This window comes from Bufo gargarizans, chromosome 4 (assembly GCF_014858855.1).
Source record: "Bufo gargarizans isolate SCDJY-AF-19 chromosome 4, ASM1485885v1, whole genome shotgun sequence".
Lineage (NCBI taxonomy): Eukaryota > Metazoa > Chordata > Amphibia > Anura > Bufonidae > Bufo > Bufo gargarizans.
Window position 1 is genome coordinate 305,543,202 of NC_058083.1, and position 1,132,858 is coordinate 306,676,059.

A 1,132,858-nucleotide genomic window follows, 5' to 3' on the forward strand; every position below is an offset into this window, starting at 1 on the left:
GGGCCGGCTTGGATGGGCGCATGCACGAACGGCACATCCGGACGCCGTTCGCTTCCCACAACGGACCCACACCTGTATTATGGGAGACTTCCCCATTCGCCTCTCTTTCGCTCCACGATAGTGAGGTGGTCACCGCCCCCTTCTTCCATCTGGCATCTCTGCACAGGTATAAGGCATTATTTGATTACTTGATACATATATATTTGATGATTGCTATTGGGAACCAGGCACTCCTGAGGAAGCCAGCAAGTCTGGCGATACGCGTTGGGCTTTCTTTCTGACCGCCACAGATACCCCCCATCATGCCAATACCATGATAAGTATTTATTAACTCTTATTCATTGTTGATGGATCTCATGCACTTTATATTATGATATGCTGATGGATGTGGGGGTTCACACATGAAATTGTGGTGATTCAGATGGGCATGCGCCGATACACGGCTTACATGGCCCGGATTTGTTGTATACAACGATTTTAAACTTTTTTATGCTGTGTCTGTTACCTAAATAAATTTGTACATTTTGTAGATGTGCGGCTCCTGTTTCAGTTTTTATTTAGAGGTCGCTCAGTCAAAGTGATTGCCCTGGGCAATGATTGTGAATGATTAATCATATAAATGCCTTTTCAGGTGATTATTGCCCAATGTAAATGTGAATTGTATCCTCTAAGACTTTGTAGCTACAGACTGAGGCAGTTAAGGACATACAGGAGAATGGCAAAAAGCCCTACTAATTAGCCTTACAGCAGCCAGATAGTGTGAATAGCATTTAGAATATATTATCATACAGCATCCAAGTCTTGAGCAGATGTTTTTAAATCTTTGGTGGTTTTTGCTTATTATGCAATTAGAATAAACATTTCTGGTTGTCTAATGCAGTGAAAGGGTTTATTTCAGTATCCTTTGTAGACTAGAGTAGCGAATGGGTGAGTGTTAATATATCTAGTGACTGAGGGCAATAAAGGTGATAATGTCTTTATATGGTGGTTTAGGACAGTGGTGGTTTTAGGATTCTTGGTGATCTCGGGCAGTAAAGGGATACATTTTTAATACCTGGTAGTCAGGAATTGTCCCAGTTTTCTGTTTTCTTCCTGCACTGATCATAGAGATAAGTGCAGGGAGGGGATAGAGAAAACTGTATGGATGTAAATAAAATAAAAAGCTAAGTTCTCTATTTAACTAGGCAAAGCGCTTCAGGAGTGGTTATTGGAGTGTAATTGGAGCTGAATGAAGTTGGTTTCCAATCTAGGTGGGTGCATATCTTATGAGGATTAGAAGGAAAGAGAATACCATTGAGCGGCAATGCTCTACCTTTAAATGTCTTTCCAGGCAGTCTGGACCTGGGTCCAAGCATCTGATAATTTTGCAGATGTAGAGGTTCAATGAACACTTCTTCTAAACATAAAATAAATAATTGGACAGCTTTCATGTTGAACTATCTGGTACAGAGGATGTGGGGTTCACATCCTGAAAATATGTGCCTTCAAGAGCATTTGTCCCATCCCTGTGAATAGACCATAGTTTCGTAAAAAGAAGCTTCACTCTGTGGTTGTCTCATACAATGACTGATTTGGCAATTGTGATTCAGCAACCTACTAAATCTGTAATGATATTAGAGGAATATGTGATTAAACTGAGCTATGAGTTTTTATTTTTTCATAATGGTAGTAAATGACATTTTTATTCACCTATACACTGCTGACTATATGCCCAAACATACTGTGACCTTATCTTTAGAGTAAATTAGTATGCCCTGCATTGTTGACTAGTTAAACTCTGGTTTTATATACATGGCTTTGAATATACAGGCATTATCTTTCCAGAATGAGAAGGTTCTGATATTTAAACACTTACATATGAGTACACAAATTGAATACATTTATTGTGCCATTAAGTTAATTATATACATGAATCTTCTCAAGTCCTGAAATATTAAAAAGGTCGAAAGTCTTCCATTTAATGTATGGTAATAAAACAATGAATGCCCTTTACGGTGATTGGGACCACTACATAAAATGAATTTGTCACTCTAAAACCAGGCAATCTACAGATACAAAAACTTTTTTTTTTTTTTAGGCATTGCTCAGAAAATTGATTTTTAAAGAAGTGCACATAATTGGAGCTAACCCTATTCTTAATAGGCAGTAGCATTCATATATATTCTGTATTGACTAATGATGAGCACATTTATTAAAATTTGATTCAGCCGAATCAATTTGGCGATTCAACCTGTTCCCAACTAAATTCAAATTAAATCAAAAGTCTTTCAACACCAAACCAGCATTACTAATCTGAAAATGACAGTAACATACAGTATATGGCTATGGGTAATGTATGGTTGCTGGTAGTAACAGCCTCTTTAAAAATAAGCTGCACAAAAGTTTTTTTATAGTTTTTCTATTAATTTTCTTAAAGAAAAAAATGTTCCAAAATGTTTTAGCTTTTTGCCATAAAATACCTGACAGTGTGTGTATACGCATACACACACCACCTGGGATCATGTGATCATCCCTCATCTTTTCCAACTTCTTATCTGAAAAATGACTTATACCATTTTGAGACATTTGCCCAAATTGAATTGCCAAAAATTTGGATTAAGATTTTACTAGAATTTATAGAAAGTTTGGGTTACATTTGATTCATTTAGTAAGTACTAATGATTTAGAAACCACCAAGCCAATTGCCAGACGAATTTGATTATTCTGATTTATAGCAGTAAAATTCTAAGATAAGGAATAGATACAATTTTTGAATGTTTCAAGTTTAGCGTGTGAATTGTAAACTCAGCGCGTTTTTAAAATTGCACATGTACATTTTCTCATATTGACAAGTAATATATTTTTCCTGTTTTTCTCCCTCAGACTGTTGATGTATAGTATGCTCTATGCATAGAGCATACTCGGAAAAGAAATATACATTATCCAATATGTCCAGCATGCAATATTACAGTGTGATAGATAGGCAGCTGGAGTGGATATCTGGTGTAATTTGCATAAGTTTTCTGGTGCACATTAGTATCGGCCAAGCATGCTCGGCAGAACACCATATTGACTAGAGCATCGCGATTCTCGCCACATCGCGTTGTTTGGCCGAACACCATGCGTGCTCGATTGTGATGCTCGAGTCTCCTCCCCGCACATTTGTTGGCTGCTATGAAGCCAATAAACGTGCAGGAAAGTGCTGGCACTCACTGTAATGTCGTAGCCATGTCGCCTGGCCGTAACGCATCATCGGGTGCTATATATTACCCGATGACACGTGGTTCGGCTCAGTCTTAGTCAGGGAGAGCTGCAGCAGAAGGGACAGATAGTATAGGGACAGGAATAGTTTTTTTTTTTCTTTTCAGGCAGCGTTTACTGCTGAAAGGTGTTAGAGACCCAAAAGTCCTTTTGAGGACTATTGCTTTTTCTGGCTGCAATATATATTATTAGCACAACCTACGCTAAATTGCGTGCATTTGTTTGGCCGTTGCTGACAGTGACACAACCTCTGCTACGTCTGTTGTGTTACATTTGCGCATCCTAAATATCTGTGACATTCAGCACAACTGACATCGACATTACCTGCACTACATCTCCTGTATAACGTTTGCACATTCTAAATATCGGTGACATTCAGTGCAATTTTTTCTTAGCCACTAGTGACAGCGGCTTGCCTGCGCTACATCTCCTTTATAACGTTTGCGCATCCTAAATAATTGTGACATTCAGTGCAATTTTTTCTTAGCCGCTGGTGACAGCGACATTACCTGCGTTACATCTCCTGTATAATGTATGCACATCCTAAATATCTGTAACATTCAGCCTAATTTATTTACGCATACACTTACAAAACCTGTGCTGCTGTACGTGTAACATACTTTCAAGCATATATACCATTTAATATGCAGATGGCGAGCAGTAAGGGGTGGGGAAGTGGCCATGCTGCTGATGGTGCACGCAGAGGACGTGGCCTTGGGCACGCTGAAACTGTGCCTGCTGCCAGAGCACAAGAAACAATACCTAGCTTCATATCCAAGATTGCAGGGCGGCTCAGGACACCACTCTTGAAGTCATATCAGTGCAACCATGTGGTCGGTTGGATTGCAGCAGATAATTCTTCCAGTCGGTTAAGCACCACCCTGTCTTCCACAAAGTCCAGTCTCAGTAGCCAAGAGTCTGGTCAACAGAATCCTCACCCTGATCCCCCTTCGTCCCACCATGGAGAGTCTTGGCAAAGAAGTGATCCCACACTCGGATATTCCGAGGAGCTCTTTTCAGTGCCATTCCTTGATTCGGGCCTCTCGCCAAGTCCGCTTGAAGAGGGACGTGAGGAGATCTTGTGCACTGATTCCCAAACTCTTGAGCATTCACAGTCAGAAGAAGATGACGGCGGGAAACGGCAATTAGTGTTTCACAACGTGGATGATGATGATGAGACACAGTTGCCAATAAGTCAAGGGCAATTAGTGTCTCAAGAGGTTTATGATGAGGATGAGACGAAGGGAGATAGAGATTGATGTGGCTGTTCAACACCTACCCCTAGTGCCAAGCAGCGTCACTGCAGGCACATGATCGCTCAGCGGTGTATGTACATAGAGATGTGCCTACACTGACCTCTATGAAATAAATAGAGGCAACATTGTAGCCACTTCAAATCATTGAAATAGTGTGACATCATAAAAATGTCTAAACAGGGGAATGGCAACAATGTATGAGTCCCAGCACGACTATAACTGAGACCAAATAAAGGCCTTTTATATGTACTTTAAACAAAACTAAGTGTACATAAGAGTCCACAATAAAGGGTAGGTCCTACATATCAACGGCCCTCAAACTATACAACAAGAGATATTCATTGTATAGAGCCGGATACAAATACATTATTATAAAAGGTTGCAAAATCAGGCAACCAGACTTACTGATTATTCAACCAGACTTACTGATTATTGTCTCACAACTCCTTACCACTGAGAGTTTTAACCAATTTTTCTTTGTTTTTTCTCAAATAGATGTGTGTTAGTAAAAAATTATGAATAAAGTTATGATTTTAACTGCCAAATAGGGATCCCTAAAGGGATTTTTTGGTCCTGCAGACCAATAGAGCATTATATGATGAGGATGAGACACAGTTGTCAATAAGTGAGGTTGTTGTTAGGTCAACAAGTCAGGAGGATGACAAAAGTGAGGAAGTGGAAGAGGAAGTGGTGGACGATGAAATCACTGACCCAACTTGGGAAGGTGGCAAGCCGAGCGAGGATAGCAGTACAGAGGGGAAGGGATCTGCAGCAAGCAACAGGCTGGAAGGGGCAGTAGAGTGGCAAAAGGGAGAATGCGGCCCACACCAGACAGGCTCGGAGCACCCCTGTCCAAGACACAGGCCCAGATACCTCCCGCCCTGCACCTGGACCTTTGCAAGCACCATCAGCTAACACATCCACTTCTGTGTCCCAGCGCAGCATACAAATGTCCATACCCCAGGCCTTTGAATGAAAGCACAAATACCCAGCCACCCACTCACAGGCCATAGCACCCAAATGTGCACCTTTCCAAATTGCTGGCCCTGCAAATGTTGCTATTTAGGCTTGTGGCATTGAGGCTTTCCGCAGCCTGATCCCTCGTTATTCAGTCCCCAGCTGCCTCTATTTTTCCCTGTGTGCCGTCCACGCCTTACACCAACATGTGTCCCGTAACATCACCCGTTCCCTGACCAACACAGTTATTATGAAGGCCCACTTAACTACTGACACATGGACAAGTGCTTTTGGCCAGGGATGCTACATTTCCCTGTCGGTACACTGGGTGAACGTTGCGGAGGCCGGGAGCGAGTCACACCCTGGGATGGCATAGGTGCTACTGACGCCAAAGGTTGCGGGCCCTACTTCCATCAGGAATTCCACCACCACCTACATTAGTGGCTGCAACCCCCTCTTCTCCACCTCCACTTCCACCTCTGAATCTTTATCTTGCAGCACCAGTCAACCATCATTCAGTAGCTGGAGGCAATGTAGCACTGCAGTGGGAAAGTGTCAACATGCCGTGCTGAAACTAATTTGCTTAGGTGATAAACAGCACACCTCTGCAGAGCTGTTGCAGGGTATAAGGGACCAGATTAAGCTTTGGCTCTCGCCACTCAACTTGCAACCAGGCATGGTTGTGTCTGATAGTGGCCGGAACTTGGTGGCAGCTTTGGAGCTTGGCAAGCTCACACACATACCATGCCAAGCCCACGTGTTCAACTTAATGATTCAGCCGTTTCTCAAAACCTACCCCAATTTTTTCTGAGCTACTGGTGAAGGTGTTCCACGTGTGTGCCCATTTCCAAAAGTCATCTACAGCTGCCGCCGGTCTGGAAATGCTGCAGCAGCGCTTGCAATTGCCAGCTCACCAACTGTTGTGCGATGTTGTCCACATGTTGGCCAAGCTTTGAGAGCATCAGAGGGCAGTAGTGAAATGCCAGCTGCAACATGGTCGTCACCTTTCCAGTCAGATTCTGCTATTCACAAGAAAGGAGTGGGCATGGATTTCTGATCTTTGTAAGTTTTTACGCAACTTTGAGGAATCAACACAGATGGTGAGCGACGATGACGCTATTATCATTGTAACCATACCACTTTTGTGACTACTGAAATGCTCGCTGCTCACAATTAAGGAGGACGCATTGCATGTGGAAGAGGTGGAAATGGGGGAAGATAGTACACAGGGTGATAGCCAGACCACCCTCAGTTCATCTTCTCAGTGCCAATTGGATGATGAGTAGAGTTGAGCGAACACCTGGATGTTCGGGTTCGAGAAGTTCGGCCGAACATCCCGGAAATGTTCGGGTTCGGGATCCGAACCCGATCCGAACTTCGTCCCGAACCCGAACCCCATTGAAGTCAATGGGGACCCGAACTTTTCGGCACTAAAAAGGCTGTAAAACAGCCCAGGAAAGAGCTAGAGGGCTGCAAAAGGCAGCAACATGTAGGTAAATCCCCTGCAAACAAATGTGGATAGGGAAATGAATTAAAATAAAAATTAAATAAATAAAAATTAACCAAAATCAATTGGAGAGAGGTTCCATAGCAGAGAATCTGGCTTCCCGTCACCCACCACTGGAACAGTCCATTCTCAGATATTTAGGCCCCGGCACCCAGGCAGAGGAGAGAGGTCCCGTAACAGAGAATCTGTCTTCATGTCAGCAGAGAATTAGTCTGCATGTCATAGCAGAGAATGAGGCTTCACGTCAGCCACCACTGCAACAGTCCATTGGCATATATTTAGGCCCAGCACACACACAGGCAGAGGAGAGAGGTCCCGTAACAGAGAATCTGGCTTCATGTCAGCAGAGAATCAGTCTGCATGTCATAGCAGAGAATCAGGCTTCACGTCAGCCACCACTGCAACAGTCCATTGTCATAAATTTAGGCCCAGCACCCAGGCAGAGGAGAGAGGTCCCGTAACAGAGAATCTGGCTTCATGTCAGCAGAGAATCAGTCTTCATATCATAGCAGAGAATCAGGCTTCACGTCACCCACCACTGTAAGAGTCAATTTTCATAAATTTAGGCCCAGAACCCAGGCAGAGGAGAAAGGTCCCGTAACAGACAATCTGGCTTCATGTCAGCAGAGAATCAGTCTTCATATCATAGCAGAGAATCAGGCTTCACGTCACCCACCACTGTAAGAGTCAATTTTCATAAATTTAGGCCCAGAACCCAGGCAGAGGAGAAAGGTCCCGTAACAGACAATCTGGCTTCATGTCAGCAGAGAATCAGTCTTCATATCATAGCAGAGAATCAGGCTTCACGTCACCCACCACTGTAAGAGTCAATTTTCATAAATTTAGGCCCAGAACCCAGGCAGAGGAGAAAGGTCCCGTAACAGACAATCTGGCTTCATGTCAGCAGAGAATCAGTCTTCATATCATAGCAGAGAATCAGGCTTCACGTCACCCACCACTGTAAGAGTCAATTTTCATAAATTTAGGCCCAGAACCCAGGCAGAGGAGAAAGGTCCCGTAACAGACAATCTGGCTTCATGTCAGCAGAGAATCAGTCTTCATATCATAGCAGAGAATCAGGCTTCACGTCACCCACCACTGTAAGAGTCAATTTTCATAAATTTAGGCCCAGAACCCAGGTAGAGGAGAAAGGTCCCGTAACAGACAATCTGGCTTCATGACAGCAGAGAATCAGTCTGCATGTCATAGCAGAGAATCAGGCTTCACGTCAGCCACCACTGCAACAGTCCATTGTCATAAATTTAGGCCCAGCACCCAGGCAGAGGAGAGAGGTCCCGTAACAGACAATCTGGCTTCATGTCAGCAGAGAATTAGTCTGCATGTCATAGCAGAGAATCAGGCTTCATGTCAGCCACCACTGCAACAGTCCATTGGCATATATTTAGGCCTAGCACACAGGCAGAGGAGAGGTTCATTCAACTTTGGGTAGCATCGCAATATAATGGTAAAATGAAAATAAAAATAGGATTGAATGAGGAAGTGCCCTGGAGTCCAATAATATATGGTTATGGGGAGGTAGTTAATGTCTAATCTGGACAAGGGACGGACAGGTCCTGTGGGATCCATGCCTGGTTCATTTTTATGAACGTCAGCTTGTCCACATTGGCTGTAGACAGGCGGCTGCGTTTGTCTGTAATGACGCCCCCTGCCGTGCTGAATACACGTTCAGACAAAACGCTGGCTGCCGGGCAGGCCAGCACCTCCAAGGCATAAAAGGCTAGCTCTGGCCACGTGGACAATTTAGAGACCCAGAAGTTGAATGGGGCCGAACCATCAGTCAGTACGTGGAGGGGTGCACACGTACTGTTCCACCATGTTAGTGAAATGTTGCCTCCTGCTAACACGTTGCGTATCAGGTGGTGGTGCAGTTAGCTGTGGCGTGTTGACAAAAGTTTTCCACATCTCTGCCATGCTAACCCTGCCCTCAGAGGAGCTGGCCGTGACACAGCTGCCTTGGCGACCTCTTGCTCCTCCTCTGCCTTGGCCTTGGGCTTCCACTTGTTCCCCTGTGACATTTGGGAATGCTCTCAGTAGCGCGTCTACCAACGTGCGCTTGTACTCGCGCATCTTCCTATCACGCTCCAGTGCAGGAAGTAAGGTGGGCACATTGTCTTTGTAGCGTGGATCCAGCAGGGTGGCAACCCAGTAGTCCGCACAGGTTAAAATGTGGGCAACTCTGCTGTCGTTGCGCAGGCACTGCAGCATGTAGTCGCTCATGTGTGCCAGGCTGCCCAGGGGTAAGGACAAGCTGTCCTCTGTGGGAGGCGTATCGTCATCGTCCTGCCTTTCCCCCCAGCCACGCACCAGTGATGGACCCGAGCTGCGTTGGGTGCCACCCCGCTGTGACCATGCTTCATCCTCATCCTCCTCCACCTCCTCCTCATCCTCGTCCTCCTCGTCCTCCAGTAGTGGGCCCTGGCTGGCCACATTTGTACCTGGCCTCTGCTGTTGCAAAAAACCTCCCTCTGAGTCACTTCGAAGAGACTGGCCTGAAAGTGCTAAAAATGACCCCTCTTCCTCATCCTCCTCCTCCTCCTCCTGGGCCACCTCCTGTTCCATCATCGCCCTAAGTGTTTTCTCAAGGAGACATAGAAGTGGTATTGTAACGCTGATAACGGTGTCATCGCCACTGGCCATGTTGGTGGAGTACTCGAAACAGCGCAACAGGGCACACAGGTCTCGCATGGAGGCCCAGTCATTGGTGGTGAAGTGGTGCTGTTCTGTAGTGCGACTGACCCGTGCGTGCTGCAGCTGAAACTCCACTATGGCCTGCTGCTGCTCGCACAGTCTGTCCAGCATGTGCAAGGTGGAGTTCCACCTGGTGGGCACGTCGCATATGAGGCGGTGAGCGGGAAGGCCGAAGTTACGCTGTAGCGCAGACAGGCGAGCAGCGGCAGGATGTGAACGCCGGAAGCGCGAACAGACGGCCCGCACTTTATGCAGCAGCTCTGACATGTCGGGGTAGTTGTGAATGAACTTCTGCACCACCAAATTCAGCACATGCGCCAAGCAAGGGATGTGCGTCAAATTGGCTAGTCCCAGAGCTGCAACGAGATTTCGCCCATTATCACACACCACCAGGCCGGGCTTGAGGCTCACCGGCAGCAACCACTCGTCGGTCTGTTGTTCAATACCCCGCCACAACTCCTGTGCGGTGTGGGGCCTGTCCCCCAAACATATGAGTTTCAGAATGGCCTGCTGACGTTTACCCCGGGCTGTGCTGAAGTTGGTGGTGAAGGTGTGTGGCTGACTGGATGAGCAGGTGGAAGAAGAGGAGGAGGAAGCCGAGAAGGAGGAGGTGGCAACAGGAGGCAAAGAATGTTGCCCTGCGATCCTTGGCGGCGGCAGGACGTGCGCCAAACAGCTCTCCGCCTGGGGCCCAGCTGCCACTACATTTACCCAGTGTGCAGTTAGGGAGATATAGCGTCCCTGGCCGTGCTTACTGGTCCACGTATCTGTGGTTAGGTGGACCTTGCTACAGATGGCGTTGCGCAGTGCACACTTGATTTTATCGGATACTTGGTTGTGCAGGGAAGGCACGGCTCTCTTGGAGAAGTAGTGCCGGCTGGGAACAACATACTGTGGGACAGCAAGCGACATGAGCTGTTTGAAGCTGTCTGTGTCCACCAGCCTAAATGACAGCATTTCATAGGCCAGTAGTTTAGAAATGCTGGCATTCAGGGCCAGGGATCGAGGGTGGCTAGGTGGGAATTTACGCTTTCTATCAAATGTTTGTGAGATGGAGAGCTGAACGCTGGCGTGTGACATGGTTGAGACGCTTGGTGACGGAGGTGGTGGTGGTGGTGTTGGTGGTACATCCCCTGTTTGCTGGGCGGCAGGTGCCAACGTTCCTCCAGAGGCGGAGGAAGAGGCCGAGGCGGCAGCAGCAGAATAGGCCGAGGCGGCAGCAGCAGAAGAGGTAGCAGGGGGAGCCTGAGTGACTTCCTTGGTTTTAAGGTGTTTACTCCACTGCAGTTCATGCTTTGCATGCAGGTGCCTGGTCATGCAGGTTGTGCTCAGGTTCAGAACGTTAATGCCTCGCTTCAGGCTCTGATGGCACAGCGTGCAAACCACTCGGGTCTTGTCGTCAGCACATTGTTTGAAGAAGTGCCATGCCAGGGAACTCCTTGAAGCTGCCTTTGGGGTGCTCGGTCCCAGATGGCGGCGGTCAGTAGCAGGCGGAGTCTCTTGGCGGCGGGTGTTCTGCTTTTGCCCACTGCTCCCTCTTTTGCTACGCTGTTGGCTCGGTCTCACCACTGCCTCTTCCTCCGAACTGTGAAAGTCAGTGGCACGACCTTCATTCCATGTGGGGTCTAGGACCTCATCGTCCCCTGCATCGTCTTCCACCCAGTCTTGATCCCTGACCTCCTGTTCAGTCTGCACACTGCAGAAAGACGCAGCAGTTGGCACCTGTGTTTCGTCATCATCAGAGACATGCTGAGGTGGTATTCCCATGTCCTCATCATCAGGAAACATAAGTGGTTGTGCGTCAGTGCATTCTATGTCTTTCACCGCTGGGGAAGGGCTAGGTGGATGCCCTTGGGAAACCCTGCCAGCGGAGTCTTCAAACAGCATAAGAGACTGCTGCATAACTTGAGGCTGAGACAGTTTCCCTGGTATGCATGGGGGTGATGTGACAGACTGATGGGGTTGGTTTTCAGGCGCCATCTGTGCGCTTTCTGCAGAAGACTGGGTGGGAGATAATGTGAACGTGCTGGATCCACTGTCGGCCACCCAATTGACTAATGCCTGTACCTGCTCAGGCCTTACCATCCTTAGAACGGCATTGGGCCCCACCATATATCGCTGTAAATTCTGGCGGCTACTGGGACCTGAGGTAGTTGGTACACTAGGACGTGTGGATGTGGCAGAACGGCCACGTCCTCTCCCAGCACCAGAGGGTCCACTAACACCACCACGACCATGTCCACGTCCGCGTCCCTTACTAGATGTTTTTCTCATTGTTATGGTTCACCACAACAACAAATATATTATTTGGCCCAATGTATTGTATTCAAATTCAGCGGGATATAAATTTGAGGCCTAGTATTTAGGCGCTGGGTGACCGGTATGGATTTAGTGACAGAATTAGACTTGGAAATGCACAGAAGCGTGTGTGTGAAGTTATTCTGAATGACCCAATGTGCACCTTGAATATTATATACCCTTTTTGGGATAGATTTCAAATAGCTCTGATATAGCAGGAACCACTAAATTATGAAATTGCTAAATTGGGAATTGTACTTCAACCCAGAACAAAAAATGTGCTTTGACGGGCACTAAATAACTTTCCCAGCTACAACAGGACAGCGGTAACGAGAGATTTAGAGGGATTTAAATTTGAGGCCTAGTATTTAGGCGCTGGGTCACCGGTATGGATTTAGTGACAGAATTAGACTTGGAAATGCACAGAAGCGTGTGTGTGAAGTTATTCTGAATGACCCTATGTGCACCTTCAATATTATATACCCTTTTAGGGATAGATTTCAAATAGCTCTGATATAGCAGAAACCACTAAATTATGAAATTGCTAAATTGGGAATTGTACTTCAACCCAGAACAAAAAATGTGCTTTGACGGACACTAAATATCTTTCCCAGCTACAACAGTACAGCGGTAACGAGAGATTTAGAGGGATTTAAATTTGAGGCCTAGTATTTAGGCGCTGGGTCACCGGTATGGATTTAGTGACAGAATTAGACTTGGAAATGCACAGAAGCGTGTGTGTGAAGTTATTCTGAATGACCCTATGTGCACCTTCAATATTATATACCCTTTTAGGGATAGATTTCAAATAGCTCTGATATAGCAGAAACCACTAAATTATGAAATTGCTAAATTGGGAATTGTACTTCAACCCAGAACAAAAAATGTGCTTTGACGGACACTAAATATCTTGCCCAGCAACAACAGTACAGCGGTGGGTAACGAGAGATTTAGAGGGATTTAAATTTGAGGCCTAGTATTTAGGCGCTGGGTCACCGGTATGGATTTAGTGACAGAATTAGACTTGGAAATGCACAGAAGCGTGTGTGTGAAGTTATTCTGAATGACCCAATGTGCACCTTCAATATTATATACCCTTTTAGGGATAGATTTCAAATAGCTCTGATATAGCAGAAACCACTAAATTATGAAATTGCTAAATTGGGAATTGTACTTCAACCCAGAACAAAAAATGTGCTTTGACGGACACTAAATATCTTGCCCAGCAACAACAGTACAGCGGGGTAACGAGAGATTTAGAGGGATTTAAATTTGAGGCCTAGTATTTAGGCGCTGGGTGCACCGGTATGGATTTAGTGACAGAATTAGACTTGGAAATGCACAGAAGCGTGTGTGTGAAGTTATTCTGAATGACCCTAATGTGCACCTTCAATATTATATACCCTTTTAGGGATAGATTTCAAATAGCTCTGATATAGCAGAAACCACTAAATTATGAAATTGCTAAATTGGGAATTGTACTTCAACCCAGAACAAAAAATGTGCTTTGACGGACACTAAATATCTTGCCCAGCAACAACAGTACAGCGGTGGGTAACGAGAGATTTAGAGGGATTTAAATTTGAGGCCTAGTATTTAGGCGCTGGGTCACCGGTATGGATTTAGTGACAGAATTAGACTTGGAAATGCACAGAAGCGTGTGTGTGAAGTTATTCTGAATGACCCAATGTGCACCTTCAATATTATATACCCTTTTAGGGATAGATTTCAAATAGCTCTGATATAGCAGAAACCACTAAATTATGAAATTGCTAAATTGGGAATTGTACTTCAACCCAGAACAAAAAATGTGCTTTGACGGACACTAAATATCTTGCCCAGCAACAACAGTACAGCGGGGTAACGAGAGATTTAGAGGGATTTAAATTTGAGGCCTAGTATTTAGGCGCTGGGTGACAGGTATGGGTTTAGTGACAGAATTAGACTTGGAAATGCACAGAAGCGTGTGTGTGAAGTTATTCTGAATGACCCAATGTGCACCTTCAATATTATATACCCTTTTAGGGATAGATTTCAAATAGCTCTGATATAGCAGAAACCACTAAATTATGAAATTGCTAAATTGGGAATTGTACTTCAACCCAGAACAAAAAATGTGCTTTGACGGACACTAAATATCTTGCCCAGCAACAACAGTACAGCGGGGTAACGAGAGATTTAGAGGGATTTAAATTTGAGGCCTAGTATTTAGGCGCTGGGTGACAGGTATGGGTTTAGTGACAGAATTAGACTTGGAAATACACAGTAGCGGTGTGTGTGAAGTTATTCTGAATGACCCAATGTGCACCTTCAATATTATATACCCTTTTAGGGATAGATTTCAAATAGCTCTGATATAGCAGGAACCACTAAATTATGAAATTGCTAAATTGGGAATTGTACTTCAACCCAGAACAAAAAATGTGCTTTGACGGACACTAAATATCTTGCCCAGCAACAACAGTACAGCGGGTAACGAGAGATTTAGAGGGATTAAATTTGAGGCCTAGTATTTAGGCGCTGGGTCACCGGTATGGATTTAGTGACAGAATTAGACTTGGAAATGCACAGAAGCGTGTGTGTGAAGTTATTCTGAATGACCCTATGTGCACCTTCAATATTATATACCCTTTTAGGGATAGATTTCAAATAGCTCTGATATAGCAGAAACCACTAAATTATGAAATTGCTAAATTGGGAATTGTACTTCAACCCAGAACAAAAAATGTGCTTTGACGGACACTAAATATCTTGCCCAGCAACAACAGTACAGCGGTGGGTAACGAGAGATTTAGAGGGATTTAAATTTGAGGCCTAGTATTTAGGCGCTGGGTCACCGGTATGGATTTAGTGACAGAATTAGACTTGGAAATGCACAGAAGCGTGTGTGTGAAGTTATTCTGAATGACCCTATGTGCACCTTCAATATTATATACCCTTTTAGGGATAGATTTCAAATAGCTCTGATATAGCAGAAACCACTAAATTATGAAATTGCTAAATTGGGAATTGTACTTCAACCCAGAACAAAAAATGTGCTTTGACGGACACTAAATATCTTGCCCAGCAACAACAGTACAGCGGTGGGTAACGAGAGATTTAGAGGGATTTAAATTTGAGGCCTAGTATTTAGGCGCTGGGTCACCGGTATGGATTTAGTGACAGAATTAGACTTGGAAATGCACAGAAGCGTGTGTGTGAAGTTATTCTGAATGACCCAATGTGCACCTTCAATATTATATACCCTTTTAGGGATAGATTTCAAATAGCTCTGATATAGCAGAAACCACTAAATTATGAAATTGCTAAATTGGGAATTGTACTTCAACCCAGAACAAAAAATGTGCTTTGACGGACACTAAATATCTTGCCCAGCAACAACAGTACAGCGGTAACGAGAGATTTAGAGGGATTTAAATTTGAGGCCTAGTATTTAGGCGCTGGGTGACAGGTATGGGTTTAGTGACAGAATTAGACTTGGAAATACACAGTAGCGGGTGTGTGTGAAGTTATTCTGAATGACCCAATGTGCACCTTCAATATTATATACCCTTTTAGGGATAGATTCCAAATAGCTCTGATATAGCAGGAACCACTAAATTATGAAATTGCTAAATTGGGAATTGTACTTCAACCCAGAACAAAAAATGTGCTTTGACGGACACTAAATATCTTGCCCAGCAACAACAGTACAGCGGTAACGAGAGATTTAGAGGGATTTAAATTTGAGGCCTAGTATTTAGGCGCTGGGTGACAGGTATGGGTTTAGTGACAGAATTAGACTTGGAAATACACAGTAGCGGGTGTGTGTGAAGTTATTCTGAATGACCCAATGTGCACCTTCAATATTATATACCCTTTTTGGGATAGATTTCAAATAGCTCTGATATAGCAGGAACCACTAAATTATGAAATTGCTAAATTGGGAATTGTATTTCAACCCAGAACAAGAAATGTGCTTGAACGGACACTAAATAACTCGCCCAGCTACAGCACTAGGGACAGATTTAGCTGGATATAAATTTGAGGCCTAGTATTTAGGCGCTGGGTGACCGGTATGGATTTAGTGACAGAATTAGACTGGGATATGGCCAAAAAATAAACAGACTATTGCTGGTTAAATGCACTTGGTGTGACAGCTTCACCCTGATGTAGGCTTTAGCCAAAAAACAACCACACCATTGAGGGTTAAATGCACTTGGTGACAGGCGCAGCTTGCCCCTGATTTTGTATATGGCCAAAAAATGAACAGACTATTGCTGGTTAAATGCACTTGGTGTGACAGCTTCACCCTGATGTAGGCTTTAGCCAAAAAACAACCACACCATTGAGGGTTAAATGCACTTGGTGACAGGCGCAGCTTGCCCCTGATTTTGTATATGGCCAAAAAATGAACAGACTATTGCTGGTTAAATGCACTTGGTGTCACAGCTTCACCCTGATGTAGGCTTTAGCCAAAAAACAACCACACCATTGAGGGTTAAATGCACTTGGTGACAGGCGCAGCTTGCCCCTGATTTTGTATATGGCCAAAAAATGAACAGACTATTGCTGGTTAAATGCACTTGGTGTGACAGCTTCACCCTGATGTAGGCTTTAGCCAAAAAACAACCACACCATTGAGGGTTAAATGCACTTGGTCGCAGCTTGTGCTGGCGCACCACAAGACACAAAATGGCCGCCGATCACCCCAGAAAAATGAGACTGACAAACGGTCTGTGCAGCCTAAAAACAGTGAGCAATTGAGGATCAGCAGCTCAATGATCCACAGCTGCAGATCGATCAGTTAATCAAGTCCTTTGGAGGAGTTAATCTGCCTAATCTCGCCCTACTGTCGCAGCCGCAACCTCTCCCTACGCTAATCAGAGCAGAGTGACGGGCGGCGCTATGTGACTCCAGCTTAAATAGAGGCTGGGTCACATGGTGCTCTGGCCAATCACAGCCATGCCAATAGTAGGCATGGCTGTGATGGCCTCTTGGGGCAAGTAGTATGACGCTTGTTGATTGGCTGCTTTGCAGCCTTTCAAAAAGCGCCAAGAAAGCGTCACAAAAGCGCCAAGAAAGCGACGAACACCGAACCCGAACCCGGACTTTTACGAAAATGTCCGGGTTCGGGTCCGTGTCACGGACACCCCAAAATTCGGTACGAACCCGAACTATACAGTTCGAGTTCGCTCATCCCTAATGATGAGGAGGAGGAGCAGGAGACGGTTGCCTCCGCTACAGAGGGTAGTACCCATAGCAGGTTTATTACATCTGTTCAGCGTAGATGGGCTGAAGAGGAGGAAGATGATGAGGAATTTGAGAGTTATCCTCCTGATGAGAACAGCAAATTCTTGTCTGTTGGGAGTCTGGCACACATGGCTGACTTTATGTTAGGCTGCCTTTCCCGTGACCCTCGTGTTGTACGCATTTTCGTCAACACCGATTACTGGTTGTTCAGCCTTCTCGACCCCCACTACAAAGAGAACTTCTCATCTCTCATTCCTGTGGTTGAGAGGACTAGCAAAATGGTGCAATACTAGAAGGCCCTTGTGGAAAATGTTCTCCAAAAATTTCCAGCTGACAACACTGGCGGCAAAGTCTGTAGTTCCTTGGGCAACCGAGGACGGGAGATGAGGGGAACACACAGCAGTTCCAACAGAGGCAGGGCAACACTCTCCCAGGCCTGGGACAGTTTCATAACACCGTGGTCTAGTGTTACAAGGAGGGAAAAGTTTTGGAAGATGGTGAAGGAGTATGTAGCAGACAGTGTCCACAGTGATCTCTCTGTGCCTTACAACTATTGGCTGTCCAAGCTAGGCACATGGCACGAACTGGGGCTCTACACCTTGAAGACTGGACTGCCCTGCCGCCAGCGTTTTGTCAGAGCAGGTATTTAGTGCTGCTGGGGGCATAGTAACTGATAAGTGCATCCGCCTGTCAACTGAAAATGCTGACAGGTTGACTCAAAATGAACAAGGCTGGATTGCCCCTGACTTCTCTACTCCACCCGAGGAAAGCGGCTGAACATGTGGCTTTTATGGTGTATTGAATACACTGTATTCCCATACACTCCTTCCACCACAAAAAAAGGGTATATGGTTCAATCTTCCTCCTCCATCATATCAACCTACTTATTAGGCTGCCCTCGCTCCTAATGTTTTATAGGGTCACCAGCAGGCCCCACCCTTAATGTTTTAGATGGTCAGATCAGCAGCAGGCCCTCGCCCCTAATATTTTAGATGGTCAGATCAGTAGCAGGCACTCGACCCTAAAGTTTTAGAGGGTCAGCTCAGCAGCAGACCCTCAACCCTAATGTTTTAGATGATCAGATCAGCAGCAGGCTCTCGCTGCTAATGTTTTAGAGGGTCAGGTCAGCAGCAGACCCTCACTGCTAATGTTTTAGATGGTCAGATCAGCAGCAGACCCTTGCCCCTAATGTTTTCTAGGGTCACCATCAGGCCCTTGCTCCTAATGTTTTTGAGGGTCACCTGCAGGCAATTAATCATAATTTTTCAAGGGTGTGTATGATGCCCTTCTGTATGTGTAATAAAGTCTCATGTCATGCATCCTTACAGTGTCTGTTTTTTTCATATAAACAGTTTAAAATGTATTTTTTTTTCAAGCTACTACAATTTATTTATTTAGTTATTTTTGCAAATTTCACTAGTTCTGGTGAGTCCTACTCATTTGGAAATTTTTGTATTTATATAATTATTTTCTTATGTACAATTGTTGGCTAGCCTGGTTTATTTCTTATTTGTCTGTGCTAGTACTGTGAATGCCTAGCTTTTACCCTCGGATAAACTTGAATAATTGTGGCATTCAGGCGTATTGTCACTGAGATGTATCCTTTATTACCTTTCCTCTTGGTTCAACATATCCCAAGAGGTGTGGCTCAAGACTGCCATCTTAAAAAAATTATTTTGCGATACTGTGTAACAAGATATCTATATTGTATTAATTTGTGTGTAGCTTGCAAGTTGTGATATTGTATTGAATTTGAGAAATTTAAGTCCTTAAAGGGGTTATGCAGGCAGGTATATGGTGATGAACTATCCTCAGACACCCAACATCCCCCACAATCATCTGTTTGAATAGGAAGCAGCGCTCCATGCTAGCGCTGCCTCCTCTTCCTTACACGGCAGGTCATATGCTTTGGAGGGGTGGCACAGTGTAATTCCAAGTACATGCTCCTTTCAAGTGACTGGAGCGAGTACTTGTAATTACACTGCACCACTGAGACTTCTGAAATGATGGGCAGCGTAATGAAGAGGGAGCAATGCTCAAATGGAGCACCGACTCCTCTTCAAACAGCTGATAGGCCAGGGTGCTGGGTGTTGGACCCCCACAGATCAGATATTGATGACTTATCCTAAAAATAGGTCATCACTGTATACTGGCTGCACAACTCCTTTAATCAAATTCAAGAAAAGGTGAGGATGGACAAATTTGTATGCCAAAAGGAGACTTTATTATGATAAGTTTGGGCCGTGAAAGTCTATGGGCATGTTAGACATACTTCTGGAGGTTTTCCTCCTGTATACACTTAACATTCAACCCAAACATAATGTAAACCTAATCTAAGATTAACTAACTGTAACACATGGGGAAGCAAAGATAATAAGTGCTTTGTGGCATAGTGAAATAAAAAGAGAAACTAATGGACAGCAAGAATCCTTAGGTAGACCCCTGACATTAAAATACTGCTCAGTTGGTATGGCATTATGGGGCATAATGTATAATGTCAACAAAACGTTCCTCGCACCATAACACCATTATCACCACCAGCCTGAACCATTGACACAAGTAGGATGGTTCATCAGTTCCAAGAATAGTAGCAGTTCTTGAAAGATACACAAATCACTCAATGTACCCTCATCAATTATTCCATGGTCAAAGTGACAGAGGATGCATTTTTTCTGAGCATGAACCTTTCGTGTCTTGATTTATTTTATGCAGGAAGTGAGTGAGAAGAATACATGGAGAGTAATGTGCAATATATTAGCGGTATATAAACAAGATTGGTTGATTATCTATTAGCATTACCTTGCAGGTAAACTTGACCATGGAATTTATATACACTATAATTCTTGATAGAAGGTGAACTCAAATTCAAAAATTAAGGGTACAGGCGCGCAATCAGATTTCTTGATGCAGTTTCTGAAGCCAAAATCTGTCGTAGATCATAAAACAAAATGTTATCTACCAGTTAAAACCAGATTGCAATACATACAGTGTAAAAACTGCAGGATTTTATGTTTTTTGTATCTATCTATCTATCTATATATATATATATATATATATATATATATATAGATATATATATATATATATACATATATATGGACACGGAAAAAAATATCAAATTCTTTAAAAATAGGTTCAAAATAGGTTAAAATGTGATTTAAACAATAGATTATTTTCTGATTAGAAAAAAAGGGCAGCTCTCACCTGCTTCACTTGTCAGAAGCATGGATATGGCCTGGACACAACTATCAGCAGACTGAAGAAAAAAGTGTGGAATCCAGCTTCATAAAACAAGTAATTCTTTATTTCATGCGGTTAAAAAAATCCAACACTTAATGCAAGGTAAATAGTCTACGCGTTTCGGACTATGCTATACCAGTTCTTGCTCATGACAAACATTACACATATTTCCTGCTTCCTATATACTACTATCTCACCAATCGTCATTAGTTGGAATATCACATGATCTCCATGGCATGGCAGTAAATAAAAATTGAACAGAAAATTCCCAAATAAAAACTCCACAAAAATGATTGACTCCATAAAAACAAATCTATTGCAATAGACATTTGTCCTGTCAGTGATATTGAGGGATCAGGTCATGTTTTTTTTATTTAAACCAGTGGGGGAGCAAGTTCCTAATTGAAACACCCAGAAAGCTTCTCTATTGAGAAGCTTTCTTCTATGGTCCCCACCTCTTTCAGGTGGGTAAACCCTTTCCATCCCTTGGACAATTAACGCTGCCGTATCGCCCTCATGTGCTAGTGCAAAATGTAGGCTGTCCACAGAGACGTCACATGTCTTGTAGTGCGGCACATCCAAAATATGTTTGCGTATTCGAGTTTTTATTGTTGTGCAGCCTACAAATTGCAGTCATCAAATAGTGCACGTAATTACATAAACAGCAAACTTTGTGTTGCAATTTATGTAAGATTTCACCTCGTAACATCTTTAGTTTGCAGTAGATTGAACAATTTTATTTATACTTATATGGTCACAACAAATGCATCTCATATGGCCTCATTTGCACTAATTTATAGGACAATCCCGAAACATACTGGGTCTGATCTTCTGTCCTATAGTAGCAGCTTTTTACCTCCTGTTACTAATCCAGTCCATGCCTAATCGTTATTTAAAACTGGAAGGTGTTGCTTTGCAATCTTGCATATATCTCTATTCCCGTTGCTATATTTGGTAATAAAGGTCACTGTATTTTGTTTAGAGTAGTCTCCCCATTTTTTCTTTATACATGAATCCTGTTTTGTGGGAAAGACCAAATTACTCTGATCTGAGGAAAATGCCCAATTCCTTGCTCCTTGTGTTCTCCGTATAGCATATAGTCTCCTGTTTAGCCTTCTGTCAATACCTTTCGCCTCCTGCAGAAACGCCTCATCATTGGAACAATTGCACCTCGCTCGTATTATTTCCCCCTTTGGAATAGGACGAATCACATGCGGGGATGTCAGGAGGTAACTAGGAGAATAGTATTGCCTACTGTTTCCTTCCTGTAAGTCAATGTGCAGACTCTGGATCCTGCAATATCACCTCATAGGCATACAGTCAGGTCCATAAATATTGGGACGTCGACACAATTCTAACATTTTTGGCGCAATACACCACCACAATGGATTTGAAATTAAACAAACAAGATGTGCTTTACCTGCAGACTGTTGGCTTTAATTTGAGAGTATTTACATCCAAATCAGGTTAACGGTGTAGGAATTACAACAGTTTGCATATGTGCCTCCCACTTGTTAAGGGAGCAAAAGTAATGGGGCAGAATAATAATGATAAATAAAACTTTCACTTTTTAATACTTGGTTGCAAATCCTTTGCAGCCAATTACAGCCTGAAGTCTGGAACACAGACATCCCTAGACGCTGGGTTTCATCCCTGGTGATGCTCTGCCAGGCCTCTACTGCAACTGTCTTCAGTTCCTGCTTGTTCTTGGGGCATTTTCCCTTCAGTTTTGTCTTCAGCAAGTGAAATGCATACTTAATCGGATTCAGGTCCAGTGATTGACTTGGCCATTGCATTACATTTCACTTCTTTCCCTTAAAAAGCTCTTTGGTTGCTTTTGCAGTATGCTTTGGGTCATTGTCCATCTGCACTGTGAAACGCCGTCCAATGAGTTCTGAAGCATTTGGCTGAATAGGAGCAGATAATATTACCCAAAACACTTCAGAATTCATTCTGCTGCTTTTGTCAGCAGTCACATTATCAATAAATACAAGAGAACCAGTTCTATTGACAGCCATACATGCCCACGCCATGACACTACCACCACAATGCTTCACTGATGAGTTGGTATGCTTAGGATCATGAGCAGTTCCTTTCCTTCTCCATACTCTTCTCTTCCCATCACTCTGGTACAAGTTGATCTTGGTCTCATCTGTCCATAGGATGTTGTTCCAGAACTGTGAAGGCTTTTTTAGATGTCATGTGGCAAACTCTAATCTGGCCTTCCTGTTTTTGAGGCTCACCAATGGTTTACATCTTGTGGTGAACCCTCTGTATTCACTCTGGTGAAGTCTTCTCTTGATTGTTGACTTTGACACACATACACCTACCTCCTGGAGAGTGTTCTTGATCTGGCCAACAATTGTGAAGGGTGTTTTCTTCACCAGGGAAAGAATTCTTCAGTCATCCACCACAGTTGTTTTCCGTGGTCTTCCGGGTCTTTTGGTGTTGCTGAGCTCACCGATGCGTTCCTTCTTTTTAAGCATGTTCTTTGCTTAAACATGTTCCAAACAGTTGTTTTGGCCAGGCCTAAAGTTTTTGCTATCTCTCTGATGGGTGTGTTGTGTTTTTTCAGCCTAATGATGGCTTGCTTCACTGACAGTGACAGCTCTTTGGATCTCATCTTAAGAGGTGACAGCAACAGATTCCAAATGCAAATAGCACACTTAAAAAGAACTCTGGACCTTTTATCTGCTCATTGTAATTGGAATAATGAGGGAATAACACACAACTGGCCACAGAACAGCTGAGAAGCCAATTGTCCCATTACTTTTGGTCCCTTAACAAGTGGGAGGCACATATGCAAACTGTTGTAATTCCTACACCGTTCACCTGATTTGGATGTAAATACCTTCAAATTACAGCTGACAGTCTGCAGTTAAAGCACATCTTGTTAGTTTCATTTCAAATCCATTGTGATGGTGTATAGAGCCAAAAATGTTAGAGTTGTGTCAATGTCCCAATATTTATGGACCTGGCTGTAAATTCAGAAAATTTATAGATGACAATTCATAATTTACACTAAATGACAGAGACTATATGCATTGATTTAAATACAGGGAAAACTAAGGTATGTTCACCACATAGCCAGTGGAGCTGTAATTTTTGTCATGAGTATGGACTGGTATAGCATAGTCCGAAATGCATAGACTATTTACCTCGCATTAAGTGTTGGATTTTTTTACCGCATGAGATAAAGAATCACTTGTTTTACGGAGCTGGATTCCCCACCTTTTTCTTCATTATTTTCTGATGACACATTCCCTTTAAGTAATAACAGAAAATATATTGGAAAAGCTGCACAAATAGCTTAGTGCCCAAAGAACCATGTCTCCGTCTTTTATCTCAGTTACTTTGGGCAGTGGATGTTTTATGATGCTTAGGATGCATACCATTTCCATTTTTGCATAAATTAACTCAGGATACTTATTATGGTGACTACTATTTCTGCACTTACAAAATTTGACATGAATCTTTTTTGAAGCAATTTTTGTACTGATTGTCTCAAATAAAGCCTACTGTAAAACTGTATGGATCTTACATACGACAACACTTTGCTTTTCTGTTAGCACCTACAGGACCAAGGAAATTTTGGCAATAACATTTTTTTTTCCTTCCCGCATTCCAATAGCCATAACTTTTTACATTTCTGTCGACATAGCCATATGAGAGTTTGTTTTTGCAGGATGACTTGTATGATCTAATGGCATCATTTAATGTTTCATATAATCTACTAAGAAACTATAAAAATATTATTTGTAGGGAGGAACAGAGAAAAATGCAAGTCCACAATTCTTTTTATGGGTTTCATTTTATGGTGTTCATTATGCAGTAAAAATGACATGACAATTGTATTCTGCGGGCCAGTAAGATTACGGTGATACCATAGTTATGTAGTGTTTGTTATGTTTTAATTGATTTAAAAATGTAAAATAAACACCCATAACTTTATTTGTCCAGGGACAGAGCTGCATAAGGGCTTTTTTTGGGTGAGCTGTAGAGTTTATTAGTACTATTTTGTGGAACATACAGTGACTTTTTGATAATTTTTCACTACATGTTAGGAGACAAGGTGACCAAAATTGTCATTTCTAGCATTTGGATTTTTTATTTATTTTTGCATTCAATATAAATAACATGATATTTTAATGTGTTGCACATTTTTGGTGATCTTGTAATACTTATTATGTTTATTTTTTATATAGCGGGGAAAAGGACTTATTTAACTTTTTTTTTATACTTTTAAGCAAATTTTTTAAAGACACTTTAACCTGTTCCCTAGCTTGTACAATAGTGTGCAATATTTCTGTATTGTAGTGTATTTTGATTTTACTGGCAGGGTGTAATAGGAGTCCAAACATGGCAGGCCTGGCAATGAATAAGAAACAGACTCAAATGTTGTGGTCACTCTTGATCATGGTATCTGAGGGTTAAACATCTGGGATCAAAGTTACCTCTAATTCTAGCTGCAGGCGGGTGTCAGCCTGCGCCCATCCCAAACATCTGTGATGTAACTGTGATCACACAAGATGTGCAAAAAGGTTTACACAACACCCGGAAAAGCCTAAGGGCTCTTTCACACTTGCGTTATTGTCTTCCAGCATAGAGTTCCGTCGGGGCTCTATGCCGGAAGAATCCTGATCAGTTTTATCTTAATGCTTTCTGAATGGAGTGAAATCCGTTCAGGATGCATCAGGATGTCTTCAGTTCCGGAACGGTAAGTTTTTTGGCCGGAGAAAATACCGCAGCATGCTGCGCTTTTTGCTCCGGCCAAAAATCCTGAACACTTGCTGCAAGGCCGGATGAAAGGCATTGATCCGGATCCGGCCTTGAGCTAAACGTCATTTCGGCGCACTGCCGGATCCGACGTTTAGCTTTTTTAGAGTGGTTACCATGGTTGCCGGGACGCTAAAGTCCCGGCAGCCATGGTAAAGTGTAGCGGGGAGCAGCATACTTACCATCCGTGCGGCTCCCGGGGCGCTCCAGAGTGACGTCAGGGCGCCCCAGGCGCATGGATGACGTGATCGCATGGCACGTCATCCATGCGCATGGGGCGCTCTGACGTCATTCTGGAGCGCCCCGGGAGCCGCACGGACTGTAAGTATACCGCTCCCCCGCTCCCCGCTCCTACTATGGCAACCAGGACTTCAATAGCGTCCTGGCTGCCATAGTAACACTGAAAGCATTTTGAAGACGGATCCGTCTTCAAATGCTTTCAGTACACTTGCGTTTTTCCGGATCCGGCGTGTAATTCCGGCAATTGGAGTACACGCCGGATCCGGACAACGCGTGTGAGAGAGGCCTTAAGGGGTTTTCTGAGACTGAAAATCCATAGTTAGTGGGTGGGCATGATGCAGTGTAAAAAAACTATATATAAATACTAACCTGTAACAAGTGCTTTGTGTCTGTTGCCGACCTCCTACTTCCACTGGTTCTACACCAGGCCCAGGAGTGTGAGATGCTGTTAATATGCTCAGCACCCCTGCTATGAAATCATTGGCCTCAGTGATGACCTGTGCAGGAAAAGCAAGGGTTCTAGACCAGACCAAGAAGTGTGAGATGCTGTTGATATGCTCATCACCGCTGCTAGGAAATCAGCGGCCTCAATGATGACATGTGCAGGAAAAATACAGCCCATTGATAGGCCATCAGCAGTAATGTGCATGTAGACATCACACCACACTTCCAGTCCAGCAGAGACTGGAAGTGGTGGAGATTGGAGCTCAGCACTTCAAACAGAATGCTCTTGGCAGGTGAGTCTTTTTTCTTCCTGTTTTCTTTACATTGGCATCAATCCCAGTCCGCTGACCATGGGTTCTACATGTTAGAGAACCCCTTCAAAAGTTCACATAATGTTTAACATTTTGGAATTTTACACACCTCACTTGGACATTTAATTAAGTTTTTGGACATAACAAAACATAGCAGTTTTGGATCTTCTGGAAAAGTGCACCTATCTAAAGTAGTAAGGTCACACTCCAGGTAGTAAAACTAAATTTTTTTCCAGTGGTATTACTGTCTTTAGAGCAAAAATTTTGAAATCCCCTCCCCCCACGACACTGTCTTATGTAATTCACCATGCTTTTATAAAAAATGTTACTTGCTTTCCATGTTCTCATATGGTATGTGAGGATAACTATTGACAGAGGTTTAACTTGAAGCTCCTGAGCCCCTACTTATGTGCCATTTATGATACAGTTGTCTTCTTACAGTGAACCTCCTGTTCAAGAAAAAAGTTAACTGATGAAAGAACATAATACTTATCTGGTGCCCTCCTTTTCATCTTTTTAGCTGTAGATCTGCCAATTCCTGGTCTCCTATTTTGCCATCCAAGATGGCTATACTGTTTCTCATCCTACCTCATGCATTCTGTGAATTTGGTACACCAAATACACTTCCTGCTGCCCTCAGATTGGACATCACTACTCACATGATTATTGCTGGCCAATCCAAGAGCAGGGCTGGACAAGCAGGAATTGTTTGGACTACCGATGCACAGTGTGCATCAGGTAGTCTGAAAAATTGTACAGCCATCTTAGATGAAAGAAGAGGATCCCAGGAGTCAGCAGATCTGTAGCTAAAAAGATTAAAAGGTTGTCACCATATAAGTGGTCTGTTCATCATCCAGTTAATGTGATAATTTTTTTAACTGGAAGTTCACTTTAAAAAGAGTCTGTCAACAGCATTTTTTACCCTATAAAACAGCTTACAGTACCTAGTTGTTACAGCACGGTAGTTGTTAGGCAAAGCAGAATAAACATACATATTGCAGAGCTTTTATCAACAGGAGTAGCATGAATATGATGTTTCTGTGTATTGAGCTCTATTACAGACCCTCCCCTTTGCTCTGATTGAGAGCTGTAGCATCCAACCATGAGACCACTTCAGCTGTAAATCAGTGTAGAGATGAGGAAAGAGAGAACTACACAAGAAAGCACTACCTTCTGGGCACTTTTAAAAATGGTACCTGGCAGAATAAAAGTTCATATTCATACTACTGATAAAAACTGATAATAAAATCTCCACAGAAGGTTTTTCAGCTATCAGTTTATGGTTGCCAATGCTGCCTCTTCACCCCCTGCTTATTAAATTCAATGCCCATTTCAATGGACTGCATTCACAATTAAGTTTCCAGAACAAAGTATATTATCAATTTAATACTAATAAGTAATATATATGTAAAAACAATCATGTACTGAAAATATTTTAGAGATTTCACTTTAATCTGTTATCATCACCATTTTACTTTTTTTATATTCCTCTGAATAATCGTTGTAGCTGGCATTGTTACAGGCCTTTTATTTGCTTCACTTCTATTTAAAAGGAAGACAGCTTTTTAGTACCAATCAATAAATGTCACTTTATAGATAGACCAATGTCATTACTGCCTGTTCTATGATATAGATAATAAGATCATTTCAGGGCATTACCTCCGCAACAAAGCATCTTTGTCTTTCCTTGTCAGACAGTTGGCTACTAACTGCAGTGGAAATGTGGTAATGCCAATAAACGCTAAAACAGGTTATTACAATTTCGAGGGAAAATTGCAGCTGAAAAAGAACAATGAAAGGATTTCCATTCCTAAGCATCTTACGAAGCTACGGTACATCCACCTTGAAACATAATATGCATAATTGGAAGATATATTCAAAGACTCCTATATAATCTAAATGATTCCTGATTGCAGGCTTCATTGTAGAAAATTTTGAAAGCATAATGATATCCGGTTTGCTGTGCTACATAATGATTTGATAGGCTCCGTACCAAGAAACAGGGTGCCCTTTAAGGAGAGCAAATCAATATTTATTGTTGTAATTTTATACATAATTGGGGAGAGGATCTGCACATTTTTTGCCAATTGTGAAGTCTCTATAATGAAAGGCAGAAGACATGAGAGAGTTCTACTGTATTTACCTGGTGGTCACTCCATCTACAGTAATATTTGTATGTGGATCCAGTCGAATGCGTAAGAAAACATGATAGAAATCTTCCAACACCGATTACAGTACTGATGAAATCTGTTGAACCCAATGAGCTTCTATAACTGGTTATTTACGATCAAATTGAGGTTGTAACATATAATGCTGGGTCACAGCTTTCCCTAAAAACCAAATAAAACGTGCATCACCTTGTACAAAGGACTAAGGCTACTTTAACATATGCAATTTTCTTTCAGGTTTTAAGATCCGTCAGAGGATCTCAAAACCGTAGGAAAACGCTTCAGTTTTGTCCCCATTCATTATTAATTGGGACAAAACTGAACAAAATGGAACAGAATGCATCAGAATGCATTCAGTTCCAGTTTGCAACATTCAGTGACCGGACAAAAAACTGCTGCAAACTGTGGTTTTGTGTCCGGTTTGCGAAACTGAGCAATTCGGATCCAGCACTAAAAACTGTGTAAGTCAATCGTGCCGGATCTGAGGGTTTTTCGGACAGGAAAAAAATTTGATCCAACGCCCATTGACTTACAATAGTGTTAGTGCCAGATCCTTTTTGTATACCTTTGATTTAATACAACAGAATGGTTGCAGCCAGTTGTATAACCAAACTGAAGCGTTTTCCTCCGGTTTTGAGATCCTATGCCAGATCTCAAAACCAGAAAGAAAATTGCATATGTAGTCTCAGGCCGCAGATACCTTATGCCATCATGACTACTTCAGATATATACATTCATAAACTGGCCTAAACTGGTCTTACAGTTTTAGAGGCAGACTTTTCATAAATAAACACCAGTTTTCTGGCTTGAAAAAGTCACAAACTGTATATTTGCAACTTTTTAAACACCACTTGCTCAAAAATGTTTTGCACAACTGGTGTTTCTCCACCGCCTTCACAGCTTTCTCAAAAAGAGCATGTGGTGAAGGCAGGGAGGGGTTAGGGCTAGTGCCCCACCACATTTATCATCTTTTATACCAGTTTTCTGGCTTAAAGAACACTGAAATCTATGCCAGCCAGTGTGACTTGATGCTGTCCCTAATTTTTGACACGGCAGATGCCACCTGTCTGTGATAAATTTGCCCGATAGTTTTTAGGTTTATCAAAGCACAGGTATAGCAGAGTGAATTTGTGATTGACCTGTTCTTTTTAACATAGTTATAGCTCAATTGGGAACATTTATTAGGACACCATCTGCAGTATAAAAACACCATAAAAAAGTGCTGGTCTTCATCTGTGTTCTGCCAGTGTCATATGTGCCACGGTTATTAAGAGGTGCATGCCCCTTAATTGTGGACCATCACAGGTTGTATGTGTGACAGAACTGATATTATGCCAGCTTTTAGTTGGCATATATTGCAGTTATAATGAAATTATAATAAATGTGTTGGACTGCCTAGGCTCCACCCCACCCACTTTTTTCGTAAAACTGGTGAGCACTGCATAAATTGATAAAATAGTCAATTTTTTTCCGCAAAATGGGACGTGCTCAAGAATTTGGAACATTTTGGTGCATCTGACTCTGATCTAGCAGAGGGGGGCTTGATAAATCTTCACCACTGAGTCTACCTACAGATCGGTGGATTTGCAAAAGTATTCAACTCTCTGTAAAATGCTACAGATTTTCCTGGATTAGAAATTTACAGTTCACATATCTGTCAACAAACATTTTAAAAATTAAAAAAAAATGTTAGCACTCTGGCAGGGAACTTTGTATTATGTACCATGGAAACAGTTAAGAGCTAGAAGAGGATTTTATTTCTATGCGGTCACATCAGTACTAGGGAAAAGGCAGAAAAAGGTAGTTAAAATATTTCACAATGGTAAAAAGGTTAAGGCAACATCCACAGTTGATTGGTTTTCACGTTAATGTTTAAAATTTGCATTATCACAATGGATTAATTAGAATATTTTATTTCTGCTTTTTAGCTCTTATCCATTAGAGCAATACTATGATCAGTGATTCCAGCTTAAATGCAGGGCTCATGTGGTTTCCTTTCTTACTTTTGATATTGTCAGAGGTTCAAGCTGCAATTTACTGTCCCTTTCTATGCCTCTTCATTAATAGCCTACACTGTATGTATATAGCAATCATCATACATGAAGGCCATATGGCTCTTGGAACTGAGCTGCACAGCCTCTGTGTGCTGTGTAAAGGCTTGATTGGGTGGCACTTCTATGGAAATATTCTTTTCTCCCCTAGATGCCATGTTTCTAAGAACAAATTCCTCAATATTTAAGGAGTCTGATGAAGCATGCTAAGTTTTATCCTCTTATTGTCATATTAGTGTGAAATGCAAGAGGGGAAACCACTGTATAATTCCATGTGAAAGCTAGGGCATATGGAGGCACAGTAGATGTCTTGTGCAGCTCTATGGGAGACAATTATTCTACCATACAAAACAGAGCTATAATACTGCGCCCTTGTAGTTTTTGTAATAAACAGTAGGCATGTTAGCTCTGTCCAGAAAAAAGAAAGCTGCCTCTCTGGTGGCACCTGTAGATAGCTACCTTGTAAAGCCAATGAGTAGAGATGAGCTATTTTACAGCAAACATTGACTTTAAGACTCCCAACACCAACTATACTTACCAAAAATATAAACACAACAATTTCGGTTTTGCTCCCATTTTGCATGAGCTGAACTCAAAGATCTGAAACATTTTCTACATACACCAAAGACCCATTACTCTCAAATATTGTTCACAAATCTGTCTAAATCTGTGTTAGTGAGCACTTCTCCTTTGCCAAGATAATCCATACCACCTCACAGGTGTGGCATATCAAGGTGCTGATTAGACAGCATGAATATTGCACAGGTCTGCTTTAGACTGCCCACAATAAAAGACCACTCTGAAATGTTCAGTTTCACACAGCACAATGCCACAGATGTCGCAAAATTTGAGGAAGTGTGCAATCGGCATGCTGACTGCAGGAATGTCTACCAGAGCTGTTTCCCGTGTAATGAATGTTTATTTCTCTACCATAAGCCATATCCAAAGGCGTTTCAGAGAATTTGGCAGTACATCCAACCGGCCTCACAACCGCAGACCACATGTAACCACACCAGCACAGAACCTCCACATCCAGCATGTTCAACTCCATGATCGTCTGAGACCAGACACCGAAGAGCTGCAGCAACAATCGGTTTGCATAACCAAAGAATTTCTGCACAAACTGTCAGAAACCGTTTCAGGGAAGCTCATCTGCATGCTCATCGTCCTCATCAGGGTCTGGACCTGACTGCAGTTTTGGCATTGTAACTGACTTGATGGGGCAAATGCTCACATTTGATGGTGTCTGGCACATTGGAGAGGCATTCTGTTCACGGATGAGTCCCGGTTTTCACTGTTCAGGGCAGATGGCAGACAGCATGTGTGGCATCATGTGGGTGAGAGGTTTGCTGACGTCAACGTTCTGGATCTAGTGGCACATGGTGGCGGTGGGGTTATAGTATGGGCAGGCGTATGTTATGGACAACGAGCACGTGCATTTTATTGATGGCATTTTGAATGCACAGAGATACCGTGACGAGATTCTGAGGCCCATTGTTGTGCCATTCAGCCACGACCATCACCTCATGTTGCAGCATGATAGTGCACGGCCCCATATCGCAAGGATCTGTACACAATTCCTGGAAGCTGAAAACATACCAGTTCTTGCATGGCCAGTATACTCACCGGACATGTCCACCATTGAGCATGTTTGGGATGCTCTGGATCGGCGTATACAACAGCGTGTTCCAGTTCCTGCCAATATTCTGCAACTTCGCACAGCTATTGAAGAGGAGTGGACCAACATATCAAAGGCCCCAATCAACAACCTGTTCAACTCTATGCGACAAAGATGTGTTGCACTGTGTGAGGCAAATCGTGGCCACACCAGATACTGACTGGTTTTCTGAATCCCCCCAGTAAGGCAAAACTGTGCACATTTCAGAGTGGCCTTTTAATGTGGTAAGTCTAAGGCACACCTGTGCAATATTTATGCTGTGTAATAAGCACCTTGATATGCCACACCTGTGAGGTAGAAAGGATTATCTCAGCAAAGCAGAAGTGCTCACTAACACAAATTTAGACAGATTTGTGAACAATATTTGAGATTAATGGGTCTTTTGTGTGTGTAGAAAATGTTTCAGATCTTTAAGTTCAGCTCATGGAAAATGGAAGCAAAACCGAAAGTGTTGCGTTTATAATTTTGTTCAGTGTAGTTGTTTATAAAGACAGTAACAATAGGGGCACAACCCATCAGTTAAAATGTTGTGTTGATGGAAATGTTATACTAATAATAATGAGTATTGTCGGACCTGGAAAAAACATTAATGAATGATGATTTATGAAGCAAAAGAATATTCTGCCTCATATAGACTCTTCATAATTAATTGTTCACCTATGCAAAGTATGTTCTGCCTGAAATTACAATAACGGTAAACGTTTATAACAGGTGTCTTCTTGGTATCTGCTTTACCATAATATAAAACTTGTTAACAATAGGAAACCAGGTCTATTCCATGCCGGTTCACAAGATACACAATGCATGAGAAAGGTGGAATATGCCAAAATATCACAAGTGTAGTTCCGTCTTAATGTGCAGCATATCCATGTAGTTCTTGTAGTACTTCTCTGAACATTTTCCTGAATTTGGACTGATCTCCACTGCCCAGCGAATTCAGTTCAAGATACTAATATTAGGGATGAGCGGCCCCATGGATGTTCGGGTTGGCCGGGTTTGGCCAAACTTTGGGTTCGTGACCTGAACTTGACCCGAACTCGAACCCGAACCCCATTGAAGTCAAAGGGGACCTGAACTTTGGTGCACTAAAATGGCTGTAAAATCGTACAGGGCTAGAGGGCTGCAAAAGGAAGCAAAATGGGGGTAAGAGCAGGACAGTTGCCCTGCAAACAAACGTGGATAGGGAAATGACTTACAATAACATAGAATAGAAAAAAATTAAAAATAATAATCTTGAACTAGGAAGTGGAGGTCAAAGTGGAGTAGGATGTTGAGTAGGCGGTGGACGTGCCGGTGTAGGTGGAAGCGACGGTGGAGGAGGAGGTGGTAGCCAATACAGTTTTTTTTATTATTTTTTTTATAAATTTGGGAAGACCCCAAAACATTGCGAAATAGAAAAGAGAATGCAAAGAGAAAGTGCGCTGGAGTATAAGAATGGCTGGGTGCGGCCTGAATACTTGTCTACTCAGCACAAGGTACGGACAAGTCCTGTGGGATCCATGCTGCGCTTGCCTGTGATTACCCCCCCTGCCGTGCTAAACACTCATTCGGACAAAATATTTGCTGCAGGGCAGGCCAGCACCTTTAAGGCGTAAAGGGAAAGCTCAGGCCATGTGCCAATTTGGAGACCCAGAAGTTGAATGGGGCAGACCCATCAGTCAGTACGTGTAGGCATGTGCACATGTAGTGTTCCATCATGTTGCTGAAAAGCTAAGACGTTCCATATCAGCTGGTGGTGCTGGCAAAGCTTTTCCACATTTCGGCCATGCTAACCCTCCCTCCTGAGGTGCTGGCAGTGCCCCAGCTGTGTTGGCAACTTCTTCCTCTTCCTCCTCTCGCCTTGTTATTCCCCTGAGCCCCCACTGTCTACCAGCGTGCGCTTGTACTCACGCATCTTCCGATTATGCTTCAGTGACAGCACAATATCCTTGTAGTGGGGATCCAGCAGGGTGGCCACTCAGTAATCAGCAATGTTTAGAATGTGGGCAACTCGGTGGTTGTTTAGCAGGCACTGCAGCATGTAGTTGCTCATGTGCGCCAGGCTGCCCAGGGGCAACAATAAGCTGTCTTCTGTGGGAGGTGTATCACTTGTGTCCACTGTATCCCCCCAGCCATGCTCCATTAATGCCCATAAGCTGATTTGGGTGCCATCCTGCTGTGAACACGGTTCCTCCTCATCATCATCCTCCTCATCCTGCAGAACTGTGCCCTGGCTGGACAGTTGTGTTCCTGGCCTCTGTTGGTGCAGGAACACACCCTCCGAGCCACTTGTGAATGACTGGCCTGATAACCGTGGAAATGATCCCTCTTCCTCCTCCTCTTTCTCCTGTGCCACATCTTCTTCCATCATCACCCAAAGTGTTTTTTCAAGGAGACATAGAAGTGGGATTGTAACGCTAAGGACTGCGTCATCGGCAGTGGCCATGTTGGTGGAGTACTCGAAACAGCACTACATGGCACACACGTCCCCCATGGAGGCCCACTCATTGGTGGTGAATTGGTGCTGCTCCGCAGAACGACTCACCTATGCATGCTGCAGCTGAAACTCCACTATTGCCTGCTGCTGCTCGCACAGTCTCTCCAGCATGTGCAAGGTGGAGTTCCACCTGGTGGGTACATCGCATATGAGGCAGTGAGCGGGAAGGCCAAAGTTATGCTGCAGTGTAGACAAGAGAGCAGCAGCAGGGTGAGAACGCCGAAAGCGCACACAGAGGGCCCGCACTTTCTGCAGCAGCTCAAACACATCGGGGTAATTTTTCAGGAACCTCTGCCCCCTCAAATTCAGCACATGCACCAGGCAAGGGATGTGCATCAAACCGGCTGGGCCCAGAGCTGCTATGAGATTTCGCCTGTTATTGCACACTACCAGGCCAGGCTTGAGGCTCAGTGGCACCAACCACTCATCGGTCTGTTGTTCCATGCCTGTCCACAGCTCCTGCGCGGTGTGGGTTTTTTCCCCCAAACAGATGAGTTTCAAAACAGCCTGCTGTCGTTTCCCCCTGGCTGTGCTGAAGTTGGTGGTGAAGGTGTTATGCTGACCGGATGAGGAGGTGGTAGAGGAGGAAGCGGAGTAGGAGGAGGAGGCAACAGGAGGCAACGAGAAATGTCCTGCAATCCTCAGTGGCGGTAGGACATGCAGCAAACTGTTATGTGCCTCAGGCCCAGCTGTCCCTGCCAATGCTTACTGGTCCACGTATTGGTAGTTATGTAGACCACAGATGGTGTTGCGCAGTGCACACCTGATTTTATCTGTCACTTGGTTGTGCAGGGCAGGGATGGCTCGCTTGGAAAACTTGTGGCGGCTGGGAACCACGTACCGTGGGACAGCCACCGCCATAAGGTTTTCAAAAGTCTCTGTCTCCATCAGATGGAATGACAGAATTTCAAAGGCCAGGAATTTCAAAATGCTGGCATTCAGGCCAGGGATCGCGGGTGGGTAGGGTAGGGTACTTCCTCCTTTTCTCCAATGTTTGGGGGATGGACAATTGAACGCTTCCATGGGACGGTGTGGACATGATGGGTGACGGTGCTGGGGGAGGAAGAGGCTGAGACCGCAGAAGAAGAGGGAGCAACAGGAGCCTGAGATCTTTTGTGGTTTTTCAGGTATGTACTCCACTGCAGCTCATACTTTGCATTTAGATTCCTGGTCATGCAGATGGGGCTCAGGTTTAGAACATTTATGCCTTGCCTCAGACTCTGATTGCTCAGCGTGCAAACCTCTTGTGTCTTGTTGTCAGCACATTGTCTGAAGAACTGCTACGCCAGGGAACTCCTTGGAGCTGTCTTTGGTGGGGGTTTTTTCACAATAATGCCTCTTGTACATTGTCTTTTTATTTTTTGTGAGACACCTATGTCATTTCCCGTCAAAAAAGTTACTTGCTGGTTGAATAAAAGTAACTTTAAGTCAAAATTTGCCTGGGGTATGAATAATTATGGGCAGCACTGTATATTAATTTTCCTGTCACATACGCAGTGTAGGTGTACCTCACACCAAAAATGGGTATGTCACCCACGAACTAACAGACGGATTAACTATATTAATTTCCCTGTCACGCATGCAGTGTAGGTGTACCTCACACCAAAAATGGGTATATGTCACCCACTGAACTAACAGATGTATTAACGATAATAATTTCCCTGTCATATATGCAGTGCAGGTGTGTCTCACACCAAAAATGGGTATATGTCACCCACCGAACTAACAGAAGGATTAATTATATTAATTTCCCTGTCACGTATGCAGTGCACGTGTGTCTCACACCAAAAATGGGTATATGTCACCAGCCGAACTATCAGACAGATGAACTATTATATTTTTGTGTCAGGAGTACAGAAAATGGCCCATTGCACCCACAAAAAATTGCTATAGGTCACCCACAGAATTAACAGCCAGATTTATTATTATATTTCTGTGTCAGGGGTGCATAGCTGGTGTATTGCACCCACAAAAAATCATTATAGGTCACGCACAAAACAAATAGCTAGATTCCTAACACTCTCCCTTGCTTCCTGTCCCTACACTACTCAGAGCTGATGGGTGGTGCTACACGTGATCCAGCTTGTATAGAGGCTGGGTCACATGATACACCTGCCAATCACAGCCATGCCATTACTAGACATGGCTGTGATGGCTTCTAAGTGCCCACAACTTAAAAGCTTGTTGATTGGCTGCCATGCAGCCTTTCAAAAGCTTTATTAATTGCCCGAACACTGAACTCGAACCTGAACTTTTCCGGCAAAGTTCGGGTTCGGGTCTGGGTACCCGAACTCTACAGTTCGGGTTCACTCATCACTATCTAATAACTACATACAGATGTAGCCGAACTAAAATTAACTGTGATATGTCACAGTGTTATCTCGTATCATCTTGTGGCAAAATCTATTGAAATACATAGAAAGAGTTAGTTAACCTTTTTGAGCCCCCCCCCCCCCCCCCAAACTCTGGAACTCACTAACCCAGGACATCAGACTCTCCTCAAACATCTTAATCTTCAAAAGAAACCTGAAAACCCACCTCTTTAGGAAACCCTACCACCTGCAATAAGCATGCTGGCACCACACAGTCAGATACAGCTTTTACCCTAACCTACTGTCTCCTTCCTCTTTCCCTTGTAAATTGTAAGCCCTCACGTTCAGCGTCCTCACCTCCCCTGTGTCAGTCTGTTAATAAATTCATATTTATTGTACTTGAGTTTTCTTTTATATTATGTACAGTGTGTGTACCCCCTCTTAGATCTACAGCATCATGAAATCAATGGCACTTTCAACTAAAAAATAATCATGTACAGACTTTTATTCTATCTAAAGAGGGCCTGCCCCTGCTACTGCCCCATGTCTGTTCCAGTAAATACTTTTACTACCTATATAATAACAATTCTGGAGAATCATTTCTTATGATTTTATGATGTTTTACTCATCTATGATTTCTAGAAGTTATGAAAAAATTACTAGCAGTTTGCAATGATGGTCCAGCTGGGTATTACCATTTGGGGGGCTGTCCCTGCACAGTCTGACAGTGACAGCACTGACTTAATAGTGTCAGACTATGCAGGAACATAACCCTCACTTCTAACTACAAGCTGGACTTTCATTGCAAACTGCTAGTAATTCGAAATTAACAGGTAGCTTCTAAAAATTCAGAATTAGAGCAAATTTTAGGTGATTCAATTCTGGAGAATCAAGTAGAGAGACCATAGGACCTATCAATATTTTAAAAATAACTGTATCACTTTTGTATCAATCCTTTTCTCCATCTACTCTGTAAAAATAAATAAATTCACATTGAGTTCCAAATGAATCACAAGTATTTCACATACAACTGGTAAAAGTTTCCATTTCCTTAGACTGCATTACCGTCTGTGCTGATAATAAAAAGAGAAGAGCATTCTGAACATGTTAAAGGAAATTAACTCTGTTTGGAAATATTCAAGTAGACCTTTATATAGAGAACTATAATGTATTTTTGCAATTTATTTTTAGGTTTGAACTTTGAAATATTTCCTTTTATAAGTGTAGCTCATAAGACTTGCATTATGCATTTCTTTCACTTTCTCTACTTGTAACTATAACCCACATAAAATGATTCAATTCATAGCTGGGGCCTAATACAATTTTATTAAGCTACAGTCCTTGGCTAGAATACATATTACATACTTCTTCACTATGTACAAACCTATATTCTTTCACAGAAGTACATTGTCACTTAAAGGGGTTTTCCCATAAACTACAATTATCACTTATACATAGGATGTGTATAACACATTATACATGTATGATTGCTGGGAATTCAACCGTTGGAATAAGCTTGATAATGAGAACAAGGGTCCGCCAAATACACTATTCTATTTATCCAGGGGATCCTCTTCTCATGATTGGGGGAGTCCCATTGGCTGTATTCCCAGCGATCATACAGTCATCACCTATACAGGGCCACCATTGTTGTAATTTACTTTGTAATTTGAGACCACAACTTTATGGAAAACTGATTTAAATCTTTAGAAAGGTCTTCTGGAAGGCATTATTGAGAAGAAGTTCCTCTAGAGTACACACAGTATACTAGAAGAATCTAAAGGAGCCATCCTCACCTAATGTGCAAAAAAGCAGTTCATCCTGACACATAGGACAGTATAGCATGTACAGTAATATACTACTAGACAGCCAATCAGAGCATGCATAAGTAATATAGGTGCTTCAGTGGTGAACTCAATCAAAAAGCAGCCTAAAGCTGTTCTGCTTTACGGGCCTATGTGGTCCAAGCAGACTACCGCAATGTGCAGGGCAAATTGCATAAAACGGGCAGTAGTAAAATATAACTTTTAATCTAATATCTAAAATTGAAAGCCCAGAGTTCTGTTCATAGACACCACTACCATTGGGCAAGTGTCACCAGTGGTCCCTACCATCAAGGTATATTGCTTAAAGATGGAGGGAGAAAAAAGGGGGTAAACTAATATGGAAAGGCAAACTCTTCTTACCAGATAGTCTACACAGGTGGTGACTTGCTTCAAATATTGCACACCTTTAGGTTGTTCTCCTCCCCAAAGGCGGGGAAACTGCTGTATTCCACTGACCAAAACCACACTGCTGTATCACCGTCTGGTCCGTGTATGTGTATATAGCAGAGAGAGACAACCAACACCAGACACAGGCAAAGAAGGGACGCCAGACATCACTTCTGGGAGTCAACCCTTGCCGCAGCACCACCCATCTAAGGCTACTTTCACACTAGCGTTCGGGTGTCCGCTTGTGAGCTCCGTTTGAAGGGGCTCACAAGCGGACCCGAACGCTTCCGTCCAGCATTAATGCATTCTGAGTGGACACGGATCCGCTCAGAATGCATCAGTCTGGCAGCGTTCAGCCTCCGCTCCTCTCAGCAGGCGGACATCTGAACGCTGCTTGCAGCGTTCGGATGTCCGCCTGGCCGTGCGGAGGCGTGCGGATCCGTCCAGACTTACAATGTAAGTCAATGGGGACGGATCCGTTTGAAGATGACACACTATGGCTCAATCTTCAAACGGATCCGTCCCCCATTGACTTTACATTGAAAGTCTGGACGGATCCGTCTGAGGCTACTTTCACACTTAGAAATATTTTAACAATATAATGCAGACGGATCCGTACTGAACGGAGCCATCGTCTGCAATATATGAGCGGATCCGTCTGAGACGGATCCGCTCTGAACGCAAGTGTGAAAGTAGCCTTATAAGGGGTATTTGGATCCGGAGCTGGGACCATACACCGCCCTGGATGGCCACATTGAGGACAAATTCGTCCATATTGATGTGAGTAGTGTCAGCCCCGTGTCCCCTGATGATTCTGGGGCTATAAATTAGATGAAACGCGTAGGGACACATACATCTATTATTATCTATCTACTTGAGCACTTATATAGGTTTCCTTGCACCCTACATTATAAGTGGTAAATCTGCCCTGTGTCTGGTGTTGGTTGTCTCTCTCTGCTATATACACATACACGGACCAGACGGTGATACAGCAGCGTGGTTCTGGTCAGTGGAATACAGTAGTTTCCCCGCCTTTGGGGAGGAGAACAACCTAAAGGTGTGCAATATTTGAAGCAAGTCACCACCTGTGTAGACTATCTGGTAAGAAGCGTTTGCCTTTCCATATTAGTTTACCCCCTTTTTTCTCCCTCCACCAGGTGTTCCAGTGGAAAAACATCATTGCTGATTGGATGAATCTTCCAACCAATCTTACTTGCTGCATATTGGCACTGAGTGTCACATTGTATATTGGATGTGGTTTAAAGTTACGATAGACCAAACAAGACCACTGTATGTGTGTTGCAAATATTGCAACATGAGGGACTACTTTGATATAGACAAAAACTTAATAAATCATTGGCACTTGAGTTAATGTCTATAAGGCCTCATGTAAATGAACACAAACCATGGATTCACAAAACATGGATACTGACTGTGTGTATCCCTTTATTTTCTTTCCAGGTCCTGTAGAAATCTCCTATTCTTGTCTGCAAAACAGACAAGAATAGGACATGTTCTATTATTTTTTTGAAATGCACGGGTCCGCATTCAATCCGCAGAAAATGTGGATCAGATTTGCACCGAGAATACAGTTGTGTGCATAAGACCTTATTCTATGCATTAATAAAAATAAACTTCTGTAAAATTAGTGGGCAATTTACATACAGGGAATAAAACAAGACTGGTGTTTTATAATGTTGGAGTATATCGGGAGGCTTGGGCAAAAGAAACTCATTTCTAAGCCAGTTGGGAACATAAGGCTATGCCGCACTCTGGTGCATACATAGGATTCTATTCCATATTATATTGACAATAAAACTTGGCACTCAAATGTAATGTAGCTAACGTTTTTATTATAGCAATCCGTTCAGATAATCCATAAAATGTTAACGTTTTTGGTCCAGAGACCTTCTTCAGGCAAAGACTGCAGATACAGACTGCAGAAGCATGGCATAATGCCTGTAAGTGCTGGCTTGTAAAATTCCTCCCATGAGTTTTTTTTTTCTAAATGCCACATTTTAAATTAATCATTTTGGAAAAAAAATATGTATTGTGTTATAACTAGTGCATGGTGGTGTATGGAACAAAGATTCCAAGAACACCACTGGAGAGTCCCTGTTTAAAGGATTGAGTATTACTTTTATAAAGTTATCTCAGAGAACCAACTCAATGATATAATCCATAACTGCACCACTGAAGAGGACAGTATACTGCTACAGATGGATCTGGATAGATTGGAGGCTTGGGCAAGGAAATGGCAGATTAAGTTTAACATTGACAAATGTAAGATTACGCACATAGGAAGGAATAATGCAAGTCACCAGTACATACTAAATGGTAAAACACTGGGTAACACTTACATGGAAAAGAACTTAGGAATTTTAGTGGACAGCAAACTAAACTATAGGAACGAGTGTATGGCGGCTTCTGCAAAGGCCAATAAGATAATGGGTTGCATCAAAAGGGGCATAGATGCCCGTGATAAGAACATAGTCCTGCCACTTTACAAATCACTAGTCAGACCACACATGGAGTACTGTGCACAGTTCTGGGCTCCTGTGAACAAGGCAGACATAGCAGAGCTGGAGAGGGTCCAGAGGAGGGCAACTAAAGTAATAACTGGAATGGGGCAACTACAGTACCCTGAAAGATTATCAAAATTAGGGTTATTCAGTTTAGAAAAAAGCCGACTGAGGGGAGATCTAATAACTATCTATAAATATATCAGGGTTAGTACAGAGATCTCTGCCATCATCTATTTATACACAGGACTATGACCATGACGAGGGAACTAGTGTTGATCACGAATATTCGAATAGCAAATTTTTATCGCGAATATAGGTCCTTCGAAAATTCACAAATATTTCAAATATTAAGATTTTTTTGCAAATTTTCGTAATGCACATTTTTAACGCAAATTTTTCAATTGCCGAGCAAAAACATGATTCCTCCCTGCTTCTTGCTTGTGGGCCAATGACTCATTGGGTGCCCCCACAGTAACAGTGCTCCCCAAAATTCCAGCAATAGTAATCATTCTGTGCCAGAGTGCACTTAGTAGTAATAGTGCTCCTACAGTGCCCTCAATAGTAATTGTGTCCCAGAAGTAGCCCCCTTATAATGTTCGCCAGTACAAAAAAATGCCCTGTTGTTTGGCAATAAAAAAAAAACTCCTCTTAGTGCCCCCAGTAGAGCCAATGTCCCCAGAGTGCCCTCATGTGATCAAATGACCTGTACTGTGTGCCACTACAAAAATCACATAGTGCCTCCAGTTGATCTAAGGTGCCCATAGTGCCCCTATAATTTGTGCCAGTATAAAATACTCCTATATAGTGCCCCCAGAAGATGCCCCCATAGTGCTCCTCCCCATCCCATATAGTGCCCCCAGAAGATGCCCCCATAGTGCTCTTCATCCGTCCCCATAGTGCCCTTCATAATGTGCCAGTATAAAATGCCCCTATAGACTGCCCCACATAGATGCCCCCATAATGCTTCTCCCCCCTTCCCCATAGTGGCACCAAAATGGGTGCCAGTATTAAATGCCCCTATATAATGCCCCCATAGTGCTCTTCTCCCCCACTTCTCCATAGTGCATGCCAGTATATAGGGCCCCCCGTAGATGCCTCCAAAGTGCTCCTTTCCCCCACACTTCTCCATAGTGCCCCCCATAATGTGTGCCAGTATTTAGGACCCCCAGTAGAAGCCCCCATAGTGTCCCCCATAATATTTGCCAGTATATAGGGCCCCTAGTAGAGGCCCCCATTGTGATCCTCCCCCTTCTCCATAGTGCTCCCCATAGTGTGCCAGTAAATAGGGCCCTCATTAGATGCCCCCATAGTGCTCTTCCCCCCTTCTCCATAGTGCCCCCCATGATGTGCCAGTATATAGGGGCTCCAATAGATGCCCACATAGTGCTCCTCACCCCTTTCTCATAGTAATCCCCATAATGTACCATTATATAGGGGCCCCCAATAGATGCCTCCATAGTGCCCCCCATAATGTGCCAGCATATAGGGGCCCCAATACATTCCCCCATAGTGCTCTTCCCCCCTTCTCCATAGTGCCCCCCATGATGTGCCAGTATATAGGGGCTCCAATAGATGCCCACATAGTGCTCCTCACCCCTTTCTCATAGTAATCCCCATAATGTACCATTATATAGGGGCCCCCAATAGATGCCTCCATAGGGCCCCCTATAATGTGCCAGCACATAGGGGCCCCAATACATTCCCCCATAGTGCTCTTCCCCCCTTCTCCATAGTGCCCCCCATGATGTGCCAGTATATAGGGGCTCCAATAGATGCCCACATAGTGCTCCTCACCCCTTTCTCATAGTAATCCCCATAATGTACCATTATATAGGGGCCCCCAATAGATGCCTCCATAGTGCCCCCCATAATGTGCCAGCATATAGGGGCCCCAATACATTCCCCCATAGTGCTACCCCCCTTCCCCATAGTGCCCCATATTGTGCCAGTATATAGGGGCCTCAATAGATGCCCCCATAATGCCCCCCCATAATGTGCCAGTGTATAGGGGCCCCTAATAGATGCCTCCCTAGTGCTCCCCCCTTCTCCATAGACCCCCTCTTGCCATACTATACTAAAAATAATTAAAACAATAAACACTTAAACTTACTTCCATGACACTCTCAGTGATGCGATGCAGGCCTTTTCCAGCCTGTGTACTGCACTGTACGGCTCAGGCAGCGCAATGACGTCATTGCGCCGCCTGCACCGGCCTATCAGAGGAACGGGCACGGGAGACGCCTCTCCCCTGCCCCCCACCATTCATCTTTATACAGATGAATATAGACATGAGCGCTTCCACAATGGAAGTGCGAATCTCTCCCTGCCGCTGCCACTGCTGGGCCCCCTGGTGGCCGCGGGCCCTCGGTCCATGACCGAGTGCCTGAATGGTCAGTCCGCCCCTTCTAGGAATTAATTAAAAAAAGAAGAGAAATTGTATTGGTCCTTTATACTTTCTCTTCTTTTATGATCCACTCTTGATTATGGCTTCCAAAACTGCATCAGGAAACCAGACCATGTTGCCATACCCTTAGGCCCCTTTCACACGGGCGAGTATTCCGCGCGGGTGCAATGCGTGAAGTGAACGCATTGCACCTGCACTTAATCCTGACCTATTCATTTCTATGGGGCTGTGCACATGAGCAGTGATTTTCACTTATGCATTGCGTGAAAATTGCAGCATGCTCTATATTGTGTGTCTATAGTAGTGAATGGGGCTGCGTGAAAATCGCAAGCATCCGCAAGCAAGTGCGGATGCGGTGCGATTTTCACGCACGGTTGCTAGGAGACGATCGGGATGGAGACCCGATCATTATTATTTTCCCTTATAACATGGTTATAAGGGAAAATAATAGCATTCTTAATACAGAATGTATAGTACAATATAGGGGTTAAAATAAAAATAAAAAATTTAACTCACCTTAATCCACTTGCTCGCGCAGCCCGGCTTCTCTTCTTTTTTGCTGTGTGCAGGAAAAGGACCATGTGGTGACGTCGCTACAGTCATCACATGGTCCGTCACATGATCTTTTACCATGGTGATGGATAATGTGATGGACCATGTGACGACCGGAGTGACGTCACCACAGGTCCTTTTCCTGTACACAGCAAAAAAAGAAGACAGAAGAGAAGCCGGGCTGCGCGAGCAAGTGGATTAATGTGAGTTAGATAAGTTAGGTAATTTGGGTACCAAACATGACTCACACGAGTGCAAAACGCATTACAATGTTTTGCACTTGCGCGAAAAAATCACGCATTTTCCCGCAACGCAACCGCCTCTTATCCGGGTAAAAAACATGACGCCCGTGTGAAAGAGTCCTTAGTAAAGAAGGCACATCATTCTGTAGAGGAGAAAACAGGTGAATAAGGGGTTGGTGAAGGGTGGTGTTGCAACATAGAAAACTTTATATACAACTATAGTGCTACATCTAATAATGCAAACATGTGGATGCTCACACTGCAGTATATGGCCCATGGGATGCTTAGGTCTGTATCTAAAATACACGTATTAAAAAAATATATATATGATTTAATATGTTGGTCATCATAAATGAACATACTGGGGGAGATTTATCAAACTAGTGTAAAGTAGAACTGGCTTAATTGCCCATAGCAACCAATCAGATTCCACCTTTCATTTTTCACAGCTCCTTTGGAAAATTTAAGTTGGGATCTGATTGGTTGCTATGGGTATCTAAGCCAGTTCTACTTTACACCAGCTTCGTAAATCTCCCACAGTGTCTTTCCTTGTAACTTCTTATAAAATAGTTCCCAGAGTGCAGATTCTCGTCTCACACGTACACCCAGAAACCTTTCAAAACCATTGTGTATCTCTATGACACGTACTACAAAGACTGGCCATTTTAACAACTGCATATTGGAAGTAAATATGGCAAAATATAGAATTTCCTCTTATGTCTGAGGCAGTGGAGTGACACTAATGAAGATAAGTGTGATTCAAATATCTTCCATTCCTCTATATCTTAGCTCATCAGGGAATTAGGAAAGCGATGCATGCAGCTCAAGGTTGGAAGATTTCAGTAATTATTCTTAGTTCATTGCTTCTTTCCCATTGACGCCGGTATAGATTTTACTTATTACTGGACTGTTTATCACATACACAAAGACAGAATTTCAGGAAGCTTCAGAATGTGTCTAACAAGTTCAACTGATATGAAATTACTATAGTATGGATGTTGGCTTGCTGTAAAAAGGCTTTTCTTTAAAGACAATTTTCAAAATATGTATGCAATAATATAGTTATTTTAGTCAACTACACACAATCAAAAAAGCGTATAAAAATATACTCATTAATATAGATGAGCGAATTTATGAAAATTTGATTCTGCTAATTCAACGAATTTCACAAAAAAAATTAGCTTTGTGACGAATAACTTCGTCACAAAGTGCATTTTTTGTAAGTAGCAGGTTCAATGACAGGGAGCAGCAATAGCGCCGCCCCCCATCATTGTACACCTCAGATGCAGCGTTCATACATGATCGCGGCATCTGAGTGTAAAAACAGTGTGAAATAAACATTTTTATTTTATTTTTTAAATCAGACTTACTGCCTCCATTAGCTTGCAACTGCCCGGCCGTCGAAATCCCGTGTGTGGTGAGGTATGACGTCACCACACACAGGATTTCGACCGAGATCTTTAATCTAGATGAAGGCTGGCGGCCCGTCACAAGCAAATGGAGGAGATAAGTATGAATATTATTTTTTCTTTACACTATTTCAGGTTAAATCAGTTCGCTAACACGAAGCATGAGGAAATTCGGCTTCGAGGCAAATCAAATTTATCCTGACATTGGGATCGAATTCCACTTCGTGGAATTTGATTCGCTCATCTCTACTCATGAATGATGTTGAATATAACTTCACATGCTTACTGTACAGTACAGTCGTGGTCAAAAGTTTTGAGAATGACACAAATATTCGTTTTCACAAAGTCTGCTGCTAAACTGCTTTTAGATCTTTGTTTCAGTTGTTTCTGTGATGTAGTGAAATATAATTATACGCACTTCATACGTTTCAAAGGCTTTTATCGACAATAACATGATATTTATGCAAAGAGTCAGTATTTGCAGTGTTGGCCCTTCTTTTTCAGGACCTCTGCAATTCTACTGGGCATGCTCTCAATCAACTTCTGGGCCAATTCCTGACTGATAGCAACCCATTCTTTCATAATCACTTCTTGGAGTTTGTCAGAATTAGTGGGCTTTTGTTTGTCCACCCGCCTCTTGAGGATTGACCACAAGTTCTCAATGGGATTAAGATCTGGGGAGTTTCCAGGCCATGGACCCAAAATGTCAATGTTTTGGTCCCTGAGCCACTAAGTTATCACTTTTGCCTTATGGCACGGTGCTCCATCGTGCTGGAAAATGCATTGTTCTTCACCAAACTGTTGTTGGATTGTTGGAAGAAGTTGCTGTTGGAGGGTGTTTGCTGTTGGAGGGTGTTTTGGTACCATTCTTTATTCATGGCTGTGTTTTGGGGCAAAATTGTGAGTGAGCCCACTCCCTTGGATGAGAAGCAACCCCACACATGAATGGTCTCAGGATGCTTTACTGTTGGCATGACACAGGACTGATGGTAGCGCTCACCTTTTCTTCTCCGGACAAGCCTTTTTCCTGATGCCCCAAACAATCGGAAAGAGGCTTCATCGGAGAATATGACTTTGCCCCTTCCTCAGCAGTCCATTCCCCATATTTTCTGCAGAAGATCAATCTGTCCCTGATGCTTTTTTTGGAGAGAAGTGGCTTCTTTGCTGCCCTTCTTGACACCAGGCCATCTTCCAAAAGTCTTCGCCTCACACCTGCCTGCTGCCATTTCTGAACAGGCTCTGCACTGGTGGCACTCCGATCCCGCAGCTGAATACTCTTTAGGAGACGATCCTGGCTCTTGCTGGACTTTCTTGGACACCCTGAAGCCTTCTTAACAAGAATTGAACCTCTTTCCTTGAAGTTCTTGATGATCCTATAAATTGTTGATTGAGGTGCAATCTTACTAGCCACAATATCCTTGCCTGTGAAGCCATTTTTATGCAACGCAATAATGGCTGCACGCGTTTCTTTGCAGGTCACCATGGTTAACAATGGAAGAACAATGATTTCAAGCATCACCCTCCTTTTAACAGGTCAAGTCTGCCATTTTAACCCAATCAGCATGACATAATGATTTCAAGCCTTGTGCTCGTCAACATTCTCACCTTAATTAACAAGACGATTACTGAAATGATCTCAGCAGGTCCTTTAATGACAGCAATGAAATGCAGTGGAAAGTTTTTTTTGGGATTAAGTTAAATTTCATGGCAAAGAAGGACTATGCAATTCATCTGATCACTCTTCATAACATTCTGGAGTATATGCATATTGCTATTATAAAAACTTAAGCAGCAACTTTTCCAATTTCCAATATTTATGTAATTCTCAAAACTTTTGGCCACGACTGTATATAGTGGGAAAAATATTTCATATATTAGATTTTTACTGTACTCATAATGGTTACATGAGTCTCAGAATAACTTGAATGATAATACTAATACTATGAAATGATAGCTCAGGCATGTTAGCTTGATCATTCACAATGCCAAAATAGAAAAGATAACCTAACAGCTAATTATTACATATTGTGGTTCCACTCTGAATTCAGTCATGGAAAATATTTCCTTGATTTCACATCATGAAATTGCATTTCTTGCACCATAAGAAGTTACTGTGATAATACGAGTTTATATTTTATAATTCCTCATCAAATAGGGGAAATACGGCTCCACAAAAGAAAAATTGATAATCAGTAAATCTGCAGTTTCCTATTGATGTTTACCATTAGAGATGAGCGAATCAAAGTTGACGAAGTGGAATTCAATCCAAATTTCAGCAAAATTTTTATTTGCACCGAAGCAGAATTTCCTCGCGCTTCGTGGTATCTAATCACATTTTTTCCTGAAATGGCTGCTGCACGTGTGAGGACATGGAGTAAGGAACTATGGGAAGGCAGGATCACCCATTATGCCATGCATGTAGAAAATCAGCAGCCAGACAGCCCTGTGATGTCACACCCCTATAGTATCAGCCATCTTAGATTCTGCCATGACGTGCATTAGCGGGAAAAAGAAAACATATATTTGCCGCTCAGCGGTGCAGTTATTTGTTGTAAAGCCTTTTTATGACGTGTATTTACAGAAAAAGAAATAATATATTTGCCGCTCATTAATGCAGTTATTTGTTGTAAAGCCTTTTTGATGTGTATTAGTGGAAAAAGAAAACATATATTTGCCGCTGAGTGGTGCAGTTATCTGTTCTAAAGCTTTTTTTTACGTGTATTAGCTGAAAAAGAAAAAATATATTTGTTGCTCAGTGATGCAATAATCTGTTCTAAAGCCTTTTGTGACGTGTATTAGTGGAAAAAGAAAAAATATATTGGTCGCTCAGCAGTGCAGTTATCGGTTCTAAATCCTTTTGTGACTTGTATTAGCGGAAAAATAAAAATAAATTTGCAGCTTAGCGGTGCAGCTATCTGTTCTAAATCCTTTTGTGACGTGTATTAGAGGAAAAATAAAAAATAAATTTGCCACTCAGCAGTGCAGTTATTTGTTCAAAAGCCTTTTGTGATGTGTATTAGCAGAAAAAGAAAAAAAAATTACGCTCAGCGCTACAGTTATCTGTTCTAAAGTCTTTTGTGACGTGTATTAGCGGAAATATAAAAAAAAGATTTGCCGCTCAGCGGTGCAGGTTTTTGTTGTAAAGCCTTTATTGACGTGTATTAGCGAAAAATAAAAAATATATGTGCTGTCCAGCGGTGCTGTTAGTTGTTGTTAAGGCTTTTGTGATGTGTATTAGCAGAAAAGGAAAAAGATATTGGCCGCTCAGCGGTGCAATAATCTGTTCTAAAGCCTTTTGTGACGTGTATTAGAGGAAACAGAAAAAATATATTTGCCACTAAGCGGTGCAGTTATCTCTTACTAAAGCCTTTTGTGATGTGTATTAGCAGAAAAAGAAAAAATATATTTAGCACTCAGCTGTGCAGGTATCTGTTCTAAATCCTTTTGTGACATGTATTAGCGGAAAAATAAAAAATAAAAATGGAGATCAGCGGTGCAGTTATTTGTTCAAAAGGCTTTTGTGACGTGTCTTAGCAGAAAAAGACAAAAATATATTTGCCGCTCAGCGGTGCAGTTATATGTTGTAAAGCCTTTTGTGACGTGTATTAGCAGAAAAAGAAAAAATATCATTGCAGCTTAGAGGTGCAGTTATCTGTTCTAAATCCTTTTGTGAGGTGTATTAGCGGAATAAGAAAAAATACATTTTCCGCTCAGCGATGCAGTTATTTGTTGTAAAGCCTTTTTTGATGTGTATTATCGGAAAAAGAAATATATATATTTGCCGTTCATTGTTGTAGTTATTTGTTGTAAAGCCTTTTGTGACATGTATTAGTGGAAAAATATATTTGCTGTTCAGCATTGCACTTATTTGTTGAGTAAAAGTGGAAAAAAATAGGGCCTAAATGTTTTTCAGCGGTGCAGTTACAGTTGTGTTCAAAATAATAGCAGTGTGTTTAAAAAAGTTAATAAAGTTAATAAAGCTCAAAATCCTTCTAATAGCTTCTATTTCCATACACACAAATGCATTGGGAACACTACACATTCTATTCCAAATCAAAACATGAAGAAAAATATATCAAATTTGTGTTGTTCCTCTAAGAAAATTGAAGAAAAGTGAATATTAGACTGTTCAAAAAAATTGCTGTGTTTGTATTCTTCTTTACAAATTCAAACATTTACTATATAAACTGAAAAATGCTTGAAGATTTTGCTTTACTTTGAATAACTTAACTAATTTTTAGTTGTATAACCACTGTTTCTGAGAACTGCTGTACATCTGTGTTGCATGGAGTCAACAAACTCGGGCACCTGTGAACAGATATTCCAGCCCAGCATGATTGAACTACATTCCACAGTTCTTCTCTATTAGTTTTGCCTCAGAAACTGCATTTTTATGTCACCCCACATGTTTTCTATTGGATTAGGATCCGGGGATTGGGCTGACCACTCCATAATGTCAATCTTGTTGGTCTGGAATTTTTCACGTTTACTGGTGTGTTTGGGGTCGTTGTCTTGTTGGAACACATTTCATGGGCATTCCTCTTCAGCATAAGGCAGCATGACCTCTTCAAGTATTCTGATGTATTCAAACTGATCCATGATCCCTGGTATGCATTAAATAGGCCCAACACCGTAGTATGAGAAACATCCCCATATCATGATGCTTGCACCACCATGCTTCACTGTCTTCACTGTATACTTTGGCTTGAATTCAGTGTTTGGGGGTCGCCTGACAAACTGTCTCTGGCCACTAGACCCAAAACGAACAATTTTACTTTCATCAGTCCACAAAATTTCTCTTAAGGCCAGTCAGTGTGCTCTTTGGCAAATTGTAACCTCTTCAGCACATGTATTTTTTTCAACACTCTTTTCTTTCAGCTTTACATAGGTGTCTTCAAATTGTAACAGTATTTACAGGTAACTTTAGACCTTCTTTGATCTTCCTGGAGCCGATTGTTGGCTGAGTCCTTGCCATTTTTGTATTTCTTCTATCCATTTGAATGGTATTTTTTCGCTTTCTTCCACATCTTTCAAGTTTTGGTTGGCATTTTAAAGCATTTGCGATCATTTTAGCTCAGCAGCCTATCATTTTCTGCACTTATTTATATGTTTTCCCCTCTCCAATCAACTTTTTAATCAAGGTATGCTGTTCTTCTGAACAATGTCTGGAACAACCCATTTTACTCCGAATTTCAGAGAGAAATGCACTGTAACTAGCATGTACAACATTTGCTCCCTTCCTTCATTAAATAAGGGCAATAATTGCCACCTGTTTTTTTAAGAATGAATGACCTTACTTATTGAACTCCACAATGCTATTATTTTGAACATGCCCCCTTTATATTAGTGATTCAATTACACAGAATCAGCAGCATACATGTCATGACTGTTGAGTCTGTTGGATTTCTATTACTCTACTACACCTGCTAGTAAAATATTTGCCATGTAGAAATATCATTTCTACCAAAAACAGTGATTGATAAGGTTAGTGATGTCTGAATGCTATTATTCTGTATATATTCTAAAGCCCTGTCTGCCCTGTATTAGTGGCAAAAGAAAAATATATTCACCGTTTAGCATTGCAGTTATATGTTGAAAAGCCATGTGTGGTTTAAAAGTGGAAAAAAATAACGGCCTATTTGTCATTCAACGGTGTAGTTATATGTGGAAAAGCCCTTTTTGCGGTATGGACCAAATTACGTAGTGGTGAATTTTTTAATCTGAAACTGGCTTTTTTTTCTGGAACATTGATGGGTGATTGTATACCTCCTTTTGCTGTATGGCCCAAATTACGTCATCCTGGGTCCTGCAGAAAACATAATGAAGACGCTGATGACAACACACCAGCAGACTTTGCCTTTACCATTTATTCACAATTAAATCAAGCAGCTTCAGTTAGTTGAAAATATTCATGTATTTTTATCTGCTCCGTCTGGATTCGATCTCCACAACACACAAGACATGACAGGAAAGCCTCTGCTTTGGAGTCCAAGTCCAGTTTCTTAAGATCAGTAGTTCTATCAGAATTATACGTAACATTCTTGCTCCCTGTATAAAGCCATAACAAAAGGACTCTGTAGGCAAAATAAAAATATATTTGCCGTTCAGCGTTGCACTTATATGTTGAAAAAACTTGTGTAGTGGAAAATAAAAATTAAAAAATAAGGGCCTATTTGCAGTTCAGTGGTGCAGTTGTATGTGGTAAAGCCCTTTTTGCGGTATGGACCGAATTACGTAGTGGTGAAATTTTATATGTGAAACAGGCTTTTTGGGGAAAATTGATGGGTGATTGTACACCTTCTTTTTGCCGTATGGGCCGAATTATGTATTGGTAAAATATTTAATTTGAAACATGTTTTTTGGGAAAAATTGATGGGTGATTGCACACCTCCTTTTGCAGTATGGGCTGAATTGCGTAGCGGTGAAATTTTTTATTTCAAACATGTTTTTGGGGAAAAATGGATGGGTGATTGTACACCTCCTTTTGCTGTATGGGCCGAATTACGTAGTTGTGAATTTTTTTTTTTCAAACATGTTTTTTTGATAAAATTGATGGGTGATTGTACACCTCCTTTTGATATATGGGCCGAATTACGTAGTGGTGAAATATTTCATTTCAAACATTTTTTTGGGGGAAAGTTGATGGGTGACTGTACACCTCCTTTTGCTGTGTGATATACCAGTTGCCTTCTAAAAAAAAGTGGTTGAGGCTTGGGTGTGATATACCAATAATATACTTTCTATATAGTGCATTTGGGTAGTGCAGCATTTGTTTGCGGTTTTGCTGCGTTACCGCAGCTACACAGAGTGACAAAGGCTATTGGAGCAAATAATTTCAACTGGTGTGATATACCAGTTGCTCCCCAATAAAACTGATTGAATCAGGGGTGTGATATACCAATAGTATACTTTATATATAGTGCATTTGGGTAGTGCAGCATTTGTTTGCGGTTCTGCTGCGTTACCGCAGCTACACAGAGTAAAAAACGCTATTGGAACAAATCATTTCTATTGGTGTGACATACCAGTTGCCCCCCAGAAAAACTGATTTAGGCAGGGGTGTGATATACCTTCTTCCACAAATACTGCTCTTTTATAGGGACTTTTGTTACAAGGTAATTTTGAAAATGACAGGCAGAGGAAGAGGTTGACCATTCTGCGTGGGTGGTAGGGGTTGGGCAGGTGCACCAGGCTGGAGCCTAAGTGGGAAGTTGCAGAAGGTGCGTGCGATTATGTCAAAGGACGCACCAGAGTTGGTTAAGTGGCTCACTCAGCCTTCCGTTTCTGCTCCCTCCTCATCCTTTCTATCTGCACCCTCTTCACTCTCTGCTGTGTGCACCCCCAAAGACACCACCACTACTATATCCCCTCCACTCGAGGAATTATTTTCCCATCCATTCCAAGACCTTCTTGATGCGCAGCCATTATTCACAGTGAATCGTGAAGAGGAGGTATCAATGGTCGTCACCCAGCAGTCTGACGACAGTGCCTAGATCAGACCAAGGAGGGTGGTCCCCACTGTTGCTGCCTATTCCGAGATCTCTAATGTGAGTGGTGGTGAAGGTGACGATGATGACTTGTCGATGGACATCATGTGGGTGCCCACAAGAGAGGAAGAGGAGGGGAGTTCAGAGGGATAGACAGAGCAGCAGATAGGGAGGAGAAGGAGGAGAAGCAGGCAGAACTTACAGTGCACTTGAGGCTAAAAACAGATTGCTAATGTATCAAGAACGAGCCATTCACCATGTATGGTCACATCTGGTGCTCCCAGGATGCCGGCACATGGCTCCACAGTGTGGGCTGTTTTTAACGTGTCCGCTGCTGACAATAGTGTTGCCATCTGTAGCCTGTACTGTCAACGCATAAGTCGCATTAAGCACAACACTCACCTAGGGACGACCACCTTAAGAAGGCACCTGGCCTCCCATCACCAAGCCCAGTTGGAGAAAAACTGTCAGAACCCACAAAGCCACACTCCCAGGACTCCACGTCCAGCCTCTTCTCCTCCTCCTCCTCTCTCCTCCCATTTGTCCTCCACTCCCCCTTTCACCGTGCATTTATCTGGCAAAAGGCAGGCTTCTGTGGCCCAAATTTTCGAGCGTAAAAAGCTGATGACACCTGATAATCCTCTTGCCCAGCGACTGACTGCCGGCTTGTCGGAACTGCTAGTCCGCCAACTACTGCCATATAAACAGGTTGGCTCAAAGCCCTTTAGAAATTTGTGGCCATTGTCTCACCACAATGGAAGGTCCCCAGAAGGAAATATTTCTCCCAGAAGGGAATCCCGTAGCTATATGGCCATGTTCAGCGGCAAGTGAATGTATCTCTGGCACCAGTGGTGCACACACAATCCATGGAGCCCCGATGTGAAACTGATCCATGGGGGCCCCTCCCTGTTCCCTCCCCCCAACCCTCACAGGATCCGCTCGTGTTAAAAGCCCTAATCCCAATGCATGGCTACACTCACCCAGTCCTAATAAATTCTGGTCCTACCTGTTCCAGGGTGTCTCTGGAGACGGCGTGATGTACGCTGGATCCAGAACAAGGTCCCTGTGATGAGAAAAAAAGAATAATCACAAGGAAGGGATGGTGACTGCCCCTGTGAAATCACCAGCAGGGGGTGCTGTGCTGGCCTATAAGACTGAGCCATGGCAATGTATAGCAGGGTAATCTAGGACATTTCCCCTAATTGCAACCACATATTACTAATGCCCACCTTGTGGCCCCTCACAGTAGTTATGCCCACCTTTGTTCCTGTCACAGTAGTTATGCCCAGATATGTGCCCCCTCACAGTAGTTATGCCAAATATGTGTCCCCTTACAGTAGTTATGCCCAGATATGTGCATCACTCAGAGTAGTAATGCCAGATTATGTGTCCCCTCACAGTAGTAACGCCCAGTTATGTGCCCCCTCACAGTAGTAATGCCAAATATGTGCCCCCTGACAGTAGTAATGCCCAGATATATGTCCCCTCACAGTAGTAATGGCCAGATTATGTGCCCCTAACAGTAGTAATGCCAGATTATGTGTCCCCTCACAGTAGTATGCCAGATAATGTGTCCCCTTACAGTAGTAATCCCAGATTATGTGCCCCCTCACAGTAGTAATGCCAGATTATGTGCCCCTCACAGTAGTAATGCCAGATTATGTGCATCTCACAGTAGTTATGACAGAATTTGTGCCTCTTCACAGTATTTATGCCCAGTTATGTGCCCCCTTAAAATAGATATGCCCAGATATGTGCCCCCTCAGAGTGGTTATGCCAGATTATGTGCCCCTCACATTAGATATGCCCACATATGTGCCCCTCACAGTGGTTATGCCAGATTACATGCCCCCTCACAGTAGTTATGCCTTCATATGTGCCCCCTCATAGTTATGCCTTTATAATGGCCCCCCTCACAGTAGTTATGCCAAATTAGGTGCCCCTTCAAATTAGTTATGGCAGATTAGGTGCCCCTCAGTCGAGATGCCTACTTTTGTGCCCCCTCACTCTAGTTGTTGTCTATTAACCCCCCCCCCCCCCCAGTCTGCAGAATTAGAAAAAAAAAACACATACTTACCTTCTTCCCTGATGACAGGCTCCCACACTCATCACGCTGCTGGCTGTGCTGAAGGCAGATTACCGGGCTTTCAGCTCTCTTCCCACAGCCAGCAGCGTGATGTGGGGCCAGCAGGGGGAGCTCCTGAGCTCTGAAGATCAGTGAAGCAGGGAGCAGAGAGGTTTCCCTGCTTCACTATGGAAACAAACTGCCTGGCCGGGTGTTAGTGAGTCTGCGCTCCCTCTCTCTTTCCCCCCACAAATTATACATGTATTGGAGGCATGGAGTGCTCTGATGGAGCCCGAAATTGCCACTGTAATTCATGCCGGGACCCATCAGAGCGCTCCATAACATGTGAGTACAGCGGGGCCCCTGCCAATGGCCGTTTTTAACATGCTTTAGGGCGGCCTTGGGGGCGGTCCACAGGCAGCCGGGCCCCCTGGAGTGCCAGGCCCAGTTGCAACTGTGACCCCTGCAGCCCTTGTATGTACGCCAGTGTCTGGCACACAGTGTCGGTGCCAAGATACATCTGAGACAAACACGTGGTCTAGCAAACACGGGCAGGGAAGGTACATAACTTTTACTGCCCATCGACAGCCGCCCTATGGATCCAGCCTCAGGGAACACCTAGATCGACAGGTGTCTGACTACATCAGGTTAACATCCGATATGGACGCTCTAAGAAGCTGGGTGTGCAGCTGAACTACTGGGTGTGCAGGCTTGACCTGTGGCCACAGCTGGCACAATTTGCCATGGAACTCTTGGCTTGCCCCTCATCCAGTGTCCTGTCCGAAAGGACTTTCAGTGCAGCAGGGGGGATTGTGACCGTTAAGCAAACTTGCCTAGCTCACGACAGTGTGGACTACCTCACATTTGTAAAAATTAATGAGGCATGGATCTCTGAGGAAATTGACACCTGTGACAACTACATTTAATTGAATTTGCTCATGCCAGCCCACACTTATCCTGCAATCCTGCAACACAAAAAATGGATGCTGTCTTATGTAAATAATGAGGCATAAAAGGCCTTTTCTGTCTGTTGAATGCCTAATGGTTTTGGCCTCGGAGGAATTTAACACCTGTGACGACGACGTGTTTCAACTATTATCATTAGGGTTCTTTTTCAAGAGGGGGGGATTTTGTTAGCCATGTTTTTAATCCAATTTAATATTTTTAGTTTTGTTAAACATATGTATTTGACCTGTATTTGTACTGGCCTTCAGTAAAATTGATATCCATTGACCGTCTAATATACCTCCAGCCACATACTTACTTGTTCTTTTCTGTATGTTGAATGCATAATTTTTGGGGCCTGTAGTCCATTGACCTGCTATAAAATTGATATCCAATGACAGTGTAATTTACCTCCAGCCACATACATACTTGTTCTTTTCTGTCCACTGAATGCATAATTTTGGGGGCCTGTAGTCCACTGGCCTGCTATAAAATTGATATCCAATGACCATGTAATCTACCTCCAGCCACATACTAACTTGTTCTTTTTTGTACGGTGAATGAATAATTGTTGGAGCCTCAGAGGAATTCAACACCTTTGATGACCACATGTTATCGAATTTCAACTATTATCATTAGGGTTTTTTTTAAGAGGGGGGATTTTGTTAGCCATGTTTTTAATCCAATTTTATATTTTTTGTTCTTTTAAACATGTATTTGACCTGTATTTGTACTGTCCTGCACTAAAATGTATATCCATTGACCGTGTAATATACTTCCGGCCACATAATCACTTGATATTTTCTGTCCGGTGAATGCCTAATGTTTGGGGCCTGTAGTCCAGTGGCCTACAGTTAAATTTTTATCCATTGACCGCATAATGTACCTCGAGCCACAAAATCAGAATTTCTTTTATGTCAGGTGAATGCCCGTACTCCCGTGGCCTATTATCAATTTTTTCTAGGCTCCAATAGGGCACATTTCACAGAATTTCACTTTAAGATGCATAAAAATGTCCAACATATTTTTTGTTGGATTTTTTGTCAATGATCCACCTCTACTATGTCACTGTCCATGTTGTGTGACTATTTGTGCACTTCTAAGTATTGGGGGCTGCAAATATGAGCTGAAGATTTTTCAGGTTCGACTGCCATTAAAGTGAATGGGGCCTGCCACGAACTTATGGTTCGCAAATATTTGATCCCGCTCGTGTGATCGCATTCGCGAACCGCCCCGGACGATGTTCGTCCATCACTATTGTACACCTCCTTTTGCTATATGGGCTGAAATTTGTAGTGGTGACATTTTATATGTGAAACTGGCTTTTTGGGGGAAAAATTTATGAATGATTGTACACTTCCTTTTGCTGTATGGGCCGAATTACGTAGTGTTGAAATTTTTTATGTGAAACAGGCTTTTTTGGGGAAAATTTATGAATAATTGCACACTTCCTTTTGCTGTATGGGCCGAATTACGTAGTGGTTAAATTTTTAATGTCAAACATGTTTTTTTGGAAAAAATTCATGGGTAATCGTACATCTCCTTTTGCTTTATGGGCTGAATTTCGTAGTGATTATTTTTTTATTCCAAGCATGTTTTTTGGTGGAAAATTGATGGGTGATTGTACACCTCCTCTTGCTGTATTGGCCAAATTTCGTTGTGGTGATTTTGTGAAACTGGCTTTATTCAGAAAATTGATAGGTGATTGTACATCTCCTTTTTCTATATGTTCCGAATGACGTAGTGGTGAATTTTTTTTATGTGAAACAGGCTTTTTGGGGAAAGCTATATCCCCTTTTGCTTTATCTGCCAAATTACGAAGTTGGGAATTTTTTTATTTTAAACTTTTTTTTTGGGGGGGGGGGAATTGATGGGTGATTGTACACCGTATTTTACTATATGGGCCAAATTTCATAGTAGTGAAATTTTAATTTTCAAACAATTTTTTTTTTGGGGGGGGGGAATTCTGGGTGATTGTACACCTCCTTTTGCTGTATGGGCAAAATTGCGTAGTGGTGACATTTTTAATGTGAAACAGGCTTTTTTGGGGGAAAATTGCTGGATGATTGTACACCTCCTTTTGCTGTATGGGCCGAATTACATAGTGATGACATTTTTTGTGTGAAACAGGCTTTTTTGAGAAAATTGATAATTGATTGTACACCTACTTTTGTTGTATGAGCCAAATTACCTAGTGGTAAAATTTTTAATTTCAAACATGTTTTTTTTCGGGAAAATGGATGGGTAATTTGCACACCTCCTTTTTCAGTATGGGCCGAATTATGTGGTGGTGAAATTTTTTATTTCAAACTTGTTTTTTGGGGGAAAATTGATGGGTGATTGTACACCTCCTTTTGCTGTATGGGCCGAATTTCATAGTGGTGGCATTTTTTTTTTTAAACAGGCTTTTTTGGGGAAAATTGATATGTGATTGTACACCTCCTTTTGCTGTATGGGCAGAATTACATAGTGGTGAGATTTTTTTATGTCAAACAGTTTTTTTTTTTTGAAAAATTCATGGGTGATTGTACACCTCATTTTGCTGTATGGGCCAAAATATGCAATAGTGAAATTTTTTATATGAAATTGGCTTTTTGGGGGAAAATTGATGGGTGATTGTACACTGCCTTTTGCTGTATGGGTCGAATTACAAAGTGGTGACATTTTTCATTTCAAAGCAAACTCTGCTGCTCTGTATCTCTTGTCAAGTCAATGTCTCCAACTATGCCCCACTCGTGATTTATAGCAAATACATTATTTTCATGTAGAGATCCAAGAATTATGTTGGAGGCATGTAGAGTATGCAAGTCATGTCCTTTTCTGCCCCTGGTTTGCCTTGGCAAACAGAGTCACACAGGGGAGGAACTGCTCCGTGTCCTTCAGCAAGAAATCGAATCCTGGCTTTCTCCGTAACAACTAAATATCGGAAGCATGGTGACCAACAATGGGATGAATATTGTGTCGGCACTGCGTCAAGGAGGGCTAAGTCATGTTCCCTGCATGGCACACGTGTTCAATCTAGTTGTCAAGTGGTTCCTGAAATCTTCCGCCCATCTGCAAGACATCCTAAAAATAGCCAGGAAACTTTGCATGCACGTCAGTACACCACAAAGCACACACTCCATGAGCTGCAGCAGCAGAACGGCATCCCCCAACATAGGATAATATGTGACGTTTACACCAGTTGGAATTCCACCCTCCATATTTTGGACCGACTATACGAATAGAGAAAGACCATAAACGATTTCTTGATGATCCAAGCAGACAGGAGTCCTCCCCTGTACCAGGACTACGGGATGAACATTGTCATTCCACTGCTTCATGTCCTGGAACAGATGCTGGTAAATCTGGCTGCTCATGGGACTGGAGACATGGCGCCTACATCTCATGGCCACATGAGCCCTGTGGGGGCTGAACTGGAGGAGGAGGAGGACATTGGAGCACAAGCAATGTGCAGTGAAATGGGTGCTTTTTCTACATAGGTGACAAGAGAGGAGGAGAAGGAGAAGGCCGGAGGAGCTACAGGGCAATGAAAAAGATGAGGCAGAGGACCCAGACACACCGTGGCAGTACGCAGTGGAGATGGAGGCAGGGAGTCCCTCCGAGTCACTTGCGCAAATGGCCCGCTGCATGCTCACTTGCTTGCATAGTGACAGCCGAATTGTCACCATTCGGCAAAGGGATGACTTCTGGCTCTCCACCTTCTTGGACCCTCACTACCGGTCCAAAATGGGGGCCTTTTTTACACTCGCTAAGAGGGAGGACAAAATGAATTACTATTTAGACATCCTATGCAGACAGTTGGCCGCTGCCTATCTGCGACATCATCCATCCTCTTGCAGGACTGACCGGTGGAGCCCTCTGCGCTCATGTTCCACTGCCATGGCTGCTGGGGAGGGGTGGAGTGGCAGAAGCAGTATAGAGTCGCTGATGAGCAGCTTTCTTCACCTGCCTAGGGAAGAAACTACTCACCAGCAGCTAGACATGGAGCAGAACCTGAACCAGCAGGTGGTGGCATACTTGGAGTGCACCCTGCCAGCCGTAATTGATCCACTGGACTACTGGAGAGCCAAACTGGATCTGTGGCCACAACTGGCCGAGTTTGCCCTGGAAAAGCTGTCCTGCCCAGCCAGGAGTGTGGCATTAGAGCAGGTGTTTAGTTTGGCAGGGCCATTGTTACCCCAAGGAGAACTCACCTGTCCACCCAAAATGTAGAGACTGACCTTTGTCAAGATGAATCAGGAATAGATTTGCCAGGATTTCCACCCATCAATGCCTGATGCATCAGACTAGATCATCCATGGTGCCACACCAACACTTTGACAAAAGAGACCGGTTTCTTCTGGCTACCTGCCTCAGCTACTATTCTGATGCTGCCACCCACCTGATATCACACATCTGATGCCAAGTGCTCCTTCTTTCACCCACCTTCTTCAGCCGGTACTGTTATTGCTATCCACCTCCACACTATGTCACCTTGCCACTCTGGTCTCCTCATGCAGCTGCCACCTCCACACTATGTCACTTTACCACTCTGTGGTCTCATGCTGCTGCTGCCACCTCTACACTATGTCACCTTGCCACTTTGTGGTCTCCTCATGCTACTGCTACCTCCACAATATGTCACCTTGCCACTCTGTGGCCTCCTGATGCTGCCGCCACCTCCACACTATGTCACCTTGCCACTTTGTGCCTCCTCATGCTGCCGCCACCTCCATACTCTGTCATTGTGCCACTTTGTGGCCTTTTGATGCTGCTGTAACCTCCAGACTCATTGAGACACTCCGTGGTCTCCTGATGCTGCTTCCACCTCACCACTATATCATAGGGCCACTCTTTGGATTTCTCATGCTGTTTCCACCTTCCCAACTTCTTGACCACTATTTAGCCTTTTTGGCTTGGCTGACATCATTATTTATTTGACCCTTCTTCTGATCTGTCAGAAGGAAGGAACAATGAGACGCACAATGGATCCTCTCTGTGTAGCAGCTATAAGGTTTGTATGGTCCTATCAGAATTGGCTTATGATTCGGTAGCCAAAAGCAGGAGTGGGTACAAAACACAGAAGACATACAAATATTCAGTTCACGTGTAATCTCTGTTTTGGCATTAGCAATAGTGACGGATTACTGACCAAATGCTGACCGAGTTAAGGCGGATGCTCAACAGACAGGATCAGTTTTTTGGGGGTTATTGTTCTGATGGATCAGAGGAAGGGCAAAATAATCAATGACATCAATACAAACTTACTGCTGACACCCTCTCCACTCTGTCGGGGGCCTCTACTTTTATAAGTGTTTAATAGAACAGGTTCTCTAGAGATCTATGTGGAATCAGCTGACGATGGTGTTAAAGGTGTACGCTTCTTCTTGGCACTAATATCGACATGTAAGGCTGAGTTTACACAAGTTATTTGGTCAGTTTTGGTGCCGTGACTGCCCAAATAAGTGAATGTCAATGCATGTCATACTGACTCACTGTATTGTTTCACTACCAAAGCAGACTCCCTATGCATGTTACTGCAAGGCAGTAACATGCATAAAGGCTCTCTGCAGCCAGATAATAGCTCTATAAAGGCTCTCTGCAGCCAGATAATAGCTCTATAAAGGCTCTCTGCAGCCAGATAATAGCAGTTTTTTAACAAAATTTGATGCAAATATATTTGGATCGAACCACATTTTTCCCAAAAATTTGGCATACCGGTGATTCGAATTTTTGAAAAATTTGCTCATTTCTAATTACCAATGTTTAGTATGTAACGTTTTATATATATATATATATATATATATATATATATATAGATATAGAAAAAATAAATAACTAGCAGCACCACCAAGCAAAAAATGAAGTAAAAAACGGGTGCAATGTCCGGGTATGGTAACTGGTGCTTACCACTGATACGGAATAGAAAAAACAGTACTGCACTCCCAAGGATCTTCAATGAAAAAAAGTTTATTCACCCACAGGTGGCACAAGCGACGTTTCGGCTCTCACATGAGCCTTTCTCAAAAGAGAGGCTTTTGAGAAAGGCTCATGTGAGAGCCGAAACGTCGCTTGTGCCACCTGTGGGTGAATAAACTTTTTTTCATTGAAGATCCTTGGGAGTGCAGTCCATTTTTTCTATTCTATATATATATATATATATATATATATATATATATATATGGTTGTTCATGCTTTAAACTGAATGCATGTGTTTGAGCTCAATTAATTTTAACTTGTTTTTTTTGGCTTAAAAACTCTAGTGATGAGGACTAGTTTCTTTATACATCTACATTTTTGGTGTTTGGAACATAGTTTTTCTATTACAGAGCTGCAAATATTTGGGCAAAAATTTAGAAGGGGTTGTATGGAGCAGGATGCTGCACTGAGTCTGCTCTATACTTGGCGCACTCCAGCTGTTTAATACAGCAGGGACCTGGCTGCAATTATAGAGATCAGCGATAAAGTCAAACCTGGTCATTTTACCCCTCAGATGCGACGGTCAATAGCAATCACAGCATCTGTGGGATTAGGCAAAAGGAAGGGGCTTTCTCTGAATTCTGATCAGAGCTCCCACAGTAAAATTGTGGGTCTCAGATTGTTTAACATGATACCCCTGTAACTGACGATGGTTCTCTGGGGTGTCATGGTAAACTGCCTGTAAAGTCGTGCATGAGACATGGAAGAGCATCAGAATCCAATACACCATAATATTACTCTATTATGGTCTCTGGAACAAGCGATAAGAAGATTGCAGGTTCTAGCTCCCTGAAGGTGCTAAAAGTTATTATGTAAAAAATATTAAAAATTCATATCCCCCTCTTTCCCAATTTGACATATAAAAGTAAACAAAAATAAAAAAACATAACAGTTATTGCTGCATGTGAAAATGTCTGAACTATTAAAATATAAAAAAAAATTGTGTGGTGTATGCCGTAATTGAAATAAAAAACAAAAAACAAGTGACTCACTTTTTTTTGTAATCAGTGATTTTGTTACCATTAAGTTATGTGAATGGAAAAAGACAAATGCAAAAATGAAAATGGGCTTCATCATTAAGGAGTTAAAGACGTAGGAGGACAATTTGCAACTCTGCTATACCTATTTTGTGGTATATTATGTGACATTTTGCACTTGTGCACTTTTGCAACTTTTTGGGAAATTTTGCAACATTTGATGAGTGTCCTGCTGTGGAGACATCCAGCAAGACGTCAATGCGCATTAAGGGAGGTCAAGATTTTCTTCTGCTTACTTATAGTCTGAATTTATATTTTTAACTTAAAATTCCCAAATACGTTTTTTAAAAATTGGTTTCTAACCAGATAACCCAGTTAAGGGGGCTATGCAGTAATGATTACTGAAAAAAATAAAATAAAAAATCATACAGTACATGAGAATTTCTAACAGAGCTAGAACCGGCCCTGCACCTCACATGGATAAAGAAATCTCCCCATTTATTGTTTCAATTGCTCTGTTAGATTTATTTCAAGCTGGCAGCTCAGGGGGAGTGTCCTTTTTATGGAGGTGTGTCTTTTCTTAGGGATGTGTTCTTTCTGCTGAAGTTCTCTCCCTGTAACAGTCACAACTTCTAACAGTAGATAGGGCTGGTGAGAGCTAAAGAGTGGAACTTAGCATGTGTATCTACATCAATGATATTTAGGTGGACAGAGAAATATGCAAAAGAAAAAATAGCATGTGGCGCTATACAGTTACATTTGATTGAATAACTCAGTGGCTGTACTACATTTTATATGGAATTACTAAAGTATTAGGATCCAGTTTCTGGTTTGAAAAGTGTAGCACATTTTTCATAGGGCAACCTTTTTAAGTTAGAAAACTAGACTTATATAACAAAGAAAGGCGGCTCTCCACAGGTTTTTTGGAAAAATAGGTGCTCTTGCTCAATTTGACTCACCCTCGTCAGTTAAAATTTAAAATAGTAGATTGATGAGCAGGCACTCTAAATATGGTACATGGAAGACAATTTTATTAAATTTTAAAGAGATATAAAACCATAAAATACAAATATATTATCAATAGTAGCAAGATATATAATCAGAATAATTTTAGCAACAATGGCAATAAGACAGCAAACAGTCACTTATAGCAGTTGGAGGATATTGATAGTATGGACAGCAATCAATATGCATATATAGAAATATATTTAAAAAAAAAAAAAAAAAAAACAGAAACTTTTTCTAAAATTGGATTAGTGGTGATAGTTCCATATATTAATCCCCATGTAGTGTATTCCACTGTCTGTTTAAAGGTTGAATCGCTATATGATATAGCAACAACGTAGCAACACTGTTTCTATTTGTAACACTCTGACATCAATGTTGCCGTTTTGAAAGTGCCGCTATTTACTTGCCTCGGGGTCTTCTTTCTTTATATAATGTAGACACAGTCCCACTTTTTAATGTAGACACAGTGCCACTTTTTAATATAGACACAGTCCCGCTTTTTAATATAGAGATAATGAATCTTCAGTTGTGCAATTCGATTTACTCACAGTTGCGCTGCTCTCTGGTGCGGCGTCCCGCTCCTAATGTGAGAACAGGCTGACCTTTAGTGTATGGATCCTCCGGTCACAGCTTCTTTACAAAGTCGGCGTTCCACGTGTAATGGCGGCGTCTCTGTTTACCAGTTCCGCCTCTCCAATGTCCAGGATGCCACTTGATTTCTTTATCCAGCTGTCGGGGTTCCACTTTGTAGATGTTAAGGTCTAATCTTGTGAGGTTTTTTCAGTTTCTCTTAGAGCGCTCCAGCGGTGTAGTTGTAATCTTCATATGCTTGTTCACCCAAACATGTTTCGGAGCTGAGACTTGCTCCTTCCTCAGTGGTCAAGCATATTAACACTCTGTTTCCTTTTTATCCTGTGTCGGTCTGTCAAAAAGACCGGAATTTAATCCGGAATGGTATCTATATAAAGTCCTTTGGATAAAATTCAGTTTTTTCTTATAAGAATATCTCAGTCCTTTTCTATAGAGAATGTTGCTATTCATCAAGTTTCTTTTCTTTCCAATATTTGCAAATAATTTGTGAATAAAAAAAAAAAAATATATATATATATATATATATATATACATTCATTTAAAAATATACATAAAAAATATATAGAAAACATTAGAGGAATATGAACCTTATTGTTCTAATCACCATTTTATAATGCATTTTCAGTTGCAAATTTATAAAATAAAATAAAATAAAAATGCTTTTCAAAAAAAATTTTTAAAAATTTTTAAATTTTTTTTTCTACTTTTCAAGCAATGTATACATATATAGAGATATATAAAAATATATATAAAAATATATAGGAGACTTCACAGATTGTAGTTGTATGGAGGACCCCTAGTTAAGGGAAGACGGGGGTGCTGATAGGAACAGAGACCACCGTCTTCCGTCAACCAGGGGCACCCCATTTTACAGGAAGCCAAAAATCTCGAGTTCCGCATTCAAGCCATTTGGTTGGATGGAGTCGAACTCGAAGATTCTTCTTGACTCCTGTCGAGACATTCTGGCGATATGATCGCCCCCCCTCCAGTGTTTGTTTATTTTTTCAAAAGCTGCAAACACTAAACCTGAGGGGTTCTGGTCGTGATGCTGTTTAAAATGTCTCGACAGGACATGTTTTTCATATCCCTTTTTTATATTTCCGATATGTTCTGCTATCCTGGTTTTCAGGAGTCTTTTAGTACGCCCTATATACTGTTTGCCACACGGGCACAGGATCAAATATAGTACGTTCTCTGAATTACAGGTCAGTAGGTCATTAATTTCAATTTTAAAGTTGTTTTGTCTTGATTGTACTTCCATTGTTTTTCTGGGAAAAGTTGTCTGTTTGCAGTTTGAACATTTTCCACACCTAAAAAACCCTTTTAAATGGTCCCAAAATTGTCGAGTTTCTTTCTTTTTTATTTGGGTTTGTTTTATTGTTGGCGCTATTTTACATCCCAAATTCTGTACTTTTGTATAAACAAACTGTGGATTTTTTGATATTAATGTACCAATGGTCTTATCCTCTCGGATATGGTGCCAATAGCGTTTGATAATTCGTTCCACTTTTTTATATTCTGGGTTGAAGGGTAGGATAATTCTTGGTGTTTCATCTTTTGGGTTATCACTTGTGTTATATTTATCATCCATGTTTTCTAGTTTAAAAAAAGAATTTCTATCTTTTTCTCTAATTTTACATAGTGACTCTTCCACTATGTCTATTGGGTATTTTTTGTCTAGGAAGCAAGTTTTCATCTTTTCAGCTTCCATTTCAAACTGCTCCATTTTTGTACAATTCCTTTTGAGCCTACCAAATTGTCCTGTTGGGATGTTCAGCAGCCATCTCGGAAGATGGCAGCTGCTGAATAATATATAGCTGTTTCTCGAGATTGGTTTTTGGAAAGTACTGCATATATATCTTCCCACTTCGTTCTTAATTAGTAGATCCAGATACTCGGTCTCTATTGGGTTCACATTGCTAGTAAATTTTAAATTAAACGTATTTATATTAATATCCTGTAAAAATTTTAAAAGTTCCTCTCTCCCACTTTTCCAGATAAAAATGACATCGTCAATAAAACGTTGCCAGAGCACCAGATCTGTCCCCAGTCTTGGGCCGATGAAGGTGTCCTCCCAATCGGTCATAAATAAATTAGCATAACTGGGGGCAAATCTGGTGCCCATGGCAGTCCCCCTTGTTTGAAGGTAAAAGTCAGATTCAAAATAAAAATAGTTATGTGACAGAATAAAATTGACCCCATCTTCTAAAAAACCTATCTGTTCGGTATGCAATCCACTGTTTTTCTCCAGCTGATTTTTCATTGCTGCGACTCCCTGCTCATGACTTATTATTGTGTATAGGGAGTTCACATCTAGCGTCCCCATAATCCAATTTGGATCACACTCCAATTCCTCTAGGATTTTAATAATCTGGGTAGTGTCTTTTATATATGAGGCGCTCTTTTTTACCGATGGCTGTAACATTCTGTCTATATACTGTGATAGGTTATCTGTGAAGTCTCCTATATATTTTTATATATATTTTTATATATCTCTATATATGTATACATTGCTTGAAAAGTAGAAAATTTTTTTTAAAAATTTTAAAAAATTTTTTTTTTGAAAAGCATTTTTATTTTATTTTATTTTATAAATTTGCAACTGAAAATGCATTATAAAATGGTGATTAGAACAATAAGGTTCATATTCCTCTAATGTTTTCTATATATTTTTATGTATATTTTTAAATGAATGTATATATATATATATATATATATATATATATTTTTTTTTTATTCACAAATTATTTGCAAATATTGGAAAGAAAAGAAACTTGATGAATAGCAACATTCTCTATAGAAAAGGACTGAGATATTCTTATAAGAAAAAACTGAATTTTATCAAAAGGACTTTATATAGATACCATTCCGGATTAAATTCCGGTCTTTTTGACAGACCGACACAGGATAAAAAGGAAACAGAGTGTTAATATGCTTGACCACTGAGGAAGGAGCAAGTCTCAGCTCCGAAACATGTTTGGGTGAACAAGCATATGAAGATTACAACTACACCGCTGGAGTGCTCTAAGAGAAACTGAAAAAACCTCACAAGATTAGACCTTAACATCTACAAAGTGGAACCCCGACAGCTGGATAAAGAAATCAAGTGGCATCCTGGACATTGGAGAGGCGGAACTGGTAAACAGAGACGCCGCCATTACACGTGGAACGCCGACTTTGTAAAGAAGCTGTGACCGGAGGATCCATACACTAAAGGTCAGCCTGTTCTCACATTAGGAGCGGGACGCCGCACCAGAGAGCAGCGCAACTGTGAGTAAATCGAATTGCACAACTGAAGATTCATTATCTCTATATTAAAAAGCGGGACTGTGTCTATATTAAAAAGTGGCACTGTGTCTACATTAAAAAGTGGGACTGTGTCTACATTATATAAAGAAAGAAGACCCCGAGGCAAGTAAATAGCGGCACTTTCAAAACGGCAACATTGATGTCAGAGTGTTACAAATAGAAACAGTGTTGCTACGTTGTTGCTATATCATATAGCGATTCAACCTTTAAACAGACAGTGGAATACACTACATGGGGATTAATATATGGAACTATCACCACTAATCCAATTTTAGAAAAAGTTTCTGTTTTTTTTTTTTTTTATATATTTCTATATATGCATATTGATTGCTGTCCATACTATCAATATCCTCCAACTGCTATAAGTGACTGTTTGCTGTCTTATTGCCATTGTTGCTAAAATTATTCTGATTATATATCTTGCTACTATTGATAATATATTTGTATTTTATGGTTTTATATCTCTTTAAAATTTAATAAAATTGTCTTCCATGTACCATATTTAGAGTGCCTGCTCATCAATCTACTATAGAAAACTAGACTTATCTGTAGTTAATAAAATGTAAGTTACCCTAGATATTAATGAATCCTATGAAGTATACATACTATTATTTTAAACTTATATTAAATAGCTTATTTTCAAAGCAGAGAAGCATATTATTTCTAAATAAAATTTTAGTTTTAGATAATGTATGCAGCCGGATATGCCACATTTATTCATACGATAATAAATACCATGCAGTAATTTGTCATAGCAAAAACAGTTGTTTTTCTTTTACAGCTTGTGAAAAATGAGTTTCGTTAGACTGTTACCAGTTCTCATTTCAGTGGTCACAGGCTTTTTAAACATCCTCAATACTCTACATAGCAAATGACTTCCATCCCCAATATGCCTTCAGGCAAGGCGGGGAAATATATTAAAATGCTCTGACAAATTACCATTTATATCCAACATGACAGGAAATTATGTGGGTTTTCTGAGCTTGTTCTCAGGTTGTATTAATTGAAAGAATCATCATAACATCTAGTCAAATGAGGTAATACCATGTTAATAGACAATGTGCCTTAGGATAATTATGCAAATCACTTTAAGACGGACTGTTTCCATGGTGGGAAAAAGAAGTGTACGAAAGTAATTAATATGTCATAATACATCCAAGACTGTCTTGTTAAGCTAGGTTTTCAGTATCTACAGGTCAAACCGCATAAATTGGTACTTATTTCATATATGAAACAGTGTCTAATTGCTTTATTAATGCCAACCGGCTTATGCATATTTAGGTGGTATCTTGATCTTTTCCCTTATTTACCAGAATAAGGGAAAGACATACATGTGCATGTATAGATAGATATGCAGTGCCCGGCCTGCAGGCGTGTGCACAAGTGTGGATGTAGCCAAATTAATGCCGTAGTCGTAATCACAGTTCTGAAGCTGTCCTTAAAATAGTTAATGCAATATTTCTTACTATATACTTTGCTAACTGACTTGTACCCTAGCTTCCATATGTGGGATGTAATACTTCACTTTAAGAAATATCTTGCAACCAATAAGGGAATTCCCCTCTGTGGCAGGCATATACTTCGACTACATTGTTTAAAAAAAAATAGAAAAAAGAGGAGCGTAAATGAGGGAATTGGTTGGGTGATCGGACAAGGAGGGTGAAAGAATGGGAGGAAGAGATGGAGATGGGGAAAGAGAGGGAAGATTGAAGGAGGGGTGACTAGAATGGGTGGAAAAAGAGGAGGGGGGTTAGAAGAAAGGGATAAAGGGGGAAAGGGGGCGCCCAGGGATAATAAAAGCTTAAACTGTAGGAAGAAGCAAAGTTGTGAGGCTGCTCACACCATATAGAACCAAAGTTCAAACGGTCTGACTAGAAAGCCGCGGCGAGTAGTAGATACAAGAAAAGAAAAAAGACCAGTGGAGAGCCAAATAGTAAAAGGAAATGTGAGGAATATTTGATCTATATATCAAATAATGACTTATAGGGCCCCCCTAAACTTAATTGGAAGAGGGACCATATGTTGTGCAGCCCAGTGTAATTAAGGGGTAAAGAGCATTTAAACGTTTTACGGCTAAAAAAAAGAATAATGCGTACAGCCGTATGTTTTTACTCAGTTCACCGGGGAGGGGGGGTGGTGCAAGATAAACTTAAGACACTTGACGCCAGACCCCCCCTTGCCGAGATCGCCGGTAGAGTGTTAGATCCCCTCGTCGTCCTCTAAATAGATGACCCGGTGGACTCCAGATGTTGCACAAGGTATCCTTTATTTGATAAGCTCAACGCATTTCGGTGTATATAAAAAAAACCTTCCTCAGGAGCATATTGCCATAACAATAAAAAGGATAATACACCATACCACTCCCGATCATGTGACCCAGAACTGGAAGTGCAATCCACCCATGTAACACACATCCACCAGTCCGGGTCCATTTTTATTATTATTATATTATTATTATATTAAACATTAGGCTGAAGTATGTACATGAATCTTGATATATGGCTCAAAGATAGTAGTCCTATTCAGTTGTTCGGTGGGTCCTCACCTTCTCCGGTGGCTTCAGAGCCTGTAACTACGTATCGAAAGAGAATTTCCGGTCATGTGACCTCGGGGACCGGATGTGCGCTCCACCAGTGGAATGCATAATGTCCGAGGTGCAGCATTTAATTTCATTGGGGGAGGTTGTGGCATCGACGTAACTTGGACCCTTATTGGTGGGTGTGCAAAGTATTAGCACTATGCTTAAAAAGGGGGGAAAGGGGGATAAAACAAATATGAATATAAGTGTAAAAGGGCCTAGAACTTCCGCGTTCCACTGTGGAACGCAAGGAGGATCTACTTTAGAAACACAACTAGGTCACACATGAAATGACCCAATATAATTAATTGAATCGATTGAGAAAAAAATATAAAGAATATGGGTAAGTAAAAAAAAGGGGGGGGTATCAGGAACTACCATATTCTACAGAGAGGCTTAAGGAGAACAGGAATGTCACATAATAAGAATATATGTATACAAATATATATATATATATATATATATATATAAATATACACATACTTATACATTAGAAGTGTATTGCTAATAGAAGCAAGGGCATATTCTTGAGGATTACAATAGTACATGACAATAAGCATCAAATATAAAAAAAGATAAAAGTACAATCAAATATAAAATCATGTATACAAGGTGTCAATATATAGTTAGTATAGATCGTCCTGGGTCACTTCATCAGGAAAGAGATTTTCTTAGGGGAGTAATTCTCATGGATTAAACCAGTTCGTACTATTCACCCCGTTATCACTTATATTCCCTTCAGACAGGGTTCAGATTGTTTTGTGCTTGTTTAGTAGTGACTGTACTCTAAGGTTTCATTCAAACCAAATGGGGAAAGCATGTTAAGCCTGTAACTCCAATACATTTCTCGTCTGCACAACTGGGGATAGGTTTGAAGGACCATATCTATAGGGGTTAATTTCAGGCCTGAGAAGTTACCCGCGTGTGCTTCAGAGAAATGTTTGGAAACCCTGTGTTTCAAGTACTGCCGCAGAATGTTAGAATGGTGGTTATTGAGTCTTTCCCTCATTGTTTGTGTTGTTCTACCTATGTACTGTAGGCCACAGGGGCACGCCAACATATATATAACATACCTGGAGTTGCAGTCCATATGGTGTTTAAGGGGAATTCTGGAAAGAATTATACCTGGTGAAAAAATTGAACTGTATATTCCGTGGTTCAGTTCCAGGGGTAGCGGCACGGGGTCTCAAGCAGTCTACCTGACTCTCATTTAAAATTCGAGATCTTGAGTCTTTTATAAGATTTTTCGGGTACCCGAAAAATCCATAGTTCCATTCCGCAGAACTGCAAAAAAGATAGGACATGTCCTATTCTTGTCCGCAAGTAATAACATTTAAAGTGAACCAACTTTAAAGTTTTGAACATTTTTTTTTTTTTGCTATGTAAATATATCACTTCATAAGATATAGAAAAACTTTAATCCAGCCCTGGGGGGGGGGGGGTTGTCCCCGTTGCAGGCTGCAAATAACTTTGGAAAGGAAGGTCTCGGAGGCAATATAGATCCTCTAAAAGCTCTTCTTTATTTTTCATGAATAGACAGCGGACACAGCCACTTGGTACACAACATAAAACGTTGACGCGTTTCGGGTTAGTACCCTTAGTCGTAACAAATTGCACTGTGTGACCCCACTATTTAAAGGAGTTAGGTGCTCCTCCCTCCAAAATTCAGGGGGGGGGGGAGCTTCCAACACCATAGGTTATCACACAGTGTATCACACCCTTCCTTTTGACACACTAATCACATGTTTAATTAGTAGCACACTGTGCTACAGCTCTCAGGTCATGTTAACCCTTGGAGTACCATGATCCCCTCTCGCAAACAAATCCAAGAAGGAGAGAAGGAGAGAAGCCGCACAATGTGAACATTACAATCCTTACAACGATTAAAAACATACAATTCAAAACCAAAAAATGACCTTGTACCTTCCAGTGAGCTAGGGATTAAACATAATATATGTGATTTTATTTTACTTTGTTCCAATTTCGAAGCAAGAGCAACAACAGCTGTTATTTATGTGGCAGCTTGTATAACTATCAACTATTTGCTGGTATTGGATATGCAGGTATGTATAACACAGAGCGGGAGCTTCCAATCCACTCCTGATTCTCAAAGTCATATTATCATATTCATAGACAGATACAGGGGAAGGAAGAATACCGCACCGTGTGAACAGCAACCTTGACATAAGTGGATAAAGGTATGCATGAGACCCGAACTAATCTTGGCATCAATTAGCTTCAGATTTAAAGGATTCATGGACATATGTTTAACATTTATATTATATCCAAAAAGTAACATTTATTTGAAACCATTTCATATATATTATTGTTACTGGTAAATATACATCAATTCTTTTTTCAGGTTCAGACCAGTAGGAATTCTGGTGTCTGAAAATCCAGTAAGCCTCCCGGAGGAGGATTTTTTTGCGAAAATCGCCGCTTGGGTGCAAGGACTCTCTCTATAGCATAGGCTTTAAAGAACTTTACCTGACGGGCATGCTTTTGTATAAAATGCCTCGCCACATTCGAAATATTCAGAGCATTCGGGTTGTTGATATAGTTTAAATGCTCCAAAAGTCGGTTTTTAAATTTGCGGATGGTGCTACCTATGTACATCAGATCACAGTCGGTGCACCGGATGACATAGATAACACCCTCAGTATTGCAATTAATATAACTGCGGATGGGAAAGCTACAGGAATGGTCCGACTTATCAAATGACTGTATGGGGGTCACATAATTACAGGTTTTGCATGGGTTGCCTCCACATCTTGTGAAACCCTTGTAATTAAGCCAACTTGTTTTAAAATTGGTTCCCATTCTGCTGGAGGTGAAGAGAGACGGAGACAGTGAGCAGGACAATGTGGTAGCTCTTCTAGGAACAATTCTGCACCCTGATTTTAAAGCATTATATAAAATCTCATCGTCATATAAGATGGGTAAACATTGTTTAATTGTGGAGCTGATTATATTAAATTCTCTACTATATGTTAGAGATAAGATGGGGGTATTGTCCTGGTCCCTGTCTCCGTGTGCCCTCCCACTACCAACAGAGATTTTGGGCTGATTATCGCCTCTTGCCTTTCCAAAGAGCATTTATTTTCTGTCTTTGCGTGACGCAATGTCTCTGCCCCTTCGTATCATCCATTCTGGATATCTTCTGGCCTTCAACCTTTTCTCCACCTTATCAAATTCCTCTTCAAGATGCTCTGATTGGCTACAATTTCTGGCAGTACGTACAAATTCCCCCACGGGAATCGCCCTGATGGTATGCAAAGGATGGTGACTCCTGGAGTTCAGGATCGAGTTTCCAGCCACCTCCTTTCTAAACGTTCGGGTGTGAACCACCTCCCCTGGACTACCATGGAGTGTCAAATCTAGGAAATTAAACCACGGTTATCAAAATGGCGGACAAGGGGGGGGCGGTGGTCATCATGGACAGGGAGGTATATGGCAACCAATTGCGGGATATGTTGGCAGATGCATCCACGTACAGTACACTAGAGAGAGACCCATTAAGTGAGTATAAAGATGGCTATATGTCACTGTTAATGAAAGGAAGAGATATGGGCATATTCAATGATACTGAATATAGATACCTGTGCGTGGATGTGCCTGTCACCCCTATTATGCATGCCTTGCCCAAGATCCATAAGGGTGTCCACCCCCCCCCCCCCCCTTCGTCCTATAGTTTCAGGTTTGGGTTCCCTTACTGAGCGCCTGGTGGGTAGTTGGCTGGATAATATCCTCCAGCCTCTAGTCAGGCGCACACCGGGGTTCCTCAAGGATACGGCGGATGTATTGCGGGCCATGTTTAGTTTTGTGTGGGAAGCGAATTACTGGTGGATTGCGGCAGATGTTGTAGCTCTTTATCCGTCTATCCCCCACGGGGTCGCCCTGCTGGCCATGGAGCATCATCTCTACAGATACACGGGACTTAGTTCTGGTTACATTGATTATGTCTGTGAGGTCACGGCATTTTTATTGACCCATAACTACTTCATGTTTGACGGTGTGTACTACCTACAGACCCGTGGAGTGTCAATGGGGGCTAAGTTCTCGCCGTCATTGGCAAATTTGACCATGGCGTACTGGGAAGAGAAGTTCATTTACAGTTTGGATAATCCATTAGGTCCTGGTCTGGTCTGGTACGGCAGATACATAGATGACGTGCTCATGGTGTGGGCGGGCGATGTATCTGCCGTCCCGGACCTCCAGGTTTATCTAAACAGTAACAACTATAATTTACGATTTACATGCACAGTGAATGAATCCCACATTAATTTCCTAGATTTGACACTCCATGGTAGTCCAGGGGAGGTGGTTCACACCCGAACGTTTAGAAAGGAGGTGGCTGGAAACTCGATCCTGAACGCCAGGAGTCACCATCCTTTGCATACCATCAGGGCGATTCCCGTGGGGGAATTTGTACGTACTGCCAGAAATTGTAGCCAATCAGAGCATCTTGAAGAGGAATTTGATAAGGTGGAGAAAAGGTTGAAGGCCAGAAGATATCCAGAATGGATGATACGAAGGGGCAGAGACATTGCGTCACGCAAAGACAGAAAATAAATGCTCTTTGGAAAGGCAAGAGGCGATAATCAGCCCAAAATCTCTGTTGGTAGTGGGAGGGCACACGGAGACAGGGACCAGGACAATACCCCCATCTTATCTCTAACATATAGTAGAGAATTTAATATAATCAGCTCCACAATTAAACGATGTTTACCCATCTTATATGACGATGAGATTTTATATAATGCTTTAAAATTAGGGTGCAGAATTGTTCCTAGAAGAGCTACCACATTGTTCTGCTCACTGTCTCCGTCTCTCTTCACCTCCAGCAGAATGGGAACCAATTTTAAAACAAGTTGGCTTAATTACAAGGGTTTCACAATATGTGGAGGCAACCCGTGCAAAACCTGTAATTATGTGACCCCCATACAGTCATTTGATAAGTCGGACCATTCCTGTAGCTTTCCCATCCGCAGTTATATTAATTGCAATACGGAGGGTGTTATCTATGTCATCCGGTGCACCGACTGTGATCTGATGTACATAGGTAGCACCATCCGCAAATTTAAAAACCGACTTTTGGAGCATTTAAACTATATCAACAACCCGAATGCTCTGAATATTTCGAATGTGGCGAGGCATTTTATACAAAAGCATGCCCGTCAGGTAAAGTTCTTTAAAGCCTATGCTATAGAGCAGGGGTGGCCAACCTGTGGCTCTTGAGCCACATGCGGCTCTTTGCTCCTTCAAGTGAGGCTCTAGCTGTGAAGCCAGGAAGCACTCTCCACCCCATGCTCAGATCTCTTTTCCTGATCGGGCACTGTTACTACTTTGCAGCTCCAGCTCACTCTCCACTACGTCCTGATGCACACAGTGTGAGAACGTAGTATGTGGAGACACGCACTATGACCTGACATTGTGCTCATCAGGTCACAGTGGAGAGCATGTCAGACCTGCAGAGTAGCAGGAGCCCAGTGCCTGATCAGGAGAGGGAATTTTTATTTATTTATTTATAGAACTGAGCATGGGGGTCTGATCTTAGCATGGGAGGTTCTGATCTGAGCATGGGGGGGCGGGGGGTCCTGATCTGGACAATGGAGGTCTAATCTGAGCATAAGTGGGAAAATCGGAGCATGAGGGCTCAGATTTGAGCATGGGCAGATCTGATCATGGGGGGTCAGATCTGAGAAGGGGGAGATCTGAGCATGGGGGGTGGGGAGATCTGACACTGGGAGTCTGATTTCTGTTGCCTGATCCGAGCATTGAGGGTCTTATTTTGGAGGTCTGATTTGGAGGTCTGATGAGGTTTGGGGATCTTATTGTAGGTCAGATTAGGATTGGGGATCTGATTTAGGAGTCTCTGAGGTCTGATGAAAAATATATATATTTTTTTCTCTGCTAATGAAAAATAAGAAAAAAATATTTTTAGCAGACCTGAGATCGGTTGAAAAATATTTATTTTATCTTATTTTTTTTTGTTAAAAAACCTAGGTGCATCTTGAAGGGCGAAAAATACAGTGACTCGTGTGTAATTGTATAGCTTGTGGCTCCTGGTAGTCATATGTTTTTTTTTGGGGCTCTTTGTGTATGTAAGGTTGGCCACCCCTGCTATAGAGAGAGTCCTTGCACCCAAGAGAGGCGGCGATTATCGCAAAAAAATCCTCCTCCAGGAGGCTTACTGGATTTTCAGACTTAACACCAGAATTCCTACTGGTCTGAACCTGAAAAAAGAATTGATATATATTTACCAGTAACAATAATATATATGAAATGGTTTCAAATAAATGTTACTTTTTGGATATAATATAAATGTTAAACATATGTCCATGAATCCTTTAAATCTGAAGCTAATTGATGCCAAGATTAGTTCGGGTCTCATGCATACCTTTATCCACTTATGTCAAGGTTGCTGTTCACACGGTGCGGTATTCTTCCTTCCCCTGTATCTGTCTATGAATATGATAATATGACTTTGAGAATCAGGAGTGGATTGGAAGCTCCCGCTCCGTGTTATACATACCTGCATATCCAATACCAGCAAATAGTTGATAGTTATACAAGCTGCCACATAAATAACAGCTGTTGTTGCTCTTGCTTCGAAATTGGAACAAAGTAAAATAAAATCACATATATTATGTTTAATCCCTAGCTCACTGGAAGGTACAAGGTCATTTTTTGGTTTTGAATTGTATGTTTTTAATCGTTGTAAGGATTGTAATGTTCACATTGTGCAGCTTCTCTCCTTCTCTCCTTCTTGGATTTGTTTGCGAGAGGGGATCATGGTACTCCAAGGGTTAACATGACCTGAGAGCTGTAGAACAGTGTGCTACTAATTAAACATGTGATTAGTGTGTCAAAAGGAAGGGTGTGATACACTGTGTGATAACCTATGGTGTTGGAAGCTCCCCCCCCCCCCCTGAATTTTGAAGGGAGGAGCACCTAACTCCTTTAAATAGTGGGGTCACACAGTGCAATTTGTTACGACTAAGGGTACTAAACCGAAACGCGTCAACGTTTTATGCTGTGTACCAAGTGGCTGTGTCCGCTGTCTATTCATGAAAAATAAAGAAGAGCTTTTAGAGGATCTATATTGCCTCCGAGACCTTCCTTTCCAAAGTTATTTGCAGCATGTAAATATATCAATCATGAGTTGGAATAAGGAAAAGTGAAACTTGTTCAGCAAATTGCTATGAAGAATAGGCATCCATTGTTTTCTTCATACATGTTAGAATAGTTATTCTTGTTATCTCATCATATTCAAAAATGTAAACCCTATGGCTTCCATGTTTACTGTGAGTAATTGTCAGCGGGCTTTGAGAGTTATAATTACTGTTTCCTTTGAGTTATGATATCCTGGGGAGTACTCATCATATTTCTTCATATAGCATTTTAGTTAATTGTTGTCATCCAATTGTAATTAAAAGATCTATGTGATTTCACACTGTTTGAGATATGGACTCCCTCCAAGGTGTTGCTGTCCTGCTGCTTTCAGTAGTGCACAATGTTACTGCCATCTTCGCAGTCCTCTTCAGAATTTCAAGATTATACACATTACACTGAATAATGTATTATGTTTAATTATGTCACTTACCAGTTTAGTCTTGATCCAGCAAAATTATAATTCTGAATAAATGAAGAAAAATGGCCCACAGTCTGCCCTCTATTACAGCTTTCCCACTGTCATTCCCACTAAAAGTAATGCTAAAGTTCCTGAATGTTATCTGCCTTTGGGCCCTTTAATGCCATAGTATTACAAGTGTTAAAGGAGTTGGCCAAATTTTAATATAATTTGTCAAAATGCTGTATACAGTTATGTATGCTTCATACAGACATGTGACTGTATAATGTCTCCCAGCAGACCTATTGGAGGCCAACAGCTTCCCAAGCATCACTGAAATTAACCCTTCCTTGTCACCCACTGTGTCCCTGGCCTGCAAGATGGTGGTGACAGCTTTCTATGTCTTCTCCTGGGAGCCTTGTAACCTGTGCAGGTGCTGAACGGCAATTTTGTTTTGTGTACTGAGATTGTTCTTTACTTAATTTATGTAGTTCCACAGCTACAGTAGGTTAACGTAAAAATGCCTTGCATATAATAATATGTTATGGTCATAATATGTTTTATATGGCGTTCTTAATAACCCCTATATCTGGTGGTCACATCCAGGACCATTTATTCTTCTTTGCTGCCACAGATCCAACTAAAAAAGGTCTTTCTTTGACCGAAACATAGGGGAAACAATATGTGGCTTTTGTGTTTAATTCTGTTCTGGATATGATTACACTGTCTGGAAAACAATTCATTTGGAAATTATTTTTTTCTGATTAAAAGCAATTGAAAAATATTCCTGGAGTAAAGTGGAACCCTTTGTATTTACAAAGAAAACCATAACATGATGGACCTATATCATGGATCCTGTGACACAATGAGAGGTTTTGTCTGGGAAAACAGGTATTTTCCTCTCAGCATGTGCTGCTTGGCTGATTTACGGCCAGGTGAGGTCAAATACCGGACCAGATTTTAAGTGCTGTTCCGGGTTTTAGCAGCACCTGGCTGTCCTTAAATAGGCAGCTGGGCTCAGAATCGGGGTCTCTGTGTTGGGATCTGGGAGCCTTGTGTCTGAATGAATTCTTGCTACCTGTTTGGCGTGAAATCAGGTTGGTGCTGCTATGGTCAAGGACTCTTTGAGGCAGAATTGCTGCATGATGTGAATTAACACCAACACCGCAAGGTGACTTTTTGCTTGATTATGACTGCTTGCATTGTCACTTGCCTAAAGTGTGAATAAAACACTGAACTGTTTGATCCAAATAACTTGTTGTTGCTGCTATACTGCATCCGCTGATCCTGTCTACCAGAGCGAAACCCCACAATCCAAACAAATAAAAAAAAATAAAAAAAAACATTTTTAAAATAAACTTATTAATTTCTGCATATGTGTTTACAGTTGAGGATGCCAAATATTTGAGGGTTACCTCATTGTTTATAAATAGGGATGAGCGAACTCGAAATGTATAGTTCGGGTTCGTACCGAATTTTGGGGTGTCCGTGACACGGACCCGAACCCGGACATTTTCGTAAAAGTCCGGGTTCGGGTTCGGTGTTCGTCGCTTTCTTCGCGCTTTTGTGACGCTTTCTTGGCGCTTTTTGAAAGGCTGCTAAGCAGCCAATCAACAAGCGTCATACTACTTGCCCCAAGAGGCCATCACAGCCATGCCTACTATTGGCATGGCTGTGATTGGCCAGAGCACCATGTGACCCAGCCTCTATTTAAGCTGGAGTCACATAGCGCCGCCCGTCACTCTGCTCTGATTAGCGTAGGGAGAGGTTGCGGCTGCGACAGTAGGGCGAGATTAGGCAGATTAACTCCTCCAAAGGACTTGATTAACTGATCGATCTGCAGCTGTGGATCATTGAGCTGCTGATCCTCAATTGCTCACTGTTTTTAGGCTGCCCAGACCGTTTGTCAGTCACATTTTTCTGGGGTGATCGGCGGCCATTTTGTGTCTTGTGGTGCGCCAGCACAAGCTGCGACCAAGTGCATTTAACCCTCAATGGTGTGGTTGTTTTTTGGCTAAAGCCTACATCAGGGTGAAGCTGTCACACCAAGTGCATTTAACCCTCAGTAGTGTGGTTGGTCAAGCTATCACACCAAGTGCATTTAACCAGCAATAGTCTGTTCATTTTTTGGCCATATACTAAATCAGGGGCAAGCTGCGCCCGTCACCAAGTGCATTTAACCCTCAGTAGTGTGGTTGGTCAAGCTGTGACACCAAGTGCATTTAACCAGCAATAGTCTGTTCATTTTTTGGCCATATACTACATCAGGGGCAAGCTGCGCCCATCACCAAGTGCATTTAACCAGCAATAGTGTGGTTATTTTTTGGCCATATCCCAGTCTAATTCTGTCACTAAATCCATACCGGTCACCCAGCGCCTAAATACTAGGCCTCAAATTTATATCCCGCTAAATCTCTCGTTACCGCTGTCCTGTTGTGGCTGGGAAAGTTATTTAGTGTCCGTCAAAGCACATTTTTTGTTCTGGGTTGAAATACAATTCCCAATTTAGCAATTTAAAAATTTAGTGGTTTCTGCTGTATCAGAGCTATTTGAAATCTATCCCTAAAAGGGTATATAATATTCAAGGTGCACATAGGGTCATTCAGAATAACTTCACACACCCGCTACTGTGCATTTCCAAGTCTAATTCTGTCACTAAACCCATACCTGTCACCCAGCGCCTAAATACTAGGCCTCAAATTTATATCCAGCTAAATCTGTCCTTAGTGCTGTAGCTGGGCGAGTTATTTAGTGTCCGTTCAAGCACATTTCTTGTTCTGGGTTGAAATACAATTCCCAATTTAGCAATTTCATAATTTAGTGGTTTCTGCTATATCAGAGCTATTTGAAATCTATCCCTAAAAGGGTAGATCATATTGAAGGTGCACATAGGGACATTCAGAATAACTTCACACACCCGCTACTGTGCATTTCCAAGTCTAATTCTGTCACTAAACCCATACCTGTCACCCAGCGCCTAAATACTAGGCCTCAAATTTATATCCAGCTAAATCTGTCCTTAGTGCTGTAGCTGGGCGAGTTATTTAGTGTCCGTTCAAGCACATTTCTTGTTCTGGGTTGAAATACAATTCCCAATTTAGCAATTTCATAATTTAGTGGTTTCTGCTATATCAGAGCTATTTGAAATCTATCCCTAGAAGGGTATATAATATTCAAGGTGCACATTGGGTCATTCAGAATAACTTCACACACACCCGCTACTGTGTATTTCCAAGTCTAATTCTGTCACTAAACCCATACCTGTCACCCAGCGCCTAAATACTAGGCCTCAAATTTATATCCTGCTAAATCTCTCGTTAGTGCTGTAGCTGGGCGAGTTATTTAGTGTCCGTTCAAGCACATTTCTTGTTCTGGGTTGAAATACAATTCCCAATTTAGCAATTTCATAATTTAGTGGTTTCTGCTATATCAGAGCTATTTGAAATCTATCCCTAAAAGGGTATATAATATTCAAGGTGCACATTGGGTCATTCAGAATAACTTCACACACACCTGCTACTGTGTATTTCCAAGTCTAATTCTGTCACTAAACCCATACCTGTCACCCAGCGCCTAAATACTAGGCCTCAAATTTATATCCTGCTAAATCTCTCGATACGCTGTCCTGTGTGGCTGGGAAAGTTATTTAGTGTCCGTTCAAAGCACATTTTTGTTCTGGGTTGAAATACAATTCCCAATTTAGCAATTTCATAATTTAGTGGTTTCTGCTATATCAGAGCTATTTGAAATCTATCCCTAAAAGGGTATATAATATTCAAGGTGCACATTGGGTCATTCAGAATAACTTCACACACACCCGCTACTGTGTATTTCTAAGTCTAATTCTGTCACTAAACCCATACCTGTCACCCAGCGCCTAAATACTAGGCCTCAAATTTATATCCTGCTAAATCTCTCGTTAGTGCTGTAGCTGGGCGAGTTATTTAGTGTCCGTTCAAGCACATTTCTTGTTCTGGGTTGAAATACAATTCCCAATTTAGCAATTTCATAATTTAGTGGTTTCTGCTATATCAGAGCTATTTGAAATCTATCCCTAAAAGGGTATATAATATTCAAGGTGCACATTGGGTCATTCAGAATAACTTCACACACACCCGCTACTGTGTATTTCCAAGTCTAATTCTGTCACTAAACCCATACCTGTCACCCAGCGCCTAAATACTAGGCCTCAAATTTATATCCTGCTAAATCTCTCGTTAGTGCTGTAGCTGGGCGAGTTATTTAGTGTCCGTTCAAGCACATTTCTTGTTCTGGGTTGAAATACAATTCCCAATTTAGCAATTTCATAATTTAGTGGTTTCTGCTATATCAGAGCTATTTGAAATCTATCCCTAAAAGGGTATATAATATTCAAGGTGCACATTGGGTCATTCAGAATAACTTCACACACACCCGCTACTGTGTATTTCCAAGTCTAATTCTGTCACTAAACCCATACCTGTCACCCAGCGCCTAAATACTAGGCCTCAAATTTATATCCTGCTAAATCTCTCGTTAGTGCTGTAGCTGGGCGAGTTATTTAGTGTCCGTTCAAGCACATTTCTTGTTCTGGGTTGAAATACAATTCCCAATTTAGCAATTTCATAATTTAGTGGTTTCTGCTATATCAGAGCTATTTGAAATCTATCCCTAAAAGGGTATATAATATTCAAGGTGCACATTGGGTCATTCAGAATAACTTCACACACACCCGCTACTGTGTATTTCCAAGTCTAATTCTGTCACTAAACCCATACCTGTCACCCAGCGCCTAAATACTAGGCCTCAAATTTATATCCTGCTAAATCTCTCGTTAGTGCTGTAGCTGGGCGAGTTATTTAGTGTCCGTTCAAGCACATTTCTTGTTCTGGGTTGAAGTACAATTCCCAATTTAGCAATTTCATAATTTAGTGGTTTCTGCTATATCAGAGCTATTTGAAATCTATCCCTAAAAGGGTATATAATATTCAAGGTGCACATAGGGTCATTCAGAATAACTTCACACAGACCCGCTACTGTGTATTTCCAAGTCTAATTCTGTCACTAAACCCATACCTGTCACCCAGCGCCTAAATACTAGGCCTCAAATTTATATCCTGCTAAATCTGCTCGTTAGTGCTGTAGCTGGGCGAGTTATTTAGTGTCCGTTCAAGCACATTTCTTGTTCTGGGTTGAAATACAATTCCCAATTTAGCAATTTCATAATTTAGTGGTTTCTGCTATATCAGAGCTATTTGAAATCTATCCCTAAAAGGGTATATAATATTCAAGGTGCACATTGGGTCATTCAGAATAACTTCACACACACCCGCTACTGTGTATTTCCAAGTCTAATTCTGTCACTAAACCCATACCTGTCACCCAGCGCCTAAATACTAGGCCTCAAATTTATATCCTGCTAATTCTCTCGTTAGTGCTGTAGCTGGGCGAGTTATTTAGTGTCCGTTCAAGCACATTTCTTGTTCTGGGTTGAAATACAATTCCCAATTTAGCAATTTCATAATTTAGTGGTTTCTGCTATATCAGAGCTATTTGAAATCTATCCCTAAAAGGGTATATAATATTCAAGGTGCACATTGGGTCATTCAGAATAACTTCACACACACCCGCTACTGTGTATTTCCAAGTCTAATTCTGTCACTAAACCCATACCTGTCACCCAGCGCCTAAATACTAGGCCTCAAATTTATATCCTGCTAAATCTCTCGTTAACGCTGTCCTGTTGTGGCTGGGAAGTTATTTAGTGTCCGTTCAAAGCACATTTTTGTTCTGGGTTGAAATACAATTCCCAATTTAGCAATTTCATAATTTAGTGGTTTCTGCTATATCAGAGCTATTTGAAATCTATCCCTAAAAGGGTATATAATATTCAAGGTGCACATTGGGTCATTCAGAATAACTTCACACACACCCGCTACTGTGTATTTCTAAGTCTAATTCTGTCACTAAACCCATACCTGTCACCCAGCGCCTAAATACTAGGCCTCAAATTTATATCCTGCTAAATCTCTCGTTAGTGCTGTAGCTGGGCGAGTTATTTAGTGTCCGTTCAAGCACATTTCTTGTTCTGGGTTGAAATACAATTCCCAATTTAGCAATTTCATAATTTAGTGGTTTCTGCTATATCAGAGCTATTTGAAATCTATCCCTAAAAGGGTATATAATATTCAAGGTGCACATTGGGTCATTCAGAATAACTTCACACACACCCGCTACTGTGTATTTCCAAGTCTAATTCTGTCACTAAACCCATACCTGTCACCCAGCGCCTAAATACTAGGCCTCAAATTTATATCCTGCTAAATCTCTCGTTAGTGCTGTAGCTGGGCGAGTTATTTAGTGTCCGTTCAAGCACATTTCTTGTTCTGGGTTGAAATACAATTCCCAATTTAGCAATTTCATAATTTAGTGGTTTCTGCTATATCAGAGCTATTTGAAATCTATCCCTAAAAGGGTATATAATATTCAAGGTGCACATTGGGTCATTCAGAATAACTTCACACACACCCGCTACTGTGTATTTCTAAGTCTAATTCTGTCACTAAACCCATACCTGTCACCCAGCGCCTAAATACTAGGCCTCAAATTTATATCCTGCTAAATCTCTCGTTAGTGCTGTAGCTGGGCGAGTTATTTAGTGTCCGTTCAAGCACATTTCTTGTTCTGGGTTGAAATACAATTCCCAATTTAGCAATTTCATAATTTAGTGGTTTCTGCTATATCAGAGCTATTTGAAATCTATCCCTAAAAGGGTATATAATATTCAAGGTGCACATTGGGTCATTCAGAATAACTTCACACACACCCGCTACTGTGTATTTCCAAGTCTAATTCTGTCACTAAACCCATACCTGTCACCCAGCGCCTAAATACTAGGCCTCAAATTTATATCCTGCTAAATCTCTCGTTAGTGCTGTAGCTGGGCGAGTTATTTAGTGTCCGTTCAAGCACATTTCTTGTTCTGGGTTGAAATACAATTCCCAATTTAGCAATTTCATAATTTAGTGGTTTCTGCTATATCAGAGCTATTTGAAATCTATCCCTAAAAGGGTATATAATATTCAAGGTGCACATTGGGTCATTCAGAATAACTTCACACACACCCGCTACTGTGTATTTCCAAGTCTAATTCTGTCACTAAACCCATACCTGTCACCCAGCGCCTAAATACTAGGCCTCAAATTTATATCCTGCTAAATCTCTCGTTAGTGCTGTAGCTGGGCGAGTTATTTAGTGTCCGTTCAAGCACATTTCTTGTTCTGGGTTGAAATACAATTCCCAATTTAGCAATTTCATAATTTAGTGGTTTCTGCTATATCAGAGCTATTTGAAATCTATCCCTAAAAGGGTATATAATATTCAAGGTGCACATTGGGTCATTCAGAATAACTTCACACACACCCGCTACTGTGTATTTCCAAGTCTAATTCTGTCACTAAACCCATACCTGTCACCCAGCGCCTAAATACTAGGCCTCAAATTTATATCCTGCTAAATCTCTCGTTAGTGCTGTAGCTGGGCGAGTTATTTAGTGTCCGTTCAAGCACATTTCTTGTTCTGGGTTGAAATACAATTCCCAATTTAGCAATTTCATAATTTAGTGGTTTCTGCTATATCAGAGCTATTTGAAATCTATCCCTAAAAGGGTATATCATATTGCAAGGTGCACATTAGGGTACATTCAGAATAACTTCACACACACCCGCTACTGTGTATTTCCAAGTCTAATTCTGTCACTAAACCCATACCTGTCACCCAGCGCCTAAATACTAGGCCTCAAATTTATATCCATGCTAAATCTCTCGTTAGTGCTGTAGCTGGGCGAGTTATTTAGTGTCCGTTCAAGCACATTTCTTGTTCTGGGTTGAAATACAATTCCCAATTTAGCAATTTCATAATTTAGTGGTTTCTGCTATATCAGAGCTATTTGAAATCTATCCCTAAAAGGGTATATAATATTCAAGGTGCACATTGGGTCATTCAGAATAACTTCACACACACCCGCTACTGTGTATTTCCAAGTCTAATTCTGTCACTAAACCCATACCTGTCACCCAGCGCCTAAATACTAGGCCTCAAATTTATATCCTGCTAATTCTCTCGTTAGTGCTGTAGCTGGGCGAGTTATTTAGTGTCCGTTCAAGCACATTTCTTGTTCTGGGTTGAAATACAATTCCCAATTTAGCAATTTCATAATTTAGTGGTTTCTGCTATATCAGAGCTATTTGAAATCTATCCCTAAAAGGGTATATAATATTCAAGGTGCACATTGGGTCATTCAGAATAACTTCACACACACCCGCTACTGTGTATTTCCAAGTCTAATTCTGTCACTAAACCCATACCTGTCACCCAGCGCCTAAATACTAGGCCTCAAATTTATATCCTGCTAAATCTCTCGTTAACGCTGTCCTGTTGTGGCTGGGAAAGTTATTTAGTGTCCGTCAAGCACATTTTTTGTTCTGGGTTGAAATACAATTCCCAATTTAGCAATTTCATAATTTAGTGGTTTCTGCTATATCAGAGCTATTTGAAATCTATCCCTAAAAGGGTATATAATATTCAAGGTGCACATTGGGTCATTCAGAATAACTTCACACACACCCGCTACTGTGTATTTCTAAGTCTAATTCTGTCACTAAACCCATACCTGTCACCCAGCGCCTAAATACTAGGCCTCAAATTTATATCCTGCTAAATCTCTCGTTAGTGCTGTAGCTGGGCGAGTTATTTAGTGTCCGTTCAAGCACATTTCTTGTTCTGGGTTGAAATACAATTCCCAATTTAGCAATTTCATAATTTAGTGGTTTCTGCTATATCAGAGCTATTTGAAATCTATCCCTAAAAGGGTATATAATATTCAAGGTGCACATTGGGTCATTCAGAATAACTTCACACACACCCGCTACTGTGTATTTCCAAGTCTAATTCTGTCACTAAACCCATACCTGTCACCCAGCGCCTAAATACTAGGCCTCAAATTTATATCCTGCTAAATCTCTCGTTAGTGCTGTAGCTGGGCGAGTTATTTAGTGTCCGTTCAAGCACATTTCTTGTTCTGGGTTGAAATACAATTCCCAATTTAGCAATTTCATAATTTAGTGGTTTCTGCTATATCAGAGCTATTTGAAATCTATCCCTAAAAGGGTATATAATATTCAAGGTGCACATTGGGTCATTCAGAATAACTTCACACACACCCGCTACTGTGTATTTCCAAGTCTAATTCTGTCACTAAACCCATACCTGTCACCCAGCGCCTAAATACTAGGCCTCAAATTTATATCCTGCTAAATCTCTCGTTAGTGCTGTAGCTGGGCGAGTTATTTAGTGTCCGTTCAAGCACATTTCTTGTTCTGGGTTGAAATACAATTCCCAATTTAGCAATTTCATAATTTAGTGGTTTCTGCTATATCAGAGCTATTTGAAATCTATCCCTAAAAGGGTATATAATATTCAAGGTGCACATTGGGTCATTCAGAATAACTTCACACACACCCGCTACTGTGTATTTCCAAGTCTAATTCTGTCACTAAACCCATACCTGTCACCCAGCGCCTAAATACTAGGCCTCAAATTTATATCCTGCTAAATCTCTCGTTAGTGCTGTAGCTGGGCGAGTTATTTAGTGTCCGTTCAAGCACATTTCTTGTTCTGGGTTGAAATACAATTCCCAATTTAGCAATTTCATAATTTAGTGGTTTCTGTTATATCAGAGCTATTTGAAATCTATCCCTAAAAGGGTATATAATATTCAAGGTGCACATTGGGTCATTCAGAATAACTTCACACACACACGCTTCTGTGCATTTCCAAGTCTAATTCTCAAATTTATATCCCGCTGAATTTGAATACAATACATTGGGCCAAATAATATATTTGTTGTTGTGGTGAACCATAACAATGAGAAAAACATCTAGTAAGGGACGCGGACGTGGACATGGTCGTGGTGGTGTTAGTGGACCCTCTGGTGCTGGGAGAGGACGTGGCCGTTCTGCCACATCCACACGTCCTAGTGTACCAACTACCTCAGGTCCCAGTAGCCGCCAGAATTTACAGCGATATATGGTGGGGCCCAATGCCGTTCTAAGGATGGTAAGGCCTGAGCAGGTACAGGCATTAGTCAATTGGGTGGCCGACAGTGGATCCAGCACGTTCACATTATCTCCCACCCAGTCTTCTGCAGAAAGCGCACAGATGGCGCCTGAAAACCAACCCCATCAGTCTGTCACATCACCCCCATGCATACCAGGGAAACTGTCTCAGCCTCAAGTTATGCAGCAGTCTCTTATGCTGTTTGAAGACTCCGCTGGCAGGGTTTCCCAAGGGCATCCACCTAGCCCTTCCCCAGCGGTGAAAGACATAGAATGCACTGACGCACAACCACTTATGTTTCCTGATGATGAGGACATGGGAATACCACCTCAGCATGTCTCTGATGATGACGAAACACAGGTGCCAACTGCTGCGTCTTTCTGCAGTGTGCAGACTGAACAGGAGGTCAGGGATCAAGACTGGGTGGAAGACGATGCAGGGGACGATGAGGTCCTAGACCCCACATGGAATGAAGGTCGTGCCACTGACTTTCACAGTTCGGAGGAAGAGGCAGTGGTGAGACCGAGCCAACAGCGTAGCAAAAGAGGGAGCAGTGGGCAAAAGCAGAACACCCGCCGCCAAGAGACTCCGCCTGCTACTGACCGCCGCCATCTGGGACCGAGCACCCCAAAGGCAGCTTCAAGGAGTTCCCTGGCATGGCACTTCTTCAAACAATGTGCTGACGACAAGACCCGAGTGGTTTGCACGCTGTGCCATCAGAGCCTGAAGCGAGGCATTAACGTTCTGAACCTGAGCACAACCTGCATGACCAGGCACCTGCATGCAAAGCATGAACTGCAGTGGAGTAAACACCTTAAAACCAAGGAAGTCACTCAGGCTCCCCCTGCTACCTCTTCTGCTGCTGCCGCCTCGGCCTATTCTGCTGCTGCCGCCTCGGCCTCTTCCTCCGCCTCTGGAGGAACGTTGGCACCTGCCGCCCAGCAAACAGGGGATGTACCACCAACACCACCACCACCACCTCCGTCACCAAGCGTCTCAACCATGTCACACGCCAGCGTTCAGCTCTCCATCTCACAAACATTTGATAGAAAGCGTAAATTCCCACCTAGCCACCCTCGATCCCTGGCCCTGAATGCCAGCATTTCTAAACTACTGGCCTATGAAATGCTGTCATTTAGGCTGGTGGACACAGACAGCTTCAAACAGCTCATGTCGCTTGCTGTCCCACAGTATGTTGTTCCCAGCCGGCACTACTTCTCCAAGAGAGCCGTGCCTTCCCTGCACAACCAAGTATCCCATAAAATCAAGTGTGCACTGCGCAACGCCATCTGTAGCAAGGTCCACCTAACCACAGATACGTGGACCAGTAAGCACGGCCAGGGACGCTATATCTCCCTAACTGCACACTGGGTAAATGTAGTGGCAGCTGAGCCCCAGGCGGAGAGCTGTTTGGCGCACGTCCTTCCGCCGCCAAGGATCGCAGGGCAACATTCTTTGCCTCCTGTTGCCACCTCCTCCTTCTCGGCTTCCTCCTCCTCTTCTTCCACCTGCTCATCCAGTCAGCCACACACCTTCACCACCAACTTCAGCACAGCCCGGGGTAAACGTCAGCAGGCCATTCTGAAACTCATATGTTTGGGGGACAGGCCCCACACCGCACAGGAGTTGTGGCGGGGTATTGAACAACAGACCGACGAGTGGTTGCTGCCGGTGAGCCTCAAGCCCGGCCTGGTGGTGTGTGATAATGGGCGAAATCTCGTTGCAGCTCTGGGACTAGCCAATTTGACGCACATCCCTTGCTTGGCGCATGTGCTGAATTTGGTGGTGCAGAAGTTCATTCACAACTACCCTGACATGTCAGAACTGCTGCATAAAGTGCGGGCCGTCTGTTCGCGCTTCCGGCGTTCACATCCTGCTGCTGCTCGCCTGTCTGCGCTACAGCGTAACTTCGGCCTTCCCGCTCACCGCCTCATATGCGACGTGCCCACCAGGTGGAACTCCACCTTGCACATGCTGGACAGACTGTGCGAGCAGCAGCAGGCCATAGTGGAGTTTCAGCTGCAGCACGCACGGGTCAGTCGCACTACAGAACAGCACCACTTCACCACCAATGACTGGGCCTCCATGCGAGACCTGTGTGCCCTGTTGCGCTGTTTCGAGTACTCCACCAACAATCGCAATGAAAAATTCGCATTGAAAAATTCGCAATTGAAAATTCGCAACTGAAAATTCGCAATTGAAAATTGAAAATTCGCAATTGAAAATTCGCAACTAAAAATTCGCAACTGAAAATTCGCAATTGAAAATTCGCAAAAAACATATCCACTCTATACTGGCGAAGATTTTCAGTCACATAGTCCATTCTTGCAGTGATTAATCACGCTGAAGAAAAAAAGAAATATATTTATCAGATTGCATAAGGCCGAATGCCTTATAGGAAGCAGGACACATTGTACTCACGATTGAGGCCCCTGGGCTCCATTGTCTGAAGACGATGGATCCAGTAAGCCTCCCTTTTCAATAACAATTTATTTCTGTCACCCCCTCGACGGGGTAATGATACACCTTCAATAATCTGATACCTCAACTGCGAGATGTTGTGTTTTTTATCATAAAAATGAAGGGGTATTGGGAGTAATAAATTCTGTTTACGGATAGTAGATTTGTGTTTACTTAGTCTGTCCTTCATTCTCATTGAGGTTTCCCCCACATATAGTAATCCACATGGACATTTAAGAATGTAAACCACAAATCTACTATCACAAGTGAACGTGCCCCTTATTGGAATATTTTCACCTGAGTGAGGGTGGGAGAAACATGAACCCTTTATAACGCTGGAACAATTGACACAGTTTAAACAAGGAAAAGTGCCCCGTCTAGGTGTAGATAAAGTACTCTGTCCTCTTTCTATTTTATTACTTCCCACATCCGCCCGGACTATTTTATCCCTAATATTTTCTGCCCGTTTATAGCATATCATGGGTGGCCTCTGGAACTCTCCTATCCGTGGATAGGACTTAGATAATATGTGCCAATGTTGATTAACAATAGTCCTAAGGCGCTGGGACCAGGGATGGTATTTAATCACTAAGGGGATCCTTGTTTCTTTCTTAGTTCTATCTGGTGGTGTAATCTCAGCTTTATTACGCTGTATTTTCAATAGATCAGGGGGGTAGCCTCGCTCTCTAAATTTATTGGTCATATCGTCTAATCTTGTTTGACACATATCCCTATCACTAACGATCCGTCTAACCCTCTGGTATTGCCGCCCTGCTTCTTACTAGAATTGTTCCAGTGGTGGGTGACGGGAAGCCAGATTCTCTGCTATGGAACCTCTCTCCAATTGATTTTGGTTAATTTTTATTTATTTAATTTTTATTTTAATTCATTTCCCTATCCACATTTGTTTGCAGGGGATTTACCTACATGTTGCTGCCTTTTGCAGCCCTCTAGCTCTTTCCTGGGCTGTTTTACAGCCTTTTTAGTGCCGAAAAGTTCGGGTCCCCATTGACTTCAATGGGGTTCGGGTTCGGGACGAAGTTCGGATCGGGTTCGGATCCCGAACCCGAACATTTCCGGGATGTTCGGCCGAACTTCTCGAACCCGAACATCCAGGTGTTCGCTCAACTCTATTTATAAACTTTATTTTATTTTTATTTATTGTCCAATAAAGGGATGCTGTGCATACATATGCATGCTTTTTACCCTTCCTTTGACTTAATATTTCACAAGATCTGTTGCAAAAACATGATTCTGTGATACTGTGTCATGAGATGTCTGTCTTATATGCATTTGTGTAGTACCCAGTGGTTGTTTTGTGCATTATAGCCCATTTTAAGTTCTTAAGTAAATTTAAGTTAAGTTAAAGGGGGTTCTCCCACAAAAAAAAAATATTCTACAGTTTTCAATCCAGCACCTGAATCTGAATTCTTTTGTAATTACATGTATCTCTGGATTCTTGTGAGGTACAGAACTAGTTGTAGCTTTGTTAGAAAGAGATTGTTATTTACTATTTGATGGAAAAAATCTGTACCTTGGTTTTATTTTAAGTTACAAAAAAATTATATACATCTATATAATTTGCATGCCCTGAAGGATCTTTAAGCCCTTCTCGACCCATGTCGTAAATGTGTGGCATGGAAGCTAATAAGTTCTTGCACAATTCTGTACATAAATGCCATAATTTAGACTCAGGAGTTGAGCTGCCATTAGTATCAGTGGGTGTCAGCTATAACATACTGCATAGCTGACAACCTGATGCAGCACCCACAATAAGATAAGTCTAGTTGCAGGTATTTAGCCCATTAGATATCACAGCTAAAAGTGACCACAGCATCCAAATGGTTTGCTCCCCCTGTATCCTATCAGGGTCTATGTAACATGAACCCCAGTTCCCAGTTGTGACCATGGCAACAGAGACAGTGTTTATTTACTAGGCAAACGATCATTGTGATACTGACAGGTTAAATTTACTAAAGTACAGAAGAAATGTAATGCATTTTACCAGCAATTGGAAGATTGTTTGACTTTAAATAAGATTTTAAAAAATGGTTTCATAAAAAAAATCATTTTCTCTTTATCCAGTCCTTTATTATTAGGAAAAATTAAGAATTTAAATATACTACACATTGAGGGTCATTTAGCAAACCAGATACTGTACTACAGGTTTTTAGTCTAAAGATGTTGCAAGACATGCCACTTGCAACTATAATGTGACATTTTGGAGACATGCCACTTCAATATGGTCTATGTTTAAGCACATTTACTGTCTGCCATGCAGGAAAGTTGCATCCTACGCCAAGCAGCCTAAGTCATACAACACAGAGCATTGCACCAAATACATGAAAACTGTGCACCACCATGTCATCATTAAATTTGGTGTGACCACACAATGTTAACTATACTTAAAAGTGACATGAAAATTTTCTCAAATTATATAATTTTTATTGCCACATTTGTAACAATCTGCTATATTAAATAATCATGTCACTTACCCCACATGGAAAACACAATAAATAAATACAAATTGGATAGTATATATAGTGGGCACTCAATATCTGGTGCTACATATCAGGTATACTACATAGCATATACAACACATTTACTCAAAATCAATCAATATGGACAATGCAATGTAACAAATACTATACACGTTCAGATGATAACTTGATCACACTAATTTCTATTGTCTGTCTGTAATGACTAAAAATTCATGTAAATTATTGCATGCATTATTCAATATAATAAAGGAAGGTAATTAATCATAGATTAAACAGTTTAAAATTCATAGGGATATTCCATAAAACTCCCAAAGGATTTCATATATACTGGATATAGTGCATTCAAATAATGTCCCGTTATTGCACTTCAATTTCAAAGTCTCGAATATATGGCTCACTGATAGATATTTAAATCCACAATCGTGGTCATATGATACACTAGTGAGTTTTCGTGCTTATAATGTACTCACTGATTATTGGCGTGTGTGGAGAAAGCCACTTTGCCACAGTGTTTTGGAGGGGGCTATTTGCCAGCCTCCTGCCCCAGGATTATGGGCCCTCTCATCAGCCAGGCCTCCTTTGTTCACAAAGGACTTGGACTAACTTGAACCCCTGGTCTAATTTGTGCCATTTTGGGATGTTAAATGTCTATGTGTATTGAAAAGGGTGGAGGACGGTGAGACCCCAACCAAGCTGCGGCGGTTCGTGGGGTCTGCAGTGTGTACGGTGTCAAGTGGAGTGCTTGGAGTCCTCGGAAAGCACTAGGAGAATCTATCGACGGAGGTACCCGGTCAGGGTGCCAGGAGATCCGTTACAGCGTGTAACTGCCGGTGGTGTACCTCCAAGGTGCCGCTGCGGTGATCTAGAGACTCCTTCAGACTTTCCGCTTGGCGTCCCACGAGTTGTTAGCGTGTCACGTGTCACCAGTGTGCCCCGTGCTTAGGACGTCAGAGGAACCACGTGATCTACAGCTTCTTCCGTTGACTTGGTTACGGTTCTTATGTTTTATCGGGGGCGGTACCAATCTCTGTATGCGCAATTTTTTGTTACTTATTCGTAACAATCAGCTGATAGCTCCAGATCAGTTGGGTGTCTTTTCAATATAAGGATCTTGTCCACTCGCTATACGCGTTTTGAGGTCTCGGACCTCTTCCTCAGTAGCTGGTTTTGAGATCCTTCATTCCTCCCTTATATACCCTCATGGGTTACACCCTTTAGTTTGATTTGGATTGTTCACAAAATCTAGTTTGGATTATAAGTAGGTCATGGAATACTATATATCTGCAATACTCACAATGCTCCTTCCTCTTTATATAAATATCATAGCATATTCTCATATATAATAAAATAATAAAATAAAATGCATAACATATATATGGATAAAAATGTACAATAAAATCACATATAAAAAAAATTGAAATTAATTCGAAAATTTATACATTTTTGCATAATTCTAAAAAAATTTGCATGATTATAAAATTTTTGAACGATTCATTTTTTGGATTGCTTTTTTCTTTCTTTGTATGTATACACATTTTAAACATTCTTCTATCTGAAAAACCTTCTATCTGAATTGAGACCCGAAGGTCTCAATTCAGATTTTGAGATATTCGGCTTCCTGTGAATTGATGTGGAGGATACACTTTGTACGAGGTGGGTGCCCCCTGCTGATGAGACAACGGCGTCTGGCTGTATTATCAGCACCCCAATCTCTCCTCGGCTAGGGGCACCCACCTCTATATACTATCAGCATTATACTAACATCTTGGGAGAATTTTAGGTAAATTATAATTTTATCAAATGGATTTCAGCTAGAAGAATGTTTCAAATGTAATACATACGAAGAAAGAAAAAAGCAATTGAAAAAAGTAATACATTTTTTATAATTATACAATTTTTTTTATAATTATGCGAATTGTTTTATAATTATGCGAAAAATTTTACATTTTCGAATTAATTTCAAATTTTTTAATATGTGAATTTATTGTAAATCTTTATCCATATATATGGTATGCATTTTATTTTATTATTTTATTATGTATGAGAATATGCTATATTTTATATAAAGAGGAAGGAGAATTGTGAGTATTGCAGATATATAGTATTCCATGACCTACTTATAATCCAAACCAGATTTTGTGAAGAATCCCAATCAAACTAAAGGGTGTAACCCAAGAGGGTATATAAGGGAGGAATTAAGGATCTCAAAAGAAGCTACTGAGGAAGAGGTCCGAGACCTCAAAACGCGTATAGCGAGTGGACAAGATCCTTATATTGAAAGACACCCAACTGATCTGGAGCTATCAGCTGATTGTTACGAAGTAATGAAAAATTGCGCATACGGAGGTTGGTACCGCCCCCCGATAAAACATAAGAACCGTAACCAAGTCAACGGAAGAAGCTGTAGATCACGTGGTTCCTCTGACGTCCTAAGCACGGGACACGCTGGTGACACGTGACACGCTAACAACACGTGGGACGCCAAGCGGAAAGTCTGAAGGAGTCTCTAGATCACCGGAGCGGCACTTTGGAGGTACACCACCGGCAGTTGCACGCCATTGACCAAACGAAGTTGGGTGAGTGCACTGATTTGTGGTGGGACGCTGCCACAGTCAGTAATTGAAAACCGGACAACAATCAGTGAGTACATTATAAGCACGAAAACTCACTAGTGTATCATATGACCGCAATTGTGGATTTAAATATCAGTGAGCCATATATTCGAGACTTTGAAATTGAAGTGCAATAACGGGACATTATTTGAATGCACTATATCCAGTATATATAAAATCCTTTGGGAGTTTTATGGAATATCCCTATAAATTTTAAACTGTTTAATCTATGAATAATTACCTTCCTTTATTATATTGAATAATGCATGTAATAATTTCCATGAATTTTTAGTCATCACAGACAGACAATAGAAATAAGTGTGATCAAGTTATCATCTGAACGTGTATAGTATTTGTTACATTGCATTGTCCATATTGATTGATTTTGAATAAATGTGTTGTATCTGCTATGTAGTATACCTGATATGTAGCACCAGATATTGAGTGCCCACTATATATACTATCCAATTTGCAACCTATCATTGTGGTTAGGGTGAACACCTGATCAGGGTTTCTAGAGGGGTGAGCCATTATATAGATCCCTTCAAATAAATAAAAATAGCAAGACTGGAATTGCTGCTTTGGTTGCCTGTTCTCCCAAATACTTTAAACAGCGAATAATAATCAAATGTACCCTATAATGTCAACAGTAAAAACTACAGCTCAGTACACAAAAATCAAGCCCTTACACCAGGGGTGCTCAACCTGCGGCCCGGGGGCCACATGCGGCCCTTGATACCATTCTGTGCGGCCCCCAACCATCTGGTAACAGACATGTATGCCTATGTCTTGTGGCTGCTCACATGCATTTTTCATGTATTCTCCCATTAGATGGGAGTCCTGGAGGTATAACTAGACATTTATGATATATAACTGTGTTATGTTATGTACAATACGCAATAAATGCAGTATTTCACTTGTTAATACCCCTTTAACTTTTATTTTTGGCCCTTGTTATTCCTTCAGTCTGACAATGTGGCCCCCACCCATAAAACGTTGTGCACCCCTGCCTTACACAGTTGGATCTTATAATAGGGTGACAAAAAAGGGATTTTATAATGCAAACATAGTAAAAAAAAAATTGCTAAATAAATATGGTATAGCTGTAATCTTATTCTTGACAAAATGTTATCCTGTAATTTACGCTGCATGGTAAACCCCATAAAAATAGAAATAAAAACATTGACAGATTTAGCAATTATTTGGCCAATTTACCTTCCTAAAAATTGAATAAAATGTTATGAAAACATCATATGCATCTTAAAAAGGCACCAATAAAAACTACAGCTTGTCTTACTATAAAACTAGCCTCGCATAGCTTAAATGACAAAGGCATTTTATTGAGATCTGGGGGAATGCTACGTGGGGGTTTCCATCTAGCAGTGAGCCAGGTGATGTCACCGACACTAATGGGCGAGCTTTAGCACTGCCCTAGCCTGTAAAACGGAATATAGAAATTTCCTTAAAATTTTTAAAAATTGCAAAAAATTACAGTGCATTTGAAAAATAATGACAAGGTAAAGTAAACAATATTATTTTTTTATTTTTTATTAATAAATCTCAGAATCACTTGGATAAGTAAAATCATTCCAAAGATATTACCACATAAAATGACACGTCACATTTGGAAAATGAGATATGTCCTGAAGGCACCAAAAAGTGGTGTCCTTAATGAATGAAAAGATCCTTTGTCAGGTATGGGACTGTCTCCATAGTGATGTCAGGCCCTGTGATCATGTCATTGGAGCCAGAGTACATGAGTAATAGAGGCTCTTGGCGTACTGCTATGTCTTGGAGAAAGAAGGAGTTAATATATTTGACAACCTGAAAAATATGTTTTTCAATAATTTATAAAGAAAAAAGTCTTAGAATATGGAGAAGGAAGGTACTGGTAGTAAAGCCTGTGATTATGTTTGTTAATATTTTAGTACTATGCTGCTTATTTTCACAGTATGAGCACTTTTAATACCAGGATTATATTTTGTGATGTTAGCAAAATTGAGAAGAACAAATTACAAACTGTTATATTTGTAAGCTTGGCAAACAATGATAAAACACTACATCTAGAATCATAAATGACGCTGAATAAATAACTCATTTGTGACACTCCATCTTCTAAATATACCCAGAGCTGCTGCTATCACAGCAGGGCAACCAGGATAGAAGGATTTAGCAGATCAGGTGATTGCCACCTACACTATATTGTATTTTTAAGAAGTAAATATATGTTTAAGAAGTAAATACATTTTTGTGACGCTCGCTGGTTTTAGTACATTATTCAAAAGAGTAATACTATAAATATTACAGCACACTAAAGGGCATCCATCAGCAGATTTATACCTGTTACATGTGCACTTGGCAGCTGAAGGCATCTGTGTTGGTCCCATGTTCATATATGCCTGCGGTGCTGAGAAAAATGAAATTTAATATCAGCAAATTAGCCTCTAGGAGCAATGAGGGTGTTGCCATTACTTCTAGAGGCACTGCTATGTCTGCAACTGAAGTGCCCTCTGCACTTTGATTGCCAGGTCCAGGCAATGTAAGCATGATCATGTTTGCCTGGGTTGGGCTCCATCTAGACTAAAACCACCATTAATATACTAAGGCATGGCTTTTAGAGACTTGAACTGTCTGCCATAAATATATACCAAACAGTCCTTAACTAGTTAACTTGTTAACTGCAACCATTCCTCAAGATTGCATTTAAAATGCAAAATAAAAAGGCAGCAAAAATTCATTAAATTCTGCTGTTTTATGTGTAGAGCCAATAAGCAGACTTACAGTATGTGTCTTTGGACAGGAGCAACAAAACATATAAAAATATATTTTATTATTAAAGTTTGACAAAAGTTCCAAAGGAGTCACCAAATGTATTATCAAGTATGAACCACTGTGATATACTGTGTTTGGTGCATCTTCTAAATTTACACTGTCTACAAGATTAGCAAATCTACCCCGTTTTACATTTCCTGTCACAATGGAGGAACACTTGTGACTTCTTAGCAATTGATTATAATTGGATTTTAAAATACATTTAGCAAGAAAAAAAATTATTGTCATGAATAAATACATCCAGTTGTGGTCATAATTGATGAGCTTGTAATTTATTTGATGTTATATTCATTTTTTCATGTATAGTAAATTTCTGTGTTTTACCATCAATATTCTTTTTTGTTTTTCTTTAGGCCTGCATTCTGGAGAGGCAAATATTTGACTTCCTTGGATACCAGTGGGCACCTATCTTGGCAAATTTTGTACATATCATTATTGTTATACTTGGATTATTTGGAACTATTCAGTGTAGAACGCGTTATATAACAGGGGTAAGTGTGTGTACATTTCTAACATAGTAGCTTGAATTGGACAGGACTTTATGTTATTGATAAATTACAATGCCCAGGATAGCATGCCATGCCAACTATTTCCACAAAATAAATTCTCAACCGGACTTCCCAAATAACACTAAATGCAATATAACAATGTTACTTATTAATACTGCTGGTGTACTTCTAGGAAGAATATCTGGAATACTGGCTAGTAGGACTACAACTTCTCAAATGTTTTGCTTTTAATTTGACCTATATAGTGTGGCTTTTTTTTTTATTCAACACATAATATTGTTAGCATTGAGTGAACTTTTGATTTGCAAGTTCGGTGTTCGGGTTATCTAAGAATTCTGTATGCATTCCGTTACCACGGACCATAACAGAATTCTATGACAGCATGCACTACAAAAGCCTATAAGAGGCATTCCATATTGCATTCCGTCATAATAGAAGTCTATGCTTAGATAACCCGAACACCGAACTTGCAAATCGCAAGTTTGCTCAGCACTAGATATTATACCATATAATGTGAAAAAGTTATAATTCTAAAATAGAAAGAAATGTTATTTGAAATAAATGCAATAATTGGTTTTTAATACAGCTTGCACCCTATACTGTATAGCCACAGTCTTATGAAAATCAGATATTGCTTTTGAATTGTGATTTAACAGAATAAAAAAATATATATAAAAATATAATGAAACTGGTCTGTCACCAAATGATGGTGCCGCTAGAAAAGATTGAAAATAATTTGACCATAAAGACATTTTAAACTAAGGTGTGTCCAGAAATCGGTCTGCCTATTTAAAGGATGAAAAGTTGTCACTGTGCTGCTTGGTATCATGGATGAAAGAAATTTAAGTAGAGATGTATCTCAGGAGATTAGAAAGAAAATTATAGACAAACATGTTAAAGACTATCTCCAAACAGCTTTATGTTCCTGCTACGACAGTAGCACATATTATTCAGTAGTTTAAGATCTATGGGTCTATGGGACTGTAGCCATAGCTGCAAGAGAAAAATTGATGACAAATCGATGAGACAGATAATACAAATGGTAAGATAAGCACATTTTTCAAAAATTATATTCGGACGCTTCGCTAAATTTCTCCAAGAAATTTGCTTTGTTCGGAATTAATTTGTCACAAAGCACTTTAAATCAGCTATATCCTGGCCTGCAGGGAAAGTGTATCTTGGTGTAAATCACAGTGTAGTGCAGAAACATGCATAGCTAGTCCTTCTTGGTAGTGAAACAGTGACTGTGCGTCTGTATGACAGGGAGGTCTCATACAGTATATGGACGTGAGCATAGTTGTGCAGGCTACCAACAGTCCTAGCTAATCCCTAGCTAAACCAAAATAAAAGCATATAGCACATTTTAGTAAAGAAAAAAAAAACACTGTGCCCCTCTGTAAGACCTGTGTTCTAATGACTCTTTAGTGGAACAAAAGAAGGACATGAAGACAGTGCCAATAAAGTAGTGGAGACCCAATAACAGTAGAATTATACAGGTAATTTGCCCCACTTTGAGAATCAAGGTGTAATTGAATTGTTTATCTCTTAAACAAGGTGGACATCCCAATAACAGTGGAACAATACAGGTTATTTACCCCAATTTCAGAATAAAATAGCGTATCTATTAAACAAGGTGACACCATTCAATTAGATAGCTCTGTGCCCTACAGAGGGATTTATGCAGCTTCAGATTACAGTCCCTTTTCTGTCTCTTCAGTCTCCCTGTGCTCCCCCTATGCTCTCCCTACAGTGTCAGAAACTCTCCCAGTACACTGTCCCTGCACTTTCCCTATCCAATATTATACAAGTAAAGGCTTTCTTGAACACTGTCCCAAGTGCTTGCCATGTCTCTTCCTATGCTCAGCTGACAGTGAAATGGCAGAGACCGCATGGGATGAGGTTTTTAAAGGGCTATGACATCACATGGGCTGGGTAGCTACATATTGGCTGTCTGCACGGCATTATGGGAGATCTTGTGTTCCCGGGCTTCTTACTTTCACTTTGTAATGGTGTAGCTGCCATTTTACGAAAAACAATCATTCTATACCACAAAGAGCAAGGAAATTCTGATTTGTTGCAAATCAAATTTTCCCTAATCTTTGGATCAAATTCAACTTTGGATGCTTCACTTCACTTAACACTAATGGTAACTAGTGTTGATCGAGCACCATAGTGCTCGGGTGCTTGGGGCGAACACATTGGTATGTTCAGGTGCTCTACTGAGCACCCGAATATAATGGAAGTCAATGAAAGAATCCGATCATTAAACCAGACACCCCCTGCTCTGAAGAGGGGAGGGTGCCTGGTTCATAGTAAAATGCCAGAAATTAAAGGAAACACCACTGAAATGGTTCGGGAACAGCATGGGAGGATGTCTGGATATGTGGTGGACTCCCAGGTCGCTGCTGGGAACGATGTTGTCTGAATAGTATGCCACTTTTACAGACTGACAATAATACGCACAAACCAAAGATAAAATAGATTTTAGAGGAATAATTGTTAGGAAACATTATATCCTATATATTTACTTGTATATAAAGTGCAAGTGCTGCCAAAAATTACAAGGAAGAGGCACTCCGATACAACCTGTATATCACATAAAGGGGGGCCTTATTCACATTGTGGCACAATTGTTCAGGTAGTGGAACTCCTACACTCATAAAGCCTATGCACTAAGTGAAAGGGCTGCCAAAAATTACAAGGAACCAAAAATACAATACACCCTTTGTTACACATAAAGAAGGGGATCATACACAGCCTTGAAAAATTATGATTATTGGCCTTCTGGTGACCCTCAAAAACATTTGGAGCAGGGGCCTGCTGATCTGACCATCTAAAACATTATGGGCGAAGGCCTGCTGCAGCTTTGGTGACTCTAGATAACCTGGGCCCGATCTCACGTCCCCGTGATGGCGACGATCCATTCGGATGTACTCTCTTTCAATTTTCAATGTTATATTCAGAGTGAACCACGGTGACCATGGGTAACAGGGAATCAGGGTTTGATTCCGGATAGGGAGCCTGAGAAACAGCTGTGGCTACCACTTCCAAGCAAAGTATAAATAGGTGAGGGCCTGCAGGCGAGCTGACCCTGTAAAAAATTGTAGGTGCTGGCCTGCTAGTGCGCTGACCCTGTAAAACATTATAGCTGGTGAGCTGACCCTGTAAAACATTTTAGGTGAGGGCCTGCTGGTGAGCTGACCCTGTAAAACATTTTAGGTGCGGGCCTGCAGGTGAGCTGACCCTGTAAAACATTATATGCATGGGCCTGCAGGTAATCTGACACTGTGAAAGATTTTAGGTGCAGGCCTGCTGGTGAGCTGACCCTGTAAAAGATTTTAGGTGCGGACTTGTAGGTGAGCTGACCCTGTAAAACATTATATGCAAGGGTCTGCTGGTGAGCTGACCCTGTAAAGGATTTTAGGTGCGGGCCTGCTAGTGAGCTGACCCTGTAAAACATTATATGTGAGGGCCTGCAGCTGAGCTGACCCTGTAAAACATAGTAAGTGAGGGCCTGCTGGTGAGCTGACCCTCTAAAAATTATATGCAAGGGCCTGCTGGTGAGCTGACCATGTAAAACATTTTAGGTGAAGGCCTGCTGGTGAGCTGACCCTCTAGAAAATTATATGCGAGGGCCTGCAGCTGAGCTGACCCTGTAAAACATTATATGCAAAGGGAATATATGCAAGGGCATTATATGCGACAAATGAGCATGTTGATATGATGGAGGAGGAGGATGAGAAAAGGAAGATTCAACCATATAGCCTTGTTTGTGGTGGAAGGGGTGAATGGGAATACAGTGTATTCAATACACCAAAAAATCCACATTTAAAATGCCTTTATGTTCATCCGCTTTACTTTGGTGGAGTAGAGAAGTCATGGTCAATCCAGGCCTTGTTAATTTTTATAAGGGTCAACCTGTCAGCATTTTCATTTGACAGGGGGATACGCTTATCTGTTATAATGCCACCAGCAGCACTAAATGCCCACTCAGACAAAACACTGGTGTCAGGGCAGGCCAGAACCTCCAAGGCGTAGAGCACCAGTTCGTACCACGTGTCCAGCTTGGACACCCAGTAGTTGTAAGGCAATGAGGTATCATTGAGGACGCTGACACGGTCTGCTATATACTCCTTCACCATTTTCCAAAATGTTTCCCTCCTTGAGTCACTAGGCCGCACATCAGGGTGAGGGTGTTGGTGGGGTGTCATGAAACTGTCCCAGGCTTTGGAGAGTGTTTCCCTGACTCTGTTGGAACTGCTATGTGTTCTCGTTGTCTCCCCTACTCGGTTGGCCAAGGAACTATGGACTCTGCCATCAGTGTTGTCAGATGGAAATTTTTGGAGAAGCATAGAAACATAGAATGGTTCGACAGATAAGAATCATTTGGCCCATCTAGTCTGTCCAATATACTGAATACTATGATAGCCCCTGACCCTATCTCATATGAAGGATGGCTTTATGCCTATCCTATGCATGCTTAAACTCCTTCACTGTATTTGCAGCTAACACTTCTGCAGGAGGCTATTCCATGCATCCACTACTCTCTCAGTAAAGAAATACTTCCCTCTAATTTAAAACTATGTCCTCTTGTAGCAGATTGTCTTCTTTTAAATATTCTCTCCTCTTTTACTGTGTTGATTCCCTTCATGTATTTAAATGTTTCTATTATATTCCCTCTGTCTCGTCTTTCTTCCAAGCTATACATGTTAAGGTCATTTAACCTTTCCTGGTAAGTTTTATCCTGCAATCCATGTACTAGTTTAGTAGCTGTTCTCTGTACTGCGCACAATACTCCAAATGAGGTCTCACTAGTGCTCTGTAGAGCGCAGTGGCGTAGCTACAGGGGTCGCAATGGCCCCCCCCCCCCCCACCGCCTCCTATTCAAAATGTGATCTAATAGTGCCGGGGCCCGGGGGCAGTGCGCACGGCGCAGCGCAGTAGGCAGCTCACGTGTGTCAGAGGGGGCGGCCGCGGAAGCAGACATTGAGTGAGGTGAGTTCTGAGTGACTGAGTGAGGAGGAGTCGCCAGGAGGCGTGGTTTCCGCGCATCTCCGGCTCCCTCCCAGTCAGACACTCAGAAGCAGCAGGCAGCAGTGACTGTGGGGTGGCTGGCGGCGTGAGGTGAGTTTTGAATAGCCTCTGGCCGGCCGCCGGGCCCTCTAGCCTCTACAGTACTTTATAATACAGATGTGCAAGCCCCCTGGTGGCAGAGTCCATAGTTCCTTGGCCAACCGAGTAGGGGAGACAACGAGAACACATAGCAGTTCCAACAGAGTCAGGGAAACACTCTCCAAAGCCTGGGACAGTTTCATGACACCCCACCAACACCCTCACCCTGATGTGCGGCCTAGTGACTCAAGGAGGTAAAGCCCTCTCTCATATCCCCTCTTGCTGCAGACTCAGGAATGTGCTTGCCTGTCCTTCCATTCTTTGGACAGAGACCCTAGAAACCAGTTGCTCTCCCGCTGGTCGAAGTACTACTTGTTGCAGCATGCCCTGCAAGTTTTACCAGTGAAGCTCTGGTTTTCAAACCTGTTGCATCCCCTCAAACAGGCATTCGTCAGCCACTGGCAGCGCCGGGGGGGGGGGGGGGGGGAGACTGAGGGCAGCAGTGGAATATATGGGACGGGACTTGAGACACCGCTACTTACCTGCAATTTACATGGTATCAATGAAATCTGAAAGACTGCTTCTGTCTCAGTGCCACGTTACATATGCATCCAGTCACATATGTTGTGGGTCAAATGTATTCACCCAACTTTCCCAGATTCACAAAAGGCAAATGTTCCTGGCAGCAGTGCAGTCGTACAACCACCTCCCCTCCCCTTCTCTGCAGATTTGCCATTTGTGACATTGAGACTACGGTCAAGGAAACGTTTAGCAACTTTCTAATATACTTTTGTTTAAATTCCACCCCGCAGTCAAGGTCTCTGTTTGCTGTAAGTGAACAGGGACATGTTTCTTCACGTGTAGAAGCTGAATATCAGTTTTTTTAAAACCATAGCAACCAATCACAGCAGATACTTTTTTTTGTATTCTGCTCTTAAAAAAAGGAAAGCTGCTCTGTTATTGGTTGCCATGCGCAACACGGGCGGTTTCTTTTCCCTTCAACAAATGAGGCCCTGTCTTGGTTGCCCGGAGCAACCAATCACAGAGCAGGTTTCATTTTACATGAGCAGAACACAAAATGAAAGCTGCTCTGTGATTGGTTGCCATGCGCAACAAGGGCGGTTTCTTTTCCCTAACGTAGCTACAGGGGTCGCAGCGGTCGCAAATGCGGGCCCCTGAGCCAGGGGGGCTACACTTTATCTCACTCAGATTTTATATTTTCAATAAAAAATAAGAACTTTTACTACTTTTAAATGGCATCCTTATTATTATGCATTTATTGGATCAAAATGTATTTTCTCTGTGAGATTTTAGTTCTGCCATTAGGCGTACATGGGTCTGGTGGTGTTATGAAACGGTATTGAGGGTAGGGGGGGCCCAAACTGAACTCTTGCACCAGGGCCCATGAGCCTATAGCTACGCCCCTGGTAGAGCGGCATGAGCACCTCCCTCTTTCTACTGGTAATTCCTCTCCCTATACACCCAAGCATTCTGCTAGCATTTCCTCCTGCTCTATAACATTGTCTGCCTACCTTTAAGTCTTCTGAAATAATGACCCCTAAATCCCTTTCCTCAGATACTGAGGTTAGGACTGTTTCACTGATTTTATATTCTGTTCTTGGGTTTTTACGCCCCAGGTGCATTATCTGCACTTATCAACATTAAATTTTAGTTGCCAGATTTTTGACCATTCCTCTAGTTTCCCTAAATCCTTTTCAGTTTGGTGTATCCCTCCAGGAACATCAACTCTGTTACAAATCTTTGTGTCATCAGCAAAAAAACACACCTTAAAGGGACACTGACAGGCCTTCTGAGCATAATTAGCTCTTTATATGCCCCCCTAGGTCTTATAATAAGTTCCCAATTCATATAAGTATTATCCCTGTGCGCATTATAAAACGTTAAAAATAATCTTTATAATCACCTGCCCTTTCTGCCCAAGGGGCGTTCTTTGTGCCGCATTTGTGCCAGACGCGTCCCAACTGCCGGATCCTTAGACACGCCCATCTGATTAGTATTCACTTGGTGCAATGTGATCCCGTCGAGCGAGGGTGCCGGGCGCATGCGCAGGATCTCCAAATGTCGGGGACAGGAAAATACCGCCCAGCGAAGTGAATACTAATGAGATGGGCGTGTCTAAGGATCCGGCAGTTGGGACGCGGCTGGGCACAAATGCAGCACAAAGAACGCCCCTTGGGCAGAAAGGACAGGTGATTATAAAGATTATTTTTAACGTTTTATAATGCGCACAGGGATAATACTTATATGAATTGGGAACTTATTATAAGACCTAGGGGGCCATATAAAGAGTTAATTATGCTCAGAAGGCCTGTCAGTGTCCCTTTAACATCGAGACCTTCTGCAATTTCGCTGATAGAGATATTAAACAATATGGGTCCCAGAACAGATCCCTGAGGTACCCCACTGGTAACAAGACCTTGGTATGAATATACTCCATGACTTCAACCCTCTGTTTTCTGTCCCTCAGCCACTGCCTAATAAATTCAACAATATGGGAGTCCAAGCTCAAAGACTGCAGTTTATTGATAAGCCTTCTATGTGGCACAGTATCAAAATCCTTACTAAAGTCTAGATAAGCGATTTCTACTACACCACCGCCATCTATTATTTCAGTCACCCAATCAAAAAAATCATTAAGATTAGTTTGACATGATCTCCCTGAAGTAAACCCATGTCGTTTTTCATCTTTTAATCCATCGGATTTAAGATGTTCCACAATTCTCTCCTTAATTATGGTTTCCATAAATTTCCCCACTTTTGATGTAAGGCTTACTGGCCTATAGTTGCCCGATTACTCCCTACTACCTTTCTTGCGAATGAGCACAACATTTGCTAATTTCCAATCTTCTGGGACAACTCCTGTTACCAATGATTGGTTAAATAAATCTGTTAATGGTTTTGCTAGTACACCACTAAGCTCTTTTAGCATTTTTAACAAGGATCTTCTGGTATTACACCATTTTGTTCGTCCTCTCCACCAGAGGAATGAGAGATTAGAAGTTTTATCTTTGTAGCGGGGGTCGAGAATGGTGAACAACCAGTAACCAATGTTGCCTAAAATGTGTATAATGCGCGGGTCACTGGAAAGGCAGACTAACATGAAGTCAGCCATGTGTGCCAGAGTACCAACAGGCAAGACTTTGCTGTTGTCATCAGGAGGATCACTCTCAATCTCCTCATCCTCTTCCTCCTCTTCTGCCAAACCACGCAGAACAGATGGAATTAAAGGCAACCGTCTCCTGCTCCTTATCCTCATCCTCATCATTGTCCAATTCGCGCTGAGAAGATGAACTGAGGGTGGTCTGGCTATCATCTTGTGTAATGTTTTCCCCCATTTCCACCTTTTCCACATGCAAAGCGTCATCCTTAATTGTGAGCAGAGAGTGTTTGAGTAGACACAGAAGAGGGATAATTAAGCTGATAATAGCGTTATCGCCGCTCACCATCTGTTTTAATCCCTCAAAGTTTCTTAAAACCTCGCAGAGGTCAGACATCCATGCCCACATCCAAGCTGACTGGAAAGGCGATGACCATGTTACAGCTGTTATTCCACTACTGCCCTCTGTAGCTCCTAAAACCTGGCCAACATGTGGAACTTCGAGATCCAGAGCATGCTCACATCGCACAACAGCCAGTGAGCTGGCAACTTCAAGCGCTGCTGCAGCGTTGACAAACCAGCTGAAGCTGTTGATGACTTGTGGAAATGTGCACACAAGCGGCACACCTTCACCAGTAGCTCAGGCAAATTTGGGTAGGTTTTGAGAAACCACTGAACAACTAAAATTAAGACGTGGGCTAGGCATGGGATGTGTCTATGCTTGCAGAGCTCCAAAGACGCCAGCAAGTTACGGCCATTATCAGACACAACCATGCCTGGTTGTAGGTTGAGTGGCAAGAGCCACAGCTCAGTCTGGTCTCTTATACCCTGCCATAGCACTGCGGCAGTGTGCTGTTTGTTCCCTAAGCATATCAGCTTTAGCACGGCCTATTGCCGCTTCCCCACTGCATTGCTACACTGATTCCAGCCACCAACTGATGACTGAATGGTGCTGCACGCGGATAATTTGGAGGTGGAAGTGGAGGAGGAGGCAGAGGAGGAGCAGCGGGTGTTGGAGCCACTAACATAGGTGCTGGCGGAAGCCCTGATCAACATAGGGCCCGCAATCCTTGTCATCAGTAGAACCTGTGCCATCCCAGGGTACCACACGCTCCCAGCCTTAACAACATTCACCCAGTGTGCCGTCAGGGAAATGTAGCGTCGCTGGCCGAATGCAATTGTCCATTTTTCCGTGGTTAAGTGGACCTTCCCATTAACTGCTTTGGTCAGGGATCGTGTGATGTTACGCGACACATGTTGGTGTATGGCTGGCACGGCACACCTTGAAAAAATGTGGCGGCTGCCGGCATTAGGCTGCAAAAGGCCTCAATGTCCAGAAGCCTAAATGGCAACATTTCCAGGGCCAGTAATTTGGAAAGCTGCGGATTTAGTGCTATGGCCTGTGGGTGGGTGGCTGGGTATTTGCGTTTGCATTCAAATGCCTGGGGGGAAGGACATTTGTATAATGCACTGGGACATGGATGTGGATATGGTCGCTTGTGAAGGTCCGGAGGCATCCGAGCCTGCGTCTTGGACAGTGTATTGGCCAGCATGTAACACTGGGGAAGAGGAGGCAGTTGTGTGACCCACAGACACAGATTGTGGACCCAGGCGTTCAGCCCACCTATTACGGTGCTTTGATGCCATGTGGCGGATCACGGTGGTGAGGTTGCTAGTGTTCACTCCCCTGCTCATTTTTGTATGGCACAGGTTGCAAATTGCAATTCTATCGTCGTCTGCACTTTCCTCAAAATAGCGCCAGAAAGCGGAACACCTACTCCTTGGCAAGGGAAATTTAGCAAGGGGGTGCTCCGTGGAACAGTTGTAGGCCTGTTTGGTGTGACACTCCTTCTCCCTTTTGCCACCCGAATGCCTCTTCCAGCAGTGCTGCAGATCCCTTCCCCTCTATACTTCTGTCCTTGCTCGGCTTTCCACCTTCCCAGGTTGGGTCAGTGACTTCATCGTCCACCACCTCCTCTTCCACTTCCTCACTCTGCTCATCCTCCTGACTTGTTGACCCAACCACAACCTCAGTGATTGATAACTGTGTTTCATTCTCTTCCTCAACCTGAGACAGTAATTGCTGTTGAGTTATTGGCAACTGTGTCTCATCATCATCCACATCATTAAACAGTAATTGCCATTCCACACCTTCATCTTCTTGTGACTGTGGATGCTCAATAGTTTAGGAATCAGGGCACAAGACCTGTCCGTCTTCAAGCGTGCTTGGTGAGAGGGCCAAATCAAGGAATGGTGAGGAAAAGAGGTCCTCGGAATATCCGAGTGTGGGATCACTTGTTTGGCCAGACTCTCCATGGTGGGAGGAGGGAGTTTCAAGACTAGACTTGGTGGAAGACAGGGTGGTGCTTAACTGACTGGAAGCATTATCTGCTGCAATCTAATCGACCACCTGGTTGCACTGGTCTGACGTCAAGAGTGATGTCCTGCGCTGCCCTGAAAACTGGGACATGAAGCTAGGTATTGTGGATGACTGTTTTTCTTTGACAGTAGGCACAGTTTTAACACGCACAGGGCCAAGGCCTCTGCATGCACCATCAGCATCACGGCCACTTCACCATCCCTTACTGCTCACCTTCTTCAGTTTAAATGTGATATATGCTTGAAAGTATGTCACACGTACAGTAGCGTAGGATTTGGAAAAATTTAAAAAGGTATTTGGGATGTGGAAACATCACACAAGAGATATTCTGCACATAATGTCAATGCTGTCACCAGCGGCTAATAAAAAATTACAGGGAATGTCACAGGTATTTGGTATGAGAAAACGTTATACAGGAGAGGTGCCACCGGTAATTTCACTGTCCAAAGCGCCTACGTAAAAAGTACACTGTATGTCACAGATAAAAATTTTAGGCGCACTCTTTACACTGGAGATGTGGCGCAGCTAATCTTATTGTCCGCAGCGGGCACCGTCTATTGAAAAAGTACTCTGGTTGTCACAGATTTTTTTTGATGCGCTCACTTTACACTGGAGATGTGGCACAGATAATTTAACTGTCTACAGCAGACACCGACTACGGAAAAAGTACACTGGATGTCACAGATATTTTTTGGATTTGCAGACTCTGCACTGGAGATGTGGCACTGGTAATGTCACTGTCCACAGCGGACACCGTCTATTGAAAAAGTACACTGGGTGTCACAGATACTTTTTGGATGTGCACACTTTACACTGGAGATGTGGCACTGGTAATGTCACTGTCCGCAGAGGACACCGTCTGTTGAAAAAATACACTGAATGTCACAGATATTTTTGGGATGTGCACACTTCACACTGGAGATGTGGTCCAGCTAATCTCACTGTCTGCAGTGGGCACCGTCTATTGAAAAAGTACACTGGATGTCACAGATATTTTTGGGATGCGCACACTTTACACTGGAGATGTGGCACAGATAATTTAACTGTCTACAGCAGACACCGACTACGGAAAAAGTACACTGGATGTCACAGATACTTTTTGGATGCGCACACTTTACACTGGAGATGTGGCACTGGTAATGTCACTGTCCGCAGAGGACACCGTCTGTTGAAAAAATACACTGAATGTCACAGATATTTTTGGGATGTGCACACTTCACACTGGAGATGTGGTCCAGCTAATCTCACTGTCTGCAGTGGGCACCGTCTATTGAAAAAGTACACTGGATGTCACAGATATTTTTGGAATGTGCACACTTTACACTGGAGATGTGGCACAGTTAATTTAACTGTCCACAGCAGACACCATCTATGGAAAAAGTACATTGGGTGCCACTGATATTTTAGCGATGTGCACACTTTACACAGGAGATGTGGCACGGATAATTTAACTGTACGCAGTGGACACTGTCTACAGAAACAGTACACTGAATGTCACTGATATTTTAGGGATGCGCACATTTTACACAGGAGATGTGGCACAGATAATTTTTTTAATAGACTTTTTATTATCCGAACGAAAAATAAGAGTAACAGCATACATCAGACTCGCAGGTCTCAAGACTAGTGCCGTCGGAGTTTCATAGACAGTACATTATTAAAGTGTTACAGGAGTCTACTTCATGAGAGTGGAAAATATCAGAGTACATCACCCCACATTGTATTGTTTCGCATCCGAAGACCCAGGGTTAAGACCACATTCACACTCACAATCACCCCCACCACAGCGCTGCAGCTCACCCCCTAGGGAAGGAAAGATTTATCAGCCGTACCACCCATATGCATCACCATCTATGTAAGAGTACGGAGGAGACCCGTCCTTATAACATAAGACTGCACTCTTCTTTTCATATTAATAAGCCTACCGCTCACCACATTTCCCCTCTCCTGTAGGTAATATTTTTACTCATTCTATTTCAGGCACTGGTCTTGCTTGTAGCCAGAGTCCCAAAATTTTCAAAAATTTCCCCGCGTTGCCCCTCGCCATAAATGTTAGTTTATATATCGGCAAAGCCGCATCTATAATTTGGATCCACTTTTGTACCGATGGGACCGGCAGAGGTTTGCAGTTTAGTAAAATGACCTTCCTGGCGTAGAACATTAAGAGTCTATACAGCATCCTAGCATGCTTAGTTTGAATCAGATCATTTACTAGTCCCAATAAGCTATTCTCTGGGGAGCACACTGCTGGTAACCCTAATTTCCCATTAAGAAATTTGTGAATTCCTGACCAAAACTGTGCTATCACTGGACAACTCTATAATATGTTGATCAAGGTTCCCCTTTCCGCGTCACATCTAGAGAATTCAGGAGTATCCAATCTATGCATACGATTTAGCCTAACTGAAATCAAGTATGTGCAATTCCATTTAGCCTGTATTAATTGGTCCCTTGCACTGATTACCGAGTGCCTCCAAGTGTGCATTAGTTCTTTCTCATGCCTATCCTCCAATTGCAGAACATCCACCTAGCCAAGGATATAGATAAGGGGGATGATGCCTGCGACATTAGTTCCGCATAAAAGTAAGATACTGGTTTATACAACACTCTCAATCCAGCAACCTTTTCAATGGAACTATATTCTAGCTTAATGGGATCCTTACCAAATTGTTTAGTACATGCATATCTAAGTTGGAATTCTTCCCTGAAATCTCTAAATGTCTTGAAGTTTCCCTCTACGTATAATTGGGTAACGTACTTCACCCCATGTTGCGGCCAGAACTCAAACTCCTGCAGCTTATACAATTCCTGTAGCCCTTGGTTTCACCACAACGGTGTCACCGGGGACAACTCCCCTCTGTCTTTCCCATTCTCGTTCACCCATACAGTTTTCCTCCAAATAGTCAACACTGCCAACATATTGGAGGTAAGACATATAACTGGGTATTTACCCTCCCTATATATGAAGTTTGTTAAAGCTTCATATGACCCCAATAATGCAGCCTCCAGAACAGTCACTGGATTATTGGCGTCTGCTCTGATCCACCAACTGGCATATGTCAGCTGCACTGCTTGGTAGTACTTGTACATATTAGGGAGAGCCAAACCACCCCTGACATAAGACGCTTTCAGCTTATCTCTAGCAATTCTGGGCTGCGTATTGGGCCATAGGAAGGGAGTCAGTAATTTATCAATAGCCTCAGAATGGGATATATTTTTAAAGCTTCGGCGCCGCCCTATACATATATAGTAATTTTGGTAACAAGGCCATTTTGAAGATATTTATCCGCCCCACCAGGGAAAGAGGAAGGTCCACCCAAGCTTTTAATTTTTGTGTAATATATTCCATAGTTGGAAGCAGATTGAGAGAGATGAATTGTTTAGGCTCTTTATGTACTATGACTCCCAAATATTTGAACTTATCAGCCACTAACAGTTTTGACCTTGCCTATACTCTCGGATGCTTGGTTCCATACAACACCAATTTGGCCCAATTAATTTTAAGTCCTGAATACCTCCCGTATTCATCTACCACTTCTAGGAGTGTATCTAGTGATTTCTCCATATCTCCCAAATATACAACATATTATCGGCGTAAAATGATATTTTTTCTTTGATGCCTGCAATATTCCAACCCTCTATCCCTGGGCTGCTATTTATCAACATAGATATTGGTTCCATCACCAGCGCGAAGAGTAACGGTGACAGTGGGCACACTTGTCTGGTCCCTCTGCGCAAATGAAAGGGCCTGGATAACGTCCCATTCACACGCACTCTCGCCGAGGGGTCCGCATATAACAGATGCAGCCATTTCAAGAAGTTCTTTGGGAACCCAAACCTTGCTAGTATTTACCATAGAAATTGCCACTCAACAGAATCAAATGCATTATCATTGTCTAAAGACACTGCAGATTGGCATAAAGTCTCCTGAGATATATATCAGTTGACTTTCCTAGCATGAAGCCGAACTGATCTGGGCCCACCAAGGATAGAATAATCCCTGAGAGACGCAATGCCAGGACCTTCGCCAGTATCTTAGCGTCTAGATTTATGAGCGAAATAGGGTGATAGGCGCTACACTGTTATGCTGGTTTCCCAGGAATTTGCCAAAATGCATATTGTCAAAGTACAAAGCATGGGATAATGTCCATTGGACAGATGAGACAAAACGCACATCAGTTCTTTATTAACAGACAAAAAAATGAAGCATGCAAAGAAAATAACATTGTACTTACTGTGAAGCATGGAGGAGGCTCGAATATGTTTTGAGGCTGCTTTGCTGCACCTTGAAAAGGGTGTCTTGAATATGTGCAGTGTACAATGAAATCTCAAGACTTTTAAGGCATTCTGAAGCAAAATATGGTACCCAGTGCCAGAAAGCTTGGTCTCAGTCACAGGTCATGGATCCGCCAACAGGATAATGACTTAATGACCCAAAACACCCAACTAAAAACATCCAAGAATGGCTTAGAGAAAAGTATTAGGCTATTCTGAAGTAGGCTATTATAAGCCCTGATCTAAATCCTATTGAACATCTTTGGAAGGAGCTGTAACATGCAGTTTAGAGAAAGCACCCTTCAAACCTGAGACAGCTGGAGTAGTTTGCTCATGAGGAGTGGGCCAAAATATCTGTGGACAGGTGCAGAAGTCTCATTGGTAGTTACATAAATCGCTTGATTGCAGTGATTGTCTCAAATAATTGTGCAACTAAATATTAAGTTAAGGGTACCATCATTTTTGTCCAGGCCAGTTTCATTAGTATGTTTTATAAATTATTCTGTTGAACCAGAATTCAAAAGCAGTGTCTGTACAGCATACAATGTCAATCATCTACTTCTAAGGCCACCAGGATATTGTCATGGATTAAATGAGGCATGGATTCGGAGGGCAGGGATGTGATATTTTACAAAGGGTTGGTACGGCCTCATCTGGAATATGCAGTCCAGTTCTGGGCACCAGAATATAGAAATGATGCACTGCAGCTGGAAAAAGTACAGAGGAGAGCAACTAAAGGGGGGAAAGGAGGGTCTTAGTTATGAAGAAAGATTAAAATAATTAAATGTATTTAGTCTTGATAAGAGACGTCTAAGGAGGGACATGATTAGCCGATACAAGTGTATAAATGAGCCATACAAAAAATACTGCGAAAAACTGTTCTATGTAAAATGCTCTCAAAAGACAAGAGGGGCACTGCCTCCGACTGAACAAGAAAAATGTCAGTCTCCGGAACCATCACAGCTTCTTTACTGTAAGAACTGTGAAGCTGTGGAATAGACTTCCTCAGGACGTGGTCACAGCAGGAACAGTGGACAGTTTTAAAAAGTGTTTAGATGAATTCTTAAAAGTAAACATTGATGCTTATGAAAATGTGTAGAAATCTGATTCTCACTTCCTTCTGGGATTCGCGTCCCCACCTATCCCTTGGTTGAACTTGATGGACTTATGTCTTTTTTCAACTATATATTAACTATGTAACTATTTTCAGAAAATGTCACATTTATTCAGATTTTTACACATATCTAAGCAAGTTGTATTGTATTTCTGAAAGCCTAGTTATGGTAGGACAGCACCACATGTGCTATGGAAGCGAAGAAAGCTCTGTGTACTTGTCCTATGATCTCTGTAAAGGGGGCTGTCCTCTATCACTTCCTGGAGACTGTAATAATGAGATTTCCCTGTAAATTTTTCTGATTCATTATAGCTGCTCAGGAGCAAACCAACACTGCTATATTGACTCTATAGGAAATACCTGAAATATGTGTTTACTGTATATCCAATATTACCTCTCCCAAATCAGGTTTTATGAATAAATAAAAAATAAGTAGACCACCATTTAAAAAAGACAAAACATATTTATTGATTGTCTACTTAAATCTACCGTAATTACTAACATATACTGAAATACATAAAAAAAATTAAGCCATGTAAATGAGACAGCCATCTCTCGCTGTAGAATAGAGTTAAGTTGAATGGCAAACATTAATTCAAATGGGAAACATGTGCCCCCATTGCATCAATTACTTGTGAATTGTTAGAAAGACATAAGGCATATAATCAGATATGGAAAACCAAGGTGCTCATTTTTGTTTATTCAACCAGGACTTGCTGCCTTTGTCAACCACTGCACAGATGATAGAATGAGATTACATGTCAAATCATGAATTAAACTTTGACACCACACTAACCTGTACTACATATACAGGGTATACATTAGGGCTGCACAATATGGGAATTTTGTGCGATTGCGATTAGGGCCCTAAAAATTGCGATAACGATATGCAATGCAATATTTTAAAGGAATTGTGCTAGAGGTCTATTTGCTTGGATTTTCCCATATGAGCCGCTGACGCGGCTGGGTATGACATAGTTATGGGGGATCTGTGGAGGACGCTGTGTTGTGGGGGATCTGTGGAGGATGCTGTGTTGTGGGGGATCTGTGGAGGACGCTGTGTTGTGGGGGATCTGTGGAGGACGCTGTGTTGTGGGGGATCTGTGGAGGACGCTGTGTTGTGGGGGATCTGTGGAGGACGCCGTGTTGTGGGGGATCTGTGGAGGACGCCGTTATATGGGGGATCTGTGGAGGACGCCGTTATATGGGGGATCTGTGGAGGACGCCGTTATATGGGGGATCAGTGGAAGACGCCGTTATATGGGGGATCAGTGGAGGATGCCGTTATATGGGGAATCAGTGGAGGACGCCGTTATACGGGGGATCAGTGGAGGATGCCGTTATATGGGGGATCTGTGGAGGACGCCGTTATATGGGGGATCTGTGGAGGACGCCGTTATGTGGGGGATCTGTGGAGGACGCCGTTATATGGGGGATCTGTGGAGGACACTTATGGGGGACCTGTGGATGGCACTGTTATAGGGGATCTGTGGAGGACACATAAGGCAATGAGGGGGGCCAGCTTAAGACATATAGCATCTTATTCTGGTCCCCCTCATGTGTCCTAAACTGGGCACATAACTGCCTTTTGCGTGTAAAGTGTTTTACTTGTGTGTGTGTGTGGGTGAAACAATCTCTCTCCTAACAGGTCCGGCCTCTGTACTCACTGTGAATGCAATGCTCTGCAGCGAGCGGCAGCGAGGTGGCCGGCGCGTGACTGACGTCACTTAGTAACGCTCCTGCTTCATAAAGTGGGAGGAGCGTTACTAAGTGACGTCAGTCACGCGCCGGCCGGCCACCTCGCTGCCGCTCGCTGCAGTGCATTGCATTCATTGTGAGTACAGAGGCCGGACCTGTTAGGAGAGAGATTATTTCACCCACACACACACTAGTAAAACACTTTACATGCAAAGGCAGTTATGTGCGCGGGGCCACTTTTATATATAATCGCGGCATTTTCGGGTCGGCCAAATCGCCATATCGCATTTGGCGATTATCGCGATTCGATTATTTTTTGATTTATCGTGCAGCCCTAGTATACAGTAAGTAATGAAATGTACAACTGTGCCCAGTAGAGTCAATAATAGTATAGGACACGAATGGCCCACTAACTGCCTTTTGGGGACCCCAATTATAGAGTATCAGAAAAATACAATAAATGTATGTGTATTGTTATCCTGCTTACATCAGATATTTCAACCTCTATGACAAACAATCAGGAAATTATATATACATGTAGGGTAGGTTCTGGTTCTTGTTGTCATGGGAGATAATATAAAGTTTCTCTAATGCTGTACTGAAAGAAGCAACAAACTTTTGTAATGCACTCAAAAAATTCAGAAAAGCAGCTTGGAAATTTATGTTATGTGGAGAGTTAAGGAGCAGAGGAATCAGTGGCTAAAATTAAAGTATTCAATACCAAATATCCACTATGGTTAAGTTTAATAGGAAGCCAATTCACATATTGATTGTTTTTTAATTAAAATTTCAAAGGATCAATATTGATCTTGAGTTCATACAAACAAATAGTAGTCAGAAGTAGACCAGCAATTAGCCAGAACACCTAATTTGCAACTCCATGTTCTCTTCTGGGATGCTGTGATAATCTGAACTGTGTGAATGGAGCTAGTCATATGCAGCTTGTCCATATACCAAGTGCTATATTCAAGCCCTCAACAACTTAGCAATGTTGTTTCTTAAAGTTTTCCCTCATTATACTTTAACCCAAGTTCAAGATAACACTGACTCAAACCTAGGATTTTATTTTATTTTTTTAAGATTTTGAATTATAATAATTATTTCAAAATACTCATTTTATTTTGTATCTTGGCATAAATTCTACAAAAACGTAACAACTTCTATTGTGTAATGTGATCACAAGACTTCAAAGAAAGACATGTCCTTGCAATTTCTATATAAATATGCAATGTTTGCAATTGTTTCTCCAATATTTTATATACATATCAATCTGGACCCACTATGTCCTCTATCATTTTTATGATTCAATGCACAAAGACACAATCAAAGTAATAATACTACAATTGGGTTAAAAGAAGGGCAACAAAAAAAGATATACATTCTGTAGGAATATATTTCAATAGGCATAGCGCTGTCTTTTCCTATTTTCTAGCCCTATACTGGTTGGTAATATGTCAGTATTTTTGACCTCTTCATTGCAAATGTCATCAAGATAATTTAGATTTTGTTTTAATCCAAGGGAGCATGTGATACGTTTAGGTTAAAGCAATGTTAAAGATTGTACATCTGTTTGTTAGCTCGAGGCACTAGCTTTATGTTCTGGTTATATTTAGTAGGAAACATTTTTATTGGTCTCTGAGGAAATCTTTTTACATCTGGCATTTTCTGGAACACCTTGTACGAAAAGAGCACAAGACAGTTTTTCTTAAATTGTCCTTGGTGTGTCATATTAGGCTGCTTTTGCACTTAATTCCTGCTGTGAGAAGAACCAACTGATCACTTCTCTACTGCGGGGTCTGCTCTGTGTGCACTCCATGTTCACTACTACCTACGATGAAAAATGACTGTGAGCTTTCTGTAAGCAGCAGTTTCACTAAGAAAGGGATTACTTTCTTAAATAAATGTCATACTGCAGGTTTCTAGATATGTTGCCAATATAAGTATTTAAGGGTCTGTAGTGCCAGTTCACATCAAAAAGAAGCAAATATAAAAATAGCTCTATATTCTACTGCAATGTTCTTTTATTTCATTCCGAATGTGTTGATAAGTGTTTATGGAAAGAAACTAAAATTTTGCACACACACTGATTTGTCTAAGTAATCCATTTACCTTAACCACGTCTTATTTCTTTCTTCCCACTACTAAAACACCAACATACAGTATTCACATTTTGGTGGGAGGAGCACCAATAAGATTATTTGTTATTGGTATAAAAAATTCTAAGCTCTTTATCATTGCACTATACCCATTGTCAGACAGCCAATTAACATAATCATGTTTTAGAGCATACCAGAGTAACCAGAGGAAATGTTCAGTCTTGTTCAGGTTCCTCTTAGGTCTTTTTTTTTTTTTTTTTTTTGCTTGTAAGAAAAGGCAACCTTTTTAACCACTTATCGTGGTATTCTTAACTGTTTGTAGAGCTTTTCAAGTCTTATAGGGAAGTCTGTACACTAGAATAAAAATAACAGATGTAGAGCACCCAAAATGCTAAAGACTCTCAAAAAACAGAACACAAAAAGTGCCTCACCTAAAAAAAAAAAAATTGTGTGCATATAGACCTTAAAGTAACACTTATGTGCCTAACAAAAGATACGCACCATACACAAAAAAAACACAAAAAAGGCTATACACCAGAAAACTATAGGAAAACCAGCCTTATGAGGTTCATTCTCATGTTTTGTATGCCATCGCTCACTACAGTGTTGACATACTGTATATGCACCACAATAATGTCTCTGCATTGTCCTGCATATGTGCAGTGTAAGAGCATTATTAACCCTTTCACCCCCGGAATTTTTTTTGTTTGTTTTTTTGGTATTTTCGTTTTGCACTCCCTGCCTCTCCACAGCCATAACTTTTTTATTTGTCTGTTCACATAGTCATATGAGGGCTTGTTTTTTGTGGGACAAGTTGTACTTTAGAATGCCACCATTTAATATTGCATTTGATGTAGTAAAAAAATTCCAAATGGGGTGAAATTGCAAAAAAAACAAATTCCACCACAGCTTTACGTGTTTATTATTTATGATGTTCGATGTGCTATAAAACTGACAAGCTACTTTTATTCTACAGGTCAGTGCAAATCCGGCAATACCTTATATGTATAGTTTTTCTTGCGTTTTGATAGTGATAAAAAAATTAAAAGCGGGAAAAAATCTGTTACATTTTTTTGTCGCCATATTTTGACCCCTATAACTATTTTTTATTGTGTACAGAGCTGTATGAGGTACATTTTTTGCAGGGCGATCTGAACTTTTCATTCTGGGGTATGTATTCTGGGGTGTGTATGACTTTTTGATCACTTTTTATTTACTTTTTTTTGTAGAAAATGAAGTGACCAAAAACAGCAAATTGGCCATTTGGATGCTTTTTTCCGTTTTGCTGTTTTCCGTATGGGGAATATATTTTTATACAATGGGCTTTTTCGCACATCACGACACCTATGATGTGTATTTTTTAGATATTTTTAGTTCTTTTATTTTTATTTTGGAAAAGGGGGGTGATTTAAATATTTTTTTTTTTACTTTTATTTTTTACATTTTTTTATAGTTCCCATAGGGAACTATAACAATCAATCATCTGATTGTTATTATCATACACTCCAATGAACTTGCATTGGAATCTATGATGATTTTACTACCTTCCTATGGAGCCCTATTACAGGCAAAGGCTCTATAGGAAATATTGCATTTTTCTCCCTATATGACGCACCGGCCCATAAGATGCACCTAGGTTTTAGAGAAGGACAATAAGAAAAAAATATTTTTCATTTCAGGTCAGACCAGCAATCAGACCCCCAATGTTAATCAGACCTCAGATTACATCTCCAATCAGATCCCCAATGTAGATAAGACCCCAATAAGACCTCCGATCAGACTCACAATCAGACCTCAGCTCACAGCCAAATGTGAATGACCCCCAATCAGACCTCAGATATGAGCCCCAAGATAAATAAGACACCATTCAGACCTTAGATCAGACCCCCAGTTTCAAATCAGCCCCCCATGTCTTATTTGATCAGCCCCCATGCCTCATTTGATCAGTTCCCAGTCTCATATTAGCCCCATGCATCTTTTGATCAGCCCCCAGTCTCATATTAGCCCCATGCCTCTGTTGATCAGCCTCTTGCTGCGCTTGATGAGCCCACGTGCATCTTTTGACTAGCCCCAGTCTCATATTAACCCACAAGCCTCTTTTGATCAGCCCCTTGCCGCTTTTGCTGAGCCCACATACATCTTTTGAACAGCTCCCATTGCCGCAGATGTGCCCCATGCCTCAGATGACATAAAATAAACAAATTACTCACCTCTCCTTCTCCGGGCGCTGTGGCTCCTCACTGTCCGCGATCTTCTTCCTTCTCCTCCATCGGCTGTGCTGTGAACCGGTGCCAACAGCATGAGGTCATAGAGCGCCCTCATGCTGTGCACAGCCACTTTTGAGGGAAAAAATTGCGTCTTATGGGGCAAAAAATACGGTACTATGCAGCAGCCTCCTGTCATTCACAAAGACAGGGACTGTTGCACACAAGCTCCAGCATCTCCGATCGGCAAATGGGGGAGCTGGAGCATAATCGAAAGCGGTTCCGGTTTCCAGTTTTCAGCGCGCTCAGATGCCATGGTCAGGATTGACCACGGCATCTCAGGGGTTAAATGTTTGCAATCGGCATTACTGCTGGTTGCGGACATGAGCCGTGGATGTCTTCTATATGAAGCAGGTGACCACCTGCGGCTATGCGCCCGCAGCGCACGTGATCGGGTGCCATGTTTAAAGACCGGACCGATGACGTACTTGTACGTCACCTGGCGTAAAGGGGTTAAGTTTCACACAGGAAATCTATAGAGCATCTATAATATTAAACCAACTTCATTAGTGAGGTATATCTTATAACCAGCAGCTTTACTCCTCCTATGTCATCTTTTCCTTTTTGTTAGTTGTTTGGTACAGTTTGTCTCAAAGCTGATTCATTACTGTGGTTCAGATTATCACTGATTCAGGCCACTCTTGTTTGTTAAGGATTTCCTGATTGGATAGCCTTTCTTTAAATATTCTTGGTCTCTGCTGATATCTTCATACTCACAGCTGTGTTTTGCTAAGTTCACAACACAGGCGCACCATAGGGTGATAACGCAAAAATAACGGTAAGGAAATTACTCAAATTGAAGGCTCACTTTTTAGGGTTGTGCTAGCAATAGGCACAACGCTAGTGTAGTCTCATCGGAGGGTGCTCAAAGCCCCCAGAGGTGGATGGTATGCAGCCAAGGATGCAGGTACTTCTATAAGGGGATGCCTGGAATCCCCAAGAAGGCAAACAGATCCGGAGAAGAACATCTCACGGCACAAGGAACCAGGCGGTTGTGTTGGTAGAGTCTTTAGAATGTATTAGCAAATGATACAACACATTTCGGGGAAGAAGATCACCTTCTTCAGGTACAGATTGTTTATACCATCTGCTGATATCTTGTCCTTGATAACGTAATCTCTATGCATTTTTATCCATCAAATCCTTGTTTCTTATATCTAGCTGTTCCTAATCTGTGTTTGGTTCTTTTGCTTGTTCTAGTCTAGATCTAGATTTCTGTACTTTTTACGGTAATTTGTTTATGTCCTTCCTGTATGAGTCATTTGTGTTTGATTTTAGTTTGGCTCTTTTCATTTTTTTTTTTGCCTCTGGGTCCCGGCACCCTCTGGTTGTTGTGTTAGGGTTAGTGTTTCAAGGCAAGGTTTCAATGGAGAGATATTTAGGGACATTGAGGGTTAGTGGTGTTAGAGCCAGTGTTTCAGGGGAAGATATGGAGAATAATTCAGAGGAAGTTAAAAGCTAAGGTCAGCTGTTTTCTATTTGTTTATTTTTTTGTTATCTTTATCTGTCTGCTTCATTACCTGACTGATATATTTATACTTTTGCAGCATTATCTGTTTGCCATTAGTATTTGATTCATGTCATCTATAGGTGAGGTTTTACTTCAGTATATTTGTTACCTGTCATAATATTTATTTATTTATTGATATTTTAGTGATCTGATAAAATACCACCTCCAGATTTTAGCTGTAACGGAAATTGTGAAATACAGTGCAAACATCACAGCATACTCTGATTTTTCTATGGCCTTCCTTATAAGAAAAAAAGTGCATGCAAAATAATGTATTAATAAAAATTAGTGATGAGCGGCAGGGGTCATATTCAAATTCGCGATATTTCACGACTATTTTGTAGAATATCCGTCAAATATTCGCAAATTTGAATATTTGTTATATATTCTATGATTTTTTTACTCGAAAAATCGGCAAGGTAATGGTCGCGTAATATGCAAATTTTCGTAATGTCAATTTTTATCTCAAATTTTTCAATTGCCGAGTAAAAACATGAGTCATAGTACTATATCGAATATATTAGTTTTTTCAAATATTCGTAAAATATTCTAAAACAAGAATATATAGCAATATAGCGAATATTTGAAAAAAACAAATGTAGAGCAATTTAGCTAATATAGTGCTATAATATATTTTTTTAATAGTTGTAATTTTTTTCCAATCTGTACTTCAGATGAGAAAAAAAATTACAACTATTAGACAAAGATTATAGCACTATATTAGCTAAATTGCTCTGTATTAGTTTATTTTTCTTCAAATATTCACTTTATTGCTATATATTCTTGTTTTAGAATATTATGAATATTCAAAAAAACTAATATATTCGATATAGTGCTATATATTAATTTTTTAGAATATTCATAATTTTTACCATCTAAAGTCATGATTCGTCCCTGCAACTTGCTTGTGGGCCAATGAGTCATTGGCCCACAAGCAAGTAGAAGGGAGGAATCATGTTTTTACTCGGCAATTGAAAAATTTGCGAGAAAAATTTGCATTACGAATATTCACATTACGAAAATTCGCAATCAACACTACTCCTAAAGTCAAAGATGCTGCAGCCTTTTCATTGTTCCACATGCTAGAAGCAGGAGAGATCATGTGTACTGATTAAAAAACAATCTCGAATTTTCGAAATTACGAATATATAACATTATATTCTAAATATTTGCGAATTTTCGAAGTACCTATATTTGCGATAAAAAATCCCAATTCGAATATTCGTGATCAACACTACTAAAAATGGCCACCAAAAATGCTTGTAAAAAACACAAATGTCACACAAATGTCAAAAAAAACACATAAGAAAAAAAAAAATTGTGAAGGACTAAGGAAACCTCAGCATTGCTATGAGACATGGGTAGGCACAGAAAGCAGAAGTGCCCAGTGCAATACAAGCGCCTCGCTCTACAATAGCTCATCAAAGAGCACCCCATTTATGTCTACCCAGGTATGTCTACCCAGGTATAATATTTACTTACGCCATGAAATTCATTGGTTCAATACTTTATATGCAATCAAAAAGACAGTAGGAATCTGCTAGTACCCCACTGCCTACTGGTCCATGTTTAGACACACAGGTTACACACTTGTGGTATGTCTACCTGTGTTCTGGGATAAGAATTGAATTAGGTGAGCGTCATACAGCATAGTGGTAAGGTATACATGATTTTAATCACATTACAAAAAAAAAAATAATTCTATTGTTACAGGATATAAAAGCACATCATCAGTAGAGATGGCCTTGCAGTTCGCCCGGTGATTGTTTTGTGGCGAACTTTGTTCGTTCGCGATTCTCCGAACATGCGCAACACATAGCGACAGTCGCACGCGACATATTTTTTTGCATAGCGCCAAACTTTGACCCATGAGACATCCATCGGGTGGGACAGGACAGCCAATTGAGATATTTCAGCACATGGACACACCCCCTACCATATAAATATACCCGATCTGGCAGCCATTGTACATTCTGTTTGTTGCCAGTGTATGGAGAGGTTGCTGTGTGGAGCAGGGACAGACTGTTAGGGACACCAAACGCTAGCTAATATGGCCACAAGTGCTCGGCGGCACAAAATCAGGAACCATATTTCCTACCACAATCCGGGGGGGTTCCAGTGCACATCCATGAATCCCTGAGGGAAAGCAAAAAACATCTATCCCTGGGCTAGATGATGATGTAGTATTGAAGGACAGGGTGGGCAAAGAACTGTCCCTGATATTGCCCTACAGGGGGGTGAAATTATGGCCCTGATAGCCTAACCACAGACCACCCACCATGATAAGAGCGACCCCGTCCGGAACCTTACCCTATATAAAAATGGCCCTAGTAAGCCCCTAGCCCAGTGATGGCGAACCTTTTAGAGACCGAGTGCCTAAACTGCAACCTAAACCCACTTATTTATCACAAAGTTCCAACACGGCAATTTAATCTGAATACCAATTTAGTGTATCTTCAATGTACTTTATCATTTAGCTATAATAACTGCCTGTGCCGTTCATAGCATGCCCTTCGCTGATTAATGGCAGGAAAAGTCTAAGGCTTATTGGTACACCATAGACTTTTTCCAGGGTGCGGGTGCCCACAGAGAGGGCTCTGAGTGCCGCCTCTGGCACCCGTGCCATAGGTTCGCCATCACTGCCCTAGCCTCTAGACCCCTGACTTCCAGGTGATCACTATACAGATCTATGTGTTTTTGACTCATTATAAAAGAATAATATAAGTATATTGCACCCTTCTGTGTATCACACCTATCAATAGCACACCTATACCAGTCCATAAAAGAACTTTTGTGGCCCTATTAGCTAGAGTTTGGTGTCCCTAACAGTCTGTTCCTGCTCCACACAGCAACCTCTCCCTACACTGGCAAAACACTGAATGTAAAATGGCAGCCAGATCAGGTTTATTTATAAGGTAGGGGGTATGTCCATGTGCTAAAACAGCTCAATTGGCTGTCCTGTACCACCTGATGGATGTGTCATGGGTCAAAGTTCTTCACAATGTAAAAGAATATGGCGGGCGCTATTATCTCCATATGTTTGCATGTTCGGCGAATCGCGAACACGCAAAGTTTGCTGCGAAACGACCGCAGAGGCCATCTCTACTTTTAACATAGAAAGTATATTATATTGCATTTGTATTGTGCAGCAGTTGTGTGCGGTTCTGCTGAGATACCACAGCTAGATAGAGGGACAAATGCGATTGGAATAAGTAAGCATAAAAACATAGAATGTGTCAGCAGATAAGAACCATTTGGCCCATCTAGTCTGCCCAATATACTTAATACTATGAATAGCCCTTGGCCCTATCTTATATGAAGGATGGCCTTATGCCTATCCCATGCATGCTTAAACTCTTTCACTGTATTTGCAGCTACCACTTCTGCAGGAAGGCTATTCCATGCATCCACTACTCTCTCAGTAAAGTAATACTTCCTGATATCACTTTTAAATCTTTGCCCCTCTAATTTAAAACTATGTCCTCTTGTAGCAGTTTTTCTTCTTTTAAATATTTTCTCCTCTTTTACCTTGTTGATTCCCTTTATGTATTTAAAGGTTTCTATCATATTCCCTCTGTCTCGTCTTTCTTCCATTAATCTTCCTTTCTTGCTTAAGGTCCTTTAATCTTTCCTGGTAAATTTTATCCTGCAATCCATGTACTAGTTTAGTAGATCTTCTCTGAACTCTCCCCAAAGTATCAATATCCTTCTGGAGATATGGTCTCCAGTACTGCGCACAATACTCCAAATGAGGTCTCACTAGTGCTCTGTAGAGTGGCATGAGCACCTCCCTCTTTCTACTGGTAATGCCTCTCCCTATACATCCAAGCATTCTGCTAGCATTTTCTGCTGCTCTATGACATTGTCTGCCTACCTTTAAGTCTTCTGAAATAATGATCCCTAAATCCCTTTCCACAGATACTGAGGTTAGGACTGTATCACTGATTTTATATTCTGCTCTTGGGTTTTTATGCCCCAGGTGCATTATCTGCACTTATCAACATTAAAATTTAGTTGCCAGATTTTTGACCATTCCTCTAGTTTTCCTAAATCCTTTTCCATTTGGTGTATCCCTCCAGGAACATCAACCCTGTTACAAATCTTTGTATTCATCAGCAAAAAGACACACAGTTCCAATCTGATAGGGACTCGTATACCACTAATCGAATTTAAGAAAAGTCAGTTTTTCTAAAATCTAAAACTTTTATTTTTGTGTGGTGTGACTCAGTCACTGTATTTATAGTAAACCAAACTGATTGGTGATCACTAGATCCCAAGCTTTCCCCTACAGTAATATCAGATATCAAATTCCCATTTGTGAATACTAAATCTAAAATGGCCTCCTTCCGGGTTAGCTCCTACACTACTTACTGTAAAGATAGTCCCAGTAGGGAATTAAAAATATCTGTACTCCTGGCAGAACTAGCTATTTTGGTTTTCCAGTTTACATCAGGAAGATTAAAGTCTCCCATAATGATAACTTCCCCTTTCAATGTCATTTTAGTTATTTCCTCAACTAGTAGATAGATCATCTATTTCTTTGACTTGGCTAGGTGGTCTATATATCACACCTTCACGAGTTACCTTATGATTATCAAGCAGCAACGTAACCCAAACTGACTCTAAAATGGTCTCGCTAACTTGTATTAAATTAGATTTTATGTTTTATTTCACATACAGATGCTATTATAGACTCAAGTTCATTGATCTTATTCCCTAAACTGCAAGCATTTGTAGACAAGACTCTGATCTTGTCATTTCTTAACCTATGTGCTACTCTCATCTTCTGGCATTGTTCCGGGGGGCAGTCGGACTGCTGGATTATCACTCTTTTTCCCTCTTTTCCTAGTTTAAATGCCCCTTAGCAAATACTTGGAACTGTTCACTGAGGACATTTGTTCCCTTGAGAGAAAGATGCAAACCATGTTTCTTGTACAGTTCTTTTCCATTCCAACGAGATCTAACATGAGACACAAAGCCAAACCCTTGGTTCAGACACCATTCACCAAGACATTCATTGAATTCCTTAATGCGCATCTTCCTGTCATGCTAAAGGTTATTCACAGGCAAAACTGCAGAGAATGAAACAATCGATGCAACCTCCCATATATCATTACCAAGTGTGTGAAAATCTTCCTTCACCTTCCTTCACCAATTGCAACAGGTGTGATATACCTGTTGCCCCCCCCCCCAAAAAAAAAATCTGATTGAGGGGTGTGATATACCTACAATATACCTTCTAACATAGAAATTATATTATAGTGCATTTGTATTGTGCAGAACTTGTCTGCGGTTCTGCTGAAATACTGCAGCTACGGCATATAGAGGAACAAATGCTATTCGAAAAATTAATTGCAACAGGTGTGATATACCTGTTGCCCCCAAAAAACTGATTAAGGGGTGCAATATACCTGCTTCCACAAAATACTGGTTGTAGGGTGTGATACACCGGCTTCCACAAAATGTTGATTGAGGGGTGTGATACACCAGCTTCCACCAAATATTGATTGAGGCCTGCCATACACCGGCTTCCACCAAACATTGATTAAGGGGTTTAATATACCAACTAGCAGCAAATACTCATTATTGGGTTCTATATACCTGTTTAGAACAAAATATCGATACAAATTATTAATATACCGGCTTCCACCAAATATTGATTAAGGGGTTTGATTTACCAGCTTCCAGCAAATACTCATTATTGGGTTCTATATACCTGTCTCCACAAAATACTGATAGAGGGTATTGATATACCAGCTTCCACCAAATATTGGTTGAGGCCTGCGATACACCGGCTTCCACCAAATACTGCTCTTCTATAGGGACTTTGTCACAGGGTCATTTTGAAAATGACAGACAGGGAAAGAGGCAGACAATTCTGCAGGGGTGGTAGGGGTCGGGCAGGTGCACCAGGCCAACGCCTAAGTGGGAAGTTGGAGTAGGTGTGTGCGATTATGTCAAATGACGCGCCAGAGATGGTTGAGTGGCTCAATCAGCCTTCTGCTTCTGCACCCTCCTCATCCTCTGCACCCTCCTCACTCTCTGCTGTGTGCACCCCCAAAGACACCACCACCATAGCCCCTCCACTCGAGTCAAAGCAATTATTTTCCAATCCATTCCCAGACCTTACCGATGAGCAGCCATTTTTGGCATCAGATGAGGAGATAGCAGCCGTCTGACGACAGTACCCAGATCAGCCTAAAGAGGGTGGTCCCCGCTGTTGCTGCCTACTCCGAGATATCTAAAGTCAGTGGTGGTGAAGATGACGATGATGTCGTGTTGATGGACATCACGTGGGTGCACACAAAAGAGGAAGAGGAGGGGAGTACAGAGGGAGAGAGACAGAGTAGCAGAAAGGGAGGAGAAGGAGGAAAAGCAGGCAGAACTTGCAGTGCACAGAAGGCAATATATCTGGTGCGAGCCATCCACCATGCACGGTCACATTTTGCGATCCCAGGACGCCGGCACATGGCTCCGCAGTGTGGGCTTTTTTTAACGTGTCAGCTGCTGACAATAGTGTTGCCATCTGCAGCCTGTGCTGTCAATGCATAAGTCATGGTAAGCCCAACACTCACCTAGGGACGACCGCCTTAAGAAGGCACCTGGTCTCCCATCACCAAGTCCAGTGGGAGCAATGCTGTCAGAACCCACAAAGCCACACTCCCGGCGCTCCATGTCCTGCCTTTTCTCCTTCTTCTCTCTCCTCCCATTTGTCCTCCACTCCACCTTCCAAAGTGCTGCTGTCGCATTCATCTGGCAAAAGGCAGGCTTCAGTGGCCCAAATGTTCGAGCATAAAAAGTTGATGATGCCGGATAACCCTCTTGCCCAACAGCTGACCGCCAGCTTGTTGGAACTGCTAGCCCGCCAACTACTGCCATATAAACTGGTGGACTTGGAGGCCTTTAGAAAATTTGTGCCCATTGGCACACCACAATGGAAGGTCCCCATCAGGAAATATTTCTCCCAGAAGGGCATGCCAGAGCTATATGGCCATTTTCAGTGGCAAGTGATTGTATCTCTAGCACACAGAGTCAGTACCAAGATACATGTGACCACAGACACGTGGTCTAGCAAACATGGGCAGGGAAGGTACATAACTTTTACTGCCCACTGGGTGAACCTTCTGACAGCTGTCAAGCATGTAACCCGTGGCACCTGTGTGGATTTGGTGTTAACACCACGGATTGCATGCAGGCCTGCCTATTCTTCTTCTCCTCCTCCTACTTTATCCTCCGTCTCCTCCTCGGCTAACTCCTCCTTTTCCACTGCTACTGCATCTTCTGCTGCACCCCCTAGCTCTCCAGAACCTATTCAATGTGCAAGGTGAGATGTTGTCATGCTGTGCTGCGGTTGTTTTGCCTGGAAGCCAAGAGCCACACCATTCCTGCACTCCTTTCAGCTCCTCGGTCACAGGCCGATCAGTGGCTAACCCCGCTCAATTTGACTGTTGGTAAAGTGGTGTGCAACAATGGTGCCAATCTGCTGAGCATGCTGAAACAGGGCAAAATGACACGTGCCGTGCATAGCTCATGTCCTGAACTTAGTCGTGCAGCGATTTGTTGCTAAATACCCCGGGGTCCAGGACGTCTTGCGACAGGTGAGGAAAATCTCTGGCAATTTTAGTAGATCTTACAATGCCATGGATCATCAGAAATCTGATTTGTGACCACCAGACGCGCTGGAACTCCACCTTGTATATGCTTGATAGGCTGCTCTAGCAGAAACGTGCCGTTAATGATTACGTGTACAAACTCTGTGGCAGGACAGGTTTCGGACTGCTTGTTTTTTTTTCACCTCACCAGTGGTTGCTCATGCGCGATGTATGCAGACTTCTGCGGCCATTTGATGAGATCACCAAACTGGTCAGTCGCAGCCAGGGCGCCATCAGTGACATCTTACCTTACGTTTTCTTTCTGGAGCATTCATTGCGTTGTGTCATAGATCAAGCCGTCGAGGAGCAGGAAGACGAGGAAGTCGCAATGCTGACTGAATTCCCAGGGGGGGGATACTCCATCTGAGACAAATCAGCAGGAGTCTGCAGAGAAGTCAGGGGAGGATGGTGCCTGGGGGGAGAAGCAGGAACAAGAACAGCAGGCTTTAAACTTTCCGGGGATCCTTGATGTTGTCTGTGGATGGGGGAAGGAGACCGAGGACGACATTCTCCTGGGCAATGAGCAGGAGCCAGGCTGCTCCACCTCTTCAACTTTAGTGCAAATGGGGGTCTTTATGCTCCAGTGTTTGAAGAGGGACCCATGTATAAAATGGACCAGTACTGGGTGGCAATGTATTTAGACCACCGGTACAAACACAAAATGGTGGACATGTTACCAGCATCACAGAGGGCTGTCAAAATGCAGCTTTTTCAGGCCTTGCTTCGAGAGATGCTGCATTCTGCTGTTGCGGGTGCTGGCAGAGGAATTTCCACCTACAGAGAGACAGTTGCGGGTACCAATCCTAAAGCGCATGCAAGAAGATGTGTTCTGTCCAAAAGGATGTTCAGCACAGCAGGGGGGATCATGACCCATAAGCACAGTCACCTTTCTCACAACTAGCCAGAACAAATAATGGTCCCTGTCTTATGTAAATACAGCGTCATAATAGGTCATTTCTGTCCGGTGACTGCCTAGTTTTGGACCACGGAGGAATTCAACACCTGTGACGACGTGTTATGGAATTTCAACTATTATCATTTAACGTTTTTTTCAAGAGGGGGATTTCGTTAGACATGTTTTTAATCTAATTTAATATTTTTAGTTCTTTTAAATATATGTATTTGACATGTATTTTTACTGGCCTGCAGTAAAATTGATATGCAATTACCGTCTAATATACCTCCAGCCACATTATCACTTGTTCTTTTCTGTACGTTGAATGAATAATTTTAGGGGCCTGAAGTCCACTGGCCTGCGGTAAAATTGATATCCATTGACCATCTAATATACCTCCAGCCACATAATCACTTGATATTTTCTGTAAGGAAAATGCATAATTTTTAGGGCCTATAATCTAACTGGCCAACAGTAAAATTGTTATACGGTGACCGCCTAATTTACCTCCAGTCACATTATCAATTGTTCTTTTCTGTATGGCGAATTAATAATTTTTGAGGCCTGTAGTCCACTGGCCTGCAGTAAAATTTATATCCATCGACCGTCTAATGTTCCTTGAGCCACATAATTGCTTGATCTTTTCTGTATGATGAAAGCATAATTTTTTGCACCTGTAATCTAACTGGTCAACAGTAAAATTGTTGTACGGTGACCGCCTAATGTACCTCCAGCCACATTATCAATTGTTATCTTCTGTACGGTGATTGAATAATTTTTGGGGCCTGCAGTAAAATTGATATCCATTGACCGTCTAATATACCTCCAACCACATAATCACTTGATGTTTTCTGTCCGGTCAATGCCTAATGTTTGGGGCCTGTACTCCCGTAGTCTAAAATAATTATTTTCTATGCTCCAGCAGGGCACAGTTTTGAGAGTTTCCCTTTAAGATGCATAAAAATGGCCCCTGATTAAAATACATATTTTTGGGGGGAATTTTTCCCATTGTTCCCCCTCTGGTATGTCACTGTTCATGTTGTGGGGCAGTTTGTGCACTTCTAGTAAGTATATGGTGGCTGAAAATATGACCTGAAGGTTTTTCAGGTTCGCCTGCCATTAAAGTGAATTGGGCCTGTCGCGAACTTGAGGTTCACGAACATTTGATCGCATTTGCATGATCATGTTCGTCCATCACTAATCACCAGCCTTCTTTTCTCTGTGTTAATACTAACTCTAATTATAATGTCTAAAATGTGTACTAATCATCAGTCCATACATATACAAGCTCCACTTACCAATGAACACTCCTTGCAAATGGGTCTTGTTCCCTTACAGGGGTTATCTCGCTAAAACAATTTATTTCTATATTCTCTATTAGTGCATATGGACATCATTATGAGGAATCACTAATTATGTTTTCATAATGCTGAAGAATAAAGCCCCACAGAAACACAGAATGGCAGATTTACCATTCATGACTAATATTTAGACATTTTAAGCTTAGACAACACAACCTGAAAATGTTCCAGATGTATCACAGTACCTCACTGCGGATGATAAACTTGCTGCATTGTTTGACTATCTTTATACCATCTATTGATTGAGTTACTTAGTGGCAAAATTTTGCCCCAAATTCTGATGTCATTTTGTCACATTTTTAACCTTACTACTTTCTCAAAAATCATGCTTATTTCCTGCTAATGCACATTGTCAGGAGGGGCATAAATAATGTTTCTAACGCTTAAATGTCAATTTTCAACCAGAATTCCAGCACATTTTGATCAGTAAATCTACCCTAATGGACCCTACCATGCAGTAAATCTACTCTACTTTGGTTTGTGCAATAACATTAGTTTTGAATAATGTTTTATGCATTTGTATAGATTTTATTGTTGATTTTTTTTTCCAAATAATTGTTTTTAATCCAATCCAATTGTAATTCGGAGCCTCTGATTTATATGAGGTTGCCAAGGAAAACAGAGACAACAGTGAATCACAGAAGAATCATATGTAGCTAGAAGGATGGCATTTTCTGTTTTTATTGAGTTTTTCATTTCAAACGGTTAAAGAAAGTACATTACAGTTTGATTTGTTACAATGTCAAGCAGAATACTATTATAATCAGGTAATCAAAAGAGAATATAAATTCCAATATAATACAATTACATATAATACAATTATTCAGATAACATTATTTTATGTAAAGCATCATTCTGTTCTTTATTGTGCTTCAACGAAGTACTGTAAAATGTAGAAGAAAAAATAAACTGGTAGATGAGGGTAGATATGAAATAAACAAAAAGATAGGCAACTAAAAAGAACTTAAAAAGCCTTTTTAGGTCGCTTATGCAAAGTGTAAGAAGGTAAAAGGAATCATTGTGGATGATAGGTACATGTCACCGAGGTTCCTGGCCTCGGTGGAGTAAGAGCCAGTTTCATGTGTCAACAGCAGATTCTGTTTGACACCTTAATACTTAGTATGGCTGTATAGCTGATCTGGGACGGCTCTTACTGGGAGTATTCAAAGTGCTGGGTGGGTGACTACTCCCCATGTTCCAGGTCGGGTTTTGCCAGGCCTAAAAAGCAGCCAGGACTACCGGGTGAGGAGGATTACCTCAGTCTGACAGTGGAGCTCAGGAGGTGTGTATGCTGGGATCTGAGGCTTGTGCTGTGCTGGAGGGCTGAGACCCATCTGTAAAGAAAATGGGCCCCCTAAAAGCCTGCTATAGACTGCTGGAGGAAGAACTGCCAACAAGGTGATTTTTCCTATGTAGACTTTCCATTGTGTGTGAACTAACACCAAGACTGCAAAGTGACGTTTAGTTTTTTTGCTTTGTGTGTGAATAAAAACGAAAGTTTAATTTAAGAACTGGCAATTTGCGTCTGTACTGCATCCGTACACCCTGTCTACCAGAGTGCATCCCCACAATTGGTGGAGGATTCGGGAAAGAGCAGTGAGGCTGGAGTGAACGCCGATATTTTTGGGTTCTGCATTTTTCCAGGCACAGTTGTATGTCGTACATTAAACCAGCTTTTTTACAACCAGTGCCCCACGACAAAATGGAGGCTGTTGTGAAGGCCCTCATGGAGGATAATCTTCAGCAGCAAGAGACAAACCTGCACCAACGCCAGGCTAATAAGCAGCAGCAGGAGACCAACCAGTTGCTGCTACAACATGTGATGGCTTTGCAGACAGCAGGAGCAACCCCGAATGTCCACGATGCCCGGAAAGCAGTCTGTGCCGCGATTCCTAAGATGACCCCCGTAGACGACATCGAAACCTACCTGGTGATGTACGAGAAAGTGGTCATCAGGGAGAAGCTACCCCGAGACCAGTGGGCTGAGCTCTTCGCTCCATTCCTGGCATCAGATTCCCAGCGAGTGTATTTTGACGATCAAGCGGCCGACTACCAAAAAGTAAAGGGTGAGATTTTGCCAAGACTGGGGGTGAATGTGTTGATCCGTGCCCAGCGGGTACATCAGTGGGGGTTTACGCCGGCGAAGCCTGTGAGACCCCAGTATTATGACTTATTCCATGTCTTGCAAAAGTGGCTACAGCCTGATGTGCTGAGTACCACAGCTATGCTGGTGAGACTATTGGCTGACATGTTCTGGAGGGCTCTGCCACCCCCTTTTCAGCACTGGATGAACAAAGTGTCTCCGGGCAATGCCCTAGAAATGGTGGACCTGGTGGAGTGCTACGAGGCTACTAAGAATAAGTGGGTTCTTTTGGGAGGGGGGCAGTCAAACTCCGTAAATCTCAATCCCAGACCCGGCGACTTGAACCAACCAAACCCACCCGGGATGTACCTCCTACGAACCTGGCTCCAATAGTCTGCTGTCGGTGTCAGCAGACTGGCCATGTAAGAGCTGACTGTCCACACCAGGTGGAACCCATGAATACTAACTATGGCTACTGTCAGTCGTTATATTCCAGGAAACTGTGTACAGCAGGTACCCCAGAAACTCTAAACCACTTGTGCCAGGTGGAAGGGGGAGACACTCCAGTAGAGGCTCTGCTGGACTCAGGGAGTCTGGTGTCCCTAGTAAGGGCTCCCTTGGTACGGTCCACGGAGTATACTGGCCGGAAATTGCATGTGCATCCATGGAGACTTAAAGGACTATCCTACCGCCCTTGTGTCGCTAACCACAGTGGCCGGCAGGTGGACTTAAGAAGTGGCAGTTGCCACAAATTTACACTATGAACTTATAATAGGGAGAGACTTCCCGGGCTTCCCGGCACTGTGGCCTGCTATGACAGTGACTGATACCTATGAGACAGGGGTAACCCCAGCAAAGTGGCCTGGCTCCAGGGGGAGGCCAGAACCCTGGGAACCCGAGGCCGAAGGGCCAGCGGTAGGGGTGACCTCCACTTCGGTGAATGTAACGGTGGGAGACACAGATGACTTGCCGCCGTGGCCTGAGCTGGCCGACCTTAATGTCTTTGGGGATAATTTTGGTACTGCACAACACCGAGACCCAACCCTATCCCGAGCTTGGAGAAATGTATTAATAATAGTTGGTGAACCACAACAACCAGGGGCAGAGTCGGTGTTTCCCTATTTTGTGGTTTATCAGGATATGTTGTATCAGGTAATCCAACTGCAGGGTGAACATATTGAACAGTTAGTGGTGCCCCAGGCTTATCGCAAACTCGTGTTAGAGTTAGCCCACCAACATGTTCTCGGGAGACATCTGGGAATGAAGAAAACACAGGACCCGTTATTACAACAGTTTTACTGGCCCAGTGTGTTTAGAGAGGTGGACAAATTCTGTAGTCTTGCCCGACCTGCCAGGCAACTAGCCCCCAGCACATTTTCCACAGTCCCTTGGTACCTCTCCCAATCATCGAGGTACAATTTGAGCAAATCGCAATGGGCTCATAGGCCCAGTACCGAAGTCCGTTAAAGGATACCAACACATCCTGGTCGTCCTAGATGACGACACTCGGTACCCAGAGGCAGTGCCACTGTGACATACATCGGCTAAACTGATAGCTAAGGAGCTAATGGAAATGTTCTCCCGAGTGGGGCTACCTAAAGAGGTTCTGACTGACCAGTGGACCCTTTTATGTCTAAGGTCATGAGGGAGCTCTGTAAGTTGCTGCATATCAAACAGTTATGGATGTCCATTCAACATCCACAAATGGACAGTGAAAGGTTTAATAAAACATTAAAAACCATGTTAAAAAGGGTGTTGTCTAAATATGGGAAGGACTGGGACCTTCTTCTGCCCTCTACTGGGTTTTCGCCCTTCGAATTACTATATAGCAGACATCCTCACGGTTTGTTGAGTGTAACCAAAGATGTGTGAACAGCAACCCACTCAGCATAGAAGTGTCCTTGAGTATGTTACCAAGATGCAACAGCGGATAGAGACCATTTTGCCACTTGTTATGGAGCATATGGAGGCTGCTCAGTGAGCTCAGAGTCGGATCTATAATCGGCAGGCTCAGGTCCGGATCTTTAACGCAGGTGATCGGGTTTTGGTTCTGGTGGCGACCATGAACGGCTGGGGCCCTGCGAGGTACTTGAAAAAATTGAACACCAGCCAGGGAGGCGAAAGCTGGAGCAGGTGTACCATGTGAATCTACTCAAACCGTGGAAAGATAGGGAAACCTATACTGAAGACAGCCCGCGGCCAGGTTTTTTGGGGGAAACGGTTTCAGACCCTTTGTCTGAAGCAAGGGAAGCGGCTGTCACAGTAAGAATTACTGACATCCTCTCCTCTATGCAGGCTAAGGAGGCCAGTGAGTTTATTAGCCGGAATACGGATGTGTTTTTGGATCTCCCTGGATGCACTTCCACAATTCGGCATGAAATTGTCACTGAGCCTCAGGCGAAAGTCCGGCTTAAACCATAACGGGTACCGAGGCTCGTTGACAAGTCATCTCAGAGGAAGTGCAGATGATGCTGAAGAGGAGTTTAAAAGTGAGTGGACTAGTCCTATAGTGCTAATACCCAAGCCGGATGGGACACAGTTCTGTAACAATTTTCGTAAACTGAAGGAGATTTCCAAATCGATGTGTATCCCATGCCCCGGGTGGATGAGCTTATCGAGAGGTTAGGACAAGCCCAGTATTTTTCTGTTTTGGACCTGACAAAAGGGTACTGGCAGGTGCCCTTAACAGAGGCTGCCAAAGAGAAAACTGCCTTCATCACACCTAAAGGGCTGCATCAGTACAAGGTGCTACCCACTTTTCAACGGCTTATGGACATTGTGCTGCATCCACATCGTCGGTACGCTTCAGCTTACCTGGACAATATTGTCATCCACAGTACCGATTGGAAAAATCACCTAGCCAAAGTGCAGGCTGTAGTGGACTGCCTTTGGAAGGCGGGACTAACCGCAAACCCCCAAAAATGTGCAATAGGGTTAGAGGAGACTAAATACCTGGGGTATGTCATTGGACACGGAGTGATCAAACCCGAAGTAAACAAAATAGAGGCGATAAAAAATTGGCCCTGACCTGTCACCACTAAACAAGTAAAGTCATTCCTAGGTATGATAGGCTATTACATGAGATTTATTCTCCAATTTGCTACTGTAGCCGCGCCATTGACAGGGTTATTGAAGGGACGCCAGAGGCTTTCTCCGCTTTGAAGACGGCCCTTTGTGTGTCCCCGGTTTTGAAAACACCTCCAAAGTAGGACTTGGTGCTGTACTGTCTCAGGAAGTCAACGGGGATGAGCATCCCGTTGTCTTCCTAAGCCGCAAGCTCACCCCAACCAAGACCAGGTACAGTATAGTGGAGAGAGAGTGCCTGGCTATCAAGTGAGCACTCTAGTCTCTCTGCTATTATTTTTTGTGGAGAACATTCCGCCGAGTGACTGACCACTTCCCTCTCAAGTGGATGAGCCAGGCCAAAGAGATAAATGCCCAAGTCATTATGTGGTTCCTGTCCTTACAAAGCTTTAAGTTCTCCATAGAACACAGGGCAGGCCGTTTGCCGGAAGACACGGATGCCCTGTCCCGAGTATACTGTATGGCATGTGTTTACCCCCTCAGGGTTGAACAAATGGGGGAGGTATGTAAGAAGCTACAAGGAATCATCGTGTCACTGAGGTTCCTGGCCTCGATGGAGTAAGAGCCGGTTTTTATGTGTCAGCAGCAGATCCTGTTTGATACCTTAATACTTAGTATGGCTGTATAGCTGATCCGGGATGGCTCTTACTGGGAGTAGTCAAAGTGCTGGGTGGGTGACTACTCCCTATGTTCCAGGAAGGGTTTTGCCAGGCCTAAAAACCAGCCAGCACTGCCAGGTGAGGAGAATTATTTCAGTCTGACAGTGGAGCTCAAGAGGTGTGTGTGCTGGGATCTGAGACTTGTGCTGTGATGGAGGGCTGAGACCAGTCTGTATGGGTAACGGGTCCCCTAAAAGCCTGCTATGGACTGCCGGAGGCAGAACTGCCAACAAGGTGATTTTTCCTATGTGGACTTTCCATTGTGTGTGAACTAACTCCAAAACTGCAAAGTGACATTTTGTTTTTGCTTTATGTGTGAATAAACACGGAAGTTTGATTTAAGAACTGGTTTTTGCCTCTGTACTGCATCCACACACCCTGTCTACCAGAGCGAATCCCCACAAATGGAAAAAATGCACATCACAACATAATCTAACTGTCTAATAATAAGAAGTATATACCGACCAAAAGGAGTGAGACAGGAGACAGGAGTGGTGTCCAACTTTTTGTGTATTTCTTAAGTGTATTGTTGGTTCTGGCAATAATTTTTTCAAAGCTACAATTGACATTTGTAGGGGTTCAGCCAGCACAACCCTGTATGCAGGTGCACATTGCTATGGCGAAATACAGATACAAACGCAAAAACACAAATGCAATGGCACTCTGCAACCAGCACTTTGCCTTGCCTCTATCCTGGATGTTGAATGAGGCATTGGTGTACATTTTGGCCAAAGCGTAATAAGCCACTCACCATGTCAAGGCCGCCTCCATGAGTGGTCCCTAACACTAGTTCCTACCTGTTATGGGCCATGACAGCCACACAAAGTCCAGGGAGCACAGGTACAGCATGCACGCCAAGCACACTCTGCTTTTAACCCCGTACTGTGCCATTACAGTTTTCATTGGATCCAGGGATCCAAGTACCAACATGCATGCTGAGCCAACTATATACTTCTCCTGGAGCCAAATGGCTACTGGTAGGTGCTATATAAGCAGACTCAGTTTTATACTGACTTTAAAACCAGCCTCCAGGGCAGACTAACTGGTCAGGTGTGCATGACTACTTGGAGATCGCCAGGCCTCCAATATATACTACAAAGAAAAAAATGTGGGGGGTTCAGTCAGCACAACCCTATGCAGGTGCACATTGCTATGGCAAAATACAAATACAAACGTAAAAACACAAATGCAATGGCACTCTGCAACCAGCACTCTGCCCTGCCTCTATGCTGGATGTTGAATGAGGCATTGGTGTACATTTTGGACAAAGCATAATAAGCCACTCACCACATCAAGGTCGCCTCCATGAGTGGTCCCTAACACTAGTTCCTACCTGTTATGGGCCATGACAGCCACACAGTCCAGGGAGCGCAGGTACAGCATGCACGCCAAGCACACTCTGCTTTTAACCCCGTCCGGTGCCATTATAGCTTTCATCGGATCCAGGGATGGAAGTACCAACATGCATGCTGAGCCCACTTGGCTCCAGGAGAAGTATATAGTGGGCTTGGCATGCATGTTGGTACTTGCATCCCTGGATCCGATGAAAGCTGTAATGGCACCAGATGGGGTTAAAAGCAGAGTGTGCTTGGCATGCATGCTGTACCTGCGCTCCCTGGACTTTGTGTGGCTGTCATGGCCCATAACAGGTAGGAACTAGTGTTAGGGACCACTCATGGAGGCGACCTTGACGTGGTGAGTGGCTTATTACGCTTCGGCCAAAATGTACACCAATGCCTCATTCAACATCCAGCATAGAGGCAGGGCAGAGTGCTGGTTGCAGAGTGCCATTGCATTTGTGTTTTTGCGTTTGTATCTGTATTTCGCCATAGCAATGTGCACCTGCATGCAGGGTTGTGCTGGCTGAATCCCCCACATTTTTCTCTTTGTAGTATATATTGGAGGCGTGGCGATCTCCAAGCAGTCATGCACACCTGACCAGTTAGTCTGCCCTGGAGGCTGGTTTTAAAGTCAGTATAAAACTGAGTCTGCTTTCATAGCGCCTACCAGTAGCCATTTGGCTCCAGGAGAAGTATATAGTGGGCTCAGCATGCATGTTGGTACTTTCATCCCTGGATCCGATGAAAGCTGTAATGGCACCGGACAGGGTTAAAAGCAGAGTGTGCTTGGCGTGCATGCTGTACCTGCGCTCCCTGGACTTTGTGTGGCTGTCATGGCCCATAACAGGTAGGAACTAGTGTTAGGGACCACTCATGGAGGCGGCCTTGACGTGGTGAGTGGCTTATTACGCTTTGGCCAAAATTTACAATTTACATTTACCTTTCTTATTATTTGAGACATATGAGAAGATGCACTTTCTTCCCAGAAACCTGTAATAATTGGGCATTCCCAAAATATATGTAGTATAGTAATGTGCTGACTTGATTACAACCTCTCCAACATAGATCAGGGGAATCTTTATATATTTTAGAGAGCCTGTATGGACTATAATACCATCTAAAAATTATTTTGGAGTAAGCCTTATGGTGATATGCCCATGTTGTGCTGTGCATTGAATTTAAATAGGCTTTTTTCTATTTTGTCATAGGGATGCTTGTGTTCAATTCTCTCTCCCACTTTCAAATGTGAGAGATGTGTGAATCCAGATAGACCCTATCTGAAAGATGGCATTTTCAATTGTGTTGTCTATACAGCTATCAAAGTCTAAACAGAAAATTGGATGCACATGTCTTAAGTGACACTACTAAGAAGAAAGCTACTTTTTCTCAGACACTGGAGACAAGCATAACAATATGCATTCTCATGATAGAAAACATTAAAGTGGTGTTGAATGTTAGTCCGCATTCTTCCTGTCTGTTTAGCTGTTAAGTCATTGACTGTATTTTTTTGAACCCAGAATATATGAATTGTTGTCAGTGATGCTGCCTATCTGTATACACACATTTCTATCTTCTAAATATAATCAAGATTGTGTAACCAGGAGCTTCATCACCGACTGTCTCATACTGTATGCAGCTCAAGTACATTCAATTGGGTAGCATTAAGTTTTGCATCAGGATGATCTGACTGACCATTGATTTAATATGCACTGTACTGTTAATACTTTCAGGATCATTTAATATGCATTCCAGTGTTCCGGTCATTTCAAGGCTATTTTAATCTTATTACAGTGACCTTCATGCAGAAACCAGCTCTAATGCTTGGTTTCCCTGTTGATCAATCCAACTAGAAAGCTACTTACCAATGCTTTTGCTTTGAGGCCAATGGGAACTTAACATTTGTTTTCTCTCCATCTAAAGATCAAATAGGGATTAGCGTTCAGTCATAATGTGAGCCTAGCGTGATGAGCTGGTTAGTCATCCAGAAAATGTACTGTCTGGTGAAGCTGAATGCAACGATAGCTTAATTCTCGTATAGCAAAATTGTTAGAGACAACTGACATCTATTCTTTAGAATTTCAAAAGGAATTTGCAGCCACACGTACAGGGCTGGGAGAAGGTATTTTGGTGCCCTAGGCAGATGAGGCAAATGGCGACCCCCACCCCCAACAAAATGTACCTCTTTCTAATAATACACACCTCAGCTGCTGCAGAACCTTATAATACAGAGGTCAGCTTCTGCAGAACCTCATAATACACCCTGCAACTAGTGCAGAACCTGTATGTCCTTTGGCTACATTCCACACTGATGACCTCTTCATTGTGAACAATGCCCTGCGGAACCAGATGATGAATGCCACACAACTTTAGGCACATTTAAGGGAGGTGAGAGGCGCCAAAGTGACATGTCAGACCATTCTAAACTGTGGTCAGCATGGTCTGCATGCTAGATGACCTACAAGGGTAGCTGATCACATCACTAGGCACAGGTGTTGTATGGGCCAGGGAGCATCTACGTTGGACGAGGGACCAGTGGGCCTCAATGCTGTTCACTGATGAACGTCAATTCACGCTGATCAAAAATGATGGCCACCAACGATGTTAGAGATGTCAAGGGGAGCGCTATGCCTCTGCCTCTGTTTTCCTTTGGTGGTGTTGGTATTACAATGTGGGCAGGTGTGCCTAGTCAATACAGAACTGCGATACACTTTGTGAATGGTACAGTGAAAAGCCCATACTACTTGAATATAATTATAAATCCAATCATTGTGCTTCTGCATGAACAACACAGGCCTAATTTCATTTTCATGGACGACAATGCGCCAGCTCATGGAGGTCGCATCATTAGTGAACGGCTGCTGGAGACTGGGGTACCTCAAATGGAGTGGCCTGCACTTTTTCCAGACCTCAATCCCATTGAAAACCTATGGGATCAGTTGAGTTCATGTAGAGGTTCGTAACTCTGTACCCCAGAACCGCAATGACCTGAGGGCCGCCCTTTAAGAAGAGTGGGATGACATGCCTTAGCAGACAATAAGTCAACTTGTGAGCAGCATGAGATGCCATTGTCGAACTGTAATTGATGCTTATTGAGACATGGACATCTTTTGTGGGGGTATACCCATCACTGTTGGCTTTTGTTTCAATAAATTGTTTGAGATAAGGAAATCACCATTGCATGCTTCTACTTAAATGCCCTTCTTTTATAATATAATATCACTATAGCATGAACTTTTTACATTTTCAATAAATTTCTCCTGAAAGCCAAATATCCCTAACTTTCAGCTTTTTGTGAGTAGTATATAAGTATATAACAGTTAAGTAATCCACACCACATCTTCTGTTTAAAGTGTGCACATCCCTCACATGTCAGTAACATCCAGTGTACTTTTTCTGTAGACACTGCGAACAGTGACATTACCTGTGGTACCTGTCCTGTATAACATTTCCTCATATACTTTCAAGCATATATCACATTTTAGGGTCCATTCACACTTTCGCAGTGTATTGCGGATCTGCAATACACCTGGCTGGCACCCCCATAGAACTGCCTATTCTTGTCTGCAATTGCAAGAGCATTTTCTCCGTATCTCTTCCAGCCCCATAGAGAATGAATGGGTCCGGATTCGTTCAGCAACGTTGTAGAACAGTACTGGACCCATTCTACGGACGTGTGAATGGACCCTTAAAATGAAGAAGGCGAGCAGTAAGGGACCGGGAAGTGGCTGTGATGCTGAGGTGCCCGCAGTTTCCATGGACCTGGGCCCGGATAAACTGTGCCTGCTGCTGGAGCACAAGAAAAACAATCATCCACGATACCTAGCTTCCCGTCCCAGCTTGCAGGGCGGCGCAGGACTACACTCGCAAAGTCAGCCCAGTGCGAGCAGGTGGTCAGTTGGATTGCAGCAGATAATGCATCCAGTCGGTTAAGCACCACCCTGTCTTCCACCAAGTCCAGTCTCAGTAGCCTGGAATCTGGTTAACAGAATCCTCACCCTGATCTTCTTTCCTTCCACCATGTACAGTCTGGCCAAACAAGAGAAGTAGCCATTTTTTAACGCAATTTGGATCGAAACAAATTTATGCTCCTGAGGAAGGGGTTTCTGTACACCCCAAAATGCGCCGAGCTGACTTATTGATTTAAGGGTGCCTTGTACAACATTTGCAGTAATTTATTTATAGGACTACGAGGAGATCTAAAACTCTACAGGCTATCTCGGCGAGGGGGGGTTTATGGCGTCAAGTGTCTTGAGCTTTATCTTGCGCCATCCTCCCTGGTGAAGTGAGTAAAAACTTATGTGGATGTACACTTTTAATTGAAGTACAATATTGTATTAGTAATTGACATTTTTATGCATTGTTTGTTACTTTTTGTGTGCATCCATAGAATATCTGCAGTAATAGCACCTTATTTTACCTCATTTTTTGCCATTTTAATTATTGAAATTAGCATTTTGTGGATCTAACGCAAATTACAGCATCTTCTCTACATCACCATTTGCTATCTGGTGCTCCACTGGTCTTTTTATTCACCTTCTCAAGAAGCATCAAGGAGTGCACTGTACAGACTGTACAGCAAAAAAAGATACAATATATTCAATCTAAATGCTGGCTTAGGCTAGTTTCACACTAGCGGCAGGACGGATCCGACAGGCTGTTCACCATGTCGGATCCGTCCTGCGGCTATTTCGACGTGCCCGCGGACCACCGCTCCGTCCCCATTGACTACAATGGGGACGGGGGCTGAGCTCCGGCGCAGCACGGCGGTGCACGGAGAAAGCCGCCGGACTAAAAAGCCTGACATGCAGTAATTTTAGTCCGGCGGCCTTTCTCCGTGCAGCGCCGTGCTGCGCCGGAGCTCCGCCCCCGTCCCCATTGTAGTCAATGGGGACGGAGCGGCGGTCCGCGGGCACGGCGAAATACCCGCAGGACGGATCCGACATGGTGAACAGCCTGTCGGATCCGTCCTGCCGCTAGTGTGAAAGTACCCTTAGAACGTAATATTAGGTGTTATAGATTATAAAAGTTAATGCAAACAAAAAACATTTGCCCTCCAAAAATGTTATCAAGCCTTTACTTAGTCATTTATTTATTTTTATTGAAGAGGGCAAATTACCTTTTATGCTTTATGTAGCTCCACTGGAGAATCGATTTAGTGCTAGAAAAACTTTGCCATTTTATATAATCTACTATACAGTATTTTGCAGCTATGTCCTTCCTTACCTACTGTATTTGGAGTGCTAATGTTAACTGGCATACATTTTGGCGGTTTGTTTGCCAGGGAGAAAGAAAATCAAAGAATAAACAGAATGGGCAGACACCTAGTTATTCTCACCCAAGAATTTGGAAAACAAGCCGTAATTATTGGGTATGAAGACTCAGTAAGCACATTGTAATGTGTTTTCTTCTGTGGTACCTTCTACAAGCTTTTCATTCACTTCCATCCTTCCATCTTCCATGAACAGCCATCATTGCTCCTGTTTAAAGTGGTGCTTGAAAGTTTGTGAACCCCCTAGAATTTTCTATTTTTCTGCATATGTTGACCTAAAACTACATCATATTTTCCTAAAAATAGTTAGAAATAACCAAATTAACAAATGAATCAAATATTAGACATATTAGAATAATATATTGAGAAAAATAAAAATCACATATTTATGAGTGGCAATAGTATGTGAAACTTTTGAATTAGCAGATGTTTGAAGGGGAATTTACTGGTGTTTTAAATCAATTGGAAGGGCAACCAGGTGTGTGTGGGCAACCTGTTATATTTGCAGGTATCTATCAAAGTCTGATCTTCACAAGACCTGTTTGATGTTTGTGGAAGTGTATCGTGGCAGGACCTCAGATTTTTTTTTTTTATGTTTATGCTTATCAACTGGAAAAGGTTAGAAAACCATCTTTAAGGAGTTTAGACTTCACCAATCCAGTCAGACTGATAGTGTATAAATTGAGGAAACTGAAGACAATAGGAGTGGTCAACCAACAAAAATCATCAAGACATGTAATAATCTATGCAATCACAAATGAACCCAGCATAACCTCTAAGAAACTAAAGACCTGTTTCACATTAGAGTGCCTTGAAAAAGTTTTTGCGCCTCTTGAACTTTTCCACAATTTATCATGTTATACCCACAAGTTTAAAGTGAATCTGTTATCAACTTTATGCCGACCATGCTGAGGGCAGTATAAAGTAGTGACAGAAATGCTGATTTCAGCGGTGTGTCACACATCAGCTAAAAGTAGGTGGTTGTATCATAATTATTGCAGCCCAGGCCTTGAAAAGAGTCAAATCTACCTGAGAAGAGTCATGGTTATTGACAGTCTTCTACCTAGTTTTCTCCCTTTCTTTCTAGGAGAGAACTGACAATCATCAACAGATGGACAAGAGTGCAGGAGACTAATAATAGCCATGAATACCCATGACTCTTCTCAGGTAGATTTGGCTCTTTTCAAGGCCTGGGCTGCAATGATTATGATGCCGGTTCTTGGCAACCACCTACTTTTAGCTGATGTGTGACACACCGCTGAAATCAGCATTTCTGTCACTACTTTATACTTCCCTCCGTACTGTCAGCATAAAACTGATGACAGGTTCCCTTTAAGTATTTTATTTGGATTTTATGTGACAGACAACACAAAGAAGCAAACATAATGCATAGTATTCAAAATTTTTATAAAAAAAATCTCAAAAGTGTGGCATGCATTTGTATTTAGTCAATACAATACTTTGTAGAACCACATTTCGCTGCAATTATAGCTACAAGTTTTTTTTAGGTATGTCTACCAACTTTGCACATCTAGTGTCACAACCAGACAGCTGAGAAGCTCTGACAGAAGCCTTTCAGAACCTCCTCCTTGAGTTTTCTTTGTCTTGGTTTTCAGTTCCTCATCTTGTTAGCCTCTCTCAGCTGTCATGTAGTTGGACTGATTGCATCCCTTTAAATTCCTCCCCATAATGCATTAGTGTGTGGCTTATACAACTTCCTGGAGTGTGTGTGCATGCTGATCCCATATTCCAGTCTTCAACAAGATAAATGCTGTACATTTATTTGTGATTTTCTGTTTGCTGGATCCCAGGTGACCCTGACTCCCTCCGTGTCTAGTGTAGGGAGCCGGTGGTCGTGTCCCCTCACTATTGTAGGGTGTTCAGGTGGTATATAGTCGAGGTACGAGGATATGCGATCCTCCACCATTGGGATTTTTGCATAGGCTGAGCAGTCAGGGAGAGTGCCAGGTCTTATGCAGGGGTCTCCCTTTTGTTCCTTAGTTTTGGATCCAGTGAGTCATATATTCATTTTGCATTGTCTTGTTTCCTGTACACCTTCCGTGACATTATAAGCCGCCAAAACCGTCTCAAGCATGGATCCGGTTTCACTTTTGACTGAACGCTTCCAGGGTCTTTCATTGGAGGTAGCTGATCTCCGTAAGACTCTTTCTCAGTTTCTAGTGACTGGTTCAGCTTGCGTTCATGGAGTTTGTTCTGAGCCTAAGATCTTCAGAGAGGCTTGCAAACTTCATTTTCGCCTTCTTCCCCATTCCTCTGGTGATGAGGAACGGAGGGTGGGGATCATTATATCGCTGCTCAGGGGTAACGCTCAGTCGTGGGCCTTTTCGCTGCTGGTGGGGGCACGGCCCCTCCGTTCAGTGGATGAATTCTTTTTAGCCCTGTGTCAGATATATGATGATCCGGATTGCGTTGCTTTGGCTGAGTCTAGACTACGTCTGTTATGCCAGGGTAAACAATCCGCAGAGATATACTGCTCAGAATTTCGAGAGATGGACAGCTGAGACTGGTTGGAATGATGCTGCACTCATAAGTCAATTTTGCCATGGTCTTTCAGAGGGGTTGAAAGATGCATTTGCCTTTCATGAGAGGCCTATCTCCTTGGACTCTGCTATGTCTCAGGCCATTCGTATTGACAGGCGTCTTAGAGAGAGAGGAGAGATCTCTCCTTCCTGTCATACTCAGTCCCAGGACAGTGCAGCGGTCTCATTCTGTGCGCAGGGGTCTCAGTCGCTGTCAGACGCTTCTGAGCAGGAGCCTATGCAGCTGGGGTTGATTGCCTCTGACAATAGAAGATTCAGCCCGCATGGGAAGGTTTGTTTTTGTTGTGGAGGTATAAATCATTTGGCAAATGTTTGTCCCTCTAGGAGATTCAGGCAGTTTTCTGGGAGTAATAAAGAAACAAAAAGGAAAAAATCTTTTAAAAATGTTCCATCTGTTACTATTGGCAGGGTTGAGGCGGAAATTGAAGGTTTTCCGATTGCTTGTAGTTCCCGTTTTGTCCTGCCTGCCAGGGTGGCGCTAGAGAGCAAGAACATTTTTTGTGAGATTTTTGTAGATAGTGGAGCAGCTGTCAATCTCATTGATAATCATTTTGCGATAACTCATGGTTTCCAGGTGTGCACTTTGGGAAAGGATATTCCTGTTTTTGCTATTGATTCTGCTCCACTTTCTCAGAAATCATTAAAGGGCATAGTTCACAATATTCATTTAATTGTGAGTGATGCTCATGTTGAGGATGTGTCATGTTTCGTCCTTAGCGGATTACCTACTCCACTTGTGTTGGGGCTACCCTGGCTCACTAAACATAACCCCACCATTGATTGGCAAGCGAGGCAAATAAATGGTTGGAGTGACTTTTGCAGAGAGAATTGCCTCACGACATCTGTTTCTGAGGTTTCTACTAAGACTGTACCACCTTTTCTCTCTGAATTTTCAGATGTCTTCTCTGAGAGTAGAGTTCAGGATTTGCCCCCGCACAGGGAGTACGATTGCCCTATTAATCTCATCCCAGGCGCCAAGCTGCCTAAATCTTGTTTATACAATCTTTCCCAACCTGATAGGGTCGCTATGCGTGCTTATATCTTGGAGAGTCTGAGAAAAGGACACATACGACCCTCGAAGTCACCTGTTACCACTGTTTTTTTCTTTGTTAAGAAAAAAGATGGTTCTTTAAGACCTTGTCTGGATTTCAGGGAGCTGAACAGTATCACTATTCGTGACCCTTATCCGCTTCCTCTGATCCCGGACCTGTTTAACCAGATTGTTGGGGCTAAAGTCTTTTCCAAATTAGATCTAAGAGGGGCATAAAACCTGGTCAGGGTCAGAGAAGGAGACGAATGGAAGACGGCCTTCAATACCCCTGAGGGCCATTTTGAGAATTTGGTTATGCCTTTTGGTTTGATGAATGCCCCAGCCGTTTTTCAGCATTTCGTGAACAGCATTTTTTATAATTTAATGGGAAAATTTGTATTAGTGTATTTTGATGACATTTAGATTTTTTCTCCTGATTTCAAAACTCATAAGGAACACTTACGTCAGGTCTTGCTCATCCTGCGGGAGAATAAATTTTACGCTAAACTGGAAAAATGTGTGTTTGCGGTTCCAGAAATTCAATTTCTGGGGTTTCTTCTCTCTGCTTCCGGTTTTCGCATGGACCCCGAGAAGGTCCGCGCTGTGCTTGAGTGGGAGCTTCCTGAGAATCAGAAGGCGCTGATGCGTTTTTTGGGCTTTGCCAATTATTACAGGAAGTTTATTTTGAATTATTCCTCTATTGTTAAACCACTCACTGATATGACCAGAAAGGGGGTAGATTTTTCTTCCTGGTCGGTAGAGGCGCGTAAGGCCTTTTCTAATATCAAGGAGAGTTTTGCTTCCGCTCCCATCTTTGTACAACCTGATATTTCTCTACCCTTCATAGTTGAGGTTGATGCTTCTGAGGTGGGTGTGGGTGCGGTCTTGTCTCAGGGTTCCTCTCCTGCCAAATGGCGACCGTGTGCCTTTTTTTCGAAGAAACTCTCCTCCGCAGAGAGAAATTACGATGTGGGAGATAGGGAATTGTTGGCCATCAAGTTGGCTTTTGAGGAATGGCGCCATTGGCTAGAGGGAGCCAGACACCCTATTACTGTGTTTACTGACCATAAAAATCTGGCCTACTTGGAGTCAGCCAAGCGTCTGAACCCGAGACAGGCCAGATGGTCTTTGTTCTTTTCAAGGTTTAATTTTGTTGTCACGTTCCGCCCTGGGGTTAAGAATGTGAAGGCAGATGCCCTGTCACGTTGTTTTCCGGGAGGTGGGAATTTTGAAGACCCGGGTCCCATTTTGGCTGAAGGTGTGGTGGTCTCTGCTCTTTTTCCTGAATTGGAGGCAGAGGTGCAGGCAGCCCAGTCAGAGGCTCCTGATCTTTGTCCTGCTGGGAGGTTGTTTGTGCCTCTCGCTTTAAGACACAAGATTTTTAAGGAACACCACGATACGGTCCTTGCTGGGCACCCGGGGGCAAGAGCCACAGTGGATCTCATCGCTCGGAGATTCTGGTGGCCTGCGCTTTGTAAGTCGGTCGAGGGTTTTGTGGCAGCCTGCGAGACTTGCGCTCGTGCCAAAGTCCCTCATTCACGGCCATCAGGTCCTCTCCTTCCCTTACCCATTCCTTCCTGTCCTTGGACACATCTGTCCATGGACTTCATAACGGACCTGCCTCGTTCCTTGGGGAAGACTGTGATTCTGGTGGTGGTGGACCGTTTTAGCAAAATGGTGCATTTCATCCCTTTTCCTGGTTTGCCCAATGCTAAGATGCTGGCGCAGGCATTTATTGATCACATTGTCAAATTGCATGGTATTCCTTCAGACATAGTTTGTTTCCAGATTCTGGAAGGCTTTCTGTTCTCGCTTGGGGGTTCGGTTGTCATTCTCTTCTGCTTTCCACCCGCAGTCGAATGGCCAGACAGAGCGCGTCAATCAGAATCTGGAGACATATCTGCGCTGTTTTGTGGCGGATAATCAGGAGGATTGGTGTTCTTTTTTGTCCCTTGCTGAGTTTGCTTTAAATAACCGTTGTCAGGAGTCCTCTGATAAGTCACCATTTTTTGGTGCATATGGGTTTCATCCGCAGTTTGGGACTTTCTCGGGAGAGGGGTCTTCTGGTTTACCTGATGAGGACAGATTCTCCTCGACTTTGTCATCTATTTGGCAAAAGATTCAGGATAATCTAAAGAGCATGAGTGAGAGATATAAGTGTGTGGCGGATAAGAGACGTGTGCCTGGTCCGGACCTGAATGTTGGTGATCTGGTGTGGTTGTCTACCAAGAATATCAAATTGAAGGTTCCCTCCTGGAATTTGGGTCCTAGGTTTATTGGGCCTTACAAAATCCTGTCTGTCATCAAGCCTACCGTCTTGATCTTCCTCAGACTTGGAAGATCCATAATGTTTTTCATAAGTCCTTATTGAAACCTTATGTTCAACCCATTGTACCCTCGCCTTTGCCTCCTCCTCCGATTATGGTTGATGGGAATCTTGAATTTCAGGTCTCTAGGATTGTGGATTCTCGTCTTGTCCGCGGTTCTCTCCAGTACCTCGTTCATTGGGAGGGTTATGGTCCTGAGGAGAGGATGTGGGTCCCAGTGACGGACATTAAGGCCACTCGTCTCATCCGGGCTTTCCATAGGTCCCATCCTGAGAAGGTGGGCTCTGAGTGTCCGGAGTCCACTTGGAGAGGGAGGGGTACTGTCACAACCAGACAGCTGAGAAGCTCTGACAGAAGCCTTTCAGAACCTCCTCCTTGAGTTTTCTTTGTCTTGGTTTTCAGTTCCTCATCTCGTTAGCCTCTCTCAGCTGTCATGTAGTTGGACTGATTGCATCCCTTTAAATTCCTCCCCATAATGCATTAGTGTGCGGCTTATAAAACTTCCTGGTGTGTGTGTGCTTGCTGATCCCATTTTCCAGTCTTCTACAATATAAGTGCTGTTCATTTATTTGTGATTTTCTGTTTGCTGGATCCCAGGTGACCCTGATTCCCTCCGTGTCTAGTGTAGGGAGCCGGTGGTCATGTCCCCTCACTATTGTAGGGTGTTCAGGTGGTATATAGTCGAGGTACGAGGATTGGCGATCATCCACCATTGGGATTTTTGCATAGGCTGAGCAGTCAGGGAGAGTGCCAGGTCTTATGCAGGGGTCTCCCTTTTGTTCCTTAGTTTTGGATCCAGTGAGTCATATATTCATTTTGCATTGTCTTGTTTCCTATACACCTTCCGTGACATCTAGAGGCTGAAATTTTTGCCCCTTTCTCCTTTGCAAAACAGATCAAGCTCAGTCATGTGGAAAATTACTAGTGTTGATTGAGCACCAAAGTGCTCGGGTGCCCTGGCTGAACACATCGGGATGCTCGGGTGCTCTACTGAGCACCCGAGTGTAATGGAAGTCAATGGGAGAACCCAAGCATTAAACCAGGCACCCCCTGCTCTGAAGAGGAGAGGGTGCCTGGTTTATAGGAAAAGGTCAGAAATTGATAATATCACCAAAATTGTTTGGGAACAGCATGGGGAGGATGTCTGAATGCATCTTGGACTCCCAGGTCGATGCTTGAAACCATGTTGTCCGAGTAGTACGCCACTTTTACAGACTGATAGTAATATGCACAAAACTGAAGAAAAAAAAATATGTTAAGAAACATTCTTTCCTCTATATTTACTTGAATTTAAAGTGCTTCCAGAAATTACAAGGAAGAGGCACTCCGATACAACCTGTATATCACATAATGGAGGGCTTCATTCACATTGTGGTACAATAGTTCAGGTAGTGGGACTCCTACACTCATAAAGCCTACGCACTAAGTGAAAGGGCTGCCAAAAATTACAAGGAACCTACACTCCAAAACACCCTTTGTTACACAAAAAGGAGGGCATCCTAAACACCCTTGAAAAATTATGATTGATGGCCTGCTGGTGACTATCTAGAACATTAGGAGCAAGGGTCTGCTGATCTGACAATCTAAAACATTAGGGGCGAGGGCCTGCTGCTGCATTGGTGACTCTAGATAACCTCTGGGCGATTGCACGTCCCCGTTTTCCTAATTGTGAAACACCCAGAGAGGGTGGGACAAGTTATTAAAACACAAGCGTCCAAGGAAGGCAGCAGGCGCGCGACAATTACCTACTCCCGACTCGAGGAGGTAGTGACGATAAATAACAATACAGCACTCTTAAGAGGCCCTGTTATTGGAATAAGTACACTTTCCGATACCGAGGATCTATTGGAGGGCAAGTCTGGTGCCAGCAAACAACTTGCTCCCGGCCTCCACAACATTCACCCAGTGTTCCATCATGGTGAGGATTGTGTTGACCAGACTCTTGGCTACTGAGACTGGACTTGTAGGTGAGGGCCTGTTGCCACTTTGTTGACTCTAGATAACTTCTAGATGATCACACGTCCTTGTGACGGTGACGATCAATTTGGATGTCTGCCCTATATACTTTGGAGCAATTTCTCAACAAGGACCTTCTGGTATTGCACCATTTTGGTCATCCTTTCCACGTGAGGAATGAGAGATGAGAAGTTGTCTTTGTAACGGGGGTCGAGAAGGGTTAACACCCAGTAATCTATGTTGTCTAAAATGGGTATAACGCACGGGTCGCGGGAAAGGCAGCCTAACATTAAGTCAGGCATTTGTGCCAAAGTACCAACAGGCAAGACTTTGCTGTCGTCATTGGGAGGATCACTCTCAATCTCCTCATCCTCTTCCTTCTCTTATGGCCACCCATGCTAAACAGATGGAAATAAACTTCCATGGGTACTACCCTCTGTAACGGAGGCAACTGTCTCCTGCTGCTCCTCCTCCTCCTCTTCATCGTTCAATTCGCACTGAGAAGACGGATGGAGGGTGGTCTGGCTATTACCCTGTGTAATGTCTTCTTCCCCCATTTGCACCTGCAAAGCGTCGTCCTTAATTGTGAGCAGCGAAGGTTTGAGTAGACACAGAAGTGGGATGGTTAAGCTGATAAAAGCGTTATCGCTGCTAACCATCTGTGTTGATTCCTCAAAGATTTTTAAAACCTCAGAGGTCAGACATCCATGCCCACTCCTCGCTTCTGATTGGCGGAAGCTGGCTGGAAAGGCGAAAACCATGTTGCAGCTGGTATTTCACTACTGCCCTCTGCTGCTCACAAAGCCTGACCAACATGTGGAACGCAGAGTTCCAGCGCATGCTCACGTCGCACAACAGCCGGTGAGTTTGCCAGTTATAGCGCTGCTGCAGCGTTGACAGGCCGACAGAAGCTGTCGATGACTTGCGGAAATGGGCACACACGCGGCACACCTTCACCAGTAGCTCAGGCAAATTGGGGTAGGTTTTTAAAAACCACTGAACCACTAATTTTAAGACGTGGGCTAGGCATGGGATGTGTGTAAGCTTGCTGAGCTCCAAAGCCGCCACCAAGTTACGGCCATTATCACACACAATGCCTGGTTGTAGGTTGAGTGGCGAGAGCCACAACTCAGTCTGGTTTCTTATCCCCTGCAACAGCTCTGCGGCAGTGTGCTGTTTGTCCCCTAAGCATATTAGCTTCAGCACAGCCTGTTGACGCTTCCCCACTGAAGTGATACACTGCTTCCAGCTACCGCTGATGGCTGTCTGGTGCTGCATGCGGATAAGGCATCATGCACATGACAGCTGTTTTTCTAGGCCTCCCTTCCGTTTTTTATTTACGGACAAGGATAGGCATTTATTGCATGGGATATGTGGGAAAAAAACTGATCCTCCTCAAAAAACGGATGCCGCGTCAGTTTTCTTAGGGCGGATGCGCAATTTGCGGACGCAAAAAAACAACTGTAATGTGCATGAGGCCTAATTCGGAGGTGGAAGTGGAGGAGGAGGCGGTGGAGGAAAAGTGGGGGTTGGAGCCACTAACGTAGGTGCTGGTGGAAACCCTGATGGAATTAGGGCCCACAATCCTCGCCGTCGGTAGCACCTGTGCCATCCCAGGTTATGACTCGCTCCCGGCCTCCATAATGTTCACCCAGTGTGCCGTCAGGGAAATGTAGTGTCCCTGGCCAAATGCACTTGTCCATGTGTCCGTGGTTAAGTGGACCTTCCCAGTAACTGTGCTGGTCAGGGCACGTGTGACATTTTGGGACACATGTTGGTGTAAGGCGGGCACGGCACACCTTGAAAAAAAGTGGCGGCTGGTGACAGAGTACCGCGGGACGGCCGCCGACATCAGGCTGTGGAAGGCCTCAGTGTCCACAAGCCTAAATGGCAACATTTCCAGGGCCAGTAATTTTGAAAGGTGCGCATTTAGTGATATGGCCTGTGGGTCGGTGGATTGGTATTTGTGCTTGGGTTCAAATGCCTGGGGTAATTACATTTGGACACTGCGCTGGGACAGGGAAGTGGAGGTGGTCGCTGATGGTGCTTGCAAAGGTCTAGGTGCAGGGCAGGAGGCATCCTCACCTACACCTTCGACACGCGATTAGCCAGCACATACCATAGGGGAGGAGGAGGCAGTGGTGTGACTGGCAGACACAGATTGTGGACCCAGGCATTCGTCCCACTTACTACCGTGCTTGGATGCCATGTGGTGGATCATGCTGGTGGTGGGGAGTTTGCTAGTGTTCCGGCCCTGGCTCATTTTGGTGTGGCACAGGTTGCAAACTACTATTCTTTTGTTGTCCGCACTTTTACTCTTGGCTACTGAGACTGGACTTGGTGGAAGACAGTTTGGTGCTTAACCGACTGGAAGCATTATCTACTGCAAACCAACCGGCCACCTGGTCGCACTGGTTTTGTCCTGCGACGCCCTGCAAACTGGGATATGAAGCTAGGCATCATGGATGATTGTTTTTCACAGTTTCAATGCCATCAGCATCACGGCCACTTCCCCGTCCCTTACTGCTCGCCTTCTTCATCTTAAATGTTACATGCAAGCTTGACACAGAAGGTGTGGCACGGATGTCACAGTTCACAGCAAGCATAGTATATGGAAAAAGTACGTAAAAGTATGGAAAATAGATTTCACTTATATTTTTCCTATCTCTGGCCCTTTCACACAGAAGGCATTGGACAGATGCCACAAGTCACTGCAGACACTCGCTATAGAAAAAGTATTGAAAATGAAGGAAAAATATAGTAATTTCCATTTATCTTTTTCCTATCTCTGGCCCAGACACACAGAAGCTATTGGACAAATGTCACAAGTCATGGCAGACACCCTCTATAGAAAAAATATTGAAAATGAAGGAAAAAAAATATAGTAATTTTCACTTAGATTTTTCCTATCTCTGGCTCTGACACATAGAAGGTATTGGACAGATGTCACAAGTCACTGCAGAAACCCTCTATAGAAAAAGCATTGAAAGTGATGGAAGAAAAAAATGATACTGTAGCTATAAAATACTGCCAGCCTGCCACCACACACAATAGTCCTTAAAATAACCTTTGGGTCTTTGAAATGTTTTTCTACTAAATAGATTGTGATCACACTCCCTACACTTTCTGTCCCTTCCGAAGCGCAGCTCTCCCTGACTACAAATGAGCCAAACATGCGTCATCGGGTTCTATATAGCACCCGAGGACGTGTTCCGGCCAGCCAATCACTGTAATTCCTGTAGCCAACATGGCTACTGGCATTACAGTGAGGCAGTACTTACCTGCATGTTTATTGAATGCATAGTAGCCGCGAAACGTGCGGGGAGGAGACTTGAGCATTGCGCTTGAGCACATGCGGTACTCGGCCGAGTTCTGTCATGTGCCGAGCATAGTGATGCTCGAGCCGAACAGCAGTTCGGCCAAGCATGCTAGCTCAACACTAATGAATACTTTTTAAGACACTGTAGGTAGTGAAAATGAGTCTATCAATCATCAGGAGGACACTGAACAACAATAGTGTGCATCGCAGGAATGCAATGGCAAAGCTACTACTCTCCAAAAAGGAAATTTTTCTGCAGATGGGTAGCAAAGATCAGCTTGAAATGCCAGAAGGCTATTGGAACAATGTTTTGTAGATGGCTGAGACCAAAATAAAACTTTTTTTTATTTAAATGAGAAGTGTTATGTTTAGCGAAAGGAAAAGTCCTCTAGCATAAAAAACGTTATCACTACTGTGAAACATTAGCATCATGATTTGGGCTTGTTTTGCTGCATCTGAGCCATCATTGATGGCATGGAGCAATAAATTCGAAATTATGCCAACAAATTCTAAAGGAAAATGTCAGGACATCTATTCATGAGCTGAATGTCAAGAGAATGTGGATCATGCAGCACAACAACCCTAAAAGCAAATTCAACCAAACTATGGCTTAGGAAGAATTAAGTTAAAGTTTTTGGAATGACCAAACGGGAATGGTCTAAATTCCTCCACATCGATGTAATCAACTATTAGTGTGCAAGGGGGATATGCCAGACAGATACTGAAAGCAAAGTTTCACAATACTTTTTCCACCCATAGACATCATGGATCATTTTCGTCAACAAATAAATGGCCTATTCTAATATTTTTGGTTCATTAATTTGTGATTTGGTTATCTTCATCTTTATCTGGTTTTAGCACTTGGGAAAAGCTGGTGCAGTTTTAGGTCTAATTCAATCAGTAAGATAAAAAACTGAAGGGTTCACAAACTTTCAATCACCACTGTTCCACTACTACTATACCCCATAGAATTTGCTATGCATAGTAGCCTGATTGAAAGCAAAACTAGGGGTCCTCATTAGCCCACATTGAACAGCTCCGTAAGGATTTAATGTATTTTTGGATATACAAAGAGTTTTTGTAGTGTTCCAACAATTTCAAGTGTTATACAACAGGTGTTGTACATAAGAATGTTTTGCATCGCATGAGCAGATGGAATTCATGCAATGTTTATTCATCAGAATATCATGCTAACACAAGTTTTACATCAGTTAGTACTTTTGTGTTAAAAAGTAAGTAGAGGTTAAAATTAAACTGAGATTGGCATATACAGCCCAATGCTTAACAAAGTTCAATTCTCAAACACACTCAATGGGCCATGATTTGAGAATTCTTGATACAGGAAAACATGCAGGAAAACATAAGGCCTCATGTACATGGCCATTGCTCAGCAATTTGCAGTCCCCAATGCACGGTCAACATCTGTGTTGCTGCCACATATGGATCCAGACCCATTCAACTTGAATGGGTCCATGGTCCATCCACACTGCAAAAAAAAATAGGACACGTTCTATTTTTTTGCGATACGGAGGCACAAAGAGAAACCCCATGGGACCACACCCATGAAGCAGTCTGCACATGGCCGGGGACCGTATATGGTGGACCCGCAATGGCCATGTGCATGAGGCCTAAAGTTGTGATAATTACAAATCCACATCACTTATTAAGTCACTTGTGTAATGTTAGGCTTTACATGGCTTCAGACTAATGTCTAACTCCCTTATAGGGCAGCTGTAGCCTTAATGTCATGCTATAGTGTGGGAGGGAAGCCCCCACATCGAACATAGCAGGGAAAGGGAAAAGTAAATAAGGCCTGAAAACTAGTGAAGGAAGATGGACACCTCAGTGAAAACCCTAATCAATGCCCTGATTGACTACTAGTATGAACAGACGCCAGAGGTAGGTGAGTTCATTTTAAGCACTACCTAAAGTCCTATCTAACCCTAAAGGACCCTGTTACTAATGACAGGAATGAGACGTCCTGTTCCTCCAAAAGGAGGGATGAATGGGAGTCTCCTTAAGGCCTAATACAAAACAACAAAGAAATGCAACATACAGAAAAGTCAAAATACAAAGGGAAAGGAAATACTTAACTTCCAAGAAGCTACGGCAGCACTGGGAACTCAGCTGAGATCCAAACACCAGATATCCACAAGTCAAACTGAAGCTATAAACCGCACATCATTGTGGGAGAGACAACTATAAACAGGGAAAGTTAAATGACCACAATAGCAACACCTGGAGGTTAAGGGTGTGATCAGTACCAGAAACAACACAGATGCCTAATGATCGACAAGGTAAACATGTAAAGCATAATAGAGCTTAAATTGCCCTCTGACACATTATACGTGACCCTTAAATTGATGGGTCACTCCTTAAGGGTCATTTAAACGCTGAATAGGAGAAGTCAGAAATTTTGACATGTCCATCAGCAGCAGCAGCCAAAGCCTTTGCTGACAGTCCAGGCATATTTGAAGGAAAAAAAATCTCTGCATACAGTAGTGTTGAACACGAATATTTGAAAATTCGCAAATTTTAATCACGAATATGGCCACTTCGAGAATTTGCGAATAATTAGAATATTGTTCTATATTTTTGTATTCGCAAATAGTGTTGATTATTCTAATAGCGAATTCATCACAAATTTATCGCAAATATATTACATTGCCGATTCTCGCAATCAAATAAACGATGACTGGAGATAACAAATTCTTGAATTTGCAAATTTAAGGCGAGTATTAGGCCACACATTTGCTAAATATCTCAAATTTGAATATTGCCTATGGCGCTCATCACTAGCATACAGTACTATTCTTAATGTGAAAACATTGTAAACTGCAAAATACCCCGCCAAACTCAATTCTATATCAATGGGGTTTGTTGGACGAAGGTGATATCCTTCCTTTGATTGATCCAGCTATGTTGCCATGGTTTCCATTCTGGAAAAAAAAATCATCAAGAAAGTGTGCACAGAACCTAAACTTACAATTTTGGGATTGGTATGTACCAACAGTTTACCTTAATTTCCAAAAGAAAAAAAAGATCTTAAATGTTTTATATCAATATGGCCTATAACAGCCATAGATATTTATAGAGGTTGGCCCATTTGGGAAATTAATGACAAACTGTTAGGATATGTCATCAATGTCAGATAGAAGCGGGTCCTAGTGGTGGGACCCACTCCTATCTCCAAAGTGAACAGAGAGCAAGCAGCTAAGCATCCGCTCCCACCATGGGAATTCCAAAATAAGCGAGAACCAGTACAGCCAATTCTAGCAGCCCCATAGTGGTGAATCGAGAGGTGGCCACTATTGCGGGGTGAGCTCTCCATGGACCGCTATGGGACTTCAAATTACAGCCATAGCGTGCCAAGAGAGCTCTCCGTAACTTCTGCAGACCTGTTCTAGAGATAAAAGTGACATTGCCACCAGTGCCCCAAATGGGCCAACCCCTTTAGCCATTGCTCCACCAGACAGTGTAGTTTAAATGTAACTTTTCTTACAGAAAATATTATAAAACAAATCCAGCTCTTAGAGCAGAAATTGCACTTGACACAAGCCTATTATAAAATGTATAACTATATGATATGTTTTTAATACTGAATCATTGAATAAATAAATAGCAGTCATTCAATTAGTTATAACAATAAGCATTGCATCATGAAGGAAATATATATACAGTATTTTGTTAGATTTTTGATAATAAATGGAAGTGTAGACTGCTTCACCAGAAAAGCTGATAGGTGGAAGTTACTGACTTAATAGATCACAGGTCCCATCTGTCTTTGGGTTACCTTGTTATAGAGGAGGCCATATTCAATCCCCTAGATAATTTCCCCACCTGAGCCACATTATTATAGTCATCAAGTAGCACTTTCACTATTACTTCAGCCATCCATGCCTGAAAGTGATTCATGATTTGTTGTCAACACTTTAACCCCACTCATTTGTCTTCAAAGTTTTCATTTAAGTCCTGTTTTTTATGCGATTTAGAGATTAAATTTACAAAACACGATAGACTGTATGAAATAAGCATTTAATGGCAATGGATGTTTCTCGACAGATGAATGTTTCATGACTGATGAATAATAACACTGATGATATAAGAATCTGCACAATCTGATAATTTGAATAATGAGGTAGAGTGCAAATAAAATAGGTGATAATGTGATGATAAATTAGCTGACTGCCAACCAAATTATTTACATGTTGCTTTAGGATACTTTGCATTAGAATATTTTTTACATAAATGCAATTTATAATAGATTCTTTTTAATTATCCAAATGGAAATGTTAATTGCATTAAAACATGGGGATTTGTCATTTGGTTGAATGATAGTAGCTAGGTGTTGTCAATTTTGTCTATTTGAATAATGCAGAGAAATGTGAAAATATGAAAATATGTGAAAAAATACCTCTATTTCTTTTTTCTTTTTTTCTTTTTTTTTCACGATCTTCACAGACACACACACTCTCTGCTTACAGCCTATGCTATGCATGCTGCTTACAGTGACACTGGACATCCTACAGGCTTAAAATTTACTTGACTATAAATATATTTGCTTTATTTCATTTTTTTGCTTCAGTTTTAACTTTTAGCTCTGTTATCACAATACTTAACCTCTTGGATACTGTACGTTTTTTTTTCTGTTTTTTTTTTGTGTTTTTATTTATCTTCCCTGTCTTCACAGAGCCATAACTTTTTTATTTTTCTGTTCACATAGCCCTATGATTGTTTTTTTCCCAGGGCAAGTTTTACTTTCTAATGCATCTATTTAATACAATGTATACAATGTAATGGGAAGCAGGCAACAAATTCTAAATGGAGTGGAATTGTAAAAAAACAAACATAATTCCTCCACAGTTATACAGGTTTCTGTGCCTACAGTATTCCCTATGTGGCAAAACTGACCTAAGCCCTTTATTCTATGGGTGAGTATGATTACAATGATGTCACATACAGTATGTATAGGATTTTGCGTATTAATACTAAAAAAAAAAAACTTTACATCACTATATTCTGCAGTGCAGCCAATCAACAAGCGTTTAACTCTGTTCCCTTAGAAGCCATCACAGCCATGCCTACTAATGGCATGGCTGTGATTGGCCAGTGCAGCATGTGATCCAGCCTCTATATAAGCTGGAGTCACATAGCGCTGCATGTCACTCTGCTGTGCTTACTGTAGGGATAGGATGCTGCTGCTGTGAGGGAGAGAACTGGACAGAATCTTTAATCAGAAGTGCTTGTTAACTCAGCGATCTACCTAGAATTTGTTTTGTGGGTGCAGTGCACAATCTGCACTGCGCATGAGCTGTTGACGGGCCTTGAACAACAGACCGATGAGTGGTTGGTGCCAGTGAGCCTCAAACCCGGCCTGGTGGTGTGCGATAATGGGCGAAATATCGTAGCAGCTCCGGGACGCTCCTTTGACGCACATCCCTTGCCTGGCGCATGTGCTGAATTTGGTGGTGCAGAGGTGCAAAATTACCCTGATATGTCAGAAAGTGCAGGCCGTCTGTATGCGTTTTCGGCGTTCACACCCTGCTGCTGCTCGCCTGTCAGCGCTGCAGCGTAACTTCGGCCTTCCCGCTTGCCGCCTTATATGCGACATGCCCACAAGGTGGAACTCCACCTTGCACATGCTGGCCAGACTGTGCGAGCAACAGCAGCCGATAGTGGAGTTTCAGCTGCAACACGCTCTGAGTGAGTCGCTCTGCGGAACAGCACCCCTTCACCACCAATGACTGGCCTCCATGCGAGACCTGTGTTTCTTGTTGCGCTGTTTCGAGTACTCCACCAACATGGCCAGTGCCGATAACGCCGATCTCAGCGTTACAATCCTACTTCTATGCCTACTTGAAAAAACGCTGCTGGCGTTGATGGAAAAGGATGTGGCACAGGAGGAGGAGGAAGAGGGATCATTTCATAGGGTTTCGGGCCAGTCATTCACAAGTGGCTCCGAGGGTGGGTTCCTGCACTCACAAATGCCAGGGGCACAATTGTTTATCCAGGGCACAGTTCTGGAGGATGGCAAGGTAGCGGATGAGGATGAGGAGATGGAGGAGGAGGAACCGTGTTTCCAGCAGGGTGGCACCCAAACCAGCTCATGGCCATCATTGGTGCGTGGCTGAGGGGATACAGAGGACACAGACGATACACCTCCCACAGAGGACAGCTTTTTTCGTTGCCTCTAGGCAACCTGGCACACATGAGCAATTACATGCTGCAGTGTTTCTGCAACGACTGCCGAGTTGCCCACATTCTAACTTGTGCTGATTACTGGGTGTCCACACTGCTGGATCCCCATTATAAGGACAATTTATCATCCTTAATTCCCTCACTTTAGCATGATCGTAAGATGCGTGAGTACAAGTGCACGCTGGTAGACGAGCTGCTGGTGGCATTCCCCCCTGACAGTGGGGGCACAGTGGAAGCACAATACGAAGGCAGAGGAGGAGGAAGAGGTCGCCAACGCAGCTTAGGGCACCGCCAGCACCTGAGAAGGCAGGGTTAGCATGGCCAAAATGTGGGAAAGCTCTGTCAGCACGCCACAACAACCAGCACCACCAGCTGATATGGAACATCTTAGCAGGAGGCAGCATTTCGGCAAAATGGTGGAACAGTATGTGGGCACACGCCTACACGTTCTGAATGACGGGTCTGCCCCCTTCAACTTCTGTGTCTCCAAATTAGGCACATGGCCTGAGCTTGCCCTTTACGCCTTGGCGGTGCTGGTCTGCCCTACAGCCAGTGTATTGTTTGAACGTGTGTTTAGCACAGCAGGGGGCGCTATCACAGACAAGCGCAGCCGCCTGTCCACAGCCAATGTGGACAAGCTCACGTTCATTTAAATAAACCAGGGTTGGATCCCACAGGACTTGTCCGTACTTTGTGCAGAATAGACATGTATACTGGCCTTAACCAGCCATTGTTATACTACAGCGCAATTGCACAATTCTATTTTAGATATTTCACACTCTTTTGGATTGTACCCTAATAAAAAAATAAAATTAAAATTAAAACCAAAAACCAGTGTTAGCTACCTCGTCCTCCTCCACCGCCGCTTCCACCTACACCGCTACGTCCACCGCCTCCTCAAACTCATACTCCATATGAACTTCCACCTCATAAATCAAATCTTTTTTTTTGTACGTATTTTTATTAATTTTATTTTATTTCATTTCACTAATTTGTCTGTTACATTTCCGGGTGAAAATCACCAATTTCTGGGTGTGATATACCCCGGTTCTACTTAGTAGACAGGTAACATTTCACATATTTTTCTGTTACATTTTCTTGTGAAATTTACCGATTTTTGGCTGTGATATACCACTGCTATACCTTGTAGACAGGTAAAAAAAAATCATTAATTTGTCAGTTACATATTCGGGTGAAATTCACCAATTTTTGGATGTGATATACCCCTGCTCTACCTAGTAGACAGGTAACATTTCACTAATTTGTCTGTTACATTCTTGGGTGACATTTGACCATTTTTGCCATGATAAACCCCTGCTCTGCATAGGTGATAGGGACATACATTTCAAAAAATCATCTGTTACAAGGGGACATTTTACCTATTTTGCTGCATACAAACCCCTGCTCTGCATAGGTGACAGGGAATGAAATTTCAAAAATTCTTCTTTAATTGATGCTTAAACTTTAACAACTTGTCCTACATTTGCGCTTCAATAATTTGTCCCACTATTCCGCTTGATCATATATAATTTTAAATAATTAACCTCCCTTGGATGTGGTCTCTCTTTCACCGATAACCGTGATCAACATGAAAAGTTGATAGAGAAGATATCCAAATGGATGTCAAGGTGACGTGCGATCAGGCAAAAGTTATCTAGAGTCAACAAAGCGGCATCCAAATCCTAAATACCCCAGTGACATTCCCTATAATTTTTTATTAATCATTCCAATGACAGGGCATCTTAAGAGTCATGTCTTGTTATTTATCGTCACTACCTCCCCAAATCGGGAGTGGGTAATTGCCGTACGCCCCCTCCTTTCCTTCGATTCTTCCGTTTTAATACATTTTCACACATTTCCACTCGATCACAATTAAATTTCATCCATTGATCTCCCTTGGAGGTGGTCTCTCTTTCTCACACTCCCTCTCCGGCGTGGAACCCTGATTCGCCGCTAACCGCGATCAACATGGTAGTTGCAGAAAAGAACATCGAAAGTTGATAGAGCAGATATCCAATTGGATCATGGACATCACTGGAACGTGCAACATGGTGGGGCAGTATGTGTGCACATGCCTACACGAACTGACTGATGGGTCTCCAAATTGGGCACATGGCCTGAGCTTGCCCTTTAAGCCTTGGAGGTATTGGCCTGCCCTGCAGCCAGTGTATTGTCTGAACGTGTGTTTAGCTTGACTGGAGGGGGTTATCACAAATTATATTTCCCAATGTTTTGGGTTGTACCCCAATAAAAAAATAAAAAAATAAATTTAAAACCAAAAAGCAGTGTAGGCTACCTCCTCCTCCACCGCCACTTCCATCTACACAGCCACATCCACCGCCTTTTTTTAAACGTATTTTAGGTTATTTAAAGTCATTTCCCTATCCACATTTGTTTGCAGAGCACTTGCCATGCTCTTAACCACATTTTGATGCCATTTGCAGCCCTCTAGCCCATTCCATGCCATTTTTAGAGCCATTTTTGTGCTCAAAAGTTTGGCTCCCGAACTTGAACTTTTTTGTGAAGTTCGGCCGAACCTATTGAACCCGAACATCCAGGTGTCCACTCAACTCTAACCATATGGTATATTTTTATATTTTAATAGTACGGGTGTTTTTTTTTACATTGCAATGCCTATGATGTTTATTTTTTTATGTTTATGTATTAATTTTTTATTCAAGGGAAAATGGGGATGTTAAATGTTAATTGTTTTATGATTTTTTATTTTTTTTTACTTTTAAACTTTTTGCGCCCCTCCAGGAGGCTACAATATTCACTAGTTAGATATATTTTAGCTTATACTGTAGTCCCAGAGAACTATAGTTAAAGTTTAATTTGCAGTTATCTTATGTTGGCCAGCCACTTGCAGACTCAGCACATTAGAACGAAGGACAAGCTTCCCCCATCACTGCACGGGGGACTTGGTCCTCACCCGGAATCGCATATTTCTGGGTTTTTCGCGATAGATGTTGTGGTCACACTTGTCTATGGCATCTAAAGGGTTAAACGCTTGCAATGGCCATTATTGCCATTCACAGACATTAGCTGCGGTCCTCTTCTGTTTGAAACAGCAGAGACCCACCAACTATGGCGCCTGCGAGTGAGCACCATATTTAAAGACCCTCCCAGTGCCATACATGTCTACCGGTTAAAGGGAACCTGTCATAATGAAAATACAAATTAATTTGTAGACAGCATGATCAGCCTGCCTGCAGCATGAAGAGCTGAGTAGAATGATATGTAGTTTTGTGGGAAAATATTCAATAAAAACTTCATTCATTTATATTCCTGGTCATTCTGGGCTTTGAAGTCAAGGAGGCAGTCCTATCAGTGATCAGTGAAAGCCTTCCCTCTATGACTGGGAATACAGAGATAGCTGTCAATCGCTGATAGGACCACCTTCTTGACTTCAAAGCCCAAAATAAGAAGGAAATTAAAAGAATGAAATACAAGTTATACCAAATCTCTTCTCATAAAACTATATATCAATCTGCTCAGATTCTCCTGCTCTATAACCTGTTGCCTCCAGTTCAGACACCATGTTCAATGTGACAGGTTCCTTTCAATGTATACTGTATATAGTACATCATGCTCACTACTGTCTTGAACACAAGCACACCACTTGGATTTCCCTTTTCCTATCCATGATAACTAGTGTTGAGTGAATCGAAGTATGCGAATTGGACCTCAACTTGAATTTCAGGAAAAATTTGATTTTCCATGAAGCAGAATTTCATTGTGTTTCATAACAATGAATCAATTTTCCCTGAAATTGTGGTAAAAAAAAATATTATACTTATCTCATCCTCTTCATTCCACCGCGGCCATTTTGATTGAAATCCCGCACAAAATCTCATGTATGGGGCAAATCACATCACCACACTGGCAAGCTTGATGATGTCGTCATGCACCAAGCGAGATTTCTGCAATGTGGCTGGTGAATTTAGTTCACAAAATTTCTATATAAAAAAGAGCAAAAGACAGAGTCAGTAGAACCTACTGTATGTAGACACTTCTTCTATAAGTATAATACATTTCAGTGATAGTGATAATTTTTAATTTATGTTTTTTATATTTGGGGAACAAAGAAATGGTATATGTTAAAGGTGGTGTCACATGACAAACATTTATCACTTATTTGTCAAGGGATAAGCCCCTTACGAACTAAATAGGTTGTTGTCCATGTGCAAACCGTACATTTATCTCAGAATACATGTATACCGTACTATGCAAAACTAGATTTCATTTCAGATGTTTAAAGGGCTTTTTTAAAACTTTAAAGGGAACCTGTCACCAGTTTTATGGTGTCCTAACTAAGGGCAACATAAATAAGTCACTGATTCTCTTAGCAAAATGCTGGGTCTCTTTCTTTAATTGACCCAGTCAATCTGCCAACATCTTCAATTAAAAAGCTCCAGCTCATAATGATGAGTCCTGAATATTCATGAGCTCCTGACTCTCCCCGCCTACCTGCTGCTGATTGACAGTTATTTTCCATATGAATCAGGTGGGCAGGGGAGTGGCTATAGCTCTGAATTAAATAAACGCTGGACTCAGTAACATCACGCTGGACTCAAATCAGCTCATTAGCATGCGGCATATGGCATCTTTGCGTGTATATTGAGGTAACCATCTGTCACACCAGTAAGTGAATACATCTAAGGTACTTTTTAGTAGTTAATGATTGTATATAATTAGTTAGATTATAATCAAATATCCACATGACAGGTTCCCTTTAAATGATGCCCTATCTTTTGGATAGGTCATGAGTATCTGATCAAGGGGGTCCGACACCTGGAACCCCATTCATCAGTCTGAGAAAGCTGCAGTGCTCCAGTGAGCACCATGAATTCTTTCAGTTTTCCTTAGGCCATGTGACATCGCATTTATAGGTCACATGGACCTAGACGCAGCATGGCCCATTCAAGTGAATGGAGCTGAGCTGAGATACTAAGGACAGCCTCTGTACAATGTACGCTGCAAGAGCACAGGTGCCTTCTCAAACAGCTGATCAGGAGGGGGCCCGGGTGTCAGACCCCCTACTCATCAGATACTGATGACCTATCCAGAAGATAGGTCATGATGTTAAAAAGTCTTGGAAAACCCCTTTAAAATTGAGTGAGCCGATATTACAACCTCTATTTTTTCATGAGATTTTCTTTCAGTTTCAAGTAGAAATCTGAATGAATACTTGAATTTTTATTTTTCTTGCGTACATCAAAAAAGTGTGGTCCATTATTCTTATAATACCCGCAGCTTATTTGATAAATACATTTTTATCTTCACAGCCATGTGCTTGACTGTCATGATCTTGCTCTAGAATTTTTCCTGCCTCCCCCCAATCAGATTTTTCCTGTGTATTACATGGTGTATTCAAATTTTCTGCACTTTGTGACAATTCCAATACCTGAATTTATACACATCACTGGGTAGTCATGCACTGTTTTATGCTGATACATGACTATTTGTTAGCATGGTTTAAAAAGTATTTAATTGCATCAGCAACATACTGTATGGACTGCCATTTAATACTGCCAAGGATTATAAAATTTAAACTTTTAAAATTTTTGAAGTTTCCTTAAACTGGGTTCCTGGGAATTAAATCATCCTCAATATCTGATTGGTGGGGGGTTGACTTTCAACACCTGCCAATCAGCTGTTGGAAAGGGCCAAGGGGCCCCTTCCTCATATTTTGACATCACATCCATAAATTCAATCCAATTCAAGTTAGGTTAATATTAATAAATATTTAATTATTGGAAAACCCTTTTAACACATAACAGTTTTCTGACATCTACACACTAAGTATGACTCGAGAATAATTCTCTCTTTTCTGTTAGACATGAATACCTGAATGCTTTAAATACTTTGTATATCTGTCTGTATTTTAACTTTTCATTTTATGTAATGTATCTGTGAACAAGAAGTAAAAGAAAAAAGTCCATCAAGCTAAACCTACTATCCTAAAGTACTTCATATGGGAGACATAAAATAACATGTTCTTACTCCAAATATTGCAACCAGAATAAATCTCTGTATTACTGAAATCTAGTAGCCATAACTTTAAAATTGATGCTGTATCTTTCAAAACATGCTTCCAGACCCCTCAGATTCCACAAATTACAACATCTATTGGCAATTGTGTCTATGTGAAAGTCTTTATCCCATAAATAAACATTAATTGACAAGCAATAAAAATAAATAAATAAAAATGCACCAGAAAGGAATTGGATACAAATTAAAACTTTATATGTCTGCCTGTACTAGCTCTCATGTATCAGAACTGCATTATTCTTGGACAGATAAGCTAATAAGGGATCTCATCTCACTTGTGCAGGTGCTTCTATCCCTTTCCACTTGTACCCTAAAGCCTGTGTGCAGAGCCAGACAAAGAATGTTGATGCCCTAGGTAGCTAAGCTAAATTGAGCACTTCTACACATTGTATTGCGTGGCAGTTGTGTGCGGTTCTGCTGCGATACTGCAGGTATATAGAGGGACGAGCGTTATTGGAACAAATAATTTCTACAGGTGTGATATACCAATCATCCCCCCCAAAAAACTGATTGAAGCGGGGTGTTATATACCAATATACTTTCTTTATAGTGCATTTGGGTACTGTATAGTGCATTTGCGCATGTGCGTACGCGAAAATTACATTGCCGATATTTTGCATTGAAAAAAATAATGAATGGAGATCGCAAATTCGAATAATACATCTGGTATGTCACTGTCCATGTTGTGGGACTATTTGTGCACTTCTAGTAATTATTTCTTGGCTGCAAATATGAGCTGAAGGTTTTTCAGGTTCGCCTATTATTAAAATGAATGGGACCCGCTGTGAACTTGCGGTTCGCGAACATTTGATCGTGTTCACACGATCGTGTTCGCGAACCGTCCCGGTAGATGTTTGTACATCACTACCCCTGAGCACAAAATAAATAAAAATGCCAGACCACACCTCAAGAATACAGAACCTAGACCAAACCTTACAATAAATACAAACTCTATCTTGAAATAGATACCTACCATCTAAACTAGTACAGTCCTCGGAACAGATCCCCTGAACTATTGCAGCCCCATTCCCCCATTGCAGACTCACATAACCAAATGCAAACCCCTGACATGACCGCCTAAATACAGACCCCCTAAATGCACACCCAGACCAGACCACAAAATTAGTTCAGATCCTAGACCAAAACTATTAAGTATAGACTCCAAACCAGACCCCCTGCACATATACAAAGTAGATTAAACTCTCTCCACCCCTATGGAGCCTAACAGATCTGCCCTCTGCATACAAAAATGAATGTTTCTTTTTTTATGATACCTTATTATAACACAGCCATGCTATCCTTCTATGTTTTACATTGTTGTAATAGACATAAGAGTGCATGCACCGTGTTCCATATTCCTCTGCATAAACAGGTTTGTTTGTTTTTTGTCTCAAATTAGTCTGCAATATTACGCATTGAATGTTTGAATATGATGGAGCACTAAGGGATGTGGCACATCACATGAAGCCTTTGTTGGCTCCCTAGTGCAAAGATTCAGTAGACTCCATCTGCATTAGCCTACATTTACCAGTCAAATGCTAATTTTAATTGCATTTTCTCTAGACATTTGTAAATAAACGTACTGTGTATTGGCTTCTATATTCTAAAATCATATAAGAATAGTATATTTTAAACAGTAACATTGTAAGTAACGACTGCTGATTATGCAGAGCTTTTTCCCTTAGGATACGACCAATGGTCATGTTTCCATATGCATTTTTTTAATTATATGCACCCTTTATAATATGCACCCTTTAATAATTTTTCTCCTTTTATGATCCCCTTCTGATTCTGGCTTCCAAAACTGCATACAGAATATCATAGTTAGTTTTTTTTTCCAGCAAAACACTTTCTATAGAAGATACTAGGGATGACCTTCACAGACATACTGTCAGATGAGAAGTACAATATAATGTTTCCTTTGACTGAGCTAGGTTTCCTTCTCTTCCAGTCAGTGAACTGTAACTATAACACAAGTCAGATTCAAATGGTTGAATTTCCTTCTTCATTTCTACTTTCTTTTATTTTAATATTTTACATTTGTTTCAGTTTCATTCTGTATGCTTAGGCATTTATATTTTTTTTATTATTTTTTTCTAAGGTTGTACTACATGTGCCAGGATAAAGATATGATCAGCTGAGTCTCTTGATGACAATTTCTGGTTAGTTAGAAAACCCATTTTCAAATAGCTCATTAGAGATTCTAGAGCTAACAGAGGTTCTCATTCAGTACCCTCATCTATTGCACCAGCTACAAAGAGGACCTCTTGCTCCAGAGGACCCAACATGTTCATGCATTAGATCATTGGATCGATTTCATTGGACCCTGCGGGGGCACTACAGGGGAATTGAATATGTGCTCCCAGATTCCACCACAGATTACAATGGGTATTTAGCAGAGGTAAATATACAGTATAATCAGCTTATACTGTACCAAGGAGCACATAGATATAACCAAACCTCTTCTCCTGCTAAACCCTGTATTTTGTATACGGAATTAGGAATTGAAGTTGTTTAGTATTGTTTTTTATCCTCCCATAGGTATCAGCAGCATCTACACATTAATATATTTTTACCATAGAATATTTTACATTTTAAAATGTAAACGTTAGCAAATTACTTGCTTACAGTTTGTATGTTGTACAGTATTTTTCTCCCTGATAACTGCAGCCTCTAGGGCCTAGCAGTTTGGGATCATACATTACTCACTGGTCTGGTGCTCCAATCTCTATTGCCTTTTTTTTATGATTTTCCTGTGGTATTTAGTAGTCACTTACTTGTCTCATCTTGGCTGCACTACTTCCTAACCTAATAACATGAGGGATTATTCAATGATTAATGTAGGAAATAAAAATTAGACATCATGTAGTACATGATAATCTCTAAGTAAGCTAGAAGCAGCCCAGTACCTTACTTGGATACAAACCTTCTCTCATTCATTGCTCCTTTTGATCTGCTAGATTTATTTTATGCTGGCAGCTTTCTATAGTTGTCACAGCTTCTTACTGTAGCTACAGCTGGTAGCAGTTTAAGGACGGAACTGAGCATGAAGAACCACCTCAGAGAGGTGGACAGAGAAATAAGGAAAAGAACAAACAGCAGTTGACACTTTGCAGATACATTTTAGTGTATAATTTAGTGGCTATTCTCAATTTTTTATTATGAAAAGGAAAGTTCAACAGCTCTCACCTGCTTTGGCGCAGGTGAGAGCTGTTGAACTTTCCTTTTCATATTGATTACGTCGGGATTGCGAGCACTCCCTGCCTTTTGCTATTAGCGGTTGTTCATACGGGTGCGATATGGCACATGCCTCGCTGCGTCCCTTGGAGGATGATGAGGACAGAGTACAAAGGATGAATGCCATCTATGATACACCCGATAAATGCATCCAAGAAAATTTACAATTAACTATGTCAATGTCTTCGATTGAAAAACTAATGTCTAGAGAACTCCGTACATGGTGGGATCTTAGCTCACTGAAAAAGTACACAGATAAACAGATGATTCCTAGGGGGCTCAGACTAAAGAAAAAAACAACTACGATATATTCAAATGTTTTTTTAAGTAATGGGAAACTATCCTCTTGGAGTGCTCTCTGAAATTAATGGACTTGATTATACGGAATGAAAGTCAAGCACTAGTGGATTTCAGGGATAACATAAAAAAAAACACAAGAAACTCTATGTGTGCATATAAATAATCCAGAATTCAGCAAACTGAATAATAAACTAAAGGGAGATTTGTAAAAGATGGAAGATGATTTAATAAAATTCTAACAAATGAAATATAATCGTGACCTGCTTAATTATGAGTCGAACCAACTATATACATGGACAGACTCTAAACATAATACACCTCGATCAATTCTGAAAAAATTACGTAATAAAAAGAAAAGGAAAAATCTCCAGAATTTTTTTTAGTTCTACGGATTTGGACTCCGCCGATATCCCGTGAGATACAAAAAGGACAGGATGAACTCCAAGTGATTAACTTGTCTGCCTCAATATTGTCAGTAGATGATATTAATGTACTTACAAGAGGACTAACCTTCTCACCGACTTGTCATTTTGATTTATACAAGACGCTCCTGGATGTCAATAGACTGGCCCTCAGCCTCACCCTCCGACGACAGTTTGAGGTGGGTGCTGAAGATTGTGGTGCGGTGGTGGGGGAGGTGGGTCACTCTATGACATCCATGGGTTCTTTAGAATATTTTGCTGCAAATGGAGAAAGTTCTTATCTCCATGACATAGGGAGCATGAATTTCCAAGAAATGATGCATGTATGTGAATTACAGGAATTTAATACAGTCCTGGAGGATCTGGAATTAAACAATAGGTCATCACATTTTTATACTAAAAATCGGGACTTTTATCCCATTCAGTCCAGATCTCTAGGACTGGATCGATACCAAAAACTGGTGGAGCAAGATTTGGTTTGGTTACACGACCAAATTAAAGTTACAACAGCTCAGGGGATGACGTGATGACGTAGTGGACGTCGCGCTCCCGGCTTTCCCCGCTGCTCAGCTACCCCGCTGCCGCTTCGATTATGCTGGCGTCTTTCTGCCGAATCCTCCATCTACCCTCTCTGCGACCGGGACCGTGTGATCAGCGCTGTTGAACCGTGGCGCTGTTGCCTTTTGCCCAAGCCTGCCACGCTGCTGCTATCGGCTGTCGGGTTCGGATGTGGGGGCTGCCTCCGGCTCTTTGTCGATTCTGCCGTTCCTGATTTTGCCGCTCCTGCGGCTCCTGCCTCCTTTCTTGCCCTCCATGTCGCTGTGAACAGTTTGCTGTCTGGAGGTTTTTTTTTCCTTTACCCCCGTGGAGCGTGCCTCCGGTTCCTGCCTGATCTGCTACCTCCCTTTCTGGTGTCAGTGAGTAACCTCTGTGTTCCCCCTACCTGTGTTCCCCCTACCTGTGTTCCCCTTATCTGATGGTTTGTTGGAGAAGACGATAAGCTTCTCTCCTCTAGTGACTAACCTCCTCATGACTGCTGACTCCAACTAACCTTGAACGGAGTTTGACTAAGTTGCATATGATTACAAGAAAGTGAACTTTAAAGTTTAAAGTATAAGGTGGAGGGGAAAAAAATAAAAAATAAGAGGAGAAAGAGTATAAAGAAGAGTGGACACAAAAAAAAAAAAAAAAAGGGGGGGAGCGAAAAAAAAAAAAAAAAAAAAAAAGAGGAAAAAAAAGAAACAAAAAAAAAAGGAGAAGAAAAACAGAACTAAGAAGAAGGCACTAAAAAAAAAAAGGGAAGGGGGATAAGGAAAAAGGGAAAAAGAAAAAGAATAAAAAAAAAAAAAAAAAAAGAGAAAGAAGAAGAGCAAAGAAGAAAAGATATATATTTAAAGGAGAGAAGGAGGCGGAATAAGGGGAAAAAAAACCAAATAAATATTCCAAAAAATAAAAAAATATTAAAAAAAATAATAATAAAGAGGAATAAAGAGGAATAAGATATGGGCCCAAAAGCCTTTAGGCGTTCGACTGATCTATCAGGTCAGAAACACGGGTCCAGAACTGCTGAACCAACAAAACTGGACCAGTTTCTGAAATCCCCAAGGGTCAATACGAGGGGCGGACAAAAGGAATTTTTTGAAAAAAAAAATTATGAATCAGAGGTAACTGAGCGAGAAATACAAAAAGGCGCTAGATACCCTGAAGAGGAAGATGGAATAATGGGGGAAGCTATCCCTAATGACAACTCTTCCCCGCTGGAAGAAATACTCCTAGCGGTTAAACAGAACGGGGATTTAATACAGGTGGTTACAACCCAACTTGGATCTATTCAAGTTGATGTGGGACTAATAAAAGATGAATTGTCCAAAATGCGAGACAGAGTCAACATCCTTGAAAGTTCCGTCACCCTTATACAGAAGGAATCCAAAAAAATAAATACGGAAGTTTCTATACTTAAAGTGGAAAATAATCTCCTGAAGAAAAAGGTAGTGGACCTGGAGGATAGGTCACGAAGATACAACGTGAGAATAATAGGGATTCCAGAGGGTGAGGAAGGAAAAAATCCAACTGAATTTGTACAGAAATTAATTCTTGAGAACTTTGGTAAAGAGTCATTTTCTCCTCTTTTTATGATTGAAAGAGCTCATCGGGTCCCAGGAGGAAAACCAATTCCAGGGAGACAACCTCGGACAATTCTTGCTAAGTCATTGACTACAGGGGACAGAGATGTCCTCCTGAGAAGGGCGAGGGAATCCTCACCGGTTGTGTATAACGGGATTAGACTGGCCTTTTTTCCTGATTTTTCGAAAGAAATACAAGAAAAGAGACGCACATTCATGACTGTTAAAAAGAAACTAAGAGAAAGGGATATTAAATATTCTCTTATATTCCCGGCCAAATTGAGGATTATTTTTGAAGATAAAACCCTTTTTTTTGATACCTCAGAAGAAGCCGCGGATTGGATTGAGCGAAACAAGCGATGACCCAATTGGGTTACGATCTGGCGGGAATAATTAGTATTATAAGGGGCTCATACCCCTAAATGTAGTTTTCTTTGCTTCATAATGGCGGTGTGGGGGTGGTTGAGTGGGGGGAGGGTCGAGGGTTGGTCATAGGAAAGAAATCTACTACAATATGTGGTGGATTGCCTGTGGGAGGGGGGTGAGGGGGGGGGGGGTTGGGTTGTGGTGCGTCAAAGTGGGTGTGGTTCCCCTTTTTTCAGTTTATTATTTTCTTTTTTTTTCCTCTTGTTTTCTCCTTTTTCCCTCTCTCCTGATCTTCCATTTAACCATTGTTGATGACGATGATTAGAATTTTTTCTTGGAATGTACGTGGTTTGGGGGAGAGAGGTAAGAGACAAGCGGTTTTTGACTTGACTCAGGCCCATCTACCAGCAATAGTATGCCTGCTAGAGACCCATCTTACTGAGGAGACCACTAGAGTGGTCGACAGGGGATGGGCTGCGCACACGTATCATTCTACCCTCTCCAACTACTCGAGAGGTGTTACGGTGTTGATACATAGACTTATTGACTTCGTTTGTGAGGCATCCTCTGTCGACCAACAGGGGAGATTTATTTTTCTATATTGCAGGTTAGGGGGAGAGTTATGTATTTTGGCCTTTGTCTATATCCCTCCGCCATTTTCTCTTCTGGTTCTTAATTCTCTTCTATTATTCATGGATAAATGGCCAGAATGTCCAACATTGATTATTGGTGATTTTAACTGTGTCATCGATCCTCTATGTGACAGGGTCTCTATGAGTGCTAGGAGTGACAGCCCGGTCCAGGGGTCTCCCCTCGCATGGTTTTGTCTGGAGGCTGGATTTGAAGATGCTTGGGAGTCTCTGGGACAGGGGAAAAGGGTTTTTTCATGCTTTAGTAAAGCAGGCAAATCATTGTCCAGAATAGACCTAGTACTGATAAATAGCAAATATGTGAAACTGATAAAACAAATTAAATATGAAACAAGGTCAATATCTGATCACTCCCCGTTAGTACTTGAATTATGCTTCTCTCAGGAAAGATATACACCAAAACCTCCCTTTAGACTAAACCCTTACTGGTTATCAGTTATAAAGACACATGAAATAATTCGAAATGAAATAGGCCGATTCTGGGATATTAACTACGGCTCAGCAAAAATTCAAGTGGTATGGGATACCTTTAAGGCGTACATGAGGGGATTGATGGTTAGTAATATCACGAATCTTAGAAGGGAATATGGAAAAAAACAGAGAAATCTAGAAAAACATGTAATCTCAGCGACAGAATCCTTCCATATAAATAAGACGGAGAATAATAGGGAAAATATGCAAAAAGCCACACAAATATATGCTAATTTTTTACTGGATAAAGCTCAACAGAATCTCTTCTTTAAAGGGCAAAAATATTTTACAGAGTCTGGGCGACCCGGTAAGCTCCTCTCCAGAGTAATCTCCAATCAACAACCTAAAAAACATATAGACAAGGTTCGAGTGAGGGATGGTAGAATAGTTACTGGACAGGGTCCGGTGGAGAAGGCCTTTTTTGATTATTTTCTTGATCTGTACAAGGCTGATTCTAATATTACAGATGATAAGATAGATTTCTATCTAGATAGGATCAACTTTTCAACTATCACTGAGATTCAAAAGAAAGCATTAGAATTGGAGGTCTCAATTCAGGAACTTGAGGGAGCTATTAAATTAGGTTCAGCTAATTCTACTCCTGGTTCAGACGGGCTTCCATATGAATTTTATAGTAAATATGGGGACTGTATTTTTCCTAGATTATTGGAGGTCTTTGCTGAATCAATGGAGGATGGGAGGTTGCCAGATTCAATGATGGAGGCTACAGTGATACTAATTCCAAAAAAAGGCAAGGACCCTCTAGATCTAGAATCTTATAGACCAATTTCACTGCTTAATGCAGATGTAAAGCTTTTGGCGAGGGTCCTTGCTACAAGGCTCTCTGGGGTTATCTCCTCCATAGTCCATCCGGATCAGAGCGGTTTTATTAAAAATAAGGGTACACATCATAATTTACATCGGCTCTTTTCTAATATCCAGGCCCCTGGGGGGACCGCCCGCTCCATCCTGTCATTGGATGCCTCTAAGGCCTTTGACAGGGTGGAGTGGCGTTTCCTCTGGAAGGTTCTTGTTAGGATGGGCTTTGGAGAGAGGTTTATACGTACTCTTAGGTTATTGTATGGATCTCCAAGGGCTAAATTGAGTCTTAATGGAATTTTGAGTAGTAGTATCGAGTTAAACAGAGGCACCCGTCAGGGCTGCCCATTATCTCCCTTATTATTTGATATATATATCGAACCCCTTGCGATGGCCATCAGGCAGGACGATCAGGTCAAAGGATTTGGTACGCTAGGAATACAAGATCGCATCTCATTATATGCAGATGATGTTCTGTTTTTTATAGATCACACGGAAACCACTCTCCCTAGGATCATTCAAATGGTTAAATTATTTGGTGAGGTGTCTGGTCTTCTTATAAACTGGGCCAAGACCAGTCTGCTCCCAATAGACCCCCTGCCACAGAAAGAGGCTCCTGTTATACAGTTGGATATTGTTGATACTTTTCAATATTTGGGTTTGACTATATCGTCTCGGGTCGAAAACTTTGTAGAACTTAATTTGATCCCCATAATGGTAAAGATCAGAGCTAAAATAGGAATCTGGCTGAAACTTCCCCTATCTAGAGCTGATCGAGTTTCACTAGTTAAAATGGTGATACTACCACAATTTCTTTATGTGCTCAGGAATACACCTATTTGGATACAAGACAAACATTTTAAACTTATGGAGAGACTAATTAATGATTTAATATGGGGAAGAAAGCGAGTTCGAATTAAGTTGGAGTATTTGTATAAATCAGTGGAGTGCGGGGGTTTAAATCTCCCCTACTTTAAGGGGTACTTTATTGCAGCCCAGCTATTGAGATGCTATGAATCAGAGCATAGCGCACTACTGGGGAAGTTGGTAACTAGTCACGCCCACAATAATATTTTTTCCTTGTTGGAATCTGGCCTATTGAAGAGTTATGAGCAAGGCTATAGAGAGACTATAAAACTACTCCTTAAGGTGTGGGCTATAACTAGGACATGGTTGAAGGTTAAGGGTTCACTCACATTTACGCCTCTTTGGCATAATTTGCATTTACAAAGGCTGGATGAAATTGCAGCTGACACATTTTGGCAGAAGAATAAAATTTTATATATTTCACAGGTAGTTAAAGATAGAGAAATTAAACCCTATATAGAAATGACACAAAATATTAAAAATCTTTCATGGTTTAGGTATTTCCAATTGCGTTCTGTATTATCTAGTTTGGATGATAAGCGGATGTGGGATATAGATAATTTATCCTTTCTGAATGATTGGGTAGGGGGTACACTTTCTAGAATAAAAATTTCAAATATATATAAGTTATTACTTAAGGTACGGTTTAGTGACATACACTCACCAGGACAAAAAGCGTGGGAGGTGGATTGTCCGAATGTACAAATAGAAGGGTGGGAGAATATTTTTGGGAATCTATCGTCACTATCCCAGAACTTTAACCATGTCCTGATACAATTTTATATCTGCCACAGATTATATATTACTCCATTGTGGATGAATAAATGCGGGCTAAGAGACACGTCCAACTGTCCCAAATGTGACACTGTAGGAGCAGACTTTCTCCATATGATATGGACCTGTCCAGAACTTATAAACTACTGGAATGGTATCAATAACTGTATTATGTGTACACTAAAAATTCGAATTCCTTTTGAACCACAAGTATTTGTTCTCAATGATCTCTCCAAATTAAAAAATCATAAGCATCAAAAGATTCTCCTGAGTAGAGTACTGATGTTGGCTAGAGTTTTGATCAGCCGCACCTGGTTTGCCCGATCCACTCCAGACATAAACACATGGATAAATTTAATTGATAAGGTAAAGAACTACGAAAATTTTTTATATAGACGGAGGGAAAATGAATACCAATGGAGTAGGATATGGGGTGGTTGGAGGTCTGGTTAGTTGAGATCAAGTTGTTTCATATATAGGGGTCCTACTTTGACGCACCACAAACTGGGAGGGAGGGAGGGGAGGGTTTTCTAAATACTATGAAAAGATGAGTGGAATATATTTATATATAATTACTCGGGTCACTAAGAATTGAGAGATTGTAAAAACTTTTTTATTGCAAATGTTTTGTAGTTTTCCCAATAAATAAATTAAAAAAAAAAAAAAAAAAAAAGTTACAACAGCTCATACTAAAAAAACATAACCAAGAAAAAAATGAGGGCTTTACAACAAATGAAAACCAGGGACGACATTGTAATTAAGCAATCTGATAAAAGGGTGCGGGGTTGTTGTACTTGATAGTGGCCTATATAGGACCCAAATCGAGTTAATGTTGATTGATACTACAGTGTATGTCACTCTCAGTGACAATCCCCTCCCTTCCTTTCAGAAAGAAATGAAAAATATATTAGATATAGGAATTAAATCAGTGTTCTTGACTAAAAAGGAATCAGAATATATATTTGTTATGTCTCCTGTCATCCCGGTGTTTCATGCGCTCCCAAAGACACATAAAAACATCTTTCCACCACCTCTCAGGCCTATTGTAGCGGGTATTGGATCATTTTCTGATAGATTTTCTCAGTGGGTTGATTCCATACTCCAACCGCTAATACCACAAATACCTGGTTTTCTTAAAGACACTACGTCCGTTTTACAAATAATTAAGAATATGGAATGGATCACAGCAGACGTAGTGTCCTTATATACCAATATCCCACACGATCTGGCATTAAAATCTCTAGCCTGGTTACTAAAAACGTATGGGAGTAATACTAGGGGCTTACAAGAATATATACTTTTGGTGGTGGATTTCCTCCTCAGGCGCAACATTTTTATGTTTAATGACAAGTTACTCTTGCAGATATCGGGGGTGTCGATGGGGGCCAAGTTCTCTCCCTCCATAGCCAATATTTTCATGGCATGGTGGGAGAGGAGCTTTCTCCTCATCGACACCCATCCTTTCTGGCACTGCATTAGATGGTATGGTAGCTACATCGACGACCTGATTTTTGTCTGGACAGGCGATGTGGCGGCCATACCTGCATTTGGTTGTTATATAGATTCCTGTGTGGAGACAATTTCTTTCAGTCTCCATCATGACACACAGGAGATCTCTTTTTTGGATTTGCGCCTGAGGGGAGATCCGTTCACCACCAAAATTCATACGTCTACATGCAGAAAGCCGTTGGCTGGCAATACTACTCTCCACGCTACCTCTTGTCACCCTAAACATGTTGTAGCTAAAATACCAAGGGGTGAGATAATTTGTGCAAGACGGAATTGCACAGATGAGAAGAGCTTCAAGATTGAAGCTGAAACGTGCCTATGCTAAAGAACAAGTGGAAGATGCAATACAGCAAGTGATGGATATTGAGAGGAGTTCTCTCATTTATCCTAAACAGGAAAATCTGCCTGAAAGTGACAAGTTTAGCACATATAAAAATAAGGATAAGAATATAAAAAAACAAAATAATAGAGACAAGATCAGCAACGTATTCGTCACACAATATAGCATGGAGTTTGCACAAATCTGTCATATCATCAAAAAACTTTTTCCTATCCTAGCTTATGATAAGGAGTAGATTGATATAGTTGCTGATGGGTTTAAATGTGCATCTAGAAAGGCGCCCACTATTGCCAATTATGTTAGTCCTAGTTTATACCAGGAGAAGAAAAAAAATCACAGCCTCTATGGTTAACGACTAAGGGGAGCTACAGATATCATAGATGCATCTGCTGCACTCATATGTCAGTATCAACTACTTTTGTTTCAACATCAAATGGCAAACTCTTTCATATGAAATCATATCTTAATTGCAACACCACCTATGCGGTTTCTTTAATTACATGTGGAAAATGTAAATTGCAATATGTGGGATGTACAACTGCCATTAAAGTCAGAGTACGTAAACACATTTCCGATGTGTCACACCATGGCAGCCACGATATATCTGCTGCTAGTCTGCATTTTGCTGTCTGCCATGGTGGGGACACATTGGATCTGGTGGTACAGGGCATTGAAAGGGTTACAATGCCTAAAAGAGGAGGAGACCACAGAAGGAAATTACAAAATAGAGAATCCTTCTGGATTTTTTAAATTAAACACACGTCAACCAGAGGGCTTAAATAAACGTTTAGATTTAATCTTACAGCAATAGTACATATACATATAGTCTGTGTAGCCTCCTATATTTATGAGTGATTCCCTTAAATAACTTCTTTCAAGCCAATATACAGTATAACATGAATTTTTTATTGATTGTATGTTTTTTTTGTTTTTTTGTGAAGTGTTGTTTACAGTGTGGAGATTTTTGAGGGTGTTTGCAGTCATGTGATCACAATTAGTGAGGACAGGTGCAACGTTCCCCACAAATATCGCCATTTTAATGTCTTACGATGTCATGAGTAAGGGCTTGACATTTGGTAGCCGGAAATGCATAGACAAGACCTTTTTGTACAATTGGATGTGTTTTTACCACAAGCAAAAAAAAATGAATTCCCTTACTGAAGTGGAGCGGGACCCTTGAACTTTTTGCATTTCAATTTTTAATTACATCCAAATAGAAAGAGTTGATCTGGCAGTACCTCCATTTTGCAGATTGGACTTCTTTGGTGGATCTAGATGGAACCCTCAAGTTAGCACTGTGCAACCTTACTTGGTGTATACAATACCTTTTTGAAAAGGAAATAGAATTTCAAATGCTGTATGAACATGGTGTGACTTCTGTAATGACCACATAAACCAGATAGGGGTGCTGTTTGCCTATCCAGTAGTCCTTATCAATGGAGAACTGTAGAAAACTCTGCTCCTTATATGAAGCTATTAGAGATGTATTAAGATAGCTGTTGTAGTATGACAGTGGTCCCTTAAAGGGGTTGTGCATGTTTGGAGTTTGTGTGGGGGTGTTGAGCAACCCCCTCCTGGGCAAACCTGTGAAGGGAAGCATACTTACCCTCTTCCAGGCGCTGGCTCCAGGCACTTGCGTCTTTGCTTGAATCCCTGGATGTAAATTTCAATTTTGATTCCACTTCAGACAATTGTTGGCTGCAGCATTGATCTGCTCCCCTTGCATCATGATAAATGGTCACTGCTATGTCCAGCAAATGGCCGCACTAGCGTCAAACTGGAAGTTTACATCCAGGGACCCTAGTGGAGCAGCATAGATTGTGGAATTAAGGAGCAGGAAGTCAGTATCAGAAAGCAGGCAAGTATGCTTCCCATTGCAGGATTACCTAGGATGGGGCGGGCACAGCCCCTTTAAGTTTTGCCTCAATTTTTTCTTTGCTTTTTCGTCTGTAGTATGTGATTTATAACAATGCAAATTGTGTATACTTGGTATCAGTTAAAAAAAATATATATTCATCTTTATGATATTTATGCTGTGATTCAGAGATATGAATTTCATAGTTAATGGTGATCCTTTTTTAACATTTGCATTTCATTTTAATATATAACATCCATGGGCACCAGAAATAGTAAAGCCCCAAACATTAAAACTATTCCAATTATGTTCCATCATGGATTCACAGTACAGCTAGATACCTACTGAGGTTTTGTGAAACATATCACATCAAACATCAGACAAAGAAAGCAATCCTCAGTATTTCCAGACATGAAAGAAATGTCTCTGAAATGGTGTTTCCAGACATTCTTTAATAGGAAGGGAACTATGATTTCCACATACTATCTTTGTGAGCTTAGATCCAAAGCTTCTTTTATCTAAAATAACTAAAAATATATGTAGCTCTTCTCAGTCACTCATTTTCTCCCTCTAGATTTGGGAAATTTCTTGTCAATGATGGATTATTAAAAGTTGAATTCACTGGATATGTAAATTCTATATTTTCCAATTCTTCATACAATATCTCTATCTATTTTACACGCCAGCTCTTTTTTGCAGCCCTTGTTCTTCTCCAAAAACATAATATCTCAAGTCAGTGTTTCATCAGGTCCTTGAGACGGTTTGAAGTACATGTTTTTTAAAGTGCCTAGTTTGAGGGTAATTTCACACTTGTTTTAAACTTTTCCGTTATTGAGTTCCGTCCTAGGGGCTCAATACCGGAAAAAAACTGATCAGTTTTATCCTAATGGATTCTGAATGAAGAGCAATCCGTTCAGTATGCATCAGAATGTCTTCAGTTCAGTCACTGTACAGTTTTTGGATAGGGAAAATACCGCAGCATGCTGCAGTATTTTCTCCATCCAAAATTTAGGAACACTTGCCGGAATGCCGGATCCGGCATTATTTTTCATTGAAATGCATTAATGCTGGATCTGGCCCCAAGTGTTCCAGAAAAATCGGATACGGTTTTGCGGTCTGCACATGCACAGTTTTTTTTAAATGTGAAAAAGATACATACCAGATCCGTTTTTCCAGATGACAACCTAAGAGACGGATCTGGTATTGCATTGTATTTGTGAGATGGATCCAAATCTGATCCGTCTTCAAATGGTATCCGTTTGCATACAGATTCCCGGATTCCAACAACGCAAGTGTGAAAGTACCCTTAACAAATAGTGGACAAATAGCACAATTGCGAATAAACAAAATGAATGCGGTGTTTCACCACATACCACTGATGTAAGAGATAAACATCCCAGTGTGAAAACCACCTGATTCTTTTTGTGCATATTCCTAGCCGACATTCACCTCTCGTATCAGTGGCAGTTTCCACATTGGTTATTCACAAAGGCGTCAATTGTCCACTCACGAAACACGTTCACCACAGCTGCATGCGAAAAGTTCATAAACTGTGCACTTTCAGAAACGTTATGTACAGTAAACCTCCTTAAGGATCTGATGAAACACTGACTTGAGATATTATGTTTAAGGTGAACAACAAGGGCTGCAATAAGAATTGGAAAAGTTACATTTCCAGTGAATGCAACTTTTAATAACACATCACTGGTAAGAATTTTCCCAAATCTGTAATCTATTTGCGTGCTGCTGTGATGAAAGTGTATCGTGAGAGGATAAATGGCACCATTGCAAATAAGTGACATGGAAACTGGGGAGCACCACATGCCACTGATGTGAGAGGTGAAAATTGGCTGCAAATATGCACAAGGGCGGACTAAAATGCTACACTGGAGGAACTCATGGCCAAAGAAAACCAGGGGGCCATCAGACATGTGCCTAAAACAACAGTTCAGGGAACCCTACTGTGTATGGGGCTTCGAAGCAGACAGATGGTCACTGCACCTCTGCTAACAAAGTTGCATAGGAAGAAAAGGCTTAAATTTTCACGGCAATATCAGTATTGGACCTCTACTGATTGGGAAAGGATTGCCTTCTCCGATGAGTCACATTTTCTGCTTTATCAAACAGATAGATGTTGGCGTGTCAGGAGGGAAATATCAGAGAACGCAAGCTATTGGTGGCAGTGTTGTGGTCGGAGGAATGTTTTCATGGCATTTTCTAGGCCCACTCATCCATCTAGGAGGAACTCCAAGTGATTTGGCTGTAAATCCATCCTTGCAGAATACATATATTTGCTGATTATCTTCCTTGGGATAGATGGGATCTTTTAGTAAGACAACGCAAAATGTCACATAACTAAAATGTCTGAAAGTGGTTGAAAGAGCATAACCAAAACTTGCAAGTACTACCTTGGCTCCCTGAATTCCCCACACTTGAATCCAATTGAACATCTGTGGGACAAGGTCGATCATCATGTTCACTCTATGGATCCCCCCATGCACCCTCCAACAGCTGTGGGATGCAATGCAGTCAGTATGGCTCCAGATACCTGTGACAACCTACCAGGGTATAACTGAGTCACTGCCAGCCCATCTAGCTGCTGTACAGGCTGCACATGGCAGTTACTTAATTCAAACACAAGCCAGCCATATTAGGGTGTTGAAGGCATAATTTAGGGATGTATTTAGTTAGGTAGGTTAAATGAATAGGTAGAAACGTCAGGGTTTTATCAAAAAGGGAGAGCATAGGGTCATTGTCTATTTGTGTTATACAATATAGGAAGGACAGCTGCTGGCAAGTGGAAAGCTTCATGTACATACTGCATTCACCAAAATCATGCATTGCCTGCACAAATCTCATTTTTTATGTTCACGAACAGTCACTTTTTTTTTGTTTAAAAAAAAATGCAAACTTCTACCATTGATTAGTGTTTTATAGGCTTATTCCCAGCACCTTCATCAATTCAACATACATGTTGCTGGAAACTTTGCACAATTGCAACCATTTTGTTATAAAAGCAATTACAATGTTGATACAGTTAATAATTTAAAGGCTATTCCGGTATGTACATGTTTTCCTCTATTCACATAATAGGAGATAACTATCAGATCTGTGGGGTTCCCTGTACCCCCCGAAGGCCTCCTGCTGCTCCTCTGAAATGACCAAAGCAGCAAAGCAGCTGGTCGCACATGCACCCCTATCAGAGTCGCATCAAGAACTACATACAGTATTCTATTTCCCTACTTTATTTTTTTCTAAGCAATTTTTTTTTTCAATACAGAAAATATATATATATAAAAAAATGCAATTTCATCTTCTACAGTTACTGGACTGTTACGTCATTTACTAAAATTCAAATATGGTGTATCGCGGAAGGTTTACTGCAGAGGTGAAATGAATTTTATTGCATCATCTTCAAATGAATCTGATGAACCCCCAAGAAGGCGCCAAAGGATTGATGATCAGTCATTAACCCAATCAAGTGCACCTATTTGGGCACCTCCAGATAATTATGTGGCCCAGGTACCCGACTTTACTGCTGATACAGGCATACATGTCAATATGACTGGGTTTAGAGAAGTTGATTTTACTGATTAACTTTTCTTTACTGATAATTTAATTTTATTGATGGTTGTGCAAACCAATTTGTATCCAAACCAATTTATTGCCATGAATCCTACAACATTTCATGCCCAGAAATAGACCTCTACTGACACTGGGGAGATGCATACATTTTGCGGCATTGTGTTAAGTATGGGCCTGGTAAAAAAAAAAATATATAAGAGCATACTGGAGTACAGACGTACTTTACTACACCCCAATGTACCATGCAGCCATGTATAGAATTAAATTTGAAGCCATCATTAAATTTCTACACTACAATGATAATACCAGATGCCCATCCCAAGATGATCCCATTTGTCATAGATTGTATAAATTAAGGCCCATAATCACCCATTTCAATTCTATGTTTGCAAAAAATACCCCAGAAAAACAAATTGCTGTCGACGAATCCCTAATGAACTTCAAAGAAAGGCTTCATTTTTTACAGTACTTGCTTAACAAGAGGGCAAGATACGGCACCAAACTGTATAAGGGTACTTTCACACTAGTGTTATTCTTTTCCGGTATTGAGTTCCGTCACAAGGGCTAAATACCGCAAAAAAAAGCTTCAGTTTTTTCCAAATGCATTCTGAATGGAAAGCGTTCCGTTCAGTATGCATCAGGGTGTCTTTAGTTCAGTCGCTTTACGGTATTTGGCTGTAGAAAATACTGCAGCATGCTGTGGTATTTTCTCCGGTCAAAATCCCAGAACATGAATTAATGCCGGATCTGGTACCAAGTGTTCCAGAAAACCGGATCCGGTTTCCCGATCTGCGCATGCACAGACCTTTAAAAATGCAAAAAAAAATCAATACCGGATCCGTTTTTCCAGATGACACCAGAGAGACGGATCCTGAATTTAAATGCATTTGTTAGACGATGGAACTGCCTGCCGGATGCTCACAACGCAAGTGTGAAAGTACCCTAAATTGTGTGAAAGTGAAACTGGCTACACACATTGCTTTGAAATATACGAGGGGAAGGATTCTAAAATAGAACCCCCAGAATGTCCCCCGACCCTTGGAATAAGCGGAAAAATTGTATGCGATTTAGTTCACCCATTGCTGGATCAAGGATACCACCTGTACCTTGACAACTTTTATTCCAATATATCACTTGCTAACTTGGGATTCCAAGTGCCTTGCTAACAGAAGTACGGTGGCATGTGGCACAATAAGAAAGAACCAAAAAGGCCTCCCAAAAATGCTCCTGGGGCAAATGCTTAGGGTGGGAGAGACAGTAGCAAAAATGTATTGTCCGTTAAATTAAAGACAAAAGAGATGTACTTATGTTAACCACAACACATTGTGACATCAACACCCTTGTACCTGTTAGAGGTACTGTACTGGCACTAAAACCCCTAAACCAGTTTGCATTATAATTATAATGAATAATGAAACTAAAAATCCACTATACCTCTAGATGAATACCTTAGTGGGAGTAGTTTCCAAAATGTGGTCACTTATTGGGGGTTTCCACTGTGGGGGTACCTCAGGTTCTATTCAAGTGGAACATTGTGCCTGAAAATCAATCCAGCAACATCTGTCCTCCAAAAACCATATGATGCTCTTTCCCGTCTAAAACCTGCTTTGTGCCAATATATTACTTTATGAACAAGTATGGGGTGTTGCCATATTCAAGAGTAAACGTTTAATACATTGTGGGGTGCATTTTCTCCTTTTGCCCCTTAGGAAATTTAAAAATGTGGGCCTAAAGTGACATTTTCATGAAAATAATGCGATTTTCCATTTTCATGGCCAATTGTTTAAAAATTCTGTGAAACACCTGTTGAGCCAAAGTTTTTACTACTGCATAAATGAGGTCACTTTTTGGGGGTGTCCACTGTAGGGGTACATTAGGGTGTCTTAAAATGTGACATAGCACCTGAAAATTATTCCACTGAAATCTGCCATCTAAAACCCATTTGGTGCTCCTTCCCTTCTTAGCCCTGCTGTGTGTCGACACAGCAGTATGCAACCATATATGGGGTGTTGTTGTATTCAGAAGAAAATGGGTAACAAATTGTGGGGTGTATTTTTTCAATTATTCCTTGTGTAAATTAAATATTTGGACCTACAGTGACAGTCTCTTCCCAAAAAAATTCAATTTTTAATTTTTATGGCCAAGTGTTTCTAAATTCTAGGAAACGGCTGTTTGGCCAAAGTGCTAACTACTCCACTTAAAAAATTCCCTAGGGGGTTTAGTTTCCAAAATGGGGTCACTTTCTGGGGGTTTCCAATGTAGGGCTACCTCAGGGTGTCGTCATATACGACATAGCTCTCAAAAACCATTACAGCAAAATTTTTCCTCCAAAAGCCATATGTGCCATATGTCCTTCCCTTCTGAACCCTGCCAGGCGCCCATACATCACGTTTGAGCACATATTGGGTGTTGCCATATTCAGTGGAAAATGGGTAACAAAATTTGCAGTGCATTTTGTCCTGTTACCCATTGTGAAAGTGAAAAACATTGGGCTAAAGCAAATTTTTATTCTATGAAACACCTTTTACACAGTAAAATTTTAAAATTTCTCCCCCATTTTGCTTTAATTCTGATGGAACACCAAAAGGGTTGTGGGGTGTAGTTTCTAAAATGGTGTCATTTATGGATGGTTTCAACTATTTAGTGAAATACAAAAAATGCCCAATTTCAGGGCCCCCAGGATAATTTCACAAGTACTCAATTCGGTCAGTGGACCGACAAAAATCTCTGTAGGGGTCCTAAACTAAATAACTAGTTAAATAAATCTAAAGACCTACAGGGATAGGTTAAAACTATCAGGAATGAGAGGGGGTGACGGTTCATCACTTGCAATTGGTGCCACCTGACACTTTATGAACCATTTGGTTATTTTATGGGTGCAGAGCCTGTCACAGAACTGAGGATAGCTAGACTACATTAAGGATCAGGTGTAGTTTACATGTGTGGTACTGCTGTGCGAGACTGAGAGTACATTAATAAACAATTAGGTGCAATCTAGGTTGCTACCATTGAATGTTATCTTACAGTCTCCCATAAACTCGGAGCAATTATTGCCAATGGCAATGGAATTGTTTGATTCATGCAACTCACATTTGATCAATCAGCAATCAGAAGAAGGGTACTAATCAGTTCTGTTATATAGGTACTGTGGCTCAATACCAACACACAACTTAATTCCTGTCCCTAAAAGCCATATATCTGTATGAAAGACTCTCGGAAATATAGTTCTTCATGGCTTGTATTTCGGGGCCAGAAAGAATATATAACCTGGTCTTAGGTAATTTTGCTCCAGGGAGCAGGTTAACCGGGCAATCATACGGACGATGGGCTGGTAACTCGTGGTCCCCTTTTCAGAGAAAACATTCTCAAAGTTAGACACAGATGCTAGTAAGGTTGTAATGGAGGTGGCTGAGCAACTGCTACTTAGGCAATTGTCCTTACAATGCTCACTCCAATATCTCCCTGGCCTGACAATCAGCAACAGGATTATGCACTATTAATCTGGGAATACCTAATACCATATGAGTGGGAAAGACCTTCAAGGACATAGCAAGAAATAAACTCATTATAGAGGGCCCCCAGCTGAATATGTATGTTATGTACCATGTGTGTTAGTTTCCCCTGAGTAAGAGGAGCAGAGTCGATGGCGAATATGGGGATTGATCTAGATAAAGACTAAAAGACAAACTCAGAGTCCGAGCGAATTGGGCATCCACCAATTCTGTCTTGGAGAGCAACATTAGGTTTCGATTGACCTGGTTATCCATAACAACCACTGGGCTAGAGGTCTGCTGCAGCTGCTGCTGCTGAAGGGCCGACGCCCTCAATCCTGCCACTTCAAGAGACAGACCTTGCAACTGCTTTGCCAAAGCAGCAATAGAATCCATAGTGGATTTATTTTTTTCTTACAAAAGAAAAAAACAAAAAACAAAATAAGGGCCAGATATAATATCACATCTGAGATGGCAGGTAACAGACATGCGGCGCAGAGGGGATGGAAGAGGAGTACCTTTCCACTAGGGAGAGAAATGAGTGGTGAGCCCCTAGCTCAACTGGCACTAGTAGCTGGCTTCTCTGATGTCCCTAGTCTGGCTGATAACCCGTATGCCGAACACGTGCCTCGTTCCTGAAATAAGCCCTAGGTAGTGAATAGGGCGCTGGGAGCACTAGTCCTCACAACTGACACCTAGGGCAACAACAGGGAAAGGACAAACAACACAAACACAATAAACAATCCCCGAAGGGAGACAACAACAACGGGAGACAACAGGAGTGAACCGGAGATCCAAAAGCTCCAGTTCCAATGGCTCCAGTGCAACAGTTGTCCACCTGAAGTCAGAATAGAAGATCTGGAAGGAGGGTCTATATCTGGCAACAAGGGAAGCAGAAAGGGAGAATATATAGTAGCTGGGAGTGGCTGACAGAGAACACCTAAAAGGAAAAGGTACAGATTCACTAAATGTGACAAAAAGGATCACAAACCTAAGCAGGAAAACCTAGACCGGAATCCATTCTCACCATTAGGACATGGAGCGATCCCTTGATAAACTGAGCGCGTAGCCACCCGCTGCAACCTTCTGACCCCAGGCACAACAGGGTCAGCGATAGGTAGTGACACCCTTGTGACACTAATATGTTTGCCTTATTTGTTTGATTTAGTTATTTTTATCTACTTTTAGAATTTATGAAAATCTGATATCATTTTAGGTTACATTTATTCAGAAATGTAAAAAGTTTCAAGGGTTCACAAAGTTTTACACAACACTGTGTGTAAACCTAGGTTTTCAGGTTTTAGAAATAGTGAGATGTTAATGCTTCATAATTGAAAAAAAAAGTGTATGGTAGAAAACATTCTTCCATTGATTTTCTAATCTTGGGAGAAAGATCGGTGTTTTTGATCTAAATAATACATTGGAAATAATAATACACTTGATTTAACCTTATAAAAATAATCACATGTTATATTTCCTGCTGGCCGTAGCTTTCAATGCCTATTTTACTGCAAAAAGAATAAAGCTAATTGCATTTTTACTACAGTTCAACGGAAATTTTACAAGAAGCTCCAACGTTTACAAAAAACCTCTAAGGACGTAATTGTCTCTGTGATTATTAGTGTAGATGTAAGAATAGATCTAAATGAGAAATGTACTGTTCCTGACAAAGATCAGCATCAGTTCATTTACCTTCATTAGGAAAAAATAAATAACACTTCATGCACTGAGCTTTACTGTATCCCCATTATGCCTTTGATTCCATACCAAGGCATACAGTTTTTTTATGTTGAATTTGATAAGACAGACCTGGTGTGAGCAGGGAAAAGTCACAGATTGCAGTGCGAAGGATCTTTGCGCCACAATCTGCGCCAGGAACACGCCTAATTTAGGTGCATTTCTGTTTAATAAATGACCACCTTAGTTCCTAAAAGCTATTTCACAGAGCCTTAAAAACATATCACAGGTAGGCTTTATTAATCTCTGTGCTGAGCATACCATATTTACGTTCTGTAATAGGACTCAAGAAACAGAATGCAAGGCAGAATGTATTTGGCACCAATGGCACTTGATGGATCATAATGACTAATGGATTCCTTTGGGTTTACTTTATGGTGTCATTTTACTGGACAAAATACCCTCTAATGCAAATGTTAATGAAGCAATATAGTGGCACTTGTCTCTCTTCCTACATTGAAGAGAATCTCATCTTTAAAAAGAGACCTAGTATATGTTTTTCTGCATACCTCTTGCATACCTCTCCCCATTGCAAAGCAATCACAGACACATATTTCATTTTGGACTCCATAGACACTGGTCTGAAGTCTGTTGGTACAGAGTGTGTATGAATGTACACACATGATATGAGTTTCTCTATAGACATTCAGAAGGCAAAAGTGCTCCAAACAAATCGTAACAAAGTAATTTTGGGTTCTTCTGTAGACTGGTGGGTGACTAGAACTATTATTGACAGCTACTACCATCAGCACTTTACTAGACAATAGGAAAAAAAGGTTCTTCCTAGCAAAAAAAATTGTTCACACTATGAGGAACATATTTACTAGTAGTGTTGATTTGGCAGTGTCTGGATTTATGAATTACTATCTTAATATTAGACAAATTTACTATTTTGGCTCATGGACCTTTATAAATTTGGAGTATTGTAAATACTGTGCCAGATTTAAGAAAATATACGTGTTAGGCCTCACGCACACAACCGTGCCGTTTTTTGTGGTCCGCAAACCACAGATCCCCAAAAAACGGAAGCTGCCCGTGTTGCCTTCCGCAATTTGCGGAACAGAACGGGCGCCGGCAATATAAATGCCTATTCTTGTCCGCAAAGCACGGACAAGAATAGGACATGTTATATTTTTTCAGCAGGGCCGCAGAACAGAGCCACAGATAAGGACAACACACGGAGTGCTGTCCGCATCTTTTACGGCCCCATTGAAGTGAATGGGTCCGCATCCGAGTGATGTGGACCCCAAGAACGGTCATGTGCATGAAGCCTTAAAGTCTGGTTTTAACTGGCAGAAAAAAAAATTATCTGTTACAATCCCTCTAAGTGAATTCCATGTGGATTTATCCGTGGAATACCTGCCAAAATCGGTCTTGAAAATTCATGACGTGAAAACTTTTTTTTTTTTTCTTGTTTTTAAAGATATAATAAGAATACCTGCGCTGACCAAATCATACAGTGATCTAACAATAAAAAAATGTGATACTTGCCAGAGTTTGAAAGTTCAGCCTCTACCCTCAGATACGCACAGCCCCAGCCAGCACCTCTCGTGCACAAGGGGAAGCTCGGTTAGTAATACTTGGGAAAGGACCTTCAGTGTGATGTCACACGTTCCTGTGGATGCCTCCTAGGTCCACATTTCCTTCTGACGCATTTCGGTATACACAGACTCCTTCTAAGTGGGTTATTCATTATATCAGATGTTCTTGTGAGAATCTCGTGTTGACTCTCCGGAGGAGGAGAGTGGGCCCGAGACTCGTAGAAACCAGAGATATTACCACAGTTGTGTATTTATCTACCCCCTTGCCTGAGATATCCAAAAAGAAATAGTGCAAAACCTTCAGCCCTGAAAAAAATATACATTCTCTGTTGCAATGCCATGGTTTTTATTTTTTTAAAGCATGTCAACTAACTGTACTTCTCAGGATATCTTAAGTCACACATGTTAGGTGTCAAGCTATAGTTTGCTACATTTGTGCATAGCACAATATTTGGGTAAGGCCACGTTTACACTTCAGTTATTTGGCCAGTTATTTCCATCAGTTATTGTCAGCCAAAACCAGGTGTAGATCTTTCCATTACACCTGATCTCTATGTAGGCTTCACTACTGGTTTTGGCTCACAAAAACTGATGGAAATAACTGACCAAATAAATGAAGTGTGAACTTTGCCTTATGCGTTGTAGCCAAACAGATGTTTGCAGCTCATTTTACATCAATGTTTGTTCTACAAAAAATAAAAAATAAAAATATAACAAGTAACATGTTTTTATTAATCATGGTTGTTCTCGCTCAAACATCAAAAACAAGTCAGTGCAAAAAGAAATATTAGCAGCAGTGGCAGCATTTCATTCATGTTTTTCCATGTATTAAAGGGATTTTTCATTTTCTGGAGCCTTTCGGGCAGACCCCACCATGTGGCCAAACCTGCAGAGGTTCAGACTCCTCCACTCCTGCTGCTGCAGCGCTCCGATCTCCACCTTTAGTTTGACAGCTGCTACAGCCAAGTACTAGCCAGAGGTTAAAGCAGTGACATATCCCCATTTGCATGTCAGTGGGTCATGTGATGCAAGGTGGATATGTCACCTCTGAGGCCAGTGATTGGCTGGAACAGCCGTCAAACTGGATGCTGACATGAAGCAGTGCAGCGGAGGCAGGGAAGTGAAGGAGCTGGAACAAAGAGATAAATATATTTCCCTCTGCAGGTCCAGCTACATTGGGGAGGTCTGCCTGACAGCCCCCAAAGAGGGAAAAGCCCTTTAATGTCCATGCTAAAGTAGAATTCATGTCTGGGAGGTCAGAATGGTTACATTTTCTTAAACAGTGAAACCTCTTTGAAATAATATTAATATTATATAAATTCAATATCACATAAAAAAGTGGTCTTTTGGGGAATGGCCTTCTCAAAGCAGATTGCCAGTATGCATAATATACAGTATGGAGGAATTGAAAATCTGTCATGGTTGAATATAGGAGTGTTTTTTTTTGTTTTGTTTTTCTGAGGGGTTTTTAATCTTTTTATAAATGTCTCGTAATAAGTTACTTGAAGATTGCATTAAAGGGATTCTGCCAAGTTTATTATCCCCTATCCACAGAAAAGCTGGGACTCCAACCAATCCCAAGAACGGGGGTCCATTCCCGTTGTAATGGAACGGCAGATTCAATCATATGCAATTCCGCTCCATTCATTCTCTATGGGAAGGTTACACATAGCTAAGTGCTGCACTCTGCTATATATGGAACAGCAGTGTGCATGTACAGCCCACGGGGTACAGATGAATCCCCCCTGAGCAAGGTGGCCCCTAGTCTCCCACCCCCTGCACAAATGGCACATAACACAGTAGACTTACTGCACTACATACATATATTCAATGTACAGCACCTCAACCAGCCTAAATTCATATAAAATAAACTTTAGTTTATTATTATAGACTCAATCAGTGGAGATGACTTCTAGGTATGGAGGAAAGCTAGCCAGTGTCCTCTTCTCCCCAGGACCTACCTTCTCAAAGTCGCTGCAGGGACCCCCATATTCAATCATCTGGAAGCATTTTGCTGCTGTGTGAGCAGGTAATATTTGAATGTATCTGTATGGTGGGCTCCCAAAATAAATCTTACTGATGGACCCTAGGCACCCCAGTCCAACACTGTGTTCCTCCATCTGAACAGGAGAATGGGACCCCATTCTTGGGATCTGCTAGTTATCCCCATCCTGTGGATAGAGGATAACGTATACATTTTGCTGTGTTAATGTAGAAATAATCCTAATGTTCTGTCATGTTATCATGCTTTGTACTTTAAATATTACAGTAAGTCATTCTGAAGACTTTGTAAGGATCTGCTTGTTCTGTAAAATATTCAACAGTGTTTCTTATGCCTTGTTCTTTACCTCTGCAGTATGCTTCTTGGCTCGTGCTTTGGGTATCTTGGAATGTATTTATTATCTGTTTCTATTTGGAAGCTGGATACCTTTCCAAGGTTTGTTATCAGTTCTTTTTAAAGCTTATACATATACTGTACAGTGTAATGTATGATCCTGTAGCTAGTTTTATGTGTTTTCTATCTCTCCATCCATCTACCTTTATATGTTTATATATCTGTGATAGATAGATCAATCTTTCTATCCAGCTTTAAGTCTGCCTTGATCTAAACAATCTGCTGTGGGAATGAGCAAAGCAGATCTTCCACTTACTTAGTTTTTTTTTTCTCTGTGGTGATTCCCTTCTACAAGACCATGTACTTTAAAGTGTCTCTTGAGGTTTTGAGCCTATTGTACAAAGCCATGTACAAAAATGATCCATAAATTGTGGTTTCTCAGCTGTAGTATTATATACAAGAAAATGGTCAGTTTCAGTCTTGTTGATCAGAAAATGCTGAATGCTGTATAGCTTTGGAGCAATCTAGTGAACAGCAACTCGTATTGTGGGGAAATAATTCAGATTTATGGTAACTAAATAATATTTCTTTTATGATTGATATCTTTATTGCATAGTTTTATTCTGTAATGTTCTGCTTTATTTTTAATTCTCAAAAACAGCTTGATAAATTGCATGAATTGCTCCCTAAACACAAATTGTAAGAGTTAGTGGTTGTAAATGTATACAAAATTGAGAAAAATAGCTCACCACCCTGGAGTTCATATGGTTTGTCATTTGAAAATACAAAAATGGTGCTCAGAATTATGAGCTAGTATTCCATAACAAAATACAAAGTATACCTCTGAAAAAAGAGCCATTGAGTTATCTGACAATTAAAGCACACAATGGCTCTTAGTATACACAGCATATTCATTCTGGTAAATACAGAGCAATTGCTGTTTATAGAAGCAATACATCCTTTGATCTCCCATTTTTCTGGAATGGGCCTTGTTATAGAAAGTATTGTATTATATGGATGCAAAGTTATTGTCAGAGAATGACAAAGGATGCACTATCTGCCAGACTCAGTTAGGTCTCGTTCACATCTCCGTTTGTGCATCTGGCAGGCTGTTCCGGCACAGAGCAGCCTGCCGGAGATCATGGGTCAGGCATTGCCGGATCCTCTACTTCTCAGCTGGATCCCCATTGACTGCATGCAGCAGTTTATTTCTGTCCAAAACGCTACATTTTTGCCAGAAATTGTCCAGATCATCGCTGGATCCCAATTAAGTCAATTGGGATGCAACGATGAAGGATACAGCAATGCCAGATCTGTGACAGGCTGCTCTGTTCTGGAACAACCTGCCAAATCTACAGATGGGAACTAGGCATTACTATTGTGGATATGGAAAGAGCAAAAACACTCCAATAAGAAACTTGTATCTTATTTTGTGACTATTTATCATTTAAGTTATCAGTATTTCATTGATTCTTATAAGAAAAAAGCTGGTACAGTTTGTGAGAACCCAGACATATTAATTTACATTTGGCTGTAAAAAGGAATGTGCACAGATATCATAGGATTTGAGCAACAATTAAAATATATAACTTTAATATAAATCACAGCCAGCGTCATCTGGTACGTGGTAAAGCTCAACAGTAGGGAGAGTCAGAATCAGGTGGTTAGGATGGACCCTGTCTTATTAGATACAGATCCATTAGATGCATAAAACTTTAATTTGCTTATTTTTTATATTGACAATCAGCTGTCCCATTTATTACTTGTGTATATGGCTAATTTTCTTTTTTATTAGTCCCTTATTATGTCCTCCTAAGGGATACTTACCCCCTCTCAGTGGAGTGAGAATACGTCCGCTTTTTTTCCTCACTGTTTCATCTTCATTCCATCCCATGTCCCATTACCATTATCTAACAGCTATTAGTTGTACTGTCTTCCAGTACAATAGTTCAGCAGCCCCTTATATCTGTCTACCCATTATGGCGGCAAGGGATACTTCCCAGCTATCGCTCTGTCTCAGGATCCCCCTTAGTAGCCACTGACATTTATCCCTGACCCTACCCCCTAGCTGGGAGGCACCTTATTTCCACTGGGCTTGTTCCATTCTGACCCCACCAGGTGGGCAGGGTTCAGCTATAGTCAAAGGCTGCATTTATGCTGGGCCTTATGGCTAGTAGTGAGCCACTCTTGTCTACTGATTGGCGGAGGTGCCGGGAGTCAGACCCGCACTGATCTCATATTGATGACCTATTCTGAGGATAGGTAATCAATATACCAAACTGTCCAACCCTTTTAAGACAGGGTCATTCCTGACCATCTGCTTCTGACTGCCCACTACTCCATTAGCCTTTGCCATGATTTACTTACTTTTATGTGATCTATAATAAAGTTATATATTTAAAAAAAAAATTCTTAGAAGGCTATTTTGAAAAAATAACAACTCACATGTTGATTCTATTAATTTGCTATATAAGACTAGAGTTTAAACATGAAGTATGTGGAGCGGTAAATATAGACATTCAATTATACTTTCTCAATCAGAAGAATTGCTATATAAATGATTATACATGGTATGTATGCTTTTATATTGCACTAAATAAAGGATTGATAGTACTGTGTGTTTGGTACAATTAAGTAATTTATTATTGCCTAGTAGCAAATGAATCTACTACTGGTTTTGTCACGATCCCTCCCGTGAATCTTTTTATGAACTCATGGTACTCTATTAGACTATGGTGTGGAGTGAAAGGTTCATTATGGTGCACTCCTTTATTGTATAATCAGCATTTAGAAACTTTAGATGAATTAGCTAAGGAACAATATTGGCAAAAAAGTAATATTTTATATTTGACACAGGTAGTAAGTAATGGAGACATTATTTCATTTGTAGAATTATCACAGAGAGAAAAAGCACAGAAATTATTATGGTTTTGGTAATTACAGTTAAGACTGGCACTTTTGAGTATAAAGGAAAAAAATAGGTTTCAAATACACACTTCAACACAATTTAATGAGTGGATAGGGAATTTGGATCAGAAGATGAAGATTTCTCACCTTTATAAAAATTTACTTATAACTCGATTTGGAGGTGTTTCTTCTACTGGCCAGAGGACTTGGCAAAATGAGTGTCCAATGATTTATTTGGATGACCAGGAGAAGGTAACTTTGAATTTAAAATTGGTCTTACATAATTTCAATCACGTTGTGGTGCAGTTTAATATTTTACATATATGTTACACCTCTCTGGCTTAATAGATGTGGGATTAGGAATGACTCCAACTGCCCTAGGTGCGATGGTCCTGAAGCGGATTATTTGCATATGTTCTGGTCCTGTGCAGAGTTGAAACACTATTGGGGGGGCTATTCATAAATATATTGAGGGAAAATTGAAGGTGCGGATCCCTTTCTCCGTGGAATGTTGGGTATTGGGTAAGCTGGCCAAGGTGAGCTGTCAGCAACATAATAAAAATCTTTTATTTAAGATAATGTTCCTGGCATGACTTTTGATAGCACGTTCTTGGTTTTCACGAAACAGTCCCCCTATGAATACATGGTTAAATCTGGTGAATACTACTAAGAGATATGAATATATGCAGAGAAATACTGAGAAAAAATGGATTGGAATCTGTGGAGACTGGAATTCATAGAGCTTCTCCTCTCTTCACCGATCACCACTACTCCTCGGTCTTAGAACGGAGGAGTGGCGGTGAAGGAAGACGCATCACAGGGGGGGGGGGTTTGTTGGGTTAAAGGAAAATACATTGATATATGTTAATAATGACATGTTTTATATAATGGTTATTGCTGGACGATTAATAAAGTGTTTAAAAAAAAAAGTAATCTATTATTGCCTAGTAGCAATCTACTACTGGTTTTGTCAAGATCCCTCCTGTGACAGTGGTTAAAAGATCTGAGAGATTTGCTTCACGTTAGGTCATCTGACAGCCTATTGGTTTTCACTTTGCAGTGTTGTTGTTGGTATGACCACACCTCTTGTTTCAGGTGTAGCTTGTGGTCATTACTGCTCCTCTATTTAGTTTGGATTCACACTTCTTACCATGTGGTTTATATTATCTGCCTGGAGTGGGAAGCGCTGGTGTGTTGTCCTCTTCTGAGCTCCTACTCATCCATTTTCTATTGAAGAGAAGTGTACCCCCCTTTGTATTTTGTTGCCCCCTTTTTCTCATTGTTTCCTAGGCCTCAAGGAGACTGTTCCGTTCATCTTGGAAGGAACCAGAGGTCTCAGACCCGGTCACTACACCTAGGGCTTTTCTGCGTTTCTATGGCCTAGTTTTCTGGTGTTTGAATATTCCCACCATCAGGGTCTATTCATACTGACAGGAGTCAGGGCTAGGTTTAGGGTCTCCTAGGTGGTGACCTTTTCCTTTCCCTAGCCGTGAGGCCTAGTTTCCAGTAATTTTCCTTCCTGTGGTCATTCTGGTGTTCCTCGCCTACCCCTAATTTGTGACAGGTTTTATGTAATCTTTTCTAGCTGTTTAAACCCATTGAAATTGTCATTGCTTATATAAACAAGCAAATGAAATGCCTTAATATATTTATTTAATGTGACAAATTTGTCTCTAACACATCTGATGTTGTTTAGTCAGAATTACATTTCAGTTCTGTGAAATGCTCAATTTCAATTAGCATAGATAAAATAAGCCTTTGAGGCTATTGTGCTATATTTGCTGTCATTTTTGTCATATTTGTTATTAGCCAGCTAGTCACATTTCGCATTCATGTTTTCATTTAGTGAATTCACACTGTAACTCAGAATAAACATGACACAGCCCGTAATGACACTCATAAGTATTTCCTCTTGTTATAAAATGACATGTCGAGGCTGAAAAATATATTACATAAAATTGGTTTCAAATGGAGAATAAAACATGCCCTCCAGGCAAGTAATGATTTAAAGTATAGCTTTATTCAGATGCCACCATGGGAGATAGGTTTATAGTGTTCCTTTGTATTGGCAAAATTCAAACCTATTAGTATCACTTTAAAACAACATAAATTATGCCTAATATACTTTCAACGAATGTGATGTAACCAACCCAATAGTTTCTGGTTCTAAGCATTGCCAAAGAGACTATTAAGCTTTTTAATGGGACATTTTTTGTACAGTTTTACACTGCTGCAGAATGTGTCCTTTCAACCATTCTGACCTAAAACTAAAATTCATGTGCTGAATTAAATAAGATGTAAATTTTTCTATAAAATTGTAGAGCACTGACCCCAGGAGAAGTGAGACACATGCAACTGTGTCTGGCCATGTTACTCATGTTTAGCTGTACTTTTTTTTATCATTTTACCCCTTTGTTATGTAAAATAAAATAAATTATCTATAATTCTGTAATGTTCTTCAATTAGCCTAATCACTGCTAAGGCCGGAAGACTATGAGGAAACAAATCCCTTACTCTAGCTGCAGATAATGCCTGCTTGCAGCCCTGCTTTGGCTAATGAATGGTTGCTAGAGAATTTGCTGATAAATGTGCGACTCTGCATTATTCTATATAAGAGTTGTCCTTTAAGCAGGATTAGATACAAGACGAGGAGAGGTAGAAGACTTTTTTTTTTTTTTTTTTGCTGTTTAGCATCCACAGCTGGCTTTTTTCTTTGAATAAAGGCACCTCATACTACACTGCTGACAAAATAGATGATTATGATGTCATATGCCTAACAGGAGAGCTCATAAATATGTAGTATATGCAAGTGCCATGGTGTAGTGAGGCCCTGCCCTTCACTCCCACCTAGGCAGCTCTGCAAGTGGAAGCAACCAGTCTGCTCACATTCCCAGAGAACCCCTTTAAAGGGGACAACATATAGGTGATCTATGAACCAGAACAGACAGCCAATTTGTAAGAGTCATTGATGTAAAACATTTCATCCAAATGGTTGCCATGCAAAGCTGTATAGCCCATGTCTATTTTGTGGCAGTTTCCCTCAACAAAATCAGCTGTTTCCCCTGCCCTGGCAAAAAGGGCAGGGGAATAGCTATAGGGTGTACAGAGGTAGCAGTCACTACCGGCCCCAGGAGCCAGAGGGGGCCCAAAAACCATTCTGACACATAAGAAGACACCGGTGTTATAGAAAGTGCATGCTGGTCAAGTTACACCTCTGGCTGGAGAGAAGGGATAAGGTCAAGAATTTGGCCTGGTTAGGTCAAGAATTTAGCATGAAGGGGGTGTTGTTTAAATTTTTACCTCAGGCATCACGAAGGCTATGTGCTTCCCCACCCCTAGCCACAAAGCGCTGAGGGAAAGGGGCCTCTTGCACCAGTGTCCATGAGCCTTTAGCTACTCCCCTGTGTAAGGGGTTGAATATGATTAGACATTCCCTCATAACCCTAGAATTTATAAAAATATATTAGTCCAATTTATTCCAAAATGTACGTCTCTTCTCTGCTTATGATTGATAATTGTTAGAAAGCATCTTATAAAGAGAAAAAATAATTCAGACAGCTGCCCAAATGTGCAATGAAAAATTGTCTTCTACAGTGGTCAAACAAGTCTGCAGTTATTTTCTGTGTAGACATGCTCGCCTAAATGTATCAGATGAGCAAATTGCTTAAAATTTGTTTAATTTTGGCAAATTTTTCAAAAAATTCGATGAGATAGAGCAAGAGACCGACCAACGCCTTTCAGGCAGCCAAGCAAATTTTCTTTGTTCTGCTCTATTAACCCTTTAATGACTGGACAAATTCCCTTTTTTTTTCCATTTGATTTTCACCTTGACATTAGAAGCCGTCTTAGTTTTTAACGCCTTCAATGCTGAATTTGAAAATAGATTTTTCCCTGTCTCCATTTTTTCATCGGCTTTGTGGGACACATATGCCTTTTATAATTTAATATTGAAGCTCTAATAATTTAATCTTACATAGGGAAAATTCTGTGCTACTGTAATTACACTTGTTCAACATTTCCTCTGAGAGGCGAAGAAGATGCTGCTGCTTCAGAAACAGCTGGCTCACCACACCAGAGATCCCTCCACACACCTGAAAGGGCAGAGACTGCATCATCGTGTTGCATTTACTGAGGTGGACACATAAGGCTCCACAATATCAGCAGCAGGAGGTACTATACTTATATTATTTCTGGAATATTTATAGATACAAGCATGTTAAATAAATGTAATTAATGTAAATATACTAAATATTTAGAAGTACAGGTTAGATTTCACTACAAACAATATTCTTCAAGGGATATTCCCTTTAGTTTGATCAGTGATTAATATTTAAGAACTCAATCTTCTTATTCTCCAGTGCAAAGTCATGCAAACTATCCATTTTTTGCCATACCAGAAAAAAACCTAGTTGTAAGATCCTCACCTGCTTTGCACTCCAGGGGAACCAAGAGGGGTCCTCGTGGAGTTGCGGGACAGGTTATGCGTGTCTCTGATGCACCAGCGCTGACCCCTTTGCGAGCCAGTGCGGAGATGCGTGGACATCGGAGGGGAGGACCGTCGGAGTCCCGGGGATAGAGTGGCCAGGCGAGTGACAAGACGCCGCGGCCAGGGTTGTCTCCGGTGTCTCCTGCGACTTCCGTTTCCGCATGTGGGTCCACGCGCTCGCATACTCGCGCTGAGTCAATCATGCGTCCGTGCGTACGCACGAGGGCAGGTTCGCAAAGGGATACACGGTCGCGAGTACGCGCTTCTTATGCACTTCGTCGACCAGTGGCGCATATTATACTGACTCACAAGAGCAAAGTGGATTAGGGAGCCAGCCATGGGTTAATCAACTTGTGATTGCCTTAGGCCTTGTACTCAGGTGCAGGGCAATTTGTTCACCTATGGTAGTGGACACTTGGCACCCTGGGATTGGTCAGCAGGCATTTAAAAGGAGGTCTCTCAGGGTGATCAGTGCCCACTGTTATTTTCCCTCAACCAGGTATAGGTCACAACTCCTAGTGACTGAAGACTGCCAGGAACTTTGTCCTTTACAGCGGACCCAAGATCTGGAGTGACTCGACTGCCAAGTGCACAGCATCATTCAGCACTGGTTGGGACTATTCCTGGAATCTCCTTGCCTGTTTTTTTGTTATTATTCCTTGTTACCAGCTAGTGTCCTGGACGTTTATGTTTCTGGTGAATAAACACCTTTTTGCTTTCATCACTGGTCTGTTTGTTGGTGCCTTGCATTACAGAACAGTGGGCCCAACTAACAGTTGCCATGGACAAGATCCAGCAGCAGCTGAATGAATTAACGGGAGCCGTTAACCTGCTGTTCCAACGACGCCCAAATATACCAGCAGCCGCTGCAGTGCAAATCCAAGAGGAACTGACAACTGTGATGGAGGAGGTTCAGCAGCTTATCCAGGGAGCCTCAGCACTACCCGTCACTATCGCAAGGCATCAAACAGAACCTAAGATCCCTCTGCCTGACCCCTTCACAGGAGAGCGACAGGAGTTCTTAAACTTCAGGGACTCCTGTCTCCTTTATTTCCAGTTACGACCGATGGCTTCTGGCACTCTCAGGCAGAGAATTGGGATTGTAATGTCACTGCTACGTGGAGACCCCCAACGTTGGGCATTTAACTTGCCTCAAGACCATACAGCTTTTTCGTCAGTGGATGCCTTCTTCGAGGCTATGGCTGTGATTTACGATGACCCGGATCGTACTCGCATCGCAGAGACCAATCTTGAGCATATTCAACAAGGCCGCCGCCCAGCTGAAGAATACGCTGCAGAATTCAGGCGATGGGCAGCTTTCACCACCTGGGGCGACGCAGCCCTACGCCATCGCTTCCGTTTGGGACTTTCGGATGCGGTCCGGGATCTTCTTTTGGCCTTGCCTCCCCCCTTCTCGTTGGAAATGGCTATCTCTCAGGCAATCGATGCCGACAGGTGAATCCGTGAGAGGTGAGTGGAACGGTCGTCTCGGTTTTCTTCCTCTCGACCACATCCAGGGCCTCTAAAATCGGCCGAAGAGCCAATGGAGGTTGGATCCTCCCATCTCACACAGGCAGAACGAGCTCGTCGCCAACAGAAAGACCTGTGCCTATTTTGCGGAAAGTCTGGACACCTCGTTAAAACCTGTCCCCTCCTGCCGGCGGGAAACTAATGAACCTAGTGGGCATAGAGGAGAACCCCCTAGGTGCTATTATCCCTCCTCCAAGCCGGGTGATGGTATCCATATCCTTACGGTGGCAAGACAAAGTCCATGAGTTTTCAGCACTAATCGATTCTGGGGCCGCTGGGAATTTTGTGGACTCAACCTTGGTTCGTCGACTTGGCATCCCGTTGATCCAGCCGAAAACCACCATGTCAGTGACCGCGATTGATGGTTCCCCTCTTCAAGATGGTCGTGCAGTGTGGATGACTCCGGGAATACAGGTAACGGTGGGGGCTGATCATCGGGAGACCTTAAGCCTTTTTGTCCTTGACATGCCATCCACTCCCGTGATTTTGGGTCTCCCTTGGTTAAGGCTCCATAATCCAGTAGTGGACTGGCGCTCGGGTCTTATCTGTCAGTGGAGTACGGAATGCCTTACTAAGTGCATTCGTCCCGACCTGTCACTAGCCTCCATGGAAGTATTAAGTACTTTACCACAGCAGTATCATAATTTCCGAGATGTGTTCAGTCCTCAGGGGGCTGATGTATTACCTCCCCACAGGTCATATGATTGTCCTATAGACCTGTTGCCAGGCACCATGCCACCACGAGGGCATCTTTATAATCTCACTTGGCCTGAGGTTCAGGCTCAGTGGGAGTATATTAAAGAGAACCTTGAGAAGAATTTCATTCGTCCATCCACTTCCCCTGCTGGAGCTGGATTCTTCTTTGTGGAGAAGAAGGATGGAGGCTTGAGACCTTGCATCGATTATCGTGCCCTTAATCGGATTACGGTGAAGAATCGGTATCCACTGCCTCTGATTGATGATCTGTTTTCTCAGGTGGCAGGGGCCCGAGTCTTCACCAAACTCGATTTAAGGGGTGCTTATAATTTAGTTCGCATTAGAGAGGGTGACGAATGGAAGACCGCATTTAATACCAGAGACGGGCATTACGAGTATCTCGTGATGCCTTTCGGTCTCTGTAATGCTCCCGCGGTTTTCCAGGAGTTCATCAACGATGTTCTCAGAGATTTCTTGGATAGATGTGTTGTTGTCTATCTAGATGACATACTAATCTACTCCTCGGATCTGGTCTCTCATCGGAGACACGTGTGTCAGGTTTTCCAGAAGCTGAGGGAGAACCGCCTCTATGCCAAACTTGAGAAGTGTCTGTTTGAGGTGAAGGAGTTGCCTTTCCTGGGGTACATTATCTCAGAAAAGGGATTGGCTATGGACCCATCCAAACTTTCTGCTGTCTTGGATTGGCCTCAATCTAAGGATCTTAAGGGGTTGCAGCGTTTCTTAGGCTTTGCCAACTTCTACCGCAAGTTTATTAAGAATTTTTCTGCGATAGTAGTACCTCTCACCAACCTCACTAAGAAGGGAGCTAATCCTTTTAAGTGGACGAGAGAGGCAGTCAGAGCCTTTGAGACGCTGAAACAGGCCTTTTGCACGGCACCAATTCTTACTCATCCAGACACCTCCAGACCTTTTGTTCTCGAGGTCGATGCCTCAGAGGTCGGTGTAGGGGCAGTTCTCTCACAGTATTCTGGGGACCCCGAGAGGTTACATCCCTGTGCCTTCTTCTCTCGGAAGCTCTCTCCAGCCGAGTGTAATTATGATATCGGCAATAGAGAGCTTCTGGGAGTAAGATTGGCTTTTCAAGAGTGGAGACATTGGCTAGAGGGTGCAGAACATCCCATCACGGTTTACACTGACCACAAAAATTTGGAGTATCTAGAGAGTGCCAAAAGACTCAACTCCCGACAAGCCAGGTGGGCATTGTTTTTCACCCGCTTCAATTTCCGCCTCACTTATAAACCAGGTTCCAAAAACGTGAAGGCAGATGCCCTGTCTCGCTGCTTCCCTGAGGCTGCTTCCGTCCTGGACTCTGAGCCAGAAACCATTCTCCCAACTAAATGTTTTCTTGCTGCCCTGGGGGCCGCAGAAGTAATGGAGGACTTGTCCTCTCTTCTTGAGCCCTCACAGGCAGAGAGTCCACCTGACAAACCCGAGGGTCGATGGTTCGTACCCATTAACCTTCGATTGGAGGTCATCCGACAGCTTCATGACTCAAAGTCTGCCGGGCATTTGGGTGTTAAAAAAACACTTGTCCTTGTTAAACATCACGTGTGGTGGCCCAACATGTCCGTGGATGTTAAGGCCTATATCCAGGCATGTACTGTTTGCGCCAGATGTAAACCGTCCCGGTCTGCCCCTTCTGGGACTTTACTGCCACTGCCTATTCCCCAGGCTCCATGGACTCACATTTCCATGGATTTCATCACAGATTTGCCAAGGTCCTCTGGAAGTACGGTAATCTGGGTAGTGGTGGACCGTTTTAGTAAAATGGCCCATTTTATCCCACTCCCTGGATTGCCCTCGGCCAGAGAATTGGCAGATCTGTTCTTGAATCATGTCTTTCGATTACACGGAGCGCCGGATGACATTGTTTCAGACAGAGGAGTGCAATTCATCTCCCGCTTCTGGCGTTCTTTCTGCTCCCGATTGGGTATTAATTTGTCTTTTTCTTCTGGTTTTCACCCAGAGACCAACGGTCAGATGGAAAGGACTAACCAGACCCTGGAGCAATATCTCCGGTGCTTCGTGTCAGACTGCCAGGAGGAATGGGCAGCGTATCTACCCTTTGCGGAGGTGGCTTATAATAACTCTGAGCATGCTTCCACTAAGATGTCTCCGTTCAGGTGCGTGGGGGGCAGGGATCCAAGACTCTTCTTTGGCCGGACCCTCCACTGACTCACCGGTGGTGGATCAGTGGTTCAAGGATAGACATCCCATTTGGTCGTCGGCCCAGCGGAATCTCCGCAGTGCGGTGGCGCAACAGAAGAAATTTGCTGATCGTCATCGCACCGTAGAGCAAAAGTTTAAGGAGGGAGATCAGGTGTGGGTCTCCACCCGGAACATTCCGCTGCGTCAGCCATCTTCCAAGTTGGGTCCTCGATTCATTGGCCCATACCCAGTGACACAAAAGATCAACCGAGTTACGTACAAGGTTGCTCTTCCACCATCGATCCGAGGAGTGAACACCTTTCATGTTTCACTTCTCAAATCGGCAGCCGACTCCGCTCCCTTCATTCAGACCCCATCCCCGCTGGAGGTCCAAGGGGTACCGGAGTTCGAAGTGAACAGAATTTTGGACTCTCGTTTTGTCCAAAGGTCTCTTCAATACTTGGTGGACTGGAAGGGTTTTGGTCCAGAGGAGAGATGTTGGATACCTGCTCGCCAGGTGCATGCGGATGAGTTGGTGGCAGCCTTTCTGGGGAAAGCTTGCTTGGAGTCTTCAGAGCCGCCTCCTCGAGGGGGGGTAATGTAAGATCCTCACCTGCTTTGCACTCCAGGGGAACCAAGAGGGGTCCTCGTGGAGTTGCGGGACAGGTTATGCGTGTCTCTGATGCACCAGCGCTGACCCCTTTGCGAGCCAGTGCGGAGATGCGTGGACATCGGAGGGGAGGACCGTCGGAGTCCCGGGGATAGAGTGGCCAGGCGAGTGACAAGACGCCGCGGCCAGGGTTGTCTCCGGTGTCTCCTGCGACTTCCGTTTCCGCATGTGGGTCCACGCGCTCGAATACTCGCGCTGAGTCAATCATGCGTCCGTGCGTACGCACGAGGGCAGGTTCGCAAAGGGATACACGGTCGCGAGTACGCGCTTCTTATGCACTTCGTCGACCAGTGGCGCATATTATACTGACTCACAAGAGCAAAGTAGATTAGGGAGCCAGCCATGGGTTAATCAACTTGTGATTGCCTTAGGCCTTGTACTCAGGTGCAGGGCAATTTGTTCACCTATGGTAGTGGACACTTGGCACCCTGGGATTGGTCAGCAGGCATTTAAAAGGAGGTCTCTCAGGGTGATCAGTGCCCACTGTTATTTTCCCTCAACCAGGTATAGGTCACAACTCCTAGTGACTGAAGACTGCCAGGAACTTTGTCCTTTACAGCGGACCCAAGATCTGGAGTGACTCGACTGCCAAGTGCACAGCATCATTCAGCACTGGTTGGGACTATTCCTGGAATCTCCTTGCCTGGTTTTTTTGTTATTATTCCTTGTTACCAGCAAGTGTCCTGGACGTTTATGTTTCTGGTGAATAAACACCTTTTTGCTTTCATCACTGGTCTGTTTGTTGGTGCCTTGCATTACACTAGTTTAGTTTTTATATTTCCGCCCCTTATAATTATATGCCACCCATGAATCCATAGTAATCATCCAGTGCATAGTTACAGGTGAAACTCGAAAAATTTGAATATCATGCAAAAGTCCATTTATTTCAGTAATGCAAATGAAAATGAATTGAATTAATGCAGCTTAAAATTAGAATTTTGTGAAAAGGTTCAATATACTAGGCTCAAAGTGGCACACTATAGTCAGCTAATTAATCCATATCCCCTGAGCAAAGGGTACCTGAGATTGTGACTTTGGGGTTTTTCATAAGCTGTAAGCCATAATCATCTAAATAATAACAAATAAAGGCTTGAAATATCTCACTTTGCATGTAATGAGTCTCTCATATGTTAGTTTCACCTTTTAAGTTGCATTACTGAAATAAATGAACATTGCACAATATTCAAATTTCACCTGTATGTTGTTGATAAGCTTGAAAAAAGACACATGTTTACCTAGTCCTTAAGAATAAAAATCCTTCCTGACGCCAAGTACTTCCCCAGAAACTACTACCTATAATCTGCAATATATTTTTGTTCAAGAAAGGCATCTAGAATCTTCTTGAACTTGTTTAATGAATCAGCCATCACAACCATCGTTGGCAGAGAGTTTCATAGCTTCTTTGCCCTTATAATAAAGAATGCCCATCTATAATAATAGTGAAACCTTTCCTACAGATATACAGGATGCACTAACATCATCGTTATTAGCCTAGGTAAAAATAAAATAAAAAAGGTCATTAGAAAGATCTCTGTACTGTCCATTTTATACCTATACTAGAGAAGAGAACCTTTTAAGATTTAGTTTGTTTCAGGTAGCGCTGATTTTTTTGAACAATTCGGTTCAGGTACAATTTTTTTTTTTCCGAACTAATGAGAGAGAGAGAGATACTAACTGATCTCCATAATAGAGCTGTTTCTATGTGCTTTGTTCTGATAAAAGGCTATTGTCCTGAAAGCTAGTTGCAGATGTAAGACTGGCTAAGCTATTTTCTTAGTTTTCGTACATAAGCATATTTAAAAGGCTGCAAAGCACTGCTTATATAAGTGCTGTGTACTCCTCATTGTTTATCCACTCTCTGTGTAAAAGCAAGCAGGTGTTATTACAGCTTCGCTGTCCCAGTTCACTTTAATGGGATGGCTCCTTACTAGTGTTGGTCAAGCACAAAGTACTCGAGTAGAACACCTCAGGAAGTTCGGGTGCTCTACCGAGCACCTGAGCACAATGGAAGCAAATGGGAAAACCAGAGCATTAAACCAGGCACTCCCTGCTCTGAAGAGGGGATGATGTCTGTTTGACATATAAAGGTCAGAAATTGATAGAAACACCACTGAAATGGTTTGGGAACAGCATGAGGAGGATGTCTGGATGCATTTTGGACTCCCAGGTCGCTGGGAACGATGCGGTCTGAGCAGCACACCACTTTTACCCATCCACGCTGAACAGAGGCAACTGTCTCCTGCTCCTCCTTTTTCTCCTCCTCCTCATTATCCAATTCGTGCTAAAAAGACAAACTGATAGTGGTCTGGCTATCACCCTGTGTACTGTCTTCCCCCATTTACACCTCTTCCACATGCAAAGCATCCGCCTTAATTGTGAGCAGCGAGCATTTAAGTAGACACAGAAGTGGGATGGTTACGCTGACAGAGGTCAAACATCAATGTCCACTCGTCGCTTGTGAACAGCGGAAGCTGACTGGAAAGGAGACGACCATGTTGCAGCTGGTATTCCACTACTGCCCTCTGTTGCTCACAAAGCCTTGTCAACATGTGAAACATGGAGTTCCAATGAGTGCTCACGTCGCACAACAGTCGGTGAGCTGACAATTGCAAGCACTTCTACAGCGTTGCCAGACCGGCGAAAGATGTTGATGACTTGCGGAAATGGGCACACACACAGCGCACCTTCACCAGTAGCTCAGGCAAATTGGGGTAGGTTTTGATAATTCGCTGAACCACTATATTAAAAGGTGGGCTAGGCATGGTATGGATGTGAGCTTGCCAGGCTCCAAAGCCGCCACCAAGTTACGGCCATTATCAGACACAACCATGCCTGGTTGTAGGTTGAGTGGCGCGAGCCACAGCTCAGTCTGGACCCTTATCCCCTGCCACAGCTCTGTGGCGGTGTGCTGTTTGTCACCTAAGCAGATCAGTTTAAGCTCGGCCTGTTGCAGCTTCCCCACTGCAGTGCTACACTGTTTTCAGCTACTGACTGATGTATGACTGGTGCTGCAAGATGATAATTCAGAGGTGGAAGTGGAGAAGGAGGTGGAGGAGGAGAAGGGGGGGTTGCAGCCACTAATGTAGGTGGTGGCGGAAACCCTGATGGAAGTAGGGCCCACATTCCTTGGAGTCGGTAGTACCTTTGTCATCCCAGAGTATGACTCGCTCCCGGCCTCCACAACGTTCACCCAGTGTGCTGTCAGAGATATGTAGCGTCCCTGGCCAAAAACACTTGCCAATGTGTCAGTCGTTAAGTGGACTTTCCTAATAACTGCATTGGTCATGGCACAGGTGATGTTACGGGACACATGCCGGTGTAAGGCTGGGACTGCACACCGTGCAAAATATTGGCGGAGGGGGACAGAGTAACGCGGGAATGCCACCTCCATAAGGCTGCAGAGAGCCTCAGTGTACACAAGCCTAAATGGCAACAATTCCAGGGCCAGCAATTTGGAAAGGTGCGCATTTAGTGCTATGGCCGGTCGTTGGGTGGCTGGGAATTTGCGCTTTCGTTTAAAGGCCTTCTTATGACTGTGGATTCTCAAGAGTTTGGGAATCAGGGCACAATATCTCCTCATGTCCCACTTCAAGCGGGCTTGTCGAGAGGCCCAAATCAAGGAATGGCGATGAAAAGAGCTCCTCGGAATATCCGAGTGTGGAATCACTTGTTTGCCAAGACTCTCCATGGTGGGTGGAAGGAATATCAGGGTGAGGATTCTGTTGACCAGACTCTTGGCTACTGAGACTGAACTTTGTGGAAAACAGGGTGGTGCTTAACCGACTGGAAGCATTATCTTCTGCATTCCAACAGACCACCTGGTCGCATTGGTCTGACTTTGAGAGTGATGTCCTGCGCCGCCCTGCAAGCTGGGACATGAAGCTAGGTATTGTGAATGAGTGTTTTTCTTGTGCTCTGGCAGCAGGCACAGTTTTACCGTGCTCAGGGCCACAGTCTCTGCATGCACCATTAGCAGCATGGCCACTTTCCCGTCTCTTACTGCTCGCCTTGAGCATACTAAATGGAATATATGCTTGCAAGTATGTCACACGTACAGTATCGCAAGTTTTGCAAGTGTATGCGCAAATAAAGTACACAGAATGTCACAGATATTTTTAGGATGCGCACACATTAAACAGGAGGTATAGCGCAAGTAATGTCGCTGTCACCACCGGCTAATAAAAATTTACACTGAATTAATGTCACTCATATTTAAGATGCGCACACGTTAAACAGGAGTTATAGCACAAGTAATGCCGCTGTCACCACCGGCTAATAAAAAATTACACTGAATTAATGTCACTGTTATTTCGTATACGCAAACATTATACAGGAGATGTAGCGCAGGTAATGTAACTGTCCCCAGCGGACAACGTCTGCAGAAAAAGTACACTGGATGTCACAGATATTGTTAGGTTGATCACTCGTTACACAGGAGATTGTGTGCTCAGTCCCTGGGTGCGGTGGGCAGTAGCAGGCGTACTGGCTAGGGGATGGCCACTCTGCTTTTGCACCATGCTCCCTTTTTTGCTGTGCGGCTGCTGCTGTGTGGCCACCACCTCTTCCTCCGAACTACACACGTCACTCGCCTGACCTTAATTCCATGTGGGGACTAGGACCTCATCATCCTCCACATCATTTTCCACACACTCTTCACCCCAGCCCTCCTTGCCGGTCTGCACACTGTAGAAAGCCCCTCCCATGTCCACACCCTGAAACATAAGTGGTTTGGCATCAGTACACTCAATCTCTTCCACTTCTGGAGCAGGGCTATGTGGACGGCCTCAGAAACTCTGCCAGCAGAGTAATCAAAAAGCATAAGAGACTGCTGCATGACTTAGGGCTCAGACTTCTTGGCTGATTTGCAAGGGGGTGAGGTAAAGACAGATGCCCATGGACTGTGGGTGCCAATTCTACGCTTTCAGCAGGGGATGTGAAGGAACTGGAGGCACTGTCAGCCACCCAATCTACTACGGCCTCTACTTGTTCTGGCCTCACCATTCGTACACCGGTATTCGGGCCTACAAAATAATGCTGAATGTTCTGTCACCTACGTGCATCTGAGAAAGATGTTGCATCTGGGTGTGTAGCTGGCACAGATCCACCACGTCCTCTCCCTGCAACAGGAGCTCCACCAACCCCAGCAGCACCACGATCAGGGCCATGTCCCTTATTTGATGCTCTCCTCATTCTTTGAGGTCACCCACTGAACTAACAGACAGATTAACTATATTATTTTCCCTGTCACGTACGCAGTGCAATTGTACTTCACACAATAAATGGATATATGACATGCACCAAGTGTTCATAGCGTGGTTTGCCAGTACCTTGGGCAAGGCAAGTATTGTGCCCCCACCCCAACCTGTGACCACGCCCCCTTTTTTTTTTTACAGATAATGTAGTAGATGTCACCCGCAGTCCTATGTAACACCACAGATAACACTCTGAGTACAGATAATGTAGTAGATGGGTGTGAGGCCCCAGTAATCAGAACACACACAGTGTGACCTGAAGTCTGCGGCCAGGCTGCGGCAGTGTGGCCAAATTCTATATCCAAACCCTACCGTAAACAGATATGTGGATGTACATTACATACATTGCTACGATATATATAAAGTAGAATACAGCAGCACATACCTCATACATCCAGTGACATCACCTGTGATGTAGACTTTCCTCAGCGTCTTCATTCGGAGATAAGACCGCTATGATACTTTCTTTCAGCCGCGTCTCTGCAGTGTCACAGATTTGTTTTTTTGATTCCTCACTTTGCTATCATCCTCCCCCTCCTGGTGCCTCAACACTGTCCTTTTGCTGCTACCTCCAATACTGCGCTAGTACCAGACAGATAGTCCTCCATAATATTATTCTCCCTGTATTATTATTATTATTATTATAATGGCCTTCTCTGTATTATTATACTGGCCCCCTCTGTATTATTATTATGGCCCCCACTGTACTATTATTATTATGGACCCCTCTGTATTATTATTATTGCAATGGCCCCCTCTGTATTATTATTATGTCACCCGTTGAATTATTATTATAACGGCCCACTCTGTAGTATTATTATTATAATGGCCCACTCTGTATTATTATTATAATGGCAGCTCCAGCTGCAGTACGTCCTTTCTATGGACTGGTGCCTAGAACTGAACTGCATATTCCAGATGAGGCTGCACCAACGCTTTGTAAAGTGGTAATATTACATCCCTGCCCCGCGAGTCCATGCCTCGTTTAATGCAGTGACAATATCCTGGTGGCCTTAGTAGCAGCTGATTGACATTGCATGCTGTAATTTAAGGACACCCAAACCATTCTCTATGTTCCAGAATTGTTATTACAGGAGGAATGCATGTAACTATTAAAACAGACATGTCAGTAGCGGTGAAATGTCCTCTTTAATGTGTCATGGCGGCCTGTCTAATTTACTATTATTTTTCAGAAAACTGCCATAAGTTATAACTGAAATCTATGTAACTCCGACTTGGTGAAGATTTCAAAGTCAGGTAAACCTTAGGATTGGAGATGTGCCATAGGTTTAAATCCTAAACAAACAACCCTGTTTACTGTCTAGTCCTAGTAAATCAGGACAATTGGAGGTATAGCAACCTGCACTGCAAATTCTGACTATATTAGTAATTCTATAATAAGGATGCTTATGCGTTTTATGATCTTTCTTACATTTTTATTTTAGATTCAGAGCAGTTAAAGTATAATTCTGTGCAAGAGTCTTTTTTTTGTGTGACCTGTACATTATAAGCATACGAGAAATAATTTACATGTGCGAGAATGGGAATGTCAAAGTTGACTTTATGAATGTAATCTGTTCAAAGGTTTACAACAACATTCAGAGAACTTACTGGAATTTGATAGCTTAAGCCAAGAACGCTTATGTGAAAAGAGCAGACTTAATAGCTAAGCAAGTTAGAAATTTGAATTAATTAGCTTAGCTTTCAGTTTTTCTCCCTTTTAATTCGTCATCCGGTAAGAGCAAATATAAGTGCATAATTGAACCTAATTCTGTACTGCCACAGACACTTTTTTAGGTGAGATGATAATCCTACTAGATATGGAAAATGTCAAAAACAGTGTACTGTATAGATATGGGTGTTTTGTTAAATACCTTCAGCTAAAACTCAGTCTTAGGTAGCTTTGACACAGTCAGGGTTTAGTCATTGGTTTCCAATAGTGAATGTGAGCCAAAATCAAGTTGAGATTTAAAACACAGAACAGGAGTACATCTTTCCATTATACCTTATCTCTGTGTGGGGCTCCACTCAAAAAGCTGTTGGGGTACTGGGAAGTGGACACCCGCTGATCTCATATTGATGACCCATCATGATGATAGTTCATCAATATGAAAAGTACAACACAAAATAAATGAGTAGAATTATAATCCAGTCACAGAAAATATTGCACTAAAACAATAGTGCATGGACTAACCCCTTACTCTAATGATAACATTTGAGACTCTTAGCCAATATATTTTGATCAAAAGACATCTGTGCCCGCCAACCAAGTGCCACAGTGATCTCAGTCAGACAGGTCCTGCTCTAAACCTACCTATACCGTTATGCATCTATATTCAGGAGAGCAGACCCTGCACATATAGTGTGCTGCTCCTAGTTACCTCTGTGTGCACCAAGCAACCAATGAGAGGAGGAACACACACAGTTGAGCGTTAATTATCTCCTGTAGAGAATGAGTGGGTGGCCAACCTGCTGCTCTGTTCATTTTGGGGGACCCTGAAAGCTATGGATCTTTGTTCTTGTGATTGGTGGTGGTCACAGTGGTGGGACCCCACCAATCTAGTAAGTATCCCCTATTCTGTGGATAAGGGATAACGTCTTACAATTGGAATACCCCTTTAACGTATCATTCCCCATAGACTGCTAGGGAAAAAATTATTGACCCTTAAGACACCTGAGAATACCTAGTCAGTATTAACTTTTAAGCCAACACTGGTTGTCATCAACTATCTAGGTTTCCTAGTGGCCATGGAAAATGTGCTTTTGTTTTTTCCTCTTGAGCACCTTAACTGACTGTGCTAGATGTTTGGGGGGATCCAAAGAATTCTCAGGATATATACTACAGATGTAGCAGGGTTAACACTTAAACTCCTAACTCAAATTTCTTAACTCATCGTGTTATCTTGAAACAAAAGCCGTTTGCTTCATGCATTTAGTTTAGATAACACATCTCATAAGGCATGAGTGTTAACTCTACTACATCTGTACATTTAGTATTTTAAGGAGGAAATCACCAAAAAATGCAGTGTAATCTACAGGCAGCATGTTATAGAGCAGGAGCTGCAGAGCAGACTGAGTTTTGCGGGGGGAAAAAATGTAGAAGTTGCTGTTGGAGGGTGTTTTGGTAACATTCTTTATTCATGGCTGTGTTTTTGGGCAAAATTGTGAGTGAGCCCACTCCCTTGGATGAGAAGCAACCCCACACATGAATGGTCTCAGGATGCTTTACTGTTGGCATGACACAGGACTGATGGTAGCGCTCACCTTTTCTTCTCCGGACAAGCTTTTTTCCTGATGCCCCAAACAATCGGAAAGAGGCTTCATCGGAGAATATGACTTTGCCCCAGTCCTCAGCAGTCCATTCACCATATTTTCTGCAGAAGATCAATCTGTCCCTGATGTTTTTTTGGGAGAGAAGTGGCTTCTTTGCTGCCCTTCCTGACACCAGGCCATCTTCCAAAAGTCTTTGCCTCACTGTGCGTGCAGATGCACTCACACCTGCCGGCTGCCATTCCTGAGCAAGCTCTGCACTGGTGGCACTCCGATCCCGCAGCTAAATCCTCTTTAGGAGACTATGCTGGCGCTTGCTGGACTTTCTTGGGCGCCCTGAAGCCTTCTTAACAAGAATTGAACCTCTTTCCTTGAAGTTCTTGATGATCCTATAAATTGTTGATTGAGGTGCAATCTTAGTAGCCAATATCCTTGCCTGTGAAGACATTTTTATGCAACGAAATGATGGCTGCACGCATTTCTTTGCAGGTCACCATGGTTAATAATGGAAGAACAATGATTTCAAGCATCACCCTCCTTTTAACAGGTCAAGTCTGCCATTTTAACCCAATCAGCCTGACATAATGATCTCCAGCCTTGTGCTCGTCAACATTCTCACCTGAGTTAACAAGATGATTGCTGAAATGATCTCAGCAGGTCCTTTAATGACAGCAATGAAATGCAGTGTAAAGTTTTTTTGGGGATTAAGTAAATTTTCATGGCAAAGAAGGACTATGCAATTCATCTGATCACTCTTCATAACATTCTGCAGGATATGCAAATTGCTATTATAAAAACTTAAGCAACAACTTTTCCAATTTCCAATGTTTATGGAATTCTCAAAACTTTTGGCCACGACTGTAGGCAGCTGTTTCAACAACAGTGGGATGAGGTATGAGTTCTAGGGCAATATATTTGTTGTCTGAGGAGTACTCTCTCATTATGGAGAGCACTTAGTATGTGTGCTGAGTATTGTAAGCCAGGCAATGCTCCTTCGGGTTTATGGGGAAAATATTTAAATTAGCTTTGCTAATCTGATGCTGACAGATGTAAGATGTGCTAATTTTCATATATTTTTTTGAGAAAGCTAGAGGAGTGTTTATTGGCTTTCAATACTCCTCATGCATACACAGATAAGGAGAAATAGTACCCAAGCCAAGGCCTCTCAGGCAGCCAAGCAAATTTTCTTTTCTCAGTCCCTGTAAATGATAGTTAATCAAAAAGAGCTGAAGTCCTGGTATGAGGCACTCAGTTTTCCTTTCGTTTAGGAAAGGAGACTAGCTTCCATGTCTCTTTTCCAGAGAAGCATTATGTGGGGACATAAGCACAGCAATAAATAAAATAAAAAATCTTACTATGACAATGCACTGATTGAACAATTTGAGGCTACCACCAAAAACTTAGTGGATATAAAAAGTGAGGAAAATTGATCTATGAAAACTCAAGGGGAATACACATACAAGAAATTTCCATCTAACAGATTAGGTTCTTTCTCATATAAATCATAGGAGAACAGAAAGTGTAATATATGAACTTCTAAGGCAATTGGAGCATATTTGATCCATTCATACCTAAATTGATTTTTTTCAAAAATGTGGCGATTCAAAACTGAAACTAATTTAAAGAAAGTTGTATTTATTTATTTCATATCTGTATACTGCAGCATTATTACTGCATATGTGAGACTCTGAAGCAACACAATGTGTTAATTAACCTCACTCCAACTATTGTTGTACAAAAGCATATTATCAGACCACTCCAACATATAAGAGTTCAATGATATGTAACATACATATGATGGAGTTGCTGTTTATGCCATTCCCTTTTAGTAACATAGTATATAAGGCCGAAAAATGACATTTGTCCATCCAGTTCGGCCTGTTATCCTGCAAGTTGATCCAGAGGAAGGAAGAAAAAAAAAAGTGAGGTAGAAGCCAATTTTCCCCACTTAAGGGGGGAAAAATTCCTTCCCGACTCCAATCAGGCAATCAGAATAACTCCCTGGATAAACGACCCATCTCTAGTAGCTATAGCCTGTAATATTATTACACTCCAGAAATACATCCAGGCCCCCTTCAACTCTTTTAGTGAACTCACCATCACCACCTCCTCAGGCAGAGAGTTTCATAGTCTCACTGCTCTTACCGTAAAGAATCCGCTTCTATGTTTGTGTACAAACCTTCTTTCCTCCAGGCGCAGGCTTATGTGGATCAAAAATGATTATATACTTTATACACTGTACTTTAAAATTTCCTTTAACACTTGGCAAAGCCAGCTTCATTGAAAGTAAGGCAAGGCTAATATACTGAAATATTACTAATATTTTTTGAGCTTTTATTTATAGAGCCTAGTGAATTTAAGCTATTTTTACACAGTAGTATACAAAAGACGGAACATTTTAGAAACACCTTCTTAAAGAAATGAGTTTCAGTTGAAGAAGCAGCTCGATAAGACTATCATTTATCATAATCTCCCTCGGACAGTCACATAGTTACCGGATAGGAGAAAAGATTGACATTCAGTGCCAGGTAAGCCAACACTATCATTGCATCAGGCAGACTTTTACAGCTATGAAGGGCAATATGAATATTTGATGGCATACTTTTCCCAGAACTGCTACTGTTATTTTGCCACACTTGCTGCAAATTACACTTGCTTCTTTGTGAATGTCTTATTATATATCATAGTTCCTCTAAGAAAACCACAAATCTTTCCTGTGTAAGCTCACGTCCTCTCCCCTGTGTAAGCTGCAATTGTAATTCATAGTCGTGATAGAATGATATAATGTCAGGATCAGCCTTTTGAGATTTTACCTGCTAAACATTTGTCATGATGCATCTGGCTGTGTGACAGCTAAGGCAGCTGAGTCATGACTGTCAGCTGTAAACAGATTGCAAAACAGACACTACTACTCTCATTTTAGGTTTAGCATTTCCTACTTTCTAGTAATACATTTTGTGCTGTTTTTTATACTGTTATAGGTTGCAAATTAGCACCCTTAGGCCACCTGCACATGGGTGCGGGTAAACACACATAAGATCAGCATGAATCTTTGTACGTTTCTGCAGCATATCCGCACCAAAATACTTAATGTCTAATCGCCGATTGGATGCAGTTTTGAAGCAGATCTTAATCTCTCAATCTGTTCATCAAAAGCCACTGATGAAGAGGTGAGGTCATCTTGAAACGCGTTTGGCATGGATAAGAATCCAAACTACCTAGTTTTTGACCTGCAGGATTAAAAAGCGCACTCTAAAAGTCGAAAAAATAAAAGCTAAGAAAACATAAGAATTTTGCTCCCTCCGCCACATGATCGAAGCCGAGTCACGTGACTACACACCATACCATGTGGGACGCCGACTCTGAACGCGAAATACACCATACAGCAGAGGGAAATCTCTTGGCTCGGGTGAGTAGCTGTACTGTAGGTGGGACGCCCCTGCAGTAAGTGAAACCCAGTCTTTTGTGAGTAGAGACAATCGAATATCTCACAAATTGACAATACTAATTCGAGTGATACTAACTATCGATGAGTAGAGTTGAGCGAACACCTGGATGTTCGGGTTCGAGAAGTTCGGCCGAACATCCCGGAAATGTTCGGGTTCGGGATCCGAACCCGATCCGAACTTCGTCCCGAACCCGAACCCCATTGAAGTCAATGGGGACCCGAACTTTTCGGCACTAAAAAGGCTGTAAAACAGCCCAGGAAAGAGCTAGAGGGCTGCAAAAGGCAGCAACATGTAGGTAAATCCCCTGCAAACAAATGTGGATAGGGAAAATGAATTAAATTAAAAATTAAATAAATAAAAATTAACCAAAATCAATTGGAGAGAGGTTCCATAGCAGAGAATCTGGCTTCCCGTCACCCACCACTGGAACAGTCCATTCTCAGATATTTAGGCCCCGGCACCCAGGCAGAGGAGAGAGGTCCCGTAACAGAGAATCTGTCTTCATGTCAGCAGAGAATTAGTCTGCATGTCATAGCAGAGAATGAGGCTTCACGTCAGCCACCACTGCAACAGTCCATTGGCATATATTTAGGCCCAGCACCCAGGCAGAGGAGGGAGGTCCCGTAACAGAGAATCTGTCTTCATGTCAGCAGAGAATTAGTCTGCATGTCATAGCAGAGAATGAGGCTTCACGTCAGCCACCACTGCAACAGTCCATTGGCATATATTTAGGCCCAGCACACACACAGGCAGAGGAGAGAGGTCCCGTAACAGAGAATCTGTCTTCATGTCAGCAGAGAATTAGTCTGCATGTCATAGCAGAGAATGAGGCTTCACGTCAGCCACCACTGCAACAGTCCATTGGCATATATTTAGGCCCAGCACACACACAGGCAGAGGAGAGAGGTCCCGTAACAGACAATCTGGCTTCATGTCAGCAGAGAATTAGTCTGCATGTCATAGCAGAGAATGAGGCTTCACGTCACCCACCACTGCAACAGTCCATTGGCATATATTTAGGCCCAGCACCCAGGCAGAGGAGGGAGGTCCCGTAACAGAGAATCTGTCTTCATGTCAGCAGAGAATTAGTCTGCATGTCATAGCAGAGAATGAGGCTTCACGTCAGCCACCACTGCAACAGTCCATTGGCATATATTTAGGCCCAGCACACACACAGGCAGAGGAGAGAGGTCCCGTAACAGAGGATCTGGCTTCATGTCAGCAGAGAATCAGTCTGCATGTCATAGCAGAGAATCAGGCTTCACGTCAGCCACCACTGCAACAGTCCATTGGCATATATTTAGGCGTAGCACACAGGCAGAGGAGAGAGGTCCCGTAACAGACAATCTGGCTTCATGTCAGCAGAGAATCAGTCTGCATGTCATAGCAGAGAATGAGGCTTCACGTCAGCCACCACTGCAACAGTCCATTGTCATAAATTTAGGCCCAGCACCCAGGCAGAGGAGAGAGGTCCCGTAACAGACAATCTGGCTTCATGTCAGCAGAGAATTAGTCTGCATGTCATAGCAGAGAATCAGGCTTCATGTCAGCCACCACTGCAACAGTCCATTGGCATATATTTAGGCCTAGCACACAGGCAGAGGAGAGGTTCATTCAACTTTGGGTAGCATCGCAATATAATGGTAAAATGAAAATAAAAATAGGATTGAATGAGGAAGTGCCCTGGAGTCCAATAATATATGGTTATGGGGAGGTAGTTAATGTCTAATCTGGACAAGGGACGGACAGGTCCTGTGGGATCCATGCCTGGTTCATTTTTATGAACATCAGCTTGTCCACATTGGCTGTAGACAGGCGGCTGCGTTTGTCTGTAATGACGCCCCCTGCCGTGCTGAATACACGTTCAGACAAAACGCTGGCTGCCGGGCAGGCCAGCACCTCCAAGGCATAAAAGGCTAGCTCTGGCCACGTGGACAATTTAGAGACCCAGAAGTTGAATGGGGCCGAACCATCAGTCAGTACGTGGAGGGGTGTGCACACGTACTGTTCCACCATGTTAGTGAAATGTTGCCTCCTGCTAACACGTTGCGTATCAGGTGGTGGTGCAGTTAGCTGTGGCGTGTTGACAAAAGTTTTCCACATCTCTGCCATGCTAACCCTGCCCTCAGAGGAGCTGGCCGTGACACAGCTGCCTTGGCGACCTCTTGCTCCTCCTCTGCCTTGGCCTTGGGCTTCCACTTGTTCCCCTGTGACATTTGGGAATGCTCTCAGTAGCGCGTCTACCAACGTGCGCTTGTACTCGCGCATCTTCCTATCACGCTCCAGTGCAGGAAGTAAGGTGGGCACATTGTCTTTGTAGCGTGGATCCAGCAGGGTGGCAACCCAGTAGTCCGCACAGGTTAAAATGTGGGCAACTCTGCTGTCGTTGCGCAGGCACTGCAGCATGTAGTCGCTCATGTGTGCCAGGCTGCCCAGGGATAAGGACAAGCTGTCCTCTGTGGGAGGCGTATCGTCATCGTCCTGCCTTTCCCCCCAGCCACGCACCAGTGATGGACCCGAGCTGCGTTGGGTGCCACCCCGCTGTGACCATGCTTCATCCTCATCCTCCTCCACCTCCTCCTCATCCTCGTCCTCCTCGTCCTCCAGTAGTGGGCCCTGGCTGGCCACATTTGTACCTGGCCTCTGCTGTTGCCAAAAACCTCCCTCTGAGTCACTTCGAAGAGACTGGCCTGAAAGTGCTAAAAATGACCCCTCTTCCTCCTCCTCCTCCTCCTCCTCCTGGGCCACCTCCTCTTCCATCATCGCCCTAAGTGTTTTCTCAAGGAGACATAGAAGTGGTATTGTAACGCTGATAACGGTGTCATCGCCACTGGCCATGTTGGTGGAGTACTCGAAACAGCGCAACAGGGCACACAGGTCTCGCATGGAGGCCCAGTCATTGGTGGTGAAGTGGTGCTGTTCTGTAGTGCGACTGACCCGTGCGTGCTGCAGCTGAAACTCCACTATGGCCTGCTGCTGCTCGCACAGTCTGTCCAGCATGTGCAAGGTGGAGTTCCACCTGGTGGGCACGTCGCATATGAGGCGGTGAGCGGGAAGGCCGAAGTTACGCTGTAGCGCAGACAGGCGAGCAGCAGCAGGATGTGAACGCCGGAAGCGCGAACAGACGGCCCGCACTTTATGCAGCAGCTCTGACATGTCGGGGTAGTTGTGAATGAACTTCTGCACCACCAAATTCAGCACATGCGCCAAGCAAGGGATGTGCGTCAAATTGGCTAGTCCCAGAGCTGCAACGAGATTTCGCCCATTATCACACACCACCAGGCCGGGCTTGAGGCTCACCGGCAGCAACCACTCGTCGGTCTGTTGTTCTATACCCCGCCACAACTCCTGTGCGGTGTGGGGCCTGTCCCCCAAACATATGAGTTTCAGAATGGCCTGCTGACGTTTACCCCGGGCTGTGCTGAAGTTGGTGGTGAAGGTGTGTGGCTGACTGGATGAGCAGGTGGAAGAAGAGGAGGAGGAAGCCGAGAAGGAGGAGGTGGCAACAGGAGGCAAAGAATGTTGCCCTGCGATCCTTGGCGGCGGAAGGACGTGCGCCAAACAGCTCTCCGCCTGGGGCCCAGCTGCCACTACATTTACCCAGTGTGCAGTTAGGGAGATATAGCGTCCCTGGCCGTGCTTACTGGTCCACGTATCTGTGGTTAGGTGGACCTTGCCACAGATGGCGTTGCGCAGTGCACACTTGATTTTATCGGATACTTGGTTGTGCAGGGAAGGCACGGCTCTCTTGGAGAAGTAGTGCCGGCTGGGAACAACATACTGTGGGACAGCAAGCGACATGAGCTGTTTGAAGCTGTCTGTGTCCACCAGCCTAAATGACAGCATTTCATAGGCCAGTAGTTTAGAAATGCTGGCATTCAGGGCCAGGGATCGAGGGTGGCTAGGTGGGAATTTACGCTTTCTATCAAATGTTTGTGAGATGGAGAGCTGAACGCTGGCGTGTGACATGGTTGAGACGCTTGGTGACGGAGGTGGTGGTGGTGGTGTTGGTGGTACATCCCCTGTTTGCTGGGCGGCAGGTGCCAACGTTCCTCCAGAGGCGGAGGAAGAGGCCGAGGCGGCAGCAGCAGAATAGGCCGAGGCGGCAGCAGCAGAAGAGGTAGCAGGGGGAGCCTGAGTGACTTCCTTGGTTTTAAGGTGTTTACTCCACTGCAGTTCATGCTTTGCATGCAGGTGCCTGGTCATGCAGGTTGTGCTCAGGTTCAGAACGTTAATGCCTCGCTTCAGGCTCTGATGGCACAGCGTGCAAACCACTCGGGTCTTGTCGTCAGCACATTGTTTGAAGAAGTGCCATGCCAGGGAACTCCTTGAAGCTGCCTTTGGGGTGCTCGGTCCCAGATGGCGGCGGTCAGTAGCAGGCGGAGTCTCTTGGCGGCGGGTGTTCTGCTTTTGCCCACTGCTCCCTCTTTTGCTACGCTGTTGGCTCGGTCTCACCACTGCCTCTTCCTCCGAACTGTGAAAGTCAGTGGCACGACCTTCATTCCATGTGGGGTCTAGGACCTCATCGTCCCCTGCATCGTCTTCCACCCAGTCTTGATCCCTGACCTCCTGTTCAGTCTGCACACTGCAGAAAGACGCAGCAGTTGGCACCTGTGTTTCGTCATCATCAGAGACATGCTGAGGTGGTATTCCCATGTCCTCATCATCAGGAAACATAAGTGGTTGTGCGTCAGTGCATTCTATGTCTTTCACCGCTGGGGAAGGGCTAGGTGGATGCCCTTGGGAAACCCTGCCAGCGGAGTCTTCAAACAGCATAAGAGACTGCTGCATAACTTGAGGCTGAGACAGTTTCCCTGGTATGCATGGGGGTGATGTGACAGACTGATGGGGTTGGTTTTCAGGCGCCATCTGTGCGCTTTCTGCAGAAGACTGGGTGGGAGATAATGTGAACGTGCTGGATCCACTGTCGGCCACCCAATTGACTAATGCCTGTACCTGCTCAGGCCTTACCATCCTTAGAACGGCATTGGGCCCCACCATATATCGCTGTAAATTCTGGCGGCTACTGGGACCTGAGGTAGTTGGTACACTAGGACGTGTGGATGTGGCAGAACGGCCACGTCCTCTCCCAGCACCAGAGGGTCCACTAACACCACCACGACCATGTCCACGTCCGCGTCCCTTACTAGATGTTTTTCTCATTGTTATGGTTCACCACAACAACAAATATATTATTTGGCCCAATGTATTGTATTCAAATTCAGCGGGATATAAATTTGAGGCCTAGTATTTAGGCGCTGGGTGACCGGTATGGATTTAGTGACAGAATTAGACTTGGAAATGCACAGAAGCGTGTGTGTGAAGTTATTCTGAATGACCCTATGTGCACCTTCAATATGATCTACCCTTTTAGGGATAGATTTCAAATAGCTCTGATATAGCAGAAACGACTAAATTATGAAATTGCTAAATTGGGAATTGTATTTCAACCCAGAACAAAAAATGTGCTTTGACGGACACTAAATAACTTTCCCAGCCACAACAGGACAGCGGTAACGAGAGATTTAGCGGGATATAAATTTGAGGCCTAGTATTTAGGCGCTGGGTGACAGGTATGGGTTTAGTGACAGAATTAGACTTGGAAATACACAGTAGCGGGTGTGTGTGAAGTTATTCTGAATGACCCAATGTGCACCTTGAATATTATATACCCTTTTAGGGATAGATTTCAAATAGCTCTGATATAGCAGAAACCACTAAATTATGAAATTGCTAAATTGGGAATTGTATTTCAACCCAGAACAAGAAATGTGCTTGAACGGACACTAAATAACTCGCCCAGCTACAGCACTAAGGACAGATTTAGCGGGATATAAATTTGAGACCTAGTATTTAGGCGCTGGGTGACAGGTATGGGTTTAGTGCCAGAATTAGACTTGGAAATACACAGTAGCGGGTGTGTGTGAAGTTATTCTGAATGACCCAATGTGCACCTTGAATATTATATACCCTTTTAGGGATAGATTTCAAATAGCTCTGATATAGCAGAAACCACTAAATTATGAAATTGCTAAATTGGGAATTGTATTTCAACCCAGAACAAGAAATGTGCTTGAACGGACACTAAATAACTCGCCCAGCTACAGCACTAAGGACAGATTTAGCGGGATATAAATTTGAGGCCTAGTATTTAGGCGCTGGGTGACAGGTATGGGTTTAGTGCCAGAATTAGACTTGGAAATACACAGTAGCGGGTGTGTGTGAAGTTATTCTGAATGACCCAATGTGCACCTTGAATATTATATACCCTTTTAGGGATAGATTTCAAATAGCTCTGATATAGCAGAAACCACTAAATTATGAAATTGCTAAATTGGGAATTGTATTTCAACCCAGAACAAGAAATGTGCTTGAACGGACACTAAATAACTCGCCCAGCTACAGCACTAAGGACAGATTTAGCGGGATATAAATTTGAGGCCTAGTATTTAGGCGCTGGGTGACAGGTATGGGTTTAGTGCCAGAATTAGACTTGGAAATACACAGTAGCGGGTGTGTGTGAAGTTATTCTGAATGACCCAATGTGCACCTTGAATATTATATACCCTTTTAGGGATAGATTTCAAATAGCTCTGATATAGCAGAAACCACTAAATTATGAAATTGCTAAATTGGGAATTGTATTTCAACCCAGAACAAGAAATGTGCTTGAACGGACACTAAATAACTCGCCCAGCTACAGCACTAGGGACAGATTTAGCTGGATATAAATTTGAGGCCTAGTATTTAGGCGCTGGGTGACCGGTATGGATTTAGTGACAGAATTAGACTTGGAAATGCACAGAAGCGTGTGTGTGAAGTTATTCTGAATGACCCTATGTGCACCTTGAATATTATATACCCTTTTAGGGATAGATTTCAAATAGCTCTGATATAGCAGAAACCACTAAATTATGAAATTGCTAAATTGGGAATTGTATTTCAACCCAGAACAAGAAATGTGCTTGAACGGACACTAAATAACTCGCCCAGCTACAGCACTAAGGACAGATTTAGCGGGATATAAATTTGAGGCCTAGTATTTAGGCGCTGGGTGACAGGTATGGGTTTAGTGCCAGAATTAGACTTGGAAATACACAGTAGCGGGTGTGTGTGAAGTTATTCTGAATGACCCAATGTGCACCTTGAATATTATATACCCTTTTAGGGATAGATTTCAAATAGCTCTGATATAGCAGAAACCACTAAATTATGAAATTGCTAAATTGGGAATTGTATTTCAACCCAGAACAAGAAATGTGCTTGAACGGACACTAAATAACTCGCCCAGCTACAGCACTAAGGACAGATTTAGCGGGATATAAATTTGAGACCTAGTATTTAGGCGCTGGGTGACAGGTATGGGTTTAGTGCCAGAATTAGACTTGGAAATACACAGTAGCGGGTGTGTGTGAAGTTATTCTGAATGACCCAATGTGCACCTTGAATATTATATACCCTTTTAGGGATAGATTTCAAATAGCTCTGATATAGCAGAAACCACTAAATTATGAAATTGCTAAATTGGGAATTGTATTTCAACCCAGAACAAGAAATGTGCTTGAACGGACACTAAATAACTCGCCCAGCTACAGCACTAAGGACAGATTTAGCGGGATATAAATTTGAGGCCTAGTATTTAGGCGCTGGGTGACAGGTATGGGTTTAGTGCCAGAATTAGACTTGGAAATACACAGTAGCGGGTGTGTGTGAAGTTATTCTGAATGACCCAATGTGCACCTTGAATATTATATACCCTTTTAGGGATAGATTTCAAATAGCTCTGATATAGCAGAAACCACTAAATTATGAAATTGCTAAATTGGGAATTGTATTTCAACCCAGAACAAGAAATGTGCTTGAACGGACACTAAATAACTCGCCCAGCTACAGCACTAAGGACAGATTTAGCGGGATATAAATTTGAGGCCTAGTATTTAGGCGCTGGGTGACAGGTATGGGTTTAGTGCCAGAATTAGACTTGGAAATACACAGTAGCGGGTGTGTGTGAAGTTATTCTGAATGACCCAATGTGCACCTTGAATATTATATACCCTTTTAGGGATAGATTTCAAATAGCTCTGATATAGCAGAAACCACTAAATTATGAAATTGCTAAATTGGGAATTGTATTTCAACCCAGAACAAGAAATGTGCTTGAACGGACACTAAATAACTCGCCCAGCTACAGCACTAAGGACAGATTTAGCGGGATATAAATTTGAGGCCTAGTATTTAGGCGCTGGGTGACAGGTATGGGTTTAGTGCCAGAATTAGACTTGGAAATACACAGTAGCGGGTGTGTGTGAAGTTATTCTGAATGACCCAATGTGCACCTTGAATATTATATACCCTTTTAGGGATAGATTTCAAATAGCTCTGATATAGCAGAAACCACTAAATTATGAAATTGCTAAATTGGGAATTGTATTTCAACCCAGAACAAGAAATGTGCTTGAACGGACACTAGATAACTCGCCCAGCTACAGCACTAAGGACAGATTTAGCGGGATATAAATTTGAGGCCTAGTATTTAGGCGCTGGGTGACAGGTATGGGTTTAGTGCCAGAATTAGACTTGGAAATACACAGTAGCGGGTGTGTGTGAAGTTATTCTGAATGACCCAATGTGCACCTTGAATATTATATACCCTTTTAGGGATAGATTTCAAATAGCTCTGATATAGCAGAAACCACTAAATTATGAAATTGCTAAATTGGGAATTGTATTTCAACCCAGAACAAGAAATGTGCTTGAACGGACACTAAATAACTCGCCCAGCTACAGCACTAAGGACAGATTTAGCGGGATATAAATTTGAGGCCTAGTATTTAGGCGCTGGGTGACAGGTATGGGTTTAGTGCCAGAATTAGACTTGGAAATACACAGTAGCGGGTGTGTGTGAAGTTATTCTGAATGACCCAATGTGCACCTTGAATATTATATACCCTTTTAGGGATAGATTTCAAATAGCTCTGATATAGCAGAAACCACTAAATTATGAAATTGCTAAATTGGGAATTGTATTTCAACCCAGAACAAGAAATGTGCTTGAACGGACACTAAATAACTCGCCCAGCTACAGCACTAAGGACAGATTTAGCGGGATATAAATTTGAGGCCTAGTATTTAGGCGCTGGGTGACAGGTATGGGTTTAGTGCCAGAATTAGACTTGGAAATACACAGTAGCGGGTGTGTGTGAAGTTATTCTGAATGACCCAATGTGCACCTTGAATATTATATACCCTTTTAGGGATAGATTTCAAATAGCTCTGATATAGCAGAAACCACTAAATTATGAAATTGCTAAATTGGGAATTGTATTTCAACCCAGAACAAGAAATGTGCTTGAACGGACACTAAATAACTCGCCCAGCTACAGCACTAGGGACAGATTTAGCTGGATATAAATTTGAGGCCTAGTATTTAGGCGCTGCGTGACAGGTATGGGTTTAGTGACAGAATTAGACTTGGAAATACACAGTAGCGGGTGTGTGTGAAGTTATTCTGAATGACCCAATGTGCACCTTGAATATTATATACCCTTTTAGGGATAGATTTCAAATAGCTCTGATATAGCAGAAACCACTAAATTATGAAATTGCTAAATTGGGAATTGTATTTCAACCCAGAACAAGAAATGTGCTTGAACGGACACTAAATAACTCGCCCAGCTACAGCACTAGGGACAGATTTAGCTGGATATAAATTTGAGGCCTAGTATTTAGGCGCTGGGTGACCGGTATGGATTTAGTGACAGAATTAGACTGGGATATGGCCAAAAAATAAACAGACTATTGCTGGTTAAATGCACTTGGTGTGACAGCTTCACCCTGATGTAGGCTTTAGCCAAAAAACAACCACACCATTGAGGGTTAAATGCACTTGGTGACAGGCGCAGCTTGCCCCTGATTTAGTATATGGCCAAAAAATGAACAGACTATTGCTGGTTAAATGCACTTGGTGTGACAGCTTCACCCTGATGTAGGCTTTAGCCAAAAAACAACCACACCATTGAGGGTTAAATGCACTTGGTGACAGGCGCAGCTTGCCCCTGATTTTGTATATGGCCAAAAAATGAACAGACTATTGCTGGTTAAATGCACTTGGTGTGACAGCTTCACCCTGATGTAGGCTTTAGCCAAAAAACAACCACACCATTGAGGGTTAAATGCACTTGGTCGCAGCTTGTGCTGGCGCACCACAAGACACAAAATGGCCGCCGATCACCCCAGAAAAATGTGACTGACAAACGGTCTGTGCAGCCTAAAAACAGTGAGCAATTGAGGATCAGCAGCTCAATGATCCACAGCTGCAGATCGATCAGTTAATCAAGTCCTTTGGAGGAGTTAATCTGCCTAATCTCGCCCTACTGTCGCAGCCGCAACCTCTCCCTACGCTAATCAGAGCAGAGTGACGGGCGGCGCTATGTGACTCCAGCTTAAATAGAGGCTGGGTCACATGGTGCTCTGGCCAATCACAGCCATGCCAATAGTAGGCATGGCTGTGATGGCCTCTTGGGGCAAGTAGTATGACGCTTGTTGATTGGCTGCTTTGCAGCCGTTCAAAAAGCGCCAAGAAAGCGTCACAAAAGCGCGAAGAAAGCGACGAACACCGAACCCGAACCCGGACTTTTACGAAAATGTCCGGGTTCGGGTCCGTGTCACGGACACCCCAAAATTCGGTACGAACCCGAACTATACAGTTCGAGTTCGCTCATCCCTATCGATGAGTCATACCTTCTGTTTGCATGTAACGTCGATCCAAAATCAGTCAGTTACTTTGCTCAGTTACTCTGCTCAAGTGTTCCATCCGATAACATTGTATGTGGTCACTACAAGAACACACAAAAATACTATCATAACACTGGACTGACTGACAATATTGTTAACAAAATCACAACAAACCCGGATGGCTATATATACTACTTTTTGGGACAAGGTCTGAATATTCATACTAACAAACTTATGTGTGACTATTAATGCACTTTTTTGTCTAATACCATCAATGTGCACACTATTAATACTGGAATAAGCAGAACTACGACACTCACAATCAGTGTCGCTGCATGGACTTAATTGTCATTTATTTTAGCATAATTCCCAGATTTTATCCCATAAGGTCTGTGTTTTATGTTTTATATTCATTGAAGGTTTTTATTCGATATTGTATGTTTTTTTTTAACCATCATTACGACAGATTTTATTCTACAGTTCATATTAATTACCTTTTATAAATAAACTCAATATATGTATGAAATGCAGATGGTGAATGCCTGCTAATCAATTATACAAGTTTATTATACAAGTTTATTATTACAAAGTGATTATGTGGACCACTTTTTAGCAGAGCACCATTGCCATAGTGACAGGAGAGGTGAGCCACTATTAATTGTCACCATAGTAAAAAAAAAACGGTCTGTGTTTAGTAACCGATTAATTCAGTGTCAGATTGGGGTGCCTAGGGCCTACCAGTAAACTTTATTTTGGGGGTCCACCATACAGATGCATTCAAAAATGAACGTCTCACACAGCAGCAAGGTGCTACCAGATGATTGAATACGGAAGAAACTTTGAGAAGGTAGGTCCTGGATAGCATTCCTCTATATCTAGAAGTAATCTCAGCTCTGATTGTGTCTATAATAATAAACTGGGGAGTTTCTTTAATAATCTATCATGTTTATTTTTTTTTATGAACATAGGCTGGTTAAGGTGCTGGACATTAAAAATATGTATATAGTGCAGTAAGTCTACTGTGTTCTGTGCCACTTGTGCAGGGGGTGGGAGACTTGGGGCTCACCTTGCTCAGGGGCCCACAGAGGGATTCACCTGTCCCCCTGTGGGCCAGTCTGAGCCTGGATGAATTTAATTTGTTGTAGCGTGAGGTAGAGGCTTGCACAGGTATTAGTCTAAGTTCACTAACAGATAAGCACAACAGTTTATAGGGAGCTGAGAAATAGCAGCAGCTACACTTAGTGGCTGGAAGCATAATAATCTGGCAAGGAGGTAGTGGCAAGGAGTGTCTTAAATAGGAAGTCTTACGAAGAAATTGCGAATGCGCCCGGTTTTTGAATCACAAGAGCTCTCTCCTGCACACAAAGAGTTAAAATCTTTTTTCAACCCAGAAGTAATTCACCTTGCACAGCTCAGAGATCAGAGTAAATTTAGCACATCCATGCCAAAAGAATCTTCCTGCCCCCATGCCAGGATACATCCATTAATCAGATATCATCATGACAAAACCTCAGAAAAAAGTGCATCTTCCCAGTCTGTGTGGCTCTGTGGCTCCAGCATCGCAGAAGGTCCTACACCTTTAGCCTGGGCAGCGAACTTCAGAAGAAAAGGACAGATCCTTATCACACAGCTGGTTGGTACAGGAAGTACAGGAAGGAAGATGACCTGAAAGTCACCTCCAATCCATAGACTTCATATTTTTCCCATACGTTCCTAATATTTCATGGGTTAGGGAAATATGAAAGGAACCATCTCTTCAGAGATTGTTGCGGTTCTTCTAACACACCTTCCTGGAAATCCACAAACAAATCGGAAATTCCCTCTCTGGGATATAAAGGTTCTCAGGCATCCTGTATTGTCTTCCAGTCATATTTGGTATCAGATGATGCGTAAAATGGTACTGATTATAAATATATTTCTTAATTTGACCTATGGGTACAGAGAAACTGGTGATAAAGATGCCCTCAATCAGGGCTGATTACGTTTGCTCTACTGCTTCAAATTAGTGGCAAGCTAGGGCTTTTACGTGCATGGAGAAAATAACAGTGACACACACATTGGGGTCATAGCAAATTCTTGTTTATTACAGGAAGTACAGCAGTTTATATAGACATCAGAGGCATTCCCCCTGAGGCATGTGGCATTGTTACATTGGCTGAAATATGAAAATAATAAACGAGATAAGACTTGGCATCTGCGCAGTGTGCATTGTTTTACTAACTCTGGTATGTAAATATCTAGTTATAGTGGCCATCTTGTAATGGAGTCTGTACTAACAACAGAAAAGCATATATGACGTAGCAAGGAGGCGTGTTCTCTTCAGTAGGATGGAACCTTTGTGCTCTGGAGAAGATAAGGTGTTGTCTGAGAGCTAAAGTATGTGGGAGCTTTCTTAGCTGAATTCAAAGAATGTAGTCCACATCTCTATCAGTCCCCCCTTGTACCTCAGTCTTTCCCTAACGAAAGTCTAGCACATCTGTCCCCATGCTTCGAATCCTCTTTGCCAGCTTCCATGACAACCTAGCCTAGTGTATAGCCTCCCATGACACTGGACTTAGCATGGGAAAGTCGATGATCTCCAAGTAGCGTTGTAAGCAGGATGGGGGACCAACAGAGCTAAGTGGACTTTGTCTCCCAACCTTATGGAGGTCTCCCATGAGTATCTCCAGTGTAGCCTCAGCTACAACTTTGAACAAAACCTTCTAATGCAGGGGATGACACATCAAATGATTAACGCAAATAGCAGAATTAAAGATAAAATTCAGTAATAGGAAGTAAATCCTTTTAGGGTATTCATGACCTGGTAATTGATTAGTGTGAACATAAGAACTATCAATACTGGGAGTCTTTGGGCTATACTAATAATGGGTCACTGGGCTAGAACTATCAGACTGTAACAACTTTGTTCTTCCTTTTGCACACCTCTTCCCAGCCCAGAAACCTGTTTTTGCTATCTCAATAAGAATCCATATTCTTTTAGTCAGGATCAGCAGTCACACAAGGGGGAACAAGAAACATCCTTTTAAGTCTCCCAACTCAATACTTTCTTGAAATGACTCGAATTAGGCTTTGCTTCAAGCTTCACTGATGTGCTTGTGGTCAAGAACACTTGGAATGGACCATGGAACCAGGATTTAAGGACATGACTTTTCTAACGTGTCTTTTTACCACGACCCAATCTCCAGACACAAGTGGGTGAATTCCTTTATGCTTTATCAACATCTGGAAGTGAAGCAAAAACTCGAGAATGTATTGTGCAAAAATGCTTGTGCAAAATGATCACATAATCTGTCAGACAACCATGTTGCATCTGGAGCCACTGTGGGAAATACAATCCTGTCCTAGGGCCTGACCCACTAAGGACCTTATAGGGACTAAGGCCTGTCTCACGGGTGTATACCTTATTGAAAATACGGCTACCCGCAGGCACTCTGTTCATGGCTTACCAGTCTCTGCCATGGCTTTTTTAATCTTTACCTTTAGTGTCCTGTTCAGTTCCTTTTTTCCCTACTCTACCGCTGCTTTGTGGATGGTACAAAACATGTAAGGCCTGTTTTACACCCAAAACCTTCATTATCTTCTGCATCACTTCACTTGTCAAGCGAACACCTGTGTCACTTTCAATGGTCTCAGTTACCCCATACCTGCATACAACTTCGGCCATAATCTTCTTTTCTGTGGTCTTAGCTACCGGGTATGCTTCTGGCCAACCTGAAAACAAGTCATCACACACCAATACATACTCATACATGCCAACCTTGGGTAGTTGAAGGTAGTCTGCAAGCATTAAAACAGATACAAAGGGCAAGACGTGTGTTTCTGGGGTACCTTAACCACCATGTCTCACGTTGTTCTTGGCAAAAATCATGCATCCTATTAGCTTAAATTTGGATGATTATAGCTTACAGCTTATGAAACCCCAAAGTCACAATTTTGAATTACCCTTTGCTTAGGGGGTATGGATTAATTAGCTGACTTAATTAGCTGAGTGTGATACTTTGAGCCTAGAATATTGAACCATATTAAAACTGACAGATAAATATACCTGCCAGTCGAACAGATTGGTTGGATAGAAATAGGTAAGAGGTGGAAGGGAATAGAATATCTAAGTTCAGAATTACTGTGGTAAAGTCCAGTAAAAGATAAAGTCTTCGAAGAAATAATCCATGATGGCGGGGTGCCCATGTCCAGCGGGCAGTCGTGATGTTAGTCAATGTCAGATGGTAGCTGAGGGACCAGGAATTGAGTGTGTCCCTGTGTTTTACCCACTCTGTAGCTGGGAGTGGCTGTGACATGTACAAGTCCAGCCTTGTGTAATTGGATGAGCGTCTTGCTAGTGGAAAGTTGTGGGCTGCTTTGAGCACCTGTACCCGAAATTCCCTAGGGACTACCAGCTGTCTCGTGTTCTCATCTGCGTCACCTTTTGCAGGCTGTACAGCTCCCAATAGACCTTATATGTAGTGCCTCTGCCTGGAAGCTGGCCGTCTCGAGCCCTAAGTGTCTCCAGACTGGGTTCATACTTCAAGGCCTGCACAAATGCAGTGCCACAGGTCTCCTCCAGCTGACCAGTGAAGTATGAAGTCAACTGCGGAGAGTTACCTTCAATGCTGGGGTCAGAGGTGGGTAGAGGGACTGTTAGTTCTGTCTCCGCAGCCCCATCTGAGCCCAGGTTACTGGCAACATGGAAAGCATCTGACAACGCAGTTACACAATAATCATTATCACATGACAAGGCACGTGTAATGGCCAGAACAGGTACAGCATCATGTATATCACCATTGTTAACACTAATACATGCATTTGGAACAGCAATGACAGGTGCAGAATTAGGCAAATGACATTAAGTTGCTTGCACCTTTAAATCTGATACCTCCCGTCTAGATGTGTTAGGTACGATAGAAATAGCAGGTAAAGTGTCCCTGCCTCCCTGTTTCCCCAAAGGGTTGTACAGTACCTGGTTTTGGTCAGGGACTCCTGCTTGGGCCTCCTGCATGTTTGCAGGTTACTGTTAACGCCAAACAATGGTGCCCAAATCAGTGCCAAGCACTGTGGCGACAAGAATATCATCCAGGACCCCAACAACCCGCTTTTGACATCCCATGCCCAAGTCGATGGCAACATGAGTGCGAGTGCCCCCAACTCCAGTCAGAGTGAGGTACTTTCCTGGAAGGATATCCTTTTCCATAACAAGATGTGAACGGACCAAGGTGACATCTGCACCGGTGTCTCGGAATCCGATTACAGTTTGGCTGTTCACAGTGACAGACTGGTGATTCTGGGATCCGCCATGCACATCGGATCCTCCGACCAGTAATATAACAGATGAGGCAGGTGGAAAGGCATTGGACCCCTTAGGGCTTGGCGTTATCGCGGTGCTAGCTGCCTGGCTAGGTGGTTGGGCCGGCTTCCCTGCATAACAGGTTTGCTTGGTGTGACTGGGCCTGTGAAATAGCTCACACCGGGATCTGTCTGTCTCACGGTTCACAGGGCCAGAGGACCTGCCTTCTCTCCAGTTCTGGGACATGGCTCTGTCCTTGTCGGATACTGGAGTTCTGCGTCTGTCAGGTACCAGGGGCTTGCGGATGTCTGATACCATAGGCCTGCAAATGTCCGCCACCACAGGTTTGTAAAGCACCCAGGTTGCGACAACCATGTCTGCCAGGTCAGCGACTTCTTTGGCAGACTGGGGCTTGCGCTCCAGAACAAACTATCTCACGTCTGTAGGGAATACAGCGAGGAGCTGGTCATGGATCATCAAATTTTCAAGGTTAGCATACATCTATTCCTTAAGGGTTCGAGTCCATTGGCGGAATGTGGTGCATAAGTGGACCCTTTCTGGATGGCACAGAACTTTTTCCGGTAAACCTCAGGAGTAGGGTTGAGCGAACCTGAACTGTAAAGTTCGGGTTCGTACCGAACTTTAGGATTTTTGGACCCCGAACCCGAACTCAAACATTTCAGTAAAAGTTTGGGTTCGGTGTTCGGCGCTTTCTTGGCGCTTTTTGAAAGGCTGCAGAGCAGCCAATTTACAAGTGGTTAACTGTCTGACCTTAGAAGCCATCACAGCCATGCCTACTAATGGCATAGCTGTGATTGGCCAGAGCAGCATGTGACCTAGGCTCTATAGAAGCTTAAGTCACGTAGCGCTGCACGTAACTCTGCTGTTACAAGTGTAGGGAGAGGATGCTGCTGGACTGGTGATTTCAGGGAGAGAATTGGACAGAATCTAACTCAGCGATCTACAGATGAATAGTTGTGTGGGTGCAGGGCACAATCGTTTTACCCTGTCCTGAGCTCATTGACCAAAAAAAATGTACTTTTATCCGTCTGCTAGTTAGGTGGGTGGTGGCGGTGGCCATTTTATGCAAGCTCAGCGCACCAGCCCTGCATCTGAGCTTTGGGAAATTGTAAATCACAATTTTTTGCGGCAATATACAACATCTGGATTAGTCAGTGTGCAATTTAAACTAGAAATACAGCCATCATTTTCTGGGGTTTTAAAAACACACTTTTTTGCCAAAAAACACTATTTTCAGGCCTTGCAGCATCAGCACGTGTGAAATATATACTGCTGTCAAATTCAGTTGTTAAACAAACACTCGTTTGGGCAAAAAATATTTAGTTGGCAGCCTTTGATGCAGATGTCATTGTGAGATACACCCTTAATACATTTGGGTTAGATTCAGAGATTTGAAATTTGGTGCACCAATATTGAATTCAGGCCTACAGTGGGTCAGGCCTTGTGAGATACACCCTGTATATAAAGGGCTTATATTATTTAATTAATAAAACACACTTTTTGGGGGAAAAATACACAATATTTCAGGCCTTGCAGCATAAGCAAGTTTAAAATTCCTGTGTTATATACTGCTGCCATATTGAGTTATTAAACAAACACCCGTTTGGGCAAAAAAAGTTTATTTGGCAGCCTTTGCTGCATATGTCATTGTGAGATACACCCTTTATACATTTGGGTTATATTCAGATATTTGAAATACCGCCATTTGGTGCACCAAAATTAAATTCAGGCCTACACTGGTTCAGGCCGTGTGATATACACCCTCTACATACAGGCGTTTTATTCAGGCATTTGAAATACAGCCATTTGAAATACAGCCATTTTGGGCAAAGAAATATTTAATTCAGGCCTACACTGGTTCAGGCCATGTGAGATACACCCTCTACATACAGGGATTTGATTCAGGCATTTGAAATACCGCCATTTGAAATACAGCCATTTTGGGCTAAGAAATCTTTAATTCAGGCCTACACTGATTCAGGCCGTGTGAGATACACCCTCTACATACAGGGGTTTGATCCAGGCATTTGAAATACAGCCATTTTGGGCAAATAAATCTTTAATTCAGGCCTACACTGATTCAGGCCATGTGAGATACACCCTCTACATACAGGGGTTTGATTCAGGCATTTGAAATACAGCCATTTGAAATACAGCCATTTGGGGCAAAAAAATCTTTAATTGAGACCTTGTCTGGTTCAGGCTGTGTGAGATACACCCTTTACATACTGTCATTCTATTCTACTATTAATGAAACACACATTTAGGGCAAGATCCTAAATTCAAAAAATATGAGGAGAGCGTCAAATAAGGGACGTGGCGCTGCTGGTGGAGCTCCTGTTGCAGGGAGAGGACGTGGTCGATCTGTGCCAGCTACATGCACAAGTGAAACCCCTTCCTCAGGGCCTAATGCTGCTCTACGAATGGTGAGGCCTGAACAAGTACAGGTGATAGTAGATTGGGTTGCTGACAGTGGATCCAGTTCCTTCACATTGTCTCCCACCCAGTATCCTGCTGAAAGACCACAGTTGTCACCTGCAGCCGATGTCCATCAGTCTTTCACCTCACCCCCTTGCAAATCAGCCAAGCAGTCTGAGCCCCAAGTCATGCAGCAGTCTCTTCTGCTTTTTAAAGACTCTGTTAGCAGGTTCCCCAGGGCCATCTACCTTGCCCTGCCCCAGAAGTGGAAGAGATTGAGTGCATCGATGCCCAACCACTTATCTTTCAAGATGAGTACATGGGAGAAGCAGCACGTCTCGGATGATGATGAAACACAGGTGCCAACTGCTGGGGCTTTCAAAAGTGTGCAGACCGACAAGGAAGGCAGGGGTGAAGACTGGGTGGAAGATAAAGTGGAGGACGATGAGGTCCTCAACCCCACATGGAATCAAGGTAATGCGAGTGACCTATGTAGTTCGGAGGAAGAGTGGTGGTCGTCGCACAGAGCCACCAGCACAGCAGAAGAGGGAGCAGGGTGCAAAAGCGGGGCGGCTGTCCTCTAGACAGTACGCCTGCTACTGCCCACCGCAGCAAGGGACCGAGCACACCAAAGCCAGCTCCAAGGAGTTCCCTGGCGTGGCAGTTTTTCAGACAATGTGCTGACGACAAGACACGAGTGGTTTGCACGCTGTGCAATCAGAGCCTGAAGCAAGGCATAAACTTTCTCAACCTGAGCTCAACCTTCATGACCAGGCATTTAAGTACAAAGCACAAGCTGCAGTGGAGTAGACACCTCAAAAACCAATAAAGGTCTCTGGCTCCTCCTGCTTCCTCTTCTGCTGCAGTCTCGGCCTCTTCATCCACCCCTGGAGAGATAGTGCCACCTGCCACCCCGCAAACAGAGGATCTGCCAGCAACACCTGGGTCACCAAGCATCTCCACAATGTCCCAAGGAAGCGTTCAGCTCTCCATCTCCAAACGCTGGAGAGGAAGAGGAAGTACCCCCCTACCCACCTGAAATCCCTAGCCCTGAATGCCAGCATTTCTAAATTACTGGCCTTTGAAATGCTGTCATTCCGTCTGATGGAGACGGATAGTTTTAAAGGCCTTATGGCGGTGGCTGTCCCACAGTACGTTTTGTCCAGCCGCCACTACTTTTCAAGGCGAGCCATCCCTTCCCTGCACAAGCAAGTAGGGGATAAAATCAGGTGTGCACTGCGCACGGTCAGGGACGTTAGATCTCCATAACAGCACTGCGCACGGTCAGGGACGTTAGATCTCCATAACAGCACACTGGGTAAATGCAGTGGCCACTGGGCCTGAGGCGGATTGCAGTTTGGCGCATGTCATTCCACCACTGAGGATTACAGGGCGCTTCAGTTTGCCTCCTGTTGCTTTCTCCTCCTACTCTGCTTCCTCATCCTCTACCAGCTCCTCATCCAGTCAGTGTAACACCTTCACCACCAACTTCAGCACAGCCAGGGGTAAATGACAGCAGGCAGTTTTAAAACGTATCTGTTTGGGGGACAAACCCCACACCGTGCAGGAGCTGTGGATGGGCCTTGAACAACAGACCAATGAGTGGTTTGTGCCAGTCAGCCTCAGCTCTGGGACTAGCCGGTTTGACGCACATCCCTTGCCTGGCGCATGTGCTGAATTTGGTGGTGCAGAGATTCCTTAAAAATTACCCCGATACATCTGCTGCATAAAGTGCGGGCCGTCTCTGCACGCTTTCGGCGTTCTCACCCTGCTGCTGCTCGCCTGTCAGCGCTGCAGCGTAACTTCAGCCTTCTTGCTCACCACCTTATATGCGACGTGCCCACAAGGTGGAACTCCACCTTGCACATGGCCAGACTGCGAGCAGCAGCAGGAGATAGTGGAGTTTAAGCTGCAGCACGCACGGGTGAGTCGCTCGGCGAAACAGCACCACTTCACCACCAATGACTGGGCCTCCATGCGAGACCTGTGTTCCTTGTTGCGCTGTTTTGAGTATTCCATCAACATGGCCAGTGCCGATAATGGCGTTCTCAGCGTTACTATCCCACTTCTATGCCTCCTTGAAAAAAACGCTCCTGGCGATGATGGAGGAGGATGTGGCACAGGAGGAGGAGGAGGAAAAGGGATCATTTTGTAGGGTTTCCAGTCATTCCCAAGTGGCTCCAAGGGTGGGTTCCTGCACCCACAAACACAAGGTACACAATTGTCCAGCCAGGGAACAGTTCTGGAGAATGAGGAGGTGGAGGAGGAGGAACCATGTTCACAGCAGGGTGAAACTGAGACCAGCTCATGGCCATCACTAATGCGTGGATGGGGGAATACGGAGGACACAGACGATACACCTCCCACAGAGGACAGCTTTTTGTTGCCTCTGGGCAGCCTGGCACACATGAGCGATTACATGCTTCAGTGTCTCTGGAACGACCACTGAGTTGCCCACATTCTAACTTGTGCTGATTACTGGGTGGCCACGCTGCTGGATCCACGTTACAAGGACAATGTGCCGTCCTTAATTCCTTCACTGGAGCGTGATCATAAGATGCGCGAGTACAAGCGCACGCTAATAGACGCGCTACTGGTATTCCCACCTGACAGCGGGGGCACAGTGGAAGCAGAAAGCGAAGGCAGAGCATGAGGAAGAGGTCGCCAATGCAGCTGGGGCACCACTAGCACCTCAGAAGGCAGGGTTAGCATGGCCGAAATGTGAAAAATCTTTGTCAGCATGCCACAACAACCAGCACCACCAGCTGGTATGGAACGTCTTAGCAAGAGGCAGCATTTCACCAACATGGTGGAGCAGTATGTGTGCACACGCCTACACATACTGAATGATGGGTCTGCCCCCTTCAACTTCTGGGTCTCAAAATTGGGCATATGGCCTGAGCTTGCCCTTTACGCCTTGGAGGTGCTGGCCTGCCCTGCAGCCAGTGTGGACAAGCTCATGTTCATTAAAATAAATCAGGCATGGATCCCTCAGGACTTGTTCGTACCTTGTGCAGAATAGACATGTATACTGACACTAACCAGCCATTGTTATACTGCAGTGAAATTGCTCATTCTTGTATTTTGGATATTTCTTTTAGAGTGTACCCTAATTTAAAAAAATTAAATTAAAACCAAAAACTTGTGTTGGCTACCTCGTCCTCCTCCACCGCCGCTTCCACCTACACCGCTACGTCCACCACCTCCTCAAACTCCTACGCCATATGGAACTCCACCTCATAAATCTAATTTTTTTTTTTATTTGTACGTATTTTATTTTATATCTTTTCACTACTTTGTCATTTACATTTTTGGGTGAAATTCACCAATTTTTGGTGTATAGTACCACTGCTATACCTATTAGGCCGGTTAAAAAAAAAAATGATTGTCATTAACATTTTCGGGTTAAATTCACCAATTTTTGGGTGTATATTACCACTGCTATAAATAGTAGGCCGGTTAAAAAAATTAAATAATTGTCATTAACACTTTCGGGTGAAATTCACCAATTTTTGGGTTTATAGTACCACTGCTATACCTAGTAGACCTGTAAAAAAAAAAATTTAAAATTGTCAGTTACATTTTCTGGTAAAATTAACACATTTTTGGGTGTATAGTACCACTGCTACACCTAGTAGGCGGGTTAAAAAAAAAAATTGTCAGCTACATTTTTTGCTGAAATTCACCAATTCTTGGGTGTAATATACCCCTCCTCTACCTAGTTGACAGCTTAAAAAAATTCAATAATTTTTCAGTTACATTCTTGGGTTGATATTATACAATTTTAGACGTGAATAAACACCTGCTATGCATAGGTGACAGGGAAAATTTAATATATTATTCAGTAATTAATGTGCTACATCCTTTCATTCAATGCTTAAACTTTGAAAAGTTGTCACACTTTTACGCTTTAATAATTTCTCCCATATTTCAACTCTATAATTGATCTATAAAAATTAATCCTCCCTTGGATGTGGTCTCTCTTTCTAACGCTCACTCTCTGGCCTGGAACCCTGATTCCCCACCACCCATGATCACCATGGTAGGCGCATAAAAGAACATCGAAAGTTGATAGAGCAGATATCAAATTGGATCGTGAACATCACGGGGACGTGCAACATGGTGGGGCACTAAGTGTGCACACATCTACACAAATTGACTGACAGAGGTCAGCCCCTGAAACTTCTGGGTCTTCAAATTGGGCACATGGCCTGAGCTTGCCCTTTACCCCTTGGAGGTGCTGGCCTGCCCTGCAGCCAGTGTATTGTCTGAACGTGTGTTTAGCATGACTGGAGGGGGTTATCACAGGTTATATTTCCCAATGTTTTAGGGTGTACCCTAATTTTAAAAATACAATTTAAAACCAAAAAGCAGTGTAGGCTACCTCCTCCTCGACCGCCGCTTCCACCTACTTCATATGATCTACTCCTAGATCAAGATTATTATTTTTTATTTTTACCTATGTTATGTTATTTAAAGTCATTTCCATATCCACATTTGTTTGCAGAGCACTTGCCATGCTCTTAACCACATTTTGATGCCATTTTCAGCCCTCTAGCCCTTTCCATTACATTTTTGCAGCCATTTTAGTGCTCAAAAGTTCGGGTCCCCATTGACTTCAATGGGGTTCGGGGTCAAGTTCGGGTCAAGTTCGGGTGCCGAACTCGAACTTTTTTCTGAAGTTCGGCTGAACTCAAACATCCAGGTGTCCGCTCAACTCTACTCAGGGGTTAACTGAAACTTAGCGATTATGGCATCTTTGATATTCTGATAATTGCAGTCGTGGTCTGTGGGTAGCTCTGCAAAAGCATCCACCAGTCAGCTAAAGCATCCGATGTAGAGCCCAATGATCCTCAGGGATACAGAACTGGCGGCACGCTCTCTCAAACGAGCGTAAATACAAGTCAATGTACCCGATTTTCTCCATAACTGGAAACCTTGCTTTGGGGACCACGGGTATGCCTCCTGCAGCAGGAGTGTTAGGAGAGGAAGACCTTTTGGCCTGTCTGACTTGGGCCAGTTCTAGTGGACGCTTCTCTCTGAAGCTGGAACTGCTGCTGTTGTTTCATCTCCTCTCTTTGCTGTCGCTGCAGCTCTTCTCTTTCGAGCTGTATCTCCAGGTAAAAATGTAAATCCACGACAGTGAGGCCCGGTAATAACTGCTGGCTCATAGGGCCCAAGGCAGTGAAGTTCAGTCCAGAGCTGCTTGTTCCTTGCTGAGGGTTAGCAGGAGCTGTGGTCATAGTGTAATCCAGGGTATCCACATCACCCAGGGCTGAAGTGGCAACATCAGCACTCCCATAGATGGCGGTGCTGGGTGACGTTAAACGAAGGGGCAGCGAAGCCTCCCGCACCGGATTGGAATCCTCCATCACTTGGCCGTCTCTCTCTCCGTTAAAGCTTTGATCAGCTGTGATTGACTTTTGTTATGAATGGCAATGCCTTGCAACTCAAATAAGGCTCGTAAGTCAGACCAACTTAGGTAATTTGGAACTGAATCAGACATTCAGAAGAGAAGAGTAAAAGAATAGGATATAGCAAAGAAAAGGTGGGAAAATGTATACCAATCTATTCGCTATCAATGTGTACCGTTTTGCACCTGGAACTCAAGTTCCGCAGGACAGGATACTAAGTAACCGCTGTCCTATAGTTCTGATTGCACTTGTAGTTCTTTGTGCTCTGATCTCCCAAAAGCTAAATTCTGCCTGCTATCCACACAAGCTGCGAACTAATGTGACAACCACCCGCCAATCCCGTCGTACTATGCCACAGTTGCCATACAGGTCTCGTCCACTAGAGACTTCTGGAGGCGAATCCACTGTTAGCACAGGAGACGTTTAAGATTGCCTGGTGTACCCATATATGATACAATCGCGATTGCATGTACTATCGGCAAAATAAAATTATGTATATGTAATTTCCTGCCACCACTCTTTGTATTGAATTGGGGCGAAGAGACCCCGGCAGCTAATCCTAAAAGGAAGAAACCTAACTAACCAATTAACAATTTATAAAAAAAAAAAAGACAATGCGGTAGTATGTCTCTTCTGAGGACAGAATTCTTAGCATAGACCAGATAATCAATAACAAGAGCAAAACTGTAACGATTAAATTGTTAGTTTTATTCTAAAAGCTATACACAAAAATATAAATATTAAAACTGACAGATAAATATACCTAGGCAGTGACAGTAGGAGAAAAAGAAGAGGGGATTAGTCACAGGCCCTTTTTAGGAAAAAAGGTCTGGGATATCCTGGCAGGGTGCCAAAGGAAGGACCGTGTATTATGATACTAAGTGTGGTTTTGTAACTGGGGAGGTATAGGCTGCCGCAGGTATATAGTCCCAATAAGGAAGTTCTTATGTGGACATGGTACAATAGTGGATTAGGAGAAAAAAATAAACTGTAAATGGCGCCAAGTACCTATGGAAACGTAATATTATCCAACTGAATAATGATCGGTGGTAGGTTAAGGGAAATCATCAGTTCATTATCCTTATAATCAATCACAGTGTAAAAAACACATATACCTTTTAATGGACTGGTCCAATCATCAAATGATGATGGTATTATAAAAAGTGGTAAAACAATGCAATAAAATATGATACAGTACAACAAGGAAGTCATCATGACGCTTTATATGGAATATAATAGTGGTGATGTTATGTAATCATATTTTCTTTGTCTATCACCTAGTTAATAGCTCTATAGGGAGATATTCTTCTTAAATGGATCATTTATATAAAGCGTCATGACTTTCTTGTTGTACTGTATCATATTTTATTGTATTGTTTTACCACTTTTCCTGTCTGTGGACAAAAAATTTCCATATACTATCCATTCATTTATCGATTTATTTTTATACTAGTACATATTGCCATTTTATATTGACCTTTCTCTAAAAATGATCTTTGTTCAAAATACTGAGACTGTGATATATTTTTATATACATAGATACCACAGTTTCCAGGCCATTAGGTTTTATGTTTATTCACCGACTATTTATATGTTTTTTCCATGCACCTATTTATATGGTATTATATTTCCTGAGACTAAAGACCAGAAGTTATAGGTTATAGGTTCTACCAGATCCTCTCATTATTGAGGTGGATCTACTTACCAATGGCTCATACATAGATGTCCATTCATGTCTATGTGGGACCTTGATTTCGGTGGGTTCCGATGTGTTCCACGCTGGAACGCATATCGGAACTCATGTAGTGTTATGCCAGCTACAGTGCGTTCCACCCTGAGGCGCAAACCGGAAGTGACGTCGTTTCCGTCACGCTGCGTCACACGCTGGAGAGAGGACCAGAAAGGAAGGCAATTCTTTCACTTCCTCATTAGTCTTCTTGCGTTCCACGTTGGAGCGGGGACCGGAAGTGATGTAACATCCTCAATTTTTGGGCGCAATTATTTTTGCTTAAATGCCAGACAATGTTGTAATGCTCCTGATAAAGGCGATCTTTGTGGACCCTGAAACGCGTTGAGCTTGCTCTTTACCCACACCCTGTGCTAATTAAAGGATATTGACCAGATGTACCACTTGTGACTGCCGTTAATTCCAGACACTCTACGGGCGACCCATGCGCAGGAGGAAGCAGAGTAGGTGTCTTGAGCTTTATCCCACCCTGCCCTTCCTGGGTGAAGGGAGTGTTTTGCATGGTTTTCATTCTAATGTTTTTATGTAACATTTGCAGCACATCATTTTATCCTATTTTATCCCCTTAGTGACCAAGCCTGTTTGGGCCTTTACGACCAAGCGTTCTTCCTTTTTTCATGGTCTCGTTCCAAGAGCTATAACTTTTTAATTTTTTCATCTATATAGCTTTATATAGATTTTTCATTGGTATCATTTTGGAGTAAATGCTGCTTTTTGATCGCTTGTTATTAATTTTTTTTCTGTGGAAACTAAGAATAAATTAGAAATACTGTACCTGTCTATGGCAGGACGAATTTCTATGGTAAAGATGTGCCTATTACCGGCCCTGAATTATATTTTGTGGAATACACCAGTGATAATCCCTAAAAAATATTTTAAAAAAATAGCCAGCTTACTAACCGACTTAATATGGTGAGGGAAAAAGCCGAGGATAAAGGCACAGATACTATGTACCCATGAGAAGGATCTGGTCTGCACCAGATTTGTAACTTTATTTTATTTCAGGGACTATAAAAAATATGATAACGTGGAGTAACACGCAAAGCTATAAGAAAATAATAGCAGGGACAAATAAAAGACTTGAAAAATGTAACATCTTCCAAATCATGGAGACAGGTGTCTTGTCCCAACAGAGTGGTAAATATATACCTTTAATTGTGGCTAAAAACTGGAAAATGGCAAAAGAATTATGGTCCCAAACTGGATTTCATTCCGATACCATACTAGCCTCACAGAATTGAAGGCAATTGAACAGAGGGTCTGGTGGAAACACGGAATATATACACTAGGCCAGGTATGGGAAGAGGGGGATATTATCCCCTATGAAGAGTTAAAAAGGAAATACCAATGGGAAAATACAGAGTTGAGTTTCTTCTACTTCCAATTAAAACACGCATTGTATAAGATGATAGGGAAAGGTACACAGATTACTAATTTACCACCGCCTCTGGACAACATAACTAAGCTAATGTCTGGTAAGAAACTGGTTACAAGAATATACTAATGTTTGTCATACCGCAAAAATAATAGAAGAGCAGTTGAAAATTTGACGCATAAATGGCAGGGAGCCTTGAATCCTCTACAAGAAGACTTTTGGGAGTTGGCTATACAAGCGAAGAATAGGGTCTAGAGGAATTTTATAGAATAACCCAATTTAATATATTGTATCGTCTATACTACTCCCCTAAGAAGTTAATAAAGTGTTATAAAACCAAAGTGTTCAGTTGTCAGAAATGTGGAGAGATAGGAGTGGACGATATACATATATTATGGACATGTGTAAAAATTCAAGATTATTGGATAAAGATTATTGACAAAATAGAGGAATATCACCAGTTTATAGTACCTAGACATTTTGAGGAATGTGTTCTGGGGTAGATGGACGGAGTGCAGGCCCCACAACATAAAGAGGTAGCAACGCAACTATTGTTCCAAGCTAGGAAGCGTATAGTTGGACATTTGGGGGGGGGGGGGATACTGTTCCCACAGTTAAAGAATGGGAGAACTTTACTAGGTTGTCGCTTATCAGAGAACAATTCCATCTGGTTGTGTTTAAGAAAAAACTTAGATTTGGCAAGTTATGGCAGAATTGGTTAAACAAAAGTTGAGTCTAGAGGGGCGGGACAGGGTCCGTGGAGGAGTGGTGCGGGGGGGGAGTGAGAGTGAAAAAAATTATTTTTTTTTCTCCTCAGCAACTAATAGGCTGGGGGTGGGGGGAGGGGGAAGAAATGTAATGTATAAATAAGATGATTGTTGAATATTTATGTATAACTTGAAAAAATGTAATAAAGATTTATTAATAATAAAAAAATAGAAATACAAGCTTTTTATTTTTTTTATTTTAGGGCATTCACCATAGGGGATAATTTATGTAATATTTATGTAGTCCGGGTCGTTACGGACGCAGCAATACCAAACATATGGGGGATATTTTCTTTTTGCCATTTTTTTCATAAAAGCATATTTTCAAATTTTAATGGAATTTTTTTATTTAATAAATGTGTATTTTATTTCTATTTATTTAATACTTAATAGTCCCACAAGGGGACTATAATATACAGTATTTTGATTGCTTTTAAAATGTAATGAAGAAACTAGTGTAAACCAGTGACTCAACCTATAGACCGAATAGATAAGGGTGCTCACCTCTGGGTCCACCCAGACCGCACAAATGGATAAAAAAATAGTAGGTAAATGAGGGGCACTCCGTATAAGGGAATACAAACAGCAAGTGAAATAATGGCTAGATTTATTTAATCATATGAACACGCCAATGCATCAAACAATAACAATGTTAAAAACATCCATAAAATATGATAAAATGCATAAAATAAAATGAATACCCAATAGAAAAAGGGCCCTGAGAAAATTCGTCAGACAAGCATGAAAGTCCACAAATTCGTATACGCAAATATTCAGCAGTCCCCACAATAGAAATAATCGCATCGGGTCTTTATACACTTGGAAAATTCATAACTCAAGCCTGTGTCAGGCTCCAAATGAATCGCATCACAATCTGACTGTGTCAGAAAAATCGTATTCTGTACTGTCCGATTTTAAATCCTCCTGTAAATTTGAATAGTCAGATTTATCAATAATCGTGAAGGGAATCTCTTACCCTGTTCCGTCACTGGCTTGATATAATGGATCGCAAACACAGCCGATCTTACCCAAACGCGGCGTCCCACAGTGGTATGGAGTTTCGAATGTCACGTCTGACGTGACTCCTCGGCTGGAATGATAGTAAGACAATCGATCCTTCTTAAAGTTGCAGCCTCTAATTCGAGACAGGGTAGTGCTCCAGATGCGAAAAAAGTCACCCCGATAATGGTTATTTCCTCCTCGTAGGTCATGATTTCTTGGGGATCGGCTCACTGTCCCAACTGGCCCAGACGCGTTTCAGGGTATACACCCCTTCCTCAGTGGTAAAGACAGTGAGCCCTTTGCAACATTTTATACCTTCCCAAGAGACCAGCCATGGGTGGGACTGATCTAATTGGAACATCATGAAAGCCCGATATGGAATCCTATTGCCCTATATGTCTCTATAGGAGCCATATTCTTAAAGCAAAAGTCACCTTCAGCTCCTGTATTATATCATTAGTCCATGGGGTATTCCAATATGCAATATAACACCATGTAAACAAAAGTAATGATAAAAACATGTTAAAAACATATAAATAACAATCAGGATGTAATAATTATAAGAAACGCACAAAAAACACACATGCGGTTACATGCGTTTTTGATGCGTTTTTTTCAAAAATGTTAAAATCCTCAACCTAAGGGGTCCAGATAGCATATCGGGGAGTTTGCTTTCATATAAACAAGATTGCACCATAAATTCCTGCCAGAAATCTTCTACAGCCTAGCATAAGTTGAAAGACGAAAGGGAAGGAGAGCCGGGCAGGGAGGAAGGAACAGAGTGCTGATAGCCCGACTCTGGATCTGCATCACCACCCGGCTCGCCCGCCATCCCTCAGAGGAATCCAAATAGTTCCCATTCAGCATTCAGACCGGTAGGGATCAGGGATTCAAATTCAAAAATACGGCGGGACTCCTACCTGGACATAGCGGCCACATAATTGCCACCTCTCCAAGGTTTCTTTACTCTCTCCAGTGCAAAGAATGCCAAGGACGAGGGATCACAATTATGTATATCTTTAAAATGTTTAGAAACAGAGTGTAACACGTAGCCCTTTTTGATATTGGCCAAGTGTTCTGCCACCCTTTTCTTTAGTGTCCTTTTCGTCCTCCCTATATATTGTTTGCGGCATCCACATTGTAATAGGTAGATGACATCAGTCGAGTCACAGGTCAGACATTCGTTGATGTCAAACCTGAACGAATTCTGAGTCGAAGTGACACTGGTAGTTTTCCTCGCAAACTTCGTCACCTTACAATTACCACACCGACCACATCTGTGGAAGCCTCCAGTCGCTAGCCAATTATGACCTTCAGACGGGCCCTTCCTATTCACTTTTAATGTGGGTGCTACTTTTGCTGCCAACGTAGTGGCTCTCGTGTAAGTAATTCTGGGATCTTTAGTAAGAGACGACCCTATAGTCTTGTCATCTAAAAGGAGATACCAATGTTTCCTAATAATTTTTTCTACCTGTCGATATTGTGAGTGGTAGGGTAGGAGCATCCTTAACACCTCATCTGGTGAGGGTGTGCACTTCTGGACAAAAAAGTCCTGCCTATTCATATTTCTCACTTTGACAAAGGCTTTTTCCACTATCTGATCCGGGTACTCCCTCTGTTTGAACTGCTGGCTGAGAACCACAGCCTCTTCTTCAAATTGTCTGTGATCGGTGCAATTCTGCTTCAATCGTCTAAATTGGCTGACTGGTATGTTTAATAACCATTTGGGTAGATGGCAGCTGGAAAAGCGTATGAAACTGTTCCTAGCTACCTCCTTCACAAAGGTACTACACTTTATCGTGCATCCCTCTATCACTACCCTAATATCCAGAAACTCAACTTCTTTGTTACTAACCTTTGGGGTAAATATCAGATTTCTCTCATTGGTGTTGATTTCCACCAGAAAGTCATCCAGAGTCTCCTTGGTACCTTTCGATATGAACAGAACATCATCGATGTACCTACGCCACAGCACCAGATCCCCCCCCCTAACCTGGGTGCGATGGACTCGGACTCCCACTGGGCCAAAAAGAGGTTGGCATAGCTGGAGGCGAATCTGGTGCCCATGGCGGTACCGGTCAGCTGAAGATAAAAGTCCTGTTCATATGCAAAATAGTTGTGTGAGAGAATATAGTCAACTCCCTCCAAAATGAACATCAATTGTTCACTTTTTAGAGTATTATTTATTTGGAACTGTTTCATTAGGGCATCAATGCCCATTTTGTGTTCAATCACAGTATAGAGGGAGCTCACATCAAGTGTGCCTAACATCCACTCCTCTTGCCACTCTAGAGATTCTAATTGTTTCACAATGTCAGTGGTATCTTTGAAGCCGCCATTTCCTTAATCCTGAAGAAAGATAAAGATAAGACAGAGGTGGGGGCGTATCGCCCTATTTCGCTACTCAATACCGATTACAAGATACTAGCGAAAGTGCTTGCAAATAGACTAAGGGGGGTTGTTCACCATCTGATCCATTCGGATCAGACGGGTTTTATCCCAAAACGAGACATACAATCTAACATCCGTAGGGCCTTTCTAAATGTATATGTTGGGGAGGGGGAGGATCGCTCCATCCTGTCTTTGGATGCCGAGAAGGCCTTTGACAGGGTGGAGTGGCCCTTCCTGTGGGCAACTTTGGACAAAATGAACTTGGGCGAACATTTCATTAAATGGATACAGTTGCTTTATTCAGATTCTAGGGCCAGGGTTAAGATAAATGGGATTGACTCAGAACAGCTCCCCCTACAGCGAGGTACACGACAGGGTTGTCCCCTTTCACCTCTGATATTTGCCCTGGCTCTGGAACCCCTCGCCTGTAAAATTCGGCAGTCCAGTCAGATTGTAGGATTTGGAGGGAGGGGAGAGGAAGATAGGATTAGTCTATACGCGGATGACATTCTCGTGTTTCTGAGGCAGGGATGGAAGGCCGTTACACCTGTAATGAATATCTTGAAAGAATATGGGGCGATATCGGGGTATAAAGTAAACTGGGATAAATCTGAACTTCTCCCTCTGGTTCGAGTGCCCCCTGATAGGCCCTTAGGTATTAAGGTCCTTGGATTAAATGACTCTATCCGATACCTGGGTATCAGCATAAGCGCGGACCTGTCCCGATATAACTCCTTAAATATAACTCCTATGATTAATAAGATCAGAGAGAAGATCCGCTCCTGGCAGAAGCTGCCTTTGTCACAGGAGGAAAGGATTGCATTGATTAAGATGGTGGTCCTCCCTATTGCATTATATCCTTTGACAGCATGCCCGATATGGATTGATGACTCCACTTTTGGATTAGTGGACAAATTGTTGAACGACTTAATCTGGGGGAGGGGAAGGGTTAGGATTAAGCAAAAATATCTTTGTATATCAGAGAGAAGGGGTGGCCTTTCTCATCCATTCCTCCAGGGATATTATATTGCAGCACAGATAAAGTGGTGTTTGGGAGGGGGGCGGGAAGATAGTCAGGCCGCTTTGCTGTTGGGTATCCTCTCAAGGGACTTCCAGGGGCCATGTGGGGACATTTTTTCTGTCTTGGAGACTGGTCATTTGGACATGAGGAAAAAACAATGTTTGATTAGTGATACACTAAATAAGGTTTGGAATAAGATAAAAAAATTACTGGGTGAGACATTCCCTACTCATTTTACTCCCCTTTGGCACAATCATAATTTAAAGGAATTTAAGTCAATTATAGACTATAAATATTGGAATTCACGTGGAATTAACCGCTTAACTCATATAATATCACACGGTAATATTATTCCTTTAGATGCACTAATAAAAGGTACACCGTCTTTTCTAGATAGATATAAGTATGCACAAATTAGTCACGCATATATGAGCACTCAGGACAAAAATTTATTGGCCATTAGGACAAGCCCCTTTTTGGATTATTGTTTTAGATTTAAGGATACTCAACTTACAATCTCTCAAATATATCATAAACTCCGGGATTGTTTGGGGGAAATAACCACATTTAAAAGTGAGGGCGGCTGGGAGGCTGAATTGGGCGAGGGGAACAGCTTGGAATGGGATATCGTATATCAAAACATAAAAAAAGTATCGATCTCTCAGAAATACAGATTGATACAGTTTAAGATTGTTCACCGCCTATACTACTCCCCCTCCTTCCTCGCCAAGATATACAAGGAAAGGAAGTACCTGTGTTGGAAATGTTCCTCAGAAAATGCGGAGTTAAGTCACCTACTATGGGACTGTCCGGAAGTGTGGGGGTATTGGACTAGCATTTATGAGGAACTATATAAAAGATATAAGATCAAATTGAAGCGAAGTTTTACGCAGGCAATACTGGGTCTCTTCCCCCGCTCTGAACTGACCCCCTACCAATTACGAGTTAGCATGGAAAGTTTTATGGTCGCAAAGGCCTTGATAATTAAATATTGGGGTACGAAGAATAGTCCTAGTTTTAATGAATGGAGGGCTCGGTTAGATACTATTGAGGCCTATAGAAGAATGGCAAGGAAATTGGAGTGATGGCTCCCTGTGGGGGCAGGTTCCCTTACTTGTTTCAGGCCCCCAGGATCCCTTATATTGGGAACTTCTGGATACAGATGTTAAGGTAGATATTAAAATGCGGATGGACCCCGCAGCAGGGAAGCAAAAGGGATGGGGTGAGTTAAAAGGAATAAGTGTATTGATTTGTATAAATTATATTTGTAAACCTTAAGAGGTTGATATGAGAATTACTATATTTGTTCCAGAAAATAATAAAGGATTTATAAAAAAAAAAAAAAAAAGTGTGCCTAACATCCACTCCTCTTGCCACTCTAGAGATTCTAATTGTTTCACAATGTCAGTGGTATCTTTGATATAAGAGGCAGTACTCCTGACCAGAGGCTGAAGCCAGCGGTCAATATACCGCGAAAGGTTAAATGAAATAGAATCAATTCCCGATACTATTGGTCTTCCCGGGGGACATTTCAAATCTTTGTGAATCTTGGGAAGACAATAGAATACGGGAATTATTTTCTGTGTTTCTATAATATATCTGGCCTCATGGTCCCGCAGGAGTCCCGCCGTCACTCCCTTCTCACAAAACGTCCTCAATTCCCTATGGTATTCCTCTGTGGGATCCCCCTTGAGTTTTCGATAAGTAGTCTCATCTCTCAGCTGTTTAAAACATTCTCCCCTGTATGCTTCTGTGTCTAAAATCACCACCGCTCCTCCCTTATCAGCAGGTCTGATCGTAATCTCTTTCATGTCCTGTAGTTCTTGAATCGCATCTCGTTCCTTTCTTGTCAGATTCGGATTCCGAGTGCGACCCTTCAATAATCTCAGCTCTTTTTCTACATTCGTCTTAAAGGTGACCATTTCACCGCTCATTTCCTGTCTGGGGTACTTTTTGGATCTTAATTTTAAATCAGTATGCGAATATCTCCCAACATCTGGAACGTCCAGGGTCGTACCAATGGCTGGGTTCTTAAGGAAGTACTTCTTCAGACATAGCCTACGTACAAACTTCTCAATACCCACATATGTGGAGAATTTGTCCAAGGCTCTGGTTGGAGAGAACCTCAAACCCTTATTGAGTAGAAGTGTCTGTGCCTCTGTAAGTGTAGTAGTGCTGATATTAATTATATTTGATGTTTCCTTGGTGGATTGTGATATTCTCTTATTTTTGGCATGTCTGCCTCTCTTTATCTTTCTCTGTGTCTGCGTGCTTGTTGTCCCCTGCGATAAACCTCCTCTTGTTGATTGTGTGATTGTGGATAACGTGTCTGATTGTAATTGTGTCTCACTCCTGGTGTCCTTTTTTGATTGTCCCGATGTTCTGGGTACCGTTGTCTCAGGTTGTAATCGTGTTTGGCATCCCTGTGTGTCGTCCCATGTCTCCTTGGTGGGGAGGGTGTCCGTGTGTGTTTCATTTTGGTGCGATGATGGGGGGGGGTCCCATCTGAAAAAAGAGGCGATGATAATGCCTCATATCTATTTGTGACTGCAATAAGTGATTCTTGTTGTGTTATCTCATTAACCTCATTAGTGGATCTGTGTGTGTCTATATTTCCACTGATTCTTTGCTGGACATAACCATTATCACCAGTGGGGACATTCCCATACAGATTTTTTAATTTTCTAGTTTTTTTATATATAATTTCTTTTTCAAGGGTATCCAAATTCTTACAAATTCTATCATGCCAGCCCTTTGTCTCCTCTCCAGCAGGGAACTGTTCTAATTCTTTTTTAATTTTAGTAATCTGTTTGCCCAGTTCATTCGAAATCTCCTGCCGTCGAGTGTCCCACTCCTCTCTAAAAGTATAATTACTAGGTCACTAGCTGGGGTTTTATTAAGGGCTAAACCTTTCGGAATAATCCCTTTTTGTAGAAAATGGGAAAGTGAGGTCACCTCCCACTTATTGCGTAGCTGTAGTTGGAGAAGTTTCTCCAAATCTCTAAAGACATCACTGTTGGATCTCAAATAATTCGATCCAGCACCTCCTTCATCATTGAAGACAAATTCATCAATCTTCTTAAATTTACTGTTTATATGTTCTCAAATATCCATAACGGTCTATAGGGAGCACAACTGAAGGGTGGATAAGACGAATTGAAGAAACTAGTGTAAACCAGTGACTCAACCTATAGACCGAATAGATAAGGGTGCTCACCTCTCAGTCCACCCAGACCGCACAAATGGATCAAAAAATAGTAGGTAAATGAGGGGCACTCCATATAAGGGAATACAAACAGCAAGTGAAATAATGGCTAGATTTATTTAATCATATGAACACGCCAATGCATCAAACGTTAAAAAAATCCATAAAATATGATAAAATGCATAGAATAAAATGAATACCCAATGGAAAAAGGGCCCTGAGAAAATTCGTCAGACAAGCATGAAAGTCCACAAATTCGTATACGCGAATATTCAGCAGTCCCCACAATAGAAAAAATCGCATCGGGTCTTTCTACACTTGGAAAATTCGTAACTCAAGCCTGTGTCAGGCTCCAAATGAATCACATCAACAATGCCACATGGCTCAGGGGGAATGCCTCTCTGATGTCTATGTAAACTATATAAATTGCTGCAATAAACAAGAATTTGCTGTGACCCCAATGTGCGTGTCACTGTTATTTTCTCCATGCACGTAAAAGCCTTGGCTTGTCACTAATTTGGAGCAGTAGAGCAAACGTAATCAACCCTGATTGAGGGCATCTTTATCAGTTGGCGCCCGATACTTGGGGCTCAAAAGTAACGTTGCTAGCAGAAGTTTTGGGGTTCCCAGAACACGGTGGACCACGCTTGAGGAGGAGGACTGCAGCCTCAGAGACAAGATGAGAAAATTTTGGTTATCTCACCTGCCTCTTGCTGCTCCACTGTGCTGTGGTAATCTGTTCTGCTATTGAGGTTACGTGTGTAGTAGCAACTTCGGTTGATTTTAGATACTGAGTTTCTAGAATCCTTCTTTTGAGTTTGCTCATCTGTGTTTGTGTTTTGTCTATGTGGTTTGTGTCAGGCACCTTCACAGTTAACGGTTAAGCAGAGCAAGAGATTTCCCCTGGCAGGTGGTCGGAGCCGCAATAGGGGCTACTAAATTATCTGTTCTGTTTAGACAGAGGGTGTAGCCCTGGGGTGCTCCGGGACAGGGCTTGATTTAGGGGTTACTGATTTATCTGTCTTAGTGATGGAGGGTGTAACCCCGGGCAGCCCCGAGTGGGATTCAAAATAAGGGCCACTAAATTATTCTTGTGATGGAGGGAGTGGCCCTGGAGAGTCCCGGGAGGACTATAAATTATCTGTCTGGAGTGGTGGAGGGTTAGTCCTGGACTGGCGGACCAGACGTGGTAGCTAGGGAAGAAACAGTTCATTTTCTGCACAGGGGTGAGCTTTGCTTGGGAGCGTGAAGGAGAAGGTGCCAGCTTCTGTCTTAGTTGTATGTGTGAAGTGAGTAAGTGAGTAAGTCCATGGGAATCTTAACCCTAGGAGTACTAGTATGGTGGCACCCTGATTTAGGGAGGAAGCTCAGAGGAAGCTAGTCTGGGAAAGACACATTGTGTGTATGTTATAAAGGTTTATGGATGTGAATAAGTTGAAGATTACAGGATGTGATTTTAAATGGATAATTGAGTGTGTGGAAGTAAGCAATACTAAGCATTGTGGAAAGTTGAGTGATGATGCAGTGCAGTGCTGATGAAGTATTGTGTCTTGTGTGCCTGTGTGCCCCGCACTGTGTGAGTCTCTGTTGCCCGGTGAATATAGAGGGAGAGACAGGGGGCTGTAATTGCACGGGGGGGGGGGGGGGGGGGAGTGACATCATGACATTGGAATGTATGATAGTAAGGACACACTAAGATATATTGGATATAATCAAAAGAAAATGTGTGTGAGGTATTGAATGTGTGTGTTTGTATGGAGCACATTTGTATGTTATTTGTTAATAAGTTCATACACTTGTGTGGTTAAAAGTATGAGAAAGTTTTTGACATTGAATGTTATGTCTGTGTGGACCGGGATTCTGATCTTGTGTTGCCAACTAGAAAACTGACAAGTAAAGGATGGTCACGCAGCCAAGTTTACTGTGAGCGATATCAGCTCTACTGATGTGATGATGAGGCCAAATTAAGAGTTAAGTCGAGAATGAAACAGATCATCACACAGGGAGGGGTGTGTGTTCTGGCTTTAGGCCAAAAAAGAGCGAAATTATTACAAACTTTCTCACAGGAGTGAACACAGGACATTCGGCCTTGAATGTAGAACATTCTATTCTTGATATTATAAAAAAAACAATGCAAGCGTCAACATGAAAATAATTAAGTATAAGAAATTAGGCTGGACAGAAATGTATGACACCACTGACACTACCCTCCAAGATGGAACTGTGAGACCCTACCACACCCCCCAGCAGCCATCTTAACTGAGGTAACCTCCTCACCAGCGGACATCTTAACTAATACCATTTCCGGCCTGGCTGCCATCTTAACTCCTGTCACTCCCGGCCGGCACAGCGGCCATCTTAACTGAGGGAACTTCCTGCCTGGCAGCCATCTTAGTTACTGTTTTTTCTCCGGCTACGGCTACAATCGTGAAACAATACATATAGATCCAAGTAGCACCACAAGAGGTACTCACGCGAGTCAGTACATGAAGGATACACATATATCTATAATTAGTCATGACCGGTAGTATTGTTTAATTGTTTATTCAAATGAAATGTTTTAACTTCTATGTTTCTGTTTTTCAAGTAAAGTCAAGTGAAGTCCCCCCTCCTGCCCATTTGCGAGGGGGGACTTCAAAAGGAGGGGATTGTGATGGAGATAGTCTCAACTGTGGTAAACTGTAGCTTTAAGCCCGGACAGATTCTATTGTTTTTCCTGTATTTCATATGATGTTGCTGAAAAATGCTAACCTTGAGATAAGAAGTACAAAAAAAATTTAAACAGGCAGTGAAAAACATCAGCAAGCTAATGAAAGGTGTAAACCTGCCACCCTCCCCATCTGCAATAGTAAACTGAGAGTAGTAGTGAGAAAAAGCATGTAGGGAGATATAGGGTGGCTGAAAGATAACAAGCTCACAGAACAGACAGAAGTCTTCCTGCGAGAGGCAAGTGTATAGAAGTGGAGGTGTAGAGAGGCAGAGAAATTCGGGTTGTGAATATTATCAGGATAATGTTAAACCAACAGAGAAAGGAAAAAGTAAGTCTGCCACCCTATAATGGTCCTGGGGGATGGACCTGCAGAGTCTGCGGGACCCAGAACCCAGATGAGAGAGAGAGTTGTGCTGTGTGTCGCACTCTTCGTACACACCACTTCGTACACACACTTCGTACAAGAGGATCATATTCTGTGTTGCCTGGATCACTGTCCGTCCCCACAGACACCCATGATTTTGTCATTAGGATCACACAGGTGAGTGGGGGAAAGTTAGACCAAGATTAGGAAACAGGCAATCCAGTACCTCCAGTATCGGCTGTGCTTTTAAACACTTAGCAGATTCAAGTCCGGTCCCAATGATATCCCTCACTCTGGGTGATGAAGAAGTAGTCCCGTTTTTGATTGATCCTGGAGCAGCCAAGACAATTGTGCACAGCAAATATGGCCTCCTCTGACTTAATCTCCAAGAACACCAGTCAGTCCTTGGGCAGAAGTGGATGGGAAAGTAGTACACTCCCCTTTTTAACAGAACCCATCTGTGTTAGATTTGCCCTTTCCCAAGAAGTACTTGCCCGGTTGCTGGTCAGTGATAATGCCCCCTGTTGCCTCCTGTGTACAGACTTGCTTGCAAAATTACATGCCAGCATCTCAGGTGCCCTCAATGTCCAGGAGCTTTGTTTATTAGCCGTAAGTGATAAAACTCTCTGGTCCATCTATTTGTCAGTACTCCTGGAAGATGAGAAGGAAGCCCTGCTTCCCGGAATGTTGGGCCATCTGTGGGCTATTGAATCCACGGATGTTGGCAAGCTCCCAGTTCCTCCTGTGGAAGTGGTGATGAAACCTGGTGCCCCACTTCCCAGGAAGATGCAGTATCTCTTGACTATGGCACAGTCAGAGGCCATATCTCAGTCTGAGACTTTTTGAAAAAGGGGTTATCAAGCAGATTGTATCCCCTTCTAACACTCTTTTGTACCCTGTTAAAAAGAAAAGTGAGAAGGGCAAACTTTCTGCATCAGAGCTGTAGCAGTTGTGCAAGCCATACTTGATAAAGGTTCTGAGATAGTCCTGAACCACAAAGTGACAGTGATATTATGTCTATCCTCATGGAAGTACAACCCAAGAACCTTTTTGTTGCCCGCAGAGTTAGATGTAATAACTTACAAAGTGTGTGGTTTAACTCTGCTAAATCCTTATGTGCCGGAAGAAGGCCACAGTCCAGTTAGGACCATACCTCGGTATATCTCTGTTTGCTGATTTGAATGTTCATATTCATCCTGACTAAGGATAAGCGAATTGGTTCTCACAAAGTTTTATAGGGCTGAGAAAAGACATCTGCCCATCGAGCTCAGCTTAGGAATTTAGTCCAAATTAAAAAAAAAAGGCAAGAGAGAGACAACGACTAGTACACAATTGTGTGTTTCTCAACGGTTTACAGTTGAAACGCAAAAAATTTGAATATTGTGCAAAAGTCAATTTATTTCAGTAATGCAAATTAAAAGGAATTGCATTAATGCCGCATAAATTTGAATTTTGTGAAAAATATATTTTTTGTGTATAAGTTTTAGAAAAAAAAATAACGATTTAATCGTTCCAGTTTTGCCTTTGTTACTTTCTTATCTGGTTTATGCTAAGAACTCTGTCTTTAGAAGAGACATACTATCTCATTGTTTTATTTTTATAAATTAATTGGTTAGCTAGGTTGCAAATAACCGTTTCTTCCCTTTAGGATTAGCTAGCCGGGTTTCTTCACCCCGATTCAATATGAAGAGTGGTGGCAGCAAATTAATTTGATTTCCAGCGTGAAATACATCATTTTATTTTACCGATTGTACATACAATCGTGATTGTATCATGTATGGGCACATCAACCAATCTTAAACGTCTACTGTGCTCTCAGTGGATTCGCCTCCAGAAGTCTCTAGTGGACGAGACCTGTATGGAAACTGTGGCATAGTACGACGGGATTGGTTGTCACAAAGTCTAAGGACCCTTTCACACGAGCGAGTTTTCCACGCGGGTGCAAAGCGTGACGTGAACGCCTAGCACCCGCACTGAATCCTGACCCATTAATTTCAATGGGTCTGTGTACATGAGTGTTTTTTTCATGCATCAGTTTTGCGTTGCGTGAAAAACGCAGCATGTTCTATATTCTGCGCTTTTCACGCAGCCCTGGCCCCATAGAAATTAATGGCGCTTCAGTAAAAAACGCATTGCATCTGCAAGCAAGTGCGGATGCGATGCATTTTTTACTGATGGTTGCTAAGAGATATTGTGTGTAAACCTTCAGTTTTTCATCACACATGCCAAAAATGCATCAAAACGCATTGCACCCGCGCGGAAAAAACTGAACAACTGATTGCAATCGCAGACAAAACTGACTGAACTTGCTTGCAAAATGGTGCGAGTTTCACTGAACGCACCCTAAACGCATCCCGAACCAATCTGTCATGCTGGTGTGAAAGAGACCTAAGGCCCCTTTCACACAAGCGAGTTTTCAGCGCGGGTGCAATGGAATGCGATCCTACCTCTGAGTCAGCGGACGAATTCTCGCACCTGCGCCGTGCGCGTCTGTCTTCGGCGCAGGCGCAGTGAATGTCTGAACGCTGCCTGCACAGACATCTCGGTCATCGGCGCAGGCAATGTCTGACCGCTCCCTGCACAGACATCTCCACTGCGCCTGCGCCGATGACCGAGATGTCTGTACATGCAGTGGTCAGACATTCACTGCGCCTGCGCCGAAGACAAGACACGCACGAGAATTCGTCCGCTGACTCAGAGGTAGGATCGCATTCCAGAGGAGATGGGCGAGCTGGAGGGACGTGCTGGGTGTCATTTTGTGAAGGTAGACCGAGCCTCTAGGTGCTGAAAAGACGCCCCCATAGCACCTAGAGGCTCATTAGCATATCAATAAAAGTTCGTTTTTTATGGAAACGGCTGCACAAAAAGCTATTATATTAGCATTGTATGGTAGAGCAGACACTAGCGGATCGCTAGTGTCTGACAGCTAAATTTGTCAAAACGATGTGGTAGAAACCCTTTAAGATGCAGCCCACCCCTACTGTAGAGCCTGTAACGGACAGAGAAGTCGGCCTAGTTCTCCATGAACCCAAACTCTTCCTTCCTGCACTAACTTCTGAGCCACTTATTTAACTCCCTAAGCTCCTGTTGTCTCTCTGTTGGCGCTCATGGCACTGGTAGTATTTCTGATAACGCTACCTTGAAGTCCTGGACTTGGGCTTCTTATCTAGTTCCCTAAAATAATTTTTAAGGACCTTCGATCTCACCCTGATTTTGTCATTGGTGCCAATGTGTACCTGTCACGGCCATGGCCATGACCGTGACTCCTGAACCGCATGCGGTTGTCAGCGGTTTGGTTTGGTTGTCAATCACAGATGAGGGCAGTGGTATTTGCCTCACCTGTGGTTGCCGCTGGCAACAGTATGTATGTGGCAGGTTGCTATGCTGTGCATGCGGTTGCACCTAGCAACCTTTCTGTTAGGTGTGTGTGTATGTGTGCACTAGGTTTTATGTTATTGTGTGCACTTCCCCTTTAAGTTGGTGTTTCTCTTCCCTGGTGCTAGAAGGGTTAACTCCCTTCCCAGTCTGACTGTGGGGTGTGGTTACATGGGCTATAAAGTCTCAGTCAAGATCAGTTCTCTGGTGGGTACTCCAGGCATGTTGCTGGAGTCGTCCTCCTGTTATCCTGTAACCGTCCTTCTACTAAGGGCCACCCTTCCGGTCATAAATCCATAACCCTGATGTTTTGTTGATGTCCTATGTCTTTGGTTTTTAGTGCAGCTATGGATGTCCTGGTTCCTGAGTGTTCTTATGTGTGTGCTGTTTGTCTTATGATTCTGTGGAAAGCGTTTTCTGAGCACGGGTTCCAGTCAGCAAGGCTGTGGCTGTGTTCCCCATCTTCATACTGCTTGGCCAGTGAGACTCCTGTTCCTCCGTGCCGAGGAGGAACAGGTCGTCTTACCCTGCTCCTTAGTTCAGGGCCATCCTGAGGGCTTGTAGGGACTATTCGGTTCCAGGGTATGAGCCCTCCTACCACCAGGGACGGCTCATACGGACAGGAGACAGGGTCAGTGTTAGGGACGCAATAGGAGGTGACCTGCTCCCTAATTCTGTTGCCCTGGCCGAGTAGCGACCGGACATATTCTGGCATCGCACGGCTGAGGACTTTCCCTATCCTCAGCCGTGACAGTATGACCGGAAGGGTGGCCCTTAGTAGAAGGACGGTTACAGGATAACAGGAGGACGACTCCAGCAACATGCCTGGAGTACCCCACCAGAGAACTGATCTGGACTGAGACTTTATAGCCCATGTAACCACACCCCACAGTCAGACACACCCAGTGACTCACACACAGACTGGGAAGGGAGTTAACCCTTCCAGCACCAGGGAAGAGAAACACCAACTTAAAGGGGAAGTGCACACAATAACATAAAACCTAGTGCACACATACACACACACCTAACAGAAAGGTTGCTAGGTGCAACCGCATGCACAGCATAGCAAGCTGCCACATACATACTGTTGCCAGCGGCAACCACAGGTGAGGCAAATATCACTTCCCTCACCTGTGATTGACAACCAAACCAAACCGCTGACAACCGCATGCGGTTCAGGAGTCACGGTCATGGCCATGGCCGTGACAGTACCACCAAGCAATCTGTCAGCCCCACCAAGCAATCTGTGAATCCGATCCGCAATATGCTGAACCCGAGCACCCGGAAGACAATATGGTCTTGGCGACAGATAACCTTGTCTGTCCTCCTAATAATAGAATCCCCTACCACCCGCATCTATCTGACCTTTGCTGCACTCCGTTTCCCATCCTCCCTGCAGCGGTCATATTTCTGGTTGCTAGGATAAACGCCCCCCGGCTGCAGTGTTGCTGGCCCCTGGGCTTTCATCTCTAATATCACAAACAGGCATATTTACTAGGGCCTTCCAGCCCAGGACTAGCCTTCCTTTTCCCCTCTACCCCTTCTTCCTACATTAACCCAACTGCTGACCTGATAGTTCTGATCTTGCGCTCCTCCTCCCACCTACATTTCACTGACCCCAGCCAGTGCCTGCACAGTGAGGTCTAAGCCTCTCACGAGGTTTGCAATGCTGCTAAGTATTTCAAGCTGCCTATTTAGATGCTGAATATGTGGTGGACATTAGGAGTGCAGGACGTTAGAGTTTTCATCTCTGTGTATATATATATATCCCCCTTTAGAGTGCTTTCTATGTGGGTGTCTTGTTTACCTGTGCTAATGTACAGTATATGAATGTCTTTGTATATTGTTATGCAAGTGTACTTGTGTAGTTATGTTTCATTGTGAATAAGTACATACATTTGTATAATTATTTTCAGTTCTTTTGTCTATTCTTTTTACACTAGTGAGTTATGCTATTAACTTAGCAAGAATGGCATGCTACGTTAGTAGCTTAGTGCAACATCTGTCATGTTCAAGTGTTTAAATTGGGGGTGGGTCACTAAGCTAACTTTGTTTTCAGTGAACAACTGAACTAATTAAATTATCATGCACACCTGAATTTATTTCCCCCTCCCCTTGTATGTGTGGGAGGTAGGAACTGACCTTTTATATATGTTGGTTATTTGGGTGAGTTCATAGTCATGAGTGTTTGTTCGAAACGCGTAGTCTAAAGCGGGATGTGACAAGGACGTGCTGTATCATTACTGTTTTATTCACTGCTGGAAATAAAGAAACCTTCACTCAAGTATTTATGGTGCTGGATCCACTTTCTCCATTACAAGCTTTGATAATGGTATTGCCTAAGGTTAGGAGTTTAAACAAAAATCTTAATGGGAGATGGGCATGTGGGAGAGCCAGCTGGCAGATCAAGAAGTACTGTTGCCAAGGCAAGCGTACAATGCCAAAAACATCTCTTCCAAAGCTGGTCTGCAGGAGAGGCTTGGCTTTGAGCGATGTGTAGTTTACCCAGCACCAGTACCAATCAGATACTTCTGTCTGGAGACAAGAAGACTAGCAATACCAGAGGTATTATTTAAGGTACAATGTAGAGAAATGTTTAGGAGGTGAGAAAGACTGACGCAAAGGTATTGGAAGTACATGTTTTATACATATACATGTATAGTTAGCTGTGTGATACAAGATAAAGCTTCATTCAACAACTAGCAATTCTGAATGCATGTGTAGCTCTCAAGCTCCTTATATTTAGCTTCATAGTTGTGGAACTTGCAAATGCATTTGTGAATTTGTGAACAAATGATACCTGAGATGTAATTCCAACATCTGAACCATTATTTTTCAGGTTGATAATCGTATCATATGTCATGTCAACTGATGTCATATATATTGATTTCTTTAATATTTAAAGGGAATTTCCTTTTTTGTTACAAAGGTCACCCAATGATGGGGATTTGCAACTCCAATGCAAGAAAAACACAGCTTTGGAAACAGCATTTCTATCCATGCAATATAAAAATATGTTGGGTCTTCCAGAGAGACAGAAAAGCTATATGTATGTACAGTATGATGGATAAATTGCAAATATTCTGTAAAAGGTTTGTTGAGAAAATCATGACAAATAAGCAGCCATAAGTTATTGCATACTCGTGAATAGTGTTGCGCGAACCCAAACTGCAAAGTTCGGGTACCCAGACCACAACCCGAACTTTGGAGCAAAAGTTTGGGTTCGAGTTCAGTGTTCGGGCATTTAATAAAGCTTGTTGAAAGACGGCAGGGCAGCCAATCAACAAGCTTTAACGCTGTGGGCATTTAGAAGCCATCACAGCCATGCTTAGTAATGGCATGGCTGTGATTGTCCGGTGCATCATGTGACCCATCCTCTATACAAACTTTATCACGTGTAGCACCGCCCATCGTCTTTGTGTAGTGCAGGGACAGGAAGCAGGCAGCTGAAGTGAGGGAGAGTGTTAGGAATCTCATCTGGCCATTTATTCTGTGTGTTGTGACATATAGAGATTTTTTTTTGTGGGTGCAATGCACCATCTTTGTACCCCTGACACAAAAATATAATAATCTGTCTGTTAGCTTGGTGGGTGACATATACCCATTTTTGGTGTGAGGTACACCTGCATCGCATCCGTAACAGGGAAATTAATATAGTTAATTTGTCTGTTAGATCAGTGGGTGACACATACCCATTTTTGATGTCAGGTACACCTGCACTGCATCTATGACAGGGAAATTAGTATAGTTAATCCATCTGTTAGTTTGGTGGGTGACAAATACCCATTTTTTGTGTGAGGTACACCTGCACTGCATGCGTGACAGGGAATTTAATAAAGTTAATCCGTCTGTTAGTTCAGTGGGTGACATATTCCCATTTTTTTGTGTGAGGTACACCTGCAGTGCATCCGTGACAGGGAAATTAATATACAGTGCTGCCCATAATAATTCCTACCTCTGGCAAATTTAGACTTAAAGTTACTTTTATTCAACCAGCAAGTAATTTTTTGATGGGAAATGACATAGGTGTCTCACAAAAGATAAAAAGACGATGTACAAGAGGCATTATTGTGGAAAAAAAAAAACAAAACATTTTTCAGCTTCTATTTACATTTGAGCAAAATAATTCCGCACTGTGGAAAATCTCAGAGGACATGGTCGGAAGCCAAAATTGACACCTGTGCTGGCCAGGAGGATAGTTAGAGAGGTGAAAAAGAATTCAAGGATCACCACCAAGGCCATCCTGGTGAATCTGGGCTCTGCTGGTGGCAATGTCTCAAGGCAGACAATCCAACAGACATTGCACAATGCAGACCAAGGAGGACTCCACTTCTCCAGATAAGGCACACAAAAGCTCAGTTGGCCTTTGCAAAAGCTCATCTGGATAAAGAAGAAGACTTCTGGTCTTCTGTGTTATGGTCAGAAAAAAACAAAAATTGAATTGTTTGGTCACAATGATGTTTCCTTCGTTTGCCGTAAAAAAGGAGAAGCCTTCATCCCAAAGAACACCATCCCCACTGTCAAACATGGTGGTGGGAACCTAATGCTTTGGGTGGGGGTGGGGGGGTTCAGCCAATGAACCAGGGAACCTAATCACAGTAAAAGGCACCATGAAAAAAGAGCAATACATGACGATTCTCAATGACAACATCAGGCAGTCTGCAGAGAAACTTGGTCTTGGGCACAAGTGGACATTTCAGCATGACAATGACCCAAAACACACAGCAAAAGTAGTGAACAAAATGGTTAGAAGACAACAACATTAACATTTTGGAGTGGCCCAGCCAGAGTCCAGACTTGACTCCAATTGAGAATCTGTGGAGGGAGCTAAAGATCAGGGTGATGGCAAGAAGACCCTCCAACCTGAAAGATTTGGAGCTTATTGCTAAAGATGAATGATTATCATATGAATAATAATGGGCAGCACTGTAGTTAATCTGTCTGTTAGGCCAGTGGGTGACCTCAAAGAATGAGGAGAGCATCAAATAAGGGATCTGCCCTGATCGTGGTGCTTCTGGTGTTGGTGGAGCTTCTGTTGCAGGGGGAGGACGTGGTTGATCTGTGCTAGCTACAAGTCCAAATAAAACACCTTCCTCAGGTACATGTAGGCGACAGAATGTTCAGCAATATTTTGTAGGCCCAAATACCGATCATGAGGCCAGAACAAGTAGAGGCGGTAGTAGATTGGGTTGCTGACAGTGCCTCCAGTTCCTTCATATTGTCTCCCACCTGGTCCCCTGCTGAAAGTGCAGAGTTGGAATGGGCAGCCCATGGACATCTGTCATTCACCTCACCCCCTTAAAAATCAGCTAAGAAGTCTGAGCCCCAAGTCATGCAGCAGTCTCTTAATCTTTTTGATGACTCTGTTGGCAGGGTTTCTGTTGGCCATTCACCTAGCCCTGCCCCAGAAGTGGAAGAGAGGCACTGATGCCCAACCACTTATGGTTCAGGATGTGGACATGGGAGGACCACCGCAGCACGTCTCTGATGATGACGAAAAACAGGTGCCACTGCTGAGGCTTTCGGCAGTGTGCAGACTGGCAAGGAGGGCAGGGTGTCACAACCAGACAGCTGAGAAGCTCTGACAGAGGCCTTTCAGAACCTCCTCCTTGAGTTTTCTTTGTTGTGGTATTCAGTTCCTCATCTCGTTAGCCTCTCTCAGCTGTCATGTAGTTGGACTGATTGCTTCCCTTTAAATTCCTCCGCATAATGCTTTACTGGGCGGCTTATACTTCTTCCTGGAGTGTGTGTGCATGCTGATCCTGTTTCCCAGTCTGCTACAAAGTTAAGTGCTGTACATTTATCTGTTATTTTCTGTTTGCTGGATCCCAGGTGACCCTGACTCCCTCCGTGTCTGGTGTAGGGAGCCGGTGGTCGTGTCCCCGCACTATTGTAGGGTGTTCAGGGGTTATATAGTCGAGGTACGTGGATATGCAACCATCCACCTTTGGGATCTTTGCATAGGCTGAGCAGCCAGGGAAAGTGCTAGGTCTTGTGCAGGGGTCTCCCTTTTGGTTCCTTAGCTTTGGATCCAGTGAGTCATATATGCATGTTGCTTTGTCTTGTTTCCTGTTCACCGTCCGTGACATTATAAGCCGCCAAAACCGTCTCAAGCATGGATCTGGTTTCACTTTTGGCTGAACGCCTTCAGGGTCTTTCATTGGAGGTAGCTGATCTCCGCAGGACTTTTTCTCAGCTTCAAGTGACCGGTTCAGCTGGCGTTCATGGAGTTTGTTCTGAGCCTAAGATCTCGCTCCCAGATATGTTTTCCGGGGGTAGTGAGAATTTTGTGCGTTTTAGAGAGGCTTGCAAACTCCATTTTCACCTTCTTCCCCATTCCTCTGGTGATGAGGAACGGAGGGTGGGGATCATTATATTGCTGCTCAGGGGTAACGCTCAGTCCTGGGCCTTTTCGGGGGCACGGCCCCTCTGTTCAGTGGATGAATTCTTTTTAGCCCTGAGTCTAGACTACGTCTATTATGCCAGGGTAAACAATCCGCAGAGATATACTGCTCAGAATTTCGGAGATGGGCAGCTGATACCGGTTGGAATGATGCTGCACTCCGAAGTCAATTTTGCCATGGTCTTTCAGAGGGATTGAAAGATGCATTTGCCTTTCATGAAAGGCCTATTTCCTTGGACTCTGCTATGTCTCAGGCCGTTCGTATTGACAGGCGTCTTAGAGAGAGAGGAGAGATATCTCCTTCCTGTCATACTCAGTCCCAGGACAGTGCAGCGGTCCCATTCTGTGCGCAGGGGTATCAGTCGCTGTCAGCCCCTTCTGAGCAGGAGCCAATGCAGCTGGGGTTGATTGCTTCTGACAAAAGAAGATTCAGCCCGCATGGGAGGGTTTGTTTTTGTTGTGGAGGTATAAATCATTTGGCAAATGTTTGTCCCTCTAGGAGATTCAGGCAGTTCTCTGGGAGTAATAAAGAAAAAAAGAGGAAACAATCTTTTAAAAATGTTCCGTCTGTTACCATTGGCAGGGTTGAGGCGGAAATTGAAGGTTTTCCGTTTGCTTGTAGTTCACGTTTTGTCCTGCCTGCGCTAGAGAGCAAGAGCATTTTTTGTGAGATTTTTGTGGATAGTGGAGCAGCGGTCAATCTCATTGATAGTCAATTTGCAATAACTCATGGTTTCCAGGTGTGCACTTTGGGAAAGGATGTTCCTGTTTTTGCTATTGATTCCGCTCCACTTTCTCAGAAATCAATAAAGGGCATAGTTCACAATATCCGTTTAATTGTGAGTGATGCTCATGTTGAGGATGTGTCATGTTTTGTCCTTAGCGGTTTGCCTACTTCTCTAGTGTTGGGGCTACCCTGGCTCACTAAACATAATCCCACCATTGATTGGCAAGCGAGGCAAATAAATGGTTGGAGTGACTTTTGCAGAGAGAATTGCCTCACAACATCTGTTTCTGAGGTTGCTACTAAGACTGTACAATCTTTTCTCTCAGAATTTTTGGATGTCTTCTCTGAGAGTAGAGTTCAGGATTTGCCCCCGCACAGGGAGTACGATTGGCCTATTAATCTCATCCCAGGCGCCAAGCTGCCTAAATCTCGTTTATACAATCTTTCCCAACCTGAAAGGATCGCTATGCGTGCTTATATCTCTGAGAGTCTGAGAAAAGGATACATACGACCCTCGAAGTCACCTGTTGCCGCTGGTTTTTTCTTTGTTAAGAAAAAAGATGGTTCTTTAAGACCTTGTCTGGATTTCAGGGAGCTGAACAGTATCACTATTCGTGACCCTTATCTGCTTCCTCTGATCCCGGACCTGTTTAACCAGGTTGTTGGGGCTAAAATCTTTTCCAAATTAGATCTAAGAGGGGCATACAACCTGGTCAGGGTCAGAGAAGGAGACGAATGGAAGACGGCCTTCAATACCCCTGAGGGCCATTTTGAAAATTTGGTTATTCCTTTTGGTTTGATGAATGCCCCAGCCGTTTTTCAGCATTTCGTGAACAGCATTTTTTTATCATTTGATGGGAAAATTTGTATTAGTGTATTTGGATGACATTTAGATTTTTTCTCCTGATTTCAAAACTCATAAGGAACATTTACGTCAGGCCTTGCTCATTCTGCGGGAGAATAAATTATATGCGAAACTGGAAAAATGTGTGTTTGCGGTTCCAGAAATTCAATTTCTGGGGTTTCTTCTCTCCGCTTCTGGTTTTCGCATGGACCCTGAGAAGGTCCGCGCTGTGCTTGAGTGGGAGATTCCTGAGAATCAGAAGGCGCTGATGCGTTTTTTGGGCTTTGCCAATTATTACAGGAAGTTTATTTTGAATTATTCCTCTATTGTTAAACCACTCACTGATATGACCAAAAAGGGGGTAGATTTTTCTTCTTGGTCGGTAGAGGCGCGTAAGGCCTTTTCTAATATCAAGGAGAGTTTTGCTTCTGCTCCCATCTTGGTGCAACCTGATATTTCTTTACCCTTCATAGTTGAGGTTGATGCTTCTGAGGTGGGTGTGGGTGCGGTCTTGTCTCAGGGTTCCTCTCCTGCCAAATGGCGACCGTGTGCCTTTTTCTCGAAAAAACTCTCCTCCGAAGAGAGAAATTACGATGTGGGAGATAGGGAATTGTTGGCCATCAAGTTGGCTTTTGAGGAATGGCGCCATTGGCTGGAGGGAGCCAGACACCCTATTACCGTGTTTACTGACCATAAAAATCTGGCCTACTTGGAGTCAGCCAAGCGTCTTAACCCGAGACAGGCCAGATGGTCTTTGTTCTTTTCAAGATTTAATTTTGTTGTCACGTTCCGCCCTGGAGTTAAGAATGTGAAGGCAGATGCCCTGTCACGTTGTTTTCCGGGAGGCGGGAATTTTGAAGACCCGGGTCCCATTTTGGCTGAAGGTGTGGTGGTCTCTGCTCTTTTTTCTGAATTGGAGGCAGAGGTGCAGGCAGCCCAGTCAGAGGCTCCTGATCTTTGTCCTCCTGGGAGGTTGTTTGTGCCTCTCGCTTTAAGACACAAGATTTTTAAGGAACACCACGATACGGTCCTTGCTGGGCACCCGGGGGCAAGAGCCACACTGGATCTCATCGCTCGGAGATTCTGGTGGCCTGCGCTTCGTAAGTCGGTTGAGGGTTTTGTGGCAGCCTGCGAGACGTGCGCTCGTGCCAAAGTCCCTCATTCACGGCCATCAGGTCCTCTCCTTTCCTCACCCATCCCTTCCCGTCCTTGGACACGTCTGTCCATGGACTTCATAACGGACCTGCCTCGTTCCTCGGGGAAGACTGTGATTCTGGTGGTGGTGGTGGACCGTTTTGGCAAAATGGTGCATTTCATCCCTTTTCCTGGTTTGCCCAATCCTAAGACGCTGGCGCAGGCATTTATTGATCACATTGTCAAATTGCATGGTATTCCTTCAGACATAGTCTCTGATAGGGGCACGCAGTTTGTTTCCAGATTCTGGAAGGCTTTCTGTTCTCGCTTGGGGGTTCGGTTGTCATTCTCTTCTGCTTTCCACCCGCAGTCGAATGGCCAGACAGAGCGCGTCAATCAGAATCTGGAGACATATCTGCGCTGTTTTGTGGCGGAGAATCAAGAGGATTGGTGTTCTTTTTTGTCCCTTGCTGAATTTGCTTTAAATAACCGTCGTCAGGAGTCCTCTGATAAGTCACCATTTTTTGGTGTATATTGGTTTCATCCGCAGTTTGGGACTTTCTCTGGAGAGGGGTCTTCTGGTTTACCTGATGAGGACAGATTCTCCTCGTCTTTGTCATCTATTTGGCAAAAGATTCAGGATAATCTAAAGAGCATGAGTGAGAGATATAAGCGTGTGGCAGATAAGAGACGTGTGCTTGGTCCGGACCTGAATGTTGGTGATCTGGTGTGGTTGTCTACCAAGAATATCAAATTGAAGGTTCCCTCCTGGAAGTTGGGTCCTAGGTTTATTGGGACTTACAAAATCCTGTCTGTCATCAATCCTGTTGCCTACCGTCTTGATCTTCCTCAGACTTGGAAGATCCATAATGTTTTTCATAGGTCCTTATTGAAACCTTATGTTCAACCCATTGTACCCTCGCCTTTGCCTCCTCCTCCGATTATGGTTGATGGGAATCTTGAATTTCAGGTCTCTAGGATTGTGGATTCTCATCTTGTCCGCGGTTTTCTTCAGTACCTTGTTCATTGGGAGGGTTATGGTCCTGAGGAGAGGATGTGGGTCCCAGTAACGGACATTAAGGCCTCTCGTCTCATCAGGGCTTTCCATAGGTTCCATCCTGAGAAGGTGGGTTCTGAGTGTCTGGAGTCCACTCGTAGAGGGAGGGGTACTGTCACAACCAGACAGCTGAGAAGCTCTGACAGAGGCCTTTCAGAACCTCCTCCTTGAGTTTTCTTTGTTGTGGTATTCAGTTCCTCATCTCGTTAGCCTCTCTCAGCTGTCATGTAGTTGGACTGATTGCTTCCCTTTAAATTCCTCCCCATAATGCTTTACTGGGCGGCTTATACTTCTTCCTGGAGTGTGTGTGCATGCTGATCCTGTTTCCCAGTCTGCTACAAAGTTAAGTGCTGTACATTTATCTGTTATTTTCTGTTTGCTGGATCCCAGGTGACCCTGACTCCCTCCGTGTCTGGTGTAGGGAGCCGGTGGTCGTGTCCCCTCACTATTGTAGGGTGTTCAGGGGTTATATAGTCGAGGTACGTGGATATGCAACCATCCACCTTTGGGATCTTTGCATAGGCTGAGCAGCCAGGGAAAGTGCTAGGTCTTGTGCAGGGGTCTCCCTTTTGGTTCCTTAGCTTTGGATCCAGTGAGTCATATATGCATGTTGCTTTGTCTTGTTTCCTGTACACCGTCCGTGACACAGGGGTAAAGAGTGGGTGGAAGATGATGTGGAGGATGATGAGGTCCTAGACCCCAAATGGAATCAAAGTCATGCGAGTTATGTGTGCAGTTCAGAGGAAGAGGTGGTGGTCATACAGCACCAGCCGCACAACAAAATAGGGTGCCGGTTGCAAAAGCAAAAATAAAAAACAAAATTTTCTGATACGTTGCCTGGATAAATAGCCACAGCAGGTCGAAAAGTTATGTGGGTACAATTCACACTCAGTTCAATGCGTTTTAGTAGACCGTGTGTATTTCAGGTAACCACTCCAAATCAGAGTATCCACGTCTGCCCGTATGGGTAAAAAATTAGTCTCCACAGGAATCTCTCTTCCTCCACTGACTCCTATGGCATACCAAAATCACTCTGATAGTGAAGTACTGCTACTGTCGATTGCAAGCAAACCTGATAATATACTCACAGGCGCACAGTAGTATGCAGGCACTTCAGACAAGGGCTATAGAAGCAAGTACATCAAGGTCCTCCTTCCCGATGGTAATCCTAGGAGGAGTTCGCTACAATAGTGAAGCACCGTCTCCAATTTGTATAAAACAAGTTTTTATTATACTCAAAAAGTATAAGCAATTCACAGATAAAAAGCAGCAGCCTTTTGCACGCCCGACCCGGGTTTTGCCTCAAGCTTCGCCAGGGGCATTGAAGACGCTTGAGGCAAAACCCGTTTCAGGCGTGCAAAAGTCTGCTATCTATGAATTGTTTATACCTTTTATGGTATTTCTGAGTATAATAAATACTTGTTTTATACAAATTGGAGACTGTGCTTCACTATTGTAGCGAACTCCTCATAGGATTACCATCGGGAAGGAGGACCTTGATGTACTCGCTTCTATAGCTCTTGTTTGAAGTGCCTGCATACTACTGTGAGCCTATGAGTATATTATCAGGTGTGCTTGCAGTCGACAGTAGCAGTACTTCACTATCAGTGTGATTTTGGTATCCCATAAGTCAGTGGAGGAAGAGAGATTCCTGAGAAGACTAATGTTTGACCCATACGTGCAGAAGTGGATACTCTGATTTGAAGTGGTTACCTGAAATATGCGTGGTCTACTAAAACGCATTGAACTGAGGGTGCAAAAGCAGAGTGGCCGTCCCCTAGCCAGAATGTCTGGTACAGCCCACCGCACCCAGGGACTGAGCACACCAAAGCCAGCTCCACGGACTTACTCCCTCCTTTACTGCAGTCTCGGCCTCTTCCTCCCCCTCTGGAGTGACATTGGCACCTGCCACCCCACAAACAGAGGATGTGGCAGCAACACCACCACAGTCACCATCACCAAGCATCTACACACTGTCCCATGGAAGCGTTCAGTTGTCCATTCCCGAACACTGGAGAGAAAGAGGAAGTACCTCCTACCCACCAGCGATCCCTGGACCTGGATGCCAGCATTTCAATATTCCTGGCCTTTGAAACGCTGTCATTCCGTCTGATGGAGATGGAGATGGAGACTTTTAAAAACCTTATGGCGGTGCCTGTCCCACATTAAAGGGGTTGTCCGGGTTCAGAGCTGAACCCGGACATACCCTTCTTTTCACCCAGGCAACTGCCCTGAGGCTAGCATCAGAGTATCTCATGCTCCGATGCGCTCCCTTGCCCTGCGCTAAATCACGCAGGGCAAGGTCTCCTTTGTTTTCAATAACACACTACCGCTTTACTGGCTAGGGCAGCGCTAAATCCCGTCCATCAGTGCCGGTGACGTCACTGAACTTCCTGGCAGCCCCATGAAGAGCCCCAGTACGTCACCGGATCTCCAAAAAATGCATTTTCCCTGCGCGATTTAGCGCAGGGCAAAGGAGAGCATCGGAGCATGAACTGCTCCGATGCTCAAGTCAGGGAGGCTGCCGGGGTGAAGATAGAGGGATAACCCCTTTAAGTGGTTCCAAGCCGCCACAAATTTTTCAGACGAGCCATCCCTGCTCTGCACAACCAAGTGGCGGACAAAATCAAGGGTGCACTGCGCAAAGCCATCTGTGGCAAGGTCCACATAACCACAGATACGTGGACCAGTAAGCACAGGCAGGAACATTATATCTCCCTAACTGCACACTGGGTAAATGCAGTGGTGGCTGGGTCAGTGGCAGATAGAAGTTTGGCGCATGTTTTTCCACCGTTGAGGATTGCAGGACGTTTCATGTTGCCTCCTGCTCCTACTCCGCTTCCTCCTCTACCGCCTCCTCATCTGGTCAGCGTAACACCTGCACCACCTACTTCAGCACAGCCAGGGGGAAATGATAGCAAACGGTTTTGAAATTCATCTGTTTGGGAGAAAAAACCCACACTGCGCAGGAGCTGTGGACGGGCATGGAACAACAGACCGATGAGTAATTGGTGCCAATGAGCCTCAAGCCCGGCCTGGTGGTGTGCTATAATGGGCAAAATCTCGTAGCAGCTCTAGGCCTAGCCGGTTTGACGCACATCCCTTGCATGGCGCATGTGCTGAATTTGGTTGTGCAGAGGTTCCTGAAAAACTACCCCGTTATGTCAGAGCTTCTGCAGAATACGCAGGCCATTTCTGCGTGCTTTCGGCATTCTCACACTGCTGCTGCTCGCCTGTTTGCTCTGTAGCGTAACTTCAGCTTTCCAGCTCACCACCTCATATGCGACGTACCCACAAGGTGGAACTCCACCTTGCACATGCTGGAGAGACTGTGCGAGCCGCAGCAGGCGATAGTGGAGTTTCAGCTGCAACACGCACAGGTGAGTCACTCTGCGGAACAGCACCATTTCACCACCAACGAGTGGGCCTCCATGCGGGACGTGTATGCCGTGTTGCGCTGTTTCGAGTACTCCACCAACATGGCACGTGCCGATGACGCAGTCATCCCACTATCCCACTTCTATGTCTCCTTGAAAAAACGCTTTGGGCGATAATGGAAGAGGATATGGCACAGGAGGAAGAGGGATCATTTCCATGGTTAGCAGGCCAGTCATTCACAAGTGGCTCAGAGGGTGGGTTCCTGCACCAACAGAGGCCATGTACACAAAAGTCCAGCCACAGCGCAGTTCTGGATGATGAGGAGGATCATGAGGAGGAGGAACCATGTTCACAGCAGGGTTGCACCCAAAGCAGCTCATGGGCATCACTGGAGCGTGGTTGGGGGGATACAAAGGACACAGACAATACACCTCCCACAGAGAACAGCTTGTCATTGCCTCTGGGAAGCCTGGCACACATGAGTGACTACATGCTGCAGTGGCTGTGCAACGACCGGCGAGTTGCCCACATTCTAACCAGTGCTGATTACTGAGTAGCCACCCTGCTGGATCCCCGCTACAAGGACAAAGTACCGTCCTTAATTCCGTCACTGGAGCATGATCGGAAGATGTGCGAGTACAAGCAGACGCTGGTAGACGCGCTGCTGTTGGCATTCCCACCTGACAGCAGGGGCTCAGTGGAAGCACAAAGCAGAGGCAGAGGAGGAGGAAGAAGTCGCCAACACAGCTGGGGCACCGCCAGCACCTCAGAATGGAGGGTTAGAATGGCCGAAATGTGGAAAAGCTTTGTCAGCACACCACAACAACCAGCACCAACAGCTGATATGGAATGTCTTAGCAGGAGGCAGAGGAGGAGGAAGAAGTCGCCAACACAGCTGGGGCACCGTCAGCACCTCAGAATGGAGGGTTAGAATGACTGAAATGTGAAAAAGCTTTGTCAGCACACCACAACAACCAGCACCAACAGCTGATACGGAATGTCTTAGCAGGAGGCAGCATTTCAGCAACATGGTAAAACAGTACGTGTGCACACGCCTACATGTACTGACTGATGGGTCTGCCTCATTCAACTTCTGGGTCTCCAAATGGGGCACATGGCCTGAGCTTGCCCTTTACACCTTGGAGGTCCTGGCCTGCCCTGCGGCCAGTGTATTGCCTGAACGTGTGTTTAGCACGGCAGGGGGGGGTGATCACAGACAAGCACAGCCGCCTGTCCACTGCCAACGTGGACAAGCTCACGTTCATTGAACCAGGCATGGATCCCACAGGACTTGTCTGTACCTTGTGCTGATTTGACAAGGTCTCACCCACCCATTGTTATACTTCAGCGCACTTTACCTTTGCGTTCTCTTCCATTTGCCAATGTTTTGGGGCCTTCCCAAAATTATAAAAAAATAAATGAACAAAGGAAAAAAAAACTGTCTTGACTATACCCTCCACCGCCGCTTCCACCTACACCGCCACCTTAATATCCTATTCCACTTTGACCTCTGCCTCCTAGTTCAAGATTACTATATTTTTTTTCTATTCTATATTATTTTAAGTCATTTCCATATCCACATTTGTTTGCAGAGCAATTTTCCTATTCTTACCCCCATTTTGTTTACATTTGCTGCCCTATTGCCCTTACTATGACTATTTTACAACCATTTTAGTGCACCAAAGTTTGGGTCCCCATTTACTTCACTGGATTTTGGGTACGAGTTTGGGTCAAGTTCGGGTCCCGAACCCGAACTTTGACACAAAGTTTGGCCGAACCCTGCGAATTCTTCAGCTCATCCCTACTCGTGAACCCTTTACTTCTTAACAAACACCTGCATATGCTTAGCCAGAATGAGATTGAAATGGTAATAGATTAAATCTAAAAGCTTTTGTATTTGTTTGTTTCAATAACACCCAAGGGTCAGAACCAGAAACATGTTATGAGATGGAGGCATCTCAATAAATGATGAGCACAGCTGTCTGCGTAACACCTTCGCTTTGCTGAGAATTCCTTTAGTAGAAAATGTGTCTCTAGGTTTACATTACAGGTAAATTTACTACGGTGTAAGATTTTAAAGTATTTTTATCTGAGAATGAAACAAGCGTCTGCATAACTTTACCCAAAGTGTTGTTAGACTCTGTGATTCTATTGTCCGCTTACAGATATTTTTAATTCTTACCATATATCTGTATGGTCTATTACTGTGTATGTTCTCTTAGGATATATGCACAGGTCATATGCTATAGCTATTAGATATTATTATACTGATTCCAATGCTTTAATATAATTATATGCTGAAGCTAAAGATAATAATGTGACCCTTGTCTTTCTCTCAGCCCCTCCACTATACCTTAAAGAGGACCTTTCATCTGGCAAAAAAAAAATGTGAACTAAGTATCATGATATATACAGCGGCGCCCAGGGATCTCACTGCACTTACTATTATCCCTGGGCGCCGCTCCGATCTCCTGCTATGCCCTCTGGTATGTTCGGTCACTTGGTTATAGTAGGAGACTGCCCTTGTTCTCCTGGGCGTCTCCTTCTCCCAAGCTGTAGCGCTGGCCAATCGCAGCTCAGAGCTCACAGCCTGGGAGTTGCTATCAACTATAATTACAGTGGGAATTTTCCAGTGCAGATAAAATATACAAACATGATGATATAAAAAAAATGTAATCACATTCTGAAATTTCTGATCCTGGCTATCTGAATATAACAATAGTATGAGGTAGTAATAAGTGTGAAAATGTTAAACATAAAATTGCAGGCAAAGAATAGTCCTGAACGTGCTAACAAAGGTTACTACTTCTTTATAATTTTGAAAAATTATCTAAAACAGATCCACAGCCCAATACAACGTGATGCTTTCCTTACGATTTGATATTATTCTAACTCACCAATATTCTGCAATCAGGGGCGAACTGGGAAATTAAAGTGGCCCTGCAAAAAAACTAAAAGTGTCCCCATGCCGTAGGCGGGTCCAAATTGACAGAAGGCGGTACAACAGAAGTAGGCGAGGCCAGGCCCAGCAATACCTTAATCCAGCCCAAAATACTGCCTCAGCAGAACCAAATAACACAGTGCAGCATAAAATACTGCCCCAACAGAACCAAACACCACAGTGCAGCATAAAATATCGCCCCTACAAAACCAAATACTACAATGTAGAACAAAATACTGCCACCTGGGACACAGTGTTTAACCATGTCATTGTCCTGAGGATAGCAATACAGTTGAATTCAGGAGGATACTTACAGTTGCTTGGCCAGGTGCATAAGTGCCTGATGCTCCTACATTAAGGGTCCATTCACCCGCCTGCAAAATTTTGAAAAACACCCCCAAAGCATTAGGTTCCCACCACCATGTTTGACAGTGGGGATGGTGTTCTTTGGGTTAACGGCTTCTCCTTTTTTACGCCAAATGAAGGAAACATCATTGTGACCAAATAATAAAATAAAAAAATTCATCTGATTTATGACCAGAAGTCTTCTTCTTTGTCCAGATGTGCTTTTGCAAAGGCCAAGTGAGCTTTTGTGTGCCTTATTTGGAGAAGCGGCATCCTCCTTGGTCTGCATCTGTGGAACCCAGCAGTGTGCAATGCCCGTTGGATTGTCTGCCTTGAGACATTGCCACCAGCAGAGCACAGATTCACCAGGATGGCCTTGGTGGGGATCCTTGGATTCTTTTTCACCTCTCTAACTATCCTCCTGGCCAGAACAAGTGTCACTTTTGGCTTCCGACCATGTCCTCAAAGATTTTCCACAGTGCGGAGGTTCTTCAATTTTTAACAATACATTGCACTATAGCCACTGGAACTTAAATACATTTAGAAATGCCCTTGTAGCCCTTTCTTGACTTGTGAGCAGACACAATCCACAGCCGTAGGTCCTCACTGAGCTCCTTTGTCTTAGCCATGACTGTTTACAAACCAACTCCAGAGAGCTGCTGTTTTTCACCTGTTGAGTTGATTAAAATATCTGTTCCCAATTAATCAGGGTTATTAGGATGCTTTAGAACAGCTTGGACTATTTTGAATGGTATAGAACTTTTGATTTTGACAGTTTGTGAAAGGGTATGAATAATTTTGGACTAGACACTTTATGCTCAAATGTAAATAAAAACTGAGAAATGTTTTTTCCCACAATAACATTGTCCTATTATCTTTTGGGAGACACCTATGCCATTTCCCGTCAAAAAATTACTTGCTGGTTGAATAAAAGTAACTTTAAGTCAACATTTGCCAGGGGTATGAATAATTATGGGCAGCACTGCATATGGTAGATGTACTCTGTCCACGTGCCTACACCTACTTTGCCCCTAGTAATACCCTAACAGAAAAATAACAAAAATACCCTGAAAATAAAATCCCAACCAACACGTTTCCCCTTATATATACTGTATAAGCAAAGAAAATCCGCAGCACTCTCACAGAACCTTTCTCAAGTCAGCTCATCTGACTTGAGAAAGGTTCTGTGAGAGAACCGAAACGTTGTCAAATTTCGACATGTGTAAATAAACTACAAATTTTTTATACTTCACGGAGTGCTGCGAATTTTCTTTGCTTGTCTTCCGTCCTTAATCGAGGGACCACCGTGGGCACCTTACAGCTACAGCTGCATGTGAAAGGAGTGCTGCCTGACCTTTTCTATGGATATATATATATATATATATATATATAGAGAGAGAGAGAGAGAGAGAGAGAGATAATATTATTACAAGTTCATAAGGGGATAGATAAAATCATAAAGGGTAAGGCAGATAGATATTACCTAGAGATGAGCAAATTTCGTTATGCATTCCGTCACAGAATTGCGTTATGGTCCGTGGTAACGGAATCCATAACGCAATTCTGCTTTTACTACCAACCATAGCGTGAACGAATTTAAAAATATGAAATTCGCTCATCTCTAGTATTATCAATTGCAAATAAAGTGATATCCTGAATAGATTACCCGAGTCAGAAAAGGTCTCTATGCTGAAATTGCGGCATTTATCATATACAGTATACTGATTCCAGATAAATAAAGTGAGATCCAGAGGACCACTCACGTGCGACCAATACAGCAGGGCTATGGTGAGTCCAGCATGTAGGATAAGCAGCTCTCCCAAACGGTCACATGGGTTTTTAAATACCAATGGGGAGGCGGAGGATATACATGCTGGAATCACCATAACCCTGCTGTATTGGACGCACGTGAGTTGTCCTCTGGACCTCACTTTATTTATCTGGAATCAGTATATATGATGAATTTCAGCATAGAGCCCTTTTTTGACTCAGGTAATTTATTGGTGGTCAGGATATCACTTTATTTGCAATCGGTATTATCTATCTTTTTTACCCTTTATGGTTTTATCTATCCCCTGATAAACCTGTAATAAAATTATCAATATATATATATATATATATATATATGTATATATATATAGAAACGCATTGGTATGATATTTTATTTTCAGTGTATTTTTGTTATTTTTCTGTTAGGGTATTACTAAGAGCAAACGGTGTAGGCAGACCTGGCTCTATAATAAGGCAGACCAAGCGGCTGCCTTAGGGTACAGAGACGCCGAACCGAGGGGGGGTCGCGCTGTTTTCCTCTGTGTGGTCCTGGTATCTTCTCTCTGGGCTCCCCGCAAGTTTGAGGACCTTTGTCACTGCTGTGTCGCAGCTGTGTCACGTGTCAGGCCAGTGATTTACCGCTGAGCCAATCAGTGGCCTGACAGGTGACACAGCTATGGCCACTGATTGGCTGAGTGGAAAAGGTCCTCAAACTTGTCAGGAGCCCAGAGAGAAGATACCAGGACCAAACAGAGGAGAAGGGGAGCTGCTGCTGATGGGTCCAGGGCCAGGTTAGCATAATGTTTTTACACAACATTAATAGAGGGGGGTGACATGGGAAGGGGTAAATGTGCCATGGAGGGCTAGAAATGTGACATGGGGGAGGTGATGTGACATGGGTGGTGAAATGTGACGTTGAGGGGGTGAAATGTGACATGGAGGGGGAGAAATGTGACATTAAGTGGGGGAAATGTGACATGGAGGGGGAGAAATGTGACATGGAGAGGGAGAAATGTTACCTCCATTGATGAGCAGGCAGTTTTTTTCAGATTATTGTCTGCTTAGTCAGTGTGTGCAATTGTGCCTTTAGGTTTATGTCTACTGTGTCTAAACTTTATTGAGAGAGAAGCCCTTGTCATGTTTAATAATAGTTTGAACAAAATAACTAGTCATCTAAAGTACTGATTGGGGACGAGGAGACTACTATATTTTCCGTCCTATAAGATGCACCTGCCCATAACAGGCACCTAGGTTTTAAAGGGTTTTAAAGGAGGAAAATAAGAAAAAAAAATCCTCAGCTCAGAGCCCCTTTCAGAGCCCTAATGTTAATCAGACCTCAGATTAGACCCCCATGTTAATAAGACCCCTTTTCAGACACTAAGATCAGACCCCCAATGTTAAGACTCCCATTCAGACCTCAGATGAGACCGGCATGTTAATAAGACCCTTTTTCAGACACTAAGATCAGACCCCCAATGTTAAGACCTCCATTAAGACCTCAGATCAGACAAAAACAGTAAATCAACTTAACTCTCCTGCTTCTGACGCTGCGGCCAGTCCAGGAATCCAACTCCTGCTGTTGTGGCTCTTCCAGCCATGCGCTGTGCTATGACCCGATGCCGCACAGCGTGAGGTCACAGCACGCCACTGTCCTCACGCTGTGTGCAGTCACAGCACAGCGAGTGACCGAGGACCAGGAAGCGGTGAGTACAGGACCTCCTGTACTAATGAGTGCTAAAAAAATACAGTAGTTTGTTATAGATTTCCTTCTTCTCTGAGTCTTTTAGCCATTCAGAAGAGCTGACATATGAAATGGCAGTTTACAGAGCCACTTTTTTTTTTTTTAAGTTGGGGGCTGCAGTATGCATCTTTTGCCTCCAGATTGTAACTGTAGGTGGACATTTAGCTGGCACAATTGTATCCTCTAACTTTATTTTGTTTGGACATTTAACATATTTCATGTTCTAATATGAGCCTGTCCCTGTGACTGATTATCATTTATTATGCAATCATAATATGCAATAGAAGGTATGCTTCCCATTCTGTCACATGCATCTCAATATGTTACTGTGAGCGTTCATAAAATGTATGTCCAGGTTTTCTTCAGGGCAACTATAATTTTTCGAGCTTCTATTGCCTTTAAATATTCAGGTTTATTTTGTAGTATATTTTATTCCAAATACATCATCAGTTTACAGGACGAGTTTCGGCCCATCCAGCCTTCCTCAACTGCAGTTCCGAAAGGCGTCCTGTAAACTGATGATGTATTTGGAATAAAATATACGACAAACAACAAGCACATTTTCTGGGATTATCGTCTACAAGCTTCTTATGGGGGTTGCCCTTTTCCCATGCAACGTACATACGAGGATCGTGAGCTGTCTGATTTGGATTTTTGCAGGTTTATTTTATGTGATTTTTATTCTGCCATTCTGGTATATTTTCTTTTACCCAACTGTAACGGCATATTTTGTTATTTCTAACTAATATCTGGCATTGTGATTCTGCCTTAAATATTGTGACTGACATTTTGATTTTCTTTGAATTTCACTTATTTCTGTTGAATAACCAGCCAAGTTACATCTGTTATTGACTTGATTACTGCTGGCAGAAGAGTGTTCATATATTCAGTCCCAAGGCGAATTGGATGAAGCAAGGGTAACATTCAGTGGCAATCTTATATAACAAAAAGGTTTAGAGTCTGCTCTGTTCCTAAGGGCTCTTTCACACGAGCGGATCCCATGCATGGAATCCGCTGCGTGAAAGCCAGCCAAGGCCCATCCCCGACAGCAGAGAAACGGAGCATTAACATGATTAATAAGGCTCCGTGTCTCTCTGTGATCTTTTTTACTACAAAATCACAGTGAGATAAAGTTATCACTGTGATTTGGAAGTAAAAAGGTCACAGAGAGGCAAAGAGCATTATCAGTCATGTTACTGCTCCATGTCTCTGCTCTCTGTAATGGGGCTTGGCACTCTTTCACGCAGTGGATTCCACGCACGGGTTCCGCTATTGTGAAAGAGCCCTAACTCTTATCATGGTGTTAGATGGTTTCTATTTGTTAATATCACATCATACCAAATATAAAATATTTTATAGGCAAAGGCAGACAAAAGCTGATGTGATGCTGACCATTTACTAAGTACTGGGGTCCCATTACTAAGAGCATTGGTCCTAGTTTATGCACCTCAGCATTAAAATGTTGTGATATATTGTTATAAATATTGACTCTAAAATAATGAATATATTTTATGTGTATTATGCATTTTTTTAAGAAAAAAGAAAGCATTTATATATCCAGGATTCAGGGGCATACATAGAAATCACTCGGCCTCATAGCAAGAATCTGAATTGTGCCCCCCTGCCCTATTTTTAGCCCCTCCCACTACCAGCCATCGCCCTTCTGACTACCTGCCAGCGGTGTTCAGCATGTGCCGGATCTGATGGCCATTCTAGTAATTCTGCTCCTATGCTGGAACAGAATACCACAATCTTATCACAAGTGTGTAACTCATCTTACCTGATAAACTGTGCCCTCTACTGCTGCCTGTTATATAGTGCACCCCCACCATACCCCCCCCCCCCCCATGAACTGTGTCCGCCACTGCTGCCACTTATTATATTCTAATATTATTATATTATATAGTGCCATAGCCCCGCAAAATGTGCCTGCTCAGCCTATTATATAGAGCTCCACTGCCATAATCCCCCGTTCCCCCCCAGGATCTGTGCCTGCTACTGTTGCCTGCTACTGCTTATTATTATATACTGCACCACTGCCATAATTCCCCCCCCCCCCCCCGATTTGTGCCTGCTACTGCAGTCTGCTACTGCTTATTATATACTGCACCAATGCCATACTATCCCTTTCCCCTGTATTGTGCCTGCTACTGCCTATAATATAGCGCATTACTTCCATATCCCCCCCCTTGAACTGTGCCTGCCACTGCTGCCTGCTACTGCTTATAACATAGTGCATCCCTTCCATACCCCTTCCCCCAAATGATTACAGGTGAAACTCGAAAAATTAGAATATTGTGCAAAGTTAATTTATTTCAGTAATGCAACTTAAAAGGTGAAACTAATATATGAGAGACTCATTACATGCAAAGCAAGATATTTTAAGCCTTTATTTGTTATAATTTAGATAATTATCTCTCACAGCTTATAAAAACCCCAAAGTCGCTATCTCAGGTACCCTTTGCTCAGGGGGTATGGATTAATTAGCTGACTATAGTGTGACACTTTGAGCCTAGAATATTAAACCTTTTCACAATATTTAAGTTCGATTAATGCAACTCCTTTTAATTTGATTTACTGAAATAAATGAACTTTTGCATGATATTCTAATTTTATGAGTTTCACCTGTAGGGCTGTGATGGCTAACCCGGGGGGCAGCTCATAGGTTTTAGGTGTCTGAGATCCTTTGTCAGTTTGTGTAGATATATTCATACTTAAACAATCAAGACATAATTACAACTATGTACGTAGTGTATGTCAGTAACTGATGGATATTTAGGGCACCGTAGTGAAGTACGCTCCCAATTGCCCTTCCAGCAATTTCCTCACTAATATCTAGACTTAGAAACCAACGATTTTTAACCACTTTAGTAGCTCACTTTAATTTGAAGTTCAGCTTTTATGGCAAATATAGTAAAAGTTAAGTTTCATTTATTTTGGTTTTCTGGGGCAAGATAGGTTTAAGGCCCTCACAGGTTTTTTGTCTAATAAATATTATATAACCTTTCTCAGATAGGGTCCCCTATTTCTTTTGCTAAGTTGTATTTTCACAGCTGGAGTGCCAGAGGTTAGCCATCACTGTTATAGGGCATCTGTGGACATTTCATAGAGATGTATTAGGAAAGAACTACAGCTCCTAGTATTTCTAGGATGTTATTATAGGCTTTCACAGGGCATTACAACCTACCGAGGAAGAGAAACCACTAATTTGTCCTCCACAGCACAGGAGCTCTGCCCCTTCACATTGTGATATCAAACAGGTCCTTCTCCACTTCTCCTTTGCACTGCTGAGCTCTGTCTCTTCCTGCACTGGTCACATGATGATGACATCACACCTGCTATCTTTTCTGCGGAGCTCGCTTGTCTGGTGTAATTGGGAGCAGGCCTTTCATCCACAGATGGGCCACCTACTCCCACAGCCCAATAGCAGATACACGGTCTGCCACTGCCTCCATTGGAGGTATGTTACTGGACACATTTGTCCATCACATTGAAAATATGTAAAACTATCATTTGAAACTAATGGCAATAGTCAAACGTTTTCTGTATATTTATGCTATGGCCAGACTAGAATTTCCTGTTCATATCACATAACTATTCTGCTTTGCAAGCACCCTACCTATCCCAGCTTCCATCATTAATTATCTGAGTTTTAAAATCCCAGCAAGGAATAGAAGACAAAGTAAAATGCAGCAGATCAAATTAATAAAAAAGACACATTGGGCAATATGCCTGTCTTCAAGTTCTTAGTGCCAAGCTCCTCAACGTTTGGAATGTAGCCAACTTTTTATCATGGAAATATAAATAAGTAAATGTACCATTTTGACTTCTCAGGTTAAAATAAGCGTGCATAGCACATTGAGATTGTGATCCCCTAGGCTCACACAGTGGGTGATGCCGTAACTGCCAAGACCAAAGTCTTAATGTGGTTTTAAATGCAGCCTGAAGGGATGGAGGTTCTTTATGACTCATTGGATGATTGCTTTCCCGGTGTAACAGCTTGCCACATCTTTTACTATTTCACAGAATCACATTTTACTTTTTAATGGCAGTAGAAAACAATCTTTTGTCAACTGATGTGATCTGATTTCATTTAAATCCGTGTATACTCCATAGATTCACAGAAAAGCAATCTGGCCATAATGAAAACAAAGACCATAACCGAGGCAAGTCTTCTACAGCAGTTACCATAGGTTGAGCTGTTTAGTGTACATAATTTACAGTGCTGGAAAAATGTGTCCATAGCTACTAATAAAAACAACTTTAATGTGAAAGATATGGTCCTTGACATCTTAGAACTGTCTTTAATGTAATAGTTTAAAGCTAATAAAATTTTAAGAGTAGTCATGGTGATTTTTGTAGTATCTGGTTAAACAATTTACACTTTTGCATTGAAAAATGGATAATATATTCTTATCTGAGCAGCATTCTGATAATGTCACACTCAAATTGTAAATTAACTAAAATCTGAACAATATGTGAATGCATAGCATTTCCTCCCACTTCCTTATATGTTGCATATTACTCAAGTTTTTCTACATTTTTATTGTTTCTCCTGGTCAGCTTTGTTAAGAGAATATACACACTTAAGATTCACCCACAAATTGGGCAATCAGCCTCATGTATTGAGTCATTTGTACAATCAATCTAGCCATCAAAATGCCATACTAAACTGGCAGATTAATGATATAATTAACAATCCATAATGCTACAGCAAAGTGGCAACCGATGAGCTTTAATTGGCCCATCATGCCCTACAAACATATTGTTAAACTTGACAGATTACTGTTTTGGCAGACATTGGCCAGACACAGGCATCTTGAGCGGCTGCCCACATAAAATTTTTAAATGATGATCAGACGGTTGGCCCATCTAGGACAATGATGGCAAATCATTAGGACATGCCACCAATGCCCGATAGGTGCTGGTCCTACCTCTAGGACCCACTTCTATCTCTGGAATGGGACTCTGAAGTGAATAGATGGCAGCCGCACATGAATGGCCACCCTCAATTCACCATTATGGGAGTTCTGAAAATAGCCAAACTCCAATTCTTTTTACAGCAGTCTCATAATGGTGAATGGAGAGGTGGCTGCATTTTCATCATATGCTCTCCATTTGTAAATATGGGACTTCCAAAGATTGCCGAGGTCACTTGCTCTGCTGTTTCCAGCAGTCCCATGTGTGGTGTGCTTCCTTCACTTTAGGGGCCCTGTTCTGGAGATAGCAGCTGGATGCAGAGTTGAGACCTACAGCTATCTGAAAGTGATAGCATATCCTAGAGATAATCTATTCGTTTCCCAGATAGGCCAACCCCTTTAAGACGATTTGGAAGATTGTTTTGTTTATGAGACAAAAGATATTGCAAACTACAGCTCCCCCTCAAGTAACAACAATATATTCCAGGATGACTATTGTAACCAAAACTTGACGGCAAAACTCTTAATGGAATCTCCCAAAGTATCACCTCAGAATAAGAGAACATGCAAGTTAAAGAAAAATAAACTGATAACTAATGCTAATTGCATGCAAATGTAACCAGTCCTTACATGTAAAAGACCTGAAAGGAAGCAGGTGGTCGTTTACTTTCTATCACATGCATCATATGGCCATCAGAGTGGGCAGTAGTAACAATTAGTTTACACCAAATATATATATATATATATATATATATATATATATATTTTTATTATTTTTATGGCTGAATTGGACATCATACAGTGAGTATCTAAAACAACATAATTGATGGAAAATAAAGACACCAATCCAATGTAGCCAAGTAATTGTAAAAAACTGATTTGCCTTTTGCCTATTCATCATCATGTATTGGTTGTAGGCAGTTAAGGTGGCTTACTGCACAGCATGAACAGTAGGTTTGTACAATTCTCAGGACATTGCTGATGTTTAGATGCTCAAAGTGTCACTGTCATGAGATAGTGGCACTTTTGATACAGGTATTTTATAAAATGACTAACAGCAGTTAAAATTGCACAGTTAACTGTACCCGGGTTGATGCTGTTAAGATAGCTATACACATTAATGAATGATCATTTGACAGACACATCCATAAACATTTTTGTCCATACTGGCCATTAAAGTTGTTTCAACTGGCCATACAAGTTCGACACCAATCAAAAGAATGGGAATGTTCTTTCAGAAGAATATGTTTTTTCCGACTATTGGGTGAAAATTTCAAACATGTCTGACTTTTCTTCAGATGATAACGGTCTATCATCTTTCAGCTAAAACAATTGTTGGTTATTAAATTTCACCTGATGAATGATATTTTTGGTTGAAATTGTCAGAAAATGTGCAAAACCATAAATAAGTCAAAAGTCATCCTACAGTACTGTATGCTTCATGTTTCATCTAGTGAGCAAGCTAACGTTTTGAGATTTATGTCTATGCTGAGAATGCCGTGTCCTTGTGCTGATATTATAATGTTTATTTTGTTGATGGGCTATATAGCTCATTTGCTTCCTAGGAGCAAATACAAAATAATTAAGCGAAATCACAATTTTCCCCTAAGTGGCTCATTAATGTTCGCCGTACTGAGATCAAGTTTACAAAACCCCGAAAGGCAAATTTAAACAAAGACTTGCACAATGATGGCGAAAATGATAATGAACACTTAACTGTCCCCTCATTATGGTTAGTTCTCAGTTCTCGGTTTTCGACAGACTGTATTCCAAGTCCTCTCACTCCTGGTTTGTTCACAAATCACTTCAGTATATGGAACATATTCCTACATCTGATAAAACATGGCTGTTTGTTTGCCTGCAGTCATTTTACTGCCAAAATATGAGCTAGCCTAGTGTGTGAATGGGCAAAGGACTGCCAAAAAGCCATTAGTACACCAACTGCTTTCTGTAACATGAAAGGCGTTAATAGCCTTTTTAGTATGATTTTATGTAGGTCATGTTATAAATATTAACTTATTGTTTCTAAATGACACATTCATTTCAAAAGAATGTATTACAACATATTAGGTAGAAAAAATTATGCTTTTTGAGAAATGTAGGGTACTTTCATACTTTCTACAGAGGATTCCGGCAGGCAGTTCCGTCGCCGGAACTGCCTGCCGAATCCGGCAATCCGGACGCAAACTGATTGCCGGACGCAAACGGATGCGGATCTGTCTGACAAATGCATTGAAATGCCATATCCATCTCTCCGGTGTCATCTGAAAAACGGATCAGGTATAAAATATATTTTTTTTTTGCATTTTTAAAGGTCTGCCGGATCCATTTTGCCGGAACACTTAATGCCGGATCCAGCACTAATACACTTCAATGTAAATTAATGCCAGATCCGGCTTTCCGGCAAGTGTTCAGGATTTCTGACCGGAGAGAAAACTGCAGTATGCTGCAGTATTTTCTCAGTCCAAAAAACGTAAGAGGGACTGAACTGAATGTTCAGAAAAAATAGCAGCAATCAATCAAATAGCAACATATAAACACCAATATTAGAATAATTATCACTTGACCCCTAATGAGACTTCAAACAAAATCCAGTCCATACATCAATGTGTATGCTGGTATGGATGTAGCAATACTATAACTGTGTCTAAATGGTGCAATCCCAATATAATGCAAAATTTGTAGGATGATCGCACTTCACTTATTGCTGACTTGAAATATTGTAATAATATCTTATTGCAGTTTTGCAGATCTTTTGTTCCACAACGGTAATAACCACTTGAAGTGGTGTCCCGCTCAATTGGAGTAACAGCGGCGTCCCGCTGAACTCCTCTACTGTCAGTTTAGATGTTATAGATATATGCCGGCATAACTTGGAATAATCCTACCGATTACACAGTGCAGGTGGAAAAAGTATGTGAACCCTTGGATTTAATAACTGGTTGAACATCCTTTGGCAGCAATAACTTCAACCAAACGTTTCCTGTAGTTGCAGATCAGACGTGCACAACGGTCAGGAGTAATTCTTGACCATTCCTCTTTACAGAACTGTTTAAGTTCAGCAATATTCTTGGGATGTCTGGTGTGAATCGCTTTCTTGAGATCATGCCACAGTATCTCAATTGGGTTGAGGTCAGGACTCTGACTGGGCAACTCCAGAAGGCGTATTTTCTTCTGTTTTACCAATTCTGTTGTTGATTTACTTCTATGCTTTGGGTCATTGTCCTGTTGCAACACCCATCTTCTATTGAGCTTCAGCTGGTGGACAGATGGCCTTAAGTTCTCCTGCAAAATGTCTTGATAAACTTAGGAATTCATTTTTCCTTCGATGATAGCAATCCATCCAGGCCCTGACGCAGCAAAGCAGCCCCAAACCATGATGCCCCCACCACCATACTTCACAGTTGGGATGAGGTTTTGATGTTGGTGTGCTGTGCCTTATTTTCTCCACACATAGTGTTGTGTGTTTCTTCCAAACAACTCAACTTTGGTTTTGTCTGTCCACAGAATATTTTGCCAGTACTGCTGTGGAACAACCAGGTGCTCTTGTGTAAACTGTAAATGTGCAGCAATGTTTTTTTTTTGGACAGCAGTCTCTTTCTCTGTGGTATCCTCCCATGAAATCCATTCTTGTTTAGTGTTTTACGTATCGTAGATTCACTAACAGGGATGTTAGCATATGCCAGAGACTTTTAGCTGACACTCTAGGATTCTTCTTCACCTCATTGAGCAGTCTGTGCTGTGCTCTTGCAGTCATCTTTACAGGACGGCCACTCCTAGGCAGAGTAGAAGCAGTGCTGAACTTTCTCTATTTATAGACAATTTGTCTTACCGTGGACTGATGAACAACAAGGCTTTTGGAGATACTTTTATAACCCTTTCCAGCTTTATGCAAGTCAACAATTCTTAATCGTAGGTCTTCTGAGAGCTCTTTTGTGCGAGGCATCATTCTCATCAGGCAATGCTTCTCGTAGAAAGAAAACCTAGAACTGGTGTGTGTTTTGTAACCAACACCTCCAATCTTATCTCACTGATTGGACTCCAGTTGGCTGACACCTCACTCCAATTAGCTCTTGGAGATGTCATTAGTCTAGGGGTTCACATACTTCTTCCACCTGCCTGTGAATGTTTACATAGTGTGTTCAATAAAAACATGGTAACATTTAATTCTTTGTGTGTTATTAGCTTAAGAAGACTGTGATTGTCTTTTGTTGTGACTTAGATGAAGGTCAGATCACATTTTATGAACAATTTGTGCAGAAATCCATATCATTCCAAAGGGTTCATATACTTTTTCTTGCAACTGTATATCTTGGTGGGTCACTGGGTGTCGATTTGGGGCGTAAAGCCCGATGAGTAGTGTTGGGAGAGCATGCCAATAAACGTGCAGGTAAGTACTGTCATTCGCTGTAATGCCGTAGCCATGTTGGCTGCTGGCATTACAGTGATTGACTGGCCGGAACGCATCATCGGGTGCTATATAGCACCCGATGACACGTGTTCGGCTCAGTATTAGTCAGGGAGAGCTGGAGAGCCGAATGGAGAGATAGTGTAGGGATTGAAATAGCAATATTTCAGTTTTTATACTTGTTATAGACCCAAAAGTCCTTTTAAGGACTATTGTGTGTGGCAGCAATATATATTTTTAGAGCAGCCTGCGCCAAATTGCTAAAACTTGTTAGAGACCCAAAAGTCCTTTTAAGGACTATAGTTGTATCCTGCAGCAATGTATATTTTTAGCGCAACCTGCACTAAATAGCTTGCAATTGTTTGGCTGCTGCAGACAGCAACATTATCTGCACTACATCTCCTGTCTAACGTGTGTGCAGCCTAAAAATATCTGTGACATGCAGTGTACTTTTTCCATAGACGGTGTCCACTGCAGAAAGTTACATTATCTGCGCTACATCTCCTGTATAACGTCTGCATATTCGAAATATTAGTGACATTCAGTCAAATTTTTTTGCTGCTGGTAGCAGTGGCATTACCTGTACTCAGGGCCGGCGCTTCCATAGAGGCAAGGGCGGCAATTGCCCCCGGGATGCTGACTCCTTAGGGGCCCCCAGCGCCGGCCCGGAACTACTATTCTATAATTCTATTTCTATTCTGTGTGGAACAACTGTGCCAGCGCTGCAGACAGTGCTAATAATAACCCCCCGCAGGAGTTCCAGGTGTCCGGTCTGGAGGGAGTAATGTAATTAAACTCTCTGGTCTGGTCTGGAGGGGCCCCCTGCAGCTCTGCCTGCGCTGCACCGCCTGTCTCTTTAAGAGATTCAAGACTGGAGCAGCATGCACAGCACAGGCAGGCATGTCTTGCGTCTGGCTGACGTTGCCACAGGCTCCGCCCCCCAGAGCAGAGAACTTGAAGAAGGGGAGAAAGCGCAATTGGCAGCCAGCCACAGTCTGACTCTGTCTCTGTCTCTGCCAGCGCCAGGGAAGGCCCACGGCCCGCTGTCCACAGAAGACTGAAGACAGGCAGCCAGCCAAATTCCACTTCCACGACCACAAGTACAGTCTACATCTACAGACCAGTTCTGTCTGGTAGGTTGATTGGTTTGGTTAAACTTATTGTTAATTAAACTGGATTGGATCCATCTATTCCCAGTTTCCCAAATCCCACTCACTTAGTCCCAGTGTACTACTAGCCCGCCCAGGTTCTGTTTGGAGTCAGTTGGACTGGAGAAATGTGCATTGGGGGGGGGGGGGGGCAGTTACTGGTAGTATCAGTAACTGGCACCCTCCCCCCACCCCAAATGCACATTTCTCCAGTCCAACTGACTTCAAACAGAACCAGGGCAGGCTAGTAGTACACTGGCACTAGGATGAGTGAAATGGTGCCTGGGATGGATCCCAATCCAGTTTAATCAACCAACCTACCAGTCTGGTAGAATGGTTGATTAAACTGGATCGGATCCATCCCAGGCACCATCTCACCCGTGCCAGTGTACTAGCCCGCCCTGGTTCTGTTTGGAGTCAGTTGGACTGGAGAAATGTGCATTTGCGGGTGGGGGGGCCTTTTTGTTTTTCGCCTCAGGGCCCCATTTCACCTAGAACCAGCCCTGCCTGTACTACATCTCCAGTATGACATTAGCGCATCCGAAATATCAGTGACAGTGTAATTTTTTTCGCCGCTGGCGAAAGCGACATTGTCTGCGCTACAACTCCTGTGTAATGTGTGCACCGCCTAAAAATATGTGTAACATCTAGTGTACTTTTTCTGTAGACGGTCAGTTACATTACCTGAGCTACATCTGCTGTATAAAGTTAGCGTATCCGAAATATCAGTGACATTCAGTCAAATTTTTTTGATGATGGTGGTAGCGATATTACCTGCACTACATCTCCTATTAATTAATATGCACAAGGCGAGCAGTAAGGGACGAGGAAGTGGCCGTGGTGTTGATGGTGCACGCAGAGGCCGAAGCCATGCGCATGGGGAACCTGTGCCTACTGCCAGAGCACAAGAAACACACTTATCCACGATACCTAGCTTTATGTCCCAGTTTGCCGGGTGGCGATGAACACTACTCTCTAAGTCAGACCAGTGCGAACAGGTGGTCGGTTGGATTGCAGCAGATAATGCTTCCAGTTGGTTAAGCACCACCCTGTCTTTCACAAAGTCCAGTCTCAGTAGCCAAGAGTCTGGTCAACAGAATCCTCACACTTATACTCCTTCCACCCACCATGGAGAGTCTTGGCAAACAAGTGATCCCACACTTGATTATTCCGAGGAGCTGTTTTCATCGCCATTCCGTAATTTGGGCCTCTCGCCAAGCCCGCTTGAAGAGGGACATGAGGAGATCTTCTGTCCTGATTCCCAAACTCTGGAGCATCTACAGTCAGAAGAAGATGACTGTGGGAAATGGCAATTAGTGCTTCAAGAGGTGGATGATGAGGATGAGAAACAGTTGTCAATAAGTCAATGGCAATTTTAGTGTCTCAAGAGGTTGATGATGAGGATGAGACACAGTTGTCAATAAGTGAGGTTCTTGTTAGGTCAACAAGTCAGGAGGATGAGCAGAGTGAGGAAGTGGAAGAGGAGGTGGTGGACGATGAAATCACTGACCCAACCTGGGAAGGTGGCAAGTCGAGCGAGGGCAGCAGTACAGAGGGGGAGGGTTCTACAGCATCGCAACAGGCTGGAAGAGGCAGTGGGGTGGAAAAAGGGAGAAGGTGAGCCACACCAACCAGGCCCTCAACTGTTCCTCGGAGCAACCCCTTGTGGCAATCTCCCTGTCACAACCAGACAGCTGAGAAGCTCTGACAGAGGCCTTTCAGAACCTCCTCCTTGAGTTTCTGTGTTGTGGTATTCAGCTCCTCCTCTCGTCAGCCTCTCTCAGCTGTTATGTGTTGGACTTATTGCTTCCCTTTAAATTCTTCCCCAGAAGGCTTTTCTGAGCGGCTTATACTTCTTCCTGGAGTGTGTGTGCACGCTGATCTGTCCTCCTGTTTGCTTCAAAGCTAAGTGTACCTTTATCTGTTAATATCTGTTTGCTGGATCCCAGGTGACCCTGACTCCCTCCGTATCTTGTGTAGGGAGCCGGTGGTCGTGTCCCCTCACTATTGTAGGGTGCTCAGGGCTTTATAGTCAAGGTTCGTGGATATGCAAACCTCCACCATTCAGATCTTTGCATAGGCTGAGCAGCCAGGGAAAGTGCCAGGTCTTCTGCAGGGGTCTCCCTTGGTTCCTTAGTTTTCGGATCCAGCGAGTCGTTCATACATGTTGCTTTGCCTTATTTCCTGTACACCGTCCGTGACACTCCCTTGCCAAGGGTTAGGTGTTCCACAGTCTGGCGCTTTTTTGAGGAAAGTGTGGACGACAAAAGAATTGTCATTTGCAACCTGTGCAGTATCAAAATGAGCAGGTGCATGAACACTAGCAACCTCACCACCACCAGCATTATCCACTGCATGGCATCAAAGCACCCTAATAGGTGGGCCGAGTGCCTGGGTCCACAACCAGTGTCTGCGGGTCACACCACTGCCTACTCTTCCCCTGTGTTACATGCTGGCCAAACCCCTGTCCAAGACGCAGGCCTGAAGGCTCCCGCCACCTGGACCTGCGCAAGCACCATCAGCTAGCACATCCACTTCTGTGTCCTAGCGCAGCGTAAATATGTCTATACCCCAGGCCTTTGAACAAAATCGCAAATACCCAGCCACCCACCTACAGACCATAGCACTAAATGCACACCTTTCCAAATTGCTGGCCCTGGAAATTTTGCCATTTAGGCTTGTGGACACTGAGGCTTTCCGTAGCCTGATGGCGGTGGCTGTCCCGTAGTACTCTGTCCCCAGCCACCAATATTTTTTACAGTGTGCAGACCCAGCCTTACACCAGCATGTGTACCGTATTATCACCCGTGCCCTGACCAACGCAGTTATTGGAAAGCTCCACTTAACGACTGACACATGGACATGTGCTTTTGGCCAGGGATGCTACATTTCCTTGACGGCACACTGGGTGAACGCTGTGGAGGCCGGGAGCGAGTCGTACCCTGGGTTGGCACAGGTGCTACCGACACCAAGGATTGTGGGTCCTACTTCCATCAGGGTTTCCATCACCACCTACATTAGTGGCTGCAACCCCCCCTCCTCCTCCTCCACCTCCTCCTCCACTTCCACCTCTGAATTATCATCTTGCAGCACCAGTCAGACATCAGTCAGTAGCTGGAAGCAGTTTAGCACTGCAGTGGGGAAGCGGCAACAGGCCGTGCTTTAACTGATCTGCTTAGGTAACAAACAGCACACCGCCACAGAGCTGTGGCAGGAGATAAGGGACCAGACTGAGCTGTGGCTTTCACCACTCAATCTACAACCAGGCATGGTTGTGTCTGATAATGGCCATAACTTGTTGGCTGCTTTGGAGCTCGGAAAGCTCACACGCATACCATGCCTAGCCCACGTGTTCAACTTAGTGATTCAGAGGTTTCTCAAAACTTAGCTGAGCTACTGGTTAAGGTGCTCCGCGTGGGTGCACATTTCCGCAAGTCATCGACAGCTTCCGCCGGTCTGGCAACGCTGCGGAAGACAAGGCTGCAGCAGCGCTTGCAATTGCCTGCTCATTGACACTTGGAACTCCATGTTTCACATGTTGGCCAGGCTTTGTGAGCAGCAGAGGGCAGTAGTGGAATACCAGCTGCAATGTGGTCGTTGCCTTTCCAGTCAGCGTCTGCTATTTACAGGCGAGGAGTGGGATTGGAGGTCTGACCTCTGTGAGATTTTAAGAAACTTTGAGGAATCAACACAGATGGTGAGCGGCAATAACGCTATTATCAGTGTAACCATTCCACTTCTGTGTCTACTCAAATGCTCGCCGCTCTCAATTAAGGCAGATGCTTTGCATGTGGAAGAGGTGGAAATGGGGGAAGACTCAGTCTTCTCAGCACAAATTGGATGATTAGGAGGAGGAGCATGAGAGGTTGCCTCCGCTACAGAGGGTATTATCCATATAAGTTTTATTCCATCTGTTCATCTTGGATGGTTAGAAGAGGTGGAAGAGGATGAGGAGAATGAGAGTCATCCTCCTGATGAGGACAGAAAAGTCTTGTCTTTTTGGACTCTGACACACATGTCTGACTTTATTTTAGGCTGCTTTTCCTGTGACCCTCGCGTTGTATGAATTTTGGCCAACACCGATTACTGGTTGTTCACCCTTCTTGACCCTCACTCCAAAGAGAACTTCTCATCTCTCATTCCAGAAGGTCCTTGTGGAAAAATGCTGGCGGCAGATTAAGTAGTTCCTTGGCCAATCGAGGAAGGGGAGATGAGGGGAACACACAGCAGTTCCAACAGAGGCAGGGCAACACTCTCCAAGGCCTGGCACAGTTTTATGACACCCCGCCAGCACCCTCAACCTGATACACGGCCTAGTGTCACAAAGAGGGACATTTTTTGGAAGATGGTGAAGGAGTACGTAGCAGACCATGTCAGCATCCTTAGTGATCCCTGTGTGCCTTACAATTATTGGGTGTCCAAGCTGGACATGTGGCACGAACTGGCGCTCTATGCTTTGGAAGTGCTGGCCTGCCCCGCCATCATCGTTTTGTCAGAGCGTGTATTAAGTGCTGCTGGGGACATAATAACTGATAAGCGCACCTGCCTGTCAACTGACAATGCTGACCGGTTGACTCTTATAAAAATGAACAAGGCCTGGATTGCCCCTGACTTCTCTACTCCACCAGAGGAAAGCGGCTGAACATAAAGGCACTCTAAATGTGGCTTTTATGGTGTATTGAATACATTGTATTCCCATGCACCCCTTTCACCACTAAAAAGGGTATATGGTTCAATCTCCTCCTTCTCCTCCATCATATCAACATGCTTAATAGGCTGCCCTCGCTCCTAATGTTTTAGAGGGTCAGCTCAGCAGCAGGCCCTCACCCATAATGTTTTTGAGGGTCACCAGCAGGCCCTCAACCATAATGTTTTAGAGGGTCATCTCAGCAGCCGACCCACACCCCTAAATCTTTAGATGGTCAGCTCGGCAGCAGGCCCTTGCCCACAACTTTTTTAAGATGGTCAGCTCGGCAGCAGGCCCTTGCCCACAACATTTTTTAGATGATCAGCTCGGCAGCAGGCCCTCGCCCAAAATTTTATTTAGATGGTCAGCTCGGCAGCAGGCCCTCCCTCCTAATGTTTTAGATGGTCAGCTCAGCAGCAGACTCTCACCCCTAATGTTTTAGATGGTCATATCAGCACCAGGCCCTTCCCCCTAATGTTTTTGAGAGTCACCAGGAGGCCATCAATTATAATTTTTCAAGGGTGAGTATGATGCCCTCCTTTATGTGTAATAAAGGGTGTATTGGAGTGCCGTTTCCTTGTAATTTTTAAGTAAATATATAGGAAAGAATGGTTCCTAACAATTCTTCCTCTAAAATCAATTTTATCTTCGGTTTGGTGCGTACTTTTGTCGGTCTGCAAAAGTGGCGTACTACTCGGACAACATGGTTCCTAGCAGCGACCTGGGAGTTCGAGATGCATCCAGACATCCTCCCCATGCTGTTTCTGAACCAATTCAGTGGCGTTTCCATCAATTTCTGACCTTTTACTATGAACCAGACACACTCCCCTCTTCAGAGCAAGGGGGGGCCTGGTTTAATGCTCTGGTTCTCCCATTGACTTCCATTGTGCTCGCGTTCTCGGTAGAGCACCCAAGCATCCCGAGGTGTTCTACTTGAGCACCAGAGCACTTTGGTGCTCGACAAACACTACCAATGAGCCCTTTCAATAATAATAGGTTCTGGATAATCAACACCCAGTGTGAGGAATATGGAGTAGGATTTAATGGAACCAGCGATTCATAAGGAATTATGAATCGCCCGTCCATCATAGCCATAAACCAGATACATATTTGTGACCCTGTGGCCAAGATGCACAGGCTCCTTCTCGTAGTTGGCTGGTAGGATGCCAGGGAGGGGAGATAAAGAGATCTCCCCACAGAAATCTAATAACAGTACCATGTGTGGACTCTCAAGCAATGCAAATAAAATATATATAAAAAGCCTTAGGTCCAATAGTGAAGTGGGCAATGTTCACATCTATAGACACGTTTTCTTTGAATGGACCGCTCTGCACACGGACAGAGCTGAAAAATCCTCCCTTCCAGATCTCGCAGGAATTTCCTGGATATGGGTAAGCGACCAGTTCACTTGAGTTCACCTTTCCTCCAGGTAACCTTATGAGAAATCAAAGTGCCACCAATAGTGAAGTACAATCACACGAGAATCCAACTGCAAGGTTTTTATTATACTCACAAGATGGATAAAGTAACACGCGGTGTATACAAATCAATTCACCTGACCCGAGTTTCGCTTTGTGAAGCTTCGTCAGGGGTGTCTCTTGTCGGGAATGGCGGCCTTGCCACTGAGCAGGTAAACCGCAAGGTTGTTTCGGCAGGCTTACAATTGTTCTTTAAGAGTGACCCTGAGAGTGTGGCGGTTTGGTCCGATAGTTGATGCATCGGTCCGGTCTGTCTCCACAATGTTCACGTGTCACTTTAGGGAAAATGGCGTCTCCTCTGGGTTTCAGGGTTTTCTTCTTGCAATAGCCCAAAGGTGCAGTTTAACTCTAAGCTGGCGACTTTTCCTCTGTCCGTGGGGTGAGGTGGGTTCAGTGGCCGTACCGGTATTCCGAGCAGCTTTGGGCTGGGCGCACACCCTAACTTTAGTCCGCGACTTTATGCGGTCTGTAGGCCCTGATTGTATCTTCGGGCCTGGAAGTTCCGGACGTTCAATAGACGCCTCAGTCAGGGACCATCATTACCTCCAGTCGCAGACATTAGTGCCGGGTGTCTCCTCTTTAAAACAGCCAATGTGGTGCAATTTTTAAATGCCCGGCCGACGTAATAAATACTGTCGTCAGTTGGGAAAGGGTTAAAGGGGTTGTCCCACTTCAGAAAGAGACATTTATCATGTAGAAAAAGTTATTACAAACCACTTACTAATAAATTGTGATTGTCCATATTGCTTACTTTTCTGGCTACATTCATTTTTCCATCACATTATACACTGCTCATTTCCATGGTTAGAGACCACCCTGCAATCCATCAGTGGTGGTCGTGCTTGCACAATATAGGAAAAAACACCAGCCATCAGAGAGGCTAAAGCTATTTCCTATAGTGTGCAAGCACGACCACCACTGATGGATTGCAGGGTGGTCCGTAACCATGGGAATGAGCAGTGTATAATGTGATGGAAGAATGAATGCAGCCAGAAAAGGAAGCAATATGGACAATCACAATTTATTAGTAAGTGGTTTGTAATAACGTTCTCTACATGACAAATTACACTTACTGAAGTGAGACAACCCCTTTAACTTCACACTGAAAGGCTTGAGTATACCTGATTTATAGTGATTAGTGCCAAATTAATTTGTAACAAATTGGATTTCTTGTCGAAGTTCGGCAAATTCGCTGGAATTTTTTTTTAAGCTCAGCTAATCTCTAACACTTATTTTAATTGAGATACTCCAGAATAGCATCTCTTTCAATACCGTCACACAATTTACCCACAAAAGATGTTAGACTTACCAGCAAATAGTGTCTGAGCTCTGTTTTTTTTACCCCTTTTTGAATATTGGCACCACATTTGCTAAGCGCCAATCCTGTGGAACACTCCCTGTCATTATAGAGTTTGTAAATATCAGAAATAAGGGTCTATCTATTATATAACTTACTTCTCTTAGAATCTTATTGATTTCAGTGAATTTCATTCTATTAAATTTTAACTGTATTATTTTTTATGCAGCCTGCTTCAGTAACTGTTTAAATTATACAATTATTTACTTTGTTCTTCCGCTTAGGTACAGAAAAGAATATCATTCCCCTTTAGCACATTTGTTAGATTAGAAAAGATTGCTACTCAGGGAATGTTTCCCAATTGTATCAAGGTCTCTTGCTTAGAAAATGTATTGAAGATGAAGGCTGTGCTTTGAGTCTATTAATTTGGTAGAGTTCAGTCATGATTTGCTTTGTCTTTGCAAAACTAACTGTTTGATCCGTTTTTCTAACACTCTGCATTAAGACCCTTAACACAGTCTGTCTGACCTCTGTACAGTGAATGTGTTAACCTGTGTTCTCCTTTAGTCCCCAGAGCATACTAGTCTATATTTCAGAACTCATTACCTGTTTAATGCACTGTATTGAAGGCATCTGCAATATAGTAGGGGTCAGAAGTAGAGCAGTGCAAGGAAAGTAAGCCGATAAAAATACGGATATTGGAGAACCAGGCGTCAATTTATGAACGTATATCATGCTTGTATCATTTAGAAACCAATGCACACAATCATATACATATACCAATATTCCTAATAAACCTTTACAAATATTTAAAATACCGTATGTATGTAATAATTGTTTTGGCATAAAGGACAAGGCACATTTTTACTTCTTTTCCGTCATAGCATTCAGGATAGTATATTCTTTGGGAAATTTATTGAGACTGTCCTTTGTAATGCCAGCCTTGTTGTAGGTGTGATGGTGTGAGATGCATCAAAATTATTAAGAAATGCACCGGTTTTAAACAAAGTGTGGCCCTGGGCAAAATTTAAAGTGGTGCCCCAAAAGAAATATTGCACAAGCAACCCATTCACACATAGCCTGCCTGCACTGATGTCACGGCTGAGGATGGGGAAAACCCTCAGCCGTGCAATGCCAGAAGATGCTAATGGGTACTCAGCCAGAACAACAGAAATAGGGAGCAGGTCACCTCCTATTGCGTCCCTAATCTGACCCTAACTCCTAAACCGTATGAGCCAACCCTGATGGTAGGAGGGCTCATGCACCGGAACCTAATAGTCCCTGCTAGCCCTCAGGGTGGCCCTGGACGGGGAGCTGGGTAGACAACCTGTTCCTCCTGGACGCGGAGAAACAGGATTCTAAAGTGGCCAAGCTACAAAGAAAAGGAATACATGAACAACCTATGGCAATGGCAGGTAAATGTAACAAATACAACACCTACCTGCCACAGACAAAAAGCCTGGAACCCATGTGCAAGTGCTGCTGTCCACAACACCACAAACAGACACAGCACACACCACACAATCACACAGGAACCTAGGACCATAAGCTGCAAATAATAAAGACCATACAAACATCTTCATAACATCATGTGACATAAATCTATGACCACAAGGGTGGCCCTCACTGGCAGATGGTATATGGGACCAGAAGAGTGCCTCCAGCTTACTACAAGGCTGGAGTACCCCTCAGAACTAGAGTCTTAACTGAGGCTTTATAGTCCATGTAGCCACACCCACGCAGACACACCCAGTGCACACACACTGAGGGAGTTAACCCTTCCTTAACCAGGGAGTGTAGTGAAACCACATAAAGGGGAATACACACACAAACACTCACTGCAGCTGTTACCATCGACAATGGCATGCGTCGCAAACGTGTCCTGGGAGCCGGCCAGAAGGCCGAGACACTGCCACCACATGTACACAACACCACACGTTGCCACGGGCAGCCACAGGTGAAGGGAAGTGTCACAGTGCACACACCTAAACCTCGTGCACACCAAACACATAAAAGGCACACCTAACAAAGACAGGTTGCCAGGTGCAACCGCATACCTATTGCAGCAAGCTGCCTAGCACCGCTCAGGCTGCTCTGCTGCCACATACACAATGTTGCCAGCGGCAACCACAAGTGAGGCAACATACTTTAGCCCTCACCTGTGATTGACAACAAAACCAAGACCGCAGGCAACTGCATGCGGTTACAAGAGTCACGACCATGACCATGGTCGTGACAACTGATTGCGGATTACACATGGTAAGAGAAACTGCCATGTAATACAGTACCAGCAAGGTATATAAGATTATTTTTAGGATAGATCATCAATATCAGATAGGCTGGCGTCCTTCTCTCGGGACACCTGCCAATCAACTGTTGGGAGGCCACTGATGTCACTGTATATCAGTCACAATACCTAGTTTCAGTCCCATTCAAGTGAAAGGAGATGAGATGCAATACCAAGTACAGCTGCTGTCTACTGTACGGTGCTGTGCTTGGTAAACTATAAAGAGACCGCAGTGCTCACCAGAACTCTGGTTAGTGCCGTGACCTCTTTAAACACCTGATCAGCAGGTGTGTCAGGAGTCGGATCCCCACTGATCTGATAATGATGACCTATCCTGACGGTTGACTATCCATATCAAATTCCCAGGTAAACTTTTAACTGAAAAAAACAAGAATCAGGTTGGAAAGACAAACATATATAGTGTAACTCTCCTTTAAAAACACTTTCGACATGTCATAGTGACTTGCCAATTTTGATTGGTGGGAATCGGGGTATTGAGACCCTGCAAGGAGGCAGAAATACTCAGCCTTGTACAGTCGTGGCCAAAAGTTTTGAGAATGACACAAATATTAGTTTTCACAAAGTTTGCTGCTAAACTGCTTTTAGATCTTTGTTTCAGTTGTTTCTGTGATGTAGTGAAATATAATTACACACACTTCATACGTTTCAAAGGCATTTATTGACAATTACATGACATTTATGCAAAGAGTCAGTATTTGCAGTGTTGGCCCTTATTTTTCAGGACCTCTGCAATTCGACTGGGCATGCTCTCAATCAACTTCTGGGCCAATTCCTGACTGATAGCAACCCATTCTTTCATAATCACTTCTTAGGCTACTTTCACACTTGTGTTCGGGTTTCCGCTTGTGAGTTCCGTTTGAAGGATCTCACAAGTGGCCCTGAACGGATCCGTACAGCCCCAATACATTCTGAGTGGATGTGGAACCGCTCATAATGCCTAAGATTGCCACCGTTTGGCCTCCGTTCCGCTCAGCAGGCGGACACCCGAACGCAGCTTGCAGTGTTCGGGTGTCCGCATGGCCGTGCGGAGCCAAACGGATCCGTCCAGACTTACAATGCAAGTCAATGGGGACGGATCCATTTGACGTTGACACAATATGGTGCAATTGCAAACGGATCTGTCCCCCATTGACTTTCAATGTAAAGAGTTTTCTCCAATCCGATGGTATATTTTAACTTGAAGCATCCCCATCACCATGGGAACTCCTCTATGTTAGAATATACCATCGGATTTGAGTTAGATCGTGAAAAACTCAGATCCGACAGTATATTCTAACACAGAGGCGTTCAAGTTAGAATATACTGAGAACTGTGTAATAATTGCCCCCTTCTGCCTGGCAGCACCTGATCTCTTACAGGGGGCTGTGATCCGCACAATTAACCCCTCAGGGGCAGCACCTGAGGGGTTAACTGTGCATATTATAGCCCCCTGACCTTTCACTTACCAGTAGGAGGAGCGCCTGGCCAGTCACAGACATCGCAGGTAAGTATAATGCTTTAAATTGCTAAGTAACCATGGCAGCCAGAACAGCAGTAGCGTCTTGGCTGCCATGGTAACCGATCGGAGCCCCAGCGATTAAACTGGGACTCCAATCTGAGTTCTCCGCTGCCACCAATGATGGGGGGGTGAGGGGGAGGAGAGGGGAGGCCGTACTGGCCACCAATGAATATAATACTGGGGAGGGAGGGAGGGGGCCGCACTGGCCACCAATGAATATAATACTGGGGAGAGAGGGGGGCCGCACTGGCCACCAATTAATATAATACTGGGGAGGGAGAGGGGCTGCACTGGCCACCAATGAATTTAAAGCTGGGAAGGGAGGAGGGTTTGGCCCCTGCTGCCTTGCAGCACCTGATCTCTTACAGGGGGCTATGATATGCACAATTAACCCCTCAGGTGCCACACCTGAGGGGTTAATTGTGCGGATCACAGCCACCTGTAAGAGATCGGGTGCTGCCAGGCAGCAGGGGGCAGTCATGTACACAGTTCTTTTAGTATATTCTAACTTGAAGCGTCCCCATCACCATGGGAACGCCTCTGTGTTAGAATATACTGTCGGATCTGAGTTTTCACAAAGTGAAAAATCTGATCTGAAAAAAACAGTTATGCAGACGGATCCGTTCTGAACGGATACCATCATTTGCATTATAGGAGTGGATCCATCTGTGCAGACACCAAGTGTGAAAGTAGCCCAAGAGTTTGTCAGAATTAGTGGGTTTTTGTTTGTCCACCCGCCTCTTGAGGATTGGCCACAAGTTCTCAATGGGATTAAGATCTGGGGAGTTTCCAGGCCATGGACCCAAAATGTCAACGTTTTGGTCCCCGAGCCACTTAGTTATCACTTTTGCCTTATGGCATGGTGCTCCATCGTGCTGGAAAATGCATTGTTCTTCACCAAACTGTTGTTGGATTGTTGGAAGAAGTTGCTATTGGAGGGTGTTTTGGTACCATTCTTTATTCATGGCTATGTTTTGGGTCAAAATTGTGAGTGAGCCCACTCCCTTGGATGAGAAGCAACCCCACACATGAATGGTCTCAGGATGCTTAACTGTACGCATGACACAGGACTGATGGTAGCGCTCACCTTTTCTTCTCCGGACAAGAAGTCTTTTTCCTGATGCCCCAAACAATCGGAAAGAGGCTTCATAAGAGAATATGACTTTGCCCAAGTCCTCAGCAGTCCATTTACCATATTTTCTGCAGAAGATCAATCTGTCCCTGATGTTTTTTTTTGGAGAGAAGTGGCTTCTTTGCTGCCCTTCTTGACACCAGGCCATCTTCCAAAAGTCTCTCAGTGTGCGTGCAGATGCGCTCACACCTGCCTGCTGCCATTCCTGAGCAAACTCTGCACTGGTGGCACTCCGATCCCGCCGCTGAATCCTTTTTAGGGGACGATCCTGGCGCTTGCTGGACTTTCTTGGACGCCCTGAAGCCTTCTTAACAAGAATTGAACCTCTTTCCTTGAAGTTCTTGATGATCCTATAAATTGTTGATTGAGGTGCAATCTTAGTAGCCACAATATCCTTGCCTGTGAAGTCATTTTTATGCAACGCAATGATGGCTGCACGCGTTTCTTTGCAGGTCATCATGGTTAACAATGGAAGAACAATGATTTCAAGCATCACCCTCCTTTTAACAGGTCAAGTCTGCCATTTTAACCCAATCAGCCTGACATCATGATCTCCAGCCTTGTGCTCGTCAACATTCTCACCTGAGTTAACAAGACATTACTGAAATGATCTCAGAAGGTCCTTTAATGACAGCAATGAAATGCAGTGCAAAGGTTTTTTGTGATTAAGTTAATTTTCATGGCAAAGAAGGACTATGCAATTCATCTGATCACTCTTCATAACATTCTGGAGTATATGCAAATTGCTATTATAAAAACTTAAGCAGCAACTTTTCCAATTTCCAATATTTATGTAATTCTCAAAACTTTTGGCCATGACTGTACATAAAAACTCACATTATACACTTAACACACATTTGCAAATTTACATTGACATATGCACATAATTACATTCCCTTTACACACACATACACTTATTTTTTTATGCAGCATAGCTGGGTGAGCTGAAGGGAGAGTTATCTGTCAGGATCCAGAATGGATGAAAACATCCTCCCCCACCCTCTCTGACCCGACGCTCCTCCTCATGACTAATAACAGGCTGAGGTGTCTGTGTGTGTGTCGGGGGAGTATATGACGGGAGCACAGGCAGTAAATCAGCTACTATAAGAGGAACCTCTGCTAGAGGCAGTTAGCTGCTGCCCCCCTAATTGATGGGGCTGACTGATTCCGGTTCACCTCTGCTCCTGAGTCCAGCCTCCAGAGCTCCATAACATTGTATTCTCTAAAGATTGGAGGAAGATCACTGGAAGGGGGTCCCTTTGGTGACGGAGGCTCAGGGAAATTGCCCAGTTTCCCCATCCCCCTAACGCCGTCCCTGACAGCCCATGCGCTACAATCTTTTAGGCATAATTGGTACCAGAGAAATTACATAAGTAATGGTAAATATGTTGGGGCACTTAGGCTACTTCACCCACCATGGCCTGCCCAGACAGTAAGTAATGGTAACTGGTTTTGGCCACATAGACAATTCCCCCAGCCCATTCCTTGACATCTTGGCATACAGTGGCAAAAAGTTGCAAATCTTTGCACAAAACAAGAAATGTGCACAAGTTAGGACTTTATGGTGCACACATCAAATACAGGAGGCTTGATAAATCTCCTTCTGCATGTTATAATATTTGCTTCAATGCAGCATTTAATAATTTATTGATTTTATTCTCAAGATACAAGCCACACCCCCTTCCCCATAATTTTACATTGTGTTATTTTTTATTACCTTGTTTAAACTCCAGTGTAATAGGCTCAATTAAAGGGGTTGTCTGGGTTAAGATATGAACCCGGACATACCCATAATTTCCCCCAGGCAACCCCCCAGATGTTAGCATCGGAGCACACTCCCTTGTCCGGCGCTGGATCGGGCAAGGACTCTTTTATTTACCATAACACACTGCCGGGTGATGTCACCAGCTCTGATTGACTGGCTTTAGCGCTGCCCTAGCCGTTTTACAGGCTAGGGCAGCGCTAAAGCCCGCACATCAGTGCCGGTGATCTCCTGAAAATGCCTTTGCCCTGCTCAATTCAGGGGGCTCCCTAGGTGAAAATATGGGTATGTCCGGGTTTAGCTCTTAACCCGGACCACCCCTTTAAACTTTACTGTGCTGATATGCAGCATCTGTGTGCAGTCTATCTCCTGTAATCTCAGCTGTTTGTGCTTTAGGCTTCCACTTTCAGTGTCTGAGACACGAACTAGGGTATGTTCATATGTAGCGGTTGAGGTGTGGTTAAAATCGCATGCGTTTCTCCCATGGTTTTCGAAACAGTTACATTATTTTTAAGAGCAAAACTGATATTTAACATATTTCAACTGTAAAAATCACAACTGCATTGAAAGCACAGTAAAATATGCATCCATTTTTTTCCAGTGCAGTTTGGATATGGTTTTAGCTTATTTTCAACAGATACATGTAAACATACCTTTAGACCTCTCACATGCATATTTGGGATTCCATGCTGTACTTCCAGGTGATTTTGATCCTTATCTATAGGCACCCAATTGTTTTTTCTCATATTTCACTACATTCACCTCACAGACCATATTCTCAAATCTTTGATTCTACATAAGAATATTGCCAAACACTGTGTTAAACTAGGGTTCCTTAAACCCTAGGGCCCAAATTATACAGAACATGGCAGGTTCAGTTTTAAAGGGGGTTTCTAGTACTTAGGCTATCCTCAAGATAGGTCATCAATGTCAGGTCAATGGGGATCTGACACCCAGCAACGCCACCAAACAGATGTTTTGGGCACCTCCCTGTGCCAGAGACTATACAGTGAACAAAACCAGAAGTACAAGGTTCCATCCACTGTGTAGTTTTAATTCTGAGTTACTGAAGCTCTGCTTCTGTTCAAGTGAATGGGATCTGATGTTTTGGGCACCTCCCTGTGCCAGAGACTATACAGTGAACAAAACCAGAAGTACAAGGTTCCATCCACTGTGTAGTTTTAATTCTGAGTTACTGAAGCTCTGCTTCTGTTCAAGTGAATGGGATCTGAGCTGCAATATGCCAATGCTGCAAACTAAACAGTGGATGGAGCCTTTTATCCACTGTATTGTCACTGTACTGTATTGTGCGGGTGATGTGTGTCAGATTAGTGGAGATACACGTGCAGAAAACAATAATAATGTCAAGTAGGTTATTACTGTTAACCTTATAAGATCTTGGCAAAATAGGTTTCTACTTAAGATCTTCGTAAGTCACTACCTCCTTAGATATACTGCTGAACAGTACCTTTGAGGCCAATTACTGTGTCAGAGCCCACCAGAGGTTCCTTTGGTACTCTAATACTCTGATGCGCCAAACTACACACAGAAGTGCATGGAGGCACCTCTTGGACCCATGTGGAGGTAAATTCCAGTTTATCTGGCTCTATTGTCTATATACTGTACCTCATGTAGACAATGTCTTACAGTTACCATTCTCTCCATCTTACCTCTCATGTAGCTTATTTTTCCTATCACTCAGATCTCCCAGTCAATGAATCACAGAGAAACCACTGTCATCCTTCCTTTTTTATCAGATATATCCAATCCGTGTCCATAATGTGACTACCAGTACAGGTCTGAGAAAGCATTTAAAATTAAACTGACCATTTCTCGAACACTGTACAGAGGGGAATCTGAGGCTAGAACTGAAGGGAACATCAGAGGCGGCCGGTCAGAGCATTTGAGGCTGACATACTGTTTTAAATAGTAAGAGGGCAGGTCTGGGAATATTAATCTGTACTTTATGGGAAGACACAGAACAAACCTTTGGTATAAGAAAGAAAAAATATTTTGCAGATGTGCCTTGGTACCTGTTAAAGATAAATTAATGTTGAAATTTTTTCATGGACAAAATTTAGCATTTTTATGTCATCAAGCTGTCCTGTATCTATGGCTGCAGCTGAATCTTGTTTCTATTGTATGGTGTTGAAGGGAATAAGCAGCAGTAATGGTTTGTGATGTGCTTACAATAGTGTTATTTCTAATGTGCAACTACAGGTGAAACAAAAAATTTGAATATTGTGCAAAAGTTCATTTATTTTAATAATGCAACTTAAAGGGTGAAACTAAGATATGAGATAGACTCATTACATGCAAAGCGATATATTTCAAGCCTTTATTTGTTATAATTTGGATGATTATGGCTTAAAGCTTATGAAAACCCCAAATTCACAGTCTCAGAAAATTAGAATATTACATGAAATAAAAAAAAGGATGTTAAATAGAAAAATTTAGGACCTCTGAAAAGTATAATCATGCATATGTACTCAGTACTTGGTTTGGGCCCCTTTTGCATCAATTACTGCCTCAATGCGGCGTGGCATGGATGCTATCAGCCTATGGAACTGCTGAGGTGTTATGGAAGACCAGGATGCTTCAATAGCAGCCTTCAGCTCTTCTGCATTGTTCGGTCTCATGTCTCTCATCTTTCTCTTGGCAATGCCCCATAGAGTCTCTATGGGGTTCAAGTCAGGAGAGTTTGTTGGCCAATCAAGCACAGTAATCCCATGGTCATTGAACCAGGTTTTGGTACTTTTGGCAGTGTGGGCAGGTGCCAAGTCCTGCTGGAAAATAAAGTCACCATCTCCATAAAGCTCATCTGAAGAAGGAAGCATAAAGTGCTCCAAAATCTCCTGGTAGGTGGCTGTGTTGACTCTGGACTTAATGAAGCACAGTAGACCAACATCAGCAGATGACATGGCTCCCCAAATCAACACAGACTGAGGAAACTTCACATTGGACTTCAAGAGTTTTGCATTGTGTGCCTCTCCATTCTTCCTCTGGGTCCTTGGTATCCAAATGAAATGCAAAAGTTGCTCTCATCAGAAAAGAGGACTTTGGACCACTGAGAAACAGACCAGTTCTTTTTTCTTTAGCCCAGGTAAGATGCTTCTGACGTTTGTTGTTCAGGAGAGGCTTGACAAGAGGAATGCGACATTTGAAACCCATGTCCACTATCCGTCTGTGTTTGGTGGCTCTTGATGCACTAATTCAAGCCTCAGTCCACTCCTTGTGAAAGTCCCCAACACTTTTGAATGGCCTTTTCCTGACAATTGTCTCCAGGCTTCGGTCATCTCTGCTGCTTGTGCACCTTTTTCTTCCACACTTGTCCCTTCCACATAACTTTCTATTAATGTGCTTTGATACAGCACTTTGGGAACATCCAACTTCTTTTGCAATTACCGTTTGAGGCTTTCCCTCATTATGGAGGGTGTCAATGATGGTTTTCCGCACAACTGTCAGGTAAGCAGTTTTTTTCCACTGATTCCTACTGAACCAGACTGAGAATTTAAAGGCTCAGGGACCCTTTTGCAGGTGTTATGGATTAATTAGCTGACTAGAGTGTGACACTTTGAGCCTAGAATATTAAACCTTTTCACAATACTGTAATTTTCTGAGATTGTGAATTTGGGGTTTTCATAAGCTGTAAGCCATAATCATCCAAATTATAACAAATACTGGCTTGAAATATCTTGCTTTGCATGTAATAAGTCTATCTCATATATTAGTTTCACCTTTTAAGTTGCATTACTGAAATAAATTAACTTTTGCACAATATTCAAATTTTTCAAGTGTTACCTGTAAATACCATGGCATAATGTACTTCACTACCATGATGTCTCACATGTTTTTTCTTATACTGTTATGGAGGCATTTGTAGCTGATATACTATTTTGTGGCAGATTATTTAGTGATCATCTATAGCAAGTAAAGTCAAGTGTTTCTCTGACTGACACTGTAGAGGATACCTGAGAACATCACATTGGACCCTTCAGTTACTTTTCTTATAAGAAGTTTTATGCCAATGAAAAGACAATGCTAAAAACTTGATCCTGTGCTTGCTACAGCCTCTATTTCTGGCCTCTGATTTGTCTCCTTTTAGAACCTTGGCACCATATTTGCTAAGTGCAAATCCTGTGGAACTGACCCTGTCACTATAGTGTCCTTAAATATCAGAAATAAGGATTTGCTATTACATTACTTAATTCTCTTAGACTCTGAGGGTGTATGCCATTAGTTTTTCTTCCTTTTTTGAATGTTGAAGGGTAGGCATGCTCTCAAAGGATTAATTGTCATGGGTGCACAGGTAGAAGAAACACTGGTGCAGTGGTCCCTAGAAAGAAGGAGGGGGAGGGGAAGCCAATATAGTAAGTTGTACCTGAAAGGTGGGGGCCCTGTTCAAAACTTTCTTTGGGAATTCAAATGACTCTTCTGCATACCGACATGGCCACCCCTAATATACAGGGTGTGCACAAAAACAGTCCCTGATTTCCAACAGATATAGGCTACATTCACACAAACATATGTTCTTTCCGTGTCCGTTCCAGTTTTTTGGGGATTGGATGAGGACAGACAAAAAAAGCAGACAGCACACCTTGTGCTGTACTCATCCATATGTCTGTTCCGTTTTGCGGACAAGGATAGGCATTGTTACAATGGATCTGCAAAAAAAAAAAAAACTGATGCAACAAGGATGTCACACAGACATCATCAGTATTATTTGCGTATCCGCAAAATACATACAGTCGTGTGAATGTAGCCATAGAATGTAATTTTCTTGATATATTCTTCACTCAATGTGCGCCCCACCAGTTACATTGTGATTTTATAACTACTTGAAATCAAGGAGTGTTTTTGTGCTCACCCTGTAGAGCATATTATCAGAAAAAATAACAAGCTTTGTCTTGGCTGAGTCAGCTTTGAATTTTATTATTTTACATGATGAATGTATGACTAAGCTAGATTTACATTAATAATTAATATTGCTGTCAAATATACTTTTATGAATTATTTGTCTTAATAACCCTCCCCACTTATTGATCAAAAGCTTCCTAGAGTATCTTTTCCTGACTGTCAGCTTGTTTCTTTCTGAATAATGACACCACACCTGCTCTACTCCAGCTTTTGGCACTAAACCATAAGAGAAAAAAAGCATATTAGCATTATAAATCATATTCCTTCCAATAATGAGTTCATGTGGGTGAAGGCCATCTGGTTGAAAAAGCCATTTTTACTTTGTCATTAATGAACGTCATATTTAGATTATTTAGATAATTAACAATTGCTACCATTGCTTAAAGCAGTGTTTCCCAACCAGTGTGCCTCCAGCTGTTGCAAAACTACAACTCCCAGCATGCCTGGACAGCCTTTGGCTGTGCGGGCATGCTGGGAGTTGTAGTTTTGCAACAGCTGGAGGCACACTGGTTGGGAAACACTGGCTTAAAGGATTTATTTTTCGTTCTTTAAGGATTTATTTAAAATGTTTTTTATTGCTGGTTATTTAGATAATTAAGAATTGCTTTCATTCTTTAAAAGCTTTTTTTTTTAATGATTGTATTGCTATTTTTTGTATTCTTGAGACTGCTAGCATTTTTATAAATTTAAACAATTAAATAACTTACATTTTACAATATCTAATTAATCATGACTATCCCTTTATTTGGAGTCAGAGCACTCATTTTAGATTTCGAATAGTAGTGGGACAATAATGTGTGTGTTGTCATGCTATAGTACATATTGCAATGCACTACTTTCAATTTAAAATATTTTTCACTGACCATCATCTCTTAGTAACCATTAGTGAAAAATGGACTGCGCATGGATGTCTTCTGTGTGCTGTCAGTTTTGTTCGGACAGTCAATGGGTCAGTGAAAATAAAACGACAGCACACAGACGGCAGGAGATGCTGTGGGGGTTTTCTTTAGTTTTTGTTCATGTGTGTGAAAAACATATGAAGAACTGATGAAATCTGTGAAGAAAAATAAGGAGTTAACAGGTTTGCAGCAAATTCAAGTGGAAGCAAAACTGAAGGAAAATGTCACTTTTAACTCGCAGACTTGGACTAGGCTCATGTGAAAGAGGCCTAAAACAGATGAAGGTACCCAAGGGCAGAATATAGAATATTCGACACAGTCCTGACCTCAGTATCTGAGGAAAGGGATTTAGGAGTAATTATTTCAGAAGACTTAAAGGTGGGAAGACAATGTAATAAAGCAGCACGAAATGCAAGCAGAATGCTTGGATGTATAGGGAGAGGTATAAGCAGTAGAAAGAGTGAAGTGCTTATGCCGCTGTACAGATCACTAGTGAGACCTCACTTGGAGTATTGTGCGCAGTACTGGAGGCCATATCTCCAGAAGGATATAGATACTCTAGAGAGAGTTCAGAGAAGAGCTACTAAACTAGTACATGGATTGCAGGATAAAACTTACCAGGAAAGGTTAAAAGACCTTAATATGTATAGCTTGGAAGAAAGAAGAGACCGAGGGGATATGATAGAAACTTTTAAATACATAAAGGGAATCAACTCGGTAAAGGAGGAGAGCATATTTAAAAGAAGAAAAACTACCACAAGAGGACACAGTTTTAAATTAGAGGGGCAAAGGTTTAAAAGTAATATAAGGAAGTATTACTTTACTGAGAGGGTAGTGGATGCATGGAATAGCCTTCCTGCAGAAGTGGTAGCTGCAAATACAGTGAAGGAGTTTAAGCATGCATGGGATAGGCATAAGGCCATCCTTCATATAAGATAGGGCCGGGGCTATTCATAGGATTCAGATATATTGGGCAGACTAGATGGGCCAAATGGTTCTTATCTGCCGACACATTCTATGTTTCTATGTACCAAATTATACTACATTTTCCGAACCGTGTATTAAAAAAGTAAAAATTTGTTTTTGAATTTTTTTTATTATAGTGATGTTATCTTCAACTTTTTGCCTAATTGGTCAACACTCTTTACAATCAGCAGGTTTTTGCCTGTTGTGTTGTTTGCCCCTGTCTATTAGTTTGTTTGGATCATTTACTATGCAACTGTCTCATAGGTGATCCATTACAGTTGGTCATTCTGATTGGTTAGCCTTTCTTAAATATGTTTGCCTCTGCTGTGAATGTTCCAGTTATGACATAAGATCTGTGAACTTGTATCAATCAAATCTTTCTACTATATCTATTTCCTTGTCTAGTTACTCCATGGTTGTATAGTTTGGGTTGTATAGTTATTTCTAGTCCACAGATCTTGCTTTTAAGTCTTGTAGTTTATGCCCTTGCTATTTGAATCTATTATCTGGATTCCAGATTGCTCTGTTTGTTTGTTTTTTTGTCTTTGGGTCATAACTAGGGTTGACCATACTGTGTTCGGATTGCTGGAGAACAGTGGCATTGGTCTGAGGATTAATATGGGGGTCTGATCTAAGGTCTGATATGAGGATATGATTTGGCGGTCTGAGGATCTGATATGGGGATCTGATCTGAGGCCTGATATGGGGGTCTGATCTAAGGTCTGATATGAGGATCTAAGGTCTGATATGAGGGTCTGAGGATCTGATATCAGGGTCTGAAGATCTGATAAGGGGGTCTGAAGATCTAATAAGGGGGTCTGAGGATATGATATGGGGTTTTGATTTGAGGATCTGATATGGGGGTCTGATCAAAGATCTGATATGGAGGTCTGATCTGAGAATCTGATATCAGGGTCTGATCTGAGGTGTGATATGGGGGTCTGATCTGAGGTGTGCTAGGGGGGTTTGATCTAAGGATCTTATATGGAGGTCTTATCTGAAAGGTAAGGGGTTATTTTTTGTACTAGCACACATTGTAAGGGTGCATTTTTGTAATAGTTCATATTATAAGGGGATATTTTTTTATACTGGCACACGTTATAAGGTGGTATTTTTTTGAAGTGGTGTACATTGTAAGGGGGTATTTTTTGTACTGGCACACATTATGAGGCAGTATTTTTGTACTGGTATACATTGTAAGGAGTTATTTTTTGTATTGGCGCACATTGTAAGGTGGTATTATTGTAATGGTGCACATTATAAGGGGGTATTTTTATACTGGCACACATTAGGAGGCATTTTTTACTGCCACACATTATACGGATAATTATTACTACTGGGGGACTATGCTGAACATCATTAATAGTATGGGCACAATAGAGACTGATATTACTATTGGGTGCACTATACACTTTGGCAGATAACTCTTTCTATTGGTTGGACTTTGATGAGCACTATTACTGGAAGGGATGGGACCCTGGAAGAGTATCCGCTTAGCACAATTATTTTTTGGGGACATTATGTTTATACTATTAGTGTCAGGTACACTATTTGCTCGGTATAGTTATTTTTTTAGGGCACTATGGGCCAATAATTATTGAAGGGGACACTGTCTATGTGGTACTAGTATTTTAAGGGGGATTATCTGTTTCTGCGGTATAGTATTTGGGAGCACAGTGGCCACAGTATTGGGGGTGTCAGGATGGGGTGTTGGGGAACATGATGGAAAAGTAGGAAACTAAGGCTCCATTCACACATCTGCAATTTTGTTCTGCATTTTGTGGAACGGAATTGCGGACCCATTCATTCCTTTGGGGCAGCACGATGTGTCCGTACTTCCGTTCTCCCAAAAAATAGAACGTGTCCTATTCTTGTCCGCAATATGCGGAACGCACATTGACGCTTTCCGTGTTTTGCGGACCCTCGGCTCTGTGTATCCGCAAAACACGTTGCGGACGTGTGAATGGAGCCTAAGATGTCTGTTTGTCAGACTCTGCAGACACTAGAGATGGCTGAAAGAAATCCTCATGGCAGTCTGGTCTGAAAGGATAAGATGAGGAAAAAGAACATCTACATCAGAGGAGACATCACTGGGTATAAGAGATATGTGGTACTGTATTACCCGGTATATAGCGCTGTATGTAATGTTTTACAAGTATTTAATAGTAGAGCTGGAGGGAAGGGATTAGGTTGAGAATTTGGCATAGCAGCAGAAAGGCTAGGTACACCCCTACCCCTTGCCACAAAGCACTGAGGAAAGGGGGCCTACTGAACTGTTGCACCAGGGCCCATGAGCATTTAGCTATGCCCCTGGCATTGAGGGTTGGTGTTGTTTGCTTTGAGGGTCAACTGTGGATTTCTGCATACTGTGAGACTGCTTGTACCTGGGAAAGGTGCCTGCTGTAGGTAAAGTCTAGTCCTGCAGTCTTGTTAACAATCGGAATCATTATCCAAGTCTGTTATTGGACTTTTCTTTTTGGCAGTAGAATCTTTGACATGACCTTCTCTAATTCATATTTCCCTGAATTAGTGATATAAGATTGCCACTATGTTGCTATTGGCAAAACTGTGACCCATTGAGGCGTGGAGTCCAGACAAGACCCCTGAAGTTTTCCTGTGATTACAGATAGTGTTGAACGAACCCGAACTTTAAAGTTCGGGTCTGTAACGAACCTTACGATTTTTGGTACCCGAACTTTGCCGGAAAAGTTTAGGTTCGAGTTCGATGTTCGGGCATTTAATAAAGCTTGTTGAAAGGCTACAGGGAAGCCAATCAACAACCTTTAAGCTGTGTGCCCATAGAAGCCATCACAGCCATGCCTACTAATGGCAAGGCGGTGATTGGCCGGTGCATCATGTGACCCAGCCTCTATATAAGCTGGATCACGTGTAGCACTGCCCATCAGCTCTCAATAGTGAAGGGACAGAAAGCAGGCAGCTGAAGTGAGGGACAGTGTTAGTGCAATTTTTGTGGGTGCAATACACCATCTTTGCACCCCTGACACAGAAAGCTAATCGTAAATCTAGGTGTTAATTCTGTGGGTGACCTACAGCGATTTTATTTTTTGTGGGTGCAATACACCATCTTTGTACCACTGACACTGAAAGCTAATCATAAATCTGGCTTTAAATTCTGTGGGTGACCTACAGCAGTTTTTTTTTGTGGGTGCAATGCAACATTGTACTTTGTACCCCTGACACACAAATATAATAGTTAATCTGTCTGTTAGTTAGGTGCACGTCATATACCTATTTATTGCGTGAAGTACACATGCGCTGCATACGTCACAAGGAAATTGATATAGTTAATCTGTCTGTTAGTTAGGTGCACGTCATATACCCATATATTGTGTGAAGTACACCTGCGCTGCATACGTCACAGGGAAATTGATATAGTTAATCCGTCTGTTAGTTAGGTGTACATCATATACCCATTTATTGCGCGAAGTACGCCTGCACTGCATACGTGACAGGGAAATAATATAGTTAATCTGTCTGTTAGTAAGGTGCACATCATATACCCATTTATGGAAATAATTATGACGATCATGGCACAGATTTATCAGATATTATGGAGTACTGGTCTAAAACGACACTTTCCCCCTGAATAATAATGTTATGGTGAAGGAGAGAAATGTAAACATTTTGGGGATGCAGGATAGCTTTAGATATGAAGATATTGAGTTGAACTCAATAAAAACCAGTTGCTTAAAAGGATAACAATGAGGAATAACATATGGAATAAGCTACCACTAAATAAGGCAGATAGGGTCAGAATAATAAAAATGGTGCTTCTCCCACAGATACTATATGTCATCAGGAATTGTCCGTGTATTTAGCTAACTCGCACTTTAGAGATATGGAAAATTGTTCAATAAATTCATTTGGGGGGGGTTAAAAGATTTAGGAAAAAATTGTCTCTCTTGATGTGTCTATATAACCAAGGAGGACTAGAAGTTCCCAATATTCCCAACATGGTGATAAATGTGTGGAGAAAAATTAAAAAAGCAAAGGGGGTGATAAGTGTTACCCCACTATGGTTTAATAGGTGTCTAGGAGAAGTAACATTCACAGCGGAAGTGTGATACTGGATATCTAAGGTAAAGTGGTATATATCACAATTTATAAAACATGGAGAAATAAAAGATAGGGAGAAGTTCTTTAGGGATATATAGGGCAAGTGAAGGATTTGACCTTTAGGTATATCATGTTTAATTGTTAAAGGGGTTTTTCCATCACATACAATGGGGGCATATTGCTAGGATATGCCCCCATTGTCTGATAGGTACTCTGGTACCTGCACCTACAACAAAAACGGAGCAGGGAAATGAATGAAGGGTGTGGGCTCAGCTATTTCCCTCTGCCCCATAGAAATGAATGAGAGCAGGGGCCGCGCATGCACGGTGCACTCCCATTCACTTGTATGGGAGCAGCATGGTGCAGCGCTTTGTGGTGGATGGACACTGGGAAACCGGCAATCCTCCAGCCACAGCTCTCCCCGCTCCGTTCTCCTTGTAGCTGCGGGTCCCAGACAATGGGGGCATATCCTAGCAATATTCTCCCATTGCATTTGCTTGGAATACCCCTTTAAGGCTATTAGTAAAAGGAAATACTTGAAGTTAGTTTCTCATGAGGCGATGGATTTTATTTTGGGTAGGAACAATAAGCAAAAGCTTAATATTATACAGTAGGTTTAGAGAAATAATTAGTAGGGAATTATGATGTCGTAGTAAGGATAGTTGAGAAAAAAGGACATAGGCCGTATAACAGGAGAGAACTGGTATAAAATATCATATATAGGGTTGCTCCATTTATGATCTTACATTGACTGTATGTGACTCCTAGATGGCTTATTAAAATATCCACTGATAACCCTGGAATTTGTGCTAGATGTGAATCTAAGGAGGTGGGAATCACATGCATGTGGTGGTGTTGGGCAATTTTGGCTGAATTTAACCAAGATAATTGAGGACATTTATAAACATAATCTGGAACCTTCTCTATCCTTCTGTATATTGGGAGATCTATCGCAGGGATTGGAGAAGGTTAAGGAACAGGTGATATATAAATCTTTTTTATGGCACGATTGCTAGAAATGGATGAGGAACCCACAGGAGACTATGAAAGTGTTAGGAACAATATATTAAGACTCGCTATAAAAAATGTCTATCTTAGTAGGTAAGGAATAGAGATGAGGGAATATATTCGCAGATTTATTAAGCACCAGATCCAACCAGAATATTTTCCGGTTCGATTTGGACGAATCTTGTAAAACATCACCTAGCGCATAAGCAATCAATGGTGTTTTGTCACCACCAGGAGGTAATGGAAGTCAGTTGCAGCCAAGCAAATATCGCAGTTTTCGGCTGCAATGATACAAGTAGATACAGTTATACCTGACGAGAGGGGAGGGGCTAAGGAGAATGAAGAAATTTGTAAGAAATTAACAAAATGAGATAGGAGCTTTTCATTAAAAAGCACTAGAGGGGGTTATATACCAGTTTCCAGGGCAATTGGAGCGACTTTGGTTCAGAACGACCTATAAATTCGCTCATAAATAGTGAGGCGGTATAGGAGGAAGTGCGAGAGACACCTTTTTTTCTCTCTATTTTAGTATCCTGATTTTTTTAGGATTACATAGAGGATGGTTATATACTGTAGATGGGGTGGGGGATGGGAAAGGAGGTGGTAAGGACAGAGGATGGGGATGAGGGGTGAGTATTATGTATATTATATTTGAATATGTCTTACTTTTGCATGTATGGAAAAAATAATAAATACAGTATTTAAAATAATACATGTATAGTGTATGCATAACCCCATTGGTATGGCTCACTTAAGGGGTTAAGCATTAAGGAAGGGTAGAAAAATCTTGACCTCCATATGCTGTATTACACATAATCTACATTTAAACAGGTTGTCACACCATAATAAATTATCACCTATCTACAGGATAGGGGATAAGTGTCCGATTAGTGGGTATGACTGGTGGAACCCCCACTGATCTTGAGAACACGGGTCCCGAGACCTCTGTGTGCATGAAGCACTGCCACTCCATCCAGTTTATATTATGCATTAATAATAATCCATGCACACAAGGATCTTGGGAACATATACTTGTAATTGTGGGGGTCCCAGCAGTCAGACCCCCACCAGACAATTATCACCTATATTATGTTGTATACAGCTTTTCATATTCCCTTCCTTAATGGGTTTTCTTCAATCTGGCCCAAAATATGTGTTAAAATAAAAACACAATGCTCACCTGTTCAAACGTCCACCAGCCCAGCACCAGTTTCTGTTTACATAGCAGAACTGTCGCCTGTAAATATGGCATATCATTACTAAGCAGAGACATTAGGGAGGCATATAGAGCAGGGGCATTAGATAGCAATATGGAGTAGGGACACTAGAGAGGGGTGAATGGGGGGCTTCAGGCGGAACAACGAGGAAAGCAGAATTTATACACATATTGTCACGCTCTAGTGTGGGAGGGAAACCCCACAACAAACATAGGAGGGGAAGGGAAAAAAAATAACGGCTGAAAACTAGGGAAGGAAGATGGACATCTCTTAGTGGAAACCCTAATCAAAGCCCTGACTGACTACCAGTATGAACAGACCCCAGAGGTAGGTGAGTTCATACACAGGAATTCCTAAAGTCCTATCCAACCCTAAATGACCCTGGTACTAATAAAAAGAATGAGACATCCAGTTCCTCCAAAAGGAAGGATCAATGGGAGTCTCCCTAAGGCCTAATACAAAACAACAAGGAAATGCAACACACAGAAAAGTAAAAATGCAAAGGGAAAGGTAACACTTAACTTCCAAGAAGCTATGGCAGCACCAGGAACTCAGCCAAAATTCAAACACCAGCTATCCACAGGTCCAACTGAAGCTATAAACCGCACAGCATTGTGGGAAAAACAACTATACATAGGGAAAGTTAAATGGCCACAATAGCAAAACCTGGAGGTTAAGGGTGTGGCCTGTACCAGAAAAAACACAGACGCCTATTGAATAACAAGGTAAACATGTCAAAACAAACCACGTGTTGCCAGTCTCAAAGATCTCCTGCCACTCACTGTCGTTGAGACGTCTGTATGTCTTGGTACGTCCGTGGCACATATAGGTATATTATAAACAAATCCTCTATTTCTGTATTACATCTTCTTCTATAGCTCACTGCCCTGAACCACAGAGGAGTCCTTTAAAGCAATCACATCTCCTGGTATTAGAGAGGGGTGGAGGACTGCCAGACATGTTTATTTTTCCCTCCTCAGCCATCAGCCCTCGAAGTGTTTCAGATACTTCGGGGCCTCCTGTAGTATTTTACTCCACTAGGAGACTGCATCACTGTGATATGCTGCCACCTACTTGAAACAGATAATTATTCCTACACCTACTGAACGGGAAACTCCCTGTATTCTCAATGGAGAGAGGCAGCTGTTGAACATCATATTGAGGCAACAGTCTGTAAGTGAGTGCTAACAACACTGATACTTTATAGCTGGAGGAGGGGTGAAGGTCCACATGAGACTCAGGGCCCACCAAGGAATTTCCTGGTGGGCCAGTCCGAGCCTAGTTTAGTTGACTTTCATATGGCCATTTTTAATAGTCCACCGGGCATACACAACTGCTGTTGTTTTCCACCCTTTTAATTCCCATTTTAAACACTTCCCATTTCCTTAAATTTAGTCCTTCTAAAGTCTAGCACTTTCGTAGTAGTGTAACATTGTTTACATATCAACCATTAAATAATTTAACACACTGAACTTCAGCAATGAATCTGATGAATTAAGCTTAATAAACAGCATACTTGTTAAAGGATAAAGTACCTCAAGGAAGTCAGAGGATGATCAGAATCCCCAGGTGCAGGTGTGGTGCTCTGAGGCATTGTATGCCATATTTGTACTATCTTCTTCCCCTATAGAGTATAGTCACACAATGTATTGTGTAAAAAAATAAGAAAAGTAATCCCATCCGGTGGCTCAACACATGCACAAGTTAATCCACCAATACGGTCCACTTGTCATGACATAATTTAAAGTAGATGGAGGGAATATACTATTTCCAACATGTTTCGAAGGAAGAATGTCCTCTTCATCAGGGAAGACTTCATGTGGCTACAATAAGGCCAGTGTCACACACACACAGGTTTTAGGGGTTTTGGTTAGTGTTGATCGAGCACCATAGTGCTTGGAGGCTCGCGACGAACACATTGGGATGCTCGGCCCGAGCACAATGTAAGTTAGAGGGAGACCCGGAGCATTAAACCAGGCACCCCCTGCTCTGAAGAGGGGAGGGTGCCTGGTTCATAGGAAAAGGTCAGAAATTGATGAAAACACCACCAAACTGGTTAGAGAACAGCATGGGGAGGATCTCTGGATGCATCTTGGACTCCCAGGTCATTACTGGGAACGATGTTGTCCGAGTAGTACGCCACTTTTACAGACTGACAATAATACACACAAAACCGAAGATAAAATCAATTTTAGATGAAAAATTGTCAGGAAACATCCTTTCCTGTGTATTTACTTGTATATAAAGTGCAAGTGCTGCCAAAAATTACAAGGAAAAGGCACTCCGATACAACCTGTATATTACATAAAGGAGGGCCTCATTCACATTTAAAGCCTATGCACTAAGTGAAAGGGCTGCCAAAATTACAAGGAACTGGCACTCTAATACACCCTTTGTTACACATAAAGGAGGGCATCATATACAGCCTTGAAAAATGATGATTGATGGCTTGCTGGTGACCCTCAAAAACATTTACAGCAAGGGCCTGCTGATCTGACCCTCTAAATTATTAAGGATGAGGGTCTGCTGACGCTTTGGAGACGATCCATTCGGATGTCTGGCTTATCAACTTTCGATGTTATTGTCAACACAAAGCATGATGACTATGGGTAACGGGGAATCAGGGTTTGATTCCGGAGCAGGAGCCTGAGAAACAGCTACGGCTACCACATCCAAACAAGGCAGCATGCGCGCAAATTATATATTAGGTATATTAGGTGAGGGCCTTGTAAAGGATTTTAGGTGCGGGCCTGCAGGTGAGCTGACCCTGTAAAAGATTTTAGGTGCAGACCTGCTGGTGGGATGACCTTGTAAAAGATTGTAGGTGAAGGCCTGCTGGTGAGCTGACTCTGTAAAAAATTATATGCGAGGGCCTGCTGGCGAGCTGACCCTGTAAAAGATTTTAGGTGGGGGCCTGCTGGTGAGCTGACCCTCTAAAACTTTGTAGGTGAGGGCCTGTAGGTGAGCTGACCCTCTAAAACATAATATGCGATGGATTTAAGGTGAGCTGACCCTGTATAAGATTGTAGGTGAAGGCCTGCTTGTGAGCTGACCCTGTAAAACATTATATGCGAGGGTCTGCTGGTGAGCTGACCCTCTAAAAAATTATATGTGAGGGCCTGCAGATGAGCTGACCCATTAAAACATTATATGCAAAGGACATATATGCGAGGCCATTATATGTGACGAATAAGCATGTTGATATGATGGAAGAGGAGGAGGAGGAGAAAAGGAAGATTCAACCATATACCCTTGTTTGTGGTGGAAGGGGTGCATGGGAATGCAGTGTATTCAGTGTATTATAAACAACACATTTAAAGTGCCTTTGTTCATCCGCTTTCCTCTGGTAGAGTTGAGAAGTCAGGGGCAATCCAGGCCTTGTTCATTTTCATAAGAGTCAACCTGTCAGCATTTTCAGTTGACAGGCAGATACGCTTATCTGTTATTATGCCACCAGCAGCACTAAATACCTGCTCAGACCAAAAGCTGACGGCATGGCAGGCCAGCACCTCCAAGGCGTTGAGTGCCAGTTCGTGCCACGTGTCCAGCTTGGACACCCAGTAGTTGTAAGGCAATGAGGAATCATTGAGGACGCTGATACGATCTGCTATGTACTCCACCATCTTCCAAAATGTTTCCCTCCTTGTGACACTAGGCCGTGCATCAGGGTGAGGGTGCTGGCGGAGCGTCATGAAACTGACCCAGGCTTTGAAGAGTGTTGCCCTGCCTCTGTTGGAACTGCTGTGTGTTCCCCTTGTCTTCCCTCTTTGGTTGGCCAAGGAACTATGGACTCGGCTGCCAGCATTCTCAGATGGAAATTTTTGGAGCAATTTTTCAACAATGATCTTCTGGTATTGCACCGTTTTGCTCATCCTCTCCACCAGAGGAATGAGAGATGAAAAGTTCTCTTTGTAGCGGGGGTTGAGAAGGGTGAACAACCAGTAATCCGTGTTGTCTAAAATAGGTATAACACGTGGGTCGTGGAAAAGGCAGTAGAGTTGAGCGGACACCTGGATGTTCGGGTTCGAGAAGTTCGGCCGAACTTCCCGAAAATGTTCGGGTTCGGGATCCGAACCCGATCCGAACTTCGTCCCGAACCCGAACCCCATTGAAGTCAATGGGGACCCGAACTTTTCGGCACTAAAAAGGCTGTAAAACAGCCCAGGAAAGGGCTAGAGGGCTGCAAAAGGCAGCAACATGTAGATAAATCCCCTGCAAACAAATTTGGATAGGGAAATAAATTAAAATAAAAATTAAATAAATAAAAATTAACCAAAATCAATTGGACAGAGGTCCCATAGCAGAGAATCTGGCTTCACGTCACCCACCACTGGAACAGTCCATTCTCAGATATTTAGGCCCCGGCACCCAGGCAGAGGAGAGAGGTCCCGTAACAGAGAATGTATCTTCATGTCAGCAGAGAATCAGTCTGCATGTCATAGCAGAGAATCAGGCTTCACGTCAGCCACCACTGCAACAGTCCATTGTCATAAATTTAGGCCCAGCACCCAGGCAGAGGAGAGAGGTCCCGTAACAGAGAATCTGGCTTCATGTCAGCAGAGAATTAGTCTGCATGTCATAGCAGAGAATTAGGCTTCACGTCAGCCACCAATGCAACAGTCCATTGTCAGATATTTAGGCCCAGCACCCAGGCAGAGGAGAGAGGTCCCGTAACAGAGGATCTACCTTCATGTCAGCAGAGAATCAGTGTGCATGTCATAGCAGAAAATCAGGCTTCACGTCAGCCACCACTGCAACAGTCCATTTTCATAAATTTAGGCCCAGCACCCAGGCAGAGGAGAGAGGTCCCGTAACAGAGGATCTGGCTTCATGTCAGCAGAGAATCAGTCTGCATGTCATAGCAGAAAATCAGGCTTCACGTCAGCCACCACTGCAACAGTCCATTGTCAGATATTTAGGCCCAGCACCCAGGCAGAGGAGAGAGGTCCCGTAACAGAGGATCTGGCTTCATGTCAGCAGAGAATTAGTCTGCATGTCATAGCAGAGAATCAGGCTTCACGTCACCCAACATTGGAACAGTCCATAGGCATATATTTAGGCCCCGGCACCCAGACAGAGGAGAGGTTCATTCAACTTTGGGTAGCCTCGCAATAAAAATAAAAATAAAAATAGGATTGAATAAGGAAGTGCCCTGGAGTCCAATAATATATGGTTAAGGGGAGGTAGTTAATGTCTAATCTGGACAAGGGACGGACAGGTCCTGTGGGATCCATGCCTGGTTCATTTTTATGAACGTCAGCTTGTCCACATTGGCTGTAGACAGGCGGCTGCGTTTGTCTCTAATGACGCCCCCTGCCGTGCTGAATACACGTTCAGACAAAACGCTGGCCGCCGGGCAGGCCAGCACCTCCAAGGCATAAAAGGCTAGCTCTGGCCACGTGGACAATTTAGAGACCCAGAAGTTGAATGGGGCCGAACCATCAGTCAGTACGTGGAGGGGTGTGCACACGTACTGTTCCACCATGTTAGTGAAATGTTGCCTCCTGCTAACACGTTGCGTATCAGGTAGTGGTGCAGTTAGCTGTGGCATGTTGACAAAAGTTTTCCACATCTCTGCCATGCTAACCCTGCCCTCAGAGGAGCTGGCCGTGACACAGCTGCCTTGGCGACCTCTTGCTCCTCCTCTGCCTTGGCCTTGGGCTTCCACTTGTTCCCCTGTGACATTTGGGAATGCTCTCAGTAGCGCGTCTACCAACGTGCGCTTGTACTCGCGCATCTTTCTATCACGCTCCAGTGCAGGAAGTAAGGTGAGCACATTGTCTTTGTAGCGTGGATCCAGCAGGGTGGCAACCCAGTAGTCCGCACAGGTTAAAATGTGGGCAACTCTGCTGTCGTTGCGCAGGCACTGCAGCATGTAGTTGCTCATGTGTGCCAGGCTGCCCAGGGGTAAGGACAAGCTGTCCTCTGTGGGAGGCGTATCGTCATCGTCCTGCCTTTCCCCCCAGCCACGCACCAGTGATGGACCCGAGCTGCGTTGGGTGCCACCCCGCTGTGACCATGCTTCATCCTCATCCTCCTCCACCTCCTCCTCATCCTCGTCCTCCTCCAGTAGTGGGCCCTGGCTGGCCACATTTGTACCTGGCCTCTGCTGTTGCCAAAAACCTCCCTCTGAGTCACTTCGAAGAGACTGGCCTGAAAGTGCTAAAAATGACCCCTCTTCATCCTCCTCCTCCTCCTGGGCCACCTCCTCATCCATCATCGCCCTAAGTGTTTTCTAAAGGAGACATAGAAGTGGTATTGTAACGCTGATAACGGCGTCATCGCCACTGGCCATGTTGGTGGAGTACTCGAAACAGCGCAACAGGGCACACAGGTCTCGCATGGAGGCCCAGTCATTGGTGGTGAAGTGGTGCTGGTCTGTAGTGCGACTGACCCGTGCGTGCTGCAGCTGAAACTCCACTATGGCCTGCTGCTGCTCGCACAGTCTGTCCAGCATGTGCAAGGTGGAGTTCCACCTGGTGGGCACGTCGCATATGAGGCGATGAGCGGGAAGGCCGAAGATACGCTGTAGCGCAGACAGGCGAGCAGCAGCAGGATGTGAACGCCGGAAGCGCGAACAGACGGCCCGCACTTTATGCAGCAGCTCTGACATGTCGGGGTAGTTGTGAATGAACTTCTGCACCACCAAATTCAGCACATGCGCCAAGCAAGGGATGTGCGTCAAATTGGATAGTCCCAGAGCTGCAACGAGATTTCGCCCATTATCACACACCACCAGGCCGGGCTTGAGGCTCACCGGCAGCAACCACTCGCCGGTCTGTTGTTCTATACCCCGCCACAACTCCTGTGCGGTGTGGGGCCTGTCCCCCAAACATATGAGTTTCAGAATGGCCTGCTGACGTTTACCCCGGGCTGTGCTGAAGTTGGTGGTGAAGGTGTGTGGCTGACTGGATGAGCAGGTGGAAGAAGAGGAGGAGGAAGCCGATAAGGAGGAGGTGGCAACAGGAGGCAAAGAATGTTGCCCTGCGATCCTTGGCGGCGGAAGGACATGCGCCAAACAGCTCTCCGCCTGGGGCCCAGCTGCCACTACATTTACCCAGTGTGCAGTTAGGGAGATATAGCATCCCTGGCCGTGCTTACTGGTCCACGTATCTGTGGTTAGGTGGACCTTGCTACAAATGGCGTTGCGCAGTGCACACTTGATTTTATCGGATACTTGGTTGTGCAGGGAAGGCACGGCTCTCTTGGAGAATTAGTGGCGGCTGGGAACAACATACTGTGGGACAGCAAGCGACATGAGCTGTTTGAAGCTGTCTGTGTCCACCAGCCTAAATGACAGCATTTCATAGGCCAGTAGTTTAGAAATGCTGGCATTCAGGGCCAGGGATCGAGGGTGGCTAGGTGGGAATTTACGCTTTCTCTCAAATGTTTGTGAGATGGAGAGCTGAACGCTGCCGTGTGACATGGTTGAGACGCTTGGTGACGGAGGTGGTGGTGGTGTTGGTGGTACATCCCCTGTTTGCTGGGCGGCAGGTGCCAACGTTCCTCCAGAGGCGGAGGAAGAGGCCGAGGCGGCAGCAGCAGAAGAGGCCGAGGCGGCAGCAGCAGAAGAGGTAGCAGGGGGAGCCTGAGTGACTTCCTTGGTTTTAAGGTGTTTACTCCACTGCAGTTCATGCTTTGCATGCAGGTGCCTGGTCATGCAGGTTGTGCTCAGGTTCAGAACGTTAATGCCTCGCTTCAGGCTCTAATGGCACAGCGTGCAAACCACTCGGGTCTTGTCGTCAGCACATTGTTTGAAGAAGTGCCATGCCAGGGAACTCCTTGAAGCTGCCTTTGGGGTGCTCGGTCCCAGATGGTGGCAGTCAGTAGCAGGCGGAGTCTCTTGGCGGCGGGTGTTTTGCTTTTGCCCACTGCTCCCTCTTTTGCTACGCTGTTGGCTCGGTCTCACCACTGCCTCTTTCTCCGAACTGTGAAAGTCAGTGGCACGACCTTCATTCCATGTGGGGTCTAGGACCTCATCGTCCCCTGCATCGTCTTCCACCCAGTCTTGATCCCTGACCTCCTGTTCAGTCTGCACACTGCAGAAAGACGCAGCAGTTGGCACCTGTGTTTCGTCATCATCAGAGACATGCTGAGGTGGTATTCCCATGTCCTCATCATCAGGAAACATAAGTGGTTGTGCGTCAGTGCAGTCTATGTCTTCCACCGCTGGGGAAGGGCTAGGTGGATGCCCTTGGGAAACCCTGCCAGCAGAGTCTTCAAACAGCATAAGAGACTGCTGCATAACTTGAGGCTCAGACAGTTTCCCTGATATGCATGGGGGTGATGTGACAGACTGATGGGGTTGGTTTTCAGGCGCCATCTGTGCGCTTTCTGCAGAAGACTGGGTGGGAGATAATGTGAACGTGCTGGATCCACTGTCGGCCACCCAATTGACTAATGCCTGTACCTGCTCAGGCCTTACCATCCTTAGAACGGCATTGGGCCCCACCATATATCGCTGTAAATTCTGGCGGCTACTGGGACCTGAGGTAGTTGGTACACTAGGACGTGTGGATGTGGCAGAACGGCCACGTCCTCTCCCAGCACCAGAGGGTCCACTAACACCACCACGACCATGTACACGTCTGCGTCCCTTACTAGATGTTTTCCTCATTGTTATGGATCACCACAACAACAAAAATATTATTTGGCCCAATGTATTGTATTCAAATTCAGCTGAATAAAAATTTCAGGCCTAGTATTTAGGCGCTGGGTGACCGGTATGGATTTACTGACAGAATTAGACTTGGAAATGCACAGTAGCGTGTGTGTGAAGTTATTCTGAATGACCTTATGTGCACCTTGAATATTATATACCCTTTTAGGGATAGATTTCAAATAGCTCTGATATAGCAGAAACCACTAAATTATGAAATTGCTAAATTGGGAATTGTATTTCAACCCTGAACAAAAAATGTGCTTTGACGGACACTAAATAACTTGCCCAGCCACAACAGTACAGCGGTAACGACAGATTTAGCGGGATATAAATTTGAGGCCTAGTATTTAGGCGCTGGGTGACCGGTATGGATTTACTAACAGAATTAGACTTGGAAATGCACAGTAGCGTGTGTGTGAAGTTATTCTGAATGACCCTATGTGCACCTTGAATATTATATACCCTTTTAGGGATAGATTTCAAATAGCTCTGATATAGCAGAAACCACTAAATTATGAAATTGCTAAATTGGGAATTGTATTTCAACCCTGAACAAAAAATGTGCTTTGACGGACACTAAATAACTTGCCCAGCCACAACAGTACAGCGGTAACGACAGATTTAGCGGGATATAAATTTGAGGCCTAGTATTTAGGCGCTGGGTGACCGGACAGAATTAGACTGGGATATGGCCAAAAAATAACCACACTATTGCTGGTTAAATGCACTTGGTGTGACAGCTTGACCAACCACACTACTAAGGGTTAAATGCACTTGGTGACGGGCGCAGCTTGCCCCTGGTGTAGTATATGGCCAAAAAATGAACAGACTATTGCTGGTTAAATGCACTTGATGTGACAGCTTCACCCTGATGTAGGCTTTAGCCAAAAAACAACCACACCATTGAGGGTTAAATGCACTTGGTGACAGGCGCAGCTTGCCCCTGATGTAGTATATGGCCAAAAAATGAACAGACTATTGCTGGTTAAATGCACTTGGTGTGACAGCTTGACCAACCACACTACTGAGGGTTAAATGCACTTGGTGACGGGCGCAGCTTGCCCCTGATGTAGTATATGGCCAAAAAATGAACAGACTATTGCTGGTTAAATGCACTTGGTGTGACAGCTTCACCCTGATGTACGCTTTAGCCAAAAAACAACCACACCATTGAGGGTTAAATGCACTTGGTGACAGGCGCAGCTTGCCCCTGATGTAGTATATGGCCAAAAAATAAACAGACTATTGCTGGTTAAATGCACTTGGTGTGACAGCTTCACCCTGATGTAGGCTTTAGCCAAAAAACAACCACACCATTGAGGGTTAAATGCACTTGGTCGCAGCTTGTGCTGGCGCACCACAAGACACAAAATGGCCGCCGATCACACCAGAAAAAAGTGACTGACAAACGGTCTTTGCAGCCTAAAAACAGTGAGCAATTGAATTTCAGCAGCTCAATGATGCACAGCTGCAGATCGATCGATTAATCAAGTCCTTTGGAGGAGTTAATCTGCCTAATCTCGCCCTACTGTCGCAGCCGCAACCTCTCCCTACGCTAATCAGAGCAGAGTGACGGGCGGCGCTAAGTGACTCCAGCTTAAATAGAGGCTGGGTCACATGGTGCTCTGGCCAATCACAGCTATGCCAATAGTAGGCATGGCTGTGACGGCCTCTTGGGGCAAGTAGTATGACGCTTGTTGATTGGCTGCTTTGCAGCCTTTCAAAAAGCGCCAAGAAAGCGTCACAAAAGTGCCAAGAAAGCGACGAACACCGAACCCGAACCCGGACTTTTACGAAAATGTCCGGGTTCGGGTCCGTGTCACGGACACCCCAAAATTCGGTACGAACCCGAACTATACAGTTCGAGTTCGCTCATCCCTAAAAGGCAGCCAAACATGAAGTCAGCCATGTGTGACAGAGTACTAACAGGCAAGACTTTGCTGTCTTCATCAGGAGGATCACTCTCAATCTCCTCATTCTCTTCCTCCTCTTCTGCCCACCCACATTGAACAGATGGAATTAAACTTCCATGGGTACTACCCTCTGTAGCGGAGGCAACCGTCTCCTGCTCCTCCTCCTCTTCATAGTTCAATTCGCGCTGAGAAGACGAACTGAGGGTGGTCTGGCTATCGCCCTGTGTAATGTCTTCCCCCATTTCTACCTCTTCCGCATGAAAATCGCCGTCCTTAATTGTGAGCAGCGAGCGTTTGAGTAGACACAGAAGTGCGATGGTTACGCTGATAATAGCGTTATCGCCGCTCACCATCTGTGTTGATTCCTCAAAGTTTCTTAAAACATCTCATCAGACATCCATGCCCATTTCTCGCTTGTGAAGACTGGAAGCTGACTGGAAAGGTGACAACCATGTTGCAGCTGATATTCTACTACTGCCTTCTGCTGCTCACAAAGCCTGGACAACATGGGGAACGTCGAGTTCCAGCGCATGCTCACGTCGCACAACAGCTGGTGAGCCGGCAATTTCAAGCGTTACTGCAGAGTTGACAAACTGGCTGAAGCTGTCGATGACTTGCGGAAATGTGCACACACGCGGCACACCTTCACCAGTAGCTCAGGCAAATTGGGGTAGGTTTTGAGAAACTGCTGAACCACAAGGTTGAACACGTGGGCTAGGCATGGGATGTGTCTAAAATAATAGATGGTAGAGGTGCAGTAGACATTGCTTATCTAGACTTTAGTAAGGCTTTTTATACTGTCCCACATAGAAGTCTTATCAATAAATTGCAGTCTTTGAGCTTGGACTCCCATATTGTTTAATGGATTAGGCAGTGGCTAATGGACAGACAACAGACAACAGAGGGTTGTAGTCAATGGAGTATATTCAGACCATGGTCTTGTTACCAGTGGGGTACCTCAGGGATCTGTTCTGAGACCCATATTGTTTAATATCTTTATCAGCGAAATTGCAGAAGGCCTCGATGGTAAGGTGTGTCTTTTTGCTGATAACACAAAGATTTGTAACAGGGTTGATGTTCCTGGAGGGATGCACCAAATGGAAAAGGATTTAGGAAAACTAGAGGAATGGTAAAAAATCTGGCAACTAAAATTTAATGTTGATAAGTGCAAGATAATGCACCTGGGGTGTAGAAACCCAAGAGCAAAATATGAAATCAGTGATACAGTCCTAACCCCAGTATCTGAGGAAAGGAATTTAGGGGTCATTAATTCAGAAGACTTAAAGGTAGGCAGACAATGTCATAGAGCAGCAGGAAATGCTAGCAGAATACTTGGTTGTATAGGGAGAGGCATTAACAGTAGAAAGAGGGAGGTGCTAATGCTGCTCTACAAAGAAGAACTTCTAAACATGGATTGAAGGATAAAACTTACCAGGAAAGATTAAAGGACCTTAACATGTATAGCTTGGAAGAAAGACGAGACAGAGGGGATATAATAGAAACCTTTAAATACATAAAGGGAATCAACAAGGTAAAAGAGGAGAAAATATTTAAAAGAAGAAAAACTGCTACAAGAGGACATAGTTTTAAATTAGGGGGCAGATGTTTAAAAGTAATATCAGGAAGTATTACTTTACTAAGAGAGTAGTGGATGCATGGAATAGCCTTCCTGTGCAGAAGTGGTAGCTGCAAATACAGTGTTTAAGCATGCATACAGAGTTTAAGCATGCACGGGATAGGCATAAGGCCATCCTTCATATAAAATAGTTCCAGGGGCTATTCATAGTATTCAGTATATTGGGCAGACTAGATGGACCAAATGGTTCTTATCTGCCGACACATTCTATGTTTCTATATGTTTCTATGTCTGAGCTTGCTGAGCTCCAAAGCTGCCAGCAAGTTACGGCCATTATCAGACACAACCATGCCTGGTTCTAGGTTGATTGGCGAAAGCCACAGCTCAGTCTGGTCTCTTATTGTCATGGATGGTGTTGCAGAAAGCTGGAACTTATAAATAAACATCCGACTGGCTTGATCCCAAACTAAGGAGCATATGGCTGAGCCCTATAAAACCCCTAGAGCTCTCCCTGACTGCTATGGTCTTTATGGTAGACGATTGCATGTCCACGTACCTCATGCTATGTGACACCTGAAAACCATATAATAGTGAGGGGACACGACCACCGGCTCCCTGCACTTAATACGGACGGAGTTAGGGTCACCTAGAATCAAGCCAGCAAGGAAACACAAATAAAGGAAACAGACTTATCTGAGGAATCAGCATAAGAAGCATCCAGCAGTGAACACAATCCAAGAAGAAGTATAAACCACAAAGTGAGGCAGTATGGGAGGGAATATAAAGCGAGACAATTTGTGTAAATAGGTGACAGCTGGGAGAAGGAAAGGAGATGACAAAGTGAAACCAAAACAAAGAACTTCATGCAGGTAGAGAAGAACATCTAACAGACCTTCTCACAGAAGTGGCGGTGACACTTATCCCCTGCCACAGCTCTGCTGCAGCACGGCCTGTTGCCGCTTCCCCACTGCAGTGCTACACTGCTTCCAGCTACCGACCGATCACTGACTTGGACTGCACACTGATAAATAGGAGGTTGAAGTGGAGGAGGAGACGGAGTAGGAGAAGTGGGGTTTGGAGCCACTAACGTAGGTGCTAGCGTAAAACCCTGATCGACGTAGGCCCCGCAATCCTTGGTGTCGGTAGCACCTATGCCATCCCAGGGTATGTCTCACTACCGGCCTCCACAACATTCACCCAGTGTGCCATCACGATAATGTAGCGTCCCTGGCCGAATGTACTTGTCCATGTTTCCGTGGTTAAGTGGACCTTCCCAGTAACTGCGTTGGTCAGGGGACGTGTGATGTTACGGGACCCAAAAGGATTTTTGGGTCTCTGAAAAGTATTTTGTATAAAAATCTTCCTATTACACTCCCTACACTCTCTGTCCCTTCCTATGCTCAGCTCTCCCTGACTGCGAATGAACCGAACATGCATCATTGGGTGCTATATCGCATTCCGACCAGCCAATCACTGTAATGCCAGTAGCCAATATGGCTACCAGCATTACAGTGAGGGAAGTACTTACCTGCACATTTATTGGCTGCTACGCAGCCAATAAACGTGTGAGGAGGTGACTCGAGCATGGCGCTCGAGCACATGCGTTACTTGACAGGTGTTCGGCCAAGCATAATCGATCATCACTAGTTTTGGTGCATCTTTCATGTTTTTTTGTAGGCAAAAATGCCAGCTCTAGATGCTGCATGAAAGTCTATTTGAAATAGACTTCCATGCACTGGCATCTTTTCATCCTTGAGGTATGTTTTTTGGGTCTATTTTTTTTTAAAATCACAGCATCCTTAGGGTCTGCCATTTTCTTAATTGTTTTTTTTTTTAATCCCACAGACATCTATTGTTTTTATTTGCCCTGCTCGAAAAAACTCCTTTTAAAACTATTTTAAAGGACTCCAAAGCATAGAACAGTTAGAGAAACCACGTATAAAAGGCTTGTTCCATGTCTCTGGTCACCATAATGGACACTTATTCTGATCACATATATTAGCTGTACATTTCTGTACCCATTAAAACACTTTTAATCATGAAAAGGCTCTCATAAATGTAGGACCATCTTTAGGATGCAGGTGAGGTACAGAGCTGGTCCTAATTTTGGTGAAAAGAGACAGTCATATATTATATGATATCTTATTTTCATTTTTTACATCACTCACAGGATAATTCCTTTAACAAAACAAGTCTCAGTTCCAAAGCAAGTGGTAGGGGAACAAATCCACATATGTGCTTCTGTTTGAACAACTGTGTAAATTCTACCTATAGCGTTAGCAATAGTGGTCTCTTTAATTCAGTTAAGATCAATACTGGGCAACAATTCATACTGAGAGCTGGTTTCTTTCACTTCCCTGTGTAATCAGCATCTCTACTCAACAGGTGCTCTTTTCTGTGTTTATGGCCAACAGCAGTGATGCTGTTGCTGTTCTGATTCTGACTCTGCTTGTCACAGATGCCCTTTACCGGCATTGTCCTGTATTACAACGCTGTAATATCTCCTTAGGTGGCCCTGGTGTTACCCTTTGGCTGCTCCACTGCATCGGCTCTGACAGGGCCATACACTGCTCACAAGTGCACTTACGCATTGTTACAGCAATGACTGGAGGCTGTCTCTGCTCTGCTCACCTATCCCTGTGGCCCAGACCCACCTCCTGAAGTAATTCATCACTAAGCTAATTTTTTTTTCTAAAATTTGACGAAGCCAAATTTTCAAGAACTTTGTTTAACTTTGTTTACTCTATTGTTTACTCTATTGATCATACCCCATGCACCCTTCAGCAGCTGTGGGATGCACTGTAGTCAGCATGGTTCCAGATACCTGTGACAACCTACCAGGCATTTATTGAGTCACTCCCAGACCATCTAGCTGCTGTCTGTGCTGTACACGCTGATTACTCTAGATATTAGCGGGTGGTCATAATAATGGGACTCCACTGTGTATATGATGTGGACATGCACTATATTTCATTTAAAGCTTTGTTGATAGCAAATGAATAACCAACTTGACAGTGTCATTTGTAATTGGTGCAGTGAAAATAATAGCTTCTGTTTGGCAGCAGCGATCTGCCAGGAGTCACATCTACTTAAACAAAAAGGGGAATAAGTATGTGTTTTACTCTTGCTGTCATATCCAGTATGAGATCCCCACCTTAGACGAGCAATAGAACTGTTCTGTTTTCATGACTTTTCTGTAAAAAGGTTGTGTCATTAGTGTCAGCATAGAGCAATCCACCTTCTATTATTAAGGGATGAGTCAGTCTGTATCTTCCTCAGCTGTCATCTTATAGAATTCCTATCATGTAATAGAGAATAGCAGCAGCATTAGAATAGAGCTTCTGTCACTTAGAATGACCCCTTTCCGAGGAACTGTTCTGTCTGTTGAATTAGCACATTCTTACCAATAAATGTCTGCTGAGCACAGCATGAAGGTCAGGAAACAGACTGGTTTTGTACAGTTTCCTCTATTATTTCTCTCCCGAGGTGCTGACAGAGTATGTAACACTTTTATGTAACAAGCTGTATGAATAAATGTTAGGGTGCCTTTGTGGGTAAATGTAAAAATGTATAATAAATTAGTGAAAAATAGAAGTGACCAAGCCTCAGTTTAACTAAAATTGTATTTGAGTGGGATGTTTGTTGCTACAGAATTCTCCAGATATCATCCAACAAGCTTAAAAAGCATCTGTCAGCGTGATCAATCCAGCTCAGCACAGCATAAAGGTCTCAAAACAGCTGTTCTAACTCTGAGTTCCAGCGAAAGTACAAATAAACGCATGCGCAGTTTGAATCTCAGAATGGGGTCTCTGTTCTGACAAGCACCGACTATACTCTTGCAGGTACATGCACAAGATTTCTGGGACAGGTATCCACACAGTGAGGATGTTTGGCTCTGTCAGTGCAGGCGGTGGAGTGGTGACGAGGTAAGGAAGGGAATCAGTGTCCTGAAGGGCTAGTCCAGCCCCTTGGTGCTGCGACCACCTGACTAACCTAACAATAAAAATATACATTTCTCTAAAATAACACCTCTGATTGCTGAAACAGCAGTTGTGTTGCACTCAGCCCTACCATGCAGTGCACCTAGTTTACTATGGCTGATCATGCTGACAGATGCTCTTTAAAGATTCACACTATCCTTCAGTCCTAGAAAGCCTTGTATAGCCAAGTAGTCTCAGATATGTGCACTTTCTCTCCTCCTATATGCAGTCATAAATGCAGCCACTGTTTTCTATAACACCACAATTAATTCAGCTTCTCTCATGCAAAAAGACAACTCAACAAATAAATAGGTTGCCCTGGCACACCAACGTGATAAAAAACAAACAAACAGGTGCAAGAGTAATGCTGGAAGAAAATATACTCCACAGAAAGACAGTTCATTCATTCCCTTACACATCTCTCATCTCAGCTAAGAATATTACCACCTGAAAACTTGGCCAATTCCCTCCACACCTCATATGCAATGTATTTCTGTGTTTAATTTAGATCTGACTAATCTCTTCTTCAACCCATTACTGAACAATCCTAAACTAAATAGGAAACCATCAAACCCACCCTTTAAAAGCCATGCTTACACCATTTCTTCTTGGTTCAGGTTTCACTTTTTCTCACTAACCCTGTTTGCCTCAAAAGTCTTATTCAAATCTCTTTTCAACCATCTACAAGCTGGCTACCAACGTCATCGCTCAATTTAAAATCTCACAAAACTAATCTGTGCTCTACCTTCTAGACCTACCCTCATCTGTCTACACTAGCAACTAGAGATGGCCTTGCGGTTTGCCCAGCGGTCATTTCGCGGTGAACTTTGCTTGTTCGCGATTCGCCAAACATGCGAACATATGGAGATATTCGCGCCCGCCATATTCTTTTACATTGTGAAGAACTTTGACCCATGACACATCCATCAGGTGGTGCAGGACAGCCAATTGAGACATTTCAGCACATGGATATACCCCCTACCTTATAAATAAACCTGATCTGGCCGCCATTTACATTCAGTGTTTTACCAGTGTAGGGAGAGGTTGCTGTGTGGAGCAGGGACAGGCTGTTAGGGACCCCAAACGTTAGCTAATAGGGCCACAAAAGTCATTTTAAGCACTAGTATAGGTGTGCTATCGATATGTGTGATGCACAGAGGGGTGCAATATACTTATAATATACTTTTATAATGAGTCAAAAACACATAGATCTATATAGTGATCACCTGGAAGTCAGGGGCCTTGGGGCTAGGGGCTCACTAGGGCCATTTCAAATTATTCTCAGGGCCCAAACACATATCAGCAATAAAGTCTAATAGGTCTAGATCCTAGTTGCAAATTATTGGATCCAAAGGCAGCTCCAAGTGTATTTTTTTTTCATCTGGACCTTTAGGGCCCACCATGGTAACAGAGCCTGTGCCCACCGGACAATCCTTTGGTACCAGTCCGATGCTGTCTGAGCTATAGAGGTAGATTTCAGTGTCATCAGCATGAAAGTGATTCTGAAGCTATTTTATTCTATGCTTTCTTAGGATAAACGTATGGATGGAGGAGAGTAGGAGTTCCAGGACAACAGAAAAGAGTGTGAGACAAGAAAGAGGTGTATGAGTGGAAGACAACATACGTTTAGTTGGTGAGGTTCAAGGAGATCTAGTGGAGAACCAAGTCCGTGTTGACAAGAAATAATAGAATTTGTAATGTGAGTGAGTGGTTGTTAGTAGTGATGGACGAACATCTGCCAGGACAGTTAATGGCAGGCGAACCTGAAAAACCTTCAGCTCATATTTGCAGCCAAGAAATAATTACTAGAAGTGCACAAAGAGTCCCACAACATGGACAGTGACATACCAGATGTATTATTCGAATTTACGATCTCCATTCATTATTTTTTTCAATGCGAAATATCGGCAATATAATTTTTGCGTACGCGCATGCGCAAATGCACTATACAGTACCCAAATGCACTATAAAGAAAGTATATTGGTATATAACACCTCGCTTCAATCAGGTTTTTTTTGGGGGGTGACTGGTATATCACACCAGTAGAAATTATTTGTTCCAAAAACGCTTGTCCCTCTATATACCTGCACAGTACAAATGCACTATAATATACTTTCTAACATAGAAAGTATAATTATAACATTGTACAAGAAAGGCAATCCATTAGAATATACATAAAGATAAAACGTAACCTTTAATAATGTTACTATGAGGGTCCATTCGCACGTCCGTAAGTGTTTTGCGGATCCGCAAAAAACGGACACTGGCAATGTGCATTCCGCAATTTGCAGATCGCACATTGCCGGCATTATAATAGAAATGTCTAATCTTGTCTGCAATTGCGGACAAGAATAGAACATGTTCTATTTTTTTGCGGAAAAACAAAAGCGGACAGCCCATTCTAGCCCCATTGAAAATGAATGGGTCTGCACCCGTTCTGCAAAATTGCAGAATGGATGCAGACCCATTTTGCGGACGTGTGAATGGAAAAGATATCCCTCAAAATGAAAATAAATTTAATTATTAAAGTTAAGCAAAAAGCATAGATGTGGTAGGCAATAACAAGTGCTCAGTGGCACTAAATCAGGTGCTCGGCAGCACCAAATCAGAAACCATATGTCCTACCACAACCCGGGGGTTCCAGTGCACATCCATGAATCCCGTTGGGAAAGCAAAAAACATCTATCCCTGGGCTAGATGATGATGTTGTATTGAAGGACAGGGTGGGCAAAGAACTGTCCCTGATATTGCCCTACAGGGGGGTGCTATTCTGGCCCTGATAGCCTAACCACAGCCCATCCGCCCTGATAAGAGCAACCCTGTCCGGAACCTTACCCCAGTCCAACCCTAGGCTGTCACCTCTCTGCTATCCAGAGTTCCAGAGTGTATATCAATTATATGCTCATCCTTATCTTCCTGTTTTCTAAAACTCAAAATGAAGTAAATTGAATTAATTATATGTCCTCATCTCATTGAATCCCACTATCTGAACCTTCAGTCACAGTTAACACATATACAGTTTCCCTAGTCTCAAAAAAGTTTGCTGTCTTGGGATGTCTAGGACTTTCCATCTACTTCTGCATTCATCTAAAAAAAAGTTTAAATGCTCCTTACTCAAGCTCGAGTCAGCAAAAATGCTAGTGCATGACTTCCTCATCTCTTAAAAAAAATATACTGCAATACCCTTCTCTGTGGCATTCCATCTAATGCTCTTGCATCCACTCTCCATTCTTCTGACAAGTTATTTGGTTTTTCCCTTAGTTACACCTCTGCCGCTCCACTCAGTCAGTCCCTTCACTGGTTATCCATTGCTCAGTTGAAATATTAACAACGAAATACAAAGTCATCCACAGCCTGTCTTATCCATACATCTGTGACCTAATCTCACAAAGCTTTTCCACAAATAAACTCTAGTCCTCATTGAACGCCTTCTTTGTTCTCCTCATCATCCTTTCCAGGATTTTTCCCATGAATCCACCATACTCTGGAACTTGCTACTCCAACACATTAGACTCTCTCCCACCAGCAAACCTACAAAGCAACCAGAAAATCCACCTTTTTAGGAAAGCTTACAAACTCTAGTAATCCTGCTGCTACTATACTACCCTATGAGCAGCTTCCATTCTCACCCATAGTCTTGTTCCCCTTTCCTTTTATATTTACTGCCTAATGTTATGTTCTTAGACCCTTTTTTCATATCTACAGTACCATGGAATTAATGGCGCTTTAAAATAATAATTATAATAATATGCAACCATTATTACTTACCAAGCAAAGATCAAGTTATCATATTTCTCCTTGGAAATTCTTCTGGAAATGCCATAATTGAGAACACCACTTTTAGTTATACTATATAAGTGTTAAAAATTGTTCAGTTATTCAGACCTTTTGAAACCTTATGAAATGTTTGATTTGAAAGAAAATTTCACCTGTCCAGATCTCAGTTTTTAATTGCCTCTTTCATTTGAGCACTGGAAGTCAGGAGGTTTTCTGTCATATGTAATTAAAACTGGATAACCAGCTTGAAAGACAGATCCATTCAGAATGTACTTTATAACAGTAAAAGTTATATGTTTTAGCAATAAGCCTGTGCTGTTTGTATTGATTAGTTTATCTGTTTTCTACATTGATTGCACATGTCTCAATGACACAATGTGAGAGATTTATTAAAGGGATCTGTCATCAGTAAATTCACTGTTAAACCAGGCACATGGTAATGGTGGTGCAGCTTTTTTAAAAACTAGCTAAAAATTTTGATCCAATTACAGAAATTGTGGTTTATGCATCATATTTTCTGATATGTTGTTTAATATAACAACACTCTTATAAGACGAAATACTAAAGGTTATATATAATCCCATTTTGATATGATCAATAACTTTGAGATTCCTAGCAAATATATTTTGATCAAAACACATCTGTGCCCACCTACCACGGCAGGGTGACCTCAGTCTAGGCAGGAACCTGCTCAATTTAATACCTATTTCTTTCCCAGTGGGCATATACATTTAGGAGAGCAGAACCTGCAAGTATACTGTGTTGCTACTTTTAGATTATCTTATTTATTAATATGGATTTAGGGGGCAGATAGAATGAAGTATAACTGCAGGGCCAGACAACAGAGTCTGCTCGTAGTCTGCCACCATGGAAACAAGTATAAGAGATGTAAACGTTGTAAATACAAAAACATCCTAAAACTTAACTTTTTTTCAATATATTAAAATTGACTTATACTTTAGCCACATAAATACTCCATGTTATGGAATCACACCTATTTAAATCAAGGCCAATTATGCTGCCCTGTACACAACATCCTGCATCTGAATATGCAAATATTGGAATATATACATAACATATTTCTCAGACCAGATGTATATTAAATTATTCACCCATTCACCTATTCCTTTGATGGTTAGGTTTCACATACAGTAGTACAACTTGATAGCCACAGAGTCTCTCATTGATGGATTGTGAGCATAATGCTTAAAGGGAGTCTGTCACCAACCTGACCGGTTTTAAAACCGATCACATAGTTTAGTGGGACACAAAGACATGACACAGATGTTACCTTTGTTTCGCTTTTCAGATCATCCAAATCGGCCAAAAAGTAGTTTTTATGATATGCTAATGAGCCGTCCAGGGGCAGAGAGTTTGCTGAAAGTGCCCAAGTTCCCCTGCCTAATTCACTCCTAAATCCGCCCCTCAGTAAACTCCGGCTAGCCCTGTGGCTCTGTGACATCATATATCCCTATAGGCCGTTCGCGCATCGCTGCCGGGCCCGGGCATGCACAGTGTTCTGCCCACAGTGGGAAGAGGCACAGAGATATGCAGTGCGCATGCGCCAGTTACTGGCGTAAAATCAGCGCATTCGCACTGCATATCTCTGTGCCTCTGCGACGCACGGACGGCTTATAGGGAAATATGATGTCACAGAGCCACAGGGCTGACCGAAGCTTACTGAGGGGCGGAGTTAGGAGCGAATGAGGCAGGAGAACTTGAGCACTTTCAGCAAACTCTCCGCCCCTGGGCACTTGCAACGGCTCATTAGCATATCATAAAAACTACTTTTTGGGCGATTTGGATGATCTGAAAAACTAAACAACGGTACCATCTGTGTCATGTCTTTGTGTCCCACTGAACTATGGGATTGGTTTAAAACTGGTCAGGTTGGTGACAGACTCCCTTTAATACATGGGTTCCTCCATCTTCCTATGTATTTCCAGAGGGATCTTCTGGATGGCTATAGCTAGCTGCTGAGGATTTGGCAACATAAATAAGACTACTAGACTGTCCCTGTCAGGTGGGTGCCTACCTGGCCCTATTCTAAAACTTTAATGAGCCTGATATCTTCTTATTCACTCAGCAACAGACACATGTCTGTTGGTGACTTAGGTTACTTTCACACTCGCGTTTTGGCTTTCCGTTTGTGAGATTCGTCATCGGCTCTCACAAGCGGTCTAAAACGGATCAGTTTTGCCCTAATGCATTCTGAATGGAAAATGATTGCTCAGAATGCATCAGTTTGCCTCCGATCAGTCTCCATTCCGCTCTAGAGCCGGACACCAAAGCGTTTTGCTGTCCCCTTGACAAAACTGAGCCAAACGGATCTGTCCTGGCACACAATGTAAGTCAATGGGGACTGATCTCTCACACAATCTGGCACAATAGAAAACTGATTCGTCTCCCATTTACTTTCAATGGAGTTCATGACGGATCCGTCTCAGCTATGTTACAGATAATACAAACGGATCAGTTCATGAAGGATGCATGTGGTTGTATTATTGTAACTGTTCCGTTTTTGCAGATCCATGATAGATCCGCCCAAATAGCCAGTGTGAAAGTATCCTTAAAGGGTTTATCCAATTTCAGAAACATCCCCCCCATGTGCCGGGCCCCTCACAGGTAATTTACTTACCCTGCTCCCCGCTCCCTGTGCCACCTCCGGCTGCACGCGGGTGTAGTTAACCCTCCTCTTGTGTTAGGGTCAGAAACTACCCGTTTTCAGGTTTTGAATGTCTATAAGTATCACATAAATTTGTTTATTGCATCAAGATTTTTTTACTTTGTCAGGAACCTCTATTTAAACAATGTAATAGAAAAAGAATCCTTTTCACTAAATTATAAAATACTGTGGTGAAAATTAAGACGTTTATGGTGTTAGGGTCAATTCTGATCCAGTTATAATATAGGATTATAGGATACTAATAAGTGCCAAAACTGAAATCATAAACACTCTCTCTGCTTAGTAACACTGACAGCCGATCCCCTCTCAACCCTGTGAGCTGTAGTTAGGGAGGGGCCCATCTCTTTGCCTGCTTGTCTGCTTCTCTAAATAAAGTAAAGAAACATAGGACCAATACATTTCAGAGTTGCTGACTTGCAGAGTAATCATCTCCAATATGCAGCATGCAAGAGTGAGAAGATTTAGAAAGGTCTAAGGGGTCACACCAAAAATATTAAAACCAATCTTTTCAAGGATAAAGAAGCCTAACAAGGTAACCAAGAGGTAAGAAACAAATTGGATGAAAAATAATTGTTCAGAGGGTATTTTATGGCTGATTTAAGACACGGGTCAAAACTGACTCGTTAACATCATGGATAGTAACAGAAAGCTAACATAAGAGGAGGGCTAAAGAGGCTTGTCCCCATCCCCACCTACTATTGGCTGCTCCCCCTCACACCGGATGTTTTTATCGGTGTGCAGGGAGAAGCAGCAGCGGCGGCGTGGGGACCAGGAGCGGCACGGGGAGTGGGGTAAGTATATTACCTATGAGGGGCCTGGCACATGTGGGGCATGTTTCTGAAATCGGATAACCCCTTTACCAACATCTTTAGAAGGCAACAAGGCTCAAATCTACGGTGGTTACAGATTAGGCTCCAGATATGTAACCATTATCAGATGCATAGCGGTAGGCATTTCAAACTGAGGAGAATGTCCTAAGCCACTCTGTTGTAAGATCAAATTTATTGTATAGCAATGACATTATGACAAAGTTGCTTAAACCCAGCAAAAACTAAATCAATTGCTGCAGAAGCGAGAAAAAAAATCTCAATAAAATAAAAAAATTGGAAAAAAAGAACAGACTGAATAAAGACGAGCAGCAAGTAAACCTGGATGTAAATGTATTGCCTGTCTAACCTAATGGTGTGCCTGGGTTTCAAAATGCATGTGATTTATTGCAATCATGTTAGTGTCTTAATGTATTATATGTACTAGTCTGTACCATATTATAGTATTACAAAAGAAGTGAAATTGTCTGAGTTGCCTTCAAAAAGATGTTTGGAACAATAAATTATATATAGTTATTCTCCTGCATCTCAGCAGCCAAAAATCACAGCTTGCCATGAAAATTGTTTATAAACACAACCGAGAATTATTGAAAAATTGTAGTCTGCGTTACATGACTATTTCCTTGTATCTTTTGTTTTGTTTCAAAATTACAGGTTATGTCCTCAAATGCTTACGTTGTACCAATTGATCTTTTGTAGTGCTTGAAGTACTCTTTGTGTGAAAATTACAAATTAATGTTAGTTATTGTAATTGGCTCACTTTACTAGTTTCTGTGGTTTTCCTTTCTTAGTACACATACGGTTTACATGACAAATATGTAGCTATAAAATTTGTTAGCTTATGAAAATCTTACATGAATTTTGTGGATTTAAAAGTATCTTTTTAATGTCCATTACTGACAAAGGACATTAATTGGTAATTTGCAAATAGTAACAATATAAAACCTTTTCTTAATACTGCAACAATTTATTTTACTTCCTCTATACTAGTACTAATTGTTCTAGATAGAATATTTAACTGCTTAATATTAAATTGCACCTCAAGGTATAAACACGTTTTCAGAAATGAATAGTACATGTAAATATAGACATTTTTGTAAAATATCTAATTAAAGAATTATGCTTCCTCGTGAGCTTCTCAGACTGCTTTCCTCTTCTTTCCCTTTACTCAGCCTTTTATCTCCTGCCTCACACACAAATGTCTATGGAGAAAAGAGAATGTATGAGGAGGCTACTGCCATCTAGAACGTGATGCATTACCTTGCTCTGAACATTGGTAGTGCCTTATTTTACTATCTATAGTAGAGTCAAAAGTGTAGTGTAGCTGAGCTAAGAAACTGCAGTTTTTGTGACTTTCAACCAGAAGCCCCCTCCTCTCTCCATAGATGTCAATGTTAAAAGCAGAAAGATAAAAACAGCCTGATAATAGCTGATGTTAGCATTTTCTTTAACAAGATATATTACAACATTTCTTATATTTACCTCTAATTACTTATTTACTGGACAGGTAGGCTTTAAAACCTTAAGGACCTTGCCATTTGTCACTTTAAGGACCAGGCCGTTATTTGGAAACTTGACATGTGTCACTTTATGTGGTAATAACTTTGGAACGCTTTTACCTATCCAAGCCATTCGGGACACATGGTACTTCACGATAGTGAACATTTTTAGTCAATATAATTCACCTTTATTTATTAAAAAATCCCAAATTTACAGAAAATTGGGAAAAATTAGCAAACTTTACATTTCCCATATGTTTGCATCATTTTGTAAATGTCATTTTATTTTTAAGTTCTTATAAGGCTTAGAATTTTAAGAAAATTTCCGAAACCCACTTTTTAAAGGACCACTTTAATTCTAAACTCACTTTATGGGGCTTACATGGTTGAAACCACCCTTAAATGAAACTACACCCCTCAAGTTATTCAAAACTGATTTTTAAAAACTTTGTTAACCCTTTAATTGTTTCACAAGAATTAAAGGAAAAGGGAGATTACATTTAAAAATTTATCTTTTTTCCATTTTTTTTTCTGTAACACATCAAGGGTTAACAGCCAAATAAAACAAAATATTTACGGTATTACCTCTATTCTACAGTTTACAGAAACAACCCACATGTGGTCGTAAACTGTTGTACGGGCAAACGGCAGGGGGCAGAAGGAAAGGAGTGCTATATGGATGTCACAAATAAAGGGGAGGGGAGGTACACAGAACTAGGCCTCAAGGCTAGGGAGAGGGGAAAGGTCACCTCCTAGGAAACCCCTAAACCTGGCCCTGACTTCTGTCAGTATGTATAGACCCCAAAGGTGGGAAAATACCTAAGCTGTAACCTAGACCCTGGGAGCCCTAAAATGCCCTCCAGGTAGTGAAAGGGAGTGAGACTACTGGTTCCTTCCCAGGTGAACGAACCAGCGTCTCCCTTAGGCCTAGTAACAACAAGCACAGGGGAACAACCAAATACAAAGAGTAGTACAACTTAACTTAAAGAAAATGGATGAGCAGGAACACAGGAAAGGTCCACACACCAACTCTTCCAAATCCAAGCAGAGAATATCAACCGCATGGTATGAAGTGTGAGACCAAACTAAATAGTGAATGCAGTAATGACCACAGCTGCACCTGACAAGAGGTGTGGTCATTACCAAGCAACAAGACTGAAAATCAAGAGACTGTCAGTTAACCCCGTGTGCAGCCAGTCTCTCAGATTTTCTAGCCTCTGTCACAGGAGTTACTGTGACAATAGATTTTGGAGGGCAGATTTCACTGGGAAAATTTTAAGTTGCCATATGACATTTAAAGACGCCCTGATGCACCCCTAGAGTTGAAACTCCAAAAAAGTGACCCCATTTTGGAAATTATAGGATAAGGTGACACTTTTATTGGTACTATTTTGTGGCATATATGGCTTTTAATTGCTCTATATTTTGCAGGGCAATGTAACAAAAAAATAGCTGTTCTGGCACAGTTTTATTTTAGTTTTTTATTACAGTGTTCACCTGGCAGGTTAGATAATGTGCTATTTTTATAGAACAGGTTGTTATGGACACGACAATACCAAATATGTCTACTTTTATTTTGTTTCAGTTTTACATAATAAAGCATTTTTGAAATAAATCATGTTTTTGTGTCTCCTTTTTCTGAAAGCCATATAATTTTTATTTTTCAGGCGATTATCTTTTTTAGGGGCTCAGTTTTTTCGGCATGAGGTGATGGTTTGATTGGTACAATTTTGGAGTACATACTACATTTTGATCATTTGGTATTACACTTTTTGTAATGTATAGTGACAAAAATATTTTTGGGACACGTTTTTTATTTGATTTACTTTTTTACGGTATTCACCTGACAGGGTAAATCATGTGATCTGTTGAAAGGGGATTTAGCTTTGAGCAATCTCACTAGTCAGCGACCATTGGTCATGTTCAGAAAGTGTCCAACTCTTAAAGATAAGTTGGTCAATAGCGTACTCCACAAATCACAGGTGGAGACTTGGCTCACGAGCAAAAAATCAAGAGGAAAATAGAAGTGTGGGCATTGCTCTTTTTGTGCATTAAATGTGTGTAGCAAGTGGCTACAAATAGGAGGAGTTAAACACATTGTGCAGGATTTTATAACTTGCCGTACACCCTATGTTGTTTATGTAGTTTTTTGTCCATGTAAGGGATTTTATATTGGCAAAACAATTCATCCACTTTTTGAGCGAATACAAGAACATGTCAATTCTATCCATTGAGGTCAGGGATGTCCCCGCGTGATTGACCATATCAGAGCTGCGCATGGTGGTCGTCCGCCTTGTCTTTCCTTTGCACGAGTGAAACAGGTTCTACCCATCCTTAGGGGAGGAGATCGACACCGGCTGCTCCCGCAGAGGGAAGCAAGGTGGATTCTACTCACCAGAGCCACCGGACCAGCAGGGCTGAACGATAGAAATGACATGTCCGTATTCCTTTAAGATTCGAAGTAGGACAACAGGAAACCCATTTGTATTGAGCCTTGTCAGGTTAAGATTTTTGGACCCTTTGAGAGATGCTTCTATATGCTACATGAATTAGTAATACTATTGTACAGCGACACGCAATATATGAGTATGTTAATATGACTATGAGGATTGAATTAACCATTGGTATTGATTTGCATGTGTCTGTTTTCTCCACATGTATGGTTTTAACGTCAAAAACTTGCGGCGCACAGCTGTTGCTGATGGCTTCGGCTGCGGGGCGCTGCTTCTATAAAGCGCAACATTGCGCGATGACGTCTATAGCGGCCAGAAGAAGCGCGATAGTACGCGCGAAACGGCCGTAGTCGCTAATCATCTGCAATAGTTTGTCCGCCCCAGCACTCCATCCACTATTGTCGTGAAGAAGGAAGAATGAAGAGATACATATTCACTACTTCGGTGAGTGCCACATGATACTTTGTTACCTTCTCTATACGTCGCATTCGATTTTGCTTTCTCTCTATATGCTGAGCACCACGCATGAAGATTCAATTACTGCATTGTCGGCATTAGCCAGAGGACGTTGCTGGACTTGCTACCTGATATAGCAGCAGTGCCGCCGTATTCTGTTCTTATTTAACATTGTAAATCATGTGACATTTTTATAGAGCAGGTTGTTACGGATGCAGCAATATCTAATTTGTCTATTTCATTTTATATTTATTTTGCTTTTACACAATAAAAGCATTTTTTTAGAGAAAAACAATAATTTTTATGTCTCCATTTTCTGAAAGCCATATCTTTTTTATTTTTTGGGTGATTGTCTTAGGCAGGATCTCATTTTTTGCAAGATGAGATTTTTTTTTAGGGCGTTTGAGTTAGGATATAATTTTTTGTGGGATGAGATAAATGTTTGATTGCTATTATTTTTGGGTACATATGACTTTTTGATCACTTGGTATTACACTTTTTGTGGTGAAAGGTGGCAAAAAATTGCTTTTTTAAACACAGTTTTTATAATTTTTTTATAGTGTTCACCAGACGGGTTATGTCATGTGATATTTTTTATAGAGAAGGTTGTTATGGATGCAGCGATACCTGTCTGTTTTTTTAAAAATATATTTTGGTTTTAAACAATAAAAACATTTTTGAAACAAAAAATGATATGTTGATGTCTCCATTTTCTGAAAGCCATATCTTTTTTTGGGCCATTGTCTTAGGATCTCATTTTTTGCGGGATGAGATGATGGTTTGATTAGTATTATTTTTAGATACATATAACTTTTTGATCACTTGGTATTACACTTTTTGTGATGAAAGGTGACAAAAAAGGCTTTTTTAGCACTGTTTTTTTTTTACAATGTTGACCAGGCGGGGTGCATCATGTGATATTTTTATAGAGCAGGTTGTTACGCATGCTTTGATTCCTAATAATTCAGGTTTTTTTAATATTTTTTTTATATTTTTCTATGTCTCTTTTTTGGGGAAAGAGGCTTTTTTTTATTGAAACTTAAATTTTTTTATTGTTAAAAACACATTTTATTCACTTTTATTATTATTATTTTTTTGTCCCACTATGGGACTTTAACATTAAAGGGTATGATCCCTATTTCAATGTAGCACAATATATCTGTATTGTACTGCATTGACTATCACTGTAATACACAGTGTAATACACTGAGAGTTTGCCTATGAGACCCAGCCTGAGGGCTGGGCCTCATAGGCCTCCTTACATGTTGGGCCCCAAGGCCTTTGAATGGCTTGGGGCTGTCATGGCAACCATCGGGTCTCCGCTACCGCAGCGATCGATGAAGAGAGGGAGCGCTGACCGCGGCATATGATGGGTTAATCCACCGGCATCGCCGTTATCACCAATGCTGGTGGATGTAGCAGGTATCTAGCTGTCAGTAACAGCCAAATACGAGCTGCTGATCGTGGCACCGCACATGGGGGGAGGAAGTACTGCAGGACAAGAATGCTCATCCTGGGGCACAAAGTACCAGCCATTTAGGATGAGCATTTTTGTGCTGAGTGCTTAAAGGGTTAAGGGTAGGATGTCCAAAATGTAGCTTGTGAGTTTATTTTGTTTAACTTCTTATACCCAAAGCCACCCATGCATCATGGATTTCCATCAGTGTCAGGAATCAATCCAGATGGTCATAGGTTGCTTGTGTCTGAAAGATTTTCCAAAGCAATCTCAAGTTTCCATGATTAGTGGACCATCATTATACTGTCTTGTTGCATGCATATTCCTGTTAGTGGGATTGGCACATTTCTAGAGCATTTAGAATTTGTTAATATTATAAAATCCAGGCTATATTTTCTCTTAACAAAATTATACAGAAACATTTCATATATACTGAACAAAAACACTTTCGGTTTTGCTCCCATTTTGCATGATCTAAACTCAAAGATCTGAAACATTTTCTACATACACCCATTACTCTTAAATATTGTTCACAAATCTGTCTAAATCTGTGTTAGTGAGTACTTCTCCTTGGTTGAGATAATCCTTCTCACCTCACAGGTGTGGCATATCAAGTTGCTGATAAGACAGCATGAATATTGCACAGGTGTGCCTTAGACTGCCCACAATAAAAGACCACTCTGAAATGTGCAGCTTGATCACACAGCACAATGCCAAAGATGTTGCAACATTTGAGAGCGTGCAATTGGCATGCTGACTGCAGGAATGTCTACCAAAGCTGTTGCTCGTGCAATGAATGTTCATTTCTCTACCATAAGCTGTCTCCAAAGGCTGTTCAGAGAATTTGGCAGTACATCCAACCGGCCTCACAACCAGAGACCACGTGTAACCACACCAACCCAGGACCTCCACATCCAGCATGTTTAAATCCATGATCGTCTGAGACCAGCGACCCGGACAGCTACAGAAACAATCGGTTTGCTTAACCAAAGAATTGCTGCGCAAACTGTCAGAAATTGTCTCAGGGAAGCTCATCTACATGCTCGTCGTCCTCATCGGGGTCTGGACCTGATTACAGTTCATCGTCGTAAGCGACTTGAGCGGGCAAATGCTTACATTCGATGACGTCTGGCATGTTGGAGAGGCATTCTGTTCACGGATGAGTCCCAGTTTTCACTGTTCAGGGCAGATGCCAGACAGCGTGTGTGGCTTCGTGTGGGAGGTTTGCTGACGTCAACGATGTGGATCGAGTGGCCCATGGTGGTGGGGTTATGGTATGGGCAGGCGTATGTTATGGACAACGAACACATGTGCGTTTTATTGATGGCATTTTGAATGCACAGAGATACTGTGATGAGATCCTGAGGCCCATTGTTGTGCCATTCATCCACGACCATCACCTCATGTTAAAGCATGATAATGCATGGCCCCATATTGCAAGGATCTGTAGACAATTCCTGGAAGCTGAAAACATCCTAGTTCTTGCATGGCCAGCATACTCACTGGACACGTCATCCATTGATCATGTTTGGGATGCTCTGGATCGGTGTATACGACAGCGTGTTCCAGTTCCTGACAATATTCTGCAACTTCGCACAGCTATTGAAGAGGAGTGGACCAACAGTCCAAAGGCCACAATCAACAACCTGATCAACTCTATGCAACGAAGATGTGTTTCCCTGCATGAGGCAAATGGTGGCCACACCAGATACTGACTGGTTTTCTGACTCTGGGCTTTTATTGTGGGCAGTCTAAGGCACACCTGTGCAATATTCATGCTCTCTAATCAGCACCTTGATATGCCACACCTGTGAGGTAGGATGGATTATCTCGGCAAAGGAGAAGTTCTCACTAACACAAATGTAGACAGATTTGTGAACAATATTTGAGAGTAATGGGTCTTTTGTGTATGTAGAAAATGTTTCAGATCTTTGAGTTCAACTCATGCAAAATGGGAGCAAAACCGAAAGTGTTGCGTTTATATTTTTGCTCAGTGTAATTTGCATTGAAGGTGGTATTGCAATTCAAATGTTAAAACTGATAAGAAGGACTGCCGAGGAAAAGCAGGAATACTTCAGTACGTTAAAATATTAAAATTATACAATGTAAAAATAATATATTTATTATTGTATGTGTTTATTTATTTTATGACCCAAATAATAACATATTATTTTCTTGAGGTTATGACAGATGGAAGTTGCTAAAGACAATTATGTGCATTGCTTGGGTTCTACTTATGTTTGAAAAAATGTAAGGTTTTATATCCTTCCATGATTAAGGCTCTTAAATGACAGCTATTATTAATTGTGGCTCCAAAATAGTGGCATGCTTGCTGATATGAACACCTTAAAAAAGTCTGCCGAGTTGTTTTCAAAGAGATTTTCAGTGAACTGAGAGCAGAGAAAGAAAAAGAAGGCTTGCTTAAACACAAACCTTAGCTTTCCAGCATAATACTGTAGTATTTCTCAGAATTTTGTTGTTGTCCTTTGCGCCACAATCTGCGATTTCTCCCCACTCACGGTAGGTCTAAAAAAGTGGGGGTGGCATAGGCGAGAAAGGGAATAGCCCAGCAGGCTCATCTCATTTAGCATTTTATGCCTGTTTTAGGTGTAGAAAATGTTCTAAATGTAAGACAGCTAAGAAACTGGCTCACATTTAGACTGGTGCAGGATACACCAAATTTATGTAGAGGATCCACCACCAGGTATAGGGGTTATTAAGACCGCGGTCTAAAATTAGCATTTACATTATCTGAAAAGGACATTTTTATACCAGGGCTATCATTCTGCTTCAACTGAAGATCAGTTCACAAGAGCCACCAAGATCCCCAGAAGTCAACTTCTCCAATACAATGAAAAGAAACAGAAACAGCACGTACCTCTGGTTGTGACCTACAACCCACAACTAGAGGTACTGAGGAAAACTGCCAAAAAAATTACATCATGTCCTACGAAAGGATGATCGACTAAAAACAATCTTCCCAGATCCCCCCTTACTGGCTTGCTGACAAACCTCCAAATCTAAGGAATATTCTGATCAGATCAAGTTCAAGGCCATGTGCCACAGAAAAAGGAAACCATCCTTGTAATATAAGAAGATGCAAAACCTGTTCCCATGTAAAGAATCGAGGTAAGGGGAGAAAAAAAGAGGGTTAATCCTGTACTCCTGAGATAGGAGATATGGGATAAACACACAGGGCGCCAGAGGTAAAGACCAAAGTGGAGGAGAAATGGGATAGAGTTCAGATTGTACTGAACAGCGAGGTACTAGACCCAAAAGCAGGGCAGCCTAGGTGATGGACTATATGCAGGAATGCAATATAGTAATACTGGAGCGAATCAAAAGGGGAAAAAAAATCACCACGTGGCGCCTAACTGCTAATAAGATATTGTATATACTTACAAAAGATGTACACCAATAGTAGGGGTTATATATAAATAAATATATATAGATATATAAAACTGCAATCGATAAAACGGCTGGTCTAAAATATCAAATTAATCAAATAAAAGCATATAAAAGATGAAACAACACCAAAACTCACTTCACCAGGGAGGGGTATAAAGGGATAAAGCTCAAGACACCCAAAACAACCACCTCCCTCGCCTGGCTCGCTTGTAGAGTAGTTGGAAGATACGGCAGTCCACAACTGGGAACTTCATAGACTTCTATTAGGACGGAGAGCAAGCTGAATGCCTTTTAAAGGCATCCGTTTTGCATTCCGTCATTATGCAATTCTATGGGCAGCAAAATGGATCCGTCCTTCTGTCTTATGGATTCCGCTATGTTCCATCATAACCCTGTTATAATAGAAAGCCATAACGGACTCCATAACGCTAGTGTGAACCCACCCTTATCTGTAATATAATTAAGGACTCATTCTCAAGATCTTTGATATGATGTTCTGTTATTTTTCAAATGTCCATTCATTTCCCCATGTCTCTGTTTTTATTGTATATATGTATTGCTGTTTCCTCGTATATTCTTGTAGTATGCCTGATGAAGTTACTGGTGATGTCTTGAAAGCTCGCTATGTAACGTCATTACTTCTATTTTTGTTAGCCATTAAAAGGTATCAAACCTGCAATACTCTTATTTTGTTTCTCTTAATGAGAGCACTAAACTAGTTTTGTATTGGCTAACACGGTACCAGACTTTTTCCTTTTTTCTGTGGGAAAATGTAATATATAGAAAGCTGTTGTGGATGACTGACTGCCTTATCCAACACAGTAAGCTTAAATATTCCATAACTAGTAGATTTTAATATTACTTGCGAGTCTTCACATCTACAATAGGGATTTTTTTAATTTTTTTATAAAGGTTTTGTTTCTTAGATTATTTTGTCTGGTGGCATCTGCTGTTATTTAAACATTAGAACATTATTTTCTCTTTCATTACAAAATGATGCGTCATTGCATAAGAGGATTAATGTTTTGTAGTTTTAAAAGTAAATGCTTTATAGTTCCTGAAATGATGGCTTAGTTTAATAGTAAGTATCAAATATCACTGTACTATCTGCAAACAGTAAAATTACCACTTTTGTATGTTGGCCTTACATAATGGTGGATTCAGGACTTTAACCATGGGGAGCTGGAAAATTTGCAATGCATGATGTGACAATTCTTTCCTAATTTGATCATTTACTCCTTGCAACCATGGAAACACCCACTCACAGTCTGGCACAACTGCACAAGCAACAATATAACCACAAATACCACCAAATATTGACCTTATAATAGTCAGATACCTGGTCCATTCAGCTAGAGGTATAAAAAGAGCCAAGAGGATCTTCCTAGTGCAAGAAAATCTGGAGAACTACTGTATGTCATAAATCATACATGTAATACACTAACCTAAAGCAGTGCTAAATATTATGCACAAAACTAATGACAGCCAACTAAGGCTGTGCAGATATGTGGTTGACTGCTGGTTGATCTCCAGTAGTTCCTATGGATGGGGCCAGAATGAATACTTGATACAGAAGGAGGATCCTGTTCAGAAAGCCATATATTCAAGGACATAGGAGCACTGCTTGCACACCACTGAGAGTCCAGTACTCCAATGTTCTTGATCAAAGATTGCAGTAGACGATGTGTAAAATCTTTTATTATCAATAGGCTACATGTTTTGGCACTGGACTAATGCCTTCTTCAGGCCCAATGATATTGGCCAAATAAAAAATGAGTGCAGTGCTCTGAGGGAGGGTGGGGGTGTATTCAAAAAGCTAAACTAAATTATGGCTGGATGAGTCTAATCCTGGTTTTGATCAAAGAGGATATTTGTGAGACACTAAGTAAATGAAAGGATGCCAGATACTACAGTGGGATGCAAAAGTTTGGGCAACCTTGTTAATCGTCATGATTTTCCTGTATAAATCGTTGGTTGTTATGATAAAAAAATGTCAGTTAAATATATCATATAGGAGACACACACAGTGATATTTGAGAAGTGAAATTAAGTTTATTGGATTTGCAGAAAGTGTGCTATAATTGTTTAAACAAAATTAGGCATAAATTTGGGCACCATAAAAAAGAAATGAAATCCTCCTTTTGCAGAAATTACAGCCTCTAAATGCTTCCTGTAGGTTCCAATGAGAGTCTGGATTCTGGTTGAAGGTATTTTGGACCATTCCTCTTTTCAAAACATCTTTAGTTAATTCAGGTTTGATGGCTTCCGAGCATGGACAGCTCTCTTTAAGTCACACCACAGAATTTCAATTATATTCAGGTCTGGGGACTGACATAGCCATTCCAGAACGTTGTACTTGTTCCTCTGCATAAATGCCTTAGTGGATTTTGAGCAGTGTTTAGGGTCGATGTCTTGTTGAAAGATCCAGCACCAGCGCAGCTTCAGCTTTGTCACTGATTCCTGGACATTGGTCTCCAGAATCTGCTGATACTGAGTGGAATCCATGCGTCCCTCAACTTTGACAAGATTCCCAGTCCCTGCACTGGCCACACAGCCCCACAGCATGATGGAACCACCACCATATTTTACTGTAGGTAGCAGGTGTTTTTCTTGGAATGCTGTGTTCTTTTTCCTTCATGCATAACGCCCTTGTGTCATGGAACCATGAACCAGACGTACAACAAGAGATAAGTGGAAATAAGAAGGCTTTATTGAAAATCAAGCTGTAAGGCAAAAGTCCAAACGGATGGCTAAACCGAAGCAGGGTCTTGCGAAGCCAGAGGTCAGGAACCAGAAGGGTAGTCAGACGAAGCCTGGATCAGGAACCAGCAGGGTAGTCAGACGAAGCCTGGATCAGGAACCAGCACGGTAGTCAGACGAAGCCTGGATCAGGAACCAGCAGGGTAGTCAGACGAAGCCAGGATCAGGAACCAGAAGCAGCAGCAGTCTTAGAAGCATGTGAACACAGGAGGACCAAGCAAGGAACTGAAGCCACAGACCTCCTATATATATGAGCTAGGCATCCAGCTCCTCCCAGTGGGAAGGAGAAGCCGCAGGGTGGGAGGCTACAAGAAACCCAGAAACCAAGATGGCCGCCAGCACATGTCAAACGAAGGAGAACAGCAAGAAGGTAAGACCATGACACCTTGTTATGGCCAAATAACTAAATTTTAGTTTCATCAGTCCACAGCACCTTATTCCAAAATGAAGCTGGCTTGTCCAAATGTGCTTTAGCCCACTTCAAGCGTCACTTTTTGTGCTGTGGGCGGAGAAAAGACTTCTCCTGCATCACTCTCGCATACAGCATCTCGTTGTGTAAAGTGCGCCGAATGGTTGAACAGTGCACAGTGACTCCATCTGCAGCAATATGATGTTGTAGGTCTTTGGTGCTGGTCTGTGGGTTGACTCTGACTGTTCTCACTTTTCGTCGCTTCTGTCTATCCAAGATTTTTCTTGGTCTGCCACTTCGAGCCTTAACTTGAACTGAGCCTGTGGTCTTCCATTTCCTCAATATGTTCCTAACTGTGGAAACAGACAGCTGAAATCTCTGAGACAGTGGTCGGATCCTTCCCCTAAACCATGACGGTAAACAATCTTTGTCTTCAGGTCATTTGACAGTTGTTTTGGGACCCCCATGTTGCTACTCTTCAGAGAAAATTAAAAGAGGAGGGAAACTTACAATTGACCCCCCTTAAACACTCTTTCTCATAATTGGATTTACCTGTGTATGTAGGTCAGGGGTCCCTGAGCTTACCAAGCCAATTTGAGTTCCAATAATTAGTTCTAAAGGTTTTGGAATCAATAAAATGACAACAGTGCCCAAATTGATGCACCTGCCTAATTTTGTTTAAACAATTATAGCACACTTTCTGTAAATCCAATGAACTTCATTTCACTTCTCAAATATCACTGTGTGTCTCCTATATGATATATTTAACTGACATTTTTTATCGTAACAACCAACGATTTATACAGGAAAATCATAATGATTAACAAGGTTGCCCAAACTTTCGCATCCCACTGTATATGGTGATAGTACTGGTAAATGTCTAAAATTTACACAAATGAACAATAAAGGCTACTATTCTGTGTTGTAATGTCATATAATCTTCTGAATAGTGCTAGATTATGAAAATATTATCATGCAGCAGGACAATGATTTAAAGCATCATTTTGAGCTAGGCAAAATATGTGGTGATCACCTGGTACAATTGCAACCATAATGAGCTTTGCTAGAAAGAACATTCTCGATATCTTTAGATCATCTGTACTTACTGCATATAGGATAGGCTTTGATTAAAGTTTAGTTAATTATTTCATATAAATAAAATAGGATTTGATTTGAAGTTTATTTCATAGGCGTAACTACCAACTGCTATGGGGCCCAGGGCAAGAGGGGGCCCAGTTGGGATCATCTCCTCTTATACAGGTGGTGAAAACTTGGTCAGGACTCTACCCTCTAAAGATACAACTTTTAGCAAACAAGGCTGTGGAAAAAATGGCCCAAAAGGCCCTTGAAAGGGTTTTAGGCGGAAACCCTTCTGTCCTGTGTACAGGGCCTGGTTTAATCCTTGCTATAGGGCCCTTACTTCTCTATGCACGCCACTGATTTATTTGTTTGGTCTATTTTCATCTCAAGTTCTATATGCACAAGTAGATAAAATGATCTGTATGAGTTTTACAAAATTCAATTCTTAAGTCATTGTGTTATTTCAAAGGATAATTTTCTTAGCTTTAATTTAGTTTTGAAGCTGTTTTAAACAAAAAAAAATCAGCTTTATTATTTATTTGAATCTTTCTGGAGTTTGCTGGTTTTCTTTTAAGGTGTTATTTGCATTATTGAATATGTATTGGTGTTGAGATATATGATTTTTGCACCAGTAAGGGAGGCAGCAAAAATATTGTGCTCTCAGATAAGAATGACTAATACAATGCATATCAAAATGATCTCTATCTCCTAACTCTTCTGTATGAGTCACTAGAACCACAATTCTGGAGAATTATAATGAGGAGAAGGAAAAATGGACTCCCAAAATTTAATGAGACAAATTATTTAAAGAGTGTTCATGTCAACTTGTTAGCCAGCAACATTTTAACTTTTTTGCAATAATTATGTACATAGGCAGTATAAATTGCGATAATTAAGTTAGACTGTAACCAAACAGTGTGAACTGCTTACAGCTTTGCTTCTCTAATCACACTGTCTATGAATGACAATACAGTATTGTTACCGAGGCATGATGTAAAGTTTAATACTCCTACAGTACTTTTGACTGGATTTGAGTAAATCATAAAATACATTTAAATAGACAGTGGAGACAATTTTACCTATAAGATTGTGATACGCAAAAATTAAATTGCATAAAATCAATTACTGAACATTGTCAAAGAAACAGTTCAATGACAAATTCAGTATTGCTAAATCTGTAATTCTTTCTCATTCATTAAAAGGCTGTGAACATTGTCTGAATTGATTATACCATTTTAAGGTTGTTATGCCTTAGAACATTGCCAGGGTTAAAAAAAAAAAAAAAAACATACATCACAAATGAACAGGTTTCAAATAAGAAACAATAATAACCTTGTCAAAAAAGCAATTTGTAAAAGGAAATTAATTATGTTGCTATATAAACACTACCAGCAATCAATAGGAAGTCTTGACACATGTTTAATAGGCAGAACTATTTATTACTATAATTTATGTAACATCAAATATTTCCTAGAGTTTTGACTAAATAGGCAAAATACATTTGTACTGTGGATTTACTTGATAGAAAATGAAATAACCAGCAAATAGATTTTCTTGCAGCCACTTTCTGATTCCTCCATTTCTCACTTCCACGTGAAGAATAAGCTCCAGTAGTTCAGGTTTTAAGCCGGTGTGCATTATTTATCTGTAAAGTTAATTGCAGATTTATAGCAAGCTTTAAATTGCTCAGTTCTATTGTTTCAGTGATGTTAAGGCTCTGTTAACATATTAAGAGATAACAAAAATATTTACCTCCTATGTATTCTTTTGCATTGCCATTAAGAGTAGACATCCTTGAGTTTCTTATCCAGCCACTTTATCACTTTCAGGTCAATTTACCTTGATGTTAACTGAAATACATATGTTCCAATCATGTTTAAAAAAATGCAAATAATTTGGTTAGTGTCCTAACTGTAGAGTATAGGACTCTAGATCCAGATTTGTGTTCATCTTTTTATCTTGGGTCCAAACTAATTGTGACACAGTTGTACTCTGAGAGTCATTGTTGAGTCTGATGCATTTTGGAAGTAGTATTAAGCAGGTTATCTGGCTTAGGGATCAACAACTCCAAGGGTCCTAACCTGTGCCCCATAAACACACACACTTAATTATGCTTGATCTGCCGTGTTCATGCCGTGGCCCTATTTATTGCTGTTTTCAGTTCCCAGGAAGTGGATTGATCTCATGACCATTGTGGCTAATCACCGGCAACTTCTTAATTCAAATATTCAGTATGCCTCTCGGCTCAAAAGTTTTGGTTCATAATCGCCTCCTCTGATAGGGAAAGAAACTCTTTCCACTGCCTGAACAACAAACGCTGTTGTATCACCTTTGTGCACAGTGGCAAAATGCAAACTTGCAGCGGAAACATTTCTGGTTTTATAGTGGGGAATGTCTGACAAGTGTTTGCGTATTCTGGTTTTTATCTGTTTTGTGGTGCAGCCTACATATTGTACCAAACACTCCTTGCAGGTAAATTCTGTGTTACAGTTTATGTATTGTTGAATTTTGTCTGCTTCCTGTATGAATAAAAATCTATTGGAACAATTACGTCTTGCCCTTACCATGATATTTTTTGTCACATCAGGTGGGTGGCATGACGTTGCCAGCAAAGTATTGTTGCCTGAAGTGTCCTTTCTATAAGTTGATGTGTAGACTTTTGTATTGATAGCATCACCATACAGGCACAAGTCCAGAAATGCAGTCAATTCTAAATCATAATGTACACTTAAATTTAATGAATCAATGTTATGATTCAGAATATTCTCCAATCGCCGGTATGTTCGCTACATCGCCCATCCATACAATCAACAGGTCGTCGATGTAGCGTCCTTACCATTTGATATTTAGAAAAAATTGATTTATATCTGCAAATAAGAACTGCTTCTCCCACGAAGCTATAAATATATTATCTATGGAAGGTGAAAACTTCGCCCCCATAAAAACTCCAGAAACCTGGAGATAAAAATCTCCATTAAACATGAAAAAATTATGTTTCAACAAAAAATCTATTGTCACACAAATGAAATCCTGGAGCTGTAAAGTATAGTTGCTATAGGATGTTAAGAACCATTGCATGGCTTGAATTGAGATTAAAAGATACCACTACCTAATCAACGTGTAGTTTTTAGTTCACTTAAAGCTATCAAAAGATTGCAATACCATACGAGTATCTTTGAGATAACCTAAAAATATAGTAGTGTGTCCCCCAAAATAAATGTCCATAAATTGTAATGTGAAATACTTAATGTAATGTATAATAGTGCCTAGAGATGAATGAATCAAAGTTGACATTCGCACTGAATCCGAATTTCCTCATGCTTCCTGGTAACGAATTGCTAAAATGGCTGCTGCACGTGTTAGGACATGGAGCAAAGAACTCTGGGAACGAGAGAACATCCACAATGCCATGCATGCAGCCAATCAGCAGCCAGCGAGCCCCTGTGATGTCACAGCCTTATAAATAGCCTCAGCCATCTTGGATTCTGCCATTTTCCAGTGTGCTTAGTGCAGAGAGAGACATCAGCAGGCGCTAGGGACAGTTCTATGAAAGACAGTTCTAGGAAAGACTTCATTGTGCTGAAAGTTCAGGGAAAGATTATTCAAGGTGTAGGGAAATCATAGGGAGGCATTATCCATGCTATAAAAGTAGAACAGGGTGCAATAGGAGAGGGTACAGCCTGGGTAATAGGAGCAATTCTATTACACCTTGCTCAACTTATTGGGGATCCAAATTGGTGCTATACTGCTGCTTTAAGTTTGTACTAGATGATACCTCTGTAATTCCAGCAAACCTTGCTTGTTATTGGGGTGCAAGTGCTTTGTTGCAGGGTGTATCTGTAGGAAATATACGTTTGTCATATTAACTGTACTGTTATGCATTTAAATTGTTCTACAGTTTCTTTTGGGGAGTATTAGTGTAAAAAAAGGAAGTTTTATTTGCCGTTCTGCAGTACAGTGACATTGTTCTCCAGTTTTTTTTGGGGTGCATTAGTGTAAAAAAAAAGGACGTCTTATTTACCATTCAGTTACATTATTTATCGTTCAGTTACATTGTACTACACACTTTTTTGGGGGTGTTTTAATAGTATAAAAAGTATGTCTTATTTGCCGTTCTATGGTGCAGTTATATTGTACTACAGCCTTTTTTGGGGTGTATAAGTGTAAAAAAAGAACATCTTATTTTCCGTTCTGCGGTGCAGTTAAATTGTACTACACATTTTTTAGGGGGCTTTTAATAGTATAAAAAGTACATCTTATTTGCTATTCTGCATACTTTTTTGTACTACAGCCTTTTTTGGGGTGTATAAGTGTAAAAAAGTACATCTTATTTGCCGTTCTGCGGTGCAGTTACATGTTACTTTTTATACTATTAAAATGCCCCCCAAAAAATGTGTATATGTCTTATTTGCCGTTCTATGGTGCAGTTGTATTGTACTACAGCCTTTTATGGGGTGTATAAGTGAAAAAAAAGTACATCTTACTTTTCGTTCTGCGGTGCAGTTAAATTGTACTACTCGTTTTTTGGAGGTGTTTTAATAGTATAAAAACATCTTATTTGCCGTTCTGCATGTGCGGGTGTATAAGTATATGCGGGTGTATAAGTACAAAAAAAGTACATCTTATTTGCCATTCTGCAGTGCAGTTACATTGTACTAAAGCACTTTTTTGTGGTGTATTAGTGTAAAAAATGTATATCTTATTTGCCGTTCTGCAGTGCAGTTACATTGTACTAAAGCACTTTTTTGTGGAGTATTAGTGTAAAAAAAGTATATCTTATTTGCCGTTTTGCGGTGCAGTTACATTGTAGTTTTTTTTTTGGGTGGGTGTTTTAATAGTATCAAAAGTACATCTTATTTGCTGTTCTGTGGTGCAGTTACATTGTACTACAACCTTTTTTGGGGTGTATATAAAAAAGTACATCCTATTTGCCGTTCTGTGGTGCAGTTACATTGTACTGCAGCCTTTTTTGGGGTGTGTAAGTGTAACAGAAGTACGTCTTATTTGCTGTTCTGCGGTGCAGTTACATTGCACTACAGCTTTTTTTTTTTTTTGTGTTAGGGTACTTTCACACTAGCATTGTTAGAATCCAGCAGGCAGTTTCATTGCAAGAACTACCTGCTGGATCCAGAAATCCATATGCAAACGGATATCTTTTTTTTCCAGATCCGGATCCGGATTCGTTAGACTTATTGATTGAAATACTGGATCAGTCTTTCCAGTATCATCCGGAATAACGGATCCAGTATTACATTTTTTTCAAAGCCAGGAAGAACTGCGCATGCAATGCGGCAATTTCCGGAACAGTTGGTACCAGATCCGGCATTAATACATTTCGATAGAAATTAATGCCGGATCCGGCAAGTGTAGTGTTCCGGAATTTTGGCCGAGAAAATACAGCAGCAAGTTGCAGTATTTTGTCCGGTCAAATACCGTACAAGGGATGGAACAGAAGACATCCTGATGCATACTGAATGGATTGCTTTCCATTCAGAATGCATTGGGACAAAACAGAAGCGTTTTTTTTCTGGTATTAAGACCCTTTACTGGATTTCAATACCGGAAAAGAATAACGTGTGAAAGTACCCTTAGGGGAGAAAACAGGTACGTTTTATTTGCCTCTATCCGGTCAAGTTACATTGTTGTACAGATTTTTTGGGGAGTATTAATTTCCTTTTAATTTAATTATTTTATCTAACAGTATGTCAGACAGACAAGTGACAGGCCCTTCAAAGGGAACGAGCAGTGGCCAAAATGTTTCTGGTGCAGGCAAAAGTAGAAGCAGAATAAGAGGGAATGACAGCTGGAGTCGTAGTAAGAGGCCTGAACTTCCAGTGTCAGCTAGCTGTTGTGTCTTGACCAGCAACCCAGCAGTGCTTGAATGCAGGGGTCAAGTCCTGGGAAAAAAAAGTGTGGGAACTCACCCAAATGCCTCCGTGTGACGTCACGGCGCGCGGCGTATGCAAAGGGCAGGGGAGGTTGGGAGGAGGAGCAAGCAAGTATTGTATTTTTCGCCCTATAAGATGCACCTAGGTTTTAGAGGAGGATAATAGGAAACAATATTTTTCATTCCACCTCAGGTCAGACCCGCAATGTTAATTAGACCTCAGCTCACAGGCACAGCCCCAATGCGTCAGATCAGACCCCCATGTCAGCCATCAGCCCTCCATGTCATATTTCTCCCCGTCCATGGCACAGACAGACTACAGACATTGTCTCCGGCCCATCATGTAACCCCATCCTCACCCATGTCACATTCCCCCCCCCCCCTCCATTTCATTGCTCTAACACCTAAAGAAAAAATAATTTAAAAAACCTCCATGTTTCTCCAGATGATCTTATGCTAAAAGTAGTGGTAATAGAGTCTCAAAGGTCTATAGAAGCAGGTACACTATTTTCACAAACCTTTGAGACTCTATTAACACTACTATCAACGTCAGGTCATTCAGAGAAACAGCGTGTTTTTTTAATTATGTTTTTCCTTTATGTGTTAAAACATAACTTTCATTTGATTGCTGTAACACCTAAAGGAAAAATCATTTTAAAACCCTGCTGTGTCTCTAAATGACCTTATGTTGACAGTAGTGTTAATAGAGCCTCAAAGGTCTGTAAAAATAGGGTAACTGCTTCTATAGACCTTTCAGACTCTATCACCACTGCTATCGACATAAGGTCATCTTGAGAAACAGCAGGTTTTTAATTTGTTTTCCTTTAGGTGTTCAAGCAATCAAATAAGTTATGTTTTAACACCTAAAGGAAAAACATAATTTTAAAAACTTGCTCTCTTTCTCTAGGTGACCTTATGTTTATAGTAGTGTTAATAGAGTCTCAAGGGTCTATAAAAGCAGTTACCCTATTTTTACAGACTTTTGAGACTCTATTAACACTACTATCAACATAAGGTCATCTACAGAAACAGCAGGCTTTTAAAAAAAATCCCTTTAGGTGTTAGAGTAAATTGCAATCAAATAAACATTATGTGTGAAGATTACGGTCAGAAACAGACAAGCAGGGTTTTCTTTATCCTCTTGGGTATTAGTTTTTACATTCATAAAGCTCCACATTGAGCTTTCAGCAGCAGACAGATGCCAGGGCACTTCTGTGGTCACCTTACCTGGGCACATGGTATTTGCTCAGCAGAGTCCTGCTATACATGCTGGGTAGATGCTAGAATGGATTTGTAAGAAGGAGGTCTGTGACATCACTGGTCACATGATCCACTGTGAGAACGCAGGCTTCACAACCTCCTGCTGTGTTTAGCTCCAGAGAGAAGGGGGTGTGAAAGGATGGACCAATGGCAGGGCAGCTAGCTGATACTGGCCAATCAGCAGCCTCCTGCTCCTCTCTGTGGCTTAGAGTGAACACTGGCTGGGGAGGGCTCCCGGCAGCGCTGCGCTGCTGACAAGTAAGTGATTGATCTCTCTCTTCTGTGCAGAGTGCGTCCTAAAGGCAGCCGCTTGGTCTGCCTTATGGAAGCGCCGGCCCTGTGAATGGGAACGACGTTCCTGCTGTGAAAAAAGTGCAGGAACACCGTTCCCACCCATTCCCCCTCGACTCGAGCCCTGCTTGAATGGTTGACTCGGTTTTCTACTTTGTCACCAGTGACATCATTTTCTGCTTCCTCTGCTAGAGAAGTATTGTATGCCATAAGCTCCGCTCCACTTCTCAGCGAGTACGATCTACTTAGAGGACAGTCAGCAGCTACTGCTCAGCCAAGATCTGGAGGAGAGATCTGCCGTTTCCTCCGGTAGGCAAGCAAGTAATGATGATGAGAGTCGCATGGGAGCTGATGTTGTGAGCGGTCAGGCTCCTGGCCCTGAGACCATTAAGGGGGACATGAGTGACGTCCAGACAGTAGTGGATGATGATGAAGCCGATCGCACTTGGGAGCTGGGTAAATAAGGGGCTTCATCATCATCAGGAGAAGATAGGTGGCAGCTTGCGCTATATAGACAAAGGCTGAGCCAGTAAGGTTGTAGTGTGGCCGGGAAGTCAGCAGGGTGGCAGCAGTGGGAGGTCAGATGCCAAACGTGACCAGGGTAGACTGCCCGCTTTGCAGGAGCCTAGGAAGTAGTGGTGCAGGTGTTCACAGAAGCAGCGGTAGCAGGCAGTCAGTATGGAGTGTTGGGGGGAAAATACCATTCTCGGTGGTGTGGCAGTTTTTTGTTAAGCTGCTGGAGGAGGTGAACATGGCCATTTGCTAAATTTGTGGGCAGAAGGTGAAGTGTGGAAAAGGGTCCCAATGTTGGCACCACCGCCTTGCATCAACACATGCAGCATCACCATAAAGTGGCCTGGGAGAACCATGGCTCCGATTTGGTACTCCAGCCTGCCACAGCAACCGCTGCATCACCCAGTGGCATGCACCCAATTTCATGCAGTCAAGGCTCCACCACCTCAGCCAAAGGGAGCAGTCTGTCCCTCCTATCATCTGCTGGTCCTGATGCTCCTGGGCCTCCTCCTCCTACTCCTCGTCAGCAATTGATTGCCAAAAGACAATAGTATTTGTGGACTCATCCAACGGCGCAGAAGTTGCTGGTACTGCAGTCCCTCCCTTTTCAAGTGGTGGACTGTACCTTTCAGAGAACTGATGGCTTGTGCCGAGCCAAGGTGGAGAGTCCCAAGCCATCATTTCTTTGTGAAAAAGGTAGTACCAGCCCTGCACACATGTGTAGAAAGGAAGGTAGGCCAGTCCTTGAGCCTGTATGTGTCTGTCAAAGTGCAAGGCAGTGCCGACATGTGGAGCTTTAACATGCGGTCAAAGACAATATACTGTATGTCCTTTACGGCCCACTGAGTAAATCTAGTTCCCGCTCAGCCACACCAGCAACTTGGCCAGGTGATGCCGCTTCCGTATCCACGTTCTCATGCCGTTCTCAGCCTCCACTGCAGGGACAATTCACAGTGCCCCTCCAGCATACCACATGTGCAGGGCATGGCTGGGTAGTGATGTTCTGCATCTAGTTTTCCTGGGAGAATGGAGTCATACAGGGGAGGAACTGCTTTGCGTCCTTCATCAAGAAAGCAAATCCTGGCTTTCTCCTCGGCAACTCAAAATCAGAACCGTGGTGACAGACAACGTGAAGAACATGGTATCAAAGAGGACTGAGCCATGTGCCCTGCATGGATCACATGTTCAATCTAGTTCTAAATCGGTTCCTGAAGTCTTCCGCCTATCTACAAGACATCCTGAAAATGGACAGGAAACTTTGTATGCACTTCAGCCACTCATACACTGCAAAGCACACCCTCCTGGAGCTGCAGCGGCACAATGGCATTTCCCAACATAGGCTGGTATGCAACATTTTTACCCGTTGGAATTCCACCCTCCATATTATAAACCGATTATATGAACAGAGAAAGACCATAAATGATTTCATGATGATAAAGGCGGACAGAGGTACTCCCCAGTGTAACTTCGATGTTAGCCAGTAGCAGCTCATGCGTGACACCTGCCGTTTGATCAGGCCTTTTGAGTAGGCCACTTTATTTGTCAGTCACCAGGATGAGCAACGTCATTCCACTGATTTATGTCCTGGAACAGATGCTGCTAAATCTGAATGGCCAGGAAAAAGGAGACGGGGCGACGACATATCACGGCCACATAAGCCCTGTGGGGGATGAACTAGAGGAGTAAGAGGAAGAGGACATTCAAGCACAGGCAAAGCGTAGAGAAATGGGTGGTTTTTCTACACAGGTGACAGGAGAGGAGGAGCAGGACCAGCCAGAAGAGCTACAGGGCAATGAGGAAAATGAGGCAGAGAACCCAGACTCATCGTGGCAGTATGCAGTGGGGATGGAGGCAGGGAATCCCTCCAAGTCACTTGCTCAAATGGCCCAATGCATGCTCACTTGCTTGCGTAGTGACAGCCGAATTGTCACCATTCGCCAGAGGGATGACTACTGGCTCTCCACAATGTTAGAACCTCATTACCAGTCCAAAATGGGGGCCTTTTTTACATCCACTGAGAGGGAGGACAAACTGAACTACAATCTTGACATCCCATGTAGTCAGTTGGCCACTGCCTATGTGCGTCATTGCCCATCCTCACCCAGGTCTAACTGGTGGCTCCTTCTGCGCGCATGTTCCACTGAAATTGCTGCTGGGGGGTAGTGGGGGGACAGGAGGAGTACCAGCTCCATCAGCAGCAACTTAAGTCAAGAGTTGTTGATGAGCAGTTTTCTTCACCTGCCTACTGATGAAACTACTCACCAGTAGCAGCCAGTAGACATAGATCAGAACCTGAACCAACAGGTTGTGGCATATTTGGAATGCACCCTGCCAGCCAACCTTGAATATCCGCTGGACTACCAGACAGCCAAACTGGATTTGTGGCCACAACTTGCCGAGTTTGCCCTGGACAAGCTTTCCTGCCCGGCCAGAAGTGTGGCATCAGAGCGGTTGTTTAGTGTGGCGGGGGCCCATAGCTACCCCAAGGAAAACTTTCATGTCCACCTAAAATGTGGAGAAACTGACCTTTGTGAAGATAAATCAGGCATGTATCAGCCAGAATTTTCAAACACCAGTGCCTGGTGCATCAGACTAGATCATCCATAGTGCCACACCTTCACTTTGACAAAAGAGGCCTGTTTCTTCTGGCTACCTTCTTTAGCTACTATTCTGATGCTGCCACCCACCTGATGCCATACCTGATGCCAGGTGATCCTTCTGCCAGCCACCATCTTCAGCTGGTACTGGTATTGACCCCCATCTCCCCACTCTGTAACTGGGCAACTCTGTGGTCATCTCATGCTGCTGCCACCTCACCCCTCTGTGGTCTCATCATGCTGCTGCCACCTTCAACTCTATGTCACTGGGCCACTCTGTGGTCTCCTCATGCTGCCGCCACTTCTCCACTCTGTGGTCTCCTCATGCTGCTGCCACATCACTATGCTACGGTCTACTTATGCTGCTGTCACCTCAACACTCTGTGGTCTCCTCATGCTGCTGCCACCTCAACACTCTGTGGTCTCCTCATGCTGCTGCCACCTCCTCACTCTGTCACTGGGTCACTCTGTGGTCTCCTCATGCTGCAGCCACATCACTACTCTGTGGTCTCCTCATGCTGCTGCCACTTCTCCACTCCATGGTCTCATGCTGCTGCCACCTCAGCACTATGTCACTGGGCCACTCTGTTGTCTCCTCATGCTGCTGCCACATCACTACTCTGAGGTCTTCTGCTGCCATCTCAACACTCTTTGTTCTCCTCATGCTGCTGCCACCTCACCACTCTGTGATCTCCTCATGCTGCAGCCATCTCAACACTCTGTGGTCTCCTCATGCTGCTGCTACCTCAACACTATGTCACTGGGTCACTCTGTGGTCTTCTCATGCTGCTGCTACATCACTACTCTGTGGTCTTCTCATGCTGCTGCCAGTTCTCCACTCTGTGGTCTCCACATGTTGCTGCAACCTCAACACTATGTTACTGGGTCACTCTGTAGTTTTCTCATGCTGCTGCCACATCACTACTCTGTGGTATCCTCATGCTGCTGCTACCTCAACACTATGTCAATAAGCCAGTCTGTGGTCTCCTCATGCTGCTGCCATCTCAACAATCTGTGGTCTCATGCTGCTGCTACCTCAATACTATGTCACTGGGCCACTACGTGGTCTCCTCATGCTGCTGCCACCTCCCCACTCTGTCACTGGGCCACTCTGTGGTCTCCTCATGCTGCTGCTGCCACCTCCTCACTCTTCACTGGACCACTCTGTGGTCTCCTCATGCTGCTGCCACATCCCTACTTTGTGGTCTCCTCATGCCGCTGCCACTTCTCCACTCTGTGGTCTCCTAATGCTTTTGCAACCTCACCACTCTGTCATTGGGCCACTCTGTGGACTTCTCATGCTGTTCCCACACTCTCCACACTGTGACTGGACAATTCAATAATCCACAGCACTCGCCAGTAGATGGTGAAAAAAGTTGTGATTTATTCACTCAAGCAGCTAGAATACAGCGACATTTCGACTTCAGTTGGTCTTTATCAAGTGGCTTGATAAAGACCAACTGAGGTCGAAACGTTGCTGTATTCTAGCTGCTTGAGTGAATAACTCACCACTTTTTTCGCCATCTACCGGCGAGTGCTGCGGTTTATTGAATTGTCTGGATGATTTGGGACCCCCAGCCAGGATCCCTATCTGCCGCACCATCTGGCTTGTAAGCTGTTTCCTGGTCAGTACCCAAATGAGTGGGATAAGTAGTGCTGCCAACCCCTGATTTTTTCCACACTGTGACTGGGCCACTTTTTTGCCTGGTTGACATCATCATTTATTTGACCAGTCTTCTGATCTGTCAGAAGGAAGGAAAAATAAGATGCACAATGGATCCTGTCTGTGTAGCAGCTATAAGGCCTGTATGGTCATGGTTTATGATTTGGTATCCAAAAGCAGGAGTGGGTAAAAAGCACAGAACACATGCAAATATTCCATTCACATGTCATCAGTTTTTTGGATCCACTCCTGTTTTTCTTTTTGTTTGCTTTAGCAATACTGATGTATTACTGACCAGATGCCGACTGCTCTACTTGTATAAGGCTACTTTCACACTAGCGCTTGATCGGATCCGTTCTGAACGGATCCGATCATATTAATGCAGACGGAGGCTCCGTTCAGTACGGATCCGTCTGCATTAATAACTTAGAAAATTTTCTAAGTGCGCAAAATGCCTGAGCGGATCCGTTCAGACTTTCAATGTAAAGTCAATGGGGGACGGATCTGCTTGAAGATTGAGCCATATGGTGACCTCTTCAAGCGGATCCGTTCCCATTGACTTACATTGTAAGTCTGAACGGATCCGCTCGCCTCCGCACGGCCAGGCAGACAGCTGAACGCTGCAAGCAGCGTTCAGCTGTCCGCCTGTCTGTGCGGAGGTGAGCGGAGCGGAGGCTGAACGCCGCCAGACTGATGCAGTCTGAGCGGATCCGCTCCATTCAGACTGCATCACGGCTGGACGGAGGCGTTCGGGTCCGCTCGTGAGCTCCTTCAAACGGAGCTCACGTGCGGACCGACGAATGCTAGTGTGAAACTAGCCTAAGTGTTTAATAAAACAGGTTCTGTAGACATCTATGTGGAATCAGCTGACAATGGTGTAAAAGCAATAAATTCAGATTGAATAGAATCTTTTTGGAAACTTTGGCAAACCGACCGCTCTTTTGTGCGAGGCATCATTCATATAAGACAATGCCTCTTGTGAAAAGCAAACCCCGAACTGGTGTGTGTTTATTATAGGGCAGAGCAGCTGAAACCAACACCTCCAATCTCATCTCATTGATTAGACTTCAGTTGGATGACACCTCACTCCAATTAGCACTTAGAGATGTGTCATTAGTCTAGGGGTTCACATACTTTTTCCACCTGCACTGTGAATGTTTACATGGTGTGTTCAATAATAACATGGTAACATTTAATTTTTTGTGTGTTATTAGTTTAGGCAGTCTGTGATTGTCTATGGTTGTGAGACAGATCACATTTTATGACCAATTTGTGCAGAAATCCATATAATTCCAAAGGGTTCACATACTTTTTCTTGCAACTGTATACATACAGTAGTATCCACACATTGTGCTTTCAGTAGAAATTAAAGGGGTACTCCGATCTTAGACACTTATAGCGTGTCCAAACAATAGCAAGAAACACTTTCTGCCCCTTATACCTTTCTTCACTTATTGGATAAATATGTTCTGCAGTTTTTCTCCATTGTACTCTTTTCCATGCTGGAATTTAGGAATTTAGCAGTACCATCCTTATTGGCAGCTCACTGACACTCCTGAGGGTCAAGAGGTGGAAGAGACCATTTTTATTTATAATGCCATACTGCTGTGTAGTCAGTACTTACAGGAGCTGTCAGCAACTATTACCAACTGACTGACACTCCTGCATTTTATCACTTTGAAAGAAGATAGGAGTTGTCTCACATGTTATACAGCAGAGGAGTCATCATAGCCATTGGTATGAGCTGACAACTTCTGCAAGCATTACACAGCAAATGTAGAGCCCTTGACAGCTCTGACAGCTCTGAGGACATCTGTTTTGCAACATGCAGCACAGAAGCTGCCAAAACTGTCAGTAAATACTGCTGACAGCTCCTACAACAGTATGCAGCTAATTTGGGAAGGGACATTGTTTGTAGGTGCTTGACAGATTCTATATTATTAGCAAGGGCACCCCTATGCAAAGGATAGGCAATGCACCATGTATAGTCACACAGGTTGCACAACCCTAAGGCCTGCCATGACATGGATTTCTGACTGATTCTGCTGAGTATTTATCATAGATTTCACCTCATGCATTACGTTGAACTGATACTTCCTCTCTAAACTCATGGAATGTCTGGTCTACTTTTGTCTAATCTGCTTTCTCTCTGCTAACTCTCTCCTTGACCCACTACAATCTGGCTTCCTCACTCTACAAAAACTGCCCTCACTAAAGTCTTCAGTGATCTCCTCATGACAAGATCTAATGGTAACTACTCCCTACTGATTCTCCTTGATCTCTCTGCATTTGACATGGTAAACCACCACTCCAACCAACTTAATTTTATTCTCTCCTTCCCCTTGCCATTGGAATTCCTCAGGGTACAGTCCTTGGCCCTCTTCTGTTCTCTCTGTACACTACCCCAATTTTGACTTTCAATACTATCTCTATCCAAATGATACCCAGTTATAAACCTTATCCCCAGACATCATCCCTGCACTGCTACAAAATCCTAGCGCTTGTCTGTCCACTGTCTCTAAAATCAGATCCCCTCTATTTTTGAATTTCAGTTTTTTTTTTCATTCTAGTAACTTTCCTAAATGTAATATTTCTATCTCAATGGGTGGCACGAACATAATTCCTAGGCAGCTTGTCCACTATTCAGTCCTTTGCATGCTCCTGCCATCTGCACCTTCAAAAACTTCTCTACAATTCACCATTTTCTCACTATGAAGACAGCCAAAAGTCTAATTGTTGCCCTAATTCATTCTCATCTGGACTAGTGCAACACACTACTGATTAGTCTCCCCTCCCCTAAACTCTTCCCTCTCCAACCCATCCTAAATGCAGCAGCAGGATCATCTTTCTATCAAACTGCTTCACCGATGCCTCTGCCCTGTGCCAGTCACTGCAATAGTTGTCCATTCAATATAGAATACAATTTAAACTCATTAATCTCACACACAAAGCTCTCCACAATGCTGAACCACCTTATATATCCTTGCTCATCTCTCTCTACCATTCAACCCATGCTCTTCGCTCTGCTAATGATCTCAGATTGACATCCTCAATAATCTGGATTTCCCTATACCATTTACAATAATTTACTTGTGCTTCACAAGCTCTCTGGAATGTGCAACCATGGATAATCAGATTGATTTCCAGCATGCACAGATTAAAGCGTGCCCTAAAAGTTATCTCTTTAGGCAGCCCTACAATATTCCCATAATACTACATAACTCTTTTTCTGCCCCCTTCTATATTATCCCCTAGAACCTGTACTCCTCACTCCAGGGCAGTAACACACGAAACACACGTCTAGGTATGGGGGTTGGACCACATACGCGGGTAAGATGGTTTAGATTAGCCAGTATATATTCATATTTACTTCATATACTTTAGGGTACTTAGGAATCTAAAAATTGTTTGTTAGTTAGTGGTCACCATTTTCAGAGGAAATGCACATCTTGCCAGATTTTGTGTGGGGCCCAATCCCGTGTTTGTATACTGTTTCCATATTACATGGGGCAATATTTTTGTATTTTAATGTAATCACAAAATAAATATTCATTTTAAGGGTAAATGTTTCTTGTAAATTTGTATTTTATTGGGTTTTACATAAAATTATTTCACAACAATTGGAAATAGGATAATCATGTTCTGTTTAAATGCACAGCGACAACCATACAATTATATTCTTGTATGTTATAATAATAAAATCATAATTACAAAACATTTCAGATATGTACTGAACATAAATAATACAGCGTTTATACTATCTATAATTGAAAAGGGATGAGGGGCCCAAATGAATAGCTCAGAATATTCTCAATATCTATATTTAAACACTTTCACAGGGAGAGCATTAAGAATACATTTTAATGCTAAGGCATGGAATTCCCCTCTCAGCTAATAGAGGTGAAATGAATATATTGATACAGATGACATTGTAAAGTTTCTGGATTGAGTAAGTGTCATTAGAAGACGTCTGTACTGTTTTACAAAACTGTGACTTTAGTTTATTGTCCTTTTATTTATTTCCTCATTGTTCTGTTATTTTCTGTTTTCCTGCTGTTCTTTCCCTTCCGTTCCCTCCTTTTTTTCCCTTTTATTTAAAACACGATTTGAAATTGGGTTGTTGAAATGAAATTGATTATCAAATGTACTTTTGGGACCCACATGAGTGCACAAGTATTTTTCTTTCTAGGTTAGACAAACATCAATGGAATCAACTTTCGCTATATTCTATAATTCACTGGAAGGCATGTAGTTCTCCCTCTAAGAGGCTGTTAAATAAAGGGTAAATGTTTCTAGCTCTGCCAGTTTTTGTTTTTTTCTCTTTTTTTTTGTTTGGAGACTTACTATGTATTTGTAAGCTTCATAGCAGTATGTTAAAGCTTTTACAACAAAAGTTTCTAAATCCATTAATAATTCCTATTCTGTATTGTATTTTACTTGTGGAGTGAATTTAAAAAAAGCATATTTGGTGGGTCTAACAAACATTAAAGATGATATTTCTGAATAAAATGGTATCCATGTGGAATAATTTATATCTAACCATTATTTGACTTACATTCTGCATTTTCCACCACTTCTCCTCAATGCAGGCTCTACCTCTATTTCTAATTGTCATTTTCCCTGACTAGTCCCCCATACACAGCACACAAATAGAAGAAGAGGTGCTGCTCTGGTATCTCTCTGTTGCACAATCTCAGAAGCAGTAGCATGGAGGACATTATACAGAAGTACTGAACCGAGTAGCTCTGAATTAAGCACTGGGGTGAGATACACATACACACACATAGATGATGCTTCTGGTTCTTTCTGTGTCTTTCTCTCTGCAGCTGCCCTTAGATGTCATTGGCACTGGATCATCGCAGGGCAGTGGAGGGGACATGTTCAACTTGCTAAGAACAGTTCCATCAGCAAATCTAAGATTTCAGTGGCCATTTTAGAGTGGATAGTCACTTTACCATAAAACGCACCTATATAGTGAATAAAGAGTCCTCTAGTTATGTTTGAGTAAACATCTATGCCAGTGAGAGATATACTGTAAGAAGAATGGCTTAAAGGAAACCTGTCACCATGAAAATGCAATGCAAGCTACAAGTGCCACGTTAAAGAGCAGGAGAAGCTGAACATATATATATATATATATATATATATATATATATCTCTATATATATATCTATATCTATCAGTGATTGACATATATCTGTGTATACACAGTCATAGAGGAAAGGCTGTCAATTACTGATAGGACCACTTCCTTGACATCAAAGCCTGAGCACAGGTATGAATAAATAAAATACAGGTTTTACTGAATCTTTTAAATCACAGTATTTCAAGGGAAAATAAAATAAAATAGCAAACCAACTTTATTATGTTATTTGCTTAAAATGGAGAAAACTTACACAATGATAATTCTGATCCGATACTATACATCAGAGCTATCACAGTGCAATCTCACTGTTAAGCTGAATACATGTGTCTGTGCAAGGCAAACCTCTAACAACAGCTCAGACCACACTATGTATCAGCAATGTGTAGCTCCGGTATAGTATCACTAATGAGGATCAATGGTAGCGGGGTAGGGTATACCTAGTGGTATTTAGCACATAATCCAGTAGGTACCTAATATACCAGCTCCCCTGCTCTCTTACCCCACTGACCTCATTACTAGCTTGTATTAAAAAACTGACTGACGCTGTCTAGTGTAGCTCAGTGACATTGATACTGACACTGGCTGTAGCTCCACACTGGCTCGACGTGTTTCTAGTGTCCTGACCTCCTCAGGAGCCTCATTACTACTCATGCCAGTATTAGAACAGACAAGCAGACATATAGTGAGCGCGCCACCTCTCACATGTGGCCGCCAAACTTGGAATCCTATAACAAGGGAACTCCTCCCCCCAGAAGATGCCGACTCACCTAATCAACTGATCGCCGCTCAGGAGACAGAAGCGCTCGCAGAGACACTCCCCCGGGCACAGGTCAACTGCATGTCATGGACCAACTGGTCATAGACATTACATCCATTGAATAAGAAATAATCAACCATGGAAACTAAGTTAGGGAGAGGCACAACAAGAATTAACCTCACTGCCCTAAAACTTTAAAGGGCTGTCATACAGTTCTCACCAGAGCATGGTGACACTTCACAAAAAACAGCTATACGAGATATGATCATTCAGACCGTCTGGGCGTACTGTACCAAGATGGAAGGTCCAATGAGCCTCTTTCTGGAGCAGAAGTTTATCCATATCGCCCCCTCTGGATGATACTCTGACCACTTTAACACCCTGGAAGCTTATGGAGGCTGTGCCATCAGGATGGCATTCAGACATATGGCGCGCGATAGGAGTATCTGTTTTTTTATGAATATCTCCAAGATGCTCCCCTATACGTCACCTGAACTTTCTGAGCGTCTTGCCTACATATTGCATACCACATGTACAGGTCGCAAGGTACACTCTCTAGGTTAGTGTTGGGCTTATTGCGACTTATGCATTAACAGCACAGGCTGCAGATGGCAACACTATTGTCAACAGCTGACACGTTAAAAAAAGCCTACACTGTGGAGCCATCTGCCGACGACAGATGTGACCGTGCATGGTAGAAGGCTCGTTCCAGATACATTATTTAGTCTGCTTTTTGCCTCCTGTGCACTGCGAGTTCTGCCTACTTCTCCTTCTCCTCCCTATCTGTTGCTCTGTCTCTCCCTCTGAACTCCCCTCCTCTTCCTTTCTTGTGGGCACCCACGTGACGTCCATTGACACGTCATCATCGTCACCTTCATCAACACTGACATTAGAGATCTCGAAGTAGGCAGCAACAGCGAGGACTACCCTCCTTGGGCTGCTCTGGGTACTGCAAAAAAAAAATTGCCCTTACATAAGACAACCACCCACAAAATGAAAAGAAATATGGCTTTCAGAAAATGGAGACACAAAATATATATTTTTTTTCCTAAAGTGCTTTTATTGTGTAAAACCAAAATAAATAAATAAAAATTCAATATATAAATAAAAATATCACAGACTCTACCCCTAAAAGGTAAATGCTATAATTTTTTTAAATAAAAACTGCCAAAAAAGCCATTTTTGGCCACCTTACATTACAAAAAGTGTAATAACAAGTGATCAAATGATCATATTGTACCCCAAAATAATACCAATCAAACCATCATGCTAAAAATTAGCCCCTACATAAGACAATCAGACAAAAAAATTTAAAAAAAACTATGGCTCTCAGAATATGGAGACACTAAAACATGATTTTTTTTGTGTCAAAAATGCTTTTATTGTGTTAAAGTGATGTAGATATATTAGGTATCGCTGTGTCTGTAACAACCAGCTCTATAAAAATATCACATGATCTAACCTCTCAGGTGAGCACCGTAAAAAAAATAATTAAAATGTGCCAAAAGAGCAATTTTTTTGGTCACCTTACATCACAAAAAGTGTAATAACAAGCGTGTGTAATAAACCATAAAAAACACATTTAAAGTGCCTTTATGTTCTGGCACTTTCCTCAGGTGGAGTAGAGAAGTCAGGGGCAATCCAGGCCTTGTTCATTTTTATAAGAGTCAACCTGTCAGCATTTTCAGTTGACAGGCGGATGCGGTTATCATTTATTATTCTCCCAGTAGCACTAAATACCCGCTCTGACAAAACACTAGCGGCAGGAAAGGCCAGCACGTCAAAGGTGTAGACCGCCAGTTTGTGCCACGTGTCCAGCTTGGACACCCAATAGTTGTAAGGCACAGGGGGATCACCGAGGACGTTGACACGTACTCCTTCACCATCTTCCAAAACTTTTCTCTCCTTGTGACACTAGGCCGCGCATCATGGTGAGGGTACTGACGGGGTGTCATGAGACTATCCTAGGCCTTGGAGAGTGTTCCCCTGCCTCTGTTGGAACTGCTGTGTGTTCCCCTCGTCTCCTCTCCTCGGTTGCCCAAGGAACTACATACTTTGCCGCCAGCGTAGTCAGCTGGAAATTTTTGGAGCAATTTTTCCATAAGGACATTCTGGTATTGCACCATTTTGCTAGTCCTCTCCACCACAGGAATAAGAGATAAGAAGTTCCCTTTGTAGCAGGGGTTCAGAAGGGTGAACAACCAGTAATAGGTGTTGGCCAAAATGCGTATAACGCGAGGGTCACAGGAAAGGCAGCATAACATGAAGTCAGCCATGTGTGCCAGAGTCCCAACAAACAAGACTTCGCTGTCCCCATCAGGAGGATGACTATCAATCTCCTCATCTTCTTCTCATCTTCGGCCCATCCATGCTGAACATATGGAATAAACCTGCTATGGGTACTACTCTCTGTTACGGAGGCAACCGTCTCCTGCTCTTCCTCCACCACCATATCATCATCATCCAATTTGTGATGGGAAGACTAGATGAGGGTGTTCTGGCTATCACCCTGTGTACTGTCTTTCCTATTTCCACCTCTTCCACATGCAAAGCATCCACCTTCATTGTGAGCACTGAGCGTTTCAGTAGATACAGAAGAGGGATGGTTATGCTGATAATAGTAGCATCGCCGCTCACCATCTGTAGTGATTCCGTAAAAGTTTCTTAAAACCTAACAGATGTCAGACATCCATGCCCTCTCCTCGTTTGTGAAGAGCGGAAGCTGACTGGAAAGGCGACGACCCTGTTTCTGCTGGTATTCGACTACTGCCCTCTGCTGCTCACAAAGCCTGGCCAACATGTGGAACGTGAATTTCCAGCGCATGCTCACTTTGCACAACAGTCGGTGAGCTGGCAATTGAAAGCGCTGCTGCAGCGTTGCCAGACCGGCAGCAGCTGTAGCTGACTTTAGGAAGTGGGCACACACACGATGCACCTTAACCAGTAGCTCAGGAAAATTGGGGAAAGTTTTGAGAAACCGCTGAACCACTAAGTTAAAAACGTGGTATAGGCATGGTATGTGTGTGAGCTTGCCGACCTCCAAAGCCTCCACCAAGTTAAGGCTATTATCAGACACAACCATGCCTGGTTTTAGGTTGAGTGGCGAGAGCCACAGCTCTGCCTGGTCCCTTATCCCCTGCCACAGCTCTGCGTCAGTGTGCTGTTTGCCACCTAGTCAAATTAGTTTCAGCACGGTCTGTTTCCGCTTCTCCACTGGAGTGGTACAATGCTTCCAGCTACTGACTGATGGCTGACTGGTGCTGCAAGATGGGAATTCAGAGGTTGAAGTGGAGGAGGAGGTGGAGGAGGAGAAGGGGGGTTTGCAGACACTAATGTAGGTGGTGGTGGAAATCCTGATGGAAGTAGGGCCTGCAATCCTTGGTGTCGGTAGCACCTGTGCCATCCCATGGTATGACACGCTCCTGGCCTCCACAATGTTCACCCAAAAAATTGTGGTGGCTGGGGACTCAGTAACGAGGGACAGCCACCGCCTTTAGGCTGTGGAAAGCCTCAGTGTCCACAAGCCTAAATGACAACATTTCCAGGGCCAGAAATTTGGAAAGGTGTGCATTTAGTGCTATGGCCTGTGGGTGGGTGGCTGGGTATTTGCACTTTCATTCAAAGGCCTGGAGTATGGACATCTATACCCTGCGCTGGAACACAGAAGTGGATGTGCTAGATGATGGTGCTTGCAAAGGTCCAGGTGCATGGTGGGAGGCATCCAGGCCTGTGTCTTGGACAGGGTATTGGCCAGCACGTAACACAGGGTAGGAGGAGGAGGCAGTGGTATGACCCGCAGACACTGATTGTGGCCCACCTATTAGGGTGCTTTGATGCCATGTGGCAGATCATGCTGGTGTTGATGACGTTACTAATGTTCATGCCCCTGCTTATTTTGGTACAGCACAGGTTTCAAATGACAATTCTTTTATAGTCCGCACTTTCCTCAAAAAAGTGCCAGAATGTGGAACACCTACCCCTTGGCAAAGGAGATTTACGCAAGGGGGTGCTCCGGGGAACAGTTTCGGGCCAGTTTGGTTTGACCCGCCTTCTCCCTTTTGCCACCCCACTGCCTCTTCCAGCCTGTTGCGGTGCTGTGGATCCCTCCACCTCTGTACTGCTGTCCTAGCTCGGCTGGCCACCTTCCCAGGTTGGGTCAGTGATTTAATCGTCCACCACCTCCTCTTCCATTTCCTCATTCTGGTCATCCTCCTGACTTGTTGACCTATCAAGAACCTCACTTATTGACAACTGTGTCTCATTCTCATCATCAACCTCTTGAGACACTAATTGCTGTTCTCCACCGTCATCTTCTTGTGACTGTGGATGCTCAAGATGGACTGTGGGATCACTTGTTTGCCAAGATTCTCCATGGTGGGAGGAAGGAGGATCATGGTGAGGATTCTGTTGACCAGACTCTTGGCTACTGAGACTGGACTTTGTGGAAGACAGGGTGGTGCTTAACCGAAGAATTATCTGCTGCAATCCAACCGACCACCTGGTCGCACTGGTGTGACTTCGAGAGTGGTGTCCTGCTCCTCCCTGCAAACTGGGACATGAAGCTAGGTATCATGGATGAGTGTGTTTCTTGTGCTCTGGCAGCAGGCACAGTTTCACCTCGCCCAGGGCCACGCACTCTGTGTGCACAATCAACAGCACGGCCACTTCCCCGTCCCTTACTGCTCGCCTTGAGCATATTAAATGGTATATATGCTTGCAAGTATGCCACACGTAGCACAGGTTTTGTAAGTGTATGCGCAAATAAATTACACTGAATGTCACAGATATTTAGGATTAGGATACGCAAACGTTACACAGGATATGTAGCACAGGTAATGTCGCTGTCACCAGCGGCAAAAAAATTGCACAGAATGTCATAGATATTTAGTATGCACAAACGTTATACAGGAGATGTAGCGCAGGTAATGTCGCTGTCACCAGCGGCAAAAAAATTACACTGAATATCACAGATATTTAGGATGCGCAAACGTTATACAGGAGATGTAGAGCAGGTAATGCCGCTGTCACCAGCTGTGAAAAAAGTAAACTGAATGTCACAGATATTTAGGATGCACAAACGTTATACAGGAGATGTAGCACAGGTAATTTCGCTGTCACCAGCGGCAAAAAAATTACACTGAATGTCACAGATATTTAGGATGCACAAACGTTATACAGGAGATGTAGCACAGGTAATTTCGTTGTCACCAGCGGCAAAAAAATTACACTGAATGTCACAGATATTTAGGATGCGCAAACGTTATACAGGAGATGTAGTGCAGGTAATGTCGCTGTCACAAGCAGTGAAGAAATTAAACTGAATGTCACAGATATTTAGGATGTGCAAACGTTATACAGGAGATGTAGCGCAGGTAATTTAGCTGTCACCAGCGGCAAAAAAATTACACTGAATGTCAAAGATATTTAGCATGCGCAAACATAATACAGGAGATGTAGTGCAGGTAATGTCGCTGTCAGCAGCGGCCAAACAAGTGCACTGAATGTCACAGATATTTAGGATGCGCAGATGTAACACAACAGATGTAGAAGAGGTTGTGTAACTGTCAGCAGAGGTCACGCACAGTGTGACCTGAAGTCTGGAGTAGAGTTGAGCGAACACCTGGATGTTCGGGTTCGAGAAGTTCGGCCGAACATCCCGGAAATGTTCGGGTTCGGGATCCGAACCCGATCCGAACTTCGTCCCGAACCCGAACCCCATTGAAGTCAATGGGGACCCGAACTTTTCGGCACTAAAAAGGCTGTAAAACAGCCCAGGAAAGAGCTAGAGGGCTGCAAAAGGCAGCAACATGTAGGTAAATCCCCTGCAAACAAATGTGGATAGGGAAATGAATTAAAATAAAAATTAAATAAATAAAAATTAACCAAAATCAATTGGAGAGAGGTTCCATAGCAGAGAATCTGGCTTCCCGTCACCCACCACTGGAACAGTCCATTCTCAGATATTTAGGCCCCGGCACCCAGGCAGAGGAGAGAGGTCCCGTAACAGAGAATCTGTCTTCATGTCAGCAGAGAATTAGTCTGCATGTCATAGCAGAGAATGAGGCTTCACGTCAGCCACCACTGCAACAGTCCATTGGCATATATTTAGGCCCAGCACACACACAGGCAGAGGAGAGAGGTCCCGTAACAGAGAATCTGGCTTCATGTCAGCAGAGAATCAGTCTGCATGTCATAGCAGAGAATCAGGCTTCACGTCAGCCACCACTGCAACAGTCCATTGTCATAAATTTAGGCCCAGCACCCAGGCAGAGGAGAGAGGTCCCGTAACAGAGAATCTGGCTTCATGTCAGCAGAGAATCAGTCTTCATATCATAGCAGAGAATCAGGCTTCACGTCACCCACCACTGTAAGAGTCAATTTTCATAAATTTAGGCCCAGAACCCAGGCAGAGGAGAAAGGTCCCGTAACAGACAATCTGGCTTCATGTCAGCAGAGAATCAGTCTTCATATCATAGCAGAGAATCAGGCTTCACGTCACCCACCACTGTAAGAGTCAATTTTCATAAATTTAGGCCCAGAACCCAGGCAGAGGAGAAAGGTCCCGTAACAGACAATCTGGCTTCATGTCAGCAGAGAATCAGTCTTCATATCATAGCAGAGAATCAGGCTTCACGTCACCCACCACTGTAAGAGTCAATTTTCATAAATTTAGGCCCAGAACCCAGGCAGAGGAGAAAGGTCCCGTAACAGACAATCTGGCTTCATGTCAGCAGAGAATCAGTCTTCATATCATAGCAGAGAATCAGGCTTCACGTCACCCACCACTGTAAGAGTCAATTTTCATAAATTTAGGCCCAGAACCCAGGCAGAGGAGAAAGGTCCCGTAACAGACAATCTGGCTTCATGTCAGCAGAGAATCAGTCTTCATATCATAGCAGAGAATCAGGCTTCACGTCACCCACCACTGTAAGAGTCAATTTTCATAAATTTAGGCCCAGAACCCAGGCAGAGGAGAAAGGTCCCGTAACAGACAATCTGGCTTCATGTCAGCAGAGAATCAGTCTTCATATCATAGCAGAGAATCAGGCTTCACGTCACCCACCACTGTAAGAGTCAATTTTCATAAATTTAGGCCCAGAACCCAGGCAGAGGAGAAAGGTCCCGTAACAGACAATCTGGCTTCATGTCAGCAGAGAATCAGTCTTCATATCATAGCAGAGAATCAGGCTTCACGTCACCCACCACTGTAAGAGTCAATTTTCATAAATTTAGGCCCAGAACCCAGGTAGAGGAGAAAGGTCCCGTAACAGACAATCTGGCTTCATGACAGCAGAGAATCAGTCTGCATGTCATAGCAGAGAATCAGGCTTCACGTCAGCCACCACTGCAACAGTCCATTGTCATAAATTTAGGCCCAGCACCCAGGCAGAGGAGAGAGGTCCCGTAACAGACAATCTGGCTTCATGTCAGCAGAGAATTAGTCTGCATGTCATAGCAGAGAATCAGGCTTCATGTCAGCCACCACTGCAACAGTCCATTGGCATATATTTAGGCCTAGCACACAGGCAGAGGAGAGGTTCATTCAACTTTGGGTAGCCTTGCAATATAATGGTAAAATGAAAATAAAAATAGGATTGAATGAGGAAGTGCCCTGGAGTCCAATAATATATGGTTATGGGGAGGTAGTTAATGTCTAATCTGGACAAGGGACGGACAGGTCCTGTGGGATCCATGCCTGGTTCATTTTTATGAACGTCAGCTTGTCCACATTGGCTGTAGACAGGCGGCTGCGTTTGTCTGTAATGACGCCCCCTGCCGTGCTGAATACACGTTCAGACAAAACGCTGGCTGCCGGGCAGGCCAGCACCTCCAAGGCATAAAAGGCTAGCTCTGGCCACGTGGACAATTTAGAGACCCAGAAGTTGAATGGGGCCGAACCATCAGTCAGTACGTGGAGGGGTGTGCACACGTACTGTTCCACCATGTTAGTGAAATGTTGCCTCCTGCTAACACGTTGCGTATCAGGTGGTGGTGCAGTTAGCTGTGGCGTGTTGACAAAAGTTTTCCACATCTCTGCCATGCTAACCCTGCCCTCAGAGGAGCTGGCCGTGACACAGCTGCCTTGGCGACCTCTTGCTCCTCCTCTGCCTTGGCCTTGGGCTTCCACTTGTTCCCCTGTGACATTTGGGAATGCTCTCAGTAGCGCGTCTACCAACGTGCGCTTGTACTCGCGCATCTTCCTATCACGCTCCAGTGCAGGAAGTAAGGTGGGCACATTGTCTTTGTAGCGTGGATCCAGCAGGGTGGCAACCCAGTAGTCCGCACAGGTTAAAATGTGGGCAACTCTGCTGTCGTTGCGCAGGCACTGCAGCATGTAGTCGCTCATGTGTGCCAGGCTGCCCAGGGGTAAGGACAAGCTGTCCTCTGTGGGAGGCGTATCGTCATCGTCCTGCCTTTCCCCCCAGCCACGCACCAGTGATGGACCCGAGCTGCGTTGGGTGCCACCCCGCTGTGACCATGCTTCATCCTCATCCTCCTCCACCTCCTCCTCATCCTCGTCCTCCTCGTCCTCCAGTAGTGGGCCCTGGCTGGCCACATTTGTACCTGGCCTCTGCTGTTGCAAAAAACCTCCCTCTGAGTCACTTCGAAGAGACTGGCCTGAAAGTGCTAAAAATGACCCCTCTTCCTCATCCTCCTCCTCCTCCTCCTGGGCCACCTCCTGTTCCATCATCGCCCTAAGTGTTTTCTCAAGGAGACATAGAAGTGGTATTGTAACGCTGATAACGGTGTCATCGCCACTGGCCATGTTGGTGGAGTACTCGAAACAGCGCAACAGGGCACACAGGTCTCGCATGGAGGCCCAGTCATTGGTGGTGAAGTGGTGCTGTTCTGTAGTGCGACTGACCCGTGCGTGCTGCAGCTGAAACTCCACTATGGCCTGCTGCTGCTCGCACAGTCTGTCCAGCATGTGCAAGGTGGAGTTCCACCTGGTGGGCACGTCGCATATGAGGCGGTGAGCGGGAAGGCCGAAGTTACGCTGTAGCGCAGACAGGCGAGCAGCGGCAGGATGTGAACGCCGGAAGCGCGAACAGACGGCCCGCACTTTATGCAGCAGCTCTGACATGTCGGGGTAGTTGTGAATGAACTTCTGCACCACCAAATTCAGCACATGCGCCAAGCAAGGGATGTGCGTCAAATTGGCTAGTCCCAGAGCTGCAACGAGATTTCGCCCATTATCACACACCACCAGGCCGGGCTTGAGGCTCACCGGCAGCAACCACTCGTCGGTCTGTTGTTCAATACCCCGCCACAACTCCTGTGCGGTGTGGGGCCTGTCCCCCAAACATATGAGTTTCAGAATGGCCTGCTGACGTTTACCCCGGGCTGTGCTGAAGTTGGTGGTGAAGGTGTGTGGCTGACTGGATGAGCAGGTGGAAGAAGAGGAGGAGGAAGCCGAGAAGGAGGAGGTGGCAACAGGAGGCAAAGAATGTTGCCCTGCGATCCTTGGCGGCGGCAGGACGTGCGCCAAACAGCTCTCCGCCTGGGGCCCAGCTGCCACTACATTTACCCAGTGTGCAGTTAGGGAGATATAGCGTCCCTGGCCGTGCTTACTGGTCCACGTATCTGTGGTTAGGTGGACCTTGCTACAGATGGCGTTGCGCAGTGCACACTTGATTTTATCGGATACTTGGTTGTGCAGGGAAGGCACGGCTCTCTTGGAGAAGTAGTGCCGGCTGGGAACAACATACTGTGGGACAGCAAGCGACATGAGCTGTTTGAAGCTGTCTGTGTCCACCAGCCTAAATGACAGCATTTCATAGGCCAGTAGTTTAGAAATGCTGGCATTCAGGGCCAGGGATCGAGGGTGGCTAGGTGGGAATTTACGCTTTCTATCAAATGTTTGTGAGATGGAGAGCTGAACGCTGGCGTGTGACATGGTTGAGACGCTTGGTGACGGAGGTGGTGGTGGTGGTGTTGGTGGTACATCCCCTGTTTGCTGGGCGGCAGGTGCCAACGTTCCTCCAGAGGCGGAGGAAGAGGCCGAGGCGGCAGCAGCAGAATAGGCCGAGGCGGCAGCAGCAGAAGAGGTAGCAGGGGGAGCCTGAGTGACTTCCTTGGTTTTAAGGTGTTTACTCCACTGCAGTTCATGCTTTGCATGCAGGTGCCTGGTCATGCAGGTTGTGCTCAGGTTCAGAACGTTAATGCCTCGCTTCAGGCTCTGATGGCACAGCGTGCAAACCACTCGGGTCTTGTCGTCAGCACATTGTTTGAAGAAGTGCCATGCCAGGGAACTCCTTGAAGCTGCCTTTGGGGTGCTCGGTCCCAGATGGCGGCGGTCAGTAGCAGGCGGAGTCTCTTGGCGGCGGGTGTTCTGCTTTTGCCCACTGCTCCCTCTTTTGCTACGCTGTTGGCTCGGTCTCACCACTGCCTCTTCCTCCGAACTGTGAAAGTCAGTGGCACGACCTTCATTCCATGTGGGGTCTAGGACCTCATCGTCCCCTGCATCGTCTTCCACCCAGTCTTGATCCCTGACCTCCTGTTCAGTCTGCACACTGCAGAAAGACGCAGCAGTTGGCACCTGTGTTTCGTCATCATCAGAGACATGCTGAGGTGGTATTCCCATGTCCTCATCATCAGGAAACATAAGTGGTTGTGCGTCAGTGCATTCTATGTCTTTCACCGCTGGGGAAGGGCTAGGTGGATGCCCTTGGGAAACCCTGCCAGCGGAGTCTTCAAACAGCATAAGAGACTGCTGCATAACTTGAGGCTGAGACAGTTTCCCTGGTATGCATGGGGGTGATGTGACAGACTGATGGGGTTGGTTTTCAGGCGCCATCTGTGCGCTTTCTGCAGAAGACTGGGTGGGAGATAATGTGAACGTGCTGGATCCACTGTCGGCCACCCAATTGACTAATGCCTGTACCTGCTCAGGCCTTACCATCCTTAGAACGGCATTGGGCCCCACCATATATCGCTGTAAATTCTGGCGGCTACTGGGACCTGAGGTAGTTGGTACACTAGGACGTGTGGATGTGGCAGAACGGCCACGTCCTCTCCCAGCACCAGAGGGTCCACTAACACCACCACGACCATGTCCACGTCCGCGTCCCTTACTAGATGTTTTTCTCATTGTTATGGTTCACCACAACAACAAATATATTATTTGGCCCAATGTATTGTATTCAAATTCAGCGGGATATAAATTTGAGGCCTAGTATTTAGGCGCTGGGTGACCGGTATGGATTTAGTGACAGAATTAGACTTGGAAATGCACAGAAGCGTGTGTGTGAAGTTATTCTGAATGACCCAATGTGCACCTTGAATATTATATACCCTTTTTGGGATAGATTTCAAATAGCTCTGATATAGCAGGAACCACTAAATTATGAAATTGCTAAATTGGGAATTGTACTTCAACCCAGAACAAAAAATGTGCTTTGACGGGCACTAAATAACTTTCCCAGCTACAACAGGACAGCGGTAACGAGAGATTTAGAGGGATTTAAATTTGAGGCCTAGTATTTAGGCGCTGGGTCACCGGTATGGATTTAGTGACAGAATTAGACTTGGAAATGCACAGAAGCGTGTGTGTGAAGTTATTCTGAATGACCCTATGTGCACCTTCAATATTATATACCCTTTTAGGGATAGATTTCAAATAGCTCTGATATAGCAGAAACCACTAAATTATGAAATTGCTAAATTGGGAATTGTACTTCAACCCAGAACAAAAAATGTGCTTTGACGGACACTAAATATCTTGCCCAGCAACAACAGTACAGCGGTGGGTAACGAGAGATTTAGAGGGATTTAAATTTGAGGCCTAGTATTTAGGCGCTGGGTCACCGGTATGGATTTAGTGACAGAATTAGACTTGGAAATGCACAGAAGCGTGTGTGTGAAGTTATTCTGAATGACCCAATGTGCACCTTCAATATTATATACCCTTTTAGGGATAGATTTCAAATAGCTCTGATATAGCAGAAACCACTAAATTATGAAATTGCTAAATTGGGAATTGTACTTCAACCCAGAACAAAAAATGTGCTTTGACGGACACTAAATATCTTGCCCAGCAACAACAGTACAGCGGTGGGTAACGAGAGATTTAGAGGGATTTAAATTTGAGGCCTAGTATTTAGGCGCTGGGTCACCGGTATGGATTTAGTGACAGAATTAGACTTGGAAATGCACAGAAGCGTGTGTGTGAAGTTATTCTGAATGACCCAATGTGCACCTTCAATATTATATACCCTTTTAGGGATAGATTTCAAATAGCTCTGATATAGCAGAAACCACTAAATTATGAAATTGCTAAATTGGGAATTGTACTTCAACCCAGAACAAAAAATGTGCTTTGACGGACACTAAATATCTTGCCCAGCAACAACAGTACAGCGGTAACGAGAGATTTAGAGGGATTTAAATTTGAGGCCTAGTATTTAGGCGCTGGGTGACAGGTATGGGTTTAGTGACAGAATTAGACTTGGAAATGCACAGAAGCGTGTGTGTGAAGTTATTCTGAATGACCCAATGTGCACCTTCAATATTATATACCCTTTTTGGGATAGATTTCAAATAGCTCTGATATAGCAGGAACCACTAAATTATGAAATTGCTAAATTGGGAATTGTATTTCAACCCAGAACAAGAAATGTGCTTGAACGGACACTAAATAACTCGCCCAGCTACAGCACTAGGGACAGATTTAGCTGGATATAAATTTGAGGCCTAGTATTTAGGCGCTGGGTGACCGGTATGGATTTAGTGACAGAATTAGACTGGGATATGGCCAAAAAATAAACAGACTATTGCTGGTTAAATGCACTTGGTGTGACAGCTTCACCCTGATGTAGGCTTTAGCCAAAAAACAACCACACCATTGAGGGTTAAATGCACTTGGTGACAGGCGCAGCTTGCCCCTGATTTTGTATATGGCCAAAAAATGAACAGACTATTGCTGGTTAAATGCACTTGGTGTGACAGCTTCACCCTGATGTAGGCTTTAGCCAAAAAACAACCACACCATTGAGGGTTAAATGCACTTGGTGACAGGCGCAGCTTGCCCCTGATTTTGTATATGGCCAAAAAATGAACAGACTATTGCTGGTTAAATGCACTTGGTGTCACAGCTTCACCCTGATGTAGGCTTTAGCCAAAAAACAACCACACCATTGAGGGTTAAATGCACTTGGTGACAGGCGCAGCTTGCCCCTGATTTTGTATATGGCCAAAAAATGAACAGACTATTGCTGGTTAAATGCACTTGGTGTGACAGCTTCACCCTGATGTAGGCTTTAGCCAAAAAACAACCACACCATTGAGGGTTAAATGCACTTGGTCGCAGCTTGTGCTGGCGCACCACAAGACACAAAATGGCCGCCGATCACCCCAGAAAAATGAGACTGACAAACGGTCTGTGCAGCCTAAAAACAGTGAGCAATTGAGGATCAGCAGCTCAATGATCCACAGCTGCAGATCGATCAGTTAATCAAGTCCTTTGGAGGAGTTAATCTGCCTAATCTCGCCCTACTGTCGCAGCCGCAACCTCTCCCTACGCTAATCAGAGCAGAGTGACGGGCGGCGCTATGTGACTCCAGCTTAAATAGAGGCTGGGTCACATGGTGCTCTGGCCAATCACAGCCATGCCAAAAGTAGGCATGGCTGTGATGGCCTCTTGGGGCAAGTAGTATGACGCTTGTTGATTGGCTGCTTTGCAGCCTTTCAAAAAGCGCCAAGAAAGCGTCACAAAAGCGCCAAGAAAGCGACGAACACCGAACCCGAACCCGGACTTTTACGAAAATGTCCGGGTTCGGGTCCGTGTCACGGACACCCCAAAATTCGGTACGAACCCGAACTATACAGTTCGAGTTCGCTTATCCCTAGTCTGGAGCCAGGCTGCTACAGTGTGGGCCAAATTCTATATCCACCCTCCCATCACTACAGAACATACTGGGTAATACAGAGCCTCATATTCTCCTTTCAGACCTTCAGAGCAGACCACCATTTTTCAACCATTTCTGGTTTCTGCAGTTTGACAATCATTTTTCCAACTTCTGGACAAATCATCCTACCACCTTCAATATTATACTGCAGAAACAGATACCCCCCCCCCCCCCTGAAAATGCTATTACCATGCAGATAATGCCCCCTTCAATAATTATTGGCACACAGTGCCCTAAAATAACTGTGCCCAGCGAATAGCGCCCCTGACACTAATAGTGTAAACATGACGTCCCCCAAATTGCGGTAAGCTGATACTGTTTAAGGTGCACCCACAGTAATAGTGCTCCCAAAAATCCCACCAAAAGAAATAATTATCTGCTAGCTCACACTTGGTAGTAATAATAGTGCTCCTACAGTGCCCCCAACATGTCCCCACTGTGACCCAGAAGCAATAATGCTCCCATAGTGCCTATACTAGTAATCATATTCTCCATAGACCTCCAGTAGTAATAAAAAAATGCCCCCTTATAATGTGTGCCAGTGCAAAATGCCCCCTTTTAATGCCTCCAGTTGAGCTAATGTCCCCACAGTGCCCGCATAATGTGTCAGTATAAAATACCCCTATATAGTGCCCCCAGTAAAAGCCCCCATAGTGCTCCTCTCCCCCATTCCTCCTAGTGCCCCCATAATGTACCAGTATAAAATACCCCTTCTTAGTGCCCCCATAGATGACCCCATAGTACTCCTCTCCCCGTTCCCCATAGTACCCACCACAATGTGTCCCAGTATAAAATACCCCTATACAGAGCCACCCATATAAAATACCCCTTCGTTGTGGCCTCAGTAGAAGCCCCCATAGTACTCCACTCCCCCCTTCCCCATAGTACCCACCACAATGTATCCCAGTATAAAATATGACTATACAGAGCCCCCTATATAAAATACCCCTTCTTTGTGGCCTCAGTAGATGCCTCCATAGTGCCCCCAATAATGTGCCAGTAAGAAGTGCCCCATAGATACCCGCAATATTGTGCCAGTAAGAAGTGCCCCCACAGATGCCCCCCAGTCAAGTGCCAATAAGAAGTGCCCCCCATATATGGCCCCCCAATTATGTGCCAGTAAAAAGTGCCCCCCATAGATGGCCCCCCAATCATGTGCCAGTAACAAGTGCCCCCCAATCATGTGCCAGTAACAAGTATTGTACTATATAAAAAAATAAACACTTATACTTACCTCCATGGCACACTTAGTGAAGCGGTGCAAGCCTCTCCCGGCCTGTGTCCCGCACTGTACTGCTCAGGCAGCGCGATGATGTCATCTAACCACCTGCATCGGCTCAGATAGGCCTCTCCCCTGCCTTGCAGCATCCCTCTGTATCGCTGTCCTGAGGACGGCGATACAGATGACTATGGGGATGAGTGCTTCCACAATGGATGCGCTCAACTCCTTGTGCCCTGCCACTTCCCCCCACTTGTGAGCAGGGCCGCGCCGCCTGGGGAGATCGCGTCACTTTGTCAAATTGGCTGTGTGGTCCTGCTGGCGCCCCCTAAAATTTTGTGCCCGGGGCAACACCCCCACACACACACACGCTATGCTACTGGTTTTGGGTCTCTAACACCTTTCAAGACTAAACCCTGCCTTAAAAAATAAATAAAATTCCTGTCCCTACACTATCTGTCCCTTCTGCTGCAGCTCGCCCTGACTAAGACTGAGCAGAACCATGTGTCATCAGGTGCTATATAGTTATTACCACTTTATATTACTTATAAAGTGACGCATGTCAGATTTCCAAAATTTGGCCTGGTCCTTAAGTTGAAATATGGCAATGTCCTCTTGTTGTTTTTTTTTTACAAACTGTTCTAAAACACTGGCAATAGTAAATATTCCCCATTGCATGCTCTACCTTCTGGGTATGTTACTTTTACACACTTTTAAGTAGTAAAGAATAAATAAATGAAGACTTAGAAATAGCAGTAATGTTGCCTATATGTTTTTATTTAAAGATCCCTTATTTTAAACACAGGATTTGTATTTTAAATATACTGTATCTTTAGGTATATAATAAGGAAAGCATGACAACAAAACATTATGTTTATTGGCGAATGGAAAGAAAAAAATGGCGGGCCATTGTATAAAAAATTAGAAACTTAGAATGTGATTATATAATAACCAATTTTTCGTCTTCATAAAGACATTTTTTAAAGGATTATTTTACTGTTATTTAGCTAGAGTAATTTGCAGTCAATAAATATGGAAACATAATGTTTGGTTTATATTCATTTTATCTAGCATATTAAGTTAAATGGTCCAAAGATAAAACACATTGATGCGAAAATGAATGCTAAAATTTCATTAAGCAGCCTAACATATATATGTATATATATATATATATATATATATATATATATATATATCCATTATCACCTTTATGGTCTTTATGAAAAAAAAATATACAAAACAGTTCTTGCATTATTTGTTAATTTTAGCGTGGATGCTAATAAAATTTTTAAGAAAAGATACAAGAGATAAATTAAATTATTAACCTTGAATTCTATGTATGGTGCTATAGTGTGAGTTGCATTGCTACTAGTGTTGGGCACGAATATTCAAATTGCGAATATTAATCGCCAATATCGGCACTTCGATAATTTGCAAATATTTAGAATATAGTGATATATATTCGTAATTTCGAATATTCTCGATTTTTGCGTTGATGTCGGCTTGTATGTGCTTTTTTCCCCTTCTCCTGGTTCCTCCCCTGTCTGGTGCTTGAGGGGTTAACTTCCTGGCTGGGTGTGGCCACTAGGGTTTTATCTCCTGTGGCTCCCTGGCTGGGGTGAGTTGCACTTCAGCTGTCATCACACTGGAAATGTGGGGCCATCAAATTCCAGGGCATCGAGGTAATTAAAAGGACCCCGAGAGGTGGCGATCATGTCAACAAATTGATACAAAAGGAAGCAGAGTGGACATTCAGGTTGCGCACTATACATCCTGAAGGCCTGAATGAACACATTTCATATGTGTGTTTTAGGTAACTGTCCACTCTGGTCTCCTTTGCTTGATTGCACCCTGGATATGAATTGTGCTAAATATATTGCGATTTGTGAGGTCCATCATATATTATTTGGGTTTGGGCACTCTCTCTTGCCTCTAGTGGGCTTATATGACTTTATCATTTAGCCCATATGTACCATGTACATGTTAAGGTCTCTTTATATGTACAGGATTATGGCCTGGACATACTGATCTGATTCTGATTTATGCTGTATTGTAGCTCTAACTAGCAATACTCTCCTTAGTCCCTTTTGTTCTTTTCCCTGTCATTACACTTAAAATCGCCGATGTTCCCTGCATCATATGTATGACACTCATACATATGACACTCAGCGCAGAATCGCGGCATGGAGTGGGGTGGGTTTCAATGGCAGGCGTATACGACGTCTTTGACACGCCCACCATTCTTCCACCCACCGGCTGCCACAAGATCCACTCGAAAGGGGAGGGGTTCTCCCTCTATTTAAACTGCAAAGAGCGGCGGCCGTGATACAGCCACCATAGCGCCGATGCCATCACCTCATCACCCTAGGCGTACGGCACTTACATGTCTGTGTATTGTCTGTCTTGTGCTTAACCTAGCTCCTGATGAGCCTTTGTGTGGCGAAACGTTGAGCTTAAAATAGGGTTTAGAGTACAGACTCAGCGCATCCCTATGTGATTTATAAATTCATTAGGTCAGTCTAGACTATTGACTCCTTGAATACAGGGAATATATAGGGACTAGCAATGTGTTAGTGGGGGAGTTAGTGAAGATTACCCACGGAGTGCTGTCAGGTCCCTTCCCCCCAGCTCAACATAGTCTAGCTGTACACTGATATGGTACATCTACATAGCGTGATATTCGCCTTCCTACAGGAATTACTGTATATCAGCATTAGGGTACCATCATTTACACAGCGTTTTGAATGTACATGTGGTTGGTCACTAACTAGTACAGCCACTGTGTTCCCACCAGACACGCAGTGTCATAGATACTGGAGGGTTTTGATTGCATCCTATAATCATTTAGTGACTAAGCACACTTCTATGTGTGTATGTTTATTTAGGGATTTACACTTATTCCCTTATTTTTTGTGTATATCCAATAAAACATTGAAGTTTTACTTTACCCACAAAATTTCTCTTAGCTGTAACCCTTCTGAGAGAGACAGCATTGTCATTGCTGTGCTTTCCACGGTACATTAGATAGATAGATAGCTTAGGTACAGTATATAATACAGATAGTTAGTGGGAGATAGTCAGTGTATGTTATATCCTGATATAGTGTAGCTGTTGCAGTACATTGTGTTAGGTAGTGTGATAGGTTCTGCTGTCCATACATACATGCAGACCTGCTAAAATGTAAAGTTTCAAGTATTGCACCAAAATATTCACATCATTAGTGCCGCGAATATATTGGGGCACTCTAACTTCATATAAAGCCATTTAAATGTTCTGCTGTGCCAACCATTTTCTCCAGTCTCAGGAAACTTCTAGCAGCTTGTAAAATGTAGCAAAAGTGACCCAATATTACATGCTAATATATGACAAATATTTGTGAAATATCGTGAATTCGAATATAGCCCCTGCCGCTCATCACTAATTGCTACAAATTCTTGTGCTTTGGAAAGTTACCCATATAATTCAGACCGTGTACTTGATGTGTTTTTTGGGGGAATAGAGGTGACCAAAAATCAGCTGTCCAGGCATAATTTTTTCTTTATTATTTTATGGTGTTTAACTGATGTGCTAGATTATGACATATTTTTATATAGCAGGTTATTAGGGTATTATGGACATTTTGTTAAGTTTTACACAATAAAAGCATTTTAGAAAATAATCATTTTTTTGTCGCCATTTTCTGAGAGCTTTTTGGGTGGTGCCCAAGGTCTTGTGTGGGACTGTTTTTTGTGTGATGAGGTGACATTTTTATTGATACCATTTTGGGGTACATACAACTTTTTGATAGCTCAATATTATGCTTGTGAGTAGAGTTGAGCGGACACCTGGATGTTCGGGTTCGGCAGGTTCGGCCGAACTTGAAAAAAAAATTCTGGTTCGGGACCGGAACTTGACCCGAACTTGACCCCCAACCCGAACCCCATTGAAGTCAATGGGGACCCGAACTTTTGAGCACTAAAATGGCTGTAAAAATGTCATGGAAAGAGCTAGAGGGCAAATGTGCTTAAGAGCATGGCAAATGCTCTGAAAACAAATGTGCATAGGGAAATGAATTTAAAAAACATAAAAGACCTTAAAAAAAGGAATGATATAGGAGGAAGAGGTTGAGGAGGCGGTGAATGGGTGGATGTGGCCGTGTAGGCTCACGTGACAGTCTAGGTGGAAGCGGCAGCGAAGGAGGAATAGGTAGCCAACACAGATGTGTGTTATTTTGCATTTTTACATAGGGGTATCCCCCAAAATATTGTGACATATAAAAAAAAAATAGAATAAGTGCACTTGAGTACAAGGATGGATGGTTGAGGATGTTATGTATGAACTGTCTATTCTGCACAAGGTACAGACAAGTCCTGAGGGATCCAAGCCTGGTTCATTTTAATGAATGTGAGCTTGTCCACGTTGGCTGTGGAGAGGCAGAGGCGTCTGTCTGTAATGACGCCTCCTGCCATGCTAAATACACGTTCAGAGAGTACAATGGCTGCAGGGCAGGCCAGCACCTCCAAGGCATACAGGGCAAGCTCTGGCCATGTGGACAATTTGGAGACCCAGAAGTTGAATGTGTCAGAACCATCAGTTAGTACATGTAGGCGTGTGCACAGGTACTGTTCCACCATGTTGTTCAAATGCTGCCTCCTGCTAACACGCTCCATATCAGCAGTTGGGGCCGGTTGTTGCAGCGAGGTGACAAAGCTTTTCCACATGTCGGCCATGCTAACCCTGCCTTCTGAGGTGCTGGCGCTGACACAGCTGTGTTGGCGACCTCTTCCTCCTCCCCTGCCTTTGCCTTGTGCTTCCACTTGTCCCCGGGCATCAGTCAGGAATGCTCTCAGAAGAGTGTCTACCAACGTGCGCCTGTAGTCGCACATCTTCCGATCATGCTCCAGTGAGGGAATTAAGGACAGCACATTGTCTTTGTAACGGGGATCCAGCAGGATGGCCACCCAATAGTCAGCACACGTTAAAATGTGGGCAACTCTGCTGTCGTTGCGGAAGCACTGCAGCATGTAGTAGCTCATGTGTGCCAGGCTGCTCAGAGGTAAGGACAAGCTGTTCTCTGTGGGAGGCGTATCGTCTGTATCCTCCGTATTACCCCAGCCACGCACCAGTGATGGGCCCGAGCTGCGTTGGATGCCACCCTGCCATCCTCCTCGTCCTTGTCCTCCAGTAGTGGGCCCTGGCTGGCCAAATTTGTACCTGGCCTCTGCTGTTGCAAAAATCCTCTTTCTGAGCCACTTCTAAAACACTGTCCTGAAAGTGTTAGAGATGACCCCTCTTCCGCCTCCTCGTCCTGGGCCACATCCTCTTCCATCATCGCCCTAAGTGTTTTCTTAAGGAGACATGGAAGTTTTATTGTAACGCTGATAACAGCGTCATCACCACTGGCCATTTTGGTGGAGTACTTGAAACAGCGCAACAGGGCACACAGGTATCATATGGAGGCCCAGTCATTGGTGGTGAAGTGGTGCTGTTCCACAGTGCGACTCACCCGTGCGTGCTGCAGCTGAAACTCCACTATGGCCTGCTGCTGCTCGCACAGCCTCTCCAGCATGTGCAAGGTGGAGTTCCACCTGGTGGGCACATCGCATATGAGGCGGTGAGCGGGAAGGTCAAAGTTACGCTGTAGAGCAGACAGACAAGCGGTGGCAGGATGAGAACACTGGAAGCGCGCACAGACAGCCCGCACTTTACGCAGCAGCTCTGACATGTCAGGTAGTTGTGAATGAATTTCTGCACCACCAAATTCAGCACATGCGCCAGGCAAGGGATGTGCATAGAACTGGCTAGTCCCAGAGCTGCAACGAGATTTCGCTCATTATCGCACACCACCAGGCCGGGCTTGAGGCTCACTGGCAGCAACCACTCGTCGGTCTGTTGTTCTATACCCCACCACAACTCCTGTGTAGGGATGAGCGAACTCGAACTGTATAGTTCGGGTTCGTACCGAATTTTGGGGTGTCCGTGACACGGACCCGAACCCGGACATTTTCGTAAAAGTCCGGGTTCGGGTTCGGTGTTCGTCGCTTTCTTGGCGCTTTTGTGACGCTTTCTTGGCGCTTTTTGAAAGGCTGCAAAGCAGCCAATCAACAAGCGTCATACTACTTGCCCCAAGAGGCCGTCACAGCCATGCCTACTATTGGCATGGCTGTGATTGGCCAGAGCACCATGTGACCCAGCCTCTATTTAAGCTGGAGTCACATAGCGCCGCCCGTCACTCTGCTCTGATTAGCGTAGGGAGAGGTTGCGGCTGCGACAGTAGGGCGAGATTAGGCAGATTAACTCCTCCAAAGGACTTCACTTGATTAATCGATCGATCTGCAGCTGTGCATCATTGAGCTGCTGAAATTCAAATGCTCACTCACTGTTTTTAGGCATGCCCAGACCGTTTGTCAGTCACTTTTTTCTGGGGTGATCGGCGGCCATTTTGTGTCTTGTGCGGTGCTGCGACCAAGTGCATCCAAGCTGCGACCAAGTGCATTTAACCCTCAATGGTGTGGTTGTTTTTTGGCTAAAGCCTACATCAGGGTGAAGCTGTCACACCAAGTGCATTTAACCAGCAATAGTCTGTTCATTTTTTGGCCATATACTAAATCAGGGGCAAGCTGCGCCTGTCACCAAGTGCATTTAACCCTCAATGGTGTGGTTGTTTTTTGGCTAAAGCCTACATCAGGGTGAAGCTGTCACACCAAGTGCATTTAACCAGCAATAGTCTGTTTATTTTTTGGCCATATACTACATCAGGGGCAAGCTGCGCCCGTCACCAAGTGCATTTAACCCTCAGTAGTGTGGTTCGTCAAGCTGTGACACCAAGTGCATTTAACCAGCAATAGTCTGTTCATTTTTTGGCCATATACTACATCAGGGGCAAGCTGCGCCCGTCACCAAGTGCATTTAACCCTCAGTAGTGTGGTTGGTCAAGCTATCACACCAAGTGCATTTAACCAGCAATAGTCTGTTCATTTTTTGGCCATATACTAAATCAGGGGCAAGCTGCGCCCATCACCAAGTGCATTTAACCAGCATTAGTCTGTTCATTTTTTGGCCATATACTACATCAGGGGCAAGCTGCGCCCATCACCAAGTGCATTTAACCCTCAGTAGTGTGGTTCGTCAGGCTGTGACACCAAGTGCATTTAACCAGCAATAGTCTGTTCATTTTTTGGCCATATACTACATCAGGGGCAAGCTGCGCCCGTCACCAAGTGCATTTAACCAGCAATAGTGTGGTTATTTTTTGGCCATATCCCAGTCTAATTCTGTCACTAAATCCATACCGGTCACCCAGCGCCTAAATACTAGGCCTCAAATTTATATCCCGCTAAATCTCTCGTTACCGCTGTCCTGTTGTGGCTGGGAAAGTTATTTAGTGTCCGTCAAAGCACATTTTTTGTTCTGGGTTGAAGTACAATTCCCAATTTAGCAATTTCATAATTTAGTGGTTCCTGCTATATCAGAGCTATTTGAAATCTATCCCTAAAAGGGTATATAATATTCAAGGTGCACATAGGGTCTTCAGAATAACTTCACACACACGCTACTGTGCATTTCCAAGTCTAATTCTGTCGCTAAATCCATACCGGTCACCCAGCGCCTAAATACTAGGCCTCAAATTTATATCCCGCTAAATCTCTCGTTACCGCTGTACTGTTGTGGCTGGGAAAGTTATTTAGTGTCCGTCAAAGCACATTTTTTGTTCTGGGTTGAAGTACAATTCCCAATTTAGCAATTTCATAATTTAGTGGTTCCTGCTATATCAGAGCTATTTGAAATCTATCCCTAAAAGGGTATATAATATTCAAGGTGCACATAGGGTCATTCAGAATAACTTCACACACACGCTACTGTGCATTTCCAAGTCTAATTCTGTCACTAAATCCATACCGGTCACCCAGCGCCTAAATACTAGGCCTCAAATTTATATCCCGCTAAATCTCTCGTTACCGCTGTCCTGTTGTGGCTGGGAAAGTTATTTAGTGTCCGTCAAAGCACATTTTTTGTTCTGGGTTGAAATACAATTCCCAATTTAGCAATTTCATAATTTAGTGGTTTCTGCTATATCAGAGCTATTTGAAATCTATCCCTAAAAGGGTATATAATATTCAAGGTGCACATAGGGTCATTCAGAATAACTTCACACACACGCTACTGTGCATTTCCAAGTCTAATTCTGTCGCTAAATCCATACCGGTCACCCAGCGCCTAAATACTAGGCCTCAAATTTATATCCCGCTAAATCTCTCGTTACCGCTGTCCTGTTGTGGCTGGGAAAGTTATTTAGTGTCCGTCAAAGCACATTTTTTGTTCTGGGTTGAAGTACAATTCCCAATTTAGCAATTTCATAATTTAGTGGTTCCTGCTATATCAGAGCTATTTGAAATCTATCCCTAAAAGGGTATATAATATTCAAGGTGCACATAGGGTCATTCAGAATAACTTCACACACACGCTACTGTGCATTTCCAAGTCTAATTCTGTCGCTAAATCCATACCGGTCACCCAGCGCCTAAATACTAGGCCTCAAATTTATATCCCGCTAAATCTCTCGTTACCGCTGTACTGTTGTGGCTGGGAAAGTTATTTAGTGTCCGTCAAAGCACATTTTTTGTTCTGGGTTGAAGTACAATTCCCAATTTAGCAATTTCATAATTTAGTGGTTCCTGCTATATCAGAGCTATTTGAAATCTATCCCTAAAAGGGTATATAATATTCAAGGTGCACATAGGGTCATTCAGAATAACTTCACACACACGCTACTGTGCATTTCCAAGTCTAATTCTGTCGCTAAATCCATACCGGTCACCCAGCGCCTAAATACTAGGCCTCAAATTTATATCCCGCTAAATCTCTCGTTACCGCTGTCCTGTTGTGGCTGGGAAAGTTATTTAGTGTCCGTCAAAGCACATTTTTTGTTCTGGGTTGAAATACAATTCCCAATTTAGCAATTTCATAATTTAGTGGTTTCTGCTATATCAGAGCTATTTGAAATCTATCCCTAAAAGGGTATATAATATTCAAGGTGCACATAGGGTCATTCAGAATAACTTCACACACACGCTACTGTGCATTTCCAAGTCTAATTCTGTTAGTAAATCCATACCGGTCACAAAGCGCCTAAATACTAGGCCTCAAATTTATATCCCGCTGAATTTGAATACAATACATTGGGCCAAATAATATTTTTGTTGTTGTGGTGAACCATAACAATGAGAAAAACATCTAGTAAGGGACGCGGACGTGGACATGGTCGTGGTGGTGTTAGTGGACCCTCTGGTGCTGGGAGAGGACGTGGCCGTTCTGCCACATCCACACGTCCTAGTGTACCAACTACCTCAGGTCCCAGTAGCCGCCAGAATTTACAGCGATATATGGTGGGGCCCAATGCCGTTCTAAGGATGGTAAGGCCTGAGCAGGTACAGGCATTAGTCAATTGGGTGGCCGACAGTGGATCCAGCACGTTCACATTATCTCCCACCCAGTCTTCTGCAGAAAGCGCACAGATGGCGCCTGAAAACCAACCCCATCAGTCTGTCACATCACCCCCATGCATACCAGGGAAACTGTCTCAGCCTCAAGTTATGCAGCAGTCTCTTATGCTGTTTTTAAGACTCCGCTGGCAGGGTTTCCCAAGGGCATCCACCTAGCCCTTCCCCAGCGGTGAAAGATATAGAATGCACTGACGCACAACCACTTATGTTTCCTGATGATGAGGACATGGGAATACCACCTCAGCATGTCTCTGATGATGACGAAACACAGGTGCCAACTGCTGCGTCTTTCTGCAGTGTGCAGACTGAACAGGAGGTCAGGGATCAAGACTGGGTGGAAGACGATGCAGGGGATGATGAGGTCCTAGACCCTACATGGAATGAAGGTCGTGCCACTGACTTTCACAGTTCGGAGGAAGAGGCAGTGGTGAGACCGAGCCAACAGCGTAGCAAAAGAGGGAGCAGTGGGCAAAAGCAGAACACCCGCCGCCAAGAGACTCCGCCTGCTACTGCCCGCCGCCATCTGGGACCGAGCACCCCAAAGGCAGCTTCAAGGAGTTCCCTGGCATGGCACTTCTTCAAACAATGTGCTGACGACAAGACCCGAGTGGTTTGCACGCTGTGCCATCAGAGCCTTAAGCGAGGCATTAACGTTCTGAACCTGAGCACAACCTGCATGACCAGGCACCTGCATGCAAAGCATGAACTGCAGTGGAGTAAACACCTTGAAACCAAGGAAGTCACTCAGGCTCCCCCTGCTACCTCTTCTGCTGCTGCCGCCTCGGCCTCTTCTGCTGCTGCCGCCTCGGCCTCTTCCTCCGCCTTCTGGAGGAACGTTGGCACCTGCCGCCCAGCAAACAGGGGATGTACCACCAACACCACCACCACCACCTCCGTCACCAAGCGTCTCAACCATGTCACACGGCAGCGTTCAGCTCTCCATCTCACAAACATTTGAGAGAAAGCGTAAATTCCCACCTAGCCACCCTCGATCCCTGGCCCTGAATGCCAGCATTTCTAAACTACTGGCCTATGAAATGCTGTCATTTAGGCTGGTGGACACAGACAGCTTCAAACAGCTCATGTCGCTTGCTGTCCCACAGTATGTTGTTCCCAGCCGCCACTACTTCTCCAAGAGAGCCGTGCCTTCCCTGCACAACCAAGTATCCGATAAAATCAAGTGTGCACTGCGCAACGCCATCTGTGGCAAGGTCCACCTAACCACAGATACGTGGACCAGTAAGCACGGCCAGGGACGCTATATCTCCCTAACTGCACACTGGGTAAATGTAGTGGCAGCTGGGCCCCAGGCGGAGAGCTGTTTGGCGCACGTCCTTCCGCCGCCAAGGATCGCAGGGCAACATTCTTTGCCTCCTGTTGCCACCTCCTCCTTCTCGGCTTCCTCCTCCTCTTCTTCCACCTGCTCATCCAGTCAGCCACACACCTTCACCACCAACTTCAGCACAGCCCGGGGTAAACGTCAGCAGGCCATTCTGAAACTCATATGTTTGGGGGACAGGCCCCACACCGCACAGGAGTTGTGGCGGGGTATAGAACAACAGACCGACGAGTGGTTGCTGCCGGTGAGCCTCAAGCCCGGCCTGGTGGTGTGCGATAATGGGCGAAATCTCGTTGCAGCTCTGGGACTAGCCAATTTGACGCACATCCCTTGCTTGGCGCATGTGCTGAATTTGGTGGTGCAGAAGTTCATTCACAACTACCCCGACATGTCAGAGCTGCTGCATAAAGTGCGGGCCGTCTGTTCGCGCTTCCGGCGTTCACATCCTGCTGCTGCTCGCCTGTCTGCGCTACAGCGTAACTTCGGCCTTCCCGCTCACCGCCTCATATGCGACGTGCCCACCAGGTCAGAACTCCACCTTGCACATGCTGGACAGACTGTGCGAGCAGCAGCAGGCCATAGTGGAGTTTCAGCTGCAGCACGCACGGGTCAGTCGCACTACAGAACAGCACCACTTCACCACCAATGACTGGGCCTCCATGCGAGACCTGTGTGCCCTGTTGCGCTGTTTCGAGTACTCCACCAACATGGCCAGTGGCGATGACGCCGTTATCAGCGTTACAATACCACTTCTATGTCTCCTTGAGAAAACACTTAGGGCGATGATGGAAGAGGAGGTGGCCCAGGAGGAGGAGGAGGAGGAGGAAGAGGGGTCATTTTTAGCACTTTCAGGCCAGTCTCTTCGAAGTGACTCAGAGGGAGGTTTTTGGCAACAGCAGAGGCCAGGTACAAATGTGGCCAGCCAGGGCCCACTACTGGAGGATGAGGAGGACGAGGATGAGGAGGAGGTGGAGGAGGATGAGGATGAAGCATGGTCACAGCGGGGTGGCACCCAACGCAGCTCGGGTCCATCACTGGTGCGTGGCTGGGGGGAAAGGCAGGACGATGACGATACGCCTCCCACAGAGGACAGCTTGTCCTTACCCCTGGGCAGCCTGGCACACATGAGCGACTACATGCTGCAGTGCCTGCGCAACGACAGCAGAGTTGCCCACATTTTAACCTGTGCGGACTACTGGGTTGCCACCCTGCTGGATCCACGCTACAAAGACAATGTGCCCACCTTACTTCCTGCACTGGAGCGTGATAGGAAGATGCGCGAGTACAAGCGCACTTTGGTAGACGCGCTACTGAGAGCATTCCCAAATGTCACAGGGGAACAAGTGGAAGCCCAAGGCCAAGGCAGAGGAGGAGCAAGAGGTCGCCAAGGCAGCTGTGTCAATGCCAGCTCCTTTGAGGGCAGGGTTAGCATGGCAGAGATGTGGAAAACTTTTGTCAACACGCCACAGCTAACTGCACCACCACCTGATACGCAACGTGTTAGCAGGAGGCAACATTTCACTAACATGGTGGAACAGTACGTGTGCACACCCCTCCACGTACTGACTGATGGTTCGGCCCCATTCAACTTCTGGGTCTCTAAATTGTCCACGTGGCCAGAGCTAGCCTTTTATGCCTTGGAGGTGCTGGCCTGCCCGGCGGCCAGCGTTTTGTCTGAACGTGTATTCAGCACGGCAGGGGGCGTCATTACAGACAAACGCAGCCGCCTGTCTACAGCCAATGTGGACAAGCTGACGTTCATAAAAATGAACCAGGCATGGATCCCACAGGATCTGTCCGTCCCTTGTCCAGATTAGACATTAACTACCTCCCCTTAACCATATATTATTGGACTCCAGGGCACTTCCTCATTCAATCCTATTTTTATTTTCATTTTACCATTATATTGCGAGGCTACCCAAAGTTGAATGAACCTCTCCTGTGTCTGGGTGCCGGGGCCTAAATATATGCCAATGGACTGTTCCAATGTTGGGTGACGTGAAGCCTGATTCTCTGCTATGACATGCAGAATGATTCTCTGCTGACATGAAGCCAGATTGTCTGTTACGGGACCTCTCTCCTCTGCCTGTGTGCTGGGCCTAAATATATGCCAATGGACTGTTGCAGTGGTGGCTGACGTGAAGCCTCATTCTCTGCTATGACATGCAGACTGATTCTCTGCTGACATGAAGACAGATTCTCTGTTACGGGACCTCTCTCCTCTGCCTGTGTGTGTGCTGGGCCTAAATATATGCCAATGGACTGTTGCAGTGGTGGCTGACGTGAAGCCTCATTCTCTGCTATGACATGCAGACTGATTCTCTGCTGACATGAAGCCAGATTCTCTGTTACGGGACCTCCTCCTCTGCCTGGGTGCTGGGCCTAAATTTATGACAATGGACTGTTGCAGTGGTGGCTGACGTGAAGCCTGATTCTCTGCTATGACATGCAGACTGATTCTCTGCTGACATGAAGCCAGATTGTCTGTTACGGGACCTCTCTCCTCTGCCTGGGTGCTGGGCCTAAATATATGCCAATGGACTGTTGCAGTGGTGGCTGACGTGAAGCCTCATTCTCTGCTATGACATGCAGACTGATTCTCTGCTGACATGAAGACAGATTCTCTGTTACGGGACCTCCCTCCTCTGCCTGGGTGCTGGGCCTAAATATATGCCAATGGACTGTTGCAGTGGTGGCTGACGTGAAGCCTCATTCTCTGCTATGACATGCAGACTGATTCTCTGCTGACATGAAGCCAGATTCTCTGTTACGGGACCTCCCTCCTCTGCCTGGGTGCTGGGCCTAAATATATGCCAATGGACTGTTGCAGTGGTGGCTGACGTGAAGCCTCATTCTCTGCTATGACATGCAGACTAATTCTCTGCTGACATGAAGACAGATTCTCTGTTACGGGACCTCTCTCCTCTGCCTGTGTGTGCTGGGCCTAAATATATGCCAATGGACTGTTGCAGTGGTGGCTGACGTGAAGCCTCATTCTCTGCTATGACATGCAGACTGATTCTCTGCTGACATGAAGCCAGATTCTCTGTTACGGGACCTCTCTCCTCTGCCTGGGTGCTGGGCCTAAATATATGCCAATGGACTGTTGCAGTGGTGGCTGACGTGAAGCCTCATTCTCTGCTATGACATGCAGACTGATTCTCTGCTGACATGAAGACAGATTCTCTGTTACGGGACCTCCCTCCTCTGCCTGGGTGCTGGGCCTAAATATATGCCAATGGACTGTTGCAGTGGTGGCTGACGTGAAGCCTCATTCTCTGCTATGACATGCAGACTGATTCTCTGCTGACATGAAGCCAGATTCTCTGTTACGGGACCTCCCTCCTCTGCCTGGTGTGCTGGGCCTAAATATATGCCAATGGACTGTTGCAGTGGTGGCTGACGTGAAGCCTCATTCTCTGCTATGACATGCAGACTAATTCTCTGCTGACATGAAGACAGATTCTCTGTTACGGGACCTCTCTCCTCTGCCTGTGTGTGTGCTGGGCCTAAATATATGCCAATGGACTGTTGCAGTGGTGGCTGACGTGAAGCCTCATTCTCTGCTATGACATGCAGACTAATTCTCTGCTGACATGAAGACAGATTCTCTGTTACGGGACCTCCCTCCTCTGCCTGGGTGCTGGGCCTAAATATATGCCAATGGACTGTTGCAGTGGTGGCTGACGTGAAGCCTCATTCTCTGCTATGACATGCAGACTGATTCTCTGCTGACATGAAGCCAGATTCTCTGTTACGGGACCTCCCTCCTCTGCCTGGGTGCTGGGCCTAAATATATGCCAATGGACTGTTGCAGTGGTGGCTGACGTGAAGCCTCATTCTCTGCTATGACATGCAGACTAATTCTCTGCTGACATGAAGACAGATTCTCTGTTACGGGACCTCTCTCCTCTGCCTGTGTGTGTGCTGGGCCTAAATATATGCCAATGGACTGTTGCAGTGGTGGCTGACGTGAAGCCTCATTCTCTGCTATGACATGCAGACTAATTCTCTGCTGACATGAAGACAGATTCTCTGTTACGGGACCTCTCTCCTCTGCCTGTGTGTGTGCTGGGCCTAAATATATGCCAATGGACTGTTGCAGTGGTGGCTGACGTGAAGCCTCATTCTCTGCTATGACATGCAGACTGATTCTCTGCTGACATGAAGCCAGATTCTCTGTTACGGGACCTCTCTCCTCTGCCTGTGTGTGTGCTGGGCCTAAATATATGCCAATGGACTGTTGCAGTGGTGGCTGACGTGAAGCCTCATTCTCTGCTATGACATGCAGACTAATTCTCTGCTGACATGAAGACAGATTCTCTGTTACGGGACCTCTCTCCTCTGCCTGTGTGTGCTGGGCCTAAATATATGCCAATGGACTGTTGCAGTGGTGGCTGACGTGAAGCCTCATTCTCTGCTATGACATGCAGACTGATTCTCTGCTGACATGAAGCCAGATTCTCTGTTACGGGACCTCCCTCCTCTGCCTGGGTGCTGGGCCTAAATATATGACAATGGACTGTTGCAGTGGTGGCTGACGTGAAGCCTGATTCTCTGCTATGACATGCAGACTGATTCTCTGCTGACATGAAGCCAGATTGTCTGTTACGGGACCTCTCTCCTCTGCCTGGGTGCTGGGCCTAAATATATGCCAATGGACTGTTGCAGTGGTGGCTGACGTGAAGCCTCATTCTCTGCTATGACATGCAGACTGATTCTCTGCTGACATGAAGACAGATTCTCTGTTACGGGACCTCCCTCCTCTGCCTGGGTGCTGGGCCTAAATATATGCCAATGGACTGTTGCAGTGGTGGCTGACGTGAAGCCTCATTCTCTGCTATGACATGCAGACTGATTCTCTGCTGACATGAAGACAGATTCTCTGTTACGGGACCTCCCTCCTCTGCCTGGGTGCTGGGCCTAAATATATGCCAATGGACTGTTGCAGTGGTGGCTGACGTGAAGCCTCATTCTCTGCTATGACATGCAGACTGATTCTCTGCTGACATGAAGCCAGATTCTCTGTTACGGGACCTCTCCTCCTCTGCCTGTGTGTGCTGGGCCTAAATATATGCCAATGGACTGTTGCAGTGGTGGCTGACGTGAAGCCTCATTCTCTGCTATGACATGCAGACTGATTCTCTGCTGACATGAAGCCAGATTCTCTGTTACGGGACCTCTCTCCTCTGCCTGTGTGTGCTGGGCCTAAATATATGCCAATGGACTGTTGCAGTGGTGGCTGACGTGAAGCCTCATTCTCTGCTATGACATGCAGACTGATTCTCTGCTGACATGAAGACAGATTCTCTGTTACGGGACCTCCCTCCTCTGCCTGGGTGCTGGGCCTAAATATATGCCAATGGACTGTTGCAGTGGTGGCTGACGTGAAGCCTCATTCTCTGCTATGACATGCAGACTGATTCTCTGCTGACATGAAGACAGATTCTCTGTTACGGGACCTCCCTCCTCTGCCTGGGTGCTGGGCCTAAATATATGCCAATGGACTGTTGCAGTGGTGGCTGACGTGAAGCCTCATTCTCTGCTATGACATGCAGACTAATTCTCTGCTGACATGAAGACAGATTCTCTGTTACGGGACCTCTCTCCTCTGCCTGTGTGTGCTGGGCCTAAATATATGCCAATGGACTGTTGCAGTGGTGGCTGACGTGAAGCCTCATTCTCTGCTATGACATGCAGACTGATTCTCTGCTGACATGAAGACAGATTCTCTGTTACGGGACCTCCCTCCTCTGCCTGGGTGCTGGGCCTAAATATATGCCAATGGACTGTTGCAGTGGTGGCTGACGTGAAGCCTCATTCTCTGCTATGACATGCAGACTGATTCTCTGCTGACATGAAGCCAGATTCTCTGTTACGGGACCTCTCCTCCTCTGCCTGGGTGCTGGGCCTAAATATATGCCAATGGACTGTTGCAGTGGTGGCTGACGTGAAGCCTCATTCTCTGCTATGACATGCAGACTAATTCTCTGCTGACATGAAGACAGATTCTCTGTTACGGGACCTCTCTCCTCTGCCTGTGTGTGTGCTGGGCCTAAATATATGCCAATGGACTGTTGCAGTGGTGGCTGACGTGAAGCCTCATTCTCTGCTATGACATGCAGACTAATTCTCTGCTGACATGAAGACAGATTCTCTGTTACGGGACCTCCCTCCTCTGCCTGGGTGCTGGGCCTAAATATATGCCAATGGACTGTTGCAGTGGTGGCTGACGTGAAGCCTCATTCTCTGCTATGACATGCAGACTGATTCTCTGCTGACATGAAGCCAGATTCTCTGTTACGGGACCTCCCTCCTCTGCCTGGGTGCTGGGCCTAAATATATGCCAATGGACTGTTGCAGTGGTGGCTGACGAGAAGCCTCATTCTCTGCTATGACATGCAGACTAATTCTCTGCTGACATGAAGACAGATTCTCTGTTACGGGACCTCTCTCCTCTGCCTGTGTGTGTGCTGGGCCTAAATATATGCCAATGGACTGTTGCAGTGGTGGCTGACGTGAAGCCTCATTCTCTGCTATGACATGCAGACTAATTCTCTGCTGACATGAAGACAGATTCTCTGTTACGGGACCTCTCTCCTCTGCCTGTGTGTGTGCTGGGCCTAAATATATGCCAATGGACTGTTGCAGTGGTGGCTGACGTGAAGCCTCATTCTCTGCTATGACATGCAGACTGATTCTCTGCTGACATGAAGCCAGATTCTCTGTTACGGGACCTCTCTCCTCTGCCTGTGTGTGTGCTGGGCCTAAATATATGCCAATGGACTGTTGCAGTGGTGGCTGACGTGAAGCCTCATTCTCTGCTATGACATGCAGACTAATTCTCTGCTGACATGAAGACAGATTCTCTGTTACGGGACCTCTCTCCTCTGCCTGTGTGTGTGCTGGGCCTAAATATATGCCAATGGACTGTTGCAGTGGTGGCTGACGTGAAGCCTCATTCTCTGCTATGACATGCAGACTGATTCTCTGCTGACATGAAGCCAGATTCTCTGTTACGGGACCTCCCTCCTCTGCCTGGGTGCTGGGCCTAAATTTATGACAATGGACTGTTGCAGTGGTGGCTGACGTGAAGCCTGATTCTCTGCTATGACATGCAGACTGATTCTCTGCTGACATGAAGCCAGATTGTCTGTTACGGGACCTCTCTCCTCTGCCTGGGTGCTGGGCCTAAATATATGCCAATGGACTGTTGCAGTGGTGGCTGACGTGAAGCCTCATTCTCTGCTATGACATGCAGACTGATTCTCTGCTGACATGAAGACAGATTCTCTGTTACGGGACCTCCCTCCTCTGCCTGGGTGCTGGGCCTAAATATATGCCAATGGACTGTTGCAGTGGTGGCTGACGTGAAGCCTCATTCTCTGCTATGACATGCAGACTGATTCTCTGCTGACATGAAGACAGATTCTCTGTTACGGGACCTCCCTCCTCTGCCTGGGTGCTGGGCCTAAATATATGCCAATGGACTGTTGCAGTGGTGGCTGACGTGAAGCCTCATTCTCTGCTATGACATGCAGACTGATTCTCTGCTGACATGAAGACAGATTCTCTGTTACGGGACCTCCCTCCTCTGCCTGGGTGCTGGGCCTAAATTTATGACAATGGACTGTTGCAGTGGTGGCTGACGTGAAGCCTGATTCTCTGCTATGACATGCAGACTGATTCTCTGCTGACATGAAGCCAGATTGTCTGTTACGGGACCTCTCTCCTCTGCCTGGGTGCTGGGCCTAAATATATGCCAATGGACTGTTGCAGTGGTGGCTGACGTGAAGCCTCATTCTCTGCTATGACATGCAGACTGATTCTCTGCTGACATGAAGACAGATTCTCTGTTACGGGACCTCCCTCCTCTGCCTGGGTGCTGGGCATAAATATATGCCAATGGACTGTTGCAGTGGTGGCTGACGTGAAGCCTCATTCTCTGCTATGACATGCAGACTGATTCTCTGCTGACATGAAGCCAGATTCTCTGTTACGGGACCTCCCTCCTCTGCCTGGGTGCTGGGCCTAAATATATGCCAATGGACTGTTGCAGTGGTGGCTGACGTGAAGCCTCATTCTCTGCTATGACATGCAGACTGATTCTCTGCTGACATGAAGACAGATTCTCTGTTACGGGACCTCCCTCCTCTGCCTGGGTGCTGGGCCTAAATATATGCCAATGGACTGTTGCAGTGGTGGCTGACGTGAAGCCTCATTCTCTGCTATGACATGCAGACTGATTCTCTGCTGACTATGAAGACAGATTCTCTGTTACGGGACCTCCCTCCTCTGCCTGGGTGCTGGGCCTAAATATATGCCAATGGACTGTTGCAGTGGTGGCTGACGTGAAGCCTCATTCTCTGCTATGACATGCAGACTAATTCTCTGCTGACATGAAGACAGATTCTCTGTTACGGGACCTCTCTCCTCTGCCTGGGTGCTGGGCCTAAATTTATGAAAATGGACTCTTACAGTGGTGGGTGACGTGAAGCCAGATTCTCTGCTATGGGACCTCTCTCCAATTGATTTTGGTTAATTTTTATTTATTTAATTTTTATTTTAATTCATTTCCCTATCCACATTTGTTTGCAGGGGATTTACCTACATGTTGCTGCCTTTTGCAGCCCTCTAGCTCTTTCCTGGGCTGTTTTACAGCCTTTTTAGTGCCGAAAAGTTCGGGTCCCCATTGACTTCAATGGGGTTCGGGACGAAGTTCGGATCGGGTTCGGATCCCGAACCCGAACATTTCCGGGATGTTCGGCCGAACTTCTCGAACCCGAACATCCAGGTGTTCGCTCAACTCTACTCCTGTGCAGTGTGGGGCCTGTCCCCCCAAACACATCAGTTTCAGAATGACCTTCTGCCGTTTAGCCCTGGCTGTGCTGAAGTTGGTGGTGAAGGTCTGTCGCTGACCGGATGAGGAGGTGGTAGAAGAGGAGGAGGAAGCTGAGCAGGAAGAGGAGGCAACAGGAGGCAAAGAATGATGCCCTGCGATCCTTGGCGGCAGAAAGACGTGCGCCAAACAGCTCTCCGCCTGGGGTCCAGCCGCCACTACATTTACCCAGTGTGCAGTTAGGGAGATATAGCATCTCTGGCCGTGCTTACTGGTCCACGTATCTGTGGTTAGGTGGACCTTGCCACAGATGGCGTTGCGCAGTGCACACTTGATTTTATCCGACACTTGGTTGCGCAGGGAGGGCATGGCTGAATGACAGCATTTTAAAGGCCAGTAGTTTAGAAATGCTGGCATTCAGGGCCAGGGATCGAGAGTGGCTAGGTGGGAATTTACACTTTCTATCAAAGGTTTGTGAGATGGAGAGCTGAACGCTTCCGTCTGATATGGTTGAGATGCTTGGTGACGGAGGTGGTGGTGTTGGTGGCACATCCTCTGTTTGCTGGGTGGCAGGTGCCAACGTTCCCCCAGAGGCGGAGGAAGAGACTGAGGCTGCAGCAGAAGAGGGAGCAGGAGGGGCCTGAGCTCTTTCTTGGTTTTGAAGGTGCTGTCACCACCAGACATCTGAGAAGCTCTGACAGACGTCTAGAACCTCCTCCTTGAGGTTCCTTTGTTTTGCTTTCATTTTCTCATCTCGTTAGCCTCTCTCAGCTGTCATGTAGTTGCACTGATTGCATTCCTTTAAATCCTTTTCCCATAGTGCATCACTTTGCGGTTTATACAACTTCCTGGAGTGTGTGCATGCTGTTCCTACTTCTCAGTCTTCTACAAGATAAGTTTTGTTCATTTATTTGTGTTTTTCTGTTTGCTGGATCCCAGGTGACACTGACTCCCTCCGTATCTAGTTTAGGGAGCCGGTGGTCGTGTCCCCTCACTATTATAGGGTGTTCAGGTGTTATACAGTCGAGGTACGAGGATATGCAATCATCTACCATTGGGATTTTCGCATAGGCTGAGCAGTCAGGGAGAGAGCCTGGTCTGATGCAGGGCTCTCCCTTTTTGTTCCTTAGTTTTGGATCCAGTCAGTCGTATATTCATTTTGTGTTTTCTAGTTATCTGCACACCTTCCGTGACATTATAAACTGCCAAAACCGTCTCAAGCATGGATCCGGTTTCACTTTTGACTGAACGCATGCAGGGTCTTTTATTGGAGGTAGCAGATCTCTGTAAGACTCTTTCTCAGTTTCAAGTGACTGGTTCAGCTTGTGTTTATGGAGCTTGTTCTGAGCCTAAGATCTCGCTCCTGGATACGTTCTCCGGGCGTAGTGAGAATTTTGTGCGTTTTAGAGAGGCTTGCAAACTCAATTTTCGCCTACTTCCCCATTCCTCTGGTGATGAGGAACGGAGGGTGGGGATCATCATATCGCTGCTCACGGATAACGCTCAGTCCTGGGCCTTTTCGCTGCCGGTGGGGGCACGGCCCCTCCGTTCAGTGGATGAATTCTTTTTAGCCCTGGGTCAGATATATGATGATTCGGATCGTGTTGCTCTGGCTGAGTCTAGACTACGTCTTTTATGTCAGGGTAAACAATCCGCAGAAATATACTGTTCAGAATTTAGGAGATGGGCAGCTGATACTGGTTGGAATGATGCTGCACTCCAAAGTCAATTCTGCCATGGTCTTGAGAGAGGCCTACCTCCTTGGACTCTGCCATGTCTCGGGCCGTTCGTATTGACAGGCGTCTTAGAGAGAGAGGAGAGATCACTCCTTCCTGTCATACAATCCCAGGACAGTGCGGCAGTCTCATTCTGTGCACAGGGGTCTCAGTCGCTGTCAACCCCTTCTGAGCAGGGGCCCATGCAGCTGGGTTTGATTGCCTCTAACAATAGAAGTTTCAGCCCTCATGGGAAGGTTTGTTTCTGTTGTGGAGGTATAAATCATTTGGCAAATGTTTGTCCCTCTAGGAGATTCAGGCAGTTTTTTGAGAGTAATAAAGAAACAAAAAGGAAAAAATCCTTTAAAAATGTTCCATCTGTTACCATTGGCAGGGTTGATGCGGAAATTGAAGGTTTTCCGTTTGCTTGTAGTTCCCGTTTTGTCCTACCTGCCAGGTTGGTGCTAGAGAGCAAGAACATTTTTTGTGAGATTTTTGTAGATAGTGGAGCAGCTGTCAATCTCATTGATAATATATTTGCTATAACTCATGGTTTCCAGGTATCGTTTGTAGAGAAGAATAGAATGAACCTTTTAGATGGCGCTGTCAGCAGGAGTCAGAAACAGGTAGGTATTGTTAACACAATACTTTTTTATTTTCAGTCAACGCGTTTCAGGGGCGGAGGGCCCCCTTCATCAGGACAATATACAGCAGGTATGGTTTCCAGGTATGCACTTTGGGAAAGGATATACCTGTTTTTGCTATTGATTCCGCTCCACTTTCTCAGAAATCATTAAAGGGCATAGTTCACAATATCCGTTTGATTGTGAGTGATGCTCATGTTGAGGATGTGTCATGTTTCGTCCTTAGCGGGTTGCCTACTCCTCTAGTGTTGGGGCTACCCTGGCTCACTAAACATAACCCCACCATTGATTGGCAAGCGAGGCAAATAAATGGTTGGAGTGACTTTTGCAGAGAGAATTGCCTCACGACATCTGTTTCTGAGGTTTCTACTAAGACTGTACCATCTTTTCTCTCTGAATTTTCAGATGTCTTCTCTGAGAGTGGTGTTCAGGACTTGCCCCCGCACAGGGAGTACGATTGCCCTATTAATCTCATCCCAGGCGCCAAGCTGCCTAAATCTCATTTATACAATCTCTCCCAACCTGAAAGGGTCGCTATGCGTGCTTATATCTCTGAGAGTCTGAGAAAGGGACACAAACGACCGTCGAAGTCACCTGTTGCCGCTGTTTTTTTCTTTGTTAAGAAAAAAGATGGTTCTTTAAGACCATGTCTGGATTTCAGGGAGCTGAACAGTATCACAATTCGTGACCCTTATCCGCTTCCTTTGATCCCAAACCTGTTTAACCAGATTGTTGGGGCTAAGGTTTTTTCCAAGTTGGATCTTAGAGGGGCATACAACCTGGTCAGGGTCAGAGAAGGAGACGAATGGAAGACGGCCTTCAATACCCCTGAGGGCCATTTTGAGAATTTGGTTATGCCTTTTGGTTTGATGAATGCTCCAGCCGTCTTTCAGCATTTTGTGAACAGCATTTTTTATCATTTAATGGGTAAATTTGTATTAGTGTATCTGGATGACATTTTGATTTTTTCTCCTGATTTCAAAACTCATAGGGAACACTTATGTCAGGTCTTGCTCATCCTGCGTGAGAATAAATTGTACGCTAAACTGGTGAAATGTGTATTTGCGGTTCCAGAAATTCAATTTCTGGGGTTTCTTCTCTCCGCTTCTGTTTTTCGCATGGACCCCGAGAAGGTCCGCGATGTGCTTGAGTGGGAGTTTCCTGAGAATCAGAAGGCACTGATGCGTTTTTTTGGGCTTTGCCAATTATTACAGGAAGTTTATTTTGAATTATTCCTCTGTTGTTAAACCACTCACTGATATGACTAGAAAGGGGGTAGATTTTTCCTCCTGGTCGGTAGAGGCCCGTAAGGCCTTTTCTAATATCAAGGAGAGTTTTGCTTCCGCTCCCATCTTGGTACAACCTGATTTTTCTCTACCCTTCATAGTTGAGGTTGATGCTTCTGAGGTGAGTGTGGGTGCGGTCTTGTCTCAGGGTCCCTCTCCTGCCAAATGGCGACCGTGTGCCTTTTTCTCGAAGAAACTCTCCTCCGCAGAGATAAATTACGATGTGGGAGATAGGGAGTTGTTGGCTTTTGAGGAATGGCGCCATTGGCTAGAGGGAGCCAGACACCCTATTACCATGTTTACTGACCATAAGAATCTGGCCTACTTGGAGTCAGCCAAGCGTCTGAACCCGAGACAGGCCAGATGGTCTTTGTTCTTTTCCAGGTTTAATTTTGTTGTCACGTTCCGCCCTGGGGTTAAGAATGTGAAGGAGGATGCCCTGTCACGTTGTTTTCCGGGAGGTGGGAATTTTGAAGACCCAGGTCCCATTTTGGCTGAAGGTGTGGTGGTCTCTGCTCTTTATCCTGAATTAGAGGCAGAGGTTCAGGTAGCCCAGTCAGAGGCTCCTGATCTTTGTCCTCCGTGGAGGTTGTTTGTGCCTCTCGCTTTAAGACACAAGATTTTTAAGGAACACCAAGATACTGTCCTTGCTGGGCACCCGGGGGCAAGAGCCACAGTGGATCTCATCGCTCAGAGATTCTGGTGGCCGGCGCTTCGTAAGTCGGTTGAGGGTTTTGTGGCAGCCTGCGAGACTTGCGCTCGTGCCAAAGTCCCTCATTCACGGCCATCAGGTCCTCTCCTTCCCTTACCCATTCCTTCCCGTCCTTGGACACATCTGTCCATGGACTTCATAACGGACCTGCCTCGTTCCTCGGGGAAGACTGTGATTCTGGTGGTGGTGGACCGTTTTAGCAAAATGGTGCATTTCATTCCTTTTCCTGGCTTGCCCAATGCTAAGATGCTGGCGCAGGCATTTATTGATCACATTGTCAAATTGCATGGTATTCCTTCAGACATAGTCTCTGATAGGGGCACGCAGTTTGTTTCCAGATTCTGGAAGGCTTTCTGTTCTTGCTTGGGGGTTCGGTTGTCATTCTCTTCTGCTTTCCACCCGCAGTCGAATGGCCAGACAGAGAGCGTCAATCAGAATCTGGAGACATATCTGCGCTGTTTTGTGGCGGAGAATCAGGAGGATTGGTGTTCTTTTTTGTCTCTTGCTGAGTTTGCTTTAAAAAGCCGTCGTCAGGAGTCCTCTGATAAGTGACTATTTTTTGGTGCATATGGGTTTCATCCGCAGTTTGGGACATTCTCGGGAGAGGGGTTTTCTGGTTTACCTGATGAGGACAGATTCTCCTCGTCTTTGTCAACCATTTGGCAAAAGATTCAGGATAATCTAAAGAGCATGAGTGAGAGATATAAGCGTGTGGCGGATAAGAGACGTGTGCCTGGTCTGGACCTGAATGTTGGTGATCTGGTGTGGTTGTCTACTAAGAATATCAAATTGAAGGTTCCCTCCTGGAAGTTGGGTCCTAAGTTTATTGGGCCTTACAAAATCTTGTCCGTCATCAATCCTGTTGCCTACCGTCTTGATCTTCCTCAGACTTGGAAGATCCATAATGTTTTTCATAAGTCCTTATTAAAACCTTATGTCCAACCCATTGTACCCTCGTCTTTGCCTCCTCCTCCGATTGTGGTTGATGGTAATCTTGAATTTCAGGTCTCTAGGATTGTTGATTCTCGTGTTGTCCGCGGTTCTCTCCAGTACCTCGTTCATTGGGAGGGTTATGGTCCTGAGGAGAGGATGTGGGTCCCAGTGACGGACATTAAGGCCACTCGTCTCATCAGGGCTTTCCATAGGTCCCATCCTGAGAAGGTGGGCTCTGAGTGTCCGGAGTCCACTCGTAGAAGGAGGGGTACTGTCACCACCAGACATCTGAGAAGCTCTGACAGACGTCTAGAACCTCCTCCTTGAGGTTCCTTTGTTTTGCTTTCATTTTCTCATCTCGTTAGCCTCTCTCAGCTGTCATGTAGTTGCACTGATTGCATCCCTTTAAATCCTTTTCCCATAGTGCATCACTTTGCGGTTTATACAACTTCCTGGAGTGTGTGCATGCTGTTCCTACTTCTCAGTCTTCTACAAGATAAGTTTTGTTCATTTATTTGTGTTTTTCTGTTTGCTGGATCCCAGGTGACCCTGACTCCCTCCGTATCTAGTGTAGGGAGCCGGTGGTCGTGTCCCCTCACTATTATAGGGTGTTCAGGTGTTATACAGTCAAGGTACGAGGATATGCGATCATCTACCATTGGGATTTTCGCATAGGCTGAGCAGTCAGGGGGAGAGCCAGGTCTGATGCAGGGCTCTCCCTTTTTGTTCCTTAGTTTTGGATCCAGTCAGTCGTATATTCATTTTGTGTTTTCTAGTTTCCTGCACACCTTCCGTGACAGGTGCTTACTCTACTGCAGCCCGTGTCTCGCATGTAGGTGCCTGGTCATGTAGGTTGTGCTAAGGTTCAGAACTTTAATGCCTCGCATCGGCTCTGATGGCACAGTGTGCAATCCACTCGGGTCTTGTCGTCAGCACATTGTGTGAAGAAGTGCCATGCCAGGGAACTCCTTGAAGCCGCCTTTGGTGTGCTCAGTCCCTGGTGACGGTGGCCAGTAGCAGGTGAACTGTTTTGGCGACGGCTGCTCTGCTTTTCCACCCTGCTCCCGCTTTTGCTACGCTGTTGGCTCGGTCTCACCACTGCCTCTTCCTCCGAACTCTGAAAGTCAGTGGCATGACCTGAATTCCATGTGGGGTTTAGGACCTCATTGTCCCCTGCATCGTCTTCCACCCAGTCTTTCTCCCTGACCTCTTTTTTCGGTCTGCACACTGCAGAAAGACGCAGAAGTTGGCACCTGTGTTTCGTCATCATCAGAGACGTGCTGAGGTGGTTTTCCCATGTCCTCATCAGGAAGCATAAGTGGTTGTGCATTAGTGCATTCTATGTCTTCCACCCCTGGGGAAGGGCTAGGTGGATGCCCTTGGGAAACCCTGCCAGCAGAGTCTTTAAACAGCATAAGAGACTGCTGCATGACTTGAGGCTCAGACAGGTTCCCCGATATGCACAGGGGTGATGCGATAGACTGATGGGCATGGGTTTCAGGCGCCACCTGTGCGCTTTCTGCAGAAGACTGAGTGGGAGATAATGTGATCATGCTGGATCCACTGTTGGCCACCCAATTGACTAGCGCCTGTACTTGTTCAGGCCTTACCATCCTTAAAATATCGCTGTAGATTCTCGCGGCTACTGGGACATGAGGTAGTAGGTTCAGTAGGATGTGTAGCTGTGTGTTTGCCTCATAGTTAGTGTTCACAAATCAAAGTAAAAAGTGGTTAAGTCTGTTAAAAATAATTAAACGCCAATAAAAACCCTGATGTAGGGTATTGCACAAATTATTTATTTTTTAAACTTTATATGACAGAGGTATTTGTGGCCTAAATTTCACAGTAACTTATGCACGTCTAATCCCAGATGTGCAGTGTATCAGAGGGTTTTTTCACCCCAGTAAGCACAAAGCTGTATTTCTGGCCTAAATGTGACACTCACTTATGCAAGCCTAATCCCAGATGTGCAGTATATCAGAGGGTTTTTTCACCCCAGTAACCAAAAAGCCGTATTTCTGGCCTAAATGTGACACTCACTTATGCACGTCTAATCCTAGATGTGCACTATATAAACATTTTTTTTTTTTTTAACTCCAGTAAGCAAAAAGTTGTATTTCTGGACTTGCAGACATGCAGATATCCTGTGCTGGTGCACTATCGTTACATAAAATGGCTGCCGATTATGTATTGATATTGACAAACTGAAGTATAAAAAGTTTGTTTTCAGCAGTAGTTGGCTCAGGGCAGGTTTAAAACAATTGTGCACTGCACCCACAAAACACATTTGCTGTAGATCGCTGAGTAAAAAAGCAGTTCTTCATAAGATTTCTCCCTGATCTCTCCCTCACAGCAGCTGCAGCCTCTCCCTACACTAATCCGAGCAGAGTGACGGGCGGCGCTACGTGACTCCAGCTTAAATAGAGGCTGGGTCACATGCTGCAGTTGGCCAATCACAGCCATGCCAATAGTGGGCATGTTTGTGATGGCCTTTTAGGGCAAGTAGTATGACGCTTGCTGATTGGCTGCTGTGCAGCCTTTCAAAAAGCGACAAGAAAGCGCCGAACACCGAACCCGAACCCAAATTTTTACGTAAATGTTTGGGTCCGTGTGCCGAAAAACCTAAAGTTCGCTACGAACCCGAACTTTACAGTTCGGGTTCGCTCAACTCTACTTGTGAGGTGAGGTGATTAAAAAATGGCTGCCCTGGTACTTTGTTTATGGCATTCATCTGACAGGCTAAATCATGTCATATTTTTATATAGATTTTTTTTTTCCAGACACAGCGATGCTTAATGTCTTTTTTTTTCAAATTTTTCTATGGTAGATGGATTGATGAGGGGAAAGTGGCACTTTTTACACTTGACACATGTTTTATTGCTCAAAACACATCTTTTTTCAACTTTTGAGGGTCTGATCACTTTAAATTGCATTATAATACATAGTGTATTGTTGTCATGAAAGTGTAGGAAACAATGCAGCCCTGTGCTGCACCCCACCACTGTCCTTAACTAATTGCACAATCTAAGTGACGGCCCACAACTGGATGACAGTCCATTCTTAGCTAAGGGGCCTAAATAAAATCGGAAAGGGGTAGTAAGACAGAAAAAGATGAACGCCAGACAGGCAAAACCAGGACTGAATTAGGGTCCAAAATCACATACAACTACATAGAAAAATGAAATCAGGAGATATCCTCAGAGACAAAGTCAGGAGGCAAAGGCGAGGTCACAAACTGGCAGAGCCAAATACCAGGAGGTCATGTCAGAGGCAAAATCAGTAATCAGAGGCAATTTCAAAGTCAGCAGGCAAAGATCAGTGATTCAGAGAAACAAACACACATCTATCTAGTGAGGCTGAGAAAACCAATCACAGACACCTGTGGCCAGCAGCTCCCTGTTTAAATAGCCTGCCTCTAGAGGCAGCGCAGGCAGGTAAAGTTGCCACGGCAGCGGAGGCAGGTTAATGCATGACAATTGTAAAACACTGAATCTGTATAACAATGACAGTTGCCTGTGAGTCCTAGCTTGGGGGTGTTGGGTCTTATATGCTTTCATAGCTGGCAGGCCTTGGACTTCCTTAGCAGTAGGGATTAGCGAACCCGTGGAAGTTAGGGTTTGCCGGGTTTGGTCGAACTTCAGGTCAAAGTTCGGGTTCGTGACCAGAACTTGACCCGAACTGAATTAAAGTCAATGGTGACTTCACTTTATTATTGGTTATATAACATAGTTATATTTTGGAAAATAATAGCATTCTCAAATAAATATGGCCATTGAAATCCACCTAAGCGAAGTTCTGCAACTTTTTCAGTGCTGACATAATTGACGCCCAAACTCATTTTGAAAAATGAACAGTTATCTTTTTCAAAAGACCACCTCTTTGAGATGAGTACACCTTTTCAGTTCCACCATCTAATATGTACAATTTCCATCTTCTTTGGGAAGACTACTTCAATGCAATTTTTGGTAGTCACCTCAAAGATTTTTCACAGTAAAAATTAAAATGGTATTGCTCTTTTATACTAAATTGATTTTTCCAGCAAAAAACTAAGTACAAAGTGACTCTGTCAGGGGATGGTAATATTGTTCAACAATTAGCCATATGGCTACAATACCCAACTTTCCACAGACTGACTGGAGAATAAGTTAAAATATAAATTTTAGTCGGAACTTTCAAAAATAACTGCAACAGTGCAAAGTCAGTGTGTGCTAAAGATTAAAATTAGCAAACACAGGCACGTGAATATTAAATGCTGAACGTAGCTGAGAGTGACGGTTGTGCACTACCCTTGGCAGCCTCCTATTGCCACTTCTTGTAAACTCTGTACTCTAAGTTAGTTCACTCCACTAACTCTATTGTTTATCACATGTCTGCTTGCCTACTAAAACCTATAACCACTGCCCCCAACATGTTTCGCCAAAAAATCTGGCTTCATCAGCAGTATGGGGCAGGTATCAGGTATCTCCTGCTCGATACCCCTGATGATGCCAGATTTACTGGTGAAACATGTTGAGGGCAGTGGTTATAGGTTTTAGTAGGCAGGCAGATGTGTGAGGAAGGCAGATGTGTGACAAATAGAGATGAGTGAATTGAAAATGACAAAGTGGAATTCGTTCCAAATTTCAGGAAAAATTAGATTCACACCAAAGGCAAATTTCCTCACGCTTCATGGTAACTAATCAAATTTTATCCTAAAATGGCTGCTGCACGTGTGAGGACATGGAGAAAGGAAATCTGGGAAGGCGGGATCACCCATAATGCCATGCATGCAGCCAATCCAGCAGCATCTTAGATTCTGCCATTTACCAGCATACTTAGTGCAGGGAGAGACATCTGCATAGGAAAGACTTGATTGTGGTGAAAGAACGATTTATAAGTGCAAGGAAAGGATAGAGAAGAATCATTCCACAGCATTTATGTAGAACACGGTTCAGTAGGGTAGGTTGCAGATTGGGTAATAGGAGCAATCCTGTTACCTTTGCTGCACTGACTGGGGATCCAAATTGCCATTATACAGCTCTGTCATTCCATTCATTATTTGTTGAAAAGCCTTTTGTGAAGTGTAAAATTAGAAAAAAATTAGGGCCTAATTGCCATTCAGCAGTGCAGTGATATATTCTACAGCCCTGATTGCCGTGCATTAGTGGAAAAATAAAAATATATTCACTGTTCAGCGTTGCACTTATCTGTGGAAAAGCCTTTTGTGTAGTGTAAAAGTAGAAAAAAATTAGGGCCTAATTGCCATGCAATGGTGAAATTTTTTTGGGGGGGGGAAATTGTTTGGTGATTGTACACCTCCTTTTGCTCTATGGACCAAATTAACTATTAGTGAAATTTGTTCTGTGAAACAGACTTTTTGGGGAAAATTGATGGGTCATTGTACACCTCCTTTTGCTGTATGGACCGAATTATGTCGTCCCGGGTCCTGCGGTAAACATAAAGAAGACGTCGATGACAACACACTAGAAGACTTTGCGTTTACCATCTATTCACAATTAAATCAAGCAGCTTCAGTAAGTTGAAAATATGAATGTGTTTTTATCTGTTCCATCTGCATTCGATCTCCACAGCACACAAGACATGACAGGAGAGCCTCTGCTTTGAAGTCCAAGTCCAGTTTCTTTAGATGAGGAGTTCCATCAGAATTGTGCGAAACATTCTTGTTCCTTGTGCAAAGCCATAACAACAGGACTCCGTAGGCAAAATAAAAATATATTAGCCATTCAACGTTGCACTTATATGTTGAAAAGCCTTATGTGATGTAAAAGTGGCCCAACAAAAGGGCCTATTTGCCATTTAGCAGTGAAGTTATATGTGGTAACGTCCTTTTTGCGGTATGGACCGAATTATGCGGTTGTGACATTTTTGAATTCAACATTTATATATTTTTCAGGAAAATTGATGGGTGATTGTACACCTTTTGCTGTATGGGCCGAATTATGTAGTGGTGAAATTTATTATGTGAAGCAGGCTTTTTTGGGGAAAATTGATGGGTGATTGTACACCTCCTTTTGCTCTATGGACCGAATTAACTAGTAGTGAAATTTGTTCTGTGAAACTGGCTTTTTTGGGGAAAATTGATGGGTGATTGTAGACCTCCTTTTGCTCTATGGACCAAATTATGTCGTCCTGGGTCCTGCAGTAAACATAAAGAAGACGTTGATGACAACACACCAGCAGACTTTGCCTTTACCATCTATTCACAATTAAATCAAGCAGCTTTAGTTAGTTGAAAATATGAATGTGTTTTTATCTGTTCCATCTGCATTTGATCTCCACAACACACAAGACATGACAGGAGAGCCTCTGCTTTGAAGTCCAAGTCCAGTTTCTTAAGATGAGGAGTTCCATCAGAATTGTGCGAAACATTCTTGCTTCTTGTGCAAAGCCATAACAAAAGGACCGTAGGCAAAAGAAAAATATATTAACCATTCAACGTTGCACTTGTGCAACGTTGAAAAGCCTTGAAAAGCCTTGTGTAGTGTAAAAGTGGCCAAAAAAGGACCTATTTGCCGTTCAGCAGTGAAGTTATATGTGGTAAAGCCCTTTTTGCGGTACAGGCCGAATTATGTAGTGGTGAAATTTGTTATGTGAAACAGGCTTCTTTTGGGAAAATTGATGGGTGATTGTACATCTCCTTTTGCTGTGTGGACCGAATTACGCAGTGGTGACATTTTTTATTTCAAACATGTTTTTATTTAGGAAAATTGATGGGTGATTGTACACCTCCTTTTTGCTGTATGGGCCGAATTATGTAGTGGTGAATTTTTTTTCAGTGAACCAACTTTTTGGGGGAAAATTGATGGGTGATTGTACACCTCCTTTTGCTGTGTGGACCGAATTACGTAGTGGTACATTTTTTTATTTCAAACATGTTTTTTTCAGGAAAATCGATGGGGTATTGTACACCTTTTGCTGTATGGCCCGAAGTATGTAGTGGTGAAATTTATGTGAAACAGGCTTTCTTGGGAAAATTGATGGGTGATTGTACACCCCCTTTTGCTGTATGGGCCGAATTACGCAGTGGTGAAATTTTTTATTTCAAAGCAAACTCCACTGCTCTGTATCTCTTGTGAAATCAATGTCTCCAACTATGCCCTCCCCTGCGATTTACACCAAATACATTATTTTCATGTAGAGATTTAAGAATTATGTTGGAGGCATGTAGTGTATGCTAGCCATGTGCGACTGCTCTCATCACTCTCATGCTGTTCTGCACCTGGTTTGCCTGGGCAAAAAGAGTTCCACAGGGGAGGAACTACTCTGTGTCCTTCATCAAGAAATTGAATCCTGGCTTTCTCCGCAACAACTGAAAATCGGAACCGGATCAGGGAGGATCAGGGAGAGGATTGTGTTGACCAGACTCTTGGCTACTGAGACTGGACTTTGTGGAAGACAGGGTAGCGCTTAACTGACTGGAAGCATTATCTGCTGCAATCCAACTGACCACCTGGTCGCACTGGTCTGACTTTGAGAGTGGTGTCCTGCGTCGCCCTGCAAACTGGGACATGAAGCTAGGTATTGTGGAGGATTGTTTTTCTTGTGTTCTGGCAGTAGGCACAGTTTTAACTCACCCAGGGCCATGGCCTCTGCATACACCATCAGCATCACGGTCACTTCCCTGTCCCTTACTGCTCGCCTTCTTCATATCAAATGTTATATATGCTTGAAAGAATGTCACATGTACAGTAGCGTAGGATTTGTAAGTGTATGCGCAATTTTTTTTTAAAAGGTATTTGGGATGCGCACACGTTACACATGAGAAATACCGCAGATAATGTCGCTGATGTCAACAGCAGCTAATATAAAATTACAGGGAATGTCACAGGTATTTGGGATGTGGAAATGTTACACAGGAGATGTACCCCAGGTAATGTCACTGTCCGCAGCGACACCATCTACTGAAAAAGTACACTGGATGTCACTGATATTTTTTGGATGTGCACACATTACACAGGAGATGTAGCACAGCTAATGTCACTGTCCGCAGCAAACACCGTCTACGGAAAAAGTACACTGGATGTCACTGATATTTTTGGGATGCGCACACGTTACACGGGAGAAATACCGCAGATAATGTCGCTGATGTCAGCAGCGGCTAATATAAAATTACAGGGAATGTCACATATTTGGGTTGTGGAAACATTACACAGGAGATGTACCCCAGGTAATGTCACTGTCCGCCGCGGACACCATCTACGGACAAAGTGCACTAGATGTCACTGATATTTTTGGGATGTGCACACGTTACACAGGAGATGTAGCGCAGCTAATGTCACTGATTTCACTAGCGGCGCTTAAATTACAGTGTATGTCACTGATATTTTTGGGATGTGCACACGTTACACAGGAGATACAGCGCAGATATTGTTGTTGTCTGCATCGGCCTATATATTGCACGCTATTTAGCGCAGGATGCGCTAAAAATAGATATTGCTGCTGCAACATACAACAATAGTACTTAAAAGGACTTTTGGGTCTGTAAAGTTTTGGCAATTTAAAGCAGGTTGCGCTAAAAATATATATTGCTGCTGGCACACACAATAGTCCTTAGGCTACTTTCACACTAGTGTTCGGGGCTCCGCTTGTGAGTTCCGTTTGAAGGCTCTCACAAGTGGCCCCGAACGGATCCGTACTGCCCTAATGCATTCTGAGTGGATGCGGATCCACTCAGAATGCATCAGTCTGGCACCGTCTGTCCTCCGCTCCGCCCCGCAGGCAGACACCCGAACGCTGCTTGCAGCGTTCGGGTGTCCGCCTGGCCGTGCGGAGGCAAACGGATCCGTCCAGAGTTGCAATGGAAGTCAATGGGGGCGGATCCGTTTGAAGATGACACAATATGGTGCAATTTTCAAACGGATCCGCCCCCATTGACTTTCAATGTAAAGTCTGAACGGATCCGTCTGAATACAAATCACACTCATGCAGACGGTTCCGTTCTGAACCATCGTTTGCATTATAGGAGCGGATCCGTCTGTACAGATACCAGTATGTTTTTCTACTGAAAAAAAATAATAATAATTCACTCCCTACACTAAACAATAAAGTTAGTGGAGTGAACTAACAGAATTTACAAGCTGTGTTTAGCATCTAATATTCACGCACCTGTGTTTGCAAATTTTAATCTTTAGCACACACTCACTTTGCACTGCAGTCATTTTAGAAAGTTCAGATTAAAAGTTAAATTTCAACTTAATCTCCAGTCAGTCTGGGGCAAGTTGGGTATTGTAGCCATATGGCGAATTGTTGAACAATATTTAAATTGATGTTTCCCTTCAAATTATGCTAACCTCTACCACCAAATGTTTTTTCAAGGATCAGTTACATTTCACACATTTTAATATAGAGTGAATTAAATCTTCACTGTATAACGACTCTAATTTTCTCTATGCTATAGCACGTGTTCTGCAAAGCTTTTCTTAGACCTTTTTTGAATTCTGTTGCATTCATTATTGTCTATATTTCTGAATGGACTTCAGAATATCTCCCACATTTGTTTATCAACTTGCAACAGATAAACATAAGAAACGTAAAGAAACATGATTTTTTCCAAGGTATGAGAAATGTTCAAATTGTGTAATTATGTCCAACAGCCACAGTACTAGAGCAACTAATGAGATTGTAAGTCACAAATAGGCTACAATGGAGTCTTGCTAACTAATAAGACTCCAGAAAAAAGCTGTCATGACAGGCAAAAGCTGCACACTCATTAACAAGAGAATTTAGAAGGTAATAGAGTTCATATGATGCATGTGTTTGGTGTTATTAAGGTCAGAGGCGGATAAACTAGCAAATTGGAATAAACATATTTTTGTAACTGTAACCCTTTTCACCCTGGACAATTTTTAGTTTTTGGTATTAGTTTTTTTTCTCCCAGCCTTCCTGGAGACATTTTTTTATTTTTATGTTCAAATAGCCCTATGAGATCTTGTTTTTTGTGGGACCTGTTGTACTTTTTAATGGCACTTTTTACTGTAATAAAGTTACAGATAACAAAGTGGAAAGTTGGAAAAAATTCCAAATAGGATGGAACTGGAAAAATAAGGTTTTATGGGTTTTGTTTTTACAACATCTCCCGTTCAGTAAAACTGAACTGTGCCCTTCATTCTCTAGGTCAGTACATTACAGTGATACCACATTTGCATAATTTTTCTAGCATTTTAATACTTAAAAAAAACAACATTATTTTCTACTTTGCATTACCATATTCTGACCCCATAAGATTTTTTTATAGTTGTGTCTACAGAGCTATGTCTACAGGGCAATCTGTAGTTTTTATTTATATCATTTTGGAGCATATATGACTTTATAACATTTTTGGGGGGAGGAGAAGCAGCAAAAATAGTCAAATTGGCCATTTTAATGTTTTCTCCATTATGCCATTCGCAATATGAGATCAATATGTTTATATCTTAATAGAATGGGCATTTTGGAACTCAGTAATGCATATGATGTTTATTTATCATTGTTTATTTTTATTTTAATAATAAGAAAAGAAAATTGGAATTTTTATATTTTTTATGTTTTTATATTTTTAAACATTATTTTTTTTTAAACTTTTTTAGCGCCCCACACAGGAGGCCTGAACTAGCATTGTCAGATTGCTTTCCGTATACACTAATGTAAGTTAATGCATTAGTGGATAGGAAATTCAGTATATTCCAATGCAGTGCTGCCTCTTGCAGACCTACATTAGAATAAGGCCTCTTTCACACGACCGTTTTTTTTTTCCGTTTTGCGGGCCGTTTTTTGCGGTCCGTATACGGTCCGTATACGGAACCATTCATTTCAATGGTTCCGCAAAAAAAACGGAATGTACTCCGTGTGCATTCCGTTTCCGTATTTCCGTTTTTCCGTTCCGTTTAAAGATAGAACATGTCCTATATTTGGCCGCAAATCACGTTCCGTGGCTCCATTAAAGTCTATGGGTCCGCAAAAAAACGGAATGCATACGGAAATGCATCCGTATGTCTTCCGTATCCGTTCCGTTTTTTGCGGAACCATCTATTGAAAATGTTATGCCCAGCCCAATTTTTAATATGAAATTACTGTATACTGTATTTGCCATACGGAAAAACGGAACGGAACAACGGAACGGAAACGGAACCACAACGGAAGCAAAAAACGGAACAACGGATCCGTGAAAAACGGACCGCAAAACACTGAAATGGACATACTGTCGTGTGAAAGAGGCCTAAACCTGTAATAGGCCTGGTAGTCTCCTACAGACTCAGGCATATCATCACCAAAAGCAGCTTCCCAATCTCAGTGAGGGGAAACAGCTTCAGCCCCAGAAGTGAAGTGTTCCAGGGAAAGCCATCTTAGATGCCTTGGTTACAATTAACCATAGCATCTGAGCAGTTAAATGTCTATAATTGGTAAAACAGCAGAAACCTGGCAGCTATGGAGCCCGCTGCACTTGCAAACGTGCACCATTCTGAAAGTCATGACTTCCACCATGCAGAGGCAGTTTTAAAGGGGTTAAAGTGTACCTCCATGTACAAACAAGCTTTCAGAAATGAATAGTACAAGTGAATATAAGAAACGTTGTAATGTACAAACCGGATTCCCAAAAAGTTGGGACACTATACAAATCGTGAATAAAAACTGAATGCAATGATGTGGAGGTGCCAACTTCTAATATTTTATTCAGAATAGAACATAAATCACGGAACAAAAGTTTAAACTGAGAAAATGTACAATTTTAAGGGAAAAATATGTTGAATCAGAATTTCATGGTGTCAACAAATCCCCAAAAAGTTGGGACAAGGACATTTTCACCACTGTGTGGCATCTTCCTTTCTTCTTACAACACTCAACAGACTTCTGGGGACCGAGGAGACCAGTTTCTCAAGTTTAGAAATAGGAATGCTCTCCCATTCTTGTCTAATACAGGCCTCTAACTGTTCAATCGTCTTGGGCCTTCTTTGTTGCACCTTCCTCTTTATGATGCGCCAAATGTTCTCTATAGGTGAAAGATCTGGACTGCAGACTGGCCATTTCAGTACCCGGATCCTTCTTCTACGCAGCCATGATGTTGTGATTGATACAGAATGTGGTTCTGGCATTATATTGTTGAAAAATGCAGGGTCTTCCCTGAAATAGATGACGTCTGGATGGGAGCATATGTTGTTCTAGAACCTGAATATATTTTTCTGCATTGATGGTGCCTTTCCAGACATGCAAGCTGCCCATGCCACACGCACTCATGCAACCCCATACCATCAGAGATGCAGGCTTCTGAACTAAGCATTGATAACAACTTGGGTTGTCCTTGTCCTCTTTGGTCCGGATGACATGGCGTCCCAGATTTCCAAAAAGAACTTTGAATCGTGACTCGTCTGACCACAGAACAGTCTTCCATTTTGCCTCACTCCATTTTAAATGATCCCTGGCCCAGTGAAAACGCCTGAGCTTGTGGATCTTGCTTAAAAATGGCTTCTTCTTTGCACTGTAGAGTTTCAGCTGGCAACGGCGGATGGCACGTGGATTGTGTTCACTAACAATGGTTTCTGGAAGTATTCCTGAGCCCATTCTGTGATTTCCTTTACAGTAGCATTCCTGTTTGTGGTGCAGTGTCGTTTAAGGGCCCGGAGATCACGAGCATCCAGTATGGTTTTACGGCCTTGACCCTTACGCACAGAGATTGTTCCAGATTCTCTGAATCTTCGGATGATGTTATGCACAGTTGATGATGATAGATGCAAAGTCTTTGCAATTTTTCGCAGGGTAACACCTTTCTGATATTGCTCCACTATCTTTCTGCGCAACATTGTGGGAATTGGTGATCCTCTACCCATCTTGGCTTCTGAGAGACACTGCCACTCTGAGAAGCTCTTTTTATACCCAATCATGTTGCCAATTGACCTAATTAGTGTTAATTGGTCTTCCAGCTCTTCGTTATTCTCAAATTTACTTTTTCCAGCCTCTTATTGCTACTTGTCCCAACTTTTTGGGGATTTGTTGACACCGTGAAAATTTGAATCAATGTATTTTTAGTTTAAAATGATACATTTACTCGGATTAAACGTTTGATCTGTCATCTACGTTCTATTACAAATAAAATATTGACATTTGCCATCTCCACATCATGGCATTCAGTTTTTATTCACAATTTGTTTAGTGTCCCAACTTTTTGGGAATCCGGTTTGTATCTTATTAAAGAATTAAGCTTCCTCCTGGGCTTCTCAAATTGCTCTTCTTTTCCCCCCTCACTCAGCCTCTTATTTCTACTAGAGTATGGGCACATGATAAAGTTTCTGCATGCAGTGTTGGAAGCCAAAACCAGGAGTTAATATAAAAAAGAGAAGTTGTATTTGTCCTTTATCTGTCTCTCCTTTTCTGATCCATTACTGATTTTGTCTACAAAAACTGTATGTAGAAAACTGACCATGTGTCCATACCCTTAGCTCCCATCTCCAGCCTCACACAAAACAGTATATGGAGAGAGAAAAAAGGATGAGGAGGCTGCTGACAGCTAGTAAATGATCTAATACCTCACTCTGAACAATGATAGAACCTTATCTTATTAGAGTTATTAGTAAAAAGTGCTAAGCGTAGCAGAGCATATAAACTGCAGTTTATTTGTCTCTCATCCAGCAGCCTCCTCATCTCTCCATATGAAGATGTCAATGTTAAAAGCAGGAGCGTGCCAAGCAGTCTGATAAAAGCAGATTGAATAATTTTTATTTAACAAAATACATTACAAAGTTTCTTACATTCACTTGCATTATTCATTTATGGAAAGTTGTTTTATAACTGGAGGCATTGTATGCTTTAAAGTGAGTCTGTCATCAGAGTTTCACCTTTTTAACCCTTCCCGTCTAACGGAGCGAAAACACCACAAAGTTAGCCGGCGCATGCGTATTAATTACTGTCATGCTGTACCAGGAATGGACATCGCAGTGCGCATGCGGCGGCCGACGGACTCAGCAGCGCGGCATCTCAGCGAGAGAAGAAGTAAGAAGATGGGCGGGCAGAGGGAAAGGATGGGTGGGCAGAGGGAAAGACTGGGCGGGGGGAAGTGACGATAAGGCAGAGCTGCCTGGGCACCTACAAGGTTGACGCCGCCCCTGGGCACTTGAGAGCCCTCATTTGCATATCCTACTAAGATGATTTTTGCCAGTTTTAAAAGTCCACGATTGCTTATAAAGGTAATGTTTTTATCAACTGTAATGCTGCTAGAAAGCTATGGGAAGGGTTAAAAAGGTGAAACTGTGATGACACGTACAACAGGATAAAGACCACAAACCTTGGCTTTAAAAAGGTAAACATTTGATCAGGAAACTTTATTTAGCTACACAAAAAATAAATATTGATTCATTGTCTCTTAGAGCACTTGACAAACCCTTAGCACACCCAAAACGGCCGTAGACTTATTCCTCTTCACGTGCCGACTTTACTTCAATAAAGAAGTACAGAGGTATTATTGTGCAGTTTATGAGAGCATTATATGCCCACTGCATACAAGTATTCAATGATGCATGGTAGCATTATGTGATGATAATATTTTGGCACTATGTAGTAGAACTATGCGGGCAATCTGTAATTAAATACTCTATAAAAATATCAATGATGTGTTATCATTTGAGCATGATAGGATATTATTTGGTCATTTTTGGGGTCATTTATCAAACTGGTGTAAAGAAGAACTGGCTTAGTTGCCCATAGCAACCTATTTGATTCCTTCTTTGAAAAATTAAAGGTGGAATTTGATTGGTAGCTATGGACAACTAAGCTAGTTCTACTTTACACCAGTTTAGTAATTGACCCCATTTGTGTTCATATATAGAGTTACTTATAAGTATGGTCTATATATTCAGAGGAATCTAGATTTGCCATATAACTTTATTGTGCATGAATGACTCCCTTCTTAACATAAAAATTGATTTGCCCATACACTAATATAAAATCCCAGAAACATAAAGCATTATGCTGCCACAAAATAACACCAAATCAGCGCTTCTACATTTCAGAAAGTCTGCTCTATCACATCTTCATATATCTTTAACACCAATAGACCCCTCATGAGGTTTGGGCTATTTAGAGGCAGTTTATCCATGTAGACTCAATTGAGCTTTTGAACTGAGAGTTTCAGAGGAAAACAGCAATTTCTTTGCAAAACACAGCACTTTAACCAACACCAAATCATATTGTGAATCCATAAGAGAGGAAGAGTCATTAAGAAAGCATCAGCAGTGTCATCAAATAACATCTGCAGATACTCATTGTGTGTAATTTGTAAGCCAGTTCTGAACTTACAGCAAATCCTTCCTTGCATGTCTGTTCTCTGGTATAAATTGCTCCTGATTACATCAATGATGTACATCGAGTTTGTGCTCCTTACTAAGACAGTAGCAATAAAAAATAATAATACCATGGCTACCAAACAAAGAATTCTGAAGTACCGCCTGGAGGGAATCATGCACAAAGCCTAGAATTAGCAGGGGCTCTTTGATCACTTGACTCACAGCCATTGTTCTTATAGATCCCGTTCAGCTCTCTGTATAAAATGTCTATTTGTACAGAGTACATTTTCTAACTAATTCTAAACCACACATCCCACTGACATCTTAGTGTTAAAGTTTTGCAAGTCATATTTACACATTCACAGGTTTCTTTATATTTCTTCGGTTTGCAAATATGTAAAATTTAAAGTAATGAATATTCAATTGGTTTCACAAAGACAACCCCTGAATGTATATTCAATAAAGAATATTGATATTATATAGGTGGTCCCGCACTCAAGATCCCCATCTGTGAGTCAGAGAGGAGAAACACTTGTTCACTTATCACACTGCTCTCCTCATTATGATATGACCGCCATTCACTAAGCAGCAAAAAAAGCATATTACTGGGCAGAATTTCCAACTGTTCATAAGCTGGACCCACAGCATTTACCTGATTTCTCAGGTTCGCCAAGAAATTTGATTTGTTACAAATTAATTTGCTATGAATCGCTCTAAACAACATACACCTAGGCCACTGTGCCTAATCATATTCTTCCCACTTGGTGGCCCAATCTCAGTGTGAAGGCTTGGAAGTTAACTCTTTCCCAACCGCCGACACTAAATTTGCGTTAGTAGCTGGACATTTGAAATTGGCGCATGCAGCGGGTGTGGTGGTCACCTGGTGTCTGCTGTTTTAAAAAGAAGACACCCAGCTCAAATGCCCGCGACCGGTGGTAATGTGTATTGCGGACTTTTAACCCTTCCGATGCCATAGTCATCCGGGTGTGCTCCGGGTCCCCCTGGTGGGGATCAGGGAAGCTGGAGCGTGTATGCAGCAGCCCCTGTCCTCCTGTTACCAGAGTAGGTACACAGCATTGAGGCTGGAAAGCCATCCCCAAAGCAATAAAATTGAGGGATCAACAATAGGGATTATCACACTCCCATTTGGATCCCTCCATAAGGTTCAGAATTCCTTCTTACTATGAACTTAGTGGTATTTTGTTTATAAAATTATTAGGGTTACGATAAGATGGTCAAACATGGTGGATGGATCAAACATGGCCACTGGATTATTGCAGCAACACTGTCCCTAGAGCATGAGAAGTTGCCACATCTCTTCCTATGCCCAGTTTACAGGACAATGGTGGAGACCGTGTGGGATGAGGCTTTTATAGGGCTGTGACATCACAGGAGATGGCTACCTGCCTATTGGCTGGCAGCTTGGCATTATGGGTGATCTCGCTTTCTCCGGCTTCTTACTTTCACTTTTTGACACGTGCAACTGCCATAGAAAACCTGATTCATTAACACAAAGCGCAAGGAAATTTAGCTTCATTGCGAATTTAAGTTTTCCTAAACGTCGGACCGAGTTCTGCTTCAAATGCTTCACTTCACTCAACACTATATTTGTCAATCATAGTAATGTTTAAGGTATGACAGAAAACTAAAAAAAAAATATTCTAGAAATAGATACCCTCTTCACAATGCATGCTATATTGGATATATCTGTTACTGTATTTTCTAATCTACATGAGATTTTAATATATCTGTTTAATTAACAATGTTGCCAATGGTAATACCTTTATTTATTGATAAATTACAAATATATAGTTTACATTACAAAAAGATGAAGTACAAAAATTCTCCCTTAAACAAATTGCCCACCCTGTACCCTAAACCCATGCTGGAGATAAAAAGACAAAAAAATTGTACAAATGGAAAAGATAAGGTTACCCATTTTTTATAGGATTTACAACAAACAATTAAAATTCACTATATTAGTAAATATTTAAAGTATTTAATTTTTTTCAAAAGTTAAAATTGTAACTTTTCAATTTGCTTCTCAGAAACTGATGGTTACTCTGTAATCCTGCCTCCCAGTCTTGACATAATTTTACCATCAGTTATGGAAGCATTTCCTTTTGTTAAATTGACTGCCTTAGTTATTATTTCAGTATCTTGGATTTCTTATCTGGTCTTCATCATGATCTTTGTTTTAGTCATATTGACTTCTTGCTCTGTGACACCTGGCAATGAACCCAAAGGAACTGATCTGAACCATCATGTCCTGCCGATGCTGAACATTCGCTTTACAGAAATTACCCTAGTCCTACACAATTGTACCATATTTCATAATCTACAAGATCCTTGATCTTCTGCAAATAACTGCCTGTCTAGTCTATGTTCTAATACAGTATGCTTCCTTTAGTGTGATGTTTTTGTCAGCTTTTATAAGGGTAGCTATCATCATGTAGTGTTCAGCCAAACCAATTCTTTCTTATAGTACTGTAGATTTTGATGAAAGTATCACCTGGTTATATTGTTGCCAATGTGTGCAGATAAAATCTAGTGATTGACTGGATGTTATCAATGCCTACTCTGTGCTTTAGTGATACCTACTACTTAGGCTGACCATACACATAAAAGTGCTGTCAGCTATCACCCCCAATTCCCTCATACACATGCTTATTCGGCTTGAAATTCAACTACCTAAACCTTACCTACCCCAGTATCTGCTATCTGGGGAGAGTCGGGAAACCCCCATACACATTACATGGTTAACTGGTCCAAGGAAAATCAGTAGGCTCAGCTAATGTACATTTAATGTGCAAAGTCAGCTATACAATAAAGTAAGTACAAATAACTACTTTATGGGCATTATATAATTCAGGGCCAAGTTCTAGGTTAGAAAAAAAATTCACATACAGTACAAATCTATGGAGAAATGCTTCATAGGTGAAGAAAGTGTTATCCAGCTTTAATAAGACCAATAACTTACAGGTGCACGTCTTCCAAAAACATATCGAGTTCACATCTGCATTTTTTTTTTTTTTTAAGTATCAGCTGTGCTCAGTTTGTGTCAGCTCCGTCAGGTTTCAGTTATTTTTAATGGTAGAAAAGCCTGTTATACTTTTATTTCCTCAAAAAAATATGAAAATGCAACTCAAAGAAGCATTCTTTTTTTTGTATATTGAAGTCAATGAATGAGAAATAGGAATGAAAATAATTTTTATGTTCTTCTGATAGAACGGAAGAATTGAAAAGTCGATGCAGATGTAAAGTTTAGACTAGCGTATATAATTTTACGTTATATAATATAATAAGTACCAGTAATGAGACCACCAGTAACCTATGTGGATTAGTAGATAATGCACCCATGAAAATCCAAGAATTATTACCCCATAAATTGGGAAAATGCATTTTGTTTATGCGCTATATCACGGATGGCCAACCTGAGGCTCTCCAGCTGTTGCAAAACTACAACTCCCATCATGCCCGGACAGTCTACAGCTATCAGCCTACAGCAGGGCATGGTGGGAGTTGCAGTTGTACAACAGCTGGAGAGCCACAGGTTGGCCATGCCTGCAGTATATAGTCAGCTGTTTTGGATAACATAACATGAATTGCTGAACCTTTCCAAATTCTTACACAAAATGGACATAGTGTATATTCAACCCAGGAATTCATCCCATAGACACCATATACTATATATAACTCATTACATTTCACACCATCTACATATGATGTGTAAGTGCTTATCTTTAACTACATTGCCTTCTAGATACACGTCTAAAGCTAAATCAACAATTCTGCTAGTTTTCTGTCACCAGAGACCAGTGCATTGCTGAAGCTGAGAAGACAGTTGTATAATTAAACCTATATTTTCATAAAACATGTCTGAGAGTAAAGTGCAGATAAATGGGGGTCTGCTTCCAAGGGCAATCAGCAGAATTTTGAAAATAATAACAAAGCAATTGCAAATTTTTATGTGGATATGAGTATAAATATTATAAAAGAAAAAAGATAGATGGAGCCTCAAGTATATTAGAGATTATAATTAGAGATGAGTGACATTTTCAGAAATTCGATTCGGCAGCTTCACCGAACTTCGTCAAGAAATTTGATTCATTACTAGTGTTGAGCAAACTGGAACTGTAAAGTTCCGGTCTGTAATGAACTTTAGTGGGTGGAAGATGATGTGGAGGATGATGAGGTCCTAGACCCCACATGGAATCAAGGTCATGCGAGTAACGTGTGCAGTTCGGAGGAAGAGGTAGTGGTCACACAGCACCAGCTGCACAGCAAAAGAGGGAGCAGGGTGCAAAAGCAGACTGGCAGTCCCCTAGCCAGTACGCCTGCTACTGCCCACCGCACCCAGGGACTGAGCACACCAAAGCCAGCTCCAAGGAGTTCCCTGGCATGGCAGTTCCTCAGACAATGTGCTGACGCTGTGCAATCTGAGCCTGAAGTGAGACATAAATGTTCTAAACATGAGCACCACCTCAATGATCAGGTATCTAAATGCAAAGCATGAGCTGCAGTGGAGTAAACACCTCAAAAACCACAAAAGATCTCAGGCTCCTCATGGTCCCTCTTCTGCTGCAGCCTCGGCCTCTTCCTCCCCCTCTGGAGTGACAGTGGCATCTGCCACCCCGCAAACAGAGACTGTGGCAGCAATGCCACCATGTCCGTCACCAATCATCTCCACAATGTCCCGTGGAAGCATTCAGCTGTCCATCTCCCAAACACTGGAGAGAAAGAGGAAGTAACCCCCCACCTACCCGCGATCCCTGGCCCTGAATTCCAGCATTTCAAAATTCCTGGCCTTTGAAATGCTGTCATTCCGTCTGGTGGAGACTTATGGAGGTGGCTGTCCCACAGTACATGGTTCCCAGCCACAACTACTTTTCCAGGTGAGCAATTCCCGCCCTGCACAACCAAGTGGCGGACAAAATTAGGTGTGCACTGTGCAATGCCATCTGTGGCAAGGTCCACATAACCACCGATACGTGGACCAATACGCATGGGCAGGGACCTTATATCTCACTAACTGCACACTGAGGCGGATAGCAGTTTGGCGCACATCCTTCTGCCACCAAGGATTGCAGGAGGTTGCTCTTTGTCTCCTGTTGCCTTCTCCTCCTACTCTGCTTCCTCCTCCTCTACCGCCTCCTCATCTGGTCAGCGTAAACCCTTCACCACCAACTTCAGCACAGCTAGAGGGAAACGACAGCAGGCTGTTTTGAAACTCACCTGTTTGGGGGAAAAACCCCACACCGCGCAGGATCTGTGGACGGGCATGGAACAACAGACCAATGAGTGGTTGGTGCCAGTGAGCCTCAAGCCCGGCCTGGTAGTGTGTGATAATGGCTGAAGTCTTGTAGCAGCTCTGGGCCTAGCCGTTTTGACGCACCTCCCTTGACCCGCGCATGTGCTGAATTTAGTGGTGCAGAAGTTCCTGAAAAATATGTCAGAGCTGCTGCAGAAAGTGCGGTCCGTCTGTGCGTGCTTTCGGCGTTCTCACCCTGCTGCTGCAACTCTTTTTGCTCTGCAGCGTGACTTCAGCCTTCCCACTTACCGCCTCTTATGTGACGTGCCCACATGGTGGAACTCCACCTTGCATATGCTGGAGAGACTGTGCCAGCAGCAGCAGGCAATAGTAGACCTCCATGTGGGACGTGTGTGCCGTGTTGCGCAGTTTCGAGTACTCCACCAACATGGCCAGTGTCAATGATGCAGTCCTCAGCATTACTATCCCTCTTCTATGTCTTGAAAAAATTCTTTGGGTGATGATGGAAGAGGATGTGACACAGGAGGAAAAGGATAAGGAAGAGGGATTATTTCCATGGTTATCAGGCCAATTATTCACAAGTGGCTCGGAGGGTGGGTTCCTGCACCAACAGAGGCCAGGTACACAATTGTCCAGCAACGGCACAGTTCTGGAGGTTGAGAAGGAGGAGGAGGATGATGATAAGGAACCGTGTTAACAGCAGGATGGCACCCAAAACAGCTCATGGGCATTACTGGAGCGTGGCTGGGGGATACAGAGGACACCGATGATACAACCCCCACAGAGGACAGCTTGTTGTTGCCTCTGGTCAGCCTAGTACACATGAGTAGTGTTGATCACGAATATTCGAGTTGCGAATTTTAATCGCAAATATCGGCACTTCGAGAATTCGCGAATATTTTGAATATCGCAAAATATATTCGTAATTGCGAATATTCGATTTTTGTGAAAATACCAGTTCATGCGAATTTTTATGCGAATTTTCGCAATCAAGAAAATAATGCCTGGAGATCATGAATTCGCGAATTTGCGAATATATGGCGAATATTCACCCAAATATTTGCGAAATATCGCAAATTCGAATATTACCCCTGCCGCTCATCACTACACATGAGTGACTACATGCTGCAGTAGTAGTTGCCAACGCAGCTGGGGTAGCGCAAGCACCTCAGAAGGCAGGGTTAGCATGGCTAAAATGTGGAAAAGCTTTGTCAGCACGCTACAACAACCATCACCACCAGCTGATATGGAACGTCTTAGCAGGAGGCAGCATTTCAGCAAAATGGTGGAACAATACGTGTGCAAACGCCTATACGTACTGACTGATGGGTCTGCCCCATTCATCTTCTGGTTCTCCAAATTGGGCACATGGCCTGAGCTTGCCCTTTAAGCCTTGGAGGTGCTGGACTGCCCTGCAGCCAGTGTATTGTCCAAACGTGTGTTCAGCACAGTAGGAGGAGTGATCACAGATAAACGCAGCCGCCTGTCCACAGCCAATGTGGACAAGCTCACGTTCATTAAAATGAACCAGGCATGGATTCCACAGGACTTGTCCGTACCTTGTGCAGAATAGACATGTATCCTGGCGACACCCAGCCATTGTTATACTCCAGCGCACTCTCTCTTTGTTTTCTTTTTTATATTTCCCAATGTTTTAGGGTCTTCCCAAAGTTATAAAAAAAATATATACAGTACAGACCAAAATTTCCCACTTATTAAACCTGACAGGGCACACCTGTGAAGTGAAAACCATTTCAGGTGACTACCTCTTGAAGCTCATCAAGAGAATAAGTATATCATTCCACATGTGTTAATTCATAGTTTTGATGTCTTCAGTGTGAATCTACAATTTTCATAGTCATGAAAATAGAGAAAACCCTTTGAATGAGAAGGTGTGTCCAAACTTTTGGTCTGTACTGTATATATATATACAAAAATAGCGTTGGCTACATCCTCTTCCTCCACCACCGCTTCCACCTACACCGCCACGTCCACCGCCTCCTCAACCTCCTTTTCCATCTCCGCCTCCTAGTTATTTTAAATCATTTCCCTATCCACATTTGTTTGCAGGGCAATTGTCCTGCTCTTACCCCTATTTTTCTTTCCCCCTTATTTTATAATAAAAAACTGAAAAAAAAACATATTAGGTATCGCCGCGTCCGTAATGACTGACTCTCTCTCTCTCTCTCTCTCTCTCTCTATATATATATATATATATATATATATATGTGTATATATATATATATATATATATATATATATATAACATGATTCACCCTGTCCAATAAACATAGTACAGAAATTAATAAAAACTATGTAAAAGAAAGCCATTTTTGTCACCTTACATCACAAGTGAAACACCAATCGATCAAAAAGGCGTATGTCCCACAAGATGGTATCAATAAAACCGTCACCTCATTCTTCAAAAAATGATCCCCTACCTAGAACATGGAGACACTAAAACATAATTTTTTTGTTTCAAAACTGCTATCATTGTGCTAAAGTGAAATACAAAAAAAAAATATATATATATATATATATATATATATATGTATATATATTAGGTACGCCACGTACATAACAACTAGCTCTATAAAAATATCACATAACCTAACCCCTCAGGTGAATACTGTAAAAAAAAAAATAATGTGTAAAAAAAAAAAGCTATTTTTGTCACCTTATATCACAGAAATTGCAACAGCAAGCGATCAAAAAGGCGTATGCCCCCCAAAATAGTAGCAATCAAACCGTCACCTCATCCCGCAAAAAATTATACCCTACCTAAGACAATCGGGCAAAAAATAAAAAAGCTATCACTCTCAGAAAATAGAGACACAAAAATATGATTTATTTATTTTTTTGCTTCAAAGCTGCTATTATAGCGTTAAAGTGAAATAAATGAAAAAAGTTGACGTATTAGGTATTGCCACATACGTAACAACCTGTTCTATAAAAATATCACATGACCTAAGTATAAAAATATCACATGATCTAACCCCTCAGGTGAACACAGTAAAAAAAAAAAAAAATAATGAAAAAAAAGCCATTTTTGTCACCTTACATCACAAAAATTGCAACACCAAGCAATCAAAAAGGCATATACCCCCAAAATAGGACCAATCAAACCGCCATCTCCTCCAGCAAAAAATGAGACTTTAAATGAGTCTTAAAAATGAGACTTTATTGTCATAAGACAATCGGTCAAATAATTAAAAAGCTATGGCTCTCAGACTATGGAGACACTAAAACTTAATTATTTCGGTTTAAAAAATTATTGTGTAAAGCTTAGGCTACTTTAACACTGGCATTTTGGCTTTCCGTTTGTGAGATCCGTTCAGGACTCTCACAAGTGGTCCAAAACGGATCAGTTTTGCCCCTAATGGATTCTGAATGGAAAAGGATCTGCTCAGAATGCATCAGTTTGCCTCAGTTTGCCTCCGTTCCGTTTCCATTCCGCTTTCCGCTTGCAGCCTTTTGGTGTCCTTCTGATGAAACTGAGCCAAACGGATCCGTTCTGACACAATATAAGTCAATAAGGACAGATCCGTTTTCTATGGCACAATCTGGCACAATAGAAAACTGATCCATCCTCCATTGACTTTCAATGGTGTTCAAGACAGATCCGTCTTGGCTATGTTAAAGATAATACAAATGGATCTCTTCTGAACGGATGCAGACGGTTGTATTATCTGAACGGATCCATCTGTGCAGATCCATGATGGATCCGCACCAAATGCAAGTGTGAAAGTAGCCTTAAATAAATAAGAAAAAGTAGACATATTAGGTATTGCCAAGTCCGTAACTATCTGCTCTATGAAAATGTCACATGATCTAATCCCTCAGGTAAACTCTGTAAAAATAAATAAATAAAAACTGCACCAAAACAACCAATTTTTAGTTACCTTGCCCCATAAAGTGCAACAATGAATGATCAAAAAAATCATATGTACCCAAAAATTGTACCAACAAAAAACATAAACTCTTCCTGCAAAAAACGAGCCCCTGCACAAGACAGATCAGCAGAAAAAATAAAATAAAAATAGGGCTCTCAGAAAATGGAGACACAAAAACATGTATTTTTTCAAAAATGCTTTATTATGTATAACTGAAACAAACAAACATAGAAAGTAGACATATTTGATATCATTGCGTCCGTAACAACCTGCTCAATAAACATAGCACATGATCTATCCTGTTAGATTAATGTTGTAAAAAATAAAAATAAAAAAACGGTGCCAAAACAGCCATTTTTTTTGTTACCTTGCATCACAAAAAACTTAATATAGAGCAATTAAAAATCATATGTACCCCAAAATAGTACCAAGAAAACTGGCACCTTATTCCGTAGTTTCCAAAATGTGTTCACTTTTTGGAGTTTCTACTGTAGGGATGCATCAGGGGGGCTTCAAATGGGACATGGCATCTAAAAACCAGTTCAGCTAAATCTGCCTTCCAAAAACCATATGGCGTTCCTTTCCTTCTGCACCCTGCCGTGTGGCCATACCACAGTTTACGACCACATGTGGGGTTTTGTTTTGTTTGGCTGTTAACCCTTGCTTTGTTACTGGAAATTTTTTTATTAAAATGTAAAATCTGCCCAAAAAGTGAAATTATGAAATTTAATCTCCATTTTAACATTACCGTATATACTCGAGTATAAGCCGACCCGAATATAAGCCGAGGCCCCTAATTTTACCCCCAAAAAGTGGGAAAAATTATTGACTCGAGTATAAGACTAGGGTGGGAAATGCAGCAGCTACTGGTAAATTTCAAAAATAAAAATAGATACCAAAAAAATTACATTAATTGAGGCATCAGTAGGTTAAAGGCTTTGAATATTTATTTCAAAGAAAAACAATATGGTATCAACAATAACTTTAACAGTACAAAAACCAACTAAAGCTAAAACAGCTAAAAGAGTTAAAATCCTTCAAAACTGGATTACTCATCGTCTTTATGTCCAAACAGAGCTTCAACTGTAGCTGGTGTGAAGTTATCAGCGTAGACATTGTCATCATCACTGAGTTTGCAGTCATCACCATCACTGCTGTCCTCATACAAAGCGCTGTCTTCTCTGCCATCCATAGCATTACTAATGCCACATTTCTTGAAGGCGCGTTGCACCATGTCCTCTGGAATCTCTTCCCATGCATCAGGAACCCATGTTGCTATCAATTCTATGTCGGGCTCATACTATACACGCAGGGTTACTGCATGCACTGTGTTAAGGCCGGCATGCAGGAGAAAAGAAGAGCGGTGATATCAACAGTCATTGGACCACCCACAGAGGCTGCAGAGGATGAGTGGGAGAGACTCCCTTCAACTGGGCATTTATTTATTTATTTATTTTTTATATTTATCAGGTTGTTTATTTTTATTTTTTGCTCCTCCGCTCCCTACTTCATACTTGGCCAGGGAGGGGGGCTGTCCAGGGGGAGGGGGGATGTCCAAGGGGAGGGGGGGCTGTCCAGGGGGAGAGGAGGCTGTGCAGGGGCTGGTACTTACTGCCGGTGTAAATCTCGCGGTCTGCTCCCAGTGTAAATCTCGCGGCCCGCGTGTCTCGCGAGATTTACACTGGGAGCTTAACAGAGGTGCCGCGCGGACGTGCTGGGAGCTGACCGGAGCAGCTGTAAAGGTAAGTAACAGCTTCTCCGGCCCCCAACATGTCATGGTCTGTATTATGGCAATGTAAGTTGCCATAATACAGACCTAGACTCGAGTATAAGATGAGGGGGCTTTTTGAGCACAAAAATATGTGCCAAAAAACTTGTCTTATACTTGAGTATATACTGTAATTCTTGTGGAACACATAAATGGTTAACAAAGTTTGTAAAATCAGTTTTGAATACAATGAGGGGTGTAGTTTCTAAAATAGGGTAATTTATGGGTGGTTTCTATAATGTAAGCCTCACAAAGTGACTTCAGACCTGAACTGGTCCTTAAAAAGTGGGTTTTGAAAATTTTCTGAAAAGTTTCAAGATTTGCTTCTAAACTTCTAACCCTTCTAAAGTCTCCAAAAAAATAAAATGGAATTTTCAAAATGATCCAAACATGAAGTAGACATATGGGAAAGTAAAGTAATAACTATTATGTGAGTTATCACTATCTATTTTAAAAGTAGGGAAATAGAAATTTGAAAATTTGGGAATTTTTCTAAACATTTGGTAAATTTGGGATTTTTTCGCAAATAAAGGTGAAATATATTGACTCAAATTTATGACTAACATGAAGTACAATGTGTCACGAGAAAACAGTCTCAGAATGGTTTGGATAAGTAAAAGTGTTCCAAAGCTATTGCCATATAAAGTGACACATGTCAGATTTGCAAAAAATGGCCTGGGCAGAAGAGAAAAAAACTAGCCCGGGGTAGAAGGGGTTAATAAAGTATATTTACCTCAAATGCGATCTGGTAATATTTTATAGGGGATTATAGTTATTTTAGTTTACGACTCTTCTACTGTGTATAATGAATTTCTCAGGACTAAATGCATTCATTTTATTTCTCACACAATAAAATGTTTTATCTTTATATGTTTGGAGGCTAAATTCTGATATGCTTTGTTAAAGGAATTATCCCATGATTAATGTAAAACATTAAAATCAGACATCATACGGTTCATGAAAATTAGAGATGAGTGACTTGCTCCAAAAATTTATTTGACCAATTCGCCAATGCGGGTCGATCCAAATCTTTTCGTGGTGAATTGCGTTCAAAAACAGCTATTTACTGGCTGCAGAGAGCCTTTATACTGGTGTAGAACACTGTGCCTTGCAGTAACACGCATTGGGAGTCTGCTGTGGTAGTGAAACAATACTGTGAGTCAGTATGACATGTAGATGACAGGCATCACTCTTAGAATCGCTGCACACTTCACTTATTTGGGCAGTTACGGGCCAAAACTGACCAAATAACTCAAGTGTGAACTCAGCCTTACAGGTCAATGTTAGCGCCAGGTATAAAGAACCGTGCAGAGGCCAAAGATCCGTCAGCTGATTCCACATAGATGTCTAGAGAACGTGTTCTATTAAACGCTTTGCTTAAACAAGTAGAGCCCATCCGACAGAGTGGAGTGGGTGTCAGCAGTAAATTTGTGTTGACGTCACTGATTATTTTGCCCTTCCTCTGATCCGTCAGAACAATAACCCCAAAAAATGGATCCTTTCTGTGGAGCATCCGCCTTCACTCAATCAGCATTTGGTCAGTAATCCATCAGTAGAGATGATACTTTAATGGAATATTTGAATGTCTTCTATGTTTTGTACCCACTCCTGCTTTTGGATACCAAATCATAAGCCAATTCTGATGCAAACTAGGGAACATGTCTGCACTCCTTACATTTGTTACATAGATGGAATCCGTTGTGTGTCTCATTTTTCCTTCCTTCTGACAGATCATAAGAAGGATCAAATGAATGATGATGTCGCCCAGGCCGAAAGGCAAACTAGTGGCCCAGTCATGAAGTGGGGAGAGTGGGAACAGCATGAGAAGTCAACAGAGTGGCCCTATGACATAGTAGTGAGGTGGAAGCAGCATGAGGAGCCCAGAGAGTGTCCCAATAACAGAGTGTTGAGGTGGCAGCAGCATCAGGAGGAGGCCACATAGTGGGTGGCAATACCAGTACCAGCTAAAGATGGTGGGTGAAAGGAGCACTTGGCATCAGATGTGTGGCATCAGGCGGGTGGCAGTTAGTGTTGAGCACGAATATTCTAATTGCAAATTCTTATTGCGAATATTGGCACTTTAAGGATTTGCGAAGATCTACAATATAATGCAAAATCTTCGTAATTGTGAATTTTCTAGTTTTTTTTATCCTTATTATGCTGCCTTCCATATCTTTTTTTGTGTAGTTATTATTTTACCTATCATTAATACATTTTTATTAGAAGTGTTTTTCTTACCTATCATTAATACATTTTTATTAGAAGTGTTTTTTTTTTTTTTTACCTATCATTAATAATTTATTTTTATAGATGTTATATTATTAAATCATTACTAGTGTTGATTGAGTATAAAAGTACTCGGTTGCTCTGGCCGAACACATCAGGATGCTCGGGTGCTCTACCAAGCACCCGAGTATAATGGAAGTCAAAGGGAGAACCCAAGCATTAAACAATCTATTTGGATGTCTGCCCTATCAACTTTTGATGTTCTTTTCTGCGCCTACCATGGTGATCACGTGTAATGGGGAATCGATGCCGGAGAGGAAGCCTGAGAAAGGGCTACCACCTCCAAGGGGGTCAATGGCTGAAATCTGATTGGCTGTTGTTGCCTTGCCCCTTTTCTTCCTAATTGTGAACCACCCAGAGAGGGCAGGAAAAGATATTAACGTACAAGCGTCCAAGGAAGGCAGCAGGTGCACGTCGATAACCCATTCCCGACTCGGGGAGGTAGTAACGATAAATAACAATACAGCACTCTTAAGAGGCCCTGTTATTGGAATGAGTACACTTTCCTGTTAACGAGGCTCTATTGGAGGGCAAGTCTGGTGACAGCAGCCAACTTGCTCCCGGCCTTCACAAAGTTCACCCAGTATGACATCATGGTGAGGATTGTGTTGACCAGACTCTTGGTTACTAAGACTGGACTTGTAGATGAGGACCTGATGCCGCTTTATTGACTCTAGATAACTTCTAGGCGATCACACGTCCCCTTGACGGCGACAATCCATTTGGATGTCTGCTCTATCAACTTTGGAGCAATTTTTCAACAAGGACCTTCTGGTATAGCACCGTTTTGCTTGTCCTCTCCACCAGAGGAATGAGAGATGATATGTTCTCTTTGTAGCGCGGGTCAAGAAGAGTGAACAACCAGTAATGCGCAGGTCGTGGGAAAGGCAGCCATGTGTGCCACGGTACCAACAGGCAAGACTTCGCTGTCATCATCAGAAGGTGAGCTGACCCTGTAAAACATTATATGCGAGGGCCTGCAGGTGAGCTGACTCTGTAAAACATTATATGCGAGGGCCTGCAGGTGAGCTGACTCTGTAAAACATTATATGCGAGGGCCTGCAGTAGAGCCTACCCTGCAAAACATTATATGCAAGGGCCTGCAGGTGAGCTGACTCTTTAAAAAATTACGAATAAGCATGTTGATATGATGGAAGAGGAGGAGGAGGAGGAGAAACGGAAGATTTAACCATATACCCTTTTTTGTGGTGGAAGGGGTGCATGGGAATACAGTGTATTGAATACATTAAACAACACATTTACAGTGCCTTTGTTCATTTGCTTTCCTCTGGTGGAGTCGAGAAGTCTTGGGCAATCCAGGCCTTGTTTATTTTTATAAGAATCAACCTGTCAGCAGTTGAAAGGTGGATACGCTTATATGTTATAATGCCACCAGCAGCACTAAATACCCGCTCAGACAAAATGATGGCGGCAGGGCAGGCCAGCACCTCCAAGGCATAGAGCACCAGTTCGTGCCACGTGTCCAGCTTGGACACCCAGTAGTTGTAAGGCACTGAGGGATCACTGAGGATGCTGACACGGTCTGCTACGTACTCCTTCACCATATTCAAAAACTTTTCCCTCCTTGGGACACTAGGCCGTGCATCAGGGTGAGGGTGCTGGCGGGGTGTCATGAAACTGTCCCAGGCCTTGGAGAGTGTTGCCCTGCCTCTGTTGGAACTGCTGTGTGTTTCCCTTGTCTCCCCTCCTCAGTTGCCCAAGGAAGTACGGACTCTGCCACCAGAGTTGTCAGATGGAAATATTTGGAACAATTTTTCAGCAAGGACCTTCTAGTATTGCACCATTTTGCTTGTTCTCTCCATCTGAGGAAAGAGAGATGAGAAGTTCTCTTTGTAGTGAGGGTCGAGAAGGGTGAACACCCAGTAATCTGTGTTGTCTAAAATGTGTATAACATGCAGGTCGTGAGAAAGGCAGCCTAACATGAAGTTAGCCATGTGTGCCAGAGTACCAACAGGCAAGACTTCGCTGTCATCATCAGGAGGATCACTCTCAATCTCCTCATCCTCTTCCTCCTTTTCTGTCCAACCACACTGAACAGATGGAATTAAACTTCGATGGGTACTACCCTCTGTAGTGGAGGCTACCGTCCTCCTCTGCTACACTGCTTACAGTTACTGTCTAATGGCTTACTGGTGCTGCAAGAGGATAATTATGAGGTGGAAGTGGAGGAGGAGGCAGAAGAGGAGAAGGGGGGTTGGACCCACTAACGTAGGTGCTGATGTAAACCCTGATGGAATCCTTGGCATCGTTAGCACCTGTGCCATCCCAGGGTATGACTCACTCGCGGCCTCCACAATGTTCACCCAGTGTGCCGTCAGGGAAATGTAGCATCCCTGGCCAAATGCACTTGTCCATGTGTCCGTGGTTAAGTGGACCTTCCCAGTAACTGCATTGGTCAGGGCACGTGTGACGTTTTGGGACACATATTGGTGTAAGGCATGCACAGCACACCTTGAAAAATAGTGGCGGATGGCGACAGAGTACCGTGGGATGGCCGCCAACATCAGGCTGTGGAAGGCCTCAGGGTCCACAAGCCTAAATGGCAACATTTCCAGGGCCAGTAATTTTGAAAGATGCGCATTTAGTGCTTTGGCCTGTGGGTTGCTGGGTATTTGGGCTTGCGTTCAATTGCCTGGGGTAATGACATTTAGACGCTGCGCTGGGACAGGGAAGTGGATGTGGTCGCTGATGGTGCTTGCAAAGGTCCAGGTGCAGGGCAGGAGGCATACTCGCCTGCGCCTTTGACAAGTGATTGGCCAGCATGTAACACAGGGTAAGAGGAGGCAGTGGTGTGACTCACAGACACATATTGTGGACCCAGGCATTTGTCCCACTTATTATGGTGCTTGGATGCCATGTGGCAGATTATGCTGGTGGTTGTGGTTGCTAGTGTTCACCCCCTAGCTCATTTTGGTGTGGCACAGGTTGCAAACTACTATTCTTTTGTCGTCCGCACTTTCCTCCAAAAAGCTTCATACTGCGGAACACCTACCCCTTGGCAAGGGAGATTTAAGCAAGGGGGTGCTCCGTGGAACAGTTGCTGGCCTGTTTGGTTTGGTCCGACTTCTCCCTTTTGCCACCCCACTGCCTCTTCCAGCCTGTTGCGGTGCTGCAGATCCTTTCCCCTCTTTACTGCTGTCCTCACTCGGCTTTCCACCTTCCCAGGTTGGGTCAGTGACCTCATCGTCCACCACCTCCTCTTCTACTTCCTCACTCTGATCATCCTCTTGATTTGTTGACCTAACCACAACCTGAGTGATTGACAACTGTGTCTCATCCTCTTCATCAACATCTTGAGACAGTAATTGCGGCTGACTCATTGGCAACTGTGTCTCATCATCATTTACCTCATTAGACACTAATTGCCATTCCCCACCGTCATGTTCTTGTGACTGTGGATGCTCAAGAGGTTGGGAATCAGGGTACAAGATTTCATGTCCCTCTTAAAGTGTGCTTGGCAAGAGGGCCAAATCAAGTAATGGCGATGAAAAGAGCTCCTCGGAATTTCCAAGTGTGGGATCACTTGTTTGGCAAGACTCTCCATGGTGGGAGGAAGGAGGATCAGGGAGAGGATTCTGTTGACCAGATTCTTGGCTACTGAGACTGGACTTGGTGGAAGACAGGGTGGTGCTTAACTGCCTGTAAGCATTATCTGCTGCAATCCAACTGACTACCTGGTCGCACTGGTCTGACTTGAAGAGTTTTGTAATGCGACGCCCTGCAAACTGGAATATGAAGATAGGTATTGTGGATGAATGTTTTTCTTGTGCTCTGGCAGCAGGCACAGTTTCAGGGCCAGGGCCACGGCCTATGTGTGAAGCATCAGGATCACAGCCACTTCCCTTACTGCTTGCTTTCTTAATATAAAATGTTATATGCACACTTGACACACAAGATGTGGCACGGATGTCACAGTTCACAGCAAGCATAGTATATGGGAAAAGTACATAAAAGTATGGAAGAAGGAAAATGGATTTCACTTATATTTTTCCTATCTCTGGCCCTGACACACAGAAGGTATTGGACAGATGTCACAAGTCACTGCAGACACCCTCTATATAAAAAGTATTGAAAATGATGAAAAAAATATGCTAATTTTTACTTATACTTTTCCTATCTCTGGCCCTGACACACAGAACGTATTGGACAGATGTCACAAGTCACTTCAGACACCCTCTATAGAAAAAGTATTGAAAATGATGGAAAAAATATAGTAATAAAAAAAGAATTGATGGCTATATTACATTGCTGCCAGCCTGCCACCACACACAATAGTCCTTAAAAGGAAACATTTTTCTACTAAATAGATTGCGCTCACACTCCCTACACTCTCTGTCCCTTCCAAAGCGCAGCTCTCTCTGACTACAAATGAGAAGAACATGCATCATCGGGTGCTATATAGCACCCAATGACGTGTTCCGGCCAGCCATGCCAGTAGCCAACATGGCTACTGGCTTTACAGTGAGGGCAAAACTTACCTGCACATTTTTTGGCTGCATAGCAGGCACAAAATGTGCAGAGAGGAGACTCAAGTATGGCACTTGAGCACATGCAGTACTCGGCCAAGTACCGCCATGTGCCCAGCATGCGTGCTCAATACCAATACATATAATAGATAATCACATGAAAGCTATGGCCCAAATTCCAGGTATGTGCAACAATATATCTATGAGACAGGTAAGGTCAGCATACCTTACAATGGCAGCCTTGCGTACTATGAGACAACTAGCAATAATTACACCTCAGATAAATCTCATGGGCTATGATATCACCAGGAGCAGCTCTCATCTGACTGAGAGCTAGTAAGCCTCAAAGTTGTTTGATTTAATTTGTATGGCTTGGGGGGACCTGCACACCTAGATTATTATCATTAGGGTGACAAAAATTGTAATTCCCATATTCAAGTTTATGCAAATGAGTTTACATGACAAAACTGTATAGAAAGGTTATTGAATATAATATTAGAACAATTAGAAAACTGAAAATTTGTATACAGCCCTCCTGAGAAGAGTTAGCTGGTATCCAAAAAATTATCACCCTAAATATAATAATCTAGGTGCACAGGTCCTACCAAGTCAGATGAGAGCTGGATTTGAATATCTCATAGTGAACAAGGCTGCCATTGTAAGGTATGCTGACTGTACCAGACTTATGGATGGATAGGTTATTGGTTAGTACATAGTGTACCTGGCTTTGTGTAATTGTCTGTTTATTATATGTTATTGGTAATGAAATTGTGTGCTCGTATTACATTACTTACTTCCACAATCTTGAATTCTCAAATTTCCTAACTTATGGTGAATATGTGGCCAAAATATTGCAAATTTGAATATTGCCTATGCTGCTCATCACTAGTGGCAGTATCAGAATAGTATCTGAGGCAGGTAACCAGAAAAAAAATGTTTCTTTTGTCAAAGTGTTGGTGTGGCACAATGGATAGTCTAATCTGATGCATCAGGCATGGGTGGGTTGAAATCCTGGCTGATCCACGCCTGATTCATCTTGACAAAGGTCAGTCTCTCCATATTTTGGACAGGTGATTTCTTCTTGGGGTAACTATGGCCCCCGCCGCACTAAACACCCGCTCTGAAGCCACACTACTGGCCGGGCAGGACAGCTTTTCCATGGCAAACTCAGCAAGTTGCGGCCACAAATCCAGTTTGGCAGCCTAGTAGTCCAGCAGATCTTCAATGTGTGGTGGCAGGGTGTACTTTAAGTATGCCACCACCTGCAGGTTCAGGTCCTGCTCCAGGTCTAGCTGCTGCTGGTGAGTAGTTTTTCAGGTGAGTGGAGAAAGCTGCTCATCAGTGATCAACTCTAGACTCAAGCTGCTGCTGATGGAGCTGGAACTGATCCTACCTCTCCACCCTGCCACAGCAGCCATGGCAGAGGAACGTGAGAGCATAAGGCCCCCTGTAACTGTAATGACCGGCGTCATGCACAGGGAGGGAAAAGGGAAAGCCCTGCCCAAGGGAAAGGGAAAGGTGGTGACCCCTGACTCACCTTGCGGCTGGCACCTGACTGCCCTGACGTCCCTAGACGGGTTCCTCACCCATGCGGCGATCACGTGCCTAAACCCTGGCTTTCCCTAAAATGAGCCCTAGATAGTGAACGGGCCGGTGGGATCGCTAGTCCCCACCACTGACACTAAGAGGGAAACACCAGGGAGAGGACAGACAATACAGACAAACACATAAACCCAGGTGGGCGACCACAGCAGACAACAAAGGTCCAACAGGGATCCGGAGGGAAACGTTCTGGACCAACAACCAGAGAACGCAGCAACACAGCTCCAGTGGGTCAGTATAGAAGTCCAGGCAGGAAGCTCTATATCTTATTTTTTTCCACTTGTACACTCTACAAATGGCTTTAGAACATATAACTGCACAGCTGAATGGCAAGTAATATATATATTTTTTTGCCTCTAATACACGTCAAAAAGGGCTTTAGAATATATAACTTCACCGCAGAATGACAAGTAATATATTTTTTTTTGCCACTAATACACGCCAAAAAGGGCTTTAGAATATATAACTGCACGCAAAACGGCCAGCTTCTGGCTTGATAAAAGATATACAGTAATTCTAGTTGGATGAGTATGCAAGTTCATATGGATTTATACAGCTCATCCTGATCTCAGTGTAGATATATGCAGTATAACTATATGCAGTATAACTAGCTATATGCAGTGAGCGCCCCCTATTGCTGGTTTTAAGTAAATGCACAGCGACTGGGAAAGTATCTCACTGACAGATAACCTACTGCCACAGGCCTGCATGCCGAGAATCTATAGAAGTTCAGCTACTGCCAAGAATATTCTCCAATCTAGAGAAAGGACCTTTAAATATTACTTATCTGTACTGAAAGGAATCTAAACCATCAGTTTTATTTTCAAAGAGTATTTATTTTAGTTTTAAGGCAGTGATACATATATAAACATCACGACAGTAAAAAATAGAAAATAAGACTAGGAGAAAACATTATTCAAATGGTTTACAGATATGGGTAAAGTATAAACAATGGTGTTACATTTGGTATGAATATCGCTGGTCGGAGTCAGTGTAGGAAAATGATTGCTTATCACCTTGAGTATGGAAGTTGTCTATAGGGTAATACAGTAGTGTAAATCAGTGGAATGGGAAGAGGACAGCCAGGGCCCCCAGAACCCTCCAAAAGTATCAAATGTGTCTGAACGAATGGCTGTGAGCCTTTATTAAAGTAATATCCTATTGATCTGTCCAATACTGCCTCATAACTAAGCAGAGCCATTTGAAGGCTATATGAATTCTAGCTGCTAAAATAATACATTGTGAGAGCTTAAATCTGGCATATGTTAGCCAAGAAGGTTTGTCCCCCAAAAGGCATAAGGGTAGGGATTTGGGGTATGAGCATTTCATCACTGAGGATAGTAAGGTGCAAATTCTGCCTCTAAACCTCCGTACTATACGGCAGGTCCACCAGGTATGGAGTATCATGCCCTCCTCATCACAACCATGGAAGCATCTGGGGGAAACCTCCAGATATATACGGTGTAATCTGACTGGGACCATATATGTAATATCTTTATCGATGTTTCTGCCAATGTGGTTTGTAGTGATGAGCGGCATAAGCAATATTCAAATTCGCAATATTTCACAATTTTTTTGCCAAATATTCGCCATAAATTTGCAAATTCGAGAATTCGTGATCTCCAGTTATTATTTACTTGATTGCGAAAATCAGCAATGCAATATATTCGGGATAAAAATTCGCAATTAGAATATCCGTGATCAACACTAAGGGGTAAGCAACTTTTCTATTGGTTGCTAAAGATGTTGCTAAGTGCCGATATTCACAATAAATTTGTGATAAATTTCGCGATCAGCATATTCACGATTAACATATTCACGCTCAACACTAGTTTGCCAAGATCCCATGGTAAGAGTCTGGAAGCGCTGAAACCATCTAGACATTGTATATTCCACACCTATATCCTCCTCCCATGCTTTCATATATGGTAATTGGTTTATTTCCTTCTGGGACCACGTTAAGTATCCCATAAATACTAGACAACAGACCCTGTTTGTATAGAGAGTAAGTAAGAAAGCTTTCAAAGGGTGTAAAATCTAGTATGCCAGTTGACGGTCAAAGGGAGTGTAGGAAAGAGAAGATCCGGTTGGCGTTAAACACTTCCCTCTCAGTAAGGTCATGTTTTTCCTTGAAGTCGTCAAGGGAAATAAGTCTACTAATCAGGAACCTATGCAAGGAACAAAACCTATTGGTGCTCCACCATGCAAAAGCATTCGCCTGAAGTCCCGAAGAGAATGCAGGGTTCTCCAAAATGTGTTCTAGTGGGGAATTCTTGGATTGTAGTGCCGATTTAAAACTAACAGACCTCCATCGGTTCTACCCCTCGGTTTCTGACCTATGTTGGAGATGCCATAGTGATAGGGGGACCATGACCCATGTATGGTGGGGTTGTCCGAGGCTTCACCCATTGTGGATGGATGTCTTCAAACTTTATAATTTTCTATTCCGGGCCTCCATAGCATTTTCCCCTTCCATCGCTCTGCTATCTATTTTCCCGGGGCGGATCTCGCATGTTAAAAAAGGTTCATTGAGGCACTTTGTGCTGGCCATGAGGCAAATTATCCCACGCAATTGGAAGTCAACCGAGAGATTGAAAAGGATCACTTGGGCATCGGCTCTGGATGCGCTGTTTCACATGGAAGAGATGTGTGCTTCTGATCGTAACCAGATTCCGGTGTTTCTCCGGAGTTGGGAGCCATGGTCAAGGTTTAGATCTTCTGTTTCGTTCTCGGTTTGGGTGGCATCTGGGGTGCTCCCTGATTCCCCTCCTTAATAATACCTAGCTATTCTCTAGTTATGCCCTACGATTTCTCCCCCCCCCCCCCCTCCTTTTGTGTGTTGTCCTGTCTTCCCCCTTTTATGTCAAGATTGTCTGGAATTATTGGCCTTTACATCATTTGCTTGAGGCCTTGTTAAGCCCTTCAGGGCCTCTGTTTCCGCCGACTTTTGTCAGCTGATTGTTTGATTATACAAGTACAGATACATGCGTGTGCCTTGTCTTTGCTGTATTGCTGTTTACGATTGCATGTCGCAATGTAACCTTGTGCGCGGTTTGTATACTGCAATGTGTGATCTTCTTTTATGAGTGCAAGAGATAATAATAATAAAATCTTATTGAACCATAAAACTAACAGACCTCCAAAGAATCAGAGGGTAATGGGACAGAAGGGACGTCAAACGGATAATAGATGGTAGGGGGAAGGCTAGACCAGGTCAGGGCCCTCCATGTATATGGAGCAAACATTGATTGCTCTAATGATATCCACAGTGGGCAAGACCTTGGTTCCAGATGGGTTAGAAACAATTGTGCTAGCCTAGCTGCCTTATAATATTTGATAAGGTCAGGGACTAATAGGCCTCCTTGAGACTTATGTCGACACATGAACTGCTTAGATATACGGGGGCGCTTATCTGCCCATATAAATTTCAAATGTCTGCCTGCAGTGCCCTGAGGTCAACTAGGAACCATGAAAGGAAGAATCCTAAACAAATAATCCTTCCAACCCAGGAAACTGGGAGGGAACTCCAGATTGAAAGACCCTCTCTAATTTTGCGGTAGAGAGGGAAATAATTAATTTTATAAACCATATCCAACTTTCTAGGCAATAATGCTCTCAAATTCGGAATATAATGGGGTTTAAGAAGGAATGGAAACTTTTGTAAAAGAAGGGACCTAACCTGAGGCGGTGTGTTGCAGAGAAGGAGTTTGGATTTGGAATGGTTGATAGAGAGCCATGAGACAGTGGAGAAGGAGTCCAACATATTCATTAAGGAAGGAAATAACATGACAGGATTTATGATGGAGAGTAGAAGGTCATCTGCAAAGAGATTCAGCTTATGTTCAACATTATCCACAGAGAGACCAGCGATGTCAGGATGAGGTCTAATGTGAATATCTAGGGGCTCCATTGCGAGGGCAAATAAAGCCTGTGTGTCACGCGCGGAGAGGTAGAGAGGAAGTGCGCCCCCCCCCAACTCTGTCCCTGCCTACTTGCACTACCCGCCCTAGGCGACGGGGCGTAACTGGGCAGCGGGCCCTGACCTACGTAAGTGCAGAGCGTAGAGGACAGAGACAGAGAGGGATACGGACTAGCTGAGGCAGAGTACGGCACATGCGTGCTGACAACGGATGGTAGGACAAGGAAGTAAACAACGACAGAGGTACCCCCTTATGGAGAAGGCAATGGCAGTCAACTAGCCGAGACAGAGAAAGGTCAAATCCAAGTAGTCAAACAATGTAGTCACGCAGGGATATACACAGCCTAAGTGACACAATCACAGGCAACCTGTGGCCAGCAGGTCGCCTGTTTAAATAGTGGAGGAACGGGATCATGTGACGTGGCCAGCATCACATGACCCATCCTCCCTACCTATAGCCAAATGCCGAGTGCTCAGCTCGGCGCTCGGCCCTTCCTGGTTCCCATGGCGATAGGTAACGCCGACCGCTCCTGCAGAAGGAGAGAGGTAGGACGCGCAGCATCCCCCATCACCATGACAACGGAGACGCCGGGAGCCAGGAAGCGCAGCTGGACGCAGCGAGCGTCCGTGCTGCTGTGATATAGGGGAACGCCGTCAGTGCAGAGGAACCGAAGCCCGCCGCCTGCGTCCCATGACACGGCGGGCGGTGATCGGAACACGGTGGCTGCTCAAATCATTCAGCAGGCACCACAGCTAATAGCTCAGGGGGGTCCCGTGACCCCCCCATGTCAGCGATCGCCGTAAACCACAGGTCAATTCAGACCTGGGGTTTGCGGCTTTTACCTGGAGCGGCGGCAGTGGTCGGCGGTGCCATCGGGTCCCCATGGGGCTGTTGGGAAGACCCGATGGCATGGAAGGCAGCGCGATGCCTTCCCGAGGCATCGTGCTGCCTTCCGGTGAAGAGCCTGTGAGATCCAGTCCCCTGGATCTCACAGGCCGGAAACTGTATGGCCTCTTTCACATGGGCGTCAGTTTTTTTGCCCGGATAAGAGCCGGGTGCGTTGCGGGAAAATGCGCGATTTTCCCGCGCGAGTGCAAAACATTGTCATGCGCTGCACTCGCGTGAGAAAAATCGCGCATGTTTGGTACCCAAACCCGAACTTCTTCATAGAAGTTCGGGCTTGGGATTGATGTTCTGAAGATTGTATTATTTTCCCTTATAACATGGTTATAAGGGAAAATAATAGCATTCTGAATACAGAATGCATAGTAAACCAGCGCTAGAGGGTTAAAAAAAAATCAAAAAAAATTTAACTCACCTTAGTCCACTTGATTGCGAAGCCCGGCATCTCCTTGTGTCTCCTCTGCGCTGAGCGGCTGAACAGGACCTGGGGTGAGCTGCTCCATTAAATACAGGTTAAGGACCTTCGATGACGTCACTCCGGTCATCACATGGTACGTCACATGATCTTTTACCATGGTGATTCACCATGGTAAAAGACCATGTGATGACGGGAGTGACGTCATCGAAGGTCCTTAACCGATATTTAATGGAGCAGCTCACCCCAGGTCCTGTTCAGCGCAGAGGAGACACAAGGAGATGCCAGCTTCGTGATCAAGTGGACTAAGGTGAGTTAAATTATTTTTATTTTTTTTTAACCCCTCTAGCGCTGGTTTACTATGCATTCTGTATTCAGAATGCTATTATTTTCCCTTATAACCATGTTATAAGGGAAAATAATAATGATCGGGTCTCCATCCCGATCGTCTCCTAGCAACCGTGCGTGCAAATCGCACGGCATCCGTACTTGCTTGCGGATGCCATCCGATTTTCACACACCCCATTCATTTCTATGGGGCCTGCGTCACTTCGAAATCGGACAATATAGAGCATGCTGCGATTTCAACTGAACGCACAAGTGATGCGTTAAAAACAATGCTCATGTGCACAGCCCCATAGAAATGAATGGGTCAGGATTTAGTGCGGGTGCCATACGTTCGCCGCACGGATCGTACCCGCACGGAAAACTCGCCCGTGTGAAAGGGGCCTATGAGTAATACACACAGTTTTAGGCCCCTTTCACACGAGCGAGTTTTACGCGCGGGTGCAATGTGTGACGTGAGCGCATAGCACCCGCACTGAATCCTGACCTATTCATTTCAATGGGTCTGTGTACATGAGCGTTGTTTTTCACGCATCAGTTCTGCGTTGCGTGAAAATCACAGCATGTTCTATATTCTACGTTTTTCACGCAGCCCTGGCTCCATAGAAGTGAATGGGGCTGCATGAAAAACGCATTGCATCCGCAAGCAACTGCGGGTGCGATGCATTTTTCACTGATGGTTGCTAAGAGATGTTTGTAAACCTTCAGTTTTTTATCACGCGTGTGAAAAACGCATCAAAACGCATTGCACCCGCGCGGAAAAAACTGAATAACTGAACGCAATCGCAGACAAAACTGACTGAACTTGCTTGCAAAATAGTGCGAGTTTCACTGAACGCACCCTGAACGCATCCGGACCTAATCCGTCACGCTCGTGTGAGAGAGGCTTTACTCATACAGCCAATGCATTCCAATACAGAAGTATTGGAATGCATTGTAAAGGATTAGACCCCCAAAAGTTCAAGTCCCAAAGAGGGACAAAAAATAAAGTGAAAAATAAAGTTTTCCCCCAAAAAAATTAAAAGTTTCATGTAAAAATAAACAAAAACGTCATTTTCCCCAAATAAAGTAAAAAAAATGGGTAAAAAATAGGTGGGGAAAAAAAGTATACATATTAGGTATCACTGCGTCCATATCGACCAGCTCTATAAACATATCCCATGACCTAACCCCTCAGATGAACACCGTAGAAAATAAAAAATAAAAACTGTGCTAAATAAACCATTTTTTTGTCACCTTACATCACAAAAAGTACAACAGCAAGCGATCAAAAAGGCATTTGCCCACCAAAATAGTACCAATCTAACTGACACCTCATCCTGCAAAAAATGAGCCCCTACCTGAGAAAATCGCCCAAAAAAAAATATATATATCTCAGAATATGGAGACACTAAAACATAATTTTTTTTTGTTTTAAAAAAGCTGTTATTGTGTAAAACTTACATAAATTAAAAAAAGTATACATATTTGGTATCGCCGCATTCGTATCGACCGGCTCTATAAACATATCACATGACCTAACCCCTCAGATGAACACCGTAAAAAATATTTTTTTTTTAACTGTGCTAAATAAACAATTTGTTGTCACCTTACATCACAAAAAGTGTAATAGCAAGCGATCAAAAAGTCATATGCACCCCAAAATAGTGCCAATCAACCCGTCATCTCATCCCACAAAAAATAAAACCCTATCTAAGATAATTGCCCAAAAACTGAAAAAACTATGGCCCTCAGAATATGGTGACACTAAAACATTTTTTTGTTTCAAAAATGATATTATTGTGTAAAACTTACATAAATAAAAAAGTATACATATTAGGTATCGCCGCATCCATATCGACCGACTCTATAACAATATCACATGACCTAACCCCTCAGATGAACACCGTAAAAAAATAAAACTGTGCTAAATAAACCATTTTTTGTCACCTTACATCACAAAAAGTGTAAATAGTGCCAATAAAACTGTCATCTTGTCCCGCAAAAATCATACCCTGCCCAAGATAATTGCCCAAAAACTGAAAAAATTATGTCTCTCAGACTATAGAAACCCTAAAACATGATTTGTTTTGCTTCAAAAATTAAATCATTGAGTAAAACTTACCTAATATGTATACTTTTTTTAAATGTATGCATCGCCGCATCCGTGACAACCTGGTCTATAAAAATATCACATGATCTAACCTGTCAATTAAAACGGTGCCAAAACAGCTATTTCTTGTTATCTTGCCTCACAAAAAGTGTAATATAGAGCAACCAAAAATCATATATACCCTAAACTAGTACCAACAATACTGCCACCCTATCCCGTAGCTTCTAAAATTGGGCAAATTTTTGGAGTGTCTACTGTAGGGGTGCATCAAGGGGGCTTCAAATGGGACATGGTGTCAAAAAAAACAGTCCAGCAAAATCTGACTTCCACAAACCGTATGGCATTCCTTCCCTTCTGCACCCTGCCGTGTGCCCGTACAGTAGTTTACAACCACATATGGGGTGTTTCTGTAAACTACAGAATCAGGGCCGTAAATATTGAGTTTGGTTTGGCTGTTAACCCTTGCTTTGTAACTGTAAAAAATATATAAAAATTGAAAATTTGCCAAAAAAGTGAAATTTTAAAATTGTATCTCTATTTTCCATTAATTTTTGTGGAACACCTAAAGTGTTAACAAAGTTTTTACAATCAGTTTTGAATACCTTGAGGGGTGTAGTTTATAGAATGGGGTCAGTTTTGGGTGGTTTCTATTATGTAAGCCTCGCAAAGTGACTTCAGACCTGAACTGGTCCCTAAAAATTGGGTTTTTGAAAATTTCAGAAAAATTTCAAGATTTGCTTCTAAACTTCTAAGCCTTGTAACATCCCCAAAAATAAAATATCATTCCCAAAATGATCTAAACATGAAGTAGACATATAGGGAATGTAAAGTAATAACTATTTTGGAGGTATTACTATATAATATAGAAGTAGAGAAATTGAAACTTGGAAATTTGGTATTTTTTACATCTTTTTGGTAAATTTGGTATTTTTTTATAAATAAAAATGAATTATTTTGATTTCATTTTACCAGTGTCATGAAATACAAAAAAACTATCTCAGAATGGCCTGGAAAAGTCAAAGCGTTTTAAAGTTATCAGCACTTAAAGTGACACTGGTCCGTAAGGTGAAATAGGGCCGAGTCCTTAAGGGGTTAAATTTCCTCTTCGAGACAAATTTTCCAGATCTTCTATTTTCATTTCAAGCGCAGCTAGCTGAGCTGCATGGGAGTTAATATCTTCCCTGTCTGTGCCAATGGCGTTTGATATGCCATCCGTCCGTGTCTCCAGGTCAGACACTCTGTTCCCCAGATCTTGGATTTGGCGGGAAAACTCTACAATCGCCTGTGAAAGTTCAGAACGGAATAGTGTTGCTATATTCTTGTATAGCTCCACCTGACCTTGGTCCGGGATGGCATGTTTGGACAGGTGACCACTTGTGGTGGAAGATGCAGGACTGGCTGGAGACACCGCAGGATCTGCCATGATGGAGTGCCTGGTAAGTCGGAATATCTCCTGTAACGTCTGTGATGTACCTGGTGTACTTGCAGTTTTAATCTTGCTCTTGGTTCGGGTCATCCTTTGCATCCCCAGCATGAGCGAGGGGTGCTGTTGGAGCCGTGAGAATGGTGCTAATGTCGGGATTAGTTTGGCGCGCAGAGCGGAGCTCACAGAAGTATGTCCTCCCTGTGAGCCACGCGCATGCACCCTCCCCAAACTATCAGTTTTAATCTACTGTCAGTATCTGCATGAAAAATGCAATTTTCCTTCTGTTAATAAACTTTATTCTATCAATTTATCTCAGTAAGTGGCAGATATTCTTTTTTATGATTGTGTCAATTGCTAAGGTTATTTGATGAAAGATGCAATAAATGGATCCTTACTTTTCATAAGATGAGCATGACCTTTTCTATAAGTAGCTTATTTATACTAATGCTACAATCTGGAATTCATTCAGATTGAATCTTTTTTTTGCCTTTTTAAACATAAAACTACAAATGAATGACAGCCATAGGCTTCTCTATCATTGCTATGTAGGTATGCTATGTAGGTAATGAGTGAGATAAATGGCTAAACAATTTTCAAAGGTGTGACATATTTGACTATATTAATATATATAGAAAATAAGATGGACGGTCTTACTGTACTTAACAAATTACTATGGATTTTTTATTTAAAGCAATAAAAATAACATTGATTTTGAAGCCTCCAATTACCATATCCTCTATCATCAACATAGATTCCTCAGGTTTTGAGAAAATATTCAGAACTACCGTAAAGGTTAAAAAATGTCCCATTGGACACATATTTCCTTGTATTGTTTGCATAGACCAGAGGTGTATCTAGGCTTGGAAGGGATGGTAACTGCCCCGTTAAATTCCCAGCAGGGGGCGCTGTGTATCTGGCATTGAAAAACATCAATGGCTCATTCTTAGGAACATTGAAATGTTGAATGTGAAGATGAAGGAATTGATTCTACACAAATCTAATTCATAATGAGTTTCCACAAAAATTTCAGTAAATCACAAACTTTTGCGATTCCTCCTCAACAATTAACCAGACTATTATCTATTGCTGACAATGGACACTAGCTATTTAAAAAGTCTCAAACATCATGCACATGTTTGGCAAGCACCCGACTGTCTAGGGAGGGTGCTCAGGGACTGGTGGTACCCCCCCCTTCCCCCTTAGGTTGTTTTTGGGGGGGGTCTCTCCCCGTCATGGTAATGCTGAAGGAGGTGGGGGTGAATTAGAGCCATTAGGGGTTAAATCACTGGGGATCCTCCTTTCAGTATCAGGGGAGCGTCGCAGGAAATCCTGCCGGTTAGATGTACCCCCTCCCTGTCCCAGTCACTTCTTGCTAGTGGAAGCGAAGTGGTACGTACCCCTTATGCTCTGTCCACTCCTAGGATGTCTGTGGGAGATTCTGCCCTTAAGAAGGCCCTCCTGGTGAGGTTTAATAAGGAGGGTGAGGGTTGGCTGCGCTCATTTTTGAGCAGTCTCAGCTCTCCCCTGCCATCCTCCTCCCCTGCTCCTGTGCCTGGTGTGGAGCTGCAGCGGTATGCGTGCAGCTCCAGCGCTTCAGCGGGGGGCAGGCGGTCTGCGCATCATTCCCGCCACCCCCGCCCGACTCAATACTTAATCCCCCTGCTTCTCGCTCCCTCCTGTATTCCAAGAGCGGCATGCGTGCAGCTTCTCCGGGCCAGCCTGTGGAGGAATCACAGCACTGCTCCGTGCCCCCCCCTTTTTCCTGCAGCACTTCCCGGTGTGTTTGTATTGGGCAATTAGTGGCAGGCAAGATTGTTAACTATAATGGGGGCACAGGAGAGCTCTTCACCCCCTGAGCATCCCCCAACCCCCCCCCCCCCTCCCAGCCTACAGTGTCCCCAGCTAATATTGTCTTGCATCAAGGGGGGCATCAAGGGGGAATTACTGCTACTCCTCTTCTGCAGTCAGTGCCCCTCCAGCACCATTGGGGCAATCTAGGTCTCAGTTGGGGCCTATTCCAGCAACCTCCCTCCCCCTACCCCTGCTACTTCCTCCAGGTCTGGCAGGTGCAGGGAGCTCTCTCTTTCTTCCTCCTCCTCACAGGAGGGCAGGAGGCATGGCCGCCATAGTTCCCGCAGGCACCAGTCCCGTCGCTGTTCCAGGGTCTCTGGGAAAAGTAGGTGCTCTAGATCCTCCAGGTCATCTTCGGACGGGTTGTCGGGCGCATCTGAGGAGTCTGGTCTGACATCACGGTCAAAACGTAAGAGACAGGTGCCTAGTCATCCATCCAGTGTTCCCAGCCTGGTCACTGCAGCGGCCCACCGGGATGAGGTTCCTGTACCCGCTCCTTCGACAGCGCCATCCCTTCCTGCGGCTGGTGAATACCAATACACTGGGGCATGGGGTGCGGGCGGTTCTAGTACAGAGATGGAGTCGTTCCTACAGGCACTCTTAGACAAGTTGCAGCAACCTGCCCACCTCACGGTGCCCCTCAAAAATCAGCTCCCATGTTAGCGGGTTTCCATGAGGATTCCTTTTTCTGTGGTGTTAGCCTAGTAGGTGTCCATTTAGATGAGGCAGTAAAAGAAAAAATTTGGTCCAACCAATACGTTGACATTTGCTCTTTGATATCGGTGGAACAGCACACAGTGGATAAGGACAGGCGTTTTATGGACAAGCCTTACGAGCGTAGGCCCAAGGTAGCTAAGACTATGAATAATTGGCTGCAAGCTTTCTCAGTTTTAGGTTGCATTATGGGCCAGCGTTACTGACCGTTGTTCAAAATTGTTCGTCTACCTGGACACCATTTACAGTGCTTACATAGCCTATGGTGGCAGCGTGTGGTGGCGGTATGACGAGGAGTTCTGGGGACACTTGGCGTTAAAGCCGGCGATTGGGTGGAGGGTGAAGGCGACTGATGTGTGGCTTTGTCTAATGATGTCTCAAAGGCAACCTCCTTTTTACGGAGCAGCCACTGGTTCAGGGGCATCTTCTACCCAGGGACCAGTGGCCATTCACCACCCAGGGGTGTGTTGGCTATTTTATGAGGGACACTGCAAGCATGCAGGCTTGTGCAAATATAAGCACGGATGCTCGGCTTGCGGGGGGCCGCACGCCGCAAATCGGTGCCCTCGCCCTCCCGTTAAATCCTCTAAGCTACCCATCCCAGGTGAACACAAGGACTCCAGTGAGTGTAGTCGAGATTGACCACTGGCTCAACAAGTATCCGATTAAGCCGGCGCCCTCCCTGCTTCGTTTTGGTTTCTTCTTCGGGTTTTTTATGCCATTTGTCCTAAGTTGGTCCCCGTTTTTTCCGACAACCTTAAGTAGGCCAGGGAGCACCCAGATGTTCTCAGAGAGAAGCTGAATAAGGAAGTTTTCTTAGGCAGAATTATGGGCCCATTTTACTCCATCCCTTTCCCTAATCTTAGGATCTCCCCTTTGGGAATGGTACCCAAGAAGGAACTAAGGAAGTTTTGTTTGATTCATCACCTTTCACACCCAAAGGGTTCGTTGGTGAAAAATGCCATCCTCCCCGAGGATGCTTCAGTTTTGTACGCCTCCTTCGACCGTGCAGTTGCAATAGTTAGTTAGAGAGGCAGGCAAGGGCGCCCTCCTTGCAAAGTCGGTTATCGAATCGGCTTTTAGACTCCTTCCTGTTCACCCTGATTGTTTTCACCTTTTGGGATGTTACTTTGAGGACCAATTCTTTTATGACACATGCCTTCCTATGGGCTGTTCCATTTCCTGCCACTATTTTGAAATGTTTAGCTCCTTTTTGGAATGGGTGGTGCGATATGAGGCTGTTTCCTTGTCCATCATACATTATTTGGACTCTTTTCTATTTGTTGCCCCAGGTTCAGTGGATGGTTGCCTGACTCTTTTGAACATATTTTTGGAACGGAAGGTTTTTCATCAGCTAGGAAGGTGACCCTTAATCAGTTACAGCCCTTGTTGGGTTTATGTTTCAAGTGCCGAGTTATTCCCATGGGGCAGGTTTTTTCACAGCGCCTATAGCTGGCCACCCGTGGCGAATTTTTTTTCTGGCATTACATCTGGCCTACTAGGTCACTGAAAGCCAATTTGGAGGTTTGGAGGACATTCCTGCATTCATATAACGGCCATACATGTTATATCTCCAGGGAGGTTTCGAACGCAGCCTTGGCCCTGTGTTCTGATGCTTCCGGCTCCTGTGGGTTCGGGACAATCCTGGGGAGTGAATGGTGTTCCTCTCCTTTGCCTGAATCATGGCAGTCATCGGGTTTATGTAAGAACTTAACATTACTGGAGCTGTTCCCAATTGTTGTTGCGATGGAGATATGGTTAGCGAACAGGCACGTATGCTTCTGGTCGGACAATCTAGGGGTGGTTTACTGTATCAATAGTTTGTCCTCCTCTTCTCTTCCTGTCATTACGTTGCTGTGGCACTTAGTGTTGTGCTTCTTGGAGTGTAATATTTATTTCAGGGCTCGCCATTGTTGATGCCCTTTCCCATTTCCATTGGCAGGATTTTCGGGCTCTTCTTCTGGAGGTGGAGCAGGATGGAAAGGAATGCGAGCAGCACCTGTGGCGGCTGGTGGACAGCAGTTGATGTCACTGATCAGCTCGTAGGTATCTCCAGCTACTTGGCCAGTGCAAGGCCTGGGCCAACTGGTTGTCGGGGGTGGCCTCGAGAGACGTTGCTTCTCGAGATGATCTTCAGTTGGAGGCCACAGTTGAGTGGTTGCTTAAGCTGCGCTCTCTGGGCGTTTCTGCTCCGGTGGCTCTGCGCCGGTTGTCAGGTGTAGCCTTTTATTTCCAGTCATGCAGCTGGCCCGATGTGACAAAACACTTTATAGTACGCCAGGCGATGCGGGGATGGCGTAAGGAGTATCTCATCCGGAAAAGCCGGCGTCCCATCTCCTTCAGCCTTCTGTGCAGGCTGATCGATAGTTGCCCCATGGTGTGCGTCGCTCCATTAGAGGCTGCACTGTTTGCCTCCCGTTTTAGTTTACCCTTTTTTCACAGATATTCGGAAAGATGAGGCTTATGGCCTACCCTTCCTGTGTTTTAGGCTCGGTCTAATTGTTTTTTCTTTCAGGTTTGGGGCGTCCAGCGATTTGGATGGTCGGCCATTCGCATCTTCTGGGCAGCGCAGAGAGCGGAATGCAGGCCCGGCGGGCGCACCTTGGGTTTTTGGGAGGTATCCAAGGACTCAGGTGGTCACAAATCCTTCCAGAGGTGGTCGATATAGGGTTGCACTCTAGGGACCCGGTGATATTGGTGATCCAAGCGGGTGGTAATAACCTTTGTCTGTTATGTTTGGCAGAGCTCATGACCCTCATGCGTTCTGACATAGAATGATTCCTGTCTTTTTTCAGGGAGATGGTATTAGTGTGGTCGGAGGTTTTTCCCTGGGTGGTTTGGCATGGAGCCAGGGACACGGAGGCATTGGAAAAATGTAGGCGGACGGTCAATTCCTGTGTTTGCCATTTCGTACGATCTCAAGGGGGTATAGTAGTTTGTCACCGTCAGCTGGAGGGTGACAACAGGTCTTAATGAGACCTGATGGGTTCCACCTCTCGGATATCGGTTTGGACATTTTTCTTTCCAGCCTGCAGGATGGGATTGAGCAGGCCATGTTTTTGCTGGGTGGTGGTCGGAGCCCCATTTAGGAGAGTACAGCAGAGATATGGTGGTAGCAGTTGGCAGACTTGCCTGCTGGGAGTCCAGCGACTGGCATACCGCTCTGATGATTACAGTTTATTAAAGGGATTCTGTCACCTCGTTTTAACTTATAGAGATGCGGACATGCACGGCTAGATCGCCGCTAGCATGTTCGCAATATACCTGTCCTATAGGGCTGTGTGCTTTTATTGTGTTTAAAAAATGATTTTATAGATATGTAAATGACCATGGTAAGGAGCCCAAGGGGCTGTACTAACCTTCTTGGAGCACAGCCACGCCGCCCTGTGAAGGAGGGGTTAAATCACTGGGGATCCTCCTTCCAGCATTAGGGGTGTGGTGCAGGAATCCTGCAGGTTACATATACCCCTTCCCTGTCCCAGTCACTTCCTCTTGCTAGTAGAAGCAAAGTGGCCCTCCCTCCCTTTTCTTGGGAGACAGATCGATTTAAGATGGTATGATCAGTTTTATGGATACTTGGTTATTCTGTTTTGTTTTTTGTTTTTCTCTATTCTTAAGAGATGTGAATTCTGGTTGAGTTTATGAAGTCATAGCTGGTGGCATTTGAGTACAGCGGAGATATGGTGGTAGCAGTTGGTGGACTTGCCCTCTGGGAGTCCAGCAGCTGGCATACCGCTCTGATGATTATGGTTTATTAAGATTTTCCCCTTTAATAAAGAAGCTGAGGCTGATCACTACCCAGCAATAAAGTGACACAGTTGTCTGTGTTTTTTGTTATGGGTTCAAGTGCTGGGAAAATCATCAGGGAGTGTGGGACAAACATACACAACGGTGTGCTCCATACTGGTGTTACCTCCTTTTATAGCCTCCTATGACGCATAATTGGGAGACTGTCGCCCACTGATAATGTAGATGTTGCTGATTTGCCAGTTAGTACACAAGTAATCATACCTACCAAGGTGTCTTCCTCTTACCTGGATTTTTTAACATTCTGGCATGGCATGCACTCCACAAATTGCGCTACCGGAAGTAGAATGCGTTCCACGCATTCCAAATTATTTCAGACTGGAAGTTCATGTGTTCCACCTCGCACTAACATGAGAATGAATGCTTTGCGTTTCATTCATATCCATTCAATGCTATTTAATGGATATTGGATATGTGCTATTGAATTACTATTGGGATAATAATACATTTACTCAAGAATGATCTCCTGATATTCTATATCATTACTTTCAACTTGATATGTATGTATGATATGTATCCTATTTATATATCGTGAATGTGATGAATACCACCCCTCGTGTCCGCTGACGTCAACCACGTCGAGCTCACGAGACCTGGTATGATCACGGGGTTTACCAAAAACGTGAAGTTACGCCCTCCAGAGGAGCACGTAAGGTCAGGCTGGTATAGTTTACACACACACCTCCTGTCCACGCGGGCACAGAGAGGCAACAAGCTGGAAGGGCCTTTTCACTGCCGCAGTGAAAACAGCCCACACTCAGCCCGGGTAACTGCCACCAGTTTCTCGTTTGATATAAGCCCGGTCCGCTAACGGGATTATATAGGGTCAGAAACCAACCCGCGGTAGCTTATAACTAGGCCAAAACACGGACGTGGGGATTCGTGATCGAGATACAAGATAGCACAAGATTAAATTATAGATTTAATCGCTATAAGAGCGCACTAGATATAACACACTATACACAGACAATATATATACAGTGGTCTGAGGTTACAGATTACAGGGTATATGGTTACAATAGGATTAAGCAGTGTGAAAGTAAGTTACCAAGTATGATGAGAGTTCCTTGGCGATGTCCTGAGCAGGAGGCCACCCGAGGGGCTGTGTTCTCCTGCTATTTCCTGGGTCCCTCTAAACACATGTGTAGCATGCGACCCCTCTTCAGAAAAAGACGCCCCCTACTTGCTGGCACCAGGCTTTTAACCTGCAGCTGGTCCGTCCCCTCCCTGCCTCAGGGAGGGGTCAACTCCCCCTCTTCTGGGCTGACAGTGAATGACCCACAAAACACTTTAGGGGTCATAGCTCCAGACCAGAGGGTCACAGGGAGATGGTTCTGGGACTAATGGACCTGCCTGGGTTCAGGCTACAATTAGAGCCCAAACCTGGTACCGGTAGGTGGCTTCTATGGGGAGATATGGGTATCTCCCTACCCCGACTGGGTACGAGTAAACAAAGACCATGGGACCGTACCTCGTGGCCACCGGGACACAAATATGTATCCGGTTTGCGTCTGCGGTGGCCAGGTGATTCATAATTCCTTATGAGAGGTAGGTGCCAATATGTCTAGGAAATCTCATTGATCCAGGCCAAAGCAGATACCCCCTGCTGGGGGGTTTTCCTGCAGATTCAGGTGGCTCCCAACTGCTGCACAGAGGTGTGAACTTCTCCTTGAAGCTTGGACCCCCTGAGGGGTGTCTTCCTGGCCAACTGAGTCATGCCAAGAGGTGCATAAAATTACAATCAGGGCTGGGGGCTTTGAAGCAGGGAAATCCTGTCAGCAAATGGGGGGTGTGAGGACATGGCTGACAGTAAATATTAATCCATATTCCTCACACCTCCCCCTTTTAGAGGGCGCCAGGGGGCAGCACATTCCTGTGCTCCCCCGTGCGCCCATCCGCCCCCTCTCCTTGTCGGGATAGCCCATCGGCGTTCCCGTGGTCACGGCCCCTTTTGTGGCGAATGGTCAAGTGATACTGCTGGAGAGCTAGGCTCCAGCGTAGCAGCCTCCCATTCGTCCCGGATACGGTGTTTAACCAACTGAGGGGGTTGTGGTCGGTCTCCACCGTGAAGCGGCGCCCGTATAAATACGGCTGCAACCGTTGCAGTGCCCAGACAATTGCCAGGCACTCCTTCTCCATTGTGGAGTACGCCACCTCCCTCGGCAGGAGCTTCCGACTCAGGTACAGAACAGGGTGTTCCTGGCCCGTAGTGTCAACCTGGCTGAGTACGGCACCGAGGCCGAAATCACTGGCGTCAGTCTGCACTATAAACGGCAGCGTAAAGTCGGCCGCCTGGAGTACAGGGAAGCTCGAGAGGGCGGCCTTCAGCGCTCGGAAGGCCGTCTCGCAGTCGTTCGTCCAATCGACTGCGGAGGGCAGCTTCTTCTTGGTGAGATCCGTCAAGGGCTTCGCCAGGCTACTATAGTGGGGAACGAACCTCCTATAGTACCCTGCGGTGCCCAGGAAGGACATCACCTGTTTCTTGGTCCTGGGGGTGGGCCAGGATGCGATAGCATCCACTTTCCCGGGCTCTGGCTTAAGGGTCCCCCCGCCTACCCGGTGCCCCAGGTAGTGGACCTCGCTCATGCCCAGCTGGCACTTTTCCGGCTTGATGGTCAAGCCTGCCTGGTGGATCCGCCCCAGCACCTGCATCAGGTGCTGCAGGTGATCCTCCCAGGTGGGACTGAAGACGGCAATGTCATCCAGGTACGCGGCCGCGTACCTTTCGAGTCCCTTAAGCAGCGTGTTGACCATCCGCTGAAAAGTGGCAGGGGCATTCTTCATGCCGAACGGCATCACTGTGGATTCGTACAATCCAAAGGGGGTGATGAAGGCAGAGCGTTCCCGCGCCTCCGGGGTCAGGGGAATCTGCCAGTACCCCCGGCTCAGATCCATGATGGTCAGGTACTGGGCCCCGGCCAACTGATCGAGCAGGTCATCGATGCGTGGCATAGGGTACGCATCGGTGACCGAGACAGCGTTGAGTCCCCTGTAGTCCACGCAGAACCGGGTGGTCCGGTCCTTCTTTGGGACGAGGACCACAGGCGCGGCCCAAGCGCTGTTGGATGCCTGGATGACCCCCAGCTTCAGCATCTCGTCAATCTCCTGGCGCATGTGCTGCTGCACCTCCAAGGAAACCCGATATGCTGAACGCCGGATTGGGGGGTGATCCCTAGTGTCCACGTGATGGACAGCCAACTCTGTCCTTCCGGGCTTGTTGCTGAACAATTCCCGGAAGGGGTGAAGGGTGGCCCACAGCTGGGACCGTTGGTCCGTCAAGAGCTGTTGGCCCACCTCCACATCCTCGATGGACCCACCCGCCTTCACCTGGGCGAGCATGTCCAGGAGGGTTTCCTCTTCCCCCTCCTCGGGGAGGTTGCAGACAGGGAGGGCACATTCCCCCCTCTCATGATGGGCCTTCATCATGTTCACGTGGAAGGCCTTACGCCTTCCTCGGGCGTGGTCCAGGGTGACCAGGTACGTCACGGCATTGAGGCGCTGATGCACGAGGTACGGGCCTTCCCAGGCCGCCTGAAGCTTGTCCTGAGGTACGGGGACCAGTACCCATACCTTCTGACCCACCTGGTAGGTCCTCTCACAAGCGTTCTGGTCATACCATCGCTTCTGGTCGGCCTGGGCCCGCTCCATATTATCGTGCACCAGCTGCGACAAGGCCTGCATCTTGTTCCGGAAGCGCATGACATATTCGACGACCGACACTCCAGGGGTGACTACCTCTCCCTCCCAGGCCTCTTTCACCAGAGCCAGGGGCCCCCGCACACGTCGCCCGTACAGGAGCTCGAAGGGGGAGAACCCCGTGGAGGCCTGTGGGACCTCTCGGTAAGCAAACAGCAGATGTGGGAGGTACCGCTCCCAGTCACGCCCGTGGGAGTCGACCAACATCCTAAGCATCTGCTTTAAGGTGCCATTAAATCGTTCACACAGGCCGTTTGTCTGTGGGTGGTACGGGCTGGTCACCAGATGTTGCACCTGTGTTTGCTTACAGAGGGACTCCATCAATTGCGACATGAACTGGGTCCCCCGGTCGGTGAGCATTTCCTGGGGAAAGCCCACTCTGGAGAAAATCTCCAGCAAAGCAGTAGCCACCTTGTCGGCCCGAATGGATGACAAGGCTACCGCCTCCGGGTACCGGGTGGCATAGTCTACTACCGTCAATATGAAGCGTTTCCCGGAGCTGCTGGGAATGGACAGCGGTCCAATTAGATCCACAGCCACCCTCCTGAAAGGCTCTTCAATTATGGGCAGCGTTACCAGTGGGGCTTTGGGGCGTCTCCCCGCCTTCCCCACCCGCTGGCAGGTGTCACATGAACGGCAGTAGGCAACCACATCAGCCCCCATCTTTGGCCAGTAGAAATGCTGGGCTAATCTGGCCCTTGTCTTAGCGATCCCTAGGTGTCCAGCCATCGGAATCTCATGCGCCACCTGCAACAACTCCTTCCTGAACTGATAGGGTACCACTAGCTGTTGGTCCCTAGGCCACGCCTCCTGTGAGCCCGGCTGGACCGTGACCCGGTACAGCCGTCCTTGGTCCCAGACCATCCGCTCGAGGTCTGAGTCCGAGGGGGGCTGTTCCGCTTGCTCCTTGAGAGCGTTCAGGCTGGCGTCAGCCGCTAACGCTGCCTGAAACTCCTGACTGGACATGGCCAGAATAGACGAGACTGCCACGTCCCCTGTCAGGTCCCTGGGACCTGTCTCCTGGCCTCCCTCTGACTCGGCAGCCACTTGGTCGGAAGGGGGAAAGCCATCAGACCCCTGAGGGGCCCCTAGGGCCCCAGCACTCACACTGCGCGTGACAGCAGCTATGGCCGCTGCCACTGCTGGTAGTGCCTGCTTTCCCTCGGCTCCTGACCAAGTCGCCAGTCCAGACGGACTAACCTGGCCCTCTGACATCCCAGTGGGGGAGGAACACTGCACTGAGAGTTCACCTGGCAGTCCTACTTCTCCTGGGACAGCCCTGACCTCATTTGCATCCTCCCCCCCTGCAGCTGTCTGCCCCCTGCTTGTCCCCCCAGTCACCACACTGGAGGACAACAGGGTCCAGCAGGCTTGCTGGCTACACCCTGGGGCTTCCGCCCAGCTGACAGGAATGACCCCCTCCCCACTGAGGGGAGAGGCACACATTACATCCCCCACATCCCCATCAACATGCATAATAGGTACATTCACAGTATTATCAGGGGGGGACATCACATCACATTCTGGGGAATCGGACCTTGGGGTGTCAGCGGCCACGTACTTAGACACAAGCCGCCCCAGGTCCGTCCCCAGCAAAACACTGGCGGGGATATTTGCGGATACCCCCACCTCCCTTACCCCTCGACCGGCGCCCCAGTCCAGATAGACCTTGGCGACGGGCAGCGCCGGTTCCACTCCTCCAATCCCGGAGACAGTGAGGGATCTCCCGGGCAGTAAATCATAGGGTGTCACCAGTTCAGGCCGTACCAGTGTCATTTCAGCGCCGGTGTCTCTAAGTCCCATGGCCACGGCCTGGCCCACGGTGACCGGTTGAACATTGTCAAGGGACCTCCCACCACCCCCACCCACACACAACACCGTGGACGGTTTCCGGGTTGATGACTGGGACGGATCCCTCGGGCGCTGGGGACACATGGCTTTGAAGTGTCCTGGCTGCTTACACAGGTGACAAAGTCGGGGTTCCCCCACCGACGTGGAAAGTGCAGCAGGGGCCGGTGCCCACTTGGGCCTAGGGGCAGGGGTAGCAGGTGCAGCGTGCGTCTTACCCCCTCTCCAGCCGACAGGTTTCCGGGCCTCTGAAGTCCTGTTGTTGGTGTATTCATCGGCCAGGGCTGCGGTTGCGGAGGCCCCCTTTGGCTTCCGGTCACGGAGGTACTGCTGGAGATCCTCTGGGCAGTTCCACAAGAACTGTTCTGTGGCGATGAGCTCCTTCAGCTGCTGGACGGTGGAGAGCTCCAATCCTGTGGTCCATTGGTCGACCGCTCTCAGCAAGGCCCGCATGTGATCGGCCCAGCTCTGGGTAGAACCCCGGTGCAAATTCCTGAGCCTTTTCCGGTACGACTCAGGGGTTAAGTTATACTGCCTGACCAGAGCCTGTTTGATGTCCTCATAGCTCAGGATGGTCTCGCTGGGCAGGTACCCGAAGATTTCAAGGGCTTTTCCCCTGAGCCGTGGCGTGAGGAATCTGACCCACTGGTCCTCTGGCAGCTGGTATTGATGGCAGGCTGTCTCAAATGCCAACAAAAAGGTGTCCAGGTCCCCATCTTTGTCCAGTAGGGGAAAGTCCTCCGCCCGCAGTTTGGGAATCCGGACCTCTGGAGACTCACATTGGGCTGGGGATGGCTGCTGGAATTGGAGCTTTAGCTGGAGCATCTGTAGCTGGTGCTCACGCTCGGCCCGCTCGCGACGCTCTGCAGCCTCTGCTTGCTCGCGACGCTCTGCAGCCTCTGCTCGCTCGCGACGCTCTGCAGCCTCTGCTTGCTCGCGACGCTCTGCAGCCGCCAGTAGGAGCTCAGAGGCTGCCTGGTCTCCAGCCTGGAGACGGTCCATGGCAGCTTGTAGGAGAGCAGCTGAGCCAGCTTGGCTGGGGGGAGGGGCAGGTGGAGCGAGGCCCGCCGCGGACCTCACCTCTGGCGACTGGCTCCTTGGGGAGCTTTGGTTGTGCTCCCCCTCGCCTTCCACCTCCTCTCCGCCCCCATTTAAAGCATCGGCCATCTCCTTCGATTTGCTCCTTGTGATACTGGTCGTCATTGCAACGGGTGGTCACTGACACCACTGCAACCTGATGCACACACACCTTATTGTATCTGCCCTCAGACAGTCTAGTGTTGAACTGATCTTAAGACTCCAGCAGCAAGAGCTACTGCTGGTCGTCTTTAGTGTCTGGGAGTATGGGTCTCACACTCACACACACTAGTATCTCGATCCCACTTTGCTGCCACCAATATGTGATGAATACCACCCCTCGTGTCCGCTGACGTCAACCACGTCGAGCTCACGAGACCTGGTATGATCACGGGGTTTACCAAAAACGTGAAGTTACGCCCTCCAGAGGAGCACGTAAGGTCAGGCTGGTATAGTTTACACACACACCTCCTGTCCACGCGGGCACAGAGAGGCAACAAGCTGGAAGGGCCTTTTCACTGCCGCAGTGAAAACAGCCCACACTCAGCCCGGGTAACTGCCACCAGTTTCTCGTTTGATATAAGCCCGGTCCGCTAACGGGATTATATAGGGTCAGAAACCAACCCGCGGTAGCTTATAACTAGGCCAAAACACGGACGTGGGGATTCGTGATCGAGATACAAGATAGCACAAGATTAAATTATAGATTTAATCGCTATAAGAGCGCACTAGATATAACACACTATACACAGACAATATATATACAGTGGTCTGAGGTTACAGATTACAGGGTATATGGTTACAATAGGATTAAGCAGTGTGAAAGTAAGTTACCAAGTATGATGAGAGTTCCTTGGCGATGTCCTGAGCAGGAGGCCACCCGAGGGGCTGTGTTCTCCTGCTATTTCCTGGGTCCCTCTAAACACATGTGTAGCATGCGACCCCTCTTCAGAAAAAGACGCCCCCTACTTGCTGGCACCAGGCTTTTAACCTGCAGCTGGTCCGTCCCCTCCCTGCCTCAGGGAGGGGTCAACTCCCCCTCTTCTGGGCTGACAGTGAATGACCCACAAAACACTTTAGGGGTCATAGCTCCAGACCAGAGGGTCACAGGGAGATGGTTCTGGGACTAATGGACCTGCCTGGGTTCAGGCTACAATTAGAGCCCAAACCTGGTACCGGTAGGTGGCTTCTATGGGGAGATATGGGTATCTCCCTACCCCGACTGGGTACGAGTAAACAAAGACCATGGGACCGTACCTCGTGGCCACCGGGACACAAATATGTATCCGGTTTGCGTCTGCGGTGGCCAGGTGATTCATAATTCCTTATGAGAGGTAGGTGCCAATATGTCTAGGAAATCTCATTGATCCAGGCCAAAGCAGATACCCCCTGCTGGGGGGTTTTCCTGCAGATTCAGGTGGCTCCCAACTGCTGCACAGAGGTGTGAACTTCTCCTTGAAGCTTGGACCCCCTGAGGGGTGTCTTCCTGGCCAACTGAGTCATGCCAAGAGGTGCATAAAATTACAATCAGGGCTGGGGGCTTTGAAGCAGGGAAATCCTGTCAGCAAATGGGGGGTGTGAGGACATGGCTGACAGTAAATATTAATCCATATTCCTCACAGTGAATATATTGAATTGTTCAAAAATAAATAAATGATGACTGATAAAGAGATGCTATGTAAACATTCATTAAAATGTATCACTTGCTTATCATAATAAACCTGCTGTTCACTTAATCTAAAACTATTATAGATTACTCATAGTCATATGTGTATCATAGGCACTTAATCATGATTATTATAGATTATTAATAGTGTTGATCGAGCATGCTCGGCCGAACACCAGTTCGGCGCACATGGCGGTATTCGGCCGAATACTGCATGTGCTTGAGCACAATGCTCGAGTCTCCTCCCCGCACGTTTCTTGCCTTCTACGCTGCCAGTAAACATGAAGGTAAGTACTGCCCTTCACTGTAATGCCATAGTCATGTTGGTTACTGGCATTACAGTGATTGGCTGGCCAGAACGCGTCATCGGGTGCTATAAAGCACCCGATGACATATGTTCAGCTCAGTGTTAGTCAGGGAGAGCTGTGCTGAGGAAGGGAATGCAAATGTTTGCATACCCAAAAGTCCTTAAAAGGACAATTGTTGTGTGTTGCAGCAGCTATATCTATTTTTAGCGTATCCTGCTCTAAATAGAGTGCAATAGTTAGGCCGCTGCACACAGCGAAATTTTCTGCACTACATCTCCTGTTCGCATCCCAAAAATATCAGTAACATCCAGTGTACTTTTACCATAGACGGTGTCCACTGTGGACAGTGACATTAGCTGTGTTACATATCCTGTGTAACTTGTGAACATTCAAAAAATATCAGTGACATACAGTGTACTTTTTCTGTAGACGGTGTCCGCTGCAGACAGTGACATTACCCAGGGTGCATCTCCTGTGTAACGTTTCCACATCCCAACAATACCTGTGACATTCCCAGTAATTTTATAGTAGCCGCTGCTGATATCAGGGACATTAGCTGCGGTATTTCTTCTGTGTAACGTGTGCGCATCCCAAAAATATCAGTGTCATCTAGTGTACTTTTTCCGTAGACGGTGTCCGCTGGGTACATCTCCTGTGTAACGTGTGCACAACTGCACATCCCACAAATATCAGTGACATCCAGCATACTTTTTCTGTAGACGGTGTCCGCTGCGGACAGTAACATTACCTGGGGTACATCTCCTGTGTAACATTTCTACAACCCAAATACCTGTGACATTCCCTGTAATTTTATTTTAGCCGCTGCTGACATCAGAGACATTATCTGTGGCATTTCTCCTGTGTAACGTGTGCGCATCCCAAAAATATCAGTGACATCCAGTGTACTTTTTCCGTAGACGGTGTCCGCTGGGGGCAGTGACATTAGCTGCGCTACATCTCCTGTGTAACGTGTGCACAACTGCACATCCCACAAATATCAGTGACATCCAGTGTAATTTTTCCGTAGACCGTGTCCGCCGCAAACAGTGACTTTACCTGGGGTACATCTCCTGTGTAACGTTTCCACAACCCAAATACCTGTGACATTCCCTGTAATTTTATATTAGCCGCTGCTGACATCAGCGACATTATCTGCGGCATTTCTCCTGTGTAACGTGTGTGCATCCCAAAAATATCAGTGGCATCCAGTGTACTTTTTCCGTAGACGGTGTCCACTGCGGACAGTGACATTAGCTGCGCTACATCTCCTGTGTAACGTTTCCACAACCCAAATACCTGTGACATTCACTGTAATTTAATATTAGCCGCTGCTGACATCAGCGACATTATTTGCAATATTTCTCCTGTGTAACGTTTCCACATCCAAAATACCTGTGACATTCCCTGTAATTTTATATTAGTCGCTGCTGACATCAGCGACATTATCTGCTGTATTTCTCCTGTGTGCATCCCAAATACCTTTTTTTAATTTTTAAGCGCATACACTTACAAATCCTACACTACTGTACGTGTGACATACTTTCAAGCATATATAACATTTAATACGAAGAAGGAGAGCAGTAAGGGACAGGGAAGTAGCCACGATGCTGATGGTGCATGCAGAGGCCGTGGCCCTGGGTGCGTTAAAACTGTGCCTCCTGGCAGAGCACAAGAAAAACAATCATCCATGATACCGAGCTTCCCGATGTCCCAGTTTGCAGGGCAGCACAGGAAAACGCTCTCGAAGTCAGACCAGTGCGACCAGGTGGTCGGTTGGATTGCAGCAAATAGTGCTTCCAATCGGTTAAGCACCACCCTTAGCTTCCACAAAGTCCAGTCTCAGTAGCAAAGAGTTTGGTCAACAGAATCCTCACCCTGATCCTCCTTCCTCCCACCATGGAGAGTCTTGCCAAACAAGTGATCCCACACTCGGATATTAGGAGGAGCTCTTTTCAGCGCCATTCCTTCATTTGGGCCTCTCGAAAAGCCCACTTGAAGAGGGACATGAGATCTTGTGCCTGATCTTGTGCCTCCATTTGATGATTTCGGGATGGGATTTCGGCCGAGATCTTCAAGCAAGATGGAGGCTGGCAGCCCGTCTCGAGCGAATGAAGGCGGTATGTTAGAATTTTTTTGTTTTTCATACTATTTCAGGTTAAATCGATTTGGTAACACAAAGCACAAGGAAATTCGGCTTCTAGGCGAATCAAATTTATCCTGAAATTCGGATCGAATTCCACTTTGTGGGATTCGATTCGCTCATCTCTAAATAATACCTTGGTCTTTATGTTTATAATACTTATGTAAGGCCAATTTTGTGGAAAATAAGTTTATATCTTTCACCCAGTTGAAAAGATCCATAGGAGGAGTGGGAGTAAAGAATAAGCCCTTTTTCATTAGTGCCTCTTGGTCTACAGTTCATTATGAAATATATGAATATGAATGATTACAGAATAATAACATCTCTTTATCAGTCATTATTTATTTATTTTTTTATAAATCAATATATTAGAGATATATAAATAGAATACATATCTTCCCAGAGTTTAAAATAATGATAGAGAATATCTGGAGATAATTCTTGAGTAAATATATTATTACTCCAATAGTAATTTAATAGGACATCAACTAAACACAAGGCATTGAATGGATATGAATGAAACACAAGGCTTCTCAATTCAGTCTCATCTCAGTGTGAGGTGGAACGCAGGAACTTCCAAGTTGACATAATTTAGAATGTATGTTACTTCTAGTAGCGCGATTTGTGCAGCGCACGCCATGACAGCATTTTAGGAAATCCAGATAAGCAGAAGACATCTTGCTAGATGTTATTATTAGTGATGAGCGGCAAGGGCAATATTCGAATTCACGATTTTGTAAATCATTCATCATATATTCGCAAATTCGAGAATTTGCGCTTATTTTCTTGATTGCGAAAATCATCAATGTAATATTCGCGTAATGCGTGCACAATACAGGCGTGGGTCACTTTTGCTACATTTTCCAAGCTGATAGAAGTTTCCTGAGACTGGAGAAAATGGTTGGCACGGCAGAACATTAAAAATGGCTTTATATGCAGATAGAGTGCTCCAATATATTCGCGATTGCGCTAATCAGCACTAATGATGTGAATATTTTGGCACAATACGTGAAACTTCACATTTTTGCAGGTCTGACTACATATTACTGATTGGTGCACTATGTATTGTTGTGACATCACAGTACTATGTCTGTAGCATGTATGTATGGACAGCAGAACCTATCAGTTACACTATATCAGGCTCTAACCTACACTGACTATCTCCCACTAACTATCTGTATTATATATATAAGCTATCTAACTAACTATCTAATGCAATGATTTGAAAGCACAGAGCACAGCAATGACACTGATTCTCTCTCTCAGAACTTTAAAAAACTGCAGAAAATGGCTGCTAGGGATGTTCTTATATAGTAAAGGGGTTGCTAGGGATGTTGCTAAGCTCAGACAAAGACATTGTAGCCTTCTCATTGGCCCATAAGAAAGCAGCATGGAGGAATCATGGGTTCAGATGAAAAAATATCTAGAATATTCAAAAATACCAATATATATCACTATATTCTATATTCGCGAATTCTCAAAGTACCAATATTCACGATTAATATGCACGATTCGAATATTCGCGCCTAACACTAGTTCTTACCTGTGTGCTAAATGGAAAATCGACAACATCAGTGGGTGACAGTCCCCTCATGGCGCATAGGAAGCTATAAAAGGAGGCAGCACCTGCATGGAGCACGCCATTGTGTACATGTTTGTCCCACATCCCCCGATGATGCTTCTATGTACAGTGAAACATGTTGGGGGAACCCATACATGATGTTTCAGACTTTTAAATAGTGAGTGTCCATTGTCAGCAATAGATAGTGGTCTGGCTATCCAGTATGTCAGTCCATAATAATGCAAATAGATTCAGATATTTTTTTAAAGGAAATATAAAATAAAGGAATAATTTCAATTCACAGTACCCAATAGTGGGGGACTGATTATTCAGGGGGGGATCCTTTCTAACACTGAAAGCAAATACAATATATTTAGTTGCGATAAGACTCTCTTTGGGATACTTACCTTTCTATATATTAATTAGCTTTTTTCTCCTGCACAATTAACTCAAATTAGCGGACATCATTTTACAAATCAGAAGACAGAAAATAAGGCATTTTCCACCATACAGGGATAGTTTCTGGGCTATTTTTTATTTATATTTTTTTAAATCTGACAATGCATTATTAAACAGTTTTTTCCCCTCCCCCAACTACCATTTGTTTATCTATAAACATACGGTATATGTTGCCTTTAATATTACTAGTTCTGCCTTGGAATTAAAGAGCTTGAAAGGGGTTGGGTACAGTGCCTAAGTGTCTCACAAGTGTCAAACATGACCTTTCAGGTCAATCAGGGCGCTTGATATTAATTGGTCCTGAATTTTTTATTTATTTTTATTCACTCATCTCTAGTATAAGATTTTTATACCACTTTCATCTTTTTCATCATGGGTAATGTAGTAGCATATACTTCTTGCTCATTTGGAATGCATTGTCATCTGCTTGTAGAGCTAATTTAGTATTTTTATAATGAAATGCTATATAATATTGTACGTAGTTAGGAGCTCGAGTGCTCAAGTGTAAACTTCCTGGTTGGATATTATTTTTTTACAGGCCCATATTGCACAGTTTTTCAATTATACTTTGTAGCTACTTTTCAGCTCCACTGAGAGCAAATGTCAGGTATAGAATTCTTTGAACACTTTGAACACTTTATTTTCTCTCTACATTCTGGAACTTTTTCGCTCTAAAGGAACTAGTATAGGGTCTCATTACCCACATTTCATGAACAGAAGATGGCCAAAGTTTTCTGTATTTGAACTCTTTGCTCTCTACAACTGCACTGAACTTTGAAGTGATAGGCATTGGTGCATCGTACACACAGTAATGTGTAACTGTGCTGCTAGACCATATATCAGCATCTTTGCAAAATAATTTTTACCTTAACAGATATTTTTTTTTTAAAACCAGACCCCGATGACAGTAAGGGTTAAATGAGACAACTCTTCAAAAACGACTGGGAAAAAAAACGTTCTGAGTAAATGGCAAAATGTAGGACATAAAATTGAAACAAATTTGAAAGTCTAAAAAGATAAAATAAAATTGTTTCATTCCCGCTTTTTACTTTTAGCTGGTTCTCTTAGTTTGATCTTTAAGCATCTGAAAGCCTTATTCTTTCTAATAACTCCAAGATCTAGTTCTGCCCAGCTTTTATGTTTTCGTGTAGCTGCTGTACAGTTTGGTGGACTCAGCATTAGAAGCTTATTTCATGACTTAAAAGTAAAATCTGAATATAAAGAAAACTTGAACAATCTTATGTTAATATGCTATGTGAAATATATGTCTGGCGGAGAAGATGTTGTCATTTAATGCATATAAATTCTCTGAAGTGCTGGTACATATTATCATGGGTATGAAAGTTAGGCGTTTGGGTATATCACAGTAGAAGACAGCCTTTTTATGCTGATACACTGTTATTCTACTTAATTTAAAATGTTCAAAAACTTAGAAATAAGTATAAAAATATGTGCTAAAGAATTATATATTAAACTATTACCTTACAGATGATGTCTTTAGGTCAGAATCAGAAAACACAACCTAAGTCACACAGGAACTTTTTAGTGAAATTTTGGTTTCAATTGATGTGTATGGGGATAATACCCTCAAAAACAATTAATAATCTTACCATGCATGATATATTATTACTGCAGTCAGGCAAATGTACAGTAAAAGGTTATCACAATGCAATAACAACACAGTGCACCTGGAGATCCCAGCACTGGTGACACATAAACAGATGTGAGTATATTACCTTTTTTGTCTACTTTATTAAAAGTTTGGCAAGCACTTTAAAGTGTCAGAAAACCCATTTAATTTGCAGATCCTTCAGTACCCCATTCTATGTAAGTACAATGTACTATGTAATACAGCAGTTTCAGCAATTATTTCATATGATAGACTAGTCTCAAAAGTCTTTTGGAGTAAGGTGTGTCACATTTAAAGTGGTTGTTTGGGTTCAGAGTTGAACCGGGGAATATCCCTATTTGCACCCCTCCGACCCCTCTAACATGGGGATCTGATCATTTCTTGCTTTGATGCTCTCACTGGCCCTGAGCTGGGTCGCTCAGAGTAAGGGCTTGTTTGTTTATATTTTCTGATTGCTAGTGTTGCCGGTGCCCATCAGTGCCAGTGATGTTACCAGGCTCACTGTTAGGCGGAAGTCTCTGCCTAGCTTACTCTATGGAGAGCCCGGTATGTCACCAGATCTCCATAAAAATAATTTTCCCTGCATTATTCAGCGAATGTCAAAGGAGATGATCAGAGCATTTCATGCTCTGATGCTTATATCAGGGGGGCTGCCTTGGTGAAAATGGGGATATGTACGGGTTCAGTTTTGAACCCGGCCAACCCCTTTGAGACACACACGTGATAATAAATTTCTCATATGTTTGGCTGCTTATGTGCCACAGCTGACTTATGGGCTGTTGTAGATTTGTGCTATAATGTATTACAATTTTTGGCAGCAATTATAATAATATTGTCATGCTAAAGAGGCCCCTCCCCTTCTGCAGTGCCCTACCCATCCCTATGCCATCCTAAAAAGTTACACAATGTGGCTTGTGCAAAAGATTATTATTAATTTTGTAGACCAGACAATTGCAAATGAAAAATTCACCCAAATGCTATGCCAGTTGCCACTGTTAAATCTTGGTATCAAGAAATTTTACGTTGTTCTAAATGTTTTTTATGGAACTAACAAAAGAATATTTACTGATTGAACAATGTAGTTCTGAAAAATTTGAAAAACTTAAATAGGACAAATTATTTTGTCCAGACCCAGTTGGTCATTTCTATATACAATAAAATATCTTTAAGAAGACCATACAAAATTGTATTGAAAGTGTTCTTCTAGGAAGTTAATACAAACTTTCCCTTATTTATAACATAGATAAAATGGTTCAGATGAATCATAACTATAGCTCTCAGCCTAAGCAATGTGGGAGAAATTTATCAAAAGTGGTGCAAAGGAACCTTGGTTTAGTTGCCCATAACAACATATAAGATTCCATCTATTATTTTTCATAACTCCTTTTTAAAATGTAAGGTGGAATCTGGTTTCTAGGTGCAACTAAGGCAGTTTCCTTTGCACCACTTTTGATAAATCTCAAAAGGCAGACAAGGTATAAATACTCTGATAATTAAACCCCATACAGCTGTAAATCTCATGCTTCCTGTTACACAATCTATGACTGTCCACAGCCATCACTAGGATGAGTTCAGTCCATTTGGATTAATGCAACTACTTTTGACCTTAAAGGAAGCTGTAAAATTCTCTATTGAATGACCAACCCATAGTAGCAGTTATAGGAAAATGCAATTATTCTATATTAGGAAGAGGGGGGGGGGGGTTCAGTGGCATGTTCTCCTCATACCATGGTCCCTAAAACAGTCACATGGTCCTTTTGCCTCCATGATAAGTACATAAGCCCCTAGTGGTCTTTTGTCCATCCAGCTTCCGGTCCCTATTGCTAAGTTATATTTGCACTGGGTAGACCTGGATCACTGTAAATTTGAGTTTAATCCATTTTGGTCAGGAAAGAACGCATTTTATCTGTTTGTATCTTTACTAATGGCATTATTTAGATTAGAAGCCAAGAGATCTAGTCAAGTGGTGTGCTTAAAATGTAATTTACTTTTTATTAATTCAAAATAATTGTCAACCTATCTGCTTGAATAAGACATTTAAATGTCATTAGCAATTAAACAATTTGGCAAAATTATTAGTTGCCATGTTAAATAACATAAGTGCCTTAGAGCAAAAAGTCAGGAGAAAAATAAAATAAAACCTAAATAATTAACTTCAGAATTTAGATCTGTATTTAATAATCAGGTAGGCTATTATCAATCATAATAAGTGTTACAGCAACTATGAAGTTTATTTTATCTTAAGGTCCAAATCCCTGTGTTATTTCATAATATAAATGTCATACTCATTTTATAGATCATAAAAAGTTAAGCGCATTTGCCATTTGTGGGCTATTAAAATGATCCATCGAGGATTTATGACATTTTATTACATAATATGGTGCTACCTAGGGGTCAAAATGTATAGCAATGTGCACGTCCATCTACTGAGCTGTGTGTTGCTGGTTACACATGCTCAGTCACTTTTCCCGCAGTGAGTTCTCTGCAGAGTGATCCTCTGCTCACTATACAGAAGCTGACAGAACAAGCTCTCTTCCCTGTGTTCATAGAAAAGCTAATAAAAATGGGTCTGTTCCCTGTAGAAAGCTAAGGGAAACAGCAATTCGTTTTTCTGATGTTGTATATAGCTCCAAATCCACATAAAGTTTGGCAGCCTTTAGCCACCACTCAGGGGAGTTTACCTAATATGAATTTAATATTGTGTCGAATGGCAAATGCAAGCATCCATAACTTTATTATTAAACTCTATGGCTGTGAGATGGAAAGCAGGAAATTGGATCTCTGTATTATAAAAAGGAAACACAAACTCTTATAAAGATGAAATTAGTCACCCAAATTTTTTTATCTAACAATGGAATGATGGTAATAGTTGGAGGCACATTTTAGTAACATCTAGATTTTTGGGCACATGGAAGAACAGAATTGATAAGACTTGATAAGACAAAACAATGGTGCAGAATAAGTGTAGCGATATAGACTAGGGGTGTAAGAACAACGTGCTATTAGAGATTCAGTCCTGCTTGCTATCTCATTATAGGCAGTAGCCAATGAAAGCATTAAATAACAAGAGAGACAAATGACAGGACATAAATATAACCTTGGTCCAGGGATTTGTAATTTATGAGGAAGACTTTTTTGTCTTTGCTTGTAAAGATAAAATAAATCTCGAATAGAAAGAACATGATATACATGTCACAGTATCCTTAAATCAAAACAACAGTACTATGAACATATACCTTAGAAGATATCGTCACACAATTCCTTAACATTCTCTGGGGAAAAAAAAAAAACTGGCTCCAGAGACTCCCATACTAAAGTCTATTACAATTTTATGAATCATTAAAATATAATGCAATGCTTGACTTTCACATCAAATATTCTGTTTGAAATGGCATTTTAAATTGGACTCTCCAACAAGCCAACATCACCTGACATTTTTCTAAAAAAAAATGGTAAGCTTTATTGTACATTATGTTATACACTGATCAGCCATAACATTAGAACCTCTGCCTAATATTGCGTAGGTCCATCTTGAGCAACCAATACAGCATTGAGCCATTTATCCATGAAAGCATGGACTTCACAAGATATCTAAAGGTCTCCTATAGTACATAACCTGAAAATGATAGCAGCAGACTTTGTGAGTTTTATAAGATGGATAGGACAGTTTTTTCAATTTTTTTTCACTTTTCACTTGCTGGCTAATAATTTTCATACCTTGACAGCTATGACAACATAATCAATATTGTTCAGTTCACAGATGTATAATGTTTATGACTGATTGGTGTAATGTACATGTACTATTTTGGTGTTGCAGGACATGCAAGATGCTGTCCATTGCATTGCAAAGTCTTACATCATTTTAGAATTCAATATTTTTCACTGGATTTTCATTCATTACAATTAAAGGAAATTTATAAATTATATCATGATCAGGCTCAACATATCCTAAGATTTGTGGCATTAGATGAATGACTATAAATTATATGTGTAGGAAATCCATTGCATGCATTAGGGAGTATGCTTAGCAAGCTATCAGGGCCCACATTTTTTCCATTAGGAACAGTTTCAAGAACAGTGGAAAGTTCTTGGAAGTTAAAGCTGAAAAGCAATCTATCAACATCTGAGAAGCTTAGATGGTGATACCTTAATATGTTCTACTATGTATGTCTTTCTTTGTTTTTCATAATTGTTTCCTGCTGATGGGGAGACTGTCTGAAAAGTTTTGAACGCTAAATAAATATTTATCCCCAATGTGAGGAGGTCGTTTATTACATCTATGGATGGTTATGGGTTTGACATATGAAAATGATGCCAGAATGAGAGGAGTAAGGAGCAGGTTTCTGAGCTGTATCTTGCCCACCACAATCTCAAATGGAGAGGGTTGTTAGTCATTACTGTATGGTGATTACTTTTCACAATGTTGGAATAGGCGCCTCTGTGTATCTAGTTTTAGTTCCTCACTTTTTTCATCTATACGACCCTTTGTTTTATATTCCAAGACCTGATATTTTTGAAGAGTGCTGTCATTCTAAGCCAGCCTGCTTTGGAATTGAGAGTCATGTAGCCATACAGTTCACTGTGAACCACATAGTAGAAGGAGCGATACATCTCCGTTGTAGAGGGCCCTTGTAGAGACGCCCTTGTAGAGGGCATAATTTAAACTCTTTTTTTTCTGTGCTCATCACAACATCTTGGTCATTTGGCAATTTGGTTGCAACAAGATTAATAATATCAAAGTACAGTAACTTCTGAATTATTCCTTCTTTGTGAGTCAGGGATTTAAAATACTGTGTTTCTTATAGAGTAAATGTAACAGGTCTCTTCTCTTTGTTTGAGTAAAGAAGTCATTAGGCATGAGCCTCTGTCACCATGAGCATAATAGGCAAGAATGGAAAATCTTGGCTGAGCGAACATTCAGGAAATACTTTAATTTAATAGACCTTTGGTTCTCTTGCCAACTGATCTGAGCCAAAAGAAAGTTCATCAAGGAATTTCTCTGTTTCTTAACATTTGTCTGTGAGCAACGAGTTCCCGAAACTAAAACATTTTATATGCCTTCCTCACATATGGGGTTTTTCTAAAATTTCTAACATAGACATCTGCAAGAGTTTGTTTCTTGAAGGTCAACAAGTGAAAATAATAATTTAAAAGGGTCTCCTTAAGACTCTTACATTATGTTTTGGGGGTACAGTATACCTGTGAGCAGGATGGAAATAGAGGTGGGGGATGTTCAGACAGGGTTTCTAGCATATTTGAGATATAAAAAAATAATCAAGGCAGTGGAATGCCTTATGCACATAAAAGTAAAATGAGCAATTTATTTTTCAATCTGGTTACGGAGTTGCCAAATATCATTAGCACCAACATTAAAGGGCAAGTAAAAATGTTCAAATAATTGAATAGGAAAAAGTAGGGGATTTAGAGGTTGAATCAAGTAGAAGATCAATTGCACTATTAAGATATTCTCCAACAATCAGGAGACCGACCATCAGAGAAGTCTTAATGCATCGATTAACCAGGGAATTTGGTTTGGTTAGGGCATATACATTTGACATCATAACTTTAATATTAGAAATTTTAACATTAATAAAAATAAATCTTCCTTTTATGATGGTGTCTATAAAGTGAGTTATTTCTCAGTCCCATGCTAATACCACAATGCCAAGAAGGGGTTGGTACTGTGGAACCAGCAACAGAATGCATCAACCATAAAACATACTGTATACTGTGCAAGAGTAAAGTAATCATGAATGACTTAACAAATCGAATATAAATTGAACAAAGTCACTTGTCACAAAACTTTGCTTCCTCAAGGTCTAATAACACAGCCCTAGAGGTAGGAAAAAGGAGCCTTTACCACTGCTCAATTGAGCAGATGATTTCCATGTAGGAATGCTTCCTTCCCCAAAATCACCTAATCATCAGTGAAGGAGACCACTGCATTTACATGCAGCGATCTGCTCCACAGTATGGGAAGGAGCGATCACTAATGCCATCACTCGTTCCCATACAGAATCATTGTTTGCCAGCAGAAGAGTGCTGTTTACATACAATGATCTGCTGATGGCAAATGATTTAGGTGACCGCATGAAAGTTCCAATTACCTTGTCAACATGTGTTTCACTCGTGCATTTGCACTAGCAAATTATTGCTAACGAGCGTCCCTGTGAATACTTGTTAGCACTGATCTACTTTATGTTCGAACAGTGTAAAGGGGTCCTTAAGGTCCCAATAAGTGGACTGGTTGGCCTAATCCAGTTAGGCCTCTTTCACATTGCCCATATTAGTACTGGCAGTCTGTTGTACTGAGAACAGCTTGATGGAGTTATCTGTATTGCTCATAGCCAGAGGTACCCGGAAGGTCTATCGGCTCCATTGACGATAATGGGGCCAGGCAGAGATCCAAACACCACTCAGCCAATATGCATGCAACTGTTTTTGTCCAGCTGAATCCCAGCATATTTGTCAAGTAGCGGCTGGATCTCAAAGGGGCAATGGGGATGATCCTGGTAACATATAGCAATGCTGGAACCAGAGAGCTCCGGCAGGCTGTTCTCTGCTGGAACAACCTGCCGGCACTAGGAACAGCAGTGTAAAACTAGTCTTAGAATAACACATTTTTAGAAAAGTGTCCAGACATATTAAAGTCGAAGTTTTAAGAAAATATCATACTTACAACTGTACTAAAATTAGCACAGGTGTGAAAAGAAGTAAATGATAACACAGAAGTAAAAGACCAATATGAACAAGGTGGCACAAGCAGTGTCTTTGGGGATCTCAGATTTGTTCATATCTATTTTTGCCTAGGACTTGAATCTGCAGAAAGAAGTTGACATCAACTTGAATGGATAGGTTTCACCAGCTAGAAAGGCATTCATGAGGGGATGTCTTAAGCTTTCACTCAAGCAGAAGGGAGATCATCAGGGGTGCGGATGATCACTTGTTTCCCTTTTTTGTGATAAAAACAAACCCAAAGAAAAGATCCTTCGGAATAACTTATTAGCATGGAGAACGTTTAGTAGCTTCAGAGTTCTCTGCTTATTTAGCACTGAGTGTGCAGATCCTTAAGAAGGCTTATTTTAACACCTTCATGGGCTAGTTAAAGGGGTTATCTCACTTCAGCAACTGGCATTTATCATGTAGAGAATGTTAATACGAGCCAACTACTGATATATTGTTATTATCCATATTCCTTCCTTTGCTGGCTGGATTAGTTTTTCCATCACATTATACACTGCTCGTTTCCATGATTAAAGACCACCCTGCAATCCATCAGTGGTGGTCGTGCTTGCCCAATATAGGGGGGGGGGAAAAAGCAGCCTATGTGCGCTCCCATGGTCCTTTCCAATAGAGAGGCTGACTCTTTTTCCTATAATGTTCAAGCACGACCACCACTGATGGATTGAAGGGTGGTCTGTAACCATTGAAACGAGCAGTGTATAATGTTATGGAAAAATTAATCCAGCCATCAAAGGAAGCAATATGGACAATCACAATACATTAGTAAGTGTCTTGTATTAACTTTCTCTACATGATTAATGCCACTTACTGAAGTGAGACAACCCCTTTAAGTGGACTGTCTGGCAGAAGTGTCCACAAAACTGAGCAGTCTGCAAATATCATTTTGGATTGATCCCCTCTGTAAATATACTCAATGATTACTTTGTTTGCTGCCACTTCCCCTATTGGAGAAAAGAAGATTTTCAAAGTGAAGGCTTTAAGAGTTTCTTGAGATACACCGGGTTCTGTGAGAAGGCCTGGCAGACGTTATTCTCTACCTCTTGCATGACGTTCTTTGTTTTGGTTTCACTTTGTCATCTCCTTTCCTTCTCCCAGGTGTCACCTTTTTAGACTAATCGTCTCACTTTATATTCCCTCCCATACTGTCTCACTTTGCGGTTTATACTACTTCCTGGATGAAGTGTTCACTGCTGGAGGCTGCTGCTGCTGTTTGCTCAGATAAGCCTTTTTATGTGTTGTTTCCTTGCTGGCTTGATTCTAGGTGACCCTGACTCCGTCCATATTAAGTGCAGGGAGGCGGTGGTCATGTCCCCTCACTAGTATAGAGTTTTCAGGTGTCACACAGTCTTAGGTATGTGGGCATGCAATTGTCTACCATTGAGACCATTGCATGGGCATAGCAGTCAGGGAGAGCTCTTAGGGTTTTATAGGGCTCATCTATATGCTCCTTAGTTTGGAATCAAGCCAGTCGGACGTTTATTCATAAGTTCCAGCTATCTGCAACATCATCTGTGACAACCGGAATCTTGTGTTCATCCGCCTGATATGATTTTTCTGGTCCTCTATCGCCAATAATAAGGCAGTGTTATTTTGTGCTTTTTTTTAAAATAAACCATAATTATGATTTTGATTTTTTTTTCAAATAATAATCACATACAATAGATTATACAAAATCATATCTGGTACATATCAGGTAATGCCAATCTTCTAACAGTAGACATGGAATTATAGTAGAGCAGAGTTGTACCCATTAGAGTATCCTTTTCCTTCTATATCAAATTACAAGTTATAAGTCATAAATAATAACTAAACAAAACAAAAACTCCCCTCCTCCCACCCTCCTCTTCCTGTCTATCTTGCTCCATGCCTGTCTAGTATTCAAGATCGCCCCTTATTCATAATAGAATATCCTATGGTCTTTTATTTTCCATGTATATGTATAATACTATTCAGAGAAAAGTGTGTGCCAAGGATCTGATGGTCTCAATTTTAGAAACCACTCCGTATGCTGAAAAGGTCATACTATTTCCAGAATCTCCTCTGTCTTGAGGAAAGATGAAATATATGGTCTCCATCTTCCAAAAAATGATTTGGTTAACCACTTCAGCCCCGCTAGGTGAAACCCCCTTCATGATCCAGAGCACTTTTTACACTTCGGCACTACACTACTTTCACCGTTTATCGCTCGGTCATGCAACTTACCATACAAATGAATTTTACCTCCTTTTCTTCTCACTAATAGAGCTTTCATTTGGTGGTATTTCATTGCTGCTGGCATTTTTACTTTTTTTGTTATTAATCAAAATGTAACGATTTTTTTGCAAAAAAATTACATTTTTCACTTTCAGCTGTAAAATTTTGCAAAAAAAACGACATCCATATATAAATTTTTCGCTAAATTTATTGTTCTACATGTCTTTGATAAAAAAAATGTTTGGGCAAAAAAAAAATGGTTTGGGTAAAAGTTATAGCATTTACAAACTATGGTACAAAAATGTGAATTTCCGCTTTTTGAAACAGCTCTGACTTTCTGAGCACCTGTCATGTTTCCTGAGGTTCTACAATGCCCAAACAGTAGAAAAACCCCACAAATGACCCCATTTCGGAAAGTAGACACCCTAAGGTATTCGCTGATGGGCATAGTGAGTTCATAGAACTTTTTATTTTTTGTCACAAGTTAGCGGAAAATGATGATGATTTTATTTTTTTTATTTTTTCTTACAAAGTCTCATATTCCACTAACTTGCGACAAAAAATAAAAAATTCTAGGAACTCACCATGCCCCTCACAGAATACCTTGGGGTGTCTTCTTTCCAAAATGGGGTCACTTGTGGGGTAGTTATACTGCCCTGGCAATTTAGGGGCCCAAATGTGTGAGAAGAACTTTGCAATCAAAATGTGTAAAAAATGACCGGTGAAATCCGAAAGGTGCACTTTGGAATATGTGCCCCTTTGCCCACCTTGGCTGCAAAAAAGTGTCACACATGTGGTATCGCCGTACTCAGGAGAAGTTGGGGAATGTGTTTTGGGGGTCATTTTACATATACCCATGCTGGGTGAGAGAAATATCTTGGCAAAAGACAACTTTTCCCATTTTTTTATACAAAGTTGGCATTTGACCAAGATATTTTTCTCACCCAGCATGGGTATATGTAAAATGACACCCCAAAACACATTCCCCAACTTCTCCTGAGTACGGCGATACCACATGTGTGACACTTTTTTGCAGCCTAGATGCGCAAAGGGGCCCAAATTCCTTTTAGGAGGGCATTTTTAGACATTTGGATCCCAGACTTCTTCTCACACTTTCGGGCCCCTAAAAAGCCAGGGCAGTATAAATACCCCACATGTGACCCCACTTTGGAAAGAAGACACCCCAAGGTATTCAATGAGGGGCATGGCGAGTTCCTAGAATTTTTTTTTTTTTTTTTTTTGCATAAGTTAGCGGATATTGATTTTTTTTTGTTTTTTTCTCACAAAGTCTCACTTTCCGCTAACTTAGGACAAAAATTTCAATCTTTCATGGACTCAATATGCCCCTCACGGAATACCTTGGGGTGTCTTCTTTCCGAAATGGGGTCACATGTGGGGTATTTATACTGCCCTGGCTTTTTAGGGGCCCTAAAGCGTGAGAAGAAGTCTGGAATATAAATGTCTAAAAATGTTTACGCATTTGGATTCCGTGAGGGGTATGGTGCGTCCATGTGAGATTTTATTTTTTGACACAAGTTAGTAGAATATGAGACTTTGTAAGAAAAAACAAAAACAAACAAAAAATTTCCGCTAACTTGTGCCAAAAAAAATGTCTGAATGGAGCCTTACCGGGGGGGGGGGGGGATCAATGACAGGGGGGTGATCACCCATATAGACTCCCTGATCACCCCCCTGTCATTGATCACCCCCCTGTAAGGCTCCATTCAGACATCCGCATGATTTTTTACGGATCCATGGATACATGGATCGGATCCACAAAACGCATGCGGACGTCTGAATGGAGCCTTACAGGGGGGTTATCAATGACAGGGGGTGATCAGGGTGATCACCCCCCTGTCACTGATCACCCCTCCTGTAAGGCTCCATTCAGACATCCGCATGATTTTTTACGGATCCATGGATACATGGATCGGATCCACAAAACGCATGCGGACGTCTGAATGGAGCCTTACAGGGGGGTTATCAATGACAGGGGGTGATCAGGGTGATCAGGGTGATCACCCCCCTGTCACTGATCACCCCCCTGTAAGGCTCCATTCAGACATCCGCATGATTTTTTATGGATCCATGGATACATGGATCGGATCCACAAAACGCATGCGGACGTCTGAATGGAGCCTTACAGGGGGGTTATCAATGACAGGGGATGATCAGGGTGATCACCCCCCTGTCACTGATCACCCCCCCTGTAAGGCTCCATTCAGACATCCGCATGATTTTTTACGGATCCATGGATACATGGATCGGATCCACAAAATGCATGCAGACGTCTGAATGGAGCCTTACAGGGGGGTTATCAATGACAGGGGATGATCAGGGTGATCACCCCCCTGTCACTGATCACCCCCCCTGTAAGGCTCCATTCAGACATCCGCATGATTTTTTACGGATCCATGGATACATGGATCGGATCCACAAAACGCATGCGGACGTCTGAATGGAGCCTTACAGGGGGGTTATCAATGACAGGAGGTGATCAGGGTGATCAGGGTGATCACCCCCCTGTCACTGATCACCCCCCCTGTAAGGCTCCATTCAGACGTCCGCATGATTTTTACGGATCCATGGATACATGGATCGGATCCGTAAAAATCATGCGGACGTCTGAATGGAGCCTTACAGGGGGGTGATCAATGACAGGGGGTGATCAGGGAGTGTATATGGGTGATCACCCGCCTGTCATTGATCACCCCCCTGTAAGGCTCCATTCAGACGTCCGTATGCTTTTTGCGGATCCGATCCATGTATCCGTGGATCCGTAAAAATCATACGGACGTCTGAACGGAGCCTGACAGGGGGGTGATCAATGACAGGGCGGTGGTCAATGACAGGGGGGTGATCAGGGAGTTTATATGGGGTGATCATGGGTGATCAGGGGTTTATAAGGGGTTAATAAGTGACGGGGGGGGGTGTAGTGTAGTGTGGTGTTTGGTGCGACTGTACTGACCTACCTGAGTCCTCTGGTGGTCGATCCTAACAAAAGGGACCACCAGAGGACCAGGTAGGAGGTATATTAGACGCTGTTATGAAAACAGCGTCTAATATACCTGTTAGGGGTTAAAAAATTCGGATCTCCAGCCTGCCAGCGAGCGATCGCCGCTGGCAGGCTGGAGATCCACTCGCTTACCTTCAGTTCCTGTGAGCGCGCGCGCCTGTGCGCGCGCGTTCACAGGAAATCTCGCGTCTCGCCAGAAGACGCGTATATGCGTCCAGGAGGAATAAAGCAACCACCTCCCGGACGCATATACGCGTACAGCGGTCGGGAGGTGGTTAATTTAGATTTACAGTATTCGGCTTCTATTTTCTCCAAAATTAGACATCTCGTGGTCATTTGATGCCTAAGTGTAACCAGTGTTTCAACAGGCTTCTTTTGGCTGCTAGCAGAATCACCCAGAACACTGGTGGAAACTTACATGTTTCTGTCTGTGTGTGGAAGAGAAATAATATCGGGTCTAAAGGGAGTGCTATGTGAGTTTTAGTTTCGATCAAAGCTGTGAGAGTATTCCATAAATCCTTTACCTTAGGACAAGACCACACATCTGTGTCACATCTGTGTTCGGTGTTTGACACTTCGGGCCATAGGTTATTTTATTCTGATCAACTTTCGTGGGATCTCTAGGAACATGGAAACCATATATCGCTCTATGCATGACTTTGAATTGCGTCTCCCTCCAAAGTTCATTACCTATATGTTTGCGAACTCGCTCCTATCCCTCCAATATATCATCTGGGATAGAAAGTTTCGGGAACTCCTTGCGCCAACATTTGAATAACCCTATATCCCCTTTTTTCGATATTACATAATTTATAGAGCTATAAATGTAGGCCAAAGAGGTTGTCATCCCACCCAAAGTGACAAGGGAGTCAGACGGATTTGCCCTACATTCTTTGGATAAATCTTGCACTCTAGGTCTTAAAAAAGCAAGGATATGTTGGTAAGCTAGAAAATTGGAACTCGGGATGTTATACATATCTTGGACTACTCTAAAAATCAGATATCTTTTTTCTGTCTGATTCCACATGTGTTTGATTCTTTAATCCCCCATTCTGCCCAATGAGAAAATTGTTTATTTATCGATAGGGCCCAGAATTCCGGGTGCTTCCGGGTGTAAAATTTCCTGACTGCTTTCCAGGTAGCTATTGTGTCACATATCAAAACGCTGAGTTTAAGCGTCCGGGGTAGCAAGGAGTACTTTGTATGTAAAATGGCATTTGGGCTCCAAGGGCTAGCCAGCTCCGCTTCAATGGGCAGCACAGAATAATGTGAGGTGCCCTGTCTCATCAGACTTGCTAGATTGTATCGTCTGATATCTGGGAAACCGACTCCTCCCCTAGTTTTTGATCAGGGCAGTGAGTCAAGTGATATTCTAGGTCTCCCGGATTTCCATATGAAAGAACGGAACTCTCTAGAGAGTTTTTGAATATCTGCGTGTCTGATTAGAATTGGCAGTGTTTGCATAGGGTATAGTAATTTACTGAAGCTCATCATTTTTAGAAGATGGCAACGACCCAAAAATGACAAAGATAGATTTAACCATGATTTGAGTTTCGTTATAATTTTGGTAAATATTGGAGGGTAATTGAGGTATTATAAGATAATTATATTCTGAAGTTTTGCCAATACGTATCTCTAAATATTTTATTGAGGGGATGTCCTGCGGCTTTGCTGAGCGTTCGGGCCAGGGACAGATCTAGTATTTTGCATTTGGTTAAGTTTACTTTGAAGCTGGATAATTTCTCGAAACACAAGAGTACTTAAAAAACTGGTGGAAGTTCTACTTGAGGTTGTGATAAAAATATAAGCAGATCATCTGCAAATAGGGCATGTGTAAGAGCGAGATTTCTTATTTTGATCCCTGGTATTAAATCAGATTTCGCGATCTTCTTGGAGAGTGGTTCTAGGGCTAAATTGAAGGGTAGAGGCGACAAGGGGCAACCCTGCCTTGTACCCTTCTGCAATTTGAATGGCTGTGATAGGTGACCAGGGATAGCAATCCTAGCCGTAGGTTCATTATACAGAGAGGAAATATAGGTCCTAAAGTGGCCTGTGAACCCCATGGCATCTAGTACCTTGTTGAGCCATAACCAGCTAATGTTTTCAAAAGCTTTCTCCGCGTCTATAGCGAGTAAAGCAGGGGATGGGTGGAGATGTGGCGATATTTTAATGTTATCTAGAATTTCCAGCACCTTTCTTATGTTATATACTGCCAATCTACCCTTGATAAAACCTGTCTGATGGTTTGACACGATTTTGGGTATGATCACTGTCTGCCAATTTCCTTTTAGAGGTATTTAAGGTCGTTATCGATTAGCGAGATCGGGCGATATGATGATGGCAAGGTACTATCTCTTCCTGGCTTTGGTAGAACTTTGATATAGGCTGTGTTCATATCTAAGGGTATCGGGAGTCCTTGTAAGATTTGGTTATAAAGAGATGTAAGGGTTGGGGAAATTTTGTGGGCTAATATTTTATAAAATTTGTTTGTATAACCATTCGGGCCTGGGGCTTTACCGTTTTTCGAGTGTCGTTTGCTGTTCAGGACTTCTTCCGTAATGGGCCGATTTAGTATCGCCAAATCTTCTTCCGATACCCGCGATAATGATGTTAGATATTGATGTGAGTCTTCCATTTGCGCATCTGAGGTGCTAGTGGTGTAAAGGGAAGTGTAAAACTCTCTTAATATCTCCACTATCTCTTTAGGGTTATGACATGCTTTTCCTTGGGGATTTTTTAGGGTGGAAATTACAGAGGCATGTTTCTGTCCCTTGGCTAAAGAAGCTAAAAGTTTACCTGATTTATTCCTAAATTTGAATAGATGGGCTTCCCTTTTTAAACCGTATAACTTCTCTTTTTTTTTAGCCAGCTTTCATACATTGTCTTTGTTGCTACCCACTGTTGTTCATTTAAGGAGGAAGGGTGCACTTGAAACTGGGTATAGGCACTCTGCAATGCATTCGATAAGTCTTGTATCTTAGTATGAATGGTCTTTTTTAGACCCCTAGTATATGTCAATATCTGACCTCGTAACACTGCTTTCCCAGCCCTCCAGAGCAGTTGGGGGTCACCACTCTGAGTTAGCATCCCAATACTCAACAACCAGTGTAGGAGCTTCTCAGAAAACTGTTCATTCTTAAACATGTCAGAGGGAAATCACCATAAGAAATCAACACCTCTCGGAACAGAGTCTAAGAGATCCATTATGACTGGAGAGTGATCGAAAAAAACTAACTTCCCTATTTCTATGGAAGCTGTTTTCCGTAATATTTCTTCTGAGACAAAGAAATAGTCAAGCCTCGACCAAGAATTGTGTGCTGAGAAGAAGTGTGTAAACTCCCTCCCTTCTGGATTAAAGCTACGCCATACATCAGTCAAACCCAAACACGACAGCACTGTCTGCATTGTTTTGTCTCTGTGCCTGGGAGCTATAGTTTTATTTATGTTTGAGCCGCGATCTTCTGTATGTGACATTACCGTGTTCATATCTCCTGCAATGATTTTGTTAGCTATCGTACCTTTGAGTAGCATTTCCCTCAACTCTCCAAATAACTCAGTATTGGTGTCATTGGGACCATAAACATTATAGATGCTCCAAGAATCTAACGGGAGCTGAGAAGAATGTGTAATAAGCATCCCTCCCTTCCTTCAAAGTGTTGGACCTTCATATGAGCTAACTTTTTATGTATTCAGACCAAAACTCCACCTTTTTCCCTGTGGCAGGAGAACCCAAAACCCTTCCCACCCATAACCTCTGCATACGGGTATAATCCTCTGCGTGGAGATGCGTTTCCTGTAATAAGGCGATATCTGCCCCAAGTCGCCATCAGTCACTTTTATGGGGATTTCAAGCCCTTTACGTTCCACGTGACTAACCTCGGCATTTTACAAGCTTAATAACACACTGATATAGGACGTATCTCACATAACCGTGCAGGCAGAGTGATTTTTGTGTAAGATAGACAGTTTCCCCACAACATACTAAATTAAACTCACTAACATAACTGCAATATAACAAAATAAAGTCCCTTTTGAGACAAAACTCACTGACTTCACTTCTTCTTGCTCTGACTAGGGTAAATGCTGGGAATCGGCGTATCATAATACATTCTGAAAACTCTTACAGAGTATGGTGTATTACAACATCAAATTTAAACATTTGCAAAAGAGTAGTGATTATACGCTACCACTGGTGACACTCAAAGTTCATGTTCCCGCTGGGTTCTTTTGCCTTTTGCGATATTCCCTGGAAGCCTGGTCATCAATTTCGGTGCCGCTCGGCGTGGTAGTCGAGGGAGACAGGTTTGAAGCAGATCTGCTCTGGTTGTTTCTTCACTGTCTCGAACTGTCCCCCATGGGAAACTGTCCCCCTTCTTGGATCGCCGCCCTCGCCACTTGTGGAGAGTGGTAAGTGGCGTAAGATCCGTCCAAAGAGTATACCCACAGAATGGCGGGAAATAGCAGAGCAAACTTAACTTGCGAGTAAAAAAGATCAGAGCAGATCTTTTTAGACACTGTGGCCGAGAAGTCTTCAAAAAGTAGCACTCGATGGCCCCTGATCTCCAGCGGACTCTGATGGCGTTTATAGGCCCTGAGAATTGCAGCCTTATCGGAAAAGTTCAGGTATCTGGTAATTACTTGCCGGGGGTGCTGTGTGCTGGATGAGAAGTGGTATCCAACTCCCCATAATTTTGTGCGGCCAGAGGTTTGCGGATTCTGTGCGCTCTTTCCACCTTGCACACAGAAGGGAGATTAAGTGCCTCAGGGATGTCCTTCAAGGATGTCCTTCTCGCATAAGATCTTTAGGTCTTGTGGCGGGATAGATTCTGGTAGCCCCACCAGCCTCAAATTGTTTCGACATGAGTGATTTTCGAGATCTTCTAATTTATCACTCATTCTCTTATTTTCTTTGAGCAAGGTATTATTGGCTCATACGAGGCGGCATCGTTCATCTTCCAATTTGGTAACTCTGTCCTGTACCTCAGTCAAGCACCGACTATGCTCTGTCAGTTCCTTCTGCAAATTTGATAAGTAGTCAGACACGTTGCTGGATAAAGAGTCTTACAGGTCAGCAAGGATTCTAGCTGCAACCTCCAGCGCCAGCAGCTTATAATCCTCAGTCACGGTGTCATTAATAAGTTCACAGTCCTCCGGGTAGTCCTGCAACCCTTGAGGCGCACGGTCTAGGTATGTCAGAAGGACGGGATCCGCCATCTTAGGTGGTAGTGTGGTTACGCCTGCTGATCTGTGCTTATTCCTTTGGCTCCACCATGCGTGTAATGTACCGGTCCATACAATCTGGCGTCTGTGAAGGTTGCCGACTCGCCCAGTACTGGAAGCCCACCAGTGCTGGTTAGATGGGAGCAGAGTTTGTCGCAAGTCAGTGTAGCGGAGCTCTAGGAAGCGTGACCGCTCATGCTGGAGCCGGAACCAGAAGTCATTTTGTGCTTTCAAAAACACATTATTCTCAGTGGAGGACTATAACTAGAAGCAATAAACTCTTTTTGCTTCTGTTCAAGTATTTCAGCTCTGTGGCTTAGCTGCTAATATGTCATCTTTAATCTATGAGAGATTCTTAACATTGAGAGAAGGGGTTTCAGATATATCCCCCTTTTTAGAAAGAATCTGTAAATGGGAGTGTATCCCACTTTGTTGCAGGCATCCAAATTGGCTGATTCAATGTCTGAGCTGGAGTATTGAGTTTAGGAGGGTTGGTAGGATGGCTTTCAGTGAGCCACGTTGTTTAAATATGTGACAAAGAGGGATCCTCACAGGTACCCAGAAAAATTTGGAGATAGTTTTGTTGGTCGAGGGCTAGAAAAGTATGAAGCAGGGCTATTGAATGCTGAAAAAAATAGTGTTGTGTTGGAGATTTTGTCAGGGTTTAGGTAGATAACATTGGTTAGTGCATGAACTTGTGGAGCACTCATTGCTGGTTAGTAAGCAATTTACCTCTGTGTAGAAGACCACTGTCCACTGAGGATCAGCAGCAAAAAGGTGATGGTGACAGGCCACTATCTTTTTGATTACTCTGCAATATGAAGGGAAAACCTACACAAAATTTGGAGACAAAAAGTAACTTCCCTTGTTTCTTTCCCCATTGTATTCCAATGTAGTTTGCATTACCTATCAAATTTCCAGATAAAATAATCCTCTAATCTAGTCTTGAAGGCAAGTGATACCAAGTATTAACACATTGCTGGTTGACTGATGCAGCCATCACTGTCCAAATCAAATTACTGTCATTAAAGGTGTTTTCTGGGATTAATAACTATTAACTATTAACTAAAGGGGCCCAGCCTGCATCATCTACTGAAATATTCATACTTATCTGCTCTCTATTGCTCCTGGGTGCTGGCACCTGTTCCTCCATCTTTTGGCCCCGGCTTGTTTTCTTTCGGAAAGACACCTGTGCCACTTCAGCCAATAACTGGCTTCAGTTAATAGTAACATAGTACATAAGGCCGAAAAAAGACATTTGTCCATCCAGTTCGGCCTGTTAACCTGCAAGTTGATCCAGGCAGGAAGGCAAAAAAAAATAAAAAATGTGAGGTAGAAGACAATTTTCCCCACTTTAGGGGAATAATAAATTCCTTCCCGACTCCAATCAGGCAATCAGAATAACTCCCTGGATCAACGACCCATCTCTAGTAGCTATAGCCTGTAATATTATTACACTCCAGAATTACATCCAGGCCCCTCTTGAACTCTTTTAGTGAATTAACTATCACCACCTCCTCAGGCAGAGAGTTCCATAGTCTCACTGCTCTTACCATAAAGAATCATCGTCTATGTTTGTGTACAAAACTTCCTTCCTCCAGACGCAGAGGATGTCCCCTCGTCCCAGTCCCAGTCCCGGGGAGAAATAGATGATGGGATAGATCTCTGTTCTGACCCTGATATATTTATACATATTAATTAGATCTCCCCTCAGTCATCTTTTTTCTAAAGTGAATAACCCTAATTTTGATAATCTTTCTGGGTACTGTAGTCCCCCCATTCCAGTTATTACTTTAGTTGCTCTCCTCTGAACCTTCTCCAGCTCTGCCTTGTTCACAGGAGCCCAGAACTGTACACAGTACTCCATGTGTGTTCTGACTAGCGATTTGTAAAGTGGTAGGAATATGTTCTTATCACGGGCATCTATGCCCCTTCTGATGCAACATTATCTTGTTGGCCTTGGCAGCAGCTGCCTGACACTGGTTTTTGAAGCTTAGTTTACTGTTTATTAAAATTCCTAGATCCTTTTCCATGTCAGTGTTACCAAGTGTTTTATCATTTAGTATGTACGGGTGACTTGTTAATTTTTTTATGGAAAAACCTTAAGCCTGTATCCCTTACAGGACATATTTGTGGCATCCAGACACAAAGGTTGACCAATTTGGTGCTGTGTTTTGGGTTGAAAGGGTTGTCCCATCTGGGACACGTATGTCATATTGTTTTGGGTTCTTAACTCATGCAATAATATAGCTTAAAAAAAGACATTTAATAAATTAAACATACAATGTAGATTTAGGCCCCTTTCACACGAGCGAGTATTCCTCATGGGTGCAATGTGTGATGCAAATGCATTGCGCCCGCACGGATGCGATACGTTTTTCACGGATGGCTGCTAAGAGATGTTGTTTGTATACATTCCGTTTTTTTTATCACGTGCGTGCAAAATGCATCGAAACGCATTGCACCCGCGCAATAAAAACTGAACAATTGAATGCAATCGCAGGCAAAACTGAATGACTTCGAATGCGAAATCGTGCATTTATCAATAAACGTATTCGCAAAGCATCCGTAACTAATCTGGACACGCTCGTCTGCAAGGGGCCTTAGTTTGTTTGCTACTTTTGTATGTAATAAAGAAACATTAAATTGATCTGCATTCTGCACAACACATTTACTATTATGACTGCACTTGAATTTTGGCGTATTTTTTAAGTAATTTGTGGCACCTTATTTGTGATAAAGAAAGTAAGCCAAAAAGACTCATCTACAGTGCCTTCTCTGCAGAAAAGGCATGGCTCAGGGGGAAAGGGGAGTAATTTAGTGGGAAAAGATATGTAAACTTTTGTCACAAAATTCTTTTACAAAGTAAGCCAACCCATAGGTGGTATAAAGTTAGACAATGTTTAGTAATTCTCCCAATGTATTATCCAACCTGAGCCACTGTGATAAATGTGGCACATCTTTAGACTGTAGCCATGGTTAAGAACTAGTGAGACATTCGTGAGCGAAACATGTAGACTGTTCTGTGGTGATGGGATTTGCTACACTTCTGTAAGTTTTTATACCTGGAATAAATAAAGATTCATCAGTTTTACAAAGTGCTGATCAATTGTTTGTTTTACATCTGTAGACTTTTGTCAGTTTATGCTTTAGAAAGGATTAGTAAATTTGTTCTAGTATTTATTTTGTGCAATTGTCAAACTTATAATCTGTGGGAGGAATGTATCATTGGATGCAGGCCACACTGGCATACAGAAGTTGCATATTTTTGAACAAGTTATTTTGTGCAAGTGTTTATGTCTTTTTAATATCTATGCCCATCTCGCCGATTTTGTGAAAAGTGGGTGTGGCTTAAGTTGAGAGCAGTAGCCTTTCACAGCTCAACCAACTTACTATAACACTGGTCAACACAGTTTTTGTCCCATGAAAATTAATTTGTGTTATGCTGAATTCAAATAGGAAATCAGTTTTGATGTAAAAGTTAATACAAGTAACTCACAGATGTATTGTGATTGTCCATATTGCCTCCTTTGCTGGCTTGATTCAGTTTTCAGTCTTATTATCCACTGTTCGTTTCCAGGGGTTACAACCACCCTGCAATCCAGCAGCAGTGGTCGTGCTTGCTTACTATAGGAAAAAGTGCCGGCCACTCTGGTGGCCAGGACTGTGGGAGCTCACATAGGCATGCTTGACCATCACTGTGTATCAGTGCTGCAACTCTGGCCATAACCCCTGGAAACAAGCAATGTATAACACAATGGAAGAATGAATCAGGCCAGCAAAGGAGGCAATGTGGACAATGACAATACATTAGTAAGTGCCTTTTATTAACTTTGTAACCGTGATAAATATAATTTGCTGATCAGACAACCACTTTAACATAAAGTACATGTAGGCTATGTTTTAATGTCTTTTGTCTGAAGCAGTTATTCCCAACCATATGGCCACTGGTTGGGATGCTGTACTCTGCTTATCTATAATACGGTCATATTCAGGCTGAAGGACTTTTTTTTTTCCATCGTGTATAACGGAACAAAACCCTTATTTGTGCCCATAGACATGTATTAGGACTGAGCAAAACAGAATGCCTCTTAAATGGTTCCGTTTTGCATCCCGTCCTAAAATTCCGTTATATTCCATTATAACTCTGTTAACGGAATGGAATTTCTAACGGTAATGTGAACCTGCCCTAACATGTCTGGTGTTGCAATTTCAGTGTTGAGGATTGTATGTCTATATCAGTGTAAACATAGATAACATGGATGCTCCATATATAACGGAGCCTTAATCTAGCAAACAGCTGCCTCTTCCACAGTAAACTATCAACACTTGCTGACAGTGCTCAGACATAAGGTACAGGTCAGTGTGCAGCAGATAACAATGGAAAAAGGAGCATTCTGTAGAAATCCTGATGATGAATAGCTTAACAATCCATGATTTATTGAACTGTACTGCTGCACTCCCTAATGACTGGATTATCATTATCAGTATCATATCTCCAGAATGCCTATAGTGCCCTCGCTGTCTTTTACATTCTCATCTCCAGTAGACAAGTTGTCACACTTGATCAAATAAACGATAGTCAAAACTTTACCTGAGCTTTAGATTAATGGCTCGCTAAAAAAAATTGCAGGCAGATGGAATTATCTGCACACAGAGCTTTTTAGTGATGTTTCATAAAACAGAAAGAGGGATATTCATAAGAATAATGCATTGCCAGAAATAGCTAAGATAGGAGAAAGTTGCATTCTCAGCCATATCACCCTTGAAATTCAGCGAGCGACTATATTATCGGCACAGGCAGTAGGATCTGTTAGCCACCACATTGCTAGACCCAGCAATTAGTGTTGATCGAGCACCAAAGTGCTCGGGTGCTCGAGTAGAACACTTATCGATGCTCGGGTGTTCTACTGAGCACCCAAGCACAATGACAGTCAATGGGGGAACCCCGGGCACCCCCTGCTCTGAAGAGGGGAGGGTGTCAGGATTCTAGTTAACAACTCAGCTATAATAGCTGTATAGCCAGTTACTAAAAAAAAAAAAAAAATATGCGACTTCTACTGTACTGTACTTCTACTGAGGCCTATGCAGTAGAAGTCTCATATTTTTTTTTTTTTTTTTTTTAAGAGATTGGCAATGCAGCTATAAAGTGTGGTGGTTAAAGTCCTTGGCTGTGATGTAGAAGCTGTGAGTTCAAATCCTGTCACAAACTTTTTCAGAAATAGAGGCTAAACTTAATTTAATGGTCAAATAGCCCTTGCACAGCCTGGAGGTGTGTTTGGGGTCATTGTCCTGTTGAAAAATAAATGATGGTCCAACTAAATGCAAACCGGATGGAATAGCATGCCACTACAAGATGCTGTGGTAGCTATGCTGGTTCAGAATGCCTTTCATTTTGAATGACTCCCCAACAGTGTCACCAGCAAAGCACCCCCACACCATCACACCTCCTCCTCCATGCTTCATGGTGGGAACCAGGCATGTAGAGTCCATCCGTTCACCTTTTCTGCATCGCACAAAGACACGGTGGTTGGAACCAAAGATCTCAAATTTAGACTCATCAGACCAAAGCACAGATTTCCACTGGTCTAATGTCCATTCCTTGTGTTCTTTAGCCCAAACAAGTCTCTTCTGCTTGTTGCCTGTCCTTAGCAGTGGTTTCCTAGCAGATATTCTACCATGAAAGCCTGATTCACACAGTCTCCTCTTAACAGTTGTTCTAGAGATGTGTCTGCTGCTAGAACTCTGTGTGGCATTGACCTGGTCTCTAATCTGAGCTGCTGTTAACCTGCGATTTCTGAGGCTGGTGACTCGGATGAACTTATCCTCCGCAGCAGAGGTGACTCTTGGTCTTCCTTTCCTGGGGCAGTCTGCATGTGATCCAGTTTCTTTGTAGCGCTTGATGGTTTTTGTGACTGCACTTGGGGACACTTTCAAAGTTTTCCCAATTTTTTGGACTGACTGACCTTCATTTCTTAAAGTAATGATGGCCACTCGTTTTAATTTACTTAGCTACGTTTTTCTTGCCATAATACAAATTCTATTCAGTAGGACTATCAGCTGTGTATCCACCTGACTTCTCCACAACCAACCACATTTATAAGGCAAGAAATCCCATTCATTAAACTTGACAGGACACACCTGTGAAGTGAAAACCATTTCAGGTGACTACCTCTTGAAGCTCATCAAGAGAATTCCAAGAGTGTGCAAAGCAGTAATCAAAGCAAAAGGTGGCTACTTTGAGGAACCTAGAATATGACATATTTTCAGTTTTTTGTTATGTATATAATTCCACATGTGTTAATTCATAGTTTTGATGCCTTCAGTGTGAATCTACAATTTTCAGAGTCGTGAAAATAAAGAAAACTCTTTGAATGAGTAGGTGTGTCCAAACTTTTGGTCTGTACTGTAGATGTAGCTAAACAGGAAGAAAATGGAGCACATCTGGCTGTGATGCCAGAGAAAGAGCCCCCAGCCAGTCAGATGTTCAGATTATCCTAACAAGGACAAGGTAATTGGCAGAGTGACTGAAGGTTAAATACTGCTTAAAGTGTCTTCTCTCCTGAGATTATTTTAAACAGGCTTTTAAGTATATGCCCATAGAACTACATTAGTAACCTCCACTGTTATTCTGTGGTGGTGGTGGAGTGAGATTTTCAAGAAATATTTGTTTTGTCAAATTCATATAAATCTTCACTTAAAATTCAAAATTTATTATCATTCTTATTAATGTAAAAAAATTCCAATATCCAAAGTTGCATTACTGTGCTACACTTAAAATTGTAAAATGACAGACTTTAAAGAAGGGGTGCACAGCCTATGGCCTAGGGCTCACATAAGCCTCAGAAAATTAGTTTTAGAGTAGAACTAGCCTTAAAACCTGAAACCACCCAAATCAGGAACCTTACTATAACATCCCTACATGAGGTTCTCCAACAAGAGGTGGTTAGAGGATAATACGCAGTGAGTAGGGATTAGCGAAACCGAACTGTATAGTTCAGGTTCGTACCGAATTTTGGGGTGTCCGTGACACGGACCCGAACCCGAACATTTTAGTAAAAGTCCGGGTTCGGGTTCGGTGTTCGTCGCTTTCTTGGCGCTTTTTGAAAGGCTGCAAAGCAGCCAATCAACAAGCGTCATACTACTTGCCCCAAGAGGCCTTCACAGCCATGCCTACTATTGGCATGGCTGTGATTGGCCAGTGCAGCATGTGACCCAGCCTCTATTTAAGCTGGAGTCACGTAGCGCCGCACGTCACTCTGATCAGTGTTGGGAGAGGTTGCAGCTGCGACGTTAGGGCGAGATTAGGCAGTAATTAACTCCTCCAAAAGACTTCATTCAGTGATCGATCTGCAGCTGTGGATCATTGAACTGCTGCTATTGAAATGCTCACTGTTTTTAGGCTGCCCAGAGCGTTTTTCATTCACTTTTTTCTGGGGTGATCGGCGGCCATTTTGTGTCTTGTGGTGCGCCAGCACAAGCTGCCACCAAGTACATTTAACCATCAATAGTGTGGTTATTTTTTGGATATATCCTACATCAGGGTCAAGCTGTCACACCAAGTGCATTTAACCATCAATAGTGTGGTTATTTTTTGGCCATATACTACATCAGGAGCAAGCTGAGCCTGTCACCAAGTGCATTTAACCCTCACTAGTGTGGTTGTTTTTTGGCTAAATCCTACATCAGGGTCAAGCTGTCACACCAAGTGGATTTAACCATCAATAGTGTGGTTATTTTTTGGCCATATACTACATCAGGGGCAAGCTGAGCCTGTCACCAAGTGCATTTAACCCTCAATAGTGTGGTTGTTTTTTGGCTAAATCCTACATCAGGGTCAAGCTGTCACACCAAGTGCATTTAACCATCAATAGTGTGTTTTTTTTTTAGGCCATATACTGCATCAGGGGCAAGCTGAGCCTGTCACCAAGTGCATTTAACTCTCAATAGTGTGGTTGTTTTTTGGCTATATCCTACATCAGGGTCAAGCTGTCACACCAAGTGCATTTAACCATCAATAGTGTGGTTATTTTTTGGCCATATACTACATCAGGGGCAAGCTGAGCCTGTCACCAAGTGCATTTAACCATCAATAGTGTGGTTGTTCTTTGGCTATATCCTACATCAGGGTCAAGCTGTCACCAAGTGCATTTAACCCTCAATAGTGTGGTTGTTTTCTGGCTATATCCCACATCAGGGTCAAGCTGTCACACCAAGTGCATTTAACCATCAATAGTGTGGTTATTTTTTGGCTATATCCTACATCAGGTTCAAGCTGTCACACCAAGTGCATTTAACCATCAATAGTGTGGTTATTTTTTAACCATATACTACATCAGGGGCAAGCTGAGCCTGTCACCAAGTGCATTTAACCCTCAATAGTGTGGTTGTTTTTTGGCTATATCCTACATCAGGGTCAAGCTGTCACACCAAGTGCATTTAACCATCAATAGTGTGGTTATTTGTTGGCCATATACTACATCAGGGGCAAGCTGAGCCTGTCACCAAGTGCATTTAACCATCAATAGTGTGGTTGTTCTTTGGCTATATCCTACATCAGGGTCAAGCTGTCACCAAGTGCATTTAACCATCAATAGTGTGGTTATTTTTTGGCTATGTCCCAGGGGATTGGCTGTGCTTGCTATTTTATTGAGGGGTGAAATACAATTGCCAAAATAGCAGTACCCTAAATCTGGTGTTTCAGCTGTGGCCAGCCAATTGTAATACTGTCTGCTGTCTGGCAAAGGATATATTTTTGTTCAGGGTTGAAATACAATTCCCAACTTAGCAATTTCCTAAATTAGTGGTTTCTGCTGTATCAGGGCTACTTTAAATCTATTCATTAAAAGGGTATATAAGATTCAAGGTGCAGATAGGGTCATTCTCAATAACTTCACACACACGCTACTGTCCATTTCCAAGTCTAATTCTGTCTGTAAACGTATACCTTTCACCCAGCGCCTAAATACTAGGCCTCAAATTTACATTCATTGCGGTGGCTGGTCAAGTTATTTAGTGTCCGTCAAAGCACAGTTTTTGTTCTGGGTTGAAATACAATTCCTAATTTAGCAATTTCCTAATTTAGTGGTTTCTGCTGTATCAGGCCTACTTTAAATCTATCCCTAAAAGGGTATATAAGATTCAAGGTGCAGATAGGGTTATTCTCAATAACTTCACACGCACGCTACTGTGCAATTCCAAGTCTAATTCTGTGTGTAAACGTATACCTGTCACCCAGCACCTAAAAAATAGGCCTCAAATTTATATTAATCAAAATCTGTCATTATTGCTGTAGTTGGTCAAGTTATTTAGTGTCCGTCAAAGCACAGTTTTTGTTCTGGGTTGAAATACAATTCCCAATTTAGCAATTTCCTAATTTAGTGGTTTCTGCTGTCAACTTCTGGGTCTCTAAATTGTCCACGTGGCCAGAGCTAGCATTTTATGCCTTGGAGGTGCTGGCCTGCCCGGCGGCCAGCGTTTTGTCTGAACGTGTATTCAGCACGGCAGGGGGCGCCATTACAGACAAACGCAGCCGCCTGTCTACAGCCAATGTGGACAAGCTGACGTTCATAAAAATGAACCAGGCATGGATCCCACAGGACCTGTCCATCCCTTGTGCAGATTAGACATTAACTACCTCCCCTTAACCATATATTATTGTACTCCAGGGCACTTCCTCATTCAATCCTATTTTTATTTTCATTTTACCATTATATTGCGAGGCAACCCAAAGTTGAATGAACCTCTCCTCTGTCTGGGTGCTGGGGCCTAAATATCTGACAATGGACTGTTCCAGTGTTGGGTGACGTGAAGCATGATTCTCTGCTATGACATGCAGACTGATTCTCTGCTGACAAGAAGCCAGATTCTCTGTTACGGGACCTCTCTCCTCTGCCTGGGTCTAAATATCTGACAATGAACTGTTCCAGTGTTGGGTGACGTAAAGCATGATTCTCTGCTATGACATGCAGACTGATTCTCTGCTGACATGAAGCCAGATTCTCTGTTACGGGACCTCTCTCCTCTGCCTGGGTGCCTGGGCCTAAATATCTGACAATGGACTGTTCCAGTGTTGGGTGACGTGAAGCCTGATTCTCTGCTATGACATGAAGACTGATTCTCTGCTGACATGAAGCCAGATTCTCTGTTACGGGACCTCTCTCCTCTGCCTGGGTGCCTGGGCCTAAATATATGACAATGGACTGTTACATTGGTGGGTGACGTGAAGCCTAATTCTCTGCTATGACATGCAGACTGATTCTCTGTTGACATGAAGCCAGATTCTCTGTTATGGGACCTCTCTCCTCTGCCTGGGTGCCGGGGCCTAAATATATGACAATGGACTGTGATAGTGGTGGGTGACGTGAAGCCTGATTCTCTGCTATGACATGAAGACTGATTCTCTGCTGACATGAAGCCAAATTCTCTGTTACGGGACCTCTCTCCTCTGTCTGGGTGCCTGGGCCTAAATATATGACAATGGACTGTTACATTGGTGGGTGACGTGAAGCCTGATTCTCTACTTTGACATGCAGACTGATTCTCTGCTGACATGAAGCCAGATTCTCTGTTATAGGACCTCTCTTCTCTGCCTGGGTGCCGGGGCCTAAATATATGACAATGGACTGTTACATTGGTGGGTGACGTGAAGCCTGATTCTCTGCTATGACATGCAGACTGATTCTCTGCTGACATGAAGCCAGATTCTCTGTTACGGGACCTCTCTCCTCTGCCTGGGTGCCTGGGCCTAAATATATGACAATGGACTGTTCCAGTGTTGGGTGACTTGAAGCATGATTCTCTGCTATGACATGAAGACTGATTCTCTGCTGACATGAAGCCAGATTCTCTGTTAAGGGACCTCTCTCCTCTGCCTGGGTGCCTGGGCCTAAATATCTGACAATGGACTGTTACAGTGGTGGGTGACGTGAAGCCAGATTCTCTGCTATGGGACCTCTCTCCAATTGATATTGGTTCATTTTTATTTATTTTATTTTTCTCTTAATTCATTTCCCTATCTACATTTGTTTGCAGGGGATTTACCTACATGTTGCTGCCTTTTGCAGCCCTCTAGCTCTTTCCTGGGCTGTTTTACAGCCTTTTTAGTGCCGAAAAATCCCGAACCCGAACATTTCCGGGAAGTTCGGCCGAACTTCTCGAACCCGAACATCCAGGTGTTCGCTCAACTCTAGCAGTCAGTTGTCTGCATGAAAGAATGTCAAATCATCCATTCATGGTAGGGTGATGGCCATCTAGATATGAAGGCAGTCCAAGCAATTGTTGCAGCTTGGATATGTTGAATCTAGAAAAATGGAAGCGTATGTGTTGCAATTTTTGCCTGAAAAAGGAAGACCATCCAATCAATTGGATCAATTGAAATTTGTCTTAATGAGATGCCACAATCTAGCTGGCTGCTGTTAGATACTTGATACTGATGTAGCCAATAATAACTTTCTACAAAATTATGTTAATTTAATTCAATATTGTGACTTTCTAGCAAAACCCAATATCGCTTCATGCCAGAAACACCTCAATATGTTCACAAACACTGGTTACATAGACAGATTTACCATATATATCTTCTGACTGAGTACCTCGAAATCTGTTATTTTTTAAACAGCTCTTTTATCATACACCTCAGGATATTTCCATCCCCAGCCAGGAGAAAAGGTAATGAAGGATACATTTGTATCCTTAATTAAAGTCTTAGGCTCTGTTCACATCTGTGTCAGCATTTCCATCTTCTGCTCAGTTACAATGATCATCTCGTATAAGTGAAGCCATTCACTGCTGCTTATTTGTGTATCTATGCAGACGTTGACACTTCTGCAATAAGCGAGCTCTATGATATCCAAATTCAAAAGTTGATTAATTCAACTAATTACAAGCCATTCTATCCACTCTACTAAACACTGATGAGCTGTGCTAAACATGTGCTGCAGAAAATAATAATGACATTGCTTGTATCATTACCCAGCAATACTGAGGCAAAGAGGCAAGTGGCGTGCATGGAAAACAGGCTCTCCTTTCAGGACCATGAATTAACGTCTCCCAGCTGCAAAATCAATGCCGTCTTCATGTGTGAAAAATGACAGCTCTCATCATCAGTATCATAATGTATGCTTAGAGTGTGCTGTACATGAAAGGTGAACGCAGGATATTGATCACTTGTGGGTTATTCAGAAACCCAAAAGATTTGAATGCTAAATTACTGCCATCTATTTTAGAATCATTATAATAAGCATATTACAATGACACTGTAGACACCATACCATTCAGAAAAGCATAGAGCGGGGGTAGCACAGAAATAGATTTTTTTAAGTTAGATATTTAGGATCAAAGTGTTGTTTCAGTGTAGATTTCAAATAAGTTATATGCTACACCATGATGTTCTTATATGCAGGGGGCACCATCTATTAACTGATATAAGTGCTAGGCTTAAGATTTCACTATATAAACTACAGGGGGCAGTGTTTTAACAGACATGAAATTCTTTCCTAAACAAGTGTCCCACCAGCACTGTTCAGTATTTGAGGCGCATGCCTCTACATAACTTCGGCATATCCACCACCAGTCTAAATCTACGTCAGCTTTCTTTAGGGAGTCAGCAGGTTTGAATCTGCAAAAATCCTGACAGTGTTAGATAGGGACTGGTTAAGGTTGTCTTTATTCTGGATAATAAATGAAGTTCCTAAATATGACATCCTTAAAAGGGTTGTCTCACTTCAGCAAATAGCATTTATTATGTAGAGAAAGTTAATACAAGGCACTTACTAATGTATTGTTATTATCCATATTGGCTCCTTTGCTGGCTGGATTCATTTTTCCATCACATTATACACTGCTCGTTTCCATGGTTACGCCCACCCTTCAATCCAACAGCGATGGTCATGCTTGCATACTATGGGACAAAGCACTAGCCTATGTGCACCCCTTTGATCCAGGCCACCACAAGCCCTACAATAGCCTAAATAAAAGATTAAAAATCATCTTATACCCCTTTTTTCAACACTTTTCTTTGTGTCGGTGGTCTGCAGCATGAAAGTGCTAGAATATGCACATTCCTCCATGTTACTGTCCGTGTCACAGATTCAGTTTATTAGATGCAATGGTCGCATACTCTATGCCAGCATGTCATCTCTGCAGTTTGCAAAAACTATTGCAAGTAGGACAGATACCAGTGCCACAGAGAATGACACTGGAGAAAAGGCTGAGAATATGATATGGTTTTATTTCAGGCTATTGCAGGGCTTGTCTAATATTTGTAATTACCTCTGACAACCCCTTTAACGACCCAGGACGAGAATGCTCATCCTAAAAGGCCGCTACTCGCATTCTCATCCTGCGGTCCTCCCCCCCTTCCTGCGGTCCTCCCCCCTCATCCAGCCGGATTCCTGCTGAATCCACTAGCATCGGTGATAACGCTGATGCCAGTGGATTAACCCTTAATATGCTGCAGTCAGTGCTAACTGTGGCATATGGGAAGTTTGCGTTCCCTCTCCTTAGCGATCAGGTCCCCGCGCTGCGGACTGGGTCTCATAGGCAAACTATTAGTGTATTATACTGTGCCCACAAGAAAAAGAAAAAAAAAAAATATATATATATATATACACTCACCTAAAGAATTATTAGGAACACCTGTTCTATTTCTCATTAATGCGATTATCTAGTCAACCAATCACATGGCAGTTGCTTCAATGCATGTAGGGTTGTGGTCCTGGTCAAGACAATCTCCTGAACTCCAAACTGAATGTCAGAATGGGAAATAAAGGTGGGCTACAACAGCAGAAGACCCCACCGGGTACCACTCATCTCCTCTACAAATAGGAAAAAGAGGCTACAATTTGCACAAGCTCACCAAAATTGGACTGTTGAAGACTGGAAAAATGTTGCCTGGTCTGATGAGTCTCGATTTCTGTTGAGACATTCAAATGGTAGAGTCCGAATTTGGCGTAAACAGAATGAGAACATGTATCCATCAAGCCTTGTTACCACTGGTTGCAGGCTGGTGGTGGTGGTGTAATGGTGTGGGGGATGTTTTCTGGGCACACTTTAGGCCCCTTAGTGCCAATTGGCCATCATTTAAATGCCACGGGCTACCTGAGCATTGTTTCTGACCATGTCCATCCCTTCATGACCACCATGTACCCATCCTCTGATGGCTACTTCCAGTAGGATAATGCACAATGTCACAAAGCTTGAATCATTTCAAATTGGTTTCTTGAACATGACAATGAGTTCACTGTACTAAAATGGCCCCCACAGTCACCAGATCTCAACCCAATAGAGCATCTTTGGGATGTGGTGGAACGGGAGCTTCGTGCCCTGGATGTGCATCCCTCAAATCTCCATCAACTGCAAGATGCTATCCTATCAATATGGGCCAACATTTCTAAAGAATGCTATCAGCACCTTGTTGAATCAATGCCACGTAGAATTAAGGCAATTCTGAAGGCAAAAGGGGGTCCAACACTGTATTAGTATGGTGTTCCTAATAATTCTTTAGGTGAGTGTATATATATATATATATATATATATATATACTGAGCAAAAATATAAACGCAACACTTTTGGTTTTGCTCCCATTTTGCATTAGCTGAACATTTTCTACATACACAAAAGACCCATTACTCTCAAATATTGTTCACAAATCTGTCTAAATCTGTGTTAGTGGGCACTTCTCCTTTGACGAGATAATCCATCCCACCTCACAGGTGTTGCATATCAAGATGCTGATTAGACAACATGAATATTGCACAGGTGTGTCTTAGACTGCCCACAATAAAAGAGCACTCTGAAATGTGCAGTTTGATCACACAGCACAGTGCAACAGATGTCGCAACGTTTGAGGGAGCGTGCAAGTTCAAGCAGTGAAAAAAGTGAATGGTGCCAAGTACAAATATAAATACAAACTCAGGTAATTATTCAATGAAAATGATTAATAAGTGAATTACAATTAATGTGTTTAATTAAGTATTGTAAAGTGAAAAGATGTGATTATATATATAAAAATAGCATGTGCAACTTATCATTACATACGTAGTTGCCAAGAAGTAACATAAAATATAAATGTATAAATAGATATATACATGTGGTAATCCCAAAACCGGATTACCACACGGATCAGTATAACGCCAGTCACACCCAACCATGTAGAGAGGTCAACATGGAAGTCAGGCATCCTGTTCACCATGTTTGAACCTAAATCCTGAAGGAAAAAACAACATTTAAATAATAATAAAAAAAATGTAATTAGGTTCCTTAATCAGTCCTGTACAATGTTAACTGCACAAGACCTTTTAACAAGGGAGGCCCACATGCGGTCCCCACCTAGCTTAAGTAAGAACCACAACAGGGCCCCCCAAAACCCAAGTAAAGCAAAATTATAACATATAAAATTAAATAAAGTAAAAAATAGTTTTTGGGAGAATGAAGCGTAACAACGCCTGATTGTCTGTTATTCAAACAATTATTTATATACAGTATATATATATATATATATATATATATATATAATGAACAGAGCACATGCACAAAAATGAAGCATGCGCACCAGTTTAAGAAAATTCTAATACTCTATACTTGACAAGGTCCTAAGACTAATAAGTGGTCCATGCTGGTTGTCCTCAGCAGGATTGGGACAGACAGCAGCAGGTAAATAGTTATGCTGGAGTATAAGGGCTACACATAGCTCAACTAAGCTCTGCAGAATCAGGACATATAGCAGCAGGTAAATGGTTATGCTGGAGTATAAGGCCTACACATAGCTCAACTAAACTCTGCAGAATCAGGACATATAGCAGCAGGTAAATGGTAATGCTGGAGTAGAAGGCCTACACATAGCTCGACCAAACTCAGCAGGATCAGGACATGCAGCAGCAGGTAAATGGTTATGCTGGAGTATAAGGCCTACACATAGCTCAACTAAACTCTGCAGAATCAGGACAGACAGCAGCAGCAGGTAAAGGTAACGGTAGAGTAAAAGGCACATAACTCAGCAGGATCAGGACAGACAGCAGCAGCATAAGGCCTACACAGAGCTCGGCCTAACTTAGCAGGAACAGACAGCAGCAGGATATTTGTTCGCAGCAGGAATGTGTTCCCAGGAATGGGCCCCCACCAGACCGGGGCAACACCAAAAATAAACTTAGACACCTCTGACAGCAGCGGGTTCTTCATCTACAGCAGAAATGTGCTCCCATGCATGCAAAATGCAATATTTTCCTTTGACAATTTTTTTTCCAAAGGCATTTTAAGTTTGTAAAGCCCACAATAAATTAGTACAAAATTTGCCCCACACAACGCCAGCACCAGTTTGCTCTCAGATTGCATATCAGGCACATCGAGTCTGGAGAAGAATACTGAGGTAACGCAGCCTGGCACTCCGTGTGATGATTCCTCCAAGCCAGAGGGCAGCAGGACTGGTGGGGTTTAGCAGCAGCTCTCTCTTACTCCTTTTGTCTGTAAGAAGTCATAGGTAAGGCTGCTCGCCCCACCCATACATGATCAGCGTCGCACACACGCAGGGCTCTGACCATCGGCAGCACCCAGCCGTCTTCTGCCCGTCTGAGCACAAAAGCCAGTGATGATCCAGCTTGCCTCAGCCCGGGTATGGAAGTGTCCCCAGCTTGGCCGCCGGGATCAGTTTCCCTCCCCTCGGTGATGGTCCCGGCTGCTGGCGCTCGGCGGCTGCCTCCAGTGCGCAGCCTAGATCATTGAACACAGGTCAGGCTACTTAATAAGCCTTTAGCTGCGAGGCTTGGCTACACATGGGGGTAGTGTCACACAGCCTGGGCCAGATATCACCAAGAAGGGGCTGACAGGCACCGGGGAGCACCGACACTGTCATTCAGCAGAGCAGAGTTTGTAGTCTGTTCTGAAGCCACCATGTGTTCTCAAGTTGCATAGAACTGCAGGTAAACTTACCCCACAAAATGAATGCAGTTCTGCTTCATCTTTGTGGACTTGATATAGAAAATCATATCCTTTAGGTTCATGAAAAACATTACAATGCAGATGTCTGGAGGGGGAGAAGAATGCAGGTCTTCCAGGGAGAGATAGGGTAGATATATATATATATATATATGTGGTCCATTCTGCTAGAATCTATCTATCTACCCCATATCTCCCTGGAAGCCCTGAAACTTCAAAGCCCTGCTTCAAAGCCCCGGCCATATGGCAGGGAACTTCTTGCAGGCCACCTTTGTTTACAATTTCACACCCCATTTAGACAGCATGGATCCTGCAGGAAAATCTCCCTGCAGGGAGTCTAAGCTATTCCCCAGTTCAATCGAAACTAGCAGACAGCATGGAACCAGTGATTTATAAGAAATTATGAATCACCCAGCCATCACAGGCGCAAACTGGATAAATATTTATGTCCCGGTGGACACGATGAACAAGCCCATGGTCTTAGTTTTATGGTGGGATCCCAGGGAAGGGAGATATACATATCTTCCTGCAGAAACCAAATAACTGTACGATCTTTGGACTCTACTTGTAGCCGGAACCCAGTCCTTTCCTGGTCCATGTTGGTTACTGGCATTACAGTGTAGCCGGAATCTGTTGGTCCCAGAACCATCTCCCTGTGACCTTCTGGTCTGAAGCTATGAACCCTAAAGGGTTAAGTGGGTAATTTGCTGCCAGCCTAGCAGAGGGGGGTGGACCCCTCCCAAAGGACGGGAGGGGAAGGATCAGCTACAGGTTAAAAGTAGGGATGAGCGAACCCGAACTGTATAGTTCGGGTTCGTACCGAATTTTGGGGTGTCCGTGACACGGACCCGAACCCGGACATTTTGGTAAAAGTCCGGGTTCGGTGTTCGTCGCTTTCTTGGCGCTTTTTGAAAGGCTGCAAAGCAGCCAATCAACAAGCGTCATACTACTTGCCCCAAGAGGCCGTCACAGCCATGCCTACTATTGGCATGGCTATGATTGGTCAGTGCAGCATGTGACCCAGCCTCTATTTAAGCTGGAGTCACGTAGCGACGCACGTCACTCTGCTCTGATCAGTATAGAGAGAGGTTGCAGCTGCGACGTTAGGGCGAGATTAGGCAGTGATTAACTCCTCCAAAATATTTCATTCAGAGATCGATCTGCAGCTGTGGATGATTGAACTGCTGCTATTGAATTGCTCACTGTTTTTAGGCTGCCCAGAACGTTTTTCAGTCACTTTTTTCTGGGGTGATCGGCGGCCATTTTGTGTATTGTGGTGTGCCAACACAAGCTGCCACCAAGTGCATTTAAACCTCAATAGTGTGGTTGTTTTTTGGCTATATCCTACATCAGGGTGAAGCTGTCACACCTAGTGCATTTAATCATCAATAGTGTGGTTATTTTTTGGCCATATACTACATCAGGGGCAAGCTGTCACCAAGTGCATTTAACCCTCACTAGTGTGGTTGTTTTTTGGCTATATCCTACATCAGGGTCAAGCTGTCACACCAAGTGCATTTAACCATCAATAGTGTGGTTATTTTTTGGTCATATACTACATCAGGGGCAAGCTGTCACCAAGTGCATTTAACCCTCAATAGTGTGGTTGTTTTTTGGCTATATCCTACATCAGGGTCAAGCTGTCAGACCAAGTGCATTTAACCATCAATAGTGTGGTTATTTTTTGGCCATATCCCAGTCTAATTCTGACTGTAAACGTATACCTGTCACCCAGCGCCTAAATAATAGGCCTCAAATTTATATTCATCCAAATCTGTCATTATTGCTGTAGCTGGTCAAGTTATTTAGTGTCCGTCAAAGCACAGTTTTTGTTCTGGGTTGAAATACAATTCCCAATTTTGCAATTTCCTAATTTAGTGGTTTCTGCTGTATCAGACCTACATTATATCTATCCCTAAAAGGGTATATAAGATTCAAGGTGCACATAGGGTCATTCTCAATAACTTCACACACACGCTACTGTGCATATCCCAGTCTAATTCTGTCTGTAAGCGTATACCTGTCACCCAGCGCCTAAATAATAGGCCTCAAATTTATAATCATCCAAATCTGTGGTTATTGCTGTAGCTGGTCAAGTTATTTAGTGTCCGTCAAAGCACAGTTTTTGTTCTGGGTTGAAATACAATTCCCAATTTAGCAATTTTCTAAATTAGTGGTTTCTGCTGTATCAGGCCTACTTTAAATTTATCCCTAAAAGGGTATATTAGATTCAAGGTGCAGATAGGGTCATTCTCAATAACTTCACACACACGCTACTGTGCATATCCCAGTCTAATTCTGTCTGTAAACATATAGCTGTCACCCAGGACCTAAATAATAGGCCTCAAATTTAAAGTCATCCAAATCTGTAGTTATTGCTGTAGCTGGTCAAGTTATTTAGTGTCCGTCAAAGCACAGTTTTTGTTCTGGGTTGAAATACAATTCCCAATTTAGCAATTCTCTAAATTAGTGGTTTCTGCTGTATCAGACCTCCTTTAAATCTATCCCTAAAAGGGTATATAAGATTCAAGGTGCACATAGGGTCATTCTCAATAACTTCACACACACGCTACTGTGCATATCCCAGTCTAATTCTGTCTGTAAACGTATACCTGTCACCCAGCGCCTAAATAATAGGCCTCAACTTTATAGTCAGCTAAATCTGTGGTTACTGCTGTGCCTGTATTAGTGTAATACGGTACCTAAATAGATAGCCAGATAGTGTTAGGTGTCTTTAAAAAAAGGCCTGAATTTGAATTCAATACATTGGGCCAAATAATTTTTTTGTTGTTGTGGTGAACGATAACAATAAGGAAAACATCTAGTAAAGGACGCGGACATGGTCGTGGTGGTGTTAGTGGACCCTCTGGTGCTGGGAGAGGACGTGGCCGTTCTGCCACAGCCACACGTCCTAGTGTACCAACTACCTCAGGTCCCAGTAGCCGCCATAATTTACAGCGATATTTGGTGGTGCCCAATGCCGTTCTAAGGATGGTAAGGCCTGAGCAGGTACAGGCATTAGTCAATTGGGTTGCCGACAGTGGATCCAGCACGTTCACATTATCTCCCACCCAGTCTTCTGCAGAAAGCGCACAGATGGCGCCTGAAAACCAACCCCATCAGTCTGTCACATCACCCCCATGCATACCAGGGAAACTGTCTGAGCCTCAAGTTATGCAGCAGTCTCTTATGCTGTTTGAAGACTCCGCTGGCAGGGTTTCCCAATGGCATCCACCTAGCCCTTCCCCAGCGGTGGAAGACATAGAATGCACTGACGCACAACCACTTATGTTCCCTTATGATGAGGACATGGGAATACCACCTCAGCATGTCTCTGATGATGACGAAACACAGGTGCCAACTGCTGCGTCTTTCTGCAGTGTGCAGACTGAACAGGAGGTCAAGGATCAAGACTGGGTGGAAGACGATGCAGGGGACGATGAGGTCCTAGACCCCACATGGAATGAAGGTCGTGCCACTGACTTTCACAGTTCGGAGGAAGAGGCAGTGGTGAGACCGAGCCAACAGCGTAGCAAAAGAGGGTGCAGTGGGCAAAAGCAGAACACCCGCCGCCAAGAGACTCCGCCTGCTACTGACCGCCGCCATCTGGGACCGAGAGCCTGAAGCGAGGCATTAACGTTCTGAACCTTAGCACAACCTGCATGACCAGGCACCTGCATGCAAAGCATGAACTGCAGTGGAGTAAACACCTTAAAAACAAGGAAGTCACTCAGCCCCCCCCAGCTACCTCTTCTGCTGCTGCCGCCTCGGTCTCTTCTGCTGCTGCCGCCTCGGCCTCTTCTGCTGCTGCCGCCTCGGCCTCTTCCTCCGCCTCTGGAGGAACGTTGGCACCTGCCGCCCAGCAAACAGGGGATGTACCACCAACACCACCACCACCTCCATCACCAAGGATCTCAACCATGTCACACGGCAGCGTTCAGCTCTCCATCTCACAAACATTTGAGAGAAAGCGTAAATTCCCACCTAGCCACCCTCGATCCCTGGCCCTGAATGCCAGCATTTCTAAACTACTGGCCTATGAAATGCTGTCATTTAGGCTGGTGGACACAGACAGCTTCAAACAGCTCATGTCGCTTGCTGTCCCACAGTATGTTGTTCCCAGCCGGCACTACTTCTCCAAGAGAGCGGTGCCTTCCCTGCACAACCAAGTATCCGATAAAATCAAGTGTGCACTGCGCAACGCCATCTGTGGCAAGGTCCACCTAATCACAGATACGTGGACCAGTAAGCACGGCCAGGGACGCTATATCTCCCTAACTGCACACTGGGTAAATGTAGTGGCAGCTGGGCCCCAGGCGGAGAGCTGTTTGGCGCACGTCCTTCCGCCGCCAAGGATCGCAGGGCAACATTCTTTGCCTCCTGTTGCCACCTCCTCCTACTCAGCTTCCTCCTCCTCTTCTTCCACCTACTCATCCAGTCAGCCACACACCTTCACCACCAACTTCAGCACAGCCCGGGGTAAACGTCAGCAGGCCATTCTGAAACTTCTATGTTTGGGGGACAGGCCCCACACCGCACAGGAGTTGTGGCGGGGTATAGAACAACAGACCGATGAGTGGTTGCTGCCGGTGAGCCTCAAGCCCGGCCTGGTGGTGTGCGATAATGGGCGAAATCTCGTTGCAGCTCTGGGACTAGCCGGTTTGCCGCACATCCCTTGCTTGGCGCATGTGCTGAATTTGGTGGTGCAGAAGTTCATTCACAACTACCCCGACATGTCAGAGCTGCTGCATAAAGTGCGGGCCGTCTGTTCGCGCTTCCAGCGTTCACATCCTGCCGCTGCTTGCCAGTCTGCGCTACAGCGTAACTTCGGCCTTCCCGCTCACCGCCTCATATGCGACGTGCCCACCAGGTGGAACTCCACCTTGCACATGCTGGACAGACTGTGCGAGCAGCAGCAGGCCATAGTGGAGTTTCAGCTGCAGCACGCACGGGTCAGTCACACTGCGGAACAGCACCACTTCACCACCAATGACTGGGCCTCCATGCGAGACCTGTGTGCCCTGTTGCGCTGTTTCGAGTACTCCACCAACATGGCCAGTGGCGATGACGCCGTTATCAGCATTACAATACCACTTCTATGTCTCCTTGAGAAAACACTTAGGGCGATGATGGAAGAGGAGGTGGCCCAGGAGGAGGAGGAGGAAGAGGGGTCATTTTTAGCACTTTCAGGCCAGTCTCTTAGAAGTGACTCAGAGGGAGTTTTTTTGCAACAGCAGAGGCCAGGTACAAATGTGGCCAGCCAGGGCCCACTACTGGAGGACGAGGAGGACGAGGATGAGGAGGAGGATGAGGATGAAGCATGGTCACAGCGGGGTGGCACCCAACGCAGCTCGGGCTCATCACTGGTGCGTGGCTGGGGGAAACGCAGGACGATGACGATACGCCTCCCACAGAGGACAGCTTGTCCTTACCCCTGGGCAGCCTGGCACACATGAGCGACTACATGCTGCAGTGCCTGCGCAACGACAGCAGAGTTGCCCACATTTTAACATGTGCGGACTACTGGGTTGCCACCCTGCTGGATCCACGGTACAAAGACAATGTGCCCACCTTTCTTTCTGCACTGGAGCGTGATAGGAAGATGCGCGAGTACAAGTGCAGGTTAGTAGACGCGCTACTGAGAGCTTTCCCAAATGTCACAGGGGAACAAGTGGAAGCCCAAGGCCAAGGCAGAGGAGGAGCAAGAGGTCGCCAAGGCAGCTGTGTCACGGCCAGCTCCTCTGAGGGCAGGGTTAGCATGGCAGAGATGTGGAAAAGTTTTGTCAACACGCCACAGCTAACTGCACCACCACCTGATACGCAACATGTTAGCAGGAGGCAACATTTCACTAACATGGTGGAACAGTACATATGCACACCCCTCCACGTACTGACTGATGGTTCGGCCCCATTCAACTTCTGGGTCTCTAAATTGTCCACGTGGCCAGAGCTAGCCTTTTATGCCTTGGAGGTGCTGGCCTGCCCGACGGCCAGCGTTTTGTCTGAACGTGTATTCAGCACGGCAGGGGGCGTCATTACAGACAAACGCAGCCGCCTGTCTACAGCCAATGTGGACAAGCTGACGTTCATAAAAATGAACCAGGCATGGATCCCACAGGACCTGTCCATCCCAGTTTAGACATTAACTACCTCCCCTTAAACATATATTATTGTACTCCAGGGCACTTCCTCATTCAATCCTATTTTTATTTTCATTTTACCATTATATTGCGAGGCAACCCAAAGTTGAATGAACCTCTCCTCTGTCTGGGTGCCGGGGCCTAAATATATGCCAATGGACTGTTCCAATGTTGGGTGACGTGAAGCCTGATTCTCTGCTATCACATGCAGACTGATTCTCTGCTGACATGAAGCCAGATTCTCTGTCACGGGACCTCTCTCCTCTGCCTGGGTGCCTGGGCCTAAATATCTGACAATGGACTGTTATAGTGGTGGCTGACGTGAAGCCTGATTCTCTGCTATGACATGCAAACTGATTCTCGGCTGACATGAAGCCAGATTCTCTGTTACGGGACCTCTCTCCTCTGCCTGGGTGCCTGGGCCTAAATATCTGACAATGGACTGTTATAGTGGTGGCTGATGTGAAGCCTGATTCTCTGCTATGACATGCAAACTGATTCTCGGCTGACATGAAGCCAGATTCTCTGTTACGGGACCTCTCTCCTCTGCCTGGGTGCCTGGGCCTAAATATATGACAATGGACTGTTATAGTGGTGGCTGACGTGAAGCCTGATTCTCTGCTATGACATGCAGACTGATTCTCTGCTGACATGAAGCCAGATTCTCTGTTACGGGACCTCTATCCTCTGCCTGGGTGCCTGATCCTAAATATATGACAATGGACTGTTACAGTGGTGGCTGACGTGAAGCCTGATTCTCTGCTATGACATGCAGACTGATTCTCTGCTGACATGAAGCCAGATTCTCTGTTACGGGACCTATCTCCTCTGCCTGGGTGCCTGGGCCTAAATATCTGACAATGAACTGTTACAGTGGTGGCTGACGTGAAGCCTGATTCTCTGCTATGACATGCAAACTGATTCTCGACTGACATGAAGCCAGATTCTCTGTTACGGGACCTCTCTCCTCTGCCTGGGTGCCTGGGCCTAAATATATGACAATGGACTGTTACAGTGGTGGCTGATGTGAAGCCTGATTCTCTGCTATGACATGCAAACTGATTCTCTGCTGACATGAAGCCAGATTCTCTGTTACGGGACCTCTCTCCTCTGCCTGGGTGCCTGGGCCTAAATATATGCTAATGGACTGTTCCAATGTTGGGTGACGTGAAGCCTGATTTTCTGCTATGACATGCAGACTGATTCTCTGCTGACATGAAGCCAGATTCTCTGTTACGGGACCTCTATCCTCTGCCTGGGTGCCTGATCCTAAATATATGACAATGGACTGTTACAGTGGTGGCTGACGTGAAGCCTGATTCTCTGCTATGACATGCAGACTGATTCTCTGCTGACATGAAGCCAGATTCTCTGTTACGGGACCTATCTCCTCTGCCTGGGTGCCTGGGCCTAAATATCTGACAATGAACTGTTACAGTGGTGGCTGACGTGAAGCCTGATTCTCTGCTATGACATGCAAACTGATTCTCGACTGACATGAAGCCAGATTCTCTGTTACGGGACCTCTCTCCTCTGCCTGGGTGCCTGGGCCTAAATATATGACAATGGACTGTTACAGTGGTGGCTGACGTGAAGCCTGATTCTCTGCTATGACATGCAAACTGATTCTCTGCTGACATGAAGCCAGATTCTCTGTTACGGGACCTCTCTCCTCTGCCTGGGTGCCTGGGCCTAAATATATGCTAATGGACTGTTCCAATGTTGGGTGACGTGAAGCCTGATTTTCTGCTATGACATGCAGACTGATTCTCTGCTGACATGAAGCCAGATTCTCTGTTACGGGACCTCTCTCCTCTGCCTGGGTGCCTGGGCCTAAATATATGCCAATGGACTGTTCCAATGTTGCGTGACGTGAAGCCTGATTCTCTGCTATCACATGCAGACTGATTCTCTGCTGACATGAAGCCAGATTCTCTGTTACGGGACCTCTCTCCTCTGCCTGGGTGCCTGGGCCTAAATATATGACAATGGACTGTTTCAGTGGTGGCTGACGTGAAGCCTGATTCTCTGCTATGACATGCAGACTGATTCTCTGCTGACATGAAGCCAGATTCTCTGTTACGGGACCTCTCTCCTCTGCCTGGGTGCCTGGGCCTAAATATATGCCAATGGACTGTTCCAATGTTGGGTGACGTGAAGCCTGATTCTCTGCTATGACATGCAGACTGATTCTCTGCTGACATGAAGCCAGATTCTCTGTTACGGGACCTCTCTCCTCTGCCTGGGTGCCTGGGCCTAAATATATGACAATGGACTGTTACAGTGGTGGCTGACGTGAAGCCTGATTCTCTGCTATGACATGCAGACTGATTCTCTGCTGACATGAAGCCAGATTCTCTGTTACGGGACCTCTCTCCTCTGCCTGGGTGCCTGGGCGCCTGGGCCTAAATATATGCCAATGGACTGTTCCAATGTTGGGTGACGTGAAGCCTGATTTTCTGCTATGACATGCAGACTGATTCTCTGCTGACATGAAGCCAGATTCTCTGTTACGGGACCTCTCTCCTCTGCTTGGGTGCCTGGGCCTAAATATATGACATTGGACTGTTACAGTGGTGGGTGACGTGAAGCCAGATTCTCTGCTATGGGACCTCTCTCCAATTGATATTGGTTAATTTTTATTTATTTTATTTTTATTTTTATTCATTTCCCTATCCACATTTGTTTGCAGGGGATTTACCTACATGTTGCTGCCTTTTGCAGCCCTCTAGCTCTTTCCTGGGCTGTTTTACAGCCTTTTTAGTGCCGAAAAGTTCGGGTCCCCATTGACTTCAATGGGGTTCGAGTTCGGGATGAAGTTCGGGTCGGGTTCGGATCCCGAGCCCGAACATTTCCGGGAAGTTCGGCCGAACTTCTCGAACCCGAACATCCAGGTGTTCGCTCAACTCTAGTCAAAAGGCTTGTGCCAGCAGGCGGGTGTGTCTTTTTCTAAAAGGGGGTCACATCGTGCCATGTGTTTGGAGAGACCTGGAAACTGCTGACAACACTGCCCCCACGTGAACGCAGCCAAGGACTATTAGACCATCCTAACCCAGAGGAACATTCATCTAACCGATAACTGACTTGTACTCTGTGTAATCCTGTGTATACCATATTACCTGTATTTGTAACCTCAGACCACTTTATATTGAATATATAATTTAATGTTGTGCTGTCTTGTATCTCGATTATGAATCCCCACATCCGTCTTTCTGCCTAGTTTTAAGCTACCACGGGTTAGTTTCTCACCCTATATAATCCAGTTAGCGTACCGGTCTTATATCAAATGAGAAGCTGGTGGTAGATTACCCGGACTGAGAAAGCGCTGTTTCACTGTGGCAGTGAAAAGGTTCTCGCAGCTTGTTGCCTCTTTGTGCCCGCGTGGACAGGAAGTGTCTGTGTAAACTGTACCAAGCTGACCTTACATACTTCTCCAGGAGGGCGTAACATCAGGTCTTGGTAACCAGGGACCATACCGCGTCTCCTGAGCTCGCGTAGTTGACGTCAAGCGGGTGCAAGGGGTGGTATCCCTCACATATTGGTGGCAGCAAAGTGGGATCGAGATAATAGTGTGTGTGAGTGTGAGACTTGTACTCCCAGACACTAAAGACTACCAGCAGTAGCTATTGCCGCTGAAGTCTTAAGATCGGCTCAACACTAGACAGTCTGAGTGCAAATACAAAAAGGTGTGTGTGTGCATCAGGTTGCAGTCTGTGTCAGTGAACATCCGTGGCAATGATGGCCAGTTACACAAGAAGCAAGACTAAAGAGATGGCCGAGGCTATGAATGATGGCGGGGAGGACGCAGTCCAGATAGCGGGCCGAGAGGAGGTGGAAGGCAACTTTATTCAAGGTGAGGGGGAGCACAGCCAAAGCTCCCCAAGGAGCCAGTGGCCGGAGGTGAGGTCCGCAGTGGCACTCACTCCACCTGCCCTTCCCCCCAGCCTGGCAGGCTCAGCTGCTCTCCTACAAGCTGCCCTTGACTGTCTTCAGGCCATATACCAGGCAGCCTCTGAGCTTCTTATGGCGGCTGCAGAGCGTCGCGAGCAAGCAGAGGCTGCAGAACATCGTGAACAAGCTGCAGAACAAAGCGAGCAGGCCGAGCATGAGCATCAGCTGCAAGTGCTCCAGCTCCAACTCCAGCTGCCCCCTTCAGCCCAATGTGAGTCTCCAGAGATTCCCAAACTGCGGGCAGAGGACTTCCCCCTGCTGGATAAAGATGGGGACTTGGACACTTTCTTGTTGACATTTGAGAAGGCCTGCCATCAGTACCAGCTGCCGGAGGACCAGTGGGTCAGATTTCTCACACCACGTCTCAGGGGAAAAGGCCTTGCAATCTTCGGGTACCTGCCCAGCGAGACCATCCTGAGCTATGAAGACATCAAGCAGGCTCTGGTAAGGCAGTACAACCTGACCCCTGAGACACTCTGTAGTTTGCAGAGGGGTTCTACCCAGAGCTGGGCCGATCACATTCGGGTCTTGCTGAGAACGGTCAACCAATGGACCACAGGATTGGAGCTCACCACCGTCCAGCAGCTGAAGGAGCTCATCGCCACAGAGTAGTTCTTGTGGCATTGCTCAGAGGATCTACAGCAGTACCTCCACGACCGGAAGCCAAAGGGAGCCTCCGCAACAGCAGCCCTGGCTGATGTATTCACTAACAACAGGACTTCAGAGGCCCGGAAACCTGTCAGTTGGAGAGGGGGTAAGACGCACGCTGCACCTGCTACCCCTGCTCCAGGTCCAAGTGGGCACCGGCCCCTGCTACACTTTCCATGTCAGCGGGGGAACCCCGACTTTGCCACCTGTGTAAGCAGCCAGGACGCTTCAAAGCCATGTGTCCCCAGCACCTGAGGGACTCGTCCCTTTCATCGACCAGGAAACTGTCCACTGTGTTGTGTGTGGGTGGGTGTGGTGGGAGGTCCCTTGACAATTTTCAACTGGTCACCGTGGGCCAGGCCATTTCCATGGGACTTAGAGACACCGGTGCTGAGATGACTCTGGTACGGCCTGAACTGGTGGAACCTCATGATTTATTGCCCGGGAGATCCCTTACTGTCTCCAGGATTGGAGGAGTAGAACCGTAGGTGGGGGTTATCCTCAAATATCCCTGCCAGTGGTTTTCATGGGGGAGGAAATGGGCCGGCTTGTGTCTAAGTGTGTGGCTGCTGACACCCCGAGGTCCAATCCCCCAGAATGTGATGTCATGTCCACCCCTGTTGATACTGTTATTGTTCATAACATGCCTGCTGATGGGGATGTGGAGCTGGGGGATGTAATGTGTGCCTCTTCCCTCAAGGGGGAGCGGGTCATTCAGGCCAGCTGTGCTGAGGCCCCAGGGTGTGGCCAGCAAGCATGCTGGGATCTGTTGTCCTCAGGTGTGGCTACTAAGGAGACAAGCAGGGGACAGACAGCTGCAGAGGAGGAGAATGTAAATGAGGTCAGGGCTGTCCCAGGACAGGTAAAGCCTAAGTGCAGGGTTCCTCAATAACGGGGAATTCCAAGGGCCAGGTTAGTCCATCTGGACTGGCAACTACACCTGACTGAAAAGAAAAAGTGATTATGTGGCTTGCGGTATATTTGACGGTCAGTGGATAACAATTTTACTGTAGGTCAGTACACGCCCCAAAAATTATGCAGTCACCTGACAGAAAAGAACAAGTGATTATGTAGCTGGAGGAATATTAGGTGGTCAGTGGATAACAATTTTACTGTAGAAAAGTGGAGTATAGGCCCCAAAAATTAGGCATTCACCTGAAAGAAACAAACAAGTGATTATGTGGCTGGAGGTACATTAGGAGGTCACTGAATAACAATTTTACTATAGGCCACTGGAGTATAGGCCCCAAAAATTAGGCATTCACCTGACAGAAAAGTACAAGTGATTATGTGGCTGGAGGTATATTTGACGGTCAGAGGAAACAAATTTTACTGTAGGCCACTGGAGTACAGGCCCCAAAAATTATGCATGCACCTGACAGAAAAGAACAAGTGATTATGTGGCTGGAGGTACATTAGGCGATCAGTGGATAACAATTTTACTGCAGGCAAGTTGTGTAGAGGCTCCAAAAATTAGGCATTCACCTGACAGAAAAGAACAACTAATTATGTGGCTGGGGGTACATTAGACTGTCAGTGGATAACAGTTTTATTGTAGGTCAGTACAGACAACAATAATTAGACATTCACCTGACTGAAAAGAACAAGTGATTATGTGTCTGGAGGTATATTAGACGGTCAGTGGATAACAATTTTACTATAGGCCAGTACAGGCCTCAAAAATTAGGCATTCATCTGACTGAAAAGAACAAGTTATTATGTAGCTGGAGGCAGGGGCGTTGCTAGAGTCTGAAAAGATCCGGGGCACGATCCTGCATGAAGCCACGCCCCCACCCTATAAAGCCACGCCCTCATCACCACCGGGGGGAGGCCTTCACAGTAGTTATTAACCCATTTCAGCAGTCCCCCCTTCAGTGAATGGGGCACTGCTGAATGGGGTTTATAACTACAGTGAAGGGCCTAGCCACCTGGGCAACCCCACAGATCATCCATAACAGTGCCATTCACAGATCCCCCATAAGTGTCATTCACAGATCCCCCATAAGTGTCATCCACAGATCCCCCATTAGTGTCATCCCTAGATCCCCATCAGTGTCATCCACAGATCCCCTCCCCACCCAGCGCCGCCTCCTAGCTAATTTATTTACTTTACTTGCCTCTGTGTAATCTTGCACAGGCGCACTGGCAGAGGCATCGTTGAACGTGGTGCGCTGGAAGACGGCACATGCGCACTTTGTTCGACTATGCCTCTTCCAGTGTGCCTGTGCAAGATTACACAGATGCAACTGAAGTGAATACATTAGCTAGGCCAGTACAGACAAAATAATTTGGCATTCACCTGACTGAAAAGAACAAATGATTATGTGGCTAAAGGTATATTAGACGGTCAGTGGGTAACAATTTTGCTGTAGGCCAGTACAGGCCCCAAAAATTAGGCATTCACCTGACAGAAAAGAACAAGTGATTATGTGGCTGGTGGTATATTAGATGGTCAGTGGAAAACAATTTTACGGTAGGCTAGTGCAGGCCCCAAAAATTAGGCATTCATCTGACATAAAAGAACTAGTAATTATGTGTCTGGAGGTACATTAGGCGGTCACTGGATAAAAATTTTACTCTATGCCATTGGAGTACAGGCCCCAAAAATGAGGCATTCACCTGACAGAAATGGCCTTTTATGCCGCTGTATATACATATGTAAGACAAGGTCCATTCTTTGTTCTGTTTGGTCGCGGATATGTGTGGGCTGGCATGAGGAAATTAAATTACACGTGGTCATCACAGGTGTTGAATTCCTCCAAAATCCATGCTCCATTCATTTTTAGAAATGTGAGGTAGTCCACATTGTCAAGAGCTAGGCGAGTGCGCTTATCGATCAGGATCCCCCCTGCTGCTCTGAATGTCCTTTCAGACAGGACACTCGACGAGAGGCAAGCCAAGAGTTCCATGGCAAATGCACCTGCTTCGCTGTGGGTGGAAATTCCTCTGCAGCGCCCGCAACAGCAGTATGCAACATCTCTCGCAGCAAGGCCTGCAAATGCTGCATTCTGCCATTTGTAATGCTGGTAACATGTCCGCAATTTAGTGTTTGTACCGGGGGTCTAAATACGTTGCCACCCAGTAATGTTCCTTGCCTTTATGCTTTTTATACAGTGGTCCCTCTTAAAACAATGGAGCATTAAGGCCCTCATTTGCACTAAATTGGAATTAGTGGAGCGCCCTGGCTCCTGCTCCCCGAAAAGTTTAAAGTCCCCTTCATAGCCTGCTCTTCCTGCTTCTCCTCTTCATCCTTCCCCCAGCCACCATCCTCGTCTGACTCCTCTTCGGACTCCTGCTGACTTGTCTCAGATAGAGTAGCCTGCCCTGGAAATTCATTCAGCATTGTAACTTCCTCATCTTCCAGCTCCTGCTCCTCGACTGCTTGATCAATGACATGACGCAATGCACGTTGCAGAAAGAAAACGTCAGGTACAATGTCACTGATGGTGCCCTGGCTGCGACTGAGCAGTTTGGTGATCGCATCAAATGGCCGCAGAAGTCTGCATTCATCGCGCACGAGCAACCACTGTCGCGGTGAAAAAAAAAAGCTTCCTAGAACCTGTCCTGCCACAGAGTTCGTACAGTCATTAATGGCACGTTTCTGCTGGAGCAGCCTATCAAGCATATAGAAGGTGGAGTTCCAGCGTGTCGGGCAGTCACAAATCAGACCTCTGATGGGCAAGTGGTGTTGCCTTTGAACGTCAGCAATGCGAGCCATGGCCTTTTGAGATGTTCTAAAATGGCCAGAGATTTTCCTGGCCTGCCGCAAGATGTCCTGGATCCTGGGGTATTTGGCAACGAATCGCTGCACAGCGTTCCAGACATGTGTCATGCATGGCACGTGTGTCATTTTACCCTGTTTCAGCGCGCTCAACAGATTGGCACCGTAGTCACACACCACTTTTCCAACTGTCAAATTGAGCAGGGTTAACCACTGATCGGCCTGTGACTGCAGTACTGAAAGGAGTGTAGGACCGGTGTGGCTCTTGTCTTCCAGGCACAACAGCCGCAGCACAGCATGGCAATGTCTCACCTAGTACGTCAAATAGGTTCTGTGGGGGGGCGGAGCTAGCGCCTGACTGTGATGGCAGCATAGTTAGGAGCTCTCCGTGTCTGATCCTCTAAAGCACCAGCATATACAAGCTGACAGACGACAGCATGGTGAAAATCGGCAACACTAGGGCTGGTGACTCCTCCGGTGCCAGCAGACAACAGAGCAATAACGGAGAAATTGATAAATTTCTCAAAAAAGCTGCAGCTACAGTGGCGGTTAGAGAAAACAAGATGGCGCCGAACCCGCCGAACAAGGTGAGCGAGCGGACAGCCGAAACATCTGAGGGAGAAAGCGATATAGAAGACTCCCACAGCAGGACCGCGCTCCCTATAACTCGCCGCTTCTTGAAGCCATCTCTCTGTAAAGCTATGGAGCCGATCCTAACCAAACTAACAGCTATGCGCCAAGATATCCACCACATTGGCGATCGCGTGGTCTCACTGGAGGCGCAACAGGCCGCAATGATCAATCACCATACAGCGACCGCATCCTCACTGCACAAGTGCCGCACTTACCTTAATGACCTCCAAAACGCAGTGGAGGATCAAGAGAATAGGGGACGCAGGAACAACCTGCGCTTCAGGGGGATACCGGAGACCGTCGCAGCAGTGGATATTCCTGGTGCGGTAATTGCCATATGCTGCTCCCTGCTGGGCACTGACAACCAAGCAGATATAATCATTGAGCACGCACATCGGGCGCTCAGACCCAAGCCTAAAGGGTCAGAGCCGCCCAGAGATGTTATCTGCAGGTTCCTGAATTTTCAAACAAAGGCCGCGATCCTAGAGGCAGCTAGGACCCATGAGGAACTTTCGTATGAAGACTCCAACATCTCGGTCTACCAGGATCTGGCGCCGTCGACATTGAAAAAACGGAGATCGCTGAAGCCCCTGACGGACTGGCTCAGACTGAATAAGACCCCTTACAGGTGGACATTCCCCTTTGGGATATCGTTCTTTTATGCAGGCCGCCGCCTCAACATTAATAAGTTCGCTGACCTGATGGAGGTATATGATCACCTGCAAATCCCACCGCTGGACATTGCAAACTGGGAGATGTACCAAGACCTCACGGAACTCCCGGATCTCCCGAAGATCTCACCATTTGAGCCTCCACGGACGCCGAAAGCCCAGAAGATCAAGCGGAGGAACACACAACCTACACCATAGAGACTGTCTTCATACCGTAATGACATGCTCTATTTGCTAGATTCTAATCGCTGGCCTCTCTCTATACCTTTTATCCTATCCCTCTTGCTTATTACCCAATCCCTTCCTACCCTTAAATCTTAGCGAAAGCTTAATCTCTTATCCTGTACCCATTTCACCCCCCCCCCCCTTCCTCATTCCTCTCTCCTTTCTTCCTCCTTTCCTGGCAAGCTCTTCTATTATCTGTCTGTTTGTCGCACCTACTAGCACTTTGTGCATGGAGGATCACAATAGGGTTGACCAACCATTTCCCCCTTTGTGACCCTTGTGATCTTTGTATCACTTATTGTTCAAACCCATATTAGTGGGTACTGTTACTTTGGTTTTCTTAACCATGTCTTTTTCCGTTTTGTTCATTACTGTTATATAGTTTTGAAGGTACATGTATTGTCTATCTTAAAGACCCAAAAGAAGCAAGAACTCCCTCTGGATCCCAGACTCGCTTGGCCCTCTCCTTGCAACCTTAGTAATAATGCGCTCTCCTGGGGAAAGAAGGTCACTCAGCAAGGTAACACGTTAAACAACAATCTTCATGGCTGACCTATCATTTGCGTCTTACAATGTCAAAGGCTTTAATTCTCCATCTAAAAGGAGTTAGGTTTTCTCATTGTTACGCAAATTGGGGGCCAATGTCCTATTTCTCCAGGAGACGCACTTTAAATTTAATCATTACCCCAACCTATCACATGGCCACTTTTCCCAGTGGTATCATTGTGGAGGCAACTCCTCTGCCTCAAGTGGTGTGAGTATTGGGTTCCAGAGGAGAGTTCCCTTCCAATGTAGCTCACAACTACAAGACCCTGACCTCTGCTACCTAATGGTCAAGGGTAGTATTGGTCCTCAGGTATACACACTCATTAACCTTTATGCACCAAACACTGGTCACTATAGCTGGTTCTCGAAGGTTTTCCCTATCATTAAATCCTTCGCAGAGGGTCTGGTGGTAACAGGAGGAGACCTCAATGCCACTCTAAACCCCCAATTAGACTCTTAAGCTTCAAAGTCAGATCTGGCGCTCGGAACTCTCTGCTACATTAGGGAGGGTCTATGGAGCCTGCACCTGATAGATGTTTGGCGTACGTTATACACCACCACAAACGATTATACGTTCTACTCCCCCTCACATGGGACGTATCATCGATTGGATTACCTATTTGTTTCCAAACAGCATCTCCAATTCTGCCACAATCCCCAAATAGGATCTATCCATCTTTCTGACCACGCTCCCATATCCCTTTCAATATCAACCCCTATACCCAAACAGAATAAATTCACGTGGCGCCTAAATGAGTCTCTTTTAGGGAATCCGAACACTAGAGATAAGATAGATGGGCTTCTTGAGGAATACTTTACCCTTAATAAAGACCCGGATATTTCAGCCCTATCCTTATGGGATGCGCACAAACCTTTTGTACGGGGACACTTCATTAGTATAGGGGCTTACCTCAAAAAAGAAAGAAACAAAAAACTTGACTACTTAATCCAGAAAATAAAATCTCTGGAATCACAGCATAAACGTTCCTTCTCTACCTCGCAACTCCAAGAGTTATCCGATACTAGAGCAGAATTGAAAGCCATGTTACAGCAATCTGCAGCTAAGCTATTTTTGAATTCTCAACACAAATTTTTTGCTCACGGGGACAAAACGTCCAAGTTTATGATGAGTAGGATAAAAAATAGGAGATCAACAAATTACATCCACCAGATAGAATCCCCCCAAGGTTCACCTTTATATTCCTCCAAAGAAATTGGCGCCCAATTTCGGGAATTCTACGAAACTCTCTATAATTTGCCCCACACAATGGCCTCAGAGGACCTGACGATCACCCTCAACTCCTTTCTAGACTCTCTTCCCTTGCCAACTATCTCTGAAGACCAAAAACAGAAATTGGCTTCCCCTTTCACCTTAGAGGAATTGGAGACTGCATTAAATCAAACCCCCTCAGGGAAAAGCCCAGGCCCAGATGGCCTTCCGGTCCAATACTACAGAACGTACCGACAACGCTTACTTCCTCACCTATTAGAGATATGTAATTTAGCATTGCAAGGAGAGAAGCTTTCCAGGGACATGACGCTTGCACACATCACTTTGATCCCTAAAGAAGGGAAGGACCCCAAGCACTGTGCGAACTACAGACCCATTTCCCTCCTCAATATTGACCTCAAATTATTAGCAAAATTGTTGGCTAACCGTCTTGCAGTTTTCCTCCCATCAATAGAACACAGGGATCAGGTAAGCTTTGTTAGAGGCAGGGAGGGTAGAGACAAAACGGCTAGAGTACTAAATATAATACAGTTCTCTACCATTAGATCAAAACCGCTTTTACTGTTGAGCACGGACGCAGAAAAAGCGTTCGACAGAATCAGCTGGTCATATCTGCGAAGTATCCTGACCCGATTTGGCCTACCTGATCCCTTTGTGCAGGCCACCTTTGCAATGTATGCACAAGCCTCGGCCTCTGTTATGATAAATGGTGACCTATCGGATCCCTTTTCAATTCAAAACGGTACTAGACAGGGGTGCCCACTATCCCCCCTGCTATTCGTCTTGGCCCTGGAACCGCTCCTCCTAAAATTGAGAACTGACTCGGAGATCCGAGGAGTAACATTAGGAGGTACAGACCACAAAGTTGCCGCCTTCGCGGATGATATTATGATTATGACGTCCAACCCGAAAGAATCCCTTTCTGCAATTCAAAGACATCTGGATGTATATAGCACCCTTTCCAATTTTAAGATCAACAAACAGAAATCATTAGTAATTTGTATAGGTATCCCCCAATCAACTCAAAGAATCTTGGGGAGAGATTCCCCTTTCAACTGGTCTTCCCCGACCATAACGTATCTGGGGATTAAAATTAGTTCTAAACCCTCTGAGTTATTCTCACTAAACTATACTCCATTATTAGATAATATTTCCCATAGTATAAGTAAACTAGATATTCCAACCATATCCTGGTTTGGTAGGAAAAACATGCTTATGTCTTTGATACTTCCTCGCCTTACCTACCTACAACAGGTTCTGCCTATCCCAGTCCCCAAATCTTACTATAATTCTCTGAAAAAACTCTTCTGATCCTTTATCTGGAGAGGAAAGAAACCTAGATTGTCGTACGAGTTGTTATCACGTCCAAAATGCTTTGGAGGTATTGCGCTACCTGACCCAGAACTTTATGGAAAGGCAGTTTTAATATCTAGAGCGATAGATTGGCTTAGATCTGATAACGTAAAGCCCTGGGTCGCGATAGAGCAAGAACTAATTCGCAAACCATTTAGATCCCTTCTATTAGCTCAGGGAAGCTCATGTACGTTACCCTTCTCACCATATCCTGTTATTCAGGCCACCATCAATGCATGGAAATGGCTCCAATCCTCCCATTGCTCGATTCCCTTTCCTTCCCCACTTCTCTCTATTAGAGATATTCTGAGAACTGCCCTACCCGCAGTAATAGAATGTACTCCAAAAGAATTGAGAGACTCACCTACCCCAATCCTGTCCTTTTTTGATGCTAATGGCCCTTTACTCCAGCCTAAAGAGTTCCAAAAACTTTTCAATGCCGACGGCCTACATATCTCCTCCACATCCTACGTATACGCATACCTCTCACAACATGTTACAAAAAGCGACCTCTTTCGCCCTTTGCAGTGGTCGGAGATCCTCATCTCGGACCCTGTTCCCCCAAGAAGATTGATCTCACAACTATATAAAAGGATCAACATGCCACCGCTCTTCACCAAGCCGGCGTTTATCCGGCACTGGGAAAAGGATCTGGGCCAGGAAATTCCCTTTTCCGTCTTGTCAAATACCCTGTCATCCCCCCATCAATTATCTAGATGCGTGCACATACAGGAAAATGGATATAAGATCCTAACCAGATGGTATAAAACACCAGATATTACAGCCCTGTATTCGCTTACAGCTTCTGATATATGTTGGAGATGTGGTAAAAATAGAGGAACCTTTTTTCATATTTGGTGGTGTGACGCGATGTCATGTCCCCGTCCGGATCTTATTAAAAAAATGACTGTCAGTTTAGAAAAATTAACCACATTCAATCAGGAAACAGGACGTCCATATATGGTCGTTCCTGTAGCCCTTTGGAGACCACAGACTCTGATCACCCCCTGCTGAGATCACGTCACACCTCGGACAACTTCTAATAACAAACCCCAGCCCATACGTCTCCTGCCCACCTTGGAACCATGAAAATTAAACACATGCTAGTTGGCCCTTCCTTGCAGCCTGCTCAATTTACACATCAGAAGCAGAGATAGCTGGGAGGGAGGAGCGCATAGGAGAGACATGTGAACCGTGCTCTGAGAGCCCCAAAAAGCATATTGGGGCTATATGGAATTATGACCCAAAAATGTAGGTACCCTCAAAATGCACCTCTCACCCAGAGGAACCAGGAGAGTCCAAACATGACAGCTCTGGGGTCTTCCCAGACTGGGAAATGGGTTACTAGTCACCTGGAAGGGAGAGAGGTGGGGTGTCACCCATAGAATCGTCCATAAATTCATGGGGGACCCAGCACAAGTGCCCGGGTTTTCATATTTATTACGCCGACAAAGTTATGGGCCATTTTTGTAAAATTAGGGAAAACTGGCCTGGCCAGCAGCAGGGAGGGGCAAACAAGCCCTCCCAAACCCTCCTTCAGGAGCACTCACCGTGCAGCCCTTGGCCAGCAATTGGCTGGGCCAAACCCCCTTACCCTCCCACAGAATGGGGCATAAAAGTCTGTGCGCAATGGGAGAGGAGAGCTTCTTGCCCTGTGGTCACATCGCCGATAGGCTGTCCGTTGGAACGTAAGTTTGTGCCTGGATTTTGCATAGGCGAAATCCAAGATAGTATTTCTCTTTTTATCCCTATTTATTTTCCACATGCTTCCCAGCTCGCTATTGTAATCTTTTCTGTAAATTTTTGTATGTTTTGTTTGTTTCACTTTTGTGTTACTTATAGTAAAAGATATTTTCATATCTTTTAAATTGTCTCTCTCTTATTGCTCTAAGCCCCACTGCAACAAAGTACTCGTACACCCTCGTACCTGTCTTATAGTCGTCTGATATTCGAGACATAACTGTTTTATGATTCGATTGTGGTTAGCTTGTAGTGTGATAGTGGGGCTGATCTGTTAGTGGTCTTAACCCCTATACCTACAATTATAGAGTCGTTCACTGACGAACGTGGTGGCAGCAGAAAATAAGGGGGTCCAGGATTGACTGTTTGGGTAATTCTGAATCTCCCCCCTGTCGCGGTCCACCCGCGGTTGGGCTTTTCTCCACGCTGGGGCGTCCTGGTGGTCGGAAGTCTGATTTAAACGGGGGTGGTCGTGACAGAATTGGTGGCAGCTAAGTGGGATTGCAGCTTGCTTAGAGCGTCAGTGTGAGGGTTAAGCGATTAGCCTCACACTGAAAAAACCTAACCGTTTTTTAAGAAAGAGACACAGTGCATTTTTTTGTTTATACATACAAAGCAGCTGGAAGTGTACCCCAACCCCTCTCTTTGTTTTTCTTTCCTTTCTTTTATTTGGCAACAATGAGTGCACCACAGGGCCCTCAAACTCGAGGTATGCTGAAGGCCCAGGAGTTATTGGATGGAGGAAACTCAGATGCCACGGAGTTGAATAACCCCTCCCAGGCTGAGGCTGACGAACTGGGAAACGGACATCCTGCTGAGCCTTGCAGTTCTCCAGCTGAGCATAGCTCTGTTTCTATGCCATCCCTAAGTGTTATGGACCAGCTACTCCACACTAACCCGGACTTGTATTTTTGGCTGCTGGAGGCGCGTCAACGTCATGAACTGGCAATGGCCCAATTACAGCTTCAAAAGCTGGACCGGGCTGCTGCTTCCACAGGACCATCCCTGGTGGTCAAGCCAAAACTGCCTGTGATGGAGTCAGAGAACTGTGACATTGATATCTTCCTGCATGCTTTTGAGACCTCATGCCATCAGTACCAAGTGCCAGAGCCACAGTGGGCGGGACACCTTATGTCTGCGCTGAAGGGAAAAGCCATAGAGGCCCTTGTTGGACTACCCTTTGCAGAGCGGGCCAGTTACAAGGCCATCAAAAATGCTATTCTAGCCAAGTACATGCTTACACCAGAGACTTACCGTTTGAAATTCCGGTCCCTGAGGAGAGGGCCCGAGGATACATTTATGGACTATCTTGGCAAATTGCAGACCATCTTCAAACAGTGGTCTGATCCCCTCACCCAGGACACCAAGCAGTCCCTGGCTGATCTGATGGTCCGGGAACAGTTTGTCGCCAATTGCCCCCCTGATGTGCAAAAGTATGTCTGTGAGCACAAGCCAAAGAGTGCGCGGGAGGCAGCCGAGTTAGCTGATGAATTCCTCGCTATGCCCAGCACTCGGGCCTCCAAGGACGCTTTGTCACATTTGGGAGGAAACCCTTCCCCTGTTTCCTCCTCACGGCCCTTCCAGCGACCCTTCCAGAGGCCTGCTCAGCGACCTGACGGAGCCAAGCCAGCCTCAGCGGAGATCCGGACCTGCTACCGGTGCCACAAGCCGGGTCACCTCAGCCGCGAGTGCCCAGAGCAGAAGGGAAGTCCACAATCATCAACTGGCAGGCCCACCAGCAACCCAACCAGCACATCTGTCCGCAAGCCGCCCAGAGTTTTCCTCGTAGGGAAGGAGATCCAGCGCCCAGCGGACAATATGCAAGTTGTTACCGTGGGTAACCGATGCACCACTGGACTGTTGGACTCGGGAGCCCAGGTAACTTTAGTCCGTCCAGAGATGGTGGACGAAAAGGACCTCATTCCAGGAAGAACCCTCTCGCTCACTGGCGTTGGAGGGCCGCTCCCCAAGGTACCCCTGGCTCGTGTTTATCTGGACTGGGGTATCGGGAGTGGAATGAGGGAGGTGGGTGTCATGGCTGACATACCCACGAATGTCCTGCTCGGAACTGATCTGGGCAGGATGCAGGCATGCTATGTGCTGCCTAGTACCACGCAGGACTCCTCTGGACTTCCGGGACATTCCAGGGTACCTACCCGAGATGTGAGTGAGGGTGAGGTATCCTGGGGGAATGTACGGGTGGGGGAGACTGACTTGTGTGGGAGGGAATCTCTGGAGGAGGGAGATTCGGAGACATTTGCAGCAGAGGGCTCACAGGTAATCGGGAAAGTATGTATTGATTCAGGGAACCAGGACACTGAATGTGGTAATACTTGCAATGTATCTGTGGGTAATGTTGGTGAAACTAATGCAAATGTCGTGTGTAATGATGGGTCTGTTCTGGTGGTCACCCGCAGCGCTTCGAAAGCGACAGCTGTCCGGCCGTCTGGGTCGGAGCAGGTAGGAGCCATTGCTCCAGCCTGTTCTGACCCCACGGACCTCGCAGCTGCAGGCCCCAGACCTCTGTCCGCGTTTTCCACGGGACAGTTGTCTGACTCCTGGGGAACCGTTTTTGAACAGGCGTTGCGGAGCGACCCCAGCCTGGTACAACTCAGAAGTGCCGCTGAGAGCCACCCTGCGGAGGGGGCTACGCACAGGGTCTTCTGGGAGAATGGTAGGTTGTACCAGGAAGCGGTACTCCCAGGTGGGCGTGGAAGTGATCCGGCCCACAGGCGCATGATTGTCCCTACCCAATACCGAGGACAATTGCTGCGTGTGGCGCATGAGATCCCTTTGGCTGGTCACCTGGGGGTTAAAAGGACCAGGTCCCGTTTGTTGTACAACTTCTACTGGCCTGGTATAAGCTCAGACGTAGCGCGGTACTGTCGGTCTTGTGACACCTGTCAGCGTGTCGGCAAGACGGGCGACGTGTCCCGTGCCCCGCTAAATCCTTTGCCCATAATTGAGGAACCTTTCCGGAGAGTGGCGGTGGACATCATTGGTCCCCTCGCTATCCCGAGTAATACGGGCAAACGATTTATACTGACAGTGGTCGATTATGCCACTCGATACCCCGAGGCTGTGGCATTGTCCTCCACCCGGGCAGACAAAGTTGCGGATGCCCTGCTGGGGATATTCGCACGCGTCGGCTTCCCGGCCGAGATGCTGACCGACCAAGGCCCACAGTTCATGTCTGACCTTATGCAGGGCCTTTGTAGGAAAATGCGGGTGGAGCATATTGTGTCCAGTCCATACCATCCGCAGACCAATGGCCTGTGTGAGCGATTCAACGGGACACTGAAGCAAATGCTGCGCACATTTGTGGAGTCCCAGGGTAGAGACTGGGAACGATATCTGCCCCACCTGCTTTTTGCCTACAGGGAAGTGCCACAAGAGTCCACGGGTTTCTCACCTTTTGAACTCCTGTACGGGAGACGTGTGAGGGGCCCCCTGGACCTCATTAGGGAGTCCTGGGAAGGCCCAAGTGTCAGCCTCGACCAATCCGTGGTTGACTATGTGCTGCGATTCAGGGCCAAGATGGAGTCCCTGGTCAAACAGGTGGCAGAGAACATGGCACAGGCGCAACGTACCCAAAAACACTGGTACGATCGCCATGCCAGGGTAAGGACCTACCAGGAGGGGGACCAGGTGTACGTGCTTCTTCCCCTGAGACAAAACAAACTTCAGGCTGCATGGGAGGGCCCCTACCCCATAGTTCAGTGTAAGGACAGGATCCACTATGTGGTTGACATGAGGGAGAGGGGACACAGAACCTTCCATGTAAACATGCTAACAAGACACCATGAGCGGCCAGCACATGTCCTGGCAGTATGTAGCATGCCTGAGGGAGAGGAGGTGGACCCTCTAAGGGACCTGCTTGAGGACACTAGGGAGGCCGGGGCTGGGTGGAGTATCAATCCTGATATTTCACCTACTCAGAGCAGCCAGCTCTGGGAGGTACTGGCGGAATACGCCAGCACCTTCTCCGGCAGGCCAGGGAAGACCCACCTCACAACCCACCACGTGGACATAGGCACCCATCCCCCAATCAGACAGTGGTCTTATCGGGTCTCGGACCAGGTAAGAACTGACATGAAAAGGGAAATTGAGGAGATGCTGGGATTGGGAGTTATCCAGAAATCCTGCAGTGCCTGGGCCTCACCGGTGGTTCTGGTCCCTAAGAAAGATAAGACTACCCGATTCTGTGTGGACTACAGGAAACTCAATGCCATCACAGTCTCTGACGCGTATCCCATGCCCAGGATCGATGACTTGCTAGATAGACTGGCCAGCGCCAGCTATCTGACAATTATGGATCTTAGCCGAGGGTACTGGCAGATTCCCCTGACGCCGGAGGCTCGGGAACGTTCAGCCTTCATCACCCCGTTTGGCCTGTATGAATCCACTGTGATGCCATTTGGGATGAAGAATGCCCCTGCCACGTTTCAGAGGCTGGTGAACGGACTCCTGGAGGGACAGGAGGAGTTTGCTGTTGCCTATTTAGACGACATAGCGGTATTCAGCAACACCTGGAAGGAGCACCTAGTGCACTTAGTGCTGGGCACGGCAGGTTATTACCGGAAGTTTGTCCAGGGTTACAGCACCCTCGCCAAACCTCTGACTGACCTTACCAAAAAGAAATTGCCGAAGTTGGTGGCTTGGACACCAGACTGTGAGCAGGCCTTCGAGGCTCTGAAAAATGCCCTAAGTAGTGCCCCTGTATTGCAGGCCCCCGACTTCAAGCGCAGTTTCGTGGTCCAGACCGACGCCTCGGACTTTGGCCTAGGTGCCGTTCTGAGCCAAGTAGATCAGGCCGGGGAGGAGCATCCTGTCCTATACCTGAGCAGGAAGTTACTACCCCGAGAGGTGGCCTACGCCACCATCGAAAAAGAGTGCCTAGCCATAGTTTGGGCCTTGGGGAAACTCCAGCCGTACCTGTATGGCCGGAAGTTCACAGTGATCACGGATCACAATCCCTTGCACTGGTTGAATCGTGTCTCTGGGGAGAATGGCAAACTGCTGCGTTGGAGTCTAGCTCTCCAGCAACACGATTTCACCATACAGCATCGGAAAGGCTCCTTGCACGCGAACGCGGATGGGTTGTCTCGGCAAGGAGGTGAACCACTCGCCTTAGAGGAGGTGGGCGTGGCCGCGACGGGCAGGATCGATTGATCCCGCCCTTGCTGCCATCTAAAAGGGGGAGGTGTGACGCGATGTCATGTCCCCGTCCGGATCTTATTAAAAAAATGACTGTCAGTTTAGAAAAATTAACCACATTCAATCAGGAAACAGGACGTCCATATATGGTCGTTCCTGTAGCCCTTTGGAGACCACAGACTCTGATCACCCCCTGCTGAGATCACGTCACACCTCGGACAACTTCTAATAACAAACCCCAGCCCATACGTCTCCTGCCCACCTTGGAACCATGAAAATTAAACACATGCTAGTTGGCCCTTCCTTGCAGCCTGCTCAATTTACACATCAGAAGCAGAGATAGCTGGGAGGGAGGAGCGCATAGGAGAGACATGTGAACTGTGCTCTGAGAGCCCCAAAAAGCATATTGGGGCTATATGGAATTATGACCCAAAAATGTAGGTACCCTCAAAATGCACCTCTCACCCAGAGGAACCAGGAGAGTTCAAACATGACAGCTCTGGGGTCTTCCCAGACTGGGAAATGGGTTACTAGTCACCTGGAAGGGAGAGAGGTGGGGTGTCACCCATAGAATCGTCCATAAATTCATGGGGGACCCAGCACAAGTGCCCGGGTTTTCATATTTATTACGCCGACAAAGTTATGGGCCATTTTTGTAAAATTAGGGAAAACTGGCCTGGCCAGCAGCAGGGAGGGGCAAACAAGCCCTCCCAAACCCTCCTTCAGGAGCACTCACCGTGCAGCCCTTGGCCAGCAATTGGCTGGGCCAAACCCCCTTACCCTCCCACAGAATGGGGCATAAAAGTCTGTGCGCAATGGGAGAGGAGAGCTTCTTGCCCTGTGGTCACATCGCCGATAGGCTGTCCGTTGGAACGTAAGTTTGTGCCTGGATTTTGCATAGGCGAAATCCAAGATAGTATTTCTCTTTTTATCCCTATTTATTTTCCACATGCTTCCCAGCTCGCTATTGTAATCTTTTCTGTAAATTTTTGTATGTTTTGTTTGTTTCACTTTTGTGTTACTTATAGTAAAAGATATTTTCATATCTTTTAAATTGTCTCTCTCTTATTGCTCTAAGCCCCACTGCAACAAAGTACTCGTACACCCTGAAGAGACCTACCTGTCTTATAGTCGTCTGATATTCGAGACATAACTGTTTTATGATTCGATTGTGGTTAGCTTGTAGTGTGATAGTGGGGCTGATCTGTTAGTGGTCTTAACCCCTATACCTACAATTATAGAGTCGTTCACTGACGAACGTGGTGGCAGCAGAAAATAAGGGGGTCCAGGATTGACTGTTTGGGTAATTCTGAATCTCCCCCCCTGTCACGCTCCACCCGCGGTTGGGCTTTTCTCCACGCTGGGGCGTCCTGGTGGTCGGAAGTCTGATTTAAACGGGGGTGGTCGTGACAGGTGGGATTGCCCAATCATCAAGACCTGGTGGACAGAAATATTCCAGATTATTAATTTAATCTGTAAGACAAAAGTACCAATATCTGCGACCAGAGCCCTCCTTAACCTTGACATACCTAAGGAAATATATCCTATGCCCTTTCTTTTCAAGCAGCTCTTGACAGCAGCTAGATTGTTAATACCTAAATACTGGTTATCTACCTCACCTCCCCCTATTGAGCAATGGAAATTGAAGGTGGACCAAATCTTCCGTTTTGAGGAAATTTCCTCATGGGAAGCGAGAAACCACCCGAAGTTTCAACGCCAATGGCATCTGTGGCAAAAATTTAGGCACCCTAGCTACCCGCAGTGACTTCTCCACAATCTCTCTCATTAAAATACCTTCCTGTATTTTTAGCCTTTCAGTAGCCAATACTGCTGACACAGAAATTCTCCTGAACGGTGCTATATACCTGCATAGTATGTGATATTTAGTAAAGTGTACTATGGCTGTATCTCATACGACATAAGTTCTGACTTTTTTTGTAATGCAACATGCCCTGCGAGGCGTGTCAGTGACTGTACTTGTACTTTGTTGCGTTGTATAAAATAAAAATTTATATAAAAAAATATATATATTTAAAAAAAATAGGTTCTGTGGAGCTAGGGGGTGCAGCGGAAGAGGCGGTAGCAGTGGAAAAGGAGGAGTCAGCCGAGGAGGAGACGGAGGATAGAGTAGGAGGAGGAGAAGAGGCAGGCCTGCATGCAATCCGAGGCAGTAACACTAAATCCACACTGGTGCCACAGGTTACATGCTTGACAGCCGTCAGAAGGTTCACCCAGTCGGCAGTAAAAGTTATGTACCTTCCCTACCTGTGTTTGCTAGACCACGTGTCTGTGGTCAGATGTATCTTGGCACCGACACTGTGTGCCAGAGATATATTCAATTGCCGCTGAACGTAGCCGTATAGCTTTGGGATGCCCTTCTATGATAAATATTTCCTTCCGTCGACCTTCCATTGCGGTGTGCCAATGGCCACAAATTATCTAAAGGCCTCCGAGTCCCCCGCCAGTTTTATATGTCAGTAGTAAGCCGTTGAGCAAGAGGGTTATCCGGCGTCATCAAAATTTTACGTTCAAACATTTGGGCCATGGAAGCCTGCCTTCTGCCTGATGAACATGACGACGGCACGGTGGAAGGTGGAGTGGAGGCTAAATGGGAGGAGATAGGAGAAGGAGAAGAGGCAGGATATGGAGCGCCGGGAGTGTGGCTTTGTGGGTTCTGATGGCATTGCTCCCACTGGGCTCGGTGATGGGAGGCCAGGTGCCTTCTTAAGGCTGTCATCCTTAGGTGAGTGTTGGGCTTACCGCGACTTATGCATTGACAGCACAGGCTGCAGATGGAAACACTATTGTCAGCAGCAGCTGACACGTTAAAAAAAGCCCACACTGTGGAGCCATGTGCCGACGTCCTGGGAGCGCAAGATGTGACCGTGCATGGTGGATGGCTCGCTCCAGATACATTTGCAGTCTGCTTTTTGCCTCCTGTGCACTGCAAGTCTGCCTGCTTCTCCTCCTTTTCCTCCCTATCTACTGCTTCATCTCTCCCTCTGAACTCCCCTCCTCTTCCTTTCTTGTGGGCACACACGTGACGTCCATCGACACATCATCATCGACACCTTCACCACCACTGACATTAGAGATCTCGGAGTAGGCAGCAACAGCGGGGACCACCCTCCTTGGGCTGATCTGGGTTCTGTCGTCAGACCGCTGGGTGGCGGCCGTTGCTACCTCCTCTTCCTGATCCGATACCAAGAATGGCTGCACATCGGTAAGGTCTGGGAATTGATGAAAATAAAAATAATTCCTCTGACTCAAGTGGAGGGGGTATGGTGGTGGTGGTGTCTTTGGTGGCACACACAGCAGAGGATGAGGAGGGTGCAGAAGCGGAAGGCTGAGTTAGCCACTCAACCAACTCTGGTGCGTCCTTTGACATAATCGCACATACCTTCACCAACTTCCCACTTAGGCACTGGCCTGTTGCACCTGCGGACCGGCCTGCCTCTTCCCCTGCCTGTCATTTTCAAAATGACCCTGTGCCAAAGTCCCTAGAGAAGAGCAGTATTTGTGGAAGCAGGTATATGGCAGGCCTTAATCAGTATTTGGTCGAAGCCGCTATATCGCACCCCTTTAATCAATATTTTGTGGAAAAAGGAATATTGCACCCCTCAATCAGTATGTTGTGGAAACAGGTATATAGAACACCTGAATCAATATTTGGTAAAAGCAGGTATATCACACCATTCAATCTGTATTTTGTGGAAGTAGGTATATCAAACCCCTTAATCAGTATTTTGTGGAAGCAGGTATATCTCACCCCTCAATCAGTATTTTGTGGAAGCAGGTATATAGAACCCCTTAATCAGTATTTTGTAGAAGCAGGTATATCGCACCCCTCAATCAGTATTTTGTAGAAACATGTATATAGAACCCCTGAATCAATATTTGGTGTAAGCAGGTATATTGCACCCCTCAATCAGTATTTTGTGGAAGCAGGTATATAGAAGCCCTTAATAAATATTTGGTGGAAGCAGGTAAATTGCACCCCTTAATCTGTATTTTGTGGACGCAGGCATATCAAACCCCTTAATCAGTATTTTGTGGAGTCAGGTATATCGCACCCCTCAATCATTATTTTGTGGAAGCAGGTATATTTCACTTTTCAATCAGTATTTTGTGGAAGCAGGTATATAGAACCCCTTAATTAGGATTTTGTAGAAGAAGGTATAGCATCCCCCTCAATCAGCATTTTGTGGAAGTGGGTATATCAAACCCCTTAATCAGTAATTTGTGGAAGCAGGTACAGTACAGACCAAAAGTTTGGACACACCTCATTCAAAGAGTTTTCTTTATTTTCACGACTATGAAAATTGTAGATTCACACTGAAGGCATCAAAACTATGAATTAACACATGTGAAATTATATACATAACAAAAAAGCGTGAAACAACTGAAAATATGTCATATTCTAGGTGCTTCAAAGTAGAAACCTTTTGCTTTGATTACTGCTTTGCACACTCTTGGCATTCTCTTGATGAGCTTCAAGAGGTAGTCACCTGAAATGGTTTTCACTTCACAGGTGTGCCCTGTCAGGTTTAATAAGTGGGATTTATTGCCTTATAAATGGGGTTGGGACCATCAGTTGCGTTGTGGAGAAGTCAGGTGGATACACAGCTGATAATCCTACTGAATAGACTGTTCGAATTTGTATTATGGCAAGACAAATGTAGCTAAGTAAAGAAAAACGAGTGGCCATCATTACTTTAAGAAATGAAGGTCAGTCAGTCCAAAAAATTGGGAAAACTTTGAAAGTGTCCCCAAGTGCAGTCACAAAAACCATCAAGCGCTACAAAGAAACTGGATCACATGCGGACCGCCCCAGGAAAGGAAGACCAAGAGTCACCTCTGCTGCGGAGGATAAGTTCATCCGAGTCACCAGCCTCAGAAATCGCCAGTTAACAGCAGCTCAGATTAGAGACCAGGTCAATGCCACACAGAGTTCTAGCAGCAGATACATCTCTAGAACAACTGTTAAGAGGAGACTGTGTGAATCAGGCCTTCATGGTAGAATATCTGCTAGGAAACCACTGCTAAGGACAGGCAACAAGCAGAAGAGACTTGTTTGGGCTAAAGAACACAAGGAATGGACATTAGACCAGTGGAAATCTGTGCTTTGGTCTGATGAGTCCAAATTTGAGATCTTTGGTTCCAACCACTGTGTCTTTGTGCGACGCAGAAAAGGTGAACGGATGGACTCTACATGCCTTGTTCCCACTGTGAAGCATGGAGGAGGAGGTGTGATGGTGTGGGGGTGCTTTGCTGGTGACACTGTTGGGGATTTATTCAAAATTGAAGGCATACTGAACCAGCATGGCTACCACAGCATCTTTGCAGCGGCATGCTATTCCATCCAGTTTGCGTTTAGTTGGACCATCATTTATTTTTCAACAGGACAATGACCCCAAACACACCTCCAGGCTGTGTAAGGGCTATTTGACCATGAAGGAGAGTGATGGGGTGCTGCGCCAGATGACCTGGCCTACACAGTCACCGGACCTGAACCCAATCGAGATGGTTTGGGGTGAGCTGGACCGCAGAGTGAAGGCAAAAGGGCCAACAAGTGCTAAGCATCTCTGGGAACTCCTTCAAGACCATTTCAGGTGACTACCTCTTGAAGCTCATCAAGAGAATGCCAAGAGTGTGTAAAGCAGTAATCAAAGCAAAAGGTGACTACTTTGAAGAGCCTAGAATATGACAAGGTGTGTCCAAACTTTTGGTCTGTACCGTATATCGCGTCCCTCAATCAGTATTTTGTGTAAGCAGGTATATAGAACCCCTTAATAAATATTTGGTGGAAGCAGGTATATTGCACCCCTTAATCTGTATTTTGTGGACGCAGGTATATCAAACCCCATAATCAGTATTTTGTGGAGTCAGGTATATCGCACCCCTCAATCAGTATTTTGTGGAAGCAGGTATATTGCACCCCTCAGTCAGTATTTTGTAGAAGCAGGTATATACCACCCCTCAATCAGCATTTTCAGGAAGCAGGCATATAGAAGTCCTGAATCAATATTTGGTGGAAACAAGTATATTGCACCCCTCAATCAGTACTTTTTAGAAGCAGGTATATCAAACCCCTTAATCAGTATTTTGTGGAAGATGGCATATCAAACCCCTTAATCAGTATTTTGTGGAAGCAGGTATATCGCACTCCTCAGTCAGTATTTTGTGGAAGCAGGTATATTGCACTCCTCAATCAGTATTTTGTGGAAGAAGGTATATAGAACCCCTTAATTAGTATTTTGTAGAAGAAGTTATAGTGCACCCCTCAATCAGTATTTTGTGGTAGTAGGTATATCAAACCCCTTAATCAGTATTTTGTGAAAGCAGGTATATCGCACCCCTCAATCAGTATTTTGATTTTGTGGAAGCAGGTATATAGAACCCCTTAATAAATATTTGGTGGAAGCAGGTAAATTGCACCCCTTAATCAGTATTTTGTGGACGCAGGTATATCAAACCACTTAATCAGTATTTTGTGGAGTCAGGTATATCACACCCCTCAATCAGTATTTTGTGCAAGCAGGTATATCAAACCCCTTAATTAGTATTTGGTGGAAGCAGGTATATTGCACCCCTCAATCAGCATTTTTTGGAAGCAGGTATATAGAGCCCCTTAATCAGTATTTTGTAGAACCAGGTATATAGAAGCCCAGAATCAATATTTGGTGGAAGCAGGTATATCGCACCTCTCAAATATTATTTTGTTGAAGCGAATATATTGTAGGCCTCAATCAATATTTGGTGGAAGCAGGTATATCAAACTCCTTAATCAGTATTTTGTGAAAGCAGGTATATAGGACCCATTAATCAGTATTTTGTAGAAGCAGGTATATCCCACCCCTCAATCAGTATTTTGTGGAAACAGGTATATAGAACACCTGAATCAATATTTGGTGTAAGCAGATATATCGCACCCCTCAATCAGTATTTTGTGGAAGCAGGTATAAAGAACCCCTTAATCAGTATTTTGTAGAAGCAGGTATATCGCACCCCTCAATCAGCTTTTTTGGGGCAACAGGTATATCACACCCTTTGCATATAGTTGTTCCAATAACGCTTATCCCTCTATATACCTGCGGTATCGCAGCAGAACCGCACACAACTGCTGCACAATACAAATGCACTATAATATACTTTCTATGTTAGAAAGTAAATTATAGGTATATCACACCCCTCAATCATTTTTTTGGGGGGGCAATAGGTATATCACACCAGTTGCAATTAGTTAACCCATTAGCATTTGTCCCTCTATATAGCAGCGATATCGCAGCAGAACCGCACACAACTGCTCCACAATACAAATGCACTATAATATACTTTCTATGTTAGTATATCACACCCCTCATTATATCACACCTATCGATAACACACCTATACCAGTGCCTTAAAGGACTTTTGTGGCCCTATTAGCTAGTGTTTGATGTCCTTAACAGTCTATCCCTGCTCCACAAAGCAACCTCTCCCTACACTGGCAAAACACAGAATGTAAAATAGCTGCCAGATAGGGTTCTGTTATAGGGTGGGGGTGTGTCCATGTGCTGAAATGTCTCAATTGGCTGTCCTGTCCCACCAGATAGATGTGTTATGGGTCAAAGTTCAGCGCAATGCAATATAATATGGCGCATGTTCTGCGAATTGCGAACTAACAAAGTTTGCTGCAAAACGACCGCTGGGCGAACCACAAGGCCATCTCTACCTGCCACTAGGCTCCCTGGTGACTTGGTGCACCGTTTGCCTCAGGTGCCTACCTTCTTCATCAGAGCTGCTGTCACCTGACAAGGGAGGTGGCACCCATTCTTGGTCACCATCCTATTCATCTCCTGCATTGTCAGTCCCAAGGTTGACCAGTGGTGGACTGAGGGGAACAGCAGACGTGGAGCCCCTGACCTGGCTCTGCTGTCCCCCGGCTGATGCTTGGGTCTGGCTAGGTGCGGGGTTTCTGTAGCTGAAACCACCCACACAAGTTGGAAGGGATGTCAGTAGGGTATTGACGGGCGGTAACCCCTCCTCCTTCTCCTTATTCCATTTAGTGTCAATTTGAGATAGAAATCTCTAGTATGCTTCAATGTTTTCATTCTAGTTCACGGATAACTTGCCTAGGGTGCCCTTAGCCTGTTCCTCCAAATACCATAATGTACTACAAAATGGGAGCATTAATTACCTTATTTCTTATTGAGGAAGTACATGAATCAAAAATTGCTTCCACTTGTGGAAAAATGCTTTCGTCATCTTTCCTTTATGTTTCTCTGTCTCCAATCGGTCCATGTATAGAACATGCTTTATTGTACCAATCACTTCGTCTAAACTAGGAATAGTGGGGAGTAACCAGTGTCTAAGTAAGCATTTCTTTATAGCCAATAAAAATAGATGTACTCCCTTAACTCCAATAGCTTGGTTTTGTTCTCCCTCTGGGCTTCTCGGGATACACTGGAATATGCAATGTTGTGGAGAAGGGTTTACCTCTACCCTCCAGATTTCTTTAATAAACTCCCTGCCCTGACTCCACAATTGGGAGATGTTTGGACATTCCCACAGACCATGAAGTAAATTAGCCTTTGGGAGTTGACACTTAGGGCAACTCCTAAGGTAATGAGCAGGGGTGTCCTTGTATGAGATATCGAATGCGTATGTAGCTTTATGAATAATACGAAATTGCATCTCTCTCCATGTTTCACTGCTAATAGCCTGTCTCACTCTCTCCATACCTGCTCTAATTTTCCCCGTCAGGGAATCATCTTGTAATTCTCTCTCCCATTTTTTAAAAACTGTCTTTCCCAAGGCTAAGGTGTGAGTACTATGAATTCTCTGATATAGATCCGATAGAGAACAGGTTGATCCTACTTTTCCGATTAGTCCCTCGAACCAAGCCAATCTGTCACTGTCTCCTAGTTTTGAGGTCTGTTGTTTACAATAAGATTTAATCTGCATATATGACAATATTTGGGAGTCTGGGAATGAAAACTTGTTTTTAATGACATCCCAAGATAGCATTTCAGCCCCCGAAGGGTTTAAAATGTCTCTTAATCTGATCATCCCTTTTTCCTTCCATTTATGGAACAGTTTTGACTCCCTTCCTAAAGGGAAGGCTGGGAGCGTCCAGAGAGGCATGTAGGGCGAAACATACATTGGTAACCTATAAAGTTTTCTGATCGCTCTCCATGCCACAACTGTATCTTTGATCAGAGTATAAGATTTTACCCCTAATGGCAAATCTCTTATCCTTGAGTGTAGAAGTGCTGTTAAATCCCAAGGGGCTACCAGAGCACTCTCCAGAGCTCTATTTGAAAAAAATGAGGTGTTCCAGATCCAATCCCTAATGTGTCTGGCTAGGGCAGCCAGGTTGTAATTTCTAATATTAGGCAGGTGTATTCCTCCCTCCCATTTTGTCAGGGTCAGCTTCTCATAACTAATTCGCGGACGTTTTTTATTCCAGAGAAATCGGATAAAGCTTTTGTTTATCCTTCTTACGTCAGTGTGTTTAATTAGCAAAGGGATCGTCTGCATTGGGTATAATAATCTTGCAAAACTAATCATTTTTATTAGGTGGGCTCTTCCGAATAATGATAAGGGGAGGTTAGACCATCTGTCCAATTCCTTTTCTATCTTCTGTATAAGAGGTATATAATTCAGTGTATATAGAGAGGCTGGCGATTTTCCTATTTTAATACCCAGGTACGTCAAGAATTGCGGGACCACCTCCACTCCTTCAAAAGTGTTGTGGTGAGGCGTCTTCTCTGACAGGAATAATAGTTGGCTTTTGCTGATGTTGATCCTATACCCCGTCTCGGAGCCAAAGTAGAGCACTTTCTCCACTATTTTCCATACATGTTTCTGAGGGTCGGACATGAATATCAGAACATCATCTGCAAAGCATATTAATTTTATTTCCCTCCCGTCTACCTTGATTCCCTCAAAAGTATCCGAGTGAATCAAATACTTCACTAGTGGCTCTAAAGCTAAATTGAATAGGAGGGGAGAAAGGGGGCATCCTTGTCTAGTTCCCTTCGCCAACGTAAATGGGTCAGAAAGGAAACCTGGAAGACTGACTCTTGCTTGTGGCTTTCTATACATACCATCTATTGCCGTTCAAAACTGGCCCCTTACTCCAAAGGCGTCCAGGGTCCATCCCAACCATCTCCAATTTACATTATCAAAAGCCTTTTCGGCGTCTAACGATAGAAAGGCTAATTGGCTTTTGCTCACTTTATTATGGGCTATGTAGTCCTGTACAGCAAGCACAGTTCTGATATTTGTCACCGCCGCTCTCTTCCTTGTGAATCCCACTTGATGTGGGCCTAATAGGTCTGGCATATAATTTGCCAATCTGTCTACTAAGATCTTAGTAAAGATCTCCAGATCTTGGTTGATTAGTGATATTGGCCTATATGAACTAGTTAAATTCGGGTCTTTACCCGGTTTTAAAATAACCTTAATATATGCCATGTTCCCTGTAGGCATCATCTCTCCGCCTTCCAAGAAGAAATTAAATAACTTCGTCAAAGTTGGTGTGAGTTCTGGTATTAGTGATTTGAAAAATTCCCCTGTATACCCGTCAGGTCCTGGTGCCTTACCGTTTTTTAAGTTATTCACCACTAGTTTCACCTCACCCTCTGTGATAGGAGAGTTCAAGCATGTTAGTGCTTCCTCTGTCAATCCAGGTAGCTGGACCTGTGTTAGAAGCTCTTTGCCCCGAGACCCCTCGCAGGGTTCCTGTGAGTACAGTTGTTTATAGAATTTTCCAAAGCACTGTGTAATGGTTTTTAGATCTCTTATTACCTCTCCATCCTCCCCTATAATTTTACTAGATACTCCACCCCCTCTTTGAGTTTTAACTAGGTTAGCTAGCATTTTGCCTGCTTTATTTCCATATTTGAAGAATTCCGCCGACTTTTGGTCTAAAAACATCCTCGTTTTTAGTTCTAAATAATGATCATATGAGTGTTTTGTGGTGACCCAATTGATCCTATTTATGGACGAGGGGTCTGTCAAAAATAACGTGTACGCCTGTCGAACCTTTTCAGTTGCTTGTCTATAATTCTCTAGTATTTTTTTCCTTTTGGCTGATGTATATGATATTATATTCCCCCTTAGAACAGATTTGGCCGTCTCCCAGAATAGGACATGGTCCTCTGTGTGTTCCTTGTTATTCTCCTGAAACTCCCACCACCAGCCCTTTAACCTATCCTGGAATTCCTCATCTAATAGCAAATGACTAGGGATCCGCCACATATAATCACTACCTCTAGGCATTATCTCTCTTAAATGAGCAATTACCGGAGCATGATCTGAGATAATTAAATCTGAAATCTCCACCCTTTCTATTCTCTGCATCAATAGTTGCGAGGATAACACATAATCAATCCTAGCCCATGAGCGTTGAGCATGGGAGAAGTGAGTAAATTCTCTTTCCATTGGATTAAAAAATCTCCACATATCCTTTAGCCCAGTATCCTCCCAAAAGGGTTCTAAAGTAAAGGTCCCCTTAGTTTTAGGCAATGTATCAGGGCAGGAATACTTATGATCTTCTTCGAATCTTCCTACTGCATTGAAATCCCCTGCCACTAGAATTTGTCCCTTGCCCTCCTTCAAGATAACTGGAACTAATGTCTTATAAAAACTTGACTGCCCCACATTAGGACCATATATGTAAAATATGGTCAGTTCTCCTGCATCAGTTTCCAATTTAGTCATCAACACCCTTCCTTCCTCATCGTTGTGGCATTTTATCAGATTATGGCGCAAACGTCGGTGTATTAAGGTTAGAACTCCTGCCCTTCTCCCTTTTGCTGGTGAACCATACACTTGACCCACCCACATTCTCTTCATTCGCCAGAAATCCGCCTCCCCAGGTGCGTCTCCTGCAGTAAAGCAATATCAGCGTCCAATTTCTTTAAATGCCATAAAATAAAAAAAGATAGTCTCTTATTTGGGGCCCTTAAGCCCTTAACATTCCAGGTCACGATTTTCATGCCTGTTTAACAATTTTTGATCTAGTAGGAGACACACGCGGTGGACGCCGACCTCCGTGAACTAACATCAATAAAGAAATATTTTTGTACCCATGGAATACCGCCACGAACATAAATCCCTCCCCCCTCCCCCTTCCCAACATCCCAACAATAATTCTCCTTTCAGGAAATTGAATCAACCAACGGTATACTATTATAGACTTCTCTTTTTTCGCTCTCTTCTGGTCAAGGTTGCTGGTATAACCATGACCAGAATGCATTATAATCTAGATCGCAATCTAACATTAGTGCTCTTAACAGACAGTATAACAGTTTAACTCTCTAAGGACCGGTGCTGCTTTTTCTCTATCGAGAACAAGTCCTTCATGTAGGAATTCAGCCAGTTACCTTTCCTTATACCGGTCTCATTCCCATTCTGGGCTTGATGTCTGGCTTTGCTCTTCTCGCTGGGTGTTTCGGCGAGGATCCCGGACGACTTCTGCGTGTAAGTCCTTGATGATGATTCCCCCTCTGGGAGACACAACTTTCATGTCGATCCTCTAGGCCAGTGATGGTGAACCTTTTAGAGACCAAGTGCCCAAACTGCACTAGAGACAAAAACGCTATCAAATAGGTTTACAATAGTCCGTTTAAGGACTGGTATAGGTGTACTATTGATAGGTGTGCATTACAGAGAGGTGTAATACACATAATATACTATCTAACATAGAAAGCATATTATAGTGGATTTGTATTGTGCAGCAGTGGTGAGCTGTTCTGCAGCGATACTGCAGCTACACAGAGTGACAAACGCAATTAGAAAAAATAATTATAACTGTTGTGATATACCCGTCACTCCCCCAAAAAACTGATAGAAGTGGGGTGTTATATACCAATAATATACTTTCTATATAGTGCATTTGGGTACAGCAGCATTTGTTTGCTGTTTTTCTGCGTTCCCTCTGCTACACACAGTGACAAATGGAATTGGAAAAAATAATTTTAACTGGTGTGCGAATGCGTGTACGCGAAAATTGCATTGCTGATATTTTGCATTTAAAAAAATAATTAATGGAGATCGCAAATTCGAATAATAAATCTGGTATGTCACTGTCCATGTTGTGGGACTATTTGTAGTAATTATTTCTTGGCTGCAAATATGAGCTGAAGGTTTCTCAGGTTCGCCTGCCATTAAAATAAATGGGACCTGTCGCGAACTTGCGGTTCGCGAACAATTGATTGTGTTCGCGAACCATGCCGGCAGATGTTCGTCCATCACTACTAGGGATGTTGTTAAGCTCCGACAAAGCTATTGCAGCCATCTCATTGGCCCACAAGTTAGAAGCAGGGAGGGATCATGTGTGTTGTTAAAAAAAATCTTGAATATTCGTGATTACGAATATATAGCTCTGTATTCAAAATATTCGCAAATTCTCAAAGTGCCAATATTCATAAAAAAATGATATTATTGTGTAAAACCTAAATAAATAAAAAGTATACATTTTAGGTATGTCCATGTCCGGAATGACCTGCTCTATAAAAATATCACATGATCTACTAACCCCTTAGGTGAACACCATAAAAAAAATTCAAACTGTGACAAAAAGCCATTTTTCTCACCTTACATCACAAAAAGTATAATAGCAAGCGACCAAAAAGTCATATGCACCCCAAAATAGTGTGAATCAAACCGTCATCTCATCCTGCAAAAATGATAGCCTACCTAAGACAATCAACCAAAAAATAAAAAATAAACTATGGCTCTCAGACTATGGAGACACTAAAACATGTATTTTTTTTTGTTTCAAAAATGCTGTTATAGTTTAAACTTAAATAAATAAATAAATAAAGGAATCATATTAGGTATTGCCGCATCCGTAAGAACCTGCTGTATAAAAATATCATATGAACTAACCCCTCAGGTGAACAAAGTGTAATATAGACCAATTAAAAATCATATGTACCCTAAAATAGTACCACCAAAACTTCCACCTTATCCCGAAGTTTCCTAAATGGGGTAATTTTGGGGGAGTTTCTACCCTAGGGGTGCATCAGGGGGTCTTCAAATGTGATATGCAGCTTAAAATGATCCCAGTGAAATCTGCTTTCCAAAAACCATATGGTGTTCCTTTCCTTCTACGCAATGCCATGTGCCCATACAGCAGTTTAAGACCACATATGGGGTGTTTCTGTAAACTACAGAATAAGGGCAATAAGTATTGAGTTTTTTTTGGCTTTTAACGCTTGCTTTGTTACTGGAAAAAAAAAAAGATTAAAATGGAAAATCTGCCCAAAAAGTGAAATTCAGAAATTTCATCTCCATTTTCCATTAATTCTTGTGAAACACCTAAAAGGTTAACAAAGTTTGTCAAATCAGTTTTGAATACCTTTAGGGGTGTAGTTTCTAAAATTGGGCCATTTTTGGGGTGGTTTCTATTATGTAAGCCTCATAAAGTGACTTCAGACCTGAACTAGTCCTTAAAAAGTGGGTTTTGGAAATTTTTGGAAAAATAATAAACTTCTAAGCCTTCTAAGGCTATTTTCACACTAGTGGCATGACGGATTTCACAATTTCGCCGTGCCGCCGGACCGCCGCTCCGTCCCCATTGACTATAATGGGGACGGGGGCAGAGCTCCAGTGCAGCACGGCAGTGCACAGCGAAAGGCCGCCGGACTCAAAGTACTGCATGTCCGACTTTTTAGTCCGGCGGCCTCCCACCGTGAACTGCCATGCTGCGCCGGAGCTCCGCCCCATCCCCATTATAGTTAACAGGGTGAACAGCCTGTCGGATCCGTCCTGCCGCAAGTGTGAAAGTACCATAATGTCCCCCAAAAATAAAATGGCATTCACAAAATGATCTAAACATGAAGCAGACATAGTTATTACTATCTGTTATAAAAGAAGAGAAATTTAAATTTGGAAATATGCTAATTTTTAAAAAATTTTGGTAAATATGGTATTTTTATTATAAATAAAAATAATACATTTTGACTCAATTTTACCACTATCACAAAGTACAATATGTGACAAGAAAACAATCTCAGAATGGCCTGGCTGAGTAAAAATGTTTTAAAGTTATTACCACATAAAGTGACATATTTCAGATTTCAAAAAATGGCCTAGTCCTTAAGGGGAAAAATGGCAAGGTCCTTAAGGGGTTAAGGCTCTCAAGATTTTTTTGTTTGTGCACCACTGCATTCCTAGAGCCATAACTTTTTAATTTTTCTGTTGACAAGCCATATAAGAGCTTGCTTTTGCAGGATTATTTTGTACAAATAGCTTATTAATTAACTTTAAGAGTCATAACTTCTTATTTTTTCAGCTAATATAGCCCTTATGATGGCTTATTTTTTAAGTGACACGCTTTTGGGTACATATAACATTAATTTTTATAAACTTTTTTGGCTGTAATAAAAAATAAATTCAACTTTTTTTGCACTTTAAATTTATCAAGTTTACAGTGCAGCATAACTAGCATGTTAGTTTTGTTTTGTATGTGAACACAATTATGGTTATACATATTGGAAAATGTTTCATTTTATTTGTTTTTTACCACTTTAGCACATAATAGCATGTTTCATTAACAAAATTATGTCACAACTTCCCAACATTATTATTGTCTAATGAGACTCTGTTTTCATTCATACCATTGTGAGGTGCAATGGCATTTATTTTTGTTTGTGTTTTGGGGAGGAAACAATTCCGTTATTTTTTGCATTATTTTTTTTGTTTGTTAACCAGGCAGTTTAAATAACATCTTTTGTATGGGTTGTGACAAATGTGGACAAATACCATACATACTAAATGGATTTAGTTTTTATGGAAACACAATTTTATTTATATTTTTTAACTTTTTGTCTTTAATAAACTTTATTAACCTTTAGTTAATATTTTTAGAATCATGAGGGAACATTACAATGCAATCCTTTGATCACTTTCATAATACGTTGGTATACCTTGAATTCGAATGCATTATATCCTTTCAATGTTAGACTGAGTAGCAGACTATTAGGTTGTGCCTATGACACAACATAACAAGAATATAATAGGCATATAGTCATGGCAGGCCTGGGGGCTTTTGTTGCCAGAGCAACGCATTTGCTCAATGTTATTGCAATTATGTGGTCCCATGGAGCAAAGGGATCACTTTCCCTCTGTCTAACTGCTTAAATGCTATGATCACTATTGACTGGTTGCATCTACAGAGTTAAATGGCTGGGATCAGAGCTACTGTATCCCATATCCACTACAGTGGTAGCCCAGCTGTCAGTCAGTTTTGGACTTTGTGGTGTAGCTAAAGCTGACATGTCCAGGAGAGGGGATAGAACCAAAGTTCAGAAGACTGTCTTGGAAAGTTGTTTGAGTCTCGACAGGAAAATGTCTGGTAGTGCCTTAGCGAGTAAGTCATACTGTATTTGAGTGAGAAGTAGCAGCAACAAAAGTGTCTGTACAGTAACAGAGTCACTGCAAGCTGAAGTCACATTACAGAGCAAGAACACAACTGTGTACCAGCCTCATACAGAAAACTTATTCACACATATCAATAGTTTAAGAAATACTGAATTTGTGGGCTGGTTCCACCTTTCATGCAGCTTATTGTATTGCATATTGCTCAGTAAAGAACTATTTACTGAGCGACCTGCCTTTGTGTTGTTGTAGCCATCCACCTGCATCATTACACACTTAGAATTCTTTAATAGCAATTTTAAAAATGGGTTTTCTAAACCAGAAAACCATCCTGCCAATGTTCATCATTATGAGAAACTTACTGGCTACAGTATATTGACTAGATACATAAGGTGCACAGATAGGTCACAATTGTAACCTTACAGAACATATATTTACATTTTTTGTCCTGACCTAATTTTTCTACGTCTTCAGGTTTGGTCCCAGAGTCAATGACAGTCAATGACATTTCATTAAAGTGGTCCTCTCTTTTCATATAACCATATATCTTTTTTTTTTTATTTGTGACTTGCAGTTTCCTTTTCATATACTGTTCTGTTTAATGGATGAATATTTTCTATAACTATCTGCCAGTTGTATATAAAGGTGACAAACTAAAAAAATGTAGTTGGAGGATGGTTGTAGGTGTACTGTCAAGCAAGGCAAACCCCTAGTGAGTTCCATAGTACATCCAAGAACAAAATATGGTTATCCTAAACAACAGGGCGCATTGGGGACTTAAAGTGGCCCTGGTAAAAAACAAAAAGTAACCCTATGTTGTAGGTGGGTTCAAACTCACAGAAGATGGGCCTAAACAAGTAAGCAGGGAGAAGTGAAGTAGGCAGGGCCTGCAATACTGTAATACAGTGCAGAATATCGCCCCAGCAGAACCAAATACCACATGACAGCACAAAATACTGCTTTTCTCACCTTCAACGGTATCACCACCTTGAGGACAGTAATACAGTTGAGTTGAGCAGGGAACTTGTGGCTGTTGAGCATCAGATTATTGTGTATCTGACCCGCGGCCATCAAGAGGGTTTGAATGCCCCCCTGGGCATCACAGGCATCACAGGCCAAATCTCCCCTGCTAAACAGGTTTTTTGCCTGTGGACTGCGACCTTGCAATGTCCAAACTTTCAAATAAGAAAAAGAGTGTAACTCTTTTTGTGGTAGATTCAAGTGTAAAGGTTAATGTTTATGGCAGTCAGTAAATGGAATGTAGCTTAAACATTATGCAGTCTGTCAGTGATGAGTGTAGTGACCCATAGGAGAGGAAAGGATGGGAGGTGTAGGGGTGGCTATGATGTTGGTAGTAGTGCTAACAGTTTATAGCAGCTTTGTTGCACCCTGGTGCTCCCTAGAGCCACGCAGTGACTGGAAAGTGCACCCTTTTTTCCCTGAAGGCACATCCTAGTGTTAGGGGCTCCTGCCTGATGGTAATCGGTAACAGGATCCACCGGGGCACTGCATAAACAGGGAGGCAGAATACTGTATTCCCTTCTCAGCAGATCCTACCATGAGAGGAAAATCATCTCCCATCCTCTAATCAAGTATGATTTCCTTTTAACCAAACTCAGAAGTATTTTTGTCTATGGCTAGTTCAGCAAGAATAATTCTGATGAAGGCATTATAGTAAGGAAACCAACTAACTTATCTTTAATACTAAAAATCATATGGATTAATATGCTAAACATACACAGTGTTAATATTTTTAGTATAAACAAGAGAGGTTTAGTTTCATGAGTGTGATCTCGGGGACCACCATACCCACATGCCATACCTACAGCTAACTGGAGCAATGCCCTTTAATAGTTACTCTATTAATTGAGTTCTTTTTTCTTACCCCCAGAGAACCTCTTAACGAAAACATACACATAAAGATTGCTTGGCATGCACTATATTACAAAGCAACGCTTTGAAAGAAAATATCTGCTGGGAGTTGGGTGATTTGTATTTCAATCAATGAAACAGCTTCTGTATGTTTTTTTATTTAAACAGATTTATTAAAATTGTGCTGCATTTACCATAAAGACATTATTTTAGAAGGATGATTAAAAAACATGACACATTAATTCAGATTTATTTTTTTCAGGAAACCCTTTATTAATCTTGCAATTAATCCTCAAATACAAGCATTTGGCAACTGGCAAAATAGAACTTTGTTTTGTGTTCCATAAATGCAGCAAGAATAGCCAAGGGAAACATCCCTGCATTTACTCAATCTGTTAGCCAGATCTGATTCTGATGTAAAAAAAAAAAAAAGAGTTAGCAGTTTATATAGATAAGAAGAGTAAAGTAATTTAATCTAGCACTAGAAGGCAGAGATTACGTACCATATCTCCAAGGAAACGCCAATGAACAAACAAAATCCATTTTAGAATCCTAAAAATGGGAACAATCATTTTACAAAACTTTTTTATTCTTCTGAAGCAAAGTTTAACTTCAGAACCAGTGATTATTCTCTTAATGATATGAATCAAATCCCACTCTTTGGCCTTGACCCTAACAGCAGGTCTGCTGGGGTGTCTACATTTTTAGACTGTTGTTGGGCAGTGGCATAGATATCGGGAAAGTAGGGGAAGCGACTGCTTTGGGGCCTGAGCTCAGTAGAGGTCCGTGAGCAGTAGCAGGGGTGTAGCCAGCAGGGCAATATTTCTAATAATTTAATGTTTTTTATTTTTATTTAATATTTTCCCTGTCTGAGGGGAGGTGGGGGCAGTAACAGTGCGCGCTGCTGATATGTCACATCATCATCATTACGGTACGTGTCCCAGTCAGGAGGCTCATTCCGTCAGCTTTGGCAGTTGGTCTTCAGGAAGATTCTGAAGAGGACTCATGGAAGTGTTTAGCCTCATCCCTGCCCATTAATATAGGACACGCCCCCAACCTGCTGTATTTAAATCCCAAATGGTGTATAAAACCGCTTTCCTCTCACACAACAAATGAGTAGAGCCCCTCCATATATACAACCCCCTCCATAAATACAAACCAGAGCCCCTCCATATATACAGCCCCCTCCATATATCCATATATACAGACCAGAGCCCCTCCAAATATACAGCTCCCTCCATAAATGCAGACCAGAGCCTGTCCGAAAATACAAAGCCCCTCCATAAATACAGACCTCATACCAGAGCCCCTCCATATATACAGACTCCAGACATAAATACAGATCCCAGACCAGAGCCTCTCCATGTATACAGACCCCCTACATAAATACAAAGACCCTCCATATATACAGACCCCCTACATAAATATAGACCTCAGAACAGAAACCCTTTGGTACTGTGCCCCCTGCCCCGTACTGTGCCCCCTGCCCTGTAATGTGCCAACTGTTCTGTACTATGCCCCCTGACCTTTATTTGTCCACCACCCTGTACTGTGCATCCTGACCTGTAATGTGCCCCCTGCCCTGTGTCCTATTTCCTGCACTATGCCCCACTATAATACTGTGTAGGAGGCATATTATAGGAGTATAAGGGGATACCCCTGTATTGTGCCTACTAACCTGTACTATGCCCTCTTATACCCTGTATTGTTCCCCCTTAACATAACCTGTACAGTGCTCCTAGTCATACCCTGTACTGTGCCCTCTTATACTATACACTGTGCCCCTGGTCATATGTTGTACTGTGCCCCCTTATACTCTGTTATCCAGTCACTGTATGGCGGTGTTATCCAGTTACTGTATAGTGGTGTTCTCTAGTCACTGTGTGGTCGTGGTATCCAGTCACTTTATTGCGGTTTTCCAGTCACTGTATTTTGGTTATTCAGTCATTGTATGGCGGTGTTATCCAGTCACAGTATGGCCGTCTTATTCAGTCACTGTATGGTGGTGTTATCTAGTCATGATATGGGGCTATTATCCAATATGGCAGTATTTAGTCTCTGTATGTTGGTCATATATAGTCACTAAATGTATTATTATTCAGGGGTAGGACTAATATCTTTACAGTATATACTGTAGATTCCAGTATATGATACTGTGGAGTTCCCAGTAGAGTAATTGAGCCTTGTAGAACACAGTCCTCACCACTGATCAACAGGGCCAGGCTTCTGTGCTATAGCATCCAGTACATGGCAGCCTCCCTTCTCTGCCCCGCCGCTTCACTGTGTACTATTGCTTGGCACTTGGCACTATTATGCACACTAAGACTGGGTTGATAATCACTTTTTGCCATCCGTCTAACATATACAAAAAACGTATATGTTAACGGATGCCTCAATGCTTTGGTATATTTTTTTATGTGAAACCACCCTCACATATGCCCACATGCGATGCCAGGATAGTCATGGGGGGGAGGCGTACAAAATGTTGCTGTGGAGCCCAGTCAATTCTAGCTACGCCTCTGCTGTTGGATTTGAGTTTTAGTTAAAGGACATCTAAACCCTGAAAAAAAAATCATAACCTGTCAAGTTTTCTTCCAAAGTTTGTCTTTAGTTCTTTCCGCATGCACATCTGCAAGCTGATACAGAAAGCAGTTATGTGACATCTGGAAAAAAAAGAGAAAAGCAATTGTGCAGGACTGTGACTGGTAGCAAAACTCCCCCAGGTTCAGGGATGCTCACCTTGTTTTGTTGTGTGGAGGTAGAGACGAGGTAGAGGTGAAAAACTGGGATTGTTCGTAGCGTTGCTGAGAAGAGACGACTCACTTTTATTGGTGCTTAAAAATCTGCGAGTTTCAGGATCGAACATGATGCACTTCTCCTACCTCTCTCACAGCTCCAGCACCACCCCTAACAATGCCAAGCTAGTTTATAACTCCACCTAACTAGTTAGTTACATATACACTCCTCTATCACTGCCCCTGTTGGTGCTTTGACACATCCATGGACATAGCATAACAATAAAGATAAAATAAATACTTCATAGAGCATAGTAGGTGTAAAAAGTATATAAAATGAATTATTTTAAATTAATTCCTTTCCAATTAAAACTTACGTTAACTGACTTGCATGGCACTTACTATCTTAAGGATTATTCCAGTCAAAAACAAATACCTGTCTCCAGGAGTGGACTAAGACCTTAAAATGGCCCTAGAAAAAAAAAAGTGGACCCATGTTGTAGTCGGGTCCAAATTGACAAATGATGTGGCAACACAAGTAAATGGACATAACATCACAGGAAATGGGAAAGAGCTGCATGGACATGGTCATGTGACCACAGCCCAGAATGGAAGATAAGCGAAATAAAGATGGAAGAAATACTTTACAAATTTATATTTATCAATAATTATTTTAAAGTGTGTCGATGCAAATCAAAACACCTCTTTAACATAAAAGAGTTGTCTTAGCGTTTACAGTATCTTGTGCATTAAGTTGTGTCATATCTTGAATGCTTAATAAGGAAAACTGCTGCATGAATTGACCAAAACAAAACTAATGAATTGAAACAGAATTTCAAAAACTGGGCAATATTTCAGCAGTAACCCACTTAACCCAGTTTATGCAAATTTGGTTAAATTTAGCAAGAGAGAGAAAAATACATGAGCTACATTCAAGCAGTACATGTTCACCCAGGAGATTCATTCCTGTTCTGGCACTGAAGAGAAAGCGCAGAAGGTATGAGAAACTTCTGAGCTGTAAATATCTTACACCTCCACATTTTATAGGCATGAATCAACAACCCTGACTGAAATGAGTCATTCCAGATTGCAGTTTTGCATAGGAAAACAGGAAAACCACATACAGTAAGCAGGCGTTCAATGCACTGCTATGTATGTGAATGTTCTTCACTATGACAGGTCAAGCAATTCATATGTAGAAATGGGTGTGCTATTAATGCTGTAATATAAGATGTATACGGCATACATATTAGGACATCGTCAGACATCATCCACAACTCCATCCTCCGTCAGACAAAACTCAATCAGCCCTCAGACATCAGACAAAACTCCGTCCTCCGTCAGGCAAAACTCCATCAGACCTCAGACATCAGACAAAACTCCGTCCTCCGTCAGGCAAAACTCCATCAGACCTCAGACATCAGACAAAACTCCGTCCTCCATCAGGCAAAACTCCATCAGACCTCAGACATCAGACAAAACTCCGTCCTCCGTCAGGCAAAACTCCATCAGACCTCAGACATCAGACAAAACTCCGTCCTCCGTCAGGCAAAACTCCATCAGACCTCAGACATCAGACAAAACTCCGTCCTCCGTCAGGCAAAACTCCATCAGACCTCAGACATCACACAAAACTCTGTCCTCCGTCACCCAAAACTCCATCAGACCTCAGACATCACACAAAACTCCGTCCTCCATCAGGCAAAACTCCATCAGACCTCAGACATCACACAAAACTCCGTCCTCCATCAGGCAAAACTCCATCAGACCTCAGACATCAGACAAAACTCCGTCCTCCATCAGGCAAAACTCCATCAGACCTCAGACATCAGACAAAACTCTGTCCTCCATCAGGCAAAACTCCATCAGACCTCAGACATCAGCCAAAACTCCGTCCTCCATCAGGCAAAACTCCATCAGACCTCAGACATCAGCTAAAACTCTGTCCTCCCTCAGACATCAGCCAAAACTCCGTCCTCCCTAACTCAAAATACGCCCTACTATACACACTCTTCACCTGACGGAGCTGCTAGCTGCTGGAGAGGCAAAGGACCTGTGATGACGTCATGACCATGTGACGAGTCACGTGTGTGGGAGGGGTCAGATGTGCACAGCAGCTGGTAGAGTGTACAGAACAGTAGCCATCAAATAGAGCTCTGTACTAGAGATGTGTGTGTAACCTGCATGTAGCAGAGCTGTGTACTGTGTTACAGAGATGTATGTGTAACCTGCATGTAGCAGAGCTGTGTACTGTGTTACAGAGATGTATGTGTAACCTGCAGGTAGCAGATCTGTATGTGTAACCTGCAGGTAGCAGAGCTGTGTACTGTGTAGCAGATCTGTACGTGTAACCTGCAGGTAGCAGAGCTGTGTACTGTATTACAGAGATGTATGTGTAACCTGCATGTAGCAGAGCTGTGTACTGTGTTACAGAGATGTATGTGTAACCTGCAGGTAGTAGATCTGTATGTGTAACCTGCAGGTAGCAGAGCTGTGTACTGTGTAGCAGATCTGTATGTGTAACCTGCAGGTAGCAGAGCTGTGTACTGTGTAGTAGATCTGTATGTGTAACCTGCATGTAGCAGAGCTGTGTACTGTGTTACAGAGATGTATGTGTAACCTGAATGTAGCAGAGCTGTGTACTGTGTTACAGAGATGTATGTGTAACCTGCAGGTAGCAGATCTGTATGTGTAACCTGCAGGTAGCAGAGCTGTGTAATGTGTAGCAGATCTGTATGTGTAACCTGCAGGTAGCAGAGCTGTGTACTGTGTTACAGAGATGTATGTGTAACCTGCAGGTAGCAGAGCTGTGTACTGTGTAGTAGATCTGTATGTGAAACCTGCATGTAGCAGAGCTGTGTACTGTGTTACAAAGATGTATGTGTAACCTGCAGGTAGCAGAGCTGTGTACTGTGTAGCAGATCTGTATGTGTAACCTGCAGGTAGCAGAGCTGTGTACTGTGTAGCAGATCTGTATGTGTAACCTGCATGTAGCAGAGCTGTGAACTGTGTAGCAGAGCTGTATGTGTAACCTGCATGTAGCAGAGCTGTGAACTGTGTAGCAGAGCTGTATATGTAACCTGCATGTAGCAGAGCTGTGTACTGTGTTACAGGAATGTATGTGCAACCTGCAGGTAGCAGTGCTGTGTACTGTGTAGCAGAGCTGTACGTGTAACCTGCATGCAGCAGTGCTGTGTACTGTGTAGCAGAGCTGTATGTGTAACCTGCATGTAGCAGAGCTGTGTACTGTGTTACAGAGATGTATGTGTAACCTGCAGGTAGCAGAGCTGTGTACTGTGTAGCAGATCTGTATGTGTAACCTGCATGTAGCAGAGCTGTGTACTGTGTAGCAGAGCTGTATGTGTAACCTGTATGTAGCAGAGCTGTGTACTGTGTAGCAGTGCTGTATGTGTAACCTGCATGTAGCAGAGCTGTGTACTGTGTAGCAGAGCTGTATGTGTAACCTGCATGTAGCAGAGCTGTGTACTGTGTAGCAGAGCTGTATGTGTAACCTGCATGTAGCAGAGCTGTGTACTGTGTAGCAGATCTGTATGTGTAACCTGCATGTAGCAGAGCTGTGTACTGTGTAGCAGAGCTGTATGTGTAACCTGCATGTAGCAGAGCTGTGTACTGTGTAGCAGTGCTGTATGTGTAACCTGCATGTAGCAGAGCTGTGTACTGTGTAGCAGAGCTGTATGTGTAACCTGCATGTAGCAGAGCTGTGTTCTGTGTTACAGAGATGTATGTGTAACCTGCAGGTAGCATAGCTGTGTACTGTGTAGCAGATCTGTATGTGTAACCTGCATGTAGCAGAGCTGTGTACTGTGTAGCAGAGCTGTATGTGTAACCTGCATGTAGCAGAGCTGTGTATGTGTACAGATGTATGTGTAACCTGCATGTAGCAGCTGTGTACTGTGTAGCAGAGCTGTATGTGTAACCTGCATGTAGCAGAGCTGTGTACTGTGTAGCAGAGCTGTATGTGTAACCTGCATGTAGCAGAGCTGTGTACTGTGTAGCAGAGCTGTATGTGTAACCTGCATGTAGCAGTGCTGTGTACTGTGTAGCAGAGCTGTATGTGTAACCTGCATGTAGCATAGCTGTGTACTGTGTAGCAGATCTGTATGTGTAACCTGCATGTAGTAGAGCTGTGTACTGTGTAGCAGAGCTGTATTTGTAACCTGAATGTAGCAGAGCTGTGTACTGTGTAGCAGAGCTGTATGTGTAATCTGCATGTATCAGAGCTGTGTGCTGTGTAGCGGAGCTGTATGTGTAACCTGCATATAGCAGGCTGTGTACTGTGTTACAGGGATGTATGTGCAACCTGCATGTAGCAGTGCTGTGTACTGTGTTACAGAGATGTGTGTGTAACCGCATGTAGCAGAGCTTTTTACTGTGTAACAGAGATGTGTGTGTAACCTGGGAACTATAAAAAAGTGTAAAATAAAACATAAAAATTCAGATCACCCCCCTTTTCCCAAAATGAAAATAAAAGAACAAAAAAAATACACATCATGGGTGTCGCAATGTGTAAAAACACCCATTGTATAAAAACATATTCCCCATACGGCAAACGGCAAAACAGAAGAAAAAAAAGAGTCCAAATGTCCGATTCGCCGTTTTTGGTCGCTTCATTTGCTACAAAAATGTAAATAAAAAGTGATCAAAAAGTCTTAAACACCCCAGAATGGTATCAGTAAAAAGTTTAGATTGCCCTGCAAAAAATGAGCCCCCATCCAGCTCTGTACACATAATTCCCAAAAAGTTATAGAGCTCAAAATATGACGACAAAAAAAAAAAATCTGATTCTGTAAATCTCCTGTCACTCCGAGTTACTCAGAATTGGTCGCCCTAATTAATAAATACATGCAACATGAATGCATATATGCCGCTTCACACAGATCACAAGTGTTAGGCCTCTTGCACATGAACGTTGTTGGTCCATTCCGTGCATTGGGGACAGCAATTTGCAGTCCCCAATGCACGGGCAACATGCGTGCAGCGGCCGGGACAGATCCAGACCCATTCAACTTGAATGGGTCCGTGAATATGTTCTACTTTTTTGCTGTGCGGAGGGATGGCCAGAAACACCACGGAAGCACTCTGTAATGCTTCTGTGGGGATCCGATCCGTGTTTCTGTTCCGTTCAAGTGAATGGGTCGACATCACTGATAAGGGATGCACACGGCTGGTGCCCTGTGTATTGCGGAACCGCAGTATGTGGTCCACAATACGACCACAGTCACACAGCGGCCATGTGCAAGAGGCCTTACAAAGATGGGATTTAAGGTGCACATCCTCTTGTGCTTCCCATATTCCACAGATTTATATCACAGAGCTACTTACAGTTGTGCTGATAAGTTTACATACCCTTGCAGAATTTATGATTTCTTAAAGGGGTATTTTCATCTTCCCTTTTTCATACTTGCCTTCCTTGAGCGTGACGTTCACTTCCTGTATTCTTCTCCCGGCCGGGCCGCGCTTGCGCAGAAGACTGAAGATTCTCTCCCGGCCGGGCCGCGCAATGTCCTGAACGTGCACAGCGCCGCGCATGTGCCATGGTGACTTATTCCTGGCCTGTATAGTACAGAGTCGGCGTGCGCATTCGCGGCTCTGTACTATACTGGCCAGGAAGAAGTCATCATGGCGCATGTGCGGCTGCATGCGCGTTCAGGACATTGCGCGGCCCAGCCGGGAGAGAATTTTCCGTCTTCTGCGCAAGCGTGGCCTGGCTGGATTCGACAGGAGAGGTGGCCGTGACCAGGGGAGACCAAAGACAACATCAGGTAAGAGGGGACTTATTTTCTAAAAAAGGATGGGAATTGGGTAATAAAATGTATTTAGAAAAATTATCACTGTCAAATCATTAACAGATGTAACAGTGATCATTAAGATGAGGATACCCCTTTAACCATTGTTCAGAGAATATGAATGATAACACGGACACTTTTCTCTCGCTCATGGTTAGTTGTCGGCTGAAGCCATTTATGGTGTTTACTCTTTATAAATCATAATTACAACACAAACTCCCCAAATGACCCTGATCAGTTTACACACCCCAGTTATTAATACCATGTATTGCCCCCTTTAACATCAATGACAGCTTGAAGTCTTTTGTGGTAGTTGTGGATGAGGCTCTTTATTTTCTCAGATGGTAAAACTGCCCATTCTTCCTGTTGAAAAAAAAAAAGCAATTCCACCACAGTTTTACGTGATTTTTATTTACGACATTCGATGTGCGATAAAACTGACTGGTTACTTTTATTCTACAGGTCAGATCGAATCCGGCAATACCTTATATGTATAGTTTTTCTTGCGTTTTAATAGTGATAAAAAATTTAAAATATCCGATTTTTTTTGTCGCCATATTTTGAGCCCCATAACTTTTTTGTAATTATGTGTACGGAGCTGGGTCGGGGCTCATTTTTTGCGGGGCAATCTAAACTTTTTACTGATACCATTCTGGGGTGTTTAAGACTTTTTGATCACTTTTTATTTACATTTTTGTAGCAAATGAAGTGACCAAAAACGGCGAATCGGACATTTGGACTCTTTTTTTTTTTCTGTTTTGCTGTTTGCCGTATGGGGAATATATTTTTATACAATGGGCGTTTTTACACATTGCGAAACCCATGATGTGTCTTTTATTTTCATTTTGGGAAAAGGGGGGTGATCTGAATATTTATGGGTTTTTTTTACACTTTTTTATAGTTCCCAGGTTACACACACATCTCTGTAACACAGTACACAGCTCTGCTACCTGCAGGTTGCACATACATCCCTGTAACACAGTACACAGCTCTGCTACATGCAGGTTACACATACAGCTCTGCTACACAGTACACAGCACTTCTTCATGCAGGTTACACACACATCTCTGTAACACAGTACACAGCTCTGCTACATGCTGTTACACACACTGCTCTATATACACAGTACACAGCTCTGCTACATGCAGGTTACACACTCATCTCTGTAACACAGTACACATCTTTGCTACACAGTACACAGCACTGCTACCTGCAGGTTGCACATACATCCCTGTAACACAGTACACAGCTCTGCTACATGCAGGTTACACATACAGCTCTGCTACACAGTACACAGCACTGCTACATGCAGGTTACACATACAGCTCTGCTACACAGTACACAGCACTGCTACCTGCAGGTTGCACATACATTCCTGTAACACAGTACACAGCTCTGCTACATGCAGGTTACACATACAGCTCTGCTACACAGTTCACAGCTCTGCTACATGCAGGTTACACATACAGCTCTGCTACACAGTTCACAGCTCTGCTACATGCAGGTTACACATACAGCTCTGCTACACAGTACACAGCTCTGCTACATGCAGGTTACACATACAGATCTGCTACACAGTACACAGCTCTGCTACCTGCAGGTTACACGTACATCTCTGTAACACAGTACACAGCTCTGCTACCTGCAGGTTACACATACAGATCTGCTACACAGTACACAGCTCTGCTACCTGCAGGTTACACATACAGATCTGCTACCTGCAGGTTACACATACATCTCTGTAACACAGTACACAGCTCTGCTACATGCAGGTTACACATACATTTCTGTAACACAGTACACAGCTCTGCTACATGCAGGTTACACACACATCTCTAGTGCAGAGCTCTATTTGATGGCTACTGTGCACATCTGACCCCTCCCATACACGTGACTCGTCACATGGTCATGACGTCATCACAGGTCCTTTGCCTCTCCAGCAGCTAGCAGCTCTGTCAGGTGAAGAGTGTGTGTAGTAGGGCGTATTTTGAGTTAGGGAGGACGGAGTTTTGGCTGATGTCTGAGGGAGGACAGAGTTTTAGCTGATGTCTGAGGTCTGATGGAGTTTTGCCTGATGGAGGACGGAGTTTTGTCTGATGTCTGAGGTCTGATGGAGTTTTGGGTGACGGAGGACGGAGTTTTGTCTGATGTCTGAGGTCTGATGGAGTTTTGCCTGATGGAGGACGGAGTTTTGTCTGATGTCTGAGGTCTGATGGAGTTTTGGGTGACGGAGGACGGAGTTTTGTCTGATGTCTGAGGGCTGATGGAGTTTTGTCTGACGGAGGACGGAGTTTTGTCTGATGTCTGATGGAGTTTTGCCTGACGGAGGACGGAGTTTTGTCTGATGTCTGAGGGCTGATGGAGTTTTGCCTGACGGAGGATGGAGTTGTGGATGATGTCTGACGATGTCCTAATATGTATGCCGTAGATGTAAAATGATCCTGTTATTTAGGAGCTGAATGTTCAAAATGTACAAATATACACCCAGTAAATGCTTTATATGTATAAAATTATAAGTTATATGCAAGACTGCAATAATGCTCTGTAAACTGATGTTTGAAATATAAATGCATATTATGGCTCTCAATGTTTTATAAAAAAGATGAGTGAATTAATTCTAAACTAATATCATATTTCTCCCATTTCCCAAAATTTCTGGTTCCGGCCAAATACAAATCATTTACTATTTGATTTGGATAAATCTCAAAAAAAAAGGTCAGAAGACAGAGAAAATGGGATTATTTGTGGGATGTGTTTCAGTGTAAAAATAACTCTGCAGTGTATTTTTAAAAAGGCTATTTGTTACCACCCGCTATCATCAGTTGATCGATAGCCATATATGTTACTGTTACTTAGACATTACTAAGACTGTCTTGGCATTAAAGAGCTTGAAAGGGGTTAAATACAATCCTAGGAGACCTCATATACAACTTTTCTGGGTAATCTAAGAACTCTCTGTTTGAGTTGAATACCCAAATTTGTTGACAGATTTGTTAGAATCTGATCTAAAATACATTTCAAGAAATTTGCTTATCTCTAGTTATATTGCTTGCTGTAAAGGGTAAAATTTTAACCCTGCTGATATGTATATGGCAAAGCAGCAACGAGCAGGAAGAAAGAAGGGAGATGGCAAGTGCACACTGCGCATGCCATCTCCTCATACAGTTGATCAGCAGGGGTGCCGGGTGTCGGAACTCCGCCGATCTGATATTGATGACCTATCCTGAGGATAGTCCAAATGCAATCGATGGCAGCATGTCCTTAAAGGATTTTTTTATTCAAATCAAGTCCATAAATATGTACATAAAGTACCAAAGACCGTGCAATGTTTCGACTACATCATAGTCTTTCTTCCATGCTTAAGAAAGACTATGATGTAGTCAAAAAGTTGCATGATCTTTGGTATTTTAAGTACATATTCACTCGATTTGAATAAAAAATACTTGAAGGACATGCTCCCATCAATTGTGTTTGGATTTTCTAATGAGTGACCATAAAGGATCTGTGGTTGCTGACTGGCTGAGGCATTCCTAAGGAAGTCAGTTTTTTCTGCTGTTTTTTCTAGTCCCTGAGGATTTATTATCAATATTAAAAGTCTGGAGAACCATTTAATGTTAGACTCTGGCTGCTGGCCCTCCAGCAATGATTAAAACTTTGTGAACACTCTATACTCAGTTTTTGTAGATATGTCCTATCAATCCAAAAAGAGCTTTGTGGTTCTTAAGAATTATCTGGTGGCTCTATTAAAAAATACTGTATGTGCTGCAGCCCAGGAGGAGTCAGAGTGGAAGAGGAGGGTGGTAGTCAAAATGGCTATCCTATTGCTGTTTCTCCCTAGGGCCAGGACAGTGACAGTAGGCGTAGGGCACATCTTTTCTTCACGCAGAGGTTTCTATGTAATGGTAGTTGGGGTGCCCTTGACATTTTAGGTTTGGTGTCGGTGCATAGCATAAGGTGTACGCTGCAATGACTACCGTATGGTGTAGGAGTCAGAAAAACAGGGTAGTAGTTCAAATTGCAAAATGGTAGTTGTAGTAAATCCAAACACCATGATGCACAGTTTCGTCTGAACATAGGGCAAATCTTTTGCCCAGATAGGGAGGTATGGAGGCTGGCAAAACTAGGAGTAATGGCACTCTTTGTACACTATTCTTCTAGAGTCCCTATATAGTAGAATCTATGGCTGGCAAGGACGTGACCAATTGGGAAGGGTGTCTTAACGGTGTTCCTCACCATGCTGATTATTTGCTGACTGAGTACAAATTATGAGTAGAAATGAGCGAATTTTTCTAAAATTCGATTCGGCCGGCTCGAATAATTTTCTAAAAGAAATTTGGTCAGATCCATGCTGATTATGTGTTGACTAAATACAAATTATGAGTAGAGATGAGCGAATTTTTCAAAAATTTGATTTGGGCGGTTCACCGAATTTTCTAAAACAGTTGGTTCGATACAAATTTATTTGCGGCTAGGGATGAGCGAACCCAAACTGTATAGTTCGGGTTCGTACCGAATTTTGGGGTGTCCGTGACACGGACCAGAACCCGGACATTTTCGTAAAAGTCCAGGTTCGGGTTCGGTGTTCGTCACTTTCTTGGCGCTTTTTGAAAGGCTGCAAAGCAGCCAATCAACAAGCGTCATACTACTTGCCCCAAGAGGCCGTCACAGCCATACCTACTATTGGCATGGCTGTGATTGGCCAGTGCAGCATGTGACCCAGCCTATATTTAAGCTGGAGTCACATAGCGCCGCCCGTCACTCTGCTCTGATCAGTATAGGGAGAGGTTGCAGCTGCGACGTTAGGGCGAGATTAGGCAGTGATTAACTCCTCCAAAAGACTTTATTCAGAGATCGATCTGCAGCTGTGGATGATTGAACTGCTGCTATTGAATTGCTCACTGTTTTTAGGCTGCCCAGAGCGTTTTTCAGTCACTTTTTTCTGGCGTAATCGGTGGCCATTTTGTGTCTTGTGGTGCGCCAGCACAAGCTGCCAACAAGTGCATTTAACCCTCAATAGTGTGGTTGTTTTTTGGCTAAATCCTACATCAGGGTCAAGCTGTCACACCAAGTGCATTTAACCATCAATAGTCTGGTTATTTTTTGGCCATATACGACATCAGGGGCAAGATGAGCCTGTCACCAAGTGCATTTAACCCTCAATAGTGTGGTTATTTTTTGGCCATATCCCAGTCTGATTCTGTCCGTAAACGTATACCTGTAACCCAGCGCCTAAATAATAATAGGCCTCAAATTTATATTCATCCAAATCTGTCATTATTGCTGTAGCTGGTCAGGTTATTTAGTGTCCGTCAAAGCACAGTTTTTGTTCTGGGTTGAAATACAATTCCCAATTTAGCAATTCTCTAAATTAGTGGTTTCTGCTGTATCAGGCCTACTTTAAATTTATCCCTAAAAGGGAATATTAGATTCAAGGTGCAGATAGGGTCATTCTCAATAACTTCACACACACGCTATTGTGCATATCCCAGTCTAATTCTGTCTGTAAACGTATACCTGTAACCCAGCGCCTAAATAATAATAGGCCTCAAATTTATATTCATCCAAATCTGTCATTATTGCTGTAGCTGGTCAAGTTATTTAGTGTCCGTCAAAGCACAGTTTTTGTTCTGGGTTGAAATACAATTCCCAATTTAGCAATTCTCTAAATTAGTGGTTTCTGCTGTATCAGGCCTACTTTACATTTATCCCTAAAAGGGAATATTAGATTCAAGGTGCTGATAGGGTCATTCTCAATAACTTCACACACACGCTACTGTGCATATACCAGTCTAATTCTGTGTGTAAACGTATACCTGTCACCCAGTGCCTAAATAATAGGCCTCAAATTTGTAGTCAGCTAAATCTGTGGTTATTGCTGTGGCTGGGCAAGTTATTTAGTGTCCGTCAAAGCACAGTTTTTGTTCTGGGTTGAAATACAATTCCCAATTTAGCAATTCTCTAAATTAGTGGTTTCTGCTATATCAGGCCTACTTTAAATTTATCCCTAAAAGGGTATATTAGATTCAAAGTGCAGATAGGCTCATTCTCAATAACTTCACACACACGCTTCTGTGCATATCCCAGTCTAATTCTGTCTGTAAACGTATACCTGTCACCCAGCGCCTAAATAATAGAGCTCAAATTTATAGTCATCCAAATCTGTGGTTATTGCTGTAGCTGGTCAAGTTATTTAATGTCCGTCAAAGCACAGTTTTTGTTCTGGGTTGAAATACAATTCCCAATTTAGCAATTCTCTAAATTAGTGGTTTCTGCTGTATCAGCCTACTTTAAATTTATCCCTAAAAGGGTATATTAGATTCAAGGTGCAGATAGAATCATTCTCAATAACTTCACACACACGCTACTGTGCATATCCCAGTCTAATTCTGTCTGTAAACGTATACCTGTCACCCAGCGCCTAAATAATAGGCCTCAAATTTATAGTCAGCTAAATCTGTGGTTACTGCTGTGCCTGTATTAGTGTAATACGGTACCTAAATAGATAGCCAGATAGTGTTAGGTGTCTTTAAAAAAAGGCCTGAATTTGAATTCAATACATTGGGCCAAATAATATTTTTGTTGTTGTGATGAACGATAACAATGAGGAAAACATCTAGTAAAGGACGCGGACGCGGACCCTCTGGTGCTGGGAGAGGACGTGGCCGTTCTGCCACAGCCACACGTCCTAGTGTACCAACTACCCCAGGTCCCAGTAGCCGCCATAATTTACAGCGATATTTGGTGGGGCCCAATGCCGTTCTAAGGATGGTAAGGCCTGAGCAGGTACAGGCATTAGTCAATTGGGTGGCCGACAGTGGATCCAGCATGTTCACATTATCTCCCACCCAGTCTTCTGCAGAAAGCGCACAGATGGCGCCTGAAAACCAAGCCCATCAGTCTGTAACATCACCCCCATGCATACCAGGGAAACTGTCTGAGCCTCAAGTTATGCAGCAGTCTCTTATGCTGTTTGAAGACTCTGCTGGCAGGGTTTCCCAAGGGCATCCACCTAGCCCTTTCCCAGTGGTGGAAGACATAGAATGCACTGACGCACAACCACTTATGTTTCCTCATGATGAGGACATGGGAATACCACCTCAGCACGTCTCTGATGATGACGAAACACAGGTGCCAACTGCTGCGTCTTTCTGCAGTGTGCAGACTGAACAGGAGGTCAGGGAGGAAGACTGGGTGGAAGACGATGCAGGGGACGATGAGGTCCTAGACCCCACATGGAATGAAGGTCGTGCCACTGACTTTCAGAGTTCGGAGGAAGAGGCAGTGGTGAGACCAAGCCAACAGCGTAGCAAAAGAGGGAGCAGTGGGCAAAAACACAACACCCGCCGCCAAGAGACTCCGCCTGCTACTGACCGCCGCCATCTGGGACCAAGCACCCCAAAGGCAGATTCAAGGAGTTCCCTGGCATGGCACTTCTTCAAACAATGTGCTGACGACAAGACCCGAGTGGTTTGCACGCTGTGCCATCAGAGCCTGAAGCGAGGCATTAACGTTCTGAACCTTAGCACAACCTGCATGACCAGGCACCTGCATGCAAAGCATGAACTGCAGTGGAGTAAACACCTTAAAAACAAGGAAGTCACTCAGGCTCCCCCTGCTACCTCTTCTGCTGCTGCCGCCTCGGCCTCTTCTGCTGCTGTCGCCTCTGCCTCTTCTGCTGCTGCCGCCTCGGCCTCTTCCTCCGCCTCTGGAGGAACGTTGGCACCTGCCGCCCAGCAAACAGGGGATATAACACCAACACCACCACCTCCGTCACCAAGCATCTCAACCATGTCACACGGCAGCGTTCAGCTCTCCATCTCACAAACATTTGAGAGAAAGCGTAAATTCCCACCTAGCCACCCTCGATCCCTGGCCCTGAACGCCAGCATTTCTAAACTACTGGCCTATGAAATGCTGTCATTTAGGCTGGTGGACACAGACAGCTTCAAACAGCTCATGTCGCTTGCTGTCCCACAGTATGTTGTTCCCAGCCGCCACTACTTCTCCAAGAGAGCCGTGCCTTCCCTGCACAACCAAGTATCCGATAAAATCAAGTGTGCACTGCGCAACGCCATCTGTGGCAAGGTCCACCTAACCACAGATACGTGGACCAGTAAGCACGGCCAGGGACGCTATATCTCCCTAACTGCACACTGGGTAAATGTAGTGGCGGCTGGGCCCCAGGCGGAGAGCTGTTTGGCGCACGTCCTTCCGCCACCAAGGATCGCAGGGCAACATTCTTTGCCTCCTGTTGCCACCTCCTCCTACTCAGCTTCCTCCTTCTCTTCTTCCACCTGCTCATCCAGTCAGCCACACACCTTCACCACCAACTTCAGCACAGCCCGGGGTAAACGTCAGCAGGCCATTCTGAAACTCATATGTTTGGGGGACAGGCCCCACACCGCACAGGAGTTGTGGCGGGGTATAGAACAACAGACCGACAAGTGGTTGCTGTCGGTGAGCCTCAAGCCCGGCCTGGTGGTGTGCGATAATGGGCGAAATCTCGTTGCAGCTCTGGGAATAGCCGGTTTGACGCACATCCCTTGCCTGGCGCATGTGCTGAATTTGGTGGTGCAGAAGTTCATTCACAACTACCCCGACATGTCAGAGCTGCTGCATAAAGTGCGGGCCGTCTGTTCGCGCTTCCGGCGTTCGCATCCTGCCGCTGCTCGCCTGTCTGCGCTACAGCGTAACTTCGGCCTTCCCGCTCACCGCCTCATATGCGACGTGCCCACCAGGTGGAACTCCACCTTGCACATGCTGGACAGACTGTGCGAGCAGCAGCAGGCCATAGTGGAGTTTCAGCTGATGCACGCACGGGTCAGTCGCACTGCGGAACAGCACCACTTCACCACCAATGACTGGGCCTCCATGCGAGACCTGTGTGCCCTGTTGCGCTGTTTCGAGTACTCCACCAACATGGCCAGTGGCGATGACGCCGTTATTAGCGTTACAATACCACTTCTATGTCTCCTTGAGAAAACTCTTAGGGCGATGATGGAAGAGGAGGTGGCCCAGGAGGAGGAGGAGGAAGAGGGGTAATTTTTAGCACTTTCAGGCCAGTCTCTTAGAAGTGACTCAGAGGGAGGTTTTTTGCAACAGCAGAGGCCAGGTACAAATGTGGCCAGCCAGGGCCCACTACTGGAGGACGAGGAGGACGAGGATGAGGAGGAGGTGGAGGAGGATGAGGATGAAGCATGGTCACAGCGGGGTGGCACCCAACGCAGCTCGGGCCCATCACTGGTGCGTGGCTGGGGGGAAACGCAGGACGATGACGATACGCCTCCCACAAAGGACAGCTTGTCTTTACCTCTGGGCAGCCTGGCACACATGAGCGACTACATGCTGCAGTGCCTGCGCAACGACAGCAGAGTTGCCCACATTTTAACGTGTGCGGACTACTGGGTTGCCACCCTGCTGGATCCACGGTACAAAGACAATGTGCCCACCTTACTTCCTGCACTGAAGCGTGATAGGAAGATGCGCGAGTACAAGCGCACGTTGGTAGACGCCCTACTGAGAGCATTCGCAAATGTCACAGGGGAACAAGTGGAAGCCCAAGGCCAAGGCAGAGGAGGAGCAAGAGGTCGCCAAGGCAGCTGTGTCACGGCCAGCTCCTCTGAGGGCAGGGTTAGCATGGCAGAGATGTGGAAAAGTTTTGTCAACACGCCACAGCTAACTGCACCACCACCTGATACGCAACGTGTTAGCAGGAGGCAACATTTCACTAACATGGTGGAACAGTACGTATGCACACCCCTCCACGTACTGACTGATGGTTCAGCCCCATTCAACTTCTGGGTCTCTAAATTGTCCACATGGCCAGAGCTAGCCTTTTATGCCTTGGAGGTGCTGGCCTGCCCGGCGGCCAGCGTTTTGTCTGAACGTGTATTCAGCATGGCAGGGGGCGTCATTACAGACAAACGCAGCCGCCTGTCTACAGCCAATGTGGACAAGCTGACGTTCATAAAAATGAACCAGGCATGGATCCCACAGGACCTGTCAATCCCTTGTGCAGATTAGACATTAACTACCTCCCCTTAACCATATATTATTGTACTCCAGGGCACTTCCTCATTCAATCCTATTTTTATTTTCATTTTACCATTATATTGCGAGGCAACACAAAGTTGAATGAACCTCTCCTCTGTCTGGGTGCCGGGGCCTAAATATATGACAATTGACTGTTCCAATGTTGGGTGACGTGAAGCATGATTCTCTGCTATGACATGCAGACTGATTCTCTGCTGACATGAAGCCAGAGTCTCTGTTACGGGACCTCTCTCCTCTGCCTGGGTGCCAGGGCCTAAATTTATGACAATGGACTGTTACAGTGGTGGGTGACGTGAAGCCTGATTCTCTGCTATGATATGAAGACTGATTCTCTGCTGACATGAAGCCAGATTCTGTTTTATGGGACCTCTCTACTCTGACTGGGTGCCAGGGCCTAAATTTATGACAATGGACTGTTACAGTGGTGGGTGACGTGAAGCCTGATTCTCTGCTATGACATGAAGACTGATTCTCTGGTGACATGAAGCCAGATTCTCTGTTACGGGACCTCTCTCCTCTGCCTGGGTGCCGGGGCCTAAATATCTGAGAATGGACTGTTCCAGTGGTGGGTGACGTGAAGCCAGATTCTCTGCTATGGGACCTCTCTCCAATTGATATTGGTTAATTTTTATTTATTTTATTTTTATTCATTTTCCTATCCACATTTGTTTGCAGGGGATTTACCTACATGTTGCTGCCTTTTGCAGCCCTCTAGCCCTTTCCTGGGCTGTTTTACAGCCTTTTTAGTGCCGAAAAGTTCGGGTCCCCATTGACTTCAATGGGGTTCGGGTTCGGGACGAAGTTCGGATCGGCTTCGGATCCCGAACCCGAACATTTCCGGGAAGTTCGGCCGAACTTCTCGAACCCGAACATCCAGGTGTTCGCTCAACTCTATTCACGGCTAATCATGCTAAAAAAATGATATTTCCTGGCAGCAGAGCGACTTTATAGTAGTGTAGAACACTGTAGAATATTGTGAGTTAGTATGATATGCAGATGACAGGCGTCGCTCTTAGAATCACTGCACACATCACTTATTTGGGAAGTCATGGGACCAAAACTGACCAAATAACTCAAGTATGAACTCAGCATTACAGGTCGATTTTAGTGTCAAGAAGAAGCGCACTCCTTTTACACCGTCGTCAGCTGATTCCATATAGATGACTACAGAACCTGTTCTATTAAACGCTTATAGAAGTAAAGCCTCCTGACAGAGTGGAAAGGGTGTCAGCAGTAAGTTTGTGTTGACGCCACTGATTATTTTGCCATTCCTCTGATCCGTCAGAACAATAACCCCCAGAAAAGTATCCTGTCTATGGAGCATCTGCCTTCACTCGGTCAGCATTTGGTCAGTAATCCATCAATATGGTTAATGCCAAACAAAACAGGAGTGGATCAAAAACAGAGATGACCGAGTCAACCATTCAAGAACCACTGGGTTGCTGGTCAAAACACGACAGCTAGATGACACCGGGAGCTCAGGCCTCTCGCTGCAACTCCTACTGCCACGCCCCTTTACTTTGCTACAACTTTTGCCTGCGCCAGAAACATTTAGGCCTCTGCCAATCCCCTGTGCAGGGCCTGGCACTTCTCTGTCTGACATAGATCAAATAAATAAATAAAAACACAGCCGAGTAGGTAATTTTACCCCCAACACTCCGCACTGACTGACTGTTACCGCCGCTGCCTCCGTGAACCCCTGCATCAATACTTTCTGGGCAGGTATGCTCCTGCGAAGCGGGTGGTCTGCCCCGGGCACGTTTGGCTCCCCACCTCTCACTGCTGCCACTCTGCTGACTCTCTGCCACACTAGCGACTTGCTGGCTCCACCGCTGCCTCACAGACAAGCTGCTACCCTCTTCTCCCGATAATGATGAAGCCCCTAATTCACCCGGCTACATCATCATTATTGAGTACTTTCTGCATGTCACTGGTGTCCTCCTCAATAGTCTCTGGGTTAGGAGCCTGACCGCTTGCAACACCAGCTCCCACGCCAATTTCCTGATCACTACTTGCCCGCCTACCGGAGGAAGCGGCGGATGTCTCCTCCAGATATTGGCTGGACAGTAGATGCTGACTGTCCTTTAGTAGCTCGTCCTCGCTGAAAAGTTGGAGCTGAGCCTATGGCATATAATACTTCTCGCGGTGAGGGACAGGTGGGGGCACAGGGCCTGCTCCCAGGCCATGCCAACTAAGCATTGTGTCAGAAGAACCCACCGACTATTGGCTGGGGGTGTCTGATGTCACTTGGGACGAAGTGGATGATCGAGTTAACCATTTAACAACTGCTGGGTTGCTGGTCAAGACACGACCGCTAGATGACACTGGGAGCTCAGGCCTCTAGCTGTGACTCCTGCTGCCACGCCCCCTTACTCTGCTGCGACCTGTGCCTCTGCCAGAAACATTTAGGACTCTGCCACTCCCCTGTCTGACATACTGTTAGATCAAATAAAAAAATAAAAAGGAAATTAAAACACCCCAAAAAAGTCTGTAATTTTCTCACTTCACCACACAACTGCTAATAAGCCCTTTTTTTCCCACTAATACTCGCCAAAAAGGGCTTTAGAACATATAACTGCACCGCTGAACAGCAAATAGGCTCTTATTTTTTCCACTTATACCCGCCCCAAAAGTCTTTAGAACATATAACTGCACTGCTGAACAGCAAATATATATATATATAGCCACTAACACGCCAAAAAGGGCTGTAATTTTCTCACTTAACCACACAACTGCTGATAAGCCCTTTTTTTCCACTAATACTCGCCAAAAAGGGCTTTAGAACATATAACTGCACCGCTGAACAGCAAATAGGTCCTTACTTTTTCCACTTATACCTGCCCCAAAAGGAATTAGAACATATAACTGCACTGCTGAACAGAATATATATATATATATATATATATTTTGCCACTGATACACGCCAAAAAGGGCTGTGATTTTCTCACTTCACCACACAACGGCAAATATATTTTTTGGGCCACTAATACATGCCAAAAAGGGCTTTAGAAGACATAACTGCACTGCTGAACAGAAAATATATATTTTGCCACTGATACACGCCAAAAAGGGCTGCAATTTTCTCACTTCACCGCACAATGGCAAATATATTTTTTGGGCCACTAATACATGCCAAAAAGGGCTTTAGAACATATAACTGCACCGTTAAACGGTAAATATATATATATATATTGCCACTTATACACACCTCCAAAGGCTTTAGAACATATAATTGCAACTCTGAATGGCAAATATATTTTACTTTTGCCCCTAATACACACCACAAAAGGCTTTAGAACATATAACTGCACCGCTGAACAGCAAATATATTTTTCTTTTGCCACTAATACATGACAAAAAGTGCTGTTATTTTAGCACTTTACCACACAACAGCTAATAAGTAGAGTTGAGCGAACACCTGGATGTTCGGGTTCGAGAAGTTCGGCCGAACATCCCGGAAATGTTCGGGTTCGGGATCCGAACCCGATCCGAACTTCGTCCCGAACCCGAACCCCATTGAAGTCAATGGGGACCCGAACTTTTCGGCACTAAAACGGCTGTAAAACAGCCCAGGAAAGGGCTAGAGGGCTGCAAAAGGCAGCAACATGTAGGTAAATCCCCTGCAAACAAATGTGGATAGGGAAATTAATTAAAATAAAAATTAAATAAATAAAAATTAACCAAAATCAATTGGAGAGAGGTTCCATAGCAGAGAATCTGGCTTCCCGTCACCCACCACTGGAACAGTCCATTCTCAGATATTTAGGCCCCGGCACCCAGGCAGAGGAGAGAGGTCCCGTAACAGACAATCTGGCTTCATGTCAGCAGAGAATCAGTCTTCATGTCATAGCAGAGAATCAGGCTTCACGTCACCCACCACTGTAAGAGTCCATTTTCATAAATTTAGGCCCAGCACCCAGGCAGAGGAGAGAGGTCCCGTAACAGAGGATCTGGCTTCATGTCAGCAGAGAATTAGTCTGCATGTCATAGCAGAGAATGAGGCTTCACGTCAGCCACCACTGCAACAGTCCATTGGCATATATTTAGGCCTAGCACACAGGCAGAGGAGAGAGGTCCCGTAACAGACAATCTGGCTTCATGTCAGCAGAGAATCAGTCTGCATGTCATAGCAGAGAATGAGGCTTCACGTCACCCACCACTGCAACAGTCCATTGGCATATATTTAGGCCTAGCACACAGGCAGAGCAGAGAGGTCCCGTAACAGACAATCTGGCTTCATGACAGCAGAGAATCAGTCTGCATGTCATAGCAGAGAATGAGGCTTCACGTCACCCACCACTGCAACAGTCCATTGGCATATATTTAGGCCTAGCACACAGGCAGAGCAGAGAGGTCCCGTAACAGACGATCTGGCTTCATGTCAGCAGAGAATCAGTCTGCATGTCATAGCAGAGAATGAGGCTTCACGTCACCCACCACTGCAACAGTCCATTGGCATATATTTAGGCCTAGCACACAGGCAGAGCAGAGAGGTCCCGTAACAGACGATCTGGCTTCATGTCAGCAGAGAATCAGTCTGCATGTCATAGCAGAGAATGAGGCTTCACGTCACCCACCACTGCAACAGTCCATTGGCATATATTTAGGCCTAGCACACAGGCAGAGCAGAGAGGTCCCGTAACAGACGATCTGGCTTCATGTCAGCAGAGAATCAGTCTGCATGTCATAGCAGAGAATGAGGCTTCACGTCACCCACCACTGCAACAGTCCATTGGCATATATTTAGGCCTAGCACACAGGCAGAGCAGAGAGGTCCCGTAACAGACAATCTGGCTTCATGTCAGCAGAGAATCAGTCTGCATGTCATAGCAGAGAATCAGGCTTCACGTCAGCCACCACTGCAACAGTCCATTGTCATAAATTTAGGCCCAGCACCCAGGCAGAGGAGAGAGGTCCCGTAACAGACAATCTGGCTTCATGTCAGCAGAGAATTAGTCTGCATGTCATAGCAGAGAATCAGGCTTCATGTCAGCCACCACTGCAACAGTCCATTGGCATATATTTAGGCCTAGCACACAGGCAGAGGAGAGGTTCATTCAACTTTGGGTAGCCTCGCAATATAATGGTAAAATGAAAATAAAAATAGGATTGAATGAGGAAGTGCCCTGGAGTCCAATAATATATGGTTATGGGGAGGTAGTTAATGTCTAATCTGGACAAGGGACGGACAGGTCCTGTGGGATCCATGCCTGGTTCATTTTTATGAACGTCAGCTTGTCCACATTGGCTGTAGACAGGCGGCTGCGTTTGTCTGTAATGACGCCCCCTGCCGTGCTGAATACACGTTCAGACAAAACGCTGGCTGCCGGGCAGGCCAGCACCTCCAAGGCATAAAAGGCTAGCTCTGGCCACGTGGACAATTTAGAGACCCTGAAGTTGAATGGGGCCGAACCATCAGTCAGTACGTGGAGGGGTGTGCACACGTACTGTTCCACCATGTTAGTGAAATGTTGCCTCCTGCTAGCACGTTGCGTATCAGGTGGTGGTGCAGTTAGCTGTGGCGTGTTGACAAAAGTTTTCCACATCTCTGCCATGCTAACCCTGCCCTCAGAGGAGCTGGCCGTGACACAGCTGCCTTGGCGACCTCTTGCTCCTCCTCTGCCTTGGCCTTGGGCTTCCACTTGTTCCCCTGTGACATTTGGGAATGCTCTCAGTAGCGCGTCTACCAACGTGCGCTTGTACTCGCGCATCTTCCTATCACGCTCCAGTGCAGGAAGTAAGGTGGGCACATTGTCTTTGTAGCGTGGATCCAGCAGGGTGGCAACCCAGTAGTCCGCACAGGTTAAAATGTGGGCAACTCTGCTGTCGTTGCGCAGGCACTGCAGCATGTAGTCGCTCATGTGTGCCAGGCTGCCCAGGGGTAAGGACAAGCTGTCCTCTGTGGGAGGCGTATCGTCATCGTCCTGCCTTTCCCCCCAGCCACGCACCAGTGATGGACCCGAGCTGCGTTGGGTGCCACCCCGCTGTGACCATGCTTCATCCTCATCCTCCTCCACCTCCTCCTCATCCTCGTCCTCCTCGTCCTCCAGTAGTGGGCCCTGGCTGGCCACATTTGTACCTGGCCTCTGCTGTTGCCAAAAACCTCCCTCTGAGTCACTTCGAAGAGACTGGCCTGAAAGTGCTAAAAATGACCCCTCTTCCTCCTCCTCCTCCTCCTCCTCCTGGGCCACCTCCTCTTCCATCATCGCCCTAAGTGTTTTCTCAAGGAGACATAGAAGTGGTATTGTAACGCTGATAACGGTGTCATCGCCACTGGCCATGTTGGTGGAGTACTCGAAACAGCGCAACAGGGCACACAGGTCTCGCATGGAGGCCCAGTCATTGGTGGTGAAGTGGTGCTGTTCTGTAGTGCGACTGACCCGTGCGTGCTGCAGCTGAAACTCCACTATGGCCTGCTGCTGCTCGCACAGTCTGTCCAGCATGTGCAAGGTGGAGTTCCACCTGGTGGGCACGTCGCATATGAGGCGGTGAGCGGGAAGGCCGAAGTTACGCTGTAGCGCAGACAGGCGAGCAGCAGCAGGATGTGAACGCCGGAAGCGCGAACAGACGGCCCGCACTTTATGCAGCAGCTCTGACATGTCGGGGTAGTTGTGAATGAACTTCTGCACCACCAAATTCAGCACATGCGCCAAGCAAGGGATGTGCGTCAAATTGGCTAGTCCCAGAGCTGCAACGAGATTTCGCCCATTATCACACACCACCAGGCCGGGCTTGAGGCTCACCGGCAGCAACCACTCGTCGGTCTGTTGTTCAATACCCCGCCACAACTCCTGTGCGGTGTGGGGCCTGTCCCCCAAACATATGAGTTTCAGAATGGCCTGCTGACGTTTACCCCGGGCTGTGCTGAAGTTGGTGGTGAAGGTGTGTGGCTGACTGGATGAGCAGGTGGAAGAAGAGGAGGAGGAAGCCGAGAAGGAGGAGGTGGCAACAGGAGGCAAAGAATGTTGCCCTGCGATCCTTGGCGGCGGAAGGACGTGCGCCAAACAGCTCTCCGCCTGGGGCCCAGCTGCCACTACATTTACCCAGTGTGCAGTTAGGGAGATATAGCGTCCCTGGCCGTGCTTACTGGTCCACGTATCTGTGGTTAGGTGGACCTTGCTACAGATGGCGTTGCGCAGTGCACACTTGATTTTATCGGATACTTGGTTGTGCAGGGAAGGCACGGCTCTCTTGGAGAAGTAGTGGCGGCTGGGAACAACATACTGTGGGACAGCAAGCGACATGAGCTGTTTGAAGCTGTCTGTGTCCACCAGCCTAAATGACAGCATTTCATAGGCCAGTAGTTTAGAAATGCTGGCATTCAGGGCCAGGGATCGAGGGTGGCTAGGTGGGAATTTACGCTTTCTATCAAATGTTTGTGAGATGGAGAGCTGAACGCTGGCGTGTGACATGGTTGAGACGCTTGGTGACGGAGGTGGTGGTGGTGGTGTTGGTGGTACATCCCCTGTTTGCTGGGCGGCAGGTGCCAACGTTCCTCCAGAGGTGGAGGAAGAGGCCGAGGCGGCAGCAGCAGAATAGGCCGAGGCGGCAGCAGCAGAAGAGGTAGCAGGGGGAGCCTGAGTGACTTCCTTGGTTTTAAGGTGTTTACTCCACTGCAGTTCATGCTTTGCATGCAGGTGCCTGGTCATGCAGGTTGTGCTCAGGTTCAGAACGTTAATGCCTCGCTTCAGGCTCTGATGGCACAGCGTGCAAACCACTCGGGTCTTGTCGTCAGCACATTGTTTGAAGAAGTGCCATGCCAGGGAACTCCTTGAAGCTGCCTTTGGGGTGCTCGGTCCCAGATGGCGGCGGTCAGTAGCAGGCGGAGTCTCTTGGCGGCGGGTGTTCTGCTTTTGCCCACTGCTCCCTCTTTTGCTACGCTGTTGGCTCGGTCTCACCACTGCCTCTTCCTCCGAACTGTGAAAGTCAGTGGCACGACCTTCATTCCATGTGGGGTCTAGGACCTCATCGTCCACTGCATCGTCTTCCACCCAGTCTTGATCCCTGACCTCCTGTTCAGTCTGCACACTGCAGAAAGACGCAGCAGTTGGCACCTGTGTTTCGTCATCATCAGAGACATGCTGAGGTGGTATTCCCATGTCCTCATCATCAGGAAACATAAGTGGTTGTGCGTCAGTGCATTCTATATCTTTCACCGCTGGGGAAGGGCTAGGTGGATGCCCTTGGGAAACCCTGCCAGCGGAGTCTTCAAACAGCATAAGAGACTGCTGCATAACTTGAGGCTGAGACAGTTTCCCTGGTATGCATGGGGGTGATGTGACAGACTGATGGGGTTGGTTTTCAGGCGCCATCTGTGCGCTTTCTGCAGAAGACTGGGTGGGAGATAATGTGAACGTGCTGGATCCACTGTCGGCCACCCAATTGACTAATGCCTGTACCTGCTCAGGCCTTACCATCCTTAGAACGGCATTGGGCCCCACCATATATCGCTGTAAATTCTGGCGGCTACTGGGACCTGAGGTAGTTGGTACACTAGGACGTGTGGATGTGGCAGAACGGCCACGTCCTCTCCCAGCACCAGAGGGTCCACTAACACCACCACGACCATGTCCACGTCCGCGTCCCTTACTAGATGTTTTTCTCATTGTTATGGTTCACCACAACAACAAATATATTATTTGGCCCAATGTATTGTATTCAAATTCAGCGGGATATAAATTTGAGGCCTAGTATTTAGGCGCTGGGTGACCGGTATGGATTTAGTGACAGAATTAGACTTGGAAATGCACAGAAGCGTGTGTGTGTGAAGTTATTCTGAATGACCCAATGTGCACCTTGAATATTATATACCCTTTTAGGGATAGATTTCAAATAGCTCTGATATAGCAGAAACCACTAAATTATGAAATTGTTAAATTGGGAATTGTATTTAAACCCAGAACAAAAAATGTGCTTTGACGGACACTAAATAACTTTCCCAGCTACAACAGGACAGCGTTAACGAGAGATTTAGCAGGATATAAATTTGAGGCCTAGTATTTAGGCGCTGGGTGACAGGTATGGGTTTAGTGACAGAATTAGACTTAGAAATACACAGTAGCGGGTGTGTGTGAAGTTATTCTGAATGACCCAATGTGCACCTTGAATATTATATACCCTTTTAGGGATAGATTTCAAATAGCTCTGATATAGCAGAAACCACTAAATTATGAAATTGCTAAATTGGGAATTGTATTTCAACCCAGAACAAAAAATGTGCTTTGACGGACACTAAATAACTTTCCCAGCCACAACAGGACAGCGGTAACGAGAGATTTAGCAGGATATAAATTTGAGGCCTAGTATTTAGGCGCTGGGTGACAGGTATGGGTTTAGTGACAGAATTAGACTTGGAAATACACAGTAGCGGGTGTGTGTGAAGTTATTCTGAATGACCCAATGTGCACCTTGAATATTATATACCCTTTTAGGGATAGATTTCAAATAGCTCTGATATAGCAGGAACCACTAAATTATAAAATTGCTAAATTGGGAATTGTATTTCAACGCAGAACAAAAAATGTGCTTTGACGGACACTAAATAACTTTCCCAGCCACAACAGGACAGCGGTAACGAGAGATTTAGCAGGATATAAATTTGAGGCCTAGTATTTAGGCGCTGGGTGACAGGTATGGGTTTAGTGACAGAATTAGACTTGGAAATACACAGTAGCGGGTGTGTGTGAAGTTATTCTGAATGACCCAATGTGCACCTTGAATATTATATACCCTTTTAGGGATAGATTTCAAATAGCTCTGATATAGCAGGAACCACTAAATTATGAAATTGCTAAATTGGGAATTGTACTTCAACCCAGAACAAAAAATGTGCTTTGACGGACACTAAATAACTTTCCCAGCCACAACAGGACAGCGGTAACGAGAGATTTAGCGGGATATAAATTTGAGGCCTAGTATTTAGGCGCTGGGTGACCGGTATGGATTTAGTGACAGAATTAGACTGGGATATGGCCAAAAAATAACCACACTATTGCTGGTTAAATGCACTTGGTGACGGGCGCAGCTTGCCCCTGATTTAGTATATGGCCAAAAAATGAACAGACTATTGCTGGTTAAATGCACTTGGTGTCACAGCTTGACGCACCACACTACTGAGGGTTAAATGCACTTGGTGACGGGCGCAGCTTGCCCCTGATGTAGTATATGGCCAAAAAATGAACAGACTATTGCTGGTTAAATGCACTTGGTGTGACAGCTTCACCCTGATGTAGGCTTTAGTCAAAAAACAACCACACCATTGAGGGTTAAATGCACTTGGTGACAGGCGCAGCTTGCCCCTGATTTAGTATATGGCCAAAAAAATGAACAGACTATTGCTGGTTAAATGCACTTGGTGTGACAGCTTCACCCTGATGTAGGCTTTAGCCAAAAAACAACCACACCATTGAGGGTTAAATGCACTTGGTCGCAGCTTGGATGCACTTGGTCGCAGCACCGCACAAGACACAAAATGGCCGCCGATCACCCCAGAAAAAAGTGACTGACAAACGGTCTGGGCAGCCTAAAAACAGTGAGTGAGCATTTGAATTTCAGCAGCTCAATGATGCACAGCTGCAGATCGATCGATTAATCAAGTGAAGTCCTTTGGAGGAGTTAATCTGCCTAATCTCGCCCTACTGTCGCATCCGCAACCTCTCCCTACGCTAATCAGAGCAGAGTGACGGGCGGCGCTATGTGACTCCAGCTTAAATAGAGGCTGGGTCACATGGTGCTCTGGCCAATCACAGCCATGCCAATAGTAGGCATGGCTGTGACGGCCTCTTGGGGCAAGTAGTATGACGCTTGTTGATTGGCTGCTTTGCAGCCTTTCAAAAAGCGCCAAGAAAGCGTCACAAAAGCGCCAAGAAAGCGACGAACACCGAACCCGAACCCGGACTTTTACGAAAATGTCCGGGTTCGGGTCCGTGTCACGGACACCCCAAAATTCGGTACGAACCCGAACTATACAGTTCGAGTTCGCTCATCCCTACTATTAAGCTCTTTTTTTCCCTCTAATACCAGCCAAAAGATGCTTTAGAACATACAGTATAACTGCACCGCACAAGGGCAAATAAGACATAAAAATATTTCCTTGTGATAAACACTTTTAATGGCTGTAACACCCCAATAACAAGAACGGTTTGCTAGAATTACAGAGCTGTTTAAGGGCAATTTGGATCCCTAGTCAGTGCAGCAAGGTGTAATACAGTCCTGATCAAAAGTTTAAGACCACTTGAAAAATGGCAAAAAATCATATTTTACATTGTTGGATCTTAACAAGGTTTCAAGTAGAGCTTCAACATGCAACAAGAAGAAATGAGAGTGAGACAAAACATTTTTTGAGCATTTAATTAATTGAAAATAACGATTAAACTGAAACAGGCTGTTTTTCAGCTGATCAAAATTTTAGGACCACATGCCTTTAAAAAGGCCAAATCTGTGTAAAGATGTGGATTCATTGTCATTTTCTGTCAGGTAGTCACACGTTGTAATGGCAAAGGCAAAAAAACTCTCCCTTTTTGAACGTGGTCGGGTTGTTAAACTGCTTAAGCAGAGTCTCTCACAGCGCGCCATTGCTGCTGAGGTGGGACGCAGTAAGGCAGTCATTTGAATTAAATGATCCTGAGGGTTATGGAACAAAAAAGTAAAGTGGAAGACCGAAAAAAAATTCATTAGCACTGAGCCGGAGGATCCAATTGTCTGTCCGTCAAGACACTGGACGATTCTCGACCCAAATAAAGGCCCTTACTGGTGCTGACTGCAGCCCAATAACCATCAGACAGCATCTGAGACTGAAGGGCTTCAAAAACAAAAAACATCTTCAAAGACCTTGTCTCCTTAAACGCCACAGAACTGCTCGTTTGGACTTTGCAAGAGAGCACTAAACATGGAACATTCAAAGGTGGAAGAAAGTTTTATTCTCTGATGAGAAACAATTTAACATTGATGGTCCTGATGGTTTCTAACATTACTGGCATGACAAGCAGATCCCACCTGAGATGTTTTCTACGTGCCACAGTAGAGGGGGCACCATAATGGTCTGGGGTGCTTTTTCCTTCAGTGGAATAATGGAGCTTCAGGAAGTGCAGGGGCGTAAAACGGCAGTTGGCTATGTCCAGATGTTGCAGAGAGCATTCCTCATGACTGAGGGCCCTCATCTGTGTGGTAATGACTGGGTTTTTCAACAGGACAACGCTACAGTACACAATGCCCACAGGACAAGGGACTTCTTCCAGGAGAATAACATCACTCTTTTGGCCCATCCTGCGTGTTCCCCTGGTCTAATTCCAATTGAGAACCTTTGGGGATGGATGGCAAGGGAAGTTTACAAAAATGGACAACAGTTCCAGACAGTAGATGGTCTTTGTGCGGCATTCTTCACCACTTGGAGAAATGTTCCCACTCACCTCATGGAAACGCTTGCATCAAGCATGCCGAAATGAATTTTGGAAGTGATAAACACTAACGGCGGAGCTAATCATTACTGAGTTCATGTTTGGAAGTTGGATTTCTGTTTTGGGGGGCTTAGTTTTTTTTTGGAGGTGTGGTCCTAAACTTTTGATCAGCAGAAAAACAGCCTGTTTCAGTTTATTCGTTGTTTTCATTAAATTGAATGCACAAAAAATGTTTTGTTTCACTCCCATTTCTTCTTGCTGCATGTTGAAGCTCTACTTGGAACCTTGTTAAGATTCAGCCATGCTAAATATGATTTTTTTTTCCATTTTTCAAGTGGCCTTAAACTTTTGATCAGGACTGTAGGATTGTTCCTATTACCCAGGCTGTAACCTCAGCTACCTAACCCTGTTCAACATAAATGCTGTGGAATTATTCCTTCCTATCCTTTTCCTACATCTTGAATAATTTTTCCCTGCACTTGTTAATAGTTTTTTTTACCACAATTAAGTTTTTTCTAGCACTGTCCCTAGCACCTGCTGACGTCTTTCCCTGCACTAAGTACACTGTTAAATGGCAGAATCCAAGATGGCTGAAGCTATTTATAGGGCTGTGACATCATAGGGATAGCTGGCTGCTGATTGGCTGCATGCATGGCATTATGGGTGATCCCGCCTTCCCATAATTCCTTTCTCCATGTCCTCACAGGTGCAGCAGCCATTTTAGGAAAAAATTTGATTTGTTACCACGAAGCGTGAGGAAATTCGGACTCGGTGTGAATCAAATTTTCCTGAAATTCTGATCGAATTCCACTTCGTCAGCTTCGAATCGCTCATCTCTAATTATGAGGATTGGATGTTTTATACGTTTTGATAATTCCAAACAAGAAACCAGGAGATCTGTATCATATAAAATAAAAATTCTCCCTGAAAATTAAAATAAGCTCACAACACGTGATTTGCAATGTGTCTGACAGCAACTTCTCTTATCAAAATTGTCAAAAGCCTTTTGGTACATGGAGAAATAAAGAACATGATTATACATTTATATTCAGACAATTGTTTAATTGCAATCAGTTTTATCTTTCTCAGATCTGCATAGAAGGAAGATTAAAACGATGATAGCATTGATTCAGAGTCTTCTTTCAAGGAAATTAGGCAATAAGTGTTTGAACTGATCTATATTCTAAAAAAAATAAGGAAAACAAGTCTGTTAGAAAAGGAACACTTGCCTTTCACCAGAAACTGTGCCACTTTCAGCCATGAGCTATAACTGGTATTGAAGCTCAGCCCCTTTTGCAGTATTTACTCATATTTAGGCCCCTTATACACGACTGTATCCGTTTGTGGTCCACAAATACTATCCATGTGCTGTCCATATTTTTTGCAGACCCATTGACTTCAAAAAGTCAGTGGACCAGAATAGAACATGTTGTATAATTTGTGGAACGAACACATAGCTGACTTCCGTGTGCTGTCCACATCTGTTCGTCCATTCGGCAAATTATAGAACTATATGTACTATTCTGGTCCACAAAATGCAGACCACGGACCCATTAGTAATCAATAGATTGGCAAAAACTTGTGGACGGCATGCGGACTGCAAATGTATTTTGTGGATGGGCAATTCTCAGACTGCAAGGACGATATGGTCATACGCATGAGACCTTAACAACATTGTTTTTGGTAAATTCAGGGAATGTAAGCCACATCCTGATAATTCCTCAAAGCCACCAAGGAATGTTCACTAATAGGATTACATAAACCCCATCCATTTTTGGCCCGGGGCAGCACTAATTTGACAGGACTGTCTAAAAATTAGGGACAGTCCTTACAAATTTGTGACTGGGTTGGGAGTTATAATTTACTGTATGTTGTATGGTTCTCTATTATACCCACAGCTTGAGGGTGAAGGGGCGTAATTGTCAACAATTGTTTTTTCCCAACTAATAGTTTGGGAAAATCATACGACAGAAACATTATTTTTTATTCTTTATTTTACCTCCTACAGAATTCAGTTAGTAATAGCAACAGGTCAAGCACACTTTAGGGGACAACATTAGATGTCCATAGTTTTGCACGATCTCAAGGTGTCCAAGATACTCCAGCCTACTTCATGTCCATAGTAGGTCTATCTTCTTCCAGTAAACTAGTTCCCCCCTTAAAGCTTATTGATCAACAGGTTGTTATAATAATGATATTATGCATTATGTTTTAATTGTTTTCAATTACTTTTATGAAGCAGGCTATGAACGCAGATTAATATGAAATGGAAGTCACTTTTATCAGGCAATTTCCTTCGTTTTAAGCAAAATTTTACTGTTCCTATTTGTAGGGTGTATTAATATTTAATATAATCTCAGTGTTATTAGCTTTCTCCAGAACTTTGACAAGATCAGGTAACTCATATTGCCTTGTAACATCTAAATTTTTTTTAAATGTCACCCATTTCCTTTCTTATAGCTTTGCTAAGCGTTAGGCTGCAGTCAAACTAATTAATTCTACAGAGACTGATCTACTTAAAAGGGAATCTGTCACTAGTTTTATGGTGTCCTAACTAAGGGAAACATAAACTAGTGACATATCCCCTTAGCAAAATGCTGTGTCACTTTGTTTCATTGACTTAACCGATTTGCTCAAATCTTGTACTGAACAGCTCTAGTACATAGCGATGAGTCCTGATTTTCATGAGCTCATGCCTTTCCTCGCCCAACTGCTGCTGATTCATATGGTGAAAAAACTCAATCAGAGGCAGGTGGGAGGGGGGAGCTGTGAGCTCGTGAATATGGGGACTCATTGGCATGCGCTTGAGCTGTTAGAATCTCAAAAATATTTCTTTCTGTCTCACACTTTAATTTTTTTAGCATTTGTAAGGAATATTTGCTTATGGGTAGAGTGAGCATTACATCTTTTTGACGTGTTTGCTTGAAGGAGACTGATGTCAAGAGTTTACCCAACCAAAATTCCATGCATGGCTGTGCTAGAAGTGTTACCTTGCCGACCAGTCAAGCCCAGGTTGGTTGACTTATCAACGAGGCTAGAAGCCAAGCCAATCAGGTTTCTGGCTCAGCGTCCAATCCCAGAGCTAGGCAAGGTATTTAAAAGGGTTCCCCAGGAAAAAAAAGAAATGAATATACTGAAAAAAAAACATATTATAAATAAACTCTTAAAGAGGACCTTTCACCAGTCCTGGCATTACCATATAAATACTTAGCAGTGCAGGGCATATTGATGACATGTGATATTGCTTATTTATTAATTTTTTCCTGTGTGGTTCTCTGTTCCCCCAATGTGCCCCCCCCCCCCCCATATTCTGGTTTCCTGTCTGGTATGTAAACCATCAATATAGGGAGGAGGAGATGGCTGTGTTTCTCACTGGGCATCTCCTTCTTCCTGGCTGTGAGCTGGCCAATAACGCATCATAGCCAGGGAGAAGGTGAGCTTTTTTTTCTCCCTGGCTGTGATGCTCTCCGCTGCGATTGGCCAGCTCACAGCCAGGGAGAAGGTGATGCCTCTTGAAAAACATGGCCATCTCCTCCTCTCTATACAGATAGTATAGATTTACAGTGCTGCCCATAATTATTCCTACTCCTGGCAAATTTTGACTTAAAGTTACTTTTATTTAACCAGCATGTAATTTTTTGACGGGAAATGACATATGTGTCTCCCAAAATATAATAAGACGATGTACAAGAGGCATTATTGTAGGAAAAAAAACATTTTGCAGCTTTTATTTACATTTGAGCAAAAAGTGACCAAGCTGCCATAGCGAACTATCAGTATCCTGCAATTTTGCAGCGGCGGGTCCGATTGGAGGATAGAAGAATTACAATGATACTAAATTTATTTAACATCATATGCCGATGTTATTACTGACCCAATTGACACCCGCTGTATATAGAGAAAGCTTAGCTTGTGAGCCTGCTCCATATACTCTTCACTCACCTCAAATGTACAGTTACATTCATATGCTTCAAATTGTTAAATAATTTGAAATAAAATATAATATAATACAATTCCCATAACTCATCTCAAAAATAAAACTATTTTGGTAGATACATCTCTGTTCCATTTCACTTTCTTATAGAACATTTTCTTATATGTTCCCCTATGATGCCCTAACCCAGATTCACGAGAAAAGCTATGCATTCCTTTAGGCTTTGGTAGAAGGCACAATGAGCCCACACTGTCTTCATAAAGGTAGAAAGTAACTTTTCTTATACTTTAAATCTTACAATGTACTGCCTAAAATAACACTGTTGTAAATAGTAGAATGACCTAGTTCTGTCTAATTCTTCCCACAGTTGTTTCTGTTTGCTTTTAATTGCTTACATCAGTTCAAGGATTTATCCTTTTAGATATTTCTTAAGACAGTAAGTTGCTGTTCAGCTTCATTTGGCAATTTCTTTGAAAAAGTAGACACAATATTTTTTTAATATTTTTTGCATTTTTTCAAGGATTCAATCTAACATTGCACAAGTTTTTCACTTTAAATTTTAAAGTAATTACGTCCTCTGGGTAATGAGAAAAAGATGTCTCAATTTGACAAAAAGGAAACATGACATCTGTCTTAAAATTAATCAGTAATTGTTTGCCATAGTCAAGGAAATGCTGGGTTCTTCACTTGCAAGTAATATAAATGCTGCATGACATGAAGTACTATATTTCTCTTTAAAATTAAAATGCTTTGGGGGATATTTATCAAAGAGGTAGAGGTGTACAGGAAAACCGGCTTAGTTGCCCATAGCAACCAAACAGATCCCACCTTTCATTTTCCAAAAGAGCTCTGAAAAATAAAAGGTGGAACCTGATTGGTTACTATGGGCAAATAAGGCAGTTTTCCTTTGCACTAGTTTTGATAACTCTCCCCCATTGTACATTATGCGGTACCATTCCCCAGCTGCTGCAGCATATTGTTATGCACACCCCATTATTTTTAGGATGAGGTCATTTTGAAATTAATTAGTCAAGAACAAGGATCTCTATCTTATTATTCATAAAGAAGTTCAGCAACCTAAAAATTTTATTAGAGACATTAAAAGTAGTAAAAGTCTAGGAAAGTAAAAATGTTAATTACTATATCCCTGGTGGTCTAGGGCAGTGAAGAGGTTTATGTCTTTAGTGCTCGAGGACAGAGGATAACTAGTGCCCAGTGCGATAAACACATATCTCTGAAAAAGAGCTTTGTATACTAAAACATAACTTTTAGGCTCCATTCACAAGTCCGCAATTCTGTTCCGCATTTTGCAGAATGGAATTGCGGACCCATTCATTTCTATTGGGCCACATGATGTGCTGTCCAGATCCAGAAATGCGGATCTGCACTTCCGGTTCAGCAATTCCATTCCCATAAAAAATAGAACATGTCCTATTCTTGTCCGCAATTGGCATTTTCTATTAAGTGCCAGCGATGTGTGGTCCGCAAAATGCCGGTGTCTGTGTTTTGCGGATCCATTGATCCGCAAAACACATACGGATGTGTGAATTCACCCTTAATAAAAGAAACAATAGTAACAATAGGGCTACAGAATAGGGTCTAAATCTAACCTGTTGGAGACAGGGAAACTTCTTACATATGATAAAGCCTATGTATGTACATCAAACTGGTACCACCAGTACTACAATAACCAGTGCTGATTAACATCAAACTGACATTAGTAAAGGTATGGTACTCAATTCAAGTAGAACAATTATTATATGTAAGGAAGTTGCACTCATTTAGCAAAAACACATTGCATGCACAACAGTACCACTCATCATTGATGATTATCTTGATGGTAATTTATCAGTAGAGTGGTAGGCCTCTGAACGTCAGCAGCTCTATTGGAAAGCTATGGCAGACATATCTATTACAAAGTCTAACACTTTTTTTTTTTTTACTGCATATGGTGAATTGTAATTACAGATAACTAAGGCTCTGTTTGCCTATGCCACAGGGCCCTGTTTATTGCCCATATGCCAAAAAAGAGTGCTTGGTATCCTCCAGACTGGTTAAAAGTAGTCATACCTATAGTTTTCATTAGTTGTCTTCACTTTCTTAAAAAGGCATACCCTAAAAAAAAATTGTGATGGTGTATACTAGTGTTGAGCGATCACATTGGTATGCACGTGTGTTCTACCGAGCACCCGAGCACAATCGAAGTCAATGGAGAGAACCCCAGGCACCCCCTGCTCGGAAGAGAGGAGGGTGCCTGGTTCATAAAAAAAGGTTAGAAATTGATGGAAACCCCATCAAAATGGTTTGGAAACAGCAATAAGAGAACAGCTGGATGCGTCTTAGACTCCTATTATATACGACATACAATAGACAACCACACAAAGGCTATATGCCAAAAGCCAGGTATGTGCAAGCCGTCAATCTATCCATGAAGTAAGGTAACGGCCAAAGAGTGAGAAAGGCGCTCATAGGGTAAGTAAATCGAGGTATAACAGCTTCCTTCAAAGAGCTGGTGGATACGATAGACTCACCTGTTCTGGTTGCACCTGAAGTTAAGTGCAACCGTATTGCAGGTGAGCTGTGAGGTATAAAAGGTGCAGGTCGGTGCTGCCAGATGCGTCAAGAAGCCCCTTGGGATGAAGGCCAAGTCGCCACTTGGGTATATATTGGAAAACGTGTCTTAGCTTGTCACTGTGGAGTGATCAAGCTGGTAGACGATCATAAGGCGCATTACCATGACCCGGTACAGGAAACAATAAAGTTTATTTTGAGACAACGCGTTTCCGGGTCTCGACGGCCCCTTTATCAAGTCTACATAGAACATAGATAAGGCTACTTTCACACCTGCGTTCAGGTGTCCGCTCGTGAGCTCCGTTTGAAGGGGCTCACAAGCGGCCCTGAACGCAGCCGTCTGGCCCTAATGCATTCTGAGTGGAGGCGGATCCACTGAGAATGCATCCGTCTGCCAGCGCTCAGCCTCCGCTCCGCTCAGTGAGCAGACACCTGAACGCTGCAAGCAGCGTTCGGGTGTCCGCCTGGCCGTGCGGAGGCGAGCGGATCCGTTCCGACTTATAATGGAAGTCAATGGGGACGGATCCGCTTGAAGGTGACACCATATGGCTCAATCTTCAAGCGGATCCGTCCCCCATTGACTTTCAATGTAAAGTCTGAACGGATCCGCTCAGGCTTCTTTCACACTTAGAAATTTTTCTAAGTTATAATGCAGACGGATCCGTTCTGAACGGAGCCACCGTCTGCATTAATATGAGCGGATCCGTTCAGAACGGATCCGCTCGAACGCTAGTGTGAAAGTAGCCTTATAGGAAAAGTACAGTAAAAAATAATAATAAATAAAAATATATATATATGTACATTTCAAAGTTGTATATGGAATTTGGCATAGACAGATATGTACATGTATATGTACGTTTAAGAGTCCTATATGGAATTTAATATATAGTTATATATTTGCATGGATGAATATATAGATATTGATAAAACATATAGATATCGCTAAAACAGGGGAAAACACACTCCATTGGGTGGGCGGGTGCATCAATAATTATAAGAATATATAAGTATATATACAAATATATAAAAAGAAGGCTGTAAAAAATCTCCCTGTATACATTCATAAATAAATAGGTTAATTATAATTAAAATATATAAAACATAGATGATAAAATATTCAAATACTCGGTTAGGTGAGTAGATATCCTATTGGTACTGATTCATTAGTACATGTGAAAATACAGTGTATATATATAATTAGCTGACGTATATTATTAGTATGACTGTCATATGTTGGCACATATTTGGCAGGAAATATTTGCGTATTAAAAAATACCTGTGTCACCCTAGTTTTTTGTGCAGCTGGGTGTGTACTGCCTGGTTTCTTCTAAAAAAGGCGCATGTCCGTACCTGTGGGGTCATGTGAACTAAAAAGAAGGGAGGGGGGGTGGGAGGGGGTTCATTTAAGACTTTGGCTAAAATGGACCAACCAGTAAATATATATACATTATGCCCCTCTGGCCCTATTTTTCTTCTTTTCTCTCTTTTCCCTCTTCTCTCTCCATCGACTTTCCCACTATGGCGATATTCTATCACCTCGCCAAAGTACATAAGGACATAAATAACCCTCCCTGAAGACCTATAATTTCAGGTATCAATTCATTAACTAGTAACCTCTCGCACTACGTAGACCTGTTTTTACAAAAACATGTCACCAACCTCTGTTCCTACCTAAGGGATTCCTCCCAACTCATTTCATTGATCAAAGACACCAACTGGGACCCCACTTACCGCTGGCTGACATTGGACGTTGCTCCCTCTACTCAAACATCCCGCACGAGGCAGGCATTAATACATCCAACTATTATCTGGACACTGATGACCAATTGTCCCCCAAACATAAGATTTTCATAAGCAAAGCAATTAGGTTTATCCTGACACACAATGTGTTCGTGTCTTCTAATTATTGATGCACCCGCCCACCCAATGGAGTGTGTTTTCCCCCGTTTTATCGATATCTATATGTTTTATCAATATCTATATATTCATCCATGCAAATATATAACTATATATTAAATTCCATATACGACTCTTAAACGTACATATACATGTACACATCTGTCTATACCAAATTCCATATACAACTTTGAAACGTACAGATATATGTTTTTATTTATTATTATTTTTTACTGTACTTTTCCTATTATCTATGTTCCATGTAGACTTGATAAAGGGGCAGTCGAGACCCCGAAACGCGTTGTCTCAAAATAAACTTTATTGTATCCTGTACCGGGTCGTGGTAATGCGCCTTATGATCGTCTACCAGCTTGATCACTCCACAGTGACAAGCTAAGACACGTTTTCCAATCTATCCATGAGACAGATAACAGCCACAATACCTTACAATGTGAGATATTCTAAACCAGCTCTCATTTGACTGAGAATCAGTAAATCTCAAAGTTATTTTGCATCTGTTGGATGGCTTGGGTGGACCTGCACACCTAGATCAATATCATTAGGGCGATAACAAGTTTTCTCATTGTCCTAACATAATATTCAATAACCTTTTATACAGTTTTGTCATCTAAAAACTAACTTCTGTGATTTCCTTTACAGTAGCATTCCTGTTTGTGGTGCAATGTCATTTAATGGCCCGGAGATCACGGGCATCCAGTATGGTTTTACGGCCTTGACCCTTACGCACAGAGATTGTTCCAGATTCTCTGAATCTTCGGATGATGTTATGCACAGTTGATGATGATAGATGCAAAGTCTTTGCAATTTTTCGCTGGGTAACACCTTTCTGATATTGCTCCACTATCTTTCTGCGCAACATTGTGGGAATTGGTGATCCTCTACCCATCTTGGCTTCTGAGAGACACTGCCACTCTGAGAAGCTCTTTTTATACCCAATCATGTTACCAATTGACCTAATTAGTGTTAATTGGTCTTCCAGCTCTTCGTTATGCTCAAATTTACTTTTTCCAGCCTCTTATTGCTACTTGTCCCAACTTTTTGGGGATTTGTTGACACTGTGAAAATTTTAATCAACGTATTTTTCCTTTAAAATGATACATTTACTCGGATTAAACGTTTGATCTGTCATCTACGTTCTATTACAAATAAAATATTGACATTTGCCATCTCCACATCATTGCATTCAGTTTTTATTCACAATTTGTTTAACGTCCCAACTTTTTTGGAATCCGGTTTGTACTTTTTACAAAACACCATTACTGAGTATTTCTGCAAAACCATTTTCTGAAACTTGGCAGCTTGACCAGTACAAACATGTAAAAAGCTCAATATTCAGGTTCTGATAATAGGTCCCCTTTAAATCTAAATGCACACATAGATATGCTAACATTTATAGCATAAAAGACATAACATAAGGACAGATAACAGAAAAACAGCAACATATGGATTATTCTATATGAATCACATTACATAAAACACCTTAACTTGCTAAAAGTATAACATTATGTTTATACAAGCATTACTTGGGCGAGTTCAATATACACCATAAGAATACAGTGTTGCTACTTATTGTCATTGTTATTTTTTTATTTTTGGTTTGGAAGACATGACACAGTTGATGTTACTAATTTCTGACTTTTTACTACAGTATGTCTCTAAATAGCAGTTTCAAAATTAATATTGCAGGTTAGGGTTTAGAAAGACAGTCAGAGCTCAGAGGTAATTGGATAGCAAATATTTCAGGTGTAGTCATGTACTGATACTATGTATATACAGTAGCATGAATTAAACCATGCTGTTTATAGTATATAACACATTGTGGCAGTAGCATATTTAGCATTAAGCAGAGAATAAGACACAAGCTCGCTAATTACAATACATTGACAAAGTTATTCATAATAATACAATAAAAAACCTTATATTTTTAAAATCTATAAACACCTTAGAGGCAATTTTTTATTATTGTATTATACTCATGTTGAGCTAAAAATCTTTTTTTCAATTGGTCTATATTAAAAAACCCTGTCTTTCTGCAGGCTTGAGTTTCTCTAGTAGCAAAATATGTTCCTTCAGGCAGTTCAGCTGACGGGCTCCTTATCTCTGATCTCTGACCTTATAAACAATCATTATACCTCAGTTCTTATCTTACTGATAAGAATGTGGCTTAAATAAACGTTTATGACCTTTTAGTCATTTAGAGATAAGGTGTATTAGATGACAAGGACAAGGTGAAAGTAAAAAAGTATGATTCACACAGCTAGAAAAACAGTTAACCCATTGTGACAGAATGGTTCAATTTTTTTAATAAAGACCTATTGAAAAAAATGATTTTAGCTCAAAATAAGTAAACTGGTGTAAAGTAGAACTGGCTTAGTTGCACATAGCAACCCATCAGATTTCACCTTTTATTTTTGACAGCTTCTTTGGAAAATGAAAGGTGGAATCTGATTGGTTACTATGGGCAACTAAGCCAGTTCTTCTTTACACCTGTTTAATAAATGACCCCAATAAAGTGTAGTAACTGTGGCAAATGTCTAAATATCTACAGTACAGTAATTGTACAGTAAGTGTTTAAGGCATTGATAAGCACTAAAATGTCCTGAGATTTGTTAACAGCTAATAGTACTAATTCAGCATTAGGTAAGAGTCATCTGCAGGCAGTTAGTGCTCTCTCAATATACTGCCTCAGGAGAAATTTGTTCAGATTTAGACTTGAATCCACAAAGTTATATTGGCATTTTGGGTGACTGCTCTAATAGACATGACAGTGGGATTATACAGTATACATGAGATCAATACAGATGCCTTCAGCTGCCAAGCACACATGCCACAGGTCAGACAGTTTCATAAGTACAAATCTGCTGACAGATGCCATGTCTATGATATTCAGGAGGACCACCAACTTTGAATACTATTTTTCCATATAATTTTGGGTGGTCATCTCAGTGAGGGTTCATTGCATTTAAATTACATTTTTATACAATAGTCCTTACTGCATTTGAATTTCTCCAGTTACTTGTGTGTGGACTAAGCTAGATGTGTCTTTTTGTCTTTCAGGAAAGAGACCTTATTTTAACATTTAATGTGTCAATGCATCGTTCCTGGTGGATGGAAAATGGACCAGGATGCATGGTAACCTCAGTGACTCCTGCTCCAGATTGGGCTCCAGAAGATCATCGCTACATTACTATATCAGAGTGCTTACTAGAGTACCAGTATATAGAAGTAGCACACAGCTCTCTTCAGATCTTTTTTGCAGTAGGTACTTTTATGTGTTCATGATATATGCAGTACTTCTAATCTTCTTTCAAAATAAGAAAATCTATGTACAGTAATAAAACTGCAGTTTATTGGGTGAAAAATCTGTATTAAAGTTGCCGATTTTGACTGTATCTGAGATAAACTAGAAAGATCTATAGCAGTTTTCTTGTTGGGAGTGCTAGAATCAGAAGGATTTTACATTGTACTAGAAATAAAAGAGAATGTGGCCAGGGGAAGCATAAAGAGATCCAGCCCATGTGGACTAGAGAATTCTTCAGTATTTCTATCAAGACCATCAATAAGATAACTGCATCCTATTTATGAATAAAAGGCAGGAGAAGTCTGTATAGCAAACAACTATTCTTTGGACAGAAAGACAATGGATATATTTCAATGGCCCTGGACCTTTTTCATTTTTGGTCAGTTGTACACTGCAGTACCCTTTGAAAAGCACACGGCCCATATTTTTGTGTAGGTTCTCTACTCAGTTTATCATTTTGGAGAAGGATCCAGCCATTAGAGTGACTGCATATCACAGGTAGCTTCTTGTCACTTTTAATAAGGAACATGCAGTAGTAGACAGTATATAAAATGTATCCACTCAAATGTGACAAAAAATTTACATCCACACTACCTGCAGTCATATCTGCCATTATTAGATCTTCATACTTCTTTGTCCAAAAATCAGCAGTTAGCTTAGGCTACATTTACAAAACAGACATGTGACAGCTGTTTTTTAACGTCCGTCACAAGTCCTTTTAACGAATAATGGTAGTCTATGGGTTACAGACATTTATTTATTTTTTTACTGCCAGTGAATAACGGACGTTAAAAAATAGTTATATTTTGTCCATTTTTACAGACCGACAGCCCCCATACAATTGAAGGGGACCATTTTAACATCCAATTCTTAGAAAGGCAACGGTGAAAAAAAAAAAGTCTTTTAAAAACGAACCGTTTTGCCATTATTAACGGGCCAAGCTCAACATGCGCTGTAACTTTGTTTACTGCTCATAAAGGGGTTGTCCGGGTTCGGTGATTATTAGTAAATAGGCTGCTTTTCACTAACAGCCTACATATATGTGGGTTCTACCTTTATTTCTTTATTCTGATGCCCCCATTCCTCAGACTGGATTTGCGGACCGGAAGTGTTATTTTTTGTTCAGCTGGTGACGTACCAGACTACTTACTGGTGTGCTAAGCCTCGTCTTCCGCTTAGCAGAGAGCCTGGTGACATCACCAGCACAGAGAGGCGTTCTGGAGGGAACTGGCATTGCTAGAGAACGCCCCTCTGTGCCGGTTACGTCACCGGGCACAGAGGGGCGTTATTCTGGGCTGAAGAAGGTTGATTTGGAGGCAGGGAATGCTGCTGTTTAGCATAGTGCACGCCTCTTAACTGCATGTACACCGCATGGATTCGGTAAGCACGCCTCCCATGTCCTGTAGGCATGCCTCCCATGTCTTGTAGGCACAACTCCCATGGTTGGGATTAAGACGTCAATCTACAGAGTTGCACTGCCTTGCGGGACCCATAAGGCAGTGCGGCAGGAAATGACATAGAGGGAGCGCTGCAATGTAAACAATACCGAGCGCATCTTCTGTGACCCGGAGGATTGAAAAAAAAAATAGATACAGATACAATACAATTAAAAATAGATACAGATACAATTAACGGTGAACACTAATGTTAATTAAAAAGATCCCGGACAACCCCTTTAATTGTTTACTCTTTTAATTGTTGAAACAATTTAAATGGACGTATAATCAGATAAAGAAAATTTAAAAAGAAAACAGGTACAAGTACAAAACCATTAAAAAACACTACAATGATGCCACTACACAGATTTATTAACAAACTGAGTCAAATGGATTAATTAGGCAGTACCAGATGGCATGAGAGCCTAAACCTTGGAAAGTCTTCAGTTTTGATAACTAACATAAATAAATGTCTCAGCAGAAGGTGTCTACCAAAATACAGATGTATGCAAGCAAAAAAAAAAAAAAAAAGCAGCTAGTCTATCATACAAAGACGTGAGCATAGATTAAAAAAATGGTATACATAAATACATTATAAATTAGGAACTGTCCTTTGTGAAATGCTTGTCAAATCCAGCCGTGGGTGCCAGGCGGACATAACTGTTGATGTCAGTTTTAGTTTCCCAACCAAGTTCTTCCATATTTGGTGCATTTATGAGATCCACATGGGATTACTAGGAGAGTTGGAATCTCTCTACTGTGTTGGAATAAGTACTTTGGCAGCAGTGACCTTAACAGTACAGTAGGTATCTCAGGCAGGTTAAGGAGCCAGAGCAGTAAAAGTTTAGGAGCAAGAAAAATATCTGAAGAACAAATCCAATTCATCAGGTTCAGAACCACCAGATATGCAAATGGAGTTTGCATGCTTAGGGTTGTTTAGCATAACACCTTTTTTTAATATTTTGTTGTTATGTGCCATCATGATATCTTTTATTAGGTATTTTCTTGGATCCAGATACATCTGGAAAAACCACTAGTGTGAGAGACAACAAAGGTGACAATGGTGATTATGTATCATAAACTCCTCTCAATCTGTTGTAAATTTGGGATATTGGAAGTGGCAATCAGTCAGGATATTGGCATGTATTTTAGAGAGTAAACTTGCCAGCTATGTATATGAGATCTGGGTATGGACAACCCCTTTCCATATTAAAAACCTTGACCTGTTGGTATTCCTTTAGAAAGATCTCTAAGGAGAAGAAACCTTTTGGAGATAGAAGTTTCAAACCATAGTGTTATGCAAGCGGGTGTGGACCCACTGCGCCACTGACTGGGTATACTCTGGAGGGGCATAACTAAGCCACTACCTGGTCTTTACTAGAGCCTCTGATGGTGAGGATAGGCTTGGGTCATTAGGGTAGTTGCCGAGGGCTACTTCAGAGCAGTCCCCAAGTCAGTGGCAGCTGACCAGGGGGTCAGAGTACTCGGTGCAAGCACCGAGGGGACTTGCGTGGCCAGGAGGTTTCGGGTCTGGACAGGCGGCAATCAATCGAAGTCAGTAAGCAAAGTCCAAGGTCAGAGGCAGGCGGTAAACAAACAAAGTCCATAAACGAGATCCGAGGTCAGGGGCAGGCAGAAAACAGGCAAAGTCCAGAAGTTTAATAAGCAAGCGCCTTTAAATACCTGCTGCACTCCAGCCATAGGCTGGTGAGACAGCGGGTATGTATGTGCTGCTTCATAGGTGGAGAGAGACACAACCACGCAAGCTCAAACACCAGTGCAAGTCTTCAGCAGGAAGGAAACTCTGGCATGGAATACAGATACCATAGTTAAGCTATCTGCTGCCCACGCTTGTGAATGGTGGCAGGGAAAGAGGGAGAGAGGGAATATGATTGGTTGGTATGGGTTCTACTTTATACCAGTGATTAAGTGGTTGTGTCACTTCAGCAAACAACATTTATTATATAGAGTAGGATAATACTACCTATATTACTATTTGGTATTTACTCTTTATAAACATGGAGCCAGATTTATCATTAGCTCAAGTCAAAATAATGGAGTGAAAAAGTCGCAAAATTTTGCGACTTTTATTGGCTCTGCGCTATGCTCGCCAGTTTTCTGAAAGTGGGCAGATATACTATTGCGACAATTTAAAAAAGTCGCAAAATTTTTTGCAATTTCACTCCAGTGAGGACCATGCTTATCTTATGCGACTTTTTAATAGAACATGCAACTTTTTCGTAAAAGACACGTGACTTTTGTAAAGCCGCTTACTGAAGAATAAACTATTACCGTTAAACCACATTTATCACAGTACTTAAGGACCATTAATAAATTTGACTTAGGCAAAAGTGACTTTGGACATATGTAAAAGTTGAGTAAGGCTACTTTCACACTTGTGTTCAGAGCGGATCCGTCTGAGACGGATCCGCTCATATAATGCAGACGATGGATCCATTCAGAACGAATCCGTCTGCATTATATTGTAAAATAAATTTTAAGTGTGAAAGTAGCCGCAGACGGATCCATCCAGACTTTACATTGAAAGTCAATGGGGGACGGATCCGTTTGAAAATTGCACTATATTGTGTCACCTTCAAACGGATCCCCCCCCATTGACTTCCATTGTAAGTCTGGACGGATCCGTTTGCCTCCGCACGGCCAGGCGGACACCCGAACGCTGCAAGCAGCGTTCAGTTGTCCACCTGCTGAGCGGAGCGGAGGCTGAACGCTGCCAGACTGATGCATTCTGAGAGGATCCGCATCCACTCAGAATGCATTAGGGCTGGACGGATCCGTTCGGGGCCGCTTGTGAGAGCCTTTAAACCGAACTCACAAGCAGAGCCCCGAACGCTAGTGTGAAAGTAGCCTAAGATGTAAGTGTAATGATAAATCTGGCCCGTGGACTTGATAATATCATCTATATTGCTATTAAACGTTTCATTTACATAATACTTTCATAAAGCATAATCTCAATACTAAATATTTCTCATACTGGATGAAAGCATACAATGCCAACAGACATTGTAAAGGTTTGTTAAGCACACAAAACACATTTCCACTCAGATAGTGTGGTACTTCGTTAATCTGATAATTACAATGAAAAGCCTTTGTAATGAGCATGCACCAGATTGATAATGACCCTGCCAACACTGCATAACCCCAGTCCTTGTCTTTGGCTTGTTCATGTACCTTTGCTATGGCCATTATACTCTTAGAACCTGCCTTTAACTGTGAATTTAAATGGGTTCTAGAGGTAAATAATTTACAACCTCAAGTTACAACCTCAGATTTTGAAATTGCCATAATCCCAGAGTCACCTCTGTGCCCTACTGTAAAGCTGGCCCTATATATTAGAGGATGTCAGCCAAACCCAATTTCACTAGGGTTGGCTAACTATCTAATGTGTATGGGGAAGTCTCCTGACTATCCCCCAGTGGTAGATGTTGGGGGAGTCAGGAATCGTGTAGTTGGATTTCAGCATACCTGATCCTTTTGTTTTCAGAGAGATAACCCACCCACCTGAGGAGTCTGCTTTGGGGTTCTTGCAACTCATCCAGGCTGGATGGCTGGATGAGATGTCTTTGATGCAGCTATGTGGTGTATTGGTGTATATGGCTTTTGGGTATACTGTAGGGTATAGCAATGTTTCATGGGGGGGGGGGGGGGACATGAAACATAGCCTAAAATAATTATCCATGCTTAGCTGCATCTCTTCAATGAGAATCAGTAACCTTAAAAAGCAAGACAACATGAAAATCAGTGGTTATCACGCTCTTAACTCTGAAGCTATCATAGCAGCTGGTACAGTCATACATTACCTGCTAATCTACAAGGTTATCTTTAGGCTAACTCCTCTGAATCAATATTCTTTACCTTTGGGATACAAGTCTTTGCATGGGAATATATGTATTTTTATCTAGTTATTTTATTTATAAAGGATTTAACTTGAAGGGGTATTCCAGTAAAACAAAATTATAGCTTATACTTGCAGCCAGAGGCTAGATAGACATGCATGTGAGTGGCTGGATGGCTGTAGTAGTAGTTATACTCATAGTTGCTAGGCTGGGTGGGGGAATTGGCAAAGTGAGTTTAAGCTAGACAAATTTTTAACATTTCATGCCCAGCCATTTTTTTTAAATATTGAAATAGTCTTTTAATTATAAAAAAAATAGAACCCCCTAAAAAAAATTATATGAATAAGGCACAGAAAAAGCTAGGTGAAATGAAAGCTCCTTAGTAGTTCTACTAAACATGAAGTTTGAAGTTTATATGTAGTTTATATCACTTACTCCATTTTGGAAGTTGACAGAAGCTTATAACAAAAAGCTTATTTCCATGTATAAAGATAAAAAAAATTCACAAACCACCCTCTCAATCTGTTAGACATAAAGCATATGTGATAAGCATTTAAAACATTAAAACTTAAAACTTTAAGAATTTGTGATACATTCTTAGAGATGTGTTTCCTTTTTACAGTAATAAAATGCATGTTGCTTTTGGTCCATAATTCTGTGCTGATTCATTTCATTGTTTGACTTTATGGAGGATAAAGCTTGCAAAATCCAATAATCAGACCCATACTAGGAATAACACATTACTGGATATAACTCGCACATTGTGTTATTTAGTGTTATTCTGTCTTCTAGGGAAGAAAACTTGAGTAAACTTGTGAGTTCCACTGATTTGAGACTGAATGAAGCCAGAATCTTATTCCTTAACTCTATGACTGTAAAAAGGCACACAGAGAATTTGGAGCTCTGTAATAGAAAAAAGCTCCAACCCTTGTAACAATATGTTATGAAATTAATCAGAAAATAATGTTGACTCTACTTAAGATGTTAACAGGAGAAAACATCTAAAAAAAGGGTTATGCTTTTGAATCAATAATAAGAGACTAAGATTTCATTTTGTTCTTAATGTAAATTAATTGTATGTGGTTGTATACTCTTCAAGGTGGCTCGGGACAAAAGCGAAATTTATCATCAGGCATAGTAGGTCTGTATCAAAACTTACCGTATGTAGGTTTAATTACATGACAGGCTTGTTGTAACCAGCAGTAGATGTACACCCTCAGTACCAACTAACCAGTTTGACTTTGCGTTAAACCTAAGGGTGTTATCCTGGCATTTCCCCGATATTCACTCTGTAATTCACTGCAAGGAACCAACAAGGCGGCTACCTCTTGGAACAGTCCTGTTGTAGTTCTATTGCAGCATGCCGTATGGAGGATGCGCGTGTGTGTGCGTTCTAGTGATAAGGCGCCAAGGATAGTAGTACTCACAGTTTACTTGTCCCTTGGGGCCGGCAGTGCAGTGGATAGGAAGACAACACAAAATCCTCCAGGGCACTCTCAGTTGCAGGGAACACCAACATGGATGGGCCCCTGGTTGGTGACGCCAGCACCATTAGGTGCAAATGTTGGTGGTGTTAGTTGAAATGATGATATAGAATAAGGGAGACTAGAGCTTTTAACAAACTCCCAGTACTTTAGTGAAGCTGTTCCACAGATCATCAAGGTATGCAATAGTCATTTACATAAAGGCAGCTTTCACAGTGATTCACATTAGTTCCCAGAAGTTGCATAAGGAATCGTCCTCTATAACAAACAGTCTTTCTCTCTCTGTTGTACTGTATAATGCTGTACTTCTGTATCCTCTTCTAGGAATACTATACTCAGACAAATGGCCCTTTTGTATTTAATTATGGTGGGTAGCTTGTAGCTTTGAATCTCTCCACCTGATGCAAAGGAGTCTGGAGTCTGATAAATGACAGTTACCTTGCTTTGTCAATATCCTCATTCCCTCTCTGGATTGCCTGGAGATACTGTGATTGGCTACATGCATGGCATTATGGGTGATCCCGCCTTCCCAGAGTTCCTTCCTCAATTTCCTCACATCTGCAGCAGACATTTTGGGAAATAATGTGATTCGTTATCACGGTGTGAATCGAATTTGTCCTGAAATTTGGAACTAATTCCACTTTGTCAGTTTCGATTTGCTCATGTCTAATAACGACACAATTCACAAATATGGATTTTTTTTAATTTATGGCAGATTTATTACAATAAATAATTGCATTATCTTTTGGGGGTTTTCCGCCAACATAAATTTATAATAAAACTATTTATTCCATACTTGCGATAATAGAACATTAGAGCAAGTGCCTCAGACACGCGTTAACAGTTTCTGACAGAGTCTTTTACTCAGCTGCAGCATCTCACAAGCACTGGCTCATGCCATACATTACTTCAAACATAGTTAATTATTTTAGCCTACCTTACAAATCCAATATATTTGCTATAAAGATATTATAGATAGTTCCCTTGATTGTTCTCTCTTTCTACTGAATAGCGATATTAAAATATAAGAAACAGGTCATAACGGCTGACATCTAGCAAAATCATAGCTCAAGGCGACAAGGTTCTTTCGCACAGTAGGATGCCAAGGATTGGATAACTGACAAAATAATTGTATGTCTACATGCTGTAACATTTCAAGATTCTTACAGAGACAAAAGATGAGGAAAATATGGCTAGAAAAAAGACATGTTTTTATGTAGTGCCAGTACTTTGTAAAATGCAATTATTAAATATTTTTTAAAGGGGTTGTCCGGGTTCAGAGCTGAACCCAGACATAACTCCATTTTCACCCCGGCAGCCCCCCTGACATGAACATCGGAGCAGTTTATGCTTCGATGCTCTCCTTTGCCCTGGGCTAAATTGCGCAGGGCAAAGGCATTTGTTGGAGATCCGGTGACGTACCAGGACTCTCCATGGGGCTGCCAGGAACCCCAGTGACGTCACCGGCATTGATGGGTGGGATTTTGGTCTGCCCTAGCCAGTAAAGTGGCTAGGGCAGAGCTAAAGCCCATTTCTCAGAGCCGGTGACATCACTGAACCCACTGCCGGGCGGAAGTTACCGCCCAGCAGTGCATTATTAAAAACAAAAGAGCCCTGCCCTGCGCGATTTAGCGCAGGGCAAGGGAGCGCATCGGAGCATGAGATGCTCCGATGCTAGCCTCAGGGGGGCTGTCTGGATGAAAATAAGGGCATGTCCAGCTCTGAACCCGGAAAACCCCTTTAACCACTTCAACCCCGCTAGCTAAAACCCCCTTAATGACCAGGCCACTTTTTACACTTCTGCACTACACTACTTTCACCGTTTATCGCTCGGTCATGCAACTTACCACCCAAATGAATTTTACCTCCTTTTCTTCTCACTAATAGAGCTTTCATTTGGTGGTATTTCATTGCTGCTGACATTTTTACTTTTTTGTTATTAATCAAAATGTAACGATTTTTTTGCAAAAAAAATGACATTTTTCACTTTCAGCTGTAAAATTTTGCAAAAAAAATGACATCCATATATACATTTTTCGCTAAATTTATTGTTCTACATGTCTTTGATTAAAAAAAATGTTTGGGCAAAAAAAAAAATGGTTTGGGTAAAAGTTATAGCGTTTACAAACTATGGTACAAAAATGTGAATTTCCGCTTTTTGAAGCAGCTCTGACTTTCTGAGCACCTGTCATGTTTCCTGAGGTTCTACAATGCCCAAACAGTAGAAAAACCCGACAAATGACCCCATTTCAGAAAGTAGACACCCTAAGGTATTCGCTGATGGGCATAGTGAGTTCATAGAACTTTTTATTTTTTGTCACAAGTTAGCGGAAAATGATGATTTTTATTTTTTATTTTTCTTACAAAGTCTCATATTCCACTAACTTACGACAAAAAAAAAAATTCTAGGAACTCGCCATGCCTCTTACGGAATACCTTGGGGTGTCTTCTTTCCAAAATGGGGTCACTTGTGGGGTAGTTATACTGCCCTGGCAATTTAGGGGCCCAAATGTGTGAGAAGTACTTTGCAATCAAAATGTGTAAAAAATGGCCTGCAAAATCCGAAAGGTGCACTTTGGAATATGTGCCCCTTTGCCCACCTTGGCTGCAAAAAAGTGTCACACATCTGGTATCGCCGTACTCAGGAGAAGTTGGGGAATGTGTTTTGGGGTGTCATTTTACATATACCCATGCTGGGTCAGAGAAATATCTTGGTCAAATGCCAACTTTGTATAAAAAAAATTGGAAAAGTTGTAATTTGCCAAGATATTTCTCTCACCCAGCATGGTTATATGTAAAATGACACCCCAAAACACATTCCCCAACTTCTCCTGAGTACGGCGATACCAGATGTGTGACACTTTTTTGCAGCCTAGGTGGGCAAAGGGGCACATATTCCAAAGTGCACCTTTCGGATTTCACCGGTCATTTTTTTACAGATTTTGATTGCAAAGTACTTCTCACACATATGGGCCCCTAAATTGCCAGGGCAGTATAACTACGCCACAAGTGACCCCATTTTGGAAAGAAGACACCCCAAGGTATTCCGTGAGGGGCACGGCGAGTTCCTAGAATTTTTTATTTTTTATCACAAGTTAGCGGAAAATGATGATTTTTTTTTCTTTTTTCCTTATAAAGTCTCATATTCCACTAACTTGCAGCAAAAAATAAAATATTCTAGGAACTCGCCATGCCCCTCACGGAATACCTTGAGGTGTCTTCTTTCCAAAATGGGGTCACTTGTGGGGTAGTTATACTGCCCTGGCATTCTAGGGGCCCAGATGTGTGAGAAGAAGTTTGCAATCAAAATCTGTAAAAAATGACCGGTGAAATCCGAAAGGTGCACTTTGGAATGTGTGCCCCTTTGCCCACCTAGGCTGCAAAAAAGTGTCACACATCTGGTATCGCCGTACTCAGGAGAAGTTGGGGAATGTGTTTTGGGGTGTCATTTTACATATACCCATGCTGGGTGAGAGAAATATCTTGGCAAAAGACAACTTTTCCCATTTTTTTTTATACAAAGTTGGCATTTGACCAAGATATTTATCTCACCCAGCATGGGTATATGTAAAATGACACCCCAAAACACATTCCCCAACTTCTCCTGAGTACGGCGATTCCAGATGTGTGACACTTTTTTGCAGCCTAGATGCGCAAAGGTGCCCAAATTCCTTTTAGGGGGGCATTTTTAGACATTTGGATCCCAGACTTCTTCTCACGCTTTAGGGCCCCTAAAAAGCCAAGGCAGTATAAATACCCCACATGTGACCCCACTTTGGAAGGAAGACACCCAAAGGTATTCAATGAGGGGCCTGGCGAGTTCATAGAAATTTTTTTTTTTGGCATAAGTTAGCAGAAATTGATTTCTTTTTGTTTTTTCTCACAAAGTCTCCTTTTCCGCTAACTTGGGACAAAAATTTAAATCTTTCATGGACTCAATATGCTCCTCAGCAAATACCTTGGGGTGTCTTCTTTCCAAAATGGGGTCATTTGTGGGGTGTTTGTACTGCCCTGGCATTTTAGGGGCCCTAAAGCGCGAGAAGTCTGGAATATAAATGTCTAAAATATTTTACGCATTTGGATTCCGTGAGGGGTATGGTGAGTTCATGGGAGATTTTATTTTTTGACACAAGTTAGTGGAATATGAGACTTTGTAAGAAAAAAAATATATAATTCCGCTATCTTGGGCCAAAAAAAAGTCTGAATGGAGCCTTACGGGGGGGTGATCAATGACAGGGGGGTGATCACCCATATAGACTCCCTGATCACCCCCCTGTCATTGATCACCCCACCTGTCAATGATCACCCCCATGTCATTGATCACCCCCCTGTAAGGCTCCATTCAGACATCCGTATGATTTTTACGGATCCACGGATACATGGATCGGATCCGCAAAACACATACGGACGTCTGAATGGAGCCTTACAGGGGGGTGATCAATGCCAAGGGGGTGATCACGCATATAGACTTCCTGATCACTTCCCTGTCATTGATCAATCATACGGTGATCAATCATACGGACGTCTGAATGGAGCCTTACAGGGGGGTGATCAATGACAGGGGGGTGATCAATGACAGGGAAGTGATCAGGAAGTCTATATGCGTGATCGCCCCCTTGGCATTAATCACCCCCCTGTCATTGATCACCTCCCTGTAAGGCTCCATTCAGACGTCTGTATGTGCTTTGTGGATCCGATCCATGTATCCGTGGATCCGTAAAAATCATACTGGACGTCTGAATGGAGCCTTACAGGGGGGTGATCAATGACAGGGGGGTGATCAATGACAGGGAAGTGATCAGGAAGTCTATATGCGTGATCACCCCCTTGTCATTGATCACCCCCCTGTAAGGCTTCATTCAGACGTCCGTATGTGTTTTGCGGATCCGATCCATGGATGCGTGGATCCGTAAAAATCATACGGACGTCTGAATGGAGCCTTATAGGGGGGTGATCAATGACAGGGGGGTGATCAATGACGGGGGGGGGTGATCAGGGAGTGTATATGAAGTGATCAGGGGTTCATAAGGGGTTAATAAGTGACAGAGGGGGGTGTAGTGTAGTGTAGTTGGTGCTACTACACATACTGTCCTGGTGGTCGATCCAAACAAAAGGGACCACCAGAGGACCAGGTAGCAGGTATATTAGACGCTGTTATCAAAACAAATCACATCTCCAGCCTGCCAGCGAGCGATCGCCGCTGGCAGGCTGGAGATCCGCTCTCTTACCTTCCGTTCCTGTGAGCGCGCGCGCCTGTGTGCGCGCACTCACAAGGAAATCTCGCGTCTCGCGAGATGACGTATATATGCGTCGCTGAGCGCAGGGCTGCCACCTCCGGACTGCAGATCTGCGTTAGGCGGTCCGGAGGTGGTTAATATAGTAGCGCTATATAAGTGTCACGGAAGGTGTACAGGAAACAAGACCTATGCAAAATGAATATATGACTCACTGGGTCCAAAACTAAGGAACAAAAGGGAGACCCCTGCATCAGACCTGGCTCTCTCCCTGTCTGCTCAGCCTATGCAAAAATCCCAATGGTGGATGATCGCATATCCACGTACCTCGACTATATACCACCTGAACACCCTACAATAGTGAGGGGACACGACCACCGGCTCCCTACACTAGACACGGAGGAAGTCAGGGTCACCTGGGATCCAGCAAACACAAAATCACAAATAAAGGTACAGCACTTATCTTGAAGAAGGCTGGAAGATAGGATCAGCATGCACACACACTCCAGGAAGTTGTATAAGCCGCACACTAATGCATTATGGGGAGGAATTTAAAGGGATGCAACCAGTCCAACTACATGACAGCTGAGAGAGGCTAACGAGATGAGGAACTGAAATTCAAAACAAAGAAAACTCACGTTGGAGGTTCTGAAAGGCTTCTGTCAGAGCTTCTCAGCTGTCTGGTTGTGACAGTATCCCTCCCTCTACGAGTGGACTCCAGACACTCAGAGCCCACCTTCTCAGGATGGGACCTATGGAAAGCCCTGATGAGACGAGTGGCCTTAATGTCCGTCACTGGGACCCACATCCTCTCCTCAGGACCATAACCCTCCCAATGAACGAGGTACTGGAGAGAACCGCGGACAAGACGAGAATCCACAATCCTAGAGACCTGAAATTCAAGATTCCCATCAACCATAATCGGAGGAGGAGGCAAAGGCGAGGGTACAATGGGTTGAACATAAGGTTTCAATAAGGACTTATGAAAAACATTATGGATCTTCCAAGTCTGAGGAAGATCAAGACGGTAGGCAACAGGATTGATGACAGACAGGATTTTGTAAGGCCCAATAAACCTAGGACCCAACTTCCAGGAGGGAACCTTCAATTTGATATTCTTGGTAGACAACCACACCAGATCACCAACATTCAGGTCCGGACCAGGCACACGTCTCTTATCTGCCACACGCTTATATCTCTCACTCATGCTCTTTAGATTATCCTGAATCTTTTGCCAAATAGAAGACAAAGACGAGGAGAATCTGTCCTCATCAGATAAACCAGAAGACCCCTCTCCCGAGAAAGTCCCAAACTGCGGATGAAACCCATATGCACCAAAAAATGGTGACTTATCAGAGGACTCCTGACGACGGTTATTTAAAGCAAACTCAGCAAGGGACAAAAAAGAACACCAATCCTCCTGATTCTCCGCCACAAAACAGCGCAGATATGTCTCCAGATTCTGATTGACGCGCTCTGTCTGGCCATTCGACTGCGGGTGGAAAGCAGAAGAGAATGACAACCGAACCCCCAAGCGAGAACAGAAAGCCTTCCAGAATCTGGAAACAAACTGCGTGCCCCTATCAGAGACTATGTCTGAAGGAATACCATGCAATTTGACAATGTGATCAATAAATGCCTGCGCCAGCGTCTTAGCATTGGGCAAACCAGGAAAAGGGATGAAATGCACCATTTTGCTAAAACGGTCCACCACCACCAGAATCACAGTCTTCCCCGAGGAACGAGGCAAGTCCGTTATGAAGTCCATGGACAGATGTGTCCAAGGACGGGAAGGAATGGGTAAGGGAAGGAGAGGACCTGATGGCCGTGAATGAGGGACTTTGGCACGAGCGCAAGTCTCGCAGGCTGCCACAAAACCCTCAACCGACTTACGAAGCGCAGGCCACCAGAATCTCCGAGCGATGAGATCCACTGTGGCTCTTGCCCCCGGGTGCCCAGCAAGGACCTTATCATGGTGTTCCTTAAAAATCTTGTGTCTTAAAGCGAGAGGCACAAACAACCTCCCAGGAGAACAAAGATCAGGAGCCTCTGACTGGGCTGCCTGCACCTCTGCCTCCAATACAGGAAAAAGAGCAGAGACCACCACACCTTCAGCCAAAATGGGACCCGGGTCTTCAAAATTCCCACCTCCCGGAAAACAACGTGACAGGGCATCTGCCTTCACATTCTTAACCCCAGGGCGGAACGTGACAACAAAATTAAACCTTGAAAAGAACAAAGACCATCTGGCCTGTCTCGGGTTCAGACGCTTGGCTGACTCCAAGTAGGCCAGATTTTTATGGTCAGTAAACACAGTAATAGGGTGTCTGGCTCCCTCTAGCCAATGGCGCCATTCCTCAAAAGCCAACTTGATGGCCAACAATTCCCTATCTCCCACATCATAATTTCTCTCTGCGGAGGAGAGTTTCTTCGAGAAAAAGGCACACGGTCGCCATTTGGCAGGAGAGGAACCCTGAGACAAGACCGCACCCACACCCACCTCAGAAGCATCAACCTCAACTATGAAGGGTAGAGAAATATCAGGTTGTACCAAGATGGGAGCGGAAGCAAAACTTTCCTTGATATTAGAAAAGGCCTTACGCGCCTCTACCGACCAGGAAGAAAAATCTACCCCCTTTCTGGTCATATCAGTGAGTGGTTTAACAATAGAGGAATAATTCAAAATAAACTTCCTGTAATAATTGGCAAAGCCCAAAAAACGCATCAGCGCCTTCTGATTCTCAGGAAGCTCCCACTCAAGCACAGCGCGGACCTTCTCGGGGTCCATGCGAAAACCAGAAGCGGAGAGAAGAAACCCCAGAAATTGAATTTCTGGAACCGCAAACACACATTTTTCCAGTTTCGCGTATAATTTATTCTCCCGCAGGATGAGCAAGACCTGACGTAAGTGTTCCTTATGAGTTTTGAAATCAGGAGAAAAAATCAAAATGTCATCCAAATACACTAATACAAATTTTCCCATTAAATGATAAAAAATGCTGGTCACGAAATGCTGACAAACGGCTGGGGCATTCATCAAACCAAAAGGCATAACCAAATTCTCAAAATGGCCCTCAGGGGTATTGAAGGCCGTCTTCCATTCGTCTCCTTCTCTGACCCTGACCAGGTTGTATGCCCCTCTTAGATCTAACTTGGAAAAGACTTTAGCCCCAACAATCTGGTTAAACAGGTCCGGGATCAGAGGAAGCGGATAAGGGTCACGAATAGTGATACTGTTCAGCTCCCTGAAATCCAGACAAGGTCTTAAAGAACCATCTTTTTTCTTAACAAAGAAAAAACCAGCGGCAACAGGTGACTTCGAGGGTCGTATGTGTCCTTTTCTCAGACTCTCAGAGATATAAGCACTGCATAGCGACCCTTTCAGGTTGGGAGAGGTTGTATAAACGATATTTAGGCAGCTTGGCGCCTGGGATGAGATTAATAGGGCAATCGTACTCCCTGTGCGGGGGCAAATCCTGAACTCCACTCTCAGAGAAGACATCCTAAAATTCAGAGAGCAATTATGGCAAGAGAGAAAAAAAGGGAGAGGCGCTCATAGGGTAGTAAGCGATGATACACGGATAAAAGTGATGGGTTGAGTGTGCTCACCTCAGGGTGTTGTGCAGGTGTGAGCGCACAACAGGTTCAGGAAAATTCAGAGAGAAAAGATGGTACAGTCTTAGTAGAAACCTCAGAAACAGATGTCGTGAGGCAATTCTCTCTGCAAAAGTCACTCCAACCATTTATTTGCCTCGCTTGCCAATCAATGGTGGGGTTATGTTTAGTGAGCCAGGGTAGCCCCAACACTAGAGGAGTAGGCAACCCGCTTAGGACGAAACATGACACATCCTCAACATGAGTATCACTCACAATCAAACGGATAATGTGAACTATGCCCTTTAACGATTTCTGAGAAAGTGGAGCGGAATCATTAGCAAAAACAGGTATATCCTTTCCCAAAGTGCATACCTGGAAACCATGTGTTATAGCAAATTGATTATCAATGAGATTGACAGCTGCTCCACTATTTACAAAAATCTCGCAAAAAATGTTCTTGCTCTCTAGCGCCACCCTGGCAGGTAGAACAAAACGGGAACTACAAGCAAACGGAAAACCTTCAATTTCCGCATCAACCCTTGCCAATAGTAACAGATGGAACGTTTTTAGAAGGATTTTTTCCTTTTTGTTTCTTTATTACTCTCAAAAAACTGCCTGAATCTCCTAGAGGGACAAACATTTGCCAAATATTTATACCTCCACAACAGAAACAAACCCTCCTCTGAGAGCTGAATCTTCTATTGTCAGAGGCAATCAACCCCAGCTGCATGGGCTCCTGCTCAGAAGGGGCTGACAGCGACTGAGACCCCTGCGCACAGAATGAGACCGCTGCACTGTCCTGGGACTGAGTATGACAGGAAGGAGAGATCTCTCCTCTCTCTCTAAGACGCCTGTCAATACGAACGGCCTGAGACATAGCACAGTCCAAGGAGATAGGCCTCTCATGAAAGGCAAATGCATCTTTCAATCCCTCTGAAAGACCATGGCAAAATTGACTTCGGAGTGCAGCATCATTCCAACCAGTATCAGCTGCCCATCTCCGAAATTCTGAGCAGTATATTTCTGCGGATTGTTTACCCTGGCATAACAGACGTAGTCTAGACTCAGCCAAAGCAACACGATCTGGATCATCATATATCTGACCCAGGGCTAAAAAGAAATCATCCACTGAACTGAGGGGCTGTGCCCCCACCAGCAGCGAAAAGGCCCAGGACTGAGCGTTACCCCTGAGCAGCGATATAATGATCCCCACCCTCCGTTCCTCATCACCAGAGGAATGGGGAAGTAGGCGAAAATGGAGTTTGCAAGCCTCTCTAAAACGAACAAAATTCTCACTACCCCCAGAGAAGGTATCCGAAAGCGAGATCTTAGGCTCAGAACAAACTCCATGAACGCAAGCTGAACCGGTCACTAGAAACTGAGAAAGAGTCTTACGGAGATCAGCTACCTCCAATGAAAGACCCTGGAAACGTTCAGTCAAAAGTGAAACCGGATCCATGCTTGAGACGGATTTTGGCGGCTTATAATGTCACGGAAGGTGTACAGGAAACAAGACCATGCAAAATGAATATATGACTCACTGGATCCAAAACTAAGGAACAAAAGGGAGACCCCTGCATCAGACCTGGCTCTCTCCCTGTCTGCTCAGCCTATGCAAAAATCCCAATGGTGGATGATCGCATATCCACGTACCTCGACTATATACCACCTGAACACCCTACAATAGTGAGGGGACACGACCACCGGCTCCCTACACTAGACACGGAGGGAGTCAGGGTCACCTGGGATCCAGCAAACAGAAAATCACAAATAAAGGTACAGCACTTATCTTGTAGAAGGCTGGAAGATAGGATCAGCATGCACACACACTCCAGGAAGTTGTATAAGCCGCACACTAATGCATTATGGGGAGGAATTTAAAGGGATGCAATCAGTCCAACTACATGACAGCTGAGAGAGGCTAACGAGATGAGGAACTGAAATTCAAAACAAAGAAAACTCAAGGAGGAGGTTCTGAAAGGCTTCTGTCAGAGCTTCTCAGCTGTCTGGTTGTGACAATAAGTGTGTAAAATAAATACTAAATATGTTTTAGTATTTATTTATTAGTTTTTATTTTACAATAAAAATATTTATTTTACAATATTCTCTTTAGGATAGAGACAAATGTTAACAGGGGTTATCCATTTTGGACAGTCCCTGTTACTGTCCAGGTTTACCTGATGTCAAGCACATAATCTTAAAGGGGTTGTCCTCTCCATTTTACATTGATGCCCTATCCTCAAGATAGGCTATTGGTATCTGATCAGCTAGAGTCTGCCATCAGGTACCCCAGCTGAGTTGAGTAGGAGCAGATTTGCAGTAATCAGCTCCATCCACTATACAATGAATGGAGCTAGGTAGTTCCGAAGTCTAATCTCAGTGCCAGAACTACTCCTGAACAGCTGATCGGTAGAGGTGCAAGATGTCGGACTCCCACTGATCAGATATTAATAGCCTATCCTGTAGAAGGAGAGGACAACCTCTTTCGACCCTGATAAGAGAACATCTCTATATGGACATCATTAGAGATACCTCTTCTCGGTATTGGCCCAATCAAAGAGCTGTTGAAAAAAACAACTCTGGCTCTGATGGACTTGATGTAACTAGGTATTGCCGAAAATTGACACTCGTGTACTAAATTGTGGTATTAAATTATTTTGCATTCCCTGACAGCTTTTCAGTGAGAATAGCTGAATATTGAGGTTTTAGCAGCTGGACCAAGCTGATCACTAGGCAACTATATTCAAAACAGGTATCTTCTTTGCTGAGCAACCCCTTTAATGAAGAAAACACATAACAATCAGCATGGCCGAAGGGCATTTTTTTTATGCATAGCACGGGTCTTCCTGAGGAAGAGGGTGCTTCCCCCATACAGCAGTGAAAGATTCTGGATGGAAGAATAAAGGTTAGCCATTAAATACTGTGTAGGATGTTGCATAAAGTAGTACAATATCAAAAGATTTGAACCATACAAATATCAATGAAATAATAATAAAAATATAAATAAAAGATAACAAAAGGGTGCCCCTATTCATTCATGTGGTTTAAGAGTTCTCTGTGTTACATTGCAACTTCATTTTGGAGTGAATGTCATTTTTTCTTTACATTATTTTTGTTGCCATCATTTTTGGGGCTGGAATTCTATTTTGGGATATTAACAGGATATGTGCACTGTATGCATTTAAAATGTTCATGTGTCATTTTTTCATGAAATGATTTGTTTTAAAAATATTTAATGGCTTTGGGCATACAGGTCCAGTACCCCAGTACGCTACTGAAAATAAGTTAATTTACTACTAATGGGTTAATGTCCATACTAGTTCATACTAATGCACTTTTTCCTGTGTGATGTTTGTAATCCATGAGCGGAAATTGGAATACCATTTAATTATTTTGCCCTGCTCAGTGGTAGGAAGTGGGTCCTTCTCCTCTGGGTCAGGAGGGAGTTCTTGCAAGCAACTTGAGATGAAGCATTTGCATGTGCTTGTGCAGAAGAAAAACCTTCGTCTTGTATCCTCACAACTACCACCATCTACTAAGAAAGAAAGAAGTACAGAATATATAGACTGCTGTGGGCCAAGTACTGACAGCAATTGCTTTTCTATAGCAATGGGCCTTACTGCTAGTGGAAAGGGTACATTGCCACAGACGCCCACCACATTTCTACCAAGGATTTGCTACCCATTAGGGGATCAACACCTCTCTGTGGTAATTGTAGTATGTATGGTAAATGTGTACACCTTTAGTAGACTTGGAAAGTAGTTTGGATCTGATAGAGAAAAACTAAGTTACTGCTTGACCTTTGATGTATAGTGTATGTACTCTGTAGAGGCTGAATTGAATGCTTTCAGTGTCTAAACTGCCTGAATAAAGAACACTGGATTTGTTACCCCCCCCCCCCCTACATTATTGCCTTGAGCCACCATGCCATTATCTCTCCCTGCACTTGCCCTACTGCCTTGCACCTCTCACAATGTCAAGGGCACCCCACCTAACACCAAGAAGGAGCCCCAGAACTCAGGGAGTGCCCCAACGAGAAGAGGACAGCCACTGTGAACCACTACAACTCCATGCAGTTTCACTATCACTCCCATCCTTCTCATTGTAGTACTTTCTCCTATGGGCTGCCTGCTGCAAGACTCTATGCAGACCTGTGTATCTCCCTGGTTAGAGACTACAAAAACCCCTATGTAGTGGGATCCACATGCAGGTTTTGTCTGCTGTTCATACTAACCTAGAGGTCACATGAGATCACAAGACTCAGACTCAAAGCAGGATTTATTTGCAATCTATATCCATGGAAACATATAGCTCATGCTTATGAGCTGTATACAGAACATGGTATGATCTTTTTAATCAAGACTTCTACATACAGTAGCTTCATGTATTTAGTTTTTTTTACAGAAGCACTGAAGTAAAGGTTGCAAAAGTAAATACACCCCATAGAGGAAGAAAGATACGGAAACAATGATGTGGATGCAGTAGAGATTTCAGCCAGGTTGGCCTGCAAACATCCAGCTTATAAAAAGTTGTCTGATAAATTCCTCTATAACCTGACTTTTATAGATTTTTTTTAATCACAATTTAGATTCACTTTGAAGGTTACTGTAACCAATTTTTCTTGATTTATCTCATGGGTTTTACATTTCACCAATTTTATCACATTGTTAAACTTTGCGTAAAATACCTTCCTTAAATATATATATATCACCCCCTGCCCCTTGCAGCTAGAGGAATATGTAGAAGAAGTAGAAGAAGATATACTACACACTTACATTTAAACTAAAAGGATTCAAAAGTGCATTGTAATGTTAAATTCTTTGGTCTGTTATTTTACAAGTTTACCAGGGTTAAAATATGGGCTCTCCATGAAAACATCTTTATTCACATAATGGCTATTGATTTTGGCACGCTGACCATAAGGGCCCATTTCATTAGGTGCTCGTTAGATGGCTAGGGAGGATGTTATTAAATCTTCTATGGAACTGGCCATTTCAAGTTTAAGGTGAGGTCATTTTATCATGTCAGAGTTGGTAATGGAAGTGTTACCTTCAATGTGCTGATAACAGCTTTCATTCAATAAAACAAATTGTTTCTCCTGATCTCAGGGATAAACTTAGCATTCTGTTACAAAAGAAGGCTGAAATCACTCCGGCATTTGATCTTGATATTGTTTTGAAATATACTTTCATCAACACAGAAAAAAGGCATTGAAAAGTATTGAAAATGTATCAGCTTGTAACATTTTTTGCAGGATCCAAAAATGCAGTCTGGGCATTTTTTTAAGCCTACAGTATTTTTCAATTTTATTTTAAAAGGTCGAGTCGCTCTATGGAACCCCACACTTAGGCCTCTTTCACACTACAGTATGTTGAATTCAGTGTTTTGCGTTCCGTTTTTCACGGATCCGTTGTTCCGTTTTTTGCTTCCGTTGTGGTTCCGTTTCCGTTCCGTTGTTCCGTTCCGTTTTTCCGTATGGCATATACAGTATACAGTAATTACATAGAAAAAATTGGGCTGGGCATAACATTTTCAATAGATGGTTCCGCAAAAAACGGAACGGATATGGAAGACATACGGATGCATTTCCTTATGTGTTCCGTTTTTTTTGCGGACCCATTGACTTGAATGGAGCCACGGACCGTGATTTGCGGCCAAATATAGGACATGTTCTATCTTTTCAACGGAACGGAAAAACGGAAATACGGAAACGGAATGCATTCCGTTTTTTTGCGGAACCATTGAAATGAATGGTTCCGTATACGGACCGTATACGGAACGCAAAAAACGGACCGCAAAACGGAAAAAAAAAACGGTAGTGTGAAAGAGGCCTTACTATGAGACTTAAGTCAAATATCTGCAGCTGTAAAAAGACCTCAATCTAGGCCTCATGGCACATGACCATATTTTTTCTGCATCCAATTCAAATTTTTTGTCCATTATGCAGAAAAGAATAGGCATTTTGACAAAGGAGCCCATGAAAATTTCAGGATGCACACGGCCGGTATCAGTAATTTTTGTAGACCGCAAAATACATATGGTAATGTACATGTGGCCTTACGGTGCATGTTATGGCTGCAACAACTAAACAGCTGTTCTATAGTAAAACTGTGGTCTCCAGTCTCTTGTGGATATAATAGAAAGCCAAAAATGCAGATTTGTCCTCCCTTATATTAGGCTACTTTCATACTCGCGTTTGGTGCGGATCCGTCATGGATCTGCACAAACGCATCCATTCAAATAATACAACCGCATACATCCGTTCAGAGCGGATCCATTTGTATTATCTTTAACATAGCCAAAACAGATTTGTCTTGAACACCATTGAAAGTCATTGGGGGACGGATCAGTTTTCTGTTGTGCAATATTGTGTCTGTGAAAACGGATCTGTCCCCATTGACTTACATTGTGTGTCAGGATGGATCCGTTTGGCTCAGTTTCGTCAGACTGACACCAAAACGCTGCAAGCAGTATTTTGGTGTCCGCCTCCAAAGCTGAATGGAGGCGGAACGGAGCCAAACTGATGCATTCTGAGCGGATCCTCATCCATTCAGAATGCATTAGGGCAAACTTATCCGTTTTTCCCTGAACGGATCTCACAAACGGAAACCAAAACGCCAGTGTGAAATTATTCTTACTAAAATTATTCTTACTAAAAAATGTGTGGTGTAGCTTTAAAAAAACTAAACGTGAACTATGTCCGTCGTCTATGCGATGTGTGACCATGTGGGCTGCAACATGTCACGGGTTTAATCAACGTGTGATATTGTATTGAATTTGTTTCATGAGAAATAAGAGTCCTTAACCAAATGTGAGCAAAGATTAGTGTGGACACAATTGTATGACCCTTGCCATATACTGATGACAGACTTTTTCAGCCAGACCGACTATTTATTTTCACTCTCCTGTAGTCTATTTAAAGACATAACTAATGCAACTTAACTAAACAAACTAAAGCAAATAAAAAATGGAATTAGGGTATGGGAATAAGTTCAGTTGTTTTGTTGGCATTACCCTCTTTTGACTGATGCTATGTTAGCTGGTTCAGAGAGAAGCAAAGAAGTGTTCAGAAAGAGGAACCAAGCAAGGATAAGAAAGTGCTCTGTGAACATGAAACCTATGAGAATCCAGTTTTGGGATAACCTGCTTTAGTGCCGCCATCATTTTAGTGCAGTTCTGCATAATGGACGCTTTTGTAAATACAGACTTATATTTCACAAATATAATAAACTATTTAATTTCTGAAAAAAACTTAAGTTTTTGTATTTTTGTTCTTACACTGTATTCAGACAATATTCTCGAATATCTCTTTACTTCGGTGATTGCGCGATCCACCTACATTACCTATTCTCTGGGCAGGGCCTCATGCACACAACCATATTTTTCATCCATCTCTTATCTACATATTTGCCGATAGTACACTGAACCATTCAATTCTACGGGGCCATGCGCATGAACATATCTTACGGGTCCATGTAGAACATATCCTATTCTTGTCTGTCTTACTAATGCAAACAGCCCTTTATAGATGGGAGTTTAAAAAATACGGAGTCTCCTAGTCTCCTTCCGCAGATGCTGAATATGATGTTTATCTTTGAGTCATGCGTCTTCATATATAAACCAGAAAACTCACCCCATGTTAAATGAGTTATCCGATCCTTTAAATATGAATCATCCAGGTCCTTCATGAAGTACATACTTATCTGGTCTTCAATGCCTGTGTCCCTTTGGATCCCTGCATGGCCACCACTGTATCTCCCCATTGTGCACATCGCAACATCCGGAAATGGGACATGCAACCAATAGCAGGCTGTGACGGTGACATACTTCCCTAGCGTCACTGGGGACATCAAACGTAATGCAAGGGGGGAGGTCACCGTCGCGGCCTGCTATTGGCTGGACCCGCCAGCTGTTATGATCTGCACGATGGGGAGATGAAGGGGCAGCCGTACATGAATCAGGAGGGACGCAAGCATCAGGGGACCAGGTAAGTATGTTCTGTATGAGGCTACATTAACATATATCTTATCTATGCAATTTGCTATTGTGTCAATTAATCAGATAGAGATCTGATCTTTATAACAGCAGTAACCTACCAGTGAATTTATGTTGGACGCAAATGCATTAGGTGTGAATTGAAGTTTAGTGTGCAAGGGCCTCGCGGTACAGAATATGTGGCACATTTATTAAGCTCGCCTTTTTTAGGAGTAAAAAAAGACTGGCATATTTGAAATGTCTGTCTCTAAATTGCTTCAAATGTATGATCCCTTAATAAATCAGCTTAATCGTACATGGTTTAAGTCTGGCCTCTAGTGGTTGTTTTCTTGTAAGACAGGTTCATATTCACTATGACTTGTCTCATTGGTTCATGAAAACATTTGCACAAATGACCGGAAAAAAGTTGCAATTCTATCTTTTTCAAGGCAAAAACTGACAGAAGTTCCCCCTTAAAATGAAGGGAGTAGGAATAAGACTGTTTATGTGCCTAATTCAGGTGCAAAAAAGGTGTACCAACATAAATACATCAGAAATAAGGCGCAAACCATGGACAACTCCAAAATTAGTCTCAAAATAAGATTTAGAGGAACAAGGTGCAAATGCCTCCTAAACAGGTGCAAAGTCTTAAAAAAATTACAGTCTGAGGGTCCATTCACACGACGTCCGTAGAATGTGTCTGCACCAAATAGAATGTAGAATGTGTCCGCAATTATCCAGAACAGGTGTGGACCCGTTCATTCTCTATGGGGAAGGAATGGATGCGGACAGCTTTCGGTCCGCGGCTCTGAAAAAAAATAGAGCATGTCCTATTCTTGTCCACAATTGCGGACAAGAATAGGCAGTTTAATAGGGGTGCCGGCTGGGTTTATTGCGGATCGGCAATTTGCAGATCCGCAATACACTACGAACATGTGAATGGACCCTGAGACCCTTTTTTACTCCAGAAAACAGGCGTAGACTCAATAGTACATGTGCCCCAATATATGTATCAATTGATCTGTTTACTAGACCAGGACCATGCCATTAAGAAGTGAGATCTTATATTTGCAATGTTTTATTGTGTTTCTTATGTGAATGATCGTCTTAGACAGTGATTTGGTCTTTATCATATACAGTATAGGTGAGATTTATCAAAAAAAGGTTTAGTTGTCCATAGCAACCAATCAGATTCCATCTTTCATTTTTTTAGAGCATGTGTGTGCCACATGCATATAATATTTGAATTAAGGGGTTAATTTTTTATCAAATTTATGCTAATTTCTGTCGAATATCTGGTGTAGATTGCGGCTTAAATGTTGATTGTGCCTCAATCTCCCACTTTTCTCTGCTCACGCCAGGTCCAAAAAAGGGGGGATGGGGTGGGCGGGGAAGGGCCCTTCCAGCCCACCTTAATTATCATTTTCTATGCCTGTTTTAGGCATAGAAAATGGTCTAAATCTTGGCCAGTAAAGGGAGCTGCCATACATTTAGTCAGGCAGTCAGGCAGTGCCTCTGCATAACTTTGGCGCAGCCTCCGCCAGTGCCAAGGGGTATTAATACCTAAAAATGCTGGTCTTAATAAATGACCCCCTATGTGTATTTGCTGCATGTGTACAATATGTGAGAGGTGTGTGCTACATGTATCTATTATGAGACTAATAGCCCAGATTTACTAATGTGCCTATTCCACAAATCCAGTCTCGGTCTGGCCCACAGGGGTACAGCTGAATCCCCCGGTGGACCCCTGAGCAAGGTGGCCCCTAGTCTCCCAACCCCTGCACAAGTGGCACATAACACAGTAGACTTACTGCCCTACATACATATATCCAATATACAGCACCTCAACCAGCCTATGTTCATATAAAAAAACTTCATAAATTATTACGCAAACTCCCCAGTTTATTATTATAGACACAATCAAAGCTGAGATGACTTCTAGGTAAAGAGGAAAGCTAGCCAGTATCCTCTTTTCTCCAGGACCTACCTCCTCAAAGTTGCTGCAGGGACCCCCATATTCAACCATTTGGTAGCATCTTGCTGCTGTGTGAGCAGGCAATATTTAAATGTACGGTGGGCCCACAAAATACATTTTACTGGTGGGCACTAGGTACCCCAGTCAGACACTGCACAAATCTGTCTAAAAGGGTGGGGCAAAATTAGGCAATTTGAGGGATCTAGGGTATTTGCACTTTTTTCTAGCATGTTCAAAAAGGGGTAAGGCTTGTCAGAAAGTGGACAGAGCTTTGTGGGAAAGGGAATGGGGCCTAGGATTCGCCATTTCAGAGCAATTCTGTTGCAAAAATTAGTCTCAAAGTAAGGGCCCATTCAGACAGCTGTATAAACGGGTCCGCACCTGTTCCGCAATTTTGTGGAACAGGTGCAGACCTATTCATTTTTAATGGGACCACAAAAAATGCGGACAGCCCACTTTTGCTGTCCGCATCCGTGGTTCCGTTGATCCCTGGAAAGGATCGAGCATGTCCTATTCTTGTCTGCGATTTCAGACAAGAATAAGCATTTTCTTTTATGGTTGCTGACATGTGTGGTCCGCAAATCTCGGAGCGCACACGGCCGGAATCCGTATTTTGTGGATCCGCAAAACACTGTGGCCCTCTGAATGAGGCTTAAGCCAACCAATAGTTGGTATAGAATCAGAGAAAAAAATATTTGTTGCTCGTACATTGGGGATTGCATTTTGCGGTCCCCAATGTAGAGAACACCCGGCATAAGCTCTAAAGTGTAAGTATCGTGTCTAATATGGTCCTCTGAAACTTGAGATTTCAGAGGATAATATATTGCCGGTAAAAAATACAATTACAGTATTGTATCTAGATGTATCTTTGGGATTTGCCAGTAAGCTCACATATATTTATGACTTACTAAAGTAGTCTCGTAAAACTTGGCTTCATTGCCACTTGGCTGTCCTCATGATCGAAATCTAGAACATTGAGAAACCTTTGCAATTCATAATTTCTGTGCTATCCTTTATAGACCTAAGAGAGTGTTAAACTTAATGTTGTCCTTTGATGTGTTACTGCAGTTTTCTGCATGTGCAATTTATGCAAATGCACCACAGTTCGCTACAATGACTGCAGACCAATTTAGATATCATAATACTTCAGCATTTAAGACCTTCGCTTGATTTGCATAAGGGAATCACACTTTAACAGTCAATAATTTAGCTTTTCTTTTGCAATGCCTATAGAGGGATAATTTCGTTTTAGAAATTGCACTCAATTTCGCAAATAGACTTTTGCTGGAAGATATTTGCCTTTAAATGGAGCCAAACAAATAAATAATTTCCAGTTAACATTCTACCCCTGCCCCATTCTTTAACAAAATTCTGATTGCAGATAAATATGATGTGATCAAGAACTTTATGTAAATTTTAGGGAAGATTTATTCTTAAGAAATTATAAGTGGCCAAAAAAAGACTCTATAGCATTTGACAAAATGAAAATGGTAAATTTACCACAACTTCCTAGTCATGCTAGACACAATACTATTTGTTAGATGCCAAGTGGTCTACTGTATACTCACTTGGGGGAGGATTAGGGAGGGGGGATTGACATTTTTTAAATCTGCTGCACCAGTATTTTGGCATTATAATGTTTCAGGTGATGTCACTTGTAGCACATTCTGAATAAATTTGTGATATTTTTACCTCCTCCTATTTCCATTTGGGAGTGCAGAGTAGGTGGGGTTCCAATGTATTCACATTAAAGCTACAATTTCCCATGACATTTGGAAAAGTTGCAAAACAATTTGCAAAGTCTGTTCAGTAGGGGGGTGTCATAGAAAAACTGGAGTAGCATTTCTAGACAAAAGTGTTAGGCTAAAAGATGTGGCAAATTTAACAATGTGCACACTTCAAATATTGCCATCATGATAAATTGTCCCCCTAGTGTAAGAACCTCACCCTGTGCTATCTAATTAGAAGCCTCCAGAAAACTCCTCTTCTATCAGTATCTAACTCTTTACAGTTTATCTAAGGAATACCCTCAATCATTAAACAACTGGAATTACTATAGCCAAGTTGGCTAAATGTTGCAAGAATGGTGGTATTTTGACTCTAAAGGAAGGGGAGGTACCCCGAAACGCGTATGGTTGGAGTGCCCCAGCAAGCACTATATTAATATGGACTCATCAAAAGCCACATAGAATTTTTTCATTGGTGACCCAGGAGCTATCAGTGGTCTTATATGCAGACTTCACCTGGAGACATGGAACTAAACATATGATTCCCCCCAGTGTACGCTTCACCTATCACATGGACACATCTAAAGTCACGTGAGATACCGCCAGGTCACGTGGGACGCCGCACTACAACCACAAGACCACACGGGACGCCGTAGTGAGTCTAGGCGGAGGGGAGAGAAGTTATCTGGCAAGTGTCTAGAAGTCCAGCGGTAATGTATGACGCCTGTTAGATTGCCACTGTCTGATATTGCATGGTTGAGACACTTAGGATATGGACATATCTCTAAACAACAGATCCATTCCTACAAGGGATATGTGAACAGGTGATACGTCCCTTAAACAGGTGGTACGTTTTCTACGTTGTTTCTGCAATCTATTGGACATTATCCTGCTCCATATTTTCTACTACAGATCCACTCCTATATGGGACATTTGTCTTTAGCATCCCCTGATTAGGTGGCACTATTTGCAGTTTGCTCCATTGGGACATATCAGCCATATATTTCTTCAAGAGCACTCCTAAATGGCTTAATAATGGAGTGTTAATATTGGTGCAACATCTGTGCAATATTGCTATATAGCTACTCCTATATTTTATCTTTATTTGCTATTTTATTTGTCATTGGATGCACATTTTAGTGGTGTTTAATAGAGTTGAGCGGACAAGTGGATGTTCGGGTTCGAGAAGTTCGGCCGAACTTCCCGAAAATGTTCGGGTTCGGGATCCGAACCCGATCCGAACTTCGTCCCGAACCCGAACCCCATTGAAGTCAATGGGGACCCGAACTTTTCGGCACGAAAAAGGCTGTAAAACAGCCCAGGAAAGGGCTAGAGGGCTGCAAAAGGCAGCAACATGTAGGTAAATCCACTGCAAACAAATGTGGATAGGGAAATTAATTAAAATAAAAATTAAATAAATAAAAATTAACCAAAATCAATTGGAGAGAGGTCCCATAGCAGAGAATGTGGCTTCACGTCGCCCACCACTGGAACAGTCCATTCTCAGATATTTAGGCCCAGGCACCCAGGCAGAGGAGAGAGGTCCCATAACAGAGAATCTGGCTTCATGTCAGCAGAGAATCAGTCTTCATGTCATAGCAGAGAATCAGGCTTCACGTCAGCCACCAATGAAACAGTCCATTGTCAGATATTTAGGCCCAGCACCCAGGCAGAGGAGAGAGGTCCCGTAACAGACAATCAGGCTTCATGTCAGCAGAGAATCAGTCTTCATGTCATAGCAGAGAATCAGGCTTCACGTCACCCACCACTGTAACAGTCCATTTTCATAAATTTAGGCCCAGCACCCAGACAGAGGAGAGAGGTCCGGTAACAGACAATCTGGCTTCATGTCAGCAGAGAATCAGTCTTCATATCATAGCAGAGAATCAGGCTTCACGTCACCCACCAATGCAACAGTCCATTTTCATAAATTTAGGCCCAGCACCCAGGCAGAGGAGAGAGGTCCCGTAACAGACAATCTGGCTTCATGTCAGCAGAGAATCAGTCTTCATATCATAGCAGAGAATCAGGCTTCACGTCACCCACCAATGCAACAGTCCACTTTCATAAATTTAGGCCCAGCACCCAGGCAGAGGAGAGAGGTCCCGTAACAGACAATCTGGCTTCATGTCAGCAGACAATCAGTCTTCATGTCATAGCAGAGAATCAGGGTTCACGTCACCCACCACTGCAACAGTCCATTTTCATAAATTTAGGCCCAGCACCCAGGCAGAGGAGAGAGGTCCCGTAACAGACAATCTGGCTTCATGTCAGCAGAGAATCAGTCTTCATATCATAGCAGAGAATCAGGCTTCAAGTCAGCCACCAATGCAACAGTCCATTGTCAGATATTTAGGCCCAGCACCCAGGCAGAGGAGAGAGGTCCCGTAACAGACAATCTGGCTTCATGTCAGCAGAGAATCAGTCTTCATATCATAGCAGAGAATCAGGCTTCACGTCACCCACCAATGCAACAGTCCACTTTCATAAATTTAGGCCCAGCACCCAGGCAGAGGAGAGAGGTCCCGTAACAGACAATCTGGCTTCATGTCAGCAGACAATCAGTATTCATATCATAGCAGAGAATCAGGCTTCACGTCACCCACCACTGCAACAGTCCATTTTCATAAATTTAGGCCCAGCACCCAGGCAGAGGAGAGAGGTCCTGTAACAGACAATCTGGCTTCATGTCAGCAGAGAATCAGTCTTCATATCATAGCAGAGAATCAGGCTTCACGTCAGCCACCAATGCAACAGTCCATTGTCAGATATTTAGGCCCAGCACCCAGGCAGAGGAGAGAGGTCCCGTAACAGACAATCTGGCTTCATGTCAGCAGACAATCAGTCTTCATATCATAGCAGAGAATCAGGCTTCACGTCACCCACCAATGCAACAGTCCATTTTCATAAATTTAGGCCCAGCACCCAGGCAGAGGAGAGAGGTCCCTTAACAGACAATCTGGCTTCATGTCAGCAGAGAATCAGTCTTCATGTCATAGCAGAGAATCAGGCTTCACGTCACAAACCACTGTAACAGTCCATGTTCATAAATTTAGGCCCAGCACCCAGACAGAGGAGAGAGGTCCCGTAACAGACAATCTGGCTTCATGTCAGCAGAGATTCAGGCTTCACGTAAGCCACCAATGCAACAGTCCATTTTCATAAATTTAGGCCCAGCACCCAGGCAGAGGAGAGAGGTCCCGTAACAGACAATCTGGCTTCATGTCAGCAGAGAATCAGTCTTCATATCATAGCAGAGAATCAGGCATCACGTCACCCACCACTGCAACAGTCCATTTTCATAAATTTAGGCCCAGCACCCAGGCAGAGGAGAGAGGTCCCAAAACAGACAATCTGGCTTCATGTCAGCAGAGAATCAGGCTTCATATCATAGCAGAGAATCAGGCTTCAAGTCAGCCACCAATGCAACAGTCCATTGTCAGATATTTAGGCCCAGCACACAGGCAGAGAAGACAGGTCCCGTAACAGACAATCTGGCTTCATGTCAGCAGAGAATCAGTCTTCATGTCATAGCAGAGAATCAGGCTTCACGTCAGCCACCAATGCAACAGTCCATTGTCAGATATTTAGGCCCAGCACACAGGCAGAGAAGACAGGTCCCGTAACAGACAATCTGGCTTCATGTCAGCAGAGAATCAGTCTTCATATCATAGCAGAGAATCAGGCTTCACGTCACCCACCAATGCAACAGTCCATTTTCATAAATTTAGGCCCAGCACCCAGGCAGAGGAGAGAGGTCCCGTAACAGACAATCTGGCTTCATGTCAGCAGAGAATCAGTCTTCATATCATAGCAGAGAATCAGGCTTCACGTCACCCACCAATGCAACAGTCCATTTTCATAAATTTAGGCCCAGCACCCAGGCAGAGGAGAGAGGTCCCGTAACAGACAATCTGGCTTCATGTCAGCAGAGAATCAGTCTTCATGTCATAGCAGTGAATCAGGCTTCACGTCACCCACCACTGTAACAGTCCATTTTCATAAATTTAGGCCCAGCACCCAGGCAGAGGAGAGAGGTCCCTTAACAGACAATCTGGCTTCATGTCAGCAGACAATCAGTCTTCATGTCATAGCAGAGAATCAGGCTTCACGTCACCCACCACTGTAACAGTCCATTTTCATAAATTTAGGCCCAGCACCCAGGCAGAGGAGAGAGGTCCCTTAACAGACAATCTGGCTTCATGTCAGCAGACAATCAGTCTTCATGTCATAGCAGAGAATCAGGCATCACGTCACCCACCACTGCAACAGTCCATTTTCATAAATTTAGGCCCAGCACCCAGGCAGAGGAGAGAGGTCCCAAAACAGACAATCTGGCTTCATGTCAGCAGAGAATCAGGCTTCATATCATAGCAGAGAATCAGGCTTCAAGTCAGCCACCAATGCAACAGTCCATTGTCAGATATTTAGGCCCAGCACCCAGGCAGAGGAGAGAGGTCCCGTAACAGACAATCTGGCTTCATGTCAGCAGAGAATCAGTCTTCATATCATAGCAGAGAATCAGGCTTCACGTCACCCACCACTGTAACAGTCCATTTTCATAAATTTAGGCCCAGCACCCAGGCAGAGGAGAGAGGTCCCTTAACAGACAATCTGGCTTCATGTCAGCAGACAATCAGTCTTCATGTCATAGCAGAGAATCAGGCTTCACGTCACCCACCACTGTAACAGTCCATTTTCATAAATTTAGGCCCAGCACCCAGGCAGAGGAGAGAGGTCCCGTAACAGACAATCTGGCTTCATGTCAGCAGAGAATCAGTCTTCATGTCATAGCAGAGAATCAGGCTTCACGTCACCCACCACTGTAACAGTCCATTTTCATAAATTTAGGCCCAGCACCCAGGCAGAGGAGAGAGGTCCCGTAACAGACAATCTGGCTTCATGTCAGCAGAGAATCAGTCTTCATGTCATAGCAGAGAATCAGGCTTCACGTCATCCACCACTGCAACAGTCCATTTTCATAAATTTAGGCCCAGCACCCAGGCAGAGGAGAGCGGTCCCGTAACAGACAATCTGGCTTCATGTCAGCAGACAATCAGTCTTCATGTCATAGCAGAGAATCAGGCTTCACGTCACCCACCACTGTAACAGTCCATTTTCATAAATTTAGGCCCAGCACCCAGGCAGAGGAGAGAGGTCCCGTAACAGACAATCTGGCTTCATGTCAGCAGAGAATCAGTCTTCATGTCATAGCAGAGAATCAGGCTTCACGTCACCCACCACTGTAACAGTCCATTTTCATAAATTTAGGCCCAGCACCCAGGCAGAGGAGAGAGGTCCCGTAACAGACAATCTGGCTTCATGTCAGCAGAGAATCAGTCTTCATGTCATAGCAGAGAATCAGGCTTCACGTCACCCACCACTGCAACAGTCCATTTTCATAAATTTAGGCCCAGCACCCAGGCAGAGGAGAGCGGTCCCGTAACAGACAATCTGGCTTCATGTCAGCAGAGAATCAGTCTTCATATCATAGCAGAGAATCAGGCTTCACGTCACCCACCACTGCAACAGTCCATTTTTATAAATTTAGGCCCAGCACCCAGGAAGAGGAGAGAGGTTCCGTAACAGAGAATCAGTCTTCATATCATAGCAGAGAATCAGGCTTCACATCAGCCACCAATGCAACAGTCCTATTTTCATAAATTTAGGCCCAGCACCCAGGCAGAGGAGAGAGGTCCCGTAACAGAGGATCTGGCTTCATGTCAGCAGAGAATTAGTCTGCATGTCATAGCAGAGAATCAGGCTTCACGTCACCCAACATTGGAACAGTCCATTGGCATATTTAGGCCCCGGCACCCAGACAGAGGAGAGGTTCATTCAACTTTGGGTAGCCTCGCAATATAATGGTAAAATGAAAATAAAAATAGGATTGAATGAGGAAGTGCCCTGGAGTACAATAATATATGGTTAAGGGGAGGTAGTTAATGTCTAATCTGGACAAGGGACGGACAGATCCTGTGGGATCCATGCCTGGTTCATTTTTATGAACGTCAGCTTGTCCACATTGGCTGTAGACAGGCGGCTGCGTTTGTCTGTAATGACGCCCCCTGCCGTGCTGAATACACGTTCAGACAAAACGCTGGCCGCCGGGCAGGCCAGCACCTCCAAGGCATAAAAGGCTAGCTCTGGCCACGTGGACAATTTAGAGACCCAGAAGTTGAATGGGGCCGAACCATCAGTCAGTACGTGGAGGGGTGTGCACACGTACTGTTCCACCATGTTAGTGAAATGTTGCCTCCTGCTAACACGTTGCGTATCAGGTGGTGGTGCAGTTAGCTGTGGCGTGTTGACAAAAGTTTTCCACATCTCTGCCATGCTAACCCTGCCCTTTAGAGGAGCTGGCCGTGACACAGCTGCCTTGGCGACCTCTTGCTCCTTCTCTGCCTTGGCCTTGGGCTTCCACTTGTTCCCCTGTGACATTTGGGAATGCTCTAAGTAGCGCGTTTACCAACGTGCGCTTGTACTCGCGCATCTTCCTATCACGCTCCAGTGCAGGAAGTAAGGTGGGTACATTGTCTTTGTAGCGTGGATCCAGCAGGGTGGCAACCCAGTAGTCCGCACACGTTAAAATGTGGGCAACTCTGCTGTCGTTGCGCAGGCGATGCAGCATGTAGTCGCTCATGTGTGCCAGGCTGCCCAGGGGTAAGGACAAGCTGTCCTCTGTGGGAGGCGTATCGTCATCGTCCTGCCTTTCCCCCCAGCCACGCACCAGTGATGGGCCCGAGCTGCGTTGGGTGCCACCCCGCTGTGACCATGCTTCATCCTCCTCCACCTCCTCCTCATCCTCGTCCTCCTCGTCCTCCAGTAGTGGGCCCTGGCTTGCCACATTTGTACCTGGCCTCTGCTGTTGCAAAAAACCTCCCTCTGAGTCACTTCGAAGAGACTGGCCTGAAAGTGCTAAAAATGACCCCTCTTCCTCCTCCTCCTCCTCCTCCTCCTGGGCCACCTCCTCTTCCATCATCGCCCTAAGTGTTTTCTCAAGGAGACATAGAAGTGGTATTGTAACGCTGATAACGGCGTCATCGCCACTGGCCATGTTGGTGGAGTACTCAAAACAGCGCAACAGGGCAAGTGGTGCTGTTCCGCAGTGCGACTGACCCGTGCGTGCTGCAGCTGAAACTCCACTATGGCCTGCTGCTGCTCGCACAGTCTGTCCAGCATGTGCAAGGTGGAGTTCCACCTGGTGGGCACGTCGCATATGAGGCGGTGAGCGGGAAGGCCGAAGTTACTCTGTAGCGCAGACAGGCGAGCAGCGGCAGGATGTGAACGCCGGAAGCGCGAACAGACGGCCCGCACTTTATGCAGCAGCTCTGACATGTCGGGGTAGTTGTGAATGAACTTCTGCACCACCAAATTCAGCACATGCGCCAGGCAAGGGATGTGCGTCAAACCGGCTAGTCCCAGAGCTGCAACGAGATTTCGCCCATTATCACACACCACCAGGCCGGGCTTGAGGCTCACCGGCAACAACCACTCGTCGGTCTGTTGTTCTATAGCCCGCCACAACTCCTGTGCGGTGTGGGGCCTGTCCCCCAAACATATGAGTTTCAGAATGGCCTGCTGACGTTTACCCCGGGCTGTGCTGAAGTTGGTGGTGAAGGTGTGTGGCTGACTGGATGAGCCGGTGAAAGAAGAGGAGGAGGAAGCCGAGAAGGAGGAGGTGGCAACAGGAGGCAAAGAGTGTTGCCCTGCGATCCTTGGCGGCGGAAGGACGTGTGCCAAACAGCTCTCCGCCTGGGGCCCAGCTGCCACTACATTTACCCAGTGTGCAGTTAGGGAGATATAGCGTCCCTGGCCGTGCTTACTGGTCCACGTATCTGTGGTTAGGTGGACCTTGCTACAGATGGCGTTGCGCAGTGCACACTTGATTTTATCGGATACTTGGTTGTGCAGGGAAGGCACGGCTCTCTTGGAGAAGTAGTGGCGGCTGGGAACAATATACTGTGGGACAGCAAGCGACATGAGCTGTTTGAAGCTGTCTGTGTCCACCAGCCTAAATGACAGCATTTCATAGGCCAGTAGTTTAGAAATGCTGGCATTCAGGGCCAGGGATCGAGGGTGGCTAGGTGGGAATTTACGCTTTCTCTCAAATGTTTGTGAGATGGAGAGCTGAACGCTGCCGTGTGACATGGTTGAGACGCTTGGTGACGGAAGTGGTGGTGGTGTTGGTGGTACATCCCCTGTTTGCTGGGCGGCAGGTGCCAACGTTCCTCCAGAGGACGGAGGAAGAGGCCGAGGCGGCAGCAGCAGAAGAGGCCGAGGCGGCAGCAGCAGAAGAGGTAGCAGGGGGAGCCTGAGCAACTTCCTTGTTTTTAAGGTGTTTACTCCACTGCAGTTCATGCTTTGCATGCAGGTGCCTGGTCATGCAGGTTGTGCTAAGGTTCAGAACGTTAATGCGTCGCTTCAGGCTCTGATGGCACAGCTTGCAAACCACTCGGGTCTTGTCGTCAGCACATTGTTTGAAGAAGTGCCATGCCAGGGAACTCCTTGAAGCTGCCTTTGGGGTGCTCGGTCCAAGATGGCGGCGGTCAGTAGCAGGCGGAGTCTCTTGGCGGCGGGTGTTCTGCTTTTTCCCACTGCTCCCTCTTTTGCTATGCTGTTGGCTCGGTCTCACCACTGCCTCTTCCTCCGAACTGTGAAAGTCAGTGGCACGACCTTCATTCCATGTGGGGTCTAGGACCTCATCGTCCCCTGCATCGTCTTCCACCCAGTCTTGATCCCTGACCTCCTGTTCAGTCTGCACACTGCAGAAAGACGCAGCAGTTGGCACCTGTGTTTCGTCATCATCAGAGACATGCTGAGGTGGTATTCCCATGTCCTCATCATCAGGAAACATAAGTGGTTGTGCGTCAGTGCAGTCTATGTCTTCCACCGCTGGGGAAGGGCTAGGTGGATGCCCTTGGGAAACCCTGCCAGCAGAGTCTTCAAACAGCATAAGAGACTGCTGCATAACTTGAGGCTCAGACAGTTTCCCTGATATGCATGGGGGTGATGTGACAGACTGATGGGGTTGGTTTTCAGGCGCCATCTGTGCGCTTTCTGCAGAAGACTGGGTGGGAGATAATGTGAACGTGCTGGATCCACTGTCGGCCACCCAATTGACTAATGCCTGTACCTGCTCAGGCCTTACCATCCTTAGAACGGCATTGGGCCCCACCATATATCGCTGTAAATTCTGGCGGCTACTGGGACCTGAGGTAGTTGGTACGCTAGGACGTGTGGATGTGGCAGAACGGCCACGTCCTCTCCCAGCACCAGAGGGTCCACTAACACCACCACGACCATGTCCATGTCCACGTCCCTTACTAGATGTTTTCCTCATTGTTATCGTTCACCACAACAACAAAAATATTATTTGGCCCAATGTATTGTATTTAAATTCAGCTGAATATAAATTTGAGGCCTAGTATTTAGGCGCTGGGTGACAGGTATAGATTTACTGACAGAATTAGACTTGGAAATGCACAGTAGCGTGTGTGTGAAGTTATTCTGAATGACCCTATGTGCACCTTGAATATTATATACCCTTTTAGGGATGTATTTAAAGTAGACCTGATACAGCAGAAACCACTAAATTAGGAAATTGCTAAATTGGGAATTGTATTTCAACCCAGAACAAAAAATGTGCTTTGACGAACACTAAATAACTTGCCCAGCCAGAACAGTACACCAGTAACAACAGATTTAGCGGGATATAAATTTGAGGCCTAGTATATAGGCGCTGGGTGACAGGTATAGATTTACTGACAGAATTAGACTTGGAAATGCACAGTAGCGTGTGTGTGAAGTTATTCTGAATGACCCTATGTGCACCTTGATTCTGATATACCCTTTTAGGGATAGATTTAAAATAGCTCTGATACAGCAGAAACCACTAAATTAGGAAATTGCTAAATTGGGAATTGTATTTCAACCCAGAACAAAAACTGTGCTTTGACGGACACTAAATAACTTGCACAGCCAGAACAGTACAGCAGTAACGACAGATTTAGCGGGATATAAATTTGAGGCCTATTATTTAGGCGCTGGGTGACAGGTAAAGATTTACTGACGGAATTAGACTTGGAAATGCACAGTAGCGTGTGTGTGAAGTTATTCTGAATGACCCTATGTGCACCTTGAATATTATATACCCTTTTAGGGATAGATTTCAAATAGCTCTGATACAGCAGAAACCACTAAATTAGGAAATTGCTAAATTGGGAATTGTATTTCAACCCAGAACAAAAAATGTGCTTTGACGGACACTAAATAACTTGCCCAGCCAGAACAGTACAGCAGTAACGACAGATTTAGCGGGATATAAATTTGAGGCCTAGTATTTAGGCGCTGGGTGACAGGTATAGATTTACTGACAGAATTAGACTAAGATACGGCCAAAAAATAACCACACTATTGCTGGTTAAATGCACTTGGTGTGACAGCTTGACCAAACACACTACTGAGGGTTAAATGCACTTGGTGACAGGCGCAGCTTGCCCCTGATGTAGTATATGGCCAAAAAATAAACAGACTATTGCTGGTTAAATGCACTTGGTGTGACAGCTTCACCCTGATGTAGGCTTTAGCCAAAAAACAACCACACCATTGAGGGTTAAATGCACTTGGTGACAGGCGCAGCTTGCCCCTGATGTAGTATATGGCCAAAAAATAAACAGACTATTGCTGGTTAAATGCACTTGGTGTGACAGCTTCACCCTGATGTAGGCTTTAGCCAAAAAACAACCACACCATTGAGGGTTAAATGCACTTGGTGACAGGCGCAGCTTGCCCCTGATGTAGTATATGGCCAAAAAATAAACTGACTATTGCTGGTTAAATGCACTTGGTGTGACAGCTTCACCCTGATGTAGGCTTTAGCCAAAAAACAACCACACCATTGAGGGTTAAATGCACTTAATGACAGGCGCAGCTTGCCCCTGATGTAGTATATGGCCAAAAAATAAACAGACTATTGCTGGTTAAATGCACTTGGTGTGACAGCTTCACCCTGATGTAGGCTTTAGCAAAAAAACAACCACACCATTGAGGGTTAAATGCATTTGGTCGCAGCTTGTGCTGGCGCACCACAAGACACAAAATGGCCGCCGATCACCCCAGAAAAAAAGTGACTGACAAACGGTCTGGGCAGCCTAAAAACAGTGAGCAATTGAGTATCAGCAGCTCAATGACCCACAGCTGCAGATCGATCAATAATCAAGTCCTTTGGAGGAGTTAATCTGCCTAATCTCGCCCTACTGTCGCAGCCGCAACCTCTCCCTATGCTAATCAGAGCAGAGTGACGGGCGGCGCTATGTGACTCCAGCTTAAATAGAGGCTGGGTCACATGGTGCTCTGGCCAATCACAGCCATGCCAATAGTAGGCATGGCTGTGATGGCCTCTTGGGGCAAGTAGTATGACGCTTGTTGATTGGCTGCTTTGCAGCCTTTCAAAAAGCGCCAAGAAAGCGTCACAAAAGCGCCAAGAAAGCGACGAACACCGAACCCGAACCCGGACTTTTACTATACAGTTCGAGTTCGCTCATCCCTAGTGTTTAATAAATATTGAATACAAGACAGATACTGTTGTCTAGGGCTCTCAGATATTTGAGTGCCGCTCAACAATTATTTCTTCCTTACACTTCACTTCTTGGATTTGGGGGATTCTAGAGGAGTGCACCGAATCCATAGGGATCTCCCGGGTGAGCCGCCATTTTGTGGGCACAAGCACATTTCCACTTAAGACTGTATTAGACAGCCCAATTCTACCAGGGATTGTCGGGAGGAAAGCGTTCCTTCCCGGCAATTGGCTGCTCACTAGTGGAGGAGAGTGCTGCTATTACATGAAGCGATCTCCTCCTCAGTATTGGGATGAGCGATCATTATCTCATCACTCTTCCATATATTGAATCATTGTTTGCCGGCAGCAGATATTGACTAGACACCATGATCTGCCGCCTGCAAACGCAAATTTTTAAACATGTCAAAATATTTGGATTGCCAGATCATTCATTGGGTAATCGGCAGCAATATTTACAATGCAAGATGATAACTAACGAGTGTTACTGCGAACACTTGTTTGCAATCATCTGGCATAAAATCTTCCAGTGTAATACAGGCTTTAGAGCAATTCCCAATTTTGACTTCCCTTGAAGCTAATTAGTACATACAATAGCTCTACTCTCATTTAATGACCATGGCATCTGCATGATCTACTAGGCCCTTAGACATCTCTTAAGGTGGCCAAACACATTAGATAGAAGTAGATTGATGGTCGAACAGCAGTTGAACAAACAATCATCTGGCGAACAATCATTTCACAGATGCAGCTATGCACATTTTAGTCCAAAACAGTCATTCTTTCTTAAATTTCTGCCACCAAATTATTGTTTTGGTTGAAATGATGCATTTTGATCAACTTTAGACTAATGTGTATAGTCACCTTTAGATCTGGGTTAGGCTAGGTTCACATCATCATGTTTCTGCCCTAAGTTTAACATATACGTACGGGGAAAAAAAAAGGATACACCAGCGTAGCAAAGTCTGGCAAAAAATGTACATGTTAACATTTAATTATTTTTTTTATTTTTTTACAGTGGTACTCTATAGTGACAGATGCCACTGTGTGGCATCAATCTGAGGCATCTATTTATCGTATGCATTTTTCATATACAATAAATATAAGACAAGCCTTAGCTGTTCATTACTTTTGCTGAGCATTCATTATTATTGGTTCACACTTATGACTGGGGACCACCAGACTAATCCTGTTTGAAAGTGAACAAATATTTTTGGCTGTATATGATACTTGTAAATACATTTGTTGAAAAATAAAAGAAAGGTCAAAAAGTTGAATATAGATATGCCTTACTCTATAAGTTTATACTGTCTAAAAAATTGAATTTGTAATTCTGCCCAAATACAGTATTTTTTGGGCTATACGGCACACTTTCCCCCCAAAAAAATATTCTGGGAAAAGTGCCAGTGTGACACTAAACAAATTGTGAATAAAAACTGAATGCAATAATATGGAGATGGCAAATGTCAATATTTTATTTGTAATAGAACGTAGATGACAGATCAAACATTTAATCCGAGTAAATGTATCATTTTAAAGGAAAATACGTTGATTCAAATTTTAACGGTGTCAACAAATCCCCTAAAAAGTTGGGACAAGTAGCAATAAGAGGCTGGAAAAAGTAAATTTGAGCATAACAAAGAGCTGGAAGACCAATTAACACTAATTAGGTCAATTGGCAACATGATTGGGTATAAAAAGAGCTTCTCAGAGTGGCAGTGTCTCTCAGAAGCCAAGATGGGTAGAGCATCACCAATTCCCACAATGTTGCGCAGAAAGATAGTGGAGCAATATCAGAAAGTTGTTATCAACGCTCAATTCAGAAGCCTGCATCTCTGATGGTATGGGGTTGCATGAGTACGTGTGGCATGGGCAGCTTGAATGTCTGGAAAGGCACCATCAATGCAGAAAAATATATTCAGGTTCTAGAACAACATATGCGCCCATCCAGACGTCATCTCTTTCAGGGAAGACCCTGCATTTTTCAACAAGATAATGCCAGACCACATTCTGCATCAATCACAACATCATGGCTGCATAGGAGAAGGATCCAGGTACTGAAATGGCCAGTCTGCAGTCCAGATCTTTCACCTATAGAGAACATTTGGCGCATCATAAAGAGGAAGGTGCAACAAAGAAGGCCCAAGACGATTGAACAGTTAGAGGCCTGTATTAGACAAGAATGGGAGAGCATTCCTATTTCTAAACTTGAGAAACTGGTCTCCTCGGTCCCCAGACGTCTGTTGAGTGTTGTAAGAAGAAGGGGAGATGCCACACAGTGGTGAAAATGGCCTTGTCCCAACTTTTTGGGGATTTGTTGACACCATGAAATTCTGATTCAACATATTTTTCCCTTAAAATGGTACATTTTCTCAGTTTAAACTTTTGTTCCGTGATTTATGTTCTATTCTGAATAAAATATTAGAAGTTGGCATCTCCACATCATTGCATTCAGTTTTTATTCACGATTTGTATAGTGTCCCAACTTTTTTGGAATCCGGTTTGTACTTGATTCTTCCTTCCATTATGCCAGAGCTGTGATCTGTGACTATAGTAGAGCTACACTATCTACAGAAAAGTTGAAGTTGTCTGAGACACACCTCCTGTTTCACCATTGGTTTATATTGCTACTCCGCCTCTCTCTCCCTGCAGCCCTGCCTCCTCAGATTGGCTGTTGTATAACATAAGCCTATCACAGGCTCAGCAAGAAATCAGAGTATGAAAACCTGAATTCTATTACAGCAAGGGCATCATGATTTTAACATACAAACTACTAACTACAGTCGGAAAAGGAGGATCATCCTTTGATTTTCACATGAAAAATTCGGAGAAATGAGTATGGGGGGATGGGGTTAGAGATTGCTTAGAAAATTGTGAGACAATTGTCATATCTATGTCTATTCAGAAGACAAATGACTTGCAGTAAGCATAAAGTAATTGTATTTACGTACACACTGACATTCTAAAGATCGGACAATGTGTATCCCCCTGTATCTGGAAAGAGTGGTCATTCCGCCTTTACATTCTTGCTATCTCAACTCACTTCTCCTGGGGAGAAAATATATTTATACTGTATCACTAAGAGATAGCTTTGCCTTTTAAGCCATGCAATTCAGAATCATATATCTGACTTCCTAAATGTCATGGATGATGTGCTTCATATCAGTGTTCATACTGCATCTTTCTTAAATACCACATTTTATAATTTATTGAAAGCTTGCTAATAATCAGATAATTAGACAATCAAAAGGTTTCCAATGCTCCATTTTTAAGTTCTATGTCTTATATCCAGGAGTTTGACAATAAGGGTTGCAGAGGTTGCATTTGCACCCAGGCTCTGAAGGGGCCCAAAAGGTCCCTCTGCCTCATATATTGAGAGCAGTATTATTAGACGCACGCAAGTGGGGGCACTGTTGTAGATTTTTCGTCAAGACTTCAGGTTATATCACTGATACATTTCATAATAAGTTTATGGTACAACATGTCATCATTGTCCTTTGATGATTATGCATTGGTGGTTATGGATCTTTACATCACCTTCATAATGGTAATCTGAAATTCTGTATGAACTTTAGACATACTGTAAATTTAAGGAGACCTTGAATCTTCAAGCTTGTTTATGGGGTTTCCATCTGACATACTGTAAATAAGACTGTAATGCATATGCTGATAATCATTAGTGTTGGGCGTGAATATTCGAATAGCAAATATTAATCGCGAATATCGGCACTATGAGAATTCGCTAATATTTAGAATATAGCGATATACAGGTCCTTCTAAAAAAATTAGCATATTGTGATAAAGTTCATTATTTTCTGTAATGTACTGATAAACATTAGACTTTCATATATTTTAGATTCATTACACGCCAACTGAAGTAGTTCAAGCCTTTTATTGTTTTATTATTGATGATTTTGGCATACAGCTCATGAAAAACCAAATTTCCCATCTAAAAAAATTAGCATATTTCATCCGACCAATAAAAGAAAAGTGTTTTTAATACAAAAAAAGACAATCTTCAAATAATTATGTTCGGTTATGCACTCAATACTTGGTCGGGAATCCTTTTGCAGAAATGACTGCTTCAATGCGGCGTGGCATGGAGGCAATCAGCCTGTGGCACTGCTGAGGTGTTATGGAGGCCCAGGATGCTTTGATAGCGGCCTTAAGCTCATCCAGAGTGTTGGGTCTTGCATCTCTCAACTTTCTCTTCCCAATATCCCACAGATTCTCTATGGGGTTCAGGTCAGGAGAGTTGGCAGGCCAATTGAGCACAGTAATACCATGGTCAGTAAACCATTTACCAGTGGTTTTGGCACTGTGAGCAGGTGCCAGGTCGTGCTGAAAAATGAAATCTTCATCTCCATAAAGCTTTTCAGCAGATGGAAGCATGAAGTGCTCCAAAATCTCCTGATAGCTAGCTGCATTGACCCTGCCCTTGATAAAACACAGTGGACCAACACCAGCTGCTGACATGGCACCACAGACCATCACTGACTGTGGGTACTTGACACTGGACTTCAGGCATTTTGGCATTTCCCTCTCCCCAGTCTTCCTCCAGACTCTGGCACCTTGATTTCCGAATGACATGCAACAGTCCAGTGCTGCTTCTCTGTAGCCCAGGTCAGGTGCTTCTGCCGCTGTTTCTGGTTCAAAAGTGGCTTGACCTGGAGAATGCGGCACCTGTAGCCCATTTCCTGCACACGCCTGTACACGGTGGCTCTGGATGTTTCTACTCCAGACTCAGTCCACTGCTTCCGCAGGTCCCCCAAGGTCTGGAATCGGTCCTTCTCCACAATCTTCCTCAGGGTCCGATCACCTCTTCTCGTTGTGCAGCGTTTTCTGCCACACTTTTTCCTTCCCACAGACTTCCCACTGAGGTGCCTTGAACCAGCACTCTGGGAACAGCCCATTCGTTCAGAAATTTCTTTCGGTGTCTTACCCTCTTGCTTTAGGGTGTCAATGATGGCCTTCTGGACAGCAGTCAGGTCGGCAGTCTTACCCATGATTGCGGTTTTGAGTAATGAACCAGGCTGGGAGTTTTTAAAAGCCTCAGGAATCTTTTGCAGGTGTTTAGAGTAAATTAGTTGATTCAGATGATTAGATTAATAGCTCGTTTAGAGAACCTTTTCATGATATGCTAATTTTTTGAGATAGGAATTTTGGGTTTTCATGAGCTGTATGCCAAAATCATCAATATTAAAACAATAAAAGGCTTGAACTACTTCAGTTGGTGTGTAATGAATCTAAAATATATGAAAGTCTAATGTGTATCAGTACATTACAGAAAATAATGAACTTTATCACAATATGCTATTTTTTTTTCGAAGGACCTGTATATTCGTAATTTTGAATATTCTAGATTTTTTTTTTTCAGCAACATCCCTAACAACCAATAGGAAAGTTGCCTACCCCTTACTATATAAGAACCTCCCCAGCAGCCTTTGTATGCAGTATTTTGCAGATCTGAGAGAAACAGCAGTGATATTTCTGTGCTCTCTGCTTTCCTGTGTCATTACATTAGACAGTTAGTTAGCTTATATATATAATACAGATAGTGGGAGATAGTCAGTGTAGGTTAGATAGTAATATAGTGTAGCTGATAGGTTCTGCTGTCCATACATACATGCTACATACATACATACATAGTGCTGTGATGTCACAAGTTCACAACAATACTTAGTGCACCAATCACCAAAAAGTAGTCAGACCTGTTAAAATGTGAAGTTGCACGTATTGCGCCAAAATATTCACTTCATTAGTGCCTATTCGCAATCACAAATATATTGGAGCACTCTATCTGCATATAAAGCTATTGTAATGTTCTACCGTGCCAACCATTTTCTCCAGTCTCAGGAAATTTCTAGCAGCTTGAAAAAAGAAGCTATAGTGACCCACGCCTGTATTTCGAGCGTTTTACGCGAATATTACATTGCCGATTTTTCCCGATCAAGAAAATTATCTTGAATTCGCAAATTTGCGAATATATGATGAATATTCTACCAAATCCTTGCAAAATATCGCAAATTTGAATATTGCCCCTGCCGCTCATCACTAATAATCATGCTTATCTTGTCTGAATACCATGAAGAGTGTGAGGCAAGCAGATTTTAAATTTTGAAATTAATCTGAAGTTTGACCAAACCATATACAGTATATTAAAATTGTCATATTTTGACTACTTGACATGTTGTGGTCATAGACATTAGATTCATGTTGGCCAAACCTGATGATTTCAAAGTGACCATATAACTATCTAATTGTGCCATTGTGCACAAGACTGCGAAACTAGACTTCACCTATAGCAGTCGCTTTTCCTAGGTCCTAAAAATGGCTTCTGGTACTCAGATTCTGCTAGGACATACAGTAGGGATGAATTGCACAAGAACTGGATGGCTAGAACATTTATAAAGCATTTATCAGCTGTCACAAGGTGATTTTCTGGGAAGCGGGGACGGCCGGGGCGCGCTCACATCATCAGCACGCCCGGCACCGCCCATTCCCATGACAACCGCAATAGGGCTGAGCACCAAGATGATCACTCGGCGCTCGGCTGCATCAGAACTCAGGAGTCATGTGATGCTGGCCACATCACATGACTCCACCAGCGCTCTATTTAAACAGGCAATCTGCTGGCCAAAGATTGCCTGTTATTGAAGTCCCTCCTGCATGATACTCACCTGGTTTGTTTGTTCCTGCTTGGCTTCAAATTTCCCATCCGTCTCATCCTCCGGTCTTGGCATGCTCTCCTGGTTTGACTTTGGCTTGTCCTGACGATACTTGCTCCTCCGGTACCTTTTCTGCTCTCTTGGTCTTGATGCGGTATGTTTGACCTCTCTGCTTATGTGTTGTTTGTCTTTCCTGCACTATCCTAGCTAAGGGTTTGTCAACCAGTTGTCCCTTGTCGCTAGGACTTGCGAGGCAAGTAGGCAGGGACAGGAGTGAGGGTGGAGTTCAGTGGTCACTACCCCACCCCCTGTGTGTGTGACATCAGCACTGGCAAAAAACACAAGACACTAAAACAAACTCACTGGTGGATGATAGGATTTGAATGCTTAGGATCACAGAAGGAGGACATGATCCAGCAATGGCGTGGATATCAGGTGAATGTAAATTGCAGCTGAATGACAGTAAACAGAAACAGAATAACATTGAATGGACCCTATCTGAATTTATAGGAAAAAGGGAAGATAGGAGCAGCACTCAACTCGGCTTTTCAGAGCTCTGGTTGTGTAGATGCAACAGCTTAGCAAAAGACCCCAGATCCACGGTGGTCCAGTAGTAGACAGTAGAAAGCAATGGCCACAGCAGCATATCCAACCAGATACTTCTTTATTGTTTGAAACTCCTTGGCACAGTGTACAAAATAGCAACGTTTCGGCTACAACTAGCCTTTGTCAAGCATATATTACAAATGATAATGCCCACATATAAATAGTTAAAATCATGCACACCCACAGTATTGGTCATCCAATAATCACTTAGATCTATGAACACACTCTGGTTATAGCCAATGAAAATAGAATGTCACAGCAATATCTAATTAAGGTGTATACGCCTTTCTGTCTCACCTGTATAAACTTTCCATGATCGCAACCTGTGCAGCATTCGGCGTATCAATAGAATGACTGCGCATGTCCGCGCACGTCATCAGTCCACGACAGTGCAAAGTTTGATTAGCTCTCGCAGGATTAAATCCCGTATACACCTTAATTAGATATTGCTAAGACATTCTATTTTCATTGGCTATAACCAGAGTGTGTTCATAGATCTAAGTGATTATTGGATGACCAATATTGTGGGTGTGCATGATTTTAACTATTTATATGTGGGCATTATCATTTGTTAATGATAATGCCCACTGCCCCCTTCCCCTGCCCCCAATGGTCCCCCTTCTGTGTGTGATGGCGGCGGCTCCATTCCTGAGTCGCCACCATCAGCAGCGTGTGTCAGCTCTATGCTGACACTGCTGTAACCCCATAGATGCCGCTCTCTCAACCATCAGGGCTGCTGCGATCGCAGCGCCCGATGGTTGCCATGGCAACCGGACGCTTTGCAAAGGCGTCCGGTTGCCATGGCATAGGCGTCCGGTGCTGCCACCTACAGGGCATCTGATTGTATTATGCTTTGCAATGCAAGAGCATTGCAAAGTATAGTACAACCATCAGCCCCACTGGATCTTCAAGATCCAAGAGGGAACTGATAAAAAAAAGTGAAAATAATAAAAGTAAAAATAAATAAATAAAAATGTAAAAAATAAATTTCCTTTTACTTTAAAAAAAACAAAAAAACAAACAAAAACCACACATATTAGGCGTCACCGCGTCCGTAACGACCATCTCTATAAATATATCACATCATCAAAATAAGCCATTATTGTCACCTTACATCACAAAAACACCAAGCGATTAAAAAAGGCGTATATACCTCAAAATAGTACCAATCAAACCATTACCTCATCCCGCAAAAAATAAGCACATATTTAAGGCAATCGCCCAAAAAATAAAAAGCTATGGCTCTCAGACTATGGAGACACTAAAACATAATTTTTGGGGTTTCAGAAATGCTATTATTGTGTAAAACTTAAATGAATAAGAAAAAGTATACATATTGGGTATTGCCACGTCCGTAACGATCTGCTCTATAAAACTGTCACATGAACTAACCCCTCAGATGAACGCTGTAAAAAAAAAACTGTTCCAAAACAGACAATTTTTTTGCCACCTTGCCCCATAAAGTGTAATAATTAGGGATGAGCGAACTCGAACTGTATAGTTCGGGTTCGTACCGAATTTTGGGGTGTCCGTGACACGGACCCGAACCCGGACATTTTCGTAAAAGTCCGGGTTCGGGTTCGGTGTTCGTCGCTTTCTTCGCGCTTTTGTGACGCTTTCTTGGCGCTTTTTGAAAGGCTGCAAAGCAGCCAATCAACAAGCGTCATACTACTTGCCCCAAGAGGCCATCACAGCCATGCCTACTATTGGCATGGCTGTGATTGGCCAGAGCACCATGTGACCCAGCCTCTATTTAAGCTGGAGTCACATAGCGCCGCCCGTCACTCTGCTCTGATTAGCGTAGGGAGAGGTTGCGGCTGCGACAGTAGGGCGAGATTAGGCAGATTAACTCCTCCAAAGGACTTGATTAACTGATCGATCTGCAGCTGTGGATCATTGAGCTGCTGATCCTCAATTGCTCACTGTTTTTAGGCTGCCCAGACCGTTTGTCAGTCACATTTTTCTGGGGTGATCGGCGGCCATTTTGTGTCTTGTGGTGCGCCAGCACAAGCTGCGACCAAGTGCATTTAACCCTCAATGGTGTGGTTGTTTTTTGACTAAAGCCTACATCAGGGTGAAGCTGTCACACCAAGTGCATTTAACCAGCAATAGTCTGTTCATTTTTTGGCCATATACAAAATCAGGGGCAAGCTGCGCCTGTCACCAAGTGCATTTAACCCTCAATGGTGTGGTTGTTTTTTGGCTAAAGCCTACATCAGGGTGAAGCTGTCACACCAAGTGCATTTAACCAGCAATAGTCTGTTCATTTTTTGGCCATATACTAAATCAGGGGCAAGCTGCGCCTGTCACCAAGTGCATTTAACCCTCAATGGTGTGGTTGTTTTTTGGCTAAAGCCTACATCAGGGTGAAGCTGTCACACCAAGTGCATTTAACCAGCAATAGTCTGTTTATTTTTTGGCCATATCCCAGTCTAATTCTGTCACTAAATCCATACCGGTCACCCAGCGCCTAAATACTAGGCCTCAAATTTATATCCCGCTAAATCTGTCCTTAGTGCTGTAGCTGGGCGAGTTATTTAGTGTCCGTTCAAGCACATTTCTTGTTCTGGGTTGAAATACAATTCCCAATTTAGCAATTTCATAATTTAGTGGTTTCTGCTATATCAGAGCTATTTGAAATCTATCCCTAAAAGGGTATATAATATTCAAGGTGCACATTGGGTCATTCAGAATAACTTCACACACACCCGCTACTGTGTATTTCCAAGTCTAATTCTGGCACTAAACCCATACCTGTCACCCAGCGCCTAAATACTAGGCCTCAAATTTATATCCCGCTAAATCTGTCCTTAGTGCTGTAGCTGGGCGAGTTATTTAGTGTCCGTTCAAGCACATTTCTTGTTCTGGGTTGAAATACAATTCCCAATTTAGCAATTTCATAATTTAGTGGTTTCTGCTATATCAGAGCTATTTGAAATCTATCCCTAAAAGGGTATATAATATTCAAGGTGCACATTGGGTCATTCAGAATAACTTCACACACACCCGCTACTGTGTATTTCCAAGTCTAATTCTGGCACTAAACCCATACCTGTCACCCAGCGCCTAAATACTAGGCCTCAAATTTATATCCCGCTAAATCTGTCCTTAGTGCTGTAGCTGGGCGAGTTATTTAGTGTCCGTTCAAGCACATTTCTTGTTCTGGGTTGAAATACAATTCCCAATTTAGCAATTTCATAATTTAGTGGTTTCTGCTATATCAGAGCTATTTGAAATCTATCCCTAAAAGGGTATATAATATTCAAGGTGCACATTGGGTCATTCAGAATAACTTCACACACACCCGCTACTGTGTATTTCCAAGTCTAATTCTGGCACTAAACCCATACCTGTCACCCAGCGCCTAAATACTAGGCCTCAAATTTATATCCCGCTAAATCTGTCCTTAGTGCTGTAGCTGGGCGAGTTATTTAGTGTCCGTTCAAGCACATTTCTTGTTCTGGGTTGAAATACAATTCCCAATTTAGCAATTTCATAATTTAGTGGTTTCTGCTATATCAGAGCTATTTGAAATCTATCCCTAAAAGGGTATATAATATTCAAGGTGCACATTGGGTCATTCAGAATAACTTCACACACACCCGCTACTGTGTATTTCCAAGTCTAATTCTGGCACTAAACCCATACCTGTCACCCAGCGCCTAAATACTAGGCCTCAAATTTATATCCCGCTAAATCTGTCCTTAGTGCTGTAGCTGGGCGAGTTATTTAGTGTCCGTTCAAGCACATTTCTTGTTCTGGGTTGAAATACAATTCCCAATTTAGCAATTTCATAATTTAGTGGTTTCTGCTATATCAGAGCTATTTGAAATCTATCCCTAAAAGGGTATATAATATTCAAGGTGCACATTGGGTCATTCAGAATAACTTCACACACACCCGCTACTGTGTATTTCCAAGTCTAATTCTGGCACTAAACCCATACCTGTCACCCAGCGCCTAAATACTAGGCCTCAAATTTATATCCCGCTAAATCTGTCCTTAGTGCTGTAGCTGGGCGAGTTATTTAGTGTCCGTTCAAGCACATTTCTTGTTCTGGGTTGAAATACAATTCCCAATTTAGCAATTTCATAATTTAGTGGTTTCTGCTATATCAGAGCTATTTGAAATCTATCCCTAAAAGGGTATATAATATTCAAGGTGCACATTGGGTCATTCAGAATAACTTCACACACACCCGCTACTGTGTATTTCCAAGTCTAATTCTGGCACTAAACCCATACCTGTCACCCAGCGCCTAAATACTAGGCCTCAAATTTATATCCCGCTAAATCTGTCCCTAGTGCTGTAGCTGGGCGAGTTATTTAGTGTCCGTTCAAGCACATTTCTTGTTCTGGGTTGAAATACAATTCCCAATTTAGCAATTTCATAATTTAGTGGTTTCTGCTATATCAGAGCTATTTGAAATCTATCCCTAAAAGGGTAGATCATATTGAAGGTGCACATAGGGTCATTCAGAATAACTTCACACACACGCTTCTGTGCATTTCCAAGTCTAATTCTGTCACTAAATCCATACCGGTCACCCAGCGCCTAAATACTAGGCCTCAAATTTATATCCCGCTGAATTTGAATACAATACATTGGGCCAAATAATATATTTGTTGTTGTGGTGAACCATAACAATGAGAAAAACATCTAGTAAGGGACGCGGACGTGGACATGGTCGTGGTGGTGTTAGTGGACCCTCTGGTGCTGGGAGAGGACGTGGCCGTTCTGCCACATCCACACGTCCTAGTGTACCAACTACCTCAGGTCCCAGTAGCCGCCAGAATTTACAGCGATATATGGTGGGGCCCAATGCCGTTCTAAGGATGGTAAGGCCTGAGCAGGTACAGGCATTAGTCAATTGGGTGGCCGACAGTGGATCCAGCACGTTCACATTATCTCCCACCCAGTCTTCTGCAGAAAGCGCACAGATGGCGCCTGAAAACCAACCCCATCAGTCTGTCACATCACCCCCATGCATACCAGGGAAACTGTCTCAGCCTCAAGTTATGCAGCAGTCTCTTATGCTGTTTGAAGACTCCGCTGGCAGGGTTTCCCAAGGGCATCCACCTAGCCCTTCCCCAGCGGTGAAAGACATAGAATGCACTGACGCACAACCACTTATGTTTCCTGATGATGAGGACATGGGAATACCACCTCAGCATGTCTCTGATGATGACGAAACACAGGTGCCAACTGCTGCGTCTTTCTGCAGTGTGCAGACTGAACAGGAGGTCAGGGATCAAGACTGGGTGGAAGACGATGCAGGGGACGATGAGGTCCTAGACCCCACATGGAATGAAGGTCGTGCCACTGACTTTCACAGTTCGGAGGAAGAGGCAGTGGTGAGACCGAGCCAACAGCGTAGCAAAAGAGGGAGCAGTGGGCAAAAGCAGAACACCCGCCGCCAAGAGACTCCGCCTGCTACTGACCGCCGCCATCTGGGACCGAGCACCCCAAAGGCAGCTTCAAGGAGTTCCCTGGCATGGCACTTCTTCAAACAATGTGCTGACGACAAGACCCGAGTGGTTTGCACGCTGTGCCATCAGAGCCTGAAGCGAGGCATTAACGTTCTGAACCTGAGCACAACCTGCATGACCAGGCACCTGCATGCAAAGCATGAACTGCAGTGGAGTAAACACCTTAAAACCAAGGAAGTCACTCAGGCTCCCCCTGCTACCTCTTCTGCTGCTGCCGCCTCGGCCTATTCTGCTGCTGCCGCCTCGGCCTCTTCCTCCGCCTCTGGAGGAACGTTGGCACCTGCCGCCCAGCAAACAGGGGATGTACCACCAACACCACCACCACCACCTCCGTCACCAAGCGTCTCAACCATGTCACACGCCAGCGTTCAGCTCTCCATCTCACAAACATTTGATAGAAAGCGTAAATTCCCACCTAGCCACCCTCGATCCCTGGCCCTGAATGCCAGCATTTCTAAACTACTGGCCTATGAAATGCTGTCATTTAGGCTGGTGGACACAGACAGCTTCAAACAGCTCATGTCGCTTGCTGTCCCACAGTATGTTGTTCCCAGCCGGCACTACTTCTCCAAGAGAGCCGTGCCTTCCCTGCACAACCAAGTATCCGATAAAATCAAGTGTGCACTGCGCAACGCCATCTGTGGCAAGGTCCACCTAACCACAGATACGTGGACCAGTAAGCACGGCCAGGGACGCTATATCTCCCTAACTGCACACTGGGTAAATGTAGTGGCAGCTGGGCCCCAGGCGGAGAGCTGTTTGGCGCACGTCCTTCCGCCGCCAAGGATCGCAGGGCAACATTCTTTGCCTCCTGTTGCCACCTCCTCCTTCTCGGCTTCCTCCTCCTCTTCTTCCACCTGCTCATCCAGTCAGCCACACACCTTCACCACCAACTTCAGCACAGCCCGGGGTAAACGTCAGCAGGCCATTCTGAAACTCATATGTTTGGGGGACAGGCCCCACACCGCACAGGAGTTGTGGCGGGGTATAGAACAACAGACCGACGAGTGGTTGCTGCCGGTGAGCCTCAAGCCCGGCCTGGTGGTGTGTGATAATGGGCGAAATCTCGTTGCAGCTCTGGGACTAGCCAATTTGACGCACATCCCTTGCTTGGCGCATGTGCTGAATTTGGTGGTGCAGAAGTTCATTCACAACTACCCCGACATGTCAGAGCTGCTGCATAAAGTGCGGGCCGTCTGTTCGCGCTTCCGGCGTTCACATCCTGCTGCTGCTCGCCTGTCTGCGCTACAGCGTAACTTCGGCCTTCCCGCTCACCGCCTCATATGCGACGTGCCCACCAGGTGGAACTCCACCTTGCACATGCTGGACAGACTGTGCGAGCAGCAGCAGGCCATAGTGGAGTTTAAGCTGCAGCATGCACGGGTCAGTCGCACTACAGAACAGCACCACTTCACCACCAATGACTGGGCCTCCATGCGAGACCTGTGTGCCCTGTTGCGCTGTTTCGAGTACTCCACCAACATGGCCAGTGGCGATGACACCGTTATCAGCGTTACAATACCACTTCTATGTCTCCTTGAGAAAACACTTAGGGCGATGATGGAAGAGGAGGTGGCCCAGGAGGAGGAGGAGGAGGAGGAGGAAGAGGGGTCATTTTTAGCACTTTCAGGCCAGTCTCTTCGAAGTGACTCAGAGGGAGGTTTTTGGCAACAGCAGAGGCCAGGTACAAATGTGGCCAGCCAGGGCCCACTACTGGAGGACGAGGAGGACGAGGATGAGGAGGAGGTGGAGGAGGATGAGGATGAAGCATGGTCACAGCGGGGTGGCACCCAACGCAGCTCGGGTCCATCACTGGTGCGTGGCTGGGGGGAAAGGCAGGACGATGACGATACGCCTCCCACAGAGGACAGCTTGTCCTTACCCCTGGGCAGCCTGGCACACATGAGCGACTACATGCTGCAGTGCCTGCGCAACGACAGCAGAGTTGCCCACATTTTAACCTGTGCGGACTACTGGGTTGCCACCCTGCTGGATCCACGCTACAAAGACAATGTGCCCACCTTACTTCCTGCACTGGAGCGTGATAGGAAGATGCGCGAGTACAAGCGCACGTTGGTAGACGCGCTACTGAGAGCATTCCCAAATGTCACAGGGGAACAAGTGGAAGCCCAAGGCCAAGGCAGAGGAGGAGCAAGAGGTCGCCAAGGCAGCTGTGTCACGGCCAGCTCCTCTGAGGGCAGGGTTAGCATGGCAGAGATGTGGAAAACTTTTGTCAACACGCCACAGCTAACTGAACCACCACCTGATACGCAACGTGTTAGCAGGAGGCAACATTTCACTAACATGGTGGAACAGTACGTGTGCACACCCCTCCACGTACTGACTGATGGTTCGGCCCCATTCAACTTCTGGGTCTCTAAATTGTCCACGTGGCCAGAGCTAGCCTTTTATGCCTTGGAGGTGCTGGCCTGCCCGGCAGCCAGCGTTTTGTCTGAACGTGTATTCAGCACGGCAGGGGGCGTCATTACAGACAAACGCAGCCGCCTGTCTACAGCCAATGTGGACAAGCTGACGTTCATAAAAATGAACCAGGCATGGATCCCACAGGACCTGTCCGTCCCTTGTCCAGATTAGACATTAACTACCTCCCCATAACCATATATTATTGGACTCCAGGGCACTTCCTCATTCAATCCTATTTTTATTTTCATTTTACCATTATATTGCGAGGCTACCCAAAGTTGAATGAACCTCTCTTCTGCCTGTGTGCTAGGCCTAAATATATGCCAATGGACTGTTGCAGTGGTGGGTGACGTGAAGCCTCATTCTCTGCTATGACATGCAGACTAATTCTCTGCTGACATGAAGACAGATTCTCTGTTACGGGACCTCCCTCCTCTGCCTGGGTGCTGGGCCTAAATATATGCCAATGGACTGTTGCAGTGGTGGGTGACGTGAAGCCTGATTCTCTGCTATGACATGCAGACTAATTCTCTGCTGACATGAAGACAGATTCTCTGTTACGGGACCTCTCTCCTCTGCCTGTGTGTGTGCTGGGCCTAAATATATGCCAATGGACTGTTGCAGTGGTGGCTGACGTGAAGCCTCATTCTCTGCTATGACATGCAGACTAATTCTCTGCTGACATGAAGCCAGATTGTCTGTTACGGGACCTCTCTCCTCTGCCTGTGTGTGTGCTTGGCCTAAATATATGCCAATGGACTGTTGCAGTGGTGGCTGACGTGAAGCCTCATTCTCTGCTATGACATGCAGACTAATTCTCTGCTGACATGAAGACAGATTGTCTGTTACGGGACCTCTCTCCTCTGCCTGTGTGTGTGCTGGGCCTAAATATATGCCAATGGACTGTTGCAGTGGTGGCTGACGTGAAGCCTCATTCTCTGCTATGACATGCAGACTAATTCTCTGCTGACATGAAGACAGATTCTCTGTTACGGGACCTCTCTCCTCTGCCTGTGTGTGTGCTGGGCCTAAATATATGCCAATGGACTGTTGCAGTGGTGGCTGACGTGAAGCCTCATTCTCTGCTATGACATGCAGACTAATTCTCTGCTGACATGAAGCCAGATTGTCTGTTACGGGACCTCTCTCCTCTGCCTGTGTGTGTGCTGGGCCTAAATATATGCCAATGGACTGTTGCAGTGGTGGCTGACGTGAAGCCTCATTCTCTGCTATGACATGCAGACTAATTCTCTGCTGACATGAAGACAGATTCTCTGTTACGGGACCTCCCTCCTCTGCCTGGGTGCTGGGCCTAAATATATGCCAATGGACTGTTGCAGTGGTGGCTGACGTGAAGCCTCATTCTCTGCTATGACATGCAGACTAATTCTCTGCTGACATGAAGACAGATTCTCTGTTACGGGACCTCCCTCCTCTGCCTGGGTGCTGGGCCTAAATATATGCCAATGGACTGTTGCAGTGGTGGGTGACGTGAAGCCTCATTCTCTGCTATGACATGCAGACTGATTCTCTGCTGACATGAAGCCAGATTGTCTGTTACGGGACCTCCCTCCTCTGCCTGGGTGCTGGGCCTAAATATATGCCAATGGACTGTTGCAGTGGTGGCTGACGTGAAGCCTCATTCTCTGCTATGACATGCAGACTGATTCTCTGCTGACATGAAGCCAGATTGTCTGTTACGGGACCTCTCTCCTCTGCCTGTGTGCTAGGCCTAAATATATGCCAATGGACTGTTGCAGTGGTGGCTGACGTGAAGCCTCATTCTCTGCTATGACATGCAGACTGATTCTCTGCTGACATGAAGCCAGATCGTCTGTTACGGGACCTCTCTGCTCTGCCTGTGTGCTAGGCCTAAATATATGCCAATGGACTGTTGCAGTGGTGGGTGACGTGAAGCCTCATTCTCTGCTATGACATGCAGACTGATTCTCTGCTGTCATGAAGCCAGATTGTCTGTTACGGGACCTCTCTGCTCTGCCTGTGTGCTAGGCCTAAATATATGCCAATGGACTGTTGCAGTGGTGGGTGACGTGAAGCCTCATTCTCTGCTATGACATGCAGACTGATTCTCTGCTGACATGAAGCCAGATTGTCTGTTACGGGACCTCTCTCCTCTGCCTGTGTGCTAGGCCTAAATATATGCCAATGGACTGTTGCAGTGGTGGCTGACGTGAAGCCTCATTCTCTGCTATGACATGCAGACTAATTCTCTGCTGACATGAAGCCAGATTGTCTGTTACGGGACCTCTCTCCTCTGCCTGGGTGCTGGGCCTAAATTTATGACAATGGACTGTTGCAGTGGTGGCTGACGTGAAGCCTGATTCTCTGCTATGACATGCAGACTGATTCTCTGCTGACATGAAGCCAGATCCTCTGTTACGGGACCTCTCTCCTCTGCCTGTGTGTGCTGGGCCTAAATATATGCCAATGGACTGTTGCAGTGGTGGCTGACGTGAAGCCTCATTCTCTGCTATGACATGCAGACTGATTCTCTGCTGACATGAAGCCAGATTCTCTGTTACGGGACCTCTCTCCTCTGCCTGTGTGTGTGCTGGGCCTAAATATATGCCAATGGACTGTTGCAGTGGTGGCTGACGTGAAGCCTCATTCTCTGCTATGACATGCAGACTAATTCTCTGCTGACATGAAGACAGATTCTCTGTTACGGGACCTCCCTCCTCTGCCTGGGTGCTGGGCCTAAATATATGCCAATGGACTGTTGCAGTGGTGGCTGACGTGAAGCCTCATTCTCTGCTATGACATGCAGACTAATTCTCTGCTGACATGAAGACAGATTCTCTGTTACGGGACCTCTCTCCTCTGCCTGGGTGCCGGGGCCTAAATATCTGAGAATGGACTGTTCCAGTGGTGGGTGACGGGAAGCCAGATTCTCTGCTATGGAACCTCTCTCCAATTGATTTTGGTTAATTTTTATTTATTTAATTTTTATTTTAATTCATTTCCCTATCCACATTTGTTTGCAGGGGATTTACCTACATGTTGCTGCCTTTTGCAGCCCTCTAGCTCTTTCCTGGGCTGTTTTACAGCCTTTTTAGTGCCGAAAAGTTCGGGTCCCCATTGACTTCAATGGGGTTCGGGTTCGGGACGAAGTTCGGATCGGGTTCGGATCCCGAACCCGAACATTTCCGGGATGTTCGGCCGAACTTCTCGAACCCGAACATCCAGGTGTTCGCTCAACTCTAGTAATAATGAATGATCAAAAAATCCTATGTACCCAAAAATGGTACTAATAAAAACCTTAACTCTTTCTGCAAAAAACAAGCCCCTGCACAAGACGATCGGTAGAAAAATAAAGAAACATATCCAGCAAAATCTGCTTTCCAAAAACCATACAGTGTTCCTTTCCTTCTGCGCCCTGCCGTGCGCCCTTACATCAGTTTACGACCACATGTGGGGTGTTTCTGTAAACCGCAGAATCAGAGTAATAAATATTGAGTTTTGTTTGGCTGTTAACCCTTAATGTGTTAAAGAAAAAAATGTAATAAAATAGAAAATCTGAAAAAAAGTGAAATTTAGAAATGTCATCTCCATTTTCCTTTAATTCTTCTGGAACACCCAAAGGGTTAATAACGTTTGTAAAATTGGTTTTAAGTAACTTGAGGGATGTAGTTTCTACAATGGGGTCATTTATGGGGGGTTTCCACTATGTAAGCCCCACAAAGTGACTTCAGACCTGAACTAGTCCTTAAAAAGTGGGTTTTGGAAATTTTCTTAAAAATTTTAAGAATTGCTTCTAAACTTCTAAGCCTTGTAACGTCCTAAAAAAATAAAATAACATTTCCAAAATGATGCCAACATAAAGTAGACATATGGGGAATGTTATGTAATAAATATTTTATGAGGTATCACTTTCTGTTTTAGAAGCAGAGAAATTGAAATTTAGAAAATTGCAAATTCTGAATTTTTTTTGGTAAATTTGGGATTTTTTCATAAATAAAGGTGATATATATTGACTAAAATTTATGACTGTCATGAAGTACAATGTGTCACGAGAAAACAATCTCAGAATGGCTTGGATAAGTAAAAGTGTTCCAAAGTTATTACCACTTAAAGTGACGCATGTCAGATTTGTAAATTTTGACCTGGACACTGGGGAATCAATGACCTTTGGTCATGAAAGGGTTAAAATTCTGCAATGTTTTGACATTTTCAACATTGCAAAGTTGTCTATAAATATACATACAGTATAAAAAAAGATAGAATAAAACAGATCTTTTCCAAAGCTGTACAAACATTTTTAGTGGACCTTGTAAACCCAATGCCTAGAGCACAACGCTAACCTTTGACTAATTAATCTATCATCATTTCTGCTGTATATAAATACATTAATAAAGTACTATATACTTTTTCAATGGATCCTTGCAGTGCTGAGCTGACTCATTATTTGTATTTATTTACAAATCAGGACCAATGCCCTAGGGATGGCACCCACCCACCATAAAGTATCGCTGCTTTCATAGATTTCAGTTCCAACATACATTAAGGCCCCTTTAGGCCTCTTTCACACGGCCGTCAGTTTTTTTGCCCGGATAAGAGCAGGGTGCGTTGCGGGAAAATGCGCGATTTTCCCGCGCGAGTGCAAAACATTGTCATGCGTTGCACTCTCGTGATAAAAATCGCGCATGTTTGGTACCCAAACCCGAACTTCTTCACAGAAGTTCGGGCTTGGGATTGATGTTCTGAAGATTGTATTATTTTCCCTTATAACATGGTTATAAGGGAAAATAATAGCATTCTGAATACAGAATGCACAGTAAAACAGCGCTAGAGGGGTTAAAAAAAATAAAAAATATTTAACTCACCTTAGTCCACTTGATCGCGAAGCCCGGCATCTCCTTGTGTCTCCTCTGCTGCTGAACAGGACCTGGGGTAAGCTGCTGCATTAAATAGAGGTTAAGGACCTGTGATGACGTCACTCCGGTCATCACATGGTACGTCACATGATCTTTTACCATGGTGATTCACCATGGTAAAAGACCATGTGATGACCGGAGTGACGTCATCAAAGGTCCTTAACCGGTATTTAATGGAGCAGCTCACCCCAGGTCCTGTTCAGTGCAGAGGAGACACAAGGAGGTGCCGGCTTCGCGATCAAGTGGACTAAGGTGAGTTAAAAAATTATTATTATTTTTTAACCCCTCTAGCGCTGTTTTACTGTGCATTCTGTATTCAGAATGCTATTATTTTCCCTTATAACCATGTTATAAGGGAAAATAATAATGATCGGGTCTCCATCCCGATCGTCTCCTAGCAACCGTGCGTGCAAATCGCACCGCATCCGTACTTGCTTGCGGATGCTATGCGATTTTCACGCTTACCATTCACTTCTATGGGGCCTGCGTCGCGTGAAAATCGGACAATATAGAGCATGCTGCGATTTTCACTCAACGCACAAGTGATGCGTGAAAATCACCGCTCATGTGCACAGCCCCATAGAAATGAATGGGTCAGGATTCAGTGCGGGTGCAATACGTTCACCGCACGCATCGCACCCGCACGGAAAACTCGCCCGTGTGAAACGGGCCTTACACTGAACAATTTAACAGGTGATTGGAAGAAAACGTTCCTACTCATCAAGTGCCTACTCATCTGTGAAGGAGACCACTGAATTTACATGCAGCACTCTCCTCCACAGTATAGGGAGGAGCGATTGCTAATGCCATACAAAATCGCCCCGTACAGAATCATTGTTTGCTGGCAGCAGAGCATGTTTAGATGACGCAATGTGTATGCCGGCAAACAATTGCTTTGGTGACCGCACAGACGATCATATTACCTGATGAACGAGCATGTCTCTCGTTGATCGGTAATCTGTGGCACCTTCACACTGGCAGATAATCACTAACAAGAGTTACTACGAATACTTGGCAAGTGTAAAGAGTCCTTTAGGTATGTTGTCCATATTTTTTGAGAAACCTAACCCCTAGAAGGCCACATGTGAATGCTATTTTGGGCGGTCTCAAAAAAATGTCACTGTATATTATTATAAAATGCTAAATAGGAAAATACTAAATATCATTGTAACATCTGCTGTAGAGATACAAAGATTATGTGGTTCAAACGGGTTGGGGCAACTGCATTTTCCAGCAGACATTACAACGTCCAAGAGACAAAACAGAATGGAATGTAGAAAGGAGAGAACGATTAAATGGGTTGTGCCATGACAAGTTATTCCCCATCTGCAGGATAGGGTATAAGTGTCTGATTAGAGAGGGAACATCGCCTGCTGATCACTAGAATGGGGATCCATGACCCTCGTTTGACTGGAGTAGCAGATATGCATTGGTGTCCACTGCTCCATTCAACTCTATGGGAATGCAGAAAATAGCCGAGCACTTAATCAGTACTGTGGTATGCAAAAATTTGGGCACCCCTGGTCAAAATTACTGTTACTGTGAACAGTTAAGCAAGTTGAATATGAAATAATCTCCAAAAGGCATAAAGTTAAAGATTACATATTTGCTTTGTATTTGAACAAAAAACACATATATATTTTTTTTTTTTCATCTTTTACATTTTCAAATCAACAAAAAAGGAAAAAGGCTTGAAGCAAAACTTTTAGCACCCTGCATGGTTAGTATTTAGTAGCATCCCCTTTGACAAGTATCACAGCTTGTAAACACTTTTTGTAGGCAGCCAAGAGTCTTTCAATTCTTGTTTGAGGGATTTTCATCCATTCCTCCTTGCAAAAGTCATTCCAGACAGATTCCTGGGCTGTCTGGAATGCTGTTTTGAGGTCTATTCACAGATTTCCAATGATGTTCAGATCAGAGGACTGTGAGGGCTAAGGTAATACCTTCAGCTTTTTCCTTTTGAGGTAGTCTATTGTGAATTTTCAGTCGGTTTTATGTTTACCAGAATTTGCTGGAATTTCATTAAATCAATTTTTCCCTCTATTCATGAAAAGTTCCCCATGCCATTGGCTGCAATACAACCCCAAAGCATGATTGATCCACATGATTAAAGGGTCCTACTGCTGCGACCGCCTCAATCATGAGAACTGGAGCCTCGTACCCCTTGCAGCTCCTTATAATGAACAGAGCGACTGACTTGTCTTTCTAGCAACCTTACGAGCAGCTGTCTTTGAAACTGCCATTTCAAACTAAGGAAATTGCAACGTGAAAGCATTTTACTATTTTCTTGTAGCCTTCTCCTGCTTTGTAGGCCTCAACCATTTTAATTTTCAGTGTTAGGAAGCTGCTGAGAAGAACCCAGGGATGCTGGTTTTTGGGACATGGTTATAGGAGTCTGGGCATTTATAAAGCTTTGAAACCTGGCGCCTAAACTTTTGTATGTCACTCTATCTCCATTACCATAACAACCAGGTCTATTAAATGATCCCATTAAAAAGAATCTGTCACCAGCGACCTCCCTATCAAACTGTTTGCATAGACATATAGCTGTGCTTCATTATCACTGTCTTTACTTTGTTGATCGGAGGCTTAAGTCTCATGTTTTTCACTTTTTCTTAATAAACAAATTAGGCTTTTGGTGCAGTGAGGTCATCACCATTGCTCTTGTTGCACCCAGGCTCCACTCCTTTCTGTGGCCAGCCCCTCTCTTGATGCTTTCTGTCAGTGAAAGTAATGAGGGAGGGGCTGGCCACAGAAATGAGCATGTGTGTAACAAGAGCAATGGTGACATCCTCAATGCACCAAAGACCTAATTTGCATATTAAGGAAAAGAGCTTAGGATCAAGAACAGAGTATTAATCAGGTGAAGCACTGCTATGTGTTTATGCAAAGTTGGATAGGTCATTGGTGAAAGTTTCTCTTTAATTAACGCACATGATGAATGCAGATAAAAACCTCACATCCTCCAAAAAAGATCAGATGTATCCCAAAGTGGTATCATTAAAAACTGCCGACCATTCTGGAAAAAAATGAATCCCCATGAAGCTCCATCAGTAGAAAAATAAAATAAAAATATGTGTGTCAGAATATGGCACAACACAAAGCAATCTTTTTTTCAAAAAAAAAGTTTAAAAAAGTAGTAAAACATAACTAAAACACATATATTTTGATACTTCCATAATTATACTGACCCGTGGAATAAATTCAACATGTCATTTCTACTGTGCAGTGAACATCCTACAAATTAAATCCTAAAAAAACATCATGGAGTTGCATTATTTTATCACACCCCTAAAAATGTAAAAAGTTATACAATACATTAGAGGAAACACTAAATGATTAGTGATGAGCAGCAGGGTCATATTCGAATTTAGTGAATATTAGCGAATTCGAATGTTCGTTATATTCTACGTTTTTTTACTCAAAAAATCTACAAGGTAATGATTGCAAATTTTTTAATTGCCAAGCAAAAACATGATTCCTCCCTGCTTCTTGCTTGTGGGCCAATGAGTAATAGCACTATATCGAATAATATTCTAAAACAAGAATATCTAGCAATGCAGCGATATTCGGAAAAAAAATAGAGCAATTTAGCTAATATAAGTGCTATAATCTTTTTTGTAAGAGTTGTAACTTTTTTCCAATATGAACTTCAGATGAGAAAAAAATTACAACTAGGGATGAGCGAACTCGAACTGTATAGTTCGGGTTCGTACCGAATTTTGGGGTGTCCGTGACACGGACCCGAACCCGGACATTTTCGTAAAAGTCCGGGTTCGGGTTCGGTGTTCGTCGCTTTCTTCGCGCTTTTGTGACGCTTTCTTGGCGCTTTTTGAAAGGCTGCAAAGCAGCCAATCAACAAGCGTCATACTACTTGCCCCAAGAGGCCATCACAGCCATGCCTACTATTGGCATGGCTGTGATTGGCCAGAGCACCATGTGACCCAGCCTCTATTTAAGCTGGAGTCACATAGCGCCGCCCGTCACTCTGCTCTGATTAGCGTAGGGAGAGGTTGCGGCTGCGACAGTAGGGCGAGATTAGGCAGATTAACTCCTCCAAAGGACTTGATTAACTGATCGATCTGCAGCTGTGGATCATTGAGCTGCTGATCCTCAATTGCTCACTGTTTTTAGGCTGCCCAGACCGTTTGTCAGTCACATTTTTCTGGGGTGATCGGCGGCCATTTTGTGTCTTGTGGTGCGCCAGCACAAGCTGCGACCAAGTGCATTTAACCCTCAATGGTGTGGTTGTTTTTTGGCTAAAGCCTACATCAGGGTGAAGCTGTCACACCAAGTGCATTTAACCAGCAATAGTCTGTTTATTTTTTGGCCATATACTACATCAGGGGCAAGCTGCGCCTGTCACCAAGTGCATTTAACCCTCAATGGTGCGTTTGTTTTTTGGCTAAAGCCTACATCAGGGTGAAGCTGTCACACCAAGTGCATTTAACCAGCAATAGTCTGTTTATTTTTTGGCCATATACTACATCAGGGGCAAGCTGCGCCCGTCACCAAGTGCATTTAACCCTCAGTAGTGTGGTTGGTCAAGCTATCACACCAAGTGCATTTAACCAGCAATAGTCTGTTCATTTTTTGGCCATATACTAAATCAGGGGCAAGCTGCGCCCGTCACCAAGTGCATTTAACCAGCAATAGTCTGTTCATTTTTTGGCCATATACTACATCAGGGGCAAGCTGCGCCCGTCACCAAGTGCATTTAACCCTCAGTAGTGTGGTTGGTCAAGCTATCACACCAAGTGCATTTAACCAGCAATAGTCTGTTCATTTTTTGGCCATATACTAAATCAGGGGCAAGCTGCGCCCGTCACCAAGTGCATTTAACCAGCAATAGTCTGTTCATTTTTTGGCCATATACTACATCAGGGGCAAGCTGCGCCCGTCACCAAGTGCATTTAACCCTCAGTAGTGTGGTTGGTCAAGCTGTGACACCAAGTGCATTTAACCAGCAATAGTCTGTTCATTTTTTGGCCATATACTACATCAGGGGCAAGCTGCGCCCGTCACCAAGTGCATTTAACCAGCAATAGTGTGGTTATTTTTTGGCCATATCCCAGTCTAATTCTGTCACTAAATCCATACCGGTCACCCAGCGCCTAAATACTAGGCCTCAAATTTATATCCCGCTAAATCTCTCGTTACCGCTGTCCTGTTGTAGCTGGGAAAGTTATTTAGTGTCCGTCAAAGCACATTTTTTGTTCTGGGTTGAAGTACAATTCCCAATTTAGCAATTTCATAATTTAGTGGTTTCTGCTATATCAGAGCTATTTGAAATCTATCCCTAAAAGGGTATATAATATTCAAGGTGCACATTGGGTCATTCAGAATAACTTCACACACACCCGCTACTGTGTATTTTCAAGTCTAATTCTGTCACTAAACCCATACCTGTCACCCAGCGCCTAAATACTAGGCCTCAAATTTATATCCTGCTAAATCTCTCGTTACCGCTGTCCTGTTGTAGCTGGGAAAGTTATTTAGTGTCCGTCAAAGCACATTTTTTGTTCTGGGTTGAAGTACAATTCCCAATTTAGCAATTTCATAATTTAGTGGTTTCTGCTATATCAGAGCTATTTGAAATCTATCCCTAAAAGGGTATATAATATTCAAGGTGCACATTGGGTCATTCAGAATAACTTCACACACACCCGCTACTGTGTATTTTCAAGTCTAATTCTGTCACTAAACCCATACCTGTCACCCAGCGCCTAAATACTAGGCCTCAAATTTATATCCTGCTAAATCTCTCGTTACCGCTGTCCTGTTGTAGCTGGGAAAGTTATTTAGTGTCCGTCAAAGCACATTTTTGTTCTGGGTTGAAATACAATTCCCAATTTAGCAATTTCATAATTTAGTGGTTTCTGCTATATCAGAGCTATTTGAAATCTATCCCTAAAAGGGTAGATCATATTGAAGGTGCACATAGGGTCATTCAGAATAACTTCACACACACCCGCTACTGTGTATTTCCAAGTCTAATTCTGTCACTAAACCCATACCTGTCACCCAGCGCCTAAATACTAGGCCTCAAATTTATATCCCGCTAAATCTCTCGTTACCGCTGTCCTGTTGTAGCTGGGAAAGTTATTTAGTGTCCGTCAAGCACATTTCTTGTTCTGGGTTGAAGTACAATTCCCAATTTAGCAATTTCATAATTTAGTGGTTTCTGCTATATCAGAGCTATTTGAAATCTATCCCTAAAAGGGTATATAATATTCAAGGTGCACATTGGGTCATTCAGAATAACTTCACACACACCCGCTACTGTGTATTTCCAAGTCTAATTCTGTCACTAAACCCATACCTGTCACCCAGCGCCTAAATACTAGGCCTCAAATTTATATCCTGCTAAATCTCTCGTTACCGCTGTACTGTTGTAGCTGGGAAGATTATTTAGTGTCCGTTCAAGCACATTTTTTGTTCTGGGTTGAAATACAATTCCCAATTTAGCAATTTCATAATTTAGTGGTTTCTGCTATATCAGAGCTATTTGAAATCTATCCCTAAAAGGGTATATAATATTCAAGGTGCACATTGGGTCATTCAGAATAACTTCACACACACCCGCTACTGTGTATTTCCAAGTCTAATTCTGGCACTAAACCCATACCTGTCACCCAGCGCCTAAATACTAGGCCTCAAATTTATATCCCGCTAAATCTGTCCTTAGTGCTGTAGCTGGGCGAGTTATTTAGTGTCCGTTCAAGCACATTTCTTGTTCTGGGTTGAAATACAATTCCCAATTTAGCAATTTCATAATTTAGTGGTTTCTGCTATATCAGAGCTATTTGAAATCTATCCCTAAAAGGGTATATAATATTCAAGGTGCACATTGGGTCATTCAGAATAACTTCACACACACCCGCTACTGTGTATTTCCAAGTCTAATTCTGGCACTAAACCCATACCTGTCACCCAGCGCCTAAATACTAGGCCTCAAATTTATATCCCGCTAAATCTGTCCTTAGTGCTGTAGCTGGGCGAGTTATTTAGTGTCCGTTCAAGCACATTTCTTGTTCTGGGTTGAAATACAATTCCCAATTTAGCAATTTCATAATTTAGTGGTTTCTGCTATATCAGAGCTATTTGAAATCTATCCCTAAAAGGGTATATAATATTCAAGGTGCACATTGGGTCATTCAGAATAACTTCACACACACCCGCTACTGTGTATTTCCAAGTCTAATTCTGTCACTAAACCCATACCTGTCACCCAGCGCCTACATACTAGGCCTCAAATTTATATCCAGCTAAATCTGTCCCTTAGTGCTGTAGCTGGGCGAGTTATTTAGTGTCCGTTCAAGCACATTTCTTGTTCTGGGTTGAAATACAATTCCCAATTTAGCAATTTCATAATTTAGTGGTTTCTGCTATATCAGAGCTATTTGAAATCTATCCCTAAAAGGGTATATCATATTGAAGGTGCACATAGGGTCATTCAGAATAACTTCACACACACCCGCTACTGTGTATTTCCAAGTCTAATTCTGTCACTAAACCCATACCTGTCACCCAGCGCCTAAATACTAGGCCTCAAATTTATATCCCGCTAAATCTCTCGTTACCGCTGTCCTGTTGTAGCTGGGAAGTTATTTAGTGTCCGTTCAAGCACATTTCTTGTTCTGGGTTGAAATACAATTCCCAATTTAGCAATTTCATAATTTAGTGGTTTCTGCTATATCAGAGCTATTTGAAATCTATCCCTAAAAGGGTATATAATATTCAAGGTGCACATTGGGTCATTCAGAATAACTTCACACACACCCGCTACTGTGTATTTCCAAGTCTAATTCTGTCACTAAACCCATACCTGTCACCCAGCGCCTAAATACTAGGCCTCAAATTTATATCCTGCTAAATCTCTCGTTACGCTGTACTGTGTGCTGGGAAGTTATTTAGTGTCCGTCAAGCACATTTCTTGTTCTGGGTTGAAATACAATTCCCAATTTAGCAATTTCATAATTTAGTGGTTTCTGCTATATCAGAGCTATTTGAAATCTATCCCTAAAAGGGTATATAATATTCAAGGTGCACATTGGGTCATTCAGAATAACTTCACACACACCCGCTACTGTGTATTTCCAAGTCTAATTCTGTCACTAAACCCATACCTGTCACCCAGCGCCTAAATACTAGGCCTCAAATTTATATCCCGCTAAATCTGTCCTTAGTGCTGTAGCTGGGCGAGTTATTTAGTGTCCGTTCAAGCACATTTCTTGTTCTGGGTTGAAATACAATTCCCAATTTAGCAATTTCATAATTTAGTGGTTTCTGCTATATCAGAGCTATTTGAAATCTATCCCTAAAAGGGTATATAATATTCAAGGTGCACATTGGGTCATTCAGAATAACTTCACACACACCCGCTACTGTGTATTTCCAAGTCTAATTCTGGCACTAAACCCATACCTGTCACCCAGCGCCTAAATACTAGGCCTCAAATTTATATCCCGCTAAATCTGTCCTTAGTGCTGTAGCTGGGCGAGTTATTTAGTGTCCGTTCAAGCACATTTCTTGTTCTGGGTTGAAATACAATTCCCAATTTAGCAATTTCATAATTTAGTGGTTTCTGCTATATCAGAGCTATTTGAAATCTATCCCTAAAAGGGTATATAATATTCAAGGTGCACATAGGGTCATTCAGAATAACTTCACACACACCCGCTACTGTGTATTTCCAAGTCTAATTCTGTCACTAAACCCATACCTGTCACCCAGCGCCTAAATACTAGGCCTCAAATTTATATCCCGCTAAATCTGTCCCTAGTGCTGTAGCTGGGCGAGTTATTTAGTGTCCGTTCAAGCACATTTCTTGTTCTGGGTTGAAATACAATTCCCAATTTAGCAATTTCATAATTTAGTGGTTTCTGCTATATCAGAGCTATTTGAAATCTATCCCTAAAAGGGTATATAATATTCAAGGTGCACATTGGGTCATTCAGAATAACTTCACACACCCGCTACTGTGCATTTCCAAGTCTAATTCTGTCACTAAACCCATACCTGTCACCCAGCGCCTAAATACTAGGCCTCAAATTTATATCCCGCTAAATCTCTCGTTACCGCTGTCCTGTTGTGGCTGGGAAAGTTATTTAGTGTCCGTCAAAGCACATTTTTTGTTCTGGGTTGAAATACAATTCCCAATTTAGCAATTTCATAATTTAGTCGTTTCTGCTATATCAGAGCTATTTGAAATCTATCCCTAAAAGGGTAGATCATATTGAAGGTGCACATAGGGTCATTCAGAATAACTTCACACACACGCTTCTGTGCATTTCCAAGTCTAATTCTGTCACTAAATCCATACCGGTCACCCAGCGCCTAAATACTAGGCCTCAAATTTATATCCCGCTGAATTTGAATACAATACATTGGGCCAAATAATATATTTGTTGTTGTGGTGAACCATAACAATGAGAAAAACATCTAGTAAGGGACGCGGACGTGGACATGGTCGTGGTGGTGTTAGTGGACCCTCTGGTGCTGGGAGAGGACGTGGCCGTTCTGCCACATCCACACGTCCTAGTGTACCAACTACCTCAGGTCCCAGTAGCCGCCAGAATTTACAGCGATATATGGTGGGGCCCAATGCCGTTCTAAGGATGGTAAGGCCTGAGCAGGTACAGGCATTAGTCAATTGGGTGGCCGACAGTGGATCCAGCACGTTCACATTATCTCCCACCCAGTCTTCTGCAGAAAGCGCACAGATGGCGCCTGAAAACCAACCCCATCAGTCTGTCACATCACCCCCATGCATACCAGGGAAACTGTCTCAGCCTCAAGTTATGCAGCAGTCTCTTATGCTGTTTGAAGACTCCGCTGGCAGGGTTTCCCAAGGGCATCCACCTAGCCCTTCCCCAGCGGTGAAAGACATAGAATGCACTGACGCACAACCACTTATGTTTCCTGATGATGAGGACATGGGAATACCACCTCAGCATGTCTCTGATGATGACGAAACACAGGTGCCAACTGCTGCGTCTTTCTGCAGTGTGCAGACTGAACAGGAGGTCAGGGATCAAGACTGGGTGGAAGACGATGCAGGGGACGATGAGGTCCTAGACCCCACATGGAATGAAGGTCGTGCCACTGACTTTCACAGTTCGGAGGAAGAGGCAGTGGTGAGACCGAGCCAACAGCGTAGCAAAAGAGGGAGCAGTGGGCAAAAGCAGAACACCCGCCGCCAAGAGACTCCGCCTGCTACTGACCGCCGCCATCTGGGACCGAGCACCCCAAAGGCAGCTTCAAGGAGTTCCCTGGCATGGCACTTCTTCAAACAATGTGCTGACGACAAGACCCGAGTGGTTTGCACGCTGTGCCATCAGAGCCTGAAGCGAGGCATTAACGTTCTGAACCTGAGCACAACCTGCATGACCAGGCACCTGCATGCAAAGCATGAACTGCAGTGGAGTAAACACCTTAAAACCAAGGAAGTCACTCAGGCTCCCCCTGCTACCTCTTCTGCTGCTGCCGCCTCGGCCTATTCTGCTGCTGCCGCCTCGGCCTCTTCCTCCGCCTCTGGAGGAACGTTGGCACCTGCCGCCCAGCAAACAGGGGATGTACCACCAACACCACCACCACCACCTCCGTCACCAAGCGTCTCAACCATGTCACACGCCAGCGTTCAGCTCTCCATCTCACAAACATTTGATAGAAAGCGTAAATTCCCACCTAGCCACCCTCGATCCCTGGCCCTGAATGCCAGCATTTCTAAACTACTGGCCTATGAAATGCTGTCATTTAGGCTGGTGGACACAGACAGCTTCAAACAGCTCATGTCGCTTGCTGTCCCACAGTATGTTGTTCCCAGCCGGCACTACTTCTCCAAGAGAGCCGTGCCTTCCCTGCACAACCAAGTATCCGATAAAATCAAGTGTGCACTGCGCAACGCCATCTGTGGCAAGGTCCACCTAACCACAGATACGTGGACCAGTAAGCACGGCCAGGGACGCTATATCTCCCTAACTGCACACTGGGTAAATGTAGTGGCAGCTGGGCCCCAGGCGGAGAGCTGTTTGGCGCACGTCCTTCCGCCGCCAAGGATCGCAGGGCAACATTCTTTGCCTCCTGTTGCCACCTCCTCCTTCTCGGCTTCCTCCTCCTCTTCTTCCACCTGCTCATCCAGTCAGCCACACACCTTCACCACCAACTTCAGCACAGCCCGGGGTAAACGTCAGCAGGCCATTCTGAAACTCATATGTTTGGGGGACAGGCCCCACACCGCACAGGAGTTGTGGCGGGGTATAGAACAACAGACCGACGAGTGGTTGCTGCCGGTGAGCCTCAAGCCCGGCCTGGTGGTGTGTGATAATGGGCGAAATCTCGTTGCAGCTCTGGGACTAGCCAATTTGACGCACATCCCTTGCTTGGCGCATGTGCTGAATTTGGTGGTGCAGAAGTTCATTCACAACTACCCCGACATGTCAGAGCTGCTGCATAAAGTGCGGGCCGTCTGTTCGCGCTTCCGGCGTTCACATCCTGCTGCTGCTCGCCTGTCTGCGCTACAGCGTAACTTCGGCCTTCCCGCTCACCGCCTCATATGCGACGTGCCCACCAGGTGGAACTCCACCTTGCACATGCTGGACAGACTGTGCGAGCAGCAGCAGGCCATAGTGGAGTTTCAGCTGCAGCACGCACGGGTCAGTCGCACTACAGAACAGCACCACTTCACCACCAATGACTGGGCCTCCATGCGAGACCTGTGTGCCCTGTTGCGCTGTTTCGAGTACTCCACCAACATGGCCAGTGGCGATGACACCGTTATCAGCGTTACAATACCACTTCTATGTCTCCTTGAGAAAACACTTAGGGCGATGATGGAAGAGGAGGTGGCCCAGGAGGAGGAGGAGGAGGAGGAGGAAGAGGGGTCATTTTTAGCACTTTCAGGCCAGTCTCTTCGAAGTGACTCAGAGGGAGGTTTTTGGCAACAGCAGAGGCCAGGTACAAATGTGGCCAGCCAGGGCCCACTACTGGAGGACGAGGAGGACGAGGATGAGGAGGAGGTGGAGGAGGATGAGGATGAAGCATGGTCACAGCGGGGTGGCACCCAACGCAGCTCGGGTCCATCACTGGTGCGTGGCTGGGGGGAAAGGCAGGACGATGACGATACGCCTCCCACAGAGGACAGCTTGTCCTTATCCCTGGGCAGCCTGGCACACATGAGCGACTACATGCTGCAGTGCCTGCGCAACGACAGCAGAGTTGCCCACATTTTAACCTGTGCGGACTACTGGGTTGCCACCCTGCTGGATCCACGCTACAAAGACAATGTGCCCACCTTACTTCCTGCACTGGAGCGTGATAGGAAGATGCGCGAGTACAAGCGCACGTTGGTAGACGCGCTACTGAGAGCATTCCCAAATGTCACAGGGGAACAAGTGGAAGCCCAAGGCCAAGGCAGAGGAGGAGCAAGAGGTCGCCAAGGCAGCTGTGTCACGGCCAGCTCCTCTGAGGGCAGGGTTAGCATGGCAGAGATGTGGAAAACTTTTGTCAACACGCCACAGCTAACTGCACCACCACCTGATACGCAACGTGTTAGCAGGAGGCAACATTTCACTAACATGGTGGAACAGTACGTGTGCACACCCCTCCACGTACTGACTGATGGTTCGGCCCCATTCAACTTCTGGGTCTCTAAATTGTCCACGTGGCCAGAGCTAGCCTTTTATGCCTTGGAGGTGCTGGCCTGCCCGGCAGCCAGCGTTTTGTCTGAACGTGTATTCAGCACGGCAGGGGGCGTCATTACAGACAAACGCAGCCGCCTGTCTACAGCCAATGTGGACAAGCTGACGTTCATAAAAATGAACCAGGCATGGATCCCACAGGACCTGTCCGTCCCTTGTCCAGATTAGACATTAACTACCTCCCCATAACCATATATTATTGGACTCCAGGGCACTTCCTCATTCAATCCTATTTTTATTTTCATTTTACCATTATATTGCGATGCTACCCAAAGTTGAATGAACCTCTCCTCTGCCTGTGTGCTAGGCCTAAATATATGCCAATGGACTGTTGCAGTGGTGGCTGACATGAAGCCTGATTCTCTGCTATGACATGCAGACTAATTCTCTGCTGACATGAAGCCAGATTGTCTGTTACGGGACCTCTCTCCTCTGCCTGGGTGCTGGGCCTAAATTTATGACAATGGACTGTTGCAGTGGTGGCTGACGTGAAGCCTCATTCTCTGCTATGACATGCAGACTGATTCTCTGCTGACATGAAGCCAGATTGTCTGTTACGGGACCTCTCTCCTCTGCCTGTGTGCTTGGCCTAAATATATGCCAATGGACTGTTGCAGTGGTGGCTGACGTGAAGCCTCATTCTCTGCTATGACATGCAGACTGATTCTCTGCTGACATGAAGCCAGATTGTCTGTTACGGGACCTCTCTCCTCTGCCTGTGTGTGCTGGGCCTAAATATATGCCAATGGACTGTTGCAGTGGTGGCTGACGTGAAGCCTCATTCTCTGCTATGACATGCAGACTAATTCTCTGCTGACATGAAGCCAGATTCTCTGTTACGGGACCTCTCTCCTCTGCCTGGGTGCTGGGCCTAAATATATGCCAATGGACTGTTGCAGTGGTGGCTGACGTGAAGCCTCATTCTCTGCTATGACATGCAGACTGATTCTCTGCTGACATGAAGCCAGATTGTCTGTTACGGGACCTCTCTCCTCTGCCTGTGGTGCTGGGCCTAAATATATGCCAATGGACTGTTGCAGTGGTGGCTGACGTGAAGCCTCATTCTCTGCTATGACATGCAGACTGATTCTCTGCTGACATGAAGCCAGATTGTCTGTTACGGGACCTCTCTCCTCTGCCTGTGTGCTAGGGCCTAAATATATGCCAATGGACTGTTGCAGTGGTGGGCTGACGTGAAGCCTCATTCTCTGCTATGACATGCAGACTAATTCTCTGCTGACATGAAGACAGATTCTCTGTTACGGGACCTCTCTCCTCTGCCTGTGTGTGCTGGGCCTAAATATATGCCAATGGACTGTTGCAGTGGTGGCTGACGTGAAGCCTCATTCTCTGCTATGACATGCAGACTAATTCTCTGCTGACATGAAGCCAGATTCTCTGTTACGGGACCTCTCTCCTCTGCCTGTGTGCTGGGCCTAAATATATGCCAATGGACTGTTGCAGTGGTGGCTGACGTGAAGCCTCATTCTCTGCTATGACATGCAGACTAATTCTCTGCTGACATGAAGACAGATTCTCTGTTACGGGACCTCTCTCCTCTGCCTGGGTGCTGGGCCTAAATATATGCCAATGGACTGTTGCAGTGGTGGCTGACGTGAAGCCTCATTCTCTGCTATGACATGCAGACTAATTCTCTGCTGACATGAAGCCAGATTCTCTGTTACGGGACCTCTCTCCTCTGCCTGTGTGTGCTGGGCCTAAATATATGCCAATGGACTGTTGCAGTGGTGGCTGACGTGAAGCCTCATTCTCTGCTATGACATGCAGACTAATTCTCTGCTGACATGAAGACAGATTCTCTGTTACGGGACCTCCCTCCTCTGCCTGGGTGCTGGGCCTAAATATATGCCAATGGACTGTTGCAGTGGTGGCTGACGTGAAGCCTCATTCTCTGCTATGACATGCAGACTAATTCTCTGCTGACATGAAGCCAGATTCGTCTGTTACGGGACCTCTCTCCTCTGCCTGGGTGCTGGGCCTAAATATATGCCAATGGACTGTTGCAGTGGTGGCTGACGTGAAGCCTCATTCTCTGCTATGACATGCAGACTGATTCTCTGCTGACATGAAGCCAGATCGTCTGTTACGGGACCTCTCTGCTCTGCCTGTGTGCTAGGCCTAAATATATGCCAATGGACTGTTGCAGTGGTGGGTGACGTGAAGCCTCATTCTCTGCTATGACATGCAGACTGATTCTCTGCTGTCATGAAGCCAGATTGTCTGTTACGGGACCTCTCTGCTCTGCCTGTGTGCTAGGCCTAAATATATGCCAATGGACTGTTGCAGTGGTGGGTGACGTGAAGCCTCATTCTCTGCTATGACATGCAGACTGATTCTCTGCTGACATGAAGCCAGATTGTCTGTTACGGGACCTCTCTCCTCTGCCTGTGTGCTAGGCCTAAATATATGCCAATGGACTGTTGCAGTGGTGGCTGACGTGAAGCCTCATTCTCTGCTATGACATGCAGACTAATTCTCTGCTGACATGAAGCCAGATTGTCTGTTACGGGACCTCTCTCCTCTGCCTGGGTGCTGGGCCTAAATTTATGACAATGGACTGTTGCAGTGGTGGCTGACGTGAAGCCTGATTCTCTGCTATGACATGCAGACTGATTCTCTGCTGACATGAAGCCAGATCCTCTGTTACGGGACCTCTCTCCTCTGCCTGTGTGTGTGCTGGGCCTAAATATATGCCAATGGACTGTTGCAGTGGTGGCTGACGTGAAGCCTCATTCTCTGCTATGACATGCAGACTGATTCTCTGCTGACATGAAGCCAGATTCTCTGTTACGGGACCTCTCTCCTCTGCCTGTGTGTGTGCTGGGCCTAAATATATGCCAATGGACTGTTGCAGTGGTGGCTGACGTGAAGCCTCATTCTCTGCTATGACATGCAGACTAATTCTCTGCTGACATGAAGACAGATTCTCTGTTACGGGACCTCCCTCCTCTGCCTGGGTGCTGGGCCTAAATATATGCCAATGGACTGTTGCAGTGGTGGCTGACGTGAAGCCTCATTCTCTGCTATGACATGCAGACTAATTCTCTGCTGACATGAAGACAGATTCTCTGTTACGGGACCTCTCTCCTCTGCCTGGGTGCCGGGGCCTAAATATCTGAGAATGGACTGTTCCAGTGGTGGGTGACGGGAAGCCAGATTCTCTGCTATGGAACCTCTCTCCAATTGATTTTGGTTAATTTTTATTTATTTAATTTTTATTTTAATTCATTTCCCTATCCACATTTGTTTGCAGGGGATTTACCTACATGTTGCTGCCTTTTGCAGCCCTCTAGCTCTTTCCTGGGCTGTTTTACAGCCTTTTTAGTGCCGAAAAGTTCGGGTCCCCATTGACTTCAATGGGGTTCGGGTTCGGGACGAAGTTCGGATCGGGTTCGGATCCCGAACCCGAACATTTCCGGGATGTTCGGCCGAACTTCTCGAACCCGAACATCCAGGTGTTCGCTCAACTCCAATTACAACTATTGGACAAAGAAGATTATAGCATTATATTAGCTAAATTGCTCTATATTTGTTTTTGAATATTCGCTATATTGCTATATATTCTTGTTTTAGAATATTACGAATATTCGAAAAAAGGAATATATTAGTCTTTCGAATATTTGTAATATTCTAAAACAAGAATTTATTGCAATATAATGAATATTCAAAAAAAACGAATATAGAGCAATTTAGCTAATATAGTGCTATAATCTTTTTTTTCAATAGTTGAAATTTTTTTCCAATCTCAACTTCAGATGAGAAAAAAATTACAACTATTAGACAAAGAAGATTATAGCACTATTTTAGCTAAATTACGCTATATTAATTTTTTTCGATTATTTGCTATATTTCTATATATTCTTGTTTTAGAATATTACGAATATTCAAAAAAAGAATATATTCGATATAGTGCTATAAATTAGTTTTTTAGACTATTCAGCATTTTTCCCATTTAAAGTCATGATTCCTCCCTGCTTCTTGCTTGTGGGCCAATGAGTCATTGGCCCACAAGCAAGAAGCAGGGAGGAATCATGTTTTCACTCGGCAATTAAAAAATTTGCAATAAAAATTTGCATTATATATTCGCATCAAGAAAATTTGCAATAAAAATAAATAGTGAAAATTCGAAATTACGAATATATATCACTATATTCTAAATATTCACGAATTTTAGAAGTACCTATATGTGCGATAAAAATTTGCAATTCGAATATTCGTACTCAACACTATAAATGATGACAGTAAAAAAAACGCTAATCATCCAGGAGAAAAAATGCCCACATAAGCCTATGTTAACAGAAAAAAAAGTTACGGTTTTTGAAATGCAAAGATATATTTAAAAAAAAGAACACAGAGGCCTTAAGTACCAAACTAGGCTGTATCCTTGATGAGTTAACTTATGCATATCTGACACCTACCATGATAAAGTTCCAGGTTGTTTTGCGAATCTAGAGTTATACATTGTCTGCTCAAAGTTGTATTAATAATTTTGATTTATTCCGGATCCATTTCAGGGTCCGGAATAATAATTGATAAACAGAATATATATAGTGACCCTTGTACTGCGTAAGTGTTGGCTTCACTCCACTAGGAAGTGAAGTTCTTTATTTAAATCAATATAAAAACTGTAAACCTTTGAGGGAGGAAATCAGAAGCTCATACTACGGGAAGACACCTCATATAGGGATCTAATCTGTGTTTTCCCAATCAAGACTCTGACTGCTTCTGCTGAAAAGGGCTTCCCAGTTGATATGTCACTGTCAGATGATGATCACTCAATCGGTGATCTAAGTACTTCTGGAAGTAGTCAGGACTCTAGTTGAAGGGTTGATGTAAATGTGTATTATGTTTTTTATCCTTTGTATAGAGATAAGTGCAAAATAAGGACATTTTATCGCTATATGTATGCACTACTTATTATATTTAATAAAATCATAATATAACCTTCCTTTGAAATGTAATTGTAGTTTCAGTTAATGAGTCGGTCTTTAAAGCGTATCAAAGCCTGAAGTCTTTCTCCTATCAGCAAAACACATGACCTTTTCTGTCAGCAGCCATTTTGAAAGACTATATGGGTTGTCCAACCCACAATAGATATTGTGTACAGTATGCATGTCCACTAAGTAGTCTTGTAAATGCAAATTGGTGCCACACCTTTTTCAGCATGATCTTCAAACCATTTGGGGATGGTTTTAATACATATAGTTTATTGAAGGTGTAGCAGTTATTTCCACAAGGTGTATTCCATCAAATAATTAGCAGAAATCATTCTGGAGAAAGAGTGTTTATTAGACCGCATTTTAATGTGAAGAAATATGAAGAAACTTTGCCAGGATTTTCAGAAAGCAGCTGTGCGCCATTCATCACAAGCTCAGTGGCAGGGTGAAGAATACTTTATGAATTTCAAACCATTTCTTTTTACCAGTTTGCAGCTTATGTGCCCGTCATCACTTAATCTCATGTGTCATCACGATCCATTTGTTTCTAGAACAATTGCCAGTTCTACAATCCCTATTTGTGGTGTGCTGATCTGGAATAATTCACGGTGAAACAATTTCTTGTCATGTAACAACAATAACATTCATTTATTATTTAGAACAAAATCTGCATTGAAAAAATAGAATTTGAAGAATTGCGCATTGTGAAAATTGTAAAATACAGTGTGTCAGGAAATAAAATGTTTTCAATTACGTCTATCACATTGATTAACTTTCCTGGGAACTGGCTTGATCTGTATCCAACAAGGCAGAGACGTATGATTTCATTTATGCTTTTCAAGCTCAATAAATTCTAAAGCAGCAGCCAGTAATACCGTTTACTTTTAGTGCTTCATACTGAGCAACTGGCTCCCTTCAATCCCTTTAATACATTTTTCAGTTTTAAAGGGATTATCTACTTTTTACAATGCCTTTTCTCTCACCTTCCCCCAAAATAATGTATTGGCTGCACCATATTCTGAGTATTTCCTCTTAAAGTCATGTACTTTAAGCATTTAATTTTTTGTGTTTTTTTTTTTTTTTTGTTTTTTGCACTGTGTATTTACTATTTATTTTACAGATTAACACTATTTTGTTTATATACCCTTTTTATTTGATATATATTATAATATATCTGTGGGAAGTCTTTTTGGTTGAACTGTTTGAGGGTGCATCATTCAGTGGTGCTCATCATTCTGCCCTCTCTGAGTGCATCATTGTGAGCCCTGGATAAAGCAACACACATTCTAGGTGCTTTCCTTTTGAAGGGATACTTTTTGACTGAAGACTAGAGTTGAGCGAACACCTGGATGTTCGGGTTCGAGAAGTTCGGCCGAACATCCCGGAAATGTTCGGGTTCGGGATCCGAACCCGATCCGAACTTCGTCCCGAACCCGAACCCCATTGAAGTCAATGGGGACCCGAACTTTTCGGCACTAAAACGGCTGTAAAACAGCCCAGGAAAGGGCTAGAGGGCTGCAAAAGGCAGCAACATGTAGGTAAATCCCCTGCAAACAAATGTGGATAGGGAAATTAATTAAAATAAAAATTAAATAAATAAAAATTAACCAAAATCAATTGGAGAGAGGTTCCATAGCAGAGAATCTGGCTTCCCGTCACCCACCACTGGAACAGTCCATTCTCAGATATTTAGGCCCCGGCACCCAGGCAGAGGAGAGAGGTCCCGTAACAGAGAATCTGTCTTCATGTCAGCAGAGAATTAGTCTGCATGTCATAGCAGAGAATGAGGCTTCACGTCAGCCACCACTGCAACAGTCCATTGGCATATATTTAGGCCTAGCACACAGGCAGAGGAGAGAGGTCCCGTAACAGAGAATCTGGCTTCATGTCAGCAGAGAATCAGTCTGCATGTCATAGCAGAGAATGAGGCTTCACGTCAGCCACCACTGCAACAGTCCATTGGCATATATTTAGGCCCAGCACACACACAGGCAGAGGAGAGAGGTCCCGTAACAGAGAATCTGTCTTCATGTCAGCAGAGAATTAGTCTGCATGTCATAGCAGAGAATGAGGCTTCACGTCACCCACCACTGCAACAGTCCATTGGCATATATTTAGGCCTAGCACACAGGCAGAGCAGAGAGGTCCCGTAACAGACAATCTGGCTTCATGACAGCAGAGAATCAGTCTGCATGTCATAGCAGAGAATGAGGCTTCACGTCACCCACCACTGCAACAGTCCATTGGCATATATTTAGGCCTAGCACACAGGCAGAGGAGAGAGGTCCCGTAACAGAGAATCTGTCTTCATGTCAGCAGAGAATCAGTCTGCATGTCATAGCAGAGAATGAGGCTTCACGTCAGCCACCACTGCAACAGTCCATTGGCATATATTTAGGCCCAGCACCCAGGCAGAGGAGGGAGGTCCCGTAACAGAGAATCTGTCTTCATGTCAGCAGAGAATTAGTCTGCATGTCATAGCAGAGAATGAGGCTTCACGTCAGCCACCACTGCAACAGTCCATTGGCATATATTTAGGCCCAGCACACACACAGGCAGAGGAGAGAGGTCCCGTAACAGAGAATCTGGCTTCATGTCAGCAGAGAATCAGTCTGCATGTCATAGCAGAGAATGAGGCTTCACGTCAGCCACCACTGCAACAGTCCATTGGCATATATTTAGGCCCAGCACACACACAGGCAGAGGAGAGAGGTCCCGTAACAGACGATCTGGCTTCATGTCAGCAGAGAATCAGTCTGCATGTCATAGCAGAGAATCAGGCTTCACGTCAGCCACCACTGCAACAGTCCATTGTCATAAATTTAGGCCCAGCACCCAGGCAGAGGAGAGAGGTCCCGTAACAGACAATCTGGCTTCATGTCAGCAGAGAATTAGTCTGCATGTCATAGCAGAGAATCAGGCTTCATGTCAGCCACCACTGCAACAGTCCATTGGCATATATTTAGGCCTAGCACACAGGCAGAGGAGAGGTTCATTCAACTTTGGGTAGCATCGCAATATAATGGTAAAATGAAAATAAAAATAGGATTGAATGAGGAAGTGCCCTGGAGTCCAATAATATATGGTTATGGGGAGGTAGTTAATGTCTAATCTGGACAAGGGACGGACAGGTCCTGTGGGATCCATGCCTGGTTCATTTTTATGAACGTCAGCTTGTCCACATTGGCTGTAGACAGGCGGCTGCGTTTGTCTGTAATGACGCCCCCTGCCGTGCTGAATACACGTTCAGACAAAACGCTGGCTGCCGGGCAGGCCAGCACCTCCAAGGCATAAAAGGCTAGCTCTGGCCACGTGGACAATTTAGAGACCCAGAAGTTGAATGGGGCCGAACCATCAGTCAGTACGTGGAGGGGTGTGCACACGTACTGTTCCACCATGTTAGTGAAATGTTGCCTCCTGCTAACACGTTGCGTATCAGGTGGTGGTGCAGTTAGCTGTGGCGTGTTGACAAAAGTTTTCCACATCTCTGCCATGCTAACCCTGCCCTCAGAGGAGCTGGCCGTGACACAGCTGCCTTGGCGACCTCTTGCTCCTCCTCTGCCTTGGCCTTGGGCTTCCACTTGTTCCCCTGTGACATTTGGGAATGCTCTCAGTAGCGCGTCTACCAACGTGCGCTTGTACTCGCGCATCTTCCTATCACGCTCCAGTGCAGGAAGTAAGGTGGGCACATTGTCTTTGTAGCGTGGATCCAGCAGGGTGGCAACCCAGTAGTCCGCACAGGTTAAAATGTGGGCAACTCTGCTGTCGTTGCGCAGGCACTGCAGCATGTAGTCGCTCATGTGTGCCAGGCTGCCCAGGGGTAAGGACAAGCTGTCCTCTGTGGGAGGCGTATCGTCATCGTCCTGCCTTTCCCCCCAGCCACGCACCAGTGATGGACCCGAGCTGCGTTGGGTGCCACCCCGCTGTGACCATGCTTCATCCTCATCCTCCTCCACCTCCTCCTCATCCTCGTCCTCCTCGTCCTCCAGTAGTGGGCCCTGGCTGGCCACATTTGTACCTGGCCTCTGCTGTTGCAAAAAACCTCCCTCTGAGTCACTTCGAAGAGACTGGCCTGAAAGTGCTAAAAATGACCCCTCTTCCTCATCCTCCTCCTCCTCCTCCTGGGCCACCTCCTGTTCCATCATCGCCCTAAGTGTTTTCTCAAGGAGACATAGAAGTGGTATTGTAACGCTGATAACGGTGTCATCGCCACTGGCCATGTTGGTGGAGTACTCGAAACAGCGCAACAGGGCACACAGGTCTCGCATGGAGGCCCAGTCATTGGTGGTGAAGTGGTGCTGTTCTGTAGTGCGACTGACCCGTGCGTGCTGCAGCTGAAACTCCACTATGGCCTGCTGCTGCTCGCACAGTCTGTCCAGCATGTGCAAGGTGGAGTTCCACCTGGTGGGCACGTCGCATATGAGGCGGTGAGCGGGAAGGCCGAAGTTACGCTGTAGCGCAGACAGGCGAGCAGCGGCAGGATGTGAACGCCGGAAGCGCGAACAGACGGCCCGCACTTTATGCAGCAGCTCTGACATGTCGGGGTAGTTGTGAATGAACTTCTGCACCACCAAATTCAGCACATGCGCCAAGCAAGGGATGTGCGTCAAATTGGCTAGTCCCAGAGCTGCAACGAGATTTCGCCCATTATCACACACCACCAGGCCGGGCTTGAGGCTCACCGGCAGCAACCACTCGTCGGTCTGTTGTTCAATACCCCGCCACAACTCCTGTGCGGTGTGGGGCCTGTCCCCCAAACATATGAGTTTCAGAATGGCCTGCTGACGTTTACCCCGGGCTGTGCTGAAGTTGGTGGTGAAGGTGTGTGGCTGACTGGATGAGCAGGTGGAAGAAGAGGAGGAGGAAGCCGAGAAGGAGGAGGTGGCAACAGGAGGCAAAGAATGTTGCCCTGCGATCCTTGGCGGCGGCAGGACGTGCGCCAAACAGCTCTCCGCCTGGGGCCCAGCTGCCACTACATTTACCCAGTGTGCAGTTAGGGAGATATAGCGTCCCTGGCCGTGCTTACTGGTCCACGTATCTGTGGTTAGGTGGACCTTGCTACAGATGGCGTTGCGCAGTGCACACTTGATTTTATCGGATACTTGGTTGTGCAGGGAAGGCACGGCTCTCTTGGAGAAGTAGTGCCGGCTGGGAACAACATACTGTGGGACAGCAAGCGACATGAGCTGTTTGAAGCTGTCTGTGTCCACCAGCCTAAATGACAGCATTTCATAGGCCAGTAGTTTAGAAATGCTGGCATTCAGGGCCAGGGATCGAGGGTGGCTAGGTGGGAATTTACGCTTTCTATCAAATGTTTGTGAGATGGAGAGCTGAACGCTGGCGTGTGACATGGTTGAGACGCTTGGTGACGGAGGTGGTGGTGGTGGTGTTGGTGGTACATCCCCTGTTTGCTGGGCGGCAGGTGCCAACGTTCCTCCAGAGGCGGAGGAAGAGGCCGAGGCGGCAGCAGCAGAATAGGCCGAGGCGGCAGCAGCAGAAGAGGTAGCAGGGGGAGCCTGAGTGACTTCCTTGGTTTTAAGGTGTTTACTCCACTGCAGTTCATGCTTTGCATGCAGGTGCCTGGTCATGCAGGTTGTGCTCAGGTTCAGAACGTTAATGCCTCGCTTCAGGCTCTGATGGCACAGCGTGCAAACCACTCGGGTCTTGTCGTCAGCACATTGTTTGAAGAAGTGCCATGCCAGGGAACTCCTTGAAGCTGCCTTTGGGGTGCTCGGTCCCAGATGGCGGCGGTCAGTAGCAGGCGGAGTCTCTTGGCGGCGGGTGTTCTGCTTTTGCCCACTGCTCCCTCTTTTGCTACGCTGTTGGCTCGGTCTCACCACTGCCTCTTCCTCCGAACTGTGAAAGTCAGTGGCACGACCTTCATTCCATGTGGGGTCTAGGACCTCATCGTCCCCTGCATCGTCTTCCACCCAGTCTTGATCCCTGACCTCCTGTTCAGTCTGCACACTGCAGAAAGACGCAGCAGTTGGCACCTGTGTTTCGTCATCATCAGAGACATGCTGAGGTGGTATTCCCATGTCCTCATCATCAGGAAACATAAGTGGTTGTGCGTCAGTGCATTCTATGTCTTTCACCGCTGGGGAAGGGCTAGGTGGATGCCCTTGGGAAACCCTGCCAGCGGAGTCTTCAAACAGCATAAGAGACTGCTGCATAACTTGAGGCTGAGACAGTTTCCCTGGTATGCATGGGGGTGATGTGACAGACTGATGGGGTTGGTTTTCAGGCGCCATCTGTGCGCTTTCTGCAGAAGACTGGGTGGGAGATAATGTGAACGTGCTGGATCCACTGTCGGCCACCCAATTGACTAATGCCTGTACCTGCTCAGGCCTTACCATCCTTAGAACGGCATTGGGCCCCACCATATATCGCTGTAAATTCTGGCGGCTACTGGGACCTGAGGTAGTTGGTACACTAGGACGTGTGGATGTGGCAGAACGGCCACGTCCTCTCCCAGCACCAGAGGGTCCACTAACACCACCACGACCATGTCCACGTCCGCGTCCCTTACTAGATGTTTTTCTCATTGTTATGGTTCACCACAACAACAAATATATTATTTGGCCCAATGTATTGTATTCAAATTCAGCGGGATATAAATTTGAGGCCTAGTATTTAGGCGCTGGGTGACCGGTATGGATTTAGTGACAGAATTAGACTTGGAAATGCACAGAAGCGTGTGTGTGAAGTTATTCTGAATGACCCAATGTGCACCTTGAATATTATATACCCTTTTTGGGATAGATTTCAAATAGCTCTGATATAGCAGGAACCACTAAATTATGAAATTGCTAAATTGGGAATTGTACTTCAACCCAGAACAAAAAATGTGCTTTGACGGGCACTAAATAACTTTCCCAGCTACAACAGTACAGCGGTAACGAGAGATTTAGAGGGATTTAAATTTGAGGCCTAGTATTTAGGCGCTGGGTGACAGGTATGGGTTTAGTGACAGAATTAGACTTGGAAATACACAGTAGCGGGTGTGTGTGAAGTTATTCTGAATGACCCAATGTGCACCTTCAATATTATATACCCTTTTTGGGATAGATTTCAAATAGCTCTGATATAGCAGGAACCACTAAATTATGAAATTGCTAAATTGGGAATTGTACTTCAACCCAGAACAAAAAATGTGCTTTGACGGACACTAAATATCTTGCCCAGCAACAACAGTACAGCGGTGGGTAACGAGAGATTTAGAGGGATTTAAATTTGAGGCCTAGTATTTAGGCGCTGGGTGACAGGTATGGGTTTAGTGACAGAATTAGACTTGGAAATACACAGTAGCGGGTGTGTGTGAAGTTATTCTGAATGACCCAATGTGCACCTTCAATATTATATACCCTTTTTGGGATAGATTTCAAATAGCTCTGATATAGCAGGAACCACTAAATTATGAAATTGCTAAATTGGGAATTGTACTTCAACCCAGAACAAAAAATGTGCTTTGACGGACACTAAATATCTTGCCCAGCAACAACAGTACAGTGGTGGGTAACGAGAGATTTAGAGGGATTTAAATTTGAGGCCTAGTATTTAGGCGCTGGGTCACCGGTATGGATTTAGTGACAGAATTAGACTTGGAAATGCACAGAAGCGTGTGTGTGAAGTTATTCTGAATGACCCTATGTGCACCTTCAATATTATATACCCTTTTAGGGATAGATTTCAAATAGCTCTGATATAGCAGAAACCACTAAATTATGAAATTGCTAAATTGGGAATTGTACTTCAACCCAGAACAAAAAATGTGCTTTGACGGACACTAAATATCTTGCCCAGCAACAACAGTACAGCGGTGGGTAACGAGAGATTTAGAGGGATTTAAATTTGAGGCCTAGTATTTAGGCGCTGGGTCACCGGTATGGATTTAGTGACAGAATTAGACTTGGAAATGCACAGAAGCGTGTGTGTGAAGTTATTCTGAATGACCCTATGTGCACCTTCAATATTATATACCCTTTTAGGGATAGATTTCAAATAGCTCTGATATAGCAGAAACCACTAAATTATGAAATTGCTAAATTGGGAATTGTACTTCAACCCAGAACAAAAAATGTGCTTTGACGGACACTAAATATCTTGCCCAGCAACAACAGTACAGCGGTGGGTAACGAGAGATTTAGAGGGATTTAAATTTGAGGCCTAGTATTTAGGCGCTGGGTGACAGGTATGGGTTTAGTGACAGAATTAGACTTGGAAATACACAGTAGCGGGTGTGTGTGAAGTTATTCTGAATGACCCAATGTGCACCTTCAATATTATATACCCTTTTTGGGATAGATTTCAAATAGCTCTGATATAGCAGGAACCACTAAATTATGAAATTGCTAAATTGGGAATTGTACTTCAACCCAGAACAAAAAATGTGCTTTGACGGACACTAAATATCTTGCCCAGCAACAACAGTACAGCGGTGGGTAACGAGAGATTTAGAGGGATTTAAATTTGAGGCCTAGTATTTAGGCGCTGGGTCACCGGTATGGATTTAGTGACAGAATTAGACTTGGAAATGCACAGAAGCGTGTGTGTGAAGTTATTCTGAATGACCCTATGTGCACCTTCAATATTATATACCCTTTTAGGGATAGATTTCAAATAGCTCTGATATAGCAGAAACCACTAAATTATGAAATTGCTAAATTGGGAATTGTACTTCAACCCAGAACAAAAAATGTGCTTTGACGGACACTAAATATCTTGCCCAGCAACAACAGTACAGCGGTGGGTAACGAGAGATTTAGAGGGATTTAAATTTGAGGCCTAGTATTTAGGCGCTGGGTGACAGGTATGGGTTTAGTGACAGAATTAGACTTGGAAATACACAGTAGCGGGTGTGTGTGAAGTTATTCTGAATGACCCAATGTGCACCTTCAATATTATATACCCTTTTTGGGATAGATTTCAAATAGCTCTGATATAGCAGGAACCACTAAATTATGAAATTGCTAAATTGGGAATTGTACTTCAACCCAGAACAAAAAATGTGCTTTGACGGACACTAAATATCTTGCCCAGCAACAACAGTACAGTGGTGGGTAACGAGAGATTTAGAGGGATTTAAATTTGAGGCCTAGTATTTAGGCGCTGGGTCACCGGTATGGATTTAGTGACAGAATTAGACTTGGAAATGCACAGAAGCGTGTGTGTGAAGTTATTCTGAATGACCCTATGTGCACCTTCAATATTATATACCCTTTTAGGGATAGATTTCAAATAGCTCTGATATAGCAGAAACCACTAAATTATGAAATTGCTAAATTGGGAATTGTACTTCAACCCAGAACAAAAAATGTGCTTTGACGGACACTAAATATCTTGCCCAGCAACAACAGTACAGCGGTGGGTAACGAGAGATTTAGAGGGATTTAAATTTGAGGCCTAGTATTTAGGCGCTGGGTCACCGGTATGGATTTAGTGACAGAATTAGACTTGGAAATGCACAGAAGCGTGTGTGTGAAGTTATTCTGAATGACCCTATGTGCACCTTCAATATTATATACCCTTTTAGGGATAGATTTCAAATAGCTCTGATATAGCAGAAACCACTAAATTATGAAATTGCTAAATTGGGAATTGTACTTCAACCCAGAACAAAAAATGTGCTTTGACGGACACTAAATATCTTGCCCAGCAACAACAGTACAGCGGTGGGTAACGAGAGATTTAGAGGGATTTAAATTTGAGGCCTAGTATTTAGGCGCTGGGTGACAGGTATGGGTTTAGTGACAGAATTAGACTTGGAAATACACAGTAGCGGGTGTGTGTGAAGTTATTCTGAATGACCCAATGTGCACCTTCAATATTATATACCCTTTTTGGGATAGATTTCAAATAGCTCTGATATAGCAGGAACCACTAAATTATGAAATTGCTAAATTGGGAATTGTATTTCAACCCAGAACAAGAAATGTGCTTGAACGGACACTAAATAACTCGCCCAGCTACAGCACTAGGGACAGATTTAGCTGGATATAAATTTGAGGCCTAGTATTTAGGCGCTGGGTGACCGGTATGGATTTAGTGACAGAATTAGACTGGGATATGGCCAAAAAATGAACAGACTATTGCTGGTTAAATGCACTTGGTGTGACAGCTTCACCCTGATGTAGGCTTTAGCCAAAAAACAACCACACCATTGAGGGTTAAATGCACTTGGTGACAGGCGCAGCTTGCCCCTGATTTTGTATATGGCCAAAAAATGAACAGACTATTGCTGGTTAAATGCACTTGGTGTGACAGCTTCACCCTGATGTAGGCTTTAGCCAAAAAACAACCACACCATTGAGGGTTAAATGCACTTGGTGACAGGCGCAGCTTGCCCCTGATTTTGTATATGGCCAAAAAATGAACAGACTATTGCTGGTTAAATGCACTTGGTGTGACAGCTTCACCCTGATGTAGGCTTTAGCCAAAAAACAACCACACCATTGAGGGTTAAATGCACTTGGTGACAGGCGCAGCTTGCCCCTGATTTTGTATATGGCCAAAAAATGAACAGACTATTGCTGGTTAAATGCACTTGGTGTGACAGCTTCACCCTGATGTAGGCTTTAGCCAAAAAACAACCACACCATTGAGGGTTAAATGCACTTGGTCGCAGCTTGTGCTGGCGCACCACAAGACACAAAATGGCCGCCGATCACCCCAGAAAAATGAGACTGACAAACGGTCTGTGCAGCCTAAAAACAGTGAGCAATTGAGGATCAGCAGCTCAATGATCCACAGCTGCAGATCGATCAGTTAATCAAGTCCTTTGGAGGAGTTAATCTGCCTAATCTCGCCCTACTGTCGCAGCCGCAACCTCTCCCTACGCTAATCAGAGCAGAGTGACGGGCGGCGCTATGTGACTCCAGCTTAAATAGAGGCTGGGTCACATGGTGCTCTGGCCAATCACAGCCATGCCAATAGTAGGCATGGCTGTGATGGCCTCTTGGGGCAAGTAGTATGACGCTTGTTGATTGGCTGCTTTGCAGCCTTTCAAAAAGCGCCAAGAAAGCGTCACAAAAGCGCGAAGAAAGCGACGAACACCGAACCCGAACCCGGACTTTTACGAAAATGTCCGGGTTCGGGTCCGTGTCACGGACACCCCAAAATTCGGTACGAACCCGAACTATACAGTTCGAGTTCGCTCATCCCTACTGAAGACACAAAACAATGGCTAGAAATTTCATTATGGCTTCATGGCTTCAGTGAATGCCATTTAGGCTGCCACATGGGAACTTTGGGTGGGGCTGGCTGTGTTGGAAACTGCCTTGTAGTCTAAGCATTGATGTGAAAAAACACACTTCCCATACTTCTTTTCGCAGAAGTCCAAATGTAAATCTGCCACTTGACTTGACCCTTAAATATGCAAGTTGGTGTTTCTGCCATAGAATTCTGAAGGAGAGGGTCATAGCCACCTATATATTCTGCATTTTGTAAGTAAATTGATCTGCTGGGAAATTCTTTTAGAACGTAACATAAAAGTAGTAATTTAAAGAGGAACAATACCAGATTTCATAGGACAGTACATACATTATTATGTGTGTACCTGCTCCCTTGCTGATGCTGCTGAATTCACACACTGCTCATTACAAACAGGAGCTTGTATTGAGAAGTGTGAGTTATCAGCAGGAGGCTTATTAGTTATGCTCAATTTAATATTGGGCAAGAATACTTTCAAAGAGATTATACAACCATTCCGACATGGATTTGCAAAGTAATTACATCAGCCTCAACAGGTCTAAAAGATCTCTTAATAATGTATACAGTATAGTGTGACTGTTCCAATTTAAATGGGCAATGAGCATATATTAAACTATTCTTACTGTATATATACAGTAAAAAGTAGTAAATATCTTCTGCCATCTCTGGAAAATGTATTTATTTTCTTCTCGTACAAGCTGTTCATTTGGCTCTCTGGGGATATATAGTTCATGGAATTATCCTCAATTACCATAATAGTTATATTAGGAAAAGGGTTGTCTCTTAATGAACAGAATGTAAAAGTGCTACACTTATATATGAGAGTTTAGTGAAAAATTATAATGTTGTAAAGCAGAATTGTGTAAAGCAGAATTGAATTTAAGGATAGTATTATTATTGTAAGGCAATTCATAAATTATATTTACCAAGTAATAAGAATGTAAAATAGCTAAACCCGATCATCCGTTTAAAGAGCATAATTTCCAATCCATTTTATGTATTTAGCTTCATTATTTCTGTGGGTGAGACTAAGCATTCTTCTCAGATAATAGCTTTCTTTAATATAACCTAATTTCTCTTATACTAATAGATTCAGTTCATATAACTCAGCAAATTGTACCTGCAGTCCCATGGAAAACCAGAGATGAACATTGCTCCACTGACTAGCAAACTCTGCCCTGTATATGAAGACAGTCAGCAGTGTTTGGCTTCCTACACATGCAGTTATTTGTAGTGTATTAGACCTAAAGTTACTTACTTTTGTGCAAAAAGGCTTCAAATGAATCTAGGGAAAGTAGCCTCCAGCTTAGGTTATGTAGGTCACGGACAAATCTAATTTCCCCTCGAAAACAGGGAAACAGAGAAAGAAAGAGCGCACAATAGGGTAGTATGTTCAACCGGATAAGAATATCAAAGTGAGAAATATCCAAACTCACCTTATAGGGTTGTGCTCCGGCAGGCACAACTCTACTGTAGACTTAGTGGAAATAAGACCTTTAGACCAGGACTGCAGCCGCAGATTTTGTAGTCTCTTGGATGGGATGTCCAGTCCCCCAAAGGAAATTCGTATTAAGAAAAAAAGTTCTGTGTCGGCGCGAAATCACTAGTGGAAGCGATCTTATAGATGGATTTTTCTTTTAATAAGAAACAACGCGTTTCGGGGATCAGAGACTCCCCTTCATCAGGTTTCACAAACATATAACAAATACTACAACAGGATAATATTTATAGATAAGTTCTTTAAAAAAAAACGCCAAAAAGATGCACCTGGGTGTGCGGTCATGTGACCTGTCATCTAGCAGCACAAACGTTATTAGACACTGTGGATCTGTATATTTTCCATAGATATAGGGCTAGTTTCCAACCTATTTAGGACAATCCTTAATAGCTATGTATATAAAAAAACATATAAAGAAAAGGGAGAATGTATTTAGCAGCCAATATTATAGATCATAAAATATTTCATAAAATATTTATACAACTCAAATGAAACATATAAAATTATAATAATAAAAAGGACGAATTGAATAGATTTATAGTAAAAAAGGTTAAGTCCATATATATCTGTAGTACGGACAATATAAGATTATATAAAATTATGGTGAATGTATATATAAAATGTAGATAAAGAAATATGTATAATAAAAAAATATGTATAATAAAAAATTAAAAAATAATAATATAATAAATAAATACATTTTCTCAAAAGACTATTATTTGTTTATATCCTTTCTTTTTATAAATTGATTTCAAAGGCCTCATTGAGCCCATACGGATTGAGGCTATTGAGTTTAAATATCCAATACATCTCCCGACGTCTGATGTATTGGACGTCTGTTTGGAGATGTATTGGAATGAGTTCAATCGGTGTTATAGGGAACCCTACGATATTGCCATCATGGTGTTCCGCCGCATGTCTAGACACACTGTGTTTCATATATGGTCGCTTCTGTCTATGCAAGATTTTTCTTGGTCTGCCACTTCGAGCCTTAACTTGAACTGAGCCTGTGGTCTTCCATTTCCTCAATATGTTCCTAACTGTGGAAACAGACAGCTGAAATCTCTGAGACAGCTTTCTGTATCCTTCCCCTAAACCATGATGGTGAACAATCTTTGTCTTCAGGTCATTTGAGAGTTGTTTTGAGACCCCCATGTTGCTACTCTTCAGAGAAAATTAAAAGAGGAGGGAAACTTACAATTGACCCCCATAAATACTCTCTCATAATTGGATTCACCTGTGTGTATGTAGGTCAGGGGTCACTGAGCTTACCAAGCCAATTTGAGTTCCATTAATTAGTTCTAAAGGTTTTGGAATCAATAAAATGACAACAGTGCCCAAATTTATGCACCTGCCTAATTTTGTTTAAACAATTATAGCACACTTTCTGTAAATCCAATAAACTTCATTTAACTTCTCAAATATCACTGTGTGTGTCTCCTATATGATATATTTAACTGACATTTTTTATCGTAACAACCAACGATTTATACAGGAAAATCATGACGATTAACAAGGTTGCCCAAACTTTCGCATCCCACTGTAAATATTTTATGAAATATTTTATGATCTATAATATTGGCTGCTAAATACATTCTCCTCTTTCTTTATATGTTTTTTATATACATATCTATTAAGGATTGTCCTAAATAGGTTGGAAACTAGCCCTATACAGTATCTATGGAAAATATACAGATCCACAGTGTCTAATAACGTTCGTGCTGCTAGATGACAGGTCACATGACCACACACCTGCGATCATGTGATACCCCCGCTATTGACTCCAGCCGCCGGCTCAGATTTTCCATGTGAGCATGCGCTGCCAGCGCGATCTTAGTATCGCCACTTCCGCCCGCTCTCCCGTTGGCCAGATGAGAGCGGCGCCGAGGCAATCAGCACTTCCGGACTCCCGAGTCATGTGACGCTTGTACTAGCAATCACATGACAAGGAGTTACATGCTATCCCCGATTAAATGACCAGCTGGGAATTTGAATAAAATAAAGATGCGATTCTAGCTGTAACACATAGAACTGTAAACAGATAACTATTTCCACCTAATGTTATGAATGCCATGAAAGTTTGCATTTTTGGATGACACCTGGTGATGGCTCCTCCCACAAGGGGCGTCACCCAGGTGCATCTTTTTGGCGTTTTTTTTTTAAAGAACTTATCTATAAATATTATCCTGTTGTAGTATTTGTTATATGTTTGTGAAATCTGATGAAGGGGAGTCTCTGATCCCCGAAACGCGTTGTTTCTAATTAAAAGAAGAATCCATCCATAAGACCGCTTCCACTAGTGATTTCGCGCCGACACAGAACCTTTTTTTCTTACTCCAGCTTAGGTTAGGAGTTCTTCTTTTTCTTTCTCTTTCTCTTGTTCATCCAAGAATAAAATGCAATTCTAATAGGGTAAAAGGGATCGGGTAACCTTGAAGAGGCCCAGCCTACTCACAGGAGATACTATGTACCACCAAAACTCACCATAGTCAATTGCAAGTGAACCTAATTATCTCCTCCATTGTTTAACTTTTTCTAACCCTGACCCCTACAGTCAGTACTGGACATAGGCAATGATAATCATATTAAGGTGTACCAACTTTTTTTTCCTAATCATCACTTACTATTTCTCTAAGATTATCACTTTAGAAGAACATGATGGTGTGCAGATTTGATGTTATAATATTAATATTTACATAACAACATAAATGTACTTATGAGAAGAGATGTTCTGTCCACCTATGTCATAATGAAAGTTGTTTGCTCTCCATTCTTTTTGCATCTGTTCTAGAGCTTCATTATGGATTATTTTAGCTATGTTTGACTTCCTGTTTGGCAACATATTTACATCCATTCTAACAAATCCATTCTAACAATGTAAGCTTGTCAACCTTCTTAGGTTACAACACCCAGCATCCCCACCAATCAGCTCTTCCAGGCAGGGAAGATGCTAGAAATTATACAGCATCACTTGAATAAAAACTAAGCTACAGTACTCTGGTAGAGCTGTGCTTTATACACAGTATAGGTGAGGGGTGCTGATCAATTAGGGTACCTGGTCGCCGATCCTATATTTTAAAATATATATTTTTTAAAAGACTAGGTTGCTTTCTTTAGTAATCAGGAGAAGAAGATAAGTATTATGAGGTTGAGATCAATGCTTAGGTCCCACTACACCATGTATGGAGCTATGCTTCATACACAGTATAGGTGAGGGGTGCTGATCAATTAGGGTACCTGGTCTCCGAACCTATATTTTAAAATATCCAAATTTCTAAAAGACTAGGTTGCTTTCTTTAGTAATCAGGAGAAGAAGAAGATAAGTATTATGAGGTTGAGATCAATGCTTAGGATCCTTTCAACCATACCCGCGGACTCAAGTAAAAGCTTGTGTTTCCGCAAAAGGGTTTTCTTGGACTTCGGTACCAAATCGAGATAGATGGTCAGCATTCTTATGCTGGCTTCCTGGTTTATACTATACTATGAATTGGTAAGACTGCAAACTCAAGTGCAACCTCATCAGAAAGCATAGTTACTTTTCATGGTGTTAAGCCAAAATAAAGGATGATGATAATGAAACTCCATCCTGGATTTGACATAAAACAGCCCGATACCTCTCTCAGATGGATCAACCTGAACTTAAAATGGCAGAGAAATGTTTGAATTACTCAATATAGGTGCAGTACATAGTTTCTCACTTAAGCAGTTGAATGCATGTTCTCATTCACTTGTCCACTCAATAAGGTTACTCCTTCTTTTTTTGTTAAACTTTGTAATAAAACTGCACTAATAGCTAGTCAGTCCCAAAAATGGTCTCACCTATTTTTCTGCTTTTAGGATTAGGGCATCCTTTAATGCTTCGAAATTTCTCAAAAAATTTCTGGTCTGATTTTCACCCCACATATTGTGACCTAAATGTGGCTTGATTGCTTGTGAGTCCAGCTCTCGCTATGGCAGATATTACAATTTCTAGGGGCAAAATATGATATGTCCAATATGAACTATGGACAACGACATCATCAAGATAGGCTGCACAGTAAGAGCGATGTGGTATAATCCCGGTATTTATTAAAATGAAAGGTAGCAGGGGCATATGTGTAAACTAAAATAAGACTTGTGGAGTTGGAAAAGCTGTTTTTTCATGGGAGTTTTTCTTGGGTGAATTCTGACAATAGACCTTGGAATTACTTCATAACAAATCGCATTCTATTGTATGGAGCAGGCGCAATGATGGGGAATGGCGACCGCCCCCCATCATTTAACCCCTCAGATGCAGCTAATCGCACATTCAACCACATAAAAGGCTTAATCAGGGGTTAAAACAAAAAATACATACTCACCTCATCTGTCTTTTGATTGCGGAGAGACCATTGCTGCCATCTTGATTGAAGAAAACATGCCAATTCTTGCACGCGCCAACATGAAGAATGATTTTTCTATGCTCAGAAACCACATATTACATATGTCTTCATAATCATATTCTGTGCCTGTGAATAAAGCAGTAATAATGTATATAAGTTTTCTAAGTATATTTCAATGTGGCAAGGCTACAGTAAGTAATGTATATTATATATACATGTCATGACACAGCGCTAGAACATAGCTCTGCCCTCAGCATGCGGATGTCTAGCTCTGTCAATCAAGGGGAGAGGGGAGTGTGGAAAGCACAAGAGGTGTTACAAAGCAGTACGCTAAGGATTCAGTCTTGCCTCCTGGTGCTACAGCTTACTCATTTGAATATTAATAAAAGCACAGATATCTCTACAGTATGCATAGTAGGAATAGGGCTGATCATGCTGACAAAGCTTTTTAAGTTGACTGAACAGAGAAATAAAGAGGAGGTGCTCCCTGGTGTGATAACCTTAAGGCAAGAGGCAAAGTGTAGGTGAAGTTGCACCTTACCAGATTAAGTTGTGCAGGCTAGGCACAACTCTAGGATGAAGCGACATTACTCCCAGACAGGAGACATGTCATGCTGCTGCACTGTATGCTGTCAGCTCTGCAACTGCTCCCTCCTCCAGACTAAAGGGGGGGGGGGGAGCTGCTTTAGCTGCTCATATCTCTGGTTTTGTTAGCAGCTAGAGATATGGGCTTTGTATTGTTTAAAAGCTGGCAAGCTGGAATTACAGCAATATCTTCACATGGGAAGATGTCACTTTTAGAAATTGGGATGCAGTAAAAGAAGCTGAAAGTGAAAGTAAAAGCAGGTTTTACCTTGATTATTCCCGACTTAAACTCTAACAGTGATATCGCCTGCTTATCTTGGGCTAATGCTATCATTTCAGCTTTGTATGAAAGCCTGAATTGCCAGCTTTTAAACAATTTGTGGACAACAAAACACAATGCGGTCGTGTGCAATCACAGTCTGCTTAAACTAATAACACACAAAGAATTAAATGTTACCATGTTTTTATTGAACATGCCATGTAAACATTCACAGTGCAGGTGGAAAAAGTGTGTGAACCCCTAGACTAATGACATCTCCAAGAGCTAATTGGAGTGAGGTGTCAGCCAACTGGAGTCCAATCAATGAGTTGAGATTTGAGGTGTTCGTTACAGCTGCCCTGCCCTATAAAAAACACACACCAGTTCTGGGTTTGCTTTTCACAAGAAGCATTGCCTGATGTGAATGATGACTCACACAAAAGAGCTTTCAGAAGACCTACGATTAAGAATTGTTGACTTGCATAAAGCTGGAAAGGGTTATAAAAGTATCTCCAAAAGCCTTGCTGTTCATCTGTCCATGGTAAGACAAATTGTCTATAAACGGAGGAACTTCAGCACTTCTGCTACTCTCCATAGGAGTGGCTGCTCAATGAGGTGAAGAAGAATCTTAGAGTGTCAGCTAAAGACTTACAAAAGTCTCTGGCATATGCTAACATCCCTGTTAGAGAATCTACGATACGTAAAACACTAAACAAGAATGGATTTCATGGGAGGATACCACAGAGGAAGCCACTGCTGTTCGAAAAAAACATTGCGGCACGTTTACAGTTTGCACAAGAGCACCTGGATGTTCCATAGCAGTACTGGCAAAATATTCTGTGGACAGATGAAACCAACAAAAATTTACAACTACACTATGTGTAGAGAAAAAGAGGCACAGCACACCAACATCAAAACCTCATTCCAACTATGAAGTAAGGTGGTGGGGGCATCATGGGTTAGGGCTGCTTTGCTGCGTCAGGGCCTGGACGGATTGCTATCATCGAAGGAAAAATGAATTCCCAAGTTTATCAAGACATTTTGCAGGAGAACTTAAGGCCATCTGTCCACCAGCTGAAGCTCAACAGAAGATGGATGTTGCAACAGGACAACGACCCAAAGCATAGAAGTAAATCAACAGCAGAATGGCTTAAACAGAACAAAATACGCCTTCTGGAGTGGCCCAGTCAGAGTCCTGACCTCAACCTGATTCAAATGCTGTGGCATGACCTCAAGAAAGTGATTCACACCAGACATCCCAAGAATATTGCTGAACTGAAACAGTTCTGTAAAGAGAAATGGTCAAGAATTACTCCTGACCGTTGTGCACGTCTGATCTGCAACTACAGAAAATGTTTGGTTGAAGTTATTGCTGCCAAAGAAGGTTCAACCAGTTATTAAATCCAAGGGTTCACATTCTTTTTCCACCTGCACTGTGAATGTTTACATGGTGTGTTCAATAAAAACATGGTAACATTTAAATCTTTGTGTGTTATTAGTTTAAGCAGACTGTGATTGTCTATTGTTGTGACTTAGATGAAGATCCTATCACATTTTATGACCGATTTGTGCAGAAATCCATATCATTCAAAAGGGTTCACATACTTTTTCTTGCAACTGTATATCAACCCCCAGCATTCCCTTCCCTAAGAAAATTTTAAATGGCATATTTTTTTACCTGGCACTGCTGGACAATTAAATTGTAATAGTATAGAGGTTATAGAAGATTAGAAATTATTATTTTTTTCTTCTAGAAACAGTATCATTGTCTATATCTAAGATTACGGTTCGCTCATAAAATTCAGCTGTCCCATATTTCTGCTCATATTTGGCTAATGGGAACCAAACAGTGGGAAAGGAATGAGACAATGTACAGGCAGATTGTCGGGAAGGAAGTACGTTATTCATTCTTGACAATCTGCTGATCGCTAGCAGAGGAGACCGGTGCATTTACATGCACCGATCTCCTTCAGCTTCTCCAGAGTATAGGGAGTAGCGATTTCTAATGCCATCACTCTTTCCCATACAGACTTATTGTTTCCCAGCAGCAAATTGTGTTTATACAGCACTGCTGTCAGGAGACAAGGATTTTTGTGCTGCACTGACGATCCAATTACCAGATGAATGAGCGTTTTGCTTGTTCATCAGGTAATCAGCGGCACATATACACCACCAGATCATCGCTAACGAATATTACTATAAATGCTCATTAGCAATGATCTTTTCAATTCTCGGCCCATGGAAATGGACCTTAATCTGGCTATAGGTCAATATACCTCACCCTAGAAGTTTATAATTTACTAAAGCCTAAACAGAAGGTAGAGTATTTATAACTACTGTGAGGGGTATAATGAAGGCATAACTACTGTGAACTAGGCACAATAAAGGGATAACTAGTGCGAGGGGGCATAATGAAGTGATAACTACTGTGAGGGGTGCAATGGGGTTATAAGTACTGTGAAGTGGCACAATGAGTGCATAACTACTGTGAGGGGCACAGTGTGGACATAACTACTGTGAGGAGGCACAGTGTGTGAATAACAACCATGATGGGGCATAATGTGGGCATAACTACTGTGAGGGGGTGCATTGAGGGCATAACTACTGTAAAGGGGTGTAATTGGGGTATAACTACTGTGAAGGGGTGCAATGGGGGCATAACTACTGTGAGGGGGGGGGGGATAAAGACATAACAACTGTGAGGGGGCACCATTATTTAAAGCATGGGGGGAAGGTGCCAGAAAAAGGACCTGCCCCGGGTGCCAAACACCCTAAACACGTCACTGAATAGGATAGAAAGATAAAAACCTTATTCACCTAAGTACAAATTTCTCATTGATACTGAATATTCAGAAGAGAGCTATGAATATGTGGCTGATGTAAACCACTGGCGCTGAAATGGGCATAGAAAAATCTCAATCAAATGTATTAGAAGTGCCTATAATACATTAAATAGGGTTTTGTGGTTTGTATCAATAGTTTTTGAAATATTCATTTATTAAGGTAGCTTTAATTTTGTAAAGTATTTATTTTACCTTTATTGCTCCTACCTTCCTTTCTGGGCTGTCACAGGACCATGTCCATGCAGCTCTTTTCTATTTCCTGTGATGATATGTCCATAGGAGTCTCAAAGCAGCAGAAAGGGCAGCATTAGGGGATTGTCTATGAAGCTAGCTAATTGGGATATGCTAGCTAGGCATTATTAGGGGCAGTGCTGGAGCTATGGCAGAGATAGAAGAAGTGCATTATGGATTTGGTTGGATACAGTAACAGGAAGTGCTACAAACAGGATGGAAACAAACTAGAGTGATTTGTTTGGATCAGGAAAGAAATCTATGGAGAGGATATACATGAGGTAAGCAACTATGTGAGCATATCCAGTAAAAACCACAGTAATCCCGCAACCAACAAATCTTAGTTTACTGTATATCTTACACTCAGAGTACTGGTGGATCAGCCAAATATCATAGGGCAGAAGAAAGAATATTAATAGAACCCTAAGGGGGTCATTTATCAAACTGCCATAAAGTAGAACTGGCTTAGTTGCCCACAGCAACCAATCAGATTCCACCTTTAATTTTGGACAGCTCCTTAGGAAAATAAAAGGAGTAATCTGATTGATTAAAATTCTACGTTATACCAGTTTCATAAATGACCCCCTAAGTGTCTCACTGTTGAAGGTCATAGACAGAAATATCACAAACCATTGTTGTACTGACATAGTGTGTACTCTGTGTATACAGATTGAATTTAAATATACTGTGCATCTATCATATGGATCTGATCATTTCTTCGGCTCATCGGAGCCAATACATTCTAATACTGTATGGAGCACTCACTCCGTCCAGTATTCAAACAAAGTATTATTCAAATCGACTTTGGATGTTTCATCTGAAGTCGATTTGCTCATCCCTAGTCACCATCTGGGACTGCCAGCAAACTCTAATTATGCTGCCTATCTTCCTTCATCTTTAGTAGATCTAAGGATACCCCTAGTTGTCCACCAGAGCCTGCCGCAAGGAAAAAATGACAGATATTCGATATAACGAATATATAGCACTATATACTAAATATTCGAAAATTCACGAAGTGGCGATATTTGAGCTAAAAATTTGCTTTTCAAATATTCGTGCTCAACACTATTTTTCCAAATACTGTACAGAAATAGACTTTTACTTGTATTTCTGCCACCATTTCATTTCTGCATTCTCCTAAGAGCCTCTCAGTTATACAAACTTTTTGCTGTATTATTTCTTCAGGAAATTCCCACTACAGCCTATTTTTTTTTTATTCTAACCTATAAATATAAATGATGTTGATTATGCCCAGAAGACAAATAAATATAAAAATCATCACACTAAGAAATAATGATACATTTATTTTGTATAACCTCCACTGTGTAGCTGCCAGGCTAAATAGAGGGGTAGAGGACCATGTTTTTCAGTACAGAGACTGTTATAATAGCAGACCCTATGTGAATGGCATCCTGCCATAACCATTCTATGGAAGAGAAAGGGTTTTATTTGCTAGTTCTCTACTTTAAATTAACAAACTGTGACATATAGCTACATCTTCCATGAAACCTAGGAGTGAAAGAGGAACTGGGAGCATGTAAGGGAGGTAGAATGGATACCAGAGAGAGAATCCACTATGGTAGCCTAACTGGACATTCACCCTGTTATCTGCAATAACTCTGAGAGCCCAAAGTCTTTCATTCTTTGAGGAAGACTAAAAGTGAGACCATGAGACATTATATCTGAGGTAAGAGAGAGAGTGGGGAGTCTCATTACAATTTAACTGAGATAACCTTTGAGAGCCCATGGAAGAGAGAGAGAAAGTATCTCTATTTTGCCTGAAGGACACAGAGAGAGCCTCCTCTATTTTATCAGAGGTATTCTAAGAACTTCCTCTACTTTATTCCATATAGGCCCCATTGACACAACCATGTCCATTTTGAGGATCCACAAAACACATATGCCGGACATGCAGTACAGACCCATTAGGGGACATTTACTAAGCATGTTACACCAGAATTATGGTGTAAAATACACCAAAAAATGCTGTTTAGATTGGCACCAAATATATCAACTGATTTCTCCAGAGTTTTCACCATAAAGAATGCATCACACCAGAATTAAGTTATAAGTGTCAAAGTAGACGGGGCTATCATATTACACCTCATTCATCATCCTCTTATTGGCAGAAATAGCTCACATTGTTGCAGACAATTAAAAGCCAGCTTATGTGGTGGTATTTTGTGTAAAAAGTCACATTTATGGCATAAAGATTCAACTTTTTGTCAAAAAGTTGTTTTTATGAAAAAGAAACTAACTCATTGTAGGAACAAGTGATAGGTAAGAATTAAAACAGGAAGCATGTATTTTTATTTTTAGAAATGAGAGAAACAACAGGGTTCTGTCAGTAAATTGACATTCAACAAAACTACAACAAAAATGCCCTGAGTCTGAGACAAAAGTTGCAATTTACCACTGGAAATGTTGCAAATATGCTTCGAAAGTTACAAATATGTTTTAAAAGTCGCAAGTGTGGTCTGACAGGCTAGGCTGAAATGGTGCATTTCTGTTTGGTTTAAAAATGTCACATTTTATTTGTATTGGCGTTAAAATGATGCAAATCGAAAGAAATAGGTAGAGAATCAAGTTTATATTTTGAAAAATCACATTTTAAAAGTCACATGTGCATAAGGTCAAACAAATCACCACTTTTGATTTGTAACTGACTTCAATGAGTCCACGATCATCATTTTTCTGCCAAAGATGGACATGTCCTATCTTCTGCGGCATGGCTGCATGGACCCAGGAGAGCATGGCTGTGTGAATACACCCATAACCTGAGAGAGCCTCCTCCACTTATCTAAAGTACACCGAGAGAGCCTCCTCCATTTTATGTGGGGTATACACTGAGAGAGCCATCTCCATTATACCTGAGGTACTGACGCTTAATGCTGAAGATGTAATATAGCTGACAACACTCTGTTGGAATGTTAGAAGGGATCACTTTAGAGGCTGCTTTATAATAAAATGTAACATAACTCTTTAATAAATTATTAGAGATAAAACTTTATATCACTGCTCCTAGACATTAAATGGTCAATTAAATCAATGTTACACTTTAACTGTAGATATCAGTATGTATATATAGGTGACCTGTCAGGTTTAATAAGTGGGGTTTCTTGCCTTATAAATGGGGTTGGGACCATCAGTTGCATTGTGGAGAAGTCAGGTGGATACACAGCTGATAGTCCTACTGAATAGACTGTTCAAATTTGTATTATGGCAAGAAAAAAGCAGCTAAGTAATGAAAAACGAGTGGCCATCATTACTTTAAGAAATGAAGGTCAGTCAGTCCAAAAAATTGGGAAAACTTTGAAAGTGTCCCCAAGTGCAGTCACAAAAACCATCAAGCGCTACAAAGAAACTGGCTCACATGCGGACCGCCCCAGGAAAGGAAGACCAAGAGTCACCTCTGCTGCGGAGGATAAGTTCATCCAAGTCACCAGTCTCAGAAATCGCAGGTTAACAGCAACTCAGATTAGAGACCAGGTCAATGCCACACAGAGTTCTAGCAGTAGACACATCTCTAGAACAACTGTTAAGAGGAGACTCTGTGAATCAGGCCTTCATGATAGAATATCTGCTAGGAAACCACTGCTAAGGACAGGCAACAAGCAGAAGAGACTTGTTTGGGCTAAAGAACACAAGGAATGGACATTAAACCAGTGGAAATCTGTGCTTTGGTCTGATGAGTCCAAATTTGAGATCTTTGGTTCCAACCACCGTGTCTTTGTGCGACGCAGAAAAGGTGAACTAATGGACTCTACATGCCTGGTTCCCACCGTGAAGCATGGAGGAGGAGGCGTGATGGTGTGGGGGTGCTTTGCTGGTGATACTGTTGGGGATTTATTCAAAATTGAAGGCATACTGAACCAGCATGGCTACCACAGCATCTTGTAGCGGCATGCTATTCCATCCGGTTTGCGTTTAGTTGGACCATCATTTATTTTTCAACAGGACAATGACCCCAAACACACCTCCAGCCTGTGTAAGGGCTATTTGACCATGAAGGAGAGTGATGGGGTGCAGCGCCAGATGACCTGGCCTTCACAGTCACCAGACCTGAACCCAATCGACATGGTTTGGGGTGAGCTGGACCGCAGAGTGAAGGCAAAAGGGCCAACAAGTGCTAAGCATCTCTGGGAACTCCTTCAAGACTGTTGGAAGACCATTTCAGGTGACTACCTCTTGAAGCTCATCAAGAGAATGCCAAGAGTGTGCAAAGCAGTAATCAAAGCAAAAGGTGGCTACTTTGAAGAACCTAGAATATGACATATTTTCAGTTGTTTCATTTTTTTACTGCCTAAATAAAGTACGCTAAAAATAGTTTATTATATTATCTATTCAAAGTCTCTGCAACAAATTAGGCTTGGTAGGGTAAAAGAGGATATCTCAGACTGATGATGCTGATCCCTACAAAAACTCCTACCACTAGAACTCCAATAAAAAAGGAGTAAATAGTGTATGGTGTGGTTCCTCTACCAGCATTGGGGAAAAGTACATCCAGACAAATGTACCTGATTGAGACAGTGTGTAATGTGACAGGTCTCCTAATGACGGGGAGACACTGCACACCACTCAATGTCAGGTAACACTAGAAGGATAGACCAACCCTCAACCGATGGCTTATGCACAGGAACAAACTACTAGGTTCCTATAGTCAGCAAAAGTCAGTCTGTAGCTGTAATTTTTTGTATTTTCAGTTGTTTCACACTATTTTGTTATTTATATAATTCCACATGTGTTAATTCATAGGTTTGATGCCTTCAGTGTTAATCTACAATTTTCATAGTCATGAAAATAAAGAAAACTTTTTGAATGAGAAGGTGTGTCCAAACTTTTGGTCTGTACTGTACACCGCCACATCCACTGCCTCCTCAGCCTCCTACTCCATAGGGATCTTCTCCTCCTAGATCAAGATAATTATTTTAAATTTTTACGTATTTTATGTTATTTTAAGTAATTTCCCTATTCACATTTGTTTGCAGAGTACTTGCCATGCTCTTAACCACATTTTGCTGCATTTTGCACCCTTCTAGCCCTTTCCATAACTGTTTTAGAGCCATTTTAGTACTCCAAAGTTTGGATCCCTATTGACTTCAATGGGGTTCGGATTCGGGGTCAAGTTAGGGTCAAGTTAGGGTCCCAAACTCGAACTTTTTTGAAAAGTTCGGCTGAACCCATCGAACCCGAACATCCAGGTGTCCGCTCAACTCTAATTATAACTTGTTAATCAGATTTCCTGAAACCCTGAATGACAAATCTGTCTAGCTATGCTGCAGATTGGAAGATTTGTCACAAATTCTTACTTTTTCCTGGGATCCTGTCTAGCAAATACAGCTAGGTATTCTACGTTGTTGGCATTTTACCAATTCATATGTAGGCTGATCTGGAATTCTGAAGTCTGGGAAAGTTGGATAACAATCTCTGTAGATCGGTAATAGAGGTGAATTTCTTATTTAAAATACACAATACATACAACACTACCCTTATACATTGTGTGAATCGATCAAATAGTACCAGGGCAAAATGATGTTATCAAGGCAGCTGTACAGCTTTTCCAGGATCCTGAACAGCACTTTGGTCTAGCTATATGAAAGGATTTATCACTTTATAACTAGGCATTCTGTATGCACTATATCCATAAATATAATATCAGAACAACCATGAGAATTCAACATGGGGGTCATTTATTAAGACTGGCGTTTTCGACACCAGTCTCAACAAAGCCCCTGCACTGGCGGTGAATCACTAAGGTGCTGGTCTACTGGCGTGAGCAGGGAAAAGTCCCAGATTGCGGCGCAACTTACCATTGCGCCACAATCTGCACTTGAAATACGCCTATTATTTCAGGACCTAGGCTGATCTCCAGCACACCTCCAAATGCTACCCAGTTTTCCAAAGCTGCTGAATGGCAAATCTGTCCAATTATGAAGTGAGGTGAGGAATTATCACTGTAGAAATAGGCAGCTTAGCTACTCAGCTGTATATACTATGGTCAGTACTATGCATACTCTACAGCTGGTACTATTGGCACTATGGCCAAATCTATTTTATATAATTAGTAACTAGGATATTTATTTCAAAATTGCCAGGCTTCCTGTGTAGACAAATTTATGCAGCCTAAACTCCTCCTAAACATCCTGGCTCACATGCACTAACATTCAGAGGAGGGAAAAAGGGAGGAGAAGACATGGCTGCAGCCTGAAGAATACACTGCTTTTCTATTTTATTTTTCATGGTCTGCAAAACAACACACACAGCCTCGTTAAGATTTTCTCAACTCATGAAGATGATGGTATAAATCACTTAATTTAGCTTTTGTTTTCCTTGCCACATTTTAAAAAACAATATTAAACACATACACACTGAAGAATACAGCTTTAAAATCGAATATGTCGTTCAGAATTAAACAAAAAACAATCAGTTCATTTAAGAACTGATGTGTTTAATGAATTTAAAAACGATTCAACTATTAGTTAATTAAAAGTCAATTTAAAGTTATGTGATTTTATGTGAGCCATTAAATAAGTTAATTTAACAATCATTGTACACTGTAATGAAATATACCTGGCATGTTTAAATGTTTTTTTTTTAAGCATAGGTGAAAATGTATTTTTCATTAACTTTTCTGATCTTCTTAGTGGAATACATTAAATGCATAGTATATAATTAAAAGGAAACAAAACAGACTGGACTGTAAGCCAGAAGAGTAAAGATTTTTTGGAGGGTATTTATGTTTTTGGCAATTCAAACTATACATACGTATACGGTCAGAGTTTACATTATTTTTAAAATTAACTGATAAAAACTAACAATCTATCCACTCGGTTTTCTGTAATTGCAGGAACATGGAACTTCACATACTGCCTTACCCTGTGGTCTCATCTATTCATTACCCCTAATTGTCTAAAATCATTGATAATAGGCAAAAATCTGCCATAGAGCCCCCTTCTTCACAATTTTGAAGGGCTTGCATATTTATACACTGCTTATAAGCTTAAATATTTATACCATACACATTTTTAAAATTTACACCATCACTCTAACGAAGATGGTTTTGTAGTCCCCAGCTATCCTTGTGTACATTACTGCAGTAGTAAATGAGATGAGTATTTTAATTCCAGTCTAAACATTGGCATGGTTCTATTATTACCTTAAGTATTTCATTTTTCTCCTCCGTTGCATACTATGTTGTGCCTCTATTTTGGTAACATTATCACTCCAAGACTGATTTGGATCCATGATACTTCAGGCTTCCATTTCATCTTGCTTGCTTTCCCCTCATGTGTGTTTTGTTTTATGTCCTAATTCATGTTTGCTCCTTCGAGAATAGGACATGTTTCCACGAGGTCACATAAAATATATGACAAATGAGTGAAGCAGGTTAAGTGAGGTGTAGACTGAAATATCTCATTATATAGCCCAGAAGTGAATGGTGGATAATTCCCTTGAAATATGACCAAATAAATCTCTGCATCTTCGTCTTGAAGAGACCAGCATGATCATCGTTCAGAGGCAGCAAAATCAGCAGGGAAATCATGTCCATTGTAGCGTTTGACAGATCAGTATCTTTGTCTGAGAGGCCTTTCACCTACTTTTTTCCTTTTTCCCTATCCGTGTTAAGTTATTTGGTTGTATTGATCTGTAACTAACAAAACATGGTGCGCAATGTAAGTTTAAAAATCGATGAGCTTTATATCCTTCTAAAACATCCAATTATATTTGATATATGATTACACAATAGTTTAAAAAAAAAGTTACATAAAAAATACTTACTATACATCAAATGTATTGAGTTTATCTGTGGCTGCCTAACAACAGCACATCACATTGACTATGATAACAATGTGGTTGTGCGGGAAATAGTAACATTTATCAAAGAGAATAATATAGAATAAATAGAGTTGTTTGGTATGGGCTACAGAGTCTTAAACTCTATGGATGCCTTTGGGCATTTTTTTAATATTTCATTGTATTTTATAATAAAAGTAATTTTAGTCATTGATTCTTATTCAAAATTCTGAACCATTTTATTTCTGCAGCCTGCATGTATTTTGATCAATAGCATGTTGCAGAATTCCCTTCACTGTGAAATCTGTCAGTTGGGCTGTCTGAAAACTAGATCTTCTATGATCTCTTAGACATTGATCTAAGATCAGACATAATCAAATCAAAGTTGCAATCCATCAGCCAGACCAACAGATTTCACAATAAATAGCATTCAGTAGCATACTGCATAACAATAATAATAAAGAAAAATTCTTTAGCCCAAAAGATGTGCAATAAAATAAAACAAAAAATACCCCCAAAGGTGTTTATAGGTGTGTCCAAAGTCCTGGTAGATGAGAGGCTGTTGGAAAAACATCCCAATCTCCAAGTGACTAGTGAATAGCAATTTCCAGATAGCACTGGGAAAAAGGGAAAGACAAACAAGCAACCTTTTTTCTTAATATTCTGCAAAGTGACTGCCACTCCAGAAAACACTAGAAGCTTCAATCATAAAAAAAAATAAAGGTTTCAAGACCCTCCATCAGCAGCTATCTTATGGACGGGACCTCTGTGTGGAAAGCACAGAAGTTTTGCCTAACAAGGGAGCATGGCTTACAAAATATAGCAAACAGCACAGAATATCAACAAAGGCTATATTAGCAATTGCTATATAGTCCTTTTACATAAACATTGGTCAGAAAGTGACCAACCCTTTTAATTTTTCATTATTCAGCAAATAATAGTTATTTGCTAAAGCCTCGATGTCCATTTAACAGTTATTTTTGACAGAAAATTGCTGTGTCTCTTTTTAGAACAGTACATCTGAGTGATATAGACTGGTGGTTTTAATGTATGATTTGTGGTTATAATTCCCACCGCTATGAAAAATCACTCGGGATATTGTCCAAGTCATTGTTGTTACTACCTATGTGGGTAAACGTCTGACTCAGCTGTCATTGTATTTTATACACAACTTAATATCGGGAGAGGATTTATATAGAATCCTGTCTCATGACAACTTGTGAAAAAATACACTGATGTCATGCTGAAAAGTTACAATCTTAGTACACCATTGTTTCTACTTCCCTCCGGTGCAGAGATTTATAAGTTTAAGATGTGAACAAAAAAATATCCAGCTCAAAGCTGGGCAAAACAGTACACTCCAACACGGGTACAGAAAAAAAGGACCGGGTCCAGCGAGTAAAAATCACAATTATTTTATTCCGTATCAAAGTGTCTGTTAAAAAAACGCAGTCATTGACCAGCAGTGTGACATGTTTCAGTCAAAAGACTTTACTCATAGACTGACTATGAGGATCCATCCAGCTAGAAGCTTATTGTACATTATAAGATGGAGGTCTAGTCCACCATTAGTAATAGATGTATGAAGGGGTGAAAAAGAGGTCTATATTTTAAACCAAAACTATTTATTACATTCACTTATATAGTGCTGACATATTCCACAGCACTTTACAGACATTAGCATCACATTTTCCCCAAAGGGGCTCACAATTTAAGGTCGCTATCAGTATGTCTTTGGAGTGTGGGAGGAATCCCATCCACTCTATGCAGATGTTGTCTTCGGTTGGATTCAAACCCAGGACCCCAGCACTGCAAGGCAACAGTGCTAATCACTGAGCCACCTTGCTGCCCAATGTTTAGGACTCAACGCCTTAAAAAAATATGTGAGGTCAGGTATTAATTCACCCACAGTTTTTAGTGTTGTTGTTTTTTTGAGATGATGTTGAGATTAGGGTTCTGTGCATGCTACTCATCAAAACATTTCTTGTTGGAGCTTGCATTGTGCACAGTGTTACAGTCATGCTGGAACAGGAAAGTACCTGCTCTAAACTGTTGCCCAAGTTTGAAAAATTGGCTAATCCAAAATGAAACTTCATTGCATTATCCCCTCACAATGCATTCTTTGAGCATCTGTCAAACCCAGATTCCTATTTCAGATTGCTAGATAGTAAAGCATAATTCACCATTCCTGAGAACACATGTTTATTGCTCCATATCCAGTGTTTTGACAGATCTAGGCATTGTGCATAGTCATCTTGTGAGCTTGTATGAGGCTGCTAAACAAAGAAAATGCATTTAATGAACTTCATGACACACAAATAGCTAGCTATTGGTAGTGTTTTCAGAAGTACTACCAGTGCCAATAGCATTACTAGAGAGACAGCGGGAACTTAAATAAGTGGCTCAGAAACTGGTGCAGGAAGGAAGGGTTTGGTTTCATAGAGAACTGGGCTAACTTTTCTGCCGGCTACAGGCTCTACAGTAGAGATGGGCTACTTCTTAATTGGGAGGGTGTAGCTACTCTGGGGGAAAAATGGTTAGATGGCTGAGGGACTTTTTAAAATAGGATCTGGGGACAGAAAAGGAGGGGGTCATGCTAATAAGGGGTATATAGTGTAGATAGTGGGATATACAGTAAGAGTGGACAGTGGGGATTTAATGGGGGCCGGAGTTAGTGAGGAAAGTAGAGCAGTGACTAGGAATAAATGCACTTCCATGAAAAACAAAGCTGCTGGTAACATTAACCCGTTTCAAACCAACGATATCAACCAAGGCACCCAAAAAAAAACATATATTCACATTCTGGGAACTGGAATGTATTTTCACAGATTCCAGAAGTCTAGCAAGCAAAATGGTGGAGTCACACTAAAGGAACACATAGATATAGTTGGTGTGGTTGAGGCATGGCTAGATTCTTCACATGACTGTTTATATTGAGGGTTTTCTACTCTTTAAAGAGGACCTTTCACTACTTTACAAACGAAAAACTAACTATACCTGTGGGCAGAGCGGCGCCCAGGGGTCCCCCTGCACTTACTAGTAAGTCTGGGCGCCGCTCCGTTCGCCCGGTATAGGCTCCGGTGTCTGCGCTCCCTCTGACTGTTTTCTTGTAGGAGGCGTGTCCCTTGCTGCACTGCTGGCCAATCGCAGCGCACAGCTCAAAGCCTGGCTATGAGCTGTGCGCTGCGATTGGCCAGCAGTGCAGCAAGGGACACGCCTCCTACAAGAAAACAGTCAGAGGGAGCGCAGACACCGGAGCCTATACCAGGCGAACGGAGCGGCGCCCAGACTTACTAGTAAGTGCAGGGGGACCCCTGGGCGCCGCTCTGCCCACAGGTATAGTTCGTTTTTCGTTTGTAGAGTAGTGAAAGGTCCTCTTTAAGAAAGATAGGGCCAATAGAAAAGGCAGCAAAGTGTGTCTGTATGTAAGGAATAATATAAAGGCCAGTGTGAAAGAAGCAATTGTGGGTGAGGATGGTGAGAATTTTGAAACCTTATGGGTAGAATTATAAACTAAAGTCACTCTTTATAAACTCTGAACAAATAATAATTGGTGTAATTTATAGACCCCCCCTCACATCACAGAGGAGATAGAAGTTCAGCTGTATAACCAAATAGAGTAGGCTGCACAGGCTGGTAGAGTGGCGCTAATGGGAGAATTTAACTTCCCAGATATTGACTGGTTCTGCCTCAACTGCAAAGGGGAGAAGATTTCTCAACTTGCTGCAGGACCACTTTCAGTTTGCAGAAGATCACAATAGGGGTGATGCTTTGTTGGATCTAGTAAATTCTAACAATGCAGAGCATATTGGAAAGTTACTGTTCATGAAACATTAGGTAATAGTTATCACAATATAAATATATTCCCACTGAATTATAACAAGCAAACTCTGGCTGGGAGAGCAAAAACACTGAACTTTAAATGCCAATTTTCCCAGGTTGAGGGCAGCATTTCAGCACACAGACTGCGAGCAGCTACTCTCACATAATAATACTGAGGATAAATGGTAGAGCTTTAAATCTACATTGGGTAATTTACACTACACAATTTATTCTTGTCGGTAAGAAGTATAAATGGCAAAAATTGAACCCCACATAGCTTACAGTAGAATAGAAATATTAAATAGTAACAGTAGAATAGTTAACAGGATATTGTCATTTATTAAACGAGGCATGTATTAAACAAGAAAAACAGTATTGTTTCTGCGCAAACTATCAAATATAAACCGTCTCTTAATTGACTCCTGTTGAGATTCCACCACATTTAATATTCCCCTATACGAATAGTGCAATTGGTTTGTGATATAAATCACTCCTACCTTCGTTTCTCTCAGGGTCTATTCCTTTGTTGGTCCAGCTGTGGTAAAAGCTCCAATTACTTGGCTCAATCCTGGAGTCCTTTAGAGGCAGTTTAGTTATTTCTTTCAGATGGAAGCATGCCTCGGCCGGTAGCCCGCCTCCTATATGATGCTCACGCTCCGGTATGGAGCGGGGTGATGTCACCTAAACACACGAAAAGCTACGAAAGCTAAAATGGGGGGAAAAAAACTACGCGTTTCGAGAAATATCACTTCTCTTCCTCAGGGATACCATTCTCCCATTACTGTTTCTCTATATAAGGCCGTCAGTTGTCTGGGTATACACATTTGTGACCTTTTTAGTTGTCAAAAGCAATCAATTTGACTTCACTATTGAGGCCCCCACAGTGCTAGACTATTAGGATTGAAAATCCACCTAGTTTCTGGTCTCGATTGATATTTGATTAAATCTCCTCCTCTTATACTCACTGTAACTTTCTCAATATCATATACAGAGGACCCTTTCCATTTCTCCCCATGTACCTCAGAATAGTGTCTCAATAAAGGGTGTCCTTAATATTTTCGCTCTATATTATATATGTGCTCCCTTACACGTTCTTTTAAGGGTCTTTTGGTTCTACCAACTTAAAATTTCTCACATGGGCATGTTATTAAATATATGACCCCTTCAGTATGATATGTAATATGTTGTTTTATTGTCTGTTTGTAAAGACCCTCTTTATCTTTTATTTCAAAACCGGTTATGTACGACCCAATTTCCATCAGCTCATACATTTTCTACAAGGAAAAAAACGTTTGGGATTCCTATATTACTACTCGTAGTTTTTACAAGGTATGGACTCACAGGATAGAGACATAATATTACCACTTTACAAAGCTTTGGTGCAGCCTTATCTGGAATATGAAGTTCAGTTCTGGGCAACAGTCCATAGAAAGGAAGCTCTGGAGCTGTAAAAAAATATATAAAGCAGAGCAACTAAACTGATGTTGGGTCTTAAAGGGCTTCTGTCAGCCCACTAAACTGGTTAATAATAATCCCTACACTGCGAGCTCCCTATACATAAGCTAAATATTCATTTTTGTTCAGTAGATTTTTATTATATGTAAATTACCTTGCTACCAGCAAGTAGGGCGGCTACTTGCTGGTAGCAGCCGCATCCTCAGAACCTAATGACGCCCCCTCCGCAGTGTGATTGACAGGGCCAGGGAACGGAATCGTTCTCTGCTGGCCCTGCCTGTTTGCGTTCAAAATCCTGCGCCGCGGCCGTACCTATCTTCAATGTGCGCAGGCGCACTGAGAGGCGGCCGCTCGCTCAGCCGCTCCATCCTCAATGCGCCTGCGCCGGGTGTAGATGTGACGTCATCGGCGCAGGCGCATTGAGGATGGAGTGGGGGGAGACCCGAGACCTACATAGCTATAGGGGCAGAGATGGAGCCGTAACCCAGCGGCGGGGATCAGTTAATGTGATTATCACGGTGGGTCTGGCCACAATGTGGGGTCTGTAGAAAATGTGCAGAAAGGTGAACAGTCCCTTTAAATATCAGTGGGTAGAAAGAAGATTAATACATTCTAAGTTTTATTAAATATTTTCATATAAAATTACATATAAATCTGCTCAGGTAACAGGTTAGCTTTAAGACTGGCATCTCTCACCAAAACATTTCTGGCCACAATCTCACCTGCCTAATTCCACCCACTTTTTCCTCCTTTTTAAAAAAAATCTCAAGAAAGGAAAAAGAGTGACTTTAATTATTTTCTTCCTATGAGCCTCTAAAAATCTGTCTATAGTTTGCAGCATCTAGATTTAACCATGTGTTTCACAAATGTATGCATTTAACAAACGTGAATACACAGAGTTGTTTCTTTGAGGCAGAAACTGTACAAGGAATTTTGTCCCCACAATGACTCCAACGTCAAGAAAAGTATACTAAAACTGTATGTATATCTTAGTTAGGTCACCTTATATTGAAATAGCTACTGATACCATCCAACTTTATGCCACTGATAATGATAGTCTATGAGCATGTTGATTTTTACTTTGTGAATTGCGCTCAACTATTATTTAACTTTAATGATCTTTTAACACTGGTGGCTTTCATATATTTTCTATTGTATCAGTGTTGCTTAGGGCACAATGTATAAATGAATACATAAAATATTTGCACCATTATACAAAGGAGCAGGGAATCCTTTGGTGAGTCCAGGGACTAGACACCATCGAAAAGGACTATTCTAATAAGGGTAGCAAATTTGCTTCTAGAGTCTCACTGTTTGAGTAACCTGCTCTCAATCACATGGTTCATATGTGCAATGATAACAGCAAGCTTTTCTGTACTACATTATACAATTTCCTACAATTTTAACTAAAGAAAAAAATAACAGTACTTTCACACTTGTGACAGTGTGATCCGCAGATCTGCATGTGATTGAAATCATTTGTGAGATGCATCCGGATGCGGATCCGTCTCACAAATGCATTGCAAAAACGGATAGGTCTCTCCGCTTGTCATGTGGACAGACGGATCCGTCTTGTATTTTTTTTTTTCACATTTTTACCGGATCCAGTATTTTGAATGCCGGATCCAGCACTAATACATTCCTATGGGGACAAATGCCGGATCCGGCATTCCGGCAAGTCTTCAGTTTTTTCGCCGGAGATAAAACCGTAGCATGCTACGGTTTATCTTTTGCCTGATCAGTCAAAATGACTGAACTGAAGACATCCTGATGCATTCTGAACGGATTACTCTCCATTCAGAATGCATGGGGATATGCCTGATCAGTTATTTTCCGATATAGAGCCCCTGTGACGGAACTCTATGCCGAAAAAGAAAAACGCTAGTTTGAAAGTACCCTTAAACAGCCATTGAATGTGTATTTAAAGGGGTTGTCCCATGTGGACATTTATGGCATATCCACAGAAATAGAACCTGTACTTGTTGGCCAATTTTTGCCATATCCAGATGGAACAATCTTTTTAGGTTTCCAAGATGCAAAGCTTCTCTTTACACTTCTCCTTTTTCATCTAATACATTGTATATGGGTTACCAATGAAAGAATGCATTTTCCAGATTGGATGCTGCAATGTCTTTATGGTGGAACCACTGAACGCAGTTGTTGGTGTCTACGTTTAGCTCTCATTATTTATATAAGGATTCACAAATAAAGAAATTACACAGACCATACTGTACTTTTAATACTTGCTTATATTATCCATTTTTCGCAAAACACTTAAGAATTAAAACATGAAATGAAAGCAGATGTATGAACAGATGTAACTTCTACAACAGTAGAAAGCACTTTATTGTTGCAATAAAAAGCAAGGAAAAAAAATCCATATTCTTACCTTCAGTAACAAAGACTAGAACAGAAAAGCTCCATACTGTGTGTGTATGGGGCTATTTAAGATTTAGAAGATTTTATACAAAAAAAAATTGTTTTTTGTAACAAAAAGTTAATACTAATAAACTATTCAACTAAATCATGAATTAAAGGAATGTACCTTAACCCCTTGGCAACCTCCGCTGTACATGTGTGGCGGAAGTCACCACTTTAAATATGGCATTGCCACCGGGTTTCTGCTGTTTCAAACAGAAAAGACCCATGGAGGATGTATGTGATCAGCCCCACGACTGATTGCACACATTTAACCGTTAAGATACCATGATCAAATGTGACCATGGCATCTGAGTGGTCCGGAAGCAGGAGCCGCACAAGTAACACTGCTGATTTCGGGGAACCTGTTATATTGCAGTATTAACTGTGAGCCTCAAGAAGGCTCTGATAGCTAATAATATACAAATATATACAATTTCAAATCACTCCACTTTCCCCAAAATAAAAATAAAAATACATAACCAATAAAAGAATACACAGCATGGGCATCGCTACATGGGAAAAAGCAGGTACTATTAAAAGATAATAATATTGATCCCATATGGCGTATGACATAATGGAAAAAAAACTTGCCATTTTTTGTCACTTCAACTCCCAAAAAAAATGTAATAAAAAGTGATAAAAAAGTCACACACTTCAAAATGGTATCACTGAAAAGTACAGTACACCCCGCAAAAAAAAGGGGTCCTCATAGAGCTCTGTACGGTAACTACAAAAAAAGTTACAGGGGTCAGATTATAAAAAAGATTTTTTTTTTCAAGATTTTTCTTTTTTTCCAGTATTAAAACGCAAGAAAAATATACAAGTGTGGTATCATTATAATCCTAATGAGCCAGAGAATTAAGTAACAGGTCAATTTTACTGCATAGGGAAGGCTGTAAAAACTAGTAGATTTGCATTTTTTTTCAAAGGGGTTAAAGGGGTTGTCTCCTTTCAGCAAATGGCTTTATCGTGTAGATAAAATTAATACAAGACCCTTACTAATGCATTGTGATTGTCCATATTGCCCCTTTAGCTGACTTCATGCATTTTTCCATTACATTATATGCTGTTCATAACCTGAGCAGTCTCATAGCCATGAGGCATATACCCCGACGAAGCAGCTGAGAAACCCTGGTTGGTGATGCTGCGGCTTTAACTATATACCTGTTTTAATTTTATCCTTGTGAGTATAATAAAAACTCCTTAATTATATTTCTATTTGGCGATATGTCACTATCATCCTCTCCTTTCCTCCAAGTCAAAGACAGTAGGAAGGTTAATTTGAGAAGATACCATCTCCACGATTAAAAATCTGTGATTTGGTTGTGTTGATTGTGTGGATCTAGTAATCATAGTTGAAACTTTCTCCCAATTTTTTTTAAATCCGGTATACAGAACAACACAGGCCTGTATTTTATGGATTGTGTTTTGAGAACCTACTAAACAGAGGACTCTACAGTGCTGTAAAAAACACTGAAAGGAATTGTCTGTTGACATCATGAATATAATATCCATATCAGCAGACAGTGGCATTCTATCCACACCAGATTTTATATTTAACCCCTTACGGAACACCAATGCGTCTTTTTATGACGGTTACAAAGAGGCTTTTGATGGCCAACAATAAGCGTTAGAGGGGTTTCCCAAACAGAGAAAACTAATGGCAACCATGGCATTTTAGTGGTCTGTGAGGGAGCAGGCTACTTCTATCACCCATTGGCACATCCGCAAATGAGATTGCAGGGTGCTGGTGTCTTTACATGGCGCCAGGCATCCAATGAAGACCCACAGGTCTGCGCCCTGTGTATGTCTATTGTGCCACAGGCATAGACTATTAGATTGCATGTAATTTCCCTACGGACATCAAAATACACTGCACTACATGAGTTGTATCATAAAAGCGATCAAAAGAATGCATATCAAAGTCCCCTTGTGGGGGACTTTTAATTTTAACAAATGGTAAGAAGAAATAAAGCTTTTTCTATTGATGACCTATCTGTCACGGACGTACCAAGACAAACGGACGTCCCGGCAACAGTGAGTGGCAGGAGATCTGTGAGACTGGCAACACGTGGTTTGATCTGACAAAGTTTTTGATTGTGGTTCAATAGGTGTCTGTGTTGTTTCGGGTAATTGCCACACCCCTTGCCTCCAGGTGTTGCTTATGTGGTCATTTAACCTTCCTTATTTATAGTTGCTTCTCCCACAATGCTGTGTGGTTTATAGCTTCTGTGCCTGTGGATAGTTTGTGGTTGGATCTCAGCTGAGTTCCTGGTGCTTCCATAGCTCCTTTGAAGTTAAGTCTTTCCTTTCCCATTGTATTTTGTTCATCCATATATGTACTCTCCTACTGCATCTATTAGTGTTAATGTTTGATTATGATACTTACCTTTTCTACGTATGCCTGCTTGGAGAAGCAGTGGAATGCTGGTGAGCATGGGCTGTTGGGGAGATAGAGTGGAGAAACAGGTGAGAACTCTGGAGGCGGTGCCAAGAGAGAGATGGTGTTGGCCATGGACCATTGGCTCCACATTGATGTGTATTTGTAGCACATCACATACCAAAATTTTGCAACTACGAAACACAGTGTGGTGCAGACTGATGAAACAGTGCTTGCAGGATACATCCTGTTGGAGTCCTGCCCATAGCAGTGCACGTTCTATAATAAATAGGCAAGGGTTGTGTAAATGGAGTAAGCAGCTCTAGGACTATGAGATAGAGGCAGTGTTAGAATGACAGTTCATAAACACTTTGTAGTCTAGTTAATTGTGTGTTGGGAAAGGTAAGTTTTTTGAGAGTGAGGTAAGTAGTTCTGGTTGGGAAGAGGAGGTATGAGAAAATGATTGTATGTAATAATATGAGTGAGTGTATAGTATTTTATAGAGAAGGTCCCCATAGCAGCGTATAGGACAAATTTACAGTGGTGTCCATAAATTAGGGAAGAAATTTAGAATGGGACAGTAAGGAAGTGTTCTGTAAGTAGAGTGATGATTTTGAATTTGAGCTAATTTGTGACGGCTTCTGGCCAATGAAGGGACTGAAAAGGGTGCAATGATGTATTTATGAATGAAATCAATTGAAAAAAAAACAATAAACCAACATTAGCAGACCTGGCCCTCAGTGACTAAACATATGTATGAATATAATGATTTTCTTTTGACTTGTTTTGTAATTTCTTCTGGTAATAACTGTATCTTAACTGTTGGGTCTGGTAAAACACAACAATATATATGTATGTGAGTTGTTTTTGCTCAAACTGGTTTGTAATAATGGCCAATTTCTTGCATGGTTTTCTTCATTAGAGATTCTTAACGGTAGCTTTAAAGCTTTAGCAAAAGGCAAAATATGACCTACTTGTTATTATATTTATTGCAGAGAAGAGTAGCTTAATTACATTTTTTCAACCAGCATAAATGTATTAAAACCCTGTGCAGCCAGACATTTGCTTTTATCTAATTTATACCAGCCTGATGAAAGAGAATATTGGATTGTGTTGGATTTGCGCTGTCTTTGCACTATAACAAGTCTATCTGTGTCGAAGAAGCCTCTATTCAAACACACTGTTGTCTGAACTTGTGGATTTTTTTTTTATTGTATCAAGCACAATGGAAGTGAAGATTTTTAGTTCAGATGCAGGGCACAGTGAAGGAACCATTTATTGTGACCCTGCGGCACTTTAGTTTAGGTGTCTATGAGTTCAGTAGACACAGAAATGCAGAGATTCTATTTAATCACCATTAGCTGCTCTTGCTTCATGTGTAGAAAAAGTGTCTAGAATCAATATGAGCTTGAAAGAAATTACGAGCATGACAAATGAACAGTGTTACCTTGACAACTCTCGATGATCTTACCAAGGATTTAAGACACCAATGTGTATTTGATTTAAAAGAAAAAAATAATAATGCAGTCACATTTTACTAGCCCTAAAAGACCAGCATGATTCTCAATTGGCTGACTTTGGAAGATCATTTGAAAGATTTTAGCATCCAGGCAACTGTGGGTAGATCATTCGTCTCATCTATGACCCAACATTACTTCACATTCTGGACATTATATATTGCAACAAACTTTTGGATTAACTGATTTTATATAAATTGACATTCATTTTTGTTGGATGCCTTTGGGGCCAATTCTTGCATCGTTCGTCTTGCCCAATCAGATGTAATATAGCCCTGTAGTAGGAGATTTGTCCATTGATAGATATGACCAAAGTTGTGAAAAATTCAATTCAACAGCTTTGCCGAAGTTCAAAAAGACATTTGATTCGTTACACATTAGTTAATCACAAATCGCTATAAATCAGGAATACCCAGGCCAATCTTCCTAAAAGCAACATTTTCAAATCTGGCATAAAAACACATTTGAATGAAATCCATCCTCGATTTAAGTTTAGGTTAAATAAAACTGAAACATTTGTTTCTGTTTTAAAGAACAGGCAGGCAGATCTGTCATAAGGGAGGATGAAAGCCAGCAAAACACTGGTGTGAACCAACCCTAAGGCATATTCTGCCCACTTGGTGGACCAATCTTGGTGTGAAGGCTTGGAAGTTAAAGCTGCATAACACAGTATTTTTCACTAACTTGGGTGCCCAATCCCAGTGTGCTTGCCAAGTGTCTAATACATTTCATAGAAAGTAGTATAACATAGTAGCCCCATGAAAGTGAGGCAGCAGCAGTGGCAGTGAAATCCTGGTTGATCCTCGCCTAATTCATTCAGCATTAAGAAATCATTGACCACCTATCTCTGCTCATACAGGTAGTCTAACATATCAAACATGGAGTTCCAACGGGTGGTGATGTCGCATATCAGGCAATGTTGGGAAAGGGCATTTTGCCTTCACAGCTCAAGGAGGGCATGTTTTGCATGGTAAGAGTGGTGAAGTGCATGCACTGTTTCTTGGACACTTTTAACAGCTCTTGCAGTCCAGTGAAAGACTTGAGGAACCATGTGATAACAAGATTGAAAACATGCATGGCCCATGGGTACTAGAAATTTGTCCAGGTGCACGTTGAGCTTCTCCACCACTGGATGAGTGCACGCTTACTATTGTCTTGATCAATTGCACGCTGCCACCCTCATCCCCTGATGATGATGATGATTATTGTTGAGTGAATTGAAGTGAAATAAACTGACTTCAATCCATAGTCATCATGTTGACTTGGTGACGTCATCACATCATTGCACAAGATTTTGCTCAGTTTCTTCAATCAAGATGGCCATGATGGCCGCTCCACGGTGTGTATATATACTTTGTTAGCACTGATTAACCCCTAAAAGGCCTCTATGTTTATGTCAGATGCCGCAATCAGCAATGAACGCGGCACCTGAGTGGTTCAATGACGGGGAGGCATGATTGCTGTTCCCAGTCATTGCGATCACTACATACAATGGAATGCGCTTCGTGATGAAGTAATTCATAGCGAATTGAATTTCTTTGTGTAATTAGGCAAAGCAGTCGAATCGAAATTCTGATAACTTCGCTCATCTCTAATGATGATGCCCCATCTTTACCAGGCTCCCACGTGTGAATGATTACATCATCACCAACATATGTTTGCAAGTCACTTGCGCACGGCCCTGATCTCTTGCAACATGTGCTTCTAACCGACTGTCATCATTGGTAGTTGCATGCCTAGAGTAGTCCTGTCACGCTGGGTAGGATACAAGATACAATAAACACACAGAAAACCTCAAAACAAGTGTCTAGGCCAGAAGCTGGGGAGAATAATCACCTCCCTACCAGCTCTCCATGGACTTCTGCACCCACGTTCAGACCCTAAAGGTGGAAATCAACGTGTTTCTCTAACAGCCTAGACAGAACACCAAAAAGGAAACCAAACCCAACTTATTTTGTAGCTGAGCAGAAACAGCAGATCCACCTTTCCTCAGAGCAAGATAGAAGCTATAACCTGCACAGGACACTGGGAAGGAGCATAATTTAAACTCACACAAACGACCCCACCCAGTGCACCTGAAGGGAGGCGGATACAGCTCAACTCCAAACCCAAAACAAATAAAAAACTACGCCATTTTCTAGGAGATGAACCCTGCAACAACACTGCTCCAACCCCAATCTCTGATGCATCCACCTCCACCACGAATGGAGACACATCGGGCTGCATCAGAATGGGAGCAGATGCAAAACATTCCTTAATAGCCGAAAAGGCCTGCAATGCCTCATCCGACCAGACAGAGAAGTCAAGGTCTTTCCTATTCATATCGGTCAAAGGTTTTACAATGGTAGAGTAACATAGTAACATAGTACATAAGGCCGAAAAAAAACATTTGTCCATCCAGTTCGGTCTGTTATCCTGCAAGTTGATCCAGAGGAAGGCAATAAAAACCTGTGAGGTAGAAGCCAATTTTCCCTACTTTAGGGGAATAAAAAATTCCTTCCCGACTTCAATCAGGCAATCAGAATAACTCCCTGGATCAACGACCCCTCTCTAGAAGCTATAGCCTGTAATATTATTACGCTCCAGAAATACATCCAGGCCCCTAGTTCAAGATACATTTTCTATAATAATTGCTAAACCCCAAAAAACGCATCAAAGCTTTCTGATTCTCCGGTCGGTCCCATTCCAGAACCGCCAGTACCTTTTCGGGGTCCATACAAAAGCCAGAGCCAGAAGGCAGATATCCCAGTAACTGAAGCTCTTGAACAGAAAAAAAAAACATTTCTCCAATTTAGCATATAATTTATTCTCCCGAAAGATCGACAAAACCTGTCTCACGTGATTCTGATGGGTCTTCAGATCAGGAGAGTAAATTAGTATGTCATCCAAGTAAATTTCAATGAACCTTCCCACAAACTGATGGAAAATGTCATTGACAAATCGCTGAAACACCGCTGGCACGTTAGTTAACCCAAAAGGCATAACCAGATTCTCGAAATGACCCTGGTGCATGTTGAATGCCGTTTTCTACTCATCCCCCTCCTTGATTCTGATCAGATTGTAAGCCCCTCTTAAATCTAACTTTGAGAACACCTTGGCTCCAACAATTTGATTGAAAAGGTCAGAAATCAAAGAAAGGGGATATGGATCACGGACCGTAATGCGGTTGAATAATAATGGTTAGGACCTAACCTGGGTAAGGTTTATTAACAAATAATTTTAAAAATGCCTAGGAAGGCAATAAGACCTATCTTGACCCAGGGGAAATTTAATACTTCACTTTTATTATCATATATTTTAAATCTGAATTACTAAGTGAGTGCTCATTTTATTTACCTTTATTAACTATATTACAAACCCAAAAAATACTATGTTAAAAATACAGTCAGCACTCCACTAGAGAATTGAGATGTTGAACGGCAATGACGGGGCGTGGAGGGGTGCACTACCTCCCACCCTATTACTTGTAATGTAGGGCAATGCCGTATTACTTAGTGCAGGGCTGTTGCCAACTGAATATTGTTGGCAGTATGGCAGTGTAAAGCAGTGGGGAACAGGCGACATCAACCCACTGTCAGAGGGATGCTAATGACCCCCTTATACACGTAAGGCCAGCTAAATGCCAGACCACAGATAGCCCTACAAGCTATAGTACACACCATGAGCTTGTGTTTGAACTGAATAGCTTGATTGTTCTCTCTATTGAGATGTAGTCCAGCCAGACTGAACACAGTTGGATCACAATGGAGTGGAAGACTGAATCTAAAACTGCAAACTACAACTGCCCCCCGACATGTTTCACCAGTATTCTGGCTTCATCAGGGGAAATGGGCAGCAAGCATTGCCGTTCAACACTCAATTCTCTAGTGGAGTGCTGACTGTATTTTTAACATAGTATTTTTTGGGGTTTGTAAAATAGTTAATAAAGGTAAATAAAATGAGCACTCACTTAGTAATTCAGATTTTAATATATATAATAATAAAAGTGAAGTATTCAATTTCACCTGGGTCAAGATAGGTCTTATTGCCTTCCTAGGCATTTGTAAAATTATTTGTAATGTGGTTCAATTCCCGGAAATCCAGACCAGGTCTAAGCGATCTCATCACCAGATAAAGACGGCCGCAGCCGAAAATAAAGCTTGCATGACTCTCTAAAGCGGATAAAGTCATCCACACCCCCTGAAAATCTATCAGGGAGAACGACTTTAGGCTCCCCATAACTTTGACTTCCTCCTATAGCACCTGATACCAGAGCATTCTGACACTGTGTGACAGAATTGCGCAAATCAGCAACATCTAGGGATAATCCCTGCATGCGATCAACTAACGCATCAATTGACTGCATCTCAAAACAGCTGAGAAATTGCAGTCTAGGTATAGGCGGGTTATAATGTCACGCTGGGTAGGATACAAGCTACAATAAACACACAGAAAACCTCAAAACAAGTGTCTAGGCCAGAAGCTGGGGATAAAGATCACCTCCCTACCAGCTCTCCCTGGACTTCTGCGCCCACGTCCAGACCCTAAAGGTGGAAATCAACGTGCCCCCGTGTCTAAGGCTGAATATTCCTTAAAGTCCCTAAGATGGTGGAAAGGGGGAAAGAGGCAGCCTACTTCCTCAGGACCTGGAGGAGGCAGGTGTCTCTCTAACAGCCTAGACAGAACACTAAAAATGAAACCAAAACCAACCTTTTTTGTAGCTGAGCAGAAACAGAAGATCCACCTTTCCTTAGAGCAAGATAGAAGCTATAACCTGCACAGGACACTGGGAAGGGGTGCAATTTAAACTCACACAAACGACTCCACCCAGTACACCTGAAGGGAGGCGGATACAGCTCAACTCCAAACCCAAAACAAACAAAAAACTACACACGTGCTGCTAACCTGGCAGACCTCCGCACATAACCTGAGCAGGGCATGACAAGTCTGCACAGTAACTCTACAATTATCAGAACGGATTAGCTATGAATATTGGAGCACTGCAGTGCACAGTTATGTACATGGAAAAAAATAAGACCTGCCTGTAATACTGACGCACAGTAACTGTATAGCTAACAGAACGTATTAACTATTGTAGGAGAGTCCCCGGAATAATAATGGACAGACGATACGTGCCACCAGAGGTCCTGGCCTCGGTGGAGTAAGAACCGGATCATTGCGGTTACAGCGGCGAATGCTGCTGGTGCAGCGTGTCCGGGCCGGTTCTTACTGGGAACAGGTAAAGAGTGGGGGGGTGCCTGTTCCCCACGGCCAGCCCAGGTTTTTGGTGGAGCTGGGCCTTTAAGAACCCAGCCTGCTGATGATGGGGGTGGGGTGTGTCTTGCTGAGCTGGAGATTTCCACAGACAGAGTGAGTGCTGATGAAGGAGAGTCTGGGCGCAGCACACATTGAAGGATAGCCCTGGGACCTGTGGTGCTACAAGCCAAAGGGGCTCTGGCCTGAGGGAGACAAAGGCAGATAGCCTAGAAGCCTGCAGAACTGCTGTGGTCTGTCGAAAACAAGGTGACTCAAACCTGCTGTTTATTTTCTATGGAAGGACTCTTGTTCTATGCACTATGTGGATATGCACCTGTGTGGTCTGCACATTGCCTGTTATGCCGTTGGTGTGAATAAAGTCACAGTGTATCACAAAGACTGTCTATGATTGCCTCAATACTGCCGCCGCTACCGTAGCCTACCACGAGCACATCCCCACAATTGGTGGCTTGGAGCGGGCATTCCTGCAGTGAGGCAGGCCTGAGGCAAAAGTTGTGTTGGACTGCATGTCATATATCAGGCCTGCAAGTTTTATGGTTCCTGACAAGATGGAGGAGGCCATTAAGCACCTGATTCAGAGTAATGTACAGCAGCAACAGGCATTGCAGGCTCAGAGGGAAAGTAATGAGCTACAGCAAAAAAGACATGAGGAGGCTATGTGTGCACAGCAGCAAACAAACACTCTCCTAATGCAGCAGCTGGTAGCCATGCAAGAGTCGGTGCGAACATCCCTGCAAGGAGTTTTAACTGCGACAACCCCGACTGTGTCTACCGCCAGGGACAAAGTCCGATCCGCCCTGAGGAAAATGGGTCCGGGAGATGATATAGAGGCATTCCTGATGGTATTCGAAAGAACCGCGGAGCAAGAGAGGCTGCCGTTGGAGCAGTGGGCCGAGGTGGTGGCGCCTTTTGGGTTGCATGGCGCTCCGGCTACGTTCCAGCGTCTGATGGATGTCGTCCTCAAGCCCCATCACCAGTATACCTCCGCGTATCTGGATGATATAGTCGTGTTTAGCCCAGACTGGGAGGGTCATTTGTCAAAACTTCAGGCAGTGATAGATTCTCTAAGGAAGGCGGGGTTAACTGCCAACCCAAAAAAATGCTCGGTGGGACTAGAGGAAGCTCGCTATTTGGGGTATGTGATTGGACGCGGAGTCATTAGGCCCCAAGTAAATAAAGTTGAAGCAATCCGGAATTGGCCCAGGCCTCGTACGTCCAAGCAAGTACGGTCATTTTTGGGCCTGATTGGGTACTACATGAGGTTCATTCCCCATTTTGCCACCTTGGCAGCCCCGCTAACCGGCCTCTTGAAGGGTAGAAAGTCGGTGATGGTTCGCTGGGGGGAGAAGGAGGAGGAGGCGTTCTCCCGTTTGAAGTCGGCCCTATGTGAGTCCCCAGTTCTGGTGACGCCCGACTTCAAGCGGGAGTTTGTAGTTCAAACAGATGCCTCGGGAGTAGGACTAGGGGCTGTGCTTTCCCAGGAGCTCAACGGGGAAGAGCACCCCGTGGTTTTTCTAAGCCGCAAGCTTACCCCAGCAGAAACCCGGTATAGCATTGTGGAGAGAGAGTGCCTCGCCATCAAGTGGGCACTCGAGTCTCTCAGATATTACCTTCTGGGGAGAAGGTTCCGTCTGGTGACCGACCACTCCCCTCTCCAGTGGATGAGTCGGGCTAAGGAGGGGAGCGCTCGGGTTACCAGGTGGTTCTTGTCCCTCCAGAACTTTAAGTTCACTGTTGAGCACAGGACCGGCCGCTTACAGGGGAACGCAGATGCCCTGTCCCGGGTACACTGCTGTGCATGTGTTCACCCCCTCAGGCTTGAACAGTATGTTCAAGCCCTCAGGGGTGAAGAAAGGGGGGGGATATGTAGGAGAGTCCCCGGAATAATAATGGACGGACGATACGTGCCACCAGAGGTCCTGGCCTCGGTGGAGTAAGAACCGGATCATTGCGGTTACAGCGGCGAATGCTGCTGGCGCAGCGTGTCCGGGCCGGTTCTTACTGGGAACAGGTAAAGAGTGGGGGGGTGCCTGTTCCCCACGGCCAGCCCAGGTTTTTGGTGGAGCTGGGCCTTTAAGAACCCAGCCTGCTGATGATGGGGGTGGGGTGTGTCTTGCTGAGCTGGAGATTTCCACAGACAGAGTGAGTGCTGATGAAGGAGAGTCTGGGCGCAGCACACATTGAAGGATAGCCCTGGGACCTGTGGTGCTACAAGCCAAAGGGGCTCTGGCCTGAGGGAGACAAAGGCAGATAGCCTAGAAGCCTGCAGAACTGCTGTGGTCTGTCCAAAACAAGGTGACTCAAACCTGCTGTTTATTTTCTATGGAAGGACTCTTGTTCTATGCACTATGTGGATATGCACCTGTGTGGTCTGCACATTGCCTGTTATGCCGTTGGTGTGAATAAAGTCACAGTGTATCACAAAGACTGTCTATGATTGCCTCAATACTGCCGCCGCTACCGTAGCCTACCACGAGCACATCCCCACACTATGAATACTGTTATACTGAAGTGCACACTTATGTACACAGCGACAGATTAGACCTGAGTACCTGTAATATTGATGCATAGTAACTCTAGAGCTAACAGAAAGGATTAACTATGAATATTGGTGCACACTGCACACTTATGTACACAGCGATAAATTGTTACAGAGTATGTAGTTTAGCAGTCTCTTACACTCTCCCTCCACTCTCCCTCTCCAATATTGTCCTACACTCTATATTAAAAGTTTGCAGCAACACTGTCCCTAGTGCATGATCGTCTTATCACGTCTCTCCCTATGCTTAGCTCACAGGATAATGGCAGCAACCATGCAGAATCTGGGTTTTATAGGAATCTGCCTGCCTGTGACATCACAGTGGCATGTCTACCTACGGATTAGCTGGCTTCATGGCATTATGGGTGATTCTTCGTTCCCGGGCTTCTCTCCTCTACACTTACTTTCTGACATGTGCAGCTGCCATTTTCAGAAAACTGATTTGTCAACACGAAGCGCAAGGAAATTCAGATTTATTTGTATTCAAAGTTTTCCTAAACTTTGGACCATATTCTGCTTCAGATACTTCGCTTTACTCAATACTATCCATTCATGAAAAACTAGAAAACAAAATTTTAGCTGGTTCTCTAGTCACTAGTGACACATGAAAGAGGCTTTAAATATCTTAAATAGACAAGCTTATTGTACAACCTATTTTACAAGTTCAAGATTTTGCACAAAGAATAATCACAGCAATCAATGAAGTAGTCAATTTTCAAGATTCACCAATTTCTACAGAGAGTTTCAATTAATGGCTGGGACTACAACAATCAACAGTTTACCTAAGCCTCTACTTTGTTTATCCAGACACAGCACTGTGCTTGTGCCTGGTATTGCAACTCACACCCATATTCATTGCACCATCCCTGAATAAGCAATTTAGTGGCCACAGTACTCCAGGACAGGAGCCTCTTCCGTCTTCTAACCAGCAACTTTACATGTTTTAAATTGCTCACACCGCTATGTTGGACACATATACAGAAAATGGATAGTACCTTTCCTTGGCTTTTCTGAGTCTATAAAGCTCCAAAAAAGAACTTTGAAGTATATGCAGTTGAGTATCGCAAGTGCCCAGGGTTTGTCTATGCCCCAGGCATTACTCGTGGATTAATCCTCCCCTGTTTAGGTTTCAGAGACCGTTTTCAGAACAGTGCTTGTGCAAATCACCACTGTGCCCAGCTACCGCTTCCCCTATTTCAAGCCAGTAAGCAGTGCATGCGCAGTGTATTCAACTATGCTGCTACCCACTGTGGTAGAATACGGTATATGCCCAGACATGGAAGTGATGTGCACAGACATGAAATTTATAATCATCTTGTCAGGCACTGCTCATCACCTTCATAATACCATTCCTACAGTGAAGCATGTTGGTGGCAGCATCATACTGTGGGGGAGTTTTCAGTGGCTAGGACAGGAAGACTGGTCAGGGTTGAGGGAAAGCTGAAGGGGCCAAAGTACAGAGATATTCTTAATGAAAAGCTGATCCAGAGTGCTCTGGATTGGGCTGAAGGTTCACCTTCCAACAAAAGACTGACCTACAGCCAAGACAACACAGGAGTTGTTTAGGGACAGCTCTGTGAATGCCCTTGAGTGGCCCAGCCAGAGCCCTGGCATGAACCCAGTGGAACATCCCTTGAGATACCTGAAAGTGCTGTCCACGGACAGTCCTTGTTCAACCTGACAGAGCTTGAGAGGATCTCCAGAGAAGAATGGCAGTAAATCCCCAAATCCAGATTTGTAAACTTTGTGGCATCATTCCCAAGAAGACTGTAGGTTGCAATCACTGCCAGAGGTGGTTCAACTAAGTGCTAAGTAAAAGGCGTGAATACTAGGGATGAGCGAACTCGAACTGTATAGTTCGGGTTCGTACCGAATTTTGGGGTGTCCGTGACACGGACCCGAACCCGGACATTTTCGTAAAAGTCCGGGTTCGGGTTCGGTGTTCGTCGCTTTCTTCGCGCTTTTGTGACGCTTTCTTGGCGCTTTTTGAAAGGCTGCAAAGCAGCCAATCAACAAGCGTCATACTACTTGCCCCAAGAGGCCATCACAGCCATGCCTACTATTGGCATGGCTGTGATTGGCCAGAGCACCATGTGACCCAGCCTCTATTTAAGCTGGAGTCACATAGCGCCGCCCGTCACTCTGCTCTGATTAGCGTAGGGAGAGGTTGCGGCTGCGACAGTAGGGCGAGATTAGGCAGATTAACTCCTCCAAAGGACTTGATTAACTGATCGATCTGCAGCTGTGGATCATTGAGCTGCTGATCCTCAATTGCTCACTGTTTTTAGGCTGCACAGACCGTTTGTCAGTCACATTTTTCTGGGGTGATCGGCGGCCATTTTGTGTCTTGTGGTGCGCCAGCACAAGCTGCGACCAAGTGCATTTAACCCTCAATGGTGTGGTTGTTTTTTGGCTAAAGCCTACATCAGGGTGAAGCTGTCACACCAAGTGCATTTAACCAGCAATAGTCTGTTCATTTTTTGGCCATATACAAAATCAGGGGCAAGCTGCGCCTGTCACCAAGTGCATTTAACCCTCAATGGTGTGGTTGTTTTTTGGCTAAAGCCTACATCAGGGTGAAGCTGTCACACCAAGTGCATTTAACCAGCAATAGTCTGTTCATTTTTTGGCCATATACTAAATCAGGGGCAAGCTGCGCCTGTCACCAAGTGCATTTAACCCTCAATGGTGTGGTTGTTTTTTGGCTAAAGCCTACATCAGGGTGAAGCTGTCACACCAAGTGCATTTAACCAGCAATAGTCTGTTCATTTTTTGGCCATATACTAAATCAGGGGCAAGCTGCGCCTGTCACCAAGTGCATTTAACCCTCAATGGTGTGGTTGTTTTTTGGCTAAAGCCTACATCAGGGTGAAGCTGTCACACCAAGTGCATTTAACCAGCAATAGTCTGTTTATTTTTTGGCCATATCCCAGTCTAATTCTGTCACTAAATCCATACCGGTCACCCAGCGCCTAAATACTAGGCCTCAAATTTATATCCAGCTAAATCTGTCCCTAGTGCTGTAGCTGGGCGAGTTATTTAGTGTCCGTTCAAGCACATTTCTTGTTCTGGGTTGAAATACAATTCCCAATTTAGCAATTTCATAATTTAGTGGTTTCTGCTATATCAGAGCTATTTGAAATCTATCCCTAAAAGGGTATATAATATTCAAGGTGCACATTGGGTCATTCAGAATAACTTCACACACACCCGCTACTGTGTATTTCCAAGTCTAATTCTGTCACTAAACCCATACCTGTCACGCAGCGCCTAAATACTAGGCCTCAAATTTATATCCAGCTAAATCTGTCCCTAGTGCTGTAGCTGGGCGAGTTATTTAGTGTCCGTTCAAGCACATTTCTTGTTCTGGGTTGAAATACAATTCCCAATTTAGCAATTTCATAATTTAGTGGTTTCTGCTATATCAGAGCTATTTGAAATCTATCCCTAAAAGGGTATATAATATTCAAGGTGCACATTGGGTCATTCAGAATAACTTCACACACACCCGCTACTGTGTATTTCCAAGTCTAATTCTGGCACTAAACCCATACCTGTCACCCAGCGCCTAAATACTAGGCCTCAAATTTATATCCCGCTAAATCTGTCCTTAGTGCTGTAGCTGGGCGAGTTATTTAGTGTCCGTTCAAGCACATTTCTTGTTCTGGGTTGAAATACAATTCCCAATTTAGCAATTTCATAATTTAGTGGTTTCTGCTATATCAGAGCTATTTGAAATCTATCCCTAAAAGGGTATATAATATTCAAGGTGCACATTGGGTCATTCAGAATAACTTCACACACACCCGCTACTGTGTATTTCCAAGTCTAATTCTGTCACTAAACCCATACCTGTCACCCAGCGCCTAAATACTAGGCCTCAAATTTATATCCCGCTAAATCTGTCCCTAGTGCTGTAGCTGGGCGAGTTATTTAGTGTCCGTTCAAGCACATTTCTTGTTCTGGGTTGAAATACAATTCCCAATTTAGCAATTTCATAATTTAGTGGTTTCTGCTATATCAGAGCTATTTGAAATCTATCCCTAAAAGGGTATATAATATTCAAGGTGCACATTGGGTCATTCAGAATAACTTCACACACACCCGCTACTGTGTATTTCCAAGTCTAATTCTGTCACTAAACCCATACCTGTCACCCAGCGCCTAAATACTAGGCCTCAAATTTATATCCCGCTAAATCTGTCCCTAGTGCTGTAGCTGGGCGAGTTATTTAGTGTCCGTTCAAGCACATTTCTTGTTCTGGGTTGAAATACAATTCCCAATTTAGCAATTTCATAATTTAGTGGTTTCTGCTATATCAGAGCTATTTGAAATCTATCCCTAAAAGGGTATATAATATTCAAGGTGCACATTGGGTCATTCAGAATAACTTCACACACACCCGCTACTGTGTATTTCCAAGTCTAATTCTGGCACTAAACCCATACCTGTCACCCAGCGCCTAAATACTAGGCCTCAAATTTATATCCCGCTAAATCTGTCCCTAGTGCTGTAGCTGGGCGAGTTATTTAGTGTCCGTTCAAGCACATTTCTTGTTCTGGGTTGAAATACAATTCCCAATTTAGCAATTTCATAATTTAGTGGTTTCTGCTATATCAGAGCTATTTGAAATCTATCCCTAAAAGGGTATATAATATTCAAGGTGCACATTGGGTCATTCAGAATAACTTCACACACACCCGCTACTGTGTATTTCCAAGTCTAATTCTGGCACTAAACCCATACCTGTCACCCAGCGCCTAAATACTAGGCCTCAAATTTATATCCCGCTAAATCTGTCCCTAGTGCTGTAGCTGGGTGAGTTATTTAGTGTCCGTTCAAGCACATTTCTTGTTCTGGGTTGAAATACAATTCCCAATTTAGCAATTTCATAATTTAGTGGTTTCTGCTATATCAGAGCTATTTGAAATCTATCCCTAAAAGGGTATATAATATTCAAGGTGCACATAGGGTCATTCAGAATAACTTCACACACCCGCTACTGTGCATTTCCAAATCTAATTCTGTCACTAAACCCATACCTGTCACCCAGCGCCTAAATACTAGGCCTCAAATTTATATCCCGCTAAATCTCTCGTTACCGCTGTCCTGTTGTGGCTGAGAAAGTTATTTAGTGTCCGTCAAAGCACATTTTTTGTTCTGGGTTGAAATACAATTCCCAATTTAGCAATTTCATAATTTAGTCGTTTCTGCTATATCAGAGCTATTTGAAATCTATCCCTAAAAGGGTAGATCATATTGAAGGTGCACATAGGGTCATTCAGAATAACTTCACACACACGCTTCTGTGCATTTCCAAGTCTAATTCTGTCACTAAATCCATACCGGTCACCCAGCGCCTAAATACTAGGCCTCAAATTTATATCCCGCTGAATTTGAATACAATACATTGGGCCAAATAATATATTTGTTGTTGTGGTGAACCATAACAATGAGAAAAACATCTAGTAAGGGACGCGGACGTGGACATGGTCGTGGTGGTGTTAGTGGACCCTCTGGTGCTGGGAGAGGACGTGGCCGTTCTGCCACATCCACACGTCCTAGTGTACCAACTACCTCAGGTCCCAGTAGCCGCCAGAATTTACAGCGATATATGGTGGGGCCCAATGCCGTTCTAAGGATGGTAAGGCCTGAGCAGGTACAGGCATTAGTCAATTGGGTGGCCGACAGTGGATCCAGCACGTTCACATTATCTCCCACCCAGTCTTCTGCAGAAAGCGCACAGATGGCGCCTGAAAACCAACCCCATCAGTCTGTCACATCACCCCCATGCATACCAGGGAAACTGTCTCAGCCTCAAGTTATGCAGCAGTCTCTTATGCTGTTTGAAGACTCCGCTGGCAGGGTTTCCCAAGGGCATCCACCTAGCCCTTCCCCAGCGGTGAAAGACATAGAATGCACTGACGCACAACCACTTATGTTTCCTGATGATGAGGACATGGGAATACCACCTCAGCATGTCTCTGATGATGACGAAACACAGGTGCCAACTGCTGCGTCTTTCTGCAGTGTGCAGACTGAACAGGAGGTCAGGGATCAAGACTGGGTGGAAGACGATGCAGGGGACGATGAGGTCCTAGACCCCACATGGAATGAAGGTCGTGCCACTGACTTTCACAGTTCGGAGGAAGAGGCAGTGGTGAGACCGAGCCAACAGCGTAGCAAAAGAGGGAGCAGTGGGCAAAAGCAGAACACCCGCCGCCAAGAGACTCCGCCTGCTACTGACCGCCGCCATCTGGGACCGAGCACCCCAAAGGCAGCTTCAAGGAGTTCCCTGGCATGGCACTTCTTCAAACAATGTGCTGACGACAAGACCCGAGTGGTTTGCACGCTGTGCCATCAGAGCCTGAAGCGAGGCATTAACGTTCTGAACCTGAGCACAACCTGCATGACCAGGCACCTGCATGCAAAGCATGAACTGCAGTGGAGTAAACACCTTAAAACCAAGGAAGTCACTCAGGCTCCCCCTGCTACCTCTTCTGCTGCTGCCGCCTCGGCCTATTCTGCTGCTGCCGCCTCGGCCTCTTCCTCCGCCTCTGGAGGAACGTTGGCACCTGCCGCCCAGCAAACAGGGGATGTACCACCAACACCACCACCACCACCTCCGTCACCAAGCGTCTCAACCATGTCACACGCCAGCGTTCAGCTCTCCATCTCACAAACATTTGATAGAAAGCGTAAATTCCCACCTAGCCACCCTCGATCCCTGGCCCTGAATGCCAGCATTTCTAAACTACTGGCCTATGAAATGCTGTCATTTAGGCTGGTGGACACAGACAGCTTCAAACAGCTCATGTCGCTTGCTGTCCCACAGTATGTTGTTCCCAGCCGGCACTACTTCTCCAAGAGAGCCGTGCCTTCCCTGCACAACCAAGTATCCGATAAAATCAAGTGTGCACTGCGCAACGCCATCTGTGGCAAGGTCCACCTAACCACAGATACGTGGACCAGTAAGCACGGCCAGGGACGCTATATCTCCCTAACTGCACACTGGGTAAATGTAGTGGCAGCTGGGCCCCAGGCGGAGAGCTGTTTGGCGCACGTCCTTCCGCCGCCAAGGATCGCAGGGCAACATTCTTTGCCTCCTGTTGCCACCTCCTCCTTCTCGGCTTCCTCCTCCTCTTCTTCCACCTGCTCATCCAGTCAGCCACACACCTTCACCACCAACTTCAGCACAGCCCGGGGTAAACGTCAGCAGGCCATTCTGAAACTCATATGTTTGGGGGACAGGCCCCACACCGCACAGGAGTTGTGGCGGGGTATAGAACAACAGACCGACGAGTGGTTGCTGCCGGTGAGCCTCAAGCCCGGCCTGGTGGTGTGTGATAATGGGCGAAATCTCGTTGCAGCTCTGGGACTAGCCAATTTGACGCACATCCCTTGCTTGGCGCATGTGCTGAATTTGGTGGTGCAGAAGTTCATTCACAACTACCCCGACATGTCAGAGCTGCTGCATAAAGTGCGGGCCGTCTGTTCGCGCTTCCGGCGTTCACATCCTGCTGCTGCTCGCCTGTCTGCGCTACAGCGTAACTTCGGCCTTCCCGCTCACCGCCTCATATGCGACGTGCCCACCAGGTGGAACTCCACCTTGCACATGCTGGACAGACTGTGCGAGCAGCAGCAGGCCATAGTGGAGTTTCAGCTGCAGCACGCACGGGTCAGTCGCACTACAGAACAGCACCACTTCACCACCAATGACTGGGCCTCCATGCGAGACCTGTGTGCCCTGTTGCGCTGTTTCGAGTACTCCACCAACATGGCCAGTGGCGATGACACCGTTATCAGCGTTACAATACCACTTCTATGTCTCCTTGAGAAAACACTTAGGGCGATGATGGAAGAGGAGGTGGCCCAGGAGGAGGAGGAGGAGGAGGAGGAAGAGGGGTCATTTTTAGCACTTTCAGGCCAGTCTCTTCGAAGTGACTCAGAGGGAGGTTTTTGGCAACAGCAGAGGCCAGGTACAAATGTGGCCAGCCAGGGCCCACTACTGGAGGACGAGGAGGACGAGGATGAGGAGGAGGTGGAGGAGGATGAGGATGAAGCATGGTCACAGCGGGGTGGCACCCAACGCAGCTCGGGTCCATCACTGGTGCGTGGCTGGGGGGAAAGGCAGGACGATGACGATACGCCTCCCACAGAGGACAGCTTGTCCTTATCCCTGGGCAGCCTGGCACACATGAGCGACTACATGCTGCAGTGCCTGCGCAACGACAGCAGAGTTGCCCACATTTTAACCTGTGCGGACTACTGGGTTGCCACCCTGCTGGATCCACGCTACAAAGACAATGTGCCCACCTTACTTCCTGCACTGGAGCATGATAGGAAGATGCGCGAGTACAAGCGCACGTTGGTAGACGCGCTACTGAGAGCATTCCCAAATGTCACAGGGGAACAAGTGGAAGCCCAAGGCCAAGGCAGAGGAGGAGCAAGAGGTCGCCAAGGCAGCTGTGTCACGGCCAGCTCCTCTGAGGGCAGGGTTAGCATGGCAGAGATGTGGAAAACTTTTGTCAACACGCCACAGCTAACTGCACCACCACCTGATACGCAACGTGTTAGCAGGAGGCAACATTTCACTAACATGGTGGAACAGTACGTGTGCACACCCCTCCACGTACTGACTGATGGTTCGGCCCCATTCAACTTCTGGGTCTCTAAATTGTCCACGTGGCCAGAGCTAGCCTTTTATGCCTTGGAGGTGCTGGCCTGCCCGGCAGCCAGCGTTTTGTCTGAACGTGTATTCAGCACGGCAGGGGGCGTCATTACAGACAAACGCAGCCGCCTGTCTACAGCCAATGTGGACAAGCTGACGTTCATAAAAATGAACCAGGCATGGATCCCACAGGACCTGTCCGTCCCTTGTCCAGATTAGACATTAACTACCTCCCCATAACCATATATTATTGGACTCCAGGGCACTTCCTCATTCAATCCTATTTTTATTTTCATTTTACCATTATATTGCGATGCTACCCAAAGTTGAATGAACCTCTCCTCTGCCTGTGTGCTAGGCCTAAATATATGCCAATGGACTGTTGCAGTGGTGGCTGACATGAAGCCTGATTCTCTGCTATGACATGCAGACTAATTCTCTGCTGACATGAAGCCAGATTGTCTGTTACGGGACCTCTCTCCTCTGCCTGGGTGCTGGGCCTAAATTTATGACAATGGACTGTTGCAGTGGTGGCTGACGTGAAGCCTGATTCTCTGCTATGACATGCAGACTGATTCTCTGCTGTCATGAAGCCAGATTGTCTGTTACGGGACCTCTCTGCTCTGCCTGTGTGCTAGGCCTAAATATATGCCAATGGACTGTTGCAGTGGTGGGTGACGTGAAGCCTGATTCTCTGCTATGATATGAAGACTGATTCTCTGCTGACATGAAGCCAGATTGTCTGTTACGGGACCTTTCTCCTCTGCCTGGGTTCTGGGCCTAAATATATGCCAATGGACTGTTGCAGTGGTGGGTGACGTGAAGCCTCATTCTCTGCTATGACATGCAGACTGATTCTCTGCTGACATGAAGCCAGATTGTCTGTTACGGGACCTCTCTGCTCTGCCTGTGTGCTAGGCCTAAATATATGCCAATGGACTGTTGCAGTGGTGGGTGACGTGAAGCCTGATTCTCTGCTATGATATGAAGACTGATTCTCTGCTGACATGAAGCCAGATTGTCTGTTACGGGACCTTTCTCCTCTGCCTGGGTTCTGGGCCTAAATTTATGAAAATTGACTCTTACAGTGGTGGGTGACGTGAAGCCTGATTCTCTGCTATGATATGAAGACTGATTCTCTGCTGACATGAAGCCAGATTGTCTGTTACGGGACCTTTCTCCTCTGCCTGGGTTCTGGGCCTAAATTTATGAAAATTGACTCTTACAGTGGTGGGTGACGTGAAGCCTGATTCTCTGCTATGATATGAAGACTGATTCTCTGCTGACATGAAGCCAGATTGTCTGTTACGGGACCTTTCTCCTCTGCCTGGGTTCTGGGCCTAAATTTATGAAAATTGACTCTTACAGTGGTGGGTGACGTGAAGCCTGATTCTCTGCTATGATATGAAGACTGATTCTCTGCTGACATGAAGCCAGATTGTCTGTTACGGGACCTTTCTCCTCTGCCTGGGTTCTGGGCCTAAATTTATGAAAATTGACTCTTACAGTGGTGGGTGACGTGAAGCCTGATTCTCTGCTATGATATGAAGACTGATTCTCTGCTGACATGAAGCCAGATTGTCTGTTACGGGACCTTTCTCCTCTGCCTGGGTTCTGGGCCTAAATTTATGAAAATTGACTCTTACAGTGGTGGGTGACGTGAAGCCTGATTCTCTGCTATGATATGAAGACTGATTCTCTGCTGACATGAAGCCAGATTGTCTGTTACGGGACCTTTCTCCTCTGCCTGGGTTCTGGGCCTAAATTTATGAAAATTGACTCTTACAGTGGTGGGTGACGTGAAGCCTGATTCTCTGCTATGATATGAAGACTGATTCTCTGCTGACATGAAGCCAGATTCTCTGTTACGGGACCTCTCTCCTCTGCCTGGGTGCTGGGCCTAAATTTATGACAATGGACTGTTGCAGTGGTGGCTGACGTGAAGCCTGATTCTCTGCTATGACATGCAGACTGATTCTCTGCTGACATGAAGCCAGATCCTCTGTTACGGGACCTCTCTCCTCTGCCTGTGTGTGTGCTGGGCCTAAATATATGCCAATGGACTGTTGCAGTGGTGGCTGACGTGAAGCCTCATTCTCTGCTATGACATGCAGACTAATTCTCTGCTGACATGAAGACAGATTCTCTGTTACGGGACCTCCCTCCTCTGCCTGGGTGCTGGGCCTAAATATATGCCAATGGACTGTTGCAGTGGTGGGTGACGTGAAGCCTCATTCTCTGCTATGACATGCAGACTAATTCTCTGCTGACATGAAGCCAGATTGTCTGTTACGGGACCTCTCTCCTCTGCCTGTGTGTGTGCTGGGCCTAAATATATGCCAATGGACTGTTGCAGTGGTGGCTGACGTGAAGCCTCATTCTCTGCTATGACATGCAGACTAATTCTCTGCTGACATGAAGACAGATTCTCTGTTACGGGACCTCTCTCCTCTGCCTGTGTGTGTGCTGGGCCTAAATATATGCCAATGGACTGTTGCAGTGGTGGCTGACGTGAAGCCTCATTCTCTGCTATGACATGCAGACTAATTCTCTGCTGACATGAAGACAGATTCTCTGTTACGGGACCTCCCTCCTCTGCCTGGGTGCTGGGCCTAAATATATGCCAATGGACTGTTGCAGTGGTGGGTGACGTGAAGCCTCATTCTCTGCTATGACATGCAGACTGATTCTCTGCTGACATGAAGCCAGATCGTCTGTTACGGGACCTCTCTGCTCTGCCTGTGTGCTAGGCCTAAATATATGCCAATGGACTGTTGCAGTGGTGGGTGACGTGAAGCCTCATTCTCTGCTATGACATGCAGACTGATTCTCTGCTGTCATGAAGCCAGATTGTCTGTTACGGGACCTCTCTGCTCTGCCTGTGTGCTAGGCCTAAATATATGCCAATGGACTCTTGCAGTGGTGGGTGACGTGAAGCCTCATTCTCTGCTATGACATGCAGACTGATTCTCTGCTGACATGAAGCCAGATTGTCTGTTACGGGACCTCTCTCCTCTGCCTGTGTGCTAGGCCTAAATATATGCCAATGGACTGTTGCAGTGGTGGCTGACGTGAAGCCTGATTCTCTGCTATGACATGCAGACTAATTCTCTGCTGACATGAAGCCAGATTGTCTGTTACGGGACCTCTCTCCTCTGCCTGGGTGCTGGGCCTAAATTTATGACAATGGACTGTTGCAGTGGTGGCTGACGTGAAGCCTGATTCTCTGCTATGACATGCAGACTGATTCTCTGCTGACATGAAGCCAGATCCTCTGTTACGGGACCTCTCTCCTCTGCCTGTGTGTGTGCTGGGCCTAAATATATGCCAATGGACTGTTGCAGTGGTGGCTGACGTGAAGCCTCATTCTCTGCTATGACATGCAGACTGATTCTCTGCTGACATGAAGCCAGATTCTCTGTTACGGGACCTCTCTCCTCTGCCTGTGTGTGTGCTGGGCCTAAATATATGCCAATGGACTGTTGCAGTGGTGGCTGACGTGAAGCCTCATTCTCTGCTATGACATGCAGACTAATTCTCTGCTGACATGAAGACAGATTCTCTGTTACGGGACCTCTCTCCTCTGCCTGTGTGTGTGCTGGGCCTAAATATATGCCAATGGACTGTTGCAGTGGTGGCTGACGTGAAGCCTCATTCTCTGCTATGACATGCAGACTAATTCTCTGCTGACATGAAGACAGATTCTCTGTTACGGGACCTCCCTCCTCTGCCTGGGTGCTGGGCCTAAATATATGCCAATGGACTGTTGCAGTGGTGGCTGACGTGAAGCCTCATTCTCTGCTATGACATGCAGACTAATTCTCTGCTGACATGAAGACAGATTCTCTGTTACGGGACCTCTCTCCTCTGCCTGGGTGCCGGGGCCTAAATATCTGAGAATGGACTGTTCCAGTGGTGGGTGACGGGAAGCCAGATTCTCTGCTATGGAACCTCTCTCCAATTGATTTTGGTTAATTTTTATTTATTTAATTTTTATTTTAATTCATTTCCCTATCCACATTTGTTTGCAGGGGATTTACCTACATGTTGCTGCCTTTTGCAGCCCTCTAGCTCTTTCCTGGGCTGTTTTACAGCCTTTTTAGTGCCGAAAAGTTCGGGTCCCCATTGACTTCAATGGGGTTCGGGTTCGGGACGAAGTTCGGATCGGGTTCGGATCCCGAACCCGAACATTTCCGGGATGTTCGGCCGAACTTCTCGAACCCGAACATCCAGGTGTTCGCTCAACTCTAGTGAATACTCATGTCAATGAAATATTTTAGTTTTTCTATTTTAATAATTTAGCAAAGTTTTCAAACATGCTGTTTCCACTTTCTCATTATGAGGTATTAAGTGTAGAATGTTGGGCAAAAATGTGTTTGTTTTTTATTTTAATATTATACAAGGCCGCTACATAACATAATGCATTGTAATTCACAATGTCTCCTTAGCAGTTATTTTTTAAGTGTCAAAAATTATAAAAATTGAAAATTAAAGGGGTTGGCCACTTTCTGTTGACTAATGTTTTTGTGAGGTGATTATATGGCACGTACTAATGTAACCTTTGTTAAAATTCTACACCATTTTCTATATTTTATAAGGTATGTCCCCTTGTTTGCCAAGTCTTTTGTGCAGTCTACACAGAGGTCCTGTCTATAAGATGGTCGCTGATGAAGGTCATGTGACTAGACAAATCACCTCCATATCATGCCTTCTCCATTCAAATACACTACACCTGCCATCTGCACTTGTTCTGTTTGGCGTTTAGTGCAAGTACAGTGTTTCTGAATGGAGGAAACATAACATGGAGGTGATTTGTCTGGTCATATGACCCTCCATCAGCAGCCATCTTATAGACAGGACCACTGCGTGGACAGCACAAACGACTTTGTAAACAAGGAGACATTACCTTATAAAATATAGAAAATGGTGTAGAATTTTAACAAAGGCTACATAAGTAAGTGCCATATAATCATCTTACAAAAATGTTGGTTAACAGTAAAAAGAAAGGGGCCAATCCCTTTAAGCAACTTTTCAGTAGTTGATTGGAGTTGTTCTTAAATGTTCTACTATTTTGTATCAGCATCACCTATCATATACAAAGCCCTGTATTTCCATAGTATCAGGCAACAAACTAGGTTCAGTCCAATCCTTTAGCCTGTAGCGAGCCATTGGTTATTTACACCAGCTAATACACATTTGGCAAGACAGAAAGAAATAGGTAGCAAAAAGTGAGTATTAGTACAGGATCAAACCACAAAGTGTATTTTTGCAGTTTGAGATAAACATTGTGAGATGTTGTAGATATCATTTTGGGGAGTTTGATTCCTTGGAGATTAGTTAAATTAGTTGTCAAAATGTCTAGTGTACTAATTTATAGCGCAATAGGCTATTTAATTAATTTGTATACTATATTAATTGTAGAATACATTTTCCAGCAATCCTCCTCCTGACATTTATTTATAAAACTTAGCATGCTAGCATTCTAACTATCAAATTGTCATACACACTAAGGTAAGGCATAAATGTAAAATATTTCTAATTCCCCCCCCCCCCCCCCCCCCAAAAAAATATAAAAAATTCAAAGCTCTATCCTGAAATATTAGGTAAAAGTGTAATAAATATATATGTATTGGAACAATAAAACATTACACCTAAAGGAGCTTTTATGACTTCCCATTTTAAATCTACAGGCATAAATATGGAGTTGGCCCCTCCTTGGCAGCTAAAACAGCTTCCAATATTTAGGGAAGTCTTATTAGAAAATTTTGGAGTATGTATGTAGGAAACTTTGCCCACTCGTCTAGAAGAGCGTTTGTGAGGACAGGCACTGATATTAGATGAGAAAACATGTCTCGTAATTTACATTATAGTTCAGTTCAGTTCGCAGAGGTGGTCAGTGAGTTTGAGGTAAGGGCTTTGTGTGGGCCAGTCAAGTTCTTCTAAAACAAACTCACCTAACCATGCCTTTATGGACCTTGCTTTGGGCATTGGATCATAGTCATGCTGGAACAGAAAAACACCTTCCCCAAACTGTTCCCACAAAGTTAGAAGCATAGCATTGTTCAAAATGTCTTGGTTTGCTGAAGCATTATGTTCCCTCACTAGAGATAAGGGACCTAGGCCAACTCTTGAAAAACAACCTCGCTAGCATTATCCCTCCTTCACCAAATGTTATAGTTGGCACAATGTAGTCAGGCCGGTAATGCTTTCTTGGCATCCGCTAAACCCAGACTCACCTATCAGACTTCCAGATAAAGAAGCGTAATTGGTCACTCCAGAGACAAAAGATAGATAAGCAGCACTCCAAACCCCTTAGTTGGATAAATCTATATTCTATTTTCAAGTCTCCTGGTATGCATCAGGGCAATGCGGTGCACGCAGTGGGGGGTCACCGAGCCTAGTCACTCCAGAGGACACATTTCCATCCGATGCTTAGCACAGTGCTTGGTGATATAATGCTTGTGTGCTTATAGTGCTCATCAATGGACATCTATGCCATTAAACTCCCGGCACACAGATTTTGTGCTCATTTTAATGCTAGAGAAGGTTTGGAACTCTGAAGTTATTGACTCAGAAGAGTGTTTGCAACATGTACTATGCACCTCAGCATTCAGTGAACCTACTCTGTAACGTTACCTGGTCTCCCACTTTGTGGCTGAGTTGCTGTAGTGTCTAACTGTGTCCACTGTGCAATCACACCACTCACAGTTGACATATCAGGGAGGAAAGAAATTTTGCAAAGTGGTTGACTACAGCGGTAACATCCTATTACAGTACTCTACTCAAATTCAGAGAGCTCTTACTGTAAACAATTTGAAAGTGCAATCTTCCAGAAGGAGTTTAGCAGATTGATATGTACAATATATATAGTTTTAGTGGATAAAATTCTGTATTACATATAATACATTTATTTAAGTTTTTGTTCATTATGGGCTTGCAAGTCATGTGTGGTAGTCCAACTAAGAGAATGAAAGCTATGTCTATATACGCGATCATGCAGGCACAGCTGTCAACCACTGAAGAGGGCCACCCAGTGCACTGCTAAGCTCAGAATGGACAGAAGAATTAAATTAACTAGATGGTGTCCTTTCTTAAGAAACTCAGGATGTTTGCTTAAAAAACGCTAGAGATATAAGCAAAGTCCACATTTGTGATATTTGAGGCCCTTGACATCAATAATGTGAGAGTGGCAGCATTTTTAGTTTTTCCCATTTAAATCAATAAAAAAAAACCTGATTGGCTTTTTTTTTACCCTGCCCACTTTTTACATTTGAAATCCAGTCACCCAGTGACCGAATGAACCACGTTTGAAGACCCTGCCATTAACAGTGTAAGAATGGCAGCAATTTAAATATTGCTCCTACCCAGACCAGACCAATAGCCCCCCAAAAATAATACAAGGTATATCACATATAATATGTAGTAAATCTTTATTAATAAAAAATATATATAGACAAGTTGAAGACAACAAAAGAAGGAGGAGTTAACCAGATCCCCTCACTCCTGTTAACCCCTGATAGAGGAGATCACACAGGTATTCAGCTCAATATAATGATGATATAAGTATCCATGGGTAAAGGATGAGTAAATGTTGCCCAAAAATGCACAAAGAAGAATGGTAATACTATCACTGTGAAAAAAAGTAAAAGAAAAATAGAGCTACATACCAACCATGAGTGGGGACCAATAACAAGCTGGAACAATGTCCAGTCAAAATTAAAACACAAAGTTTGTCAATAGGTCCACACATCAGAGTGTGTATAATAGGTCTACAAATGACAGCAATTATTAGCTAAAGCAGCCACTATTGCATGATGCATGATTAACAAAATGGCCACAATGAATCCATCATATTACATACAGAACAAATAAGAGCTGTATGTAGGTGACTTGTAGAGGCCAATAACATGTCAAACCGGTAACCATTCATCAAATCATTGCGGTAGCACAGTGATGGATCCGCTCACCACACATATATGCTAGAATATCATGAAAATAACACTATGGTACTATGAAAGACATTGGGCATTTTGGTCATCCTGCATCTTGCAATAGTGGCTGCTTTAGCTAATAATTGCTGTGAGAATATCAGTCTTTGAAAGTTTTACATTGAAGTAAATAGGTGAATTCTGATTGGCTGTTTTAGGCTCCACCCACTTTTCCTAAATTTGGACCACAGTCACCCAATGAGTAATTGTGCTAAGTTTGGGACACTTGGCATTTAAACTGTGATAATAGCAGCAGTTTATCTTCAGTAAGGTCAATGGCTGAAATCTGATTGGCTGTTGTTGCCCCGCCCCTTTTTTCCTAATTGTGAACCACAGTTACCCAGTGACTAACACTTTAAGGTTTGGGAATTATGGCATTTAACGTGTAACAAAGGCAGCAGTTTTATATTTTTTCTATTGAAAATCAATGAGTGAAATGTGATTGTTGGTGGCTCCGCCAAATTTTTGTAACCTTGAAGTGGAAACACGCAATGGCCACATTTGTGATATTTGAGGTCCATGACATCAACAATGTGAGAATGGTAGCATTTTACATTTTTCCAATTTAAATCAATCAAATAAATCTGATATTTTGTTTAGCCTATTTTGTTTAGCCCCGCCCACTTTTCTGTATTTTAATCCCAGTCCTCCAGTGACCATCTGTGCCAAGTTTGAGGACCCTGCCATTACCTGCCATCTAAGAGCAGCGGCAGTTTTACATTTTCCCATTTAAACAAATGGCTGAAATTGAATTGGCCGTTGTAGACCCTGCCCACTTTTTATAAATTTTAACCCCAATCATCCAGTGACCCACGGTTTGGGTACTTTGGCTTAAATACTGTGAGAATGACAGCAATTATAGGAAAAATCTGATTGGTTGTTTGTGGCTCTGCCCACTTTTTAGTCCCCAAAATATGACAGAAATTTTCAGGTTGACCCCATGACTAAGTGACCAAAGTTTGGCAAGTTTAACTTCAAAGCTGTAAGGGTGGCAAAAGTTTACAATTTTCCAATGAAAGTCTATGGCAAAAAGTGGGGTCTTCGGGGGGCTGCCCCACGAGCATGGTGGGTGGGATCGGTAAACAAAGCACAAAAAAACCTATTCGGGTATGTGTCAAACAAGTGTGCAAAGTAGCGTATAAAAAAAAGGGTGGGGGGGCGGAGAAGAAGAATAATAAGCTGAAATATAAACAAAAAGTCGAAGAACAATATGTTACAGGCCTTTCAAGCCAACATAATAAATGATATTTCCTCTACCGAATATTTTTCACAAAACTATATATCAATCTCCACAGCTCCTCCGGCTGTATAATGTGCTGCTGGAAGATCTTCAATGTGGCAGGTTTGCTTGAGATGCAGTAAATGCGCACTTGCAGTGATGAACGAAAATACAGTAGATAGCAAGAATTCAATGAGACATTATCTTCCAAGGACTGAATGTAGAGTTAATTTACTCTAGTTATATAGAAAAGTGGATTAAATGCAAATGTAGGTCTTAGTTTCGATGCCCTTTCATTATTCTCTTGGTTGATCGTGTTTACATCACTGAAACCAATTTACACATTTTCTAGAAACAAAAAAAGGGATAAAAAGAAAAACAAAAAATGTTCTTAAAATACAAACAGCGGCTACAACTATTATTTCTTAAAGAAATGATTATAGAAGCTTAGCGTGTGATCTTCCTAACTAAGACTATTACATGGTTTGCAATATCAGATTACCATTTTTGCAAATGATTAGCTACAATATAATTCTCAGCGTGGAATTTTCACTTTAACAAAAGTTGACCCTTGAAAATATTTTCAGATGCTGCCAGCAGGCACCAGATTATTACTCAGCGCAATTCAATCATGCAGATGCAAAACAAGTTGAGTGTTAAAACATAACCCCTGAATCTCTTAGTTCAGCCATTAGCTCATGCTAAGCGTTTTAGGGCCACTTAAAGGCCATCGGTGAAAAGACAGTAAGTAAAACAGCACAACCGATTCTGGTTCACCTCATCACATTAGCGCCAGATGCATTAGCTATTTAAAACTAATTGATGACAGAAGTTGTGATAACATTTTGCTACGGAATAGAAAACGTTCAAAAAGTTGGAAATATTAAAGGCTTATTTAGAATTATATGGCTAATTATTGTTACAGGCAATTAATACCTCCAGGCCCATTTTGAACTCTTTTAGTGAGTTCACCATCCCAACCTCATCTGCCAAAGAGTCAGCTTTCTGTTAATACAGGGTTCTGAAAAATGAAAGATGAGCTCTGATTGGTTGCTATGGACAACTAAGACAGATTAACTATTGGGCAGTTTGATTTGGAGATATTGGAGGTGGACTACTTTTTCGTAGGCCACTCTGTATCATCTATCAGTGAGTTTATTATTCTGTATTTGTTGCCAGTTAATCTGATACATTCTTTGTATATCTTTTCTGAAGAACATCTAGTTGTTATCTAATTCTGCTCTACTCAAGTTCTGGGGGTAACTGAGTACCAAGAACCATAGTTAAGACTTGGGAAAGGTCACTGCTGTAGGTGAAGTCAAGTTCTGCAGTTTAGCAAACAATCAGCGTTGTTACAGTTCAATGTCTCATTGCTCTTACAGTAATGAATAATCTTCTATGTTGATGTAAAAAGCTTTCATTTCTCTAGAGTAGAGTATGCTACCTTGTTGATCAAAGTACTTGGTATATATAGATCATGGGAATGATCACTGTATTGTCCTAGGATGTATTTTTACATAGTTATTTGATCTCCCCTTAAACACCTGTTTTTCTAAACTAAAAAAAAATTCATTTTGATAATCCTTTTAGGTAGTTTTGACCACATTCCATTTATTACTTTAGTTGCCCACCTTTGAACACCCTCAAATTCTATAATGTCTTTATTGTGCACATAATACTCTATTTTCAGTGTGACAGGCATTTGTAAAGTTTTTGATGCACCTCATTAGCCTTAACTGTAGCAACAGTTTGCAGTGTCAGACACCTGTAGCCAGGTTTACCGTCAGTTAAAATTGTTAAAGGAGTTGTGCAATGATTTATATTCATGACCTATCCTCAGGATAGATCATCAATATCAGACAGCCAGGTCCCCCACCGATCAGCTGTGTGATGAAGAGGCAGTGCTCCATGCGGGCGCAACTTCTGGTCTATACACGACATGTCGTCTCCTGTGGAGAGGCGGCGTAGAGTACTTACAAGTACTCAGTGCAGTTTCTAGGTAAAAATTCTCTCAGGGCGAGTGTCAAACCTCCCCCCCCCCCCCCCCATCAAAACTGCTCGATGAAATCATATCAGAAGAGTACTTGCAACCGTCTCACCATATATTATTATTTTTTAATGCTCAACAGAAGATTTATTGAGCGCAAAAGAAAATCATAAATTACTAAATAGCTTAAACTGCTAAAAGTCGCAGGCAGAGTGGTACAGGAGAACTGCAGTATAAAGGAAGGCAATACCCTCAGAAGAGTAGTCATGAAATACAATCATCAATAATGTGCAAAACCAAAAAACTGTCATGTTAGCATTTAATAACGAACTAAAACCCAATCACAGCAGGTCTCAACTAGCACACGCAAGTAAATGTACAAAAACCAAGTAACATATAAAACCAGATTCAAAGCATAGATGGCAAGGCGGATTACTGTATACTGTACATAAAATGTATGGAGGTTACACCATGCCGGACAATATCACCTCTGTGCCATGCTGTACAATAAACAGTATAACCCCTACACAGTGTAGAGGTATTGATGACCTATATATATATATATATATATATATATATATATAACACTGCACAGTCCCTTTAAGTCCTTTTCCATGTCAGTTTCAATCAGTGTCTTCCTATTTAGTATGTAAAGTTGACCTTTACAGCGCATTCAAAAAGTTTTTAGACCCTTTAACTTTTTTTTAATTTTATGTTGCTGCCTTCTGCTCAAATAAAAAAAAAATCTAAGAGAAAGTGAAAACAGAAATTTATTAAAAAGGAAAAACTAAAATATTTATATGGACATGCTGTAAGTATTCAGACCATTTGATATGACACTTGAAATTTAGCTCTTCCAATTCTTTTGATTGTCTTTGAAATGTTATTACCCCTTGACTGCAGTCCAGCTCTGGTAAATTCAGTTGTCTACATAAAGTTTCACAGCTGACAATGCATATCAAAGCAAAATCAAGCCATAAGGAGAAAAAAAACTGCCTGTACTGTAGAGCTCAGGGACAGGATTGTCTAGAGACACAGATATAGAGAATGGTACAAAAACATTTCTGCCTCACTAAAAGTTCCCAAGCGTACAGTGGCCTCCATAATTCTTATATTTAAGAAGTTTGAAACCATCAGGGCTTCTCATAGAGCTGGTTGCTCCTGTCAATCTCCTTTCATATAGGGAATACGTGTAGCCCCCCTATAAAGTGCCAGTAGTCCCCCTTATGCCCTTATGTGCCAGTAGCCCCCCTTATGTGCCAGTAGCCCCCCCTTATGTGCCAGTAGCCCCCCCTTATGTGCCAGTAGCCACCCTTATATGCCAGTAGCCCTCCTTATGTGCCAGTAGCCACCCTTATGTGCCAGTAGCCATCCTTATATGCCACTAGCCCCCCTTATATGCCAGTAGCCTCCTATCAAGTGCAAGTAGCCCCCGTTATGTGCCAATAGCCTCCCTTATGTGTCAGTAGCCCCCCTTATGTGCCAGAAGCCCAGCTTATGTGTCAGTAGCCCCCTTATGTGCCAGTAGTCTCCCTTATTTGCCAGTAGTCCCCCTATCATGTGCCAGTAGCCCCCCTTATGTGCTAGTAGCCCTCATGTGCCAATATCCCCCTTATGTGCCAGCAGCCCACCTTATGTGCCAGAAGCCCCCCTTATGTGCCAGTAGCCCCCTTTATGTGCCAGCAGCCCCCTTATCTGCCAGCAGACCCCCTTATGTGCCAGCAGCCCCCCTTATGTGCCAGTAGCCCCCCTTATGTGACAGTAGTCCCCCTTATGTGACAGTAGTCCCCCTTATGTGCCAGAAATCCCCCTTATGTGTCAGCAACCCCCTTATGTGCCAGTAGCCCCCCTATCATGTGCCAGTAGCCCCACTCATGTACCAGTAGTCCCTCTATCATGTGCCAGTAGCCCATCTTATGTGCCAGTAGCCCCCCTTATGTGCCAGCAGACCCCCTTATGTTCCAGCAGTCCCCCTTATGTGCCAGTAGTCCCCCTTATGTGCCAGTAGCCCCCTCACATGTGCCAGTAGTCCTCCTTATGTCTGTGCCAGCAGCCCCCTTATCTGCCAGCAGCCCCCCTTATATGCCAGCAGCCCACCTTATATGCCAGCAGCCTCCTTATGTGCCAGTAGTCCCCCTTATGTGCCAGTAGTCCCCCTTATGTGCCAGTAGCCCCCTATCATGTGCCAGTAGCCCCCCTTATGTACCAGTAGTCCCCCTATCATGTGCCAGTAGCCCCCCTTATGTGCCAGCAGCCCCCTTATGTGCCAGTAGCCCCCCCCCTCACATGTGCCATTAGTCCCCCTTATATCTGTGCCAGTAGCCCCCCTTATGTGCCAACAGCCCCCCTTATGTGTCAGCAGCCCCCCTTATGTGCCAGTATTGTAATTTGTACATATATTTAAAAAAAACAACTTATACTTACCTCCTCCAGGATGCAATGCAGGCCTCTTCCAGCCTGTGTCCCCCACTGGCTCAGGCGGCGCAATGATGACATTGCTCCACCTGCACCGGCCTCTGATAGGCTGCCGGCCTATCAGAGGAACAGGGAGGGGACACACCTCTCCCTCCCCTGCCAGCTGCCGCAGCACAGACGCCTGAGGACAGCGATACAGATGACTATAGAGATGAGTGAGCGCTTCCACAATGGAAGCACAGCGATCATCTCCTGCTGTGCCCTGCCAGCGCCCCCCTTCTGACAGTGCCCCGGGCGGCCCCCCGATCCAAGAAACGGCCCTGCAAGTACTCACTCCATTCAAGTGAATGGAGTGAATACTCACCATTACACTGCACTTCCGAGATGTAGAGCAGGGTAATGAACAGGAAGTGGCGCTCGCATGGAGTGCCACCTCCTCATTAAACAGCTGATAGGCAGGGGTGCCAAGTATCAGACCCCCGCGGATCTGGTATTGATGACCTATATATATATATATATATATATATATATATAGAACACTGCACAGTCCCTTTAAGTCCTTTTCCATGTCAGTTTCAATCAGTGTTTTCCTATTTAGTATGTAAAGTTGACCTTTACAGCGCATTCAAGAAGTTTTTAGACCCTTTAACTTTTTTCAAATTTTATGTTGCTGCCTTCTGCTCAAATAAAAAAAAAATCTAAGAGAAAGTGAAAACAGAAATTTAGACATTTTTTTATTATTTATTAAAAAGGAAAAACTAAAATATTTATATGGACATGCTGTAAGTATTCAGACCATTTGATATGACACTTGAAATTTAGTTTGAAACCATCAGGGCTTCTCATAGAGCTGGCTGCTCCTGTCAATCTCCTTTCATATAGGGAATACATGTTTGTCAAACCTTTTAATGAGACCTTGTCATTGTGACCAATCTATTAAGGGGGTTGTGTCATCTAAGACTTTGGTGGCATACCACTAGAGTACACCATCAATGTCAGATAGGCTCATGTCCCACCTCTGGGACCCACACCTGTCTCTGGAATGGGTCCCCAAGTTGAGCGAGGTTGTACCATGCATGCACGGTGTGCTCTCCATTCGCTTCTATGGAAGTTCTGAAAAGGACCAAGCAAGCACACTTGGCTATTTTCAGAAGTCTCAAAGAAGTGAATGAGGAGCGCACCACTCATGCATAGCCACTTCTATGGGACTTCTGGTAATAGCCAAGCTCTGTCAGAACTTCTAAAGAAGTGAATTGAGAGAGGCGCCACTGTCGTGGTTTGCTATTGTTCACTTTGACGGTCACATTCTAGAGATACTTGCGAGTCATAGAGATGTAAATCACACCTTTGTGTAGGATAAGCCACATTGGTGTCTTATCCTAGCAATTTTCCACCAATGTCTCAGATCAGACAAACCCTTTAAAAAAGGACATCAGTATGATGTACTAATGGAATTATACTAGTGAGCAAAGCAATGTGCCTAACAGGGGTGCTGACGAAAAGCACTGCCTTTTTCTATGGAGTCACATTATATATCACGCCATTAATTTAGTCATATTAAGACACAGACCTTTTGAAATGAAAGAACAGGTAGTACCAAGTACCATTAACTAAGAACCAATGTTCTACACAAAGCATTTTGTATGCTGCAAGCCTTCCCTTATCTCTTCAACCTTCATAAGAGGCAGCTACTAAATAGGTAATTAAAAATTGTAATTGTGTTAACTAATTAAAAGAGACCAAAGTTCCTCCCTGTGAAATGTTATGTGATCCTTGACAGCTCTCATCATAAATACAAATTAACGTTATAATAGGTACTGTTTCCAGGAGGAACATACTGTATATATTACCTCTTTTTCACTCTAAAATACATATTTGCAGGTAAATAAACAATATTATGAATGTATTATAGATAATTTGGAATTTAACTGGTTTAAAGTTGCATGCCATTAAAGGGACTCTGCCACCAACCACCTCCCTCTCAAACTGTTTGCAGTAGCTGTGGACCACCTGATTAAAGGCAGTCTCTGACGTCACCCTGGACTGTTTGTAACTGTTTGTATGGCACTGTAGCTCTGCTAAAGCCATTTGTAAATATATCTTTATGTTTAAATCAATGTTCTCTATCCCCCGAAAAACTGATTTTTTTAAAATAAGCTAATATTAGGTGAAAAGAGCCCAAGGGGCTGTACTTAATCCGGCTGAGACCATAAGTCTGGCTGTGGCCATCAGAACAGAATCCTGTTGCTCCCCTCCTCTTTTTCTCGCCTCCTCCTAGCTGCAGAAATGTCATAAAATCTGGCGCAGGCGCATGTTTCCTTTCTGTGTGCTCTAGCACTGGCGCATGCGCAGTTCTACTGATAAAGCTGCAGCCACCAGAAGATAACAGAGAATGCAGGTACACATAGAAGCATGATGTGCACCTGTAAAGGTTTTGAAGCAGCAGCATGATGATATCACCACAGCTAGGAAGTGGAGAGAAGAAGAAGAGTGGAGAAGTGGGGCTCTGTTCTGATGGGTGTGGCTTGGCTCTAGCACAGATAAGATAGTTTTTCTTAATATGCAAATTTGGCCTTTGGTGCAATGAGGATACCACAATCGCTCTTGTTGCACCCAAACTCCACTCCTTTCTGCGGCCAGCCTCTTCCTCACAACTTTGCCACTGCCTGGCCCTGTTAATCAAAGCAACCAGGGAGGCACTGGACAGAAAGACGTGGATTTTGGGTACAACAAGAGCAATGGTGATGCCTTCATTGCAACAAATGCCTAATTTGCAAATTAAGAAAAAGTATCATCAATCAGGAATGGAGCCTCTGATCAACAAAACAAAAACAGCGTTTTAATCAGGTGAACCACAGCTATGTGTCTATGCAAACAGTCGGATAGAGAGGTCACTGGTGACAGATTCCCTTTAAAATATCTATATTCCTTCAATAAACTGTACTTAATACATACTACATATATTCATATTACCATTGTATTGTGGTTGACCTGTTCCGTTGACTTTAAAAGTCAGTGCATCAGAATTAACTAGTGAAAATGACAGCAGTAATTAATTACCTTAACTGGGTTTTAAGATTAAGAAAGTCGGAGGGGCACAGAAATGTTAGTCAGTTGACAGATGATTAGTTGATAGTTATCTCTATATAAAAAATGTCTTTTAAACACAGATAGTCTCTTTGTATAATGCACTGTAATTAGTCAGTGTTTCAGAGATGGGATGATTGATCCAGTTATCTCACTAGTCTCAGACACATTCCATTGAAGGTGAGATAAAAGCCATTGTATGCTTCTTAACTCTTCCTCCAGAGTTGCTGCATGTAATCATTGCATACTTTATTCAATGGCAGCAAAAACAATAAGCAATGGAAAGAAACATAATTAACTTAAAATGGTATACACTAGTGGGCACAACATTATAAAATGTAATGTTATACTAATGGTTCATGCAGCCACCTTGGTGCCATAATATACCGTTACATGTGTGTTGTCCCCTAGAGTTTCCAATCAGGACCATATAGAGATGTTTGACACTTGAAGCCAGGAGCAAGTTGACCATTTACCCTAAAGGAAATTTTCCTGGTATTCCTCCTCATGGTTGCTGGACAGGTACATAACGATCTGATGCTCTCCGCATTAATTAATGCTCGGAGCATCAGGTACTTATATACCTGGACAGACCTCCTGAATTCAACTGTATCACTGTCATCAGTATGGTCATAGGACAGTATTTTCTGTTGTCCCTGTCTACTTGTGGCTTGTGTTGCCCCGCCTTCTGTTAATTTGGACTTGCCTACAACCTGGGGCCACTTTTATGTTGTTTTTCTGGGGCCACTTAAAGTTTCCAGTCCACCCCTACATGAAGGCTATGGGGGGTTGTAAACCTTGTAAGGCTTACCTGCACACATTTCAATTTAATTCACGTTTATTTCTGTGCGGATTTTAGTACGGAAAACAAATAGCGCAATTTAGTACTGCAAAGTGAATGAGATTTGATTACACATATTTTCTGTACGAAAATTCACCTGTGGTGAAGCAAAGGGTGATATCGGGTCAAAAGCCCATTCAATTTGGCAACAAAATCCACAAGTAACACATGGTGCAAATTTGGTATGGAAACACAAATGTCCACATGAAAATCCACAAAGAAATTATGTTTGGAAACCCACACCTGTATTTATATGGCAGTTAAGACATTGCACAATTCTATTTCTGCTGGATTCTATATGTTTCTGTACAGGAAGATACTGTGGTATAGCAATCTCTCATAGACATCAATGAGTGGTCTATTATGGCTACATATACTCTGTACGGAGCCGTAACATGGACAGGTGCGTTAGCTATTAGAGGAGCTGGGTATCCTCCTCTATGGCCATTATAGAAATGTGCTATTTGTCATGGGTGTTCAGAGCTGAAAGACCACTCTAGTTTAAGGGAGCATGTCTCTAAGGCTACATTCACATGATAGTAAAAAACGGCCATGTGACAGACATTTTCAGAACCATTGCAGACTATGGGGCTATTCAGTGAATAGCAGTTGGCAAAAAATACATGTCCGTTTTTATTGCCAGATGGACCCCACAGCCAAACGTTCGCTAACTGCCATTTAGACACGAGTGCACCCGTCTAATAGCCGTCAAAAATGGGTACAGTACTTAAAAATGTTCTTTCAGGGGTTAAAAGTAAAAAAAAAAATACCTCATCCACTTGTATAGGACATCTGCAGCTCACACAATACAGAAGGACCTGACAATCCCAGTGTGGTGACTTCATCACAGGTCCTTTCAAGCTATATGCTGTGAGGAGTGAGTGTCCCCTACTGGATGCAACAGGACCTGTGATAGGTCATTGCACTGGTAGCGCAGGTCGATACTCACCAGGGGCGGATTAAGTGCATGATAGGCCCGGGGCTTTCTACCCAACTCAGGCGCGAGCCAGCTCTACATATAGGGGAATACAGCACCACATACCTGTTACATCCAGTGACTTATCCTGTCATATAGATCTTCTCTTTACTCTTCTCCTCCGTTTGACCCAGAACGCCATGACAAATTCTTTTGAGCCGCATCTAGTCTCTGCAGAGTTTGTTACACAGACACGTTAGATTTCTCATAATTAGGGTTATTTATCAAACTGGTGTAAATTTGAACTGGCTTAGGCTACTTTCACACTCAAGTTTTGTGCGGATCCATCTTGTATTTGCACAGACGGATCTGCATGAATAATGCAAAAGCTTGTATCCATTAATAACGGATCTGTTTGCATTACTCATTCAAAAAAAAGTCTAAGTCAAAACGGATCTTGACTTACATTGAAAGTCAATAGGGGACGGATCCGTTTTCAATTGCACCATATTGTGTTAGTGAAAAACAGATCCGTCCCCATTGACTTACATTGTAAGTCAGGACGGATCCGTTAGGCTCCGCATAGTCAGATGGTCACAAAAAAGCTGCAAGCTGTGTTTTAGTGACCGTCTAAAAAAATGCAACGGAGGCCAAACGCAGCCAAATTGATCCATTCAGAATGCATTGGGGCTGAACTGATCCATTTTGGGCCGCTTGTGAGAGCCCTGAAACGGATCTCACCCAGAAACGCCAGTGGGAAAGTAGCCTTAGTTGCCCATAGAAACCAATCAGATTCCACCTTTCAATTCCAAAGGTGGAATTTGGTTGCTATGGGCTACTGACCCAGTTCTACTTTATACTAGTTTGATAAATTACCCCAAAGGACCCTATAGTGTCTACAGCAATTATAATGTCCCCTAGAGTGCCCCCAGTATTAATAACATTCTATATTGTGCTCCAGGTAATAATAACTGTATAGTTTCCCCAGAAATAATGTCCCCTAATAGAAACGCCCCCACACTGCCCCATATAGTAATTTCCCCAAATCACTGCCCCATATAGTAATATCCCCCACAATGCCCCATATAGTAATTTCCCTCACACTGCCCCCACATAGTAATTTCCCCCACACTGCTCTATATAGCAATTTCCCCCACACTGCCCCATATAGTAATTTCCTCACACTGCCTCCCATGTAGTAATTCCCCCCACTGCCTTCTATGTAGTAATTCCTCCCACAAAGTAATTTGCCCCCACACTGCCCCTATCAAGTAATAACCCCATACCCTGCCCCCTATTAGATAATTTGCCCTGACACTGCCATCCATTAAGTAATTTGCCCCGACACTGCCACCCATATAGTAATCTGCCCCCACACTGCCATCCATTAAGTAATTTGCCCAGACACTGCCCTTCATTAAGTAATTTCCCTGACACTGCCATCCATATAGTGATTTGCCCCCACACTGCCATCAATTAAGTAATTTGCCCCGACCCTGCCATCCATATATTAATTTGCCCCCACACTGCCCTTCATTAAGTAATTTTCCCCCCACACTGCCCTTCATTAAGTAATTTTCCCCCCACACTGCCCTTCATTAAGTAATTTTCCCCCCACAATGCCCCATCAATTAATAACCCCACACACTGCCCCCATTAGATAATTTGCCCTGACACTGCCATCCATTAAGTAATTTGCCCTGACACGGCCATCCATATAGTAGTTTGCCCCCACACTGCCCTTCATTAGGTAATTTTCCCCGACATTGCCATCAATATAGTAATTTGCACCCACACTGCCATCCATATAGAAATTTGCCCCCACACTGCCATCCATTAAGTAATTTTCCCCCACAATGCACTTCATTAAATAATTTGCCCCCCACACTGCCCTTCATTAAGTAATTTGCCCCCCACACTGCCCCTATCAAGAACTAACCCCCCACACTGCCCCATTAGATAATTTGCTCCAACACTGCCATCCATTAAGTTATTTGCAACCCACAGTATTAATTTCTCCGCACTGCCCCCACAGTATTAATTCCCCCCATGGTAGTAATTTGCCCCCACAGTATTAATTGTCCCCCACACTGCCCCCAGAGTACTAATTTCCCTCACACTAGTAATTTGTCCCCACGTAGTAGTTTGCCCCCACTGTCCCTTCAGTGATATGCTCCTGTACCCCACAGCAATGTCCCCGAAAGTTGGCACACCAAAAAATTAAAGCTAATACTTACCTGTGTCCCAGTCGGCGCTCACTCGTCGATGGTGCAGGCGCGCTGCACACACACGTCAGTGTGCTGCGTCTGAGCACAGCCACGGTGTGATTACATCATCACGCCCGCCTGCGCCGGGATTTTACTACCGCATAGACTTCAGGCCTACTAGGCCGGGGCAGGGAACTATGTGCTTCAGTGCCCTGCTATTGTTTGTGGGCGTTTGGGTCGGTGTTGGGCCCCCCAGCAATGCCAGGCCCAGGGCAACCGACCCAAACGCCCCAATTATAATCCGCCACTGACACCTCTATTCCTCTGCTATGTGCCCACAAACAAGCAATGAAATGCATAGAGGGGACTTCTTCTGTCTATTTCTCTTATGTGGTGCCTGTCGCAGGTGATCCTTTCTGCAGTAGGTTTAATGTCGTCACAATTGTATTTACAGTAACAGGGCAGCACTCATAGATCACATGCAATTAGGATTTTTTTATTATTGAAGTAATGCCACACTAGTTATTTACATTTCAGAGTAATTATGACATCTTGGGCAGCACTGTGGGAATGCCTTTATCAAGTTCAGGTTTCTGTTCATGTTTAGCATAAATCTGGTGGTGGCATCCAAATATGAATACCTTGTATGGCATTACTTCAATAAAACAAACATCCTAATTTCATCAGATCTATGAATGCTGTCCTGTGGTTGTGAATAAAATTCTGATCAGTTGGCATGACAAAAAAATCACAGCTAAGACGATATCCCGTCAGAGGGAGTGATAACCACAGGTGGTGTATATGTATAATTAATGTAATCACAGGATACAACCTGTTATAAAACGTAGCCTTTAATCTAATTTACACATAAAATAACAAACTCCCACAGACAAACATAGAAAAAGAACAAAAAAGGATATAACCATGACGACATAAGGGATAATACTGTAACGCTCGATGGCATAAGTCAATGATAGACGGGGTGGACAGTCATGGATTCTGATCTGTCCCTGTATCTAGCCCTAGACTCGGCACCCCTGCCTATGAACGGAATAGCCGCCCTGATAAGGACGATCCCGTGTTCTGGAACCTACTAGTGGGTCCTAAATTGACCCTATGATGTTGGTGAGTCCCTGAATCGGGGCCTACTCTAGGTATACAGAACAAAAAAGAAAATCATAAATTACAGTATAAAGAGCAATGGACCACCCACTCTCATGGATGCTACGTCTGTGGGTGGACAAATGCTTAAAATGTTACTTCATAGATGATACAAAGACAACCACATGTATGATTATCTATGAATATATATATCATCAGGTAAACGATGTTAATGTGTAACATTCACACACCAAGATTATTAATATGTGATGTTCATACACCAAAAATTGACGTACACATTTGTACATGTGGATGTATAGTCAGGATATATATACACGCTAGGCACCAGAGCACTGCCTCCTAGGTTGGTGGCATACAGTCAGGTGCCAAAGTTCTTTTTCTATGTTTGTCTGTGGGAGTTTGTTATTTTATGTGTAAATTAGATTAAAGGCTACATTTTATAACAGGTTGTACCCTGTGATTACAGTTGGTATGACAGCCTGGGGCCTTGTGAGCCGCCTGCAGAGCTATGTCTGAGGCACAGCCTGAAAGGCAGCCTGTGAAAATATCATAGACTGAAATAGTATACTATTGCATAGTACAGTAATAATATAGTATTGCAGTCTATGGTACAAGGGATCAGGAGATCACATGTTCAAGTCAACCAAAGACTAAAAATTACAATAAAAAAAGTAAAAAAAAAGTTAAAAAAAATAAATAAAAATCCCTCAAGATACAAAGGCCTCAGGATACAATATTTTTTAACATACAATGTTCTTTTCTGACCCATCATAAGTTGAAACTAGACTCAACATGCAATATCTCCAACTGAGACCCAAACAATCAAGGCCCCTTCTCTAGTAAAATAGCTGTATTAGTTGCTAGTTATCAGTTGTACCTGACTTTTATATGCAAGGACTTGTTTTATCTGTCTTAGTTGTCTGCTTATTTTTCTTAAATCTCAATTTTCTCTTTTCTTGGATGACATTTTGAGGCTTTGGAACCAATTTTTTCAACATACAATGGTCGCCCTGGAACCTTATAATATTGTAACTTGAGGGACCACTGTATATTGAAAATTCTATTCACATCCCTTTCTCGTTTTTAAATTTAAATATTTACTTGCATTCAGAAAGTCTTCAGACCTTTTCACTTTTTCACACTTGTTATGTTGTAGCTTTGTGCTAACGAAAATTAGATGTTTGTACACCTTAATTGGAGTCCACCTGTGGTAAATTAAATTAATTGGATGTGATATGGTAAGACATGCCCCTGTCTATATAAGTTCTCACAAAATGTGACAAACGTTGAAGGGTCTGAAGAATTTCCAAATGCACTGTATGTACCCCAAACAGTACTAATAAAAATGACAGCTCGCCCTGCGAAAACAAGCCCACACAAAGCTCTGCAGACAGAAATATATAAAAAAAATCTAGTTTTTATTTTTAAAAAGTGGTAAAACTATATTCAAAAATAAAAATAAATAAAGTTAAAATTTGGTATTGCTGTAATTGTACTGACCTGTAGAATAAGGTCAGAATGTTATTTTTGTTGTGAAATGAAACCCGTAAAAACAAACAAAAAAATTGTGGTGGAATTCCCATTTTTTTTAAGTTTCACTCCACAAAGAGTTTTATTTCCATTTTCCAATACAAGGCATGGTAAAATAAATGGTGCTGTTAAAAAATACAACTAGTCCCCTGAAAAACAAGCACTCATATGGCTATGTGAACATAAATAAATGATGGCTCTTGGAAGGTCGGTAAAGCAAAAATAAAAATAGGGTGTGTCCTAAAAGGATTAATCTAAAAATGAATGATGTATAATTTGAGAAGGACAGTATGTTTTTAATACCTATGTAACCAGTGTTAGTATTAAAGGGGGCAAATTGGTCAATTGCTAATGACTTCTGCCCACAAAGGGGCACCATGATTTTGTCCTACTAAGTATTTGCAGAAGTACTAAAAATCAGCACTTAGTACACTCCCCACCAACTGTTCATACCTATAAAATTTGCAGCCAGTCAATCGACACAATGGTACCATGGTACGTGGCCAATGTCATCCCACTCCTTCCTCCTTGCAGTACCCATCCCCTTATCCTTAACCTAACAAAGATTTGGTAAAGATTTCTCATGGAGGCAGACAAGTAACTTTACTAAATAAATCTAAAAATCTGGAGCGCTCCAGTAAAATCCAGAGAATTAATGGAGAGAGGGATCGGTGACCTAATAGACACGTGGAACGCCGGTTCAAATTTGAGACGGGAGACACAAATCCAACCAAGGCAGTGCGAATCGGCACATTTACAACCTACTGAATCGACATGACACCTGTTGCCACTTACTGAATCGGCATACCCGCTGTCCACCCACCGAAGATCCTCAGAGCCGTTGCGAGATACACTCACTGAAAAGGTCACTGGAGCCTGGACTGCCATCTTCAATTCCGCAACACGTGGGATGCCACGGTGTGAGCGGCAGGTTCTGTGAATCCTGCAAAACAGTGAGTAACTCAAACACTAAGTGATATGAATTTAGATAGTTATTGTCACATATACAGATAATAGTGACAGTAAAGTGGCTTCATCAGTGATTATATGCTGCACATTCTCAAGAGTTATATAAGGATACTTGAAATTAATGCGATTATGCATGAACAAACCTGTCCATTAAAATCCAGAGAGACAAACAAGGACAACACAGAGAGACAAACAAATATTACCAACTAGGACCAGTAATCAAAACAAGTGCAATATATGAGCTACAATATGGATATCAAAATCCAGCAGTAGCTTAAGCTCCATCATATTAACAACTATCATTTGCCAACAGTATATTCATCATTTTGCTAATTAATTATGATATTCTGTAGGCAACATAGAAGAGGCGATCGGCACAAAGTGGCTATCGTGCACAAGGGAACTGCACATTTATTGTTAACACCTTATTACTTGATCTTCGTATATGCACTATATATATGTTTGGTGCTGCTACTACTATAATACCATCTATGCCGGCACAATGGTCTCTTTATAATAATTGAGGTTGTCCTTTTATCACAATTGAGAATGTCATTTGTATGCACTCTATGTTATTCTCGGCTTTTAACCTATTTTAAGGGGAACTTTTAGTGTTTTTAAACATTGTGTTATATTATAGTTTTAATAACTTGAGATTGTTATTACAATCTCCATGTGTAGCTGAATTTAGGTGTGCCCTACTATTATATGCACATATTATATTACTTGTGAAGATTGGATGGATCTTTTCAGTAGATGCACCCATTCCATATTACTGGTGAATAAGTGACCATTAACCATAGAGCAGGAACTAGCTTGCTGCTGCTAGCCTGCTCCCTTTGCAGCTGGCACCACTTTTCACTTGTCCTGCTAAATTTCAGGAAGAGAGGTGCCTATCGATCCTCTCTCATAGCTTCTCCGCTAGTGCAGTGAGCTCCAGGGGCGGCGGGCCACAAGCTCATTAGCTCCTGCTCTGCCTCTGGCCTCCTCCTCCACCACAGAACTGTAGCAGCGAGTGCAGTGTTAGAGGGGGCTGTAGGGAGGGGAGTGATGTTTCTTACATGGGACTGTATGTTGTGGGGCTGGAGTGAGAGTGTAATATTTCTTACATAGTACTGTATTATGGGGCTGACAGGAGTGAAATTATGTTAATTACATGGGAATGTATGTCTGAGAGAGGTGAATGGACGGTGTGGTGTTTCTTATATCTGACTGTATGTTGGAGAATGGTGGAGGAAAGGGAATTATGTTATTTACATGGGCCTCTAAGTTGGAGGGGCTGGGGCATTATAATTGCTGGGTGCACTGCAGGGAGAATTATATCTACTGGGGCACTGTATGGGGGACATTATAAATACTAGGGGCAATGTGGGGGGCATTATAACTACTGGGGACACTATAGTGGTCTTATTACTACTGGGGGTTCTATAGAAGTGTCTTATAGAGTGACATTTCTACTGAGGGGGCCATTGGGGTGCCTTATAGAGTTTCTTTATTACTACAGAGGGCAATATAGGGTTCCTTATCACTACTGATGGTGGGATAAGGGGGCTTATTACTACTAGGGACACTTTAGGGGGAACTTTATTTTTACTGGGGGCTCTCTGGGGCATTATTATTGGCCACAATATGGAGGGTTCTGCTACCAGTGGGGGCATTCTTGGGGGCCATTATTGCTATTAGGGCACTGTAGAGGGCACAATTACTAAGGTGGACACTCTTTAAAGGGGACCTGTCATATTTGATTATAATCTAACTAATTATATACAATCATTAACTACTAAAAAGTGCCTTAGATGTATTCACTTACTGGTATGACAGATGGTTACCTCATAATATACACACAAAGATGCTGCATGCCGCATGCTAATGAGCTGATTTGAGTCCAGCGTATATTTAATTCAGAGCTATAGCCACTCCCCTGCCCACCTGCTGCTGATTCATATGGAAAAAAACTGTCATTCAGCAGCAGGTGGGCAGGGAGAGTCAAGAGCTCATGAATATTCATGACTCATCATTATCAGCTGGAGCTTTTCAATACAAGATGTTGGCAGATTGATTGGGTTATTTAAAGAAAGTGACCCAGCATTTTGCTAAGCGAATCACTTATTTATGTTGCCCTTAGTTAGGACACCATAAAACTGGTGACAGGTTCCCTTTAAGGGAATCACTGTTTGTGGGACTTTGGTGAGCACTATTACTATGGGGGACTATCTGTATGGCACTATTATTTCTGCAGTATGGTGTTTGGTAGAATTGGGGAGCACATCGAGCACGGTATTCAATATAGAAGCAAGACAACAATGTTTGGGCACCAGGAGGAGAAGGAGAATGGAAAAGGGGAGCCTAGAATGTGTGTGTGGAAAACACTGCAGAGATAAGACGTGGCTGAAAGATATCATGATGATGCTCTTCTCCAAATGGAGATGATAAGGAAAGAGAACATCTACACCAGAGTAGATACCACTGGATATAAGAAGTATTTAGTGCTGAATTTTCCTTTATGTTTTATTGCACTGTATGTAATGTCCATCTAAATATGTATTTGGCAGTAAGGCTGAGGGGTGAGATTGAGAATTTGGCATAGTTGGGAAGGCCGCCCTTTAAATTTTCATCTCAGGCAACAGAGAAGCTAGAAACGGCCGGGACCAGCCCAGTTTGTAACTATGAAATTAGAAATAAGAATGTATTGGTCTATAAAAATATATTTGTCCAACATTGTGGGCATCAAGGAGAGATCCCACTCCTCTGAAATTGTCCACAACTTCTTGGTTAGGTTTATATTCAATCCATATATTCATGACACATTGTATTAAAGCTGAATGTAAAGTTATACACTTTGACAAAGAAATCCAAATTTACAATTATGCTGTAAAGGGTCACTGATCTTTCAGAAAACTTTTGATATGTCATAGAGTCATTTCAATTGTCTCCACAGGCAGCAGAGGAAGTAAAATTGGTCTTGACCAACCCAGTGTGTGACTATGAAATTACAGAAATATGAATGTATTTGTATATAAAAATGCATTTGCTCAGCATTGTGGTATCAAGTAGAGTTTGTATTCCTCTGATATTGTCCAAAATGTATTGGTTAGGTGTTTATTCAATCTTTCTATCCATGACACACTGTCTTAAAGGGCATCTGTCAGCAGGTTTGTACCTATGAAATTGGCTGACCTGCTGCGGGTGTGCTCAACAGCTGAAGACATTTTTATTGGTCCCATGTTTACATGTACCTACACTGCTGAGAAAATGAAAGTTTTAATATATGCAAATGAGCCTTTAGGAGCAACGGGGCATTAACATTACATCTAGAGCAGTGTTCCCCAACTCCAGTCCTCAGGGCCCACCTATCGATCATGATTTGAGACTATCCTACAGAATGAATACCTGTGGTAAGTCCTGATGCATTGACGCTAATTATATCACCTGTTCAATACTAAGGAAATCCTGAAAACATGCCCGACAGGTGGGCCCTGAGGACTGGAGTTGAGGAACCCTGATCTAGAGGATCTGCTCTCTCTGCAACTGCCATGCCCTGCCCTCTCAACGTTGTTTGACAGAGTCAGGTAGTGTAAACATCATAATGCCTAGCCCTGTCAATCAAAGCAGAGAGGAGGTTACAGTTGCAGAGAGAGCTGAGGCTCTAGGTATAATGCAATGCCCCCATTGCTTCTAGAGGCTCATTTACATATAATAAAACATAATTTTTCTTAAAAATGCGAAAACATATGAAGATGGGACCAACACAGATGCCTTCAGCTGCCAAGAGCACATGCAACAGGTAAGCCAGTTTCATAGGTACAAATCTGCTAAAAGATGCCCTTTAGCCCCTTAGGACCAGCGCACATCAAAAATCATTATTGTGTAAAACTTAAGTAAATAAAAAAAGTATACATATTAGGTATCGCCGCATCCATAGCAACCTGCTCTATAAAAATACTACATCACCTAACCCCTCAGGTGAACACTGTAGAAAATAAAAACGGTGTTAAATAAAGCCATTTTCTATTACTTTACATAACATAAAGTGCAATAGCAAGCGATCGAAAAATCATATGCACCCCAAAATAGTCACCCCAAAAAAAAAAATTACGGCTTTCAGAATGCGGAGACACTAAAAAATAATTTTAAAAATATGCTTTATTATGTAAAACTGAAACAAACAAACAAAAAAGTAGTCATTTTTGGTATTGTCGCATCTGTAACAACCTTCTCTATAAAAATACCACATGATCTATCTAACCTGTCAGATAAACGTTGCAAATAGCAAAAAAATAAAAACTGTGCCAAAACAGCAATTTTTTGTTACCTTGTTGTCACGGACGTTCCATTGGCACGTACCAGGAGATCAGAGAGACTGGCAACACTTGGGTTAAATTGACAAGTTCCTTGTGGATCTTATTGTGTCTGTGTTTTAGTGAATGCCACACCCCTTGCTTCAGGTGTTTGTTGGCAATTTACCTTCCCCATAAGTAGCCGCTTCTCACTCTTGGAGTGATAATATAGATTTTCTTCCTGTCTTCTTACTAGTCTTCTTACTGGTCAGTTGTACTCTGTGGTGCTTCTGGAGTTGCCATTTTTGTTATTGCATTGTGTTTGTTATTTTCCCTGTTGTTTGCATCTGGGCCTGAGACAGAGTGTCACAGCCTTTGGTTTGCGCTGTGAAACTGTTGCCACTCTTGCGGTTGCCCGCGGCAACGTGTTGCTGTGTGAGCATGCGGTGGCAGTGTCTCGGCCTTCTGGGTGATTGCCGTGACATGGTTGCCACGCATGCTGTTGCCGGTGGTAATGTGTGGTTTCATAGCTTGTGTGTGCACTTCCCCTTTAACCCCTTAAGGACTCATCCCTATTTCACCTTAAGGACTTGGGCATTTTTTGCAAATCTGACCAGTGTCACCTTATGTGGTGATAACTATAAAACGCTTTTACTTATCCAGGCCATTCTGAGATTGTTTTATTGTCACATATTGTACTTCATAACACTGGTAAAATGGATTCAAAAAAATACATTTTTATTTATTTAAAAAAAAATACAAAATTTCCCAAAATTTTTGAAAAATTAGCAAATTTCCAAGTTTCAATTTCTCTACTTCTATAATACATAGTAATACCTCCAAAAATAGCTATTAGTTTACATACCCCATATGTCTACTACATGTTTGGATCATTTTGGGAATGCCATTTTATTTTTTGGGGACGTTTAAAGGCTTAGAAGTTTAGATGCAAATCTTGAAAATTTTCAGAAACCAACTTTTTAGGGACCAGTTCAGGTCTGAAGTCACTTTGTGAGGCTTACATAATAGAAACCACCCAAAAGTGACCCCATTCTAGAAACTACACCCCTCAAGGTATTCAAAACTGATTTTACAAACATTATTAACCCTTTAGGTGTTCCCCAAGAGTTGATGGCAAATGGAGATGAAATTTCAGAATTAAATTTTTTGCCAAATTTTCCATTTTAATCCATTTTTTCCACTAACAAAGCAAGGGTTAACAGTCAAACAAAACTCTATATTTATTGCCTTGACTCTGCAGTTTACAGAAACACCTTATATGTGGTCATACACCACTGTACGGCCCCACATCAGGGCGTAGAGCTAAAGGAACGCCATGTGGTTTTTGGAAGGCAGATATCGCTGGACTGGTTTATTTACACCATGTCCCATTTGAAGCCCCCTGATGCACCCCTAGAGTAGAAACTCCAAAAACGTGACCCCATTTTGGAAACTACGGGATAAGGTGGCAGTTTTTTTGGTACTATTTTAGGGTACATATGATTTCTGGTTGCTCTATATTACAATTTTTGTGAAGCATCTCCATTTGCCATTGACTTTTGTGGAACACTTAAAGGGTTAACAAAGATTGTAAAAATCAGTTTTGAATACCTTGAGAGGTGTAGTTTCTTAAATAGGGTCACTTTTTGGAGTTTCTACTCTAGGGGTGCATCGGGGGGGGGGGGCTTCAAATGAGACATGGTGTCAAAAGACAAGTCCAGCAAAAACTACCTTCCAAAATCCATATGGCATTCCTTTCCTTCTGTGCCCTGCCATGTGCCCGTACAGAGGTTTACAACCACATATGGGGTGTTTCTGTAAACTAAAGATTCAGGACAATAAATATGGAATTTTGTTTAGCTGTTAACCCTTGGTTTGTTACGGGAAAAAATTGATTAAAAAATGGAAAATTTGCCTAAAAATACCTGCTTTGGCACCGTTTTTATTTTTTATTATTTACAACGTTCACCTTTATAGAGCAGGTTGTTACGGATGCAGAGTTACCTAATATGTTTACTTTTTTAAATTTATTTAAGTTTTACACAATAATATCATTTTTGAAACCCCAAAAACTTTTTTTTGTGTCTCCATAGTCTGAGAGCCATAGTTTTTTTATTTTTGGGGCCATTGTCTCATGTAGAGGCTCATTTTTTGCGGGATGAGACGACAGTTTGAATGGTACTATTTTGGCGTACATACAACTTTTTTGATCACTTTTATTGCCTTTTTTGGGAAGTAAGGTGGGCAAAATTTCTATTTCATCATAGTTTTATTTTTTATTTTTTATGGCGTTCACTGGGCGGGGAATGTAACATGACCATTTTATAGATCGGGTTGTTACGGACGCGGTGATATATAACATGTGTAGGAAATGTAATTTTTTTAATCAGGGATAAATGTTTTTTTTTTTTTTTTTTTTTTTACTTTAAGATTTTTTTTTTACCCAGACCCACTTGGTTCTTGAAGATCCAGTGGGTCTGATGTCTGCATAATACAGTACAGTACACTATATAGTGTACTGCACTGTATTTCACTCACACTTTGTCTGAACAGATCTCTGCCTTTAGCACAGATCTGTTCAGCACCATGGACAGCAGGATGCCTGAGAAGGCATCCTGTTGCCATGGGAACCTTCCCCGTATGCCACAACTGAGCAGACAGGGAAGGGGAGGGAGGGGGGATCCCTCTCTCTGTGACCCCATCCTGTCCGTGGGCTGCAAAGGCACAGCAGCCCCCCGATGAGAGAGGGAGGCAGCTCCCTCCCTCTTCACCTCTTCCATACAGCGGTCCCTACGAACTGTTTGAATCAGAGTGTCAGCAATGAGCTGACACTCTGATTCAAACGCTCGGTCATCCTGAGAATAAACGGGGGTGGGCGGAAGATCGCGCACCCTCCCCCCACACTGCCCTATGTGTTCACCTCTCCTTGCAGCCTGGCCTCAGATAGAGACTCCTGTTCCTCCATGACTGGGATGAACAGGTCGTCTCTTCCCGACTCCTTGGTGAGGGATTACCAGGGCGACTTAGGGTCTCTAGGAATCCAGAGTATGAGTCGTCCTACCATCGGGGTCTGCTCATATGGTGAGGAGTCAGGGAGAGGATTAGCGACGCTGTTGGAGGTGACCTGCTCCCTTATTACTCCTTTTGGCCAGGCTGATCCCCTTTTTACCCTTTGACACCACACAGTGGGAGGTTTCCCCCACTCCCCACCGTGACACAGAGACTTCTATTCGTCCATATGGGGAGGAATGGGTTGTCTCTGGTTCTAACCTTATTCCAGGGCCTTATAGGAAAATAAGGGCCTAGGTATCCTGCATTTGAATATTCCCACCTTCAGGGTCTATACCTTTAAGGTATATTCATAATGATAGGGCCCAGATTAGGGCTGTTTAGTAGGTGACCTATTCCTTCCCTAGTTTCCAGGCCCAGTTACTATTCCCCTTCCCTCCTGTGTTCAGTGTGGAGTTTTCCCACCACACTGATTGCGACATTATAAACCGCCAAATAACCATCATTTTGTTGTCAGTATCAGTTTAGCCATGGATGTTATCACTGCACTGACTGGACAGCTGCAGGGGCTGTCTGGAGGTAGCTGGCCTCCGCTTGACCATCTCACACATGCAGAGACCACTGTTGGCTGATCCCAGTAGTGGTTACCTGACCTGTCCTGAACCTAAAGTTGCTCTCCCAGATAGAATCTTGAGGGGCAGTGATAATTTCATTTGGTTCAGGGAAGCGTGCAAATGGTACTTTAAGCTGCGTCCACACTCATCTGGGGACGAGAGCCAGAGAGTGGGTGTGATTTATTTTGTTGCTCGAAGGGGACGCCCAGTCTCTGGCTTTTTCTCTGCCGACCGGATCACAGTCTCTCCAATCAGTAGATGCATTTTTCTGAGCTTTAGGTCTCATTTATGATGACCTGGACTGAACCTCCCTGGCCGAGACTAAATTATGTGACCTGCGTCAGGGAGAGCGTTCGTCGGAGATCTATTGTTCCTAATTTAGGAGGTGGGCTACAGATACTGAGTGGAACAATCCAGCTCTCCGTAGCCAGTTTTGTCAGGGATTATCTGAGAGGCTGAAGGATGCTTTGGCCTTTCATGAGACTCCTGAGTCTTTGGAAGCCGCTATGTCTTTGGCTGTACATATTGGCTCTCAGGACGTTCTATTACATAACCTACCATATTCCTTTGACTCTTTGGGTCAAGAGACTCCTGAGCTTATAGAAGTCGCAAGCAGGGAGTATGTTTTTTATGCGGTCAAAGGGGACATTTTATCAATATATGTCCAAGCATTGAGCAGCAAAAAGATAAACAAAAAGGGACATCTAAATCCCATCAGACTATCAGAGGTGTGAGTGGGAAGTCAGAGAATGTGCATTTGTCCTTTGCTGGTAGTACCCGATTTGTCCTGACTGCTGGGGTGGCGCTAAAAAACAGTAGGAATTGAAGTATTTATCAACAGCGAGGTCGGGGTGAACCTGATTGATGCTCAGTTTGTCCGCATGCACGGGTTATCACCAAGTACATTAAAAAAAGACATTCCTGTATTTGCTATTGATTCTGCCCCTCTTACTCAGAGGTGCTTGTCGCAAGTTTTGCATGATATCAGATTAAGAGTGGGTGACTTTCATCAATAAGTTATCTCATGTTTTGTTTTGGAAGGTCTCCCTACACCTATGGTTCTGGGTTTACCGTGGCTTACCAAGCATAATCTAACTGTCGATTGGCAAGCTAGGCAGATTCTAGATTGGGGGACTATTGCATTGATATTTGTCTCAATACATCCTTTTCCATGGTTACTACTAACGCTGTACCCTCTTTTATGTTTAATCAGATTTTATTAATCTTTTTCAGAAGGTCACAATATATTATAAGACAGTGAAACACATTTAATTAAGTGTTCTGAGCAAATGTATAGAGACTGCTATATCAGTGAAATTGAGGTACATCATACCAAATTAAATAGCATAAAATAACATGCTTTATCAAATCTCAATGTAACCCAGTGAACCAATTTGCCTTCAAACCATTAATATGGAAAACGAAGAATAAAGGATAAGATAGAGAATGTAAAGAAAAAAAAAGAGATAGAAAGAAAGGGAAGATAAAGGGGAAAGCGGAGCAAGGGGGAAGAGGAAGAGGGGAGGGGGGGAAAGTAAGTCTCAAGGTTTGCTGATGTATTTTCTGAGAGTGGGTGCCAGGATTTACTTCCCCATCGGGAATATGATTGCCCTGTCAATCGTATTACCGGTGCTATATTGCCTAAATCTAGGTTGCATAATCTTTCTGAACATGAAAGGCAGGCCATGAGAGAATATATTGCCGAGAATTTGAAGAAAGGGCACATAAGACCTTCCAAGTCTCCAGTGGTTGCAGGGTTCTTTTTTGTAAAAAAAAAAAGGATGGCAGTCTTCGGCCATGTCTGGATTTTCGTCAACTCAGTCAGATTACTATCCATGATCCTTACCCTTTTACTTTGATTCCCGATTTGTTTAACCAGATTATTGGTGCCAAGGTGTTCTCCAAGTTGGACTTAAGGGGGACATATAATCTAGTTAAGATCAAGGAAGGGGCTGAATGGAAGATGGCTTTTACTACTCCTGAGGGGCACTTTGAGAACCTGGTCATGCCTTTCGGGTTGACCAATGCCCCGGCGGTCTTCCAAAATTTTTGAACTACATCTTTTAGCACCTGGTGGGAAGGTTTGTGGTCATGTATTCAGGTAACATTCTTATTTATTCTTCAGACATGGAAACACATTAGAATCATGTGAGACAGGTGTTACATATTCTAAGAGATAATAAATTGTTGGCAAAATTAGAGAAGTGTTTTTTTGCGGTACACGAGGTGCCGTTTTTGGGCTACCCGCTGTCATCTTCGGGTTTTCGAATGGATCCTGAGAAAGTCTGTACTGTATTTAACTGGGATCGACCCAAAAATATGAAGTCTCTTATGCGGCTTTTAGGGTTCACCAACTATTACAGAAAATGTATTAAGAATTGCTCGACAATAGTAAAACCCTTAACGGACATGACTAACAGAGGGATAGATAAAAAAAATGTAAAAAGTTGTCATTTACAGAGATATTTCTTACACACAGTATGGGTATATGTAAAAATACACCCCAAAACACATTGCCCTACTTCTTCTGAGTACGGTGATACCACATGTGTGACACTTTTTTGCAGCCTAGGTGCGCAAAGGGGCCCAAATTCCAATGAGTACCTTTTAGGAGTGCATTTTTAGACATTTGGATTACAGACTTCTTCTCACGCTTTAGGGCCCCTAAAATGCAAGGGCAGTATAAATACCCTACATGTGACCCCATTTTGAAGGAAGACACCCCAAGGTATTCCGTGAAGGGCATGGCGAGTTCATGTAAAAAAAAAAAAATTTTGTCACAAGTTAGTGGAATATGAGACTTTGTAAAAAAAAATAATAATAATCATTTTCCACTAACTTGTGCCAAAGAAAAAAAAAAACTTCTATGAACTCAGGAGAAGTAGGGCAATGTGGTTTGGGGTGTATTTTTACATATAACCATGCTGGGTGAGTGAAATATCTCTGTAAAATGACAACTTTGTATAAAAAAATGGCAAAAGTTGTCTTTTACAGAGATATTTCTCACCCAGCATGGGTATATGTAAAAATACACCCCAAAACACACTGCCCTACTACTTCTGAGTACGGCGATACCACATATGTGCCACTTTTTTGCAGCCTAGGTGTGCAAAGGGGCCCAAATTCCAATGAGTACTTTTAGGATTTCACAGGGCATTTTTTGCGCATTTGGATTCCAAACTACTTCTCACGCTTTAGGGCCCCTAAAATGCAAAGGCAGTATAAATACCCCACATGTGACCCCATTTTGCAAAGAAGACACCCCAAGGAATTCCATGAGGGGTATGGTGAGTTCATGTAAAATTGTATTTTTTGTCACAAGTTAGTGGAATATGAGACTTTGTAAGAAAAAAAAAAAGATTTTCCGCTAACTTGTGACAAAAAATAAAAACTTCCATGAACTCACTATGCCCATCAGCGAATACCGTAGGGTGTCTACTTTCCGAAATGGGGTCATTTGTGGGGTGTTTCTACTGTCTGGGCATTGTAGAACCTCAGGAAACATGACAGGTGCTCAGAAAGTAATAAATAAATATTTTTGCACCATAGTTTGTAAACGCTATAACTCTTACCCAAACTAATAAATATACACTTATTGCATTTTTTTTTATTAAAGACATGTAGAACAATACATTTAGAGAAAAATTAATATAGAAATGTAGTTTTATTTGAAAAAATGTTACAACAGAAAGTGAAAAATGTCATTTTTTTGCTAAAATTTTGGTCAATTTCGATTAATATAAAAAAAGTAAAAATGTCAGCAGCAATTAAATACCACCAAATGAAAGCTCTATTAGTGAGAAGAAAAGGAGGTAAAAATCATTTGGGTGGTAAGTTGTATGACCGAGCAATAAACTGTGAAAGTAGTGTAGTGCAGAATTGTAAAAAGTGGTTTGGTCATTAAGTGGGTTTAAGCTAGAGGGGCTGAAGTGGTTAATAACTAAACAATTAAATGATAAACATATTGCACTGTCTACTTACCACCAGGACAATAAGATGATCTGGTCTCTGGCTGCAGTCTGGCTCTTGGTCTGGCTCTGGGGACTCCCTTGTCCCCCCTCCCTCCCTTGTCACTCTCTCCCCCCCTCCCTCCCTTGTCACTCTCTTCTCCCCCTCCCTCCCTTGTCACTCTTCCCTCCACTCCCTCCCTTGTCATTTTCTTCCCCCCCTCCCTTGTCACTCTCTTCTCCCCCCTCCCTCCCTTGTCACTCTTCCCCCCACTCCCTCCCTTGTTACTCTCTTCCCCCCTCCCTCCCTTGTCACTCTCTTCCCCCCCTCGTCACTCTCTTCCCCCCTCCCTTGTCACTCTCTTCTCCCCCCTCCCTCCCTTGTCACTCTCTCCCCCCGCTCCCTCGTCACTCTCTTTCCCCCCTCCCTCCCTTGTCACTCTCTTCCCCCCTCCCTCCCTTGTCACTCTCTTCCCCCCTCCCTTGTCACTCTCTTCTCCCCCCTCCCTTGTCACTCGTCTTTTCCCCCTCCCTTGTCACTCTCTTCTCTCCCCCCTCCCTTGTCACTCTCTTCTCTCCCCCCTCCCTTGTCACTCTCTTCTCTCCCCCTCCCTTGTCACTCTCTTCTCTCCCCCCTCCCTTGTCACTCTCTTCTCCCCCCTCCCTTGTCACTCTCTTCCCCCCTCCCTTGTCACTCTCTTCCCCCCTCCCTTGTCACTCTCATTTCCTCCCCGCCCCCTTGTCACTCTCATTTCCTCCCCCCTTCCCTTGTCACTCTCATTTACTCCCCCCCTCCCTTGTCACTCTCATTTACTCCCCCCCTCCCTTGTCACTCTCATTTACTCCCCCTCCCTTGTCACTCTCATTTACTCCCCCCCTCCCTTATAACTCTCATTTACTCCCCCCCCCTTTTCACTCTCATTTACTACACCCCTCTCTTGTCACTCTCATTTATTCCACCCCTTGTCACTCTCATTTACTCCCCCCCACTCTCATTTACTCCCACCCCCCCTTGTCACTCTCATTTTTCCCCCCCACCTCTAGTGTAGCGTGGCCGAGCTCTGTTCGGTCCGCGATACAGGAGCATTTGTTTCCTGTACTCGGCCGGACTAATAGGAAGTGCACACTAAGTGAGCACTTCCTGTCAGTCCGTCCGGGTACAGGAAACAAAAGCTCCTGTACGCGGACCGAACAGAGCTCGGCCACGCTACATTAGAGGCGCTTCCCTAGGCTGTCAGTCCCTCTCTTCAGGCTGTGCCCAGGCGGTGCACAATTATACACGCACCAGCCCGGGCAGTGCAGCAGCCGCCCGCTGCGGGGGAGGGCCCGCCGCCGTACTTTTTTTAAACCGCACAGGTGGCACCGGCCCTGCTTGGAGGTGCGGTTTATAGATTTTCTTACTAGCTGGTCAGTTGTACTCTGTGGTGCTTCTGGAGTTGCCAGTTTTCTACTTTAAGCTAAGTCTTTTCTTGTGTTTCTTATTTTCCCTGTTGTTTATATCTTGGCCTGAGACAGAGCCTTCCATTTGTCCATCTGGGGAGGAATGGGCTGTCTCTGGTCCTAACCTTATTCCAGGGCCTTATAGGGAAATAAGGGCCTAGATATCCTGCATATGAATATTCCTACTTTCAAGGTCTATTCGTATTGATAGGTAGTTAGGGCCCGGATTAGGTTTGTTTAGGAGGTGACCTCCTTCCCTAGTTTCCAGGCCCGGTTACTGTTCCCCTTCCTTCCTGTGTTCAGTGTGGAGTTTTCTTCCCAACACTGACCGTGACACTTGCCTCACAAAAAGTGTAATATAGAGCAACCAAAAATCATATGTACCCTAAAATAGTACAAACAAAACTGCCACCTTATCCTGTAGTTTCTAAAATGAGGTCACTTTTGGGGAGTTTCTACTCTAGGGGTGCATCAGGGGATCTTCAAATATGACATGGCAGCTGAAAATTATCCCAGTGAAATCTGTTGTCCAAAAAACATATGGCGTTCCTTTCCTTCTGTGCTCTGTCGTGTGCCGATACAGCAGTTTATAACCATATATGAGGTGTTTCTGTAGACTACAGAATCAGGGCAATAAATACCGAGTTTTGTTTGGCTGTTAACCCTTGCTTTGTTACTGGAAAAAATTGATTAAAATCGAAAATCTCCCAAAAAGTGAAATTCTCAAATTTCATCTCCATTTCCATTAATTCTTGTGGAACACCTAAAGGGTTAACAAAGTTTGTAAAATCAGTTTTGAGTACTTTGAGGGGTGTAGTTTCTAAAGTGGGGCCAATTTGGGTGGTTTCTGTTATGTAAGCCTCACAAAGTAACTTCAGACCTGAACTGGTCCTTAAAATGTGGGTTTTGAAAATTTTCTGAAAGATTTCAAGATTTTCTTCTAAACTTCTAAGCCTTCTAACGTACCCAAAAAATAAAATGGCATTCCCAAAATGATCCAAACATGAAATAGACATATGGGGAATGTAAAGTAATAACTATTTTTGGAGGTATTACTATCTATTATAAAAGTAGAGAAATTGACATTTGTAATTTTCCTATTTTTTAAAATTTTTGCTGGTAAATTTGGTATTTTTTTATAAATAAAAATGAATTTGACTCAATTCTACCACTGTCATGAAGTACAATATGTGACGAGAAAACATTCTCAGAATGGCCTGGATAAATAAAAGCATTTTAAAGTTATCACCACATAAAGTGACACATATCAGATTTGTAAAAAATGGCCTGGTCATTAAGGTGAAATATGGCAGGGTCCTTAAGGGGTTAATACTTAAAAAAAATGAATGAGAGTATGACAAATCAACAATGAAGACAAAAGAATCAATGTGATTATCATTAATAGGTAGGGTGTCACTGTGGCTTGTATGGCCGGTGGTACATCCCAAGCGCAACACAGTTGCTTCATGTGGTCGTACTATGAAGAGTCAGTTTTTTTACTTTTTTACCAAAAGTATATCTTAGCTACTCTAGAATTTTGAACAGGACCTCAATGGGCACAGTCTTGCAGAGCACACTCATGGCTAATATTTCTGTCTTTTCTGCTGACATTGCATATGCCTACATAGGGGACACAGTACTAGAGATCTGTGTTATTTTCAGAATACAAGTGTGAACACATTCTCAGGCTATTTGAGCAGCAAATCGTACCACTGTGATAAACTTCAGAGATTGCTTTGTGCATTTGGGTTAGAAAATCCCTGCCGCCCATTATAACTCTCTGTGGCTTTCTCTGCATCCTGCAGCAGAATTAAATTCATATCCTCATATATTTATCATTCCATACCAACCCGTATCGTTTCACAAAAGCCAACAACCAGCTATCTTAATCAGACGTTTTCATGTAAACGTGTACAGTAGGATTTCACGATTTTAAGGGTGATTCATTCATGCATTCACTGGAACTGGGAATCTTCTCATGCATCCTTCAGATCTCCAGAATAAAGAAATCAGTTTTCTTATCCCAGACCCCAGGAAATGCACAACTGATAGTAAGGGGTGACACTCAGAGACTGAATGATAAAAAGCTAGATTTGCCTCAGGCAGTGAAATAGCAGCCAGATGATTAAACTATTCTATAGCAATCCCAGACCGGCAGAAAAGCAAAGCCTTAATACTAAGAAACAGAAATCATTCAGAGTTATCCAAGGCAGTCAGCCATTCTTTGCTTTTCATATGTACAATGAAAGCTGCCATATGCCACAACATACATTCCCTGAAGCTTCCTTTATTTCCGACAAGATTCATTTAACTTGAAAAATCAATGTAGACGTGATCACCATAGTGTTCCAACATTAAGTACCTTGTTTAGATATCTGAACTTGTAGAAGCTCTCTTTATTTTGACCATACATCGACCATTGACTGATGTTAACTGAGATTTGAAAAAAGTTCCACTATTTTCCACATCTGTCGGCTCTTTTGTCCATGGGCTATGTGTAGTATTGTGGTTCTTTTCCAATTCACGTGAATGCTGCAACACTTTAAAGGGTCAGTAAGCTTTCAGAAAACATTTGATATGTCATAGAGACAGACAAACAATTTTGATGAGTGCTGTTCTTAATGCTAAGTCTGATTGCTGGAACGAGGAGATAGAGAGTCATATTTAGTGTTGATCGAGCACCAAAGTGCACCTACAGAACCCCTGAACACAATGGTAGTCAATGGGAGAACCTGAGCATTAAACAAGGCACCCTCTGCTCTTAAGAGGGGAGGGTGCCGGGTCCCTCTGAGGTCTATGCAGAAGATTCCATATAGCTATGTCCATATATGGAGTCAGTGCTTGGGGACACCCAGTGTATTTAAATCTAATTTAGCCTCTATTTCTGGAAAATTTCTGGTGGGATTTGAACTCACAACCTTCAGCATTAGAGGCAAGAACCTTAACCACTCAGCTAAAAAGCTGAATGATAAACTGTGTCAGAAAAAACTCATAGTAGTTTCTCATGTAGTAAATATTCCTATACAGCAGAAGTTTCATTTCATATTTAATATATAGTGTAGTGGTTACGGTTCTTGGCTTTAATGTAGAAGGTTGTGAGTTCAAATCCTTGCAGAAACATTTCAGAAATAGAGGCTTAAATTATATATATATGATAATTTATATATTTAGAATATATAATATATTATAATATATGTAAATATATTATGGCTAAAAACATCAGTAGTAGTTTCCCACATATTATGCATTCATATATATCAGAAGTATGATTATATATATTTAGTAATTACACATTTCTTTTTTGCCATACATTTATTACAATTACTAAAAAAAATATATAAAATATATAAATTTAATTTAGCCTCTATTTCTGAAATGTTTCTGCTGGGATTTAAACTCACAACCTTCTACATTAACTTTCATAACCTGCAGTTAAATATTAAATGATACTTTTGCTCTATAGGAATACTTGCTAAATGAGAAACTACTATGAGGTTTTTCTGGTACAGTTTATCATTCAGCTTTATAGCTGAGTGGTTACGGTTCTTGCCTTTAACGTAGAAGGTTGTGAGATCAAATCCTGGCCGAAGCTTTTTAGAAATAAAGGCTAAATTAGATTTAAATACACTTACTCTTTTGTGACATGGGCCTATAGAATTTCTATTTAGTCCACCATTTTTTCTCTCCTGTGATATGCGCTTGCCTCTCTCTCCTTGTAGTGGTGATCAGTGGGAGTCCCAGGTAAAACCCCACCGTTCAAAATTTTTGTTATATTTCTATGACATATCAAAAGCTTCATGAAAATGCACTGACCTTTAAATAGTAAAACTGTGTAAAACCACCAATAAAATAAACTTGGATTCCTTTGAAGAATTTATATCTTAATAATCACACATAAAGAGGATGCTGAAAACACATGAGCAGCCACTGCCAAGACTTATCCCAGATTCAGTCCATTCGAGATTATATCCCCACCCTGATGAGCCTGTTCTATAAGGTGAACCATGTAGGAGGAAAGAGCAAGTTATGCTGCAATTTTAACTAGAGACTGGTAGATAGATTAGGGCTAGGTTCCAGTGGCTGGGGGGGTCGCCATTTTCATGGCAGGGGCACCACTGTACAACCATGTGGGTTTAGCTTCCTCTTATTGTGAGAGTAAGATTAGGGCTTTTCTAGTCTTTGAGAATACTGATCCCATACAGCACTGGTGGACTGCACAAGTATCTGAATGCTATCTATTGATAAAAAGACTTGTATCTATACAACCTTTGAGCCTAGATACTCATTTTATTTAACTTTAGATTCCCCAGACCTCCTTGCAGCATAGCTTCAAGCTACAGCTTTAAAGGGCACCTGTTAGCAGATTTGTACCTATGAAACTGGCTAACCTATTGCATGTGCGCTTGGCAGCAGAAGTCATCTGTTTTGGTCACATGTTAATATGTGCCCATATTGCTGAGAACATTTTTATTATAATGTATGCAAATAAGCCTCTAGGAGCAATGAGGGTGTTGCCATTATACCTGGAGGCTCAGCGCTCTGCAACTACCACACCCCCTCCACTTTGATTGGCAGCGCTAGGCATTATGATGTTTACACTGCCTGGCTCTGTCAAAGTGGAGAGGGCACAGCAGTTGCAGAGAGAGCAGAGCCTCTAGATGTAACGTCAATGCCCCCGTTGCTCCTGGAGCCTTATTTGCAAGTAATAAAATGCAGGAACATATGAACATGGAACCAACGCAGATGCCTTCAGCTACCAAGAGCATATACAACAGGTCAGCCAGTTTCATAGGTACAAATCTGCTGACAGATGCCCTTTTAAATGATGCCCATAACAAAATTCCACAGGTAAATTCCACCCTGTAAATGGCCCTTAAGAGCAGTGAGGCTATGAAACTTTCTATCAGAGAAGTGCGTAATGGTAAATGAACTGAAACAGTTACTTACTCTAAGCTTCTGGAGATGGGTCAACAATCCAAGGCTTTTTCCCATCATACAAGATAATTAAATACTCCTCCATATTGTTTTTTGCCTTCCTCTTGATCAACAGTATAACATTATAGGTTGTATATTTTTTCACTCTTACCAACTATGTCTATGATGTATATTAAAGGGAACCTGTCACCGGTATTTTGTGTATAGAGCTGAGGACATGGGTTGCTAGATGGACGCTAGTACATCCGCAATACCCTGTCCCCATAGCTCTCTGTGCTTTTATTGTGGGAAAAAAACTATTTGATGCATATGCAAATTAACCTGAGATGAGTCAGAGCTTGAAAATATGACTCTTCTCTGGTCACACAAGTAAGATATGACTCTTTTATGTTAATTTGCATACAAGGCAGGAAGTACAAATATGCATAATAGTTATTGAATTCATCTCCAAATGAAATTAAAAGTGTAATTTATATGTTTAGGGTAACATTTAGAAACGCCCAGTGAGGGTAGCATAGTAGAGGTGACAGGTTCCCTTTAAGCAACTGCATATATACAGTAGATATCATGGAAAACACTTTATTAATCTGTATTGGTATTCTAATAACTTGCAGGGGTTCCTGAGTTTTCAAGATGCTAGTGCTTGCCCTAAATAGTTTAGCAAAAGCCTTTGGTCTGTAGTGCATTTCACAAACTAAAGCTGGCCTTACACATTAGATTAATGTCTGCTGAACCCACCGATTTCAGAAGTACAGGCAGACTTTCTAATGTTTATGGGGGCCTCCTGAGCGCAAATGGTGGTGCAGATGAGTATTGGGTAGTTACATTTCAACTGCCTAAAGCTTTTGTTCTCCAGGAGGCCCTTGACAGAGTAGTAAAGCAGCAGCTTCTTCCCCCTGTTCCTACTGTAAATATATGCTTGCTTGGCCAAGCCAAGCAGGGATATGTATGAGGGGATTACAAGAGGTAGTTATTCTCAGCTGAATGAACATTTGTCTAACACAGCTAATTTAAGTGTATGGCCGACCTAACATAAATTAAAGCTTGCAGTCCACAGGAACTTTTGCATTACAGCCCTGTAGGTTATTATCAGAAAACTCCTGTGGCTACTGGCAGTAATTAGATGAAACTATTGTATTGTATTGTAGATGATTTCTGTTTAGTTTTAAAGTAAGAACGTATATTAAAACAACATTAGTTTTGTAAAATCTAGTACAGGATAATTTCCTATTGTGCATATAAGGTAAAGGTGAAATAAAGATGCAAGATATAGGCAAGCTTACCAACTGCAGCGCCTGGTTCTTTGTACAGTAGATAATGTACCATATTTAGTGGCCCAAAAATTATTTTACAAATTAATTTTGATATTTGACTAGTTTAACCCATTCAGGACCCTGACATTTTTCACCTTAAGGACCAGGCCATTTTTAGCAAATCTAACATGTGTCACTTTATGTGGTAATAACTGTAATAACGTTAAAACGCTTTTACTTATCCAGGCCATTCTGAGACAGTTTTCTCGTCACATATTGTGGTAAAATTGAATTAAAAAAAATTCATTTTCATTTATAAAAAAAATACATTTACCAAAAATTTGGAAAAATTAGCAAATTTCAATTTCTCTACTTTTATAATAAATAGTAATACCTTCAAAAATAGTTATTACCTTACATTCCCTCTATGTCTACTTTATGTTTGAATCATTTTGAAAATGACATTACATTTTTTGGGGGGATCTTAGAAGGCTTAGAAGTTTAGAAGCAAATCTTAAAATTTTTTGGATCATTTCTAAACCCCAATTTTTTTTCAGGATCAGTTCAGTGGTGAAGTCACTTTCTGGAGCTTACATAGTAGAAACCGCCTATAAATCACCCAATGTTAGAAACTACATCCCTCAAGCTATTTAAAACTGATTTTACAAACTCTGTTAACCCTTTAGGTGCCCCACAAGAATTAAATGAAAATGTGAATAAAATTTCATTTTTTTTTAGCAGATTTAAAATTTTAATCTATTTTTTTCTGCAACACTTCAAGGGTTAACAGCCAAACAAAACTCAAAATCTATTACCCTGATTCTGGAGATTACAGAAACACCCCATATGTGCTAAAAAAAAATGATGTATGGAAACACAGTAGGTTTCAGAGTGGAAGGAGCCCCATATGGCTTTTGGAGTGCGAATTTAGCAGGAATGGTAATTAGGAGCTATGTCGTATATGAAGACACCCTGAAGTGGCCTTACAGTGGAAACCCCCAAAAGTGACCCCATTCTGGAAACAACACCCCTCAAGGAATATTACAAGATGTGTAGTGAGAACTTTGACCTCAAAGGTGATTCATGGAATTGACTGTGAAAATGAAAACTTATTTTACTTACTTTTTTTCCAGAAAAATGTAATTTAGGCCCATATTTTTCACTTTCACAAGGGGGAACTGGAGAAAATGTACCCCCTAATTTATTACCCATTTTCTCCTGATTATAGCAATACCCTATGTGTGCTTGTATACTGCTATATGGGTGTACCACAGGGGTCATAAGGAAAGAAGCACCAAATGGCTTGTGGAAGGCAGATTTCTCCGGAATAATTGACAGCCGCCATCTTGCAATTGAACACACCCTGAGGTAGCCATAGAGTGGAAACCCCCAAAAGTGACCCCATTCCGGAAACTACACCCCTCAAGGAATATTTCAAGGTGTGTGGTGAGCACTTTGACCCATCAGGCGCTTCACAGAATTAAGAAATGCTTGGCTGTGAAAATTAAAAATTAAAAATGTTTCCAGGAAAAGTTGCTTTATACCCACATTTTTCACTTTCACAAGGGGTAACAGGACAAAATGCACCCCATTTCACCCCGAAAAATGCCAACACCCGATATGTGCTCAAAAAATGATGTTTGGGTGCATGGCATGGTTCAAAAAGGAAGTAGCGCCATATGGCTTTTGGAGGACAGATTTTGCAGGATTGGCTTTTGGGAGCTGTCACATATGAAGACACCCCGCAGTACCCTTAAAATCAAAACTCTCAAATAGTGACCCCATTCCGGAAACTACACCCCTTAAGAAATATTTCAACGTGTGTAGTGAACACTTTGACCCATTAGACCTTTCACAGAATTAGGAAATGCATGGCTGTGAAAAAGATAAATAAATGTATCTTTTCCAGAAAAAGTTGCTTTATGACCAAATTTTTCACTTTCACAAGGGGTAACAGGACAAAATGCACTCCACATTTGGTTTCCCATCCCCCCCCCCCCCCCCCGCTTATGCCAGCACCCCATATGTGCTGTGGGGATTCGCTATGGTAGACCGGATTAGTGGATGCAGTATAGATGTGTCACACACACAGGGGGTGAGGAAGTGACCACTGAGCTCAACCCGCTCCCCTGTCCCTGCCTACTTGCCTCGCAAGTCCTAGTGACAAGGGACAACTGGTTGACAAACCCTCAGCTAGGTTAGTGCAGGGAAGACAGACAATACATGCAACAGAGTAGTCAAATAAGCCAGAGGAGCAAGCGGAGGATCGTCAGGAGGAGCCGGAATCAGAACCAGGAGGAAACGCCAAGACCAAGGGTTGAGACGAACGGGTAATCAGAAGACAAGCAGGACCAACAAACCAGGTAAGTAATATCACAGGAAGGACCTCAATAACAGGCAATCTGTGGCACTCCTTGAAGTAAAAAATGTGCAGTTTATTCACACATGTCAGAAAATAGACAACGTTTCGGTTCTCTCACAGAACCTTTCTCAAGTCAGGTGATCAGAAGACACCTGACTTGAGATAGGTTCTGTGAGAGAACCGAAATGTTGTCTATTTTCTGACATGTGTGAATAAACTGCACATTTTTTACTTCAAGGAGTGCTGCGGACTTTCTTTAATATATATATATATATATATATATATATATATACAAACCGGATTCCAAAAAAGTTGGGACACTATGCAAATCGTGAATAAAAACTGAATGCAATGATGTGGAGGTGCCAACTTCTAATATTTTATTCAGAATAGAACATAAATCACGGAACAAAAGTTTAAACTGAGAAAATGTACCATTTTAAGAGAAACATATGTTGAATCAGAATTTCATGGTGTCAACAAATCCCAAAAAAGTTGGGGCAAGGCCATTTTCACCACTTTGTGGCATCTCCCCTTCTTCTTACAACACTCAACAGACGTCTGGGGACCGAGGAGACCAGTTTCTCAAGTTTAGAAATAGGAATGCTCTCCCATTCTTGTCTAATACAGGCCTCTAACTGTTCAATCGTCTTGGGCCTTCTTTGTTGCACCTTCCTCTTTATGATGCGCCAAATGTTCTCTATAGGTGAAAGATCTGGACTGCAAACTGGCCATTTCAGTACCCGGATCCTTCTCCTACACAGCCATGATGTTGTGATTGATGCAGAATGTGGTCTGGCATTATCTTGTTGAAAAATGCAGGGTCTTCCATGAAAGAGATGACGTCTGGATGGGAGCATAGGTTGTTCTAGAACCTGAATATATTTTTCTGCATTAATGGTGCCTTTCCAGACATGCAAGCTACCCATGCCACACGCACTCATGCAACCCCATAAAATCAGAGATGCAGGCTTCTGAATTGAGCGTTGATAACAACTTGGGTTGTCCTTGTCCTCTTTGGTACGGATGACCTGGCGTCCCTGATTTCCAAAAAGAACTTCGAATCGTGACTCGTTTGACCACAGAACAGTCTTCCATTTTGCAACACTCCATTTTAAATGATCCATGACCCAGTGAAAACGCCTGAGCTTGTGGATCTTGCTTAGAAATGGCTTCTTCTTTGCACTGTAGAGTTTCAGCTGGCAACGGTGGATGGCACCTTGGATTGTGTTCACTGACAATGGTTTCTGGAAATATTCCTGAGCCCATTCTGTGATTTCCTTTACAGTAGCATTCCTGTTTGTGGTGCAGTGTCGTTTAAGGGCCCGGAGATCACGAGCATCCAGTATGGTTTTACGGCCTTGACCCTTACGCACAGAGATTGTTCCAGATTCTCTGAATCTTCGGATGATGTTATGCACAGTTGATGATGATAGATGCAAAGTCTTTGCAATTTTTCGCTGGGTAACACCTTTCTGATATTGCTCCACTATCTTTCTGCGCAACATTGTGGGAATTGGTGATCCTCTACCCATCTTGGCTTCTGAGAGACACTGCCACTCTGAGAAGCTCTTTTTATACCCAATCATGTTGCCAATTGACCTAATTAGTGTTAATTGGTCTTCCAGCTCTTCGTTATGCTCAAATTTACTTTTTCCAGCCTCCTATTGCTACTTGTCCCAACTTTTGGGGGATTTTCTGACACCGTGAAAATTTGAATCAACGTATTTTTCCTTTAAAATGATACATTTAATCGGATTAAATGTTTGATCTGTCATCTACGTTCTATTACAAATAAAATATTGACATTTGCCATCTCCACATCATTGCATTCAGTTTTTATTCACAATTTGTTTAGTGTCCCAACTTTTTTGAAATCCGGTTTGTATATATGTTTTTTAGTAATGACTAATTACTAAAATATATATATATTCATAATTACACATTTATTTTGTGCCATGCATTTTTTTAAATTACTAAAAAACATATAAAATTCATAAATTGAATCTCTATTTTTGAAATGTATCTGCCGGGATTTGAACTCCCAACCTTTTGCATTAGAGGCAAGAAGCTTAAAGGATAACTTTCACATTTAGACCCTAATTTCAATTTTCATATTTGTAGTTACTAATAACATGATATTCCAGAATCAGTTACTATTAGACTGACTTACCCCATATTTAATAAGATTCAGCCCTTAGCAACCAGTCTGCATAAAACTGCAATTTCACTATTCAGTTTAAATGGCCGCCACTGCCCTCACCCTGAGGCTAATCCTGCCTGCCCGCACAAGCCAGTAATAATAGCCCCCCAAAAGTGTCAGTAACCAGAGCCCTCCCCCTAAAGGGTTACTATCCTGCAGCACAAAGGGGTCCTCTTACTACATGTTGCTTTAATTTATACACTGAGCAGATGGCGGATGTCTCTTCCCTGTTGTGCGCTGCTTCAACTCTGCATTCTCCAACTCTGCTGAGTGAGGGAGCGTCTGCCAAGCACACGGACAGGGAGAAGTGAACACAGCCCAGGCAATGTTATCAGCTGCTGGGGAGGACCTGGCTTTAATAATTTACTTATAGTCCCTGGATGTCAGTAATGTGACCCTGCACGCTGTTTACTCTGTCTATCAACAGATAGACAGACCATGCATAGCAACCCTATTTTAAGCACAGGGAAAAGTAGGCAGTACAGGGAACAAAAATGAGGAATTAAGGGGTAGTTGAATACACAGTGAAAAGTTGAAATAGGGCCACCAAGGTGATACTAATAACCACAATCCAATACTCCAAAAAAGAAAATATATATATAACAGTTATCCTTTAACCACTGGACTATATAACCCAATGACAAACTGTGCTGGAAAAACCTCATAGTAGTTTCTGTATCAGTAAGTAATACCTACTGATACAGAAACTACTATGAGGTTTTTCCAGCATAGTTTATTGTTGGGTTGTATAGCCCAGTGATTTAAAAAAATGTATGGCACAAGATAAATGTGTAATTACTTAAATTTATAATATATATATATATATATATATATATATTAGTTTTTGCAGGTCGGCACTGCCACTGAGATCGCGGTGCACGTGTCTAAAAGACCGGCACTCGCTGTAGATGATTATTCTTCTATAATGTACAAAGCTTCCTTGATTGATTACCTCAATTAGTATTATTTCAACCCCAAAAAATTTTTTCATTTAATTTTAAAAAAATATATATTTTTTTTCTCTGTAGCGGAACTAAAAAAAGAAAAAACAGAACACAATAAGGAAGGAAAAATGAATACCACTCTATTTTGTTTAAAGCTCATAATGATTGCAGCAGTAATGCTTGATTTTGTTGTTTCACTTGTTTTTTCACATGTTTGATTTAATTTAGATTTGTGGGTGTGGTCATTTGTGTGATGTCATTTCCTTGTGCTTTGGCAGTCTATTTAAACACGATTCATTTATGTATGTTCACAGTCTGATGAAGGTGTGATAGCACTGAAACGCGTCACTACTAACTGTATATGTGACAATAAAGCAGAAGAATAATCATCTACAGCGAGTGCCGGTCTTTTCTTCAGTATATATATATATATATATATATATATATTTTGTAATTACTAATTACTAAAAAGTTTATATATATATATATATATATATATATATATATATATTAAAACAAAAAAAAAATGGCAGCACTACAATTCATGGAACAGTGAACTCAAGCTTTACTCACCCATGTGGTAAGGCAATGTTTCAGCTCAATCCCAGAGCCTTTCTCAAGCAAAGAGACAGGACAAAGTGACCAGTATATACATAAAAAACCTGGCAATGTGCGATTAAATCATTACATGTGATCAATTAATCAAAATCAAACAATAATATTTCATTGTTCATATAAAACCTGTTAAAAAAGTGCATAAAAAAATCACATATCAACCATGATTATAGTGTATAGATAAATACATGTGAATGATGTGCAAAACTAATGTGTAAAGGATTCCATATGTAATCAATAACAAGCTAATATGCATATAGTGGGAAGAGAAGTAATTAATAAAATACTAATAAAGTGCCACGTGCAAAAGGTCAGCCAAACAGGACAGTTAGGGGTGAGCGTGGATACAACCAAATGGTTTGTCTGTAACTGCATTGCACATGCCCAAGGTTGCGTACATGATTGTCCAGATGTCATGACGTATGAACGTCTGTGGAGTTTGCGCACTGTATACTTCTCACCTCCTACGGCCATATTGAAAAAGGCAAAGGATCACACGAGTCCTTGTGCATGCGCCAAACATCATGAACATCCAAAAGTCTAATTCCACACCGGCCAGACAGCCTTAACAATAGTAAAATGCAACTAAATACAAGGCAATGGGAAGAACGGACCAGGGAGTAGGATGAATGTCCACCTGTCAAGTGGGCATCACCCTCTCCTCTCCAGGGAAACATCGGGTGGAATCCTGCATGTCATCGCGGTCTCCACCTCCATCGTCCCTGTGGATCCAATCCATAAGCCCATGAGGGTTCTCCTCAAAACATAATACCACAGAAATATAAACATATCTTTTTGTCATGGCGAAACCTGGGTATGATAAACAATAAGAACAAACATCAGATTGTAAAAGCAAAAAAGTCACAGACGTCTCCGGCCAGTGCAGCACACATCCACCCTTCTGATTGTCCTCCATTAGTATATCATCTATAAAAAATAAAAATAAAAACTTGTGTTAGTGAAATAATAATAAAAATTATATATTTTCGTCCTAGAATAACTACCAAATACACAGAAGAAGTCCCTACCCCACCTGCAGGGACACAGGGCAAACCACCATATCAGAATACATTCCAAATTTTATAATCAACTTTAAGGCCATTAAGCCTATGACTGTTGAGGGTAAGTATCCATTGTAATTTTTCTTAAGAAGATTCAATCTATTCCCCCCTTTTCTGGGCATAGGGATGTGGTCAATAATCCAACACCTTAAATCCCTCTCTGTATGTTTAAAATCAGAGAAGTGTTTAGAGACAGGTAAGTCAAGATGCTTTTTTTCTGATGGTGTTACAGTGATTGTTAAGACAAGTTTTTAAATCAGTCGAGCTTTCGCCCACATGCAATAAATTGCATGGGCACGATAAAACATAAATAACATAATCAGAGTCACGTGTTAGATTGAAACGGATATGATATGAAACCCCTAAGATTGGATGTACAAAAAGACTGCCCTTACGAATATGCTGACAATTCACGTAACTGAGGCACGGAAAACAACCCAGTCCTGATTGCGTCAATGTAGACTGATGATTTTTTTAGGACCTATGTCTGTCCTAACCAATTGGTCACACAGACATTTAGATTTGTGATATTAAAATAGTGGAGGCGACTTGAACTCAGGTACATCCCTGAGACATCAACCCAAGATGTTCCAATGTCGTCTGATGATTTTCTAATTTCATTACTGCGCTCGATGAATGGAATTCTGGCCTGTTTAAATTTAGATTTCTGATTAACCAGGATGGTTTTTCTATCCAATTTGCAAATTGCATTTTTATGTTTCTGAAGTAGCTTATGTGGGTAACCCCTTTCTAAAAATGTGTCTACCATGAGGTTTAATGTGCTATCCAGCCTTCTGTGCTCAGACACTATACGTCTCGACCTAAGAAATTGCGAATACAGAAGATGTTTTACCATCTTTTTGGGATGGAAACTGTTGTAGGATAAAACATTGTTCCTATTAGTGGGTTTGGTTTATAATTGAGTATGTAGTTTGCCATTGGAAAAAAACACCCTGGCATCAAGGAACTGCACTTCTGTAGTGGATAAAACCAAGGTAAATTGTAGTGCACTATCAATGCCATTCGGAAAAGTTAAAAAGTCCTGAAGTTCAACCTAACTAGCAGTCCATATGTTGGAAGTGGTGGGACACATAGACAACGTCCTCCTCAAAACATTGCATAAATATGTTTGCGTAAGTAGGGGCCACATTAGACCCCATGGCCACGCCCCATTTCTGTACATAGTACATGTCTTGAAACAGAAAATAATTGTGTCTCAAGATAATGTTCAAAAGGACCACAATAAAGTGACGAGCCTGTACAGAAAGAGGACATCTCCAACATCCTCAATACTGCAGAAATCCCCTTGTCATGATCAATGGAGGTGTATAAAGAAATGACATTGAATGAGGCCAGGATCACAGTTAAATTAGGAAATCAGATGTGTCACGTATATATGAAACACCTCCAGTTGAGAAATTACGCAATGCTTTGTCAAGAAAAAATGGCAATGTGACTGAATACAGAGTCTGATCCTGATACAATAGGATGTCCCGGGGGATCAATCAAAGATTCATGAATTTTGGGTAATATATACATCACCGGGGTTACCGGATTTGTCACAAATAAACACTCAACAAGATCACTATCAATGACCCCCTGCTGTCAATGCATCTGAAAGACTCTACTTAATCAATCTACAATCTCAAATTTTAGATCAGTATGAATGACATCATAGACATTAGTGTCACTAAGTTGAATATATATCTCCGCAACATACTTATGTGCATCCATGAGGACAACAGCACCACCCTTGTCTGCCAGCTTCACAGTAACACTAGGGTCATTTTTAAGTTCTACAAGTGCATCCACCTCAGCGGAGGTGAGATTGGTAAGCCAAAAGTCACAATCGGTATGTGTGACCTTAAGCAGTTCAATCTCAGATTTCATAGCAGAAATGAAAGCATCAATAGCTGGTTCATTCACAATGGGACTAAAGTTACTTTTAGAAGACAGATTGAGCATCCACAGGGTGAATTCACTCAGGAGGGGTATGTCAATCCGCTTCTTTTTCTTAAACCAAACTTTCAATTTGATAGATCGAAAAAATTAAAATAAATCAAACTCAAAATCAAACCAGTTGATGCGTGTGTTAGGGCAAAAAGAAAGGCCCTTACTGAGAACACTTACTTGGGGATGTGGTAAGTTCCTTGGATGAAAGATTAACTACAGTCATTTTTTCTTGATGATCTGTGTATTGTTTGCAGGTGCAATTTTCCTAAATCTTCAGTGTCTGTGACCGCCTGGTTCGATGTTCTCTTTTTGTTGTATAGTCCGATTGTCTCCTAAAAAAGAATCATTTGATGGAGATATCTGTGTATTCCTTTGTTTATTTTTAGTGTCCCTCAAAATCGAGTTGTTTATGTTGTCAGTTTGCCATGTATATACGGAACCTTTTTTGTAGTCATCCAAATCCCTGTTCCATTTCATCTGCTTTCCCTCCTCGGTCTCTGTTTGGAACTTCAATAGTTGAGTGGAAAGGTTATCCTTAAACTTGATCAAGTCATCACCAAACTTACTGATACAGAAACTACTATGAGGTTTTCCCAGCACAGTTTATCCAGCACAGTTTATCATTGGGCTGTATTGCCTAGTGGTTAAGTGTCTTGCCTCTAATGCAAAAGGTGTGAGGTCAAATCCTGGCAGATACATTTCAGAGATAGAGACTACGTAAAATTTATATGTTTTTTTTGTAATTGTGCCATAAATTTTTCACAATTATTTAAAATAATCTAAGATATATAAATTTAGTCTTTGTTTCTGCCAAGATTCAAAGGCCCAAGCTTGTACATAAGAGGCAAGGATGGTAACCACTACACTATATAGATACATGTTAACCTGCACAGAAATGTAAAATAAGTCTTCTGCTGAATAGGAATACTCACTAAATCAGAAACTACTATGAGGTTTTTCTGACACAGTTTAGCATTCAGCTTTATAGCTGAGTGGATAAGGTCCTTGCCTCTAATGTACAAGCTTGGGAGTTTGAATCCTGGCAGAAATTTGATTTAAATACACTGGGGTGTCCCCAAGCACTGACTCCATATATGGATATAGCTATATATGGAATCAGAGCAGGGACTCCTAAGCCGAACTACAGTCCCGACAACCTCCCTTCTTCAGAGCAGGGGGTGTCTGGGGTTCTCCCATTGACTTTCATTGTGCTCGGTAGAACACTTGCAGGTGCTACTGACACCAAGGATTGCGGGCCCTACTTCCATCAGGGTTTCCACCACCACCTACATTAGTGGCTCCAACCTCAACTTCTCCTCCACCTCCTCTTTCTCCATTTCCACCTCCGAATTATCTGCATGCAGCACGAGTCAGTCATCAGTCGGTAGCTGGAAGCAGTGTAGCACTGCAGTGGGGAAGTGGCAACATGCCGTGCTTAAAATGATCTGCTTAGGTGACAAACAGCACACCGCCGCAGAGCTGTGGCAGGGGATAAGGGACCAGACTGAGCTGTCTGATAATGGCCATAACTTGCTGGCAGCTTTGGAGCTCGGCAAGCTCACACACATACTATGCCTAACCCACGTGTTCAACCTAGTGGTTCCGCAGTTTCTCAAAACCTACCCTGCTTTGCCTGAGCTACTGGTGAAGGTGCGCCGCGTGGGTGCACATTTCCACAAGTCATCAACAGCTTCCGCCGGTCTGGCAATGCTGCAGCAGCGCTTGCAATTGCCAGCTCACCAACTGTTGTTCGACGTGAGCACATGCTGGAACTCTACACTGGTTCCACATGTTGGTCAGGCTTTGTGAGTAGCATAGGGCAGTAGTGGAAAACCAGCTGCAACATGGTCATCGCATTTCCAGTCATCTTCCACTCTTCACAAGCAATGAGTGGGCATTGATGTCTGTGAGGTTTTACGCAACTTTGAGAAATCAACACAGATCGTGAGCGGCGATAACGCTATTATCAGCGTAACCATCCCACTTCTGTGTCTACTCAAATGCTCGCTGCTCACAATTAAGGTCGGACGCTTTGCATGTGGAAGAGGTGGAAATGGGGGAAGAAAGTACAGAGGGTGATAGCCAGACCTGCGTCAGTTTGTCTCCGCTACAGAGGGTAGTACCCATGGAAGTTTTATTCCATCTGTTCAGCGTTGATGGCAAGAAGAGGAGGAAAAGGATGAGGAGATTGAGAGTCATCTTCCTGATGACAACAGCGAAGTCTTGTCTGTTGGGACTCTGGCACACGTGGCTGACTTTATGTTAGGCTGCCTTTCCCATGAACCTTGCGTTGTATGCATTTTGGTTAACACCGATTACTGGTTGTTCACCCTTCTCGATCCCCGCTACAAAGAGAACTTCTTATCTCTCATTCCTGTGTTGGAAAGGATGAGCAAAATGTTGCAACAACAGAAGGTCCTTGTGGAAAAAGTGTTCCAAAACTTTCCAGCTGACAACGCTGGCTGCAGAGTATGTAGTTCCTTGGCCAACCAAGGAGAGGAGACGAGGGAAACACATAGCAGCTCCAACAGAGTCAGGGCAACACTCTCCAAGGCCTGGGACAGTTTCATGACACCCCGCCAGCACCCTCAACCTGATGCGCGGCCTAGTGTCATAAGGAGAGAAACATTTTGGAAGTTGGTAAATGACTACGTAACACACCGTGTCAGCATCATCAGTGATCCATGTGTGCCTTAAAACTATTGGGTGTTCAAGCTGGACACATGGCATGGACTGGCGCTCTACGCCTTGGAGGTTCTGGCCTGCCCTGCCACTAGCGTTTTGTTAGAGCGTGAATTTAGTGCTCCTGGGGGCAAAATAACTGATAAGCGAATCCGCCTGTCAACTGAAAATGCTGACCGGTTGACTCTTATAAAAATGAACAAGACCTGAATTGTCCCTGACTTCTCTACTCGACCAGAGGAAAGTGGCTGAATGTTTTAGAGGGTCAGCTCAGCAGCGGGCCTTCACCCATAATGTTTTATAGGGTCACCAGTAGGCCCTCAACCATAATGGTTTAGAGGGTCAGCTCAGCAGCAGGCCCTCGCCCACAACATTTTTTAGATTGTCAGCTCCGCAGCAGGCCCTCACCCACAAAATTTTTTGGATGGTCAGCTCAGCAGCAGGCCCTCACCCACAAAATTTTTTAGATGGTCAGCTCAGCAGCAGGCCCTCGCCCACAAATTTTTTTAGATGTTCAGCTCGGCAGCATGCCCTCACCAACAAAATGTTTTAGATGATCAGCTCGGCAGCAGACACTCGCCCACAAAATGTATTAGATGGTCAGCTTGGCAGCAGGCCCTCGCCCACAAAATTTTTGATTGTCAGCTCAGCAGCAGGCCTTCACCCCTAATGTTTTAGAGCATCCTCAAAGTGCGGACCTCCAGCTGTTGCAAAACTACAACTCCCAGCATGCCTGAATAGCCTACAGGTATCAGCCTAAGGCAGGGCATTGTGGGAGTTGTAGTTTTACAACAGCTGGAGGGCCGCAGTTTGAGGATGCCTGTTTTAGAATGTCACCAACAAGCCATCCATCAAAAATTTTCAAGGGTGTGTATGATGCCCTCCTTTATGTGTAATAAAGGGTGTATTGGAGTGTCGGTTCCTTGTAATTTTTGGCAGCCCTTTCCCTTAGTGCATAGGCTTTGTGAGTGTAGCAGTCCCACTACCTTAAAGGGGTTGTCCGGGTTCAGAGCTGAACCCGGACATACCCTTATTTTCACCCAGGCAGCCACCCTGAGGCTAGCATCGGAGTATCTAATGCTCCGATGCACTCCCTTGCCCTGCGTTAAATCGTGCAGTGCAAGCGATCTTTTATTACCAATAACACACTGCCGGACGGAAACTTCCACCGGCAGTGTGTTCGGTGACATCACCGGATCTGATGGGCCGACTTTGGCGCTGCCATAGCCGTTTTACTGGCTAGGGCAGCGCTAAATCCCGCCCATCTGTGTCGGTGACGTCACCAGGCTTCCTGGCAGCCCCATGGAGAGCCCCGGTATGTCACCGGATCTCCAAAAAATGCCTTTGCCCTGCACAATTTATGAATTGCTCCTATGCTCCTGTCAGGGGGGCTGCCGGGGTTTGATGCGTATTATTGTCAGTCTGTAAAAGTGGCGTACTACTCGGACATCGTTCCCAGGAGCGACCTGGGAGTCCAAGATGCATCCAGACATCCTCCCCATGCTGTTCCATAACCTTTTCAGTGGTGTTTCCATCAATTTCTGACCTTTTCCTATGAACCCGACACCTTCCCCTCTTCAGAGCAGGGGGTGTCTGATTTAATGCTCGGGTTCTCCCATTGACTTCCATTGTGCTCGGGTGCTCTACACAAGTAGACATAATTTTACTAATTATCTGACTTCTGAAGGTAATTGGTTGCACCAGAGCTTTTTATGGGCTTCCTAACAAAGGGGGTGAATACATAGAAAACAGAAAATTGGCATGTTTGTATTTCTAAACAATAGTTTTATTTATATATTTTTCTCATTTCACTTCACCAACTTAGACTATTGTGTTCTGATCCATCACATAAAATTCAGATTAACAAAACATTGAATTTAAGGCTGTAATGTAACAAAATACGAAAAAAGTCAAGGGGGGTGAATACTTTTGCAAGGCACTGTATACATAGATATAACAAACTACTTTGAAAAAAAAACTGCATAGTAAACTGAGCAGACCGATCAGAAAAATTGATGTTTCTGATCAGCGCTCAGCAGGTGAAGGACGCACACACGTACACAGATATTATGTGCGTGCAAAAATTTACTCTAACTCTTCCTAACTAAAATTGTTTTCTATCTAACACTAAAAGTACTTTTTACACATAAAAAAATTGAGCACAAAAGCGGCCAGTAAATTCTTTTTTACTTATTTGTGCTCAGGGCTGCAGAACGCACGCAAGCAGACGTTTGGTGCATTTGCGCAGACACTGCAATATAAAAGTTTACTGCAGATACAAAAAAAGAACACTAGCTAAAAATGTACTTATATATACAGTATATATGATTCTAACTATTACTTAAAAAAAGTCACGTCCGGTTGTGCCGTACATGTACGGCGCGGGTCCTCTACGGATTAAGCTAATATGCACTTAGCTTTCTGCAGGTTAATAAAATTTATATATTATTAATAGGGATGAGCGAACTCGAACTGTATAGTTCGGGTTCGTACCGAATTTTGGGGTGTCCGTGACACGGACCCGAACCCGGACATTTTCGTAAAAGTCCGGGTTCGGGTTCGGTGTTCGTCGCTTTCTTCGCGCTTTTGTGACGCTTTCTTGGCGCTTTTTGAAAGGCTGCAAAGCAGCCAATCAACAAGCGTCATACTACTTGCCCCAAGAGGCCATCACAGCCATGCCTACTATTGGCATGGCTGTGATTGGCCAGAGCACCATGTGACCCAGCCTCTATTTAAGCTGGAGTCACATAGCGCCGCCCGTCACTCTGCTCTGATTAGCGTAGGGAGAGGTTGCGGCTGCGACAGTAGGGCGAGATTAGGCAGATTAACTCCTCCAAAGGACTTGATTAACTGATCGATCTGCAGCTGTGGATCATTGAGCTGCTGATCCTCAATTGCTCACTGTTTTTAGGCTGCCCAGACCGTTTGTCAGTCACATTTTTCTGGGGTGATCGGCGGCCATTTTGTGTCTTGTGGTGCGCCAGCACAAGCTGCGACCAAGTGCATTTAACCCTCAATGGTGTGGTTGTTTTTTGGCTAAAGCCTACATCAGGGTGAAGCTGTCACACCAAGTGCATTTAACCAGCAATAGTCTGTTTATTTTTTGGCCATATACTACATCAGGGGCAAGCTGCGCCTGTCACCAAGTGCATTTAACCCTCAATGGTGCGTTTGTTTTTTGGCTAAAGCCTACATCAGGGTGAAGCTGTCACACCAAGTGCATTTAACCAGCAATAGTCTGTTTATTTTTTGGCCATATACTACATCAGGGGCAAGCTGCGCCCGTCACCAAGTGCATTTAACCCTCAGTAGTGTGGTTGGTCAAGCTATCACACCAAGTGCATTTAACCAGCAATAGTCTGTTCATTTTTTGGCCATATACTAAATCAGGGGCAAGCTGCGCCCGTCACCAAGTGCATTTAACCAGCAATAGTCTGTTCATTTTTTGGCCATATACTACATCAGGGGCAAGCTGCGCCCGTCACCAAGTGCATTTAACCCTCAGTAGTGTGGTTGGTCAAGCTGTGACACCAAGTGCATTTAACCAGCAATAGTCTGTTCATTTTTTGGCCATATACTACATCAGGGGCAAGCTGCGCCCATCACCAAGTGCATTTAACCAGCAATAGTGTGGTTATTTTTTGGCCATATCCCAGTCTAATTCTGTCACTAAATCCATACCGGTCACCCAGCGCCTAAATACTAGGCCTCAAATTTATATCCCGCTAAATCTCTCGTTACCGCTGTCCTGTTGTGGCTGGGAAAGTTATTTAGTGTCCGTCAAAACACATTTTTTGTTCTGGGTTGAAATACAATTCCCAATTTAGCAATTTAAAAATTTAGTGGTTTCTGCTGTATCAGAGCTATTTGAAATCTATCCCTAAAAGGGTATATAATATTCAAGGTGCACATAGGGACATTCAGAATAACTTCACACACCCGCTACTGTGCATTTCCAAGTCTAATTCTGTCACTAAACCCATACCTGTCACCCAGCGCCTAAATACTAGGCCTCAAATTCATATCCAGCTAAATCTGTCGTTAGTGCTGTAGCTGGGCGAGTTATTTAGTGTCCGTTCAAGCACATTTCTTGTTCTGGGTTGAAATACAATTCCCAATTTAGCAATTTCATAATTTAGTGGTTTCTGCTATATCAGAGCTATTTGAAATCTATCCCTAAAAGGGTAGATCATATTGAAGGTGCACATAGGGACATTCAGAATAACTTCACACACCCGCTACTGTGCATTTCCAAGTCTAATTCTGTCACTAAACCCATACCTGTCACCCAGCGCCTAAATACTAGGCCTCAAATTTATATCCAGCTAAATCTGTCCTTAGTGCTGTAGCTGGGCGAGTTATTTAGTGTCCGTTCAAGCACATTTCTTGTTCTGGGTTGAAATACAATTCCCAATTTAGCAATTTCATAATTTAGTGGTTTCTGCTATATCAGAGCTATTTGAAATCTATCCCTAAAAGGGTATATAATATTCAAGGTGCACATTGGGTCATTCAGAATAACTTCACACACACCCGCTACTGTGTATTTCCAAGTCTAATTCTGTCACTAAACCCATACCTGTCACCCAGCGCCTAAATACTAGGCCTCAAATTTATATCCAGCTAAATCTGTCCTTAGTGCTGTAGCTGGGCGAGTTATTTAGTGTCCGTTCAAGCACATTTCTTGTTCTGGGTTGAAATACAATTCCCAATTTAGCAATTTCATAATTTAGTGGTTTCTGCTATATCAGAGCTATTTGAAATCTATCCCTAAAAGGGTAGATCATATTGAAGGTGCACATAGGGACATTCAGAATAACTTCACACACCCGCTACTGTGCATTTCCAAGTCTAATTCTGTCACTAAACCCATACCTGTCACCCAGCGCCTAAATACTAGGCCTCAAATTTATATCCAGCTAAATCTGTCCTTAGTGCTGTAGCTGGGCGAGTTATTTAGTGTCCGTTCAAGCACATTTCTTGTTCTGGGTTGAAATACAATTCCCAATTTAGCAATTTCATAATTTAGTGGTTTCTGCTATATCAGAGCTATTTGAAATCTATCCCTAAAAGGGTAGATCATATTGAAGGTGCACATAGGGACATTCAGAATAACTTCACACACCCGCTACTGTGCATTTCCAAGTCTAATTCTGTCACTAAACCCATACCTGTCACCCAGCGCCTAAATACTAGGCCTCAAATTTATATCCAGCTAAATCTGTCCTTAGTGCTGTAGCTGGGCGAGTTATTTAGTGTCCGTTCAAGCACATTTCTTGTTCTGGGTTGAAATACAATTCCCAATTTAGCAATTTCATAATTTAGTGGTTTCTGCTATATCAGAGCTATTTGAAATCTATCCCTAAAAGGGTATATAATATTCAAGGTGCACATTGGGTCATTCAGAATAACTTCACACACACCCGCTACTGTGTATTTCCAAGTCTAATTCTGTCACTAAACCCATACCTGTCACCCAGCGCCTAAATACTAGGCCTCAAATTTATATCCAGCTAAATCTGTCCTTAGTGCTGTAGCTGGGCGAGTTATTTAGTGTCCGTTCAAGCACATTTCTTGTTCTGGGTTGAAATACAATTCCCAATTTAGCAATTTCATAATTTAGTGGTTTCTGCTATATCAGAGCTATTTGAAATCTATCCCTAAAAGGGTAGATCATATTGAAGGTGCACATAGGGACATTCAGAATAACTTCACACACCCGCTACTGTGCATTTCCAAGTCTAATTCTGTCACTAAACCCATACCTGTCACCCAGCGCCTAAATACTAGGCCTCAAATTTATATCCAGCTAAATCTGTCCTTAGTGCTGTAGCTGGGCGAGTTATTTAGTGTCCGTTCAAGCACATTTCTTGTTCTGGGTTGAAATACAATTCCCAATTTAGCAATTTCATAATTTAGTGGTTTCTGCTATATCAGAGCTATTTGAAATCTATCCCTAAAAGGGTATATAATATTCAAGGTGCACATTGGGTCATTCAGAATAACTTCACACACACCCGCTACTGTGTATTTCTAAGTCTAATTCTGTCACTAAACCCATACCTGTCACCCAGCGCCTAAATACTAGGCCTCAAATTTATATCCTGCTAAATCTCTCGTTAACGCTGTCCTGTTGTGGCTGGGAAAGTTATTTAGTGTCCGTCAAAGCACATTTTTTGTTCTGGGTTTAAATACAATTCCCAATTTAACAATTTCATAATTTAGTGGTTTCTGCTATATCAGAGCTATTTGAAATCTATCCCTAAAAGGGTATATAATATTCAAGGTGCACATTGGGTCATTCAGAATAACTTCACACACACCCGCTACTGTGTATTTCCAAGTCTAATTCTGTCACTAAACCCATACCTGTCACCCAGCGCTTAAATACTAGGCCTCAAATTTATATCCTGCTAAATCTCTCGTTAACGCTGTCCTGTTGTGGCTGGGAAAGTTATTTAGTGTCCGTCAAAGCACATTTTTTGTTCTGGGTTGAAATACAATTCCCAATTTAGCAATTTCATAATTTAGTGGTTTCTGCTATATCAGAGCTATTTGAAATCTATCCCTAAAAGGGTATATAATATTCAAGGTGCACATTGGGTCATTCAGAATAACTTCACACACACCCGCTACTGTGTATTTCTAAGTCTAATTCTGTCACTAAACCCATACCTGTCACCCAGCGCCTAAATACTAGGCCTCAAATTTATATCCTGCTAAATCTCTCGTTAACGCTGTCCTGTTGTGGCTGGGAAAGTTATTTAGTGTCCGTCAAAGCACATTTTTTGTTCTGGGTTGAAATACAATTCCCAATTTAGCAATTTCATAATTTAGTGGTTTCTGCTATATCAGAGCTATTTGAAATCTATCCCTAAAAGGGTATATAATATTCAAGGTGCACATTGGGTCATTCAGAATAACTTCACACACACCCGCTACTGTGTATTTCTAAGTCTAATTCTGTCACTAAACCCATACCTGTCACCCAGCGCCTAAATACTAGGCCTCAAATTTATATCCTGCTAAATCTCTCGTTAACGCTGTCCTGTTGTGGCTGGGAAAGTTATTTAGTGTCCGTCAAAGCACATTTTTTGTTCTGGGTTGAAATACAATTCCCAATTTAGCAATTTCATAATTTAGTGGTTTCTGCTATATCAGAGCTATTTGAAATCTATCCCTAAAAGGGTATATAATATTCAAGGTGCACATTGGGTCATTCAGAATAACTTCACACACACACGCTTCTGTGCATTTCCAAGTCTAATTCTGTCACTAAATCCATACCGGTCACCCAGCGCCTAAATACTAGGCCTCAAATTTATATCCCGCTGAATTTGAATACAATACATTGGGCCAAATAATATATTTGTTGTTGTGGTGAACCATAACAATGAGAAAAACATCTAGTAAGGGACGCGGACGTGGACATGGTCGTGGTGGTGTTAGTGGACCCTCTGGTGCTGGGAGAGGACGTGGCCGTTCTGCCACATCCACACGTCCTAGTGTACCAACTACCTCAGGTCCCAGTAGCCGCCAGAATTTACAGCGATATATGGTGGGGCCCAATGCCGTTCTAAGGATGGTAAGGCCTGAGCAGGTACAGGCATTAGTCAATTGGGTGGCCGACAGTGGATCCAGCACGTTCACATTATCTCCCACCCAGTCTTCTGCAGAAAGCGCACAGATGGCGCCTGAAAACCAACCCCATCAGTCTGTCACATCACCCCCATGCATACCAGGGAAACTGTCTCAGCCTCAAGTTATGCAGCAGTCTCTTATGCTGTTTGAAGACTCCGCTGACGGGGTTTCCCAAGGGCATCCACCTAGCCCTTCCCCAGCGGTGAAAGACATAGAATGCACTGACGCACAACCACTTATGTTTCCTGATGATGAGGACATGGGAATACCACCTCAGCATGTCTCTGATGATGACGAAACACAGGTGCCAACTGCTGCGTCTTTCTGCAGTGTGCAGACTGAACAGGAGGTCAGGGATCAAGACTGGGTGGAAGACGATGCAGGGGACGATGAGGTCCTAGACCCCACATGGAATGAAGGTCGTGCCACTGACTTTCACAGTTCGGAGGAAGAGGCAGTGGTGAGACCGAGCCAACAGCGTAGCAAAAGAGGGAGCAGTGGGCAAAAGCAGAACACCCGCCGCCAAGAGACTCCGCCTGCTACTGACCGCCGCCATCTGGGACCGAGCACCCCAAAGGCAGCTTCAAGGAGTTCCCTGGCATGGCACTTCTTCAAACAATGTGCTGACGACAAGACCCGAGTGGTTTGCACGCTGTGCCATCAGAGCCTGAAGCGAGGCATTAACGTTCTGAACCTGAGCACAACCTGCATGACCAGGCACCTGCATGCAAAGCATGAACTGCAGTGGAGTAAACACCTTAAAACCAAGGAAGTCACTCAGGCTCCCCCTGCTACCTCTTCTGCTGCTGCCGCCTCGGCCTATTCTGCTGCTGCCGCCTCGGCCTCTTCCTCCGCCTCTGGAGGAACGTTGGCACCTGCCGCCCAGCAAACAGGGGATGTACCACCAACACCACCACCACCACCTCCGTCACCAAGCGTCTCAACCATGTCACACGCCAGCGTTCAGCTCTCCATCTCACAAACATTTGATAGAAAGCGTAAATTCCCACCTAGCCACCCTCGATCCCTGGCCCTGAATGCCAGCATTTCTAAACTACTGGCCTATGAAATGCTGTCATTTAGGCTGGTGGACACAGACAGCTTCAAACAGCTCATGTCGCTTGCTGTCCCACAGTATGTTGTTCCCAGCCGGCACTACTTCTCCAAGAGAGCCGTGCCTTCCCTGCACAACCAAGTATCCGATAAAATCAAGTGTGCACTGCGCAACGCCGTCTGTAGCAAGGTCCACCTAACCACAGATACGTGGACCAGTAAGCACGGCCAGGGACGCTATATCTCCCTAACTGCACACTGGGTAAATGTAGTGGCAGCTGGGCCCCAGGCGGAGAGCTGTTTGGCGCACGTCCTTCCGCCGCCAAGGATCGCAGGGCAACATTCTTTGCCTCCTGTTGCCTCCTCCTCCTACTCGACTTCCTCCTCCTCTTCTTCCACCTGCTCATCCAGTCAGCCACACACCTTCACCACCAACTTCAGCACAGCCCGGGGTAAACGTCAGCAGGCCATTCTGAAACTCATATGTTTGGGGGACAGGCCCCACACCGCACAGGAGTTGTGGCGTGGTATAGAACAACAGACCGACGAGTGGTTGCTGCCGGTGAGCCTCAAGCCCGGCCTGGTGGTGTGTGATAATGGGCGAAATCTCGTTGCAGCTCTGGGACTAGCCAATTTGACGCACATCCCTTGCTTGGCGCATGTGCTGAATTTGGTGGTGCAGAAGTTCATTCACAACTACCCCGACATGTCAGAGCTGCTGCATAAAGTGCGGGCCGTCTGTTCGCGCTTCCGGCGTTCACATCCTGCTGCTGCTCGCCTGTCTGCGCTACAGCGTAACTTCGGCCTTCCCGCTCACCGCCTCATATGCGACGTGCCCACCAGGTGGAACTCCACCTTGCACATGCTGGACAGACTGTGCGAGCAGCAGCAGGCCATAGTGGAGTTTCAGCTGCAGCACGCACGGGTCAGTCGCACTACAGAACAGCACCACTTCACCACCAATGACTGGGCCTCCATGCGAGACCTGTGTGCCCTGTTGCGCTGTTTCGAGTACTCCACCAACATGGCCAGTGGCGATGACACCGTTATCAGCGTTACAATACCACTTCTATGTCTCCTTGAGAAAACACTTAGGGCGATGATGGAAGAGGAGGTGGCCCAGGAGGAGGAGGAGGAGGAGGAGGAAGAGGGGTCATTTTTAGCACTTTCAGGCCAGTCTCTTCGAAGTGACTCAGAGGGAGGTTTTTGGCAACAGCAGAGGCCAGGTACAAATGTGGCCAGCCAGGGCCCACTACTGGAGGACGAGGAGGACGAGGATGAGGAGGAGGTGGAGGAGGATGAGGATGAAGCATGGTCACAGCGGGGTGGCACCCAACGCAGCTCGGGTCCATCACTGGTGCGTGGCTGGGGGGAAAGGCAGGACGATGACGATACGCCTCCCACAGAGGACAGCTTGTCCTTACCCCTGGGCAGCCTGGCACACATGAGCGACTACATGCTGCAGTGCCTGCGCAACGACAGCAGAGTTGCCCACATTTTAACCTGTGCGGACTACTGGGTTGCCACCCTGCTGGATCCACGCTACAAAGACAATGTGCCCACCTTACTTCCTGCACTGGAGCGTGATAGGAAGATGCGCGAGTACAAGCGCACGTTGGTAGACGCGCTACTGAGAGCATTCCCAAATGTCACAGGGGAACAAGTGGAAGCCCAAGGCCAAGGCAGAGGAGGAGCAAGAGGTCGCCAAGGCAGCTGTGTCACGGCCAGCTCCTCTGAGGGCAGGGTTAGCATGGCAGAGATGTGGAAAACTTTTGTCAACACGCCACAGCTAACTGCACCACCACCTGATACGCAACGTGTTAGCAGGAGGCAACATTTCACTAACATGGTGGAACAGTACGTGTGCACACCCCTCCACGTACTGACTGATGGTTCGGCCCCATTCAACTTCTGGGTCTCTAAATTGTCCACGTGGCCAGAGCTAGCCTTTTATGCCTTGGAGGTGCTGGCCTGCCCGGCAGCCAGCGTTTTGTCTGAACGTGTATTCAGCACGGCAGGGGGCGTCATTACAGACAAACGCAGCCGCCTGTCTACAGCCAATGTGGACAAGCTGACGTTCATAAAAATGAACCAGGCATGGATCCCACAGGACCTGTCCGTCCCTTGTCCAGATTAGACATTAACTACCTCCCCATAACCATATATTATTGGACTCCAGGGCACTTCCTCATTCAATCCTATTTTTATTTTCATTTTACCATTATATTGCGAGGCTACCCAAAGTTGAATGAACCTCTCCTCTGCCTGTGTGCTAGGCCTAAATATATGCCAATGGACTGTTGCAGTGGTGGCTGACATGAAGCCTGATTCTCTGCTATGACATGCAGACTAATTCTCTGCTGACATGAAGCCAGATTGTCTGTTACGGGACCTCTCTCCTCTGCCTGGGTGCTGGGCCTAAATTTATGACAATGGACTGTTGCAGTGGTGGCTGACGTGAAGCCTGATTCTCTGCTATGACATGCAGACTGATTCTCTGCTGACATGAAGCCAGATTGTCTGTTACGGGACCTCTCTGCTCTGCCTGTGTGCTAGGCCTAAATATATGCCAATGGACTGTTGCAGTGGTGGGTGACGTGAAGCCTCATTCTCTGCTATGACATGCAGACTGATTCTCTGCTGACATGAAGCCAGATCGTCTGTTACGGGACCTCTCTGCTCTGCCTGTGTGCTAGGCCTAAATATATGCCAATGGACTGTTGCAGTGGTGGGTGACGTGAAGCCTCATTCTCTGCTATGACATGCAGACTGATTCTCTGCTGACATGAAGCCAGATCGTCTGTTACGGGACCTCTCTGCTCTGCCTGTGTGCTAGGCCTAAATATATGCCAATGGACTGTTGCAGTGGTGGGTGACGTGAAGCCTCATTCTCTGCTATGACATGCAGACTGATTCTCTGCTGACATGAAGCCAGATCGTCTGTTACGGGACCTCTCTGCTCTGCCTGTGTGCTAGGCCTAAATATATGCCAATGGACTGTTGCAGTGGTGGGTGACGTGAAGCCTCATTCTCTGCTATGACATGCAGACTGATTCTCTGCTGACATGAAGCCAGATCGTCTGTTACGGGACCTCTCTGCTCTGCCTGTGTGCTAGGCCTAAATATATGCCAATGGACTGTTGCAGTGGTGGGTGACGTGAAGCCTCATTCTCTGCTATGACATGCAGACTGATTCTCTGCTGACATGAAGCCAGATCGTCTGTTACGGGACCTCTCTGCTCTGCCTGTGTGCTAGGCCTAAATATATGCCAATGGACTGTTGCAGTGGTGGGTGACGTGAAGCCTCATTCTCTGCTATGACATGCAGACTGATTCTCTGCTGACATGAAGCCAGATTGTCTGTTACGGGACCTCTCTGCTCTGCCTGTGTGCTAGGCCTAAATATATGCCAATGGACTGTTGCAGTGGTGGGTGACGTGAAGCCTCATTCTCTGCTATGACATGCAGACTGATTCTCTGCTGTCATGAAGCCAGATTGTCTGTTACGGGACCTCTCTGCTCTGCCTGTGTGCTAGGCCTAAATATATGCCAATGGACTGTTGCAGTGGTGGGTGACGTGAAGCCTCATTCTCTGCTATGACATGCAGACTGATTCTCTGCTGACATGAAGCCAGATCGTCTGTTACGGGACCTCTCTGCTCTGCCTGTGTGCTAGGCCTAAATATATGCCAATGGACTGTTGCAGTGGTGGGTGACGTGAAGCCTCATTCTCTGCTATGACATGCAGACTGATTCTCTGCTGACATGAAGCCAGATTGTCTGTTACGGGACCTCTCTGCTCTGCCTGTGTGCTAGGCCTAAATATATGCCAATGGACTGTTGCAGTGGTGGGTGACGTGAAGCCTCATTCTCTGCTATGACATGCAGACTGATTCTCTGCTGTCATGAAGCCAGATTGTCTGTTACGGGACCTCTCTGCTCTGCCTGTGTGCTAGGCCTAAATATATGCCAATGGACTGTTGCAGTGGTGGGTGACGTGAAGCCTCATTCTCTGCTATGACATGCAGACTGATTCTCTGCTGACATGAAGCCAGATTGTCTGTTACGGGACCTCTCTCCTCTGCCTGTGTGCTAGGCCTAAATATATGCCAATGGACTGTTGCAGTGGTGGCTGACGTGAATCCTCATTCTCTGCTATGACATGCAGACTGATTCTCTGCTGACATGAAGCCAGATCGTCTGTTACGGGACCTCTCTGCTCTGCCTGTGTGCTAGGCCTAAATATATGCCAATGGACTGTTGCAGTGGTGGGTGACGTGAAGCCTCATTCTCTGCTATGACATGCAGACTGATTCTCTGCTGTCATGAAGCCAGATTGTCTGTTACGGGACCTCTCTGCTCTGCCTGTGTGCTAGGCCTAAATATATGCCAATGGACTGTTGCAGTGGTGGGTGACGTGAAGCCTCATTCTCTGCTATGACATGCAGACTGATTCTCTGCTGACATGAAGCCAGATCCTCTGTTACGGGACCTCTCTCCTCTGCCTGTGTGTGTGCTGGGCCTAAATATATGCCAATGGACTGTTGCAGTGGTGGCTGACGTGAAGCCTCATTCTCTGCTATGACATGCAGACTGATTCTCTGCTGACATGAAGCCAGATTCTCTGTTACGGGACCTCTCTCCTCTGCCTGTGTGTGTGCTGGGCCTAAATATATGCCAATGGACTGTTGCAGTGGTGGCTGACGTGAAGCCTCATTCTCTGCTATGACATGCAGACTGATTCTCTGCTGACATGAAGCCAGATTCTCTGTTACGGGACCTCTCTCCTCTGCCTGTGTGTGTGCTGGGCCTAAATATATGCCAATGGACTGTTGCAGTGGTGGCTGACGTGAAGCCTCATTCTCTGCTATGACATGCAGACTGATTCTCTGCTGACATGAAGCCAGATTCTCTGTTACGGGACCTCTCTCCTCTGCCTGTGTGTGTGCTGGGCCTAAATATATGCCAATGGACTGTTGCAGTGGTGGCTGACGTGAAGCCTCATTCTCTGCTATGACATGCAGACTAATTCTCTGCTGACATGAAGACAGATTCTCTGTTACGGGACCTCCCTCCTCTGCCTGGGTGCTGGGCCTAAATATATGCCAATGGACTGTTGCAGTGGTGGCTGACGTGAAGCCTCATTCTCTGCTATGACATGCAGACTAATTCTCTGCTGACATGAAGACAGATTCTCTGTTACGGGACCTCTCTCCTCTGCCTGGGTGCCGGGGCCTAAATATCTGAGAATGGACTGTTCCAGTGGTGGGTGACGGGAAGCCAGATTCTCTGCTATGGAACCTCTCTCCAATTGATTTTGGTTAATTTTTATTTATTTAATTTTTATTTTAATTCATTTCCCTATCCACATTTGTTTGCAGGGGATTTACCTACATGTTGCTGCCTTTTGCAGCCCTCTAGCTCTTTCCTGGGCTGTTTTACAGCCTTTTTAGTGCCGAAAAGTTCGGGTCCCCATTGACTTCAATGGGGTTCGGGTTCGGGACGAAGTTCGGATCGGGTTCGGATCCCGAACCCGAACATTTCCGGGATGTTCGGCCGAACTTCTCGAACCCGAACATCCAGGTGTTCGCTCAACTCTAATTATTAATATATTATTAAAATATATTATTATACATTGTCATGAGAACATGTTGATGTAAGGCTAGCTTCACACTAGTAGTAAATTCTTCCATCAGGCTGTTCCAACAGAGGCATAGCCGGATGCTAACTGACTTTACAGGAGTCCACTAACTATAATGGGACTCGCCAGCCATCCAACCTGTTTTCAGCATTAGGGCCAATATTCTGCCAGACAAAAATCGTTGCTTGAAGAGTTATTTTTCTGGACGAATCCCGGCACAAATGCCAGACATAGGTCGGATCCCTGCTGGGTTCCATTGCAGTAAATGGGGCCTGGTTGTGGTCCTTTTCCGGCTATACTGGATACAATGTCTTTCAACATGCTGTTCCTCTGCCGGAGAAGCATGACAGAAGAATATGCAGCTAGTGTGAAACATATATTTAAAGTCTGTTGAAAAAATTGTGTGCAAACAGTTGAGATTAAATTCATAAATCATACTGTTTGGAGTGTACAGTTTTTACTTAGTCTTCATGCAGTAAAAGTAAAATTGTAGGCAGATGGAAGAAAGTAACATGACTGTAGGATTGGAATTCACACAGGGTTCTTTTTCTCTTGAAGCCCACTGCTATTTCCATGCCAACTATTGATGCCATTAGTTCTGTTTCCCAAAAGCAGTCAATTTTCATGTGAGAAGTGCCCAATGCTCAATGTCAATGACTTAGACAATTCACTTTTACCAAGGGGCATAGCAGGTGCAGAGGCAGCAGTCGCTACTGGGCCCAGGATCCCTTGTGCTGCATAAGAAGACACCGATATTATAGAAAATGTATGCAGGTTAAGTTACACCTCTGGCTGGAGGGAAGGGTCAAGAATCTGGCATGGGGTAGAGTGCCGTTTCTATTTTTGCCTCATCCAGCATGAAGGCTATGTGGTTCCCTGGCTACAAAGCACTGCGGGATGGGTAGCTCAAGATGAACTCTTGCACCAAGGCCCATGATCCTTTAGCTATGCCCTTGCTGTTACCATTTCCAAATCTAACAGGAGTTAGTTGTATTTCTGTGAGGACATGACAACCTATCACAATACATATCATCACAAAATAGCACAGTCACACAAGTAGTTAATCAAGTAAGAATATTTTATTTAATAACACTGTGGAAACCTAATTCCAGGGAACCTAACATTTAAAGTAATGGTAGTTCTAGATCTGTTTGGTGATTTATTGACAAAAGTATCCACAGGGACTACAAGAGGTCATAATAGTTTCACTGACATTTCATTAGGATAACATTCTGCTCTATCACTGTACAAACAGTCTGACCTTGCTGTTCCAGCAAAGGTAAGTAAAAGATATCATATGGAAAGTTTTCCCTATTTTTAATTATTTGACAACATTTTTTTCTAAACTTTGAGAACTGGCACATTGAAGATAATCTCAACAAGGATTACCAGGGGTCAAACCCTCATACTGTACATTAGTTTTACCTCCATTTCATCAGGACACAGTCTTGACCTATTATCCTTTGACCAGTTTGCACTTGTTTTATTTTACAATAAATGCTAATAACAAAAAAAATATTGAACTTGGAGGCCTGCTTATTGTTTTGCTTGTTTTTGCCATTTTTTCTTTGCCTAGTTGTACGACTATGTGAAAGGTCCAACACAATAACATTCTTTAATCTCTGTTGACAAATCAGTAGTAATAGGAATCCAATTTTCACATACAACAATGTGTAGTTATGGATGCTCAAGTCCTGGTACCTTTAGCCAATCCATCAATTTCCATAGTACATTCTCATATTAGTTTATCTTGCTAATTCCCAGACCACTAACATTTCATTTTAGAGCCAATATTCTGCAGTAAACATCATAGCTTGACATCATATTTTAGAAAACTTCCTTTCCATCTCTATGGGGAATCTTCAACTTATAGCTATGTCCCTCTTTACTGTACCTTAGCTGGAATTTAGTAAAGGAACACCAATTTCTTATTAAACCAATTCAATGCAGTATCACAACACATAGTACTTAAGGCCAAAAAAAAGACATCTGTCCATCCAGTTCGGCTTGTTATCGTGCAAGTTGATCCAGAGGAAGGCAAAAAAAAAACTGTGAGGTAGAAGCCAATTTTCCCCACTTTAGGGGAATAAAAAATTCCTTCCCGACTCCAATCAGGCAATCAGAATAACTCCCTGGATCAACGACCCCTCTCTAGTAGCTATAGCCTGTAATATTATTACACTCCAGAAATACATCCAGGCCCCTCTTGAATTCTTTTATTATACTCACCATCACCACCTCCTCCTCAGGCAGAGAGTTCCATAGTCTCACTGCTCTTACCATAAAGAATCCTCTTCCATGTTTGTGTACAAACCTTCTTTCCTCCAGACGCAGAGGATGTCCCCTCGTCACAGTCACAGTCCTGGGGATAACTAGATGATGGGATAGATCTCTGTACTGACCCCTGATATATTTATACATATTAATTAAATCTTCCCTCAGTCGTCTTATTTCTAAAGTTAATAACCCTAATTTTGATAATCTTTCAGAGTACTGTAGTTGCCCCATTCCAGTTATTACTTTAGTTGCCCTCCTCTGGACCCTCTCCAGCTCTGCTCTGTCTGCCTTGTTTACAGGAGTCCAGAACTATACACAGTACTCCATGTGTGGTCTAACTAGCGATTTGTAAAGTGGTAGGACTATGTTCTTATTACGGGCATCTATGCCCCTTCTATTGCAATCCATTATCTTATTGGCCTTGGCAGCAGCTGCCTGACACTGTTTTTTGCAGCTTAGTTTGCTGTTTATTAAAATTCCTAGATCCTTTTCCATGTCAGTGTTACCGAGTGTTTTACCATTTAGTATGTACGGGTGACTTGCATTATTCCTTCCCATGTGCATAACTTTACATTTGTCAGTGTTAAACCTCATCTGCCACTTATCTGCCCAAGCCTCCAATCTATCCATATCCCTCTGTAGTAGTATACTGTCCTCTTCAGTGTTAATTACTTTACACAGTTTAGTGTCATCTGCAAAAATTTATACTTTACTATGCAAGCCTTCTACAAGATCATTAAAGGGAGTCTGTCACCTCCATATGGCCATATACAGTGCTTACATTGTCCTATAGCACACCTATACAGGATTGTAACAGTACCTTTGTCTTTGTCTTTAGACTTGCACCAGCAGGAAAAACGGAGTTTAATTCATATGCAAATGAGCACTCGCAAGTGCCCAGGGGAGGAATTCAGTGTGTAAGTGCCCAGGCTGCTCTGCCTTCTTTTCGCTTTACTCCTCCCCTGTCTCTGCCTTTCCCCGCCCTCCAAGTCTCTTGCCTCATCGATAGGTCCTGGACTTGAGGGCGGGGAAAGGAAGAGGCTGAGGAGGAGTAAAGTGAAAAGAAGGCAGAGCAGTCTGGGCTCCTACACAATGAACTCCTCCCTGGGCACTTGCGAGTGCTCATTTGCATATGAATTAAACTCAGTTTTTCCTGCTGGTGCAAGTCTAAAGACAAAGACAAAGGTACTGTTACAATCCTGTATAGGTGTGCTACAGGACAATGTAAGCACTGTATATGGCCATATGGAGGTGACAGACTCCCTTAAATAAATATATTGGAGAATAGGGCCCAATACTGTTCCCTGAGGTACCCCACTAGTGACAGTGACCTAATCTGAGTGTGTACCGTTAATAAACACCCTCTGTTTTCTATCATTGAGCCAGTTACTTACCCACATACAGATGTTTTCTCCCAGTCCGATCATTCTCATTTTATATACTAACCTTTCATGCGGTACAGTGTCAAATGCTTTGGAGAAGTCCAGATATACGATATCCATTGTTTCGCCGCTGTCAAGTCTAGAACTTACCTCCTCATAGAAACTGATTAAATTAGTTTGGCATGACCGATCCCTCACAAAGCCATGCTGATATGGTGCTTTTTGCTTATTTCCGTTGAGATGCTCTAAGATAGCATCTCTCAGAAAACCATCAAACAGTTTACCCACAACAGATGTTAAACTTACCGGCCTATAGTTTCCAGGCTCTGTTTTTGGACCTTATTTTAATATTGGCACCACATTTGCCATGTGCCAATCCTGTGGGACATTCCCTGTCAGTATAGAGTCTGCAAATATCAGAAATAAGGGTCTGGCTATGACATTACTTAATTCCCTTAGGATACGGGGGTGTATGCCATCCGGTCCTGGCGATTTGTCTATTTTAATCTTTTTAAGTCGCTGTTGTACTTCTTCCTGGGTCAGACAGGACACTTTTAATGGGGAATTTATTTTTACATTCTGCATGTCATCTGACAGTTTATTTTCCTCTGTGAATACATTGGAGATTTTTTTTTTAACAGCTTTGCTTTCTCCTCATCGCTCTCTGCGACTCCCCCCTCTTACTCTTTAAAGGGCCGACACCTTCAGATTTATACTTTTTAACATTTATATAATTGAAGAACATTTTAAGGTTAGTTTTACTCTCTTTGGCAATTAATCTCTCGGTCTCTAGTTTGGCCGCTTTTATTTGTTTGTTACATGTTCTATTTTTTTCCTTATAGTTTTTCAGTGCTTCCGTGCTACCCTCCTGTCTTAGGGATTTATATGCTTTCTTTTTGTCATTTATTGCTTTCTTTACAGTTCTATTTATCCACATTGGTTTCTTTTTGTTCCTTAACCTTTTATTCCCATATGGTATGTACCTCTCACAATGAAATTTTAGGAGGATTTTAAAGATATCCCATTTTGTGGCTGCATTTTTATTTTTGAGGACTTTGTCCCAGTTAGTTAGGCCTATGGCCTCTCTTAGTTGGCTAAATTTAGCTTTTTTGAAGTTTGGTATTTTTGTTCCTTCCTGTAGAAACGCTCTTTTGAATGATAATTGGAAGGTTATTACTTTATTGTCACTATTTCCCAGGTGTCCCCCAACCTGCACGTCTGTTGTTCTGTCAGGCCTATTGGTTAATACTAAGTCCAGTATGGCCGTCGCTCTAGTCGGGTCCTGAACACGATAATACAAACCCTTGAGAAATTGCATATCACAACACAACCAGAGGGTGTCAACACAGACAGTTACATCATGAGCAGTAATGCATATAGACCAGGGTCACTTACTGAGCTCACTCTATACATTACAGTGGACAGCTGCCTCAATGACTAGGATCAGCAATCAATTGTCACCATGGGACCTGGGGCAGCTCCCTCCAAGAGTGCACCATCAAGATCAGGGAAGCAGTTCATTCTCTATGGTTACCTCGAGCTTTAGCAACCACAGAAACCCTCTCCAATTGATCTCTGCTTGTGGCAGGGATCCATAGGAACATAGCGAATCTACCATGGACTGCAATGATAAATAATTGCAGCCTATTGAAAATGCAATCAGAAGATATCATGTTCAAATCCCCTTGGTGGACTTAAAAAAGTGAGAATGAAAACAGTTCAAAAAAAATTTTAAATTCTAATCACTTTACATATAAAAATAAAAAATAAATATTATAGGTATTGCCGCATCTCAAAAGGACCGGATTTATAATGACAATGTGCTTTTTTTGATCAGTTTATCCCTCAAAAAGATTAAATAGGAGTGATCAAAAAAGTTGTTCATATCTAAAAACTGGTACTAATAAAAACTACAGTTTTCCCCAAAAAAGTTATGGCTGTCCGAATATGGATGCAAATAAAATAATTTTTTAAAAGATTTTTGTTTGACGTAGTAAAACAAAATAAAACCTATACAAATTTGGTATTTCTGTAATCGTACCGACAGGGTGTCATGTCATTTTTAGCACAGAGTGAACACCATTATATCAAAATCCCCAAAACCTTGGCAGAATTGTGTTTTTTTTTCCCAGTTTTACCCTACAACTAATTTTTTTAAGTTTTCCAATACTAGCTATGGTAAAATAAATAGTGCCTTTAAAAGGTACAACTTGTCCCACAAAAAAAATAAAGCCCTTATCAAGCTATGTTAAAAGAAAACTAAATATATTCTCAAAAGGCAGGGAAGGAAAAAATGAAAAAGAAAAATAGGCAGTGTCCCAAAAGGGTTAACGCTGGTGTCTTGATCTCCTGTGTGCTGGTATTTAATGTGCCTAATTTATTAATTAGGCACATCTTGGCCTCTATGCACCAGCAACTCAAATCTACACCAGCTATGGGCTGGCATAGACTTGAGCTATAATGTATGCCAGGTTCTTGTGTAAATAATAGTAAACCCAGAGGGCTATGGAAGACTTCACCCCTCCCACTAAGCCCTGCCCCTTTTATCTCCAGTTTATAATAGTGGTGAGAACTGCAAAAAGTCACGAATTATGGTGCAGATATGGCACAAGCATAACAACGTTGATAACTTTGTTTTTCAAAGATGGTCATCTTATGATACACATATCAGCCAAGATAGAAGATAAGGAAGGAGACATATAGTAATTAAAATGCCTACAAGAAGTGTGACCGGTAACTGTACCCCATACACTATAAGTTTAAATAAAATAACTCCTACTGGTAGCCTTCAAATTCAGGAGAAAACCACATCCTATCTATGAAATCTGCAGGACAGCACACATCTGTTGTTTTCAGACAGCCAACAATATCACTGCTAATATTTCACTTTTTATAGGATCTATATCATGCTCCCATTTAAATATCACACCCCATAAAGTAGTTTTAAGCCACTATAGCAAATGCTGATACATGAAGCCAGCATAGCTAGCAGTTCTTTAAGTGCCTTGAAAATTATAGTGAGAAGAGCTAAGGAACCTGCAGCTGCAAATATTAATAAGAGAATTTATGTCACAAGCCCAAACCAAGTTCTTAGAATTTTTTAGTATGTTTTCAAATTATTATTCTAGTAGAGCTCAACTATTTTGTGCCGTCCTTGATTTCAAAGTCCTCCAACGTATACATTTTATAAAGGTGTATGATACAACCATATTGCCATACATTTTGGGCATTCCATTATGTCAAGTAGCTTTTTTTTAACATTTCCTTTTTTTTGCTGTCATATTTGCAAAAGTAATACTATTTTTTCTTCATAAACATCTGGTTGTCTTGACATTCACTGAAATACCACACTTATGTTATATTCACTCTGCATGGCAAAATTACTCTGTTACTCCAAGCATACCCTGAATAAATGTGATCTAATTTGTAGACTTGTCCTTCAGATAAGGTCTCAGTACAATGGTAATGTTTCTAGTTGAAGACAAAGCAAATTGTGTATGATATTTTGTCTTGTGACAAAAAGCAGTTACAGAAAAAACTACACGGTTTTCAATTTAAATGCGGGCAAGACCCCATTCTGCCCCTCCATTTGTCATATCATTAATCTTCACAGAACACCTGTCCCCATCTCAACATCATTGTTTTCTCGAAGTGACAGGCTGTTCATTCTTATTTGAATGTTGTGAGGGGTAGCTTTCTTTCAGGGGATCATCCTCACAGGTACAGCTTCAGGACACCAGGTTTCAGGTCCAAACAGTTCATTTATTGTGATACACCAGCAGAAGCAAGATGACAAAAATAATAAACACTCGCCCGTCCAGGCTCTAACTCAGGCATCCTCAAACTGCAGACCTCCAGCTGTTGCAAAACTACAACTTCCAGCATGCCAGAACAGCCTACACGTATCAGCCTACAGCAGGGCATTGTGAGAGTTGTAGTTTTACAACAGCTGGAGGGCCGCAGTTTGAGGATGCCTGCTCTAACTAAACATAATATTCCTGACTCACCTAAGTCGCTGTTCACACTCTGTGAGCACATGCAGCTTTCTCAGCCAATGTCCCACAGCCTCCTAGCTGTACAGAGCACAGTACGCCCACTGTCTCCAGTCCAGTCTATCTTGGGGAATAGTGGTCTCTCAGCCCTCCTGGCTTGGACCACACAGAGCCTCCAGGCCTCTGTCCACAGGCAACACCCCCCCCCCTCCCCTTGCTGACACCCTGGGAGGTGCTTTATGCCAGCCTGATTACTTCCAGCTGGTCTCACCTGTGGTGGAATAGGGGTGTGGACCGCACTATCCACTCCTTCCTTGCCTCTACCCTGTTTGAGACCTGTCACTTTCTCACAAACCCCCCCTCCCTTTGTTCAAGCCCGTGAGGGTGAGCACCTGCATAACCATGGGAGGTTGGTGAGAGTGCATCCACCTGGCCTACAATTTTCCCTTTGTTCTGCCATACCCACGCCAGCAGAGCTTGGTTTATCACCCAAACTAACATCTTGCCCAATATAAACTGCCTAAAGGCCTCATGTGCCCAACTCATGGCCAGATACTCTTTTTCTACTCTTTCCCGGATGATAATGATGCGCTCTCGTACATTTTGATCTCTCTCTCTCTTTTTACATCCCCCACATGCACCTCATGTCCTTTCTTGGACTGCTGCAGCTCTTGACTAAACTGTTCCCAGGCATGGTCATGTCCAGACACTTCCTCGTTTGCTTTGCCGGGCTCCTTCAGCAGATCATGCTTGCCCCTGCTTGCTTCTTTTACATGCATCTGGGTCACTTCTTCCTTCTTTCTAGCAGTACTTTCCCTAGCTACGGTGGCAGTTTCAGAGACCTCTTCTTCTTTTTCCACTTCAGCTGCCACTCCCTTTGTCTTAACTTTGGTCTCTGCAGCACCTGGGGACTTCACGTTTACCAACACATCAGGCCTTAACTTCTTCAGCCTTTGTCTTCTTGGAGTCTCCAGTCTCTTTGATCGCCTTCCCATCCTTCTCGGACATGGCACCATACACCTGCCCTCTTAACTCCTCCCCCTCCTTCTCATCGAGGAAGGAGGCACCGGGTCTTCAGCAGACTCCCCGTCTTCTGGCATTTTCTCCAGAGGCTCACCCAGGACACTGTTCTCCTTTTAGGGAGGAGTCAGGAGAGACAGCCCATCGTAATAGCCCGGATCCAAAAACTGATCGTTCACCTCCATGTACGTCTTCCCCAGCAGGCTGTTGGCTATTTGGAAGGCCTTGTAGGCAGAGGGGACATCTTCCAGGCCTGGGCTACACTCTACCACAGGTCTGTGGTCTTCGGCATCCACATCAACCCCCTGGTTCAGCAGAAGCATCTTCCATCTTCTCTGCCACAGCCAGCACTGCAGTGTCACCATCTCCAGACCCATTCTTAATAGGCTCTAACTTAGACTTCTCCAACTCATAGACGTTTTTTCCGATGTCATCCCTGAGCTCACGAGATCATCTAACTCTGCTCTGAGTTGCTTGTTCAGCCTCTCAAATTCAGCATGCTCTTCAAGCGCTTCTTCAAGGGCTCTAGCCAAGGAGAGGGTCTTGGTCTCCTTTTCCCAAGCATATCTAGCCGAGATGTATTTCTCTTCAGCCAGGAGCCAGTCAAACTTCTGTTTCTTCGCTAGGTTAGACATAATTTGCTTCTGGTGGTCCAGGTCCTCCATCAGATAATCTAATTCTCGCTGAAGTTTGGTCTTGGTTTTCTCCAACTTTTCGTATGTCACACCCTTTTTCTCCAGGCGCTGAACCATCAACTTCATGTTTTTCAACAGTTTCTTTTCAGCTTTTTGCACAAGCTTGTGGGAAGTGCCCCGCTTTTGGGCCTCCGGTTCCAGCTGCTCCTTGCTTGGCTCTGCTGCAGCAGATATAGGAGTATCACCATTCTCTTTCTGGCTCTCCTCCTTTGCCCTTTCTGAAGCCTTCTTCAGTTGCTCTGTGAAGACAGCTAGTCCGTTCTCTAACGTTTCTAGGGAGCATGAGGAGAGAGAGAGATCACCCTTCTGTTTGCAGCTGTACTGTCGTGTCAGGTCATCTACAACTGTCTGGATATGGGATTCAGACACTGGGCTGACGTCACCCGACGTAATTCTCATCTCGTCAGATATAACTGTCTGGTCACTACTAGTAACCACCTTTGTTTCGTAGGACCTTGACATGGTAGCTTCACTCTCTGAGTTGCTATCGGTCACACCACATACGTCACCTATACCGCTCGTGTCATTATTAATTCTGAACTCTAGGGGCACCAATGAGCTAATCCCCACCTGGGACACTTCCTGTGGAGACTGCATAACCACCTCTGGTACGTGCAGTGCACCCTCTAGCCCTATCATATTTTCCTGCACCTTCAAACACTGGGCTGGAGCTGTGCTTTGCTCCACACTACTTATTTGCATTTCTTCAAATCTTTTGATCACAACCTGCAACAGAAAAGGTATATCACTGTCACCACATATTTCATATGACATCATATTTTCATTATACATTTCCACACTCTTCTCACCATCACTTTGCAGTTTACCAGCACCATTGTTTTCAATGGTCAATATTCTTTCCCCATGGAGGTCAAAGTGCAGCTCCCTTAGATCTTTACTTAAAAGGACAAGTACAGGTTCTGCAGGCGTTTTGTCACTATCTGCAGAAGTGTCTACCTTACCCCACAGCAACAAAACAATATCACGGCCCAATAACACATTAGGTATACGTGAAACTGCATCACAAAGTTCACAAGTCCCAGATTTCACAGAAGTCTCACACTCAGGGAGAGCCACCAGACAGTTCATTTTATCTCCATGGACTGCCCTTCTCCACAAGGTCACACATTTGTGTTGCAGTCTCTAGTCCTGGTGTTTTTACACCGACTGTCTCGGCAGATAGCAACTGCTGCCAGCTCATACCACAGCACAGGACTTCTGAGGCATTAGGGCACTAGTCAGCAACATGCCCAACCTCCAGAGCCCTGCTCCCTGTCACGTTAACTGCAGTATAAGAAACAACTGGAACACTCTTACCCACAGCCGTCACAGGTTTGGCGCTCCCAAGTGCTGTACACACGTCTCCACAGCAGTCATCTTCCTTCTCAGGGATGTTGGGAACCTCCAGCCCTTGGTTCCTGGTCACCTGAATACACACAGGCTCCTCAGTGCAGTCGTTGCCATCGGAAACACCTCGACTCCAGTCTCCTTCCGGACAGTCACTCCAGGCACCCATTTTAGGAGTCTGTACCCATTGCCAGGGAATACCGGAACTCCTGAGAGTCGCACCGCTCTCCATCTCACTCTCTTCCTGTCAGTTGCCCTTGGCAATGGCATACATATTTTCCTACAGCAGTCCACTGTCAGGCAAGTTCAGAGCAGCCTCTCCAAGTGTAGCACTTGGCTTCCTCAACAAGGAATTTGTTTCCTGCACCAGCTGCTTCCTTACTTTCTCTGTGGCCTTGGTTTTCCGCCACACCGGGCCACTTCCCCCAGAGGACATCTCCTCTTCCCACAGACAATGCTTGCTGGTGCCCTTAGCAATCTGTTGTCATGCCCTGGTGCCCACTTGCCCGCATACGATACCAATTGTACGGCTTCAAGACACCAAGTTTCAGGTCCAAACAGTTAATTTATTGTGATACACCAGCACAAGCAAAATGACAAAAATACTCACCCGACCAGGCTCTAACTAAGCATAATATTCCTGACTCACCTAACACATGCAGCTTTCTCAGCCTATGTCCCACATCTTCCTAGCTGTACAGAGCACAGTACGCTCACTGTCCCTAGTCCAGTGTCTCTCGGGGAATAGTGGTCTCTCAGCCCTCCTGGCTTGGACCACACAGAGCCTCCAGGCCTCTGTCCACAAGCAAAACACTCCCCCCTTGCTGACACCCTGGGAGGTGCTTTATGCCAGCCTGATTACTTCCAGATGGTCTCACCTGTGGTGGAATAGGGGTGTGGACCGCACTATCCATCCCTTCCTTGCCTCTACCCTGTGTGAGACCTGTCACTGTCTCACAATGTATAGAGGTGTTTTTTTTTTTAGAAGCTCACCATCTTAATTGTTTCAGTTCAGGTGCCATGTTAGATGTGTTTGGTCGAACTTTGTATGTTATGGTAATACATATAATCGTGGCAAATTATCATATCAATATATGTGGAAGGAAAAACAAATCTACACCCTAATTAAAGCAGTTCTAAAGGACCACACTTGTATGTGGTATTATATCTCAGCTCCATTTGCAGTGATCCCCTGAGGAGCAGAGGATGAGAGTGGAAGTGGCCCTGATAAAGTGTTGTGGCACGGTGAACTCCCTCAGGCCATTGCTCTCTGGGGATCTGTGCAGTTGATATGTAGTATGGACAAATGAGACCAGAATGAAATGTATAAAAGTCTATTTAACTATTTTACTAAGCGTAACATAGAACTTTAAATACATTCAATAACAGCTGATTTCAAGTACTAGTATTTTTAGCACTAGCATTGTATAGTCCTGGTAGTAGTCTGGGTGAGGAGTGCCTTAGACCTAGTATCTCACCTCATAGAAGTGTCTGTAATGCTGGTTGTAGCTTTTCACTCTACTATATGTCTTCTCAAGGATTTACTTGAGATTGTTTATCTTTGATCTCTCTCGAGAATCCTCTTTAAGAGCAGGAACTCAAGTGTGTGCTTCCTCTCCATTCTGTGTCTGCACAGGAACTCCGTCTCCAGGCAGGAAGCCGTACCAGCCCACTCCTACCAAGAGGGGAGGAACAGGGTGGTTAGTCCTGTTCTTTGCTAACCATAGGCATTCATTCGTTACTGTTACATATGGCCAAATAAAATACAATGTTATATAATACAACAACTATTTACAATTGTAGTACCCCCAGGTCTTGGGTACTACACATTCACTTCAATGGAGCTTAGCTGTCATATTAGACACAACCCATTGACAGGTATGGGGCTGTTTCTGGAATAAAGCAGCCATGTTTTTTTAATCCATGGAGAACAATTTAATCAATATATGACTTTTATAAGATATTTTTTATATAAGATATATTTTTGATACAAGAGGACATTATTAGTTCTCAAAACGATGGCTGGGCAGACTTACTAATGATGTAAAAAACTATGTAGACAGCTTGAAAAATGACAAAACAGTCATAAGATGCACTAAATCTTTCACTGTGACACACAGTGATATATTTAGCCCATCGTCGGTGCAAGTAACACTCATCTGCAAGCAACACTCATGTTCCTTCTTTAGGCTTCATTTACACGTCAGTGTTTTGGTCAGTGATTTCCATCAGTGATTGTGAGTAGGGATGAGCGAACCCGAACTGTATAGTTCGGGTTCGTACCGAATTTTGGGGTGTCCGTGACACGGACCCGAACCCGGACATTTTCGTAAAAGTCCGGGTTCGGGTTCGGTGTTCGTCGCTTTCTTCGCGCTTTTGTGACGCTTTCTTGGCGCTTTTTGAAAGGCTGCAAAGCAGCCAATCAACAAGCGTCATACTACTTGCCCCAAGAGGCCATCACAGCCATGCCTACTATTGGCATGGCTGTGATTGGCCAGAGCACCATGTGACCCAGCCTCTATTTAAGCTGGAGTCACATAGCGCCGCCCGTCACTCTGCTCTGATTAGCGTAGGGAGAGGTTGCGGCTGCGACAGTAGGGCGAGATTAGGCAGATTAACTCCTCCAAAGGACTTGATTAACTGATCGATCTGCAGCTGTGGATCATTGAGCTGCTGATCCTCAATTGCTCACTGTTTTTAGGCTGCACAGACCGTTTGTCAGTCTCATTTTTCTGGGGTGATCGGCGGCCATTTTGTGTCTTGTGGTGCGCCAGCACAAGCTGCGACCAAGTGCATTTAACCCTCAATGGTGTGGTTGTTTTTTGGCTAAAGCCTACATCAGGGTGAAGCTGTGACACCAAGTGCATTTAACCAGCAATAGTCTGTTCATTTTTTGGCCATATACAAAATCAGGGGCAAGCTGCGCCTGTCACCAAGTGCATTTAACCCTCAATGGTGTGGTTGTTTTTTGGCTAAAGCCTACATCAGGGTGAAGCTGTCACACCAAGTGCATTTAACCAGCAATAGTCTGTTCATTTTTTGGCCATATACAAAATCAGGGGCAAGCTGCGCCTGTCACCAAGTGCATTTAACCCTCAATGGTGTGGTTGTTTTTTGGCTAAAGCCTACATCAGGGTGAAGCTGTCACACCAAGTGCATTTAACCAGCAATAGTCTGTTCATTTTTTGGCCATATACAAAATCAGGGGCAAGCTGCGCCTGTCACCAAGTGCATTTAACCCTCAATGGTGTGGTTGTTTTTTGGCTAAAGCCTACATCAGGGTGAAGCTGTCACACCAAGTGCATTTAACCAGCAATAGTCTGTTCATTTTTTGGCCATATCCCAGTCTAATTCTGTCACTAAATCCATACCGGTCACCCAGCGCCTAAATACTAGGCCTCAAATTTATATCCAGCTAAATCTGTCCCTAGTGCTGTAGCTGGGCGAGTTATTTAGTGTCCGTTCAAGCACATTTCTTGTTCTGGGTTGAAATACAATTCCCAATTTAGCAATTTCATAATTTAGTGGTTCCTGCTATATCAGAGCTCTTTGAAATCTATCCCAAAAAGGGTATATAATATTGAAGGTGCACATAGGGTCATTCAGAGTAACTTCACACACACCCGCTACTGTGTATTTCCAAGTCTAATTCTGTCACTAAATCCATACCGGTGACCCAGCGCCTAAATACTAGGCCTCAAATTTAATTCCCTCTAAATCTCTCGTTACCCACCGCTGTACTGTTGTTGCTGGGCAAGATATTTAGTGTCCGTCAAAGCACATTTTTTGTTCTGGGTTGAAGTACAATTCCCAATTTAGCAATTTCATAATTTAGTGGTTTCTGCTATATCAGAGCTATTTGAAATCTATCCCAAAAAGGGTATATAATATTGAAGGTGCACATAGGGTCATTCAGAATAACTTCACACACACCCGCTACTGTGTATTTCCAAGTCTAATTCTGTCACTAAACCCATACCTGTCACCCAGCGCCTAAATACTAGGCCTCAAATTTAAATCCCTCTAAATCTCTCGTTACCGTTGTCCTGTTGTAGCTGGGAAAGTTATTTAGTGCCCGTCAAAGCACATTTTTTGTTCTGGGTTGAAGTACAATTCCCAATTTAGCAATTTCATAATTTAGTGGTTCCTGCTATATCAGAGCTATTTGAAATCTATCCCAAAAAGGGTATATAATATTGAAGGTGCACATAGGGTCATTCAGAATAACTTCACACACACCCGCTACTGTGTATTTCCAAGTCTAATTCTGTCACTAAATCCATACCGGTGACCCAGCGCCTAAATACTAGGCCTCAAATTTAATTCCCTCTAAATCTCTCGTTACCCACCGCTGTACTGTTGTTGCTGGGCAAGATATTTAGTGTCCGTCAAAGCACATTTTTTGTTCTGGGTTGAAGTACAATTCCCAATTTAGCAATTTCATAATTTAGTGGTTTCTGCTATATCAGAGCTATTTGAAATCTATCCCTAAAAGGGTATATAATATTGAAGGTGCACATAGGGTCATTCAGAATAACTTCACACACACCCGCTACTGTGTATTTCCAAGTCTAATTCTGTCACTAAACCCATACCTGTCACCCAGCGCCTAAATACTAGGCCTCAAATTTATATCCAGCTAAATCTGTCCCTAGTGCTGTAGCTGGGCGAGTTATTTAGTGTCCGTTCAAGCACATTTCTTGTTCTGGGTTGAAATACAATTCCCAATTTAGCAATTTCATAATTTAGTGGTTCCTGCTATATCAGAGCTCTTTGAAATCTATCCCAAAAAGGGTATATAATATTGAAGGTGCACATAGGGTCATTCAGAGTAACTTCACACACACCCGCTACTGTGTATTTCCAAGTCTAATTCTGTCACTAAATCCATACCGGTGACCCAGCGCCTAAATACTAGGCCTCAAATTTAATTCCCTCTAAATCTCTCGTTACCCACCGCTGTACTGTTGTTGCTGGGCAAGATATTTAGTGTCCGTCAAAGCACATTTTTTGTTCTGGGTTGAAGTACAATTCCCAATTTAGCAATTTCATAATTTAGTGGTTTCTGCTATATCAGAGCTATTTGAAATCTATCCCAAAAAGGGTATATAATATTGAAGGTGCACATAGGGTCATTCAGAATAACTTCACACACACCCGCTACTGTGTATTTCCAAGTCTAATTCTGTCACTAAACCCATACCTGTCACCCAGCGCCTAAATACTAGGCCTCAAATTTAAATCCCTCTAAATCTCTCGTTACCGTTGTCCTGTTGTAGCTGGGAAAGTTATTTAGTGCCCGTCAAAGCACATTTTTTGTTCTGGGTTGAAGTACAATTCCCAATTTAGCAATTTCATAATTTAGTGGTTCCTGCTATATCAGAGCTATTTGAAATCTATCCCAAAAAGGGTATATAATATTGAAGGTGCACATAGGGTCATTCAGAATAACTTCACACACACCCGCTACTGTGTATTTCCAAGTCTAATTCTGTCACTAAATCCATACCGGTGACCCAGCGCCTAAATACTAGGCCTCAAATTTAATTCCCTCTAAATCTCTCGTTACCCACCGCTGTACTGTTGTTGCTGGGCAAGATATTTAGTGTCCGTCAAAGCACATTTTTTGTTCTGGGTTGAAGTACAATTCCCAATTTAGCAATTTCATAATTTAGTGGTTTCTGCTATATCAGAGCTATTTGAAATCTATCCCTAAAAGGGTATATAATATTGAAGGTGCACATAGGGTCATTCAGAATAACTTCACACACACCCGCTACTGTGTATTTCCAAGTCTAATTCTGTCACTAAACCCATACCTGTCACCCAGCGCCTAAATACTAGGCCTCAAATTTAAATCCCTCTAAATCTCTCGTTACCGTTGTCCTGTTGTAGCTGGGAAAGTTATTTAGTGCCCGTCAAAGCACATTTTTTGTTCTGGGTTGAAGTACAATTCCCAATTTAGCAATTTCATAATTTAGTGGTTCCTGCTATATCAGAGCTATTTGAAATCTATCCCAAAAAGGGTATATAATATTGAAGGTGCACATTGGGTCATTCAGAATAACTTCACACACACGCTTCTGTGCATTTCCAAGTCTAATTCTGTCACTAAATCCATACCGGTGACCCAGCGCCTAAATACTAGGCCTCAAATTTAATTCCCTCTAAATCTCTCGTTACCCACCGCTGTACTGTTGTTGCTGGGCAAGATATTTAGTGTCCGTCAAAGCACATTTTTTGTTCTGGGTTGAAGTACAATTCCCAATTTAGCAATTTCATAATTTAGTGGTTTCTGCTATATCAGAGCTATTTGAAATCTATCCCTAAAAGGGTATATAATATTGAAGGTGCACATAGGGTCATTCAGAATAACTTCACACACACCCGCTACTGTGTATTTCCAAGTCTAATTCTGTCACTAAATCCATACCGGTGACCCAGCGCCTAAATACTAGGCCTCAAATTTAATTCCCTCTAAATCTCTCGTTACCCACCGTTGTACTGTTGTTGCTGGGCAAGATATTTAGTGTCCGTCAAAGCACATTTTTTGTTCTGGGTTGAAGTACAATTCCCAATTTAGCAATTTCATAATTTAGTGGTTTCTGCTATATCAGAGCTATTTGAAATCTATCCCTAAAAGGGTATATAATATTCAAGGTGCACATTGGGTCATTCAGAATAACTTCACACACACACGCTTCTGTGCATTTCCAAGTCTAATTCTGTCACTAAATCCATACCGGTCACCCAGCGCCTAAATACTAGGCCTCAAATTTATATCCCGCTGAATTTGAATACAATACATTGGGCCAAATAATATATTTGTTGTTGTGGTGAACCATAACAATGAGAAAAACATCTAGTAAGGGACGCGGACGTGGACATGGTCGTGGTGGTGTTAGTGGACCCTCTGGTGCTGGGAGAGGACGTGGCCGTTCTGCCACATCCACACGTCCTAGTGTACCAACTACCTCAGGTCCCAGTAGCCGCCAGAATTTACAGCGATATATGGTGGGGCCCAATGCCGTTCTAAGGATGGTAAGGCCTGAGCAGGTACAGGCATTAGTCAATTGGGTGGCCGACAGTGGATCCAGCACGTTCACATTATCTCCCACCCAGTCTTCTGCAGAAAGCGCACAGATGGCGCCTGAAAACCAACCCCATCAGTCTGTCACATCACCCCCATGCATACCAGGGAAACTGTCTCAGCCTCAAGTTATGCAGCAGTCTCTTATGCTGTTTGAAGACTCCGCTGGCAGGGTTTCCCAAGGGCATCCACCTAGCCCTTCCCCAGCGGTGAAAGACATAGAATGCACTGACGCACAACCACTTATGTTTCCTGATGATGAGGACATGGGAATACCACCTCAGCATGTCTCTGATGATGACGAAACACAGGTGCCAACTGCTGCGTCTTTCTGCAGTGTGCAGACTGAACAGGAGGTCAGGGATCAAGACTGGGTGGAAGACGATGCAGGGGACGATGAGGTCCTAGACCCCACATGGAATGAAGGTCGTGCCACTGACTTTCACAGTTCGGAGGAAGAGGCAGTGGTGAGACCGAGCCAACAGCGTAGCAAAAGAGGGAGCAGTGGGCAAAAGCAGAACACCCGCCGCCAAGAGACTCCGCCTGCTACGGACCGCCGCCATCTGGGACCGAGCACCCCAAAGGCAGCTTCAAGGAGTTCCCTGGCATGGCACTTCTTCAAACAATGTGCTGACGACAAGACCCGAGTGGTTTGCACGCTGTGCCATCAGAGCCTGAAGCGAGGCATTAACGTTCTGAACCTGAGCACAACCTGCATGACCAGGCACCTGCATGCAAAGCATGAACTGCAGTGGAGTAAACACCTTAAAACCAAGGAAGTCACTCAGGCTCCCCCTGCTACCTCTTCTGCTGCTGCCGCCTCGGCCTATTCTGCTGCTGCCGCCTCGGCCTCTTCCTCCGCCTCTGGAGGAACGTTGGCACCTGCCGCCCAGCAAACAGGGGATGTACCACCAACACCACCACCACCACCACCTCCGTCACCAAGCGTCTCAACCATGTCACACGCCAGCGTTCAGCTCTCCATCTCACAAACATTTGATAGAAAGCGTAAATTCCCACCTAGCCACCCTCGATCCCTGGCCCTGAATGCCAGCATTTCTAAACTACTGGCCTATGAAATGCTGTCATTTAGGCTGGTGGACACAGACAGCTTCAAACAGCTCATGTCGCTTGCTGTCCCACAGTATGTTGTTCCCAGCCGGCACTACTTCTCCAAGAGAGCCGTGCCTTCCCTGCACAACCAAGTATCCCATAAAATCAAGTGTGCACTGCGCAACGCCATCTGTAGCAAGGTCCACCTAACCACAGATACGTGGACCAGTAAGCACGGCCAGGGACGCTATATCTCCCTAACTGCACACTGGGTAAATGTAGTGGCAGCTGGGCCCCAGGCGGAGAGCTGTTTGGCGCACGTCCTTCCGCCGCCAAGGATCGCAGGGCAACATTCTTTGCCTCCTGTTGCCACCTCCTCCTTCTCGGCTTCCTCCTCCTCTTCTTCCACCTGCTCATCCAGTCAGCCACACACCTTCACCACCAACTTCAGCACAGCCCGGGGTAAACGTCAGCAGGCCATTCTGAAACTCATATGTTTGGGGGACAGGCCCCACACCGCACAGGAGTTGTGGCGGGGTATAGAACAACAGACCGACGAGTGGTTGCTGCCGGTGAGCCTCAAGCCCGGCCTGGTGGTGTGTGATAATGGGCGAAATCTCGTTGCAGCTCTGGGACTAGCCAATTTGACGCACATCCCTTGCTTGGCGCATGTGCTGAATTTGGTGGTGCAGAAGTTCATTCACAACTACCCCGACATGTCAGAGCTGCTGCATAAAGTGCGGGCCGTCTGTTCGCGCTTCCGGCGTTCACATCCTGCTGCTGCTCGCCTGTCTGCGCTACAGCGTAACTTCGGCCTTCCCGCTCACCGCCTCATATGCGACGTGCCCACCAGGTGGAACTCCACCTTGCACATGCTGGACAGACTGTGCGAGCAGCAGCAGGCCATAGTGGAGTTTCAGCTGCAGCACGCACGGGTCAGTCGCACTACAGAACAGCACCACTTCACCACCAATGACTGGGCCTCCATGCGAGACCTGTGTGCCCTGTTGCGCTGTTTCGAGTACTCCACCAACATGGCCAGTGGCGATGACACCGTTATCAGCGTTACAATACCACTTCTATGTCTCCTTGAGAAAACACTTAGGGCGATGATGGAAGAGGAGGTGGCCCAGGAGGAGGAGGAGGAGGAGGAGGAAGAGGGGTCATTTTTAGCACTTTCAGGCCAGTCTCTTCGAAGTGACTCAGAGGGAGGTTTTTGGCAACAGCAGAGGCCAGGTACAAATGTGGCCAGCCAGGGCCCACTACTGGAGGACGAGGAGGACGAGGATGAGGAGGAGGTGGAGGAGGATGAGGATGAAGCATGGTCACAGCGGGGTGGCACCCAACGCAGCTCGGGTCCATCACTGGTGCGTGGCTGGGGGGAAAGGCAGGACGATGACGATACGCCTCCCACAGAGGACAGCTTGTCCTTATCCCTGGGCAGCCTGGCACACATGAGCGACTACATGCTGCAGTGCCTGCGCAACGACAGCAGAGTTGCCCACATTTTAACCTGTGCGGACTACTGGGTTGCCACCCTGCTGGATCCACGCTACAAAGACAATGTGCCCACCTTACTTCCTGCACTGGAGCGTGATAGGAAGATGCGCGAGTACAAGCGCACGTTGGTAGACACGCTACTGAGAGCATTCCCAAATGTCACAGGGGAACAAGTGGAAGCCCAAGGCCAAGGCAGAGGAGGAGCAAGAGGTCGCCAAGGCAGCTGTGTCACGGCCAGCTCCTCTGAGGGCAGGGTTAGCATGGCAGAGATGTGGAAAACTTTTGTCAACACGCCACAGCTAACTGCACCACCACCTGATACGCAACGTGTTAGCAGGAGGCAACATTTCACTAACATGGTGGAACAGTACGTGTGCACACCCCTCCACGTACTGACTGATGGTTCGGCCCCATTCAACTTCTGGGTCTCTAAATTGTCCACGTGGCCAGAGCTAGCCTTTTATGCCTTGGAGGTGCTGGCCTGCCCGGCAGCCAGCGTTTTGTCTGAACGTGTATTCAGCACGGCAGGGGGCGTCATTACAGACAAACGCAGCCGCCTGTCTACAGCCAATGTGGACAAGCTGACGTTCATAAAAATGAACCAGGCATGGATCCCACAGGACCTGTCCGTCCCTTGTCCAGATTAGACATTAACTACCTCCCCATAACCATATATTATTGGACTCCAGGGCACTTCCTCATTCAATCCTATTTTTATTTTCATTTTACCATTATATTGCGAGGCTACCCAAAGTTGAATGAACCTCTCCTCTGCCTGTGTGCTAGGCCTAAATATATGCCAATGGACTGTTGCAGTGGTGGGTGACGTGAAGCCTCATTCTCTGCTATGACATGCAGACTGATTCTCTGCTGACATGAAGCCAGATCCTCTGTTACGGGAGCTCTCTCCTCTGCCTGGGTGCTGGGCCTAAATTTATGACAATTGACTGTTGCAGTGGTGGGTGACGTGAAGCCTGATTCTCTGCTATGATATGAAGACTGATTCTCTGCTGACATGAAGCCAGATTGTCTGTTACGGGACCTTTCTCCTCTGCCTGGGTTCTGGGCCTAAATTTATGAAAATTGACTGTTGCAGTGGTGGGTGACGTGAAGCCTGATTCTCTGCTATGATATGAAGACTGATTCTCTGCTGACATGAAGCCAGATTGTCTGTTACGGGACCTTTCTCCTCTGCCTGGGTTCTGGGCCTAAATTTATGACAATGGACTGTTGCAGTGGTGGCTGACGTGAAGCCTGATTCTCTGCTATGACATGCAGACTGATTCTCTGCTGTCATGAAGCCAGATTGTCTGTTACGGGACCTCTCTGCTCTGCCTGTGTGCTAGGCCTAAATATATGCCAATGGACTGTTGCAGTGGTGGCTGACGTGAAGCCTCATTCTCTGCTATGACATGCAGACTAATTCTCTGCTGACATGAAGCCAGATTGTCTGTTACGGGACCTCTCTCCTCTGCCTGGGTGCTGGGCCTAAATTTATGACAATGGACTGTTGCAGTGGTGGCTGACGTGAAGCCTGATTCTCTGCTATGACATGCAGACTAATTCTCTGCTGACATGAAGCCAGATTGTCTGTTACGGGACCTCTCTCCTCTGCCTGGGTGCTGGGCCTAAATATATGCCAATGGACTGTTGCAGTGGTGGCTGACGTGAAGCCTCATTCTCTGCTATGACATGCAGACTAATTCTCTGCTGTCATGAAGCCAGATTGTCTGTTACGGGACCTCTCTGCTCTGCCTGTGTGCTAGGCCTAAATATATGCCAATGGACTGTTGCAGTGGTGGGTGACGTGAAGCCTCATTCTCTGCTATGACATGCAGACTGATTCTCTGCTGACATGAAGCCAGATTGTCTGTTACGGGACCTCTCTGCTCTGCCTGTGTGCTAGGCCTAAATATATGCCAATGGACTGTTGCAGTGGTGGGTGACGTGAAGCCTCATTCTCTGCTATGACATGCAGACTGATTCTCTGCTGACATGAAGCCAGATTGTCTGTTACGGGACCTCTCTGCTCTGCCTGTGTGCTAGGCCTAAATATATGCCAATGGACTGTTGCAGTGGTGGCTGACGTGAAGCCTCATTCTCTGCTATGACATGCAGACTAATTCTCTGCTGACATGAAGACAGATTCTCTGTTACGGGACCTCTCTCCTCTGCCTGGGTGCCGGGGCCTAAATATCTGAGAATGGACTGTTCCAGTGGTGGGTGACGGGAAGCCAGATTCTCTGCTATGGAACCTCTCTCCAATTGATTTTGGTTAATTTTTATTTATTTAATTTTTATTTTAATTCATTTCCCTATCCACATTTGTTTGCAGGGGATTTACCTACATGTTGCTGCCTTTTGCAGCCCTCTAGCTCTTTCCTGGGCTGTTTTACAGCCTTTTTAGTGCCGAAAAGTTCGGGTCCCCATTGACTTCAATGGGGTTCGGGTTCGGGACGAAGTTCGGATCGGGTTCGGATCCCGAACCCGAACATTTCCGGGATGTTCGGCCGAACTTCTCGAACCCGAACATCCAGGTGTTCGCTCAACTCTAATTGTGAGCCAAAACCAGCATTGGAGCCTCCACAGACATGAGGTATAAGAGAAAGATCTGCATCTGTTCTGAGTTTAGAGCCACGCCTGGTTATTCACTGAAGTGTGAATGACTTTTTTATCCACATTGCAGAAAACACTGTGAGCAGGTTGTGGGATCAACATCCAGGGAGGAAAGACTGTGTGTCCCTTATACTGGACATTATATGAAGATATGGACAGAGGGAAACATTTAAGATGAGTAACATTGTAATAGTGCTGGTACTGGGTGCCCCAAGATTGGGCAGCTGAGCAAGCGCGTCTCATGCTTCCGTTGGAGAGTTATTTTGAGACCTATGTTATACCCAGGGACGCATCGTAGAATTACTATTGAGGAGATAATCTCGGGGCTGGGCATGATATTTGAAGCCTAATGAGAGAGACGTATGTGGATAGAGTGGATTGTATCATGGGCAGTGGATTTATATAACTGGAAAGTGACCTAACCCTAATAGGGAAAATTGAATATTATGGCATTCCTTGTGAAAGGAGGCAGAGGTCACTTAGGTTATATAGACTGAATGAACAGAAAGGCGGAAGACTATGACCGGTGGATATTAACTGGCATAGGGCATCCATCCCAAAGATGTTATGAATAAAGAACCCATAGTGAATGAATGGGATGTTGTCTCAATAAAGAGCCCCGTAAGCTAACAGAATGGCTGCATCCGTGTATGCGCTTGTGCATATACTCAGGGAGGATGGAGTATGAGGAGTTTTGTCGCCCCTGGATATGTGCATATGTGCATGGGATGCAATAATAAATCTGGATGCGCCCTTGGAGTGAGATGGGTGTCTTGGTCTCAGCCCCACCGGAGAGTATGTGATCTGTAAACCGGCTGCCCATTGAGGGGATCAAACAATACCAACACTAAACTTTTACATTTAGTAAAAGAGAAAATTTGTATGTATAAATATAGGTATGCCTCTTAATGAGGATATCAATAATGTGAAAATATGATAATAATTAAATTGAAGAATGTCCGCTGTCAAGATGTGATGTACAGTAACTAAGGAGCCGCTACGCAGTGAGGTCTCTTCCGGTCATGTGATTAGGTCATGTGATTCACGTGACCAAGGAGGGTGGAACCAGAGAAGGACCGCGCACGATGATGTTGGTCAGCCGAGAAGGTAGACGTCACTGATGATGTAGCGGCACATGCGCAGAGTGAGGAAGAGGACGCCAAACACACCATGTGAGGTGTAGGAGTAATGCGCGCAGTGTATCCTCCATTGATGTGTCTCACGGCCTGGGATAGTGGTAAGAAATGGAGTGAGGAATTAGTTTGGAGACAGGAGATGTCTGCTGAGCGATGTGGTTAACAAAGGATACTTTTTTTTACCTGAAGGGGGAGGTATTATCTAATTTAGGTGGAGTTAAGTTTGACCAACTGTTGGAGTTTGGTGATTATATATATGTTAACTATTGGTATTTATTTATGAGCTTGATAAAGACCTAACAGGTCAAAACGTCGCTGTCCTCGTTGAAATAAATTTTCTATGATATTGGAGTGCCGCAGTTTTCCATAGTATTGCAAGCCATTAAGGAGTTCGGGAGGCCGGAACTCAATGCCGTGGGCACTGCTCACAAAATGGAAAAACGGGAATGATGCAGTGAGTATTGCTGTCTTGTTCATAATCTTTGAAGTATTCTTGGGTGGTATTATTAGTGTACTAAGGAATAGCACATGGCAGAAATAAGTCTCGTGCATTTAACAACTTGGCATAGTCACATCCTCATTACTAGACATTTTTTTAAAACTGTCTAGCAAGGCACATGCAGTGGATATAAAAAGTCTACACACCCCTGTTAAAATGTCAGGTTTCTGTGCTGTAAAAAAATGAGACAAAGATAAAATATATTTTAGGTAGAGGGAAGAAAAAAAATAAAAAAAAAATAATGTGGTTGCATAAGTGTTATAACTGGGGATGTAGCTGTGTTCAGAATTAAGCAATCACATTCAAAATCATGTTAAATAGGAGTCAGCATGCACCTGCCATCATTTAAAATGCATATGATTAACCCCAAATAAAGTTCAGCTGCTCTAGTTGGTCTTTTCTGAAATTTTCTTAGTCGCATCCCACAGTAAAAGCCATGGTCCACAGAGAGCCTCCAAAGCATCAGAGGGATCTCATTGTTAAAAGGTATCAGTCAGGAGAAGGGTACAAAAGAATTTCAGATATTAGATATACCATGGAACACAGTGAAGACAGTCATCATCATGTGGCGAAAATATGGCACAACAGTGACATTACCAAGAACTGGACGTCCCTCCAAAATGTATGAAAAGACGAGAAGAAAACTGGTCTGGGAGGCTACCAAGAAGGCCTACAGCAACATTAAAGGAGCTGCAGGAAAATCTGGCAAGTACTGTCTGTGTGGTACATTTGACAACAATCTCACGTATTTTTCATATGTCTGGGCTATGGGGTAGAGTGCAAGACGAAAGCCTTTTCTTACGAAGAAAAACATCCTAAGACAGGCTACATTTTTCAAAAACACATCTAAAGTCTCCCAAAAGCATGTAGGAAAAGGTGTTATGGTCAGATGAAACCAAGGTTTAACTTTTTGGCCATAATTTCAAAAGATATGTTTGGCACAAAAAAAACACTGCCCATCACAAAAAGAACACCATACTCACAGTAAAGCATGGTGGTAGCAGCATCATGCTTTGGGGCTGTTTTTTTTCAGCTGGAACTGGGGCCTTAGTTAAGCTAGAGGGAATTATGAACAGTTCCAAATACCAGTGAATATTGGCACAAAACCTCCAGGCTTCTGCTAGAAAGCTGAATATGAAGAGGAACTTCATCTTTCAGCATGACAACGACCCAAAGCATACATCCAAATCAACAAAGGAATGGCTTCACCAGAAGAATATTAAAGTTTTGGAATGGTCCAGACAGAGCCCAGACCTGAATCCGAAAATCTGTGGGGTGATCTGAAGAGGGCTGTGCACAGGAGATGTCCTCGCAATCTGACAGATTTGGAGTGTTTTTACAAAGAAGAGTGGGCAAATCTTGCCAAGTCAAAATGTGCCATGCTGATAGACTCATACCCAAAAAGACTGAGTGCTGTAATAAAATCAAAAGGTGCTTCAACAAAGTATTAGTTTAAGGGTGTGCACACTTATACAACCATATTATTATTATTATTTTTTCCCTCTACCTAAAAGATATCAGTTTGTTTTTCAATTGAGTTGTACAGTTTATAGGTCACATTAAAGGTGGAAAAAGTTCTGAAATGATTTATCTTTGTCTCATTTTTATACAGCACAGAAACCTGACATTTTAACAGGGGTGTGTATACTTTTTATATCCACTGTACATCTGTTCATTTTTTAGCACATTAATAGTAATGCCCTGTATTTGTCACCCAGTGAGTCTGTCGGGCAGATTTATCAAAGCTTTTATGCCCTGTTATGGTGTAAAAAATGCACAAATTATGGTGCACTCCATATTTTTTATATAATTTGCTACTTTTTAAACTTTGTGCCACATTTTATAATAAGGCGAGAAAAGAGGTGGGATTTAAACAGAGGATCTAGGGCCAGTTGCAGTCTAATGGTTTTGCTACAACTGGCATAAATGAAAGCTGACATGGACTATGAGCAATGAGCATCAATACATTTTGTCGAATTTATTCCAACAGATTTGGTATGCCAGTCTTACTGTATATGAGGCTACTTCGCTTTCTACCTCTTGTCCCCTAACTCTATCATCAAATGACTATAAAACACTTTTTATTCATTCCTCTCATTTTAAAAAGTTGTTTTTTCCATTTGATCTGCTCATGGATTAGCCAATTCATCAACAACTGGCGTAATGCAATGTAATACAATGCAGGCATTGTTCGTAGAATAAAAATAAAGCAGACCCATTTTTCTAATCTTGGATAGCCCCTTGAAGGTAAATCTTCTATTGAGTAGTTTCAATTCTATTGTTAGATCCTTCAACAATCTAGTAAGGTACAATGTGTCTACAATAGACATTCTACCCTACCCCTTGTTCCTATCAAAGATGGCACAAGCAAATTTAAATATCCCTTTAAGTGACAGATATCTCAATATAACCCTAGACTAAATGACGTAGGTACTATACTTTAGTGCCTGTACAGGTATTTTACTTTACTGTAGCTGTCTCTCAATAAGAAACTGTTTGAGGCCCACACAGTGGGGAAGCCTTCCTACTTGAAAGTATATCACATTTCTGTTATGTTTTAGAATAGTTTTTGTGCCTTCCTTGACAAGGGATTGTGATTTAGAGGAAGCGAGAGGCTTAGTAGGGATGGGAATGGCTTTAGAAACACCAATTTGCAGAAAAATTGCATTAAAAGTTTAGTTCAAAATATGTAACCAATAGGTGCTGTAAAGCTAGACAAAAGTGTCTAAAGATGTCACAGTTTTAACCTATTTTATTTATGAGCCACTGTTGTGCATCTTTAAACTGTATAGTCTAAGGGGGAGATTTATCAAAACTGATGCAAAAGAAAAATGGCCTGGTTAGCCCAGTGCAACCAATCAATTCCCAGCTTCATTTTTCAGAGCTCTTTTGGAAAATGAAAGATGGAATCTGGTTGCTATGACAAGTTTTATACCATTTAAATATTATAGGGGATCAGTTAATCTGCCCCAGTAAGTGTAAGGCTACTTTCACACTTGTGGCAGGAAGGATCCGACAGGCTGTTCACCCTGTCGGATCCGTCCTTCCGCTATTTCGCCGTGCCAACGGACCGCCGCTCCGTCCCCATTGACTATAATGGGGACGGGGCGGAGCTCCGGGCGCAGCACGGCAGTGCACGGCGAGAGTCGCCGGACTAAAAAGTCAGACATGCAGGACTTTTAGTCCGGCGGCCTTTCGCCGTGCACTGCCGTGCTGTGCTGGAGCTCCGCCCCCGTCCCCATTATAGTCAATGGGGACGGAGCGGCGGTCCGGCGGCACGGCAAAATAGCGGAAGGACGGATCTGACAGGCTGAACAGCCTGTCGGATCCGTCCTGCCGCAAGTGTGAAAGTAGCCTTAAATGGCATAGATTTATTTATACTTTTCAAAAGTAAGACAGTGTAAACTTAGACTGTCTTAAACTTAAACCACGTCACTCCTAGAGAAACAATGCAGTCAGAGATTTTTAAAATAATGCAGGGTCAAATGTCAAAGGCCATGTCATGGCAATGCTCCATGTCTGCCGCCACTCTGCTCTCCGTGGTGGGCATGGGCACTGCATCACTACCCGAGCTTCTTTCTAGCTGCTAGACTCCAGTGTTCCATGCTGCCGGCTGCAGCCTGGCTGCAAGGCCTCTTCCTGTTTGTGTATTAGGCTACTTTCACATTAGCGTTTTCAATTTCGCTATTGAGATCCATCATTGGATCCATCATAGGATCTCATTAGCGGAAGGAAAAGCTTCAGTTTTGTCCCCATTCATTGTCAATAGGGACACAACTGAACTGAACGAAACGGAATGCACGAAAATGCAGTCTGTTCTGTTTAGTTGCGTCCCCATCGCGGAAAGAAAAACACTGCAAGCAGCGTTTTTCTGTCCGCAATGTGGTGCAGAGCAGGACAGATCCATCCTGACACAGAATGTAAGTCAATGGGGACGTGATCTGTTTTCTCTGACACAATCTGGCAGAATAGAAAACGGATCCGTCCCCCATTGGCTTTCAATGGTGTTCAAGACGGATCCGTCATGGCTATAGAAGACATAATACAACCGGATCGGTTCATCATGACGGATGCATGCGGTTGTATTATTGTAATGGAATCGTTTTTGCAGATCCATGACGGATCCGCAAAAAACGCTAATATGAAAGTAGCCTTAGAGAGACTTTTTCCCTGCACAAGTGCAGGAGTTAATTCCCTACCCCATCCTATTCTCAGCTGCTTGACTAATGAGCTAATTAACTTTATTTACCTGTAACATACTTACCTGACCGGGCTCCCAGCAATGTGAGTCTCAGCTCCAGCACCTGCACACTGGAAGAGACGCTGCTGCAGAAATATGCAGTCGCATCCCTAGCAACAGAGCGAAAAGCTCTGTTTCTCACCACCATGTGCATGTACTGGGGGAGATTAGCAACTGGCTGAAAGATAGCACAGCTGCCCAGTTACTGTGTAGTTTGTATCCTGTCCTATAGAGCAAGTCCATGGACCTATCTGATCTAGGGACTTGACGCTCTAGTTAAATCCCCTTCTATCCAAACACCTTTGCCAGTGATAGTGTTCTTGGTTCTTGTTCCTGTGCTTTATTAAATTGCTCATGCTTCTGACCCCGGCTTGTCTTCTGACAACTCGATGTCTCTCGTTTGGTGCTGCATAGCCCATCTGGTTCTGACCCATTTACGTACAATGGTATTGTGTTTGTCTGTCTTTGTTTGTTAGTCAGTCTCTGCACTTAACTAGCGAATTGACCATCGGCCAGTTGAGGTCTAGCTATCTAGGGCTTGTACTGCAATTAGGTAGGAAAAGTGGGCTGATTTGTAGCCTTAGGTATCACTGTCCTTGTCTGTCCCTACCTACAGTTGTTACAGTACCTGTGCTTCTGACCTAACTTCCTTACATGAGCAATCAGGTTCCTAGCTTCCTAAGTTCCTTGCAAAGGTGTGCTGTTTCCTGTTGTCTGCCTTGTACCGTCCTGTGCCTGTTTATTGCTGTGACCCTCTGCTGCCAGCCCTGACCTGGGCCTTTTACTGACTATGTGTCTTGCCTAATCCCTTTGTGCCGCACACTAGTGTCTCTGATCCTCGTGGATCAGAAGCCAACCACACCAGGACTATTCAACAGATGGCAGCCTGGTGGCTCCCCTAAAGTGATGGCCAGACCCCTGTACAGAGATTAAAGGGTGAAAACCAGGGAGCTGTCAAGATAACTCCATTATGTCTAGCCCAAAGTCAAACCGGTTGGTTGGTTGGCACAAGTGGTTCCACACCCAGTGTCGTAGCAGGCTAATTTCCAAATACCAGATGTTATGGTCATGATCTAACCGTCTTCAGTAGTTTGTCTATTGATAGCCTATTTGTCAAGAAAGTAACCAATAAAAGGTGAAGGAAGCTTTTCACACACTTGGAAAGGATATACGGGAGGTTGCATCAACTGTTTCATTCTCTGCAGTTTTGCCTGTGCAGAACCTTCAGCATGACAGGAAGATGCGCATTAAGGAATTCAATGTATGGCTTGGTGAATGGTGTCTGAACCAAGGGTTTGGCTTTGTGTCTCATGTTAGCTCTTGTTGGAATGGAAAAGAACTGTACAAGAAAGATGGTTTGCATCTTTCTCTCAAGGGAACGAACGGTCCTCGGTGAACAGTTCCAAGTATTTGCTAAGAAGCATTTAAACTAGGAAAGGGGGGCAAAAGAGAGATAATCCAGCAGTCCGACTGCCCCCCGGATCAATGCCAGAAGAGGCCAGTAGCACAAAGGTTAAGTAAATGACAAGCTCAGAGTCTTGTCTACAAATGCTCGCAGTCTAGGGAATAAGATCAATGAACTTGAGGCTATAATGGCATCTGAGAATATAGATGTAGTGGCTGTTACTGAGACGTGGTTCAAGGGGAGTAATGACTGGGATACATCAATACCAGGGTTCTCTCTATACAGGAAAGACAGAGTAGGCAAGAAGGGGGGAGGGGTGGCCCTGTATGTGAAAGATAGCATAAAATCTAATTTGATACAAGCTAGCGAGAACAATTTGGAGTCAGTTTGGGTTACCTTACAGCTTGATAATCATAAGGTAACTCGTGTAGGTGTGATATATAGACCACCTAGCCAAGTCAAAGAATTAGATGATCTACTAGTTGAGGAAATAGCTAAAATGACATTGAAGGGGGAAGTTATCATTATGGGAGACTTCAATCTTCCAGATGTAAACTGGAAAACCAAAAAAGCTAGTTCTGCCAGGAGTACAGATATTCTAAATTCCCTACTGGGATTATCTCTACAGCAAGTAGTGGAGGAGCCAACCCGGAAGGAGGCCATTTTAGATTTAGTATTCACAAATGGGAATTTGGTATCTGATATTACTGTAGGGGAAAGCTTGGGATCTAGTGATCACCAGTCAGTGTGGTTTACTATAAGTACAGTGACTGAGTCACACCACACAAAAACAAAAGTTTTAGATTTTAGAAAAACTGACTTTTCTAAAATTAGATTAGTGGTACACGAGTCCCTATCAGACTGGAACAGTTTCATTGGAGTCCAGGAGAAATGGGACTACTTAAAAGTGGCACTATTGAAGGCAACAGAAAATTGCATTAGGCTTGTCAGTAAAAGCAAAAAAAGGAAGAGACCACTGTGGTACTCAGCAGAAGTGGCCAAAATCATCAAAAACAAAAAGATAGCATTTAGGAATTATAAAAAAAAAACTAAATGAGGATGACAGACAAATTTATAAGATTAGGCAGAGAGAGGCCAAACAAGTTATAAGAGCTTCTAAAGCACAGGCAGAAGAGAAATTAGCTCAGTCAGGGAAAAAAGGCGATAAGGCATTCTTCAGATACATAAATGAAAAAAGGAAACTAAAACAAGGAATTACCAAATTAAAAACTAAAGAAGGAAGGTATATGGAAGAAGATAAAGAACTAGCTGACTGCCTCAATAAATACTTCTGTTCAGTTTTTACAAAGGAAAATGAAGGAGAAGGACCTCAGTTAGGAAAGAAGACTAATGAATCTTTTGACGCATGTGTCTTTACAGAGGAACTAAGTCAACTGTCTAAAATTAATACAAATAAGTCACAGGGGCCTGATGGGATACACCCAAAGCTATTAAAAGAGCTCAGCGGTGAACTAGCAAAACCATTAACAGATGTATTTAACCAATCACTGGCAACAGGAGTCGTCCCAGAAGATTGGAAATTAGCAAATGTTGTGCCCATTCACAAGAAAGGTAGTAAGGAGGAATCGGGCAACTATAGGCCAGTAAGCCTGACATCAATAGTGGGGAAATTAATGGAAACCATACTTAAGGAGAGGATTGTGGACCATCTAAAATCCCATGGATTGAAAGATGAAAAACAGCATGGGTTTACTTCAGGGAGATCATGTCAAACTAATCTTATTGATTTTTTTGATTGGGTGACTAAAATAATAGATGGAGGAGGTGCAGTAGACATCGCTTATCTAGACTTTAGTAAGGCTTTTGATACTGTCCCACATAGAAGGCTTATCAATAAAGTGCAGTCATTGGGCTTGGACTCCCATATTGTTGAATGGATTAGGCAGTGGCTGAGGGACAGACAACAGAGGGTTGTAGTCAATGGAGTATATTCAGACCAAGGTCTTGTTACCAGTGGGGTACCTCAGGGATCTGTTCTGGGACCCATATTGTTTAATATCTTTATCAGCGAACTTGCAGAAGGCCTCAATGGTAAGGTGTGTCTTTTTGCTGATGATACAAAGATTTGTAACAGGGTTGATGTTCCTGGAGGAATACACCAAATGGAAAAGGACTTAGGAAAACTAGAGGAATGGTCAAAAATCTGGCAACTAAAATTTAATGTTGATAAGTGCAAGATAATGCACCTGGGACGTAAAAACCCAAGAGCAGAATATAAAATCAGTGATACAGTCCTAACCTCAGTATCTGAGGAAAGGGATTTAGGGGTAAAAATATAAAATTCTCAAGACATCATTGATAACGAATTCCCACTGTACAGGGCTGTACAGGGTCAGACAGGGAAAGCACGGGGACAGGGTGATCCCACCATCAGGGTTCATCCCTGGGCAGAGGATTATCATAGGGCGGGTACAGGGAAAGAACTATCCCGACTACCCAGATCTATATGCCTTGGGCAGAGGTGTTTTACCCTCCACCCAACCACAAGCCTAAAAAGTCAATAACACCACAGGAATTTGTTACGTATCTATCTATATTAATAGTTTTTTGCACTAATTCACGGTGATAGCTGGACAACACCTTGTCCTATTATTTGTTTTGGGCATCCAGTTATCAATGGGTGTTTATACTTGTGCTTTTTTAAATTAAATCAATAAAAGCGAATTTTAAAAGGGTCCACCTCAGGATAAGGGATCATTATTTCAGAAGACTTAAAGGTAGGCAGACAATGTCACAGAGCAGCAGGAAATGCTAGCAGGATGCTTGGGTGTATAGCAAGAGGAATTACCAGTAGAAAGAGGGAGGTGCTCATGCTGCTCTACAGAGCACTAGTGAGATCTCATTTGGAGTATTGTGCTCAGTACTGGAGACCATATCTCCAGAAGGAGATTGATACTTTGGAGAGAGTTCAGAGAAGAGCTACTAAACTGGTACATGGATTGCAGGATAAAACTTACCAGGAAAGATTAAAGGAACTTAACATGTATAAAAGAAAATTGAGAATTGACGTGCTTAATTTAAGAAACTTGATACCTTTATTAATGAGTGGGTATGAGCAAGAGTGATCGATACATTTAGATGCTCTTGATATAAAAATGCAAACAGCGAACCTCCTATTATAGATAGGTGGTACAATAATGAATCACTATAGTGACGGGGATGATAATAGGTAAGTCTGTGGGAAAAATTCTCTCCCTAGACGACCCTACGGAACTATGTCCTGAAGCACAGGGATGTCCCCTAATGGTGGAGACACCCTGCCCCCGTACCTAAGCCTAGATATGGCCATAGTGATGCCCTACTTAACAAAGCTGGATCGAGAAATATTAATCCAGTGAAACAAAACAAAAAAATAATAAGTCTAATGTAAATGATAGAAAGACAACCCAACGCGTTTCGGCTGCATACAGCAGCTCATCAGGAGGTGATGACAGTGTAGTCAACGTAGGGAATAAAGTAAGCAAAAAAAAATTATTTTATAAGAAACTGTTGTGCTTAGAAAAATAAGATGGTACTTAGCTCCTTGGCATACTTGATGGTGCTGTGTATACAGATATATATCTCTTGTCCGTATATATGATGAATTCTGAGGGTGAAAAAAAGGGCTATATGTCAGACATTTATATAGGTCTGAAAAACAAAGTACTCTGTGTCTGATATTCATATGTGAGTCTGAACGAGTAAAGTACTTAGTCACAAGTATTCATATATTACCATAGTGTACTGATCACTAAACAAAGTATACTATATGCCACTCAGTCATTAGCATAAGGGGACAAGTCAGTGGTGTAAACAATATAGTGTACTCACCAGACAGAGGGAGACCCTGTAACAGGCACAGCTGGTATGCTGGGAGGCTGGAGGGCTCATAACAGTATGTCAGCGCTTGCTATTTAAGCGCTGGTGCCGGCATGTGTTTCCGGACGCCGAAGGGAGAGCACTTCCGGTCGGTGGAACGCATCGTAGTGACGCGATGCGTCACTTCCGGTCTTTGGAACGCATATTGGAACGCATGAGCGGCCAATAATGCTGAAAGTTCCTGGTCTGTATGTGCTTCTCACTAACTGTTAAATTAACCACAGTAATCGGATCAAAATGGTTCTATAATCCCCTACTTATGAAAAACTCGGTGATGGGAGGACTATAACATATATATTGAGCCCCAAAAATACCAGGTATTTAATCGGAGGGATTCTAATGGTAGCATAATATAGACATCATCACGTGTATATAGCAAAAATTACGGGAGCCATATAGACGTGAGAAGGAATGATTAAGGTGACAGTGATGTATGTCACTTTTCCTAAGATATGGTGCTTCACGCACCGGCATTGGCAAAAGGGGGACGAGCAATTAGGGATATTTATATAGGATAGGACAGAGGAAAAGTCTCTGATAGAGGAATTAAGGGGTTTGTAATGAGATGTTTTAAATCAAATAAAACATGTATATGTGAGTCGCTCATTGAGACCGCTTGGTGACTGTGACCGGAATCGATAAATCCATTCGGATTCTTTTTGGAGTATCTTCCGGTCCCAGTCACCCCCTCTTAGAGGTTTGGGAATGACCTCAAGTACTAGAAACTTAAGGGTACTTAGGTCTCCCCCATGTTGATCGTTAATATGGTTAGCAACGGGGGTGTCTTTTTTCTTTACTATGTCGTTGATGTGTTCGCAGACTCTACGTCTAAGTTCCCTGAAAGTCTTGCCGATGTAATCTTTCGGACAGGTACACTGACATATATAGACAACTCCCTGTGTTTTGCAATTAGCGAAGGAACCTAACGTTTGGACGATATTGGTTGTGGAACAGGTGACCGTTTTAGAAATACGTATATATCTGCAAGCCTTACAGCTACCGCATCTGAATGTCCCTTTCGGTTGTCTGTCCAGCCATGTTCCCTCCTTTTTTATGCCGGTGTAGTGGCTATGCACGAGCCTGTCTCTGAGGCTCCTCCCCTTGCGATATGTTATTTGGGGGTAGTTAGAGATGGCTTTAGATAGGTCTTTGTCCATCATTAGGATTGGCCAGTGAGTTTTTAAAATGGCAGTGACTTCGCTGTTAGCTGTGTCATACGTGGAAATTAGGCGAATGGTTAAGCTATCCTTGTTATCTTTTGTTTTTGGTATTAATAAATCGCCCCTATCCCTGTTCTCAGCTGCCTGAAAAGCTTCCCTTAAAGTAGACCTAGGGTACCCTCTCTGTAATAGTCTATTTCTTAGTTTCCTTGACTCCTGGTAAAAGTTTTCTTTGTCAGAGCAGTTACGGCGCATGCGTAAATATTGGCCTTTTGGAATACCTCTTTTGACTGCTTGTGGGTGGTGACTATTCCAGTGTAAAATGTTATTTGTGGCGGTCGGTTTTCGATAGATATTTGTAGTCAGATTTCCTGCTACAGATGTTACTTCCACATCCAAGAAGGTGATGCTCTTGGATTTAATTTCGCTGGTGAATCTTAATCCCACATTATTATCGTTAAGGGCGGAGACGAAGTCACAGAATTTCTCTTTACTGTCACCCCACACAACAAAGGTGTCATCAATATAGCGGGTCCAAAAGACAATCCCACTATTCCACCACATCTGGTGATCGGGGAACACAAATTTGTCTTCCCACCAGCCCAGGAAGAGATTTGCATAGGCGGGGGGCACAAGGGCTGCCCATAGCAGTCCCCCTGAGCTGGTGGTAAATGGACCCGCTATATGTGAAGAAGTTGTGTGTAAGAGTGTATTCCAGGAGGCTCATGATAAAATTATTGTGATTTTGAAACTGAGTGCCCCTCGATCTCAGGAAATGGGCCGTAGCTGCTAGACCTTTATCGTGTGGTATAGATGTATACAGGGATTCCACGTCGATACTCGCAAGATGGCAATGAGAGTCGACGGAGATGGTTTCAATTTTTCGAAGGAAATCCATCGTGTCGCGTGTAAAGGATGGTAAACAGGACACAAATTCTTTTAGTGTTTGATCAAGGTATGTCCCACAGTGATGGGTCAGAGAGTCCATACCTGATACGATTGGGCGTCCCTTCAAGGGAGTTACTCCCTTATGGATTTTCGGGAGGCAGTAAAAGGTGGCCAGCTGTGGGTTTTTAGGGAGAAGATATGCATATTCTGATTTTGTAATCACCCCCTGTTCTAAACCCTGTTGAAGGATCTCTTTCAGTTGTTGCTGGAAGACTAGACTAGGGTCACTCGGTAGAACTCTATAGCTGGTGGGATCCCTAAGTAGGTCAAGGCACATTTTTTTATAGTTAGGATGGTCTAGAATTACTAGATTCCCACCTTTATCTGATGGTTTTATAATGATGGTGTTATCTGTCTCCAGGTTCCTAAGAGCCATCGCCTCGTCTCAGGACAAATTATAGTCTCTCGGATAGTTGACATTTAACTGTTCCAGGTCGTTGCTGACCATTTTAACAAAAATGTCAATATGTTCGGAGCTCATAGGGGGTGGTAGTCTAGTACTAATGGGGCGAAGATTGGTAAAGGGACCATCTCCGGGATTTTTATTCCCCTCCTCATACAGATCCATGAGGTTTTGGAGGTCGGGAAAGTCCTCTAGGTCAATCCCCAAGTCATGGCATGTTTGCCTATTACTATTTTGATAGAATTTATGCCATTTGAGCCTTCTGCCAAACAGATTAAGATCTTTGATCCAAGTAAAGATGTTAAACCTAGTAGTTGGTACGAATGAAAGACCCTTTTGGAGAATGGTGGTTTCAACGTCTGTCAGGGGTCGAGAGGACAGATTAATTATTTGCAGATTGTCGGTTAAGGGCGACTTTCGCCTGCCCTTACCCCCTTCCTTAGCTGATAGGGGCCCTGGCTGTTGGTTAAAAAAGGAACCAGGGGTTGTTGTTGAGTAGCTGTGAAGGAAGAGGAGGTGGAGGAAGAGGAGGGAGGAGAGGACTGAGATGGTCCTGTTTACCATCCTTTACACGCGACACGATGGATTTCCTTCGAAAAATTGAAACCATCTCCGTCGACTCTCATTGCCATCTTGCGAGTATCGACGTGGAATCCCTGTATACATCTATACCACACGATAAAGGTCTAGCAGCTACGGCCCATTTCCTGAGATCGAGGGGCACTCAGTTTCAAAATCACAATAATTTTATCATGAGCCTCCTGGAATACACTCTTACACACAACTTCTTCACATATAGCGGGTCCATTTACCACCAGCTCATGGGGGACTGCTATGGGCAGCCCTTGTGCCCCCGCCTATGCAAATCTCTTCCTGGGCTGGTGGGAAGACAAATTTGTGTTCCCCGATCACCAGATGTGGTGGAATAGTGGGATTGTCTTTTGGACCCGCTATATTGATGACACCTTTGTTGTGTGGGGTGACAGTAAAGAGAAATTCTGTGACTTCGTCTCCGCCCTTAACGATAATAATGTGGGATTAAGATTCACCAGCGAAATTAAATCCAAGAGCATCACCTTCTTGGATGTGGAAGTAACATCTGTAGCAGGAAATCTGACTACAAATATCTATCGAAAACCGACCGCCACAAATAACATTTTACACTGGAATAGTCACCACCCACAAGCAGTCAAAAGAGGTATTCCAAAAGGCCAATATTTACGCATGCGCCGTAACTGCTCTGACAAAGAAAACTTTTACCAGGAGTCAAGGAAACTAAGAAATAGACTATTACAGAGAGGGTACCCTAGGTCTACTTTAAGGGAAGCTTTTCAGGCAGCTGAGAACAGGGATAGGGGCGATTTATTAATACCAAAAACAAAAGATAACAAGGATAGCTCAACCATTCGCCTAATTTCCACGTATGACACAGCTAACAGCGAAGTCACTGCCATTTTAAAAACTCACTGGCCAATCCTAATGATGGACAAAGACCTATCTAAAGCCATCTCTAACTACCCCCAAATAACATATCGCAAGGGGAGGAGCCTCAGAGACAGGCTCGTGCATAGCCACTACACCGGCATAAAAAAGGAGGGAACATGGCTGGACAGACAACCGAAAGGGACATTCAGATGCGGTAGCTGTAAGGCTTGCAGATATATACGTATTTCTAAAACGGTCACCTGTTCCACAACCAATATCGTCCAAACGTTAGGTTCCTTCGCTAATTGCAAAACACAGGGAGTTGTCTATATATGTCAGTGTACCTGTCCGAAAGATTACATCGGCAAGACTTTCAGGGAACTTAGACGTAGAGTCTGCGAACACATCAACGACATAGTAAAGAAAAAAGACACCCCCGTTGCTAACCATATTAACGATCAACATGGGGAGACCTAAGTACCCTTAAGTTTCTAGTACTTGAGGTCATTCCCAAACCTCTAAGAGGGGGTGACTGGGACCGGAAGATACTCCAAAAAGAATCCGAATGGATTTATCGATTCCGGTCACAGTCACCAAGCGGTCTCAATGAGCGACTCACATATACATGTTTTATTTGATTTAAAACATCTCATTACAAACCCCTTAATTCCTCTATCAGAGACTTTTCCTCTGTCCTATCCTATATAAATATCCCTAATTGCTCGTCCCCCTTTTGCCAATGCCGGTGCGTGAAGCACCATATCTTAGGAAAAGTGACATACATCACTGTCACCTTAATCATTCCTTCTCACGTCTATATGGCTCCCGTAATTTTTGCTATATACACGTGATGATGTCTATATTATGCTACCATTAGAATCCCTCCGATTAAATACCTGGTATTTTTGGGGCTCAATATATATGTTATAGTCCTCCCATCACCGAGTTTTTCATAAGTAGGGGACTATAGAACCATTTTGATCCGATTACTGTGGTTAATTTAACAGTTAGTGAGAAGCACATACAGACCAGGAACTTTCAGCATTATTGGCCGCTCATGCGTTCCAATATGCGTTCCAAAGACCGGAAGTGACGCATCGCGTCACTACGATGCGTTCCACCGACCGGAAGTGCTCTCCCTTCGGCGTCCGGAAACACATGCCGGCACCAGCGCTTAAATAGCAAGCGCTGACATACTGTTATGAGCCCTCCAGCCTCCCAGCATACCAGCTGTGCCTGTTACAGGGTCTCCCTCTGTCTGGTGAGTACACTATATCGTTTACACCACTGACTTGTCCCCTTATGCTAATGACTGAGTGGCATATAGTATACTTTGTTTAGTGATCAGTACACTATGGTAATATATGAATACTTGTGACTAAGTACTTTACTCGTTCAGACTCACATATGAATATCAGACACAGAGTACTTTGTTTTTCAGACCTATATAAATGTCTGACATATAGCCCTTTTTTTCACCCTCAGAATTCATCATATATACGGACAAGAGATATATATCTGTATACACAGCACCATCAAGTATGCCAAGGAGCTAAGTACCATCTTATTTTTCTAAGCACAACAGTTTCTTATAAAAGAAATTTTTTTTGCTTACTTTATTCCCTACGTTGACTACACTGTCATCACCTCCTGATGAGCTGCTGTATGCAGCCGAAACGCGTTGGGGTTGTCTTTCTATCATTTACATTAGACTTATTATTTTTTTGTTTTGTTTCACTGGATTAATATTTCTCGATCCAGCTTTGTTAAGTAGGGCATCACTAGGGCCATATCTAGGCTTAGGTACGGGGGCAGGGTGTCTCCACCATTAGGGGACATCCCTGTGCTTCAGGACATAGTTCCGTAGGGTCGTCTAGGGAGAGAATTTTTCCCACAGACTTACCCATTATCATCCCCGTCACTATAGTGATTCATTATCTACCACCTATCTATAATAGGAGGTTCGCTGTTTGCATTTTTATATCAAGAGCATCTGAGTGTATCGATCACTCTTGCTCATACCCACTCATTAATAAAGGTATCAAGTTTCTTAAATTAAGCACGTCAATTCTCAATTTTCTTTTGACCTATTTCCTACGTGTAACCTATCAATAGATATCTTGTTAAGTGTCTTGTTAAGAACTTAACATGTATAGCTTGGAAGAAAGACGAGACAGAGGGGATATGATAGAAACTTTTAAATACATAAAGGGAATCAACAAGGTAAAAGAGGAGAGAATATTTAAAAGAAGAAAAACTGCTACAAGAGGACATAGTTTTAAATTAGAGGGGCATAGGTTTAAAAGTAATATCAGGAAGTATTACTTTACTGAGAGAGTAGTGGATGCATGGAATAGCCTTCCTGCAGAAGTGGTAGCTGCAAATACAGTGAAGGAGTTTAAGCATGCATGGGATAGGCATAAGGCATAAGGCCATCCTTCATATAAGATAGGGCCAGGGGCTATCCATAGTATTTAGTATATTGGGCAGACTAGATGGGCCAAATGGTTCTTATCTGCCGACACATTCTATGTTTCTATGTTTTGAAAATAGATTACTGGACAATAAATCTACCTAGAGCATAAGTCTAAAACAAAATCTTAGAACTTAAACTGGGGGAAGGGAGAGGAGTAGAAGCCATGGAAAACAAGAGAACTGTCAGTTCATGACCAAAACATTCGGTATTTGTAAATTGACATGACACTTTACCCCACATATGTTTAGCTGAGTCTAGTCATATACAGTCAGGTCCATAAATATTGGGACATCGACACAATTCTATCATTTTTGGCTCTATACACCATCACAATGGATTTGAAATGAAATGGACAAGAACTGCAGACTGTTTAATTTGAGGGTATTTACATCCAAATCATGTGAACGGTATAGGAATTACAACAGTTTGCATATGTGCCTCCCACTTGTTAAGGGATCAAAAGTAATGGGACAATTGGCTTCTCAGCTGTTCCATGGCCAGGAGTGTGTTGTTCCCTTATTATCCCAATTACAATGAGCAGATAAAAGGTCCAGAGTTCATTTCAAGTGTGCTATTTGCATTTGGAATCTGTTGTTGTCAACTCTCAAGATGAGATCCAAAGAGCTGTCACTATCAGTGAAGCAAGCCATCATTAGGCTGAAAAAATAAAACAAACCCATCAGAGAGATGGCAAAAACATTAGGAGTGGCCATTCTTAAAAAGAAAGAACGCACCGATGAGCTCAGCAACACCAAAAGATCCGGAAGACCATGGAAAACAACTGTGGTGGATGACTGAAGAATTCTTTCCCTGGTAAAGAAAACACCCTTCACAACAGTTGACCAGATCAAGAACACTCTCCAGGAGGTAGGTGTATGTGTGTCAAAGTCAACAATCAAGAGAAGACTTCACCAGAGTGAATACAGAGAATTCACCACAAGATATAAACCATTGGTGAGCCTCAAAAACAGGAAATCCAGATTAGAGATTAGATGCAGAATGGCATTGAGAGCCACAGATTGTACATGTATGCTTTTTTGATTATTACTGATCTAAAACGTTAGAATGATTCAGTTCACATTCAGCAAGCATAAAAATAAAACAATGGGTAATTTGCTTAGAGGCCATGTAGCATGTTATAAAGCAGTTGGAATATTTGACACTAGAATTATAGCAAGAGGTTTATTTAAGTAGACTGCATTTTACACTTTTATTTGGTACAATTCTGATTCATTTTCACAAACAGGGTATTCTTGACAGCCAACAATGCAATATAAGACAGATTCATTTATTTTCGCTGCTTTTCTAGGACATACTTCAAAGTGATATGAAAATGTCTTAAAAATGAAATAAAATCTCTCTTGAAGATAAATGCCAACCCGTAAGCAGAAAATGCCTTATCTGATGAATCTGTCCAGAATACTACATGACATGAGTACATATTGAAGTCAGGACTCACAGCAATATCTCCTGGTTGTTTTATTGCATTTTAATGCCATAGTCTATGCCTCATTATCCTGTTAGAAGTCTGCTCCAAGCAAATGCAAAGCAGACATTCATATTCCTTACAAATGTGACACCAATTTTTCTGTAGATATATAATTGAAGGGAATGAACACCAAGTTAGCTCATACATCCTAATTAATAATTAAACAAGCTGGTGCCATGCATATTTATAGGCTATTTAAAGAAAATACAATTATTTACCTGTTCTGTATAAACTGTTTAGTTGATATTTCTATGCTACGGCTTTTAGTAGATGAAAGAGAACAGCAAAGACTGGCAGAAATTGCAGGCCTGTGTTCTTTAACGATCTGCAGATGGAAGCAAGGATATTCAGTAATTAAGAACTGGAGTTAAATGGATTATCCCACAAATGTAATACTCTTTTTTACTCACTTATCTGGAGGACTTTGTGAACAAAAAAATAAAAAAGTTATGGCTCTGGGAAGGCGGGGAGTGAAAAACAAAAATTTGAAAATGCTAAATCACAAGGTTTAATTACAAGGATTAATTACAATGACAATAAAAGAAGAACTTAAGATGATTTCATTTTTTTTAAATATATCCATCTGATGATACTATTAAATTTGCATGGCGATTTAGATTAAGTCTATTCTATTAATTTGACAGATTGTGAATTGTAAACTGAGGAATTGGGAATTGTAAGCTGTTCCTGCAGCCCAAAAAAATCCTGATAAACCGTTCACCTTTCAGGGGGCCTCAAAAGTTTCAAATAGGGACCCCTTTATTCACTTCTTCAGCTTTTTGGTCTCAAGTGTAGTTAAGGTAGTATTGCCAGAGTACAAGGGCATATTCACATGGAGTTTTTTCAGCGCTGAGGAATTTGCTTTAAAATTCTGGGCTGCTTTTGTGTAATTTGACGCAGTTTTCACCCTACCCATTTCAGAGGTAATTTTGCTTCCGGATTCAATGCAAAATCCACACCAACATTGGGCAAATTACTTTTTTTTCAAAGCAAAAAAAGAATATCCTGTGAAAATCAATGGGAAGTGGATTACATGTGTTCTCAGTGCAGACTTTCACATGGAATACTTCCCAAAATCCTTCCAGAACAATTCCATGTGAACATACCCTAACTGTTAAAATATTTTCGTAACCAGAGTAACCAGTAACCAGATGGGGGTAGGCAGAATTACAGAAATGAACCTATTCACAACATGGTTCCGATGTTTCTATAACTCTAGCCAGCCCCAGCCCCTATTCCCATGAAAGGCTTTGATGGGAATAGCACTTTAAAGTCACTTATAAATTATATACACTTTCTTTTACACTCACCTGGATTTTAAACTGTTCTACATTACACCTTGGGAATATAGACGCAGGTTCATGCCCTGTGCAAAAATAATAAAATGGGGACATTAATCCAGATTATATTATATAGCCCAATATGTAGTGCTATGAACCAGTTATAAATCACTGCAAAAGGTGCACCACAATGATATGCAACACTGGCTAATCCCTCAGGCTGATGTTAAAAATACTTTAGCCAATGTATTTCAGTCAGGAACACAACAAAGCCCTTTTGCACCACCGTCAAGGTATCTTAGTGTGGCATGGGTCCAACCACTAGACTACCTATGGTGTGTGAACACGGTCAAAACGGTCTAAAAGGTGCTACGATCCAGCTCCTTTCAGACCGTGTTCACACACCATAGGTAGTCTAGTGGTAGGACCCATGCCACACTGAGATACCTTGACGGTGGTGCAAAAGGGCTCCGTTGTGTTCCTGACTGGAATACATTGGCTAAAGTCTCAGTTTTTATCATCAGCCTAAGGAATTAGCCAGTATTGTCAGTTGCATATCATTGTGGTGTATCTTTTTCATTCACACACTACTCCAGTGTTTCCCAACCAGTGTGCCTCCAGCTGTTGCAAAACTACAAATCCCAGCATGCCTGGACAGCCTTTGGCTGTGCGTGCATGCTGGGAGTTGTAGTTTTGCAACAGCTGGAGGCACACTGGTTGGGAAACACTGCACTATTCCATCTTGTGTATGATGCCTTTGTGGTGCATGTGGTCTGCTGCCGACATCCTCCATTGTATGCATTTTTTGTTGGTAATTGGCGCTAGCAAAGGATCACATGCAGAGGAATTGCTCCCCCGGTTATAAACACGCTACAGTGTTTGGGGTTTTTGAGCATTTCCTCCCATTTAGGCCACGTTATTTTAGTGGTTTTTCTATAAACCTGCCAACATTGACCCCATAGGCTAACATATATTTGCTTTATTTCAGCTTGCTGGGTTCATCTATGCCTGTTATGTCTTGAAATGTATTTCTGAAGAAGAGGACAGTTGTAAGTATTCATATTTTGATATCTTATTTCTCTGACCATTAAGTTCAGTGACAAACTAAATGTTTAAATGTACTGTACCTAGCAATGCATCTTAGTAAAGAAAATGTGTCAACAAAAGTAAAGAACGCTATGGCCACCTTGAAACAATATGTTATCAGCAGTAATATAGATGGTAATTAAAACTGGCAATAATATGCAGTGTAACTCCAACATAAAACCTCATTTTATTGTTCGGTTAAATATTCTGTCTGACTGACGGCACTGGTTGATGTAGTTTTCAAGGGCACCCTTACACTCCAGAGAGGTACTGCTTAGGAAGGTACTTATCACGGAATGTGTACAGGAAACAAGACAACACAAAATGAATATACGACTCACTGGATCCAAAACTAAGGAACAAAAGGGGAGACCCCTGCATAAGACCTGGCTCTCTCCCTTACTGCTCAGCCTATGCGAAAATCCCAATGGTAGATGATCGCATATCCTTGTACCTCGACTATATAACACCTGAACACCCTACAATAGTGAGGGGACACGACCACCGGCTCCCTACACTAGATACGGAGGGAGTCAGGGTCACCTGGGATCCAGCAAACAGAAAAACACAAATGAATGAACAACACTTATCTTGTAGAAGACTGAGAAGTAGGATCAGCATGCACACACACTCCAGGAAGTAATATAAACCGCAAACTGATGCACTATGGGGAGGGATTTAAAGGTATGCAATCAGTACAACTACATGACAGCTGAGAGAGGCTAACGAGATGAGGAACTGAAAGCAAAACAAAGGAAGCTCAAGGAGGAGGTTCTGAAAGGCATCTGTCAGAGCTTCTCAGATGTCTGGTGGTGACAGTACTACCCAATACACCAGACTCAAATGGCAATGCCACCACATCACCAACTACCCCAATGTTCTTTTATGTGTCATATAATAGAACCTTATTTCAGATATTTAAGGACTCTATACTGACAGGGAGTGTTCCACAAGATTGGCGCTTAGCAAATGTAGTTCCAATATTCAAAAAGAGGTAAAAAACAGAGCCCGGAAATTATAGGCCGGTAAGTCTAACATCTGTCGTGGATAAACTGTTTGAAGGTTTTCTAAAAGATGTACCTTAATGAAAATAAGCAAATAAGCCTTATCAGCATGGCTTCATGAGGGATCTGTCATGTCAGACTAATTCAATCAGTTTATATTAGGAGGTAAGTTCTAGACTTGACCGCGGCGAATCAATGGATGTTGTATATCTGGACTTCTCCAAAGCATTTGACACTGTACCGCAAAAAAGGTTAGTATATAAAATGAGAATGCTTGGACTGGGAGAAAATGTCTGTATGTGGGTAAGTAACTGGCTCAGTTATAGAAAACAGAGGGTGGTTTGTTCTTTTTTCTTATTTATTTGTCAACCTTGCCAAGGTGGACACACATACTCAGTTTCATCCTTCACCTGCCACCAGTAACTCTGCTGTGCTGTGACACAGGAAGAGAGTTGCTGCAAAAAGAACATGCTCCCTGGCAAAGGACATATGGTACGTTCCTAGCAGAGCAATTGGAGCAATAAATGGGGGAGCTCTGGGTCTTTGACGTGCAGGGCTGCTTCTAGCTTTGCTGTAAAGACATTATAATGTAATATATGATGTCCGATTTTAATTTTTTACATTAATCATACGATAACCTGTTTTATTAACTGTGGCTGGGATTTTGTTTTTAAGAATAAGTTCTATATTTTAAACAAATTCTTACTGTTAAAAGGGGTTACCCCAAAAAAAGTATTATTATGCATATGAAATACCCAAGGCATTAAAAATTAAGCATTATTGCAATATACGTGCAATAAAAGTACAGGGTGGGCCATTTATATGGATACACCTTAATAAAATGGGAATGGTTGGTGATATTAACTTCCTGTTTGTGGCACATTAGTATATGTGAGGGGGGAAACTTTTCAAGATGGGTGGTGACCATGGCGGCCATTTTGAAGTTGGCCATTTTGAATCCAACTTTAGTTTTTTCAATAGGAAGAGGGTCATGCGACACATCAAACTTATTGGGAATTTCACAAGAAAAACAATGGTGTGCTCGGTTTTAACGTAACTTTAGTCTTTCATGAGTTATTTACAAGTTTCTGACCACGTATAAAATGTGTTCAATGTGCTGCCCATTGTGTTGGATTGTCAATGCAACCCTCTTCTCCCACGCTTCACACACTGATAGCAATACCGCAGGAGAAATGCTAGAACAGGCTTCTAGTATCCGTAATTTCAGGTGCTGCACATCTCGTATCTTCACAGCATAAGCAAGTGTTTTTTACACTATTTCAGGTAAAATCATTTCGCTACCACGAAGCATGAGGAAATTTGGCTTCACGTCGAATCAAATTTATCCTGAAATTTGGATTGAAGTCCACTTCCTGGACTCTGATTCACTTAACACTAGTTGCAAATCTAGACTTTACATGGTAATAACTTTGGAATGCTTTTTTCTTATCCAAGCTGTTCTGAGAATATTTTCTTGTGACACATTGTACTTTACGTAAGTGATACATTTAGGTTGATACGTATTACCTTTAGGTATTGAAAAAAGACCAAAGTTTTTCAGAAAAAAATAGAAATTTTCTATTTTATGAATTCGGCACTATGGACACTATTTGACACTATACTACTCAAATTATTCAAAACTAATTTTAGACACTTTGTTAACCCTTTAGGTGTTAACAAAGAATAAAGAAAAACAAAAAATAAAGAAAAGTGGAGATTAAATGTAAAAAGTAAATTTTTTCAGCTTTTTCATTTTAATCCATTCTGTAGAATGGCAAAATTATTTTTTACCCTGATTCTGAAGTTTACAGAAACACCCCATATGTCGTAAACAGCTGTATGAGCGCACCACAGGTCACAGAAGGGAAGAAACACCAGATGGATTTTGGAGAGCAGATTTTGCTAAAATGGTTTTGGGTGTTATGTCATATTTGAAGAGACCCTGAGGTACCCAGTGACAGGTACAGTGAAACCCCCCAAAAAGTGACCATATTTTGAAAACGACATCCCAAGGAATTTTTCAAGGATTGTGGTAAGCACTTTGATTCAACAGGTGTGTCATAGAATTTAGAAACAGTGAAAATGAAAACATTTATTTTTTACAATACAATGTCACTTTTGTCCCAAATTTTCAATTTTCACAAGGAGTAACATGAAAAAGTCACCCCATAAATACAACGACAACATTTCCGTTGTGGTCATAAACTACTGTATAGGCACACGACAGGGCTCAAAAGGGAAAGAGTGCCATATGGCTTTCGGGGGAAGATTTTTATGGAATGTTTCTTGGGTGCCCTTTACAGCATATTTCATAGAATTTAGAACACTTGGCTGTGAAAATGAAAAAAATCACATTTAATCACCAATAAATGTTGATTTTTCATTTTCACAAGGGGTAACTGAAGAAATTAACCCCACAATTTATTGTGCATTTTTCTCCTTAATATAGAAACACCCCCTATGTGGTTAGAAACTGATATAAGGACACACTGCAGAGCTCAGAAAGGAAGGCATGCCATATGGCTTTTGGAGAACAGATTTTGCTGGAATGGGTTTTGGGCCACATGTTGCAGTTGAAGAAGCCCTGAGGTATCCCTGCACTGCAAACCCCCAAAAAGTGATCCCATTTTGAAAAGTCAACCCCGCACTGAATTCATTGTGGAGTGGAGTGAGTGCTATAGTGTAGTGAATGCCTCCAATCAGCTGTTTGAGTGTAGATTTCTTGGTGGAAGTTGCTACTACACAGCTCTATCAACCTTGTAGTGGAAAGTGCTAATCACTGCAGTGTTTCTCCCACTGAAGTCAAAGCATGGCTTCCATGCCCTGCTTTTGGAGTTAGAGAAACAGCGGAGGGCCTACCGCTCAGCCACTTCTATAGCTATGCCTCCACTGGCCATTTCTTAAGGTGTGTTTACACTGGCCGAGGAGTAGCCAATTGTCCGGAATGAAGCTTTCCTTCCCAACTGTCGGCTGCTCGTTCAGTGACGGAGACCACTGCATCTGGTTTTATGTACCATTGAGAAAAAACAGTGCACCTTCTCCCTGGCTGTGACGTCCCCTGATAAAAGCTGCCGTCTCCTCCAACAGAGCAGCAGATCAGAAAAATATTTGCACAGTGACATCTCCTAAACATTCCCTACAGTGTGAGGTATTGATAATGTATTGTCAGAACCAGTGAAACGTCCTCATTAATTTCTTATGTGATATCTGTAAAAAGTAAAATCTATAGTTTAATTATCTTCTTTTTTATTTCTGTCTTTGCTTCATTGCTTGATAACCAGAGAGGTAATATAGATAATACATCTAGATAAGAAATACAAACCTCATAACACCAAAATAGAAATCTTCTAATGACCTGCTGCAACAATATAAAGTTTAGATAGAGTTACTTTGTGAAGGTGAAGACCTAATTTCGCTATTAATTCCCTTTCTCACTTTGCACAATTAAAGGTAATGAAAGTTTTCTCTACTTACCTTTACTAATAATATCCTGCTGAGACAAATTTGCTTTCAATGGACACCAGGGATGGAATGAGTAATTAGATTTCTAGACTGCTTTTCATTTCCTTCTTTTTGACAAATGAAGGCATTTACTGATATCAGGCATTTTGTTTTTAACATACATGAAGGTGATTATAAAATAATTTTTTACTTGATGACAATATAGGTCTAAAACTAAGTGTACACTATTACAGAGAGATGAACACAGTAACTGCTTCTCCATAATCGCTGTTGAATGCTAAGTAGATGCCTACAGCATAGGTTGTCTTAGGCAGCATTAGTAAATGTGGGACAGTGTCTATTAATTACAGGTTTCATCCATATTCAATTAATACTTAGACAGCCTAAACATAGATTTGGCACACTGTGCAACTGTCTGTTCTATTACAATGGTGCATGATGTGATATAGATTTGGTACTTGATTTGATCTCGCTAGAGGATAAAAATAAAATTTGACAAGAATCACGGTTACACTTAGCCATGCTTACTTTCGAGCCCAAAAAGAGTATCAAGCATGGCATACTTTTTGACATCATCAACGGTGTCTAACTCAAGAGGTACACTCCTCAAATATATGACATCACACAAACAAAAAAAGAGTGCAACCACATCAATTTTCTGAGATTAAAAAATAATAAATGTGTCTCTAAAACTAAACTCAGACTCTGGGATACATTTACTAAGCTAGTAGATGGCTTAAACTTAGACTGGCTGTCTAGACCTGCATCTAATATATTACAGTGGCTCAGGCTGGATGATAAAAGTAGTGTAAGGATTGACACTTTGTCTAACTTTATACCAACTCTAGGTTGACTTTGTGACAGAATTTTATGCCTAAATTGGTGGGCACTTAGTGCAAAATAGCACATTTTGGCCTTATCTCTTTCCCATAAAATAACACCACTTTTTCAGACTAGGTGCAGAATCTTTCTCTAAATCTAGATGAGTCAAGTTGTATCACTTTTTGGCACGTTATACCAAAATCTAGCTGCATTAACATTAGTAAATATGGGCGTTTTGCCAGACAAATGGCACATATTACTCAAGAAAATAGGCAAACACAACTTAAATGTGGCCAACTGTGTTCAACTCATCTTTGGTGATATACATATCACTCACTACACTATAGCACTCACTACAGACCACAATGATACTTCAGGCAAATTGTATAACTCTTATTTTGATTAGCGATGGCCTTGCGGTTCGCCCAGCGGTCGTTTTGCGGTGAACTTTGCGCGTTCGCGATCCGCCGAACATGCAAACATATGGCGATGTCCGCGTGCGCCATCTTCTTTTGCATTGTGCAGAACTTTGACCCATGACGCATCCATCAGGTGGCATAGGACAGCCAATTGAGACGTTTCTGCACATGTACACACCCCCAACCCTATAACAGAACCCGATCTGGCAGCCATTTTCCATTATGTGTTTTGCCAGTTTAGGGGGAGGTTGCATTTTGGAGCAGGGACAGGCTGTTAGGAACTTAGGGACACCAAACACTAGCTAATAGGGCCACAAAAGTCCTTTTAAGGACTGGTAATGTTGTGCAATTAGGTGTGATACACAGAGGGGTGTGATATACTTATAATATTCTAACATAGAAAGTATATTATAGTGCATTTGTTTGCTTCCAGAAAATACTGATTGAGGGCTGCGATCTATCAGCTTCCACAAAATAGTGATAGAGGTTTTCCATATAACTGCGTCCACAAAATTACTGCTTGAAGGTGATATACCAGCTTCAACTAGCAACTGATTGAGGCCTGCCATATATCAGCTTCCACAAAATAGTGATAGAGGTTTTCCATATACCTGCGTCCACAAAATTACTGCTTGAGGGTGAAATACCAGCTTCAACTAACCACTAATTGAGGCACCTGCCATATATCAGCTTTCACGAAATAGTGACAGAGGTTTTCCATATACCTGCATCCACAAAATTACTGCTGGAGGGTGATATACCAGCTTCAACTAACAATTGATTGAGGCCTGCCATATATTAGCTTCCACAAATACAGGGTCATTTTGAAAATGACAGGCAGAGGAAAAGGAAGGCTGTTCCGCAGGGGTCGTAGTGGTCGGGCAGGTGCACCAGGCTGGAGCCTAAGTGGGAAGTTGGAGAAGGTGCTTGCGATTATGTCAAAGGACGCACCAGAGTTGGTTTGAGTGGCTCACTAACCTTCTGCTTCTGCACCCTCCTCATCCTCTGTATCTGCACCCTCCTCACTCTCTGCTGTGTGCACCCCAAAGACACCACCAAAGCCCATCCACTAAGAGCAGGCAGAACTCACAATGCACAGGAGGCAAAAAGCAAACTGCAAATGTATCTGGAGCGAGCCATCCACCATGCACGGTCACATCTTGCGCTCCCAGGACACCAGCACATGGCTCTGCAGTGTGGGCTTTTTTTAACGTTTCAGATGCTGACAATAGTGTTGCCATCTGAAGCCTGTACTGTCAATGCATAAGTTGCGGTAAGCCCAACACTCACCTAGGGACGGCTGCCTTAAGAAGGCACCTGGCCTCCCATCACCGAGCCCAGTGGGAGCAACGCCGTCAGAACCCACAAAGCCACACTGCACGTGCTCCACGTCCTGCCTCTTCTCCTCACTCCTCCCATTTGTCCTCCACTCCACCTTCCACCACTCCATCGCTGCATTCATTGGGCAGAAGGCAGGCTTCCGTGGCCCAAATGTTCGAGCATAAAAAAATTATGATGCCGGATAACCCTCTTGCCCAACGGCTGACCGGCTTGTCGTAACTGCTAGCCCGCCAACTGCTGCCATATAAATTAGTAGACTTGGAAGCCTTTAATTTGTGGCCATTAGCACACTGCAATGGAAGGTCCACGGAAGGAAATATTTCTCCCAAAAGGGCATCCCTGAACTATATGGCCACGTTCAGTGGCAAGTTAATATATCTCTGGCATACAGTGTTGGTGCCAAGATACATCTGACCACAGACACGTGGCCTAGCAAACACGGGCAGGGAAGGTACATAACTTTTACCAATGGGTGAACCTTCTGATTGCCATCAAGCATGTAACCTGTGGCACCCGTGTGGATTTAGTGTTACCGCCATGGATTGCATGCAGGCCTGCCTCTTCTTCTCCTCCTACTACATCCTCCGTCTCCTCCTCGGCTGAATCCTCCTTTTCCATTGCTGCTGCCTCTTCCGTTGCCCAAGCTCCTCAGAACCTATTTTATGTGCCAGGTGAGACGCTGCCATGCTATGCTTCGGCTGTTGTGCCTGGAAGCCAAGAGCCACATCGGTCCTGCACTGCTTTCAGCTCTGCGGTCACAGGACGATCAGTGGCTCCTCAGAACCTATTTTATGTGCCAGGTGAGACGCTGCCATGCTGTGCTTCGGCTGTTGTGCCTGGAAGCCAAGAGCCACATCGGTCCTGCACTGCTTTCAGCTCTGCATCACAGGACGATCAGTGGCTAACCGCACTCAATTTGACAGTTGGTATCTGCTCCTCAGCTCCTCAGAACCTATTTTATGTGCCAGGTGAGACGCTGTCATGCTGTGCTTCGGCTGTTGTGCCTGGAAGCCAAGAGCCACATCGGTCCTGCACTGCTTTCAGCTCTGCGGTCACAGGACGATCAGTGGCTAACCGCACTCAATTTGACAGTTGGTATCTGCTGAGCTAGCTGAAACTGGGCAAAATGACACACGTTCCATGCATGGCACACGTCCTGAACTTAGTCATGCAGTGATTCATTGCCAAATACCCCGGGGTCCAGGACTTCTTGCGGCAGGCCAGGAAAATCTCTGGTCATTTTAGAAGATCTTACACGGCCATGGCCCACTTTGCTGACATTCAGCGGCAACACCCCTTGCCCGTCAGACGTCTGGTTTGTGACTGCCCGACGCGCTGGAACTTTACCTTGTATATGCTTGATAGGCTGCTCCAGCAGAAATGTGCCATTAACGACTACCCGTACGAACTGTGCGGCAGGATAGTTTCTGGGGAGCTTGGTTTCTTTTCACCGCGCCAATATGGCTGCTCATGCGCGACGCATGCAGACTTCTGCAGCCATTTGATGAGATCACCAAACTGGTCAGTCGCAGCCAGGGCGCCATCAGTGACATTGTACCTTACACCTTCTTTCTGGAGCATGCATTGCGTCATGTCATTGATCAAGTCGTCGAGGAGCAGGAGTTGGAAGAAGAGGAAGTTGCAATGCTGAATGAATTACCGGGGGGGAGGGGCACTCCATCTGAGACAAGTCAGCAGGAGTCTAAAGAGGAGTCAGAGGAGGATGGTGGCTGCGGGGAGGAGGAGCAATAAGAGCAGGCTTTAAACTTTTCAGGGATCTCTGGTGTTGTCCGTGGCTGCGGGCAGGAGACCGAGGACAACATTCTCCTGGGCGATGAGCAGAAGCCAAGCCGCTCCACCGCTTCCAATTTAGTGCAAATGGTGGCCTTCATGCTCCAGTGTTTGAAGAGGGACCCCTGTATAAAAAGCATAAAGGTCAAGGACCAGTACTGGGTGGCAACGTACTTAGATCCCCGGTACAAACACAAAATGGCGGACATGTGACCAGCATCACTGAAGGCTGTCTGGATGCAGCAGTTCCAGGCCTTTCTGCAAGAGATGCTGCATTCTGCTGTTGCAGGGGCTGGCGGAGGAATTTCCACCCACAGCAAAACAGGTGTGGGTAACAATCCTACCGCACCTGCAAAAAGAGGGTGGTTTGAAGATGTGTTGGTCACTTCGGATATGAGATCATTCTTGCAGCCAACCCATCGACAGCTGCCCTGCAGATTCAGCCTCAGGGAACTTCTAGACCGACAGGTGTCTGACTACATCAGGTTAACGGCCGATGTGGAGCGAGGAACCCCTTGACTACTGGGTGTGCAGGCTTGACCTGTGGCAAGAGCTGGCACCATTTGCCATGGAACTCTTGGCTTGCCTCTGGTTGAGTGTCCTGTCCGAAAGGACATTCGTAGCAGTAGGGGGGATCGTGACGGATAAGCGCACTCGCCTAGCTCACGACAGTGTGGACTACCTCACATTTTTTTTAAATGAATTAGGCATAGATCTCGGAGGAATTCAACACCTGTGATGACCACGTGTAATTGAATTTCCTCATGCCAGCCCACAAATATCCGCCACCAGGTAGAACAAAGAATGGTCCTTGCCTTATGTATATACAGCGGCATAAAAGGCTTTTTATGTCAGGGCCTGTAATTTTGGGGGCCTGCACTGGCCGACAGTTACATATTTATCCTGTGACCACTTAATGTACCTCCAGTCACAGAATCCAAAGTTCTTTGCTGTCAGGTGATTGCCTATTGCCTAATTTTTGGGGTCTATACTGGCCGACAGTAATTTTTTTTTATCTCTAGCCACATAATCACACCCTTGTCTCACTCCTATGCCTCTCATGATGGTGGCATATGAACCACATTCACCATAAGGGCCTTCTAATGTCACAGGTTCATGTGACTGTGCCCCCTACCCCGTACTGTGCCCCCCTCACCCTGCACTGTGCCCCCTTATACCCTGCATTGTGCCCTCTTACCACACCCTGTGCAGTGCCCTAGTCATTCCCTGTACTGTGCCCTCTTATACCTTTTTATCCGGTCACGGTATGGCGGTGGTATCCGGTCACTGTACAGAGGTATTATCCGGTCAATGTATGGCAGTGCTATCCAATAACTGGATGGCCATAACTGTATCCGTTTTCCTGCACATGCCATCCTTTTTTAGACCTGGCATGAGCGGAAAAAATATGCAGATTGCGGTGCTAAGGACCTTTGCGCCACAATATGTGTCAGAAATACGCCTAACGTAGACGTATTTCTATATAATAAATGACCACCTTATTGAATCATTATTCGGGGGTACGGCTAATATCTTTATATTATATACACTCACCTAAAGAATTATTAGGAACACCTGTTCTATTTCTCATTAATGTGATTATCTAGTCAACCAATCACATGGCAGTTGCTTCAATGCATGTAGGGTTGTGGTCCTGGTCAAGACAATCTCCTGAACTCCAAACTGAATGTCAGAATGGGAAAGAAAGGTGATTTAAGCAATTTTGAACGTGGCATGGTTGTTGGTGCCAGACGGGCCGGTCTGAGTATTTCACAATCTGCTCAGTTACTGGGATTTTCACGCACAACCATTTCTAGGGTTTACAAAGAATGGTGTGAAAAGGGAAAAACATCCAGTATGCGGCAGTCCTGTGGGCAAAAATGCCTTGTTGATGCTAGAGGTCAGAGGAGAATGGGCCGACTGATTCAAGCTGATAGAAGGGCAACGTTGACTGAAATAACCACTCGTTACAACCGAGGCATGCAGCAAAGCATTTGTGAAGCCACAACACGCACAACCTTGAGGCGGATGGGCTACAACAGCAGAAGACCCCACCGGGTACCACTCATCTCCACTACAAATAGGAAAAAGAGGCTACAATTTGCACGAGCTCACCAAAATTGGACTGTTGAAGACTGGAAAAATGTTGCCTGGTCTGATGAGTCTCGATTTCTGTTGAGACATTCAAATGGTAGAGTCCGAATTTGGCTTAAACAGAATGAGAACATGTATCCATCATGCCTTGTTACCACAGTGCAGGCTGGTGGTGTAATGGTGTGGGGAATGTTTGCTGGGCACACTTTAGGCCCCTTAGTGCCAATTGGCCATCGTTTAAATGCCACGGGCTACCTGAGCATTGTTTCTGACCATGTCCATCCCTTCATGACCACCATGTACCCGTCCTCTGATGGCTACTTCCAGCAGGATAATGCACTATGTCACAAAGCTTGAACCTTTCCAAATTGGTTTCTTGAACATGACAATGAGTTCACTGTACTAAAATGGCCCCCACAGTCACCAGATCTCAACCCAATAGAGCATCTTTGGGATGTGGTGGAAGGGGAGCTTCGTGCCCTGGATGTGCATCCCTCAAATCTCCATCAACTGCAAGATGCTATCCTATCAATATGGGCCAACATTTCTAAAGAATGCCATCAGCACCTTGTTGAATCAATGCCACATAGAATTAAGGCAGTTCTGAAGGCAAAAGGGGGTCCAACACCGTATTAGTATGGTGTTCCTAATAATTCTTTAGGTGAGTGTAGATTCTAGCGTATTATACTGTGCCCTGTATTTCCCAGTAGAAAATAAACTTTGGGAAACACAGTCCTCATCCCTGACCACTAGAACCAGGTAGCGCTCTGTCAGTACATGCTGGCCTCCCCTCTCCGCCACGCTACTCCACTGTGTACTGGTGCTTATTATGACTCTAGGGATGGGTTTACATCCTAGTTTTGCCATCCATTTAATGCATACCAAAAATGTATGCATTAACAGATGACTCAGACTGATGCCGTACAGTGGTGTCTGTTCACCATACAGTTCCAATTTAGGTTAACATATGCATTTTTTTTATGGACTCTGCAGGATACAAAAATGTGGAGTGCTGCAAATTTGTATACATCAAACCTATAGGAAATAAAAAATTTCTAGGCTCCAACAGGGCACATTTTTGAGAGTTTCTCTTTAAGATGCATAAAAATGGCCCCTGATTAAAATACATATTTTTTGTGTGAATTTTTCCCAATGATGCCCCTCTGATATATCACTGTGCATGTTGTCAGAGACTACAGTACATATACAAACACATGCTTTCCTAAACCCTTAGATCCCCAGATCTGCCATCTCTCCCCATCTACTCTCCTATTAGCCAAAAGGGCACAAAAAATATTTTGCCATTTGGTTAATAGGATCAATCAAAGAATACACCGGACATATAGGGCGAGATTTATCATGAGGGGAAAATTTTAAGTCAGTTTTGCTTGAGTCTGCGTTGGAGTACTTTATATCACATTTATCAAATGTTTCATGTTACTTGATAAATTTGTCTTATCCTTAGACCAAAGACTTTTGTCTAGAGAAGCTCCTCCAGTTTTCCTTCTCCATCCTCCTACTGGAGTGAGATTGTGACTTTTTTGCGACTTAAAAAAAATAAGTCTCAATGATAAATTTGGAGTGAAACTCATTACCATAGCTAGCCACAACCACTTTCCCACCCACATTACAAAACTGGAGTGAGTGGTGTAAAAACGCAAAAAGTCGCAAAATTTTGCACAAGCTAGAGTAAAAAAAAGCGAGTGAGTGCACAATGTCGCAAAAGCTATTTTTTGACACCAGAATTCTGGAGTGAAGGAATGATAAATCAGGGCCAATGTTTAGAAGTCTGGTGTATTTGGGGGAGAACCTCTCCCATCTCCTCCTCCACCCCACTCTTGATGGGTTGCTCTGTAATGCAGAAACATTGCAGCCATCCATCGGGAAACGTGGGGGGGGGGTCACTCTACTTATGAATAAATGCTTGTCTGGGGTATTCTACGATAGCTTCCATTAAAAAAAAGGGAACAAAAAAGTGTTGTAAGATATTACGAGATAGGACCTGTCCCTACACTATGCAGCCTTTACATTAGCAACATAGTACATAAGATGACAGCTCTACTTTTATAGGCAGGACCTGAAATACTGTGCAGCCAAAAATATTGCCCCAGACAAATACCACAGTGCAGCACAAAATACTGAGACACTCACCACAAAATTCAATTGTATCACCGTCCTGAGGATGGTGATACATTTTCACTCAGGAGGGTACCTGCAGCCGTTGTTTCAAGCATTAAAGGGGTTGTCCAGGTTCAGAGCTGAACCTGGACATACCTCCATTTTCACCCAGGCAGCCCCCCTGACATGAGCATCGGAGCAGTTCATGCTCCGATGCTCTCCTTTGCCCTGCGCTAAATTGCACAGGGCAAAGGCATTTTTATGAGTTCCGGTGACGTACCGGGGCTCTCTATGGGGCTGACAGGCAGCCCGGTGACGTCACCGGCACTGATGGGCGGGATTTGGCTCTGCCCTAGCCAGTAAAACGGCTAGGGCAGAGCTAAAGCCCGCCCCTCAGAGCCGGTGACGTCACCGAACACACTGCAGGGCGGAAGTTACCGCCCGGCAGTGTGTTATTGAAAACACAAGAGCCCGTGCCCTGCGCGATCTAGCGCAGGGCACTGGAGCGCATCGGAGCATGAGATGCTCCGATGCGAGGCTCAGGAGGGCTGCCGGGGTGAAAATAAGGGTATGTCCGGGTTCAGCTCTGAACCCGGACAACCCCTTTAATTAATGATGGGAGCATCAGATTGTTATGTGGCTGGTGGCCATGTAAATAGCTTGGGCAGCCCCTGGGTACTGGCCCACTAGGAAATTTGCCTGAAGGGTCTTTGGCCTGTCTTCCCCTTTGTCTCTGTCTGATTTACTGCAAGGTCAACAGATCGAGGGAAAGTGGAGAACTTGGAATCTGCACAGCCAAGCATATGAGTTAGCAAGGTAATTTGCAACTACAGCCTTTCTGACCTTACTGCTGTAAAAGCCAGTGTTAAGACATCCATCACACTGGAACAGGTCCTGACCAGACGTGCCATCAATAGTGCAATAACGCCCATCCTTGCCTAAATCCATACATTATTATCTGAGATAATTACACTGTGTACAGTTGTAACTGTGACTGATGACTGTGACTAGTTGGATGTACTACAACCCTTATTTTGCAATACAGTAAAGAGAGATGTTTATTCTTCTACCACTGGCCTGATTTTCTCACTCCTGCACCATGCGTTGCCCACTGCACTTTACATGTTATGCCTTGTACCCATCCAAGCACCTAACATCAAAGGCACCCAACTACTATAAGACAGGAGCCCCAGAATCATAGTGTGCCCCAAGGTAAGGCCTCATGCACACTGCCGTGTTTCACGGCCGTATGCGGGCCGTGGAACCGCGGCCTGGATCCCTCCTGAGAGCAGGAGCGCACGGCGTCACTGGTTGCTATGACGCCATGCGCTCCCTGCTGCGGGCACAGTACAGTAATACACTGGTATGATCTATACCAGTGTGTTACTGTATTGCGGCGGCAGCAGGGAGCGCACGGCGTCATAGCAACCAGTGACGCCGTGCGCTCCTGCTCTCAGGAGGGATCCAGGCCGCGGTTCCACGGCCCGCATACGGCCGTGGAACACGGCAGTGTGCATGAGGCCTAAGAAAGAGTACCTGCTCCTTTTACTGCATGGCCCTAGGGAGCAACGGTGTGAAGAAAGCCGCCATGATTCACAGTGACAGCCAGAGCCACGATTACTACTCCCATCACCCGCTCTGGCTCCTCATAGGCTCACTGCAAATTGCTAACATAAACATGTTGAAAGTTGTGAAAATTTGAGTAGCATGGTATTAAGAGGTTGTCATGCCTAAAAAGGCGGCAGGAGTGCACTGAAAAGTTTCCAACTCATAGATTCTAATAGGAAATAACTTGCACAGCACTTATAAACACTTTGGAACAGTTGGCCTTCATTCCCAGACATCCAGCACCTCGATAAAGCATTATGTTTGATGCAAAACCGCCATCATGCCACATCTCTGGGAAGGGAGCCCAATATTTCCTGACTGTTGCCAAGTGTCAGCTTTTAAAGGACTAATGTGAATAATGATAAGAAATTGGTGACTGTCATGCAATTTATTCTCTGTTGGAATTTATGTGGATGAAGCTATATTTGGGCACTGAACATCACATTGATATAAAAATAGATGCAATACGGTGTATAATTTCCACTGGGGATATGCAATATTAATAGTAGGAATGTAGTGATGACCTGCTGTTTTCTTCTTTTATAAGGGGGAAATTTATCATGAGGGGAAAATTTTAAGTCAGTTTTGCTTAAATGTCTCATGTTACTTGATAGACTTGTCTTATCCTTAGACCTAACACTTCTGTCTAGAGAACCTACTCCAGTTTTCCTACTCCTACTGAAGTGAGATTGCGACTTTTAAAAAAAAGTCTCAATGGTAAATCTGGAGTGAAACTCATTAACATAGCTAACCCACCCCCTCTTTTCTACCCACATTACAAAACTGGAGTGAGTGGTGTAAAAATGCAAAACGTTGCAAACTTTTGCACAAGGGAGTGCAAGAAAGTCACTAAATTTTGTGCAATCACTTAAATTTTGCACAAGAGAGTGCAAAAAGTCGCAAAAGCCCTATTTTCAAGCCTTTTATTGCCAGAATTCTGGAGTGAAGGTATGATAAATAAGGGTCTTTAAGCCCTCTTTCACACGAGCGTGTCCGGATAAGGTCCGTATGCGTTGCGGCAAACCCGCGTGAGTAGGTACGCAATTGCAGTCAGTTTGACTGCGATTGCATTCCGTTGTTCAGTTTTTATTGCTCGGGTGCGATGCGTTTTGCACGCGCGTGATAAAAAAATGAATGTGGTACCCAGACCCGAACTTCTTCGCAGAAGTTCAGGTTTGGGTTCAAGGTTGTGTAAATTGTACCATGTTATAAGGGAAAATAATAGCATTCTGAATACAGAATGCATAGTACAATAGGGCTGGAGGGGTTAAAAAAAATGTAATAATTTAACTCACCTTAACCACCTCAGGACCACTGAACGCAGGATTGCATTCTGGCGGCGGCCCGGTTATTCCTCCTGGACACGCCGATGCGTCCTCTCGCGAGACGCAAGATTTCGAGCATAGCGAGCCCGCACATGAGCAGTGCGGGCCGGGAATCAGCGCAGGAGAAGTTCGTCACCAGCCTGCCAGCCAATAATCATCGCTGGCAGGCTGGTGACTTTTGAAAAATCAAATCAAAAGCCATTTAACACACTATATTTATAAATATAGTGTGTTAAATGGCTTTTTTGCTGTCTGTTGGGTCCTTTTCGTCGGTTGGTCTCAGCAGAGGAGCACAGATAACTGTGAGTACACCAAACACTACACACTTAGCCCCAGATCACCCCCCATCACCCCAATTAACCCCTTGATCACCCCTGTCAATCACTAGTGAAAGGGAAAAAGGTGATCAGTGTAAACTGTCACTTTTTTTTTTTCACCAGTATTGACTGTTAGGTTTTAGGTTAGTTTAGGCCCCTTTGGTAGGTAGAAAGCGCCGGTTAGCGCCCAGCCCACCGCACTGCAGTCACTGATTCGCTGATTAGCGTATCGCTAATCAGCATTGGTACTTTTATAGTATCTGTAAGTGATCAGAACTGATCACAGTCAGATCTATAATAGTATTATAGGCGATAAAAAAATCAGTTTTGAAATTTTGTATCAATCACAGCGGCTTCCTGTACTTCGCTAGCCTCCCATTTGTAAGACAGGCTTGCTTTTTTTCTTAGGTAGTCTCAAGGAATACCCCCTAAATTTAGTTGACCAAATGGCAAGTAAGGGGTATTCTTCTGAAGAGGCCTAAAGGCTTCTGACCCAGTCGGATGAGGAATGGGAACCCTCATCTGACGAATCCAGCGGGTCAGAATACTAACCTGTAGAAAGCAGTGGCAGTCTGACCCAAAGTTCGGATAATGAGGTTGAGGTCCCTGATACCACCAGGCGTACCCGGTCCCGTGTTGCTAGACCACAGGTTGCGCAGGATCCGCTTCAAGGGCAGCAGAGTGGGGCTGGCGCTGTTGGATTACGTGGTGAGGCATACACCAGCAGCGTAGCCCATCCTGGACCTAGTTACCAGCACTGCCGTAGAACATGGTGAAGTGGCGAGCACCAGAAGGGCAGTTGAAGCTGGTACGGTGACATGTGCAATAGTTCCCCTGTCGCAGCCACTGCACAGACAGGCCCGTAGAGCCCCTAGAGTCCCTGAGGTGCTGGCAAACCCTGATTGGCAGCCCCCAACTTCAGCCGCACCAGTAGTTTCACCACCCAGTCTGGAGTTCGGGTTGAGACAGCTCAGATAGGATCGGCACTGGGGTTTTTTGAGCTGTTCTTGACTGCGGAGCTCTTGGACTTAGTCGTGGCAGAAACAAACCGGTATTCCACTCAATTTATAGCCGCCAACCCGGGAAGCTTTTATGCCCAGTCTTTCCGGTGGAAACCCGTCCAAGTTTCCGAATTTAAAACTTTTCTGGGCCTTCTCCTCAACATGGGCCTGACAAAAAAGCATGAATTGCGGTCATATTGGTCTATGACTCCAATTCATCACATGCCCATGTTCTCTGCTGCCATGTCCAGGACACAACTTGCGTTTCCTGCACTTTAGTAACAACACAAAATTCGGCCCCTCATAGCTCACTTTAACACCAAATTTGCAGATTTGTATACCCCTGAGCAAAACATCTGCATAGACGAGTCCCTGATACATTTTACCGGGCGCCTTGGCTTCAAACAATTCATCCCAAGCAAGCGCGCCCGGTATGGGGTCAAATTGTATAAGCTCTGTGAAAGGGCCACAGGCTATACGCACAAATTTCGTGTCTATGAGGGTAAATATCAGACCCTGGAGCTAGTCGGTTGCCCTGACTCCCTGGGGAGCAGTGGGAAGACAGTCTGGGACTTGGTGTCACCCTTATTTGGCAAGGGGTACCATCTTTATGTGGACAATTTCTACACAAGTGTGCCCCTCTTCAGGCATTTGTTTCTAGAACAGATTGGCTGCTGTGGCACCGCGTGACCTAGTCACCGGGGCTTCCCCCAATGGCTCGTTACCACCCGTCTTGCAAGGGGGGAGAGGGCTGCCTTGTGTAACGAAGAACTGCTCGCGGTGAAATGGAGAGACAAGCGTGACGTTTACATGCTCTCCTCCATTCACGCAGACACGACAATCGAAATTGAATGAGCAACTGGAGTCATTGAAAAGCCCCTCTGTGTCCACAACTATAATTTGCTCATGGGAGGGGTGGACTTCAATGACCAGATGTTGGCTCCTTATTTACTCTCCCGCAGGACCAGACGCTGGTATAAGAAGGTGTCTGTATACCTAATTCAATTGGCGATGTACAATAGTTTTGTTCTCTACAGTAAGGCTGGGAGAACAGGATCCTTCCTCAAATTTCAGGAAGAGATCATCGAAAACCTCCTGTATCTAGGAGGTTCCGTGGCCCCAACCACCAGTGTAGTGAGCCGTCTACACGAGTGACATTTTCCCAATGTCGTTGCTGGTTCCTCAAACCAAGCATCACCCCGAAAAAAATGTTGTGTCTGTAGCAGGAGTGGAATATGGAGTGACACCCGCTATTTTTGTCCTGACTGCCCTGACCACCCTGCCCTATGCTTAGGGGAGTGTTTCCGGAAGTACCACACACAGGTACACTATTAGTATAGGGATTGAGTAACTCAGGACAGGCACACAGGGCTCTTAGGGCCCTTTCACTCACAGCTACTGCAAACCTTTCCTTTCACCTGGGACAAAGTGCATAATGTACTTCGCCACATCTCTGGGCGATTTGCGCTTTGCACATTGTCCCATGGGGAAGGAGAGGTTTGTCCTATAAAGATACAAACCGGATTCCAAAAAAGTTGGGACACTAAACAAATTGTGAATAAAAACTGAATGCAATGATGTGGAGATGGAAAATGTCAATATTTTATTTGTAATAGAACGTAGATGACAGATCAAACGTTTAATCCGAGTAAATGTATCATTTTAAAGGAAAAATACGTTGATTCAAATTTTCACGGTGTCAACAAATCCCCAAAAAGTTGGGACAAGTAGCAATAAGAGGCTGGAAAAAGTAAATTTTAGCATAACGAAGAGCTGGAAGACCAATTAACACTAATTAGGTCAATTAGCAATATGATTGGGTATAAAAAGAGCTTCTCAGAGTGGCAGTGTCTCTCAGAAGCCAAGATGGGTAGAGGATCACCAATTCCCACAATGTTGTGCAGAAAGATAGTGGAGCAATATCAGAAAGGTGTTACCCAGCGAAAAATTGCAAAGACTTTGCATCTATCATCATCAACTGTGCATAACATCATCCGAAGATTCAGAGAATCTGGAACAATCTCTGTGCGTAAGGGTCAAGGCCGTAAAACCATACTGGATGCCTGTGATCTCCGGGCCCTTAAACGACACAAACAGGAATGCTACTGTAAAGGAAATCACAGAATAGGCTCAGGAATACTTCCAGAAACCATTGTCAGTGAACACAATCCACCGTTGCCAGCTGAAACTCTAATAGTGCAAAGAAGAAGCCATTTCTAAGCAAGATCCACAAGCTCAGGCATTTTCACTGGGCCAGGGATCATTTAAAATGGAGTGTGGCAAAATGGAAGACTGTTCTGTGGTCAGATGAGTCACGATTCGAAGTTCTTTTTGGAAATCTGGGACGCCATGTCATCCGGACCAAAGAGGACAAGGACAACCCAAGTTGTTATCAACGCTCAGTTCAGAAGCCTGCATCTCTGATGGTATGGGGTTGCATGAGTATGTGTGGCATGGGCAGCTTGCATGTCTGGAAAGGCACCATCAATGCAGAAAAATATATTCAGGTTCTAGAACAACATATGCTCCCATCCAGACGTCATCTCTTTCAGGGAAGACCCTGCATTTTTCAACAAGATAATGCCAGACCACATTCTGCATCAATCACAACATCATGGCTGCGTAGGAGAAGGATCCGGGTACTGAAATGGCCAGTCTGCAGTCCAGATCTTTCACCTATAGAGAACATTTAGCGCATCATAAAGAGGAAGGTGCAACAAAGAAGGCCCAAGACGATTGAACAGTGAGAGGCCTGTATTAGACAAGAATGGGAGAACATTCCTATTTCTAAACTTGAGAAACTGGTCTCCTCGGTCCCCAGACGTCTGTTGAGTGTTGTAAGAAGAAGGGGAGATGCCACACAGTGGTGAAAATGGCCTTGTCCCAACTTTTTGGGGATTTGTTGACACCATGAAATTCTGATTCAACATATTTTTCCCTTAAAATGGTACATTTTCTCGGTTTAAACTTTTGTTCCGTGATTTATGTTCTATTCTGAATAAAATATTAGAAGTTGGCACCTCCACATTATTGCATTCAGTTTTTATTCACGATTTGTATAGTGTCCCAACTTTTTTGGAATCCGGTTTGTAAAAAAATAAAAATAAATCACAGGTAAGCAAAAAAGTTAATGTTCCAAAAGTTCAATAAAGTTTATAAAAGTTAATGTTCTGTTTCAAATGTTATATAAAGTTAATGTTAATAAATTTATTGTGTTGCGGTCTGTTTTTTTTTTTTTTACCTTCTTGGTGGACCAACCGATCGACCAGCTGCAGCACTGAGGTGCATTCTGACAGAAGCATTGCGCTGCTGTCAGATTACACAAAAGTCAGTGTATGTGGCGCTGCAAGACGAGATTTCTCCTCTGCAGTAAAAAAGATATGTTTGCCGAGGCTTATGAGCTGAGGGGCGGTGTTCATATGCTTTGGCAAACATTTTTTATAAAGAAAAAATAATAATTCCGGCAATGATTTATTCTTCCACATTGATTGATGTGAATGGAGAAATCGGGTTTGCCAGGGCATACAAGCTGGGTGGGTTTGGATGTTGGGCGGAGCTCCTATGTCCTGGCAGACGCCTTTCCCCTCCTTTTTTTTTTGCACATTTTTTGGCAGAGATTTTTTCATCCACATTGATCGATGCGAATGAAGAAATCTGTGCCGTTCGTTTTTTCTTTCAGCCCAGAGGCTGAACGGAAAAAAAAATCTCATTACCCGTATGCTCAATATAAGGAGAATAGCAGAAATTCCTAATGCTAGCCATACATGTAATGATTGTGGAGACCCTCAAATGCCAGGGCAGTACAAACACGCCACAAATGACCCAATTTTGGAAAGAAGACACCCCAAGGTATTCGCTGAGGGGCATGAAAGATTGAAATTTTTGTCCCAAGTTAGTGGAAAGGGAGACTTTGTGAGAAAAAAACAAAAAAAATCTACTTCCACTAACTTGTGCCAAAAAACAAACAAATCTTCTATGAACTCGCCATGCCCCTCACGGAATAATTTAGGGGCTCTAAAGTGTGAGAAGAAGTCTGGAATCCAAATGTCTAAAAATGCCCTCCTAAAATGTACTCATTGGAATTTGGGCTCCTTTGCGCACCTAGGATGCAAAAAAAGTGTCACACATATGGTATCGCCGTATTCAGGAGAAGTAGAGCAATGTGTTTTGGGGTGTCTTTTTACATATACCCATGCTGGGTGAGAGAAATATCTCTGTAAAATGACAACTTTGTATAAAAAAAGGGAAAAGTTGACATTTACAGAAATATTTCTCTCACCCAGTATGGGTATATGTAACAATACACCCCAAAACACATTGCCCTACTTCTTCTGAGTACGGCGATACCACATGTGTGACACTTTTTTGCAGCCTAGGTGCGCAAAGGGGCCAAAATTCTAAAGAGCACCTTTAGGATTTCATAGGGCATTTTTTACTCATTTGGATTTCAAACTACTTCTCTCGCTTTAGGTCCCCTAAAATGCCAGGGCAGTATAAATACCCCACAAGTGACCCTATTTTGGAAGAAGACACCCCAAGGTATTTTGTGAGTAGCATGGCGAGTTCATGTAAAATTGTATATTTTGTCACAAGTTAGTGGAATATGAGACTTTGTAAGAAAAAATAAATAAAATCATTTTCCGCTAACTTGTGCAAAAAAAATAAAAAATTCTAGGAACTCGCTATGCCCCTCACGGAATACCTTGGGGTGTCTTCTTTCCAAAATGGGGTCACATGTGGGATATTTTTTACTGCCCTGGCATTTTAGGGGACCTAAAGTGTGAGAAGTAATTTGGAATCTAAATGCGTAGAAAATGCCCTGTGAAATCCTCAAGATACTCATTGGAATTTGGGCCCCTTTGTGCACCTAGGCTGCAAAAAAGTGTCACACATGTGGTATCGCTGTACTCAGGAGAAGTATGGTAATGTGTTTTGGGGTGTATTTGTACATATACCCATGCTGGGTGAGAGAAATATCTCTGTCAAATGACAAATTTGTATAAAAAAAATGGGAAAAGTTGTCTTTTAGAGAGATATTTCTCTCACCCAGCATGGGTATATGTAAAAAGACACCACAAAACACATTGCCCTACTTCTCTTGAGTACGGTGATACCACATGTGTGACACTTTTATGCAGCCTAGGTGCGCAAAGGGGCCCAAATTCCATTGAGTACTTTCAGGATTTCACAGGGCATTTTTTCCGCATTTGGATTTCAAACTACTTCTCACGCTTTAGGTCCCCTAAAATGCCAGGGCAGTATAAATACCCCACAAGTGACCCTATTTTGGAAGAAGATACCCCAAGGTATTTTGTGAGGGGCATGGCGAGTTCATGTAAAATTTTATATTTTGTCACAAGTTAGTGGAATATGAGACTTTGTAAGAAAAAATAAATAAAATCATTTTCCGCTAAATTGTGCAAAAAAATATAAAAAATTCTAGGAACTCGCTATGCCCCTCACGGAATACCTTGGGGTGTCTTCTTTCCAAAATGTGGTCACATGTGGGGTATTTATACTGCCCTGGCATTTTAGGGGACCTAAAGTGTGAGAAGTAATTTGGAATCCAAATGCGTAAAAAATGCCCTGTGAAATCCTCAAGATACTCATTGGAATTTGGTCCCCTTTGTGCACCTAGGCTGCAAAAAAGTGTCACTCATGTGGTATCGCTGTACTCAGGAGAAGTAGGGCAATGTGTTCTGGGGTGTATTTGTACATATACCCATGCTGGGCGAGAGAAATATCTTTGTCAAATGACAAATTTGTATAAAAAAATGGGAAAAGTTGTCTTTTAGAGAGATATTTCTCTCACCCAGCATGGGTATATGTAAAAAGACACCACAAAACACATTGCCCTACTTCTCCTGAGTACGGCGATACCACATGTGTGACACTTTTTTGCAGCCAAGATGCGCAAAGGGGCCCAAATTCCAATGATTACTTTCAGGATTCCACAGTGCATTTTTACGCATTTGGATTCCAAACTACTTCTCACGCTTTAGGGCCCCTAAAATGCCAGGGCAGTATAAATACCCCACATGTGACCCCATTTTGGAAAGAAGACACCCCAAGGAATTCCGTGAGGGGTATGGTTAGTTCATGTAAAATTTATTTTTTTGTCGCAAGTTAGTGTATTCCAGAGACTTAATTGTTTTTTTTTTTTTTATTACAATCATTTTCCGCTAACTTGTGACAAAAAAATAAAATCTTCCATGAACTCACTATGCCCATCAGCGAATACCTTAGGGTGTCAACTTTCCAAAATGGGTTCATTTGTGGGGTGTTTCGACTGTCTGGGCATTGTAGAAAATGACAGGTGCTTAGAAAGTCAGAGCTGCTTCAAAATGCGGAAATTCACATTTTTGTACCATAGTTTGTAAACACTATAACTTTTGCACAAACCAATAAATATACACTTATTGCATTTTTTTATCAAAGACATGTAGAACAATACATTTAGAGAACAATTTATATAGAAATTTAGTTTTATTTGAAAAATTTTACAACTGAAAGTGAAAAGTCTTTTTTTTTTGCAAAAATTTCGGTCAATTTCGATTGATAACAAAAAAAGTAAAAATGTCAGCAGCAATGAAATATCACCAAATGAAAGCTCTATTAGTGAGAAGAAAAGGTGGTAAAATTCATTTGGGTGGTAAGTTGTATGACCGAGCAATAAACCGTGAAAGTAGTGTATTGCAGAATTGTAAAAAGTGGTCTGGTTTAAGTTAGGGAAGCTGAGGTGGTTAATCCACTTGTTCGCGCAGCCAGCATATTTTCTGTCTTCTTTTGTGAGGAATAGGACCTTTGATGACGTCACTACGCTCATCGCATGGTCCGTCACATGATCCATCACCATGGTGATGGATCATGTGACGGACCATTTGATGAACGTAGTGATGTCATCAAAGGTCCTGTTCCTCACAAAAGAAGACAGAAGAGATGCCTGCTGCGCGAACAAGTGGATTAAGGTGAGTAAATTTTTTTTACATTTTTTTTTTACCCCCTCCAGCCCTATTGTACTATGCATTCTGTATTCAGAATGCTATTATTTTCCCTTATAACCATGTTATAAGGGAAAATAATAAAGATTGGGTCCCCATCCCAATCGTCTCCTAGCAACCGTGCGTGAAAATCGCACTGCATCCGCACTTGCTTGCGGATGCTTACGATTTTCACGCAGCCCCATTCACTTCTATAGGGTCTGCGTTGGTGAAAAAAGCACAAAATAGAGCTTGTGTACAGCCTCATAGAAATGAATGGGTCCGGATTCAGTGCGGGTGCAATGCGTTCAACTCACGCATTGCACCCGCGCGGAAAACTAGCCAGTGTGAAAGGGGCCTAATGCTTGACTCATTTCTGCATATTCTAGTGCGTCACCGTGCCAAACATAAAGAAATATATTAAAGTTAGATGCAGTATGGAACTTCAAATGACTATAGAAGTGTTAAAACTGCCTGTCTTGAGGTCTAATTTTAGTATCTTCAGACTCCCTCAACCATAGTCACTTCATCAATTCACATCTATGATTGAATCTCTGGCGTTGCAAAGGTGTATTTACACTGGATATCCCCGATATCCCTGGCTGTACTTACCTGTATGTCCAAAGGCAGACATTCTGTTTATCCTCCCTACATAAATATGACCAATGTTCCTCTATTGCACTTAAATAGATAATTGGTAGTAGGAAAACCCATCCACAATAGATGCCATGTAGGACAGATAGAGAATATTTTATATCACTCATGCATTATAAACCAGAATATATTAATGTTACATAGGTGAACAACAAAACCACACATCACAGTGAAGAGGTATTCACTTGTGTAGCCCAGAACTTTAGCAAGCTTGCAGTGGCAGTGGCAATCAGACAGGAGAGGAAAGATCAGCTGTAAAAGTTGAAGCAGGGGGTGTCAGTTCATTCAAATGAGACAAGATTTTCTGCCGTATCTAAAATAGCTTGTCTTGGTGGCTTTTCAGATAAGTCAGTTTTTGGTCAATATTATAGACCTCATCAGTCCGGATTCAAGACCTGAGCAAACGGACACAAGGCCTACCTAAATAGTGGATCCTTTGGGATGGATCAGTGCCTCTAGTGTGCAATTAATGGGCAATAGCTGATCTGAGTGGAAATCAGTTTATAGTAGCAAAATCAGGAATTCATAGTCAATCAAGCAAAATCTCAGGACTAGAGGAATTCCTGCAATGTGATAATATAAGCAGAAGAGTTCAAAGGCAAGTAGCAGATGTAAAAAGTCAGAGGCAATCAAAGTCAATCTAAGTGCTACAGAAACTAAAAAATCTATTGCTCAGGCAAGGACCAATGTGAAAGTGGTCCTTAAATAGTCATAGAGTTCAGTACTTAAACATTTAAAGGGATTATTTCCGGAAGAGTATTACTAAGCAACGAATATAGCATTTTAAATGAAGTACTATTGCAATATCCAAGCAATATTAATAATAATATTTTTTTACCTTTCCTATGTGCATTATATTTTCCACACTGGCAGCACCCACTGCTGTTTCTTCTTCTGGAACAGCATCTCCTGCAGTAGTTTATTAATAGGCTAAGTATATTCCCTGCCATTTTTTCCCCCTCAGTACTCGCGTAGTGATATTATAGTCAAGCAGGTGAAGCGACCCAGACACCTTTAACCTGTTTGGGACACAGGGTGTCCTGGTACTTAAGGACACAGGGCATACCTTTATGTCCTGTGTAGTTCCGATCACCGCCGCGCGGCGGGCGGTGATCGGAACAAGGTGCCTGCTCAAATCATTGAGCAGGCACCTGGGTCAATGCACGTGACCCCCCGTGTGGGCGATCGCAGCAAACCGCAGGTCAGTTCAGACCTGCAGTTTGCGGCTTTCATTCTAGATTGCTGCGGCGGGCGGCGGTGCCATCGGGTCCCCGTGCGGCTGTAGGGTGAACCGATGGCATGGAAGGCAGCGCGATGCCTTCCTTAGGCATCGGCGCTGCCTTCCAGTGATGAGCCTGTGAGATTCAGCCCCCTGGATCTCACAGGCCGGAAGCTGTATGAGTAATATACACTGTATTACTCATACAGACAATGCATTCCAATACAGAAGTAGTCCCAAAGTGGAACAAAAAATAAAGTGAAGAAAAGTTGAAAAAAAAAAGTTTTCCCCACAAAAAATTAAGTTTCAAGTAAAAAAAAAAAGTAATTTCCCCTAAATAAAGTAAAAAAAAATGGCATATTAGGTATCGCCGCGTCCGTATTGACCGGCTCTATAAACATATCACATGATGTAACCCCTCAGATGAATACCGTAAAAAATAAAAAAATAAAACTGTGCTAAATAAACAATTTGTAATGTAACAAAAAGTACAAGAGTAAGCGATCAAAAAGCCGTATGCCCACCAAAATAGTACCAATATAACCATCACCTCATCCCGCAAAAAAAGAGCCGCTACCTAAGAAAATCGCCGAGAAAAAAAAAATAGGGCTTTTAAAAAAGCTGTTATTGTGTAAAACTTAAGTAAATGTAAAAATGAAAAAAACTGTGTAAAAAAAGCAATTTTTGTCACCTTAAATCACATAAAGTGTAATAGCAAGCGATATCAAACCATCATCTCATCCCGCAAAAATTATACCCTACCCAAGATAATCACCCAAAAACTGAAAAAACACTAAAATATGTTTTTTTTTGTTTAAAAAATGAAATCATTGTGTAAAACTTAACTTTACTTTAAAAAGTATACATATTAGGTATCACCGGGTCTGTGACAACCTGCTCTATAAAAATACCACATGATCTAACCTGTCAGAAGGATGTTGTAATAACAAAACAAAAATGTGCCAAAACAGCTATTTCTTGTCACCTTGCCTCACAAAAAGTGTAATATAGAGCAACCAAAAATCATATGTACCCTAAACTAGTACCAACAAAACTGCCATCCTATAGCTTAGTTTATAATATGGTGTCACTTTTTTGGAGTTTCTATTCTAGGGGTGCATCAGGGGGGCTTCAAATGGGACATGGTGTCAAAAAACCAGTCCAGCAAAATCTGCCTTCCAGTTTACGACCACATATGGGGTGTTTCTGTAAACTACAGGATCAGGGCCATAAATATTGAGTTTTGTTTGGCTGTTAAACCTTGCTTTGTAAATAGAAAAAAAATATTAAAATGGAAAATATGCACCAAAAATGAAAATTTGAAATTGTATCTCTATTTTCCATTAATTCTTGTGGAACACCTAAAGGGTTACCAAAGTTTGTAAAATCAGTTTTTAATACCTTGAGGGGGTGTAGTTTCTAAAATGGGGTCACTTTTTTTGAGTTTCTACTCTAGGGGTGCATCAGGGGGACTTCAAATGGGACATGGTGTAAAAAAAAACAGTCCAGCAAAATCTGCCTTCCAAAAACTGTATGGCATTCCTTTCCTTCTGCGCCCTGCCGTGTGCCCGTACAGCAGTTTACAACCACATATGGGGTGTTTCTATAAACTACAGAATCAGGGCCATAAATATTTAGTTTTTTTGGGCTGTTAACCCTTGCTTTGTAACTGGAAAAAAATGTAATGGAAAATCTGCCAAAAAAGTGACATTTTGAAATTGTATCTCTATTTCCCATTAATTCTTGTGGAACACCTAAAGTGTTAATGACATTTGTAAAATCAGTTTTGAATACATTGAGGCGTGCACTTTCTAGAATGGGGTCATTTTTGGGTGGTTTCTATTATGTAAGCCTCACATAGTGACTTCGGACCTGAACTGGTTCTTAAAAAGTGGATTTTTGAACATTTCTGAAAAATTTCAAGATTTGTTTCCAAACTTCTAAGCCTTGTAACAGCCCCAAAAAATTTAATATCATTCCCCAAATGATCCAAACATGAAGTAGGCATATGGGGAATGTAAAGTAATAACTATTTTTTGAGGTATTACTATGTATTTTAGAAGTAGAGAAATTGAAACTTAAAAATTTGGTATTTTTTATAAATAAAATGATTTTTTTTTTACTCCATTTTACCAGTGTCATGAAGTACAATCTGTGATGAAAAAACTGTCTCAGAATAGCCTAGATAAGTTAAAGCATTTTAAAGTTATCACCACATAAAGTGACACTGGTCAGATTTGCAAAAAATGGCTTGGTCCTTAAGGTGAAAATGAGCCCTGTCCCTAAGGGGTTAATTCATTCATCCCTACGTCTAAATTCGAAGAAGTATATAGCTATATTGCTTTCCAGATAGTGTACAAGTGGGCGCATTTGTGGTCGCATTTCATACCCTTATATCTCTGGGGCTATATGTGAGGGCATAATTTCTATGCAGGGGAGTAAGGGGTTAACAAGAGGTAATTGCAATGTATTCTAGGAGATGCAGTTGCTTAATAGTCTCATATGATGAGCTGCTGCCAACCCACAGAAAGGGGAGAATGTTCGCCTGATAATGTGAGTGAAAAAAAAGAATTTTACATTTGTGTGATAATCACTTTAAAGACTGCTTAGTTGCTGGACTGGGTGTGTTTAGTAAAGCCAGTGAGCCCCAGATTTCAAAGTTGAATTTTAAATATAGCATCCTGTCAGTGGCAGTGGCAACTGACATAGTGGGCATGAAACCAGTCAGCAAGTTTGATAGCAGCTATATAAATCCAAATGCATTGGGCTCCTCCTAGTGGTGGCTGCAGACAGCCAAAATGTTATCATTTACTTTTATGACTGCATAAAGGGAAGCAGGAAATGTGAAACTTTTCACATGGAAAACAAAGGTCAGAGCCCTAAAGATATACTTTCTGAAAGTATTATGGGCATCAACTTTAATAAAAAGAGTAGTACATATGTCAAAGCTAGGGTGGGGGTTATGAGTTGTGTTATGGGGTTCTTGTGTATTTCATATTTGCAGTCTCTGTATAACCAGAGGATAACACATCATAAGGCATTGCGCCAAATGACAACTTAAACTGACTGAGCACATTCATAAATGGCTTTTTGTTGCAGCTGGCCATAAATGTGTATCACTTACAATTCCAATCATGCACAAAGTTTTCTAATTAAAGAACTGGAGCACATTATCATTATTGCTAGTAACACAAAGTCCTTGCCTGCCCACTGGCCATCTTCACTTCCCTTAATTGTCTGGAACGAGAGATACTGTACACCTACTGTGTATAACTAGGTAGTTGGACAAACCCTAGCATTTAAACAAGCAGTACAGAATTCCTTAGTGCCTCCGTAACTGCAGAAAAGAGAAGTACACTTGGGTAGCAATTAATTCTTCTGCTTCTATCTGCATCAAACATAAAAGCATTTTGCTTTTACACAGTTTATCAAATCTGTGTGCCACCTGAGGTCTGGCATAGCAATTGAAAAGCAGTGAATGAGAAAGGCAAGAGGGTTGCCATTTTGATCTGTGTCTGTTGATTAACCTCTCACTACAGAGCTCCCCTCTTACACCCCAAAATCTTAAATGAAGCAGCGGTGATGCAAAGGAATTGCTTAATGCTAGTAGATTGGAGCTTTCTTTTTTTTTATCAGAGAGCATCTTATTGATCCCGTGTGAAATGATTAGGATTTGTTCCTGGGTATTTCTAAAGAATGTGCTCATTAAAGTGTTTAATATCTTTCAGCAAATGAATAAGCTGACGGGAATCACATTAGGAGCTGTTCAGCAGACTTTATGACAAACATAGCCGTAAGAAATCTACCATGTCTCTGTAACAATGATCTGTGCTAACGCAAAAATGATTGTGTTTCCCAAACCAAAGCCTGCAAATGGAAAAATAAATGCCCAACCTGTAACTGAACTGTATAGAAGGCGGGCATGAACAGCGGGGAGCCTCAATGAGGGAAAGCAAGACAGGGAAAGTAAGACGAATGATGGCCTTAGCTTCACTTTAGCCGTTATCATATCCTAGGAAAACCTACCAACTAATGTCCTAATTAATCTCTCTTTCCTTGTACAGTATATTACTAATATGGCAATGAATTGTCTGAATCTGAAGAATTCTGAAGAAATCTGAAGAATTTGAATTATCCAATATTGCAGTGTTAGGCCTAATGTACACAATCATATAGCCATACCACATAACCTCAAAATTTCACAACTATAATAGGTCACCTATAGTAGTGTATGGGGTCCTACTACTGTGCATCTTTTATTTTCATACAGATCTATTGGATACTGGATTATAGAGGTATTGTCTTCCATAAACATCGCTCCTAATAGAGGATACCTCCATCATGAAGGCCTTATGTTATTTAAAAGTTCACATTTTGAGGGTACTGTACTACAGAGACAGGCGATGGAGATGTGACTAGGATGTGGCTGAAAGTTGTGCCAGAATAGAAGTAGGCATGATTTTAAAATTGATCGCTAAAAATTGTCATTATTTTATTTCTGATTGTTAATGACCATATGGTTACCCTCAAAAACCATATGGCCCAATAACCAATAGCAATCAATTTGAAAAACACACTGACCTGCACATTTAAGTGGTTTTCAGTCAAATTGCAGATGCATCTAGGCTGCCCGCCTCCCATATCCTAAATTTGAGTGATGCTTTATTATGAATCCAAGAACACAGACATTGGGAGATTTATCACACCCTGCACTCCAAAATTCTGTCTTTAAAAAGATGGAAAATACGGCTTTTGCAACTTTTTTAGGTCAGTTGTGCAAATTTGTTAACAATTCTTTTGCATTTTTACACTTCAGTTTTGAAAAGTAGGTGGCAACGTCGGCATGGTTAGCTATATTAATGAGTTTAACATCAGATTTATGACTGGATACTTTTTAAAAAGTTGCAAAAAAGTCACTCCAGTAGAGGGGTGGTGTAGAAAACTGGAGTAACATTACTAGACAAAAAAGTTTAAAGATTAGCCAAAGTTAACAGACGTGTGACATTTAATAAATATAGAATACTTGAAAGTGAAAATGTTTGAAAGGGTTTATTAACCTGTCTGTGCGGAAAACTGGAATAGAGTTTTGTTAAAAAGTGAGGCCTTCTGAATTATGACATTTAATACTAGATATCCTCCAGGTCTCAATTTCAAAACTGACATATTTTTATTGACGACAATATGTTCAATGTAGAATATGTGAAGCTATTATATAAGTTTCTCTATTGTCATGCTTTTTCTGCTGTTTTGATACTGCTTAGTGTTTGATCAGGAATGTACTTCCATTTTTATTAAACAGGTTCTCAGGGAAATAATTAATAAAATAATAAAACCATAAATATTACTTTATTATAAACAAATTCCCAAATAGCTTTTATTATTTATAATGGCTCATCAGTGGAAATAAAATGGCTGACATTCTATTATGAGACACAAAACCCATCCTAAATACACAGTAGGAACCCTTTCAGAAATATACCAGGGGCTTAGGGACTCAAACTGAAGAAGATTTCGGAAAGCCTCTTCAGCCACTGGCAGGCAGATTTCCCCCAAATTGCAGGCAAGCACGCTATCCCTCAAGGATGGAACAAAATACGAAAAACTGTCTGGAATGAAGTATGGAGGGAAACTCAGTTTCACATGATTCATAAAGCCATATATGGGTTTCAGTTTTCTAGCCACAATAGTGATCAATCCAGGTAAAGGGGTGCCCAAAATGCCACTTAACAGGCTCAGATATGCTGCACAGAATATGGTCTTGTCCAGAGACACAAAAATTTTGGAAGCAGATTAAAACCTAAATTAGGAGGCATCTGAAGGTGAACATACCATTATCGCCTGATCTTATCTTATTTTACGCCCCGATAAAGGAGATGCATTTTCTTCTGGCGGTCCATATAACCCCCCTTGCATCCAAGAGATGTCTCTTTAGGGAGTGGCTACAGCAATGACTCCCATCAATGACAGAAGTGTTTAACCACCTAAAAAAATGTTTTGACATGGAGAGAGTCGAGGCAGAACAAAATAAGGGGAGACAGATAGCCACCTTCTTTGCTAGATGGGAAAACTTTATTAACCCCTTAAGGACACAGCCTTTTTACACCTTAGGACCAGGCCATTTTTTGCAAATCTGACCAGTGTCACTTTAAGTGCTGATAACTTTAAAACGCTTTGACTTATCCAGGCCGTTCTGACATTGTTTTTTCGTCACATATTGTACTTCATGACACTAGTAAAATTAAGTCAAAAAAATATTTTTTTTTGCACCAAAAAATACCAAATTTATCAAAAATTTTGAAAAATTAGCAAATTTCAAAGTTTCAGTTTCTCTACTTCTGTAATACATAGTAATACCCCCCAAAATTGTGATGACTTTACATTCCCCATATGTCTACTTCATGTGTGAATTATTTTGGGAATGATATTTTATTTTTTGGGGATGTTATAAGGCTTTAAAGTTTAGGAGCAAATCTTGAAATTTTTCTGAAATTTACAAAAACTAAATTTTTAGGGACCATTTCAGGTCTGAAGTCGCTTTGCGAGGCTTACATAATAGAAACCACCCAAAAATGACCCCATCTAAGAAACTACACCCCTCAAGGTATTCAAAAGTGATTTTACATATGTTGTTAACCCTTTAGGTGTTGCACAAGAGTTATTGGCAAATGGGGATGAAATTTGAGAATTTCATTTTTCTGTCTAATATTTCATTTTTACCCATTTTTTCCACTAACAAAGCAAGGGTTAACAGCCAAACAAGACTGTATCTTTATTGCCCTGACTCTGCAGTTTACAGAAACACCCAATATGTGGCCGTAAACTACTGTACGGCCACACAGCGGGGCGTAGAGTGAAAGGTGCGCCGTATGGTTTTTGTAAGGTTGATTTTTATGGACTGGTTTATTTACACCATGTCCCATTTGAAGCCCCCTGATGCACCCCTAGAGTAGAAACTCCCTAAAAGTGACCCCATCTAAGAAACTACACCCCTCAAGGTATTCAAAACTGGTTTTACATACGTCGTTAACCCTTTAGGTGTTGCACAAGAGTTATTGGCAAATGGGGATGAAATTAGAAAATTTCTTTTTTTGCCTTATTTTCCATTTTAACCCATGTTTTCCACTAACAAATCAAGGGTTAACAGCCAAACAAGACTGTATCTTTATTGCCCTGACTCTGCCGTTTACAGAAACACCCAATATGTGGCCGCAAACTACTGTACGGCCACACAGCGGGGCGTAGAGTGAAAGGTGCGCCGTATGGTTTTTGGAGGGCTGATTTTTATGGACTGGTTTATTTACACCATGTCCCATTTGAAGCCCCCTGATGCACCCCTGGAGTAGAAACTCCCTAAAAGTGACCCCATCTAAGAAACTACACCCCTCAAGGTATTCAAAACTGGTTTTACATACGTCGTTAACCCTTTAGGTGTTGCACAAGAGTTATTGGCAAATGGGGATGAAATTAGAAAATTTCTTTTTTTGCCTTATTTTCCATTTTAACCCATGTTTTCCACTAACAAATCAAGGGTTAACAGCCAAACAAGACTGTATCTTTATTGCCCTGACTCTGCCGTTTACAGAAACACCCAATATGTGGCCGCAAACTACTGTACGGCCACACAGCGGGGCGTAGAGTGAAAGGTGCGCCGTGTGGTTTTTGGAGGGCTGATTTTTATGGACTGGTTTATTTACACCATGTCCCATTTGAAGCCCCCTGATGCACCCCTGGAGTAGAAACTCCCTAAAAGTGACCCCATCTAAGAAACTACACCCCTCAAGGTATTCAAAACTGGTTTTACATACGTCGTTAACCCTTTAGGTGTTGCACAAGAGTTATTGGCAAATGGGGATGAAATTAGAAAATTTCTTTTTTTGCCTTATTTTCCATTTTAACCCATGTTTTCCACTAACAAATCAAGGGTTAACAGCCAAACAAGACTGTATCTTTATTGCCCTGACTCTGCCGTTTACAGAAACACCCAATATGTGGCCGTAAACTACTGTACGGCCACACAGCGGGGCGTAGAGTGAAAGGTGCGCCGTATGGTTTTTGTAAGGTTGATTTTTATGGACTGGTTTATTTACACCATGTCCCATTTGAAGCCCCCTGATGCACCCCTGGAGTAGAAACTCCCTAAAAGTGACCCCATCTAAGAAACTACACCCCTCAAGGTATTCAAAACTGGTTTTACATACGTCGTTAACCCTTTAGGTGTTGCACAAGAGTTATTGGCAAATGGGGATGAAATTAGAAAATTTCTTTTTTTGCCTTATTTTCCATTTTAACCCATGTTTTCCACTAACAAATCAAGGGTTAACAGCCAAACAAGACTGTATCTTTATTGCCCTGACTCTGCCGTTTACAGAAACACCCAATATGTGGCCGCAAACTACTGTACGGCCACACAGCGGGGCGTAGAGTGAAAGGTGCGCCGTGTGGTTTTTGGAGGGCTGATTTTTATGGACTGGTTTATTTACACCATGTCCCATTTGAAGCCCCCTGATGCACCCCTGGAGTAGAAACTCCCTAAAAGTGACCCCATCTAAGAAACTACACCCCTCAAGGTATTCAAAACTGGTTTTACATACGTCCTTAACCCTTTAGATGTTGCACAAGAGTTATTGGCAAATGGGGATGAAATTTGAAAATTCCATTTTTTTGCCTTATTTTCCATTTTAACCCATGTTTTCCACTAACAAATCAAGGGTTAACAGCCAAACAAGACTGTATCTTTATTGCCCTGACTCTGCCGTTTACAGAAACACCCAATATGTGGCCGCAAACTACTGTACGGCCACACAGCGGGGCGTAGAGTGAAAGGTGCGCCGTATGGTTTTTGGAGGGCTGATTTTTATGGACTGGTTTATTTACACCATGTCCCATTTGAAGCCCCCTGATGCACCCCTGGAGTAGAAACTCCCTAAAAGTGACCCCATCTAAGAAACTACACCCCTCAAGGTATTCAAAACTGGTTTTACATACGTCGTTAACCCTTTAGGTGTTGCACAAGAGTTATTGGCAAATGGGGATGAAATTAGAAAATTTCTTTTTTTGCCTTATTTTCCATTTTAACCCATGTTTTCCACTAACAAATCAAGGGTTAACAGCCAAACAAGACTGTATCTTTATTGCCCTGACTCTGCCGTTTACAGAAACACCCAATATGTGGCCGCAAACTACTGTACGGCCACACAGCGGGGCGTAGAGTGAAAGGTGCGCCGTGTGGTTTTTGGAGGGCTGATTTTTATGGACTGGTTTATTTACACCATGTCCCATTTGAAGCCCCCTGATGCACCCCTGGAGTAGAAACTCCCTAAAAGTGACCCCATCTAAGAAACTACACCCCTCAAGGTATTCAAAACTGGTTTTACATACGTCGTTAACCCTTTAGGTGTTGCACAAGAGTTATTGGCAAATGGGGATGAAATTAGAAAATTTCTTTTTTTGCCTTATTTTCCATTTTAACCCATGTTTTCCACTAACAAATCAAGGGTTAACAGCCAAACAAGACTGTATCTTTATTGCCCTGACTCTGCCGTTTACAGAAACACCCAATATGTGGCCGTAAACTACTGTACGGCCACACAGCGGGGCGTAGAGTGAAAGGTGCGCCGTATGGTTTTTGTAAGGTTGATTTTTATGGACTGGTTTATTTACACCATGTCCCATTTGAAGCCCCCTGATGCACCCCTGGAGTAGAAACTCCCTAAAAGTGACCCCATCTAAGAAACTACACCCCTCAAGGTATTCAAAACTGGTTTTACATACGTCGTTAACCCTTTAGGTGTTGCACAAGAGTTATTGGCAAATGGGGATGAAATTAGAAAATTTCTTTTTTTGCCTTATTTTCCATTTTAACCCATGTTTTCCACTAACAAATCAAGGGTTAACAGCCAAACAAGACTGTATCTTTATTGCCCTGACTCTGCCGTTTACAGAAACACCCAATATGTGGCCGCAAACTACTGTACGGCCACACAGCGGGGCGTAGAGTGAAAGGTGCGCCGTGTGGTTTTTGGAGGGCTGATTTTTATGGACTGGTTTATTTACACCATGTCCCATTTGAAGCCCCCTGATGCACCCCTGGAGTAGAAACTCCCTAAAAGTGACCCCATCTAAGAAACTACACCCCTCAAGGTATTCAAAACTGGTTTTACATACGTCCTTAACCCTTTAGATGTTGCACAAGAGTTATTGGCAAATGGGGATGAAATTTGAAAATTCCATTTTTTTGCCTTATTTTCCATTTTAACCCATGTTTTCCACTAACAAAGCAAGGGTTAACAGCCAAACAAGACTGTATCTTTATTACCCTGACTCTGCCGTTTACAGAAACACCCAATATATGGCCGTACACTACTGTACGGCCACACAGCGGGGCGTAGAGTGAAAGGTGCGCCGTTTGGTTTTTGGAGGGCTGATTTTTATGGACCGGTTTATTTACACCGTGTCCTGTTTCAACCCCCCTGATGCACCCCTGGAGTCGAAACTCCCTAAAAGTGACCCCATCTAAGAAACTACACCCCTCAAGGTATTCAAAACTGGTTTTACATACGTCGTTAACCCTTTAGGTGTTGCACAAGAGTTATTGGCAAATGGGGATGAAATTGGAAAATTTCATTTTTTTGCCTTATTTTCCATTTTAACCCATGTTTTCTACTAACAAAGCAAGGGTTAACAGCCAAACAAGACTGTATCTTTATTACCCTGACTCTGCTGTTTACAGAAACACCCAATATGTGGCCGTAGAGTGAAAGGTGCGCCGTTTGGTTTTTGGAGGGCTGATTTTTATGGACCGGTTTATTTACACCGTGTCCTGTTTCAAACCCCCTGATGCACCCCTGGAGTCGAAACTCCCTAAAAGTGGCCCCATTTTGGAAACTACGGGATAAGGTGGCATTTTTTGGGGGAGTATTTTTAGGGCAAATATAATTTTTGGTTGCTCTATATTACATTTTTGTGAGGCAAGGTTACCAAAAATAGAAATTCTGACATTTCATCTCCATTTGCCATTAACTGTTGAGGAACACCTAAAGGGTTAATAAAGTTTGTATAATCATTTTTGAATACCTTGAGGGGTGTAGTTTCTTAGATGGGGTCAATTTTAGGGAGTTTTTACTCTAGGGGGGCATCAGGGGGGCTTCAAAAGGGATATGGTGTCAATAAAAAAGGCCATCAAAATCGGCCTTCCAGAAACCATGTCGGTCCTTTCCTTTTGCGGCCTCCCTTTTACGGATACAGCAGTTTACGACCACAAATGTGGCGTTTCTGTAAACTGCAGTATCAGGGTAATAAATTTTAACTTTTGTTTGGTTGTTAACCCTTGTTTTGTTACCGGAAAAAACGGACTGAAATGGAAAAGTGCCAAAAATAGCGGTTTTGGCACCGTTTTTTTTTTTTTTTTTTAACCGTGTTAATCTGGGTAGTTAGGTCATGGGATATTGTTATAGAGGAGATTCTTACGGACGCGGCAATATCTAATAAGTCTACTTTTTTTTTACAATAATTTAGGTTTTTGACTATATTATCTTTTTTGATACAACATTTTTTTTTGGGTATCTCTAAAGTCTAAGTGTCATTTTTTTTATTTTCTTTTAGCCAATTATCTTATGTGGGGGCTCATTTTTTGCGGGATGAGCGGACGGTTTTATTGGCACTATTTTGGGGGCTATATGACTTTTTGATCGCTTTCTATTAAACTTTTTGTTATGTAAGGTGACAAAAAAATATTTTTTTGCACCTATTTTTTTTTTTTTTTTTTTTACTGTGTTAATCTGGGGGGTTTGGTCATGGGGTATTTTTATAGAGGAGATTCTTACGGACGCGGCGATACCTAATAAGTCAACTTTTTTTACAATTATTTAGGTTTTAGACTATATTATCCTTTTTGATACCCTAAAAAAAATTTTGTATCTCTAAAGTCTAAGAGTCATTTTCTATTTTTTTTTTTATCTGATTATCTTATGTGGGGGCTCATTTTTTGCGGGATGAGATGACGGTTTTATTGGCACTAATTTGGGGGCTATATGACTTTTTGATCGCTTGCTATTAAACTTTTTATTATGTAAGGTGACATAAGGTGACCGTGTTAATCTGGGGGGTTAGGTAATGGGGCATTTTTATAGAGGAGATTATTACCGACGCGGCAATACCTATGTCTACTTTTAATAAATTATTTTAGTTTTTTTGGGTGTCTCAAGTCTGAGAACCATTTTTTTTTATCCGATGTCAGTGCTAAATTGGGATATAAATTTAGTACTCCATGGAAGTGTGATACTCCCTGAAGCAACCGTCAATGCAGAGGCCCGGATGATCGGGGCAAGTGTCGCACTGAGTAGTCGTGTCCTTCCGTATCCCCCTCCTGCGACACACTCTGCACTTTTTTTGGGTTCGTCCCTTCTTTCCAGTATGGGGGACCACACCTGGAAAGTGTTGGCCAGGGACGATCCGGGCACCTACAGTTCCCGAGGTACTCCGGCCTGCTCTTTCCCGGTCCGAAAAGATCAGGGCCTTGAGGACTGCCTCATAGAACTGGAGGAATGTCCCTGTGCTGCCAGCGCTTCGGGATAGTACAAAAGAGTTGTACATGGCAACCTGCACCAAGTAGACCGCAACTTTTTTGTACCATGCCCGGGTTTTGCGCATGGCGTTATATGGCTTGAGGACTTGATCAGAGAGATCAACTCCTCCCATATACCGATTGTAAGCGACGATACAATCGGGCTTGAGGACCGTTGCCGCGGTACCTCGCACAGGGACAGGGGTGATGCCGTTACCATGAATTGTGGACAGCATAAGGACATCCCTCTTGTCCTTATACCTGACCAGCAACAGGTTTCCAGTGGTAAGGGCACGGGTCTCACCCCTGGGGATAGGTACCTGGAGGGGGTGGGCAGGGAGGCCGCGTTGATTTTTCCGCACGGTCCCACAAGCGGACGTGGATCTGGCGGCAAGGGACTGGAACAAGGGGATACTGGTATAAAAGTTATCCACGTAAAGGTGGTAACCCTTATCCAGCAGTGGGTACATAAGGTCCCACACAAGTTTCCCGGTAACACCCAGAGTGGGGGGACATTCTGGGGGTTTAATCCGGGAATCTCGCCCCTCGTATACACGAAATTTGTAAGTGTACCCTGAGGTACTCTCACAAATTTTGTATAGCTTCACGCCATACCTCGCCCGCTTGGAGGGCACATACTGGCGGAAAATGAGTCTCCCCTTGAACGCAATGAGAGACTCATCAACCGCGACCTCTCTTCCAGGTACATAGGCCTCCATGAATTTGGCCCCAAAGTGATCGATGACCGGCCGTATCTTGTACAGACGGTCATGGGCAGGATCACCTCGGGGGGGACATGCTGCATTATCGGAATAATGCAGACATTTCCGGATGGCCTCAAACCGGGAGCGTGTCATGGCTGTACTGTAAAGTGGGGCCTGGTATAGGACGTCCCCACTCCAGTACAGCCTGACACTGGGTTTTTTGACCAGGCCCATATGCAGCACGAGGCCCCAAAATGTCCTCATTTCGGCTGCACTGACCGGCGTCCAGCCACCGGGCCTGGCCAAAAAGGACCCCGGGTGTTGAGCGACGAACTGTTGGGCGTACAGATTCGTCTGCTCCACCATCAGATTTACCAGTGGGTCACTGAAAAAATGACAAAAAAAGTCATATTCAGTGTAGCCCACTGTGGAAATCTGGATTCCTGATTGGCCTACAAAATCAGGAATCACAGGCTCGTATCGCTCTGGGCTACACCAGACAAGTTCACCGGCAGGGGGCTCCGGTGGATTTAACTGGTGGGCCGGGAAACCAGTACGAGCCCCAGAGCTGCTCGTACTAGTGTGGGCCACAGGGTCCCTAACATGGCGGTCCCCTTGCTCCGCCTGGCGGCGTCTCCGCCACCTTGGGGGCTCATCATCATCGCTAGATGATGAGGAGGATGCGGATGACAACAGGAATGTGGGGTCATCCTCATCCTCACTGGGACTCTCGGAGTCAGAGGCAATCTGGGCGTATGCCTCCTCGGCCGAGAACGTCCGGCGGGCCATAGGGGAGTGTGTGTCTGCGTGTATATGTGCGTGTGTGTAACTCTTTATTTTGTGTGCGTGTGTGTGGGGGCACGGGTGTTCACGAACTCACCCTAAAACTAACAGAAAAAAAATAAAATAAACTAACTAAAAAAAGGGCAAAAAATGTGGGGAAAAAAATTCAAAACCGCTGATCAACCGTCCGAAGTTGATCAGCGGTGGGGTGTGCGATGCGCTAACAGTGGCCGGACACTAAGTGCCGGCCACAGTCAGCGTACACGAAAAAAAAAAAATGCACCCCAAAAAAGGTGGGGGGGGGGGGCAGGGGGTGGGGGGGCAAGTGGCAGCACCCCTGGGGGGTCTAGGGTCACACAGCTGTGCTGTGGACCCCAGACACCCTAACTAGGGTGATGCAATCAAAGTTCAAAAACTAACTTTCCCTTTTTTTTTTCCTGCCTAAACCAAACTTTCCCTAGCTGTCCCTATGTACCTGATGGGGTCCTGGGGGGCACAGATCGGGTCCTGGGGGGCACAGATCGGGTCCTGGGGGGCACAGATCGGGTGCAGCAGACACGTGCAGGCAGCTCCTCTCTCCTCCGGCTCCGGAACACAAAAGGAGGAGGAGAGGAGCGCCTGCCTCTTTTGAATCTGCCGCCGGACCGCCCACAGACCAATCAGAAAGCGATCCTGAGTGGTGATGTCACCATCACCACTCAGGATCGCTGGATGGTGATTGGTGGAGTGAAATCACACCACCATCACCATCCTGTTCCGGGTTATCGGGACTTCAGAGACCCGAATAACCCGGAAACGCAGAAAACCGCAGGTCTGAATTGACCTGCAGTTTTCTGCGATCGCATACATGGGGGGGTCACCGGACCCCCCGGCGCATTTGCTCCAAGTGCCTGCTCAATGATTTGAGCAGGCACGGGGTTCCGATCACCGCCCGCCAGTGCGGCGGTGATCGAAAATGCACAGGGCGTACATGTACGCCCTGTGTCCTTAAGTACCAGGGCACAAGGGCGTACCTGTACGCCCTATGTCCTTAAGAGGTTAAGGCAGCTTATTCAGGTGCAGATCTGGAGATGTTGATGAAACCTTTCACGTCTTCGGAGTGGTATCTGAAACGTAAAGTGGCAGGAACACTGGGTAAACTCCAGATAGACTAAGGCCCTACCGAGGATTCATTTATGTTCAGGTGTTGATGAGATAGCATAAGTTGGGGGGAGGGGGGAGGGGGGCGGTTTATATTGTAATGTTGTGATGCTATGCATTTATTGACCAATTTTGTTAACATGTCAATATATTCTGATCATGTAAAGAACATAGATGTTTGTATTTCATTCACTGATGGATAATGTTTGTGAAAAACTTAATAAAAAATGTATAAAATAAAAAAACACAGTAGCATAGGTTACTTCAGAGTAGTGACCTAAAGGGCTGTCTCAGCTTTCCAACCTGACCAGTCCCACTTGTCCATGCACCATGCATAGCTTGAAGACATTTGAATATATATGGGGCAGAAGTTTATTCTCATTTTTCATACTTAGTGTGAAAGTAGTTTTTCAGTGGGATTGGATCAGACAGGCTAGCTCCCTCTACCCACACACATCAATGAACCTTGGGTGTTCATGGCCTTGTCATTGGTTCAATGGTCATCCTTCCTTGGAAACTATTTAGAATTTACCAACCACTGCATACTAGGAAAACATCAGAATATACACCCACCTAAAGAATTATTAGGAACACCATACTAATACGGTGTTGGACCCCCTTTTGCCTTCAGAACTGCCTAAATTCTACGTGGCATTGATTCAACAAGGTGCTGATAGCATTCTTTAGAAATGTTGGCCCATATTGATAGGATAGCATCTTGCAGTTGATGGAGATTTGAGGGATGCACATCCAGGGCACGAAGCTCCCGTTCCAATACATCTTAAAGATGCTCTATGGGGTTGAGATCTGGTGACTGTGGGGGCTATTTTAGTAAAGTGAACTCATTGTCATGTTCAAGAAACCAATTTGAAATGATTCGAGCTTTGTGACATGGTGCATTATCCTGCTGGAAGTAGCCATCAGAGGATGGGTACATGGTGATCATGAAGGGATGGACATGGTCAGAAACAATGCTCAGGTACCCTGTGGCATTTAAACGATGGCCAATTGGCACTAAGGGGCCTAAAGTATGCCCAGAAAACATCCCCTACACCATTGCACCACCACCACCAGCCTGCACAGTGGTAACAAGGCACGAAGGATACATGTTCTCATTCTGTTTACGCCAAATTCGGACTCTACCATTTGAATGTCTCAACAGAAATTGAGACTCATCAGACCAGGCAACATTTTTCCAGTCTTCAACAGTCCAATTTTGGTGAGCTTGTACAAATTGTAGCCTCTTTTTCCTATTTGTAGTGGAGATGAGTGGTACCCGGTGGAGTCTTCTGCTGTTGTAATCCATTCGCCTGAAGGTTGTGCGTGTTGTGGCTTCACAAATGCTTTGCTGCATACCTCGGTTGTAACGAGTTGTTATTTCAGTCAACGTTGCTCTTCTATCAGCTTGAATCAGTCGGCCCATTCTCCTCTGACCTCTAGCATCAACAAGGCATTTTTGCCCACAGGACTGCCGCATACTGGATGTTTTTCCCTTTTCACACCATTCTTTGTAAACCCTAGAAATGGTTGTGCGTGAAAATCCCAGTAACTGAGCAGATTGTGAAATACTCAGACCGGCCCGTCTGGCACCAACAACCATGCCACGCTCAAAATTGCTTAAATCGCCTCTCTTTCCCATTCTGACATTCAGTTTGGAGTTCAGGAGATTGTCTTGACCAGGACCACAACCCTAAATGCATTGAAGCAACTGCCATGTGATTGGTTGACTAGACAATCGCATTAATGAGAAATAGAACAGGTGTTCCTAATAATTCTTTAGGTGAGTGTATGCTGTTTTGAAGATCCTCTGAATCAGTTATCTAGGCTATCACAATTTGGCTAGAAATTGACAGTTTCCATTCTCACAAGATAATCAATTGTATTCACTTTGCCTGCATATTTAACCATTTCCCACCCTGTACGTCAGAAGTCCGGTCCTTAAAAATGTTGCCTGCTCGTGAGCACAGTGGGCGCTATAGACACCAGGTTTATGCTATTTTAAAAAGCAAATACCCGGGGCTAGTGTCTGTGTTCAGTGATCACCAATCACAGACATTTGACCCCTGAGAAGCCATGATCAAATGGCTGAGAGCTGAAACCCAGAAGCGCTCTCCCATAAGGTGAATGGGGGAGTCATTGATTTGCTGTGACAGGTCTGCTGGAGATTATTAGACCTTTCATAAGTACATTTCGATGCAGGAATGCGCTGAATCCTATTGCTAATAAGTCACAATCTGCCAATTGCATGAAAAAAAAGTAAACATTTTAAAAAATATTAAAGAGGACCTTTTACCTGGAAAAACCATGTGAACTAAGTATGCTGCCATGGAGAGTGGCGCCCGGGGATCTCACTGTACTTACTATTATCCCCGGGTGCCGCTCCGTTTTCCCGTTATGCCCTCCAGTATCTTCACTCTGTAAGTTATAGTAGGCGGTGTCTGCCCTTGTCTTGTGGGCGTCTCCTTCTCCTAGGCTGCAGCGCTGGCCAATCGCAGCGCACAGCTCACAGCCTGGGAGAAAAAAAATCACCCCCTTTCCCCAGAATAAAAAAAAAACATTATAGGCCTCACCATATTCATATGGTGAACGGCATAACGGAAAAAAAATTAAGACCGCATCCACATTTCCGTGTTATTTTCAAGTCCATTAAAAAAGTCTCCATGTTTCATCCGTGGAGATGTACGTGAAGGATCCGTGTTTAGTCTTTTTAACCTCCGTGTGTCATCCGTAATCCATGGACATTGCTCAGCTGAAGATGAATATCTAGATCATCTCCTAATAGTATTCAGTGAAAAACTGACGCAACACGGTTGCAACACAGATGCTATCTGTCGTGTCTGTGATTTTCACAGATCCATAGACTTCAATGGGCATGTTTGGGCCGCATCACAGACCAAAGTAGTGCATGTCTCCGTGATTTTTTTTACAGACACATTCAAATCAATGGCTACCTGTGCTGTCTGCAGAAAATGCACACGCCAGTGAAGAACGTAAATGTGAACGAAGCCTAAAATAGCCAATTCACAATTTTTTCCTTGCCTCACCTCCCAAACAAAATAAAAAAAAAAGATGAAAAGGTCATACATATTCAAAAATGGTATCATAAAAACTACAGATCATTCCACAAAGAATTAGCCCTGACACAGCACCATAAAACTAACATATAGGGAACTCTGTAAAAAGGAAACCCATAAAACTGTGGCTGAATTGTGTTTTTCTTCCAATTTCACCCCACTTAGATTTTTTTCAGCTTCCCACTCCATTTCTAATGATACCATTAAAAAGTACAACTTGTCCCACTATAAACAAGCCCTCATGCGGCTATGTGAACAGAAAAAATAAAAAGTTATGGCTCCAGGAAGGTCAGGAGTAGAAAACAAAAATGCAAAAATGGAAAATCACAAGGTCTTGAAGGAGTTAAAGTGACCCTCCAGTTCAAGAAAAATAAATTTACATTAACTTGGAAATGAACAGACAGAACAGAAGACTACTTGATACCCTCCTTTTCATCTTTTAGCTGCAGGTAATACCCAGGCTCCTCTTCTGCCATCCAAGATGGCCACACAGAGCTAACATTGCACAGTGTACATCAGATAGAGATCTGAGAAGCTGAAAAGGAGCCTGAGTATTACCGATCTGCACCTAAAAAGACGAAAAAGAGAGCATTATGTAAGTGTTCGGTACATTTTTCAGTTAATCGGAGAATAGCTTTAATATTTGGAAATTATTAAAAAAGCAGTGTACTTCTTCATGAAGATGGTATATGGGAAATTGGGAGAAGGTTATTATACCATGAGTCGAGCATAGTCAGTCATTCTTCCTGTAAGTTGGGTATTGTTTCATTACACAATTCTTCTTAGAAGTGTATAATAAAAGATTATTTCCTTTTGAATTTCCGAATTTTAATATGACAGGCAATCATGACTTTGCATCATTCTCCATGTAGTTATAATTATGCACATTATCTGTTTTTCAATTAGCACATTATTCTGAAAAGTCCTAGAGTAAGTTTTGGACAATGAGCAGCAGAGGAAATCATTTTCCTCCCTTAGATTAGCATTTATTGTTATATTCTTATTAATTATAAAGAGTTACTGCCTTGCCATTCTAAGTGGCCATTAGACTAAAAGGGAAGCCCCATTCCTAACCTGCATTTCTGTGGTCGAGTAGTCAGTGGCTGCAAAGCTACTCTTTGTTGCAATGATTGCTTCTTTTACGTTACAGTAATACATTGTATCATCATGAGTACAGCGCAACTACATCTTGCTGAGGCAACCACATAGCCAATCTTCTGGAGACTAAATGCAAATAATTCAGGTGTATTTCCATTATAGGGGAAGACTGTCTAATAAAGCTTTCAGTATTGAGACTTCTACGCCAAGTTGGTCCTAGATAGTAAATAGTTTTAGAAGTTATATTTATTTTATAATTTTAGAGTCATACTGCTACTGGGGATAGCGTATGATACAAATGGCAGGGGATTTTGTTCAGTCAATTTTAAATCAACAGGTTTGGTTATCATTAAGGTGTATGCCCAGTTTTATTATCTGTTAGTTAAGTATATTGAGTTTTGGGTATGGTTTAATTATCCCCCTTCCATGTGTAAGGATGCCATTGTTGCAGCATCCTGGTAATGGGAGCGGCAGGGCATACCTTTCTTATAGTTATTTCAACCATGTTGTGATGTCCCATGCTGACTAGAGATGGCCTTGAGGTTCGCCCAACGTGTGAATATTGCTTGTTCGCGATTCGCCGAACATGCGGACATATGGCGATGTTCGCATACGCCATATTCTTTTGCATTGCATCGAACTTTGACTCATGACACCTCCATCAGGTCGGAAAGGATAGCTAATTGAGATGTTTCAGCACATGGACACATACCCACTCTATAACAGAACCCGATCTGGAAGCCATTTTACATTCTGTGTTTTGCCCGTGTAGGGAGAGGTTGCTTTGTGGAGCAGGGACAGACTGCTAGGGACATCAAACGCTAGCTAATAGGGCCACAAAAGTCATTTAAGGATTAGTATAGGTGTGCTATCTACAGGTGTAATATACTGAGGGGTGTGATATACTTATAATATACTTTCTAACATAGAAGGTATATTATAGTGCATTTCTATTGTGCGGCAGTTGTGTGCGGCAGTTGTGTGCGGTTCTGCTGCGATACCGCAGCTATATAGAGGGACAAACGCTATTGGAGTAACTAATTGTAACTGGTGTGATATACCTGTTGCACCAAATAAAACTGATCAAGGAGTGCGATATACCTACTTCCATAAAATACTGATTGAGGGGTACGATATACCTGCTTCCACCACATATTGATTGAGGCCTGCGATACACCGGCTTCCACAAAATACTAATAGAGGGGTGCGATATACCTGCTTCCAACAAATATCGATTCAGGTGTTCTATATACCTGTTTCCTCAAAATACTGATTGAGGGGTGCAATATATCTGCTTCTACAAAATACTGATTAAGGGGATCTATATACCTGCTTCCACAAAATACTGGGAAGTTGAAGAAGAAGCGTATGATTACGTCAAAGGACGCACCAGAGCTGGTTTAGTGGCTCACTAAGCCTTCCGCTTCTGCACCCTTCTCATCCTCTGTATCTGCACCCTCCTCACTCTCTGCTGTGTGCACCCCCAAAGACACCATCACCACCACCACTATAGCTCCTCCACTCGAGTTAGAGGAATTATTTTCCCATTCTTTCCCAGACCTTAGTGGTGGTAAAGGTGACGATGATGACGTGTCGATGGACATCACGTGCGTGCCCACAAGAGAGGAAGAGGAGGGGAGTTCACAGGGAGAGACTGAGCAGCAGATAGGGAGGAGAAGGAGAAGAAGCAGGCAGAACTCGTAGGGCACAGGAGGCAAAAAGCAGACTGCAAATGTATCTGGAGCGAGCCATCCACCATGCACGGTCAAATCTTGCGCTCCCAGGAAGCCAGCACATGGCTCCATAATGTGGGCTTTTTTTAACGTGTCAGTTGCTGACAATAGTGTTGCCATCTGCAGCCTTTGCTGTCAACGCATAAGTCGTGGTAAGCCCAACACTCACCTAGGGACGACACCCTTAAGAAGGCACCTAGCCTCCCATTACCGAGCCCAGTGGGAGCAACGCCGTCAGAACCCACAAACCCCCACTCCTGGCGCTCCATGTTCTGCCTCTTCTCTTATCTCCTCCCATTTGTCCTCCACTCCACCTTCCATCGTGCCATCGTCCTGTTCATTTATCACAAATGTTTGAGCATAAAAATTTGATGAGGCCTGATAATCCTTTTGCCCAACGGCTGACCGCTGGCTTGTCGGAACTGCTAGCCTGCCAACTACTGCCATATAAAATTGTGGACTCGGAAGCCTTTAGAAAATTTGTGGCCATTGGCACACCGCAATGGAAGGTCCCCAGAAGGAAATATTTCTCCCAGAAGGGCATCCCGGAACTATATGGCCACATTCAGCGGCAAGTTAATATATCTCTGGCACACAATGTCAGTGCCAAGATGCATCTGACCACAGACACGTGGTCTAGCAAACACAGGCAGGGAAGGTACATAACTTTTACTGCCCACTGGGTGAACCTTCTGATGTCCGTCAAGCATGTAACCTGTGGCACCCATTAGGATTTGGTGTTACCGCCACGGATTGCATGCAGGCCTGCCTCTTCTTCTCCTCCTCCTACTCCATCCTCCATCTCCTCCTCGGCAGACTCTTCCGTTTCCACTGCTGATGCCTCTTCTGCTGCACCCACCAAGCTCCCCAGAACCTATTCAACGTGCCAGGTGAGACATTGCCATGCTGTTCTGAGGCTGTTGTGCCTGGAAGCCAAAAGCCACATCGGTCCTGCACTGCTTTCAGCTTTGAGGTCATAAGTCGATTAGTGGCTAAGCCCACTCAATTTGACAGTTGGAAAAGTGGTGTGGGACAATCTTCTAAGTGTGCTGAAACAGGGCAAAATGACACAAGTGCCGTGAATGGCACATGTCCTGAACTTAGTCATGCACCGATTCATTGTCCGGGGTCCAGGACGTCTTGCGGCATGCCAGGAAAATCTCTGGCCATTTTAGAAGATCTTACACGGCCACTTGCCCTTCAGACGTCTGATTTGTGACTGCCTGACGCTCTGGAACTCCACCTTGTATATCCTTGATAGGCTGCTCCAGCAAAAACGTGCCGTTAACAACTACCTGTACGAACTCTGCGGAGGAGGAGGAGCAAGAAGAGTAGGCTATAAGCATTTCAGGGATCCTTGGGGTTGTCCGTGGCTGGGGGGAGGAGACAGAGGACGACATTCTCCTGGGTGATGAGTAGAAGCCAAGCCGCTGCACCTCTTCCAATTTAGTGCAAATGGGGGCCTTAATGCTTCAGTGTTTGAAGAAGGACCCCAGTAAAAAAGCATAAAGGGCAAGGACCACCACTGGGTGGCAACGTATTTAGACCCCCGGTACAAACACAAAATGGCACCATTTGCCATGGAAATCTTGGCTTGCCCCTTGTCAATTGTCCTGTCCAAAAAGACGTTCAGCGCAGCAGGGGTTATAGTGACCGATAAGCGCACCCGCCTAGCTCACGACAATGTGGACTACCTCACATTTCTAAAAATAAATGAGGCATGGATCTTGGAGGAATTCAACACCTGTGACAACCACGTGTAATTGAATTTCCTCATGCCAGCCCACACGTATACGCCACCACCTAGAACAAATAATGGTCCTTGTCTTATTTATATACAGCGGCATAAAAGGCTTTTTCTGTCAGATGAATGCCTAATGTTTGGGGCCTGTACTTCACTGGCCTGCAGTAAAACTTTTATCCACTGGCCGTGTAAGGTACCTCCAGCCATACAATCAAATTTTTAATTAGGCCTAAATCACATAATATTGGAAGAAAATGTACTTTTTCATTTATACTAACCAATTCTAAAAAAGCTCATCTATGAAACACCTGGGGTCAACAAAATCACTACACTTCTGTATATATTCCTTGAGGGGATTTGTTTCCAAAATGGGATCACCCTTAGGGGTTTTCACTGTACTAGTAACTGAATCTCTCTCATTTTGACATGGCATCTGAACCCCATTTCCGCAAAAATGATCCTCAAAACCAAATGGCACTCCTCCCTTCTGAACTCTGCCTCTTGCCCATTGTGAGTTTTATGATTACATATGGGATATTTCTGTACTGAGGAGAAATTGCTTGAAACTCCTTGAAAATTAAAAATTCGAAAATAAATCAGCGTATTTGAAAAAGCATAATTTTTCACTTTCATAACCAATGTTATTAAATTCTGTGAAAAACATGTGAGGTTGAAATGCCAACTAAACCCCAGGATGAACTCCTAGACGGTTTTATTTCTGAAATTGGGTTTTTGTGAGTGTTTTTTAGGTTCAGCACCTCAAGGTTTCCGTAGACCTTTGGTGGTGCCTGGAAAACATTCTAGTAAATATGTGGACCATCAAATAGGCACTCTTTCATATTTGGGCCACATATGGGATATCTCTAAAAAGTGCTTTTTTACATAAAAAAATGGATTAAAACTGAAAATTTAAAGAAATCACATGTTTAAATTTCATCATCTTGATTTAACTCCTGTAAAATGCAAAAGTGTAACATAAAAAATTTAACAGACTTAAATTTTATTTAATTAGGGTGATTTCAGGGGATTTATAATATATACACACATTTTAAAGCCTTTGATATCTGTTATGTAGCAATTTTTTTTTTGTATTTAGCATGCAATCCAAGTTATTCAAGGTTTTAGATTGGTTGATACCTGCAAAGTTAAAAGGTTGTGCAGTCAGTACGTATTTATTACCTATGCTCAAGATCGGTCATCTATATCTAATCAGCGGTGGTCTGACTTTTGGCACCCTGCCAATCAGCTGTTTGAAGAGGAGGTAGTGCTCATGTGATTGCTGCTTCCTCTTAAAGAATACACAGCGCATGGTCTCGCTCATCTCATGTTAATTACAGGTGCTAATCCCAGTCACTTGAAAAAATTCTATTTGCGGCAAACCCGAATTTCCCGGCACTTCATGGTACCTAGAGAGGAGCAAATTTCCTATTTTGAAATTCATTCACATTTTGTTTGTTGGTTAAAGGTGAATTGCGTTATGGATTTCGTTACCACGGACCATAACGCAATACTATGACGGAATGCATAATAGAATGCCTTTAGATGCATTCCGTTATTCATTCCATCATAAAAGAAGTCTATGGGCTGCAAAATGGATCCGTGCTGTTTCTGTTATGGATCCGTCCTGTTACTGTTGCTTATATACCACCAGTATATTTTTAATCCCCTCGTGGTTTTACAATAATCTCCCCATCATTCAAACCCACACACACCAAGCTCAGGTTTAAAGGAAGTTAACTAAGTTATCAATATGTTTAGGATTTAAAATTTTTCTTCCAAAAATTAAGGCTGAGTTAATTAGTGTTGATCAAGCATGATTGGCCGAACACCAGTTCGGCTCGAGTATCTCGATGCTCGGCACATGGCGGTATTCGGCCGAATACCGCATGTGCTCGAGCGAAATGCTTGAGTCTCCTCCCCGCACATTTGTTGGCTTCTACGAAACTAATAAACATGCAGGTAAGTACTGCCCTTCACCGTAAAGCTGTAACCATGATGGTTACTGGCATTACAGTGATTGGCTGGCCAGAACGCTAAATAGCACCCGATGACACGTGTTCAGCTCGGTGTAAGGGTCCATTCACACATCCGCAAAATGGGCCCGCATTTTGTGGAACAGGTGCGGACCTATTCATTTTCAATCGGGCCAGAATGTGCTTTCCGCATCTACATTTGCAGATCCGCACTTCCGAATCCGCACTTCCGTTCCGCAAAAAAATAGAACATGTCCTATTCTTGTCCACATCTGCAGACAAGGAAAGGCATTTTCTATGAGAGTGCAGGCGATGTGTGGTCCACAAAATGCAGAGTGCACATTATCCGTGTATTGCGATGTCCGTGTATTGCGGATCCGCAAAACACATACGGACGTGTGAATAGACCCTTAGTCAGGGAGAGCTGTGCTGAAGAAGGGAAAGATAGTGTAGGGAGTGAAATATATATATTTTTTTCATTTGAAAAACTTGTCAGAGACCCAAAAGTCCTTTTAAGGGCTGTTGATGTTTGTGGCAGCAGCAATCTATGTTTTTAGTGCAACCTGCGCTAAATTGCTAAAACTTTACAGACCTAAAAGTTCTTTTAAGGACTATTGTTGAGTGTGGCAGCAGCAATATTTATTTTTAGCGCAACCTGCGCTAAATTTCTAAGACATTACAGACCCAGAAGTCATTTTAAGGACTGTTGTGTGTGGCAGCAATATACATTTTTTGCACATCCTGCGCTACATAGCCTGCAATAGTTGGGCCACTGCCGACAGCGACATTATCTGCGCTACATCTCCTGTCTAACTTGTGTGCATCCCAAAAATATCTGACATCCGGTGTACTTTTTTTCCGTAGACTGTGTCCGCTGCGGACAGTGACATTACCTGGGGTACATCTCCTCTCATAGTGGTAAGACACTTGCTTTATAAGTAGTGTTCATGGGTTCAAAACCACTTTGAGGTGTTTAAAAAAATTTATATTTTATTGAGCCCTAGATCAGAGACAAATTCAAGTGATGTGTGATGTAAGTAGTCCTTTTTTATTTTATTAAGAGTACATGGGCAGCACTATAGTAAAGGGGGCACTAATTTACTGTATCTTTATCTATTTCCAGGTGACTGAGGGCTATTTATCTGTAAATAATAAATCAAGGCAACTGGACGTACTGTAGATTTCTTGAAAATGTTTCACTCGTTCTTCCAACAAGCTTTCTCAATTCTGAGTGACTGTACAAGAATTTTCTGGGAATACATATGTAACTGAATCCACATCTGGTAATTATACCCAGCATGGGGTCAAAGGTGTTGATCTCATTATCCTAATTGGAGTCAGTATGTGATAAAGACTTCACAGAAAAACGTGTCAAGACAGCATTGTATGTGGCTGACAATAGATGTCTACCCCCCCCCCGCCTCTATTCAAGCTTGGCTTCTGGGGGGTTATAATGACCTCTGACCCCATGCTGGGTATAATTACCAGATGTTGATTCAGTTACATATTTATTCCCAGAAAATTATTGTACAGTCACTCAGAATTGAGAAACCTCGTTGGAAGAACGAGTGAAACGTTTTCAAGAAATCTACAGTACGTCCAGTTGCCTTGATTTATTCTTTACAGATATACCATGACCTGGATAAATGAGAACCTTCACAGACACTGAGGGCTATTTAGTTTTTTGTCTTGAAAGAGTAACTGTACAATATAATAATGCATTCGTATTTCTTAGGAAGGAGTCTAATTATCAGATGTGTACATAACTTTCATGAAATTATTTATTGGCATCCACTCAAACATAAACTGCAAAGATATGACCACCGGGAGTCTCACTAGTCCACTGTCTGTGGTTAGGCATGGTCCAGCTCTCACAGAAAATCTAAGCAGGAGGAAGTGTGAGAGTGTTCTGGAGTAGCTGATGCTTCAGGAGACTTGCAGGATTCACTACCTCCTCACAGATCTGCAAACCAACTTATCTTCTAAATGTGCTCTCCCTCCACTATCTTACGTGGCTTATACATTGATTCACCTCTCTCAAGTGTGTATGCAGTTATTAGCAAGAAGCAAAATTTTTCTGGGACTTCTGAAAAATTAGAGTAGTCACTATATGCAGAGCTGTGTCCTGGCTTATACATTTTCTACTGTATATATGTGTATTATACACACAGCGTACTATAGCTTCACCACACTGAGATCTGCTCAGAAAGCTAATATTCATATTACTGCTTTATTCACAGGCACAATATATGATTATGCAGACACCAGTACTGTGTGATAGCTTATAAGCATAGAGAAACAATGTGTCTTTATGTAGTAATGCTATAGTTTAGGGGTTAAGCTAATAGCTTTGCTAATAGACATCACTGGTTCAAGTCCCCAGAGAGATCTGTATTAACCCTTTCACCCTCCAAGGTTTTTTTAGTTTTGCGCTCCCTACCTTCCCAGAGCCATAACTTTTTTATTTGTCAGTTCAAATAGCCATAGAATGGCTTGTTTTTTGCGGGACAAGTTGTACTTTCCAACGCCACCATCTAATATTGCATATGATGTAGTGGGAAGTGGGAAAAAATTTCCAAATGGGCTGAAATTGCAGAAAAAAAAGCAATTCAACGGGTTTTTTATTTATGACGTTCGATGTGCGATAAAACTAAACAGTTAATTTTATTCTACAGGTCAGTACTAGTGTTGATCGCGCTCGGCACATGGCGGCACTCGGCCAAGTACCGCATGTGCACAAGTGCCATGCTCGAGTCTCCTCCCCGCACGTTTCTTGGCTGCTACGCAGCCAATAAATGTGCAGGTAAGTATTGCCCTCACTTACAGTGGCATTAAAGTGATTGGCTGGCCGGAACACATCATTGGGTGCTATATACCACCCGATGACGCATGTTCGGCTAATTCGTAGTCAGGGAGAGCTGAGCATAGGAAGGGACAGAGAGTGTAGGGAGTGTAATTGAATTTTTTTTGTATAAAAAAGTTTCAGAGACCCAAAAGTCCTTTTAAGGACTATTGCGTGTGCCAGAAGTAATATATATTTTTAGCGCATCCTGCGCTAAATACCGTATAATAGGCCGCTGCGGACAGTTACATTATTCGCACCATATCTCCTGTGTAAAGTTTGCACATCCCTAAAATATCTGTGACATCCAGTGTACTTTTTCCGTAGACGGTGTTTGCTGCGGACAGTTAAATTATCCGTGCCACATCTCCTGTTTAAAGTGTGGGCGTCCCTAAAGTATCAGTGACATCCAGTGTACGTTTTCAGCAGACAGTGTTCGCTGCGGACAGTTCAATTGTCCGCGCCACATCTCCTGTTTACACACAATGAAGCCCTTACAAGGACCCTCGAGATAAATATACCCAACAGAAAATAGCGGTCAATCAAAAGACCAAAAGGTCCCTTTAGGGATCTAATATAGAAAAGAAAATTTGTGTTGAACAAAACTATCAGACACTAGCTGGGTACATATGTTGTTTCGCAAATACTGGCGGCAATAGGGTCAGTGCTTTATATTGCAGCACTGTGTTGTTAGTGGTGTATTTTTGTGATAATATATCATCATCTCCATATAACGATTCCTTCTTATCGTTATTCTTATTTTGCACACTGGTTGGTATTACAATGTGCACCCTGTATTTTTACTGTTAACTACAGCACAGGGTACTGGAGATAAATCCAAATGCTCTAATTATACTGCAGTACTATACTGCTTACAAAAACTCCCACATATATACAACACTATATAGCTGAATACGCTTGAGTGGTTGGTATCACGCTCCACACCACTTGTCACCTCACACTTCACTGTATACGTATGGCGGTTAATATGAATTCATTGTAGTGGTCACTACTTTATATGCTCACACATACAGATATACATTCGGTACAGCTGAATACATCTGAGTACATTGGAGTGATTGGTGTATCGAAACAATCCGTGTGTCATCCACACATCCCACTGTATATACATCGCACCGCCCTGCATACTCGCCCTCTCACTAATAATTGGTACCCTATAGCTATTCCCTGCCTAAAAATTGGCAACAAACACTACCCCTCCCGACATGTTTCGCCTTATGTGCGGATTTGTCACTGGAGTATGGGTAATAGCCATCTCCTGTTTAAAGTGTACACATCTGTCACGGCTGAGGATGGGGAAAACCCTCAGCCGTGCGGTGCCGGAAGATGGTTGCTGCTCGACCAGGACGACAGGATTAGGGAGCAGGTCACTTCCTAAAGCGTCCCTAACCTGACCCTAACTCCTAGCTGCATGGGCCGACCTTTAAGGTAGGAGGACCCATGCTCAGGAACCTCGGATCCCTAACTCACCCTCCGACCGGTCCCTGGACTAGGAGTAAGGGTAAGACGGCCTGTTCCTTCTGGACACGGAGGAACAGGGGTCTCACTGGCCAAGCTGCAGGGAAAAGGGGAACACCAACAGTCTTATGGATATGGCAGGTGAACAGTACTAGTTCCACCTACCTGCCACAGCCTTGCTGACTGGATCCCTGTGCTGGCAAGCTGATGTCCACACAACCTGAGATGAACCCAGCAACCACACATCCACACACAGGAACCCAGATCCATAAGCTGCAATAAAGAAGCATAAAGACAAACACATCTTCCACACACCAAACGACATTATTTTTTATGACCAGAAGGGAGGCCCCCACTGGCAGTTGGTAAATAACCAGGAGGATGTCTCCAGCAAGCATGGCTGAAGCACCCTCCCTGACTACTGCCTTCAACTGAGGCTTTATGGGGCCAAGAAGCCACACCCAACAGTCAGACACACCCCGTGACTCACACACACAGAAAGGGAGTTAACCCTTCCAATACCAAAGAAGGGAAAGACAAACCAAAGGGAAAGTGTCCAACTAAGAACACACTGTGACTGTTGCCGCAGGCAACGACATGGGTGGCAATCATGTCCTGGGAGTCAGCCCGAAGGCCGGGACACTGCCACCACATGTACACAATACAACCAAACCTTGCCACGGGCAACCACAGTTAAAGGAAGATGTCAGTGCACACCACACATAAAACAGAGTGCACACAGACATACAAAAGTGCATACATACACGCACACAACTCCAAGGAAACCGCACACATACCTGTTGTCCGCGGCAACCGCACTTGAAGCAAACAACATTATGCCTTCAGCTGCGGTTGACACAACAACCCAAACTGCGGGCAACTGTATGCGGCTCCCAAGGAGTCACGGCCATAAACATGGTCGTGACAACATCCCTAAAATTTCAGTGACATCCAGTGTACTTTTTTCGGTAGACGGTATCCGCTGGGGACAGTTAAATCATCTGCGCCAAATCTCCTGTTTAAAGTGTGCTCATCCATAAAATATCAGTGACATCCAGTGTACTTTTTCCATAGACACTGCGAACAGTGACATTACCTGTGGTACCTGTCTACATGTCCTGTATAGAGTTTCCTTATCACAAACACCTTTGTAAAAAAAAATGTGTATCAACTTACAAATCCTACGCTACTGTACATGTGACATACTTTCAAGCATATATAACATTTAAAATGAAGAAGGCGAGCAGTAAGGGACGGAAAAGTTGCCGTGATGCTGATGGTGCACGCAGAGGCTGTGGCCCTGGGCACGGAGAAACTGTGCATGCTGCTAGAGCACAAGAAAAACAATCATCCATGATACATAGCTACATGTCCCAGTTTGCAGGTCGGAGCAGTACAACGCTCGCAAAGTTGGCCTAGTGCGAGCAGATGGTCGGTTGGATTGCAGCAGATAATGCTTCCAGTCGGTTAAGCACCACCCTGTCTTCCACCAAGTCCAGTCTCAGTAGCCGGGAGTCTGGTCAACACAATCCTCACCCTGATCCTCCTTCCTCCCACCATGTACAGTCTGGACAAACAAGTGATCACACACTCGGATATTCCGAGGACCTCTTTTTATCGCCATTACTTGATTTGGCCCTTTTGCCAAGCACTCTTGAAGAGGGACATGAGATATTTTGCATCCACAGTCACAGGAACATGACGGTGTGGAATGGCAATTAGTGTTTAATGAGGTGGATGATGATGAGACATAGTTTCTAATGAGTCAACCGCAATTACTGTCTCAAGAGGTTGATGAAGAGGATGAGACGCAGTTGTCAATCACTGAGGTTGTGGTTAGGTCAACAAATCAAGAGGATGATCAGAGAGAGGAAGTGGAAGAGGAGGTGGTGGATGATGATGTCACTGAGCCAACCTGGGAAGGTGGAAAGCCGAGTGAGGACAGCAGTACAGAGGGGGAGGGATTTGCAACACTGCAACAGGCTGGATGAGGCAGTGGGGTGCCAAAAAGAGAGAAGGTGGGCCACACCAAACAGGCCTGCAACTGTTCCACGGAGCACCATCTTGTGGAAATCTCCCTTGCCAAGGGGTCGATGTTTCGCAGTATGGCGCTTTTTTGAAGGAAAGTATGGACAGCAAAAGAATAGTAGTTTGCAACCTGCGCCATATGAAAATTAGCTTAAACACTAGCAACCTCACTATCACCAGCATGATCTGCCACATGGCATCCAAGCACCGTAATAAGTGGGACGAATGCCTGGGACCACAATCTGTGTCTGCGGGTCACACCACTGCCTCCTCTTCCCCTATGTTACGCGCTGGCCAATCCCCTGTCAAAGGCGCAGGCCCGGATGTCTCCCTCCCTGCACCTGGACCTTCGCAAGCACCATCAGCGACCACATCCACTTACGTGTCCCAGTGCAGCGTACAAATGTCCTTATCACAGGCCTTTGAACGAAAGCACAAATACCCAGCCAGCCAACCAAAGGCCATAGCACTAAATGCGCAGTTTTCCAAATAACTGGCCCTGGAAATGTTGTAATTTAGGCTTGTGGACACTGAGGCCTTCCGCAGCCTGATGTCGGCGGCTGTCTAGCGTTACACAGTCCCCAGCCATTACCCATGTCCCGTAACATCACATGTGCCCTGACTAATGCAGTTACTAGGAAGGTCCACTTAACCTCGGACACATGGGCAAGTGCATTCGGCCAGGGACGTTACATTTCCCTGACAGCACACTGGGAGCAAGTCGTACACTGGCACAGGTGCTACCGACGCAAAGGATTGCAAACCCTAATTCCATCAGGGTTTCTGTCACCACCTATGTTAGTGGCTCCAAACCCCACTTCTCCTCCGCCTCCTCCTTCACTTCCACCTCAAAATTAACCTCTCGCAGCACCAGTCAGCCATCAGTTGATATCTGGAAGCAGTGTAGCACTGCAGTGGGGAAGCGTCAACAAACCGTGCTTAAGCTGATCTGCTTAGGTTAGAAACATCACACCGTCGCAGAGCTATGGCAGGGCATAAGAGACCAGACTGAGCTGTGGCTCTCGCCACTCAACCTAAAACCAGGCATGGTTGTGTCTTATAATAGCCGTTACTTTGTTGCGGTTTTGGAGCTTGGCAAGCTCACACACATTCAATGCCTAGCCCACTTCTTCAACTTAGTGGTTCAGTGGTTTCACAAAACCGACCCCAATTTGCCTGAGCTACTGGTGAAGGTGCGCCGTGTGTTTGCACATTTCCACAAGTCTTCGACAGCTTCCGCCGGTCTGTCAACGCTGCAGAATCGCTTACAATTCCCAGCTCATCCCAAGATGAGGGAGAGGATGAGGATATTGTGAGTCATCCTTCTGATGACAACAGCGAAGTAATGCCTGTTGGGACTCTGGAACACATGGCTGACTTTATGTTAGGCTGCCTTTCCCATGACCCTCGCATTTTACGCATTTTGGACAACATCGATTGCTGGTTTTTCACCCTTTTTCGACCCCCGCTACAAAGAGAACTTGTCATCTCTCATTCCTGTGGTGGAGAGGACGAGCAAAATGGTGCGATACCAGAAGGTCCTTGTGGAAAAATTGTTCCAAATATTTCCAGCTGACAACGCTGGCGGCAGAGTATGTCGTTCTTTGGCCAACCGAGGAGGGGAGACGAGGGGAACACACAGCAGTTCCAACAGAGGCAGGGCAACACTCTCCAAAGCCTGGGAAAGTTTTATTACACCCCGCCAGCACCCTCACATTGATGCGTTTGGAAGATGGTGAAGGAGTACTTAACAGACTGTGTCAGTATACTCAATGATCCCTCTATGCCTTACAACTACTGGGTGTCCAAGCTGGACATGTGGCATGAACTGGCGCTCTACGCCTGCCCTGCCGCCCGCTCTGACAAAACGCTGGCGGCAGGGCAGGCCAGTACCCTGCAGGCCCTCACATACAATCTTTTTGAGGGTCAGCACACCAGCAGGCCCTCAACCATAATGTTTTAGAGGGTTAGCTCTCCAGCAAGCCCTCACCTACAATATTTCAGAGGGCCAGCTAATCTGCAGGCCCTCGCCCATAATTTTTTCAATGGTCAGTACAGCAGCAGGCACTCGCCCAATATTTTACCGATGCTCAGATCAGCAGCAGGCACTCATCCATAATTTTTCCGATGCTCAGATCAGCAGCAGGCATTCACCCCTAATGTTTTAGAGAGTCAGCTCTGCAGCAGACCCTCTATAGGCATAGGCTTTAGGAGTGTAGGTTGTATCGGAGTGCCTCTTCCTTGTAATTTATGGCAGCACTTGCACTTTATATACAATTAAATATACAGGAAAGAATATTTCCTAATTTTTTTTTCTCTAAAATCAATTTTATCTTCGGTTTTGTGCGTATTATTGTCAGTCTGTAAAAGTGATGTACAACATCGTTCCCATGAGCGACCTGGGAGTCCAAGATGCATCCAGACATCCTCCCCATACTTTTCCCAAACCAATTCAGTGGTGTTTCAATCAATTTCTAACCTTTTCCTGTGAACCAGACACCATCCCCTCTTCAGAGCAGGGGGTGCCTGGTTTAATGCTTTGGTTCTCCCACTGACTTCCATTGTGCTCAGGTGCTTGGTAGAGTACCCAAGCATCCTGAGGTGTTCTACTTGAGCACCCGAACACTTTGGTGCTTGGCTCAACACTAGAGTTCATACCTGCATTGTTTTGTCAACCCTTTATCAGTGTCTGCCATTTTATTGGACAAATTAGTATAGCATGCTTTGCTACTTTATTCAGCATTTTGATGAAATCCATGACTCAAGATTCTAACAGTGCCTAAAGTGTACTCTTGGTAAAAACGGAAGATTCTGAATTTATCCAGGTTAAAGAGTCACTGTACTTTCACACAAGTTCATTTCATTTAATAGAGAATGGTGTAAAAAATTATATAACTAGCAAATATCTAAATGACTTAATTTGAAAATATGCTTGCATCCACCCAATAAAAAGCTGTAAAGACATGGCCACTAGGGGTCTCACTTCCACCTAATTTGCTGTCCACTGCCTGTTGTCAGGCAAGATTTCAATCCCTGCTAACAGAGACACAAAAGATGGCTAACGGAAAATGGGAACGTGTCAGAGCTAGTTGAGATCCTGAGCATGATAAAAGAATTGCTTCTACACAAATTTTAAAAATTATAGGAGCCTCCTCTGTGTCTATGTGATGCCCTCTCTGTATCTGTTCTGTGAGCTCTGGAGCTGAAAACAAACATAGTGAAAAGTAAGGGAAAGGATGCCACAGCAGTGCAGTACTGGCCGATTTCACAGAAAGGATACACCCCCTGCTTCTAAGATAAATGCATCTAGCTTTGCAGCTATAACAGGGAATACTATGGCAGAAAGAAACATTAGGAAAGTCCAAACAAGACCTGCTCCTTCACAGGTATGATTGTACAAAGAAGCACAGCATTATGCAAACTTTTCTTGAAAACTCAGGTACACTTTAAATTTTCTTAGGAAAATTTATAGTGAAAACTGCCAGCAAAAACATAACTTCAAAATGCCATAAAATAGGAAAAAAAACAAAAATACAAAGTTGGTGTTAAAAAACATACAAATTGTATATGTGCTTTAAACTGGAGACTAAAACGTGTGAAGCAGGCCTTTGGGCTCACACACACAGAAGTGCCACAACAATGGCCAATAATCAGTATAGCAGTACACAAAGTTCCAATTACTCTGCATTATAGATCTATGGAAAATAATCACTATAGATTACAATTAGAGATGAGCGAATCTAATCCCACGTAGTGGAATTCGATCCGAATTTCAGGATAAATTCAATGCGCCTAGAAGCCAAATCTCCTTGTGCTTCGTGTCAACGAATCGATTTAACCTGAAATAGTATAAAAAACAAAAAAATTCAAAATTACCTCCTCCATTTGCTCGCGACGGGCTGCCATCCTCCCTCTTGCTTGAAGATCTTGGCTGAAATCCAGCCAGCCAGCGCGATGACATAATCTCACGCTGCACCGTATTTCGGCCGAGATCTTCAAGCAAGATGGAGGGGGCCGGCCCGTCGCGAGCAAATGGAGGCAGTAAGTTTGATTAAAAAAAAAAATTATTGTTAATTTTAGACTCAGATATCGCGATCATGTATAAACTCGGCATTGAACCCGCTACTTACAAAAAAGTGTGCTTCGTGACGAAGCAAATATTTTTTTATTTTATTCAGCGAATCAGCCAAATCGAACTTTTAAGAAATTCGCTCATCTCTAATTGCAATGGAACAGTGATGTCCCAGCAGTATTTCTCTTTCTTTACACTTTTCTACCTCAGAGTGCATCAGATGCCACTAGCAATCCTACACTAATTAATTAGGTACTGTAAATGCTAGGGGTAAGTACAGTACATAATATTGACAGGTCACAAGAAGCGCAAAGGATAAATGAAGCATAGTGCTTTGCATAGTAGTTTATAGTGATTCATATTGTGACATAAGCCCGAGGTAATATAAATGATTTCATCCTATGGGAAATCAATGCTCGCTATTCTACAGCAATTGGAGGGTTGAAAGCGTATGCAGGATCTCACAAGCAAATCTGATTTGAGCTGATCTAGCAGTACCACAGATTAATAGTCTATTTTTAAGAATTATTTGCAGCTGGTTGACATGTGTTTGCTGAAAATTAAGATAAATTGCAAATCTCAACGGAATATCAGGTTTATTTAAATAGGATGTAATGAGTTTCAAATCTGTCATTTTTTAATGATAATTAAATTTAAAGTTAATTTCCATTGATACTTAAATCTTACTTAAAACATTTAGAAAAGACATAAAATTAGGATGTTACAAACGAGAGACATCAGGTGCTTTTGAGACTCTCTGTGTCTATTATCACGAGAAAATTAGGTCGGACTTAATGTGGGAATTTTTGTTCATCATTCAGTGTAATGGATGGAAGTCAGGAAAAGAATCAGCTGGAATTGGTGAGGTTGACAGCACAGGATTTGCATTTGCTTTGTTCACAGGATTAATTGCAAATGTATCCAACAAAAGAAGTGGATTTATACATGAACAAGCTTGACATGGAAAGAAAATTGGATATGGATTGCTGCTTTCGCAACTAATGAAGTTTAATGTTAAAAGAATTCCCCACAGGCTGTGTTGTATAATAACACACAAAAATAATGAAAAGAGGCACACAATCCTACACTCTTATGCTATGGTTAACTCTGGCTGTAAGGGATTTTTAGGACGAATCTTGCAATAAATTGGACAAACACACAATGTACAAAAAGCAAGAGAAATAAGAGAGATTTATTTCTCGTCTCTCTTTAACTAGAAGCTTCAAGAACAGCAATCCAATTAAAATGAACAAACCGTTAGCTTTACTTACATCTTTGATGAGCACTTGTGAGGTTTATCACTTGCCATCCTGCAATTACCTGATTTCTTTCAGAAAGGATTCTCTACCTTCTTTGTAACCTTTCAATTTAATTAGCTAAATACCTTTAAATATTGCCTATTACAAACCAGTTCGTTCTCTGACATTGCGGTTTTTTATCATCCAATTTATAGTTTCAACACATACAATTAACTGGAACGGAAAGGTTTATGTTAAAGTCAGTATATACAGAGAAGCTATAAGCATATTAATCCGAACTGTACGCCCTATTGCAAAGGTATGTAGTAAGGACGGAACTGTCTTTTATCCCCAATCCCAGCTTAGTTTGAGCCTCATGGATGCAGTGGTTTTGTTTTTTCATCTCAGATTTTTATATTACCATAAACCTACCGGAATAATTATTAACAAAAATAGAGTTTTGTCACTGCATTCCAAGACCCATAACGTTGTTATTGTGCAACGTGTGCGCAGCCTAAAAATATCTGCGACATCCAGTGTACTTTTTCCATAGACCAGGCATGCTCAACCTGCGGCCCTCCAGCTGTTGCAAAACTACAACTCCCACAATGCCCTGCTGTAGACTGATAGCTGTAGGCTGTTTGGGCATGCTGGGAGTTGTAGTTTTGCAACAGCTGAAGGGCCGCAGGTTAAGCATGCCTGCCATAGACGGTGTCCGCTGCGGACAGTTACATTAACTGCGCAACATCTCTTGTATAACGTTTGCGTATCCGAAATATCAGTGACATTCAGTATAATTTTTTTGCTGCTTGAGGCAGCGACATTACCTGCGTTACATCTCCAATATAACCCAAGTGCATCTGAAATATCAGTGACATTCAGTGTAATTTTTTCACCGCTGGTTACAGCGACATTACCTGTGCTATATCTCCTGTGTAACGTGTGCGCAGCCTAAAAATATCTGTGACATCCAGTGTACTTTTTCCGTAGACGATGTCCGCTGCGGACAGTTACATTAGCTGCACTACATCTCCTGTGTAACGTGTGCGCAGCCTAAAAATATCAGTGACATCCAGAGTACTTCTTACGTAGACGGTGTCCGCTGCGGACAGTTACATTACCTGCGCTACATCTCCTGTATAACGTTTGCCCATCCTAAATATCAGTGACATTAATTCAGTGTAATTTTTTATTAGCCGTTGGTGACAGCAACATTAATTGCGCTATAACTTCTGTATAACATTTAAGCGTCCTAAATATCAGTGACATTAATTCAGTGTAATTTTTTATTAGCCGGTGGTGATAGCAACATAATCTGCGCTATACCTCCTGTATAACATTTGCTCATCCTAAAATTATCTGTGACATTCAGTGTACTTTTTTCATAGACGCTGCGGACAGCGACATTATCTGTGCTACATCTCCTCTTTAACGTGTGCGCATCCTAAAAATATCTGTGACATTCTGTGTACTTTATTTGCACATACACTTACAAAACCTGTGCTACTGTACGTGTGATATACTTGCAACTTGCAAGCATATAAATAATTTAAAATGCGCAAGGCGAGCAGTAAGTGACGGGGAAGTGGCCGTTCTGCTGATGGTGCATGCAGAGGCCGTGGCCCTGAGCACAAGAAACACACTCATCCACGATACCTAGCTTCATGTCCCAGTTTGCAGGGTGGCCCAGGACACCACTCTCGAAGTCAGACCAGTGCGACCAGGTGGTCGTTTAGATTGCAGCAGATAATGCTTACAGTCGGTTAAGCACCACCCTGTCTTCCACAAAGTCTAGTCTCAGTAGCCAAGAGTCTGGTCAACAGAATCCTCACCCTGATACTCCTTCCTCCCACCATGGAGGGTCTTGGCAAACAAGTGAGCCCACACTCGGATATTCCGAGGAGCTCTTCTCATCGCCATTCCTTGATTTGGGCCTCTCGACAAGCACGCTTGAAGAGGGACATGAGGAGATAGTGTGCCCAAACTCTTGAGCATCCACAGTCACAAGAAGATGACGGTGGGGAATGGCATTTAGTGTTTTACGAGGTGGATGATGATGATGAGACACAGTTGCCAATAAGTCAACCGCAATTAGTGTCTCAAGAGGTTGATGATGAGGATGAGACACAGATATCAATAACTGAGGTTGTTTTTAGGTCAACAAGTCAGGAGGATAACCAGAGTGAGGAAGTGGAAGAGGATGTGGTGGACGATAAAGTCACTGACCCAACCTGCGAAGGTGGCAAGACGAGCATGGACAGCAGTACAAAGGTAGAGGGATCTGCAGCATCGCAACAGGCTGGAAGATGCAGTTGGGTGGCAAAAGGGAGAAGGCGGGCCACACCAAACAGGCCTTCAACTGTTCCCCGGAGCACCCCCTTGCGGACATCTCCCTTGCCAAGGGGTAGGTGTTCCACAATCTGGCGCTTTTCTGAGGAAAGTGCGGACTATAAAATAATTATTAAAGTATGGAGAGTAGAGAGAAAGGTGGCACTGCCAGACGTCACGTTAATATTGACACCCCGTCTTCAACTACCTGTATCTTGCATGTCTAGGTGGTGCACAGCCTTGACAGTAAGCTTGCAAACATGAGGAGAGGAATTGAGAAACAACACTCACCGGCGTGGTTCAAATTCTTTATTCGTACAAAAAAAGTTAAATCTTCGGGCTGGAGTGTATGGTGCGATACAGCTGGAGTCAGCGGCGACGGCCGTTTCGAGCTAACTTGCGCTTCGTCAGGCCAGAATTATCATTTGCAACCTGTGCCGTACCAAAATGAGCAGGGGTGTGAACACTAGCAACCTCACCACCACCAGCATGATACGCCACATGGCACCAAAGCACCCTAATAGGTGAGCCGAACGGCTGGGTCCACAATCAGTGTCTGCGGGTCACACCACTGCCTCCTCTTACCCTGTGTTATGTGCTGGCAATCCCCTGTCCAATACACAGGCCCGGATGCCTCCTGCCATGCACCTGGACGTTTGCAAGCACCATCAGCTAGCACATCCACGTACCCAAATACCCAGCCACCCTTCCACAGGCCATAGCACTAAATGCGCACCTTTCCAAATAGCTGACCCTGGAAATGTTGCCATTTAGACAAGTGGACACTGAGGCTTTTTGCAGCCTGTTGGCGGTGGCCATCCGGCATTACTCTTTCCCCAGCCGCCAATATTTTTTCACGGTGCGCAGTCCCAGCCTTACACCAGTATGTGTCCCATAACATCACCCATGACCGACCAACGCAGTTTTTGGGAAGGTCCACTTAACAAATGACACATAGACAAGTTATTTTGGCCAGGACGCTACATTCCCCTGACGATACACTGGGTGGACGTTGTGGAGGTCGGGAGCGAGTCATACACTGGGATGGTAAAGGTGCTACTGACGCCAAGGATTGCGGGCCCTACTTTTATCAGGGTTTCCGCCACCACCTACGTTAGTGGCTGCAAACCCCCCTTCTCCTCCGCCTCCTCCTCCACTTCCACCTCTGAATTATCATCTTGCAGCACCAGTCAGAGATCAGTCAGTAGCTGGAAGCAGTGTAGCACTGCAGTGGGGAAGCAACAACAGGCCGTGCTTAAACTGATCTGCTTAGGTGACAAATAGCACACCGCCGCTGAGCTGTGCCATGGGATAAGGGACCATACTGAGCTGTGGCTCTTGCCCCTCAACCTAGAACCATGCATGGTTGTGTCTGATAATGGCCGTAACTTGGTGGCGGTTTTGGAGCTCGGCAAGCTCACACACATCCCATGCCTACTGCAGCCCATGTGTTCAATCTAGTGGCGCAGCGGTTTCTCCAAACCTACCCCAATTTGCCTGAGCTACTGGTAAAGGTGCGCCGCATGTGTGCCCATTTTTGCAAGTCATCGACAGCTTCCGCCAGTCTGGCAATGCTGCAGCAGCGCTTGCAATTGCCAGCTCACCAATTGTTGTGCGACGTGAGCACGCGCTGGAACTCCACGTTCCACATGTTGGCCAGGCTTTGTGAGCAACAGAGGGCAGTAGTGGAATACCAGCTGACACATGGTAGTCGCCTTTCCAGTCAGCTTCCGCTCTTCACAAGCAATGAGTGGGCATTGATGTCTAACCTCTGTGAGGTTTTACGCAACTTTGAGGAATCAACAGAGATGGTGATTGTCGAAAACTCTATTATCAGCGTAACCATCCCACTTCTGTGTCTACTCAAACGCTCGCTGATGTCTGACTGGTGCTGCAAGATGATAATTTATAGATGGAAGTGGAGGAGGAGGCGGAGGAGGAGAAGGGGGGGTTGCAGCCACTAACGTAGGTGGTGGCGGAAACCCTGATGGAAGTAGGGCATGCAATCCTTGGCGTCAGTAGCACCTTTGCCATCCCAGTGTATGACTCGCTCCCGGCCTCCATAACGTTCACCCAGTGTGCCGGAAATGTAGCATCCCTGGACAAAAGCACTTGTCCATGTGTCAGTTGTTTAGTGGACCTTCCCCAAAACTGCATTGGTCAGGGCACGGGTGATGTTATGGGACACATGCTGGTGTAAGGCTGGGACTGCACACCATGAAAAATATTGGTGGCTGGGGACAGACAAACGCGGGACAACCACCGCCATCAGGCTGCGGAACGCCTCAGTGTCCACAAACCTAAATGGCAACATTTCCAGGGCCAGCAATTTGGAAAGGTGCGCATTTAGTGCTGTGGCCTGTGGGTGGGTGGGTGGGTATTTGAACTTTTGTTCAAAGGCCTGGGGTACAGACATCTGTACACTGCGCTGGGGCACAGAAGTAGATGTGCTAGATGATGGTGATTGCTAAGGTCCAGGTGCATGGCGGGAGGCATCCGGGCCTGCATCTTGGACATTGGATGGGCCAGTGCGTAACACAGGGGAAGAGGAGGTAGTGGTGTGACCCGCAGACACTGATTGTGGACCCAGGTGTTCCGCCCACCTATTAGGGTGCTTTGATGCCATGTGGCAGATCATGCTGGTGGTGGTGAGGTTGCTAGTGTTTACACCCCTGCTCATTTTGGTACGGCACAGGTTGCAAATGACAATTATTTTATCGTCCGCACTTTCCTCAAAAAAGCTCCAGACTGTGGAACACCTTCCCCATGGCAAGGGAGATTGCTGCAAAGGTGCTCTGAGGAACAGTTATGGGCCTGTTTGGTGTGGCCCACCTTCTCCCTTTTGCCACCCTACTGCCTCTTCCAGCTTGTTGCGGTGCTGCGGATCCCTCCCCCTCTGTACTGCTGTCCTCGCTCGGCTTGCCACCTTACCAGGTTGGGTCAGTGTCTTCATCGTCCACCACCTCCTCTTCCACTTCCTCACTCTGGTTATTCTTCTGAATTGACAACAACCTCAATTATTGACAACTGTGTCTCATCCTCATCATCAACCTCTTGAGACACTAATTGCTGTTGACTTATTGGCAACTGTGTCTCATCATCATTGTGAAACACTAATTGCCGTTCCCCACCGTCATCTTCTTGTGACTGTTTATGCTTAAGAGTATGGAAATCAGGGCATTATACCTCCTCATGTCCATCTTCAAGAGGGGCTTGTCGAGAGGCCAAAATCAAAGAATGGCAATGAAAAGAGCTCGTCGGAATATCCGAGTGTGGGATCACTTGTTTTCCAAGACTCTCCATGGTGGGAGGAAGGAGTATCAGGATGAGGATTCTGTTGACCAGACTCTTGGCTACTGAGCCTGGACTTTGTGGAAGACAGGGTGGTGCTTAACCGACTGGAAGCATTATCTGCTGCGATCAAACCGACCACCTGGTTGCACTGGTCTGACTTCGAGAGTGGAGTCCTGGGCCGCCCTGCAAACTGCGACATGAAGCTAGGTATCGTGGTGAGTGTGGTTCTTGTGCTCTGGCAGCAGGCACAATTTCACCGCGCTTAGGGTTACGGCCTCTGCGTGCACCATCAGCAGCACGAACAGTTCCCCGTCCCTTACTGCTTGCCTTACGCATATTAAATGGTATATTTGCTTGCAAGTATGTCACATGTACAGTAGCGCAGGTTTTGTAAGTGTATGCACAAGTAAAGTAAACAGAATGTCACAGATATTTTCAGGATGCGTACACGTTAAAGAGGAGATGTAGGACAGATAATGTCGCTGTCCGCAGCATCTATGAAAAAAGTACACTGAATGTCACAGATAATTTTAGGATGCGCAAATGCTATACAGGAGGTATAGAGCAAGTAATGTCGCTGTCACCAGCGGCTAATAAAAAAATTACACTGAATTAATGTCACAGATTTTTAGGATGCGCAAACATTATACAGAAGATGTAGCGCTGGTAATGTTGCTGTCACCGGCAGCCAAACAATTGTGCTGAATGTTACAGATATTTAAGCTGCGGAAATGTAAAATAAAAGATGTAGCAGAGGTTGTGTCACTATCAAAAACAGCACTAACTATTGCACGCAGGTTGCGCTAATAATATATATTGCAGCAAGATACAATTGTAGTCCCTAAAAGGACTTTTGGGTCTCTAACAAGTTTTTCAATAAAATATTACTATTTCACTCCCTGACTACAACTGAACGGGGAGGAGGAGACTCGAGCATCGTGCTCGAGCACACGTGGTGTTCGGCTGACCACCGCGATGTGCCGAGCATCGCGATTCTCAAGTAAAATTAGTCTTCAGTAGAGCATGCTCGCCCAACACTAATAAATGTAAAAATAAACATAATTGGTATCTCCGTATCCGAAAATGTCTAAACTAATAAAATGTTTAAATTTCTGATGTGCTGAAAGCTGTAACACAGAAATGATAAAAATAGCCAATATCTCATTTTTGGGTCATCTTGCCCTGCTAAAAATTGAATAAAAAAATAATTTTCTACAGGTGGTCAAACGGACCCCTAGAACCTCTCTCAGGCATAAACACACCAAGCAAGCAAACAGACAAAGCAAGGTTTAAAATCGAATACTGTAATAACAGAGATTTAGACAAGACAGGTATCTGGACCAGCAGGTAAGGGTATAATGGCAGGTAATATGAATAGACCAAGTGCACCAGATTGACTTAGGGCCAAACTCAGAGATCAGAGACTCAGTGAGTCCCGTTCTTCACAGAGCCCTTTGATGGTTGGAATGAACTTACTGGTCGCACCTCCAGGATGGTCCCGGTCCACTTGGCCAGAGACTAATGCTGGTGAAAGCACCAGCAGTTCAGGCAAACATGAGACAAACTGGAACTCAGGCACGCAAACAGGAACCCAAACAAACACAGGACATTGTTCATACAGGACATATGCTTGGACCCGATGCAGAACAGATGCATGGCGGTCACAGACAGAGCTGCACACACAGAATAAACATCCTCAATCTGGAGAACCCTAGTGCCCTCTCAATGAAGATCAAAAGTTCAGATTAAATAAAAACTAGAATATTCGAAAACACAAATATATATTCTAAATATTCACAATATTCTAAATATTCACAAATTCTCGAAGTGTCGATATTGGTGATTAATATTTGCTATTCGAATTTTCGTGCCCAACACTATTCCCAATGTGGAGTTAGTCCATGGGTGAACAGACAGAGCTGCAGAATAAGACATAGAACCCGACTAGAAGATGCCTGTTCCTTATGCTGTGTTAGTTCATGGACAAACAGACAGAGATGCACAACAAGACATGGACATGAATGTGAGGAAACATCAAGCAGGGACCAAGAAGTAGACCAGGCAAGTTGACCTTTATGTTTCACTAGGTGACCACGCAGACAAGGCAGATGGCAAAGCCCCAGGTTAGGGCTCTTTCACATCTGCGTTATAGTCTTCCGGCATAGAGTTCCGTCGTCGGGGCTCTATGCCGGAAGAATACTGATCAGGATTTTCCTAATGCATTCTGAATGGACAGTCCGTCCTTCAGGATGCATCAGGATGTCTTCCGTTCCAGGAACGGAACGTTTTTTGGCCGCAGCAAATAGCGCAGCATGCTGCGCTTTTTGCTCCGGCCAAAAATCCGGAACACTTGCCGCAAGGCCGGATCCGGAATGAATGCCCATTGAAAGGCATTGATCCGGATCCGGCCTTAAGCTAAACGTTGTTTCGGCGCATTGCCGGATGCGACGTTTAGCTTTTTCTCAATGGTTACCATGGCTGCCGGGACGCTAAAGTCCTGGCAGCCATGGTAAAGTGCAGTGGGGAGCGGGGAGCAGCATACTTACCGTCCGTGCGGCTCCCGGGGCGCTCCAGAGTGACGTCAGGGCGCCCCAAGCGCATGGATCACGTGATCGCATGGACACGTCATCCATGCGCATGGGGCGCTCTGACGTCATTCTGGAGCGCCCCGGGAGCCGCACGGATGGTAAGTATGCCGCTCCCCCGCTCCCCGCTCCTACTATGGCAACCAGGACTTTAATAGCGTCCTGGGTGCCATAGTAACACTGAAAGCATTTTGAAGACGGATCCGTCTTCAAATGCTTTCAGTACACTTGCGTTTTTCCGGATCCGGCGTGTAATTCCGGCAAGTGGAGTACACGCCGGATCCGGACAACGCAAGTGTGAAAGAGGCCTCAGTTGCATAGATCCTGCATCCAGCAAACCCCCCTCCCCCGATCCACAGCTCACAGGATATTTATAGAGCAGGTTAACTAGATCAACTGAGCAACCACACCCAGGCCCAGACCAGGGAATGTTAACCCCACAAGAACCAGACAAACAAGTAACAGAGAGTATCCACATTCACGGACCCACATTCACACACAGAAGGCTGCAGCCATCACTCATCCTCAAGCAACTATCATACACAGGAGAAGGCCTGCAACCAGTATGCAAGAGAACCTTCAGCCAGCCTGCATGGTAACAGCATCAAGAACTACACTTGCAGCAGCCTATTGCCAGCGTCTGGGGTATACCTTGCCCCTTAGGAGGTTTCTACGAAATATGTCCCTTTTGTAGAGCAAGTAATCGGGACTCCAGTTGAGGTTAAGCAATGAGGACATGGAGTCCCCTTTGTAGATGGTAATGTTGGTACCCAGGGTAGGATTTCCAGAGTGGTGTAGAGTGGCCTACAATGGATAGGATAGACTGCTCACTAACTAAACTAACTCCTCCCTCTCTAGAGAGGGCTGGAATGGAACTAGAAGGTTCCTCTCCAGAAACACTAACACACTGCCAATGTTGCTGCCACCTGCTGGCGAACCAGGCATATTACACTTTACAACATTAGTTTGCAAGGAAATACATACACACATATTGCAGGAAATGGCAATAAATAGCAGAAATGACACAGGATGCACCAACCAAGATAGTGGGGGTACAAAGGAGGTGGTAATGCCACTCTGGGGTATTACACACAGAGAGTACACATACTCACAGGCCACAGTTCACACACTAGAAGGCCAAAGCCAGCAACTAGTGACACGGTGAACTGCACGGTGACAAAAAGGTCAATAAAAAGTACCCCAAAAAGTAACTAAGAAAAACTACAGCTCACCTCACAAAACAACAAGTCCTCACACAGCTCTGTAGATGGAAGTATAAAAAGTTATGGGCGACAAAATATTTTCAAAGGATTTTGGGGGAGATTTAACAAAATAGTGTAAAGTAGAACTGTCTTAGTTGCCCATAGCAACCAATCAGATTCCACCTTTCATTTTCCAAATGAAATTTTCTTAAAAATGAAAGGTGGAATCTAATTGGTTGCTATGGGTAACTAAGCCAGTTCTACTTTACACCAGTTTGATAAATCTCCCCCTTTGTGTTTGTAAAGTAGTAAAACATAAAGGGGAGAATATTTGAAGTCAGTTTTGCTTTTAACCCCTCCATCGCTATTTTACTTTGCATAGAATAAACCCACAGAATAAAATATTCAGATAATATTTACCGCAAGAGGAACCCCATAAAAAATAAAAAGTGATCAAAAAGACATATATAAACCAAAATGATGCCAACAAAAACTACAGCCCACCCCACAAAAAACTAAATAAAATGTTACGGGCCCTAAACTAATTTCAGAAAATTATATGGTAGAAAATCTTGATGCCGCTCCTTCTGAATTCTGCCGTGCCCCCAAACAGCAGTTTATGACTACGTATAAGGAAAAAATGCATAACAAATTGTGAGGTGCATTTTCTCCTGTTACCCATTGTGAAAATGAAAAATTTGGGACTAAAGCAACTTTATATTGGAAATAAAAGTTAACTTCATTTTCACAGCCATGTGTTCCTAAATTCTATGAAACGCTTGTTGGGTCAAAGCATTCAATTCACCACTAGATTCCTTGAAGGGGGTAGTTTCCAAAATGGGGTAACTTTTTGGGGTTTTCTTTCTAGGGGTACCTCAGGGTCTCTTCAAATGTGACATGGCACCTGAAAACCATTCTAGCAAAATCTGTCCTCTATTATCAATATGGTGCCACTTTTCCTTTGCATCCTGCCGTGTGCCCATAAAGCAAGTTATGACCACATATTGGGTATTTCTGTAAACTTCAGAATCAGGGTAATAAATATTGAGTTTTTTATTGTTTTTTAACCCTTGCTGTGTTACAGGAAAATTGGATTTAAATGGAAAATCTGCACAACAAAATTCAATTTTTTAATTATCCTCTCCATTTTGCTTTAATTCTTGTGGAACACCTAACAGGTTAATAAAGTTTGTAAAATCAGTTTTGAATAACTTGAGGGGCGTAGTTTCTAAAATGGGGTCATTTACGGGTGGTTTATACTATGTAAGCCCCACAAAGTGACTACATAACTGAACTGGTCCTTAAAAAAGTGTGTTTTTGAAATATTCTTAAAGATTAAAAAATTTGCTTCTAAGCCTTCTAACGTTCCTAAAAAAATAAAATAACAGTTACAAAATGATGCCACCATGAAGTAGACATATGGGGAATTTAAACTAATAACTATTTTATGAAGTATCACTATCCGTCTTAAAAGCAGAGAAATTCTAATTTTGAAAATAGCAAATTTTACCAAATTTTCTGCAAATTTTGGATTTTTTTAATGCATAAAGGTAAAATGTATCAACTCAAATTCACCAGTAACATGAAGTATGATGTGTCATGAGAAAACTATCTTAGAATGACTTGGATAAGTTAAAGCATTCCAAAGTTATTACCAGATAAACTGACACATGTCAGATTTGAAAAATATGGCTCCGACATTTGGTCCAAACTGGCTGTTGCTTGAAGGGGTTAAGTCAATATTTTATTACTTCATACTGTAAACTGGGAAATAACATACTAAGGCTGAGTTCACACTTTTTTGATCAGTTATTTCCATTACCCCTGATCTCCGAGTAGACTTCACTACTGGGTTTGGCTCACAATAACTGATGGAAATAACTGATCAAATAACTGAAGTGTGAACTCAGCCTAAGGGCTCGTTCACCTGAACGTATACGGCCCGTTTTCTTTCTCCAGCATACGGTCCATATACGGAACCATTACGGTCCATATACGGACAGCACACAGAGTTCCGTGGCCACGCAAAAATTATGAGTCCTGTCCTATTCTTGTCCGTTTTGTGGACAAGAATAGGCATTTCTATAATAGGCCTCCTGTTCCATTCCGCAAATTGCGGAAGGCACACGGGCGACATCGTGTTTTGCGGACCGCAAAAAACGGCACGGTCGTTTGAACGAGCCATAACTTTCAAGCAAAGAACCAAATATACATCCAAACAACTAAGATTTTCTATATTGGATCGAGGCATAAAGTATACAAAAAAGGACATTATTATGTCTAACAGGAGAGCAAAAATGCACTAACCCCTTAAGACCACCGTACATGTAAAGTGGAAGCCCAGGGTTTAAACATGGCACCTGCTTAGAAGCTGAGCAGACGCCATGGCTGCCGGGTTTCTGCTGATTTAATCCCTTAGATGCTGTGGTCAGTTGTGACCAAGGCATCTGAACCGAGAAACCCCAGGAACTCTGTGTTCCCTGTGCCTGAACGGCTCCCTCGCACTGAGATTAAGGGAACTGTTTGGTTGCTTTGGCAGCCTCTGGGCTTCTGCAGGATCTGAGGCCTGCCACAACAATGCTTCTCCAAAGGAATACAGTGAATCGTCCATAGACTGCAAGGGTAATTTGGGTAATTAATTGCAGTCTATGGGAGAAGTCATCAGATGGATGATTGCATGTTTAAGTTCCCTAGGGGGGCTTTAAAATATGTGTGGGGTGGAAGTTAAAAAAGTTTTCAAAAATATAAAAAATATAAATATTCAATTGCCCCATATTAAAAATAAGCAATGCAAAAAAAATAATATCATATGCATTGTTGAATCACAAAATGCCCAAACTAATAAAAAAAAATACATATTTATCCAGTGAAAAATGGTAAAAAAAATATAAAAATTGCTGATTCACCATTTTTTTTTCGCTTCCCCTCCATCAAAAAATTGAATAAGAAGTAATCACCCCAAAATGGTATCAGTAAAAATTGCAGATCACCCAGGGAAAAATTTGCCCCTACACAGCTTTATAGATGTAAATATAAAACATTTATGGGGATCAGAATATGGCGATGCAAATAAAAAATATTTTTTTTCAAAGTTTTTATTGTTTGAGGTATTAAAACACAAGAAGAAAACTACATAAATGTGGTATAATTATAATCACACTGACCTGTAGAATGAAGATAAGAGTTCAGTTATACCAGATAATGAACAGTGTAAAAATGATACTAATAAAACTATGGCAGAATTCATTTTTTTCCACTCAATTTTGGATTTTTTTTCCAGATTATTACCACATTATATGCAATATAAGATGATGCCATTAGAAATTACAACTTGTCCTGCAAAAAACAAGCCCTGACACCAGGGTCAGGACGAGGTATTTTAGGCCCCTACGTAGTGCCAGTATATAATGGTCCTCCATGTCTCCTGTAGTGCCAGTATATATATAAAATGTCCCCCTATACTTCCAGTGTATATATATATATATATATATATATAGATAGATATATATATATATATATATATATATATATAGATATATATATAGATATATATATATATATATATAGATATATACACTACAGACCAAAAGTTTGGACACACCTTCTCATTCAAAGAGTTTTCTTTATTTTCATGATTATCAAAATTGTAGATTAACACTGAAGGCATCAAAACTGTGAATTAACACATGTGGAACAGATGTCATATTCTTGGTTCTTCAAAGTAGCCACCTTTTGCTTTGATTACTGCTTTGCACACTCTTGGCATTCTCTTGATGAGCTTCAAGAGGTAGTCACCTGAAATGGTTTTCACTTCACAGGTGTGCTCTGTCAGGTTTAATAAGTGGGATTTCTTGCCTTATAAATTGGGTTGCGACCATAAGTTGCGTTGTGGAGAAGTCAGGTGGATACACAGCTGATAGTCCTACTGAATAGACTGTTAGAATTTGTATTATGGCAAGAAAAAAGCAGCTAAGTAAAGAAAAACGAGTGGTTATCATAACTTTAAGAAATGAAGGTCAGTCAGTCTCAAAAATTGGGAAACTTTGAAAGTGTCCCCAAGTGCAGTCACAAAAACCATCAAGCGCTACAAAGAAACTGGCTCACATGCGGACCGCCCCAAGAAAGGAAGACCAAGAGTCACCTCTGCTGCGGAGGATAAGTTCATCCGAGTCACCAGCCTCAGAAATCGCAGGTTAACAGCAGCTCAGATTAGAGACCAGGTTAATGCCACACAGAGGTCTAGCAGCAGACACATCTCTAGAACAACTGTTAAGAGGAGACTGTGTGAATCAATCCTTCATGGTAGAATATCTGCTAGGAAACCACTGCTAAGGACAGGCAACAAGCAGAAGAGACTTGTTTGGGCTAAATAACACAAGGAATGGACATTAGACCAGTGGAAATCTGTGCTTTGTTCTGATGAGTCCAAATTTGAGATCTTTGGTTCCAACCACCGTGTCTTTGTGTAACGCAGAAAAGGTGAACGGATGGACTCTACATGCATGGTTCCCACCGTGAAGCATGGAGGAGGAGGAGTGATGGTGTGGGGGTGCTTTGCTGGTGACACAGTTGGGGATTTATTCAAAATTGAAGGCATACTGAACCAGCATGGCTACCACAGCATCTTGCAGCGGCATGCTATTCCATCCGGTTTGCGTTTAGTTGGACCATAATTTTTTTTCAACAGGACAATGACCCCAAACACACCTCCAGGCTGTGTAAGGGCTATTTGACCATGAAGGAGAGTGATGGGGTGCTGCGCCAGATGACCTGGCCTCCACAGTCACCGGACCTGAACCCAATCGAGATGGTTTGGGGTGAGCTGGACCGCAGAGTGAAGGCAAAATGGCCAACAAGTGCTAAGCATCTCTGGGAACTCCTTCAAGACTGTTGGAAGACCATTTCAGGTGACTACCTCTTGAAGCTCATCAAGAGAATGCCAAGAGTGTGCAAAGCAGTAATCAAAGCAAAAGGTGGCTACTTTGAAGAACCTAGAATATGACAGATTTTTTGTCGTTTTACACTTTTTTGTTATGTATATAATTCCACATGTGTTAATTCATAGTATATATAATTATCCCTCCCCTTCCTTGGTGCCCCCAGTAGATAATGCCCCCCCCTGTAGTGGCACCAGCTATATATAATGTTTGATGACCCCAATAGTGCCAATATTTTTCATATTTGAAAATAAATAAAGACATGTGGCCTGTGTTGCTGTGTCCTGGCACAGGCAATCCTGATGATATCACTGCTCCTGCGCTAGGTCTCGCGCTATGACCTACAATACATTTTGTGCTTAATAAAAACAGTAAGGGTTGAGAGTAAAAGAGTCTTGGAGTAGTAGGTACATTTATGTTCCTATAAGCTGGGTTGCTTTACCAACATACAGATGTGCCCCCCTCCCATTAAGGGCTTTTCTGGGAGTACAATATTCATGACCTATTATCAGGATAAGGCTAGATGCACACGAACGTTGTTTGTTTCCATGTCCATTGCATTTGTTTTGCAGATAGGTTGCGGACCCATTCATTTCAATGGGTCCGCCAAAAATGCGGACAGCACACCGCGTGCTGTCCGCATCAGTATATCCGTTCCGTAGCCCCGCAAAAAAAATAGAACATGTCCCATTCTTGTCCGTTTTAGGCATTGTTGCAATGGATCCGCAGAAAAAACACAACAGATGGCATGTGGATGTCATCCGTTTTTTTTTTTTTTTGCGGATCTGCAATTTGTGGACCCCAAAACACATACATTCGTGTGCATGTAACCTAAGTATTTAGTATTTATTGGCAGGGATCTGACTCCCTGCACCACCATCAGCAGCTGTTTGAAGAGGCAGCAGTACTTCACTGATAACTGGGGCCTCCTCATAGCATACCAAGCACAGCCTCTGTGTCCTCCTCACAGCATACCTCTCACTGGAGCGCCACACATCTGCAAACAACTGAACGGCAGGGGTGCCCCACCAATATGATATGGTAACCTATTCTAAGAACAGTTTATCAATATTGTATTCCTGGAAACCCCTTTGACTTTCCACAAATTTTGTTAAGGACTCTAATTTTCCAAGATACAAATTCTAAATTTAATTGTGACATGAATTCACATTGCAACTGGTAGGAGGCCACACAAGTATCTCATTCACATATCCTGACAGCATATTATTACTTTTCAAAGCTGGTTATTTAGCACAACACATCTTGGGATATGTCGAGCCAAGAGGGAGCATAATGAAGGACACATCTGTATGCGAAACCACACTTGATCATGTGCTGTAAAAGACAAAGCGTGTATCACACAAGTATAAAAACATTGTGTATCCAAAGAAAAGTTTGCGTGGGTACATATTGAAGCATAATCAGTCTCCACTGGTCTTTACCTCTGGGGCAGGCCGAGCAGGATGTGGAAATAGGCTGTTTCTGTCTCCATCTAATGCTTTTTGCCTTCGAGGAGGACACCCCCCTCCCCTGGGGACAGCTAGCAGACCCAGCACTATAGAACAGAATGGGTTAATAAATATTATATATCCAGCAATCCCTCCACTAACCCAATGTACACTACCTTATTATACACTATTAATTACTTACCAACACTATTTATGTCAGTCTATTAGGTTCTGTAAAAGTGGTATTAGATGGAGTCGGGAAGGAATTTTTTATTCCCCTAAAGTGGGGAAAATTGGCTTCTACCTCACAGTTTTTTTTTTTTTTGCCTTCCTCTGGATCAACTTGCAGGATGACAGGCCAAACTAGATGGACAAATGTCTTTTTTCGGCCGTATGTACTATGTTACTATGTTACTATATCGTATTCAATATTTACTGATTAAATAGGTTGTCCAGGATGAGAGCTGAACCTAGGCATATCCCCATTTTTACCCATCCGGCCCCCCTGATATGAGCATTGGAGCATTTCCTGTACGATCCAGCGCAGGGCAAGGGCTTTTTTATTTATATTGTTACACTGTTAGGCAGAGGCTTCCGCCTAGTAGTGTTGCTGGTGAAGTCCCTGTCTCTGATGGACTGGTTTTAGCTCTGCCCTAGCCATTTTACAGGCTAGGGCAGCACTAAAGCCCGCCCATTAGTGCCGGTGAAGTCACCGGGCTCACTGCTAGGCGGAAGCCTCCACCAAGCAGTCCCTATAGAGAGCCCAGTACGTCACCAGATCTCCCAAAAATGCCTTTGCCCTGCGCGATTCAGCACAGGGCAAAGGAGAGCATCAGAGCATGAAATCATATCAGGGGGGCTGCCTGGGTGAAAATGGGGGTATGTCTGGGTTCAGCTCTGAACCCGTACAACCCCTTTAAGTGTTGATTAAAGAAAATTTTATATTTTGCGATTCATGGTGTACTTACAGTATTTCCATTGCTTTCTGCATAGTAAAAGTATCAATTGTTTTCTACATGTGTTGCTTATTTAGGGGACATAAAGGTACAAACCACATAAGTAGTGGAAGGCAAAAAAAACAGGAATAGAGGTAAGAAAATGACAATATAAGGGAATACAACATTGGCAAGCCAGTTTAGTACGGTTTTATGATAAAAATATTTTTTTAACATTTTGGTGGTGTTTTAATGTGACTATCCTTATGAGAAAACCCTGAAATATTTCAGATTTTACACTACCAACTGGATCAAATACAATAAGAAGCTATTGTACTGCTGACTTGAAAGCTTTGCAATGTAGACTGGGACAGGCTTAGCAGAGGGTAGGAGAATTGACCAATATAGGAGGATACAACACCAGTGAGCCAGTTTATATTATGGGGCAGAGTTATCATTAAAATAAGTGTAAAAAGGTGCAAACTGCATAATTGGCACTTTTTGACCGCCACTCGTGTAAAAAAATTTAAGCAAGTACTCTTTCTCAGTAGTCCTCTCCACTTACCCAGTTTGCTGTCATAAAAGAACACTGAAATCTATGTCGTCGGTCTATACAAAATCAGCCCCTATTTTTTTGTTATAATAGTTTTTTTCCTTTAAAAGGTGTTTTTAAATGTGACTATCCTCCATATAAGAAAACCCTGTGATAGTTAAGCTTTTATACTACCCAATTGATCAAGCTGTAATGGACAGTGGGTGTGGACCCAGTGTGCCAACTAACTAGTTTCACATTGGTCTGAACCTAAGGGCGTTGTCTTGGTGCAGGGCTCCAGATGGCGACTAAAATGGTCGCCAATGTGACTTTGAATTTCAAAATGGCGACAAGACTTTGTAGTCTTGTCGCCATTTGCACCTAGACCCTCCGCTGCTCTGCCGCTTTAAGAAGAATGGGATTTCATCCAGCAGACAGACGGCAATCCAATAACAGAGCTCCGCACAGTACAGAGCTCTGTTATTAGTGAGGAGGCTGCTGATTGGTCATAGTATCCCCGGACTGCCCTGCCATTGGCTGCTCCTCTCACACCCCCATTCTCCCGCACTGAACACAGTAGCAGCTTGCTCTTCAGTCATGAGAACAGGGAGCCTATCCATGCCGATTGCTCCACAGAACAGGTTAGCTTGAGAAGCGAATACTTAACATTCCACAAACAGTCACAGTAACCCCTGCGCTGCAGCTGCTAAAGGCTAATCCTTATTATGTTTACTACCCTGATAACACTCAGGGGGCCTCTGCTGGTGCTCCGTGTGAGCTCTCTGCCTGGGCTCACAAAAAAAGGGGTTAATAGCGGCGGATAGCAAGCGAGCAGTCAGATGCTGGGTGCTGGGTATGGGACATGGCCGTCACCCGCAGCGCAGGCTGTGTTTGTACCCCAGTATTATAAAGTAGAATCATTGTTGGTGCAGTGCGCCCCCAACCCCCCCTCCCAAAGTATTATAATCATTGGTGGTTCTGATCGGAGCCCCAGCAGTGTAATCCTGGGCCTTTGATCGGTTACCATGGCAGCCAGGACGCTACTGAAGCCCTGGCTGCCATGGTAATCTTCCTGCTGCTGTGTGTACTATGCAATTTGAATTTTTTTTGTCAACTTGTTCCGACAAAAATTTGGTTAGGACTGTTCTATTATGTTCCAGACGTTCCATAAAATATGGAATGCACGCGGCTTTTTTGATGTTTTTATTTTTTTCACGTGGTATCAAGTATCGCAATACATTTTTACCTCACTGCAGGGAACTAACCAGGCACTACCTCCTGGAATAGTCCTTGTGTAGTGGACAGCTGACCCACATGTGTCAAAGACACCAGTGCGAAGCACCAAGGGACGAGGCAAAGAGTCTGGGCAAGCTGAGTATGTGCATATTCCAGATAGCAATTCCAAATTCAGGGCAGGCAGCAAGGATATTCAGACAAAAGATCACACCTTCGCTGGTTACTAGAAACTAAAATACCTCAAAGATCAGGGCAGAAAGTGAAACAACAGCCCAGCTAAATAGGAAAGCAGATCAACAACTTATTTAGCAGCTGGATAGGGAGCACTAGGAAAGGATTGACTCTCTCAGTGCTGTAAGGAAGTTCACTAAGTACAAGTCTCAATACACAAAGGGAGAGTGGAGCGACGCCTTCTGCCCAGAACAGTGGGACAGTGGCAAACAAACCTAACACCTGTCTTGTACGGCTCATCTGAAAAATTAGCTATATTTACTGGGACAGGGTTAGCAGAGGGCAAGTTGTTTGATGATAACTATATGGTACTGCTAGAGACTAGTGTTGAGCGCAAATATTCCAATAGCGAATTTCAATCGCGAACATCAGCACTTCGAGAATTCGCAAATATTTAGAATATAGACCTATATATTCGAAAATTGAATATTCTGTATTTTTTTCACAGTACACATGGTCCCTCCCTGCTTCTAGCTTGTGGGCCAATGAGAAGGCTGCAAGAGCTTAGCAACTTCCCTGGCAACCAATAGGAAAGTTGCTTACCCCTTACTATATAAGACAAACTCCCCACAGCCATTTTGTGCTGTTTCATGCAGTTGTGAGAGAGAGGAGTGTGATCTTTGTGCTGTGCTGAATTCCTGTGATTTCTCATACCTCATATATATAATCCAGATAGTGTTATATAGTGTAAGTTAGTGAGTGAATAGTGTAGCTGATAGGTCCAGTGTAGGGTGCATTAGTTAGGTCGCTCATATACAAACCGGATTCCAAAAAAGTTGGGACACTATACAAATCGTGAATAAAAACTGAATGCAATGATGTGGAGGTGGCAACGTCTAATATTTTATTCAGAATAGAACATAAATCACGGAACAAGTTTAAACTGAGAAAATGTACCATTTTAAGGGAAAAATATGTTGAACCAGAATTTCATGGCGTCAACAAATCCCCAAAAAGTTGGGACAAGGCCATTTTCACCACTGTGTGGCATCTCCCCTTTTTCTTACAACACTCAACAGACGTCTGGGGACCGAGGAGACCAGTTTCTCAAGTTTAGAAATAGGAATGCTCTCCCATTCTTGTCTAGTACAGGCCTCTAACTGTTCAATCGTCTTGGGCCTTCTTTGTTGCACCTTCCTCTTTATGATGCGCCAAATGTTCTCTATAGGTGAAAGATCTGGACTGCAGACTGGCCATTTCAGTACCCGGATCCTTCTCCTACGCAGCCATGATGTTGTAATTGATGCAGAATGTGGTCTGGCATTATCTTGTTGAAAAATGCAGGGTCTTCCCTGAAAGAGATGACGCCTGGATGGGAGCATATGTTGTTCTAGAACCTGAATATATTTTTCTGCATTGATGGTGCCTTTCCAGACATGCAAGCTGCCCATGCCACACGCACTCATGCAACCCAATACCATCAGAGATGCAGGCTTCTGAACTGAGCGTTGATAACAACTTGGGTTGTCCTTGTCCTCTTTGGTCCGGATGACATGGCGTCCCAGATTTCCAAAAAGAACTTTGAATCGTGACTCGTCTGACCACAGAATAGTCTTCCATTTTTCCACACTCCATTTTAAATGATCCCTGGACCAGTGAAAACGCCTGAGCTTGTGGATCTTGCTTAGAAAATGGCTTCTTCTTTGCACTGTAGAGTTTCAGCTGGCAACGGCGGATGGCACAGTGGATTGTGTTCACTGACAATGGTTTCTGGAAGTATTCCTGAGCCCATTCTGTGATTTCCTTTACAGTAGCATTCCTGTTTGTGGTGCAGTGTCGTTTAAGGGCCCGGAGATCACGGGCATCCAGTATGGTTTTACGGCCTTGACCCTTACGCACAGAGATTGTTCCAGATTCTCTGAATCTTCGGATGATGTTATGCACAGTTGATGATGATAGATGCAAAGTCTTTGCAATTTTTCGCAGGGTAACACCTTTCTAATATTGCTCCACTATCTTTCTGCGCAACATTGTGGGAATTGGTGATCCTCTACCCATCTTGGCTTCTGAGAGACACTGCCACTCTGAGAACCTCTTATTGCTACTTGTCCCAACTTTTTGGGGATTTGTTGACACCGTGAAAATTAGAATCAACGTATTTTTCCTTTAAAATGATACATTTACTCGGATTAAACGTTTGATCTGTCATCTACGTTCTATTACAAATAAAATATTGACATTTGCATTCAGTTTTTATTCACAATTTGTTTAGTGTCCCAACTTTTTTGGAATCCGGTTTGTATATAATCCAGATAGTTAGTGGTAGATAGTCAGTGTAGGTTAGTGAGTAAATAGTGTAGCTGATAGGTTCCACTGTAGGGTGTTAGGTACATTAGGGAGGTATCTCATTTATATAATCCAGATAGATAGTGTTAGATAGTCAGTGTAGGTTAGTGAGTGAATAGTGTAGTTGATAGGGTCCAGTGCAGGGTGTAGATTAGGTTAGATAGAGATATAGTGTAGGCTTTTGCTGTCTGTTTCGTGTGTGTTTCTGTGTTTCAGTGTTTTACGGTTTCGTGTGGGTAGTGATTAGTGTCAGCGTCCTTTGCCTGTGTTTTAGGGTTTCGTGTTGGTAGTGATTAACCTCTTCAGGACACATGACGTACCGGTACGTCATGTTGTCCTGGTACTTAAGGACACATGATGTACCGGTACGTCATGTGTTGTTCCGATGAGCAGGCACCTCGGCTAAATGCGCGGGCGGGTCCCATGACCCCCCCCCCATGTCGGCGATCGCAAGAAACCGCAGGTCAGTTCAGACCTGCGGTTTGATGAGCTTTCTTCAGTTTGCGGGGATGAGAAACTTTAATATGCCTAAAATATAGATTTTTCACCCACCTGCACCCCTGAATGAATTTATGGCCGCGGGAGGTGCAGGGGCGGTTGCAGGAGGTGCGGGCGGTGCGACAGGTGGGATCGTGATCCCCTGCCCGCCTCCTCTTGAATAATCATTGGTGGCCAGTGGTTATACCAGAGTGTCAGCACATTTCTGACACTCTGGTATAAACGGCTGACATCTGTGATGTGATGTCAGCCATTTAACCCTTTCCATACTGCGGTCTGTAAGGACCGCGGTATGGAAAAGCATGGGTTACCAGTCAGGAGCTCCCTCCCTCTCCCATCGGGGGGTTGCTTTGCCTTTGCAGCCCCCAGACAGGATGGTATCACAGAGGGAGGGAGCCCCCCTCCTTACCCTTCCCCGTCTGCGCAGTTGTGGCCACAACTGAGCAGACGGGGAAGGTTCCCATGGCAACAGGACACCTTCTCAGGCATCCAGCTGTCCATGGTGCTGAACAGATCTGTGCTAAAGGCATAGATCTGTTCAGACAAAGTGTAAGTAAAATACAGTGCAGTACACTATATAGTGTACTGTACTGTATTATACAGACATAAGACCCACTGGATCTTCAAGAACCAAGTGGGTCTGGGTCAAAAAAAAAAAAAAAAACTGTAAAAATAAAAAAACACATTTATCACTGATTAAAAATTAAAAAACCGCATCCGTAATGACCTGATCTATAAACCAGTCATGTTACTTTACCCACCCGAACGGTGAACGCCATAAAAATAAAAAATAAAAAACTATGATGAAATAGAAATTTTGCCCACTTTACTTCACAAAAAAGGTAATAAAAGTGATCAAAAAAGTCGCATGTACGCCAAAATAGTACCAATCAAACCGTCATTTCATCCTGCAAAAATCATACCCTACCCAAGATAATCGCCCAAACACTGAAAAAACTATGGCTCTTAGACTATGGAGACACTAAAACATGATTTTTTTTGTTTCAAAAATAAAATCATTGTGTAAAACTTACATAAATTAAAAAAACTGCATACATATTAGGTATCGCTGCGTCTGTATCGAACGGCTCTATAAAAATATCACATGACCTAACCCCTCAGGTGACCACCGTAAAAAAATAAAAACGGTGTAAAAAAAAACATTTTTTGTCATCTTACATCACAAAAAGTGTAATAGCAAGCGATCAAAAAGTCATATGCACCCCAAAATAGTGCCAATCAAACAGTCATCTCATCCCACAAAAAAAGACACCCTTCTTAAGATAATCACCCAAAAACTGAAAAAACTATGGCTCTTAGACTATGGAGACACTAAAACATTTTTTTTTTGTTTCAAAAATGAAATCATTGTGTAAAACTTGGAGACACATTGGACCTGATGTTCTGGCCGCTCTGCAGGCTCAGGTCCACAAGTGGCTGACACCCCGAAGGCTCCAGGTAGGTATGGTTGTCTGTGACAAAGCAACCTCCTCGCTGCCCTCAATGCTGACAGTCTAGCACATGTGCCCTGCATGGCACATGTCCTCAACCTTGTGGTGCAGACGTTCCTACGCACATACCCAAGGTTAAGCAACATTGTGCAATGTGTACATAGGATTGCCAGCCATTTCCAACGCTCCCCAACCGCCACCGCATCCCTGTCCAAACTGCAGCAGGACAACAGCCTGCCACCTCAAAGGCTGATTGTTGACAGCGTGTCACGGTGTGGAACTCCACCCTCCACATGCTGGAGAGGTTGTGGGAGCAGCGAGGGGCGGTGAAAGAATACCTGCTGGACCAAGGCACTTCCAGGCCATTACACCCACTCCCCTACATCACCAATGCAGAGTGGGGGCAGATACACCAGGTCTGCCACGTGTTGGCCCAATTCGAGCAGGCAACCAAGATGGTCAGCAGGGAGCATGTCGGCCTCAATGACATGCTCCCCATAGTGTTCCTGCTGGACATGACACTAGATTGCCTGCTCGATGCTGGGGAAAGTGCCTTGGTGGAGCAAGAAGAGGCAACAATGCTCCACCAAAACCAGGCCCAGGGCGAGGAAGAGGAAGAATTTTTTTGAATAGTTTGTCGACATCCAGGAGTCTGGGCCTGGTCAGGAGGGAGAGCTGGTTAGTCCAGGGGTAGGGCAACTCCCACAGGGAGCAGCAGGAGAACCAAGATGTCATAGTCCCGGGCAGCCAAGAGGAGTCACAGTGGGCTGTCCTCTGACCACATGCTGCGATGCCTCAGGAGGGACCCCCGGATCAAGAAAATTAAAGAGAGTGATGATTTTTGGTTGGCCACCATTTTAGACCCTCGCTGCAAGAGGAAACTGGAGCAGTTCATCCCAGCCAGCCGGAGGGATGCCTGTATGAATAGCCTGCGGGCCTGTCTGATCCTCTGGCTGGAGCAGGCAAACCCTCAGCCTCATGCTCCAGTTCTCCCCGCCCATCTCACCCAGCAGGTGGCTGCCCCAAGCACTTCCAGCAGAGTAGCTGAACTTATGGGTAAGATGAAGTTGTTCTACCAGTCGCGATCCAGTAGCGCAATCCAGTAGCAGCCACAGCAGTCACTACTAGTGGCTGGCACTCATGGTGGCAGACTACATGGGTTCCATCGCTGCTTTCAGCAGCATGAGCACCGACGACCCCATGGAGTACTGGGTTGCCAGGCTGGACACCTGCTGTGAGATCGCTCAGTATGCACTGGAAGTACTGTCTTGCCCCCCCTCCAGCGTACTGTCTGAGCGGACATTCAGTGTGGCAGGTGGGGTGGTCACCAACAAACGGACCCGTCTGTCCACTGACTTCGTGGACAGATTGACATTAATCAAAATGAACGAGTCCTGGATCTGCAGCGACTTCTTGGCCCCCGCCGTCGATTCCGGGCGCTGAAGGGTCCCTTGTAAATCCCTCTCCTTGGCTCTTCCTCCCAAACTTCAGTTGTTTTTTAACTTCTGTTTATATTTCTTGATGAATTAATTTATTCATTTATTTTTATATTTATTTATGTATGAATTTGTATTTATAACTTTATTTATATACAGGTCCTTCTCAAAAAATTTGCATATTGTGATAAAGTTCATTATTTTCTGTAATGTACTGATAAACATTAGACTTTCATATATTTTAGATTCATTACACACAACTGAAGTAGTTCAAGCCTTTTATTGTTTAAATATTGATGATTTTGGCATATAGCTCATGAAAACCCAAAATTCCTATCTAAAAAGATTAGCATATCATGAAAAGGTTCTCTAAACGAGCTATTAACCTAATCATCTGAATCAACTAATTAACTCTAAACACCTGCAAAAGATTCCTGAGGCTTTTAAAAACTCCCAGCCTGGTTCATTACTCAAAACCGCAATCATGGGTAAGACTGCCGACCTGACTGCTGTCCAGAAGGCCATCATTGACACCCTCAAGCAAGAGGGTAAGACACAGAAAGAAATTTCTGAACGAATAGGCTGTTCCCAGAGTGCTGTATCAAGGCACCTCAGTGGGAAGTCTGTGGGAAGGAAAAAGTGTGGCAGAAAACGCTGCACAACGAGAAGAGGTGACCGGACCCTGAGGAAGATTGTGGAGAAGGACCGATTCCAGTCCTTGGGGGACCTGCGGAAGCAGTGGACTGAGTCTGGAGTAGAAACATCCAGAGCCACCGTGTACAGGCGCGTGCAGGAAATGGGCTACAGGTGCCGCATTCCCCAGGTGAAGCCACTTTTGAACCAGAAACAGCGGCAGAAGCGCCTGACCTGGGCTACAGAGAAGCAGCACTGGACTGTTGCTCAGTGGTCCAAAGTACTTTTTTCGGATGAAAGCAAATTTTGCATGTCATTTGGAAATCAAGGTGCCAGAGTCTGGAGGAAGACTGGGGAGAGGGAAATGCCAAAATGCCTGAAGTCCAGTGTCAAGTACCCACAGTCAGTGATGGTCTGGGGTGCCATATCAGCTGCTGGTGTTGGTCCACTGTGTTTTATCAAGGGCAGGGTCAATGCAGCTAGCTATCAGGAGATTTTGGAGCACTTCATGCTTCCATCTGCTGAAAAGCTTTATGGAGATGAAGATTTCATTTTTCAGCACGACCTGGCACCTGCTCACAGTGCCAAAACCACTGGTAAATGGTTTACTGACCATGGTATTACTGTGCTCAATTGGCCTGCCAACTCTCCTGACCTGAACCCCATAGAGAATCTGTGGGATATTGGGAAGAGAAAGTTGAGAGACGCAAGACCCAACACTCTGGATGAGCTTAAGGCCGCTATCGAAGCATCCTGGGCCTCCATAACACCTCAGCAGTACCACAGGCTGATTGCCTCCATGCCACGCCGCATTGAAGCAGTCATTTCTGCAAAAGGATTCCCGACCAAGTATTGAGTGCATAACTGAACATAATTATTTGAAGGTTTTTTGTATTAAAAACACTTTTATTGGTCGGATGAAATATGCTAATTTTTTTAGATAGGAAATTTGGGTTTTCATGAGCTGTATGCCAAAATCATCAATATTAAAACAATAAAAGGCTTGAACTACTTCAGTTGTGTGTAATGAATCTAAAATATATGAAAGTCTAATGTTTATCAGTACATTACAGAAAATAATGAACTTTATCACAATATGCTAAATTTTTTAGAAGGACCTATATTTCAGTATTGATGAATTTGTATATTTATTGATGAATTTATTTATGTATTTATTTATGGATGCATTTATTAATATATTTATTTATTGATGACTTTATTTATATATTTCTCTATTGTTGAATTTATTTCCTTTTTATTGGCGAACAATTAAAATTATTTTTTTCTATTGATTTTATCGAGTTTATTTTATTTTATTTTATTTCATTATTTATTAAACCTCTTATTGATTTTCTTATTCATTTAACTAATTGTTGAAATATAAATATATATATATATATATATATATATATATATAGATATTACTAAACATTAAGCACGTTAGAATAACTGGCCCTAGAACAGTAGTGCATAAACATTAGTAGGAACAGTAGATTTTAAATGTGAAGGGAACTTGACCACATTGGCTTTTTGTGTCGAATAACTCAATAAATTGATTAATCGTTTCAGCCCTAGTATAGTGTAAACCTTAGTCCTCTGTGTGATCTCTGGAAAATGTCCTCCATACATAAACCATACTGGAAAATAGACCTCTCAGATACCAATTGGCACACACCGCTCCATATGCTGCCCACACCGGTCTTCTCTCAGTTTCCATATCGGGCACATCGAGTCTGGAAAAGAACACTGCGGTAACGCAGCCTGCCACACCGTGCGCTGATTCCTCCAAGCCAGAGGGCAGCAGGACTAGTGGGATTTAGCAGCGGCTCTCTCTTATCCTCCTTTTGTCTGTTCCATGGTGATTGGATTTGCTACACTTCTGTAAGTTTTTATACCTGGAATAAATAAAGATTCATCAGTTTTACAAAGTGCTGATCAATTGTTTGTTTTACATCATTAGACTGTTGTCAGTTTATGCTCTCTACACTTTAGAAAGGATTAGTAAATTTGTTCTAGTATTTATTTTGTGCAATTGTCAATTGCATATTTTTTTAACAAGACATTTTGTGTTTATGTCTTTTTAATATATATGCCCATCTCGCCGATTTTGTGAAAACCAGCCATCGGCAGCACCCAGCTTTCCTCTGCCCGTCAGAGCACAGAAGCCAGTGAGGAACCAGCTAGCATCATCGATCGCAGGTCATGCTGCAGAATAAGCCTTTAGCTGCAAGGCTTGGCTACACACGGGGGGTAGTGTCACACAGCCTGGGGCAGACTTTAGCAGGAAGGGGCTGACAGGCACCGGGGAGCACCTACACTGTCATTCAGCAGAGCGGAGTTTCTAGTCTGTTTTGAAGGCAACATGTGTTCTGGAGTTACATAGAACTGCCGGTAAACTTACCCCACAAAACGAATGCAGCTGTGCTTCATCTTTGTGGACTTGACATAGAAAATCAGATCCTGTAGGTTCCAGAAAAACGTGCAGTAATCCGATCCTCTACAATGCAAATGTCTGGAGGGGGAGAAGAATGCAGGGCTTCCAGGGAGACATGGGGTAGATAGATATATACATGTGGTCCATCATGCTATAATCTATCTACCCCATCTCTCCCTGGAAGCCCTGAAATCTTCTCCCCCTCAACCATCTGCATTGTATAGGACCGGATTACTGTACATTTCTCATTAACTTAAAGGAATATGAATTTCTATGTCAAGTTGACAAAGATGAATCAAAGCTGCATTAGTTTTGTAGGGTAAGTTTACCGGCTGTTCGCTGTAACTCGAGAACACATGGTGCCTTCAAAACAGACTCCAAACTCTGCTTTGCTGGATGACAGTGTAAGTGCTCCCCTGTGCCTGTCAGCCTCTTCCTGGTGAAGTCTACCCCAGGCTATGTGACACTACACCCTTTGTGTAGCCAAGCCTTGCAGCTAAAGGCTTATTCTGCAGCATGACCTGCTATCGATGATCCAGGCTGCGCACTGGAGGCAGCTGCCGAGGACCCTGCCAGTAGCCGGGAACCGTGACAGAGTCATCACGAGGAGAGAGGAACTAAGCCAGGGACTCTTCCACTCCCGGGCCGAGGCAAGCTGGTTCCTCACTGGCCTCTGTGTTCTGATGGGCAGAGGACGGCTGCGTGCTTCCAATGGCTGGAGCACGGCGTGCGTGTGGGACTGATCATGTATGGGTCATGCGATACGCGTTAACCATGCCTCTTCACAGACAAAAGGAGGATGACAGAGCTGCTGCTAAACCACGCCAGTTCTGCTACCCTCTGGCATACTGCGCGGCTGGCTGCATTACTGCAGTGTTCTTCTCCAGACTCGATATGACCGATATGGAAACTGAGAGCAGACCGGTGCAGGCAGCGCATTGAGCTAATGTCATACTAATTTTTTGTGGGCTGTACAAAATTAAAATGCAATCAATAAAACAATTTTGTCAAAGGAAACTATTGCTTTTTGTATGCATGGGAGCACATTCCTGCTCTAGATGACGAACCTGCTGCTGTAAGAGGTGTCTAAGTTTATTTTTGTTGTTGCCCAGGTCTAGTGGAGGCCCATTCCTGGGAAAACTTTTCTGCTGCAAAGAACCTGTTGCTGTCTGTTACTGCTGAGTTAGGATGAGCTATGTATAGGCCTTAGACTCGACCATTAACATGTACCTGCTGCTGCTGTCTGTCCTAATCATTTGTGTAGGCCTTATACTTCACCGTTACCTTTATCTGCTGTTTGTCCTGATCTTGATGAGTTATGTATCGGCCTTGTCTTATAGTTTTACCATTTCCCTGCTGCTGTCTGTTCTGTTCCTGCTGATTTATTCCCAAATATGTGTACGCCTGACACTACAGCGTTACCATTTTCCAGCTGTTGCTGTCTGTCCTGATATTACTGAGTTAGGCCCAGCTATGTGTATGACGTATACTACAGCGTTATCATTTACCAGCTGTTGCTGTCTGTCCTGGTATTGCTGAGTTAGGCTCAGCTATGTGTATGCCCTATACTACAGTGTTACCATTTCCCTGCTGCTGTCTGTTCTGTTCCTGCTGAGTTAGGCCCAGGTATGTGTATGCTTTACACTATAGCATTACCATTTACCTGCTGCAGTCTTTCCTTCTGAATTTGGTCTAGCTAGGTGTAGACCTTATACTATACCCTTAACAATTACCTGTTGCTGTCTGTCCTGATTCTGCTGAGGACTACCATCTTGGACCACTTATTCGCCCTATGACTTTATCAACTATCGAGTATTAGAATTCTCTTAAGTTGGTGTGCATGCTTCAGTTTTTACGCATGTGCTCTGTTCATCATATATTGTCAATATTGTTATGCTTCATTCAACAAAAAACTTTTTTTATTTTTATTTTATTTTATTTTATCTGCTCTCATGGGCAGCACGGTGGCTCAGTGGTTAGCACTGTTGCCTTGCAGCACTGGGGTCCTAGGTTCAAATCCAACCAAGGGCAACATCTGCATTGAGTTTGTATGTTCTCCCCGTGTTTGCGTGGGTTTCCTCCGGGTACTCTGGTTTCCTCCCACACACCAAAGACATACTGATAGGGACTTTAGATTGTGAGCCCCATTGGGGACAGTTGGATGATAATGTCTGTAAAGCGCTGTGGAATTAGTAGTGCTATATAAGTGTGTATTATATAATAATAATATCTGTTATAATTTTGCTTTACTTGGGTTTTTCGGTGGCCTTGGTGTGGTTCTTACTAAAACTAGGTGGGGACCGCATGCGAGCTTTCCTTATCAAAAGGTCTTGTGCAGTTAACATTGTACAGGACTGATTGAGGACCCTAATTAAATTGTATTATTTTATTGTTTCTTTTAATCAGGATTTAGGTTCGAACATAGTGTTGTCTGTCGTCCTGAATAGGATGCCTGACCTCCATGTTGACCTCTCCACATGGTTTGTTGTGACTGGCATTATACTCATCTGTGTGGTAATCCAGTTTTGGGAATGGAGCGTTATTGCCACATGTATAAATCTATATATACATCTTTATTTGATGTTACTTCTTGACAACTATGAGATGATACTGTGCACATGAGATTTTTATAGAATCAAAGCTTTTTATTTTTCACTATATAATGTGGTATATATAATATTCTTGAAGCCATGTCACCATTTTGAGAGGTATTCTTATTATTTCCAAAGTTTTATATGTGACTGCATAGAAAGGATGCATTTGTGGCTCAGCTTGCATTCAGTTTCTGGTGCGAACATGTGATCATGTGAACACCCTGTCTATGGACACTAGCGGCCTGTGTGTGTCCCTCCTTCAATGTGATCACATTATTGCATCACATTTTTCTTTATGTAATGCGGAAGCAATGTGCCAACATGCGCTGATAATCAAACGGGACACTATATTGGATCCATGCTGGTTAGTTCTTGGTCCCTCCATTATGTTTTTAATCGGTACACTGGATATTTTAATTTAAAAATTGCTTTTTGACATATTTTTGAAATCTGGAATTGTGATAAATTAAGGAGATAATATGAATTCACATACTTTAATGGAAGTTAATATTCTCTTAACAGTATGGATACTTACATATTATTTAATATTTGTTTACATTATTTTTTATGTTTAGACACAATACGAATCAAACACATTAAATCTAATTCAATTATTAATAGTTTTCATTAAATAATCACCTGAGTTTGTATTTTTAATTGGCACCGTTTACTTTTGTCAATGCTTGAGAAAGGTCCCATTGTGTGGACTGAAGCGTCACTTTTGTTTGAATAAACGCACATGATGCACCAACAAAGAACATGCTGCTGTCAGAGGTGAATAAGTTTTTTTGGGGGGTTCCCCCCGGTCTGGCGGGGGCCGATTCCTGGGAAAATATTCCTGCTGCAAACAAATATCCGGCTCCAGTTTGTTCTGACTGAGTTTGGCCCAGCTATGTGTAGGCCTTATAGTACACCATTACCATTTACCTGCTGATGTCTGTCCGTATGAGTTTGGGTGAGCTATGTGTAGCCCTTATACTACACCATTACCATTTACCTGTCCTGATGAGTTTGGTAGAGCGATGTGTAGGCCTTATACTGCACAGTTACCATGCATGTACCTGCTGCTGCTACTGTCTATCGTGATCCTGCTGAGTCTTGTGTAGGCCGTTTGCTCCACCATTACCTTTACCTGCTGCTGTTGTCTGTCCTGATCTAGATGAGTTTGCCCCAGGACTAAAGGGGCCTTCCTACAACCTTATACGTTAATTAATAAAAAAAAACCATAATATCTAAAAATGAAAGCACACGTTAGAACATAAATAAATATTTATTAGCAATGTTGAGGAACAAATATGCCTTTAAGGCAACTTTTTAGTTGATTATGGAGGTCCAGAAACTCCTGGATCCCCTTATGGTGCAGCTCCTCCTGCTGATGCACCTTCTTATCCAGATGCCACTGCTGCTGATATAACCTCCTTTGCTGCTCCCGTAATATCTTTTGCTGGGCTCTGATCTCCAGAATTGCCCTTTGGTCGTCCTGCTGCAGCTGCATAGTTTTTTATTTATTTACCAAGTACTGTTAGCATAAAAAAAATATTAAAATTACTTTCAATTAAGATTAAGAGGCAATTAGTGCATTGTGTGGAGTATTTGTTAAAGCACTGATGATTTACATTACAATTTATTAGTTAACAATATTTATGATTAGATAGTTAGTTAGTTAGTTAGTTAGTACTAGTTCAGTAGAGTATAATTGTATTTAGTTGGTTAGTTTGTGATAGTTATGTAGAGTATAATGTTATTTAGTTGGTTAGTTAATGGTTTGTATGTACATTACAAAGTTAGTGTCCAGTGTTGTTGTTTTCTATTACTATAGTGTGTGTTTTCCCCTCATTTTTGGCCCTTTGCTTCTCTACATGTTATGGACACAGAATTATATTGCTGTGTGCACATATTTACCCTCCTAGTGGGGGTTAGTGACAACCTTCTCCTCTTCTTCCTAATCAGGAGCTGGGGGGGAATGCGGCTGCTGAGAGGGACCAGCCTCTTCGACCTCCACCATTTCACCAACATAAGGTGGTGGTGGATCATCTGCATGCTTGGAGAGTCCAACATGCTCTCCCTCCTCCTCCAATGCCGAGACCACAACCATTACCTAATCTATAGAAGGCTTGAGCTGTACAGAGGGAACTGGAACCCCTGTAATCACACAATGTTCATAATTTAGACAAACAACTCAGAACTCATAACAAATGTAAATTCACCCCTTAATGACCATGCCATTTTTCACCTTTCTGCCCAGGCCATATTGAGCAAATCCGACATGTGTCACTTTTTGTGGTAGTAACTTTAAAACACTTTTACTTATCCAGGCCATTATGAGATTGTTTTCTCATCATATATTGTATTTCATGACAGTGGAAAAAATCAGTCACAAAATTTCATTTCTATTTTTAAGAAAATACAAAATTTACCAAAAATGTGATCACTTGGTATCATGCTGTCAAAAAGCTGTAAAAAAAATAGCTTTTTTGACAGTTGTTATTTTCTTTTTTTTTAAGGTGTTCATCTGAGGGGTTAGGGCATGTGATATTTTTATACTGCTGGTTATTACGGACGTGGCGATACCTAATATGTATACTTTTTTTATTATTATTACACAATAATATCATTTTTGAACCCAAAAAATCATGTTTTAATGTCCTTATATTCTGAGAGCAATATTTGTTTAATTTTTTGGGCGATTGTTTTAGGTAGTGGCTCATTTTTTGCGGTAATGAGGTAATGGTTACATTAGTACTATTTTGGGGGTCATACTCCGTTGTGGCAAAAAAAATTTAGCACAGTTTTTTTTAAGTTTTTTTTAACAGTGTTCATCTGAGGGGTTATTTCATGTGATATTTTTATAGAGCCGGTCAATACAGATGCGGCAATACATAATATGTCTACTTTTTTTCACTATTTTGTTCCATTTTTATTTAACTTTTTGGGAAAAATAATGCTTTTTTTTCTTGAATATATATATTTTTTTAAACCTATATTTTGTAACTTTTTTTTTTCCAGTTTATTTTTTCTCCCCCTCTGGGACTTCAACTTTTGGGGGTCTGATCCCCTTTACAATGCATTACAATACTTCTGTATTGTAATGCATTGGCTGTAAGTGTATTACCATTGTAATATAGGGGGCTGGATCTCACAGGCAGACACTATGCTTAATGAAGGTATCGGGCAACCTTCCCTGCCATCGGGTTCCTATCACAGCAGCGCGGGGACCTGATGGACAACCTGCACATGTCTGAAGCTCGCACGTGCCGCGGTCTGTGCTGACCATAGCCATGCAGGGGTTAATGCGCTGGCATCAGTGATTTCACCGATGCCGGCACATACAGCAGGGGTCCAGCTATCAGTGACTACAGGACCTGCACCTGCACCTGCACATTCACTATGCAGTTTATTTACGTCACTGGGCCTTAAGTCATGTCCAGATCTGACGTACGTGTATGCCATCGGGTGTTAAGGAGTTAAGTGGGAGATGTATGTAATGTAATAATGAACAGGGCCTTTTAATGGAATACAGAATGATGATTGCAGTTTATGTATATTTACGCACACACATATATATATTTCTGTGTGTGTAAAAGACAAACAAAAATGACCCAGGGTATCCCCAAGGCGGGTAAGAGACAGTGCCCACCCTGAATAGCCGCAGGGGATACACCTAAAGTGTAACTCGGTAAAAGCTCCCGAGTGAAATAGCAGAAACAAATGAAAAAAGAGCTCATATTACCAAAAATATATAAATTTTATTACAATAAGTTAAAAGTAACAGAAAGAAGAGAAAAGTAAATTGGTACATAAGATGCCGTGAAACAAGGTGATGGGAGCGGAGAAAAAACAGCACCACCCTGGGAGAAAAGAGCACACGGTTATAACAAATGGAGAGATATAATATACGTAATATCTAGCATGGGAATAAAAAATCTTGGGTATGTGTGTGTAAAAGGCATGAAATCCACTGAATACATCATACATCTGTACCTCACTGTGTGTATAAATATATATACTGTATATATATACATAGCTATATATACTCATGGCGAAGTAGAGATGTATGATGTAACCAGCTGATTTGCTACATGTCATACCACTTAATAAGTAATCATTTTTAAAGGGATGAAATACTTATTTTCATAACTGTATATATACATTACAGAGTGTTGGCGAGAGATGCAAAAATAATGTAAGCATTGTACCTGGGCATATTCTGTCACGGATCTCTCTGATCTGCTCCAAATTCCTCCTCTTCAAATGTGACCATTTTTTTTATATAGCCATGCTAGGGTGATTGCTCTTAAACTTCCTCTTGAGCTCAGAATGGATCTCACTCACAATGGCCTGGTTCTCAGCGTGGTCCCGGGTCCAGTCATAGCCCTGCTCCAACATGAGCAGGATAAAGATGCAAGCATATAATCCCAATTTTTTTTTAATACAAGTATTGGAAATAATGTCCTCAGCAAAACATCAAAAAGTATTTTGTCTCCGAAGGGGACATATTAGATTTAATGTTACTGTTATAAGATCGGATTCTATTGCGATTGTATGGTGTGGGGTCTGAGCAATCGGATATTGGCCAGCTGAGCAGAGATGTACCTGTCTAGTGAAGTGACGGTACGGTGTAAAGCTGGTTCGCCTCCCCTTGGTGCACCCTGGGTAACTCTAAATGAACCAGCAAATACTGGCGGTAAGACAAAGAAAGCTTCTCCTGAGTCCTGACCAACAGGACACAAACTCTAATATATAGACTGTGTTTGTGTGTGTAGGGGGGGGGGGGGGTATATAGTGTGCGGCAGAAAAATGGATGTGCAATGTGCATGTGAGAGATATTTCTCTGCAGTCCATACATACATGCTACAGACATAGTAGTGTGATGTCACAACAATACTTAGTGCACCAATCAGTAATATCTACTTAGACCTGATAAAAAGGGAAGTTATATGTATCGCAAAAAAAACATTCGGATCATAAGTGGCGATTTTCGCAATTACAAATGTTTTATAACACTCTATCTTCATGTAAAGCTATTGGTCTGACATGCATGTGAAATGTAATCAAATACACTGGTGTAATGTGAAGTTACTTACAGTGATCAGGAGTTCATCCTCACTGTCTCGAAAATTGCTTCTTTTCCAACTTCGGGTAGTTCGAAAACAGTTGCTAGGCCACATCCATTTTTGCGCATGTGCATTAAGTGAATTTTACATTGTGGTTTTAGTAATGAAAATAAAATTGTAAACGGAGATAGCGAGTTCGCAAATTCAAGAATATATGACAAATATTGGCCCATATCGCCCCTGCTACTCTACTAGAGACCTTGGTAATGTAGGAGAGCAGCTCTTTGAAGACATCCCGTCAGGACATATGGCTTTCCATAAGTCCCTGTAGGGCATATGGACATTACAAGGGGTCTCCACAACTCAGGACACCCTCTATTAGCCAAAGATAATGGATGGTTGTGATCCTATATACTTGCTGTTCGATTCCAGTAAAACTTCAGTCAAATTGTGTTCTACTACAAAATCTCCAACACAATGAAATATAAATATGGAAAAGCTTGTTCTGTCACACACACCAAAAAAATTATCCATTACGTGCACACAATAAATGGCTTTCAGTTTTAAAACTAGTTGAAAATTTCAAGATGACAGCTAAGTATTATTAAATATTTCATAAATTTCTCTGTACTTGACTAATGGATCACATCAGAATATAGAATATGAATAGCATTGACAGTTGTATTTTCAAAATCTGTCATTTACCTGTCACTAAATAAAAGTTACTTTCATAAGGACCCATTTGAACGTATGACTGTCAAACAACATAAATAACAATGTAACACCTGGAATAAATAAAAAAACTTCAATATGGTTTACCATAGATTTTATATTGGTTATGTTTTTATAGTGGTTTATCATGGCTTTGTTATTGGTTATGCTTTTATAAAATAAAATATTTCTGTGTTATATGAGCTTAAGTATAAAGTGTATAAATACAATCTAATTGCTAACTCCATTCAAGAAAATCTTCTGTCATGTTAATGCTGTCAGTATGCTTAATATTAAAGGGCATCTTTCAGCATCTTTCGACTGAAAGCCCTATGAAACTGGCTGACCTGTTACATGTACAGCTTGGCATGCTGAAGGCCTCTTTGTTGGTCCCATGTTCCTATGTGCCCGCATTGCTGAGAAAAATGAAGTTTTAATATATGCAAATGAGCCTCTAGGAGCTACAGGGGCATTACCATTACACCTAGAGGCTCTGCTCTCTGCAACTGCTGTGCCCTCTCTACTTTGATTGCCAGGACCAGGTGTGATCACGTTTACACTGCCAGGCCCTGTCAAAATGCAGAGGGCACGGCAGTTGCAAAGAGAGCTGTGCCTCTCGTTGCTCCTAGAGGCTCATTTGCATGTATCAAATTAAATTTTTCTCTGCAGGCACATATGAACATAGGATCAAAAATCAAAACAAAAAATGCAATATAACCACACTGTGAAAATGCAAGCTAAACCACTATGAAATAATAGGCTCAGGTAAATATGGAGCTCCCCTCCATCTTCCACCACCATCTTCCATGAAGCCTTATCTATATGCAGTTACAAAACTAAGCATCTGCCTCAGTATTTTACACGTGTGACCTCCCACCACCATTTAGCTTTGTACCTTCATTTTAGCATTCCTTTGTGTCACTAAGATCAGGCTTGCTCTGTGATGTCACATATATTTGAGCCCCTGTTCTGTGTCCATGTAATTGCCATACCATATATGTACAGTGTGGGAAGGGGTTAAAGGTGTTTTCTGAGATTCAGATATTGGTAGCCTATCCTCAGTACAGGTCATCATTATCAGATCAGCAGGGATCCAACTACCCTCACTTCCACCGATCAGCTGTTTGAAGAGGCCACGGCGCTCCATGAGTGTCAAGGCCTCTTCCTAGACCAGTGACATCACATTCATAAGTCACATGACCTAGTGAATGGGGCTGAGCTACGATACCAAGCACATCCGCTATCCAATGGACTACGCTGTGCTAAGTCAGCTGGAGGAGGCTGAAACACTCACTGGAGCACCAAGGTCTCTTCAAACAGCTGATTGGGGCTGGTCATGTGTGTTGAACCTCCGCCAATCTCATATCGATGACCTAACCACAGAATAGGTCATCAATATCTGGTCTTTATACTGTATATTATTGATGTATAGGTGGAGTATAGTATAGTTATGATGTATAATCATCTCACTTCGCAAGGGTGGCCACTGCAGTAGGATCGCAGTGGAGCCAGAACTTGGAAAGAAGGCACTTTCAATAAAGCATTGCTATTGGTAAGTGCCTTCTAATGACTTTAGCTACATACGGAGACCCAAACAGTAAGATGGAATACCCCTTTAAATAAGAATATCCATAACTCTAATCCAAGGACAGTATTTAGTAATGATTCATTATTCTTGCAGCTTTTCCCTCATTTTGCAGCATGAATCATTTCTGTACATTTCAGTAATTAGTAACTCTACTGATTATTACCAGCCTGTCATATCTGCCTGGAAGTTCCGAAATTGATGGAGGCATTCTGCCCGAGGTCAAAATGATAATGATTTTTTTTTTTATTCTTTTTTTTTTTTTCTGCAGTTGATTTTATAGGTGGCTTTGACTCCTATGGCTACCAGGGTCCTCAGAAGACATCTCACTTACAGCTGCAGCCCATGTATATGTAAGTATTTCAATTCCACACGTGCTGTGAGTGACAGTTATTAAAAGGTTATTTCTGCTAAAGGATAAAAAATACAAATTAAACACAAGTACATTTCCTTTGTTCTGACCCCAGGCTACACTTTCCGATATTAAGCCAGATATTACTCTCTTCACTTTTCAGAGTAATGATTTTTGGAAATGGGATCTGCTTAAAATTAACTGCAGCCCTGATCTGTAATAATTTCTTGTCTTAAATGTGACAAATGATATATGACCATATTTCTTTTAATTTTCTCCTTTAGATGGATATCAATATTTTTTACTGTATTACAGATGTTGCTTGTGTCAGTGAAATGTTATATAATGCAGTCTTGTATCAAAGTGCTTCATGTTTTGCACACATTAAGTGGACAAGAACAGTGGGATATTGTAGAAAGCCTTTTATACATTAGGGTGATGAAAAAGTGAAAAATTACTTTTCTGAAAAGACCTTACAGTTTTACATAATAATTTCTATTATATCTTTTCATGGGACAAGATATGACACTTTGATAAAATGTACAGTAGTCAGTGTACGGCTTGTATAACAGTGTAAATTTGGTGTGCCCTCAAAATAACTCAATACACAGCCATTAATGTGAGTACATCCCTAAGTGTAAATGGCCAAATTATGCCCAATTAGCCATTTTACTTCCCCGGTGTCATGTAACTTGTTAGTGTTACAAGGTCTCAGGTGTGAATAGGGAGCAGGTGTGTTAAATATGGTGTTATCACTCTAATGCTCTCTCATACTGGTCACTGGAAATTGAACATGGCACCTCATGGTACAGAACTCTCTGAGGATCTGAAAAAAAGAATTGTTGTTCTACGTACATAAAGATGGCCTAAGCTATGAGAAGATTGATAATACCCTGAAACTGAACTGCAGTACGGTGGCCAAGACCATACAGCGGTTTAACAAGACAGCTTCCACTCAGAAAAGGCCTCGCCATGGTAGACCAAAGAAGTTCAGTGCACGTGCTCAGTGTCATATCCAGAGGTTGTCTTTTCAAAATAGACGAATGAAGGCTGTCAGCATTGCTCCAGAGGTTAAAAGGGTGGGATGTCAGCCTGTCAGTGCTCAGACCATACACCGCACACAACATTAAATAGGTCTGCATGGCTGTCATCCCAGAAGGAAGCCTCTTCTAAAGATGTTGCACAAGAAAGCCCGCAAACAGTTTTCTGAAGACAAGCAGACTAAGGATATGGATTATTGGAACCATGCCCTGTGGTCTGATGAGACCAAGATAAACTTATTTGGTTCAGATGGTGTCAAGCGTGAGTGGCGGCAAAAAAGGTGAGGAGTATAAAGAACAAGTGTGTCTTGCCTACAGTCAAGCATGGTGATGGGAGTGTCATGGTTTGGGGCTGTATGAGTGCTACTGGCTGTGGGGAGCTACAGTTCTTTGAGGGAACCATGAATTCCAACATGTACTGTGACATACTGAAGAAGAGCATTATCCACTGTCTTCGGAAACTGGGCCGCAGGTCAGTATTCCAACATGATAACATACCTCCAAGATGACCACTTGCTAAAGAAACTGAGGGTAGAGGTGCTGGACTGGCCAAGCATGTCTCCAGACCTAAACCCTATTAAGTATATGTGGGGCATCCTCAAACAGAAGGTGGTGGAGTGCAAGGTCTCTAACATTCACCAGCTCTGTGATGTCGTCATGGAGGAGTGCAAAGGGATTCCAGTGGCAACCTGAGAAGCTCTAGTGAAATCCATGCCCAAGAGAGTTAAGGTAGAAAAAAATGGTGGCCACACAAAATATTGACATTTTGGGCACAATTTGGCCATTTTCACTTAGGGGTGTACTCACTTTTGTTGCCAGTGGTTTAGACATGAACGGCTGTCTGTTGAGTTATTTTGAGGGTACACCAAATCTACATTACTGTCACGGATGTAGTAGGGGAGAACACCAAAATACAAAAAGAAGGAAAGGGAAAGACACTAGGCCTCACCTGGCCCTAACTCCTATCTGTATGGGCACCTCTCGATGGTAGAGATACCCATACACAGGAACCTAGAAAACTCTGGTGACCCTTGGATGCCCTAAAGATAATGACAGGGCAGAGACAACCTGTTCCTTGTTCCTGTTCCTGTTGTGAAGGAACTAGCGTCTCACTGAGGCCTAGTAAACAACCGGGGGGAGGAATACAAAATACAACAAGCGGAACACTTTACTTCTGAGGATGATGGATGAACAGGACTCCAACAAGAACCATACTCTAGCTCTTCTAAAACCAAATGAAGCTATCCAAAGCAAGGAGTGATGGGTAAAGTCAGACTAAATCGGGAGAGGCAAAGGTCACATGATCCACACCTGAACAGGAGGTGTGGACATACCAGCAACACACAAACAAAGTGAAACCAAAAGAGGCTGTCAGATCACTAATGTGTAGATAATCTTTCAGACCTTCTGAGACCTGTCACAGATGTGACAGTACCCCCCCCCCCTTCTACGGGTGACCTCCGGGCACCCAGGACCAACCTTATCAGGATGAGCTCTGTGGAATGCTCTCAACAGACGACTAGCATTTACATCGGTTGCTGGAACCCACAATCCTCTCCTCTAGTCCGTACCCTCTCCAATGAATGAGATAGTGGATGGATCTCTAGAGAACTCGGGAGTCCACAATCCTGCTGATCAGAAATTCTAAATTGCCGTCCACCATGACAGGAGCAGGAGGTAAGGAGGACGGCTCAACAGGTTCGACACATTTCTTTAGCAACGATTTATGAAATACGTTATGGATTTTCAATGCCTGAGGAAGTTCAAGACGGAAGGCTACAGGGTTAACAATGGCAGTGATCTTATATGGACCAATAAATCTTGGGCCCAACTTCCAAGAAGGTACCTTAAGTTTAATGTTTCTTGTAAGCAACCACACAGAATCACCCACTCTCAGATCCGGACCACTCGTGCGTATCCTGTCAGCCACACGCTTATACCTGTTGCCCATCTTTTTCAGGTTATTTTGGATTTTCCGCAAAATAGAAGACAAAGAGGAAAATCATTCCTCCTCAGGAATTCCGGAATTCTGAGCACCAGAAAATGTACCAAACTGTGGATGGAACCCATATGCCCCAAAAAATAGCGACTTATCAGTGGATTCCTGTCTACAGTTATTTATAGTAAACTCAGCTAACGACACAAATGAAGGCCACTCTTCTTGATTCTCTGAAAAAAAACATCTCAAGTAAGTCTCCAGATTCTGATTAGTGTGCTCTGTCTGTCTATTCGACTGAGGATGAAAAGCCGAAGAGAAGGACAATTGTACACCCAGACAAGTACAGAACACTTTCCAGAATCTGGAAACAAACTGAGTCCCTCTATCGGACACCAAATCAGAGGGAATTCCAGGTAGTTTCACGATGTTGTCGACAAACACCTGTGCAAGAGTTTTAGCATTCGGGTAGACTAGGTAATGCAATAAAGTGTGCCATTTTACTAAAACGATCTACAACCACCAGAATCATGTTTTTTCCTGAAGAATTCGGTAAATCTGTGATAAATCCATCGACAAATGGGTCCAAGGTCTGGACGGGATGGGCAATGGAAGCAGAGATCCGGAAGGCAGAGTATGTGTCACCTTAGCACGTGCACATGTACCACAGCCTGACACATAGTCCTCAACACACTTACGCAACCCCGGCCACCAAAATCTGTGAGAGATGAGATCGACAGTCGATCTGCTCCCAGGGTGCCCAGCAAACACCGTACAGTGATGTTTCTCAAACACCTTGTGACGTAATTCGGAGAGAACAAACAATTTCCCCGGAGGACAAGAGTCTGGAGCATCCTTCTGTGCCTCCAACACCCTGGCCTCGAGCTCAGGATAAAGAGCGGATATGACTACCCCTTCAGATAAATGGGACTAGGGTTATTTTGACTCACCACCCCCCAGGAAAGCTATGCGACAAAGCGTCCGCCTTGATGTTCTTAACCCCAGGGCGGTAAGTGACGATGAAGTTAAATCTGGTGAAAAACATTGACCATCTGACCTACCTTTGGGTTCAGTCGCTTAGCCGACTCCAGGTAGGCCAGATTCTTGTGATCCGTAATTACCGTAATAGGGTGAATTGCTCTTTCCAACCAATGCCGCCATTCCACATCATAATTCCTTTCAGCAGTAGAGAGTTTTTTAGAGAAAAATGCACATGGGCGCCATTTACTAGGTGAAGAACCCTGCGACAAGATTTCTCCTACCCCTACCACAGACGCGTCAACCTCAACAATAAATGGCTGTCACGTCTGGTTGCACCAGAATTGGGGCCGAAGCAAAACATTATTTCACAGCAGAAAAGGCCTGTAAGGCCGCATCAGACCAGACAGAAATATCTGCACCCTTCCTAGTCATGCCTGTTAAAGGTTTAACCATAAATGTCCAGCTTAATCAATGTAAATCAATGAAAAGGATCTGAAAGTCAAAGTATAATGTCCAGCAGTATTGATCCCTTTAAAACATAACTTTTACTCTTCAAATTATAAAAAAATACCACCGTAGTGGTTCACCAGTGAGTAAGTGAAAAGACGAACAACAATAATAATAGATACAAAAGATGTGTCTGAGAGCTAGTAATCAATCCACTTCTAGAGGGATGAGTGAACACAGGGCAGCTGCGGGGAGCAGTGGGCAAACCTATACTCTCCCTATGCTCACCCTAGCTATAACATCAGCCCAGGGATGCCCCCTTGTGGTGGAGACTCCCTGTCCTCGTTCCTGGGCTGACTGCCCTGCGTTTACCCCTCTCTCAAAAAATAACAATAACAAAGTAAGCTCCCCAAGACGCTGATGGGTGTAAACATGTGTCCCTGGTAATGAATTCCTTACAGGACCACCAGAGTGGATAAAGACCACAATACATAAGGTGAATTGGATATATGTCACCTTTAAACCTATGGAGCCAAACCCTGGGGCATCAAACTGGTGCGTTCCCAGGCTGGTTCCACAAAAAAGCCCCTACGCGTTTCCCCTATCACTAGGTTCATCAGGGGGCATATATGGTCAGAGATACAACCATCATATAAAGGATAAATTAAAGATACTTAAGATAAGGTTGAGGCAACAGGACCAGAGACGCAGATGATGTTAAGTATAGGACCCAGGGACCCAATTGATATGTCCCACCTGTAAAAGACAAACATGCTCTCAGTTCATGTGTTGGATACAATACAATACATGTGTGTCCCCTATATCTCCTTTAGGTCAGCACTTACTTAGTGTCCTGTGCAGTCAGGATGATACAGAGCCCACAAGATACGGGCCACTACTTCACCCGGGAAGCTGTGAGCAAAGAGTCAGAAATAGTGTAAAACACACTACATACTGTGATGATGTCGATTCTCAATAGATGGTCCACACTTACATTTAAGCTGCGTCCTGGTAGCGTCCTGTGCCTCCTCTCACTCACCTTCACTCCCGTTCCCATAAATATCCACCTACCAGGTGCACCTGGTCAACACTAATTAGCATGTGTCCGGCTGATACACAGAGATGAAGTGTCATAGCTGGCGTCACTTCCGGCCCGAGAGCCGTATGTATGAGTAGCGATTCGTCCCTCATATATTTAGGGATATGTCCCTGATCACTTGGAACCGACCGGGTCGAGTGGAACGCACTCGGGCATGACATCCGGTTAGGTGGAACGCATAGTTACATCACTTCCGGTCCGCGCGGCACCTCGCCCAGGTGGAACGCATAGGGCAGCCACATCCTGTTCTATGGAACGCAAAATCGCTCCCCATCCGGTCCATTGGACGAATCGCTTATACTAGATACAAATCTACTGACAAGTAACCGTAAAGACAGGCGACGCTCAATATATGAATAAATCCAGCCGATTTCATCTGGTATAGTTTCATCTGGTATAGTGGTGTTTATTATATCGTTCTACTCAGGGAAGGGGAGTCGGGTGTGAGAGTTGTTATTAGTTCACTCATGTACTTTTCACTTAGGGTGTGTTATTCTGATGGATAATACACCAACAGCATATTGGAAGACCAATGTGCAGCCTGGATACTTTTAAGTAGTATCCTACTTCTTTTATCATGGCTAGTGATAGAATTACCGAAGTGGCATTATTTTTGACAGAGAGAAAGAGGAGACGTTCAGCCAGATGGATCATAGGAAACAAGAGAACGTGAGCCTCTCGTTAATCCCTAGTGGTGTCTGGGATCTAAAGCGGTGAATCCACACACACTCTTTTTGGAGGATTTTTCGGTCCCAGTCACCGCCCCTTGGTGACAATGGGATGGTTTCCAGGACCGAAAATCGTAGACATTTAGGATCGCCGCCGTGCACATCAGCTACATGTGACGCGACGGGTGTGATCTTTTTCTTCACCACGTCGTTCACGTGTTCACAGATACGACGCCTGACCTCTCGGATGGTTTTGCCTATATAGTCCATAGGGCAAGGGCATTGGCATAGATATACCGCGCCCTTGCTTCTGCAGTTGTAAAAATCTCTGATTTCATAGGCTTGACCGGTGGCTGAACAGATGTTGGATTTAGAGGTGGAGATGAACGCACAGGCTTTACAGGAGCCACATTTAAACATCCCGCACGGTTTCCGGTCCAGCCAAGTACCGGCCCCAGTCGGTGCAGTATAATGGCTATGAACCAGGCGGTCTCTTATACTCCTCCCCCGCCTATAGGTGACACTCGGTTGCTTCGTCAGCACATCCTTCAGGTCAGGGTCCATGTGGAGAATTGGCCAGTACCTTTTCAGGACTGACATTACTTCTACATTTGCGCAGTCGAATACAGATATCAGGCGTATAGGTTGTTGTCCGCTCTGTACCTTGGGTTTAGGGACAAGGAGTTCGGTACGTTCCCTGCTTGCGGCATTCCGAAACGCCCCTCCAAGTACCATTTGGGGATAACCCCTCTCCCTGAATCTCCTCTGTAACTTCTTGGCCTCAGTGTGAAAAGCCTTGCCCTCGGAGCAGTTTCTCCGGGTCCTCAGATACTGGCCCCTTGGTATACCGCGTTTAAGCGGTGGTGGGTGATGGCTCTCCCAATGCAGCAACGAGTTGGTCGCGGTGTCCTCCCACCAGCCCAGGAAGAGGTTGGCATAAGTGGGGGCGCAGGGGCTCCCCATTGCCGTCCCCCTGAGCTGGTGGTAGAACCGTGAATTATAGAGAAAAAAATTGTGGGTCAGAGTGAACTCCAGGAGTCTGAGGACAAAGATGTTATGTGCTCTGCAGTGGATATCCCTAGTCTTAAGGTAATGTTCAGTGGCAAAGATCCCTTTGGTGTGTGGGATAGAGCTATAGAGGGACTCGACATCTATACTCGCCAGTATGCAGTCCTTGTCCACATTGATCGCGTCGATCTTGCTGAGGAAGTCCATCGTGTCCCTCGTATAGGAGGGTAAAGACACGACGAACTCCCTCAGCACGCGATCGACGTAGATCCCACAATTCTGGGTCAGGGAGTTAACCCCGGAGACAATGGGGCGTCCCTTGAGGGGTGTAACCCCCTTATGGATTTTGGGTAGTCCATAGAAGGTAGCGATGGTGGAGTGAGCTGGAAGGAGAAAGTCGTACTCGGCCGCCGAAATCAATCTGCCTACTAGAGCGTCAGTCAAGATGATCTTCAGGTCCTCATAGAAAGGGGTTAGGGGGTTTGTATCCAACACCCTGTATCCTTCCCTATCTTTCAAGAGGTCCAGACACATAGTCTGATAAGCTGCATGGTCAAGAATGACCAAATTGCCCCCCTTATCAGATGGTTTGATAATTATAGATTTATCTTTCTCCAGGGCAGTCAATGCTGACATCTCCATACGAGACAGATTGAAGTGGCGGGGAGACACTCCCTCCAACCTCTCCAGCTCACTCGTCACCATTTGCATGAAGATGTCCACACACTCATACTTCATTGGTGGGGGCATCTTCCTACTTGTTGGTTTCAGATTGGTATATGGTCCCTGACCTGGACACCGGCTACCTTCCTCTCCCAGTTCACAAAGAGTCTGCAGTGAGGTAAGATCGCATTCACTCAAGCCAAGTCTGGCACATGTTTGTCTGTCATTATCCCTGAAAAATTTATGCCACTTAAGGCGTCTAGCAAATAGACTCAAGTCCTTGATCCATGTAAATAAACAAAAATTGGTGGTTGGAACAAAAGATAGACCTTTGCTCAAAACCTCAAGTTCGAGTGCACTGAGGGTCCGTGATGTTAAATTGATGACTTGTTGACCACCCTTCAGGCTCTGTCGGTTTTGTTCCCCCCCCCCGCAGATTGTAAGGGACCTGGCTTTTCTCTAAAAAAGACGCCGATACGCGTACAGGGGAGTGTGACGATGAAAAGTTGTTGGATGAGGCAGTCGCTACTTGGGATGATGAGCCAGAGGGATAAGATGATGGCCCAGTGGAGTAATTTGCCCCTCCCGGACGACCCCTCCCGCTCGTGCCTCCCTTCTGCCATCGTCGTCTACCCCTTCTCCCAGTCTGTGTCGTGCCTCTACCCCTATAGTTCCCACCCGAAAATTCAGTGTCGGAGGAGTCCACCTCAGATGTGGACACCTCGGACACCAAAGGTGCGGAACTAGTGGGTTGTTGTAGATAGGCCCTGTTCTCTCTAAATTCTGAGAGATCACGTAGAAACTGTCTATGCTTTCTTTCTTTTATGACAGTTTGAAATCTTTCAACAGACACCTGGAGAGAAGCTTCCCGTCTAGAAAAGTCAGGATCGTCTTTATAGGTGAGGGCAATGTCGATTTGTTCCTGCAGGCTAGCAGATGTTTTATCGAACATCAATTTCTCCTCATCAAGGAGGATTTGCATAAGGTTTAATGAGCTAAGTGTCAGTTGTTCCTCCCACCTGGTAATGAGAGATGGTGACACGATGCGCTCTGCCGGTTTAACCTGGAGACGGAGTCCTTTCGGGACGATCTTATGTTCCAAGTAACTCTCAAAGCAGCGTATCTCCCACCAGGATTTAATATTGTCTTTATACCTGTTATAAAGGTCCCAAAAGACTGGGAGAAGGGGTAGACGACGATGGCAGAAGGTCCCAAAAGACTGGGAGAAGGGGTAGGACGACGACACAGACTGGGAGAAGGGGTAGACGACGATGGCAGAAGGGAGGCACGAGCGGGAGGGGTCGTCCGGGAGGGGCAAATTACTCCACTGGGCCATCATCTTATCCCTCTGGCTCATCATCCCAAGTAGCGACTGCCTCATCCAACAACTTTTCATCGTCACACTCCCCTGTACGCGTATCGGCGTCTTTTTTAGAGAAAAGCCAGGTCCCTTACAATCTGCGGGGGGGGGGAACAAAACCGACAGAGCCTGAAGGGTGGTCAACAAGTCATCAATTTAACATCACGGACCCTCAGTGCACTCGAACTTGAGGTTTTGAGCAAAGGTCTATCTTTTGTTCCAACCACCAATTTTTGTTTATTTACATGGATCAAGGACTTGAGTCTATTTGCTAGACGCCTTAAGTGGCATAAATTTTTCAGGGATAATGACAGACAAACATGTGCCAGACTTGGCTTGAGTGAATGCTGATCTTACCTCACTGCAGACTCTTTGTGAACTGGGAGAGGAAGGTAGCCGGTGTCCAGGTCAGGGACCATATACCAATCTGAAACCAACAAGTAGGAAGATGCCCCCACCAATGAAGTATGAGTGTGTGGACATCTTCATGCAAATGGTGACGAGTGAGCTGGAGAGGTTGGAGGGAGTGTCTCCCCGCCACTTCAATCTGTCTCGTATGGAGATGTCAGCATTGACTGCCCTGGAGAAAGATAAATCTATAATTATCAAACCATCTGATAAGGGGGGCAATTTGGTCATTCTTGACCATGCAGCTTATCAGACTATGTGTCTGGACCTCTTGAAAGATAGGGAAGGATACAGGGTGTTGGATACAAACCCCCTAACCCCTTTCTATGAGGACCTGAAGATCATCTTGACTGACGCTCTAGTAGGCAGATTGATTTCGGCGGCCGAGTACGACTTTCTCCTTCCAGCTCACTCCACCATCGCTACCTTCTATGGACTACCCAAAATCCATAAGGGGGTTACACCCCTCAAGGGACGCCCCATTGTCTCCGGGGTTAACTCCCTGACCCAGAATTGTGGGATCTACGTCGATCGCGTGCTGAGGGAGTTCGTCGTGTCTTTACCCTCCTATACGAGGGACACGATGGACTTCCTCAGCAAGATCGACGCGATCAATGTGGACAAGGACTGCATACTGGCGAGTATAGATGTCGAGTCCCTCTATAGCTCTATCCCACACACCAAAGGGATCTTTGCCACTGAACATTACCTTAAGACTAGGGATATCCACTGCAGAGCACATAACATCTTTGTCCTCAGACTCCTGGAGTTCACTCTGACCCACAATTTTTTTCTCTATAATTCACGGTTCTACCACCAGCTCAGGGGGACGGCAATGGGGAGCCCCTGCGCCCCCACTTATGCCAACCTCTTCCTGGGCTGGTGGGAGGACACTTGCGTGTTTCCAGACGCCGAGACATGGTGGTCTGAGAAGATCACCTTCTGGACACAATATATAGACAATATTTTCGTGATCTGGAAGGGTGGGTCAGAGGAACTCCAGGAGTTTGTGGGGTCCCTTAACAGAAACGATGTTGGGTTGCGGTTTACCTTCGAGTTTGATTATCAATCCATCTCTTTCCTTGATGTACAGATAACCAGGGAGGGAGAAAAACTCATTGCCAACATATTCAGGAAGGAAACCGCGACCAACTCGTTGCTGCATTGGGAGAGCCATCACCCACCACCGCTTAAACGCGGTATACCAAGGGGCCAGTATCTGAGGACCCGGAGAAACTGCTCCGAGGGCAAGGCTTTTCACACTGAGGCCAAGAAGTTACAGAGGAGATTCAGGGAGAGGTGTTATCCCCAAATGGTACTTGGAGGGGCGTTTCGGAACGCCGCAAGCAGGGAACGTACCGAACTCCTTGTCCCTAAACCCAAGGTACAGAGCGGACAACAACCTATACGCCTGATATCTGTATTCGACTGCGCAAATGTAGAAGTAATGTCAGTCCTGAAAAGGTACTGGCCAATTCTCCACATGGACCCTGACCTGAAGGATGTGCTGACGAAGCAACCGAGTGTCACCTATAGGCGGGGGAGGAGTATAAGAGACCGCCTGGTTCATAGCCATTATACTGCACCGACTGGGGCCGGTACTTGGCTGGACCGGAAACCGTGCGGGATGTTTAAATGTGGCTCCTGTAAAGCCTGTGCGTTCATCTCCACCTCTAAATCCAACATCTGTTCAGCCACCGGTCAAGCCTATGAAATCAGAGATTTTTACAACTGCAGAAGCAAGGGCGCGGTATATCTATGCCAATGCCCTTGCCCTATGGACTATATAGGCAAAACCATCCGAGAGGTCAGGCGTCGTATCTGTGAACACGTGAACGACGTGGTGAAGAAAAAGATCACACCCGTCGCGTCACATGTAGCTGATGTGCACGGCGGCGATCCTAAATGTCTACGATTTTCGGTCCTGGAAACCATCCCATTGTCACCAAGGGGCGGTGACTGGGACCGAAAAATCCTCCAAAAAGAGTGTGTGTGGATTCACCGCTTTAGATCCCAGACACCACTAGGGATTAACGAGAGGCTCACGTTCTCTTGTTTCCTATGATCCATCTGGCTGAACGTCTCCTCTTTCTCTCTGTCAAAAATAATGCCACTTCGGTAATTCTATCACTAGCCATGATAAAAGAAGTAGGATACTACTTAAAAGTATCCAGGCTGCACATTGGTCTTCCAATATGCTGTTGGTGTATTATCCATCAGAATAACACACCCTAAGTGAAAAGTACATGAGTGAACTAATAACAACTCTCACACCCGACTCCCCTTCCCTGAGTAGAACGATATAATAAACACCACTATACCAGATGAAACTATACCAGATGAAATCGGCTGGATTTATTCATATATTGAGCGTCGCCTGTCTTTACGGTTACTTGTCAGTAGATTTGTATCTAGTATAAGCGATTCGTCCAATGGACCGGATGGGGAGCGATTTTGCGTTCCATAGAACAGGATGTGGCTGCCCTATGCGTTCCACCTGGGCGAGGTGCCGCGCGGACCGGAAGTGATGTAACTATGCGTTCCACCTAACCGGATGTCATGCCTGAGTGCGTTCCACTCGACCCGGTCGGTTCCAAGTGATCAGGGACATATCCCTAAATATATGAGGGACGAATCGCTACTCATGCATACGGCTCTCGGGCCGGAAGTGACGCCAGCTATGACACTTCATCTCTGTGTATCAGCCGGACACATGCTAATTAGTGTTGACCAGGTGCACCTGGTAGGTGGATATTTATGGGAACGGGAGTGAAGGTGAGTGAGAGGAGGCACAGGACGCTACCAGGACGCAGCTTAAATGTAAGTGTGAACCATCTATTGAGAATCGACATCATCACAGTATGTAGTGTGTTTTACACTATTTCTGACTCTTTGCTCACAGCTTCCCGGGTGAAGTAGTGGCCCGTATCTTGTGGGCTCTGTATCATCCTGACTGCACAGGACACTAAGTAAGTGCTGACCTAAAGGAGATATAGGGGACACACATGTATTGTATTGTATCCAACACATGAACTGAGAGCATGTTTGTCTTTTACAGGTGGGACATATCAATTGGGTCCCTGGGTCCTATACTTAACATCATCTGCGTCTCTGGTCCTGTTGCCTCAACCTTATCTTAAGTATCTTTAATTTATCCTTTATATGATGGTTGTATCTCTGACCATATATGCCCCCTGATGAACCTAGTGATAGGGGAAACGCGTAGGGGCTTTTTTGTGGAACCAGCCTGGGAACGCACCAGTTTGATGCCCCAGGGTTTGGCTCCATAGGTTTAAAGGTGACATATATCCAATTCACCTTATGTATTGTGGTCTTTATCCACTCTGGTGGTCCTGTAAGGAATTCATTACCAGGGACACATGTTTACACCCATCAGCGTCTTGGGGAGCTTACTTTGTTATTGTTATTTTTTGAGAGAGGGGTAAACGCAGGGCAGTCAGCCCAGGAACGAGGACAGGGAGTCTCCACCACAAGGGGGCATCCCTGGGCTGAGGTTATAGCTAGGGTGAGCATAGGGAGAGTATAGGTTTGCCCACTGCTCCCCGCAGCTGCCCTGTGTTCACTCATCCCTCTAGAAGTGGATTGATTACTAGCTCTCAGACACATCTTTTGTATCTATTATTATTGTTGTTCGTCTTTTCACTTACTCACTGGTGAACCACTACGGTGGTATTTTTTTATAATTTGAAGAGTAAAAGTTATGTTTTAAAGGGATCAATACTGCTGGACATTATAAAGGTTTAACCACCAATAAATAGTTCAAGATAAATTTACGGTAGTAGTTGGTAAACTCCAAAAACCGCATAAGCGCTTTCAGATTTTCGGGTCGATCCCAGTCTAACACGGCACGGACCTTCTCGGGATCCATACAAAAACCTGAGGATGAGAGCAGGTAACCCAGAAATTGTACTTCCTGTACAGCAAATACACACTTTTTCATCTTAGCATACAACTTATTCTCTTTTAGGATCTGTAACACCTGTCTCACATGATCCTGATGAGTCTCCATATTAGGCAAATAAATTAGTATGTCATCAAGGTATACATCGACAAACCTCCCCACCAGATGATGAAAGATGTCATTGACAAAGTGTTGAAAAACCATTGGTTAACCCAAAGGGCATGACCAGGTTTTCAAAATGACCCTTAGGGGTATTAAATGCGGTCTTCCATTCATCCCCCTCCTTGATCCCTACCAGATTATATGCCCCCCTCAGATCCAATTTAGAGAACACCTTGGCCCCAACAATCTGACTAAACAAATCCGGAATCAAAAGAAGGGGGTAAGGGCGGTAATACGATTGAGATCACGGAAGTCCAGACATGGTCTCAGGGTACCATCTTTTTTCTTTACAAAGAAAAACCCAGCAGCCACTGGGGACTTGGATGGTCTAATATGTCCCTTTGCCAAACTCTCTGTAATATACTCTTGCATGGCCTTTCTTTCGGGTTCCGAAAGATTATACAACCGAGATTTGGGCAATTTAGCTCCGGGAATAAGATTGACGGGACAGTCATACTCCCGGTGCATTAAGACAGTTGTCCATGCAAAAATCACTCCAATCGAGAATCTGTTTCACTTGCCAGTCGATGTTAGGGTTATGTTTGCTTAACCATGGTAAGCCCAACACTAACGGAGCAAGCAGACCCTCCAATACATAACAAGAGATAGATTCCTGATGAAAATCATCCACTCTTAAATGAATGTCATTCACTACCTGCGACAGGCATTTTTGAGTGAGAGGTGTTGAGTCAATTGCACAGACAGAAATACTTTTCTCTAATGCATTAGTAGTCAACCCATGAATGCGTACAAACTATCCATCAATCAAGTTAACTCCTGCCCCAATGTTGATAAATGCTTCGATTTTCACAGTTTTGGACTGTAGCGCCACCTTGGCAGACAGTAGAAAATGGGTACTACCAGTAAAAGACAAAAGTACGTTTTCTTGCTCCCCATCCACACCACCAATAGTAATTTGAGGATTAAATGTTTTTTTCCTTTTTGTTTACACCTTGATGCTGCTAGTACGGACAAATATTCACAAAATGTCCCTTCTTGCCACAATAAAAGCAGACTCTTTTCACATGACCCAAACTTTTGCCAGTAGTACCAGGAGTAGCTCCTACTAACTGCATAGGCTCCTTGCAAGGCGCAACCACCAGTGTCTCTCCACCATAAGTGTCAAAGGAAGCAGTACCATTATTGGACAGTACATCCTGAAGGTGAGGACCCCTAGATCTCTCCCTCATGCATCTACCTAGACGTACAGCAAGGGACATAGCTGCTTCCAATGACACAGGATTATCATGAAAAGCCAACGCGTCCTGCAGTCTCTCAGAGAGACCCTGACAGAATTGGCTGCGGAGAGCAGGATTGTTCCACTCAGTATCAGTAGCCTATCTCCTAAATTCAGAGCAATAGCAATGTTCTCCCTGCCGCAAACTCCGTAACTTGGTCTCGGCCTGAGAGATCTGATCCAGATTATCGTAGATGAGACCCAAGGCTCTAAAGAATTCATCTACCGACCGGAGGGACGGTGATCCGGTTGGCAGAGAAAAAGCCCAAGATTGGGCGTCCACTTTAAGCAATTAAATAATCATACCCACACGTTGACACTCATCCCCAGAAGAGTATGGACGCAGCTTAAAGTATAATTTACATGACTCCCTGAAACGAATGAAATTGTCACTACCGCTGGAAAACCTTTCCGGGAGAGCCACCTTCGGTTCAGGACAGGCCTCGGACCCACCACCGAAACCAGCAGCCTGTGGACTCTGAATCTGCAAGACAGTTGCGCGGAGGTCTGCTACCTCCAAAGTCAGATTCTGCAGCTGTTCAACCTGTACAGACATAGTATCCATAGCTGCACAGATCAGAACAAAAATGGCGGTATTAGCTTGGGATAATTTCACGGATGTAGTAGGGGAGAATACCAAAAGACAACAAGAAGGAAGGGGAAAGACACTAGGCTTCACCGCTAGGGAAGGAAAAGGGTCACCACCTATAAAACCCTGCTCCTGGCCCTAACTCCTATCCGTATCGGCACCTCTCGATGATAGAGATACCCATATACAGGAACCTAGAAAACCCTGGTGACCCTTAGATGCCCTAAAGATAATGACAGGGCAGAGACAACCCATTCCTTCCCTGGTGAAGGAACTAGCGTCTTATTGAGGCCTAGTAAACAACCGGGGGGGGGGGGGAATACAAAATACAACAAGCGGAACACTTCTGAGGATGATGGATGAACAGGACTCCAACAAGAACCACACTCCAGCTCTTCCAAAACCAAATGAAGCTATCCAAAGCAAGGAGTGATGGGTAAAGTCAGACTAAATAGGGAGAGGTAAAGGTCACATGATCCACACCTGAACAGGAGGTGTGGAAATACCAGCAACACACAGACAAAGTAAAACCAAAAGAGGCTGTCAGATCACTAATGTGTAGATAATCTTTCAGACCTTCTGAGACCTGTCACAGATGTGACAATTACATTGTATCAAAGTGTCATATCTTCAGTAATGGCCCATGAAGAGGTATTCTAACATATTTACAAAAATATGAGCGGTGTACTCACTTTTGTGAGATACTGTGTGTGTGTATATATATATATATATATATATATATATATATATATATATACATATATATACAGTAGATAGATAGATATTATTTTATGTTTTTCATATTGCAGAGTTAATATGGGGTTTTATTAAATGGAGTTCCTATTATAGCTGCCAGACACAAAGCTACCATGAAGCAGATAGTGGAAGGCGGGTCAGCCATTGATCTCTCTCACTGCTTGCTGTGACACTATCCTGACGACTACTGGACTTACCGGATTCATTGGGGATTCTCAGAGTATACTATATAAAAGTTTGAAAAACACTTAACATATTTAGAGGGTACATTCCCATCTCAGAAATTGATGGCATATTGCGAGGCTATACCATCGATGTCAAATAGAAGCGAGTCCCAAAGGGTGTGAGATCCGAACCTATCTCTAGAATGGGCTTCATGAGATGAAGAAGGGTGCACCATGCATGCACGGCCATCTTCAATTCACTATTATGGGAGTATCAAAAATAACCAAGCGAGCGAGCTCAGCTATTTTCAAAACCCCCATAGAAATGAATGGAGAGCACTCCGCAGCTTCCCAGTCATTCATCATTCATTTGTGTACGCAAGCTTTAGTCACCTCTACAAGTGTTGCTAATAGCTGTGGTATTTATGAAATAGGTTGAAAGACTGTTTAAAGGCAATGGACACCTAGGGGGTCACCTTTTTACTGAAAAGCATATATGTTTGGCTAAAAAAAAATAATTGGGATTTATTAAACATTTTGCTCCATTTTTCTTCTGCAGCCTGCATGTATTCCATAGCAGGCTGCTTATTCTTATTCAGTGTAAAACCCTCTAGGGGAGTTCTTCAATTCCTCACTCACCCTTATTTCTGTTCTACTAAACACAAATTTAAGATTACATCTTCTTAATCAAATAAAATAAAAGGGATATCAGCTTTAAGAACATTGAAGAGAGAACAGAGAGAGGAACTACAGACCAAGTTATCAGAGAGCTCATATTTCATACTTCATACTAAATGGGACTGAGCAGCCTGCAGTGTATGGGAATACATGCTAGCTGCAGAAGACATACAGTTGAATTTTTTTAATGAAACCCAGTTACAAAAATGACCCTAAGGTGTTTACAGTCTTTTAGTTGATTGTTTATGCCCACTCCGTACTTTTAGTTTTTATCATTGATGCAAGAAAGAGAAGCATCTGGGCTTTTCTTAGGAGTCTCAGGAAAACAACCCCTTTTCATATGCCTATAGAGGACTATGGGCATCACAAAGGGCTTCTACTGCTTAGAATTCACCTTGCAGGAGCCAGAACAGGATGCCAAGCAGCTCTCTTTCTCTAGCAAATGCAGCCCAGAATATGTGTAGCCAGAAGCATCTACCAGGGTACAAAATTGATGGCCTTGATTTGAATTTGTAATTCTGCAACAATTCTTTGGCAAAACCTGTATTTTTAATATGTAGGCCATTTTTGGATCGCTGGCAGCCAATGAGTCATGCATGCATCAACGTAATTTGAATGCCTTATGTATAAATATTTTATATTATTTGCAACGTCCCACTAAAGGGCCATGCCTGGGGTATCCCTTGCCCCTTGTGAGGTTTCTACGAAATATGTCCCTCTTATAGAGCAAGTATACCTGACGCCAGCTCCGGTTAAGCAGCGGAAGCATAAGGCTCCCTTTGTAGATGATAAAGTTGGTACCCAGGGGTAGGATTGCCAGAGGGGTACAGTCTCTGTAGATGTTATATACACGTGTCACAGTGTTCCTATATCCATGGATCCCAGACGTGATGTGGTACGAAGCAGTGCAAAAGGGGTAGTGCTTTTACTTTGCATAAATTGGTAATCCAAACAGCTTCCAAATTATATCTTGGTCATCAGCAGATACTTCTCTGCAACAATCTCAGCTCTTCTATGCGATAGCTCTCTCAACTCTGCTATGCTTGGCTGGATAAATAGGAAACTCTTCCTCTTCTGCTGGAAATTCAGTTAGCTGTAGTCTGTAGTCTGTCTCTTACTTATAATCCTAGGAACTTCTTGTCCTGCTTTAAAGTACCTCAAGCTTTGGCTCAGCTTGGAAGGAAGCAATGCAAGCCCAGGAGTTGACAAGCAACCATGTAGACTTCAGAGGCATGGCCTCTGGGCCTAGCCTGAGCAGGCAGTGCTCTGCTAGCCAGCACACAACCTCTCCCTAAGGAGGGTGGCTAGACACTCCTGTAGGCTCATCCAGGAGGGACGAGATCCTGCTGCTTCCCCTTATAGGGTCTAAGCTAGACTGACTGACTGACTGACTAACTAAACTCCTCCCTCTAGCTACAGAGGGCTGGGAGGAAGCAAAAGATTCCTCTCCAGGGAAGCTAATACTGCCAATGTTGCTGCTGCCATCTGCTGGTAGACCAGGTTATTACACTTGAACACAATAGTTTCAGGAATAAATATGAATGTTATTAGGTGATGACATGAAATACATTAGATATTATGCATTAACACATAGGAAATGGTAGCAAGGTGTCAAAAGAAGTGGTAATGGCACTCTGGGTCATTACATATTGCCTTCTGTATATCTTGTATTCAGGAGCCATATATATATTATTGATCTATAAAGGAGTAGATATTCAGGTAAGTTATATCATGTGTCAGAAAGTTTCTTTTTCATTTTAATACTGTTTCCTTTTTATTTTATTTTAATAAATTGTTCCAAATGCACTTCCTTAACACTGACACAAACATATTATACTTTTAAAGGTAAATTTGGTTTGAAAGGATCTTAATTAGGAACCGCATTGTGATTCATTAGCATATATGCAGGTTTTTTTTTAGAGGGGTTTAGGATACCTTCATATACACAGTGGCCTATACTTACTAATGTGTATGCACCTAAAATCTGTCTAAAAAGTGGTGCAAATTTGCACAATCATGGCATTGTTTGTTTCAGTTAGGGTTTCTACACTTTTTTTCTACTTGCTTAAAAAAGAGGTGGGGTAAATCAAAAAGGGGTGGGCTTTACAAAAAACAGACAAGTCCTAAAATGAGCCATTTTGCACCACCATTCTGGTAAAAGATTATCTGCCAAAGTAACATAACCAATAGTTGGTATAATCAGTGAAAAGTGCCTATCCTGCACTACTTATATCATCCAGCTTGAGCTGCTGTGGTAAATCCTGTCTAAATTTACACCATTTATAGGATTGACAAATCTGGGCCAGTGTGTTTCAAGAGTTTTTACAAGCATCATTTTTGGTGGTGTATTTTAACCACTTAGTGACCACCCATACACCTTTTTACGGCGCTTACTAAGGAGCCTTAGGCTGGGCCGCCGCTTATTTATGGAGTGCTGCACGTGCTGCACGGGTCCTTCGTGCAGCGGGGAGCAAGGGCTCTAAAAGTCCGGATCGGCAGGAGTGTCGATCCGGGCTGTTTAACACTTTACGCGCCCGCCGCATGTAAAGTGCTCACAGAGGGAGAGGACTCCCTCTGTCTCCCCTCGGCACCCCGCAAATGTGATTTGCGGGGTGCCGATGTGTGTGAAGGCTGCCTGGGGTCTGATGTAGGCCCCAGACCAGCCTTGAGTAATTTCCAGCAGGCTGCACCTCTCTGGCGTAGCCTGTTGGTCAATGTCAGAATAGCATTGCCATTAAAATGCAATGCACTATAGGAATAGTGCATTGCATTTTAAAAGCAATCAAAAAGCTGTCTGTTATAGTCCCCTTGTGGGACTATTAAGTGGTAAAAAAAGTTTTAAAAAAACACCTCATTTATTTATTTAAAAAATTAAGCTTTTTTTCCATTGAAAATATGCTCTTCAATGAAAAAAAATGTTGGTATTGCCGCATCCATAACAACCCGGACTACATAAATATTATCCCCCGCGGTGAACCCCCCTATGGTGAACGCCGTAAAAAGAAAGAAAAAAAAAGACAGAATTGCTCATTTATTCTTAGTTACCACTGTGCCACGGTGCCTTTATTTTGATGTTTTTAGGGCTTCATTCACAATACATCACAATTTAGTTTTCTGTTCTGATTTTAAGATATATTCACTTTACCCCATAGATAATGAATAGGAAAGTACAATTACTTCTGATTCCACTAACTCCCACAATGTACTGCTCTCTTTTAACAGGAATCCAGAAGAATTTTTAATATTGCATTCTGCCAGTAAAACTAGTCATTAAATCTTAGATAAGTAAGGTATAGACAACAATATTTAGCATTTTACAGTAGGTGTAAAGTATGATTCTGTTCTGGAAAACTGGAGTTTTCCTTTCAAAGTTCTGCTGACAAAAAAAGGATAAGTAGTGCATTAAAGAGGACCTGTCAAATGGAAATTCTTTACTGAATCACATTACACATGGCGGGAAATGAAGGAATTTATTAAATCCTTCAGACATACCAAGTAGTGATGAGCGGCAAGGGTCATATTTGAATTTGTGATATTTTGTGAATATTTTGTAGAATATTTGTCGAATATTTGCAAATTCGAATATTCGTTATATTCTACATTCTTTTTTTTAACTCGAAAATCGGCAAGGTAATGATCGCGTAATATGCGAATATTACGTGATAAATACAGGCGTGGGTCAAAAACTAGAATAATTAATATAATAGAATATAGTTCTATATATTCATTTTTAGAATATCCATCATTTTTTCCATCTGAAGTCATGATTCCTCCCTGCTTAAGTTGGATGTGGGCCAATGACTCGTGTACAGATGGAAAAAATGACGAATATTCGATATAACGAATATATAGCACTATATTCTAAATATTCGCAAAGTCTCGAAGTGACAATATTCGAGATCCAAATTTGCTTTTCAAATATTCATGCTCAACACTAATACCAAGTGGTATGGGGAGATCATTTGAAAGGGTGCGTGGGGGAGGAAGAAAATCCATTCTGAATGTGCATCCACATTGATTGCTTCTTTTATATCATTATGGTCTTCCCTAGCGAGTCCCATATACCTTCAGACATTCTTCCTTCTGTGGTTTGTAGAATGGCAAATATTTTTGCAAACTCTGTGAGCTGTTGATCCAATGAGTATGTAACTTATCTTTGTATAGAAATGTCTGGGATGTCGTTATGCTGCTTTGAGCTGTGATATAAGCACATTTGGGGAGATTTATCAAAACTGGTGCAAAGGAAACCTATTACCCATAGCAGCAAATCAGATTGATCATTTCTTTCAGATCAGTTTTATTTTGCACCAGTTTTGATACATCTTCCCCACTATTCTATTTATTTTTTCTTTGTATTTGCTGGAAAATAAGAAAAAGATTTTAAAAGCCTATGTAAGGACACACCCCTTTGACAAAGAAAATGGTAAAACCAGTGGTCAAATCATTCATAAATTTCAATTCAGAGTTATGACAAAAGACGCCAATTGATTGGGAATACAGGTATTTAGTGTAAGGGCTCATTTACACGGCCGTTGTTTGGCCATTCCGTGCATTGGGACCATAATTTGCGGTCCCCAATGTATGGGCGACATCTGTGCAGCTGCTGAGACGGAACATATTCTATTTTTTGCGGTGCGGAGGCACAGACAGAAACCACTCCATTCAGCACTGACCTTTCGGATTGTGGACCCATTCAAGTGAATAGGTACACATCTGTGATGCGGGGTGCACACGGCCAGTACCCGTATATTGCGGACCCTCTGATTGCAGGCCACAATACAGGCACGGCCGGCAACGGTTATGTGCTTAAGCCCTAATAGACTAGTGATGAGCTGCAGCGGCAATATTCGATTTTGCGATATATCGCGAATATTTGGTAGAATATTCGTCATATATTCGCGAATTTGAGATTATTTTCTTGATCGCAAAAAATCGGCAATGTAAAATTTGCGGAATGCGCTCAAAATACAGGAGTGGGTCACTATAGATACATTTTTCAAGCTGCTAGAGGTTTCCTGAGACTGGAAAAAAATTGTTGGCACGGCAGAACATTACAATAGCTTTATATGCAGATAGAGTGCTCCAATATATTCACGATTGCGAAATCAGCACTAATGATGTGAATATTTTGGTGCAATATGTGCAACTTCACATTTTAACAGGTCTGACTACTTATTAGTGATTGGTGCACTAAGTATCATTGTGAACTTGTGACATCACAGCACTATGTATGTATGTATGTATGTATAGACAGCAGAACAGATCAGATCAGCTACACTATATCAGGCTCTAACCTACACTGATTATCTCCCATTAACTATCTGTATTATATATATATAAGATAACTAGCTAACTAACTAATGTAATTACACAGGAAAGCAGAGAGCACAGCAATAACACTGTCTGCGGTTGTGAGGCCGGTTGGATGTACTGCCAAATTCTCTGAAACGCCTTTGGAGACAGCTTATGGTAGATAAATGAACATTTATTGTACGGGCAACAGCTCTGGTAGACATTCCTGCAGTCAGCATGCCAATTGCACGCTACCTCAAACGTTGCGACATCTGTGGCATTGTGCTGTGTGATCAAACTGCACATTTCAGAGTGGCCTTTTATTGTGGGCAGTCTAGGGCACACCTGTGCAATATTCATGCTGTCTAATCAGTACCTTGATATGCCACACCTGTGAGGTGGGATGGATTGTCTCGGCAAAGGAGAAGTGCTCACTAACACAGATTTAGACAGATTTGTGAACAATATTTGAGAGTAATGGGTCTTTTGTGTATGTAGAAAATGTTTCAGATCTTTGAGTTCAGCTCATGCAAAATTGAAGCAAAATCAAACGTGTTGCGTTTATTTTTTTGTTCAGTGTATGTTGTGGCAGCACCCATGGAACTAATGCACTGGTGGCGGAAGAAAATGAAGAAAAAAATAGCATACCATAATTGCATGAAATTCACCAAGTGCTGTCCTTTTACTGTACATTATTTTATCAAATCAGTTCAGCGAGTACATTTAACACAGAGAGATGGAAGAATGGTATCTTAGAAATGTAACAAGATTGACTTTATTAATGCATCATACAGCTGTAGTATAATTTATAGCAACTGAAAAAGAAATACAATTCTACCAGCGAAGCAAGTTTAAATTGTATTACCGTAATGAATTTATTAAAGTGGGTCTCCAGGATTTACATATTCATGACCCATCCTCAGGATAGGTCATCAATAAGAGATCAGCAGTGGTCCGACCACTGGCTCCCCTGCTGATCAGCTGTTTGAGGAGCTTTCTCTCTGCAGCATTCTCTCTGCTTACCAGAGGCTGCGCTTGGTGTTGCAGCTCAGCGCCGTTCACTTGAATGTGACCGATGAAGGTGACATCACGCGGCACTCATGCAATCCTGCGGCCTCCTTTTACAGCTGATCAGCAGGGAGTTCGAGAGTCAGACCCCTGCCAATCTCATATTGATGACCTATTGGTACAATTCATATTAAGTTGGAAAGTCATCATGTAAATTAAATTTTCATTAATTTTCATATAGGATGAATCATGTTATTAAAATTATTATAGCTACATTACATCATAGTTTCTGGGAATCCACTTTTATTCTATTTATATTGGAAATATATTAGGTTTCACTGTCATATACACAAGAAATAAAAACTTCTGTTGAAGGGTTTCTGTGATGAGAAATAACATTGTGTAGCAGACTGACATTAGTGATATGCTAATGTCAGCTGTACATAACAGTGCGCTTTATAACTCCCTGCCTGCTGCCGTTCTCTTAAAATAAACACTTTTAAAATATGCTAATGAGCCTCTAGGTGCTATTAGGGCGTTGCTTCAGCACCTAGAGGCTCGGTCTACTCACCCTTTGGCACGCCCAGGTTCAGTTGATTGACTTTCAAGCTCTCCCCAGTGTCCCGTAAATTTCGCGCCTCGGCTTCCTCACTGCGCCTGCGCCGAAGGAAGGAAGCTGGCAGTAGGAGCGCGTCCTTCACTCACTGTGTCTGCGCCCAATATTAAAAGGGATGGCGCAGGTGCGGGATTTACGGGACACTGAGGAGAACTTGAAAGTCAATCAACTGAACCTGGGCGTGCCAAAGGGTGCGTAGACCGAGCCTCTAGGTGCTGAAGCAACGCCCTAATAGCACCTAGAGGCTCATTAGCATATTATAAAAGTCTTTATTTTAAGAGAACGGCAGCAGGCAGAGAGTTATGAAGCGCACTGTTATGTACAGCTGACATTAGCACATCGCTAATGTCAGTCAACTACATAACGTTATTTCTCATGACAGAAACCCTTTAACAGAAGTTGTTATTTCTTGTGTATATGACAGTGAAACCTAATATATTTCCAATATAAATAGAATAAAAGTGGATTCCCAGAAACTATGATGTAATGTAGCTATAATAATGTTAATAACATCATGATTCCTGTTATTACTGTCGCTTATAATACTTGTAATACTGGTGATTTTATATTATGATGGTTATTTGTATTTTTCTTTATAGGTCAAAATAACAAAGCATTAACCTGAAGTCTTATGGAGCACCTCTAAATGTTGCTTCATGGAATCATTCTCTTGGATTGTAAAAAGAGGGCAGAAAGCATTTGCATCTATGGTTCCTATTCCCCAGATGAGTTACCAAAATGAGCCTGGTTCTTGACTCGAAGTGCACAAGCAGCTGTATTTTCTCCGGTATATACTGTAATCCCAGGAAGACAGAACACTGTTCTCTGGCTGGTGCTCTGGTGCCCTCTTCTGGAACTCTTGGCTTTTCCTTCTTTTTGCACTGTTAGCTCTTGCTAGGCCTCTTTAGTAACGATATATTTGCACGGGCAGTTACTCTGTGAAAGAGAGAGGGGCCTCGGTATTATGGACTGTGATCAAAATTAAAAGTGCCATAGAACCCCCTGAGTTTGAGGCAGTGGAACACATTAGGTTGCTTTGCAGACGGACACAAGGGAACATTATGTGCCTGTACTTTGCCTTAACTCAGCCAAAATGTGATTGTTAGAGAAGAACATACCATGCTAGATGCCACCTGTCAGGGCTTGATGATTTCCATAATTTCCAGTTCCTTCTCTGCTTTGGGCATCTGACCACCTGAATGGACATGACACTTGATGTGACCTATATAACATTATCCTACACACTGACCACAACTCTTTCATGGTCCAGGAAACACACGTGAAGAGATAACTCTGAAGTTACTTCATTAAAACATTCCCATAGATCAGAACATAGCTGTGACAAGATTTGCACAGGTGCTTTGTCACTATAGTCATTTATGAAGTGGGCATAAAGTGCAATGAGAAGTTATATATATATATATATATATATATATATATATATATTTATATAGCGCAATATAAATCCCAGGCTCCACATTTTGCATACTGCAATACGGCCATTCATAGCAAGCTTTATAATACAAAGGATAATGAACGCTATAAAGCCATTTGTCCTGTGATTTTGGAGCATTGTGAAACCCCTTACCTTAATGCATGATAGCCGAGCTCCCAAAGTCATGTTTCATGGCAATTATGAAGAATCCAAGCATTGCTGTGCAATGCACTCCTCCATAGGCTCTCATGCCAAAAGGATTCCAACTTATGGGTTTTTACTAATATTCCATATGAGTAGAAAGCATCAGAAAAAAAAAGCTGCTCTTTCGTCATTGTTTTTATCTTTTGCCACTGTTGGTGTTTTCTATGTGACTCGTCTTTTACAAAACAGACATCTACAAATTTCTATAGAGGGAGACCAATTAAACGTTTAGAGTTAATATTTTATACCTAAGTTTAATGTAAAATATGGTGTATGTGAGTGTTTTTCCATGAGAAAGCTTTCTTTTGTGAAAAATTTTAACTTTTTAGTGATGTATGGGCATATGTTGGTGTATTAGAATTCACATTTTATCTTCCTGTAAATGTGTGACTATAAAAAATATATATTTCAGGAAATCATTACTCCATTGTAAAATGCTGACAGCAGATTTTTCTTTGATGTTTGTTGAGAAATAATAACCTTTAAAGTATTTAGCTGCACAGTTATTGCCCTGCATATCTCCAGGAAAGCAACACTTCAATATGCATGGGGGACACAGTAAATTGCTGAAAAGTTTTTATCTTATGGCCTCTTTCACACGGGCGTCGCGCGTAAGGGCCGGATAGGATGCGGGTGCGTCGCGGGAAAATGTGCGATTTTTCAGCTCAAGTGCAAAGCTTTTTAATGCGTTTTGCATGTGCGTGAGAAAAATCGGCATGTTTGGTACCCAGACCCGAACTTTTTCACAGAAGTTCGGGTTTTGGTTAGGTGTTCTGTAGATTTTATTATTTTCCCTTATAACATGGTTATAAAGGACAATAATAGCATTCTTAATACAGAATGCTTAGTAAAATGTCCATTGAGGGGTTAAAAATAATAAACAAATTTAACTCATCCCATCCACTTGGTCGCGTAGCAGATCTCTCTTCTTTCTTCAGGACCTGGGTAAAGGACCTTTGATGGCGTCATTGCGCTCATCACATGGTCCATCACAATGGTGACGGACCGTGTGATGGACCATGTGATGGATCATGTGATGAGCGCAGTGACGTCATCAGAGGTCCTTTACCCAGGTCCTGAAGAAAGAAGAGGAGATCCTCTACGCGACCAAGTAGATGGGGTGAGTTAAATTTGTTGTTTATTATTATTATCCTCCCATGAGCCCATTGCTGTGATACTTTGCTAATGTTCTCAAACTCACTTTCTACTTCCCACTCTGATGTTTCTGCTGACCTAAACTATACTAGTTAGGTTCTAATAGTGTACATTACAAAATACATATAACAATGTATTTAAACTAATTTCACAGCCCTGTGTGTTGGAGTCCAAAGGATTTGAATGAGTTAAAAAGGAAATAGTAATCACCTCATGATCCCTTGCAGCTGCCATCCCAGGCCTTATGTGGTTCCCACCAATCTCCACTTCCTGGTCTCATGTTGACACACAGGAAATGGTAGGAGATACTTACACAGTCATGTATTGGTTGTAGTGGAGCATCTTCAGGCATTTCCCATATGTTGACCCAGGACATGATAAGTGTCAGAACGGCAGCAGCAGGGTACCTTCGGAGGCAATTTCTTTTATGATTGCATTTTACTCATTTTTAGCTAAAAATCTTTTTTTTTAGTTGGCCTTTATTAAAAATATTGAACCTTTCTGTTACAAAGAGTTAACATGTTTTTCTAGCTGTATGACTGGTACTTTTTACTTTCACTTTGTGCTGATCATCTAATAAACCTTATTTAAGCCACATTCTTACCATTAAGATAACAACTGAGCTATATTGACTGTTTATAATGTCAAAGAGCAGAGATAATGAGCCTGTCAGCTCCCCAACTGACAGAAAAGAGAGAAAATCTAAATGCTGCTACTAGAGCATCTCAGCTATGTACAGAAAAAGGGCTCCATATTTTTAATAAAGACCAATTGAAAAAAAAAGATTTTTAGCTCAAAATTAGTACAATGCAGTAATAAAAAAAAATTGCCCCCAAAGGTGTACATAGCCTTTAACAAAAGCAGGTTAACCACAAGTTGACGACTACAGACCAACTGTGACTATCCTATGTGGGGTAAAGCAATGAATAATAAAATCTGGCAGATTGTTTCACTACACAATGACTCAATGATATACTTACTGGTGGTAATCTGATTTAAGAGAGGAATGTCTGGGAAATTTCTAATAAGCTTAAAATGGTGTTAATGTCCACATTTTTTATTTATTTTTTTTATTAAACATACACCTGCTCTTCAGGCATAGCTGTTTAAGTGTTGGTAATATGTATTTTTTTTATTTATTAAAAAGTCTCTTCAGCTGGAATGCCGGTTTTGAGGTTCAGGGAGCACACAGGACGTGTAGATTAATGCAGACACGTGCTAGACTGGCAAGCAGGGTAATACACCTGCTCTTCAGGCTTAGCTGTTTAAGTGTTGGTAATATGTATTTTTTTAATTTATTATGTACTCATTAAGCCACCGCACACGATCAGCATTTGGTCAGTATTTTTCATTACAATTTGCGAGTCAAAACCAGCAGTGCATTCAAAACACAGAAGTACAAATATTCCCATCATACTTGTTCTCTGTAGGTTCCACTCCTGGCTTTGGCTTCTTAAAACTGATGCAAAATACTGACCAAAATACTGCCAGAGTTTGTCCTATTTAGTTGTGTAAGGTGTATTTTTGCTAGAGTATGACCTTATGAGATTTTTCTAATACTGTGCACTTAAAAAAAGTCTTCAGACCCCTTCCCTTTTTTCACTTATTTTATGTTGCATCTTTGTGCTAAAAAAATCAAATTTTTCTCATTTTCCCATCATTCTATACTTAATACCTCATGATGACAACGTGAAAACATAATAGTTTATAACTTTTTGAATGCATTGAAAAGAAACTAAAGTATTGAATTTACATAATTATTAGTTTATACCCTTTACTCAGGACTTATTTGAAGCCCCTTTGGCAGCAGCATACAGCCATTTTCAGGTCTTGAGAGATGTTTAATTGGGTTTAAGTCAGGACTATTGCTTATCTTAGTTTCATCAGACCAGAGAATCTTGTTTCTCATGGTCCTTTAGATGCTTTTTTGCTAACTTTCATGTGTCTTTTACAGAGAAGAGGCTTATTTCTGGCCTCTCTGTCATAAACTCCAGATTGGTTGAACCCACTGTGTGGACCCAATGTGCCAACTAACCAGTTTGTTGTATGGCTATCCCTAAGGGTGTTATTCTGGTGCTTTCCTGGTATTCATCCTTTAACCTCTGTACTGGGATCTAGACTTCACTGTGGGTTAGCAACCACGCCACTACCTCCTAAGATAGTCCCAGTGCAGTTGGCAGCTAACCCACTGGGGTCAGGGACTTTGGTGTAAGCACCAGGAATTCAGGAAAACAAAAATGCACCAAAATTGGAGACACAGTCTGAAAAGTTTCTTCAGCTGGAATGACAGTTTTGAGGTTCAGGGAGCACACAGGATGTGTAGATTAATGCAGACACGTGCTAGACTGGCAAGCAGGGTAATAGTGCAGACAGAGAATGGGAAAGGCTCTGCGTTTAGCAGAAATACAAAATAGGCAGAGAGAATGGATAAACTAAGCAAAAGCTAAATTTGACTAGACAGTAGAGGAGTACACAGGCAGGGAGGAGCAGGCTAGAAGTACACCAAAAACACAGGCTAGAGATAACACAGTATAACCGCAAATACATCTCAGAATTGTAGTCACCAGGGAATTTAAAGCTTAGGTATTCTCTTCCTGGAGATGGTGCTTTAAATAGCAAGGGACCCTCAGCCATTAGCGGGGGAAGGTTTAGTAAGCACACGCACTGGCTCTTAAAGTGACCATTGGGTTCTTGGTTACCTATCTTACCAAAGCCCTTTTCCTCCAATTACTTAGTATGGTGGGGCAAATAGCTCTAGGAAAAGTCTTGATTATTCCAAATCTCTTTCATTATGGAGACCACTGTGCTCCTGGGAATGTTCAGCGAAGCAGAATTTTATACCCTTTTCCAGATGTGTGCCTCCACTCAATCCTGTATCTAGGCTCTGCAGGCAGTTCTTTCGTCTTTATGGCTTGTTTGTTCTGATATGCATTGTCAGCTGTGAGACCTTATAAGACAGGGCTGTGTCTTCCTAAATCATGTCCAATCAACAAATTTTACCCCAGGTGCACTCCAATCAAGATGTAGTAACATCTCAAAGAGAAATGGGAGGCCCCCAGAGCAAAATTTCAAGTGTTATAGCAAAGGGTGTGAAAATTCATGTAAAATTTAAGTTTTTCCTTTTCAATGAGTTTGCAAACCTTTCTATAATTCTGTTTTCACTTCCTGATTAAGTGTTTTTTGAGTACAGATTGATGGGGAAAACTTGTTTTTTGGTTTTTAATTTTAGCACATGGCCACAACATAAAATGCGAAAAAAGTGAACGGGTCTTAAGACTTTCCCGAATTCACTACATAGAAGTCATAGGCAATGGGTAGGTAAGATAGAAGGTAAGATAGAAAGGACAATGGATAAAATTGGGAAGTCCATATATTTAAGCAGTCTTCAGTCTCTATGTAGGACATAGGCCTCCTCCACACATTCATTATTTTTTTTGCTTTAATAAAGCCATGAATTTCTTGCACCCATGTTTAGGGTGGCATTTTTTATTCAGACATTTTTTTAATGTTATTTATACGTTTTCTTTTTTTTATGCAGAAGTCTATTGAAAAACACATCAAATGCTATACCTAGAGAATACTGCATTTGGAAAGAATACCACAGTCACAAACAAACACAAAAGTGTATTTAAATTTCCCTATTGAATTACAGCTAACATCTGGCTACAAACTACTAAGTGTGAAACCACCCATAGACTGAGAAGCCGACAACTGCCCTGGTTTATATTTTAATTAGCTTTTCTCAATATCAAGCAATTACATAATATTTCAGTGAGGACACCTTGAAATAATATGTATTCTTTTGGAGGGTATTTCAATAACTGTTCAGATTTAGTGCAGGTTTTTTTTATACTTTTTTTTTTTTCAGGTAAATCCTGCATTGGATCCAAAAAGTAGAACAGGTATAATGGAAAGTCATGCACTGTATTACTTCTCTATTTTAGATCTACTTCTTTTTGCTAAAATTAATTTAAAAAATCGAATCGTGAACAACTGCAATAAAACTGAATTGGATTAATCTGGCTGGCTGTATATTTTTTTTAGATAAAATTCCAGCGTTGGCTAAAAATAATTTATGCAAAAACTGCATTACATCTTTTAGGTAAAGATCTAACTTTAGCTACCACTGGCAAAATGTAACAGAAGTATGATATTTTCTGCTGTTTTCCCTTGTCTTCACTTATTTTTCTTGTGCTGTAAACAGGAAACCATCAACAAGTTGCTGTACTATTTATTAAGATGTGCTTGTAGAATAAGAAAAGGTCTACACAACAACTTTACAATGTCACACTGCTACATTTCGCTTAATGATAATGAACATGGTCACATTGCAACCTGTAAGTGCAACTACAGTAGGCAAAAATCCAAACCCTGATTTCGGCTCAATCACATTTACTATCATTAGGTGTGACTTGCAGTTTGATATTTGTTATCTTTTTTATTATTATTTTTATTTCCATGCATTATCATGCAAACATATAGTCATTTGCTAGCTTAAAGAGTTGTTTCCCAATAATAATTAATTTTTATTTAATGCCTGCTGCCTGTAGTATGAAAAAAAATCATACTTATCTGGTCCCCGCCGCTCCAGTCCTTTGCGCTGCCCCCACTGTGTTCATGTTCTGGTCCCCGCAGTATTTACATCCAGTGCGGCATGGGGCTGGCCACATGTTTGGCTGCAGCCAATAACAGGATTTAGCTGAGATGTGGCCACAACCACTGAAGCCAATTATTGGCTGCAGCAGCACACGTGACCATGGCCATGCAGCGCCCGATGTAAGCATGGCAGACATCGGAACATGGACACAGATCAGGCAGCGCGGAGGACCAGAGGGACATGGAGCAGGTAGGTATGGGGAGCTGGCTGGGGCCAATACATAAAAAGTAGTTATTACCTGAAAATCCCTTTAAAAAGGTTGTGCATTCAGGGATATTCATGACCTATCGTCAGCATAGGTTATCAATGTCAGATCAGCGGGGGTCCAATGCCTGGCACCCCTGCCAATCAGCTGTTTAAAGGGGTAGCAGTACTTGTGCGAGCGCTGCTTCAGAATTACCTGCATGTCGTCTCACCTGTAGAGGCAGGGCAGTGTAATTACAACTGCTCGTCCCATTCATTTTGAATGAATGAAACGCCAGTCTTAATAAATCTGCCCCAGTGTATCTGTCAATAGTTAAAATTAGTTACTTAAGTTACTTACCAACTTATTGATAGTTTCCAGGTACCTACAATGTATATATTTTTTCTTTTTCTCAGTACAATATGACTTAAAATTAAAGTAAAACAACAAGGTCATGAAGATGTCATAAAACTTGCTAGAACCAATGACTACTAAGCTTTACTTTAACATCCATTCTGATGTGAAATGTCATTTATTTTGTGTTTCTTTAGTGTCTATACAGTCAGCCACATTTTTTTAAAGGTTATGGATCATTACATGCCTTTATCACAGCACACTGATACACCCTTTTTAGTCTTATGCCCAATATGTTTAACAACGCTGATATTGTAAATTTTTAAGTATGAACCTTATGTTCTGATTTTTATTTTTTTAAAAGCCACATAAACTATGTTGAATTCTGTAAAATGCCCTGTTTCAATTACAATGATCGAGGTGCGCAAATCATTGAGACCACTGATGAAGCATTTGGTGTTCCTGGTGCTTCTTGGGGCCACACATGATGTGTATATTAAGTTATTTTATATTACAATGTCAATCATTTGCATTTCTTCCATAATAAAATTTTGTTATTGTTTGTTTTCTAATTCTTTTTATGAGTAATGTTTTATTGTGTGTAATTTGAATATAATACCATTAAGAAGTTGTATGAACTTTTTTTTTTTGCATTTCATCCAGTTTGTATGATTTTATAGAAAACAATAGGGCTCATTGAAAAAATGTGTCCACAGGTTGGATATTTCATGATGGTTACAACATCTTTCCCATAGGAACACATTGAAGTGGCATGCAAGTCACAGTTTATGTAATACATTTTTGATAGATAGGGTCCTAAATCAGAGACCTCTGCCTTTCTGAAGAATGGAGAACCCTTAACCCCAGTGTGCACCTATCACACACTACATTCTGGTGGAAAAGGAATGGAGCGATGGCCCTGTATGTCCATCGCTCTACTAGTTCCAATATGGTGTTAAGGACACTGTTGAGCAGCAACACAAGAACAGAGAGGAAGTGAGTATATGAATAATAACATAAGAATGGGGGACATTATGGCTGGAAATAGAGGCTCTTTGTCACTTGAAGTAAGAAGACACATGGTTGGGGGATTACTACAAGATTATTGCTGATATTTGTGACTGATATTATTGAGAGCATAGTGGCAAGCTAGAGATATGGTATTGTGACACACAATACACAGAATGTGGGGACACATTATGAATTCCAATCTATGGGGCACATCACCATTGATTCAGAATAAACCATAAAGTATATCTCTTGATTTGGGTACAGTAACACATTCAGCTTTCTGGATGCAGTTTTGGAAGTCAAAACCAGGAGTAGATCATAAAAGGAGAGAAAGTATAAAGGACAGATACGACTTCTAATTTTTGAATTCACTCCTGGTTTTGGCTCCCAAAACTGCATCAGAAAACCTGTATATGTGACCGTACCCAAAGGTGCTAAGACACTTTGTCCCACCCCTGCCCTCCGTGCGCACATTTATTCTGCTGATAATGACAGAAGTGCATCTGTGGGACCTCTAAGTATTATCAGCGATGCTCAGAACAAATGCAAATGGTGGCCAAGACAGAAAGCCTGCACAGTACAGCTTCAGCCAGAAACTGCAGAGCAGAAATTGAAGTCAGACACTAAGTAGTGTTAACGACCTTACGTATATAGGGACATTTATCCAGGCCTATACGCCACAATTGTGGCATAAAAAAGTTGCATATTATGGCACACTTTTCCGAATTTCAAAGAAAATAGTGTGGCTTGGTGAAAGGGGAGCATGGCTTCAGACTGCCTGCTGCATTCACTATAACTTTTGCTAGAAAGTGTCGAAAATTATAGCTGAAGTCTAAGCAAGAGATTAGAAAAAGCAAGTACACTTAAGTTTCTGGCGTATGGCAGGGCAGACATGTGCCTGATTTGTTAAGAGGCTTCTGCCACACCAGCACAGGGACATCATATATCTTGTTATATCTCCCCTATAGTGTATAGAGTAGCTTGAAAGCTTGCATTTGCAAGTACATTTGGCGACTATAGTGAAAGAATAAATGGACCTGGTATTGTAAATGACGCTCATAGTTCTATCCATTGCATACTTACCAATGTTTTAGTTGGTAAATTTAGTGCATCTAAGCCCTGGAATGCCAAACTCAGCCTAGGAATGCCCACTTATGGGTGGAGTTTGCGTCACCCCAACCCATTTTTGGCCCAGGACAGCCTGAATGGAAACCGAAAATTAGGGACAGTCCCAGCAAATTTGGAAGAGAAAAACCTCTTTATATTAGCAAAAAATAGTAAACTTCACTTTACTGAATTAGAATAAGTGTACCTTACAAATGCTGTAAAATGCATTACATAGGGCACTTTAGTGAGGGGGAGGGGGACTTAATAATTTCACACACCACCATTGTAGAAGTCATATTTTTTCCTGGAAGTGTCAGTGCTAAATAGAAAATTGCCAGGTCCTGACATCATTTTAGCTCTATTCCAGGTAACGTACAGCTTTATTATCTACTAACACTGGGAGGCTTCTGTTACAAAGCTAGCACTAATAGACTTGCTGTCATTTACGAAATGTGTTTTGGTTTTGTTGGCTCTGCAGGAAATTGATGGAAGCGAGAAAGCTGTTTCTTGCCAATAGTTTTTCACATGCTTCAGAAACCTTAAATATATATTGAACTTGCAAAAATGCTTCTAGTTCTTTTTAGTGTGTGTCTTTGTATTTTAACCCCATACATATTTTGTTGATTTGGTTTCCATAACTTGATTTGATTTGTAACACAATCACAATAAGAAATTAACTGAAACACACATCTACCAACATCTAAAGAGCAAAATGTGGCAAAATGATTACAAAAGCAGAACTTTTTGAATTACTGCACTGATTTAAAATAATATATTAAGGGATTCCTTTTACTTCTGAAGTATTACTTGGCGTAGAGAGGTATATGTAATCCATAGATTCATTATCAGCCCTGCTCATTTACTTAAATTGCAGCAAAATATTTTGTCTTTCACATTCCTTGTCTTATACTTCACTCCTCAGACATAATGATTAACATAAAATCGTCCTCATCACCACAAAATCTCACCAAGACAATCAAAATGAAAGCTTTCACAAGAGATTAGAAAAAGCAAGTTGCTGACAAATATCAGTTTGGCAAAGGTTCATAAAACCATCCCTTAGCCTCTAAACAGGGGTGTAGCTATAGGGAGTGCAGAGGTAGCAGCCCTTACCAGGCCCAAGAGTCTGAGGGGACCCAAAGATCCTTCTGCCACATAAGGAAACACCAGTTTTATAGAAAGTGCATGCTGGTCAAGCTACATCTCTGGCTGGAAGGAAGGGGTTAGGTCAAGGAATTGGAATGGTAGGGGGGGAGGTTGGGTAAGGAGTCCCTTCCCCTGGCCACAAACCACTGAGGGAAAGAGGGACCAAGCTGAACTCTTTCACCAGGGCCCTTGAGCCTCTAAACCATCTTATCATAGTGAGATCCATTATTTGTCACACCTGGTAAAGGCTATAAAAATGCAGCCAAAACAGACATCATTAGGGCTCTGGTATTTTCAGTTTTTGGCACAAACTTTGTAAAAAGGTATACGGGTGCGAATTACCCTGTGGGTGAAAATATTACTGCAGTTTTGCAGTTTGATGCAGTTTCGTAACCCAAAGCCACAATTCAGTCCCGCCAGGGCTGTGACAAGGTATTTTGGCAGATGAGGCAAATGGTACCCCCATAATACACATCACAGCTGCTGCAGAACCTCAAAACACATACCTCGGCTGCTGCAGAACATCATAATACACACCTCAGCTGCTACAGAACTTTATAATACACATCTCAACTGCTGCAGAACCTCATAATACCTCAGCGGCTGCAGAACCTCATCATTCACACCTTAGCTGCTGCAGAACCTCATAATACACCCCTCAGATGCTGGAGAGCATTATAATACTGTCACGCTCTAGTGTGGGAGGGAACCCCCACACCGAACATAGGAGGGAAAGGGAGAAAGGAAATTAGGCAGGAAGATGGACACCTCCTAGTGAAAACATTCATCAAAACCCTGACTGACTACCAGTATGAACAGACCACAGAGAAAGGTGAGTTCATACAAAGCACTACCTAAAGTCCTATCTAATCCTAAAGGACCCTGGTACTAATGACAGGAATGAGACGTCCTGTTCCTCCAAAAGGAAGGATGAATGGGAGTCTCCCTAAGGCCTAATGCAAAACAACAGAAAAGCCAAAATACAAAGGAAATGGTAACACTTAACTTCCAAGAAGCTATGGCAGCACCAGGAACTCAGCCGAGATCCAAACACCAGCTATCCACAGGTCCAACTGAAGCTATAAACCGCACAGCATTGTGGGAGAAACAACTATAAATAGGGAAAGTTAAATGACCATATAGCAACACCTGGAGGTTAAGGGTGTGGCCGGTACCAGAAACAACACAGACGCCTATTGATCCACAAGGTAAACATGTCAAACCAAACCAAGTCTTGCCAATCTCAAAGAACTCCTGCCACTCACTGTCGCAGGGACGTCCATATGTTGCGGGGACGTCCGTATGTATTGGTACGTTCGTAACAAATACACACCTCATAAGCTACAAAACCTCATAATACACACCTCAGCTGAAGCAGAACATCATAGTACACACCTCAGCTGCTGCAGAACCTCATAATACACAACTGTGAAGCCAGACAGTGACTCTAATCTGGTGTGCCTGGTACTGATTGGACAAGATCACCTTCCTCTTCATACTGATTGAAGCGCTCATGATCTGTTGAGTGATGCTGTAAGTTAACTAAGACCAATGAGCAGTACCATCAGTATGAAAGGAAAGCCCTGCACACCCGATGCTCTGTGACGAGTTAGCTAGTTCCTTTCTGCCTGCCCTGATCACTGCTTCTTCTATCCCTTATGGTCCTGCTGTTCCCTACCACCAATGATGTGAAGCAGTCATGCAGTGTAAATCTGTTAGAAATTGCTGAAAATAATTTTCAGTATTTATTTAATTTTTTTATTTAATTCCTCTCCCCAAAGACCCCCAAAGTTCAGATTTTTCTGTAAGCGCTCTTCACTGCAACACATATACATAGAATCTGTACACCATAGCCATATATGTGGTTTATGGATTCTGTGTTCAACAATATGCGCTACAGTGACCTCTGTACTGATGTGTAGGGATGAGCGAACTTGTGTTTTACAAGTTCCAGTTCAGGGTTCGGGTTCAGGTTTTCTTACAATTCTGATATGGATCCTGTTACTATGGGCCATAATGGAATTCTGTGACGGAATGCATTGAAATATGAGGGCTTGTTTTTTATTCCAATGCTACCATTTGGGGATACATCTACTGAATTGCATAACTTTTAAAACATTCTTTAGGGCAACAGTGTAAAAAATCGTAGCAATCACTATGTGCATTAAAACCTGATACATTTAGCCAGGGAGGATCAGATGACAATGAAAGAGACCCGAGTGCTGGGTCCACAGGTACAGAGGGTACATAATGCCACACAGACACAGACAACAGTTCTTACCCAGCAGTAAAGTTTACTGAACAGTAGTAATGGATAAGTGGCTAGGCATATATAAACAGGATAACAACAGAGCATAAACCAAACAGTAACAATAATACTGCCTAATGCAAAACTAGTTATTGCGAAATACTCCCCACAGTCCATAAAGCAGCCTGGCTGCGCCTGAATGTTCCTGAGCGAGCTTTGGCTTTAGGGGGCACCCTTAAGAATTGCGCAATACTATTTGTAATCCAACAAGGTGAAGTCTGTATCTTGCCAAAGTGTCACTGGTACAGTACAACGAGGTGTGACACGGACGAGCCGCACTTACAGTTCTTGCCAGTTTCTTGGTGCTTTTCCTTGATCCCCTGGTTCACTCCAGCACGAACCGGACCGTCAGCCACGTGTTTCCTGGGGCCGACGCTACAAGTGTCTTCCTTGGGGCTGGTGTCCGTCTCCCCTGTGAGCCGAAAATCCCTTTCTGGCTCCACAGGGGTTCTTTCCTGACGTCCTCAGCATTCACCAGGCAGCCTCCATCTGGTCCCCTCCTGCTCTCCCAGGAAACCGCTCCCCTTAACAGGGAGACTGTGATACAGAAAATAATTTTCAAAATGCAGCCTCACACCTGCATTTATAGTTCGCCATAACCCTTCTGAGAGTCCTAGACTGCCCCTAAATTATCAGTGTTTTGACTTTACAGGGTAAATGAATATAAGAATTTTCTCTATAGTAAACTTCAATGTAGATTAGTCCTTTGCTGCCATCTACTGACCAAACGAATTATAGCAGGCAATTTACACTCTACATTCAATTACATTAGTAAATCATGCTTCCACCCTTACAGCATCAGCAAGTAATATTTGTCATAAATAATATTGCCTCATTCACACATCAGTGATTTTGAGCGAAAACCAGGTGCGGCTGTAAACACAGAACAGGAACAGATCTTTCCCTTATACCTTATGGCAGTGATGGCTAACCTTGGCACTCCAGCTGTGGTGAAACTACGACTCCCAGCATGCTCCATTTATTTCTATAGAGTTCTGGGAGCAGCCAAGCAAGGGGGGCATCTTGGGAGTTGTAGTTTTACCACAGCTGGAGTGCCATGGTTAGCCATCACTGCCTTATGGCCTCATGCACACGACTGTGCCGTTTTTTGCCGTCCGCAAAGTGCAGATCCGCAAAAAACGGAAGCCGCCCATGTGCCTTCCGCAATTTGCAGAACGGGCGCCCATTGTAGAAATGCTTATTCTTGTCCACAAAACGGACAAGAATAGGACATGTTCTATTTTTTTTTGGAGTGCTGTCCGCATCTTTTGCGGCCCCATTGAAATGAATGAGTCCGCATCCGAGCTGCAAAATTGGCTGCTCGGATGCGGACCCAAACAACGGCCGTGTGCATGAGACCTATGTGTGTGGAAGCTCCAATCCTGGTTTTGGTTTACAATCACTGATGGCGATCATTGTCCAAAAAACTGATGTGTGAATGAGGCATAAGGGAGGGTGGTTGCATTCAGCAAGGTATCAGGAACCAGCATGGAGGATGATCTAATGAAAAAACCCTTAGCTCATAGAAGCAATTAGAACCACCAAAACAGTTTTTCAAGGAGCACAAAATACATGTATAAGGGCTGTTTCACATGAGCGGATGCCGTGCGTGACATCCGCTCTGTGAAAGAGTGCCAAGACCCGATGCGGACAGCAGAGACATGGAGCATTAACATGATTGATAATGCTCTGTGCCTCTTTGTGATCTTTTTACTACGAAATCACAGTGAGATAAAGTTGTCACTGTGATTTCGTAGTAAAGAGGTCACAGAGAGGCACGGAGCATCATCAATCATGTTAATGCTCCGTGCCTCTGCAGTTCGCATCGGGTCTTGGCTGTAATTCACGAAGCGGATGCCACGCAAGGCATCCGCTCGTGTGAAACAGCCCTAAGAGGCATTTACATGTTTTGTTTTGTTTTTTTGTGGGGGGTGTTGGTGAAGTGGAGGCATGATTGTCTAAAATGGGGGGATCACATCAGAGTTATGGATTCCGTTATGGCTTTCCGTCATAACATGGTTATAACGTAAAGTAAAGGAATCCATAAGACGAAAGTCTAAATGGAAGCCTTTAAGAGGCATTCTGTTTTGATCTGTCATAATAGAAGTCTATGAGAATCATAACGGATCCACCTGGTTCCTGTTATGGAAGACGGAAAAAAAAAGTCCTGTCGGCAGGACTTTTTTGTCTGTTCTGCATAACGGAAATGGAACGGATCCGTTATGTTTCCAATAGACTTCTATTATGATGGAAAGAAAAACAGAAAGCCTTTTAACCACTTCACATATGCCCATAGGATATAAACGACCTATAAGTGGATGTTTATCTCTGAATGGACGTTCTGGAACGTCCATTCAGAGTTGGCAGCTGCACGCTAATCGTGCAGCTGCCGAGCAGGGGTGGGGGGGCGCTGTCAGTGACAGCAGGGCACCCCAGGGAGAAGGCAGAGACAGTCCCCAAGTGTCCCTGCCTTCTATATCGCTGTATACACAGCGCTCAACGAGCGCTGTGTATACAGATCAGGAAGCGCTATGCTGTCCCGGCCCGGTATTCATGTGAACGCTGGGGCCGGGGGAGTGCAGGAGCTGTCGAGTCTTCCACAGACCACGATCAGCTCTGCACTGAGGCTGTACAGCACAGAATTCTGCTGTACAGCCTCTCTGTGGGGTGTATTTCCCCTGTAACTGGGGCTACTATGTCTACCCCAGTTACAGCAGAAATCAATGGTGGAAGAAAAAAAAAAAGTGAAGTTAAATGTCCCAAAGAGGTCTTGTATGACCTTATGGGGGACGCAAAGCGTAAAATAAAAAAATAAAAAATAAAAATCAATAAAAATATCACATGTAAAAAAAAAAAATCCCCCAATTAAGCAATTAAAAAAATGTTAAAAATAGAAAAAATAAATAAAATAGACATATTTGGTATTGCCTCATCCGTAACGACCGGCTCTATAAATATATCACATGATCCACCCAGTCTGATAAACACCATAAAAAAATAAAAATAAAAACTGTGTCAAAAAACGCAATTTTTGTCACCTTACATCACAGAACGTGCAACACAAAGTGATCAAAAAGACGTATGACCCAAAAAACGGTACCAATAAAACCGTCACCTCTTCCTGCAAAAAATGAGATCTTACCTAAGAGAATCAGTGAAAAAATAAAAAAGCTATGACTCTCAGACTATGGACACATTAAAACATAATTTTCTTAGTTTCATAACTGTGCTACAACAACCAATGTTTTGGTCACCTTTCCCCATAAAGTGAAATAACTGATAAAAAAAAATCATACGCACCCAAAATTTGTACCAATAAAAACATCAACTCTTCCTGCAAAAAACAAGCCCCTCAACAAGATGATCGGCAGAAAAAAAAAATTATGGTGTTCAGAAAACGGAGACACAAAAATATATATTTTTTTCAAAAATGCTTTATTATGTAAAGCTGAAACAAACAAACAAAGAAAGTAGACATATTTGATATTGCTGCATCTGTAACAACTTGCTCTATAAAACCGCAGAATCAGGGTAATAAATATAGAGCTTTAGGACTCGTTCACACGAACGTATTTTGCGTTCCGTATACGGGTTGTTTTCTGCATTCCGCATACGGTCCGTATACGGAACCATTCATTTCAATAGGTCCGCAAAAGATGTGGACAGCACTCTGTGTGCTGTCTGTATCCATTGCTCTATCCCGTAGCCCTGCAAAAATTATGAGTCCTGTCCTATTCTTGTCTATCTTGCGGACAAGAATTGCGGAAGGCACACGGGCGGCATCCGTTTTTTGCGGACCGCAAAAAATGTCACGGTCGTGTGAACAAGCCCTTAGTAGAACAAAGGTAAGGTTAGAACCGCGCTGACTATATTGTGTTGAGCAGTGAATCCCGTGACCACTGTTATGTTCAGTATATGCACAGCTACCAGGTGAGTGCTTTCCGGTGTTTACTAAATATATATGTTTGTTCCTGGTTTGTGATAACTAACTTCCTCAGGACAGCGCTTACAGTTAGTACTGTAAATGTGGCTTACTTGCCTGTACTAGACCAATGTCCGGGTTCCCCGCTGGTGTTTTCAGTAGTTCTGCTGTAATGTTCAAATCTTTGGTTTCCTTTGCGAACGTGCGCAGTCCCGGCCTGTGACACATGCGCGCGAGGGAAACCACACTGGTAATCCTAGGGAGCGATAGTTCCGTCACACTGGGGGACGGGTGCCTCCTTGGACCACAAAGCCTCGGCCGCGTTTCGGAATTAACAAATTCCTTCCTCAGGGATGGTTGTGGCTTCTCATGTATGGAAATAAGTAGGCGTTCGTTCCCATGGTTACCAGTTCTCCAATCATTCTCAAAATCGCAGACTACCGGTGTATCATGTGTCTTCTAATGTTGTTAAACCATTCTTTAGGTTCTATTAGCTGATGTTTTTATATATGATAATCGAATTTGTACCCAGACTTATTTAAAACCGACATATAGCAACAGCTATATCTAATTGGAAAGTTGCCATCTACCAGCCTGGTTAACCAACATCCCACGGAGCCAATTCATCAGGCTAAGACGCAATTGCACATCACTAGATCAGGTTGATAAAGAGGCCAACATGTTACAGAACAAATTTGAGAAAAAAGGAAATAAGATAAGTGACCTGGAGAAAATAAAACTAGAAATAGCACAACTAGACAGGAAGACACTTCTACAAAAAAATGACATCTGTAAATACATTTTTCTCTAAATTTATTGTTCTACATGTCTTTGATAAAAAAAAAATGTTTGGGTAAAAAAAAAATGGTTTGGGTAAAAGTTATAGCGTTTACAAACTATGGTACAAAAATGTGAATTCCCGCTTTTTGAAGCAGCTCTGACTTTTTGAGCACCTGTCATGTTTCTTGAGGTTCTACAATGCCCAGACAGTAGAAAAACCCCACAAATAACCCCATTTTGGAAAGTAGACACCCTAAGGTATTCGCTGATGAGCATAGTGAGTTCATAGAACTTTTTATATTTTGTCACAACACAAGTTAGCAGAAAATTATTTTTTTATTTTTTTCTTACAAAGTCTCATATTCCACTAACTTGTGACAAAAAAATTAAAACTTCCATGAACTCACTATGCCCATCACAAAATACCTTGGGGTGTCTTCTTTCCAGAATGGGGTCACTTGTGGGGTAGTCATACTGCCCTGTCATTTTAGGGGCCCTAATGTGTGAGAAGTAGTTTGAAATCAAAATGTGTAAAAAATGCCCTGTGAAATCCGAAAGGTGCTCTTTGGAATGTGGGCCCCTTTGCCCACCTAGGCTGCAAAAAAAGTGTCACACATGTGGTATCGCCGTACTCAGGAGAAGTTGGGCAATGTGTTTTGGGGTGTCATTTTACATATACCCATGCTGGGTGAGATAAATATCTCGGTCAAATGCCAACTTTGTATAAAAAAATGGGAAAAGTTGTCTTTTGCCGAGATATTTCTCTCACCCAGCATGGGTATATGTAATATGACACCCCAAAACACATTTCCCAACTTCTCCTGAGTACGGCGATACCACATGTGTGACACTTTTTTGCAGCCTAGGTGGGCAAAGGGGCCCACATTCCAAAGAGCACCTTTAGGATTTCACAGGGCATTTTTTACACATTTTGATTTCAAACTACTTCTCACACATTAGGGCCCCTAAAATGCCAGGACAGTATAACTACCCTACAAGTGACCGCATTTTGGAAAGAAGACACCCCAAGGTATTTCGTGATGGGCATAGTGAGTTCATGGAAGTTTTTATTTTTTGTCACAAGTTAGTGGAATATGAGACTTTGCAAGAAAAAAAAAACATCATTTTCCGCTAACTTGTGACAAAAAAAAAAATCTAGGAACTCGCCATGCCCCTCACAGAATACCTTGGGGTGTCTTCTTTCCAAAATGGAGTCACTTGTGGGGTAGTTATACTGACCTGGCATTTTAGGGGCCCTAATGCGTGAGAAGTAGTTTGGAATCAAAATGTGTAAAAAATGCCCTGTGAAATCCGAAAGGTGCTCTTTGGAATGTGGGCCCCTTTGCCCACCTAGGCTGCAAAAATGTGTCATACATGTGGTATCGCCGTACTCAGAAGAAGTAGGGCAATGTGTTTTGGGGTGTCTTTGTACATATACCCATGCTGGGTGAGAGAAATATATCGGCAAAAGACAACTTTTACAATTTTTTTATACAAAATTGGCATTTGACCAAGATATTTATCTCACCCAGCATGGGTATATGTAAAATGACACCCCAAAACACATTGCCCAACTTCTCCTGAGTACGGCGATACCATATGTGTGACACTTTTTTGCAGCCTAGGTGGGCAAAGGGGCCCACATTCAAAAGAGCACCTTTAGGATTTCACAGGGCATTTTTTACACATTTTGATTTCAAACTACTTCTCACGCATTAGGGCCCCTAAAATGCCAGGGCAGCATAACTACCCCACAAGTGACCCCATTTTGGAAAGAAGACACCCCAAGGTATTTCGTGATGGGCATAGTGAATTCATGAAAGTTTTTATTTTTTGTCACAAGTTAGTGGAATATGAGACTTTGTAAGAAAAAAAAATCATCATTTTCCGCTAACTTGTGACAAAAAAAATTATTCTAGGAGCTCGCCATGCCCCTCACTAAATACCTGGGGGTGTCTTCTTTCTAAAATGGGGTCACTTGTGGGGTAGTTATACTGTTCTGGCATTTTAGGGGCCCTAATGTGTGAGAAGTAGTTTGAAATCAAAATGTGTAAAAAATGCCCTGTGAAATCCAAAAGGTGCTCTTTGGAATGTGGGCCCCTTTGCCCACCTAGGCTGCAAAAAAGTGTCACACATGTGGTATCGCCGTACTCAGAAGAAGTAGGGCAATGTGTTTTGGGGTGTCTTTTTACATATACCCATGCTGGGTGAGAGAGATATCTCGGCAAAAGACAATTTTTCCCATTTTTTTATACAAAGTTGGCATTGCTCAACTTCTCCTGAGTACGGCGATACCACATGTGTGACACTTTTTTGCAGCCTAGATGCGCAAAGGGGCCCAAATTCCTTTTAGGAGGGCATTTTTAGACATTTGGATACCAGACTTCTTCTCACACTTTAGGGCCCCTAAAATGCCAGGGCAGTATAAATACCCCACATGTGACCCCATTTTGGAAAAAAGACACCCCAAGGTATTCAATGAGGGGCATGGCGAGTTCATAGATCTCATTATTTTTTTTGGCACAAGTTAGCTAAAATTGTTTTTTTTTTTTTTTTCTCACAAAGTCTCCCTTTCCGCTAACTTGGGACAAAAATTTCAATCTTTCATTGACTCAATATGCCCCTCAGCGAATACTTTGGGGTGTCTTTTGTGGGGTGTTTGTACTGCCCTGGCATTTGAGGGTCTCTGCAATCATTACATGTATGGCCAGCATTAAGAGTTTCTGCTATTCTCCTTATATTGAGCATACAGGTAATGAGATTTTTTTTTTCCGTTCAGCCTCTGGGCTGAAAGAAAAAAATGAACGGCACAGATTTCTTCATTCGCATCGATCAATGTGGATGAAAAAATCTCTGCCAAAAAAAAAAAAGGAGGGGAAAGGCGTCTGCCAGGACATAGGAGCTCCGCCCAACATCCATACCCACTTTGCTCGTATGCCCTGGCAAACCCGATTTCTCCATTCACATCAATCGATGTGGATGAATAAATCTTTGCCGGGATTTTTTTATTTATTTTTTATATACAAAGTGTTTGCCAAAGCATATGAACACCGCCGCCACCTCAGCTCATATGCCTCGGCAAACGTATCTTTTACTGCAGAGGAGAAATCTCGTCTTGCAGCGCTACATACACCGACTTTTGTGTAATCTGACAGCAGCGCAATGCTTCTGTCAGAATGCACATCAGTGCTGCAGCTAGTCGATCGGTTGGTCCACCTGGAAGGTAAAAGAAAAAAGAAAAAACCAGGCCGCAACGCAATAAATGTATTAACTTTATAATAACATTTGAACGGAACATATAAACTTTATTTAACTTTTTGAACAGAACGTTAACTCTTTTGCTTACTAGTGATTTTTTATTTATTTTTTTACCTTTATAGGACAAACCTCTCCTTCCCCATGGGACAATGTGCAAAGCGCAAATCGCCCAAAGATGCGGCGAAGTACATTATGCACTTTGTCCCAGGTGAAAGGAGAGGTTTGCAGCAGCTGTGTGTGAATGGGCCCTAATAGCCCTGTGTGCCTGTCCTGTGAGATGCAATCCCTATGCTAAGTGTACCTGTGTGTGGTACTTCCGGAAACATTCCCCTAAGCATAGGGCAGGGTGGTCAGGGCAGTCAGGACAGAAATAGCGGGTGTCACGCCTTATTCCACTCCTGCTACAGACACGACATCTTTTTCGGGGTGACGGTTGGGTTGAGGTACCAGCAACGACATTGGGGAAATGTCGCTCGTGTAGACGGCTCACTACATTGGTGGATGGGGCCACGGAACGTGTATACAGAATGTTCTCGATGATCTCTTCCTGAAATTTGAGGAAGGATCCTGTTCTCCCAGCCTTACTGTAGAGAACAAAACTATTATATACAGCCAATTGAATTAAATATACAGACACCTTCTTATACCAGCGTCTGGTGTGTCGGGAAACTAAATAAGGAGCAGACATCTGGTCATTGAAGTCCACCCCTCCCATGAGCGAACACACTGTGTCCACACTGTGTCGTGGACACAGAGGGGCTTTTCAATGACACTGGTTGCTCGTTCAATTTGTATTGTCATGTCTGCGTGAATGGAGGAGAGCATGTAAACGTCACGCTTGTCTCTCCATTTCACCGCAAGCAGTTCTTCATTACACAAGGCAGCCGTCTCCCCCCTTGCAAGACGGGTGGTAACGAGCCGTTGGGGGAAGCCCCGGCGACTAGCTCGCGCGGTGCCACAGCAGCCAATCTGTTCTAGAAACAAATGCCTGAAGAGGGCCACACTTGTGTAGAAATTGTCCACATAAAGATGGTACCCCTTGCCAAATAAGGGTGACACCAAGTCCCAGACTGTCTTCCCACTGCTCACCAGGTAGTCAGGGCAACCGACCGGCTTCAGGGTGCTGATCTTTACCCTCATTGATCCGAAATTTGTGGGTATAGCCTTTGGCCTTTTAACAGAGCTTATACAATTTGACCCCATACCGGGGTGCGCTTGCTTGGTATGTATTGTTTGAAGCCAAGGCGCCCGGTAAAATGTATAAGGGACTCGTCTACGCATATGTTTTGCTCATGGGTATACAAATCTGCAAATTTGTTGTTGAAGTGGTCTATGAGGGGCCGAATTTTGTGGAGGTGCAGGAAACGCAGGATGGCCTCAAATCGTGCCCTGGACATGGCAGCAGAGAACATGGGCATGTGATGAATTGTGGACCAATATGACCGCAATTCATGCTTTTTGATTAGACCCAGGTTGAGGAGAAGGCCCAGAAAATGTTTTAATTCAGAAACTTGGATGTGTTTCCACCGGAAAGGCTGGGCATAATAGCTTCCCGGGTTGGCGGCTATAAATTGAGTGGCATACCGATTTTTTTCTGCCACGACTATTTCCAAGAGCTCCGCAGTCAATAACAGCTCAAAAAATCCCAGTGCCGAACCGATCTGAGCTGTCTCAACCCGAACTCCAGACTGGGCGGTGAAAGGGGGTACTAATGGTGCGGCTGAAGTTGGGGACTGCCAATCAGGGTTTGCCAGCACCTCAGGGACTATAGGGGCTCTACGGGCCTGTCTGTGCGGTGGCTGCGACGGGGTAACTATTGCACGTGCCACCGTACCAGCTTCAACTGCCCTTCTGGGCTCGCCACTTCACCATGTTCTACAGCAGTGCTGGTACTAAGTCCAGGGTGGGCTGCGCTGCTTGTGTATGCCTCACCACGTAATCCGACAGCGCCAGCCCCACTGTGCTGCCCTTGAAGCGGATCCTGCACAACCTGTAGTGTAGCAACACGGGGCCGGGTACGCCTGGTGGTATCAGGGACCTCAACCTCCTCGTCTGAACTTTGGTCAGACTGCCACTGCTTTCTACAGGTTCATATTCTGACCCGCTGGGTTCGTCAGATGAGGGTTCCCATTCCTCATCCGACTGGGTCAGAAGCCTGTAGGCCTCTTCAGAAGAATACCCCTTGTTTGACATTTGGACTACTAAATTTAGGGGGTATTCCCTGAGACTACAAGAAAAAAAGCAAGCCTGTCTTACAAATGGGAGGCTAGTGAAGTACCGGAGGCCGCTGTGATTGATAAAAAATATCAAAACTGATTTTTTTTTTTTTTATCGCTGCAGTGCTTGTAAAGTGATTGTGCAGTGATAAATAAATAAATAAAATGTTGTCACTGCGGCGGGGCGGGGTGGAGGGCGAGCTAAGGTGACACTAATACTATTATAGATCTGACTGTGATCAGTTTTGATCACTTACAGATACTATAAAGTACAAATGCTGAATAGCGATACGCTAATCAGCGAATCAGTGACTGCGGTGCGGTGGGCTGGGTGCTAAACGATCACTAACTACCTAACCAAGGGGCCTAAACTATCTTATAACCTAACAGTCAATACCAGTGAAAAAAATAAAGTGACAGTTTACACTGATCACTTTTTTCCCTTTCACTAGGTGATTGACAGGGGCGATCAAGGGGTTAATTGGGTTGATGGGGGGTGATCTGGGGGCTAAGTGTGCTGTTTGGTGTACTCACTGTGATGTCTGCTTCTCTGCTGGAATCAACCGACCAAAAGGACCAGCAGAGGAGCAGAGCAGCAATTTAACACCTTATATTTATAAATATGAGGTGTTAAATGGCTTGTGATTAGTTTTTTTGAAAATCATCAGCCTGCCAGCCACAATCATTGGCTGGCAGGCTGATAATCCCCCTCTAACTTTTGCCGGCCCGCGATGCGCATTCGCGGGCCGGCTTTGAGCGTCATCTCGCGTCTCGCGAGATGACGCACCAACGCGTGACTCTGCTTAAGACAGCCGCCTCCAGACCGCGATCCTGCGTTAGGCAGTCCGGAGGCGGTTAAAAGTGAGTTTTGGAAAATTTCTAAGCCTTCTAAAGTCCTAAAAAATAAAATTACTCCAAAATGATGCCAACTTAAAGTAGACATGTGGGGAATATTAAGTAATAAATATTTTATGAGGTATCACTTTCTGTTTTATAAGCAGAGAAATAGAAATTTTGCATTCCATCATAATACAAGTCTATGGGCAGAGGAACGGATCCGTCCTGATTTACATTACGAAGGACTGGACACCTACTTAATGGAAACCACGACGGATCCGTTCTGCTGCCCATAGACTTATGGATTCCGTTATTTTCCGTTATAACCATGTTATAACGGAAAGCCATAGCGGAATCCATAATTTTGATGTGAACCCACCCTTAGATGTACAGGTATAAATAATAAAGGTACAGGTATAAATCAATATTATTAACCCCTTCAACCCTGGGCCAGTTTTCACCCTTCTGCCCAGGCCATTTTTTTGCATATCTGACATGTGTCACTTTATGTGATAAAAGCTTTGGAACACATTTATTTATCCAAGTCATTCTGAGACAGTTTTTTCATGACACATTGTACTTCACGATAGTCATAAATTTGAGTCAATATAGTCCACCTTTACTTAGGAAAAAATCCAGAATTTACCAAAAATATTGAAAAATTTGCAATTTTCAAAATTTCAATTTCTCTGCTTTTAAAACAGAAAGTGATACCTCATAAAATATTTATTACTTAACATTCCCCACATGTCTACTTTATGTTGGCATCATTTAGTAAATTTCATTTTATTTATTTTTATTACGTTAGAAGGCTTAGAATTTTAGAAGCAATTCTTAAAATTTTTACGAAAATTTCCAAAACCCACTAGTTCAGATCTGAAGTCATTTTGTGCGGCTTACATAGTGGAAACCCCCCCCCCCCATAAATGACCCCATTGTAGAAACTACACCCCTCGAGTTACTCAAAACTGATTTTATAAACTTTGTTAACACTTTAGGTGTTCCACAAGAATGAAAATATTATGGAGATGAAATTTCAAAATTTTACTTTTTTGGCAGATTTTCTATTTTAATCAATTTTTTTTATTCTTTAACACATCGAGGGTTAACAGCCAAACAAAACTCAATATTTATTACCCTGATTCTGAGGTTTACAGAAACACCCCACATGTGGTTGTAAACTGATGTAAGGGCACATGGCAGGGCACAGAAGAAAAGGAGTGCCATATGGTTTTTGAAAGGCAGATTTTGCTGGACTTTAGATAGCATGTCCCATTTGAAGCCCCCCTGATGCACCCTTACAATAGAAACTCCCAAAAAGTGACCCCATTTTGGAAACTAGGGGATATGGTGCCAGTTTAATTAGTACTATTTTGGGGTACATATGATTTTTAATTGCTCCATATTAGTTTTTTTGTGAGGCAAGTTAACCAAAAAATGGCTGTTTTAGCAGCGTTTTTATTTTTTAATTTTTGAAACATTCATCTGACAGGGTAGTTCATGTACTATTTTTATAGAGCAATTTGTTACGGACGCGATTATTTCAAATATGTCTACTTTCTTTGTTTGTTTTAGTTTTACATAATAAATCAATTTTGAAAAAAAATTATGTTTTTGTGTCTCCATTCTCTAAACGCCTTATTTTTTTTTCTGCCGATCGTCTTGTGCATGGACTCATTTTTTGCAGGAAGAGTTGATGTGTTTATTGGTACCATTTTTGGGTACATATGATTTTTTGATCAGTTATTATTACACTTTATGGGGCAAGGTGGTTGTTTTGGCAGTTTTTATTTATTAATTTTACAGAGTTCACCTGAGGGGTTAGGTCATGTGACATTTTTATAGAGCAGATACCTGCCAATACCTAATATGTATACTTTTTTCTTATTTATTTAAGTTTTACACAATAATAGCATTTCTGAAACAAAAAAATTATGTTTTAGTATCTCCATAGTCTGAGAGCCATAGCTTTTTTTATTGTTTGACCGATTGTCTTAGGTAGGGACTCATTTTTTGCGGGATGAGGTGACGATTTGACTGGTACTATTTTGGAGGGCATATGTCTTTTTATCGCTTGGTGTTGCACTTTATGTGATGTAATGTGACAAAAAAATTGCTTTTTTGGCACTGTTTTTATTTTATTTATTTTTTACGATGTTTACCTGAGGGGGGTTATGTCATGTGATATTTTTATAGAGCAGGTTGTTACGAACGTGGCAAATACCCAGCCACCCACCCACAAGCCATAGCACTAAATGTGCAGCTTTCCAAATTACTGGCTCTGGAAATGTTGCCATTAAGGCTTGTGGACACTGAGGCCTTCCGCAGCCTGATGTCGGCGGCCGTCCCGCGTTACGCAGTCCCCAGCCGCCACTATTTTTCAAGGTGTGCCGTGCCCGCCTTACACCAACATGTGTCCCGTAACATCACACGTGCCCTGACCAACGCAGTAAATGGGAAGGTCCACTTAACCACGGACAAATGGACAAGTGCATTTGGCCAGGGATGCTACATTTCCCAGACGGCACACTGGGTGAATGTTTGCGGAGCCTGGGAGCGAGTCGTACCCTGGGATGGCACAGGTGCTACCGACGCCAAGGATTGCGGGCCCTACGTCAATCAGGGTGTTCACCAGCCCCTACGTTAGTGACTCCAAACCCGACTTCTCCTCCTCCGCCTCCTCCTCCACTTCCACCCCTGAATTATCTGTGTGTAGCACCATCAGTCATCAGTCAGTCATCAGTCGGTAGCTGGAAGCAGTGTAGCACTGCAGTGGGAAAGCGGCAACAGGCCGTGCGGAAGCTGATATGCTTAGGGGACAAACAGCACACCACCGCAGAGCTATGGCAGTGGCTCTCGCCACTCAACCTACAACCAGACATGGCTGTAACTTGGTGGCGGCTTTGGAGCTAGGCAAGCTCAGACACATCCCATGTCTATCCCACGTGTTTAATCTTGTGGTTCAGCGGTTTCTCAAAACCTACCCCAATTTGGCTGAGCTACTGGTGAAGGTGCGCTGCGTGTGTGCACATTTCCGCAAGTCGACAGCTTCAGCTGGTCTGTCAACGCTGCAGCAGCGCTTGAAATTGCCAGCTCACCGGCTGTTGTGCAATGTGAGCACACGCTGGAACTCTACATTCCACATGTTGGCTAGGCTTTGTGAGCAGCAGAGGGCAGTAGTGGAATACCAGCTGCAACATGGTCGTTGCCTTATTAGTCAGCTTCCGCTATTCACAAGCGAAGAGTGGGCATGGATGTTTGACCTCTGTGAGGTTTTAATAAACTTTGAGGAATCCACACAGATGGTGAGCAGCGATGATAACGCTATTATCAGCGTAACCATCACGCTTCTGTGTCTACTCAAACGCCCGCTGCTCACAATTAAGGACGATGCCTTGCATGTGGAAGAGGTGGAAATTGGGAAAAGACATTACACAGGGTGATAGCCAGACCACCCTCAGTTCGTCTTCTCAGCGTGAATTAGACGATAAAGAGGAGGAGCAGGAGACGGTTGCCTTCGCTACATAGGGTAGTACCCATGGAAGTTTAATTCCATCTGTTCAGCGTGGGTGGGCAGAAAAGGGGGAAGAGAATGAGGAGATTGAGAGTGATCCTCCTGATGATGACAGCGAAGTCTTGCTTGTTGGTACTCTGGCACACATGGCTAACTTCATGTTAGGCTGCCTTTCCGACCTGCATTTTAGACAACACAGATTACTGGTTGTTCACCCTTCTCGACCCCTGCTACAAACAGAACTTCTCATCTCTCATTCCAAACGGTGCAATACCAGAAGATTGTGGGTTAGAAGAAAAAGTAGCAGTACTCACTGTTAAATAAACTTTGGCAGCTTTATTAAAGATAAAAAAGCTCAGGCTACAGCCGTTTCGCGCACCTTGCGCTTTGTCAAACCTACAATGAACCGGTGTGGGTGTGAGATATACCCCACTCCCTCCTCCCCAGTTATGTGACCACCCAGAGGTGAATATTTAATGAAGCGATTAAAAAGGTGACGCTGATCGTCAAATACATATACATACATATATCAAGAAAATACTCACCCGTAAAAACAAATCAGACAAAGACAGCAAGGTAATTTTTATCATTGAGTCCTAACAGACCCATGGCATTGGTTTTGATTATCTAAGCCGCTTTCCTCTGCAGGGGTAGGCGCTCTCTATCCACTCCTCTTACCGGCATATAAACCACCTCCAATCATGCACACTTCAGGACATGCTTGTCACCTCCATGTTCCTCGTATACTGTACATGTGTCACGACCCTTGGTCATGGTCGTGACTCCTTGGGAGCCGCATGCAGTGGCCCGTGGTTTGGTGTTGTGTCAACCGCAGCTGGGGGCACTTAGTTGTTTGCCTCAAGTGCAGTTGCCGCGGAAACAGGTATGTGTGCGGTTGCCCTTGGCAATGTGTGTTTGTGTGCACTTCCCTTGTCTGGTGTGCACGGGGGTTATTGTGTGTATTCCCCTTTAAGTTGCTGTCTTCCCTTCCCTGGTGTGTGAAGGGTTAACTTCCTTCCTAGTGTGTGTGCACTGGGTGTGTCTGAGTGTGGGTGTGGCTATGTGGGCTTTAAAGCCGCAGTTGAGACCTGATGTCTGAGGGGTACTCTAGCCTTGTAGTAAGCTGGAGGCGCCCTCCTGGTCTCTAATACCAACTGCCAGTGGGGGCCACCCTTCTGGTCATAAATTGTTACCTTGTTGTCACGACTGTGACTGATCCAGACAGGTCTGGGAGGAGAAGGTCGCAGCGACTTGCTACTCGCGATAGCTTGTGAGTTTGCTCCGTGGTTCAGGGTATGTCATCCGGGTTTTGCCTTGTGAACCTTTTTGTCCTGACTGGGAGTTTGTAGGCATCCTTCTCAGGTGAGTCCTGTCTGCCACTCCCAGCTACTATATTAGTTTCAGTTTCACTTGCAGTCATTGCCAGATATAGTCCTTACTTCCAGTGCTACTCTGACCTTTGAAGGAGATCGTTTGACGGTATTGCTGTGGAGCTCTTGTCTGGCGTGGACTGTCGTTATTGGGATCACCTTCTCTGCTCGTGACTGGATAAGTCTATCTCTGTTATAGATTGTTTGTTTGTTGCTGTCTTCCCCTGTTGTTCTCCTAGACATGAGTGATGGTGACTAGTGCTCCCATCTGCCTTTCCCCAGTCTTGTCTTGCTAGGGTGACTGAGGGTTTAGGCATCCTGCTCGCCGCACGGGTTCACACCTCATCTAGGGTATCAGGGCAGACAGGTGCCAGCTTAGGGTAAGTCAGGGGTGGCCGTTCTATCTCCCATCCATAGATAAGGGTCCCCCTTCCCCTCCGTCTGGTACGACACGACTGCTGCTGGGATAGCGGTCGTGACACTTGTCTGATGTGATGTTTATGTGTATGTGGTTGCTTGTTTATTGCACCTTATGGTTTCCTGGTTTCCCGTGTGATGTATGGTGTGTGCTGTTGTCATTTCTGTTGTTGTGGACAACAGCACTTTTACATGGGTTCCAGGCTGTGTGTCTGTGGCAGGTAGCTGAGGTTGTAGTTTCCACATACCTGCCACTGCCATAAGTTGTATTGGTTTCCCCTTATTTACAGCTTGGTCATTCTAGGCTCCTGTTCCTCTATGTCCAGGAGGAACAGGTAGTCTACCAAGCTCCTTGCTTAGGGACCTGCGGAGGGTTAGTAGGGACCCGAGGTTCCAGAGCATGAGTCCTCCTACCTTTAAGGTCGGCTCATGCCGCTAGGAGTTAGGGTCAGATTAGGGAGGCTTTAGGAGGTGACCTGCTCCCTGATCCTGTGGTCCTGGCCAAGCAGCGACCAAACATCTACGGGTACCGCACGGCTGAGGGTTTCCCCCATCCCCAGCCGTGACAACATGCTTAATCAAACGAGTGGCTCCTACTTCTGGGTCAATGGACTTTTTGTGTTCCCTAAACCTGATATATAGGGGTCTAAAAGTTTTGCCAATATAAAACTTTCCACACTGGCAAAGAATGACATATACCACCTATTGTGTTTTGCACAATATAAAGCTTTTGATAGAAGATCCTTGTTGAAAAATTGCTCCAAAAAATTCCATCTGACAACGCTGGCGCTGAGTCAGTAGTTCCTTGGCAGGGAACACTCTTCAAAGCCTAGGACAGTTTCATGGCACCCCACCAGCACCCTTACCCTGATGCGCGGCCTAGTGTCACAAGGAGGGAAAACGTTTGGAAGATGGTGAAGGAGTACATAGCGTGCCTTACAACTACTGGGTGTCCAAGCTGGACACGTGGCACTAACTGGCGCTCTATGCCTTGGAGGTGCTGGCCTGTCCTGCCGTCAGCGTTTTATCTGAGCGGGTATTTAGTGCTGCTGGTGGCATTATAACAGATAAGCGTGTCCACCTGTCAACTGAAAATGCTGACAGGTTGACTCTTATAAAAATGAGCAAGGCCTGGATTGACCATAACTTCTCGACTCCACAAAAGGAAAGCTGATGAACATGAAGGCACTTTAAATGTAATGTTTATAATGTACTGAATACACTGTATTCCCATGCATCCCTTCCACCACAAACAAGGGTATATGGTTGAATCTTCCTTTTTTCATCCTCCTTCTACTCCTCAATCATATCAACATGCTTATTCATCGCATATAATGCCCTCGCATAAATGCCCTTTGCATATAATGTTTTACAGGGTCAGCTGACCTGTAGGCCCTTGCATATATTGTTTTACAGGGTGAGCTCAGCTGCAGGCCCTCGTATATAATTTTTTAGATAGTCAGCTCACCAGCAGGCCCTCGCATATAATTTTTTAGAGGGTCAGCTCACCAGCAGGCCCTCGCATATAATGTTTTACAGGGTCAGCTCACCTGAAGGCCCTTGCATATAATTTTTTAAAGGGTCAGCCCACCTGCAGGCCCTAACCTACAACCTTTTAGAGGGTCAGCTCACCAGCAGGCTCTCACATATAATTTTTTACAGGGTCAGCTCACCAGCATGCCCTCACCTACAATCTTTTACACGGTCAGCCCACCAGCAGGCCCACACCTAAAATCTTTTACAAGATCAGCTCACCAGCAGGCCCTCACATATAATGTTTTACAGGGTCAGCTCATCAGCAGGCCCTCGCAAATAATGTTTTACAGGGTCAGTTCACCAGCAGGCCCTCGCAAATCATTTTTTACAGTCAGCTCATCAGCAGGCCCGCACCTAAAATCTTTTACAGGGTCAGCTCACCTGCAGACCCACACCTAAAATCTTTTACAGGGTCAGCTCACCTGCAGTCCCTCACTTAATTATACCTAATAGGTAATTTGCGCACATGCCGCCTTGCTTGGATGTGGTAGACATAGCTGTTTCTCGGGTTCCCTCTCCGGAATCGAACACTAATTCACCATTACCCGTGGTCACCATCCCCACCAAATTATAACACTGGGTTACTAGAGATACATTGCGCTGAGGTCCACCTAAAAAAATCAAAAACATGAACACTCCACAAAAAGATTGGACTATCGCTCCTCCATATAGAAACATAGAAAATACTTTATTGAATATACATTAGACAGTAATTGTAACATATAAAACCAGCAGTAAGAAGGTAAATTTCAGTAAGGAACAGAACCCTAGAGTGGGCTGAGGGGTCGGCACACAGGGGTACCCAGGATACCAGGAAGAAGGCACACAAAGGACCAACTTAGAGCATGTAAACCCCAGACATAAAAGATGGTAGGCTATGTGTGGAAATCAAAAACTAATGATAAATACCCCAAATGTGCGTATCGATCCCTCAGCCGCCTCCTCCCGACGTCGTTTCGCCAGTGAACTGGTTTCTTCCGGGGATAAGAAACTAATGAAGACACTCTGCTTTTATAGCGTCCTCCCAGGTGCAAATTAACAATAAAATCACTGCTAGGTGTGTCATGGAGACAAACTCTCCAATAAGGCATCACACAATGGATCAGATGATCACAAAGAGGGCCGGTCCAACATAAAAGTGTGGGGCTGAGCGTGCAGCAAGCATGACGCACCGGTCACGTGGGACACACGTGACCGATACGTCAATGCAACGTCACGCCGTCCACACCTACCAACATGAACATCAGAAAATTGCGGTCATAAGGGATACAAGGTATCGTATTGGAAATACAGGAGTAAAATTTATAATATTGCTGAAAAAAATGGTTTGAGCTGAAAATAACATCAAAAGTTGATAGGGCAGATATCCGAATGGTTCGTCGCCATCTCGGGGACGTGCGATCGGCCCCAGGTTATCTAGAGTCATCAAAGCGGCAGCAGGACCTCGCCCATAATGGTTTAGATGGTCAGATCAGCAGGCCCTTGCTCCAAATGTTTTTGATGGTCACCAGTAGGCCATCAATCATAACTTTTCAAGGCTGCGTATGATGCCCTCCTTTATGTGTAACAAAGGGTGTATTAGAGTGCCGGTTCCTTGTAATTTTTGGCAGCCCTTTCACTTAGTGCATAGGCTTTATGAGCGTAGGATCCCACTACATGAACAATTTTACCACAATGTGAATGAGACCCTCCTTTATGTGATATGCAGGTTGTATCGGAGTGCCTCTTCCTTGTAATTTTTGGCAGCACTTGTACTTTATACATGTTTCGTAACAATTTTTCCTCTAAAATCGATTTTATCTTCTGTTTTGTGCGTATTATTGTCTGTAAAAGTGGCGTACTGCTCGGACAACATCGTTCCCAGCAGCAACCTGGGAGTCCAAGATGCATCCAGACATCCTCCCCATGCTGTTCCCGAACCATTTCGGTGGTGTTTCTATAAATTTCTGACCTTTTCCTATGAACCAGACACCCACCCCTCTTCAGAGCAGAGGGTGCCTAATTTAATGCTCGGGTTTTCCCATTGACTTCCATTATACTCGGGTGCTCAGTAGAGCACCCAAGCATCCCGATGTGTTCGGCCAGAGCACCCAAGCACCCGAGTACTTTGGTGCTCGATCAACACTAATCAGCAACTTTTGGCACTCCAGCTGTGAAACTACAACTTCCAGCATGCACACCTCCTTGGCTGTTCTCAGAACTCCCAAAGGAGTGAATGGAGGATGCTGGGAGTCGTAGTTTCACAACAGCTAGAGTGCTGGAGGTTGCTGATCCCTGATCTATCAATTTATTGTAACTCTAACTACCTATTCTGTTCTTCTCACTGTGAAGTACACTGACTGACACTAAACTATCTCTATTATCTGTCAGACATCTTAGTTCTCCTATGTATGTCATCACAAAACACCATGCCATGCCAACACATGCCTGGTTGACATGTGTTATAGTGGCTACGACTCATCTTCTCTGTCTTCTCTGTCTTCTTTGTCTTTTAATCTGTAAAATGGTGGCTACAATTTTGAGCGACTCATGATAAATGAATCCCAATAGTTTCAGATTCACTGAATACCGAAGCTTTTTGGAAATTTGCAACAAATTCAATTAATGTAGAATCGATTCACTCATCTCTCTTCCCTGCCATTCTGCTTCTGCGTAATATAGGAAAGTCCTTCACCTAGCTGCTGGTGCTGCTGAATCTGACATCAATCCATCAATACGTAGTCTGGGTTTACATGTTCAGCTTCTTATGCAGTTTTGAAGCCAAGTGAGGAGTGCATTCAAATAGAGGAGAAGGCTTAGGTCGGAATTTTTCATAGACCAGCATTTCACACCGGTCTATGATATCCCTATGTGCTGCCCAAGGCTAAGCCTATGTTATGATGAGGCACAGGTCCCTGGCTGTACTGTAAGTGACATGACTAACAGTACAGGGTTAACATGCACAGTGAGTGACATCACACAGTACAGGGTATACACAGTGATGTCACAGTCGGGCTTAAGCAGCTGCATGCTTGCAGCACTTAGTACAGGGCAGAAACGTGCACAGACATTTTGAAGGGCAGGGGCTTAAGTGAAAAAAAAATGAGCACTTGTCATAATTTCAAAACATGACTGCCCACATACATGATGCCACATGGAGGGACATTTCCAGATTGTTTTTTGGAGGCGGACAGAAAATAATGTGGTGCTTATAGAACATACTACACAGTGTAGAGGTATACTGTATATTGTGTGGCACAGTGTAGAGGTATACTGTACATTGTGTGGCACAGTATAGATGTATACTGTATATTGTGTGGCACAGTGTAGGCTATATGTGTATAACAAACATATTTTACATGAAAACTTACAGTTACTTAGCTTGACCCTTAGTGATCTTGGTCACCACTTCAACACTTTGGCCGGGGGCTCAGCTGATGTGTTTTATCCTAATGAGAAAGATTTCATAATAAGGATTTGGAGAAGGGGCAGAGGGTTAGCAGAGCAGGGAGAGGCTGGTGCTGCTACTGGGGGGTCATACCATGGGGGAGTAATAAAGTCCACCATAATGCCCAATGGCGCATTTCTCCCCCTCCATGGGCTTGGCAGCAGCACATCTTACCCCCTCCCCCCATGGCACATTTCTCCCCCTCCATGGGCCTGGCAGCGCAGCAGCACATCTTATCCCCCTCCCCCAATGGCACATTTCTCCCCCTCCATGGGCCTGGCAGCAGTACATCTTACTCCCCCACAGTACATTTCTCCCCGACACCCTCTCCATGATGGCACAGAGACTGGCACCAGTAACAGTAAGTTATTATCATCAGGCCCTAAGGTAAGGTTCATAGTATAGCCAGCCAGAGGGAGGGGGGATGGGCACAGCAGTCAGCAGGACACACACTGACCTGACCTTGGGCTTCTTCGGGCACCACTGTCTGTCTGTGGGCGCCGGCGGCAGCCAGACACGGACACTGAGGTGAGGTGAGGCAGGGCCCTGGCTCCTTTTCCCCTGTGGCTGCGCAGTGCTCTGAGGGCTGGCGTTGTGTTCAGTCAAGACGCCGCGGCGTCTCTTATTAGTCCGCTTAGCAGGCCACCCGCGGAAGCCAATAAAATTGTACTTGCGGTTGCGGCGGTGTCGGGTGCGGGTGGGAGCCAGAGTGAGGCCCCCACCAGCGCGAGGCCTTAGGCGGCGGCCTAAGTGGCCTAATGGAAGAGTCGCCTCTGGTCACTTGTACAAACATTTTTGTGCAGGTGGCGTTAAAAAAAATCCTAGACACTAAGATCCTGACCATGACAGTTGTTACATAACCAGTATTGCCGTGTAGCCCTAGCCTAATAGCACAAAAAAAAACTTAGCCTCAGAGATCATATATCATCAATAGTAATAGCAATAGTGTAGAGGAAAGATGTAAATGTATGAAACAAAACTGCCTCACTAGGAATAGCAAAAAAACGTCCACGCACTCACCTCCAGTTTTTTTAAAGGAGTCACGGACTGTACTGGTCTAGATGCGGCCAGGTGAGCAATCCAGGAATAGAAAAAAAACGGCCAGCTCCTTTTCCTTAAAAACTAATGCTTTATTCTTTCACATATTCAATTAAAATCCATGTGTACAAACGGAGAAACTGTAGCACAATGTGACGCGTTTCGGGCCACTTGCGTATGGGCCCTTCGTCCAGACATTTTAATTTAATATGTGAAAGAATAAAGGTTTTTAAGGAAAAGGAGGTGGACGTTTTTTTTCTATTCCTGGATTGCTCACCTGGCCGCATCTAGACCAGTACAGTCCGTGACTCCTTTAAAAAAACTGGAGGTGAGTGCTGCAGTAAATGAATATTTTTTTTTAAAACTGCTTCACTGTACCATTGTTATATATGTTTGCGCTATAGGGTGCTTAGTGGCAGAAAATCTAAAGATACAATGCTTTTTAAGCCATTACTAGAATTTCTCATAGTTATCACTAAGTAATACTTCATTTATATCCACTACTCTTAGGCAGCTTGGCAAATAATTCAATTAACAAATGTTGGACCTGAATACATGTAATTATCACAGAAGTAGACATGAGCGAATTGATTCTAAATTAATTGAATTAGCTTAGAATGTTCCAAAAATTCATCTGCCAAAAAAAAAGTTTTTGCGATTCCAATTGTAGAAATCACTCAAAATGGTTTCCGCTATTTTACATATTACAGTAGTTAGAACAGCAGGGCAGGGAAGGTAAAAATGGAGGATCACATGTCCCTGGATGGGGCCCTAGCCAGCGGGCTCTCCCATGATGCCTTGCAGTAGACCTCAACCAGAAGTGATGCTATAGACATGTTTCATAGGCACTATGATGATAATGGATGAGGCAGGGCCTCTCTGCCACACATAAAGCAAAGAAAGAAAGTTATCTTTAGACACAAAGCCAATACAGCGAGTTCAGGGTCTTATTGGGAAAGATTTGGGATTTTGTTAGTTAGATTGATTTAATTTATAGCCACTGACAATCCTGTGCATGCATTGCTACTAAAAATACCTTATTTTCTGATGTGCAGGAGCCAGCTAGAAGGCCAATTTAGATCTAAATGTACTGGCTGCTGATTTTCTTTTCTTTTCAAAACTCTTTTTATTAATTTTAACAATAAAACAATACAATGTATCGGTATTACATTTAGACACATCATGTAGGATTAAAAGGCATAAACAGTTATATAACAGTGAAACGACTCTTCATAGAATATCATTTTGAAATGGTTTACATGTACTATAGCGCAGACAGACATTTACATCTGAGAAGAAGGGGGGGTTTGTTAAGTGGGGAAGTGTTTATGCTGAGCCCAAGGGTTCCAGATGGATTTGTATAAAGAATGAGATTTATTTTCCCAACTAACCAATTCTTCTAATCAGTGTAAGGAGTCTACTTTTTCTGTCCATTGTGCTAGGGTTGGAGGTGTACGTGGGGATTAAAATTGTAGCTGCAGCAAGAAGCTGTCTCGTTAATATTTTTAGTATTTTTAGGGATTTTATCTGGAAAGAAATGTAGTAAGCAAATTTCTGGAATAGGAGGGAGAGTTAGTCCAGTGATTTGGTTGATTTGTTCTAAAACAGAGGACCAGTATGGTTTAATAAGAGGAAAAGACCAGAGTAAGTGGAAGTATGTTCCCATATGTTGGCCGCATCTCCAACTGCAGGGATCGTAAATAGTGATGAGCGGCAGGGGTCATATTCGAATTTGCGATATTTTGCGAATATTTTGTAGAATATTCGCTGAATATTCGCAAATTTGAATATTCGCTATATTCTACGATTTTTTTACTCGAAAAATCGGCAAGGTAATGATTGTGTAATATGCAAATTTTCGTAATTCGAATTTTCGGAATACAAATTTTTTATTGCGAATTTTTCAATTTACAACTATAAAAAAAAAGATTATAGCACTATATTAGCTAAATTGCTCTATATTCGATTTTTTTTTCGAATATTCGCTATATTGCTATAACTTTGTTTTTCAAATATTCGTAATATTCTAAAAAGAATATATAGCAATATAGCGAATATTCGAAAAAACTAATATAGAGCAATTTAGCTAATATAGTGCTATAATCTTCTTTGTCTAAAAGTTGTAATTTTTTTCTCATCTGAAGTCCAGATTGGAAAAAAATTACAACTATAAAAAAAGATTATAGCACTATATTAGCTAAATTGCTCTATATTCGATTTTTTTTTTCGAATATTCGCTATATTGCTATAATTTCGTTTTTTTGAATATTCGTAATATTCTAAAACAAGAATATATAGCAATATAGCAAATATTCGAAAAAAAACTAATATAGAGCAATTTAGCTAATATAGTGCTATAATCATTTTTTTTATAGTTCTATTTTTTTTCCAGTCTGAACTTCAGATGAGAAAAAAATGACAACTATTAGACAAAGAAGATTATAGCACTATATTAGCTAAATTGCTCTATATTAGTTTTTTTTTGAATATTCGCTATATTGCTATATATTCTTGTTTTAGAATATTACGAATATTCGAAAAAACTAAGTTATAGCAATATAGCGAATATTCGAAAAAAAAACGAATAAAGAGCAATTTAGCTAATATAGTGCTATAATCTTTGTTTAATAGTTGTAAGTTGAAAAATTTGCAATAAAAAAATTCGTATTACGAAAATTCGCATTACGACAATTAGCAAAACAACACTACTCCTAAAGTCAAATATACTGCAGCCTTCTCATTGGCCCACAAGCTAGAAGCAGGGAGGGATCATGTGTACTGATTAAAACAAAATTTAAATATTTGAAATTACGAATATATATCACTCAATAAATTAAGGAATGTCGCACTAAGACACTGAAACCACACCAGGTGCTCCTGTGAATTGAGACCACTCTCTCAATACAGTAAATTATTTAAAATGAATAAACAGGGCACTCAAGGATAACAGAGACCAGGTACTATAAGCAAATATTAGCTTTTATTACTACAACGAAAAAAGTTGATAAAACAATGTAGCACAATGTATCACAAATATAACAGATAAAACTATGTATCATAAGGATTGTAACATGGGTAAGCTGTAGACAGAGTAAATTGTGTTTGATGACCAGCTGATAAATGTTCAAAAATGCGATCTAAATAGGCCTCTTAGTCCAATGGGAATGACTCCGAAAATAATGTCAGTATTTCATTAACTGCAGTATTTCAAATAAATATGGCGACGTCACGCCAAAGCAATCTAGGTAGCGGCGTCCCGCTCCTGAATAGCTTGCAAAGAGAGATAATCCGTTACCTTTCCTTCGACCTGTTGTTCATCCGATGATATTACTTTGAGCCTTCAGGTGTTTTTACTCCCAGAATATGCCTTTAGTTGTTTTTAGCACTATTCCATCAGGATATTGGGGTCGGCTCGTTTTTTCGGTTGCGGTCGGTTGGTTGGTAAATTCAATGTTTCAGTACAGCAATGGGGTGTAGCACCAGACGCGTTTCGGGGTTCAACCCCTTCCTCAGTGGCATGCTTCACCCCATTACACACCCCTCTTTTATACTGAGTATTCCTTGCTTTAATTGGTCCCATTTTGGTCGTAACTTCCTGTTTGTCAATCAGCTCAGGTGTTCACCCTTGCAGCTCTGACATGAGCATAATGTCTTTTAAAGGAGATTTGTCAAAAGTAGCAAGGCACCAAAAAAAGTCTTTTTTAACGTCTTTAGCAATTGACTGTAGTTCTGCAATTTCATCCAATTATATATCTCTGACTGCCGCATGTTATGGTACAAAAAACGCATCTACACCTTGTGCGTTTTTGATGCGTTTTTGATGCGTTTTTGTTTTTTGTTTTTTTTTTTTTTTTTTGTTTTTTTTGGGTGAATAAGAGCAGAACTAGTTCTACCAAAGACGTATTACTCGTATACAACTTCAAAATTAGAATTAAATTCCACTTTCAGGGGATACTTTGTAACCCAGTAGCTGTTTGCAACATATCACACGCATATAACAAATGACATCACTTATACAACCATATATAGATCAGATTTTCGATTAAAACATATTATGAACACAAATAGAGCATTTTAAAATAAAATAATAAAACTCCAAATACTATATAAAAAAAGTTAAGATAGGGGATGTCCTGTGGTGGGCATAATGTCATATAAAGAAGATTTGTCACAAGTAGGGAGGCACCAAGAAATCATCTTTTTTAGCGCCTTTAGCAATTGAGTATAGTTCTGCAGTTTCATCCAATTGTATTACTCTGACTGCCGCATGTTATGGTCCAAAAAAGCGCATCTACACCTCATGCGTTTTTGATGCGGTTTTGATGCGTTTTTTGTTTTTACAGTTTTTTTGGGTGAATAAGAGCAGAACTAGTTCTGCCAAACACATCTTACTCATATACAACTTCAAATTTAGTGAAAAATTGAGAAAAATTCCACTTCCAGAGGATACTTTGTAGCCCAGTGGCTGTTTGCACCATACCACATACATATAACAAATGACATCACCTATAAAAAATCAGATTTTCGATTCAGACATATTATGAGCACAAATACAACATTTTAAAATGAAATAAAAAGACTCCAAATATGAGATAAAAAGACTCCAAATACTATATAAAAAGTTAACTTTTTATATAGTATTTGGAGTCTTTTTATCTCATATTTGGAGTCTTTTTATTTCATTTTAAAATGTTGTATTTGTGCTCATAATATGTCTGAATCGAAAATCTGATTTTTTATAGGTGATGTCATTTGTTATATGTATGTGGTATGGTGCAAACAGCCACTGGGCTACAAAGTATCCTCTGGAAGTGGAATTTTTCTCAATTTTTCACTAAATTTGAAGTTGTATATGAGTAAGATGTGTTTGGCAGAACTAGTTCTGCTCTTATTCACCCAAAAAAACTGTAAAAACAAAAAACGCATCAAAACCGCATCAAAAACGCATGAGGTGTAGATGCGCTTTTTTGGACCATAACATGCGGCAGTCAGAGTAATACAATTGGATGAAACTGCAGAACTATACTCAATTGCTAAAGGCGCTAAAAAAGATGATTTCTTGGTGCCTCCCTACTTGTGACAAATCTTCTTTATATGACATTATGCCCACCACAGGACATCCCCTATCTTAACTTTTTTTATATAGTATTTGGAGTTTTATTATTTTATTTTAAAATGCTCTATTTGTGTTCATAATATGTTTTAATCGAAAATCTGATCTATATATGGTTGTATAAGTGATGTCATTTGTTATATGCGTGTGATATGTTGCAAACAGCTACTGGGTTACAAAGTATCCCCTGAAAGTGGAATTTAATTCTAATTTTGAAGTTGTATACGAGTAATACGTCTTTGGTAGAACTAGTTCTGCTCTTATTCACCAAAAAAAAAAAAAAAAAAAAAAAAAAAAAACTGCAAAAACAAAAAACGCATCAAAAACGCATCAAAAACGCACAAGGTGTAGATGCGTTTTTTGTACCATAACATGCGGCAGTCAGAGATATATAATTGGATGAAATTGCAGAACTACAGTCAATTGCTAAAGACGTTAAAAAAGACTTTTTTTGGTGCCTTGCTACTTTTGACAAATCTCCTTTAAAAGACATTATGCTCATGTCAGAGCTGCAAGGGTGAACACCTGAGCTGATTGACAAACAGGAAGTTACGACCAAAATGGGACCAATTAAAGCAAGGAATACTCAATATAAAAGAGGGGTGTGTAATGGGGTGAAGCATGCCACTGAGGAAGGGGTTGAACCCCGAAACGCGTCTGGTGCTACACCCCATTGCTGTACTGAAACATTGAATTTACCAACCAACCGACCGCAACCGAAAAAACGAGCCGACCCCAATATCCTGATGGAATAGTGCTAAAAACAACTAAAGGCATATTCTGGGAGTAAAAACACCTGAAGGCTCAAAGTAATATCATCGGATGAACAACAGGTCGAAGGAAAGGTAACGGATTATCTCTCTTTGCAAGCTATTCAGGAGCGGGACGCCGCTACCTAGATTGCTTTGGCGTGACGTCGCCATATTTATTTGAAATACTGCAGTTAATGAAATACTGACATTATTTTCGGAGTCATTCCCATTGGACTAAGAGGCCTATTTAGATCGCATTTTTGAACATTTATCAGCTGGTCATCAAACACAATTTACTCTGTCTACAGCTTACCCATGTTACAATCCTTATGATACATAGTTTTATCTGTTATATTTGTGATACATTGTGCTACATTGTTTTATCAACTTTTTTCGTTGTAGTAATAAAAGCTAATATTTGCTTATAGTACCTGGTCTCTGTTATCCTTGAGTGCCCTGTTTATTCATTTTGAATATATATCACTACATTCAAAATATTCGCGAATTTTCGAAGTACCTATATTCGCGATAAAAATTCTAAATTCGAATATTCGTGATCAACACTAATCGTAAATAGGATTGTATTTATTTAGTAATACTGGGGTAAGGTGCCATCTGACATGTATAGTATCTTATAGCCACTTTCCTGCATTCTTACACATATGGAGGATTGTTTAGATTCTCATGCCTGGGTGAAGGAATGTGTTATATCTACTGGTGGTGACAGTAGTACCTTATTAAGGGCTTTTTGGGCGGTTTCTGTTGAGCGAGGAGGGATTCAAATTTGGTCAGTGGTCTATTATGGTTTTCTGCATGCATAAGCTGTTTAAAAGAAAGCTTAAGTTTGTTATAGAGTAGTGGAGATAAAGGGGGACATTGTAGTTGTCTAGTCAATGTTTCATAAGAAGGGAATGTGCCTTGAGATAACAAAGAGTCAATGTTGGTAATGTTGAATTTAATCTCTTTCAGTAAAGTATTGTTGTAGGTAACATCTGTGATCTCAGAAATATCTCTAATTTGCATCAGTGGAGATGGGAAGGGGGAGCATTTTGAGCAAACCCCTCCTAAATTCCAGATTCTCCAAGTTACTGAGGTCAAGATATTACAGATTTTGGGGAGGGGTGGGCTCTTTTTTTCTGAAAAGACTAACTGTCTAAGTGGGTATTGTAGAATGTCTACTTCTAAAGGTATCCATAATTTTTGAGGGGGTCTCCTGATCCAATCAATTATTCTATTGAGGTGGACTGCCTGAGTAAATATCTGTGGGGTAGGGAGATCTATACCTCTGAATTGTCTCTGAAGTTGAAGCGTTGAGTATTTAATACGTGGCTTTTTGAAGTTCCAGGCATATTTAGAGAGGGTCTTGTTAACCATTATATAAAAGAAATTGGGAACATGTTTAGGCAATGCCTGTAGCAAATATGTGATTTTTGGCCATATGAGATACTTTGCGACGTTTTTGCGAGCAAGCCATGACATACAGTATATGGGGTTGGCCAGGATGACAGTATTTTAGAAATTTCACTCAGTAAAGGAGGGAAGTTAATTTTGTTTAATTGTGTATGGTCCGATGAAATCTTTATGCCTAAAAATTTGATATGGGGCTATGACAAGTCAAAGGGGGATGTGTCAGAGAGTGAAGAAAATTGGTGACTAGGGAGTGAGATATTTAATAATTGGGATTTGCTCATATTAACTTTAAAGTTGGAGATTTTGCCAATATCTTGGAATAACTCTATATATAGTTCTATAATGGGGAGTGAGTCTGACGGGTTGGACAGTAGTAATAACAGGTCATCCGCATATGCTGCAGCCTTGTGTTCTCTATCCCCACAGCTAAGCCCACGAATTCGGGAGACTTGTCAGATTTTTTGCAACAAGGTCTCCAAGAACAAAAAATAGGGGAGATAATGGGCAATGAGTACCGTTGGAGATACAGAACACAGGCAACAGAAAATCATTCACCAGAACTCTAGCCGTGGAACCTTTATACATAGAAAATATTGCCTCAATAAACATGGGCAGAATACCGAAGGCAGACAGTGAGGATTATAAATAGTCCCTTAATAGTCCTTAATCAACTCTGTCGAATGCCTTTTCAGTTTCAGTACTGAGCAGTATCAAAGGTTTGGCTGAGAGCTTGGCATATTGAATCAGTTGTAGAACCCTGTAAATGTTTTTTTTTTTTTTCTTCCCTATTGGGCACGAATCCTACTTGATCAGGGGCAATGAGAGAGGGAAGAATATTCTGCAGCCTATTTAATATATTTTTTTCAAAAAGTTTCAAGTCAGTGTTAGGGTACCTTCACACTTGCGTTAAAGTTTTCCAGTTTTGAGTTCCGTCACAGGGGCTCAAAAACGCTTCAGTTTTATCCTAATGCATTCTGAATGGAAAGCATTCCGTTCAGTATGCATCAGGATGTCTTCAGTTCAGTCCCTCTTACGATATTTGGCTGGAAAAAATACCACAGCATTGAACACTTTTCCATTGAAATGTATTAATGCCGGATCGGTACCAAGTGTTCTGAAAAACCGGACCCGGCGTCCCGTCCTGCGCAGACCTTTAAAAATGTGAGAAAAATAAATACCAGATCTGTTTTTCCAGATGACACCGGAGAGACGGATCCGGTGTTTCAATGCATTTGTCAGCCGGATCCGCATCAGGATCCGGAAACAAATGGTATCCATTTGCATATGAATTTCCAGATCCGGCAGGCAGTTCCGGCAACTGCCTGCTCGAATCCAACGCAAGTTTGAAAGTACCCTTAAGAAGAGAGATGAGCCGGTAGCTATTACATAGTGCTGTGTCTTTCCCGTCTTTATTTATTATTGATATTTGAACTGCTAATGTTTGTTTATGAAAGAGGATTCCCTTCAAAGCTTCATTAACAGTTTACTCATGTATGGAATTAAACAGTCCTGAAATGTGTTATAATAAAAAGAGGATAAGCCCTCTGGGCCAGGGCATTTATTCATGGGGGAATTCACAATGGTGTCTTTAATTTCTCGATGTGTAATAGAACAGAGACTTTGAGACTGTTCTATCGTTATTTGAGGTAGGGTTAAGGAGGATAAGAAGTGGGATATCAGTTCTTTTTTGGTTTGTGATGTACCTGCGTCTGGTGAGGATTGTAAATTGTATAGTTGGGTGTAGAAATTGCTGAATTCTCATGCTATTTTTTCTGTTTTATATAGGGAATTTCCGGAGGGGTCTTTAAGGTGGGTGATGTACGATTTGGTTCTCCTGTTCTTAATCTGGGATAGCATAAATCTAGTTGGTTTGTCTCCGTGGGCGTAATGGGCGTAATGCTTACATTTTGCATATAGATAGGCTTTAGCTGAGCGCAGATTAAGAGCGTTTTTCAGTTCCACCCGTAAAGCTGTTAAGTCTGCTAAGTGTGTCTTAAATAGAGATCTCTTGCAGACACTCCAATTTAAAAATCTTTTGCTGTAGTTCCTCTATTCCTTTTGCCTTTTCTTTATTGAAATAAATGGAGACGGATATGAATTCACCTCTTATATGAGACTTGTGAGCTTCCCAAAGTGTCTGCAGAGAGACCTCGTTATTGTCATTTATCTCAAAAAACTCTTCTAAATATCTCCTTATCTTTTGAACATTTTGGGGGGGTTTTAGTAGTAAATCATTTAATCTCCAGCAACGGGAGCTTGGGGAAGAACAAGGTATTGTATATACCAATTGTATCGGAGAATGATCTGACAGAACTTGAGACAGTATGGACAAAGATTGGCAGTTTTGAATCTGCTTGGTAGGTTAAAAATATGTAGTCGATTCTATGGATTCTGGGGCGCAGTAGTGGGAGAAGTCTTTGACCAAGGGATTTAAATCTCTCCAGGAGTCAGACATGTTTAAGTATAGAAGTTGTTGTTTAAGTTTCACTAGTGCTCTATAGCTTATCGTTGTTTTTCCACCAGGTGTATCAATTAATGGATTTAAGGAGACATTAAAGTCACCTCCCATGATAATTATACCTTCAGAAAAACGTGACAGTTTCTTCAGGGTAGAAAGGAGCCATTAAATTTGGTCTTTATTGGGAGCGTAAATGTTCCCTATGGTCACTGTGAAATTACCTACTTTATCTTTCCCTTAATGAAGAGATAACTGCCATCTGGGTCAATACGCTCATCTAATAAGGAGAACACTATATTTTTACTTATTCCGATACTGACTCCTTTCGAGGCTTTGCTATCTGAGCCAGAATGGACTCAAGTGGAGAAATATTTTTTGTTCATCGTGGGGATATGTGTGTCTTTAACCACTTCAACCCCCCTAGCTAAAACCCCCTTAATGACCAGGCCACTTTTTACACTTCTGCACTACACTACTTTCACCGTTTATTGCTCGGTCATGCAACTTACCACCCAAATGAATTTTACCTCCTTTTCTTCTCACTAATAGAGCTTTCATTTGGTGGTATTTCATTGCTGCTGACATTTTTACTTTTTTTGTTATTAATCAAAATTTAACGATTTTTTTGAAAAAAAATGAAATTTTTCACTTTCAGTTGTAAAATTTTGCAAAAAAAACGACATCCATATATAAATTTTTCGCTAAATTTATTGTTCTTTGATTAAAAAAAATGTTTGGGCAAAAAAAAATTGTTTGGATAAAAGTCATAGCGTTTACAAACTATGGTACAAAAATTTGAATTTCCGCTTTTTGAAGCAGCTCTGACTTTCTGAGCACCCGTCATGTTTCCTGAGGTTCTACAATGCCCAGACAGTAGAAAAACTCCACAAATGACCCCATTTCGGAAAGTAGACACCCTAAGGTATTCGCTGATGGGCATAGTGAGTTCATAGAACATTTTATTTTTTTGTCACAAGTTAGCGGAAAATGATGATTTTTTTATATTTTTTTTTTCTTACAAAGTCTCATATTCCACTAACTTGTGACAAAAAATAAAAACTTCCATTAACTCACCATGCCCCTCACGGTATACCTTGGGTGTCTTCTTTCCAAAATGGGGTCACTTGTGGGGTAGTTATACTGCCCTGGCATTTTAGGGGCCCATATGCGTGAGAAGTAGTTTGCAATCAAAATCTGTAAAAAATGACCGGTGAAATCTGAAAGGTGCTCTTTGGAATGTGTGCCCCTTTGCCCACCTAGGCTGCAATAAAGTGTCACACATCTGGTATCGCCGTACTCAAGAGAAGTTGGGGAATGTGTTTTGGGGTATCATTTTACATATACCCATGCTGGGTGAGAGAAATATCTTGGCAAAAGACAACTTTTCCAATTTTTTTATACAAAGTTGGCATTTGACCAAGATATTTATCTCACCCAGCATGGGTATATGTAAAATGACACCCCAAAACACATTTCCCAACTTCTCCTGAGTACGGCAATACCACATGTGTGACACTTTTTTGCAGCCTAGATGCGCAAAGGTGCCCAAATTCCTTTTAGGAGGGCATTTTTAGACATTTGGATCCCAGACTTCTTCTCACGCTTTAGGGCCCCTAAATTGCCAGGGCAGTATAAATACCCCACATGTGACCCCACTTTGGAAAGAAGACACCCCAAGGTATTCAATGAGGGGCCTGGCGAGTTCATAGAAATATTTTTTTTTCCGCATAAGTTAGCGGAAATTGATTATTATATTTTTTTTTCTCACAGTCTCACTTTCCGCTAACTTGGGACAAAAATTTCAATCTTTCATGGACTCAATATGCCCCTCAGCTAATACCTTGGGTGTCTTCTTTCCAAAATGGGGTCATTTGTGGGGTGTTTGTACTGCCCTGGCATTTGAGGGTCTCCGCAATCATTACATGTATGGCCAGCATTAGGAGTTTCTGCTATTCTCCTTATATTGAGCATACAGGTAATGAGATATTTTTTTTTCCGTTCAGCCTCTGGGCTGAAAGAAAAAAATGAACGGCACAGATTTCTTCATTCGCATCGATCAATGTGGATGAAAAAATCTCTGCCCAAAAAAAAGGAGGGGAAAGGCGTCTGCCAGGACATAGGAGCTCCGCCCAACATCCATACCCACTTAGCTCGTATGCCCTGGCAAACCAGATTTCTCCATTCACATCAATCAATGTGGATGAATAAATCATTGCCGGGATTTTTTTTTATATACAAAGTGTTTGCCAAAGCATAGGAACACCGCCTCCTCCTCAGCTCATATGCCTCGGCAAACGTATCTTTTACTGCAGAGGAGAAATCTTGTCTTGCAGCGCCGCATACACGACTTTTGTGTAATCTGACAGCAGCGCAATGCTTCTGTCAGAATGCACATCAGTGCTGCAGCTAGTCGATCGGTTGGTCCACCTGGAAGGTAAAAAAAACAAAACAAAAAAGAAAAAAACCAGGCCGCAACGCAATAATTTTATTAACTTTTGAACAGAACATATAAACTTTAACTTTTTGAACTGAACGTTAACCTTTTTGCTTACTGGTGATTTTTTTTTTGTTTTTTACCTTTATAGGACAAACCTCTCCTTCCCCATGGGACAATGTGCAAAGCGCAAATCGCCCAAAGATGTGGCAAAGTGCGTTATGCACTTTGTCCCAGGTGAAAGGAGACATTTGCAGCAGCAGCTCTGTGTGAATGGGCCCTAATAGCCCTGTGTGCCTGTCCTGGTGAGATGTGATCCCTATGCTAGGTGTACCTGTGTGTGGTACTTCCGGAAACACTCCCCTAAGCATAGGGCAGGGTGGTCAGGGCAGTCAGGACAGAAATAGCGGGTGTCACGCCTTATTCCACTCCTGCTACAGACACAACATCTTTTTCGGGGTGACGGTTGGGTTGAGGTACCGGCAACGACATTGGGGAAATGTCGCTCATGTAGACGGCTAACTACACTGGTGGATGGGGCCACGGAACCTCCTGGGTACAGGAGGTTCTCAATGATCTCTTCCTGAAATTTGAGGAAGGATCCTGTTCTCCCAGCCTTACTGTAGATAACAAAACTATTATACAGAGCCAATTGAATTAAATATACAGACACCTTCTTATACCAGCATCTGGTCTGCGGGAAACTAAATACGGAGACAACATCTGGTCATTGAAGTCCACCCCTCCCATGTGAAGGTTATAGTCGTGGACTGAGAGGGGCTTTTCAATGACACGGGTTGCTCGCTCAATTTGGATTGTCGGGTCTGCGTGAATGGAGGAGAGCATGTAAACCTCACGCTTGTCTCTCCTTCATTACACAAGGCAGCCCTCTCCCCCCTTGCAAGACGGGTGGTAACTAGCCGTTGGGGGAAGCCCGTGCGACTAGTTCGCGCGGTGCCACAGCAGCCAATCTGTTCTAGAAACAAGTGCCTGAAGAGGGCCACACTTGTGTAGAAATTGTCCACATAAAGATGGTACCCCTTGCCAAATAAGGGTGACACCAAGTCCCAGACTGTCTTTCGACTGCTCCCCAGGTAGTCAGGGCAACCGACCGGCTCCAGGGTCTGATCTTTTCCCTCATAGAACCGAAATTTGTGGGTATAGCCTGTGGCCCTTTCACAGAGCTTATGCAATTTGACCCCATACCGGGCGCGCTTGCTTGGGATGTATTGTTTGAAGCCAAGGCGCCCGGTAAAATGTATTAGGGACTCGTCTACGCAAATGTTTTGCTCTGGGGTATACAAATCTGCAAATTTCAGGTTGAAGTGGTCTATGAGGGGCCGAATTTTGTGGAGCCAGTCAAAAGCTGGATGACCTCTGGGATGGGAGGTGGTGTTGTCGCTAAAGTGCAGGAAAGGCAGGATGGCCTCAAATCGTGCCCTGGACATGGCAGCAGAGAACATGGGCATGTGAGGAGTTGGGTTCGTGGACCAATATGACCGCAATTCATGCTTTTTGGTTAGACCCATGTTGAGGAGAAGGCCCAGAAAAGTTTAAATTTTGGAAACTTGGACTGGTTTCCACCGGAAAGGCTGGGCATAATAGCTTCCCGGGTTGGCGGTTATAAATTGTGTGGCATACCGGTTTGTTTCTGCCACGACTATGTCCAAGAGCTCCGCAGTCAAGAACAGCTAAAAAAATCCCAGGGCTGAACCGATCTGAGCTGTCTCAATCCGAACTCCAGACTGGGCAGTGAAAGGGGGAACTAGAGGTGCGGCTGAAGTTGGGGACTGCCAATCAGGATTTGCCAGCATCTCAGGGATTCTAGGGGGTCTACGGGCCTGTCTGTTCGGTGGCTGCGACAGGGTAACTACTGCACGTGCCACCGTACCAGCTTCAACTGCCCTTCTGGTGCTCGCCACTTCACCATGTTGTACGGCAGTGCTGGTACTAGGTCCAGGGAGGGCTGCGCTGCTGGTGTATGCCTCACCACGTAATCCGACAGCGCCAGCCCCACTCTGCTGCCCTTGAAGCGGATCCTGCGCAACCTGTGGTCTAGCGACACGGGGCCGGGTACGCCTGGTGCTATCAGGGACCTCAACCTCCTCGTCCGAACTTTGAGTCAGACTGCCACTGCTTTCTACAGGTTCATATTCTGACCCGCTGGATTCGTCAGATGAGGGTTCCCATTCCTCATCCGACTGGGTCAGAAGCCTGTAGGCCTCTTCAGAAGAATACCCCTTGTTTGACATTTGGGCAACTAAATTTAGGGGTATTCCCTGAGACTACCCAAGAAAAAAAGCAAGCCTGTCTTACAAATGGGAGGCTAGCGAAGTACCGGAGGCCGCTGCGGTTAATAAAAAATATCAAAACTGATTTTTTTATCGCCGCAGCGCGTGTAAAATGAATGTGCAGTGATCAAAAAATATAAATTTTTTGTCACTGCGGCGGGGCAGGCGTGGGTGAACACACATGTGGGCGACCGATCAGGCCTGATCGGGCAAACACTGCGTTTTGGGTGGAGGGCGAACTAAGGTGACACTAATACTATTATAGATCTGACTGTGATCAGTTTTGATCACTTACAGATACTATAAAAGTACAAATGCTGATTAGCAATACGCTAATCAGCGAATCAGTGACTGCGGTGCGGTGGGCTGGGCGCTAACCGATCGCTAAACTACCTAACCAAGGGGCCTAAACTATCCTAAAACCTAACGGTCAATACCAGTGGGAAAAAAAAGTGACAGTTTACACTGATCACTTTTTTCCTTTCACTAGTGATTGACAGGGGCGATCAAGGGGTGATCAAAGGGTTAATTGGGGTTCAGGGGGGTGATCTGGGGCTAAAGTGTAGTGTTTGGTGTACTCACTGTGAAGCCTGCTCCTCTGCTGGAACCAACCGACCAAAAGGACCAGCAGAGGAGCAGGGAAGCCATTTAACACATCATATTTACTAATATGATGTGTTAGATGGCTTCTGATTGGATTTTTAAAAAATCATCAGCTTGCCAGCCACAATCATTGGCTGGCAAGCTGATGACGCGACCCCCCTCGAACAAATGCCGGCACGCGATGCGCATGTGTGGGCCGGCTAATTGCGCCATCTCGCGTCTCGCGCGATGACTCATCCGCGCGTGACTCTGCCTACAGCTGCCGCCTCCGGACCGCGATCCTGCGTTAGGCGGTCCGGAGGCGGTTAAAGTGTGTCTCTTGTAGCATACAGATGTCCGCTTTGTGTTTCCTGAGAAAATAAACTACCTGAACTCTTTTGGATGGAGGGTTCAGTCCATGCACGTTGTAGGTTATTATTCTAAGTCTCGTCATTAAAGTATAAAAGTAGGTGGATGATTATGTATGTGGCTTCTTCCATTGTCCAGGACCTGTATAGAGGGAGGGGGGAAAGGTATGAGAAAGGAAAGGAGGGAAGGGAAGGTGAGGGGTACAAAATATGACAAAAGATAAATTATTGCAAAGATAACAATGATGAAATACAAATAGGGATTGTCCATCGTAAAACTATAAAAGTGAACACGGATATTATACCAATAGGGGCGGTCAGTTCGCCCTGAAGATGTATGAATGCGAATAAAAATTGTGGTCTCTGACACCATAGTCGGAGAGACCCAACTATCTTAATAATGTGGTGAGGTAAGCAAAGATAGAAGAAAAAGAGGCGGAAGCAGAGGATAGCAAAGATGGAAGCTTAAAGTTGTTGCAAGAAAGCAACAGAGTTTTAGAATCAGAGAGTAGTGATGGACGAACATTGCACGTGGCGGGCCACATTGACTACAATGGCAGGCGAACCTGAAAAACCTTCAGGTCATATTTGCAGTTTATACTATGCCACGAGGTTTATTCTATCGGCATCCTCCACATTGTATTCCCACATACACATCTGCATTTGTCACCAGAGATCCCTCCATCTATACGTCATGTATGTATATGCGGAGACATTAACTGTTGTAGCCTTTGACTACAGCTGTATGGCTGCTTTATGTATATACATAATCATTAACTATTTTGTCCACACTGTATGTTTACATATAGGATAATCTTTTGGTCATTATCTCTATACCACCTATATATGGCCATTCAATCTGTAACCTTCTAAACTTGCCCTTGAATATCCTAGGTAGCGCCTCCTACGATATTAAGGAGCGACGCACCTTCATCTGGCTAGATTAGCCAGGAATATGGGTTTTTGGTGGGGAATGGGACTGGCTCACTTCCGCATCGCCACCAGTTTAAACCGAAGACCCGCCCCCTCATACTGCGTGACCAATCACCTCTGAGTGATGCGGCTGCATTAGCATGGACGGCCTAAGACCGCCCTCGATCATGTGACGATAGCGAGTGACGCGATCCGATACGTCACACGTCACATGACCGATCACATGGTACGGGGGGGGAGCCAAGATGATGCGCGTGGTTTAAAAAGGACGCCAGCGCGAATGATCCGCTCCCACTGCCACACGCAGGATAGGTGCGGACCCTGGACCCGAGTAGATGACTAAGCAAGCTAAGTACATCCTCATACTTTGTTTAGGATTGTGTTTATTACTGCCTCAGCTATATATGGAGTGCTGAGATAGGCACACACTGCCTGTCATTATCTACTTGCGGTCCTGGTGTTATTTGAGTCCCCTGATGATCTGGCGCATGCCAGTGAAACGCGTAGGGACACAGTTTTTTTGTTTATTTTCCTTGCATCTGACTTCCTTAGAGGTGACTGGTCCTATTACTTCCGACGAAGCTGGGCAGTCAAAAAATAGGTCTGAGGGCCATCTAGGGTCAGACGGATGGAGTTCTTATGACAGAACACAGGGATATATGTAGGGGTTGAGACCCAGTACCTGTCTCCCTCTCTTTATTTCTATCACTGTTGTCTTCCTAACTCACTCCTCCGAGTGGGCCAGTGTACACACCTCCTGGCTCCACATTTTTTCAAACCCGACCAGTTCACTGTAGTTGGCAGGGATTTTTTACCTCCATGAGAGGTTTGTGACATTACATATTCGTTGTTGAGCCTATCATTTTATTTTGATACTATTAAAGATAATTTTTAGACATTCCAATATTCAATCTAGCGATTATATACCTTGGGCGTCATTGTAATCAAGTGTGACCAGCTTTCTACTTAGGTTGTGTTCATTTACAAGAAAGCAACAGAGTTTTAGAATCAGAGAGTAGTGATGGACGAACATTGCGCGTGGCGGGCCACATTGACTACAATGGCAGGCGAACCTGAAAAACCTTCAGGTCCTATTTGCAGCCACCAAATACTAACTAGAAGTGCACAAATAGTCCCACAACATGACAGTGACATACCAGAGCGGGATCATTGGCAAACATTTCCACAAAAAATATGTATTTTAATCAAGGGCCATTTTTATGAGTCTTAAAGGGAAACTCTCAAAAATGTGCCCTGCTGGAGCCTAGAAAAAAAATTATTTTAGACTACTTCTGTCCCAAAAATTTGGCATTCAGCTGACAGAAAAGAACAAGTGATTATGTGGCTGGAGGTACATTAGGCGGTCACTAGATAACAATTTTACTGTAGGCCACTGGAGTAGAGGCCCCAAAAATTAGGCATTCATCTGACAGAAAATGCCTTTTATGCCGCTGTACAGGTCCTTCTAAAAAAATTAGCATATCGTGATAAAGTTCATTATATTCTGTAATGTACTGATAAACATTAGACTTTCATATATTTTAGATTCATTACACACCAACTGAAGTAGTTCAAGCCTTTTATTGTTTTAATATTGATGATTTTGGCATACAGCTCATGTAAACCCAAAATTCCTATCTAAAAAAATTAGCATATCATGAAAAGGTTCTCTAAACAAGCCCTATTACATTAACCTAATCATCTGAATCAACTAATTAACTCTAAACACCTGCAAAAGATTCCTGAGGCTTTTAAAAACTCCCAGCCTGGTTCATTACTCAAAACCGCAATCATGGGTAAGACTGCCGACCTGACTGCTGTCCAGAAGGCCATCATTGACACCCTCAAGCAAGAGGGTAAGACACAGAAAGAAATTTCTGAACAAATAGGCTGTTCCCAGAGTGCTGTATCAAGGCACCTCAGTAGGAAGTCTGTGGGAAGGAAAAAGTGTGGCAGAAAACGCTGCACAACGAGAAGAGGTGACCGGACCCTGAGGAAGATTGTGGAGAAGGACCAATTCCAGACCTTGGGGGACCTGCGGAAGCAGTGGACTGAGTCTGGAGTAGAAACATCCAGAGCCACCGTGTACAGCCGTGTGCAGGAAATGGGCTACAGGTGCCGCATTCCCCAGGTCAAGCAACTTTTGAACCAGAAACAGCGGCAGAAGCGCCTGACCTGGGCTACAGAGAAGCAGCACTGGACTGTTGCTCAGTGGTCCAAAGTACTTTTTTCGGATGAAAGCAAATTTTGCATGTCATTCGGAAATCAAGGTGCCAGAGTCTGGAGGAAGACTGGGGAGAGGGAAATGCCAAAATGCCTGAAGTCCAGTGTCAAGTACCCACAGTCAGTGATGGTCTGGGGTGCCATGTCAGCTGCTGGTGTTGGTCCACTGTGTCTTATCAAGGGCAGGGTCAATGCAGCTAGCTATCAGGAGATTTTGGAGCACTTCATGCTTCCATCTGCTGAAAAGCTTTATGGAGATGAAGATTTCATTTTTCAGCACGACCTGGCACCTGCTCACAGTGCCAAAACCACTGGTAAATGGTTTACTGACCATGGTATTACTGTGCTCAATTGGCCTGCCAACTCTGCTGACCTGAACCCCACAGAGAATCTGTGGGATATTGGGAAGAGAAAGTTGAGAGACGCAAGACCCAACACTCTGGATGAGCTTAAGGCCGCTATCGAAGCATCCTGGGCCTGCATAACACCTCAGCAGTGCCACAGGCTGATTGCCTCCATGCCACGCCGCATTGAAGCAGTCATTTCTGCAAAAGGATTCCCGACCAAGTATTGAGTGCATAACTGAACATAATTATTTGAAGGTTGACTTTTTTTGTATTAAAAACACTTTTCTTTTATTGGTCGGATGAAATATGCAAATTTTTTGAGATAGGAAATTTGGGTTTTCTTGAGCTGTATGCCAAAATCATCAATATTAAAACAATAAAAGGCTTGAACTACTTCAGTTGGTGTGTAATGAATCTAAAAAATATGAAAGTCTAATGTTTATCAGTACATTACAGAAAATAATGAACTTTATCACAATATGCTAATTTTTTTAGAAGGACCTGTATATACAGACGTGGACAAAATTGTTGGTACCCTTTGGTCAATGAAAGAAAAAGTCACAATGGTCACAGAAATAACTTTAATCTGACAAAAGTAATAATAAATTAAAATTCTATAAATGTTAACCAATGAAAGTCAGACATTGTTTTTCAACCATGCTTCAACAGAATTATGTAAAAAAATAAACTCATGAAACAGGCATGGACAAAAATGATGGTACCCCTAACTTAATATTTTGTTGCGCAACCTTTTGAGGCAATCACTGCAATCAAACGCTTCCTGTAACTGTCAATGAGACATCTGCACCTCTCAGCAGGTATTTTGGCCCACTCCTCATGAGCAAACTGCTCCAGTTGTGTCCGGTTTGAAGGGTGCCTTTTCCAGACTGCATGTTTCAGCTCCTTCCAAAGATGCTCAATAGGATTGAGGTCAGGGCTCATAGAAGGCCACTTTAGAATAGTCCAATTTTTTCCTCTTAGCCATTCTTGGGTGTTTTTAGCGGTGTGTTTTGGGTCATTGTCCTGTTGCAAGACCCATGACCTGCGACTGAGACCAAGCTTTCTGACACTGGCTAGTACATTTCTCTCTAGAATTCCTTGATAGTCTTGAGATTTCATTGTACCCTGCACAGATTCAAGACACCCTGTGCCAGACGCAGCAAAGCAGCCCCAGAACATAACAGAGCCTCCTCCATGTTTCACAGTAGGGACAGTGTTCTTTTCTTGATATGCTTCATTTTTTCGTCTGTGAACATACAGCTGATGTGCCTTGGCAAAAACTTCGATTTTTGTCTCATCTGTCCACAGGACATTCTCCCAGAAGCTTTGTGGCTTGTCAACATGTAGTTTGGCATATTCCAGTCTTGCTTTTTTATGATTCGTTTTCAACAATGGTGTCCTCCTTGGTCGTCTCCCATGTAGTCCACTTTGGCTCAAACAACGACGGATGGTGCGATCTGACACTGATGTTCCTTGAGCATGAAGTTCACCTTGAATCTCTTTAGAAGTCTTTCTAGGCTCTTTTGTTACCATTCGGATTATCCGTCTCTTAGATTTGTCATCAATTTTCCTCCTGCGGCCACGTCCAGGGAGGTTGGCTACAGTCCCATGGATCTTAAACTTATGAATAATATGTGCAACTGTACTCACAGGAACATCTAGTTGCTTGGAGATGGTCTTATAGCCTTTACCTTTAACATGCTTGTCTATAATTTTCTTTCTGATCTCTTGAGACAGCTCTTTCCTTTGCTTCCTCTGGTCCATGTCGAGTGTGGTACACACCATATCACCAAACAACACAGTGATTACCTGGAGCCATATATATAGGCCCAATGGCTGATTACAAGGTTGTAGACACCTGTGATGCTAATTAGTGGACACACCTTGAATTAACATGTCCCTTTGGTCACATTATGTTCTGTGTTTTCTAGGGGTACCATCATTTTTGTCCATGCCTGTTTCATGAGTTTATTTTTTTACATAATTCTGTTGAAGCATGGTTGAAAAACAATGTCTGACTTTCATTGGTTAACATTTATAGAATTTTAATTTATTATTACTTTTGTCAGATTAAAGTTATTTCTGTGACCATTGTGACTTTTTCTTTCATTGACCAAAGGGTACCAACAATTTTGTCCACGTCTGTACATAAGACAAGGACCATTCTTTGTTCTGGGGGAAATATGTGGGCTGGCATGAGGAAATTTAAGTACATGTGTTCGTCACAGGTGTTGAATTCCTCTGAGATCCATGCCTGATTCATTTTTAGAAATGTGAGTGTAACGGGGTGACGAAGGCACACTTGGTCTCCCATCAGCCGCAGACTTGCTGCTTAGCTTTGGGAGCGAAGATCTGTGTTTGGCCTCCTTCCCAGGGCGGCTTTGCTAGCTTAGATGCTCCCTGCTCCTAGGTCTGCCTTGAGCGCCGAGCTGATCACTCGCTGCTCGACTTGTTTGTCTGTCGGTCATTTGACGGACCCTCACTCCCCACTATAAATACAGGCGGCCTGCTGGCTACAGGTTGCCTGTGATTTTCATCCTATAGGCTGTATACTTTATTGTTATTAAGCTACCTCTGGAATTAAAACTGGATCCGCCTCTTGACACCTCTGTTGCCTGCTCCCTGTACCTTGACGCTACCTCTCGGATTTTGACCTCGGCTTGTTTACAGATTTGTCTTTGCCTCTTCCCTTGTTCTGACGTGACCTCCTGGACTGACCTTGGCTAGTTGACCCGCCTCGCCTTCCGTTTTTGTTCTACCTCTTGTTCCCTTATTGTAACTTCTCAGTGGCTGTCCTCTTCCCTGCTGTCTCTTTCTCTCTGCTTGCACTTAGTAGGTTAAGGACTGTTGCCCAGTTGCGCACTGTCACCTAGGGCGGGTGGTGCAAGTAGGCAGGGACAGGGGACCGGGTGGCAGCTCAGGGGGTACACCTCCGCTCTATCTTGATTCCTGTGACTCTACCCATGACAGTGAGGTAGTCCACACTGTCGAGAGCTAGGCGAGTGTGCTTATCAGTCACAATCCCCCCTACTGCACTGAAAGTCCTTTCGGACAGGGCACTCGACGAGGGGCAAGCCAAGAGTTCCATGGCAAATTGTGCCAGCTCTGGCCACAGGTCAAGCCTGCACACCCAGTAGACCAGGGATTCCTTGCTTTTCAGAGTGTCCACATCAGCCGTTAACCCCATGTTGTTGGCCACATGTCGGTCTAGGCGTTCCCTGAGGCTGGATACAGAGGGCGGCTGTCGATGGGTTGGCTGCAAGAATGATCTCATATCCGAAGTGACCAACACATCTTCAAACTGCCCTCTTCTTGCAGGCGCATTAGGATTAGTACCCGCACCTGTTTCGCAGTGGGTGGAAATTCCTCTGCCAGCGCCCACAATAGCACAATGCAGGATCTCTCGCAGCAAGACCTGGAAATGCTACATTCTGAAAGCCCTCTGTGATGCTGGTAACATGTCCGCCATTTTGTGTTTGTACCGGGGATCTAAGTATGTTGTGACCCAGTACTGGTCCTTGCCCTTTATGCTTTTTATACGGGGGTCCCTCTACAAACACTGGACTAGAAAGGCCCACATTTGCACTAAATTGGAAGTGGTGGAGCACCCTTGCTCCTGCTCATCGCCCAGAAGAATGTCATCCTCAGTCTCCTACCCCCAGCCACGGACAACACCAGAGAGACTTGAAAAGTTTAAAGTCCCCCTCAAAGTCTGCTCTTCTTGCTCCTCCTCCTCACCCCAGCCACCATCCTCCTCCTCCCCTTGAGACTCCTGCTGACTTTTCTCAGATGGAGTAGCCCCCCCCCCCCCCCCAGGAATTAATTCAGCATTGTGACTTCCTCATCTTCCAGCTCCTGAATGTCAGCAAGGCAAGCCATGGCCATGTAAGATCCAAAATGGCCAGAGATTTTCCTGGCCTGCCACAAGACATCCTGGACCCCGGGATATTTGGCAACGAATTGCTGCATGACTAAGTTCAGGACGTGTGCCATGCACGGCACGTGTGTCATTTTGCCCTGTTTCAGAGCGTTCAGCAGATTGGCACTGTCAAATTGAGCGGGGTTAGCCACTGATCGGCCTGTGATCGCAGAGCTGAAAGAAGTGCAGGACTGATTTGGCTCTTGGCTTCCAGGCACAACAGCCTCAGCACAGCATGGCAACATCTCACCTGGCATGTTGAATACATTATGGGGAGCTTGGGGGGTGCAGCGGAAGAGGCGGTAGCAGTGGAAAATTAGGAGTCAGCCGAGGAGGAGACGGAGGAAAGAGTAGGAGGAGGAGAAGAGGCAGGCCTGCATGCAATCCGTGGTGGTAATACCAAATTCACACGGGTGCCACGGGTTACAAGCTTGATGGCCGTCAGAAGGTTCATCCAGTGGGCAGTAAAAGTTATGTACCTTCCCTGCCCGTATTTGCTAGGTCATGTGTCTGTGGTCAGATGTATCTTGGCACCGAAACTGTGTGCCAGATATATATTCACTTGCTGCTGAACGTGGCCATATAGCTCTGGGATACCCTTCTGGGATAAATATATTTCCTTCTGGGGACTTTACATTGCGGTGTGCCAATGGCTACAAATTTTCTAAAGGCCTCCGAGTCCACCATATTATATGGCAGTAGTTGGCAGGCTAACAGTTCCGACAAGCCAGCATTCAGACGTTGGGCAAGAGGGTTATACAAAGTCATCAACTTTTTACGCTCGAACATTTGGCCCATGGAAGCCTGCCTTCTGCCAGATGAACGTGACGATGGCACAGTGGAAGGTGGAGGACAAATGGGAGGAGAGAGGAGAAGAGTCAGGACATGGATCACTGGGAGTGTGGCTTTGTGAATTCTGATGGCGTTGCTCCCACTGGGCTTGGGGATGAGAGGCCAGGTGCCCTCTTAAGGCTGTCGTCCCAAGGTGAGTGTTGGGCTTACCGCGACTTATGCGTTGACAGCACAGGCTGCAGATGCCAAGAATGGCTGCGCATCGGTAAGGTCTGGGAATGGATGGGAAAATAATTCCTCTGACTCGAGTGGAGGGGCTATGGTGGTCGTGGTGTCTTTGGGGGTGCACACAGCAGAGAGTGAGGAGGGTGCAGATACAGAGGATGAGGAGAGTGCAGAAGCGGAAGGCTGAGTAGGCCACTCAACTAACTCTGGTGCGTCCTTTGACATAATCGCACGCACCTTCTCCAACTTCCCACTTAGGCTCTGGCCTGGTGCACCTGCCCGACCCCTTCCACCCCTGCAGAATGGCCTGCCTCTTCCTCTGCCTGCCATTTTTAAAATGACCCTGTGCCAAAGTCCCTACAGAAGAGCAGTATTTGTGGAAGAAGGTATAGCTCAGGCCTCAATCAGTATTTGGTGGAAGCTGGTATATCAAACCCCTTAATCAGTATTTTGTGGAAGCAGGTGTATCGCAGGCTTTAATCAGTATTTTGTGGAAGCAGGTGTATCGCAAGCCTCAATAAAGATTTGGTGGTAGCGGGTATATCACAACCCTCAATCGGTATTTTGTGGAAGCAGGTATATAGAACCCCTTAATCAATATTTGGTGGAAGAAGGTATATCAAACCCCTCAATCTGTATTTTGTGGAAGCAGGTATATCAAACCCCATAATCATTATTTGGTGGAAGCAGGTATATCGCACCCCTTAATCAGTATTTTGTGGTAACAGGTATATAGAACCCCTTAATCAATATTTTGTGGAAGCAGGTATATAAAAACTCTTTAATCAGTATTTTGTAGAAGCAGGTATATCGAACCTCAGAAGGTGGTAGCTCTGTATGGGCATCTACTGTGTGGGAATTTTAAACAACATTGTTGCTCGGTCAGCAAAACCACTCAAGCACAAATAAAGGAACTAGCACTGTCCATTAGCACATGAGTCAGCATCACCTGCTCATGTGGAAAAGACTAACATCCATTTCCCCATCCTGATTCTAGTAGTCGAGACACATCCACAAGGAGTACCATGTCGATCCCATCATAAACAATATCAGCTACTGTTTCTCCCACTTGTCCTACTTTTCCTCTTCTCTATTGTCAGTAATCCATAACAAAATGGGTCAACAGGTAACAACAATACACAATCAAATTGCTGGCAGTGCATCACTTAGTGGATTCCATTGCCTGATCAATGCAGGATGACTAGCCACTATTATTTCTCTAAAATGCAAACAGAAATGTTTACTCAAGTTCACTCAAACCTGGACTGTGTTCTTTCTTCATCAAGTATCCTGTTCCCTGACCCTATAGACATCTGAATAAGGCGGCTGGAACAGTGTCCAGAATTGGCACAGTTTGATATTGGTTTACTTTCTTGTCCAGCATTTCTTGTTAAGTGTGCTATCAGAGAGGGTATTCAGCGGGGCAGGTGGTGTCACACCAAGGCAGACAAAATTGTCCTCCACAAGTGTAAAACACATTATGAATCAAGCATGGATCGCTGAGGATTGTCATACATCTCCAACTAAGGCCTCTTTCACATGGGTGAGTTTTCTGGGCTGGTGCAATGCGTGAGGTGAACGCATTGCACCTGCACTTAATCCGGACCCATTCATTTCTATGGGGCTGTGCACATGAGCGGGGATTTTCACACATCACTTGTGCAACGTGAAAATCGCAGCATGCTCTATATTGTGTGTTTTTCATGCAACGTAGGCCCCATAGAAGTGAATGGGGCTGCGTGAAAATCGCAAGCAAGTGCGGATGTGGTGCGATTTTTACGCATGGTTGCTAGGTGACGGTCAGTATGGGGACCCGATCTTTATTATTTTACCTTATAACATGATTATAAAGGAAAATAATAGCATTCTTAATACAGAATGCTAAGTAAATTAGGGATGGAGGGGTTAAATTTTTTTTTTTTAACTCACCTCATCCACTTGTTTGCGCAGCCCGACTTCTCTTCTTTCTTATTCTTTGATGACCTGGGAGTAAAAGGACCTTTGGTGATGTCACTGCACTCACTACATGGTCCATCACCATTGCCCTGATTTGTATTCCTCAGACCTGCTGTCACTTTTCTGCACCTCAGTTTCTATGCTTTTATGAATAGTTAATACAGTTGAAAAAAAAATACATAAATCCATCAAGTTCAACCAAGGGATGGGTGGGGATGTAAATTTTAGAAACGGGGAGTGAGACCCAGATTTCTACACATTTTTATAAGCATTAATGTTATTTGAATTCATCTAAGCCTTTTTTTAAACTGTCCACTGTTCCTGTTGTGACCCTATCCTGAGGTAGACTATTCCACAGATTCACAGTTCTCACAGTGAAGAAGCCTTGACGCTTCTGGAGACTGAACTTTTTCTTCTCAATTTTTTTTGTATGGCCCATTTAAATATTTGTATAAGTTAATCATGTACCCCCTAAGATGCCTCTTCTCAAGACTAAATACATTTAATTATTTTAATCTTTCTTCGTAACTAAGACCCTCCATGCCCCTTATCAGTTTAGTCACTCTTCTCTGTATATTTTTTTTCTGCTAACAAAGCAAGGGGTTAACAGGCAAACATAACTCAATGTTTATTACCCTGATTCTGTAGTTTACAGAAACACCCTATTTGTGATCGTAAACTGCTGTACGGGTACACGGCAGGGGGCGCAGAAGGAAAGGAGCGCCATGTGGTTTTTGGAGGGCAGATTTCACAGGATAATTGTAAGTTGCCATGTCACATTTGAAGACCCCCTGATGCACCCCTAGAGTAGAAACTCCAAAAAGTTACCCCATTTTGGAAACTCCAGGATAAGGTGATAGTTTTGTTGGTACTATTTTGGGATACATGTGAGTTTTGGTTGCTCTATATTACATTTTTTTATGTAAGGTAACAAAAAATTGCTGTTTTGGCACCGTTTTTATTTATTTTTTATAGTGTTCATCTCACAGGTTAGATCATTATTATTATAGCTATTTTTATAGAGCAGGTTGTTACGGACACGACAATACCCAAAAAATAGTTATTTTTTATTTTTTGGGCAACCGTCTTATGTAGGGGCTCATTTTTTTGGTATGAGATGACGGTTTGATTGGTGCTATTTTAGGGTGTATAAGACTTTTTGATCGCTTGGTTTTACACTTTTTGTGATGTAAGGTGACAAAAAAATGGCTTTTTTGATATCATTTTAATTTTTTTACAGTGTTCACCTGAGGGGTTAGGTCATGTGATATTTTAATAGACCTGGTTGTTATGGACACGGCGATACCTAATATGTCAACTTTTTCTTTTTTTTTCACTTTTAACACAAAAAATGCTTTTTTAAAACAACAAAAATCATGTTTTATTGTCTCCATATTCTGAGAGTCATATTTATTTTTTGCCTGATAGGGGCTCATTTTTAGTGGGACGAGGTGACGGTTTGATTGGTACTATTTTGGGGGTCATATGCCTTTTTGATCGCTTGGTGTTGCACTTTTTGTAAAGTAAGGTGACCAAAAAATTATTGTTTTAGCACAGTTTTATTTTATTTTTTCTATGGCATTCAGGTGAGGGGGTGACAATTTTATAGAGCCAGTTGTTATGGATGCGGCAATACCCAATATGTCTGGTTTTCTTCTTTTTTTACAATTTTATGTTTTATTTGGGGAAATTAGATTTCTTTTTTTCATTGAAACTTTCTTTTATTATGAAAAACACATTTTTTTCTTTTTGTCACCCTATGGGATTTCAACTTTTGGGGTCTGATCCCCTCTGCAATGTATTACAATATATAACATTAGAACCAACATATACCTCAGATAGATCAATATGAATAACAGGGGGGCCTAGACATACATAATGCAGCGCCTACACGAACCAACCCAATAGCCCCCATAAATAATACTGAAATGAACTCATGTAATAAATCATGAATCTTTTATTATGACAAAAATATATAATCAATAATAAATAGACAAGGTGAAAACAAAAGGAAAGGGAAAGGAGATCACTAAATCTCCTCACTCCTGATACCCCTGATAGAGGGAATCGCACAGGTACTCAGCTGATTATGATGATGATGTAAAATATCCCTGGGTAAAACATGTATGCATAGCTCCCACAATACACAGTGTGGATAAAAGACACTTTAACTATACAAAATGATAGTAGTTGATGGTACAACTATAGTATACATACGATGAATGGGGACCAGTATCATGCCGGAACCATGTCCAGTCTAAGTAACACAATATAGATCAAAAGGTCCGCATATCAAAGTGTGTATACAGAGGGGGCAGAAAGTGGTCACAGTTGCTAGCTGCAATAAACACTGATGCGGAATACATCAACACATGCCCACAGTAAATATGTCAACGAGCATACAGAGAAGATACAGCTGCATGCAGGTGGTTAGGGGCGACCAGTGGTCTGTCAGACAGATATCTAGTACCAGATCATATAATATAGCCCAATGGTAAACCCACAAACCACAGGCCACCGTAGAAGGCAAGCCCTGATGCCTATGGAAGGCATCGGGTTTGCCTTTTCTACCATCGGGTCCCCACCACTGCAGCGCGGGGACCCGATGAAGTTGCGGAGGGCACCCATACCCTCTGCAAACCCGGTAGAGATAAGCAAAGTTTTGTAAATTTGATTTGACCGCTTCATCAAATTTGCACTGTCCCTCCCATCATTTAACCCTTCAGATGCCACTTTCAAGGCTGATCGCAGCATTCATCTCCTCAGGAATTAATCCAGGTGCATACTTACCTCATCCACTTGATTGCGGAGGGGCCGCCCGCTCACCGATGATGTCACCGCGCGCGGTGAGCATTATCAGGTGGTGATGTCATCACGTTCACTGTAGGTCCTTCGATGGGTTTTCTTCAATCAAGACAGGAGTGGACATCCTCTCCATGATCAAATGGAGTGAGTATAACTTTTTGTATTTTCAGCCCCCATTTTAGGAAAAATGTATTCGTTACCACGAAGAGGCTTCATGGCATCCACTTTGGATGCTTTGATTCGCTCAACACTAGTTGCCGGCAGTTGGGCCCCCACAGATCTGATATTGAAGACCTATCCCAAGAACCATTCAGAATAGAAATTATTGACCACAACTCTCTGGACACATCCCTTCAGTTTTCAATCCAAGCTATAGTTTCTAAGATTATAGACATTATTTTGCCTATTAAATATCTGTAAGGGACGGTATCAAATGCCTTTGCAAAATCCAAGAAAACTACATCTGCAGCTGCCCCTCTGTCCAGTCAGGTTAGTCTGACAACTTCTGTCCTTGGTAAACCCATGCTGGTTATCACTTATATTATGAACAGTCACATACTCTTGTATCTAGTCCCTTAAGAGTCCTTCAAACATTTTTTCCCACAATAGAAGTTAAGCTTACTGGTCTATAATTACCTATGGACGACCTAGAGCCCTTTTTTGAATATGGGCACTGTACCAGTGCCTAGAGAATCTCAAAAAACAGGGGCAAAGCAATAAAGGAACTGAGTGAGTTCTTTAATAATTTTGGATGTAATCTGTCTGGAAACAGAGCCGTGTTCCCATTTACCTTATTTAAAAGGGTTGTCCAGATTTTTATGGAGATCCAGTGACACACCGGACTCTCCATAGGGTAAGGTAGGTGGAGGCTTCCACCTATTAGTGAGCTTGGTGATGTCACTGGGACTGATGGGCGGGCTTAAAACTGCCCCAGCCTATAAAACGTCTAGGGCAGGGCTAAAGCCCGCCAATCAGTGTGGGAGATGTCACCAGCAACACTGCTAGGCCTCTGTCACGCAGTGTGAAAATATAAACAAACAAACCCTTGCCTTGCGAGATCCAGTGCAGGGCAAGGGAGAGCATTGGAGCATGAAGGATGAAAATGGATCTTGCAGGAAGGAGAAGTAAAAGTCCATCCTTTATATTTCCAATTACTTTTAAATCCATTTCTGGTTTTGGCTGTAAAATGTGCAGGAAATCTGCCCCAAATCCTCCTCCTACCCTTTAGTTTTCTCTTTTTCTCATTCACATTGCAATTTTTTTAATTGGTAAAAAATAAACTTCTATTTTTAAAAGCCCTCTTACTTTGCAATCTTTTTTATCATCTCTGTCGAAAACTGCATATCTACATAGTTAACTGACACCAGCAATTCTCCTGTATAACGTGTTCACAGTTAACTGTATATAATGCATGGTACAACAGCACCCTCTAATGGTCAGTCATTGGAAACTCCAATCTGCAATGTTAAAGTTTTCTAAAGCAATATATCCTAGTAAAATAAATACAAATCCCCCCAAAATGTTTAAATTAAGCATGTATGTTTGCATTTAGCTGCACAGTGAATGTAACTTGCATTCTTATCCATGTTTTATACATTGAGCCACTCCAGTCCAAAAAATTGCTAAATTGTAAAATACACAACAATTTATTTACCATTTTTTTCCCCAAGGCTGCAGGTAGAAATACAAGGTGTGATAAAAAAAAAAATTGGGAACTGTCACATGGTGTTACATACAGCCAGCAAACAAAATATGGCAGCACACTGTTACATATGCAAACAATGGAACTAAGGATTAGGGATTATTCTGGATTACAATGTTACTATACCTATTATACATGAAAATGAAGCTCTTTGCACACATTTTTTATCAAACGTGTGTCGGGCCCATCTACCAACGTCAAGGTGGCTTCTGCAAACGGGTATCTAACACTGACAGGACTGCCTTTCCTGGCCCTATCCTAAACCTACAATTAGAGATGAGCAAAGTTTTCAAAAGTTCGTTTTGGACACTTCGCCAAATATTTCCCCAAAATTTGCTTCGTTCTGAATTAGTTTGCCAAGAAGCACGTTAAATCAGCTGTATCCTGGCCTGCAGGGAGAGTGTATCTTGGTTTTCCTTACTGTGCAGTGCAGCAACATGCATAGCTAGTCCTTTCTGGTAGTGAAACAGTTACTGTGCGTCATTATGACAGGCAGGTCAGATGCAGTATATGGATGAGCATATCAGAGCGCGTCACTATCAGGCTCAGTTCACACTTTACTTATTTAGTTAGTTACAGAACCAAAGCAAAGAACATGTGCAGATCTTTTCATGATACATTATCTGCGAGTAAGATTGGTTCCTAACTTTGGCTCACCATACAGTAACTGTTGGAATTAATTGACCAAACAACTGAAGTGTGAACTCAGTCTTACAGGTCAATGTTAGCGTCAGGTATAATGTAATTAACCGTGCAGTGGCCCAAGATTGAGATAACCTTTTGCGAATACAAAAGGGGGGGGCATGGTGTCAGGGAACACCCACCCCCTTTTGGTATGTGCAAAGGTATATGGATGTGAAAGGGTTAAGTTTAATTACTTACATGTAATGAGTGCCGGGCTTAACTTGACCTCGTGGATAATGGATGATCGTGATTGGTCTGCTGGTAACGTTCGGCACGAGTCAACTGTAAGAGAAGAAGATTTCAGTTACTCACTGCGCATTCAGCAGTTGACAGCGAAGAATCCCCCATCCCACCCACCCCCCCCCCCCCCCCTTCTTTTATCATCATGGTGTTTATACGGGGTAATAGTCGCTCCTTGAGCGAACTAGTTTGGGTCTTAGACAAGGTCTTGGATTTAATTAATTCTTATGATTTAAAGATTTTGATACGTAAAAACACTGTGGCCTTTATATACCAAAACAAATGTTAAAATGATATACAGGTCCTTCTCCAAAAATTAGCATATTGTGATAAAGTTCATTATTTTCTGTAATGTACTGATAAACATTAGACTTTCATATATTTTAGATTCATTACACACAACTGAAGTAGTTCAAGCCTTTTATTGTTTTAATATTGATGATTTTGGCATACAGCTCATGAAAACCCAAAATTCCTATCTCAAAAAAATTAGCACATCATGAAAAGGTTCTCTAAACGAGCTATGAACCTAATCATCTGAATCAACTAATTAACTCTAAACACCTGCAAAAGATTCCTGAGGCTTTTAAAAACTCCCAGCCTGGTTCATTACTCAAAACCGCAATCATGGGTAAGACTGCCGACCTGACTGCTGTCCAGAAGGCCATCATTGACACCCTCAAGCAAGAGGGTAAGACACAGAAAGAAATTTCTGAACGAATAGGCTGTTCCCAGAGTGCTGTATCAAGGCACCTCAGTGGGAAGAGCGGCAGAAAACGCTGCACAACGAGAAGAGGTGACCGGACCCTGAGGAAGATTGTAGAGAAGGACCGATTCCAGACCTTGGGGGACCTGCGGAGCAGTGGACTGAGTCTGGAGTAGAATCATCCAGAGCCACCGTGTACAGCCGTGTGCAGGAAATGGGCTACAGGTGCCGCATTCCCCAGGTCAAGCCACTTTTGAACCAGAAACAGCGGCAGAAGCGCCTGACCTGGGCTACAGAGAAGCAGCACTGGACTGTTGCTCAGTGGTCCAAAGTACTTTTTTCGGATGAAAGCAAATTTTGCATGTCATTTGGAAATCAAGGTGCCAGAGTCTGGAGGAAGACTGGGGAGAGGGAAATGCCAAAATGCCTGAAATCCAGTGTCAAGTACCCACAGTCAGTGATGGTCTGGGGTGCCATGTCAGCTGCTGGTGTTGGTCCACTGTGTTTTATCAAGGGCAGGGTCAATGCAGCTAGCTATCAGGAGATTTTGGAGCACTTCATGCTTCCACCTGCTGAAAAGCTTTATGGAGATGAAGATTTCATTTTTAAGCACGACCTGGCACCTGCTCACAGTGCCAAAACCACTGGTAAATGGTTTACTGACCATGGTATTACTGTGCTCAATTGGCCTGCCAACTCTCCTGACCTGAACCCCATAGAGAATCTGTGGGATATTGGGAAGAGAAAGTTGAGAGACGCAAGACCCAACACTCTGGATGAGCTTAAGGCCGCTATCGAAGCATCCTGGGCCTCCATAACACCTCAGCAGTGCCATAGGCTGATTGCCTCCATGCCACGCCGCATTGAAGCAGTCATTTCTGCAAAAGGATTCCCGACCAAGTATTGAGTGCATAACCGAACATAATTATTTGAAGGTTGACTTTTTTTTAATTAAAAACACTTTTCTTTTATTGGTCGGAGGAAATATGCAAATTTTTTTAGATAGGAATTTTGGGTTTTCATGAGCTGTATGCCAAAATCATCAATATTAAAACAATAAAAGGCTTGAACTACTTCAGTTGTGTGTAATGAATCTAAAATATATGAAAGTCTAATGTTTATCAGTACATTACAGAAAATAATGAACTTTATCACAATATGCAATTTTTTTTAGAAGGACCTGTAAATAAATTATCTGATTATTTAATTTGACAAAGTCTAAGTCTCTTTGTGTGTTTCAATTTTGGTTAGTGGTGGAATATGACACCATGTACTATAAAGTTAAAGAGTGGTCTCATTTTACAGCGTCTGCTGTTTCCACATAGATTGCTAGTCAAGCTGCTAGCCACTGATTCTACCAAAAGAACAACCCAAAAAAAACTAACGGATCCTGTCTTTTCAGTATCAGCATTCACATGGTCAGTGTTTGGTCAGTAATTGATCAGAAGTGCACCCACTCCTGATTTTGGCTTTCAAATCATGATCCTGATGCAAAGTACTGACCATGTGATAGATGTCTAATGCTCAATTTACATGAGTTTTGTCCATTTGCATCTGACATCGGTTTAACTCAGATGGAAAAGAAGTCCTGCATGCAGGACTATAATGGCTTCTATCACATGGCCAGTATTTGGTCAGTTTTTTGCATCAGTATTTGATCAGTATTGGTAAGGCAAAAACAGGACTGGGTCCAAAACAGAGATAACACATGATGGAAATATTTGCATGTCTTCTGTGATTTAGACCCACTACTGCTTTTGGCTTCCAAATCATGAGCAAATCCTGATGATAAATATTGCCCGTATGATAGGGGACTTATAGATCCTCCATAGACAGGATCTGTTGTATTTTCCATTTCTCTGTTCTTCTGACAGATCAGGAGAATGGTAAAATAAACTGTGATTTCAACAGGGCCAAACAGGGACATTGGCATCCCCAGAACAGACTGGTGAGGGTGACAACAGCATGAGGAGTCAACACAGTGGCCCAGTCGCATAGCGGGGTAGGAGACAACACTTGCACTTGCACACCTTCAGTTCAACATACATGTGCAGGGCTATGAGGCGTAGCTAAAAGCTCATGGGCCCTGGTGCAAGAGTTCAGCTTGGGCCCCCGTCCCTCAGTGCTTGTTGGCAAGGGGCAGGGGAGCACATTTCCTTACTGCTGCCTGTGGTAAACATTGAAAGGGCACCCCCATATGCCAAATTCTTAAGCTAACCTCTTCCCTCCAGCCACAGGTGTAAATTGACCAGTATGCACTTTCTATAATGCCAGTGTCTTATGTGGCACAAGGGTCTTTGGGCCCCTCAGGCTCCTGGGCCCAGTAGCGACTGCTACCTCTGCACCCCCTATAGCTACACCCCTGGCAGGGCTGCATCTTTTTTTAAAGAAGTATTCAAGGCTTGGCACTCCTCACTTTGGCTTGGCACAAGCCATCAGTTCTCTAAAATGGGCAGAGTCATGTTTAGGAAAATTTTAGGAAGTCCGGGAACAAGAGGTCACCCATAATGCAGTGCAGCCAGCAAATCAGCAGCTAGATAGCCCCTGTGATATCACAGCCCTATATAAATCCTACTCCCCCCTGGTCTCAGCCATTTTAAAGTGAAAGGAGCATATGAAGAGGCATGACAAGTGCTAGGGACAGTGTTTAAAAAAGCTTTCATTTTAGAGTCTTGAATAGGGAGACTGCAGGGACAGTGTAGGGAGATCATAGGTTGAGATTTTACACACTGTAGAGTGTGCATATGGAGAGCATAGGGACAGTGCAGTCCATGCTGTACATTCAGAAGCTGAAAGGATCCATAGGAGACAGCTCAGTTTGCATCAATCCCTGTACAACTGTGTAATCACACTGAGACTATTCCAATATGTAGCGGCCTGGCAGCTCCCCTGAAACACAGGCCAGATGCCTCTTTAGGTATGAAACCCAGGGGATTGCCAGGATAATGCCCTCAGGCTCAGGACTAGCTAAAAGTCTATCTGGTTGGTTGGCATAGTGGATCCACATCAAAGACCACAATGTTGCCAATGAACTCATTGGTTTCATATTGATGGGTCAAGAGGTTTATCAGTAGACTGAAAGATAATAAATGCTCCTGAGAAGTTTAAAGATTTCCATATACATAAAGGTATTATCCAGGCTACAGATATTGATGACCTATCCTCAAGATAGGTCATCAAAATCAGATAGGTGGGGGTCTGACAATCGGCTCCACCACCAATCAGCTGTTTTGGATAGCCTTGGCACTGGAAACTATACAGGGTATAAAGCCTACTACTTCCCCTCCATATGCTGTATAGTTTCCAGTCTTGTGGCTGCCTGAAACAGCTGATCGGTGGGGGTGCCTGGTGTCCAACCCAATCGATTTGATATTAATGATGTTTTCTAAGAATAGGTATGTGTGGGCTGGACAACCCCTTTGCCGAGAAATATCTCGGCAAAAGACAACTTTTCCCATTTTTTTATGCAAAGTTGGCATTTGACCAAGATATTTATCTCACCCAGCATGGGTATATGTAAAATGACACCCCAAAACACATTCCCCAACTTCTCCTGAGTACAGCGATACCACATGTGTGACACTTTTTTGCAGCCTAGGTGGGCAAAGGGGCCCACATTCCAAAGAGCACCTTTCGGATTTCACCGGCCATTTTTTTTACAGATTTTGATTTCAAACTACTTTGCACGCATTTGGGCCCCTAAAATGCCAGGGCAGTATAACTACCCCACAAGTGACCCCATTTTGGAAAGAAGACGCCCCAAGGTATTTCATGATGGGCATAGTGAGTTCATGGAAGTTTTTATTTTTTGTCACAAGTTAGTGGAATATGAGACTTTGTAAGGAAATAAAAAAAATAAAAATTCATCATTTTCCGCTAACTTGTGATAAAAAATAAAAAGTTCTATGAACTCACTATGCCTTTCAGCAAATACCTTAGGGTGTCTACTTTCCAAAATGGCGTCATTTGTGGGGTTTTCTACTGTCTGGGCATTGTAGAACCTCAGGAAACAAGACAGGTGCTCAGAAAGTCAGAGCTGCTTCAAAAAGCGGAAATTCACATTTTTGTACCATAGTTTTCAAACGCTATAACTTTTACCCAAACCATTTTTTTTTTTTTTACCCAAACATTTTTTTTATCAAAGACATGTAAAACAATAAATTTAGGGAAAATTTTATATATAGATGTCATTTTTTTTGAAAAATTTTACAACTGAAAGTGAAAAAGTTAATTTTTCTGCAAAAATTTCGTTAAATTTTGATTAATAACAAAAAAAAATGTCAGCAGCAATGAAATACCACCAAATGAAAGCTCTATTAGTGAGAAGAAAAGGAGGTAAAATTCATTTGGGTGGTAAGTTGCATGACCGAGCAATAAACGGTGAAAGTAGTGTAGTGCAGAAGTGTAAAAAGTGGCCTGGTCATTAAGGGTGTTTCAGCTAGGGGGGTTGAAGTGGTTAAGATAGCTGTCAGATGAATCCCCCACATACATGCATGCATGGCAGAGCATACGTTTGTTCAATCGGGAGAGGAAGGCAATTAACTGCAGTGGCTTCCACTGAGGTAAAGGAGCTGCTATGTTGAAATCAAACATGCCTGATCCCTCTTTCCCCAGCATCTGCCATTACAGAACAATCAACAGACCCTCCATACAAATTTATGTCAGCATAATCAGCACCATCAAAATTAGTGGGATCACTGAATTTTCTTATGTGTATGGCTACCTAATCAGAAAATTGATAGCAGAATGGATAGGCTCTTGCCGAAGTGATGCTCCATGAGTCATGAAACTTATCACTGTCTGCTCCCCCTACCCAATGCTATTATTCATTATGAAAAACTAAAGCTTTAAAACTTTATCCCTCTTCCGCCCATCTTTAGTTTACTTTTTTACTCTAGAAGACCTGAGATGATTTATGAGCATTTTCAGAGAGACTGCAGGGAAAGGAGGGAATGGTGAACGGTGATGCAGATGCTAATATGATATATTATACCATATTTGAAAAGTTCATGTTTTTAAAGTATGGTCCAAAGCAGGGATGCACAAGTCTTTCTGGTCTCAGGGCCACATTGTCAGACTAAACCAATCCTAAGGGCCACAGTTAATATGAATATCTGAGCAATTTATGGCATATGGAAAATATATGCCATAATTGTCTAGTGCATGATGGCTCCACTTCCACTACTCCCACCTACCTGGAGAGGGGGAGCTTCCTTTTACCCGTTCATACCAAGCATGTGTCACTTTCCATTGCCATATATCAGCAGAATAAGGGCTTCCCGAGTTCTGTGATATACTCTAGAAAGGAGTAAATGAGGTGAATAGGTGGCCATGCTTGCAATGTGAGAGAACTTACTTCTGCCAATATACTGTATGCAGATTCCAGAGATGGTCACACAGCAAACCGTTAATACTTGCAGATCCCTGCTCCCACACTGTGAGCCTTTCCTTTTATTGCTGACATATAAACAGTCACAATTAATTAAGTTAAATCCTAAATGCAAAATTAAAATAGTCTTTGTTAAAAAATTTCTGACCATTTTGCTGCCGCATAGTCTGTGCAACTCCTATATATAACTGGCTGTCATGCTGCTTCAGACATAGTGTAGATCCCACAGCACACTGCTCCTGGTCGCTGCCTGCTCAGAAATGTCTTCATCTTTTCTCCTCACTTCACATATGTATGAGAGTAATTACTGATATGGTTTTCAATCCTGCCAGCCATTTCATGCATGCATGAAGACACTGGCAGCGGCAGGTAGTACAGTTTGCTATTGCCTCAGTCATTAGGAGAAATTAGTTTATTTTGAATACAATGTAGATCACCCTGGGAGCAGGTAGTGGAGAGCAGTATGGACCGCAGCAGCACTGGAATGGAAGATGTAGGGGATATATGAGGTGAGTAATTATTGGAAAATAAATTGGGGGACACACATGCATTTTTTTTTTAAACTGCCATTTTTATTTAATAGGTGGTACTTTTGAGTTTCTGGTGATTTTTGAAAACTCAGCTTTTGGCGTTTTCACATTTCCTTCTCTATAGGGGAAAAAACGCCAGAAAGTGGTTCATACAGTCATTTAGGAAAAAGGGGAAACTGCCAGGAAAACGGCATTAACTATAGAAAAGTGCAAGCAGATTCCATGTATTTTAGTGGCAAAAGAAACACAAGTGAAATGTGTGTATCAACCGTTTTAGCCCAAATTATATATATTAAACACTGTAGCACTTGTTTGAGCCATGCATCCAAGACAATAGCTTGGAAAGTAATTGCAGGATGGATATACTATATACTAATAATTAGAGATGAGCGAATTATTGAAAAGTTTTAATCGGCTGATTCGCTGCAATTTACAAAAAAAAATATTTTGTGACTAATTACTTTGTCACAAAGCACATTTTTTTGTAAGTAGAGGGTGAAATGACATCTGCGATAGCGCTGCTCCCCATCATTGTACCCTTCAGATGCTGCGTTCATACATGATTGTATGAACGCCGCTAGCTTGCTTGAGATCTTCAATGAAGATGGCGACTGGTGGCCCGTCACAAGCAAATGGAGACGGGAAGTAATTTTTTTTGTTTTTGACACTTTTTCAGGTTAAATTGATTTGCTAAGGCTGGTTTCACATGGGCGTTGCGGAAAAAGATGCGGGTGCGTTGCGGGAACATGCTCGATTTTTCCGTGCAAGTGCAAAACATTTTAATGCACTTTGCACGTGCGTAAGAAAACTCTGCATGTTTGGTACCGAGACCCGAACCCGGACTTCTTCACAGAAGTTCGGGTTTGGGATTGGTGTTGTGTAGATTTTATTATTTCCCTTATAACATGGTTATAAGGGAAAATAATAGCATTCTGAATACAGAATGCATAGTACAATAGGGCCCGGAGGGGTTAAAGATTGAACAATTGCTTAAAAAGTAACTTGATCGTGCAGCCCGGCTTCTCTTCTGTCTTCTTCTTTGAGGAATAGGACCTTTGATGACGTCACTGCGCTGATCACATGGTCCATCACATGATCCATCACCATGGAGATGGATCATATGACGGACCATGTAATCAGCGCAGTGACGTCACCACAGGTCCTTTTCCTGTGCACAGCAAAGATGAAGACAGAAGCTGCGCGAGCAAGTGGATTGAGGTGAGTTGAATTATTTTTTTTAACCCCTCCAGCCCTATTGTACTATGCATTCTGTATTAAGAATGCTATTATGTTCCCTTATAACCATGTTATAAAGAAAAATAATAATGATCGGGTCCCCATCCCGATCATCTCCTAGCAACCGTGCGTGAAAATCGCACCGCATCCGCACTTGCTTGCGGATGCTTGCAATTTTCTCGCAGCCCCATTCACTTCTATGGGGCCTGCGTTGCGTGGAAAAGGCACAAAGAGGAGCATGCTGCGATTTTCACGCAACGCACAAGTGATGCGTGAAAATCACCGCTCATGTGCACAGCCCCATAGAAATGAATGGGTCCGGATTCAGTGCCGATGCAATGCGTTCATGAGGAAATTCGGCTTCGAGGCGAATCGAATTTATCCAGAAATTTGGATTGAATTTCACTTTGTGGGATTCGATTCGCTCATCTCTACTAATAGTAAGCAAACTAGCTGACTGTAGTAATTTTTACTTTTGTTCCACGAGAAGATAATGAGATTTTTTACCCCCATTCTCTGACTGACTTCTGCATTTCAGGCCTCTTTCACACTACCGTATGGCTATTTTAGTGTTTTGCGGTCCGTTTTTCCCGGATCCGTTGTTCCGTTTTTTTGTTTCCGTTCCGTTTTTCCGTTCCGTTTTTCTGTATGGCATGTACAGTATACGGTAATTACATAGAAGAAATTGGGCTGGGCATAACATTTTCAATAGATGGTTCCGCAAAAACAGATGCATTTCCGTATGTGTTCATTTTTTTTTGCGGACCAATTGACTTGAATCGAGCCACGGAACGTGATTTGCGGGCAATTATAGGACATGTTCTATCTTTTAACGGAACAGAAAAACGGAAATACAGAAAAACGGAATGCAAATGGAGTACATTCCGTTTTTTTTGTGGAACCATTGAACTGAATGGTTCCGTATACGGACCTTATACGGAATACAAAAAACGGCCCGCAAAACGTAAAAGAGGCCTAAGGCAATTGTTTGAATAGTAATTGCAGGCAGGTACCCTACTTGAATATATAAGCTCATGATAATTGCTTGGAAAGTAATTGCAAGCAGGCATCTTGTTGAATATACAACTGTGTAGAACAGGTATCAGCAACCTTCGGCACTCCAGCTGTTGTGAAACTACAACTCCCAACATACACACTTGTTTGGCTGTTCACAGAACTCCTGTAGCAGTGAAGGGAGCCTGCTGTCAGGGTACTTTCACACTTGCGTTTTTCTTTTCCAGCATAGAGTTCCGTCTCAGGAGCTCTATACCGGAAAAGAACTGATGAGTTTTATCCCCATGCATTCTGAATGGAGAGTAATCCGTTCAGTTTGCAGTAGGATGTCTTCAGTTCAGTCGGACTGCTGGTATTCAGGGAAACCTGGGAAGGGGCAACACCTTTACTAACCCCTGGCCCCTTTACCCAACCTTGACCCATAACAAACAACACCGGCAACTGTGTCACTTTTATTGCTGGGTGGTGATCGGCCACAGCTTATTTATTAAAGCGGCAAACCTTAATAAACCATAATATCGGAGCAGTATGCCAAACGCTGGACTCCCAGCGGGCAAGTTAAACCGTAATCATCAGAGCAGTATGCCCACAGCTGGACTCCCAGCGGGCAAGTTAAACCGTAATCATCAGAGCAGTATGCCCACAGCTGGACTCCCAGCGGGCAAGTTAAACCGTAATCATCAGAGCAGTATGCCCACAGCTGGACTCCCAGCGGGCAAGTACGCCATCTGCTCCCACGATATCTCCGCTGTACTCAAATGCCGCCAGCTGTGACTTCATAGACTCAACCAGAACTTGCGACTCTCCAAAGCCAAAATCCACAGAGCGATATCCAAACTGCTGGACTCCCAGCGGGGGCTCTGAAAACAGAAAAAACAAAACTGAATAACCAAGTATCCATAACTGATCACAACCGAGCACCTCGCCCGTCTCTCAGAGATAATCGCAAAGGGAGGGAGGGCCAATTTTGCTTCCATTTGCAAGAGGAAGTGCCGAAACAGGGGAGGGGTATATGTAACCTACAGGATTCCTGCACCGCCCCCATCCTGTCTAAGGAGGATCCCCCAGAGAATTAACCCTTAACAGCCCCCTGATCTACCACCTTATTTAACTATTAACATACGGGGCCAGCTCACTGAATGCCCTGAGGGGGAAAAGGGGTGATGGGGTGACCATCAGTCCCTAAGCACCCTCCCTATACAGTCGGGCGCTTGCAATTTTGACTGATCAGGCAAAAGAGAAAATCGCAGCATGCTACGGTTTTCTCTCCGGCAAAAAAAACTGAAGACTTGCCTGAACGCCGGATCCAGCATTTTTTTCCATAGGAATGTATTAGCGCCGGATCCGGCATTCAGAATACCGGAATGCCGGATCCGTCGTTCCGGCATGCGCATGCGCAGATCGGTAAAAATACGAAAAAATGTACAAGACGGATCCGTCGGTCCGCATGACAAGCGGAGAGACGGATCCGTCCTTGCAATGCATTTGTGAGACGGATCCGCATCCGGATCCGTCTCACAAATGCTTTCAGTCAGCGGCAGATCGGCGGATCCGGCGGGCAGTTCCGACGACGGAACTGCCCGCCGGATCACACTGCCGCAAGTGTGAAAGTAGCCCAAGTTGTAGTTTCACAACAGCTGGAGTGCCAGAGATTGCTGACCCCTGGTCTAGAACAATTGCTTAAAAAGTAACTGCGGGCAGGCACCAAGTTGAATATATGCCTGAGAAGGAAATTAGGAGTTCGCTATCGGACAAGTTACTGTTGGAGTGATAAATGGGTTCTATGGACACAATTGAACATGGAATCCCTGAGCGAGGCAATTGGAGGCTTTTTTCTGAATAAAGGTGACATGTGTGAGAAAGACAGTTGTTCCTCTCTCCTATCTGGAAATTGACCAGAAGTATTTGTCCTAGTTAAGGTCCTTTACACCAGTGTTCCCCAACTATAGTCCTCAGGGCCCATCTGTCGGTCATGATTTGAGAATATCCCACAGAATGAATGCCTGTGATAAGTCCTGATGCATTGACGCTAATTATATCACCTGCATAAGGACTCATTCAGACGGCAGTATGCTGTCCACAAAAAGGCGCATTCCATTGCATTCCATTTTTTTGCTGACCCATAGACTTCAATGGGGCCATGTCCTGATTTTCACTGACAAGTATAGAAAATGTTTCAATTGTTTTGCTGAGCCGTGCAATGGAAGAAAAGGGCCCCATAGAAGTGAAGGGGAGAAGTGAAGGAGGCCAGGGGATATTCAGGTTCACTCTTGCATGCTGCTCATGTTAGGGCATTCCAGTTAAATCGAGAACATTTATTAACAGATAAAAATCAGAGACTAAGCTGGGAGGAGCATACATCACAATTACCTGAGTTACAGGTTTCAGCCATCACTTTAGGCTAGTTTCACACTGCCGTTATTAGTTCCAGCAGGCTGTTCCAGCAGTGAACAGCCTGCGGTAGCTCTCTGGATTTCAATGGTACTGGAATGCCCGCAGGCTCCACTGACTATAATAGGGTCTGGCAGAGATCAGGCCACTACTCAGCAAATATGCTGGGATTCAGCCATACAAAAAACGCTGCACACAGCCTGCCAGAACTAATAACTGCAGTGTGAAACATGCTTAACCAGGTAAAAAACATAGTCAGAAACATACCGTGGCTAACATACTATGGCTAACATACTGTGTGAAAATGGTTGTCAGAAGGGCACCCTTATTGGGTTCCCTTCTGTCACCTAGTCAATTTACACAGAAATCGGAAATTACTTGCATTTGGCTATCCACAACTTGGTGCTGTAAATGAGGACATGCTAGATGTAAAGCCGGACAATATTTAAAACCTAGTAAACAATTCACCTCTTATGTTAACAATCAAACTAATAACATTAGAAGCCACATTAACAGCAAATATATGATCTATTTGGCCTCTTGTGACAGCTGTCAGAAACATTATATCAGCTGCAGAACCAGCCCTTTAAGGCTAGGGCTACACGGCGACACTGGTCGTGGCCAGGATCGCTGGTTAGCGGTGATACCATAGAAAAGAATGCAATTGCCACGGCAGTCGCAAGTAATCCAGCCGCAACTGCCGCAGCAATCTCACGCATTTATATGGGATCACCGCTACTTAGCCATCCTGACCGTGACAGATGTTGCGCAACCCGTGTCGCCTTGTAGCCCTAGCCTAAGAATGTACAGTCGTGGCCAAAAGTTTTGAGAATTACATAAATATTGGAAATTGGAAAAGTGCCTGCTTAAGTTTTTATAATAGCACTTTGCATATACTCCAGAATGTTATGAAGAGTGATCAGATGAATTGCATAGTCCTTCTTTGCCATTAAAATTTACTTAATCCCAAAAAAAACTTTCCACTGCATTTCATTGCTGTCATTAAAGGACTTGCTGAGATCATTTCAGTAATCGTCTTGTTAACTCAGGTGAGAATGTTGACGAGCACAAGGCTGGAGATCATTATGTCAGGCTGATTGGGTTAAAATGGCAGACTTGACCTGTTAAAAGGAGGGTGATGCTTGAAATCATTGTTCTTCCATTGTTAACCATGGTGACCTGCAAAGAAACGCGTGCAGCCATCATTGCGTTGCATAAAAATGGCTTCACAGCCAAGGATATTGTGGCTACTAAGATTGCACCTCAATCAACAATTTATAGGATCATCAAGAACTTCAAGGAAAGAGGTTCAATTCTTGTTAAGAAGGCTTCAGGGCGTCCAAGAAAGTCCAGCAAGCGCCAGGATCATCTCCTAAAGAGGATTCAGCTGCGGGATCGGAGTGCCACCAGTGCAGAGCTTGCTCAGGAATGGCAGCAGGCAGGTGTGAGCGCATCTGCACGCACAGTGAGGCGAAGACTTTTGGAAGATGGCCTGGTGTCAAGAAGGGCAGCAAAGAAGCCACTTCTCTCCAAAAAAAACATCAGGGACAGATTGATCTTCTGCAGAAAATATGGTGAATGGACTGCTGAGGACTGGGGCAAAGTCATATTCTCCGATGAAGCCTCTTTCTGATTGTTTGGGGCATCAGGAAAAAGGCTTGTCCAGAGAAGAAAAGGTGAGCGCTACCATCAGTCCTGTGTCATGCCAACAGTAAAGCATCCTGAGACCATTCATGTGTTGGGTTGCTTCTCATCCAAGGGAGTGGGCTCACTCACAATTTTGCCCAAAAACACAGCCATGAATAAAGAATGTTACCAAAACACCCTCCAACAGCAACTTCTTCCAACAATCCAACAACAGTTTGGTGAAGAACAATGCATTTTCCAGCACGATGGAGCACCATGCCATAAGGCAAAAGTGATAACTAAGGGGCTCGGGGACCAAAACGTTGACATTTTGGGTCCATGGCCTGGAAACTCCCCAGATCTTAATCCCATTGAGAACTTGTGGTCAATCCTCAAGAGGCAGGTGGACAAACAAAAACCCACTAATTCTGACAAACTCCAAGAAGTGATTATGAATGAATGAGTTGCTATCAGGCAGGAATTGGCCCAGAAGTTGATTGAGAGTATGCCCAGTCGAATTGCAGAGGTCCCGAAAAAGAAGGGCCAACACTGCAAATACTGACTGTGACGAACTGCGACCGCCGCGGCCACAGTACGTCACGAAACCGTCACAGCGCCCCTAGTGGTCAATCCGCAAACAGGCCTCTCAGCCACTTTCAGCACACCGACAGTCTAACTTGAGTCCGTACAGTCGATAGGCTGAAAGCGCAGGGAGTGGACCGCCGATTGACCGCAAGTAAGCGTGTGACAAACTGCGACCAGAACCACACACAGGGTAGTTTAACTGCCACCACCCTGCAATTTATGGGAGCAAGGAACCCACTATCTAGATAACAGAACCGAGTAGCTTTCTCTTCGGAGAGGCTAGGGTAAGTTTTTGCAGTGTTTGAAAACAGGCATATGACTAGAGAAATGACTTGGAGGTCATTTATTATATATCTATATACAATACAAATTATCACGATGCACAGTAATTATTAACACAATAATAAAGGAAAGTATAGTCCAATAAACAAAAAAAAAGAAAAGAAAGAAAATACTTAGTTTCCGCAGAAAAGATGTCCGTTGGTGAAATAGTCCGTTGCAGGGATAAAGTCCAAGAAGCCTTTGTCCAGTGTAATATGCCTACAGCCCACGGGTTCTCTGGCTGAGGCCCTCTTCAGGTGTTGTTAAAAGTGGAGAACTCCTTTAGCAGATTCTAGGTCTTTGTTATAAAGGGTCCCAGAATCAAGGCGGGGAATTGAGAGTCCGCCTGATGGGCAGGCTGTATTCCTGAGATGAATGCCAGTTCTGAAATATGGTATGTGCCATATCTCGGGATGTCTCCGCTGTACACAAGTAACAAGCACATATTCACATTCCCCACAAAATATGGAGCTCAGGGATACCAAATATTACTATTATAACTGGTTCTTTGATGGGGTAACACCATAACTTTACCTGGGCACATCTTAGAGTTATGTTTGTCCTATGTAAACGTCCAGTGAATTCTGAGTGACACGATGATGTAATTTTTACGTCCGTAAGATGCATGGTCTCTCTTAAAAAGGTAAAAATCATATCTCAGATTCATGTTGCAATCTGGGAAACCTTGGTGCCGGCCTGTCTGCAGCAAGCTATCTTACAAACCCCTTATGGCAGCAACACCAAATGGCTCCCCCCAGGTGCAGTCTTCACACCTAGCTGTGATATCTCTGCAGAAAGGGAAGTTCTTTTGTCAACCTGAGGAAGCCAGCTGTAATTGTGTTATCTGCTGGGCATCTATTGACTGACTTGAACAAAAGGGCTATTTTGTTCTCTGGGTACACAGAAGGAGACGCTCTGAGTAATCAAATTGACCTACTGCTCAATAAGGGAGAGTAATATTGATAATATTGGGAGGACAGTTCAATATTCTTGCGGATCATCCGTGACACCTCCCTCCGCGTCTGTGGCTAGACATCTGTCCACAAGACGGGTGGCGTCGCCGCTAACCTGCGCTGATCGGTCTGGATCGCCGTTGCACCGGGATAAGCCATCCGCATTTTGATGTCTGCTGCCTGCCCTGTGCTGGATGGTAAAATCTCAGCCAACTGAGAGGATTATGGTCTGTAATGATTGTGAAGGAGCGGCCGTACAGATAGGATTGAAGCTTCTGCAGGGCCCACACAATCACCAGACACTCCTTTTCTGTAGTTGAGTAGGAGACTTCTCGAGGAAGAAGTTTCCGGCTCAGGTACAGAAGAGGATGCTCGTCCCCTTTTCCATCCACCTGGCTTAAGACAGCGCCGAGACCGTAATCTAATGCGTCGGTTTGCACTATGAACCGACGGATGAAATCTGGGGCTTGAAGCACAGGGGTGCTAGCTAACACCTGCTTCAAGGCCCGGAAGGCGTTCTCACACTCAGGGGTCCACGTAACCACTTTCGGGTGCTTGTTACCAGTGGCATCCGTCAGGGGCTTCGCGATGGCACTATAGGCCGGTACAAACTTCCTATAGTAGCCTGCGGTCCCCAGGAATGCCTGAACCTGTCGCTTGGTGATAAGCCAAGGCCACGCTAAGATGGCGTCAACCTTTCCCGTGTCCGGTTTCAGGGTGTTCCCTCCCACTCGGTGCCCTAAATACTGGACTTCCATCATGCCGATCTGACACTTACTTGGCTTAACTGTCAAATTGGCTGCAGCCAGCCGTTGCAGTACCTGGGACAGATATTTGAGGTGTTCTTCCCAGGTGGGGCTAAACACCGCAATATCGTCCAAATATGCTGCAGCGAACGGTTGCATTTCCTCCAGCAGGTCGTTCATAGCCCGCTGGAACGTGGCAGGCGCATTTTTCATTCCAATGGGCATCGTCGTAAATTCGAAGAGCCCGAAGGGAGTGATAAAGGCCGACTTCTGCCGCGCGTCCGGGGCAAGCGAGATCTGCCAGTACCCCCGGCTCAGATCCATGATTGATAGATAGCTGGCAGCCGCCAGCTTATCTAGCATCTCATCGATGCGAGGCATGGGGTAGGCGTCTGTAGTGGTTACAGCGTTCAACTTCCGGTAGTCAATGCAGAACCGCGTTGTCTTGTCTTTCTTGGGCACCAAGACGACGGGTGCCGCCCATGGACTACAGGACCGCTGAACGACCCCCAGTTCTAGCATTTCCCCCACCTCATGCTGCATGTCCGCCTGCACCTCCGGAGAGACACGACAGGCGGATTGCTTGATGGGGGGGATGTGCTCCGGTATCTACCCGGTGAGCGACCAGATTGGTCCGTCCCGGGATACCTGAGAAGGTCCGGTGGTACCGACCTAACACCTCCTGTAACTGCTCTCTCTGGGACGGGGAGAGCTGCAGGTTGACATTTATGTCCCCGTCCGTCTCCCGGGTGTCAGCCAGCAGATCTACCAGAGGGTCTGTCTCGCCCTGTTCTAACCGGCTGCACACTGGGAGTACATACTGGGTTCTATCGTGGTGAGCCTTCAGCATGTTAATGTGAAAGGCCTTCTGTTTTCTACCCCCCATGTTCACCAAGTATGTCAGGGGGTTTAAACGCTTCTCTATGGTGTATGGCCCCTCCCATGCCGCCTGTAGCTTATTGTGCCGTATGGGAAGAAGGGCATAGACCTTGGCTCCTGTTTCAAATGCCCGGTCTCCTGCGGTGCGGTCGTACCATAGTTTCTGTTTGGCCTGGGCCAGATTCTCCGTTACCATGGCAGAGAGTGACTCCATTTTGTCTCTGAACTTCAGGACGTAATCCACTTCAGAGACATCCGTGGGATCACCTTTGCCTTCCCACGTCTCTCGCATCAGCTGTAGTGGCCCTCGGACGTTCCTGCCATACAGGAGTTCAAACGGGGAGAACCCGGTGGACTCTTGTGGTACTTCCCTGTAGGCAAACAGCAGATGAGGCAGGTACCGTTCCCAGTCCCCACCCTGCGACTCAACGAATGTGGCCAGCATCTGCTTTAATGACGCGTTAAAGCGCTCGCAGAGGCCGTTGGTTTGCGCGTGGTATGGACTGGAGACGAGGTGCGTTATCTGGGTCTTTGCCGCCAGGGCGTCCATCAGTTCAGACATAAACTGGGGTCCCTGATCTGTGAGCATCTCCGCAGGGAACCCTACACGTGAAAATATGGAAAGTAGCGCGTCTGCTACCTTGTCTGCCCTCAGGGAGGAGAGGGCGACCGCATCCGGGTAGCGAGTCGCGTAATCCACCAGCGTCAAGATGTATCTCTTGCCGCTGCAGCTGGGAATGGGCAGAGGTCCAATTATGTCAACTGCCACTCGGTGAAATGGCTCACTTATGATTGGCAGTGGACACAAGGGAGCCTTGCGCGGATTCACAGCTCGCTTTACCTTCTGACAAACCGTACAGGAGCGACAATAATTGATGACATCTATCCTCATTCTAGGCCAGTAGAAATGCCCCTGAATACGGTCAAGTGTCCTGCAAATTCCTAAGTGCCCTGCCAAGGGGATGTCATGTGCGGATTTCAGCACATGCCCCCGGAAGGCACTAGGTACCACAAGCGACTTGGTACTCACGGTCATTTTGCCTTCGGTGGGTTGTATCGCCTCAGTATACAACTTCCCACCTTCCCAGTACACTTTGAACCCGGCCCCATCCGCAAGGGGCTCAGCAGCCTTCTGAGACCCTCGAGGCTAGGATCGGTTTGAAGTGCGTGCTCGAAGGCCGCCTGATCCGTTTCAGCCAGCTGGCCCGTGGCGTACGAGGCCTGCGGCTGACAGTCACCCTCCCTGGGGTCAGAGGAGTGGGAGGAGACCGGAGCCTCGTCCCCCTGTTCTGAGTTCAAGTTTTGGGTTGCCCGACTCCGAGTCACAGCTAGGACAGGTATGACTTCGGAGCAAGGCAGATTAGCATTTTCAATATCACATGTAGAAATCATATTAGCAGGTACGTCATGCATATCATCAACATTAACACTGGATACATTCAACCCCCCTCCCCCAGACTTTTGCCCCCGGGTGCCAAGCACCTGGGTGGGGGCAGAGGGCGGACCCCCTTCCTGGGATCCCGAGGGGTTCGTGGTGGGTTCATAATAGGATACCAGCTTGCCTAGATCGGACCCCAACAAAACAGGAACTGGTAGCTGGTCTAGGATACCAACTACCTTTTCTTGAACACCCACCCCCCAGTCGATGGAAACCCGGGCTTGGGGAATGTGAGAAAGAGTGCCCCCCACCCCAGTGAGGGTGAGATACTTGTCTGGGATGATGTCCTTTGTGGGAACAAGGTGCGGACGCACCAGGGTGACATCGGCTCCCGTGTCCCGGAAACCGGTGACTAGCTGGTCATTCACTGTAACAAGCTGGTGATTGCTGGTGATGGGGTGAATCTCCTCCCCACCGGCGAACAAAACAGTTGAAGATGATGGTTCACGCTGGGATGCGCTGGCTGGCTGTGTCTGTCGTGGGCGAGGTACAGGTGGTTCAGATGCTGGCTGTGGCTGTCTCCGCTCAGGACAGTTGAATTTCATATGTCCCGGCTTGCGGCAGTAGTGACATGTGATTCCATTAGGTGCCCCAGGTTTGGAAGCAGTAGCTGCACTTGGTGGTCTCTGTGGTGGACGGCCCACAGAGGCAGGGGGGTCTGCCCTGACATTGGGCAGACCTCCTCTCCAGTGAGATAGTGCAGATTTACGCAGATCGGGCACTCGGGTTGTGACAAAAGTCTCAGCTAAGTCTGCAGCAGCGGTTGCTGACGCAGGCTTCCGTTCTAGCACGAATTGTCTCACATCCGCAGGGCAAATACAAAGAAGCTGGTCTAGCACCATCAAGTCCTCTAGGATGTCATAAGACCCTTTTGTTAGGCCTAAAGTCCACTGGTGGAATGTAGTGCGTAAGCTGCTGACCACATCCGGATAAGAGTCCGTACGATCCTTTTGTAAGGACCTAAACCTTTTCTGATAGACTTCAGGGGTCAGCTGGTATTTAGCAATGATAGCGTCTTTTATGGCGGAATAATCTTCATCCTGCTCCATGGATAACTCCGCAAACGCGTCCAGCGCTTTGTAGCGCAACAGGGGTGCCAGGTGTCTGGCCCACTCCTCTTGGGGCAGACGATACTGACGGCAGGCTTTCTCAAAGGATCGCAAAAACAAGTCTATGTCAGTGTCCTTTTCAATGGGAGCAAATTAAAATTTTGCACTCATGTGTGATGCTGCTCCTTCCGCAGAAAAGTTGGGTGATGAGCTTCGGCTGGGTTGGTGTATTCTGGCCATGCTCAGTTCATGCCGACGTTGGCTTTCTGCAGCAGCGGCCTCCCTCTCAGCTCGGCGTTCTTCGCGCTCCGCCATGTACTGCAGGTACTTTACCGGGTCAGTGTCCATTAGTTTTTGGAGGGCCTGCTGCATCATAGGGTCTGTACAAATAGATAGTCTGGTACTGGCCGCTTCCGGGAGAGTACTTAAAGAAAAATTAGGATCCGTACTGAAATACTGCGCTGGGGGGCCAACAGGGCCCGCAGGATGTTCCCCCTCCGAGTAGTCAGGATTCTCAGTCTCCGGTTCCTCAGGACTTGAGTCAGATGGGCCAGTGTCTCCCGCAGTAGACACCTGCAACAGGCGCAGTTGTTGGTTATCCCATCGGAACAAGTCTTTTATCAGGTCGGTCTTCGTCTTGCGACCGACTTCAATGCCCCGTTCTAGGCACAGATTTTCCAGATCTGCCAAAGCCATTTTCTTGTATTCACCGGACATTTTCACGCCAAATAAAAGATAGATAAAGAAAACAAGATTTCGGGGAGGGTACTGGACTACACAGTCTCTCGGTACACACAGATAAATGTATTGCACTCAGCCACACCACCACCAAATTGGTTTGGTTCTGACAGAGGTAAATTAGTTAATCTCTGTTCAGATGTTCTAAACACATGTAAAAAGGAATCCCAGTAGCTGCCTACCAATATGTGACGAACTGCGACCGCCGCGGCCACAATACGTCACAAAACCGCCACAGCGCCCCTAGTGGTCAATCCGCAAACAGGCCTCTCAGCCACTTTCAGCACACCGACAGTCTAACTTGAGTCCGTACAGTCGAACAGTACTGAAAGCGCAGGGAGTGGACCGCCGATTGACCGCAAGTAAGCGTGTGACGAACTGCGACCGGGACCACACACACAGGGTAGTTTAACTGCCACCACCTTGCAATTTATGGGAGCAAGGAACCCACTATCTAGATAACAGAACCGAGTAGCTTTCTCTTCGGAGAGGCTAGGGTAAGTTTTTGCAGTGTTTGAAAACAGGCATATGACTAGAGAAATGACTTGGAGGTCATTTATTATATATCTATATACAATACAAATTATCACGATGCACAGTAATTATTAACACAATAATAAAGGAAAGTATAGTCCAATAAACAAAAAAAAAAGAAAAGAAAGAAAATACTTAGTTTCCGCAGAAAAGATGTCCGTTGGTGAAATAGTCCGTTGCAGGGATAAAGTCCAAGAAGCCTTTGTCCAGTGTAATATGCCTACAGCCCACGGGTTCTCTGGCTGAGGCCCTCTTCAGGTGTTGTTAAAAGTGGAGAACTCCTTTAGCAGATTCTAGGTCTTTGTTATAAAGGGTCCCAGAATCAAGGCGGGGAATTGAGAGTCCGCCTGATGGGCAGGCTGTATTCCTGAGATGAATGCCAGTTCTGAAATATGGTATGTGCCATATCTCGGGATGTCTCCGCTGTACACAAGTAACAAGCACATATTCACATTCCCCACAAAATATGGAGCTCAGGGATACCAAATATTACTATTATAACTGGTTCTATGATGGGGTAACACCATAACTTTACCTGGGCACATCTTAGAGTTATGTTTGTCCTATGTAAACGTCCAGTGAATTCTGAGTGACACGATGATGTAATTTTTACGTCCGTAAGATGCATGGTCTCTCTTAAAAAGGTAAAAATCATATCTCAGATTCATGTTGCAATCTGGGAAACCTTGGTGCCGGCCTGTCTGCAGCAAGCTATCTTACAAACCCCTTATGGCAGCAACACCAAATGGCTCCCCCCAGGTGCAGTGTTCACACCTAGCTGTGATATCTCTGCAGAAAGGGAAGTTCTTTTGTCAACCCGAGGAAGCCAGCTGTAATTGCGTTATCTGCTGGGCATCTATTGACTGACTTGAACAAAAGGGCTATTTTGTTCTCTGGGTACACAGAAGGAGACGCTCTGAGTAATCAAATTGTAGGTTCTGGGGCCTAGGGAAATAATTACTGTTTAATAGACCTACTGCTCAATAAGGGAGAGTAATATTGATAATATTGGGAGGACAGTTCAATATTCTCGCGGATCATCCGTGACACTGACTCTTTGCATAAATGTCATGTAATTGTCGATAAAAGCCTTTGAAACGTATGAAGTGCGTGTAATTATATTTCACTACATCACAGAAACAACTGAAACAAAGATCTAAAAGCAGTTTAGCAGCAAACTTTGTGAAAACTAATATTTGTGTCATTCTCAAAACTTTTGGCCACGACTGTACATTAATAAACATCTCTCTGGTATATCTAACCTAAATGTGGTCAATGTTTCAATGCTTTCTAAACTGGTGACTGCTCCAGGATCTTTGTTTTGGGAACTAGGGTTCCTGGAGGTTTAAACTCCTGGCAAAATCTAATTTACAATTAATGATATTGATGTGTTCGCTGCTGTTCCCTTAATATCTTTATTTGTTATTCTGTGCATTCATTGAGCATCCTGCTAAATACTTTAATTGTTTTTTTTGTAGTTTCTTTTAAGATTTAATATAATATACAGTATGAGTGTATGCTCATTGAATCACCGCCCTTGAGGTGGTGTTCCCTGTGCATGTCAATCCCACACATGCGCTCCTGTGTAAGTGAATATTATGTCATGACCATTTGGATTGAAACATGTAAGTGTACCCCTGTACCTCCATATTGGATGGTTTATCAGGATTCCCATTGCTCAGCTGGATATTGTTTTCCACATTTCTTCCTGCCTCTGAACTTTTTCCGTGCACTAAAGGCATACCTGTCTAAGGAGTGGTGAGCTGGACTTCATCAGTTCTTAATATTATACTAGATAAAGCCTCATTCACACGTCAGTGTTTCACGGACGTGTGCTGTACGTGTTCTCCACGGACAGCAATTGTCCCCATTTATTTAAATGTGTGTATTTACACATCAGTGTTTTAGCACGGTCTGTGGGTACGTGTTTTAGCACGGATGCATGCTCTATTTTGCCCCATCACGTCCATTATAGTCTATGGGGCCTTGAAAACCACGGATGCAACACGGATGCCATCCGTGTTGAATCCGTGTTTCATGGGTCATTAGGAAGAGATGCTTTGAAAATTATTTTTCAGCTGTTCAGTGTCAGTGAAATACGGATGCAACATAGACAGCAAAAAACAGACACACGGATCCTTCACGGATGCATCACTGACCACCTTCTCATGGATTTGAGCAAGGATGCAGACGGATGAATGAGGCTTAAATATGGGTTGGTTCACACTGTTCCTTTATTTGGGTGATATTTGCATGCTTAATGTGAAGCTTAAGATCTCTCTGATAAGGTGAATTGGTTTTGCTTGGTTTGCAATAGTTAGGCCACTTGCAGACGAGCATGTCGGGATTAGGTTGGGATGTGTTGCGGATGCGTTCAGTGAAAATTATGCGATTTCACAAGCAAGTCCATTCAGTTTTGTCTGCGATTGCGTTCAGTTTTTATCATGCGGGTGCAATGCGATTTAATGCGTTTTGCATGCGCGAGATAAAAAACTGAATCTTTACAAACATCTCTTAGCAACCATCCGTGAAAAACGCATCGCATCCGCACTAGCTTGCGGATGCAATTTGATTTTCACACAAAATATAGAACATGCTGCGATTTAAATGAGAAGCACAAGTGATGCGTGAAAACCAACGCTCATGTACACAGACCCGTTGAAATTAATGTGTCTGGATTCTGCGCTTGCGCAATGCATTCGCATCACGCATTGCACCCGCGTGGAATACTCTCTCGTGTGAAAGGGGCCATTTAGTTTTTCCTGCGATCGAGTTCAGTTGTTCAGTTCTTATCGCACGGTGCAATGCGTTTTGATGTGTTTTGCACGCGTGTGATAAAAAACTGAATGTATACCAACAACATCTCTTAGGCCCCTTTCACACTAGCAAGTATTCCACAATGCATGATGCAAACGCATTGTGCCCGCACGGAATCCGGACCAATTCATTTCAATGTGTACATGAGCGATGTTTTCACGCATCACTTGTGCTTTGCATGAAAATCGGAGCATGTTCTATATTCTGCAATTTTCATGCAACACTGGCCCCATAGAAGTCAATAGGGCTGCGTGAAAATCGCATCTGCAGGCAAGTGAGGATGCGATGCATTTTTCACGGATGGTTGCTTGTAAACATTTAGTGAGATTGTTTGTAAACATTTTGTTTTTTATCTTGCGCAAAACCCAATAAATCGCATTGCACCCGCACAATAAAAACTGAACGCGATCGCAGACAAAACTGAATGACTTTGCAAAATCACGCATTTCTCACTAAATGCATTCGCAACGCATCCGGCCCTAATCTGCACACACTTGTCTGCAAGGGGCCTTAGGGTTTGGCTTTTGGAATCAGTTCAATCAAATTTGACTAATGAATTGATACAAGTTTTTATATTTCTTAATTATTTAAATCTTGTACATGTTTTATTATCATCTATGTCATTGCTGATATGCACAGTTGCTGTTTGGTCACAACGTTTGTTTAGTCTCTGCGGCATATTAATGCCTTTCTTACCCTGGGTTCACACCTAAGCGTTCCTCAAACGCGCGTTTTACGCACGTTTTTGTCGCGCGTTTTTATGCGCGTTTTTTGTAATAGTAAACGCGCGTTTGACGCGCGTTTGTGTCATTGACTGCAGTGTCCTATGGCCACAAACGCGCGTCAAAACGCCCCAAAGAAGCTCAAGTACTTGTTTGAGCGTCGGGCGTTTTACAGCGCGTTCGTACGCGCTGTAAAACGCCCAGGTGTGAACCCTTCCCATAGGGAAGCATTGGTTTTCATGTCTTAAGCGTTTTACAGCGCGTTTGAACGCGCTGTAAAACGCTCAGGTGTGAACCCAGGGTTAGGGTACTTTCACACTTGCGGCAGGACGGATCCGACAGGCTGTTCACCATGTCGGATCCGTCCTGCCGCTATTTCGCCATGCCGCCGGACCACCGCTCCATCCCAATTTGACTATAATGGGGACGGGGGCATGTCCGACTTTTTTGTCCGGCGGCTTTCGCCGTGCACCGCCGTGCTGCGCCGGAGCTCTTCCCCCGTCCCCATTATAGTCAATAAGGACGGAGCGACGGTCAGGCGGCACGGCGAAATAGCGCCAGGACGGATCCGACATGGTGAACAGCCTGTCGGATCCGTCCTGCCGCAAGTGTGAAAGTACCCTTACACGTCAGGGCACCTACAGTTTATGTATCATATTGTCTCAAACTGCATCCCACATGTTGGGTCATTCTAATTAGATCTGTTTTTTACATCTCCTTGAACTGGAGTATTTTATGCTTTGGACTCCCCACTATTTGCATTTTTACATTTATATTGCTTCTTAGACCTGAAAAAGGAGCCCCCGAGCTGAAATAAAACTTTTATCAGGAACCCAAATAAAGGAATTTTATTATCACTCATTAGTTGTGTGCCTGCGCCTACCAGAAGTCCATCACAGAAGAACTTGTTGAATAAATTAAAAATACTGTTGAATATCCAATCAACAAATCAACTAAGGAGATTTTAGACTTGAGTTCAGGGATATGGTCTTAACCTTTTTAAATTTTTCTTTTCTGTCTTTAGCTACTGGGTGGGTTCACTGATGTACTCTGTACATGTCTTGTATCTATAGTGGGATGTTTATATTGAATTAAATCAAAATTTGTTCAAAAATCAGAACCCTGATCAGCTGTTTGAGAAGGTACCTTCTCTCTTCAAACCAAGCTCATCGACCTACAATGTATAGCAGCTGTGCTTGCTATGAATGGGGCTGAGCTGCACCTAGGCTATGTGACTATGGTTGAGCAAATCAAAGTATCCGAAGTGGACTTTGATCCGAATTTGAGGGAAAAATTTGATTAGTTGCGAAGCCGAATTTCCTCGTGCTTTGTGGTAATGAATCAATTTTCCCTGAAATGGCAGTAAAAAAAAAAATACATACTCACATCATTCATTTGAGTGCGGAAGCCACCTCACCCATCTTGATTGAAAATCCCATGCGAAATCTTGTGTGCGGTGATGTATACCACGTGGTTTCTTTAATCAAGATGGCTGCAGCGGCCCCTTCGCAGTCAAGTGGATAAGTTTTGTTTTGTTTTTTACCGGATTAACCCCTGAAAGTCCTCATTATTACTCTCAGATGCCACGATCAGTAATGAACTGTCATATCCCCACCGATCAGATACTGATTACCTATCCAGAGGATAGGTCATCACTGTCAAACTCTGGGAAAATCCCTTTAATAGGAAACTATATACATATTTGGTATCTATTAATTGTAAAACAGAGTTCAATAAGACGAAAATTAGCCACATCCAAAGGTGCTCATAGGAAGAACAGAATGTACATTTGGCTCCTTTATGTCCACTTTCCAAGAACCATAACTTCTTGGTTTTTCTAGGGAGTACTTGCTCTTTGAGGAAGTAGTTGTATTTTTCAATTGAACCATTGTGGCATACGTGTAACATTTATTTTATGAACTCTTTCTGGAGGTAACTAAATAAAAAAAATCTCAATTCCGCCATTGTTTTTTGCCCTCAGCATAAGTCATCAATATAATTTCATTGAAGGTCTGACTCCCAACACCTCCACCAAGCAGCTGTTTTGCAATAGCGTCAAAGCAGTTAATGGTATCAGTGGTGCCGTAACCAACACTAGCCACTACACAGTGGACAGGACTGAATAGCTCTGAGGTCTGTTTCTATAACTAAAGCTATTGAATAACAGCTGATCAGGAGGTGTGCCAAAATGTGATCTTCATTTGAGCTTTAGGTTAAGATAAAATAATATAACTGACTAAAAAGCACTAACTTTGAATTTGCAATAGCTTATTACACACATTTAAAGCAGAGTAAAACCTCATTAGACAGGATCTTGAAGCAACCTGACTTATCCACCTCTCACCCTATTACTCCTCTGCCTCTCCCCTCTGCCAATCCCTTTACTGGCTCCCCATTGCCCAACTAATTCACTTCAAAGTACTAACAAATACATACAAGGACATCCACAACCTGTCTCCTCCCTACATCTCTGAGCTACTTTCCCAATACATACCCACACACACTCTCCGATCCTCACAAAACACCCTTCTTACCTCTCCTCTTATCACTTCTTCCCACAATCGCCTCCAAGATTTCTCCCGTGCATCCCCCACACTCTGGAACTCGCCACCCCAACATATCAGACTCTAACCTACAGTGGAATCCTTCAAAAGAAACCTGAAAACCCACCTCTTTAGACAAGCCCACAACCAGTGACCCTGTTGCCTCTATACCGCCATGACCAGCTTCACGCTCTCCTACTGTGTCCTTCTCCCATACCTTGTAGATTGTAAGCCCTCACGGGCAGGGCCCTATCTCCTTCTGTACCAGTTTGTAACTCGCCTAGTTTATGCTTAGTGCAATTGTCTGTATTATGTATGTATACCCCTTTTCATATGTACAGCGCTATGGAATGAATGGCACTTTAATAATAAACAATAATAATTGGAACTTATGAAGCATATAGTTAAAGGGAACCTGTCACCAGTTTTATGGTGTCCTAACTAAGGGCAACATAAATAAGTGACTGATTCTCTTCAAAATGCTAGGTCACTTTCTTTAATTGACCCAGTCAATCTGCCAACGTCTTGTATTAAAAAGCTCCAGCTGATAATGATGACTCCTGAATATTCATGAGCTCCTGACTCTCCCCGCCCACATGCTTCTGAATGACAGTTATTTTCTATATGAATCAGCAGCAGGTAGGCAGGGGAGTGGCTATAGCTCTGAATTAAATATACGCTGGACTCAATGACATCACGCTGGACTCGAATCAGCTCATTAGCATGCGGGATCTTTGTGTGTATATTATGAGGTAACCATCTGTCACACCAGTAAGTGAATACATCTAAGGTACTTTTTAGTAGTTAATGATTGTATATAATTAGTTAGATTATAATCAAATATCCACATGACAGGTTCCCTTTAAGCTTGCTATTTGCTGTTAGAATGTGAAGTATTACAATACCTAGATCTCAAGAACTCTCTGAAGCCTTTAGATAGAAAATTAGATGTCAGTGACTTTCGAAATGGATTTAAAAAGATTGTCAAACAATCAGACATTAGTCATTCCACCATCCAGAAGATCATCTACAACTGTAGTTCCGTTTATGAAATGACCATTTTGGCAGATATAGTTTTAAATAAAATGTTTGTGAAATAACTTTCCAAATGTATATTTATAACTACAGAAATAAATGTAATGTGACTAGTGCCTCCTCCATCTTCCACCTCCTCCACATATGCCGTTTCTGAAGAATTCTCGAAAAGCATACTTTTTTTTCTATTATGTAACAGCTTACTTCCCTCTTGTCATTCTGCAGGGGAAGCTCTGGTGGATTTCTAACACTTGGGAACTGTGACACATACATGTGACCAAGATATCAGGAGACAACATAAGATTTATACGGAGTCATATACGGAGACTTGAGAAAATGTTACAAAAAACGGAAAAAGAAAAGTAGCAACAAATGTTATTAAATATACAAAACTACAATACACACCTCTTAAATTCCCCACAGGACCAACACAGAACGAGAAAGAGTTTGCATGTTAACCCTGCTACATCTGTAACATTTGCATCTGTGCTCCATGCCAGAGTTTACTTCCTGCTGGAGACCTGTACTGTTTGTTAGGGCTTGCATGGGTGTATCTATCCTACCTTGTGAGGCAGCACATACATGCCCTTTGCCCCACCAGCCTATGGCTGGATTGAAGGAAGTATTTAAAGGCGCTTCCTGGCCCAGAAAGATGCCTGAGCAACTCATGGTCACTAGCTTGTCTAGTTCCTAGTGTGAAGGTGTTTTTGGAGTTCGGTGTACTGAACCCTGCCTTTGGATTCATCGGATTGTGCTTGTTTGCCGCCTGCCTCTGACCTTGGACTTTGTTTACGGACTTTTGCTTGATCACTGCCTGCCTTGACTTTGGACTTCCTAACCACGTACTTCCCCTCGGTGCTTGCACTGGTATCTTTGACCCCCTGGACAGCTGCCACTGACTCAGGGACTGCTCTGGAGTGGCACCTGGCAACTGTAGCAGGCGCAGCACTATGAAGTCCCTTTTGCGCTGTAACATTAGAAGAATTTTGATATCTCTGACTTTTTAGTCTAACCAGACTGTCTATTACTCTGTAAGTCCCCTAGCGCCGTTCTATGGAAGCAGTAGGTTTAAAGAGCACACCAAATGCTTGAAATAACTTCTTTATTAACGTCAACTTTTCTTCATATATAACACTGCCGCCTCCGCAGCAGATAGTCTATGTACAAAACACGTGTTGAATAAAGTATCATAAAATGGTGGTATGCATAAGATGGTGGTTCAACTGTTCAATCTTGTCATTCAACATAAAATGGTGGATATATTTCTCTCTGTACTCTCACTTTAAGTTATTTAAGCACTTTATGATATTTCTGAGAGGTATATCTGAGGTTAACCAATAGTTCACTTGCTCTACTTGGTTTGCAGTTTGTTTTATATAAATGCTTATGATCTGGCATGAGCAGTTTGGATTGTATGATTGCATGGCTTAGTAGTTCATTTGTGTGGCAAAACCAACCTCGCCACTGGGTTTTGGAGGGGCCTGGTTGCCAGCCTCTTGCCCCAGGATCATGGCCCATACCGGGATGCTGGACGGCCGGTACGGATCCCCCACCAACCCCGCAGGAATGCCAGGAGGAGGAGGTAAGTGATCCCTCCTCTCCACAGCTGAACCGCAACAAGGTCTTGGGGGCAGGATTCCCTGACCCCATCCCAGCAGAAGAGCTGGCATCTGGGCAGAGCGCAGTTGGCCTCTGCCCTCCCCTATCCTCTTGTCCATAGGCTGACTCCTCACAGGCTACCCCAGCGGAAGAGCTGGCATCTGGGCAGAGCGCAGTCGGCCTCTGCCCTCCCCTATCCTCTTCTCCAGAGCTCAACTCCCCACAGGCTACCCCAGCAGAAGAGCTGGCATCTGGGCAGAGCGCAGTAGGCCTCTGCCCTCCCCTATCCTCTTGTCCAGAGGCTGGCTCCCCACTGGCTACCCCAGCGGAAGAGCTGGAATCTGGGCAGAGTGCAGTCGGCCTCTGCCCACCAAGTGCCTACAACTCCAAGCTAGAGAACACCAATGAAGCAAGGAGTAGCAGATGCCCACTCAACAGCAGGGGATGTACAGAAAAGAGCCAGGCCCCAAAATTCAACAGGTCCAGTATTTGGTTGTGGGTGGACTGCCAGACTAACTCAGGTACCGACCGGCGTGAGGTCAGGTATCTGGTTAGTCTTCCATGGGAGGGGGAGATGTGTGGCAAAACCAACCTCGCCACTGGGTTTTGGAGGGGCCTGGTTGCCAGCCTCTTGCCCCAGGATTATGGCCCATACTAACTTTGAAGGAGAAGACAGACCGGCCGCACAGCTTAAATCTGTGGAACTGTTTCGGACAGAAAAGCCATGAGTACAGCCAGGCCCAAGAGACTTTTACAACTAATTCATGCTATGTTAGGATGTTAAATGTCTATGTGTATTGTAAAGGGTGGGACATTGTATACGTTGAGTAGTGAGGTCTGTTCCATTGCCTCTCTGTATGTATTGGCGATTGCTCTCTGTCCTGAGAGATAATTGAATTACAACTCGGTTGTCTCCAGGACAGAGGACATTGTGTATTCTCCTGCCTGTGATGATTATGTTAACCATGGTGTGCCATGATTATATCACAGGCAGAGGGGAGGATTCTATGTGGGTTGTATCCTTTGTGTTATTGGTAATTGTATTTTGTTGATTGCGTCTCAGACAATGCCAGTGTGTTAGTTAATTGCGTCTCAGACAATGCCAGTGTGTTAATTAATTGCGTCTCAGACAATGCCAGTGTGTTAGTTAATTGCGTCAAAGATAATGCTCATTGTATTTTGTTGATTGCGTTACAGACAGAGGGAAGGGGATTTTGTGTACAATTGCTGGGAAGGTTTCAATACTGTAAATGCATGCGATTGGCTAAAATATAAACTGTCACAGTCTTCTACAAGGGCCCCAGGGGGAGTGTCCCTTGCTAGGAGACCTGCATAAAAGGCTGAAAAATAACCCATTAAAGAGTTGCTGTTTTACATTCAACATAGAGCCTCGTCTCATGTGTGTGGGGATTGCTATATATGTATACTCCCCTGGCTATTACTTCTAGCTCTTGTAAGAGCTGTTCCTGTTCCTGGCTCCTGTGGTGGTTTTGGTGTAGAGCGGAGTGCTTGGAGTCCTTGGGAAGCACTGGGAGCATCCATCAACGGAGGTACCCGGTCGGGGTGCTAGGAGATCCGTTACAGTTTGTGTGGTAGAACTGTAAGTAAACACACATACAGTCATGTGAAAAAATTAGGACACCCTTTGAAAGCATGTGGTTTTTTGTAACATTTTTAATAAAAGGTTATTTCATCTCCGTTTCAACAATACAGAGAGATTAAAGTAATCCAACTAAACAAAGAAAACTGAAGAAAAGTCTTTTCAAGATCTTCTGCAAATGTCATTCTACAAAAATGCCTATTCTAACTGAGGAAAAAGATAGGACACCCTCACATGTATTCCCTCTTAAATTGGCTCAGATCTCACACAGGTATATCACACCAGGTGCACATAATTAGTAGATCGTTACTCTGCATGTTGAATGAGGCTTGCCCTATTTAAACCTCAGACATTTAGTTTGGTGTGCTCCTGACTGTTGAAGTGAGAGTGAGCACCATGGTGAGAGCAAAAGAGCTGTCAGAGGACTTCAGAAAAAAGATTGTAGCAGCCTATGAGTGTCATGGAACCATGAACCAGACGTACAACAAGAGATAAGTGGAAAATAAGAGGGCTTTATTGAAAAGCAAGCCGTAAGCAAAAGTCCAAACGGATGGCTAAACCGAAGCAGGGTCTTGCGTAGACAGAGGTCAGGAACCAGAAGGGTAGTCAGACGAAGCCTGGATCAGGAACCAGCAGGGTAGTCAGACGAAGCCAGGATCAGGAACCAATGGGGGTAGTCAGACGAGGCCAGGATCAGGAACCAACGGGGTAGTCAGACGAGGCCAGGATCAGGAACCAGAAGCAGCAGCAGTCTTAGAAGCATGTGAACACAGGAGGACCAAGCAAGGAACTGAAGCCACAGACCTCCTATATATATGAGCTAGGCATCCAGCTCCTCCCAGTGGGAAGGAGAAGCCGCAGGGTGGGAGGCTACAAGAAACCCAGAAACCAAGATGGCCGCCAGCACATGTCAAACGAAGGAGAACAGTAAGAAGGTAAGACCATGACAGTACCTCCCCCTCAAGGGCCCCTCCTCCGCGGAGTAAGGAACGGTTTCTGAGGGAAGCGTGCGTGGAAGGCTCGGAGCAAAGCAGGAGCATGGACATCTGCGGAGGGAACCCAGGAACGCTCCTCTGGACCATAACCACGCCAATGGACCAAAAACTGCAACCGACCGCGGACCAGGCGTGAGTCCAGGATATTGCTCACCTCATATTCCTCACGATTGCCCACTTGGACCGGACGGGGCCGAGGAACCGAGGAAGTGAAACGATTACACACCAATGGCTTCAACAGGGAGACATGAAACACGTTGGAGATCCGCATGCCAGGAGGAAGCGCAAGGGCATAGGCTACCGGGTTTACCCTGCGAAGCACTCGGAAGGGACCAACAAAGCGAGGCGCCAGCTTGGGAGTGGGCACTCGAAGGTTGAGGTTGCGGGTGGACAACCATACACGGTCTCCGACCTGGTAGGAAGGAGCGGGCGCTCGTCTGCGATCAGCCTGGAGTCTCTGGCGCTGCGCAGAGACCTCAAGGGACCTCTGGATCTGTACCCAAGAAGCACGTAGGACGGAAAGGTGATCCTCCACAGCCGGAATATCCTGGGGAGAGAATACCTCCGGTAACACGGCAGGTTGGAACCCATAATTGGCCATGAAGGGAGACGTCCCAGAGGAAGAGTTCACTGCCGTGTTCCTGGCAAACTCAGCCCAAGGCAGGAGGTCAACCCAATTGTCTTGGTGATCGGAGACATAGCAACGAAGGAATTGCTCCAAGGCCTGATTGGATCGTTCTGCGGCCCCATTGGACTGAGGGTGGTAGGCCGAGGAGAAAGAGAGATGAATCCCCAACTGGGAGCAAAAGGCGCGCCAGAACCTGGACACAAACTGACTCCCCCGATCCGACACAATCTCCTTGGGCAAACCGTGCAACCGGAAGACCTCCCTGGCGAAAATCGTGGCCAACTCTTGTGCAGAGGGTAACTTCTTGAGAGGAACACAGTGGCACATTTTGGAAAACCGATCCACAATCATGAGAATGACCGTATGGCCTCGGGATGCAGGGAGGTCCACAATGAAATCCATCCCCAGGTGTGACCATGGGCGCTCCCCGGTGGCTATGGGTTGCAAAAGGCCCAACGGAAGGTGCCGAGGGGACTTACTCTGGGCACAAACGGAGCATGCCGCTACATATGCGGCGATGTCGGAACGTAGAGAAGGCCACCAGAACAGACGTGAAACAGCCCAGGACAGCTGATTCTTTCCAGGATGCCCCGCGGCCTTGGAGTTATGGTAGGTTCGCAACAACCGAATGCGCAACTCCTCAGGCACAAAACACCTGCCGTTGGGTCTCCCAGAGGGAGCACCAGATTGAGCCGCCAAAATCTGCTCACCCAGGGGAGAGGTCAGGCTGGTGCGAATGGCGGCCAGGATCTGATTCGGAGGTATGACCGAAGTTGGAATCGACTCCTCCCCGGACAGCTCGGAGTACTGCCGTGATAAGGCATCCGCTCTGATGTTCTTGGAACCGGGTAGGTAGGAGACCACGTAATTAAAACGTGACAAGAACAGAGCCCATCTGGCCTGACGTGGTGTCAATCTCTTGGCCTCAGAAAGGTAGGTCAGATTCTTGTGGTCCGTCAGGATGAGAACCGGAACCACCGAACCCTCGAGCAAGTGCCTCCATTCTTTAAGGGCCTGCACGATGGCCAATAACTCCCTGTCACCAATCTGATAGTTGCACTCCGCGGAAGACAGTTTCCGGGAGTAAAACCCACAAGGAAGCAGAGGACCCTCTGGTGTTCTACGCTGAGACAGGAGGGCGCCTACTCCCGTCTCAGACGCGTCCACCTCGAGGACAAAGGGCAACCCAGGGTTGGGATGCGACAGAATCGGAGCCGACACAAAGGCGGACTTTAGAGCCTCAAACGCTCGGATGGCCTCGAGCGGCCAGACCTGGAAATTACTGCCCTTCCTGGTCAGATCCGTGAGCGGCTTGGCTAGCATAGAAAAGTCCCTGATGAACTTCCGATAATAATTGGCGAAGCCCAAAAAGCGCTGCAGAGCACGGAGACCACTGGGCTGGGGCCACTGTAAGACAGCCGAAACCTTCTCAGGATCCATGGAGAACCCCTCAGCGGAAATGATGTAACCTAAGAAGGTTACCTGGGATCGGTGAAATTCGCATTTCTCAAGCTTACCGAACAGCCTGTTCTCTCGTAACCGTTGCAACACTCGTCTGACATCCATAATGTGGGCCTCCATGGATTCAGAATATACCAAGATGTCATCCAAATAGACCACCACACACTGCTGCAACAGGTCACGGAAAACATCGTTGATGAATTCCTGGAAGACTGCGGGCGCATTGCACAACCCAAAGGGCATAACCAAGGATTCATAATGACCGGTCCTGGTGTTAAACGCGGTCTTCCACTCATCGCCCGCCTTGATCCTTACCAGGTTATATGCCGCCCTCAGGTCGAGTTTGGTAAAGACCGTGGCCCCTTTGAGGCGATCGAACAGCTCGGAAATCAAGGGTATCGGGTAAGCGTTCTTGATCGTGATGCGATTAAGACCCCTGTAATCGATGCAAGGCCAGAAAAATCCAGCCCCTGCCGGGGACGAGGATTTGCGAATGTGTCCACGTGAAAGCGCCTCCCTCACGTACTCCTCCATGGCCTCATTCTCCGCTACCGACAGTGGATAGACTTTGCCACGAGGAGGAACGGCACCAGATTGTAACTCTATGGCACAATCGTATGGGCGGTGCGGAGGTAGGGCAACCGCGCGCACCTTATCGAATACATCCCGGTACTCTTCGTATTCAGGAGGCAACAGAGAGTCCGAGGAAGTACACAGCAACTTGACAGGCCCATGGATGCAACTAGCCCCACACTGCGGTGACCACGAGAGGATCTCGGCCGATCTCCAATCGAAAGTCGGATTATGCTTCTGGAGCCAGGGGTACCCCAAGACCACCGAGTAGTGTGGAGACGAAATCACCTGGAAACAGACCGACTCTCTGTGAACGGCACCAATGGCTATCCCCACTGGAAGGGTCTCATGAGTCACGTGTGGCGGCAGAAGGGGTCTGCCGTCTATCGCCTCAAGAGCCAGTGGGGAACCTCGAGGCTGCAGAGGAATGGAATTGGCGGCAGCGAACACACTATCAATGAACAAACCACCAGCACCAGAGTCCACCAACGCCTGGGTCGTCACCGAGCCCCCGACCCAGGAGAGGACAACAGTGATCAGTGGTTTGTCAACACGGGAAACCGGGGACGAGGAGACTCCACCCAAGATCTGCCCCCGACAGGATCTCAGGTGCGAGCGTTTCCCGGACGGTTCGGACATGCCAACCGAAAATGCCCACCGAGACCACAGTACATGCATCGGCCCTCGCGTCTCCGGAGTACCCTCTCCCCCTCGGACAGGCGAGCAAACCCCAGCTGCATGGGTTCACCCCCAGACAAGTCATCCCCAGGAGGCGTGGGAGGAGAGGGAGGCACGGGTAAGACAGCAAACGTAGGCGCCAATCTGTTAGAAGACCTCCGCAGGCTCTCCTTAAAGGAAGGTCTCTCCCTGAGTCTGGTGTCAATCAAAATCAGGAAAGAAATAAGAGACTCGAGCTCCACTGGTAGGTCCTTAGCTGCAACCTCATCCTTCAAGGCATCCGAAAGACCATGAGAGAAAGCAGCGACCAGAGCCTCATTATTCCAGCCCACCTCTGCTGCCAGGGTACGAAACTCAATGGCGTATTCAGCTACGGATCGTGAACCCTGTCTGATGGACATAAGGAGCTTCGCAGCAGAGGCAGCACGAGCCGGCACATCGAATACCTTCCGAAGAGAAGCAACAAAACCGGAAAACTCGGCAACCACCGGATTGTTGTTCTCCCATAAAGGGCTGGCCCAGGCCAAGGCCTTGTCCGAGAGCAGCGAGATCAAGAAGCCCACCTTTGATCTCTCAGTAGGAAAGGCATGTGGCAGCAACTCGAAATAAATGCCCACCTGGTTAAGGAAACCTCGGCACTGAGTTGGCTCTCCCCCAAAGCGCTGTGGAAGGGGGGCAGAACCGGTCATACCCCGAGACACCGCAGGCGCAGCAACAGGTGTCGGGGTAGACTCTGGCGCAACAACCGTATTGTATTGTTGAAACGGAGATGAAATAACCTTTTATTAAAAATGTTACAAAAAACCACATGCTTTCAAAGGGTGTCCTAATTTTTTCACATGACTGTATAACTGGTTCAGTATACAGTTCTAATCACTATATTAACAGTAGGAATATTATATAACTGTTTTAAATACCTATTTCGGCCTCTTGCTTCCATAAAACACAGCTCTTAGTGGAGTGTGTGTCTGTTCAGCTCCTCTCTGTGGTGAATAATGATTCCATAAGCTCCTGCTAGGGGAATTTCCCGCACAAGCTGTGTGTGAAGCTGGCTGTAATTGGTCAAAACTCCTGGGCTGTGTGAGGCTAGCTAGGATTGGTCAAGACTCCTGCTTAGCAACAAAAATGTGTCTTTGAGCTTACCTTACATTATATAATGAATCTTACAGGCACATTACCTTTTTCTGTTTCTGTGGACACAAAATATAACTATTACATGACATCCAAACATGAAGTCACTGTAAATAACTCTGCTTTTGTTTTTAACGCACAAACAGGTCTAGCTGTATAAACATATAATCTATGTTAGCAACCTAGGACAAGTCTTAGCTGGCCAGCTACAGCAACTACCAAAACAGCCCAAGCCTATCCTTACCATCAAAGGCTCTAGTGAAGACCAGGTAGTTGCTTAGTCATGCCCCTTCAGAGTATAGCCAGTCGGTGGCGCAGTGGGTCCACACCCACTTGCATAACAATGTATTCATCCTCAGTGTTTATTGGAAGATTTATTGGAGAAACTGCTTTGTGAGCTTTGGTTGGAAGGGGTTAACAGTCAGAGGCCAGAAGAAGGATCACAATCAAAGTGTTGTCATACTGAAAGCACATTCCAGAGAGTCTATATCTTGTAGTGTGAACAGAGCCTTGTGGTCAAACCATACAGTAAGCTTAGTGTTCTGTGTTTTTGCTGTAAACAGAGCCAGCAATAGTCCTGCACAATAGTCACCTAGCAAGTGGAAGTGAGAGGCACCAGCCAAAATGATCATGGTTGTGTGTCCGATCCCATGATCTGATATTGTGCCTACCTACCCTGAGGATAGAGTGTTGATATTGTTAGTCTAGAAGCCTAGAAGACCCATTTAAGTCCATCACTGTTCTAGTGCTAATGTTGGATGTTTACTCACTCTTCAATCTTTACATCCTTATACTGATCTTAACCAAAAAAAATGATAATAAATTAGACAAAAAAATATCATACTAATCATGCATTACTCAATTGAGCATAGAATAGGCCTATGGCAAAATTATAATATAGAAAACTATAAAAAGATTGCCAGACCGCTTAGAATCGATATTAATTTTATTCATATGTATTTATTTATTTATCAATAAAATTTAAGTTAAAAACAAGTACAAGTGCAGGGAAAAGGCGACATCAACCAGAGGAGAACACAATGAAAACAGTTTATATCTGTCCACAAAAGAAAAGATTCAAAAGTGCAATTGCAATACATAACAATAACTAAATATATACAGGACAGAAGTCAGTTACCCATAATGTGTCTCCTCGGGAATGGCGCCAACCCCGACGCTTGTTTCTGCGAACCTTCATCTCAAACCTTCATCTGTTTCCATTGTGTTCTTCTCTGGTTGATGTCGCCTTTTCTCTGCACTTGTACTTGTTTTTAACCTATGTATTTATTTATTTATCAATAAAATTTGTATCGATTCTAAGAGGTCTGGCAATCTTTTTATAGGTTCTTGTACTGATCTTGTGCAATACTACCATCTGATTCCTGACTAATCACTGCCCTCAGCTGTAATGTGCCTGTATGGCACATAATCTCTTCCAGAATGCAAATAAAGACCGGCAAGGAACCATCGGAACATCTGTGCTGGACCTGTGAGGAATTTAAGAGGTGTGTATTGTAGTTTTGTATATTTAATAACATTTGTTGCTACTTTTCTTTTTCCACTTTTTGTAACATTTTCTCAAGTCTCTGATATGACTCCATAAAATCTTATGTTGTCTGCTAATGTCTTGATCACATGTATGTGTCACAGTTCCGAAGTGTTAGGAATCCACCACAGTTTTCCCTGCTGAATGAAAAGAGGGAAGTAAGTTTTTGCATAGTAGAAAGAAAATGTAAGCTTTTAGAGTCAACACAGAGGAGGGAAAGAGTGCCTGCAGGTAGGGGCAGCAGCGCCAGCACGGACCTCTGGGCTAACAGTACCCCCTAGGGTTGGGCGATATACCGGTATCACGATATACCGCGGTATTAAAAAAACGGCAATATGGCGATATCGCCGTTTCCTAAATATCGCAGTATTTCGTGACGTGATAGAAGCGGTCATGTTCGCTGACCGCTTCTAAATCCGCAGCCGCCCGCCCCAGCATGAACCGTACGGCACATTTACAGAGTACTTGTACGCTTGCGGCGGCGCTCTTATCCATTCGGCCGGCGTGAGGGAGAGAAGGAATACTGTGACTCGCATTCCCGGCACCCGACCTCTGAGAGGACTCTGTGATCCGCGCAATTAATCCCAGCGCGGTGATCACAGCGTCCTCTCAGAGGTCGGGTGCCGGGAATGTTCTTAAGTCCCTGCATTGGTGGCAGCAGTGGGCAGTTCCGATCGGAGCCCCAGCAGTGTAATGCTGGGGCTCCGATCGGTTACCATGGCAGCCAGGAAGCTACTGAAGCCCTGGCTGCTATGGTATGTTAGTGAGCGGCATTATACTCACGTGCACAGTGGCCGCCGGGCGCTCCTTTTTCTCATAGGTCTGTGCGGCGCATTGCTAATGCTATAAGCATTAGCAATGCGCCGCACAGACAGAAGAAGGAGCGCCCGGCGGCCATGGCGCACGTGAGTATAATGCTGCTTACTAACATACCATAGCAGCCAGGGCTTCAGTAGCTTCCTGGCTGCCATGGTAACCGATCGGAGCCCCAGCATTACACTGCTGGGACTCCGATCAGAACTGCCCACTGCCACCAATGATGGGGAGACGACCCTGTGGCCTCCAAAGATTAATATTGGGGAGGGAGGAGGGGGGGCCCACTGCCACCAATGATGGGGGGATGACCCTGTGGCCTCCAATGATTAATACTGGGGAGGGAGGGGGGCCCACTGCCACCAATGATGGGAGGGGGACCCTGTGGCCACTGCCACCAATGATTAATACAATTAACGTCTCCTTGTGGCTGCCTGGCTGCCCCCATACAGTGTAACGTCTCCTTGTGGCTGCCCCCAGTGTAACGTCTCCTTGTGGCTGCCCCCAGTGTAACGTCTCCTTGTGGCTGCCCCCATACAGTGTAACGTCTCCTTGTGGCTGCCCCCATACAGTGTAACGTCTCCTTGTGGCTGCCCCCATACAGTGTAACGTCTCCTTGTGGCTGCCTGGCTGCCCCCATACAGTGTAACGTATCCTTGTGGCTGCCTGGCTGCCCCTATACAGTGTAACGTCTCCTTGTGGCTGCCCCCATACAGTGTAACGTCTCCTTGTGGCTGCCCCCATACAGTGTAACGTCTCCTTGTGGCTGCCTGGCTGCCCCTATACAGTGTAACGTCTCCTTGTGGCTGCCTGGCTGCCCCCATACAGTGTAACGCCTCCTTGTGGCTGCCCCCATACAGTGTAACGCCTCCTTGTGGCTGCCCCCATACAGTATAATGTCTCCTTGTGGCTGCCTGGCTGCCCCCATACAGTGTAACGTCTCCTTGTGGCTGCCTGGCTGCCCCCATACAGTGTAACGTCTCCTTGTGGCTGCCTGGCTGCCCCTATACAGTGTAACGTCTCCTTGTGGCTGCCCCCATACAGTGTAACGTCTCCTTGTGGCTGCCTGGCTGCCCCCATACAGTGTAACGTCTCCTTGTGGCTGCCCCCATACAGTGTAACGTCTCCTTGTGGCTGCCCCCATACAGTGTAACGTCTCCTTGTGGCTGCCCCCATACAGTGTAACGTCTCCTTGTGGCTGCCCCCATACAGTGTAACGTCTCCTTGTGGCTGCCCCCATACAGTGTAACGTCTCCTTGTGGCTGCCTGGCTGCCCCCATACAGTGTAACGTCTCCTTGTGGCTGCCTGGCTGCCCCTATACAGTGTAACGTCTCCTTGTGGCTGCCCCCATACAGTGTAACGTCTCCTTGTGGCTGCCCCCATACAGTGTAACGTCTCCTTGTGGCTGCCTGGCTGCCCCCATACAGTGTAACGTCTCCTTGTGGCTGCCCCCATACAGTGTAACGTCTCCTTGTGGCTGCCCCCATACAGTGTAACGTCTCCTTGTGGCTGCCCCCATACAGTGTAACGGCTCCTTGTGGCTGCCCCCATACAGTGTAACGCCTCCTTGTGGCTGCCCCCATACAGTGTAACGCCTCCTTGTGGCTGCCCCCATACAGTGTAACGCCTCCTTGTGGCTGCCCCCATACAGTATAACGTCTCCTTGTGGCTGCCCCCATACAGTGTAACGTCTCCTTGTGGCTGCCCCCATACAGTATAACGTCTCCTTGTGGCTGCCTGGCTGCCCCCATACAGTGTAACGTCTCCTTGTGGCCCCAAGTGTTTTTTTCTTCTAAATGGACATTTATCGCGATATATATCGTTATCGCGATAAATTTCTTAATATCGTTATCGTGGGTATATTTTTGATATCGTCCAACCCTAGTACCCCCCCCCCCCCCCCCCCCCCCGAAACCCCCTCTCTTCAGGCCTTGCCCTAGACAAAAAAGGGGCATTGATGTATGTGAAACTTGAAAAATTAGAATATCGTGCAAAGTTCATTTATTTCAGTAATACAACTTAAAAGGTGAAACTAACATATGAGATGGACTCATTACATGCAAAGCGAGATATTTCAAGCATTTACTTGTTATAATTTGGATGTTATGCTGTTGACCATAAATAGCAAGAACAATTGGTTATTTCTTGGAAGACTCACTGACATGGTTATTATTAGAAAACTTAGCCCAAGGTAATAACTCAACCCAGTCATCATGATGGAGGTTGGTGAAATGTTGCAAAAAATTGGTCAGGATTTGATTAACATGTTCCACTTGACCATTAGACTGCAGATGATAAGTTGGAAGAGTAATCCAGAGACACATTCAAAAGATTACAAAGAGCTCTCCAGAACTCAAATGTGAACTGCACCCCTCTATCTGACACAATACAGTGGGGAAAACCATGGAGGCGAAAAATGTGAGGAACTGAGTGTCACGGGAGCCAGGAAACCAGAAAACATGCAAACGCAGGTAAAATAAAGTCGTTTATTTAAAGGAACATAAATAAGCATTCATCAGGGACAGCAAGGTTGGGAAGGAGCCGCTCAAGTCCAATGCAGGTAGTCGTCCAAGCCAGAATCAGAGTCGAGAGCCAGAGGAAACGTCAGCCAGGCCGGATCATACACAGGAACACACAAGGAGCTCAGACTGCCAGAGATGCACCTTGGAGAAAAAACGCAAGGGCAATGAACCTGAAGCCTGAGCAGACTGATATAGTCAGGTGTTGCCACATCATCACTGGGCGATGCCCAGGCAACAGGCAAGTGATGATGCACTCAGAGGTTATAAGAGACTGCAGTCTGCACATGTCCAAAATGGCGCCACCATAAGGACAAGGTAAGACCTTGACAGTACCCTCACCTCAATGGCCCCTCCTCCACGGAGCAAAAAACGGTTTCTGTGGAAAGCGAGTATGGAAAGCACGGAGAAAGGCGGGCGCCTGAATATCAGCAGAGGAAAACCAGGAGCGCTCCTCAGGACCATAACCTCTCCAGTGAACCAGGAATTGGACTCGACCTGGGAGCAGACAATCCAGAATGCTGCTAATCTCATACTCCTCATGATTGCCCACAGGAATGGGGGCAAGTTTTAGAGCAGGCATCTTGAGGTTGAAATTACGAGTCGATTAACACACCCTCTCTCCAACTCGGTACGAAGGAGCAGGCAAACGCCTCCGGTCAGCCTGGAGCTTCTGACGCTGAGCAGAAACCCATAACGACTCTTGAATCCACACCCAAGAGGAATGGAGGGCACAAAGATTATGCTCCACAGCCGGAATGTCCTGTGGCAAGAACAACTCAGGCAACACAGAGGGCTGGAAATCAAAATTCGCCATAAACGGAGACATTCCGGAGGATAAGTTGATGGCAGAGTTCCTGGCAAACTCAGTCCAGGACAGCATATCAACCAAATTGTCATGATGGTCAGAGATATAGCAGCGGAGAAATTGCTCCAGGCCTTGGTTGGAACGTTCAGCGGCACCATTAGACTGCGGATGGTAGGCTGATGAGAAGGAGAGGTGAACACCCAACTGAGAACAAAAGGCACGGCAGAACCTAGAGACAAACTGGCTCCCGCGGTCTGAGAAAATCTCCTTAGGCAACCCGTGTAAATGGAAGACCTCCCTGGTAAACACAGAGGCCAAATCCTGAGCGGTAGGCAGCTTCTTAAACGGAACACAGTGGCACATCTTGGAGAACCGATCGACAACCATGAGGATAACCAAGTAACCTCAATATGCAGGAAGTTCCACAATAAAGTCCATGGCCAGGTGAGAACAGGGACGCTCTCCATTGGGAATGGGATGCAGTAGACGCAAGGGTAGGCGGCGGAATATTTGTTCTGCGCACAGACAGAACACGCAGCCACATACGCGGCAACATCAGAGCGGAGAGACGGCCACCATAACTGACGGGAAACAACCCAGGACATCTGTTTCTTACCAGGATGACCGGCAGTCCTTCAATTGTGGTACGTGCGCAGCAGCTTGATGCGCAACCCCTCAGGCACAAAGCTTTAGCCAGCAGGTCTCTCCGTGGGTGCATTGGACTGAGCAGCCAAGATCCGTTCACCAAGAGGAGAGGTCAAGTTGGTGAGGATAGCAGCCAGGATATGATTGGAAGGAATGACTAGAGTCCTCCCTGGATAACTCAGAATACTGGCGAGACAAGGCATCAGCCTTAACATTCTTGAAGCTGGGCAAATAGGAAACCACATAGTTAAAATGAGACAAGAATAAGGTCCATCTAGCCTGACGGGGTGTAAGCCTATTAGCCTCAAAAAGATACGTCATATTCTTATGGTCGGTAAGAATGAGAACGGGAACTGCAGAACCTTCAAGCAAGTATCTCCACTCTTTTAGAGCCAGGATGATAGCCAAGAGCTCTCTGTCTCCAATCTCGCAATTGCATTCTGCTGGAGACAGCTCTAGAGTAGAACCCACAAGGAACCAAGGGTCCAACAGGTGTCCGGCGCTGAGACAGGAGTGCACCTACTCCTGTCTCAAACGCATCCACCTCTAGGACAAAGGGCAAACCAGGATTTGGATTAGACAGAATCGGAGCCGAAGTGAAAGCAGACTTGAGGCCCTCAAAAGCCTGGGAAGCAGCAGGCGTCCAATTGTGGGGATCGCTGCCCTTCCTAATCAGATCTCAGATGGGTTTAGCCAATGCAGAAATTTTCCTGATACATTTCTGATAATAGTTGGCAAACCCAAGGAAACGCAGAATGGAATGGAGACCACTGGAGCGAGGCCATTGCAGAACTGCCGAAAACCTCTGAGGGTCCATGGAGAACCCTTCAGCAGAAATGATATAGCCCAAGAAAGCAGCCCGAGACAGGTGAAATTCACATTTCTCAAGCTTACAGAAAAGCCCATTCCTACATAACCGTAGAAGCATCCGTCTGACATCCAGGTAGTGTGATTCAATGGAGTACGAATAAACCAAGAGGTCATCTGTATAGATCACCACACATTGCTGCAACATATCACGAAAGACAACATTAATGAACTTCTGGAAGACAGCGGGCGCATTGCACAAGGCAAAAGGCATGACCAAATGTTTATAATGAACGGATCTGGTGTTAAACGTGGTCTTCCACTTATCACCCCCCCTTGATCCTTACGCGGTAATATGCTGGTTCATTTTAATGAACGTGAGCTTGTCCATGTTGGCTGTGGACAGGCGGCTGCGTCTGTCTGTAATGACGCCTCCTGCCGTGCTAAATACACGTTCAAGGCCAGCACATCCAAGGCATACAGGGCAGGCTCTGGCCATGTGGACAATTTGGAGACCCAGAAGTTGAATGGGGCAGAACCATCAGTCAGTACGTATAGGCATGTACACAGGTACTGTTCCACCATGTTGTTCAAATGCTGCTGTCACAACGGATGAGCACTCAGACACACAGATAAACCAACAACCAGGCTCTAGGCGAGAAGCAGCGGAAGGGTCACCTCCTAGCTAATCACTGATCTCTCTCCCTGCACTGCTCAGCCCACATTCAGACCTTGGTGGTAGGAATGATGTGTCCCCGTGCCTGGGCTAAAACACCCTAGATTCCTTGAGATGGTGAAAAGGGGAAATAGGAGCAGCCTGCTCGCACAGAACCTGGATGGGAGAGATGACACAAACACAACTTAGACAGCAAACAACAAAAACTGAAACCACAAAATCTTTTCTGATCTGGAACAGACAGCCTTCCTTCCTTGCTTCCAAGGCCAGACTGATTTCTATAACCCTCTCAGAGCACTGGAATTGAGAGCCATTTAAACTAATGACCCCACCCAGTGCACCTGATGGGAGGCGGATCCAGCACGACTCCAAAACACTAAACACGTGCTGCTATTCTGGCCGACCTCCGCACATAGTCAACTGCTAACACGCTCCATATCAGCAGTTGGGGCCGGTTGTTGCGGCAAGGTGACAAAGCTTTTCCACATGTTAACCCTGCCTTCTGAGGTGCTGGCGCTGACACAGCTGCTTTGGTGACCTCTTTCTCCTCCCCTGCCTTCACTTTGTGCTTCCACTTGTCCCCCCGCCTCAGTCGGGAATGCTCTCAGGAGCGCGTCTACCAGTGTGCGCCTGTAGTTGCGCATCTTCCGATCACGCTCCAGTGAGGGAATTAAGGACGGCACATTGTCTTTGTAACGGGGATTTAGCAGGGTGGCCACCCAGTAGTCAGCACACGTTAAAATGTGGGCAACTCTGCTGTCGTTGCGCAGACACTGCAGCATGTAGTCGCTCATGTGTGCCAGGCTGCCCAGAGGTAAGGACAAGCTGTCCTCTGTGAGAGGCGTATCGTCTGCGTCCTCCGTATTCCCCCAGCCACGCACCAGTGATGGGCCAGAGCTGCGTTGGGTGCCACCCCGCTGTGAACATGCTTCATCCTCCTCCTCATCCTCCTCGTCCTCCAGTAGTGGGCCCTGGCTGGCCAAATTTGTACCTGGCCTCTGCTGTTGCAAAAAACCTCCCTCTGAGTCACTTCTAAAAGACTGGCCTTAAAGTGTTAGCGATGACCCCTCTTCCTCCTCCTCGTCCTGGGCCACATCCTCTTCCATCATTGCCCTAAGTGTTTTCTCAATGAGACATAGAAGTGGTATTGTAACGCTGATAACGGTGTCATCGCCATTGGCCATCTTGGTGGAGTAATCGAAACAGCGCAACAGGGCACACAGGTCTCCCATGGAGGTCCAGTCATTGGTGGTGAAGTGGTGCTGTTCCGCAGTGTGACTTACCCGTGCGTGCTGCAGCTGAAACTCCACTATGGCCTGCTGCTGCTCGCACAGTCTCTCCAGACTGGAAGGTGGAGTTCCACCTGCATATGAGGCGGTGAGCGGGAAGGCCGAAGTTACGCTGTAGAGCAGACAGCCGAGCGGCGTCAGGATGAGAACGCCGGAAGCGCGCACAGACGGCCCGCACTTTATGCAGCAGCTCTGACATGTCGGGGTAGTTGTGAATGAATTTATGCACCACCAAATTCAGCACATGCGCCAGGCAAGGGATGTGCATCAAACCGGCTAGTCCCAGAGCTGCAACGAGAGTTCGCCCATTATCGCACACCACCAGGCCGGGCTTGAGGCTCACTGGCAGCAACTACTCGTCGGTCTGTTGTTCTATACCCCGCCACAACTCCTGGGCGATGTGGGACCAGTCCCCCAAACACATCAGTTTCAGAACGGCCTGCTGACGTTTACCCCTCGCTGTGCTGAAGTTTCTGGTGAAGGTCTGTTGCTGACCGGATGAGGAGGTGGTAGAAGAGGAGGAGGAAGCCGAGTAGGAAGAGGAGGCAACAAGAGGCAAAGAATGATGCCCTGCGATCCTTGGCGGCGGAAGGACGTGCTCCAAACAGCTCTCCACCTTGGGTCCAGCCGCCACTACATTTACTCAGTGTGCAGTTAGGGAGATATAGCGTCCCTGGCCGTGCTTACTGGTCCACGTATCTGTGGTTAGGTGGACCTTGCCACAGATGGCGTTGCGCAGTGCATACTTGATTTTATCCGATACTTGGTTGTGCAGGGAGGGCACGGCTCTCCTGGAGAAGTAGTGGCGGCTGGGAACGACGTACTGTAGGACAGCAAGCAACATGAGCTGTTTGAAGCTGTCCATCTCCACCAGCCTGAATGACTGCATTTCAAAGGCCAGTAGTTTAGAAATGCTGGCATTCAGGGCCAGGGATCGGGGGTGGCTAGGTGGGAATTTACGCTTTCTCTCCAAGGTTTGTGAGATGGAGAGCTGAACGCTTCTGTGTGACATGGTCGAGATGCTTGGTGACGGAGGTGGTGGTGTTGGTGGCACATCCTCTGTTTGCTGGGCGGCAGGTGCCAACGTTCCTCCAGAGGCAGTAGCAGAAGAGGAAGCAAGAGGGGCCCTTTCTTGGTTTTGAAGGTGCTTACTCCACTGCAGCCCGTGTCTTGCATGTAGATGACTGGTCATGCATGTTGTGCTAAGGTTCAGAACGTTAATGCCTCGCTTCAGGCTCTGATGGCACAGCGTGCAAACCACTCACGTCTTGTCGTCAGCACATTGTGTGAAGAAGTGCTATGCCAGGGAAAGCTGCCTTTGGTGTGCTCGGTCCCTGGTGACGGTGGCCAGTAGCAGGCGAACTGTTTTAGCGATGGCTGCTCTGTTTTTGCACCCTGCTCCCTCTTTTGCTACGCTGTTGGCTCGGTCTCACCACTGCCTCTTCCCCCGAACTCTGAAAGTCAGTGGCACGACCTGTCTAGGACCTCATCGTCCCCTGCATCGTCTTCCACCCAGTCTTCCTCCCTGACCTCCTTTTCGGTCTGCACACTGGAGAAAGACGCAGCAGTTGGCACCTGTGTTTCATCATCATCAGAGACGTGCTAAGGTGGTATTCCCATGTCCTCATCAGGAAACATAAGTGGTTGTGCATCAGTGCATTCTATGTCTTCCACCCCTGGGGAAGGTCTAGGTGGATGCCCTTGGGAAACCCTGCCAGCAGAGTCTTCAAACAGCATAAGAGACTGCTGCATGACTTGAGGCTCAGACAGGTTCCCCGATATGCACGGGGGTGATGTGACAGACTGATGGGGATGGGTTTTAGGCGCCACCTGTGCACTTTCTGCAGAAGACTGGGTGGGAGATAATGTGAATTATATCCACTGTCAGCCACCCAATTGACTAGCGCCTGTACTTGCTCAGGCCTTGCCATCCTTAGAACGGCATTAGGCCCGACCAAATATCGCTGTAGATTCTGGCAGCTACTGGGACCTGAGGTAGTAGGTTCAGTAGGACGTGTAGCTGTGGCAGAACGGCCACATCATCTTCCTGCACCAGAGGCTCCACCAACACCACGACCATGACCGTGTCCCTTATTAGATGTTTGCCTCATAGTTAGCATTCACCAAGCAAAGTAAAAAGTGGTTAAGTCTGTTAAAAATAATTAAACGCCAATAAAAACCCTGATGTAGGGTATTGCACTAATTTAATTTTTTTTTTTATACTTTATATGACATATAGGTATTTGTGGCCTAAATTTCACAGTAACTTATGCACCTCTAATCCCAGATGTGCAGCATATCAGAGTTTTTTTTTTTACTCCAGTAAGCAAAAGCCGTATTTGTGGCGTAACTTTCACAGTAACTTATGCACCTTTAATCCTAGATGTGCAGTATATCAGAGGTTTTTTTTTTAACCCCAGTAAGCAAAAGCTGTATTTGTGGCCTCAATTTCACAGTAACTTATGCACCTCTAATCCCAGATGTGCAGTATATCAGAGGGTTTTTTAACCCCAGTAAGCAAAAGCCGTATTTGTGGCCTAAAATGAACAGTCCCTTATGCACCTATAATCCTAGATGTGCACTATATGAAACAGAGGGGTTTGTTTCACCCAGTATGCCCCAGTATGCCAAAGCCGTATTTCTGGCCTAAATGCGACACTCATTTATGTACCTATAATCCTAGATGTGCACTATATGAAACAGATGTTTTTTTTTCACCCCAGTGTTCCCCAGTATGAGAAAGCCATATATGTGGCCTAAATTTCACAGTCACTTATGCATGTCTAATCCCAGATGTGCAGTATATCAGAGGGTTTTTTAACCCCAGTAAGCAAAAAGACGTATTTGTGGCCTAAATTTCACAGTCACTTATGCACGTCTAATCCCAGATATGCAGTATATGAAACAGAGGGGTTTGTTTCACCCAGTATGCCAAAGCTGTATTTCTGGCCTAAATGTGACACTCACTTATGCACCTATATTCCTAGATGTGCGCTATATGAAACAGGGTTTTTTCACCCCAGTATTCCCCAGTATGAGAAAGACGTATTTCTGGCCTAAATTTCACAGTAACTTATGCACGTCTAATCCCAGATGTGCAGTATATCAGAGGGTTTTTTAACCCCAGTAAGCAAAAAGCCGTATTTGTGGCCTAAATTTCACAGTCACTTATGCATGTCTAATCCCAGATGTGCTGTATGTCAGAGGGTTTTTTAACCCCAGTAAGCAAAAAGCCGTATTTGTGGCCTAAATTTCACAGTCACTTATGCACGTCTAATCCCAGATGTGCAGTATATGAAACAGAGGGGTTTGTTTCACCCAGTATGCCCCAGTATGCCAAAACTGTATTTCTGGCTTAAATGTGACACTCACTTATGCACCTATAATCCTAGATGTGCACTATATGAAACAGATGGGGGGGGTTTTCACCCCATTATGCCCCAGTATGAGAAAGCCGTATTTCTGGCCTAAATTCCACAGTCACTTATGCAGCGATAATCCTAGATGTGCACTATATGAAACAACGTTTTTTTTTTAACCCCAGTGTCTCAAAACAGTATTTCTGGACTTGCAGACATGCAGATATCCTGTGCTGGTGCACTATCATTGCATAAAATGGCTTCCGATTATGTATTGATATTGACTAACTGAAGGAAAAAAAAGTTTGTTTTCAGTAGTAGTTGGCTCAGGGCAGGCTTAAAACAATTGTGCACTGCACCCACAAAACACATTTGCTGTAGATCACTGAGTAAAAAAGCAGTTCTTCATAAGATTTCTCCCTGATCTCTCCCTCACAGCAGCTGCATCCTCTCCCTACACTAATCCGAGCAGAGTGACGGGCGGCGTTACATGACTCCAGCTTAAATAGAGGCTGGGTCACATGCTGCAGTTGGCCAATCACAGCCATGCCAATAGTAGGCATGGCTGTGATGGCCTTTTGGGCAAGTAGTATGATGCTTGTTGATTGGCTGCTTTGCAGCCTTTCAAAAAGCACCATAAAAATTGCTGAACACCGAACCCGAACCTGAACTTTTACATAAATGTTGCAATTCGGGTTCGCTTAACTCTACTCAGAAGGTAACACCTGAGGGACCATCTCAAAATATATGCCCACTTGGTTTAGGAAGCCACGACAGTGACTCGGTTCACCCCCATACCGCTGCGGCAGGGGGGCTGAACCAGTCATCCCTCTGGAAATAGGGACCTCAGCTGCAACTGCAGGAGTGGCAATAGGAGCAGCAGCAGGAGGAACCACTGGCCCAGCAGCACCAGGAGAAAGGTGTGCGGTGCGAGCAAGCAACGTCTGCAATGCCTGAGTGAACTGACCCAAAAGGTGATCTTGTTGATCGAGCCTGGAGACTAGCATAGGGAGCGTGGGAGTACCTGCATCGGCAGGATTCATGGCCCTTGCGTAATGTCACGGGAGCCAGGAAACCAGACCACATGCAAACGCAGGTAAAATAAAGTCGTTTGTTTATTTATGTTCCTTTTAAATATTCAATGTCAGCCAGGCCAGATCATACACAGGAACACATAAAGAGCTCAGACTGCCAGAGATGCACCTTGGAGAACAAACGCAAGGGCAATGAACCTGAAGCCTGAGCAGACTGATATAATCAGGTGTTGCCACATCATCACTGTGCGACGCCCAGGCAACAGGCAAATGATGATGCACTAAGAGGTTATAAGAGAATGCAGTCTGCACATGTCCAAAATGGCGCCACCATGAGGACAAGGTAAGACCCTGACACTGAGGAGCAGAAGGAAGACCAGGTAGAGGGACGAAGTGCGCCATTTTGGAAAAACGATCCACCACAACCCAGATCACGGAACACCCGGCTAGATCAGTACAAAAATCCGTGGCCATCTGTTGCCAAGGAGCCTCAGGAACAGGAAGAGGAAGTAAGAGGCCCGCTGGACGTTGCTTGGAAGTTTAATACTGCGCACATGACGGACAGGCAGCGACAAACTCTTAAATGTCTTGCCGCATGGATGGCCACCAGTACCGTTGAGCAATGAATTTGTATGTTTTTCATTGTCCGGCATGACATGAAATTTTTGAGGAATGACCCCTAAAACTTGCTTCCTATGATTCTGTGCAACAAAACTCTTTCCGGGCGAAATCTAAGACAACTTGACAGGACAAACAGCAATTTTTTTCAGGATCAATGATGTGTTGAGGCTCCTCCTCCCGATCAGTAGCATTTAAAGGACCCCGAGAGAGCATATGCTTTGATATTCTTCTTTGTGGCACAGAAATGAAGAACAAAATCAAAACAGGCAAAGAATAAGGACCATCTATCTTGACGAGGAGTCAGTCTTTGTCCTGACTGCAAATAGGTCAGATTTTTGTGGTCGGTGTAGATCACCACAGGATGAGAAGATGCTCCCTTTAGAAGGTAACGCCATTCCTCCAGTGTCATTTTGATGGCAAATAACTCCCTGTCCCAATCGGATAGTTGTGCTCAGGAGCAGAGAAGGCCCTGGAAAAGAAACCACAGGTTACCATCTTCTCGGAGGAAGATTTTTATGAAAACACCACCCCATTTCCAAGAGATGATGCATCCACCTCCAGGTAGAATTGCTTGTTAGCATCAGGGCGATGGAGAACTGGAGCTGCAGAAAAAGCCTGCTTTAAGTCTTGGAAGGCCAATTCAGCCTCAGCTGTCCAATTCTTTGGATTTGCTCCCTTACGAGTCAAGGCGGAGATGGGAGCAGTCAAGAACTGGCGATAGTAGTTGGCGAATCCCAGGAACCGCTGGGTTGTTTTTAAACCTGAAGGACGAGACCACTTTAAAATTGCCGACAGCTTCTCGGGATCCATCTGCAGGCCAGTACCAGATATTATGTATCCTATGAAAGAAAGGATTGTATTCTAAGGAAGAGAGGACTGCTCAAAGGAACATTTCTCGAACTTGGTGTACAAACTATTTTCTCTTAGTCTTTGAAGAACCAGATGAACCTGCTTCCGGTGAGTAGCCAAATCTGGAGAAAAAACAAGGATATCATCTAGGTACACCACAACACAGGAATATAGCAAGTCTCTGAATATGTCATTAACGAATTCTTGGAACACTGCAGGGGCATTTCTTAGTACGAAGGGCATTATCAGGTATTCATTGTGACCATTGCGGGTGTTGAAAGCGGTCTTCCACTCATCCCCCTGGCGAATCCTGATCAGGTTGTAGGCCCCTGATCAGGTTGTGGGCGCAACCACAGTATAGAAGACGTGGCTTAGGTGGTGCGTCCTGGCTCATCAAACACCCTACGGAAAGCCTCTAGGAAGGCCTGTAGATTCATTTCGACTGGGTCACTCCTCTCCCAGAGTGTGTTGATCCAGGCCAGGGCTTCTCCTGTAAGGTGCGACATTAAAAAGGCGACCTTGGCTCTGTCAAAAATGAACTGATGCGGCATCAGCTCAAAGTGCAGAGTACACTGATTAATGAATCCCCCGCTCTGTTTAGGGTCTCCATCAAATTAGGGCAGAGCTGACAGATGAGGACTAGAACATGGCACATAGGGTGTTGACGGAGCTGGTGCCAGGTTAGCCACCGCAGCTGGAGCTGGAGGTGCAGGGTTGGTGAGCGACAGGTCCTTAAGGCACATGTTCACATTGCGCACAAAGGATAGAATCTGAACCTGACATTCTCTCTCTTGAGCCAACTCCCGTCACAGTTCGGTGAGGCTTGGTGGGTTCTGAAAAGCGGGATTCATGGCCTGAGCAAACTGTTATACAAGCGGGTGTGGACCCACTGTGCCACTGACTGGCTATACTCTGGAGGGGCATGACTAAGCAACTACCTGGTCTTCACTAGAGCCACTGATGGTGAGGATAGGCTTGGGCCGTTTGGGTAGTTGCCAGGTGCCACTTCAGAGCAGTCCCCAAGTCAGTGGCAGCTGACCAGGGGGTCAAAGATACCAGTGCAAGCGCAAGCACTGAGGGGAAGTACATGGTTAGGTAGTCCAAAATCAGGGAAGGCAGTGATCAAGCAGAAGTCCAAGGTCAGAGGCAGGCGGCAAACAAGCAAAATCCGATAAATCCAAAAGCAGGGTCCGGTACACAGAAAAGCAGAACTCTAAAAACACTTTCACACTAGAAACTAGACAAGCTAGTGACCACGAGTTGCTCAGGCATCTTCCTGGGGCAGGTAGCGCCTTTAAATACTTCCTGCAATCCAGCCATGGGCTGGTGAGACAAAAGGCGTGTACGTGCTGCCTCACAAGGGAGGAGAGACACACTCATGCAAGCCCTAACAAACAATACAGGTCTCCAACAGGAAGTGAACTCTGGCATGGAGCACAGATGCAACAGTTAAGCTACCTGTTGCCCACGCTTGTCCGCAGGGCCGTCTTTAATATTGATTGGACCCTGGGCAAAAATTTACTTGGGCCCCCTGGATCCCGCCTTCCAACACCTTAGCAGGCAATCACGCTCTCCACCACAACACACACACAAAAAATCCACACATCTGGTAGAGTACAGTGAATGACTGTAAATACTTACAGTACTGAAGACTCCAGCAGCTCAGGATCAGTGTTCTGGGCAGCTGGGCTCAGGCTGGGAGTGGGCACCACTCTGCAGGAAGGAGACCAGGGCTCGGCTCACCCTAGTGTTACAGTGCACCCCAGCACCCCACAGTATGCAGTATAGCACCCTATAGTATACAGCACCCCACAGTATGCAGTATAGCACCCCACACTATACAGTACCCCACAGTAGGGGTGGGCGATATAGACGATATAGGCGATATGCGATATAAATTTGTGCCACAATATGACTTTTCAGCATATCGCCTATATCGCCTATATTGCCATGATCGCGCTCTCTGCGCGCACCATCTTCTCCTGAGCCGGCACAGTGGAGAAGGAGAGAGTCCCTCCCCACTGTGCGCGGCTGCCGCTGACAACCAATGAGAAAAGAGGAGGGGAGTGACTGACAGTAAATCATTGAGTTCTCACGATCTCAGTGAGCGCGTGAAAACTCAAATCCGATGGTATATTCTAACCCCCAGGCGTCCCCATGGTGACAGGGACGCTTGCCTGGGGGTTAGAATATACAAGGCCACGCCGCTGACAGTAGAACATTTAAAAACTAATAAGTAACTTTATTAATTGGTGATCTCTTTATACCTTACTAGGTCTTAGCTCCGGTAACAGCAGGCAGTGCGGGCGGCGCTCACTCACTGACGTCACGTGCCTGCTCCTCCCACTAGGCGGCGCAGGCCCGTGACGTCAGTGAGTGAGCGCCGCCCCCCGCACTGCCTGCTGTTATCGGTGCTAAGACCTAGTAAGGTATACAGTAAAGACATCATCAATTAATAAAGTTACTGATTAGTTTTTAAATGTATTCCTGTGAGCGTCGGGGGGCTCTGTGGATGGCACTGTTTAGGGTGAGGGGGGGTGGGGTCTGTGGATGGCACAGTTTAGGGGAGGAGGGGTCTGTGGATGGCACCGTTTAGGGGAGGGGGATCTGTGGATGGCACCGTTTAGGGGAGGGGGGGATCTGTGGATGGCACCGTTTAGGGGAGGGGGGGATCTGTGGATGGCACCGTTTAGGGGAGGGGGGGGATCTGTGGATGGCACCGTTTAGGGGAGGGGGGATCTGTGGATGGCACCGTTTAGGGAAGGGGGGGATCTGTGGATGGCACAGTTTAGGGGAGGGAGGGATCTGTGGATGGCACCGTTTAGGGGAGGGGGATCTGTGGATGGCACCGTTTAGGGGAGGGGGGGATCTGTGGATGGCACCGTTTAGGGGAGGGGGGGGATCTGTGGATGGCACCGTTTAGGGGAGGGGGGATCTGTGGATGGCACCGTTTAGGGAAGGGGGGGATCTGTGGATGGCACAGTTTAGGGGAGGGAGGGATCTGTGGATGGCACCGTTTAGGGGAGGGGGGGATCTATGGATGGCACCGTTTAGGGGAGGGGGGATCTGTGGATGGCACCGTTTAGGGGAGGGGGGGATCTGTGGATGGCACCGTTTAGGGGAGGGGGGGATCTGTGGATGGCACCGTTTAGGAGGGGGGGATGGCCCGTTAGGGGAGGGGGGAATCTGTGGATGGCACCGTTTAGGGGAGGGGGAGGGGGGAATCTGTGGATGGCACCGTTTAGGGGAGCGGGGGACCTGTGGATGGCACAGTTTAGGGGAGGGGGGGATCTGTGGATGGCACAGTTTAGGGGAGGGGGGATCTGTGGATGGCACAGTTTAGGGGAGGGGGGGATCTGTGGATGGCACAGTTTAGGGGAGGGGGGGATATCTGTGGATGGCTCCGTTTAGGGGAGGGGGGATCTGTGGATGGCACCGTTTAGGGGAGGGGGATCTGTGGATGGCACCGTTTAGGGGAGGGGGATCTGTGGGTGGCACTGTTTAGGGGAGGGGGATCTGTGGATGGCACCGTTTAGGGGAGGGGACTCAGCTCCCTGCTGTTGTGTGCACAGGGCAGCAGGGAGAGTGTAAAGTCCTATTCACCCTAATAGAGCTCTATTAGGGTGAATATGACAAGGGTTCTACGTTCTAGCCCTTAAGGAGGCTAATAGTTATTAAATAAAAAGTAAAAAAAAAAAAAAAAAGTTTAAACACGCCCCCCCCCCCAAATATAGAAAACAATATATTGCGATATATATCGCATATCGCACATGCTTAAAATTATATCGCAATATAGATTTTAGGCCATATCGCCCACCCCTACCCCACAGTATATAGTAGAGCAGTAGAGCAGCCCACAGTATACAGCACCCCACAGTATACAACACCTCACAGTATACAGCACCCCAAACAATACACAATACAGCCCCCCACACTATACAGTACAGCAGTATAGCGCTCCACACTATACCGCACCCTCAGTATACATTATACAGACCCCCACAGTATACAGTACAGCAGTATAGCCCCCCCCACTATACAGGCCCCCCCACTATACAGGCTTCCCCCACACTATACAGCCCCCCACAGTATACAGGCCCCCACACTATACAGCCCCCCACAGTATACAGCCCCCCCCCACAGTATACAGGCCCCCACACAGTATACAGCCCCCCACACAGTATACAGCCCACCACACAGTATACAGCCCCCCCACAGTATACAGCCCATCACACAGTATACAGCCCCCACACAGTAAACAGCCCCCACACAGTATACAGCCCCCACACAGTATACAGCCCACCACACAGTATACAGCCCACTACACAGTATACAGCCCCAACACAGTATACAGTCCCACACAGTATACAGCCCCCCACAGTATACAGCCCACCACACAGTATACAGCCCCCACACAGTATACAGTCCCACACAGTATACAGCCCCCACACAGTATACAGCCCACCACACAGTATACAGCCCACTACACAGTATACAGCCCCCCACAGTATACAGCACCCCACTATACAGTAGTTTACAGTATATTAACATAACAGCCCCGTCACCTTTTTCTGATGTAATCTTCACACAAAAAAAGCTCCACAGTTAACTTCTGCAACACTCCTGATAGGACCTGTGATGACCTCATAGCCATGTGACCAGTAATTGCTAGGTTACTGGTCACATGGTGATGATGTCATTAAGGTCCTAAATCACAACTTTAACACAGTACGATCATGATGCCTGGACTCCTGGTAGAGCTGACAGCCTGACACCCGGGGCAGTGGCTAGCAGGGCTCAAGAGGCAGCTGCCTTGGGCCCCCCAGGAGCAACTAGGCCCGGGGCAGCTGCCCCTTTTGCCCCTTGGTAAAGATGGCCCTGCTTGTCCGCATGGAGGGAAAGAGGGAGCCCGGCGTCCATGCCCTCAGGTAGGGGTAATATTACTTAGGTAATATTACCACTACAGCAGGGTTAATTATAATCCATAGCAACAAAATAACTAAAATAATACCAGTTTTGGGGAATAAAAGCTGTTTTCAACCCTCTTACATATTCCTCTTCTTTGCCCTTTTAAGGCTCATGAACACGGCCATATCCATTTTTGCAATTGGCAAACTGTCGATCCGCAAAACACCGGCAATGTGTGTGAATGGAACATCCAGCCTATAATAGAACTGTCTTATTATTGTCTATAATATGGAGATGTTCTATTTTTTGGCAGGTGTCGCGGAACGGACACACGGATGCGGACAGCACAGTGTGCTGTCTGCATCTTTTGTGGCCTCCATTGGAGTGAATAGGTCTTCAGCCAAACCCACAAAAAATGTGGATCAGATGTAGACAAAAAATATGTTTGTGTGCATGAGCTCTTACAGAGTGTCTATTAGTATTAGGCCTCATGCACACGAATGTGTGCTGCCCGTTGCCATATTGCGGACCACATTTTCGGATCCGCAATACACAGGCGCCAACGGGTCCGTAAAACAGGAGATGCGGAATGGTGCGGAACAGATGCACGGAATAGAAACCCACGGAAGCACTACAGAGTGCTTCCGTGGAGTTTTGTCTCGTACTTTCGTTCCGCAAAAAGATAGAACATATACTTTCTTTTTGTGGAACGGGTGGATCGCGGACCCATTAAAGTAAATGGGTCAGCAATCATCTGCGGCTTCCCCACAGTCGGGCAGCAGCACGGCCACGGGGTGCACACGTTCGTGTGCAGGAGGCCTAGAGAGTGTTTATATCCATACCAGCTAATAGCACTGGTCAAGGCAAGCCTTTACATGGTTCTTCAGAAGAATGAACTGGGAAATTAACTGTTTTGGCAATAAGTGCAAATGCCAGAGGTTGAGTATAAGGACCATACATTTATGGCGTATCATATGGATATATCAGAGATTGCCTAAGGAGGGAGCAACCTCTAAAGTTAGAGATATTTGAATCAGCTGGCAATCTGTAATGTGGCAGCCCAATTCTCCCTGTTTTTTCAACTGCAACATACCCAGGCTTTTGTTACCAGGGGGGAATAAGCTCTGTCAGAATTGGCTGCCATTTTATTGCATGCAGGGGAATAGGATAGCTTACAGCGATCTTATGTATACAGTATTGATAGATTTATATATTATATAAAACTGTCAATTTTTTGCTCCCATTTGTGTCCTCCACAAATACAAAATTACAAATTTAAAAACAAAAAAACTCAGCTGTTCTCCTTCCTACGGTGAATGGCTACAGATTAACACTTGCGGGAATCATGTTCTGTGTGAGAGGGGGATCCTGCATTCTGGACTTAGGCAGCGCAAGGCATTATCAATCATGATAATACCTTGCGCTTCCTAAGTCCAGAACACACGATCGTTCTCACACACGGAGCGTGATTCTCGCAAGGGATAGGCTCATGTGAAAGAGCCACAGGTCAGATAGCATGATGCAGTTGCATTATAGTTTAATCTCTCACAGTCTGTGGATCTGGAGCCTTGCAGTTGATCCATACATGATGCTTTAAAATATTGCTTCACTTCTTTATTAAATCCTTCTATAAATATTACATATACCAAAAGCCTAACATCAGCATAGGAAAAAGGTCCACATGTGAGCAGACGCCAAAGTTTTATGTATTTTATATCCCAAAAATGAATGGGATGTATGTAGCTGGAGGTAAGGACTGGCAGCTCATATAACTCATATGAGTTATAAAAATCCTCTAATTTGTATGAACAACTGGATCTGCTGACAGGATTGCTAGTTGCTGTGATAAGATTTTCTTGTAGTGTAATCATCACTGGTATAATAATCTAGTACCCCAGACCTGGGGCTGCTACAATGGTAAATGGTTTGTAGTGTAATGCAATATAATGTAATGTCATGCTATACACTTTGTTCACCAGCAGATGGGGTATGGTTAGCAGTGTTTGGCAACAGGAATGGGACTTATCATCCCATCCCTCCCCCATTGTAGGAGTGTGCTTGTTAGGGAGGAAAGAAGAAAGTGAGGAATAAGGGAGAATGCAATCCAGCTCCCCCACCTCTGGGCCATAAGGAACACACAGTTAGCTCATATGGAAGGACCACTACTACAGAGAGTCTGGGACCCTGCAGACTCTCTGGACAACTACTCCAGTGAGTCTGCAGGGTCTTAGGGTACAGAAGATCCACTGCAGGGTGAGGGGAAACCTGTTAAGACATCACCACCACAGTTCATGACAGGCATAGCTAGACATCTGCATCATAAAGGTGCCAAAGTACTGCCATAGGGAAGGGAATCTGTAACACCCCAGAGTTGTGTTACTACACGCCTCTACCCCGCTACTATCTCCTAAGGGCCTTTACCTAGTCATCGGATATGATTTTGCTCATGTCTTCACAACTGTGCATCTAAAACTATGTTAAATGTAAATTTCCTTGTAATTTTCCATGTTCACCAGTAGGTGGCAGCAATACATTGGTAAGGAACTAGTTACAGTTTAGTGTATATAGGCCCTGCAGCCTCAGCTGGATGACGAGCAAGCAGACAATCTCCAGAATTCCCGGACGAAAGCATTCCTTGTGAGCCTATCTGTGAGTAAAGTCCAGAAACCTAGGAGAAGCCATATTCCTCCTCAGCTAGTCAGTCCCCATACAGCAGAAGATAGAGAGCAGCACATAAGCTAAATTCCTGCCACAGTTATAGAGCTAACAAGCAGAAGTCTTTTCCTGCAAGCTCCTGATTTATAGTGCAGAAGATTCATTCCTGCCAACCATTGCCAAAACCTGCTGGGACCTAAGACCAAAGATGTACATTTCTTGGATACAAGTTATCTTCAGTAAAGACAAGTTTTAACTTCACCTAAAGGTCTGGAAATAAATTTCTGCTGCAAAATTCCTCTATTACTCCTACTATCACTACACTTAATTTATTTCAAGGGAGCCAGGAGTCCAGCCGTACCCAGGTAGGAGACACCGTTGACACCATTATCACCACCCTATAGAGACATTATAGCCCATTACACCACTCTGGCATTCCTACGTGCGTTATACCACTTTGGGAGGACCCTGTGATAGTACCCTGTGCATGCTGCAATTGGCGTCACAAACAAAGTTACAAACTATTTGTCTACCCCGTTCCTGGTCACTGCAAATTCGGAGGGAGACATTGCTGGCATACTTTTGAGTGTCATCTTCTGCCACATTGCCAGCCACCATACCCTATTTGGGAGAACAAATGCAATTTGTACAAACTGCTGCTGTATGTGCTGCTATTTTTTTTCTTTGCTCTATAATCTCTGCTTGGTATACAGCACCTCACAGTATACAGTATACAGCACCCCACAGTATACAGTAGAGCAGTATAGCACCCCACAATATGCAGTACCCCACAGTATACAGCACCCCACAGTATACAGTAGAGCAGTATAGCACTCCACAATATACAGCCCCCCACAGTATACAGTAACTCACAGTATACAGCACCCCACAGTATACAGTAGAGCAGTATAGCACTCCGCAATATAAAACACCCCACAGTATACAGTAGAGCAGTATAGAACTCCACAATATACAGCACCCCACAGTATACAGCACCTCACGGTATACAGCACCTCACAGTATACCGTATACAGCACCCCAAACTATACAGAATACAGCACCTTACAGTATACAGCACCCCACAGTATACAGTAAAGCAGTATAGCACCCCACAGTATACAGCACCCCACAGTATACAGTACCCCATAGTATGCAGTAGAGCAGTATAGCACACCACAGTATACAGCATCAAGTCTTGAGTGACAGAGCCAGGAAGTGTTGGCATCCTCCTGCCGGCCCTGAGTGCATGGTAAATCTCTTGCCTGTGCTGTGCCGTTCAGTATTCAGCGCAGGCGCATTAAGGAAGTTGGCAGCCAGTGAGCGCCCTTCCTTCACTCTGCCTGCGCCGAATACCGAACAGCATGGCACAGGCGCGAGATTTAACATGCATTCAGGGCCAGCATGAGGATGCGAACGCTGCCTGGCCCTGTCAATCAAGACTTGGAGGGAAGTGACAGAGGTGGGAGAACCGAGCATCTAGTAGGAGCAGGAGCAATGCCTCCACCCTGCTCTTAGAGGCTAATTTTCATATTATAAAAGTTACATTTATGGAGTAACAGGGGCATGGATAAAACTAGGAATTTTAATTTTGGTATTTCTGGCGACAGAAACCCTTTAAACCTTCGCCTATTGCTCAGCCTGTAACCTGTACCTTAAGAGGTTTGTCTAATTATTCATGCACAGTGAACATTTGGATGGAAAATAGTAGTAAACGCTTTCACGTTTGTGTTTGCCTAACAGATGATTAATTTATAAAGTTGAGGGAACTATTGGTTGCTATGTGGCATGTCACCTGACCCCTTAATGATAAATCTGCCCAGTAAAGCAGCAATACAAACCCTATTCCAGTATATTTCTGTAACTGTCTAATTAGTCAACCAGGATAGCTTGGTGGAAGCGAAAATAATGACCATGTTAGCCCATATTATGAACATAAGATAGAATATAGCTTCATTAATCCTTAAATAGGGGAATTGTAAGTGAAGCAATATACAACTAAGTAACCAACATGCATGACAATACAATATAGTAGCAAAAATACATAAAAACACTTCACTTTACATATCATTCCCATTACAGCACGACAATGACCTATTAGAGAGGGCAATGGCTGAGAGCAAAAAAGGATTTCCTGTACTGATCTGTACTACAGCTCATCTGTATTTACCTATTGCAACAAGTACTACACTGAGCACTAAACAACAAGTGTAAGGGATGATTTAGGTTTTGCACAATAGCTGTAAAATTTCTTAGCATTCTTTGCTCAAGAGCATCTTAGAAACTCTCAAAGGAACATTCAGCTACTAGTGATGAGCGGCAGGGACAATAAGCTCAGACAAAGACATTGCAACCTTCTCATTGGCCCACAAGCAAGAAGCAGGGAGGGATCATGGGTTCAGATGAAAACAAATCTAGAATATTCGAAAATACGAATATATATCACTATATTCTAAATATTCACGAATTCTTGAAGTGCCGATATTCGCGATTAATATTCTGTATTCTAATATTCGCGCCTAACACTACCAGTTACCGACTGCTTGCCTTCATAAATAAATCATGCAACCTTTTAGCATCACCAACCCTAACTCTCCATATTGCAGTAGACATTACTGCCTGATAAAACATCTACAGTGTAATGACCAGTGGGTGTGGAACCACTGTGTCAACCAACCAGGTAGACTTTAGGCTAAACCTAAGGGTGTTACCCTGGCAGTCCCCTGGTATTGACCCTTTAAACCTTATACAAGGATCGAGACTTCACTGCAGGGGAGCCACAAGGCCTCTATCTCCTGGAGTAGTCCCAGTGTGGTACCACAGGTTTCAGAGACACTAATGCAAAGTCAGTAACAGGCCAAGATATAAATAGATAAAATATCCCAGGGCGCAAGAATCCAGTCCAGATAGTAATAGTAAATAGACACGTATTTATTGCAGAAGTACAACGCGTTTCGGGGAGTAGTTCCCCTTCATCAGGTACATAACACTGCAGTGTTATGTACCTGATGAAGGGGAACTACTCCCCGAAACGCGTTGTACTTCTGCAATAAATACGTGTCTATTTACTATTACTATCTGGACTGGATTCTTGCGCCCTGGGATATTTTATCTATTTATATCTGTATCCTACCACTTCTTGGAGACTTCAGGGATCTCCGACAAGAAGTCATCCCTCCGCGGCTGCAGATACACCAGTGAACCGTGACTCCATCGCAGTCATTGACAAGCTTTTACTAGAGTTGTGCCTACAAATAGCACAACCACAAAAGGTGAGCCCTGTACTGGAACCATTTATTTTATCTGTCTACCAACGGTATTACCCTATGGTGCGCCCTGCTTTGTTTTTAACAGCATAAAGTAACAGGCCAAGGTCAAGGCAGACAGAGTTCATGCTAATCCGAGAAAAAGTCCTTAGGTCAGGGCAGGCAGCAAAGGGTCAGAATGGTGATCATGCTTGGATCAGGTCAGGCATCAGGGGGTCAGAATCTGGTAATCAGGCAGAAGTTAGTACACAGGCAGAGAAGAAGGTTATAGAACTATAATGAACTATAAGGATTCTAAGTAATAAATGTCTATAGGTCAGATACTAATGCTGAACACATTACCAGCATTTAATGTGAGCTTTATAATGTTGAGAATTACAATCGAAGTGACACATCTAATTTATTTCGGACACCATAAAAAAAGTCTCCCATTCTTTACAGACTGTCCAGGAATTTCTGGACGGATGGCAACCCAGGTTATAGGTTATCATTAGCCAAATCAAATAGTACCCTTTTCAGATAAATTTGGTGATCCTGAAAAAAGGTATAGTGCCTAGTATAGTTTGTGTCTGACAATGGCAGTCAATGCCAGACATATAGGCATGCAGATTCAATATGTCAAGAACATTCAGATGCACATATCAGACATGCCCTAGTGTTGAGCGAATCAAAGTCCATGAAGTGAAAATTCGTTTTGCTGCAAAGCCAAATTTTATTTGTGCTTCGTGGTAGCGAATTGATTTTCTCTGACCGGCAGTAAAATACAAAAAAAATAATACTTAACTCATCCATTTGAACGCTTAGGGCCAGCTGACGCCATCTTTATTGAAGATCTCACACAAACCCCATGTGCGGTGACGTAAAACAGCAAGATTTCGCACAAGATCTTCAATCAAGATGGTAGCAGCCAGTTCTTTGGACAGAAAATGGATGAGGTAAGTACAATTTTATTTATTTATTACATTTCACACAGTTTTATTACTGTCAGATGCCGTGATCAGTTATGAACGCGGCCTCTGAGGGGTACAATGACTGGGAGAGGTGCAATTGACGCTCCCTGTCATTGCACTCACTACTTACAAAGAAATGTACTTTGCGACAAAGTAATTAGTCATGAAGCAATTTTTTTTTTTATTCAGTGAAGCAGCCGAATCAAATTTTTGAATACATCGCTCATCTCTAATGATGTCCACAAAGACATTTGTAGGCTTGCCCTTAATTCTCTTAACTATTGCTGCCAAAAAAAAATAACATCTGATTAATACGAGGATTGAATTAACATCATCTAGGATTTATAACCGGCTTGGACCAAACATGCTTAGTGGATCAGAGACATTTCCATCCCACAGCTATGGCATTAATAATATATCTACGTTCATAAGCCATATGTCAGATGGTCTGTAGTCATAGCAATATTTTAATGACAGACATTTCCAGTCTTATCTGTTTAGTTACATCTTCAGTACGTACTGTAAATCAACAAGAGCAGGAGTTTACAAAACGTTGAGCATATGATTAACCCATATACAGAGCTTTAACCCCTTAAGGACTCAGCCCTATTTCACCTTAAGGACATGGCCATTTTTTGCAAATCTAACTAGTGTCATTTTAAGTGCTGGTAACTTTAAAACGCTTTGACTTACCTAGGCCATTCTGAGATAGTTTTTTTCGTCACATATTGTATTTCATGACACTGCTAAAATTGGGTCAAAAAAGTTTATTTTTTTGCATAAGAGATAAAATTTACAAAAAATTGGGAAAAATTAGCAAATTTCAAAGTTTCAGTTTCTCTACTTCTGTAATACATAGTAATACCCCCAAAAATTGTGATGACTTTACATTCTCCATATGTCTACTTCATGTTTGTATCATTTTGGAAATGCCATTTTATTTTTTGGCAATGTTACATAGCTTAGAAGTTTAGAAGCAAATTTTTTAATTTTTCAGAAATTTTCCAAATCCCACTTTTTATGGACCAGTCCAGGTCTGAAGTCACTTTGTGAGTCTTACATAATATAAACCACCCATTTTAGAAACTACACCCCTCAAGGTATTCAAAACTGATTATACAAACTTTGTTTACCCTTTAGGTTTTCCACAAGACTTCATGGCAAATGGGCATAAAATTTAAGAATTTCGTTTTTTGGAAAATTTTCCAATATAATCCATTTTTTCCAGGAACAAAGCAAGGGTTAACTGCCAAACAAAACTAAATATGGGTTGCCCTGATTCTGTAGTTTGCAGAAACACCCCATATGTGGTCCTAAACTACTGTTTGGCCAAACGGGAGGACATAGAAGGAGGGGAACGCCATATGGTTTTTGCAAGGCAGATTTTGCAGGACTGGTTTTGTTTATACGATGTCCCATTTCCAGACCCCTTTTGCACCCCTAGAATAGAAATTCAAAAAAAGTGACTCTATCTAAGAAACTACACCCCTCAAGGTATTCAAAACTGGGTTTAAAAACTTTGTTAAGGTGTTCCCTTTAGGTGTTCCACAAGAGTTACTGGCAGATGGAGAAACAATTTTGGAATTTCTATTTTTGGGAAAATTTTCCATTTTAACCCTTACTTTATTACTGAAAAAAATTGGTTAACAGCCAAACAAAACTCAATATGGGTTGCCCTGATTCTGTAGTTTTCAGAAACACCCCATATGTGGTCGTAAACTACTATTTGGCTAAACGGCAGGACATAGAAGAAGGGGAACACCATATGGTTTTTGGAAGATTTTGGTGTACTGGTTTATTTACACCATGTACCCTTTCAAGCCCCCCTGATGCACCCCTAGAGTAGAAACTCCATAAAAGTGACCCCATCTAGGAAACTACGGGATAAGGTGGTTGTTGTTTTGGGACTATTTTAGGGTAAATATGATTTTTGGTTGCTCTATATTACACTTTTTTGAGGCAAGGTAAAAAAAAATTCAAATTCTAAAATTGTTTCTACATTCGCTATTTAGTTTTGTGGAACACCTAAAGCAGGGATGTCAAACTCGTGGCCCTCCAGCTGTTGCAAAACTACAACTCCCATCATGCCTGGGCATACTACAGCTATCAGGGAATGATGGGAGTTGTAGTTTTGCAACATCTGGAGGGCCATGAGTTTGACATCCATGACCTAAAGGGTTAACAAAGTTTGTAAAGTAACTTTTGAATACCTTGAGGGGCGTAGTTTCTTAGATGGGGTCACTTTTTTGGAGTTTCTAGTCTAGGCTACATCAGGGGGGCTTCTAATGGGACATGGTGTAAATGAACCAGTCCATCAAAATCTGCCTTCCAGAAACCATATAGCGTTCCCTTTGTTCTATGTCCTGCCATGTGGCTATATATCCATTTACGACCACATATGGGGTGTTTATGCAAACTACAAAATCTGGGCAATAAATATTTAGTTTTGTTTGGCTTTTAACCCTTGCTTTATTGCCGGAAAAAAAGGATTCAAATGGAAATTTTGCCAAAAAATTTGTGTTTTGGCACCGTTTTTATTTTATATTTTTAACGCTGTTCATTCGAGGGGTTTGGTCAAATGTTATTTTTAAAGGGCAGAATTTTACGGACACGGCAATACCTAATATGTCTACATTAAATTTTTTATTTTTATTTTACACTATATTATCATTTTAGGAACCAAAAAAAATTATTTTAGTATCTCCATAGCCTGGGAGCTACCGTTTTTTTTTTTTTTGTTGGGTGACTATCTAATGTAGGGGCTAATTTTTTGCGGGATGAGATGGCAGTTTTATTGGCTCTAATTGGGGGTGCATATGACATTTTGATCACTTGCTATTACACTTTTGTTGTTATGTGACAAATAACAGTGATGTTAGGTGACAAAAAATTGCTTTTTTTTTTACACTTTTTTTTAACACTGTTCATCCGGGGGGTTGGGTTAAATGTTATTTTTATAGAGAAGATTTTTACGGACGCGACGATGCCCAATATGTATGGCTCCCAGACTTTGGAGACACTAAGCAGGTATCCTCAAACTGCGGCCCTCCAGATGTAAAACTACAATTCCCACCATGCCCTGCTGATAGCTGTACGTTTTCTGGGCATGCTGGGAGTTATAGTTTTACAACATCTGGAGGGCTGCAGTTTGAGGATGCCTGCACTAAAACTAATATTTTGGGGGGAAAAAATTGTTTCCATGTCTCCAAAGTCTGAGAGTCATAGTTTTTTATGTTCTCTAGGGGACTGTTGGGGATTATAAAAATGTAGAACTCCATGGAAATGTGATACTCCCTGAAGCAATCGATAACGTAGAGGCCCGGATGATTGAGGCACGTGTCACACTGAGTGGTGGTGTCCTTCCATATCCCCCTCATGTGACACACTCAGCACTTTTTTGGGGTTCGTCCCTTCTTTCCAGTATGGAGGACCACACCTGGAAAATGTTGGCCAGGAACGATCCGGGCGCCTCCAATTCCCGAGGTACTCCGGCCTGCTCTTTTCTGGTCAAAAAAAATCAGGTCCTTGGAGTCCCTGTGCTGCCAGCGCTTCGGGATAGTACAAAAGCGTTGTACAAGGCAACCTGTACCAAGTAGACCGCAACTTTTTTGTACCATGCCTGGGTTTTGCGCATGGCGTTATATGGCTTGAGGACTTGATCAGAGAGATCAACTCCTCTCATATACCGATTGTAGTCGACGATACCGTTGCCGCGGTACCTCGCACAGGGACAGGGGTGATGCTGTTACCGTGGATTGTGGACAGTGTAAGGACATCCCTTTTGTCCTTATACCTGACCAGCAACAGGTTGCCACTGGTAAGGGCACGGGTCTCACCCCTGGGGATAGGTACCTGGAGGGGGTAGGTAGGGAGGCCGCGTTGATTTTTCCGCACGGTCCCACTAGCGGATGTGGATCTGGCGGGGAATGCTAGTATAACAAGGGAATGCTAGTATAAAAGTTATCCACGTACAAGTTGTAACTCTTATCTAGCAGTGGGTGCAAAGGTCCCACACGAGTTTCCCGCTAACACCGAGAGTGGGGGGACATTCTGGGGGTTCAATACGGGAATCTCGCCCCTCGTACACACAAAATTTGTAAGTGTACCCTGAGGTACTCTCACAAGTTTTGTACATTTTCACACCATACCTCGCCCGCTTAGTGGGAATGTATTGGCGGAAACTGAGTCTCCCCTTGAACGCAACGAGAGACTCATTAACCGCGACCTCCCTTCCAGGTACGTAGGCCTGCGCAAATTTGCATAATATCTGCATAATACAGGCATTTCCGGATGGCCTCAAACCGGGGGCGTGTCATGGCCATACTGTAGAGTGGGGTCTGGTAGAGGACGTCCCTACTCAAGTATTGCCTGACACTGGGTTTTTGCACTAAACTTATGTGCAGCACGAGTCCAAAACGTCCTCATCTTGGCTGCACTGACCGGCGTCCAGCCATCGGGTCTAGCCAAAAAGGAGCCCTGGTGCTGAGCAACGAACTGTTGGGTGTACAGGTTTGTCTGCTCTACCATCAGATTCACAAATGGGTCATTGAAAAAAACACTAAAAAAGTCCATTTCAGTGAAGCCCACTGTGGGAATCTGGATTCCAGGATTGCCAACAAAATCAATGCAAGTGGCAGCACCCCTGGGTGGGTCTAGGGTCTCACAGCTAAGTGCTGTGGACCCTAACCACCATAGACCACCAGAGACAATAAATCAGATTAAGTTTTTTTTTTTTTCCCCCCTAGCTAACTCTCCCTTCTATCCCTGCCTAATCGTGTCTCTCCCTCACTGACCCTAACCTACATGGAGGGTGATGGATGCAGGAGGGTGATGGGTGCCAACAGGGGGTTCACAGGAGCTGGTGAGGACAGTGCAGAACGGTGCAGGTGCAGCAGCAAGAAGAGGAGGGGAGAGAGGAGCGCCGGGAGTTTGAATCTCCCGCCTCTCTCCCCGCACCAATCAGCACCAAGGACAGCACTTCCATCACCAAGGACAGCACCACCTCCCCCAAATGCTCGGACGGTGATTGGTGGTGTGTAATCAGATCACCGTCCTTTCCCGGTTCATCGGGTCACCGGAGACCCGAATGGACCGGAAACGCAGCAAACCGCAGGTCTGAATTAACCTGCGGTTTGCTGCGATCGCGATGCGGGGGGGTCACATGACCCCCTGGCGTTGTGACAGGATGTCCGCTGAGTGATTTCAGCAGACATCCTGTTCCGATTAACCCCCGCCGCAATGTAGTTTTAAAGTTAGGACGTACTGGTACGTCCTGGGTCCTTAAGGACTCGGAAAACATGGCATACTGGTACGTCCTAAGTTCTTAAGGGGTTAAAAAAACGCGTTCTCATATTCAGTACATATAAGGCCTTGTGCACATAGCCATATTTTACAAAATGGTAAGGTGCATGAAGCCTTACTGAACCTCTGATTTTATATAGAAGCAGACAATTATTTTGGTTGGATTACGTGTAAGGTAAAAGAAAAAAAATTGTACAATGCTACTTCAGAAGAAGGCGAGGGCAATGCACAGGGATCAATAGCATCAATGTGCACCACTGTCCTCTGTATTTTGGTGCCCAAACAAGGAAGAAGCCTGCATTGTACAGGAATAGGAATGGAGCTGCCAACTAAGGCTGTCAGTGTTTGATCAGTGATTTCCATCAGTGATTCTGAGGCAAAACCGGGGTGGATAAAAAATGGGAGTACACCGTGAATAAGGACCACCCTCGCTCCTGGAAAATGCTGGCAATTTCTCTGGAAACATTCCTATGAATGTTTGGTCCCAATAATTGCCCAGCAATCATGGGGACAAATGGTTTTTACTGTGATCATTTGCCCTTTGTCTGCTTCTGTATGGAGGCAAGTTATAGCAATAATTATTGTTCTTGTCCTTACAGCAGAGGGGATTGCTACTTATTAGAGAAGAAAACTCCACACCTACCTGTCCATGGGTTGTGTCTGGTATTGCAGCTCAGCTCCATTGAAGTGAATGGGAATGAGCTGTAATACCACACAGAACCTGTGGACAGGTGTGGTGCTGTTTTTGAAAGAAAGCGGACATCTTTTTTCTAGTTCAAGACAATCCCTTTAATGCAGCTCTCACCTCTTTTCATAAGCTTGCATTTATTGGGAACAAATGGTTTGTTCCCAATAATTCCCCGCTTATCGGTCAGTATAAAAACGGGCCTTAAATCTGGTACATCTCTAGAATGCCCAATATAAAGACCCTTTTACATGAGCCAAGGACTGGAACAATTATAAGGGAGGAGTATTTGTATGAATGCTTGTTCCCAATAATTGACCAGTGTAAATATGATGCCAATGACCCAACAAACGAGGAAACTGTGTAGGGAAGAAGATTTTAATAGCAATCGTTCAGCCCCATACATTTTTGTATGTAAATGGAGCTAATGAGTGAGAAATAATCGGGAAAAAATCGGGGAGTTTATACCACCTATTAGTTGGCTTTCTTTGCTCTGGTGCAATGTTGACGCATAGTGTTGCATCTTAGGCCATGTCCCTTTTCCTCTAAGCCACCCTCCTGAACACAGTGGAAAAATATCTAAAGCCTGTAAAAAAATTGTGGCACCCCAGAATTCTGGCTCAATCTGGGCCAAAGTTCTGGGTCATTGCAATAATGAATATTCCCTACTGTATTTTTTAACCTGGGAGAATAAAGGGGCAGATTTATGAGAACTGTCTTTGTTGTTCATAGTAACATAGCTTTAATTTTCAATAGCACTATACGACTGAGTTCACACCTCAGGTATTTCTATCTGTTATTGTGAGACAAAACTAGTAGTGAAGCCTACTCAGAGATCAGGTGTAATGATTTGATTTCCCCTGGTTCTGTGTTTTTGATCTGCACCTAGTTTTGGCTCACAATAACTGATCGAAATAACTGAAGTGTGAACCCAGCCTAAGAACTAAAAGCTGTGCAGTGATGGTTTGCTATAGGTAACTAAGCTACTTTTTCTTTTGGGTGGTTTTATGCATCTCCCTCAAAGAGTCCAGGAAGCGTTGGTTTTGTTTGTGAATCTGATTCGCTGAAACTGGCAAATTTGGTTTGTGGGTCTGCATTCTGTTTGGATACATAGAAAGTTTGACTGGTGGGCCTGACAATGCTGTATAATAGAGTGTGGATAAATGAAGCCTTATAAATTATTTTTTTAGTCTCCATTCTGGAAGTAATGTTTTTTTTATCTCTGTATTTCATAAACAACAACAATTTTTTTTCCTGTTGATATAGCCGTATGTGGGCTTTCTTTTTGTGTGACAAGTTGTCTTTTTTCATCTCCCATCCTGGGCTACCTCTAAGTGTATTGTATACCCTGAAAATAAATGTTGGAGTGACAATGTGAAAAAAGATGCCACTGTGTAGTATTAGTCTGAGGCATTCGTTTAATGCATATGTTATTTGTATACGTTAAATGGATGGGAAAAACATGATGTGAACCCAGCCTGAGACTGTATATACAGGTTGGGCCATTTATATGGATACACCTTAATAAAATGGGAATGGTTGGTGATATTAACTTCCTGTTTTGTGGCACATTAGTATATGTGAGGGGGGAAACTTTTCAAGATGGGTGGTGACCATGGGTGGTGACCAGTTTCCCCCCTCACATATAATAATGTGCCACAAACAGGAAGTTAATATCACCAACCATTCCCATTTTATTAAGGTGTATCCATATAAATGGCCCACCCTGTACATCTATCTTGTACAATTTGTAACACTTTGGGGGTCACTGAGCTCTCTGGGATTGCCATCTTCTCAGTTTAGACAGTTGGCACACCTCAAAACATCACTCCAACACCATAGATTTGGCTATAAATTGACCACAACAGCTTTATTATCTCTTGTCACAGCAAGAAAGTGTACTCTCCACAGTAGTCAAAATATATAGTTCCACCACAAATTCGAGAACGTCTGGCCACTAACTACACAGTAGTTTGACCCTCACTAACAGGATTTGTCCTGATTCGCCAGCTCCCATAGGCCTCAACACTACCTTCCTCTTCTTCGGACTAGGAGCCTGTCACGGAAGGTGTACAGGAAACAAGACAATACAAAATGAATATCTGACTCACTGGATCCAAAACTAAGGAACAAAAAGGGAGACCCCTGCATAAGACCTGGCACTCTCCCTGACTGCTCAGCCTATGCGAACATCCCAATAGTAGATGATCGCATATCCTCGTACCTCGACTGTATAACACCTGAACACCCTATAATAGTGAGGGGACACGACCACCGGCTCCCTACACTAGACACGGAGGGAGTCAGGGTCACCTGGGATCCAGCAAACAGAAAATCACAAATGAATGTACAACACTTATCTTGTAGAAGACTGGGAAATAGGATCAGCATGCACACACACTCCAGGAAGTTGTATAAACCGCACACTAATGCATTATGGGGAGGAATTTAAAGGGATACAATCAGTCCAACTACATGACAGCGGAGAGAGGCTAACGAGATGAGGAACTGAAAACCAAAACAAAGGAAGCTCAAGGAGGAGGTTCTGAAAGGCATCTGTCAGAGCTTCTCAGATGTCTGGTGGTGACAGTACCCCTCCCTCTACGAGTGGACTCCGGACACTCAGAGCCCACCTTCTCAGGATGGGACCTATGGAAAGCCCTGATAAGACGAGTGGCCTTAATGTCCGTCACTGGGACCCACATCCTCTCCTCAGGACCCTAACCCTCCCAATGAACGAGGTACTGGAGAGAACCGCGGACAACACGAGAATCCACAATACTAGAGACCTGAAATTCAAGATTACCATCAACCATAATCGGAGGAGGAGGCAAAGGCGAGGGTACAATGGGTTGAACATAAGGTTTTAATAAGGACTTATGAAAAACATTATGGATCTTCCAAGTCTGAGGAAGATCAAGACGGTAGGCAACAGGATTGATGACAGACAGGATTTTGTAAGGCCCAATAAACTTAGGACCCAACTTCCAGGAGGGAACCTTCAATTTGATATTCTTGGTAGACAACCACACCAGATCACCAACATTCAGGTCCGGACCAGGCACACCAACACAGGGTCGCAAGAAGCGTGTGGAAAAACCAAGGCGCAAAATAACTGCCCATGAACTGAGAAAAGTCAAGCGTGCAGCTGCCAAGATGCCACTTGCCACCAGTTTGGCCATATTTCAGAGCTGCAACATCACTGGAGTGCCCAAAAGCACAAGGTGTGCAATACTCAGAGACATGGCCAAGGTAAGAAAGGCTGAAAGACGACCACCACTGAACAAGACACATAAGCTGAAACGTCAAGACTGGGCTAAGAAATATCTCAAGACTGATTTTTCTAAGGTTTTATGGACTGATGAAATGAGAGTGAGTCTTGATGGGCCAGATGGCTGGATTGGTAAAGGGCAGAGAGCTCCAGTCCGACTCAGACGCCAGCAAGGTGGAGGTGGAGTACTGGTTTGGGCTGGTATCATCAAAGATGAGCTTGTGGGGCCTTTTCGGGTTGAGGATGGAGTCAAGCTCAACTCCCAGTCCTACTGCCAGTTTCTGGAAGACACCTTCTTCAAGCAGTGGTACAGGAAGAAGTCTGCATCCTTCAAGAAAAACATGATTTTCATGCAGGACAATGCTCCATCACACGCGTCCAAGTACTCCACAGCGTGGCTGGCAAGAAAGGGTATAAAAGAAGAAAATCTAATGACATGGCCTCCTTGTTCACCTGATCTGAACCCCATTGAGAACCTGTGGTCCATCATCAAATGTGAGATTTACAAGGAGGGAAAACAGTACACCTCTCTGAACAGTGTCTGGGAGGCTGTGGTTGCTGCTGCACGCAATGTTGATGGTGAACAGATCAAAACACTGACAGAATCCATGGATGGCAGGCTTTTGAGTGTCCTTGCAAAGAAAGGTGGCTATATTGGTCACTGATTTGTTTTTGTTTTGTTTTTGAATGTCAGAAATGTATATTTGTGAATGTTGAGATGTTATATTGGTTTCACTGGTAAAAATAAATAATTGAAATGGGTATATATTTGTTTTTTGTTAAGTTGCCTAATAATTATGCACAGTAATAGTCACCTGCACACACAGATATCCCCCTAAAATAGCTAAAACTAAAAACAAACTAAAAACTACTTCCAAAAATGTTCAGCTTTGATATTAATGAGTTTTTTGGGTTCATTGAGAACATGGTTGTTGTTCAATAATAAAATTAATCCTCAAAAATACAACTTGCCTAATAATTCTGCACTCCCTGTATACACCACCACAATGGATTTGAAATGAAACAAACAAGATGTTCTTTAACTGCAGACTGTCATCTTTAATTTGAGGGTATTTACATCCAAATCAGGTGAACGGTGTAGGAATTACAACAGTTTGTCTCCCACTTGTTAGGGGACCAAAAGTAATGGGACAATTGGCTTCTCAGCTGTTCCATGGCCAGGTGTGTGTTATTCCCTCATTATCCTAATTACAATGAGCAGATAAAAGGTCTAGAGTTCATTTCAAGTGTGCTATTTGCATTTGGAATATGTTGCTGTCAACTCTCAAGATGAGATCCAAAGAGCTGTCGCTATCAGTGAAGCAAGCCATCATTAGGCTGAAAAAACACAACAAACCCATCAGAGAGATAGCAAAAACATTAGGCATGACCAAAACAACTGTTTGGAACATTCTTAAAAAGAAGGAACGCACCGGTGAGCTCAGCAACACCAAAAGACCCGGAAGACCACGGAAAACAACTGTGGTGGATGACCAAATAATTATTTTCCTGGTGAATAAAATACCCTTCACAACTGTTGGCCAAATCAAGAACACTCCCCAGGAGGTAGGTGTATGTGTGTCAAAGTCAACAATCAAGAGAAGACTTTACCAGAGTGAATACAGAGGGTTCACCACAAGATGTAAACCATTGGTGAGCCTCAAAAACAGGAAGGCCAGATTAGATTTTGCCAAACGACATTTAAAAAAGCCTTCACAGTTCTGGAACAACATCCTATGGACAGATGAGACCATGATCAACTTGTACCAGAGTTATGGGAAGAGAAGAGTATGGAGAAGGAAAGGAACTGCTCATGATCCTAAGCATACCACCTCATCAGTGAAGCGTGGTGGTGGTAGTATCATGGCGTGGGCATGTATGGCTGCCAATGGAACTGGTTCTCTTGTATTTATTGATGATGTGAATGCTGACAAAAGCAGCAGGATGAATTCTAAAGTGTTTCGGGCAATATTATCTGCTCATATTCAGCCAAATGCTTCAGAACTCATTGGACGGCGCTTCACAGTGCAGATGGACAATGACCCAAAGCATACTGCAAAATCAACAAAAGAGTTTTTTAAGGGAAAGAAGTGGAATGTTATGCAATGGCCAAGTCAATCACCTGACCTGAATCCAATTGAGCATGCATTTCACTTGCTGAAGACAAAACTGAAGGGAAAATGCCCCAAGAACAAGCAGGAACTGAAGACAGTTGCAGTAGAGGCCTGACAGAGCATCACCAGGGATGAAACCCAGCATCTGGTGATGTCTATACGTTCCAGACTTCAGGCTGTAATTGACTGCAAAGGATTTGCAACCAAGTATTAAAAAGTGAAAGTTTGATTTATGATTATTATTCTGTCCCATTACTTTTGGTCCCTTAACAAGTGGGAGGCACATATGCAAACTGTTGTAATTCCTACACCGTCCACCTGATTTGGATGTAAAATACCCTCAAATTACAGCTGACAGTCTGCAGTTAAAGCACATCTTGTTTGTTTCATTTCAAATCCATTATGGTGGTGTATAGAGCCAAAAATGTTAGAATTGTGTTGATGTCCCAATATTTACGGCCACTCAGTGCTGATGCTGTAGCCTCTGTTACGGAGGCTAGCAGCAGTTGATCTGTTGTTTGTCCTTTTTCCCACAACTTGTGCTCCTGACGAGCCATAGCATGGCGAAAAGCGTTGAGCAAATAGTGGGGGCAGACTAATGTTTTTTGATGGTGGCTTGAATGTGGTTCACAAAGCAGTAGTGGTCTGCGGCTTCTCAGCCCTCTGCCACATGTGAACAGATGCACTCAAGCCCTCCTATTGCTCACACCCAGATAGATAGTGTTCCTTGATTCGTGCTCTAAGGGCCGACAATTAGACATCTTGATTATACCTATGATAGATGGTTCTTGATATATTTCGGATCCTTAGGGTAGCTGTTTATCAATGGATTAGTCTACCTATTAATCTAGTTTAGGGCCATCTAAAACTGGGTGAGTGAGCTGAGCACCTTGTCCGTGCCACGGTGCACAACTTTGGTTGTGCATAGATTACCATAGCTGAGGCATGGCTATGCAATCAACCATAGTGCACCTGTAGTGGAATTCTTAGTGATCATTTCTACACCTGAGTGGCATCAGGGATCTTGGTCTCCTGTGTTACCTCGATCCGCCACAGGTATTGTGGATACATCTTGGTCACTTTGATTTTTATATAGTTAGTAGGTTTCCTTTCCTCTATTAGTTTTTGTACATTTAATAAAATATTAGTTTTATCTGATCCTCATAACGTTCCTTACTACAGTGATATTATCAATAATTGACGGTGGAACGTCTACCCTTATTAGCTTGTCAGTGACCCAATATTTATGGACCTGACTGTATATGTATATATATATATATAAATATATATATATATACAGTACAGACCAAAAGTTTGGACACACCTTCTCATTCAAAGACTTTTCTTTATTTTCATGACTATGAAAATTGTAGATTCACACTGAAGGCATCAAAACTATGAATTAACACATGTGGAATTATATACATAACAAAAAAGTGTGAAACAACTGAAAATATGTCATATTCTAGGTTCTTCAAAGTAGCCACCTTTTGCTTTGATTACTGCTTTGCACACTCTTGGCATTCTCTTGATGAGCTTCAAGAGGTAGTCACCTGAAATGGTTTTCACTTCACAGGTGTGCCCTGTCAGGTTTAATAAGTGGGATTTCTTGCCTTATAAATGGGGTTGGGACCATCAGTTGCGTTGTGGAGAAGTCAGATGGATACATAGCTGATAGTCCTACTGAATAGACTGTTAGATTTTGTATTATGGCAAGAAAAAAGCAGCTAAGTAAAGAAAAACGAGTGGCCATCATTACTTTAAGAAATTAAGGTCAGTCAGTCTGAAAAATTGGGAAAACTTTGAAAGTGTCCCCAAGTGCAGTCACAAAAACCATCAAGCGCTACAAAGAAACTGGCTCACATGCGGACCGCCCCAGGAAAGGAAGACCAAGAGTCACCTCTGCTGTGGAGGATAAGTTCATCTGAGTCACAAGCCTCAGAAATCACAGGTTAACAGCAGCTCAGATTAGAGACCAGGTCAATGCCACACAGAGTTCTAGCAGCAGACACATCTCTAGAACAACTGTTAAGAGGAGACTGTGTGAATTAGGTCTTCATGGTAGAATATCTGCTAGGAAACCACTGCTAAGGACAGGCAACAAGCAGAAGAGACTTGTTTGGGCTAAAGAACACAAGGAATGGACATTAGACCAGTGGAAATCTGTGCTTTGGTCTGATGAGTCCAAATTTGAGATCTTTGGTTCCAACCACCGTGTCTTTGTGCGACGCAGAAAAGGTGAACGGATGGACTCTACATGCCTGGTTCCCACCGTGAAGCATGGAGGAGGAGGTGTGATGGTGTGGGGGTGCTTTGCTGGTGACACTGTTGGGGATTTATTCAAAATTGAAGGCATACTGAACCAGCATGGCTACCACAGCATCTTGCAGCGGCATGCTATTCCATCCGGTTTGCGTTTAGTTGGACCATCATTTATTTTTCAACAGGACAATGACCCCAAACACACCTCCAGGCTGTGTAAGGGCTATTTGACAATCAAGGAGAGTGATGGGGTGCTGCGCCAGATGACCTGGCCTCCACAGTCACCGGACCTGAACCCAATCGAGATGGTTTGGGGTGAGCTGGACCGCAGAGTGAAGGCAAAAGTTACAATAAGTGCTAAGCATCTCTGGGAACTCCTTCAAGACTGTTAGAAGACCATTTTAGGTGACTACCTCTTGAAGCTCATCAAGAGAATGCCAAGAGTGTGCAAAGCAGTAATCAAAGCAAAAGGTGGCTACTTTGAAGAACCTAGAATATGACATATTTTCAGTAGTTTCACACTTTTTTGTCATGTATATAATTCCACATGTGTTAATTCATAGTTTTGATGCCTTCAGTGTGAATCTACAATTTTCATAGCTATGAAAATAAAGAAAACTCTTTGAATGAGAAGGTGTGTCCAAACTTTTGGTCTGTACTGTATGTATATATATATATATATATATATATATATAATCTTCACTTTTGCAGTGCCACCATCTTATTTTGATATATATACATATATATATATATATATATATATATATATATCAGATATGTTCCTTAGGGTACTGCCACACGGTCAGGTTTCCTTATGCAGTTTTGGAAGCTTGGAATGAATAAAAAAAAAAAGAGGAGAAGTTGTGTCTGTCCTTTATATTTTCTCTCTTTTTATGATTCATTCCTAGTTTTGGCTGCCAAAATTGCATCAGGAAACCAGGCCGTGTGGCCATGCCCAGGGTAAACAAGAACCTACTGAACAAGTACCTAGTAAACCTACACGTAGCTCCTGGTTATCTAACTAAAATTCTAGACAAATAGCAGATAGCTATAACAGAGAGCAAGCAACAGTACCAAACATTATTTGTTCAATAATACTGTATATGCATGCACATATATTAGCTGACTCACACTTAAAGGTATTGTCCAAGTTACAGTATTTATTTTTTTAAAAGTTAAGGAAATTATTAAAGGGCAGCATGTCATTATGATCAGGCATACCACCTGGTAGATCGATCATGCTGATTAAAACAATATCTTTCTTTTGTTTTTAGCTAGTACCACTGCAAATATATTATTTTTATATGTATGTATACTTTTATATGTATGCAAATTAGTTAGTTGGACCACCTTGGGCTGGGTGTAGCGCTAGAAGCACCACTACAGCTATGCTCTGGTGCTCAGTACACTCCCTCTTCCCATTTGATTGACAGGGCTAGACATCTCCTCTTGCCTTGTCTTTTGGGCGCTGTGGCTCACAAACTCAGCGTCTGTACTCTAGATATTCTTAGACAGAGGAGGAACGAAGTCAGTTGGATAGGCGTCCTCAGCACCTGCGCACTGTGAATCTTCACTGCTCAGCATGCAGCAGATCTAGAGCTCAGGCGCCGATTTTGCGAACAGCAATGCAGGAACCAGAAGACAGCAAAAGATGAAATGTCTTGCCCTGTCAATCAAAAGGTCAGGGGGGAGTGTACTGAGCACCAGGACATAGCTATAGCGGTGCTCCTAGGGCTACAGCCAGTTCCTGGGTAAACTAACTAGCAGTAAATTAGGAAAAATCCAGATCAAAACTGCTAAAAATTAGTATAAATTTATTTAAAGCAGTTAAAATAGCAAGTCAGTGTAGTATAATTATAAAAGAAGGTCAAAGAAGCTAGGGTGTTTCACATGTGTTTATGCTTAATCATAGCATGTTGTCTTGTGGATACCAATTGCATTTAAAAACCAATGGACCAATAGCACGTAACCTAAGCATGACATATCTATAGTATGGACTAAAGAGTATATTCAGTACATGTTATGCAAATGAACTACAAATAAATATAGTATATCAAAACCAATAAGGAAGTGTTCAGATTAAAAATCCAAAATGCTTGTAAAGAGAAGGTGTTGCCAGTTCCCTCCTCATACAGGTTAGAAACATAGAAGATTGACGGCAGAACACCTGGTCCATCAAGTTTTCCCTATATTATGTCTATATTTTAGTTTTTTTTGTTTTGTTTGTGAACCTTTTCATGCCAAAGAACCTGTTACCCTTATGTGATTCGTCAAAATGTTTGGAGGCGCCAGATGCATTACCCTGATTCTCAATAATAAATGCTCTAAATGATCTGTCTTGATCTTTATAGTCATACAACTTACATACTTCAGATTCAGTACAAACAATAGCATAGATATTAGCATATACAATTTAAAAAGATTCTTGCCCCTCACCTTTCTAATTATTTTAATATAATTAAGATTTCTGCTGAAATACCATTCAGAAAGGAATCACTATTAGCCCATATTACTGTACTCCCTAAAGAAGGTAGGGACAATACATTTTAGTCAAACTACAGGCATATTTCACTGCTCAATAATGATCCAAAAAAATTCGCAAAGCACCTTGCGGCCAGACTCCAGACACTTTTTTTGGGGTTCAGAAGACCAGGTTGGTTTTTATTTCAGGTAGAGAGGTCAAGGACAACACTAGTCCAGACGATTAAACATGCAAAACTAAGAAAAGCTCCTTTGATGTTGATTGCTTCGGATGCCGAAAAGGCTTTTGATAGACTGAGTTGGATATACTTGACAGCAGTGTTACAGAAATTTTCCTTTCCGGATCTGTTTATCGAAAAAGTAATGACTTTATACTCTTTCCCATCAGCTCAGATCAAGGTGAACGGGCTCTTATCAGATCCATTTGATATTCACAACAGCACGAGGCAGGGTTGTCCCCTATGCCCGCTTCTCTTTGTTTTGAACCATCCCTGACCAGAATCAGAAACAATGAGAATATTAAAGGGTTGACAACCCTCCAGATGACCCATAAAATAGCTGCATATGCTGACGACACATTATTTGCAATATCAGATCCTTTGAGATCCTTACCAGCATTAATAAGTGAATTTTAGGCCTTCAAAAAAGTTTCTGATTTTAAGATTAACCTGAATAAATCAGAAATCGTTAACGTTTCTTTGTGCGCTTCCAGGTGGGACGAGGTGAAACAGTTAAGTGCGTTAAAACCTGCGCCCAAAGCGTTTAAATATCTCGGTGTTAATATCTGCCTAGAAATAGCTGACTTGTAGAAACGTAATTATGCCCCTCTACAAAAAAATATAGAGAAAGACCTAAACGACTGGGACTCACTTGGCCTCTCTTGGTTCGGGAGAATAAATATCATCAAAATGTTAATATTGCCTAAAGTTGTATACCTATTCCAAACCCTTCCTATCGATGTTTCCCATGAGTTTTTTAAATTATAAAAAAAAAATGATGCTGAAATTTATATGGCAAAAGATAATAGCATATGTTCTGCCTCAGTTAATAAAGGAATTGATTTTAGAGGATTTCTTAGTAACTGGCAGAACAATATCACTTTAATTCCTCAAATATCTTCAAATGGTGCATCAGCTGCCTTCATATGGCAAGAAACCTTTTTGTGACAACCAAGATTTTCCCCCGGACAGGATTTAAAGAGGACCTTTCACTAGTTTACAAACTAAAAACTAACTATACCTGTGGGCAGAGCGGTGCCCAGGGGTCCCCCTGCACTTACTAGTATGTCTGGGCGCCGCTCCGTTTGCCCGGTATAGGCTCCGGTGTCTGCAGTTCCCTCTGTTGTACTGGGCGGAGTTTTTGTATTAGGGTTGTCCCTTGCTGCGGGGACACGCCTCATACAAAAAATCAGTCCAGTACAACAGACGGAGCTGCAGACACCTGAGCCTATACCGGGCGAACGGAGCGGCGCCCAGACATACTAGTAAGTGCAGGGGGACCCCTGGGCGCCGCTCTGCCCACAGATATAGTTAGTTTTTAGTTTGTAAACTAGTGAAAGGTCCTCTTCAAATATACATGGTGATAACATGTTGCCCAAACTCCTCACCTTCTTCCAGCACAATTTCAGCCTGACTCCAGAATTAAATGAAGCTTGTCATCACAATATAGAATGGGCAAGTATCTAAAAAAAATGCTTTTAATCTGATTAAACTCTTGACTACGAACAGCTGAAAAAACTACTTTAGTATCAGATTGTTTTCTGTCAGATATTTCCTGAAATAAGAGTGATTTATCTTTTATTGCATTGAAGGCCCTATCCAGCATTCACCTTTTATATCCTCTTCTGAGAAATCTCCTACTTGATTGTAGAACCAGTTTATTTAAAGTCTGATCCTCTAATCATGGTCTCCTAATTCTATTATATTCAGCCAGGGGAATAGTAATAGTGTGGTGGGGATGAAACAAGGTGGCTTCTAAAACAGCATTACCTGCTATTGGTTTTCTATGCATTCCTGGATGGGGTAAGATCTAAAAAGTGTACCTCATTCATATGGGTAATGTCTATATAGGAGCTCAAATGTGTGCAATCAGCGCTGTAAACACTCCCACTTTTGACCAAGACATATGGGGGGAGAGGGAATAGCATGGAACAATACAGGTTCCACCCCTTTGCGCAACACTTGTCCCTCATAGATATCACCTGGAGCACCAGATTCAATCCACTTTGATATCTGACTTGCAGAGATTTACATAGAAGTGTTTTAAAAGCAAGCATGTTTCAATATATATGGATTAGCTTTTTCTAACATAATAAAATTATTATTATGTGACATGCAAATAAAATCGTGAAAATAAAATAAAAAAGCAGTGTGGAAGAAAACTCTGCTACATGGTCTGCTTCATTAAATAGGTATCCATTCACATTATGGTTGCGTTATTTGAATTTTTCACAAAATGCTACTGACATTAGATAGAGAAATATACATAGTTTTACATGAAAAATGCATAAATATGCAATGTGCAATCCCCAAGGGAAAAAGGAACAGAAAAAAAAAGAAAGAAAAAAAGGGGATTTTTAGTAGTTAGGGAATTAATCAATAGAAGTGCATGATTTCTCTTCTCATATTTAGACCCTTAGGATGTCTTGTTTCCAATTTGAATATCCAATATGCTTCTCTTTTTTTTTTTTTTTCCCCTTTTTTTTTTTTCCCTTTTTTTCTTTCTTTTTCCCCTTTCTTCCTTCCCTTTCCCTCCCCCTTTTCCCCTTCCTCCCCCTTCTTTCCCCCTTTTTTTTTTTGATCCATCAAAAAGAGAAAACATTGCAATCAAATTCTGTACATAGCCAAGTATTTTTACTCCTCAATTACCCAACCTCCCGCCTCCCTTGGGGAGTGGGAGTGGGAGAGGGAGACGTGTAAAAAAAAAAAAATTTGTCTATCCAGCCCTAAAGTAACCACCTCTTCCATATTTCATCCATAGTTTTTTCTTTTCTACTATGGCCCTCCATCACCCGTTCTTCTTTAATCAGATCATCCACTGCTTTTCTCCACTGCCGGACTGTTGGAGGGTCAGCACCTACCCATTTCTTAAGTATTAAGAGTCTAGCTTGAAATAGCACCTTACTCAGGACCGTACTTATATCTCTATTTAGACCCAGGTGTTCAGTTGCCCCCAAAATACAAGTCATGGGATCTTCTGATATTTGAACCTTCAAAATTCGATATATAGTATCTGTTATTTCTGTCCAATATCTAAATAATCTGGGGCATCTCCAAAAACAATGCATTAAATCAGCTCTCTCTCCCCCACATTTTACACAATCATCCGAGGCTCTAACACCCATTCTTTTCAGTATCCATGGGGATCTATGCAACCTGTGGACTACAAAGAATTGTGAGATCTTATGTGAACCCCTATTTGAGACTCGAGAGTAGTTCTTTAATGCATCATTCCATTTTTCTTCTGTAAAGAATTGGAGTTCATTCTCCCATTTTTTCCTAGCTAATATTGTGACCCGTTTCTTTTTTCCGTCCATCAGTATCTTGTATCTTTTTGCCGTTATTCCTCTTCTTTCACCCCCATTAGTGAATTTGTGCAATAACTCAGATCTTTCCATCTTATATTTATCCTCTTGCGTAGCTGACCTCAATGCATTCCTAAGCTGAAAATATTTATATAAGTCCTTATGCGGTATGCCAAACTCTCTAACCATTGTATTAAAATCTTTCAATTTACCCTGTTCAAATATCTGGTTTAAGTATTTCATCCCATTTTTTTCCCAGTTTATATACATCTTAATCCCCTGCAGTTCTTTAAGGTTAATATTTTTCCACATGGGTGTGTATTGCAAAAACCCTTTAATCTCTAATATTTTTTTAATCTCCACCCATATGTATTCCATTAAATTTAAGACTCTATTTCCAGTGCTATTTCTCCCCAGTGTACCAGATTCCAGCACCTCTAAAAAGTTCCATTCTTCTTTCCATCCCAATCTGTTTACTACCTGCCTACCCACCATACCATCTAAGCTACTCTTTATTTGACCATATTGTGTGATTATATAATAAAAAAAACCAATTCGGAACTCTTTATTCTGGGAATCTTACCTTTCCAAAGGAAATCACCCATTAAACTATCAAGTAATCTAAAAGTATCCTGCGACAACCTGACTGGGGCATTTTGAAGGACATATAATATTTTAGGGAGGAAAACCATTTTTATTAAATTTACACGACCCTGTATTGAAATTGGTAATCTACGCCAGACATGTATTTTAGCCCTAAGTTCTTTTATTAGGGGAAGTACATTTAATTTTTCATATTCTCCTATGTTTCCGGAGATTTGTATCCCTAAATATTTAAAATTTTCTTGTTTTCCCAGCACCTGCACCTTTAAAAACCCCTGTGGTTTTGCATCTCCCAACATCAACATATGTGATTTCCCCCAATTAATATTTAGACCAGAAAAAAAGCCAAACTTATCTATTATATCTATAACTCTATTAAACTGGTCTCCAGTGTTGTGCATAAATAACAAAATATCGTCCGCGTACATTAACAATTTTTCTACCCCACCCTCATAGTGAAAACCTTTAATTTCCCTATCATTTCTTATTATACATGCCATAGGTTCGATCGCAATAGCGAATAATAGTGGAGAGAGAGGGCCTCCCTGCCTAGTGCCCCGGAATAGGGCAAGGGGCAGGGACAAGCTCCCATCCACCATCACTCTAGCCCGTGGATCCTGATATATTAACTGTATCCATCTTATAAATCCTTCCCCTATACCGACCCTTTTTAATACTGCCCATATATATTCCCATTCAATACAGTCAAATGCCTTTTGGGCATCCAATGATAGTACAGCTTTCTCCCCCGCTTCTGTTCTATTAGCTTCAATATTTAAATACAACCTTCTTATGTTTGAGTATATCGTTCTACCGGGTATAAAACCTGTTTGATCTAGGTTTATTATACCATTAACCACCTTTGAGAGCCTATCGGCCAAAACTTTTGCCAAGATTTTAACATCGGTATTTAAAAGTGATATTGGCCTATATGATCCCGGGTCTAGTTGTTCTTTGCCTTTTTTTGGAATTAGTGTTATAATTGCCTCTTTTATAGAGTCTGGTAGGTCCCCAATTTTTTTTGCCTCGTCCAATGTTATTTTTAATTCAGGTACTAACACCTGGGAGAAGGATTTATAAATTTCAAAAGGGAGCCCATCACATCCTGGTGCTTTTTCAGATTTTACCTGCCCCAAGACCTTATTTATTTCTGCAATTGATATTTCTTTTTCTAGAAATATCTTTTGGGCCTGGGATATCTCCCTAAGAGGAATCTGATCTAAATACAAATCTAATTCTTGTTTTGAGTATTGTACCTTAGACTTGTATATTCCCCACTTGTATAAATTTCCCCACTATTGATGTCAGGCTTACTGGCCTATAGTTGCCGATTCCTCCTTACTACCTTTCTTGTGAATGGGCACAACATTTGCTAATTTCCAATCTTCTGGGACGACTCCTGTTGCCAGTGATTGGTTAAATAAATCTGTTAATGGTTTTGCTAGTTCACCGCTGAGCTCTTTTAATAGCTTTGGGTGTATCCCATCAGGCCCCTGTGACTTATTTGTATTAATTTTAGACAGTTGACTTAGAACCTCTTCCTCTGTAAAGACACATGCGTCAAAAGATTCATTAGTCTTCTTTCCTAACTGAGGTCCTTCTCCTTCATTTTCCTTTGTAAAAACTGAACAGAAGTATTCATTGAGGCAGTCAGCTAGTTCTTTATCTTCTTCCATATACCTTCCTTCTTTAGTTTTTAATTTGGTAATTCCTTGTCTTAGTTTCCGTTTTTCATTTATGTATCTGAAGAATGCCTTATCGCCTTTTTTCCCTGACTGAGCTAATTTCTCTTCTGCCTGTGCTTTAGAAGCTCTTATAACTTGTTTGGCCTCTCTCTGCCTAATCTTATAAATTTGTCTGTCATCCTCATTTTGTTTTTTTTTTATAATTCCTAAATGCTATCTTTTTGTTTTTAATGATTTTGGCCACTTCTGCTGAGTACCACAGTGGTCTCTTCCTTTTTTTTGCTTTTACTGACAAGCCTAATGCAATTTTCTGTTGCCTTCAATAGTGCCACTTTTAAGTAGTCCCATTTCTCCTGGACTCCAATGAAACTGTTCCAGTCTGATAGGGACTCGTGTACCACTAATCTAATTTTAGAAAAGTCAGTTTTTCTAAAATCTAAAACTTTTGTTTTTGTGTGGTGTGACTCAGTCACTGTACTTATAGTAAACCACACTGACTGGTGATCACTAGATCCCAAGCTTTCCCCTACAGTAATATCAGATACCAAATTCCCATTTGTGAATACTAAATCTAAAATGGCCTCCTTCCGGGTTGGCTCCTCCACTACTTGCTGTAGAGATAATCTCAGTAGGGAATTTAGAATATCTGTACTCCTGGCAGAACTAGCTATTTTGGTTTTCCAGTTTACATCTGGAAGATTGAATTCTCCCATAATGATAACTTCCCCTTTCAATGTCATTTTAGCTATTTCCTCAACTAGTAGATCATCTAATTCTTTGACTTGGCTAGGTGGTCTATATATCACACCTACACGAGTTACCTAGTGATTATCAAGCTGCAAGGTAACCCAAACTGACTCCAAATTGTTCTCGCTAACTTGTATCAAATTAGATTTTATGCTATTTTTCACATCCAGGGCCACCCCTCCCCCTTCTTGCCTACTCTGTCTTTCCTGTATAGAGAGAACCCTGATATTGATGTATCCCAGTCATTACTCCCCTTGAACCACGTCTCAGTAACAGCCACTACATCTATATTCTCAGATGCCATTATAGCCTCAAGTTCATTGATCTTATTCCCTAGACTGCGAGCATTTGTAGACAAGATTCTGAGCTTGTCATTTCTTAACCTTTGTGCTACTGGCCTCTTCTGGCATTGTTCCGGGGGGCAGTCGGACTGCTGGATTATCACTCTTTTGCCCCCCTTTCCTAGTTTAAATGCTTCTTAGCAAATACTTGGAACTTTTCACCGAGGACATTCGTTCCCTTGAGAGAAAGATGCAAACCATCTTTCTTGTATATTTTTTTCCTATAGAAGGGTGTCTGCAGTGACTTGTGACATCTGTGCCATACCTTGTGTGTCAGGGCCAGAGATAGAAAAAATATAAGTGAAATCTATTTTCCTTTTTCCATACGTTTATGTACTTTTTCCATATACTGTGCTTGCTGTGAACTGGGACATCCATGCCACATCTTGTGTGTCAAGCGTGCATATAATATTTAATATGATGAAGGCGAGCATTAGGGGATGGGGAAGTGGCCGTGATGCTGATGGTTCACGCAAAGGCCGTGGCCCGTGGCGCTTTTAAACTGTGCCTGCTGCCAGAGCACAAGAAAAACAATGATCCACGATGCCTAGCTACCTAGATCCACGATACCTATCCCAGTTTGCAGGGCGTCGCAGGACAAAACCTTTGAAGTCAGACCAGTGCAACCACGTGGTCGGTTGGATTGCAGCAGATAATGCTTCCAGTCGGTTAAGCACCACCCTGTCTTCCACCAAGTCCAGTCTCAGTAGCCAAGAGTCTGGTAAACAGAATCCTCACCCTGATCCTCCTTCCTCCCACCATGTAGAGTCTGGCCTAAGAAGTGATCCCACACTCGGATATTCCAAGGAGCTCTTTTCATCACCATTAATTGATTTGGCCCTCTCGCCAAGCACCCTTAAAGAGGGACATGAGATCTTGTGCCCTGATTCACAACCTCTACAGCATCCACAGTCACAAAAAGATGACGGTGGGGAACGGCAATTAGTGTGTAATGAGGTGGATGATGATGAGACACAGTTGCCATTGAGTCAACTGCAATTACTCAAGAGGTTGATGAAGAGGATGATACAGAGTTCTTAATTCATTTTGTTTGAAGAACCTCCCCCCCAGGAATCCCTCGGATTTACTTCATATTAAACCCACATGGAGGCATGATGAAATCCTACATACAGGAAGGCCTTGAACAATAGAGACCTGAAGCCAAGCCGACCTATTGGGAATGAGCAGTAATAAACCTGGTATCAAGACAAAGCCATCAAGGGCAACAAGAGGTATTTAATATTATATTAACGCGTGGGACGCCACGACAGTTAAAAGGCTATAAAGCACATTAAGACTGTGCACTTAAATGATTTATCTCCATGGACAGATCCATATAAAATGCATATGTGCACCTCTCCATAGAGGATAAATCAACGTTTTGACTTTTGAACAATCTTGAGTAACACTTGATATGCATATAAAATTTCAGCTAAACTCTCCAAGTAATCATCTACAAGTTGGATCTGTACACAGCTGAACTTTGCAAGCAATTACCTATTACTGCAAGGACTAGCGCCATCTGGCTGATAAGAAATACATTGCAGCCGATAAACCCATTGTAGCTGAAACTGAAAGTAGAACACAAGCGCCATCTAGTGTCCAAAACAAAGTACACTAGCAACTTTTACTAATAGTTGGTCAAAAAAAATAAAAATACTACCAACTCTCACCAACAGTGTATCATAGGAGCTTTATCAATTGCATGTTATAGGAGTAAACCAACAGTGTGTCATAGAAGTTTTAAAGTTTTATAAAGTTATATATATATTACTTATTATCTTTTATTTAGTGTTTTATGTATATTGTATGTACAAACCGGATTCCCAAAAAGTTGGGACACTATACAAATCGTGAATAAAAACTGAATGCAATGATGTGGAGGTGCCAACTTCTAATATTTTATTCAGAATAGAACATAAATCACGAAACAAAAGTTTAAACTGAGAAAATGTACAATTTTAAGGGAAAAATATGTTGAATCAGAATTTCATGCTGTCAACAAATCCCCAAAAAGTTGGGACAAGGCCATTTTCACCACTGTGTGGCATCTCCCCTTCTTCTTACAACACTCAACAGACGTCTGGGGACCGAGGAGACCAGTCTCTCAAGTTTAGAAATAGGAATGCTCTCCCATTCTTGTCTAATACAGGCCTCTAACTGTTCAATCGTCTTGGGCCTTCTTTGTTGCACCTTCCTCTTTATGATGCGCCAAATGTTCTCTATAGGTGAAAGATCTGGACTGCAGACTGGCCATTTCAGTACCCGGATACTTCTCCTACGCAGCCATGATGTTGTGATTGATGCAGAATGTGGTCTGGCATTATCTTGTTGAAAAATGCAGGGTCTTCCCTGAAAGAGATGACGTCTGGATGGGAGCATATGTTGTTCTAGAACCTGAATATATTTTTCTGCATTGATGGTGCCTTTCCAAACATGCAAGCTGCCCATGCCACACACACTCATGCAATCCCATACCATCAGAGATGCAGGCTTCTGAACTGAGCGTTGATAACAACTTGGGTTGTCCTTGTCCTCTTTGGTCCAGATGACATGGCGTCCCAGATTTCCAAAAAGAACTTCGAATCGTGACTCGTCTGACCACAGAACAGTCTTCCATTTTGCCACAATCCATTTTAAATGATCCCTGGCCCAGTGAAAACGCCTGAGCTTGTGGATCTTGCTTAGAAAAGGCTTCTTCTTTGCACTGTAGAGTTTCAGCTGGCAACGGCGGATGGCACGTGGATTGTGTTCACTGACAATGGTTTCTGGAAGTATTCCTGAGCCCATTCTGTGATTTCCTTTACAGTAGCATTCCTGTTTGTGGTGCAGTGTCGTTTAAGGGCCCGGAGATCACGGGCATCCAGTATGGTTTTACGGCCTTGACCCTTACGCACAGAGATTGTTCCAGATTCTCTGAATCTTCGGATGATGTTATGCACAGTTGATGATGATAGATGCAAAGTCTTTGCAATTTTTCGCTGGGTAACACCTTTCTGATATTGCTCCACTATCTTTCTGTGCAACATTGTGGGAATTGGTGATCCTCTACCCATCTTGGCTTCTGAGAGACACTGCCACTCTGAGAAGCTCTTTTTATACCCAATCATGTTGCCAATTGACCTAATTAGTGTTAATTGGTCTTCCAGCTCTTCGTTATGCTCAAATTTACTTTTTCCAGCCTCTTATTGCTACTTGTCCCAACTTTTTGGGGATTTGTTGACATCGTGAAAATTTGAATCAACGCATTTTTCCTTTAAAATGATACATTTACTCGGATTAAACGTTTGATCTGTCATCTACGTTCTATTACAAATAAAATATTGACATTTGCCATCTCCACATCATTGCATTCAGTTTTTAGTTACAATTTGTTTAGTGTCCCAACTTTTTGGGAATCCGGTTTGTATATTTATATATATTTTTTGTAATCGCCAAACCTAACATGTATGTTTATAGAACAATAAAATTAGATTTTATATTTAAACCTCCTGCTCTCTGAGTGAACCATTGTTGCGAGTGCCCGACAAACACCATATATATACAGAGTTCTCAATCATTGAGGTTGTGGTTGGGTCAACAAATCAGGAGGATGATCAGAGTGAGGAAGTGGAAGAGGACTTGGTGGACGATGAGGTCACTGACCCAACCTGGGAAGGTGGAAATCCGAGCGAGGACAGCAGTACAGAGGGGGAGCGATCTGCAGCACCACAACAGGCTGAAGAGGCAGAGGTGTGGCAAAAGGGAGAAGGCGGGCCACACCAAACAGGCCCGCAACTGTTCCACAGAGCACCCCCTTGCATAAATCTCCCCTGCCAAGGGGTAGGTGTTTCCCATTATGGCGCTTTTTTGAGGAAAGTGCGGACGACAAAAGAATAGTAGTTTGCAACCCGTGCCACACCAAAATGAGTGGGGACGTGAACACTAGCAACCTCACCACAACCAGCATGATCCGCCAGATGGCATCCAAGCACCGTAATAAGTGGAACGAACGCCTGGGCCACAATCTGTGTCTACGGGTCACACCACTGCCTCCTCTTCCCCTATGGTACGTGCTGGCCAATCGCCTGTCGAAAGCGCAGGCGAGGATGCCTCCCGCCCTGCACCTGGACCTTCGCAAGCCGAGGATTGTGGGCCCTACATCGATCAGGGTTTCCGCCAGCACCTACGTTAGTGGCTCCAACCCCCACTTCTCCTCCTCCGCCTCCTCCTCCACTTCCACCTCTGAATTATCTGCGTGCAGCACCAGTCAGCCATCAGCCGGTAGCTGGAAGCAGTGAAGCACTGCAGTAAGGAAGCGTCAGCAGGCCGTGCTGAAGCTCATATGCTTAGGGGACAAACGGCACACCGCCGCACAGCTGTTGCAGGGGATAAGAGTCCAGACTAAGCTGTGGCTCTCGCCACTCAACCTACAACCAGGCATGGTTGTGTTTGATAATGGCTGGAACTTGGTGGTGGCTTTGGAGCTCAGCAAGCTTACACACATCCCAAGCCTAGCCCACATCTTTAACTTAGTGGTTCCCTGGTTTCTCAAACCCCACCCCAATTTGCCTGAGCTACTGGTGAAGGTGCGCCAGCGTGTGTGCACATTTACACAAGTCATCGACAGCTTCAGCCGGTCTGTCAACGCTGCAGCGGCGCTTGAAATTGCCAGCTAATTGTGCGATGTGAGCATGCGCTGGAACTCCACGTTCCACATGTTGGCCAGGCTTTGTGAGCAGCAGAGGGCAGTAGTGGAATACCAGCTGCTACATGGTCGTCGCATTTCCAGAAAGCTTCCACTAATCAGAAGTGAGGAGTGGCCATGGATGTCTGACCTCTGTGAGGTTTTAAGAAACTTTGAGAAATCAAACACAGATGGTGAGTGGCAATAACACTATTATCAGCGCAACCATCCCACTTCTGTATCTACTCAAATACTCGCTGCTCACAATTAAGGCTGATGCTTTGCATGTGGAAGATGTGGAAAAGGGGGAAGAAGACATTACACAAGGTGACAGCCAGACCACCCTCCAGAAGACGGCTTCTCAGTGCGAATTGGACGATTAAGAGGAGGATGAGCGGGAGACGGTTGCCTCTTCTACAGAGGGTAGTACCCATGGAAGTTTAATTCCATCTGTTCAGCGTGGGCGGCAGAAGAGGAGGAAGAGGATGAGGAGATAGACAGTCATCCTTCTGATGATGACAGCAAAGTCTTGCCTGTTGATACTCTGGCACACATGGCTGACTTCATGTTAGGCTGCCTTTTCGCGCGTTATACCGATTTTAGACAACACGGATTACCGGGTGTTCACCCTTCTCGACCCCGCTACAAAGAAACCTTGTCATCTTTTATTCCTCAGGTGGAGAGGATGAACAAAACAGTGTAGTACCAGAAGGTCCTTGTTGAAAAATTGCTCCAAAAATTTAAATCTGACAACACTGGCGGCAGAGTCCATTCTTCCTTGGGCAACCGAGGAGGGTAGACAAGGGGAACACACATAAGTTCCAACAGTAGCAGGTCAACACTCTCCAAGACCTAGGACAGTTTCATGACACCCTGCCAGCACCCTCACCCTGATGTGCCTAGTGTCAGAAGGAGGGAAAAATTTTGAAAGATGGTGAAGGAGTACGTAGCAGACCGTGTCAGCGTCCTCAGTGATCCCTCAGTGCCTTACAACTACTGGGTGTCCAAGCTGGACACATGGCACGAACTGGCGCTCTCCATCTTGGAGGTGCTAGACCGCCCTGCCACCAGCGTTTTGTCTTAGCAGGTATTTAGTGCTGCTGGTGGCATTATAACAGATAACTGTATCCAGCTGTCAACTGAAAATGCTGACAGGTTGACTCTTATAAAAATGAACAAGGCCTTGATTGCCCCTGACTTATCGACTCCACCAGAGGAAAGCGGATGAACATAAAGGCACTTTAAATGCGTTGTTTATAATGTACTGAATATTCTGTATTCCCATGCACCCCTTCCACCACAAAAAAAAGGGTATATGGTTGAATCTTCCTTTTCTCCTCCTCCTCTTCCATAATATCAACATGCTTATTCGTCGCATCTATATATGCCCTCTTATATAATTTTTTTACAGGGTCAGCTCACCTGCAGGCCCTCTTATATAATTTTTTACAGGGTCAGCTCACCCGCAGACAATCTCATTTCATTTTTTACATGGTCAGATCACCCGCAGGCCCTTTCATATAATTTTTTACAGGGTCAGCTCACCTGCAGGCCTGCTCATATAATTTTTTACATGGTCAGCTCACCCGCAGGCCCTCTCAATTAATTGTTTACAGGGTCAGCTCACCCGCTGGCCCTCTCATTTAATTTTTTACATGGTCAGCTCACCCACAGACCCTTAGCAAAAATGTTTTAGAGGGTCAGCTCACCAGCATGCCCTCACCCATAATGTTTTGGATGGTCAGCTCAGCAGCAGACCCTCACCCCTCATGTTTTTGAGGGTCACCAGCAGGCCATCAATCATACTTTTTCCGTAGACAGTGTCCCCTGCGGACAGTTAAATTATCCACGCCACATCTGCTGTGTAAAGTGTTTGGATATAAAAAATTAAATCTTTTAGAGGGTCAGCTCACCAGCAGGCCCTCAGCGGAAATCTTTTCGAGGGCCAGCTCACCAGCAGGCCCTCAGCAGAAATCTTTTCGAGGGTCAGCTCACCAGCAGGCCCTCAGCAGAAATCTTTTAGAGGGTCAGCTCACCTGCAGACCCTCGTACATCTGTAAGATACAGTGTACCTTTGGCGTAGACGCTGCGAACAGTGTCATTACCTGTGGTACCTTTTCTGTATAATGTTTCCTCATCCTAAATACCTATGACATTGCCTGTAATTTTCTAGTACTCATTCCAATGACAGGGCCTCTTAAGAGTCCTGTATTGTTATTTATCGTCACTACCTCTCTGAGTCGGGAATGGTTAATTGGCGCACCCCCGCCTGCCTATCTTGGAAGTGGTAGCCATAGCCGTTACACAGGCTCCCTCTTCGGAAGCAAACCCTGATTCCCTGTTACCCATGGTCACCATGGTAGGCGCAAAAAAGAACATTGAAAGTTGATATGGCAGACATCCAAATGGATCGTCGACATCACGGGGATGTGCGATCAGCCAGAAGTTATCTAGCGTCAACAAAGCGGCAGCAGGCTCTTGCACATAATGTTTGAGAGGGTCAGCTCACCATCAGGCCCTCACCTACAACCTTTTACAGGGTCAGCTCACCAGCAGGCCCTCACCTATAAGTCCAGTCTCACTATCCAAGAGTCTGATCAACACAATCCTCACAACCGGGGGTCATGTAACTACTTAGCACGGAGGAGTATTGTTGATTATTGGAATGAACCACACAAATCGTCTCGATTCACCTGCTCACGACGGCCATGCACCATCACCCACAGAATCGAGAAAGAGGTATCAATCTGTCAATTCTTTCTGTGTCATGACCGGGTG

The 1,132,858-nt window shown here is 43.3% G+C and overlaps 1 protein-coding gene and 1 long non-coding RNA gene across 2 annotated transcripts; one reads left to right on the plus strand and one right to left on the minus strand.

The window, feature by feature from the left end:
* Window positions 1-98,073: 98,073 nt before the first annotated feature.
* Window positions 98,074-948,602, plus strand: NKAIN2 (sodium/potassium transporting ATPase interacting 2). Its single transcript, XM_044291165.1, has 6 exons — window positions 98,074-98,097; window positions 99,588-99,725; window positions 195,542-195,622; window positions 600,215-600,415; window positions 848,113-848,173; window positions 948,517-948,602. Exons 1-6 carry the CDS (start codon window positions 98,074-98,076, stop codon window positions 948,600-948,602), a joined length of 591 nt encoding a protein of 196 aa, XP_044147100.1.
* Window positions 358,199-364,034, minus strand: LOC122936037. Its single transcript, XR_006388867.1, has 3 exons — window positions 363,889-364,034; window positions 358,527-358,624; window positions 358,199-358,419 (listed from the first exon to the last, which is right to left on the minus strand). It is a non-coding gene; the product is annotated as an uncharacterized LOC122936037 (long non-coding RNA).
* Window positions 948,603-1,132,858: the final 184,256 nt, after the last annotated feature.

Coding starts and splice junctions, on each gene's coding strand:
- NKAIN2 (XM_044291165.1), top strand. CDS start 98,074: ATGAATGAAAAGATCCTTTGTCAG. Junction 98,098..99,587: donor ATGAAAAGATCCTTTGTCAG/GTATGGGACTGT, acceptor GTTTTTCTTTAG/GCCTGCATTCTGGAGAGGCA. Junction 195,623..600,214: donor AAGCTGGATACCTTTCCAAG/GTTTGTTATCAG, acceptor TTTGTCTTTCAG/GAAAGAGACCTTATTTTAAC.